Source organism: Bos javanicus, chromosome 29 (assembly GCF_032452875.1).
Source record: "Bos javanicus breed banteng chromosome 29, ARS-OSU_banteng_1.0, whole genome shotgun sequence".
Lineage (NCBI taxonomy): Eukaryota > Metazoa > Chordata > Mammalia > Artiodactyla > Bovidae > Bos > Bos javanicus.
Window position 1 is genome coordinate 1768606 of NC_083896.1, and position 1152924 is coordinate 2921529.

The following is a 1152924-nucleotide window of genomic DNA, read 5'->3' on the forward strand; positions in this document are numbered from 1 at the left end:
AGTGTGCGAGACGTGGGTTCGATCCCTGGGTTGGAAGGATCCCCTGGCGAAGGGAAGGTGTCCCCACTCCAGTATTGTGGCCTGGAGAGTTCCATGTCCTGTACAGTGCACTGGGTCGCAGAGTCGGACAGGACTGAGCGCCTCTCCCTTCCTCGCCCCCGCCCGTAAGGCCCGGGTCTCCGCTCGGTCTGAGCTGTCCCCAGTTGTCCCCGAAGCGCCTCCGTCCCGGTGCCCCGGCCTGTCCTCAGCTCGGGCTCCGGGCCCCCGGCTCCTGGCCCCAGGCGCTCGGGGGGAGCTCGGCCGGCCCACCCGCGCAGTGCGCATGCTCGGCGGCCGGGAGGCGGGAGGCGGGAGGCGGGAGGCGGGCTTGCTCCGCCGGCGCCCTCGGTCTGCAGGCGGCCACGCAGAGGCGGGAGCGCGCGCCCCGGGGCGGCGTAGTCCTGGAGACCCCCGAGCGATGGAAGCGGCGGCGCCGGCGGCGGCCGAGGCGGCTGGGCGCGAGGAGCTCGGTGGGTGCGGCGCGGGCGCGGGGGCCCGGGGCTGGCCGTCGGCCTCGGCCCGGGGGTGCGGGCGCCCTGCCGCCCCGCCCGCGGCTCGGGGTGCGCGGTGCTCGAGCAGGCGGGGTTGTCAGTGGGCTTCTTGCGGGGCGTGGGTCTGGCGTGGGTTCGAACGTGAGAGGAGCCAAGTCCCAGGACACTGGGGCGGACCGAGGCCGTGGAGGGGACCGACCTCGGGGTCCGCACCTGCGCAGGAGAGCGCGGTCAGGCGGGGAGCCAGGCCTGCAGAGGGTGTCAGAATGTGTGTGTGTGTGACAGAGTGAGTGTGTGACAGTGTGTGAGTGTGTGAAAGTGTGTGTGACAATGTGACAATGTGTGTGACAATGTGAGTGTGTGTGACAGTATGTGAGTGTGTGAGAGAGTGTGTGTGTCTGAGACTGTGTGAGAGTGTGAGTGTGACTGTGAGAGTGTGAGAGAGGGTGTGTGTGTGTGTGTGTGAGACAGTGTGTGTGACTGTGTGTGTGCGTGTGTGTGAATGTGTGACAGTGAGTGTGATAGTGTGATTGTGTGTGTGTGACAGTGTGTGTGTGTGAGTGAGAGAGAGTGAGTGTGTATTTGAGGTCGGGTGGCGTGCACTGAGTGTACGTGTCAAAGGCAAACCACAGCCTGCGCTGTGACTCGCACTGTTTTTTTCCAGCCGTGCTTTAAGGAAGTTGTCACAGTTGGGCTTTTCGGAGGAGGCACCCGGATCGGGAAAGCTGGTGAATCCTTAGCTTACTCTCCGCCCCCCGGGCGTGGCCATCGCTCTCTGATCAGACGCACACAGCTGTTGACTCCCTTGGCAAGCTTTTGTTTTCCTCCTTTCCTTTGGGGTCTTATCTTGGCGACGGGGAATACACAGCATTGTTTATGGTTTCCCGCTGTCCAAAGGAAAACAAAAGTAGAGATCGGAGTGGTAATAATATTGTTCCTCCCAGTTAAAAGCATCGTATTAGGAATATTTGTAATTCGTTGTTAAATCATTAAATGATTAAAAAAGAAGTTGAGGGAATTCCCTGGAGGTTGAGTGGTTAGGGTTCCTCCCTTCCATTGCAGAGGGCACGGGTTCCAACCCTAGGTCCGGGAGCTCAAATCCTGCTTGCGTCTTTAAGGAAATACGTTATTATAGTAACAAGGAGACGTCCTGTAATACTGTGGACTTTGCAGTTGATTTCTTTCAAGTCCCAGTAATGGTAGAAATAAACATAGCGGTATTGAATATTTGCTGTGTGCCAAGTAGCATAAGTGCTTTACCTACGTTTTGTCTCCTTTAATTCTCACAGTGATGAGTGAAGTAGGTGTAATTATTATCCCTGTTTTATAGATACAGTAATTTTAAGCTTATTAATGGTAGTACCCAGATAGGAACCCAGGTTTATCTGTTGTAAATTCGTTAATAACCCAACCCAGTGAGGATGTCGGGAAATGTGTATTCTCATGCATTACTTACTGGTAAAAGCAGGGTAATATATTTATCCTTAAAAATGCACATTTGTTTGACCCAGCATTTCTACTTCTAGAAATATTTCCCAAGGAAATAAGTCATGAAACATATCAACAGATGTTCATTACGTCATTTATAAAAGAGAAAAGCTGGTGACTATTTAAATGTTCAGTTAAAGGAAATTGTTTAGATAAATTGTGATATAGCTATATGGTCATATGCTGAATAACCATTTAAAGTTACATGGGAAGATATTTGCCAGATATATTTTTACTAACTGAAAAAATTTTCTAAATTATTTTTTTTAAGTTGTGTCTGCTCATTAATTCAACACATATTTGTTGAGCTTCTCCCATGCTTTAGGCACTTGGGATACATCTGTGAGCAACACAGATCAGATCAAGATTCTTGCTCTCATGGAACTTTAGTAAGAGGAAGCAGACAGTAAGCAGTAAGACTAGTATCAGTTAATGTATATGTGTGTGCTCAGTTGCTCAGTCGTGTCGGACTCTTGGCGACTCCATGGACTTTAGCCCACTAGGCTTCTCTGTCCATGAAATTTTCCAGGCAAGAATCCTGGAGTGGGTTGCCAATATCCAGGGGGATCTTCCCAACCTGGGTATCGAACCTGAGTCTCTTGCGACTCCAGCATTGGCAGGCAGATTCTTTACCACTGCGCCACAATGATTACATTAGGCTAAAAGGGCTATGGAGAAAAAGAACAGAGTAAGGGAAATCAGGAATGAGAGGCAGGCTCGGCAGTTTATAGTATTTTATAAAGTTGTCTAAATGGATTTTATTGAAACAGTGAGATTTGAACAAAGACTTGAAAGACGTTAGGGGATTAGTCAAGTGGATATCTGAAGACAGACTATTATAGGGAGAAAGAACAGCTGGAGTAATGACAGAAATAGCAAGAAGGGCCAGGAAGCTGAAGCAGAATGGTCAAGGTGGTGATAAAGCCAGATTATGTAGTGGTGTGGACGTCCATATAAAGCCTTTAGCTTTTACTCTGAGAGAATAGGGAGCCAACGCAAGGTTTCAGGAGGGGAGAGACATGATCTGACTTTAATTCTAAAGGATCACTCTGGCTGCTGTGTGAAGAATAGACTTAAGGGGGCAAAAGTAGAAGCAGGTTATTTCAGCAAATCAGCAAACAGATGGACTTGTCCTTCACAGCAGTGTGGTAGCAGCATGGAGGATGGAGAGAAATGCTTAGACTCTGGGTATATAAAGCAGAACCAGAATGATTTCCTGACAGGTTAGATGTGGAGTGATGGTGCAACAGAGGAGACAAGGATAACTCCAGGGACCTGCATGTCTGGAAGAATGAAACTGCCATCATCTGAGATGTTGTGGTGGTTTTATAGTATGTCTGCAAATTCTTTGATGTTTCTCTCTTCTAGAGGAGGAACTTAATTCCCTTCCCTTTGAACGTGGGCTGTATTTAGTGACTTGTTTCTAGTGAATAGATATGATGGAAATGGTGATGAAATCGTGGAAATGGTGGCAGTGACCCCAAAGCTGGGTCCTGAAAGGCACTGTGCTGTGCTCTGTCTTTTGGATCGGTTCCTTGCAGGGAAGCCAGCTGCTGTGCTGTGAGGATACCCAAGCAGCCATAAGGAAGAGCCCATGTGTCATGGAACCGAGGCCTCCTGATGCAGACAGCAAGTTCCCATGGTTAAAGCTGGGCAGAGAAGGCTTGGTGGTGAAGATCAGGAGTTTAGTTTGAGGCTTGCTAAGTTTGAGATGTCTGTTAGATTTGGAAGTGCAGATGTTGAGTAGGCAATGGGATTTATGTCTAGAGTTAGTGAGAAGCCCAGTCTGGAGATAAATATTTGGAAGTCATCAACATGTAGATAGCATTTAAAGCCGTAGGGCTGACTGAAAATAAACTGAAGTGAATTAACATGTTTGTGTATACTCTAAAATGTTGCCAGTGGTAGTTTCTAGGTAACGAGGTCATTTTAATTAAAATTGCTTATCTTTATATTTTCTAATTTTCTACAGTGACCAAATATTTGATTTAAAAAAGAATTTAAAAAATTGGCTGTCTATGTGAAAAGCACTAGTAGAGTTGTTAAGATACAGGTTTCCTTGAGCTTAAGGTCCAGACTTTATTTCAGAGCGAATAGGAACCTCTGGAAGCTTTCGTGCTGTACATGTGCTCTCTGCCTCAGAAATGGATAAAATAGTTACTGTTGCTATCTTATATATGGTAGTATATAGATTTAGGTGGCAACATTATGTTATTTTTTAGAAAGGAAGTTTTCTACTTTAGTTTATCCATTGTCAAAATATAAGTGGCTTCTTTTGCTATTATAAAAGTAAGGCAAGTTTATTACTTTCTTCTTATTTTTTACATTTTCCAGAGAAAGACAGAAAAAGGTACTCATGCTTTCGTTGTCTGTATCTATCCTTGTTAACTTATTCACATTTTGTATTATTTCCTTTTTTAAATTTTTATTTAACTTTTAAAACATCATTGCACTCATGCTGTGATTATCTAGCTTTTTCTTCCTCAAGAGTTGGTATATTATCTCTGTTTTGTTCAGACTTTGAAAGCCATAATTTAATGTCAGTGTCATAGTTTACAAAGTGGATGTACTCTAGTGAATTGATCAATTTCCTGATTGTTACACATTTAGGTTGTTCCCAAATTTTAAGCAAAAATTTTGTTTTGATTAACATCTTTGTGCAGAAATCCTTTTCTTCATATACTACATTTGCAGACGTGGGATTACTCAGTGAAAAGGAAAAATATTTTAAAGATTTCAGTTCATATTGCTGAATGAATGTGATTGTTCTTTATTCTGATGATAATTGGAAATTTCAGGTTGATTTTGGGTTAGGAAATGGAGATTGAAAAGAGCATAAAAACAAAGCTAAAGAATGTTCCAGTATCTTAAAGCATAGCTTTACTGTTAGGAAAACCTGTTGTACTGAGTTCCAGTTAGCACTAGGATAATAATGGTAGCTGCCTAAATCTTATCTCTCCACATATCCTCACCTGAAACCTGTTAATTCAACAAGATCACAAGAAAACACATTTATGAAATTATTCTTTTAGTATAGGAGACCAAGGATACCACAAACTTCAGATAATCTGTGCTGCTGCTCTTGCTGCTAAGTCACTTCAGTTGTGTCCGACTCTGTGCGACCCCAGAGACGGAAGCCCACCAGGCTCCCCGGTCCCTGGGATTCTCCAGGCAAGAACACTGGAGTGGGTTGCCATTTCCTTCTCCAGTGCATGAAAGTGAAAAGTGAAAGTGAAGTCGGTCAGTCGTGTCCAACTCCTAGCGACCCCATGGACTACAGCCTACCAGGCTCCTCTGTCCATGGGATTTTCCAGGCAAGAGTACTGGAGTAGGGTGCCATTGCCTTCTCCGAGATAATCTGTAGATAGAAAAATAAACAGAAAATTTCCAGCAGAGATCCTTTTGCTGCTGCAAACATGGAGAGTGGAGCAGTCTCTGTGGAAAAGAGGAGATGGAGCAGGAGGCTTGGAAGAAGTGCAGTGAAAATCTCCTTCAGAAAGGGAAAGTGTAAAGCATGGTATATATTTATAATGGAGTACTACTCAGCCATAAAAAAGAATGAAATCCTGCCATTTGAAACAACGTGTATGGACTTGGAGGACATTATGCTAAGTGAAATAAGTCAGACAAATACTGTATGATATCACTTATACGTGGAATCTAAAAAATATACCAAACTAGTGAATATAACAAAAAGGCTGACTCATAGAGGACAAAATAGTAGATACCAGTGGGGAAAGGGAAGCAGGGAGGGGCAATATAGGGTCAGAAGATTAAGAGGTACAAATTATTAGACATAAAAGCCACATGCAACATGGGGAATATAGCCAATATTTTATAGTAACTATAAATGGAGTATAACCTCTAGAAATTGTGAACCACTGTATGTATACCTGTAACTTACGTAATATTGTACAACAATATTAAAAAGCTTTTTAATTAAAAGATAAAAATATGATTGCCATTTATGTACTCAGTATGATTTGACGCTAACAAGAGATAAAAGTTCATTGGACTTTTATCTCCTCACTTTTCCATACCATAATTCTATCATCATTTACTATAAACCTCATGGAGACAAAGTAGAAGACGTGTTACAGTGAATACTTAGGCTTTTCACCTGCACTGCTTAGTCCAAACAAAACATCCAGCAGTTAAGTCTAGTTGTTTCTTTCTAAATATGGTAAAACTATTAATGTGCATTCTAAATATGGTAAAAGTATTAATGTGCATTAACTTAGGGTGGAAATAGTAAAGATGAGTAAAATTGCATGGGCTTCTATTAAAAACTTCATTTACACCAGTGTTAACTCAATTTTTAAAATGATGGTGAAGCACTTTTTTTTCTTTTTAAGATATGGATGTAATGAGGCCCTTAATAAACGAGCAGAATTTTGATGGGACATCGGATGAAGAACAGGAGCAGGAGCTTCTGCCTGTTCAGAAGCATCACCAGCTTGATGATCAAGAGGGTATTTCGTGAGTAATTAGGGTTTAAGTGTCTTTTTCTCTTTTGATTCACTGTATATTTTGTAATCATCTTCTACAGACCAGGCACTGGATACTGCAGAAGTCACAAAGATGAGTAAGACATAGTCCTCACCCTCAAGAGAGTCATAGTCTTTTTGGGAAAGAAGAAAAACATCTAAATTACAGAGCAGTGTATAGGAATCACTGCATGATGAAAGTGAAAGTCGCTTAGTTGTGTCTGGCTCTTCTCAACCACATGGACTATACAGTCCATGGAATTCTCCAGGCCAGAATACTGGAGTGGGTAGCCTTTCCCTTCTCCAGGGGATCTTCCCAACCCGAGAATCAAACCCAAGTCTCCCGCATTGCAGGTGGATTCTTTACCAGCCACAAGGGAAGTCTAAGAATACTGGAGTGAGTAGCCTATTTCTTCCCTGGGGGATCTTCCAGACCCAGGAATCAAACCGGGGTCTCCTGCATTGCATGCAGATTCCTTACCAGCTGAGCTACCAGGGAAGCCCCCTCACTACATGATAATACATATCAAACGCTATGAATCTTGAAAGTAGGGGGATTGGATTGAGAGGAATAGAATTTTCAGAGAAGGGGCTTCTGCAATGTTTAGGAGTTAGACTCTGGGAAGTAGGCAGTAAACAGTTCTTTATGTCGAGCGAATGGTGTGAAGCAGTCATGGTCTCAGGAAAGCAGTAAATATTTTAAAAATCTTTTTTGTTATTTTGTCATCATTAATAGATTTGAGTAAGTTATTATTCTAATGATAACTTGATAGTTAAGCAAAGTAACATTTTTATTGACCAAAGAAGAATGGTATAAACTAATAAAAATTTTAGATAAGCATTTTTTTTCAAAATTAAAAATTTGTGCCCTTCTTCCTAGTTTAATTTGTGTTTGTGGGCCAAGTCTCTTGTGGCCAAGTCTCTCTTGGCCAAGAGACTCTTCAAATGCCTCTTGGAATGCTTTCTTAGGTAAAATCCCTTGGGAGTTCATAATTGTAAAAGCTGATTAGTATTTATCTTACTTGATGATATACACAGTTTTAGAAATTGTATATTTTTTCTTTTAATTAACTTCCTCTGAGGTTGATAATCATAGATAAACTATGTTTAATGTCATGATTGCATAGTGCAGTAAATTGCTGTCTTACCAGCTTAGCTGTATATAATATTCAGCATTGTTCTGAATATCATAGCAGCAAAGAATCTTATGAGAAAATTGCCTTTCCTTTATTACTTTAATATGTACAAAAATACTTTCATTTAACTCATTTAATCTCCATAATAACCCTCTGTATTCTGCTTTTAAAGCGCAAAGGTAGGACTTGAGCCAGATATAACTTCTGGCTCCTTTAGCTTCTGGTCGCATGGAAATGTTAGTTTGATTCCTTGCCTAGATAAATTTTTAGTTCCCTTCTGATGCTAAAACCATGGTCATGTAATGTTAATAGCTTTTGTTCTAAAATGTTTAATTCTTACAACGTCTACTTTTCAGGTTTGTACAAACTCTTATTCATCTTCTTAAAGGAAACATTGGAACTGGTCTTTTAGGACTTCCACTAGCAATAAAAAATGCAGGCATAGTGGTAAGACTCATCTTTGTAATCTCTAGTTAAAATACAGTCACCAGTCTTAATTTACAGCAAAATTTAGAGCAAGTTAACATCTAGCCTAGTCAAATATAACCTGGTCAGGTGACAACTAGATAGTCATTTAGCTATTGTTGTTAAAATTATATACACTATGATAATATCTAACTAAAAATGAAAATTAATTACTCTTTTCATTTCTACCTAATTACTTGTTTACAATATTTAACAGATCCTAAATCAGTATCTGATTTTTCCAGATATAATTAGATCTTATTAGCCTTTTGGATTTGGATTTGGATTTCCAGATATAGTTAGATCTTATTAGCTTTTTGGATTTTCAGGAATTTAAGTGATACATTCATAGCAACAGATATATTTATAGAGTATTAGTATTGGTGAAATTTTATAGTTTTTTAGATTCCGAATAAAATACATAGTTTTCAGGCTTTAAGAATAATAGTTATAAAAAAAGAAGAACAATATCTTTTGAAAACAAATATTCAAAGAGTTTGTTGGAATCAATTATTGTAATTATAGAGAATCCTGATATGGGAGTATTCAGTTATGAACTAATGAAATTGTATTTAACATTTTTTAACTGATGAATTTTCTTAAGAAGAGTTTTAACTATCATTTTGGACTCTGTCCATCCTAATTTAGAGAAACTGAAAAATTTCTGATTATAAAAATAACTTTGGCAATATTTTGTCTGTCAATAATCTACGCATCACTTTAATTTTTGTAAATGAATACTTGAAATTTTTATGTACCACTTTTTCAAATAATTATTTTCTAGGCACAGTTTCTCAGGTGTGATTCTCAACAAGTGATACACAGAAGAAGTAGATTGCCTACAATCTCAGATGATACAGTGCTTTTTAGTAACTTAGATAATGTTTTATGGTTGCATATACTTTTAATGGTAGAATACCAGTTGTCACAGACTTGCCATCTGATGTTAAATATCACGCTGTATTCTATTCTATTGTGTGGCATATCTATATTCTACGTTCATGGGTTTGGATAGTCAAGTTGATAAGAGGTAATCATATGTGGTTGTCTTAAATATTACTAAATTTTTTCTGTATCAAGTCCATTAATTGCTTTTATGCAAATCATTCTTTAATCATTGTGTCTAACAAATATTTATTTGTTACTGAAAATTTGTCAGTGACAATAGTCTGTTATTTCATTGTAAGATAATTTAATTTTTATTAAACTTAAATATTTAAAACTTCTGTTTTTCCCACAGCTTGGACCAATCAGCCTTGTGTTTATAGGAATTATTTCTGTTCACTGTATGCACATTTTGGTACGTTGCAGTCACTTTCTATGTCAGAGGTAAATGTGGATTTGTTAAGTCTATTTAATTTATTTTAAAGCTATATAGTTTTTAAAGGATAAAATAGTCTTATATTTCTACTGTGCTTTGCAACTAGACATTTGTTACATAGACAATTCTAAGTGAATGATTACGGAGAAAGGTAGCATTTTATATGATTGAAATCTGGTCAGCATGAATATACTTCTTTTAAAAGTAGTGAAATCAAATTTTTTTAATATAGTGTAAATGAAAAAAATCAGGGAAGATATATGGGGAAAAAGGAGGCAGCAGGGCTACTTTTAGTTAAAAAATAATGGTCATTTTGTTACTAATTTCATTTTGAGTATAAGACCTTTTATGCTCTTTGCTGATATGTGGGTTGGTAGATAGTAAAATAATATTTGTTTTATTTTTGTATCAAAATGTTTCTATTGGATAGTGAACCAACTTTTAAACAAACATTGTCTATTCTGGCAAACTAATATTCTAACTTTAACTCACTTTTGTTGTTGCTAAATGTTCTTAAAACTTTAGGCAGGTCATTTATGATCTTTAAATAACACTGTATACTTGAAAAAATAGAAGAGAGAATGTGGCTGTTAGATGATTAAATAGGGTAATTTATGTGACAATATATTATAAAGCCCTGTATGGGTTTTAAAAAATAGTGCTGTTATAAGAATGGAATAATTTAGGCATGAACAGTGTAGTTGATGTTTTTAGATAATTGAAATATTTAAATCAGTGAAACACAAATATTGTATTATATGAATTTAACAATTATATAAACTTTAACAGTGGGTTAAAACCTAATATATTGGTTAAAAAGATATATAAAAACTTTAAATTTCATGAGGTGTCTTTAGAAATATGCAAGTCTCCAAATTTCAAAAACTCCTCTGTCAGTATATAGTCCATTTATTGATGTTCTTTTCAAGAAATGGATTTATGGAACAGTTTAAAATTTTTCTTTTTCATATGCATGTATGTCATTACATTTCAGGTTTAAAAAGTCAACATTAGGATATAGTGACACCGTGAGTTTTGCTATGGAAGTAAGTCCTTGGAGTTGTCTGCAGAAGCAAACAGCATGGGGGCGGTAAGTACTTGCTATGTTATTAATATATAGTTATCAATATAGGTATGTTAATCTGATAAAGTACATTAATAGAAGTATAATAAAATTGGGGGGAGACATAAGTTTCAGAGTTAAATGGACTTGGGTTCAAATTTCAGCTCTATAATTTTACAAATTTATGATCTGGGTTAAAGAATTTTTATTTTATTTGAGTTTTTTCACTATCAAGTGAGTTTACAATAATACTTCACAGAATTATAATGATAGTTGAAATAAAATGATATTTATAAAGCACCTAGCTAGCCTATGATGTAATCATGTTCAATAATTTTTAAGTAAAGGAAAAAAAGCAAGAAAAATGTTGCAATCTCTATTTGAAATAAAATTGTAATGTTTAGCCCATATTCATAAGACATCTGAAGTATGTATTTTAATATAATGTTATTTTTATCATTGTATACTTTAAATGTAACTTTATTGTTGGCAGACATGGCTAATCAAAATCAGGTGAACAGAAGACTGGAAAATAAGCATAGGCAGTTTACAGCATGCTAACCAAGCTACAAATAACGTGTGTGGTGGAAGTTAAAAGAAGGAAAAGGATGGTATTAGTAGAGTGGTTTATGGTTTGATTTTGAGGAAGTTAGATGTGTCTGTGAGCTGCTCAGCGTTTCCGGCCTGATACACTGTGCGGGAGAAGGAAGGAAGCCGAGCCCAATGCCCTGGGGAGTGCCTCCAGGACCCGTCTTCCTCCTCCTCCTGCCAGTCTAAAGGCAGCTTTGTCTGCTTTTCCTGTCTAAAAGAATGGCTTTCAGACAGAAGTGACTGGGATGAATGTTGGTAAAGGGTACTAAAATTAAAGGTGAGTGAAGAGATCTTAAAGAAATACTTAAATGTAATTCATCAGAGAGAAGAAATTTGGATACATTTCAAGGTACCAAGATTATTTACACATGAGATCCCTGAAGAACCATGAAGAAAGAGAGTTATGGCAAGAATGAAAATAGGCAAGGGCCCTTCCAGCGCCACATGGGAGGAGGAGGGTTTGTTGACTTTTAGACTAGACTGCTTGATAGCTTGACATTAATGGTCAAACAAGAGACTGTAATGAATTAGTAAGTGCAAGCTCGTTCCCAGAACAATAGGCGGAGGTGTAGACTGTGTACTAATAATATGTAGGCAGACTTTTAACTTGATTATAATCATACCCAAATAATGCTAATTTGGCCAGTGATTTCCCTTCCCCACTTCCATACCCGCTGTGTTATGTGGCTGGAATTGTTCCGAGTATCTGAAAAACTGTGCACAGAGCGAAGCGCCTGGAGAAGTCTCTGGTAGAATGATAAGGCCCATGCCCCCGGTCCTTTCCCATTTCATATTATTAGTGATTTGGATGGTAGCGAATATGCTCATCCTATTTGCTGGGAAATACACTAGGTTGACCTGAAAAAGATCTTGAGAAACAGGAGAGATGGGCTTAATGTAATTGATGAGATGTTTTCATGAAATCACTTTATATATAGATACCCTTATTAATCTGTTGATTTTCAGAAGTAAATAATGGGAAAATTGGGAACTTTTAAGTATTATAACATTTTTTGCTCAATAATATGTCTAGTGATATGCAGATCATAAATATGTGCTCTTTGTGGAAAATAAATATTTTAAGCAAATAGAAAAAAGTGGAAGCAGTGACAGATTTTATTTTCTTGGGCTCCAAAATCACTGCAGATGGTGACTGCAGCCATGAAATTGAAGATACTTGTTCCTTGGAAGAAAAGCTATGACAAATCTAGACAGCATATTAAAATGCAGAGATATCACTTTGCTGACAAGGTCCATGTAGTCAAAGCTATGGTTTTTCTAGTAATTGTGTCTGGATGTGAGAGTTGGATCATGAATAAGGCTGAGCACCAAAGAATTCATGCTTTCAAATTGTGGTGTTGGAGAAGAGTCTTGAGAGTCCCTTGGACTTCAGGGATATCAAACCAGTCAATCCTAAAGGAAATCAGTCCTGAATGTTCATTGGAAGGACTGATGTTGAAGCTCCAATACTTTGACCACCTGATGTGAAGAGCCAATTCTTTGGGAAAAAACCCTGATACTGGGAAAGATTGAAGGCAAAAGGAGAAGGGGGCGGCAGAGGATTAGATGGTTAGATAGCATGACTGATTCAGTGGACATGAATTTGAGCAAACTCAGGAAGATAGTGAAGGTCAGGGGAGCCTAGTGTGCTGCAGTCCATGGGGTTGCAAAGCATTGGATGTGACTTAGCGATTGAACAACAACAACATTATGAAATGTTTTAAAATAGTTAAAAGGGAAAAAATATATTGGCATTTCTTCAGCTCTTACTAATACTTATTTGTGGGTATCCCTTTTTAGGAATGTGGTTGACTTTTTTCTGGTGATAACACAGCTGGGATTCTGTAGTGTGTATATTGTCTTCTTAGCTGAAAATGTGAAACAAGTAAGTGTTTTTCTCCAGTTTTTGAAATCATTTTCTTCTGATGCCACAGTTATGGCATCATATTTAGATATGACATCAAACATAGATGGTTTGCAGTCTTGGTAGAGACTGTCAGTTTAAACAAACATGCAAAGCACTGAAATAAAAAAAGCTCTTTTAGCACAATGCCAAAGTACATTTCTTTATGTGCTTTAACTGATAGTTGGCCTGTATTATTCTTACTTTACCATCTGTTTTTATTTAGTTATTTTAGTCAATAAATTTTATTAATTATCCACATGTGCATGGTACAATTGTAGGCATTACTCAGTAATCTAGAGTACTTCTGTAGGTATTTTAATGCAAAATCATGTGAATATGTGTACTGAAGAATCTATATACCTAGTATATATTTGAGCTTCCCTCGTGGCTCAGCTGGTAAAGAATCTGTCTGCAATGCAGGAGACCCAGGTTCAATCCCTGGGTTGGGAAGATCCCCTGGAGAAGGGAAAGGCTACCCACTCCAGTATTCTGGCCTGGAATTCCATGGACTGTATAGTCCATGGGGTCGCAAAGAGTCAGACATGACTGAGCGACTTTCAAGTATATATTTGACTCACTTTTCTAAGTATAAGATAACTTCATTTTATATTTAGACCAAGATTTGGCAACCATTTTTTGTAAAGGGCTAGATAGTAAGTATTTTCAGTTTTGCAGGCTGTATGATCTCTGTCTCAACTCAGCCGTAGACAATAATACGTTATATATGGCTGTATTCCTATAAAATTTTATTTGCAAAAATAGATGGTAGGTTTTGGTCTGGGGGCCATAGTTTGATAAAGCCATCCTTTTAGATTTTTAATGGTGGAAAGGGTCACTGAGTCATTCTTTTATAAATAAGAGAGGTGATGCTTTTATCAGCATTATTCATCATTGATGATGTGCTTTTGATTTTACAAGTATTTAATTCTTCAAGTCATATAGTTTTAGGATTGCTACTGCTAAGTTGCTTCAGTCATGTCCGACTGTGCGACCCCATAGACGGCAGCCCACCAGGCTCCCCTGTCCCTGGGATTCTCCAGGCAAGAACACTGGAGTGGGTTGCCATTTCCTTCTCCAGTGCATGAAAGTGAAAAGGGAAAGTGAAGTCGCTCAGTCGCGTCCGACTCTTAGCGACCCCATGGACTGCAGCCTACCAGGCTCCTCCGTCCATAGGATTTTCCAGGCAAGAGTACTGGAGTGGGGTGCCATCACCTTCTCCGAATTTTAGGATTACTGACTCAGTTAAGAGGCTATTTAATGTCAAGATAAGATATCCCATTTTGGCAGTTATTTTATAGAATATGGTGGAAATGGTGCCTTTCTAGGATTGTGCAACATGGTAGTAGTGAATGTTTTCTATCATCCCCTAAGACAGCTACCAACAAGCTTGACTTAAAGTTATAGATAATGCTCATAACGCTTTATGATCCTATATTTATAAACTGTGATACAGTTTAATTTTTGCAAGTGCACTGTAATATAAGTATTATGCTCATTTTATGAATGAGGATACAGAGTCTCACAGAGCATGAGCAATGTGCCCCAGGTCATGTAAATTAGGCAGAAACCTAAATGCCTCATACAGCTGCCACACTACTGTTCTTCCTAGGCAGGGCATTGTCTGACTTTAGTTGTGAGTATGTGTATGACACAGACTATGTAAGTACATAAAATAAATATCTGTAAGCTCAGGATTGGTGACTTTCTTCTATGAAATGTTATCAGTTGCCTCCAAAGTTGAATGGAAGAACTTTACTCATTTGCACATATCATAAGACCAGGTAGAAAAAGTGACTCTCTGGAAGGTAAGGAGAAGCTTGCAGTTGATAGAAAGATGAAAGTTCTTTTGCAGCCCAAAGAGCAATATGGAAAAACACATTGAGGCAGATGTGAGAAAAGTTGAAAGCAATGCTAAGCACCTCACCTTAGAGAGCAGACAGATGATCACTGAAACAGCATCATCAGACATTGCCCCTCCCTGCAGAAGTGTCCTCACATTTGAGAGCAGTCTCCAATAAAGGACACACAGGTTGATTAAACCGTACTAATTGCTACTACTTTTACAGTTAAAACCTGTAAGGTTATTACCACCTTGATCTGCCTAAAACTGAAGGTTCAGTATTACATTGAACCAAAGAATTAAGAGTTTAGTTCCCGTATGGAGTTGTGCGTCTCTTGGTCTGTAGCTGCTGCATGGCTGTTCTTGGTTCCGTTAAGCCGCTGTGGACAGTTGGCGGGGTGAGGTCCTGTGGCGCTTCCAGTGAGGCTGGTCCATCGTGGTCATAGTAGCTTCTCGCTGCTCTTACGTTAAAATGCTCAAGAAAAGGTCAGATAGACAAAATAGTGTATGGGTATGAAGAACAGGGAAGGGTTATTACATTCAGAGAAAAAAAATGTGATACCAAAGACCATGGACTTCAGAGTCAAAAGATCTGAATTCAGGTGCATGCTCTCAGTTTTAACTTACACTTTGGGTAAGACCCCTTATTCCTGGTCAAGCCTCAATTTCCTTATTTGTAAAATAGGAACAATAGCAAAATCTCACATATTCCTCATAGCCTTATTGTGACGCTCAGCTGATGAAAGGTTGGTGAAAGCCTTTATACAATGCATTATGCATTGTATATGCAGTATGCAAATATAGCATATTATAGCTTTAATTCTGCATTTTAGCTTTGCTGAAGAACATCATCTGCCTTTGGAATTTTAACCATTAAATCACTGAATTGAAAAGTTAATAAATTGTAGAATTTAGTAAATTTGAGCTCTACTGGAAGCAACTGAATTTAGTAATTTTATCTTATAATATTTATTTCAGTGTTTTGCATTTTGGTAAACATGTGAGAGCGTAGGAAGTCCTATTAGATAGCCAATCTCTGTCTCTAGAGGGCACCGAAGGACTCAAATGTTTACCTGAATCTTGCTCTGGGTATGTATCGATATTTTTATTTTACTTTATTTTTCAATCTTGAGAATTTCCTATAACCGTCTTTCTGCCAAAGAATACTAAACTATTATGAGAGGTTTGTGATAGAATTGATGTGAAATTCCCAAGCACCTAACGACTCAAACAACCCTTTTTAAAATTGGTTATATGACTCCTTTTCTCTTGCCAGGAATCCTTGATAGAGCTTAACTCTATCATTACCTCATCTTGATTATGGGAGGTACTTCTTTGAATACCTGTACTTCAGAAGTATTTGGTTGTAAATAATTTGATGACAGAGAGAAAATTGAATCAACAAATAAAATATCTTCTTAAAAGCCCAGTGCTGTAAACAATCAATTTTGCTACTATTTCAAGTTATAGAAGATAAAATAGAAAGTTTTAATGGCCAATTATAAGATAAATGAGAGCCGTGCATTTCTTAAATGGTCCATGGCATAACCTGAGAGTCTGCTAGTCCAGTATGAGTTATAAGTTGCCAACATAACTTAAAACTAGTAGGTATAGTCCCTGCAATTTAAGATGATAATGTACATTTGTAGTGACACTAAACATTACTTATTGTGGGTAAGGGTAAAATTAACCTCCTGATTTATTAATCATGTCAGAATTGTGTTCTGTACTTCTGACTTGTTGCCCTCCTAGTGCCGTATTTCGGGGGGGAGGGATGTCACGGAGGGGACCGGGGGCTCCTTGGGCAGGCCCCTCATTAAGGCTTGCAGCGTTTTGATCAGGTGACCGTGTACCTGTCCACGCTAGATTCTTGGGTCTCAGACCTGGGTTTGAATCCTAGAACCACCACTTACTGGCTTGATATCATATAGAGTTTTCTTTTTTACTTTCCCTAAACCTCAGTTTCCTCAACTATAAAATGGAAATTAATATTACCACCCACCTCTAGAGAGTTGTTTTGAGGATTAAATGAGATGTTGCATATCAAGTATTTAGTTCAGTACTTGACACAGTGTATATAAATCATAATTTTCTTTATGTTTCTCCTTCATGAGTATAAGTTGGTGGAAGTTTTCCCTCCCCTCTTCCTTAGTCTCCTGGTAATCCTGTATAGGTTCATGAAGGGTTCCTGGAGAGTAAAGTTCAGTACCTGACACATAAAAAATACTCAGAAAATACTTGCTGTTACTACTGTAAGTTTTGGTTCTTAATTTATATATCCAGAGACATGATAATGTCATTGTGTTCAAAGGAGGGTACAGTGTTTGGGGCAAATAGATTTTCACTGTTATTTTTATTTTAGTATGATCTGCCTCTTCTGTGAGTTTTTAAGATTATTTGTAAAGTCCTCTATAATTTCATTTCTATTTTTGTAAGTTGGACTATTTGATTAATTGAATCAGGGACAATTTTTAATATATGGAGCCTATAAATTATGGAATCTCTTTTGGAAGCTAAATATTGGTTTATAGAAATAGCTGAATAAATTTTGAGGTAAAGTTGGTTTATCTTATAGGAGCTTTTTGCTCTGACAAAAATTTATTGTCTAGCATGCAGAAGATAACTGATTTTTAATAAATATTTATTGACAGTGATACTAATTCATCAGCAGTTGCTTTATAGAATACCTTTAAAATTGGGCTCTGATTTCTGAGTTTCATTTTGATTACTGTACATTTCTAAAAGGCACTTGGATATTGTTTTCTGCTTTGAACAAACTGTGTTAATAGACTACCCAATGGCCATTCTAGACAAGCATACTTCTACTTTTGATTATCTCAGAAGCAGACTGAGCCTTTGCAGTCATCACGAGTGTCACAGTCACAAAACTTCGAAATGCATTAGCAAGTCTGTCCTCATAAGTTTCTAGTGAACTTTGTTTTCACAGTATGATAAAGTTATTTTGCAAAGAAGACTATTCTAATTATCCTTATATATATATATATATATATATATGTATTTCTAGGTTGCTAGATTGTCTTGAAACTATGTATTTTATTTATTGCAAAGGAATTTATCATAGAGTGTATATAGATCATAGTTTTCTTTATATTTCTCCTTCATGCTTATAAGTTAATGGAAGTTTTTGTCTTCCTTCTTCCTTATTCTCCTGGTAATCCTGTATAGGTTCATGAAGGGTTCCTGGAGAGTAAAGTGTTTGTTTTGAATAGTACCAATTCATCAAGTCCATGTGAGAGAAGAAGTATTGACCTAAGGATATATATGCTTTGCTTTCTTCCATTTTTAATTCTTTTGGTCTTCATTCGTGAGCTCAAGAATCTGTTTGTGCTTTCATTCCTTGCCAACATATCCATGGCTGTCAGTCTTGTGATAATTTATCAGTACGTTGTTAGGGTAAGTATAACATGTTTTTAACTGTGTCGTATGTTTTTTAACAAGTAAACTTTTTTTTTTTTTTTTACTTTAGAGGTAAAAGTGATGATAAGTACAGATCCTACTTCCTATGTGTCACCTAGGAGGTAATCAGGTTTTCTTTTGGGGGATACTGCTTAGCTGAAGAAGTGTATGGCATAGAGGATGAAAGCATAGGCTTTGTAGTCAGATCTGGTTTTGAATCTTGGTCAGTATGCTTCTGAGCTGTATGGCATTGCCTCAGAAGGTAGTAATGCCTGCCCTACTAGAGTTGTGCGATGCAGGACCCTGCCTTAGTGCACTGCCTAACATGAAATAAAGAACTCATCAGTGTTTTGTTTATTCCTTTAAGACTTAAACCAATCCTAGGAGACGGGAGTCTAGCTGTGATGTTACGGTTTTCTTTCACGCCTGAAGCTTTACTTGCCGCCACCGCTTCAGCTCACTGCCACTACCCTGGGCTGTGACCTCTTTCTGCAGTAACCACAACTGAGTTCATCGTCAGTAGTCTAGAGATACTTAACTCAGTTTCCTTAAAATAGTCTGTTGAGGGGATCCAGGGGATCTACAGATCCCTTAAAATTATTTATAAGATTTAGTGTTTCTGTATGTATATGTGCGTTTTCCACTGGGCAGCTGTACAGCTTTCATCTCTCACTGGGGCCAGTGACTCAAAAAAGGTAGAGAATCCTTGTTTTATTCTTTTCTGATGCAATTAGACTTTTTAGACATTGCTGCTAAAGTAGTTGTCCTAAAATCTCCATTAGCAGTCCATGATGAATTCTCCTATGATGAGTCTCTGTTTCTTTTTTGCCCTGTCTGAATTCCAAAGCCTGTGGACTCGTTGTTATAGCACATGTGAGTGGAAGAGGAGAAGCAGAAGGACCTCATAAGATTTTCTAGAATTCCTGACGCCTTAGTTGGACATCTAGGAGTTAGTGGAGCAGAAATGTATGTTCCTTAGGTAGAGTTTGTGAGCCTTGAAGGACAGTTTAGTATTATCCAGCAGTCCAAACATTTTAATTTTCCATTTTGATCCTAACGTGTTTTTACTCATGTGTCACCATCATGTCACACAGTTCTGCTTGTGCTTCAGGTTTTCTCAGTTCAGTAGCTCAGTTGTGTCCGACTCTTTGCGACCCCATGGACCACAGCACGCCAGGCTTCCCTGTCCATCACCTCTTCCCGGAGCTTGCTCAAACTTATGTCCATCTAGTTGGTGATGCCATCCAACCATCTCATCCTCTGTCATCCCCTTCTCCTCCTGCCCTCAATCTTTCCCTGCTTCAGGGTCTTTTCCAGTGAGTCAGTTCTTCGCATGAGGTGGCCAAAGTATTGGAGTTTCAGCTTCAACATCAATCCTTCCAATGAATATTCAGGACTGATTTCCTTTAGGATTGACTGGTTGGATCTCCTTGCAGTCCAAGGGACTCTCAAGAGTCTTCTCTAACACCACATTGTTGGAAAAGCATCAGTTCTTCTGCGCTCAGATTTCTTTATGGTCCAACTCTCACATCTGCACATGACTACCGGAAAAACCATAGCTTTGACTAGGTGGGGGACCTTTGTCAGCAAAGTAATGTCTCTGCTTTGTAATATGCTGTCTAGGTTGGTCATAACTTTCCTTCCAAGGAGCAAGTCTTTTAATTTCATGGCTGCAGTCACCATCTGCAGTGATTTTGGAGCCCAAGAAAATAAAGGTTTTCTAGGCCTCTCTTATTTCCCCAGTTATCCCTGTGCTGTCACACTTCAGTGTCTTTGTTCATGCTTTTCATCAGCCTCGAATTCCGCTTCGTGCCTGGTAAGGCAGAGAACACAGGGTGGTGAGGAGACTTGGGGTAGCTTGGGGAAGTAGAGAACGCAGGGTGGTGAGGAGACTTGGGGTAGCTGGGGAGTAGCCACTTTGGACCCAGACATCTTGAACAAGATGTGCAGATTGTAAGTTTCCAGATAGTGAGGGTTGGAACTAGGCTGTATGAGTCAGCACCCACATCGAAGCCAGAGTCAAGGCTTCTGCACAAATAATAAGGGTGATGGCAATCGTCAGGTCAAAGAGTAAAACACTGAGACTAGAGCTCGGGAGCCACGCAGGGTTATGAGGTAGAAGGCCAGAGTTGGGCAGCCTTAGAAACCAAAAGAGCAGTGAAAGTAGAGTGGGAACGAGTTTCACTGGACACTGTCGGCAGTGGTTGATAACTGATTGTATGGCCTCAGCTCAGATGTTGAATATGCTTGCGTGTTTTCTGCTGTGGCAGGAGCCATGCCCAGTGAGAACAGCCTGGGCCTTACAGGTGGAAGCAGGTAATCAGGAGCGTTTAGCTCAACTGGAACGTGTGGGCTCGAGGGAGACAATTGCTTCTGGCAGTAAAATCCTAAACAGCTTGGCTACCTTTAACATAGGATGCTTAAACTTTTTATTGAAAGAATTATTCACATTTGTAATCCACATTTGCTAGCGTGAAGCTCATAAGTATATGATTTCACTCTTCTGCTTTAAATTGTTTCAAACAAGTAAGTAACTTATGTTATTTTTTCTTTCTTTCTCCAGAATATGCCAGATCTCCACAACCTTCCAATAGTGGCTGGTTGGAAAAAATACCCCCTCTTTTTTGGTACTGCTGTATTTGCTTTTGAAGGCATAGGAGTGGTAAGGATTTAGTCTTTATTGTTATTTTTTAAAATCTTAAGTCAACACAGAGACTTACTTACATTTAAAAATACATGGTTTTCTTTCCTGTTTCTGGGTTTTTTTGTTGTTGTTATTTCTATTTTTTTATTCCTAGAAAATGATTTGCATTTTGGTATGATAATCTTGAATTACAGTTTAGTTCCTCTACTAACCAGGAGTTCATCCATGTTTTATCTTGGATAATTTTCTTAATAAGTAAAATGAGAGCGTTAGAATAGATTATTTTTAATATTTTGTTGTGAAAATTTTCAAACCTATATAGTGTGATGAACTCCTCTGTAAGCGTCACCAAGCTTCAGAAACCATTAACTCATGGTTAATTTTATCTGATCTATATTCACTTTACTCTGTCAAGTCTGGGTTATATTTAGACAGATCCCAAACATCATATCTTATAGAGTAGATTACTAGAAATTAATTGAAATTGTTATAAAGTTTACTATTACATAAGAAGAGTCAAACATACATTCTTTTTAGATTTATGCATATCATATTTGTTTTGTGAAATGATGTTGTCATGAAGCTAATACCAAGAGATACAAACATCGTGAGGATTCTGAGATCCTAAATATTTCCATTCAAGATGCTTCCAGTTCAGGGACACCTTTGTTGCCTAGTGGTTAAGACGCTGAACTTCCAGTTCAGGGGGTGCAGATTCGGTCCCTGGTTGGGGAGATAAGATGCCAAATGCCATGCAGTGTGGCCAAAAAATTAAAAAAGATGTTTCCCACTCATTGAAAGCCTGGAACGTATAGATCTGGGCAAAATAGGATATTGCTATTTGTGTGCTCAGTCAGTCGGTCATGTCCAACTCTTTGTGACCCCATGGACTGTAAGCTGCTGGGCTCCTCTGTCCATGGAAGTTTTTGGGCAAGAATACTGGACTGGGTTGCCATTTCCTACTTAAGGCAATCTTCTCGACCCAGAGACCAAACCTGCATCTCTTGTGTTTGGCAGGCGGATTCTTTGACACTGCCACCTGGGAAGCCCCCATACTACATTTGATCTTGGTCAAAAGCCCATGTCTTTTTGTCTTTTCACACTGTTCATGGGGTTCTCAGGGCAAGGACACTGGAGTGGTTTGCCATCCCCTTCTCCCTGGGCCACTGGGTCCTTCTCCAGTGGCCCAGACCCTGATGCTGGGAAAGATTGAGGGCAGGAGGAGAGGGGAGCAACAGAGGACGAGATGGTTGGATGGCATCACTGACTCAATGGATGTGAGTTTGAGCAAACTCAGGGAGATAGTGAAGGACAGAGAAGCCTGGCATGCTACATTCCGTGGGGTCGCAGAGTCAGACACGACTTAGCAACTGAACAGTGAAAGGCTGTAGCTTATGTTTCATAGACTGATGTTTGGTGTGGGAGCAGAACCACTGATAAACATCTGTTTGTATGAACCACAGACAAAATAGAACTGAGACAATTTTATGCGATTTTAGTTGGGTTTCTGCTCTCTCTGAATTCTCTTTTATAGAATTCTTACTAATTCTTGGAAGCTCCATTTATCCGTGTTGTAGATTTTCATTTCTGCTTTAACTAGTAAGCTGTAGTTAAGCTATTGGACATTTCCAGTTAAGTGTTGTTCCTCTGACATCTCAGATTCAACAACTCTGAAGTCTGACACATACTTTTTCTTTTTAATATAAAATCAGTTTCACTTTCTCATTTCTCTATTTCTTTTAGTTTACTTTTGGTTGCTCAAACTTGAAACACTGGAGTATTTCTTTTCACTGTGTCCTTGGTTTCCCCATTCCAGCCAGTAGCTAAGACGTATTGAGTTTTCTTTTTGTATTTCCCCAAATCAGCTCCATAAATGAGGTTACGTGTGAAACAGGCGGCACTGCTTCGTGCAGGTGGAGCCTCCGTAGCGTCCGTTTCCTTCCCTTCCTGCTTTCCTGGCTGCACTGGCGCCACCCCTGACTTGAGCTTCTCCTTTCAGTCTGGGTTTCCTCTGAGCATAGGACTCGTGCACTCTTCTGTTTTCTGTTAATCACTCACAGTTTTCATATGGACTGACCTAACTCACCTGAAGAGCGGAGATAACATCAGTTATTATCTCACGAGGTTATTGTGAGGACTATATGAGATCCTACATGCAAAGCTTTTAGAAAAATACCTGGCACATTGTAAGCACTCAGTAAATACTTATTATAACTTAGTGTCTTTTACTGTGTGGTCAGATTTGTATGCCCAAAACCTCCAAAGATTTGCCTACAAATTAAACTTTTAAATTAGCCTCCTTTTTTTTAAGGTTTTCTTTTTCCCCCCATAATGTAAATATTTATTCATCTCATTGGGTCTTCCCTGGTGGCTCAGATGGTAAGGAATCCACCTGCAATGTGGGAGATCTGTGTTCGATTCCTGGGTTGGGAAGATCCCCTGGAGAAGGGAAAGGCTATCCACTCCAGTATTCTGGCGTAGAGTATTCAATGGACAGAGGAGTCCATGGGGTTGCAAAGAGTCAGACACGACTGAGTGACTTTCACACTTCACACATTCATCTCATTAAATTGACAGACGACAGATACAGTTGGATAGAGAATCAGTTGTAGATGTGTGTACTTGGGTCAGTATGTGTGCATGTACCTACTAACTCTGTCTGCTGAGAGAGCAGAAAGCAGTGGTACCCAGGAGCACTGAGCCCGCTTAGTGCCCAGATCTTGAGTTCTAAATCTGATTTTCCAGCAAAGGAAACAAAGTTCTTTGGAGAAATGGCTGCTTACAGGACGGAAGCAAGGAAATTCAAGGTGTATCTGGAGCATACTGTGGTGCCAGAGTGTGTGTGTGTGTGTGTGTGTTAGCTGCACAGTTGTGTCTGACTCTGAAACCCCATGGACTGTAGCCTGCCAGATTCCTGTCCATGGAGTTTTCCAGGCAAGAATATTGGAGTGGGTTGCCATTTCCTTCTCCAGGGGACCTTTCTGACCCAGGGATTGAACCCTCATCTCTTACATGTCCTGCATTGGCAGGCAGGTTCTTTACCCACTAGTGCCAGCTGGGAAGCCCTGCCAGAAAGTATGGAAGTGCTCACAAAACAAAAGAATAGATGCACATCAAAAGGACAAAGGACCTCACCTGATAGAAGTCATGATGAGCAAAGCTGGAATGATAGTAGTAGCAAAATGCTGCTAAGTCGCTTCAGTCGGGTCCGACTCTGTGCAACCCCATAGACGGCAGCCCACCAGGCTCCCCGTCCCTGGGATTCTCCAGGCAAGAACACTGGAGTGGGTTGCCATTTCCTTCTCCAATGCATGAAAGTGAAAAGTGAAAGTGAAGTCGCTCAGTCATGTCTGACTCTTAGCGACCCCATGGACTGTAGCCCACCAGGCTCCTCCATCCATGGGATTTTCCAGGCAAGAGTACTGGAGTGGGGTGCCATTGCCTTCAGCGGTAGTAAACTATAAAACAAATATATATGAATCCCTATGAATGCAAATATGTGATTAAATAAATAAGTACATAGGGCAGATTTCCAAGTAGCTTATGTAGATACTATGCTCAAGGAGTTGTAAGTTAATCCCCCAGTCCCTGGAGTGTGGGCTGCCTGTAGTGATTTACTTCTAATGAATAGAGTATGAGGAAGAGGAAGGAAAGAACTTTATAAGCAGAACTTTACTGGCAAACACTGCCTTAACCAGGGGATCAAAATGAACTTCACCAGCGATAAAGCATGTTGACAGCATGTGTGATAAGAAGGGCATCGCACTTCCATGGTGTACTTTTATGAAACCTATAATCCCAATCTAGCCATGAGGAAGACATCAGACAATTAATAGAGGGGCAGTGTGCCAAATACATACCATGCTCCTCAAAACTGTCAAGGTAATCAACAGTAAGGAAGGATCAACCAACTGCCCCAGACCAGAGGAGACTGAGGACACATGATGGCAGAAGGCAAGGGGCTGTCCTGGCCAGGACCCTGGAGCAGAAAAAGGACATTTATGGGAAAACTGGTGAAATCCAAATAAATTTTGGAGTTTAATTGTAATGTCCCAATATTGGTTCTTAGTTATAACACATGTACTTCAGTTGTGTAAAATGTTAATTAAAGGAGAAATTGGTCAGGAGTATAAGGGAGTCTTCTGTTTATCTCTGTATCTTTTCTGTGAATCTGAAATTATTCTGAAGTAGAAAGTTTATTTGTTAAAAAAAGCTGACAGTTTTGTGTATTAAGAGCTGATTTCAAATCTTTTTATTTTAGGAATTTAAAAAATCTGTAGTCTGAAAAAATATGTAATATTTAGAAAAATACATCAACAATTACGTGTTGTATATACTATAGAAAGATTAATTTGGGCACCTGTCAGGCAGATGCTATATTGTTTTCATTTACTTGCATTCTCTTCTTAGGTCCTTCCACTGGAAAATCAAATGAAAGAATCAAAACGCTTCCCCCAAGCATTGAATATTGGCATGGGGATTGTCACAGCGCTGTATGTATCATTAGCTACTTTAGGATATATGTGTTTCCACGATGATATCAAAGGCAGCATAACTTTAAATCTTCCCCAGGATGTGTGGTAGGTAGACAAGAGTTTGTAAACCTAATTTGTATATTTTATAAATATAATTTACTAGTGTTTTATGATAAAGGTGTATTTTTAGTTTTATGATTTAAAGATTTAAAATCCTTACTGTGGTCTCTTTATTTGTGTAATCTAAATTTTTTCATAATCTTCAGAGGAGATGATCTGATTTTACAGATTTTTGTGGCATATTTTTAAAAGATTAAAAATTACAGGTTGTTCCAAATTTGGATAACAAGCGAAACATGAACTCTTTTAATATGGACTCACTTTAATAAAAAATTTAATACTTATCCTTGCTGCCAAAAATCTAACATTCTGGGTTTCTGATAAAATCATCTAACCCGTCACTGTGGCCCTCAAGGTTTTCACGATCAGCTTTCATACCGTGTGTGCCTCAGTCCTTTCTGAGCACAGGACACGTCACACAGGTGACCCTCGAACAACAGGGGTTTGAACTGCATGGGTCCACTTATATGGATTTTTTTCAATTAACACGTTAGAAAAATTTTTGAGATTCATGACAATTTGAAAAAACTCAGAAACTACATAGCCTAGAAATATAAAAAAGGTATGTCATGAATCTATAAAATATATGTAGCTGTACCTGTAGCATACAAGATATTAGTTAATTGACTGTCAGTAAGGCTTCTAGTCAGTAGTAGGCTATTAGTAGCTAAGTTTGGGGGGAATCAGAAGTTATATGCAGGGTCAGACCCCAACCCCTGCATTGATCAAGGGTCAACTGTAAATAGTGTGGGGCATCTTAATATTCTCTTTAATATTAGAACCATATTCTGCTAAATGAAGCAATATATAGAGTCTTTATCTTCTTCCAGAGATTGATCTTTGGAGATTTAATAAAGATACTGGTGGTGATTATGATGTAGACTTGCTCCCTTATTTATGAAATGGAAAGTAACTCCTTAGTTTTGATAAATGCAAAGAATAAATATTGACCTAATATCATGCTGCTCCTTTAGCTGTTTGGATGGAAGTCTGTGAAACCTTAAATTTAAATATTTTGACTGGCTTCCTGATGAGAGTTTGATTGCTATTCAGTAGTCATTTGAATCCTGGGTCCTCATTGGAGTCCAGGATATTGTTAGAACAAGTGTTTGTAGGGAACCATTTATGATAGGGAGAAAGTACCTAGAATAGTTTCCAGGTTGCACAAGTCTCACATATGCAGTGTGTTTATCTTTGGTTTTTAAATTACAGTTCTACTTTAGCTATGATATATTTAGGAAGGCATTCCGAGATGGAACCGTCTCAGTGTTATACATTTGTTTCAAGCTGGAGACATGCCTACAAACAAGACATGTGGTTGTTTGGCATTTATTTCATTAACCTATTTTATAGTTGATAATATAAATTTTTTTCCTTCAAAAGTGCTCCTTTTTTTCTTTTTTGTAATAGTTTAGTATGGAGTATAGACAAATAGCTTAATATAAGAGGATCAAGGCTAAGAATTATGGTAGTTTAGTTTCTCTTTCAAAGATAGTACAGTGTCTAGAAAACAGAATGATACATTTCTCCACTTGAAGTAATGTTTAGACTAAATCCTAAAAGCAAATTTATAAGTAAATTTGACAAGTACTATAAGATATAGGTGGGGAAACGATCTCAGAATCCTCCCCTACCCTTATTCATGAACGTATCTAAAGAAAGCCTTAAGGGGGAAGATACAGAGGTGGGAGTGCCTGCGTGTCAGGTTGAGACGCTCCTCTCCGCAGGGAGCTAGGAACCTGGCGAAGTAGCAGTGGACACGGAGGTGGAGGGCATGCTTTTGGTTTTCACAGCTAAACCTCAAGGGGGTGGTACTGTCCCTGCAGTAGCTCTAATGAATCCTTCCCTTTTTCTGCATCCACTTCCCACCTTTGCCTTGTTCCCTAATTGCTATGGCTCCCCAGTTAGAAAGGAACTCATTATAAGCCTTCATTAAAAACAGACCATCAAATAAAACAACTCTCCACTTTCAGGTTGTGACTGTTTTTTTAGTCGACAAGATCATAGTTTCTATTCAGGAAAACCTGGTTAGACACCTGCTTTTTATTTAGAAGAGGGGAGCCTTGTATCCTTGGAAACAAAAATCTGTACAAAACAGGAAAGCAAGTCAAGGTACTCCCCTTTAGAGAACCGATGTTGAGTAACACCTTCTTGTGGAGACATGCCTTTTCTGGCTTACAGTCTATTTCCTTATGGTCTGCAATTGTTCGTGCATGCTCAGTTGCTTCAGTCATGTCTGACTCTTAGCAACCCCATGGACTGTAGCCCACCAGGCTTCTCTGTCTGTGGAAAGAATACTGGAGTGTCTTGTCATACCCTTCTCTAGGGGATCTTCCCAACCTAGTGATCAAACCCAAACCACCTGCCCCGCCCCCCCCGTCTCTTACATCTGCATTGAGAAGTGAGTTCTCTGCCACTAGGATGGTTAAAATACTAGCCATGGTTGAGGGATACTGGAGAGAAGGCGGTTGTCTTTTATAATGATAATCTTCCAAAATAATAAGTTTGGACTAGGATAATCATGGGGTTATCTCAGAGATTCCTATCTTGAATTGCTATGTATGAGTCCCTTCTTCCCTCCCCTTCCTGTGCTTCAGGCAATAGGCTGAGCAGTTTAGGGAATGTGTAATGTACTCTTTATTGGCTGGGTATTGATCTTGTAGAGGCAGCAGTGAGCAGTGATGTGAAGCGAGATCTTAGTTCCCTGCCCAGAAATTGAACCTGGGTAGGCTGGATGAAGCACCCTACTCCAGTACTCTTGCCTGGAGGATCCCATGGACGGAGGAGCCTGGTAGGCTGCAGTCCATGGGGTCGCTAAGAGTCAGACACGACTGAGTGACTTCACTTTCACTTTTCACTTTCATGCATTGGAGAAGGAAAGGGTAACCCACTCCAGTGTTCTTGCCTGGAGAATCCCAGGGACGGGGGAGCCTGGTAGGCTGCCGTCTGTGGGGTCACACAGAGTCAGACACGACTGAAGCGACTTAGCAGCAGCAGCAGCAGCCTGGATGAAACTAGCCACTAGATCAGCAAGGGTTAGAGGCTAGAAGCTCTTGCCCCCATTGAAGTGCATTTCTCATGGAGGCAAAAACTGTGAAAAGAGATACAAAGTTTATTATTAGACACATAACACAATCACAAGTGCGAGGGCCCAGTGGAGAAACTTTGTGTAGCTGAGATAGATGTGAGGCAGAGATGCACACCTGGAGGGAAGGGGTGGGGTGTCCCCCTTAGCGATAGGGAGCGCTGCCAAGAGGCAGGTAAGGCATTCATATAGGGCAGTTCTTCTGGGTCTTTGTTTACTTTGGGCCAATTATCTGGTTTCTTTTTCCACACCTGACTTACCCCAGGACCCTTCCCCATAGGCATGTGCAACACCATGGACTGTAGCCCGCCAATCCTGGGCTGGAATCCATTTTCCAGTGGATGCCAGGCAGCCTTGGCATTACATACTAAGGGGGGGTGCCCTCTCCTTTGACCCCGAGGAGCTTTTGTGTACATGTTCAGTGTCTCCCTTGCCCCAAGGATGGGAAATATATGACCTCTTGATCCTTTACGCAAACAGGGTTTAGCCCCTCTCTGCTTCTGCCATGACTGTTACCTTAAGGTGTCCACAGAAGACATAGCCTGGCTGTTTCTGTTGTTATTTCTATTTCAAAGTGCAAAGAGGAGGCTGGTTGTAAATACATAATCTGGAGTCCCCCCTATCTCCTGTCTCAGGAAATGCAAACAGGAGGCTAGCTGTAGAGTGTCCAGCCTGAAGCCCATTTTTTTTTTTTTTGGTCCCAAGAAATGTAAGCAGGAGCCCACCTAATTCCTGCCTCAGATATGAAAGCCAATGACTGTCACAGGAGCCTAGGGAACCCAGCTACCAGCCATGAGAAGCTGTAAAGGGCTTTTGATGCCACGTTGACTTAAAGTCTCAAAGTTCATGTGGGGTATTCCTACAAGAAAAGGTTGAATTAGAGAGCAGCCTCAGAATAAAGCAAGTATGGATTAGAGAGACTCCACGTTATTAATTACTTATTACCTTCAATCTTAGTGAGGCATCATCTTTTAAAACTAGTTATGAGTGATATTGTTTAATGTAGTGCATTTAGCTTTTGAAGTAAAGGGTATATTTTAAAGATTATAATAAAATAAATTGGGCTTCCCCGAGGGCTCAGGGGTTAAAGGACATCCTGCAATGCAGAAGACACAGGAGACACAGGTTCAAACCTTGGGTCGGGAAGATCCCTTGGAGAAGGAAATGGTAACAGACTCGAGTGTTCTTGGAGCCTGGCAGGCTACAGTCCATGGAGCCTCACAGAGTCAGACATGACTGAACGACTAAACAATCAAGTAAATTCACAGTTCTGAGCTAGAAATGAGCACCTTGAGGCAGAAACCCTGCATCTCTGGGTTTGTGATGCATCTCCGTAAAATAGCACATTACTCAGCACTTAAAATATTCATTAAATAGTATTCTAGGTATAAAAGCATTTCCCTTGTAACTGCTAGCCTTAATTGAATGATGTTTCGGCAGTGTTTTTCTAGGATTTCCACTTGAGTAACCCAAATAGCAGATATTCTTCTCCTAAGAGATATCAAGGGTATATTAAGTTTTCAGATAAACAGACCTTGAGAAGCAGGAAAGTGACGTCTTCCGTCTCACACATGGAATCCTTTTGAAGCACACATTGGATTGGAAAATTCAAACAGGAGAGAAGCATGTAAGAACAGGGAAGACGTGGGGTAGATATTTTAATTTATTTAGATAAGTGAACTGGGACTTCACATTCCCCACAAAACAGAAAAACATCTTAAGTCTGAGTTCCTGTTTGTAGCATACAGGAACTAGGAGGTTGAATATTCTGGGAAATATAGCTGACAAATAGTGTCAGATAATCAAGCTGTCTTAATTGATCCTACCAGGAAATCTGAGAGTTGACTTCTGAGGAATTTGTTACCTAAGATGAAAATGTTTAGGCAAGAATGGAATCACCAAGAGGCACAGTAAATAAAGATGTAGAGAAATATAAGGAAACAGGATAAAAAAGATTTGTATATTCTGAACTATTTCTTCCATTCTCGCCCTCAGAAATTCTTAATGATACTCTTCCAATATGAAAGTTGCCTATACCTAGGAATCCTGGCTGAAATGACCTCTGCCTTTCCTTTCCTCTGTCTGTCTTCTTTTTTCATCACAGTAAATAGTATTAAATTTCTGAAACTATTAGTATATATGGCCAAGATTAGTACATATGGACAATTACCACAGATACATGCTTAAAACCAAAATGAGAACAAAGGTTGATAAACATGTAGGAAAGTTGAGTATAGAAAAACAGAGTGCTTGAAATTATAGATACGAAACATAGAAATTAGGGGGTTCTTGAAACAAAAATAAAAACAGAATAGTTAATTTTAAAAGACTGTAATGCTTCTCTTTAACACTGATTTCTGTATTACTCTCTGATGGATCCTTAACAAATATACCAGCTTCTAAAAAGATACTGACCATTTTATTTCCCATTTTTACTCTGGGTAATAGCCAATGATAGTAATTACATATAATTAATATTACTGAGTGGTGTTAATAATAACCAGATTCTTAACTTATATAATTTGTTTTATACCAATAGAAAAGTTATTCTACCTATATGCTTAATGATATAGTTTTAGATATATTGTTAATTATATTTTTAAAACATGTAAGTTAAAAGATAATTAGAAAAAAGGACTGTACTAATAAACTGATAAGAATATTCAATTCTCCAAAATTATGTATCAAAGCATATGAAGCAGGAGTCTTTTGGTTATTTTGTACATTTCAATAGCTTGACCATTTATGTTTAAACTTTAAAACATCAAGGTGAGAAATATATCTTGAGGTCTTTTTAATAGTAAGTTTGTACTGTTCCTAGCCCTAAGGCCTTCCTTCTTTCCTTAATTTTGCTGTTTGTAGTGTTTTCAAATCTGTTTCCACTCAGCTTTCTTCTTCCTCATTCACTCCCAGGATGGATACATTATAGAAGGAGGCTTAATCGAATTCCTTCTTGTTTGGCAGCTGTTTAGGAAAACTGTTTGTAATCTTGACATATTCGTGATATCATGCAGTGTTTGTCTTTTTCTCCCCGGCGTGTTCACTCAGCATAGTGCCCGCTGGGTTCATGCATGTTGTCTTGTTTTTGCTCATGCACGTTGTCTTAATATGAATCTAACTTTCTTTTTATTTTGGTTATATCCATTTTATTTCTTTTATTTTTATTATGACTTAGATAAACAGAGAATGGATTGGTGTTTGCCAGGGGCTGGTAGATGGGGGAAAAGAGAAGAGTTTGGTAAAACAATACAAGCTTTTGGTTAAAAGATGAATAAGGTCTGAGTATCTAATGTATAATGTGGTGACTGTGGTTGATATTGGAGAAGGCAATGGCACCCCAGTCCAGTACTCTTACCTGGAAAATCCCATGGACGGAGGAACCTGGTAGGCTGCAGTCCATGGGATCGCTAAGAGTCGGCCCGACTGAGCGACTTCACTTTCCCTTTTCACTTTCATGCATTGGAGAAGGAAATGGCAACCCACTCCAGTGTTCTTGCCTGGAGAATCCCAGGGACAGGAAAGCCTGGTGGGCTGCCGTCTATGGGGTCGCACAGAGTCAGACACGACTGAAGCGACTTAGCAGTGAACCACTGAAGCAGCAGTGGTTGATATTACTGTATTGTATGATTGAAATGTGCTGAGAGTAGAATCGGTGTTCCCACCAAAACATAAAAAAATAGGCAAATATATGAGGTGATGGATGTGTTTGTTAATTAATTCTGTTTGTGGGAACTCTTTCACAATGTGTATCAAATCATCATGTTGTAGATTTTAAATGTCTTATAATTTCATTGGTTAGTTAAATGTCAGTAAAGCTGGAAATGAAAGAATGACTAAATTTTGAAAATTTTTTAACAGGTTATATCAATCAGTGAAAATTCTGTATTCCTTCGGCATCTTTGTGACATATTCAATTCAGTTCTATGTTCCAGCAGAGATAATTATCCCTGTGATCACATCCAGATTTCATGCTAAATGGAAGCAAATCTATGAATTTGCAATAAGGTCCTTCTTGGTTACTATTACTTGTAAGTATCACTGCATACTTATATCATAATGATTTTTATTGTTGAATTTCTTCTAATGAAGCTACTTAAAGTATATTTTTTATATTTTTGAAATAATTTTGTTCACCTAACTAGATACATTTTGGTTTAAAATTCTGTTATTCTACTGATATAGAAGAAAATCATAAATCAGATCCTATCACATGTAAAACAAGTAACCTAATTATTATTTTCAAAATAATATCACTCATGATTGAAATATATATTTAAATCAGATGCATAAGCGACTCTTTATATGGTTGATAACATTTTGCTTTGGCTTTCTAGTTTTCCTGAGGTTTTTTATATCTGCTAACTTTTGTGTATTTAACAGTTCAGCTCTCCATGACTCCCTATACAAATGGGTTTTGTTCTGTTTTGGTCTTTAACAGTTTTAGTGGCTTATTTTACTTACTATTGGAAGGAGTGTGTATAATCTCTTATTATAGTTGCATATTATAAAATGCCCCACAAGGTAGAATTAATCATGCAGACTCGTGGAGAGGGGCCTTTCGTTTGGTGTAGCACTCTCAGTGACGTGACGGTTCAAAACTCAGGCCTCCCACTTCCTTGCTGGGTCTTAAGTTACAAACCATCTTTGAGACATTTAAAAATATGAACAAAGTGGTTAGAAGTTGCTGTTAATACTATCATTATTATCACCACTTTTATTATAATTGCAAAGAGAAAGATGATTGCCCCACTGACCTATCTGATGGGATTGCCTAGGATGATACCAAGGACGAGATGACTGGTGACTGGGGGTAAGCAGCTTTGGAAATTCTCGAGAAGATTTGAGTAACTATCTTGGCCCATTCGAGGTTAGAGAATGGTAGAACTAGAAATTCTGGGTAACTCTGTAAATTGCATTGAGCACCTTGGGGTGCAGCTTATGCCTAGATTTAAAGAATTGGGTGTATTATATTTTGTTCAGGGAAACAGCAAAGCTGGGCAAAGTAGATAAAGAAGATAAGACATACTTTTCGAAGCAATTATTTAAATGAAATATGTCAACTAATAAGGGAACTCACATTGAGGAATGAAGTCAGTAAACCCATACTCCATTGTCTAATGAAACACCCAGGTGGAAAAATTATTTTAAAATGTTTTAGAATATTCTTTACACATTACTTTTATTGACATTTTGACAGCTGTACTAAATAAAAAGACATATTTCAGGCAAAGTCCTTCTATCAGGAGATGTAAGGCAGTTCTATTCTGAATGCATGTCTCCTTTTAAGGTTAGCTACTGAATTTTAATAACTTCACCCACTTCTGCACATTGGCTGCTGTTATGTTGAGCTCCCTGTCTGCTGCAGTCCAGACCAGACTGCACCTCTACCTCCAGGAGTTTATTCCCACAAGCCAGGGCTTTTTCTCAAGGGCTGAGTACATAGCACCAAGAGTTGCAGCCTGTTCTTTGTTGCTGCTTTCTTTTAGTTAAAAATAGAGAAGCCTGTTTAACCATATGTGAGGGCTATATTTACAGCATGCTTTGGACACAGAGAACACAGACCATGTCATATGCCCTTCTACTTCATTGAGACACATGGTTGGACACTGACCTGCATTTAAATCTTTGGCAGGTCCTTCAAGTTAAAGTCAACCGATGTTCATGACAGACCTGTTTTGTATCCGTTATCCAAAGCACCTGAAAATGTCCTGGGCAGGACTCTTTACTGACGGGTGTGTCGAGAGCTGGCGGGACCTTGTCCTGTCTGAGGAGCGGGCTGTGCAGCGCCAGCAGGGGGAGTGGAGGTCCCGCTGGGTGTGCGCCTTTCAGGCCCCACAGTCCTTTCCAGGTGCTCGGCCACGTCTGCAGGGCAGACCTGCAGACTGTGGGGCTCATCAGCTTGGGAGGGCAGATCTGCAGACTGTGGGGCTCATCAGCTTGGGTTGTGTGTTATGTCTCGGTCTCCATTTAGTATGGAATCGCCCTTTCACAGCATCTTCTTCATGGAATCAAAAGCTTGAAAGGATGGGTCAGGCTCTTCCTGCGTGTTCCCTGTAGACCCTTACCTGCTAGGTAGGCGTTACACAGGTAAGAGAGAAGAGTGACCAGCAACTGGCCAGAGGCCACCATGGACTGCAGTAAATGCCTTTTATTTTAAAGGCAAACCTGTAGAAAAAGCTGCTAAATTTTGGTTTCAAACCAGTATTTTGATCCCCTGTTTGAATTGAACCTACAGAATATGTTAAATACCCTTGGATTTGAGAGTATGCTTTCTTCTTTTAGTAAACTGTGACTACATAAAGCATAAATCTTTGGTAGTTTGTAGAATACTAAGAAGAAGTACCAGAACCATTTAAGTTCCTTGTCACAATAGCTGAAAATAAGTACCACGCTGTGCCCTAGTATTCTATCTTAGAGTCAGTAGGTATATGGAGAGGATCATTCACTGTTTGTGCAATTTAAATTTGTGTGCTGCAACTAGAGAAAGCCTGCGTGCAGCACTGAAGACCCAGTGCAACCAAAACTAAAAATAAATAAGTTCTAAAACAGATTTATGAGCTAGAGTGTTGTTGATGCTATAGTAGCAAGCATTTTACTTTTTTCTCTGATATATCTGCTTTTACCATTAAGATGCAAGAAAATGGACCTTTTTTGCCATTGCTTTTTTTTCCACGTCAGAGACAACTTTGTACCTTAAGGATACATTCTTTTCCTCTATAATATAGTTTTTGGAAATGCTGAATAAGATTAATTAGTACTTACTAGATGTCTTCATAATAACTGTCTGTAAATGACAAAGGGTAGCATATTTATAGTAATCCTGTAGTGAATATTTGTAATGAATAAATTATCCTTATCCAAGTTATCCTTTGACTTACTATTTTTGTGATTTTTGAGTTCTTCTATGTCAGATTTGCCTAAAATATATATATTTCACTTTCTTCTCTACTAACATTATCAAATAACATTTTAAGCCATTTTCATTAGCAAATATATATTGGTTATATAACATTTAAAGAATGACTTTATCTAATTGATAAATTTCATGATTTAAAAGCATTTGGTAAATGAAATTTTAGTCTGAATAAATAAATTCTAAAATACTATAGTGTTTCTCCAGATGCTTTTCCAAAATACTTTTACTCATAACAACTTGGCCTATTGGAAAACATTAGTAACAAAAAATAGACTCCAAAATGAAAGGCTCTTTAGATGACAAGGTGGTAGTTGTGTTGGTCTGGTTGTCCTTTTAAATACTGCCATCTACTATAAGTATTTTTTCACAAAATGGATAAAAGCCAATGGGTTCTGAAATGTTCTGTTGTGATTGAGAGTCATGCTTTATACTTCCTTTGAGAGAAATGTTAAATGGTATAGCACACATCCATTAAACAAGGATTCACTTTATAAAGTATTTCTAGTTTAGAGTTCCAACTTCACATTATTTACCTTAGGAAGATTTATTGTCCTTCAGTCTTGTAGAAGTGCAGCTATGTTTATGATTTCAAAATAACTTTTTTAGGATTTTAGCTTTCATAATAATGTAAATAAAAAGTGTGTGGTTCTAAGAAATGTGGTAGTTCCAAATTAATGCCACATCCTCCTGGAAAAATATCGAGAGCCACAAAGAGAATATGGGGAGCGAGAAACCATAAACTAACAGTTAAGAAGTAAAGAAACCAGTAGACCAGAATCCCGAAACTTAATTACAAAGAGCATGAGTTAAATTACACACACACACACACACCCCCACAGAAAGTTCAGTAAGAGACAAACATGCAGGAAAAAGAAAAGCAAAGGAAAGTAACCTTGGAAATAGAAGGATGACAAAGAATAGTGAGAAAACTGATAGCTTTTGAAGACAAGGAAAGAAACACCGACACATACATAATTAGAGTCCTCGCAGCTGAACTGTGCTTACATAGCCATCTTTGGTGGCGGCGGTGATAGAGTTGTCACAGCTTGCATGCCAGCAAACTTAGCTACTATTTCTGGTGGCAGCTCCAACCCTTCACAAATCATTCAATGATTTAAGGACAATTCAGAGAAAGAATATGTCTCGATTTTTGCAAACCTTCTGTTGATACCTTTTGGTAAGATAAGATAAAAAAAGTGCTGGATCAAAACTTGCAGAAAACTTGTCAATAGCTTGGCATAAAATCCTGCTGACAATAATGGTGCATAATTTTTTTTATCTTTTCATTTTTAAATAGCTTAGAAAAGCTGTACAAGACAGTAGAATTACCATAAACCCTTTACTCTGTTTCCTCTAATGTTAGTAGCTTACATACCACAACTGTTAAAGCCAGGAAATTAACATCGATAAAATGCTGCTGACTCATCTGCAGACGTCATTTTGCTTTCACTGGTTTTCCCTTTTTCTGATCCAGGAGCCAATTCAAGGTCCCGCTTGAATTTAGTTGTCAAGTCTGCTAGACTCCGCCAGTCTTGACAGTTATCTTTTTTGGTCTTCATTTAACCTTGACATCTTTGAAGTGTCAGTAATGCTGTAGAATTTCCTTCAGTGTAGACTTGTGTGATGCTTTCTTCTGATTAGGTTGAAGTTAAGCATCTTTAACAAGAATCCACAGGTGATGCTTTGCACTTCTCAGTACATCATATCATGGCTTATGACTGCTGATGTTAACTTTGATCACTTGGTTAAGGTGGTGTCTGTCAGGTGTCTTCACAGTAAAGGTGCTCTTTTTTTCCCTTTATAATTAATGAGTTTTTAATAGGGGTATTTCCTGTTGTTATACAGTTGGTGTTTAAAAAAAAAAAGTGTAAAGTGTTAGTCGCTCAGTTGTGTCCAACTCTTTGCAACTCCATGGACTGTAGCCTGCCAGGCTCCTCCATCCATTGGATATTCCAGGCAAGAATACTGGAGTGAGTTGCCATTTCCTTCTCCAGGGGATTTTCTGACCCAGGGATCCAACCCAGGTCTCCTGCATTGCAGGAAAATTCTTTGTTGTCTGAGCCTTTTGCCCATTAATTTTAGGATCCTTCATTGACTTTTCCTGCAACAGTTATTACTGTAGTGTTTACTTAATAATGATTTTCTGTTTCCATGGTTTCTTCTATTTTGGTTAATTGGAATTCTAATGTAAGAAATAGTTATCTCTTCTCTTTGATTTAACCATTTGTTTATACCATACCAGCCCAGATTTTGTGTTTTATAGAATGAGCTTAATGGCAGAATATGCATTCTTTACCCAAAACCTCATAGCAAAAATTAAAAGTTGTTTATGTAAGAAGCCCTATTGATAAGTCAAACTCTGAGAAACATCACTCAGTGTTTTGGTTTCTTTCTTTATTTTCATTTTTAGCTCAGAACAAAACATGACAGATGCTTCCGCAAGCAATAGTCTCATAGTGCCTACTTGCATCAGTTAATTTTAATGTGTTGAAAGTATCTGCAGTTAGTGTTTACGTAGGTATTACATATTTACATAAGGAAAATTTGTATTTTCAATTTTCTAGGTGCCGGCGCAATCCTCATTCCTCGTTTAGACATTGTGATCGCGTTCGTCGGAGCTGTGAGCAGCAGCACGCTGGCCCTGATCCTGCCGCCCCTGGTTGAAATTCTCACGTTCTCTAAGGAGCACTACAGTATATGGATGGTCCTGAAGAACGTTTCCATCGTGTTCACTGGGGTTGTTGGTTTCTTATTAGGGACATATGTAACTGTTGAAGAAATTATTTATCCTACTCCCAGAGCTATCACTAGCACTCCACACGGCCCCTCTTTAAATTTGAATTCCACATGCTTTACATCGGGTTTGAAATAGTAGGAGCAGAGAGATGAGTCTCCGGTTTCAAAATGATTTAAGAACCACTAGGACACGTTGGCGGTACTGATAAGCTACAACATATTTCTTGGTTTTAAGTATTAGCAGCAATTTCAAAAATTTTAGTTTTGAAAATTGAAAAGATTAAAATGTTAAATAATTAAAGAAATACTCTATTACTTGTCTTTCAGTCAGAGATGATTCAACCGAGATTCTGTCTTTTACCTCCATGCTGTTCTTTTGTCACCTGGTTGAGGAGAGAACAGGGTTTCAGCATTAAAAGAATTAAAGAAGAAGGTATAGGTAGCTGAAATCTGACCACCCTAATGAATTTCAAAGTATCCTTCATGTTAGTATAGAAATATCTCAGTTGTGTTTTTATTAGAGAGCCAGATACTTACATTTACCCTTTGGAAGTTTAGAAAAACCTTCATTAGCCATGATGTAAGCATCAGAAAATCCCCCAATCAAGAGGACCTGTGCAAGAGTCTGATTTACTGTTTCAACCAGATTTGAAAGAGACTTTAAAAGTTGTGGAATACAAATTCCCTTGTTTTTTTTTTTTTTTTTACATGTGGAAATAGATACCCAGGATGGTTAAAGTTAACTTGATTGAGACCACTCAGCTTGAGATCAAGAGAACATGATCTTTGGATTCCTGGTCCAGGATTTTTTATCTTTCATGTCACATCCTAGAAAAAGAATAAATTATGTTCAGTTCAACTTTAGTGTTAAGTCGGTTTAATATGATGTTTGCCAAGTGCATGTGACCTGAGAAGACAGTCAGGGAGCTCTGAAAAGCCTGCAGCACAGCCGTGGGGCAGAAGCAGCGCTTTAATGAACCAGTAGAAGCACCTTGCTGGTTCAGCTTCTGGCAGGTGGACAGTGCCCAGCTGTCCTGTGTGTGGCTTTAGCTGTCCTTACTGTTTCTTCCTTTCTAGGTTTGTAGGTGGAGAAGGCAATGGCAGCCCACTCCAGTACTCTTGCCTGGAGAATCCCAGGGACGGGGGAGCCTGGTGGGCTGCCATCTATGGGGTCGCACAGAGTCAGGCACGACTGAAGTGACTTAGCAGCAGCAGCAGGTTTGTAGGTGCCATCTTTCCTAATGACAAAAAAGGAGGCACCTGGCATGATACAGGACCTGTGCCCTCTTTCTGGCCTTATGGCCTTCCTCATCAGAGCCTTCTATTGCTCCGCATGGGCAAATAAGAGAAAGATTCAAGCCAAGGGAAAATTGAGATAATAATAAACTGTTAAATACTGAGAGCTCCAGGCTTCTTCCAGAGAAATGCATTCTATTCTATTCCTCCATATTTTTCAAGTCCAGTTATTAACCAAAACAAAGAATCTCAGTAGGCATGAAAGATGAAAATGGTTAAATTTAAAATTGAGAATCTTAATTTTTTTTTAAATCATAATTTAAAACTCATTGAATTTTTTAGTCAGGTTGGTGAAAGATATCACCAAGATCACTGCAGTGTATATAGTCTCTATTTTTGTATGTAAATGTCCGTTCAAGTATTTTTTGCTTACATCATAGACTTGAGCATAATCCTAAAGGTATATCAGAAGCTTTGTTTTGGTACAAATTCATCAGCATTAAACTTAAAACATTTGCGTCAAGAATCACCAATAATTATTTATGACACTTTTATGTCAAATCTGTTGTGTTGAACCTTTAGTCATGTTGGGAAAATGTGGAAGAAATTTTAGGAAAAGTAATTGCCATTGAAGCTAATGTTATATAACCTTGAATATAAGAGTAAATTAGGTATTTTTTTTAAGATATGTAGTTTGGTATAAAGTGACTTGAAAACTATTATTTGATACAAAGCACTATTAGAGTTTTTGTCAGCTGTCTCAGATAATATTTCTAGTCTGTGTGAAATTTTATTTTTGTAGTTTTGCCTTTGTTTATTTTCTTTATGAAATGTATCAACTTTAGTGAAATATCAAATGGTTAATCATAGCAATATATAAATTTTAATTTATTGTGAACAAATGTTGAGTATATTTTCAGAGTCAGGTTGAAATGCAGAAAGGAAGAGGTGGAGAACAGTTCTAGTTCTTAACAAGAAACACTATGTAGATGCAAATGCACTCTATAAGGATTTTGATGATTTATTTTATTTGCAAAAAAATCAAGCAGTATTTTTCCTTTGAAAATTATTTTTAATGAGTCATAACATTTTCTGAATGTTATTAGAGAAGATACTTTGATCAAACCAGCTATTGCTTTTATTTGGGGACCTGAAAAAACGAGAGTGATCGCACCTGTCCAGTTTTTATCCAGTATCTTTGGCCCATTGCATTCTGGCTAAAATGACGTCAGCGTTTCATCTGCCACCACAGTAAAACACCTTGGAAAGCCAGCCAGGTGTCCTATGAACTTTACTACTGGAAGGGGGAAGGTAAAGGAAAACATTATTCACCCCTGAAAACCTCAGAGATAAGCCAGTCACCTCTGTTCCTTTCCAGCCAAAAGGGTTTCTCCAGTTTCAGAGTCCGCTTATCAAAACACTGACTCTCAGACCTTTCTATTTTATCAAAGGATCTGCTTTTCCCTGAATGGTATGGTTTCTCCACAAGTGAAGAAATAAGACCTAGTTTTTCTTAAAGACCAGTTTGTATAGTCTTACCAAATGAAAAACATACTATGTTAGCAAATGCCACATTATGTTTTAATCCTGCCCTCTGGATTCTCCTCTATTGAAATGATTTCTGCCTCTTGTCTGTATGATGCACTTAACATTTTTGTAAGTGTTTTATGCAATATGCATAAAATGATGCATGTTGTAAATGTCCTGACGTGGCCTAATTTCATTCAGTATTTTTGTAGTAGTTGTAGAAAAGCTAACTGTAAAGTGCTATACAGATATTAATTGGGATATTAATTGAAATTCTATATCAGTGACATGTCCAGCTGTGGGCATGCTTTATTTACTCTAGCTTACCTGTGACATCTCCTCTGGGGCTGACATGCCAGAGAGGTCAGAACAGCAGCTGAGAAGTGCATTTGTTTACTGATAATATGTATCCCCTCATTTCTTCATGTGCAAGGGAGAAGATACATAACAGAGCTAATAGAAGTAATAAATAAAATTATTTAACTGATACCAGTGGCTCAGTGAATATTTTCTGTTGAGAAAATAACTTGGTAGAAACAAAGGCAATGCTATAAAATGAGTTTTTTTTTAATGAGTATTTTTATCTTTTTGCCTCAGTTAGCTCCCCTTCATAAAACAATTTGAGAGACTTTGATCTAAAAGGTATAACAACATACTTCTAACATTAAACGGCTGACTGAAATAACTAACAATTTGGCAGTATGGTTACCCATAATCTTATTCATGCCACTGGTGCTCACTAGGCTAAACTCCATTCTCAAAGTTGTTGGTTCTGACCTAGGAGATAAGAAAACATGCTTTAGAAATGTTATTTATTGCCCTATGATAAAATGAAATGACAAATCACTCTCATTCTTAAAATTATATGTCAAGGTTACCTAGCCCTGATGTATCCACATATATACATTCCAGTACTCTGTGTTATATACTAATATAATTTCCCATTTAAATTGGATCCAGACAGATGTGTGTTGAAAGACCACCCTGAAAATGATTCCTTTAGAGTTTTCTTGATAACAAATAGGAAAACACACGCTTGTACCATGAATAAATTAAGCTGTGGAGTTTTGTTTCTCGAAATGATGTTGTTTGTTTGAGTGAAAACTACGTATCAGTGCACTTGAGTCAATTATATTTCTTTTAACTTATTTTTCTTTATAATATGAAAAAAAGTCTTTAAAAGTACTGTAACTTCTGAATTTTCAATAAAATATTATTTTGCTTGCAAATGCCTTTTTAAAATAAATTTGTCTTTTAGAAGGTTAAATGATGCAAATGTCATGAACTGCAAAGGGCACTGGTATATTCTACTGTAACATTTTAATCAGTCTTTGAGGTTAGTTCCTTGTCACGTGACCTTCTACATTGGAAGCTGCTGTTATGCACCACCGAGATACAAGAACCGAAGCTGACTGAGAATGGAAGGTCACGCTCAAAACAGTGACCTGAACTTCCTGCAGAGTAACTGCTGGGAGGGCAGTCTGCCAGTGCCACAGCCGTGCCATCATTCACCGTTCTCATAGGGTCAAGACTGTACCAGTCACACTAATACGTTTTGCTTGCAGTATGCCAACCCCGAATCAAAGACCATAAAGGTATTTATACCTTGACAGCAATAGTTCTGCTCTTGTGAACTTAAGAAAAGGGCATTCCATAGTTCATCAGAAGAGAAAGATTCTATACCTAAAGGTGCATTGGCAGCCTCGTGTAATAGTGAACAGCTGAAAACAACCTAAATATTCAACACTAAAGAAATCATAAATTGTGATATTTTAGCCTATGTACAATTTTAGCCTCCAGAGCCTACAGTACAATAGTAATATTTTAGCCTAGAGATTACATTATTCTACTAACGTTCTACTGAAGATTAGTAATTTGGTAAAGAATAAATACAAAGAGTTAATTTTTTAACTGCAGCTCTATAAAAATACGCTTTTGGACCAAGACAGGAAGATAATCAGGATATAAACCATGGTGCTAAGAGAAAGAGATGGGTTTTACGTTTTACTGCTTAGTTAAAAGAAGGCAGTGAGATAAATAGGGTTTTGAGAGAGGAACAGGGAGTTTATAAAGGCTTAGTAGTAGTACATGCTTTTGTTAAAAAAAAAAAAAAAAGATGGAATATAAAGACCAAAAAAAAAAAAATTACAGGGTGTGGATAGGAGTGGGTACATAAGAGAGATGTAAATTCAATGAAAAGCCCTATGGAATACTTGTTGGATGAAAAAAAAATGACCATTTTGTAAAATTAACTTTGGGTTTTTTTGTTAAATATAGAAAGTTTAGTGTTTGTTCTTAACAGATAAGCACATTCTCTTTGTAAAATTTTGAATTTTACAAACAGATTGATGGAGCTCCCATTTCAAGGGGTCCACGGACCCAAGGGGAAAAAATTCTTGGAAGAGGTACATCTGTTTCTGAAGAATGGGTTTGGTTCAAAGTTTCCCCATGGAGGTGGACTTGTTTGCAATGGTATGGAGGTCTTTGGTCGTCACCGTTTCCTGAAGCTGTGAAGTACAGGATGACACGGTAGGAGACAATACAATGCTTCTCAAATGAGACCTAACGTATTAATCTTGCCAAGGAATTTGGGAGTAACTTCCCCATCCTCCGTCCTGGATCTAGATCTGCCCTACAGGACGAGGACTGGACGCTGACCCTCCAACCAGCACTGTGTGGAGAGGAAAGCTGTGCTGGGTGTGGGTCAAGGCTGAGCAGGTCTTGAGTAGAACAAGAAAGTGCTGGAAAAAATGGGTAGTGCAGAAGCAAGCAGCTTCAGATCACAGGCCTACGGGGCCTTACATACTTTTGTAGCTTCAGCAGCTCATCACACTATTAGGGCACAGAGTAGGTGCTCAAAACACTGAGCTTGTGACTCCCCTGCCGTAAATCTTTTCTCCTTCCCCAACCTCAGCTGTGTGAAGACCGAGGCCTCCCTCCCTATCTGAGCCTCCAGGTTCCAGCAGCACCAGCTGCACCAGCAGCACACCACACACCAGCTGGTTTTCATCGGCATGACCGTCACGTTTTCATGCTGAAATACTTTCTACTTTCTCCTCCACTGTTTTCTGGCCAAGCCCTGCTTATTCTTAAGATTCAACTTAGGCGTGTCTTCTATCAGGAAGCTTTCCCGTTTACCCTCTCCTCCACCCAGAACTGTGCACTCTTTGCTTCATACTAGAAAATGATCTTAGGTTTACTATCCCACTTTGCTCACTAGGGTAATTCAGTTTCTGGGTCTGTCTTTCCGTTAAATTGGGAGTTCTATAAGCATACCATATATGTGTGTGTGTGTGTCTGTGTGTGTGTGTGTGTATGTAGGCAATTTTGTCAACTGTGTTCAATACTAGAAGCCTATCAATCAGGCACTTTGGAGATGTAAAAAATATTTGTTGAATAAATGGTAAGGAAAATCATTCAGTTAAAGGAATAAAAAGGAAAACCCCGTATTAGAGTTCTGGTATTTAATAAAATCTTTGCGTGCAGGGGCCAAGTCATATTTTTGTACTGACTCTTCCAGCCTTGTGTGTATTTATTGAACAACTGTGGCCAACTCTTTTTCACTTTATATGTGAGCTCAGCAGTTGTCTTAGAGAACATCCTCTGAATGAATCAAGCCTTAAACACATATTCAGGAACTTCTGGTAATGGGTGTAAGGTCCTTAAGGAAAAGACTGAAAACCCTCCTTCGCAAACCTTTATGTCTTCATGCTTTATATAAGCAGATTGTTTTGTAGAAAAAAAATCAGAGGTTATACTTTCTATTTATCATATAAAAATATATATATGACCTAGAATGCAAATGTCCATTTCTGCCTAAAAAGAAGTATGTGTCTAAAGTATAATATCTAGTCCTGATATCTGAGGGTATTTTCCTGAACTTTTGATGCTCAAGGGATCCCTGCTGGTAAGAGTCACACATTTAGATGTTTGGAATCGTCTCGCAAAGGTGAATACTCTCTGGCTGTTCTGAGAAGCTCTGTCTGTGCTCTGTGCTCAGTCGCACCTGACTCTTTGCGATCCCATGAATTGCAGCCTGCTGGGCTCCTCTGTTCATAGAATTTTTCAGGCAAGAATACTGGAGAGGATTGCCACTTCCTACTCTAGAGGAACTTCCCAACCCAGGGATCGAACCTGCATGTCTTCCATCTCCTGCATTGGCAGGTGGATTCTTTACCACTAGCGCCCCCTGGGAAGTCCTTTCTGAGAAGCTACCTCTTGTCAAAGTGCGTCGCTCTATACGACAGAGATGAACCTCAGTGCAGGGCAAGAGCGAGAACCTTTCCGTGTGGGAAAAGTGACTGCCAAGATGATTATTGTGTAAGAATAGCTAGAGGTGAAAATGAAGTTAAGAAGAATAGAAATGATGGCTGGAAATTGGATTTAGTTTAACTGAAAATTCATTTGCTCCAGTACATTGTGTTTAACGAGGCTTTGCCCAAGTGTATTATTAGCGCATAAAGCAGAGTGCTCTGTGGCGATGAGTGACCATAGTCATACCTTTCAGTATAAAACATATGAATTTTGCCACTGGAAAAATACAAGAGACATCAAATTATACTCCTCTTGGAAAAAAAGGGATCTGGGTTATTTTTTCCTATATGCCGGTAACTCTGGCCACCCAATGTTAATAACCAGTCAAAATCTATATCAAAAAACACTGCCAGAAAACAGTATGGAGGTTTCTCCACAAAAACTAAAAACTGAACTACCATTATGACCCAGAAATTTCACTCCTGGATCTATATCTGAAAAAAAATGAAAACACTAATTCAGAAAGACACATGTACCACGTTGTTCATAGCATCATTATTTACACTGCTGCTATGAACCTAAGTGTCCGTCAACGGATGAATGGAAAAAGACGTGGTGTGTATATATACAATGGAATATTGTTCAGCTTTAAAAAAGAAGGAAATCCTGCCACTTGCAGCAACTGGAGACCAAACTAGTGGTTCCCAGTGGGGACAGGGGAAGGGTCAGGGGCAATATAGGGACAGAGGAGTAAGAGGCACAAACCATTAGGTATAAAATACACCACAAGGATATAGTGTACAACATGGGGAAATGTAGCTAATATTTTGTAATCAACTGTAGATGGAGTATTAGCTCTAAAAATTGTGAATCGTTATATTGTATATCTTTAACATATACAATATTGTTCATCAACTATGCTTCAATAAAAATTACAAATTTAAAAATTTACAAAAAGACCACTGCTGGAAATGGCATAGTATCAGTGGTGGAAGATGCTCATCAAACGGTGTGCCTCAGCGTTTCTCTTTTCAGCCACTGCAGGGGAGGATGCACATGGAGGAAGTGCTTGATGACTCAGTGATACTGTAACAGAAAATCCAAACCACAGGAGAAGGGATGTTCTGATGTAAAGTTTCTTTTGGAGCCATCATGCAGACTGGCGATGTGCTGTGCTCAGTTCTACCAAGGGCCCAGATTCTCATGAGAACAGAACACCGTTCCTGAATGCAAACCCACGCACTGCTTGGTTTTCAGGGGTTAATTAACAATCTGTGGTGACAGAGCCTCCTGATCGCAATTTTGTGTTTAAGGAAATAGTGAAAATTATAACTACCATCAGATTGCACCTATTGAATATCCACCTTTCGAGCACATTCTGCCAAGAAATGGGGGGTGAATGTGCAACACTGCTTTTCATCACTGAGGAATGCTGGCTGGCAGAGAAGAATGTGCTCCTCGGAGCTGTAAAATCAGGGATGGGACACTTCTTCATGGCGTTAATAATCTCAATAAACGCCATTTCTATCATTTCAAATGCACAGTGCATCTCAGCAATATCTTCATTTCTCTTAACAAGCCTGAACTCACCACAGGAGAAATAAACTTTTGCCAGTCTTCCATGGTGAGGATAAGGTGGCAGAATTAAGACAAGACAAGACAAGCTAGTAAAAATGCTCCAGTTACCAGGAAATTGATTCATTCCAATATTTGATGATTTTATTTCTCATTAGAGAAAACAAGACAGTGAAATCTTGGGTATCCTTAAAAGCCACATCAAGATGCAGCAATAAAATGGAAACAATTGCTTGACAGAATGAAATGTGACCAGGGTAGACTGAGAATTCGTTTGTCACTATCCTCAAGTAAACTCAAACTGCCACATTTCGATATAATTGTGGACTTAGAGTTTTCAAGGTACTACTTATTAAATCTCTCCTTTAATTTCAGGTCCATGTTTGACTTGAATGGGCTTCCCCAGCAGCTCAGCAGTTAAGAATCTGCCTGCCAATTCAGGAGACACAGGTTCTATCCCTGGGTAGGGAAGATCCCCTAGAGAAGTGGCAATCCACTCCAGTATTCTTGCCTGGGAAATCCCATAGAGAGAGGAGCCTGGTGGTCTTTAGTCCATGGGGTCGCAAAAGAGTCAGACACAGCTGAGCGCCTAAACAACAAACAATATTTGACTTGAGTATCCAGATTAATCAGATGGAGCCATCAAGCACTCACATCCCAATCATCGATAACTGTCATTTTAGCCTCTAATTTAGTAGCAGTAAGAGACAGGAAAGAAGCATAATGCTTGTAGAACCTAATGCTTGAATTATTGAGACAAAAGTGAAAAAGGTTAGCAATGAGATCATGTCTCTTCCACAGACATGAAACAATTATTTTCGCCATTAATATTATGTTCCATTTTTATAACTTAAGTACTTATTGTGTCTCTTTCTATTCACTTAAAATTAATGCTCCGTGAGAACAATGAGCAAACCATAGGGTGGTTTGGGAATAACAAACATCTGAGAACTGCTGGTGAGAGCTGATGGAAGGAATGGCTGAGGGAATTCTGTAGGCTACTCAAAAGCTGACGGTAACGAAAGTGCGCCCCCAAGTGACTTATCCTGGTTGTGACAACGGAAAATTGGGGATAAGTGCTGAAAACTGGTGGAGGAGGAAATGGCAACCCACTCCGGTATTCTTGTCTGGAAAATCCCATGGATGGAGGAGCCTGGCAGGCTGTGGTCCATGGGGTCACAAAGAGTCAGACACAACTGAAGCAACTTAGTACGGTATAGCACAGCTGAAACTGGTGCAAATCCTGAGATTTGCATTTGATGAAAACAGTTAATATGGGAATAATGGAATCTTTTGAAATTCTTAAAATACAAGTGATGGAAATGATCACATTAGTGTAACTGATTGCATCATTAGTCACCATTTTTCAATAAAAATTGATATATACTGGTAGAATGACAGTAGATCAGAAACCCTTTAAATCTGCCAAGTGATGCAAACAATTTTTCCTCCTGTCAAGAAGATTCATTTACCAAAATTTCAACCCAACTAGCCCCTTGTACAGTATTCTGTGCGGTATAGAATAGGCCCTTGCATCTTGTGTGGTATTCTGGACATCTTCTCTCAGTGATTACCACAGTAAAGCTCGCTGAGCTTTGGGAACAAAGAAAAGTAAAAGAACAAATATTTCTGGTATCTTAAGTCTAGAAACATTGTCACAGCAAGAAGAAAGAGGAGAGAAATTGCCTAGATCCTAAATCTCATTATCATCCTTCAATTTAGCCCCATTTTCAAATTTTATGAACTCAATGAAATCGCATCATACTAGGTGTAGCTGCTAGGAAAAAATTGCTCTAAAGATGTCAGGACAAGTAATATAGCTGCTGTAACAAATCACCCCTATAGTCTTAGCGATCTTGTAGAGACTGTGTGGATCACAATAAACTGTGGAAAATTCTGAAAGAGATGGGAATACCCGACCACCTAACTTGCCTCTTGAGAAAACTGTATGCAGGTCAGGAAGCAACAGTTAGAACTGGACATGGAACAACAGACTGGTTCCAAATAGGAAAAGGAGTACGTCAAGGCTGTATATTTTCACCCTGCTTATTTAACTCCTATGCAGAGTACATCATGAGAAACGCTGGACTGGAAGAAACACAAACTGGAATCAAGATTGCCCGGAGAAATATCAATAACCTCAGATATGCAGATGACACCACCCTTATGGCAGAAAGTGAAGAGGAACTCAAAAGCCTCTTGATGAAAGTGAAAGTGGAGAGTGAAAAAGTTGGCTTAAAGCTCAACATTCAGAAAATGAAGATCATGGCATTTAGTCCCACCACTTCATGGGAAATAGATGGGGAAACAGTGGAAACAATGTCAGACTTTATTTTTCTGGGCTCCAAAATCACTACAGATGGTGATTGCAGCCATGAAATTAAAAGACACTTACTCCTTGGAAGGAAAGTTATGACCAATCTAGATAGCATATTCAAAAGCAGAGACATTACTTTGCCTACAAAGGTTCATCTAGTCAAGGCTATGTTTTTTCCAGTGGTCATGTATGGATGTGAGAGTTGGACTGTGAAGAAGGCTGAGCGCCGAAGAATTGATGCTTTTGAACTGTGGTGTTGGAGAAGACTCTTGAGAGTCCCTTGGACTGCAAGGAGATCCAATCGGTCCATTCTAAAGGAGATTAGACTTGGGATTTCTTTGGAAGGAATGATGGTAAAGCTGAAACTCCAGTACTTTGGCCACCTCATGTGAAGAGTTGACTCATTGGAAAAGATTCTGATGCTGGGAGGGATTGGGGGCAGGAGGAGAAGGGGACAACAGAGGATGAGATGGCTGGATGGCATCACTGACTCGATGGCCGTGAGTCTCAGTGAACTCCGGGAGTTGGTGATGGACAGGGAGGCCTGGTGTGCTGCGATTCATGGGGTTGCAAAGAGTCGGACACGACTGAGCGACTGGTCTGATCTGATGTGATCTGAAAGAGAGATTTTAGTTCTCTACACAGGAATTGAATGTGGATAACGTGTTCTTGCCTGGATCTCAGGAACGGGGGAGCCTGGTGGGCTGCCGTCTGTGGGGTCGCACAGAGTCGGACACGACTGAAGCGACTTAGCAGCAGCAGCAGCAACCTGGATGGAAACCAAGAATCCTAGCCACTAAACCGCCAAGGGCTAGAGGCTAGAAGCAAAGTGGCCCTGAACATTCATGAAAGAATGTTTCAAGGAGGCAAAGTCTGTGAAAACAACTACAAAGTTTAGAGACTTGAGAGACACACAGCATAACATGTGGGCGAGTACACAGAGAAACAGTTTGTTTATTTAAAATCGAAACGAGGCAGAAATACACACCCATGAGGAGTGCAGGCATCCTGAGGTGACTTAAGTCACTCACATAGGACAGTTCTTTGACGTCTGTGTTTATTTTTGGCCTTGCTTCTTTCCTCCCACCTGACTGGTCCTAGGACTCTCCCCAAGATGTGCTCACCACTTTTTGCTAAGACAGCTTCCAGCCCTGAGGGCTGTGGGGGTATGTCCACGTGTGTTATGGGCTGGCACCCCCTCTCTTTTGACCCACAAGGAAACTTCCGGCACACGTGCAGATTGGGAAGTTTTCCTTGACCTCTGGAGTGGGCAGGTTATCGCTTCACCTCAGCCGAGCTCAGCTTTCGCCACGAGCTTTGTCCTAAGAGTGTCTGGATGAGAACAAATTTCAGTTTTACTCAACTTGACAAACACCAGCTGTCCCGCCCAGGGGCCCATCCGTCTCCTACCGCATTAGTCATGTGTCACAGCAGAATTCTCCTTCTTGACCAGGTCACAGTACGCTATACGTTGAGGCTGCCTCTTCCCTGCAGGGAGGGATTCAGTGATAGCCAACCGTCTGCGCCTTGTGTCACCGCTACATTCACCTCCAAGGTTGCCGTGGGACAGAAAGAGCCGGCATGGGACACCTTTTGTGGAGTTCTGTGTCCAGACCTGGAAGAGCGTGATGGAACTTCTGCCCGCCTCCCGCCTGGACCCTCACCCCACAGCCTGGGTTACCAGTTCCAGGAGGGGCTGGGAAGGAGTCGTCCTGTGCGCCTAGGAAGAGGGAATGGGATTGGCAATCACGCAGCAAGTCTCAGGTGGAGATGTTAATAAAAAATACTACATAATTAGGCTATTAAGATCCAAAAAGCATATACATTTTAAACATAAAGCACAATACTTCAAAGAAAGTTTGAGCTGAAGGGTTTTGATGGAATTAAACTATGGACCCCTGAGAAAACACATTCACACACTGATATCTCACACACACAAGAGCTATCTCAGTAAAGATGTTTGAGAAGCTGGTAGCAATGTGCTCAGACTGAGCTAACCACACTTCCTCATCTTCATCTTGGTGATCAGCATCAGAGAGCTGATCTCTGCACACAAGTACACAATCTGCACACTTAGCACCAAGCTCCCTCTCACATCTTCCCTCCAGTTCAGTTCAGTTCAGTCACTCAGTTGTGTCTGACTCTTTGCAACCCCATGAACCACAGCATGCCAGGCCTCCCTGTCCATCACCAACTCCCGGAGTCCACCCAAATTCATGTCCATTGAGTCGGTGATGCCATCCAACCATCTCATCCTCTGTCATCCCCTTCTCCTCCTGCCCTCCATCTTTCCCAGCATCAGGGTCTGTTCCAATGAGTCAGTTCTTCGAATCAGGTGGCCAAAGTATTGGAGTATTCCCTCCAGCCACTCTATCAATGGAGATAACCATTAAGGGATGGGTGATCTTATTACCACTGTGATCTGAACAAAGAGACCTCAGCATTGGAATCTGAAAGAAGATGATTGAGGATTAATTGCTGCTGTAAAAATGGTGGAAGGAATCTAGTTTGTTCAGATTTTAAGATTAAATAAAAAAGGAGAAACTTCACAGTGGAGAGGGATATGGGATGGCATTTCATATGTGTCCACTTCAGAAATCTGCATGTGATTTTCTCTTCAAAATAATTGCTCTCTCTCTCAAAGTTGCTCAGTTGTGTCCAACTCTTTGTGACCCCATGGACTATAGCCGTCCTAGCTCCTCTGTCCATGGGGTTCTCCTGGCAAGAATACTGGAGTGGGTAGCCATTCCCTTCTCCAGGAGATCTTCTCAACCCAAGGACTGAACCCAAGTCTCTCACATTGCAGGCAGAGTCTTTACTGTCTGAACCATTAGGAAATCCCCAAATAATGGTAGAACTAAACATGTGTTGTACAAGGAATGAATGAAATTTAAAAGTCCCTTCTGCAGATGAACCTGTTTGAAGGACAGGAAGAGAGACACAGACGCAGAGACCAGCAAGTGGGCACAGGGAGAAGGGGAGGCGGGATGGACCGGGAGAGCAGCCCTGTCATCTGTACACGCCGTGTGTGACACGGACGGCTAGTGGGGAGCTGATACACAGCACAGGGAGCTCAGCTCGGTGCTCGGTGATGACCTAGGGGGTGGGGTGGGGGTTCAAGGGGGAGGGGATATATGTATACATACAGCCAATTCACTTTGTTGTATGGCACAAACTAACACAGCATTGTAAAGCAATTATATGGCAATAAAAATGATATTCACAAAGCTATTAGCAGTATATCTAGAAAAAATAAACAAAAAACCAAGTTATTCAAAAGAAATCCATGTTCCCTTTCTCCTGAACTTATATGCATATTGGCAGAGCATCTGAGCAGCCATGATAAAAATTGCATTTGCCAGCAAAAAGCAAAGCAAAACAGTCCCTCTGAACACAGCAAAGTGTCAATAAACATTTGATGAATTGAGAAACAGGTAAAAAATGGTATTGAAGTACTGACAGCTCCTAAATATAGCACCCTGTCATTTTTTCATTAAAAAGATAAAGTCAGTAATTAGACTTACTGTTTTGAGAATTAATTTTCCAGAATTTCAATAATATTAAACATGTAATCATTACATGACTCTAAGTAAATAGTTATAAGTTTCATGTTGTTAAGTAAAAAGCGTGATTTGATGTAGTTGGAATGCATACATCTGGAGATAACAGTTAGCAATGAAATGAATCAAACTTCTACAGTAGAGTGCAAAATCCACCCGAACACAGATTAACTCTGTGTGATTTGCAAATATTTTCTTCCAGAGTGTAACTTGTCTTTTTATCCTTTTCACAGGGCATTTTGCAAAACAAAGATTTTAATTTTGATAAAGACCCATTGATATACTTTTGATTTTATAGATCAAGTCTAAGGACTCTTTGCCTTGATCCAGATCCTAAGGATTTTCTTTTTTGTTTAAAACAAATTTTACATTTTTACCTTTTACATTTAAGTTCATGATCCACTTTGAGATAATTTTTAAGGTATGACACTTAGGTCACGATTCATTTTCCTCTGTAGATGTCCAATTGCTCCTCAGAGATCAATGCGAAGAAATAGAGGAAAACAACAGAATGGGAAAGACTAGAGATCTCTTCAAGAAAATTAGAGATACCAAGGGAACATTTCATGCCAAGATGGGCTCAATAAAGGACAGAAATGGTATGGACCTAACAGAAGCAGAAGAGATTAAGAAGAAGTGGCAAGAATACACAGAAGAACTGTACAAAGAAGATCTTCATGACCAAGATAATCACAATGGTGTGATCACTCACCTAAAGCCAGACATCCTGGAATATGAAGTCAAGTGGGCCTTAGAAAGCATCACTATGAACAAAGCTAGTGGAGGTGATTGAATTCCAGTGGAGCTATTCCAAATCCTGAAAGATGATGCTGTGAAAGTGCTGCACTCAATATGCCTGCAAATTTGGAAAACTCAGCAGTGGCCACAGGACTGGAAAAGGTCAGTTTTCACTCCAATCCCAAAGAAAGGCAATGCCAAAGAATGCTCAAACTACTGCACAATTGCACTCATCTCACACGCTAGTAAAATAATGCTCAAAATTCTCCAAGCCAGGCTTCAGCAATACGTGAACCATGAACTTCCAGACGTTCAAGCTGGTTTTAGAAAAGGCAGAAGAAGCAAAGATCAAATTGCCAACGTGTGCTGGATCATGGAAAAACCAAGAAACTTCCAGAAAAACATCTATTTCTGCTTTATTGACTATGCCAAAGCCTTTGACTGTGTGGATCACAATAAACTGTGGAAAATTCTAAAAGAGATGGGAATGCCAGACCACCTGACCTGCCTCTTGAGAAACCTGTATGCAGTCAGGAAGCAACAGTTTGAACTGAACATGGAACAACAGACTGGTTCCAAATAGGAAAAGGAGTACGTCAAGGCTGTATATTGTCACCCTGCTTATTTAACTTATATGCAGAGTACATCATGAGAAACGCTGAACTGGAAGAAGCACAAGCTGGAATCAAGATTGCCGGGAGAAATATCAATAACCTCAGATATGCAGATGACATCACCCTTATGGCAGAAAGTGAAGAGGAACTCAAAAGTCTCTTGATGAAAGTGAAAGAGGAGAGTGAAAAAGTTGGCTTAAATCTCAACATTTAGAAAACTAAGACTATGGCATCTGGTCCCATCACTTCATGGGAAATAGATGGGGAAACAGTGTCAGACTTTATTTTTTGGGGCTCCAAAATCACTGCAGATGGTGATTGCAGCCATGAAATTAAAAGACACTTACTCCTTGGAAGGAAAGTTATGACCAACCTAGATAGCATATTCAAAAGCAGAGGCATTACTTTGCCAACAAAGGTCCATCTGGTCAAGGCTATGTTTTTTCCAGTGGTCATGTATGGATGTGAAAGTTGGACTGTGAAGAAAGCTGAGTGCTGAAGAATTGATGCTTTTGAAAAAACTGTGGTGTTGGAGAAGACTCTTGAGAGTCCCTTGGACTGCAAGGAGATCCAACCAGTCCATCCTAAAGGAGATCAGTCCTGGGTGTTCATTGGAAGGACAGATGCTGAAGCTGAAACTCCAGTACTTTGGCCACCTCATGTGAAGAGTTGACTCATTGGAAAAGACCCTGATGCTGGGAGGGATTGGGGGCAGGAGGAGAAGGGGACGACAGAGGATGAGATGGCTGGATGGCATCAGCAACTTGATGGACATGAGTTTGGGTGAACCTGGGAGTTGGTGAAGGACAGGGAGGCCTGGTGTGCTGAGATTCATGGGGTCGCAAAGAGTTGGACACAACTGAGCGACTGAACTGAACTGAACTGAAAGATTTTTCACCATAGGGCTCAGCAAGACTTTGGGGCATGTGACTTCATAAATGGCACTTAGACCAGTTTTGTAAGGGCTTTGAGGATATCCAAATTTAGATATTGGATTTGGGCAAGACCTGGAACCAATCCCTCATGGATAAGAAGGGACAACTGGATATATTATACTTTATCACTTCTTTGTGGAGGGCAATGACACTGAACAGTTAAGGATCAAATTAATTATCATCCTATGACATTATTCAGCTTTAATGGGAATAGCTCTTGGCATTTCTCAAAAGTCAGACAATGAAGCAGTAACTTCTTTAGGTGATTATGTGAATGCTTCCAGGTTGTTCCACTCTTCTTAAAAATGTCAAGAGACACAAGAAAGGATACAAGCCAAAATTGGATCAGGTCAGATATAAAGAAGATGTTCCCAAGAGTGTAATAAGCATGGAAATGTTTTACTGAAAGATGGAGTGCATTATCTTGAGACATCTGTACAAAGGTTTAGATTTCAGCCTGTAGCAAGAGAAATTGATTAAATTACTCTGGAAGTCTTCAAGAGTTTTCATTATTAGGAAATTCTGAATCAAAAATCAGATCCCTGAAAACATGTCTAAAATATCTTTGGTTTTAATAAAGCAAGACCAAACAATTCCAAATCTGAATTTGAGGGTTACTTAGAAAATTAAGATTTTGGTATAAATTTAGTAAATTAATTTAGATTAATATTGACAATGGAAATTATATTGCTGATTAAGACCTCCAAAGAATAGTTGGCTTTGCAATAATAATTGCAATGTTAATTCAATATAGCTGAAGTATGTTGCAGATGACACCACCCTTATGGCAGAAAGTGAAGAGGAACTAAAAAGACTCTTGATGAAAGTGAAAGAGGAGAGTGAAAAAGTTGGCTCAACATTCAGAAAATGAAGATCATGGCGTCTGGTTCCATCACTTCATGGGAAATAGATGGGGAAACAGTGGAAACAGTGTCAGACTTTATTTTTCTGGGCTCCAAAATCACTGCAGATGGTGACTGCAGCCATGAAATTAAAAGACGCTTACTCCTTGGAAGGAAAGTTATGACCAACCTAGATAGCATATTCAAAAGCAGAGGCATTACTTTGCCAACAAAGGTCCGTCTGGTCAAGGCTATGGTTTTTCCAGTGGTCATGTATGGATGTGAGAGTTGGACTGTGAAGAAAGCTGAGTGCTGAAGAATCAATGCTTTTGAACTGTGGTGTTGGAGAAGACTCTTGAGAGTGCCTTGGACTGCAAGGAAATCCAACCAGTCCATTCTGAAGGAGATCAGTCCTGGGTGTTCATTAGAAGGACTGATGCTGAAGCTGAAACTCCAATACTTTGGCTACCTCATGGGAAGAATTGACTCATTGGAAAAGACCCTGATGCTGGGAGGGATTGGGGGCAGGAGAAGAAAGGGACAACAGAGGATGAGATGGCTGGATGGCATCAGCAACTTGATGGACATGAGTTTGGGTGAACCTGGGAGTTGGTGATGGACAGGGAGGCCTGGTGTGCTGCGATTCATGGGGTTGCAAAGAGTCAGACACAACTGAGAGACTGAACTGAACTCAACTGAAATATGTTGGACACACACATACACACACCATACATACATATATTGCAGATGAATGTGTATTACTCATATGTCATAAAATTATTCTGAAAAATTTATTTAAATAAATTTCATTTTAAAAATTAAATGAAAACTTCTAAAGAATAAATTTATTTTTTAAGTTACATGTTTAAAGATATAAAAGCAAACCATCTGACATCCAAATGTAAACACAAAGAAACTTCAGAAGTTGTACGATAAACAACACGTTATAATTGCCAAAATCCCAACACTATGGATTTAACTGAATTCAATTTCACAGACATTGAGGGAGCATCTCCCTAGTGTTGATCTTATGTTAAGCACAAGAACTTCATTTCATGATGGTGGACCAAGCATACACTGGGCTGCCCTCTGCCATTAGACCCCTCTGAAATGACAGTCAAGAGATACAAAGGGAATAAAGGAATTGTAAAGAGAATTGCAGAAGAGTCATCAACAAATGAAAGATTCTTGAGCTCCCAGACCTTGCTTCAGATGTGTAAAGTCCCCCATCCATTAACCCACTGATGTCTCTGTTGCTGACTCTGGGTTCTTTTCTTTGATCGTGAAGCTGAGCAAGTCCCACAAGGATCGCTTGTGGAATCCAGCCCAATACGCTCTCATGTTCAGGGGAAGCTGAACAAGGCAGGTGATGTGGTGCTAGTTGGCACTCTTTGTTAAAATACTTTATTTTATTGAAATATAATTGATTAGCAATGTTGTGTTAGTTTCAGGTATACAGCAAAGTGATTCAGTTATACATGTACATATATTCATTCTATTTTAGATTTTTTTCTCATATAGGTTATCGTAGAATATTGAATGGATTTCCCTGTGCTATTCAGTAAGCGCTTTCTGAGAATTTATATTATATATACAAATGTACAAGTGTTTATCCCAAGCTCCTGTTTTATCCCTCCCTCCATATTTTCCCTTTAGTAAGCATAAGCTTGTTTTTGATATTTGTAAGCCTGCTTCTGCTTTGTAAGTCCATTTGTATATTTTTAATATTAGATTCCACATATGGGTGATATTATGATATTTGTCTTTCTCTGTGTGACTTCATTTAGTAGGATAATCTCTAGGTCCATCTACGTCCCTGCTAATGGCGTTATTTTATTATTTATACGGGCTAATATTCCACTATTTATATATACATATATATATATATTGGAGAAGGCAATGGCACCCCACTCCAGTACTCTTACCTGGAAAATCCCATGGACGGAGAAGCCTGGTAGGCTGCAGTCCATGGGGTCGCTAAGAGTCGGACACGACTGAGTGACTTCACTTTCACTTTTCTCTTTTCATGCACTGGAGAAGGAAATGGCAACCCACTCCAGTATTCTTGCCTGGAGAATCCCAGGGACGAGGGAGCCTGGTGGGCTGCCGTCTATAGGGTCGCACAGAGTTGGACACAACTGAAGTGACTTAACATAGCATAGCATATATATATATATGTATGTATATATATATATAACATCTTCTTTATCTTTTCCTCTGTCAATGGACATTTAGGTTTCTTCCATGTCTTGGCTATTGTAAATACTGCTACAATGAACACTGAGGTGCATATATCCTTTTGGATGATTGTATTCTCCAGATATATGCCCAAGAGTGGGACTGCTGGATCATATGGTAGTTCTTAGTTTTTTAAGGAACCTCCCTACTGCCCATACATTCCCACCAACAGTGTAACAGGGTTCCCATTTCTCCACACCCTCTCTAGCATTTATCTTTCATAGATTTTTTGACACTGACCATTAACTGAAATCAGATTGATTATATTCTTTGCAGCCAAAGATGGAGAAGCTCTATATAGTCAGCAAGAACAAGACCGGGAGCTGACTGTGGCTCAGATCATGAACTCCTTATTGCCAAATTCAGACTTAAATTGAAGAAAGTAGGGAAAACCATTAGACCATACAGGTATGACCTAAATCAAATCTCTTTTGATTATACACATTAAGTGACATATAGATTCAAGAGATTAGATCTGATAGAGTGCCTGAAGAACTAAAGACACATGTCCCTGACATTGTACAGGAGGCAGTGATCAAGCCCATTCCCAAGAAAAAAATGCGAAAAGGCAAAATGGTTGTATGAGGAGGCCTTATAAATAGCTGTGAAAAGAAGAGAAGCAAAAGGCAAAGGAGAAAAGGAAAGATATGCCAATTTGAATGCAGAGTTCCAAAGAATAGCAAGGAGAGATAAGAAAGCCTTCCTCAGTGATCAATGCAAAGAAATAGAGGATAACAATAGAATGAGAAAGAAAATTAGAGATACCAAGGGAACTTTTCATGAAAATATGGACACAATAAAGACAGAAGTGGTATGGACCTAACAGAAGCAGAAGATATTAAGAAGAGGTGGCAAGAATGCACAGAAGAACTATACAATACAGATCTTCAAGACCCAGATAATCATGATGGTGTGATCACTCACCTAGAGCCAGATATCCTGGAATGTGAAGTCAAGTGGGCCTTAGGAAGCATCATGAACAAAGCTAGGGCAGGTGATAGAATTCCAGTTGAGCTATTTCAAATCCTAAAAGATGATGCTGTGAAAATGTTGCACTCAACGTGCCAGCAAATTTGGAAAACTCAGCAGTGGCCACAGGACTGGAAAAGGTCAGTTTTCCAAACCCAAAGAAAGGCAATGCCAAACAATGCTCAGAATACCTCACAATTGCACTCATTTCATTTGAAATAGCAAAGTAATGCCCCAAATTCTCCAAGCCAGGGTCCAACACTGAACCCTGAATTTCCAGATGTGTAAGCTGGATTTAGAAAAGGCAGAGGAACCAGAGATCAAAGTGCCAACATCCATTGGACCATCAAAAAAGCAAGAGAGTTTCCGAAAAACATCTATATCTGCTTTATTGACTATGCCAAAGCCTTTGACTGTGTGGATCACAACAAACTGGAAAATTCTTCAAGATATGGGAATACCAGACCACCTGACATGCCTCCTGAGAAATCTGTACGCAGGTCAAGAAGCAACAGTTAGAACTGGATATGGAACAACAGATATTCCAAATCCGGAAAGGAGTACATCAAGTTTGTATATTGTCACCCTGCTTATTTAACTTATATGCAGAGTACATCATGAGAATCGCTGGGCTGGATGAAGCATAAGCTAGAATCAAGATTGCCGGGAGAAATATCAATAACCTCAGATATGCAGATGACATCACCCTTATGGCAGAAAGTGAAGAAGAACTAAAGAGCCTCTTGATGAAAGTGAAAGAGGAGAGTGAAAAAATTGACTTAAAACTCAACATTCAGAAAACTAAGATCATGGCATCTGGTTCCATCATTTCATGGCAAATAGATGGGGAAACAGTGGAAACAGTAACAAACTTTTTTGGGGAGGACTCCAAAATTACTGCAGATGGTGACTGCAGCCATGAAATTAAAAGACGCTTGCTCCTTGGAAGAAAAGCTATGACCAACCTAGACAGCATATTCAGAAGCAGAGACATTACTTTGCCAACAAAGGTCATGTAATCAAAGCTATGATTTTTCCATTAGTCATGTATGGATGTGAGAGTTGGACTATAAAGAAAGCTGATCACCAAAGAACTGATGCTTTTGAACTGTAGTGTTGGAGAAGAGTCTCGAGAATCCCTTGGACAGTAAGGAGATCAATCCAGTCCATCCTAAAGGAGATCAGTCCTGAACGTTCATTGGAAGGACTGGTCCTGAAGCTGAAACTCCATACTTTGGCCACCTGGTGCAAAGAACTGACTCCTTGGAAAAGACCCTGATGCTGGGAAAGATTGAAGGTGGGAGGAGAAGGGGATGACAGAGGATAAGATGGTTTGATGGCATCACCGACTCAATGGACATCAGTTTGAGTAAACTCCAGGAGTTGGTGATGGACAGGGAGGCCTGGTGTGCTGCGGTCCATGGGGTCGCGGAGAGTTGGACACGACTGAGTAACTGAACTGAACTGATACTGACCAGTGTGTGGTGATACATCGTTGCAGTTTTGATTTGTGTTTCTCTAATAATTACAGATGTTGAGCATCTTTTCATGTGTCCTTGGCCATTTCTATTTCTTCCTTGGAAAGCTAGTTAGATCTTCTGCATATTTTTTGATTTTTTTTTTTAGGTTTATTGGCATAGATCTGCATGAGCTGTTTGTATATTTTGGAGATTAATTCCTGTCAGCTGTGCCATTTGCAAGTATTTTCTCCCATTCTGTGGGTTGTTTGTTTGTTTTGTTGATGGTTTCCTTTGCTGTGCAGAAACTCTTAAGTTTAATTAGGTCCTGTTAGCTTCTTTTTCTCTGTGTTACTCTAGGAGCTGGATCGAAAAAGCTCTTGCTGCGGTTTATGTAGTTGGCGCTCTTGGTCTGTTGTGCCTTGCCGCACATCATGGAAGCCCAGAGGCGAACAGAACTTATACCCTCACTAAACAGCAATGAGGCCGTGTTCGTAAATGCTCCAGCTTTACCAGGAGGCATCAGTGTGGGCAAAAGGCAGCTGAACTTCCACTTACACATCAATCTGTACACTATACCGTCACTGAGTGAGTGCCTGCAGAAGAGAGAGATAGGATCCAGGATCTCACAACAATACAATACAAACAGAATACAACCAAAAAATCACTTATAACAAGGGTCATCTCAACATGAACAAGAAAACACAATCCATGGATGCTGTGATGACACAGATGCTGGCATTAACTGACAAGGATTTTAAAGCAGCCACCATAAAATGGGCAACTAACACCGTTCTTGAAACAAAAGATAAAATAGAAAGTCTAAACAAATAAATGAAATATATGAGGAGATAAATGGAATAAATAAATGGAATAAATAAATGGAATAAATAAAATGGAAGTCTCAGAATGGAAAAAATGTATAATAACGGACATTTTAAAAAGTCCTCCATAAATAAACATGAGTCCTCACTGGACAGACTCAATAACAAAATGAATATGACAGAGGAAAGAGTCAGTGAACATGAAAACAGGACATAAAAATGGCTCAGTCTGAAAAACAGAGAGAAAATGGGCAGAAAATAAATGAACAGAATCCCAAGGACCTATGAATCTGTAGCAATAGATCTAACATTTGTATAATCAGAGACCCAGAAAGAAAGGAGGAAGTGTGGGACTTGGAATATTTGAAGGAGGTAATAATAATTCAGACTTTTTTTTAGCAAGACATTCCTCTTTTATACCTTATTTTTAAATTTCATTTTATATTGGGGTATATTTGATTTATAATATTGTGTTAGTTTCAGGTGTACAGCAAAGTAATTCAGTTATATACATACATATATCTATTCTTTTTCAGATTCTTTTCCTATATGTTACTAAAGTTTCTTGAGTAGAGTTAAAGCAGTAAAAATTTTTAGAGACCCCCCCTTATCAGAGTTGTTGTTGAGCCACTAAGTAATGTCTGACTATTTGAGACCCCATGGACTGCAGCACACCAGACTTTCCTGTCCTTCACCATCTCCAAGTGTTCTCAAATTCATGTCCAAAGTTGGTGATATCATCTAACCATATAATTTTATGTCACCCTCTTCTCCTCCTGCCCTCAATGTTTCCCAGCATCAGGGTCTTTTCCAATGAGTCGGCTCTTTGCATCAGGTGGCCAAAGTATTGGAGCTTCAGCTTCAGCATCAGTCCTTCCAATGAACATTCAGAGTTTATTTCCTTTAGGATGTACTGGTTGGATCTCCTCGCAGTCCAAGAAACTCCCAAGAGTCTTCTCCAATACAATTCGAAAGCATCAGTTCTTTGGTCCTCAGCCTTCTTTATAGAAGGCTTTATGGAAGGCTCAACTCTCCCATTCATATATGACTACCAGAAAAATCATAGCTTTGACTATACAGCAAAAATCATAGCTTTGACTATACATCAAAACTATACAGCAACACTTTGTCAGCAAAACGATGTCTATGCTTTTTAATTCACTGTCTAGAATTGTCATTGTTTTTCTTCCAAGGAGCAAACGTCTTTTAATTTTGTGGCTTCAGTTACCATCTGTAGTGATTTTGGAGCCCAGGAAAATAAAATGTTACTGTTTTTGCTTTTTCCCCTTTTATTTGCATGGAGTGATAGGACTGGATGCCATGATTTTAGTTTTCTGAATGCTGAGTTCTAAGCCAGTTTCCTTACTCTCCTCTTTCATCCTCATCAGGTTCCTTAGTTTCTCTTCACTTTCTGCCATCAGAGTGGTATCATCTGCATATCTGAGATTATTGATATTTCTTCCAGTAATCTTGATTTCTTTGGGATTGGAATGAAAACTGACCTTTTCCAGTCCTGTGGCCACTGCTGAGTTTTCCAAATTTGCTGGCATATTGAGTGCAGCACTTTCACAGCATCATCTTTCAGAATTTGAAATAGCTCCACTGGAATTCCATCACCTCCACTAGCTTTGTTCGTAGTGATGCTTTCTAAGGCCCACTTGACTTCACATTCCAGGATATCTGGCTCTAGGTGAGTGATCACACCATAATGATTATCTGGGTCATGAAGATCTTTTTTGTACAGTTCTGTGTATTCCTGCCACCTCTTCTTAATATCTTCTGCTTCTGTTAGGTCCATACCATTTCTGTCCTTTATCGAGCCCATCTTTGCATGAAATGTTCCCTTGGTATCTCTTATTTTCTTGAAGAGTTCTCTAGTCTTTCCCATTCTAATGTTTTCTTCTATTTCTTTGCATTGATCACTGAGGAAGGCTTTCTTATCTCTTCTTGCTATTCTTTGGAATTCTGCATTCAGATGTTTATATCTTTCCTTTTCTCCTTTGCTTTTCACTTCTCTTCTTTTCACAGCTATTTGTAAGGCCTCCCCAGACAGCCATTTTGCTTTTTTGCATTTCTTTTCCATGCGGATGGTCTTGATCCCTGTCTCCTGTATAATGCCATGAACCTCAGTCCATAGTTCATCAGGCACTCTATCTATCAGATCTAGGCCCTTAAATCCATTTCTCACTTCCACTGTATAATCATAAGGGATTTGATTTAGGTCATACCTGAATGGTTTAGTGGTTTTCCCTACTTTCTTCAATTTAAGTTTGAATTTGGTGATAAGGAGTTCATGATCTGAGCCACAGTCAGCTCCTAGTCTTGTTTTTGTTGACTGTATAGAGCTTCTCCATCTTTGGCTGCAAAGAATATAATCAATCTGATTTCGGTGTTGACCATCTGGTGATGTCCATGTGTAGAGTCTTCTCCTGTGTTGTTGAAAGAGGGTGTTTGCTATGACCAGTGCATTTTCTTGGCAAAACTCTATTAGTCTTTGCCCTGCTTCATTCCATATTCCAAGGCCAAATTTGCCTGTTACTCCAGGTGTTTCTTGACTTCCTACTTTTGCATTCCAGTCCCCTATAATGAAAAGGACATCTTTTTTGGGTGTTAGTTCTAAAAGGTCTTGTAGGTCTTCATAGAACTGTTCAACTTCAGCTTCTTCAGCGTTACTGGTTGGGGCATAGACTTGGATTACGGTGATATTGAATGGTTTGCCTTGGAAACGAACAGAGATCATTCTGTTGTTTTTGAGATTGCATCCAAGTACTGCATTTTGAACTCTTTTGTTGACCATGATGGCCACTCCATTTCTTCTGAGGGATTCCTGCCCGCAAAATTTCACATTTCTATTCTACAACTTACTAACAATTCAATACAATTGCTAATTAACTAAAATTTTGTGAAAATTAAATGTGATGTTAAAGGATAATTTTCAAAAACTGATGAGAGATATAAAATGAACAAAGATTTTTATTACATCTATTGTACACCATGAATTACAATGCAGGAAAGAAGTGTTGAAAGAAATTTGTAAAAACTATTCTATGTGTTAGGTAGTTAGAATAGGAAAAAGGAGTCCAGAATGGCGGTGGACAAAGACAAAGAACGAAAAAGCCCACGAAAATAGAAGAAAAGAAGCTCCAAGGACTGGAGTGAGAACCTCAGGTAAAACAAACAGCCCTCCTGGCTAGACCAATTTACCTAGGGTAGGCTCAGGGGGAGGAGAAAAAACGTATAAAATGAGGAGCCAAAATTGGGCTGGGGCTTCTCTTCTCTTAGTGTCTTTTGGGTTGGCCCACCCTCTTGCCTTGAGGATGTATTTTCCTTTGCTTTCTAAATGAAACTGAACTGTAACACGGAGCTGTAACACTGGTCCATCTGTCCATCCCTTCAAATTTTTGTCGTGATGAGACAGAACCAAGGAAATTACAAACTCCTCCGACATATGCATAGAGCAATAGTTGATTTTATTTCAACAGTGCACATCTAATTTACATTCCCATAGATAAGAATTGTTTTCATTGCTGTCAGTTTGTGACAAATTAACTTCTATCTCCACAGAGTTATAAAGTAGCCTAGTTAAAGTCCTTCATGATGGAATTACTCATGATGGAATTAAACAATTCCTGGGCCTTCAACCTTTTATTGCAAGAATATCCAGTTACCTCTTGCCTATTTCAAAGTCTTAAATTTTTCTCTATAATGATAAAATCTATAGTTTAACCTTAGCACAGTTAAGGAAGGCAGAATAAAGAACATATTTGCTGATGTTACAGAGGAAGAAATTACATCTCTTTTATGTCTTGTGCTTAATGTTTTTAACAAATAAAAAATAATAAAGCAAACAAAAATATCAATAACTGTGAGGAAGACATTTTAAATATTAATACTAGTTTCACTTTAGTTATTCAAAATACAAATTCAAAAAATGCAATAACTAGTAACTAAATGCAAAATAGAAACTTGTGTGCTTTGCTTATGCACAAAGGGCATAAGCTCCATCAAATGAAAATAGAGATTTATTTTTAAAGATTTGAAATTATTCCAATCAATTTGTTTTCTCTTGAATGAAAGAACATGTATTCCCATGTTAGTAAGTCAAGCCACAGAAGTCCAGGAAGATCAAGTGGAAACATGGGTTGTTCTTCTTTAATGTAAACAGCCTAAAAGTAACATCCAAAGGACTCTGAAAGCAATTTCCTTGCACTGTTGACATTTGGTTGACTTATTTGATTTAAGATTAATTTATTCTTCTGTCTACAGGTTTGATGCATTTTAATTTTCAAACAATAGTTTGTTTAGCAAGCTTTAATTATATATCCTTAAAAAAAAATTGTTGTTCAGTCATGTCCAACTCTTTGAAACTCCATGAACTAAGCCAGCCAAGTTTGTCTGTCCACAGAATTCTCCAAGCAAGAATACTGGAGTGGGTAGCCATTCCCTTCTCCAGGGGATCTTCTCAACTCTGGGATAGAACCTGTGTCTCTTGTGTCTCCTGAAAGGCAGGCAGATTCTTTACTGTCTGAGCCACCAGGGCAGTCCCTTACTAAGTGCCTAAAACCACACTAAGTAGTTTTATCTTCTACCATTCAACACTATGAAAAATGCTACAATTAAATCAAATTGTAATCAGACCTTCCTTAGACTTCAACCATAAGTGAAAAGATCAAAGCAAAACTGCTGAAGTAAACTGATAGGAAAGCTAAGTGGATAAGACAGCACTGGAAAATGGTCACTTCTTGGACTTGGATTTCCAAAGGCATCAAGAGCTAAACAGTATACTCTCCTGTGGCACATTTACGCCCCAATACAGATTCACAAGCCTCATAGAAGTCTCTGTAGAGTTCACACAAATATGATGCTCATTCACTTTTCTATAACTGTGCCAAAACAGAATTCCAAACCTTGTCACATTAATTTCCACTACCTGAATCTCACCGCTAGCCCCTCCTTCCCGACTAGACTGAGTCCTTTTGAGGGCAAAATATGTGTCTTGTACTTATGTAGGCACCATGTACATGTTCTTAGCACCTAGAGTGGCTAGCATAGAGTAGGCACATGAAAGGTTTGTTGACAGGTTAAACGAATGAAGAAATAATAAGTTAAAAATAAAAAAGAAACAATTAGAGATTTTTCTGAGTTATCAAAAAACCTGTGGGATCTGATGCCATCTCTTGACAGTGTCAGACCTGGATTGAATTATGGGACACCTGTTGGCATCTAGGAATTGTTGAGTGTGTGGGAACCCACCCCCAAACACACATATGTTTTGGAGCTGGGTACTAGAATTATATTAGCAGGGCTTCCCAGGTGGCTCAGTGGTAAAAAATTTGCCTGTCAATGCAGGAGACATGGGTTTGATCTTTGGGTTGGGAAGATCCCCTGGAGAAGGAAATGGCAACCCACTCCAGTATTCTTGCGTGGGAAATCCCATGGACAGAGGAGCCTGGTGGGTCACAGTCCATGGCGTCACAAGAGTCAGACACAGCTTAGCAACCACACAGCAGCAGGAGCCTCAGACAGTCTGACCACAGGGAGATAAAACCTAATTAGGCTGACAAAAAACCCATCTTCCTAGATGATCTTCTTTGCCATAAATTGATATACTATGCCCTGCATTTACATACCCGTCTTTATAATACAGCTTTGTTAGTGTAATGGAGCAAAACTTGTCATCCAAAAATATCTCTTTGGCATGTGGATTATTTCCTGTTAAAAACAATCAAGGCCCAAAAGACTCAAGATGAAACTTTATCCTTCTCCCTAAATGTCTAAAAGAATTTAGAGAGAGGGCATGTTTCAGCACCTGAAAAGAATATGGGCCAGTTGTGGTGGGGGAAACTTTGCCTCTCCCCCTTTTTTAAATCAGTCATTGAAGGTTCTCATTTTCCCTGTAACAGCAAGAGGTTTTTGCAAGTCTTTTAGCCACCAGTTAAATGATCAGGTGAAAAACTTTAGATAGGAGTCTGTCATCAAAAGTAAATTCAGTTGGAACTTCCCTAGTCATCCAGTGGTTAAGATCCCACACCTCTGTGCAAGGGACACAGTTTGGCTCCCTGGTCTAGGAAGATTCCATATGCTGTGAGGCAACTAAGCCCATGCATCAAAACTACTGAGCCTGTGCTCCAGAGCTGTGCTCCCCAGCAAGAGAAGCCACCAAACAAGAAGCCGTACTCGACCATAACGAAGAGGAGCCCCTCCTCACTGCAACTAGAGAAAGCCCACATGCAGCAATGAAGACCCAGCGTGGCCAGAAATAAAATAAATTTTTAAAAATAAAAATTGAAAAAAATATACAGTTCTATGAAGTGGCTCAAAATCTGAATCAAACTGAAAACAGGAAGGCAAGGGATTGAAATATTATTTTATGAGCCTCTCTCACCCCTAAATGTGAGTCACTCCATGGGCTGAGGGAAAGGAGGGCAGGAGGCCAAGCTACCATTTGAGTGAAGCCACGGCTGGATTGGATCAGATATGGTTCTGACAGTGCCCCACTGTCTCTGTCCGGCCCAGCAAACATTTATCTGCCAAACATTTACTTTTCCACCTCCATGTTAACTGCCTTCCTCCTCTTTGAGGTCCCAAACCACAATCCCCACTATTCTCTTTGGCCTTTAGCTGAAGATGGTATTTAAGGTGAGAGCTTTAGCGATTTTGTTAAGTTACTCATATTAAGGTGAGAGCTTCAGCGATTTTGCTGTTTTCCTGGGTCTTTTCCAGGCATACATGTTATTAAACTTTTGGGCGATTTTCTCCTGTTAACCTGTCTCATGTAAACTTAATTCTTAGGCCAGTCAGAACTTAGAAGGGCAGAGGTTAATGTCTTCTTCCCTGATACTAGCACGTATCAGCATCTCAAGTTTAATCAGCTCTCGGGCCCCATCCACAGTGAGCCTCTGAATGCCAGACCCTCGTGAAGGTGGGTGCCCCTGGAGACACCTGGCAGGCCTGGCACTTGGGGCCTCTCCTGGAAGCAGTCTGAATTCCTTATGCTTCTCCTTTATAGTCTTTGACTAGGAGGAAATGGCCATCATGAAAGCACAAGAGAGTATTCACGGAGTGGTAGATGTAACGGGAGCCAGGGACAGGTTTTTGGGCACATCACAGGGGCAATCCAAAAAACAAAAAGGAGCTCAAACAGACAGAGCTGAAAGCTCCATTTGGACAGTGGAGAATTTCTAGAAGAAAGTGGCCAACAGTCTAACATTATAGGAGGTCAAGTGTGACGAAGGTTGAGCAGAGGCTACTGGCTTTAGCACCTGCTTGTTGCTCATTAGGAAGCACAGTGCTTGGAGCATGGGGAGGATGAAAGTGAGGGGAGAGTAAAGCAGTGTCACTTCATCTAGGCCATCCTTCACTGAAGCTGGCTGGGAAGGGAAATAAGATAGATGAGGTGCAAACTAGAGGAGGGTGGAGAAGTTTCCCTGGACTTTGAGGTTCTCCCCTAATTGCTGCAAGAAGGAAGAGCTTGTCTGGACTACAGCTCCCATGAGCCTCCAAGTCTTCTTCTCCCTGGGGCTGGGGTGGGAACTGTCTCTTCACCACTCTTGCAGCACTGGGAGGGCATGCACAGCTGCAGGGTGGGTCTTAGATGAGCTCTTCTTTTTTCTCTGTTTGCTCACTTATGAATATAGTTGCCCCCCCCCACCTTTTTTTTTTTGGTTGCCTGTGCCAGTCTTCATTGTGGCATGTAGGCTCTTAGTTGTGGCATGTGGGATCTAGTTCTCTGACCAGGGATCATACCCAGGCCCCCTGCCTTGGGAGCTCAGAGTCTTAGCCACTGCACCACCAGGGAAATCCCCCAATATAGTTGCCTTCTGAACCAACTGAAACCATTTATTGCTTAAGGAAACAAGTCTCCTGACAGTAGTTTCTTGTATCAGAGAGAGACCTGTGACTACTTCTGGGTGCCTGGGTCACAAAGGCTGGGGTTCTGCAGCCCCACCTTCACTTGGCTCCTCTGTGTCAATCCTGGTCTCCCTGTGCTTATGGCCAGTAGACATCTTCTCTCTTGATTAGGGACAGTGTCAACCAGGAGCTGACTTTGGGCCAGGTGGCCGTGGGTTCAGATTCCTCCCTTGGATGGGCGACAGGGCAGCACCCTGGTGCATGATGTAATGAGCATTAGTGGCAAAGAGAGCTGTAAGCATGGCAACTCTCTCTTTTTTTCTGCTGCTGCTGCTAAGTCGCTTCAGTCATGTCTGACTCTGTGCAACCCCATAGACGGCAGCCCACCAGGCTCCCCCGTCCCTGGGATTCTCCAGGCAAGAACACTGGAGTGGGTTGCCACTTCCTTCTCCAATGCATGAAAGTGAAAGTGAAGTTGCCCAGTTGTGTCCAACTCTTAGCGACCCCATGGACTGCCGCCCACCAGGCTCCTCCATCCATGGGATCTTCCAGGCAAGAGTACTGGAGTGGGGTGCCATTGCCTTCTCCGTGATCTTTTTTTTTTTTTCTTTTTTCCTGGACACCATTAAAGTTTATATTCAAATGTCTGTCTTTAAATATGATCCATGGGGTTGCTAAGAGTCAGACACGACTGAGCAACTTCACTTTCACTTTTCACTTTCATGCATTGGAGAAGGAAATGGCAACCTACTCCAGTGTTCTTGCCTGGAGAATCCCAGGGACGGGGGAGCCTGGTGGGCTGCCGTCTATGGGGTCGCACAGAGTCGGACGTGATTGAAGCGACTTAGCAGCAGCAGCAGCAGCAAGGGCCTGTGAAGAGTACAAGGAGAAATTAAAACTTATACCCGCACAAAATCTTTTACATGGGTGTTCATAGCAGCATTATTCATAAGAGACCCAAGATGGAAACAATCCATACGTCTATCAATGATGAATGGATAAATAAAATGTGATACAACTGGGTCTCTGTATTCTTGGATGTGATTCCTTAGGGGACTGGCTGTATTCATTGTACTACACCAGTTTTATAAGGGAGTTGAACATTCATGGATTTTTGTGGGGGCTCCTGGAGCCAATCCCCTGCAGATACCAAGGGACAACTGTATAACCCTATGATGTAGAATATTACTTGGAAATAAAAAAGAATGAATTACCAATACTTAGAAGGATGAACCTTGAAAATAAGTGTGCTAAGTAAAAGAAGTCATTCACCAAAAGTCACATATTCTATGATTTCATTTATATGCAATGTACAAAAAATGCAAATTCACAGAAAAAGGAAGTTGATTAACTGTTGCCTACACCTGTGGAGACTGAAGGGTTGGGGAGTGGATAATGATGGAAGTTTAGGGTTTTCTTTTTGGGGTAATGCATTTTTTTTCCCAAATGTTCTAAAGTTGACTGTAGTAATGGTTGCACAACTCTGTGAATCTACTGATAGCCTTTGAATCCTACACTTTAGATGGGTGAATTGGAGGGTATGTGAATTATATCTCAATAAAGCTGTTGGTAAAAATGCCAGTGGAGAGGCCTCCCAGGTACCTTAATTTTGGCCTGCAGTAGCTGAGGAGTCCCAGGATGTGAGCCTTTCTGGGGAACCCTATCCATGATGGCAGGCAACTCTGCTGGTTGTAAAACCTCAGATGAGTTACTTCACTTCTCTGAGTGTGTTTTTTCCTTTGTGATCTGGGGATGAGAATAATACTGTCCCCATGATAACACAATATATGTTATTTACAGTGCCTGGAAGGTGGAAAGATTTGGGTAAATGTTGGCTAGCACTATTATCAGTGAAATGAAGATAATAATACAGATCTCACAAGGTTGCTCTGATCCCAAAATGAGTTAATGTGATGAATTACTTAACACTGTACCTGGGACATCAACAATGATCAATAAATGGTAGATAGGGAGGGGAAATTATCCTTGGGATTGTTGCTGTTATGATTTTAGTGTGATTCAGGACTAGGAAGGGGTAAGGATGGGGAAAGAATTTGAAAATCTCAGTCCTCATATGCACACACGATTTTTAAAATTAACAAAGAACCTAGGTTGTCTTTGGTTTTAAATTATGGCTCCAGCATCACCCAGCCCTCAGGGTCATGGTTTATGGTTCTTCCTGGCTGCCTCAGGCAAGGCGAAGGAACTTCAGTGCTGAAGGTGCTTCCTGTCTTAAGAGGTGCTGGACAGGAGCAGGGAGATGGAGGCTGACAGGGACCCTCCCTGACCTTGTCTGGCTCCCTCTGCACCAGACAGACCCATAGGTCTGCTCTGCAGACTACGGGGAAGTTGGGGTGCCCTTGGGAAGACTTGCTCAGAGTGGCTTTGAACTTGACTGAGTAATTTTCCAAGGTGAGGAGGACTCTCTCCTGTTGTTGCCTCCCTGCTCTTCCCAATATGGTTTAGTTGTGCTGGTTTGGAGGGATTTGCTTTGGTTTTTACCTCTTCCTTCATTTTCTCTGCTTTTATTGCCTGCTTTTACTGCCTGAAAGCCCAGTTCCGTCGTGAATTACTTGTTAGAGAAATAGCAAGAGGTTATTTTTTGACCTCTGGCTCCCAAATCTTCATTTGTCTCCTCTGTTTTCACTCTAATGCCTCTGGAAGGAGCCATCAGAGCCAAACTCTTCTTCCAGAGGGAGCAGAGTCACACTGTTGCTAAGGATCCTGGAGGGCAATGTCCTGAGATGCTCCTGTAGATATGGGGCTTAGACAGTCTAACCTTTTCTAGCTCCTGTTGTGCATTAACAAGGTTTTCCTTGAAGAAAGAACAGGTACTTCAGGGCCAGAAGGGTCTGGAGAGATCAGCTTTCCTGCCTTCCCATCTGTCCTGCCTCCATCTGTTCTTAGGTAAGTCTTGCCCCATTTCCCCCTATTTTTGTGGGGGTTCACACCATATATCCAATGCATATGCAATTCCTATTAGTTTCAACTCTCAAAATCTGCTCAGCTCACATCTGCTCCCTTTTCACCAACTGCAATCACACTAGTCCATACCACTGTCAACTTAAAAAGTAGTCAAAACCTAGATGTTGAGAGTTATGTTTTATTTGGTGGAAATTTTTAGGATTCAAGCCTGGGAGACAGCTTCTCAAGAGACCCTGAGAAAACCGCTCCAAGGAGGCGGAGAGGGGAGAGCATGTCTGCAGCAAAGGGCAAGTAGTTTGAGCATCAAAAGATTATTGTTAATTAAGTAAAACCAGATATCTCAAGTGAAGGAATTTAGGGAAGATGCAAGAGTCTGGGCTTACTGAAATCATTCCTTTCACAAGCATCTCAGCTACCTGGGGCCAGCCTCTTGAGATTTGATTTTTCACATCCTTAGTTCCTTGCTCACTGTAGGGAGTGGCGGCAGCTTGTGGTGGCAGCTTGAGGGCTGCTGGATAGCAGGCATTGTTCTTCCTGGGCTCAGAAATTCACATTTGGAGTGCTGGAATCACAGATGGCTGTGATTCCTTGTTTATTGATATGGCAGGAACTGCTCTATTTCACACCACCAATTCTCATTTGGATTTTTAAAATAGTCTTATCATGAATCTTTCTGTGTAAAAAATTTGTAAGCTGAAACCTCAATAAATAAATAGAGCTAGGAGACTAGAAGGGGGAGCTGTCTCCCCCTGTGACCATCTCAGAGCCCTGCAGGAAGAAGAAAGACTCTTTTCTGGCAATGACTCCGCCAGTGAAAAGCCATGGACTAAACCAAGGTTTACTAGAGCCCTTCCAACTTCTTTTTTTCCTCTCTCTAAAAGACTTCTCCTTCCCTGGCTGTAGGTTTGCACATGGCCCTCCATGGTTGCAGACCCTGAACTGAAATTGCCTCCTGAGTCTGAATAAACCCATCTCTGCTGGAGAAATATCCAGCAGTCTGTTTGTGTGAGGTCAACACTTGCATCAAGCTTGCTTTCCTGGAGTCAATCACCCTCAGAAGCTGTAAGCAGCTCTTTGCAGGAAACCACACTCAGCAGGAAGCCCGTTTTCTTGTCACTTGAGCATGAAGCTACATTGGAACTAACTTGTAATCCACGCTCTACTCTTCTCTGGCCCAAGCACAGCTTTCAGAACTTTCTTTTTTTTTTTTTTAATTTTATTTTATTTTTAAACTTTACATAATTGTATTAGTTTTGCCAAATATCAAAATGAATCCGCCACAGGCATACATGTGTTCCCCATCCTGAACCCTCCTCCCTCCTCCCTCCCCACACCATCCCTCTGGGTCGTCCCAGTGCACCAGCCCCAAGCATCCAGTATCGCGCGTCGAACCTGGACTGGCAACTCGTTTCTTACATGATATTCTACATATTTCAATGTCACTCTCCCAAATCTTCCCACCCTCTCCCTCTCCCACAGAGTCCATAAGACTGTTCTATACATCAGTGTCTCTTTTGCTGTCTCGTACACCAGGTTATTGTTACCATCTTTCTAAATTCCATATATATGCGTTAGTATACTGTATTTCTGTTTTTCCTTCTGGCTTACTTCACTCTGTATAATAGGCTCCAGTTTCATCCACCTCATTAGAACTGATTCAAATGTATTCTTTTTAATGGCTGAGTAATACTCCATTGTGTATATGTACCACAGCTTTCTTATCCATTCATCTGCTGATGGACATCTAGGTTGCTTCCATGTCCTGGCTATTATAAACAGTGCTGCGATGAACATTGGGGTACACGTGTCTCTTTCCTTCTGGTTTCCTCAGTGTGTATGCCCAGCAGTGGGATTGCTGGATCATAAGGCAGTTCTATTTCCAGTTTTTTAAGGAATCTCCACACTGTTCTCCATAGTGGCTGTACTAGTTTGCATTCCCACCAACAGTGTAAGAGGGTTCCCTTTTCTCCACACCCTCTCCAGCACTTATTATTTGTAGACTTTTGGATCACGGCCATTCTGACTGGTGTGAAATGGTATCTCATAGTGGTTTTGATTTGCATTTCTCTGATAATGAGTGATGTTGAGCATCTTTTCATGTGTTTGTTAGCCATCTGTATGTCTTCTTTGGAGAAATGTCTATTTAGTTCTTTGGCCCATTTTTTGATTGGGTCATTTATTTTTCTGGAGTTAAGCTGTAGGAGTTGCTTGTATATTTTTGAGATTAGTTGTTTGTCAGTTGCTTCATTTGCTATTATTTTCTCCCATTCTGAAGGCTGTCTTTTCACCTTGCTAATAGTTTCCTTTGATGTGCAGAAGCTTTTAAGGTTAATTAGGTCCCATTTGTTTATTTTTGCTTTTATTTCCAATATTCTGGGAGGTGGGTCATAGAGGATCCTGCTGTGATGTATGTCAGAGAGTGTTTTGCCTATGTTCTCCTCTAGGAGTTTTATAGTTTCTGGTCTTACGTTTAGATCTTTAATCCATTTTGAGTTTATTTTTGTGTATGGTGTTAGAAAGTGGTCTAGTTTCATTCTTTTACACGTGGTTGACCAGATTTCCCAGCACCACTTGTTAAAGAGATTGTCTTTAATCCATTGTATATTCTTGCCTCCTTTGTCAAAGATAAGGTGTCCATATGTGCGTGGATTTATCTCTGGGCTTTCTATTTTATTCCATTGATCTATATATCTGTCTTTGTGCCAGTACCATACTGTCTTGATAACTGTGGCTTTGTAGTAGAGCCTGAAGTCAGGTAGGTTGATTCCTCCAGTTCCATTCTTCTTTCTCAAGATCGCTTTGGCTATTCGAGGTTTTTTGTTTTTCCATACAAATTGTGAAATTATTTGTTCCAGCTCTGTGAAGAATACTGTTGGTAGCTTGATAGGGATTGCGTTGAATCTATAAATTGCTTTGGGTAGTATACTCATTTTCACTATATTGATTCTTCCAATCCATGAACATGGTATATTTCTCCATCTATTAGTGTCCTCTTTGATTTCTTTCACCAGTGTTTTATAGTTTTTTATATATAGGTCTTTAGTTTCTTTAGGTAGATATATTCCTAAGTATTTTATTCTTTCCGTTGCAATGGTGAATGGAATTGTTTCCTTAATTTCTCTTTCTGTTTTCTCATTATTAGTGTATAGGAATGCAAGGGATTTCTGTGTGTTGATTTTATATCCTGCAACTTTACTATAGTCATTGATTAGTTCTAGTAATTTTCTGGTGGAGTCTTTAGGGTTTTCTATGTAGAGGATCATGTCATCTGCAAATAGTGAGAGTTTTACTTCTTCTTTTCCAATTTGGATTCCTTTTATTTCTTTTTCTGCTCTGATTGCTGTGGCCAAGACTTCCAAAACTATGTTGAATAGTAATGGTGAAAGTGGGTACCCTTGTCTTGTTCCTGACTTTAGAGGAAATGCTTTCAATTTTTCACCATTGAGGATAATGTTTGCTGTGGGTTTGTCATATATAGCTTTTATTATGTTGAGGTATGTTCCTTCTATTCCTGCTTTCTGGAGAGTTTTTATCATAAATGGATATTGAATTTTGTCAAAGGCTTTCTCTGCGTCTATTGAGATAATCATATGGTTTTTATTTTTCAATTTGTTAATGTGGTGTATTACATTGATTGATTTGCGGATATTGAAGAATCCTTGCATCCCTGGGATAAAGCCCACTTGATCATGGTGTATGATCTTTTTAATGTGTTGTTGGATTCTGATTGCTAGAATTTTGTTAAGGATTTTTGCATCTATGTTCATCAGTGATATTGGCCTGTAGTTTTCTTTTTTTGTGGCATCTTTGTCAGGTTTTGGTATTAGGGTGATGGTGGCCTCATAGAATGAGTTTGGAAGTTTACCTTCCTCTGCAATTTTTTGGAAGAGTTTGAGCAGGATAGGTGTCAGCTCTTCTCTAAATTTTTGGTAGAATTCAGCTGTGAAGCCATCTGGACCGGGGCTTTTGTTTGCTGGAAGATTTTTGATTACAGTTTCAATTTCCATGCTTGTGATGGGTCTGTTAAGATTTTCTATTTCTTCCTGGTCGAGTTTTGGAAAGTTGTATTTTTCTAAGAATTTGTCCATTTCTTCCACGTTGTCCATTTTATTGGCATATAATTGTTGATAGTAGTCTCTTATGATCCTTTGTATTTCTGTGTTGTCTGTTGTGATCTCTCCATTTTCGTTTCTAATTTTGTTGATTTGATTTTTCTCCCTTTGTTTCTTGATGAGTCTGGCTAATGGTTTGTCAATTTTATTTATCCTTTCAAAGAACCAGCTTTTGGTTTTGTTGATTTTTGCTATGGTCTCTTTTGTTTCTTTTGCATTTATTTCTGCTCTAATTTTTAAGATTTCTTTCCTTCTACTAACCCTGGGGTTCTTCATTTCTTCCTTTTCTAGTTGCTTGAGGTGTAGAGTTTAGGTTATTTATTTGACTTTTTTCTTGTTTCTTGAGGTGTGCCTGTATTGCTATGAACTTCCCCCTTAGGACTGCTTTTACCGTGTCCCACAGGTTTTGGGTTGTTGTGTTTTCATTTTCATTCGTTTCTATGCAAATTTTGATTTCTTTTTTGATTTCTTCTGTGATTTGTTGGTTATTCAGCAGCGTGTTGTTCAGCCTCCATATGTTGGAATTTTTAATAGTTTTTCTCCTGTAATTGAGATCTAATCTTACTGCATTGTGGTCAGAAAAAATGCTTGATATGATTTCTATTTTTTTGAATTTACCAAGGCTAGCTTTATGGCCCAGGATGTGATCTATCCTGGAGAAGGTTCCATGTGCGCTTGAGAAAAAGGTGAAATTCATTGTTTTGGGATGAAATGTCCTATAGATATCAATTAGGTCTAACTGGTCTATTGTATCGTTTAAAGTTTGTGTTTCCTTGTTAATTTTCTGTTTAGTTGATCTATCCATAGGTGTGAGTGGGGTATTAAAGTCTCCCACTATTATTGTGTTATTGTTAATTTCTCCTTTCATACTTGTTAGCATTTGTCTTACGTACTGTGGTGCTCCCGTGTTGGGTGCATATATATTTATAATTGTTATATCTTCTTCTTGGATTGATCCTTTGATCATTATGTAGTGACCTTCTTTGTCTCTTTTCACAGCCTTTGTTTTAAAGTCTATTTTATCTGATATGAGTATTGCTACTCCTGCTTTCTTTTGGTCCCTATTTGCATGGAAAATCTTTTTCCAGCCCTTCACTTTCAGTCTGTATGTGTCCCCTGTTTTGAGGTGGGTCTCCTGTAGACAACATATGTAGGGGTCTTGTTTTTGTATCCATTCAGCCAGTCTTTGTCTTTTGGTTGGGGCATTCAACCCATTTACGTTTAAGGTAATTACTGATAAGTATGATCCTGTTGCCATTTACTTTATTGTTTTGGGTTCGAGTTTATACACCGTTTTTGTGTTTCTTGTCTAGAGAATATCCTTTAGTATTTGTTGGAGAGCTGGTTTGGTGGTGCAGAATTCTCTCAGCTTTTGCTTGTCTGAAAAGCTTTTGATTTCTCCTTCATACTTGAATGAGATCCTTGCTGGGTACAATAATCTGGGCTGTAGGTTATTTTCTTTCATCATTTTAAGTATGTCTTGCCATTCCCTCCTGGCTTGAAGAGTTTCTATTGAAAGATCAGCTGTTATCCTTATGGGAATCCCCTTGTGTGTTATTTGTTGTTTTTCCCTTGCTGCTTTTAATATTTGTTCTTTGTGTTTGATCTTTGTTAATTTGATTAATATGTGTCTTGGGGTGTTTCTCCTTGGGTTTATCCTGTTTGGGACTCTCTGGGATTCTTGGACTTGGGTGATTATTTCCTTCCCCATTTTAGGGAAGTTTTCAACTATTATCTCCTCAAGTATTTTCTCATGGTCTTTCTTTTTGTCTTCTTCTTCTGGAACCCCTATTATTCGAATGTTGTAGCGTTTAATATTGTCCTGGAGGTCTCTGAGATTGTCCTCATTTCTTTTAATTTGTTTTTCTTTTATCCTCTCTGATTCATTTATTTCTACCATTCTATCTTCTAATTCACTAATCCTATCTTCTGCCTCTGTTATTCTACTATTTGTTGCCTCCAGAGTGTTTTTAATTTCATTTACTGCATTATTCATTATATATTGACTCTTTTTTATTTCTTCTAGGTCCTTGTTAAACCTTTCTAGCATCTTCTCAATCCTTGTCTCCAGGCTATTTATCTGTGATTCCATTTTAGTTTCAAGATTTTGGATCAATTTCACTATCATTATTCGGAATTCTTCATCAGGTAGATTCCCTATCTCTTCCTCTTTTGTTTGGTTTGGTGGGCATTTATCCTGTTCCTTTATCTGCTGAATATTCCTCTGTCTCTTCATCTTGTTTAAATTGCTGAGTTTGGGGTGTCCTTTATGTATTCTGGCAGTTTGTGGAGTTCTCTTTATTGTGGCGTATCCTCACTGTGTGTGGGTTTGTACAGGTGGCTTGTCAAGGTTTCCTGGTTAGGGAAGCTTGTGTCGGTGTTCTGGTGGATGGAGCTGTATTTCTTCTCTCTGGAGTGCAATGAAATGTCCAGTAGTGAGTTATGAGATGTCTATAGTTTTGGGGTGACTTTGGGCAGCCTGTATCTTGAAGCTCAGGGCTGTGTTCCTTTGTTGCTGGAGAATTTGCTTGGTATGTCTTGCCCTGGGACTTATTGGCCCTTGTGTGGTGCTTGGTTTCAGTGTTGGTATGGAGGCATTTGATGAGCTCCTGTCAATTAATGTTCCTTGGAGTCAGGAGTTCCCTGGAGTCAGGGTTTGGACTTAAGTCTCCTGCTTCCGGTTATCGGTCTTATTTTTACAGTAGTTTCAAAACTTCTCCTTCTATACAGCACCATTGATAAAACGTCTACATTAAAGATGAAAAGTTTCTATACGATGAGGGTCACTCAGAGAGGTTCACAGGGTTACATGGAGAAGAGAAGAGGGAGGAGGGAGTTAGAGGTGACCCAAATGAGATGAGGTGAATCAATAATGGAGAGAGTAGGGTAGCCAGTAGTCACTTCCTTATGTGCACTCCACAACTAGACCACTCAGAGATGTTCACGGAGTCATACAGAGAAGAGAAGAAGGAGGAAGGTGACAGAGGTGGCCAGAAGGATAAAAGGGGGAATGAAAAGGAGGGAGACAGATCCAGCCAGTAATCAGTTCCCTAAGTGTTCTCCACCGTCTGGAACACACAGAAATTCATAGAGTTGGGTAGAGTAGAGGGGTTAGGGAGGAGACACAGGTGACCTGGTGGAGAAAAAGGAGAGTCTAAAGGGAGAGAGAGCAGTCAAGCCAGTATTCTTGCTCCCTAGTGAAAAATGGGTCCTGAAGATTGGGTTCTTAAAGGTACAAAATTGGTAACAAATACATAAAAGCAAGAATTAAAAATCTAGAGTAGAGTTTGGAATTTCAAAAATACGATGTTAAAGAAAAGAAGAAGGAAAAGAAAGAGAGAAAAAACGAACAAACAAAAACAAACAAGGTCGCGAAAATTGTAAAGAAAGTACAGGTACAAAGTTGATAACTAATACCAAAAAGCAAAAATTAAAAATCTAGAGTAGAGTTTGGAATTTCAAAAATACAATTTTAAAAAAAAAAAAAAAAAAAGAAGAAGAAGAAAAATAAAGAGAGAAAACAGACAAATGTAAACAAACAATGTCACAAAAATTATAAAGAAAATACAGGTACAAAATTGATATTATTCAGATATACAATGTTATATAGAAGAAGAAGAGAAAGAAACAAAGAAGAAGAAAAAAAGAAGTCACAGAAATTATATAAAAATAAACTATAGGTACAAAATTGATAACAAATACCAAAAAGCAAAAATTAAAAATCTAGAGTAGAGTTTAGAATTTCAAAAATACAATGTTAAAGAAAAGAAAAAAAAAAAAAACAAGGTCAAAAAATTATAAAATATATATATATGAAGTTTGCCGAAGAAGAAAAAAATAGGGTCTTTTTTTTTTTTTGCAAAGTAATAGGTTATAAAAGTGAAAATTAAAGGAACAATAGAGGACTTAAAAAAATTTCTTTTTAATTAAAAAAAAAGAATGATCGTAAAAATAATAAAAATATATCTAGGACTTTCTTGGTGGTGTTGTGTGTTCAGTTCATTTTTGGCTAGTTCCTTGGTCAGACTTATATTTCTCAAGATCTATAGGCCCCTTCCTATGTAGTCCGTAGTAACCACAGGGTTTTGGTCTATTGCCTGTAGCTTCCAAGGCGTTTCCCTCTGTTATATCTTCTTCTGTTTGCTAGTCTCTTCAGTATCTGGTTTCCGCCCTGACACAAAGGGGACGGTGGAGGACACTTTTTTTTTTTTTTTTTAGGCTTACTTGTTCAGTCGCGCTGTGGGGAGGGAGGGAGGAATGCTGCAAACAAATAACACTGGCGTGGGCTCGCAGTGCCTCAGCCACCCTGGGTCTGCCCCCGCTCACGGCGCGTGTAGCCTCCCTGTCCACACTGCTCGGGCTCTAGGTTGTTCCGCCGGGAACAATCCGAGGCTGGCCCTGGGCTGCATGCACCTCCCAGGTCCAAGCCGCTCAGGTTCAGGCACTCGGGTAGTCCTCAGAGGCGCAGACTCAGTTGGGCCTGCGTTTTGTGCTCTTCCCAGGTCTGAGCGCCAATTTGCTCTTCCCAGGCGAGCGCCAATGCTGCGACTTATCGCCTCCCCGCCACTCGGTTATCTGGGTGTAAAACCGGCGCACCTTCTCAGGCAGATGTTGACCGTCCAGACCCCCAAGAAGTTTTAGTTAGCAAAGAAGCCCGCTTACAGTTTTATAGATAATGTCTCTCTGGGGCTGCGATTGCCCCCTTCCGGCTCTGGCTGCCTGTCACCGGAGGGGGAAGGTCTGCAGCCGGCTATCTCTGTTCAGTCCTTTGTTCCGTGCGCGGGCCTGGCGGTCTTAGGTTAGGACTGTCTTTTCGCGTGGTAGATATCCCACAGTCTGGTTTGCTAACCCAAATTATTTCGCTCAGATAGCGCTCAGGGTATTCAGGTCAGATTCTTACTCTCAGCGATGCAGCCCGCGCCGCGCCTCCCTGCCCAGCCCCCGCTTGCTAATGGCATGTGCAGGCGTCTGCGCTGCTTCTCCGCTGGGGGAGTTACCTTAGGGCTCGAAATCTGCGAGTTTTAATTGTTTATTTATTTTTTCTCCCTGTTATGTTGCCCTCTGTGCTTCCAAAGCTCGGCACAGATTCGGCAGTGAGAAGGTTTCCTGGTGTTTGGAAACTTCTCTCTTTTTAAGATTCCCTTCCTGGGACGGAGCTCCGTCCCTCCCTCTTTTGTCTCTTTTTTTTGTCTTTAATATTTTTTCCTACCTCTTTTTGAAGAGTTGGGTTGCTTTTCTGGGTGCCTGATGTCCTCTGCCGGCATTCAGAAGTTGTTTTGTGGAATTTACTCGACGTTTAAATGCTCTTTTGATGAATTTGTGGGGGAGAAAGTGTTCTCCCCGTCCTACTCCTCCGCCATCTTGGCTCCTCCCCCCAGCTTTCAGAACTTTCAATCACACAATACCTTGTCTAACTTGCTGGTTCTTTCTGTAAGATCAACGGAGTAGAAATGAAGAATTAGTAATTAACGGATGACCAGATCTTTTCTCTGGCTTCCCCTCCAATAAACTGGGTGAACAAGATAACATCTAAAGGATGACCACGAGGAGTGGACAGTCCTGCACACAGTGGATGGTGACAACTCTGACCCCCTCCAATCTCAATGACTACCTGAGGCGACTTCCCTTTTCCCCTTAAAAACTTTCATGGCCAAACAGAGCCTTCACAGGTGGTTTTCAGGAAGTAGTGAGTCTGCTCCACCATCTCTCCAGGTGCCAACATTCTGATTAAAGTCATTTTCCCTTCTGCCATTTGTGAGTATGTAATTGATTTTGTAGAAAGTGAGCAATGGGACCTGATTCATTTGGTAACATAGCCAAAACATTAAAAACATTTATTATTATGAAACCTATCATATAGGTTTTTATCATATGAAAGACAGCATATATGATTTAAAGAATAGTCATAAAATGAACACCCCTAGTCACCCCCCAGCTTAAGAAATAGAATTTACCAGCATTCTAGACATTCCCAAATTGCATTTCCCTGTCTCCCCTCAGAGGTAACCTGCATCCTGAATTTTGTGCTAATCATCTTTGCTTTTTATTTTGTTTTAAAAAGTATCCCTAAATAATAGATCAATTAGTATTGTTTGTTTTGGACTTAATCATTCTTCTATGAATTACTTCATTTTTCAACCTTATGTTTTTGCGATTCAGCCATGGTGATTCATCTGAAAGCTTAAGTGAGGTCATGTCCTTTTCCTGTTCAAACACTCTCAGTGGCTGCCCACGACAGTCAGGAACTAAATGTAGCCCCCTTTCTTTCCTCAGAAGATCCTGCAAGACTGGCTCTTGCTTGTTCCCCTGCCGCATCTCTTACACTCCCCTCCTTGTTTGCTCTGCTCCAGCTGCACTGATTTCTTGGCTCTCAGGTATGCCGCCATGGTTCTGTTCTGGGAAGCGGGATCCCTTCCGGGGCCCCCGAGTGGGCTCCTGTCTAACACTCGGTAATGAATTGTCTGAGGAGACACACCCACTGACAAAGAAAGAGATTTTACTGGGGAGGGCGCCAGTAGGGTAAGGGAACCCAGGAGGAGTGCTCTGCCCCATGACTCGCAGTCTCGGGTTTGTGGTGATGGGATTAGTTTCCATCTCTGGCCAGTCGTTCTGACTCAGAGTCCTTTCTGGTGGTGCACGCATTCCAGTGAGGAGGATTCTGGGAGGTTGGTAAGACACGTGGTGTCTCCTTTTGACTTTCCTGAATTCTCCCCTTGTTTTGGCTTGTTATTTCTGTGTTCCTCACCAGGACCTCCTGTCATAAAACAGCTAATGCAAATGGTCATGATGGTGCCTGGTGGTTTCAGTCAGTGCTTCCCCAACAGTTCCTACCTCAGAGTCTCCGCATGGGTGGTGGTTCCCTCTGCCTGGAATTCCCTTCCCTCTCTTCATGTCATTTGTTTCCTTACTTCCTTCTGATTTCAAATGTCACATCACAGAGGATCCCTTCTTAATTTATTCTATCTTAATGTTTCCTGAAATTCTCCCTTACTAGCTGTCTCCTTACCTTGGTTTATTTTTGCTTATAATACATTACCATTTGTCCTTACATTATGTGTTAATTTATGATCAACTTCCAGGCAATCACTTGTCTTGTTCACTTATCTATCAGAGTCTGGCACATATTAAACACTCAATAATATTTTTGTATTAATAAATAACTGAATGAATGGATAAGTGAGGGGATGGGAAGATGCATAATCTCCATTAGTTCACCCTTTCAAATCACCCAAATATACAAACAATCTAAATGTAAACATTGTGCTTGCTTTGAAAATGCAATTTTAAGATACATCCTACTCCTAGCCCAAGGGCCACCCAGTATAGCTGTGGAGGTTTCCATAGTGTAAGCCCTGGCACTTGGCTTTTCCTTTTGTAAAGCAATTTTCTGGTTTAGGCTTTAATCGTGGTGGTACCCACTTCAAAGAGGCATTGCTTCCAGAAGGCTATCACCAATAAGCACTGTTAGGGCTCACGAGGGGCTCGTAGCATATGGTTAAGATGTGGCCCACTGTGGTGACCTGACCAACAAGGGATGAAGTCTCAGTGGCCACATTGCCCTGTGGGCATCCTGCTTTTTCCTTAAGGCGATACCCTGTTTTTCCCTTCTGGTGCCTGGTTTCTCAAGACTACGTGACCACCTGACTGTGAGACCCTTTCCACTACGTGACCACAAGACCCCAGCTGCGAGCTAAAGATAAACTGAGGCCCCCGCCCTCCGGGGCACTGTTTCCCATGGATAGGGTATAAGAAGGGTTGGCTGTATAGAGATGACTGGTTTCTCTCTAAAGCCAGTCTCTTTCTTTCTTTTTGTAATAAACCTTTCTCTGCCTGACTGCCCAGCTTGCTCTCTTTTTCTCCACACACGCCTTGCAAGCACATTGACTGCCACGGGGCTGGACAGAGCCAAGACCCAAGCCCCTTGCTGCCTCCCTGAGGCTCCTTTGTTTTAGGGATCCTGGTTGATTTAGATAGCTGGTTATTTGAACTATTTTTCTTTTTTTTTTGCTTACTTTTTCTCTCTTATCTCTCTACAAATTCCCTCTCTTCTGTTTTAAATTTGCCAATAAAGACTGAGTCCATGAAACCCTAGATCCCTGACCCTTATCTTAATAAAAGTAGAACCCCAGTTTGAATTGCATTTTCTATATGTGCAACTAATTGGAAAAAGACAAGTAAATGTTCTAGCAACTATTCTAGTGAGTGATGAGCAGTGGCTATCCCAACGCTGCTCGCATGTGTGTGGTGGCCCCTGACACTGTGCAGCGTGTATTTGTTTTGTGCCAGCTTTAGCCGATTGATAATAATACAGGAAATGTGGGCTAGAAATGCCTGGAAGCACCCACCTGGGCCCCAGTGAGCTCTTTTCCTACCTGCCCACCCGCTCGACCCCCACCCCTGCAATTGCTCCTCCCCCCAGCCCTGCCCCACACTCCATCAGTTGCCTGCCTTGTATACGCCGAGACTTGTAAGTAATGCATTCTTCCTTTTTATCAGAAGTTTGCCAAAACTTATTGCTGAAGGGTGTCTTGCAATCATAATAAGAATCACAAGGGTTGGTCCAGTAGTAACACTGAAGTGGAATGGGGACAAGTCTGTGGGGAGTTCACTGGGGCCCAGGTGGGTGCTTCTAGGCATTTCTAGCCCACATTTCCTGTATTATTATCAATACGCTAAAGCTGGCACAAAGCAAATACAGGCTGCACGATGTCAGGGGCCACCACACACACACACAAGCAGCGTTGGGATAGCCACTGCTCATCACTCACTAGAATATTTGCTAGGACATTTGCTTGTCTTTTCCCAGTCAGTTGCACGTAATAGAAAATGCAGTCCAAACTGACATAAAGAAGGAAAAGGATTTGTTGGTCTGTGTGCCCGGAAAGTCTAGCAGAAGAGGGGCCATCAGCCTGCCTGCTTCAGCAGCTCAACAATTGTATGGTCAGGGGTGCACTTTTCTCTTAGTCTTTTCTGCTCTGCCACCCAGAGTATTCGTTTCCTTCTCTAGTGCATCCCAGTAAGTTGGAAGCTGCCTGACTTCTAACTGAAGACTTGCGGGAGGAAAGGCACAGCTTCTGTCTCAGCATTCCAGCTGGAATCCGGATTAGACTAGCTTAGATCACATGTGGAAACTGACCAAGGTGAAGACAGTCTCATGGTCACAGGCACTGCTCAGCACTCAGTGTCGAGGCTCGCTGCAGGCTGGAGGGGAGTTTAGTCTCCCCAACTAAAGGATCTGCAAGGGGTGGGGCTGGACACCTGAGTACTGTGAGCAAGAAGGGAGGGGTGACTACTGCTGGATAGACCCTCCAAAAATGTCCACTGAATCGCCCATGGACACTGTATGAGGACTGTGAGGTTAAGAGCGATCGATCAAGACTGACAAAATGAAACCAGGAGTAGAAGTAGAACAATGCTGGCTCTACATGTTGTGAACATTTCTTTTCCTAAAAAAACTTTTTATTGAAGTATAATTGATATACAATGTTGTGTTAGTTTCAAGTTTTCAGCAAAGTGATTCAGGTGTATTAATATATATATATACACACACACACATATATATATATATACTTTTTCTGTACATTCTCTTCCATTACAGGTTATTATAAGATACTGAGTATAGTTTCCTGTGCTATACAGTAGGTACTTGTTGATTATTTCACATACATAATAGTGTGCATTTGTTAATCCCAAAGTCCTAGTTTATTGCTCCCCCATCCTTTCCCTTTGCTGCTGCTGCTGCTGCTAAGTCACTTCAGTCGTGTCCGACTCTGTGCAACCCCATAGACGGCAGCCCACCAGGCTCCCCTGTCTCTGGGATTCTCCAGGCAAGAACACTGGAGCAGGTCGCCATTTCCTTCTCCAATGCATGAAAGTGAAAAGTGAAAGTGAAGTCGCTCAGTCATGTCCCACTCTTAGTGACCCCATGGACTGCAGCCTACCAGGCTCCTCCGTCCATGGGATTTTCTAGGCAAGAGTACTGGAGTGGGGTGCCATTGCTTTCTCCGAAGAAGACCTCAGAAGTCAGCAAAGTGCGTAAGCCAAATGTCTGGCAATATCCTGACCTGGGAAAGGAAGCCTGGACCTTGAGGGAAAGAGTGCCTTACAGAGACTTGGCCTCATTGCCTGGCACCCACCTTTGCTTTGAGCCACTTTGTGTCCTGAGAAGGATTTGACAAGTCATGACTCCTGGGTTTCATCATTACCCTTCATCAATATTTAAGGAGCTGGAGAGTAGGAGAAAGCAATGGCAACCCACTGCAGTACTCTTGCTTGGAAAAATCCCATGGACCGAGGGGCCTGGTGGGCTGCAGTCCATGGGATCGCGAAGAGTCGGACACGACTGAGTGACTTCACTTTCACTTCTCACTTCTATGCATTAGAGAAGGAAATGGTGACCCACTCCAATGTTCTTGCCTGGAGAATCCCAGGGACGGGGGAGCCTGGTGGGCTGCCGTCTCTGGGGTCGCACAGAGTCGGACACGATTGAAGCGACTTAGCAGCAGCAGCAGCAGAGTAGGGGTGATAATGAATGGGATGCAAAGGATAGGGAAGCATGGCTGGATTGTGTGTGTGTGTGGGGGGGAATGTGCACATGTGTGTATGAGACGTGATTGGACCAGTAGATGTGGATTAATCAACGACTTACTGGGGACTACCTCTAGGCATATCCCAGAGAGTTTCCTGACTCTGTGTGTCCTTTCTTCCATTGGTCTGTCTGAAGAGTCTGGTCTGCAGGTCTGAGTCCCCTAGACATTAAGTTGCTAAAAGGGCGAGCAGGAAGGAAATAGATGGAGCAGACCACACAGTGCCCACATGGCACCCACAAGGACACACTGCCACTGCACACCATCATGAAGCCAGGTGCAGGGGTGCCTTTCAGACCCAGCCAGAGATATGAATTATGCTGCTCCCAATCATGAATTCCCACACTGCAGAAAGGCGGTTTAGTCAGGACTCAGGTGACAGGAACAGGAACTCTCTCAAGTTAGTACAGATAAAGGAGAATCTTCTGGACCCTAGTGTAGCATGTGCAACTGTGCCTCATGGAGTCTGGGAGGTTGCTGGGCAGCTGCCCTCTCTACTTCATTCTCCCTGACCACATAGCCTCTTATCTGGGATTCTCTCTGCCCTTCTGTTCTGGTCTCCTCTCTGCACACAGCTTTCTTTACTGTCCTGTAAACTCAGCCTTAATGTGGCTTGGTGCACCATGGTGCTGACTGATCCCAGCTTGACAAGACAGTACGGTTCCAGTACAGCTCCAATACTTCAGACCACCCTTCCTGTGCTCCTTAGTTAGTTAACTAGTTAGTCAGAGCAAGCAGCTGTGTGATCAGGGTGGAGTCCCTTGGCATAAAGGGCCAGTCCTATCGCCACTTTGGCTCATTCCTTCAGTATGGTCTGTGGGGATGAGGTGGTCATACATATTGGGGACACATTTACATTAAAAACTAATTTCTTATTTCCCTGAAATTCAAATTTAACTGGTTGACCTATATTTTCATTTTCTAAGTCTGGCAACCCTTTAGGGGGCACTCTGAGGGAGTCTACCATAGGAACTAAGGAAACAATACTTTTTCAAGAGCACTTTTTGTCTTTCGGTCAAGGACAAATGTCAGCTTTGCTATATGCAAAAAGTTTGAATCCTACAATCTTCTGAATGCAAGTTTCAAAATGGGCATAATTATTTTATTAAAGAAAAATCATTAGGTAAGATAATTACTTACAATTGTTCCAAAATAAAATGTGAAATAGAGTGAAAAATAAAGCTAATATAGTGGGTGGCAGATTTAACCCTATGCATTCTAAGGGCCAGATTGAAGAACTCCCAGGTAAAGTAAGTTAGGCTCCTGACAAATGGTGGAGACTCAATCATTTTTGGTTCTTTTGCAGGTTTCACCTTTCTCCTGCTTTAACCTACCCTTTTATAGTGAACAATTCTCATGACTGTGCCATGAACACTCAGCATTTTTTTCTGGGAGTTGCTAATCATTAATTTGAGGAATACCAATTAGTTGTAAAGTTCATTTGATAATGGGTATACAGACTAATGGCAATCATTTTGTTTTTTTTAATATGGATAATAATTACAAAGAAAATGTAAGAACTGTTAAGGTAAAGGGATGGTGAGGGGTTTCTTTTCTTACAATTTCATTTACAGTTATTATAATGTTTTAGGTGCAGCAAATTTGAATTACAAAATACATTTCTGGGGGCATTGTATAAAAGCATACTGTGTAAGTATTCAAATAAAAAAAATCTCCATTTGCCCTGGTTGTTTAGTGACCTACTTGGGGAAAGGCTTGCAGTAGTTTCTGCCAGTCATTGGCAATTAGTTTGATGGATACAAATGAAGAAATTGGTAAGCAATGCCATTATTTATCAAGAAAAAAAATAAAAAAATATCTGGCAGCCCTAAGACCTGGAACTGAAACAAGGGACATGAAGAGATGATTCCTGAGGCAGTTTATAAAAATCTGAGAAAGCCCAAAGCTCAAGGTGAGGAACCTTACCTTTCCATCTCTGGGATTGTTACGAGAAGGTCAGGGGTTTGGCCAAATATTAGGAGGCTCTGGAGCCAGGGACTCGAACAACCATAGAACTTGCTCTGTCTTCAGGTTGTGACAAGAATAAATGAGCTGATATAGGTAATGCAAGCATGTGGTAAGCCCCGCATAAGCATCAGCTATTATTATCATACCTCTGTTTCTCATGGCTCACGTCAACCTCATTTTCTGGTGACAATTTTTTTTTTCCCCTACATGACAGGAAACATAGGTACTCGTTAGCTTTTAGCTTTTATGGTATTATTTTCTTCACTGGAATGGGTTTATCTCAATTTTCTAATTCCAGTTAAAACTTTCACAGCTGTGAGAACTTCCCTGGGGTTCCAGTGGTTAAGAATCCACCGTGCAATGAGGGGGCATTGATTTGACCACTGTGAAGATCCCACATGCAGCGGAGCAGCTAAGCACAGGCGCTGCAACTGCTGAAGTCTGTGGGCCACAACTAGAGAGTTCATGTGCTGCAAGGAAAGAGCCTGCACAATGCAGTGAAGAGCCAGTATGACACAGTGAAGTTACCGCATGCAGGAAGACCTGAGGCAGGCTCCCACGAAGAAGACGCCACGGATGTAAGGATGAATGAGAAGCAATCCAACCCTGCAGGGTTGAACACCAGGTCCAAATCAACTGGATGAGAAAGATACCTTAATCTATGGAGCTACATTAAGATGAGGAGCCCTTACAAATAGCTGAGAAAAGAAGAGAAGCATAAGGCAAAGGAGAAAAGGAAAGACACATTCATCTGAATGCAGAGTTCCAAAGAATAGCAAGAAGAGATAAAGCCTTCCTCAGTGATCAATGCAAAGAAATAGAGGAAAACAACAGAATGGGAATGACTAGAGATCTCTTCAAGAAAATTAGAGATACCAAGGGAATATTTCATGCAAAGATGGGCACAATAAAGGACAGAAATGGTATGGACCTAACAGAAGCAGAAGATATTAAGAAGAGGTGGTAAGAATATACAGAAAACTGTATCAAAAAGTCCTAATGACCCAGATAACCATGATGGTGTATTCACTCACCTAGAGCCAGTTATCTTGGAGTATGGAGTCAAGTGGGCCTTAGGAAGCATCACTACAAACAAAACTAGTGGAGGTGATGGAATTTCAGTTAAGCTATTTCAAAGCCTAAAAGATGATGCTGTGATGCTGCACTCAATATGCCAGCAAATTTGGAAAACTCAGCAGTGGCCTCAGGACTAGGATTTTCATTCTAATCTCAAAGAAGGGCAATGCCAAAGAATGTTCAAACTACCACATAATTGTGCTCATTTCACATGGTAGCAAGGTAATGCTCAAAATCCTTCAAGTTAGGTTTCAACAGTACATGAACCGAGAGCTTCCAGATGTACAAGCTCTATTTAGAAAAGGCAGAGGAACCAGAGATCAAATGGCCAACATCCAATGAACCATAGAAAAAGCAAGGGTGTTCCAGTAAAACATCCACTTCTGTTTCACTGACTACACTAAAGCCTTTGACTGTATGGATCACAACAAACTGCAAAATCTTAGAGGTGGGAATACCAGACCACCTCACATGTCTCCTGAAAAACCTTTATGCAGATCAAGAAGCAACAGTTAGAACAGGCATGGAACAACAGACTGGTTCCAAATTGGGAAATGAGTATGTCAAGGCTGTATATTGTCACCCTGCTTATTTAACTTATATGCAGAGTACATCATGAGAAATGCCAGGCTGGATGAAGCACAAGCTTGAATTAAGATTGCAGAGAGAAATATCAATAACCTCAGATGTGCAGATGACACCACCCTTATGGCAGAAAGTGAAGAAGAACTAAAGAACCTCTTGATGAAAGTGAAAGAGAAGAGTGAAAAAGCTGCCTTAAAACTCAACATTCAGAAAGCCAAGATAATGGCATCTGGTCCCACCATTCCTGGAAAATGGATGGGAAACAATGGAAACAGTGAAAGATTTATTTTCTTGGGTTCCAAAATCACTGCAGATGGTGACTGCAGCTGTGAAATTAAAAGACACTGGCTCCTTGGAAGAAAAGCTATGACAAACCTAGACAGTATATTAAAAAGCAGAGACATCACTTTGCCAACAAAGTCAATGCTGTGGTTTTCTTGGTAGTCATATAAAGATGTGACAGTTGTACCATAAAGTAGGTTGAGTGCCAAAGAATTGATGCTTTTGAACTGTGGTGTTGGAGAAGACTTTTGAGAGCCCCTTGGACACCAAGGAGATCAAACCAGACAATCCTAAAGGGAATCAACCCTGAATATTCACTGGAATAACTGATGCTGAAGCTCCAATACTTTGGCCACCTGATGCAAAGAACTGACTGATTGGAAAAGACCCTGATGCTGGGAAAAATTGAAGGTGAGAAGAGAAGGGGATGACAGAGGATGAGATGGTTGGATGGCATCACCTACTCAATGGACATGAATTTGAGCAAAGTCCTAGAGATAGTGAAGGACAGGGAAGCCTGGGTGCTGTAGTCCATGGAGTCACGAAGAGTCGGACACGACTGAGTGACCGAACAACAACAACATTAAGATGATCCTGATTATTAGCAAAAGCAAACAAAAGTTCTCTCTGGAGGAAGAAAAAATAATCATTGACTTCTAAATATTACTCTGAGTAATTCTTTCATATACTATGTCTGGCATATAATCAATGATAAACAAGTATTTGAGGACATGAAACAATCAGAACAAACATCAGCATAAATAACAGAAAACAGAGACAGATAGGTGAAAGACAGGGAAGCCTGGCCTGCAGCAGTCCATGGGGTTTAAAAGAGTTGGACACAACTGAGTGACTGAACAACAAGGCATAACTCCAGACACTTGAATTATTTGATACGGACTTTAAAACAAATGCTTATCATGTTTATAAAGATAAAGGACAAGTTTGGAAATTTCAGCCAACTGTTGGAAGCTATTAAAAAAGTGACACGTACATTTTCAAAGGATTTCTGCATCGAGGGAGGGTGAAATAACTAGCAGCAGACCAGCATCCCACTTAGGACAAAGAGAAAATTTGGATAGAAGTCAAAAGTCTTTTCTTAAATGCAGTGGAACACAGCCGAAGCAACGGCCATTAGTGGGCCTAAGACTTGAAGAGGGAAGGATCTTGGAGAGGTGAGTTGACTGCTGCAGCCACATTTTCCTAAAGGCATGTGTCAATTCTGAGTGTTGTTAGGAGGCTGAGAGTCCGGTGAAAAGCCTGATGCAAAGCTTGGGAAAGATGTTTCAGGAGAACAAGGAAATCAGCAAAACTTTTGGCAGAGATTTTGGGGGCAGGGGTTCAAGCACACAGCTGGTTTATTCCTCTGGACATTTCCTGAATACTAGGGTAGAATGTTAAAAATTTTAGTGAGAAAACTTTGAAAAGGGCAGTGGAGTTGCCTCAACAATCTTTTGAGTCAAGGTTAGAGGTTGGGGACCACTGGGGAGACAGATCCTGTAACTACATGAGGTTCTTAGTTAAAAACCCAGGAGAGCCAAAGGCAGATATTCCTAATTGGATTAAAGTGATAAACAATGACTCCATTTATCAAGTTGTTGAGTTGCTAAGTCGTGTACAACTCTTTTTGAGACCCCATGGACTGTAGCCCACCAGGCCCCTCTGTCCATGAGATTTCCCAGGCAGGAATACTGGAGTGGGTTGCCATGCCCTCCTCCAGGGGATCTTCCCAACCCAGGAATTGGCAGGCAACTTCCTTACCACTAGTGCTACCTGTGAAGCCTGAAGTTTACATTGTTGTTTGCTGTTCAGTCGCCGAGTCCGACTCTTTGCAACCCCATGAACTGTGGCACACTATGCTTTCCTGTCATTCACTATCTCCTGGAGTTTGCTTAAACTCACGTCCATTGAGTCGGTGATGCCATCCAACCATCTCATCCTCTGTAGTCCCCTTCTCCTCCTGCCTTCAATCTTTTCAGCATCAGGGTCTTTTCCAATGATTCAGCTCTTCACATCAGGTGGCCAAAGTATTGGAGCTTCAACTTCAGCATCAGCCCTTCCAATGAATAGTCAGGGATTTTTATTTCCTTTAGGATTGACTGCTTAAACACAGTTTTGTACATAATGCCTGGCAATAAATAAAAGTTATTAGGCATGCCAAAGACAGGACCCTTTGACTAAAATCAAGAGAAAATAGTTATAGAAGACCCACAGGTGATCCAAATAAAAGGTCTAGCTGACAAGGATTTAACAAGAAACATGATTAATATATTTTTTAAGTAGAGGGGGAAATAAATGAAATAGGTGAAAAGGTATAAACTTTCATTAGAGGTTTGGAATATAAAATAATTAAATTAAAATTCTAGAACTGAAAAAATATAAACAAACTAAATAAAAATTTGAATGCTAACATACAATAGCAAAAGTCAAAAATTTAGAGGTTGTGTTTAACAAAAGATTAGATACAGCTGAATAGAAAACTAAAGAACTGGAAGATAGGCTAAAAGAAATTATACAGAATGGAACATGGGGAAAGAAAAGGATGAAAAATACAAAAAAGAGTAAGAGAGGAGGTAGTCAGAAGGTGTATTGTGTGCTTAAATGGATTTCCAGAAGGAAAGGAGAGAAAGAACAGGGCAGATGCCATGTGAGAAGTGATAGTGGCTGAGAATTACTCAATTCATCAAACAGATTAATGGTTTTTCAATTCAGAGATAATGAAAATGTTCTGCAAACTGAAGTACGATAAATAAAAATAAATCCACACTTAGATACCTCAAAATAAAGCCACTTAAAATCAAAGATAAAAATAAACATTTAAAAGTAGGTAGAAAAGATTACCTTCAGTTGAGTTCAGTCACTTAGTCGTGTCCGACTCTTTGTGACCCCATGGACTGCAGCACACCAGGCCCCCCTGTCCATCACCAACTCCCAGAGTTTACTCAAACTCATGTCCATTAAGTCTGTGATGCCATCCAACTATCTCATCCCCTTCTCCTCCCACCTTCAATCTTTCTGAGCATCAGGGTCTTTTCAAATGAGTCAGTTCTTCACATCAAGTGCCCAAAGTATTGGAGTTTCAGCTTCAGTCCTTCCAATGAGTATTCAGGACGGATTTCCTTTAGGATGGACTGGTTGGATCTACTTGCAGTCGAAGGGACTCTCAAGAGTCTTCTGCAACACCACAGTTCAAATCCATCAATTCTTCGGTGCTCAGCTTTCTTTTTTTTTTTTTTTTTTGGAAGTCAAAAATGTAGATTTATTTAATTACACATTTTAAATGTTACCTTGAAACAACAAAAATAAATAAGCTTGCCCAGAGGCACGCACTTAAGAGACAAAAAGAAGGGGCTGCATTGAAGGAGTAGGTAACAATTTCATAAACGAAAGGTGAATATGAGATCTGAACAACACAATTATCTTTCTAGCCAGTCTTTTTATCTTAACTCTCCTTGAAAATTCTGGCTAGGAAAATGTGACAAAAGTATAACCTGTGTCTGTATGGCTTAAAACAAAACATTCTTGAAAAATGGAATGGGTTTCCTATTTTTTAAAAACAGAACCGTTTCTTTGTTCATATGCAGGCACTTCAAAAGACCTTTCTTTATAGTCCAACTTTCTCAGCCATTCATGACTACTGAAAAAACCATAGCCTTGACTAGATGGACCTTTGTTGGCAAAGTAATGTCTCTGCTTTTTAATATGCTGTCTAGTGAACTATTATACTGACAGTTGACTTCTCAACCAATATTGAATGTCAAACTATAGAATTTTGCAAAAAGAGAAGAGCTATCATCTAGAATCCTATAGCTAACAAAAAGTTCCTTCAATAGCAGAACTGACAGTGCAATTAAGGCATTTCAGATATGCAATATTGAAAGAATTAATCACAAGCAAGCTCTGAAAGCAAAAAGAATATTATCCCTGGAGGAAGATTACAAATATTGGAATAAATAATGAACAATGGAAGAAGGCAAATATATCAGTAAAATGAAATAAATATTTCTTCTACAAGCTAATAATGATAATATATTGTGACATGTATCCTTGTGTTAGAAAGTAGAGAGGAACACAGAAAGGGACAGAAGGAAAAAGAATGAATGAATGTTTATACATAAACAAATATATAAAAATTGGGAGAGGATAAAGAAAGTTAAATTATTTGAAGCTCCTTACTTTATTGCAGAAGCAGGTAAAAAAGTTAAAATTTGTTTTCGACAATTCTAGAATTACTGTTAATAATATAGTTCCAAAGAGGCTAGGAAAGAATATATTACTTCTACATGGGAGTACGAAAACAAAAGAAAAGAAATGATTATCAAAAAGAATCCCAAAAAAGGCAAAAAAAAAGAACAGAAAGGAAATACAGAATAGGCAGCATAAATAGAAAGTACATAAAATGCACATATTTGCAAATATATAGCAGATAGGTATAAATTCAAATATATCAAATATTTAATGTAAACATCTTTATTTCATAAACAGGCAAAATAATTCAGAAGTTAAAACCAAACAAAATCCAAACACAGGCTGCTTATAAGTGACATACCTTAAGTAAATAGGTATCAGATCAGATCAGTCGCTCAGTCGTGTCTGACTCCTTGCGACCCCATGAATTGCAGCACGCCAGGCCTCCCTGTCCATCACCAACTCCTGGAGTTCACTCAGACTCACGTCCATCGAGTCAGTGATGCCATCCAGCCATCTCATCCTCTGTCATCCCCTTCTCCTTCTGCCCCCAATCCCTCCCAGCATCAGAGTCTTTTCCAATGAGTCAACTCTTCACATGAGGTGGCCAAAGTACTGGACTTTCAGCTTTAGCATCATTCCTTCCAAAGAAATCCCAGGGCTGATCTCCTTCAGAATGGACTGGTTGGATCTCCTTGCAGTCCAAGGGACTCTCAAGAGTCTTCTCCAACAACACAGTTCAAAAGCATCAATTCTTCGGTGCTCAGCCTTCTTCACAGTCCAACTCTCACATCCATACATGACCACAGGAAAAACCATAGCCTGGACTAGACAGGCCTTTGTTGGCAAAGTAATGTCTTTGCTTTTGAATATGCTATCTAGGTTGGTCATAACTTTCTTTCCAAGGAGTAAGCATCTTTTAATTTCATGGCTGCAGTCACCATCTGTAGTGATTTCGGAGCCCAGAAAAATAAAGTCTGACACTGTTTCCACTGTTACCCCATCTATTTCCCATGAAGTGGTGGGACCGGATGCCATGATCTTCGTTTTCTGAATGTTGAGCTTTAAGCCAACTTTTTCACTCTCCACTTTCACTTTCATCAAGAGGCTTTTGAGTTCCTCTTCACTTTCTGCCATAAGGGTGGTGTCATCTGCATATCTGAGGTTATTGATATTTCTCCCGGCAATCTTGATTCTAGCTTGTGTTTCTCCCAGTCCAGCGTTTCTCATGATGTACTCTGCATATAAGTTAAATAAACAGGGTGACAATATACAGCCTTGATGAACTCCTTTTCCTATTTGGAACCAGTCTGTTGTTCCATGTCCAGTTCTAACTGTTGCTTCCTGACCTGCATACAAATTTCTCAAGAGGCAGATCAGGTGGTCTGGTATTCCCATCTCTTTCAGAATTTTCCACAGTTTATTGTGATCCACACAGTCAAAGGCTTTGGCATAGTCAATAAAGCAGAAATAGATGTTTTTCTGGACCTCTCTTGCTTTTTCCATGATCCAGTGGATGTTGGCAATTTGATCTTTGGTTCCTCTGCCTTTTCTAAAACCAGCTTGAACATCAGGAAGTTCACAGTTCACATATTGCTGAAGCCTGGCTTGGAGAATTTTGAGCATTACTTTACTAACATGTGAGATGACTGCAATTGTGTGGTAGTTTGAGCATTCTTTGGCATTGCCTTTCTTTGGGATTGGAATGAAAACTGCCCTTTTCCAGTCCTGTGGCCACTGCTGAGTTTTCCAAATTTGCTGGCATATTGAGTGCAGCACTTTCACAGCATCATCTTTCAGGATTTGGAATAGCTCAACTGGAATCCCATCACTTCCACTAGCTTTGTTCGTAGTGATGCTTTCTAAGGCCCACTTGACTTCACATTCCAGGATGCCTGGCTCTAGGTCAGTGATCACACCATCGTGATTATCTGGGTCGTGAAGATCTTTTTTGTACAGTTCTTCTGTGTATTCTTGCCATCTCTTCTTAATCTCTTCTGCTTCTGTTAGGTCCATACCATTTCTGTCCTTTATCGAGCCCATCTTTGCATGAAATGTTCCTTTGGTATCTCTGATTTTCTTGAAGAGATCCCTAGTCTTTCCCATTCTGTTGTTTTCCTCTATTTCTTTGCATTGATTGCTGAAGAAGGCTTTCTTATCTCTTCTTGCTATTCTTTGGAACTCTGCATTAAAATGTTTATATCTTTGGGTCATAAATCAAGATGCAAAACAAACTTCAAAAAGTGGAAATCATATGTTGTATTTTCTTATCCCAATGCAATTAAGCTAGGAATCAATAATAAAATATAAACAGAAAAACTTCTTATATCCTGAAGTGAGTAAATATACTTCTAAAATTTTAAGAAAATGTCAAGGGGTAAATTAGAAATGTAGGGCCTTGGATTTAGCTTAAAGCAATGCTTAAAGAGAAATATTTGTTCTTAAATGCCTGTATTGCAAAAGAAGTAAAACTGAAGATTAATGAGCTCAGGATTCATCTAAAAAACATTGGGAAAAAACTTCAAATCAAATCTAAAGAAAGCAGAAAAAAATAATAACAAGAACAGAAGTTAATGAAACAGAACAAAAGTAGATTAGATTAACAAAGCCAACAAGGATTACAACAGCCCTGCTGCTACTGCTGCTAAGTCACTTCAGTCGTGTCCGACTCTGTGTGACCCCATAGACGGCCTCCCACCAGGCTCCTCTGTCCCTGGGATTCTCCAGGCAAGAGCACTGGAGTGGGTTGCCATTTCCTTCTCCAATGCATGAAAGCAAAAAGTGAAAGTCAAGTCGCTCAGTAGTGTCTGACTCCTAGCGACCTCATGGGACTGCAGCCTTCCAGGCTCCTCCGTCCATGGGATTTTCCAGGCAAGTGTACTGGAGTGGGGTGCCATTGCCTTCTCCGTACAACAGCCCAGGGGAAAGGAATTAAAATTTACCACATGCCTGCTATGTAATTTACAGTATGCTAGGGTCCTAAAAAATGTCATTTAATTCTTCTTAATAGCTTTATTGAGATATAATTTGCATACTATAAAGTTTATCTGTTTAAAGCCTACAGTTCAGAGGGTTTAGTATACTCAAAGGACATGCAACCATAATTACTTAGAACATTTTGGTTCCCACATAAATAAACTCCACACTCCTAGGCAGTCACTTCCCATTTCTTTTCACTCTTCCCTCCCCAACCAGGCCCTTGGCAACCACCATTCTACTTTCTCTCTGTAAGTTTGCTTCTTTCTGACATTTTGTACAAATGGAATCTTACACTATGCTGTTTTTCATGACTGACTCTTTCATGTAGCATAATGTTTTCATGATTCATTCATGTTGCAATGTGGATTAGTACTTCATTCTTTTTAAGAGGTGAATAATATTCCCTTAAATGAATTACCACCTTTTGTTTGTTCATTCATCAGTTGAATGGTACTTGGTTTGTTTTTGCTTTGGGGTTATTACAATGGTGCTGTGAATATTTATGTGTAAGTTTTCTGTGGATGCATGTTTGATTTCTTGGGTTGTAAGAGTTCTTTATGTATACTGGATACAAGTTCCTTATGACATACATGGTTTACGAGATTTTTTTATTCTGTGGGTTGTCTTCTCAATTTCTTGACAGTATTATTTTCAAAACAGAAGTTTCAAATTTTGATAGAGTCTTAACAGTTTTGTAGTTTTAGCAGCTACATTTAGATTTATGACCCATTTTTTAGTTTATTTTTGTGTATAATTTAATGTTTACAACAGCTCTGTAAGATGAGTACTGTTCTATTCATTTTATATGAAAAATACCTGTGACTCACAGTCTAAATTAGTTCCCAAAGATGAAACAAACATGCATGGAAACTGGGACTCAAACTCAAATTTCAAATTAAACCCAGATACAAAGTTGACAATACCACAAAACCTGACTGGCACTTCTCGAATATGAAACCTCAATTATTTTTAAAGTTGGCATTTTATTCAAAGGTATACTTATCTCATGAAATGCTGTTTCATTAGGTGTTTAAATTGGAAACAAAATAAAACAATTTGGTAAACATCTTCCAAGGCTGAAGTTCATTAAAAGGACATGTACTATAAGTTAAAAACACATATAAGAAGACCAACTAGACTCTCCAGAGCATGGTTAATGAGTCTCATAAGTCACATCCCATTACATTCTATTTCTTAATTAAATGCTACATAAACTATTAAAATGCAGCATTTCTTCTGTATAGGTAGCAATAGCACTGATATCAAAGGACAGTACAAAGGTGTCTCAAGCCAGCTGCCTTGTAGCATCAAAGAGCTGATGTTTCCTTTAGGTGATGAAAACTCAAAAGGGTACAGAAATAAAAAATAATTACCAAGAGAAAGAAGAAAACTAAGCCAGAGAGGAGGGAGCCATCATTACTTTTGAAGGCAAATGATCTAAAAAATGTTTGTTTATGAAACTGTCTGAAATGAGTATAATAAGCTGCCTACTTAAGAGTACTTTTTGCTGGAAAGTTTCAAAGCCCCATACAAAATAGAGAGAAAGAGAAGAGAAACAGAGAGAGACAGAAAGAGAGAGACACGCACAAGTGATGAAAGTTTTCTTCTACATAGAAAATCTGACGACTAAACAACTTGCTCCCTGATTTGGAGGTGGCCTAGAACTCAACGCTCCTGTGGATCTCCCAAGAGATAAATTAAAGTACCTGAAACTGCTTCACTGGGAGAAGAAATTGACCAGCATTGGAAGAAGTGGGCCAACCAAGATGTACTGACATTACAAGTGTATTAGCAAGAACTTTAAGGAGAATTTTCATTTTGGCTTATTGTCTTAGTCCTCTAGCAATATACCATGGACTAGGTGGCTTAAACAACAAATATTTATTTCTCACAGTTCTGAAGGCTGTGAAGTCCAAGATAAGGCCCTGGCGGCACTGGTTCCTGGTGGGAGCTCCTTCCTGGTGTGCACATTGGGTGTCTTCTTGCTGTGTCGTTTCATGCCCAGGAGAGAAATCATCTCCCTGCAGTCTCTTCTTCAAAGGGCACTAATCTCATTCACAAGGGCTCCTCCTTCTTGACCTATCCCTCCCCAGAACCCCACCTCTAAATAGGATCACATTGCAAATTAGGGCTTCAACATATGAATTTGGGGGAGAAACAAACATTGTCTATAGCACTCACTAATACATAAACTACATAATATCAGTTCAGTTCAGTCACTCAGTCACGTCTGACTCTTTGCGACCCCATGAATCACAGCACACCAGGCCTCCCTGTCCATCAACAACTCCCAGAGTTCACTCAGACTCACGTCCATCGAGTCAGTGGTGCCATCCAGCCATCTCATCCTCTGTCATCCCCTTCTCCTCTTGCCCCCAATCCCTCCCAGCATCAGAGTTTTTTCCAATGAGTCAACTCTTCGAATGAGGTGGCCAAAGTACTGGAGTCTCAGCTTTAGCATCATTCCTTCCAAAGAAATCCCAGGGCTGATCTCCTTCAGAATGGACTGGTTGGATCTCCTTGCAGTCCAAGGGACTCTCAAGAGTCTTCTCCAACACCACAGTTCAAAAGCATCAATTCTATAAGTAGGACAAATTACCAAGAAGAATTTAATGAGCTTCATACAAGTTCCCTATAGCATTGACAGTCAGGAAGGGTTTTGTTGTTGCTGTTTGGTAATAAGCACCTCTATCTTCAAATAAAATCTTCTAATCATTTTCAGAACTCCCAGCATGTGAAGTAAATAAATACATATCAAGTCTTATCTTAGTGGAGAAAATAGCCCCAAACTTCAAATGGTTCTGTCTCCTACACTCCCATCTAAGATCTCTTTTGTAAAACATTGTGAAAGCTATGGCATCTCCAGCAAAATAAACTCTCCTTATTTTTTTTTACAGTATTCAAAATATTTGAAATGGTGGAATTAATAGATGGCAGGCATTTTGCTTTTAAGACTTTAAGGCCTGGCTTTACAAAAACAAAGCAAAGAACTAGCAATTGTACATCAGCTACTCAAATTTTTAAAAAGTAATTAAACTATTATGTGTTGAGTTGTGTCCAACAAAAATATGTTGAAGTCCTAACCTTCGGTACCTTAGAATGTGACTTTGTTGGGAAGCAGGGCTTTTATTAGGTTGTTGTTCAGTCGCTAAGTCATGTTTGACTCTTTGCGACCCCATGGACAGCAGCATGCCAGGCTTCCCTGTTCTCTACTATCTCGCAGAGTTTGCTCAAACTCATGTCCATTGAGTCAGTGATGTCATCCAACTATCTCATCCTCTGTCAGCCCCTTATCCTCCTGCCTTCAATAATTCACAGCATCAGGGTATTTTCCAATGAGTCGGCTCTTTGCATCAGGTGGCCAAAGTATTAGAATTTCAGCTTCAGGATCAGTCCTTTCAATAAATATTCAGGGTTGATTTCCTTCAGACTTGTTTGATCTTATTGCAGTCCAAGGGACTCTCAAGAGTCCTCCAACACCACAATTCAAAAGCATCAATTATTCAGTGCTCAGACTTCTTTATGGGCCAGCTCTCATCTGTGCATGACTACTGGAAAAACCATAGCTTTGACTATACAGATCTTTGTTGGCAATCAAACTAAAATGAAATTTTTAGGGTCAGCACTAATTCAATAAGACTGGGTCCTTATAAAAAAGAAAAGGAAATTGGTCACAGAGACATATATGTGTAGAAGGAAGACAATGTGAAGACACAGGAAGAGCACCATCTATGAGGCAGGGAATGCTGAGGCTACCAGGAGAGGGGAGAAGCGCACAGGGCAGACCCTGCCCTCAGAGCCCTCTGGAGGAACCAACAAGCTGAAATCTTGATTTCAAACTTCTTACCCCCAGATCTGTGAGGAATAAATGTCTGTTAGTTAAGCCACCTAGTGTCTGGCACTTTGCTATGGCACTCTAGGAGACTAATGCACAAACAAAGCTTGAAATCTCAGAGTCTGGGGAACACTGGCTAAGCAGACTCAAAAGAAAAATAAGATACTCCTTTTCCCAGAGAAGGAAGGCAATCCACATCAGTGAAGTCCCTCCCATGTACCCGGAACTGGAAAGGGTATGGCTTTAACTCATCTTCACATCTAAATTCTCATAGCAGCACTAAGACATTGCTTATAGGAAACATATGAAGTACACTGTGACATGTCTTAGTGATATTTTTCTGCATCTATTTCCTAAGGCAAGGGAAACAAAAGCAAAAACAAACAAGTGGAACTTAAAAGCTTTTGCACAGAGAAGGAAACTATGAACAAAGTGAAAAAAACCCTATTGAATGGGAGAAAATATTTGCAAATGACATATTTGTTATTGGGTTAAAGTCCAAAATACATAAACAGCTCATACAACTCAATATAAAAAAAAGTCCAATAAAAAATAAGTCGAGGAACTTGAATAGACATTTTTCCAAAGAAGGCAAACAGATGGAAAATAGGCACATGAAAAGATGCTCAGCATCACGAATCATCAGGGAAGTGAAAATTCAAACCATGATGAGATATCACCCAACACTTGTCAGAATGGCTAGACAACAAATAAGAAATGTTGGTAAGGATATGGAGAAAAGTAAATCCTTGTCACTGTTAGTAGGAATGTAAATTGGTACAGCTGCTATGGAAAACAGTGTGGAGGTTCCTCAAAAAACTAAAAATAGGACTAACATATTATCCAACAATTCCACTCCTGGGTATATATCCAAAAATAAATAAATAAATAAAACAACCAAAAACACTAATTCAAAAAGAATATGCATGCAAGTGTTCACAGAAGCATAATTTACAATAGCCAAGATATGAGAGCAATCCAAGTTCCCATCGACATGGATAGATAAAGATGTGGGATATATATATATATATATATATATATATATATATATATATATATGAATAACAGTTTGCTATTTACAACAGCATGAATGAAGCTGGAGGATATTATGTTTAGTGAAATAAGTCAGACAGAAAGACAAATACTGTATGTTTTTCACTCATATATGCAGTCTAAAATATAAAACAAATGAATGAATATAACAGAATATATATATATATATATATATATATATATATATATATATATATATATAATATATAACAGAATATAATGAATAAAACAGAAACAGATCCACAGATGCAGAGAAACAGTAGTTACCAGTGGGAGAGGGCAGGGGGCTGGGGCAAGATGGGGGAAGGGGATTAAATTAAGAAGATACAAGGATATATTATACAGCACAAGTGAAGAGTTGACTCATTGGAAAAGACCCTGATGCTGGGAGGGATTGGGGGCAGGAGGAGAAGGGGACAACAGAGGATGAGATGGCTGGATGGCATCACTGACTTGATGCACATGAGTTTGAGTGAACTCCGGGAGTTGGTGATGGACAGGGAGGCCTGGTGTACTGCGATTCATGAGGTCGCAAAGAGTCGGACACAACTGAGCAACTGAACTGAACTGATACAGCACAAGGAGTATAGTTAATGTCATAGTAAAGTTATAGTAACTTTAAATGGAGTATAATCTATAAAAATATTAAATCATACCACCTTACCTGTCTCCTGAGAAACCTGTATGCAGGTCAAGGAGCAACAGTTAGAACCAGACATGAAATAACGGACTGGTTCAAAATTGGGAAAGGAGTACGTCAAGGCTGTATATTGCCATCCTGCTTATTTAACTTATATGTAGAGTACATCATGTGAAATGCTGGGATGGATGAAGCACAAGCTGGAATCAAGATTGCTGGTAGAAATATCAACAACCTCAGATATGCAGATGATACCACTCTAATGGCAGAAAGCAATGAGGAACTAAAGAGCTTCTTGACGAGGGTAAAAGAGGAGAGTGAAAAAGCTGGCTTAAAACTCAACATTCACTATTCACTATTCAACATAGTTTTGGAAGTTCTGGCCACAGCAATCAGAGAAGAAAAAGAAAGAAAAGGAACCCAGATTGGAAAAGAAGAAGTAAAACTCTCACTATTTACAGATTACATGATCCTCTACATAGAAAACCCTAAAGACTCCACCAGAAAATTACTAGAGCTCATCAATGAATATAGTAAAGTTGCAGGATATAAAATTAACACTCAAAAATCCCTTGCATTCCTATACACTAACAATGAGAAAACAGAGAAATTATAGAAACAATTCCAGTCACCAATTCAATGAAAAGAATAAAATACTTAGGAATATATCTACCTAAAGAAACAAAAGACCTATATATAGAAAACTATAAAACACTGGTGAAAGAAATCAAAGAGGACACAAATAGATGGAGAAATATACTGTGTTCATGGATCAGTAGAATCAATATAGAGAAAATGAGTATACTACCCAAAGAAATCTATAGATTCAATGCAACTCCTATCAAGCTACCAACGGTATTTTTCAGAGAACTAGAACAAATAATTTCACCATTTGTATGGAAATACAAAAACCTTGAATAGCCAAAGCAATCTTGAGAAAGAAGAATGGAAGTGGAGGAATCAACCTGCCTGACTTCAGGCTCTACTACAAAGCCACAGTCATCAGACAGTATGGTACTGGCACAAAGACAGAAATATAGATCAATGGAACAAAATAGAAAGCCCAGAGATAAATCCATACACCTATGGACACCTTATCTTTGACAAAGGAGGCAAGACTATACAATGGAGAAAAGACAATCTCTTTAACAAGTGGTTCTGGGAAAACTGATCAATCACTTGTAAAAGAATGAAACTAGAACACTTTCTAACATCATACACAAAAATAAACTCAAAATGGATTAAAGATCTAAACGTAAGACCAGAAACTATTAAACTCCTAAAGGAAAACATAGGCAAAACACTCTCTGACATAAACCACAGCAGGATCCTCTTTGACCCACCTCCCAGAATATTGGAAATAAAAGCAAAAATAAACAAACGGGACCTAATTAAATTAAAAGCTTCTGCATAACAAAGGAAACTATAAGCAAGGTGAAAAGACAGCCTTCAGAATGGGAGAAAATAATAGCAAACGAAGCAATGGACAAAGAATTAATCTCAAAAATATACAAGCAACTCCTGCAGCTCAATTCCATAAAAATAAAAGACCCAATCAAAAAATGGCCCAAAGAACTAATCAGATGTTTCTCCAAAGAAGACATACAGATGGCTAACAAACACATGAAAAGATGCTCAACATCACTCATTATCAGAGAAATGCAAATCAAAACCACAATGAGGTACCATTTCATGCCAGTCAGAATGGCTGCTATCCAAAAGTCTACAAGCAATAAATGCTGGAGAGGGTGTGGAGAAAAGGGAAACCTCTTACGCTTTTGGTGGGAATGCAAACTAGTACAACCACTATGGAGAACAGTGTGGAGACTCCTTAAAAAACTGGAAATAGAACTGCCATACGACCCAGCAATCCCACTGCTGGTCACACACACTGATGAAACCAGAATCGAAAGAGACACGTGTACCCCAGTGTTCATTATAGCACTGTTTATAATAGCCAGGACATGGAAGCAACCTAGATGTCCACCAGCAGACGAATGCATAAGAAATCGGTGGTACATATACACAATGGAATATTACTCAGCCATTAAAAAATTTTTTTGAATCAGTTCTAATGAGGTGGATGAAACTGGAGCCTATTATACAGAGTGAAGTAAGCCAGAAAGAAAAACACCAATACAGTATACTAACACATATATATGGAATTTAGAAAGAAGGTAACGATAGCCCTATATGCGAGACAGCAAAAGACACAGATGTATTGAACAGACTTTTGGACTCTGTGGGAGAGGATGAGGGTGGGAGGATTTTAGAGAATGGCATTGAAACATGTATATTATCATATGTGAAATGAATTGCCAGACCAGGTTCGATGCATGATACAGGATGCTTGGGGATGGTGGACTGAGATGACCCAGAGGGATGGGATGGGGAGGGAGGTGGGAGTGGGGTTCAGGATGGGGAACACATGTACACTCATGGCGGATTCAAGTCAATGTATGGCAGAACCAATACAATATTGTAAAGTAATTAGCCTCTAATTAAAATAAATAAATTTAAGTTAAAAAAATAAATAAAGCTTAAGGCAGTCATGAGGAGGACCAGGCCTCCACTGTGTCCCGGGGACAGTGGGCTGCAGTCTCCATAGTCTCCTTTCCTTTTCAGTACTCCCTTGAGGGGGCAATTATATCCCAATTTTAAATTTGAAAAAAGGCCAGGGAAATCTCAGAGAGTTCAAAGAATCTGCCCAAGACTATGAAGCTAGTCACTGGGCACAGCTATGGATTCTCAGCGCAGGGCTGAAGAGAGCCCGTCAGCCTCTTGAGGGAAAAGAAAGCGGTTTTGATTTTCATGTCACCCTCTTTGTTACCGTGTCCTGCTGTTTAACAAAGCTGCTCTGGGGCTCTCCAGATTCACAGATCACTGCAATTCACTGGTTAGTTCTATTTAAAGTCCCTGTTTCAGAAATCCTTTGAATTACAGCCCTAATATTTACTGGAAGCTTAATGACATGCTAGGCACTGTTTCAGGCAATTAAAAAATATTAATGAATTAAAAAAATATTGTAAAGTAAAATAATTAATTAAAAAAAGTTCAACATTCAAAAAACTAAGATCATGGCATCCAGCCCCATCACTTCATGGCAAATAGATGGGGAAACAGTGCAAACAGTGACAGACTTTATTTTCTTGGGCTCCAAAATCACTGTGGACGCTGACTGCAGCCATGAAATTAAAATTCACTTGCGCCTTGGAAAAAAAGCTATGATTAACCTAGACAGCATATTGAAAAGCAGAGATATTACTTTGCCAGCAAAGACCCATCTAGTAGGAGCTATGGTTTTTCCAGTAGTCATGTAAGGATGTGAGAGTTGGATCATAAGGAAGGCTGAGTGCTGAAGAATTGATGCTTTTCAATTATGGTGCTGGAAAAAACTCTGGAGAGTCCCGTGGACAGCAAGGAGATCAAACCAGTCAATCCTAAAAGAAATCAACCCTGAATTTTTATTGGAAGGATTGATGACTCATTCAGCATGGCTGAAGCTCCAATATTTGGCTGCTTGATGTTAAGAGCCAATTCATTGGAAAAGACTGTGATGCTGGGAAGGATTGTGGGCAGAAGGAGAAGAGGGTGATAGAGGATGAGACTGTTGGATGGCATCACCAACTCAATGGACATGAGTTTGAGCAAACTCCAGGAGATAGTGGAGGACAGGGAAGCCTGGTGTGCTGCAGTCCATGGGGTCACAAAGAGTTGGACACAACTGAACAACTGCACAACAAAAAACAAATATATTCAATTAAAAGCAAAAATGAGTAGTGCTGTTTTGGATTATTCAGTGATTGCCAGAGGTATCTTAATATCTATTTCGAACCAGTGCAGGCAGAAGATGACAAAATGACTGTTATCTAAAATATCAGAACTACTTTGATTTTCATATGGTGTTAAATAATGTTGAATTTAGTTTTAGACAGGAGATGAAAGGGAGAGAGAAAAGAAAGTCAAATTCATTTCAGGTTCAGTTATATGTAAAATGACTCATGATATATTCAACTTATATTAATGACTTTCTACAATTATTAAAACATGCTTTTTAAATCTTGACATCTAGACACACATTGGTAAAAGCAGATTTTCTTAATAAAATTTTTTAACACCATGAGTTTTTCTGGACCAGGAAGAAAGCATCACAGGGAAGTGTCACTTTGATAGAGGAGGTGATATAATCAATTTTTTCCTACTCAGGATCAACACAGAGAAGGCAATGGCACCTCACTCCAGTACTCTTGCCTGGAAAATCCCATGGACGGAGGATCCTGGTGGGCTGCAGTTCATGGGGTCGCTAAAAGTCGGACACGACTGAACAACTTCTCTTTCACTTTTTACTTTCATGCATTGGAGAAGGAAATGGAAACCCACTCCAGTGTTCTTGCTTGGAGAATCCCAGGGACGGTGGAGCCTGGTGGGCTGCTGTCTGTGGGGTTGCACAGAGTCAGACACAACTGAAGCAACTTAGCAGCAGCAGCAGGATCAAGAAGGGGATTGTGGATCTCCGGCTTTGACTCAGTTACTTTGCCAGCACTGAATAAGACCTTTAGAACATAACATCTATACAAACTAAGTTCTTTCAGGAGTATTTTTCTTTTATTTTTCTTTCTTAAAGTTGATGCCCCTCTTAAAGGGACATTCCTTTAGATTACGTATTTTCCTTCCTTGAAGAGAGGACTTACTTTACTGTGTTTTTTACTTTACGGACTTCTTATAGAAATAGGGAGAGAAATAGTGTTTGCAAATTTCTTAGCATAATGGCTGGCAATGAGAAAACAACAAATCTTACTATAATTCCTTGGAAACCAGAATGTTAACTTTCTATGAGAAGGAACATAAAGGTCATTCCACATTAGCAGCCTGTACCTTTTAGTTTCTTGGAGAAATGTCTCCTTCTACTTCTCCACCTTTCTGACTATGAGCTTTAAAACTTCTTTTGTTTCTTTAAGTCAGCTATGTCAAAGCCCTTAGATATTTTCAAACTTAAATTTTCATAGTCTTATTTTCAAAAAGCAAACAGTGAATTAGAAAGCCCAGAAGAGGATCAAAAGATATTTGAAACAGTTTGTGACAGTTTGGTCATCAAAAACAGCAATGTTTTTGATTCATTCCTGAGTTGAGAAAATAAGTACTATTTATTGACATCGGTGCCATTTGTTCCCTAGGAAAAAAACACATAAAAACCTTGAAAATCAGCTCTGTCGGGAGCAATCCAACCATCTAATTTCATCATTTCTGGAGAAGTTTGCAGTGATGTTTCCTGGATGAAAAACATGAAAGAACCGATGGCATAAAAGAGAAGTTCCACAGAATAATAAGGGGAATTTCTATTATTTTAAATCAGTCCTTCAAAAAAGACTGCAGTCACCTTGAATTATTGTATAATCTTAACCAAATTATGTGTGTATGAAAATCTGTATTTATACTGCACCTATTTCTACTCCCAATTTTAAAGTATCTTAAAGAACTTTCAAAAGAATGACACAATTAGAATAGAAAAAAAGATAATGATGGAGGAAAAAGATTATTACTAATGATCAGGAAATAATATGGTTAATGTAATTAGCAATGTTTTGTTCTAAACTGTGAAAAAGGGGATGTCTCCTTATCAGAAAAAAAAGACATATGGCAAGACTTAAAATTGTGCTTTCTACAGCATCTTCTCATCCTGTGGAAGGTCACATAAAGCCTCCTGGTACTGGCTCCCAAGCAACCCTGTTCAGCATGGCCAACGATTGAAATCAAAATATGTTTGTAGCTGCTCAATGCAATTGCTCACACAACAAATTTATTTTGTTCCCAGCTGGCAATAGTGGTAAAGAATCTGCCCGCCAATGCAGGAGATGTGATCCCTGGGTCTGGAAGATCCTCTGGAGGAGGAAATGGCAACCCACTTCAGTATGCTTGCATGGAAAATACCATGGACAGAGGAGCCTGGTACGCTAGAGTCCATAGGGTCACAAAGAGTCACACACAACTGAAGTACTTAAAATGTACAAACGCATTTAGTTGACAGGTGTTTTTGTTTCTTTGGTTAAAGTGAATTGACTGACCAATTTGATACAATCAAAACCAGCTGGCATCATTTTGGCTGAAACATCTGGTTGCAAGTAACAGGAACACAAGCAAACAAAGATTTTTTTCTCCACATGAAAAGGAATCTGGACCTGGGCAGTGGATGGGTTTGGTATCTCCCTGGAGAATTCCATGGATAGAGGAGCCTGGAGGGCTGCAAAGAGTTGAGTCCGACTGAGCGATTAACACATACACAAGGGAAAATAAGAAATGTTATGGGAGTAATGACAAGACTTGTGGGGAAACCTTGGTTAATCCACCAAGAAGTCCTCATTCTTCAGAGCAGCAAGGTCTCTGTGGGGCGGTCTGAGCAGCTGTTGGAGCAGTAAGGGGCCCCTGACGGGCCTGCAATCACTGTGGGGCTGCCAGGATCCTGTGACTCAAGTTGAAGAACTGGGGTCACCCCTCAGGAAGGTGCTGTCTATGTAAATCTCGGGTTCTCCTGCATTTGATTCCTACTCCTCTAGGGAGCTTACAGAAACCCTTGGGAACAGGTAACATGGAAATGGCTCGACATAATTTAGGATGTTTTAGGTATCAGGTTAGCCTTTTGAATCAAGTTGAGGATTATTACAGAAACTGTGTGATTGAAGACCTCAGAGAGTCTGGAGGCATAGCACAGTACCTGGAAAAGTTATTAAAACTGCAATGTTGGGGATATAAGCATGAAGTGTGCTTTCTCCATGATTAAAACTCATTAATGTTCACATCCCATCACTTGAGGGAAAAAGCATTTGTTAATCAAAACGGACCAGTGGGATTTATCATCCTAGCCTTGGTTCCCCATCAATTTCTTTTCTTGAAGAAATCCCTTAGTGTGCTGATCCAAAATTACCCCAAGGAAATCCCATTCTCCTGTTTCACTTTAATTTCCTACCAATGGTTTATTGCTGTATTAAGTGTACCTTTTTTAAAAAGTTCATTTCATACAGATTCTGTTGTCTCTCCAGTGGTTTTGCCTATTACTGCAGGTTCAGAGGCCCCGCAAGAAACAGAATAACATCAGATGGTAAATCTTCATTGTTGCTTGTACCAGAGTCTCTATTTTATTTCTCTTCATAAAATCAAAAATAAGATTAAATATGTTAACATTCTTAATAAATATCACAATTCCCAGGAGCCACCTTCAAAACTCTGAGTATACATGGCTAATCACCTGAGTTACATAAAATAAATATATTCAGCTGTGCCCTTGGTCTCTGGGGGTATTTAGCAATGAATCTTGGTAAGTACTGGGGAGAATCTGTCTTGCTTAGGGTCCAGTCAAGACACAGAAGCCACACCAGTTATTTCACAATTTTGTTGTTGGTTGTTGCTTTAGTTGCTCAATCGTGTCCAACTGTTTTGCGACCCCATGGACTGTAGCCCATCAGGCTCCTCCATCCATAGGATTCTCCAGGCAAGAATACTGGAGTGAGTTGCCATTTCCTTCTCCAGGGGATTTCCCCAGCTTAGGGATCAAACCCTGTCGTCTGCATTAGCAGGCAGATTCTTTGCTGTTGAGCCACTAGGGAAGCCCTATTTCACAATACAGACAGTTTAACATAAGGATTGCTAGTTGGGCACGAACAACTGTTAACTAGGTAACTAAAAAGCCAGAAGGAAAATAAGAAAGTAGCACAGAGGCAACAAATGCAGGAAGCAGCTACTCTCCTGGGCTGGGGGACAAAGGGAAGAGGCTGAGATTATTAAAATGTAGACGCCTGAAGAGAGCCCCTGCTGAGGAGGAACTTAGATCTCTGAGGAGGGGCTACCGCACAGCTGGTTCTGGATTTCTGGACTTAGCAGAGGGGCCCCAAGGACCTGAGACCCATATGTCTGAGGAGGGGGTGCCAGCTGACTGGTATTAGAGGCTTTGAGGTGTTAAAAAAGTCTGGCTCACTGAGTGCTGGAAAAACTGTTGCTTTTTTACCAGTGCCCAGGGGAAAAAAACCAACACGTGGCTGTGGGGCGGCTGGCAGGAACAGAAACCAAGCAGGGCAGAATGCTGGTTTTAAGGACCTGCTCTGATTGGCTACGTGCGTGCGCGCCAAGTTGCTTCAGTCGTGTCCGACTCTGTGGGACCCTACGGACCACAGACCACCCGGCTCCTCTGTCCATGGGATTCTCCAGGCAACAATACTGGAGTGGGTTGCCGTGCCCTCCTCCAGGGAGTCTTCCCAATCAAGGGATTGAACCTGTGTCTCTTACCTCTCCTGTATTGGCAGGCAGGTTTTACCACTAAGTGCCACCTGGGAAGCCCCTGATTGGCTCTGGTGGTGGTGGTGGTGGTTTAGTCACTAAGTTGTGTCCAACTCTTGCGACCCCGTGGACTGTAGCCTGACAGGTTCCTCTGTCCATGGGATTCTCCAGGCAAGAATATTGGAGTGGGTTGCCATTCCCTTCTCCTGACTGGCTATAACACAATACAAAATTTTAAAGTTTTTTTTTTTTTTTTTTAATAAGTATGTGCTCTGGGTCTGTAGGACTGTTTTTGCATCTCAGCCCCCATCACTTTCCAGCTCTGTGACCTTGGGCAAGTTAGACTCAGTTTTCCCATGCATACAGTGGGGCTGGGATACTTTATCAGAGAAGGCAATGGCACCCCACTCCAGTACTCTTGCCTGGAAAGTCCCATGGATGGAGGAGCCTGGAAGGCTGCAGTCCATGGGGTCGCTAAGAGTCGGACAGGACTGAGTGACTTCACTTTCACTTTTCACTTTCATGCATTGGAGAAGGAAATGGCAACCCACTCCAGTGTTCTTGCCTGGAGAATCCCAGGGACAGGGGAGCCTAGTGGGCTGCCATCTATGGGGTCGCACGGAGTCGGACATGACTGAAGCAAATTAGCAGCAGGATACTTCACGCGATATTCCTTACCTAAGGCTCAAGAGTGAGAGACTGTGGAAAGCCCTTGGCAAAGTGTCCAGTACAGAAACGCCTAGTGCACCCCTGCTGCTATTGCTGCTAGTACACGCATGAGAGTTTAAATCAATGCTTCTCAGTCCCTGGTGGCTTTGTTCCCCAAAAGACATCCAGCTGTGCCTGGAACTATTTTTTACTTAACTGGCCAATTATCCCTGGCTACACTGGTCTCTAACTGCATGCTGGCGTTCTGCAGCTGCAGCGAGTGGTGGCTGCTCTCTAGTCGCAGTGCTGTAGTGAGGGCTGCTCCTGTGGATCATGGGCTCTAGGGTGTGTGGCTTCAGTCGTGGCAACACACAGGCTCAGCGGTTGCAGCACACAAGGCTCAGTAGTTGTCACACACGGTCTTAGTTACCCCACAGCATGTGGGGTCCTAGCTCCCTGACCAGGGATTGAACCCATGTCCCCTGCATTGGCAGGCAGATTCTTAACCACTGGAACACTGGGGACATCCTGGCAATATTTTTGATCATCATGACTTGGATGCAGTGCTCTGGCATGTAGTGAACAAAGGCTAAAGAGGCTGGTAATCATAGGACAACAAAGGATCGTCTAGCCTCAGATGTCAACGATGCTGAGGTTAAGAAACCTTGGTTTAAACTAAAAAAAAAAGAGTATTTTAAGAACCTTGAAAGAACAGTACTTCAGAGGGAAGGGAGCTCAGCCAAGGCTAGAGTAGTCTGGCCACATTGAGAAGGAGGACTCAGAAGAAAAGTGGATTTGGTGATGAGCAGAGGAAGGAGGGCACCTCAGATGGGCAATGACACAAGTGAGGGCTTGAGGGGCACCTTGTCTTCTTCTCTGCCTTTAGCACCAGTTTGCACATCCAGACCCTCACAAAGGTGCTAGAAATCACAGACTTAGAGGTGATGTGCCAAAGGTAAGTCTCCATTCAGATTGTTTTTCTAACAGAAATCTCACACGACCACTTGTAATCATTATGGCGAAGGTGTCCATCAGAACGCGTCCCTGGTTTAGCTCTCCTGCCAATCAGCATTTCACATAACCAGAGCAGCAGTCAGAAATATGTCAGATGAGAAGAGATGAGAAGGAGGCCTAGTAAATGCAGCTACCTTTTAGAGTCCTGCCTTCTAAAATCATTTCTCCTATAGCAGTTCAGGGACCCTCCTGAGCAATGGCCTTTACAGGAAGCTGACCACTCTGGCTAAACCACAGTTTGGCAAATCAGCTGGGCTTTGGACCACACACTCAACCTCATGCAAATAACCTTACACGATTACTACAAAAAAGACACTGATTCAGTCTCACTTATTAATTTTTGCTTTTGTTGACTTTGCTTTTGGTGTCAAATCCAAAAACCATCACCAAGATCTATCCTCATGGGTTTACCCCCTATATTTTCTTCTAGGAGTTTTACTGTTTCAGGTCTTACATTCAAGCCTTTAATTCATTCTGAGTTGATTTTATCTGTATCCCATGTTCATTGCAGCATAATTCATGGTAATCAAGATATGGAGACAATCTAAGTGTCCATCAGTGAATGAATGGATAAAGATGTGAGAGGCACAGAGTCTCTTAGAGGCACAGAGTCTAGAATGGTGGTTTCCATAGGTTGGCGGTTGGGTGTAAGGGAGACAGTGGTCAAAGAAAACAAATTTTCAGCTATAAGATGAATAAGTTCTGGAGCTCTAATGTACAGTATGATTATTATAGCTTACAGTCCTTCTTATATACTTGAAAGTTCCTAAGAGAGTAGATCTTAGATGTTCTCACTACAAAATATAAACAGTAATAATCTGATGGGTTGGAGGTGTTAGCTAATCATTTTGCATATGTGCTGTGTGCTGTGCTTAGTTGCTTGGTCATGTCTGACTCTTTACGACCCCAGGGACTGTAGCCCGCCAGGCTCGTCTGTCCATGGGGATTCTCCAGGCAAGAACACTGGAGTGGGTAGCCTTTCCCTCCTCCAGGGGATCTTCCTAACCCAGGAATTGAACCAGGGTCTCCTGCATTGCAGGCAGATTTTTTACCAGCTGAGCTATTAGGGAAGCCCTTTACATATGTAAGTAATATATAATCATTTTGCTGTGTATAAGTCCTGTGCTGTGCTTAGTTGCTTGGTCATGTCCAACTCTTTGTGACCCCATGGACTGTAGCCCATCAGGTTCTTCTGTCCATGGAATTCTCCAGGCAAGAACACTGGAGTGGGTAGCCTTTCCCTCCTCCAGGGGATCTTCCCACCCCAGAGATCAAACCCAGGTCTCCTGCATTGCAGGTGGATTCTTTACCATCTGAACTGCCAGGGAAGCCTGCAGTATATAAGAACACAATGTGATATTTCAGTCATATAAAGCTGGAAGAAGGAAAGACCCCGATCACAGTCAAGGCTGTGCCATAAATGAGTTGCCTGAGAGTTGTCAGGTTTTAGAAGAATGAAGACAACATTCAAGGAAGAAACGGGGTTGAGGATGTGTCTCTGCTGCTGATGAACCATGTGACCTTCCTTGACTAAGTCCATGCACATCTCTGTGCCTTAGGTTTCCTTACGCTGAGAATAAAATCACTGGGAAAAGGCTTGCTTAGGCTAATTCAGGGTGTGCATTTTTAAGGCTTTATCTTGCTTTTTTCCCCAGAATCTAAAATTCCCAGGTCTTCTTTACTAAAGTTAGGAGACACAACATAATGGTTGGTTGGTTGGTTTGAACCTGCCTTTCCTGCTAGGGTGGAGATTCCAAGGGGACATGAGTTTGTGGCTTCATCCTCAGCAGGCAGAGTGGTTCCTGACTCCTAGTTGGCACTCGCTGAATATTTGCTGAATGTTTAAAGATCTCAGGTCTGCCATGGGTTAGGGATAGAGCTAGAAAAACATAGGGAGAAGAAGAGACAGAACAACAGGTGATTTCCTAGAGAGAAGAGAGAAGAGAGTCTTATTGGACTAGAGCTGAGTCTTGTAGAATGGGAAGGAGTTTGCATGGGAAGAAGTGAGGGAGAGGATTTTGTATATAGAGGGGAAGCATGCTAAGTCCTTTCCATCATGTCTGACTCTGTGCGACCCTATTTGTGGGCTGTAGCCTGCAGGCTCCTCTGTCCATGGGATTCTCCAGGCAAGAATACTGGAGTGGGTTGCCATGACATCCTCCGGGGATCTTCCTGACCCAGGGACTGAACCTGTGTCTTTATGTCTCCTGCAGTGGCAGGTGGGCTCTTTACCACTAGTGCCATCTGGAAAGCCCTGTATACAGAGTATTCGATATGCAAAGGCCTGGGGAGCATAAAAGATCAAAGGTCTTTTCAAAAACTGCAAGTTTGCCATAGCTTAGATCTGGGCATAAGATACAGAGGAGCAAACCTCAGAAGACAACCTGAGAGCAGGGCAAATAAGAGAGAGGCGTGTGTGCCTGCTGGCTCCTCCTCAAGGAACGGGCAGCAGCAGAAGAGTCTAAGGTGACAGCCGGGGATGTGACAGTGCTTTCACTGACAGCAAGAGGGCTAGACGACAGGCGGGGAGTGTGGGCGGGCATTGTGCCTGTCTGCGGCTGTGTGGGGGATGGTAGAGAGCAGGGTACATCTCTTCACCTCATCCAATCTTCTGAATCAGGCTGGGTGGGTTCAACTAACCATTCACCAGAGGTTTCTCTGCTTTTCAAAACAGTATATAAAGTTCTCATAACCTTCAAGACTCGAAACACCTTGTAGATTATTTGGAACATTCAGCTGAACTCAAGTGAGAGATTGGTTGGTATCTCCATTACTTAGAGTTTCCTTTTGTAACGTGTTGACTGGTTTTGAATGAGTCTTCGTAACAGGTGGGTTTCTGTATTTAGGTTATATTATATAAATTTCCATAAGACAGCCTCTTTATCATCATCACCAAATTGTCTGACAAGCTGTATATAAGTGTTATATGTGTATAATTGTTTCGAACATCAAACTGACAGTGAAAATTTCCCTAGTAGGCTCATTTCTGGAAAAACAATATTTCCAATATAATCATTTCTTATCAGCATTTACCATATTACCAAAGGGACTCAAGTGAAAACAATGAATACATTTTCCTGTTTCATTGTTTTGAGATGGGCCATGCCCTTCCAGACAAAGGGACACATGTTGTTTATTCAATCTCTATGTTTTAGTTGTCCTTTTGTAAACCCCCTCTTGTCATTTTTAAGTTCTCCTTGCCCTCCCTTTACCACTTAAGTTGTTTTTCTCTTTCCTTATAGACCTGTATTCACATCAAGAGGGGAGGATTGGTCATTGGAGTCCAGACATCCCTCACGTTGTTGGGTTTATCTTGTGCTTTATGTCTAGGGAGAGGTGCACGCTGATCTTCTTCTTCCAGGGCTTTCTTTCTGTCTTATTGTAGTGTTTTTTATAATAAAGATGGAAAGACCCTTTGTGTTTAGAACTCATGCTCTTCCCCGAATCACAAGATCACAGGAAAGACACAAAGAGCACCACTGAGTGGACAATGGTGCTTATTATATCCTTAGTACTTAGCTACCTCCTTACTCTCTTTTACAGAGACCTGTAATTACTTTCAGCTGCTACTAATGAGCTTCTACCCTGGGGAAAAATCAGCTCCCTAAGTAAACATAGTGAAAACTACATTTGCTCACCTTTTCAGTGGAGACAGTATATCGGCAGGCTCATTGGCAGCAGATAACCATGTTGAACTTCCATCAGACTGATCATGGCCACTCTACATTTTGGCTCTTGTTTTTCCATGAGTTTTCTCTTTTTCAGGGCTCAAAGCACAGCCTAAATGTAATCTCATTTAATTTCATTGAGTTCACTAAAATCTGGAGAAGTTTTAGCTGAAAGAATAATTTTTCCCCCTGGTGTGCATCTCCAGCTCACATGTTCAGAATGATTAGTGCAAACTCCTAACAACTTTGGTAAAGCATATAAAGAGTTATAAAAATAGCATTTGCTCTCCCCAAAATACCCTCCTTCACTTCATTCCTTAAGAATTCACTGAGCATTTACTAAATGTGTTACTACATTTACTATATGTGTTACTGTTATTGCTGAAAAATTTTCACCGATGCTCCATTGTTTACAGAATAAAATCCAAAATTCTTAGTCTAGTGTTGTAGATGCATCTATGATGATTCCACTCATCTTCCCCCAGTTCCTACCAACACACACACACACACACACACGGACATATGTGAGCCTCCAAACATGAATACTATGCCTTCTTTTAGACCTTTGCTTATTCTCTGACTACTGCCTAGAAGCCTCCTCTCAACCCTATAGCATGAATCCTTACCACCCTTCAGGGACATCTATTATAAGGAAGCTATACTATGCTCGTAAATATTTCACAATCAACACTCCAGAAAACAAAATAAACAAAAAAACCCCACCGAACCTAACAAACAAACAAACAAAATACATATGCTGATTTCCATTGAGTAAATATTTCTATTCTGGCTAATTTCAATGTGATGTCACTATATGCAGAGCTAGGAAGAGATGAGCAGTAGCACATCATTGTATCACCAGATACAATAAAATTGAATAACGTCAAGCGTATAGATAATGGTAAAAGTGAAGTAATTAAAGAGTTGTGTATTTACCACTTTTGTTTTCAATATATTTAATTGTAACTTTAACTTAATTTTTAATAATGACTGTATTTAACAACTGAAAACTTGCCACTTGTCTCTTGCGAGCTGGGTATAGCCAGGTCCAGCACACTTCTGCAAGGACCCTACCATACTTCTTAGCCCACAGATATCTCGCTCCGTATGCATATACCTTCTATATGACTATTCTGATAATTTATTCAAGCAACCATTTATCGAGTGCCTACTATGCACCAGAGAGATGCTGGGAAAGATTGAAGGCAGGAGAAAGGGACAACAGAGGATGGCTTCACCAACTCAATGAACATGAGTTTGAGCAAACTCCGGGAGATAGTGAAGGACAGGGAGGCCTGGTGTGCTGCAGTCCATGGGGTTGCAAAGAGTTGGACACGACTGAGCGACTGAACAACAACAGTAAACTAATATACCAGGCAAAGATATTACCTATATTCTGTGTTCCATCAACTTTTCACATAGGTATTTCTTCTTCCCTCAGCTAAACTAAGAGCTCCTTGAAGACTAGAACCATGTATTCCCAAAGTATCTATCACATGGTGGGGCTTTTACCAGGATCATCCTCGTGGGGGTTTAATTGGGCTCGATGGCAGCAGGAGAGTGGCTGGAGGCCTTTATAGAAAACAGAGAAGGAGCTGAGAACATCAGTGTCTTTGTTGCATGCAGAGCAGCTCCCAGGCATTGAGATCACCCTGGCAGTGTGCTTGTGCTGTAGGAATACTGGACCGTCTTAAACGTGCATTGAAGTTGATACGTCCCCTTTCCCCCCGATCAACTGCCTGCCAGGCAGGCAGATTGAGTATTATCAATGCCGTTCTTCAGCAGAGAAAGCAGGCCCAGCAAGGGAGCAGAGACCAGTTTAAGGCAAGTCTGGAGCAAAGTTAGAGACTGAACTCAGATTTTCCTTCTTCCTGCCTGTTCAGGATTCTGAAGTAAAAACTTTCTAAAACAACCATCCTCAACACATTTTATTTTCTACCTGACAACAACACCCCAGCTGGGAAACTAATGCTTCATGCTTATGGCAAAGATGATGAACATAACCACCAAAAAACATTGTGGAAATAGCTTTATTTTTATTTGTTTATTTGTCGTTTGTGTTTTTTGCTTATTTTTTAAACTGGTCTTCAATGTTTTTTTATTTTATTATTATTTTTAAAAGATTTATTTATTTCTTGGTGCAAAGGCAGATTCCTCAAGGGAACTCCAGGATCCAAAAAAAAAGAAAGTATCTTCAAGAGTGGAGGGCCAAGATTTCCCCAGAGAACAAATAGTACATAAACCTAGGAAGAAAAAAAGCAATCGTGGTACCAAAGTCAGAAGTAAACAAATTTGTGTTATGTATTATTCAGAAAAGACATTCCCTCTCATGACCTGGAGTGTCATTTCACTTTACTAGGCTGGGGATTGATCATTTTAATAATGGACTCATGGTTCCCAGAGGCAGGAACACTTACTGCATTTGTAAATAAAACCAGACTTCCTTTCCTTTAGAAATGACTGAAATGCAGGCTTTGAGTTTCAACGAGGCAGTTAGTATAATTTGCTCATAGTATGTTTCTCCAAGGATAAACCTAGAATACATATTCTGAACTTTCTTCTAGCTCATAGTTTCTCCAGACTCTTCAAAGACTAGAGGCAATTATCTAGCATAAGTTGCTTTTTCATCTTTGTTTCTTCATATAGGATGCAATCCCCAAACACCTGAAGAGCTTACAAGTGCCTCTTTGCCCTTCCAATCGAGTCTTCCAAGTGTCAGTGGTCCATTTCACAGGAAAGGGTTCCAAGCTACCTGCAAGCCACAATTGGAAATTTTCTGCACACAAGACTGGTTGGAGCAGACTTCCTTCGTGGTCCAGGCATTAAAAATCTGCCCACCAATTCAGGGGACACAGGATTCCGGATCTGGGAAGATTCTACATGTCCCAGGGTAGCTAAGCCTGTGTGCTACAACTACTGAGCCCCCACACCTAGAGCCCGTGCTCTGCAATAAGAGAATCTACCAAAATGAGAAGCCCATGAATTGCAAATTGAGAGTAGCCTCCTGCTCACTGCAACTAGAGAAAGCCCACAAGCAGCGACAAAGACCCAATGCAGCCAAAAATAAATAAACAAAATAAATTTTAAAAAAGGACTTTAAAAATAAGTAAAACGAACAAACAAAAATTTTTTTTAACCCTATAAAAGAACACTCGTTAGACAATTTTACAAAAGAACTGATTGGTGCATTTGCTTTTTTTTTTTTTTTTTTACTTAGTGTTGTTTTAATCTTTTATTTATTTTTTAAAAGCCATGTTAAATTTAGTTTTATTGACTTACAGCCAGATGCACCCTAAGAGCAAACATAATTTGTAAATTTCTTCTCTCTTCCAGTCTATTATTTATATCTTTAACATGCTATTTCTCTTTTTTTTTTTTCCTTTTTTCCCCATTTTTATTATGGTAAATACTCACAGGGCTTCCCTGGTGGCTCAGATGGTAAAGAATCTGCCTCCATACCAGAGAACCAGGTTTCATCCCTGGGTTGGAAAGGTCCCCTGCAGAAGGGTGACTACCCACTTTAGTATTCTTCCCTGGAGAATTCCATGGACAGAGGAGCCTGCGGGGCTACAGCCCATGGGGTCTCGAAGAGTCAGACATGACTAACACAAAATACACATAACATAAAATTTATCACGTTGATCATTTTTTAAGTGTACAGTTCAGTGGTATTACGTACATTGATATTGTACAACCACCTCCATCCATTTATCTAAATATGTGTATTTTTATATTTTAAAAACATATTTATATGTTTTCATATTTTTAAAAATAATCTCTTAATCAACAAGTCACAACTGCGATCCATATAACAATTCACATGCTTCACAGAAGCAGAAGCTCTGCTGTCAGAGGGGAGCTGTCAGACGGGGAGGAAGTGGACTGCCGAAGCAACTGGTGTTCCCTTGGAGCTTGAGAAGTGTTTAAGGAGGGGATAATAAGAGAATGAGAAGGTCATAAATTGTTTTCAGTTAGGGAGAGAATGCAGTTTCAGACAACACAGAGGGAAAATTACTGGACAAAGTGGAAGTGAGCCTAAGAGGAAGTAGAAATAGAACAGAGGCAAAAAGTCACAGAATTGAGGAAGTCAGGCAGCAAGTTGAAGAGATAAAAAATGCTGTCCTGTCTGCTTCTGGCGAATCATAGAGGTGCCTGCTTGTGCAAAGAAGCCCTTCCAAGGGTCCAGACTCAAGGCTCCATCAAAGGGCATGTGCACCCACTGGTGTGTGGGATGAAGGAGCCAGTCGCATCTGAAACTTGGGGCCTTAAATCAGCAAACAATACTCAGATTGCTGGTCCTACCAAAGGATACCTCAGCTGTCCTTGGTGGCTGAGGTCTGCTGTGAGTCTCCAGGAAGATGCAAGGTCTGATGGAATCTTGATAAAAATGGCTCAGAGCTATAAAGAATTCATGGTCATGGACGACAGAGGACGAGATGGTTGGATGGCATCACTGACTCAATGGATATGGGTTTGGGTGGACTCCGGAGTTGGTGATGGACAGGGAGGCCTGGTGTGCTGTGGTTCCTGGGGTCACAAAGAGTTGGACATGACTGAGCGACTGAACTGAACTGATGCAATCAAAGCACAGGCTCCGTTATACAGTGATTCCTGTAACCGTAGCAAGTGCACCTAGTCTGAGAGTCGGGGATCTTCCCAAGAATAAATGACACGTGGGCTGATATCTGACGGAAGAGTGGACGCTGAGCACACCTGATGGTGAACACTCGTACTGTTTCTGGACTGGGGAAAAATGAGAGTTCCAGTTGCTTTATATTCTCACCAAACTTGGAATTCTCAGGCTTTTAAAAAAGGGTTAGTTAATACGGTCAGTGTGTTGTCATATCTCACCACATTTAATTTGCATTTCTCAGAAAAGTCATGAGGCTGAGTCCCTTCATGATTATCAGTCATTTGGATATCCTCTTCTTAGAAGAGCCAGATCTTTGTCCTTTTTTAAAAATATTGAGTTCTTTGTCTTTTCCTTATTGACTTATGGGAGTTCTTTCTTTATTCTGAATGAGGCTTTTGTTGGATATAATTATTGCAAATATCTTTTCCCAATAAATGGATTGCCTTTTCATTTTAATGGTATTTATTTTTTAAGGAATAGAATTTCTTAATTTTAAAAAATTATGTTAATAGATCTTTTCTTTTATGCTTAGCACTCTAATGTAGTATTTAAGAAAAATTTTCTACTCCAAGGTCATGAAGATATTCACTTCCAAAATTTTCATTGTATTTAGGACTATGATTCATATGGAATTAATTTTGTGTATAGTGTGAAGAATGGATCGACTTTCTTTAAAAAAAAAAAAAGAATATGTAATTTCTCCAAAAACATCTATTTAAAAGACCATTCATTCTCTCTAAATTGCAGTAATGCCTTTATTATAAAGTGACTATATAAGTATAGATTTGTTTCTGAAGTCTCTGTTCCATTTCATTGGTCTGTTTGTCTACCTTTACAATTGTTTTGATTTTTTGTAATTTTAAAATAAGCTTTGAAACTGATAGTTAAGTCCTTTATCTTTGTTTTTCTTTAAAGAATTCTTGGCAATTCTAGATCCTTGCATTCCCATAAATATTTAAAAGTCAACATTTAAATTTCCAGTGAAAATCCTGCTGGGATTTTGACTGAGACTGTTGAATCAGTCAAAATGTTAAGATAATTAACATTTTAAAAATATCAGACTGTCCAATTCCTCAATACAGTTCATGTCTCCACTAATTTAGAAATGAAGATTCTCTCAGTATTTTTAATACTTTACTGTATAGTGCTGGTGCGTATCTTTTGTTAGATTTATGTAATCATCTGGTGGTGTTTGATGCTATTGTAAAAGATATTTTCATTTTCCAATTGCTCATTGCTAGCACATAGAAAAACATTTTGCAGCTGTTCATTGCTAGTACACAGTTGATTGCTAGTTCATTGCCAGCACATGCTAAAAAAAACATTTTAGCATGTTTGATGATTATGCTAAAATCAGTATCTAATTTTAATCATTCAACTAATTAGTTGCTTATTTTGGATATTTTAATAAACAATCACTGCATTTGTGAGTATGAAACTTTTACTTCTTGCTTTCCGATATTTACCTGTCGCGTTTATTTCCCTTGCCTCATCCCACTGGTTAGGACCCCAGGTCGATACTGAACAGACAAGCTTATCTTTTCCTCACTGTCATCGTGCGGATGTTACTGCGCCTCCTGAGACAGGCGTTTTCAGGGGAAACAAACCATCTTTGTAAAAAGAAGACTAGAACTGGAAGATTGAGCAATGTTCAAGAGGACTGTTATTGGCTTGGGATTAATATGATTTCATGAAACTTCAGTGCTGATTGGCACAAGGATGGGGAAGAAGCGTCCCAGGTGTATTTTGAAAGGCTGTATCTGTTTTGAAAGAAGGTTGATGTTTCTAGGCCTCACATAAGGACAGTTATGAAGTATGACTGTGAGTGTATTGAGGAATGTTAAAAGACTGTGTTCAGAGAGAAATTTGCCCAAAAGTGCATGAGACTTCTACAGAGTTTAAGATGAAACTTAGAAGAGAACTTTTTAAGAAGTGAAAAACTCAGATAAACAATGCTTACTATCACCTTTTCAAGCTTTACAGAATTCTTACAGAAACCATACCATCTCTCAATAGATTTTTCTCGGGATGTTTTACATGTACATACTCAAATAGTGACAGACTTTCAAATACCTGTTAAACACAGTAGATGCATAACTCAATGAATGAACCAAGTTACAGGCACCTTTTTGAGACAGTGTACTCATATATGTACTTTGAGAAAAGCATCTGTGATAAGGTACAACCTCCAGGAATATCTGATCCCCCTGCTTGAAATATAAATGCATATATGTTATATATATACATATAAAATGTATATATATTTCAAGCAGTATATATGTCTGTGTGTGTATACATATATAGTAATGATAAAGGTTTATCTGCATTGAATATCCATTTTTCCTGTCTTATATAATTAGAACAGAGGAACTTCTGTGGCCTAGACAATAACTCCATCTCTTATTTAAATGTGGGTCTGGCTGATCAGCCAAAGCAATTTGCCATCCTTAAGGGAACTTTATTGAGTTTTCACTTAATAATAATGGCCATATATGACCAAGTAAGCCTGTTGAGCAACAGTTAGAGCTGGACATGGAACAACAGACTGGTTCCAAATAGGAAAAGGAGTACATCAAGGCTGTATATTGTCACCCTGTTTATTTAACTTATATGCAGAGTACATCATGAGAAACGCTGGACTGGAAGAAACACAAGCTGGAATCAAGATTGCTGGGAGAAATATCAATAACCTCAGATATGCAGATGACACCACCCTTATGGCTGAAAGTGAAGAGGAACTCAAAAGCCTCTTTTTAGAAAGTGAGAGAGGAGAGTGAAAAAGTTGGCTTAAAGCTCAACATTCAGAAAATGAAGATCATGGCATCTGGTCCCATCACTTCATGGGAAATAGATGGGGAAACAGTGGAAACAGTGTCAGACTTTATTTTGGGGGCTCCAAAATCACTGCAGATGGTGACTGCAGCCATGAAATTAAAAGACGCTTACTCCTTGGAAGGAAAGTTATGACCAATCTAGATAGCATATTGAAAAGCAGAGACATTACTTTGCCAACAAAGGTCTGTCTAGTCAAGGCTATGGTTTTTCCAGTGGTCATGTATAGATGTGAGAGTTGGACTGTGAAGAAGGCTGAGCACCAAAGAATTGATGCTTTTGAACTGTGGTGTTGGAGAAGACTCTTGAGAGTCCCTTGGACTGCAAGGAGATCCAACCACCATTCTGAAGGAGATCAGCCCTGGGATTTCTTTGGAAGGAATGATGCTAAAGCTGAAACTCCAGTACTTTGGCCACCTCATGCGAAGAGTTGACTCATTGGAAAAGACTCTGGTGCTAGAAGGGATTGGGGGCAGGAGGAGAAGGGGACGACAGAGGATGAGATGGCTGGATGGCATCACTGACTCGATGGATGTGAGTCTGAGTGAACTCCGGGAGTTGGTGATGGACAGGGAGGCCTGGCGTGCTGTGATTCATGGGATCGCAAAGAGTCTTACACAACTGAGCGACTGAACTGAACTGAAGCCTGTTGAAGCACTGCTGGAGAGCGTGACACAAATATCAATTTCTTCCATTTTTAATTTGTTAAGAATCTTGTATTGAGATTTGATACAGCTATTAAAGACTTGAAGGTTGCACCTTTTTAAAAGAGTGAAATTTTAAGTAAACTAAAAGGTAAAATGAAACAAGTGAAATTAATTTTAATAATTTGTTTCATTTAACCCAATGCATCCGAAATATTATCAGATCAGATCAGATCAGATCAGTTGCTCAGGCGTGTCCGACTCTTTGTGACCCCATGAATCACAGCACGCCAGGCCTCCCTGTCCATCACCAACTCCCGGAGTTCACTCAGACTCACGTCCATCGAGTCAGTGATGCCATCCAGCCATCTCATCCTCTGTCGTCCACTTCTCCTCTTGCCCCCAATCCCTCCCAGCATCAGAGTCTTTTCCAATGAGTCAACTCTTCTCATGAGGTGGCCAAAGTACTGGAGTTTCAGCTTTAGCATCATTCCTTCCAAAGAAATCCCAGGGCTGATCTCCTTCAGAATGGTGGTTGGATCTCCTTGCAGTCCAAGGGACCCTCAAGAGTCTTCTCCAGCACCACAGTTCAAAAGCATCAATTCTTCGGCGCTCAGCCTTCTTCACAGTCCAACTCTCACATCCATACATGACCACAGGAAAAACCATAGCCTTGACTAGACAGACCTTTGTTGGCAAAGTAATGTCTCTGCTTTTCAATATGCTATCTAGGTTGGTCATAACTTTCCTTCCAAGGAGTAAGCGTCTTTTAATTTCATGGCTGCAGTCACCATCTGCAGTGACTTTGGAGCCCCCCAAAATAAAGTCTGACACTGTTTCCACTGTTTCCCCATCTATTTCCCATGAAGTGATGGGACCAGATGCCATGATCTTCGTTTTCTGAATGTTGAGCTTTAAGCCAACTTTTTCACTCTCCTCTCTCACTTTCTAAAAAGAGGCTTTTGAGTTCCTCTTCACTTTCAGCCATAAGGGTGGTGTCATCTGCATATCTGAGGTTATTGATATTTCTCCCGGCAATCTTGATTCCAGCTTATGTTTCTTCCAGTCCAGCATTTCTCATGATGTACTCCGCATATAAGTTAAATAAACAGGGTGACAATATAAAGCCTTGACAAACTCTTTTTCCTATTTGGAACCAGTCTGTTGTTCCATGTCTAGTTCTAACTGTTGCTTCCTGACCTGCATACAAATTTCTCAAGAGGCAGATCAGGTGGTCTGGTATTCCCATCTCTTGAAGAATTTTCCACAGTTTATTGTGATCCACACAGTCAAAGGCTTTGGCATAGTCAATAAAGCAGAAATAGATGTTTTTCTGGAACTCTCTTGCTTTTTCCATGATCCAGCAGATGTTGGCAATTTGATCTCTGGTTCCTCTGCCTTTTCTAAAACCAGCTTGAACATCAGGAGGTTCACGGTTCACATATTGCTGAAGCCTGGCTTGGAGAATTTTGAGCATTACTTTACTAGTGTGTGAGATGAGTGCAATTGTGCAGTAGTTTGAGCGTTCTCTGGCATTGTGCTTCTTTGGGATTGGAATGAAAACTGACCTTTTTCCAGTGCTGTGGCCACTGCTGAGTTTTCCAAATTTGCTGGCATATTGAGTGCAGCACTTTCACAGCATCATCTTTCAGGATTTGAAAGAGCTTCACTGGAATTCCATCACCTCCACTAGCTTTGTTCATAGTGATGCTTTCTAAGGCTCACTTGACTTCACATTCCAGGACGTCTGGCTCTAGGTCAGTGATCACACCATCCTGATTATCTGGGTTGTGAAGATCTTTTTGTACAGTTCTGTGTATTCTTGCTATCTCTTCTTAATATCTTATGCTTCTGTTAGGTCCATACCATTTCTGTCCTTTATCGGGCCCATCCTTGCATGAAATGTTCCTTTGGTATCTCTGATTTTCTTGAAGAGATCTCTAGTCTTTCCCATTCTGTTGTTTTCCTCTATTTCTTTGCATTGATCGCTGAAGAAGGCTTTCTTATCTCTTCTTGCTATTCTTTGGAACTCTGCATTCAGATGTTTATATCTTTCCTTTTCTCCTTTGCTTTTCGCTTCTCTTCTTTTCACAGCTATTTGTAAGGCCTCCCCAGACAGCCATTTTACTTTTTTGCATTTCTTTTCCATGGGGATGGTCTTTGAGTAATCAATATGAGATATTTTACACTCTTTTATCTTGTATGAAGTCTTCAAAATTCAGTATTTTACATTAAAGCACATCTCAAGTTAGACTAGCCTCATTTCAGTTGCTCAATAGCCACTTGTGGCTAATATTGGTGTGTAGTTCTAGTGTAGTTTATATCCACTGGATATAAACATGTTGGAAAGAATACTTCATAGACAATGTTGTATACTTTCACGTCAAGAGGCCCAGGATGACACATGATTAGCGACATAAATTTTATCATTTGATTAAGGGGGTGATGGATGACACATGATTAGCAACATAAATTTTATTATTTGATTAAGGGGGTGATCATCAGATGTGTTCATTACAAAGGTGTACTTTCATTTGTATATTAGTGAGAAAAATGTAGGCTGATACTTTCAGTTCAGTTCAGTCGCTCAGTCGTGTCCGACTCTTTGCGACCCCATGAATCGCAGCACACCAGGCCTCCCTGTCCATCACAAACTCCTGGAGTTCACTCAGACTCACGTCCATCGAGTCAGTGATGCCATCCAGCCATCTCATCCTCTGTCGTCCCCTTCTCCTCCTGCCCCCAATCCCTCCCAGCATCAGAATCTTTTCCAATGAGTCAACTCTTCACATGAGGTGGCCAAAGTACTGGAGTTTCAGCTTCAGCATCATTCCCTCATACTTTGGTGCCATGCAAATACCCTGTCCCTAATCAAATTTCACCTACAGATTTTAGCCACCAGGGCTAATGTTTGCTGGAATGAATTTCCATAATAGAGGCTGTAAACTGCTGACTCTATGTCCGTTATTCTTTTATATTCATTTACTTTACATTTGTAAAGAAGAGCTTTTTCTCAACCTTTCTCCCTCTTTTGAGAATCACTATGGCTTGTGGGTTTTTATTTGGTATGCCACGATTAAATTAGTTTTTTAAATATTCAAATAATTGTAAATTTTGGCCTCTTAAAACTTGTTTCTGTAAAGCAACTGGTAAGTTTGTCTTTACTTAGTTACTTGCCTAAATAATATATATTTTTTAAAATTTCATAATCTAAGGGAAAATACTGATAACATTTTAGAATGGGAATGCTCCAAGGTCTGTAACATATGGCTATATCACAGCTGTTTTTAAGGATCATTTCTTATACTAACATGGCAGGGATTATCTGTTAGCCAGAGTGTAAAATAGATTCCATCCCACTCTGTCTAAATAACAGGGCTATTTATGTCATAAATAAAACACTGGTGTTGGGGCAATAATAGACTGCTACTGCCAATCTCCCACTCTCTATAGACATATATCTCCCGACAGGAGTTCCATCAAATGTGCTGATAAAGAAGATTGTGATCTGTCAATCATAAACTGATTCATGGTGTTATGTTTATTTCATGTTAACTTATGAGTGATTTTTCACTCTTTTTCCAAACTCATACCTTTCTTCATGCTAATATACTAAGAAATATATTTCATGTCATTTTAAAGGAAGAAAAGCAGGAATCATAAAAATGCTCTTTCCTTTTATAAAGTAAGCCAGACTTTCCCCATAAAAATCCTCTTTCTTTTTATAAAGTAAGCCAGACTTTCCCCATAAAAATGCTCTTCCCTTTTATAAAGTAAGCCAGACTTTTCCCATGTGAGCAGCTGTCTTCATTTGATATCAGGATCGCCTATACTTCTCCAGATTCACCAGACGAGCATATTTGGGAAGCTGCTCATCCTTCCATGCCTCCATGTTTCTTCACCATAAACAGTGGGCTGTGTTGTACACTTAAGCAGTGATGGAGACACCATTTTCTTGGGCTGGTGCTTATCTGTGCCAAGTTACATGGCAAAGTGGTCTGGCTGAGTAATAACAGCCAAGATGCTGTATGTGTACTCCTGTGTCCCTCCCTCCTCTGACCTCAGGGCCGCTTGCTGTTGCGTCATTTTATTTAGCAGAAGTGCTGGATCTTCTCTGCATCAGTTCACATTGTCCAAGGTTTCTGCACATGTATACAACTTTGGTACAAGGATCAATGCTACCTAGCCTTCAGGCACTGACCCTCGGGAAGGACATATATAAACACCCCCTCTTTTTGACCACACTCTTACCCCAGAGCCGGCATAGAGCACAGCTACAGATTTTGTATGTAATCTGAGTCTGTGTAATCAGAGCAGGATGAAATTTCATCATCAGTGCTGTCCAGTAAAAATATTATGTTAGCTATAAATGCAAGCAGCCTATGTAATTTATAATTTGCTGAGAACCATATATTAAAAATAAAAATGAACAGGTGAAAGTAAGTGCCAAGATACAGTTTAGTTAATAAATATACCAAAAAGTCATTTGAGGATATAATAAATATAAAAAATCATTAATGGGATATTTTATGTTTTGCAGAAACGATATTTTTGAAATCTGGTGTGTATTTTACACTTACATCACATCTTGCTTTGGACCAGTCACATTTCAAGTGCTTGGTGACCCTGTGTGGCTAATGACTGCATTGAACAGCACATGTCTGACCATATTTTCCCCTGAGAAGGAAAATAGAAGCATATTATTCATATGCTCCATCTGATGAGAGTTCAGCAGATACAATTTCTTGTTATATTCCACTGAATATAACTGGTGTGAAGTCTCAGAACCAGACAGAAAATAGAACCAGCTAACATTTAAGGAATTTGTCTCCCTACAGTCTTGAGTTCAGATCTGGTTGGGGTGGGTAGAGAGATTTTACCCTTAAGTGTATCAAAGATGATTTCCATGATGACAGGAAGTACAGTGTAGCTTTGCTGTGTTTGGAGAATTGTTCACGTAAGTCATTCCAGCAGGCTCTGATTCCTTAGTCTGCCATCAGACACGGCCTAGTCTGCATGGTGCAGAAGTGTGGGCCAGTTTTCAGGAGGATTACCCTCCTTTCAGCCTCCCAGAATAAGAATCCCTTGAGACACTCAGAAGCAGCTGATTGGGTGCAAAGACACCTACTTTAAATCTACCCAGAGGTCTCTACAGGGACAGTTGGGTGGCACCAAGGAAGGCTTCCAGAAGGAAGAACACATGGATGGAGTGTATCCATCTGGCCTATGTAGTCATCTGCAACTTGCCTTAAGCTAGTAGCATAAAGACCTATGTATTCTGTGATTATATTGACAGCATTGCTTCCCTGGTCCAGGTCAGGTTGTATTTAGAGTAAGGTTAAGGACCGTGACGGTAGCATGACACGCTTGGTCAAGCGTTTATTGATCTTCCCTATTGTCCCTCCCGACCAGCTCACAGAACCACCACCCCGCACCACTCAGTACTGCAGGGGCTCTCCATCCATCAGTCGTGTGGCAAACAGTGCTACTCCCCGCTGTGTAAAGGCTGCCAGCATCAGACCGTTTCCTAACAAACTCCTGATGACATCTTATCTCCATTCCCCACTAGTTTTGCATCCGTCCAAACACACACAAACTCACATGAAAACACAAGTTATTTTCAGAATTAAAGGCACTGGCTGGTGTACCGCTTATGGCAAAGGATTCAACAGCCATTAAACCATGCTTTAGTCATTAATAATCACACATATGGCCACCTTGAAAAGTTTCTTTTTCATATTTTCTTTATCCTTCAAAGTCTTCCTCACAAATGATGGCCTACTGCTGCTAGACACCCCTTGAGGGTTCATTTTCCCTTTTTTGTAATAATCAAGCCGGGAGTCTTTTAACCTGTCAAAATTAACTTTTGCTGCTCTACCCAGCGTTCAGGGTGGTATCATTATTTTGAGCATTGGGGTTTGCAGAAAGAAATCCTTAATGTGATACCCAAGTGGTAACCAGGTGGCTCAGTGGTAAACAATCGACTTGCCAATGCAAGAGACTCAGGTTCGATTCATGAGTTGGGAAGATCTTCTGGAGAAGGAAATGGCAACCCACTCAGGATTCTTGCCTGGAAAATCCCATGGACAGAAGACCCTAGTGGGCTGCAGTCCACGGAGTTGCAAAGAATCAGACATGACTGAAAATGAGGCACACGCCAACACATGTGCCACCCAATAATATTAGCGAATATCTAGATAATTCCCTAGAATGCTTACCAGAGTAATTACCTAGAGATGGGTCCCAATCCTCCTCTGTGATGCTCAGGGCCACACGTGCCAAAGACACCTGCCCTGTGACGCATACTGCAGTAAAGCAGCCTCTGATGATGTCTGCTTTAGTCCATGTGGGGCCTTCAGCATCCTTCCAATAAAACAAAGCCACATCAGATCAGATCAGATCAGTTGCTCAGTCGTGTCTGACTCTTTGCGACCCCATGAATCACAGCACGCCAGGCCTCTCTGTCCATCAGCAACTCCTGGAGTTCATTCAGACTCCCACCCATCGAGTCAGTGATGCCATCCAGCCATCTCATCCTCTGTCATCCCCTTCTCCTCCTGCCCCCAATCCCTCCCAGCATCAGAGTCTTTTCCAATGAGTCAACTCTTCACATGAGGTGGCCAAAGTACTGGAGTTTCAGCTTTAGCATCATTCCTTGCAGGGGTCCAGCCCCGGCTGATCCAGGGTATTCAAAGCGGGGACGGCGTCAGCGAGGATCAGGATACAATAGCTTCAATTAGGTATTAATTAGAGATGTAAAGAGTAATAGAATGAAGATAGCTCAGTAGGAAAATTCAGTGGAGAAAAGAGGCTGAGTAGCTTGGTTTATGTGGGAGACCAATAAAACTTCAAGACAAGAAGTTTGCACCACTTATGTAGGCCGCAGGCGTCCTTCCGTTCTCCCGAAGGAGAGGAGACACTGAGGCCTCCCCGGTCGGATCTTAGAAGCCCAGGCAAAATTAGTAAGCATGGTGGGTTCCGTGCTCCAGATGGAGACTCAGCCAGAGTGAGAGAGAGCGCGACATGGGGAGACCAGTATTTCGAGAAACTGATCCCAATTCTTTATTTTCCATGGTCTACTTTTATACACTGAGATGTTATGCAAAAGTCACGCGGGGTCAGCAGTCCTGACTTTTATCAAAGTCAGGTGCTTCATACAAATGTTACATCATCTTCTGGCCAGGGGGCCTGCTGACAATTTATGACCTTCTCCTTGTGACAGCGGTCAGTCAACCAGGACACTTATTTCTCCAGGGGTGATTATTCTTAAAACAGACGCCACCCAAATAAAGTTACATTCCTATAGGGTGAGGGTGTAGTGGGTTTTAGTTAAGGAAAGAATTTACTTAGCCTAAGGTCTAACGTGATTAATATCAAAGGTTAATACTTATTTCTTCTATATATTCATTAATGTGTGTAAGGGCAGGGGATGTGGAGTCTTAGCAACAAACATTGGCTCAACAAATGAAAAACCCTTCACCAATACAATTTCTAATCAGCCCACTATACTTATACTAATGGTTTTCTAACTTTTCTAAGGAACCTGTTTTTAGAAGGTTTAAAGCATCTCGTGCCTCTCATGGTTGGGAGGCTGTGAGCAGTCACATGTGGCTGGACAAGCCTGTCAGGCAGGCTAGAGAACCTTCAGAGGAGTTTGTAGGTTAAAACACTCTTGTCACGCCCGGAGTTTTTATTAACTGGAGCTCTAGGTTAACTCCTTCTCCAAAAGAGGTGGTGGGGGACAGCCCCCCGTAAAGTCAGAAGTGTAGGTGGGAGCACAAAGTAGTAAAGCATGCAGGCTCTGGTTATGGGGGTAGATGCTCGAGGATTTCCAGGGGGACTCCTGAGGCTCTATCCCGCCTTTGCATATGTCGAGCCTCCTTCCTCATGACCTTTGCCACGGGCGGAGTGCCTCAGTCTGGCCCCCAACAATTACTTCCAAAGAAATCCCAGGGCTGATCTCCTTCAGAATGGACTGGTTGGATCTCCTTGCAGTCCAAGGGACTCTCAAGAGTCTTCTCCAACAACACAGTTCAAAAGCATCAATTCTTCAGCACTCAGCCTTCTTCACAGTCTAACTCACATCCATACATGACCACAGGAAAAACCATAGCCCTGACTAGACGGACCTTTGTTGGCAAAGTAATGTCTTTGCTTTTGAATATGCTATCTAGGTTTGTCATAACTTTCCTTCCAAAGAGTAAGAATCTTTAATTTCATGGCTGCAATCACCATCTGCAGTGATTTTGGAGCCCAGAAAAATAAAGTCTGACACTATTTCCACTGTTTCCCCATCTATTTCCCATGAAGTGATGGGACCAGATGCCATGATCTTCGTTTTCTGAATGTTGAGCTTTAAGCCAACTTTTTCACTCTGCACTTTCACTGTCATCAAGAGGCTTTTTAGTTCCTCTTCACTTTCTGCCATAAGGGTGGTGTCATCTGCGTATCTGAGGTTATTGATATTTCTCCTGGCAATCTTGATTCCAGCTTGTGTTTCTTTCAGTCCAGAGCTTCTCATGATGTACTCTGCATATAAGTTAAATAAACAGGGTGACAATATACAGCCTTGACAAACTCCTTTTCCTATTTGGAACCAGTCTGTTGTTCCATGTCCAGTTCTAACTGTTGCTTCCTGACCTGCATACAAATTTCTCAAGAGGCAGATCAGGTGGTCTGGTATTCCCATATCAGCACCTCTGAATTTTCAAGAGGACATATCCTAAGGAGGTGAGAACTGGTGCTTGCAAGCTCCCAGCCTTCTCACTAAAGTAGTATTGGAAAGATTGGACTGTACTTCAAATGCATTTGTCCAGCAACAATCTCATTAATGTGCTGAGGGTTGAGGAAACACTCTCTGAAGCAACCATCCTCAATACATTTTATTTTCTCTCTGATAACCACACCCCAGCTGGGAAGTTAATAATTTTTATGGCAAAGGTGATGAACCATAATTACCAAGAAGCTTTGTGGGAATGCTTGTATTTATTGTTCATGTTGTTGCCTATCTTTCTAACTGGTTTTCAATGTCTTCTTTTTTTATTATTATTATTTTTAAGATTTATTTGTTTTTGACCGCACTGGCTCTTCATTGCTGCGTGTGCGCTTTCTCTGGTTGTGCTGAGCAGTGGCTGCCCTTCCTCGCAGGGCACGGCTTCTCTTGTTGCAGAGCACAGGCTCTAGTAGTCGCGGCCTGAGGGCTCTAGAGCACAGCTCAACAGTTTTGGTGCTCGGGCTTAGTTGCTCCGCGGCATGTGGGATCGTCCCGGACCAGGGATCAAACCCCTGTCACCCGCACTGGCAGGTGGCTTCTCAACCACTAGACCACCGGGAAAGCCTGGGAATGCCTTTAAAGGCCAGATTTCACAGATCTCAGGAGTATTATCTGTCACTTCCAGCTCTGCATGTACTCCTACAGCACCCTGTGGGGCACCAAGTCACTGCTGTGGCTTTCTATGCCCAGAAGGGTGGGTTGGCTGATCTTAGCCTGGCTACAATAGAGCACCAACAGTAGCTTTCCACCTGTCCTAAGAGCAGGCAGAAAAACATGCCCATTAGAGTGAAAACAGTTTGGCCCTTTTCCAGATCAAAATGATGGGTTTTAGTATCTCAAAATGATCATGATTAATCTGTGGGTGTATTTCATCTTATCCTGGGGGTAATATAAACTTAGGCTATCAGAACGTCACAATGGGGCACCATCTCCCTGTCTTTGAAATGCAGTGTGAGCAGATAGCATTCATTCAAACCCTTCTCCCCTAAAGGAAACCTTGGGTTTAAGAGGCAGGAGCCCACTGTGCAGCCTTAGAAACCCCATCCTGAAGGGAGACTCTGATAAAGAACGTAACTGACATCCTACGTGACATCACCTCACAGTTTGCTCCAACCACAGCTCTGGGCTCACTCCCCTGAAGCTGGTGAGGCAGCCCTGGAAGAAAATAAGCCTGAAATTTATAGGGCACTCTGACTCCAGTGGTCGCGGAACCATGGCAGCAGGCAGGGCACGTGGAGAGCTCCTGCAGTGCACTGGAAACCCCAGCGCTTGACAGCAAACCAGCATGGATCCCATGCAACAATGCTTCCCTGCAGAGGTGGCCATCTAGGAGTCACCAAGACAGCACGCGTATATTGACAGTTAACTAAGCCACGCACACAGAGTAGAGAGGGCGACAACTCTATTGTGTTGTGCGCCTCCTAAGCGCATCACACTCACCACATACATATTTGAAAAGATATTTGAAAAGTCTCCTAAGTAATGTCTTTACAGGTTCTGAAGCTGTACATTCTTCTTCCAGCTATGCCATTGCTGTCTCTACAGATCAAACAATTTATTCTCTTCATTCCACCATAAAAGCGCTTCTCTGTAGGTTGGCATCATTTGGCCAAGCTCTAATACTTCAGAACTCTCAAGGATCTGCATGTTTTTGATTCTGAAACATTTTCTTAAAGTGGGGGCATTGTCCCACATTCCCCGAAGCCTAAGGCTCAGAGTGGCCTCCCCAAGTGATTGCTGTAGTGCACTCACCCTAAGATGTGAATTGTGAGTGATAAGCAATATCAAAAATCAGCACTGATAAGTTTATTTAAATAGAATTGATCCTCAAGGTCTGCTCTCCACCTTACCTTGAACATGTGTGCCTGTATAATCTAACGTGTGGCATGCTGCCTTGGTGCTTATGTACATACTAGGTGTTTTTCAGATGACACCACCCTTATGGCAGAAAGCGAAGAACTAAAGAGCCTCTTGATGAAAATGAAAGAGGAGAGTGAAAAAATTGACTTAAAACTCAACATTCAGAAAACAAATATCATGGCATCCAGTCCCATCACTTCATGGCAAATAGATGGGGAAACAATGGAAACAGGGACAGACTTTATTTGGGGGGTGCTCCAAAATCACTGCAGATGGTGACTGCAGCCATGAAATTAAAAGACTCCTCCTCCTTGGAAGAAAAGTTATGACCAACCTAGACAGCATATTCAAAAGCAGAGATCTTACTTTGCCAACAAAGGTCCATCTAGTCAAAGCTATGGTTTTTCCAGTAGTCATGTATGGATTGTGAGAGTTGGACTATAAAGAAAGCTGAGGGCCAAAGAATTGATGCTTTTGAACTGTGGTGTTGAAGGAGACTCTTGAGAGTCCCTTGGACTGCAAGGAGATCAAACCAGTTCATCCTAAAGGAAATAAGTCCTGAATATTCATTGGAAAGACTGATGCTGAAGCTGAAACTCCAATACTTTGGCCACCTAAGGCGAAGAGCTGACTAATTTGAAAAGACCCTGATGCTGGGAAAGATTGAAGGCAGGAGGAGAAGGGGATGACAGAGGACGAGATGGTTGGATGGTGTCACACGCTGAATGGACACGAGTTTGAGTGAACTCCCAGAGTTGGTGATGGACAGGGAGGCCTGGCAGGCTGCAGTCCATAGGTCACAAAGAGTTGGACACAGCTGACCAACTGAACTGAACTGAGGTTATTTTGGGAGTCTAAAAACAGATACTTTCCTCTCATAAAAAGTTCTCCATAGCAAAGCCTCACATTCATATTTCTTTGAGGAAACACATCAAAAGCTCTGACCACTCATGTGTTTTCTTAAAAATTAGTCTGTTGGTATTGCCTTTCCATTGTGCTGTTCTGAAAGAGCTGAGCCATGATGATGAACAGCTGTGAGAAAAATATGTTTGCCTTTGGGTTAGTGTTTATTACTTAAAAAAAAAAAAAAAAAAAAAAACAAGCTGAGTAGCAAGTAGCTTCTTAATTCCCCCAACCAAGGGTCAAACCCACACTCCCCACCCTACAGCAGAAGTACAGAGTCTTAACCACTGGACCCCAGTGAAGCCCAAGGGTCAGTGTTTATTTTTACAAGTTACATGGCATTGGCCACAGATGTTGGTCAACCCATAAACATCCTCAGATTGTTCATTTTATTGTAACAATCAGAGTACAAAAGTATAAAACTAACTGGGGGCGTTGCTGATCACCCCACCCCCACCCCCAGACACAAGGAGTTCCCATCCACCATGCTCACCTAAGAGCCACATCTGTATATTCCTCAAACAATTCCCCACTTCTCTGTTGCATCATTTTCTGAGAGGAAGATTCCCCAGGCCGTGTGAAGCACCCCTACCTGGGGCACCAGCAGCATCTCACTTTTCTCTGGGAATTGCATAAATTCAGCAGCAAAAATAAGTGTGAGCCGCCAAGGGGTTAAAACTCACAAGGTACTGAACATCATAGTGAATCATCTGAGTACAAAGAACAGAATTTAAATTTCTAAGTGCTCATCTCTCTGATTCTTTACCCCCTGTCAGGTTAACCTCATTAACCTATCACCAATAAGCTCGTGTTACTCTGCAACAAGGAAGCCCACAGCCTGCTGGACTTGCATGAGGCCTGGGGCTGTCCACACTTCTCTTGATGACTGGAGGTTATTATTATTAACCTTTATGCCCAGCTCTGCCAACGAGAGAATCTCTGCAAACTCCTGATGGTGAGATAAAAGATAAGGTCTGGTTTCAATTCCCAAAATGGATTTTCGGTCATAGTCAACTCTATGAAAATTTCACATAGAAATTCTGTTTCTTTAAAAAAAATCTTTTCAGCTTCCCCATCATTTCTCTTGGCTACTTTGTACTCTCTACTATAGTTCCTGCATGTTCTTAGATGCCAGTGTTTAAGATGATTTGTTTGAGGGGTATGGTGTAGAGCATGTCCCCACTGTGTCTCAGGAAGGCTGGCCTTTGGGACTTTGGTGCCACAACAGGCTGTATGACAGCCTGAGTAATGATCTGTTGGTTCAGAGCTACTCTCTCTACTGTAGGACTCAGAACTGTATGGTAGCAAGAAATAAAATAAAATAAAATTGCAGCAGGATTTTAAGGTCCACCTTAAAAATCAGGCCCTTGGGGATGTTGGACACATACTCCTTAAATATTGTTCCTTTAACGTCATCTGCCCTATTCTTAATCATCTGTGTTGCTAACTTCAATTTTGTTATTGTAAGCACTTAAGCATTTCCATCAAGATGATGAGAGCTTTGCTATTTTAACCCCAAAGTGGCTTATTATTATTATTTTCTTTCACCCATACCACCTAATATTAAAATCTATATACAGACAATATTTATGTATATACTATATATACATATTTGTAATATTAAAAATTTCTATACCACACGCCTGTTCCACAATTTCCAGCTCTTAGCAGTCTTATCATTTGCACATTTTTGTGCATCCAGGGAAGAGTTAGGAAACATTTGAAACTGTTTCCTCATTTTTATTGCAGCTTCTTTCACATTCATATAACAATAACCATCACCAATATACAGAAGTCAGGAATATGTCCGAAAAAACCATACATTTTCTTAAAAAGTGTATACAGAACCAATTTTAAACATATTTTCCTACTGTCCACTTAAAACATAGTCACAACCTAAAAATTGAGAGTTATGTTTTATTCAGAGGGAATTTTGAGGACTTCAAGCCCAGGAGACAGCATCTCAAGTAACCCTGAAAGAAGTGCTCCAGGGAGGTGCGGGAGGAGCCAGGTTATACCAAAGTGTGTCAAAGAGCAGGCGGTCTGAACAACAAGAGATTATTGTTCATTAAGGAAAACCAGATATCTCAAGTTAAGGAATTTAGTGACTGTCTATGTATGAGAAGAGGCAAGAGTCTGGACTCACTGAAATCATTCTTCATATGCGTCTCAGCTGTCTGGGGCCAGTCTCCTGTGTTTCACCATAGGGAGGGGCTGCAGCCTGATCCCAGAATTGTTTTCCTTCCTGGATGTCCTAGAGAACTGGAGTCACTGATAACTGTGACATCTTTGTTTATTGACATGGCTAGAAATACTCCATTTCTCACTCCTGATCCTCAAAAAGAAACGTTTTCACTTACCTTGTACGGTAGATATAATTGAGCACAGAGGGGGTGAAGAGGCACAACAAACCAGCCTCCCACCATTTCCTGCCGTATATTATTCAACTGGGTAAGAACTGTCCTGTGCCTGCAAGCATGCATGCTAAGTCACTTCAGTCCTGCCCGACTCTGTGACCCCATGGACTGTAGCCCACTGCGCCTCTGTCCATGGACTTCTCCAGGCAAGAATACTGGAGTGGGTTGCTATGCCCTCCCCCATGGGATCGTCCCAAGAACTGCCCTATATTCACTCCCAAAATGTTTGCTTCAGATTGCTGGCCAGTGAGATTCAGGGATCAATCAAGGTGATCTGATGATGTTCAGATTAAGCTTATATTATTCAGAAAACTGTTCAGCTGACAGAGTCACTCCCTGCCCACTTTCCGTGGAGAACGTTTTCAGACGGTGGCTGGTGGGGGAGGCTGGTTTCCTCCTGGCCGTGCAGCACTGCTGGTTGCTGGTTTACACATTGTCTGGTGGTCGAGGGCAGCTGTTCTCATTAGTCCTTGCTGCTGTGAATGGGAGTAGAGGCCCCTGTTTCACGTGTTTGCTCACTCCTGGGGAACAGGAGAGGACTCACTTCGTATTTCCAAAGGAGAGAGGGGCCTTCCAGCAGGGTTAATAGAGCAACAAAAAGCATTTTCAGAATAGATTACCCTTCACCACTAAAGAAGCCTGAAACACCAGAATCGGGCCGTGTGCATGGGCTCTGTGCCCAGGGAGAAGAAAAATGTTCAGTTGCTTTGGAAGCCTTCCCATTCACAAGGGCTTTCATTACCTTTAGAATAACAGCAACTCCAGGTCTATTCTCTCCAGCCAGGAACTCTCACCTGAGCTCCAGACAGACAGATCTATCCAGCTGTCTACTGGCTCCAGTGTCCCACACATGATCATTATGCTCCCCCCAAATCCTGTTCCTTGCTGCTGTTCCCCCTTCTCTGCAACTATGCTGCCCAGGTGTCTTCTCATCACCCATCATCCAGGGGACCGTGTGTGCTCCCTACTACTGAAAGGTTAACCATTTAATTCAATAGAATTTTGCTTTCCATTCAGGGTGGAGGAGTCTGGTTCCTTTCTGGCAGGGGGAAAGATGCCATGTTCATGTGTAGCTCCCAAGGTTACTCTGGGCAAGGACACCCAGGCAGATGACAAGGGCAGAGAGAGTAGTCGTGGCCTGCAGGCTGTAGTTTGCTGACCCTTGCTTGAGAATGTCAGCTGCATAAGATCAGAGCCTTGCCTGTCTCATTTATATTTCCTGTGTGCTCAGACACACTTGACCTTCCTGGGGAAGAAAGAATCTTCATACCGTGTTTGAACTGAAATATGCTAGGAGTGTTCTTTATTTCAAGCAGGAATCAGAGAGAAAAATCTTCATTGGACTCTGATATTTTCTTACTAATGAAAGAAAGACCTCAGCATTTATAAAATAATAGGCTAATTAATAGCAGACTTGGTGTGTTCATTTAAGGTTTGTGAGCAAAATCGGTTTTCTCTAACAAATACATTTTACAATCTAAATGAACAAATACAATTTCCTAAAATAAGGGTTAAACAAGTTTTGTGGTTCTAACAAATGTATGGCTAAAGTTTACAGTCCTGTGAAAGGAAAGGAAATGGTTGTAGTTAGATAACTGAATACCTCAGAGAACCATCAACTTTCTTTCCAACCCTGGAACTAGCAGTGGGAGAGATTATAATCAAGAGAGAGATGTGTAAGCAAGCACATTGGATATCAGTAGGCACTTAAAAAGTGAACATAATACAGGCAAGGGATTACTTGGGTAACTTTCCTCCTAAAAACAACCGCAAATACTATATTTTAAAAAATATCTCCTCTGTCCGACTCACTTCACTTAGTATGATCATCTCTAGGTCCCTTCATGTTGCTGCCAATAGCATTATCTCATTCTTTTTTATGACTAATATTCCCTTGTATATATGTATACCCTGTCTTCTTTATCATTTCAAATACAACATATCACTTATACATGGAATCCAAAAAATAAACTTATTTACAAAACAGAAAACAGACACACTGACATAGAATACAGACTTATGATTACCAGAAGGGAAAGAGGGAAGAGGGATAAATTATGAGTTTGATATTAACTGATGGCATCACCGACTCCGATGAGTTTGAGTAAGTTCTGGGAGTTGGTGATGGACAGGGAGGCCTGGCATGCTGCAGTCCATGGGGTCACAAAGAGTCGGACATGACTGAGTGACTGAACTGAACTGAACTGATACACGCTACTGCATATATAACCGAGAAGGCAATGGCACCCCACTCCAATACTCTTGCCTGGAAAATCCCAGGGACGGGGGAGCCTGGTGGGCTGCCATCTATGGAGTCGCACAGAGTCAGACACGACTGAAGCAACTTAGCAGCAGCAGCAGCAACTGCATATAAAATAGACAACCAACAAGGACCTACTGTACAGCACAGGGAATTTTATTCAGTATCTTATAATACCTAAAATGGAAAAGAATCTGAAAAAGTCGAATCAGTCTACTGACACTTGACATTGACACATTATAAATCAACTATACTTCAATTAAAAAACCCTCCTTAAAAGCGCTGAAGACCTGATAAGTATGCTAGTCATCAGGGAGGTTTCTCATCCTTCTGAGCACGTGGAAGCTTCGCACTTCCCTGTCCTCTTGAACTTGACGCACTCATGTGACTTGTTTTGGACAACAAAATATGAGAAAACTGATTTGTCTGACTTCTCGGCAGACATTTAAGATCAGTGGGTGATTCACCACGACCCCTTCTTCCCCACATGACAACCAGCAACATTACAGATGATCATGCCTCTGTCACGCACGGTCCATAAGTGAGGAAAGGGCGGGACACACCATCACAAATGACAGAGATGCGTGTTATCAAAAATACATGTGTTGTGCTAAGTCACTGATACTAGGGGGCTCTATACTGTGGCATGCATTAGTTTATTCTGACTTACATATTAAGACTGTAAGACATTACCAGACTTAAATTGTGAGGGAGAATGTGTACTCAGAGGCTGTGAGCAGGAATCGAGCACATAAAAGCTCTTACCCTGGAGACACTTGCTGATCGGGAAGATCTGAACTTGGTTTTAAGGATCATGTGGAGTTAGAGGTCAACATCCAGTGACTGTTGAAGCAGACCCTGGGCATGTTATCCTGGTATTCTAAAGGAGCAACACATTAGGGTAAGGTTGAATACTTGCTGTGCAAGAGACTTCAGAGAAACTTGCCTTAGGATGGAGTACAGCCAGGAAGGAATTAAAAACAAAAACTAAAACTCAGCTTTGTGGGAATTCTCTGGTGCTCCAGTTGTCAAGACTCCAGACAACCAACGCAGGGGACATGGGTTCAATCCCTGGTTAGGGAACTAAGACCCCACAAGCCGAATGTCACAGCAAAAAACAAACAACAACAAGACCACAAAACCAACCAAACAAACAAATAAAACCTCATCCTTATGAAACTGAAACCCAAATCTAGCCCTCTAATGGATCTTTAGTCCAAATTCACATCACAACACCTGTTGGCACTAGCCTGGAAATGCCTTCTTAGATGCTTTGACGCTTTACAAAAGAAAACACAATTTGTTCCTAGAGGAAGGATCTTTTATCCTAGATGTAAAACAGCACCACAGGTAGTATTTCCAGGACAGTGATCAGTATACAATAAGATCAACTTTACTAAGCAGACAGTGGAACAAAGTGCTGTAAGTGAGAGCCAGCAAAAACAAGAGTAAGCAGGTAGACTCCTGAGGACATCAGATATTAGAATCATCAGGGGTGTTTTTGGGTTTAAAGTGGCTTACTTTGTTTAAATAAGTAAAGGCAAACTTGTTAGAAAATAACTGCAGGGAGGAACAAAGTTATAAAGAGTAATGCAGAAGATTACAAAAAGAATCAAATAGAGCTTATAAATGTGAAAAATGCAGTTCCCTATTGCAACATATTAATGACCTATCAGACAGGTTTAAGAGGCAATTAGACAATAGATAAAAAGAGACATCCGAAAGATAGGCCGGAAAAAAGACATATGTACCACAGAGAGAAAAAATAATAGAAAACATGGAAATGAAGTTAAGATGTTTGAGGGACAGAGGGAGATGTTCTAAAGAAAAGTGAAAGTGTTAGTCACTCAGTTGTGTCCAACTCCTTGTGACCCCATGGACTGCAGCCCACCAGGCTTCCCTGTACTTGGGATTCTCCAGGCAAGAATATTAGAGTGGGTTGCCATACCCTTCTCCAGGGGATCTTCCTGACCCAGGGATTGAACCTGGGTCTCCTGCATTGCAGGCAGATTCTTTACCATCTGAGCCACCAGAGATGTTCTAACATATGTTTGAGTGCTACAGGGAAGAAAGAATGGATGGGGCAGAGGCAATATTTGGTTAGATAATGGTTGAGAATCTTCCAGAAAAACATCAGTTCACAGATTTGAAGTTGTGATTCCCAAGTCAGATAAGCACAAAGAAATCACATCAAATATAGCATAGTGAAAGTACAGCTTCAAATACAAAGAATCAATGTTAAAAGGAGCAAGAGGGAAAAAAAAGATAGTTTGCTTTCCAAGGATCAATTTAGTCAGGTTGACAGATGAGTGCTAAAGAACTTCTGTGGGAGTCAGGAGACAGGACAACAGTATCTTCAATGTGCTGAGAAAAAGTAAATGGCAACTTCTATTCTCAGATCTATAAAAATAAGGTGTTTAAATGAAAGTAGAATAGACATTTTTTTTCCAGACAAACCAACACTGAGAGAGTTCATCAAATAAGTTTTGTTTAGAATTAAATTCTTGAGGATGTACTTTAAGTGCAGAGAAAATGGCAACAGATGGAAGTTCCAGCACCAGATGGAAGGACGCGCCAAGAGACTGTGCAGCGCACACTTGCCAGCTAAGGCATTCCAGTCCTCTCCGACTCTTTGTGACCCTATGGACTGTAGCCCGCTGGGTTCCTCTGTCCATGGGATTCCCCAGGCAAGAAGTGGGTTGCCATGCCCTTCTCTGGGGATCTCCTGGACCCAGGGATTAAGCCCATCTCTTACATCTCCTGCATTGGCAGGTGGGTGCTTTACCACTACTGCCACCTGGGAAGCCTGAGAGATGGCACATATATGGATAATTCAAAATGGCTGTGGACTGAATAACACAATAGTAATGGTTTATAGGATTTTAAAAATAGAATGAAAAAACCAATAATATGGGAATTCTTAGAAATGTAAATTAAGTAAATGCTCCAATGTCCCTGTATTATCCAGAAGGAGAGTTTAAGATGTGATTAACTCTAGAGGTCTGATAAGGAGAAGGCAATGGCACCCCACTCCAGTACTCTTGCCTGGAAAATCCCATGGACGGAGGAGCCTGGTAGGCTGCAGTCCATGGGGTCTCTGAGGGTCGGACACGACTGAGCAACTTCACTTTCACTTTTCACTTTCATGCACTGGAGAAGGAAATGGCAACCCAGTCCAGTATTCTTGCCTGGAGAATCCCAGGGACGGGGAAGCCTGGTGGGCTGCCGCCTATGGGGTCACACAGAGTCGGACACGACTGAAGCGATGCAGCAGCAGCAGCAGCAGCAGCAGCAGCAGCAGGGGTCTATTAAAGGGCTTCCTTAGTGGCTCAGAGCTATAGGATCCACCTGCAATGTAGGAAACACAGGTTTGATCCCTGGGTTGGGAAGATCCCCTGGAGGAGGGCATGGCAACACACTCTAGTATTCTTTCCTGGAGAATCCCATGGACAGAAGAGCCTGACATTCTACAGTCCATAGGGTTGCAAAGAGCAGGACAAGATTGAAGTGACTTAGAACACTTGCACAGAGGTCTGTTAAATATGCATATTTAATTTCTAGGGTAATCATGAAAAAGAAAATAAGAAACTTCTAAACTAATGGAACTAAAATGAAACTACCGAAAACAGTAAAAAAAAAAAAAGGCACAAAAAAGAAGATAAAGAATATGGACTAAGTAGACAAATAGAAAGTACAGACTATATACTGGTAGACTTAAATCCAAGTAAGTCAGTAATCATATTAAACAGAAATGTATTACATGTCTCAGCTAAAAAAATCAAGCTGAGAAATCAGCTTAGAAATCAAGAAACCATGGGATTAATCTAGTCTAAATGAGAATAGAAGAAGAATGAAATTAAAAAGATACAAAGAGGACTTTCCTGGTGGTACCATGGATAACCATCTGCCCCCTTTGCAGGGGACACTGGTTCTATCCTTGGTCCAGGAGACGCCACTGCCACAGAGCAATGAAACCCGGGCACCAGAATCATCAAGCCTGCGCTCTGGAGCCTGGGAGCCACAGCTACCAAAGCCTGCGTGTTCTAGGGCCCGAGAGCCTGTGCCGCAGCCACTGAGGTCCAGGTACTGCAGTGAGAAGCCTGTGGACCGCAACTGGGGAGTAGTTCCCGCTCTCCTCAACTGGAGGAAGCCTGCGTGCAGCAACTAAGGCCCAGGGCAGTGAAAAATAATTAAATATTTTTAATTTTTTTAAAAATTAAAGAAAAATTTAAAAATACGCATAAAAAAGAGCTCACTGTATTTAAAAAGATAGAAAGATACACAATGCAAATATTAACCACAAGAAATCTAATATAGCTATGTTAATAACAGGCAAAATAGCTTTAGTGATAGAAAGATCATTTTGGGGAAATTCCTGGGTGGCCCAGTGGTCAGGATTTGGCACTCTCACTGCTGGGACCAGGTTCAGTCCCTGGCCAGGGAGATAAGACCCCACAGGCTTCATGGTGTGGCAAAAAAAAAAAAAAAAAAAATCATTTTTTAATGATAAAGCATTAATTTACCAGTTAACATAACAATTTTAAAGTCTTATTCACCAATAACATCACCTCAAAATGTATAAATCAAAAATTTATAATACAAAGATAAATAAATCCAAATATGGCAATGGATTTAAAATAATTCTTTGAATAATTTGTAAAAGAAACAGAAAAATAATTTCTAACTGTATACAAAATATGAGCAAGCTAACAATCCTGATTTAATGGATGTATACACCTTCTATCTGACAAATGCAGAATACATACTAAACATACCATTTCCAAGCCTACATAGAATGCTTTTTATAAATTGACCAAAATAGGGTAACAATGAATGACCAATATACTTCGAAGGCTTGTACTCATTCAGGGCATATTCCCTGATCATAATTCAATAAAGCTAAATATATAACTAGAATATTCTTATATTTTGGAAATCAAAAGCACCTTATATAACTCCTGAGTCAAAGAAGAAATTAGAACTTAGAAAATATTTTACACTAAAATGAACAAACAATGACATATCAAACTATGACATACAGCTAAAGAAAGATTCAAAGGAAAATTTATCCTTTCAATGTGCATTTTAGGAAAAAAAATGGAAGTTTAGAAATTAAAGAGCTAAGCACTCAAACAGCAGAATAAACCCAAAGAAATTTTTTAGAGTGATAATTAAATTTTTAATAGAAATCAAACCTACAACAGGAAAGTTCTTTGTAAAACTAAGAAAGTTGATAGATTCCTAGCAAGATTCATGAAGTAAAACCTCAGCCATTTGAGGCAGTGGGAAATTACCCTGGGGCACTAGGCTAAATGAAGTAACTACAAATGGCACGTGCCATCGAGCTCTCCAGGAATTAAATCACGGCCACTGCAGCTGCGGATTTTCAACACCAACACCCCCTGACAGCAGTTGGAGAAGGCAATGGCACCCCACTCCAGTACTCTTGCCTGGAAAATCCCATGGACGGAGGAGCCTGGTGGGCTGCAGTCCATGGGTCGATAAGAGTCGGACACGACTGAGCAACTTCACTTTCACTTTTCACTTTTCACTTTCATGCACTGGAGAAGGAAATGGCAACCCAGTCCAGTATTCTTGCCTGGAGAATCCCAGGGACGGGGGAGCCTGGTGGGCTGCCGTCTATGGGGTCACACAGAGTCGGACACGACTGAAGTGACTTAGCATAGCATAGCAGAGCATGACAGGAGTTAAGGGTGGAGAGCAGAAAACAGGCACTCTGAGCTCTGGGAGAAACTGGCAGGACAGGTCCTCAGGTAGGTATCTTCAGGAGTCGATTTCATGATCCCAATTCTTATATTTCCCTACCTCTGCGGATACTGCTGCTGCTAAGTCACTTCAGTCGTGTCTGACTTCTCAAAGCTGTCTGAATGGACGTTTCAGAGAGCCCACTTCTCACAGTTTCTCAATGCTGTCTCCTGGGTTATAGTCCTCATTTTCCCCAAAATAAGACTTGCAACTGTCACACTTTGCTTTTTTTTTTTTTGACTGTGTTGCACGGCACATGGGATCTCAGTTCTCCCACCAGGGACTGATCCTGTGGCCCCTGCACTGGATGCACAGAATCTGAACCACTGGACCAGCCGGAAGTCCCATCACATTGTGCTTTTTTTAAAAAGGCAGCAGTTAGGCAGAGAAAGAAAAGGCCATGCAATTTCATTTATATGTGTAATCTAAAAAAAGCCAAAACCAAACACTTAGATTCAGAGAACAGATTGATGATTTGGTGATTTCAGGGGCGGCATGGGGTAAATGTGTAAAGGAGGTCATAAGGTACAAACTTCCAATTATAAAATAAATATGTCATAGAGACGTAATGTATAGCATGGTGACTATGGTTAATAATACTGTATTGCATATTTGAAAGTTGTTAAGAGAGTGGATCTTAAAAGTTCTCATCACAAGGAAAAAAAATTTAACTGGGTGGTAATGGATGTTAAGTAGACTTATTGTGATGATTACTTCACAATATATGTAAATATTGAATTACTATGTAATGGAAATTAATATATATCATATGTCAATTATGTCTCAAAAAAAGAGACAAGGTACAAATAATAGAAACATACAGAGATATTGTTACAGATGTACATATTAAAATATAGTAAGATGATATTATAAACAATTTTATTACAATAACTTGGAAAATTTTATATGAAATAGATAAATTTATAGATAAATACAATTTATCAAAACAGACAAGGAGAAATAAAAATTTTGAGTCAAGTGGAAATCATTGAATAAATTGAATCCAGTAGCAAAGAATACACAGAATACAGGTAGCAACCAACAGTATACATTAGCAACCCACACAGAATACAGGCCCTGCAGCTGCTGCTAAGTCGCTTCAGTCGTGTCCGACTCTGTGCGACCCCATAGATGGCAGCCCAGCAGGCTCCCACGTCCCTGGGATTCTCCAGGCAAGAACACTGGAGTGGGTTGCCGTTTCCTTCTCCAGTGCATGAAAGTGAAAGTGAAGTTGCTCAGCTGTGTCCAACTGTTAGCAACCCCATGGACTGCAGCGTACCAGGCTCCTCCATCCATGGGATTTTCCAGGCAAGAGTACTGGGGTGGGGTGCCATCGCCTTCTCCAGAATACAAGCCCAGCTTACTCCAAAAGCAAATCCTATGTAATATTTAAAGAAGAACATGAAAGGCGAGGAAAGGAAGAGAAAAGACAAAGAGGGAAGAAAGGACAGTGTAAATATTGGAAAGGAAGAAATAAAATTGTCATTGTATGAAGGTAATATGGATATTTATTCACTATCTAAATGAAATCTCCTGAAACTGATAAAAGAAGAATTTAGAAGGGTTACCTATTTAAAAAGTCAATATATAGTAAGCATTAGTTGCTCAGTTGTGTCCAACTCTTTGCAACACCATGGACTGTGGCCCTCCAGTCTCCTCCATCCATGGAATTCTCCAGGCAAGAATACTGGAGTGGGTTGCCATTCCCTTCTCCAGGGGATCTCCCTGACCCAGGGATCAAATCTGGGTCTCCTCCATTGCAGGTGGATTCTTTACAGTTTGAGCTACCAGGGAAGCTGCATAATACAAAAAATTATATCCCAAAGGTCAAGCAGCACAGAATTTAATAAATATTTAGACGAATCCAACAGTTAATAATAGAAAACTCTAGCAAGAATCTACTTTTGTGTAAGTATAAGATTATCATACAGAAAACTTGTTCTATTAAAAGTATCTTCTAGAAAGAGAAAAAACTATAAGGAAACAGACTATGTTAGAGATTTGGTTAAGTGCACTCCTTTTACAAATTAGAGACTGAGACTCAATGTTAATAAGTAACATGTCCAAAACATCTCAATGGTGGAACCAGGACTGATTCCTGAACCTGACTTCTATTCTGGGCTCTGGTTTACCATATCTGTGTTCTCTCATTTTATGACCTAATCATATTATTCATTCACAACATTTTTACTTTTAAATTTGGAAAATTAACAAGTAAGGAAATGTCATCTATCCAACAACTTTCTAATTTTTCTAAAAAAATGAGCTTAACAAGAACAGAATGCAGTTCATAACATTAGAGCACTTGCTTAGTTTCATTAAGGTCAGAACTTTACACAGGAAAGTCCACTTCACACAGAATTAACTTTGGCCAACACAAACCTTATATAAAACTCACAGATTTTAAGACCTCTTTAATCTATATCATAGTGACTTCATATGTTGTGAAAGGGTTTTCTATAATCTTGACACTTTCTTTCAGACTGCCAGGTTTCCTGTTTTAGTTGCCTAATAAGAGCTTCCAAAGACTTCAATCTCCCTAGAGATATATAAGAATGAGTTATATTTTTACATATTAACAAGAAAATTCTAGAAATGACATTTTAAAAAATATTTCATTCACAATAGGATCAGGCTATTAGTTGCAAATAAGAAAACTGACTTCAGAGATTGGGTCGCTCTTGTTGATGGCAAGTTTCTAGGAATAAGGATTTAAAATCACGTAGCATCTTCTTATTTTATACTGATTGATGAATGGATAAAGAAGATGTGGTACAGAGAGAACAAGATCGTGGAGGAGTAGGTGACGTGGAGTACATCTCTCTCCATGGATACATCAGGAACACACCTTTAGACACAGAAGTGCGTGCAGAACACCAGCTGAGAGCAGACATGAGGACCTGACCAGCAGAAAGGAACATATAGACCCACGCAAAACTCAGTAGGACAAAGGAACTAGGGGGAAACAGGAGTGTTAGTAGGACTGGACCTGCCCTCGGCGGCTAGGGGAACTGAAGCAGGTGTCTGATCCCCACATCGGGACAATTGTCTGAGTCAGAGGAGAAACATTAAAGGCTGAGAGTGAAATAGCTGAGCTGTGGCAGCCTAAGTGGAATGAGAATCAGACAGTCCTTGCCACAGGCAAGCACACCCTGGACAGGGATGCAGGTCGTCTGGAAGGCGCAGCGGCTGGGAGCTGGAGTTTAGGGATTGTGAAGCAATCCCAGGGCGAGGGCTGCTGTTGACTGTGGAGAGAAGGATCCAGGGGATGTGAGGGAGGAGATTGTGGTGGGAAATGCCTGTGCAGGAAAGCCTGGCACCATGGAAGCAAGGCGATACTGCTGAGTCGCGTATAGGACGTGGAGCCATCACCGTGGCCTCTCTCCCCTCACACGCCAGCATCCGCAGCTGAACAATAAACGGGCTGGCCCATCAAGTGCCTGACGCACTGATCTACAGAGTAGGACCCCACCCAGGGAGGCACCTCTGTGTGTCTGACCCACCGAACAACAGAGAAGGGCCCCAGGCAAGAGAGCCCTCTCAGTGCCTGAATGAGTGAAGCTATAGAGAAAGACTGGCCAAAGAGGCCTTCTGATTGCCAGATACAAGAGGCTGGAAAAAAGACTCTGATAGGGCTATAACTCCTTCAGTGGAGGCAGTCCGTGTCCCTGCACACGTGGTGCCGCCAGCGTCCCCGCAAGCCAAACAGCTGCACCACCTTCACGCTCAACCCTCACTGAGGCAGAGCTGCCACGGGTAAAAAGAAACTTGCGTCTATGCACACAGATTCGCCTCCATTGTGTCCAACTCTTTGTGACCCTGTAGACTGTGGCCTTCGAGGCTTCTCTGTCAGTGGGGCTCTCCAGGCATGAATGCAGGAGTGTATTGGCCAATACTTGTTGCCATACCCTTCTAGACCAAAGGAGCTGCACCACCTCCACACCTGGCCCTCACTGGGGCAGACCCAAGTCCTCCAGGGCAGCCTCAGGAGCAAACCCCAGTGGACGACCCACATGCAGAGGTGGAATATATGAACGGACATTGAGAGCTCCCACAAAAGAAAACGCACTAGCTCTGATAGCTGTGGACATTGGGGACAAAAACACACAGGAGTAGGACCAGATTAGAATCTGAGCTGCCCCCACAGCAGGTCCAGAGATCAGCAGTGTTAGAGGGCATCCCAGGGAGGTGAGGTGAACTGTGACTCCCAGCGTGGGAAAGGCCTCTGACAGCAGTGACTCAAGAAAAACATTTATTATTCTCGTGTTTTGACATGTTCTGTAGATTCTTCTGGATTTTTTTTTGAATTTTCCTTTTTTTTTTTTTTTACTGATTCTCTTTCTGCGCCCCACCCCCCTCCCCCCACCACCCCATTGTAGTTGTCAATTTCATTGGCACTATGAAATCTAATTAAGCTTTTGAGCTTTTTTTTTCTCAGTCATATTTTTTATTGTTGTTATAAACCTCTGCCTTTACGTTGGCCTTTTGCATTTCTGTGGAGTTTTCCTTTTATTTTTTTCTTCTTCCTTTTTCTCCCTTTTCTCTTTTTTCATTTTAATTTTTTAAATCTGTTACTAGTTTTTCCTACTGTCCTTTCCCCCTTGCAGTTAATCTTTAATGTATATAAATCTTCTTTATCTACCTCTATTTAACTTTGCATATATATTTTTTCTTTCCTTTCATCTCAATATATTGGTTAGTTTTGTTTTCATTGCTGTATTTCCTACTTGGCACCTTGCTCTAGTTTTGTTTTCCAGTTTGTGCTTTGGTTATTTTTGCTCTTAACTGGTAGATACTATTTTTGGTTTCCTTTGTTTGCTGGGTCAATCTATTGTACTTTATTTTGTTGGACTGTTTTGATTTTGCTTATGGGTGTGTATGTATCTGTGTATATTCAGTCACACTTTTTATTGTTGTTATAAACCTCTGCCTCTACATTGGGCTTTTGCAGTTCTGTGGAGTTTTCCTTTTTTTTCCCCCTCTTCTTTTAATTTTAATTTTTTTAAACCTATTACTAGTTTTTCTACATTTATTCCTTTGCTTGCTTTTCCTATTGTTCTTTTCCCCTTGCAGTTAATCTTTAATGTATCTAAATCTTCTTTATCTACCTCTATTTAGCATTGCCTATCTATTCGTTCTTTCTTTCCTTTCCTCTCAACGTATTTGCTAGTTTAGTTTTTATTGCTTTATTCTCCACATGGCACCTTGCTTCAGTTTTGTTTTCCAGTTTGTGCTTTAGTTAGTTTCGTTCTTAACTGGTACATATAATTTTTTATTTCCTTTTTTTGCCAGGTCAATCTACTGTACTTTATGTTTGTTGGACTGTTTTGATTTTGCTTATGGGTGTATATATATATGTGTATATTCCATTATTTTAATTATTATTTGCCTGATTTTGCAACTGCCATTCGTTTGAGGTTCATCTTTGGTTTCTCATTCTTGGGTATTAGTTTTAATCTCACTTAATGCCATAACAAACCACCAATGGAATCTTCATTCCTGACCAGAGATCAAGCCCTCATCTCCCTGATCTCTTGGAGCACTGACTCCAAGACCCTATACTACCAGAGAAGTAACCCTAAGGTGTATCAAATAGTGAGAACTCACACAAAGGAAACCACTTGAATTCAAGACCTGGCATCACACCCAGCCACCAGGAGCACCCTGTGCAGGATGCCTCACCTAAACAACAAACAAAAGAAGAACACAAACCCATCATCAGCAGACAGGATTATCACCTCACTCAGCTCTGCCCATCAGAGGAAAAACTAAACTAAACTAAAAAAAAACTCAGCACAAATCTCACCCTGTTTTGAAGCTTACACAAACCCTTTTGTGAAGCTTGCACAAACCACTGGACCAACCTTAGGAGGGCAGACACCGAAAGGAAAAAAGAACTCAACCTTGAAGTCTGGGAAAAGAAGACCTCAAATACAGTAAGGTAAAAAAAAAAAATAATAATGAAAAGGCAGAGAAATACTACACAAATGAAGGAACAAACTAGCAACACAGAAGTCTAAATAAATGAAGGAGAAATAGGCAAACTTTTTTGAAAAAGAATTCAGAATAATGATAGTAAAGATGATTTAAAAAAAGAACCCTTGAAAACAGAATGGAGAAAATGCAAGAATCAATTAACAAAGACCTAGAAGAATTAAAAAATAAACATACAGAGGCAAACAACACAATTACTGAAATTAAAAATACTCTAGAAGGAATCACTAGCAGACTATCTGAAACAGAAGAACGAATCAGTGAGCTGGAAGATAAAATGGTGGAAACAATTTCTGAAGAGCAGAATAAAGTAAAAAGAATGAAAAGAACTGAGGATAGTCTGAGACCTCTGGGACAATACCAAATGTACTAACAGTCCAATTATAGGGGTCCCAGAAGAAGAAGAAAAAAAGAAAGGGTATGAGAAAACATTTTGAAGAGTTTATATTTGAAAATTTCCCCAACATGGAAAAGGAAATAGTCAATTGAGTCCAAGAGGCACAGAGTCCCATACAGGATAAACCCAAGGAGAAACATGCCAAGACACACACTAATCAAACTAACAAAGACTACACACAAAAAATATTAAAAGCAGCAAGGGAAAAGCAACAAGGAACATACAAGGGAAACCCCATACACTTAACAGGTGATCTTTCAGCAGAAACTCTGCTGAACTCTGCAGGCCAGAAGGGAATGGCAGGATATATTTAAAGTATTGAAAGGGAAAAATCTACAACCAAGATTACTGTACCCAGCAAGAATCTCATTCAAAATTGATGGAAAAATAAAAAGCTTTTCAGACAAGCAAAAAAAGTTAAGAGAATTCATTACCACCAAACCAGCTTTACAACAGATATTAAAGGGACTTTATATATTCAATAAATACAAGAGAAGAAAAAGGTCTACAAAATCAACCCCAAACAATTATCAAAATGGCAATAGGAACATAAATATCAATAATTACTTTAAATGTAAATGGATTAAATGCTCCAACCAAAAGACACAGACTGGCTGAATGGATACAAAAACAAGACCTATATATATGCTGTCTACAAGAAACCCACTTCAGACCTCAAGACACATGTAGACTGAAAGTGAGAGGATGGAAAAATATATTCTATGCAAATGGGAAGCAAAAGAAAGCTGGAGTAGCAATCCTCATATCAGACAAAATAGACCTCAAAATAAAGAAGATTACAAGAGATAAGGAAGGACACTACATAATCATCAAGGGGTCAGTCCTAGAGGAAGACATAACAATTGTAAATATCTATGCACCCAACATAGGAGCACCTCAATACGTAAGACAAACACAAATAGACATAAAAGGAGAAATTTACAGTAACACAATAATAGTAGGAGACTTTAACACCCCACTCACACCAATGGACAGATCATCAAAACAGAAAATTAACAAGGAAACACAAGTCTGATATGATACATTACATGACATGGATCTCATTGATATCTTCAGGACATTCCATCCAAATGCAGAAGAATATACCTTTGTCTCAAGTGTGCCTGGAACATTCTCCAGGATAGACCATGTCTTCGGTCACAAATCAAACCTCAGTAAATTTAGGAAAATTGAAATTGTATCATGCATCTTCTCTGACCACAATGCTGTGAGACTAGATATCAATTACAAGAAAAAAAAATGTAGAAAAGACAAACACATGGAGATTAAACAGCATGCTTCTAAATAACCAACATGTTACTGAAGAAATCAAAAGGGAAATCAAAAAATTTCTAGAAACAAATGACAATGTTAATATGACAACTCAAAACCTATGGGATGCAGCAAAAGCAGTTCTAAGAGGGAAGTTTATAGCAATACAATCCTACCTCAATAAACAAGAAAAACATCAAGTAGACAACCTAACTTTACACCTAAAACAACTGGAAAAAGAAGAACAAAAAACCCACAAAATTAGTAGAAGGAAAGAAATCATAAAGATCTGAGCAGAAATAAATGAAAAAGAAATGAAAGAAACAGTAGTAAAGATTAATAAAACGAAAGCTGGTTCTTTGAGAAGGTAAACAAAATTGAGAAACCTTTAGCCAGACTCATCAAGAACAAAAGAGAGAAGAATCAAATCAACAAAATTAGAAATTAAAAAGGAGAGTTTACACGAGACAATGCAGAAATGCAAAGGATTATAAGAGACTGTTATGACCAATTATATGGCAATAAAATGGATAACCTGGAAGAAATGGGAAGATTCTTAGAAAAGTTCAATCTTCCAAGACTGAACCATGAAGAAATAGAAATTATGAACAACCCAATTACAAGCACTGAAATTGAAGCTGTGATCAAAAATCTCCCAAAAAACAAAAGCCCAGGACCAGATGGCTTCACAGGACAATTCTATCAAACATTTAGAGAAGAGCTAATGCCTGTCCTTCTAAAATGCTTTCAAAAAATTGCAGAGGAAAGAACACTTCCAAACTCATCCTACGAGGTCCCCATCACCCTGATACCAAAGCCAGACAAGACAACACAAAAAAGAAAACTACAGGCCAGTATCAAATACACTGACAAACATAGATGCAAAAATCCTCAACAAAATGTCAGCAAACAGAATTCAGCAACACATCAAAAGACTCATATACCATGATCAAGTTGGGTTTATTCCAGGGATGCAAGGATTCTTTAATATATGCAAAGCAATCAGTGTGATACACTATATTAACAAGTCGAAAGATAAAAACCATATGATCATCTCAATAGATACAGAAAAAGCCTTTGACAAAATTCAGCACCCATACCTCAACATAGTAAAGGCCATATATGATAAGCCTACAGCAAACATTATTCTCAACGGTGAAAAACTGAAAGCATTTCCCCTAAGATCAGGAATAAGACAAGGGTGTCCACTTTCACCACTGTTATTCGACATAGTTCTGGAAGTCCTAGCTACAGCAGTCAGAGAAGAAAAAGAAATAAAAGGAATCCAGATAGGAAAAGAAGAAGTAAAGCTCTCACTGTTTGCAGATGACATAATACTGTACATAGAAAACCCTAAAGATAATATCAGAAAATTAATTACTAGAGCTAATCAGTGAATTTAGCAAAGTTGCAGGATACAAAATCAATACATAGAAATCACTTGCATTTCTATATACTAACAATGAAAAATCAGAAACAGAAATTAAGGAATCAATCCCATTTATTCACCATTGCAACAACAAAAAAATAAAATATCTAGGAATAAACTTACCTAAGGAGACAAAAGAACTGTACACAGAAAATTATAAGACATTGATGAAAGAAATCAAAGACGACATAAACAAATGGAGAGGTATTCCATGCTCCTGGGTAGGAAGAATCAATTTTGTGAAAATGACTATACTGCAAAAGCAATCTACAGATTCAATGCACTCCCTATCAAATTAACAATGGCATTTTTCACAGAACTGAACAAAAAACTTCACAATTCATATGGAAACACAAAAGACTCCGAGTAGCCAAAGCAGTCTTGAGAAAGAAGAATGGAGCTGGAGGAATCAACCTTCCTGACTTCAGATTGTACTACAAAGCTACAGTCATCAAAACAGTATGGTTGTGGCATAAAAACAGAAATATAGATAAATGGAACAAGATAGAAAGCCCAGAAATAAGCCCATGTACCTGTGGGTACCTTATTTTTGACAAAGGAGGCAAGAATAAGCAGTGGGGCAAAGACAGCCTCTTCAATAAATGGTGTTGGGAAAACTGGACAGCTACATGTAAAAGAATGAAATTAGAACACTTCCTAACACCATACACAAAGATAAACTCACAATGGATTAAAGACCTAAATGTAAGACCAGAAACTATTAAACTCTTAGAGGAAAACATAGGCAGAACACTTGATGACATAAATCAAAGCAAGATGCTCTATGACCCACCTCCTAGAGTAATGGAAATAAAAACAAAAGTAAACAAATGGGACCTGATTAAACTTAAAATCTTTTGTACAGCAAAGGAAATTAAAAGCAAGGTGAAAAGACAATCCTCAGGATGGGAGAAAATAATTGCAAATGAAATAACTGACAAAGGATTAATTTCCAAAACATACAAGTAGCTCATACAATTCCATACCAGAAAAACAGACAACCCAATCAAAAAGTGGGGAAAAGATCTAAACAAACAATTTTCCAAAGAAGACATACAGATGGCTAACAAACACATGAAAGGATGCTCAATATCACTCATTATTAGAGAAATGCAAATCAAAACTACAATGAGACATCACCTCACACCAGTCAGAATGGCCCTCGTCGAAAAGTCTATGCTGGAGAGGGTGTGGAGAAAAAGGGAGTGCTCTTGCACTGTTGGTGGGAATATAAATTGATTCAGCTGCTATGGGAGACAGTATGGAGATTCCGTAAAAAACTTCCGAATAAAACCACCATGTGACCCAACATTCCCACTCCTTGGCATATACCCTGAGGAAAGCAAAACTGAAAAAGTCACATGTATCCCGTTGTTCACTGAGCACTATTTACAATAGCTAGAATATGGAAGCGACATAGATGTCCATCGCATTTATGGCACAAATGTGCCACAGAATGAGGGCATTTGAGTTCTAATGAGGTGGATGAGCCTAGAGCCTATTATACAGAGTGAAATAAGTCAGAAAGAGAAAGATAAATATCATATTCTAACACATATATACAGAATCTAGAAAAATGGTACTGAAGAATTATGTATAGGGCGGCAGTGGAGAAACAGACATAAATAGATTTACGGACACGGGGAGAAGGGAGGAGAGGGTGAGATGGATGGAAAGAGTAACATGCAAACTTACATTACCATATGTAAAATACACAGCCAGTGGGAATTTGCTGTATGGCTCAGGAAATTCAAACAGGGTCTTTGTTTCTATCTAGAGGGGTGGGATGGGGAGGGAGATGGGAGAGAGGTTCAAAAGGGAGGGGACATATATATATATATATATATACATATACTATATACCTATGGCTGATTCATGTTGTGGTTTGACAGAAAAGAACAAAAGTCTGTAAAGCAATTATCCTTGAATTTAAAAATAAATAAAATTTTTAAAAAGGAAAAAAAAGATGTGGGATATATATATAATGGAGTATTAGTCAGCCATAAAAAGAATGAAGTTGGGTCATTTGTAGTGATGTGGATGGACTTAGAGTCTGTCGCACAGAGTGAAGTAAGTTAGAAGGAGAAAAATAAACGTATATCAACACATGCATATGGAATCTAGAAAAATGGTACAGATGAACCTATGTGTAGGGCAGGAATAAAGAGACATAGTGAATGGACACAGGGGGAAGGGGAGGGTGGGATGAACTGGGAGAGCAGCACTGGCACATATACACCTGCTGCTGTTCAGTCACTATGTCACGGCCAACTCTTTGAGACCCTGTGGACTGCAGCACGCCAGGCCTCCCTGTCCCTCATCATCTCCCAGAGTCCACCCAAGCTCATGTCCATTGAGTCGGTGATGCCATCCAACTGTCTCATCCTCTGTCGCCCCCTTCTCCTCCTGCCCCAAATCTTTCCCAGCATCAAGGTCTTTTTAAATGAGTCAGCTCTTTGCATCAGGTGGCCAAAGTATTGGAGTTTCAGCTTCAGCATCAGTCCTTCCGATGAATATTCAGGGTTGATTTCCTTTAGGATTGACCAGGTTGATCTCCTTGCAGTCCAAGGGGACTCTCAAGAGTCTTCTCCAGCACCACAATTCAAATGCATCAATTTCAGCCTTCTTTATGGTCCAACTCTCACATCTGTACATGACTACAGGAAAAAGCATAGCTTTGACTAGAGGGACCTTTGTCAGCAAAGTGATGTCTTTGCTCTTTAATACACCATCTACATGTGTAAAATAGTTAGCTAGGGGAAAGCTGCTGCATAGCATAGGGAGCTCAGCCCTGTGCTCTGTGACAACCTAGAGGGGTAGGATGGAAGGTGGGAGGGAAGCTCAAGAAGGAGGAATGTGTGTGCACATATAGCTGATTCACTTTGTTATGCAGCAGAAACTAACACAAAGATTTAAGGAAAGAATGCTCCGAATAAAATCTCTCAGTTCAGTTCAGTTCAGTCAGTCATGTTGACTCTTTGCAACCCCATAGACTGCAGCACGCCAGGCTTCCCTGTCTATCACCAACTTCTGGAGTTTACTCAAACTCCTGTCCATTGAGTTGGTGATGCCATCCAACCTTCTCATTCTCTGTCGTCCCCTTCTTCTCCTGCCTTCAATCTTTCCCAGCATCAGGGTCTTTTCAAATGAGTCACTTCTTCGCATCAGGTCGCTACACTGAAAATAAAATCATGCAGCAGAACTGACCTGAAAAGGAGAGGAATTCAACTGCTCCTTCCTCCACTGATGCCAGTTCTGCTCTGGAACTCAGCTGTGTGGCTGCCCTTCAAAGCTGAATGATTCTGCCAGAGTCCTCACCAGTGGGGCCTCCCGCATGAGGCCACCTTCCTCAGGCTGCTCACTTCTCAACTGAAATCTCACGTGGGTCAATCTGGTGAGTGGAGCCTACATCAGGTAAATCTGTCCCATGTGCAAAGGACGCTGTGGAACAGAGTTTCCTGGGTCCTCTTACTTGAAAAATAGGAAGTATCTTGAAAAAAATCTAATAAAATGTATTCAAGAACTTATAGAGAAATTAATAAATGCTACTAAAATAAATTAAAACAGATCTAAATAAATTGAGTAGTACACCATGATCATAGATTCAAAGATTCAGTATTGCTAAATGTAAATTTTACCCCAAATTTATGTAGAGATTTTTGTAATTCCAATCAAAATTCTAACATTTTTGAGTATTCAGCAAGATGATTCTAAGATTTTTATAAAAATTGCGAGAATGAGATAGAGAATTTGTTCTACCAGAAATTGTCTCATTTTAAAACTACAGTAATTAAAAAAATGTAGTGTAGTTCAGGGAATAAATAATCAATGAAACAAAGTGGAGAGCCCTGGAATCAATTTATAAATATAAAGGGCCTATTAATATAATATAGGCAGAGAAACCTGGCAGAAGAGGCAGTGCAGATTAAGGGAGCAAGGTCAGTCTTTACACAGTGGGGAAGAACCAATCTGACTTCACACTGGATCTGTGTCTTGTGCTTTAATCTTTGTATTTTACTGCTTTTGCTACACGTTAATCACTAAGAGCATGCCGTCTATGGTTTAAAGTATACATAGCAGCCTGTCTCCTGGACCTTGCCTCCAGTGCAGGCAAGTTGGAGCTAAGATACCTTTGTTTAGCCCACAAGAAACATTCTGACCAGGTTTGCCTTTAAATGGCTGCAGGAGAGAAGAGACACACTCCCTTCAGTTTGGTTGGAACCAGGAAATATTTGCAACAACTTACTGACTTTTAAACTTTACTCCTTAACCCCTTCTTTCTTTGTTCTATATAAAAAAAAAAAAAACCAAAAACAACCATCAGCCAAACCTGAGCAAGGTGGTTCTTTCAGGCATCAGTTTACCATCTTCTTGGTTTGCTGGATTTCTGAAAAAGTCACCATTGCTTGTCCCAATAACGTGTTCGTTGGTTGATTAGCCAGTCGTGGAGTGGGCAGTATGAACTTGGACTCAGTAAATAAAAATGGAATTGTATTCCTCCCTTGTACCATACACAAAGTCAATTCCATGTGGAAGGTGAGGTTATAAACAATAGAGAATGATTTTTTCAAAAGGTAAAAGGTTAAAAAAGAAAAAAAGTAGTAACAGGAAAAGTTTGATACATTGGATCATATTAAATTAAGAATTTCTGTACCTCAAAAAAGTCATAAAGAGGATAAAAAGGCAAGTCAAAGAATAAAAAGGCATTTATGTCACATAAAATCAACAAAATACTAGAATCTGGAATATATGGCAAACTCCTAAAATCAGTAAGTAAAGAAAGAGAATAACCCCATAGAAAAATAGACAAAATTTTTGAACAGGTACTTTTGGAAAGAAGAGACCTGAATGCACAGTAAGCATATGAAATACTGTTATATCTGTCATCAGGAAATACAAATTAGGAGCAAAACACGGCATATCCTCTCCACTGGCAAAATGTAAAATATCATGCACTACCTAACGGTGGCCAGGAGAGGGAGCATAATGGGTACCACCACTCTGAAAAACAATGGAGTGTTGGTGAATTTGAAGATGCCCCACTCCAGGTAATATTCTCTTGCAAAACGTGTGTACATGTACACCAGGATACACGGTTGTTCGTGACATAAAAAAAAATACATGTATGATTCCTTTACATCAAATTCAAAGATAGGCAAAACTGTTATTTAGGTTATATACATTGGTCATAAAATGATAAAAGAAAAGCATGAAAATGATTATGACCCAATTTGGAGTAGTGATTCATTTGTTGGGTGGAGAGGTTTGTGATGAAGTACAAGGGGCTTCTGGAATAAACACCGGCAGTATTATCTTTCTTAACTAGAGTGATATGTACATGAGTTTTTACTTTATAATTGGGGCTTTCCTGATGGCTCAATGGGTGAAGAATTCGGCTGCAATGCAGGAGACACGGGTTCAGTCCCTGGGTTGAAAAGGTTCCGTGGAGGAGGAAATGGCAACCCACTCCAGTAGGCTTGCCTGTAAAATTCCATGGACAGAGGGCTACAGTCCAAACGGTCACAAAGAGTCAGACACAACTGAGTGACTGAGCATATACAGAGCCTCCCGTGACTACAGTGGCAGATACATGAGTTTTTGCTTTATAATTACCACTAAATCATCCTTACATCCTCTAGTTTATGCACTGTTTCCATATGTTACATTTCACAATTAGAAAAGCAGTTCGGTTTGGTTCAGTCGCTCAGTTGTGTCCGACTCTTTGTGACCCCATGAACTGCAGCACACCAGGCCTCCCTGTCCATCACCAACTCAGTAGGCATGGTAAAGTTTCACGTGTGCAATGCTATATCTCAGTTTCTGTATGTCCTATAGCATGTTCGCCACCAGCAGTTCAATTTCCGTCCGTCACCATTCGGCTGATCCCCTTTACTATTTCTTTATCCCTCCACTCCCTTCCCCTCTGGTTACCTCTGCTCTGTTCTCTGTATCTGTGTATCTGTTTTTGTTCAGTTGGTTTGTTCATGTATTTTTTTGTTTACATTTTGGTTTTGTTTATATTTCATGTATGAGTGAAATTATATAGCATTGGTTTCTTAAGTAAAACCTTTATTGCCTAATCCCAGATGGTGCTACTTTATCATTGTACTCCTGTGATCACAAAAAGGCAAATATTCCCTGACTTTCTCATTTGCTGAGAAGCTAACAGTTGGATTCGCCAAATACTTACTTCAACAAAATTATTTTCCCTATGAAATATCATAGTAACATAGTTTCTTTTAATATTTTCAAAGTCTGGTTTAAGTTTGAACTTATCCTTGAATTCAACAGACTCAAATTCAAATTTATCAAATGAATGCATATCTCATGCATGCAATTCTTTTCAGTATGACGAGTTTATCCCTTTTTATCTCCTAGGAAGTATCTCCCTTGATTTTAAGCTTTGTTGGAAGCCCCAGTAGTCACTTATAAATGTTGTTGAAAGTACTAGAAACCAGAGTTCAATTAATTCCATTTTTTATAAAGAGGAAGAAAGTGGATTTTGCAAGCCTCTGTCTGACAGGTCAATTTGAAGCAAGATTCTGGGAGGGGTTGACTGCGAGCTATATAGATTTGCTTTGGGCACTCTTAATAAAAGAGGATATGAATTTTTTTTAGAACTCAATTTTTTTAGAACTCAAAGCTTTTTTTCCTTTTGAGTAACTAGCATGAACTTTTTTTTCATTTTTGATGAGAATTATACAGTGTACTGATGAGAATTATTCAGTGGTAAAGAACCCATCTGTCAATGTAAGAACCACAGGAGATTCAAGTTGGACCCCTGGGTCTGGAAGATCCCCTGGAGAAGGAAATGGCAACCTGCTCCACAGTATTCTTTCCAGAATAATCCCATGGACAGAGGAGCCTGGCTACAGTCCACAGGGTCGCAAAGAGTTGGACACGACTGAGCGACTACTTATGCATGCGCACATGTAGTGTACTGTCTCAAATTTTGCTGCCATCTCCTAGGAGCCAGTTTTCAGTTCAGTTCAGTTCAGTCGCTCAGTCGTGTCTGACTCTTTGCGACCCCATGGACTGCAGCACGCCAGGCTTCCCTGTCCATCACCAACTCTGGAGCTTATGCAAACTCACGTCCACTGAGTTGGTGATACCATCCAATCATCTCATCCTCTGTCGTCCCCTTCTCCTCCCACCTTCAATCTTTCCCAGCATCAGGGTCTTTTTAAATGAGTCAATTCTTTGCATCAGGTGGCCAAAGTATTGGAGTTTCAGCTTCAGCATTAGTCCTTCCAATGAATATTTAGGCCTCACTAAACAGTCCATGGAATTCTCTAGGCCAAAATACTGGAGTGGGTGGCCTTTCCTTCTCCAGGGGATCTTCCCAACCCAGGGATTGAACCCAGGTCTCCCACATTGCAGGCAGATCCTTTACCAGATGAGCCACAAGGGAAACCCAGGAGCCAGTTTTAGGCTTTATATCAACTATGAAAACATTTACAGTCTGCACAACTGGATTCTATTTTCTGTCTTTGGTCAGCCTTTCTATTCTGATTTAAAACTCCTTGGTCCTATTTTATCATGCTTATTTGTGCTCTGTCATTATACTGTATATTTTTTGTGTAAGGCACTTCTAAATCCTTAGTAAAACAAGATAAAGGCAGCAGGAAGAGAAGAGAATGAGAAAGGAGACCAGGGAAAATGAATCTGGTAGAGAAAACCATGACCATATGTTCCAGCATGGCTTCTCTGAGCATCAAATCTTGGTGGGCAAATCAAATTTCCTTTCTTAATAATAAAGATTTAGATTGAACAAATAGATAAGGAAGGTATCATGGAAGTCCGAACAAGAGTTGGAAAAGAAATTCCAGACATAGAGCATTTCAGAAGGGAGAGAGTTTATTAAGAACAAAGAGCAGAGACAATAAGGGCGCCTCCTCCTGGCAGGCCAGTGAGAGTCCACTATTAGAACAGCAGGTGGCTCAAAGGACACCTGATCATTTGGTGGTTAGTAGCCAATTTTCACTGGAGAAGGAAATGGCAACCCACTCCAGTGTTCTTGCCTGGAGAATCCTAGGGACGGGGGAGCCTGGTGGGCTGTCGTCTCTGGGGTCGCACAGAGTCGGACATGACTGAAGCGACTTAGCAGCAGCAGCAGCCAATTTTTATAGCCTCAAGACAAAATTCTTGCTGGAAGGATGGCATTAGGTGATTGGTTAGGGTGCCACTGGGTGAGCAAAACTGGGCAATTTTGCATAATTTGGGGTCAGGAAGCTGGCTGGTAGGGACCAGGGGGATTTGGGCAGCAGTTACAATGGGGCTCAGTCAGTTCCAGAGGTGACCTTGGTTCTGGGCTCTGCCTTCTGGCCTTGGTGCAAAGACTTGCACCTGTGAGCCTGGGAAAGGACCCCACAGAAGGTAGGGAGCACAGGCCTTACCTGAGGTGTCATGAGACCCTTCTGGTCGGCATGGAGAATTCTAATAAGAGCAAAGCTCCAGGGAAACTTAGAATGTTTGCCTGTAAGTCAAGAAGGTGACCCAGAGGGGATTTGAGAGTGGCAGGGCTTATGCATGGACCCAGGCCATGGCCACAGGCTCAGTATCTTCACCAGTGACTTGCATAAAGACCTAAATAGCATCCTCATCAAAGTTGCTAATACAGTAGATTATAATCAGACAAGGCCTGGAACACAGTACATCAAAACTGAACAAGGCACAGACTGGGATGAAAAAACACTGGCTTCAAATTCTCCTCTGCCCACATTTTAGAGTGTCATCACGGGCAAGTCACTGATGAGCCTTCATTTCACAACCTTTAAGTTAATAATACTTACCCTTAGGTTTGTTATAAACATTAAAGGCAATATATGCAGCACCTGGCATAGAGTAGCTACTCAATAAATATCGAATATATTTGATTGCATAATTAAGATCAGAAAACACTAGACAGGCTGGAGAGATGAATCATATCTAATAAAATAAGATGGCTTTATTTTACAGTTCAGATTTGGTTAAAAAGAATAAATAAGTAAATACACCAAAACAACTTGCCAAATTTCAGGGAGAGAAAGCCATGTGCATAGCTCTCTCTACAAATCTCTCTGCAGTGGGTTCTAACCAGTCCACTTTGTGCAAACCTTTTAGCCAAAGCAGATCTTGTAAAGAAACTGGTAGTTTTCAGTCAAAGAGCAAATATCTCATATGCCCGTTCTGTCTGGGAGAACGGCACTGCCCAGCAGTCTGGCACTGCCCCAGCAACACAAGCTGGTGGCCATTCTCCCCTAGGAATCTCTGCCTGGCAGCCTCCCAGCTGTGGACCCCATGGATCCCACCACCATCGTTTACAGCCCCCGGGGCAGCACCTGGAAAGGACTCGCTTAACTGCCTCTCCCTCATTCTCGTTTTCCTCAGTTCTCATCACTGCTTTGAGCACATCCCAGGAAAGCTCTGGTTCTCCTTAGAATTCAGAGGTAGAACTTATTCTTGGTGAGGGCCACAGAGATACTGGGTTAATATTTTATCTGGAAAGTTTTATGATGGTTCCCAATCCATAGAAAGTGAAAAGAGTCTTTTGAACTCCTATGCCTAAAGAGGCAGGAGAGTGAAGTATTTCCCACAAACCCCCTTCCCTGGCTCTGAGGAGAAACGAAAATTTGGCCTCTATTTTTTGGCCCCATTTGTTCAGCAGAATTTGGCGAGTAGCTACCATGTGTCAGGCACCGCAGTAGCCACATAAAAGTTGTTGATGGAAATAATGAACAGTCTGTAATAAGAATTGAAAATGGTTTTATTTGAGCCCAACTGAAGATTGTGGCCTTGGAGACACAGATTCAAGAAGCAATTGAATTGTGTTCCACCAGACTAAAAAATAGGGGAGGCTTATAGACGCAGAACCCACAAAATGACACAAGTTGTCAGGAATTAGGGCTGAGGCTGGTGAGAAGTAAGGGAGCCTGTCAAACAAGGATTGATCGGGGTCCAAAATGGCTGCACAGTTCCGAGCAGAGGCCTTGAAACCATAAGGCTGCCACTGGCGTTTGCTAACAGATACCGCTTTGAGAATGGCTGGCCGGTGGCATTCTTGAGCCCAACATAGTTCAAAAAATTCATGTTCTCAATGATGCAGGAATGTGTCTGAAACTATGGCCACCTAGCTCCATTTTAAATGCCTGAACCACAGTTACTCCATTCTTATTTTGCAAATGCATTCCACTCTTTAATGGGTAAAGCAGATGTACAGTATATATTTAATGGGCCACAAACAGACTGTTCTGGTTGGCCTAGAGTTCGAGTTAAATCATGTATAAGCCAGAACGACTTCCCCATAATTCAATATGTGAATGCTTTTTCCATCAAAATGAATAACGCTGCCTCCCATTGGTCCCGTACCTGGCCATGCCGGATCATGCCAGTGGTTACAGACACCCCATCGAAAAGCAGTAAGCCCGTCCTGCAATCCTGGCTCAACTCCTCCAAGCTCACTGAGCCTCGACCCCCTGTGACAGTCAGTTCTCTGAAATCCCCAACCTGCTTGCTTGTTTGACTCCTTCTATTCTCATCTGATTCATATACTAGTCCTAGTCTCTGACTGTCGTCTTGACTCTGACCCAGGAGCCCACCCAAGGCTGCATTTAGTGACTGCCTCTGTGCCCCACACCCTGTCCCACAGGCAAGTGGAGCCCAGGGCTGGGCCGCTGCAGGCTAGCCAACAGCCTGCCCATGTCATCTCCACCTAGGAAGGGGGAAAGCGCAAACCTCAGTGGGTCTATCAATCTGCACACCCCTGCTGACCACCTGCCCATCCCACAGCCAGCACAGCTTGAAGACACTCACAGACCCTCCAGAGCCCCATGTGCAGAGCAGGGGGGCTCTCTGAATTCTCCTTGGGAAATAATCTATGCAAATGCACAGATATTTAATACTGCTGTTCATGATGTTCCCAGAACCTGGAAGGGATGGCAAACCCATTGGATCCCTGCTTGCCTTTAGCTATTGCCTGATAGATGACAAGCCAGCACCTGCTTCAAAGGCAGCCTGGCCTCGACTCTTGACATCCCACAGCTGGGCTGTGCAGCTAAGTAATGGTCCACGCAGCTAGGCTCCCAGCTTCCAGGTGGCTTCCACCTCGAGCAAGTCTCTGCAGCATATGCTCATGCTAGAATCAAGGAGCCTTTCATAGGAACTCAAACTGTGACTGCATTTTACAGCCAGGAACTTTGCTTTTCTGCCATTAATCTATATCATCAAAAATAAGAGTACTGGGAAGTCCCTAGCAATCTAATGTTAAGACTCTGCACTTCCATTGCAGGGGGTGCTGGTTTGATCCCTGGTAAGCTGTGTGGTGCAGCCAAAAAAGAAAATTAAATAAAACTACACCTTTATAAAAAATAGGAGTGCTATTCTCCAGACTTAGAGGAGCTGGAATATTTCTACTAAGGGAAATTGCACAGTGTGGCCAGAAGAACTCTGGGCTAAGCGGAGAAAATTAAAGTTTATTGAGTACCTACTATTTTCCAGTACTCTAATCACCACAATTCAATTGGCTAAATACTTTTTATTTCCATTCTACTGATAAGGAAACTTCAAGACTCAGAAAACAAGACTTTGGAGAACTTGCCTGTACCACGTGGTTGATAAGTGGCAAGATCAAGATTTGCGCCCAGGTCTATCTGAAAAGCTCAGCCACTTTCTCCCCACCAGCCTCCTTCAAGCAGGATCACTGGGGGCCCATCTTGGATGGTGGCTATCGCACAGGACATGGAAGCCCCCTTCACTCCCTTGCTGAGCTCAGTGTCTCCTCTCTCAAAGCAGAATAGGTGACCTCACAGTACTTGTGATAATCAAACATGAAGGCATCTTAACAACTCAAGCCCTCAGGCCTGGACTCCACCCACGAGGCCGGAGCCATTGTCGCCTGAGAATCTGCAGGTGTCCTCAGTGGCTGGGACCTCAGGCCACAATTTAGATCAGAAAGGCGAGTTCCCCGTGGGGTAGGCAGTGAAGGGCACTGTCAGAAGCTGCAGGTGCCCAGGCCACCTGCCCCTGGACCTGTCTCTACCTGGGGACTGGAAGGCTGTGACTCAGAGACCCTTTCATCTCAGCTCCTGGGCTAAAAAGCTGGGTGAAATCTAGTGGGATCCAGGTATGAGTATGAGCCTTAAGGACAAAAGGTTGTTTTTTTTTTGTTTGTTTTGTTTTTTCTCTCTCTTTTTCTGAGTAAGAAGGAAAGAGGGTCCTGTAGTCTTTGGAAGAGCATGGTAGCAGCAGTGAAGGTCAGAAGTGCTGACAAGGGCAGGAGCAAGAGCAGGAGGAGCCTCCTGCTTCATGAACAGGGATCACAGTCATACCAAGAGAGGGCACACCAGGAAGAGGGCCTTCCAGGAGCAGCTACAGAGACTGTGAGAGGAGGGGAGCCCGAGGAACGCCGATAGGGACTCTCAGAAGATGAGCCTTGAGACAGCAGCACGTGGGGCAAGGGCCCAGGAGAGACTATAGGTCACCTTTGCATTGGACTGTCCAGATTAAAGACAGAAACGAAATTTACCTCGTGATGGTTGGTTAGGATACAGCTGTATATTAAGGTTTTGGGGAAAGAGTGGCTCTTTCTGACCTCTCCAAGATTCACATCATCTGTACAATTCATGCTCTCTACATGAGAGGGGTTAATCTGACTTTTCTTGTAAGGGTACCAGCAAATTTACATAGAAGTATATGACTCCACTTTCACTTTTCACTTTCATGCATTGGAGAAGGAAATGGCAGCCCACTCCAGTGTTCTTGCCTGGAGAATCCCAGGGACGGGGGAGCCTGGTGGGCTGCCGTCTGTGGGGTCGCACAGAGTCGGACACAACTAAAGTGACTTAGCATTAGCCGCAGTATATAACACCCAAATAAAACAGCACCTCCATCATTTTGAATCAAAGATAATTCCCTCCTTGTAACTATGTCAGTGCATATTCATGGAAGAAAATTAAAATATGCAGACTGTGAAAAGAAGGAAAAAAATACCCGTTCTCCTATGACCCAGAGTTGACCCTTGGGGGAATCTCTTGAGGAATTACCCTTCCACATGTATTTCTATACATATATTCTCTAGAAATAAGGCCGTGCTATCTCTGCTGATTTGTTATCTGACTTTCATTCACTCAACTATAGGTTTTTAAAATAACTATTCATCTTCAACATTATTTTTGATGGTGGCATAGTATTCCATAGTATTGTATCCGATTGTAACTTGATAATTCTTCTACTGGTTGAATGCTTAGATAGTTGACGATTGAATTTTTATTTTTTAAATTTTTTTAATTTAATTTTATTTTTAAACTTTACATAATTGTATTAGTTTTGCCAAATATCAAAATGAATCCACCACAGGTATACATGGGTTACCCATCCTGAACCCTCCTCCCTCCTCCCTCCCCATACCATCCCTCTGGGTCGTCCCAGTGCACTAGCCCCAAGCATCCAGTATCGTGCATTGAACCTGGACTGGCATCTCGTTTCATACATGATATTTTACATGTTTCAATGTCATTCTCCCAAATCTTCCCACCCTCTCCCTCTCCCACAGAGTCCCTAAGACTGTTCTATACATCAGTGTCTCTTTTGCTGTCTCGTACACTGGGTTATTGTTACCATCTTTCTACATTCCATATATATGCGTTAGTATACTGTATTTATGTTTTTCCTTCTGGCTTACTTCACTCTGTATAATAGGCTCCAGTTTCATCCACCTCATTAGAACTGATTCAAATGTATTCTTTTTAATGGCTGAGTAATACTCCATTGTGTATATGTACCACAGCTTTCTTATCCATTCATCTGCTGATGGACATCTAGGTTGCTTCCATGTCCTGGCTATTATAAACAGTGCTGCGATGAACATTGGGGTACACGTGTCTCTTTCCCTTCTGGTTTCCTCAGTGTGTATGCCCAGCAGTGGGATTGCTGGATCATAAGGCAGTTCTATTTCCAGTTTTTTAAGGAATCTCCACACTGTTCTCCATAGTGGCTGTCCTAGTTTGCATTCCCACCAACAGTGTAAGAGGGTTCCCTTTTCTCCACACCCTCTCCAGCATTTATTGCTTGTAGACTTTTGGATCGCAGCCATTCTGACTGGTGTGAAATGGTACCTCATAGTGGTTTTGATTTGCATTTCTCTGATAATGAGTGATGTTGAGCATCTTTTCATGTGTTTGTTAGCCATCTGTATGTCTTCTTTGGAGAAATGTCTATTTAGTTCTTTGGCCCATTTTTTGATTGGGTCGTTTATTTTTCTGGAGTTGAGCTGTAGGAGTTGCTTGTATATTTTTGAGATTAGTTGTTTGTCAGTTGCTTCATTTGCTATTATTTTCTCCCATTCTGAAGGCTGTCTTTTCACTTTGCTAATAGTTTCCTTTGATGTGCAGAAGCTTTTAAGGTTAACGATTGAATTTTTAAATTCTGGGAGGTCACATGTTTTAAAAAGATGTAAAATATATAAAATAGCACAAAAATATCTGTGTGAAACTTGCATTTTGACTACTACAAAACAGATAATGATAAAAATTCCTGTAGTTAAATCTCTGTGCTTATATTTAATTTCATCAGTAGGATAAATTCTTGGAAGTTAACTCAAGCTGTATGCACATTTCCTCCCAATTTTTTACTTTTAAAATATTCAAATGTAGAGAAAAAGCAGAACAGTACAATAAACATAAATGGTAGTCTTCTGTCAGGCTCCTCTGTCCATGGGATTTTCCAGGCAAGAATAATGGAGTGGTTTGCCATTTCCTACTCCAGGGGATCTTCCCAAACCAGAGATAGAACCCCAGTCTCTTATATCTTCTGCGTGGACAGGAAGGTTCTTTACCACTAGCGCCACCTGGTATTAAATACATGACATTTCACCCTATCTACTCCAGTTAGTATCTCCTAAGTACACTAGTCATTAACCCATTTAACCACAACACCATGATCACACCCCAAAGTTTTGACATTGATTCAGAAATGTTTTGGGGCTTCCCTGGTAGCTCAGATGGTAAAGAATCTGCCTCCAGTGCAGGAGACCCGAGTTCAATCCCTGAGTTGGGAAGATCCCCTGGAGAACAGAATGGCAACCCACTCCAGTATTCTTGCCTGGGAAATCCCATGGACAGAGGAGCCTGGCAGGCTAAGGTCCATGGGGTTCCAAAGAATCAGACATGATGGAGCAACTAACACTTTCACTTTTTCACAGAAATGTTACCCAAGTTTCCCCAATTATCCTTCAAATATCTTTTAGCTGTCACCCGCCACCCCCACAGGCAGGATTCAATGAAAACTTATGCGTTACTTTTGGGTGTCATGTTCTTTTCATCTCCTTTAATTCGGGATCATTCTTTTGCCTTTTATTTTCTTTCACGATGTATTAGTTATCTACTGAAGTAGAGCAGCTATCTACCTCTCCAAACTTAGTGGCTTAACTCTAAACAGATGTTAACTCACATTTTTCTGTGGGTTAGGAATTGGAGAATGGTTTAGCTGTGCAGTTCCAGCTTGGGGTGGGTCATAAGGTTGCAGTCACAGGTCACCTAAGGAAGCAGCCAATTGAAGATTTGCTTGAGGCTGGGGGGTCCCTTCCAAGGTGGCTTACTCATATGGTGGACAAGATAGATGTTGGCTGTTGGTAAGAGGTCTCAGTTCCTCACCACGGGGACTACTCCATAGGACTACTTATGTGTCCTTCTCATGACTTGGTGATTAGCTTCCTCAGAGCAACTGAGCCAAGAAGATACAAAGCAGAAGTCAATGTCTTTGAAGACCTAGCTCTGGGAGCCATACACAATAAATTCTGCAATACCTTATTATTTACACAAGTCAGCTCTTGCCAATGTGGGAGGGGACTACCCAAAGGCATGAATACCTAATAGCTAGGATTATTAGAGGGACATCTTGGATGGTGGCTATCACAGATGACACTGTCATTTTGAAAAGTCCAGGCCAGCTGTCTTGTAGAATATTACACATTTTGGATTTATCTGATTTTCTCCTAACTAAATAATGTATATGTCTTATTATATCACACCAGGAGGTACATAGTGCAGTGTGTTCTCTTACTGATCATGCCAAGTTTAGCTACGTAGTTAAGGTAGTGTGTGTGACATGCACTCTACGTTTTTGATTCACTAGTAGCTTCTTGACAGAGCATCTTCTCTTGCTGCTGCTAAGTCGCTTCAGTCGTGTCCAACTCTGTGCGACCCCATAGACGGCCTCCTATCAGGCTCCTCTGTCCCTGGGATTCTCCAGGCAAGAACACTGGAGTGGGCTGCCATTTCCTTCTCCAGTGCATGAAAGTGAAAAGTGAAAGTGAAGTCGCTCAGTCATGTCCAACTCTTAGCAACCTCATGGACTGCAGCCTACCAGGCTCCTCCGTCCATGGGATTTTTCCAGGCAAGAGTACTGGAGTGGGGTGCCATTGCCTTCTCCTATCTTCTCTTGGTAAAGCATCAAAATCACACATGCCAATGTCTGGGGTGATTTTTCTGCCAAAAAATTGGAAAGTTCCCTTTTGCTTTGGTTACCAAACCAAACTTGGGTCTGCCTACCCAAGCAGCACAGCAAAGCCAATCTACTGACATCAGATTGTGGTGAAGGGAAGCACAACATTAATACAAGACACCAACAAAAGTAGGGGCAGCAAATGCTCAAAAGACCTGAACTCCCAAATGGTCTCTTCGAAAGAGTTTTTAAAGGTAAGGTGAGGGAGAGGGTCACAAGTTGCCTGATCAACTCATGGACAATGTTCTTCTAATTGGTTGGTGATAAGATGAACACGTGGTGTTTGGGGACTCTCAATCATCAACCTTCTGGTTTCAGCTGGTCTGGGATCTATGTGCTGGTGAGCAGCAATTCACTTCTTCCACCTGATGGAAGTTTTCAGTATATGCTTAGGATATTATCTATAGTCCATGAGGAGGAACTAAAGGTTCTTGACTTTGTTAGCTAAACAATTATCATTTTGTCTTGCTTGATGATTTTCCTTCGTTTCTGCATTTTCTCACTTCTCTGATTCAATTTGCTCTTTGGAACTTTGCAACTTGGGGAAGGCCTAGCAGGCTAAAGTTTTTCTACAAATAAGAGGCAGGGTTCAGAGGTGGGGGAGGGAATGTCTATCCCCAGGAAGGCCCTACAGAGTACCTCTCTGTTTCATTTTTATACTACCAATCTTTCAGCAGCAAACAGCTGTGTGTGTGTGTGTTTTGGTGGGGGTGGAGTGTTTGATATTGATACTGATGAACATTCTGAAGAATGCCATTTTGATAGGGAAGAGGTGAAGGCATACACCTTACCTCACACTTCACACAGAGAGTGAGGTCTGTCTTATTTTTCTTTGTCTTCTGTTTGCCTTACACAGTGTTAGACAAATATAGTATCAGGCATTTAATAAACGTGCTGAATAAATACAAAAACAAATAAAAATGGAAAGAAAGTAAGAGAAGCAGAGACAGAAACATGTTCAACCAAAATATTACTTTTCACCAAAATAAATGACTAAGTCTCTGGGATTCTCAGCCCCTCCATTCCTGTCTTAGGGTGGTTTAGGGCTTCTGTCCCCACTGTCCTCAGGCCCTGCCACCACGAGGGGTCTGGCTTCTCTGACGTCTCCATGCTTCCTTAGAAAGCACACTACATTCTAATCCCACTTATCCTTTTCTTTACCATGATGATGAAATGCTTGCCTGGCGTCTTCTGTCTTACTAGATCTCTTAGTCACTCCAGGAAGGAAGTAAAGTACCAAGTAATGATGTTTTCCTAATGGTGAGAGCTGTGGTAAATGGAATTGCCTGAGCTAATCTAAATGCACTTCTGTATTCAGAATTACCCTTTCACATTCAATTCCATTTTCAATTCATTTTCTCTGTGCCATGTTGATCTATGAGACCTCCCCCTGAGCTGCATAAAATTGTAGTAAGGTGTCCCACAGTGAAGAAAATAATTAAAACAATAGGTTTCAGTTTGTAACTACCTTTTTTCTATTATAGAAAAAGAATGTGGAAAAGCACCAGGTACCATGGAGTTAAATGCCCCCTCTTCAAGCCTACCTCAGTTGAATCAGTGGAAAATGACCTTCTCAAACATGTTCTTCCTCCAACCCATTCATATAAACGCAAGAACTGAGAACCCAGAACACAGCAGAAAGAAGAAAGGAAACAGGGATGGAGGAGGGAGGGAGAGGGGCTGATTTTGCCTACCAGGGCCAGGCACTGTCACTCACACTGCCTCACATGAGAGATGTGGGCTAAAGGGCATTCATGAATTGCTCGAGGTCACAGGTAGGCAGGAAGTGTCAGGTGGAAGTCCAAAGGTAAGGTCTCTCTGCTGCCAAGGCCAGTGCCCTGAACATCACACCACCACACTGTTATGCCTTTTTTCATAAATTAGGATAAAAAGACCTTCACCTCCAACATTTTTTGGCTTATCTTCCATACCTCCACCTACCCAACAGTCATACACACTCTAAATTCGAATCTCATTAGATGATCCTTAAACACATCATGTACTTTAAAGTTATCAAAGGGTGAACATATCCAAAGGAAATGAAATCTGGCTTGCAAAGAGATATCTGGATTCCCATGTTCATTACAACATTATTCACAATAGCCAAGATATTCAAACAAGCTAAATGTCTGTTGACAGATGAATGGATAAAGAAAATGTGATATATATGCACAATGGAATATTATCTAGCATTTAAAAGAAGGAAGTCCTGCCATCTGCAACAGCAGGAATGAATCCGGAAGGCATTATCTTAAGTGAAATAAGCCAGACATGGGAAGGAAATATTTCATGATTTCACTCACATGTGATTAACTTAAATGTCAGATTCATAGACCCAGAGAGCAGAATGGTGGTTACCAGAGACTGCAGGGAAGAAGGAATGGAGAGATGTTGGTCTAAGGGTGCAAAATTTCAGTTATGCAAGATGACTAAGTTCTGGAGATTTAAGGTGCAGCACGGGACAATAGTTAACAGTACTGTATTATATACTTGAGATTTGCTAGGAGAGTACATCTTAAGTGTTCTCACTGCAAGAATAAAAATAGTAACTATGTGAGATAACAGGTATGTTATCTAGGATTTTGTGTGACTATTTATTATATTATACTTTATCTATGTCAAAACGTCAAGTTGTACACCTTAAATATATACAATGTTATCTGCCAATTATACTTCATTAAAACTAGGGAAATTTTATCTTATAATATTTGACAGCTAGTATGGTTACATTCAAAAAGTATATGGACTATGTAGGAGAAGGCGAGGGTGGGATGATATGAAAGAATAGCACTGAAACATGTATCATGTAAAATAGACGACCAGGGCAAGTTCCATGCATGAAGCAGGGCACTCAAAGCCAGTGCTCTGGGACAACCCGGAGGGCTGGGGTGGGGAGGGAGGTGGGAAGGAGGTTCAGGTTGGGGGGACACACGTGCACCTGTGGCTGATTCATGCCGATGTATGGCAAAACCCATACAATATTGTAAAATAAGTATCCTCCAATTAAAATAAATAAATTTTTAAAAATTTATATGGACATCCCTGGTGGTCCAGTGGTTAAGAATCTGCCTGCCAATGCAGGGGACATGGGTTCGATACCTGGTGGGGAAGATCCCACATGCCACAGAGCAATTAAGCCCACGCAGCTCAAGTACTGAGCCTGTGCACCCTAGAGCCTGCGCTCTGCCACAAGAGAAGCCACCACAGTGAGAAGCCTGCACACCACAGCTAGGGAGTAGCCCCACTCGCCATAACTAGAGAAAGCCCTCCATGGCAGCGAAGACCCAGTGCAGCCAAGACAAACAGTCAAACAACTTATTTTTTCAAAGTATGCGATGAACATCCTCCTATCCACTTCTGTAGCATGCCTCCCAGTTTCCCTCCTCTCATTCAGTACATTTATGTGTCTAGTTCATTTTCAGAGATATCTTATGCATGACTGACTAAGAAAGGTTGTTGCTGAGCCATGAAAGATGCTGGGATTCTTGGCCTCTGAAGGAGAGGAATTCAATCCTGAACCAGTGACAAGGCTTGATTGCTGAGATTTTGTGTAATAAAGTTTTATTAAAGTATAAAAGAGATAAAGACAGCTTCTATAAGACGTCAGAAGGTGGCAGAAACAGTGCCCCCCTGCTAGTCTTCAGCAGTATGTTATATTCCTATCAGCAGGCTGTTAATTAGGGAAAGGAAATGTCTTAAAATTCAGAGTGGCACCCGGCCCCTCACCCACAACATGCACTTTGAGATAACATCGCACCAGGTGAGTCATCCCGCGCTGTAAAATAATGGACATGGATCTTGAAGAAAGGCAAGTTTCCAAGCAAATACATAGTCTCATTAACATAGCTTAAGAAAACTTTTGCATGAGTAAAACATACTGGTTTGTCAAGTCAGTTCTAAGGCTTAGGCATAACACTTGAAGAAAGAGTCTAGGGCAGTTCACTAACCTAGCTTAAGAAAAACTATACAAAAGAACTATACAAAAAAGAGCTTCTTGACCCAGATAACCCGATAACCATGATGGTGTGATCACTCACCTAGAGCCAGACATCCTGGAATGTGAAGTCAAGTGTGCCTTAGGAAGCATCACTACAAACAAAGCTGGTGGAGGTGATGAAATGCCAGTTGAACTATTTCAAATCTTAAAAGATGATGCTGGGAAAGTGCTACACTCAATATGCCAGCAAATCTGGAAAACTCAGCAGTGGCCACAGTACTGGAAAAGGTCAGTTTTCAATCCAATCCCAAAGAAAAGCAATGCCAAAGAATGCTCAAACTACTGCACAATTGCACTGATCTCACATGCTAGCAAAATAATGCTCAAAATTCTCCAAGTCAGGCTTCAGTATGAACTGTTGAACTTCCAGCTTTTCAAGCTGGATTTAGAAAAGGCAGAGGAATAAGACATTAAATTGCCAACATCCATTGGATCATTGAAAAAGCAAGGGAGTTCCAGAAAAACATCTACTTCTGCTTTATTGACTACGCCAAAGCCTTTGACTGCATGGATCACAACAAACTGTGGAAAATTCATCAAGAGATGGGAATACCAGACCACTGACCTGTCTCTTGAGAAACCTGTATGCAGGTCAAGAAGCAACAGTTAAGACTGGACATGGAACAACAGAGTGGTCCAAATCAGAAAAGGAGTACGTCAAAGCTGTGTATTGTCAGAGAGCTTAAGAAAAACTATACAAAAGAACTGTACAAAAAAGATCTTCTTGACCCAGATAACCATGATGGTGTTATCTCTCACCTAGAGCCAGACATCCTGGAATGTGAAGCTTATTTAACTTCTATGCAGAGTACATCATCCAAAATGCCGGGCTGGATGAAGCGCTGTTGTAGCCATGCACTCTGGGAAACAAACTCCCTCAGAAGGACAATGCAGATAGTGGAGGTCAGTTTATTACACGGGCGGGCCCAAGGCAGAGTCTCCTCTTAGCCGAGGACCCTGATGAGTTTTTGTGAAAACCTTATATATTCTAAGTATATGTGCCACCTCCCCAAATTCCCTGAAACTAGTCTGAACAAAGGAAAAGAAAGATACAATCAAAGTTAACCGTGATTCATATGCCTTAAGCCTAGGTAGTTAACAGTGGACAATTATCAATAGGCCTGTGGTCATACCCCAGTAAGCATAATAGAATTTATGATTCTATTCACTTACACAGATAATTAGGGTATTCTCTTAGGTGATGGAGAGTCTAAGTGAGAGCCCTGGGGCTCTTCCATCAGAGGGGTCTGGTTTTCCATTTGGTATGTTGTTTCCATAGATACTGGGCACATAGCTCAAAGTCCTCAGTCCGGCCCAAGACGGAGTCCAGTTTTCAAGATGGAGCCTGTTCTGTCTGTTTCCTCCTCAGCACAAGCTGGAATCAAGATTGCCAGGAGAAATATCAATAACCTCAGATATGCAGATGACACCACCCTTATGGCAGAAAGCAAAGAAGAACTAAAGAGCCTCTTGATGAAAGTGAAAGAGAAGAGTGAAAAAGTTGGTTTAAAACTCAATATTCAGAAAACTAAGATCATGGAATCTGGTCCCATCATTTCATGGCAAATAGATGGGGAAACAATGGAAACAGTGACAGACTTTATTTTTCTGGGCTCCAAAATCACTGCAGATGGTGACTGCAGTCATGAAATTAAAAGACACTTGCTTATTGGAAGAAAAGTTATGACCAACCTAGACAGCATACTAAAAAGCAGAGACATTACTTTGCCAAGAAAGGTCCATTTAGTCAAAGCTATGGTTTTTCCAGTAGTCATGTATGGATATGAGAGTTGGACTATAAAGAAAGCTGAGTGCCAAAGAATTTCTCCTTTGAACTGTAGTCTTGAAGAAGACTCTTGAGAGTCCTTTGGACTGCAAGGAGATCCAACCAGTCCATCCTAAAGGAAATCAGTCCTGAAACTCCAACACTTTGGCCACTTGATGCAAAGAGCTGACTCATTTGAAAAGACCCTGATGTTGGGAAAAATTGAAGGCAGGACGAAAAGGGGATAACAGAGGATGAGATGACTGGATAACATCACTGACTCGATGGACATTTAAGTAAGCTCTGGGAGTTGGTGATGGACAAGGAAGCCTGGTGTGCTGCAGTCCATGGAGTTGCAAAGAGTCGGACAAGACTGAACGACTGAACTGAACTGAACTGAAGAAAAATGCGTTGGTTAGCTCAAGGTTCGAGAAAAGTTGAGTTTAGGTGGAACCAGGTGTCGTCATGGCAACACAGAATTGTAAAAGAAACCTCCTTTTAAATTTGTATAGAGAAGCGAAAAAAATCTGACACCTGCAGTTTGTTTCTTCCTGTTGCTTAACAGAGAGGTAAAAAGTGTCTGACACTTGTAGCTGTTTCCTCAGTTTGGAGACCCCTAGCCTTCCTGCCTGTTACCCTCTCAATTATTTCTATTTATTCTTTATTTTATTCTGTCCACTTTATTCACACAAATAGTCATCTTCCTTACCTGCTATCCTGTACCTTGTACCTTTCCTTTGTAAAATGTCTTGGAGATCGTTCCGTGTCAAATTACAAGGAGGCTTGTCATTTCTTATGGCACCATACGATTGCACTGATGTTTCTTCTCCCAGTGCCCTGTGACATACATTTAAGGTGTTTCCAATCTTTGACTACCCCAAGGTATGTTGCAACAATTAACCTAGTGTTGTACACAAGGATGAATGTATTTCTAGCACAACTTCCTAAAAGAGGAATTGCTAGATTACATGGAGCTGCATTTGCAATCACGAGCGATCTGCCAGGTTGTCCTCAGTAGGGCTCAGGCCAGTTTACACTCCAACAGCACATGACAGGGCTTGTTTCCTGCTCACACGGGATCACATACATTTTCAGCCTTTGACCACCTGATAAGTAAAAAAATCAGACTATACATTTCAGGCATCAATGCCTTTGCCTTTACTTTTGAACCTTCCTCTGCCTCTCACCCAGATCCCTCTGACCTGTGACCTATCTACTCTGAGCACTGCCAGTCTCTATAGTTCCCACAAGCATGTAACTCCTATGGCTGGTTGTCCTTTCTGTTATTGAACCTCCCATGTTACTTGGTTAGATGTCTATCTCCCTGACTATTGATTTCTCCAAGGCAGGAACTTTGACTTAATCACCTTGATGTCCTCAGCACCCGACACCAGGCCTAGAAGATATATACTTATTTAATGAATATTAAAAATACTTCAATTGCATATGAGTTGGTGACACCATTATTAACAGCACACTAGGTTTTTGTAGTTTGAGGTAACTTCTCCTCTCTCATACACGTGATACTCTGTCCCTGGAGCCACTCTGCATCAGGAGCCTCCCCTGCTTTGCCCCTGAGTACTCATTCTGTATAGGCTTCCCTGGTAGCTCGACTGGTTAAGAATCTGCCTGCAATGCAGGAGACCCTGGTTCGATTCTTGGGTTGGGAAGAGCCCCTGGAGGATGGATAGGCTACCCACTCTGTTATTCTTGGGCTTCCCTGGTGGCTCAGATGGTAAAGAATCTGCCCGCAATGTGGGAATTCTGGGTTGGGAAGATTCCCTGGAGAAGGGCATGGCAACCCACTCCAGTATTCCTACCTGGAGAATCCCCAAGGACAGAGAGAAGCCTGGCGGGCTACAGTCCACGGGACACCACTGAGTGACTAAGCACACACAACACGTTCTGTGCAGAGGTCAAGGAGATAGTGACTGGGAAGGAATTGTAGATTCCATCGTCAGATCTGACGCCATCCTTCCAGGAAAAGGTCTGGGTTTGACTTCTGAAAGCAAAGTTGGAAAAACGCCAAATGTTTTCTGCTGCCATGTGTGCCACACTTAAAGGGAATACATCTGATCCAAGGGGGCTTCCCAGGTGGCAACAGTGGTAAAGAACCCACCTGCCAATGCAGGAGACATAAGAACTGCAGGTTCAATCCCTAGGGCAGGAAGATCCCCTGGAGAAGGGCACGGCAACCCACTCCAGTATTCTTGCCTGGAGAATCCCATGGACAGAGGAGCCTGGCAGGCTACAGTCCAAGGGGTCGCGCAGATTCAGACTCGACTGATGTGACTTAGCATGCATGCACACATCCTATCCACGACTTAACTAGAAAGGGGTTAGCTTTACTATTTAAGCCATGGAAACTTTCTCCCAACTTTCCTTGCAAATAGTCATTGCTTAAATAAAAGGTTATATTGCTACCGCTGCTGCTGCTAAGTTGCTTTAGTCGTGTCCGACTCTGTGTGACCCCATAGACGGCAGCCCACCAGGCTCACCCGTCCCTGGGATTCTCCAGGCAAGAACACTGGAGTGGGTTGCCATTTCCTTCTCCAAAAGGTTATATTATTGACAAGTAAAACAAGCCAGATTTCCTTGAAATGAAAGCATGGAGCTAGTTTGTACATTAAATATGTATTTAAGCTTCATGAGAACCACTCCTGACTACTTTGAAAAGGAAATGAATGTGACTTTATCATCAGCTCTGCCCATTTTTCTCATGTATGCAATGTGTCATCCTCCTAGTCTACCTCCATGCTGGTTAAATGAAGAGAAATGATGATGTATCTCATCTACTTACGTTAATTTCATTGTTTCTCATCATGAGCAATTTATATGAGAACTGACATTAATTAATTCCACCTTCATCTGTCATTTAGTTCAACATTTAATCTAGTCCCATGCATCAGACAAAAATGTAGTGCTCTAAATGCTGAAGTTTTTACCTTGGGTGAAAAAGGAGGTCATAAATCTAAAACAGCACTGGCGTCTCATCCTTTTGCCTGCCACTCCATCAACCGTAAGTAGATACTGGCTTCAGGAAAGTTCAGGAAACAGAGCTGTCAAGATGGATGGACTTAATGTGGAAGTGTGTGTTACCGTGACCAGACTCTCAATTCTTAATGATCCTCACAATAAGAAGTCTATTCTGAGGAATGCTATCAGAAATTGTAGCAGCCTTCACATTGAGTCAATACTGTTTCTGGCATTTCACCATTATTGTGGGTTCCTTTTTAGAGCCACAGCAAAGATCAAACACATTCTGATATGCCTCTTTGAAGAGCCAACCGTGAGGCTAAGGCCCTCAGTGCTTTCCCGTTGCCCATGATCTGTCTCCCCAGTCTTCCTATCCAGAGCTCAACACACTCGGCCCCCCCACCGTGTGTGGGCTTGCTTCTCCCCCATCCCCACCACTGCTCAGTGGCCATGCTGTAAGTGAGCAGATCACTCATCTCTGTTCTGAAGCTGGGTCTGTCTCTTCCTTCATAGGTCCATGGCTGTGGCCCTGTCATTCCCCCTGACTCAAGTCTGTGTCCTCCAAAGGTTCTCATTTTCTATTGTTATCTCGCTTCGCTCCACCCTAAGGGCTGAGGCCCATCCCTCGCCCCTGAGGCTTGCAGTTAAGCCTCTGATCCTGCTGCCAAGCACATTCCGGTCCACACTCCTAACCAGCCACCTGGGGGTGAGGATACCCTGTACCTCTCTGCGGACCATGGACAGTGGTTGCTCGCCTCAAATCATCACCATTCACCGTTCTCCCTGAATACCTGACTCTAGGTGTTGGATGTATTAATGCTTCTTCCCACTCCTGTCAGTGCAACAACACCCACCTCAGCCCAGCCCTTCCTTAGCAAAGGTAGGCCTAGAGAGCGCATCCAGACCCTGCTCTCCATCCTCTTTTGCTGTGGCTAAGCCATCCTCGCCCACTGAGCTCATGACGGATGGCAAGAGTCCTAGTGATGTACTACACTTAAAAACATGTTTTAATCTTTAACTGTCACTAAATAAGACATCTTCCTGTGAACAAAAAGAATATAAGAGGGCTTCCCTGGTGGCCCAGTGGCTGGGACTCTGTGCCCCCAGTGCAGTGGGCCCTGCTGGACCCCTGGTCAGGAAACCAGATCCCACATGCTGCCATTAAGAGTCCGCAGGCTGCAACTAGAGATCCCACAGGCCACAGCTAAGATGTGGTGCAGCCAATAAAGAAGAAACAATAAAGAAATAAAGCGAAAAATGAGAGACTCTCTCCTTCAACCACAGTCCATCCCTTTTTCCAACGGGAAAATTTGGAAAATTCACTTCCAGACTTCTACTGTGTATATACATCTTACTGAAACGGAGAAGCTCCACACGGTCTTTGCTCCCCACCATGTCCTCCACATGCCTTTTGCCTGGGGAAAACTTTAGTCAAAGAATAAACTTGATCAGAGAAGTGAGAAATGTGGACACAGAGGAAAACAGCCAAGGAGACTAAATAATAATAACGCAGTCATCAAGCACAGTCAAGGACTTTAGTTCTTTCTCAAGGGTTATAGATAATATTCTGAGCCATGTCCTGTGAGTGGTCTTATAGAAACCAAAATACCAGGTGAAACGTTAACTACCTGATGATCAGACTGTACCCAGGACTTGAGCTGCCACAATTCTGAGAATGGACCCCAAAGAACTGGGAACAAGTGCGCCCTGGAACTGAAGATGAACTCTACCTAAATTAGTGAGATGATGCTGGTCAGACCACCGACGCCAGCTGAAGATGACTGTTAGGGATGGAGGTGCTGTTTCTGCATGTAACCTCCCCCCCCAACTCTGTCTGCAAAACCTCTCACCCCTGCTTGTCAGGGTCGGGGGGTCAGCCTTGGGACAGATGTCTGCCACCCGCCCCCCAGCTGCAAGCATCTGAAATAAAGCAAACATTCTTTTCTACCAACCTGGCCTGCTTGTGGGCTTTTGAGCGGCGAGCATCCAGAGCCCCCACAGGTGACTTTCTGTAACATTATAAGGAGATGAACACACACAAAGAAGATTTAATTTAAGGAGAAATGACACCCTACTATATACTATTATCTTCAACTTGGTGTTTTTTTTCATTAAGCTTGATACTGGTATAACAGATACAATTCCCTGTGGATATACACACCTACCTTTGCACAGCAGCACAGTATTCCATAGTTTATATGAACTGTTGTCTATTTAGCCATAATTCTGTTGATACATACTTAAACTGAAGACAGTTTTTCAGTACTACAAATAACGAGGTGAGCTACATTCTCATACAAAATATTATAAACAGTTCCACAAGTTAAACAGCTAGGTGTGTACATTTAAGCGAGAAAGAGTCGATGGAGCAGCTGGTGAGGCAGTTGGAGAGAAGGGCGAGGGAAAGAATCATGTAGAGCTTGTGACCTTCATAACCGTGGAGAGGCCAAGAGTGATTTCCATAGAAGAATCAAACAACCGTTGTACATTTCGGAAAATCACTCTGGTTGGATTATGGAAGAGAGATGAGAAGAGAGCAAGATTAGAGCCACAGCAGTATTTAGAAGGTTGTTAACATCCAGGCTATTGTGGTAAGTGTATACACGGGGGAGGGGTTGTTCATACCACGTGATAGGTTACATAGCTCTTCAAGCTACATTAATATAAAAGATTCATCATTTTAAAACACAGACTAGGGCTTTCCTAGTGGCTCAGTGGTAAAGAATCTGCCTGCCAATGCAGGAGACACAGGTTCCATCCCAGATTCAGGAAGATCCCACAAGCTGTGTACTACTGAACCCCGGCACCACAAGTGTTGCGCCTGTGCTCTGGAGCCCGGGAGCCACAGATACTGAGCCCTCCTGTTGCAACTACTGAAGCTCGACTTCCCCACAGCCCCTGTTCTGCAACAAAAGGGGCCACCACATACCCACATACCCACATACCCCAACTGGAGAATGGACCCCACTCCCCAAAACCAGAGAAAAGTCCTTGCAACAACGAAGACCCAGCACAGCCAAAAATAAACTTTAAAAAAAGGCAGAATTACTCACATAGACACTGCTAGCGTATTGATTTTTGTTGGTAATGAAATAAAGCAGTCAACAGAGTATGCACATAAAAAGGAAACTGGGCAATAAAAGTTGCCTACAAATAAATTGTAAAGATTTTTCTGAGTCACCCAAATAAAGGAGATTTAATCCTAGGCTACATTTTAAATTCCAATAACCTAATCTGGGAGACCTGGCTGAAATTCTGAGAGGAGACGTCACCTTTTTGAGGTGTAAAATACAACTTTAGGCCCAGCCAGTTCTAAACAGTTACCTTGGCTATGGTACAGGAATAATTAGTGGGGTAGGCAGTACCCATCAAGGGCTCTTGAAAAGGACTCCAATCAGACGGGCATAGGAGGTGGTCCCCACTTAAGTAACAAGGATCTGGAAGCAAATATGCTTAGAAAATTGTTCGTTTCCACTTGGCCTCCAGGGTACAACCCACTGTCTGTCTGCATTTTCTTACGGACTGAGAAAGAACAAACCATTTCCTTTTGTCTTAGGAATGTTCACCTTTGTCTTTACCCAAATTTGTATTTCATATTCATTTAATATCAATTCATCAGTTAATATTTGGAGAGAATGAAATAAACACCCCTGAACTGGTCCTTATCTCTAGCTGGAGAGTTGGGTAACTCACAAGTAGATATCATCTCAAGAGACTGAAAGCTGACAGGAAGAGAATTAGCCTGGGAATCTGAGGCTAAGCCAGATGGGAGTCACTGGGACGGTTTGCTTCTTCCCTCTCTCCCATGCCAGCGCTGCCCCTTGTCATAGGATGTGGTTGTTATGGTGACAGTGTAGAGAGGAGGAGAAGGAGTAGAGGGCACCCTCAGACTTCTACGCCTCTAACCTGGCTCAAGTCCTGAGATGCCCACAGCCTGCTGAGGACACGACGAGGCCAAGAAGGCCCGGCAGTGGCTTCTTTGTGTCCCCGTCCCAGCATGCGGGCCCCAGGTGTTGGACTCCTCCCACGCACTTCTGGTGATTTTCTCTCAGGGTTTAGACACCCTCCTATGCTATCTTGTTTCCATCACGACTGTGTCAGCTCCATCCATCCTCGTCTGTTTAGCCCAATCTTTCCTTGGATACAAGGGAGCTACGCACAGCAAGGACCGTGTCCAGAGGCCGGGGTCCAGTTCCTGCTGTGCCGTTTTCCTCCAGCAGCTCATCCCAGCCTGAGTTCTGCTCAGGTAGGATCCCCGCCCCATCCATAGGCACCCAAGTGCCGGGCCACATTTCTAGGTGATTTATAATAGGGGGAGTGAAAAGTGAAAGTGAAACCGTTAGTCCCTGAGTCACGTCCGACTCTTGGTGACCCCATGGACTGTAGCCCGCCAGGCTCCTCTGTCCATGGGGATTCTCCAGGCAAGAATACTGGAGTGGGTTGCCATGCCCTTCTCCAGCGGACCTTCCTGACCCAGGGACTGAAACTAGGTCCCCCACATTGCAGGCAGATTCTTGACCATCTCAGCCATAATAAGGGGAAGAGATAGATGAATATCTCAACACACCAAACAAAGGGTACTAAAGACAGAGATAAGAAGGACCGCTTAACAACAGGAAAGAACAACCCCAGAACACCTAAGCTGATATGTTTTGATGTGTGGACCTTGAGTGTGTATTTGTGTGTAAAGATTACAAAAGAGACTACAAAAGAATCAATGACTTTGAAAAGAACCAGAAAAAGTCGATTTTGTAAAGCCAAATGCAATTCGGAACTTTGACAGAGATCTGACGTTTAGACTTTTGCCTAAAGTGGGAAAAAAAAAAAGGATTTTATATTCCCTTTGACTTGTTCTCCTTAAAACTTTTGGACATCTTTAAAAGCACTTTTAGAATGAGGTTGTTTTGCCCTGGTCCCGGGCAGGGCCCAGTGCTGACGTCTTCAACTGAAATATAAATGGCACCGAAAACAGCACTAAATCAAATTCTGATGCTTTACTTATACATAAATGATTCAGTATAAATTATTTTATTTCCTTTGTGATTTTTCTTTGACCCATGGATTTTAAGACATATGTAGCTAATTCGCCATTAAGGAATGTGTAAAAAAAAGGTTAATAAACTGGGGTCTGAGATTGCCATCCTTTGAAAGGTCTGTGAGGTTGGTCCTTGGCTCTCATCTGGACACTTGGATTTTTCTCACCACTTGATAACAGAAAGGGGGACTCATTGTACTGAAATTATTTATACAAATAGTGTTTCTCGTGATGAACACCAGCTTCCCTTTGGGGAATCCAGAGTTTTGACCCATGCCAAGCACAGGGTACCCATATGCCTGAGCTCCTGTAAAAACCCCGAACACCTAGGTTCAGGCAAAGTTCCCTGGGAGACAGCGTTTCACGAGTCTCATAATCATTTGCTGCTGGAGCGATTGCTTCCTGTGTGGCTCCACTAGAAGAGGACCCTTTGAAGATGGGAATTGTCTTTCTCCAGATTTCCTCCACACTCCCCTTTCCTGTGACAATTTTGTTCTGGTTCCTTTACTCCACTCTGTCCAGGTACCTGTTAAGCCTTTCAAATAAACTTTTCATCTCTGTTATCACATTTTTATTTCAACATTCCCATTTTTAAACACAATTTTATGTGCTAAAATTCCCTTTTCACATGCATTGTCCACCTTTTCTATCACATCCTGATCCATGTTTTTCAGTTATTTTATTTTTTATTGGGATATAGTTGCTTTACAATGTCATGTTAATTTCTGCTGTACAACAAAGTGAATCAGCCACACATATACATAAATCTCCTCTTCCTTGGATTTCCTTCCCATTTAGGTCACCACAGAGCATTAAGTAGAGTTCCCCGTCCTATACAGTCAGTGCTCTTTAGCCTTCTATTTTTACATAGTATGTATAGTTTCTATTTTATACATAACCTATAGTGTATATAGGCTTCCCAGGTAGCGCTAGTGGTAAAGAACCTGCCTGCCAGTTCAGGAGACATAAGAGACACAGGTTCGATCCCTGGGTCAGGAAGATTCCCTGGAGGAGGACATGGCAACCCACTCCAGCATTCTCGCCTAGAGAATCCCCATGGACAGAGGAGCCTGGAGGGCTACAGTTCATAGGATCACAAAGAGTCAGACACCACTGAAGCGACTTAGCACACACGTGCGCACACGGTGTATATATGCCGATCCCAATCTCCCAATTCATCGCACCTCACTTCCCCACATGGTATCCATACATTTGTCTGTGTCTCTATTCTTGCTCTGCAAATAAATTCATCTTTACTACTTTCTAGATTCCACATCTCTGCATTAATATATATATATATATATATATATATATATATATATATATATATTTGTTTTTCTCTTTCTGACTTACTTAACTCTACATAACACCTGTATTTTTTCAGCTATTTTAAAGTCCTTACTTTCTAGTTCCAACATTTGCACTATCTCTAGTTCTCCTTCTGTGATGACTCTGTTTTTGTCCAGGGGTTGAAACTCCTTTCCTTTTTGAGTGTCTCATATGTTTTTATTTTTTGGCATGCTAGAGATAAAAACCATTGATGCTCAGAAAAGGGCCCACCTGCTCTGTCAGGCTTCTAGCACACATGCGCATGTGTGGGGGTGGTGGGCGTGGGAGTGGTCCTGCTTCAGTCGAACTTCTAGGTACCCAAGTCTAGTCTTGCATCTTTCTTTAGATTCTGTTCAACACTAGCCTCAAACATTTTGAAGGTAGGTCCAGGGTTTTCTTGGTATTAAGACACCTGCTCCGCGGTACCTTCTCATGCCAGCCCCAGCAAACTAACACAGATAGGAATGAAGGTATCAAAGTGGTATCTTTGACCAGGTTGTCCAGCATCAAAAAGGCAGAGAGTGAACAAAGTTCCCACACTATTGCAGCAAAATCATAATGATCTTTATTTAAAATCAGAGTCCACAGCGAGAAGCCATCCCACATGAGTATGTACATGCCTGATGCCCTGGGTTTCCCCATATCCCTCCATTCTTTCAGCTTCTGGACCATCACCAAAACCTGTGGGGAAAAAAAAGGTCCCAGTTAGTGGACTGTTAGCACTGAACCCTGGCAAGCCAGGCCACATCTGTGGGCCCAGCGAACTGAAGCGAGCTTTTATTCCTTCAACCGTATTTACTGAGCCAGAGCTGTGTCACACACTCAACCCAGAGCAAAAAGATACAGGATAAGAGGAGAAGGTGGGGAACACTCCATTGTCTTCACTTCAGGAGTGGCTAGCCAACCCCTGTAGTTGGTGCCTGGGGGCAGGAGGCAAGGGGAGTAGAAGGCAAGCACAGGCCAGGCCTGGTCAGCACAGGCTCTGCCCAGAGCTGGGAAAAGCGGCTGCAGCCCCGGGAGAGGCCTTAGAATTCCTGTGTGTCTCTGTCTGAGGTCTGGACTGGGAGGCCTCCCTGGGCGGGACTTTCCACACTGGGCAGTTGAATCCCAACCTTTCAGTCACTAAACCTGGAACATCTACTTTCTGAGCAGTCTGGTTAAAGACCACCAGGGTCAGAATCAGATTCCCAGAACCCTTCCCAATATCTGCACAGTCAAAATCTCCTGTTTGACAACCTCCCAGGTCACACACATACATACACACACACACACACACACAAACAGGAGCCCCAGGCTCCACACCTTCTTTAAGTTTCTTCGTACAAGCATGGGTAATACCTTTTCAAGGAGTTTTAACAATTAAACAAGATAACACATACCCAGCACTTGGAGCCCCCAAGCTTCCAGGTGACCCAGTGACTGGGCAGTGTGTCGGTTGCGCAGTCGTGTCCGACTCTTTGTGACCCCATGGACTGTAGCCAGGCTCCTCTGTCCATGGGATTCTCCAGACAAGAATCCTGGAGTGGGTTGCCATGCCCTCCTCCAACGGATCTTTCCGACCCAGGGATCAAACCCACATCTCCTGTGTCTCCTGCGTTGGCAGCCGGTTCTTTACCACCAGCACCACCTGAGAAGCCCTCTAGCAGTGACAGTGACGACTAAAGGTCCCTAAACATTAGAAATGTCTGATGTTTAAATATGATTAGCAAATGTTCAGTAATAAAATTCCAATGCAACTAAGTTTCGGGGGAAAAACCCTGAGAATACACAGGCTGAGGAAGGCCCTGGGGCAGAGGTGGCCCCACTGCCACACACACCTTCCCGAGGTGGCCCCACTGCCACACACACCTTCCCGTCCCCTTCCGTCCACTCCAGTCTTCTCGGGTCCCTGCTTCTCTCCTTCCGGGTCACCCTTCATGCTCTGTAGGTAGAATAATGACGAGGGAATGATGACGAGTGCCAGCCATGCCCTCACTCTCAGGCCGTGTCATCGCAGCAACTCCTCACACAGCCCTGAGGGGGCAGGCGGTGGCACGGTCTCTGTTTAAAGGGGAGCAACTGAGGAAGACAGAGGGTAGGGGTCTGCCAAGCACACAAGCAAGTCACACAGCTTGAACAGGGTGGGACCAGGAAAGGAAGCTGGGTAGGCTCTAGTCCAGACGCCTGAGGGGTGTGTGTGTGTGTGTGTGTGTGTGTGTGCGCAGTATGCCTGTAGTGTGGTGTGAGTGGTGTATACTGTGTATATAGGGGTGTGTGTGCGTGTGCGTGTGCAATATGTCTGTAGTGTGATGTGAGTGGTGTGCACAGCATATACAAGGGTGTGTGTGTATCTGATGTGGTGTGTGTGTGGTATGCCTGTAGTGTGGTGTGAGTGGTGTGCACAGCATATACAAGGGTGTGTGTGTATCTGATGTGGTGTGTGTGTAGTATGTCTGTAGTGTGGTGTGAGTGGTGTGTACAGTGTATATAGGATGTGTATGTGTGGTATGTCTGTAGTGTGGTGTGAGTGGGGTGTACAGTGTATATAGGGGTGTCTTTGTGATGTGGTGTGTAGTGTGTCTATAGTGTGGTATGAGTGGTGTATACAGTTTATATAGGGCTGTGCGTGTGGTATATCTGTTGTTTGAAGTGAGTGGTATATACAGTGTATATAGGGCTCTGCGTGTCTGTAGTATGTGTGTGGTGTGAGTGGTGTGCACAGTGTATATAGGGTGTGTGTGTGTGTGTATGTCTTTAGTGTGCTGTGAGTGGTGTATACAGTGTATATAGGGCTGTGTGTGTGTGTGTAGTATGTCTGTAGTGTGGTGAGTGGGGTGTACAGTGTATATGGGGGGGTGTGTGTGATGGGGTGTGTGTGTAATGTGTCTGTAGTGTGATGTGAGTGGTGGGCACAGTGTATACAAGGATGTGTGTGTGTGATATGGTGTGTGTGGGTTTGCACACGTGTGCACACATATGTGTAGGGAAGATCCTGGCAGGGTTAGGGTGCAGGACGCTGTCCTCGGAGCGGCACCTGCAGAGCACCCCTCGTCCTGCCCTGCAGAGCTTCTCCTTCCAGCCTCGCTCACAGAGGAGCCCTGGCCTCCTGCAGCCCCTCAGGGGAAGGGGTGAAAGCAGCAGGAAGCCCAACCAGGAGGGCAGCAGTGGGCAGGAGGCTGCCTCTTGCACCCCAGGCCCCTGTGCCTTCTGCTCCTTCCTCGCCCGTGCGGGACCGGGCCCCAGTGCACCCGGACTGTGGGCGGGCTGGGCCGGATGTGCTCACTGGATCGCGGCCTCCAGGACCTGCAGGGGTCCCTGACTGCCTGACCCCAGCGTGCTGAGGGGCTTCTCGTCCACAGGGTGAAGGGCCCCCAGCTGCGCACTGTCCTCTGACCGGCTGGCACAGCCCGGGCGGCTGACCTCCCCCGAGGAGTGGATTCTCTCCCATCATTTCCTGAGTGCGTTGCCCGGCTGGGCATCAGGTGGGAGATTATCTGCCTGCACAGGGGCCCGGGCACTATCAGCGGGGGTAGGCTGGCTGCCCGGGCCCTCAGCCTGGCTGCCCTTGGAAGAGTTCTGCAGGCAGCGCCGTGGGTTCCAGAGGGCAGAGATGATCCTCTTGTATTCCCTGCGGAAGTTCTGGTTCAGGAGCCCATAGACGATGGCGTTCAGGCAGCTGTTGAAATAGGCCAGGAAGTAGCTAGAGACGAACAGCCCCTCTGGCACCCGGGGAGCCACTTCTTCGGGGTCAATGGCCACGGCGAGGCCGATGCAGTTCAGCGGCGCCCAGCAGATGGCGAAGATCACAAAGACCACAAACATGCTCAGAAAGCTCCGCACGCGACCAGACCATGGGCGTGGCTTGCTCTCCGCCTTGACCTTCCTGCGGGCACGCAGCACCAGCACCCAGATGTGCAGGTAGCAGAAACACACAACAGCCACGGGCAGCAGGAAGTGCACGAGCACCACGGCCGCCGTGTATCCGGCGCTGGCCGTCTGCGCGAAGGTGCACGAGTAGACGCGCGGGTCGTACTCCAGGGACCCCACGAAGAAGTTGGGCAGAAGGACCAGCAGGGTGAGCAGCCAGACGAGGCCAACATAGACGGCGGCGTGCCGGCGGCGGCAGAGGCGGTGGTAGGTCACGCTGCGGCAGACGTAGCAGTAGCGGTCGACGGCGATGGCGGTGATGTTGAAGACGGAGCCGACCACGCTCAGACCCATCACGAAGGCGCTGGCCTTGCAGTGCACCTCCCCCAGGGCCCAGCCGTCGTGGAAGATGGCCACGAGGCTCAGCGGGTAGGGGTACAAGGCTACGGCCAGGTCAGCGAACGCCAGACTCACCAAGAACAGGTTACCTGGAGCAAGAAACGGGCAGAGAGAGTCAGGCTGAGACCGTGTGATCTTCATCCTCTAGAATATGCTAGAATATTCTAGCCTCTGTCCCTCCCAGGAGGGACTCTCCCAGGACACCGATGTGCCACTGTCACCGTGCATCTGGGGGGCCCCTGCAGAGGCTGCAGTGACCACCTCAGGGGTCCAAAGCACCTGGCTGATGGAAAGGACCCAAAAGGCACAGCAATCAGAAAAGCCAGGTCTGATCCCAAGGGGGTTTGGGAAAAGGGGGCTCAGAGCCACTCAGTTGGGAGTGCCCTCAAGTCAGACCCTCAGGTAAAGCAGATTCTACACCTGTAGCTACAAACAGACCTACAAGGTAGAGAAAGTCCTCCGTGTCCAGACACACATTGTCACCCCACCTCAGAGAAGACTCCTGGGGAAGCTGTAAGACCCACAAGCAGGCTTCTTAAAATGCCTGTTTTAGCCTCAGATGCTTGAGGTCACCTCACTCAGAAACGACTGAAAAGACATTTGTTAGTTCCCTGGGAGTTCCCAGGACCCAACTGTTCCTGAGTCAAGAGCTAAGTTAGGATCTGAGGGAAAAGTGTTAGTCACTCGGTTGTGTCCGACTCTCTGCGACCCCACGGACTAGTAGCCTTCCAGGCTCCTCCGTCCATGGAATTCTCCAGGCAAGGATACTGGAGTGGGTTGCCAAGCCTGGCTCCAGGGGATTTTCCTGACCCAGGAATCACACCCAGGTCTCCTGCATTACAGGCAGACTCTTTACCATCTGAGCCACCAGAGAAGGGTCTGAAGGAAACAGGGTGTAACTGAATAGAAAGGAGCTCATTTGGACATTTTGGAAGTGCTTTCCAAGCAGTGAGCTTCCCTGTCTCTTGCGACTTTCAAATACAGGTTGGATGGTGGAGGAGAACCCTGTCTTAGGGTAAACTGTGAGATTCCTTCCTATTCTACTGTCTCAGGAATCTGTTTAGTTAGTGGGAGAAAATCCCCCTCAAATTATTTCATGCTGGTACTACAGGCAAGAAATGCACATCTCAGGACCTGCCTGGGATGTGGGGGAATCTCCTGCTTTTTCATTTCTCAGTCTTGTTCTCTATCTCCACTGGTAGATTTCAGCTTCTGATTCCACTGTGCATATATGCATGCTAAGTCGCCCCAGTCGTGTCTGACTCTGTGTGACCCCATGGACTGTATCCCACCAGGCTCCTTTGTCCATGGGATTCTCCAGGCAAGAATTCTGGAATGGGTTGCATGCCCTCCCCAGGGGATCTTCCTGACTCGGGGATTGAACCAGTGTCTCATGTCTGCTGCACTGGCAGGCAGGTTCTTTACATCTAGCAGTGCTTGAGAAGCCCTTCTGACTCTACTACTTAGACCTTACTTGGTCTCAGAGAGTGAGGGGTTACCTCTTTCAAATTTGCTGTCAGATGACTCAGGAATCATTATAGTTGATTTATAATATTGTATTAGTTTCAGGCGTACAACATAGTGATTCAGGATTTTTATAGATTATACTCCATTTAAGGCTATTATACAGTATTGTCTGTATTCCCTGTGCAATTCTTACAGTTTATTTTGCACCTAGTATTTTTCTCTCTGAATCCCTTATTGCTATGCTGCCCTTCCCCCATACCCTCACCCCACGGATAACCACGAGTTTGTCTCTGTGTGACCCTGCTTCTTTTTTGTTATAGTCACGATTTGTTCTATTTTTAGATTCCACATAGAAATGGAAACACGCAGTGCTCATTCTCTGTCTGACTTATTCTACCAAGTAGAATGGCATCCAGTTCCATCCAAGTGGTTGCACGTGGCAAAATTTCACTCATTGTTATGGCTGAGTAATATTCCATCATGTATGTGTATACACCACATCTTCTTTATCCAGTCATCTGTTGATTGCCTCCATACCTTGATAATTGTAAATAATGCTGCTATGAACACTGGGGTGCATATGTATTTTTTTGAATTAGTATTTTCTTTTTCTTTCAGACATATAACCAGCAGTGGAATTGATGGATCATATGGACAGTCTATTGAATGTGAGAAAATATTTGCAAATGGTATGTCCGATAAGGGGTTAATATCCAAAATGCAAATAGCTCATAAACTCAATATCAAAAAAACCAAATAACCTGATCAAAAAATGAGCAGAAGACCTATATAGATGTTTTTTCAAGGAAGACACACAGATGGCCAACAGGCTTATGAAAAGATGCTCAGCATCACTAATAATCAGAGAAATGCAGATCAAAACCACAGGAAGATAGCACCTGACACTGATCAGAATGGCTATGACCAAAAAGAACACAAATAACAAATGTTGGTGAGGATGTAGCGAAAAGGGAACAGAACCTTAAAACACTGTAGGTGGGAATGTAAACTGACGCCGCCACTGTGGAACACAGTATAGAGACTCCTCAAAAAAAAAAAAAAAGAAATTAACTGTTTTGACATTTTGACATTTGGAAGTAGGTGCTGGAAGTTGAGGTGACCTGGGGTAATCTCAGTGCTGTCACTTTTTAACTTGACCAAGTCCCTGAACTTCTTTTCTCTGTGATGATTGCTTTGTCGGTTCTGTTCTTTATTTTTGGAGCCTTCTTTCCCCCTCCTCAGACACACGTGGCATGGCTATTTCTGTGACAAAAATCCCTTCTTTCCACCGTGGGGATGCTGGCCTCCGCAGGGCCCACAGCCTCCTGGCGGGGTGGCAAAGGAGCTTCCTGCCCTTGCAAGCACGGGCAGACAAAGGCAGGAGCGGCTGGGAGCAGGTGCGGCTCAGCCCGCTGTTTCTCAGGAAGCAAGTCAAGCTCTGCGGTGTTAACGTGGCCCAGCCTGGAATAACGCCCCAGAGGCGGCAAACAGCTTGTAAGCAGTAGGTAGAACACATTCGGCTCCACGTGGAAAGTGATTCAATTACTCTTCCCCATTACTCTGGCCGTTCCTAAAAGGCTGAAATCAACCAGTTCCTGCTGCAGATCCATCTGCCCAGACGTCCTATCGTCTCCAGACTATTCCAAATTAGAGGAATAAAATTCTTGCCGTGTTTCCCATCTCTAAGAAGCCAGGCCCTGTCTAGATGAGAGTCAAGGGGAGGCTGAGTTCTCCAGTCCCATTTTCTACAGACAGGTGAGAAATTGAGCAGGACACGCAGTGCTGGCCATCACCCGGGCACAGGCCTCTAACGAGCATTTATCTCACAAGCCTTGGCGTTACTTATTTCCATCGGCCTCCATCAGACAGGGCATGTTAGTGGAGACAGACCTTCACAACAGGGTTTTGTATTAATATGGGTGGAAATCCTGCCATTATTCATACACAAAGCACATCCCTCCACATACACAGCCACCACGGTCCCCTCCCTCTTGGCCTACTTTCCCTTTTTCAGGAAATCTAGTCCTCAGTGGGGATGTGTTAATCTGGAAGAGAGCCAGCAGATGTTGAGCTATCTGGTCTTCATCAGAATTCTGCATCCCTCTTTCCTGTGCCCACTCTATTTTCTAAGAAGAATGTGTTGGTTTTAAATTGTATCTGCTCTTTGAGCTAAAAGTAGCAATGCAGAAATAGATAGTCATGGACTCATTTGCTCAACAAATACTGCTGAGTATTTACTGGGTACCGGCTCTGACTGTGGGCTTCCCTGGTGGCTCAGCCAGATGCTCTGACTATGCTGGGGCTGAGGGTAGTGTGGTAAGCAAGAACGATGCATCTTCTCTTACAGACCTCAGGGTCTCATACAGGGGACAATGAAATGAAAGTGAGATGTGAAGGTGATCTAGTGGTTACCATGCAGAGCGGCCAGGTTTGATCCTAGTCAGGGAACTAGATCTTGCATATTGTAAATGTAAAAAATCCTGCATGCAGCAACTAATGAACCCACATGCCTCAACGAAGACAAGGAGATCAGGCATGCTGCAACTAAGACCCAGTGGAGCCACGTATAGTAATGAAATAGTTTTTAGTGAGATGCTGTGCGTGTTATGATGGGGAAGTTAACACTATCCTCTCTGTAATCCTTTCCAACAAGGTTAAACTTCCCATGCCTTGAGGTCTTCCTCCATCTTCCACTTACTCAAAAACGTGTGCTCTGTCCACTGAGCACCTATCATGCTTGGGTAGGGCACAGTGATGGCTGAAAGACATGCCCCTGCCACTGAGATGCCCACAGTGCTGTTGGGGAAAGAGACACAGAAACTGTGTTTTCGTGTAGGGAGAGCTAGGTGGGAGACCAGCATGAGGGGGTGAGAACACTGGGCAAGAGTCGAGTTATCCTGGGGCTGAGGGCAGTGGGCGGTGGGGTGGGGATGAGGCTGATCAAGCATGACCAGCCAAGGGATCAGCCACAAATCACAAAGGCCCTTCTTCTGGGCCTGCCTCCATCCCAGGATGGCTATTTACCTCAAATGGGATCTTGCATGGGAAAGGATTTAAGAAATAATAATAATCTTCAAACAAATGTGAGGTATTCTTTTTTTTTTTTAATTTTTAATTTAATAATTTTAAAACATGTGTTCCCCATCCTGAACCCTCCTCCCTCCTCCCTCCCCATACCATCCCTCTGGGTCGTCCCAGTGCACCAGCCCCAAGCATCCAGCATCGTGCATTGAACCTGGACTGGCATCTCGTTTCATACATGACATTTCACATGTTTCAATGCCATTCTCCCAAATCTTCCCACCCTCTCCCTCTCCCACAGAGTCCATAAGCCTGTTCTATACATCAGTGTCTCTTTGCTGTCTCGTATACAGGGTTATCGTTACCATCTTTCTAAATTCCATATATGCGTTAGTATACTGTATTGGTGTTTTTCCTTCTGGCTTACTTCACTCTGTATAATAGGCTCCAGTTTCATCCACCTCATTAGAACTGATTCAAATGTATTCTTTTTAATGGCTGAGTAGAGGTATTCTTATTAGTTATATTCAGGGATAGGCATTTGAAACAACTGAACAGGTAATTTATTAAAAATGTGACTACTTCAAAAATACTAAAACAATGTCCTTTCATATTAACATAAGCTCCTAATTAGGCTTCCCTGGTGGCTCAGTGTTGCAGAATCTGCCTAGCAGTGCAGGCCTCCCAGGTTCGATCCCTGGGCTGGGAAGATTCCCTCAAAGAGGGCATGGCAACCCACTCTAGTATTCTTGCCTGGGAAAACCCCATGGACAGAGGAGCCTGGCAGGCTACAGTCCATGGGGTCGAAAAAAGTCAGACACAACTTAGAGACTGAACAACAAAGAGATTTCCTAATTAATCCCCAGATTCTTTGAGGGTGGATATTGTTTTCTTCCCAAATCACAATATTTATGAAAACCCTGGATCGTGTGGGTAAATCATACAAGGGCTCAGTTGAAATCTAACATAATTTTAACTTACACTTAGCAAGCAAATAGCGTATGCAAAAATAAGATGGAGATATTTTAACCACTTAAAAGAATATATTTAAGAGCACAAGCATCAACTTAAATAAGTAACTAAAATGCTTATTGCTTTGCTGTGCTCAGTGGCACAGTCGTGTCTGACTCTTTGTGACCCCATGGACTGTAGCCCATCAGCCTCCTCTGTCCATGGAATTCTCCAGGCAAGAATACTGGAGTGGGTTGCCATTTCCTTCTTCAGGGGATCTTCCTAACCCAGGGATCAGGATCAAACCTGCGTCTCCTGCTTGGCAGGTGGATTCTTTACCCCTCGGCCAGCCGGGAAGCTCTATAAGATGCTTACCACAAAATCTTATACCATAACCATCAAAGCATTGCTTGGAAACTCTTATGGAAGCATTTTATTACTTTAATTACACTTAGTTATAACAAAAAGGCTTCCCTGGTGGCTCGGATGGTAAAGAATCTGCCTACAATGTAGGAGACCTGGGTTCAACCACTGAGTCAGGAAGATCCCCTGGAGAAGGGAATGGCAACCCACTTCAGTATTCTTGCCTGGAGAATCCCATGGACAGAGGAGTCTGGTGGGCTACAGTCCATGGGGTCACAAAGAGTCGGATGTGACTGAGCCACTAACACACATAACAACAAGAAAACAATTGATATAGCACCTTAATGTTTATAATATGCATTCACACTAACTGACTCAATTGTTTTTCACAGGAATCCTTTAAGGCTGATTTTATGATGGATCAGCTGATTCCATTTTACAGATCAAGACATTAGCACCCAGAATATGTGAACAGAGAAAGAGGGGAGGAAAAAAAAAAACAAGAAGAGAAACAAGAGGAAATCAGGAAAAAGAAATGTCAAAGGGATTGAGGGTGTAGAGTTTTTGGTCATCACAAGAGTGAGAAAGTGCCCTCTAGGCTGCCAGCTAGGAGACCAGCAGGGATGTGAGCAAGGGCGAGCCCGGTGAGCGCTGGAGGACACACTTCTGCACTGGAGGCCACCCTCCTAATCTGCTTTGCCTTCAAGAGAAGGAGGGAAATGAACTGGTGCTTGGAAAGGGCTATCTGATAGAGAGACTGTGGAAGATTTTTTTCTTCTTCTCTTTTAAATGAGAGAGGCTTCTACCTGACACATAATAAGCACATAGCAGTCTTTTTTTTTTAATTTACAATGATGTGCTCATTTGCAACGTTGTGTTGACTTCTGCTGTACAGCAAAGTGATTCAGTTATACATGTATACACTACTTTTCTTATACTCCTTTTCATTATGGTTTAATCGTACGACATTGAACATAGTTCTCTGTGTTACACAGGAAGGCCTTGTTGTTTATCCATTCTATATATAATAGTTTGCATCTGCTAAGCCTACATATAACAATCTTAGCTATTACCTATTATTGGGATTTTTATATTATTATCACCTGCATTATATCAGTCTTATTATAATTACATAAAATTATGACAGCCTGATATTATTATTACAAAGAACAAGAAAGAGGCTCATAATGTTGGACTAGGCTCCCTGGGAGATAAGATGTAAGAATTCCTATAGGATGAGAAAGGTGAAGTTAGGACACTGCTCCTGAAGTGTAAACTCCCTCAGATTCGGGACTTAACACTCTTAAGTTTTCCTCTTTCAGCCTTCAGTATCTTAAACTGTAAGACCTAATGGGTCATCAGTTTTCTGAGTTTTGCAGCATATCATGCTAAATACAGACTCTGAACCTTGTGGGGAGGAAAAAAAGGCAGTCAAACATGAAAATGTTCACACTCAGGGATACTGAGGACTCCAAGAGGGCAATTAACAAGGATTATGAGCTTTCTGGCTATTTGGCTAAAAGACATAATTAAGAGATTTAAAATGCTTCTATTTTTGCTCAGTAAAGAGAAAATACTTAGAGCTAAAATGTGAAGTTGGAAGGCTCAGGCAACATCAGAGAAGGAGTCTAAAGCAGCGCAGTTTAGTTTCAGCTGATGAAAAGCCCTCCAAAGCCTGAAGGCTCAGCAGCTCAGAAGATGCTTGCCACCAAGGGATGTCTCCAGGAGTGCTTGATGGTGGATAAAGCCTGGCTGAGGCGGGGCCACTTACCTGGTAATGCCTGGAGGGCGGGGGCTGTGGGCCCAGTAACATTTCCTCCAGGCCCTTCAGAAGCTTTAGCTCAGGATCAGCCTGTGACATGTAAATAAATCACCATTTACCTCCTCGATTCAGGATCTGCTCTAAGCTAACTGGGGATGCCAACAGGGCCAGGCTGAAATCCCCCCCAGGAAGTCCGCAGCACAGCCAGTGGTTCTGGGTGAGAGATGATGCAGACTCTGTGCACTGCTGGGCGTCCAAGCGACAGAGTGGGTTCCAGACAAGGACCTGGGTGTTCAGCAAGCGCTCCGTGTCTTTCTGGGTAATCCCAACGTCAGATATTCCACGTCCTTCTTCCTTAGAAATCACAGGAATGCCCTAGATATGGCCATACCTCCACTCACTAACAACACCTCCCCGACAGCCTCTTAATCCATTACAAGAATTAATCCATTAATCCATTAATCCATTAATCCAGAACAAGAATCCATTGTCAGGCAGTGGCTCCTGATCATCACCTGGGAAACCAGGGTCCCTGTGCCGGTGGGCCAGGAACTATGGGTGCCGTGGTGCCTTCTGCTAGCTGATGGAGACTATCTCTGCATTACAGTAAGGACACGTTTCTCTCAGCTCTTTTCTGTGTGTGGCTGACAGTCTGGATGGTGCAGGGTAACAACAGGAGGCTCCATTTTATAGGTGGTTTACAGTGAGTAGCCTCAAGCCAGAATGGGCAAGAGGCACATACACATTACTATATATAAAACAGATAACTGGTAAGAACCTGCTGTAGAGCACAGGGGACTCTTCTCTGTACTCTGTAATGGCGTAGATGGGAAAGAATCTCAAAAAGAGTGAATGCATGTATATGTATGTATAACTGACTCACTTTGCTCTATCCCTGAAACTAACACAATGTTGTAAATTAACTACACTCAAATAGTTGGAGAAGACTCTTGAGAGTCCCTTGACTGCAAGGAGATCAAACCAGTCCATTCCAAAAGAAATCAGTCCTGAATATTCATTGGAAGGACTGATGGTGAAGCTGAAACTCCAATACTTCGGCCACCTGATGTGAAGAGCTAACTTTGGGGAAGATCCAACTTTCGAGAAGACCCTGATGCTGGGAAAGATTGAAGGCGGGAGGAGAAGGGGATGACAGAGGATGAGATGGTTGGAAGGCATCACCAACACAATGGACATGGGTTTGAGCGCACTGTGGGAGATAGGGAAGGACAGAGAAGCCTGGAGCGTTGCAGTCCATGGGGTCACAAAGAGCCGGACATACCTTAGTGACTGAACAACAACATACACCAATAAAAATTTAAAAAACAAACTCCCTAAGGAGTCACTGGGGTGCAATTTTAGGGAGCCTGCTGGCCACACAGGAACAACAGGGGTCAGTACACTCTAGAGAAGGTGCCAGTCAGCTTTTGAGGACAAGAATGAGATATACTTTGGGCTTTTAGTGCTCATGGCAGTTCAGTTCCCTGAGATTCGTACTGATGGCGTGAGTGGTGCTGAGTATACCTCACCTCACGACACAAAATTAATACCTTCTATCTCACTGCTTTCTTGATATTTTGTCCATTTCAATTTGTTCCAGCAGACCTAGATTAAGTTTCAGAAATGGAATAAAAGTCTCTGCTCTCAATGATTTCACAGTCCCGTGGGGAGAGAAAAAACTCAGAGCGATACTGCAAGGGAAGTGCTGTGTGGACTGGGCGGGGTCGTGGGGGGAGACAGTAACCACACCTTTTATGATATTAACTATAAAGCCAACAACCAGCAGGAGGGCTGAGGAAGGGGGTTGAGCTAGTGTCTTGGGAGAAGACAGTCTACCTCTATGTTGGCTACTTCTTTTCCTAGTTGAATTTGATTTCGAGGTCTGCAAAAAGAAAGTGAAAGTGGCTCAGTTGTGTCTGACTCTTTTCGACCCCAGGGACTATACAGTCCATGGGATTCTCCAGGCCAGAATCCTGGAGTGGGTAGCCTTTCCCTTCTCCAGGGCATCTTCCCAACCGAGGGATCGAACCCAGGTCTCCCGCATTGCAGGTAGATTCTTTACCAGCTGAGCCACCAGGGAAGCTCAAGAATACTGGAATGGGTAGCCTCTCCCTTCTCCAGTGAGCTTCCCGACCCAGGAATTGAACCTGGGTCTCCTGCATTACAGGCGGATTCTTTACCAACTGAGCGACCAGGGAAGCCCTTGAGGTCTGCAGCTGGTGTGCAATTCTTAGAGCCTAAAGGAGCCTCCATTTTTTGCCTGAGCCTTACAGCATATGGGATCTTCCCTGAACAGGCATCAAACCCGAGCTCAGGGTTTTAACCACTTACCACCAGGGTAGTAAGGGATTTGAGGGAGATATTCTCTAGCCAAAAAGAGGCAGAGGAGCTTCCGGAGATGAAGAGAGAGCATCAGAGAACACAGGCCGGGAGCGGGTGGCAGCAGCTCCTATCTCCATAAGCGGGAGCAGAGAGCTGGGGCTGTGACCCTGGGGAGTCCCGCCAGCCCCACAGGCTTGTGCCAGGGGCGCTGGGGCTGGGCCCCATTCTGTAGATGCAGGAAGTGGTCCCTGGACGCAGGGGTGCGTCTGGCCATGGTGACAGGGAGGGCGGAGGGGCGGGGAAAGCTGTCTGGGGACCAGGAACATGGCTTGTTTAGGGGAGGATAAGAGTGTGAATTGGGGCATGTAGAGATACTCTGAGACCAAAATCAGGAGGACCTGGGGAACAAAGGGACCAGTGATGACTCTCAGGGATCGGGTGTCTCAAAGATGAAGAGAGGAAGGAGGTTCAAGAGCTAGCATCCGGTGAGCCGAGGGAATGGAAGGTCCCGGGAGGGAGCGGCCCCCAGTGGCACAAAGCACAGGGCACCTCCCAGGAGGGCAGACCTAGGGGGCTCAGGGGAAATGGGGAGCAGTGAGTGATTAATGGATATAAACCGTTAGTCAGATGTCTGCTGAAAAGGAGAAAGGAGTCACGAAGTTAGAAGGACACATAAGACCAAGGAAAGATTACTTTTTCTTTTAATCAAAGGATCCCCAGTGTGTGGGGGTGGGGAGAGGGGCTAAAGGGAAAGAGAAATTGAAAATACAGTGAGAGAGAAGGAACATGATGGAGGAAGGTTCTGTAAAAGCAGGAGAGGAAAAGACAAAATACAGGGGTGGATGTTGGCGCGGCCTGGACAGGGGACAGAGAGCAGGGGCGGGCACAGGGAGAAGTCCTCAGACGCTCCAGGAGAGTCTGGGGTGTGGAGGGTCCCCAGGGAGCAGGCACGGGGAGGCGAAGACGCCGCCCACGCCACTCAAGGAGTAAGGCTCGGGAAACGTGGCAGGGGGCGAAACACACTCCTGGCCTTACCGTCTAAGTGGCGCAGTGCTCTGCATCTGTCTCCCACCCTCCCTCCCTTCCTGTCTGCCTTGCTCTAGGGCCATCTCTGAGAAAGTTAGCCCAAGGCGTGAGCACAGAAGTTGCAGACAGGGGAGTCCCCCGTGCCCACAAAAGGACAGTCAATCTAACCATCTACACTGCTATGGAACATCCCTGTTATTAACAATAAGAATCTGCCAAACAGAGAAACTGAGTTTATAATAGTCAAGTAGCAACTTCACTTTCACTTTTCACTTTCATGCATTGGAGAAGGAAATGGCAACCCACTCCAGTGTTCTTGCCCGGAGCATCCCAGGGACAGGGGACCCTAGTGGGCTGCTATCTATGGGGTCGCACAGAGTCGGACACGACTGAAGTGACTTAGCAGTAGTAGAGGATAATGACACCTGCTAAGTATGTGCCTGTGACTTTAATGTGCGCTGTGTGCCTGAGTTATTGTAAATATACATGTTTTCATTATGACAGCCCTATTTTCTTAAGACGGATGAATTAAAGAACTAGACTCAATTACAGAAAGGTCCAAGATGTTTCTTAAAGTAACTCCAAACTCTTCAGTAAGAGGAAAAACTGACAAATAGTAGTGAAAGTTGCTCAGTTGTGTCGACTCTTTTAAATTGTATATATAAATTATATATATGTGTGTGTGCATGACGTCTGACTCTCTGTGATCCCATGGACTCTAACCTGCCAGGCTCCTCTGTCTATGGAATTCTGCAGGCAAGAATACTGGCATGGGTGGCCATTCCCTTCTCCAGGGGATGTTCCCAAGCCAGGGATCAAACCCAGGTCTCCCACATTGTAGGTGAATTCTTTACCAGCTGAGTTACCAGGGAAGCCGATGAATAGTAGAAGGGGTGCTAACTATTCAAAGTGCTGTAGGTGTTCGGGCATCTTGTGAAATCTCAGTCTGTCAAATGATTTTTCATGACCATCATCAATAAAGCCAAGGGTCAAATAAAAACTGGTTAAGTTGCGTGACTGGGGCAGGAAAATGTCAGAAATAGGAAGATCCCCTGAAGGGAACGGCTACCCACTCCAGTATTCTGGCCTGGAGAATTCCATGGACTTCGTAGTCTGTGGGGTCGCAAAGAGTCGGACACGACTGAGCTACTGTCACTTTGATGCACAGATATGGTATTAAATTCTTTTTTTCTGGTGCTGGGCTGTAGCAGGCTCGCCAAGACACGGGAAGGATGAACACAGCGAGTACCAGCGTTTTAACATGCTCATTACCCACCCCAGCCATACTCTCAAATCAATAAGGTCTCTGTGAACTTCGCTAGGAGAGGGGAAGAGGCCAGCCCGCCTGTGGATGGAGGAGGGCAAAGGAAACAGCACCCTGCCCCAGCCACCCCACCCAAGGGAGGAAGCCCACAAAGGCTCCTCTAAACACCTGATAATCTGGGAGAGAAGCCCTGCTTCCCCGGGCAGGAAATGAATCCTTGTGGCTGCTACAAAAGACAATATGATCAAAATGATTTTAACCTGCTCTTTCCTAATAGATAAGCCTCTAGTCCAAGAACACAACACTATCTTGAAAAAGTTATTGCAGATAATACAAGTCACCACTACTGAAATGACTGAGTTAGAAAGTTTAACTTTTCCTTTCCTTCCAGTTTAACTGAGATGTAATTGAGACCCAGCACTGTATATTTAAGGAGCAAAGCAAGATGATTTGATTTACATACACCATGAAAAGATTACCACAATAGGTTTAGTGAATATCCATCATCTCAAATAGATGCAAAAAGAAACAGAAAAAAAAATTTCCTTGTGATGAGAACTCTTAGGATTTACTCTCAACAATTTTCATATGACATACAGCAGTGTTATATTTACCATGCTGTACACTGCATCCTGAGTACTTACTTATCTTAGAAGTGGTCGTCTGTGCCTTTAGATTGCCTTAATTCAGTTTCCTCTGCCCTCAACTCTTGCCTCTGGCTCTACAAATCTAATTTCTTTTTCTGAGTTTGTTTTTGCAGTATAACTAACCTATAACAATATGTTAGTTCCTAGTGCACAGCACAGGGATTCAATACTTCTATACATTTCAAAATGATCCCTATAAATCTAGTTACCATCTGTCACCATACAATTACTTCAAATGTGGTTTCCAATATTACACATAGAAGCTCGCATTTTTGTTTGTTCTTTAGATAAAAAATCTTGGGAGTCACTGGGTCACATAAAGTGTTTATAACAATGTACTAGAAATAGCCTTTCTGAATGGTCTGCCTCCTTAGAAAAGCATGATTAAGTTATCTGATTGGTTTTCTGCTATCTTTTCATTTTAATTCACTCTAACATTTGAGTTGCCCCTAAGGCCCAAACAGGGAAACGACAAATGGACGAACGGGTCACTGAGCTTCTCCGAAAGCTAGAATGGTCAGCATGCTCTGATGACCTCGGGGTCAGAGTTCAGACTCCCTCCCTCTGGTTTTGTTCCCTAGCACACCTACATATGAGAAAGTTGAAATGAGTGTATCGAAAGGGAGAAATAGTCAGGATTGCAACACTATTTTGCCAAATTATTATTTTAATCTTCGTTTAGTCCTACGAATTCCCTGTCTTCATTAAAGACGGGGGTTATTTGAAAACAATGCAATTCTGACCAAGTAGATGCTGTCGACTGTCTTTGCACTCTTGTTTGGAACCAAGATGAGGAGCTAAATATCGGACCAAAACCCTCTAAAGCGTTTCCACTAATTTACTCATTGTCTCAGTAAATAATTTCTAAGCACGTGCTGCGTGAACCACAGTGCTTGGCAGGGGAGGGAGGTGTTGAAGATGAGATTCCTGTGGCCACGGAGGGGCACCATCCAAATCCGCAAAAATTGGAGCGCCTTGGAGAGCTTTGACTTTCAGACGCTCCTATTTTCACAGCTCCCTGCTCTGCCAAGAAGTGCTCGAGAAAAACTTTACCCGATTCACGCCGGCACTGATGCGCCAAGTGCTTCCCGGTGCGTTTGCAAGAGCCACACGTCGGGGAAAGGCAGCAAACTCAACCTAATTTTGAGTTCAAGACCAAACCTGGGGACTTGTTGAGAGGAGGGAAGGCGGCGCGGGGAGCGGAGGACAGACCAGGCGGCCAACTGCGCGGTCAGGGTCAGACCAGGGACCCGGCCCCCGGGAGCGGCCGACGCGGCGGCGGGCTCGGCGCTCACCTGCGTTCCGGAGCTTGCGGTTGCCGAGCACCGAGAGGATGACCAGGAGGTTGCCCACGATGTCCACGGCGGTGGTGACGACGAGCACCGCGGACAGCGCGGGCGCCACCCAGGGAGGCCGGGGCGCCCCGGAGGGCCGCGCGCCGCCCGCGCCAGTCCAGCGGGGGCTCTCGGCCCGGCCGCCCGCCTCGCAGCAGTTGGCGAAGGAGCCGTTCTCCGGCATCCCGGACGCTCCGGCCCCGCGCCAGCCACGGCGCACCCCGTCTCTCCGCAGGCAGGGCGCTCCTTTCCCTGCCCAGCCCCGCGCACCAGCGAGGAGGCCAGTGCGGAGGCACCTGGACGAGATGATTAATTAAGCGTGGGCAGGGGGCGGAGAAAAACGTAGGACTGACAGGAGCATTTGGGGTGCAGGCGCTGCTGAAAGAAGCGCGTCTCTGCTTGGCTCGCTCAGGAGCAGGTGCGACGGCGCGCCGCCCGGAGCCCAGCACGTGCCTGGCCCGGTTCCGGCCTCAGCGCCTGAGCGCACCGCCCAAGAAGCTGGGTGTCCAGAAACACCCAGATTTTCAGACTGGAAAAGGTGCTGCTCGTCAGGACCTGCTGATTGGCTGTCAGAAGGACACTGCCCCTCTAAAGCGAATACATAACTCCAGGCGCTGAGGAGAGATCAGGCAGGCAGCTGCAGGAGAAAGAAGACCCTGTGCTGTTTATTTGCTGTTTACCTGAGAAGTATTGGCGATGCCTCAGCCCTGTCCTCTTTATAAAACCGCGACAATACTTATGAACATGTTTTTAAACATAATAATACTTAAAGAGATGTATGGTCAATAGTGGGGGTTATTATAAGGTGTTTTTTGAAGGGATTAGAACAAAAAGAGGAGTGCAGTATGGTTATAGGAAAGAAGAAACGCAGATGCCCTTTATTTAAAGTGTTTGAGCACTTAATCTTATAATAACAATTGCTCATCCCTCTCCAGGGTAATTTTATGCCAAGTACTGTCTTACCCACTTTTTGCATCACTAGAATCAAAATGACTGATGATCTATTTGGCAAAGAAGTAAAATACCTGCTTTGATGAGAATGAAAAATGGTACAGTCACTGCTGTTTGGTAGTTTCTTGTACAATTAAACATATTCCATTTTTTGACCAGCAATGAAATGAAGATGAAACGTATGTCCACAAAAAGATTTGTGCAAGAATTGTCCAGAGCAGGGTTCGTTATAGTAGCCCAGACAGCCCAAAGGTCCCTCAAGAGAGGAATGGATAAAACGATTGTTAATTGTCAATATGACTTGTCAGTAAAAGTTACTGATACACAACAACATGGGTTAATCTCAACAGTATTATGTCGAGCAAAAGAAGCAAGATATAAAAGCATACATTCTTTGTGATTCCAATTGTATGATGTCCAAAAACAGGGAAATTCATCTATGGTGAGAGTTATCAGAACAATGGTTGCCCAATGCGAGGTGAAGATTGACTGGAACAGATCATGGAATAAATTTCTGGGATATTATTGGTATATGTGTAATTAATGTACATTTTACTCTCCCACTCTGCACACACACACACAAAACAGAAACAAAAGAATGGAGAGAGGGACTCTAACGGTGTGATGTTGCAGGAGAAGATGATAGTTAAAGCAATAAATGCCTTGAGAGGTGAGCACATCTGAGCCCAAGGAAGGCAGATTATTGTTAGGAGAGAGAGGCTTTCCCCCCTACAGGGGAAATGAAGCATAAGCCAGTGCAAATTTGGATGTGTTTCTAAATCAGCATGAGATGGGGAAGTTCCCCTCTGGCTGCCGTCTTCTCAGGGAGCTCCGGGCTACCTCATTAGCTGGGATTCAGGGGGAAAGAGTGTGGGAGACGAAGACAGGAGGCCTGAAATGTCATTGCAGAAAACAGGAACTTTAAGAAAACGCAGCAGGTGTGTCAGGAGACGGAAACGTCCCGGTGCAGCTTAAGATGACGGCTCAAAATGAAGCTCGTCAGCCTTGTTGGCGGCTCTGTAGCAGCAACTGGGAGCTGCTTGGGGTTGATGAAGAGAAGGCAGAGTGAAGCTCACCCAGAATGTTGATTTGCCAGTGAGGAGCAGCTCACAGAAGGAAGTTGGGGGGCATGGTGGGAAGATGGACCCCAGGAAGACTTTAAATGGGAGAGGCTGAAAAAAGAAAGGGGGCTGGTAGTCATCGGAAAGAGGTGGGAGTCAGGGATGGGAGGGTTTGGATTTAACGAGTTGCAGTGGTGAATTTGAAAAAAAATAGTTTGTGATATTGGGAAAGTGACTTCCTTGACACTGAGGTTTCTGAGAATTGTGGATTCTATCGATGTGAGGGCTCTGAGAGTGATGATGGGGGTGGGTCACTGGAGGAAGCTTGTTGAAACTGAGAAGGTCAAGGACTTGAGAAGTTACAGGCTGAGTATTATGGCGATGAGAGAAAAGGAAACCCAAGATTTTGGTGTGAATCCCCAGTAAATGAGGAGTAGTGAGTGACAGGGATGAGGGGAAGACACAGCGGATGGCAAAAGTGTCCAGGGGCATGAAATAAACTAAGTTCTCTCTCTTTTTTTAATTGCTTATTTGGGTGTTCCAGGTCTTAGTTTCAACACACGGGATCTTTGATCTTCGTGGCAGTATGCAAACTCTTTAAGTTGCAGCATGCAGGATCTGTTTCCTGACCAAGGGAACTCCCTGCATTGGGAGTTGCAGTCTTTGCCACTGGGCCGCCAGGAAGTCCCCAAAGGCATTTTCATAGAAGGGACAGCCATGCTTTCCCTGTTCTTGCAAGTGCACATGTAACAAACCAAAAGTGACATTTCTCTGACTGTCAGTGGCCCCCAGAGCAATTAGTCAGTTCAGTGTAACATAGGTTGCTCCAGCTCAGAAACACTAACACACGATTGGTTGACTGTGTATGAAACACACGGTATTTGCCCAGGGCTGCCCTGGACTGGGATCATGCACATATCCACAACAGATATCTCAAGACCTTTGGACATTAAGAATTGGGGTGCATGCATGCATGCAAAATTGCTTCAGTCATGTCCTACTCTTTGCAATCCTCTGGACTGTAGCCCACCAGGCTCCTCTGTCCATGGGATTCTCCAGGCGAGAATACTAGAGTGGGTTGCCATGCCCTCCTCTAGGGATCTTCCCAATGGGGGAGCTTGCAGCCTAAGATGGTCATGCTGTCTCCTGGCAAAACTGCCCAGACCATGCCTTAAAAGGTCAGAAAAATGTTATAGCCACTTGGAAAGACAGTTTGGCTATTTCTTACAAAACTAAACACATTCTTACCACATGATCCATCAATTGCACTCCTTAGTATTTCTCCAAAGTTGAAAACTTATCTCCACACAAAAATTTGAACATGGATGTTTATAGAAACTTTACTCATAATTTTCAGAAGTTGGAAACTACCAAGATGTCCTTCAATAGGTAAATGGGTAAAGGGTGGTACATTCACACAATGAAACACTGTTTAGCACTAAAGAGAACTGAGGCATTAAGTCATGAAAAGACATGGAAGAAACTTAAATGCATGTTGCTAGATGAAAGAAGCCAATCTGATAAGGCTATACATGATTCCAAGTATATTATATTCTAGAAAAGGTAAAACTATGGAGACAGTAAAAAGAGCAGTGGTTGCCAGGGGTTAGGGGAGAAAGAGATGACTAGGCAGAGTACAGAGGACTTTTAGGGCAGCGAGTCTGCTCTGTGTGGGATAATGGTGGGTACATGTCATTACATTTGTTCAAACCCGTGGAACGTATAATACCGAGAGCAAGCTCTAATGTAAACGATGGACTTTGGGTGATTCATACATCTTCAAGCGAAACAGAATCCACCCTACTATCAACAAGGCAAACTAAAGCAAACCTAGGGGGAAAGTTATGATGATGGGGAGACTGGAGTTATGACATCTAAGGTGATGGGGATTTCAGAGAGTATCACATTCAAAGAATGGAGAAGACATTCTAGAAGAAGTAAGCTCAAGCTGAGATACTGGGCAAGAGAAGTGTCAGGAACTGGGCTTTAGAGTCATCTCGACTGTGGACTTGATGCCATGCATTGTGGACTCTGCTGAGGGGTGTGCAGACATCTGCATCCCGCCTCGCTTTTGCAGACTTCCCTTCCCTTGCAGAAAGGATGCCTGCCTGGAGAGCAGTCCCCGCGTTGACGACCAAGTGAGGAACCGCGGGGACTGCTGCCCCAGGCCAAGGGCTTTTAACAGAAGAGTTTCTTCCCCAAGAGGTGAGACTGATAGTGGCTGCCCACGGTGAGGGAAACTCAAACCTTGGCAACGGGAAGGGACACAGAGGAGAGAGTCCAATGTTCTTGGCTGATTTCTTTAAAAGGTAAATCGACATTTTGAATACCTGTGGAGGATCCTAGGGTTCCAAAAGCGAGTGGAACTGGCATTCTTTACACCAGCCCCCAAGTCCAAATGCAGATAGAAGTGTGCTCACAGAAGGTCATCTTCCCACACCCCAACAATAATACCTTACACTCTGGATAATACTTGAAGCCTTTCCAAATCGCTTTTACCCAGGCCATCTCATATTTCCTTTCATCAGCTCTGTGAGGCCTGGGAGGCAGGTGTGACTGGTCCAGCTGGAAAAGAAAGGAACAGACTCTCAGAGACAAATAATACATCAAGGTTTGTGGCTGATTAATGGCCAAGATGAGTCTGTAACCAGCTATCTGACAAAATTCAATTCTTTTTTATTTTATTTTTTAACTTTACATAATTGTATTGGTTTTGCCATATATCAAAATGAATCTGCCACAGGTATACATGTGGTCCCCATCCTGAACCCTCCTCCCTCCTCCCTCCCCATACCATCCCTCTGGGTCCTCCCAGTGCACCAGCCCCAAGCATCCAGTATCATGCATCGAACCTGGACTGGCGACTCATTTCATATATGATATTATACATGTTTCAATGCCATTCTCCCAAATCATCCCACCCTCTCCCTCTCCCATAGAGTCTTCCCTAGTATGAAATATGTAAAGCATATAATCAAAATTTCTTCAGGTAAACAGTTTGCAACATGGTTGAAAGAGCCACTTGCCCATTTACTGATAGTGCAAGAAATAATTGTAGCAGCCACAACTAATAGTGAGTGCTTTTTTATGTGCTAGGAGACATTTCATTTAATCCTCACATCTCTATGAGATGGATACGGTTACTGCGTACTTTGAAGAAACTGAGATTTGTCTAGTGGATCTCGGAGCTAGGATGATTCCAAACTCTGACAGTTTGGCTCTTGCGTCAGGGAATGTTAAAAGCTCTGGTTCTTCTCTGGTGGTCCAGTGGTAAAGAGTTCGCCTGCCAATGCAGGGGACACAGGTTCGATCCCTGGTCCAGGAAGATTCTATACGCCTAGAAGCAAGTAAACCCATGCGCCACAACTACTACAGAGCCAGCACTGTAGACCCTGCGTGCCCTAGAGCCTTGCTCTGCAGCAAGAGAACCCACTGCAATGAGAAACCCACGCACTGCGTCTAGAGAGTAGCCCCTGCTCACTGCAACTGGAGAAAGCTGCATGCAGCAAGGAAGACCCAGTAGAGTGTAAGTAAATAAATGCTTGTTGTTGTTTCGTTGCTAAGTTGTGTCCAACTCTTTTGGGACCCCATGGACTGTAGCCTGCCAGGATCCTCTGTCCAAGGGATTTCCCAGGCAAGAATACTGGAGTGGGTTGCTGTTTCCTTCTTCAGAGGATCTTCCTGACCCAGGGCTTGAACTTGAGTCTCTTGCACTGGCAGCCCGGTTCTTTACCACTGAGCCACCTGCTGCTAAGTCGCTTCAGTCGTGTCCAACTCTGTGCGACCCCATAGACGGCAGCCCACCAGGCTCCCCCGTCCCTGGGATTTTTGAGGCAAGAGTACTGGAGTGGGTTGCCATTGCCTTCTCTGAGCCACCAGGAAAGCCCAACAAATAAATTTTTGAATCTTTAAAAATAAAATAAAATAAAGCCTCTGGACACTTACCACCTCAAGAAAACGCGAGATTGACAATGTTGGGCATGCTGAACCCTGGAAGAAGAAGATTGTGTGGGTTTTGAAAAAGATGGTTTTTATGAAGATGCTTAGAGGGTATACCACACCTTAGCATTGTGAAGCTGCCCTAATCTTTTCCTGAAGTGAAGAATAGTCAGAAAAGAGGAATGTTTTACAACAGAAGAGCGAAAACAAGACAAAAACAACAACGACAACAGAAAACTCACATCTAGATAGTCTTCCTCCTGTTACCCAGCACTGGCCAGGGGCACTGAGACCAGCACAGTGACCCGGGGACCCAGCTGGGCCAGGGCCGCCAGAAGGTGAATCCTCTCCACTGCTGGTTGCGTGATCTTTACCTTCTCTGACTTTTTCTTTCCCTCAGGGGAAACATCCGCATGAGACTTATTGTCCTGGTTATTTCAGATTTGAATCAAATTAACAGCTCAGTGTTCAAGCAGAAGGGGCTCACCCTTGCCTCGGAGTCCAGTGAACTCCAGGTCAGTGTTTCTCTATGATTCTACCCTATCTGGAATGCGTTATTTAGTTCGGGGAATGAGTTATTTAGTGGGTTATTTGGGCTTCCCTGGTGGCTCAGATGGTAAAGAATTTGCCTGCAATATGGGAGACCTGAGTTCAATCCCTGGGTTGGAAGATCCCCTGGAGGAGGGAAAGGCAAAGGCTACCCATTCCATTATTCTTATCTGGGAAATCCCACGGACAGAGGAGCCTGGTAGGTTATAGTCCATGAGATCACAAAGAATCAGACATGACTGAGCAACTAACATGCACACGCACACACACACACACACACACACACAATTTATATATACAATTTAAATTGTTTAATTTTTTATTTATTGGAAAAAAATTTTTATAGTTTACAATTTACCAGAACAGTATATTTTCCTAGTAAAAACAAATTGAAGCAGAAAATCATAAGCAGAAAGATTCAAGTGAAAGTGTTACACTATGGTTGGAATGATTTTTATTTCTATGGAAGGAAATTTATTTTGAAATCTTAATGCTTTTGTTTAAAACCTGGTGAAGGACTTCCCTGGTGATCCAGTGGTGAAGACATCAAGCTTTCAGTGCAAGGGGCACAGGTTCAATCCCCGGTTGGGGAAGTTCCTCATGCCATGGGATGCAGTCAAAAAAATTCCCAAAGGTTGTGAAACCTGGGGACAAGGGGACTCATTCACAGGGAAATCAGTTAAGGGACAAGCTATTAGGGAATTGAGGTCCCCAAGCTGTGAGGGAAGTATGGTCCAGGAGCCAATGTGGATTCCTTCTCTGGGGACAGAGGGCTGGAGCCTCAGCTTGGGGGGTATGTGACCAGCGTCCTGTCTCTCAGGGGCATGGCTATTTTAGGAGAACGCCCAGTGTCTCTGCAGAGGTGCTGTCGGCAGACCAGGCATCTTCCCCAGAGGCTGGCTGTTGTCGGCCCCCAAGGGCCTCAGTGCAGGCCCTTTGGCTCCAAGGCCAGTGAGTGGGACACTCAGCCTGGGGCAGAATTTTATTGTTATTACTCTTTAAATTACATAAATTTTTATTCAAATATATTCTTCTAGGTACATAGACGGAGAAGGCAATGGCACCCCACTCCAGTACTCTTGCCTGGAAAATCCCATGGATGGAGGAGCCTGGTGGGGGGCTACAGTCCATGGGGTCGCTAAGAGTCCGACAGGACTGAGCAACTTCACTTTCACTTTCCACTTTCATTCATTGGAGAAGGAAATGGCAACCCACTCCAGTGTTCTTGCCTGGAGAATCCCAGGGCCAGGGGAGCCTGGCGGGCTGCTGTTTATGGGGTGGCACAGAGTCAGACACGACTGAAGCGACTTAGCAGCAGCAGTAGCAGCAGGTACGTAGAAGTACAAGTCTCAGAAAAAAGTTTTCATCCCCTCCCAGTCCCTTTAAACATATTCAGAATACACATGCCAACTGTCTCATGAATGCCTCCCCCAAACTTTCTCAGGTATCTATATGCTACTTTGGAAATTTCTACCTCTTACTGTCTCTCCATTAACACTCATCAATCAATTTTGTTGGTTCCATTGGGACAGAATTTTAAACACCAGTGACTCATTCTAGGTTCTCTCTGTGACTGCTTAATGACAGCTATTTTTTGTCCAACCAAGTTAACTAGCCAAGGCCTGGCCTGTCCCCAAACTAATATCCACAGCCAGCTGAAGCCTTCTTGAATTTATAGAGATTTGAGTCTGCTCTTGTGCTTGCAGGAACAGGTCATAATGCATGGTAGCGACTGTATCTTTGGCCCAAAAGTCACCTATACCAGACAAGCCTGGTGGGTCATTAAAGAAGACATGGATGACACGTGGAAAATTGGTTTGTTTGGAAGGGCCTGTCATCACCTGCACTATTAGTCAGAGGGCAGAGAACTGCCGGCTACCACTTGCTTACTTGACTCCCTGTGATCTGTTGTTGAGGGCAGGGATGGTTTGATCTGGAAAGTGGCCTGTTGTAAGAGGAGATTGGATTCCTGAGCCAGTGCCCAGGAGCATTGTGGGAACAAATGGGCACTTGATTGAAGTTCCTAAGAATCCACTGTCCACTCTTCACCCAGCACATGCCTAGGCTGGTCCCCACTTCCGCTCTTATACACAGAATCCTCTGGCGTGCAGGATGTACTTTCATCACTGTGGTTGTGTCTGACTCTTTTAATCCATGGACTTCAGCATACCAGGCTTCCCTGTCCTTCACTATCTCCCACAGTTTGCTCGATTCATGTCCATTGAGGGGTGATGCCATGCAACCATCTCATCCTCTTTTGTCCCCTTCTCCTCCCGCCTTCAATCTTTTCTAGCATGAGGATCTTTTCCAATGAGTTGGCTCTTTGCATGAGGTGGCCAAAGTATTGGAGCTTCAGCCTCAGCATCAGTCCTTCCAATGAATATTCAGGACTGATTTCCTTTAGCATGGACTGGTTGGATCTCCTTGCTGTCCAAGGGACTCTCAAGAGTCTTCTCCAGCACTGCACATTTGAAAGCACCAGTTCTTCAGTGCTTAGCAAAATAAGGTTGGTCCTCTTTTGGGGTCTGTATCTACAGACTTCTCATTGTCATCATTCATTCTTATACCTCTTCTTTTTCTTCTGAACCCGCATCCCCTGGCCAGGGCTGTATCTAATGTTAACAGTCATTTACAGTAGCTGACTTTATTTTTCTGGACTCCAAAATCACTGCAGAGGGTGATTGCAGCCAAGAAATTAAAAGACACTTACTCCTTGGAAGGGAAGTTATGACCAACCTAGACAGCATATTAAAAAGCAGAGACATTACTTTGCCAACAAAGGTCGTTAGTCAAGGCTATGGTTTTTCCAGTGGTCATGTATGGATGTAGGAGTTGGACTATAAAGAAAGCTGAGCACTGAAGAATTGATGATTTTGAACTGTGGTGTTGGAGAAGACTCTTGAGAGTCCCTTGGACTGCAAGGAGATCCAACCAGTCCATTCTGAAGGAGATCAGCCCTGGGATTTCTTTGGAGGGACTGATGTTGAAGCTGAAACTCCAGTACTTTGGCCACCTGATGTGAAGAGCTGACTCATTGGGAAGACCCTGATGCTGGGAAAGACTGAGGGCAGGAGGAGGAGGGATGACAGAGGATGAGATGGTTGGATGGCATCACTGATTCAATGGACATGAGTTTGGGTGGACTCTGGGAGTTGGGGATGGACAGGGAGGCCTGGCATGCTGTGGTTCATGGGGTTGCAAAGAGTTGGACAGGACTGAGCGACTGAACTGAACTGAACTGAGCATATTTACCACTTCCTAGGCATTGAAAGGGAGAAGGCAATGGCACCCCACTCCAGTACTGTTGCCTGGAAAATCCCATGGATGGAGGAGCCTGGTAGGCTGCAGTCCATGGGGTCGCTAAGAGTCGGACACGACTGAGCAACTTCACTTTCACTTTCCACTTTCATGCATTGGAGAAGGAAATGGCAACCCACTCCAGTGTTCTTGCCTGGAGAATCCCATGGACGGAGAAGCCTGGTAGGCTGCAGTCCATGGGGTCACACAGAGTCGGACATGACTGAAGCGACTTAGCAGCAGCAGCAGCAGCAGCAGGCATTGAAAGTGAAAGTGTTAGTTGCTTGGTTGTGTCTGACTCTTGGCAACCCCATTCCTAGGCATTGCCAAACAATAACTCTCTGAAGTAGGTAAGTTTGTTGTTCATATTTTACAGATGAGGAAACTGAAGCACAGACATTAACTCATTTTTTCCCAGGCCTTAGAGCTAAGAACTGACAGGTCCAGGTGTATCTAATTCCAAAGCCTCTTGACCATGACTGTCTTCCTGGTCAGGTAATACCTCTGAGATGTATGATGGGAAAGCTAACCCTTGAGCCAGACCACTAGCTGTGTGACCCTGGATAAGCTGTTTAATCTCTGTGCCTCAGTTTCCTTGAGTATAAAATATAAAAATGTAAAGTATATAGAATGTAAAGTCTTAACACGCAGACCCAGAAATGAAGTCAGTTGTCTGCCCAGGGCTTAGTGGCCAGGGGGGAAGCCAGGCCAGCAGCAACTTCCAGACCTCTCCCCTCTCACTCTGTACATGCGCTGAAGCAGGTGGTCCACTCTGGATATGAAAATGTCTTTGGGAGTCCCAGGAGGCTCAGTTGGTAAAGAATCTGACTGTAATGTAGGACACTGCCTGCAGGAGACCTGGGTTCAGTTTCTGGGTCAGGAAGAACCCCTCTGGAGAAGGAAATGGCAACCCACTCCAGTATTCTTTCCTGGAGAATCCCATGGACAGAAGAGCCTAGTGGGCTACAGTCCATGGGGCCGTAGAAAGTCGGGCACGACTGAGGACCCACACCCACATCCTCAGGATCCAACCTGCTGAGTGTCCTGAGTGCCAGGCACACACAGATAACTGACTTAGTGGAACTGGCTGACTCTGGCTCTGAATGTCCAGACCCGGATTCTACAGGCAGGAATGAGCAGAACCAGTGAAGTTACAAATGCCCACTGCACACATGTAAATGTTTCTAAACTCCAAACCCTAGAGTGATTATATCTGACCGTCTGGTCTCTAAGGAGGTGATAGTGAGCATCTTACCTACAGTTCTTTGACACCGGGAGGGTGAGGGGGCAAGCTTGGAGACTTGACTGAAATAAAACTAACCCACTGTTTTTGATGACTCAGTCGCTCAGTTGCGTCCAACTCTTTGTAACCCCATGAACCGCAGCACACCAGGCCTCCCTGTCCATCACCAACTCCTGGAGTTTACCCAAAGCCATGTCCATTGAGTTGGTGATGCCATCCAACCATCTCATCCTCTGTTGTCCCCTTCTCTTCCTGCCTTCAGTCTTTCCCTGCATCAGGGTCTTTTCCAATGAGTCAACTCTTCGCTTGAGGTGGCCAAAGTATTGGAGTTTCAGCTTCATCAGTCCTTCCGATGAACACCCAGGACTGATCTCCTTTAGGATGGACTGGTTAGATCTCCTTGCAGGCCCATTGCAAACATAAAATGGACACATAACCTCTGCATGAAGCCTCTGCTCATCCCTTCCATCCTCATGAGGCACCAGACATCCTTTACCTCCTTTGCTCTCTGCCCTCACATCTGCTCTTTTCAATGGGCCTTCTTATTTGCTCACTAGCCAGTCCTAGAACCTAGACTCTTCTTGACATTTCTCCATGGTCAGATATTTCTTTCTGTTTTCAGACCTTGGGTTCTTCCCGTTCTTGGTTGAAAATGCAGACAGCAGGCCTCCGTCCCCTTTAGACATTACTAATTGTGGCACAGTCTGAGGTCACCCGGACTGGCTGTCTCTTCATCTCAAAGAAAACACAAGTAGAGCTATGAACACAGTGAAAAGCACCATAGACTCTTTAAATCTTTTTTTAAGTGATTAATGCTTTAATTTCTGTCTGCACTGGGTCTTTGCCACTGCATGCAGGCTCTCTCTTGTTGAGGTGAGCGGGGGCTGCTCTCCAGGTGGGCTGCATGGCTTTTCGCCGCGGTGGCTTCTCTGTCGTGGAGCACGGGCTCGAGATGTGGACTCAGGAGTCATGGCGCATCAGCTCAGTTGCCCCTTGGGACGTGGAATCTTCCCAGAGCAGGGATCAAACTCATGTCCCCCTGCCATTGGCAAGCAGATTCTTAACCACTGGCCTGCCAGGGAAGTCCTGTGGATTACTGTTTAATTGTCTCGGTTATGCAGGGGATTATATCTATACCATGTGGCAAAATACGTTAAGGCCACTTTAAACTGTGCTCTCTCTTTTGTTGAAGTTGTTTTCCTTCACTGACTGACTCTCTGCGGCTGCTTCCCTACTTGGCCCAGCCTCTCTTCTCCTCTCCAGATCCTCTGGCCATGAGTTCATTTTAAAGCAGAGAAATGAAACCCTCTACTAACCTTACCTGTCACCCTCATTAACAAAACAGCCTCTCAGTGTTTGTCTTCCTGCCCACTTTGATTCTCTAACTGGAGGAAGGGAATTCATCCTTCTTCGGAAGGAGTAGGAAAGACATGGAAAAACACCATCATAATGAGAAAGAGAGGAAAAAGCTGAACATACACCTCATAGCCGTTATATGCCAGAGAGACTGTCATTTCTTCAGGGAGTGAAACCAGTTTGGCTTAGCCACAGAATTATGGCTCTGAAGGTACTTTGTAAATATTTTAATTAGATGTCAACGGTTGGAAATAATAAGATCTCACACAAAAATACTGACATCTGGTTTCTCTTGACTGAAGACTTGTACTGCCTGGCCTGACTGTAGGCAGAACTTAATTGGGGCTGGCACTCTCACCTGCCCTAAATGGGTCCTGCTTTCTACCATGTCCCCTTTGTGGATCACAGCCTCATTGTGGCAAAGAGGCTTTTGTAACTCAATGAAGCTATGAGCTGTGCTGTGCAGGGCCACCCAGGACAGATGGGTCAGAGTGAAGAGTTCGACTAAACGTCGTCCACTGGAGGAGATGGCCCCCCATCCCAGTATTCTTGCTGCAAGAACCCCATGAACAGTATGAAAAGGCAAAAAGATAGGACACCTGATGATGAGCCCTCCAGGTCAGAAAGTGTCCAATACGCTGCTGGGAAGAGCAGAGGGTATGACTAATAGCTCCAGAAATACATAAATTTGGGCAAACTCTGGGAGATAGCAGATGACAGGGGAGAGTTGGGTGCTGCAGTCCATGGGGTTGCAAAGAGTCAGACACGACTTAGTGAGTAACAGCAACAACTTCTGTAGCGTGCCACATCCCCACCACTCCCTGTATATTCTTCACAGCAAAGTCGAATCAGCTACCATCCTTCATCATGCTTGCACTACTTCCTTATGGTCAGAGAATTAAACTCAAACGTAGGTAAGTAGAAGACCTTATGTGCTGCATGCTCCTGCTCTTACACACTAGTTCACTAATCTCACCTGCCTAATTCACATAAGCACTGAAGTTTGCTGTGGTTTAGTTGCTAAATGTCATCCAACTCTTTTGCAACCCCATGGACCATAGCCCACCAAGCTCCTCTGTTTATGGGATTCTCCAGGCAAGAATACTGGAGTGGGTAGCCATTTCCTTCTCTGGGGAATCTTCCTGACCCAGGGTTTGAACCAAGGTCTCTTGCATTGCAGGCAGATTCTCTACTGTCTGAGCCACCAGGGAAGTCCATGTGTGGCAGGCATTCCACAATTCCCAATGAACTGAATGACAAGATTAAATCTGGCAAGAAGCCTTGCCTAATGTCTGCTATCCTGCATTCTCCCTCCTTTACTGCTGCTGCTCAGGACAGGTAGGCCCTTTTCAGCCCTTCAACAAAATGTCAAGTGCCCTTTTGAGCCAGTTAGACCAAAATCTTCTGAAACACTCATGACTATGCAAGCACGAGAATATCTCAAAAATATCTTAGCAGCACTATATCAGTAGACCATGATAGAGAGTTTCTGGTTGCTAAGTTGTTATAAGCCAAGTCTAAGTTAGTTAACTATAGCTAGCTTACAGTTTTGTGGGCCAGCCAGTTTAGTCCAGAAGCCATTTAATAATCTTTTAAACCACTCAGCTAAAAGCCCCCTTTCTCAAGGAGAATTGGCTGGCAGGGTGAGGGCAGGGAGGAGCAAAGAAGACACTGAAAAAAACGACAAATAATTTTATAGGATATTTGCCCTAGATTTTTCAGTACACCTAACTGTACACTTTCAATAATGATAATTTATTAATTAAATGAGATGGTTGGATAGCATCCCTGACTCAATGGACATGAGTTTGGGCAAACTCCAAGAGGTAGTAAAGGACAGAGAAGCCTGGTTTACTGCAGTCCATGGGGTCACAGAGTCAGACACGACTTGGCGACTAAACCACAGCAACATTAATTGAATAGTCAAATGTGATCTAATACTTATGCCTTTATAAATTTTCATTGAAATAATTTTAAGCATTAGGGAGAAAATTCATTGTCACACCATCAGTCCAAATTCCCTATGATAGTTAAAAATATATAATTTCTTTCCCAATAAAATTGGTACTTCTTGGGAAAAGCCAAAGAATCCTGAGGCTAAGGTGATAGGGTGATGTTAGGACTGGGGAAATAAGGTTTGTCTTCCTCAAGTATCCTCGGGAAAATGTTGGTTTTATTTCTTACTTGTGCTACCTCTCTCTAGTCAACTTCACCTTTATTTTATACCCCATTTGGCTCTCTACTGGTTTCTAATAAATGTACACCCTCTCCCTCATTAGATCAGAACAGTTTGAGGAGGGAGTGTACCTTCTTTTTCCTTTTTTAGCTTTATTAGTTCCTCACATGGTACCCAACATGCAATAAGCTGAAAATTGCTTCTTGAATGAATGAAAATAACTTTTTTGTTGTTCTTCAGTTATGTAATCATGTCCAACTCTTTTCAACCCCATCGACTGCAGCACTCCAGGCTTCCCTGTCCTTCCCCATCTACCGGAGCTTGCTCAAATTCATATGCATTGAGTCAGTGATGCCATCCAATCATCTCATCCTCTGTCGTCCCCTTCTCCTCCTGCCTTCAGTCTTTCTCAGCATTAGGGTCTTTCCCAGTGGATTGGTTCTTCGTATCAGGTAGCCAAAGTGTTGGATCTTCAACTTCCACATCAGTCCTTCCAATGAATATTCAGGACTGATCTCCTTTAGGATGGACTGGTTGGATCTCCTTGTAGTCCAAGGGACTCTCAAGAGTCTTCTCCAACACCACAGTTCAAAAGCATCAATTCTTTGGTGCTCAACTTTCTTTATACTCCAGCTCTCACATCCCTACATGACTACTGGAAAAACCATAGCTTTGACTAGATGGACCTTTGTTGGCAAAGTGATGTCTCTGCTTTTTAATACATTGTCTAGGTTTGTCATAACTTTTCTTCCAAAGAACAAGCATCTTAATTTCATGGCTACAGTTACCATCTGCAGTGATTTTTGGAGCCCAAGAAAATAAAGTCTCTCACTGTTTCCATTGTTTCCCCATCTATTTGCCATGAAGTAATGGGACCAGATGCCATAATCTTAGTTTTTTGAATGTTGACCTTTAAGCCAGTTTTTCCACTCTCTTCTTTCACTTTCAGAATACTTAGCATAAAAACTGAGAAACTCTCCTACTTTCCATCACTGTCCCCTCTCATGGCTGTGTTTCACTGCTCCCTCCTCAACATGGAGAGAGACTCTGAGTAGGCCATGGACATTGGGAGTAAGAAGCCAGAACCAAACCCACCTCCAGTTTTTCCCACTTTTGAAGAAAGTGAGACGTGGATGAGCATGATTCCACCATGATTGTGATGCTGGTGTGAACTGGGAGTGTGGGCTCCCAGGAAGGGGTGGCCAGCTGGACACCAGGGCCCTCACTGCTGTGTGTCCACTGTTTAGGAGCAACCCAGCTGTTTTAATGTATACACACACACATGCTCAGTCACTCAGTCCTGTCTGACTCTTTGAAACCTCATGGACTGTAACCCGCCAAGCTCTTCTGTTCATGGGATTTTCCTGGCAAGAATACTAGTGTGGATTGCCATTTTGTCTTCCAGGGGATCTCCCCAACCCAGGGATTGAACCCACGTCTCCTTCATCTGCACTGCAGGCAAATTCTTTACTTCTGAGTCACCTGGAAAGACTAGCTATTTTAATGGATGCCATCAAATATCCCCATACCTTCCTCACACCAGTCCACTGGCACCTTGTCCTTAATAATTTAAAATGAGGTTACCACAGCCATCCCCAAACCTGCTGGTTCTCTTTCATCTCCGTGTAAAAAGACGTCCCATATTTATCCAATTATTTACATTCACTGCCACCATCCTATAAGGTATTACTGAACTGAGAGATAGTGTTGGGTAAAAGGAAAGATAGCTTTATTGAGGAAGCTGGCAATCTTGGGCTTCTCTTGTGGCTCAGCTGGTAAAGAATCCGCCTGCAATGTGGGAGACCTGGGTTCGATCCCTGGGTTGGGCAGATCCTCTGGAGAAGGGAAATGCTACCCACTCCAGTATTCTGGCCTAGAAAATTCCATGGACTGTATAGTCCATGGGGTCGCAAAGACTCAGACATGACTGAGCGACTCTTGGGGGAAAGGTAGACTCATGTCCTGAAGAACCAAGTCCTCACTTCCAGGTTTTGCTCACAGATAATGTAGGGAAAAGGGAAAAGGACCACTTACTGAGGAGAGGGTTGAGGGGTATGTGATTGGGTCATGGACTTTCTCCTGATTGGTTGGTGGTGATGTAACTGGGAGTCAACATCATCAGCTCTCTGGTTCTAACTGGTCTGGGATCTGCTGGCTTGTGGTCAGCATACAGTAAACTTTTCCCACTTGGTGAGAGTTTCAGTATCTGCAAAACAGCTCAAAGGATATGACTCTGAATATTATCTTGAATAACCAGAGGTCCTTGACTTTACTGAATGGTTAAACTATTATTATTTTGTCTTGCTTGACTATTTTCCTTTATTTTTGCATTTTCTCCCTTCTCTGACTAAATTTATTCTTTGGCACTTGGGAAAGGCCTAGGAGGCTAAAGTCTTTCTGCAAGCAAGAGGGAGATAGAGGACATGGAGGCAGTCTGTGCAGGGGAAGCCCTGGTGGGTCCTGCTTGGTGACACAAGGGTAGGATGACAACTGCAAGAGCCCCGATGAGTCAGCCTGTCTGCTCCTACCTTGCCTGCCTCTGACACTTTTCCCATACAGCAGACAAGACTAGTTTTTTAAATGTAAATCAATTAATTTCCCAGCTCAGAACCCTCCAATGATTTCCTTTAACACTTGGAATAAACACTCCAGGCTCCTTCCTACGGTTGCAAGATTGGATCTCATTTGCTACCAGTGTCCCCTTCTCCTCCTTTATCCCAGCCTCCTGGCCTCCTGGCCTCTGCTCTGTCTGCAGCCTCTCTCTGTGAAACAATCCACTTTCACTCTGCCTTTGGTGGTTCCTTCCTGAGAAAGGAAGCCCCCCCCCCCCCCCCCCAAGCCCCACCACCATACCACCCTGCTTCATTTTCCTCCTGGCACTTAGGATTAACTGCAGTGATCTACTTCACTTATTTCTCTACTTGTTTATTATCTGCTTCCTCCATGTGGCAAGATATAAACAGCATGTGTGTGTGCTTAGTCGCTCAGTTATATCCAACTCTTTGTGACCCCATGGACTATATTCCCGCCCAACTCCTCTGCCCATGGGGATTCTCCAGGCAGGAATACTACCCTCCTCCACGGGATCTTCCCAACCCAGCGACTAAACCCAGGTTTACTGCTTTGAGCCTCCAGTATACAGATTTCCAAATACATTGTTTGGGTCTTTCCTTTGGTGAGAAGATCCCTAAAACTGTGGTCACATCCATAAGCTCTTTAATGATGAAATCAGCAACCTCAGAATAGTTCATTTTAGTAAGCAAAAAGATTAAAGAATTATTGCTCACTTTTTAAATGAATCACAATGGTATTGTTGTTATATATCTAAAAGGTCTTGATCTTTTAGAGATACATAAGAGATGCAGGTTTGATCCCTGTGTTGGGCAGATCCCTTGGAGAAGGGAATGGCACATCACTCCAGTATTCTTACCTGGAAAATGCCATGGACATAGGAGCCTGGTGGGCTACAGTCCAGGGTGCCTCAAAGACTCAGACACAGCTCAGCACACAAGTGATGAATTTGGCATAAGTTGATAATTATGAATAATGCATGCATGGGTATTCATTATACTAGTCTTTCTATTCTTCTGTATGTTTAGAATTTTTCATAATAAAAGGTAGCAAAAGAAAAAAATTCTTACAACATTTTCAGAGACCTGTTTTAGACATGAAATCTCTTTTATTAAGACAGAGGCACACTGTCTGCCTTTCAGGTCATGCCAACTCAAGCTCGCCCTTGGATTGGGCTATGCCTATCTCATTTTAGCAGCTGACAGAGATCCACAGTGCCTTTCCAGGATGAAAGCCATGAGCACAGAGAACTTATGTGGTGCTCCTGAAAGTACTCCAAGCCTCCAGACCCATTCCCGGGGAAAAACATGTACTCACTAAACATTATTAAACATATAAAGTACCTATTTCAGATCATGTCATCCTTATCTTCCCAGTCACTCAGACTGCAACTTCAAGGTCACCAGTGCCCTCCTTTTCTACACCCCATCTCTCACAGGGGGACTTTTACTCCATTCCCAGTGTCAGTGTCCTTTATTACTGCTCATGTCCACCGTTGGAACAACACAAACTGGTTTCTTTATTCTAGCCCTTCTCTTCCCTGGAGCATACTTTATTTATTCTTTTAAAATTAATTTATTTACTTTAATTGGAAGCTAATTACTTTACAATATTGTAGTGGTTTTTGCCATACATTGACATGAATCAGCCATGGGTGTACATGTGCCCCTCATCCTGAAACCCCCTCCCACCTCCCTCCCCATCACATCCCTCAGGGTCATCCCAGTGCACCAGCCCTGAGCACCCTGTCTCATGCATCGAGCCTGGACTGGTGATCTGTTTCACATATGATAATATACATGCTTCAATGCTATTCTCTCAAATCATCCCACCCTTGCCTTCTCCCACAGAGTCCAAAAGACTGTTCTTTACATCTGTGTCTCTGTTTCTGTCTCACATATAGGGTCATCGTTACCATCTTTCTAAATTCCATATATATGCATTAATATACTGCATTGGTAGTTTTCTTTCTGACTTACTTCACTCTGTATAATAGGCTCCAGTTTCATCCACCTCATTAGAACTGATTCAAATGCATTCTTTTTAATAGCTGAGTAATATTCCATTGTGTATATATACCACAGCTTTCTTATCTATTCATCTGCCAATGGACATCTAGGTTGCGTCCATGTCCCGGCTATTGTAAACAGTGCTGCAATGAACATTGGGGTCCATGTGTCTCTTTCAATTCTGGATGCTTTGGTGTGTATGCCAGCAGTGGGATTACTGGGCCGTATGGCAGTTTTATTTCCAGTTTTTTAAGGAATCTCCACACTGTTCTCCATAGTGGTTGTGCTAGTTTGCATTCCCACCAACAGTGTAAGAGGGTTCCCTTTTCTCCACACTTTCTCCAGCATTTATTGCTTGTAGACTTTTTCATTCTGACCAGCATGAGATGGTACCTCATTGTGGTTTTAATTTGCATTTCTCTGATAATGAGTGATGTTGAGCATCTTTTAATGTGTTGTTAGCCATCTCTATGTCTTCGTTGGAGAAATGTCTGTTTAGTTCTTTGGCCCATTTTTTGATTGGGTCATTTATTTTTCTGGAATTGAGCTGCCTGAGCTGCTTATATATTTTTGAGATTAATTCTTTGCCAGTTGCTTCATTTGCTATTATTTTCTCCCATTCTGAAGGCTGTCTTTTCATCTTGCTTATAGTTTCTTTCATTGTGAAAAAGCTTTTACGTTTAATTAGGTCCCATTTGTTTATTTTTGTTTAATTTCAATTAGTCTGGGAGGTGGGTCATAGAGGATCCTGCTGTGATTTATGTCAGAGAGTGTTTTATCTATGTTTTCCTCTAGGAGTTTTATAGTTTCTGGTCTTACGTTTAGATCTTTAATCCATTTTGAGTTAATTTTTGTGTATGGTGTTAGAAAGTGTTCTAGTTTCATTATTTACAAGTGGTTGACCAGTTTTCCCAGAACCACTTGCTAAAGAGATTGTCTCTTCTCCATTATATATTCTTGTTTCTTTTGTCAAAATAAGGTGTCCATAGGTGTGTGGATTTATCTCTGGGCTTTCTGTTTTATTCCATTGATCTATATTTCTGTCTTTGTGCCAATACCATACTGTCTTGATGACTGTAGCTTTGTAGTATAGTCTTAAGCCAGGCAGGTTGATTCCTCCAGTTCCATTCTTCTTTCTTAAGATTGCTTTGGCTATTCCAGGTTTTTTGTATTTCCATACAAAGTGTGAAATTATTTGTTCTAGTTCTCTGAAAAATACCATTGGTAGCTTGATAGGGATTGCATTGAATCTATAATTGCTTTGGGTAGTATAATGATTTTCACTATATTCTTCCATGGATTCTTCCATGGATTCTTCCAATCCATGAACATGGTATATTTCTCCATCTATTTGTGCCATCTTTCATTTTTTTCATCAGTGTTTTATAGTTTTCTATATATAGGTCTTTTGTTTCTTTAGGTAGATTTACTCCTAAGTATTTTATTCTTTTTGTTGCAATAGTGAATGAAATTGTTTCCTTAATTTCTCTTTCTGTTTTCTCATTGCTAGTGTATAGGAATGCAAGGGATTTCTGTGTGTTAATTTTATATCCTGAAACTTTACTGTATTCATTGATTAGCTCTAGTAATTTTCTGGTGGTGTCTTTAGGGTTTTCTATGTAGAGGATCATGTCATCTGCAAACAGTGAGAATTTTACTTCTTCTTTTCCAATCTGGATTCCTTTTATTTCTTTTTCTTCTCTGATTGCTATGGCTAAAACTTCCAAAACTATGTTGAATAGTAGTGGTGAGGGTGGGCACCCTTGTCATGTTCCTGACTTTAGGGGAAATGGTTTCAATTTTTCACCATTGAGGATAATGTTTGCTGTGGGTTTATCATATATGGCTTTTATTATGTTGAGGTATGTTCCTTCTATTCCTGCTTTCTGGAGAGTTTTTATCATAAATGGATGTTGAATTTTGTCAAAGGCTTTCTCTGCATCTACTGAGATAATCATATGGTTTTTATCTTTCAATTTGTTAATGTGGTGTATCACATTGATTGATTTGTGAATATTGAAGAATCCTTGCATCCCTGGGATAAAGCCCACTTGGTCATGATGTATGATCTTTTAAATATGTTGCTGGATTCTGTTTGCTGGAATTTTGTTAAGGATTTTTGCATCTATGTTCAGCAGTGATATTGGTCTATAGTTTTCTTTTTTTGTGGCATCTTTGTCTGGCTTTGCTTTAGGGTGATGGTGGCCTCATAGAATGAGTTTGGAAGTTTACCTTCCTCTGAAATTTTCTGGAAGAGTTTGAGTAAGATAGGTGTTAGCTCTTCTCTAAATTTTTGGTAGAATTCAGCTGTGAAGCCGTCTGGTCCTGAGATTTTGTTTGCTGGAAGATTTCTGATTACAGTTTCGATTTCCATGCTTGTGATGGGTCTGTAAAGATTTTCTATTTCTTCCTGGTTCAGTTTTGGAAAGTTATACTTTTCTAAGAATTTGTCCATTTCTTCCAAGTTGTCCATTTTATTGGCATATAGTTGCTGGTAGTAGTCTCTTATGATCCTTTGTATTTCTGTTATCTGTTGTGATTTCTCCATTTTCATTTCTAATTTTGTTGATTTAGTTCTTCTCCTTTTTTTTCTTGATGAGTCTGGCTAATGGTTTGTCTATTTTATTTATCTTCTCAAAGAATCAGCTTTTAGTTTTGTTGATTTTTGCTGTTGTCTCCTTTGTTTCTTTTGCATTTGTTTCTGCCCTAATTTTTATGATTTCTTTCCTTCTACTAACCCTGGGGTTTTTCATTTCTTCATTTTCTAGTTGCTTTAGGTGTAGAGTTAGGTTATTTATTTGATTTTTCTCTTGTTTCTTGAGGTAAGCTTGTATTATTATGAACCTTCCCCTTAACACTGCTTTTACTGAGTCCTGTAAGTTTTAGGTTGTTCTGTTTTCATGTTCATTCATTCCTATGCCTATTTTGATTTCTTCTGTGATTTGTTGGTTATTCAGAAGTGTGTTGTTTATCCTCCATATGCTTGTATTCTTAATAATTTTTTTTTCCCTTTAGTTGACATCTAATCTTACCGCATTGTGATCAGAAAAGATGCTTGGAACGATTTCAATTTTTTTTAAATTTACCAAGGCTATATTTATGGCCCAGAATGTGATCCATCCTGAAGAAGTTTCTGTGTGTGCTTGAGAAAAAGGTGAAATTCACTGTTTTGGGGTGAAATGTCCTATAGATATCAATTAGGTCTAACTGGTCCATTGTATCATTTAAAGTTTGTGTTTCCTTGCTAACTTTCTGTTTAGTTGATCTATCCATAGATGTGAATGGGGTATTAAAGTCTCCGACTATTATTGTGTTACTGTTAATTTCCCCTTTCACACTTGTTAGAATTTGCCTTAAATATTGTGGTGGAACACACTTTTTAAATGTTATCAGAGAGTTCTTTCAGAAGCAAGTTGAAAAATCTACTTGGAAAGAGTCAATGGTTCCCCAATCTGGCCCCTTATTAGTAAAGGCATATCTATATTTTCCAGAGAAGGCAATGGCAACCCACTCCAGTACTCTTGCCTGGAAAATCCCATGGATGAAGGAGCCCTGTAGGCTGTGAAGGACCATGGGGTTTCGAAGAGTTGGACACGACTGAGCGAATTCACTTTCAGGCATTGGAGAAAGAAATGGCAACCCACTCCAGTGTTCTTGCCTGGAGAATCCCAGGAATGGGGAGCCTGGTGGGCTGCTGTCTATGAGGGTTGCACAGAATTGGACATAACTGAAGTGACTTCAGTTCAGTCAGTTCAGTCACTCAGTTGTGTCCGACTCTTTGCGACCCCATGAATCGCAGCACGCCAGGCCTCCCTGTCCATCACCAACTCCTGGAGTTCACTGAGACTCACATCCATCGAGTCAGTGATGCCATCCAGCCATCTCATCCTCTGTCGTCCCCTTCTCCTCCTGCCCCCAATCCCTCCCAGCATCAGGGTCTTTTCCAATGAGTCAACTCTTCACATGAGGTGGCCAAAGTACTGGAGTTTCAGCTTTAGCATCATTCCTTCCAAAGAAATCCCAGGGCTGATCTCCTTCACAATGGACTGGTTGGATCTCCTTGCAGTCCAAGGGACTCTCAAGAGTCTTCTCCGGCACCACAGTTCAAAAGCATCAATTCTTCGGTGCTCAGCCTTCTTCATAGTCCACCTCTCACATCCATACATGACCACAGGAAAAACCATAGCCTTGACTAGACAGACCTTTGTTGGCAAAGTAATGTCTCTGCTTTTCAATATGCTATTTAGGTTGGTCATAACTTTCCTTCCAAGGAGTAAGCGTCTTTTAATTTCATGGCTGCAGTCACCATCTGCAGTGATTTTGGAGCCCCCCAAAATTAAGTCTGACACTGTTTCCACTGTTTCCCCATCTATTTCCCATGAAGTGATGGGACCGGATGCCATGATCTTCGTTTTCTGAATGTTGAGTTTTAAGCCAACTTTTTCACTCTCCACTTTCACTTTCATCAAGAGGCTTTTGAGTTCCTCTTCACTTTCTGCCATAGGGTGGTGTCATCTGCATATCTGAGGTTATTGATATTTCTCCCAGCAATCTTGATTCCAGCTTGTGCTTCTTCCAGCCCAGCGTTTCTCATGATGTACTCTGCATAGAAGTTAAATAAGCAGGGTGACAATATACAGCCTTGAAGTACACCTTTTCCTATTTGGAACCAGTCTGTTGTTCAATGTCCAGTTCTAACTGTTGCTTCCTGACCTGCATACAGATTTCTCAAGAGGCAGGTCAGGTGGTCTGGTATTCCCATCTCTTTCAGAATTGTCCACAGTTTATTGTGATCCACACAGTCAAAGGCTTTGGCATAGTCAATAAAGCAGAAATAGATGTTTTTCTGGAATTCTCTTGCTTTTTCCATGATCCAGCAGATGTTGGCCATTTGATTTCTGGTTCCTCTGCCTTTTCTAAAACCATCTTGAACATCAGGAAGTTCATGGTTCACGTATTGCATCTTAGCAGCATCTATATTTTCATAATGTCAAACAAGCATCAACAGAAGAATGTTGGATCCCACCAAAAAAAGATACCCCACATCCAAGGGCAAAGAAGAAGCCCCAGCAAGACAGCAGGAGGGGTAAAATTGCATTTAGAATCAAACCCCATACACACTAGAGGCTCTCAGAGAGCTCAAAAAAAACCTTGTGTGCACCAGGACCCAGAAACCCCACAGAGACTGAGCCAGAACCGTGTTTGAGTGTCTCCCGTGGAGGTACGGGTCAGCAGTAGACTTCTGCAGGGGCAGGGGCTCTGGGTGCAGTAGATCTGGGTATGGCATAAGCCCTCTTGGAGGAGGTCACCATTAACCTCACCATGCTGCTGCTGCTGCTGCTAAGTCGCTTTAGTCATGTCCGACTCTGTGCGACCCCATAGACGGCAGCCCACCAGGCTTCCCCGTCCCTGGGATTCTCCAGGCAAGAACACTGGAGTGGGTTGCCATTTCCTTCTCCAATACAGGAAAGTGAAAAGTGAAAGTGAAGTCACTCAGTCGTTCCTGACTCTTAGTGACCCCATGGACTGTAGCCTACCAGGCTCCTCTGTCCATGGATTTTCCAGGCAAGAGTACTGGAGTGGGGTGCCATTGCCTTCTCCGAACCTCACCATAGAGCTGCCAAAACTTACACAGGATTGGGGAAACAGACTCTTGGAGGGCACAAAGAATACCTTGTGTGCATGAGGATCCGGGAGCCAGGGGCAGTGATCCTGCAAGAGACTGACCCAGACTTGCCCGTGAGTGTCCAGGAGTCTCTGGTGGAGGCGTGGGTCATCAGTGGCCTGCTGCAGGGTTGGTGGCACTGTGTGTAGCAGTGGCTGCTGGGGACCTTTTGAAGGAAGTCACCATTTTCTTCATCACCTCCACCATAGTTTGGTCTCAGTCAAACAATAAAGAGGGAACATAGCCCCACGCATCAACAGAAAATTGAGTTAAAGATTTACTGAGCATGGCCCTGCCTATCAGAACAAGACCCAGTTTCCCCTTCAGTCAGTCTCTCCCATCAGAAGCTTCCATAAGCTGCTTATCCTTCTCCATCAGAGAGGTAAGACACTGAAAACCACAATCACATAAAACTAACCAATCTGATCACATGGACCACAGGCCTTGTCTAACTCAGTGAAACTATGACCCATGCCGTGTAGAGCCACTCAAGACGGGCGGGTCATGGTGGAGAGTTCTGACAAAATGTGATCCACCATAGAAGGGAATGGCAAACCACTTCAGTATTTTTGTCTTGAAAACCCCATGAACAGCATGAAAAGGCAAAAAGATACGACACCAAAAGATGAACTCCCCAGGTCAGTAGGTGTCCAACATGTTACTGAAGAAGAGTGGAGAAATAACTCCAGGAAGAATGAAGAGATGGAGCCAAAGCAAAAACAACACCCACTTGTGGATGTGATGGGTGATGGAAGTAAAGTCCGATGCTGTAAAGAGCAATATTGCATAGGAACCTGGAATGTTAGGTCCATGAATCAAGGAAAATTGAAAGTGGTCAAACAGGAAATGGTAAAAGTAAACAATGACATTTTAGGAATCAGTGAACTGAAATGGACTGGAATGGGTGAATTGAACTCAGATGACCATTAGATCTACTACTGTGGGCAAGAATCCCTTAGAAGAAATGGAGTAGCCATCATAGTTAACAAAAGAGTCTGAAATGCAGTACTTAGATGCAACCTCGAAAACAACAGAATGATCTCTGTTCGTTTCCAAGGCAAACCATTCAATATCACAGTAATCCAAGCCTATGCCCTGACCAGTAATGCTGAAGAAGCTGAAGTTGAATGGTTCTATGAAGACCTACAAGATGTTATAGAACTAATAGCCAAAAAAGATGTCCTTTTCATTATAGGGGACTGGAATAGAAAAGTAGGAAGCCAAGAGATACCTGGAGTAACAGGCAAACTCAGCCTTGGAGTACAAAATGAAGCAGGTCAAAGGCTAACAGAATTTTGCCAAGAGAATGCACTGGTCATACTTAAACACCCTCTTCCAACAACATAAGAGAAGTCTCTACACATGGACATCACCAGATGGTCAATATCTAAATCAAATTGATTATATTCATTGCAGCCAAAGGTGTAGAAGCTCTATACAATCAACAAAAACAAGACCGGGAGCTGACTGTGGCTCAGATCATGAACTCCTTATTGCCAAATTCAGACTTAAATTGAAGAGTCGGACACGACTGAAGAGACTTAGCAGCAGCAGCAGCAGCAGCAGAGAAAACCACTAGATCATTCACGTATGACCTAAATCAAATCACTTATGATTATACAGTGGAAGTGACAAATAGATTCAAGGGATTAGATCTGATAGACAGAGTTCTAGAAGAACTATGGATGTAGGTTCATGACATTGAATAGGAGGCAGTGACCAAGACCATCCCCAAGAAAAAGAAATGCAAAAAGGCAAAATGGTTGTCTGAGGACACCTTATAAATAGTTGAGAAGAGAAGTGAAAGACAAGGGAGAAAAGAAAATATATATCCATTTTAATGCAGAGTTCCAAAGAATAGCAGGGAGAGATAAGAAAGACTACCTCAATGATCAATGTAAAAAATAGAGGAAACAATAGAATGGGAAAAGATCTCTTAGAGATCTCTTCAAGAAAATCAGAAATACGGAGGGAACATTTCATGCAAAGATGGACACAATAAAGGACAGAAATGGTATGGACCTAACAGAAGCAGAAGATGGGTGTTAAGAAGAGGTGGCAAGAATACACAGAAGAACTATACAAAAAAGATCTTCATGACCCACATAATCATCATGGTGTGATCTCTCATCTAGGGCCAGACATCCTGGAATGCAAAGTCAAGTGGGCCTTAGGAGGCATCACAACGAACAAAGCTAGTGGAGGTAATGGAATTCCAGTTGAGCTATTTCAAATCCTAAAAGATGATGCTGTGAAAGTGCTGCACTCAATATCCCAGCACATTTGGAAAACTCAATAGAGGCCACAGGACTGGAAAAGATCCATTTTTATTCCAATCCCAAAGAAAGGCAATGACAAAGAATGCTTAAACTATCGCACAATTGCACTCATCTCACACGCTAGCAAAGTAATGCTCAAAATTCTCCAAGCCAGGCTTCAACAGTACATGAACTGTGAACTTCCAGATGTTCAAGCTGGATTTAGAAGAGGCAGAGGAACCAGGGATTAAATTGCCAACATCTGTTGGATCATCAAAAAAGCAAGAGTTCCAGAAAAAATATCTACTTATGCTTTATTGACTATGGTAAAACCTTTGACTATGTAGATCACATCAAACTGTGGAAAATTCTGAAAGAGATGGGAATACCAGACCACCTGACCCACCTTCTGAGAAACCTGTATGCAGATTAAGAAGCAGCAGTTAGAACTGGACGTGGAACAATAGACTGGCTCCAAATGGGGAAAGGGGTACTTCAAGGCTGTATATTGTCACCCTGCTTATTTAACTTATATGCAGAGTACATCATGTGAAATGCCAGGCTGAATGAAGCACAAGCTGGAATCAAGATTGCTGGGAGAAATATCAATAACCTCAGATATGCAGATGACACCACCCTTATGGCAGAAAGTGAAGAACTAAAGAACCTCTTGATGAAAGTGAAAGAGAAGAGTGAAAAAGTTGACTTAAAGCTCAACATTCAGAAAACTAAGATCATGGCATCTGGTCCCATCACTTCATGGCAAATAGATGGGGAAACAATGGAAACAGTGAGAGACTTTATTTTGGGGGGCTCCAAAATGGTGGCTGCAGCCATGAAATTAAAAGACTCTTGCTCCTTGGAAGAAAGGCTATGACCAACATAGATAGCATATTAAAAATCAGAGACATGACTTTGCCAACAAAGGTCTGTCTAGTCAAAGCTATGGTTTTTCCCGTAGTCATGTGTGGATGTGAGAGTTGGTCTATAAAGAGAAAGCTGAGCTCTAAAGAATTAATGCTTTTGAACTGTGGTGTTGGAGAGACTTTTGAGAGTCCTTTGGACCGCAAGGAGATCCAACCAGTCCATCCTAAAGGAAATAAGTCCTGAATATTCATTGGAAACATGATGCTGCAGCTGAAACTCCAATACTTTGGCCACCTGGTGTGAAGAACAGTCATTGGGAAACAGCCTAATGCCGGGAAAGATTGAAAGCGGGAGAAGAAAGAGAGGGCAGAGGATGAGATGGTTGGATGGCATCACCGACGCGCTGGACATGAGTTTGAGTAAATTCCAGAGTTGGTGATGGACAAGGAAGCCTGGTGTGCTGCAATCCATGGGGTAGCAGAGAGTCGGACATCAGTGAACAACTGAACTGAACTGAACTTGCCTTCTTAGAAAGAGATGGAGCATTATTGTGGGCTCTTGTGCCCCCTGGTGGTAGAGGAGGAAAAATACAAGCAGTAGCGTCTAGGAGATTGGAACGTATACCTGTCACTATGTCCTGGAGCCTACACCTACCCTGTGAGAAATGGTGTCCACAAAGGACGAGAGCAACACACACACAGTGATGAAACACCCTGCCTGTCGCAAGAGACGCGAGAGACTCAGGCTCGATCCCTGGGTGGGGGAGATCCCCTAGAGAAGGAAATAGCCCCCAGCTCCAGTGTCCTTGCCTGGAACGTTTCCTGGACAGACGAGCCTGGCCGGAATGGTCCAGGGGTGCAAAGAGTCGGACACAACTGAGCGACTGAGTACACACTCACTCATGTGAAACAGCTTTGTTCACTTCTAAGCGGCCAGCACTTCGGTTAGTGCAAGAATAGCCAGAAGATAAAAAATACTCCTATTGTATCTGCATCTTTGTCACCAGTAGTTTGTAATAAAATGCTGGAGGATCGTCTCAAACTTCCTAGTTACCCTACTGGCCAGGAGGACTAATCTATAACTCTGGGGCGTCTTGCCGGGGTGGCCGGGGGAGAGTGGTCCTAAGCTGCAGTAGCAAAAAGAAAATTTTTTGAAGTTTCATAATCTATTATAAAAACACATGTGACTGCTACATTCTAATGCACTAATATATCACTATGTTTAATACAAAAATGATATTTACCTCAAATCTCTGAATAAAATGAACTCTGTAGAAGGATTCACCATCTTTATGCAAAGCATCTTATCCCCCATGACCTTTGGGCCCAAGGGTCCCCAGTCTCAAGGGCAAAGAGGTCATGGTGACCTCATGGGGCCAGACTCTTCTGGTTCCAACCCCAACCCTCCTGTTTTCCATCCATCTCACACTGGCAGATTAACTCACAGCTCTGAAACCCAGTTTTCTTATCTGTAAAAGCAACATGAAGCTCTGAGCTCTGGAGAGAGAGCCAGACCTGTCGAGAATGGTGAAAGCATTGTCTACACTGTATTTTACAAGTTGCCAAACATTCCCGTGAGTTACTTTATGTGGGAACTTGGACCACTGGATGTGGAAGAGAGCTAGAAACCTCAGTTTGTGCCTGGAGGGGCTCTGTGCTTATAGGCAAGCGACTTAAGCCCTGAGAGCATCCAAGAGCTCCCAAGGGGTAAGTAATGAGTGAAAGGCCCGGGATAATGACATTGCAGGTGATTGGGATAACTAAGCGCAACTTACCCTCTCCCCTTCATGAGGGATTCCCAGGTGGTGCGAGTGGTAAAGAACCCGCCTGCCAATGCAGGAGACAGAAGAGACTCGGGTTCCATCCTTGGGTTGGGAAGATCCCCTGGAGGAGGGCACGGCAACCCACTCCAGCATTCTCGCCTGGAGAATCCCATTGACAGAGCAGCCTGGCTACAGTCCCTGGGGTCGTAAAGAGCCGGACACGACCTAGAGACTAAACGAGGACAATGGCACACACAGCAGTGGCTGATTCATGGGACAGGAAGGCTTCCTGCAGGCATTTGTGGTTGGCGGCCCACAGGGAAACAGGCTCAGAGAGGGTCCCCTGCCTTCCTTTCCCCAAGTGGGATATCCAGGATTTAAATATGGATTATGATTCCAGATCCAGCTGTATTTTCACTGTTCTCCAATAAGGTCTCCTGGGATTGGGGCTGTGCATTTTATATTAATTCCTCAAGTCCCTGGGGTGGGCCCACAGGGATCAGGGCTCACACAGTATTCCCAAATATAATCAGCAAAGCTTCTCAGGCTAATTACTTCTGGTTCAAGAAATAATGCTTCCTAGAGAGGTTGGCGGAAAGACAGAAGCCCCCGTCCAGTGGAACTTCTCCCTGGGACTAGGCAGTTCTCTCAGTTGTCTTAAGCTATGATAGGGAGCCAGCATCACTGTTCTGACACCTAATACCTGCCCAGGCTCCACAGAGTTACAAAAAGTAAAAGCAAAAAAAGATGGTAGATCGTTTTCTCCTAATATAAAAGAAAACTGAGGCCCGCGGAATTTGGAGCCCTGACTCACACCCCTATGACCATTGTGATCTATCTACGTCATAACCGGAGCCGTCCTCATCAGGGCTCCACCAAGCACATGCCCGGCCCTCCGTTACTGCTGTCAGCAGCCGCTCAGCCATTATATGTCCACATGTTAGGTGTGTGCCCCAACCCCATCTAGTCCCTAAGCTGAGGCAAAGAGAAGTTTCAAAAATGCAGATCTCATCAGATCATACCCTTGCTTAGAATCCTTAATGACTTCCCATGACTCCTAGATAAATCCTTAGGAAACAAAATCTTCACAAAGCAAAATTCCAGTCATACCCTGAAGTATCTCACCCTTTTCTGCATCTCCAGTCTTTCCCCACACCCTCTCCGTCTTTCTCTGCACTCCAGACATGTTAACCTTCTTCTATTCTTCCCACCTCAGGGCCTTTCCATGTGATGTGTCTTTTGCCTGGAAGATTCTCTGTCGCCCTCCACTTCCTATATATCGTCTAGGTCTCAGCTTGTGTGGCTTTCCCAGGAAAACCTCCCACAACCTATAGACCCTAGGTGATGGCAGACCTCTCTCTCCACCTCCTCACAATGTCTTGGATTTTTCATTGGAGGGAATCATTAAGTAGCTGTTTAATGTTTGCTGACCTGCTGTGAGTGTGGATGATGCCGCCAAAGTGAGCACCCCTAGGCCTGGGCTGGGTGACACTGCTCAACGCAGTTGGGACAGGCAAGCTAGCGCTTCTGCGCAGGGTGCAGAAGTGATCCGGGGAGGGGAGAGAAGGGGTCAGATCACGGGGGCAGGGTCAAGCTCAGCAGTCACCGCGTATTTGGGCACAGAACTCTGAGAATTCCAAGAATTCTAAATTCAAACCAGGATTTCTAGGTTAACTTGAAAGCAAATAAACCATTTTATGTAATGATTTGTTACTTGATTCATAATCGTTAAATAGACACAGGCCATTAGAAAAGACCCTGATGCTGGGAAAGGTTGAAGGTAAAAGGAGAAGAGGGCGGCAGAGGATGAGATGGTTAGACAGCATCACTGACTCAATGAACATGGATTTGAGCACACTCTGGGGGATAGCGTAGGACAGGGAGGACTGGCACGCTGCAGCCCCTGGGGTCCCAAGGCATTGGACTGAGCACTGAGCAACAACAATGTGGATCTCAATTTGTACTCTAGCCCAGAGGCTGATGACAGGATTTGTTAAATGAATAGATTTTATCCCTGGATCTCAGCATTTACCACATGGAGTGATTGGATGAAAAAAATATATGTCTGGTTCATGCAAATCAATTCCCTTAATAGCAAATGCATTTTATTTATTTATTTAATATTTAAATAAAAGGAAGATCCAGCTGCTAAATGTAATCTGCCTACAGAGGGTGAGCTATTTTTCTCAGGGCAGCTCTGACTTGAATGTGTCCTTTCCATGATTCAATAAGAGGTACAATTAATCACAAGAGCTAATATGTATTGGGCCCTTATGTTCAAGCACTGTTTTAATCCCTTTACACAGATTGATTCATTTAATAGTCTCAATCCTATGAAACAGGTATTGTTATAGTCCTCACTTCAAAGATGAAAAAAAATGAGATTCAGGGAAGTTAAGTGACTTGCCTAAGGTCACACAGCTAGAAAACAGCAAAGCTAGAATTAAGTTCCCAGCATTCTGGGTTATATATTTTGTAATGTGGTTTGTGCAGAATTCCAAGTCCTCCTGTGCTCCCCCCACCACCCCCCGCAATAGCCATCTCTGGGAGCTCTTGGAGTCTTAAGTCTGAATGCCACACTCCCTAATGCTGAGTTGCCTTGGCAATGGGTGAGAAATAATAGGGGATTAAGTTTGGAGTTTAGTTAGCCAGATGACTAATACCACTAATACCCCCATCCCTGGGAAGTAGTCCATCTAATTTTTACATTCAGTCTCTTCCTGCAGCCTTATGGGAAGGCAGAGATAAGATAAAGAACATCTCATTTATTTTCAACAATGAAGGTTATTGGATTCTCACTTAATAATAAATGACATCGGTCTTTTGGACTCTGTTCCGGGGTGGTGGCAGGGGAGATGATTTGGGAGAATGGCATTAAAACATGTATAATATCATATAAGAAATGAATCTCCAGTCCAGGTTCGATGTAGGATACAGGAAGCTTGGGGCTGGTGCACTGGGATGACCCAGGGGGATGGTATGGGGAGGAAAGTGGGAGGGGGGTTCAGGATGGGGAACATGTGTACACCTGTGGTGGATGCATGTTGATGTATGGAAAAACCAATACAGTATTGTAAAGTAAAAAATAATAATAAAAAAATTAAAATAATAATAATAATTTAAAAAGAAATAATAAATGACATCAAGGGACCCAGACTGGCCGGGGGGGGGGTGGGGGGGGCGGGGATCAAAGTTCCCTAAAGGTGAATTTTTTACATGCTGTAAACTTTAATTAGCAAATATATTGACTGCCTGAAAATGCTCTAGTCCGCCTGAGTAGAGCTTTATTGTTAGAATGGAAAAACCCAAGTCCCAAAGTGAAAGCAGAGAAGTCCTTTCCTGTTCTCAGGCAGTAGGCTCACTGGTCGTAGCTCCAGGGACCTCCAGGGGGCAGTCTAACCGTCAGGGATGGAGTGGGAGAAATAGGATGGGGGACAGAAGGGAGGAAAGCCTGGAGGTGGATGCGGAGTGTGGTATTAACTCCCCAGCTACGTATTTTCAAAAGATGCTCATGGTCTCTGTTGTGTGTGGGCGGGGTGAAAGGGATACCATTACTAAGGTCATGCTCAGTATCAAATTGCTATATGCCCTATCTCAGGAGACATTCAGAAACCTCTGCTGTAGGAAGGGTTCAGGTAGTGTCAATATTAATCAACAATTAAAAAATATTTCTGCATGACAAAAATATTTTTATTTTAGTATTATTCTCTGCAGCATTATTCATAACAGCAAAAAATGAAAACACCTTTCGAACTCTGTAACTGGTGCTCAATGAATATCAATTCTCTTTTCCTCCTCCATTCTCATCCTGATCTTCCTTTCCAAACTTACAAACCTGTATTTCACAGGGTCCTTATTAGAATAAAATGAAACAAACACTTCTCTGCTCAACCCAACTGCCATTCACTAGTAACCACGATTTATTGAAATGAAGTAATGTAATAGTTGCCAACATACGGTATAAGTTTAACACATTTGCTAAGCAAAACAAAAATGGTTGGAACATGGCTAAATGAAAGGACAATGCTCCCCCTTCCCAGGCTTCTATGGATGTGTCCCAAATCAGTGATGGAGATAAACCAGACTGCAAACTTGGGATAGTCCCAGTGATTTCAAAGCAGGTAACAAAACCCAGGCTTTGGCATCAGTATTCCTGAAATAAAGCCCACCCAGTTCTCAGAGGAGAGTTACTTCTGGACCAGAAATTGGCTGCCTTCTCAAATGGTCATTCAGAAGGCACCTTGTTCTGCACCACAAGCCCTGGTTGTCCTGTGACTGAATCTCACCTGCTCCTTGAGACAGTCACCTCGTGTTTCCCCTCTGCTTGCCCTCCCACCCTACCACACAGATGTCTTTTCCTTTGATCTCACATAGCCTTCTTTGGTAGGTAGGTCACACGGGCCTGGACTTGGGAAGCCTGAAAGTAGATTCTGGCCTTGTCCTGACCCAGCTTATGCAACTGACCCTCAGCAAGCCATTGGCCTCTCTGTGCTCTCTCTATCTGCAAAACAGTAAGGATCTGGGGTTTCCCTGGCCGTCCAGTGGTTAAGACTCCATTCTTCCACTGCAATGGGGCATGGGTTCGATCCCTGGTCAGAGCAGTAAGATCCTGCATGCCGCATGCCTTGCACAGTGCTGCCAAAAAAACAAACCAGTAATAGTCTGGTCATTGTGTGGTTGTTATGTTTGAGAATCTCTTTCCTGAAATGTTCACTGAACCCTCCTATTTCCTCACCTCCAGTTAGAATTACCCGAGTTGTGTGTTATCTCTCTGTTAAAGCACTATGGATGTCTTGGTTTCATCTTTTCTTCCCGCATCCCTGGATCTCAGTTCTTATTACCAGTGATGCTCAAGAATATCTGATGAATGAATGAATGAATGGGAAAACAGTAAAAAGTGCGATGCTCGAAAGCAGTCAAACTTATTTATAAAAGTCCAGATAGTTAATAGTTCAAGATCTGTGGGCGTGTTGCAAGCACAAGAACTAAAAATCCTCCTGATGAAAGTGAAGAGGAGAGTGAAAAAGTTGGCTTTAAACTCAACATTCAGAAAACTAAGATCATGGCATCTGGTCCCATTAGTTCATGGCAAATAGAAGGGGAAACAGTGGAAACAGAAGAAGTGAAGTCGCTCAGTCGTGTCTCACTCTTTGCGATCCCATGGACTGTAGTCTACCAGGCTTCTCTGTCCATGGGATTTTCCAGGCAAGAGTACTGCAGTGGGTTGCCATTTCCTTCTCCAGGGGATCTTCCTGACCCAGGGATCGAACCCAGGTCTCCTGCATTGCAGGCAGATGCTTTACCCTCTGAGACCTCAGGGAAGCCCAATGGAAACAGTGAGAGACTTTATTTGGGGGGGCTCCAAAATCACTGCAGATGGTGACTGGAGCCATGAAATTAAAAGATGCTTGCTCCTTGGAAGAAAGACAGCATGTTAAAAAGCAGAGACATTACTTTGCCAACAAAGGTCCATCTAGTCAAAGCTTTGGTTTTTCCAGTGGTCATGTATGGATGTGAGAGTTGGACTATAAAGAAAGCTGAGGGCCAAAGAATTGATGCTTTTGAACTGTGGTGTTGGAGAAGACTCTTGAGAGTCCCTTGGACAGTAAGGAGATCAAACCAGTCCATCCTAAAGGGAATCAGTCCTGAATATTCGTTGGAAGGACCGATGCTGAAGCTGAAACTCCAATACTTTGGCTACCTGATGCAAAGAACTGACTCAATGGAAAAGACCCTGATGCTGGGCAAGATTGAAGGCAGGAGGAGAAGGGGATGACAGAGGATGAGATGGTTGGATGGCATCACCGACTCAATGGACGTGAGTTTGAGTAAACTCCAGGGGTTGGTAATGAACAGGGAAGCCTGGCGTGCTGCAGTCCATGGGGTCGCAGAGTCAGACACAACTGGGCGACTGAACTGAACTGACTGAACTGCAACCACTCACTCAGCTGGTGTTTCTCAAAGCAGCCATTGACACAGGTAAATGAATGGATGTGGCTGTGTTCCAATTAAATTTTAATTATGGACACTGAAGTTGAATGTCATCTGATTTTCACATACCATGAATTATCATTTTTTATTAATCATTTTAAAACATAAAAGTCATTTTTTGCACACGGGCACACAGAAAGTTGATGCAGGCCAGATTTGGCTCACAGGCCCTAGTTTGCCAGACTCTGCTCTAAAGCTATAGTGGGTGTGTGCTCAGTTGCTAAGTCATTTCCCACTCTTTGTGACCCCATGAACTGCAGCCTGCCAAGCTCCTCTGTCCAAGGGATTTCCCAGGCAAAAATACTAGAGTGGGTTGCCATTCCTTCTCCAGGGGATCTTCCTGACCCAGAGATTGAACCTGTGCATCCTGCATTGCAGGCAGCTGTAACCCTGGGCCACCAGGAAGCCCAAAGCAATAGCAGATATGATTTTTTTACAGGTGATGCTGGGACTGCCCACGGGTGCCTCTCCTTTCACGTGAATAGATACTGAGATGCACCAAGTATGTGACACTAGGCTGTGTCTCCCCACCATCAGCAGGGAGGCTCCTCCTTTCACCTGCTGCCCTGTCAACCTGAAGGTCTCAACAGCTGCCTTCCCTTCACTCTGTCCCCTCAAATGATCTATGACTCTCCTACTCCTGGGGTGCCTGGACTGGTTTTCAGTACACAGGTCATCTTCCCAGCAGTGGGTCACATGAGAGTTCTGCCCACATCTGCAGATCAAGGGTTATTCTTTGGACATGCAATTTGGTTAAGAATTGGGGTGAATTTGCCTCTATCCTTTCTTGTTCATTGTGCAGTTACACTGATTTATGTTATAACACCTTTTGTTCATTGAACACCTTGTTGTTGTTGAGTCACTAAGTCGTGTGGGACCCCATGGCATGAAACATGTTACTATGTCCTCAGTCAGCACTGCGCTGTGGGACTTTTCAAGTCTACCTCATTTATAAAATGATCTGAAAGTAGCATTGATGTCTCCATCCCCAACATGGGCTTCTTTCTCTTTCAAGACCTGTTTAACCGAGGGAGGTTGGTAGCAACCAGCTTTGGAAGCATAAAAGATTTGTTGAGAAAGGAGGTATAATAAAACCATCAGTGATTGAGAGTTTAACACACACCAGGTACCATTCTACAAATTCTCCCATGAAAGGATCAAAGCAAATGTGAGAGGGCAGATAATATCGTTATTTCAATTTTATGTAGCAAACCGAGGCTTAAGAAAGTTTAACTGGTTGAAAGTCATTTATCTAGGAAGTAGGAGAGTGAGGTTTTGCCCAAGTGATCTGACTCCAGAGCCTCTTCCTTTTAACAATTTTGTCCCAGAATTGTTAAAGTCATAAGTGTATTTCATCATTTTCCACCATCGGTATAAAGTTTTGGCTAAGTCTCCTCTTCTTCCTTTAGGGTATTTTTATATTGTTACGTCACTCCATATTCTTTTATGCATTCCTTTTTCTTCCATCATCACCATCATTTCCCTCTCTCTCTCTCTCTTTTTTTATTTTTTTTTTTTATATTTTTTTGGCCAGAATGAACGTGGGATCTTAGGCTTCCCAGGTGGCTCAGAGACTCAGGAGATGCAAGTTTGATGCCTCGGTCAGAAAGATCCCTTGGAGTGGGAAATAGTAACCCACTCCAATATTCTTGCCTGGGAAATTCTGTGGACAGAGGAGTCTGGTGAGTTACAGTCCACAGAACCACTTTGAAGGGGTCATTTCAACGTCCCAGTTATAGTCATACTATATTATATCCCATATGTACATAGTTTGATAATAAGCATATGTTCTATATGTACATATGTTATATGGAGTATTCAGAAGTCTGAGTATTTAAGGTTTGGGGTCATCTCTTGTGATTGTTAAGGGCCAAAGATAAACAAGAATGTGATTTGTTTCTTTATAAGTAATATGACCTCCATGGGAACTGCTCTTTTGCCCTATTTTTCTAGGCTCTAAACCATTATTTTCCAAACTATATTCCTCAGTACATTAGTTCCATGAGTGGTTAATAGTGTACCTCTTAAAAAGGGTTCCCCAATCAAATACCTGCAGTGAACTCTGCCTCGAGTTTTTGCCCTCATAGGAAACAGGGTTCCCATAGAATCTGAGGCATGGACTGCTCTGTTCTCACCTTTAATGAGGCTGCTGCCTCATCCTATGCTAATGAGGACACCATTCTCCCTAGATTACAATGTTATCGGCTTCTCAGGTACTTAAAATGTACAGATTATTGTTCAGCTGGGGCTACTTCTCCAGGACATTAACTTCACCATTTATGAATGCATTTTCTCATTGTTTCTTCTTTCTCAGTTTCATTTTCTGAGGGTTAGGAAAATAGCTTTCCTCCACATTCAGACAATAGCCTCCACTCACCTGCCTAAACCTTACCTTCCTTCCTTCAGTTTTCATTCCTTCTGTTCTTGCCAAGTCTCTTGACTACTTCAGTGCTTCACCAGAGGTGGTAACCTTGACCTTTTAATGACCATCCCCCTCCACACTCTCATTCTCTGCGTGAAGGCTACAGATGCTTATGGCCTTGTGAAAATAGTTCCTCATTCATTCATTCAGTTGTTAAAAATTAAGGACCTACTATGGGCTGGGCGTTGTTGTAGGATCCGGTTGAAAAGATCAGTAAATGAATGGATTTCCTCTGGGATTTGGGAAGCTCTGTTAAGTAATGCATGGCTAGGTAGGTATATTTATCTTTTAGGAAGAAAAGTGCTCTATAAATCAGGGAACTATTATAATATTTACATATTGGTCCCATGAAAAATGATTTAAGCAGTTTTCACTGTATTAAGACTCCTGATAATTTGCATTTATATAAGCACATTATTGGCACAAATTTGTCCCTCTGAGTAGCTCCACTTAAAGTGGTTTTGCTTTAATTATCTCTCACAGAGCAACTATAAAATGATTGTAAAACAATTTGCAAGTATGTGTGTTATCCATAAATGCTAAATAACAGTTAAATTATAAACACTATGCAGTGGAATCTGACATTTCTCAGGATAATATTTCAGTTGCTCACCTAATGTACTGTCAACTCTGGAGCATTAACTTCTGGATTAGGCTAGATGTGTATCTGGAGAGGTAAGAAAGAGTGTGCACTTGCCTTAGGAGCATCCCAAAGGAAGGAGAACCTTCTTTTACCCTCTAATTTTTTTTTTTCTGTATCTTACTAACCCTCAGTGGACCACATGAAATGATTTCCAAAGCAAACCAAGGTAGTCATAAAACATGTATATATTCAAGGGCTAACACCATGAGTTCAGATATATAAAGTGTTTTAAATAATAACTGATGAATGGATACAATAGACATCTGAACACTTCCTTGGATCCTTCATTAATGGACTCAATGCACGTCACTGTGAATGACATCTTGGAGACAGCAATGAATAAGTTCGTCAAGATCCCTGAGCACCCATCCAAAAAAAAAAAACAAACAAACCAGAAGCTCCTGATGATATTTACATAGTCACTTTTTTCCTCCACTGCTTTGAAGGTAACATTTATTTTTGCCAGCTGTGCAGAAGTAAGTTTGAAGTTCTCAGTCTCTACTCACTCTGAGCATAGTTACTCTGTGGGTCCTTTCTGAAGCTTACAGTTTCATTTCCAACCCATTATCTGATTCTCCTAAGGACCAGTGGAGGGAAAGGACAGAATGGTCATCAGTCCTATTCCACACGTGAAGAAACTGTGATTCAGTGTGTCAGTGGTTTATGCAAATCACACAGGGATAAACGAGAGACAGACCTGAACTTAGATTCTAAAATCAAGGGAGGGAGGGTGCTACAGATACAGGACAGCCACAGAACAGCGTCCCCTGTAGCACATGCTTCACGGGCTTCACTGGTGGTTCAGCGTAAGGAACCTGCCTGCAACTCCACAGATGCGGTTTGATCTCTGGGTTGTGAAGATCCCCTGGAGAAGGAAATGGCAACCCACTCCAGTATTCTTGCTTGGGAAATCCCATGGACAGAGGAACCTGGTGGGCTGAAGGTCCATGAAGCTGCAAAAGAGTCAGACATGATTTAGGGACTAAATAACAACAACACACACTTCACAGTGAAAAAAGTGACCATTGAAAATACGTACTTTCGCATTGCTACGTGAATGCATGAGTGAATCAGCAGTTCTATGCTGGATTCCTGCGCTGACATCTCAGACTTGCTGTCTTCAAAAAGAAACCCTTTGGGACATTTAACTTTGTGCCCTTTGTATCCTTCTTCCAACCACCACACCAGCACCACCTATTTCACATCAGCCTATTTCCTTCTCTCTCCCTGATGAACCACAGATGAAAAATCCCCTCCTGTGCCCCAGTTATTCCTCTGGGACACTTCTCTGAGCCGGATGTGGGCCTGGAGAAGGAGCACCCTTGACAATTTCAGTCTCCATCCTGTGCTCTTTATTTTATTTTTAAAAGGTTTTATTTTTATTTATTTATTTTTAATTTTAATTGGAGGCTAATTACTTTACAATATTGTAATGGTTTTGCCATACTTGACATGAATTAGCCATGGATGTACATGTGTTCCCCATCCTGACCCTCCCTCCCACCTCCCTCCCCATCCCATCCCTCAGGGTCATCCCAGTGCACTGGCCCTGAGTACCCTGTCTCATGCATTGAGCCTGGACTGGCGATCTCTTATACATATGATAATACACATGTTTTAATGCTATTCTCTCAGATCATCCCACCCTTGCCTTCTCCCACAGAGTCCAAAAGACTGTTCTTTACATCTGTGTCTCTTTTGCTGTCTCACATATAGGGTCGTCGTTACCATCTTTCTAAATTCCATATAGTATAGTTAGTATAGTGTTAGTATACTGTATTGGTGTTTTTCTTTCTGGCTTACTTCGCTCTGTATAATAGACTCCAGTTTTATCCACCTCATTAGAACTTATTCAAATGTATTCTTATTAATGGCTGAGTAATACTCCATTGTGTATATGTACCACAGCTTTCTTATCCATTCGTCTGCTGATGGACATCTAGGTTGCTTCCATATCCTAGCTATTGTAAACAGTGCTGCGATGAACATTGGGGTCCACGTGTCTCTTTCAATTCTGGTTTCCTTGGTGTGTATGCTCAGCAGTGGGATTGCTGGGTCGTATGGCAGTTCCACTTCCAGATTTTTAAGGAATCTCCACACTGTTCTCCATCCTGTGCTCTTTAAGTTCTTACAGAGATGGGGATACCAGACCACCTGACCTGCCTCCTGATAAACCTGCATGCAGGTCAAGAGCAACAGTTAGAACCAAACATGGTGCAACAGACTGGTTCAAAATTGGGAAAGGAGTACGTCAAGGCCGTATATTGTCACCCTGCTTATTTAACTTCTATGCAGAGTACATCATGAGAAACGCTGGGATGGAGGAAGCACAAGCTGGAGTCAAGATTGCCAGGAGAAACATCAATAACCTCAGATATGCAGATGACACCACCCTTATGGCAGAAAGTGAGGAAGAACTAAAGACCCTCTTGATGAAAGTGAAAGAGGAGAGTGAAAAAGTTGGCTTAAAACTCAACATTCAGAAAACTAAGATCAAGGAATCCAGTCCCATGACTTCATGGCAAATAGATGGGGAAACAGTGGGAACAGTGAGAGACTTTATTTTCTTGGGCTCCAAAATCACTGCAGACAGTGACTGCAGCCATGAAGTTAAAAGATGCTTGCTACTTGGAAGAAAAGTTATGATAAACCTAGACAACATATTAAAAAGCAGAGATGTTACTTCATTGATAAAGGTCTGTCTAGTCAAAGCTATGGTTTTTCCAGTAGTCATGTATGGATGTAAGAGTTGGAGTATAAAGAAAGCTGAGCACTGAAGAATTGATGCTTTTGAACTGTGGTGTTCAAAAGAGAAGACCCTTGAGAGTCCCTTGGACTGCAAAGAGATCAAACCAGTCCATCCTAAAAGAAATCAATCCTGAATATTCATTGGAAGGGCTGATGCTGAAGCTGAAGCTCCAATACTTTGGCCACCTGTTGTGAAGAGCTGACTCATTTGAAAAGACCCTGATGCTGGGCAAGATTGAAGACAGGAGGAGAAGGGGGCACCAGAGGATGAGATGGTTGGATGGCATCACCAACTCAATGTACAAGAGTTTGAGCAAGCTCTGAGCATTGGTGGTGGACAGGGAAGCGTGGTGTGCTGCAGTCCATGGGGTCACAAAGAGTTGGACACGACTGAGTGTCTGAACAACAGCAACAGTCCTGTGCCCTGTCCTGCCTCGAAGTTTAGAGTTCACATGTGTTTGGATTTATACTGCTATCTGGCTTATGATCCAAAGTGAGGAGAGATTGGGAGCCTTCAAATTAACTCCAGTCTTGGCAGAGAGATGTCACCCCTAGAGCACTGGGAAAGAAAAGCAATTACATAAATAAATATTACTGGGGTCTTCCTTTGTTGGGCAAATGTTCAGTAGAGGCACCTGTGATCAAGTTAATCAGCAAGGTGTACTGAAGGCTTGTGCTTCCACTGCTTGTGCACAGATCTCTGTATTGTGAGAGCCTAACTGTGTGTGGGTGAGTGTGTCATTCTTGCTACCTGAGACTGGGAATGTGTCAAATCAGTTGGCCTGGGAATTCCTAGATGTGCAGGTCCTTCTTGAACCATGTCTGACATGTAAATGTTTATGGACTCAAATCAGACAGAAAAGGACTTGCCTGAGTCTCAGTTTCCACATGTAAGACGAGGAACAGCACCAGAATGAAGCCAGGGGACTTCCAGGAGGTAACATTTCCTGGCTATCCTAAGTATGTTGTTTTTAGAAAGGAACTCATTTTGGGGGCTTCCTTGGTGCTCCAGTACGTCTGCCAACGTAGAGGACACAAGTTTGATCCCTGGTTTGGAAAGATCCCACATGCCACAGGGCAACCAGTCCCACGTGACACAACTTCTGAGCCTGTGTGCTGCAATTACTGAAGCCCGTGCAGCTGGAAGGTGTGCTCTGAACGAGGGGAGCCGCCACGAGGAGAAGCCCGCTTACTGCAACTGGAGAAGGTCCGCGGCGGCGAAGACCCAGTGCGGTGAAAACTGAATGAATAAAAAGAAATAAGCCCTATAAAAAGAGAAAGGAACATGTCTGGATTAAAATTCCACCCCTGCTCCTGCCTACACGTTGGTTGTGTGGTTTGGACAATTCATTTTACCTCTCTCAGCCATCTGTGAAATGGGAGTTAGGCAAAAGCAGCTTTGAGGTGGAGATGCAGTAACACAACGTGCTCCAGAAATATTTGTTGAATGAATGATGCTCAGAGTTGAGGGAAGGCTTTCCATGTTAATAAGACATGACCAGAGCTTCCTCCACTGTCCATTTCCCCTTAAGTTATCAAGCTCTGGAAGATAAAAGGACCTTCTCCCCTTGTCTCCATTCCCCATTTAAGCAAGAATTATTTGAGTGGAAAATCACTAACTTAGAGTCTCTCCAACATTCGGTGCTTTGTCTCCTCCAGGCCAGGACTCCAGCTCCTGGGGTGTGGGGTGGGTGAGTCTGGTGTTGCCTCCCCGTTGTGCTGTTGAGGCGGGGACAGCAGACACCCCAGTCTGCCACATGCTTCAAGACCACTGCAGGAAAGGTGCTCTGTAAGCATCTGCACAAGAAATAACTCCATCCTACTTAGGATTTGACTTCCTATGTTTGCAGGTCTGCAAACCAGGTATCTCCTTATTCAGGTGATCAGACGCTGGGAAACTCAGCTTTCCCTGCTTCTCATGTACACACGTGAAATGGGACTAAACTAAGTCAAAACAATTCTTTTTTCAATTTTTAAAATTTTTAATCAAAGTATAGTTTGACTTTCAATGTTGTGTGAATTTCTGCTGTATGGCAGAGTGATTCAGTTATACACATGTGTACATTCTCTTTTATCTTCCTTTTCACTGTGGTTTATCACAGGCTATTGTATATAGCTCCTTGTGCTATAGAGAAGGACCATGTAGCTTATCCATTCTATATATGCTAGTCTGCATCTGCTAACCCCAAACTCCCCCTTCATCCCCGTCCCACTTCTCCTCCAGCTCGGCAACCTCAAGTGTGTTCTCTCCATCTGTGTGTCTGCTTTTGTTTTGTAGATAAGTGCATCTGTGTCATATCTCAGACTCCACATTTAAGTGATGTCATACACGTCTTTCTCTGTGTGACTAAATTTAAGGTGTTGAAACTTTACCTTCAAAGTTCCCCATCACTTGCTCCAGTTCGTTTCATTTTGTGGCTTTCTTCTAAAGTATACTGATAATAACAGAGAACAGATAAACAAAAGTTCCTACTGTATAGCACAGGGGATTATATTCAATATCCTGTGATAAACTATAATGGAAAAGAGCATGAAAAAAATGTTTTTACAGGCGTTTCTGAATCACTTTGCTGTACAGTAGAAATTAACACAACATTGTAAATAAACTTTGCTGTTGTTCAGTCACTAAGTCCTGTCTGACTCTTTGTAATCCCATGGACTGTAACATGCCAGGCTCCTCTGTTCTCCACTATTTCCCAGAATTTGCTCAAATTCATGTCCATTGAGTTGGTGATGCTATCTAAACATCTCATCCTCGGCCAACTCCTTCTCCTTTTGCCTTCAATCTTTCCCAGAATCAGGATCTTTCCATTGAGTTGGCTCTTTGCATCAGGTGTCCAAAGTACTAAATTTCACTAAAACAAATGAAAAAAAATATATATATATATATACTGATACTGTTGTGCAGACTCAGTGTATGTTTGAGATGGAGTCTGTCTCTAGAAACTTGAATAAAATGGGGTGATCTCATAACTACACCTCTGCTCACTAACTATAAAGACCAAGGGGTTTTGGTTAATAGGTAAATTAATTAATAGACATATTTAGTTCATATGCCAACACTGGCCACATAGTCTAGCCTTTTTTAGGAATCAACCCTCCCTGGAGTAACTTTTCACTACAAAGTCACCCCTTCTTGTATTTATGCAGTTGCCCAACAAGCACATCTTGACCATATAACTTCATTTGTCTCGTTGCATTGAGCTTGTCGTTCTAAATGATTTTATTTCATCCTAACTCATCTGAAGCCTGCATTACAGTCACTATAGATTCATTCTAATTCTTAACCACCTCATTCCATAAACCCTGATGACTTTATGTTTATACATTGTAAATACTATTTCTAATAAAATGATAATGAATGGCCAGGGCCCTTCAAATTTGTAAATAATGGGAATATTTTTCTAGCAACCGCCAATTACACTGGCTGGGAAAGTCAGTCTATCAGGAGCACTTACCCTTCAGCTGATTTCAATGTCAGAAAACCTCTTCATTCTGATTATTCCTTCAGTTCGGAGTCAGCCAAGACTACAGAGATACTATGTAAAGGGCTTAAATGGAAGAAGTATAACAATAATAATTCTTAATGAGGAGACAGTCTGGCTCAGCAGAAGCCTGGAAACCTGGAGATGGAGGAGTATCCTCCTATTTCTTCACTAATGTGTTCTGTGACCTTGGGCAAATTGTTGGGTCTGTGCAGCACTTGGCTCTCAGCGAGTGGAGTCTGGCAATGCAAGGCAGGGAGAGGAAGACAGGACCAGAGGAGACACTGGTTATGGATCACTTGCCACATGCCAGGCACTGCGCAGGACGACTGAGTTCACTGCTCGAGAAAGCGGGAGGTAAGAATTACCCCCATATTACAGATGAGGAGACAGAGGCTCAGAGACAGTCAATTCCCACAGCTAGGAAGTAGAGGAGGCAGAATGTAGACTCAGGTCTACCTGATTCTGAGGTGAAATTCCGTTACACGCCTGATTTGCCTTTGTGCTATTTCAAAGAGGCTCAAACAAGACAGATTATCTCATCATAACTAGTAAGGCTCATAGCAAGACTGATAGTAAGACGGGAATTTCAGATCCAGATCAGGGAGTGAGCTCAATTGCTCTGGATGGAAGGGCTGGAGACTCAGGAAGGGGTCTAGACTCTGACCCTTGCAGTGGTCCCCAACCTTTCTGGCACCAGGGACTGGCCTGGTGGAAGGCAGTTTTTCTACGGATGGAACTGGGGGTGTCGTGGGGGATGGTTCGGGCGGCATTGCGAGGGGCAGGGAGCGACAGGCCCTGAGGAGCTTGACTTTGGGATGAGAGAGAAGATGCTGACAAAGGCATGTGTTCCCCATCTGGGTGGCAAGTGCTTCTGTTGGCACTTCTGGTCCCCTCCGCCCACTTCTGAATCCCCTTGTATTTATGTGGAACACGCGTCAGCTGCACCCCCTGGCTGAGACGTATCCCCTTCTTCCGGGACTCCTGCAGTGGCCTCCTAAGGGGTTTTCTGACTCCAGCCTCAGCCTCTTGGAGCCTCTCCTCACTGAAGGAACAGTAATTTTCCCCCTGAGGACAATAAAGAGTAATCAAGAGATTCAAGCCAGGGGATTACATAATTAGACTTACAGTTTAGGAAAATTAAACTCTGAGCAATTAATGCATGATGATCTTCCCCTTTTATCTCTTTAGCCATTGTTTCCTTCCACTCATTCCCTCCAGGCAAACTGAGTCCAGAACTGTCCTTAACGGATTATTCTGCCTGACAAGCCCCTCTGCCTGATGCCCACGCCTGTGATCTTGCTGAAACGTTTCTATGAAGCAGTCCTCCTCTCCCCACATACTTGGGAAGCCCCCCAAAGACCTTCACTCACAGCCCTCACAACTCACTTGTTACTTTGAAATGGCTTCTTTGTCTCCCTTCCAGAGTCTCCTGGTCTCCCTCAGAGACCAGGGCTGCACCACTCCCACAACAGTCACAGCTCCCAGGGCTCCACTAGATGTTAGCGGAATAAGTGGCTCTACCTCTTCTCTTCTGAAAGGTGACCAGATGAGGGAAATACACTAACTGTGGGGACCAGGACAGCACAGAACCTTGGGACAATCCTTTGACCATCTTGGGCTTCCCTCGTGGCTCAGATGGTAAAGAATCTGCCTGCAATGCAGGAGACATGGGTTTAATCCATGGGTCAGGAAGATCTCCTGGAGGAGGGAATGGCCACCACTCCAGTATTCTTGCCCAGAGAATTCTATGGACAGAGGATCCTGGTGGGTTGCAGTTCATGGAGTCACAGAGTTGGACATGACTGAGTGACTAACCCTTTCAGTTTCACTTTAACCATCTTAGACCTTGATTATTCTATAAAATCAGGAGAGAAAAGAGACAGATGTTTTCTGAGGATCCATCTTCTCTGACATTCCAGCTTTTTGATTCCTTAGGCACAAAGGTGAAAATGGTGATTTAAGAACAAGAAGTGGGGAATTGTCCTGGTGGCCCAGTGGCTAAGACTCCACACTCCCAATGCAAGTTCTGGGTTCGATCCCTGGTAGGGGGACTAGATCCCACATGACACACCTAAAGATCCTGCATGCCACAGCTAAGACCTGGCACAGCCAAATAAATAAAGAGAATAAATATTAAAAAAAAAAAACAAAAACAAGAAGAAACAAGCAATGGTCAAGGAGGTGGGCCTCAATGGGATGGGGAAACTCAAAGTCTAGAGTATTGGCCTCCTGGGCCCAGGCTAGGGCTGTGGAGAGCAACTGGAGGCCATGAGCCTTGGCTGAATGACTGAGCGCTGCCAAGAGCCTTCCTGGGGAGGAAGGAGGACATATTCAGCCTCAGGGAAAACCCCAAGTAGCCACAGTCCAGCCTCGAAGCAAGTGCCTCCCCCACCCCCCAGCAGTGCTGGACTGCTGACTGGAAGGAGCCCCAGAACGACCACTGACTCTCAGGGAGCCTGAGAGCTCTTCCCAACAAAGTCTCGTCATGACTGCTTCCTGATTCCGAGTCCTCAGCCCCTGGCGGTATCGAGCACTATACTTCCCAGTGCATTGCACGAATGAATGAAAGGTCACAGCTATTAAAGCACCTTAGTCTTGGGAAGTCACATGCAAAGTCTGATGCCATGCAGAATTCATTCTTATCTTCTTATTTTTTTCTTATTTCCCAAATCTTCCCTTCCCCGACTCCACCCACACACTCACTTATCCAGGCTTTCTTCATCTGAATATCGAATCAGTCAGAGAAAAAGTCTGCAAAATTGGGTTTGGGGGTAGGGAGTGGCATTCCCTACCCAGCTCTGGTGTCAGATTTGGGTGGAACCAGAGGCAGGCCCAGGGCTGGGCTTATAAAAGCAGCAGGTAAGACAGCCATTCGCTACTGTCACAGCTGCTGCAGCTCCTGCTGGATCGTCTTTGGTCCCTCTTCTCTGAAGGTAGGCGCTGGCAAGGGGCAGAGGACCACCTTCAGGCTATGGGATGGCAGGGTTTCTTGTATATGGAGTGGGCTGGGGGGGTGTTGGGTGGGAATTGGAAGGATGGGAGATATGTGGGGGAATGGCTGAGTCCCCACATGTTCTGGGGAAGGAGGGAGGGGCCAGGACCGCTTGGAAATCCCAGCTATAGCCCTGGGATGGTGACCCTTGCCAGGGTGCAAGCCTGGCAAGTCCTTTACTTTTCAGTTGGTGCCACCATGTCCCAGGCTCTGAGCTAGGCCACGATGTGGGGAGGGGGTGCTGGGGCAGAGCAGGAGGAGAGGAGGAGTAGCAAGAGGCAGCCTGCCTGCCGGGATGTCTGGGCCTCACTCTCTCCCCACCCTCCCCTCCCGTGTTCCAGTGAAACAGTGACTGAAGGAAGCAACCACCACAATGGGCAAAGAGAAGACACACATCAATATCGTGGTCGTCGGCCACGTGGACTCTGGCAAGTCTACCACCACCGGGCACCTCATCGACAAGTGTTGGGGGGATTGACAAGAGGACCATTGAGAAGTTTGAGAAGGAGGCAGCTGAGGTGAGGCACCCACCTGCGGGGTTGGCTCTAGGAGTGGCGGGGGCTGGGGATGGCAGTCCGCTCTAGCAGGATCTGGTGGCACAGTGTGGAAGCAGGGCACACTGTGAGGTCTTGGAGTGGCAGCTGAATCCCCCGGGAGAGATCTGGCTGCTCGCCATCAACGTGCTCCTCACTCCTCACCCCTCCCCAGATGGGTAAGGGCTCCTTCAAGTACGGCTGGGTGCTGGACAAACTGAAGGCAGAGAGAGAGCGTGGCATCACCATCGACATCTCCTTGTGGAAGTTTGAGACCAGCAAGTACTACGTCACCATCATCGATGCCCCGGGCCACAGGGACTTCATCAAGAACGTGATCACTGGCACCAGGTAAAGCAGCCCTTGTTCCCAGGTCCCTCCCTTTCGAACCAAGGCAGACTGTAGGGGAGGTGGCTGGCAGAGGGAGGGGAGGAAACTCAGGCTTTGTTTCCTGGGGACGAAGTGCATCATAAGCCTTAGAAGGTTTTCTTTATCCACTCTGACCTTCAGTTCTGACCAATCAGAAGATAGACTCTAATGCGATCCAGACACCATCCTCCTTTCAGGCTGGGGCAGGGACTAGGTTTTCTGACACCCAGACAAATAAATCACCTTGTGGGGCTCCTGACAAAGGAACCGAAAGCTCATGCATGGGACTGAGTAACAGTTTAAGTGGGAGGCAGGACCTCTGCGCACAGCAGCATCCGGGGGATGAAGGCATTTGTCAGTTTCTGGGGAGTGTCCAGCTTGCAAGGGGCCAGGCATTGCCCGCCCGAAGCTCTAGCCAGCCTCCCAGCACATCCGGCGCCCCCTCCCCTAACCAATCTCTTGCCCCCACAATGTCTGCCTCCCGCAGGCTGACTACACTGTGCTCATTGTGGCTGGCGGTGTGGGCGAGTTCGAGGCAGGCATCTCTAAGAACGGGCAGACTTGCGAGCACGCGCTGCTCGCCTACACCTTGGGTGTGAAGCAGCTGATCGTGGCGGTCAACAAAATGGACTCGCCCGAGCCTGCCTACAGCGCTGCGCGCTTCCAGGAGATCACCAAGGAAGTGAGCGCCTACATCAGGCAGATCGGCTACAACCTGGCGACCATGGCCTTTGTGCCCATCTCGGGCTGGCACGGGGACAACATGCTGGAGCCCAGCACCAACGTGAGTGCAGGCGGGGTCCATGGGCGGCAGGGTCGGGGGGCAGACGGGTCTTGGTTCTGGGGTGGGCATGCTGGGAGCCACGCCCCTGCCTCATCTCCCCCTTCACTGCATTCCTGTCCCTGCAGATGCCCTGGTTCAAGGGCTGGAAGGTTGAGCGGAAGGAGGGAAACGCCACCGGGGTGACCCTGCTGGAAGCTCTGGATTCCATCCTCCCCCCAACTCGCCCAGTCAACAAGCCCCTGAGGCTGCCGCTACAAGACGTGTACAAGATAGGAGGTGAGGAGCCAGGGCTGGGCGGGCTGAGGGGAGATGCCATTGGAGGACGAGGTCCACTGTCTGACTTGCTGGGCTTCAGATCCTGACTTGTGAGCAGTGCCAAAGCCCCAGAGTTTCCAGTTTATCTGATATGCAGAGGAAACAGCCAGTCGTTGAGTTTGGCACTTCCTCCAGCTCTGTAGGTGACCTTAGCCCTTGATCCCCAGGAAGCCAGCTCTTACCGGGTGGGGCTGGAGTGGTTCTAACCGCCTGCCCTTCTCTTACGCAGGCATCGGCACAGTGCCTGTGGGCCGAGTGGAGACCGGCTTCCTGAAGGCCGGCATGGTGGTCACCTTTGCCCCCAGTGGCCTCACCACTGAGGTCAAGTCTGTGGAGATGCACCACGAGGCCCTGTCGGAGGCCCTGCCCGGGGACAACATGGGCTTCCACGTGAAGAATGTGTCTGTGAAGGACCTCTGTCGTGGCAACGTGGCTGGAGACAGCAAGAACGACCCCCTGATGGAGACCGGCAGCTTTGTGGCCCAGATGAGCCGCCCAGGAGGCCACAGCCCTTGGTGCGTGGTGGTGGTGGAGACTGCCTCTGAGAAATCAGCCCCGGTTTTGGTGGAGGCCCCAGTCGTCTCAAGCCTTGGCCCTGGCTCACAGGTCCCTGCAGTGATCCTCCTCCTCTCCCTTTCTAGGTGATCGTCCTGAATCATCCAGGACAGATCCAAGCTGGCTATTCTCCGGTGCTGGACTGTCACACAGCCCACATCTCCTGCAGGTTTGCTGAAGTGAGGGAAAAGATCGACCGCCAGGCAAGAAGCTGGAAGACAACCCCAAGGCCCTGAAGTCGGGCGACGCGGCCATTGTGCAGATGGCCCCCAGCAAGGCCATGTGTGTGGAGACCTTCTCTGAGTACTCGCCTCTAGGTGAGCCGGGGCGGATGGCTGCTGAGTCCTGGGAGGAAAACCACTTCTGACTGAGGCCATGGAGCCGTGGCTTCCATGTCTCTTTTCAGAAATCTCACTCTTTTCCTTCCTTCTGTCCCCCAGGCCGTTTTGCTGTGCGGGACATGAGGCAAACTGTGGCTGTTGGCATCATCAAGGCTGTGGAGAAGAAGACAGCGGCTGCGGCCAAGGTCACCAAGTCAGCGGTGAAGGCCAGCAAGAAATGCAGCACGTCCTTCTCCCGCACCATTTTCTCAGCAGCCTCCACTGTATGAGACACTTCTATAACTGAATAAAGTTAGTGGTAAAACTTCTAGCCATTTTGGTTTCCTTCAAGAAGGAAAGCATGAGGTCAGTGAAGAGATTCTGGGTAAAGAACCCATTTAAGGACCATAGGCTTGAAACTGTTTGATGCCCTGGGTGGTGAACACACCATTCAGGTCTTAACAGCCTTCTTCTGTTTCCCACAAGGAAGAATTGTTTGGGGATGTGATGAAGTAGAGTCATAATGGCATAGGGTGAGATCCCAGGGCGATACGTGAGTCCAACACCACCATGTCCAAAGGCTTAGTTTTGCCAAGAGAATGCGCTGGTCATAGCAATCACTGTCTTCCAACAATACAAGACTCTACACACGGGCATCACCAGATGGTCAAGGCTGAAATCAGATTGATTATATTCTTTGCAGTCAAAGATGGAGAAGCTCTATACAGTCAGTAAAAACAAGACCAGGAGCTGACTGTGGCTCAGATCATGAACTCCTTACTACCAAATTCAGATTTAATTTAAAAAAGTAGGGAAAACTACTAGACCATTCAGATATGACCTAAATCAAATCACTTGCGGTTACAGTGGAAATGAGAAATAGATTCAAGGGATTAGATTTGATAGACAGACTATGGATGGAGTTGTGTGACATTGTACAAGAGGCAGTGATCAAGACCATCCCCAAGAAAAAGAAATGCAAAAAGGCAAAATGGTTGTCTGAGGAGGCCTTACAAATAGCTGAGAAAAGAGAAGCTAAAGGCTAAACAGAAACGGAAAGATATACCCATTTGAATGGAGAGTTCCGAAGAATAGAAAGGGGAGATAAGAAAACCTACCTCAGTGATCAATGCAAAGAAATAGAGGAAAACAATAGAATGGGAAAGACTAGAAATTTCTTCAAGAAAATTAGAGATACTAAGGGAATATTTCATGCAAAGATGGGCACAATAAAGGACAGAAATGGTATGGACCTAACAGAAGCAGAAGACATTAAGAAGAGGAGGCAAGAATACAGAGTTCAGTTCAGTTGCTCAGTTGTGTCTGACTCTTTGCGACCCCATGATTCGCAGCATGCCAGGCCTCCCTGTCCATCACCATCTCCCAGAGTTCACTCAAACTCATGTCCATCGAGTCAGTGATGCCATCAAGCCATCTCATCCTCTGTCGTCCCCTTCTCCTCCTGCCCCCAATCCCTCCCAGCATCAGAGTCTTTTCCAATGAGTCAACTCTTCGCATGAGGTGGCCAAAGTACTGAAGTTTCAGCTTTAGCATCATTCCTTCCAAAGAACACCCAGGCTGATCTCCTTTAGAATGGACTGGTTGGATCTCCTTGCAGTCCAAGGGACTCTCAAGAGTCTTCTCCAACACCACAGTTCAAAAGCATCAATTCTTCGGCGCTCAGCTTTCTTCACAGTCAAACTCTCACATCCATACATGACCACTGGGAAAACCATAGCCTTAACTAAATGGACCTTTGTTGGCAAAGTAATGTCTCTGCTTTTCAATATGCTATCTAGGTTGGTCATAACTTTTCTTCCAAGAGCAAGGGTCTTTTAATTTCATGGCTACAGTCACCATCTGAAGTGATTTTGGATCCCAAAAAGATAAAGTCTGACACTGTTTCCACTGTTTCCCCATCTATTTCCCATGAAGTGATGGGACCTGATGCCATGATCTTCGTTTTCTGAATGTTGAGCTTTAAGCCAACTTTTTCACTCTCCTCTTTCACTTTCATCAAGAAGCTTTTTAGTTCCTCTTCACTTTCTGCTGTAAGGGTGGTGTCATCTGCATATCTGAGGTTATTGATATTTCTCCCAGCAATCTTGATTCCAGCTTGTGCTTCTTCCAGCCCAGCGTTTCTCATGATGTACTCTGCATATAAGTTAAATAAGCAGGCTGACAATATACAGCCTTGACGTACTCCTTTTCCTATTTGGAACCAGTCTGTTGTTCCATGTCCAGTTCTAACTGTTGCTTCCTGACCTGCATACAGAATTCTCAAGAGGCAGGTCAGGTGGTCTGGTATTCCCATTTCTTTCAGAATTTTCCACAGTTTATTGTGATCCACACAGTCAAAGGCTTTGGCATAGTCAATAAAGCAGAAATAGGTGTTTTTCTGGAACTCTCTTGCTTTTTCCATGATCCAGAGGATGTTGGCAATTTGATCTCTGGTTCCTCTGCCTTTTCTAAAACCAGCTTGAACATCAGGAAGTTCACGGTTCATGTACTGCTGAAACCTGGCTTGGAGAATTTTGAGCATTACTTTCCTAGCATGTGAGATGAGTGCAATTGTGCGGTAGTTTGAGCATTCTTTGGCATTACCTTTCTTTGGGATTGGAATGAAAACTGACCTTTTCCAGTCCTGTGGCCACTGCTGAGTTTTCCAAATTTGCTGGCATATTGAGTGCAGCACTTTCACAGCATCATCTTTCAGGATTTGAAATAGCTCAACTGGAATTCCATCACCTCCACTAGCTTTGTTCATAGTGATGCTTTTTAAGGCCCACTTGACTTCACATTCCAGGATGTCTGGCTCTAGGTGAGTGATCACACCATAGTGATTATCTGGGTCATGAAGATCTTTTTTGTACAGTTCTTCTGTGTATTCTTGCCACCTCTTCTCAATCTCTTCTACTTCTGTTAGGTCCATACCATTTCTGTCCTTTATCGAGCCCATCTTTGCATGAAATGTTCCCTTGGTATCTCTAATTTTCTGGAAGAGATCTCTAGTCTTTCCCATTCTGTTGTTTTCCTCTATTTCTTTGCATTGATCACTGAGGAAGGCTTTCTTATCTCTTCTTGCTAGTCTTTGGAACTCTGCATTCAGATGCTTGTATCTTTCCTTTTCTCTTTTGCTTTTCACTTCTCTTCTTTTCACAGCTATTTGTAAGGCCTCCCCAGACAGCCATTTTGCTTTTTTGCATTTCTTTTCCATGGGGATGGTCTTGATCCCTGTCTCCTGTACAATGTTATGAAACTCATTCCATAGTTCATCAGGCACTCTGTCTATCAGATCTAGTCCCTTAAATCTATTTCTCACTTCCACTGTATAATCACAGAAGAACTATACAAAAAAGATCTTCATGACCCAGATAACCAAGATGGTGTGATCATTCACCTAGAGCCAGACATCCTGGAATGTGAAGTCAAGTGGGTCTTAGGAAGCATCACTACAAAAAAAACCTGTGGAGGTGATGGAATTCTAGTTGAGCTATTTCAAATCCTGAAAGATGATGCTGTGAAAGTGCTGCACTCAATATGTCAGCAAATTTGGGAAACTCGGCAATGGCCCCAGGACTGAAAAAGGTCAGTTTTCATTTCAATACCAAAGAAAGGCAATGCCAAAGAATGTTCAAACTACTGCACAATTGCACTCATCTCACACGCTGGCAAAGTAATGCTCAAAATTCTCCAAGCCAAGCTCAACAGTTTGTGAACTGTGAGCTTCCAGCTATTCAAGCTGGATTTAGAAAAGGCAGAGGAACCAGAGATCAAATTGCCAACATCCATTGGATCATCAAAAAAGCAAGACAGTTCCAGAAAAATATCTACTTCTGCTTTATTGACTATGCCAAAGCCTTTGACTGTGTGGATCACATCAAACTGTGGAAAATTCTGAAAGAGATGGGAATACCAGATCACCTGATCTGCCTCCTGAGAAATCTGTATCCAGATCAAGAAGCAACAGTTAGAACTGGACATGGAACAACAGACTGGTTCCAAATAGGAAAAGGAGTACGTCAAGACTGTAAATTGTCAGCCTGCTTATTTAACTTATATGAAGAGTACATCGTGTGAAATGCCAAGCTGGATGAAGGTTGGATGAAGCACAAGCTGGAATCAAGATTGCTGGGAGGAATATCAATAACCTCAGATATGCAGATGACACCATCCTTATGGCAGAAAGTGAAAAAAAAACCTAAAACTCTTGATGAAAGTGAAAGAGGAGAGTGAAAAAATTGGCTTAAAACTCAACATTCAGAAAACTAAGATTATGACATCGGTTCTCATCACTTCATGGCATATAAATGGGGAAACAATGGAAACAGTGACAGACTCTATTTTCTTGGGCTCCAAAATCCCTGCAGATGGTGACTGCAGCCATGAAATTAAAAGATGCTTGCTCCTTGGGAAAAAAGCTAGGACCAACCTAGACAGCATATTAAAAAGCAGAGACATTACTTTGCCAACAAAGGTCCATCTAGTCAAGGCTATTGTTTTTCCAGTAGTCATGTATGGATGTGAGAGTTGGACTATAAAGAAAGCTGAGCACTGAAGAATTGATGCTTTTGATCTGTGATGTTGGAAAAGACTCTTGAGAGTTTCTTGGACTATAAGGAGATCCAACCAGTCCATCTTAAAGGAGATCAGTCCTGGGTGTTCATTGGAAGGACTGATGTTGAAGCTGAAACTCCAATAGTTTGGTCACCTGATGTGAAGAGCTGACTCATCTGAAAAGACCCTGATGCTGAGAAAGGTTGAAGGCAGGAGGAGAAGGGGATGACAGAGGATGAGATGGTTGGATGGCATCACCGACTCGATGCACATGAGTTTAAGTAGGCTCCGAGAGTTGGTGATGGACAGGGAGGCCTGGCGTGCTGCAGTCCATGGGTCTCAAAGAGTCGGACACGACTGAGGGACTGAACGGAACTGAACTGAACCATGTCCTCGGAATACTGGTGCTAGGTGCTTTAGCATTCAGAGCCCTGAAACAGGAAATGCCAAATTCTCTTAGGCAGAAGGGGTACTATAAATGGAGGTTTGAGCTCGATCTGTTCAATTAAGTTAGGTTACTATGTCTAGACAGTGAGGAATGAACGGAGCTTTGTAGCCTTTTTTCCCTAAGTTTTGTTTTCCATTTTTTGGACGCAGCAGTATATCTCATGGAATTTTATAAGCTATATCACATATATCATGTACTGGGAGTCAAGTCTTCCAGTTCTGCCTGTGGCATATTCATTTATCCATCAATTTGGCAGATAATTTGTGCCAGATGGTGGTCTGATCCCTCAGACTTTACCTAAAGTGTAGAGACATGTAACTATCAGGTGATAAGTGCATGAAAGTGAGTGAGCAGTAAGAGGGTAGAGGTGGAAAGTAGACCATGAAAATTAATAAGCAGTAAAAATTTCCAGTCATCCCAGCACGATGGCAACTTGGACCAGGTGGATAGTCATGATGGAGATAAGTGGTGAGAAATTCTGAATATATTTAGAAACTGATAAATATTTAAAAATTGCATGTGAGATATGAAAGGGAGTTGAAGGTGACATCTAGTTTTTTGACCTGTGTAGTTAGAAAGATTGGATTTCTATCATGAGAGGTGGGAGTGGATTGTTAACTAAAAGAGATGCTAGTCTGGAGCGGAGAGAGGTCCAGGCTGAGATAATCAGGGAAGTAATTAAAACATGGAAAGTGGATCCCTTGCCCAGAAGCATTTGCTTGGAGCTGCTAAGACATGTACATACACCTTCCCTTCCTGGAAGTAAATTAATCAGTTGCATAACCATTGCAATCAATTCTCTACTGGAAAAGTCATTACTCTTCAAACACTGAGAGTACCATTAAAATGAATCAAAGCCTAACAGGACTGTGGGAGCTCTTTCAGAAGTCAGGTTGGGAATCAGCAGGAAGTGATATTCCTAATCACTATGGAAATTTGATGTTCAAGATTTAGACCAGGTTGGCAGAGACCCTTTTTTTTCCCCCCACTGATCAATAACATTACCTGTTCCTGCCTGTCAAGTTGGCTTTCTTTCATGTACAAATCCCCAGGGAAACCCCATACCTAGCACAGACCTAGAAATAACAGGATGACACGTCAGAGCTGTCACCGTGCCAGGTATCAAGAAGCTCACCTGTCTCCAGTGCTGGGAAGCTTGTCAAATTTCAGCTGGTGTCAGCATGAAGCGGCCTAAAGGAACCTGGACCAACCTTGGAGCATCTCAAGACTGTAAATGTCAAAGGCTACCCAAACTGAGACCCGTGCAGGGCCTGTGGTTGCTATGGAATGCAAATTGCTCACCTGTTGGATTCCTCATGCCTCCTGGGGCCTGTGCAGAACGGCTAGTCCTTTTTGCCCTCAGAACACTTTATTTAAAATTCTCTAAATCGTAACCACAGCTTTGCTTAGAATGATTGGGGAATTAAACTTCCACCTAAGTGCATCCTTAATATGTACTTAATAAACATTTGTTGACTTGTGAATGAATGTCAACCTGCTTTTATTGAGAAAAGTGAATGTTTGAATGCTAATTTATTGCTCTTAAAAGTTTTTTTGGTATTGCTGCTGCTGCTAAGTTGCTTCAGTCATGTCCAACTCTGTGCGACCCCATAGACGGCAGCCCACTAGGCTGCCCCGTCCCTGGGATTCTCCAGGCAAGAACATTGGAGTGGGTTGCCATTTCCTTCTCCAATGCATGAAAGTGAAAAGTGAAAGTGAAGTTGCTCAGTAATGTCTGACTCTTCACGGTCCCATGGACTGCAGCCTACCAGGCTCCTCCATCCATGGGATTTTCCAGGCAAGAGTACTGGAGTGGGGTGCCATCGCCTTCTCCGTTTTTTGGTGTAGACTAGTTTTAAAGTCTTTATTGGATTTGTTATGACATTGTTTCTGTTTTATGTGTTTGGTTTTTTGGCAGCAAGATACATGGGATCATAGTTCCCCGACCAGGAATAAAACTCAGACTCCCTGCACTGGAAGGCAAATTGTTCATCACTGGACCATCAGGGAAGTCCTGCTAATTTATTCTTAATTTTTAAGAACAATCATGGTTTTGATTCATGTTTTGTAAAGATGCCTTTTTAATTTGCAAAAAAAGAAAAAATATCATGGTTAATGCTCTAAGTACCATATTCTCTACTCAGAAATTCCACAGTGGGTGGGAGCAAACATTGCTTGTAAGCAACAGAACCTCATCTCATTAGAAACTCCAAGAGTCTTTCTATATAGCATTGCAAAGAGCAACCAGAATTGGCCAAAGTTTGGCACCAAACTATGCCTATAGCATAGTAGTAGACTAGTAGTAGTACTACTACTACTAGTAGTAGACTAGTAGTAGTACTACTACTACTAGTAGTAGACTAGTAGTGAGAGCTCTGACATTTAACCCAAGAAGTAGTTTCTGCTGGCACAGTCCCCCTCCTTTAGCCCTTAGCATAATGTTGTAAGTGGACCTAAGGCACCTTGGAGTAGAGTATGTGAGTTGCTCAGTCACGTCCAACTCTTTGCAACTGCATGGACTATAGCCTGCCAAGCTCCTCTGTCCATGAAATTCTCCAGGTAAGAATATTGGATCAGGTAGCCATTCCCTTCTCAAGGGGATCTTCCAGACCCAGGGATTGAGCACAGGTCTCCTGCCTTGTAGGTGAATTTTTTACCATCTGAGCCACCAGGGAAGCCCAAGGCACCTTGGTTGGTCACAGTGATTAGGTTCTTGACTGGAAGGTATTAGAGGCCTCCACTTGTTACATATCACCACCAGTTGATATAACGAACCATTCTCAGACAGTTCCTTCACATGTACCTCTATTAGCAGGCATAAAATGATCACATGTCTGTTGCAGAGTTTGATGAAGTCTCTGAGCTTCTATAGCCCTTTCAGTCTCTGCTGCATGTAAGTGACAGCATTCTGGCAGTAGATTTCAGCTGGCCTTTTCGTGGGGGACAGAACCCCCCAAAATGACTCAAGATAAGATGGAGTCCTCAGGCGCTGACTGCCACCTCGGAGGCTGCTGGGTTCCACTGTTCATCCAGGGAGATGACTATGCGATAGTTTCAGTCAAGCCGTGCGTCATCTCTGCTCGCTTCACCTGTGAAGCACACTTCCTCTCGTGCTGACTGGAGGTCAATATGGTTGAGACTCATAACGCTGTGCTCTCCACTCCCCCCTCCCCCACTCCCGCCGAATCCATCAGAAGGGCTTCTGATTACTCTTTCCAATGCTATCTTAACCAAAAGCTCTATGTTAACTAAGAAGAAACTGCTTCTTAGTTTCTGCTGGTTAAAATACTTCTCAACTATCTCTAGAGTGTGTTGTCTCGAGGTACTTCAACTGACCCTACAGACTGCATCTCACATTAGAGCACTCCCCCTGGAGCCCACTCTTCCCTGAGAGATCATGTTGCCCCATCCCAGCCTCCTCGCCCACTTCTCAGGAAACCTGACTTGCTTTCCTGGCAGCTGCTTTCCTTCCGGAAGTGGCACTAGTAGTAAAGAATCCACCTGTCAGTGCTGGAGACACACATCCGGGTTCGATTCCTGAGTCAGGAAGATCCCTCGGAGAAGGAAAGGGCAACTCACTCAAGTGTTCTTGCCTGGGAAATTCCACGGACAGAGGAGCCTGGCGGGGTCCAGTCCGCGGGTCACAATGAGTTAGACAGGACGGAGTGCGCGCGTGTGTGCGCGCACACACAGAAACAGACACAGACACAGACACAGACACACACACACGTACACACACACACACATCAATGATGGAATCATCCAACAGCCTCAAACCCCAAAGGAAGCACCCTGGCTTCAAGATATCAGTCTGCCCTCTGTCAGCATCCAGGGCTCTAACACACTTCCTGCCGAGGCACCTGTGAGCCCATCTTCCCAGGCAAACAAGGAGGCTCTGCCACTTCACACGCCCTCCTTGGGGTGGTCTGTGCTTTTGTGAAAGGAGCTTATTCTGGGCTGACACGCAGCTCTCACTGAGTCCCAGCCACTCCACGCTCCAGGCTGTGGCTGGTAACACCTGATTGTGAAGACTCTCTGTGGACATCTGGCCTCCTTCATGGAGTGAGGCCAGGAGGACATGAGGTCACTTATTGCTTCATTCATCCGTCCCCTCTTTCACCAGATGTTCGCTGATGCCACATGGGATGGGACTGGAGTAACGATTTCATCATGCTCACCTCAATCTCACCCGTCTGGCAAGGGAGACAAACAAGTGACTAGAAAATTCTAATAGGTGTAAGAAAGGATGTGACAAGGCTCACCTCAGGAGGTTGTGGAGAACACAGGAGGGCCAACAACAGAGCTTGAGGAATCAGAGAAAACTTATTGGAAATATTGACCTCTTAAAAAAACATGTGTGTAACACAAGGGACTTCCTTGCTGACCAGGGGACTTTGCCTTTCCATGTAGGGGGTGTGGGTTTGATCCCTGGGCAGGTGCTTAAGGTCCCCCATGCCTCCTGGCCAAAAACCCAAAACATGAAAAGCAGAGGCAATACTGTAACAAATTCAACAAAGACTTTAGAAATGGTCCACGTCAAAAAAAAAAAAAAAAAGGCACAAAAGCCCAGAGGGGAGTGGAAGCCAGGAGGGCAGGATGGTGGGTCTGTGGACTGGGAATGCCAAGAATGGGCAGGCCTTTGAAGAGCCTTGATGTCAAGCTGGGGTGTCTGGACTGGGTGGTGAGCAGCCCAGCTCAGGGGCATAGTTGCTCTCTGAATGAGAGGTGCAGGCTTCGGGCTGCCTCGGAAACTTATCTTGAGCCCTAGTGCAAAGAGAACACGGGGAGCTGATGTGACCTGACACTCCCCTCTACTGCTGGGCGGTCAGGGTACCCCTACCCACTTCCATCAAGCCTGAGCGGCCCTAGTAGTGAGCGCAACCAGCTCGTTGGCATGGAAATAAAGAAATACGACTCTACCAGACTGAGACAGCCACTTGTCAGGGTGGAAACGAAATTGGAATTCTGAACAGACTCTCTAGTCATTTGTCTCAATACAACGGATTTCTTCTTGTTATATTAAACCAAGGCCCAGACTCCAGAAGCAGAAACCCAAGCTGCCATTGCCCGTTCACATGCACAACTGGTATTTTGGCCTCGTCGGAAGGCACACCAGCTCCTGTTTACATAGCTGCTTGCATTTAATGACGACAACATAACACAACTGAGAAAAGTCACCCTATGGAAAAATCTGTTTTCCTTCTGTTCTGAAAAGAAAAATCCCACCACATCGGAGAGAACAGACATGTCCGGCATTCACAGATAGATGAAGACCCTCAAAGAGAAATCTACCCCCTCCTGTTCACCTATAGGCCAACTGGGCATTGGGAGTATTTCCAGAGAAAAACTTCATACCTTACTCACTCACAGCCCCACGTCCCATAATTAGCTGAGTTCTAATTATTCCCGGTATTGTCTCTGGCGCATTCCTTTTGTGAGACAATGGTGGGTAAGACAATGGTGCATAATTCAAACACAGGGCCAATCTGAATGAGAAACTGGCAGAGGGCTCATGGGACGATTGCATTATTCATGAAAAGACATCAGAACAATTGGAGGATAACATTAGATTTTAAATCACAGCGGCAATTACAAGACAATTATCCCAAATGGTGTAATTGCCACAGCTACAGGGTGAGTGGCAGAACCTACACAGCGTTCATGCCACTTTCTTTTAATACCATGATGAAGACTGGTTTGTTTATTGTAAGAGGAAATTCTCCGGAAGGAAACATTTGTATTCCCTCCTTTTGTGCCCCTGTAGAGCTGGCAACCAGAGCCTGGGTGAGAAAAGGAACCAGAGGCCACCCTGGAGTCTTTCAGGTGCCCCGCCTTGCCTACTCCAAGACGTGCAGCGCCCAACTCCTCTACCTCGTCCTTGAACTTCAACCCAAGTACAGAACCTGGGTTCTGCTCCTTCTAGATGACGTTTCGCAGCCAAGGACTCCTCATGTGCGGCAGTGGGGAGTCACTTGCTTTTCAGGCAGCAAACTGGGGTTTACTCCCTGTCCTAATTCTTATTGACAGCACAGTTTAGTTGGCTCAGACGGTTAAGAATTTGGCTGCAATGCAGGAGACCCAGGTTCAGTCCCTGGGACTAGAAGTCTCACTCCAGTATTCTTGCCAAAAAATTCCACGGACAGGGGAGCCTGGTGGGCTACACTCCATGGTTGGCCAAAGTCAGACATGACTGAGTGATTAACACGTTGCCTTTCATTATAAAGGCAGTTATCATGTACTGAGTACACACAATGAGTAACATGCTTCTCACATCTTTTATTTATTTATACTGATGCAAAGCTGATTTATAATATGTGCAGTTCAGTTACGCAACAAAGTGATTCACTTATATATGTATATAAATACATACACACACACATACAAATATGTTCTTTTTCATATTCTTTTTCATTATAGGTTACTATAAGATACAGAATATAGTTTTCTGTGTTACGGAGTAGGTCATTACTGTTTATCTGTAGCAAATAGCCAAGATATGAAAGCTATCTAGGTGCCCATCGATGGATGAATGGAATGTTATTCAGCCATATAAAAGGATTAAATAAAGCCATTTGCAGCAACATGGATTAGCATACTAAATGAAGTAAAACAGAGAAAGACAAATATGGTATGACATGGCTTATATGTAGAATATAAAAAAATTACAAATGAACTTATTTATAAAACAGACAGACCCACAGACATAGAAAACAAATTTATGGTTACCAAAGGGAAAAGAAGGGGTAAATTAGGAGTTTGGGATTAACAGATATACACTGCCACGTATCTTTTCTTATGTAACTTAACCTCAGAGGTTCTTGGTTTTCTTTGCATTATTTACTCAACAAGCATGTCTTTATCTAGTCTCTCCTTTTTAACTGAGATCTATTTCAAGAGCCTGGGTTGCACCAATGACAGAACAGAGCCCTGCCTTCTTGGAGCTTACCTCATGGGAGGTGTTTTGCACAGCCTTGGGGACACAATGTACTGTCTGAAGCACTGCTACAGCTGCTAAGTCACTTCAGTCGTGTCCAACTCTGTGCGACCCCATAGACAGCAGCCCACCAGGCACCACCATCCCTGGGATTCTCCAGGCAAGAACACTGGAGTGGGTTGCCATTTCCTTCTCCAGTGCATGAAAGTGAAAAGTGAAAGTGAAGTTGCTCCATTGTGTCCGACTCTTAGTGACCCCATGGACTGCAGCCTACCAGGCTCCTCCGTCCATGGGATTTTCCAGGCAAGAGTACTGGAGTGGAGTGCCATTGCCTTCTCAGGCAGAACCAAATGTAGGTTGGTTGTCAAACACTCTCCACCTCTTTCCTGACCTCCTTTCTTTGCATTCCCTTCATTTTCTCTGTCCTTTCCTTCTAGGCTGAATTTGCTGCAGAACTCTGAGTCTATTCAAACCAATTCAACAAACACTCCTTAAGCATCTGTTAATTTGATAAGATCTAGCAATGTTTAAAATGAATTTATCTTTTGATCTCATAATTTCACTATTAGATCTTTATCATATAATATTCTTACATAAGAGTGCTAAAATATATTCAATGATACACATTGCCGTGTTGTTTGTGACAGTTCCAAACTGGAAACAATGAAAACTATCCATCAATAAGGGAACTGTTAAATAAATTATGGTGCATCCATGTAGCAGGATATTATGCAGCTGCTAAAAGAATGTACTGATTATAGGAAGATGTCCAGGGACTCCCTTGAAGTGAAAAGGGCATGTTTCAGAACAGTGTGTACAGTTGGGTCCCGAATTTGTAAAACAAATTTCACACATTTACATTTCATTATTTAAAAAGACCAGAAGGATATGAATCAAATTATTACACGGAGGTGCCTCTAGGGAGTAAGTTGAAAGTAGGAAAGATTTTACCTTTCTTCTTCATGTGTTTTCTGATTTAAAATCTGTGTAGATTACTTTTTAGTTAAAATAAAAGCACATGAAGAATGTGGATTATCTTCCCAGCTCTGAGCACTGGATAATCAGAGATGACTAAGAGAGCATGGATTTCTGCCCTGGAGGAGGTTAACCTATGTGTCAACTTGGCTGGGCTATGGTGCCCAAATATTTGGTCAAATATTTTGGTCAAAGGGTATTCTCTGAAGCTGTTCTTTTTTTTTTTTTTTTTAATGAGATTACCATTTAAATCAGTGGACTTTGAGTTAAGGGATTCCCTGGTGGCTCAGACGGTAAAGTGTCTGCCTGCAATGCGGGAGACCCGGGTTAGATCCCCGGGTTGGGAAGATTCCCCTGGAGATGGAAATGGCAACCCACTCCAGTACTCTTGCCTAGAAAATCCCATGGATGGAAAGAGCCTGGTGGGCTACAGTCCATGGGGTCGTAAAGAGTCGGACATGACTGAGCAACTTCACTTCACTTGAGTTAAGCAGATTATCCTCCGTAATATGTGTGGGTCGAATCAGTTGAAGACATTAAGAGACAAAGACTGATCTTCCCAGGTGGCCTAGTGATAAAGAACCCACCCAGCAACACAGGAGATGTAAGATATGTGGGTTTGATCCCTGAGTTAGGAAGATTCCCTGGAGGAGGAAGTGGTGACCCATTCCAGTATTCTTCCCTGGAGAAACCCATGGACAGAAGAACCTGTCAGGCTACTCCATCCATCGATTCTCAAAAGAGTCAGACACAACTGAAGGGACTTAGCACACCTAACCAGGTGAAGATGTTAACAGAACAAAGACTGACCCTCCCAGAGCAAGAAGGAATTCTGCCAGCAGACTGCCTCTGGACTTGAACTTTAACCCTTGAGTCTCCAGACTGCTTGTCTACCCCATCACATTTTGGACCCACTAAATCACCATAATCACATGAGTCAGTTCCTTAAAATAAATATCTCTATACCTCCTGTGTTGTTTTCTGGATAACCCTAATACAAGGAGAATAGGGTTTAGTGAATTAATGACTCTCCCAGGGGAGGGTTGGTTCCTCCAGGCAGTCGTTGAGGCTAAACGTGTAGTCAGCCTGAATACCAAGGGATAACTTGGGTCGGGGGTTGCTGCTGCTGCTGCTGCTGCTACGTCGCTTCAATCGTGTCCTACTCTGTAAAACCCCATAGACAGCAGCCCACCAGGCTCCCCGTCCCTGGGATTCTCCAGGCAAGAACACTGGAATGGGTTGCCATTTCCTTCTCCAATGCATGAAAGTGAAAAGTGAAAGTGAAGTCGCTCAGTGGTGTCCGACTCCTGGCGACCCCACCAGGCCCCTCCGTGTATGGGATTTTCCAGGCAAGAGTGCTAGAGTGGGGTGCCAAGAGCTCCCTAATTGTCAGTCACCCCAAATAAATGTGACATCTGTAAGTGTGTTTGGCCTACAAAAGGAGCTTTCAGAATTGTAGTGATTTGCTCTGGAAAACAAGGCATGGAGCTTCAGAAAGCACCTACACCCATCCCTCATGCCCATAAGGGCCCCGGGCTTTGGTCTCAAGGTCTCCCATGGCCTCATGGAAGCATCCATGTCACCAAGGGGGCTCATTCTCAAGCACAAGGCTCTCTCACCCTAGCGGACAATCCCCATGTCCAGAGGGAAGAGGGCTTCCTTCTTTCTGACACCAGTCTCAGAAGATTTGAGACACTTCTCATTGCCCTCTCTCCTCAGCTTTCCCAGCTTGGAAGCTCCATCTTCTATGAATTCATCCATGACCCTCAAATACAAAGAAGGGAAATTATTAACACTTAATTACGATTAAGTAGAAGCAAGAAAAATGCTTAAATATACAGAGTGAAAATATAGAATCTGAAATGATGTCTATACTGTGATTACAATTATGAGACATTTATGCAAATGAATGGAAGACTGTAACGTAATCATAGCAAATACAAACAGAAATTGTTAAGGAAGTGGAAGTGTGGTGAGTCCTCCTCTCCTATAATAAAGCTTGTTACATATTGCTATTGTTGCTTGTCAGTCAAAATGAAATAAGTGCTGTTTTGCCTGAGGAGGACAGGGTTGGTTATCTCTACTGGGCTTGTTTCTTACCTCCAGATCTCCTGGAACCAGAAACTAGAATCTTAGCATGTGCCAAACATCTGTCACATTTGTACCTATAAGCAGCATCTCATTTAGCCACCGCCCTAATTCTGTGTGGAGAAAGAAACGGCAGCCCACTCCAGTATTCTTGCTTGGAAAATCCCATGGACAGAGGGGTTCGGCAGGCTGCAGTGCCCGGGGTCATAAAGCGTCAGACATGACGATCGACTGAGCACGCATACTAATTCTGTAAGGTAGATATCATTTTGTAACACCAGATTTCAAAATCCATGTGTCAGCTGGGTTGGTTCCTTCTGGAGTTTCCGAGGGCAAATCTGCTCTGAGTGTCTCTCCTGGTTTCTAGTGGTTGACAACATTCCTTGGTGTCCGCTGGCTTGTAGTCAGGCCACCTCAGTCACTATCCTTGTATTTTTGTGGCTTCTCCGTGTGTGTGTGTCTTCATGTATCTCATCTTCTTACAAGGAAGATAGCCACACTGGCTTAGAGGCCACGCTAATCGATTCAGTGTGACCTCATTTTAACTTGCTTACATCGACAATGGCCCTATTTCCAAATAAGCTTACGTTCACGGGCACCAAGGGCTAGGACTTCAGCATCTTTCCAGGAGACAAAATTCAACCGACAACCACGGATGTCAAAGCCAGGTCTCTGTGCAACCAAAACTACGTTCTGGGGTGGGACATCAGAAATCTTGATGGTACAATTAGAGATTTTTGTTGGTACAAAATGAGGCAACAATAACAGAATATCATTATAATCGTTTTGAAAACACATGCTGGATAAATGGTATATTAATAAAAAGCATCACAGATACCCCAGGAAATATTTAAATAGGCAATACCAAAGTAATGTAAAAAATGGACAATTTAAACACAGTAGGTTGTAGCACATCTTCTGCGAATGCTAGGTTCATAAAAAGTGAATTTTTAAAAAACTGAATTTAATTTTTAACTGGTACTAAACTGATGACTAAAAGCTGTTGACAACCTCTTCCTGTTAAGGAAAGCAAGTTTAATTTGGTGGTAAGTAAACATAACCACCATTATATATAAGAATAATTTATTCATCCCTTTTGTCCCAGGGCAAATCATGAAATAGATTTACACACACACAGTAATTACAAAGAAAGCAACATGGGCAACTTAATGTTAGAGAAGATGAGAGTCAATTGTAATTTGTACATTTTTCTCTCAAGCATTTTTCAGCTCTGATAAGCATTTCCATGATTTAGATTGAATCACTCGATCCTAATTTTTGCTGCAAAAATCAAAATCAAAATCAAAAGAAATAATTTAATTTACTGGCTGTACTGTATGAACATTGCTCTTTACATTATCTAAATTCAAAATCTCTGCCACAAGACAAGAAAATTAAATTTTCTCATTGTTAAAAATGATCAGAATAATTCAGCAGAATGCCTCCAGGATATGGTTTCTCTAATTACCTTGTATCCTGAATTCTTAATTAATTATATTCTGAGACAAGAAAAAGTCCCATTGTGCTCAGAGCCCATCCTGAGCCTTTTCCCAAGCTAGGTGAATTATTTACACAGTAAATCTTATCACTGCATTTCAGTTTTGTGCCTGAAGTTGCTGCCCTTTTGGTCATTTTAATATCATTCCTCTCAGAGTCAATTTCCTACCATTTAGAACAAGCATCCAGACCTTTAGCCCCTCCTACACACCAAGACCTCGTCGCCTGTCACTGAATCCCTTTGTGACCTAGTTAAATGACATTTTTTTTCTGGGTCACAGGAATGATACAGCTTTAAAATCTCTGCCTGGAGAAGGAGCTCCTGAAATTGGCCAGGGATTCAGCTTCATCAGAAAGTGACTGGCCAAGATAGAGGACGAGCCTCCACACAGATGGGCAACCACATCAAAGCCCTGTACCTCCTATCTGTGCAAAACACATTTATTTAAATAAGATGATGGATAACACTCCGAAGAGTTTTCCCACAAAGCTAGACTCCAGAGAACACCTGCGCTTTAAACTCAAAAGGATTTTTCTTTTGTTATTAATAGCTTTAATCATTATGAACTAAACTGTTCCTCCAGCTGCCACTAGTTGGAGCTCTTGGAAATGAAGAAAGCTGCTTCTACACAAAAGGACCTGGATGAAAATTAGGAAAAATCATCTGTGGCTACGATTTGAGTACTTCATATTTGTCACTCTTTGTATGCATTACATCATTGTCTTCCTGTAACCTGCCTGTCTTACAGATGAAGCAACTGAAGCGCAGAGTGACTAAGTAACTCACCCAAGTTCTCACAGCTGGTACGTATCAGAGTCTGAATCAAAAGTCCAGCCAAGCTTCACAGACATTCGTGTACAGATGTACGTATCACCTGGTGAACTTAACAAGCAGATTCTGATTCAGTCGGGCTGGGATTCTGTGTTTCTAGCAGGCTCCCTGGTGAGGTCAATCCTGCTGGTCCCTGGACCACCGTCTGAGGAGCAGGATGCATGCGTGCTAAGTCGTATCAGTTGTGACCAACTCTGTGCGACCCCATGGGCTGTAGCCCACCAGGCTCCTCTGTCCATAGGATTCTCCAGGCAGGACTACTGGAATGAGTTGCCATGCCCTCCTTCAGGGGATCTTCCAGCCCCAAGGATCGAACCTCCATCTTCTGTATTGCCAGCAGATTCTTTACTGCTGAGCCACTGGGGAAGTCCAAGGAGTAGGGTAGTAGAGCCTAACTTCACAGCCTCTAAGGCAATTATCATAGTTTCTGTCAATCTTTTTTGTTTCCAACTGATGAAAGCCCATATGAAAAATCCACATTTTAAGACTTCTTTTGAGCTTTTCTACATTGCAGATATAAACAATCTCAAAGTTAAAGTTTATGGAATCACAATGGCTCAGATGTGGCCTGATGTTATGAGAACCTCAGCATTCAAACTCTGTAGAACCTGCTTACATTTTTCTTGCTAACATCTGTCTTGCCTGGACCTTCCTGTTGGAACAGGCACAACAGGCCCCTGTTCTCCCTGAACAGGCCGAGACGAGCGGCACGCGAGGCAGCGTTTACAGATGATATCGAGACTCGATGGGTCGGTGCTCATGCAGGCAGCAAGTTTACTCAGTTGCCAAGTCGTGTCTGACTGACTCTTCGCAACCCCATGGACTGCACGCCAGACTTCCCTGTCCCTCATCATCTCCCAGAGTTTGTCCAAGTTGATGTCCGTTGCATCAGTGATGCTGTCCACCCATCTCATCCTCTGTCATCCCCTTCTCCTTCTGCCTTCAGTCTTTCCCAGCATCAGGGTCTTTTCCAATGAGTTGGCTGTTTGCATCAGGTGGCCAAAGTATTAGAGCTTCAGCTTCAGCATCAGCAGTTGCCATAGCAGTGCCTAACCTGGATCTCCTGAGAATCTGGAGCAGCAGTATGGCTTCCAGAACAGAGGCCAGCTTTATGCACTTGGTGGAGAGAGTAAGTTTTAAGTTGCTGCATGTTGGGTGTTACTGTTGGTGGAATGGGGCTTCCCAGGTGGTGCTAGTGGTAAAGAACCCACCTGCCAATCCAGGAGACATAAGAGACATAAGTTTAGTCCCTAGGTTGGGAAGATCCCATGGCAACCCACTCCAGTATTCTTGCCTGGAGAATGCCATGGACAGAGGAGTCTGGGAGGCTACAGTCCATAGGGTCTCAAAGAGTCAGACATGACTGAAGCGACTTAGCATGCATGCATTGGTGGGATTATTATTTGATGAAACCATTTTGAAAGCAATTAAAATGGAAGAAAGGTTCAGACTCAGAAGTGGAGGTCTTCTTTGACTTAAAAATTCTGCTTGCAGAAATCCATCCTTCAGGAATCCTAACGTGTGTACATTTATACAAGAATATTCATGGGAGTCTTGTCTGTAATATCCAAACATTAAAACAGTCAGTCTAGAAGGGCATGATTGATTTATATGTGGAATCTAAAAAACACAAAGAATGAATGAATATAACAAAATAGAAACACATTCACAGATATAGAGAACAAACTAGGAGGGAGAGGGAGGGAGAAAGGGGCAAGGTAGGGGTGTGGAATTAAGAGATAAAAACTACTATGTTTAAAATAGGTGAGCAACAAGGATATATTGTAGAGCACAGGGAAATAGAGCCATTATTTTGTAAGTAACTTTAAATGGAGTATAATCCTTAAAAGTACTGAGTCACTATGTTGCACACCTGAAACTACTATAATTTTATAAATAAATCATATTTCAATTTAAAAAGAAGGGCATGATTCCATAAAATTATGGAATAATCATGACATGGAAAACAATGTCATCAAGCAGAATACAGCATGGACCTGTAAAGATGTCTAAGACAGAGGGTTAAGAGAACACAGTAAGTTTCAGAGCAATTTTTTAGAATCCCATTATGTGACTCTTATCTATATATGTGTATTTGTGCTGTGTGTGCTAAGTCACTTCAGTTGTATCTGACTCTTTTCAATGCTATGGCTGTAGCCCGCCAGAGTGCTCTGTCCGTGGGATTCTCCAGGCAAGAGTACTGGAGTGGGCTGCCATGCCCTCCTCCAGGGGGTCTTCCCCACCCATGGATCAGACTTGTGTCTCTTATGTCTCCTGCATTGGCAGGCAGGTTCTTTCCCACTAGCGCCACCTATACAAAAAGTTGCCATTATCTGAACCTCTCACTGTTAGGAGGTTGAATGCGGAAGCATAAGTATTCACACTAAACAAATATTCACCAATGAACTGAAAATTTGTAAAAATAGTGTCTGCTCCAACATCTCTTTCTGCTTTCTCCTGGAGTCAAGGTCTGTGCTGGTTTGGCTCTAGCTGATCAAGGGCTCTGCATACTAAGTTCCAGTTCAATGCAACTTGCTACCAAATGAAAAGGCACATCTGGAAAAATGGGTGGAAGGAAGGATTTCGGAAAGCCTGGGAAAGTGACATGGAAGGAGAGATATTTGACTCTTGTGGAACCTGGTTGACCAACGAGGGACTTGTAGATCAGAAAACATCTAAAAAGGAAATCATTACAAAAGGTCACCAAGAAAGCACTTAATAGAGAATAATTTGAACATAAAAAGTTTTAAAAATTTCCCCTACATTTTTAAAGAAACGATCTTGTTTGTTTTGGAGGGAACATCAGTTGAAAAGTGCAGGGGAGAGAGCGGTCCCAGAGCAAGGGGACACGTGTGTATCTACAGCTGATTCATGCTGATGCATGGCAGAGACCAACACAATATTGTAAAGCAACTATCCTTCAATTAAAAATACATAAATTCACAAAAAGAAAAATGTTCTGGGGACCATTCATGCTTTGTTTTGGATGTCTTTATATTATGTCTGTCTTTGTGTGGAAAGCACTTATCTACTACTTGGGGCAATATTTCTTATAATTCCAAAAAGTATATTCATAAAGGTTCTCATTTAAAAATATTAATCTATGTAGACAATGTCCTAAAATCATATACTCTGAAAAACAAATGACCATTTTTAGAGACATATGCAAGTGTTCTACAAGCCCTTCTTTTGCCTGGCTTCCTTTATCTCATTTTTGTGATGAACCTGCACTGGTTTGGAAGTAAGAAAAAGGAAAAGATAAAGAGAAGAATAAAGGAAGCAAGAAAGGAAGAAGAAAAGGCAGTACAAATATTAAAGGGACATGAAAAAATGTTTTAGATAGAGTTTTCTATTTTTAATCCCCTTATTCTTGCTTGATCTGTTAGGCTGCTTTAATTTTGAGGCCAATTAGTTCCAAATTATCATTATTGTTAATTATTTAGGTTGTTCCAAATCTTTATTAAGAACAGTACAGAACAAGCATAAGTGGCTGAAAAGTAATTGGAAAGTAAAAGAATAGAGAGAAAAAAGGAAGAATTTTGAGAAACGAGCCAAAGTGCTTCAAGATGTATATCTAGGTTGGGAAACTGCCCTGCTGTGCACTAGAAGAGAACTAGTGACCGAAGATGAGAATTTTTACAGAAATCACAATTGAATAGTATCACATCTGTTGACCAGCTTGATTTCAGCTGTTTTGGCAGAAGTGTTTTGTTTGGATCTTCTGTCCACACAGAGAAGGGCAGGTCAAGGTGTGAAGAGCTGCAGGCAACACGGAGGGGCCAGCGGAAACTGGAAGCTGCTAACTGGTAGGAACTTGGACAAACAGGAGAGTGTCAGTCTGATAGAAACTTCAGAGGGTCTGTGCAGAGACTCGAAGCCCTGACGCTGTCCTCTGAAAGCCCTGCTCACGGCAGCGTTTGACCTGTGTCTGGAAAAGTGAATTTAAGGGGGAGTTCCCACCATTTTAGCGTCATTTATGCTGAACACTTACATTTCTTCTGGGAGTCTGGAATTTTGGTACATCCCAGGCAGAGGTGCTGACAAGACCAGCCTTCAGTGAAACCCTGGATGGTGAATGTCTATTGAGCTCCCCTGTGCTGAATCTCCAGTTATCTTAGGGAATCACTGAACTCAGGTGTGCCTTGGAGACCCCGACCCAGACAGATAAAGTGGCCTTTCCACAGAAATCTGTTTCCAAGCTAAGAACCAGTCCATTATTTCAAAGAAACAGCAGAGAATGGAGACTGACATAAAAAAATCTCTTTCCTCTTTCCCTAGCCAGACCAACGTTATTTCTTAATTGACATCTCTGGGTGTCCCTACCATTTTGGAGGTAAGGATGGAGATTTAAACACATTCTCTTTCTGCTAAGGGTGGCCACAGGAGAGTCTTGAACACGAATATTTTCTTGCTCAATTCATGAGCACATCCCTGTGTTGTTGGATTGAAAGGCAGGAGACTTTGAGCGTTCTCAGTGCTTCCCTCTCTTGACATCTTTCTTATTGCAGTTACTAGATTCACCAAAATGAGGAAGGATTTATAAGATCAAGGGAATTTAGTTGGAGATGTCACTGATTAATTTTTCAATCAAGAATGTCTAGTGAGGGTCAGTACTGCACTGTGCGTGCGTGCTAAGTTGCTTCAGTCGTGTCTGACTCTTCACGATCTCATTACTCTTGTGTCCACGGGATTCTCCAGGCAAGAATACTGCAGTGGGTCCCCACTTCCTCCTCCAGGGATCGAACCCTCATCTATTATGTCTTCTGCATCGGCAGGCAGCTGCTTTACCACTAGCACCATCTGGGAAGCCTGGTATTGTCCTGGAAACCCAGGAAATAAAGACAGAAAAGACTGAACTCTGCCCTCAGGTGGCTTCTGATCCAGTGGGGGAGCCAGGGCCCCACTGACATTGGCTCAGACTGGGTTTCCAGAGCCCAGCAGTTTGTGAGCTGGTTCACATTATCCTGGTGGTCTGAAGCCAGCCATGACACAAGAGTTCATACTGAAACCGAGCAGCACCCTGCGGGGCTCCTGGGCACGGAAGCCTCTCTGTGTCCCCTGTTCCTAGTTTGTAGGGAATGGATTTTAGCCCCACGGCCTTCCCTGAGTTCCAAAGGGCAGGTTCAGTTATTAGTTATTATCAGGCAAGGGAAGGGATGCAGAGACAGAGGAGTAGCAGTCAAGAAATAATAGTGTAGCCTTGGGGCAGGATCCTGGTTCTGCCTGAAGGGAAGAACACACTGTTTCCGAGCTCTCCTGTAGAACTAAAACCCCCAAGGAATGGAAGATGCTAACTACTTGATGAAGCATTCTTCATTCCAGAGAGAAGGTCACAGATCGATAACTTGGGAATCACAGAAGCTCATCAACAGACCACCTGAGACCAGATTAAAGGAGGGCAGGCCCCGAACATACTCTGATCCTTATCAGCAACCCTATCCTTGAACCACTGCTGTAAAACTCCTCACCAAATCCCAGACATACAGTTTGGAGGGCATAAGCCCATGTGACCTCCTTTGCCTGGCAAAGCAATAAAGCTGTTGTTTTCTACTTCACCCAGAACTGTGTCTCTGATTCAGCACCAGTGCCTAGAGGCTAAGTTTTTGGCATCAATACCATGGAAGTGGGCAAAGCTAGCAAATTGGTGCGCCCCCTCTTTTATCTGATTGTTTATCTGCCTACAAATGCATGGATGCTTTAGAGGAAGCACACTGACTGAAACCTCCCACCCTGCCCAGCACCATAGTAACTATTTGCAGGAGTCCTTTTACGACAGGAGGTTCTGGTAAGGAACACGGAACTAATAAGTCGCCACCAAACAGAAGAGTTCAGGAAAGGTCAGAAGGAGACACCATGTGTCCAACCGCCTCCCAGAATCCTCGCTGGCATCCACCTTGGCTGAGTGATGCCTGCGCCACCAGAAAGGACTCTGAGTCAGAAAGATTGGCTAAATACAACCCAGAAACTAATAACAATACCCTAGACTGCAAGCCACAGGGCAGAGCAGTCCTCCCGGGTTCCCTCAACACTCCTGCTCTCGCCCGGGTGCCCTTTCCCAGTAAAAGTCTTGCTTTGTCAGCACATGTGTCTCCTCGGACAACTCGTTTCCTAGTGTTAGACAAGACCCACTTTCGGGCCCTGGAAGGGGTCCCCCTTCCTGCAACAGATGGACAGGCAACCGGAGGATCGCAGCCCACTTGGTCAGGAGAGACTGAAAGCCCAGCCAGGGGAGCACGGAAGTGAGAATCCAGCATCCCGGGGAGGGAGCGGCCTGTGGAGCTGGGCTGCTGGAGTGGGCAGGGCCAGCCCCGGGCCGCTCAGTGCCCAAGAAGGCGCCTTCGTGCCGCTGCTGCTCAGACAAGGATGCTCTCACAGCAGGCCTGGCCCTCCCGCGCCCAGGCGGGGTGGGGACTGTGCCTCTCCTTTTGTAGTCAGTCCCTTGTGGTCTCAAGTTAACTTCCTGTAATGTCACTTCTTCAGAAGATCAATTTGGCACTCCTCAACTTCTCTTGTATATATTTTGACTTTAAGTCTGTATACAAAATTGTCTACAGCTCTGCTTTTTGGAGGAAACTTCGGTGCTAATTGTGTCCCCAATTTTGGGGTTTATTTATTTATTTAGGATGGAGAAGGCAATGGCACCCCACTCCAGTACTCTTGCCTGGAAAATCCCATGGACGGAGGAGCCTGGTAGGCTGTAGTCCATGAGGACATGACTGAGTGACTTCACTTTCACTTTTTACTTTCATGCATTGGAGAAGGAAATGGCAACCCACTCCAGTGTTCTTGCCTGAAGAATCCCAGGGACGGCGGAGCCTTGTGGGCTGCCGTCTATGGGGTGGCGCAGAGTCGGACACGACTGAAGTGACTTAGCAGCAGCAGCATTTATTTAGGAAGAGGCTTGCTGGTAAAGCTGCCTAGAATGCATGGGGATGCATTTACAAAAGATTTCTGCAGTGATGAGGCTCAATGATCCAGCACTGTTTTCATCCCCATCAGGAAAAAAACCCTATAGGCGATGGCACCCAGTAAGAAGCTACATCAAATTTCAATGTAGGCGTGCACCAGAGCACGTGGAAGTCTCTGTGGCAGAAAGAAGTTTCTGAGGAAACTACTATCCCTACAAATATAATTGCCATGTGAGCAATTAACGGAAGACAAATGAAAGGCAACCCTTAAAAAAGTCAACACGACTGATAGTTTCAATTTTTTCTTTTTACTTGAAAATTTGTTTAACCATCAAATTTTGGCAGTTACAAACCTGTACACTGTTTGTTTTTTTTGTGGGTTTTTTTTTGTTGTTATCTTTTTTGTTTTTCTTTCATTTTTTTAGAAAAAGAACACAAGACTGAATACTGCCAACAGCATTATATGCAGAAACAATTCATTTCCATAAGGGACAGGATCCACTTTAAGTGTTAGCTTTCCCTTTGCATAAGGTTTGGTGTGTGATGTGTGTGCAAGTTGAGGTGAGTGTATGTGAGTGTGAAGAAATGATGTACTTCATTCTGAATCTGAAATGGCATACAAATCAGGTACTTAGTAACTGGGCAAAACACACTCGATTTTTAAAATGTCAATAAAAACATTTTCTTGGAAACAGAGAAAGTTAAATGAAAACAGTGGAACCAAAGAAAGGCTATAGAACATTTGGAAATGACTCAAAAACACCATTTTCAAATCTAAAATGCTTTATGTGTGTGTGTGTGTAGTTACCTCAATAGTTTGCAGACCAACAGCGTGGGTGACTTAACATTATATTCAACCCCCCAAATTAAAGTATCCTGATAGGCATCAAATACAGTATATCTACAAAAGCCTGGAAAATTGAAACCATTATATACAATTTTATAAACATTTTAACACCGAAACATACATCTTTTACAAACCAGCCTGTTTGTAACAGGTAAATTTACATGACAATCTCTCTGATACAGTGCTTAAAAAGAACTGCTTCCATTTCTGAACACATCTGAACACATTTGTCATTTCCCAAAATGCAGTAGTATGGGCTCATAAAATTGTTCAATAGTAGCAATTCAGGTATTTGTTTGCCAGAAGGGTACTACAGTACATACTGATGGGTCCAAACACACTCCAAACGACTCTACGATTCTCGAGTGCATTCTAAACACTGGAAGAGACTAATTATGGCCTTTGTGTAATATTACATACTTGTAATTATTGCTTTTCATTATTACATAAGGAAAGAAAATCTTATTCTTTTCCTATCTCTTAGCCAGCTGGCTAAATATTAACTGATGCCAAATCCACATATGGCAACTTTAAACCCTAGAATTATACAACCAGAAGCTTAAAGACATTGTGGATTTCCACCAGACTAATGTGCAGTTGAATGCTGCAGGACAAACCCCAGCAAAAACACAGAACCCGCCTTGTTACAGACCACACAAAATGATAACGCTAAAGAAATGCCTCTTCACATCTCCATTTCTCATGATTGGAAGCTAAAAACAAAAAACATAAAACCTAACCACTTTAGCAATATCCGTGCACTGGGAGGGCAGCAGAGAGGAGAGACCAGACGATTATCTGGACAGTGCATGCCAAAGGAACAGCAGAGCTCCCAAAATTCTCCCATGGAGGTGTCCCTGGGTCCTAAATGATCTAGTTGGCTTACCTCTTGTCTCCCTGATGCTGATCATGTAGACTCAGGCATCGGCGGGGCAGCGGGTGGGTGGGGGTGGGAAGTAAACAGGAATTGGCCAACAATGTTTCCCTTGCTTCCTTTCCCCAGGCTCTGCTAATGATTCCCAAGAGTGGTTCCAGGTAAGTTCCAGGAACGCATCAATCCCCTCTCTAGGTTTTCACCCCAATTGTCTGATAGGATAAATCTTAAATGCATGGACGTGACTTGTTCATATCACCAAGTCTTCTACAATGGCATTTCATGAACTGGCAGGATAGGAGTACATGGAAAGTTGGCATGGAATGAAACTCAGTAACAAAATCCTCATAGAAGAAAGCAAATAAATTAAACACCTACCTTCTTTATCTTTTACAGCCCAGAGCTTCTGCTGACTGTATGACAAGCACCACTAGTCCAGCTACTCTCAACCTAATCAGAATGTGTGCAATACAAGTAAAGTGCCTACAATGGGCTATGGAAAATGGCTTCCAGAGGTAGCACATACAGGTGAGGAAAACATGTATGGGAAAGACACTAATTGGCTTAAATCTTTCCCATGTGGTTCATCAGGGTGAATGGGGTAGGCATAAATACCAGGGCTGGGAGGAAAGAAAAAAGAAAAACAAATGGACCCGGTAGGTAATATAATCAGAGCTTTACTGTACTTACTGATCAGTTTGAGTTCCATTTTATAACTATCATTCCATCCTCATTTTAGAAAACATTCATTTGGTGAAAGCAGTTTTGATAGATGTCCAAAGAAATGTATGAATTTTGTCAATACACCTTTCCTATGGGGGCTGCAAAAAAACCCTAAGATCATGAGGCTTCCAGAGAAATACTCTCCCATGAGTTCTATCTTCTAGTATATCCCAAAGCAGGAATGGGGTGAAATCAAAGCTCCAGCAGAAGCAGGCAGATACCATGCCCCATGCAGATTAGTGGTGAATAATAGTAATAGAAAGAATACTGGTCAAATGGATGAGTTCTAGTTCTTGTTCAGCTACTTAACTTTCTGTATGAGCTTGGGTGAGTCCCTTCCCCTCTCTGGGTATGCTTCCTCTTTGATAAAATAAGGGGATTGGATAAGCAGATCTTAAGGACCCTTCCAGCTCTTGAATCATTGGTCACCCCACCTAGTTCCATCTTGGCCTGGCTGCAAACCATTTCAGAATCTACAGGAAAAGCTAATTATCCAGAAAGTGAAAAGATACCATGTGTTGAAAGGTAATTGATCAAAACATAACACACTTGTCTGGGATACATTTAGCTGCAGAGCTACTCTGCAGAAAACCAGGGGAAGATATCCTGAAGAAAGAGGTATTTTATACAGTTCAGAGCCAAGAGTGGGCACAATTTTCTTGGGTGACTTCACAACAGCATTAGGATCTATTTATTACTTCATTACTGGGTTCCGAGGGCACTCTGCCTGGAGGGTATGCTGTGCAAGCAGGAGTGACTCATCGGCATTAATCTCCTTCTAATATTTCCTGGGGCAAGAAATGAATTGTTGGTTTTACTTTGATTGTTTTTTATGCCACTGCATCATAGAAAGTGTAGCAGCGATTCTATTCTAGACCATTAGTCTGTCATTTTCTCTGTGATTCTTGCAAATGGGTTTCTTACATAAGGAACATACCAAAGATTTCATTCTCCCAAGCAGCCTTAGTGAAATTCATTTATTTCAAGACCACAGTGCAGATAATGTTTCCATGAGTAGGTCTGACTAAGAGATAGGAAGAGGAGAAAAGCTGAAAAATCTGTGAAGTGTATGAGTGTACAGTTTACTCAGGAAGCTTGAGAATGAATAGGAATTTTTGTTTGTTTGTTTTAACCACAAACTTGTGGAAACACTGACTCCTATAAAGAAGTGGACTGAACATGAGTGAAACAACTGAAAAATACGTCTGAGTGGATGAGACACACCAACGCCGTATGTCACCAGAAACTGTGGACACAGAGATTCGCTCATATGCAGAGAGTGCAAATACGCATTTATTTAACCGTGGCCTCTGTGCACGTGCCCATGAGCCGACTGATGCAAAAGAGAAAAGTTCCTCAGCTCATCACCTTTAAGCTTCGAGTTACTGTATTCCCAGTCAGACGATTCTCCTGGCAATTTTGGAAACTCAAGGTCAAAGCCCGCATGTCGGAAGAGAGGAGAACCAAAGGGCAGGGGGTAATGAAACTTTATACTTTTTTCAAATAAGAGTTTAGTTCTGAAAAATTATAACAAAATACTGTTTTGTCTTCTTCCTTAAAAAAGCTCAGTTTTGCTTCAAGTTAATACAAACGGCAATACCAAAATAAAGTTAACTGAATCGGAAAAAAATATGGCATTTGGTGTTTCTCTAATATCATCAAGATCAGAGAAATCGGAAGGTTGGCCTTGCTGGCAGGATTTTTAACACAGGTTGTATCCTAAAACCTTCCTGTCACTTTTCCTCAAGAGCAGCCTTACTGAGTGCAAGCACATATCTGTACATAGGCCCAGACACACACACTATTATAATTTATACACAGTAACTAATCTTTCTTCTCCTTTTTTTAAAAAACAAAATTGCATCTATAGTGATGATGCTATCAATTTAAAACACACACCTTTTATCTGCATTATCAAGAACTGTGATTATCTAGCTGAAAACTTTGGAAGTATTAAATTTTCTTTTTTTCCTTGAATTTGTGAATTCTGCTTAAATCTCTCAATATCTCTCATTCTAGGGAACAATGTACTAAAATATTCCTTTTTTTTGTCTCTTTATTTCCTGATTCTCAGAACAAAGGCCAATTTCTGCCTCAATGTTAAAACTGTAGTTACAGTCAAGAATATTTACTGGAAAACACAAAGACTGATAATCACATTCTTTCCAATGTTTGCACAATATTAACTTTCCCCTCAACTTACAAAATGGGACCCAGATATCTCAAGTATTCCTCTTCATTGATATCTTTCTCAATGATCATAAAATATAACTATATTATTTTGGATGCTTAACACAAACAAACAAACAAAAATAACTGAGCATACTAAACATGTTACCCAAACCTAACTTTATAGCTGAAAATTGGGTAGCTTATTTAAAAAAAATAAAAAGTTGATTTGAAAGGCTTCAGCCCATTTTCTTATTTAATAATGGTCGTTCCTCTTTTCTTTTGCCTAAGAGACTAACTTTCCCAACAGTCATAACTACTATTTTCACTTTCCCCCATTGGCTCAAAATTACATGCAACAAAGCCTCTTGGCTTGCTGCCAGTTATTAATACTGCAAGGACCAGACCGACGCTGTAACACTTCCCAGGGCACAAGACTGCACAAAGCAGACAGACGGGCCGTCTAACGTCACGGCTGAGCTTGATTCCCCCTTGAAAACCTCGGTGCACCTCTGGGTCATGTAGGCAGGCACGTGCTGCCCGGACGATGGTTCACCTCTCAGAAACAATTTCTGAGCCTTTCCTTTTCACCCAAGCGGAGTCGAGCTTGCTCGTGACAGTACGGGGAAGGAGTTTCCAGCTGAAAATACCACGTTGTTTGCTGTGCGGAGCTGCGAGCCGAGCCGGTCTCTGCGCGTTGTGCCAGCCCGCGGGCTCGATGCCGCCTCTACACCTGGGTCTGCTGCTGGGTCTCCAGAAAGGGAATGTGGAGGCTGGCGAGGCTGAGTTCCCCGACGCTCTCATAGTCACTCACGGCCACTTCGGAGTCGTCGAAGCCGCAGCTGGCCGACACGTCGGAGGACGAGGGGCCCCGGGAGTTGTGCAAGGAGAGGGCCACGCCGTCTGCGGGGCCCGCCGCGGCCTCCGCGCCCGGGTTCACGCTCACAGCAAAAGTACTGAACTCGCCGGCGGCGGGCGGGCCCCCCACGTCCGTCTCGTGGGGGAAGGGGTGGGGAGGGAGGTACTGGCTGGGGTGGAACTGCGGCCGCCTCCGGCAGCCCGGGCTCAGCGTGCCGGCCAGCGAGCCGGGCCGCGCGGGCGGCAGCCCGTCGTACTGGTCCGCGAAGTCCTCGGGCAGTGGCGGCGGCAGCGGGTCCTGCCCCAGGAAGTCATCGTCGTGCGGCGGCGGGTACTCGCTGTCCACGTCGTATCCCCCCAGGTAGTAGTCGCTCTCCAGCCCCCGTGCACTGCCCGGTGGTGCCGCGCCCTCCTGGCTCTCATAGGTGGGCACCTCTTCTATGTCGGACAGGCGGGCCCCAGGCATCCAGTCGGACGTGTCCCAGTGGTAGGCTGTGAGAGGGAAGCCAGGGCAGTTAGTTTCCTCCAGGGCGGCGCTGGGCACAGGGCGCAGAAAGCCGTGGGCAGGGGACCTGGCATGCAACTTTCAATGCCCAGGAGACAGCTAAGAAGCCAGGCACAGCCCCATGCTTTTTATAGGGCCCTTCTCAGGCCCAGCCGTGCTCTTGCCCTGGGGGTACAGGCAGCGGCAGCTCTGAGGACACCTGATTGTTGCCGCGTCTCCCTCTCAGCCTTGGTGAGCAAGGGCACGCTGTGGAAACACAGTTCTAGAAGGCTCTCCCCTCCACGCCCTCTTTCTAGCTGTAGGCTAAGTGCAGAGCCAGGCTGGCAACATGCTCTAAGAGGCAAGATGCACCAGCCTTCCTGTGGACAGCAGGAGGGCGGGAGATACCCGTGCAAATGAATGAATGACTGGGGAAGGGAGAGGCTTGGGGAGGGAGATGTGAGCAGGGCTTTCACCCCTAGTGCTGAGCACACAAGACACCTGGAACATGCAAAAGTCAGGGCACACGAGACACCTGGAACATGCAAAAATCAGGTCAAAGACACTCAGAAACGATGGAGGGAGACGGACAGGTTAAGAGCAAACTCAGAAATTTCTAATGCATAAGGAACATCTGGTGCTGGGGGCGTGGCAGTGTCACCTCGGTTGAAGTTCTGTCCTTGATCCATGACAGACACTGTTTAAATACAAAGGGAGAAGTGAAACTGACAGTCCAAGGCATGTGAAGAGGGTATAACAGGACATTTTAAATGACTTTTAACAATGCTCCTATTCCTCCCTGTTGTTATTTACAAAACAAACAAACAAAAAAACCCATCTATAGCAGGCCCTAGTAGTTTTAAATCACTAATGAAAGTTACTTGATTGAAATCAATCCCCATAATATTGTAGCTTTGAATGATTTCTTAAATATCCCTAGCTCATGGTAGGTGCTCAATCATGTTGAACGTAAGAATGAACTTAGTATTAATCTGGACTTCAACTAAGTGGATATTCTTCTCTGGGAAGAGATTTTGTAAAAAGAGTATCTCACATATTGAAAAAATTATGAACTGGATTTTTTTTCAAAACTGTAAAATTCACTCTAATTCAGAGAGAGACATTCAGTGTCTCATTTGAAACCACCTTTTTACTGTTGCCAGCTGATTAAAATCACCCTTAGTTCATAAAATAAAGAAGCTACAAGGATGTATTATACAGCCCAGGGAATATAGCCAATATTTTATAATAACTATAAATGGAGTATAACTTTCAAAAAGTATTAATCACTATGTTGTACATCTGAAACATATATAATACTGTACAATTATACTTGAAAAAAATAAAATAAAATCATCCCTTTTTTGAAGTAACAAGGAAGCAGTATTTCCTAAAAAGGTAGTTGCCCAAAGAAATGCTACGGAAGAAAACAGTAAATACCTTCATTCTCTATAGTGTCAACTACATTGTTGACAAGCTGAATGACAGTCACTATGGATGCTTGTGGCCAGGAAAGACGACAGGAGGGAGGAGAAGGACAGTCTCAGGTTAGTTACGTCTTCTGAATATACACTCTTAACAACAGCACAACAACAACAAAGGAACTGCCCGCAAATGCCCAGAGCTTCCCACAGTCCACCGACTGGACTACAGCGGACACTCTTATCCCCTGGGGTTCTCGGAGGAAGGGAAACAGCAGCAAATCTAAAGGCATGGTCGGCAGGAATTGCCACGCCATAAATTCACACCTCGTGGCCCAGGGAAATCAATCTAGGAAGGCAGAGGCTCATAAGCTCGTGCTAATTTCTCATTAGTAACTCCCAAAGGCTCCGAGGAAGATTGCACTATTCCCAGGGATAATTACTTGCTGGTCAGCCGCACTACTCCGAGCCAAATGCCAGTCATGGACGATGACCTTTGCAGGACTGATGGTTTCACCCTCAGATGGCACCAACGGCAACCTGGGACGACCCGAGGCCCGGCTCCCACCCGCCAAGTGTAGATGGGAGCTTGGCCTCTGAAATAGTCAGAAAATGGGGAGGAGATTTCTGTGCCCACCTGGGTCGCCTTAGCATCTGATACCAGAACTTTTTGGCGAGGTGATCAGGCTTAAACCAATGGGTAGAAGGCTAAGTCAAAGATCTCTTTTCGTAAACATCATATTACTCTTGAAAACATATGGCTTATGTTTTCAATCAATATCTTTTGATATTGATTTCTAACATAATTCCACAGTGATTAAGAGAACAGACTCTGTATGATTTCAATACCTTTAGACCATCAAATTTTTGTACCTTGTTTTATGTCCCTGGATATATTCCAGTGTCTCCTAGTTTATAGTCCATGGGAACTTGAATAGAATTTGTATCCTACTATTATGCAGGTCAGGAAGCAACAGTTAGAACTGGACATGGAACAACAGACTGGTTCCAAATAGGAAAAGGAGCACATCAAGGCTGTATATTGTCAGCCTGCTTATTTAACTTATATGCAGAGTACATCATGAGAAACGCTGGGCTGGAAGAAGCACAAGCTGGAATCAAGATTGCTGGGAGAAATATCAATAACCTCAGATATCCACAAGACACCACCCTTATGGCAGAAAGTGAAGAGGAACTAAAAAGCCTCTTGATGAAAGTGAAAGTGGAGAGTGAAAAGTTGGCTTAAAGCTCAACATTCAGAAAACGAAGATCATGGCATCTGGTCCCATCACTTCATGGAAAATAGATGGGGAAACAGTGGAAACAGTGTCAGACTTTATCTTTTTGGGGGCTCCAAAATCATTGCAGATGGTGACTGCAGCCATGAAATTAAAAGACGCTTACTGCTTGGAAGAAAAATTATGACCAACCTAGATAGCATGTTGAAAAGCAGAGACATTACTTTGCCAACAAAGGTCCGTCTAGTCAAGGCTATGGTTTTTCCAGTGGTCATGTATGGATGTGAGAGTTGGACTGTGAAGAAAGCTGAGCACCGAAGAATTGATGCTTTTGAACTGTGGTTTTGGAGAAGACTCTTGAGAGTCCCTTGGACTGCAAGGAGATCCAACCAGTCCATTCTGAAGGAGATCAGCCCTGGGATTTCTTTGGAAGGAATGATGCTAAAGCTGACCCTCCAGTACTTTGGCCACCTCATGTGAAGAGTTGACTCATTGGAAAAGACTCTGATGTTGGGAGGGATTGGGGGCAGGAGGAGAAGGGGATGACAGAGGATGAGATGGCTGGATGGCATCACTGACTCAATGGACGTGAGTCTGAATGAACTCTGGGAGTTGGTGATGGATAGGGAGGCCTGGTGTGCTGCGATTCATGGGATCGCAAAGAGTCGGACATGACTGAGTGACTGAACTGAACTGAATTGTGTGAAAATTGTATAAATCTTAATTGTATTGAATTTGTTCATGTGCTTTTCAGGTCTACTTTGTATGTGTGTGTTAGTCGCTCAGTTATGTCTGACTCTTTGAGACCCTGTGGACTGTAGCCCGCCAGGCTCCTCTGTTCATGGAATGCTCCAGGCAAGAATACTGGAGTGGGTTGCCATCACCTACTCCAGGGGGTCTTCCCAACCCAGGGATCCAACCCAGGTCTCCTTCACTGCAGGCAGATTCTTTACCATCCAAGCTACCAAGGTCCACTGTATCCTTCTACTTTTCAGTATATTCATTCTATTAACTTTTGAGAGTTTGATATTGAAACTCCAACTAAAAATCTTAATTTACTTAAAAAAATTGTAATATATAGTGAAATTATCGGCAATTTTGTTCTGTCTTTTCTAAGTCTCCTATAAATGTGTTATCATACTTTCATAATTTAAAAAACAAGAATGAGGAAAAAAACAACACTAATTGGAAGAAGATTCCTAACACTTTAGGAAGCCTGCTGGAATGGACCAGCCTAGAATGCTAAGCATGAAAGCCCAAGTATGTCATGGAGCAGAGACTGTGAAAGTAGTCAACCGGACATCGTCACTGGAATTGCTGTCCGGAGATGGAAACACTATGTTCTTGGGTGCCTCTAGATGAAACAAACAAGAGACAGCTCTTCTTCTGGTAGGGCTGAAGAAGGGGGTAAACACCAAAGCAACCAGATCTGGAGACCTGCCTCTGACCTTCTGATATAGGCTGGAGGAAGTCTGCTGTCAGCGTGGCTTGTTGCCCAATGGTTTCTACACCTCTCAGGAGGGCCAGGGATTTGGGAGGGAAGTGGGAGGGATTGAGGGTAGTGATGGGGAAAGCAGACTATTTTACTTCCGTGATTGATGTTATAGTCTTGGGGCTCCCCTGTTTCTATCTTTACCTGTGGGATGGGAGTCGGGGGACAGCAAAGACTGTGTTGTTTTCATTTTGTACTTCATGGTACAGAATGCCCAGTGTTGGAGGCAGCGCTCAAGAGAGACTCTGCAAGGGTTTAGGGTTGAATGATGCCATACATTAATACATATTCCATTTTTACCAGTTGTTGACAAATGGGAAAACGGCATAAGGTATAGACTAGGATAAGGTTGCCTGTCTATTGATGACTACTGGAAATTATTCTTGGTTCATCACCATGTGGTAAATTCTCACTGTTTCATGACCATTTCTGCTCCCCTCCCCTTCCTGGGGGGATCAACCCAGTCTCCAAGCCTGGTTCCTCAGGTCAGAAGACCGAGTCCAGAATTAACACCCTCTCCGTAAGCAGGGGCTCGTAGGCAGTGGAGGCGGTGGCTGTGGAGTCAGTGGGGCTCATGAGCCACATGGGACGGGATGCACCATTTTGGGTGCATGTTAATGTTTCAAAGGAGCGGATGTATCATGTCTACTAGAGTCTCCAAAAGCTCACGACCCCACACGATCATAAGGGGTTCTCAGCTGAATGAAGGCACTGCCTCTCTGGGAAGCAGGTTCTACTGGAAGGAGGTCTTGCCTCTGAACGAATTTCTAATGATGCGGAGGTTGGATGTAGAGTGAAGAGTGAAGACATCATCACGAGTTAAAAAAGGAAGTAAATCACAGTTTGCTAGAGAGTATTCTTTGGGAGAAGGTGGTTCCATCATGACCCAAATCAAAGAGGACACATTGCTGGAGGTCTGGGGGAGCCTCCTCTCCTTCTGCGCCTGCTCACAGCTGGGGCAGCTCCATGAGAGCTTTGCTTTTTCTGTGAAAACACCCAACAGTGGTGTTTTCCAAAAACACCAAAGTTCACCAAAAAGCTGTGAGCATGGGCAGAAGTCCAAGATCAGGTCAGGAAACGAAACAGGTCCCATCACCCTCCCCTCAGCCAGCGGCTGCCAGCACAGGAAACACCATCCTCCAGGGGAAACAAATCCCGGGACTTCTTACCATTGTCGTCGCCCGAATCCGACTGGAAGGAACTCAGGGACTGAACTTCCGAGTTGCTGCCTTTATTACTGCCTGCAAAGCAGGTCACTTCTCCCGGGTCATCAACCCCTTTGTCTTCGCGGACAGCCAGAGAGAAAGCAGAAATGACACTGGTTACCTTGTGCATTTTTCCAGCCCCGTCCCTTGCCAGAGTTCACTCCTTGGGGCGCTTTCATCTGCTTACAGAAAAGAATTTAGCCACACAGTAGAAAATTGATTGTGCCATCGGGGGCAAAGGTCTGTCAATCAAGAGATTTACATTATGGATTCGAAACCCTTAACCCGTGGCAAATGAGCTTCCAAATAGCTGACAGCCAAAAGTCACTGCTCTGTCTTCAAAGGGGAGAGACTGAGTGAGGAGTGAAGGGACGATGGAGTGGGCTGGGTTTTGCCCTTCAGAGTTAATTTAAATCATTTGCATGGACCGACGTGGTGTCAACACCAGGTTAAGTGAGATTATTTTTAAAATAGGGGTATAAATATTTTATAGGCAAGAATATCATTACAGGTCTCCAAACTTCATCTCTGGGGAGTGAGTGAAGTTTTCCATGTCACCTTCTAGAGGGCAGCATCACACCACTTTTTGGGAATGGCAGCACGCGGCACTCTGGCAGGAGGGCAGTCGGGGGTGTGGACGTGCTGTTAGCCACACACTTACCCTTTCTTTGCCGCACAAAGACAGCCTGCACACACACACACCAACAGACACCCACACAGCCACACACGCACACTACAGGGCTACTGTCTTATTTGATGGACTAAGGAAGCAATGGAAAACAACCCGTATCTCCAAGTTGTTAAGAGAAAAATGAATTAGTCACCCAGAGACTGTCTGGCCAGCTAGCGCTGCCTTGCTTAACAAAGGAGGAAATGTATTCCATAGAAACTCAACAATACTTTAGGGGGCCGCTTGAGTTTTGGCCTGAGGTGGAGTCTGGAAATAAAGCTGTCACGTTCCGAAGTAGGGGGAGGGAACTGATCAGCAGGAAAACTTCCAATCGTTACAGAGTGTGACGGCACCAAGAGAGGGGCCTCGTGCTTCAGGAATGGTTGTTCTTCTCTATGACTAGAGGGATCGCCGTTTCTTCCATGCGGGGTGGTGGTGGGCGCGGGCACTGCAGCGTGGCCTCTGCCACCGGATGCTGGAGCCACAGCAAAACAATCAGTTGATAAACAGCTGATCTAAGTGGAGAGAGACACCAGGGAGAAATTCACCTGTCAGCAGCCACACCACAGAAAACAAGACGTGCCTTGGAAAAGCATAAAGTGGGCACCGGGCTCAGCCGTGAGCACAGCTGATGGGAGGGAGGAGATGCCAGGTGCCCCATGCTGGTGAACACAGTGCTGGGCAGAGACTCCTCTCTGCACTCCTCCACTTATTTAAGCCCCCACTTTTCATTGCTAAGTAAAAGGAGGCTTTCCATTAACCAGAGGATTTAGCAAGGCTGCAGTGAAGTCTAACTCTACAGATAATTTGAGAGGGAATATATTTATGGGTAAAATCCAAGGGCGGCTGCTGCTGCTGCTGCTAAGTCGCGTCAGTCGTGTCCGACTCTGTGAGGCCCCATAGATGGCAGCCCACCAAGTTCCCCTGTCCCTGGGATTCTCCAGGCAAGAACACTGGAGTGGGTTGCCATTTAAAGTGAAGTTGCATGTGCAAATCACTATATCAGCTACAATAAAAGAACACAAAGATGGATTAATTTCTAACTATCAGGAAACTTTCAGTCTAGTAAGTTACGTTCAACATGCATATGAGTAAATATATTGTTAAATGAAAAAAATAAAAAATAAAATGAAGTTGCTCAGTCATGTCCAACTCTTAGCGACCCCATGGACTGCAGCCTACCAGACTCCTCCATCCATGGGATTCTCCAGGCAAGAGTACTGGAGTGGGGTGCCATTGCCTTCTTCCAAGGGCAGCTACTTGAAGTATAAGTGTGTCTCCTTAACGGTGGACTCAGCAGTGGGGGTGCACTAGATTGGCATGTGTAGAGGTTCTCTGCCATCATCAGCAGACCCTCCCTCTCCTGTGCCTCTTCCTCCTCCCTGTAAAAGTTCCAGGAGTAGTCTTGGTAAAAGAACCTGATGCACCAGGTTCAAATCCTATCCCTCCCTTTCCTAGTTATTGCTCATGAAGTGAAGTGAAAGTCGCTCAGTTGTGTCTGACTCTTTGCGACCCCATGGACTATACAGTCCATGGAATTCCCCAGGCCAGAATACTGCAGTGGGTAGCCTTTCCCTTTTCCAGGGGATCTTCCTGACCCAGGAATCGAACCCAGGTCTCCCACATTGCAGGTGGATTCTTTACCAGCTGAGCCACCAGGGAAGCCCAAGAATACTGGAGTGGGTACCTATCCCTTCTCTAGAGGGTCTTTTCAACCCAGGAATCAAACGCAGGCAAGTTATTTCACTCATCCCTCCTCCAGCTGGCACCCACGTGGGGCAGTGTGGGATTTAAGGAAACGATTCAGCACACAGCAGTGGTGGCTTCGCTGCCTCTGTTTTCTCATTAAATCTCTTCATCCTTAACCCTTGCACACTGGACTCTGTCTTGAAGACTCACTGAAACATTCTTGAGATCACTAAGAAACATCCAGGTGGTAAGCATAGTACATCTATTTTTTTTCTGTGTAAGACTGTGTCCTCCTGGATGGTTTAATGGGACTGAACCCTGCTGACCTTATGGATACCCTTAACTTCTGCTCGCCGCCCTTTCTGCTTTTCCGGCTGTCTCTTTGTGGCCGGTGTGTGTTTCCCTTCCTGGCCCTAGCCCCTGCCTACCTAGCACATTCAGGCATTTGCAAGTGGCCCAGATTGAGCATACTCTTTGCTCCTGCTCCCTTGGTGAACTCACACTCTCAGAGATTCAATTATCTTGAGTGTAGTTGGCATCCAAACTTCTAGCCTTGCCTTCCTCCTAAACAACAGAGCCAGACACCCCTCAGGAGACCCCTTCTGTGTCCCCTGCACTAACTGAGCTGCTTCCTGTTTCTAGAAGGCCCTCTCAGACAGTTTCCTCTCAAATCTTCAGTTGAGTTCAGTCGCTCAGTCGTGTCTGACTCTTTGCGATCCCATGGACTGCAGCACGCCAGGCTTTTTTGTCCATCACCAACTCCCGGAGCTTACTCAAACTTATGTCCATCGAGTTGGTGATGCCACCCAAGCATCTCATCCTCTGTCATCCCCTTCTCCTCCTGCCTTCAGTCTTTCCTACCATCCTGTAATAGGTTATTCAGTTGAGTTCAGTTGCTCAGTCATGTCCAACTCTTTGAGACCCCATGAATCATAGCACGCCAGGCCTCCCTGTCTATCACCAACTCCCAGAGTTCACTCAAACTCATGTCCATCGAGTCGGTGATGCCATCCAGCCATCTCATCCTCTGTCGTCCCCTTCTCCTCCTGCCCCCAATCCCTCCCAGCATCAGAGTCTTTTCCAATGAGTCAACTCTTGGCATGAGGTGGCCAAAGCTTAAAGACACCAGGAGGCATGCCCCCTTCCTCCATGGAGGAACCCTTTATCTCCTTGACTACAGGTGCTTTCTACCTTCATTTAAAACCAGCCTACCCCCGCTTCTGCTCCAACATATATCAGAGTACTGTATCCCCAGCCTTTGGAAAGTCCAGCCACCCAGGGTGTTATTGCTGCTTGAATATAAAGCCACTAGGCCTGAGGAAAAGTCATAGGATACAACAGAGCTTGCCTGAATGATACTAGAGCGGGGAAAACAATCACCACTTCTCGCCTAGATGTTCGTAGAGGCCAACTAACTGCTTCGTTCTCGCTTACTTTCTGCTTAGTCTCTTTTCCACAGATTGGTCTGAATCATCGTTTAAAAATGGAAATTATATTGCGCTACTTTCCTGCTTAAAATTCTGCATTAGTGTTGCTCACCAAGCTCCAACTACATTGACCTTGTTTATGTTCTTCAATAAACTAAAGTCTTTCCCACCCCAGGGCCTTTGCACTTGTGGGTCTTCCTTTTGCCTATAATTCTGCTCCAGGAGGCCAATAGGAGAGGGAAACACTAGCATCTGGCCTGGACCACATTTCCTGCTTGTCTCCTGGACCCTGAGTTCCAGCCAAACAGAAGGACCTGCTCTTCTTCTGAATTTGTGGGTGCTTCTATGTGGGACACTTTTCTTTTACTAGACTTTTAATCCACCATGGTCCAGCTCCAGTGTCCCTCTGCTCCTCTCAAATCTTCTCCCTAAGACTGGAAATACTCCCCCTGACCTTCCAGAGCACACTTCCTGTATATTGCATATGTGGCTACCCTGCTTGGTTTACTGCCAAGAGTATGTTGTTATGAGAAGAGCATGGGTTTTAGAGGCTGGCAGCCCTGGGTTGGAATACCAACAGCCTCTTATGAACTCCGTGATGGTGGGCACCTTATGTATGTTCTCTAAGCTTCATTTTCCCCATCTGTAAATGGGGATAGGAACCAGAGCAATATTTCAGAGCTGGTGTGAACCTTCAGTGTCAGGGCCTGTCCTAAGGAGAGCTCTGTGCCTCTGGGGTCGCTCTCCCTTCCCAAAGTTCCACTAAACACTGGTGGAAGCAATGCTGCCGAATTCCTCCTGCGGACTCACTCTCAGTGCCCGCGTCCCAGCCGTTCTTGCGGATGGAGTCGCAGTCGGAGCGGCAGGGGGACACGGCGGGCAGGTTGGGGGCCACGCTGCACACCACCACGCCCCGCCGAGCAGTCAGGATGCGCGGGGACTCGGGGTGGAAGGTGGTCATCTCCTGGGGCTCGCCGCCCAGCCCATCTCCGATCTTGTCCAGGTTGCTCCTGGAGTCGCCCTGGAAGCACGGGGTGTAGGCCATGGGGCGCACGGGCACCTGCGGGGGCCCGGCCTCCTGGTACGCGTGGCGGCCGTCCCCGGCGCGCAGGCTCCGGAAGGGCACGCCGTTGCTCTTGCGAAGCAGGGCAGCCGTGGCGGGGTCCTGCACCAGCGTGATGTTGTTGCGGGAGTAGCTCTTGCGGAAGACCTTCTTGCGGAAGACGACGAAGAGGACGATGAGGGCAACGATGACCAGGAGCACTGCGGCGATGCCGATCAGCTCCTCCCTGCCCACGTAGGCGTGCCCGGCCTGGATGTTGGGCACCACCACCGGCCGCAGCCCGCAGTACTGGCCCACGTAGCCCGGCGTGCAGTTGCACACGAAGGAGCCGAACACATTGACGCAGGCGCCGCCGTTCTCACACTCCTCCCGCTCGCACTCGTTGACGTCCTCCTCACACCTTTGCAACAGAACACAAAAGCCCCCTCTTAAACAGCAGGGCTGGCGTGCGTCTGCTCTTACACGGACATCTTTCAGAACAGTAAAAAGCCCCTGTAGGGGCCCCTGAAGCAACACAGAAATGACGTGATGCAGGGTACACGGGAGATGCGTGGGCCCTAGGATATCCTCATCACGTGAAGGGCTTCTTACCAACCAGCCAATGCCATCTCTCCCGTACTCTGAACCTGCCCGGCTGGGTGGGGAGGAAAGGGCTGTCCTGGGAGAGAAGAGACGGCATGGAAAAAGAAACCAGAAATGCTGTTGAAGACATACTGGTCTTCAAATGCTCAGGGCCAGATGGATCTCAGAATGCAAAATTTTGCAATTTTAGAAATGACATACACTACGTGTCTTTCATATTATGTAAAATACCCACCCCATCCCACAAACTGGCATAGGACCTATCACCAAATATACCAGTGTTTCTACAGTGAAGCATATGGATAGTCACACTAAATGAGGGAAATAAAGACTAGAATAGCCTCGGAATGGTTTGCTTGGTTTTGCCAGCAAATGTTTGCCACAATTATATTCTCAATCTTTTTACTTCTTAGAGCTTTGGGGATTGTAGAATTGCAGATAAAGAGCTGTGAGCCTAGACACCCCATACAGAGTTTCCCAGGAGGAGAAAGTTTTTGATTCTGACATTTCCCTCTAATGAACACAGTAATTTTTGGTCTCTTTGGGAAGCTAGAGTAATGGGGCATATGTAGGCGCTGGGTGGAGGGATACTAGCAATGTTTATCTTCCAGATTCTATGCTTAGGTTTTTAAATTTTATTTTTATTTATTTAATGTGGGATCTAGTTAACTCACCAGAGATGGAACCTTGGGCCCCTATTGGGGAGCGTGGTCTCTCAGTCACTGGACTACCAGGGAAATCCCTGTGTTTCTGTTAAAGGCTAATGCTAACTCAGATTACCAGGGGGAAAATGATTAAAGCATTCTAATGAAAAATAAATCAACTTTATTCTCTTTAAAGCAATCCATGACTTGTTTTGAGTATAGTTAAAATAGGCAAACATGTAAGTCTTCCTCTGAGTTTAACGTTATTTAAGAATATAGTCTTTCCTCTTCCTTGTCCTCTACTTCTGCAGTTGTTCCGACATGTTCATTTTAAAAGGTCCGATCACGTATATCTTTGGTAATCCACCTTTTAAAATGTAGTCAAATGTCCCTAATGTGAACAGATTGAGGCCAGGTCAGCTGGAAATTAGTCAGAATCATGGAGTAGTTAAAAATAAATGCAGCTTTATTACTTTAAATTACATCCAACGATTCAAAGTCAGCTAAGTATTTCCTGGTAAAGTCCTCAGGAGATTTGCTTTAATGAATACATAAGACTGATCTGTAATTAGAATATCACTTTGCTTGAGATTTTATATATATATATATATATATTTCTAAAACCATCAAGGATGGTTAAAATGGTGTTTTACTCAGAACTGAAAACATTCCCTTTCCATTTGGCTAACACTTTAATTTCCCTCATTCTTGGGGGAATAAAAGATTTTCAAAGTAAAGGTAAGTCTTTAGTTTCTCAGGATGATCATAAAACCCTAGGCAGTAGAGTCCAGTTGATGAGTTCTGGGGAAATGCATAGCATATCTATCTCAGAATTATCCTGGAAACATTAGGTCATAGATGACTTTCTTTAAAAGACTTTTTTCCAGATTATATAACACATAGTACTTATATAACTTTTTGAAAATATAGAGAAGAATAAAGTAAAAATGTAATTTACCCATAATCCCGCTCCTCAGAGATAATCCCTGATAACATTCTAGTCATTGGTAAGCACTCTTCATGTACAGGCATTAACCATTTGCCCATCCTATCAGTAGTAGATATTTTGCCCCAGTTAATTTTGTTTTCTTACCAAGAAGAGGCAGTGTAGAAAAAGACTAACTGCACAGTCGCACTTACGTGACTCCAGTGAGCCCAGCTTTGCAACTGCAGATGAAAGTGTTTCCTATGGGGTCGCAGGAGCCTCCGTTCCGGCAGGGGTTTGGGAAGCAGGCTGTGATCTCAGATTCACAGTTTCTCCCAGTGAATTGGGAGAGACAAGTACACTGATAACCTGGAGAAACAGAGGAGCTCGTGAGCCACGGATGCTGCTGCTGATGCTCAGCGTGCACAGACTCTTCAGTAATGTGGCCTCCTAATTCCTCTGAAGAGGGTCCAAATTCCAAAGATGATTAGCAAATTGGTTATTTTGAACTTGGAACACATCTTGCCACAAAAATGCCACGTAATGGTTTGTAGCTCGTGCTAGTCCACAAAAATTCATCTAATTAACCACATACATGAATGATAGTAAGAAGGGTGAAAAGACACCCAGGGAACAGATCCCAAGAACAGAGATCAGGATGCGAAGGAAGATGCTTTCCCCACCACACTGCTACTGTAAAGACAGGATGTCTCTACTTAGGACTTCATCTAGGTACTGTGCTCATGGCATTACATCTCTTCCACAGCAGCTTCCTGAGAAGGGTGTGCATGAGGTCAAGTGAGACCTCACACAGCTGAACGTATTTTTACTCCATCATTACACTTTTTTTTTTTTTTTGATAATTAAGTTATGTATGGAATTCTAAGCAATTCCTTCTGTGTTACTTTTGAGAAATCCAAAGTCATTTTGGTTCCTGTGTGTGACCTGGTTTCTTTTCCTCTCTTAACAGTTTGGAAGGCCTTCTCTTGCTCCCAGTTTTCTGAGCTTTCACAATGATGTACACTTTCATGTGGGTTTACTTCAACCAGTCCTGGGCTCAGTGGGATCTCTCACAAGCTGTAAATCGTAAGAACTTTGGGAAATTTTCTTTATTTCATTGATGATTTCCTTTCCTTTATTTTCTCTGTTCTATCTTTATGGAAGTTTTATGGTTTGGATGTCAGATCTTTTGGATTTTCTTTAATTTTATTTTTCTCTCTTAAATTACACCTATGTGGGGTTTTGTCTTACTTTCTGAGTTTATCATCTTTTGAAACTTTTATTGACATTTTCATATATGCTGAGTTTTTCCAAAGGCTCTTACTTTGTTCACTGAGCTTTTATTTTCTTAAAACACATAACATCCGGCTCCTGTTTTGAGGTTATACTATCTTCTCTTATTTCTCTAAAGATATTAATAATATGTTAATGAAGCACTCTCCCTGTATAGTATCTTCCAAGTCGCTTTTATCTGTTTCTGAGGTTTGGTCTCTGTGAAGGCAGACTTCCTATGTCCAGTTGACTAAGCTCTAGTGCCCAGTTACTGGTCAAACACTAGTCTAGATGTTGCTTTGAAGGTATCTGTGGATGTGATTAATATTTACAATGAGTTGGCTTTAAGTAGAACAGATTGGGCTTCCCACATGGCACTAGTGGTAAAGAACCACCTGCCAATGCAGGAAACATAATGAGACGTGGGTTCAATCCCTGGGTCGGGAAGATCCCCTGGAGGAGGGCATAGCAGCCCACTCCAGTACTCTTGCCTGGACAATCCCATGGACAGAGGAGCCTGGCGGGCTGCAGTCTATAGGGTCGCAAAGAGTCAGACATGACCAAAGCAACTTAGCATGCATGCACAAAGCAGATTATCTTACATAATGTGGCTTCAGTTCAGTTCCATTCAGGTGCTCAGTCATGACTCTTTGTGACCCCATGGACTGCAGCACACCAGGCCTCCCTGTCCATCACCAATTCCCAGAGTTTACTCAAACTCATATCCATTGAGTCAGTGATGCCATCCAGCCATCTCATCCTCTGTTGTCTGCTTCTCCTGCCTTCAATCTTTCCCAGCATCAGGGTCTTTTCAAATGAGTCAGCTCTTCACATCAGGTGGCCAAAGTATTGGAGTTTCAGCTTTAACATCAGTCTTTCCAATGAATATTCAGGACTGATTTCCTTTAGGATGGACTGGTTGGATCTCCTTGCAGTCCAAGGGACTCTCAAGAGTCTTCTCCAACACCACAGTTCAAAAGCATCCATTCTTCAGTGCTCAGCTTTGTTTATAGTCCAACTTTCACATCCATACGTGACTATTGGAAAAATAATGTGGGTGGATCTTACCTATTCAAAAGAAAGCCTTAAGAAGAAGGAATTCTACCTCAAGACTGCAGCACAGAAATCTTGGCTGAATTTCCAGTTTTGAGGATTTCAAATCAAAGACTGAAAAATGAACTCTTCATGAATTTCTAGCCTGCTGTCCTGCCCTATAAATTTCAGACTTGCCAGTCCCACAATCCTATGAGCAAATTTCTTAAAAATCAATCAGTCTCTCTCTTTCTCTGTTTGTTTCTCTCCCTCCAAACCTATCTATAATCTATATATCTATCCATCAGTCATCTATCTATCCATTCATCTATCCTATAGTTTCTGTTTCTCTGGGGAACCTTAAGACAGTCCCTATCTTCCAAATGAGAGGATTTCATTCCTTGTCTGATAATCCTGGCTTATCAGTTCATACTGAAGAATGGGGTGGAATAAAAGTAGAAATCTGATAGGAAGCTCTGAGAACATCAGTGGGGCTTGTCAACTATGATACGGTGTCAGTATCCTTGGGTGGGTCAATTTCCACAGTAATGACCCTTATCCCCTGTTCAGAGGGAGGGTGAATACCTGGTTTCTAACACATGGGGGATTGGGCAGTAGTAGAAGAAGTGTGTGGGTCTCAGCATGCAATGAGCACGTCATATTTACTGTAGTCCACAAATAACCATCTTTACTGTTATTAGAAGCGCTCTTGGGTTAATCTCTGCTTCCCCCAGTGGTCAGTGATTGATATTGGAATATTGTAGATTGATCTCTGCAGGTGTAAGATATTAATAATCTGTAGATTGAAATAGTGTATGCTCTCTGTAATGACTCCACACTCCAGAGAACTCTCACGTACAGGAGGACATCATGACTGTATGTGGGTGCTCATAGATTTGGAGAAAGACATCTTCAGGAGGCAAGTGGAAGAGGCAAGAAAGACATCTTCACATTCACAGAAGAAGGAATCTGTGTAGCCCCAGCCTCCCTGACACTAAGAATCACAGAGAACCAGAGATTGAAGCTCAGAGAGAGACACAGGACTCTTGAATGCAACACCAGTGAAACATCAGAGAATTAATTTATAAAGAAAGATCACTGTTGATGCAAGCTGTGTCCAGAGACAGCCGGCCTGAAGTCTGTGGGCAGGATGCTTGCTTCAAATTATGCTGCTGACTTGGGGCACTTTTTTCTCCAGTTTGGGAAATTGTTCACCTAAAGGGAAGTGGGGATTGCTGAAAGCAGTTGTAACTGGGAAAAAATGCTTCTTTATGTCACCTGGCTAGTCTTTGGTGAGGGTGGCATGCCATTTAGAGACAGAGTGACTTGTGAGAAGGAACTCAGTTCCTTTTTAGACTAAAGGGAGCCGCGGGAGAACCAGGAATCTGCAAAGCACAGCGATGGTGAGGATGGGGAGGGTGGTCAGCCCAGGTAGGATTCCTCCTCTCCAGCTCCTATTTGACAAGCTTCTGGCTGTTTCTCAAACTATAGCAGAAGCGGGGACCAGGGAGGGGCAAGGAAGGACTGTCTGAAAATAAGGGGCATTTGACTATCATGGAAACTGGCTGCTATGGAGGCTCACGGGTTTGATTTCTTTGATTTGGCGTCTCTGACCTTGGGAAATCAGAATTTAAAGTGAGGCCCCGCCCTCCAGGGTACTGTTGTACTCCCACACATTTCCTCCTGCTTTTCGTCACTTAGCGCTACTCGCTACTTGACGTGGCTGCCAGCCTGACTGTTTAACCTCCTCACTGCCACCGCGTGTCTAAGCCATCAGCAGTGGCGCGCTGGAGCTGGCTCATCTAAGGTTGAGGGTACTGACTTTAAGTGTTCAGGAAGTTGGCAGACAGCTATTAAATCACTGGTAGCCTGATGCCAGCCAGGCTGGGAAGAGTTACACCACAGAAATCAGCAAACACTCACATCACGAGTTTTATTTTTAGAGAACTGGTTTACCAGCACAACTGGGGATAGGGATACAAGGACAGAAAAACACCACCTACGAGCACAGAGATCACTACAAATCCTGCACAAGGAGAAGCCCTGTTCTGCACCTGAGAAAATTAGATGTCTATTTTGAAGGTGATGACGATGATGGTAGCTAACACTTAGTTACATTTATTATGGACCAAGGACAGTTGCTTTTGAACTGTGGTGCTGGAGAAGACTCTTGAGACTCCTTGGACAGTAAGGAGATCAAACCAGTTAATCCTAAAGGAAATCAAGCCTGAATGTCCACTGGAAGGACTGGTGCTGAAGTTGAAGCTCCGATACTTTGGCCACCTGATGTGAAGAGCCAACTCATTGGGAAAGATCCTGATGCTGGGAAAGATTGAAGGCAGGAGGAGAAGAGGGGGGCAGAGGATGAGATGGCTGGATGGCATCAGAAGCTCAATGGACATGAGTTTAAGCAAACCCTGGGAGACAGTGAAGGACAGGGAAGCCTGGTGTGCTGCAGTCCATGGGGTTGCAAAGAGTCAGACATGACTGAGCGACTGAACAGCAACAAAGGACAGTTCTAAGCACTTTACTTGTATTAACTCATTTAGGTCTCAAAACAAGCCTACAATAAAGGGACTATTATTATTATTCCAATTTTATAGATGGGGTACAGAGAAATAGATTATGTAGTCATGAAACTAGAGTGGACTTGAACCCCAGCAGTCTGGCTCCACAGTCCTGAGTTGTTCAGTTTTCTCCTGAATTGCATGTTTAACAGTCACACTTCATTGCACTCTCTATCTGAATTTCTCTGTTTATTAAAGGCAGAAGCAAACTCTCCAGGATCTGCTCTCTTAATCTCAAATCCATGGGACAAGAGAAGCAGAGCCCTTTGCAAGACATCTTGCTTTTGTGAGTGTTAGTCACTCAGTCATGCCAGACTCTTTGCGACCCTGTGGACTGTAGCCCACCAGGCTCCAGCAAGAATACTGGAGTGGGTAGTCAGTCCCTTCCTTCTCCAGGGGATCTGATTGACCCAGGGATGGAACCTGGGTCTCCTGCCTTGCAGGCAGATTCTTTACCATCTGAGCCACCAGGGAAGATTTCAGAACTTTAAATTTAGAGAGATTTTTACATTAACATGCTGAAAGGGAAAAGCAATTGGATTTTAAAAAGTAGTCAGGTTTTTTTTTTTTTTTATGAAAGAAAAGTTATATTTGCTATTAAGCCTTTGCGAAAGTGGCTTGTTAATAAAATTAACTCATTCTAACAAAGTATTATTTATGATCTCATTATCATGGCCTGAGCCCTATTATTATTAATAATACTTTTTATAATATCAGCAAGTTTGCCATAATGATATTAAGTGATGTAATGTTTTAGTGGCTTAAAATCACTTTGTCATTCTATGAAGGTTCACAATAATTCCATGAAAGAAAATAAGAGGCTCCATTAACACCCTAACTCCCTGGGAGTGTTGGAGAGATGAGTGGCTTGTTCAAGTATGTACAGCTAGTAAGTGATGAATTTGAACTTGAATCCAGACTTTCAGATTCTCAAATATTTCTGAAAGACTGTATTGGCATTGGAACTTGTCACTAAGCTAGAACTTGCCACTTACTAGGCTCCCCACAACTCCCCAGGGAGCCAACGAGATGCAGGGAGATGGACAGCATCAGGCACCCTTCAGGGAGCCAAATAATCATAATAAAGATAACAACATATTAAAGCTTCTGCTTTTCCAAAGCATTACCATATATAAAATACAAATAGAGGGAAAGAATTCAAAAGATGGCCAGGCATTATTTGATCACAAATAATATTTTAACACTTTTGTGTACATGAAAGAAAAAATTCAGAGGATAATCTCAAAGTTTTATTCAAAAGAGTGGATTCTTTTTTCTTGGGTTGGAAAATATCAAATAGGGAAACTATTAGCAAGAACATCAGCTTCTTACATGCTAGGAAAAATGCTAGGAGCTTTCCATGCATTATCTCACTTAATAATTGATAAGAACCCTATGCTGAAAGTACCATTATTTTAAAAAATGGGAACTGAATCTTACATAGGATTATTTGCCCAAAGTTACATAGTCAACAAGTGGGAGATGCCACTTTATACCACTTTACAGATTTAAAAAAGATAATTGAGTCTGTTGCTGTTTTGTAAGTAAACTCATTGTATCATTTCTTTTTTAGATTCCACATATAAAAGAATGAGCTTCTGGTTGTAAGGGGGAGGGATGGGAGGAAGGGATGGGTAGGGAGTTTAGGAGGGGCATGTACTCTGCTGTATTTAAAATAGATAAACAACAAGGGGCTCCCCAGGTGGTGCTAGTGGTACAGAACCCACCTCCCAATGCAGGAGACTTAAGAAATGTGGGTCCGATCCCTGGATCAGGAGGAACCCCTGGAGAAGGAAACAGCAACCCACTCCAGTATTCTTGCCTGGGAAATCCCATGGACAGAGGAGCCTCCCAGGTGATGGTCCATGGGGTTGCAAAGAGTTGAACACGACTGAGCAACTAAATAACAAGAACCAACAAAGACCTACTGCTGTATAGCACATGGAACTCTGCTCAATATTATGTGGCAGCCTGAATGGTAGGGGAGGTTGGGGGAGAATGGATACATGTATATGTATGGCTGAGTCCCTCTGCTGTTCACCTGAAGCTATCGCATTGTTTGTTAATTGGCTACACCTGAGTACAAAATAAAAAGTTAAAAAAAATAAGATAATTGTTCTGTTAGCACTGAGACACACATGTGAAAAACACACACACACACACACACACACACACACACAATTTTCACCTTGCAAATCCTTATGAAACAAGAAGTGTATTTTAAAGCCTTGCCTCAAAGCTATGCTCTTGCTTGCGATACTAGTTACAGCTGATGCAGATGATTTTGAAATCTGCACCCAGAAGAACTTAAAATGCCCTCTCCTTTCCTTGCTCAAAGAAGAACATGGCAAAACCTATTACATGCAATAAATGGAAATGGTTTCAGCAATTATAGGGTGAATTTGGATGGTGTAGGCAAATTATCAAGATCATTTCTATCTTACTCCTTTGACTTAGTAGTTGTTTTCTGATCTGATTCATCCAAGTGATGACTTCCACCTTCTGCCCCACTCGCTTGGTGGAGGTGAACATTATCCTGATTCGGTTTTGGCTCCTTGATAAGGAAACATCTGCCTTTTGCACAAAGAGGGAAATAATGGCAAATGTGCAACTAGCACTTGGGATCTGAAGTCAGCATCAACCACTATGCTTGCTCAGTTATGGACTGCATTTAGACACTCCAGGAACTTTATGATTTGGGGAGAGGGCGGTGATGTGGTGGGTACACATCTAAGTTCTGGCTGTTTCCCATCAGCTGAGCTGCCTGACCTCTAGGAACCTCCGTTTTTATCTGATAATTAAGCATCACTCATACCCACTCAGAGGATAATGAGGTTTCTGGATTCATCAACCACAATGAAGCCCACAAACATTAGGTGCTTTATTGTTGTAATTACTGTAATTAGAGTGGATTCAGAAATCAGCTTCGTTTCTCTTGCTCATAATCAAACAATGGAAAGCCATGAGTTTTTTTTTTTTAACTCTGACTTGTAGGCAGTATCTAGAGAAGGGAATGGCTACCCACTCCAGTATTCTTGCCTGGAGAATCCTGTGGACACAGGAGCCTGGCGGGCTACAGTCCATGGGGTTACAAAGAGTCAGAAATGACTGAAGTGACTTAACATGCATGTGGGCTATTTATGGGGAACTATTGAAACTTATGTCCATGTGAGTCTCAGTGAGCTTGAGAAAACTGCTGACCAAATTATTATGTGGGGTGCCACCCAAAAGTGGAGTGAGCTTAGCTGTGGCTTACAGCCTCTGTCACTACTTCACCCCCTCAACCTGAAGTCACTCAGACTTTCCTCTTTCCCCAAGCAGGGCCCATGCAATACCTTCAGACCTCATGAGATGAAAACTTTTGAAAGGGAGCTCTCTAACTTTCCCAAGGAAAGCTGGGTCACAATTCCCACACTATACATTGGGCTGAGCCTCTAATATTTTCCTTGAGGATCCAGAAACACTTACTGTGTTAACAACATTAAACACACTGTAACATTTCACTTTCTAGCATGTTCTTTTGTGTGTGCACAAAATTTGAGTGCTTTAGGGTTTTGAGTTTTTCTATTAGGATCAATAAAATATTATTAATGCTATTACTATGAGGTTTTTCTAAAGTAATCCCCAGAAAGTTAATTCAGTATTTAGAAGAAAGACCCAGGGGAAAAAAAAAAAAAAAAAACTTTTCCCCCTCATAAGCTTCAAATCTTAGTCAAATTTGTCCACAGTATATTACCTTGGAGCCTGGCTTTTTTGTCCCCCAGTGCTAAGTGGGCCAGTGGACGGAGCACACCCAGGAAACCTGTCCAATTCTTTTAAGCCCGCCATGAAGGGAGGGAGGCCGCATAAGTGGATCCGTTGGTCACAGAGACATCAACAGGATCCTAGAACTTAACACAGGGCTTTGCACAAGTCAGGCAATTGATTAGAGCTTGATAGACTGAATTAATCTAGACATTTACAAGTTAGGGGCTCAAAACATCACCCAAAGTAGCACAGGTCACCCTGTAACTGAAGATGCTTCTGTGCCCAGCTATTTACAACATCTGGGAACTTGCTGCCTTGTGCACGTTGCTTAGAGGGGGAAGGTACACACTATTACTTTTACCTTTGAAAGGGAGCTCAGGGTGACCCCAAACTTCTGAGGAACAAAGTTCAATCTTTACAGTAAAGCAGTTATTACAAAATGCAGGCTATGCACCTGACATTCAATTTCTGAATGTCCTATGTCTCCTGGAATTCACTGATTCACATTCTGGCAAATAAGGAATTTATTGGGATTCTCAAATGTCAGTGGTTCTCAAGTTCAGAACTGCATAGACTTTGGAGGCTTGTTATAAACAGAGATGCCTGAATTCTACTCTTGCAGATTCTGAGATTCTGATTTGTAGGTTTGGATCTTTTTCTTTCTCCAAACTTTTCACTGATAATTTTTTTTTTTTTTTTTTTGGTGGTAAGTTCAGGAATTTGCAAAATACAACTCAGTGACCTAGCAGAAAGTTCCTCTGACGTAGAAAAAGAATGACTGGGGCAAGTCAACAGATTTTCCTTTCTCCTTAACAAGCAAGAGAGTCTTCTAGAACAAGATCTCATTTTAATCAAGTTCTCAGGTGGTGCAGAGGCACTGTGGAGTTTGAGAAATACTATATTCAACACGCAAAAGCAGAATAGAACTTGTTTCTTTTTTGGGGGGGCGGTTCAGGGCAGTTCGGAGACAGAGAGATAAAGCAGCATGTCACTGAGGGATCTTGTTAAAAACACAGATTCTGATTTATTCTCAGATGCTGCATTTTTAACATTTCCAGTGATGCTGCTGCTACTGTTGCTTGGAACACATTTTGAGTAACAAAGGTTAAGAGTGTAGGCTGGGGGCAGGGGGCAGGAGTTCCACAAACAGGCATCAAGTCCTGGCTTCCCGACCTTACTAGCGGTGTGCCAGTGGGCTGGTTACTTTTTCATCAGAAAAATGGGAGTTGAGGGGAGCAAAGAATACCACTGATCCAGGTACAGGTGTGAGAGCTGGACCATAAAGAAGGCTGAGCACAGAAGAATTGAAGCTTTCAAGCTGTGGTGCTGGAGAAGACTTTTGAGTGTCCCCTGGACAGCAAGGAGATCAAATCAGCCCATCCTAAAGGAAATCAACCCTGGATATTCATTGGAAGGACTGATGTTGAAGCTGAAGCTCCAATACTTTGGCCACCTGATGCAAAGAGCTGACTCATTGGGAAAGACCCTGATGCTGGGAAAGATTGAAGGCGGGAGGAGAAGGGGACAACAGAGGATGAGATGGTTGGATGGCATCACCTACTTAATGGGCATGAGTTTGAGCAAACTCTGGGAGACAGTGAAGGACAGGGAAGCCTGGCGTGCTGCAGTCTATGGCGTCACAAAGAGTCAGACACACTTAGCGACTGAACAACAACAAGGGTATTTGGGTGAGAACTGTATCTCAGTGCAGAAGCACTTACAAGTGCTTACCACAGTGTCAAGGACATAGTAACAAACAGACATGTTAACAAATAGGACTCTATCACTGAAAGTTATAAACTTCTCATTTTAAGATTGAGCTGTAATAACCTAGAGGGGTGGGAAAAGGTAGAAGCTGGGAGAGAGATTCAAAAATGAGGGGACATATGTACACCTATGGTTAATTCATGTTGATGTATGACAGAAATCAAACCAATATTGTAAAGCAATCATCAATCAATTAAAAAGATAAATATTAAAAAAAAAAAAGAGTTAAGTTTTCAGTCTTATGAAAGCAGCCTCAATGAGTGTTTCTGCCTGGCAGTCTCAGTTGCCACACTGCTTTGCCAAATTATAGTTTATCTGCACTGTGTTTTCTGGTCACGGGCTTTAGCTGAGCAGGACGAGACTCTGAGGACTGAGACCCGCATATTCAGACCATGGGTGCTCCCTGGGCTGCTGCCGACCCACTGGGTCTGGAAGCACAGGGGTCACAGTGGGACTAGGCTAGTTCTTTTCCACGGTGGTTGCTATTTCCAGCTCATGTTTATGAAATACATATAATTTTAAGGCTTTGCCAAGAGAGAGCCTTCCCTCTGTGGTTGATTTTCAGAGTCATAATTACCCTCTTATTACAAGTCAGTGTTCTGGGCCCTGACTCCCCTGGGTTCTTGTGGCCGGCTCGTGGGACAGACAGAGGTATAACACTGGTCAAATCTGCTGACCATGCTGTTCCGAGCTAGCAGACTCGGCAGCCTTGTCAAGGGTTTGAGTGGGCTTGGAAGTGGTTCGAGCAGAATCCTGCTTCTCTGACAGAAATATGCTTCATGCTCTGGGTTGCCCACTTTTAAAACTCTGAATGATCTGAACAAGAGTCTGGTGCTAAGATCGTCATGATTTGAGAGCAGAGGTTTATCAGGACAGCCAATGACCAATATCCTCCAGCATCCTCTAAGGCCCAAGAGAATGATTGTAGAAACATATGTGTCATGGAAGTTTAGAGTGACACATAACTCAGGGCTGCAACAACAGCAAGATGCTCAGATAGCTGTGTTATCAACATTCTCATGTGCAAGGAGTCATTTAAGCACCTTGCTCTACTTTCTCCAGCTCAAATCTCCTCTTTGACTGCTCCTTGCATTCTAGCCTTTGATCTGGGGAAGTAAGACTCTTTCCCTGTGATTAGATACCCTGGTAGCCAGAGGGAATTCTTCCAGGCATGAATATTCTTTCATTAATGACAGTCTCTTTGTTCTTTTTATTTTTTCTCTTTTTCTTTCTTGTTCTTTTTAAATCATCACTCACAACTGAGATGATTTCTCCCTTACTTTAAATAACCTTATAATTAGCTAAACAGTTCACAGATATGAGTTAAAGGCCAAACTGTTGCTTCTGCCTTTTCTTGCTCCCCCTACACCTCCCTACTATTTAGCACCAATTTAGGAGGGATTGGGGGCAGGAGGAGAAGGGGACGACAGAGGATGAGATGGCTGGATCATCCATGATGGCATGATGGCATCACTGACTCGATGGAAGTGAGTCTGAGTGAACTCCGGGAGTTGGTGATGGACAGGGAGGCCTGGTGTGCTGTGATTCATGGGGTCGCAAAGAGTCGGACATGACTGAGCGACTGAACTGAACTGAACTGAGGGCATGCATGCATGCTAAGTCGCTTCAGTCATGTCCGACTCTGTGCAACCCTATGGACAGCAACCCACCAGGCTCCTCTATCCACGGGATTCTCTAGGCAAGAATACTGGAGTGGGTTGCCATCTACTTCTCAATTTAGGGCAGCAGTCCTCAAACCTTTTGGCACTCAGGGACAGGTTTGGTGGAAGACAAGTTTTACATGGACCAGGGGTGGTTTGTAGATGATTCAGGCACATTACATTAATTGTGCCCTTTATTTCTATTACTATTACATCGGCTCCAGCTCAGATCATCAGGCATTAGATCTTGGAGGTTGGGTGCCCCTCATTAAGGGAATTTGCAGATGGGATATGGGGACCCAGCAAAAAACCCTCTCATGTGAACAGAGAGTGGGGCAAGAAAATGGATTCTCTCTCCTCTTTTCTAGAAGCTAAGACCCCAATCCTGATAGCTAGGCAGCAAATAGGTACCTCCTCAGAAGAGGGCTCTGCAGTCCCCATGGAAGCAAGTCCTCTTGGATTTCTTGGTGAGTTGCCAGGAGTGTGCTGGCCCGGGCTCAGCACTGCTGTGCACAGTACTGCCCTTTCTGGATCATGCCCGGTGGGGCGGGTCCTGAGATAAGGACCAGGGGGTTCTCTCAACTAACTCTCTCATACGAGGTAGTAGGTTTGGGAGAAGGGAGATGGAGATGAGGAAAGATACTTTGTTTTAGGAAAATATGAGCTCCCAGGAGAAAGCAAAGATTTGAGCTGATAAAAGAAAGACTTTATTCCCTTGGAAGAAAGAATACCTGCCACAGAATCCCAATCCCAAGTCCAAATATAGGGGGAAGCTGGGGAGCAAGGGACAATGAGGTGTTTGACAGCGGATGCAACCTATGGGCAAAGCTGGGTCTCTGGGGAAGGGAAAGCATGGCACGTTCTTTAGACCATGTGAAAAAGTATCAATATATGGCAGGTGGGTCCTCAGTCCTAAACTTTGGTTACGCCAAATGAGCTTTAAAAAACAAAGGACAACTGCTATTTCTGATGGGGGGTCATAGATATTTAATGAACATACCTGCACTGAAGACTTAGTTCAGGGATTTTTATGGTAATTAGAGAAGGATGAGCCCTGAAGAATTGATGCTTTTGAATTGTGGTGCTGGAGAAGAGTCTTGAAAGTCTCTTGGACTGCAAGGAGATCCAAGCAGTCAATTCTAAAGGAAATCAGTCCTGAATATTCATTGGAAGGACTGATGCTGAAGCTGAAGCTCCAATACTTTGGGCACCTGATGTGAAAAACTGACTCATTTGAAAAGACCCTGATGCTGGGAAAGATTGAAGGTGGGAGGACAAGGGGGTGACAGAGGATGAGATGGTTGGATGGCATCACCAACTCAATGGACGTGAGTTTGAGCAAACTCTGGGAGATAGTGAAGGACAGGGAAGCCTGGTATGCTGCAGTCCATGGACTGGCAAAGAGTCAGACATGACTTAGCAACTGAACAACAACAAAATTAAAATATACACTGAAGAAAAAAACAAGCTCCCTTAGTCTTTTTCCTTAACACAGTGATTATTATTATTTTCATGCTAACCCATTGTGGAAACCCATAGCTTTGCCAGCAAAACAACATCCTGCCACTGTTAAAAGTATGTTACAATTTGTGGCTGTGGACCCAGTATTTGACATGGAGTGGTGTTCTATTTCAACCCAATTTAATTATATGCTCCCTTTATATATCGTGGATAGCTCACACTAGCAGAATTGTTTTGGCTGGTGAAAAACTGGCCATGACTTGTCATAATAGGCTGCTTTATAGAACCACTGAAGTATAGTTACTGCCCATCATTTGAGAATTATGGCACCATAACAACCCTTTATTTACATATACTGCTGAGACAGTAAAAAAAGCAAATAGATTTCTTAAATCGAGACAGCAGAAATCTCCCCCCAGGGCAAGTGGCCCTCGTTGCGGCAGTAACATATGCAAGCCTAAATAACTTCGGTGTCCATGTTTCAGTAGCGCATCATTTCACGGGCACTTCGCAACATTCTAATAATAAAATGGAGTCTAAATTTGGAGTTGGGCTTCACCAACAGTAGATGGTAATGTACACAGCGAAATCTCTATGTGATTTGTGAGGAAGGTTTAAATTTGCTAATCACACTCCCACTGAGAGATTGCACAGAGGGCCTCAAGTGGAATCAGATGGCAAAGCCTTCGGCCAGGAGAGCCTGACCTAGTTTATGTTAACTCAGATCCTGCATCTGAGTAAAGTCAGGGATTCTTCCATCTTCAGACTCCTTGACTGAAAGAGTCTTAGCTTTCCCCTCATACAACAGAAACCCTCTATAAATCCACACCATCCCTGCCTCTCCCCCTCTTTTTTTGCCTACTCCATTCTGTCCTCTTCATGATCTCTGGGGAAAATTGTACTGCGGTAAAGCATCATTGCTCTCATCGACTGTCTTGATGGTTCATGTAAATTGCCTTCTCCTTGTTCTTTTGGAGTTGCACTAAGCTTATTTGTAATACACACATTTTAAAAGCTTCCTCCAAAACATCTCCTCTACACTTCTGTTTCTAGGGTGGCGTATTCACCCTCAGGTGCTCATTAGCTTCTAGTAAAGTCCCATGTCTGCCTGTGAAAGGGTAGTGCATGGTCATTACAACTCAGATTGTTACCAGTCTTTCTGCAGTTACATGCAAGTGGTCCAAAGCGGGCAGATACTTCAAAGGGCATCCTGTTCCTCTGGGCGGCTGAGACCTGGGAAGGTGTGGAGAGGGTGGGGAGAGGACACCAGACAGCACCTTGAAGGCCCCTGCAGCTGGCCTTCTGGGCCCTTGGGATTCTGCAAAGCGACTGGCTCCTGTAATTGCCAGCTTTCATCAGGGGGTTAAGAGGCTGAGCCAGCACGGAATCCACCTCTCTGGGAGAGCACTCGGGTTGGTGATGCTTGAGAGAGCAGTCCGGCAGGTCTGCCTCCCCCTACCATCCCACCCCCTATTCCTCCCATCCCCCTTCCCCCCATTGGCGGGAGCCCAGGGCGCTCACCTCCGGAGGCCAGGCCTGCGCAGCTGCCTCCGTGCTGGCAGGGCCCGCGCTCGCAGGCGTCGGGGTAGAGCACGCAGCCCAGCTTCAGCTCGGTCAGGCCCACCACCTCGGCGAAGCTGCTGCGCTTGTTCTGCAGCGGCAGCTCGTTGTTATTCAGCACCACGGAATCCAGGCAGCCCTGGAAGCCGCTCAGCACCTGCGTGACCCGCGCGTCGGTCAGGCTGCGGATGCTGTCCGCCTGCACCAGGGCCCCGAAGTAGATGGCGCTGTCGGTGCCCAACGTCTGGAAGTAGAGGGGCGCCCGGCGGCGCTCCACGTAGCTGTCGTCCAGGGCCAGGCTGGTGAAGTTGCGGTTGAGCTCCAGGAAGACCGAGTGCCAGCTCCCGTCGTTGACTGCACGGCCCGAGATGCCCAGGATGCCGGGGCCGCTGCCGCAGTCCAGCTGAAACCACAGCCGGCCATCCACGATCTGTGCGGAACCAACACCGGGGCGCTTTTCAACGTGCATATGGCCATGCACTCCTGGGCACCCTGTTCCCAACCCCCATTCCCAACTGGGCTTTTGATCCACTCACAAATCTGCTATGGTTTGGTTTTTGATAATCACGCTTTCTCCTCATTATATGCCATGCAGATGCATACCTGAGATTTCACAAATTGTCTTGTAATTAGCAATAGGAGTGCAGGCTCAGAAATCCACACTAATATTTCAGAATATTCCTATTGTGTCCATTTCATCCTTTAAAAATTCACCGCAGTTTTCTCTTTAGGGGGTTCGTTTATTCTGTGTGCCCTTCCAAACTATGACCAGCACAGAGTGAGTTTCTGTGAACTCATTAATATTCATTTACAAATATTTATTGAACATCTACTGTGTGTCAAGCAGAGTGGCAGTGCCTGTGAGGACCACTGAGCAGAGTTGTCACCTCTGTCCTCCCGGGGCTTCTGTTTGAGTGGGGACACGGCCATGAGTCAAATAAGCCCAGAAACACATGTATACGCCCCAAGAAAGTCTGTGTGACTGTGCTGTAGGGGGTGAAGGAGGCCACGTAGATGTCTTACTTTCCAGCTTCATGCATGTGTAAGGTTTAAAAACTCTCTTATTAAATGCTAGCCATCTCCTTACAACAGTTCTTCAGGGTTGCTATTCATCATTTAGGTTACGATTATCTTATAAAGTCCTCAGGGCTTGGCCAGTTGCTAGGAACATATGTATATTCACTGCTACATTAAAAAGGGATAACCAACAAGGACCTACTATACAGCACAGGGAACTCTGCTCAATGTTTTGTGGCAGCCTGGATGGGAAGGGGGTTTGGGGGAGACTGTATGGCTGAGTCTCTTCGCTGTTCACCTGAAACTATAACAACACTGTTAATCAGCTGTGTCTCAATACAAAATAAAAAATTTAAGAAGAAAAGAATGGATGTGTATTTCATGACCTCAGGAGCTCCAGAAGGATCTGGCTCACTGTGCACACCTTGCAGATACTCCCAGCCCCTGGTCTGGGGTCAGCTACAGAGAACCGCCTGCTGTTTCTGTTGCCCTGGTGAGGGAAGGCACCCAGGGCTCCCCCGCCCCAAGCAGGCTAACTCCAAAAGGATAGCAAACTCAGGGACACGTGCTACCGGAGGATGCCAGCGGGCTGAATGCTGCTGGGCCGGTCCTGGTCCTCCAGGGAGAGCCAGGATCAGCTGCTGCGGAGGAGACAGGCTGGCCTTTCCTCTGTCGCCCACCCTCATGTGCATTTCTCAGAGATGCGAGATGGTGTGAGGATCCAGGGAATGAAGGCCAGAGCACTGTCTTGTCAACAAGTCAGTGTTGGGCCAAGAAGGGATTCACGGCCAGAAAGCATGAAACAGAAGCTACGGTTCTGTCCTTTGTGAACCAGCAGAAGAAGCCTGTGGAGGCCAGCCTCTGAGTCATGCCAGGGCAGCCAGCCTTCCCCTAGGATCTGCCGACATGCGCAGTCTTGTGCCAGGACTTGGGGAGAGAGCAGGAGCTTATAGAGAGATAAAGGGAAATGGACAGAGGGGAAGGCACAGGGGTGCTCAGGGCACTGGTGCCAGGGAGGTAACAGTGTCACAGAAATAACCTGAATCCATCTTTCCAAGATGCATTTGGCTCCTGACAGACCTGTTAGGGATGGGTACAACAGCACTCACCCTCACAAATGGGATAGTTTTCTATGTCTCAGCATTTTTTGCAGACAACTAATTCCTAGGGACTCTCACTTCTGCCACTGAGACTCTATGAACTCATTGGCATCCTTTCTTCCTACATATAAAGTTTATGCCACGTAATATGTGTATATGAAAGGCAGGAGGCTCTGTGAAGCAGGCAGAGCCTTGGGAATTTAGGAATGAGAAATCAAATTCCAGCTTTGTCATGTATCACACAGGTTCCCTAGGGGGTTTGAAAAGTGAAAGTGTTAGTTTTTCAGTCGTGTCTGACTCTTTGCAACTCCATGCACTGTAGCCCGCCAGGCTCCTCTGTCCATGGGATTCTCCAGGCCAGAATACTGGAGTGGGTTGCCATTCCCCTTACCAGGGATCTTCCCAACCCAGGGATTAAACCCAGGTCTCCCATATTGTAGGCATATTCTTTACTGTCTGAACTACCAGGGAAGCTCTGGGTTTAAGACCCCTTATAGCAATGGCACCCCACTCCAGTACTCTCGCTTGGAGAATCCCATGGATGGAGGAGCCTGGTGGGCTGCAGTCCATGGGGTTGCGAAGAGTCGGACACGACTGAGCGACTTCACTTTCACTTTTCACTTTCTTGCATTGGAGAAGGAAATGGCAACCCACTCCAGTGTTCTTGCCTGGAGAATCCCAGGGACAGGGGAGCCTGGTGGGCTGCTGTCTATGGGGTCGCACAGAGTCGGACACGACTGAAGTGACTTAGCAGCATAGAGAAAGCAGAGAGAACTGCTGTGGCTTATTTTACAAGGAGAATGAGTCCATTACAGAATTGTCAGCCACCTTGTACAAGGTACATACATCCTGTGCTCAGTAATACAAATGTATGCAGGCAGAAAGACTGGAGACAAATTTTTATTTTCAGAGATCATTCATGTGTAATCTATGCTGTTGTTTTTGTCATTTTTTTGGTCGTTGTTCAACAAAATGTACTGAATGAATATTGTAAATCATGCCAGAATACTTGCTCAGTGACAACTCCTGGATAATATCCATATTTTTATTTCAATGTCAGTAATAGAACGATCAAATGTGACTTTGGGGACTACCTGCCTCTGGCACAGTCCATCTGTTGTAGTGTTCAGTGGCTGTAGAGTCTATAGGGGTCCCCAGTCTATCAAGGAAAATCTTGGGGTGAGGGTGCAATTCATCTAAGGCTTTGTAAAAGGGTGTATTTAATTAATATATTACTTGGTACATTCCCCTCCCTAACCCTAACCCCCATCTCTTGGGATAATAAGTTATAAATTCATCCAGGAGAACTTATGTGGCTCTGATGTAGTCACATACATAGATGTTCTATCACTAAGGAAGACAAAATTATCCCTTGGTAATACAGTGTATGGTTAAGCTTACTGTTTTCTTTTTCCTATTGAAAAAAAATAACAGCAACAACATAGCTGAGTGAATACAAAGCCGGACACCTACATGACCCCCAGCTTTTGGAAACAAAAGTGACTTATACCTTCTAAATTCTAGGAGTTTGGAATTTTAAGCCTTGTCTAGATATTCTTGCCTGGAGAATCCCAGGGATGGGGGAGCCTGGTGGGCTGCCATCTATGGGGTCGCACAGAGTTGGACACGACTGAAGCGACTTAGCAGCAGCAGCAGCAGCAGATGACAAAGTAGAATACTGATACCAAAAGCTACCTTGTAAAAAGTCAATATCTGGCTATTTTACAAGTATATTATGCCAAGAGGAGGAGAGAATGCTTTCATAGCTGAGTCCTCTCACCTTGGAAAATTACACTCTGATCAAATTTAGTTTTTCTGTCTTCAGAATGGGGTCTATCCAGTTTTAAAGAATCTCTCTTTTAAGAGGACAAAGCTTCTTCAAAACAGAGGGCAAGTTAGTTTAACAGAAACTGAAGTGTATGAGAAACTGTAAGAAGAGTCTACAGCAAGGATCTGAAATGGTGTGTGTTTGTCGGGGTGGAGAAGTGGAGACAGGCAGGCAATGCGTTCAATTAAAGCATAATGTCACAAAAGGTGCAGGTATTCAGGGTTGTCTGAAGTCAACAATGTGGTTTAACCTGGATCTTCAGTGGCTTGGGGTTAGGGAGACAAATTATCAGAGCTATAAGTCACCTTGTAAGAAAGCAGGATTTTGAGTAAGAAAGTATGAATTACAGTGCAAAGTCTGACTGCTGTCTGAAGCAGTCAGTGTGCGGCTCTGGAAGTGCACATCATCATGAACTTGTAAGAAGGTTACAGATACTCTTTGAAAGGGAATGTTTCGAAACCTATTTTTAAGACGGCCATTAGTAGCTATCTGGCATACAGTAGGATGGACACAATAAAGGTAAGGTCCTAGTAGAGGCAGAAGAAGAAGGAGGCATGGAGAAGGCCATGGCAACCCACTCCAGTGTTCTTGCCTGGAGAATCTCAGGGACAGGGGAGCCTGGTGGGCTGCTGTCTATGGGGTTGCACAGAGTCAGACACGACTGAAGCGACTTAGCAGTAGCAGAGGCAGATGGGATTAAGAAGAGGTGGCAAGAATACACAGAACTGCACAAAAAGGTCTTAATGACATGGATAACCACGATGCTGTGATCACTCACCTAGAGCCAGACATCTTGGATGCGAAGTCAAGTGGGCCTTAGGAAGCATCACTATGAACAAAGCCAGTGGAGCTGATGGAATTCCAGCTAAGCTATTTCCAATCCTAAAAGATGATGCTGTTAAGTGCTGTACTCAATATGCCAGCAAATTTGGGAAACTCAGCAGTGCCCAGAGGACTGGAAAATGTCAGTTTTCATTCCAATCCCAAAGAAGGGCAGTTCCAAAGAATGTTCAAAGTACTGAACAACTGCATTCATTTCACATGTTAGTTGGTTATGCTCAAGCTACGTGAACTTAGAATTTCCAGATGTACAAGCTGGGTTTAGAAAAGGGAGAGGAACCAAAGATCAAACTGTCAACATTTGTTGGATCACAAAGAAAGCAAGGGAATTCCAGAAGAACATCTGCTTCATTGACTATGCAAAAGCCTTTGACTATGTGGATCACAACAAACTGTGGGAAATTCTTAAAGAGAAGGAAATATCAGACCAACTTACTTGTCTCCTGAGAAGCTTGTATACAGGTCAAGAAGCAACTGATAGAACCTTATGTGGAATAACAGACTGGTTCAAAATTGTCACCCTGTTATACGCAGAGTACATTATGCGAAATGCCAGGTTGGGTGAAGCACCAGCTGGAATCAAGGTTGCTGGGAGAAATATCAACAACCTCAGATATGCAGATGATACTAATTTAGTGGCAGAAAGTGAAGAGGAACTAAAGAGCCTCTTGATGAGGGTGAAAGAGGAGAGTGAAAAAGTTGGTTTAAAACTCAACATTCAAAAAACTAAGATCATGGCACCTGGGCCCATCACTTCATGGCAAATAGAAGTGGAAAATGTGGAAACAGTGACAGATTTTATTTTCTTGGGCTCCAAGTCTCCAAAATCACTGTGAACAGTGACTGCAGCCATGAGCTTAGAAGACGCTTGCTCCCTGGAAGAAAAGCTATAAAAACCTAGACAGAGTATTATAAAGCAGAGACATCACTTTGCTGACAAACATCCGTATAGTCAAAGCTATCGTTTTTCCAGTAGTCATGTATGGATGTGAGAGTTGGACCATAAAGAAGGTTGAGTGCTGAAGAATCGATGCTTTCAAATTGTTTTGCCTGAGAAGATTCTTGAAAGTCCCTTGGACTGCAAGGAGATTACACCAGTCAACCCCAAAGGATATCAACCCTGAATATTCATTGGAAGGACTGATGCTGAAGCTGAAGCTCTAATCTTTGGCCACTTGATGCAAATAGCCGACTCACTGGGAAAGACCTTGGTGCTGGAAAAGACTGAAGACAAAAGAAGAGGGTGACAGAGGATGGGATGGTTTGATGGCATCACTGACTCAATGGACATGAACTTGAGCAAACACCAGGAGATAGTGAAGGACAGAGAAGCCTGGTGTGCTGCAGTCCATGGAGTTGCAAAAAATTGGACATCCCTTAGTGACTGAAAAACAACAACATACAGTGATGCTCAAAAAATATAGTTTTAATGAATACACAATGAATAAATCTCAGTCCTCTGAATCTCTTCTTTTGATAAACAGTGTAGTACCCCTGATCTGCTGCCACTGCCAGAGGCCAGGTCCACTATTGATTAGTTAAGGCAAGTCACTGAAGCTCTCTGAACCTCAGTTTTCTTAGAGGTGAAAAAGTAGGCACTTACACGTGTGCATAAGAGAGTGAGAATAAAAATACATGGAAGCTGCTGTAAAGCACAGGGAGCTTAGTCTGGTGCTCTGTAATGACCTAGAGGGATGGCGGGATAGGGGGGAGGTTCAAGAGTGAGGATACAGGTATACACACACTATTCACGTTGTACAGCAGAACACACACAACATTGTAAAGCAGTTATCTGGGCTTCCCTGGTGGCTCAGATGGTAAAGAACCTTCCCACAGTGCAGGGGATTCAGGTTTGATCCCTGGGTAGGGAAGATCCCCTGGAGAAGGAAATGGGAACCCACTCCAGTATTCTTGCCTGGAGAATTCCATGGACAGGGGAGCCTGGTGGGCTACAGTCCACAGGGCCACAGAGTTGGACACCATGGAAGAGACTTAGCACATACACTAATGAGCAAGTACCTTCTTGTACTTTTGCTATAATATTGGACCTGAAAGACTAACATAGGGAAAAATATTACTTGTGTCTTGGGAATCTCTCCTAGTGATCCAACATGTTTCTTTTATAGGTTTGAGGAGAGCCACGGAACCTATCCCACCATTTTCATCATGACTTTAGCTGCCAGGAAATTCAGAGCTATGGTCTGTGTTCAATCAATCCCTGGTCTAGATTTTTCAATGGTCTGTTCATCCCTATTTTACTAGTTGAGTGTTAGCCTTTTGTTTTTTATCTTTTTAAAAGTTCAAGTATAATTAACTTATTATATTAGTTTCAGGTGTGCCACATGGTGAATCAATATTCTTATACATTACAAAATGATCATCAGTGTTGAGTCTGGCTACTATCTGTCACCGTACAAAGTTATTACAGTATTATTGACCACATTCCCTATGCCATATATTACATCCTCATGGCTTATTTATAACCAGAAATCTGTTCCTCCTGATCCCCTTCCCCTAATTCACCTATTCCTGTTTTCATCTTAATGGTGCTTTGATTTTATCCCTTCTGAGTTTTTACAGTGAGCCTGGAATCTCTTTTGGAAGTGACAAAGTATTAATCGTAAACAGAAGGATGAGCACCTCCTTGTCCATGAGCACGTTCATTTCCTGAGGTCTCCATGCAATTCTTCAACTGTCTTCGAGGGGTACCCTCTACCTTGCAGGTCATCTTAAGTACTTTTTAGAGAACGTGCTTTGGCTGGGAAAATATAAACAACCAAGAGGTGCAATTTAAACAAAGCACTGCAGTGTAGTCATTGCACCAAAGTACAAGGCACACTGAACCCAGAGCCAATGAAATTAAATCTTGCATGAGGCTGAAAATGTTAAGCAAACAGATTCAAATCCCCTCAGTGGATATTCCTGGCGACTGCAGGGGAGTATCCGCAGTAGTTTAGTACAGCTGTGTCCTGCTTTGGGCAAAGCCAACATATGAAAAGCAAACTTACCCAACAGACAGATTGGGGCAGGGGTGACTATTCACATCACAAAGGGATTAATGGAAGGGTTCCTTCAAATAGCAAGCATCCCTGGTTTATTAGACTTCCATTTATAGAGATTCAATTTACACAACTCTCAGAAACACACTTGTTTCATGAAATACAATATACCTTAGGAGCTAGAGCCGTGTAAAAGGTTGAATTATTCTTCTTTCCCATCCCTAGGGTTCTGCACATTTTAGACGTTTGCCAGTGAAGTGTCAAATGACACGTTCCGTTTTAGGATCAAGCCATGCATATCCCATATTTTTGTTCTCTCTCAAATTTAACGCTATTTAAAAGAATTGCTAATAGAAAGTATTTGCTTCCTAAGGGTGTTCAGCAGCTGACAGTCCTGTTAAAGATGGAAGGAGAGAGGGGAAGGTCAGTGACACCTGGGCAGGACCCCTGGAGCTGTGACCTCTACGTGAGCCTTCCCAGTAATCATACAACCCTGCTTCTCAGGGACGTTTAGGATGGAGCGGACACGTGTATACCTACAGCCGACTCATATCGATGTATGGTGGAAACCATCGCAATATTGTAAAGTAACTATCCTCCCCTTAAAATGAATAAATAAATTTAAAAAATAAAATTAAAAAAAAAGTGAGCTAAGGATGCTAGGAAATTTGCTTCAGTAGCCAGGAGTTTAAAAAGACAGCACTTAGGTTTTTGAACTTATCATCTTCCATCATGAAGATCTAATCTGAATTCACTGTTTTCTAAAACTGTGCATCCTGAGTGTTTCTCTCTTTTTTTAAAAAAAAAAATCTGTCCAAAACTTTTCTAAGTGGTATACTTTCTTATTTTTTATTTTTATTTTTTGGCCCTGTGGCATGCAGGATCTTCATTGCCAACCAAGGACTGAACCCTAACACTACACGGTAAGTGTGGGAGCCTGACCAATGGGCCACCAGGGAAGTCCCTTGTTTTCTTTTGAAAACACTGTTTTCCTAACAGGACTGAACTTATTCTCTGATTTGAGTGAGTCAGGGTAATGGGAGATTCCTCACGAAAGTGGCCAACTTTAAACTCCAGCTCACGGCTCACTCCCTCTGCACAGAGCCTGGAGTTCCAGAAGCAGGTGTATGAAGTCTATGTGGCGGGAGGGGCCGTCGCATCTCCTCCTGTTCTACATGCTTTCCTCCCTCCAGGATTAAAGCCTGAGTCATCTAATCAACGTGGGTGGGACCTAACAAACAGCCAAAGCACAAGAGCTAACACGGCGCACCACCATCCCCGTTAAGCCGAGTGACAGAGCAGCAGGAAGGAGAAAACCACCCGCCATTTCCCCGTGGATGAGAGGGTCCTCTTGGACAGACGCCACCCACCTCTGAGTGCATGTCCAAAGGAAAACAGTGTTCCATTAAACATGGCTCCTTCCTAGGCCCCCTTCCTCTCCCATCCGGAAGGCTTAGTCTTGTCTATAGAAGCCCATGTGGTTTTGGATGGAATGAGTTGTAGTAACAACACTGAAAGCTGGGGGACAGCGTGGGGATGGAAAGCGTAATGTGAGCGAGACTGGAGGCGGGGCCAGGCTTGGCACGCTGTAGACGTACAACCTTGTAAGTAATCTAACCTCTCTGATCCTCTCATGTCTGACTCTTTGCAACCCCATGGACTGTAGCCCACCAAGCTCCTCTGTCCAGGGATTTCCCAGGCAAGAATACTGGAGTGGGTTGCCAGGCCCTCCTCCAGGGGATCTTCCCAACCCAAAGACTGAACTTGGGTCTCTTGTGTCTGCATATGGGATCCCAGATGGCACTAGTAGGCTGCCTGCCAATGTAGGAGACACAAGAGACTTGGGTTCAATCCCTGGGTCAGGACGATCCCCTGTAAGTGGCAACCCACTCCAGTGTTCTTGCCTGGAGACTCCCATGGACAGAGGAGCCTGGTGGGCTATACAGTCTATGGGGTTGCAAAGAATTGTACATGACTGAGTATATATATGTAAATAAATCACATTTATTATATTAACTTCATAACACAAACCAAATGAGGCATGTAAAGCTGTTAGTATTATTGCTGCTGTTGTTTTTATGAAGGCATCAGAGGTTCTGATGTGAATACAAATGCCAGACTTGCTCTAAAGGAAATCTAGTGCCTTTGGAGAGTTTCTGAGGCTGGGAATGATTTAAAAATTAGGTTACTTGGGCCAGAAGAGGGCATATGGAATCTTCTATACCCCAGATCTCCCGTATCCTTCCAGGGCAAGAATAGAAGTGACCTTGAGGGGTCACTGGGGATAGACCCATGTGATATAAGAGGATACAGTCAGCCTTTTGAAAAGACCACCCCTGCCGTGGAATTGATTAGGAAACACTCTAATGAACTGTTGAGTGATTACAGCTCAAAGGAGGCCGGCCCTTGAACCCACTCTAGAGAGAGGTACCCCAGTCTCCAAAGAGGCAATTCTGAAGCTGAATGTACAAAAGGAAATGGGGTATTGGCACACTTCCCAGTTTTGCTGCTGCTCCCCTGGCCCTAAACTCAGCTTCTGGTTTCTGAACTTAAAAGACAAAACGATTTCAGACTCCAAACCAAGAGGCAAAATACTAACATGAGAACTGACTGCGGGAAAAGATAACCCATTTTAATTACCTTCAGTATGATGCAGGGGTTTGCTCTGGTGTACATTATAATCCCATTGCTTTGCAGGGTCCGCAGACGCAGGGCCAGTTTAAAGTCTTCTTCTTTGCTGTTTTCAGAAAGCCGGTATTTGATGTAACTGTTTCCGGCAAAGCTGAGAGAAGTGTGTCCTGAAAAGACCATGATGAGGAGACATAGATACTTTGAACATCCAGACACCAGAAGGGACCCATGGAATCACAGAACAACTACCAATCAAGTTGATTAAAGACTGTGGGAAGTTGGCAAAAGCATAGAGGACAAACGATTTTGGATTAAAAATTGGTTCTCCATTTTGGGTCACATTCCAATTTCACTTTTATTTATTTATTTATTTATTTTACTTACTTAAATCTTTCACAACTAGAATACACACAAACTTTTACTTTGAGTTGCTAGCTGATGCTTCTGTGTAAAATGAGTCTCCTTTCTGGAGTTCACCCTTTGTTTATTTTTTTTTTTAATTTTTTAATTTATTTTATTTTTTATTTATTTATTTTTTTTAATAGAAAATTATTTAATTAGTATACATGTGTTAAAGTAAAAACAAAATATATTTAACTAGTCAGATGCCCCAAATCTGAGTTCTCTCATGTCAAGGGCGACTTGGTATGTTCTCTAACCTGAATTTTCCTAGAGTCACTAAACTCCCAATTCCTGCTTTCTAAAATTAGCATTTAAAAAAAATATTCCTTCATGCCCACCCACACCACTTAGACACTTGAAAACTTTCATTTCCATGAAACAAGGGAAAGATAAACCATTTTCAAAGAATATCTACATTCCCCAAGTATCCTGATGCTGAACAGCGAACTTAGGTCATTTGCACAAATGTTGAAAAAGGCAATGATACAAAGGAAGTTCAAGTTTTGTGCAGTCACAGCTCTACCTTTGACCATGAATTTCAGGCTCTCCTGTCTAGAATGTTTAGTAGCTACCCATATCGCCCAATTCTGAGTTCGTTCTCTCTCTTTTTTTTTTTTCTTTACTGCCTTCCACTTTATGTAATAAGAAGCAAAGTAATGGCTGAAAAGCTGTCTAACTGGGGTGAAAGTGTGGAAATACACCAAAATGGATGATAATTGTGGACAATGAAGAATTTTCCATATAGAAAGGAGAAGGGAGATAGGCAAAAAGGGGTATGTGAAGTTAGGAAAAGTACCCTACTGTCACCCTGCAGACCCACCTGTGGTGCATACAGCAGGCGTGTTGCGGGTGGGGCAGCATAAGTGTCTTAGAGCCTTAGAAGACTTCAAAAGCAAGTATGTGGACTCAGGGACAGCTCTGTTCTTGAAGTCAACTCTGAAAGAGCTTTGGCTTCCATTTTTAAGAATAGTGCTTGTCTTTGCAAAGCCTGAGTTTTTAGAACCCAGTGCTTCGCAAGTGCCTTGCACACACTAGATATAATAATTTTTTATTCCCACTGTAATTGCTATTATGATCATCACTCAATAAATATTTATTGGATTCTAAAACTGGTATCAGCGTGCTTATATCTGCAATACATCCTCTACTAAAAAGGGTTCTATTGGTAACAAAAGTGAACATTACTCTCTTTAGAGGAAAGAGGTGGTAGAACATATATGAATCAAGAGAAGTATTGAAATTGAGTGATGATCAGAAATGGAGGATCATCTGGATTGGAATAACACAAATACTGATTTTTTTTTTTTCTTTAAGACACAGAGGTGATCACCTCGCCTTTCAGGAACATGCAGTTAGTTGTACATTTGCAGTGGGGAGTCTTACCTGATCTAGGCTGGGCTTACCCTACCAAGGTCAACTGAACTGGCTCAGCTTCACTTTCTGTTGAGAGGTATAGGCTCAGAACATGAAATGCCATGCAACAGATACTCCAACTCCTCTGCCTAACCAACAGCCTTTTATTTATTTTCTAGAATTTCACAGTCGTAGCACCCACATGACACAAGTGAAACGCAGGCTATGGTCTCCCATTACATAAGGAACCCACAGGCATTGCATGTTTCCTGAGCACAGGCTGCAGCTGCAACAAATTCCAAGTATTTGAGGGGGATGCTAGCTGGGGTTCACTCTGAAGGAAAATGTTACATGCAGACAGAATGTCTTCTGGAAGGGCTAGGGAAGCATAATTTACTCAAGGGCAAGGGCTTGCAGAATATGAATTTAGATCCTCATCATCCCACCACACTGCACCTGAGCACTCTCCGAGCTTTCCTGGTGGACACTGGCAGAGGAACGGTCTCCTGCTGGCTTCGTAACCAACACACTGCATGTCCCCCGGACACGGCTTCTCCACGCAAGGATCGTTGGCCCCTGGACACAGTCCTCCTGTGACAGAGGGGAACACACATGATCAGTAAAAGGCAATCACTCTACACTCTGTAAAGTCCAGGAAGCACAGGATGGTTTGAGAGCTGGGCTCGACAGGCTCTGAGCTGAGAGACAAAGTGCTGCCCAGAAGCAGGAAGGCCTGAGTGGGCTTCACCTGGTGTGGGTGCCCATCGGGGGTCTCTGCATCTCCCAAAGCTCACTGCCAGACTGAGGTAGGATGAGGGCAAAGAGTCAGTGGAGCTCCTCTTTTTAGGCTAAATCAAATATCAGATATACTAAGGTTGTGAAGTTACTGCTTGTAACTTCAGCTGAAGAAAGATCACATGACATAGGCTGTGATAGTCTTTATTGGCTGGGACTCCTGCACGTTCTTGTTGTTTAGTTGCTAAGTTGGGTCTGATGCTTTTGCCACCCCATGGACTGTAGCCCACCAGGCTCCTCTGTCCGTGGGATTTTTCAGGCAAAGATACTGGAGTGGGTTGCCATTTCCCACTCCAGGGGACCTTCCAGACCCTTGGATTGAACCCACACCTCTTGTGTTGGCAGATGAATTCTCTACCACTGAGCCACTAGGGAAGTCCTGGGGCTTGTGCATATTGGGGGCCACTTGAATGCATCACTTGTGTTTAGATTTCTTCTACAACTCCAGGAGATGTTAGCTGTTGCTCTCAGAGGGAGGAAAAAATGACTTTTATTAAGAAAAGTGACTCATTCTAAATCGTGCAAGCACAACTCCCATTGTTTCCGAATCCCTTCTGCTCCCTGCTATTGTATTGATTGGTTGTACATGTGCCCCATTGGCTATCAAACATGGTAGAATTATCTTTGGCAAAGGAAGGCTTCCTTTTCACCTGTTCGATGTTCATAGCACAGTGAGATGAAAGGTTAATTCTTCAGAAAGGAAATTCTGGAAAGCAGATTAGCTGATTAAAGTAGAATTCAGGACCCAAAGGAGATTTTCAGAACTGTGTGGATGGCAACCACGGGGTCCCTGAAGGAAATGCACTTCCCAAAGGTCTTGGGTATTTCAAATGTAATTAGGTGAGAGTTTAAATGGTAAAATACTGTAGAAAAGAAGACACAAATTGAAAGCCACCTACAGCTGAGTTAGGCAGTGGCCTAAAGAAGCCCCTCTTCTCTGTGGACCAAGAACACACTGGACCTTAGCAGCATCTTTCCTCAGCAAGATCTGGTCCATTATCATCTTCCTTTCTAGCCCAACTCTTTCTTCCTCATTAAACATACTGTTCCATTGTACAGTCATTTCTTTGTCCAGGAGAAAGTGGACACTTAATGTCAATAACGGATAAACATTTTAGGAACTTTAATCCTGGAGGGGAGTGATGTAAGAAGAGCACCAGCAGACTCAGAATTCATAAATCCTGTTTTCCACCAGTTGAGAGCTCAGCCATAAAAGATACTCCTGGCAAGGATCCAGCTTACAAAGTCTTAGAAGATGAAGGGATTTTTAACTGAAAATTTGAAGTGATCTTCACAAATGGTTCTGAAAGACCTAAGTGCCCTGAAATATATCTTTCTCTGTTCGTTCCAGAAAAATCTTTATTCCTGCTGTGTTTTTATCAATATTTATGGAATTTAAGACAGGTGTTCAACCACCTTATGATCTGTTTCAAGGCGCTTTTGATAAGCAGTTTTGGAATTTTTGATGCATTCATCCAACAAGAAAAAAGTTTTCAAGCCACTGAGGTGATAGGCCTGGGCATATAAAGATGAAAACAAAAATTATCCCATCTCTTCCTCCCCCTAGGAAACAATGCACAAACACATGATTAGAATACACTAAGGTAACTGATTTGCTAGGGATTTGTGAGTACAAGGGAAGCCCTAGAGAAGGAACAACTGTGCTTCCTGGGAGACTGTCATAAGTCTTTGCAAAGGAAGAAAGCATTTTAAACTCAGGTTTGAAGGATAAGATCTTTTGAGTAGTAAGGGCCTGTGCTTTTTGGGAATGAATCAACCATGCGTGCATGTGTGCTAACTCGCTTTAGATGTGTCCAACTTTCTGTGACCCTACGGACTATAACGCACCAGGCTCCTCTCTCCATGGAGTTCTCCAGGGAAGAATACTGGAGTGGGCTGCCATGCCCTCCTCCAGCGGATCTTCCCCACCCAGGGATTGAACCCACGTCTCTTATGTCTCCTGCATCGGCAAGCGGGATTTTTACTACTAGTGCCACCCGGGAAGCCCTTAATCAACCGTAGTTAGTGGTTTAACTGCAAGCATGTTTACTCATGGTACGTTCACAACTCTCGCTGCCCACTCTGTGCTGTCTCCCTGAATGGCTTCACTTCCATTTCTGAGGCCTGCACACCTCTAGGTAGCTCCCCTTGTTGGCTAGTTAGCATTCACTCAAAAGTGCCAACTGAGCCCAGGGCCGATGTCAGCAACGTGGAGGTGGTAATGAGCATCACTGAATCACAGAGTGCATTCCACCAAATAGACCTAACTCTGAAGTCATTGGACAGTAACTTCCAATTAGACATAGAAACGATAATTTATGTATTTAAGAAATCTATTCCTCTCTGTTCCATGGATGTGTCTTTTTCTACGTCCTATTTTAGCCAGCCAAAAGATGTCCTTTCTATAGAAGTCTGTGTTTGAGACATAGCGACATATACTACATTCATAGTCTTTTCTACACTAATGCAATAGCTTCACTGCTTAGAAAACTTGCATTATCAAAAATGCAGTTTAAAAACCTCTGTTTCAAAGGGGGAAAAGAGGACTAGATAATTTCCAGACCCATGATAGCAAAGCTATTTTCTTCTTCCAGGAGTTATGGTAACATTAAAAAAAAAAAAAAAAAAAAAAGCTGTAAGGGCTTATAATAAAGGCTGCTGCTGCTAAGTCACTTCAGTCGTATCCGACTCTGTGCGACCCCATGGACTGCAGCCTACCAGGCTCCTCCGTCCCTGGGATTCTCCAGGCAAGAACACTGGAGTGGGTTGCCATTTCCTTCTCCAGTGCATGAGAGTGAAAAGTGAAAGTGAAGTCGCTCAGTCATGTCCAACTCTTAGCAACCCCATGGACTGCAGCCTACCAGGCTCCTCCATCCATGGGAGTTCCCAGGCAAGAGTACTGGAGTGGGGTGCCATTGCCTTCTCCAATATTAAAGGCTAGACACTATATTTCAGAATAAACACAGTATTTGAATACTTCTACCTTTTATTCACATATTTTGACCTTTCCTTTTGTCACAAGTCCTGCCCTGCTAATTAGCATTGGGCTTCTCACTTTATCAACCATATCACTTATATTGGGTTACAGCAGAGTCACTTAGACCAGCAACTGGAGTTCAAATTCACAGTTCTTTTCTTCTTCTTTCCTTATATTATAACCATGTGTGTGCTCAGTTGCTCAGTAGGATTGGACTCTTTGTGACTTTATGGACTATAATAGCCCACCAGTCTCCTCTGTGCATGGGATTTCCCAGGCAAGAATACTGGAATGGGTAGCCATTTCCTTCTCCAGGGGATCTTCCCAATCCAGGGATCAAACCCGTGTCTCCTGCTTCTTCTGCACTGGTAGGCAGATTCTTTACCACTGCATCACCTGGGAAGCCCATGTCATAACAATAGAACCTAGATAATTAAATTCATCAAACTAATGAATTATGTTAGATCCAGTCCCCCTTATAAATACTCCAGCTGGCGGACAGATAGAAGCTATATCAATACATTATAATAAGTGCATTCTAAGATTAATATAAATGTAAATATTAGACATATAATGATACATATTTCTATTCATTCCAGCAGCCATTGACTTTGATAGGTTAGTGTTCCTTCTTTTTCTTTTTAATACGTTTCTTAAGGCAGAAGGGACAGTTCTGGCAAGGGGTCAGTTTCTTGATGCTTTAAAAATCCCAGGGGGCCTCCTCCCTGCCTCCCAGCCCGGGACAGAAAGAGCCATAAACCTTTGCTCCCCAGCTGCTGCTGTCAGTTCGCTCTGCTCGCATCTGCTCTCTTGCGGCTCAAGGAGGTACAAAGGCAGATTAGAGCCTGGAGGTTAGTGTGAATGTAACGTCCTTCTTAGCTGGGGACAGATAATGAGCAAGTGTATAAAACGTAGTCTCTTTCAAGCAGAGAAAGAGTTCTGATTACTGAGAAACAGCTTTCCCGAAACCAATTACTCCCCATATACAACACTGTATTTCTTTCCTCTCTATCCGCTATGATAAGAAGTTAGATCCTTTCTGAAATATTTATGAGAGGGACTTGACCTTTGTACACCAACCCTGAACAATGCCACATGTCCTTTGACCTCAGATGGATGTCAGATCTTCCCAACCCAGGGATTGAACCTGTGTCTCTAGGTCTGGGTCCTGGGGACACCAACCTTCTTCCCAGCCAAAGCCCTAAAATCTCTAGCAACATAAAATGCAGCATGATTTCAATGGATGAGGAGGGGTTACCTTGTTTTGCAAAGCTTATGGTTGCTCGGTTCAGTTCAGTCGCTCAGTTGTGTCCGACTCTTTGTGACCCCATGGACTGCAGCAGGCCAGGCCTCCCTGTCCATTACCAACTCCCAGAGTTCACCCAGACCCATGTCCATCGAGTCAGTGATGCCATCCCGCCATCTCATCCTCTGCTGTCCTCTTCTCCTCTCTGAACAGAGGCCCACCGGGGGTGCAGGCTCTAGCTTTACCTGCTCTGTATCTTCAGGCATCCATCAGTTTGGGGCCAGGGTGAGCATGAAGGGAGAAGCATCCCCTTGACCAAAGCACGTGATGCCCACTTGTGGTGAGTCAGGGCAGGACAGAAGGATCAGGTGCTTTTAGCAACTGTCAGAGCAGGAAGGAGGCAGAGAAGTCTCTGTCCCCCATTCCTAGGTCCCCTCTGGAAGGCAGAGCAGTGGAATAGGGGACGGTGTGGTGCTGACAAGCGGCGGCCCTGAATGTTGTTCCTGACTAGTTATTCAAAGCATTTCCTGTGTGGGACCTATCAACGTTAATGGCTGCTGGAAGGACTAGAAGTAGACATTATTATATGTCTAATATTTACATTTATATTAATTTTAATATTATTAAAATATATTATGCATTAATATATTTTCTATATGCCCTTCAGTTAGAGTTTTTAAGGGGTCACTTCACTTCTCTGGGTCTTGCTTCCCCTTCATGAAAAATGAGGATAATTACTCTTCGAAACTTGTGAGCATTAGATGGTTTAATGTATGTGAAAGCAAATTGTACAGAAAAAAAAAATTGAGGGTAAAAACAAATTACTACAGGGTCCCCAAACTGGACACACTCGCCTGACTGGGAAACATGGCAGAGATCTGAGCTCCAGTATAATCCCTTCTTTACTGTCCTTTTTGGGTCAGATTCACGATTTGTAAACTGACAGATGGTATGCAATACCGTGTGCTTGGGAGAACTTTGTGTTAATCAGTGTCACAGGCAATGTGCAGCGGGGTCAGCCCCTTCATAACTGTCCTGGGCAGAGGGATTCTTTTCACAAAGACTCTCCGCCAGGAGGGGTGTGCACACGATGTGGCTACTTGTCACAAGGCTCCCCACCTCCCGAAGCTTTGCTCGGGTGGACATTTTGGTCACCCTTCACAGAGCTGAAAACGTAATTCACTCGAGCAGAAGCTCAGGGCTTTGGAACCTGCAGAGAGGAGAAAGGCAATCCTCTCGTGGCTTTAGAAGGGTCTCACTGCCTCATGTATGTCTCTCCTCACCTTAGTGAAAGTTGCTCAGTCGTGTCCGACTCTTTGCAACCCCATGGACTGTCCATGGAATTCTCCAAGCTAGAATACTGGAGTGGGTAGCCTTTCCCTTCTCCAGGGGATCTTCCCGACCCAGGAATTGAACTGGGGTCTCCTGCATTGCAGGTGGATTCTTTACCAACTGAGCTATGTGCCTTATCTCCCCAGAATTCCCTCGGCTCCCTGGGTTAAATCTGTACCTTTGGCTAATACATCAGTATCCAGCTATGACTATTACTGCTGCCACTTTGAGCTTATTCAACCTCTTGATTTATATCTCTGCCTTATTATACTGAGAATCTAATAACTAATGGTAAACATCCTACACCCTGAATTCACATGCTTTGCCAAGGTGCCATGTCTCAGCCAATGCCACATACGTCAGTAAGCTCCCTTCAGAATTTCTGGCCTGCATGAAATTTTAAAACATATTTTCCTAAGGTCCCTTGGCTTTGAAATGGTTTCCTGTGGTTCTCCCCAAAGCTCAGAATCATCTTGATTGGTATTTGCTTTGTTCAGCCCTGTTTTCTGGGATGATCTAGCTAAAGGCCATTTCATTCAGGACATCCTTGCTGGGGCCGCTGTGTGTGGACGGAGAACATAAGGGATTATCCACATGGTAAGAGGTTGGTATCTCCTCCGCAGTGGACACATCCAGACCTCTCCACGCCCTTCAGGACTCTATGCATGCTAAAGATAAGGGATCTGCACACAGACATCTAACATGAATGAGAAATAGAAACTGCCCAGTTTGTAGGGAAATCCGGTTAAGGTTCAGAGACACTGAATTATTCAGGGGTGGGACTATGGGCTCTGTCCTCAGAGAATTGGAATAAACAGTCCTGGCCTAAGTGTAAATCCGATCTCAGATTTCCCCATGCTTTTTAAATACTCGTTAAGGCTGAGTTTCACGTATCATTCTGCCTCGTGGAAGCCTTCATCGTTTGACTTTACTGTGCGTGTGAGAAGTGCGTCACTGTGGCTGCGTCACCATGGCTGCCTATCGCAGGCCCGTTGACCTGTCCCAGCACATTCCTTTTGGGACTGTCTCTCCACCAGCCAGTCCAGCTGAGCTCCCTGTCATTTGCTCAGTGCACGATGCTGCTTCATGGGCCATGAGGATGGGACCATGTCAGCCTCACTCACCACTCTAACTTCAGCAGCCCATCCAGGGCTTGGAAAAGTATTTGCTTCACTGATGAGTGAATGAGAAAATAAAAGTAGTAAAGAAACGTTCCTGTACTACTTTCTCTGCTCAGAAATGCCTTCCCAGGACAATTCACTGCTTCCAGTGCCTTTCACGTACTCCTCCAAGTAAGACAGAGAACTCCTTCCTTTATGCTTGCTCTCTATTCCAACTACACCACCTACAACTCTTTCTAGCTCCTATTCTTGATGGCCAAGGAACAGAGGACCTTCTGCTGTTTGTCTCAAAAAAGAGGATTCAAGGGGTCCTAGTAACTATCCTTAGCTGTCTGGAAGGCGGTTTGTATGGGAGGGTCAGACAGGTCAGGCTCCGTGTGGCTTAAAGAGTGCAGTGGGTGACCTCACAGGAGGGAGACTCGGTGCCCACGAAGCCAGCTGTCTCAGGTCCATCTTGAGAGGTAGCAAGTGCTAGGACTGGGCTCAAACCTCGGCTGCATTACTGCGGCAGGAGGATAGTAAATAGGATGGCCGAGGTGCGTGGGAAGCTGGAGTCAGTTAATTTCAAGTTTTCTCAAACCTGTGCAGAGGTAGGAGAGTACAGGGGTTGGGACGGCCAGGTGTGAATCCTGGCTTGACCTGCACTAGTTCTGTGGGATCCCGAGCAAGTCAACGGCCCATTCTGAGTTGTAGCTTCCTTAACTTCTGAGGAAAGTTAATGATCCCTATCCTTTAGGGTGACTGTGAGGGTTAACTACAATTACACATGTGTGAAAGACAAAGCAGCAGCAGGTACAGTAATAGTAACAGCCCAGCTCAGTAAGTGTGAGCTGCTCCGCTGGTCCCTGCCTCCACCTGTGCACTGGTTGCGCAGGGCTTCTCACTTCCATCGCTCAGCTCTACAGCTCCCCAGCCTGGACTGACTCCTCCCCATGTCCTGTCTGATTCTAGGCATCCTTTCAGACCGAGGGCAGCGGCCTCAGCCTCAGGCCTTCTCCTACCACCCTGCACAGCCTTCCGACAGTGGGCTGCCCCTGGCTGAGGGCCCGGCACTGACACCTCACCCCACAGCACTGAGCTCACCCGTGACAGACGCTCCATGCATTTGAATGGAGCTTCAGTTTCAAGTTGGGGTTCCATGTTTGAACCAAGACTGGACAAATCAGGCACCCACTTCCACCAACACTCATAAACACACCAATCTTAAATGCTAATGGTCTCGGGGCAAGTCCATTCTCTTGGACAAGTGTCTCTCCTTTTTGATATGTATCTAGATCAGATTTTTAAAAAATCAATGAAAATCTTCTCAAATGGACCATCACCACTGCCCCAATACTCTGTCCTCGGATTTCCTCATCGGAGCTCAAGGGCGTTTATCATTCCCCAGGTTTTCTTACCCAAGTGCCAACATCCCCTGAACACCCAAGGTGTACCGGAGCCATCTCAGGACAGCAGAACCCTTAAACTTCTGCTCAGACATGATGCTCCATGGGGGCTGGAATGTAATAAACCTCTTCGGCACTAAATTTCAAGCCTGCTTTCATTGTGTCAAAGCAAACCAGCATTTTAGTTCAAGATGCTTAATGATGTTAATTCAACCCAAAAAAAGTCTCCATGAGAGAAAGATGATACGGAAGTTGGGAGGAGGGTAGACTACTGACGCCAAGTTTGTATGAATATTTCTACACAGCCCAGAAAGGATCGCTACCTCTGTTTATCTCCTAATTATTCCACCAAGTGGTTGGAAAGTCCATTTACTGTATCTGCCAACCTTCCAGGCTAAACAGCAGCCAACACTACGGTGTGTGTGTGGGGGAGTGGGCTAGGAGCATTTACTGACTTCAATTATCTCTCCTTTCCAATATATGAGAAAATGCCTAAAATGCTTAATGCTTTCCTTAACAGTTTTTCACTGTATTTTCATTTGATACGGTACTTTTGGAAAAGTGAGAGAACTATTAGTATTATAATGAGGAGCTCACCCCCTGAACCCACAGAAAACTTCTTCTATTTTATCTTGCTGTGAGATTTATTAGAGTTTGTTTTCCTAACCACCAGAATTAGGGTCACCAGGCTACATGCATATTGACTCAGGGCTCCACTCAAAGCCTCCTGTTATATTTGAGTGCAGGGCTCAGTAGTGGGCTTTTCTAGTAAGTCACAGGCCTACTGGAGTCCAAGTCCCTCTGCCATCCTGCCATGGGTCTGTGAGACTGGTGATCAGTCTGTCAGGAACAATGGGGTTATCTGAATATTCTTATAGTGTACATAGCATCGGGGTTATAAGTCGTATACAAAATGGAAGAGCTCTTGTTCTTAGGATGCAATAAAACAAGGACCCAAGAATAAAATATGGAAGAGCTCTTATTCTTAAGATGCAAGGAATAAAACAAGGACCCAACATAAAACTACATTGAATCAGTATGCCATTCTCACCAGCTATATGCCCTGGGCAAGGCAGGGAGCTATTGCATTTATAAAATGGAAATAATCATATAAAGCTGCTGAACATGGGGACTGGACCAGGTGGTGTTTTGAGGTCCTTTTACCACTAAAATTCAGTATTTTATTTTACAGCTTAGTTACACAAGTGACTTAAAGGTGGCAAGAGGCTGAGAGGTGGGCCTGAGTCTGCAGAGTTACCGCTCAGGAAATGCTCCCTTCTAGACTGAGAAAGCCTCTTCCTGGGATGTCTGGGACTGAATCACAAAAACTTCCAGAATTCTGGGTCTCCTGAGAGTAGAAGGGTTTATGGGGACTCGAGAACAAGAGTCCTGGGCAAGGCTACCACCTTGAAACTCACTGCATTTAAAACATCAGTGTCTCTTTAAGGAGCGCCTTAAGGCTGAGAGTGGTGGTGGTTTAGTAACTCAGTCATGTCTGACCCTTTGCGATCCCATGGACCATAGCCCACTAGGCTCCTCTGTCCATGGGTCTCAGGCAAGAATGCTGGAGGGGGTTGCCATTTCTTTCTCCAGGGGATCTTCCCGAGCCACGGATCAAACCTGAATCTCCTGCATTACAGGCGGATTCTTTTACTGCTGAGCCACCAGGGAGAGGTCCCCACTAATAGCAGACTAACAGTATCCTTAACCCTACAACCAGAAGGAACTGAATTCCGCCAACTCTGAAGTGCGCTTGGAAAAAGATTCTTCCCCTGAGCCTCTGGCTGGAGAGCCCCGGATGTCTGACAGCTTGACTTCATCTTTGTGAACGCTTGAGCAGAGGAACCAGATGACAAGCTGTATCCACCTGCACTTCTGACCTACAGAACTGTGAGATAATAAGATCTTGTTGCTTTAAATCAAAAAATAAAGTAAAATAAACCATTGGTGTCTCTGGGGACTTCCCTGGCGGTTCAGTGGTTAAGACTGTGTTTCAACTGCAGGGCTCACTGGTTTGATCCCTGGTTGGGGAACTAAGATCCCACATACCATGCATGGTGTGGCCAAAATAAAAAAATAAAATATAACATCAGTGTCTCATGAAAGATGCAGAGGAAGACCCCTCTCTCCAACAAAATCACCCCTCTAAATCCCTGCTGTAAAGAAAATCTGCCAAGCCTGCCCTCTGCCTGTCTCTGCTTGATGAACTCATACTCATCCTTCAAAACCCAGAACACAAGTGGTCTCTGGTCTCATCTAAATGTCACCGAAAGCTTTCCTCTGGCTGTGACAGGGACTCTGTGCCTTTTTCCTCCCCAGCATTTCTTATAATACTATTAAGGCAAATGGGGACTTGCAAAGCTGAGCTCGCAGCCACCAGCTCCGGAGAGAAGGGACTGTGTCTTTTATTCACTTTGAATTTGCAGCACCTAAGACATTGCTGATGGGCTTCCCTGGTGGCTCAGATGATAAACAAACTGCCTGCAATGCGGGAGACCTGGGTTTGATCCCTGGGTTGGGAAGATCCTCAGGAGGAGGGCATGGCTACCCAGTGTAATGCTCTTGCCTGGAGAATTCCATGGACAGACGAGCCTGGCGAGCTACAGTCCAGGGGGTCACAAAGAGTCGGACAAGACTGAGTGACTAACACAAAACATTGCTGCCACCGCAGATTTTTACTGAATGAAACAAGCTTTCAGAGAGCAAGGATTAATTAGCTGGTTTAGCTTCTCCTGCAGGGTCTGCCCTGTCCTGTCTTGAACCTCTTTTGAACTGTGCTGTGAATCCCTGCAGGAAGGCTCTAGCAGACCTTTGGTGCATAAATCAATTGGCCTACAAAGGGAACCTAGGTGAGGTCTGGACAGCTGGCATTCATAAATTCTGCATGTTGGTGGCATCTGCCAGAAACACATTTCCCCTAGCATGCATGCATGCTTGGAATTACTTTGGAGCTAACTTACATACTCAACAGTTTGGACATCACTGCATCTCCACCTGATGGAAACACAAACAGAACTCACTGGGGACCACAGAGGGAGTAGCTTGCATGCTTCTAGGCTGCGTGGGGGTCATAGAAAGGTCTCCCGGAGGGAGCTGTGATTTCCGGGGCTTTTTTCTGATGAACTCATTCTCCAAAGGGCAACTCGAAACTCTCTGCAAAGGGAGAGGGTGAGGGCCATGTCTGTCCTCAATGATCTAAAGGGGTGTTTTATGAATGGCTTCTCTTCCGGCCACAGTCCATTTGGGTCAAGTTCATACTGGCTAGGAAAACGCTGGGTGTGATTTTCTTTGACGAGGGCAGTGAATTTATAGCACCACGTGTCAGAGAAAAAAAGAGGGAGCGAGCAATGCTTCTTGCTGACCACCATGGTTGACTCTGTGCAGCTATGGCCTCTGAGCAGGGAAGGTCAAAGTTCAGTGACTCTAGTTACATCGACAAACAGGAACCATTCCATCTCCGCCACTCTGCGGGCCGAACCCACCCCCAATTGTGCTCCCGAACATCTGGCCCTCAGGTTTCACTCAAGCAAACCCAGCTGCCCTTACGCACCCTGGTAGCTTCTGAATTTGTTTCCCTGCCTCCGGCCCGGCCCATCTAACCCATCCCCTTAGCAGTCAGCAAGCTCTCCGTGAAATACAGACTGATTCTGTGACTTCTCCACCTCAAACCAGCCGATGGCTCCCACTGCTTTGGGATGATTTCTAGGACTTCATCCTAATGGCTCTTGTGTGATCACTGCTCATAAGTCTCCTGTGTCATCACCAGAAAGCTCTTTCAACCCCCTTGGTGTAGGCTACTATCTTGCCCTTAAGCCTCATACAAACACATTCTCCACTGGAATGCTGTCCCTCTACTACTTTTTTCACACATCTAATTACTACTTTTCCTTTTTTGAAAAAATGGAAATATACTTGATTTACAGTGATGTGTTAGCTTCAGGTATACAGCAAAGTGATTCAGTTTTATATACATAATATATATTCTTTTCCAGGTTCCTTTCCATCATAGGCTATTATAAGATATTGAATACAGTTCCCTGTGCTACACAGTAGATCTTTTGTTGTTTATGTGTTTTATATGCAGCAGTGTGTATCTGTTAATCCCAAACTCCTGATTTATCTCCCCTGCCTTTCCCCTTTTGTAACCATAAGTTTGTTTTCTATGTCTGTGAGTCTATTTCTGTTTTGTAAGTTCACTTCTATCATTTTTTTATATTCCACATATAAGTGATATCACATGACATATGATACAGCCACAGTGGAGAACAGTATGGAGATTCTGCAGAGAATCTAAAAACAGAATCTGAAGAATCTAAAAATCTAAAACTAAAAACAGCCACCATATGATCCAGTAATTCCACTTCTGAGCATGCATCTGGAAAAGGTGAAAACTCTAATTTGAAAAAAGTACATATACAATGTTCACAGCAGCACTATTTACAGTAGCTAAGACACAGAAGCAATCTATGATCAACAGATGAATGGACAAAGAAGATGTGGGGTGTGTGTGTGTGTGTAATGGAACATTACTCAGGCATAAAAAATGAAATAATGCCATCTGCAGATAACAGATAGACCTAGAAACTATCATACTAAGTGAAGTAAGTCAGACAGACAAAGACTAATTCCTGCTTATCTTTCATCTCAACCTAGAGAATAGTCCCTTCAGGAAAACTTCCCCCTTGATTGGGTCCCCTAAGGATGCTCATTGCAGGGACAATGCCCGCCCACTTGTATGTCTGGCTGCCCATATGCTCCACGCTCCACCAAAGGGGGGCTGAGCCTGTCTTGATCACCCCGCAGCCCCGGCATCTCTCACGGTGAGAATGCACATGGTGGGTGGTCCAGTGAGTGAATGAACTAAGACGTGCATGCGGGGACGGTAACCCAAGCCGCCTCACACAGCCCAGGCAGCGGAGGGGACGCTCCAAACCGCACTCACCATCGCAGGTGCAGCGCACGTTCCGGTAGAAACGTGGGCACACGAAGCTGATGCGGGCCGTGCTGTACGTCATGAGCGCGTGCGAGTCCAGTGACAAGCCCTGCTCGCAATGCTGCTCCTGACAGTCCAGCCCAGAGCAGTTCTTCTCCAGGATGGCCGAGATGCGCATGGCGTTCTCCAGGTGTCTCCTCGCGTTGGACAGCTTCTGGATGAGGTAGGCCGGCTTGTAGAACTCGCTGCTGTGCGTCTCCACCGCGAACAGCATGTCCAGCTCGCTGGTGCCTGCCACGGGCTGGATGCTAATGATGTGCAGGCTGTCCTGCTTCTGGGTCAGGACCGCGTTGCGCAGGGTGCGCCGGAACCCATGCATGTGGAGACCGACAAAGTCCTCGGGGGACACGTTCTCGAAGCGAATGGTGACGGTGTTCTGCAGCATCTCCTGCACCAGCTGCTCCACGTGCACGACCACGTCAATGGGCACCTGGAAGCGGCCGTCGCTCACGGACACGTTCAGGACGTACTTGCCGCTGTCCAAGCCCCCCAGGGCGATGATCTTCCCATCGTGACTGTTCACCTTGAACAAGCTCTTCTGCTCCGATTTCAGTGCAAATGTGAGGACGTCATACATATCCTGATCTGTGGCGTGGATCTTCCCAATGACCCCACCAGGAAAGTCATCCTCCATGGTGACGATGAAAATCTCCAGGGGGATGGCTGTGGGCTTATGGATACTCTCCTCAATGACCCGCACTCGGACGTAGGAGTGAGACACTTGCTGAGGTTTGCCAGAATCTTTCGCCTAAAATCACCCAGCAGGGAGGGAAGATGAGGAAGTAAGGCAAAAGCCCATGATAACTTTTAAAAAAGCAACATAACCCAGATAGAAAGTGTCTGCTCCTTTAACCACATTGCTGCTCCCTCCATCCCTTGTCATTATTCTACAAAATCTGAGCATGTACATATAAGTAAGAGGAGTGATTTATCACTTTTGGTGCCCATAAGTGCACTCTGCTATGAGAATAAAATGTGTCAACATAATAAAGCCAGTGGGGGTGAACTGGAACGGAGGGATGCAGGGTGCTGTGAGATCCACAGTGCCCCAAAGAGGCTGGCTGTGTTTTAATTTAGGACAGAAGCCACAGCGGAGCCTCAAAAAGTGACATTCCCACTTAGAAGAGAAATCTTGGTTGTCTTTGGCTTCTTTGCTTTGCATGGGACCAGACAGCACTTTTCTGTACATTTAAGAAACAACGTTATTTCAAGTGAGAAGGACACAAATGGAGGCTTAGAATAAAGGGTGGTACCATGAGAAAAGCCTGAAAAAAGCCATTTTGTCTTCCTTCTTTCTGTAAGGACTGACAGAACCAACACCCTGACAGATCGTAACTGAGGACCTGCTGCATACAACGTGAAGGTGGTCAATGCCGGAGGACTTCTGCAAAGGGCAGATTCGCAGCAGCTGGGGCCCCAGGGTGGGTATCTCAGGATGGGGGCGGCCAGGAGATACCTCAGGAGATATGTCCTTGTATGTGGAAGGCAGTGTGAAAGCAGGAGCTTGGTCATCTCATGGACCCGAGTTCAAATCTTTGCTCTTCCTCTAACTATGTGTCTGGCCTGGAATAAGTCACTTAACTTCTTCAAGCTTCAATTTTTGTATCTTATTTGAGTGAAATAGTCCTATCTACTTCACAGGATTCTTGTACTGTGGGGATTAAGACTCACGTGATTGCAACATACTTGGCACAGACCTGACCCACAGAAGTACCTGATGCATGAGAGTTAATGTGATTGTTGTTATCTTTATTATTTCCATAACCACATGCTTTTTAAAATGGACTATCCAACCAGTCCATTCTGAAGGAGATCAGCCCTGGGATTTCTTTGGAGGGAATGATGCTAAAGCTGAAACTCCAATACTTTGGCCACCTCATGCGAAGAGTTGACTCATTGGGAAAGACTCTGATGCTGGGAGGGATTGGGGGCAGGAGGAGAAGGGACGACAGAGGATGAGATGGCTGGATGGCATCACTGACTCACTCGATGGACGTGAGTCTGGGTGAACTCTGGGAGTTGGTGATGGACAGGGAGGCCTGGCATGCTGCGATTCATGGGGTCGCAAAGAGTTGGACATGACTGAGCGACTGAACTGAACTGAACTGATATGAACCAGAGATGCTAGAATGGAAAATTCACTTACAGGGAGACTGATTTAGCAAATAGGACTGAACTTGAAGTCAAACCGTGTAGAGCCTTGAAGGACAATGATGAGTTAAGACCCCATAGGTCAGAGGTTGCCCACTCAAAGATCAGAGGCCAGAAAGGCAAGAAGCCACTGGGTGTAAGGTAACAGACCCATGGTCCTGTGGGCTAAGAAGAACTGGACAGTCATGTCTGCCTAAAAACCCTAAAATTCAATGTCTGAACAAGCCAGAATTCACAAGGTTTCTGGCAATAGGGAGCTCAGATGTTTTTAGTTTAGGGGTTAGCACCCATTTTCTGTAAAGGGCGAGACAAGAAATACTTTAAGTTTTGGGGTTATATGATCTGTATCAACTACTCAACTTCCAGCAAGAAGGCAGCTCAGAGCATATGTAAATGAACTGGAGAGGCTGAGTTCCCGTAAAACTTTATTTATAAAAACAGGTTGAAGACAGGATGTGGTTCAGGGGTTATAGTCTGTTGACCTCTGGTTTAGTGGAATGAGATAATCAAAGTGGAATGATTAGCCTGGAAAGGGTACAGACATAGATCAGAAAGAATAAAGCTGAAGCCAGAGGAACATCCAGGAGGTTTTGCAATAGTCTCAGTATGGGACAATTTAGAATAAAGGGGGGAGATTGCAAAGGGTATATACCTGATGCACGCCGAGACATTCTGGAAACAGAATGTGGGCCTCGGTGGTAAATTTAATTTAAGGGACAAGTAGCAGAAAGCTCTCCATGGTGTTTACAAAGTCTGAGATGTGAAATATGCTAACAGCCAGAGAAGGTAGGCAAAGAACTGTACTGGCTTCTGTGTGTACTCAAATCAGTCAGTCGTGTTTAACTCTGCGACCCCATGGACTATAGCTCTCTAGGCTCCTCTGTCCATGGGATTTTCCAGGCAAGAATATTGGAGTGGATTGTCATTTCCTCCTCCAGGGGATCTTCCCTATGCAGGGATCGAACACAAGTCTCTTGCATCTCCTGCATTGGCAGGCAGGTTCTTTACCACTAGTGCCAGCTGGGAAGCCCCAGTAGCTTCTGTGAGAAGGTACTAAAACTCTCTCCTTGACCTTGAGGACCTCTAACTGTGATATAAAGTCATTTACATAATATTGTTGAAGGAGTGGGTGACAATTGAAGAGTTTATCAATGTGCTTCAAGCCAAAAGTCATTAATTTGAAAGGTTTCGTGGGGTAGGGTAAGCCATAACTTATCCAAAGAGATAAGGTACACAAAAGACTATTCTCATCATTGCCACTATTAATAATAGGTTGCTGTCTGTGCCAACTGTGCTTAAAAAACAGTCACTCAGTCTCACTGATGGGACCCACGTCTTGGGACTGGCAAAATTTGCAACCAGGGGTTTTTTTAGCACTCTCTCGTTTCCTGCTTCTGTTCATGCCCTTCCTGTAACTGCCACTTCCGCCTCTTGGTCTCCCTTCATTCGACATCACGACCTTGAGGAAGCTGAAATGTTGGGAGGCCACTGCCACCCGAGTCCCTGTTCCTGTTTCCCCTCTCTGGGGAAACTTACCAAGAAGTGTGGTGTGCTAAGTCTCTTTAGTCATGTCCAACTTTGTTATCCTATGGACTATAGCCCTCCAGGCTCCTCTGTCCATGGGATTCTCCAGGCAAGAACATTGGAGTGAGTTGCCATGCCTTCCTCCAGGGGATCTTCCCAACCCAGGGATCAACTTGTGTCTCTTATGTCTCCTGCATTGGCAGGCGGGTTCTTTACCACTAGTGCCATCTGGGAAGCTCAAGCAGAGGTCTCTTAAAAAGCAGAGGTCATGAAATATTAATATGAAAATATCAATATTAATATGAAAAATTAATAGCTTCATTACACCAGGACAAGGATTGGTCGTTTCCCAAGTGGGGTGATCCGGGAAATACTTCTCAGTACCAAGAAGTAATGGAGAAGGAAATGGCAACCCACTCCTGTATGCTTGCCTGGAAAATCCCATGGATAGAGGAGCCTGGCAGGCTATACAGTCCATAGGGTTGCAATGAGTGGGACATGACTTAGCAACTAAATGACAACCACCCCCAAGCAGTAAACCTTGACCAGTGAGTTGTCCTTGGGCTTCATATGGAGCCTGAGAAGTGTTCAGAATACAGATTTAAGCTAGAGACCGTCGGCCCAGCACACCCTGTAGGAAAGTCCCTTTTCAACAATGATGCTTCCTTTCCTTCCTGTTCAATTTCACACACAGAGGCCTCTTTTACTGGTGTGAAATTGAATTTGAGATTAAAAGGGGAACACTCCTACACGGTAATGAATTATGTTGACTTGCTCAACAGAAAAAAAAAAAAAAAACAACCAAGGGGCAGAGCCCGTAGTAGAGGAGAAAGCTGGCCTGCAACAGGTAGAGGGTGAGGCCATACCTGGACACACAGCACGTACTCTGGAGACTCCGTGTGCTGGAAGACCACGGCTGACCTCAGGATCCCGTCCGAGTCCAACACGAACGCCTCCTCTTCATTTCCCGACAAAATAGAGAAGGAGAAGGGAGGCCCATTGTGAAAGGAGTCTTTGTCTGTCACCATGAGCTGCAGAACGCTGGTGCCTACTGGCTTATTTTCCTGCATAAGAGAGTATATTAAAAGGGAAGATAAAATTACACCTCTTCGCACATTTAAAAAAAAACCCATCATTACCGGCTGAGAGTGCTGGGCTAGAAAGCAGAGCTTTTAATGGAAGGGATTCCCTGTGATATTATCTCGTCTTCTGAAAAATGCTGGTGTCTGTAAGCATCATCCCATCATTGGCTGCCTCCCCAGACTGCCCCGTGAGACAATGAGCTGCAGGTGAGAACACAAGGACTTGGCCTTGAACTGCTTTGCAGGTTCCAAGGACGCTGCCTGGCTCCATCTGTCCTTGAAAGGCCGGAATTGCCCTGAGTTCACCCAGATGGCTCTGGAAATCCACGGTACTCATCAGCCTTCATGATGGCATCAGAAATCCACTAGAGGCAAGAAAACATCAACCTTTTGGGATGGAAAATCTTTCCTCACACTTGTCACAACACGATTACGCCGAGGTCCAACACAGTGACACGGTGTCACCATACTGGACTTTTACGGAGACATACTGGCAACTTCCTGGTAGAAATACAAAGGCATGTATTGGGTGGAAAATAGGGCTTTAAATCCCACCCATCAGAACACAGTTCCTCTGTTTCTTGAGGGAAGAAAAAGGGGATGGGATATTCCTCAATCAGAGAATGAAGAGAAAAGACATCTACAACTTCATCAGAAGTTTAGGAAGCCCAGATGTCCTTATGCCAATGTTATATTGCTGAAACTTTGCCTTATATCTCAGATGGAAACACAGAGACTCTTAGTCACTCCTTCTCGGGTCCAAGGTTGTCCTCTGAAAACACGAAATTAAATTCCTCAGTGGCTTGGGCGCCAGTTTCCTTGCTCTGCCCTGTCTGGACTTCAGCATTACCAGAGTGCAGGCCTGGAATCAGCTTCATTAGTTCAGGCCTTCTGATGAGATTGACTTTGGATTAACCAAGTCTGGGTCACAGAGATGGAGACAGTGACACCCTGCATGATAGGAGTCATGCACAGGGAGGGTGCATTCACGTTTTAGGTGCCGAATTTGTCTTATAAGAACCATGTGTTGGAAAAAGAAAATTATTTTTGGGTGAACAATGGGAGGAGCATTATTTTTTTTGCAAGAGATTGAGGTGAGGAAAACCTCAGAGACCTCTCATTTGCTTCTCCTCTCAAGTGGCCTTTGGGTCACTGGGAACCAGACACCGGCTCTCTCTGGGATCAGTCATGGAAACGCCCAGCCATGCAAAGATTTACCGGTGCACACTGACAGCAGCCTCAGCACCACACCAAATAGATTTATGGATTTGTTTGCTCTCTCTCTAAAAGCCATTTCCTCTGCAGAAGAGAGAGGGATAGAGGATGTGTGCCCGAGGGGTCGCACGTGAGGAAGGAGGGTGAAATACAGTGCAGACGGCCACGTTGCGGACAGGAGCCATGGTCACCGCTCAAGGGCTGAGTCTCTGTTCCTCCCTGGCTGACTTCCTGGAGCATGGGTGAGGACAGGCCATCAGGCTGATGGATTGTGTCATAAAAGCACAGGTTGCTGTGGCAGAGCCCGTTTTCCATGGGGCTAGTGTGGAGTGGGGGAGGGGGAGACAGTGGCCCCGAGGGGACAGGGGTCGGGGGGGAGCCAAACCATAGAGGGGATAGGGCGCCGGGGTGAGGGGAGGGCATCAGAGCCTGAGCAAGCTCTGTAGAGTCGCAGAGGGGCAGGCACACACAGCTGCTGGAAAAGGCATCAGAGAGGAGAGGGAAAACAAACACCCCCAGAGAAGGAATCTGGTTCCCCTGAGGAAGCGCTGACAAGGGAGCAGAGATGCTCAGCCTGATCCTGGGGGGCCCAGTGGGGCAGGGCTGGGGGTGCAGAGGGGTGGCTATGGATGGCCAGACTCAAAGTCTTGAATGTTGCTCCAAAGGGGGTCTCTCGAGACCTGGCTCACTCTCATCTCCCCTTCTACCCACAAAGCCCTGGGAACCCGTAGGGGTGATTCTGAGGCTGATTTCCTAGAATATCTGTAGCCATCCCAGTACACATCTGTCCATCCCTGTCTCCTATAAATCCTCCACGCTGACAGTATTCCTGGATTGGGTTTCCTGATCCTCCTGAAGTCGGGCTTCCAGCTTCTAGAAATGCTAGGAAATGGAAGTAGCTCAGTGCTTAGGACTTGTGTTCATGAGATATCTTTTGAATAAAAATAAAAAAGGTAGGATGAAAAGTTGTTCTCTCTGAGAGCAGAATACCAGCAGGAAGTCACTGTCTCCTGCAGTCTAATTTTAGAGAGCAGGTGGGCTTAAAGTGCTAAACAAACTGCTTATGGAAGACTGATTTTAATGAGGAGCAGTTCTAGCCTGATGGCCAATCCCTCTTTAACAAACGAGATGGTTCCTATCAATAGCCCCTGCTAGAACAGCACAAAGTGCTTAAAGGCAGCCTGTCATTGTGGCAGAGAATACTCTCTTCTGAAGACAGACCTGAATTCAAATGCTGACTCCAGCACTTTACAGCTGCCTGACCTTGGGTGAGCTACTGAACCTCCCAGATCCTAACCTCCTTCACTCTAAACCAGGGGCTGGGCCACAATGGGGACAGATGTACAGAAAGCACTTGACACTTGAGAGAACCCCACTGGTGAATTTTTTCTTATCAATGTTTATTAATCAGTTGCAGTGAAAGAATCAGGCTCTTTTCATATCAGCTGGGAGAAATACCAACAACCTCAGATATGCACATGACACCACCCTAATGGCAGAAATTGAAGAGGAACTAAAGAGCCTTTTGATGAAGCTGAAAGAGGACAGTGAAAAAGCTGGCTTAAAACTCAACATTCCAGCCATAGAAGGAACATACCTCAACATAATAAAAGCCATATATGATAAACCCACAGCAAACATTATCCTCAATGGGGAAAAATTGAAAGCATTTCCCCTAAAGTCAGGAACAAGACAAGGGTGCCCACTCTTACCACTACTATTCAACATAGTTTTAGAAGTTTTAGCCACAGCAATCAGAGAAAAAAAAGAAATAAAAGGAATCCAGATTGGAAAAGATGAAATAAAACTCTCACTGTTTGCAGATGACATGATCCTCTACACAGAAAACCCTAAAGACACCATCAGAAAATTACTAGAGTTAATCAATGAATATAGTAAAGTTTCAGGATATAAAATTAACACACAGAAATCCATTACATTCCTATACACTAGCAATGAGAAAACAGAAAGAGAAATTAAGGAAACAATTTCATTCACCATTGCAACAAAAAGAATAAAATACTTAGGAATAAATCTACCTAAAGAAACAAAAGACCTATATATAGAAAACTATAAAACACTGATGAAAGAAATGAAAGATGACACAAATAGATGGAGAAATATACCATGTTCATGGATTGGAAGAATCAATATAGTGAAAATGAGTATACTACCCAAAGCAATCTAGAGATTCAATGCAATCCCTATCAAGCTACCAATGGTGTTTTTCACAGAACTAGAACAAATAATTTCACAATTTGTATGGAAATACAAAAAAACTTTGAATAGCCAAAGCAATCTTGAGAAAGAAGAATGGAACTGGAGGAATCAACCTACCTGACTTCAGACTATACTACAGAGCTATAGTCATTAAGACAGTATGGTACTGGCATGAAGACAGAAACACAGACCAATGGAACAAAATAGAAAGCCCAGAAATAAACCCATGCACCTACAGGCACCTTATTTTTGATAAAGGAGGCAAGAATATACAATGGGGCACAGACAGCCTATTCAATACATGGTGCTGGGAAAACTGGACAGCCGCATGTAAAAGAATGAAACTAGAATACTTTCTAACACCATACACAAAGATAAACTCAAAATGGTTTAAAGACCTAAATGTAAGTCCAGAAACTATAAAACTCCTAGAGGAAAACATAGGCAAAACACTCTCTGACATAAATCACAGCAGGATTCTCTATGCCCCACCTCCCAGAGTAATGGAAATAAAAGCAAAAATAAACAAATGGGACCTAATTAAACTGAAAAGCTTTTGCACAATGAAGGAAACTATAAGCAAGGTGAAAAGACAGCTTTCAGAATGGGAGAAAATAATAGCAGCTTATGCAGCTCAATTCCAGAAAAATAAACAACCCAATCAAAAAATGGGCCAAAGAACTAAACAGACATTTCTCCAAAGCAGACATACAGATGGCTAACAAACACATTAAAAGATGCTCAACATCATTCATTATCAGAAAAAATGCAAGTCAAAACCACAATGAGGTACCATCTTACGCTGGTCAGAATGGCTGCTATCAAAAAGTCTACAAACAATAAATGCTGGAGAGGGTGTGGAGAAAAGGGAACCCACTTCACTGTTGGTGGGAATGCAAACTAGTACAGCCACTATGGAGAACAGTGTAGAGATGCCATAAAAAACTGGAAACAGACCTCCCATACAACCCAGCAATCCCACTGCTGGGCATACACACTGAAGAAATCAGAATCGAAAGAGACACGTGGACCCCAGTGTTCATCACAGCACTGTTTGCAATAGCCAGGACATGGAAGCAACCTAGAAGTCCATTGGCAGGCAAATGGATAAGAAAGCTGTGGTACATGTACACAATGGAATATTACTCAGCTATTAAAAAGAATGCATTTGAATCAGTTCTAATGAGGTGGATGAAACTGGAGCCTATTATACAAAGCGAAGTAAGTCAGAAAGAAAACTACCAAAACAGTATATTAACGCATATATATGGAATTTAGAAAGATGGTAACGATGACCCTGTATGCAAGACAGCAAAAGAGACACAGATGTAAAGGACAGACTTTTGGACTCTGTGGGAGAAGGCAAGGGTGGGATGCTTTGAGAGAGTAGCATTGAAACATGTATATTATCAAATGTGAAACAGATCACCAGTCCAGGTTCTATGCATGAGACAGGGGGCTCAGGGCTGGTGCTCTGGGATGACCTTGAGGGATGGGATGGGGAGGAAGGTGGGAGGAGGGGTTCAGGATGGGGACGCATGTACACCCATGGCTGATTCATGTCAATGTGTGGCAAAAACCACAGCAATATTGTAAAGTAATTAGCCTCCAATTAAAATAAATAAATAAATTAAAAAAAAAAAAACCTCAACATTAAGAAACCTAAGATCATGGCATCTGGTCCCATCACTTCATGGCAAATAGATGGGGAAATAATGGAAACAGTGAGAGACTTGATTTTCTTGGGTTCTAAAATCACTCTGCTGATAAAGGTTTGCATAAAGCTATGGTTTTTCCAGTAGTCATGTGTGGATCTGAGAGTTGGACTATAAAGAAGGTTGAGTGCTGGAGAACTGATGCTTTCAAATTATGGCTCTGAAGGAAACTCTTGAGAGTTCCTTGGACAGAAAGGAGATCAAACCAGTCAATACTAAAGGATATCAACCCTGCATATTCCTTGGAAGGACTGATGCTGAAGCTGAAACTCCAATAATTTAGCCATCAGGTGTGAAGAGCCGACTCTCTGGGAAAGACTCTGATGCTGGGAAAGATTGAAGGCAGGAGGAGAAGGGGACGACAGAGGATGAGATGGGGCGTCATCGACTCAACGGATATGAGTTTGAGAATCTCTGGGAGATGGTGAAGGACAGGAAAGCCTGGCATACTGCCCTCCATGGGGTCGCAAAGAGTCAGACACGACTTAGGGACCAAACAAGAACAACAAATGATGTGATGAGTTGATATTAGGCAGAAACAAGAGTAAGCCATGACAAGGAAACCACAGCAGAGGATGGAGGCTGAGTGAATCAGCACAGGTGCCTGGCAGGCCAGATTTGCTTACCTGAATCACAGCGGTAGCGTTAGCAGGTGTAAAGACTGGGCTGTTGTCATTCACATCAGAAATATCGATGTTGACAGTGGCAGTTGAGGACATTGCAGGCATGCCGCTGTCTACTGCCTGGACAAGCAGGGAGTATCCAGACACCTACCAAAGCACAAAGGGCCCACAGTAAAGATCATGGTGTCTGCTTCCTTCCGGGCCCACACAGAGGTGCTTTGGGCTTGCTATGCTCTGCTAAAGATGAGCTGTGTTTGCTTTAAGTCTTTGGACCAGGTTTCTCAACCTGGGCACGAGCTGGCATTTGGAGCCAGATCATTCTTTGTTGCCAGGGGATGATCTGTGCATTGTAGGATGTTTAGCAGCACCCCTAGTCTCTACCCACTAGAAGTCAATATTGCCTCTGACCATTTGTCAGAAACAAAAATATCTCCCAAATATTGCCAGATGTCCCCTGGAGGTACATCGCTCCTGTTTAGAAGCACGGCCCTTGGCCTTTGTTTAAATCACAACAGTTGTCACCACTGATCTGTCTCATGTATCAGTTTTGATACTTCGGGAGTACCTTATGGGGCTCTATCACACAGTGAGATCTTTCTAAGCATCACGTCTATGGCATCTTTTTCCGTATTTTAACTTCACTTTGAAGACACATTTTTGGTCAAAAAAGACAATGTTTAGAAACTTGGTTTCACCTTGACAGAGGAATCTTCTGAATCATTCTTTCTAACCTAGATACCTTCAGGTAGTCCTTTTGTGTCTGCTCACTTAGGGCCAATGCTGCTCATGAAATCAGGACCACAGAATCCCAATGCTGAATGTACTTTTCTGCCTTCTTGCTTTGGAAGGACAGAAATTCAAACCATTCAGAAATATACACTTTCGCTTTTTCTTTAAAACTTCCCTAAATAAGAAACCATCAGTATCTATTGGCAGCAAGTTCTTTCAAAGGTTTTAATGCAAATATTCCCTGCTGCATTTCAGCCCATTTCTATTTACTCCCATTATTTAGACTGGAGAGTGCTCGCACGCTCAGTTGCTCAGCTCTGTTTAACTTTTTGCCACCCCATGGACTGTAGCAGTCCTGTGTCCTGTGTAGCCCGCCAGGCTCCTCTGTCCATGGGATTTCCCAGGCAAGAATACTGGAGTGGGCTGCCGTTTCCTTCTCCAGGGGATCGTCCCAATCCAGGTATCAAAATCGTGTCTCTGCAGCTCCTGCATTGACAGGTAGATTCTTTACCACTGAGCCACCTGGGAAGCCCATTTAGAATGGAGAACCTCCCTACTTATACTCACAGAATCCATGCCTGATTTCAGTGAAGGGGGTGGGGATCGTGGATGGGAAGGGAGCAGGCCTGAACTAGCTTACCCGTTCCCGGTCCAATTTCTTCTTAACTTTCACAAGTCCCAAGACAGGATCCACAGCAAATTCATTATCCCGGTCTCCATTCACAATGGAAAAACGAATCTGTCCATTGGGCTGGCTGTCTGCATCTTCTGCTATTAGCTTCACAGGACACAAACAAAACAAAGATATGACAGGGGAGACCCAGAAAAGGTTTATTCTTAGGGTCCAGGTCTTTACAAATGGGCACTGCTCTGACCGGTTTCTTGGGTGCATTGCTCACCAGTGCCAGCAATCAGGCCCCAGGGGGAGAGATTTTGGGTTAGCCTAAGAAGGAAAGCACCATTACTGGAACTGTTATTTTATTTCTCTTCATTTTCATCTGAATGCAGCCTGATGCTTGTTAGGCCTGATTTTCCTCAGGCCTTGAGCCAGTTAAGACAGACCCCAAACTAACTGATAGGGATACTTCAGTAATTCTTTCCCAATTCTGCAAAACAATGATCTCTGCCACAGAGTTGGATGTTTTGTAAACCTAGGCACTTCCATGTTAAGGAAGTCCAAGAGAACTTCTTTTTCCACACGGCTAACGTGCAGACCCACTGTCTCCTGCTCTGAGTTGCTGATTTGGCATTTGTATGTACAGAAATAGTCTCATATAGTTCCAGGTCCCAGGAGAGAGGGCCTGCAGGGTCTACCAGGGAGGTGTAAAGGAACATCTCCAACTTGGTGCTGCAGGAGTCAGGAAGGCACCCCTGCAGCTTAGGGGTGGTGAGGGTCCTGAGGACGGGGCTCCCTGTTTCCCGATGTAACTTTTATATCTAAGAGAACCTGTGTTCTCCTAACACATGCTCTTACTGCTATTAGAAAAAAGTTCCTTCCAGAAAGAGCTCCTCTAAGAGTGGCCAATCGATCTTAAGCTTGATCCTATTTGTAGCTGCCTTACCGTGTGTGTGTATGTGTGTGTGCGTGCGTGTTTGGTGTGGGGGAGGTGGAAATAATTTTTTTCTGTCCTCAGACTTGTCATCTAAGTTACAAACTTATAGCAGCTATTAGGAATTAATTCCACAGTCTGTTTTGTTTCCTTGAAAAACGTCCACTCCTGGGAGGAAAGTGGTTAAAGATCGCCTACCCCTTGCTGTAAATGAACTTATCAGACCCTCTCTAACAGGCAGAATGGGGGAGGAGCAGCTGAAAGACTGGTGTCTGAGTAGAGTTCTTGGGGACCAAAGGGAGCCTGAAAGGAGAAAGTGTGAAGATAATCCAAGATGGACTTTGCTCACTTTTTCACTCTCTTGAAGATCATTCATCCGAAATACCTAGACCTCCTTCTGGCACCTACCAAAATGACTGAGTCCCCGACCAAGGCGTCTTCACTTATGACAGCACTGTACACATCCTGGCTGAACTCGGGAGGGTTGTCATTCACATCCGTGAGGTTGATGCCGACAGTGGTCACAGCGCTGAGGGCAGGTGTCCCGCCATCTTTCGCTTCCACCACGAGGTAAAACTTTCTGCATAATTCATAGTCCAGGGCCTCAGATACAGAAATACCCCCTTTGAAGAAAAATGGGGAGTTTTAGATTTAATCAGGAAAAAAAGAAACACTCTGGTCAGCAGCTCCACAATCATGGTAATATCTGTGACATCGTCTCCAGCCAAGACTGAGATATTCAGGAATTTGTTTATTTAATGCCTGCTGAAAGCATCCCAAAGTCTGATTAACGCTGTCATTTAAAACACAGCTACCCATCAGACACAACACTGAAGAAATCGAGTCTTTGTTTATTTCTGCAACAGTGTCAGAACCCCTCAAGCAGCTGGAAATCTCTGGCATTATTCACCCTTATGGGAAGAGGGGCAGGAGCAAGCGGCCCCCAGAAATGTCTCCCCAGGATTCCTCCAGAAGACCAGGCAGACTGAGACTGAGCCAAGATGCATCAATGTGATTCTATGACCTCAACCCTCATCAGTTAGTGTATGTGTGTGTGTGCTAAGTCACTTCTGTCGTGTCCGATTCTGTACGACACTATGGACTGTAACCCACCAGGCTCCTCTGTCCATGGGATTTTCCAGGAAAGAATACTGGAGTGGGTTGCCATTTCCTCCTCCAGGGGAATCTTCCCCACCCAGGGATTGAACCCCCGTCTCTATATCTCCTGCATTCACAGACAGGTTCTTTACCAGTAGCACCACCTGGGAAGGACCAGTTAGTATATACTTGTGAACTTCACCTAAGTCTTAAATTGAATTACCCACTAAGGTGCCTTATCTACTCACAATGTGCTTATCTAAAACTTTTAGGTCACAAAGAGGACAAAGAAAGTTAAGGATACTGTAACATGCTGGAGAAGGAAACACTTGGGAATCTGTAACCAAAAGAAGTGTGAGTTTAGTGTCCACAACTACAGAGGAGAGCTAACACTCATGAAAGTGAAAGTGAAAGTCGCTTAGTCTTGTCAGACTCTTTGCGACCCCATGGTCCATACAGTCCATGGAATTCTCCAGGCCAGAATACTGGAGTAGGTAGCCTTTCCCTTCTCCAGGGGATCATCCCAACCCAGGTCTCCTGCATTGCAGGCAGATTCTTTACCAGCAGAGCCACAGGGGAAGCCCAAGAATACTGGAGTGGGTAGCCTATCCCTTCTCCAGTTGATCTTCCCTACCCAGTAATTGAACTGGGGTTTCCTGCACTGCAGGCGGATTCTTTACCAACTGAGTTATCAGGGAAGCCCAACACTCATGGTACAGTTATTTAAGCAGATAAAAAAGGTGAAAGCAGCTAGCTGGGTGGCACCCTCACAATGGGCTCCCTGAGTTCTCTTTCCCATCCATCCTAGTCCTTTCTGGTGGGCAACCTAGTCCTGAGCTCCGCAGTTGGTAGTTGATCACTGTGCCGTTTGCAGGGAAGTTCTCAAGGGCATTTCCCTGGTGACTCAGATGGTAAAGAACCCGCCTGCAGTGCGGGAGACCCGGGTTCAACCCCTGGGTAGGGAAGATCCCCTGGAGAAGGGAACGGCTACCCTCTCCGGTATTCTCGCCTGGAGAATCCCATGGACAGAGGAGCTTGGGGGGCTACAGTCCATGGGGTCGCAGTTGGACACGGCTGAACAACTAACACTTTCACCTGGAAAAGAGTCACTGACATCAAGGTGAGTACATTTCGTTCGTTCTCTTTCCAGACAGGCAGCGTCTCTAGCGGCTAAGGCTGCCTCTACCTAAGGTGAGAAGCAGAAGTCATACTGATAACAAGGGCCTCTTTCTTGCCATAATTAAGTTTTCTTAGCAATTACCACTTCTAGCGCTTTATTTTACATCCCAGTCTCGTAATCCAGAGTCATATTTAAACAGTACTTAACCACTTCCTCATGGTATTCATATACAATGGTCATAACTAGACAAGCTAAGGCTAACACATATTTAAATGAGGAAAACTCCCACACATTTTAATTTGAAGTAATGACCTTAATAAGCAGGGTTACTGCTGGGAGAAGCAGCTACTGCAATCCTTTCATTAGTTTTCACCCTCCCATTCTAAGGGTGGGGACTATATCTTCTCCAATTTTTTCACCCTCACGGCATAGCTGTGTTACGTAGAGGTTAGAGAATGTATCCCAGAGTCAGGAAGATCTGAATTCAAATTCTGGATTCCCCACTCCCATCCCCACTTACTCTCACTGGAGGAATTATTTAACCTCCCTGAAGCTGATTTTCTCATATGGAAAAAGAGGGAGATAACTAGCAGGAATCGGTAAACAACAGGAGTCTGGCATATTTGCCATATTAGATGACAGTGCTAATTATGATAGTTTCTTGTTCATAGTTACTGGATTATCCAACAGAAAATGGATCTTCTTTACCCTCTGGCTCAAGAAGCACATATTCCTTGAGTTACAAGGGGATTATGTCCAATGGCCAGAAGGTGTCAGAGACTCATTTTTCTTATCTGTGAATAAGGGACTGCCTTGCTCATTCATGGGGGGGAGGTAAACAAATGAAAATGGCCAGAAAGAGTGAAGGGGATGGAGCCAAAGCAAAAAGAATACCCAGCTGTGGATGTGACTGGGGATAGGAGCAAGGTCCGATGCTGTAAAGAGCAATATTGCATAGGAACCTGGAATGTCAGGTCCATGAATCAAGGCAAACTGGAAGTGGTCAAACAAGACATGTTAAGAGTGAAAGTTGACATTCTAGAAATCAGCAAACTAAAATGGACTGGAATGGGTGAATTTAACTCAGATGACCATTATCTCTACTACTGTGGGCAGGAATCCCTCAGAAGAAATGGAGTAGCCATCATGGTCAACAAAAGAGTCTGAAATGCAGTACTTGGATGCAATCTCAAAAACGACAGAATGATCTCTGTTCGTTTCCAAGGCAAACCATTCAATAGCACAGTAATCCAAGACTATGCCCCAACCAGTAACGCTGAAGAAGCTGAAGTTGAACGGTTTTATGAAGACCTACAAGACCTTTGAGAACTAACACCCAAAAAAGATGTCCTTTTCATTATAGGGGACTTGAATGCAAAAGTAGGAAGTCAAGAAACACCTGGAGTAACAGGCAAATTTGGCCTTGGAATACGGAATGAAGCAGGGCAAAAACTAATAGAGTTTTGTCAAGAAAATGCACTGGTCATAACAAACACCCTCTTCCAACAACACAAGAGAAGACTCTATACATGGACATCACCAGATGGTCAACACTGAAATCAGACTGATTATATTCTTTGCAGCCAAAAATGGAGAAGCTCTATACAGTCAGCAGAAACAAGACCAGGAGCTGACTGTGGCTCAGACCATGAACTCCTTATTGCCAAATTCAGACTTAAAATGAAGAAAGTAGGGAAAATCACTAGATCATTCAGGTATGACCTAAATCAAATCCCTTATGATTATACAGTGGAAGTGAGAAATAGATTTAAGGGCCTAGATCTGATAGATAGAGTGCCTGATGAACTATGGAATGAGGTTTGTGACATTGTACAGGAGACAGGGATCAAGACCATGCCCATGGAAAAGAAATGCAAAAAAGCAAAATGGCTGTCTGGGGAGGCCTTACAAATAGCTGTGAAAAGAAGAGAAGCGAAAAGCAAAGGAGAAAAGGAAAGATATAAACATCTGAATGCAGAGTTCCAAAGAATAGCAAGAAGAGATAAGAAAGCCTTCCTCAGTGATCAATGCAAAGAAATAGAGGAAAACAACAGAATGGGAAATACTAGAGATCTCTTCAAGAAATTAGAGATACCAAGGGAACATTTCATGCAAAGATGGGCTCGATAAAGGACAGAAATGGTATGGACCTAACAGAAGCAGAAGATATTAAGAAGAGGTGGCAAGAATACACAGAAAAACTGTACAAAAAAGATCTTCACAACCCAGATAATCACAATGGTGTGATCACTGACCTAGAGCCAGACATCCTGGAACGTGATGTCAAGTGGGCCTTAGAAAGCATCACTATGAACAAAGCTAGTGGAGGTGATGGAATTCCAGTTGAGCTCTTTCAAATCGTGAAAGATGATGCTGTGAAAGTGCTGCACTCAATATGCCAGCAAATTTGGAAAACTCAGCAGTGGCCACAGGACTGGAAAAGGGCAGTTTTCATTCCAATCCCAAAGAAAGGCAATGCCAAAGAATGTACAAACTACCACACAATTGCATTCATCTCACACGCTAGGAAAGTAATGCTCAAAATTCTCCAAGCCAGGCTTCAGCAATATGTGAACCGTGAACTTCCTGATGTTCAAGCTGGTTTTAGAAAAGGCAGAGGAACCAGAGATCAAATTGCCAACATCTGCTGGATCATGGAAAAAGCAAGAGAGTTCCAGAAAAACATCTATTTCTGCTTTATTGACTATGCCAAAGCCTTTGTGTGGATCACAATAAACTGTGGAAAATTCTGAAAGAGATGAGAATACCAGACCACCTGACCTGCCTCTTGAGAAATCTGTATACAGGTCAGAAAGCAACAGTTAGAACTGGACATGGAACAACAGATTGGTTCCAAATAGGAAAAGGAGTACGTCAGGGCTGTATATTGTCACCCTGCTTATTTAACTTCTATTCAGAGTACATCATGAGAAATGCCGGGCTGGAAGAAGCACAAGCTGGAATCAAGATTGCTGGGAGAAATATCAATAACCTCAGATATGCAGATGACACCACCCTTATGGCAGAAAGTGAAGAGGAACTCAAAAGCCTCTTGATGAAAGTGAAAGAGGAGAATGAAAAAGTTGGCTTAAAGATCAACATTCAGAAAATGAAGATCATGGCATCCGGTCCCATCACTTTATGGGAAATAGATGGGGAAACAGTGGAAACAGTGTCAGACTTTATTTTTCTGGGCTCCAAAATCACTGCAGATGGTGACTGCAGCCATGAAATTAAAAGACGCTTACTCCTTGGAAGGAAAGTTATGACCAACCTGGATAGCATATTGAAAAGCAGAGACATTACTTTGCCAACAAAGGTTCATCTAGTCAAGGCTATGGTTTTTCCTGTGATCATGTATGGATGTGAGAGTTGGACTGTGAAGAAAGCTGAGTGCCAAAGAATTGATGCTTTTGAACTGTGGTGCTGGAGAAGACTCTTGAGAGTCTCTTGGACTGCAAGGAGATCCAACAAGTCCATTCTGAAGGAGATCAGCCCTGGGATTTCTTTGGAAGGAATGATGCTAAAGTTGAAACTCCAGTACTTTGGCCACCTCATGCAAAGAGTTAACTCATTGGAAAAGACTCTAATGCTGTGAGGGATTGGGGGCAGGAGGAGAAGGGGACGACAGAGGATGAGATGGCTGGATGGCATCACTGACTCGATGGATGTGAGTCTGGGTGAACTCCAGGAGTTGGTGATGGACAGGGAGGCCTGGTGTGCTGCGATTCATGGGGTCACAAAGAGTCGGACACGACTGAGCGACTGAACTGAACTGAACTGAACTGATGAAAGAGCTTGGAGAACATTGATATAAACACTATGAAAATAAAAGGATGAGCATGTTTACTTTTCAAAGATCAGGCAAATTTTTTTCTGAATTACCATCTTCATTTACTCAAAGTAGCCTTAATGCATATTAACTCCATCAGGAAAAGAAAGCCCTGGGGTTCTATTTTTGTTCTCTTGGTTTCTCTCTAGACATCTTTTCCCCAGGGGATGCTGCATCATACCCCAAGTTTGCAAAGGGTATGGTGAGAAATGGAAGTGCTCTGGCCAGGAGGAGTGAAAGTGAACATGTTAGTGGCTCAGTCATGTTCAGCTCTTTGCGACCCCATGGACCAGCTGCCTCCATTCGTGGGATGTTCCAGGCAAGAATACTGGAGTGGGGTGTACTCAGGGATCAAACCCGGGTCTCCTGCATTGCAGGCAGACTCCTGATTGGCTGAGCCATGAGGGAATTTCTAAGGATGCCCCCTGCCAAATTTCAGCTCCATGCTGTGGGCTCACGGGGCAAATCCTTGGCCTGTAGGTTTGCCTTAGGATTTTTCAGGTAGGAAAGCTCAGGAGGAGTAGTGTGGTTCAAGATGGGGAGATAGTATTTGCAGACGGAGCCTAAGAGTTTGATTGGGTATCTCTCTTTTCTGTTGGCTTGTTGTGTTAACTTGGGCTGTATGTCTTTCTGTGTGAAGTGCTCCTGGAGATTCGCCTCCACTTGGCCTGTCCGCACTCAGGCTGTGGGTCTCTGGTCACCTCCCAAGGCAGACATTAAAGAGTGATCAGCATGGTCACCTTGAGACCTTCTCAACTCAGCACCCAGCCAGCTGGAATGGCCACTGTGTTTGATTCTAGCCCTTGGAGAGGGAAATGGCAACCCACTCCAGTATTCTTGCCTGGAGAATCCCATGGACAGAGGAGCCTGACAGGTTCATGGGGTTGCAAAGAGTTGGATGTGACTGAGCAGCTTCACTTCATCCTTAGAACAGAGCATCACAGGGCACTCTGGAGTCTGGGTGTGGGTCCTGCCAGGAGATCTGTTGGTCCACTCAGAAGGGTGATTGATTAGAAAGGGCCAGGAGGAGAAGCAGGCTATGGCAAAGCCTTGCATGCTAAGTAGGTTGCTGTTTACCCACCTGTCTTTGGATTGATCCTAAATTTCCCCTGCTCATTTCCAGACCGGATGAGATAGGTAATCTCAGCATTTGTGCCTATATCTTTGCTGGTGGCAAAAACAGCAAGGACTTGGGTACCAGGGGAGGTGTCCTCAGGCACCGACACCAGGTAGTCCCTCCTCTCGAACACAGGGGGGTTGTCGTTGACGTCCAGGACGGTGATGCTGATGGTGGCCAGAGAGGACAGCGCCCGGCCTGGGCTTTGGTCGGTGGCCTGCACGCGAAGGGTGTAGGAGGACTGCTGCTCTCGGTCCAGTGGGCGCTCCAGGACGACGATGCCGGACGAGCTGTCCACGGAGAAGAACCCATTGGCCGAGTCGGCCAGGGAGTACACGACCTTCCTGTTGACGCCTGTGGGAGACAGAGGGTGGGCGTGAACAGGGGCGTGGCCGGACGCCCTCTGCAGAGGAGGACGGCTCTGCCAACTGTCTAAGGGGCACGCAAAGGAACACGGGAGCTGTAGCATGGTTCCTACAGCTTCGGTCCCACAGCAAGTTCAGCTTGTAAAATATATACACCCAGACCAAACGGTAAAGAAATGGAAAACACTGGCCTCGAAAATCAGAAAGAGCTGGATCTAAAGCAGAATGCCTTGCAGGCGTCACGCTGCTATAAGTCTTTAACTAATGTTTTCAAATAACTGACTAGCTGTCTTGATCATGTTAGAGACACTGACTTCAATTCTTTTGGCTATTGTGGTTTCCAGAAGTCACATTCTTTCTTACCTGCCTATGTCAAATAAGATGAAAATGATTTGGAAAGAGGAAAGAATATATAGGCTATAATTATTCAAACCCTCGACCAATTTCTTTATATATTTATAATCCCCATCTGAAACTATTCTACTGAGGATTACCACATATCTTCTGATAAACAAGCCAGGATCCTTAAAAAAAAAAAAAAGAAATGGTTGAATCTTCTTAATATATTAAAGAATCCCATGAATTTAAACTCTAAGATACCAATAAGTATAAGGGTCAAGATGTGCCACAGAAAGAGAAGTATAAATTAATGAATTAATTACTTTGACACATTTTTATCTAGAATCTATCAGACATTATTCTAGGGGCTAGAGAGTCCCATAATGGTAAGGGTCTGACATTTCATGAAGGAAAATATTACATTCTAGTGAGTGTAAATAAGACACGAACAAGAACAATGAATGTAAAATATATGGGATGTGAGGGAGGAAAAGGGAGAAAAATGAAGCCGTGAGTCGGGGGATCATGAGTGCTGGGGGAGAGGGAGCTTGGGAGCTGGAGGGAAGGGGGTGGTTATTTCAATACAGCGGTGGGAAGTTTGTACTTGAGTGAAGATGCAAAGGAGGGAAGGAGGGGGCAGCACAGACATCTGGGGAAGAGATGGCAGGTGGGGACCCCTGGGAGCAGGGGCGTTCGTGAGTCAGGCTGGTGTGACTGAGGAGATGCGGGAGTGCATTGGCGTAACCAGAGCTGAGGAGAGACACTTGGAGGTAGAGAGACACGGGAGGAGGGAGAGGTAGGAGGAGGGAGACGTGGGAGGAGGGGGATGAGGGAGGAGGGGGACGCGGGAGGAGGGAGACGTGGGAGGAGGGAGACACAGGAGGAGGAGGAGGAGGATGTGGGAGGAGGGAGATGTGGGAGGAGAGAGAGGCAGGAGAAGGGAGACGCGGGAGGAGGGAGATGTGGGAGGAGGAAGGGGACGCAGGGGGAGGGAGACGCGGGAGGAGGAGGAGAGATGCAGGGGGAGGAGGGAGACTGGGTGAGGAGGGAGACATGGGGGGAGGAGGAAGACGTGGAGGCGTAGGGAGACGTGGGAGGAGGAGGAGAGACGTGGGCGGAGGAAGGAGATGCGGGAGGAGGGAGACATGGGAGGAGGAAGGGGATGCGGCGGTAAGGAGATGCGGGAGGAAGAGAGACGTGGGAGGAGGAAGGGGACACAGGAGGAAGGAGATGCGGGGGGAGGGAGACGTGGGAGGAGGAGGGGGACGCGGGGGTAAGGAGATGCAGGAGGAGGAGGAGAGACGTGGGGGGAGGAGGGGGACGCGGGAGGAGGGAGACGTGGGAGGAGGAAGGGGACGTGGAGGGAGGGAGAAGTGGGAGGAGGAGGTGAGACGCGAGAGGAGGAGGGGAAGGCAGAGGGAGGAGGGGGAGGCGGTGGGAGGAGGGAGAGTGGGGAGGCGAGAGCAGGGCGCTGACTGCATGGGGCAGATTTCACGGGCGGTGGTCCCGGTGGTGAGGTGGGAGGCCTGGTGCCTCTGAGGAGGAGGCACGTGATGTGACTCAGCTATTCACAGGCGCTCAGGCGGCTGGTGCTAAACAGAACAGCAAGACAGGAGGCAGAAGAGACACAGGCCTCCCAGTGTCCAGAGCAGTGCTATATACAACAGTCAAGACACACAGGCAACGGAAGTCGGCATCAAGAGAGGAATGGATAAAACAGATACAGCACATATATACAATGGAATATTACTCAGCCATAAAAGGAATGAAATTGGGCCATTTGTAGGGGTGTGGATGGACCTAGAGTGAAGTGAGTCAGAAAGAGAAAAACAAATATTGGATATTAATGCATATACGTGGAATCTAGAAATATGGTACAGATGATCTCATCTGCAATAGAGAAACAGAGCTGCAAACATAGAAAACAAATGTATGGATGCTAAGGGGACAAATGGGGAGTTGGGGTGGGATAAATTGGGACTAGGATGGACATATACATGCTGTTGATGCTATGTACAAAATAGATAACTAACGGGAACCTACTGGATAGCTTGGGGAGCCCTACTTGGTGCTCTGTGGTAACCTGAATGGGAAGGAAATTCAAAAAAGAGGGGATATATGTTTATATATAGCTGATTCACTTTGCTGAAGAGTAGAAGCTATTAATATTAATTATTAAATAGGCAACATAGTGAAGCAACTATGCCCCAATAAAATGTAGAAACAAGCAAAAAGACAGGAAGTGGAGACCTGCTGGCAGTCCCTGCAGGAAGACGGGCAGTGATAAGGGCAGCTGGGACAGACGGTGGAGCTGGGGGTGCGAGGCAGTCAGGATCCAGGTGTACTCTGAACAGGCAGGAGTGAGAAGTGAGGGGCCCGAATGAATTCAGAATTCAGAGATGAGGAAAACAGACGGAGCTGGCAGGGCATGGATGTAAATGTCAGAGAAGATCCCAGAATGACTCTTGGGTTTTCGTCTGAGCCACTGAAAAGATGATGTTTTCATCAGCTACCATGAAGGGCTTCCCAGGTGGCACCAGTGATAAAGAATGCGCTTGCCAATGCAGGAGACGTGAGAGACTTGGGTTTGATCTCTGGGTTGGAAAGATTCCCCTGGAGGAGGAAATGGTAACCCACTCCAGTGTTCTTGCCTGGAGAATCCTATGGACAGAGGAGCCTGGTGGACTACAGTCTATAGGATTGCAGAGTTGGACACAACTGAAGTGACTTAGCACACACACATGCCATGAAGAGGGCTGAAGGAGGACTAAAATCTGATCAAAAGATCATGGGCCCCATTGGGATAGACTGAGTGCGAGATGGGCATTTTATATTAAAGTGGAGATTCAAGTAGAAAGTTTGTACAGGAGGCTGGAGATCAGAGGAGAGGTCCAAACTGGAGTTATATTTTGAAAGGTCATCAGCATTCAGAGAGCCAGCAGAGCCATAAATGGATGTGATCATAAGGGAATAAAAAAAAAAAAAAAAAGAAATCCAATGGCCAGCAAATCTAGAGCATCCCAACAAAGAAAGGAGAGATTTCGTCAGAGCGTGGTTTCTAGTTCTATGACTCAAAGAAATGCCCTTCGTTATCAAAATGTCATTTTACCTTAATATATACTAAAGCTAAAACATACAAACCAGGAAATATCCATTAACAACCAACAAATCAGTGAATGATGATTGGATCAACTTTTGGTTCTGAAGATTGATTATACTATTTTTATCCTAGGATTTCAGCACTTCAAAATGGTTTATTATAAGCCTCCAAGTCTCTAGGAGTTATAGTTTATAAGCAAAATAGAACAAATTCATGGGTGGAAAAGCATCATGTTGTCCTAAATGCTCTTAATGAAGACAGTATGACAGCTACCTGAAAATGTCTTTTGTGAATCACAGATCCTTAGAATATAAGCTCTTAGAGGGAGGACCTACATATGTGCTGTTTTCTCTTATAGCATCTCACCATGGGGACAAGCCTTTGGCATTAATAAGAGGTAAACATTTTATTCCCTCAGTGTACAATTTCCCTTAAGCCAAAATTCCCAGCAAACCAATAAAATCATGTATCTGGAGGGAATGACATAAACTGCATTATGTGGCTTTAACCAAAAGGTCAACATTGAGAGTCTGCTCTTGGTTCCATTCCAGAGAGCCCATTTTTCCCAAAGTTTCATCATTTACTTTTATTTCTCTTTCAAAACCATCACCCTGTGATATATAAACACCAACCTCTGATTTTATTGGTGCTGGGATTAAAAACAAGAAGTCATTCCTATTTCCTTGCTGCCCCTTGAAATAAGGCCCCAAAGCAAAGCTTTAGGGATGCTTTCTGGCTATTTTTAGAAGTGGCTGCAAGACTAAATTATCCATCATACACTCCTGGGGTGAATACATGGAGGACTGCAGAGGTGATCAAGCTTGTACCTGAAAAAGAATAACCCTGCCTGGGTGTCTGAGTGATTGTATGTCCTAGAAGCTGCCCTGACCGATCTGATGGCCTTGGGACAACTCTCAAAGGGCACAAAGATGCATTCATGGAAACACACCGGCGATTGACATAAATATACCACTTCCTTCCTTGTTAGTTGCTTAGTTGTGTCCGACTTTGTGCAAACCCGTGGACTGTAGCCTGCCACGCTCCACTGTCCAGGGGATTTTCCAGGGAAGAATACTGGAATGGGGTGTCATTCTCTTCTCCAGGGGATCTTTCTGACCCAGGGATAGAACCCAAGTCTACTGAATTGCAGGTAGATTCTTGACTGTCTGAGCCACCAGGGAAGACCAAGAATACTGGAGGGGGTTGCCATTTCTTTCTCCAGGGTATCTTCCCCTAGGAATCAAACCTGGGTTTCCTGCATTATAGGTAGATTCTTTACCAACTGAGCCACAAGGGAAGCCCAAATATACCACATGGGTTTTCAAATCACATATTCCCTGGGAATTTGACTCCCCGCCAGCATATGGAACACCACTATCCCCAACAATAAGGCGTGGCAGGATATTCACGCAGGACCTTTCGTCTGAACACTGGCCGACAAGATCACCCCCTTCAGAGACGCACAAGCTGAGGGCTGGGCGTTCCGCCTGCTGCCGCAAGCGTTTTTAGGTAAACATGAGGGACAAAGTCCTCTTTCCAGGAGATCTGCTTCTGAATAAGCTTCCTCTTCAGGCTTGAAGACCACGCAGGAAGAAAGCAATTTCTGACTGTTCTGAAAGCCAGCCTGCTCTGACCGGCTGAGCTGGGAGAGGCAGGGGCTGGGTTGGTGCCCTGGCGCTCTCTGTGGCAGCAAGACCCGAAGGCAAGGTGCTTCTCATGGCTGCCTGTGTGTCCTTCACTGGGACCGAGAGCTGAAATCTAAAAATATTCCTGTGTTCCCAGCCTGCAGATTTCTCGCCCAGCCTTCGGCTCTGCAAAGACACCCATGCAGGACAGCCGTGTTCTCTGAGCATCCAGCCCTGTGGTGGAAGCCCTGCGTTTACAAGGCTGACATCAATCAGCGACGCAAAGACCACGGCTCCCCTTTGGGCAGGTTCTGTTAATTTAAAACTTGGTGACAGGGTTTTTCTGCTTTAGCACAGCAGAAAACCATCCCCTGTCCCACACGTTGCTGACCCCAAGTCCCCGCCCCCCATACACTGTTTCTGACGGTATCCTGGGCATGCACACCTGGAGGAGCAGGGAGAGTCATGGTTGACCTCACCTTTCTGTACCAGTCAGTCTGACATGAAAGCCGCACTAGAAAAGGTGGGGGTAGGGCACCCAAGCCACACACCTGCTCAGAGGTGTCACTTATGATCTGGTAGCTGAAGAAAAGAGCAGGATATATTTTTGGAATGTATTAAAACTCCAATTTGGACACAATTGAAACATTTCATTAGTTTCTAGCAATGAAGTCAGATGCATAAATACCACCGTGCAGGCAATAATTTTGGTGGAGCCCTTGGGTCTCTGCTGTATTACTATGCGATAGGGGTGGTCTTTGTTAAATGAACGCATGTCCTGTCCCTAAAATGGAAACTTTCTATCCAAGGGTGTTTGATAAATGCCATCCTTCAAATCTCGATCCTTCCCTACGTACCTGGCAGAAAATCTGAACCCGAGCAGAAGACTCGCTTGCTAATTGGCCTCATGCTCTCACTGAATGTCATGACATGTTATATTAAGGTAAAACATTAACCCATCGTTTTGCCTCTATGTTTTTCAGTATGTAATTCTCTTCTCCAATTTGCACCTAATTTAATGAGGATGGAGCTATTTAGCTTCTCAAGATGCTGAAATGCCAGACTACCAAGTATGATTTTCATTGCATGTGAAGTGTCTGCACGTTAACTGTAGCAAATGGAGCAGGCAGGCCTTCAGAGGATTAAAATCAAGTAAAAAGAGAATGACTAAAATCCCAATCTGTTCGAGGAAGCAATAGGTAGTGGCATTTTGTGGAGTGGGCTGGGAGGAAAGAAATAGCACATACAAGTTCCCAGGAGGGAAGGCTGTGAAATCCTGGGGTCGGGGGCAGTTTCCAAGGGCTTCTATATTCACTTCTTTTAAAGGTTTCTAAGTGGAAGTTAGGTTCCTCTCATTTGGGCCAAATGGAAATAGATTATTTGGATGGGGGGCATGGATTGTATGGAGAAGGAAATGGCAACCCACTCCAGTATTCTTGCCTGGAAAATTCCATGGACACAGGAACCTGGCAGGCTGCATGCAGTCCATGGGGTCACAAAAGAGTTGTATATGACTTAGTGACTAAACGGTAAACAAACGGACTGCATATAAACGTCAAAGTTTAAAATGAGAGCAATGTGGTCCAGTGCTGAAAGACAGAAGACCTTGCTTGTAACCCAAGTAGACTTGTGTAGCTTAACCTTGTTGGGTCTCAGGTGTCTTCATTTTTAAAATGATAGAACCTAGGTCCACTGAGATCTAAAATGATCTTCCAGCACTATTTTTTATTTGCAAATTAAATTAATTGGTGTTGGTTTCATTTCTGTTTTCAAAGGGCTCATCCTCTCCTCCAACTGGCCATTAAATCGCTGGACCGCGGCATCCCTGGGCAGAGTTAGCAAAGGAAAAGTCCACATTAAACCTGATGATGACGAGCTACTGGAATCTTCTGGATGGGATGAAAACTAAACACAGCAGATTCATGCCATTTAGTTACGTGTTGAGAGTTCACACGTATACTTTACAGCAAGGCTTTTACATCTCAGCAAGAAATAACGTTCACTGCCAGGATCATCTGCAAGGATCTCACCTAGTGTCAGAATAACTCGGCTTGATAGTTGAGATTGTTAAAGGTGTTAGAGTCAGCACCAAAACCAAATGGCCAGAGCAGTCAACACAGCAAGATTGCTGAGATTTTTTTAATCTGGTCTTTAAAAGAACATTGTCTCCTCTCCTTGAGAGAGCAAGCTCCCTGAGCTTCACAAACCTACATGAGCGCTGCTCTCACTTTGGGGTCTCACGTGGCAGGGCGCTGACCCTATCAGGGCAGGGCCTTCTCTGTGACATTCACCTTCCACCCTCAGCAGCTGCACAGGATCTGGTCTGTCCGCGGCACACAGAAAATGTGGACTGTACTAAATTGCTATAAACTGGCTTTTATAAACAGACATGAATTTATACAGAATAGATATCTGGGGGAAGATAATTTGAAATAATCTCAGCAATCAGACTCTAGTAACATTTTGCATTTTGGTTCTAATCACTTATTTTTATATCAGCTTGATATATAGACATGTCATAATTTATATACAATAATAGGAATGCATTTGTCTGACCAACATACACCTTCATGGAACCAGCGTCCTCAGAGCATTTCAATTGCCCCCTAATGTTCCTTCATGTCCCGTGGCTGTCTGCCCCCAAATTCCATGACCTAGGCAAGCTAATAACTTGTTTTTGAACCAACACTTTCTCCTGCCTGCATGACTGCCTATTCATCAGTGCTTGAAATCCCACAAGTACATTTAGATTTCAGTCTTTATGACCCAGGCTTGGTGATTAAGGCACATTCTTATTTAAGCTATAAGGATTATCTTTCGAAGAAAAATGCTAAACAAAGCTTTGGTTCTTGAATATGTCATTACATTCCTTTGCGACAGCCTTATCCTTAAAATATAGCACTTTTGAGAGGCACAAGAGTTCTGTCTGTCTCACTGGAGACCCTGGTTATGACCCTCCCATTTAATAAGGATTTGTCAAGAGCCACTTGTTTGACTATCACGGGCACCTTGTTGAGAGAAGTAGAGCCCAGAAGACACCTCCTTAACTCTAGGAGCTTAGCAACTTGACAAGGAATTACTCATACTATTAACTATGTATTTAAGTAATACCTAAACTATTTGCTTAGGGTTAGAATGCCGAGTTCTTTTGATTCTACCTCTGAGAGCTGTCCTGTTTGTGGCCGGGGCTTAGAGTCAGATAAGGCTCCACCCTCTCTCACCTACCTGGCTGCAAGAGACTTCTAATTGCAAACTCAGACTCCATCCTCTCCTGACTAAACCTAACCAGAGTTAAGCTCCTAAAACTCTGGGTCCAGTCCTGCCCCAGCTGCTCAAGGTTGTCACTGCCTTATCACTTCTTTCAGCAAGAAGTAAAAATGGGGCACTTCCCTAGTGGTCCAGTGGTTAAGATTCCACGCTCCCAGTGCAGGGGTCCTAGGCTCCACCCTTGGTCAGGGAACGAGGTTCCACAAGCCATGCCACAACTAAGAGTTTGTGTGCCTCAGCTGATTTCGCATGCTGCAACTAAAATCCAGAGTGCCACAAAGGAAGACGGAAGGCCCTGCGTGCTGCAACCTGAGACCCGGGACAGCCGAGTAAATACAAACGGATCATTAAAAAAATGAATAAATAAAAGATCGAGAATGGCTTTCCAGTCCTTTGCAGTCTGGTCGCAACTCACACTCTCCATGTCATTCCCAGCTCCAGTGCCACAGGGGACGGTCTGTTCGAGTCTCTCCTGAGGACACACGCGCACTCACTACTGCAGTTTTCTGCTCACGCTCTCACTTCTACTCAGATCACCGTCTTCCCCTCCTTGTCAAAATCCTGCATGTTCTTTGCAGGTTCTGGGACAGCCTCCTTAATTTCCCTTCTTTCTGCTTCCTTAACATCATTTTCACATTCTCAGTAGCTATATTTATGTCCTCTCTCCCACTAGATTAACATATCATTGAGGCAGAGGGACTGGGTCTTTTTCTTCCTTTACATTTTATTTTTTCCCCAGTTTTATTGAGATATAATTGACATACAGCCTGTATAAGTTTAAGGTATAAAACATAATGATTTGACTTAACATAAATCATGAAATAATTACCACAGTAGGTTTAGTGAACATCCATCATCTCATATAGATGTAAAATTTTTTAAAAAGAAAAAAAATATTTTCTTTGTGATGAGAACTCACATAAGATTTACTTTTAACAGATTTTATATAAGACGTGGCATTGCATGCCTGCTCAGTTGTGCCCAACTCTTTGCAACACTTTGGACTATGGCCCGCTACACTCCTCTGTCCATGGGACTCTTCAGGCAAGAATATTGGAGTGGGTAGTCATTCCCAACTCCAGATTTTCCGACCCAGAGATTGAACCCATGTCTCCTGCATTGCAGATGGATTCTTTACCTGCTAAGCCATCAGGGAAGCCCATATATTACATGCAGTGATGTTAATTATATATGTCATGTACGTTATATCCTTAGTACTTAATCTTCTTATAACTGGGAGCTTCTATCTTTCCACTGCCTTCATCAATGTTTCGCACGTCCACCCACGACCAAAGGACTGTATCTTATCTTTGTACCCTGGTATTGAACCCAGGGCCTGGGACATAATAGGAGAGAATGAATGCTGAACTGCAGAGGCAGCAGCCAAGGGACCACAGCAATGCATGATGAGCCTGCTAACATGACAAAGGCAGGGGTGGTGGCATACTGCTCTTGCACGTCCACCACAAACGCACGTGCCAAAGAACTGAAGGCCTCACAGAAGCGCCACGTGGAGAAGTCAGGGATGGTTAATACTAAAAACGAACATAAAATACTCATAGATATATACAAGGTTGCTGCTAAATGGATATCTGCATTTGTGAAAACTAAACAAAACTGGTAACTACTCAATTTTCCAAGAATAAAAACTGGTTGAGTAAATTATATACATTCAGCTACTGAAAAAAGTGAGTTAGAAAACAGTACTGAGTTTAGGAGCACGTGTGTAAAGGAAAGGGCAAAAGAGACTTTTATCAAAGTGGCAATAGTGATTAGAATTCACTTATTTTTTCTTTCTGCCTATCCTTCCAGACTTTACACAGTGGTCACAGACCATGCTTGCAATAAGTAAAAGAACTACTATAAAACTCATGTACATAGAAAACAGTTCTTAATATCAGTCTTAGAGAGTAGCCACATTTTCACATTATTTTCAAACCTGTTTAATCCTCAACATACACATTATGTGAAATAATTGTAGAAAAAGATGCCCATCTGTTCTATAAGATTCTTTTCCTGATGTTTCCATTCCTCACTTTAGCTTTTATAGAAAAAAAGATTTTTTGGTCAAGGTTCTCATTATAAAGTTATTTCAAGGGATACATTTTTAAAACCATTTTTTACGCTTAATTAAGCAGTTGAATAAAATTGCTTGCCTAAAATTCTTCTCTCATTTGTGGGAGGCAAATAAAATTCCATCACAGTGAAGGAACTCAAGCTGACCATTCTTTTCTGTCTTTAAAATATGCCTTCAGATGATAGGAAATAAAACAGAAAGTTGCCATGAGGAGGTCCATGGAATTGCAATTACTTCTGAAGTCAGAAATGACTTTTAAATAGACTCTCTAATTAGGTCTGTTTTAAGTGCCTTTTAGAAGTTTTTCATTGGGTGATAACTAATCCTGGCACATTCCCACAGGCAAAATACCAACTCTGGGGGTCAGTAGTCCCTTTTTACTGTCGTTTTGAATAATCAAAAAAAAAAAAAAAAAAAAGACAGAAGGCAGCACCAGATGCAGAATCAGGGAAATCCTGACTGTACCATAAACCTCTTGGGAACTTGTCACTTGGGCTGGCACTGGCTTTGCTGGGCAAGACTGGCACACCATTTGAGGTCTTGGAACATAAAAATGCGGGCACCCTTGTTTAACAAATGCTAACAAACAAGCTTATTTATGAAACAGAAACAGGCTCACAGACATTGAAAACAAACATGGTTATCAAAGGGAGAATGAGGGGGAAGGATGAACAGGGAGTTTGGGATTAACAGATGTACACACTATATGAATAGAGAAGCAACAAGGGCCTACTGTTCTTACAGCACAGGAAACTGTATTCAATATCTCCTAATAACCAATAATGGAAAAGAATCTGAAAAAGAATATATATATACACATACATATGTATATCTATCTATCTGTCTCTCTCTATATATATGCATGTGTGCTCAGCCGTGTCCAACTCTTTCAGACCATATGAACTGTAGCCCGCCAGGCTCCTCTGTCCATGGGATTTCCCAGGCAAGAATACTGGAGTGGGTTGCCCTTTCCTACTCCAGGAGATCTACCTGACCCAGGGACTGAAACCACATCACCTGCATTAGGAGGTGGATTCTTTACTACTGAGCCACCTGGGAAGCCCATACACACTCACACACACACACACACACACACACACACACACACACGGCAATATCTTTGTATATATCTCTGAGTCACTTTTTTGTACACACCTGAAACTAACGTGATATTGTAAATCAACTATACTTCAATTGCAAATAATCTCAAGGCATCAAGGCAGCCAGAGCAGAGCATTAAACCAACATGGGGCCTTTCTAAGCAGGAGGCCCTGCACAGTTGCAAAAGTTGCACACTGATAAAGCTGGCCTCATTCTGAGACTGCTTTCCATGGTCTCTCAAAAACTGCAGCTCATTAGGCTAAACTCAAGCATCTATGCATCTATGGTTTTGTAGTTTGCTAACTGGGATAGCCAATAAATAAATAAAATTAACTCATCAACCAAGTACTCAAAAGTCCATCCTTGCTGGGGCACAGAACTTCTAAACTGAACTATTAAAACTGTTTCCTGAGTGAGTCACTGACTATGACCATTTATCCGTTCAATAAATATTCACAGGACTTTCCTGTAAGGTAGGCAATGGGGATATGAAGCAGACTGGATCACAGCATCTCAACCCTCAAACATCTCCTATTTCTAAAGAAACAAACATGCATATACTCAAACATCTCCTATTTCTAAAGAAACAAACATGCATATAGTAGATTGTTGGAGAGGGGTGGCCAAGGAAAGTTTCCCAGAGAAGGAAACAATTGAATTGATCCATGAAGGAAATTCAGGTGTTGAAAGGAGTACCAAAGTGGGAAATTGCCAAGAACAAAGGGCATTTTGGGTGTGTGAACATACGTGAAGTTAAGAAAGATGTAATAGCAAGCAGGGCACTCAGAGAAGGGTTAGGGATCAGTATTTCAAAATTCTAACTTTAGAATGGCAGGTTTTGAAGCTTTTTGTTTTTGGAGCCACTAGGAAATTACCAGGGCTGCTATTAATAATTATAGCTAGAGTAAATAAAAATCTGGGCACAAGTTAATGGATATATCAGCAAAAAGAGAAGAAGGAAGATTGGAAGGAGTGAACTGGAGTGAGTGTGCAGGCGGGAAGCACTATGTAATATAGGGGAAGTTATTTCAAAAGCTCCTCACAGACGATGGACAACATAATTGCACCTGTCTAGGAGGCTTCACAAGGTGAAATGATACCACATATCCTGAGGCAAAGCTGATAAGCACACCCCACTGAGCTTCAGTATATCCTGCAGAGGCACCAAGCCAAAGCTGGGGTCCTCAGATTCTGCATAAATTACTCAGAGGCAGATAAAAATTCCCCCTGACACTATAGTACTCCCTTGGTCCTGTCTTGTGTGCTGCTGCGTGTTGGAGCACGGCTGACCCAGACAGCTCAGAAGCCAGTCCCCGGCGTGTGGTGTCTATGGATGAGGCAGTGTGTGGACGGGGGAGCTCGCAGGAATGAATCACTGAGATCAGTTCTTAGAAGTCAGAATTCCCTGCCTGTGCCTGCTGCTGGAACACTTCACTAAGATCTTCTGTCTGAAAGGAATGTGGTGTTTCATTTGATAAGGACTGTTTTGACTCCCTGCTTGGGAGATGTTAAAGAGTAATAATAACAGCTTGTATGTGTCCAGTGCAAAGACTCCTAAACCAGGGAAGACATCCCAGTCAACTCCAGAAAAAAATGCACGCCTAGCCCCATCCCAGACTTTCCCGAACAGACTCTGGAGATGCAGCCCTGCCTGTTTGTTTATTTTTAAAGGCTCACACGGGGATTCTGATACGGATCCAGAGCTGACAGCCAGTTTGTCTTGCTTTTATGCATTATTTTATCTCTGCTGCTGGATCCTGGATTTGGGACGGGGTGGTCCCTAAGGCCCTCATCAACTGAAAGCATCCTATTTTCTTGGGCACATCACACTGTTCTCCTGTGTGACTGGCCAAAATGTTTGTTGGGGTTTTTCTATAACATCTTATGGAAAAGCCTGAATGGGCTTTTTGACCAACCCAATATTGTCTCCGATGGAACTGGAGAGGGGAATTTCCAGCCTCTGAGATTCAAGGCAGCCCAGGCCGTATGTATGAGAAGCCCTGAGGAAGGAATCCACCTATGTTCTAGACATGACATTAGGGAATTTAGCTAGAAAGTCATAGTTCTCTCACTGGGAAAGGAAATGGCAGCCCACTCCAGTAGTCTTGCCTGGAAAATCCCATGACAGAGGTGCCTGGCGGGCTATAGTCCATGGGGTCACAGAACAGTCGGGCAGCACGGAAGCGCCTGAGCACGTCTTATTTCTTCCCACCCGGGCAGCTCAGTAGACCTGCACTAAGCGCATCCTGGGCAGCGGGGGCCTGGCCCCTGCTGGGCCACAGAGGTGGAGAGGCTGGCACATCAGCCCCCTTGGAGCTCGCGGTCTGGAGAGAACACAAGGAGCTCATAGCTCGTTTTTCCAGGGAGGAAGAGGAATTCAGAGAGGCGGGGAGACTTGTTTAAGGCTAGAGAGTTAGCAAGGATTGGAACTGGGATATTTAATCTGGTCTCATCCCAAAGCTACTGTGTGATGTCAGTTTTCAACGTGCTGGGACACGTGACCCAGAGACGATGGGGCGTCACAGCCTGAGATGTTGACAGATGTCCTGCAGAAGATGTGCTGATGCTGCTGGTGGGTAGAGAGGTCAGGGAGCGATTTACGGGCTGGGAGTCATTTACTCAGGACTACTACTCATCTCACAGATGCTTGAGAGGGGCCACCATGCCTCTTTGAAGCGCACTTTCTCCATCTGCTGGCAGGAAGGTCAAGGTCTGTTAGAGCTGTAGCAAGACATCAGGTGTGAGGGTTTGGGGCTCTGCAGACCAAGGCTAAGATTATCTGTTTTGATATCTGTATGACAGACTAAGGCTTTTGCCCACAAAGTGCTCCCGAGAATGGCTCATGTCTCTGTCTTTAGGGGCAATTATTTAGCTTTTACAAACATTTTAATAGTCTCTCAGCTGCCTTCAAAGATTTAAGACTTCAGAAAATAACAGAGCTTTGGGGAAGGAAAAAAACATATTACATCATTTGACTTGTATAGCTTAGAGGTAATAATTTCTAAGGTGTTAAGGAAAGACATAGAATATACAATACTTAAGAGCAGGCAGGTTGACATCAGACTTGAATCCTTCTCATAACATCTTTAGGAACATGTATATTTATATGGATATATGTATAACTGAGAAGCTTCCCAGATGGCTCAGGGATAAAGAATCCACCTGCCAGCAAGGAGACATGGGTTTGATCCCTGGGTCGGGAAGATCCTCTGGAGAAGGAAATGGCAACCCACTCCAGTATTCTTGCCTGGAGAATCCCATGGACAGAGGAGCCTGGTGGGCTACAGTCCATGGGGTCACAAAGAGTCGGACACAATTGAATGACTGAATACACATGTATAACTAAACCACTTTGCTGCACACCTGAAATTAACACAACATTGTAAATCAACTATATTTCAATAAAAAATTTTTAAATAAAAATACAATTCTCACTTCTGTCAGAAAAACTGATGATTGTATTAAAAGCTATTAAAATAGAAAACAAAACAACTCCAGTATTTTCTGGTAGAAATTACAAGAGAATAGAAAAGCACTTTGTACTGAGGTGTCAGGGGACCCTTCTTTTAGATCCAGCTTTGCCACTAAAGAAGTCATCTTGGGTAAGTCTCTTTATCTTTGAGCCCCAGCTTCCTTCTCAGAGAAAAAAGGGTTTGACTGGATCTAGCCTTCCACGCATAGCACCCCAAGATTTGCAGGGGCTGTGACTCACAAGGGGACTGGGCCAGGTGCCCCACGGGGGAGGCGTGGATCCCTGAGAACAGCCGCAAAGAGCAGCCAGCAGCTGTTACGCCATCTCTCCCGCAGTCTGTGTCACTGCGGCTGCGCGCAGTCTGGCTGAGCCGCTCCGTCTGGAGGGAAGGCCCTGTGCGGACTCACCAATCCGCGTGCAGGGGCCCGTTTTCCTTCAGCATAAAGCCCTTGGAAGAGAATGGCCATGGGAGAATCCTTAGGGGTATGTGGGTAGAATTCAGAAGGCCCGTGAACTTGCACTAGTCTGTTAGCTCTGTATTGCTCCATGCCAAACAAGCCCAGAACTTACCAGCTTAAGCAATAAATATCTAGTATCCTATGGTTTCCATGGGGCAGGAATAGCTTAGCTGGCTGGCTGTGGCTCAAGGCTTCTCACGAGGCATCAGTCAAGCTGCTGGGCTGGGCTGTGGTTTCATGCGAAGGCCCCAGAGGAGGCTGCGTTCTCTCGAGTTCACTCGTGCAGTTGTCGGCAGGCCTCAGGCCCTTGAGCTGTAGGCCGCTCACAGACCTGCCTTCCCATGTCCTAGCCCTCTCCCCAGGGGAGTGATCCAAGCCAGAGTTAGAGGGCCTGCTCTGCCCTGAACTGGGTCCCTCTCAGATAGACCCAGGACCTGGGGCTCCTGGCTGCAGTGCCGCAAAGCTTGTACCTGGACACACCTCTGTTTGAGTTAATAATACAAAGAAACTATATGCAACTAAAAATAACTGTGTGCGTGTGTAATTGGGGCAAATTCTGGACCAAAAAGATTCAAAAAGACAAAAAACAAACCAAACAAACAAGAACAACCCAATTGCCATTTCTGAGAAGCTGGGAGCAGGCGTGTAAGAGGGTGCTGTGCCTGCTCCCTGGACTCAGCACCACAAAGGGGTGGGCAAGCTACGCAAGCCACCCATCTGGCCCAACCCCTGGACACACCCCTTCCCTCACTCCATGTAATGCACCAGTCCCCAACCGTTTTGGCCCCAGGGACGGGTTTCGTGGAAGCCAATTTTCCATGGATGGGGTGGGGGATGGTTCAAATGGGGTCATGTTAGCAATGAGAGTGATGGGGAGCAACAGATGAAGCTTCAGCCAGCTCACCCGCTGCTCACCTTCTGCTGTGACCCCGTTCCTAACAGGCCACAGACTGGTACCCATCCTCAGTCTGGGGGTTGAGGACCCCAATATAAGGAGAAGTGATGCTCACCCCTCCTCGGGAAGCAAGCAAGGGAGGATATTGGATATTGCTTGTTTTTGTTCCCTCTTGCAGTCGGCACAGGAGCCCTAGTAAAATTTTGCCTGAATTTCTTGTTTGGCTTCTAGTCAACTTCCTCCAGGGAGAGCCAAGAATCCTAGTTGGTATCACCCCCACCCGTAAATCCATATGTTGAAGAGTCAACCCCCTATGTGACTGCATTTAGAGCTAGGGCTCTTGAGGCATTACGGTTAAAGAAGTCATAGGGTAGGGTCCTAACCCAAGAAGACTGGTGGTCCAGAAGAAGAGGGGGCAAAGGGTGCTCTTTTCCTTCCTGCACACACCAAGGAAAGGTCACGGGAGCGCCCGGTGAGAAGGCGGCCGCCTGCAGGCCGGGAACCGACTGTGCTGGCACCCTGAGCTGACATCCAGCCTCCAGAACCGAGAAAGTGAATTTCTGCTGGGTAAGCCACTCAGTCTGTGGTATTTTGTTATGGCAGCCCAAGCAGACTAAAACAGAGAGCATGACCAAGAGGGAAGGAACAGTCTTTCTGTAACCTGATCTCAGGAGGGATACCAGCCATCGCTTCTACCATATGCTATTCATCAGAAGTGAGCCAGGAGACCTTCCTGGTGGTCCAGTGGTTAAGACTCTGTGCTTCCAATGCAGGGGGTGTGGGCTCAATATCTAGCTGGGGAACTAAGAAACCAAATGTCGAATGGCTTGGCTAAAAGAAAAAAAAATTATTTAAAAAGATTTTAAAAATATTTAAAAAAGGTGAGTCTGGAGTCAGTTTAAGTCCATTCAACTTTCTTTTTTTAATATAAATTTATTTTATTTATTTTTAATTTAAATTTATTTATTTAATTGGAGGCTAATTACTTTACAATATTGTTTTGGTTTTGCCATACATCAACAAGAATCCACCACGGGTGTACACGTGTTCCCCATCGTGAACCCCCCTCCCACCTCCCTCCCCATACCATCCCTCTGGGTCATCTCAGTGCACCAGCCCCAAGCATCCTGTATCCTGCATCAAACCTGGATTGGCGATTTGTTTCTTATATGATATTATACATGTTTCAATGCCATTCTCCCAATCATCCCTCTCCCTCTCCCACAGAGTCCAAAAGAATGTTCTATACATCTGTGTCTCTTTTGCTGTCTCACATACAGGGTTATCATTACTATCTTTCTAAATTCTATATGTGTTAGTATACTGTATTGGTGTTTTTCTTTCTGGCTTACTTCACTCTGTATAATAGGCTCCAGTTTCATCCACCTCATTAGAACTGATTCAAATGTATTATTTAACCTAGATGTCCATCATCAGCAGATGAATGGATAAGAAAGCTGTGGTACATATACACAATGGAGTATTACTCATCCATTCAACTTTCAAGGAGAGACATGGGACTACCAAGAGGTGGGGGGTCATAGAGGGTCATCCTTAGAAGCTGCCTACAACACTGGGAATAATTTACATCTTTACTTTGATTAACCTCTAACTGGACTTAGCATCACATTCAATTGTAAATGCAGACAACCAATCATGGCACCCCACTCCAGTACTCTTGCCTGGCAAATCCCATGGACGGAGGAGCCTGGTAGGCTGCAGTCCATGGGGTTGCTAAGAGTCGGACACGACAGAGCGACTTCCCTTTCACTTTTCACTTTCATGCATTGGAGAAGGAAATGGCAGCCCACTCCAGTGTTCTTGCCTGGAGAATCCCAGGGACGGGGGGGCCTGGTGGGCTGCCGTCTATGGGGTCGCACAGAGTCGGATATGACTGAAGTGACTTAGCAGCAGTAGCAGCAGTCACTACAGGATGAGAAGCACCTGCGATCTGGTAACCAATCACTGCTATTTTCATGCTGTTTTACAGTTGTGGCACATATCCCTGTTTACCACCACTCCAAAATATCAAAATTATGAGATCTACCGTGTTAGATCGTATTTAATCTACTAAAGCAGACATTCATTTTACTACACACTAAGACCAAAAAATACCTGGACGCACCATTTTCATTTCTGACCTTTTGCATTTTACTTTATGAAGTGTAAAACATTATTCTGAGAAACAATCTGTAGGTGTCACCAAACTGTCAAAGTATTGGTGGCATAAAATGTTTAGGAATCCTTAAGCAAGTGGCTCTGCAAGTATGGTCCTGGGAACAGCAGCATTAACTTGCCCTGGGAATTACTCTGACACACAGATGATCAAACCTCCTCCCAGATCCAATAAGAAATGCTGGGGGTGGGGCTAGTAATCCCCAGGTTAACAGGCCCTCTAGATGACTGGTGCGCTCTGCAGGCTGAGACCCACTGGTCTAGAGTCTTTCATTCAGAGTTTGCATTTCCAATAAGCTCCCTGATGAAATTAGTCTGGGGACCACTTTTTGAGAGCAGTGCTCTTGACTAAAACATAAACCATCTTGACTATTAGCTGGATATCTGTTAACCAAGTCTCCTTTGGTGCCACTAACTAGTCTATTGTTCATGACAAGTTAACCCTTCAGAGTTTATTCATATGTTAACTAGAACAATAACAAAAAATATCTGCCAACTTTCAGAAGTTGCTGTGAGAACTGGAAATAATCTATCTGCAGTACTTGGCACGGTGCCTGGAATGTAATGGAAGCTCAAAAAAGCAAATGTCATTAGTCACATTATGTTTATTACCATTTAAAATTCTTACCAAACCCCAGCTTTGCCTAGCAGGGTTTAACAGTAGGAGAGAAGAGGTATGCGAGCAGTTCCACAAAAGGAAAATCTCGAGATGCTGCTGGAGACCCAGCTGCAAAGAGGGCTGGGTTGGCAAAGCAAGCATTCCTCCTGTGTTCCTAACACTACAGAAGAGTGAACAGTCTGAGGGAGAGCAGTGACTGGCCCAAGGTCACACAGCCTGCATAGTGCAGGGCACGAATCACCCAAGGCTTCCCCCCGCCCACACGGCCTCTTGACCTCTGGTCATGAGATGTGCCCCTTCAGGACACTGGGGGGATATGCAGGGTCCAGAGGAGTCAAGGGTTGCTGGCTTGGCTGGGGTATGATGTCACCAAGAAGCTTCCCAAGCTTCTCCTTGGGAAGTCCTAAAACAGAAAAATGACCATCCACCTGCACACCTCCATTGGGGGGTTCATGGGCACACCTAACCTCCTTCACAGACTCCACACCCTGGCCCTTCTCTCCCACACAGCCAGGTGAAAAAGAGGTGCTTCAGAGTTTACCTGTTTGGTCAGGTGTAACATTTTTCTTTTGCTTTTGGGGTGGGCCCGGTGCAAAGGTAAGCTAAGCCCTTCCAAGAGTACATGCTGAGTGAATACTTGTTTTCCTCCATGAGACTAAAAGGTGGTGATGAAAGACTTCAAATCAAACCCCATTACGGGGACTTCCATGAGACCAGAATGGCGATGAGGGAATACTGAAGATCTAACTTCATCTCAGGGACTGAAACTTTAGCCACCACACTGATGGTAAGGGAGAGCTCCAAATGGAGACAAATGTTTCTGACTCTGACAGACAGGGTGGCATGCACGACCCTCCCTCAGACTTCGTGACAGCATAGGAGACAGCCAGCCTGGAGCGCTGGGCTGACGTGCATCTCCGCCAGCCTCCCAGCGCTTCGCGGTGCACTTCACTCGTCTCTTAGCTGTTCCTCCTGAGTCTTCTCATGGTTCTAACGAGTGAGGGACACACGGTGAGGACATGTCAGAAGAGGCGAGAGACGGCGGGAGAGATTTAAAGCGGCCTGGGGAGGAAGACCTCCCTTTAATAGCTCTCAGCAGTTACTTTTGTGAACATTCCTCTCGGGTAAACAAGTTCCTGCTCCTTCATGGAGCACAACATACTCAGATCTGATGATGCTCTCAGACACTGGGCCAGCCTTTTTGTCTGACAAGATCTGTGCTCTGGAAAACCAAGTTCATTCCAGCTTTTGTCCCATGAGAGCCCATGTTGGGTCAGGATGCCATCTGTCTCCCTCATGAAATATGCAGAAAATGAATCCCCAACAAGAACTGCAAGCTTCCATCACTACAGTGAATGGCAGTGCAAAATTAAGGACGTTGAGGGCTGCTGGAAAACAAACTCTTGGGTAAAAATGGAAAAGTTCTGTCAAGAGATACGTTTTCTCTGTTTCTTTCCTATTCTCTACTAATAAGAGGATCTATTGATGTTAGAGGGAAAGGCATCATTGTGGAAAGCTCTGAGAGAAAACTTCTATCTTTTCTATTCATGAAATTCACTCTATTGGTTGGGTCTGTTCACTTCTGTAACCCCGTACCTACAGAGCCCTCAGTGGGGGAAGAACTTTTCTTCCCCATTTTTCAGTGACTCCAAACTAACTCCCTGTGCTTGCCTCAGAGTGCCCAGCCTGGCTGCCGCCATGTTAGTCTCTTTAGTTGACAGACTCTCTTATCACATGGAGATGTCTGAAGGCAGATGTGTGCCTCCCAACTGAGTTTTCCTCAGCCTCTCCCTCTTAGTTTCTTTTTCTTCCTTTGAAAGTCAGTCTTTTTTCTTTCTGCTTCTCCCCTTCCTTTCACGTCGAGGATTAAGTGGTTGTGGGCTCTCCTTGTTGCTGAGGCTCACCCTCCCTAACCACAAGATGAACGCCATCTTTTCCCACTCCTTTGAAATGTGATGGGGCAGTTTCTCTTTCCTGCTTTCATTACAGTAGCAGAGACATGAGTGCTCACCAAATACCTGTGGCCTCTCCTATACCTCCCAGCATCATCTGACTAGTTCTAGTCAATGGATAGTGACAAAGTGACGCGAGTCTCTCCTAGGCTGAGGCAGCAAAGAGCTGACATGCCTTCTTCATCCCTCTCTTCTTTTGCTGCAGTGACCTTGTGAAGCAAAGGTCACAAAGGTGGTACTGACCCAATGGAGGGACCAGATTTCCACATCGCTGAACGGACTTGCACTGACCTGCTCCCCACAGGAGCAAGAATTAAACTTTTGCTGCACTAAGCCACTGAGATTTTTGAAAAGTTACCTCAGTCTAGTCAAGGCTATCTTAGCTAATACAATCCTCCTCTTTTGCTACCAGATCTTTCCCCTCTTCTTGCCCCAACATCAAGCCCCAACCCTTAATACCTGACTTGAATGCAAATACCATTTTGTGAATATTTTCTGAGTTGTCCCACTTGAAAATTCATTGCTCATGTTTTCATGTCTCCACAGAGACCTGAGCTAGCATTTCACATGTGTCTGACCAATCCTTTAAAAATCCCTACTTTTACAGATGAAGTGACTCTGTTATAACATTGATCTCATTGTCTTTGATTGTTCATTTGTGCTTGTTTCTCTGAATGTTCATTTCTGTTTTTCTGTTTCCCATAATGGAAGCCCCTTGACAGCAAAGCCTTCCTACTCTGTCATGATTAGCAAACTTATCTTCACTCCTGAAGGACTGTAATTTAATTCCCGATGTGTCTCCAATTTTTTATCTTTTTTACACGAGGTCCTGCTTCAGGCCACCTAGGCTATCTCTGTCCACCTTGTACCTGAATTTGAGTTCTTGCCTGGCCTGTCCCTTGTGCCTTCAGTCCAGTCAGTTGCCAAAACTGGCAGATTTCACATATAAAATCTCTCTCTCATCTGCTTCTTCCTTTTAAATCCCAACCTACCACTTGAATTTTGGTCTTTGTGGTCTTTCTCAATGATCTCCTAGAAGCTTTCTTCACATCCACGTTAGGGGCTTCCATCAGATCAGCAGTTCCCAAACCCAGAACTGATGACTTTCTTTTGTCTATGTATGCAGTGGTTCTCTTCCATCTTTTGGTTTAAGCACAATTCCTGGCCTTTGTGAACCCCCACAATGGGGCCCAGATCTCACTGTCTCATCACACCGTCCAGCTTTCTGTCCTGGACCATGTGATGCTCTTCCAACTATTTAGTTGGGTCTAAAGAGATGGGAATACCAGACCACCTTACCTGCCCCCTGAGAAGCCTGTAGGCAGGACAAGAAGCAACAGTTAGAACCAGACATGGAACAATGGACTGGTTCAAAATTGGGAAAGGAATACGTCAAAGCTGTATATTATCACCCTGCTTATTTAAGTTATATGCAGAATACATAATGTGAAATGTCAGGCTGGATGAAGCTCAAGCTAGAATCAAGATTGCCGGGAGAAATATCAATAACCTCAGATATATAGAAGAAACCACCCTAATGACAGAAAGCAAAGAGGAACTAAAGAGTTTATTGATGAAGGTGAAAGAGGAGAATGTAAAAGCTTCCTTAGAACTCAACATTCAAAAAACTAAGATCATGGCATCCAGTCTCATCACTTCTTGGCAAATAGAAGGGGAAACAATGGAAACAGTGACAGACTTTATTTTCTTGGGCTCCAGAATCATTGTGAACGGTGACTGCAGCCATGAAAGAGGTTTGCTCCTTGGAAGAAAAGTTATGACAAACCTAGACATTTTCAATACTAAAAAGCAGAGACATCACTTTGTAGACAAAGGCCCATATAGTCAAACAAAGGTTTTTTCAGTAGTCATGTATGGCTATGAGAGCTGGACATAAAGAAGGTTGAGCACTGAAGAATTGATGGTTTTGAATTGGGGTGCTGTAGAAAATTCTTAAGGGCCCTGTGGACAGCAAGGAGATCAAACTAGTCAATTCGAAAGGAAATCATCCCTGAATACTCATTGGAAGAACAGATGCTAAAGCTGAAACTCCAATACTTTGGTCACTTGATGTAAAGAGTCAACTCATTGGAAAAGATCCTGATGCTGGGAAAGACTGAGGGCAGGAGGAGAAGGGGCAACAGAGGATGAGATGGTTTGTTGGCATTACAGACTCAATGGACATGAGTTTAAGCAAACTCAGGGAGACTGAAGACAGGGGAGCCTGGAATGTTACAGTCCATGGAGTCACAACTAAGCGACTCAACAAAAACAGCACGTTCCCGACTTTGCAAATTTATCCTCCTGGTTCCTGTCTTCCTGAAGGCCTTCCTCTCTCTGCCTATTGAATCTCATTCATTCTGGATTCTGGAAGTTCTTCCTTTTATGCCAGGTTTGTGTGTTCCAGATTTATGCCCTTCACTACTGCATAGACCCTGGGCCTGTCACTGCATATTCCTCGTATAGTTCCTTCTATAATAGCTGCTATGTACCTACTCATTAAATATCAGCTATATTGAATGGAAAATAATTTTAATGTGTGTTACAAGCTTCCAAGTTTCTCCAAAATCCATGACAACAGGTCTAAACTGTATAGGAAATATTTTACAGGAAAGGAGTGAACATGTTCATTAGAACATTTTGTTGCTTTATGTCCCTGATGCATAAGAGGAAAAATATGTCCTCTTGAATCTCAAACATCTGGACATTGGCCTCTCAATAAATCATGGGGTCTGACACATTTTCCAGTGCAAGTTTACATTTGATTTTCATGTCACTTTGCCTAAAATGGTCACAGATTTTAGCTCTGATTTTTATCACTGCATATTTCCTTTGTTAGTTTAAAAAACCCTCAATACTGAGAACCTGGACACCTAACCTTGCCTTAAGAGGTAGAGTAAATAGCAAAATGTGAACCCCAAAGAGGTGGTGCAACAAAAAGTCTCCTAATGTTTACTGAAAGGATTAAATTTTTATAAATATTAGGTCATAAAGTCACTTCATTAGTTCCTGGGGTGGAGGATGTTTCCATTTTATAGGAAAATGAAGAATTTAATGCTAAAATCTAGATAGTTGCCATGCTATTGCTTAGAACTCATAAAATGGGTGCTAAAGTAGTCTTGTCTTCCTGTTTTTATTTTTTTTTTTTCCTGATCTAGGCAGAAAAAGTTGGCTTAAAGCTCAACATTCAGAAAACGAAGATCATGGCATCCGGTCCCATCACTTCATGGGCAATAGATGGGGAAACAGTGGAAACAGTGTCAGACTTTATTTTTCTGGGCTCCAAAATCACTGCAGATGGTGACTGCAGCCATGAAATTAAAAGACGCTTACTCCTTGGAAGGAAAGTTATGACCGACCTAGATAGCATATTCAAAAGCAGAGACATTACTTTGCCAACAAAGGTTCATCTAGTCAAGGCTATGGTTTTTCCTGTGGTCATATATGGATGTGAGAGTTGGACTGTGAAGAAAGCTGAGCACCGAAGAATTGATGCTTTTGAACTGTGGTGTTGGAGAAGACTCTTGAGAGTCCCTTGCACTGCAAGGAGATCCAACCAGTCCATTCTGAAGGAGATCAGCCCTGGGATTTCTTTGGAAGGAATGATGCTAAAGCTGAAACTCCAGTACTTTGGCCACCTCGTGTGAAGAGTTGACTCATTGGAAAAGACTCTGATGCTGGGAGGGATTGGGGGCAAGAGGAGAAGGGGATGACAGAGGATGAGACGGCTGGATGGGATCACTGACTCGATGGACATGTATCTCAGTGAACTCCAGGAGTTGGTGATGGACAGGGAGGCCTGGCATGCTGCGATTCATGGGGTCGCAAAGAGTCGGACATGACTGAGTGACTGATCTCATCTGATCTGATCTGAGGCAGTTACTCTAACATTAGCATTGGTTCATTATGAATAATGAATTTGGCATAGCAAAGAGTTGTTTGGCTAAAAATAATGATATAGATACACATATATATTATATATATATATATGCTAATTAGAAAACCAGGATACAAAAGGTTAGCAAGAGATTGTAAGAATTTTGAATTTATGAAGTAATGGAATCGGACTTCAGGTTAATATATCTTTGTCTTTTTTTCTGCAATTTATTGTGGTTTAGTATATGCTGTAGCCAAATACTGATGAAATCGTTTGTAACTTTAGGCAAAGGAATATGCTTGACAAAAGAAGTTTCATGAACCAAATAGCCCTGTCATTTATACAAATGGAGACAATGTTCTTCACTAGGATCAAAAACCAATTAGACAGCTTGGATGGATCTCAAGGGAATGATGCTGAGTGAAAAAGGACATTTGGAAAAGGTTACAAGCTGCACCATTCCATTTAAATAACATTTTTGAAATAACTAAATTATAGATATGGAGATTAGTGGTTGCCAGGGATTAGAGACTGGGAAGGAAGTGTGGGGAGAAGGTGGGTGTTGTTATGAAGGGGCAGCGAGTAGATGAATGGGGTGGTGGTTACATGAAGCTACACAGGTGATAAAACTGCACAGAACTACATACACACACACACACGCACACACACACACACACACGCCTGTGCCAAAATCTAAGTGTACTATAGTTACACAAGATGGTATCACTGGGAGAAAAGATTGTGTGAAAGGTACATGCCACCTCCTGTACATTTTTTTGGCAAATTCCTGTGAACTTATGATTATTTCAAAGTTAAAAGTTCTTAAACATCAGAATTTCCTTGTCACTTTAGAGAAGGGGCCTATGCAGGTCAGGCGGAAACCTAAGTGAGATGGCTGGGAAGGTGAGAACTGGCTGATGGCAGCTTCCAGCCATGGTGTGACTATGTGCCTGGAATTGCTGAGTCTTCTGAGTGCTGTTTTTAGAAAATGCCAGAAATTGAAAATTCAAATAAATATCTCTTGACTTTTATTGACAATTAATACAAACTGTTTGGAACACTCTATATAAAGTCAGACTAAAGACACTGGATGGCTGGATTCAGTAGGGTTGGATTCAGTCTTAATGACAGGAGCAAACTCAGCTTTAGGCCAGAGGTTAGGTTTGGCCTCCAGATGATTCACCCAGCCCTGCCCACCCCAAACTGCTCATCTCAATGTGTGGCTCAGGCTCCTCTGTGCTGACTTACAGCAGACTGAGAAGTGGGGATCAGGCCACTGATAAAAATGGTATGAGCACCCCCCAGTCACTGATACTTGGATTCTGGAGAATATGGATTTGACTATGGTTCTCCCTGCAGGCTCTGAGCAAGACCTCCACCCCCACCTCCTGAGCATGGTGCCTAGAAACAGCAGGTGCTCAGTTTGCCTTTTTAGAGGAGCTCATTTGTTCCCCCCCAAGCTGTCTTAGTTTTTATTTTTAAAGCTAAATGAGATCTAAAAAAACTGAGAATATGACCTAGAATCTGGTATCCTATGCTAGAGTTTTCTGGAAGTGGATACAACGGCCTGATGAACACACAATTCGAATAGCACTCATAACCTCCATGTTGGTCTGAAGCCATGAATGTAAGCCTTCTGCTAATTGGTGCAAAGAGCAGAGAGAGGTGCTGATAGGTTATTCTGGATGTAGTGTTTGAAAGGCTTCATCATCTCTGCCCTTGCAAGAGTCCAGTCAACCCTTCTTCCCCACTGCCAACCGGGACAGCTGACTCGGCAGAATTGAGCAGCACAAAGCTAGCTGCCTGCCCTCTACCGCAATCACATCTGTCGTTGGATAACCTCCCACCTCCTGTCTGAAGCATAACGTACTGATCAGACTCTCTCCGTGTTAATTCTCTAGCAGACAGAGCACACCCAATTCCTTTAGGAAGGAGGTAAATAGAAAAACTCCAATTTTTAAAATTGAAATTCTAATTTAAAAAATTTTCAATCTTAAAATTTCATCTCTGGCCCAATTATACATTCTCAAAATTAAATTATGAATGATTCATCTGTACAATTTCTGTCCTCTTTTCTTCAAAAGCTTGCTGTCAAGAGTCCAGGGAATGTTTTCTAATCCTCCTTTAAAAAGCAGTATTTGCAAATAATTCATGATTATAGGTCAATAAAAGAGTCTTTTCCAGAATTCCCTGGTGGTCCAGGGTTTTGGACTCTGTGCTTTCACTGCTAAGGGCCTGGGTTCAATCCCTGTCAGAGAACTAAGATTCCATAAGCTGCATAGTGCAGCTGAAAAAAAAATCTTTTCCTATTTATTATGTTTTTTACCAAGCTTTACAATATGCAGATTTTTAAAGGGTTGGTTCTCAGCCTCAAAAATTATGCTAATAAGGTAAGAACAATAATTCATAGTATAGTCACTAATTTCTCTAAGGGGAAATATGCAGAGACCCTGGGCTCTATGTTTGTTTTCAACTAATTATCATGTATTTACTTTTCCATTAGTCCAATAATTTTTCTTTCAATTCAGAATTAAGCAATAAGACACTGAATTATATAAAGGCCTGTTTATCATAACAGACACACCCCGTCATTCCCCAGTCCTCTGATTTACAGCTCTTAAAATGCACAGCCAAGGGGCTGTCTGTATGCCCTTTTGTATTTAGACTCCATCATGCAGTCACCTCAATAACTTATGCATTCTCAGAAAGGCTACCTAGCAATTAACTCCAGTCTTTTCTAACTCACCATCTCATTATGTAAAGTGGATCTGAAGACAAACTTTATTAGCAACTTTCAATTCTAATTCCTTATTTCCCCCTGCCACTCCCACCCCTCCGAGTAATGTCAGTTTATGTGACCAAAATACTCTGGAAAATGGCAGTTAGAAAAAATCCACATTGGGCTGGCAGCACACTTAGTAATTGGTCTTTGCACTATGGGGCACCACCATAAATTGAGACTGTCATATTTCAGCTAAAGCGTGGGTTGCAATTCTTTATAGAAATAGAAACGAATTCTCCCCACCACACAACAGTTAACTATGTTTAAGAGGAATGAGTAAGTAGGAAAGCTATTGTTTTTCATTCTAAAGGTTAAAAAAAAAACCCCCACAAACTCAAAACCCTTTGTTAAAAGTTAAAGGAATTTACAGTATCGCTTCTCTAAACCCTACAAAAAGGTAGGAAGATTTCTTGCAGATTTCTTTCACGTGTGTGAAGTACATCAGCCAAAGAGCCGAAATGTGGTTTACTGTACTTGTCCTGACGGGAAAGAGAAACCCAGGTTGGCTGATGGAGCTAGAGGACAGGCAGCACCTGAATGTGTGAAACGCACAGACAGGGAGGCCCCCCATTGGGGCGGCTGACTTACCAACATCCGGATCCACCGCTTGAACTCTGGTCAACAGAGCCTTGGTGGCCGTGTTCTCATAGACACAGGCATTATAGTGGTCAGAGGAAAACACCGGGGGGTTATCGTTCACGTCCTCCAGGGTCAGACGGAGGTCGGATTGGCAGAATCGGCCGCCCCCGTCGGTGGCCCTGGCAACGAGGCTGTACGCAGGGACCCTCTCCCGGTCCAATGGAGCCAAAGTTTTTAACTCACCTGTGAAAATAAATGGCCTGGCTTTTCAAAACTGTCTTTCTTCAAAGAGCAGAGAATCAATTACATACAGAACCCGAGTGTAGGAAGGACTGCTGATATTTGGCTCAAGAGCTTCATACTTTGAAAAATAGAGCAAGTTCAAATTTTTTAAGCATCAGGGAAAAATTTATGGGATTCTGGATGCAACAAGAAACCAACAGCATGACTTTCAAAGGAATTAATTCCACCGTGAAGTCTCTTGTGTCAGGGATTCCTTCTTTTGGCAGGATGGAGAAGCTCCACACCTCTTTAAACCTCGCAAGAACTGCTCAGTTCTCTGATGGTCAATCAGGTCAATGGTCTTTATACCCAGAAGGGTTAGTCTCTCTGCTTCCAGACACTTAATCTTTTTTTAACCCCGTCTTCTAGAGGAAAACAAACAGTCCAAACAGGCTGGCTCCAGCAGAAAGAGGTTACAAAGGAGTCCTATCGTGCCCGGCAAATCCCACTTGCTGGGAGAGTGGAGGGCCAGCAGTTGTTGGGGGGAAGTCCCAGTGGGGGATAACTGAGGAGCCCAGAGCAGACATGCAGGAAGGGCATTTCATAACCATGGAGGGATTATTACTTTAATCACTGGAATAGCTACACTGGTCCTGGGTGTCAGTCCCTGTGGGGATTTCATTGCTACTTAAATTTCAATGGATAATGGCAATGAGCACAATGACAGACCTGAATAAATGCCGTTTGGTGAAAAGTCAGACTCATGAAATATTATTATGTACTCTTAGTAAAATTAGCAGATATCACTGGGAGCACGTCATCAGTACTTACAAAGCTGTTCTTCCTACAGCTTCCTGAAGGCAAGCAGTTCTCAACTACAGGCTGGATCATTTCCCCCTCCTCAAAAACATCCAGGGAGTTTTCAGTTGGGCATTCAGGACCCTCCAAGATCTGACCTAAAGTTATCTTTCCCACTACTTTTCTGGCGAGTCATCCTGTGGCTCCTCTGACCACTGACAGGGCTGTACACGGCATTTCCTGGAGGTGCTGTGCTCTCTGCCCACGCCGCGCCCGGGGGCGGCAGTGACCTGCTTGAGCCCCTAGAATCCTGGCTCAGTTCAAACGCCGGTTCTTCTTTACAAGCTTCCTCTTCCCTCTCATCAGAACATTAGCTGCTTTTTCCTCTGTGCTCAGACATAACTCTCTTGATATCTCTCTCAGGCACTCATGTCATTCTGTCTTTCATAACTATTATTATTTCTGTTATTATTATTACTGACTCACTGCTCTGTCTTCTCCACTGGGTTACAGTATTGCTCAGAGATGCTTTGAGGGCTTCATGTCAGAGTCTATCGCAAATATTCCATAAAGTGTTTTTAGATCCAGTAGTTAATAAATGCTAGCTATTCAATAAAAAAGTGCCAGGCCTCTATATCCAAGTAGTATATTGTTATGCAACTAAGCCCTTCGCAGTAAGATATAGCTGACATGGGAGTAGGTTATTGAGAAACCAATACCTTCTGGAAACTCAGTAGTTAGTGATTATTCACTGCAACCAATACAATGCTGGAAATATGCAAACTTTTTAATCATTACACTTCAATTCAAAATTGTCACTGGATGGGCCAAACAGCACTGTAATAATTTACCTCCATAGAAAATGTCTTTTCCTTAAGCTTTGGCCCTCAATGCGAGCATCTGCCTTCAGTGTACATAACCTTTCACCTTATAAACTTTACCTTAACATGGAAGCAAATCTGAGGTCTCACAACTAAGCAGAAATGATGAATAAAAGCCAGACAAGTGTGTTAATAAGCATAGGAACCCAAAAAGGGTTTCAACAAGGTGAAACTGTCCTTGCTGTGCACTGCTGGCTGGTTTGCATGGAAACCTGCATTTATGATATAATTCTATATATACACTTAACAGGGCAGCTGCTTTAACTCATGGATATGAGAAAGAGGAGAAGCAAACAGACACATCTGATTCCCTGGTGCTACTACACGTAGGTAAAGTCAGGGCAAGTTTACAAGTCAAATGAGGTTTGTGTCTTGCAGACACAATGTGCCGCTAGCATTTCTTAAGAGTCCAAGATAACAGAGTGTCACATTAAGGCTCTTAGATACCAACTACCCCCTAGTGATAAGACCAAGTGAAAACTTAACTTCTCTTGTGGATTAACAATGTAATTTCAGAGAATAAATTTTGTCTTACCACTTTCTGGATCTAGAAAAAATTCATTGTTTCCAGGTCCATAGAGTGAGTATCGTATATCTCCATTGGGTCCAATGTCAGCATCCTTGGCACTGACCTTCAGGATGATTTTGTTTGATGGAATGTCTTCGGGAAGTAATGCTGTGTATGCAACCTGGGCAAAGGCAAAATCATTAGTATGTGTGGGGCGATTGCCATATTAGCCTTATAAATGATTTCTTTAAAAAGGCACTCGCATAATTTATCTTCAGTTACGTTTTTCCTTTACTGCAGAATCATCTTACACCATCCGATGAAACATAAAATATCTCTTGCCCTGCCTCTTGCATGCTCATTCATTCAACAAATGCTAATTGAGCTGCTACTATGGGGGAGGGGTACAATGTATTGAGATGCTAGGGGTACAATGCAGAAGAAAACAGACAAAAATCCCTGCCCCTGAGGAACTGTGATATGCATCAGATAATGATCGTATCAGATAGTGATCAAGCACCAGGAAGTCCTTGGGACCCTTCAACTTTAAAGAGCCACTACTAACATCAGGCATTAGTAAGATTTGCAAAAATTTTCTAAGCTAAAGAACACCAATATTGTCTCGCAGTCCACATGTAAGGGAAAGGTAAATGAAGGGTCATTTAATTTGGTAAGAAAGAATAGAAAGTCAATAATTGACACCTTGCATTGGCTCTCATGCTCTGAACTATGGGGGAAATGACACTTTATGAGAAGCCTGGAGACCCAGCTTCATTACCAACATTGCTGCCAGCCAGCTGTATAAACTTAACACAACAAAAGTAATTCATACTTTTGAGCGGCCCATTTTTCTTTTATGAAATCAGTAGTTTAGATATGAAAAAAATCACAATATTCTTTATGATTCCTTAAAAAGCTTTTTATTTTAAGAGTCCTGATTTTATTTTTTGTTTGTATTTTTTAATGGGCAGAATTAGGTACTAATTGTGCTACCTATACTCTTTCCATGTTTATAGTATTTCATCCTCTTACATGCTTATATAAAATTGGACCGCACTAATTAAGGAGAAAGGAACAGAATGTAGCCAGGTTTTAAGGAGAAAAATGAAATGGGTTTTGACTTAATTTTAGAGAAGCAGAGTGAAAAGCAGCAATCCGACATGGCCACAGATCTCACCTGATCACACACAGGGCTATTGTCATTCACATCACTGACAGTCACTTCCACCATGGCCTGCGTGACAAAGAGCCCATCGGTGGCAGTAATATTGAGGAAGTAAATGTCTTGTTCTTCTCTATCCAGATGTCTCTTCACATAGACCTTCCATTCGCTCTGCACCAGGCCCAGGGCAAACCTTCCTCGGGGGTTCCCTCCTGAAGTGAAAAGAGAGTTTCTGAAGATGAGCAATGAAAAGCTTTGATCTCCACCTACAGTGAGAGGCCTGTGCAAGGTCAACCAGGTGCCTCTCAAACTGCATCATTTACGAGACTGGAAAAAAACTGACACTTCCTTTTGATTCTCCTGCAACAAAGCATGATATTTATATGCTTGGCTTGTGTGGAAAGTAAAACAGTAACTTTCCAAGGGAAGAAAACGCACTTGGAGAAGCCGGAGATGATCTCTTGTTTAGCTCCCCTTAAGGACAATCAAATTCAAACTGTGAACAATCAATCTTCTTCTCAGATGATACAATTGTCTTTCCATTCCGTCTCAAGAGAGGATGTAATACACTATAGCTCTTGTTACCCAGACAATTTCATTAGCCGTTGATTATGCAATCAAGGAAAGGCAGTCAGCTCTATTAAGGGATGTGTTAATGAAGGCGTTATCATACCGCGGCTCTTCTTTTAAGGACTAAAATCTGGGGGAGAAAAGTTTGTGTGACAGAGAAAGACCCATTTGGAGTAAAGAGCCCCAATGAGGGGTTATTGAAGGAGGCGCTCAAAGATAAGCACTGCAATTAGACCAAATTTATCAGAGGGAAGCTGGTGAAAATGGAAGAAAAGGAGAAGAGTTGGAGCGGAACCACTTTTGATGCAGCTGAAACAATGAAAGTGGTCCCAGCAATATTCCTTTCCCACATCGCTGAACTACATGGAGACAAAAGCAGCTTGGAAGAAGGAAGAAGAAAACCAGCTTGACCTTCCAAACGTGAAGAAGGAGATGACGTCACTTCAAGCATGGAGGAAGACTGGATGAGACGACTGGCCTGAAGCCCAGACTCCAGTTAGAGCCTCACGGTTTCTTTGGTTTGGGGGCATTCAACACGTATTTGTCACCTGCTCTGGATCATGTGCTGTGCCACGCAGTGGGGCTACAGCAGTGAACAAAAGTGACAAAAATCCCTGCTTTTGTGCTGGAGTTCACTTTCTGGTGGGAAAGATTGACAATAAACAAATAAATAAGGAAAGCCTACTGCCTGTTGGCTGCTGCTGCACTGAAAAAGTGGAGCCATCTCACCTTCTTACAATGAATCTTTAAAAGAGTGCGAGCTAAGAGTTAGTTGTGCCCGCCTCTTTGTGACCCCATGGACTATAGCCCACCAGGCTCCTCTGTTCATGGGATTCCCCAGGCAAGAATACTGGAGTGGGTTGCCATGTCCTCCTCCAGGGGATCTTCCTGACCCAAGAATCGAACCCTCGCCTCTTTGCATCTTCTGTGCTGGCAGGCGGGTTCTTCATCACTAGCACCACCTGGGAAGCCCCAGCCTGGACACAGCTGTAACCAAGCAGGGTCCCACGAGGCCTTTCCAGAATAGACCCCACCCATGTCCTGTCCTCTGCCTGCTTTTGTTAAATTTGTTTTTTTATTGAAGGATAATTTGCTTTACAAAATTTTGTTGTTTTCTGTCAATCTCAACATGAATCAGCCATAGGTATACATATATCCCCTCCCTTTGGAACCTCCCTCCCATCTCCCGCCCCACTCCACCTCTCTAGTTTGATACAGAGCCTCTCTTTGAGCTTCCTGAGCCATATAGCGAATTCCCATTAGCTATCTATTTTACATATGGTAATGTAAGTTTCCATGTTACTCTTTCCATACATCTCACCCTCTCCTCCGGAGAAGGCAATGGCACCCCCCTCCAGTACTCTTGCCTGGAAAATCCCATGGACGGAGGAGCCTGGAAGGCTGCAGTCCATGGGATCGCTGAGGGTCGGACACAACTGAGAGACTTCACTTTCACTTTTCACTTTCCTGCATTGGAGAAGGAAATGGCCACCACTCCAGTGTTCTTGCCTGGAGAATCCCAGGGACGGGGGAGCCTGGTAGGCTGCCCTCTATGGGGTTGCACAGAGTTGGACATGACTGAAGCGACTTAGCAGCAGCAGCAGCACCCTCTCCTCATGTCCACAAGTCTATTCTCTACGTCTGTTTCTCCATTTCTCTCCTTTAAATCTGCCTGCCTTTTCTCTGTGGCAGTACTTTAGTCCAAGAATAAATTTAATCTGAGAAGTGAGAAAATGCAGAAAGGAAAACAAGCAAGAAAAAATGATAATGCATTAGCCATTAAACAAAGTAAAGGACCTTTAGTTCCTCCTCGGAGACTATAGATAACATTCTGAGCCATGTCCTTTGAGTTGTTTTGCAGATACTGCACCTCCCAGGTCAAAGAAGTTAACTATGCTACCCACAAGCACATAGACCCCAAACCAGTTGGAACCAGAAGGTTGATGATGCTGACTCGTCATCACCATCTCAACCAACTGGAAGAATGTCCACAAGCTGATCATACCCTGTGCCTTAAACACTATAAGGCTCCTCACTGCCCACTCCCCAGGATGGAACACACAGTCTTGGGGGCATTAGCCCACTGTGGCCCCCTTTGCCTGGCAAAGCAATAAAGCTATTTCTTTCCACGTTACCCCAAACTGTTTTTGAGATTTAATATGGCACTGGTGCACAGTTCAGTTCAGTCCAGTCGCTCAGTCATATCCGACTCTTTGCGACCCCATGAACCGCAGCACGCCAGGCCTCTCTGTCCATCACCAACTCCCGGAGTCCACCCAAACCCATGGCCATTGAGTTGGTGATGGCAACCAACCATCTCATCCTCTGTCGTCCCCTTCTCCTCCTGCCCTCAATCCTTCCCAGCATCAGGATCTTTTCAAATGAGTCAGCTCTCTGCATCAGGTGGCCAAAGTATTGGAGTTTCAGCTTCAGCATAAGTCCTTCCAATGAATATTCAGGACTGATTTCCTTTAGGATGGACTGGTTTGATCTCCTTGAAGTCCAAGGGACTCTCAAGAGTCTTCTCCAACACCACAGTTCAAAAGCATCAATTCTTCAGCGCTCAGCTTTATTTATAGTCCAACTCTCACATCCATACATGACCACTGGAAAAACCATAGCCTTGACTGGATGGACCTTTGTTGACAAAGTAATGTCTCTGCTTTTCAATATGCTGTCTAGGTTGGTCATAACTTTCCTTCCAAGGAGTAAATGTCTTAATTTCATGGCTGCAATCACCATCTGCAGTGATTTTGGAGCCCAGAAAAATAAAGTCAGCCACTGTTTCCACTGTTTCCCCATCTATTTGCCATCAAGTGATGAGACCGGATGCCATGATCTTAGTTTTCTGAATGTTGAGCTTTAAGCCAACTTTTTTACCTCCCCTGTAACACTGGTGCACAGAGGCTGGATTTTGGCAATTTAACCATGGGCTAAATGAACCATAGTGGACAGACAATGCAGAGAAGCTGAGAGCTGCACATTTCTCCAGGGCAGTGATTCTCAACTGAGAGTGGCTAGTCCCATATCCCTGGGACATTTGTCAATGCCAAGAGACATTTCTGAATGTCCCATTAAGGGTGATGCCAGTGGCCGGGCTACTGGAATCTACTGGGTAGGAGCCATTGGTGCTGGTAACCATCCCACACTGCCACCTGCAGCAAGGAACGGCTGCCCACAGTACAGACTTATCCGACCCTCAAGGCCAATCTGCTGAGGTTGAGAAAAATGCTCTGGTGAGGCACGGGTTCTCCCTGGGATATCACTTTCCTCCACCACTGACTAGGATTCAATTAGGCTTCAGTGGAATATGATTTCAGCATGCACAAATGTAACCTCTCTATTAAACGCTTTCAGTGTAGGCCCACACTGCTCTTTTGTAAAATGAAATGATTAATGGTCCTTTGTTCATCTGTGGCAGCACAGCCAAGTTGTGTTACATCAAGAGCAAAAGTTAAATCTAATTAAAATCAGTTGGTGGTTGGCACGGCTAATGGTAACAGTAGCTTGAAGCTATTCTGTTCTCATTACTTTGGTAAAGTCGATGGGATGGTCCCTTAAACCATCCACTGAGAATTCAGAGACAACGTGTAAATAATTAAAGCTGAGTATTTAACTTTTCTTCCAAATAGAAAAGTATCCCTCCAAATGCCTACAAAGCTTTTTGTCTGAAACTGAATGCAAATAAATCCAAGTGATCCTGTACTCACCTTTCTTTCCTCACCACAATCGCTCATGTCTTTATTGCAGAAATATACATTTTAATGAAAACGCACACAGACACACACACAATGGAAGGTATCAGAAAAAGCATAAATGCATTAAGACTTTTAAACAGAAAACAGCCTCAAGAAAGCAGTTGCATAAAGAAGAGGAGTGTGCAGGGAGATGTGAGGGTCCTGAGCACAGGCACAGATGCTCTCCTGTGGGTCTTATTCTGCAGTGATTAATTAACTTTCTCACTAAAGTACTTAAGAAGATTTTGCGTCCTAAGGGCATTCTAATTAATTCATTTTTCACTTTGAATAATGTTGTTTTTCTAAAGGGAAGCCACCTGACTACAAGTATGGATGGATTCTTTGAAATTTTTTGGCACTCTGCTTATGTTCTGCCTTTGAATGGCACAACATCAAGATATTAGCTTTAGAACCCCCAAACAGGAAGACTGCTCCCACAACATCAACCTCTCCTCTTAGAAGTTGAAGGCCATCACCCCTGGAAAGCGAGCCCTGATCGGTGATACCCCATTTTCACTCTGACACAAGATGCTCAGAGCAATGGTGACATGTGTGTGTGTGCGTTCTGTGTGACCTCACTTGTCTATCTTGGCTTTCCTATTGAACTGCTATTTACTATTTGGAAAGACAGAAAAGGGACCGAAAAGATTTGCCATGTCAGGACACATACCCTTTGACTTGGAGTTATAATTTAAGATTTTTCAGCCAAAAAAACCCCCCAAAAAACGCCCTCTGATTTATATGCGTGCATGCGTATATGTGTGTGTGCATGCATCTGAGTTTTTATTATCAGGAAAAAACTTGTAAATAAAGCTATTTATTTTCTTACCATTACAAAAAGTAGGAAAAAGGAATATACTTAAAAATAAAGTCCTCTATCAAAGCACAAATGCATTAAGACCGTTAAACAGAAAACAACATTAAGAAAACAGCTCCATAAAGAAAAAGAAGAGTAGTGTGGAAGGGAAGTGTTGTGTTTTTTTCCATTAAAATGTATATTTCTGCAGTAAAGACATGAGTGATAATGGTAAGGAAAGAAAGGTGAGTAAAGCATCACTTTGATTTATTTATATTCATTTCAGACAAAAAGCTTCTTAGGCATTCTGTTATTTTTATTTCTTCAACTGGGATATTTGGCTGGACTCTTTTTAAATTTTATTTCTTTATTTTGGCTACTCTGTGTGGCATGTGGGATCTTAGTTCCCTGACTGGGGACCGAACTTGTGTCCCTTAAACTGGAAGCAAGGAGTCTTAGCCACTGGACTGCCAGCAAAGTTGGACTTTTTTTCAAATGATAAAAATTGACTATCAAACTGGGTCATCTGTCACAAGCAAACTTCTGCTGCTACTGCTGCTAAGTCGCTTCAGTAGTGTCTGACTCTGTGCAACCCCATAGACGGCAGCCCACCAGGCTCCACTGCCCCTGGGATTCTCCAGGCAAGAACACTGGAGTGGGTTGCCATTTCCTTCTCCAGTGCATAAGAGTGAAAAGTGAAACTGAAGTCGCTCAGTCGTGTCAGACTCTTCGTGACCCCATGGACTGCAGCCTTCCAGGCTCCTCCGTCCATGGGATTTTCCAGGCAAGAGTACTGGAGTGGGTTGCCATTGCCTTCTCTGGTCACAAGCAAACTAATGAACTGCAAAATCTGGCTGAGTTAGTAACAACTAAAGAACTGAGTTGTCTCAGCCCCAGAGAGGTAAGATAACTCCTCAAACCCTCATCTCACGTCTTTCTCCCCTAATCTTACCCCTCTGCTGTGCATGTGTGTGTGCTGTCGCTTCAGTCATGTCTGACTCTGTGGGACCCCATGGACTGTAGTCCGCCAGACTCTGTCGTAGGATTCTCCAGGCAAGAACACTGGAGTGGATTGCCACACCCTCCTCCAGTGGATCTTCCTGACCCTGGGGTCGAATCTGTGTCTTCTGTGGCTCCTGCACTGCAGGTGGATTCTCTACCACTGAGCCACTGGGGAAGCCCGCCCCCTGTCACCTTCCATCTTTCTTTAGGAAGCAAAGCATAGAGTGAACATCGAGGGTGGCAGCCTTACCTGTAATATGGTAGCTCACTTGGCGATTGATGTCAGACGTGTCTCTGTCCCACGTGCTGAGGACGGCTACCACCTCGCCTGGAGGGTCACTCTCCTTCACATTCCCTCGGTACACCTCGTGGGCAAAGACTGGAGTGTTGTCATTTATATCTGTCACCCTGACAGACACCAGTGCCGTGGAAGAAAGAGAGAAGGCTTCCCCGAGGTCGGAGGCCACCACGGAGAAGGTGAACATGGGGTCTGTCTCATGATCCAGGTCCTTCAGGGTACTGATCCAGCCTGTGTTGCTGTCGATGCTGAACGCTTCCATCACCTTCTCGGGCTGGGAATCCGAGTGGAGGGAGTAGGTGACCTGCCCGTTGGCTCCCCAGTCCACATCCATGGCTCTCACCTGTGTTAGTTTGGTGCCCACGGGCATCCCTTCCATGATGATTGTCTCATAGTTTGAAGTTTCAAAGACCGGCTTGTTGTCATTCAGATCCAGTACCTTGACGTCTACATCCACCGTGAACACAGCGTCTACTTTGTCCAGGGGCATAGTGGCTGCCACTTTGAAGTGGAAAGCGGGGCTGACCTCGTGGTCAAGACGCTTGTCCAGCTTGATCGTGCCTGTTTCCTGTTCTATGATGAAGACATTGCCTTTGTTATTTTCCAGCCGCTCCCCATTAACTGTGCTGAATGTGACCTTCTGAGTGGGCAAAATCCTCAGGGTATCCACCGTGCTCCCAATGGCTGTATCTTCTGACACGGTGAAGGAATACTGAGACTGGGTAAAGGAGGGCACGGATGTTTCAGGGGGTAAGACGTGGATATAGACAGGAATGAGGGAGTGCTTCACTGGGATGCCCCCGTCCACTGCTTTGACAAAGAAGGACAGCACTGTGTTCTTCAGCTGGTTAAAATGGCCCTTGGTGACCATCCAGCCATTGTCAGGGTCAATTTCCAGGAGGTCAGCCACTGAGACCGAGGCCTCACTATAGAGGGAGTAAGTAATCCTTGCATTTGCGCCATCATCTGGGTCCATGGCTTGGACCTGTGTGACCAGGTGGCCCCGCCCAACATCTGCCCTGACGCTGGCTCTGTATTCCACTGTCAAGAACTGGGGGGCATTGTCATTTTCATCCACTACAATCACCCGCACCGTACAGAAAGTTGTTCTTCCCCCGCCATCGAGGGCCCTCAAAAAAATACTGATGTCTCCTTCCAGAGGGTTTTCCCTATCGAGTCTTTCTGTTGTGGTGACCTGTCCATTGCCATCTATGAGGAATCTATCCTTTGCAAAGTCATTGATGATGGCATAGCTGATCTGCCCATACATCCCCGGATCCCCATCTGTGGCTCGAACGTGGATTACCTTTGTCCCAGCGGCTGCGTTCTCTCTCACCTCAGCTACATAGGTGCTCTGTGAAAAGGCAGGGCTGTACAGGTTGGCTCCAAGGACCCTGATATGCACTTGGGCGGTGCTCGTGAACAACCCATCAGAGACCGACACGTTGAGACTGTACAGAGGCTCCATCCGCTGCTTGCGGTGGTTGGACAGTGTAATGATGCCACTCTTGCTGTCCATCAGAAAGCTCGTCCGGTCATTCCCAGATAAAATGCTGTATTCCAACCGGTCAAAGTCAGAGCTGTCTGCATCAGAGGCTTGCACACAGGTTACAAAATGGCCCCGGGGGGCTAATTCACTCACATATGACTCATAAATGAGCTGATTAAAGACTGGAGGGTTGTCATTTACGTCTGAGATATAGATATGAACCAGGACCTCGCTGCTCAGTGATGGGAAGCCATTATCTGTGGCTCTGACTTTCAAAGTGCAGTGTTGCACTGACTCGTGGTCCAGCATCCGCGCCGTCAGGATCAAGCCACTTGCGCTGTCTATGTGAAAATAATCCGTACTGTTGTAAGTATCCTGGACAATCTGATAATGGACCATTTTATTGTTTCCTGAGTCTGCATCAGTAGACACAACTTGTAAAACAGGTGTCCCGATGAGGGACGCTTCTGATAATGTTGTATTGTATGTGGGTTGACCGAAAATAGGGGGGTTGTCATTCACATCGTTAACAAGCAGGTCAATGGTAACTTCAGCCCTGGCCCCAGTAAGCGCATCACTGGCTCTTACTGTCAACTTGTAAACTGATGTCATTTCATAATCCAAAGGGCTAATGACTTTCAGGACCCCAGTGTCAAAGTCAATGTTAAATTGTTTATACAGATCCCCATCAATAATGATATATATGATGCCTTGCCCTTCTGGACTGGTGGCGTTGATGCTTAGAATGGGGGTATCCATGGCAATATCTTCATTGACAGATGCTGTATAAAAGGGCTTATCAAACACAGGCATTGCTTTGTTGACAATAGTGATGGGAAGTTCCACGGATGTGGACAAAGAGGGTTTTCCACCATCTCTGGCTAGGATGGTGACTCCATACTCAATGTTGGACAAGTCTGAGTTGAATGCTTCTTTTAAAATAACATTGCCTGAATTAGGGTTAATTTCGAAGTGGCCATAGTCATCCTGTAGGACGTAGGTCACTTCTCCATTTGCACCTTTGTCTTTGTCAATGGCCGTCACTCGGTAAATCAGAGTGCCAGGCTCAGCATCCACCTGTACGGCAGCGTAGTAAGGGAGACCCACAAAGACTGGAGAGTTGTCGTTTATGTCTTCAATGCTAACCCTGACCACCACCCTCGCCACCCGTAGATGGTCAAGCTCTCGGCTGGCTTCCACCACCAGCTCATATAACTCCTGCTCCTCACGGTCAAAGGGGACTCCGGTGGTCTGAATGACCCCTGAGGTAGATTTTATCTTGAACTTGTTTCCTGGGTTTAAGATGCTATATTTTAAGGGCTCATTAAGGCGATTTCCAACTGCATTGACAATAGCAACTTTGGTTATGTTAGTGTTGTTCTCTGAGATGGAGGTGGAGTAAAAGTTTTGAGTAAAGTGGAGGCCACTGTCCATGGCTTCTTTAACCAAGATGGTAACCATCGATGTACTGTAGAACTTTCCATCAGACACCTTCACTATCAGCATGTAGTGATCTTTGGAGAGGTTGTTGTTTTTCACGGTGAGCACTCCACTATTTGAGTCAATTAAGAAATGATCCAAGCTGCCTTCCATTAGGCTGTACGTCAGTTCAGGGGGTACCTCGGAGTCAGGATCCACGGCACTAACTTTCAGAACCTCCACTCCGACATAGGTCGGTAGAAGTAAGATAGTCTCGAACACAGCCTGAGTGAACACAGGTGGGTTGTCATTCACGTCCGTGACCTCTATGGTGACTTCAACGGGACTCTCCGCGGTCAGCTGAGGGCTACCACTGTCTCTCACATGCACGTGAAAATGGAAATGGGCGATGGCCTCGTGGTCCAGGCTGGCGATTGTTCTGATCGCCCCTGTGCTGGAGTCCACTGTGAAGAACTTCTTGGCTGTGGACTCCACAATCTGATACACAAGCAGAGCATTCCGGTTGCTGTCGGCATCAGTGGCTCGAATCACCAGGGGGCTGTTATCCAAGCTCCTGACAATGCTATTGATGGGGGCTGCCTCGCTGAGGCTGCCCGAATACTGAGAAAAGAGAAAAACTGGCGCATTGTCGTTTTCATCAACAATCTGAATGTTGACTGTGACATTGGAAGCCATTCCTGCCATGTTGGTGGCCTGGACAATGAGCTGATAAGAGGAAGTCCGCTCGTAATCCAGCGCCTTCCGAGTGGTGATGACTCCAGAATAGGGGTTTATGGTGAAGATCCCATCAACATTTCCATCTTTCACTTCATAAATGAGAGTGGATTGACTGATGGCAGAGATTAGAATGACAGATGTTCCAACATCAACATTTTCATTCACTTCTGCTTGGTAGTCTTTGTGAGTGAACCTGGGGTTAGAATTATCAGACATGGTGACAGAAATGCGCACGATGGCGGTGGCAGACATCGGTGGGGAACCCTGGTCCGTGACTTTGACTGACAGGACAAACTGACCCATTGTCGTCATGTCTGGCTCTTTGGAAACTGTGATGATACCCAGGACTGGTTCAATCTTAAATGTGTTCCCAGTATTCCCTGCAATAGAGAAATCAACAAGAAAATGAGTTCAAGTGGGTCATTTTCTGAAGAGTAACTCTTCATCTTGAGGCTACTTTACATAGCATGGCAAATAGAAGCAATTATTTGTTTTCACTCCACCTTATCCTGAAATAAAGAGAGACTTCCCTAAAAGGATATTCAAAAGACTTTGAAATGAATTTTCCAGTACATTGTGAATTTCAGATTAGTATCTTCAAAAACAGCCCAGCACTTATGTAGTTTCAAATTGGGAAATAAGAGTTTGTAGGAAAGACTTTTCTAGTAAGAATGCTTAGGACTTTCTTATTCCCAGATTGGGCTGGCACATGCCAGTCACACTGGTAAAAAGGCATTTATCCCGAAATCAGTGCCACAATTCCATGCTCTATGCTGTAAGAAAGAAGGTCGTAGGAATCGTGTCAGAACAGTATCACATAATCATTTGGTTTAAGATTATTCCAAAGGTAAGTTTTGCTGCATGGAATTGGTATTGTTTCATATCCTCAGGATCAACTTCATTCCCAACAGTACTTAGGGGAGCGGGAGGGGGTTTGCTGCTCAGGCATGGAGAATTCTTCTCAAGTCATCATTTGCTTTGTAAGCTGTGAGAATTTTTTTCCGAATCCCTTACACGCCAACACACACACACACACATGCACACATGGATGTAACAGTGGACATAAAAAATGACAAGGCACTTGTTTCAATTGGTAGCCATTCTATTTGCTAAACTTTTGAGAGGTTTCTGGTGAAGTACAGAAGGGTTCATAAGAAGTGGCACTGAAACCAAGAACTTGAGGCATAAACCTCAGGAGACTGAGAGGCTGTAGCCCGCTGTGCACTCTGACCCCTGACACTGTGGAAGCTGAGAGGCCTGCCTCTGAGACAGGCAGGGGTGACATCCGGGACTGTGGAGGGTGAGGAAAGGGGAGGAGAGAGTGCGGAACACAAAACGCAAAGAGCACCAAGAACGCGGCTCACAGGTCATGAACAGTGGGGAGTAGCATCCTTCACCAAATGGCTTTTTGCCTCTCTTGGGGCTTTCCCCTACTTCTCAAACAACACACATACTTCTGGGTCCCCAACTCTTTTACATCACAAGTTAAAAATCTAGGTTATTCAAATATATCTGAGTTTTTCTTACTTTTTGAAGTTCTATAGCATGGCAACATACAGAGAGTTTAAATGTCATTATCATGACAATAGGCTCCAGGATTGAGAAGGCAGGTAAGTACAGTGCTTATTGAAATATGGAGCTTCCCTGGTGGCTCAGTGGTAAAGAATCTGCCAGCCAATATAGGAGACATGGGTTCGATCCCTGACTCAGGAAGATCCCCTGGAGTAGGAAATGGCAACCCACTCCAGTGTTCCTGCCTGGGAAATCCCATGGACAGAGGAACCTGGTGAGCTACAATCTATGGGGTCACAAGAGTCAAAATATACAATAAATACAGCTATTTACACACTCCTTACTACGTACTTGTTAATTAAACTTTTCCAAGTCTGAAAACAAAAATGTCATGTTCCTGTGAAGTCTATTTGTATGTTTGTTTATTTCTCGACAGGGAGCAAATCTAACAGAGGTAAAGAATTTGATTCTGACCCCAAATGTGGACATGCCACCTGAACATGACCATTTCAGGATGACAACAAGAAGGCCAATGAGCTCAGGAACAAGCTTGCAAATTTTCAATGAATGGTACTGTGGAATTGAGTGTGCTCCAATATTTGATTCACAGACCCTCACAAGAAGGCAGGAATCATTTTACTTCAGCATCTCAGGGGAGGCAAACAGAGAGATACATGACATGTAGGCCTGAATGCTACATCCTCATTACGGGGCCCCATGTGGAGTTTTCATGTGAGACTTTTCTTCCTTTATGTGAGACCTTTCTTCTTCCAGGCTCAGGACATAACAGCAAGATACACATGGCAGGGATGAAAGAGGCCCAGCCTTTGACCCTGAGTAGCTCTGTTCCCCTCTGCGGTCCTGTGGCTATTGATCTCCTTGGTACCCCGCCCCAGGATGCTGTCCAGTGGCTGCTTTGTCTCTCTCTCTCTTCAGCGCACTGTCCTGCTTACTTGGAATCCACTTCCTGCTTACTCTCTTCTGCTCTACTTCAACCTTTGGAAGCTAATCTCTGCTTGTTTTCTTGGAATCTATGCCAATGCAGGAGATGTGGGTTCTATCCCTGGATCGGGGAGATTCCCTAGACAAGGAAATGGTAACCCACACCATTATTCCTCCTAAGAAAGCCCAGGGCCAGAGGAACCTGGTGGGTGACATCATGGGGTTTCAAAGAGTCAGACACGATTTAGTGACTCAGCAGTAACAACGGCATGGCTTCTTATAGACTTTCGGCAACTGGGCAAAACCTGTGCTGACATTACCTACCATTATGAATCTGGTATATAGCACAGTGCCTGGCACAAAAAAGGAGCTCAATAAATATTTGTTGAATGACCGAGAGAGGTAGACTCAAAAAAGATTAACTTTCCATCTGTATCCATCTTGGGGTCTAATACGCTCCCTCCCATCGTAATTTAGCTCTTTCCTAGTCCTGGTCTCTCCTGTACTGCCCTCTTTCCAAGCCACTCATAAACCACTGCTGGCACCAAACGTCAACCCTGAACTAAATATAAGACCTGAAGTTCTGCCCTTGATTCTACCTCAGTCCTTTGGGTAAAAACAAAAAGCTTCAGGGACTTCCTTGGAGATCCTGTAGCTGGGATTCTGAGCTCCCAAGGCAGGGGCCCAGGTTTGATCCCTGGCTGGGGAACTAGATCCCACATGCCACAATGAAAGATCCCTCAGGATACAACTGAGACTTGGTGCAGCCAAATTAATAATAAAAAAAAAAAAAGCTTCAGTAGTTACTTCAGGCCAGTCGGGGGACAGGAAATGCATTGCTGATGTTTACTCACTGAGTCATGTCCGACTCTCTGTGACCCCACGGACTGCAGCCCACCAGGCTCCTCTGTCCATGGCATCTTCCAGGCAAGAATCCTGAGTGGGCTGCCACTTCCTTCTCCAGGGGATCTTCCTGACCCAGGCATGGAACCCAAGTCTGTGTGTCTCATGCATTGGTAGGCAGATTCTTTATCATTGAGCCACCAGGGAAGCCTTAAATACGAACCACCAATAAAGAGAGTGAAATCTTCCTTATTGAGCTTTGTGAGAGTACTTAAATGAGTTGAGTTGGGCATGACTTAGTGAATAACAACAATACTTTACACCAAACTCTTGTTATTTGCTTCAAACTCCTGAACTAGCTGGGATCTGCCTGTCTTTTACCATGATCTGCAAAGAAACTTGGCTTAACCAGAACCAATCCAGGTCAAGCATAGGTCGGTCTGTCCTGTAATTCTCATTAGCTTTTTATACATCTAATCAAAGTTTATTCTTTGAGATACATAGCATGCCTTGGGTTTTCTGGAAATTCAAGTTTTCTGTAGAAAAGAAATTTTAATGGAAAAAAAAATTTTTCTGCCTAGCTTTAATTGAAGAAATGACTGAATTATTTCTCTATGATTAGCACTCGGCTACAGTCTTTGGAAGCTGAAAGATAAACAACACAGAACTTTCAGCTGGATGGTAAATTACCCTTAAATTACTCTTTGAGAACCCCCAAATTGGTTTTGAAATTGTCTGGTTATCTGAGAGGAGAAGTAGTATCCCTAATGACAAATATAAAAAACAAGTAGACACACGGACAAATGCTTAGAAGATGTTAAGCAAAGTAGAACTAAAACCATATACCTAAATGATTACAATGACATAAAAGAAGGTATATGCATAAATGAATGAGGAGAAAAGAAAAAAACACATATGATTAGGGGAGAACTGCAGAATGAATATAGAGAGTTACTGAATTGCCACATTTCCTGTGGCAGTATTTAAATATTTATTTTTTTAAGTTTCCCTATATTATTTGTGAAACTAAAGGAACAAGGAATGAATAACAAAATAATTAAAATGGCCTGTGATAAACAAGAAATGCAAAATAGCGTTTAAAAAAAAGTACTGTCAGGCCTGGCCTTCCCAGGTGGCACTAGTGGTAAGGAAGCCGCCTGCCAACGCAGGAGACATGGGAGACGTGGGCTTGATCCCTGGGTCAGGAAGATCCCCTGGAGGAGGACACAGCTCCCCACTCCAGCGTTCTTGCTGGAGAGTCCCATGGACAGAGGAGACTGGCGGGCTACAGTCCACAGGGGCACATAGTTGCACACGACTGAAGTGATTTAGCACACATCTACGCACACACGCACTGTCAAGCTTTAGGGTGAAAGGAAACTCTATGGAAAATTGGAAAAGAAATGGACAAATTCTCTTGGGGCACCTGGCTATTATGAACCCATGTCCTTTTTTTTTGGTATAGAGTTTACACAGTCTCATGTAAAATGTCAGTGTCTAATACAGGAAATAGTTTTATATTGTCATTCAATAGAGGGGCTATTTTTAAAGAAGATTGTTAGCTTTTTTCCTAAAACTTTTTAGTCCAAAGTTGTCATTGTAGCATTCATATTTTAATTCAACCACTCTCAAAAATGTTCCTTATATAAATCAAGAGAAAGAAGTGTTTCCAGTGCTAGCATGAAAGGAGACAGCATTTGGCATTATGCACGGCAGACATAATGTTGCAGAACACTTTGGAAATATGTGGCCTGAATGTTCAAAAAAGACAAAACAGGGAAAGAGAAAATTGAGCAGAAAAAGGATCTGTGTAATTTTTAGGCTTACGGTCCTCTCCTTGCTTGGACATTCATCTCTTCTATCATAAGTGTTTTCTAAGTGTCCATCTTCAGACCATCAGTAAACCACGGTCTTGCCTTCTAGATATTAAAATTGACTTTTTAAAATACTCTTAAGTTTTAACAACACAAGAGCCTGTATTTATTTCTCTGTCAGGTTGAGCAGGCTGTTGGGTCCTTACCCACTACCATGCTACTCATACCACCTCCAATGAAGGGAGTCTGTACTAACTGGGGTGTGCGGAGTGTGGGCATTTTTGAAGTCCACAGCCCACAGCCCACCTGCTGACAAGAAAACAATGATCTTTAAGCTTCAATTCACAGAACTGTCTGGCAGCCCTCCTATGATGGGAGGCTTTGGTTATTTCAGTCTGAGGCCATGGGCTTGTTGACCCATCAGAAAAAGCCACAGAGTTTATTATGCAGTCTCCTCTCTTCTCCATTCCAGAAAAATCTGAGATTGAACACAATAAAAGGAAACTCTTTCTTTGCTGTCAATGATGGAAAACATATTACTGAAATGCCAAGAACTTAATACACCATCACTGAGCAAATAGGGCAGTTGCTTGGCCAAAAAATCCATTTGGAGACATGCCAGTGGTAACTATGAGAATTTTACACGGTGATAAATACTCCTGAGGGTCCAGTGCCATGCATGATGCTGCTGTCTGCAACAGCTCTCACCTGCTTCTATGGTATACATGAGTTCTGCATTTTCCCCTTTGTCTTTGTCCAGAGCCGTCACCTGCAGTACAGCTGATCCCAGAGCAGCCGATTCAAACACGGACGCTTCATAGAGTGGGTTGGTAAAATAAGGGCTGTGATCGTTAGCATCTTCCACATTCACAATGACTCGGGCCAAGTTTCTTCGATAAGGAAACTCCTGATCTCTGACCTTGAGGCAAAATACAAGAAGCAATAGGACTAAAATCTTTAAGTTGCAAAGAATTCACATGGCTGTGCCTACAGTGAAATCAAAATGAAATCATGCACGGAAAGTGCTTGACCCGTTCCCAGGCCGAGTAGGTTCTCAGTAACTAACCGTGCTTCCAGCAAGTGGGGACATCGACTATGAACACGGTGAGAGCTGAGGCCACGCTGTATTGCTCAGCATTATGCCTGGCCTCTGGCCTGTGTCCGGTTCAGGCCGGAACTGAAGCCTGAATATCTCAAACACAGCGCTTTCCTCTGGTCTCCCTCACCCAGCCCTCTGTAATTTGCCTCAACAGTTGCTAATGGAACGGTGGATGGCGGCTCTTCTAAAGGGGAAACTGACATGTGGAAGTAATGAATGCAATGTAGGCACTGTCATTCATTCATTCATTCAACAAACATTTATTATCATCTATTATCTCTTAAGCCCCAAGATGGCCCCAGGTGTTTCAACAGTTCCCACCCTCAGTAGTTGACTAGGGAATGCAAACAAGTAAGTAGTCAGATAAAAGGCAAAAAGATAAATGCCAAAATATGAGTAAGCAGTAAGAAGAATGTAGCCTAGCTTATAAAACCAAGTAGAAGTGGAAAAATGCTGGGGGAGGTGGTGTGTGGCATATATTTCAGGCAAGAGGAACCAACGTAAATAAAGGTCCAGAGCTAAGAGAGAACCCTAACCACTGGGAAGATGAACCAATCTTAATTTCTAAAATGTGACACCCCCACACTGTGAAATACCAAAGAACCTTGCCTGACTGCTTTACAGTTCTCCCTGGTTTGCATATGGCAGGAGCTTAGTTCAGTTCAGTTGCTCAGTCATGCTCGACTCTTTGCAATCCCATGGACTGCAGGAGACCAGGCTTCCCTGTCCCTCACCAACTCCCAGAGCTTAGTAAAACTCATGTCCGTCGAGTCAGTAATGCCATCCAACCATCTCATCCTCTGTCATCCCCTTCTCCTCCCGACTTCAATCTTCCCCAGCATCAGGGTCTTTTCCAGCAAGTCAGTTCTTCACATCAGGTGGCCAAAGTATTGGAGTTTCAGCTTCAGCATCAGTCCTTCCAATGAATATTCAGGATTGATTTCCTTTAGGATGGACTGGTTGGATCTCCTTGCAGTCCAACAGACTCTCAAGTCTTCTCCAATACCACAGTTCAAAAGCATCAATTCTTCGGTGTTCAGCTTTCTTTATAGTCCAACTCTCACATCCATACATGACTATTGGAAAAAATATAGCTTTGACTAGATGGACCTTTATTGGAAAAGTAATGTCTCTGCTTTTTAATATGCTGTCTAGGTTGGTCATAGCTTTTCCTCCAAGGAGCAAATGTCTTAATTTCATGGCTGCAATCACCATCTGCAGTGATTTTGGAGCCCAAGAAAATAAAGTCTGTCATTGTTTCCATTGTTTCCCCATCTATTTGCCATGAAATGATGGGACCAGATGCCATGATCTTACTTTTCTTAATGTTGAGTTTTAAGGCAGCCTTTTCACTCTCCTCTTTCACTTTCATCAAGAGGCTCTTTAGTTCTTCTTCACTTTCTGCCATAAGGGTGGTGTCATCTGCATATCTGAGGTTATTGATATTTTTCCCAGCAATCTTGATTCCAGCTTATGCTTCATCCAGGCCAGCTTTTCGCATGATGTACTCTGCATATAAGTTCAATCAGCAGAGTGACAATATACAGCCTTGATGTACTCCTTTCCCAATTTTGAACCAGTCCTTTTTTCCATGTCCAGTTCTAACTGTTGGTTCCTGAGCTGCAGACAGATTTCTCAGGAGGCAGGTCAGGTGGTCTGGTATTCCCATCTCTTTCCGAATTTTCCACAGTTTGCTGTGATCCACATAGTCAAACCAGTCTACTTTGGTGTAGTCAATAAAGCAGAAGTAGAAGTTTTTCTGGAACTCGCTTGCTTTTTTGATGGTCCAGCAGGTGTTGAGCGTGTGAGAGGAGGGCACTTGTGCGGTAGTTTCAACATTCTTTGGCATTGCCTTTCTTTGGGATTGGAATGAAAACTGACCTTTTCCAGTCCTGTGGCAGAAGCTTGCAACTAATCAATTCTATAACACATGATTTTGCTATAATTGTATGCAGCATTAATCCAATGTGTGCTTTTTTTTTTGCGTTCAGGTATAGATCCCCTAACTTCAGAGAGATTTGAAGAAATTAGAAAATCTACCAAGAAAGGCCCTATCCCTTACCCTACCTTTACATATAAGGGGAAGGGGTTTTCAAAAATAGTACCTGAAGGGAGTTGAGCAAAATGACTAAAAGGGCTTAGCTTGGAGAAAGGCAGTATAAAGGAGTTGTTTGCTCTAAACACTCAGTTACATAAATGATAAATGATACAGGGTGAGCACACTGAACTCTGAGTTATTTAAGGAAAGAATGAACAGACATGGCTTGGAGAATGGTGTTAGTCGCTGGGAGGGGATTTCTGTTCCTGAAGAGATACATGTAAACGCTAGCCAGTTAGCATGCTAAGTTCCCTGTCTATCGACCAGCCTGCCCCACTAAGGACCACGCTGGACTCTGTACTTTGGGATTATTGAAATCTAGGTCTTTTCCAATCGAATGTCCAAGGGTGCAAGGACTTTGTCTCTTTTATATCCTCAGTGTCTAGAACGGAATGTAATACACAGTGGGTGCTGGAGAAATATCTGTTCAATGAACGCATGAATGAGCAGCCAGAGGAATGCATCTGATGAACCCGAGTCCCTCCTCCGTTCCCCGCACTCTCAGCTGGCAACCACAGCCAGCACCACGGCACTCAGCTTTCCTCTTGCTCAGAGAGGTTTCCAGACTTGGAAAGAAAGAGCAGCACTTACTGGAACATTACTTCAGCTGCTTGGGAATTGACAGCATCTTAGTGCATCTTGGAGTCAATCAGTACAGAAATTTAGTCTCTGCCCTCCTACCCAGTCTTAAGGAACTCAGGGGCCTCTGATAGGGAGTAGCTGTGAAATTTCCCAGGGGGCTCTTGGATAGTTAAAGGGACAGGTTTTAGGTCATAAACAAGGGTGTTTTCTTACTAATCTTTACTTCTCATTTATGCAAACTCGTCGAACTTTGCTTTATAATGAAAGCGACTCTTCTCATTTATGCAAACTCGTCGAACTTTGCTTTATAATGAAAGCGACTTCTACACAATTTGGAGACCCTATGAACCCAAATTTAGACTTATTTCTCCAGGCTTCTCAGGTGAGTTCTGAGATCTCTTTTGTGAGCCAGTATTTATCGCTAGGTCCAATGCCAGTGCAATAAGTAATAAATCAGTCCTCTAAATGCTTCTAAGGACTAAGGACTGTACAGGTCAAATAAAGGATTACCCTGTGATTATCTTCTCAGGGAACTTCTTTTAAAATTTCCACCAAATCTTCTGGACACGAACCAGTACCACAGCCTCGGAGATTTATGGAAACACGGTCTGTTACTTCCCTTTCGAGTCAGGCTGTCATGAGCCTTTACTGTACAATTTGTCTAAATTTCAGTTTGGCAAAAATAGGGAGTCAGTATCTAACAACAGTGATTCCCGTCTGAAGTAAAAAGGCAAGAATGAAGGCAACCCTGCTGTGAAAAGATCAAATTTACTACTACTTACAAAATTCAAGGGCCCTGCCCGCCTGGAGGCTAAGGCGTGCGCCTTAAGAAGGTGCTTCTGCTAGGAGAGCATTAAGCAGGCTGGTCCTACCATTATGTGCAGGATGTGCTTGTCTTGTGCCTCGTGGTCCAGCCTCTCGGCCGTGTAGAGGACGCCGGTGCTGGGGTCTATGCGGAACTTCCTCATGCTGATGGAGTCGATGCTGCTGTGGACAGTGTAGCTCAGCTTGTGCTTCTCATCTCTGTCTGTGGCTTCAATCTGCAGGATTTCTGTATCTGGAAGCACATCCTCAGAAATGGTCACGTCGTAATTTGGCTGAGAGAATTCTGGGCCGTTATCATTATTATCCAGCACTTTGATAAATACCTATAGTTAAAAGAAGACAAGAGTGATGACCAATGCCAATTTACTCACTGATAATAAAAGAGGCCCCTCCCTCTCTCTTCCCTCTGTGTCCTTGGATCCTAGCTTCAAACAGCTGTTTTAAATAGGTAGGGAGATTCTTACGAAAGCGCATTGTAATTAGAGATAGACAATAAACCAGCAGTTCACAATAACAGGAGTATAAACTGTGAGCATCAATATTCTCACTATTAATTGAACAGATGAGACAACCCCAGGAGGATGATAATTCCGGAAGATTATCTGAGGTGCAATGTAGGACATCCCAAGGTGACCTCAGTTTGTTAAGCTCCCATTATCTTACATTCTGGTTATGTGCTCTGACTGCTCTATAGTGGACTCAACGTGGAGGCAATGACAAGATAAGCAACAAGAAAGAGGCAAAGGAAAAAGAGGAGAGAGCAGAGGCGCTTCTCCTTAGGAAAGAGGTCTACCGAAGAGCATGGTGCTAATGCTAATGGTAGCTAGAGCACGGTCCCAAGTTGTTTCTTTTTAGAAAGTATTTTGTTCCCAAACTTTTCAGGAGAATTTTATAAAAGTCATAGCTTGATGAACCCTTGAGTATTCATCACTCAGCTTTGGCAATGATCAGTTCATGACTAATCTTGCTTTATCTTTATGCCCATTCATTCCCATCTGCTCCCTTGTATTATCTTGAAGCACATCCTAGCCATCATGTAATTTCAGTGTACACCTCTAAAAGACAGGGAGTCAAAGTAAACACACACTGACACACTCACAATACCACTACTGCATCTAAACAGAGAAAACAACAATTCCTTAATGTCTTTAAATATTCAGTTGGTGTTCATCCTTCTGTAATTGTTTAATGGCAACCCACTCCAGTGCTCTTGCCTGGAAAATTCCATGGACAGAGGAGCCTGGTAGGCTACAGTCCATAGGGTTGCAAAGAGTTGGACATGACTGAGCAGTTTCACTTTCACTGATATGCTTGTGTACTTGTGAATATATATTTTCATAGTTTCTTTTAACCAAGATGTGCAAATAAGGCACACGCACTGCACCTGATTGATGTCTCCTGCAGTCATCTCTTAATCTGTAGCTTCTCCCCACACTTGTCCCTTGCAGTTTTCATGTTGCTGTTGTTGTTAATCAAAAAGCCGAGCCACTTCTTCTTTTGTTCCCACAGTCTGAATTTTTGCTTATTGTATCCCTATAGTTTTGTTTTACATGTTCCTCTGTCCCCTGTATTTCTTATCTTGGCAGATTTATGTAGAAGACTTAATAAAATTCCCATTCAATTTCCTTCTTCCTTTCCTTTTTTTTTTTTTTTGACAAAAGCCCCTCATGGGTGAAACTGTATTTCCACCTAGAGATACATAATACCTGGTTCTCTATCTTATTCTGTGTTATTGGCCACTGATGATCATGCTGCTAAGTCATTTCAGTCGTGTCTGACTCTGTGCAACCCCACAGATGGCAGCCCACCAGGCTACCCAGTCCCTGGGATTCTCCAGGCAAGAACACTGGAATGGGTTGCCATTTCCTTCTCCAATGCATGAAAGTGAAAAGTGAAAGTGGAGTCACTCAGTCGTGTCCAACCCTTAGCATGGACTGCAGCCGACCAGGCTCCTCCGTCCATGGGATTTTCCAGGCAAGAGTACTGGAGTAGGGTGCCATTGCCTTCTCTGACTGATGATCATGATGCAATGCTAATTCATTAAAGTGCAAAACAGCACCATTTTAATTCTATGATTTCTTCCTCAATTATTAGCTAGAATAGTTCTAAAAATAAACTTCTCTTTAATTGTTTGGTTACTTTGAAGTACACTTCATGTAAGGGCTTTCTCAGTGGCTCAGCAGTAAGGAATCTGCCTGCAATGCAGGAGATGCAGGTTTTATCTCTGGGTCGGGAAGATCCCCTGGATGGCACAGCAACCCACTCCAGCATTCTTGCTTAGAGAATACCATGGACAGAGGAGCCTGGTGGGCTACAGTCCGTGGGACTGCACAGAGTTAGGACATGACAGAAGTGACTTAGCATGCACACATGTATACACACTTCATGTAGAAAAGGACTATATTTATTGATGTACACACGGTCCTTCCTTGGCCTTTTCAAGTTGGCTCTTGCGATGTTCTGACACAACCCAAGCAGTCTTTGATAGTTTTCTTGCTTTCCAGTAACTGCTACTGGTAATTTTTTCAGTCATCTTATACATATCCCTGCTCCATTCTTGATTTATCTATAACTTCAAGAAGTGTTAGTTTCTTTTTAGTTAGAAGTGGCATTTAGAAACCATGATCTGGTGTTAGGAATGCTTATTGCTGTCATTTTGGTATTTTTTAGCAGAGTCAGCAAAGCATTTTTAATAATCATATCATGAGTTCATATTGATACTTCCAATTCAAAACTAAGCTGTTAACAACTCTGTCCATCAGTGGACTGGCACAGCCTGGGCCCATTCCCCAACCCCCGCCCTGAGCCACGTGGCCAACTCCACTGGGATCCGACCTTGTCCACAGTGGGCCATCGGCCACTGCGTGTGGCAGGGCCTGGCTGCTAACAGGGATGACAGCCAGCCTGCCTGCCAGCACATCCACAGTAGTTGACTGTCACAACAAAAGAGCCCATGCAACCCACATAGGAGGCATCACTAGAACATACAGACCTTGTAACAAGAGGCTAGTATGCTGCTGGGCTGCAAAGGCAACTTTGCACAATGTGACTTTTCCAAGATTGAGAAACATAACTGAACTACCTAATACATAAAACAAATATAGAAAATGAGGAGATGTAGAATATGCCCTAAATGAAAAAACAAGACCAAACCCCAGAAGAACTAAGCAAAGTGGAAAAGAGCAATCTCCCACCATCAAGTTTAAGATGATGATCATAAAGACGTTTAATGAGCTTGGGAAAATAAAATGGACGAGCCTAGTGAGAAGTTTAACAAAGATTTAGAAAATATAAAGAAGAACCAAACAGCTGAGGAATACAATAACTGAATAAAAAAATACTCCAGAAGGAATCAACAGTAGATTAGGTGATGTGGAGGAAAGGATCAGGGAACTGGAAGATAGAGCAGTGGAAATTCCAAGCTGAACAGAAAAAACAAACCAAAAAAAAGAATTTAAAAAAAATAAGGATAATTTAACAGACCCCTGGGGCAACATAAAACACACTAATAAACACACTAAAGGTCCCAGAAAGAGAACAGAGAGAAAAAGGGGGAAGATGGTATATTTGAAGATATACTAGCTGAAAAATTTCCTAACCTTGGAAGGGAAACAGACATCCATGTACAGGAAGGACAGAGGGTACACAGCAAGACATATTATAATTAAAATACCAAAATTAAATATAAAGAGGGAATCTTAAAAGCAGCAAGAGAAAAGCAACTAGTTATAAACAAGAAGACTCTAATAACACTCTCAGCTGACTTTTTAGCAGAAAATTTACAGGGCAGAAGTAAATGACATGATATATTCAAGTGTTGAAATGGAGGAAAAAAATCTGTCACCCAAAATAATCTATCTGGTAAGGTATCATTCAGAATTGAAGGAAAGTTTTAAAAGACAATCATAAGCTAAAGGAGTTCATCACCACTAAGACAACTTTACAAGAAATGTTGAAAGGATTTCTCTAAGTGGAAAAGAAAAGGCCACAAATAGAAACTTAAAAAAAGGCTATGACTGGAAAAACCTCACTGGAAAAGGCAAAATATAGGAAAGGTAGTGGATCAAAACACTTACAAAGCTCAGTAGGAAGGCAAAAAGACAAAAGTAATAAATCGTCTTTCTCTGTAATAAGGAGATAAGTAATACCTGAAATAAAATGATGTACAATGTGTTGTCAAAAATGTGGGAGCAAAGGAGTAAAAAATGTAAGTCTGTTAAAATGCATTCAAGCTTAAGAAATAATGAACTTAAAATCAATACCCATACATAAAGATGTTATATATAAATTTCATGGTAACCACAAATCAAAAGCCTAAAATAAACACACACACACAATAATAAAGAGAAAAGAATCCAAATAAACACTAAAGACAGTCATCAAATCACAAGGGAAGATTGCAAGGGAAGAAAAGGAATAAAGGAGAACTACAAAAACAATCAGAAAACCATTAACAAAATGGCAGTAAGGACATGTCTATCAATAATTAAATGAAAATAGACTAAACACTCCTACAAAAGACAAAGAGTGACTGAATGGATAAAATAAGACAAGACCTACATCCCTGCTGCCTACAAGAGATTCATTTCATATCTAGAAATACATACACACTGAAAGTGACACAAGGGAAAAAGGTACACCATGCAAATGGAAATCAAAAGAAAGCTGGAGTAGCAGTACTTAGACAAAATAAACTTTAAAACAAAGACTGCAACAAGATACAAAGAAAGACATTACATAGTGTTAAGGGAATCAACCCAACAAAAAGATAATAAATGCAAATAGGTATTTATCCAACATGATGTTGCTATCATTTAGTTGCTAAATTGTGACCGACTCTTTTGTAACCCCATGGACTATAGTCCCTCTGTCCATGGGATTTCCCAGCAAGAATATTGGAGTGGGTTGCCATTTCCTTCTCCAGGGAATCTTCTCAATCCAAGGATTGAATCCACATCTCCTAAATTTTCAGGTAGATTCTTCACCAATGATTCACCAGGGAAGCCAATTAAGCACATAAATACATATAGCAAATAAATATTAACAAACATTAAGGGAGAGAATAGAAGGAGACTTTAACATTTCACTTAAGTCAACGGATAGATCATCCAGACAGAAAACTACCAGTAAGGAAACATTGACCTTAAATGACACATTGACCAGATGAACTTAATTGATATATATAATATTATCTCTCTCTCTCTCTCTCCCTCTCTCTCTCTCTATTACTACTACTAAGTCACTTCAGTCGTGTCTGACTCTGTGCGACCCCAGAGACGGCAGCCCACCAGGCTCCCCTGTCCCTGGGATTCTCCAGGCAAGAACACTGGAGTGGGTTGCCATTTCCTTCTCCAATGCATGAAAGTAAAAAGTGAAAGTGAAGTCGCTCAGTCGTGTCCGACCCTCAGCAACCCCATGGACTGCAGCCTTCCAGGCTCCTCCATCCATGGGATTTTCCAGGCAAGAGTACTGGAGTGGGGTGCCATTGCCTTCTCCTCTCTCTATCTATATATGTATATATATAGAGAACATTCCACTCAAAAGCAGCAGAATACACATTCTTTTCACATGCACATGCACATGGAATATTCTCCAGATCAGATCACATGCTAGGCTAGAAAATAAGTCTCAGCAAGTTTAAAAACACTGAAACCATATCAAGCACCCTTTATAACCACTACAGTATGATACTAGATATCAACCACAAGGAAAAAAAAACAACTGCAAAAAAACACAAATATGTGGAGTTGAAACAGTATGCTAAAGAAATCAAAGAAGAAATTAAAAAATGCCTGGAGACAAATGAAAATGGAAATACAATGATCTAGCATCTATGGGACACAGCCAAAGCAATTCTAAGAGGGAAGTATATAATGATATACATCTACCTCAAGAAACAAGAAAAACCTTTGGCCAGACTCATCAAGAAAATAAGGGAGAGGGCCCAAATAAATAAAATTAAAAATGAAAGGGATGTTACAACTCATGCACAGAAATACAAAGGATCATTCATAAGAGATTACTATGACAAATTTTGTGTCAGTAAAATGGACAACCTAGAGGAAATACATAAATTCCTAGAAACTTATAATCTTCTAAGACTGTATCAGGAAGATAGAAAATATGAACAGATCAATTATCAGCACTGAAACTGAGTCAGTATTAAAAAAAAACTGCCAACAAACGAAAGTGTAGGACCAGATGGCATCACAGAACTCTACAATACATTTTAAGAGTCAGCATCTATGCTTTTCAAAATATTCCAAAAAACTGAATTCATTCTATGAGGCTGGCAGAACACTGGTACCAAAACCAGACAAAGACACCCCTCAAAAAGAAAATTACAGGCCAATATCACTGGTGAACAAGGATGGAAAAATCTTCAATAAAATACGAGCAAAACGAATTCAACAATAAATTAAAAAGATCATACACCATGATCAAGTTAGATTTATCCCAGGAATGGAAGGATGGGTAGTTCAATAACCATAAATCAGTGTGATCTACCGCATAACAAATTGAAGAATAAAAATCATACGATCATCTCAGTAGATGCAGAAAAGGCTTCTGACAAATTAAACATAAATTTATTATAAAAAAGGTCAACAAAGTGGGTATAGAGGGAACACACCTCAACAAAATAAAGACTACGTTGGACAAACCTACAGACCATATCATTAATAAATGGTGAAAACGTGAAAGCATTTCCTCTAAGATGAGAAGCAAGACAAGGATGCTCACTCTTGACACTTTCAAATTTGGAAATCCTTTTACACCTTAGAAATCCTAGCCACAGAAATCAGACAAGAAAGTAAATACTTCAAATGGAAAAGAAATATGTGTCACTGTTTACACGTGATATGATACTAAATTCAGTAAAGTTTCAGGATACGAAATTAATGTAAATAAACCTGCATTTCTATAAACAATGAACCATCAGAAAAAGAATGTAAGAAAACAATCCAATTTACAATTGTATCAAAAGAATAAAATGCTTAGGAATAAATCTAACTAATGAGGTAAAAGGCCTGTACTCAGAAAATTACAAGACACTGACAAAGGAAGTTGAAGATGACACAAAAAGATGGAAAAACAAATCATCTTCTTGGATTGAAAGAATTAATATTGCCAAAATGACCATATTACCCAAGGCAATCTACAAATTCAAATGCAATCCCTCCCTATATAAATGGCATTTTTCATAGAACTAAAATAAATACTTCTAAAATTTGTACAGATAGCCAAGACAATCTTGAGAAGAAAGAACAAAGTTGCAGGCATCATATTCTCTGACTTCAAACTATTCTACAAAGCTACACTAATCAGTGAGGTATGGCACCTCAGCAAAACAGAGACAGAGAGATCAATGAAATAAAATAGAGAATCCAGAAATAAACCTCTGCTTATATGATCCATTAATCTATGACAAAGGAGGCAAGACTATACAATTGGGAAAGGTCAGCCTCTTCAATAAATGGTGTTTGCACAACTGGACAGCTATATGTAAAACAATTAAACTGAATTATAGATACTTTCTTATATAAAAAATAAACTCAGAAGGATTAAAGACTTAAATGTAAGACCTGAAACCATAAAACTCTTAGTAGAAAACATAGGGAAAATACCCTTTGACACTGGGCTTAGCAATGTATGATTTGTATACATCTCCTTAGACTACGGGAATGAAAGCCCCCCCCCCCCCAAAAAAAAAATGCTAAACAAAAAGAAATTGGACTGCACCAAACTGAAAAACATTTGTGTGGTGATGGAAACTATCAACAAAACAAAAAGACAACCTACAGAATGGGAGAAGATATTTGCAAATGATATATTTGATAAGGAGTTAATATACAAAATATACAAAGAACTCATACAATTCAACATCAAAAACCCATCTGATTAAAAACTAAGCAGAGGACCTGAATAGAAACACTCCAAAGAAGACATACAGACATATGTCAGTTGGCCAACAGACACCTGAAAGGAATGTCAGATTCCTTTGTCACCTGTCAGAATGACATTGGTGAGGAGGCTGAGAAAATGACACCCTCATGCACTATTAGTAGGAATGTAAATTGGTGCAGCTGCTATGGAAAACAGTATGCAGGTTCCTAAAAAAATTAAAAATAGAACTGCTATATGATCCAACAATTCCACTTCTGGGTATTTTTCTGAAGAAAACAAGAACACTAATTTAAAAAGACATATGTTCTCTTATGCTCATTGCAGCATTATTTACTATAGCCAAGATATGGAAGCAACCATATATATATATATACACACAGATACATGTATATATATATGTGTGTATATATATATATATAGATAGATAGATAGATACAGATTGTTTTAATGGAATACTACTCAGCTATAAAAAATAATGAAATCTTGCCCTTTGTGATAATATGGATAGCCATAAAGACTATTATGCTAAATGAAATAACTCAGAGAAAGACAAATATCATAACTTCATTTATATGTGAAATCTGAAAAACAAACATAACAAAACAGAAAAAAACAAACAGAAGAAATATAAACACACAGAAAACAAACCTAACAAAAACAACCATAACAAAACAGAAACAGACTCATAGAAACAGAGAATAAATTGGTGGTTGCCAGAGAGGAGAGAAGTGAGGATTTAAGGGAAATAAGTTACAGGGATTAAGAGGTATAAACTTCCAGTAACAAAATAAGTCACAAGGGTGTAATGTGATGTAATGCAAAAAGAATAGAGTTAACAATATTATAGCAACTTTTCATGGTGACAAGTTGAAGGCAGACTTACTGTGGTGATCATTTTGTAATGTAGAAAAATACTGAGATACTATGTTGTACACCTGAAGTTAATATAATATTGTAAGTCAATTATACTACAGTAAAAAACAAAACAAAAACAATATTAAGGTGCCTGTCAAGGTTTTTACGTAATCTTGTTCTTTTCACATGTGTATCTTCTTTCTCCCATGATGACATTTCTCATGCTCAATGACATCATCATACGTATTCACCTGTCTGAATATTCACTTATCTGAAATACGTGCCACAGAGTGTCTGAATAACAGCAATATTGTTATTATAATTACAATTATGGTCATTCAAATTGATCTAATATTCTTTTGCAGTTCTTTTTGTCCTTTAGATTTATTCCACTAAGGCAATGGCACCCCACTCCAGTACTCTTGCCTGGAAAATCCCATGGACGGAGGAGCCTGGTGGGCTGCAGTCCATGGGGTCGAGAAGAGTCGGACACGACTGAACGACTTCACTTTGACTTTTCACTTTCATGCATTGGAGAAGGAAATGGCAACCCACTCCAGTGCTCTTGCCTGGAGAATCCCAGGGACGGGGGAGCCTGGTGGCCCGCCATCTGTGGGGTCACACAGGGTTGGACATGACTGAAGCGACTCAGCAGCAGCAGCAGCAGCAGGGATATATAGTCAAATTAGTGCATGTAAAGTCATGTGGAATAGTCTACCTTGTGCATACATGCTTCCAACTAGATACACATATGAATTTGTTTGCTTCCATTTACTTTCAAATTTTTGACTTGCCTTTTTAACATTTAATTTCATTTTCTATTACATGTAAAATTACCAGTGTTAAATTTACAGAAAAGTTATAGTCAAGCTTAGCTTCATTATTTTTCCTTTTCTTGTATTCTCTTCTCCTACAAGCAACCTTTTTTTCCAGTAATGTTATATTTCATCCATTTACTTTATCAGTATAACCATATTGTATACACTTGCCCTCAACAAGCTATTTCACCTAACGTTTTATCAGTAGTTCTCAACCAAGGAGGACCTTGTTTTCCAGGGTCATTTCACAGTGTCTGGAGATGGTTTTGGTTGTCACAACCTGGGGGCGGAGTTTTCCTAGAACCTGGCGGGTAGAGGGCAGGGAAGCTGCTCAACCTTCTGGAACGCACAGGCTAGCCCTGCGGCAGGAGGCAGATGGGCCCCTCCCACCAGTGTGAAGGGAGTAGAGGTTGGTTCCCTGTGGACTGAAACCCCGAAACAGCAATAGCAGGACGGAGAGAGGAGGCTGCCCAGACAGAATGTAATGGCCCACATACTTCTCATTCTCACAGTCAGGAAACCTCCCCAGCTACACAAGCACCGAAGGGCTCCTCGGAGGTCCGAGGGGAGTGATGCTCACGGATGCCAAGCTAGGCCTCTTTGGTGGAACCTACCTTGGCTAAGAGTCGTGTGTGCACATGTGGGAGGACCGTGAGACATACCAGATACGTACTCTGAACCAGGCTAGTCAGAATGACCGGCCAGGGGAAACCTGGAGGAAACGCCCCATTACGTCACTTAAACTGTCACGAGGGCGTGACTCTCTGAGTCCGCCCGCGTGCCTGTCCACATGTACTGTACACATTTTCCTCCGAATAAATACTTGCTCACCACTTTCTTTGTGGGAATTTTCTTCTGCAAAGCCAAAGGGTGAGGGCCTTTCACTGACACTTGGTCTAGCGGCTACAGTGCAGCGCTCTGATTGCTGCAGCCCGACCTCATCTCTGGCCGGGGACTGAAGCCCTGCCTCAAGCTGCTGCAGGCTGAGGCCAGCTGAGGTCAGCCACTCACGACGAAGAGCCATCTGACTCAAAAGGTCAATAACGTTGCTGCTTTATATAACGAAGACCATGCCACAACAGTGTAGAAATAATCTTCCAAGGGTACATGTATTATAATTAATCCAACCAGTCCTCTACTGACGTTCATTTAAGATGTTTCCTATTTTTGCTCTTACAATGAGCATGCAATAAAGAGCCTTGTGCCTGTATGTTTTCATAGTTTTGCTAACATATATTTGTGTTCCTAAAATTGGGATTGCTAGCTCAAAGGAGACGTACTTATGATTTTCTGAAACACTTCCTATATCTCCATGCCCATAAGTTTGATCACTTGGCATTTCTATGGTTATATACAAGAATGACTACCCTCTCACAGCCTTACCAACAGAGCATGCAGTAAAATTTTTGGCCAGTCTAATAGATGAGAAATGGCAGCTCAATGTTATTTAGAATTTTCCTTTCTCTTATTACGAGTGAGGTTGAGCATCTTTTCAAACGTTTAAGAACCATTGACTCCACCACCTCCGAGAATGGCCGGAGCCACAGCAGCACTTTCCCGCCTCAGTTCTCCCATCCCGAGCTGAGGGGACATGCCTGATGGTGCCCTGGGGGAGGCGTGTTCCTGGCTTGCAGGACCCTACGTCCAGCCGGATGCCCCCGCCCCGCCACTGTTCTAGTGCCCTGTCCACAAGACCCCCACCTCCCCTCAGCAGCACACACGCACCTCCTTTCCTGTGAAAACTATCAGCTCATTCTCCTGTGGGTTAGACAGTCCTTTTTTCTGTTTATTTTGGAAGCATGATATAAATTTCCAATGTTGTCAACTTTGTCATTTATTTTTACTTTGTTCATGGAAACCTTATTTTTTTTGTCATGCAAAAGTTTTTTATTTTCATGTAGTTGAACACGTCAATCTTTTCCCTGATTGCTTCTGGATGTTAAATCATAGTTTTACATTTCCAGGTTTTGGTGATTACACATTTTTCAAAAATAGAATTTAAATGCTTCTTTTTCTTACATTTTTATCTCTAATCCATTTGGAATTTCTCCTAGTATATTATGTGAGGAATGAGTCCAGTTTTATTTTTTTTCCACATGGCTCTCCATTTATTTCAATGATAATTTTTAGAAAACTACCACTTTCCCACGGATTTGAGTAGCCTCTTTTACTCTATACTAAATTTACATATGCAAGTAGTATATTTCTGGCTTTTCTATTTTGTTCCATTGGTTTATCTGTCTTCTTGCATCAACATCAAAATGTTTTAATTATAGAGCCTTCGTAGTATTTTTTTTCCTTCCAGTTTCTGGAGACATAACTGACATAAAGCACCATGTAAGTTTAAGATGTACAGTGTAATGATTCCACTTCATGTAAGTCTTGCAGTGATTATCAGAAAGAGTTTAGTGAACGTCTATCATCTCATATAGATACAAAGCTAAAGAAATAGGAAATACATTCTTCTCCGTGATAAGAACTCTTAGGATTTACTCTCAACAAATTTCATGTATAACATATAGACATATTAATTATATCTGTTGTGTTGAACATTACCTCCCTAGGACTTATTTCTCTTATAATTGGAAGTTTGTACCTTTTGCTTAGGCTTCCCAGGTGGCTCAGTGGCAAAGAATCTGCCTGCCAATGCAGGAGGCGCAGGAGACGTGGGTTTGATCCCTGGGTTGGGAAGATCCCCTGGAGAAGGAAATGGCAACCCACTCCAGTATTCTTGCCTGGAGAATCCCACGGATGGAGGAACCTGGTGGGCTACAGGCCATGGGGTTGCAAAGAGTTGGACACGACTAAGCGACTGAGCACGCACACAGGAAAAGACAAGACCATTTTTTGTACCTTCATCCAGTTCCCCCTCTTCCTACCACCTGCCTCCGGTAACCACAAGTATGACCTATTTTTCTGTGAATTCGTTTGTTTGTTTCTGAAGTATAATTGACCTATGGGGCTTCCCCAGTGGCTCAGTGGTAAAGAATCCTCCTGCAATGCAGGAGCCACAGGAGACCTGGGTTCGATCCCTGGGTAGAGAAGATCCCCTGGAGGAGGGCATGGCAACCCACTCCAGTGTTCTTGCCTGAAGAATCCCATGGACAGAGGAGACTGGTGGGCTACAGTCCATAGGGTCACAAAGAGTTGGACACGACTGAAATGACTTAGTGTGAATAATTGACCTACAGCACTATGTTACTTCCTGGTGTGTAAATAGTGATTCAATATTTTCTTTATATACATTTTAATTATTTGGAAAAGCTAAGTCCTCTTTAAGGTGTTTTTTTTTTTTTTCAGGATTTTCCGGGCTATTCTTGCTTGCTGCTCTTCTAAACTAATTTATAATCAACTTATTGCATCTGACAAAATGATAACATTTTAAATTTAGATATTAAAAGTACAGCATAATTAAGGGAGAACTAATTTCTTGATGATAGAGTCTTTCTATCCAATAATATAGTTTGTCTTTTTCCCTTTGTTCAAATCTACTATTTTTTCAGTAGTGTTTTAGTTTTCCACAAATAGCACATACATATATATGTGCTAACCTAAATGGATTCTTTTTCATTACACATTTTCACTGTTTTTTTATTTTTGGTTGGGGGGAGGTGAGCTATACATGTAGGCTATTAATGTTTGTTAAATTTATAACTTGTTACTTTACTGATTTTCCTATCTTTTGAAGTAGCTCCATTCACTCCTTAGAACTTTTCAGATATATAATTACACTATATACAAATAGAGATCAGTTTACCTTTTTCTTTACAATTCTTATAATACAAATTGCTTTATCTTAGCTAATTGCATTGGTGGATACTTACAGCATACTGTTAAATAGTAGTGAAAACAGTGATATTCTTATCTTATCCCTAATAAGAAAGCCTTTAGTTGGTTCTCCATTAAGTAATAGGCAGGCTTTTGGCTGTAGTCTAAACAATTACTTACTTTTAGAACTAAATTTAGTTGGACCATGGTTGTTCGTATAAATACCTGTACTATACACCACTTTGGTGGAGATCGTTTTTGAGTGAGAGGAAAAGGGTGGTACCATGACTTATGTGCCAGGATGACTTGCCATGGGGGTGAGCTTGACATGCAGACAATCTTTGCTTCTAGTTTATGGTAGAAAAATTTCAGAGAAGTGTGATGGAGGAATCTGCGGCATTGTTTTATCTCCACTGTATTTGGAAAGCCATTCTAGATTCTTTGAATGCCATTTATTTCCTTTAAAAAGTTCCAGTTAACTTAGCCAAGATGCTAAAATATTTGTGTTCACAGAAGCTGTTATATTAATGGGATAAAAGAGCCTTTCCGGCCAGCAAGCCTGCCCTGACCTTCCTGAAGTTTCAAAGTTAATGTGCTCTTGAAAAGCTTGCCTCTTTCTGCTTGCTTTGTCCTGAGCCTAATCTACAGTCAGAACAAGTGTTTCTCTGTAAAAGACTTCCTTTTCCTCATTTGCTTTTTATTTCCCACAGTTGGGGCCATTTGTGAGCTCCTGAACAACCAAACAAAGCAAAGTAACTTTCAAAGATGTTGTGTTCAAAATGGTAATTGAAAGGCCTAGAGAAGCACAATGGACTCCGAGCAGGAGGGACCCTGAGTGTGGGAAGTCTCTTCTGGTTTCAGTGCTGCCCACCACAAACACTCCGGGTTTTGCAGGCTTGTCTGAGCCAAGTCTGGGTAGATGCCGAGCCTCGCTTTACAAAGACTCATGGCATGAAGTGTCCATGGGGTGAGCTGAAGGGTAAGGCCTCTGTCTTTTATTAGAACAAATTAAATCCTGAATTACTGAAAATTCTGCCTCTGTTTGCATTCAGAACAATATTTAAAACACTCCACAGTTGTAGTTTCAAGGATGATGCCTCTGGTATCCCCTCCAAGCTTGCAAGACCTGTTTTTGAATGCATTAAGAAGAAAAATCACATCAGCACGTGCTTGTTTTCCAGTTTATCAACTTACATCATATTCATTTCTTCAACTTTACTATCTTTAGCTTATCAACGTGACAAATGAGAATCAGAGATGTTAAGCAATTTTCCCAAGTCATAACGGCAAGGCCACACTCATACCTAGGTCTCAGGGAGCCAAATTCTGTAGCATCCCATTATATCATGTCCATGTGCGCTTAAATTCTTGTTTAGTTGCTTAGTCATGTCTGACTCTTTTACGACCCCATGGACTGTAGCCCGCCAGGCTTCTCTCTCCATGGGATTTTGCAGGCAAGGATACTGGAATGGGTTGCCATTCCACCCACCAGGGGATCTTCCTGACCCAGGGATCAAACGCGTTTCCTGCATTAACAGGCGGATTCTACCGCTGAGCCACCAGGGAAGCCCACACTTAAATTATATATGCATTAATTATAAATGTGCAAACATGCTGTTCCGTTATACAAACATCCTAATTTACAAAACAGCTAACTGATATGACCATTCTCATTTAAGGAACATTAATCTTGAGATTATTCTGAACAGAAAGTGTCCTGTTGCCTTTAAAGTTGGAATCCATTTTCAAGAATTGATTTGCTCATAAGTTGTCAGGCATGGATCTATTACATACAGTGAGATTTTTATAATTATTTTTTTAACATAGAGTCTCATGGTAGAGTTGGCTTGCTGCCTTATTTCATCTCTTTAATTGCACTTGTTCCAGCATTGTCCTAACCTAAATGTACAAAGAAGCTTTGGGCCCCTGCCCTTTTCATCTGCTAAGAAGGAGATGATGTTAAAGGAAACAAAAGATTTACCCAAAAGAGAGCATCCCTCGGTCCAGGGGACCATGGCGCAGCATTAGTTGCTGTCATTTCTGTTGTGTAGTTGCTCAGTTGTCTAGGACTCTTTTGTAACCCTATGGACTGTAGCCCACCAGGTTCCTCTGTCCATGGCATTTCCCAGGCAAGAATACTGGAGCAGGTTGCCATTTCTTTTCGGGGATCTTCCCAACCCAGGGATAGAACCGGAGACCCCAGCATTGGTAGGCAGATTCTTTACAACTGAGCTACCAGGGAAGCCCGGAAGCAGCATTAACAAAAGTGATCTGTTTCTACCCTCCACCCCCTTTTAAGCAGGTGCAAGTTGGAGGAAAAGGCTAAGACAAAGTTCGAATCTTTAAGATGAAAAGTGAGAGTGTTAACCGTTCAGTCACATCTGACTCTGCAACCCCATGGACTGTAGCCCGTCAGGCTCCTCTGTCCATAGGATTTCCCAGGCAAGAATACTGGAGTGGGTAGCCATTCTCTTGGCCAGGGGATCTTCCCAACCCAGGGATGGAACCCCGATCTCCTGCATTGCAGGCAGATTCTTTACCTTCTGAGCCATTCTTTACAACGAAGGAGGCCAATCAGGAACTCCCAACATCACCTAGAGATAAAAGAGGAATGGAATCCCTGTGGTTGTCATGGGCAAGGCTAACCTACGAATGCACATCATGGACCTCCCAGCCCCAGAGAGCACAGACCTGCTAGCAGGAAGACTTAGTGGTCAATCTCAATTAACTACTTTGTGGGGCTTAAGAAATGTGGGGATGATCTGAAAGAGACTTTTAATCTCAGGTTTGGCTGTGGAGCAAACAAACACAAGCTGATTTTCATATCTTTATAAATCAAAGCAGGACTCAAATAAGGGAAGTATATTAAAACCACAAAAGCACATATCATGAGTCCCTGAATCAAATCAGTGTAATTTTGAGATTATTATTTGGGCATGCATATCCCTGCTGCCTTTCATAAATAACAATAAAAAGCCCCCACACATAGGATTTTATAGCTAGTAGGTATATTATTCAATTTTAAGTTGAGAAAAAATGATAATAATAAAACCTACAAGTGTCTGGCAGGTCACAGATCTCAAGATACCTCATAGTATCTTATTTTATTCTTAACAATAACCCATGAAGTATGTAAGATCTTATTCCGATTATGCTGGAGAAACCGTCTCACATGGACGAGGCTCCCTTCTGTGGTAAGAAACTGGTTTAGGGTTGACTTTAAACAAGGGTCACCTGATTTAGGGTCAATGCTTCCACTAGACAAAATTCTTCCCCTAATGAATTACCCAGTATAGTTTGCATATATAGATATATAGGGCAAAGTTCCTGAGATGGTACCTGATTTTGACTTGTACGATATCTCTTTACCTGTGTCCATCTAGGGCAGCCGCCTAACCTGTCTGTGCCTGAGTTTCTCACTGGAAAAATCAATGTCATGATAAAACTTGATTTAACTACTCCCAGGATGTCAGGCAAATGAAACTTAGAATGATACTAATTAATTATGCAAATAACAAATGTTATATATTACTATAAATTTTTGTCCATCGGTCTTTTAGGAGAGGCAGGCTCTCAGTTCAGTTCAGTTCAGTCCCTCAGTCGTGTCTGACTCTTTGCGACCCTATGGACTGTAGCATGGCTGGCTTCTCTGTCCATCACCAACACAGTGGTTATAAGATCACAAGCTGCAGCAGGAGAGGGCAGGAAGAACCGAGAGAGAAGCATTGAAATATATGGATCACCACATGTAAAATGGATGGCTAATGGGAAGTCGCTGTATAACATAGAGAGCTCAACCTGGTGGTCTGCAACGACCTAGAGGGGCAGGATAGGGTGGGAGGTAGGAGGGAGGCTCAAGAGGGAGGGAGCATATGTGTACCTGTGGCTGATTCATGTTAATGTATGGTGGAAACCAAACAACATTGTAAAGTAAATTTTGTTGTTTGTTGCTGTTCAGTCACTCAATCATGACCAAGTCTTTGTGACTCCATGTACTGCAGCATGTCAGGCTTCCCTGTTCTTCACTATCTCCCGGAGTTTACTCAAACTCATGTCCATTGAGTTGGTGATGCCATCCAAGCATCTCATCCTCTGTCGTTCCCTTCTTCTGCCATCAATCTTTCCCAGCATCAGAGTCTTTTCCAGTGAGTCAGCTCTTCGCATCAGGTGGCCAAAGTATTGGAGTTTCAGCTTCAGCATTAGTTCTTCCAATGACTATTCAGGACTGATTTCCTTTAGGATTGACTGGTTGGATCTCCTTGCAGTCCAAGGGACTCTCAAGAGTCTTCTCCAACACCACAGTTCAAAAGCATCATTTCTTTGCTGCTGAGCCTCCTTTATGGTCCAACTCTCACATCCATATATAACTACTGGAAAAAACATAGTTTTGACTAGACAGACCTTTGTCGGCAAAGTAATGTCTGTTTCTTAATATTCTGTCTAGGTTGGTTATAGCTTTTCTTCAAGGAACAAATATTTTTTAATCTCATGACTGCAGTCACCATCTGCAGTGATTCTAGAGCCCAAGAAAATAAAGTCTCTCACTGTTTCCACTGTTTCCCCATCTATTTGCCATAAAGTGATGGGACTGGATGCCATGATTTTAGTTTTCTGAATGTTGAGTTTTAAGGCAGTTTTTTCAGTTTCCTCTTTCACTTTAGTCAAGAGGCTCTTTAGTTCATCTTTGCTTTCTGCTATGAGGGTGGTGTCATCTGCATATCTGAGGTTATTGGTATTTCTCCTGGCAATCTTGATTCTAGCTTGTGCTTCATCCAGTTCAGCATATCTCATGATGTACTCTGGATATAAGTTAAATAAGCAGGGTGACAGTATTCAGCCTTGATGTACTCCTTTCCTGATTTGGAACCAGTCTTTTTTCCATGTCCAGTTCTAACTGTTGCTTCTTGACCTGCATACAGACTTCTCAGGAGGCAGGTCAGGCAGTCTGGTATTCCCATCTCTTTTCCAGTTTGTTGTAATCCACAGAATTTTCCAGTTTGTTATGATCCACACAAAGGCTTTAGCATAGTCAATGAAGCAGAAATAGATGTTCTTCTGCATTTCTCTTGCTTTTTCTATGATCCAACAGATGTTGGCAATTTGATCTCTGGTTCCTCTGCGTTTTTAAATCCAGCTTGAACATCTGGGAGTTCTTGGTTTATGTAGTGTTGAAGCCTGGCTTGGAGAATTTTGAGCATTACTTTGCTAGTGTGTGAGATGAGTGCAGTTGTGTGGTAGTTTGAGCATTCTTTGGCATTGCTTTTCTTTGAAACTGGAATGAAAACTGACCTTTTCCAGTCCTGTGGTCACTGCTGAGGTTTCCAAATTTGCTGGCATAGTGAGTGCAACATTTTAAGAACATCATCTTTTAGGATTTGACATAGTTCAGCTGGAATTTTGGAGAAGGCAATGGCAACCCACTCCAGTACTCTTGCCTGGAGAATCCCATGAATGGAGGAGCCTGGTGGGCTACAGTCCATGGGGTCGTGAAGAGTCGGACACGACTGAGCAACTTCACTTTGACTTTTCACTTTCATGCACTGGAGAAGGAAATGGCAACCTACTCCAGTATTCTTGCCTGGAGAATCCCAGGGACGGAGGAGCCTGGTGGGCTGCTGTCTATCAGGTAGCATAGAGTTGGACATGACTGATGCTAGTTAGCAGCAGCAGCAGGAGCTGCAATTTCATCACCTCCACTAGCTTTGTTTGTAATGATGCTACCTAAGGTCCCCTTGTGGAGAAGGCAATGGCACCCTACTCCAGTACTCTTGCCTGGAAAATCCCATGGACGGAAGAGCCTGGTGGGCTACAGTCCATGGGGTCACTAAGAGTCGGACACAACTGAGTGACTTTACTTTGACTTTTCACTTTCATGCATTGGAGAAGGAAATGGCAACCCCCTCCAGTGTTCTTGCCTGGAGAATCCCAGGGATGGGGGAGCCTGGTGGGCTGCAGTCTATGGAGTTGCACAGAGTTGGACACAATGGAAGCGACTTGGCAGCAGCAGCAGCAGCAGCAAGGCCCCCTTGACTTCACATTCCAGGATGTTTGGCTCTAGGTGAGTGATCACACTATCATGGTTATCTGGGTCATTAAGATCTTTTTTGTGTATTGTTGATCTTCTGTGTATTGTTGCCACCTCTTCTTAATATCTTCTGCTTCTGTTAGGTCCATATCATTTCTGTCCTTTATTGTGCCCCACAAGAGACTAAGCCAGACTTGCCTGTGAGTGTCCAGGAATCTCTAGTAAAGGCGTGGGTTGACAGTGGCCTGGGGTGGGGTCAGGGGCACTGAATACAACAGTCCTGGTGTAAGTCCTTTTGAAGGAGGTCACTATTCCTGCCATTACCCCTCAGGCCAAACTACAGGTAGGGAACATAGCCCCACCTATTAACAGAAAATTGGATTAAAAATTTACTGAGCATGGCCCTGCCCATCAGAGCAAGACTCAGATTCCCCTACAGCCAGTCCCTCACATCAGAAAGCTTTCACAAGCCTCTTATCCTTGTCTACCAGAGGGCAGAGAGAATGAAAACCACAGTTACAGAAAACTAACCAAACAATACTTGGATCACAGCCTTTTCTAACTCAATGAAACTACGAGCCATGCCGTGTAGGGCCACCGAAGATGCATGGGCGTGGTAGAGAGTTCTGACAAAATGTGGTTCACTGGAGAAGGCAATGGCAAACCACTTCAGTATTCTTGCTTTGAGAACGCCAAGAACAGTATGAAAAGGCAAAAAGATGACACTGAAAGATGAGCTCCCCAGGTCAGTAGGTGCCCAATATATTGGAGAGGAGTGGAGAAACAGCTCCAGAAAGAATAAAAAGGCTGAGCCAAAGAGAAAACAATGCCCAGTTGTGGAAGTGACTTGTGATGGAAGTAAAGTCTGATGCTGTAAAGAACAATATTGCATAGGAACCTGGAATGTTAGGTCCATGAATGAAGATAAATTGAAAGTGGTCAAACAGGAGATGACAAGTGAACATCGACATTTTAGGAATCAGTGAACTAAAATGGACTGGAATGGGTGAATTTAATTCAGATGACCATTATATCTACTACTGTGGGCAAGAATCCCTTAGAAGAAATGGAGTAGCTCTCAGAGTCAACAAGAGTTCAAAATGCAGTACTTGGGTGCACTCTCAAAAACAACAGAATGATCTCTGTTCATTTCCAAGGCAAACCATTCAATATCACAGTAACCCAAGTCTGTGCTCCAACCAGTAATGCCAAAGAAAGAAAGTGAAAGTGAAGTCACTCAGTTGTGTCCGACTCTTTGCTACCCCATGGACTGAAGCCCACCAGGCTCCTCCATCCATGGAATTTTCTAGGCAAGGATACTGGAGTAGGTTGCTATTTCCTTCTCCAGGGGATCTTCCCAACCCAGGGATTAAACCCAGATCTCCTGCATTACAGGCAGACACTTTACCATCTGAGCCACCAGGGAATGCTGAAGAAGGTGAAGTTAAATGGTTCTATGAAGACCTACGAGACCTTCTAGAACTAATACCAAATAGAGATGTCTGTTTCATAATAGGGGACTGGAATGCAAAAATAGGAAGTCAAGAGATACCCACAGTAACAGGCAAGTTTGGCCTTGGAGTACAGAATAAAGCAGGGCAAAGGCTAACAGACTTGACAAGAGAATGCACTGTCATAGTGAACACACTCTTTCAACAACACAAGAGAAGACTCTACACATAGTCATCACCAGATCGTTAATACTGAAATTAGATCGATTATATTCTTTGCAGCCGAGATGGAGAAGCTCTATACAGCCAGAAAAAACAAGACCAGGAGTTGCCTGTGGCTCAGATCATGAGCTCCTTATTGCAAAATTCAGACTTAAATTGAAGAAAGTAGGGAAAACCACTAGACCATTAAGGTATGACCTAAATCAATCCCTTACGACTGTACAGTGGAAGTAACAAATAGACTCAAGGGATGAGATCCCGTGCCTGAAGAACCATGGACGGAGGTTTGTAACATCATACAGGAGGTAGTGATCAAAACCATCCCCAAGAAAAAGAAATCCAAAAAGGCAAAACGGTTGTCTGAGGAGATCTTAAAAATAGCTGAGAAAAGAAGAGAAGCAAAAGGCAAAGGAGAAAAGGAAAGATATATCCATTTGAATGTAGAGTTCCAAAGAATAGCAAGGAGAGATAAGAAAGCCTTCCTCAGTGATCAGTGCAAAGAAATAGAGGAAAAAAATGGAATGGGAAAGACTAGAGATCTCTTCAAGAAAATTGAAGATACAAAGGCAGGCTCTAGATTTGTTTAAACCTACTATGAAGATAATGGCAACCCACTCCAGTGTTCTTGCCTGGAGAATCCTATGGACAGAGGAGTCTGGTGGGCTACAGTCCATGGGATTGCAGAGAGTTGGACACCACTGTGTGACTACCACTTCACTTCCCTATGAAGATACAGCAGTTCATACGTGTTTGGTAGATGCATGGAAAAAACTGTTAAGAACTGCTCCTTTCTCTTCCTTGCTAATGTGTGTCTCTGTGGCCCGTAAGCTCAGTGGGTGGAAAGCAGGGCTATGAGGTGGTTGACGTATTTTGCCGTCTTCCTAGCATATACGACTGGCTATGAGACAGTCTAATGGCCAAAGGTAGCGCCATGTTTACCAGGCAGTCATCTTTAAAAGTGTCCCCCCTAATAACAGCAGAGCCAATTGAGTGTCTCTTCCTGCCTTGGAATAATTAGCAAAGACATCATCTTCCTTTTGAGAGGCATCACAGTATAGTGGTTGAGAACACAGAAGAGGTTCTGGAATCCAACTACCTATATCTGAACCCTCATATACTGAAGTTACTTAAAGCTGTTTTGCTTCAGTTTCCTTATCTGTAAAATGGGGATGATAATAGGGGGTTATTTTCCTATTTCCAACATAAATCATCACAGTTTTGTCAGTTTAAAACAATACTCATGTATTATTCCTAGTTCTGCAGGTCAGATGTTGAGGTATGGTATGGCTTTGAGTCTCACAAGCCCCAAATCAAGGGGTCCTCAGAGCTGTATCCCCTTCTGGAAGGTCTGAGGATGAACAAGTTCGAAAGTTCACTTGGGTTGTTGGCTGCGCTCAATTTCTTGAGGTTCAAGGCCTGCGGTCCCTGCGTCCCTGCTGGCTTTCAGCAGGATCCAAAAGGCTGCCTCCCTTCCTGGCCTGCTGCATCTTCCATATTCAGACAGGGGCTTCCCTGGTGGCTCAGAGGTTAAAGCGTCTGCCTACAATGCGGGAGACCTGGGTTCGATCCCTGGGTTGGGAAGATCCCCTGGAGAAGGAAATGGCAACCCACCCCAGTCCTCTTGCCTGGAAAATTCCATGGATGGAGGAGCCTGGTAGGCTACAGTCCATGGGATCACAAAGAGCTGGACATGAATGAGTGACTAGTTATTCAGACTAGTGATGATATTTCAAATCCTGTCCCATTCGGACATCTCTGGTTTCTCATTTAGCTGTATTGCTTCCAGCTTCAGCTGGACAGGATCGTCTGCCTAAGGGCTCATGTGATTAGACTGAATCCATCGGAGTCATCTAGGTGAGTCTCACAAGCTAAGATCTGTAACCTTAATCACATCTGCAGGGCCGCCTTTGCCATGGAATGACATATTTGCAAATTCTAAAGGCTGGGAGGGCACAGGCACCTTGGGTGTGGGATGGCGGTACATTCTGTTCACGGCAAATAGTACCTGCCTTATGGAGGCACTGTGAGAGTTAAATGAGTTTGTTTGTTTTTGATTATAGTATAAACACAGGTTTTATCTATTTCGTTTGTTTCTGTCCATTGTAGTCATAATTCTTTTTGATGCTCAAACATTTCCATCTTTAGTAGAATGCAGTTTGAATTGTCTCTTGTTACTGTCAAACAATATTCCACTAGCCTTTTCTGGCAGGATAAGATGCCGAGGCTTCTGTCCCAGACCTGGAATCAGCTAGTTCTACAAGGAATCCTGGTTTCCTTCCCATGGAAAATGGTGTGTAGAGACCACAGTCTGGGTGCTAAGAATAGAATGTCTCTTCACATGGATCTGTAGTGCTCACGTATGCATGGACAACCTCATCCTTCTCAGCAGCTCATTATTTCTGCTCTTTATAAGCCTTCCGTTCCACCTGATGTTCCTCCTTCCCCTCTTACAACAGCCAGTGTTCCTGTGATGCCTCATGTTCCCACCAGCCAGAAGGCCCCCCTTCTCCTAATACTTTCATCATTCTCTGCCGGGCCAGATACGTCTGCTCACCTCTGGCCTGGCATGGCATCAAAGTGGGGAACACTTCCATAACACTGAAGAATACTGCACCCGCCGCCCGCCCCACCCCTGCCTTTTTTTTTTTACAGAATGTTTCTATTTTTAAAAAAATTCTTCAGGGAAGCTAAATTCCTATTTGCTACTGAGAAAGTCAATTCCTAGGCAGGTTGATAAGAAGTCTGGGGTCCCTGAGGAGGCGAGAGGGGTCTGGGGCTCTCCAGGAGGAGACAGGGATCTGGAATTCTCAAGGAGGAGGAAAGGACGAACGTCTTTTTTTTCCTCTACGTTCCTTAGTCTTAGTCACATAAAATGTTCATAATTCTTTTTCTTTAAGCCCAGAACTGATGATTACACAACAAATAACTCAGTTTAAACTCTGTACTAAGGATTATATAAAAACAATGTATCCTGCTCAAGGACAGTTTCTCTTTCCTTAAAACCTTCTGGCTAATCCTCTTATCTTAAAATGTAAATTATAAGAGCGGATCTAGTACGATATTTACAACCTTGAGACACTCTTTTGATTTACTGTAATAACTAATTAAAAAGTATATAACTCCCTAGCGTAGACTAGCGATGGGGCACTCTCCATCCCCCTTCTGGTGTCTATGTTAGAAGCTTTCTCTGTGCCATTTTATACTTTAATAAAACTCTACTACACAAAAGCTCTTGAGTGATCAAGCCTGACCCTTGGTCCCAAAGGTGCGTCTTCTTCGAAGATCATGAATCCGACACTGTTCACCATAGGCTGTCACTATTTGGGGCTTTGGTAAGCAAACTCATTCTCTTTCTTAACTCAGAATGACAGTGCTTTGAAATAGTATGGCAAGAGCCAGCCCCATCACCGGAGCAGGAAGGCATTATGAAGATATTACAAAGCCAATAACTCCCTCAGGTATGTGTGCTTCACTGGTGGCTCAGTGGTGAAGAGTCTGCCTGTCAATGCAGGAGACACAGGAGATGCAGTTTTGATTCCTGGGTCAGGAGGATCCCCTGGAGGAGGAAATGGCAAACCACTCCAGTATTTCTTGCCTAAAAAATCCATGAACAGAGGAGCCCAGAGTGCTATAGTCCATGGGGTTGCACACACGATGTGACGTTTCCTAGGAAGTCTGGGTGGTTGCATATTGAAAATTTTAACTGGAGTTTCCCAGTAATGAAAGTGTTGAAGAGTTAATTTACCTTAACCATTTTTAGGGCAACTACCCATTTTAAAACCTGATTAATACTGAGGAGCTACTCTCTGAAAATATGTACAAGCATACCAAAATTTATCAACACTTTCATGAGTTTCAGGACCTGTTGGATAGTTTCCAACAAGCTGTCTTGGAGAGTTTAGTTTGTTTGCACTAGATTCTTTTGTAATGTAGACCATTTTAAAAATCTTTATTGAACTTGTTATTATATTGATTCCTTTTTGTTTCTCTTTTGTTTTTTGGCTGCAAGGCATGTAGGAGCTTAGCCCCTGACTGGAGATATAACCTGCACCCGTTGCATTGGAAGGCAAAGTCTTAACCACTGGACCCCCAGGGACATCCTGACAACTAGGTTCTGGTTTGCATGGACTTGCTGGAGGCAGCTGGATGTGGAAGCTGGGAGCAGGTGGGGACAGATGGGAACACAGCTGGAACTAGGGTGGAGGTTTTAAATTTCTCCATTCATCATTATTCATGCTCTGGTCTATAGCAATGAAGGTTATTTCTGGTGCCAGTCATGAATTATTTGCTACCATTCCACGATATTTTATGTGTAGAAATTGGAAGTCAGCTCTTAAAACTTGGGACAATTTTGGAATACAGACAGCACTAAAAAATGGTAGCTGGTTATAGGCAAAGAGAAGACTGTTAAAGAGCCATCAAAGGTAGCCATCCCACAAGGGAAGGGAATGGCACCCCACCCTAGTATTCTTGCCTGGAGAATCCCGTGGACAGAGGAGCCTGGCGAGCTACAGTCCATGGAGTCACGAAGAGTTGGACATGACTGAGCTTCTGAGCACACAAGCTATATTATATACAGCACAATAATATCAGCACTTCTTAACACATAAAATCAACACCTCTTTTATACAGAGGCCCTTGTCCATCCTGGCAGGAGGTTTTTGTAAAGAGGATGCTTTGTTCTTTTGTTTAGTACATCTGAGTCTTTATAACTTGAAGTCCACAGCACCTTTTTACATTCTGTACTTGTGCTGGAGAATCTCAGAGAGAAAAACATGTTTATTCGTCACCAGATATTGTAGCTCTGAGGCACAAGAATCCTGGGAGAACAGGACAAAACCGCAGATGAAGGGAGGGCTTTCATGTAGAAACAGAGGTCCCTGAGGCTCTGATTTATTTGACATTTGTGAAGTGAAACTCAACAGGTTGTTTATGGCTGATTTGAAGCCCTTGTCATACCATGTTTTATGGTTCCAAAGGAACAAAGTCGAGAAAAGTTCCCTAAAGAAAACTGAACAGGTGTTTTCGGACTACAGGACATTTTAGTTAAGGGGTGAAGAATCTCCGTTTGATGGTAAGTCATTAAGTTGCCTTGGGTCATGGGTTGGAGTGTGCATTAGCGGTTGCTAAAAGAAATCTAGAGCGCTTTTCTTTTCCCCGGATATCCTTCTTGTAAAAACGTCCTTGATATCGAGGGCTGTGACTAAGCCAGAAATTGCCCCTGTAGGCACCACCAGGAGCCATGGCTCAGGTGGGCAGAGGCCTGAACGGCAGAGGCTGGAGAGGTCTTCATCCCAAATACAGACGGAGAGACAAAGGACTGGTTTTCTGATGGTAAGAATGATGGCACGCAAATCTGTACCTGGAACACTGTTCTCACTTCTTAAGAAGCCCACGGCTTCCCTGGAGGGCCAGTGGTTAAGACTCTAAGCTCCCAATGCAGGGGCCCCAGGTTCAATCCCCAGTTGGGGAACAAGATCTCACATGCCACAGGTAAGAGTTCGTATGCCTCAAAAAAAAAAAAAACTAAAGAACAAGAGTTTGTATGCCACGACTAAGACCTGGTGAGGCCAAATAAATAAATAATTTTTTTTTTTTTTTTTAAAAGAAGAAGCTCACGGCCCTGGAGACACAGAGTAACTTGGAAACTTTTGATAAGAAAAATCTCTTGATACTCTTTAGTAACCTACTGAGCTTGGCCTTGCCAAGGGGAACCACTAAGTTTGCCCTAATGCTCTAATTTCTGAACTGCCCTAGTGAAAATTGAAAGTACAAGTCACTCAGTCATGTCCAACTCTTTGCAACCCCATGGACTGTAGCCCGCCAGGCTCCTCTGTCCATGGAATTCTCCAGACCAGGATACTCGAGTGGGTTGCCATTCCCTTCTCCAGGAGATTTTCCTGACTCAGGGATCAAACCCGGGTCTCCCGCATTGCAGGCAGATCCTTTACCATCTGAACCACCAGGGAACTGCCCTAGAGACAAGTCAACTGTATACTGGTCTGAAGTAAGATCAACGAAAGCAGGTTGTGAACAATGTGCCCATTCAAAGGCTTGTAACACATTCTCTCAATTAATTTTTTAAAAAATAGGTGCACATCAGTGGTCTCGATTTAAAACTCTGAAGCACTCTGACTTCAGGCATGTAGTAAGCTCCCTACACATGGCATGAACTCAAGAAATATTCATGGAGTAGATGCTACTGAATGATTTACCATTTGGTCCTACTGAAATTCTGAAATAAAAGTTTCTAGCTAACTTTTTTAGGTTAACATGAATCAGTTGTGTTCTCTGGATATCCAGCATACCTGCCACTCAGACCCTATTGAAAATGTAACATCTACTATTCATTAATTCGTTGTGAAATATTTAACATGTATCTATAACATTCTGGGCACAATGAGTCACCGTTTAATTCAACCGTTACAAAACTCTAAAGACAAGTATGTAATGAATAGGGTTCCACGCTTTATTTGTATTTTATTCAAAGACATCTTATGTTTTTAAGTGGTGCTAAGGAGTTGAAGTTGGATATGCTAAGACATGGTTAGCCATGTCTAATTTAAAAATTCTAAATTCTCATTTAAAGTGAATTAGCACTAAAGACTTAGCAATACTACACGTGGGTTGTTAATTAGTCCTTAGAGTGTGTGATTCCTGCAGGATCTCAATCCTGGGCCCCTTTCGGTTCTCACTATCTTTTGAAGATCCTCTGAAGCAGTCTGGGTTTAGGTAGGCTGACTGCATAGTTTATTATTCCAACTGGGACCACTTTGAGTGTGAACTGGGTGCTGTTGACGATTGCATTAGTGCAATAGGTATAAAGGGGATTCTCTTGGACAAACAGGGTCTTGGGTTTACCTTAGGAAAGAGCACTGGTGGAAGGATCTGGAGTTGATATGCACTGGCTGCCTTATCAGTGCCTGTCACGTCCCCCTTTTGGGTTTCAGTTTATTGGAATGAAGAAAAGGAAAAGCGTTGTACTAGAACCGACCGGCAGAAGATGAGATGGTTAGACAGCGTCACTGAATCATTAGATGTGAATTTGAGCAAACTCGGGAAGAGAGTGAAGGACAGGGGAGTGCTAACTGGAGTGCTGTGGTCCATGGGATTGCAAAGAGTTGGACACAACTGAGCGACTGAACAACAACAAAACCCACCCTACTGCTTCATTCAAACTTCACCACTTGACAATTACAAATAGACCCAAAGGAAAGAATCTCATCATGTTTTTGAAACAGCTTCAAATTCAGAGATAGTTGGCTAGACAAGCACATGAAACACTTTTTAAAAACTCGCCCCTTTTAAAAACCACGTTGTTACCAAAGCTTACATCATATTTTAAATCAGCTTAAGAAACCAATAAGCCGACTTCAGGGTTGGCAAACATTTCATCTGCACCACCTGAAGCATCGTGTTGAGGCTGCACCTGGGCTCACGAGGGAAAAACAAAAAACAAACCTCAATCAGTTAGTGATTGTTTCTGGGGTCATGGGGACACGAGAGAGATGCAAAGAGGACAGGAGGGGTTACGGGCTACGTGTGTGCGCCCATTCTCTGCCAGGGCCGGCCGAGGGTCTCTGGTACTAAAATATAAAACACAAGAAAAACCAAACCCAGCTTTAGGGTAAATCTGCTTCATACTGGTATCTAACACAGTGTGAGTCTCACCCAGGGATTCTTGTCCTTTTCCCTGCTCTCAGTGGCCTTCCATAAGCACTCAGGTGGCAGAGTGTAAGTGACAGTCAGCAACCCTGGCGCATGTCAGGATCACACAGGACTGCTGGGAACGGGCCAGGCTTCGCTGGGTTTAACAGCCCTGCCTCCCCAGCCAGAGCTTCCACCAGGCAGGGAGGACAAAGACCCGCTGGCAGAGGGGCTGGAACAGGGAGCGAGGTCAGGGCTGTGTGACCTTGGACATATTACTTTTCTTAGTTTGTAAAATGAATTTGGATTCAGGGATTTTCCAACTTTAACCTTCTGTGACTAAAACATGAAGAGGTGAAGAATATCACGGTGTGTTAACTCCATGCTAGATGTCCTTTTCTTTGCAAATTCAAGGAAAGCTCCTTTTGTGGTCAAACCGATAAATCTTGCAGTAAATGATCAGGAAACAAACACACATAACTCTTTCATGCACCTGTGCGTCACTTGCTCAGTCATGTCCAACTCTGTGCAGACCCACTGACTAGCCTGCCAGGCTCCTCTGTCCATGGGATTCTTCAGGCAGGAATACTGGAGTGGGTTGCCATTCCTTTCTCCAGGGGATCTTTCCGACTCAGGGATCAAACCTGGGTAAGCAGGCAGATTCTTTACAGACAGAGCCGCCAGGGAAGCCCATTTATGTATGCTATGCTATGCTAAGTCACTTCAGTTGTTTCCAACTCTGTGGGACCCCATAGATGGCAGCCCACCAGGCTCCATCGTCCCTGGGATTCTCCAGGCAAGAACACTGGAGTGGGCTGCCATTTCCTTCTCCAATGCATGAAAGTGAAAAGTGAAAAGTGAAAGTGAAGTTGCTCAGTCATGTCCGACTCTTATCGACCCCGTGGATTGCAGCCTAGCAGGCTCCTCCATCCATGGGATTTTCCAAGCAAGAGTACTGGAGTGGGGTGCCATTGCCTTCTCCGCCATTTATGTGTAAATAGTCATAATTTTTTGAAAGAGGCAGCTCAGTTATATAACACAGTAAGCCCCCTACATATGAATTTTCAAGTTGCAAACTTTTGAAGATGCAAATGCCCCCTGTATGCCAACTGTTGTATTGTACTACTGTGCCTTTCAAGGTATTGTACTGTAAGGTCAAAAATATCTTATTTTTTATGTTTGTTTTTTACATATTACTTGTGTGAAAAGTATTACAAACAGCATAGTACTATATAGGGATTTCTTGATGGCTCAGGTGGTAAAGATTCTGCCTGCAATGAGAGAGATCCAGGTTCAATTCCTGGGTCAGGAAGTTCCCCTGGAGAAGGAATTGGCAACCAACTCCAGTCTTTTTGCCTGGAGAATTCCACAGACAGAGGAGCCTGGTGCGCTACAGTTCATGGGGTTGCCAAGAGTTAGGCACGACTGAGTGACTAACACACACCATAGCCGATCGTGTTAGTTGGGTACCTAGGTTAGCTTTGTTGAACTTACAAACAAATTGGACTTGTGAATATGCTCTCGGAATGGAACTCATTTGTATGTAGGAGGATTTAACTGTACTGTTGATAGAATCCTTTGTCTAGGTTGTTCTTGCAAATTGTTTCTTTTTTTTTAGACACTAAAAATCCATGGACATAATTTACTACTTCAACATATATTTTAGTTGCTTGCATCTCTAACTTTAGCAGATTTCTCAGCATTTTCACTGTTTAATAAGTTGACGTCTTACCTGAGTGACAGCAACATTTGTCCCGTCGGTGACCTCCACACTCATGTTATAGATGGACCTCTGCTCTGCATCCAAAGGTTTTGCAATGACAATGGTCCCAACACCCTTCTCTGCATCAAAAGAGCTGTCAAAGTTGCCCCCTGACGAGTTCACAGAAACAACATGAAATTAGCATATCTGAGAAGTTATTACACGTACTGCAGCCCACAGTATTAAAGGGAGCGCATAAACAGAAACGCTTTTTCTGGACAGGCACCCCTGTGGCTCAATTTGTACTTCTTAAATGAATCCTTTATCTTCTAACTTAACTCATATTTCAAAACACAGCCTCTACAGTGCATAACAAATGCCACAAAAAAAAATGTATTGCCAAAAATCCCCTCAGCACATAAATTGACCCCATAAAATATTTAGAAAGGTAAAGTCCCATTCAACCCCTTGTGGCTTATGAGCTAGGAATTTGTAGACCTTTTACTTTTCCAAAGTAGATTACATTCTAAGTACACAAACAGTCCAATCATTATTAACAAAAATGAGTAGGCACTTTGAAATCTGTACCAGGATTGATGGTAAACATGTGGTTTTTAGAGTTCAGATTCCCTCAATTTGATGTCAGAAATGAAGTTATAAATACTAGAAAATAAGGAAAAGCAACAAAATTGGATTTCATATTAAAAATTCTCTATCTGTAAGTTGGGGTATTTATAGAAAAAAAAATTTTTTTTTTTTTTGCCATCTTGACAGTGTGAATTATCTTTCTCTGCCCAAAGTAGAAAGTTTGCAGGAGATTTACAAAATGAAATCTGGAAAGAATGAGAGGGAAACATCACCTATGGAACAACTGATAAAACATTTCATATGAAAGTTTAGGAAAATTTACTTTCTACCACTGGACCAGGTATAATCCATAATCTATGACTAATGTGCTTAAGACAATATAGACTTTGTTGAAATTACTGTAGATGTTTTCATCTCTGAGAATCAAAGTGTGGTTTATGATCTTTTTCGAAATGAAAGATCTTTTTTAAGGGGGAGAGAAGATACTGCTAGAAATGCTGGAACAATTTTAAGTAAGTATCAGTCTACATTCACAAGCTCTATTTACTCTAGCTTGAAATTTCACTATGTCAATTAATTTTGTTCCTGGGCAGTAATTTTATTTAACTATAGCACATAGGGCAATGTGTTTACTGAATTTCATATTTTAGAAAGGTAATCTTGGCTTCTGTTTTCTGCATTTCATTTTGCTGATCAATGAACAATGTTATATACAATTTCTATGATATTACAATTAGAAATGGGCAGATGAGTTAAGGGGAAGAAGAATTTTATGTGAATTACTAGAATTTAATGTATAATGACATGAAATAAATAATGTGGTGTACTTACAAAAAAAACTGGTCATATATATTTCAAATACTTATTGCTTGCAGCTGCCATATACACTTAAGATTATTTAATTGCTAGAGAGAACATAATTGCCCTTGACATTTAATTAAAGCTATGAAGATATGGGGTACCAGAGAATTGCTTGGAGATGATATATTTTTCAAAAATTTCATTTAAAAAGAGACTCATCTTCCAATTAATATATTTAATTGATTTACTGAGAAATACTAAATGTTAACTCCAGAAAAAAAAAAAAATGTCTTTTGAAGAACGGGATAAAGAGAAAGGGGAGGAGATCTAGGCTGAAAGAGAAGCAAGCCTTAGGTCACCATGCCTTTTTCAAAGGGAATGTTTCATGTTGATAACCACATGAAATGAAATGTATGGCTGATTCAAGTGTCTTGAATAACCATCCTAATGAGCAAAGAAAAGTCATTTGCTATCAAGTGGTACATTCTGAAAAAAAACTTTGCCATGGAAACTTTCAAAGGAAAGATGAAAAATCACCTCAGACTGCATAGAAGGAAAGATGAGAAAGCAACTTCTCAAGCTATTTCTGGTGGGTATTAAGTCATATTTTAAATCACATTAAAAAATCATCTTTAGAATGCCTCCTTACCAAGATTTTTACTTTTTTAAACCTGAGGACCTTGGTTTTGGGGGGTGGGGGTTAAGAGTGGGCCAGTTATTTTAGAAGGTGAAAATTTGTAGGTCAACGTAAAATGGAAGCTCTGCAAATGATAAAACTTTGGTTTGCTCCAAAGACAAATAAAAATGAAATTTAGAGGATACGCAAGCAATGATTCCCAGTTTCAGTGGGACGATTATATACTCTTTCCCTCACTGCCTAAGGTCCACATTTTCCTCGGGATCCTCCCTATGCAGAAATACATCATCATTATGCTTAGTGGCATAAAAGTTATTACATATTTTACATATGGCATATAGATTGTGTGCATTATTCTTTTTTTTGGTATCAAAAAACATTTTTGATTACTTTTATGGTAGTTTAAAAAACTTCATTTTGTATTGGAGTGTAATTGATTAACAATGCTATGTTAGTTTCAGGTGTGCAGCAAAGTGATTCAGTTATACACACACATGTGTCTATTCTTTCTCAAATTTTTTTCCCATTTTGGTTATTATCAAATACTAAGCAGCGCACAGGGAGTGCTGCTCAATGTGGGGGTGACTTTTTACAGTTCTCTCTCCTTCTGCGTGTGCGTGCATGTGTGTGTTGTATCTCCCCCATTCACCTTTGTTGTTTCAAATACTCTAGACCAGAAACCTTGAAAGGAGCAGGGGAGATGGGCAAGGAGAAAGCAGATCACGGTGAGCTGGAGAAACCCTGTGAGTATCTCTCCATCCATCGATAAGGCTAGCAGCTTCTGACGCTCACTTCTAGGGCTTTTGCTCCTAGTGAAACCAAGATTTCATGTAAAACCAGGTTTCTCAAATCGTCCCTGAGTTTTACAATGAATTTCTGACAAGGGACACAGAATCTAGACCAGCAGTTCACCATCAACCCTCCCGCAATTTCATAACCTACCACTTAAGCCTCCCATTTCATGAACGACTCTGTCTCTCTCCCCCAGGCCTCATTTCTCAGGCTCCCTTCTAGCCTGAAAGGTGATTGCATTTCATTGGATCCCAAGTCCAATTCATCTGGCATGAGCCTATTAGACGGAATGAGTCTGCTTTCACTAGCAGTGCCCATTTAAAGAAGACGTGCTTCCTCAGAGCCAGTAAGAACATGCAAAGCCAGAGTGTGCTGGGGTGGCAGCGCTGGGCTCAGCACAGGGTGGGGAGGGGGAGACACCGCCAGCTGGGCTGATCAACAACGTGGGGGTTAAGAGAAGTCACAGCCTGAGCGTTGCTGCAGGGGCGTGCGGCAGAGATGGTCGTAAGCGAGGTTGTGAACAGCCCACGTAACAGAATTCATGTCGGGATGTTTCTCTTTGACCATTTTCGGTCAAGACAGGTGCAAAGGAGTAAACAGAGAGCCACGAGGGGTGTGTTGCATCTCTACTGGATTCTAAAGTTAACATCAAAAGTCGGAGGGTCCCGAAAAAGCTTCAAAAAATGGGATGGGAATGAAAATACTTGGAGCCAGCAGCTACTGCTGGAATGTGTGGGCAGCAGGGTGTTGGGCCATAAACCAGTTAAGTTTTCCTTTAAAGAATCACCCATCTCTCTGGGTTACGAGACCCAGGGGTGACTATCTCACAGCTTTCCCTTTAGAAAAGCTTCCAGACCCCTCCCCTAGCTCTGATTCCAATCCACCCTACTCGCAATGGTAAAACTACCAATCAAAATTTCAAAATCAATCAAGAGGGAGGAGCTATGGGAGAAGCTTCCCAAACACTGAGCCGCAGAATCTCAGTGAACTCCCATAGGAGTTGTTTGCAAGCTGTTCATTCAAGTTCAGCGTGCACACCAAACTTGAGGGAAAATACTACACACTATTTCTGCGATTTGATCATGAATAACTGTCTGCCTTGGAAGGAAGAAAGCACAGTACAGGGCTAAAACGGATATTTACATGCGAGGCAGGAGAAGCAGGCTGGAGGTTAGAAACAGTGGTAGGAAGGAAAATCCCTTCTAGAATCTGGTTTAAAATTCATTTTCTTACAATAATATCTGAAGCAGTTTTAAGATTTTTATTATTTTCCTAAAGTTTCTTCAGGTGTTTTCCTATGGCCCACATGGCTGCTATGGAGAAAAGAGAGGCTTGTTGGGGATCCAGTGAGAAGAAATGATGTTGTTGATGACTCTGACCAAGTGTCGCCCTGATGGAGGGAGAGCTGTATTAGAAATGGGACAGCCCTCTTGGGAGGGGTAGGGGAGAGTTCAGTGATTAAGAAATGTGGCCATTGAGTTAGAGAAGACCCAGAGAGGTTAATGCTAGTCAGGGTGCCATCAAAGAGTTTAACTTGCCTACTTGATGGAACCCTGGGGCTTCCCTGGTGGCTCAGTAGTAAAGGATCCACCTGCCAATGCAGGAGACACAGGATCAATCCCTGGGTCGGGAAGATTCCCTGGAGGAGGAAATGGCAACCCACTCCAGTATTTTTGCCTGAGAAATCCCATGGGCAGAGGAGCCTGGCGGGCTACAGTCCATGGGGTTGCGAAGAGCCGGGACATGACTGAGCACACACACACTTGATGGAACCGTAATAGGGGATGGCCCCATCAGGGGTTACAGGTCTAAGCTTGCAAGACAGAAGCAGTCAAGAAGCCAGATTCCCCAGGAAGCAATGACAGACTAAGGGCCCAGGCTGTCTTCATGCTCCTGCAACACAGAAATGTGTTTCAGCTGAGCTGGACCCACATGCCACCTTATGCCATCAGGGGATTATTTTCAAAGAACAACTTTTCTCTTCTCTACGCATTAGGTGAGGCAAATAAACAGAGATAGGTTAAGTGCTTACTGCCTACCAGAAAAACAGTTTTCCTAGTCTAAGTCAGGGGAAAAGCTAGAAAAGTGGGTGGTAGTATCTCCCATCAGACTGGAAGTAAAGAGGAATCGTTTGGAGTATGTAGTAACGGTGGTCTTTACATTACAAATATTTGTCAGCGGGATAGAGACAGGGACTGTGAACCAGATTGCGTGCACATCAGAGAGTATGTAAATCAAGATGGGCCGGGTTGAAATCCTAGTCTCCTGAGAAGTGTGAAGATACACGACAAAGCCACAAAGGATTGTGGGTTAGCTTTGTTCCTTTCGTCTTCTCTCCCTTTTAGCGCAGGAAAGGAACATGCTGTGCAATGGGCTGTTTAAACACAGAACAGCTGAACTCTATAACGTTTCCTTTTAATTACAGCTTTCTTAACTTGGTGACAAGTGGGCTTCTGTTTCTGGAAGCTGAAGACAGTCTAGCTCTGTGACACAGTAAGCCTTTGGAGGCACAAGAAAATATCTGGCAGGTCCTTGATGCGGGGGAGGGGGTGGTTCCGGCTTGGGAACCAAATCTTGCTCTCTACATGGCTTTTGTGAATTCATATGATAGTAGGAGGAAAAGAAATGCAGTTAAACAAGAATCAGGGAGATTGGGAATATAGAAATAAGGAGACACTACTCTCAGGGGAAAAGGCACGCCGGAACACTATTTCTGCTTATTTAATGTGAATTCATTAGAGCATCTGTAAGTTGTGTTAGGCTGGCAGGAGGTATGGCCTGTAACCGTGAGTGTGTGTATAGGTGTCTATCCAGGTGTAGCACACTGCTAAGATTTTTAGGCATTGAGAAGCCCTTTCCCTTATCTCCCCTTGATGTTAGCTTAGCCAAGAAAGATATTTGGGTAAGGAAGAAGGAAAGAGACAGAGGAGAGTGTTGGGGGCCAATGACAAATAAACAAGAAATCTTGAAAGAGTGAAACATCTGAATATGATAAAGGAAACAATAGGTTTTTAGAGAAGAGGAAAAGATGTTGTCAGCAGGTTGGAAAAATATGGCTCTCTGAGATCAGAAAAAATTTTCAAAGGGGGGATTTGGTGGAAGGGGGACCATATCTATTCTAAATGCAGCCAGCACCTGGGGAAAAGTTTGTACTTTCTCCATGACTTAAAGAGTTGACATTTCAAGAGTCTGGCTGGATGCAGGGATGGAAATAAAATCAAGTTCTGTTTGGGCATCTGGCCCAGTAAATTTAATTTGCAGGAGAAGCTTGACTGGATGTTACCAGATACACAGTGAAATCTGTGATAGAAGCATCTAGACTAGAGGGACAACCTGGTAGGTCTATATTAAGAGAAGTGCACGCATGCATGCTCAGTCATGTCTGACTCTTTGCGACCCCATGGACTGTAGCCTGCCAGGCTCCTCTGTCTACGGAATTCTTCAGACAACAAAACTGGAGTGGGTTGCCATTTCCTACTCCAGGGATTTTCCTGACCCAGGGATCAAACCTGTGTCTCCCAAGTCTCCTGCATTGGCAACCAGATTCTTAACCACCGAGCTACCTGGGAGGCCCATTAAGAGAAGCATCTGAGCACTAAAACTGGGAAGATTCTATAAAAGGAGCACAGATTTAGGAATAAAGATGGAGAAACATGAAAATGGATGCCATGTTTCTGATCATGATTCCTAGGTATGATTTGGAGCAGCCTAAAGGGACTCCTCCCTGGGAGGACTCTGGTCTGTCAACTGCTTGTCTCTTCTTGGACCAGTTCTCATTTAGCCAAAGGTGCTGTGGTGGCTGAGGCTCAGAACACAGTGGAAAGTCACAGTGACTCTGGACGGGTCTCAGGAGGGATCAGTGGGCTTAACGCATGGGCTGCCCGGGGCATCTCCATCGGCTGGCTTCATTACCCCACTCACCCTGGGTGGAGATCAACCAAAGCAATGGCAGGAGGAAGGGGGAGGACACAAAGACCTTGACCTTCAGGGTTAAGATTGAAGCCAGGATAGACACCATGAACACATACGCCAGCACTAATACTGCTGAATGGAGTGCATGCAAGTCAGGTCACACGCAGCATCATTAGGCATGCTTTCCTATACACAGTCATACACACATGCAGGCATGCTAAGGATTTGCACAAACGACTTGGATAACTGGGGTCAGGTGGCCGGTCAGACGGAGCATCAGAGGAAGGTGTGCTTGTAAGATTACTGAAGGCATCCTGGGGTGGGTGGGATGTGCCGCATGTCAAGAGGTTGTATGAATGCATCATGCAAGGGAGAGAAACAGTGCTTTCAGGCCATAGAGGCGCTTGCAAACTGGAGTGTCGGAGAAGGAAGGAGATGAAGTGATCATTGATGGCAGAGGGCGAGTCCTCCCACGGCTCAGGGCAGCGCAGCAGGAGCCTCGGCCTTTGGCTTTCCACTGCACTCTCCCTCGGATTACCGAAAAGAAGTCATGATTGCACGGGAGACACGCGGAAACTGAGATGCATCTTCTGTGACCCTGATGGGGCGGTGGTGAAGGAATTACCAAAGGTGATGCAGCACCGACAGCCAGGCGATGCCTGTGGTGTGAGAACACGACTGAGAAGATGGAGGAGCAGAGAGATCTTTCATGGATCAGAAGAGGTGCCATTTCAAAGGCGTTAAGTGGAAATGAAGATGGAGTGGAAAGCTGGGAATGATGATGGTCATGCACAGGGATGGTGTGATAGATGCCCATTAAGTGAAAGATAGCCATTCTACCAGCATTCTAGAAAATGAAATAGGTAGAAAACAAGCCTTTTCTTTGGGGGAAGTTCAGGGGACACTCTACTGATGTTCCATTTGGGGGCCATGGGGCATTCATTCTTTTCTATGCTTCATTAAAACAGATGTGGAACATTCTAAATGCTTTCCCCAGACCCAGTCATTCCTGGGAAGAGAGGCAGGTTCCTGCCCATCCTAGGCACTGACACGTGAAGGAAATGATTCCCCCAGAGCAGCTCTCCGGAGTCACCGCCTCCCACGGACGACCGTGGGAAGTCAGCTTCAGCTGAACCCAGCGTCAGACCCAGGGCTGGCGTGCACTCTTCCCTTCGCTTGGATTCCTGGTCCTTAGCACTTATTTCCTCTCCGCCGCCTCTCCCTGCCGGGTGGTGAAGGGGCAGTTTTGCCCTCTCTTTTTGCAGCCTGGTGTGCTTTCTTGCTTTCTTTCAAGGAATTTAAAGGTTGGCTTTTAAGGTCTGTCCTGCCTGCGTCCATCTGCTTTTTGTATTTGGCTCTCACAGGAAGCTCTCGCTGGCTATATATCCGGGCTCTGTTTCCTGTCCTTCCTATTCTGGACCACAGCCCAGCCTCTCCTGGGGGCGGGGGTTTGGGTCTATGTATGACACTCCTACAAAACTGAGGGGCTGGTATCTATTTGAATTTACTTTCCAATTGGAAACGGCCCAGGTAAACTAACCTATGGAAAGATCAAAACAACAAAAAGCCCACATACCTCAAAAGCAGAGAAAAAAGTTTCTCTAAAGAAATCAGAACAACCCCCCTCCACCCCAAATCCAAACCCCATCGAACCTCAAACAAAGGAGTCACTGGATATGAGTAATGCAATCGCTGTTAGAGGCATGTACGAAATCTGTGGGCTGCATTTCAGCCTGTCACAGGCAGTTATGAAAGATGTAATTTAATTTGCTTAAAAAGAAAAAAAAAAACCCGTAAAAGGCAGATTGGATAGCTGTATTTTAGCAAATGTGTTTGCACTAAGGGTACCTTCTGTTGAACAGTTCTGCCCACAAGCTGTCTGTAGAATATAGAACATCTCTCGAGCATGCTTGCCACCTTGAAGCAGGGCAGTCGGGAGCAGAAAAAAAAAAAAAAAGGAACAGAATGCAGAAAAAAGGTGAAGAAAAAGAGAGAAATGAAGGACAGCAAGTCTAGTACCATCAATACATTTAGAAATGAGATTAGCCAAGTGTGACAATAGAATTTAAATGACACACAGAAAGACATTAAGATTGCAGTAAATAACATACTATGGAAACTCCAGCCAGAGAGCACTTTCGGTTCAGCTTAGCTACAGAACTCAGAACGAAAGCACAGGTCGACTATTCATTTTACTGGCTCTTTTGCATTCCAGCACTATACATCTTTTAATCTTAGCATAGTCTTTAAGCGTTTTTGTTGCTGCTGTTGTTGTTATTGTCTTTTCTTTTTTGCTAGTTGCTCTGAACAGTCAGTGATTACGCTGCCCAATACTGCCCTGGGGGACTCAGACTTACCGACGATGTCAAACCACAGAAGGGTGTTAGCTGGCTGCACAGACACCACCCCGACAATCTCGGTGACTCTGTCATTCTCCATGACTGTGAAGTTGTAAAATGGCTCATCGAAGGTCAGCGGCACAGGGGAAGGAGGTGGCTTCTTAATCCATTCGATGTGGAGGCGGGCCGTGGAGGACTTCTGAGGACGCCCGTTGTCCACGGCCTTGATCTACTCACACGCGGAGAGGACAGAGAGCTGTTTCAGAGCCTGGGTCCTGGTGGAAGCCTGCATCTATCACTCGTATATTGTGGGGCTCAGAGTCCATCCTCACGACGGGGTTGGCAAGGGGAAGACGCGGGGAGCGATCTGAGGACAACAGGCTCAGGGGCTGCGGGAAGCAACTCGGGCACATGGGGCCCCAAGCACATTTGCCAGAAGCTGTTTTGAATCACTGCCAACCTTGCAGATGTGGGAAACTTGAAAAGCAAATGGTGCACTTGCAAATTTTAGTGTTGTATGGACACGAATGACAGCTACAAAAGTAAGAAGAGCTAATTTGATTTCTTATAGCTGTGGTGGTAGTGTTGAAAAGGGAACAAATGCATTGTCATTGTCACGTAGAATTGTCACATGGGATTCCAAGAGGGAGATGGGAGGAGGCAGGGGAAAGGCATCAACCTTGCAAAACTCATCTCAGAGGCCTCTGGTTAAGCCAACCCTGAAGAAGTGAAGGAGATCTCTCTCGGTGGAAGCGTGGGTTCCTCGAGGCAGTGGAGTAAGGAAGGGGGTGTTAATGGCTCTTCTCTATGGTCTGATATAAGGGCTGAGAAAAGCATGTTTCCTTGCCCAGATATGTAGGGTTAACTGCTATGCTGTCCTGGATGTAAATGTGTGTGTGTGTGTGTGTGTGTGTGTGTGTTGGAGCGGTGGGGGTAGTTGCAGTTAAGTCTAACAAGCAAACCATCAGTGACAGAAAATACAAAAACCAAAATAAAAAAGTTTTGTAAACTATTACATTAACAATACCATTTCCAGATGCATTGCTAATAGTTGTAGCCTTTAAAAACAGTGACAACTCATAGCTCCCTAGTGCTGTGTTCATGCGTGATCACTTTGCCCCAGTTTCTGTGAGAGGAAGGGCCCTTGAAGATAGTTGTCTTAGGTCGGGCTTCCCAGAAGCAGAGTCTGAGACAGGGATGTGAGTACAAATGATTTCAAGAGGAAGTGTTCCCATGAGAAAGGGAGTGAAGAAAACAAGATAGACAGAGGAGGATGCGAAGCAAGGATGTGGTCTCAGTTGAAGTCTAACCTCAGCCTGATCCCAAAGGGAGCTCTGAATCATTCACTGTACTACTGAGTTGGATCCACCTGGAGGCAAGGAGGTTGGGCTTTTATATCTGGTGTCTGTTAGGAATTGGCTGTGGGCTGTTGGGCTAGTGTAGGCGTATAGATCATCTTGGCTGAGAAGTGTAGCCAAGGATGACTCTCTGAAGAAGGAATCAGCTTTGAGCCCTTAGCAGTCAACACTCACAGCAGTTGGGGGATGGCTGGACCAGCCTGATAAAGGGGATCTGGGCAGGGTACCAACAGTATCCACTGCGATCCACCTGGTCCTCAAAGATTTCCACTGGCAAGTCGCAGACAACTGCAGCAGCACCTGTTACATCAGAGCTGCTGATGGTAGAAACAGAACTGGTTTTTAAGTTCTTTTCTTTTCTTTATTCACTCTTCTAAATACACTACTGAGCAGGGAATGGAGCCCGAGTCCAGACCATAGGCATAAAAAATAAAGGGACTCACACCATCCTTTAAAATAACAAAGGACTGACCATACACAATGGAGAAGACTGAAGACTGAGAAAAAGATGGCAGATGGGTGATAACTCTTGACAGTTGTTGGGACCCTGGAAAGTGCCCATCACCAGTGAGGCTGACCAGTCTCCTTTTAGGCATAGCTGCTGCATGTCTAAAGTGCTTGGGGTTAGGGGAGCAGGATGGTGCCTTAGGCATGGTATTAATAGTTTAAGTCTTTATTTGAGATGGTGCTCATACTTGTTTTTATTTTTTATTTTCTAACAATGAAAAATGTTATGTTTTACTTAAGATTTTTTTCTTTTTGCAGAATAAGCCTAGCTATGATTTGTGTCCCTCAATTTATACAGTTAAATTCATGTTCTATCACATTGTCAACAATGACAAGAGTTGTTTTCATTAGGATGTCTTCAAGACATGTTGAGTGGCGGGCAGGTTATGTTATTCTGCTGCTCCCCTCGCCTCAGTTTACATCTATGCTCAGTACCTCGAAACCATCTGGGGCTACAGGAAGTGTGAGTGAGTAAATGGAGCAGGCTGTGTACTGGAAATGGGGAGGTTAGGTGTTAGGACACAACCAAAGAAAATGGCCTCGTTATTTAGGAATGTCACTGCAACAGAAAGTAGCCTTCCATTGTTATCTGGCTGCACTTTTTAGTCCAGAGATTTTTTTTGGTTTTGCTTGAAACGTATATATGAATAAGAAAATAACTTCCTCCCCCTCATTAATGTTACTGAGGTTCAGGAAAATCTTACCGTGAGAATGTCGTAACTCCCTGCTGTAAACTGCTTTCTGGAAGAGACCATGCCGGTCTTAGGGTCGATGAAGAACCTCCCGTCATCATTCCCATCCACGATACTGTAGGAGATCTCAGCGTTGGGGCCCTCGTCTCTGTCGAATGCAAATGCCCTGTAGATGGGCTCTCCCCGCTTCTTCCGGTCACGCTCGGGCAGCTTGATCTGGTAGACCTTCTCTGGGAACTGGGGCTTGTTGTCATTTTCATCCAGAACCTGAACCACCACCCAGATGGTTGACTGTTTCGGGGAGAAGCCACCATCTGTCACGGTCACCTGAGTTTCGAAAGAGAAAGTGTTTTACAATCAGAAAAGAGAAACACTTTTCTCGCCCCTCCTCCCCTTGCCACCCCATGAAAGGTCTGTTCTGTGCAGGAGGGCAGCTCAGCTTCTCTTTTTCTTGTAGTTCATGTCAAATGCATAACTCTTCATTGTCCATGCAGAAGAGCAGGGAAGACCCTCAGTCTGGTAATGGAAATCACTGATAAAAACGTAGGAAGGAAGGAGGCTCTTGTCGTAGTGTGAAGAGGAGAGGCAGAAGAAATATGGTTGACTTTACAAAATGCACCAGGTTACAGAGACGCAGCAGACCTAAAATGTGCCCCTCTCTGCTGAAATTCGCTCAGTGGCATCCGACTTTTTGTGACCCCGTGGACTGTAGCTCTTCGGACTCCCCTGTCCGTGGAACTTTCCAGGCCAGAATATTGGAGTGGTTTGCCATTTCCTACTCTAATGCCCTTCTCAACAGACACCAAAAACACAACAACCATTATTATGTGTTACGCCATGGGTGTTTCGTCTAATCCTTGGGCAATGCCATCACCATCCAAATTCTTTCAGTACTCATGCTCTTTTCTTTCTTTTCCATCTTCATGGAAAATTTGTGATTTTTTTTACATTGTCACTGAACAAAAGGAAAACTCTGATTATAACTTACAATTTTGATGGCTGCTTGTAAGTACATTTGACAGTTACAGTATGTTTTTAACAGTCATAAAATATTTTTTCTTCCTCTTTGGGAAGTGGAAGAGAATGGCCACCCTTTCCCATAACTCTGAGATGCTATTCCTATGCATGTCTGTGGAAATGGAGAGCAGAGAGAGAAGAGGAACTTGTAGATAAAGAATTTGCATGGCAGATGTAAACTGTCTTTGAGTCTTAGGATGAATAATCTTCTTGGTCACAGTGATGGTAATTATTATCTTATTAATACTTAACATGTGGATGGTGACATATAAAGCACTCTATCTTTCCTCAGTAAGTGGAGCAGGTTAATTTATTCCCATTTTACAGATGAGAAAACAGAGGTCCCATCATTACTAGGTCTAAAGTCAGGTACTGAACTTTTGGCAATACTTCAGTTCATTACTAGGTCTAAAATCAGGTACTGAACTTTTGGCAATACTTCAGTTCAGTTCAGTTCAGTCACTCAGTTGTGTCTGACTCTTTGCAACCCTGTGAACTGCAGCACGCCAGGCCTCCCTGTCCATCACCAACTCCCGGAGTTCACTCAGACTCACGTCCATCGAGTCAGTGATGCCATCCAGCCATCTCATCCTCTGTTGTCCCCTTCTCCTCCTGCCCCCAATCCTTTGGCCACCTCATGAGAAGAGTTGACTCATTGGAAAAGACTCTGATGCTGGCAATACTTGGTATTGTGTTTAATCACAAAACCTGGAGGAACCTCTATTCAATCTTTCAATTATTCTCTTGGTTGAACTAACATTAAGACTAACTGTAAGATAGTTGAGGCCAGAAGGGACATAAAGATGTACTTGGCATCAACAGGAGAAAAACCACAGTGAGTCACAGCCCCTCATCATCCAGTTTTCCACCTAATGAAGCAACCTGACAAGAAAAATGAAAAGAGGCTCAAAGTGTGAGAAAACAAATTAATGGCTTTTTGCAAAATGGGACCCCAATCTAGTCTAGTTTCTCTTACAAGGGGTTTTAGAGGATGGCTTTAATAGACTTCAGGTAAATTTTCATAGGAGTTCTTGTTTTCTTTGAAAAATCAATCAAGTTTCCTTCCAAGGTTATTTCCCAATTGGCTTGTTACGTTTCACAAAAGAAACACTGTTGGGGCCACTATGTGCCAAGGCTGGATTTTGACTCTTGAGTTAATTCCTGGACATGACGAGTTCTGAAGAGGCACGTTCTGCTGCTGCTGCTGAACTAAACTGTTACACTCCCAGGTGAGCTGTGTTGACCAAAACACATTGATTTCTTGGCGCTCAACTCCTCCGCTTCTCTTTTCTGCTTGAATGGCCCCTTTCCAAATCCAGATAACTCCCACTGTCTTCCCTGTGCCCAGAACCACCTCATTGCTTGTCAACGTGTGCCCTGCAAAGGGGTCCAAGTGGAGCTCTGCAGCTACTTCAGGGCCGGGAGGCTGCCAAGGGACGGACAGGTCCTCCTGGGGCCATTCACCTGAGGATCCTGCCGCTATGAAGTTACCTCCTTCTAGAGTTCTCCCGGGTGTACAAACCCAAGTCCTTGAGGTGTCTGCTTACAGGTGGGAAGGGCGGCAGCTGCACAGGCTCATGAACAGCCTCCAGGCTCACCTGCATCGCCATCTCTCCCTGGGTACCCCCATGCTCCCCCAGGCACACGGGCATCCTTTGGGTCTTCCAGCATACTTGCTTCCATCTCAGGGCTTTGGCCTATGCCATCCTCTGCCCCTCCCTTCACTGACCTTGCCTACTCAGCCTTTGGATCTAGCTGAAATGCTGTCTCTTCAAGGATGCTCCCTGACTACATGGACCAAGTACCAGCTGCCCCTCAACCCCTCCCCCGGCTACTCTATCTCCCTTCTGAATTATACACTCTTGAAATACCTTATACTCTTCCTTTTGCAGCACTTACTGTCATGGGAATTAATTAAGCACATGATTCTCCACCAAGCTGATAAGTTGGTTAAGGGCAAAAACTGATCTTGCCTGCTGTGTTCACTACTCTTGTGCATGTCAAGTCACACAGGTGTGACTTGGGTATTTACTTAATACATTAGACTCTAACTCAGGTCCTATTTGGACAATCTCTTTAGCCGAAGCAGTCTCACCTCATAAGACCTTTGTGGATCATTCAAGGAGTAACCCTAAGCAGCCTCTCTGCCCATAACGCCTCCATTTCTTCATCCCTCGCTTTAACCACCACTCTATGCTGATCATTCATGCTCAAGCCTCGTCTCCTGTCTCCAAACCAACACGTTCAACTGTTTACTAGAAATCTACTCTTTGGACCTCACACATGCACCCCAACATCCCCAGAGCCCCATCCTGAAAAAAATCATTATCCTCAGATGTTCTCCTTCTCCCTTTTACATTGTCTCAATGAATGACAGCCCCCACCCCTCACTCACTCACACAGTGGTCTGCACCAGGACCCTGGGCATCCACGCAGTGTCCCTGCTCTATCTAACTATTCATGTGCAAGCAGACGTGGAGGCCAGGAGGCGTTTCTCATGTGCACCATTCACACCTGTCTCTTCTGGAACAGGCCTCATCTGCATCTGCTTGGAGACCCTCAGTGGCCTTCTGGTCTCCCCGTCTTCAGCCTTCACCTTTGTTGTAAAGCATTATTTCTTCCTCAAAATAAATAACTTCTTCCTTCCATCTGATCACATCACTAGCCTGCCTAGCATTTTTCAAGGGCTCTTGAGGCTGAGGGTCTGGCCTCCCGTGATTATCACCGTGCTCTGCCTGCTCGTCTCCACTCTCCACGCTCAGCTACACAGCGAGCCTGGGGCGGCGCTGAGTACGCCGTGCTCTTACACCTCCATTCCTTTGCATATCTGCTGGCTTCCACGGAAGCCTTTCTCTTGAGAATACACTTGACTCATTCTAGAAGCTTCAATTCAAGCACTATTTTTTCTGCAAAGCCGTTCCTGCCCCCTGCAGACAGCTGTACATGCCCTCACCATGTTCCCACTCCACTGGGTGTACCGTCCCAGGACATTAATTATCATCATGCAGTTTTTATCATCTGTTGTCTTGTTGGTCTGTGCTCAATCCTTCCAGATTGTGAGCAAGTGGAGGTCAGGGACCGTCTCATTCATTGTTCTGTTCTGACACCCTGTACAGCTCTAAGTGCCAAATAAATGTTGTTAAATGAAACTAAGAAGTGATCCACTCCCAACTCTGCCCTATGATAACGAATGGAGGAAACATTCAGACAGTGAAGGGGTCTGCTTATTTATCTGTAGGAAATGAAGAGACTGGTAACATAAGATCTCCTAAGTGCTCTATGATTCTCTGAATGGGGTCAGGTAGAGGAAGACAGAATTTGTTGTTGTTGTTGTTCTGTTTTGGCTGGCACAATATGGCTTGTGGGATCTAAGTTCCCTGACTGGGGAGCAAACCCCGGTCCCCTGCATTGGAAGTGTGGAGTCAACCACTGCACCACCAGGGAAGTTGCAGGTAGACACAGTTTTAACCATACTGCTGCTGCTGCTAAGTCACTTCAGTCGTGTCCGACTCTGTGCGACCCCATAGATGGCAGCCCACCAGGCTTCCCCGTCCCTGGGATTCTCCAGGCAAGAACACAGGAGTGGGTTGCCATTGCCTTCTCCATTTAACATACACCGGGGTTCATTATATTGCTTACACTGCTGCTAAGCCCAAGATTACTTGTAACAATTTCTAGCTACTTCCAAAACTGTGCTGATCAGTGTGGACACTTGTCTACAATTTACTCCAAAGATCTTTTTGTGTGTTGGCTCCCTCAGGACAGTGTGAGCTACTTCAAGGCAAGAACTTTGTCTTCTTCATCTCTTTCCTGGGACCTAGCATACTCCTAATAAATGTTTGCTGACCCGAACTACATTCCCTATAACCTCAAAGTCTTAATGTCTGTTATCATTTCTCTAGACCCACTCATGTCTCCAGCCACGTTGGTATCTAAAATATTGAAAGTGAAAGTGAAGTCGGTCAGTCGTATCCCACTCTTTGCGATCCCAAGGACTGTAGCCTATAAGACTCCTCCATCCATGGAATTTTCCAGGCAAGAATACTGGAGTGCTCTTTCCTTCTCCAGGGGATCTTCCCAACCCAGGGATCGAATCCGGGTCTCTCGCACTGTAAGCAGACACTTTTACCATCTGAGCCACCAGAGAAGCAATCACCGACAATTCCATCAGATCCTCAAACTTCACACTTCACGCCACCCTAGACCTCAGTCCATCACGTGGAATTAGCCTACATGGAAGGAGCAACCCTGGAGACTGAGCCCAACTGAGATAAATCCTCATCACCTCCTCTGCATCGTTTTTCATAAATGACGTGTAAGGAATTAGCCGTTGTTTAGAAACTATCCATGTGTCCCCTCTCTCTGCCACCCTAACCCAGATTTTCTACTCTCACAATCGATCAGTAATCAGTGGTTCGGCAATCAATCACAATCCTGAAAGTTTAATTTCTTTCATTATTTACAGCTAACAAGGAACCACAAATAATGTAGTGGCACTGAAGGACAGCAAAGCTCATTTCAAATTTCTACGCTCCCCTTGTGATCTGTGAAGACCCAGCAGAGCCAGAAGGCATGCAGCATGGCCCGGTGCATGATGACGGCACAGGGCATAGAGGAGTCTGGGTTATGTCTCTCCTCGGAAGAGGCAAGAGCTTCATAGGGTCAAAAGTGGGCGAACACCGCTGAGGGAAGGCCATACTTCTCTTACTCTCCTTCTAAAGAATATTTCATTTATTTATTTGGCCACACTGGGCCTTAGTCATGGCACGTGGATCTGGGTCGCTGTGGCATGTGAACTCTTAGTTACGGCACGTGGGGTCCCGTTCCCTCACCAGGGGTCAAACCCAGGCCCCTGCCCTGGGAGCACAGAATCTTAGCCACGGGACCACAGGAAAATCCCAGAAGGCCATGCTTCTCAATCATTTAAATTGCATGATGTATTTACTTTTCTCTCTCCACATGGCAGAAAATAAGTTAAGTACATAAATTTCCTGAGAGCTGAGATGCAGTGTCTTGTCTGCAGTATTGTCCCAGGGATTATAAGAGTGTCTGAGACTATATTCAACATTTCTAAGATGAAGAGTTTAATTCTGTCATTCTCTTCAACCCTCGATTTATCAAAAATGACTACTTCCAGGTCACTAACCACTGAACTGCCAGGGAATTCCCCTATATTTAAAATTGTAAACCTTTCTTCAGAGACTACATATCTCTCCTGCTCCACTTCACATTTGTCTTGGAAGCTTTATTTTCATCTGATATATTATATACACTTCACATGTAAGCTTGTTTATTGCAGGTCGGCTTCTTTAAGAATATAAGCTCCAGGAACCTCCCTGGTGGTCTAGTGGCTAACTGTGCTCCCAATGAAAGGGGCCTGGGTTCCATCCCCGGTCAGGACACTAGGTCCCACATTCTGTAATTAAGACCTGGTGCAGCCAAATCAATAATAAATGAATATTTTTTTAAAATAATATGAACTCTACAATACATGCATTTTCATCTTTTTTGTTCATAGATATATCCTGAGCACCTACAATGGTGGATGTAATAGGCATTAATAAATACTTATTAAATTAATTAACAAAATACTCATCCAGTGCCTTCTAGGTACAAAACTCTTTTTTTTTTTAGGCAAATTGGGAAATCAACCAACCAACAAGCATGGATTCCTATCAAATTCACCCCTTCCCGATGCCCCAAATCCTTCTTGCTGTTCCTGACCTCTGGTCATCTGGCCTTATTCAGATATTTTCAGTAAGAACTAGTGCCTTATGAAGCAGTCCACGTGCTGTTTGATAGGTTCAGTCTTCCCAAAGTTCTTCTTCTTATTGAACCTGGATCTATCCATCTATTCTTAGCCTAGAGAGATGGTAGCTTCCTAAAGACTGCCTTTGTTTCGCTCTTTGAAACTATACAGAAAGACTCAAGTTCCTCCTCCACACTGTGCCAGTTATCTACTGCTGAGTAACCCCAAACTAGGTGTCTTAAGATAACCAGAATTCTTTTATTAACTCGCCTCCTGCTAGGGCTTGAACGGAGCCCTTCTTCCTTGGAGTCTCTCATGCAGCTGAAGTCATCAGTCACTCAGCTTGTGGGCACTGGTGACGTCTTTCGGTTGATGGCAGTCACTGGCTGGGACCTCAGCTGGGGCTGAGGTCAACAGGCCCAGGATCTACCAGTGGCCGCTTCGTGTGACCTGCGCTTCCTCACAGCATGGTGGCTGGGTTCTATGAGCAAGAGGCCTGGAGGACAGTAAGTGGCAGTTTCTTCAGGCCTGAACCCAAAGCCTGGCATAGCTCACTTGATCCATGTTCTGTTGGGCAGCAGTCCCAGAGTCCAGATTCAAGCAGAGGGGTCATAAATCCCACCTCTAAATAAGGGAGGGTTAAGTAACGTGTGGAGGGGCATTTTTAAAAAATATTCATTTAGTTGACTGCATCAGGTCTTACATGGGATATTCACTTTAGGACAGAGGCGCCAGAGAGAGGTGGGGGGTGCCCACAGCATGCGGGGTCTCAATTCCCTGTGCTCAGTCCCTCAGTCCTGTCTGACTCTTGTGACCCCATGGACTGTAGCCTACCAGGCTCCTCTGTCCATGGGATTATTGTGGAAAGAATACTGGAGGAGGTTGCCACTTCTCCCTTCAGGGGATCTTCCCAACCCAGGGACTGAACCCACATCTCCTGTGGTTCCTGCATTGGCAGGGAGATTATCACTGAGCCACCTGGCAAGCCCAAGGATCAAATTCACGTCCCCTGCATTGCAAGGCAGGTTCTTAACCACTGCACCACCAGGGAAGGTCCCGTGGTGGAGGAGGGGAGGGGGCATTTTTAAAACTACCATACTCTCATTATCAGAGGAATACAAAGCAAAACCACAATGAGGTACCATCACATGCCGGTCAGAATGGCTGCTATCAAAAAGCCTACAAACAATAAATTCTGGAGAGGGTGTGGATAAAGAGAACCCTCTTACACTGTTGGTGGGAATGCAAACTAATACAGCCACTATGGAGAACAGTGCGGAGATTCCTTAAAAAACTGGAAATAGAACTGCCATACGACCCAGCAATCCCACTGCTGGGCATACACACTGAGGAAACCAGAATTGAAAGTGACACATGTACCCCAATGTTCATCACAGTACTGTTTATAATAGCCAGGACATGGAAGCAACCTGGATGTCCATCAGCAGATGAATGGATAAGAAAGCTGTGGTACATATACACAATGGAATATTACTCAGCTGTTTAAAAGAATGCATTTGAATCAGTTCTAATGAGGTGGATGAAACTGGAGGCTATTATACAGAGTGAAGTAAGTCAGAAAGAAAAACACTAATACAGTATTAACACAAATATATGGAATTTAGAAAGATGGTAACAATGATCCTGTATGTGAGACAGCAAAAGAAACACAGATGTAAAGAATAGACTTATAGACTCTGTGGGAGAAGGGAAGGGTGGGATGATTTGAGAGAATAGCACTGAAACATGTATATTATCATATGTGAAACAGATCGCCAGTCCAGGTCCAACGCATGAGACGGTGCTCAGGGCTGGTGCACTGGGATGACCCAGAGGGATGGGATAGGGAGGGAGGGGGGAGGGGGGTTCAGGATGGGGACACATGTACACCCGTGGTTGGTTCATGTCAATGTATGGCAAAAACCACTACAATGTTGTAATTAGCCTCCAATTAAAATAAATAAATTAATTTAAAAAACTACCATACTGATAAAATTCTTAGGGATATTTGAGAATCCTCACCCCAGACTGAAAAAATTCAAATTCATATAATCATCTCTCAGGTCATTCATTATGTGTAATGAGTTTCTATTAATTATAGTGCTTGCCTTTGTCAGGATATTTTCTTATATATCAGCTTCATCCTTATAACATGATAGCCAAGACAAAACAGGACAAAAAAGCACATCAAACTTACTCAGATCTGCACAAATTGCTGTAGTCTTAGAGACGATCGCAAGTCTGTTTATTCAGCTCGTCATTCTACTCACGCTAAATAGCAGTCCTGTCACACAGCTGACACATGATTCAATTAAACCATTTAGGTCTTTTTCTTCAGAGAAGCAATAAGTGTGTGGTTTCCTTATGAAGGCCAAAGTGATGGATTTTACAGTGCTTCCTATTCAACTTCATCTTACTGAAAGTTTTAGCTCCATCTTCTAGGCTGCTGGGAGAGTCAAAATGATGACAAAGAGCAGGTATCAAAAGGTTACTGTGCTTGGAGGGCTCACTCTGAGAGGCGTAGTCCATGCTCCTTTAATTGTTCCTTTTGCTGTTATAACCTCATGGGGACTTTCCTAGTGGTCCAGTGGATGAGAATCGGTGTGCAGATATGGGACATATGGGTTTGATCCCTGGTCCTAGAAGACTCCACATGCCATGGAGCGAGCCTGCTGCAGGTACTGAAGCCTGGGTGCCTAGAGCCCGTGCCTCACAATAAGAAAAGCCACCACAATGAGAAGCCCATGAGTGCAATGGAGAGTAGCCCCCTCTCACCATACCTAGAAGAAGCCCTGTAGCAACGAAGACCTAGCACAAGAAAAATAAATAAATAAGTCAGTTAGTCAGTGAAGTCACTCAGTTGTGTCTGACACTTTGCGACCCCATGGACTGCAGCATGCCAGGCTTCCCTGTCCATCACCAACTCCTAGAGTTTACTCAAACTCATGTCCATCAAGTCGGTGATGCCATCCAACCATCTCATCCTCTTGATGTCGCCCCTTCTCCTCCTGCCTTCAGTCTTTCCTAGCATCACAGTCTTTTCCAACAAGTCAGTTCTTTGCATCAGGTAGCCAAAGTATTCAAGTTTCAGCCTCAGCATCAAGTCTTCCAAGAATATTCAGGACTGATTTCTTCTAGGATGGACTGGTGGATCTCCTTGCTATCCAAGGGACTCTCAAGAGTCTTCTCCAACACCACAGTTCAAGAGCATCAATTCTTTAGTGCTCAGCTTTCTTTATATTCCAACTCTCACATCCATACATGACTACTGGAAAACCACAGCTTTGACTAGATGGACCTTTGTTGGAAAAGTACTGTCTCTGTTTTTTAATATGCTGTCTAGTTTGGTCATAGCTTTTCTTCCAAGAAGCAATCATCTTTTATTTCATGGTTGCAGTCACCATCTGCAGTGATTTTGCAGCCCCAAAAATAAAGTCTCTTGCTGTTTCCATTGTTTCCCCATCCATAAGCCATAAAGTGATGGGACTGGATGCCGTGATCTTAGTTTTCTGAATGTTGAGTTTTAAGCCAACTTTTTCACTCTCCTCTTTCACTTTAATCAAGAGACTCTTTAGTTCTTCTTTACTTTCTGCCATAAGGGTGCCATAAGGGTGGTATCATCTGCGTATCTGAGGTTATTGATATTTCTCCTGGCAATCTTGATTCCAGCTTGTGCTTCATCCAGACCAGCATTTCTCATGATGTACTCTGCATATAAGTTAAATAAGCAGGGTGACAATATACAGCCTTGATGTATTTCTTTCCCAATTTGAAACCAGTCTGTTTTTCCATGTCCAGTTCTAATTTTTGCTTCTTGACCTGCATGCAGATTTCTCAGGAGGCAGGTCAGGTGGTCTGGTATTCCCATCTCTTGAAGAATTGTCCACAGTTTGTTGTGATCCACACAGTCAAAGGCTTTGGCGTAGTCAATAAAGCTGAAGTAGATGCTTTTCTGGAACTCTCTTGCCTTTTTGATGATCCAATGGATGTTGGCAGCTTAATCTCTGATTCCTCTGCCTTTTCTAAATCCAGCTTGAACATCTGGAATTTCATGGCTTGTGTACTGTTGAAGCCTGGCTTGGAGAATTTTGAGCATTACTTTGCTAGCGTGTGAGATGAGTACAATTGTGTGGCAGTTTGAGCATTCTTTGGCATTGCCTTTCTTTGGGACTGGAATGAAAACTAACCTTTTCCAGTCCTGTGGCTACTGCTGAGTTTTCCGAATTTGTTGGCATATTGAGTGCAGCACTTTCAAAGCATCATCTTTTAGGATTTGAAATAGCTCAATTGGAATTGCATCACCTCCACTAGCTTTATTCGTAGTGATGCTTCCTAAGGCCCACTTGACTTCACATTCCAGGATGTCTGGCTCTAGGTCAGTGATCACACCATCTTGGTTATCTGGGTCATGAAGATTTTTTTGTGTAGTTCTTCTGTGTATTCTTGCCACTTCTTCTTAATCTCTTCTGCTTCTGTTAGGTCCATACCATTTTTGTCCTTTATTGTGCCCATCTTTGCATGAAATGTTCCCTTGGTATTTCTAATTTTTTTGAAGAGATGTCTAGTCTTTCCCATTCTGCTGTTTTCCTCTATTTCTTTGCATTGATCACTGAGGTAGGCTTTCTTATGTCTCTTTGCCATCCTTTGGAACTCTGCATTTAAATGGGTATATCTTTCCATTTCTGCTTTGCCTTTAGCTTCTCTTTTCTCAGTTATTTGTAAGGCCTCCTTGGACAACCATTTTGCCTTTTTGCATTTCTTTTTCTTAGGGATAGTCTTGATCACTGCCTCTTGTACAATGTCATGAACTTTGGTCCATAGTTCTTCAGGCACTCTGTCTATCAGATCTAATTCTTTGAATCTATTTGCCACTTCCACTGGAGAAGGGAATGGCAAACTACTTCAGTATTCTTGCCTTGAGAACCCCATGAATAGCATGAGAAGGCAAATAAAGGAATGAATAAATTATTTTTAAAAGCCAGGATCTATCCACTATTAAAAAAAAAGAAACAAAATCTCAGGACACACACACTATTATCATACCCATTTGATAGATAAAGGAGCTCAATTTATGACCTTGTCCAAGGTCACACTGCTCATAGTGGAAAGGTTTTTATTTTAATCCTGGCTGTTTGGTTTTTACACACTGGATTAGCACACAATGGCCAAATCTGGCCACTTGTTTTTGTAAATAAAGTTTTATTGGAATGCAGCCATGTCCATCCACATCATCTAAGAACATATTATCTACAACTGTTTTCCTGCTTTAAAGGTACAGTTGAATACTTGAAGCAGAGAGTATATAGGCCACAGAGCCTAAAGTATTTATTATTTTGTCCTTTACAGAAAAATTTTGCCCATCTCTGTTCTCAGCCTTATGTTCTGCTGCCACTTCGGTTCATGGAAATCGCTGACTGCGTGTTTGTTTTGCTCAGTCCTTGGCGTGGGCATTTACACTGTCACTGTCTTTCACAGGAGCCCTGGAGACGCTGCCATTTCTACAGCTGGAGACAGTAAGACTCAGAAGTGATGTACGTTTTGCAGGGCCACTCAGCCAGGAAGTGTCGGGACTTGGGTTTGCACCCAAGTCAGCTTGGCTTCCCAGCTCCTGCTCTTTTGCTACCCTGCACAGCCTGTGTAGAAGCATCTGTTAACCATCTGTTTAAAAATCTCTCCTCAAGCGTGGCTTTGGATCAGCATCAAGCTCGTGGCTGTGCTTCTAGAATCACACTTTTCCCTTCTTTAATAATTGGGCACATCCCCATCTCCAGCCTTGTGGCACCCTTCCTGTCGTCCTCAATTGCTAAAAGACCGCCACCAGACCATGGCCCATGGCTGGAGCTTGTTTCAACTCTCTAAGCCTTATTTAGTGGAGATCCAGCTTCTCCTCCTATTTCGCTATGTGTCTATACCTCTGGCTCCCCTCTCACAGAATTCGCCAGGCCCTTCTCCCTGGTAAAGGCGATGGGAGGAAGGAGGGTGAAGCTGAGTGGTCCCCAGTTTCTGTTCTCTCCTACTCATCAGGCACTTAGTGCTTATTCTGCGCACATACTCTTCTAAATCTTTAGTAAATATTAACTCATTTATCCTTACATCTGGCTTCCCAGGTGGCTCATGTGGTAAAGAATATGCCTGCCAATGAAAGAGATGCAGGTTCAATCAATCCCTGAGTCAGGAAGATCCCCTGGAGGAGGAAATGGCAATCCTCCAGTATTCTTGCCTGGAGAATTCCATGGACAGAGGAGCCTGATGGGCTATGGTTCATGCTTGCATGCCCAATCGCTTCAGTCGTGTCTGACTCTTTGCTCCCCTATGGACTGTAACCCTTCAGGCTCCTCTGTCCATTGGATTCTCCAGGCAAGAGTACAGGAGTGGGCTGCCATTTCTTCCTCTAGGTGATCTTCCTGACCCAGGGATCAAACCTATGTCTCCTGCATTGAAGGCAGATTCTTTATCCACTGAGCTACCTGTGGGAAACTTGGGCTACATCCATGGGGTCACAAAGAGTCAGACACGATTGAGCGTGCATGGGCACGCACACACACACACACACACACACACACACCCTTAAATAAGCCCCGGGTGCAGGCGGGATAGTCATCCCCACACTGCAGATTAGGAAAAGGCTTAGTGTGGTAAAGTAGAGTGGACTCAGCTTGCGCCAGGGTCTGTGCTCCTCACCTCTCTACCCTATGCTGCATCTCACCTAAATGCTTGCTCCAACTCCTTCCTGCGAACGTGGTTGGCACATGCTCTCTCACAGCCCCTGGCACCATAGTTCAGCCTCGAGCAAAGCTGGCAAGCCTATGGCATGAGGGCTCTGCTTCTCCACCCTGACAGCCACAGCCTGAGGCCACCGTGGGCGTCAGCAGGTCACTCTTCATGCCGCCTGTGGGGCCTCGCATAGCCAGGGTACAGCTATCCGGAGCACCGTCCCATCAACCCAGCTGTCTCCATCCCGCTGAACACACCCCAGTCCCCACATCTCGGCATCCTGCCTTGGCTGCCGCACACCTCCTGCCCGTCTGGTAATACCTTTTCTTCTTCCCAAGTACTCCGTGCCCTTTTTCTGAGTCTCCTGATTGCTCTGAGCTGTTTCAGCACCTGATACTCTTCTAAAGTGGAAGACAAAGCTTAAAATAAATTTATTTTTCCCTCCCCTTATTTCATCATCTAAAGTCTCAAGGCCTGGCTAATAGATTCTATGCAAGGAAGAAATCTAAAGACAAAGCTATTTAAACTAAGGCAGTTTCCAACCACATGTGGCAAGTCAGTGTCAGATGTACTGCAATATGGATCCTCCTAACTTTTTGATAGATGCGTGTCACCTCCTCTAGCTGAATCTAAGGGCTGGTCACCTTGAACCTTGGGTTAGCCTTGCCCTTTACCCAAAGGTATCGTACACATGTTATCATCTTCTTTGTGCACTATAAAGGGAAAAAGGTTAGAAAGCCTTGTAGTAAATTACAAATACTAATAATGTCACCCTTCTTTGGATTTGATTATATTCCAACACAATGTGTCTAGAGGTCCCTGGATTCAAAAGACAAGTGCTTCATGGGTAAGATATTAGATGCTGTTGACAATAAATTCTAGTGAGGACGCCTATCTGTTTTCACTGTTTCACTCCAGGGCCCATTGTGGATGGCACAGTTTTCACCACTTACGTGTGCTGGGTATCTGTATTTATGGTCACCACACAGGTAGACCAATGGATGAAGGGATCCATTGCAGAGTATTTTCTTACCCCTGCCATGTTGCTTTACAGACTGCAGAACCTCAGGCTAAGGAGAGACTGGCTTTCCTCACTTCTGTTATATTCAGGAAGGCATAGTCACTAGACATTAAGAGCTCGAGTCCTCGGAGTTTAGGCACCATTCTGGTTCCATCTGCTCACTTTACAGATGAGGAAACAGATGTAGACTGATGTGTTTCTTAACCCAACATCATATTACTGGCAATAACCTCAATGTTTCCAAGAGATTAGTTCCATGACTCCAAGCTGCCCTTTGAGCTTCAAATGAAGCATGCACTCACAAATTCTCAGATACAGATACTGGCATGATTTCAGTATGGCAGAGGCTTTAATTTAGGTATTTTTCAAAATGCTAGACTCTTAAAAAAATAGAAGTGTGTGTAGAGTAGATGTCATGTTTATTTTTCATGTTTACTTATTATCTTCAAAATGTTCCACAACCATTAAATCCTTAATCCTTCCAAAACAGCAGAGAGGTTGAAAACCAATTTCTCTTTTCCTCACAAGGGGAGCAACCTTCTCAAGAATACTCAGGGGCTGATATGAAGGCAAGGGCTGGAATTTAGACCTGTCTGCCTATGTGTTCAGTCTACTGCATTGCTGGGAAGACAAGGGCTTCCCACCATTTCTAGAAAGGAAACTACTAGCCAATAGTTAATTAAAGGGTACGTCTCAGAGGAGGAGCAACCTGAAGATAAACTTTCTGGAACCTCCACAGTCACTCATACTTTCCATGGAAGAAAAGAAATAATAATAATAAAAAAATGCCCTAAACCATCTGCCTTTGGATTTACTATATGCAGTTTCTCTTATCTGACCTTTAACTTGGCATTAGGGCATTAATAACCCAAGCGGGGATGGGAAAGTGTCCTAGTCCCTTCCCACCCTGTCTTCCCCATCCCATGTTGCAGGACTTATTCTCGGGCATTTCAGGAGAAGTATACTCAGTAGTTTGCATACATTTACAGAGTGGTTTATTTTATATGGAAAAGTCTCTATCTGAAATTTTTAAAAAGGAAGGAATGGGGAATGAAAGGAAAGAAAGGAAGGAAGAGAGGAAGAGATGAAATGGAGGAGAAAAAGAGGAGGAAGAAAACATTAAAGTATGGTGTGAGGGAGGGAAGGAAAGAGGGGCAGGAAGGACATAACAAGGTCGAGTAGGTAGGGAACCTTTCAGAAGAGGTGAATCTGGAAGGAATAAACAGGATTCTTTTCTGAAGAGAATGGGGGTGTATTACCTTCCATGGGCTTCCCTGATAGCTCAGTTGGTAAAGAATTTACCTGAAACGCAGGAGACCCCAGTTCAATTCCTGGGTCAGGAAGATTTGCTGGAGAAGGGATAGGCTACCCTGCCTAGTATTCTTGGGCTTCCCTTGTGGCTCAGCTGGTAAAGAATCCGCCTGCAATGGAGGAGACCTGGGTTCGATCCCTGCATTGGGAAGATCCCATGGAGAAAGGAAAGGCTACCCACTGCAGTAGTCTGGCCTGGAGAATCCCATGGACAGTGTAGTCCATGGGGTTGCAAAGAGTCAGACACCACTGAGCGACTTTCACTTACACTTTACCTTCCTTCCAGAGAAAGCCATTGAGAAAGTTATGGAAACAATAAAGTCCGATCACTTGGATACAGAAGATGTGCTACACATACACAATGGAATATTACTTAGTCATAAAAAAATTAAATGTTGCCATTTGCAACATGAACCTAGGGGTTATCATACTAAGTGAAGTAACTCAGAGAACGACAAATACCACATGACATCAATTATATGTGGGATTTTTTAAAAAAGGATACAAATTAATTTATTTACAAAACAAACTTACAGACACAGAAAGCAAATTTATGGTTACCACAGAGGAAAAGGAGGAGCAGAAGGGATAAATTATGAGTGTGATGTAAACAGATACAGGCTACTGTATATACAGTACATAAGCAACAAGGATTTACTGTATAGTGTGGGAATCTATCTAATATTTTGTGACAACCTAAAGTGGAAAAGAATCTGAAAATATATATGTGTGTATATATATATATATACAGCTTTATATATATATATATAGTATATATATATATATATATATATAATACACAGTATTGTAAATCAACTATACCTCAATTAAAAAAAAAATCCATTCTCTAAACGCTGAGACTGCCAACCTTTGGGGAAAATCTGATGAGTTTGCTCTGAACTTTCTTTCAGAAAGTTTCTTTTTTCTAAAAAGTTGTTTTTCAAATGGCACAAACCAAAGGGGCTCCATGACCCACAGAACCATGGAACACAGGCTTTCAGGTCACTGAATCACACTCTTTATTTTTGCGCTATTTCTCTCTGCGCAAAGATGCCCATTATCAGGGAGCCCCAGGACAGTCTGCTCACAGTCCACCCAGAGAGTACAGCGTGATGATTCCCATGAGTCTGTGAGCCGCTTTGGGGCTGGTGCAATGCCACCACACAGGTGGTGCTCAGGAAACGTTTGTTGGCTGAATGCACCTTCGAAGCTTGTATCTCAGGACAAGGAGGCACTTTTTCCTCACCATGCTGAGACCCAGCAAAAGCTAAATGGCAGCTTTTTTTAGAAAGATCCTTGACCGATTCACTTTGGCAGTGGCTGCTAATATTACACTTTGTCCAAATCTCTTCTTCGCACTTCAGGAAGTAAAGTATTTCTCAGCCTGACATCCCTTAGAGCTTTTTTTTTTCCCTTTTCCCTGCAGAGAGGTGTACATCAGCTACTAATCTCATCACATTTCCATTTCCTGCCAGGCTCATCTGCTCATCATTTTCTATTCATAAAACTTGCTTGATTCTAATCTTCCCTATCAGCAGGAACTAAACACCTCCTCAAAGTTTCTTTAGAGCGATGGTGATTACCACACATGTGCTAACTCCCCCTTTCAAACAGATGGGTCCAATCTGTGTGCTCATATGCGGGCCATTAAGAAAGTTCTGCCAGGAACCAAGAGGTGACATCATATTAGCCCCAGGACTAAATCCCCCTGCACCACTTCACAATGTCCCTGACATGGAGGCCTTAGTCAGTCAATTCATGATTCCACACTCCCCATTCTGTGAAACGGAATCCACGAGGTATGAATTACAATGGGAAGTGTGTATTAGCCCCCCTCTCTTTCACAGCACCGGACATCACACTCTATATTACTTTTATCCTGGCAGACTCTCATGCCTTAGCACCACTGGTGATGTGATTTGAATGAAAGCTCTCTAACACTCTCCAGGCACCAGATTTTGGGACTTTCTTTCTATGGTAAAGACTTATTGCAAAAGCAAGGACCTTGTTCTAATTATCAGCGCAGGAAATTTGGCTTTTCTCCTCCCAGCAATTCAACCTAGGTTTGTAGGGCAACTTAGCAGGTCATCTAACACCTTGTCTACCTAAAAGTAGATCCTATTGACTACAGCCTACCAGGCTCCTCCGTCCATGGCATTTTCCAGGCAAAAGCAATGGAGTGGGTTGCCATTTCCTTTTCCAGGGGATCTTCCCGACCTGGGGATCGAATTCAAGTGTCCTGCATTGCAGGCACACGCTTCACCCTCTGAGCCACCAGGGAAGCCCACCTAAAAGTATATGAATTTTAAATTTATTAACTTAAAAAAAAAGGGGGGGGGGCGCCCATGTATATGTGTACAAAGCACATACGGGCTAAGAGAGGAATCATGGACTGGTATGCTTTTATTTGGCCCATACAGACTATTGAAAGTTTTCTGTCTACATTAAAAACTAGAGAGATATCACACAAAAAGTCAAATACCCAGTTTCTCCTGAAAAATCACAATAACTGGCCCACCCTTCTCTATATTTCTTAACTGCCACCATGTCAGGTGTCATTCATCATCAGTACTGTGCAGACACTTTTCTTGGAGTAGAGAAACATTTCTCACTATCTACATTCCTGTCAAAAATGGTTATAAAATATAGATGGTGGAAACTGCATATTCAAAAGCAAAAGCGAAAGACAGCTTGTCTTTTGGTAAGTGAAGGACATTTCTGTAAGTTTAACATGCAAACACTCCGCTTGCTCTGTACTTCACTCACTGAACATGCCCGAGTAGACTCTGGAGACATTTGGGTTGGCAATCCTTGGTTTAAGGTGTTGGTAAAATCTCTCCGTAATGATAGGATATTTAATTTCATGTGTGGTGGAGAGGAAAATGTAACTCCTGGGAGAGGCTGTTCAGGGCAAATAGAAACGCATCTTCATCACCATTCCTTCTCCAGGTACTGTGATTGCAGATATTATAGTTTTAGAAGTATTAGAAGTTTACAGAAGACATCTTTGGCCATGCTATCACTTAAACAAGAAAGATGAATCATCATGAATGCTCTTCTTGCTTTCCCCCCACATCTCATCAGTCATTAACTAGGGACCCCACAGCTGTGACACACCCTGTCCTTCATCTAGACGGGCACAGCCCTGCTCCTGGAGGCTCAGCTCGGTAACAGAGTACAGACCAGATTCAGTGCCCAGGGACCTTGGCCAGGAAGCCCTGGGCAGTGTATAACATGTCTGACTCCAGTGACAGCTCTGATAAGTTCTACCTCTGATATGTCCTTGGTGGCTCTTGGTTCTTTCTCCTTGCTTCTTGGGGTTCAGCTGTCATTATCTCCTGCTGAAACTATCACGCCTATCATCAAACTGCCTCCTCTCAGTCCATTCTTTAGAAAACCAGTGCATGCTAAGTTGCTTCAGTTGTGTCTGACTCTGCGATCTCATGGACTGCAGCCACCAGGCTCCTCTGTCCAAGGGATTCTCCAGGCAAGAACACTGGAATGGATTGCCATTTTCTTCTCCAGGGGATCTTCCTGACCCAAGGATCGAACCCACAGCTCTTAGTGTCTCCTGCATTGGCAGGCACAGTCTTCACCACTAGGGCTACCTGGAAAGCCTTCAGTTTTTAGAAGACCAGAAAATCTTCTAAAATGAAGTTCAGATCAGTCCATTGCTGAAAGGTCTTTAAGTCCCTCTGTTAGGACAGATTTCCATAAAATGTGCCATGGAGAACCCCAGTCCTGCAGGGTGGAGAGGGTCTAGGATCCTAGAAGTTTGAATTCTATAGAATTTTCTTGGAGCTTCATAAAGCACATGAGTAGAGACATGGCTCAGAAGAAATCTAAGCAAAGAAGCTACTATTTAAACCAGTATTTCCCAAGCTTATTTGACAACAGAATGCTTTTGTTGAGAGATGCTTATTACTGTCCTTCAGAGTTGACTTTTTAAGGGACATACTTTGATAAGTACTGAATTACAGGATAAAATCCATACTCTTTAGTATTAAATTATAAGATTCTTTAGTACTGATACAGCCTATCTACTGGGCTCTTCTCAGCTTCTGGTTTCCACCCACTCTTTACCTAAAGTTTTAATCACACAATCAGATCACATATTCAACAAATATATACAGTACTTACAGCGTGCAGGGTTTTAGACATGGGGTAAACAGTGATGAGCAAGATGAACTCCCTTCCCTGCAGGGGCTCCCTATCAACCTGTTCTTCTAATGTGGACTGTGTACTTCAACTTGCTCACAGCTTTACTGGGATTCCCTCAGTATAGAATCCCCTTAACTTCCCTGTTCTTGCAGCTCTTACAAAATCCTCCGAGGCCTCATGCAAATGTCTGTTCTTTTACGATTTCTTCTCAAGAGGTCATGTTCAGGTAGGATTACTTCCTTCCATGATTCACTTGACTTGATTTCATATACTAATACATTACTGATCACATATCTGATGATTATGTGTCTGTCCTTTTTTATACCCTTGCCTTAAACTAGCTTTGCAAGTTCCCTGTAGATAAAGGCAATCAATCACTATATGGGTAGCATCCTGCATGACGTCTGGTACATAATAAAGGTTAAACTAACATCAATTTCTTTTGGTTTTCATAAGAGACACAGGAAAAAGCCCCTGCATTGGGGAAGAAATTATCCTGCTTTTTTTCTGCTTCTAATGGATGTTATTTTTATTTTGAATTATAACAGATATCTTAGGTTGCTAATAAATTAGGTAGATATCCTGTGGGTTAGAAACAAACATTATTCATTATCCCATTAATACAGCTATTAAGAACCCTGTGTTCTCTTGAATTCATCACAGAACAGGTACTGTTTGTTCTTTATATGTGATAAAATAAAAATCCCTGGGGAAACATGTCTTAGGATATAGCTACTAAAAGAGAAAGATGGTTCATCTTAGATACTTAAAGCATCTTAATTACTTTCATAAGACAAAAGGGAGTATATGCAAGTTTTAAATAAAGATCAATTCAGTAGACTAAAATAGATTAACAAAGTTAAATTCAAGGGTGAATATAACAATCAATATGCAATATTTAGGGCTTCCCAGGCGGCACTAGTAGGAAAGAATTCACTTGCCAACGCAGGAGACGGACTTGGGTTCGATCCCTGGCTTGGGAAGATCCCCTGGAGTAGGCTCCAGGCAACCTGCTCCAGTATTCTTGCCCAGAAAATTCCATGGACAGAGGAGACTGATGGACTATAGTCCATGGGGCTGTGAAGAGTCATATAGGACTGAGTGCATGAGCACATGATGTAATATTTAGGAAGTATTTATCTTGTATCAGTGTTTAGCAAATTTATTAGATATATATTTGCATTCACCCAGCTTTAGCCTCCTGGGAGAATGTAAGATATATGTACTCAGACCTAGGTTTAAACTATGTCCTATCTTCTGGGAGCCTTCAGAGTTTATGCTCATTTTTATCAAGCCACCTAAAAGGCTGCATTAAAACTGTGAGTTCCTTGAGGGCAGGAAATGTGTCTTTCATTTTTCCATTTTCAGAGCAGAATGAAAGCAATGTACAGAAAAGTAAACTGCCAAAGTTATGAAGCACAAGCTGAAATCAAGACTGCTGGGAGAAATATCAATAACCTCAGATATGCAGATGACACCACCCTTCTGGCAGAAAGCAAAGAAGAACTAAAGAGCCTCTTGATGCAAGTGAAAGAAGGGAGTGGAAAAGCTGGCTTAAAACTCAACATTCAGAAAACTAAGATCATGGCATCCAGTCCCATCACTTCATGACAAATAGATGGGGAAACAATGGAAACAGTGAGAGACTTTAGTTTTTTGGGCTCCAAAATCACTGCAAATGGTGACTGCAGCCATGAAATTAAAAGACTCTTGCTCCTTGGAAGAAACGCTATGACCAACCAGGACAGCATATTAAAAAGCAGAGACATTACTTGGCCAACAAAGGTCTGTCTAGTTAAAGCTATGGTTTTTCCAGTAGTCATGTATGGATGTGAGAGTTGGACTATAAAGAAAGCTGAGTGCCAAAGAATTGATGCTTTTGAACTGTGGTGTTCAAGAAGACTCTTGAAAGTCCCTTGGACTGCAAGGATATCCAACCAGTCAATTCTAAAGGAAATCAGTCCAGAATATTCGTTAGAAGGACTGATGTTGAAGCTGAAACTCCAGTACTTTGGCCACCTGATTCAAAGAATTGACTTGCTGGAAAAGACCCTGATGCTGGGAAAGACTGAAGTCAGGAGGAGAAGGGGATGACAGAGGATGAGATGGTTGGATGGCATCACTGACTTGATGGACATGAGTTTAAGCAAGCTCTGGGAGTTGGTGATGGACAGGGAAGCCTGGTGTGCTGCAGTCCATGGGGTTGCAAAGAGTCGAACACAACTGAGTAGGTGAACTAAACTGACTGAAAGTTATGAAAATTCAGCCATGAAAAATATTAGCAAAAAGTAATTCCACACTGTATCAAGAAAATGAAGCCAATCACAAATAAAAAAATATAAAATCTATCCACATAGTCAAAGCTATGTTTTGTTTTGTTTTGTTTTTTTCAGTAGTCATGTATGGATGTGAGAATTGGACCATAAAGAAGGCTGAGAAATCCAATAATTTAAGAAAGTGAATTTTTAAAAATAAATTTAAAAAAAAAGTCTAAAACTTCCACATTGTTCCTCGTCAACACTACCTATTGAAATTCCATTTAAAGATTAATTCTTTACTTTTCACATTTTCCAACAGTGGAGGCCAAGGGCTAAGTAGAAACCATCATTAGTGCCCCAGGCAGCCCTTACCACTAGGCCTAAGCAATGAAGAACAGTGGCTGGTGAACTTTCTGTCCATGTCAAAAGCAAAATAGATTAAATGTGTTAAATCATTGAAGATAAATAAGTCACACTGCCCCAGGAGGCAATTAAAAATGTATAACTCAGTTCTGCATCTGTAAACTTTAGAAATTGCCTTTTTGTCTAGCCAAAACTATTGCAAAGGCATTTGAAACAAAAGACTTCCAAGATGTACTCGGTTTCTCTAATATGGTAGTTTTCACAGATGATACTTTATAATCTTGAATTTTATTCTCAGAGTGAGCTTATGATGATCAGATATAACTCCCTACAGTGTGTCATATTCACATAGGCCACCGTCTGCTTTTAGCAGCTACACCCTTCCCACTTTATTTTGTGAACCAAGGCATGGCATTGCCAGGGAAGTTGTCCTTTCTCGATTTCTATCCCAAACTTTCTTCTTAGAAGATCATGACCACAAACACCTACATGTGAAAACTTTTGAGATCCCTGGTGGGCAGCACTGGAGAAAAGTGAGTAATGAATAATGAATGCCTCTTTGCAAGAACTCTACTTAGCGGGAAGCTGAAACTATTTTTACTTTATGGCAAAAGCACTCAAGAGAAATATTCCCAAACCACGTTCCAAAATGTGTGAGAGGCAGCAGAGATTGCCAAGCACTGGGTGAGATTTAACACCACAGTGCACACTCAGGAAAGATTCAATTGTTTTGCTCCAATTGTCCTGAAAAATCTTATTCTGGACATAAATATGGAACTTTGTGAACGAGTATCTATCTTTTCCTTCTGGCTTTGTTGCTTTGTTAAAGAAGTGTTTCAGGAATCCCAATACTTGCCCAAGGTAGGAAGAAAGAATTCAGTAAAACGTATGGAGAATGTTCTAGAAAGTCTTATAGCTTGACAGTGAGAAGAACTAGCTTACGAAGCTCCCAAATGGATTAGACTTTTACTAGAATAAAAAACTAAGCAGAAACAGACACAAAGCCATAGATGTGTGGTTGCCAAGGGGCAGGAAGATGGACTGGGAGTTTAGGGTTGATAAATGCAAACTATTACATTTAGAATGAATAAACAACAAGGCCTTACTGTATAGCATAGGGAACTATATTCAGTATCCTTGGAAAAATCAAAATGAAAAAGAATATAAAGAATGTATATAACTTTGCTGTACAGCAGAAATTAACACAACTCTGTAAACAACTACCCTTTAATTTAAAGAAAAAGCTCAGCAGAGAGCTTATGATAAAACTGACTCTTGAATAGACTTAAACACAGTGGGAATATCTATTGATCATTAAATATCATCAGTTGCTGGGACTTCCCTTGTGGTCCGTGGCTAAGCTCCACACTCCCAATGCATGTGTCCCAGGCTCCTCTAGTGGGATCCCACATGCCCAACTAAGAGTTCCCACGCCACAACTAAAGATCCTGTGTTACCACTAAGGCCTGGCACAGCCAAAGAAGATAAACAGATGAGTAAATAAATAAAGTAAATAAATAGAATATATACATATATTTTAAGTTATCGGTTTCCATGCTTTAATGAATAGGCCCACTGTGTGCTCAGTCATATCCGACTCTTCGCGACTTCATGGACTGTAGCCCGCCAGGCTCCTCTGTCCATTGCCATAATATATAGGCTCACAGCCCTTCCTGAAAACCTCCAGAAATCATTCAAAGAGAAAGACCACACAAGGCATCAGGACACTGTGTCGGCAGCAGCTGAAGGCCACCTGAAGCCAAAGAATCAGAAAGGCAATGAATGATGTATGGCTGTTTGCCTGGCTCTAGGCCTTTTGGTTTTCAAATCTGACAGTTAGGGCCCACGACACACCACTGCAGCCCAGGGCAGGCTGAGCGGGAGATGACCTGTGCACTCACAAAGATGCTCCCGTCACACGTTTTGGATCTCTGAGTCAGATCAGGTCTAAGGGCTCCTTGGTGCCGTTGAGTTTGGTGGGTCTGTCGTCAGGGTGATTTATTATTGAAAACCACAGGGTGACAGGGACCCCTCATATTCTAGGTCCCAAAACCACTATAATAACAACACTGAGGCCACCTCATTCATGCCACCCCTTTGGAGCACTTTCACATCTGTGACCTCATTTGTTTTCCCAATGAAATGACCAGGGAAGTGGGTCAAGCCATTTGACAGCAGATAGAAGACCCAGCCCACATGGTGTGAAATCCAGGCTGATGCTACAACACCCTCACAGACTCACAGGATATCAGTTCAAGTTCACATACATTCCTAGGGAAAATCAGCTAAAAGTTGGGAAGTATCGTGTCTTTTGGCTTCCCAGGTGGCTCAGTGGTAAACGATGTGCCCACTGATGCAGAAGATGCAAGAGGTGTCAGTGCAATCCCTGGGTCAGGAAACTCCCTTGGAGAAGGAAATGGCAACCCACTCCAGTATTCTTTCTTGGGAAATTCCATGAACAGAGGAGCCTGGTGGGCTACAGTCCATGGGGTCACAAAGACTTGGACACGACGGAGCACACACACATCCATCTATCCATCCGTCCGTCCATCCATCATTTCTTTATATACGAAAGTGTACCATGTATATAAGAATATTTTGTATTCACTATTATCAATCTGAAATATGTATCGTGTGTTCTATGATTACTTCTTGGGGACCTGCAATGAGAAAGCACTGTTTGGGAGACAGACCATGAAGACGAATAAGAACACACTCTCTGCCCTACATGAACTTACCATCTGGAAGAGACAACAGGTATGTTTACAGATAAAGAAGGGATGACAGAAGAGAGAAAAGCTCTGTATGTAGGCTGCGCTTGGAATAGTCCATCTGAAACCTCCGAGCGGCATCATCAATGCAATGGCGCCTGGGGTATTCCTAGGGAACCCAGTGTTTCAAAGGAACGCCCTTTACTTCTGGAAAATCAGATTCCCAGAAAAGAAATCTATATTATTGATGTCTTTTTTCCGAAGGCTACTATGGAATTCTTCCTCATAAAGACAGATGTTTTTAAGTATATCTGGAGTGATACAGTTGTGTTGTTTTGGAGAGCTGCCCAGAAGCTTCCTCACGGTCCTGCTTGTCCTTAAGAGTTGTACTTCTCATGAAATGCTACAGAAGAAAAGATCATAGCCTGACGTATCCCTTTGGAATGGGTTTGTAGGATTTCACGATCATTTACCACTGATTCTCAGCTCCTGTGCAAGAAAATAAGCAGTCCGCCTGTTTCATAGCCTTCTCGGAACCGAGATGGCCAAGAGCACTGCCAACTTCTGGACGACCCGACACACAGGCAGCAGGGCCAGGGAACGAGGTTTCTCTGCATCTTTACACAGCTGAGCAAATCCGCGCAGTGCGTGGCTTCTGGACTCCTGGGAGTTATGTGAGCAATACAGTTTTTAACTTGAAGCAGTTTATTCTTCCCAAATTTCAGTAACTAATTCCACTGAGTTAAACAAAAAGTTAAAATAGCAAATATCTGAATTTTTATGTTTATATTTCATTTGAAATATACTGAGAATTCTGACTGCTCATGTTTAGTAACTATTGGAAAATTAAACTAACCAAGTAAATTCTTATCTCATGGCTGGGTCATCAATTTCAGTTATTCACATGACTTTATCATGCGTTCCTTTATGAATAAACAACTTTCATACACACACACACGCTTGCCCACACATATGCAGTGATGCAGACGCACACATTCTTTAACTGTGGTTTAGGAAGATGCTCTGGGTGAGGTCCTTAACCTGCCTTTGGATGCTGCAGGCAGGGATTAGGATCAAATTACTTGCATCTGACATCACCACATCATAATAGAACAAAATGCTCTTTGCTATTTTAGATTATAAGTACTGTGGCTACCCAGAGAGAAACCCTGTTCATAATGAAAGGACCCCAGATGAATGGAAATCAGAGACTGAAATCAAGGGCTGATATATCCTCTTTGTTACAAAGTGTAATCAGGAGACCAGGCAGATTACTTGAAATTCCAATTTCTTCCCCCTCTGCTGACAGTACACTTCATCTTGTGCTTTTCCAAACATTTTGAATGGTGACTGAGAATTCTGTGAGGTATTACTGCTTCAGTCTTCCGAAAGTTGCAATTAAATATGCTCTACGTAGATGTCACCTTGCCACCTTTTTGGAAAGGTATAAGAGAAAAAAATTAGCCATCAGAGGAAACGAATTCATAGTTAAGGCTCTTTCTTCTCCCTTAACCACATTCTGTTGTATCTTTATGGCAACAAAGGTCTGTAATCAGTCTGGTTCCAGCTTTCTAAAGGCATCAGTGAGATGAGCAGGGGGTGGAGTGGGAGGATCATATTGCCTTCTACACGTATGAAAGGAGAAAAAAAAAAAGACCACCTTGCAAGTGAGTGAAATTGCATCTGAGTAACAGATTTCTTAAATAAATGGATCAGATTCTGACTGAATAGCTCAAACACCAGGAATCACTCCTTTTCAACAGGGTATAAGTGTTGCTCTATGTATGACTTTCTTCCCAAAGACAAACTTTTTAAAATCTCTGTAGCTAAATGAGGCCTGGGGACTTTCTGGAAATTTTGGTTGGACAATGCTAATGGCCTCTGGCAGCAGGGATTCAGAGAAGGTATAGGTATAGTCTCAAAATGAATTTGTTTTTAGCAATCTCACGTGGGTCTGCCCAAACACCTAAAGGGTAATTGGCATGATTTATTTCCTATCACTTAACAATTCTGCCTCCACATGCCGTTCTTCTTCTCCATTTCACTCTCTTGCAGTGTAATCAGGTTCTACTGACTCAACGGGAATTGTTTTCATGGTTATCTGAACACAGTCTGGTGGCCTGTGGGTGAGGAATTACAGCTGCACGTCTGGGCCTGGGGAGCATCCTGCAAGGTTAGGGTCGTAAAAGTTATCACTGTGTTCATTTCACAGAGCTGGGGGGCTGGGGGCACCACAGCTCAGGGGCTCTGCTGGGGCTTCCCAAACAGCAGTTCCAGATGGAGATGCAAAATGTCCGAGTCGGCACAAACCAGCCGGCTGCCAATTGTGAGACTTCTCCACGACCTGGAAGAATCACTCAGTTCCCAAGTAGGGCACTGTGCAGAAACTTGAGGAGGGTCACAAGGTGCCTTCAAAGAGCTGCCTCGATGACAGTGGAGAGCAGGAGAAAAACCTTGTTTCTGGATCACAGAGGTTTGCGCTTGATTCCAGCATTTTCACTGCTTCTGAGCTTAACAACATTTGGGAAATTATTTAAAACTTTCTATTTTTTTAGATTATTTTTGTTTATTTATTTTTGGCTACTCTGGATCTTCCTTGCTGCGTGCGGGCTTTCTCTAGTTGTGGCAAGTGGAGGCTCCTCTTAGTGCGAGGCACCGGCTTCTCACTGTCAAAGCTTCTCTTACTGCAGAGCACAGGCTCTAGATTGCATCAGTTCAGTAGTGTGGCGCACTGGCTTAGTTTTGCTCCACGACATATGGAATCTTCTCAGACTAGGTATGGAACCCATGTCTCCTGCGCTGGCAGGAGACACTGGACCACCAGGGAAGTCAGAAACTTATTTAAATTGTGCCTCAAAGCCCACGTCTGCTATGTGGGGACAATGATATTTACCTTATAGAGATTTTACTGGAATTAAATGAAATGTTATGTTAATTATTCCACAAAAATTTTCACAACACCAGCTTCCTGCTCTAGGAATACCAATATTAAAGATCCTCTACTTCTGTCTCCCAAGAGCTTTCTCCCCACACTGCAACATGATTACTGCTGTAGCTAACCACTCCTATTGCATCACGTAATTACCACTTCTTTTTTGTGGTGAGAACATTGACGATTTGCTCTCTCAACAACTTTCAAGTATATAATACAGTATTTCCCAAGAAGACATACAAAAGTCCAAATAGGTACATGAAAAGGTACCCACACCCATCATTAGAATCAAAGCCACAATGAGCTATCAGTTTACACTGGTTAGAATGGCTGCCATCAAAAACACAAGAGATAAGAAGTGTTGGTGAGGATGTGGAGAAAAGAGAATCTTTGTGCACCCTTATTGGGAATGTAAACTTACAACAAACAGCTTTGAGTCTAGTAGTGTATGTAAGTATCCAAAATAGTGTCGTGCACGGAGCTGATGGTTAATAAATTTAAGTTTGCCTTTTATGAAATAATTTTCTTTTAAATTTTTTAAAAGTTATTTAAATTTTTAAAAAATTTTTATTATTTTTATAATTTTCTTTTAAAATAGCATGCTCATGTAAACAAGGCAGTAACTGCCATCATTCATGTCTATTTGTCTATGTGTCTATTAATATTTATCTCTATCTACATCTGTCTATTCGGAGAAGGCAATGGCACCCCACTCCAGTACTCTTGCCTGGAAAATCCCATGGACGGAGGAGCCTGGTAGGCTGCAATCCATGAGGTCACTAAGAGTCGGACACGACTGAGCGACTTCACTTTCACTTTTCACTTTTATGCACTGGAGACGGCAATGGCAACCCACTCCAGCATTCTTGCCTAGAGAATCCCATGGACAGAGGAGCCTGGTAAGCTGCTGCCTATGGGGTCGCACAGAGTCGGACACGACTGAAGCAACTTAGCAGCAGCAGCAGCACATCTGTCTATTAGTCCTCCCAATCACCTTCATATACTGCCTGTGTGCATCAGTTTAACACACACACACACATATGCAATGAGCAGAGGATTCAGTGGACTCCTGGTAAGGTGCCTGAAAATTTGAGAGCAAAAGCTGTATAAATAATGACTTTCATGACACTAGCCTCATGGAATGGTCTTAATGCAAATGACTTTGTCCTAAGATACTGAAATCTTCTAGGAAAGACCCCTGTGTGAACTGCTATGATTATTCTTTCTGAACGGCAATTCAGTTCTACAATCACGAAAATGGCTATGATTAGCCCCCTAGTGACCTGAAAGTGTTAATGCTACTTCCCAAAGTGCCAACCAAACAATCAGGGAGAAAAGCCTTGGTGCTGCAAAAATCAGGCCCATCATTCAACACAAGGTGGGGTCAGATATGCAAGTTCCAAGTCCAACATGATGCCCTCAGGCTCGACTGGGAGTCTCGTATGGTGGCTTTGAGAACCCTGGCCTGTTCCATCAGCCACCAAGTTCCTTTCATTCTAGCAGCCAAATCTATTTATAATCCATCTCCTCTTCTCCATCTCTACTTTAGTTCAGATCTTATCCATTCTCCTCTCGACCAGGGCAATAATCTCCTGACTTGTCTCTTTTTTTCCAGTCTTGCTCTGACTGTAGCCATGCTCCCTGTTGCAGGCTCAGCGATCATTTTGTACAGCACATCTGATCATTTGCTTGACAATATTTTCAGCATGACACACCTGTACACCTTGCCCACTCTTTCTTTTTCTATATTTTTGTACCGCATGCCTTAATCTTTCTTTCTGGGATAAACACACTTTATTCCTTTATCTCTTTGCCTATCTGACAAACATTTCTTTTATTATTTTTGAGCACTTATAATGTTGCAAGGAAACAAGTGCATTGCTTTTTTTTTTTAATTAGGTCTGCAAAAAAGTGCCTCCTTTTCCAATTCTCCTATTATATGCAGTGCCTCTGTTATAACTGGTGAACCAATACTGATATGTTACTATTAATGAATGTACCTGGTTTACATCAGAGTTCATTCTTTGTGTTGTATATTCTGTGGGTTGACAAATGAATAATGACCTGTGTCCTCCAGTGTTACAGTATCATATAGGTTAGTTTTATGGCCCCCAAAATCCCCTGTGCTCTACCTATTCATCTTTCTCTTACTCCATGAAACATTCTGGCAAACACTGAACTTTTCTGGGAAGGTGGGGATATGAAAGGTTTTTATTTTCCTTTGCTTGTAGGCGATCTACTTTTTGAGTTTGTATTTACTGTATTTTTAAAAACGTTTAATTTTATATTGAAGTACAGGCATGGCACAGTGCTAAATAATCTGCCTGCCAATGCAAAATATGCAAGAGATGAGGGTTCGATCCCTGGGTCGAAAGATCCCCTGGAGGAGGAAATAGCAACCCACTCCAGTATTGTTGCCTGGAAAATCCCATGGACAGAGAAGCCTGGTGGGCTATAGTCCATAGGGTTCCAAAGAATTGAACATGACTGAGCACACACGAACGAGCACAGCCAATTAGCAGTGCTGTGACAGTTTTAGGTGGACAGCAAAGGGACTCAGCTGTACATATATGTGTATCCAATCTCTCACATACTCCCCTCCCATCCAGGCTGCCACTTAACATCGAATAGAGTTCCCTGCGCTACACAGTAGGACCTTGCTGATTATCTATTTTAAATATAGCAGAAGCACTGAACGTCTTACTGCTTCCAAAGTATGCCTTTTTCTAGAATGTAATACAGTTGGAATCATTCATAGGCTTTTTAAACTGGCTTCTTTCACTTAGCAATGTACATTCAAGGTTCCTCCATTTTTGTTTTTTTAAAAAAAAAACAAAAACAAACAAATGGAACCTAATTACACTTAAAAGCTTTTACACAATAAAGGAAACTATAAGCAAGGTGAAAAGACAGCCTTCACAATGGGAGAAAATAATAGCAAATGAAGCAACTGACAAAGAATTCATCTCAAAAATATACAAGCAGCTCATGCAACTCAATACTGGAAAAACGAACAGCCCAATCAAAAAGTGGGCAAAGGACCTAAACAGACATTTTTCAAAAGAATACATCTAATAAACGTCTAGTAAACACATGAAAAGATGCTCAACATCACTCATTATTAGAGAAATGCAAATCAAAACCACAATGAGGTATCATCTCGCACTGATCAGAATGGCCATCATCAAAAAGTTTACAAAAAAATTAATGCTAAAGACGGTGTGGAGAAAAGGGAACACTCTTACACTGTTGGTAGGAATGCAAACTGGTACAGTCACTACAGAGAACAGTGTGGATATTCCTTAAAAACCTGGGAATAGAACTGCCATATGACCCAGTAATCCCACTGCTGGGCATACACAACGAGGAAACCAGAACTGAAAGAGACATATGTACCCCAGTGTTCACCGCAGCACTGTTTACAGTAGCCAGGACATGGAAGCAACCTAGATGCCCATCGGCAGATGAATGGACAACAAAGCTGTGGTACACATACACAATGGAGTATTACTCAGCTATAAACAGGAACACATCCAAGTCAGTTCTAATGAGGTGGATGAACCTGGAGCCTATTATACTGAATGAAGTAAGTCAGAAAGATAAAGACAAATAACTTAATGCACACATATGGAATTTAGAAAGACAGTACCAATGATCCTACATGCAGGTCAACAAAGGAGACAGATGTAAAGAACAGACTTTGGGGTTCAGCAGGAGAGGCAAGGGTGGGATGATTTGAGAGAATAGCACTGAAAGATATACAGTACCATATGTAAAATAGATGACCAGTGCAAGTTTGATGCATGAAGGAGGGCACCCAAAGCAGGTGCGCTGGGACAACCCAGAGGGGTGGGGTGGGGAAGGAGCTGGGAGAAGGGGTTCAGGATGAGGGGGACACATGAATACTTGTGGCCTATTCATGCTGATGTATGGCAAAACCATCAAAATATTGCAAAGTAATTATTCTCTAACTAAAATTAATTAATTGAAAAAAGATTCCTCCATATCTTTTTGTGTTGATAGTTCATTTCCTTTTTTCATTATTGAGTAATATTCCATTGTATGAATACACTATAACTTGTTTATCCTTAAGGATATAACTATATATCCTTGTTTATCCATTCACCTACTGAAGGACATAATAATTTCTTTAAAGTTTTGGCAATTATGAATAAAACTGTTATGAACATCTGTGTGTGTAGGTTTTTTTGTAAACACAAATTTTCAACTCATTTGGGGGAGCACTAAGTTGCATGATTGCTAGATACTATGTTTAGTTTTGTAAAAAACATCCAAACTACTTCTAAAGTGGTTGTACCATTTCACATTCCCAGCAGTAAATTAGACTTCCTTTGTCTCCAGCTTCCCTGGGAGCTCAGAGGTTAAAGCATCTGCCTGGCATGTGGGAGACCCGGGTTTAATCCCTGGGTCGGGAAGATCCCCTGGAGAAGGCAATGGCAACCCACTCCAGTACTCTTGCTTGGAGAATCCCATGGAGGGAGGAGCCTGGTAGGCTACAGTCCATGGGGTCGCAAAGAGTCGGACATGACTGAGCGACTTCACTTTCACTTTCTCTCTCCACATCCTTATCAGCAAATAATTCTGTGTTTGAATTTTATCCATTCTGACAGGTGTGTAGCATGTATCTCATTGCTGATTACCTCCTCTTTTTTTCTGAAAGTCAGGTCAAATTGTTCTACCTTCGTAATGGACTCGATGCCTATAAGAGCTCTCATCTCAGGTGTTGATGTTCTTGAACTAGAACCTTTATGACGAGTGTGATTTTCAGAAATCTGCATGCACAGAGCTACCATTTATGTGCTTTATGAATATTCTGTTAGCTATAACACTGTCAACTAAGTCAGATAAACAAGCATAAGCTTAGCTAGGCTGTGTTCTGTGCTTAGTCACTCAGTCCTGTCTGACTCTTTGTGACCCCATAGACTGTAGCCTGTCAGGCTCCTCTGTTCATGGAGCTTTCCAGGCAAGAAGACTATAGCAGGTTGCCACGTCCTCCTCCAGGGAATCCTCCAGACCCAGGGATTGTACCTGTGTCTCCTGCATTGGCAGGCAGATTCTTTACCACTGAACCACCTGGGAAGCCTGAAACTTAATTATAGCTAGATATTATTTATAATGAATATACCCAAGATTTGATAATAGCCTTGAATCTCTCAATTCAAACATAATCCTCTGTGATGTCATTTCCTACTCTTCCAGCTTGCCTCTTCCGGTTATTCTTGTTGTTTAGTCACTAAGTCCTATCTGGCTCTTTCACAAAAGCATGGACTATAGCTCACCAGGCTCCTCTGTCCATGGGATTTCCTAGACATGAATACTGGAGTGGGTTGCCGTTTCCTTCTCCAGGGGATCTTCTGAATCAGGGATCGAACCCATGTCTCCTGCTTTGTCAGGAGGATTCTTTATCAGCACCTTCTCCAGTACTCCTGCTCAAACAGCATTATTACTTGTGAGACCCCGGATTCACTGACCTCATAGGTTCACTAACCACCATGTCCTTCATTCATCCCTTTCTTACCCAGCTTGGATTCTACTCTAGCCTACTCAAGGGCTTTCCTCTTGTAATTTTCACTGCTTTTCCCTGCACCACCATTTAATTTCTTTTATCAAAATATAGTTGATTTACAATGTTGTATTAATTTCTGCTTATAACAAAGTGACTCAGTTATACATATATATGAAATTGTTCATACTTTTCCATTATGGTTTATCATATCATATTGAAAATGGTTCCCTGCACTATAAATAGGACCTGGGTTTTTATTTATTCTATGCATAACAGTTTGTATCTGCTAATCTCAAGCTCCCAATCCTTCCCTCCCCACTCCACTTTCCCTTTGATAACCATACATTTGCCTTCTGTGTCTAATGGATTTGTTTCTGTTTTGTAAATAAGTTCATTGTGTCACATTAAGATTCCGTGTAAGTGATATCATATGATATTTGTTTTTCTCTTTCTGACTTACTTAATTTAGTACAATAATCTCTACTTCCATTCATGTTGCTGCAAAAAGCATTTCTTTTCATTCTCTTATATGGTTGAGTAGTATTCCATTGGTTATCACATCTTTTTTTTATCCATTTACCTATAAATTGACATTTAGGTTGCCTCCATGTTTTGGCTATTGTAAATAGTGCTGCTATGAATGCAGGGGTGTATGTATGTTTTTGAATTATAGTCTTGTCAGGATATATGCCCAAGAGTGGGATTTCTGGGTCATACAGTAATTTTCTTTTTAGTTCTTTGAGGAACTGCTTTCCATACTGTCTGTACTGGTTTATATTCCCACTAACAGCTGTGCCACCATTTTTGATTCCCTCAGTACTGGATCATATACTTAGGAATAAGTAATAGCAATAATCATCTTCAAACAAAACAAAACCTTCCTTAACTCAAAGCTTTGTTATTATTGTTATTATTTTATTCTTCACTCTCACTCATAGCAAAACCCCCAGAAGAATTGGGTCTACTCCCTCTCTCCACTTTCTGACCCCCCTCTCCCAGTCAACTGGGCTTGTGCCTCCACAGATCTATCAGTGTCGCCAACACCCTACCCCAGCCACAGCCGATGGTGTGCTCCGTCTTCATCTAACGCAACTCCTCACTATTTCTGAACCCTCCAATTATAGCCATTTTGAAACCCTATCTTTTCTGAGCTCCCAAGCCACCCCCGCCTGCCGGCTTCCCTTCTGCCTGCACCGCCTCCCCCTTTGCAGTCTCAGTAAGATGTTGGGCTGCCCAAAGCTTTTAGCACATGCCTCTAGTCTATCTGCTTTCTCTGTCTTATGGCTTCAAAACCTATCCATATGCTGATGACCCCCAGGTGTGGATCTCCAGACTTGGATCTTTGCCTAGAGCTCTAGTTTCCAGTATAAAATACTTTAGAGGCTTCCCATAACATTTGGAGTAACATACGCTGTGTGTGTGTGTGTGTGTGTGTGTGTGTGTGTGAGAGAGAGAGAGAAAATGTCACTCAGTTTTGTCCAACTCTATGATCCCATGGACTGCAGCCCATCAGGCTTCCCTGCACTTCACCATCTCCTGCAGTTTGCTCAAATTCATGTTCATTGAGTCGGTGATGTCATCCAACCATCTCATCCTCTGTTGCCCCCTCTCCTCCATCCCTCAATCTGTCGCAGCATCAGTGTCTTTTCCAATGAGTTGGCATCAGGTGGGCAAAGTACTGGAGCTTCAGCTTCAGCATCAGTCCTTCCAATGAATACTCAGGACTGACTTCCTTTAGGATTGACTGGTTGGATCTCCTTGCAGTCCAAGGGACTCTCAAGAGTCTTCTCCAACACCACAGTTCAAAAGCATCGATTCTTCGGCACTCAGCCTTCTCTATGGTCCAGATGTCACATCCATACATAACTACTGGAGAAACCATAGCTTTGACTAGATGGACCTTTGTTGGCAAAGTGGTGTCTGCTTTTTAATGATGTCTAGGTTTATCATAGCTTTTCTTCCAAGGAGCAAGCATCTTTTAATTTCATGGCTGCAGTCACCATCTGCAGTGATTTTGGAGCCCAAGAAAATAAAGTCTGTCACTATTTCCATTTTTTCCCCATCTATCTGCCATGAAGGGATAGAACAAGATGCTTTGATCTTAGTTTTTCGAAGGTTGAGTTTTAAGCCATCAGGAAACTTGCACAAGCCTCTTATCTTCATCCATCAGAGGGCAGACAAAACGAAAACCACAAGCACAGAAAACTAACCAAAATGATCACATGGATCACAGTCATGTATAAGTTAATGAAACCATGAGCCATGCCATGCAGGGCCACTCAAGATGGACGGGTCATGGTAGAGAGTTCTGACAAAATGTGGTCCGCTGGAGAAGGGAATGGTAACCACTTCAGTATTCTTGCCTTGAGAACCCCATGAACAGTATGAAAAGAGGCTCTCCACTTGCTGCTGTTTCAGCTTATAAATCTTTTCCTGTTCCCACCTTCTTCTTTTCATTTAGGTCTTAACTCAAATAGATATCCTGAGAGACATCATTTGCTGACTATATATTTGCTAAAGCAACTCCCCTACTCACTCAACTATATTACTTTGCTGATTAACATATTTCTTGTCCGTCGCATCCAACTTTAGCACCAGCTAAATGAGGACAGGCACTGAGATGGTCTCACTGCTTTATCCTCAGTGCCTAAACAGTGCCTGGAGCAGACTAGATGCTCAGTCTATTCATTTGGTGGCAGCTGACATTGTCTCATTTAACTGCAAATATTACTTAGCCTTTTGAGTTCAATTCAAATGACCGATTTTTCTACCCAACTTCCCTCGGCAAGGAGACCTCTGCCTTTGGTACAGACCTCTGGTTGAGCCCTTCCGCGTGTTCACTCTGACAATTTGCTTGACTTGCCCCCAAAAGAATTTGCTGTGTCCCCAGTATTTGACCTAGTGTCCAATACGTAGTAGGCACTCAAATATGTGCGGGTCTTACTGACCTCTCTATCACTAAACTGAATTTCAACTTGCTTCTCTCTCTCTACCAGAGATTTTTTTTTTTTTTTTTTAGAAAAAGTAGGTACACTGGGTCTGGTTATTAAAGAGCTCTCACCACAATTAAACTAGTGATGTTCCCCTATGTATTAAAACATTAGATACTCAGAGAGTGCTTCGGAGGCTGGAAAACCATACAGCTTCCAAAAGTGCCAGTTTATCACAAGGGAGTTACTGAGGACCCAGAACGTGCTGGCTTATTAAGTAGAAGCACTTATTAAACAGATGCTTTCCAGCAAAGAAAAGTTTACTTTTAAGTACCTCTCTGGTAATCAAACGTCAGACCAAAGCAACTAATTATCACTAGAGAACCTCTTTTAAAATACTGACATAAAGCACATGAAAGTTAAAGTGAAGTCATTCAGGCATGTCCAACTGTTTGTGACCCCATGGACTGTAGCCCTCCAGGCCCTCCATCCATGGGATTCTCCAGGCAATAATGCTGGAGTGGGTTGCCATTTCCTTCTCCAGGGGATCTTCCTGAACCAGGGGTCGAACCCGAGTCTCCCGCTTTCTAGGAAGACACTTTACCATGTGAGCTACCAGGGAAGTCCAAAGCACGTGAAGAAGCACCAACTTACTCTTGAACAAGCATCTGTGTTTTGATGTTTCCCAAATCTGCTCCTCCAGCTTCAATTTCTTGTTTTCCTCACAGATATCTGAGGTCCAAGCAGGAAGTTTCACTTTTTTGACTCTCTTGTGTCTAAAACACAATGAGTCAAACTCAACTTACTATTTTCTCTCTCAAACCACATCTGCCTACTTCATCCTGGAACCACCACGCCCTCATTTTCCTCAGCTAGAGGAAATAGCAGGCTGTCCCCTTCCCCTGTCATCCTACTGGTTTCTCCTTCCAGAAGACTTCTATCCATCTCATTTCTGTTTCTGTTGCTCTCCCATACACCTGGTCTAGAGTCTGATAACTGAATAACAGTTACACATCTGGCATCAAGCCTCAAGTCTCTTTCTCATCTAGGACACTGGATACATGGTGCTAAATCGTCATGTTGGGTGTATCACTTGGTAGGTAAGAGACCACCGAGATGACCAAATTCCATCATAGTCCTGCCTTACCCTACTTATTCAAATTGGTTCCCTGAACTTTCAAATATGAGCTCTGGGTGAGTAACCCCAAAATGTGCCACGTTTCCTTGAGTCTGCACCCTGACCCTTCCAGAACATAAGACTATTTTATTCATCTATTACATGCTTACCAAGTACTCTGTTTTTCCCAATGGCTGGCTCCCAGTTGTACCCAAACTCTCTAATAAGTCCCACTGACTTTCAGCTTTGCTTCTCAACCTTTGCTCCTCAATCCACGTCCCTTTCCTCTCTCTCTCTTCTTTTTAGAAAGCACTCATTTACACTTATTTGGCTGGGCCAGGCCTTAGTTGCAGCATGTGGGGTCTCTGGGGCATGCAGAACCTTTGGGCTGTGGCGTGTGGGGTCTAGTGCGTTGGTTGGGGACTGAGCTGGGCCCCCTCCACTGCAAGTGCAAAGTCTCGGCCACTGGGCCATTGGGGAAGCCCTGTGTGTGTTTTGTTTTTGCTTCCCCGCTCCCTTTCCTCTCTCTGTCTCCCATCTCTTCTATATTTCAGTCAGCTACCTACCTCTAACAAACCTGCTGTCTTTATGTCTGAAACACCCTGTTCAGTTTCTTCCAGGAACTTCTATTGTTTTTTTTTTTTTTTTTTTTTTAAATATAAATTTACTTATTTTAATTGGAGGTGAATTACTTTACAATATTGTATTGGTTTTGCCATACATTGACTTGAATCTGCCACGGGTGTACATGTGTCCCCATCCTGAACCACCCCCCCCACCTCCCTCCCCATCCCATCCCTCTGGGTCATCACAGTGCACCAGCCCTGAGCACCCTGTATCATGCATTGAACTTGGTCTGGCGATTCATTTCACATATGATAATTTACATGTTTCAATGCCATTCTCCCAAATCATCCCACCCTCGCCCTCTCCCACAGAGTCCAAAAGACTGTTCTATACATCTGTGTATCATTTGCTGTCTCACATATAGGGTTATCATTATCATCTTTCTAAATTCCATATATATGCATTAGTATACTGTATTGGTGTTTTTCTTTCTGGCTTACTTCACTCTGTATAATTGGCTCCAGTTTCATCCCTCATTAGAACTGATTCAAATGGATTCTTTTTAATGGCTGAGTAATACTCCATTGTGTATATGTACCACAGTTTCCTTTCCATTCATCTGCTGATGGACATCTAGGTTGCTTCCATGTCCTGGCTATTATAAACAGTGCTGCGATGAACATTGGGGTACACGTGTCTCTTTCAATTCTGGTTTCCTCTGTGTGTATGCCCAGCAGTGGGATTGCTGGGTCATATGGTAGTTCTATTTCCAATTTTTTAAGGAATCTCCACACTGTTCTCCATAGTGGCTGTACTAGTTTGCATTCCCACCAATAGTGTAAGAGGGTTCTCTTTTCTCCACACCCTCTCCAGCGTTTATTGTTTGTAGACTTTCGGATCGCAGCCATTCTGACTGGTGTGAAATGGTACCTCATTGTTGTTTTGACTTGCATTTCTCTGATAATGAGTGATGTTGAGCATCTTTTCATGTGTTTGTTAGCCATCTGTATGTCTTCTTTGGAGAAATGTCTGTTTAGTCCTTTGGCCCACTTTTTGATTGGGTCTTTTACTTTTCTGGAATTGAGCTGCAGGAGTTGCTTGTATATTTTTGAGATTAATTCTTTGTCAGTTGCTTCATTTGCTATTATTTTCTCCCATTCTGAAGGCTGTCTTTTCACCATGCTTACAGTTTCCTTTGTTGTCCAAAAGCTGTTGATTTTAATTAGGTCCCATTTGTTTATTTTTGCGTTTATTTTTGCTTTTATTTCCAATATTCTGGGAGGTGGGTCATAGAGGATCCTGCTGTGATTTATGTTGGAGAGTGTTTTGCCTATGTTCTCCTCTAGGAGTTTTATGGTTTCTGGTCTTACATTTAGATCTTTAATCCATTTTGAGTTTATTTTTGTGTATGGTGTTAGAAAGTATTCTAGTTTCATTCTTTTACAAGTGGTTGACCAGTTTTCCCACCACCACTTGTTAAAGAGATTGTCTTTTCTCCATTGTATATTCTTGCTTCCTTTGTCAAAGATAAGGTGTCCATAGGTGCATGGATTTATCTCTGGGCTTTCTGTTTTGTTCCATTGATCTATATTCCTGTCTTTGTGCCAGTACCATACTGTCTTGATGACTGTGGCTTTGTAGTAGAGCCTGAAGTCAGGCAGGTTGATTCCTCCAGTTCCATTCTTCTTTCTCAAGGTTGCTTTGGCTATTCAAGGTTTTTTGTATTTCCATAAAAATTGTGAAATTATTTGTTCTAGTTCTGTGAAAAATACCATTGGTAGCCTGATAGGGATTGCATTGAATCTATAGATTGCATCAAATTCGTGGTTTTCTCCTCAGGAAGCTGTCCTTTGTCATCTTTCCAGCAAAGCTGCTCAGTGTCTGCTTGTATGGCATTTATCAAATTATCCTGGAAGGTTTGCCTACTGTCTATTTTTTCTCACCAAATCATGACCTCTTTGAGGAAGGAAACAATATCTTACTTATCTTTATAATCTCTAGACATAGAGCAGACACTCAAAATTATGCTTATTTAGTACATGACCGATAGACAAAAAGAATACCTGTCTGAATCTCTTCCTATTTTCAGGAAAAAGGTTGGACCAATTCACTTCCACAAGTTCCTCTACAGTTCAATTGTATTTCATTATTGCTATGAATAGATTTCTATAGCACTCAGTCATTCTGTGTGTTATAATTGAATTATATAATGCCATATTGTCTTTACTCGTCTTTATTCCTCATTACTGAAAGGCGGGCTTCTTACACCGTTATGGCCATGTTATAAGCACTTAGCATAAAACATAATTAGTAAATTGATGAATGAATTAACTGGATGAAAAACAGATCACCACCTGGCAAAAATAAAACCAATGGAAAAAAAAAAAAACTGAAGTTGGAAGGTAGAGTCATTCTGAGGAAGTCGATGGGAAACTACAGGCAACTGAAATTTATGACCTATAACTTGAATTCAAAAGTCTGAACAATACAATGAAAGTCATGCATTCAGTAAATATTTATTACCCAGTTTTTATGTGTTAATACCATTACCCTAGGTATTGGCATTATACTGTAATTTAATTTACTGAGCTGACGAAAACAAAACATCACCTTTAAATTACAACCAAAAACCTATTCTATTAGAGCTTTAAAGAGAGGATATAGACAAAGGAGCAACCATCTGGACTTGAGGGTCTTCGTACCGACCTAAATGCTTCCCCCCACCAAAAGAAATTAATCTGAGGTCTCAGTTCAGTTCAGTCACTCAGTCGTGTCTGACTCTTTGCAACCCCATGAATCACAGCATGCCAGGCCTCCCTGTCCATCACCAACTCCCAGAGTTCACTCAGACTCACGTCCATCGAGTCAGTGATGCCATCCAGCCATCTCATCCTCTGTCATCGCCTTCTCCTCCTGCCCCCAATCCCTCCCAGCATCAGAGTCTTTTCCAATGAGTCAACTCTTCACATGAGGTGGCCGAAGTACTGGAGTTTCAGCTTTAGCATCATTCCTTCCAAAGAAATCCCAGGGCTGATCTCCTTCAGAATGGACTGGTTGGATCTCCTAGGAATCCTCAAATCACCAGAGAGCAAGCCGCTTTCATTCCATAGGTTTGAGCTGTGAGAGCCTTTTGCTATGCAAAGGTTATGGAGAAGTAAGGGTGAATCTTGGTATCCTGAGTGTTGCTGGGCCTCGGTTTAATGCATGTTTTGTAAAGCCTGCATCTCCGTGCCTTTCAGTGGGAAAAGAGCTGGGACCAACTATGAGATGAGCTGAAAGATGGGCGCTGTTAATCTATGCCAGGGTTTGTGAACATGGGTAGTATTAAGTTCTGTGTTGTGGGGGGCTCCTCTGCACATTTGGGGATATTTAGCAGCATTCCTGGACTCAACCTACTAGATGCCAGTCCCCTCCATTATGACAACCAAAAAAAAAAAATGTTCCCAGACATTACTCAATGTCCCCCAGGTGCAAAATTGTCCCCAGTTGAGAACATGTGATGTATGCTGTGCTTTGGAAGTATCTCTAGGTTTCAGAACCAAAAAGGAAACCATCAATTAGCTTCCTCATATGCATTTCTATATTCAATAAAACACTTATCCTTACTTAATGATTTTCATCCTGAGATTTTTTGACAGTTATTTCTATATTATATATAGATAGGTACGTCTTAGTTACACTACACGTACAGTTTCATCTATGGTCATTCGTTTACCTTTGCTATGAAATTCTAAATATTTAAGATCTCTCTTAATACTATGGATAACTTGGGACTTCCCTGGTGGTGCAGTGGTTAAGACTGCATTTCCATTGCAGGGGACCCAGGTTCTATCTGTGGTTGGGGAACTAAGATCATGCATGCCAAATGGCATGGCCAAAATTTTTTTTTTACATATGAATAAACTGTCTTCTAGAATTGTTACACACCCTTAGTGTTCTCCGATCTAGACTCTGCCCATCATTAGAGTTCTTAAAAAAAAAGTCTTTCCAAGAATAAAAAGTTCTACAATACTGCAACAGTATAAAAATACATCCTTTAGAAAGTGTCAGAGACCCAAAGGCCACTTTTGATGAATTTTAACTGTTCAATTCTCTTGTGTAGAGGTCCGGGAATGCTGTGACCAGCCAGGATGTTCTCTCAAAGACTAAGAACTCTGCGGAGAGCAGAAGGCGGCAGAACCGCAAGCATAAAAATGAAGAAAAGAAAAGGGGACTAGGGAGACTGGCCTCGGTGAGGGCAATTGGGAGCAGTTACAGAACAGCAAGCAGTAGGCAGAGAGAATCTAGGAGCCCTCCGGCGAGTGAGACAAAAGACAGAAACACGTGGGGAGTTCAGGATATCACGGCGATTACCTACAAGGCATGTGAGGAAACAAGAAGGGCCCGCACACAAGTGAACGCGAGAGCCTGGAAAGCCGGCAGCCCCGCTCCACCGGCGCCCGCGGGCCGGCAGCTGCGCCAGCACAGCGCGGAGGTGACGATGGTCGCTCAACTCCCTGGGTTGTTTCGACAAGCAGACTGCATTTTCCATTTCTGTTTCTGTTTTGGTCGTGCCATGCGGCACGAGCGCCTGTAGTTCCTCGACCCCGGATCCAACCCACGCTCCCTGAACTGGGAGCACGGGTGTCTTAACCACTGAAAGATCACAGAGTCCTGCATTTTCTATTTCTGGTCAATTAAAAATAAAAACTTCCGATACCAGGTCTTCCTCTCAAACTCTCTCATTTCATACCATGCTTTTTTTTTGAAATCACTCATTAAAACTCAAGCTTAACAATTATTTGAGTACCTTTCGTTTAGTGTTTGTCTTGCCTATTACAGACTGTAGCTCCCAAGAGGCGCAGTATCTGTGTCAGCCACCTCTATACCCTACTTTCCCGGCCAGTGATTTGTGGCACTCCGTATTTATTTTACAAAATGAGTCTTTGATGACCTAGTTTGTTCTCCGAGGGCACGACATATCAGAAGAAAGCCAAATTGCTAAAAATCAATACACTGAAATAAACAATACACAGAATGACCAGTTTGCCAAAGCAAATTTGCCAAAAATCAATGTGCTAAATTTACCAAAACATCTTATTTCTTGTAACTGTTTACAAAGTTAATGGAATTCTATTACATTGGGTGGTTTTACTAGCTTTTGACAGCCTTAAGGAAGTATTACACGCCTGTTTTTCCATTTTAAGAGCTGCATTTTAGTGAATGTTCATTTTATTGAGAGTTAAGAATCAGAGTGATTTAGATTTCCACTGAATAGATTTAATGGTAAGATAAATTTGATAGTTCCCCAATCTTTTGAGTTGTCCCATCCCATTTCCTTTCTACTGCTTTGGATAGTTCTCACTTTTCACATTGAATCTGTCTGCCCACTGCTACCCTGGTGACATAGCCCGTTTATCTTATAGCTTAGCTGCTAGATAATAACAAAAGAGCTTATCATTGGAGACGGAATGGCTTTAGACATTCTAGATTTCATTAGTTGTTTTTCCTACTTTCTACCAGAATGAATAATCAGCCTTCATTTGGTGCTTTTCACAATTCGTTGAATTTTACTGTATCATATGTGTGAAAGGGTTGTTTTGGGCATATGAAGATCCTCTACCCTTTGCCATTAAAAATACTTCAGATTTCATCATTTAATCATTCTTTGACCAATGACACAAAGGGTGTTTCAGCTTAAGATTTGTATTCTAACAACGAGTAACCAAACTCATCATATCCTATTGACCTGGTCACTCTGGATATTTCCTCAGCAAATTCATATTTATGATGAATATACAGGAAACGAGTGCTATCCTGAAATTACAGTTGTTGGCAATAAAATATATTTTTTCTAAAAATTAACCATATTGACTACCTGTGACCCTTAGTTTTAGAGAAATTAAGTATTTTTAAAGAGCTGGATATAGAACAGAAAAGCTTGGACTTTGTAGAAACTGTCAAAGCTGTTAAAGTAATTCTATTCAGTGTGAAGTTCTGTAACCCTTACTGCTGGTATTTTAATAAATTTGATGAAGTGGCTTAAAGCTTTAGATAGCATAAGTTTTTTGTAATTGATTAATGAAGTGGGTAGCATTCTCTTCTCCAGGGGATCTTCCCGACCCAGGGATTGAACCCAGGTATCCTGCATTGCAGGCAGATTCTTTACCATTTGAGCCATCAGGGAAGCCCTAAATTTCAAAATATTCTTAAAATTAAAAAAATAAACTGTCTATTTGAGAGAGATAATGGAGAGAGAGAGTCTCTCTCCAGTGTGGCAGCCTGGTATAGTTTCGCCACTATTTCACTCTTGAATCAATAGATATAAATGTTGAATCAAATCAGATCAGTCGCTCAGTACTGTCCGACTCTTTGCAACCCCATGAATCGCAGCACGCCAGGCCTCCCTGTCCATCACCAACTCCCGGGATTCACCCAGACTCACGTCCATCGAGTCAGTGATGCCATCCAGCCATCTCAACCAGGAGTCTCTATATAAAACCTCAGAATTAAAGCAAAAAAAAAAAAAGGGGGTCATGTTTTGAAGAAAAAAATAAGAGCTTTTTATAATCCTAAACTAACATGCTATTAAGAAATTTGCCTAGTAATTTTATTAGGAAAGTCTCAAGCATATCTGAGGCAACAGATTATAGAAAGAAAATGGCCATTTAAGATGCCATTTAAGACACTAGTCTTCTATATCTACAGAATCAGCTATTAAGAAGTCTAAAGTAAGAAGGCCCCTTTTTTTTCCTTCCTCTTTTATCAGGTATTTTGGAAGCAGGCATTTAATTTGATGCCATCACATGGAGGGCTGTGTTTATAGAGAATGAAGGCCTAGGGATAGGAAATCAAACTGAACACTCCCCCAGGTAGCTGGGGGATGGATTTTTCTACTTGAGACACAAGCTTGAACTTGAAGAGGAAATTCAAAGTTGGACTGTAAAACTTCTAATGACTGTGGACAAAGGTTTCTGGTTCTTTTAGGTAAGGTCGCATCTGTGGAGTTAAGTGGTTTTCCTGGCTAGACCCCGCAGGCTGCTCTCCACCTATTAAGGGGGCCCTCTCTTAGGGACAGTTGACAGTGAGATGATGATGGGACTGTTTTAACAAGGTTGTGACATCTTCGGCAATTTTAGACTACCTGCTGCTGATTTTCCTTTTGACAAGTAGCTTAAAAATGGTGGATTTCATCAATTTCTTTTCTTATATCAGTCAGTAGGATCAGTTCAGTCTGTTCACTCACTCACTCGTGCCCAGCTTTTTACAACCTACAATGGACTGCAGCACGCCAGGCTTCCCTGTCCTTCACCACCTCCCTGAGCTTAGTCAAACTCATGTCCATTGAGTCTGTGATGCCATCCAACCATCTCATCCTCATCTCATCCTTTTCCTCCTGCTTCAATCTTTCCTGGCATCAGGGTCTTTTCCAATGAGTTGGCATCAGGTGGCCAAAGTATTGGAGCTTCATCTTCAGCATCAGTCATTCCACTGAATATTCAGGACTGATCTCCTTTAGGATGGATTGGTTGGATCTCCTTGCAGTCCAAGGGACTCTCAAGAGTCTTCTCCAACACCACAATTCAAAAGCATTAATTCTTTCATGCTCAGCTTTCTTTATGGTCCAACTCTCACATCCATACATGACTACTAGAAAAACCATGGCTTTGACCACTCTTGTCTTGATGTGTTTCTTGTTGCATTCTTGTGAATGCTTTGGTCTACTCTTGAGACCTGTTGCTGTGAGAGAAGTTCTAACTGGTAAATAACCAGAATCAGAACATAAAGTAAAATGAAGTTGATTTTCAATTAGCCAACGTGTACTAATTATAGCATAATTTTAATCCCATCCTGGGTTCTTTGAATCCCATTCTGCGGCATTTTTTTTTAATAGCAACTCAAACTGACTGAGATATTTGGTGACTTACTTTGACCAGTAAAACACAGTGAGAGTAACACTGTGCAAGCTCCAATCCAAAGTCTGAAGCTAAAGGATGAGAGACCACATGGAGGAGAAGAGAGATCCCTGGATGCTAAGCCTGCCAACTGCTACACGAGTGAGTGAATCTGTCCCAGATCAACCAGCCTTCTCATCCGCTGAACGCAATCTCTTGAAAAAGTCCAACTCTGGATCAACCACACCAGCCAAGATAAGAATCACCTAGCAACCCACAAAAAATGTGAGCTAAACGAAATGACGGTTGTTTTAAGCCACTAAGTAACACGGCAATAGGTAACTGATGCAAACGTGCTTTATATTTTACACCTTTGAGTCTCTGTAAGCAGCCCCATCACAGTGGGACTTAATAAATACCTGCTGGTTGGCAGGAGCATCAGGGATGCAGCATCTGTATCTCAGGAGATGCAGCCATGCTGCTGCTGCTGCTGCTGCTAAGTCCCTTCAGTCGTGTCTGACCCTGTGCGACCCCAGAGACGGCAGCCCACCAGGCTCCCCCGTCCCTGGGATTCTCCAGGCAAGAACACTGGAGTGGGTTGCCATTTCCTTCTCCAATGCATGAAAGTGAAAGGTGAAAGTGAAGTTGCTCTGTCATGTCCGACTCTTAGCGACCCCATGGACTGCAGCCTACCAGGCTCCTCCATCCAGGGGATTCTCCCGGCAAGAGTACTGGAGTGGGGCGGATTGCCTTCTCCGGATGCAGCCATAGCCACAGACAAGATACAACTTTCAGGAAATTCCTTAGGCAGTTGACGTTTTCACCTTTCATGTTGCAGTTGCTAACTTGTTTCAGCTCAAGGTTTGTTAGGATCACGGATGCCTTTATAAGTATATGTAAATGAAACCATCATTTCATTCCTACACTAGGATACAGCTTTAAAATAACCAGTTTTATTGAGATTGTTAATACTTCACATATCATAAAGCTCCCCTGTTTAAAGTATGCAATTAAATGGGTTTTAGTATATATTTAGAGGAGAAGGCAATGGCAACCCACTCCAGTACTCTTGCCTGGGAAATCCCATGGATGGAGGAGCCTGGTAGGCTACAGTCCATGGGGTTGCGAAGAGTCGGACTCGACTGAGTGACTTCACTTTCACTTTTCACTTTCATGCATTGGAGAAGAGAATGGCAACCCACTCCAGTATTGTTGCCTGGAGAATCCCAGGGACAGGAGCCTGGTGAGCTGCCATCTATGGGGTTGCACAGAGTTGGACACGACTGATGTGACTTAGCAGTAGCAGTATATTTAGAGAGTTGTGCAATCATTACCAAAATCTAATTTTTAGGACATTTACATCACCCCAAAAGGCACACAGTTTCTTGCTTCATATTTTTCTACTACTGATAGCTAAAAAGGACCTTTAGCATTCTAGTTAATTCATGATAACATGTTTCCTGCATCAGCCAATTAACCCATATTGCAACACACCCAGTGTGCCTTGTTACTAAAAACCAAAATTTAGAATCCTGGACCGTCACACAGAATCTGAAGGGCATAACAACTGCTGAGTTCAAGCACTATTTGCATTAAAAGGGCTTATTCAGCAGATTTTGAATTTGAAGCCGTTGTGTAGCTTAGTAAGCTTTTGTTTGTTTCTTTAAAATTTACTTATTTATTTTAACTGGAGGATAATTACAACATTGTGATGGTTTTTGCCACACTGCAACATAAATCAGCCAGAGGTAGACACGTGTGCACTCCATCCTCAACGCCCCCAACCCCCACCTCCCTCCCACCCTGTCCTTCCTGGTTGGCACAGGACACTCTGGGTGCCCTGCTTCATACATCAAGCCTGTACCGGTAATCTATTTTATATACTGTAATGTGTATGTTTCAATCCTATAGTAAATTATTTTTAGTGCAGAAAAATTAAACACATTTAGATCGCACTTCAAATTGCTATTAACAAGGCAAAGAAGAGTTAAGTTCCAGAAGCTGGAGTGTGGAATCTAGAAATATGGGTGCAGAATAGAGTTGAGATATGTCGCACACTCCTAAAAGTGTTAGAAAATGTCAGCCACTCCCTTACCCAGTGTGCAATACTGCCTAATTAACGGTCTTCCTTCACCAAATATTTCACAGTTCAGTATTTCAAGACAGTTTTAATGAAAACATATCTCCATATGCATGGTAAAAAAATGGCAGGAAAATAGATTCAGTTTATAGAGTCAACTCCATAGTTCACCTTAGATGTACCTATCTATTTCCTAAAGAAAAGTTAACAAGATTACATTTTTAAAGCATTTTAAATTATAGGTTAAAACAGTTATCTTATCAGTGACTTCTTGATTCATTTGCAGTATATCAAGCTCTGGGTAAAAGAAGATAATCAATCCTAGAGTTTCAAAGATATTAAAGTGCTCCTGAAGATCAATTAGTAATTATTCACAACAGGTTTTAGGGTCTAAGAATTAGATGCTATGAGATGCAGTGGGAGGATACAGACGACAATCAACTTCTGAGTCTACTTAAGAGCTGTCGCCTGGGATCTCTCTGTAAGGTGCATGGATTTCAAATTCTAGATCCCCGTACTCTATAGGTTTTGGTTATAATTAAGAACATTAACTAAGCCCAGTGGCACAGAAGAAACCTCAAGAGAGACTCACGCAACAACACTTATCAACCATTCAAATGTGCTATGGCAAACACCGGGTGAAGAATAATCTGCCTCCCACGAATAACCTGAAGGCATGACTCAGCTTCCCCCAAGGGCCAGGTTTCTCTCAAACAGAGGAGGGACAAGGGAAAGTCAAGTTCTCCTCAGACTGTTCTGTGTGTCTTGGGAGTAAGCATCCACTTACTAATTACCAATATTATACCTACTTCCAAAGAAGGTTTGAGAAGACTTAACAGGAAAAGCATGTGTATAGGTGTAATTGTTAAAATTATGTATATATGTAACATATGAGCCAGTAATCCCACTCCTGGGCATATATCCAAAAAAAGATGAAAGCTCTAATTCCAGAAGATACGTGCACTCCAGTGTTCATAGTAGCACATTTACAATAGCAAAGATGTGGAAGTAACCGAAGCGTCCACTGACAGATGAGCGGATAAAGATGTGGTGTGTATATACAATGAAACAATGCCATTTGCAGCAACATGGATGAGCCTAGAGATCATGATACCAAGTGAAGTAAGTCATAGGGAGAAAGGCAAATATATGATATTATTTATATGCAGAATCCAAAAAAAACGATACAAGTGAACTCATTTACAAAACAGAAACAGATTCAGGAACACAGAAAACAAACTTCTAGTCACCAAAAGGAGAAGGAGGAGAGGGAGTAATTAGGAGTTAGGGGTTAACAGATACACACTAACGTATATAAAACAGATAAACAACAAAGACGTACTGTACAGCACAGGGAGCTCTATTCAACATTTTGTAATACCCTAGGTGTGTGGGCTCAGTCACTTTAGTCGTGTCTGACTCTTTGTGACCCTATGGACTGTAGCCTACCAGGGTCCTCTGTCCATGACGTTCTCCAGGGAAGCCCTATAATGGAAAAGCATCTGAAAAAGAGGTGGTGCTAGTGGTGAGGAACTTGCCTGCCAAAACAGGGGACATAAGAGATGCAGTCCCTGGGTCAGGAAGATCCCCTGGAGGAGGGCATGGCAACCCACTCCAGTGTTCTTGCCTGAGAATGACTAAAGCAACTGAGCACGCACATGCATATATATACACACATATATGTATATATTTAAAATCACTAACACAATATTGTAAATCAACTATAATAAAAATTTAAAAGTGAAAAACAAAAGAATGAATTGTATATACGTATTTATAAAAAAGGTAAAAAGCAAAGGGCTGGGGGATAATAACATGAGAAAATCTAGAATAAGGGGAGCTACTACTCTTCAGCACAACAGTTCCTTCTGTAACAAAGAGCTAAACTTGTCATCTCAGAGAGAAGAAACTGTCCCTTAGCCCCCGATATAAACTCTGAGATCCTCCTGTGTGGATCCTTCCTAGGAAATAATGAAAAACACAGAACAGCATTCTGAGCAGCACTTTAAAAAAATATTCAGAGATGCTGGATATGGCTGTGTAGCATAGGAACATAAGAAGGAAATCAAGAACACAGTGTTGTAAAAATATCTCCATGAGAAGCCAGAATAACCCAATCCAGGTAGATGGTGTCCTGATGATCTGACTTGCTACAGGGTAAAGCTCAAAGCTTAGAGAACAACCAGAGGCTAACATTTCTTAGTCATCCCTTTGGGAGTATCAGTTTACAAGAGATGCAGAGCAGGTCACTCAAACTTCAGATCATTAGAATTACCTGCAGTGCGACTGCTCTATGATGGGGCACCAAGTATCACAACTAAATACAGAGAAGCTAATGTTCAGTAGTAGAAGTTCATCTGCGTATTAACTGAGCACCTAGTATGTATTAAACACTAATCTAAAGGCTGAGATTCAGGGGAGAACAACACAGACTTGGTCTCAGTCATTCCTGAGTTTATGATCTGCAGAGGGCAGAGAAGGTAGAGAAATAAAACAATAAGTAAATGTTTTAAAAAGATAATTTCAAATGCTCAGCGCTTTGAAGATACTTGCAACAAAGAGTAACAGAGAGTCTGACTCCATGTTTCAGTTTGCTGATGGCTCTCAGGCTCTACCATATCATCTTGCTCTTACATTCTACATCTGGGTAAGCTGGTGAGAAAGCTCAAGTGTGCCTTTGCTTTTATTTATTTATTTTTTTAATTTGGAATCACTTTTTATTCTTTTTTGTTTTTTTTTTTTAAAATTTTATTTTATTTTTAAACTTTACATAATTGTATTAGTTTTGCCAAATATCAAAATGAATCCACCACAGCCTTTGCTTTTAGAAAAAAGTTCAAGCCATGGCAACCCTTCCTCAAGGGCAGGAACCCTCACCTTTTATGCAACCCCAAGCTCATCTCCTTTCCCTCCTTTCTCAAGCCATTTTTGGAACAGCTTAGGCATTTACCCTTCTCACCCCAGAAAGCACTTTATTCTAACAATGAACTTTTCATCCCCTCCTGGCCAATGTGTGACATCATGAGTCTTGACATTTGAACCGAAGTTTGGATGGAGGGGCCGTCTTCCTCTGAGAAGTGATCATATCAGAAAACAGGCAAAGCCCTAGGATTACAAGCACAGTAAGAAAAGCAACCAGGTCTCTCAAAGGCAGGCTGGGAAACTGCACAGTGTCACTTCAGCTAGATGGTTATTGGTCAGAGCAAGTCCCCAAGCCAGGTCTTCACTCTTGCTAGGAGGAGCTGTGAAAATTTGTCTCCACCTTTGCAATCCATCATGACCATCCAGCTGAAAGCACTTTGGCCACACCCAGTTCATCCATTTTGTTACACTGTGAGTAAAAATCTTTTGACCAATATCATTCCTGATAATTGTGCCTCCTGATGGTTCAGCATGGCTTCTCCATGCTGCAAGAGGTGGGGCTGGGGTCCCAGTGGGCCAAGTCTTACCTCCTTATTTCCCTAGGACACTGAGCACAGAACTTGCATATCCTAGGCACTACTGTTATTTTATGTGTTGCAAGTATTCACATGTATGTGTGTATACAGAATTATTATAGAAATGAACTAAAGTCAATCTTAAGCTAAGAACTCTGTAATAGCTAAAGCATAGGAGTAAAAGGGGGGAAAAGCCTGACATAAAACATTTGGAAAATCTTCCATATATGTTCATACATTATCGCATACATCATTCACATTTTTCAGTCATTTTGAAACCAGCAGTGTCAAACTGAGGCCTCTTGTCAGGTGGGTGGCAAAGGCATTGGAGATATTCTGACATTCTAATAGCTTAATGAGGCACCAGATCTGTAGGAGGGTGAGTCATCGTGAACCTCCTGACAGACCTGTGAGATGACGAGAATGGCTCACCATGGGGAGGGCAATGCGCACACCCACAGTTCTATGGGTGCATGCTAGCCGAAGGGCTGCGTAAGCTTCCGCCACTGGAAGGCAGGCATGTGTATTTGACTATGCATGCTGCTGCCTTCCCTGGTCCTCACAAAGCCCTTTGACTTTGGTATCCACTGGGCAAAATACTGACTGACTTTGCTAGGACTGTGCTAAGCCTTAAGCACAATGACGCCTACAGGGGTTCCTGCCTTAAAGAAGAAGGAAACTAACAGTGTTCTATGCTAGCCTCTCTTTATATCCTTCCTACACAGCACTTAGAACAATCCAGTGAGGTTTTAATATAGATTATAAATTTGTTCTAAGTCATTCATCAAGTATATGGCAGACTCTTGATTCAAATCCTGGTCGGTTTCAGCCTATACACCCAGGCTCTTTCCAGCCTATAACAACATGTTTCTTCCAGCTATGCAAACACGGTTATTAAAGGAACACCTCCCTTCCTTCCCCCAGTGAATCTCTCTTTAGATTCCATCTGCACACAATTGTGACTCCACTGGGATGGTGGGTTCACCTGACAAAGTAACCATGGCCAGTGGAGCGCCCACGCCTCAAGGACACACACAGTAAAGAAGGAAATTAAAATATGTGGACCCCCAAGTCAAATTCACCTCTGCTAGAAACAGTGCAGTTTCCAGAGTGGTTGCAACATGCAGAATCAAGAATTCTATGAAAAGAAATAAAACTAGAATGCACATATCTTTACAATAAAAAGAAGGAAAATCATCTTTCATTTTCTTTCAGAAAATGCTCATGAAAGCCTTCTTTTTCTGCACAAGATAAGATTACACAAATCTTGAAATCATAGTCTGATGGTGATGCATACATTCTCAGTTGTTCAGTCATGTCCAACTCTTCTTGACCCTATGGGTTGCAGCCCACCAGACTCCTCTATCCATGGCATTTTCCAAGCAAGAAATACTGGAGTGGTTGCCACTTCCTCCTCCAGGGAATCTTCCAGAGATTCAGGGATTGAACTCAAGTCTGTCACATTCCCTGTTGCCAGGAAGCCCTGATGGTCATGTGTGCATACATGCTAAGTCACTTCAGTCGTGTCCAACTCTGCGACCCTATGGACTGTAGCCTGCCAGACTCCTCCATCTATGGGATTCTCCAGGCAAGAATACTGGAGTGGGTTGCCAGGCCCTCCTCCAGGGGATCTTCCCAACCCAGGGATTGAACCCACATCTCTTATGTCTCTCCCATTGAAAGCAGGTTCTTTACCACTAGTGCCAGCTGGAAAGACCCTGAAGGGGCTAATGAAGCAGGTAGCAGCCATCATGATGACCACGTCACTTCAGCTAAAGGGAAGAAACACAAATGAAGCCAACGCAAATGATGTCTACCCAGGTCTGCTACTGATACCAGCTTCTGAGAGCTGTGGGAAATAACTACCCAAGTCCTCCCTTAAGTCTCCCAGTTAATCCCCAAGTAATTCGCCCATATGCCCATGTGTCTTTAGCCCCATAGCATTCCCAGGTGAGTGATGGCCCCACGTGGGATTAGGTAGCAGTCCCCCTACATCTGGACCTACCTTCTCTGAACTGGCCAGCATGCCCTCAGTCTCTTTCTCACTCCAAAGTCCCCCTTTACCAGATAAATTCTTTGTGTACAACTTCCATCACGGCAGTCTTCTGCTCAAAAACCTTTTCATTGCTGGGCTTCCCTGGTGGCTCAGTGGTTAAGAATCTGCCTGGCAATAAAGAGGACACAGGTTCAACCCCTGGTCTGGGAAGATCCCACCTGCTGCAGAGCAATTAAGCCCAAGCATCACAGCTGTTGAGTCTGCCAGTCACAACCACTTAAGCCTGCTTACTCCAGAGTCCACGTGCTGCAAAAAGAGACGCCACTGCAATGAGAAACCCGCACACCGCAACTGGAGAGGAAGCCCTGCTCAGCACAGCTAGAGACGAGCCCCTGCTCACCACAGCCAGAGAGGAGCCCCCGCTCACCACAGCCAGAGAGGAGCCCCCGCTCATCACAGCCAGAGAGGAGCCCCCGCTCATCACAGCCAGAGAGGAGCCCCCGCTCATCACAAATAGAGAGGAGCCCTGCTCATCACAGCCAGAGAGGAGCCCCCGCTCACCACAGCCAGAGAGGAGCCCCTGCTCACCACAGCTAGAGAGGGGCCCTGCTCATCACAGCCTGAGAGGAGCCCCCGCTCATCACAAATAGAGAGGAGCCCTCACTCACCACAGCTAGAGAGGAGCCCCCACTCATCACAAATAAAGAGGAGCCCCTGCTCACCACAGCCAGAGAGGAGCCCCCACTCACCACAGCTAGAGAAAAGCTGTGCGGCAACAGAGACCCAGCACAGCCAAAAATAAATGAAAACAAATGAACAAAAATCTTTCAAGGCTTTGTATTTCCTCATGTTTCTAGCCAAACTAGTCTTTAATTTTTCCACTCCATTGCTCTCCAAATCCTATTGCCCTTGGCAGACTCTTGGTTCAGAAGTCTAAGGGTGCCATCCCCATCTCTCTCTCTATCTGTACTTAGAGTATGCACATCCTCTTCTCTCACACTCCACTTCTCAGCCAGAGCTCAGTTTAAGTCTCTTGTCTTCCACCAAGCTTTCTGTGATAAGCCCAGCCCTTAACTCTTACAGGACATGCAAATTTGTTCTCACAACTGGGTGCATAATTGTATTACATACTGTCCTACAGTTAATCATTGCTTCACTTGCGTTATTCTGGTGTCCCTAATTGTTCTAGGGTAAACTAATATGTAATTACATTTTATGTGGTGGAAATACTCACATTTATGTATATATGTGTGTGTTTACAAATATGTTAGTCTATTGTTATTTCTTTACTGTATTAACCACTTATTGTTAACCTAATTTCACACCAAATATTTGCATATTCTCATGAATGATAATTTACATAGATTCAATGTCAATTTAAATATTTCCAGAGTAATTTTATCACACTTCTTGATAAAATAGATTTTTAAGTTGGCTAGTTGCCCTGCTGCTGCTGCTGCTGCTAAGTCGATTCAGTCGTGTCCGACTCTGTGAGACCCCATAGACGGCAGCCCATGAGGCTCCCGTCCCTGGGATTCTCCAGGCAAGAACACTGGAGTGGGTTGCCATTTCCTTTTCCAATGCATGAACGTGAAAAGTGAAAGTGAAGTCGCTCAGTCATGTCTGACTCTTAGCGACTCCATGGACTGCAGCCCACCAGGCTCCTCTGCCCATGGGATTTTCTAGGCAAGAATACTGGAGTGGGGTGCCATTGCCTTCTCCGCTAGTTGCCCTAGAAGTCTCAAATGAGATATGAAAACAGTTAAGGACTTTTTTTTAAGGTAATCGCAACAGTTTTCTCCTTTTAAATGGGGTTTTAGAACAGTTGTGAATTTCCCTTCATAGATGATTCATTCATTCATTCACACAACTAAATAGTTTCAGAATGCTCACTGGATGCCAGGTACTGTGTCAAGTATCAAGGACACTATTCATATCAGAACTATCTGAAGGTAGTTTCTATTAAGCCAAAAGGAAAATGCAATTTCATAGGAAAAATATGTAGACACTGTCAAGATATCCCAAAGTTTCAGTTCAGTTCAGTCACTCAGTCGTGTCCGACTCTTTGCAATCCCATGAATAGCAGCACGCCAGGCCTCCCTGTCCATCACCAACTCCCAGAGTTCACCCAAACACATGTGCATCGAGTTGGTGATACCATCCAGCCATCTCATCCTCTGTTGTCCCCTTCTCCTCCTGTCCCTAATCCCTCCCAGCATCAGGGCCTTTTCCAATGCGTCAGCTCTTCGCATGAGGTGGCCAAAGTACTGGAGTTTCAGCCTCAACATCAGTCCTTCCAATGAACACCCAGGACTGCTCTCCTTTAGGATGGACTGGTTGGATCTCCTTGCAGTCCAAGGGACTCGAAAGAGTCTAATGATAGTTAAATTAGGCCAGTGGAAAAACTTGGTAGTCCTGATTAAAAGAAAACAAAAACATATTCCAGCTCCATTTGATTTCTACTTTATCCTCTTCCATTGACACAGATTGAGGCTGGTCAGAGCTATTTAACTGTCACAGATCTATTAGAATTTTCTGTTTCTCCCCTTTTGTGTGTGTGTTAGGGGTTTATGATGTAGATGGCTTGGAAGATACAGATTGGAAAAGCCAGAATATTGAGCCTCCAAATTTTATTGTGGGAAGTAAAGTTCTCCTGTGTTTAAATGAATTCTTGGACAACCCAATGGCTTTGTTCCAAAAATGTCCAGCTGCAGTGGAGGATTATCTCACATGGGTCATTACACTTCTAAGCTTTAAGCCTCAAAATGAGCATTAAATTAAAATTCCCTAGTAGGCAGAACATTGTGACACTCAAAAGATGTGGAAGTGCTAACTGAATTCTGGGCAATAATATTATTACCACTGCATATTTATTGAGTTCAACAGGGTGCTAAGTACTGTACAGACAGATAATACAAGCAACCTATACAGAAAAAAGCAACAGAAATAGTCTTATAACCGTCTCCCATTCATCTGCTTGAGGAACAGACAGTATAACTAGACTTTTTAGAAACAGTCTCCTCTTTTCAAAAGTGTCCTCAAGGTTTTCCATTCTTTTGTTTGATTGGAAAGTGGCCGATTTTCTACAGTTACCATGTATGAATGTAGCCAAGTCTCCCAACTTCAAAATTACCATAAGAATGCTGCAGGCATTTAACTGAAGAACTTCATTCCGTTGCAACTGGTAATTATGAGTGAAGTTTTCTGGGAAATCTTAAATAAATCAATTGTAAAATATGATATACATACCATTGTGTTTTTCATTCAACAGGGGAAATAGTTTTCAAAATTAACAATATTGCTCTTTCTAACTAGCCTTCAATTTTCTGAAAAGATGCATGCATTTGAATGTCAAAAGAATTTAAAAATTAATGAGTGAAAATACTCACAGTTGAAGCATGAAGCAAATATCCTATTTTTTTAAAACAAATCTAGACACAAAGTTCAAGTACAGTATACTCAATATGTATGTGCACGAAGCAATATGCATGTGGATGAGCTACAAGAATAACTTTGCATACACAGAAACTAATTGAATTTCAGAAACCTAACTTTCTTTATTTAAATGCCAGTCCATCAGGGTTAGAAGAAAAAAAATTAAGCACTTTAGAGAAAATGGGTTATAAACTGTCATTGTTGAGTTTAATGTTCTGACAACTTTGAAAGTAACTATAATGTAATTTCTCAAGTTGGTAGCTAAAATAATGGAACATTTGGATGCCATTGAAATCTATGACAGTCAAGGAGAGAACAGAAAAGCAGCAGGAACAATGCTTTTCTTTGCTTTTGATTCTTTTCGGTTTTGAACTCTTGCTCCAAACCTTGGCAGTCAGGGGCAGCTCTCTGCTCAGTGGTTCTCCATCATTCCTGCTCATAGGAGCCACATCTTGGCCTGCTTACCACTTTCAGCAGCTGTCCTTTCCACTAGCTTGTCTCCTTCATCTGCCATCAGGCCTACACCTGAACCCCTATGCTAAGAAGTGAGTAATATCTCATGTAAATGGGTCAGTGTTAGTTTCAACCTTGTAGGCTAGGTCTGGCCTTTGGAATTAGTATCTCCAGTTATTAACAAACACAGAGTCCTGTCCATCTTGTCCTGGGGATTGTTGTTGTTCAGTCATTAAGTCATGTCCAACTCTTTGAGATCCCATGAACTGCAGCACGCCAGGCTTCCCTGTCCTTCACCATCTCCCAGAATTTGCTCAAACTCATGTCCACTGAGTCCCTGATGTGATCCAACCATCTCATCCTCTGTTGTCCCCTTCTCCTGCCTTCAATCTTTTCCAGCATCAGGGCCTCGTCCAATGAGTTGGCTCTTCACATCAGGTGGCCAAAGTACTGGAGATTCAGCTTCAGCCGTTCCAATAAATATTCAGGGTTGATTTCCTTCAGGATTGACTGGTTTGATATCCTTGCTGTCCAAGGGACTCTCAGGAATTATTCTTCATCACCACAATTCAAAAGCATTAATTCTTCCGCAGTTAGCCTTTTTTATGGTTCAACTCTCACATTAGTACACGACTACTGGAAAAACCGTAACTTTGACTATTCCAACTTTTGTTGGCAAAGTGATGTCTCTGCTTTTTAATATGCTGTCTAGGTTTGCCATAGCTTTTCTTCCAAGGAGCAAGTGTCTTTTAATTTCATGGCTGCAGTCACTGTCTGCAGTCATTTTGGAGCCCAAAATCTAAGTAACCCTAATGTGGACAACATAAAGTTGAACTATAGGGAAACAAGATTCAGATACATTTGTCTTACCAACAGGTAACCTCAGAGGTGGCGCTTCCTTCTATGGTTTCTGGACTGGCCTTGTCATTTGTAAAATGAGTAGAGTCACATATTTATGTCATTGGAAATATCTGGCACTGGCCTATGCAACTCAAGTTCCTTCTGGTTAAGAACTGACTGAGTTGGGATTCCTCCCTTCCTCTGTCTAACCATAATAAAGAGGAGGGGGAAAACATTTTTTTTTTTTTAAATCCAATTCAGCCCATACTTACTTGGAGTCTAATAAGTATAACCTTAGTGCCAAGAGGAAAATAGAAATTGTCATTAAAGACTTTGTAATATACGGTCTCATGCTGCTGCTGCTGCTAAGTCGCTTCAGTCGTATTCGACTGTGTGCGACCCCATAGATGGCAGCCCACCAGGCTCCCCCATCCCTGGGATTCTCCAGGCAAGACCACTGGAGTGGGTTGCTATTTCCTTGTCCAATGCGTGAAAGTGAAAAGTGAAAGTGAAGTCCCTCGGTTGTGTCCGACTCCTAGTGACCCCATGGACTGCAGCCTACCAGGCTCCTCCATCCATGGGATTTGCCAGGCAAGAGTACTAGAGTGGGTGGCCATTGCTTTCTCCAAACTATGGTCTCATAATAGACACATATTCATGAATGATATATTCCTTTCCGTTTTTACCTAAAGAAGGGATATTTCATAGAAGCATATTATTTTTCCTGCCCTCCCTCACTGAAAACCACACTTCAAGGTTGTCTGAAAGTGGAGTCTCTCTGGGTACAAAGATGACTTATTCTTGGCATGCACACCAGCCTTTCCACAGTCCCTTTTACTTCCCAGTGCCAAGTTGGAGCTGCTATGACCTGTGTAAGGGAGTCAGGGCTGCCCTTGTTCCTACTAGTTCTCCTTGTGTCCTGCGATGGGATTTTGTTTTGAAGCACAGGAAGGCATATGCCCCCTCTAAATGACATGTCAGACACGGTTTGGTTTGGATCCTTTCCCCCTTCTGACACCACAATTTGTCACCAGTAGAGAATGCAGATAGCCATGCCAAATGTGAATGTCTCCTGCATGCGCACATTTGGCAAATGTTTACCCAGATCTTTACTTTGAGAGTTAAACAACTAATCATCTAGTTGTTTAGTTGTTAAGTCATGTCCAACTCTATTGCGACCCCATGGACTGTAGCCCACCTGTCCTCCGTCAGTGGGATTTCCCAGGAAAGATTTGGGTTGTCATTTCCTTCTCCAGGGGATCCTCCCCACTCAGTGACTGAACCTGCATCTCTTGCATTGGCAGGAAGGTTCGTTACCACTGAGCCAGCTAGGAAGCCCTCATCATCTAACAGACGATATCTAAGGTACTACTTAGCATTGAAATTTTGTAATTCTGTGGGATTTATTGGCACTTTTGTGAAAAGCTGCCGATGATATGCCATTTTGCTTTCATGGAGAAAATGTTACAAAGGAGAACATTAATCTATAGTGGAAGAGATGAGGACAGTTCATATTTGTGGGTAAAATATTCAGAAGTCTAATGTTACCTACTTAGGTTACATGTTCAAGTTTCTGATATAATTTTTCAAATTACATGAATAAATATCGAGTATTCTTTCTTTTTCAAGTGTTTTAGAGATACTGAGGTAAAAATGTTCTTACATTTTATACTTCTTCCTTCAAAAAGTGAATGCTATAAGGTAGGGTTTCATAACTCCATCCAAGGGAATTCGTTTTGCTTGTATTTGCATGCAGTCTGGTCAAGTGCCTGAAACAATCTGTTAAGTGATATTTGATCATGTCCAGGGTCTTGTTTTCAGTCGATCTACAGGAAGGAGGTTAAGAAAGAGACTGCTTTCAAGCAGGCACCAAACCAACACTACAGAAGTGTGAATAGGAGAGCTGGGAGTCTAGGCTGTACCCATTACAGTCTTCCAGAATAAGTGATGGATGGTCCACTTCTTAAGATCATTAAAAACCCTAACACAGATCGTCATGTATGCAACCCCCAGAAAAGGGCCATATTGAATCTGAATGTTTTAATGTAAAAAATTTCCCACAGTAAACTGATAAATGCAAAAAGGAGGTTATAAAACTATACCTATAGTATGATTTCAATCTCTTTGATAAACTGGATTATAAGTCATTTATGAGCTTATACACATAAATGCAAAATAAAACTTCATACAGTTTATATTCCAAAATGTAAAAAGTAATCATCATTTCATTGGGAAATTATGAATATTACATTTTTCTTCTTTTTTTTGCTTTATCTCTTTTTTAAAACAACAAATACATATTATATAATATTATGTTTCTGGTGCATCATAGTTACATGTTTTTACCTATTCTGTAATTAGAAATAAATGTATTTTTTTAAAAAAAAAAAAAGCTTACCATAGGCACTAAGTAATTTCTAAAAGAAGAGTTTTGAAAATGAACTCGAATTTTCTCCCTTTCATTGAAGTATACAGTTAACACACTTTAGATCATAAGAAATTGATTTCACTCTTTCCTACATATGGATGTCCTTGTGATATGACAGGAACTTTTAAATGAGTTGCTCCTGGAAGCATCATTTCTGAAGACAGGTAAATGGTTTTATGCATGTATCAAAGCACATATCATGGGTCTGTCATAGCCTTGCACAGAGAGATTTGTAATTCTTCATCTCGAAGTGGAGTAAGCATGTTCAGCTCCCACTGACAGAGAGAACAAGGTCTCCTGTTGTCAAAATGCTAAATAAAACCCCCCTTGTGTTCTTTAGCTGAAAGCACATCTCTAATTCCTAGACACCACAAGTCTGTCTGCCATCGCCCTGTCTCCCTGCTGGCAATGTTATAATGTGCTTTAAATTTAACTGCAGCCTTTTTGACTTCCTCATCTAATGAGAAGGGGTCCAAGGCCTTTGGATGGTAACGATGGAGCGTGTAAAGGTGCGTATGCGCTTGCTAAGTCGCGTCAGTTGTGTCTGACTCTGTGACTACATGGACTGTAGCCCGCCAGGCTCTTCTGTCCATGGGACTCTCTAGGCAAGAATACTGGAGTGGGTTGCCATGCCCCTCTCCAGGGGAAGATCCCGACCCAGGGATTGAACCTGTGTCTCTTTTGTCTCCTGCATTGGCAAGTGGGTTCTTTACATTAGTGCCACCTGGGAAGCCCCATGTAAAGGTGAGACTTGGCCAAATTTATTAACAATGGCAAAGAGGATGCCCCCACAATGTAAAGAGAAAAAATTTAGTCATTTGGTATCTTTGTGATACCCAAAGTTGCTTATAAAATACTCCATTTAAGAACAGCACATGAGAAAATCAAGTCCCCTCTAAATGGAAAAAGTTGGAAGACATTCTGCTTTTTTAGAACATGGAGTTTGATTGGTCAGAGGCTCCTGACCCATGGGCATTTATTTTGTAGTTTAAAAATGTCTTTGTGAAGCTTCTTAAGAGGGCTATTAATGAGTACTTATACATTTTTTTAAAAAAATGAGCTTTTCCTATTTTATTTGAAATAGTATCCCAAGTTATCTCAACTACATATTAGCAAAGTATACCTTAGCATGGAACTGAGCCCCATGTCCAATTTGAAGATTTATCAGCATCTTTAAAAATGTATAGTGGCGTGCCAAGAGTTATAACAGGGTACCTCATGAAAAATATACAATCTTCCTTCTGAATTATGTATTTATGACCTCCTGAGGATGATAGATTTCAGGGAGAGAAACGTGATTTAGGAACTGCTTTTAAGCTCCAAACATATACTGGGGTTTACAAGAGGCCTCTGTACTGACTGGGGTGCAGTGGGGTGAAGCCTTTCCCTTTTCTGAAGGTCAGCCAGCATCACAGGGGTAATGCCCTCCTTTTGCTTAGGCCCTTACTTTTTCTGGATTTCTGGCAGTACAGATCACAGCAGCCTGGGAAATACAGATTATCTGCTTTGTGGATTACCTGGAGCTCTAAGCCTAAAGTTTAACCAGCATTCAGTGTGTGCCCATGATGTCCCAGGTATCGTCCCAAGTGCTGGGAGTATAAAGAGGAACACTCCTCAGTTCTGGCCCCCATCCCACCACTGGCCTTCACTAAAGAGAGGGCCGGGAAGTGGGCATTGTTTAATCTCTGGGGGAAGCCCATCCTGCAGCTTGCTAACAGATCTGAGACTGCCTGAGGACAGGCAGAGCTTGAAACCACCGAGCGTAAGGAGCTGTGAGTTAAGGTATCTGTCGCTGAGTATTAGCTATGCTGTGGATGACCTCCATCCACTGAGAATCTTTTGATTATTCACAGTCAGTTTATTATTTCCACACAACTGAGGTGCTGACATCTGAATGAAACAGAAAAAAAAAATCCCATTATGTGTTTAAGTCTTAAATACTCTGCATTAACAACCATACATAATTTAAGGCCTTAAAGTAGTTATAATTCTGGAGAAAACTTGGGAGTTAGTGATGAGACTGGATAGGCCTAGAGATGGTTAACCTGGAGAAATTAGCCATCTGTCCCAGGCTAGTCTCAAGAATAATTATTGAGTCCCTAGATTGTTGGGAAAGGTATAGCTCCACCATTTGAGCCAGGATCCCTCTGTCTCCAGCTCAGATTCTGACTTAGAAAGTCAGGGGGACCACAGATCCTCCATCAGAGCCCCGGAACCTTCTTCATAACCAGGCCAGATCCATGGTTGACTCATTATTCTGCCTATCTTGGGAGAATGGGCTGCTGCAACCTAGATGGTCATAGTCCACTTAGTGGATGTTGGCAAAAGGAAGATGATAAATCTCTGAAACTTTGGGCTCATCTTGAGAAAAGGAAGGAAGAAATTAGTGCCCTTTTGAGTGCATACCATATGCCAGGATCCAGGTACACTTACAGATGCTGTCTTGTTAAAGTACTGCAAATACATCCAACAACCATGGGCCAAACTATAAATACAGTGCATAATATAATGCTCTCAGTGTTCTGAATTCTGCCACAAAAAGACAGCTTCAGGAGTCAAAAGAGAAAAATTTTAAGCTTCTAATCATATGGCGAACACTTTATATGCACCATGCACACGCACCAGGCCAATCCTCACAAAATCCTATGAAAAAGAGAATATAATTATTTTATCCCAATTTTACAGGAAACTCAGACTAGGTAGACTAAGAAAGGTTATTCAGCTAGTGCATGCCTAAGCTTGTCTGCTTCCAAATGCTATGCTTTAACTACCTCTGTCTAAATTTGTTTCACATGATTCCAGTTCCAGTTCAGTTGCTCAGTCGTGTCCGACTATTTGCGACCCTGTGGACTGCAGCACGCCAGGCCTCCCTGTCCATCACCAACTCCCAGAGTCCACCCAAACCCATGTCCATTGAGTCGGTGATGCCATCCAGCCATCTCATCCTCTGTTGTCCCCTTCTCCCCCAACCTTCAATCTTTCCCATCATCAGGGTCTTTTCAAATGAGTCAGTTCTTTGCAACAGGTGGCCAAAGTACTGGAGTTTCAGCTTTAACATCAGTCCTTCTAATGAATATTCAGGACTGATCTCCTTCAGAATGGACTGACTGGATCTCCTTGCAGTCCAAGGGACTCTCAAGAGTCTTCTCCAACACCACAGTTCAAAAGCATCAATACTTTGGCGCTCAGCTTTCTTTATAGTCCAACTCTCACATCCATACATGTGGATGTGTTTATTTCTCAGTAAATAAGATTAAATAATTGTCTAAAATACATTTCCAAAATGTGAAACAACCAAAGTTATTACAGGTTTTCTCAATTTTAAAGGCACTGTATTTGCCCGGACATACAGACCTATTTTCCTTGGCTCTGAAACCTGAGACTCTCCTGACTTCTCTTCCTTACAGTCATCTGTGTCCTGCTGACAACCCTCTCAGCATCTTACTAAGCCAGTCCTGCTGCAAAATAGATGAGGCTGGTAGCCCCTGATTTGCCATAAAAGTGAGTCACTTGAAAGGTCCTGAAACAATAGCTCATTTGAATAAAGCTCTCTGCAGCATGCAGAAGGCAAGCCTAATTTTCCTTTTTATTCATAGAGGTACTTGAGTTAAAATCTCAAGTTCTGAACCTGTTGCCATTTTATTTTTTATTTTCTCACAGACAGACTTACAGTGCTCAACTGGGTCATACATGGTGTTAGGTACAAGTGTGGATGGTTTCTGAAGGGCCCGATGAAATCAGACTGCATGGATCATTCTGTAGCTCACCGAGTGTGTTGCACAAATAAATTAGAAAAGCAACACGGTGGGAGAAGAGGAAAAATTAACTGGGAAAGCCAAGGGCAGAGGGTCAATTTACCATTTCTGCACTCTGGAGAAGCCAGTCTGGGCTGCCAGGCCGTACAGTTGGGAGCTCTCATGATTGTTCAGAGCCGTGCAGGGAGATCTGAACCTCTTCTCTGAAAAGGGAGAAGCCACTTGTGTGATGCCAGCCTTGTGGGGTGAGAGCTGGCACCCGCCGACAGGACCCCAAGCACAGGCTTGCCCCGGAGGCTTGAAGGAAGCAGCAGCACATCACTCCACGGAGAAACAAAAGCAGATTCTCAGCTCCCTGAAACCCGAGTGCTGGCTCAACAAGCTGTAACCCGTCTGGAGCCATCAGCTGCCTGCAGAGCACAGAGCGGAGCGCAGAAGCCCCCTCATCTCCAGAGCCACTGGCCGGAAGGGCTCCCCAGGTACGAGGGGACAGGTCTCATTCACTGTGGCTCTACTGATCAGTGTTCAGATTTAAGAGGAAATAAATACAGCATTTAGCAAACAGGTAAATTAGAGGTTGTTATTTATGGAATCGAGGCTTCCCTTGTGGCTTAGCAGTAAAGAATCTGCCTGCCAACGCAAGAGACTCAAGTTCGATCCCTGGGTCAGGAAGATCCTCTAGGGTAGGAAATGGCCGCCTGCTCCAGTATTCTTGCCGGGAAATCCCAGGGGCAGAAGAGCCTGGTGGGCTACAGTCTAGCGGGTCACAGAGAGTCAGACATGACTTAGTGATGAAACAATAAGAACAATTTATGGAATCAAAGAGTGCTTTCAGACAACTCTCCAAGCATATGTACACGTTTGTCTTCCGATCATGAAGTTGGAGGCTGACCAGGGGCTCAGAGGAGCAAGGCTGAGAGACAGATAGCTGACGAGGGACACAGCAGACGTGACGCCCAAGCAACTCTATGTCATTCAAGGACCCACAGCAGCCCTCCCGCCCTTAGTTCAGATGGAGGCCAAGTGAGAAGAACACTCTCAGCCAAGATCCCAACCAGCTCCGCACATGTGTGTGTGTGTGCTAGGTCACTTCAGTCGTGTCCGACTCTTTGTAACCCTGTGAACTGTGGTGCGCCAGGCTCCCCTGTCCAGGGGACACTCCAGGCAAGGATACTGGAGTGGGCTGCCAACCCAACTCCTTACATGCTATCCTTTTCAACCTCAACAGGCTCTCTTAAAACTCAGCCCTGAGCTCTTTTCTTTTTTTTTTTTTTTTTTTATGGGTCCGAAGGGGCACATTGTGAAAAAATGTGAGGTGAAGAGATGACAAGAGATTAATTGCAGTCTACAATCCATGTGAATTACTTCCTTTGTGAGAGGATTACATATTATGAGGCAAGTAAGGAAAGAAATCTTTTTTATATCAAATGTTGCCAAACAGGGGCTCATTGGCTTACAGAGTATTAAAAAATGGAGGTGTCAAATTTAATATGGGGAGATTTGGCCTGTAAATTTGATTTTGTTAAAAATAAGACTTTCTGATGAAATGGCCTGCTCCCACAGCTGCCACTGACTGAGCGTCAGGGGCACGTAAGACCCACGGTAGTCCCCTTTCCATCCCCACCAGCTCACAATACCACTCCTCTGAATTACCTTCCCAGCCCTGTGAACATCTTGGAAACTCTGTTTTGAACAAACTATCTTAGAATTAATATTTGCTTTGAAAAATATGCTTGTGTGTCTGATTCAATATTTACTCTTTGGTCAATTAGGAAAATACAGCAATCCATCAGCAATTCACATTGCTGGGGGCAGTTGCATAAAAGATGGTTCTCAAGGAGCCACAGGAAGCTGGACTTCTCTGCAGGAACCGGAACATCAGTCTTGCTCTTACCTCATACACATGTGTGTGCATACACAGACACATACACCACCACCACTAACACTCCTTTTTAACTGTACTGGAGTGCCCAAGGCCATCCCTGCCTGGCATGCTGGGGCACTGCTTAAGGCATAGGAATGACAGCAATTTAGGAAAATCTACTGATGCGCAATGGGCTTCTCAGGTGGCTCAGTGGTAAACAATCCATCTGGAATGCAGGAGACTTGGGTTCAGTCCCTGGGTTGGAAAGATTCTCTGGAGAAGGAAATGGCCACCCACTCCAGTATTCTTGCCTGGGAAATCCCATGGACAGAGGAGCCTGGTGGGCTACAATCCATGGGGTTGCAAAAGAGTCAGACACGACTTGGGAACTAAACTGCAACACAGCTGATAAGGAAGGGTTTGTTTCTGAATGAGAATAATTCCTGTGGGTAAAGGGATAAGATTTCTGGGAAAGATGGACTGGAAATCCTTCCTGAGGAGAGTGGAAGAAGCAGGCGGTCAGAAAGGCATGTGCTTCAGCCTAGGGAAGCAGGAAGAGCCTTCAGTGAAGAACTGTAACTCGGGAGTATCCCTCCCTTGTACTATGGAGCAAGGAGTATGGAGATACTCATATTTAGACGGAAGCTTTAGCCTTCTAGGCTGTAAGCGTAGTTGCCCTGGTCCCTTGGTATCTGATGCGTGTACACAGCCTTGTGAGGTGGTGGTATGAGAAGAGAAGGGGGTCGGGGAGAAACGCGACGTGAGTGAAGGCTGGCTGCTGTATTAGTTACAAGGGCTGCCAGTACAAAGGACTACAGGCTGGGTGTCTTAAACAACAGAAATTTATTTTCTCACAGTTTCGGAGGCTAGGAGTGTTACCAAACCAGCCTTGGGTCTGCTCATCCTTGCACAGTAAAGCCAATCTCCTGACACCCTGGGTGGCGTTGAAGGAAAGTACAGCCTTTACTGCAGGGCACCCAGCAAGGAGAACAGGCAGCTCACGCTCAGAAGACATGGAAATCTTTGATGGATTTCAGGGAAGAGACTTTAAAGGCAGCTGGTGCACAGTCCTCGGATTGGCTGGCATCAAGGTGAAGTTTCGAGCATCATCAACCATCTCTGTTTCTATTGTGCATCTTCACATTTCCTAATCATTGACTATTGAACCAGTCTTTGGAGACCCGAGGGAGGCCTAGGAGACTAAGGCAAAAGCCTTTTCCTTCAAAAGAATACAGTGGGGCTTCCCTGATAGTCCAGCGGTTAAGAATCCACCTGCCAGCAAGGGAACATGGGTTGATCCCTGGTCCGGGAAGATCCCACATGCTGTGGGGCAACTAAGCCCCTGTACCCACAGGTACTGAGCCCGTGTGCCCACAGATCCTGAGCCCGTGCCTTAGAGCCTGCTCACCCTTAAAGGCCTCACACCCTGCAGCCTGTGCTCTGCACCAGGAGCAGCCGCCGCGGTGAGACACCCACTTGCTGCAACTAGAGAAAGTCCACGTCCAGCAATGAAAACCCAGCCCAGACAAAATCAAACTGATGATAAATAAATAAAAATGACTTTTGGAAAAGCGCACAGGGGCTTGTATATAGTTTCAATGCCGTCTTTTCTTTGATACTCCTCAGTGTCGTGGGGAACAGGTTCAGGAAAAGAGAGGAGATGAAGATTTGGATAGAGAGGTTGATTGTAACCTCAGCAGAGGAGCTCAGTTCTAGGGGCACTCGGTTTCTGGAGTATACAGGGAAGGAGTCAGCAGATTGTCTCCTCCTGAGGCCTCTCTCCTTGGCTTGCAGCTGGTCATTTTCTGTCTTCCCATGGTCTTCCCTGTGGGTGTGTTTGTGTCCAAATGTCCTCTCTTGTAAAGACATCTGTCACACTGGATTAGGGCTTACCCTAAAGGCCTCACTTCAATATAATTACTTCTTTAAAGACTCCAAATAGTCTTGTTCTGAGGTAGTGGGGATTCAAGCCTCAACATACGAATTTTTTTTTTTTTTTATTAAGCTCTTCTTTTGGCTCTCGCCTTCACACCTTCTTAACATTTATTTATTCATTTTTATCCTTTGGCCACATTTTGTGGCAAGTGGGATCTTAGTTACCTGACCAGGGATCGAACTGGAGTCCCCTGCTTTGGAAGCATGGAGTCTCAACCACTGGACCACCAGGGAATCCCCCAACATAAGAATTGTAAGGGGTTACGATTTGGTCCGAAACAGTTGGCGTACAGTCACCCTTCAGCTAGAGTCCAGGCAGCACTCGCCACAGGGGCACAGCATCCTCTCAGATGGACTCTGTCCTGGAGCTGGGGGCAGGGTCAGTGACACAGTGAGCCCTGCCCAACGCGGGGCCTGCCACTCTGAGGAGCAAACAGCAGAGGGGCTGGTGAAAAGATGACCAAAGAATAGAACAGAAAGCCTCCTCTTCCCCTGCATCTGTACCCTGATCCTTGAGGGGGGCACTGAGCTGACTGTTGGGTAAATCTGTTATAAAATGAGAGTAAGGGAAAGATGATTTGATTTGCCACACTTTAACACACTGACGGATGTGCAGGGCTGTATATGTCCTGTAGAGTGCGGAAGACCTATGCGGGACATCACTACGAAGTGATTGTGTGACCTTGGATCTCTCTCCTCTTTTCCAGGTCTCAGTTTCTGCATCTCAGTTTCTAAACAGGAGAGAAGCAGTTGGGATGACATGAATGAAACACAGCCCCTCGACTCCAAGACAGAAGCTAATTGTAGTAGTTCATGAACGATTGTCAGTGTAATCTCTAACAGAGATCAGCGTGAAAGGCAAAGAAACAAACATCCAGTGGGAAAAACAGGCTAACTCCAGTAACAGGACCTTGGTGCTAGCCCAATACCAGGCTCAGGGTAAGCATTTAAGAAAGGAGAGAACACGGAATTGAGTTTCCATTAACTTCACGGAAGTTGATACACACAAAGAACAAGTAAGACTGGTGAAGGCACAGTTCTAGAAGTAAAGAACAGGAAGAGAGGGTTCTGGGGCTGTTTTGGGAGTTCTGGAAAACAAAAGTCACAACCAACTCTCCTTTAGAGGCCCATGCGTGCTGCAGGCGCTGTCTGTGTGCACAGACACACAGCTTTTCTGATGGCCTACAGGTACTTCCTGCAAAGTTTTTTGAGGGTGGCAAAGAGCCTAATGAGACAAACGGCCATTTCACTAGGAGTTAAGTTATCAAAATATGGACGGCTTAATGGGTTGAAATAGACCTGCAACTCTTCACCACCAGAAATTACCGTCATCTCAAAAGCAGCTGCTTACCAAAGTAAGAAACCACTAAGGATGTACACTCACTAAAGAAATCAATTTGCATCCCAAGGCAAGAGGAAATATTATAAAAACTTACGGAAGAGCAATATTTTTTTTTCCCCTCAGAAAATACAACTATAAAAAAGGATGAGAATTTCAGACAGGAAGAAAAAATAGTCGCAGGAGATTCAGCGTACCAAGGACGATGGATGAGTATGCTAAAGAGACAGATACTAAATAATTTACATTCCTATAGATCTAGCATATTCCTCCATAATGTGTTCTGTTATTTATACTGTCTGCACTATAAAATCTCACCACCTTCTCTGAGCTTCTTCCAGATATACCCACACAGACAATGCAATTTCTCACTCTCTGTCTTTATACTGGTTACTGGGCCTTGTCATCTTTTTCATTTGCAAATAAAATACTCTCTCTGTGCTCTTCCAGAGACTTTTATCAGAGCCATCCACCCCTGAACAGAGGAGCATTTAAAGATCAAAAGAGAGGCAAAGTCACACTCTTTAAGCAATTGAGATAAAGATTCACACATAATTAGGCCGGGACAATAGGATTCTTTAAATAGATATATCTTTTAAGAATAATCAACTGCTATAAGCTATTCAAATACTGCAACCAGTACTAAAAAGAAGACAGGGAACTGACAAAGCCTTTTCTGAGGACAAGGAGAGCAGGCAAGGGAAGAGGGAGGGGCGAACAGTGGTCTAAAGTGTCTGTGCACCGGCTTCCCTGGTGGTCCAGTGGTTCAGAATCTGCCTACCCACGCACGGGACACTGGTCTGATCCCTGGTCTGGGAAGATTCCACACGCTATGGAGCAACTGAACCTGTTCACCACGACTACTGAAGCCCATGCTCTCTAGAGACTGTGCTCCGCAACAAGAGAAGTCACCGCGATGAGTAGCCCATCCTCCACAACTAGAAATTAGCCTCCACTCGCCGTATCTAGATAAAGCCTGCACACAGCACCAAAGCTCCAAAGCAGCCAGAAGTTATTTTTTAAATTGTGTCCCCATTTTATGGGCTTTCCTGGAGGCTCAAATGGTAAACAATATGCCTGCAATTCAGGAAACCCAGCTTAGATCCCTAGGTTGGGAAGATCCCCTGGAGGAGGGCATGGCAACCCACTCCAGTATTCTTGTCTGGAGAATCCCATGGACAGAGGAGCCTGGTGGGCTACAGTCCATATGGTTGCAGAGAGTCAGACACGACTGAAGCAACTCGGTATACACATTTTACAGATGACAAAATGGAGGATCAGAGTTAATTTAATTTAGCAAAGCAGATGGAGAGAGGCAGAACACTCTGTCCCTTCTGTCTGCAAGCCTACGCACTCTGCCCGGTGCTGATACCCCCTCTGCGGTCTCATGGAGAGGGAAAATAATGGTGTCTTAGAGTAATCACTCATTCACACACCCTTTATTGGGAGTCCCATGGTTCTCAGGTACTGAACTAGATGCTCTGAACAGAAAGACAAATAAGACAGTCGATGGGCACCGACAACACCGACCCCCACATTCCACTTTCCTGGAATACACTATCTGACAGACATCATCTTCGGTACCTTTCATTTGTTATTCTGTAATCTGGAAGAACAAATCTGACTCCATATGAGATCTGTTTCTTTTACTTTAACCTTTGTATTCCATTGCTCTTGCTATAAGTTTAGAATGTTGCCTACAGTTTGAAATAGATAGGACAGCCCATTCCAAAGCCTCTGACCTTTAAGAGTATAACACTTTCCCATTCACATAGAGATAAATTTTCAGAACAGAGAATAACATTTGTCCTGTTGGAAGATTACAGGAACTTGTGACCTGACCTATGTGGACAGCTACAATAACTAAGGATTCTGAAACCAGGTTTGCAGCAACCAGCAACCAACCATACCCCCACCCCTTACAGTACAAAAGAAACCCGAATTCTAACTGGGGTAAAATGTATCTTTGGGATACTAGTCTACCATCCTCTTATCTCTGCTGGCTTTCCAAATAAAGTCACTATTCCTTGCCCCAACCACATGTTATCCCTTGATTCTTTGCCCTATCATGGAAGGAGCAGGATGAACTTGGCTGTTTAGTCATTCAGTCATGTCTGACTCTTTGCGACCTGATGGACTGCAGTATGCTAGGCTTCCCAGTCCATCACCTACTCCTGGAGTTTGCTCAAACTCATGTCCATCGAGTCAGTGATGCAACTTCATATGCTCTTTACACCAACCCTATGTTAGAAACCGAGAACTTACAGATGTTCAGGCTGGTTTTAGAAAAGGCAGATGAGCCAGAGATCAAATTGCCAACATCCGCTGGATCATTGAAAAAGCAAGAGAATTGCAGAATAACATCTACTTCTGCTTTATTGACTATGCTAAAGCCTTTGACTGTGTGGGTCATGACAAACTGGAAAATTCTTCAGGAGATGGGAATACCAGACCACCTGACCTGGCTCCTGAGAAATCTGTATGCAGGTCAAGAAGGAACAGTTAGAACCGGACATGGAACAATGGAGTGGTTCCAAATTGGAAGAGTATATCAAGGCTGTATATTGTCATCCTGCTTGTTTAACTTATATGCAGAGTACATCATGCGAAATGCCAGAGTGGATGAAGCACAAGCTGGAATCAAGATTGCCGGGAGAAATATCAATAATCTCAGATATGCAGATGACACCACCTTAGTGGTAGAAAGCGAAGAGGAACTAAAGAGTCTCTTGATGAAGGTGAAAGAGGAGAGTGAAAAAGCTGCCTTAGAACTCAATATTCAAAAAACGAAGATCATGGCATCTGGTCTCCCATCATTTCATAGCAAATAGATGGGGAAACAATGGAAACAGTGACAGACTTTATTTTTGGGGGCTCTAAAATCACTGTGGATGATGACTGCAGTCATGAAATCAAAAAATGCTTGCTTTTTTAATAGGAAGAAAAGCTATGACAAACCTAGACAGCATATTAAAAAGCAGACATCACTTTGCTGACAAAGGTCCGTCTTGTCAAAGCTCTGGTTTTTCCAGTAGTCGTGTATGGATGTGAGAGTTGGACCATAAAGAAGGCTGAGCACCAAAGAATTGGTGCCTTCATATTGTGATGTTGAAGACTCTTGACAGTCCCTTGGACTGCAAGGAGATCCAACCAGTCCATCCTAAAGGGATTCAGTCTTGAATAGTCATTACAAGGACTGATGACTAAGTGGAAGCTCCAATACTTTGGCCACCTGATGCAAAGAGCTGACTCATCAGAAAAGGCCTGACGCTGGGAAAGATTGAAGGCGGGAGGAGAAGGGGACGACAGAGGATGAGGTGGTTGGATGGCATCACCAACTCAATGGACATGAGTTTCAGTAAGCTCTGGGAGTTGGTGATGGACAGGGAGGCATGGCATGCTGCAGTCCTTGGGGTCACAAAGAGTCGGAAACGACTGAGTGGCTGAACTGAACTGAACTGATGGTAAAAACCATCATTCCCACTTAACAGATGAAGGAAAGGGGATTCAGAGAGTGTGATAGCCTGTCTAGACTCTGTGAGCAGTCTCCACAATAATCTCAGGACTGACTGAATGGATCACCCACGCTTTTCCACACCACTTCCATTCTCTATCTTGATAAATCAAGTTTCATGCTATAAAGAGATTAAATATGGTAGGTGAAGAAAAAAATCTATACAAGTAATTATAAGAAAGAATTAATGTGTTTCTTTATTTCACAGCTGCCTTTTTGATAACGAGGTAATCAAGGCTAAAGTCATAGCCATTAAGGTAAAACGTTAATTCACAGTTTAGTTTATGCATCATTGTCAACTTTGTGCATCTATTTGCTGGAATTAGCCTTCTACCTCCACTGCAGTCATAACTGGCTATCAAGGGATGTATATGACTTTGAATAAATGAGCTGAAAATTCCAGATTTTTGCATTTCATAGTAGGGAGAAAATATCATGCCAATATTTTCACATATTTCTTGATTAGGCAAGAGGTAAAACTTAGAGCTCACTAGAGTAGTTTAAGCTGTACTTGTGAATTTTTCTATAGTCCTTTGCTGCTCTTGTTTCTTTAGCAAGTCCCTTTGATTAGGATAATGACAATTCCTTCTTATAGTCTCAGATTTAAGGCAAATGTTCTATAAACTCCAAAACCCTGACAGTGTGTGTGCATGCACGTTAAGTTGCTTCAGTCATGTCCAGCTCTTTGTGGACAACTGTAGCCTGCCAGGTTCCTCTGTCCATGGGATTCTCCAGGCAAGAATACTGTGGGTTGCCATTTCCTTCTCCAGGGGATCTTTCAGACCCTGGGATTGAACCTGAGTCTCTTGCATTGACAGGCAGGTTCTTTATCACTAGCGCCACCTGGGAAGCCCTGCAGTGTATACACAGTCAAGGTAAATATCCGAAATTAAAGTACAGGCGTAGTACCAGCAGTATGCAATTAAAGCCTTCCGTAACAGGGCCAGCACACTATAAACAAATCATTAATGCCCTCCTGGTTACCTATTCAGAAGTGTATCTCCCAAGTCAGCTTCTAAACAGAGCCTTTCAAGAAGAGTCCAATTTACTTGATTGGAGAGGAAAAAGATGAAATAGAGCCACAGGTTACTATGAGTTTAAAGAGGAGCATAGGGTTATCTTGGCGATTAAAGGCCTTCTAGGAGGTTAATTACTCACAGGCCAGACTTAAAACTCACACAATGTATTGGCAGTTACAAAAATTTGTGTACAGCAGAGAACTCTCTTCTGCACTCTGAATGATATTATTTTATTCATTCTTCTTGCAGGGCTGAGTTAAAGCAATATTCTTTCCATGATCCAATCAGAACAAGGGAAGAAATGACATTCAAATGGTCGCAGAAATATTATACAGAAATGTGAGTAAGAATTTTATAATTTAGGAAGTGAAAGGAAGAGTGTTATATGCGAAAGAGAGAGAGAGAAAAAAGGAGAGAGAGAGACAGAAAGAGGGAGACAGGTACTCAAGCGGTTTTTGAAAACCTCTGGAAGAGCGTTTACTGAAGAGCACCTCTGATGGGGAATACTGGTAAGTGGGCAGAGCTGGAGGGCAAATTAGCATAAGCCTGATGACCTGCAGGTATTCAAATTCTACCCCGGGAACTTCAGAAAAGCATTATGATCTTAGTTGGCTAGAACCATGACGGGATTTGTATGAGACCTTCATCCAAGTCCCCATCATCTCTCACCTGGGTCCTTCTGAGAGAACCCCCTTCCCCAGTCTGCCAGCTACGAAGGCCCTGGCCCAGCCCCTGTCTGACCCGCAGTCTCTCCCTCTGCCAACCCTATCACGCCCCACCCCCTCTCCCTGCTTCATGGCTTGCCACCGAACTTGGGAGGAAGTTCAGAATCCTTACCGAAGCCCTATTTGTGTTTTCCAGCTTGCTTTCCTACCACCTCTACAGCCTTCTAACTTTACACCCTCAGTCACACTGGCTTGGTTCGGTGTCTCCAACAGAAGCTTGGCTTCCTGTCACCAAACGTCACCTCCTCAAAGAGGCCCTCCCAATCGCTCCGCTGCATGTTGCCTACCTGCTCCTCTTTTACAGGCACTGCTATGGAGCCTTCTTTGAGCGGCCCAGAGAGCTTGTGTCTGCAGTGACAGCATTCACTCATCGGCTGCCTGCTTGCCCATCCTCACCGCACATTCTGTACCCCTGGTACGCAGCTCAGCCCTGGAGAAACGGCTAAGCACACTGCTGCTGCCTCTGGCTCCTTCTGCCCTGGAGCTCTGTCTGTCCTGGAGTGTGCAGATGAAGCTGAGTCTTTAGGAAAGGTCAGGCATTGTGACACCGTATGATAATAATGAAAACCACAACAATTTTAACCTGTTAGTCCAAAGGCCCAAAGTGTTGGGTTGGTATTCATGTAAGTCTGTAAAGGATGGGGAACTGTTAAGGATTCCTTTGGGAGTGAATTCGAATGCCTGGAAAACACTTTTGCCTCTTCTCCCTAGAGTCACACTCTGCACCACCCCACATACCCCCAGGACACCGCCTTTCCGGGGACAAGGCAGTAAGTGATCTCAGCAGATTTCCCAGCTAATGAGACACCGTCCCTCTTCCCTGCTGGGAAGTAATAGGTTCAACTATCTGAGAACCCAGCCCCTCCAGGAGGCCTGGCCTCTGCTGCAGAGGAAAGAGGGCCATGAATATAATATAAAGGCTATTATTCTGGCAAACCTATTCTATTTTTGGACCAGGTACATACTGGAGCCCATTAGGATGATTTTGAAAAAAGAATTACAATAATTATTTTTTGGCAGCCTGGAGTCTTTTATCTTTATGTGATGATAGCAATGTTTTAAAAGGGTTATCATAGCGCTGCATAATAATAATAATCTTTTATTAGGTGTAATGCTGTAAGAGTTTTAAAAATACTTTGATATAAAAGGTCAGGTTTGATCCTAATAATGATCCTTTGAGGTATATGGAGTAGCAGTTACTTGCCATATTTCACAGTAGGGGAAACTGAGGTCCAGGGCAGCTGAATGGCTTCTAAGGCTCCAAGCTAATCATGGCAGGGAAGTCCTAGGACCCAAGGCACTGATTCCTAGTCCAGTGTTCTTTAAATAAATCATTACTGGAGAACTGACTTAAAGGAGACTATCAGAAGAGATGTGAGGTGTGTGTGTGTGTGTATGTGCGTATACAGGATGGTGGATTCCAGTGAGTGGTTCCTGGGACTGACAGATCATTTTAGCAGCAAAGACACAATATAACAGAACTCTACCTTCTAAGCATCGTCATCCGCTCAGTATCGAGACTGTCACACTTAAATCACAGCATCATACATAGTACCCAGGCTTCAAGCTTCCCAATAAAGAAACTTGATATGTATGGAAAGAATGTTCCAAAAGACTCTTTCATATCTATTTTCTCATCCCTTGCCTTATGTTTTTGTGTTTTTTTCCTCCAGAAATAATGCTCTTACAGTTTATATTGCTGCTTCTGTCTTAATGAATTATAGGAGCACAATTTATGGTTTCAGAAAGAGTCCTCTCTGGCTGTGAATCAGCCAGCTTTCCCTTCCTTGGTCTCTCCCAAGAAAAGAAATGAGAAGCCTGGCAGTGCCCTTCTTCACAAAGGGCGTGCTTCAGGCTAATTGCTGCACTTTGTCGTGCTCTCTCTCTCTTTTCACATCTGAGGCCACGATGGCTTACAAGTCTCTGCTCCTGAACTTTCTTTTCTGATTATTGACAAAGAGCCCAAAGTCAAGGCAGAGATGTCAATACATCTGCTTGCTTTTCAGGAAGGGCAAAGGTCCCACCATCCACTCTTGGCACACCAGAGTGCATTCACAGGAAGACACCAGAAATCTCCATCTTCAGAACCAATCAGCCCAAGAGAAATAGCTTCACTTTGCAACCCACTGTTCACACACGTTCAAGCTCCAGTTCACGTGGAAGGTTAAAGTAGTTGAGGGAAAGTCAGTTTTAATGAATATCAGCTCCCTCTATGCGCTTACCTCCAGAAAATGTTCTGCCTGCTGTTCTCGATCCAATTTCCTTGAAGTTGTTGTAATCAGACCTGTGTAGAAATGAGAATATTTGACTTGTAAATATCTGGGGCAAGCAGCTTACTGAGTGTGGGAAGCAAGTCCAGTTAAAGGAAAAGCAAAAGCCATGGGGAACAGTATAACTCACCAGTCCTCAGCGACAGTCAGATGGTTTCAGAATTACTCTGAACAAAATAAAACTGACAAAGAAAACCCAAAAAATTTGTTTCTGGGTTCTGCTTTCCACTGTTGAGGTATTTTAATCACTTTGGGGATGTGGAACCTCACTAAAGAACAATTGTTTTTCTGGTAATGAGGAATTTCAATAATTTATTTGCATATATAACTGAAATTCTGCCATAGAAACCTCATTGAAGATTTTAGAGTTCTTGAACAATTAATAGATTGCTGATTAGATTCAGGCTATGAAACAGAACTTTCTTATTTAACTTTTTTACGCTTATATAATATTTTGGTTATACTGACAAAGAATGTTATTTTTGCAATGACTACTTGTACACATAATTATTTCAAATTTACTCATATATGAAAGATCTCATGGTGTAGCTTTATCACGTTGCTTTATTTGTTTAAATCTTTACCCAAAACAAGTTCTTTTTTCTTTAATACCTAATATATGAAATATCTCATGCTGTAGCTTTATCTCTTCATTTGTTTAAATCTTTACACAAAATAAGTTCTGCATTGGAAATAACATTCTTTCCTATGAATGGCATTTCTCATAAATGAATCATCCCTTTGAGCAGAGAGACAAAGAAAAGGGAAGGAGAAGACAAAACTTTCAAGGCCATTCAATTTGTCTTTTGCAGATTTTATCATGATTATTCTTAAATGGCAATTAGGAGGTCAAATTTACATTCCATTTCTTGATTCCACACTGTCCCTGAAAATAAGACCCTCTGATTGGGCTGTTGACCTATGCTGATCAATGAGAGAAGAGAAAAGCTCACTCTCAGTGCTGGTGAAGTGCATGAAATATGGAAAAGGTATGTCATCAAAATCCGCTGAGGCATTCATGTGTTTATTTTCCAGTAGTGGATAGAGTACATGATTTTGCTCCTGCTGCTGCTGCTAAGTTGCTTCAGTCGTGTCCGACTCTGTGTGACCCCATAGATGGCAGCCCACCAGGCTCCCCTGTCCCTGGGATTCTCCAGGCAAGAGCACTGGAGTGGGTTGCCATTTCCTTTTCCAATGCATGAAAGTGAAAATTGAAAGTGAAGTCGTTCAGTCTTGTACGACTCTTAGTGACCCCATGGACTGCAGCCCACCAGGCTCCTCTGCCCGTGGGATTTTCAGTTCAGTTCAGTTCAGTTCAGTCACTCAGTCGTGTCCGACTCTTTGTGACCCCATGAATCGCAGCACGCCAGGCCTCCCTGTCCGTCACCAACTCCCGGAGTTCACCCAGACTCACGTCCATCGAGTCAGTGATGCCATCCAGACATCTCATCCTCTGTCGTCCCCTTCTCCTCCTGCCCCCAATCCCTCCCAGCATCAGAGTCTTTTCCAATGAGTCAACTCTTCGCATGAGGTGGCCAAAGTACTGGAGTTTCAGCTTCAGCATCATTCCCTCCAAAGAAGTCCCAGGGCTGATCTCTTTCAGAATGGACTGGTTGGATCTCCTTGCAGTCCAAGGGACTCTCAAGAGTCTTCTCCAACACCACAGTTCAAAAGCATCAATTCTTCGGTGCTCAGCCTTCTTTACAGTCCAACTTTCACATCCATACATGACCACTGGAAAAACCATAGCCTTGACTAGATGGACCTTTGTTGGCAAAGAGAAAGCCAAAAAAAACAAACAAAAAAAGACTACAGTGGGGTTAAATGGCTCCCCATGGCCTTGAAAATAAAATCCTACTAAAAGTAACATGGCTGTTAGGGTTAGGAAGATCTGAGTTCCAGTAGAACTTGAGCCTCATTATAGGCTCATTGTAAGGCATTAGCATGCTGAATGACACACTCACAGCCTCACTGATCATAAAAGGCCAAAGAGTGGGTGTGACCCAGTTGTGGAAATCCCCGCCAGGTAGTCGGAATAATCTTCCTACTTGTTAGCCCATGAAATTACTTGGCCTGTAAAAACTAACCACTGGAAGTCTCTCGAACTAATTTCGAGGTCTCTGCTGCCTTCTGAGATGGACTGCCTTCTCTCTGTGGAATGTGTCTCTCTCTACATAAATCTGCTTTCCCACTTAGCTCTTGAGGCAGAGTCCCCTTGCCTGCCTGCTTGTATCCTTCACAAACATCCTGCATTAATAATTAAATCTACTTCTTACTTGTCACTTTGTCTCTTGCTGAATTCCTTCTACACTGAGACATAAAGAACCAGAACTTTAGTTAAGTCCAGATACCACGTGAGTGATTTTTATAAAGACAGAGGGTTCAATTTCCAATCTGAGGTTTGACAGGGTCCAGGTTTCATGAGGTGTGCCTAGGTTTGAGCTCCAAACAGAGGGACGTGGTTTGAACCCCACTCACTCCACTCTCATCCGTCCTCACTCCCATGGGAGGGAAACGCACACTCCCCTTGCACCAATGATCTGCCTTTCCATGAAAGTTTCCTGGAATGTGCCCCCACCTTTCTGCTTCATCCACAGATTTTCCAAACTGAGCTCAGGTGTTAGAGAGGTGACCCTCTCTCCCAGGGTTAGGGGGCTGATAAATACTACCAGCACAAGTATACTCCACCACCCTATCATTCTAGGCCCTACACTTCTTTGCTCACAGGTCTGTATTTTCCCACTAGACAGAGTGACTTCATGGGAAAGACCTGCCTTCTGCTTCAGAAGCCCTGCTGTCCACCTAAGCACCTGGCCTAAAACAAAAACTAAAACTGGAGGCTCATTAGCAGTCAGTGGACAAAAGCTGCTGGGGAAAGGGAGATCACTCATATTCTGATCCTCAGTTTTGCTACAGGCTTAGACGTGGCTGTTTCGGAGGTACTGTTCTGTGTGTGGGGAGAGTATCTGCGGGTGGGGAGGAGGCGTGTGTCTTTAGTGCTCAGTTAAAGCCATTTTCTGAGTTCCTCCATGTGAATGGTGCAGTGCTAGGCACTTCTGCATATAAAAATGAGTTACTGTCAGAGATGATGGGGAAAGGCTGCCGTCAAGAGTTTCAAGGTAGGGGGCTTCCTTGGTGGTCCAGTGGCTAAAACTCTGTGCTCCAAACGCAGGGGGCCTGGGGTTCAATCCCTGATCACAGAACTAGATCCCATATGCTGCAACTGAGGGTTCTGCATGCCGCAGCTCACAGATCCTGCATGCTGCAGCAGAGACCGAAGACCCCACATGCTATAAAGACCTGGCACAGCCAACTAGGCAGAGAGGTAGATAGATTTAAAAAAAAGAAGCTTCCAGGGAGAGAATCAGTAACTTCCCTTCCTTAGCTGCCCATCAGAACCTCCCGGGAAACTCAGAACACGTGGTTCTGTGCCCCATTCCATCCCTCATTTCCTGTCTCTGAATCTCTTGGGACGATGCCTTGAGATGGTGCTCTGATTCTACGAGAAGGCTCTCTGCAATGCCAGTATTCTGTGTTGAATTTCAGCATGACCTTTTACTGACATGAGTTTTTCTGCCCATCCAAGAATGAAATACACTGAGCAGCTTTAGCATCTGGGTCAGGCCTTGGGCTCACTGTGTGTGTGTGTGTGTGTGTGTGTGTGTGTGTGAGAGAGAGAGAGAGAGAGAGACGTGTGAGCAAAGGGGACATGGAGATGTGTGAATGCACTGGTGGGTGAGGTGATCGGGGGGAACAGAGAGGAGCCTGCTCTGAGTCCTACTGACTCAGGGTCAGCCTGTCACACCAGCGAGTGCCTAACACACAAATCTGATGCCTTCACTTTCAGGTCAGGCTGTTCCACAGGCTCATTTGTCACGGAAGCTCTTTCTAAGTGAGAAGTAACTGTGTTCTTGAAAGGGGTCGGGAGGCTTTCGCAGCCCTCACCCCCTCTTCAGGGAGCCTCTTCTGTGAGAGGCGCCAGTGGGAATGAGAAATGCTTGTTATATGGAGGCTATAAAGGGGTGAGCGGCTGACCGCCTCTGCTCCTGTTGGCCTGCTGCCCTTCCCCTCTGCCCTCCGTGGGCTCCTGAGTCAGTCCAGGTCCTCCTCGGGCACGTCGGGCAGTCGGCCCACTGCGGTGACGGCGCTCTGGAAGGAGGTCAGCTTCCCCTCCCCACTATCCCGAGGGTAATTCTTGAGGAAAGCCACTTGTCACAGAGCTCGTGTGCAAGTGGGGGGCAGGTGGCTCCCTTCCACCTGCCTACCTTCCCCAGGGTGTGCTTTTCACTTGCTTACAGCCCACAGAGAGGAAGGCGGGCTTCCTGAAGAGTCTGACCAAAACACACATGGCAGTGACCCCAGAGCTATGAGAAAGACAAAGAGTCTCCGTCCCTGAAGGAAAAGGCAAGGAAACCTCCGCCGGGCTCAGTTCTCTGGGTTTCTTTCACCTTTATTTTCACAGATTGTGAAGAAAGCTGAGCACCGAAGAACTGATGCTTTTGAACTGTGGTGTTGGAGAAGACTCTTGAGAGTCCCTTGGACTGCAAGGAGATCCAACCACCATTCTGAAGGAGATCAGCCCTGGGATTTCTTTGGAAGGAACGATGCTAAAGCTGAAACTCCAGTACTTTGGCCACCTCATGCGAAGAGTTGACTCATTGGAAAAGACTCTGATGCCGGGAGGGATTGGGGGCAAGAGGAGAAGGGGATGACAGAGGATGAGATGGCTGGATGGCATCACTGACTCGATGGACGTGAGTCTGAGTAAACTCCAGGAGTTGGTGATGGACAGAGAAGCCTGGCGTGCTGCAATTCATGGGGTCGCAAGAGTCGGACACGACTGAGTGACTGAACTGAACTGAACTGAAAGTAAAACATAGGAGAAAACTCTAAGTCAAAGTGAAATTCCGGAGTTCCCTGGTGGCCCAGTAGTAAAGAATCCACCTGCCAATGCAGAGGCCACATGTTTGACCCCTAGTCTGGGAAGATTCCACAGGGCCACTGAGCCCCTGTGCCACAAGTACTGAAGCCCGCGCGCCCAGAGTCCCTGCTCTGCAGCAAGAGACACCAAGCGGTAAGCAGCTCGCCCCCGCGACAAAGAGCAGCCCTGCCGGCACCAGGGAAGGCCCAAGGGCAGCAAAAGGTCGGGCGGAGCCGAAAATGAATTATTCAATTAAAAAAGTGAAAATTAGTAGGAAATGGGACGAAGTAGGGCAAGGGACACAGAGTGACTTCTAATGGGTGCAAAGTTTCTTTTGGGGCTGATGAAAATGCTCTAAAATTACAGATTACTGTTATGGCTGCACGGTTCCCTAAGTATTCTGAAAGCCAGTGAATTGTATCTTTTAAATAGGTGATTGTTATTCTATATAAATTATGTATCAGGAAAGCTGTTTAAAAATCAGCAGGAGATCATAAACTCTGCCTTTTAGATTTTAACAAGTCTTTCAGTTTTGGAGGAGACAGATCTTTAAAAATACTTAAATGATTAAACGAATATATCTCACCCATATTTTTCACTGTATTTCACTATATTTTTTAAGACTGAATGAATGAATGAGTCAGTTAGTCTACAAATCTGGTAGGAAGAAGGACTGGAATGAATAGATCCATCAGGTTTGTCCATGGGGAATCTGGAATATAAATATAATGAAAAGAACATTTTGGGTTAAAGTCACAATTGGTGGTTATTTGCACTGAAAATAAACCTTGTTGTCAAGACAGGGTCAACTAAACCAAGGAGGGGAAAAATCTTTCTCCCCTCTAGAGGCACACACTGAGGATGAGCTCTGGGGCTTCAGCAGCACAGTGCACTTTGCAGTCACACGGGAATGAGGTGGACCGTCTCCCACAGACCAGAGTCATTAGACAAAGCTGCCAAAGCTGCGTCTTCCCTTCTAACAGCTTTGTTGTAGCTGAATGCAGTTGGGCCTTAGAACAGGGCAGAGCCTGAAACAGAGCAATTCCCTCTTCAACTGCTCCGATTCATCACTGTGGAAGGCATCCTCCTTGTGCAATCTCTGCAAGAGAGAGGCATGCACATCACACATGTAACTGTAGACCCATTGGGCGCAGTAAATTGGGGACTGACATGAGGAAATTGAATTTCAAAGATAAATCATAGGCAAGCTTTTGAAAGTGGTTTGGAGATATAAACAAACACATCATTTGATATAATTACATATGCAAACCTCCAATTTAGGAGGGGATTACGCCAGTCCTAAGTGAATGATACTCAGTAAAGAGAAGGGGAGAGCATATGGTTGGAACCATGCAATTACTTTAAAAAGAACTGCTTTTGATTTTTTTTTGTTGTTGTTGTGGAAATGGGGGAATCTAAAAACCTTTCTGAGAAATAGGCTGAGCATGAAAATGGGGCTGCCTGCTCAGAAAAGAACTCAAAATGTTCTAAGTAGTTATGGTCAGAGAAGTGATACTCAAAAGGATGACATCTTTTTCCTGCTTTTCCGCCCTGTGGGTGTCCTGGGTCGCAGCTGTGTAATCTAGTGCCATGACATTGACATTTTCTTTAAGTGCTACTTGAAGCTGTGTAGGTCTTTGCTCAGCATAATTTTCCAGAACTGTTGGAAGCTGAGATTGGTATTACAAATACAACTGGAATAACAGCCCTGTGAGCTACAATTAGTGTTTACTCTCTTTTTCCATATTCCATTTACTCTTCTTACCATGTTGCCATGCCTACCCCGACTATCTGGTAAACCCTCTCATCATGCTTCCAGAAAGTTCAAATGTCACCTTCTCTGCAAATCATTTTCTGACCTTCCCTCCTCCAGCATGCTGCATGTAACTCATCTATTGTCTGGACCTCTCTCTGGACCCCAGTGGTAGGAAGGCTTTGTTTGGGTGGGTCACCAGCTGAGCTCAGGAACCTAGATTAGTGCCATTATGTTCGTTGAATATAAAGATACTACTAGTATACCACCATATGACCCAGCAATCCCACTCCTAGGCACATACCCTGAGGAAACAAAAACTGAAAAAGACACATGTGTCCCACTGTTCACTGCAGCACTATTTATAGTAGCTCGAACATGGAAGCAACCTAGATGTCCGTTGACAGATGAATGGGTAAAGAAGGTTTGGTACATATACACAATGGAATATTACTCAGCCATAAAAAGGAACACATTTGAGTCAGTTCTAATGAGGTGGATGAACCTAGAGCCTATTATAAAGACTGAAGTAAGTCAGAAAGAGAAAGATAAATGTTGTACACTAATGCATATATACAGAATCTAGAAAAATGGTCCTGAAGAATTTACTTATAGGGTACCAATGGAGAAACAGACATTGGGAATAGAATTATGGACATGGGGAGAGGGGAGGAGAGGGTGAGATGTATGGTAAGAGTAACATGGAAACTTACATTACCATATGTAAAATAGATAGCCAATGGGAATTTGCTGTATGGCTCAGGAAACTCAAACAGGGGCTCTGTATCAACCTAAAGGGGTGAGGTGGGGAGGGAGATGGGAGGGAGTTTCAAAAGGGAGGGGATATATGTATATCTACGGCTGACTCATGTTGAGGTTTGACAGAAAACAACAAAATTTTGTAAAGCAATTATCCTTCAATTGAAAAATAAATTAATTAAAAGAAATACTACTAGTATAGAAGGTCTTCCCAGGTGGCTGAGATGGTGAATCCGCCTGCAATGCAGGAGACCCAGGTTCAATCTGTGGGTCAGAAAGAACCCCTGGAGAAGGGAATGGCAACCCACTCCAGTATTCTTGCCTGCAGAATTCCATGGACAGAGGAGCCTGGTGAGCTTCAGTCCATGGAGTTGCAAAGAGTTGGACATGACTGAGTGACTAACGCATGCACACGCACACACACACACACACACATACAGTATAGATATGGCTCTAGTTTTTTGTTAAGCAATCAATCTTCCCAAACAGGATATAAGCAAAAGGTAGTTAATAGATCTTATTTATCCTGTGTCTCTGATATTTAATATAGAACCTGGTACATTGAAGGTATCAAGCAAAACTTGTTTGAATGAGGGTAACATCGATAGAGTCCCCCAGGACTGTCAGTATTGCCTTATACGGAGTGGTCAGTCCCCCAGGACTCTCAGTATTGCCTTATATGGAGTGGTCAGTCCCCCAGGACTCTCAGTATTGTCTTATACGGAGTGGTCAGTCCCCCAGGACTGTCAGTATTGTCTTATACGGAGTGGTCAGTCCCCCAGGACTGTCAGTATTGCCTTATACGGAGTGGTCAGTCCCCCAGGACTGTCAGTATTGCCTTATATGGAGTGGTCAGTCCCCCAGGACTGTCAGTATTGCCTTATATGGAGTGGTCAGTCCCCCAGGACTCTCAGTATTGCCTTATACGGAGTGGTCAGTCCCGCAGGACTCTCAGTATTGCCTTATACAGAGTGGTCACATAGCTCCTAAGCATAGAAGTAAGGTTATCTGAATGCTTTCTTCCATTCTTTGAATAATTTTAATGTTTTCCCAATTTTTGGACACTCTTCCATGCTGATAGTTGGAGGTCATTAAAACCATTCCTGATAGACTTTATTTATTTTCAGAAGTTGGTTAAAGATTTTTAATGTTAGACACAGTAACTCTGTGCTCATTCCATAGTCCTCCCATGTCCTGGTTTCTAATGAATTCATGGAGAAAGGTAGGTAAATAATAATGCAGTAGTATCCAACATTTATTGAGTACTATGTGCCAAACACTAGCACCAAACAGCTTGCATACACGATCTCATTTAAATGAACAAGAGTTCGGAGAAATAGGAGCTATTTTGACTCTGGAAACTGAGGAAGAAATGAGAAATAACTTGCCCAAGGTCAGCCAAGACCTGCACCCAGGGACTCTGACTCTGAAGCTTTTCGACTGTCTTCTTAGCAGATAAGAACGCAGAGCTGTGGCAAAGCCACCCAGCCAGGAACCAGAAGACCTGCAACCCAGTTTCAGCTCTGCCAGTGACCGGTTATGAGATTAGAGAGGTCACATCTTTTATTTTTTCTTCTCTAGAACTGTTTCCTCATCTAGCCATGTCCTAAAGTCTCTTTTCAATGTGAAGAATCTACAGTAATACAGAAACATTAAAAGCAATCATTCTTCCTTTCCGGCTCCCTCACTGGACCCCACTTTCTCCTTGATGAAACTGAGTCCAGCTGTGTAGGACACGGGAAGGTCACCCAGGTAAAGCAAGAGGGGTTGTGTTCTGGTTTTTATTTATTCATGAAATTAACACTTAATACCCATATGTATATTTCTCAAAAGGAGCAAAGTAAAACATCAGTTATCTATGAATGCATGTTTTTAAGTAGGGGAAAAAAGCTAGTTATTTTCATGTTTGCTGTCTCTTCTACAAAATTCTAACTTCTAGAAACAGAGAACAAACCTGACTCCATATTGGATCTATGCCTTTGGCTCCAGGGCTCTGCACCTTTGTAAAAGAATGTTGCCTACAACCTGAAATAAACCTGATAGTCCATTCTCAAGGCTTTGACCCTTAAAGATATAACACTTTTACATTCATCTAGAGATTAATACACTATATAAAAGAAAGTAACAATTGTCTTGTTGGAGCTTTATAAGAACATTGTGACTAGACTTCTGTGGACAGGTACAAGAACAAAGAATTCCAGCACCAAGCAGTTCACAGCAACCAGCCACAACCCTTCCTCTTTTAAAATAAACACAATTTCTAACTCAGGTAAAACAGTACTTAGGAGGACATTAGTCCACCATCTTCTGAGTCTGCTGGCTATCCAAATAAAGTCACCATTCCTTGTTGCAACAACTCATCTTTTGATTTATTGGTCTAACCTGTATCGAGCAGTAAGAACTTGGACTCTGTAACAGAAACTATTTCTACATCTCATTTCAGCCCATTAGAAAGCCTTATTCCCTGTAGTATTTACATGCAGACATAAGACTATTCACTGAATTTGGAGAGAATGAAAGGGACTCAGTAAATGCAAATTTCAGTATTGTAGAAAAAAAATTAAAGCTTAAGTGAAGACATGCATTAGGTTTGCTTAAAAAAAGACTAAATAATGTGTGTTTGGACTATATGATGTTTCTTTGAAAAGAAAAGAATAACCAGAAAGACAGAAGCATATACAACACCAGTTATGAGGGAGGTTAACAAAAGGATTCTGGGAACTGGCCCCATCAGGGTATTTTCTTAAGTAGGAGCTGTTTTATCTGATATAAGATTTGGAGTTACTCAATTAGGTGCACAGTGCTGCTATTAAATTTCCTTCAGAAAATCTGATAGGGAAAATCACTGGTGGAGCTTTAACATCCTGCAACTTGGATGTTTCTTTATAAATAGTGATTTCCAAAATGCTAATACAAGTTTTAAGCTGCATATGTGAGAGTGCATCTTAAACATAAGTATGAAGACGCTGTGTGTCCAATATGGTTCACAGCTGTTGGTTTTCCATCACAGGTAAGTTTCACTTGTATTTCTTTGCAAGCCAATGGATAGCATTTCCCAATTCTGCCTTGAAAAGTTAAAATTAAAGTGAAAATCACTCAGCTGTGTCCAACTCTTTGTGAGCCCATGGACTATACAGTCCATGGAATTCTCCAGGGCAGAATACTGGAGTGGGTAGCCTTTCGCATCTCCAGGGGATCTTCCCAACCCAGGGATCGAACCCAGGTCTCCCACAGTGCAGGTGGCTTCTTTACCAGCTGAGCCATAAGGGAAGCCCAAGAACACTGGAGTGGGTAGCAGGGAAGTCGCGGGCAGTGCTCTTCTGCCAGAAACACTTCCCTCTTTGGATTCCATAGCTGCCACAGGTAGAAAAGGGGGAAAGCCAGCTTACGAAGGTAAGTGCTGATGCTGGTACATACGTTGCACCTCCATCAGCCTTAGAGAACAGATGGACCTGTCTGCAGCCTGGAGGGAGAGTTCTGAGATTCAAGCAAACCCTGTTCCCTCTCTGTACCGCTCATTACAGACAAAATCGATTAAGGGATTTGGGTCAAGACAAATGGCAACCCACTCCAGTGTTCTTGCCTGGAGAATTCCAGGGACGGTGGAGCCTGGTGGGCTGCCGTCTATGGGGTTGCAAGTCGGACACGACTGAAGCGACTTAGCAGTAGCACCAGCAGCAACTTGTCATCAGGGTGAAAGATAAGATAGTAGCTAACAAGGGAGGAGTACAGTTGAGGCTGTATGGTTAAGAATATTTCCAAAGGCTGCCTCCTCTGAGTAATTCTTATACCAGGTGGTCCTGCCACATATACCCACATATGCACACATACATACACGTGTACACACACATATACTTAGGACTCAATGGACACGAGTTTGGGTGAACTCCGGGAGTTGGTGATGGACAGGGAAGCCTGGAGTGCTGTGGTTCATGGGGTCGCAAAGAGTCAGACACGACTGAATGACTAAACTGAACTGAGAGATGCTGTGTATGAGCCCCGTTTTGTCAGAATACCTGGATACTTACCAGGCCCATCTGTCCTTCCCTCAGTTCCTCGCCTCATTCCCAATCCTCATGGCTCCTTCCCTCCCGGGCTCACACAGCCCTTCGGCTCAGCCTCATGATTCAGCCTAGATGAAGAAGTATTTATACACCTGAGGAAGTCTCTAGGTGATTTAGCTAAACCTTGAATGCCATATTGGATTTCTTCAGAGAAATTAAGCTGCAGATGGTGAACCAACATTAGGGATGTCGCATGCAATGATGCCATTTTAGGTGCCATTAACACGCCACTGATGTGTGTGCTCAGATGTGCAATATGGCGCCCGCCACCCCTTTCTCTTTCTGCCAAGATATTTTTTTTTTTGCAGAATTCTGAATATTGGATGATCAAAATAAGGAAGTGGCTGGCAATTTAAATTACATTATATGGATGGGTTGTAAAGATTATCTAGCCTGAGGCGCATCATGTACCATCAAGTAACCAGTCCTAAATTCTGGCATCAGACTGCCTTGCTTCACAACTCAATACCAGCCCAAGGCAGCTTTCTGTTTTTAACAAATTATTTAGCTTCTTTAAGTAAAATGAGGCTTATTAAATTAAATGCTGGGCTGTGCTTAGTCTCTCAGTCGTGTCTGACTCTTTGTGACCCCATGGACTGTAGCCCACCAGGCTCCTCTATCCATGGAATTCTCCAGGCAACAATACTAGAGTGGGTTGCCATGCCCTAATAGTTAATTTAAAATGCTTCACTCAGTTCCTAGCACATCTGTTGTTATTCAGTCGCTCAGTCGTGTCTGACTCTTTGTGAACCCATGGACTGCAGCATTCCAGGCCTCCCTGTCCTTCACCATCTCCTGGAGTTCGCTCAAACTCATGTCCACTGAGTCAGTTATGCCATCCAACCATCTCACCCTCTGTCCTCTTCTCCTCCCGCCTTCAATCTTTCCCAGCATCACGGTCTTTTCCAATAAGTCAGTTCTTCACATCAGGTAGGCAAAGTATTGGAGCTTCAGTTTCAGCATCAGTCCTTCCAATGAATATTTAGGGTTGATTTATTTTAGGATTGACTGCTTTGATCTCGCTGCTGTCCAGGGGACTCTCAAGAGTCTTCTCCAGCACCACAGTTCGAAAGCATCAAGTCTTTGCCGCTCAGCCTTCTTTATGGCCCAGCTCTCACCTCTGTACATGACTACTGGAAAAATCCTTGCTTTGACTAGATGGACCTTTGTTGGCAAAGTGATGTCTCTGTTTTTAAATATGCTATCTAGGTTTGTCATAGCTTTTTTTCCAAGGAGCATGCGTCTTTGAATTTTAAGACTTCAGTCACCATCCTCAGTGACTTTGGAGCTCAAAAAATAAAGTCTGTCACTGTTTTCATTTTTTCCCTGTCTGTTTGCCAAGAAGTGATGGGACTGGATGCCATGATCTTAGATTTTTGAATGTTGAGTTTTAAGTTAATCCTGACACATTAAAAGCTCAAAAATGCGAGACAGCAAAAGAGACACTGATGTATAGAACAGTCTTGTGGACTCTGTGGGAGAGGGAGAGGGTGGGATGATTTGGGAGAATGGCATTGAAACTTGTATAATATCATATATGAAATGAGTCGCCAGTCCAGGTTCGATGCACAATACTGGATGTTTGGGGCTGGTGCACTGGGATGACTCAGAAGGACGGTATGGGGAGGGAGGAGGGAGGAGGGTTCAGGATGGGGAACACGTGTATATCTGTGGCAGATTCATGTTGATATATGGCAAAACCAATACAATTGTAAAGTTAAAAAATAAAATAAAATAATGGAAAAAAAAAGAAAAAAAAAGCTCAAAAATGTTACTCTTATTATTAGCTCCAAGAATCATCCCTGGGGTATCATATGTGTCCAGTGGTCTAATCTTGCTTCCTGGCCATCTCGAAATTTCCAACACTAGAGTCTAAATATTGGGGCAACAAAAATTGTAAAATTTCTATTTCTTACCCTTTTATCTGACAGAGAAACTGATGCTTGCACTTTCAATATTAACAACTTGTTCAAAGATTTATTTGTGAGAAATCCTTCATCCAAGCATTGCTAAATTTTATTGAGAGGAGAGTGAGTAGCAAAGTGTGGCATGGCAGAGCAGCATCAACACCAGCTGGGAGCTCGGTCAGAAACGCAGAGACGCAGGCCCTCCCAGACCCTGAGGATATGCGCCTCACGCTGACTTCTGAGGAGCTTGACTGATGCCAGGGTCCCATGCCCACACATTCTGAATTATGTAATATGGGTAGAGGCCTAGGGATTTTTCAGATGCTCCAGATGATTGCAATAGTCAGCCAGAGGTGAGAATCACTGTATATAAAGATATTATCAAGGGGTATTGCGAAAGTGGAAGTGTCAGTCGCTCAGTCATGTCCGACTCTTTGAGGCCCCACGGACTGTAGCCCACCAGGCCCCCCCATCCATGGGATTCTCCAGGCAAGAGTACTGGAGTGGGCTGCCATTTCCTTCTCCAGGGAACCTTCCCAACCAAGGAATCCAACCCCCGTCTCCATATTGCAGACTCTTTACCATCTGAGCCACCAAGAAAGCCCCAGTGGGTATTGGGGTTGTGGTAGTCAGGTTTTCTGGCTTATCTAAATCGTTTCATTTCCCCAGAATAAACAACACTTGACTTTATAATACAAAACAATGAAAGGTCAGAAAAGTGAGGCACCTGGCCCATGGCCTCCGGCATGTCTTCCTCTGAACTCTGCAAGGTTCTGTCGTGAACTCTCTGGGAAAACGACTGAGCTCTGGCTGCTGGGCTTCTTCTGACTTCAGCTCTGCTGCAGGCCTGGCGTGTCCCCCTAACTCTGGATCATCCCAGTCACAATCTGGCGTCCTGGCCCTGGCACACTCTCTCACACTGCTGCTACTCGCCTAGCATCTCCTGGCCCTCACGATCCTCGCTGCGGTTTAGTCCCTAAGTCATGTCCGACTCTCTCTGATCCCATGGACTGTAGCCTGCCAGGCTCCTCTGTCCACGGGATTTCTCAGGCAAGATTACTGGAGTGGGTTACCACGCCCTCCTCCAGGGGATCTTCCTGACTCAGGGATCAAACCCTCACCTCCTGCATTGGCAGGCGGATTCTTTAGTGTTGAGCCACCAGGGAAGCCCCGGGATCCTTATAGCAGAGTGTTAAACCCCACGATGTGACCTCTTTCCCAAAAAAAGCATATTTTTCTAGGAGATACAGTGGCAAGAGCCACGAGGATACAACAGCATCTTACAACAGTAAGCTCCCATATTTGCCCTCAAGGAACTAACAATTTAAGTGAAGTCGCTCAGTCGTATCCGACTCTTTGCGACCCCATGGACTGTAGCCTACCAGGCTCCTCTATCCATGGAATTTTCTAGGCAAGAATACTGGAGTGGGTTTCTTTTTCCTTCTCCAAAGCAAGACAGACAGGCGTGCAAATAACTGTGACATTAGGTGTGAGCTAATACATGCCTTGCACGACTGTGGGTAGCCTGAAGAAAGAGAGATTGCTGAATTGTACAATTAGAAAAGATGAGGGAATAAGTTGAATTTGTCCTGGGCCCTTAATGGTGAATCAGATTCTAACAGAGACGTTGGAGGAAGTTAAAATGTCACACCTGTAGCTAAGAATCATGAGACAGAAGGTTAATGCAAAAGGGAAATCTAGGTTTAAAACTTGGCTCTGCTATTTCTTAGCTGTGTGACCAAGGACAGATGACGGAACTTCTCTGATCTCAGTCTCATCAGGTCTGACGTGGGGATGTAATAACTCCCTAATAGGCTTTTGGTTAGAAGTGATCCAGATGAACTGTTTGGCACAGTGCCTTGCACGTAGCAAATGCTGTTCTTAAAAATAGGAACAGCATCTATAAAAGCAGTGCATTATTTTTTACTTTTATTAAAAACCCAAAGAGCAATGGGATGCTATTTCTGATTACACTGTAAAGGAAAACCTTATTGTTTCTAGTTTGGTCACCTCTGACAATGTTTGAAAATGTAATAGTTGCTTTTAGCCAAGAAACTAAAAGCTGCAGTTTCCTTCTGCTTATTCAAATGAACACCACAAAGTTGTTTCGTTTCTGCCATACTCCAGAGGTGTGAAAAACAACCACTGCACTCCCCGTAGAAATGATTTCACTGCAAATAATTTTCTCTACATCTGGTTTCACATGACAGATAAATCAGGAGGATGGGTAAAGTGCAAATTACTCAGAGGATGTGCAAAGTCTTGAAAACACACAGGTCCTCTGCAGGCATGCAGTCCTTTAAGATCATCTTTGCTCTACGAGGTCTTAGGTTGGAGCCATGTTTTGAAACCCAATTAAAAAAATCTGGGAAAAACATCACTTGTTATGGAGAGCTTTCAAAGTTATCAGAAGACTGACAACACTTTTTAAAAAATATCACACATTTTCCAGTTAATTTTCACATAATTCAATCGTTTCCTTTTGTCCTACATTTTTATACACTATAAAACCTCATTATTTTTCATTCTCGCAATCTGAGAATCTGTAATAGTTCTGTGGCTGGTTGAAGTTTACCTTTGTACTACCCAGGTAAATTAATAGGGTGGAAAGGTCCCAGGAGAATATTTAATGTACTCCAGACAAATCATTTGCAAAGCACTTTAATTTTAACAACTCCCATTTTGATCTTCTAATTGCAAATGGCCTAAGTTAACTATTCATTAGAGTCTGTCCAAGCAGGTCTTTTGTTTGGCAACATTTTGTTAATAGTAGCATTAACCTGAAGTGTGTATTTGAAAGCAGGAAACCCGCATTTCCTGAAATATTCTAGAATATGCATTTTCGACCTCTGTAAAATCTTCCTCAAAATCAGTCTGAATTAATGGAAGTTTATGGTGCTCCTCTTTTCTGGGGAGCCGTACCATCTCTTGCAAGGGTAATGAAATTTGTAGTTAATCATTTATCAATAAATGCAGCAACTTTGTGCGAGCCTTTAAAAATGTTATGTGCCTCAGTTTCTTCCTCTGTAACATAGTAGCGATTTAATGAGGAAGCAATTAACTTTTTCCATGTTACAGGTAATATATGCTATTTTTTTCCTTTAAAAATATAAGTGGAAATAAACGATGAATTAGAATCCTTTCTAACTCCTTGAGGAAAAAAAAATGCCTTATCAATTCAGGGAGGAGTTGAATATTCCCTCTGTTCTTTTGTAGAGAAATTTATGAACGATTCCATTATAGCTTCATCACTTTGTATTTTATTTGCATGCTTGTTTTCTTCACAGAGTTTGGCTTCTCCAGGGCCACTATATTTTCATTCATTTAATGTTCATTAAAGGAATAGCTTTTAAGAGCCTATGCTAAGCTTTATAGCTTTCAAAGGACTATGGATGGTGATCAATATATATTAGTCTATTGGATGAATGAACTATCCGACAGAAAGTGTGCATGGAAGTGTGTGTGAACACATATGTGTAGTACCACCCAAAGCAGGGAACGGTCCACACACTTGAGAGGAGCATTCAGCATTTATACTAGGACTTACAAAAGCTTCCATGCCTTTGGGGAAAAGCTTCCAAATAAATTTAAAATGAAATTATGTGCTGTGATAATTAGTATTTTGGGTTTTCAACATACAATATTACAAGTTCACAAAGCCACATTTTTTGGTATTATATGTCAGAGTCTGCAGTCTGCGTGGTTAATTGAGGTTAATGGGGGGAGATGGCAGATTGCCAATGCTAATGAGTTTTTCTTGACTCTTTCCAACGTGTATTTTATTTCTTTTTTGCTTTACTTTTTGTTTAACTAAGTTATGTTATTTATCCAAGAATCTGTCACATAGAAGCAGAAACTGCCAACCTGCCAGAGTGGGTTCAGCCCATGTTTCACTTTCCAAAGAACAATAAAAGAGTGGTGGGGGGCTGCGACAAACAGAGAGGGGCCTGGACAAAGCAGCCAAGCCCTGTTTCCTCGGGACCCACCAGGCGCGCCGAAGTGAAGAGCGAAATGGGAGAGGAGTCACAGGCCCTTGTAGGATTGCACTCTCGGGTGGACGCTAACCTGTTGATCCTTCCAAAATGCAACCGATAATCTAGTAACAGGAGTGTACTAGTGGGGTAGCTCAGCCACGTCTTAGTGACAGAGTGACTTGGGTGCCATTTGAGTTTCTTGTTCAGAAAATGAAAAACAAGTCAAAACACAACAAACCTGATAGACTTGGCAAGTAAGTGAATCACTGAAACGATAAAAGCTGGGGAAAAATCAGAGAGCAGTAAATACTGGTTCTACAGGGGGGCGCTGGTGTGGGGAGTTGTGGGGAGGTGGGCAGCCTTGAAGACCACCGTAGCATCTGTCTCTAGATCTTGATTATTCCATGTTTATTAAAAACATCAACATAAAGGTAAAGGCATGTCATTTATTAAGAGTTACATTGCCACTAGCTAGCTCTGTATGACTTTCAAATGTGTGCCCTTAAGCTGGTATACGGTAGTCATTTGCTAGGCTTTCCTCTTACAGGTTCCCTTGGAGAGGTGGTGGAAGCGTGCCTAGGCTTTCCTCCTGTTTCAGGTGTGGGAACAGTGAGGGCCGACCTGAAGTGGAGTAACCTGGAAACTCAGGGCTGCCTCTGGCACTGGGTCAGCTGCCCGGCCATGTTCAGCTTTCTGTCTTACTCCTTCTCTTGTCATCCCAAGGTTGACTTTCCCTCCCATGCCACCTGGCAAAGAGGCCAGAAGCAGAATCATTAAGGTGTTTCTTCTACATTTTCAGCAATTCAGCATTCCCTCTTTGGGGCTACCAGTTTGTAGTGGATGAGTAAGATGAGACACTGATTTAAAAACCAGCAAGCCAAGTAAACATGCCACCCATGTTAAAAGAAAATGTCATTGTCTTGGCTGACACTGAGAAATTCAGTATCTTCTGAACAAATGGCTGTGCATACAGACTCTGACAGTGGATTTTTAAACCATTCACAACACTGTGTCATTCCTTCTTTCTCAGTGAAAATGAGCTCAATTCTGCTGTGGTTGTAATTAGTGGATAATTAGTACTTGTACATGTCAATGCTATGCGTCATGGAACTGGCGCCTGGCTTAGTATCCATTCAACAGGATTATTTAATTTTGCTGCAATTTTCATTCTTGTGAGTCACATTGGTACCCTGGCCCTAGAAAACCTGGAACTCATGCTAGATAGACTAAGGTTTGAAATTAGAGTAATGAGTTTCATTTTTCCCATGGAAAGAAAATCACTAAAAGGTTCTACATTTAAAAACCAGAGCAGCAGACAGGACAGAGGGAAGGATACATTCCACTGTCTCATCAGCCATTCTGGGCTCTGATTTTTTAATATTATGTGAACTACTATTCCTGTCCCAGGGCTGCTTGCAACTAGGGTACTTGCCTTCTGAGAATGCTGACGGTACTGGCAGTGGATAAATAATTATAACTAAACTGTTGGAGGAGAAGGCAATGGCACCCCACTTCAGTACTTTTGCCTGGAAAATCCCATGGATGGAGGAGCCTGGTAGGCTGCAGTCCATGGGGTCGCGAAGAGTCGGACACGACTCAGCAACTTCATTTTCAATTTTCACTTTCATGCGTTGGAGAAGGAAATGGCAACCCACTCCAGTGTTCTTGTCTGGAGAATCCCAGGGATGGGGAAGCCTGCTGGGCTGCCGTCTATGGGGTTGCACAGAGTCGGACACGACTGAAGTGACTTAGCAAAATGTTGGAGAAGCAGGTAGAATTATGAAGAAAGGCAACATGGGGGCACAGAGGAGTCCGCCTTGAACGCTACCTGGGAAAGCAAGGGAAGCCGTCTCAGCATGGAGTTTCTTGGTTGAAACAAGCAGTTTGTCAGCTAGACAAGGAAGAGAGGACCTTTCATGGTATTAAGATGAGACAGGGAAGGTGTAATAGTGAAGAACAAATCTGACTCCATATCACATCTGTTGCTTTTACTTAACATTGTATTCTGTTGCTTTTGCTACATGTTAAGAATGTTGCCTATAGCCTGAAATATACAGGATAGTCCATTCTAAAGGCTCTGACCTTTAAAGGTATAACACTTTTCCTTTCATATAGAGATAAAAAGCTATTGAACAGAGAGTAACATTTGTCTTGCTGAATAATTGTAAGAACACATGACCCGACCTACATGGACAGCTGCAAGAACAAAGGATTCCTATACCAAGAAGTTTGCAACAACCAGCCACACCCCTTCTCCTATTAGTTCAAGGGATGCTTGAATTCCGGCTGGGGTAAGAGGCTTCTTTTGCACACAAGTTCACAATCTTCTCAATCTGCTGCTTTCCACATAAAGCACCAACATCTCACCTCTTGATTTATTGTCCTGTCATGCAGAGATCAGTGCAAGTTTGGACTTGGTAACAAAATCACACAGGAAAGAAGGACCCCAGTCCTATTCCAAAGTTATTTCAGAACATCTTCTGGGAAACCTTGAAATTCTGTATTATTTATTGTTGGAAATGGAAAGAAAATAATACCTTTCTGCTTACAAGCACTCAATCAGTCAGCTCTGCAAGGCACTCTCTTAACTTTTAACATGGAAGCATTTTCACATGTCATGAAACAGCATGGTGGGTGGCGATGGGAAAAGTCCTCTCTCCACTCCTGTCAGGCTCAGAAAAAGGGACCGGGCCCACGGTGCAAGCAAGTACTTGAACCTAATAAAGTGACCGATAGGTAATGCTAAGAGAGAGAGTGAGAGTGAAGTCACTCAGTTGTGTCTGACTCTTTGCGACCCCATGAACTGTAGCCTACCAGGCTCCTCCCATGGGATTCTCCAGGCAAGAGTACTAGAGTGGGGTGACATTGCCTTCTCCATGGTATCTTCCCAACCCAGGGATCGAACCCAGGTCTCCTGAATTCCAGGCAGACGCTTTAACCTCTGAGCCACCAGGGAAGCCCCTAATGCTAGGAGAATGCCAGTCAAATATCATTTAACCAGAGCTTCCTCTCCACTGCCTTTGCCTCCTCTTGGAAGCAACACTTTTGGAGAGTGAGCAACCGTTTCCCAAGAATATCCTGGTTTTTAGCACTGAAAATCCTAGTTCTATATCCCAAGAAACCCCTCAGTCTTAGGCAAGTCAGGATCAATGGTCACATAGTTTTAGATCACAACTGAACACCAGGTTTCTGTGATGAACTTATTCAAACAGTAGATGTTCAAGGCCAGATGCATCTGAGGGCCTTTACTACCTGGCCTGACATCCCTCGGGTTTGCAGATGAGGAAACTAAAGCCCAGGAAGAAGCAGCATCTTGTCAGATACCACAGTGCTTAGCCACGATTAGGCAACGGCCGTGTTCAGAGCCACTTTCTTTTTTTTTTTTTTCTGTCTTCCTCACACAGTCACACATTTTTCTAAAATAGCTAACAACTGATGCCATTTCCTGAGTTATTCTCCATGTGGTTGGTAATATGCTGAGCACTTTACCTGCAACATCTCATTGAATCCTGGCAGTTCTAAAATATTGCTCCTAAATTATAAATACTATTATCATCCCCATTTGGCAGATGAAGAAGAGATGGAGTCTCAGAAAGACCAAGTGACTTATGGGAGGCGGGGGTGGAAGGAGGGGATATATGTACTCATTATACATATAGCTGATTTACCTTTTGTATATAAAAAACTAACACAACACAGTAAAGCAATTTTACTGCAACAACAACAACAAAAAAGACCAAGCAACTTGCAGAGGTTACAGTTAGTGAGAGCTCTGAATCTCGAGCAAGTTTTCCGACTCAGGAATCCTCATTCTTAACCACAAAGACACAGTGCTTCTTTTCTTATTCAATTTTACTTTGCACTACTTCAAGTAAAATGACTCCGGCACTTAACCAAAATACTTGAACAAGCTTAAGAATGATTTTATTCTTTTAATTGTCTCCTGTTCTATTCCATTCACTGGAAAAGCATCTGTAAGGGTTTATACTTGCTTTTCAGCTCCCAGTGGGTTCAGGGCCACATTAAATCTCATTGCAAAACTGCTTCAGAAAAGTGCAAATCTGGTATGTAGGTAGCGTTTTTGTCTTAAGCCATTGAGCCGCTGTATGATCAATTAAATTGTCATTGGGACCCCCCATTACCTGAAGGAGACCTCCAGGGATCCATGCGTCTCTTAAGAATTCTGCCAAGACCAGACCACTAGCATTTAGATTCTGCTGGATCCTATCAGAGGGTTTCTCTTCTGAGGCTCTGTCCTCTTTTGTATCCCCTTGCCAATCTTCTGAAAGCAAAATCTTAACAAGTTCAAATAGTTAACAAATTCAACTCTATTTTCCAAAACACTGATTACTTGTCACCAGATTCCAGCTACTCAGTCAGCAATTCTTTGTTTTCTTTGAACACGTAAAGCTTGTTTCTGCTTTAAGCCTTTGTCCTCCCCCTTGCCTTGGCCAGGATCCATCTCCCTATCTGCCTCCACTCCCCCCAGACCTGCAAGGCTGATTCCTGCTTCATCACACAGACCTCAGTTCAAACACCATCTCTCAAGAGAACACGCACGTCCGTTCTCGGACCACCACCCCTAAAGTCTCCTCCTCCTTGTTTTATTTTCTTCTGCTCTTATTGTCTTAACTTATTCATTTGCATACTTGTTTACCTGTCTATTGCCTGTCGTCTTCTCTAGAATGTAAGCCTCGCAAAGGCAGGAGCTTTGACGCCACCTGATGAACTGCCACCCTTGCAGCACCTAGAAGAGTGCCTGGCACAGAGTAGCCCCCCCACTAAGTGACTGTTGAAGGAAAGAAGGGTTGCAGGAAGGAGAGTGGGGCCCTAGAGATGGTCAGTCCCGGGTTCCAGGCGAGTCCCTGAGACAGCCATCAAGTGTGGGTTCCCAGCTTCCCTCAAGAGCGAGCCACAGTGAAGTGAAAGAAGGTTTATTCGGGGAGGAAACACACTGCACAGACAGTGTGGGCCATCTTGGAAGGCAAGAGAGGCATAAGGACGTGGGGTTGTCTGCTTTTATAGGGGTGAGCAATCTCATAAGCTAATGAGTAGGACTGGTATCCCAGTTGTTAACAGCAGTGTGACAGCGGATATTTGGCTCATGGGAAGAGACAAGCCGCATGCACTCGGAGGATCGGAAAAGACTTTATTTCAAACTGGTGCTGGCCCAGTAGAGTCACCTCCAAAGGCTGAGCACCCGACTCAGGTTTTGCTGCTCTTATATACACACAAGCTATTGGGCAGGGCATAACTTTCATGCAAACAACGTGTTTCTTAAGGGGAGCCAATCAGGGATGAGAACACGCATTGTGCCTTCTGTTCTCAATCAGGTCTGCAATTTAAACTCCCTTCTTTGGGCGCGATCTCTGGGGGTTGGCTGATGCAATAAGCAAGCTGAGTTATAGGAGCAAAAATGCCAAACTGAGCATTATTTGGAGGATTTGTTGAATTTTCCTTGTCACAGCTATTTTTGGGAAGGAGTGAGAATTGCTAGGAATTGGGCCACTGTCCACTTTTTTGACCTTTATAGCTGGCCTTGGGACTATCATGATGCCTGTGGGGTGCCACTTAGCATACTAATGTGCATACACTGAGGCTCAAGGTCTAGTGGAGGTCAGCTCACCCGCCATCTTGGACCTGGTTGGTTCAGATCGGTTTATCCTCAAATTGTGTCATTCTTTTAAAGGCCGTGCCCTGCCCCTTCTTGTCTCAGAAGGAATGCCTCTATGCAAAATACTTATATACATTGCCAAAGCCCTCTTGCCCTTACATTTAAATATTCTGCAAGCTTTTTGTTCTACTTTTATTTTCACAGTGAGTGTTTTCAGTATGGGTCTTGACTCTATGAGTAAGTTTCTGGATGTTCTCCATCCAAGAACCAGCCTGAAGGACAGTGGACAGCAGTCAAGAAAGATCTAGGTTTGGTTCTAAGCTCCCCCACTTCCCAGCTAAATGATCTTGAGCAAGTGACTCAAACTTGCTTTATTCAGCTTCGGTTTCCTTCCTGACTCGTAAAATGGGAATGTTCATCTCTACTTCATGGGACCACTGTGACTATAAAATGAGATGCGGTTTATAAATTACCTGAACTGCTAACAAGGAAGGACTTGATATGTCCCTGACATAGTTAATATCTGAGTTTTATAAGGCAAAAAGACATGACACTGAAAGATGGGCTCCTATGTTGGTAGGTGTCCAATATACTACTGGAGAATAGTGGAGGAACAGCTCCAGAAGGAATGAAGAGGCTGAGCCAAAGTGGAAACAGTGCCCTGTTGTGGATGTGTCTGGTGGTGAAAGTAAAGTCCGATGCTGTAAAGAACAATATTGCATAGGAACCTGGAATGTTAGGTCCATGAATCAAGGCAAATTGGAAGTGGTCAAACGGGAGATGGCAAGAGTGAACATCGACATTTTAGAAATCAGTGAGCTAAAATGGGCCGGAATGGGTAAATTTAACTCAGATGACCATTATATCTACTACTGTGGGCAAGAATTCCTTAGATGGAGTAACTCTCATAGTCAAGAAAAGACTCTGAAATGCAGTACTTGGATGCAATCTCAAAAACAACAGAATGATCTCTGTTCCTTTCCAAGATAAACCATTCAATATCATGGTAATCCAAGTCTATGCCCTGATCAGTAACACTGAAGAAGCTGAAGATGAACAGTTCTATGAAGACCTACAAGACCTTCTAGAACTAATGCCCAAAAAAGATGTCCTTTTCATTGTAAGGGACTGAAATGCAAAAGTAGGAAGTCAAAAGATACCTGGAGTAACAGGAAAGTTTGGCATTGGAGTACAAAGTGAAGCAGGGCAAAGGCTAAAAGAGTTTTGCCAAGAGAACGCACTGGTCATAGCAAACACACTTTTCCAACAACACAAGAGATGACTCTAAACCTGGACATCACCAGAAGGTCAATACTGAAATCAGGCTGATTATATTCTTTGCAGCCAAAGATGGAGAAGCTCTACACAGTCAGCAAAAACAAGACCAGGAGATGACTGTGGTTCAGATAATGAACTCTTTCTTACAAAATCCAGACTTATATTGAAGAAAGTAGGGAAAACCACTAGGCCATTCAGGAATGACCTAAATCAAACTTCTTAAGATTACACAGTGGAAGTGAGAAATAGATTCAAGGGATTTGATCTGATAGAGTGCCTGAAGAACTATGGATGTAGGTTCATGACACTGTACAGGAGGCAGTGATCAAGACCATCCCCAAGAAAAGGAAATGCAATAAGGCAAAATGGTTGTCTGAGGAGACCTTACAGACAGCTGAGAAAAGACGAGAAGCAAAAGGAAAAGAAGAAAAGGAAAAATACACCTATTTGAATGCAGAGTTCCAAAGAATAGCAAGGAGAGATAAGAAAGCCTTCTTCAGTGATGAATGAAAAAGAAATAGAGGAAAACAATAGCGTGGGAAATACTAGAGGTCTCTTCAAGAAAATTAGAGATACCAAGGGAACATTTCATGCAAAGATGGGCTCAATAAAGGACAGAAATGGCATGGACCTAACAGAAGCAGAAGATATTAAGAAGAGGTGACAAGAATATACAGAAGGTCTATACAAGAAAAGATCTTCATGACCCTGATAACCATGATGCTGTGATCACTCATTTAGAGCCAGACATCCTAGAGTGCAAAGTCAAGTGAGCCTTAGAAGCATCACTACGAACAAAGCTAGTGGAGGTGATGGAATTCCAGTTGAGCTATTTCAAATCCTAAAAGATGATGCTGTGAAAGTAAGGCAGCAAATCTGAAGAACTCAGCAGTGGGCACAGGACTGGAAAAAGTCAGTTTTCATTCCAATCTCAAAGGAGGGCAATGCCAAAGAATGTTCAAACTACTGCACAATTGTACTCATTTGACATGCTAGCAAAGTAATGCTCAAAATTTCTGCTTCATTAACTTTGCTAAAACTTTTGACTGTGTGGATCACAACAAATTGTGGAAAATTCTTAAAAAGATGGGAATACCAGACCACCTTACCTACCTCCTGAGAAACCTGTATGCAGGATAAGAAGTAACAGTTAGAACTGGACATTGAACAATGGACTGGTTCCAAGTTGGGAAAGGAGTACATCAAGGCTGTATATTGTCACCCTGCTTATTTAACTTATATGCAGAATACATCATGCAAAATGCTGGCCTGGATGTAGCACAAGCTGGAATCAAGACTGCCAGGAGAAATGTCAATAACCTCAGATATGCAGATGACACCACCCTAATGGCAGAAAGTGAAAAGGAACTAAAGAGCCTCTTGATGAAGGTGAAAGAGGAGAGTGAAAAAGCTGGCTTAAAACTCAGTCTTCACAAAACCAAAATCATGGCATCCGGTCCCATCACTTCATGGCAAACAGATGGAGAAACAATGGAAACAGTGACAGACCTTATTTTCTTGGGCTCCAAAATCATTGCAGATGGAAACTGTAGCCATGAAATTAAAAGACCCATGCTACTTGGAAGAAAAGCTATGACCAACCTAGACAGCATATTAAAAAGCAGAGATATTACTTTGCCGACAAAGGTCCGTCTAGTCAAAGCTATGGTTTTTCCAGTAGTCATGTATAGATGTGAGAGTTGGACTATAAAGAAAGCTGAGTGCCGAAAAATTGATGCTTTTGAACTGTGGTGTTGGAGGAGACTCTTGAGAGTCCCTTGGACTGCAAAGAGATCCAACCAGTCAATCTTAAGGGAAATCAACCCTGAATAATTGTTGGAAGGACTAATGCTGAAGCTGAAACTCCAGTATTTTGACTATCTGATTCGAACAGTTGACTCATTGGAAAAGTCCCTGATGTTGGGAAAGACTGAGGGCAGAAGAAGAAGAGGGTGTCAGAGAATGAGACGGCTGAATGGCCTCACTGATGCAATGGACATGAACTTGGGCAAACTTTGGGAGATGGTGCGGGTACAGAGAGGCCTGGTGTGCTGCAGCCCATGGGGTCACAAACAGTCAGACACCACTGAGTGACTGAACTACAAACTTTTACCTGACTGTCTACATGGAACAAGTCAATGATGAATTTGGAAACAGAGTTTGGAATATACGGAAGTTCAGGAAAGCCTTAGAATTTTTTTCAAAAACCCTGGAACATTGAGTAACAATTGTCAAGAAAGGTCTGTTAGAAGTTTGGTTCCATAGCAATGTCTGGAGGTCAGCACTCTGCTGGCAGAAAATTCCAGGGAGGATGTAACTTCTACCAGGAGACCAAAGTTAGTGTGAAGGTTAAGCGACCTAATCTCATATTGGAGTCAATATACAGATATTAATCTCTAGCAAATGAGATCATCAAAACAGTTCTCTGGTCCTCTGGGCAAGCATTTCTTATTTTTATATCCCTTTTGCTCAGTTGTAATCTCTTTGTTGGGGGTGGTAGGTGGGTTGCAGGGGGCTGTGCCATGTGACTTGCAGGATGTTGGTTCCCCGACCAGGAACTGAACCTGAGCCCTGGGAGTGAAAGTGCCAAGTAGTCACCAGTGGATCACCAGGAAGTCTTTCAGCTGTAATCTTCTACCTGAGTAAACGGTACCTACCTGAGACCTGACAATAGGCCGAAGTTTTCAGTTCTCTTTTTTTTGACCCTGCCCCTGTTGTTTGCTAAGTGGCCTTTAGTAAGAGAGACTGCAGTGGAGGATAGTGGAGAAAACTCCAGAGCCCAGAGAACAAGGCTAAACCTCAGTTTCTCCCCTTAGATGTTCTTTGATCTTATGTAAGTCACATAGCCACTCTGACTCAGTGTCTGCATTCTCACAGGAATAATAACAACTTCCAGCCACATAGCTCATCCATTTGTCATCCTCGCAGCCTATTAAGAACAAAGTCTCAACCTCACTTGATGTCCAGCGCCTTTGGTGATCCGCTCCCAGCCTTTCTTTCCAGCCCTAAGTCTCCTCTGTAGTGTCTAGACATAGGCTTTAATAAATACCAGTTGAGAGAATGAATGAAAATGAGAGGCTTCGAGTAAGACAAACTTACAAGAGTTATTTCAAATAAAAAGTACTACTTTAACAAAATTAGGACAGTGATTAAAGTCTCTTGTTTTTCAGACTTCAATATAGAGATGTGACTAAAAAAGATATATAATCATAGACTCTCTAGCCATTCTGTAATTAAACAGTCATGCTTTGACCAAGATTCACTTCTGCTTAAACTTACCTATTTCAAAACCCAGTTTGACTTTCATCTCATTTATTGAGTCAACAAGAATGTACTGAGTGCTTTCAAGGATCTTCAACTCCTTCGGGAAGTTTCCAGGTAGGACCATCTGGGTCCAATGTCTGCCACTCCTTGTGCCTGAGTGGGTGGGAAGGGGCTTTGTGGCAATGATGCCAACTACAGCCAAATCTCGGTTAAGATGACCAGCATCAAACAGAGTGGATGCCAGTCCAAGCCCCACTGTTTACTTCCCATGTGCCACTGGACAGCCTCTCTTTCCTCACCTGTTAGGTAAGGAACAATACCAACATTGTATGTCTTACTGGAAATATAAATTATGATCATACATATAAAATCATGAAGGATGAGGGTTGGAGCACAGTAGGGAATGAGTCCATGTGAATACCTCACCCTTGGTTGCATCAAAATTAAACCGCTCCCATTTGTAGTGGAGGCTTTATCTTGGTGAAATGCATCATATTGCAGCAAAGGTAACAACCATTATCACAGGCCAGGACAGACAGCTGTGGCTCAGCGCTTTGCAGGCACTCCCTGTTTCTTTTCTCTGGCCTTTGTAACCCCTACCTATATGCTCATCGCTCCCTCTCCTGTTATTATATCCTAGAAGGGATGTCACAAAAGGCTGCTCCTTTAAAGACCTGTTAAACGGTCTCAGGATGAAAACGGAAAAGGCCTGGCCATCCAGGCAGCAGCATCCTCTTTATAGCATTCCCACCTGTGAAAGTCACAGGCTGGAGGTATCACCCCAAATCAACCCATCGACCTAAAAGGGGAGACCATTTGTTTTTCTCCTGTGAAAACTTTTAACAAGGAATAATATGAGCAAAATCAATCTTGGGTTTAACTCCTCTAGGAATGATTCTTAGCAGAGAATACAATCAAATGAAATTTAAGTTCAATTTGACCCAAGGTCTCATAAGATAAACACACCCCAAATGGAGGGTGATGGGAACCTCATTACTTAGAATTGGACAAATAACCTAAGGCAGTATGATTATAACCTGGCAGCAATAATGGTTTGCTCAGCAAACTGCCTGAACCTCTACTGGGAACATTTAACACCACTTGTATTTTGAAATCACAGGCTACATCTACAGGCAATAAAGACTGTTATCTCTCCGATTCATTGCAGTTGCACAAACACCCAGTTAATTCAGCTATAACACATCTGCCCAGAGAAATGTTTACTTTTGGAGCCTCCAGGGTGTGCTTTAAATTTTTCCTAATTGCTATCCATTGAGTTCTAAGTTTAAATGCTGTTGTGATGGACTTAGGTCCTATTTCCATCCTGAGAAGTTCACAGCTATCAAAGGTAAAGTGCAGATTCTCAAATGACCTTAGCTGTGCTCTTAGGAACTGTTTTCTTCCTGCAGTGGAGGGAGTGAGATTCTTGAATCTAAAAAGATGAGTTTTTCTTGCTGCTCATTTGGCCTCTCAGTAGAGCAACTGGATGATAAATGTTTCTCAAGGATCACAAAGAGAGTAACACTCATGTTTTCGGCTAGAGAATTAGATTTCTCAACCACTCAAGCCGTAGGAAGTGAATTCTCAGGACACCTCTTCAAACTGTGAGGGCAGCAAGCATTAAAATTAAAGCATTAAAATGATAAGGAAATTGAGTCAGGAAGATCAGTTATAGAGGAGGAACAAGGAATAAAATCTAGCAGATCTCATTCTCTGAGAGGGTACTAATTATGAAAATATCTTAATGAACATAACTTATTTATCCCGCTCCTTCCAACCCCCTAATTATATATTTTTTCCTGGATCATTTTTGCCTTTTAGAAGCATGACAAAAGAACACAATTCAGAATAAGAGGCAGGTTGGGGAGGAACATACTGACACCAGGTTCCCAGTGCTTCTGCACTCAGGTCCACACCTCTCTGCGTGCCAGGGCACACGCCCAGAAACCCCTTCCTTTCTCTCCTTGCCCTGGACCTCAGGAGCTCTCAGTCCTTGGAAGTGCCAACATCACAGTACTTCGCCCTCTACATCTCCAATTCCTCATCGCCTCCCACATCACATCCAGCACCTTCTCCAGATCACAGTAAGTGTCCCTCTTGGTAAACGAGGAAGAGGCCAGGAAAAGTCAAGAAGGGCTCCTCCCTTACCTGAGTTTACACCAGTCTTCAGATGTGGGACCATTTCCATTCTATACTCCAAAGACTTTTTTTTTTCAGTTGCAGGACTAGAGTCTAGACTAGTCCAGTTGAAAAGTAATACCTAATGATCACACTCGAGCAAAGACAATAAGATAACGAAATAAGATAACAGACCAATACATAAAGAAGTCACATAGCACCGAAGGCAATGGCACCCCTCTCCAGTACTCTCGCCTGGAAAATCCCATGGACAGAGGAGCCTGGTAGGCTGCAGTCCCTGGGGTCGCTAAGAGTCAGATATGACTGAGCGACTTCACGTTCACTTTTCACTTTCATGCATTGGAGAAGGAAATGGCAACACACTCCAGTGTTCTTCCTGGAGAATCCCAGGGATGGCGGGGCCTGGTGGGCTGCCGTCTATGGGGTCACACAGAGTCGGACAGGACTGAAGCGACTTAGCAGCAGCAGCAGCAGCAGCAGGCACCAAAATACCAACCGAAATGCAAACTCTTGGAGAAGAGAAATTATATCTCATCCTTTTTTTTTTTTTTTTTTTTTGCATCTGGGTACCTACCAGTTAGGCCTTTCCAGATGGCTCAGTACCCATGCAGGAGACTAGGGTTTGATCCCTGGATCAGGGAGATCTCCTGGAGGGGGAAATGGCAATCCACTCCAGTATTCTTACCTGGAAAATCCTATGAATAAAGGAGCCTGGCGGACTAGAGTGCATGGGGTTGCAAAGAGTCAGCCACAACTAAGAGACTTAGCATGACCTACCAGTTAACCTCAGCTGGAAGTCTCCCTAATCACTGCTTCTCTCCCAGAATGTCTTATACAGTCTTCTTTGCACTCACATAGTACCCTATGTGAATGTCTACCATGGCACTTACCACCACACAATAGGTATTCATTACTGTTTGTTGAATTGAACATAATTGGATATTTAACAATAAAAATTAAAATTAAACTGACACTTGGAAAAAGCTTGAGAGTTGATGACTTCTTTGCCAAGTATTGGTATGAGCTATTCATGTGAAATGGAGGAAATAATGTAATTTCAATTTAATTCCCCTTTTAAATCACTTTAGAATAGTAGCCTGACCTTCTGATCTCAAGGCCTGAAGTAAAGTAGCCTAAAACCAAAGCAAATCAAACTAATGAACAGTTTTTAATAATAACCCCAAGCACAATAAGAATTACTAACTCCCTGAGTTGGAAAAGCTTTAGAGTTTATTTCAGAATCAGTACATGAACATGTTTTGCAATATTCCTATCGGATGGTCAACCAACCTCCACCTGGATTCTCCTCACAGCTTCACGTCAGTCCTCCTCACAGGTCACCCTCCACTTCTGAATCCAAAAAGGGGTCACAGGCTCCTACTTGTAGTGATAAAAATGAATCCCTATAATGCTCATGTCAGCCCTCCGGCGAAACACAGGCAAATCTTCTCCTGTTCTGTATGCATTCTCATTTGCTCAGTCATGCCCAACTATTTTGTGACCCCATGGACTACAGTCCGCCAGGCTCCTCTGCCCATGAGATTCTCCAGGCAAGAGTACTAGAGTAGATTGCTATTTCCTCCTTCAGAGGATCTTCCCAACCCAGAGACAGAACCCACATCTCCTGAGTCTCCTGCATTGGCAAATGGGTTCTTTACCACTGAGCCGCCTGGGAAGTCCTCTCCTATTCTGCATGGTACTTATTTGAATACTTCATGATAAACATTGTATTTCTCCTTTTTTTTTTTTTAAAGCATAATCATTATGTCCCAGTTCCTCCCTCTGATTCAAGAATTTCAGATCGTGTTCCATCATGGTTACCCTCCTCAAAACAAGCTACCCAATCTGTACCTCTGGTTTGACCTCAAAGACGCCATGGCTGCCAGAGACGTTCCACCATAAATCAGGACCATTTGAAACAGAGGGCACAGTCTTCAGCAGTAGGTACTTGAAGGTTTCCAGTGTTTGGAAACATTGCAAAACCCATTTCTGCTCGAAAGATGCTTCTGTTAGATTTTCCTGCCCATCCAGCAATGGGCAGACTGCAGACCACATGGATGGACAGCCTGACTCTGAAAGGGTGTTTCACAGTGGGATACTGCTGCCAGGGAGCCAAGTCACGTGAGCATGACTAGATGGGTGGAGAGTCCAAGGAGGAGAGGGTGCTTGCTGCATATTTTGTTCTTCTTGCTTAGCATGTAGCCCTGCCAAAGGCCTCATTCATTAATTCATTTATTCCAGAAATTATCTAATATTTAGATATTAACTAAATATTTAAAATTATAATAAAGCCTCTATTATTCCCTAAGAAGTTTTTATGAAAAAGTTAAAGTGTTAGCTGCTCAGCCATGTCCAACTCTTTGCCACCCCATGGACTGTAGACCACCAGGCTCCTCTGTCCATGGAATTCACCAGACCAGAAACCTGTAGTAAGTTGCCATTTTCTGCTCCAGGGGATCTTCCTGACCCAGGGATCAAACCCAGGTCTCCTGCATTGCAGACAGATTCTTTTACCATCTGAGCCACCAGGGAAGCCAAGCGTTTTTTATAAATTTATTTATTCATTTATTTAATGGCAGTGCTGGATCTTCATCGCTGCATGGAGTTTACTCTAGTTGCAGTGAGCAGCCTTCTCACTGCAGTGGCTTCTCTTGTTGCACAGCATGGGCTCTAGAGCGTGCGGGCTCAGCAGCTGCAGCTCCCAAGCTCCAGAGGGCAGGCCCTGTTAGTTATGCATGAGCTTAGTTGCCCCGCGGCAGATGGGGTCTTCCCAGATGAGGGATGGAGCCCAGGTCTCCTGCCCTGGCAGGCGGATTCTTTACCATGGTGCCACCAGGGAAGCCCTGCTGCCTGGACATTTTACTCAGATATAAAAAGAATAGAACAAAGAGTGAAACACATACAATCCCTGCCCTCACAGTCCAGTAGGAAAGATGCCCATTAGACAAAAAACCCACAGATACAGGGCGGGATGCTGTAGTAAGTCCTTTGAAGGAAAATCAATGGGTGCAATGAAATGGACAAAAAAGGGACCAAATTTAGACTGGAGGGCACAGCAAAGGCCTGTTTGAACAGGGGACCTCAAAGGCGAGTCCTGGAGAATGGACACAATTTAATCAGCCTGAGAAGGGGAGAAACATTCTGGGCAGTAACCGGCATATAGTACCAACCTGAGATGGGACAAGAACTTGATGAATGAGTGAGAACGGAGAGGAGGCCAGTGCAGCTGCAGAAACTTGAGCCAAGGAGTAACAGGGCGGGCTGGGGCTGGAGGAGCAGGCAGGGGCGACGTATGCTGTATTTAGGCTCTTTTCAAATTCATTTTCACAGCGATGGAAAGCTACTTACGGGCTCTGATGGAGGGGGTGACATGATTGATTACCAGCTCGGGAACCAGAGGCTTCCGGAGCCTTCCTCGTGTCCGATGAGTAAGCTCTGGCTAGACACAGAGTGGTTTTGTGTCCAGACAATTTGTCTACCCTAACCTGTCTCGCTTCCCCGCCACAGGTGTGACCCATTTATAAAATGCTTTTTTCTCTTTTGAAATTCAAGCCATCTCTTCTGCAGATGTGATCACAGTGTAAATAATCTAGCACCCACTCTGCTACAATGGAATTCAGGAAACCGTGTCATGAAACACGGGTTGGTCCCAATTCCCAGGCACTTGGGGCAGGCTGCCTCAAAAAGACACCTGATATGCCAACACAGCTCATCCCCAAACGACGCAGCTCAGACCATTAACAAAGCGCTTCCTCTCGGAGGGAACTCGAGTATCCTCTGAAAGCATGCGATCTGCTGTGTTTCGTTAATAAAGGAACATGTGATGCGGTTGCAGATCTGTATCTAGAAAAGGCTGCGCTGCGGTTTTGTCGAGTTGGTCAAGGAGCAGCACTGGTTTTAGTGCCGATCAGGATCAGCTCAGGTGAAATTTGTGAAACAGGAAGTCTGCTTTTAAGGAACACTGCAGAATGGAAAGCAGTTATTTCAACCCAAAGGAATGAGACACTCCTATCACAAACATGTTCACTGAAGATAAACGAGAGGTTGCCCATGATTTAAAAGCATGTCTAGAAAGCAGATGCTAAGTCATCAAGAAAGAAAGCCATCTCGGGGGGCAGAACCAAGAAGGAGAGTTAGAATATTAATAAAAATAAGGACACAACTTCTATTTTCTCCTTTTAGTCAGAGAGCACCACTGTGGAATCTATAAGAGAAGAAATATTATGCCTTTTGACAACAGAGAAAATATACACAGAGCAGCTAAAAGACTTCTCTGGAGTCACATGGGCTTCCCAGATGGTGCTAGTGGTAAAGAACCCGCCTGCAGCACAGGAGACATACGAGACATAGGTTCCATCCCTGGGTCAGGAAGATCCCCTGGAGGAGGAAATGCCAACGCACTCCAGCATTCTTGCCTGGAGAATCCCATGGATAGAGGAGCCTGGCGGGCTACAGTCCAAGGGCTGCAGAGAGTCAGAGCAACTTGGCACACTGTAGCCACGTGGCCTGTTGTTGAGGATACCAGGTTTTGGCTTCTGGTTCCTTTCCTGCCTACAGCCCATGCTGCCTGTTTGGAGACACAGTCGTACTAGCTAGCTGCTTTGGGATTCACCTACCTGTTGTCATGTAACCTCCACCATCATACTGCAAAGTTGGCATGATTGTTCCCACTTGATAGATCAGGAACAGCGTAAAATGCTTTGCCTAGGGCCTGTAGCCAGTGAGTGCTGGGGCTGGTACTGGAAGCCAGGGTTGCCTGTCCGCAAAGCGTATGCTCTTAAGCTGTCCTATCGCCACACAGCTTCCAGATAAAAAGGCTAGCCAATTTTTGCTAACCCAGATAGGAAGACTGAGCCATTTACTCACATGGGCCGTAACAGAGACAGACCAAGGATTAAGGAACTGGTAATTGACATGTCCAAAGTGGGGATTCTGTGTAGGAAAGACCAGGTCTGTAGGACAGACAAGAGAAGGGATATGATAAAAATCTGTATACTGACAAAGCCAAGGACATAAGGAACACAGGCTTGCCCATGAAATTCAGAAGGAGATTGTTGGCAGGGCGTGAATTGTTTCATTTAATTAGCACAATTGTTCAGCTTAGATTTTGTGATCACTACTTTTGAGGCTCAGGAGCACTGACTGACTATGTAATATCACAAAGCTAGAAACCTTTGGAGCTAAGATCTGTTGTTCTGAAACCAAACTCAAGCTCTAAAGGGCAAAGAAATTAGTTTATAGAAAGCGAGAGAAAGGATTACTTGAGATGGCAAGAGTCAACTTCAATCCTTTATCTTAGGCCATAGAATAGTGTGAAACCATCAAAAAACCGAAAAAAGATCCAGCTGAATCACTGTTGAAGGCACTATAAAATGTGTCTCAGAAAGTCAGGGATGTTCTACAGGACCCCCTGCACTCCTGTGAATTAAAACCACTGAAGACAGCCATGTCCTCACTAGGCAGCCCTTGGCACTGTCCTAGTACCCTGCTTGCCTTCTGAGCTCTGTACTTTAGCCCAGTCAAGGGACTCCTTCCCCAGCGGGGGACCTTTTAATTCAGCTTGGACCCAACCCACTCCTAGAGCAGACCCAATGCCAGAGTAGCAATGTGGACTATTAGAAGATGCTTACGTCATCTAGTCCAACTCTCACGCTTTGCGGATAAGAGATTGAAGAAACTCAGATCTGTTTACTAAGCAACTTACTTGATGTCAGGCACATACTAGGAGCTTGACACACATTTATTCTAAACCCCACAATGATCTGAGAAGAAGGTATTGCTTCCTTCATTTTACAGATCACTGGAGAGATACGGGAACTTGAGATAACTTGATCAAGGCCATGCAGCTTACAGGCAGTAGAGTTCAGATTCCAACTTACATTGTGAGAACCCGAAGACCATGTTATCTCTCCCTGTCTCCTGCAATCACTTTTTCTGCCCTGGAGGCCCTGACAAGTGCATGAGGCCAGAGTATTTCAGAACCACTTGGATCACCACAGATTCCCAGGGTTGCTCCGATAGACAGAATTAACTTCTTGTAGGCAAGGATCTTCCTGGCTCTTCCCTGTTGGCTCAGATGGTAAAGAATCTGCCTGCAATGCAGGAGACCCGGGTTCAATCCTTGGGTCGGGAAGATCCCCTGGAGGAGGGCATGGCAACCCACTCCAATATTCTAGCCTGGAGAATCCCATGGACAGAGGAGCCTGGCGGGCTACAGTCCATGGAGTTGCAGAGAGTCAGACACAGTTGAGCAACTAACACTTTTTTCAGGCAAGGATCACACCTTCCTCTTTGAGCTTTCCACTTTCTGCACTACTCAGGATGTGCATTTGTAAAAGGCGCCCTTCCTGGTTGGCAGGATGGAGATCCATCAGCACAGGTCACATGGAGCCAACCTCAATCCTGGGACAGGTGACTAAGGAAAGATTTACTGAGCAACTTTCTGTAAGAATCCTAGTGAGTTCTGACAACTCTGTTGTCCCACCACCCAGTCCTGAAGACACGCTGTGCTCCCCAAATGGAGGAGACAAAAAGCAAACCAGCCAACCGGCAGGCAGCGTGGGCCTCCTGCTTCTCCGATGGTCTGTTCAGCAGGGAGCCTGAGGCGGCCTCCCCGCCCTCCGCCCGTCCCCGAGCCAGGTTACATTTGCGCAAGGAAAGCACACACATCACGAGCTGCTCTGGAAAGGGCCTTGGAGGCGAAAGTCGCTCGTGATCCACTTTATATGAGAGTCTGACATTTGGGCAGCAAACAGACATCAGTTTGAGCCGATGATATTTCTATGCGAAAGGCGCCCGCTCCACACAGGCGTGAGTGAGAGTGGCAGTTAACCCTGTGGGGGCCTTCGTGCTCCTCTTTCATGATGGGGAACACTGGGACCCCCGAGAGGAGGGCTGGGGGAAAGCGGGCTGCCCCCCGTCGCCAGGAGTGACATCACCAGCGCGGCAGGCGCCAGCACTCTTTGGGCAGCTTGAGTGAGCGTCGTCAGCCAGCACGGGCTCCTCCGCAGCCCCGTTCACCAAGGGCTCAGCCGTCAGCGCTCGGCTTCAGGATTCCAAGGGATCTGCCAAACACCCAGCCTGCATCCTGAGGGGCCTTGGCCAGCATTCAAAGTTACCTCAGAGGGGAGGGATGAGCGTGGTGTCGGATGATCTCTAAGTTTTGTGGGTTTTTTTTTTTTTTTTGTCTCTGTTCTGTTTGTTTACAAGCCTGTAGGGGTTAAGGAGGCAAGGGGAAAGGGTATAAGTGGCTGAAAAGAAGGAGAAAAACTTACCTCATCCTATGTAATGGGAACAGGAAAAAGTGTAATAGTAAAGAACAAATCTGACTCCATATTAGATTTATTTCTTTTCCTTTAACCATTGTGCTTTGTTGCCTGTGCTTAGTCATGTTGACCCTGCACTTCTTGTAAAAGAATGTTGCCTATAGACTACATAGGATAGCCTGTTCCCAAGGTTCTTGATGAAAGTGAAAGTGGAGAGTAAAAAAGTTGGCTTAAAGCTCAACATTCAGAAAACGAAGATCATGGCATCCGGTCCCATCACTTCATGGGAAATAGATGGGGAAACAGTGGAAACAGTGTCAGACTTTATTTTGGGGGGCTCCAAAATCACTGCAGATGGTGACTGCAGCCATGAAATTAAAAGACACTTACTCTTTGGAAGGGAAGTTATGACCAACCTAGATAGCATATTTAAAAGCAGAGGTGTTACTTTGCCAACAAAGGTTCGTCTAGTCAAGGCTATGGTTTTTCCTGTGGTCATGTATGGATGTGAGAGTTGGACTGTGAAGAAGGCTGAGCACCGAAGAATTGATGCTTTTGAACTGTGGTGTTGGAGAAGACTCTTGAGAGTCCCTTAGACTCTTAGAACCCTTAGAACCCTTAGAACCAGTCCATTCTGAAGGAGATCAGCCCTGGGATTTCTTTGGAGGGAATGATGCTGAAGCTGAAACTCCAGTACTTTGGCCACCTCATGCGAAGAGTTGACTCATTGGAAAAGACTCTGCTGCTGGGAGGGATTGGGGGCAAGAGGAGAAGGGGACGACAGAGGATGAGATGTCTGGATGGCATCACTGACTCGATGGACATGAGTGTCAGTGAACTCCGGGAGTTTGTGATGGACAGGGAGGCCTGGCGTGCTGCGATTCATGGGGTCGCAGAGTCGGACAAGACTAAGCAACTGAACTGAACTGAAGGCTCTGACCTTTAAGAATATAACACTTTTCCACTGGAGCGGGGGTGGGCATGAGCCACCCGTTTCTTTGCAGGACCATGCAACAAACTATTCTCTGCCTCAAACATTCACATTTTGGTTTGCTTGGCTTCACTGTGCATCAGGCACACAAACTTGGATTCAGTCACTCAGTAAAAAGAGGTCCCATGAAATACTTCTTTTTAACATAACTGCTGAAGTCCACTTCACAGTTGTATTTTATTTTTTAAATTTTAATTGCTGGAAAATTCCTTTAGGAATTAACTGTCAATGGATGAAGATTAACGTATATAAAATAGACAGCAAGGTCCTACTGTATAGCACAGGGAACTATATTCAGTATCTTGTAATGACCTATAATGGGAAAAATCTGAAAAATAATGTGTGTGTGTGTGTATACTTGTATAATTGAATTTGCTATACACCAGAAACTAACACAGCACTGTAAATAAACTGTACTTCCCTGCTGGCTCAGACAGTAAAGAATCTGCCTGCAATGCAGGAGACCTGGGGTTGATCCCTAGGCTGGGAAGATCCCCTGGAGAAGGGAATGGCAACTCACTCCAGTATTCTTGCCTGGAGAATTCCATGGACAGAGGAGCCTTGCGGGCTACTGTCCATGGGGTCGCAAAGAGTCAGACACGACTGAGCAAGTAACACACATGTTCCAATTAAAACAGTAACAGAAAAAGAATCAACTGCCAATGGTGCAGCAGGCAGATGAGAGACCCCCCGTCCATTTGGAATTGCAGGTGTGAGTGTTCCCAGGGGAGTCTCAGGCACCACCCTCCTGCTTCCGGGTGAGTAGCACACTCAGGCAGGGGAGTCTCAGGCGTCACCGTCCTCCTTCCGGGTGAGTAGCACACTCAGGCAGGCGAGTCTCAGGCGCCACCCTCCTGCTTCCGGGTGAGCAGCACACTCAGGCAGGGGAGTCTCAGGCGCCACCCTCCTGCTTCCGGGTGAGCAGCACACTCAGGTGCAGAGAGGGTTGGCTGAGTCCTCACCCACTGCCGCCGCTACTTAGTGCTCCCCAGAGCTGGCTCCTCTTCCTTCTGGGCACAGCTGGACTGCTCCCCTGGCAGCTGGGCATGGCTAGTCAGCAGAGTGTGAGGAGATGCGCTGTAAGTCCCTTTGAGACTGGCCCGAGAATAACTTTCTGTGCCCTGGCGTCACGCTTTTCCCCCTCTGCTGGCTCACTGCACTCAACATTAAGGCTGGACAGTAAGTTCCTACCTTCCCCCTCCTCCTTTCAGAACAAGTTACACAAGCAACCTGTCCCTGAAGGATATATTTTCAATACCCCTCAAATTCCTCCTTAACTACAGATGAAAGATAAAATCTGGCTAGGCAAACTATTATATATAGGATGGATAACCAAACAGGTCCCAGAGTATATAGCACAGAGAATGATATTCAACGTGTGCGAAGTCACTTCAGTCGTGCCTGACTCTTTGTGACCCTAGGGACTGGAGCCCGCCAGGCTCCTCTGCCCATGGGATTCTCCAGGCAGGAACACTGGAGTGGGTTGCCATGCCCTCCTCCGTGGGACCTTCCTGACATAGGGACTGAACTGACGTTTCTTATGTCTCCTGCATTGGTAGGTGCATTTTTTACCGCTAGGATGGATAACCAACAAGGCCCTGCTGTATAGCATAGGGAACTATATTTTATATCCTGTGATAAATCACAATGGAAAAGAATATGAAAAAGGATATATACATGTATAACTGAATCACTCTGCTGTACAGTGGCAATTAAGACGACACTGTATATCAACTATACTTCAATAAAATTTAAAAAGAAAAATAAAATCTGGATAAATTAATCCATCAAATATTATCTGTTTCCCTGCCAAATTAACATCTTGATCAGTTAAATCATCAAACACAAATGTTTTACCCAGACTCCTCTCAAGCTTGAGGTTCTTAGTTCACTGCTTTTACTACATTCATAACTCAATCCCTTTCTCAGCCTCTTTTTAGCAGGATGTTGCCAACAGGCAATGTCATAAAATTTGCATCAAATGAGGCAGAGAAGGTGTTTCAGAACAGAGTGCTAAAAAGGAAAAGATAAGCTTAGAGCGCAAGCAATTTTTGAGGTGAAACAAAGAGAAGACGCACTTTGAGAAATCTGCTTCTCTCACCCAGAGAAAATGTCAGTATCCTCAGAAGAGCTTGGCTCTTCAGGCAGAAGTGGAGTGGTTCTCAAGGTGGCCAGTGGAGAAGAAAGAGAAGGCAAGGACCACAGTGGGTCAGCGAGGAGACCACGTGCGCATGGCTCATTTCCCTGCCAGAGTTTGAAGCTGCGATCAGGAAATGAGAACAGGAAGTTCCCGCTTGATTGATCTCTAGTTATTCCCTTAATTTTTAGGGGTTCAGTGACCAGGAACTGAGGTGACACCATTTCCTTCACAGTTAAGTGGAGGAAGGTCATAGAAACCCTAGAAGAACTCTCCTGGGGCTTCTTTGAGAACTATGTCCATTGCTATCACTAATGTTCCCTAGCTTGAGTATTTGTCTTCTCTTTCTTTTTATTAATTAGAAAGAGAAACCTTACTGTCAGTAGAACCAGATAAACATAATTACAGCTGGTACTAGTTACATTTAAAAAAATCTGTTATTTTTACTGGAGTTTCTCTTCCGTACTTGACAACATCACACTGTGAGATGCATCTGGACAAGCATTCGTCTCTGGCTCAGCAGAGATGGCGTGAGGTCAGAAGGCTGGGGCTGTGGCTTTCAGACCAAACACCAGCATGCATCTGTGGGAGGTTCTCAAGGAAACAATTTATTTTTGAGGCAAACAGAGACTCTTCTAACCTCTCCTGTCTCACAGTATTAAAACAATTTTGATCGTAGAACATAATTGGATAAAAATGTCCCAACAAACTCTTGGGAAGTCTGAGCAGAAATCAGCAAGCAACTGTCTTGGATGACAAATGGGACAGATACGACTCCTTGCTGAGGGTTTTCAGGACACAGATTTCAGACCAAACATATGACCAAATTATAAAACTGTTCCTTCTTCATCCAGTCTAACACTGCAAACACAATCCCAAACAAATAACCAATTCACTCTGGTTGGGAATGAAGATGGATGCAGACGAGGATGAAAGACTAACAGAAGAAGAGGAATTTATAAAAGCACTCAGATGGCAAACAGATAAATAATCTAATATTTGCATATTTTATGTAAGGAAGATGTTTTCCTGAAGGATCGGAAGTTAAGTCAATGATCAAAATTCTGGGAGAAAAGTATATATCAAATGCATTATATATTTCATGTTCTCATCGATAAGCTAGAATGGTAATTTTTATTCTTTAAAGAAATATAAAATTTCTCTCAAAAAGTTTATGTGCGTGTGTTGTGTGTGTGCAGTGTGGGGTAGGAAAGACACATTTGCCAAGTGCAGATAATGTGTTTTATCTCTGCTACATCAGTTCACAGAAGAATAAAAAGTAAATTTAAAGAAGATTTGAGAGTTGGGTTAAGAAATGGCACATCAGTAATCCATCACACATTCATTTCACAGACATTGATTAGAGTCTCCTGCATATTAGGCAGCAGAAGGAGAACCAATGCTAAACAGACTATGTCACAGATTAAAAGTGCTAAACTACTCACTCTACACACTAACACTACAGAAGCACTGAGGAGTGAGTGGGTTGATCATTGTGAAGAGGAAACAAAGAGAAGAATCCAGTGGGGCTTTGCAGGATGAGTAGGAGTTTGCCACACAGGGACAGGACACGCCACGCTGAACGCACACTTAGTGCAGATGCATGGACACGAGAACCAGCATGTACACCAGAAAACACAAGCCCAGACATGGTGCGAGGTGTGTTAGGGGTTGGGAACTGGGCAGAGGTGCAGGATTAACAGGAGAGAGGCAGAGAAGGCCAAATTGTAATAGTTCCGAGGACAGTTTTTGATATTGTGAGAAGCAGGGCTTTGGGCTTTGGTAACAGAGAGCCAACGGTGAGTTTAGAATCTCCAAGTCATATGAGCTTATCTGTTTTTGAACCACAACCAGAAGGCTGGACTGGGGAGGGGGAAAAAAAAAGACTCAGCTGACATTGGATGACAATGAGTAAAAGGAACGGATTCACGCAGCAGGAGTGAGAGTCTATCAGGGCGATGAGTGGTGGTGTGTGGGAAGGGAGAGATGGAGCACTTAGGATGGTCAGATGCCTGTTTTTAAAGTTTGACCTAATGAGTTGATGAATGTGCTGTTTCTCAAAAAAAGTAATGAGTTTTGATTGGTCGAACTTCTGGACACACTGGATACTGACTGTACGTGAGAAATCCTGATAGAGCAGTGAGTACTTAGGTCCCCAGCTCAGGAGACAGGGCAGGGCAGTATCTCTGGGAGCCGGTCAGCATCCACCCTCCTCCTGAACTGTAGGCCTGCCACTCTATGCAGTGACTTCCTTCAGCTCCCCACTGCCACAGAATCAGGTACAGACTCCTTACTCCAGCTTTCAGAGACCTCTGTCTCAGCCTCCCTTTCCAGCCTTCTCTCTCTCAACCTAGGTGCTCAAGCCAAGAAAACCACCCCTCCGTTTCCTGAACACACCCTCAGGTGTTTGCGTTTCCCCAGCATCGGGCTCCCCTCCTGCCCATATTCACTGCATTGGTTGAAATCGGACCCATTTCAGGTTTCAACCCAAACCCTATTTTGGTACTCCTCCATGATAAACAGTCTCCTCTTCCTTGGGGCTCCTGGAACCCGCAGTTCACACCTCCGATGCGTGTCTTGCCTCCTCTAGCCTGACCCGTCACTGTCTCCCTAAGGCACTCCCCCACACTGGACTGGAGTTTATCCGAGCAGGGTCAGCCCCACAGGATGTGCTACATCAAGGCGTGCAGGCTCCTTGGGCTTCGAGCACAGACGTCCTTTGCTCTGCTCCTGGGAACGCAGTCTTGCTATCACATCGGAAGCTAAAAGCTTCAGGGCTGATCGCTCGGGCCCCAGCGGGGAATAGAGAATTCAGGATGATGTGATGAAACATGACAAATGACTTAGTGGACTGACAAAATTGCAAAGATTAGACCTTCCTTCTTTCCTGGTGTTCATCTGACTTCTCTACTTGTCATGACCCTTTCCTGCCATGCCTGAGCATGAAGACTTCTGTGTGCGGACCCCAAAAAGAGGGAAAATGTGTTTTCTGTGAAAATTTAAGTGTGAGGTTTTCACGTTTATGTACCCGTTAGATATTTTGAAAAGAAAAAAAAAAGATTATTGGCACTTGTGTGAAAACAGAAGCATGTGTGACCCGATGGTGGCTAAATTCAGGCTGTGACCTCAGCTGTCAACAGTTCAAAGTCCTTCCAGGAAAACACATAACTTGACCTCTAATTATCAAGGAACTATTCTAGAAAGGAATCAGGTTAATGAGGGGTGGATCTCACAGTAGAGACAGGTTCTTCTTCTTTGTAAATTCTCTCATCACCCAAGAGTTAGAGGTGCAGAAGCAAGCAAAAGATGCTTCCCGCTCCCCAAAAGCTGCTTCTCATTTCTGCTGTTTGCAAGGCTGCTCCTGATAATGGCTCCCTGGCATAAGGTACCCTGTTCTCACTTCATATTAGCTGACAAGATACTAGCAAAGGAGATTCTCGGTGCCAAGAGGAAAGATTATGTCCTTAGATCCTGCTCATAAAATATAGCTCCTTCTATGTGTAGACCAGCCAATGTTAGTTGATATTAATAGTATCCCAATAATTATAGTAACAGTAATAATAATATTGATGTAGAGGTAGAAGAAACACAGATCATCTGCTTGGCTACCGAGGAAGCCACTTTTTTTGGTATAATAACCACCCACATTCACAGATATGTAAGGCATGCGTCTTACATCTGCCCGAAGAGCTTCTGTCTGTCAAACAAAATACAAAGATTCTTTGTGTTTCTCTATCTTATAATTCCTTCCTCACAATCTCTGCCTGGACTCTATAAATAGCCGGTGCTTATTTTAGTAAAAAATTAGATGCAGATTTATCGATGATTTCCAAAACGCCTCTATTCCCTCCCCAGTTCTTTCTGAAGCACTCGCTTTTTCAATTTCTAAAGACAAATGAGTTGTCCCCCCAACATGAATTTCTTGCCTCTTCCAAACAGATCAGTGGAGATGGGAACATTTATTGATGAGAGTGGACATGTGTCAACATGCTGTAAAAGTAGAGAGAAGAAAAGACACCCTTGCTTCTGAGAAGCACTGCCAACCACACTCTAATGCCCATCCATTATGCCTCAGAACCACATATGAAACTGTCTGCATGACTCTAGGGGGTCCTTGGAGGCAGGATGTGGACCTTGCAATTGAATTCACTTTAAGACTTTGCCCAATGGTAACAGCATCTCCCATTCAGAGCTGCAGGGCAGTTTCAGATACATCATGGACCACAGCCAGGGTTCAAAAGACCACACACTTTTCTGTCCCCTCAATGTGACCACATATCAAGTTTATCTTATGGATATTTTTTGCGTACCCTTGACTCAGATGTCAAGAAGGACTGATAATGAAGCTGAATTGCAAAGAGATCAAACCAGTCAATCCGAAAGGAAATCAATCCTGAATACTCATTGGAAGGACTGATGCTGAAGCTGAAGCTCCAATACTTTGGCCACCTGATGTGAGCTAACTCATTAGAGAAGACCCTGATGCTGGAAAAGATGAAGGCAGGAAGAGAAGGGGACAACAGAGGATGAGATGGTTGGATGGCATCACCAGACTCAATGGACATGAGTTTGAGTAAGCTCGAGAAGTCGGTGATGGACAGGGAGGCCTGGCGTGCTGCAGTCCATGGGATTGAAAAGAGTCGAACACGACTGAGCCACTGAACTGAAGTGATCAAATATTTAAAAAAATGAAGTGCCTAGACTAGTGTGTGTGTGTGTGTGTGTGTGTAGGTAGCAAAACAGAGTAATGTAATATTTTTTTAAAGATTTACTTTTACTAGGTCTGTTGATTCTACTCTCTTTGCCATGGGACCTAAATATTGAAGAAGACCCACTGTGAAGACAGCTGTTGCTGTTTAACACATAATCTAGAACAAGATATATTTTATGTGCTTATGATTTTGGAGAAAAATTTAGGTGAAAGCTACATGATGAAAACCTTTAAGCCCATGAAGTCGGTGGCAGGCTGAAGCTGTTGTTTACCTTTGTCCCAAAGCCCTGAAAGCCAGAGCAAGGAAACGAGAGCTCCAGGTTAAAAGCACAGTTCAAAACACTGCACGAGACCCAGGCTGCTCATCCCCTGCTTTCCTCTTAGCATAACGCTCATTCTCACGATAATTACCATCGCACTCACAGAGGAGCCGCTGTGAACAGACAGCTCTTGACCACGCTGGAAACAAGATTTCATTGGCCGGCAGCAGGCCGTGTGGGGCGCGCAGGATCACTCTCTGCTGCGGGGCTGAGCATCACTTTGGGTCTTAGTGGACAGGCCTCTGCTCGGAAACTCCGAATGACAAGGCTGTCACATCATCCAGGCCCTGCTGGCGTCTGCCACCCCTCCCCACCACCACCACTTGAGAAGATGTCAAAGAAAATGAAATGCTCTTGAGATCTTTATTCAGTCCGGACTCTAACGTTAATGAGGAAATCATCTCTTTCATGAGTTTAAAGAAACCGTTATAAACCCTGCTTCCCTGATTCCCAGCTGCTGCTGCTGCTGCTAAGTCGCTTCAGTCGTGTCCAACTCTGTGCGACCCCATGAACTGCAGCCTACCAGGCTTCTCTGTCCATGGGATTCTCCAGGCAAGAACACTGGAGTGGGTTGCCATTTCCTTCTCCAGATTCCCAGCACAAATGTTCATATATTTCAAATCGATTTATTCTTAGGTTAGATGCTAAAGTACTGTGTGTTACCATGTAAGTGTGGAGTTTAAAATATAAAACACAAGAGTGACTATAACAAAATAAAAACAAACTCCCAGGCACAGAGAACAAATTAGTGGTTTACCAGAGGGGAGAGGGAAGGGGGAGGGAGAAAACAGGAGCAGGGAGTAAGAAGTACAAACTAGTCTGTATGAAATGAATCAATCACGAAGATACACAGTACAGGGAACATCAGCAATAATTTATAATAACTTTAAATGGAGTACAATCTATAAAAATTTTGAATTAGTTTGTTGTACACCTGAAAATAATACTGTAAACCAACTGTACCTCAATAAAAAAGATATACTGTTTTTATGTTAAAAAATAATACAATACAATAAAATACGTAAGCTACAGTGATACATTGTACAGCACAGGGAATACTGCCAATAGTTTATAATAACTTTAAATGGAGTATAATCTATACAAATTTTTTTTAAATCACTCTGTTATACACCTGAAACTAACATAATACTGTAAATCAAATATATTTCAATTTTTTAAAACCACTTTGAAATACATAAATAAATAACAAGAAATCCAGTGAGTCATGTGGGGTCTTTATTATAGTTTACTCATATGTATGTGGAGCACACTACAGTTTATTAGACAGTGGGAAAAAATCCTAAGTGGTACGCATACCGTCCGAACCACCAGGGAAGCCCCCACTGCTGCACTGAACCTTCCTTGATTCTCTTTTCATGTTTTCCACATGCCACCTGGGAAATACAACCATATTCTCAACAGGTGGCTCTGAGAGGCTCAGGAAAGAGCTCTAACCTCGGCTGCTGCTCTTTTTATTTATTTATTTTTGTTTCCCAAGCACCTTCGCAACACTCCTCCAGGAGTCACTGTGTAATAGCAGCATCTGTATATATAAGGTCCGTGCCCACACGAACCGGGCCCCAGTCCGAGTGCCCTGAGACGCCCCCGGCAGGCGCTCCACGCCCCACTCAGCTGCCCCTGCAGGCATCCTCCTCTCTGCCAGTCATCAGCCATCACTCATGTTTTGGGAACAAGGCCATCTACTACCATCAGCTTCACACCTTTTTTATTTTCCTTTTAGGCTCCAGGCTTTACAATAGGGAGCCCAGCTGATGTAGCAGCCCTCCTAAGATATTATTTCTCTAGGATGGTTCTACACTTGACTATCTTTCCTCTCAGAACTTCTCATTGGCAAAATCAGGGTGATGATGAGGAAACTGAGGGCAACTGTAAGAGAGTATCTGTGAGCATTCTTAGAGAAAGTGACAGGAGAACGCTTCACTGATGTGGGCACGACTTTATAACGGATGGGAGTGCATCTGGTTCTTAGTGGCTCAGTCGCGTCCAGCTCTTTGTGACCCCATGGACTGCAGCCCTCCAGCATTCTCTGTCCATGGGATTCTCCAGGCAAGAATACTGGAGCGGGTTGCCATTCCTTCTCCAGGGGATCTTCCTGACCCAGGGATTGAACCTGCATCTTCTGTGTCTCCTGTACTGCAGGCAGATTCTTTACCCACTGAGCCATCAGGGAAGCCCATAACAGATGGGTTGGAAGACAGTTTTCCTTTCTGCACTAACAATGTCACTCTCATTTGGGAGTAGAAACTTCAATGTTTAACACAATTGTGTTACACTGAGAACTTGTGTTATTACATTCCCTAGGCTCTGTCCTCCAATAAGGATGAACAGCAGAAATAGCATGGAGTTGGGAGACAGGCTATCTTGGATTTACATCTGAGCTCTGCTGGGTGATCTTGGGCAAGCAAATTCACCTCTGTGAATTTTAGTATTCCCAACTGTAAAACAGGGCAGGGAGAGCTAGCCAGACTTCCCTCAGTGAGTATTATATAAGCATGCTTAGGTATTTTAGGTTCTTTTCTCTTCCATAAACTCTTTAGTTTGATACATAGCATGACAATGCTGCTGCTGCTGCTGCTGCTAAGTCGCTTCAGTCGTGTCCGACTCTTTGCGACTCCATGTACTGCAGCCCACCAGGCTCCTCCGTCCATGGGATTTTCCCGACAAGAGTACTGGAGTGGTGGCCAGTGCCTTCTCCATAGCATGAGAATACAGGTTCTCCATCTTCAAACAGGAGCTTCAGTTGGATTGTGAGGGTCTGATGGACTGCAAAGGGGAAAGGAGTGATGGCCACACTGATGATGATGACAGTGAAGACAGTGGCCAAGATCATGAGGATAGGAACTACTTTTTAGACACTTTAACCATAAAGTGCTAGATGCTCAGTCATGTCTAACTCTTGGTGACCCTATGGGTTGTAGTCCCCCAGGATCCTCTGTCCACGTCATTCTCCAGGCAAGAGTACTGGAGTGGGTAGACATTCCCTACTCCAGAGGATCTTCCTGACCCAGGGACTGAATCTGAGTCTCCTGCATTCCTGGCAGATTCCTTAGCATCTGAGCCACCGAGGAAGCCCCCTTAACCAGAAGGCACTTACAATTCATTCAACAAGCTGTAGGCTAAGCTGATGGAGCAGGCTGAGCCAGCTGTCTCTGCAAAAGGGCATTTATCTATTCAGAAAATCCAATGGGTTCTTGAAGAGCTGTAAACATATCGACTTGTAGAGAAGAACTTGACAAAACAGGTGGCATGATAACTTTACACGGACTAACAGTGCTCAGGTTTGTGTCTCAAGTAATCACTGAGTCAACAGCCTCTGGGAAGGTGGCAAGGCAGAGTGGCAAGATCAGTGGACCAGAGCTTTACAAAACTGGATGAGCTCAGAGCAAGCCAGAGCTTCTTCAGTCCAGCTTCTTCTGCCATGCTGCCAATGGATGCCAAGCAAGTCCTTCTGCTCTGCCCCCTATTTCTGATTAAGACCCTGCTTCTTCCCAATGCCCACATGGGGAATGATTGTGAATCTAGCCCCATGCCGCCCAACGCACTAGCAAGCATCCTCATGTGACTACTGACCACATGAAACGTGGCCAGTGCAACTGAGGGTCTAACTTTAAAATTTCATTTAATTTTAAATAAATCAAATTAAAATTGAGAAACTGATGGTATTGTTGGAAAACTTTTAAATAGGTTTAGAACCACCTGGATATATGAATCTATCTTTTCAACTGTAAATTTTACTGTAAATCTAAATACAGATGAATTTCTGATGCAAACAGCATTCAAACTGAGATGTGCCATTAGTATACAATGCACATTGGATTCTGAAGATTTGGTGTGAACAATAATATAATATCTTTTTAGTATTTTTACATTCATTACATATCAAAATTATGTTTTGTACACAGCAAGTTAAATATACTATTAACCTTAGTTTTCTCTGTTTATTTTTATCTTTTTAATGTGGCTAGTAGAAAAATTTAAATTGTATGCATATATTATATTATATTTTTATTTAACAGCACTGACCTACAGAAGTGGACATAAAATTTCCGATATTACTGACTGCTAAAAATGCTCTGAAAATATTATATCCTTTGAAATGGATTTGTTGGGTCTAACAGGGCATGGGCTTTGGAGCCTAGAGCTGAATTTTCGGGGGAGAAAATCTGCTAAAATGAGCAGCAGAGGAGGGGGCAGAGAAACAAACAGGAAAAGACAGAGCTCCAAGGGGCACAGCTGAGCTGATGTGTTTCAGTTCCTCCATTTATAAAATGGGATCCAGGCCGATAAAGTCTTCCACCCAGGGATGCTATATTAATTGGCTAATTAATGACTATAACTCACCCTTAAAAATTCCAAGAAAGCCATTAATGCTAAGTATTTGCTAGGTTTTTTTTTTTTGTTTGTTTTTACACAGAAACCTTTTAAAGTAATTAGCAAAACTAACACTGTGAATTAGAAAGTAAATTTAAACTTGGGAATCTATTACTGGGATGGCCAAAAAAAAAAAAAAGCTGAAGTAATGGTGGTCTAAGCCACCATAGTGGGAATTTTATGTCGATGTGTGGTGGTTTTGTTGTGTCATTACATCAAGAAAATGGGCTATCTGTGAAGAGGAGGTAGCTTGGGTTATAAAAATAAATATGCAGCAAAAATGCATGCATGCAGGTGCGAAGAATAAAGTAGAAAATAAGGCATCTATATATTGGACACAGATGCACCTAGCCCAAGGCAACTAATCACTTTAGAGCCCCCAGGTCACTAGACCAGAGCTATAGGGTGGATTTTAAGGGAACAAAGCAAATTCATCACAGCTGGCTATCTATATTTTACAGTGGAAATGAACGGAACTTTAAAACCCAAATCCCATCTTCACATCACTGAACATTATATAATTTTGCTTCTATACCCAAGATGACCAAACACTCATAGTTTCCCAGAAGGAACATTTGTCAAAGGAGCAGAGGCAATGGTTTGAATCAAATATGAGGTAAAGGAACCCAATCCCAGGGACTCATAAACCCCAAATCCAGAGGTCCGTGAGTCTTGGCCAGTGTTCAGAAGAGATTTCAAGCATTTCACAGGCTGGGCACAGCCTGGAGTCTGGGTTAGCCAAGTTCTGGGCGAGCGCTATGAAATCGACATGCAGAGCACAGAGAGCCTCTTCCACGGGACTGCAGGAGGAGCTGTCTTTACTGTTATAATGCTGGGACTTCACTGCCACCGCTAAGTGCAGTGATGGACGGGGTGGGATGCATTCAGTGCATCTAGAAGCTTAGATTAGGTTAGAGTGACTCACCCATTTATTCTTTCATTCACTCATTCAATATATATGCTGCTGCTAAGTCACTTCAGTCGTGTCCGACTCTGTGTCACCCCATAGACAGCAGCCCACCAGGCTCCCCCATCCCTGGGATTCTCCAGGCAAGAACACTGGAGTGGGTTGCCATTTCCTTCTCCAGTGCATGAAAGTGAAAAGTGAAAGTGAAGTCGCTCAATATATATGCAATGAGGACTAAATGCAAGGTATACTGCTGGACAATGTGGGGTTACAAAGCTGAACCTGACACAAAACTACTCTCAAGGAGCTTACTGTCAAACTTCACAAATTAACTAAAGCCAGCATGCATGCTAAGTCTCTTCAGTCATGGAGTCTCTTCACTCTTTGCAACCCCATGGACTGTAGCCCACCAGGCCCCTCTGTCCATGGGATTCTCCAGGCAAGAATACTGGAGTGGGTTGCCCTGCCCTCCTCCAGGGGATCTTCCCAACCCAGGGAATGAACCCTCATCTCTTATGCCTCTTTCATTAGCAGGTGGGTTCTTTACCATTAGCGCCATCTGGGAAGCCCATAGCAATCTACAGAAATAAATATGTTTGCATTCAGCATAAAGCTTGGTACCTGTGGGTAGTTAAAGGAAGCTGAATAGCTGCGCACAAGACAGAGAGGGGTGAACACCAGGTTCAAAGCACACACTCTGGCAGGTCTGAGTAAGGGGAGAGACTCCCCCCGAGGAACGCTGGTGGAGGGCTGTAGTGAGAGCTGAGCCTGAGTGGTCTGAAGCAGACTGATGGCATGAGACACGCGTGTACAGAGAAGAAACAACAGCGATAACAGACATTCAAGATTGCTTATTTTGCAAAGAGGCTTATATAACTGTTTCATTTTGTCCTGAGAACAAACCTGTGTGCAGAGAAAGGAAGAAATACAAAAGAATGAAGCAGTATATCCATAGACACGAAGTGACAGAGCCAGTACCCTTCATTCACCTACTACTCATTCAGTGGCTACAAAGCGCCAGAAGGTGTTCTAGGTGCTGGGCATATAGAGCTTTACAAAACGGATACTGTTGTTGCCCTCCCAGTGGGCTGGAATTCTGAAGGAAATGTATAAAGCATTCCCCTCATTAATTTATCTCCTGAATGTCCAGAGGGGAAGATAGAGAGAATGATATGTAAAGTCCCTTAAGTAAGCAGATCTCTGCCAGCATTGACTGAGATAGAGAGCCAAACCAATTTGCAAACACGACACAAGAAAATAAGGGAACAATAGTTTAAAAATGGAGTCATTTAGTAATTTATAAGCACATTTAGGAGAAGGCAATGGCACCCCACTCCAGTACTCCTGCCTGGAAAATCCCATGGACGGAGGAGCCTGGTAGGCTGCAGTCCATGGGGTTGCTATGAGTCGGACACGACTGAGCGACTTCATTTTCACTTTTCACTTTCATGCATTGGAGAAGGAAATGGCACCCCACTCCAATGTTCTTGCCTGGAGAATCCCAGGGATGGGGGAGCCTGGTGGGCTGCCGTCTATGGGGTCACACAGAGTCGGACGCAACTGAAGTGACTTAGCAGCAGCAGCAGCAGCAAGCACATTTTAAGACTAAATATCAAAAGGCTTAGAAATACTGCAACATGCCCATGAGGCTTCCAGAGAGCTTTGAAAAGTGGTGGGCAATGTGTGGAGGAGTCCTTTTTTCTAGAACCACGAGATGCCTTGTAGAGGCAGCATAAATAATCTAATCTATTGAAAATTTTTTAAAAAAGGAAAGTGAATGTATTTAAAATTCACTGAGGAATTAATGCTAATTAGAGCCATACTTTGGCAGCCAAGAATAGAAGATGTAATTTGTTAGGTTCACAGTAGGAAGGTATAACAGGGAACTGGACTTTCCAAGTACAATTTATGGAACAGTGAGCAATGCAATGACTTAAGACTGACTGTGAACCAGACTCCATTGCTTCTGAATACTGCTCAAGCAACCAACTGTGTTAATTAAGAGAGTTCTGGATGCTCCCCAACACACTTATATTGAATACATTTTTGGGAAGCAGAGATTGGGTTTTGATAGTGTTTATTGGGTACTAATACACACAAAGCATCTTATTGGTCGGAAGGTGGGCTGCAGAGAAGATTCAGGTCTCCCATTTCCAAGGAGCTTATCTATCAGCTTAGAGTGGGGTTCAGGAAGTCTGATATACCCAATTTGTAACACCACAGGAGATGAGGGACGCTGGGATGGTAGAAAGCGCCACTGGGACACAGAAGTGGTTTCAGTAAATTCTGGCTTAGGGGTTAAAATAGGATTCATAGAGGAGGAACATTTTAGTTGGTTATTGAAAGATGCAAACACACACACATACTTTATGACAAGTAGAGAAGGGGATTTTAAGCAGACTGTGAGCCCAAATGCAAAGGAAATGAGGCAGAAGCCAGAGTCAGAGATGTAATACTTCAGGGAGCATCTCCCCAACTTCCATATTTAAATGGAAGATGCAAAATCATTACAGTAATATACACATATACAAAAGGATGACTATCATTGCCCAGCAGAGTGCCTCCAGACTCTTTTGTCCCTCTGTTTCTGAGGAGCAATTAAAACAAAGGGAAACATTCAAGCGATGAAGGCAGCCTTCTGGGTAACTGGGAGAGACAGGAGAAGCATGGCATTCACGGCTCTTTATCCTGGGTAAGCTAGTGGTATTCTGATTTTAATCAAAGCTTCATTTGTAGCTCTGAGGAACACAGGGCCTGTTTTATTAGAAAATGTGGGCCAGAGTTTTACATAAGTTTATCTCTTCAAACTTAGTAAATTCTTAAAAGCAAAATCAGTTTGATGGCCTTAAAAACAGTATTGGAATTAAATATTTTAGAATTATGTTAATTTCAATATATGACCTCCTTAACTCGACATGCACACATCTGGATAGGGCTTACAGCTTTCATGAGAACCAAGCCCCTTTCGGGCTGGATCGGAGGGCCTTGCTGGCAGTGGCAGTGAGAAGTGGTCACTGGAGCACCAGTCTTAGGAGCAGAGCTTTGGGGTCAGGCTGTCCAGGTTTCACCAAGGATGAACTGTGGCATGTTGATAGGGTTAGTTCAGTCCAGTTCAGTTGCTCAACTGTGTCCAACTCTTTGTGACCCCATGGACTGCAGCACGCCAGGCTTCCCTGTCTTTCATCGTCTCCTGGAGCTTGCTCAAACTCATGTCCATCAATTGGTGATGCCATCCAACCATCTCATCCTCTGTTGCCCCTTCTCCTCTCGCCTTCAATCTTTCCCAGCAGCAGGGTTTTTTCTAATGAGTTGGCTCTTTTCATCAGGTAGCCAGAGTTTCAGCATCAGTGCTTCCAATAAGTATTCAGGACTGATTTCCTTTAGGATTGACTGGTTTGATGTCCTTGAAGTCCAAGTGACTCTCAGGAGTCTTCTCCAATACTATAGTTCAAAAGCATCAATTCTTCGGCCTTCAGCTTTCTTTATAGTCCAACTCTCACATACATACATGATTACTGGAAAAAACATAGCTTTGACTAGATGGATCTTTGTTGGCAAAGTAATGTCTCTGCTTTTTAATATGCTGTCTAGGTTGGTCATGACTTTTCTTCCAGGGAGCAAGTGTCTTTTAATTTCATGGCTGCAATCACCATCTGCAGTGATTTTGGAGCCCAAGAAAATAAAGTCTGTCACTGTTTCCAGAGGGTTAGAAACACTGCATTTTAATGTGTATGTAAAAGGAATCATAACAGCATCTCCCTCCTAAGATTGCTGGTGTGACTACAGTGAGGCTATGTGTTAGACAATATCAGGGCATGCGTAAGTAAGTCCCTTACATTCAAAGTGCTTATAGTCCAGACAGGAAGACAGAGAATTAAAATGAATATACTATGTAAATTATCAAGTCCATTTCCATTTCTTTAAGCCAAAGCATCACTTAGATGTTAACATTCAAAATCTTAGAAATTTTGGAGTTGGCTAAGACTTGACAAGCACAGCTTTGACGTTGCCTAAGGGAGACAAAGGCTGACCTGTTACACGCTCATTCCCCCACACAATCCAGAGGAGGTGAGAAGACTGGGAGGAAAAACTGGGAAACCTGGATGCGCAGTGGAGCAGCCACTCTCCTGGCGGGGGCCTCTGCTCTCATCGCTGGCTCTGTTTCCAGAAACTGAGTGTGCACCTCCTGACTCTGATTAACCAAGGTAGAACTCTATGGAAAAGGGCCACACCACTGTATTCTGAGAATTAAAAAGTAGATCTTAATTCATAGTAAAAGACTTTACTGTGACTCTATTGTTATCATTGTTGAGTTGCTAAGTTCAGTCTGACTCTTTTGCAACCTCATGGACTATAGCCCATCAGGCTCCTCTTCCATGGGATTTCCCTGGGAAGAATACTGGAGTGAGTTGCCATTTCCTTCTCCAGGGGAACCTCCGGCCCAGGGATCGAACCTGTGTCTCTTACACTGTCAGGCAGGTTCTTTGCCACTGAGCCATGAGGGACACCCAACTAAGACTATCAGTTCAGTTCAGTTCAGTCGCTCAGTCGTGTCCAACTCTTTGTGACCAGCCCCGTGAATTGCAGCATGCCAGGCCTCCCTGTCCATCACCAACTCCCAGAGTTTACTCAAACTCATGTCCATCGAGTTGGTGATGCCATCCAGCCATCCCATCCTCTGTTGTCCCCTTCTCCTCCTGCCCCCAATCCCTCCCAGCATCAGGGTCTTTTCCAATGAGTCAACTCTTCGCATCAGGTGGCCAAAGTATTAGAGTTTCAGCTTTAGCATCGGTCCTTCCAATGAACACCCAGGACTGATCTCCTTTAGAATGGACTGGTTAGATCTCCTTGCAGTCCAAGGGACTGTCAAGAGTCTTCTCCAACACCACAGTTGAAAAGCATAAGAACTGAGACTATAGCCTAAAGCAATGCACAGTCTTAGATCGGATTAGAAGTTCTTCTTTACTCCATACTGGCTTATACAGCAGGAAGGCCTGTTTCACGTTTTACCTGTCTCTGAAGCTGGGTGTGTCAACCGAGCCCAGGAGTCCTCTTGGGAGGACTCATCCTGCAGCATCAAGACTGCTGCCCTGACGTTCCTTAGCCCAGCTGGCTTCACAGTTCTGTGTTCCGTGCACACGTCTGTCTCCCTCCACTGAACAGTAAGCTGGTTGAGTGAGGTCTGCAACTGCTCAGGTATTCTCCCTACAGTGTGTGTCTCTTTTGAGAACAGCAGTCATCTAATAGGGTTTCCCAGATGGCACTAGAGGTAAAGAACTTTCCTGCCAACGCAGGAGACATGAGACGTAGGTTGATCCCTGAGTTGGGAAGATCCCCTGGAGGAGGGCGTGGCAACCCACTTCAGTATTCTTGCCTGGAGAATCTCATGGACAGAGGAGCCTGGCAGAATACAGTCCATGGGGTCAAACAGGATGATGGAACTACAGGAGATGGTCAGGGTTGCCAGCCCTACTTTGCTTCTCAAGTGAGGCCCCTAAGCCAAAGGAGGCCAGTCTCTTTCCATAACCAAAACCAACATTATGAGTTGGGTTGTTTATCATAAAGTTCACCAGTGTGCATGTGTGCATGCTAAGTTGCTTCAGTTGTATCCAACTATTTGCAACCTCATGGACTGTAGCCCCCCAGGTTCCTCTGTCCGTGGGATTCTCCAGGCAAGAGTACTGGAGTTAGGTTGCCATGCCCTCCTCCAGAGGATCTTCCTAACCCTGGGATCAAACCTGAGGCTCCTGTGGCTCCTACATTGCAGGTGTATTCTTTTACCACTGAGCTACCTGGAAGCCCAAAGTTCAACAGAAATAACGCCTATTGCAGAGACAGAGAGAGAGAGAGAGAGAGAGAGAGAGTTGGATTACTGATGAGACAAAGGTGCCTAGCACTCCTAGCTGGGAGAGGGAAATGGCAACCCATTCCAATATTCTTGCCTGGAGAGTCCTGTGGACAGAGGAGCCTGGTGGGCTGCTGTCCATGGGGTCGCACAGGGTTGGACACGACTGAAGAGACTTACCAAGGATACATGCATTGGAGAAGGAAATGGCAACCCCTCCAGTGTTCTTGCCTGGAGAATCCCAGGGACGGGGAGCCTGGTGGGCTGCTATCTATGGGGTCGCACAGAGTCAGACACGACTGAGCGACTTAGCAGCAGGAGCAGCACTCCTAGCTAACTAGGTATCCCTCAGTGAAAGGTTATGATGTTCATCCTGCTTACCTAAATTCTGTATGTGAAATATCACTGAATTCTCACAATAGCCCTTTGAAGCAATTATTTTCATATTAACCTCATTTCACATGTGAGGGACATGGGGTGTGGAGAGGGTAAGTAATGTCCTCCAGGGCTGAAAAGAGCTCAATCCTAGGACTGATGGTGTCTGGTACCAGTGAGTGAGACTCAACTGTGATCTCATCTTTTGCTAACTGCACTGAGTGATTTCACCTGGGTACCTTAAACTTGGCCGTGGTGGGAGTATTCAGTTCAGTTCAGTTGTTCAGTCATGTCCCACTCTTTGTGACCCCATGGACTGCAGCATGCGAGGGCTCCCTGTCCTTCACTAACTCCCGGAGCTTTCTCAAACTCATGTCCATTGAGTCAGTGATGCCATCCAACCATCTAATCCTCTGTAGTCCCCTTCTCCTCCTGCCTTTGGTGGGAGTATTAACACCATGGAAATCAGCAAGCACTATAAATCAGGTCTTTAGGTATGTGTGTGTTTGAGTGTGTGACAGCTAATTCTTACCAGCAGCACATCCGCCATCTAGGGCTGTCTGATTTCAAAGTTTCTGTGCTAATGAACCACTACCCCTATGTAATGAACAATCAATAGTACATGGACCTGACCATGACTGCATGTTGGCATGACAAGGGCTGGGGGCAATGCTGAGTGCAAACAGAAGGATGGAAGTATGGGGGGAGACTGGAAAAGGAACACAGAGTATTAAAATCTTCCAGGAAGTTCCCCCACATGGTAGATGAACACTGTAGCTGGAAGACCCAAGCCACTAGAAAGCTATGTTCTTGTAAAGCAGGAGCAGTTCATAAGTTTCTGCCACAGGCTGGAACAAATCTCTCTCAAGACCATATAGTGCTTCTTGTCTGATTCCTAGCTGGCTTCTGACACCTGGAGAGCAGAGCTAACACTAGCACTCCGGTTGCTGAAGGTTATACGCTCAGTGGTGATGACAGAAGATGACTCTCTGGGCTCTCGATGGGCCTGCTCACTCCTTCTCTCATGCTTGACCCTCCTAGGAGGTCTGATGAAAGTGCTCATCTCCACACAAAGGTAAGCACTCAGCAGTCTCCTCAAAAGGACCTGACTTCCTCTTTGCTTATCTGCTCTAGAAACAAAGTGACAAGGGAGAAAGCAAAAGGCAAGAAAGGAAAAGGTCATATACACTTCGGTGCAAAGTGGGTGTTCAATCGGTACTTGATGAACAAAGTAGAAAAGGTAACAGGAAAAGAAACTTTTATTTTAATTTGATCTGTAACTATCTCATATCTAGATGTCTGATATGAAAACTTATCTAAGACAGACTGACCTGGCTTCATGGGGATACAAGGTCCATTTTCCTTCATCTGGTATCATTTGCACCACATGGCAAATCTGTGAAGCCCTCTGAGATCAGAGTCTGAACAACAAGGCACTCAGCCAAGATGCTGATGCCTGCTCTGTAGCTTTGGGGGGGATCTTTCCAAAATATGTGGGATGGATGTCCAGACATGATACTTGTTGGCAACATGACAAGGAGATAGGCCCTCAACAACAGGTACAGGAAAAGGGCAGCGGAGAAAGCAAACAGCTAATTCCAGAAGAGTTCTTGAGCTCTGCATGCAACTCAGGTGTAGCTTCTGGCTCCGTCACGTCAGTCTTCCCAAGGATGGCTGGGAGGCATTTGCAGATAAAGCACAAGCAATTTCTTTAAATCATAAACCCTCAGACAAGCATCAGAGGCTGATTTTATGGTACTCTCTAGAGTCTTGCTTGCTATAAAACACCATCCTAAGGTATCAGTAGCTGTGGACTTCCATTTTGAGGTTCATAACTCTCTACAAGTTAATGGAAATCAATAGACCCAGTGATCCTATATTCTTCATAATTAGTGAGAAATGCCGGTCTTCATCACAATCCAGGGTGAGATCTGTTTCATCACGTGCCCAGACACTGTTCCACACACTAGTTATGAAAGACAAATATCACCTTTTATGCCTTGCTGGGCAGGTACACGAAGCTGAATTAGAAAGATGAATAGATGGAAAGGGACTCAGAACGGGACTAAAGAGAGCAAGGATGGGAGACAGAAGGAAAGGGGTCACCCAGGGGTATTTGCAGCAATCCTGGGTGACCTCTGTGGTCTTGTGAAGTCTTTCAACTGTGGAGTCGTCACAGGCCACACTTAAATGTGCATCTTCATGCCTACTATTGATCCCTGGTCAAAAGTATGTCTCCAACAGATTGTAGGATCCTCGTTCTGAAAACAATTTTGAAGACAGCCTGTGTTTTGGGGTAGGTCCCCCAGGAAGCTAATCGAATAATGAATACTCACTGGAAGGACTGATGCTGAAACTCCAGTACTTTGGTCACCTGATGTGAAGAGTCGACTCATTGGAAAAAACCTTGATGATGGGAAAGACTGAAGGCAAAAGGAGAAGAGGACAGCAGAGATGAAATGGTTGGATGACATCACTGATTTAATGGACTCTGAACTTGGGCAAACTCCGGGAGATGGTGAGGGACAGGGAGGCCTGGTGTGCTGCCGTCCATGGGGTTGCAGAGTCGGACTCGACTGAGCAACTGAACAACAATTCCCAGGAAACAGACTGAGATGAAGCTCTGTGTGTGGACAGTTTACTGGGGGGCCTCTTGGGATCAACAGTCACAGGGCTGTAACAGGAGTAGATCAGGCACACAGGAACAGACGTGCAGCAAAAGCCTCAGTGGATCCAGAGACCGCTCTGGAGGCAGGATGACCCTGCAGAGCTGTTTGACCTTGAGGGAAGTGGGTCTTGGCATATCCCTGGAGGCAAACTGGGAGAGCCAGGTGGCTCTCTTCAGCTAAGACCATTCCCAGAGATGGAATCAGCTGAGGGCCATCAGCCACCAGCACTCCCAGAAGCAGAAGGGCTGGGGTCCTGGCCCTGAGGGGCCTGCAGAGCAACCACAACATCCACTAGAGTGAAGGGCAATCAAGGAGGCCAAGCACGCACGACACCGTCAAAGTGTCCAGTATGGTTTCCAGTGGTGTCAATGACTGTAGTCACCCTTCAAGTCCTGTCTTCATGTCCCTTCTTTGCAGAAAGTCTCATTTCTCCCAACAAAAATAGGGCAATGTGATTCATCTGCTATCTTCTCTATAAGCCAGAAAGAATGTTACTATTTTCCTACCCCACTCACCCCTTCACTCATCAGAACAGACATGGCAGACCAAGCCATCAGAATGAAGACAAACATATCTTCTCACCCTCCAGTATCCCTGGCGTCTTGACCACTTTCCTCTTCCTGGGACATTACCAGGTGAATTTTTACTGAAATCTCCATTCAGGCTATTCTAACCATAGGAGAAGGGGATTTTTTAATATCCAGGTGTACCAGTGAAATGGGTCTAATTAGACTTTTTATGAAGGGCTTCCCTGGTGACTCAGGTGGTAAAGAATCTGCCTGCAATGCAGGAGACTGGATTCAATCCCTGGATTGGGACGAGCCCCTGGAGAAGAGAATGACTACCTACTCTAGTCTTCTTGCCTGGAGAATTCCACAGACAGGGCGACTGTACAGCTTGGGAAATAAGCACATTATCAACTCATTTAGTGATTTCCTGCTCTGTACATTTGACATTTATTAAAAAACCCTGCTCATGCTGGAGCAGTCTATTTGCTCCATCAAACATGAGACAGATGTCTACAATTTCCTGTGTTCCTTGTTTAGAAAGCCAGAAAAATTAAGATCCAGAGATATGATAAAGGTAATACAACTTATTTGATAGGCTGCTGGTTGGTGATAAACCAAACTGCTGTCTCTCCAACTCTACTCCGCACTTGGCTGAAACTACAAAATGTTATCTTATTGGTCCTGATACCTCCCAGACCTCCCAGCAGAGGCTGCTGCTCAGCTCAGGGGAATGAAAAATGTTATAAGAATTCTGAGTTACTCTCTGAATGAGGAAATAATTTAGAAGAAAAACTCCATGTGAAAATTCAACTCCTTGATAAATGTACACACTGTATCAGTTTGAAATGCTTTGTCATGTTGATGTCAGACTTTTCCAATTTTCCAGCTGAGACTGGCCTCTTTACTCTAGCATCCAAGGACTCAATCGGGTGATCACAACTCACCTTGTTCATCTTATTTCTAGCAATTATCTCATCTGAAGCCCATTCTTCAAGTTTATTGTTTTTCTTAACATCTTCCTGTACCTGGCTCCTAAACTAAATGATGTATTCTCTTTAAATAAGGATCTATGTTATTTATTATGATTTCTATAACTTTTTCTAACTCTAACAATTTACATTGTTAAGCTCTTTCTTGCTTAATTTATTTTGTGGACACAGAGGTAGATTAAAGCAAGATGTCATACAATGAACAGAAAGATAATTAGAACACGAGGACCAAAGAAAAGGAGACAGTGCAAAAACACCAGTGGACGGCTGAACACAACTGCCAGAGGTTCACTTTCAGGTCAGAGCCTCCTGAAGCCAGTAAAACAAAGAGAACAGGAATCGTCCTAGTTCTCGTCAGAAAGAAGAAAGCCTCTTTTTAGCACAATTCTGAGAGATAGTTCTCAGCAAGGGATTCTGTAAGGAGAGGTAGCAGTCAGTATTTCACAGAAAATGACTCAAAATATATATACATTGCTTCCAATGGTGTCTTTCCAAAAATGGTGTTGGTTATGTCCTGTTATCTCTAATTCACTGTAAATGGAAAGGGAAGGTGAAGTCACTCAGTCGTGTCCAATTCTTTTCGACCCCGTGGACTGTAGCCCACCAGGCTCCTCCATCCATGGAATTCTCCCGGCAAGAATACTGGAGTGGGTTGCCATTTCCTTCTCCAGGGGATCTTCCCGACCCAGGGATCGAACCCAGGTCTCCCACATTGCAGGCAGACGCTTTAACCTCTGAGCCACCAGGGAAGCCCACAATTCACTGTAAACAGCTTCTAAATGAAGAAATGCTATTACTGTTGATGATCCTGGTTCTACACCCATGTTTTAGCAAAAGTTCTTTCTTTGAGAATACCTTCCTTCACCATTTTCAGCTTTTGAAACCTTCTCCTTTAGTTCAGGCTCAGGTTAAAACTCACTCGTGTGCTATGCACCTGTGGTCAGTCCAAAGGAGGCAAGACTACACAACGTTGGAAAGAGTCTCTTCAACAGACGGTGCCGGGAAAATTGGACAGCTACATGTGAAACAATGAAATCAGATCATTCTCAACACTACACACAAAACTGAACTCAAAATGGATTAAGGGCCTAAATGTGAGACTGGACACTACAAAACTCCTAGAGGAAAACATAGGCAGAACACTCTGAACACTCAGAACACTCTACCAGATTCAGATTTCTGGTAATAGTCTGTCCTGCCACCAGCCCTCATGAAAAGAAGACAGATCAGATCAGATCAGATCAGTTGCTCAGTCGTGTCTGACTCTTTGTGACCCCATGAATCGCAGCACGCCAGGCCTCCCTGTCCATCACAAACTCCCGGAGTTCACTCAGACTCACGTCCATCGAGTCAGTGATGCCATCCAGCCATCTCATCCTCTGTCTTCCCCTTCTCCTCTTGCCCCCAATCCCTCCCAGCATCAGAGTCTTTTCCAATGAGTCAACTCTTCACATGAGGTGGCCAAAGTACTGGAGTTTCAGCTTTAGCATCATTCCTTCCAAAGAAATCCCAGGGCTGATCTCCTTCAGAATGGACTGGTTGGATCTCCTTGCAGTCCAAGGGACTCTCAAGAGTCTTCTCCAACACCACAGTTCAAAAGCATTAATTCTTCGGCACTCAGCCTTCTTCACAGTCCAACTCTAACGTCCATAAATGTGAGACTGGACACTACAAAACTCCTAGAGGAAAACATAGGCAGAACACTCTCTGATATAAACCGCAGCAATATCTTCTTTGATTTGTCTCCCAGAATAATGGAAATAAAAACAAAAATAAACCAATGGGACCTACTTAAACTCAAAAGCTTTTGCACAGCAAAGAAAATAATAAACAAAATGAAATGACAACCCACAATTTGGGAGAAAATATTTGCAAATGATGTGACAGACAAGGGATTAGTCTCCAAAGTTTACAAACAGCTCATGATGCTTTACAATGTCAAAATAAACAATTCAATCAAGAAATGGAGAAGACCTAAACAGACATTTCCCAAAGAAGATATACAGATGGCCACGAAGCACATGAAAAGATGTTCAACATTGCTAATTATTCAGTTCAGTTCAGTTGCTCAGTCATGTCTGACTCTTTGCAACCCCATGAACTGCAGCATGCCAGGCCTCCCTGTCCATTACCAACTCCCGGAGTCTACCTGAACTCATCTCCTTTGAGTCAGTGGTGCCATCCAACCATCTCATCCTCTGTTGTCCCCTTCTCCTTCTGTCCTCAATCTTTCCCAGCACCAGGGTCTTTTCAAATGAGTCAGCTCTTCTCATCAGGTGGCCAAAGTACTGGAGTTTCAGCTTCAACATCAGTCCTTCCAATGAATACCCAGGACTGATATCCTTTAGGATGGGCTGGTTGGATCTCCTTTCAGTCCAAGGGACTTCAAGAGTCTTTTCCAACACCACAGTTCAAAAGCATCAATTCTTTGGCATTCAGCTTTCTTTATAATCCAAGTTTCACATCCATACATGACTACTGGAAAAACCATATCCTTGACTAGACGGATGGACCTTTGTTGACAGAGTAATGTCTCTGCTAATTATTAGAGAAATGCAAACCAAAACTACAGTGAGATTCACCTCACACCAGCTAGAAGGGCTATCATCGAAAAATCCACAAACAGTAAATGCTGGAGAGAGTGTGGAGAGAAGGAAACCCTCCTACGCTGTTGGTAGGTATGTAAATTGGTTCAGCCACTATGGAGAACAGAGGAGGTTCCTTAAAAACTCAAAACAGAGCTACTACATGACACTGCAATCCCACTCCTGGACATGTATCCGGAGAAATGCACGATCTGAAAGGATGCATGCACCCCAGTGTTCACTGCAGCACTGTTTGCAGCCAAGACACGGAAGCACCCTAAATGCCATGGATAAAGGAATGGGTAAAGAAGATGTAGCACATACATACAATGGAATAGTACTCAGCCACTAAAAAGAAGGAAATAAGGCCATTTGCGGCAACATGGATGGATGTAGAGAGCGTCCTACTGAGTGAAGTAAGTCAGAGAGAGAAGGAGAATATCACACGGCATTCCTGATATGTGGGATCTAAAAAGAAATGACACAAATAAACTTCCTTACAAACAGAAAGAGACTCACAGACTTAGACAATGAATTTACGGTCCAGGTTGGGGTAAGGGATACTTAGGGAGTTTAGGATGCTATATTTAAAATGGCTAACCCACAAGAGTCTTACTCTGTAGTACATTAAACTCTGCTCAATGCCATGTGGCAGTCTGGATGGGAGGGGAATTCGGGGGAGAATGGATGCGTGTATATGCACGGCTGAGTCCCTTCCCTGTTTACCTGAAACTACCACAACACTGTCAACTGGCTCTACCCAAATACAAAATAAAAAGTTAAAAAAAACAACTCACCCATGGGCTCCATGAAGTCTAACCTCAAACTGCGGATTTCCTACTCCATATGCATGTGATATTCACATATATAGCACATACCACTGTCACCTAAATATGTCTTTTAGGTTGTTCAGTAACTATGCTTTCAAATCGGATGGTGTGATAGATTCAAGACAGCTACTGAAAGGGGAATCAGCTATTCTTGCACTGAATCTGGGCTGACTTCAGGGACTCGCTTAAATACTTACATATGGTGAACGGGCTGTTATGGCCATTCCACGCCTATCCTCTCAGACAATCGGCACCTTTTGTTTAGTCCTCTTAAAACCTAGTGTCACAACCCTGTGGGAAGCCCAAACCACATGGAGAGTCATGTAGGTGCTAGGATCAATAGCCTCAGTTGGATCAAGCCTTCTGTCCATCCTGGAGAAGGAAATGGCAACCTGCTTCAGTATTCTTGCCTGGAGAATCTCATGGACAGAGGAGCCTGGAGGGCTACTGTCCATGGGGTCACAAAGAATCGGACACAACTGAGCAACTAACACTTTCACTTCACACTTTTCCATCCGTCCCCTCAAGGACTAGATATGATAAGGCTCTCTTGGACCTTCTAGACCAGTTCATCTGCCAGCTAAGTACCACCAACTGACCTCCATCAACACCATGCAGAAAAAAGAACTCCCAGTGCAGTCGTGCACAAATCCTAAGCTAACCGAATCTTAAGATCTAATGAAATGTTAGTTGTTTGAAGCCATTTAACTTTGTGTGTTTGTTAATGACTGTTGTGGGTAGCTATTCCCTTCTCCAGGGGATCTTCCTGACCCAGGGATCAAACCTATATCTCCTGAGTCTCCTATGTTGCAGGCAGATTCTTTATCATCTGAGCCACCAGGAAACTTAGGGGGTGGTTTATTATGTAACATCTGATAGCAAAACATAAACATCCTGAAGCTGAAATCATGCATTCTACTTCATTTCTTAATTCACTGCAACAAATAGCTATGGAATATCAACCATGTACCAGGTACTGTTATAGAAGGTAAGAGATACAACAAATTAAATAGGACACAATCTCTGCCCTTTTTAAGCTGACATAGCAGTAAGGGAGACAGTCAATGAACATGAAAACAGATCACGTTAATTTGTAATCTCCAAATTGCCAGGTATAGAGCTAACTATAGAAAGTGACAAAGAGACACTGTTCATCTGTGCCCTACAACACAGCTCAACCCGTCACTCTCATTGTACCCAAAAACAAAACCCCCAAACCTAACTGAATCCAAGTATTTGGCCGATGAAGTTATTAACAAGACAAGTCAGCTAAACCAGAGAAGTTTATAAACAACACGTTTCTGGAACAATAGGTATAATGAATGGATGTTTACCTATTTCTCAAAAGCAGTGTCTCTTTTGCCTGTGGCATCCTAAAACTTTTATTAGGAGCATGGGGGCAAACCCCCAGGTCTTCAGAAATGTAGGTTTCCCTAACCGGGATAGAATGTATCGCTCCGTGAAATGTCAACATCAAAACAATATAAAAAAAATAATTACAGACAGCATTAGTGTTGTAAGCTGATAAGGACCAGATGGTCTTTTGTATTTATGGTTCTCCTTGTGCATACAAATGCTTTGGGGATCTAATTAGCCTTCTACAAAACTCAAACTGGGTAATTACTATCATTATCCCCTTTTCAAATAAATCTGAAGTCTAAACTGCAATTACGTTTTTTATCTTACATTTGGTATTCACATATTTTAAGAATTGTTCTTTGCCATCTACTCAGTTCATCTTAACATGAACTGAAGTATATAAAGTGCAGGAGGATGATTTAAAAAAAAAAGAAAACATTTAAAAAAATTGCATCACTCTATTAGAGGAAAGTGCTGACAACCACTGAAGCACTTTCTCAACCAGAGTCCTGTTTCTGTCACATTTTCATTCCAATCAAGAATAAAGCCCCTGTTCTCCGCAACTTTATATTTCCACTTACGCTTTGCACAGCAGAAGAGAATTTCTACATGGAGACATAACCAGTCACGCGTGTTAGAGAAAAGATTCTCTGTGAGATGCAATGTGGCAGCATTCAATTAACTTGTGACTCTGCCCCCAAAGGGTGATACCTGGGCTGGCAACGAGCTATGGAAAAGGAACAGCACACATAACAAGGCTGGCAAGTCATCTTTATCGGATTTTTGGCCTCGGGACAGTGAAGTCGCATGGTAACAACATCTCTAGACTGCAAGTCGAGGGAGACGCGATCATGTGCACCAGTGAACTCATAACAGAGAATGCACCTAAATCTATTTCCAGTGAGAAGTACATGGCGGGGCGGGGGGGAGGTGGGGGGGCGGGGGGGGCGCATTGTCGACAAGCAACCACTTCATTTCAGCCACAAGGCCAACGATTAGAGGTGATCGGGGGCATGTGTGTCTTCCTTGACAGGGCAAAGCATGGGCAGTGACAAGTGATGAGGAACACCGCCTCTCCCTCCACAGCTCCCTGGGAAAAGGGTCAAGAATACTCAGAATGTCTGGCTGACATCTCAAAATTCAGCATCGTGATGACTGGTCTGGAGGGCAACATCCAAAAATAGCTGACAGAGGGAAAAAGCCAGATGATAAGCAGAGCTGAGGAGGATGCCTGGCCCTGGGGAGGCACTTCCACTACAGGGGGATGCTGAATGTCATGCAGGTTTCAGAGGTGCCCCTGGCCTGCCCGACAGAGGAGGGCTGCAGGCCTGTCACCCGGGTCCTGCCCCCTGAGCCTGCTCTGGGCTGCCCTGGCAGGCAGCAGCACAGTCTTTGACAAGGATGCCTGCAAGTTCAGACTTTATAGTCCCTGATAGGGTGGCAGTAACCCCCCCGTTGCTGCTGCTAAGTCAGTTCAGTCGTGTCCAGTTCTTAGTGACCCCACGGACTGTAACCAGCCAGCTTCCTCTGTCCATGGGATTCTCCAGGCAAGAACACTGGAGTGGGTTGCCATGCCCTTCCCAGGAGATTTTCCCAACCCTGGCATCAAACCTTTGTCTCTTATATCCCTTGCATAGGCAGGCCAGTTCTTTACCACTAGCACCACCTGGGGAGCCTAATCTCACAGCTCACTGAAAACAATCTCGAAGGCCTGTGTCCACTCTTCCATTGAAGCAACAAATATTTACCAGGCTTCTCCCTAGGGCTATGCACAGTGTGAGACGATTTATGTGAGTTCAAGTGTCAGTGAAGACCCTGGCCTTGCAAATCCTGTCATCAGTGTCCCATCATAAAAGGAGTTAGAGCCGCAGCCCAGCACCATGGCAGAGTCGAAGTGCGTGGAGCAGAGCTCATGGCCTGGTGGGCGGGTGGACAAGCAGTGCTGAGGTCTTTGGGTTGCGGAACTTGTCGTGCAAGGAGCTGCCTGTCTGTCACTGAGTTCATACACCTCCTCGTGATCACATCTTAACATCGGTACAGCTATTTTTACAGTGTCTCTTGACTATCCTCATCCTTTTCAGAAGCAAGACAGGTGCTAAGGTTCTAATTTTACAGACACACAGATGGATCAGAGGCATGAAAGGACTTGCCAAGAACTGGACAAGTCCAGCAAGTAAGAAGTCTAAGCAGGACTCACACTCAGATCTTCTCAAGATAAACAGATTTCTAGATACTTCTCTGTCTAAAAGGGCTTTTTCTGAAGCCTCTGAACAAAAATCTTGGTGTCAAGGCTGCTCAGCATCTCAAGTGTTCCTCTTGCTTCTGAGGTCCATATCCAGAAGCCCAGGGAGCTTGAATCGGGGCAGGACCAGGCACCTGCCTTAATTAGCTTGTAATGTGATATGGCAGAACAAGCAAAGGCTTCCTGTGAGCAGGCGTAAGTTCAAATCTCATCCTGGCCTGGATGAGCTTCATGAAGTAACTTCACCTCTTTGGGAGTCTGGTCCTCACATGTAATCATACCTGTTGCAATTAATAGTAAATCAAAAGCATCCTGGGGCTGACATCACATATAAGACTTCATTTAACACCAACACATATATATGGAATTTAGAAAGACAGTAACAATAACCCTGTATGCGAGACAGCAAAAGAGACACAGATGTATAGAACAGTCTTTTGGACTCTGTGGGAGAGGGAGAGGGTGGGATGATTTGGGAGAATGGCATTGAAACATGTATAATATCATATATGAAACGAATCACCAGTCCAAGTTCGATGCATGATACTGGATGCTTGGGGCTGGTGCACTGGGACGACCCAGAGGGATGGTACGGGGAGGGAGGTCGGAGGGGGGTTTGGGATGGGGAACACGTGTATACCTGTGGTGGATTCATGTTAACATATGGCAAAACCAATACAATATTGTAAAGTAATTAACCTCCAATTAAAATAAATTTATATTAAAAAAATTAAAAAAAAGACTTCATTTACTCATTCATATCATTTTAAGTTCACAGTGAGCAGGTGATAAGACACTTGGGATGATGCACAGAGGAAGGACTAGCTGGGTTCTTCTTTCTATCATCCCCTGTGGATTTTGTCTACTCTGTAAAAAGAGTTGTTATTTACCACTAAGTTGTGTCTGACTCTTTGAAACCCCATGGACTCTAACCCACCAGATTCCTCTGTCCATGGGATTTCTCAAGCAAGAATACTGGAGTGGGTTGCCATTTCATTCTCCAGGGGATCTTCCCCGCCCAGGGATTGAACCCATGTCTCTTGCATTGACAAGCAGGTTCTTTACCATCTGTGCCACAAGCGAAGCCCTATCTGGGTGTACCCTAAATCTAATGAAAGAGTTCTTAAAAGAAAAAAAGCAGAGAGAGATTTGAAACACAGAGAAGAAGTCCCTGTGAAGATAGAGGCAGAAATGGTTATGTAGCCTCACGCCAAGGGATTCCTGGAGCCACAGAAGCTAAAGGAAGTAAGAAGAAATTGTTTCCTAGAGTCTTCAGTGAGAGCCTTTGTCTCTGACATCTTAATTTTGGATTTCTTGTCTCTAGGATGGTAAGCAAATAGATTTTTTGATATTTTAAATCATCAAGTTTGTGATAATTTGTTACAGCAAGTCTAGGAAACTAAAACAATATGTTTATAATGTGTATATAAATGATCTATATATCTACACACCTATCTCTACATATATCTCCAGTGTGTGTGTGTGTGTATTATACAATGGATATGTTGATGACACATTCAAATCACATAGGATCTAAATTCCTTCATCATCACAGGTTGAATGATGGAACAAAAAGCAAGAGAGGTTGTCAGCCCTTGAGCAATTGCATTCAACAACTGTGGCTTAGGTGGAGGACATAAATGACGACACTGGGACTCTTAAAATGGGAATTGAATAGAAAGAAAACCATACAGGGTTATCTCTTACTCAGAAAGAATCATTAAATACTAAACAAGCTTAGGGTACCTGAAAGAATTCAAGATAAATGCATTAATAATATATATGCAAATGCAAAGGTTGAGTATGCTCAACATTCAAAGAATTATACAGCATGAAACTTAGAGTAACAGTTCACATAAAGTATTTTGTCCTTATTTTATGTGTATGCATTTAGAGTAAAACATCCTGGTATGTTTATAACCTGTTCTATAAATGATAAGGGCTTTTCTGGTGGCTCAGTTGGTAAAGAATCTGCCTGCAATTCAGGAGAAAGAAAGTGAAAGAGAAGTTGCTCAGTCACGTCTGACTCTTTGCAACCCCGTGTACTTTAGCTTACCAGGCTCCACCGTCCATGGAATTTTCCAGACAAGAGTACTGGCGTGGGTTGCCATTTACTTCTCCAGGGGTCTTCCTGACCCAGGGATCAAACCCGGATCTCCCACATTGCAGGCAGATGCTTTACCATCTGAGCCACCAGGGAAATACTCCTGAAATTCAGGAGACCCAGGTTCAATTCCTGGGTGAGGAAGATCCCCAAAGAAGGAAGTAGCTTCAGTATTCTTGTTTGGGAAATCTCATGGACAGAGGAGGCTAGTGGGCTACAGTCCATGGGGTCTCAAAGAGTTGGACACAACTTACAGTCTAAAGCAGCACCATAAATAATAAAACAGTAGTTAACGATGGTTCTAATTAATGATTACAGACCATTTACTTTGATTCAGGCACCAGGCCAAACTATTTACGTGCATTATCTAGTTTAATGAATCTATATCAAAGTCCAGTGAGGAATGCATCATTACATGTGTTTTTCAGGTAAAGAAGCAAATGTCATGTTCATTGAGAGAAGTAACTCATCCAAGCTGGTGGTCACCATAATGAACAGGACTAAGTTGACTCATTGGAAAAGACTCTGATGCTGGGAGGGATTGGGGGCAGGAGGAGAAAAGGACGACAGAGGATGAGATGGCTGGATGGCATCACTGACTCGATGGATGTGAGTCTGAGTGAACTCCAGGAGTTGGTGATAGACAGGGAGGCCTGGCGTGCTGTGATTCATGGGGTCGCACAGAGTTGGACACTACTGAGCGACTGAACTGAACTGAGCTGAACAGGCCTTTGGCCTTCTGTTGCTGGGCTCCAGAGCCCCCGACCCTAACAAGCACATGGTAGACCTGGGGCACGTGGAACCTAAAGCCTGTTGAAAGATCCTCTCATGTGCTTTTAATTGGTGACCAGACCCTGACAGAGCCTCTACACTCCCGGCCCCAACTCAGTTCAAGACAGAGAAAAGTAAACAAACCAACCCCACGAGACTGAGATGAAGACTTCCGGGCCCCGGGGGGTGTTGCAAAGATGAGGAGGGTTTGGGAGAGTGGAGGAGAACGCGCTCTGAGGAGGGCCCGGCAGGAGGAGCCTGCAGGCTCACGGGGCACTGTCCCACCGGCCTCGGGCACCTAAGCCGCCAGCGCATCACCTGAGGTCAGCCCGAGCTTCTTCCCTTCAGGCGATTACGTGAACTTCCAATCCAGAAAACGTACTTGTAAAGAGGTTGAGAGTGAGTAAAATCCATGCAGTTCACAAGATAAAGCGGTTATTCTCAATGGCAACAGGAACTACCTGCAAATAAGCCCCCCAGCTGGTGGGTAAGGGCTGAAAAGCACAGTGCATTCAGAAGCCGAGGCCCCGGAGGCCTCAAACTCCCGCTCCGCACGGGCTGAGCAGGTTCACACTCGCTGGCTGCTTCTGTTGTAGGGGCGTGTCACTGTGCAGGTATATTGTTGAGTGCAATGATCAGACAATAAGGGGTTCCCAGCAGATTAGGCAGGTTAGCGGGGCTAGGGACATGAGAGAGAGAGAGAGGGAGGGAGGGAGGTGGGGGAGGGAGAGGGACATCAGGGAGTGATGCTGAATTTTTCACAACCACATCTCAGTGCTATTTGCTAAGAACCACAGGACACTGTAATACTCCCTAAATTGCAGGAACAGGTACCCAGCTCTCTGCGTATTCACAGTCCTTAGAGTATAATTGATTAGACTAGTGGAATCAGTTTTTGTTTACTCTCCAAGGTGAGGAGAATGTGGAGAAACATTGACGACAGTGCCAGGGAATCTTGCCATCGAGGGGCAGACGCTAAATCTGAAGCCCCAGGACTCTAGGATGGCATTGTCACGATTATTTCTCCCCTCACGAGCAGGTGCTGGCTCACATACTAGGGAAGGGCTGCAGGGTTGATTCGGAGAAGGCAATGGCAGCCCACTTCAGTACTCTTGCCTGGAAAATCCCATGGACAGAGGAGCCTGGTGGGCTGCAGTCCATGGGGTCCCTGGGAGTCGGACACAACTGAGCGACTTCACTTTCACTTTTCACTTTCATGCATTGGAGAAGGAAATGGCAACCCACTCCAGTGTTCTTGCTTGGAGAATCCCAGGGTTGCGAGAGCCTGGTGGGCTGCCATCTATGGGGTTGCACAGAGTCGGACACGACTGAAATGACTTAGCAGCAGCAGCAGGGTTGATTCCAGGACAGGAGGGCTTCAGTCTGGAAGGCAGCCTAAGTTAACTCATCTGTGTCTGTGCCTCAGGCTATTAGCATCAGTACACTCACCATACTATAAAAACTAATTAACGCATTAATCTGGAGAAACATGGGTTCCTAGAGATACTCTGTGCATGGGAATATGGGATCTGGACATTCTCGGTTAGACAGGGCTAAAGTCAGCCTAGCAAGGGCTCTAAGAGGCAAACGGCAAATCAGTGAACAAGTACCCCTTCGCTCTGAAACATGACTAAACGCACTACCAGACCGATCACCATCGAGGTCCTCTACTGTATCAGGTTGAACTTTTGAAAGAAGGGAGTAATGAATCTTGGAAACCAGGTCTAGATCCTATAATGAGTCTAGTCTCACTTCTTTGTGTATGTATACAATCCAGAAAAGCAAAAATCACATCAGAATGTCTTCATGACTTATGAAAACTATTACCGATGCTGACATTTGCTGTGATGCATGCCAATACGTTTTCAGCTCAACTGCAAAATCCAGTGAGTCCAAATGTGTTCAAAAACCACATTTTTGAACTCCTATTCATTTAGACATATCCCACGGTGTCAAACATGGCTTTCCCCATAAAGTGCAAATTTATGATGCAAAGGAGCTTACTCAGTTCACTTAGAGGTAAAGCTCAAGAATCCAAGAGTTGCTATCAAGATGGACAGTCATGACGGGATACACTTGAGACCTCAGCTAAGGCCAACAGATATGGAAATAGGAGTCAAGAACACTCAGAAAAAGTCCTAAACTAGGAATCTGATGACTTTATTGCACTTGGGTCAATAGGTCAATATCATGGTCAACAGATTATGAAAACACATAGGAGTTCAAGGTTATTTTTATATCATACTTGCATACACATGCCTATCTGTTTTCCACATTATTCAAAAGTAGCTTAAATTTAATAATGCAAATAGTCATCACCCACTCCAATGAGTACTTCAAAATTTTTTTTTGGCCATGCCACACAGCATGCAGGATTTTAGATCCCCTACTAGGGATTGAACCCATGTCCTCTGCATCCCTGCATTGGAAGTGTGGTCTTAATCACTGGACAACCAGGGAAGATCCTTTTCAAACTTTTAAAAAGGCATTTTAGTAAGCTCTGGCTATTGTAAATCAAACTAAATCCATGTAAAGAGATTCATGTTTTCCCATGACCCAGGCCCGCAGATGCACCACACATAACAGGGAGCACATGGGCTCCTTGAGCATCAGTGTGCCCGTTCCCTGCAGGAGAGGTACGCACTGTGTGAGGGTAAGAAGGTGATGTTCACACAACATGCAGGTTCCTGAGGCAGTTTTATTTCCAGTTGCCTCCTATGCCTGATATACTAGCTTATTTATCTTAAAAACAAAAGCCCCATGTAGAATGTAGAAGGAAGAAGCATCATTATCCAGAGACATGACAGAGTCAGAATTATTTCCACACTACAGAGAATATTCTCAAGCCCAGCAATGTAAGACAACCCTTCTTCACAGTTACCTTGCTCTTGTTTACTTGGGAGATTTTCATAAACCACACGGAAGTGAATGCAAAGGACCTACGGCTCTTTCAGCTCTTAACAATGTATGTTGATGCCTGATCATAAGTTACTTGGCTACGTGGTGAAGATGAACATTGTGTGGCTATTTATCAAGCCTTGCTGTGGAGAATGATGGAGATACCATATAGTGTTTCTTAGTCTTTGCAATGATGCATTGCAAAAGTGAGAGAAAGTATTAATAACAGATAACCTACTACTTATTTTCAGCAGATACGTAGCATGTTATACTCTCTTAATTTTGTTATCAAGTGACCATCCTGTTGGCCATTCTCTCTTCCAAGATAACATGAGGCGTTCTGAGGAGAAGGGATATGCAAGAAGTTTGGTACATTTCCTTAAACCAGTATTTGATGGAACATTGCTTTTCCAGTCATTCATTCTATGCCTTACACCACCCTCCTTAGCAGACTGTCAGCCTCTCCAAGACAGAGTCTAGCTTTTCCTTGTCATAAGCCTTCGGAGCATGCCCCCTTTCTCACTTTGGCCCTGACTTTCCCGGCAGAGCACCGGCTCTGAACTGCGAATGCGAGCACTGCATCTTCACCCAGTAAGGGTCTGCTGTAGTTGCCTGAGGGACCCTTCGAACACGGACAGAGATAGAGGCAAGTGGGAGGGTGGAGCCCCCATCCTGAGAAGAGAAGGTGAATGGCAGAAATAAGAAATGCTGAGTCTATAGTGCCAGCCAGATGCCCTGCTAAAAAGGATGGACAGGGTTAGCACTGAAGTCCTGGGAGATCCTGGTATTTGGAGCCAAGAAGACTTAATTTTACTTAGGATTGGTCATTAGCCATTTGAAGAATGAACTAGCTGAGGCTGACAACGACAAGGACATAGCTGGGTTGTCACCACAGTTCTTTTTGATGGAGAGGGCTTACTGAGCAATCTGCTCTGCACCTTCGCCTGAACAAAAGTGAAGATGTCTGAAGCCTGGAGTCCAGTTCGAGCAAATTCTTTAGTGACTTCCAAATGGCACTGTCAATAGGAAGCCCAGGAGCCGTTATGAACCTTGCTGACTATATTATTTTTTTAATAGCACATTGATCTCTCCTTTATTGTTGGATCTTTGTTTTTCAGAAACTAGAGGATACCAGGGATGCTTTAGAGAGTTGCTTAAACTCACTGCCCAATAGTTCGAAAGCTCTAATTTGTCTAAATTCTACCTAAAGCTCTCAAGCTATACTCATCTCTCCTGCCATAAGTCCTTTAACAAGCTGCAGTGACTGAAATGGATTATAATTCACAAAGAACTCCAACCGAGCAGACGTAGAGAATGGACCTGTGCATACAGCAGGGGAATGAGGAGGAGGGACAAACAGAGAGTAGCACTGACATACATATGCTACCGCACATAAAATAGATGGCTGGCGGGAGCTGCCATCAGCTTCCCAGGCAGCGCCAGTGGTAATGAACCCGCCTGCCAATGCAGGAGGCGCAAGAGACGGGGGTTCAGTCCCCGGGTCAGGAAGATTCCCGGGAGGAGGGCGCGGCAACCCACTCCAGTGTTCTTGCCTGGACAATTCCATGGGCAGAGGAGCCTGGCGGGCTACAGTCCATAGGGTCGTAAACAGTTGCACACAACTGAAGCAACTTTGCCAACAAAGGTTCGTCCAGTCAAGGCTATGGTTTTTCCTGTGGCCATGTATGGATGTGAGAGTTGGACTGTGAAGATGGCTGAGCACTGAAGAATTGATGCGTTTGAACTGTGGTGTTGGAGAAGACTCTTGAGAGTCCCTTGGACTGCAAGGAGATCCAACCAGTCCATTCTGAAGGAGATCAGCCCTGGGATTTCTTTGGAAGGAATGATGCTAAAGCTGAAATTCGAGTACTTTGGCCACCTCATGCAAAGAGTTGACTCATTGGAAAAGACTCTGATGCTGGGAGGGATTGGGGGCAGGAGGAGAAGGGGAAGACAGAGGATGAGATGGCTGGATGGCATCACTGACTCGATGGACGTGAGTCTGAGTGAATTCCGGGAGTTGGTGACGGACAGGGAGGCCTGGCGTGCTGTGATTCATGGGGTCGCAAAGAGTCAGACATGACTGAGCGACTGAACTGAACTGAACTGAACTGAAGCAACTTAGTACCAGAAGCTGCTGTACAGCACAGGGAGCCCAGCTAGGTGCTCTGCGATGACCTAGAGAGGTGGGATGGGGCTGGGTTGGGGGGATGCTCTAGAGGGAGGTGATACGAAAATTGCTGTAGCAGAAACAAACACATCATTGTAAAGCAATTATTCTCTAATTTGAAAAGATGCTTAAAAAAAACATAAAATATAAAAAGGAGAAAATGTGAAAAAACTAAAAAAGGGAGAATATGTAAAAAAACAAAAAAAAACAAAAAAGGAACTCTAACAGGAATATGGATTATGGATAAGATAATGACAAGTCTCTGATTTACAGAAAGAAGAGTCTAGGGTATAACTTAGCTTCACCTTCTCCGGCTCAGTCATGTATCATGACCAGAGTCAAAGGATGCCTTTGCATCATTTAAGAATAAAGAACGCTGTAGGCACTGCTTACATCTCTCTCTCAGGCTGTGCTACTGAACACACAATGACCCATCCTTTACGTATGTTTTCCTAAAGAAATTACACCCACTTCATATTGAAATATTTACTTTGAGCTGTAAGACAGAACACTTCTCTCCTCTGCTTTAATCTTACCTTAACACAAAAGACTGTAAGTATTTAAGTCACTCCAGTTACATCAAAAGAGAATAATCAGTTTCTGTTCAGTGCTAGCTGAGTTAAATAGCAGCTCTGTTTCCAGAAAGATAATAATGTCAAAAAATTAGCGAGAAAACAGCAGGCATTCTGGGGAATTTAACCACTGAACAAATGACTGGAAGGTGCTTCAAAGTCAATTTAAATAATTTTTAAAAAATTATACCCTGACTTGAAGCCTAAGAATTCTTTTTCTCTATGTATAATTAAAACATAATGCTGAAGACCTCATCAGACAATGATTCCTGATATTTTAATAATAATGTAGAATGTCCTCATGGTATAGCTTATTATTAAATAGATTTGAATATACTACAGACTAAATCAATTCCAGTGGGGAAAAAACTAGCTACAGCATCAAGTAAAAGCCTGGTTCAACCAACTCATCTGCATAATGGATTCCTCAATATCAGTAACAGGAAAATGCCCTGTTGAAAATGCAGTCTTAAATATTCTCCTGGAGAAGTAGGTCAGAAACACAGGGGAGGCAGGGAACCCAGCATGCTGGCAGGCTTGTGCAGGAACAGGCCTTGGGAGGATCCAGATGCAGAGAGCAGCAGTTAAGGACTGCCCAGGAACAGCTTGCATTTATGTGCTCAGGCTGCCCCAAGAAAAGACCAGACTGGGTGGCTTAACAACAGAGTTTCATTTTCTCACAGCTCGAGAAGCTGGAAGTCCGCGGTCGAGGTGCTGGCGCGGTCAGTTTCCAGCGAGGGCCCTCTCCCTGGCTCGCAGACGGCTGTCTTCCCAGGCGGTCCTTGCACACCCTTCTCTCGGTGCACGTGTGTGCAGGAGATGGCAAGTTTCATCTCATAGAGTCATTAAGTCTATCAGATCAGTCCCCGGCCTACGACCTCCTTTACCATTAGTTACTTCCTTGGAGGGTCCTTCTCCAAACATAATCACGCTGGAGATGAGGGCTTCAACACAGGGGTTTGGGGCTGGGGGACACAAACACACAGGCTGTACTGCTGTTCATCTCATTCCTCTGCTGCATTTCCATCCTGAGTGGAGGGCCGGGCCCCCGCGTGCAGGACTATCCACCGGCTCAGGGCAGCCCGGGCTGTCTCATCACCTCTGCCTGCTGAGTCCACAAGTGGGCCCACAGGCCGCTCCCCGGAGAATGTGAGCGGTGCATGGTTCAAGGATTAGAAAAGGAAATTCATGAGGAGACGTCAGAGGAACGCGAGTTGTATATCTGAGAGAAGAGAAGCTGCAGGTGACGTAACAACGTCTCACACAGATGGAGAGGACGCACAGCCTTCTGACCAGCTGTTCTCTTCTGATGCTGGGGACTGGTCAGGAGGAAGAGGACTCAGCTGAAGCACTGGGAGAAATATGTATGAGAGAACGGACAGACTCTTGGATGGCACCAATCTGCCACCTGACCGTGAGGACTGAGAGATGGGGGGAAATAGGTGACGAAGGGGATCTTGGGCTCCAAGGAGCTGTAAGAAATAGGGCTCTAATTTCTCCAAAGAAGACATACAGGTGGCCAACAGAAGACACATGCAAATATGCTCAACAGTGCTAGTCATCACAGAAATACAAATCAGAACCACAATGAAGCACCTCCTAGCCCCAGTCAAAACGTCCACCGCCAAAAAAAAATCTATAAATAATAAAGTCTGCAGAGAGTGTGGAGAAAAGGAAACCCTCCTACACTGTTGGTAGGAATGGAAATTAGTGTAGTCACCATGGAAAACAGCATGGAGGGTCCCTAAAACATTTAAAAGCAGAACTACCGTATGATCCAACAATCCCACTCCTGGGCATATATCCAGAGAGGAATCTAATTTGAAAGGATACATGCACCCCAGTGTTCACTGCAGCACTATTTACAACAGCCAGGGCATGCAAACAACCTAGATGTCCACTGAAAGAGGGATGGATGAAGAGGCGACACACACACAGTGAGGCGTCAGCCATGAAAAAGAACAAGGCGATGATATACAAGACCCTGAAAAGGAACATACATGTATGAACACACACACATATGTATATATTTTGCTCTTCAGATTCTTACATATATATGTATACTGCTGAAGCTGCTAAGTCGCTTCAGTTGTGTCCGACTGTGCGACCCCATGGGTGGCCCACCAGGCTCCCCAGTCCCTGGGGTTCTCCAGGCAAGAACACTACAGTGGGTTGCCATTTCCTTCTTCAATATATGCATATGTATATATTTAAAACTGAGTCAGTTTGCTGAACACCAGAAACTAAGACAACATTGTGAGTTAACTGTACTTCAATTAAAAAAAAAAAAAAAACAGGAAAGAAATGGAGGAAGAAGATGCTCAACAGTGCTAGTCATCACAGAAATACAAATCAGAACCACAACGAAGCACCTCCTAACCCCAGTCAAAACGTCCACCACCAAAAAAAAATCTATAATAAAGTCTGCAGAGCGTGTGGAGAAAAGGACACCACACCTGCAGAGGGCGTCCAAATTGGTAGGAAGAAGTAGCAGCAGATCAGAAGCAAAGCACTAGGACTCAGACCACCCTTGTCCAGAGTTCTGTTGTGTCTGAAACGCTATCCATTTAAGACTTCACTGTTGGAAGCTCTGCTTTTCCAAATCTATCCTGGCTTGGGCGGGGCTGCTACATTCAAGAAGAAGGCTGTTTATGACACAAAATTCTATCAAGCAGAGGACGGAGGGCCTCAATTCTTTGGCATAAGGAATGAAAAGTTATGTTATACCAGGATCTTTATATGCTCCTGAACCCAACTCTGCTTTAGTCCAAGCCCCCAGAGAGAAGCATTTCACTGAATGCCAACATTCACAGCACTTAGCCCAGCACCCAGTACACACAGGCAGGGACAAGTAATTTTTTTCATTAAAAATAATAATAATAATAAATAAAATAAAAATAGCGACACCTACAGGCAGATGAGGAACCCAGCTGAACTCTGGCAGGCTCCATGTTTCCTTTTTCTTTAACCTCACCTATTGAAGCTCTCTGGAGGACCATCATTGGAATGAGGTCAGAAGTGATCAGACTCAGGTTCATAAAGTGGCCCATTGCCTCCTATCCTTCACCTCCAAGACCAATAAGTAGCAAGATGAACAAGGGCCCAACAGAACTCGCTTTGCTGCTCAATGTATTGTTTAAAAGGGAGAGCTCATTGCCTTTTACTCTTTTGTTCAGAACTTTCTGTTCTCCTTTGTGAAACCAAGTCAGTCTCCTGAATTGGAGGACAGAGGATGCATAACACACTACGGAATTACTCAGAAGCCTACTGGACTGTGCTGAGTGGACGCAACTGCGGACATTTGTAGAGTTCACAGGGCCAACAATGCTCTCAAAGTTATACTCTGACAACTTCTTTGGCTTATTTTGGCTTAGAAAATATAACCACAGAATTCACTGTCCTCCAAGAACACCTATCAGACAAGAAATGGCTCTCTCAGCCCACTCAGAGCAGAGCCAGCACTCGCTTACCTCAAACTTGGGAGAACACTCGTTTTATATTAGAAACTGTCAACCCACAAGGGATTAAAATCTCCTCAACTGGAAAAAAACAAACCTCAGCTGTAGTCCTCTTGTGAGTGAAAAGCTGCTTATGCTTGTGAACCTTCTTATGCACAGAATTGGTGATATTTAGTCAAACCCCACCCCCCACCCCCAACCCCGCCACCCACAGAGAAGGCGATGGCACTCCACTCCAGTACTCTTGCCTGGAAAATCCCACGGACAGAGAAACCTGGTAGGCTGCAGTCCATGGGGTCACTAAGAGTTGGATACAACTGAGTGACTTCACTTTCACTTTTCACTTTCATGCATTGGAGAAGGAAATGGCAACCCACTCCAGTGTTCTTGCCTAGAGAATCCCAGGGATGGGGGAGCCTGGTGGGCTTCCATCGATGGGGTCACACAGAGTCGGACATGACTGAAGTGACTTAGTGAGTGAGTGACTCAACCCCCAAATGTGTCACAAAGTATCAGAGAATGAAGGAAAGTAACCAGGAATGGACAACTAATTTCTCAAATCAGATCAGATCAGATCAGTCACTCAGCCGTGTCTGACTCTTTGCGACCCCATGAATCGCAGCACGCCAGGCCTCCCTGTCCATCACCAACTCCTGGAGTTCACTCAGACTCACGTCCATCGAGTCAGTGATGCCATCCAGCCATCTCATCCTCTGGCGTCCCCTTCTCCTCCTGCCCCCAATCCCTCCCAGCATCAGAGTCTTTTCCAATGAGTCAACTCTTCGCATGAGGTGGCCAAAGTACTGGAGTTTCAGCTTTAGCATCATTCCTTCCAAAGAAATCCCAGGGTTGATCTCCTTCAGAATGGACTGATTGGATCTCCTTGCAGTCCAAGAGACTCTCAAGTGTCTTCTCCAACACCACAGTTCAAAAGCATCAGTTCTTTGGCGCTCAGCCTTAATAAATGCAGTCAATTATACTACCAAGATTCCAGTTAACTACCATCAGTCAAGGCAGCAGGTTCCAAATAAGGCGGAGAGTGTAGGCAGCGAGCTTAGGTGGCATGTCCCCTCAAACATGAGACGCTGTTGCAGAGGCCATGAGGACAGCTGCATATACTTCCCAGCCCACGGCGTCCATGAGCTCTAACACCCGTGTTTCTTCAAAGACAGAAGAATGACCTCAGGCCCAGAATAGAAATTAACCTCTGATCACACGAAACCTAGAAGAAGACGTTTACAGGCCAGAAGGTGAAGCCTGCCACGGCTGCTCTACCTCCCGTCTCTGACTACGCAGCACGTGCAGTTTCCCCGGTGACCCTGATGGGGCTGTGGTTCTATTACAGGCATTTGTGTTCAATGACTTGTTTACCTTCTTGACTTTTCTGGAGCCCCACGAGCAGAAGCTGGCCCGAAGGAGGCCTCAGTTAACATCTGCAAAATAGAAGTGACTGCCTCGCCTTCGGGAGCAGGCCAGACGAACTGAAGGATGCTTTTGGAAACCGCCTTCAGGAGCTGATCATCCAGCTGGTGCCTCCGCTCAACCTCCAGCTCCAGTTCCCTCCCCTGAACCCGCCTGCCTCTGGGCCATTCTGCCTCTCATTAGCACTTTTCACAGAAGTGACCTGGGAAGGGAGAGGTTGTAGAATTCAGATGACTGCCAGTCTGATAGTAAGAAAGGATAGATAATTCCGAGTGATTCAAGATTCTCTTATGATCTGTAGATTAAAATTGCCCACACCATGCCTCGTGCTCATTAGCATGGGTAGTCGAAATCTTGCTAGAATGGCTATGTTTACTACATGGCAGGTTAAGCAGCAAACGGGCCTACAGGTCTTCACAGATATTCTGTGTGGATGATTTTCTGTAAAGAGTGCCTGAAGCCAAGAAAAATACTGCAGATGTAATCCTAAACACAGTAGCTGAAACATGGGCTCTCAAATTTCACCTATCACCCATGGCTACACTGATAATCACTTATTTAAGTTGACATATTTTCTCCAAGAAACTCCAAAGGCAGTTATCCAGCAAAGGGCCAGAAAACCAGCAGGTTTTATAGAGGGAGGGGTAGGGGCAGAGGGAAGCTTCCATAATGTCAAAGGAAAAGATGGAAACTTTCAATTCTCCTGAGTCATCACCTGATTCAACAAGGGCTTGCTGCCCTGAGCTATGCTTTCTGCCTGTGCCTGGGGGGTGAGGGGGATGACAGGCTTTAATTTTTCCATGATATTTTATTGCAGCAAGTATTCCTACTCTGTGACAGGTCCAACCCAGAAATCAAAGACTCAGCGAGGAGGCTGCATAGTGATTCTTTGGACATAGAAGCCTTAAGTCCCACTGACCATGCCTGTAATTCACTGCTAATCAGAATAGGTCTGGAGAGAAAACACAAGTCTGAGTAACTCATTGTGTCAAGTTGCAATCTGTGGCAATGAAACCAGAGAAAGGTCATTTTTAAACAAAATAGCTGGCTCTTGCAGTGTGAGGGAAAGCGTCCAGCTGACCTAGTTTGGTGTTGGGGACATGAAGAGGAGCGGAAATTCTCAACTTAATACCAATACCAATGTGATGGCTGGCGATTCAGGCTTAACACTAGCCCCAAAGCTCATCATTTCAAGCATTTGATCTGTAAGTAAGAAATTTGCAAAGAAGCTCTGGGCTGAATGGTTCACGCTTTCATTTACCTAACCCTATCGATCACCTGCCAGGCATTCAGCTAGATGCTGAGGATACAGCATGAGGCAGCTATATTTTCTAAGTTCACAGTTCTAACCATCCAACAGGGGTGGCGAGAGCATGAATTACAGCTAGGTACCTGGCAGAACTGTCCAAAGTCTTTCACAAAGGGTAATAACAAAGGGCTGAAGCTGGGAGAGAAGAAAATATGATCAAATAATCAGGAGGAAAATTGGGAGGATTTGGCAATGTTTAGTGTTTGGGGTAAAAAACAAAAATTAGATGAGAACGGCTTCAAGTTTCGGCTTGCTTGACAGTGGGATCTCTCCTGGGATAAGACGTGCTGTAGATGATTTAGGGAGGAGAAAATCTATGGACAGACTGAGGCTAGGGCTGAGCATGTGTCTACACACAGAAATTTCAACGAGACTCTGGAGCTTAGGTAAGAGATGGTCAGGGCTGTAGGAACATGCGGAGAAGGCAATGGCACCCCACTCCAGTACTCTTGCCTGGAAAATCCCATGGATAGAGGAGCCTGGTAGGCTGCAGTCCATGGGGTTGCGAAGAGTCGGACATGACTGAGCTACTTCACTTTCACTTTTCACTTTCACGCATTGGAGAAAGAAATGGCAACCCACCCCAGTGTTCTTGCCTGGAGAATCCCAGGGATGGGGGAGCCTCGTAGACCACCGCCTACGGGGTCACACAGAGTCAGACACGACTGAAGTGACTTAGCATAGCATAGCATAGCATTGTAGGAACATGTGGGTATCGTCAACATATCTGTGGTCATTATACCAAAAGAATGGGTGAAATTAAATTGCTCAGTGTCTGTTGTTGTTCAGTTGCAGACTGAGGCTTTCAGGATTTTGTTGAACTCGCCTGATCGTAAGCCCGTAGTCACAGAACCAGGGTGCCAACACAAAGTGTTCTCATAGTCGGTTGTCGCTGAGTCACTAATGACTCTGTGACCCTATGCACTGCAGTCTGCCAGGCTCCTCTGTCCATGGGATCCAGGCAAGAATACCGCAGTGGGTTGCCTTTTCCTTCTCCAGGGGATCTTCCTGACCCAGGGTTTGAACCTCAGTCTCCTGCTTGGTAAGCAGATTCTTTACCACTGAGCCACCTGGGAAGCCCACCCAGTGTCTGTAGGGAAATATGACTAGAAGGTTGAGCATTGTATCCTGGGGAGAAGCAACATTTAAGGATAAGGATGAGAAATTAGAATCCACAAAGGATTCAAGAAGGAACCATCAAAGAGGCACAGCAGAGTGTCACGTGTGCCAAGTGGGGAGAGAGGTCCAAAGTGGGGTGGCCACCGTGGGCCCGCTCAGCAGCAGGCCCACATGCCCCTGCGCCCAGAAGTTAGGGAGGACGGCAGTGGCCCTGGCAGACACTTCACTGGCGTGAGAGACGAAAGCCAGGTGGAGGAGGGCTGGTGGGCGGACAGGAAGAGAGGGCGTAAGAAGCGGTGAGCACGGAGCAGTGCTCCCATGCTTGACAGCACACCAGAATCACCCAGAAAGCATGCTAAAAAGTCAGTTGCTGAGCCACATTCTGAATCTTTGGAATCAAAATCTCTGAAGGGGAACCAAGGAATCTGTATTTTATCAGGCTCCCCTCGTGATTCTGATACATAGGTTGGTTGGGACAAGGAGACTACTCTTTTAAGATACGAGGCACAAGATGGGATGAGAGAGATGGGCAGGAGTCTGACCGAGATGGGAGAGGGAAGCAGGGGTCAAGACAGGGGAGACCGGAGCATCCTCATCCGTTGGTGTTGGGGGAGACCAGAGGTCAAGGTGAGGGAAAGAAGAGGCAGGAATAAGATCCTGGTGATGTGGACGGCTCATCACAGGAAGAATTAAACAAAATGCCACTCCTCCTTTCATTTTCCCTTGTTTTTTTTTTTTTTTTAATTTTATTTTATTTTTAAACTTTACAATATTGTATTAATTTTGCCCAACATCGAAATGAATCCGCCACAGGTATACCCATGCTCCCCATCCTGAACCCTCCTCCCTCCTCCCTCCCTATACCCTCCCTCTGTCGGCTATTCGTGTCCAACTCTTTGTGATCCCATGGACTGCAGCATGCCAGGCTTCCCTGTCCTTCACTCTCCTTTAGAGCTTGCTCAAACTCACGTCCACTGAGTCTGTGATGCCATCCAACCATCTCGAACATAATTTAGCAGAACAAAATTTCTAGCATAGTTACGAGTAACTGAATTCTCTCTGCTACTGTATCTTGATTCATTTCCAGTTACACTAATAAAGAATGACCAGCTTGTAGGAAAAGGTCTGGCTGTATTCTCCATATGCATTAATTGGCTCTGCTAGGGAGTGCTACAGTTCTAGGTAGTATCTTATGTAAGAAAAGTTGTACATCCTTTTTCTTGTCACTATTTAAATCCTGGATGTTTGAGAAGCCAAGCTATTTGAGAGAAGAAGTATGTTTGACTAAATTATGAAAAGAAAATCTGATGCACGTTTTCCCTCAAAAATCTGTAACGGGATTCTTTCAAGAAGAATTCCAGCAATGCAGTATGTGTGTGTGTGTGTGTGTGTGTGCGCGCATGCCTATGGGCTCTTCTTGTTTCAGGAGATCCGGCTGCTAAGTCACCACTTTAAATAAGAGCTCCACACACATGACGTCATAATAGTCTCCACGGCAACTGTGAATGATATTACAAACCTGTCTGGGACTAAATGGGAAAGATAAGCAAGAAGACAGGAGTGGGCAATCTCCTAAGCAACAAATGCGCTTTTTCCATGGAAACACCACCTCGTGGAAGAGAAAAGGAAACAGATAATAGACATAGGTACACAATAGTTCTTAAATATAGCATTTCACTAAGCACTCTGTCAATTGCAATTTAAAGACCATTCACCCTATGAGAATAATCATTGGAAGAAAAGCTTCCCCTAGTTTAATGCTTCCAGAGAAAGAGGGCAGAGGCCTTTTTCTTGAAGTTGGTCACCATGTATCATCACTGCTTCTCACAAAAGAGGGCAAATGGGAATGAAGAAAGACAACAGCTAAGAGTTCAGGTTTGCTCCTGTTTTAAGATAACACCAAAGAACAGAAGCCAAACTTAAGCAGCCAGATATATTCTGAGTAGATAATAAGCATTAGAAAAAATCTCCTTATGAAGAGAATCACAGTAGTTTTCTTTGAAATAGCAAGATCCCTCATGAATGGATGATAAAATGCATAATCTGAGAATTATTTAAACCATTTTAGGGAATAATTTGCTCAACTGCCAATGACATTGTGGCAAACACGTTATTGTTTAGTCACCAAGTCATGCCCGACTCTTTTGCAACCCCATGGACTGTAGCCCTCCAGGCTCTATGTGGGATTTTCCAGGGAAGAATACTGAAGTGGGATACCATTTCCTTCTCTAGGGGATCTTCTCAACCTAGGGACTGAACCGATATCTCTTGCATCTCTTGCTTTGGCAGGCAGACTCTTTATCACTAAGCCACCTGGGAAGCCCTGCTGACATGCATTATGCAGAAGTAAACACCAACTTGCTGGTGGCCCACTATGCACACTCACTTGCTACGCCCTGGGCACCAGTACCTGAGTTATCCCGTTCAAGGACCAGAAGGAGGAGACTGTATCATCCTGTGTGTCACGTGAGAGATGATAGCTGTAGGAGCAAACATTCCCAGGACACGGTAGGTGTCAGGCTGTGGTTCAGACCCACCTCCTGACTCCAAAGCCCCCGGCTCTGTTCTCGAGGTTCTGTGGCTCACTTACAAAGCTGCTCACACCTGCCTTTTCCTATGGTCCCGTCATGATTAATGTCAACTCATGTTTGTAATGCCGTCACCATGTTTATCAACGGCGTGTACATTTTGCTCTCTACATTACAATCACCGACTATTAGAGGAAAGGGAAACTTCAAGAGACCCTGTCCAAGGATCTCTTTTCACTGCTCAGGAAACCAAAGTCCGAAGAGTCAGTTCCTTCCACAGAACTGAGACTCGAGTCACAGTCTTCTCTGGTTCTCAAACCCCAGCTTCTCCCCACTACACCCCCATGACCTAACCTTTGTTATTGTTGATAAATTATTTTCCTAAATGGGCTTCTTTATCCCCTCTTCCTTTCTCTTGCTTTGCCTCTATCAACTATAAATTTCTGGAGATTTAGGAGACATTTTATACTATAAAAGCTTAAATCTCAGGGACTTGTTTCACAAAGGGCTCCCTTTCTCTCTGTTAACTGCTATAAAGGAGACTTTCAGAAGAGCCAGCTGCCTTTTTTCCATTCCTCCCCAGCCCATCATAAAGTCGTACATCTTTAGGTTGTATTTATCATCTCTGATGTAATAGAACCTTCACCTATGAATCAAGCCATCGACCTTATTTGCTCATACAGGGCCACTGAAATCATTGCTTGCCTTCCTTACTAACCTTTATATAAAGAGGTCTCTTTCATTAATCTGCAGGAACAATGATTAATGTTGACATGAGTTACATGCATATCAAAGAAGACCCCAATGCCTTGACAACATTCAATTTCCTCTGAAGACCTTTAAAAAGTGAGATGGCTGTAGATTACCCGTCGCTAATAAATGGGGATTTGCAGGCTGATTAAAATTCACAGGGAGAGGCAGTCTATGTCTATTTCAACAAAGTTGCAGCTTCATTAGTAAAATTCACTCATTTTTTTCTTAACTGTATGTCACTGGGTGGCTTAAAAGTGTAGCTGTATGAGATGGCTCTTACTGGGATGAAGAGCCTTAGTGACTGGGCTCCCCCTGTACCAGAACGAGAACCATGCATAGTTTATGAGAAGTAAAGTAAGCAACCGTAATAGCCTGGAGGCCCAATGGAGCAAAGCATATCTGCTCCGACAGCCTGGGGGCAGCCACCCCATTTACTCCACACCCTCCTTGACTCCTTATTGGACTGAGGAGAAAACCCAAACCTCTTCACAATCACCCTAGTTCCTCGTCACTTCTCTGTCAAGACAAAGTTCTAGAACTACTTGTCATTCATTCTGGAGATGACATCTATGAGAAACTTTAGAGTCCTCTGGGATATAATCCTTGGCTCCAAAAGGACCCAAGTGAGTATCAGAAGCAGAAGCCACAGAGTCATTTGACAAATGAACTCATTAAGGAAAGCATCAGGTTCATTTTTGGAAGAATCCCCAAATTGGGATATGTCATGGCAATGTCAAACTCTCTTTTCCTTGGTCTAAAATATCTTTCTGCTTAGCCAAAAAAAACGATGCACAAAAATTCTTTTCCTTGTAACTCTCTAATCTAAAAGGGCCCAGCATATTATTTCTCTAAATTCCCTGATGAAATCAGGGGAATTATATCAGGTTACCAAAAGAAATCTTAACTTTCGAAACTATTACCTCAATCTTTTTTCTTTGAACTTTCAGTAACAATAATGTAGGCAAGTACAATACTAGTGTCTTTCTTCAGTTGGGAAGAAAAACAACCTTGGATAAATCCCAAGTTAGACGCTGGGGCTACTCCAGGGGCGACAATAAAAGGAGCTTTCCAGAGTAACACTTGGTCGTTTTCCAAACCTCAGGCATCCTCCAGCTAACCCTCCATTAGGATGTCATTTGTTTGGTTCACTTCAAAGAGCTGGCTACTTTCTTGCATTTTTCTGAAAACAAGGAGTTGTCTGTGGAAATGATTTTGTCAGGCGATTTGGCAAGTCACTTACAATACTCATCAATTTCAGTACTTTAATTAAACCCAGGAAGTCCGTGTGCCGAACGTGAGCCTCCTCTCTGGGTTGCAGTTTATCTCTGCCTTCAGCAGGACCCAGTGCTTTAAAGGGAGTGGAATCTCAGGCCTGGGGTGAGCTAAGTATGTCTCAGGATTTGGGCACAACTGACTAATCTGTTTAAAAAAAAAAAAAGTGAAGGACAGATCCTGGGTTTACTGACTTCAGGGCCGACAATCTACCCACCCTGCCTCACTCCCAGGGAGCATCAGATGACCATAGCCAATGAGACTCTAAAGAGTCAGCATGGTGTCTGAGCATACTCAGCTGCTGAGCTTGACGTCTTTGCTCTCTGGGCTATCCGTCTGAGTTTGTGGGGGCTCCAGCTGACACTGTGATTGTAGAGAGTGTCGAGAGGCTGGTTTTGCTGGCCTTAGGTGTCATTCCTGGTAATGACAGCTACTGTCTTGAGAAGGGGGAGTTGAAACACGGATTAATGTCATCCGAAAAGAATGCCTTCAAGGCCATAGCATCTGACAGCCCCTGAATAAGCTGGGCAGCCCATGGTTTCCCCACAGGACCACTCCTCTAGGCACTGTCAGAGACTAAACCAATAAAGGAAGATAAACGCAGAAACAAAGGTGCTGTAGAGGCATAAAGGAAAAGTCACCAGAGCAAGCAGCTTATGTGATCATAATACTATATTTAAGCAAACATGGCATGGGCAGCCGCATAGCATGAAACCAATCTCATTCTCTCACCCCTGCACCTACCAAATCTCCTTCTCAGCTAATGGCCCCATATCCACCCTTATAGGCTGAGTTGTGTTTCCCCAAAAAGTATACCTTGGGTTTCCACCCCCTCCCCCAGTGCCTCAGAATGTGATCTGATTGGAAGAGAGAGGTTTTCAGAGGTTTTCAAGATAAAACAAGGTCATTAGGATGAGTCCTAACCAAATAAGGGGTCTTCCCTGGTGGCTCAGTGGTAAAGAATCCACCTGCCAATGCAGGAGATGTGGGTTTGATCCCTCAGTTGGGAAGGAAATGATCCCCTGGAGAAGGAAATGGCAACCCACTCCAGTATTCTTGCCTGGAAAATCCCATGGACAGAGGAGCCTGGTGGGCTGCAGTCCATAGGGTCGCAAAAGAGTTGGATACGACTTAGCAACTAAATAACAATAACCCCAGTAAGACCGGTATCCTTAGAAAATGGGAGTGAACCAATTTCATCTAATAATTCAAATCCCACATCTGTGGAATCTTCGGAACTTTGTGTACATAATCATATCGTCTGAATAGGAGGGGTTGTATTTCTTCCTTTCCCATTCATTTTGCCTTTTGTTCCCTTGATTTATTTCCCTGGCTGGGGCTTTCAGTACAATGCTTTCTTTTCAGTAGGAGGGACTTGGTGTTGGGGGTATCATTGTCTCTTTCCCAGTCTTTCAGGAAAACTTTCAAAATTTCACCATTAATTGTGCTCTCTGTAGATTTTTATTATTTTTGGCAAATTGTTATCTTAATAAGGAAGTTTCCTTTTACAACTAGTTAACTAAGTGATTTGAGGATTTTTTTTCCCCCCTCATTTGGTCATGAATGGCTACTGAAATTTGCCAAATGTTGTACTTCACCTACTGAACTTATGACTTTTCTCCATTACTGTGTTGATTTAGTAAACTGCATTGACTAATTTTCTACTGTTAAACCAACATTGATTCCCTATGTGAGGCCAGTTGGATCGTGATGTATTATCTTTTCTTTATATTGCTGGGCCAGTTTGCTAATACTTTGTTGGAATCATTGTACTATTATCCTAGAGTGATTCACCTATAATTTTCTTTTCTTGCAATGGACCTCAATAGGTTCATAAAATGGAGACATTTACCACAATGTATAATGTTGTTCTTAGGATTAAATGTGAAAATATATGTGACAGAAAGGGGGGCAGTGAAAGTTGGACACAGGCAGAGACATGCATGTTGTTGTTCAGTCACTCAGCAGCGTCTGACACTTTGCAGCCCCATGGACTGCAGCACGCCAGGCTTTCCTGTCCTTCACCAAATCCCGACGTTTGCTCAAACTTATGTCCAGTACTTTGGCCACCTCATGCGAAGAGTTGACTCATTGGAAAAGACTCTGATGCTGGGAGGGATTGGGGGCAGGAGGAGAAGGACACGACAGAGGATGAGATGGCTGGATGGCATCACTGACTCGATGGACATGAGTCTGAGTGAACTCCGGGAGTTGGTGATGGACAGGGAGGCCTGGCGTGCTGCGATTCATGGGGTCTCCAAGAGTCAGACACGACTGAGCGACTGAACTGAACTGAACTGATGTCCACTGAGACACGCACAGAGGAACGAAGATGTGGAGAGACGAGAGAGACAACAGCCATCCGCAAACCAAGGGGAAATGCTCTGAATGGATTCTGTCCTAACAGCTTGGCTGACTCCTTGATTTCAGACTTTCAGCCTCTGGAACTCCTGGACAATACATGTCTGTTTAAGGCATCCAGTTGGTTGTACTTTTAACAGCACCCCTAGCAAAGGAAAACTCCCACCAAGCCAGACACTGACATTTCCTCTCTTTCTCTTGACCTATAGCCCAATAGTGCTTGGTCCACTAATTCTTAATATTTTCAGAATCTGTTCATTTTTCTCCACCCTGTTGTTCGACCTTAGTTTGGACCACCATGATCCTTCATGTGGGTCCCCACTAGAGGCTTCCAGATGGTTTGTAGGCCTCCAACCTCAGCATCCTCCATTTCTCTTTGTTGCCAAGGTGGTCTCAATGCAAACGGTTTCTAAACCTTCACCACACACCTCATGGCATCAGGGTAGAGAAAGTATGCTTAGCCTATACAGGCAAGACCCTTCGGGATTGCACCCAGTAAGCTTCTCCAAGATTTTTATCTTGTTAATTTCCTGTCCCTTAAAGTCATGGGTCACCTGATTTCCTAGAACTGCCAGGCTCCCCTTCTCTACACATTTGTTGCTGTTCTCTCTGCAGGGAACATCCCTCTTCTGGCTCTTTACCTGGCAAAATACTGCCCAACCACAGCTGGCTGTTATCACTTCCGGGGGCTTCTCTGGGAAGCCTTCTTTCATCTCAGAAGGGCTTTGCTCTGTTCCTAAACTTCTTTCATAGTTGCATGGCTCCATCAAAAGACTTGCTATGTTGCTCATTAATCATGTCTGACCTCTGAGCAACTTGGGAGCAGAGGCCACGTCTTATTTGCTCTCCTACCCTTGTTTACTGAGTGTTTAGCCTAGTGGGCACCTACTTAGAACTTCATATGTATCTGTTGCATGGGGTAAAAGTTTTACCATTTAAAAGCAGATGATACCAATTCTATAACACTGTAAATGCTACAATTTAAAAAACCATCACGGTAGCCACCTCCACCCCAGTTTAGCATCCTTTATACAGCAGTGACGGAGAAGGCAATGGCACCCCACTCCAGTACTCTTGCCTGGAAAATCCCATGGATGTAGGAGCCTGGTAGGCTGTAGTCCATGCGGTCGCTAGGAGTCAGACACAACTGAGCGACTTCACTTTCCCTTTTCCCTTTCATGCATTGGAGAAGGAAATGGCAACCCACTCCAGTGTTCTTGCCTAGAGAATCCCAGGGATGGGGGAGCCTGGTGGGCTGCCGTCTCTGGGGTCGCACAGAGTTGGACACGACTGAAGTGACTTAGCATAGCATAGCATAGCATACAGCAGTGAATAAGCAAGAGATCTTCTTGTCTTCCTACAATACTGGTACAGTAATGTCTCAGTTGTTTCTGGAAACATGAGTTCACATATCCTCTGCTAACGCATCTGATTTAAGACTAACAAGACCAATCTGATTTAAGTCAATTCGAAGCGATTCTCTGAGTACACATGTGCTGTGAGCACTGCTGATATGTTGCACATCAAGTAAGGGACTGAAGCAGGTGGGAGTGAGGAAGGCAGGTGGGATGGGGAAGACTAGAAATACCAAAGTGGGCCACAAGGGCCCTGTTTTCTGTGTGAGATCACACAGCATCGTAAGTTCACGGATCACTGGGGCAGGCACGTGTCCTTCTCTGCAGTAAGCTGTTACATCGAACGAGGTAAGGCAGACGTAACAGAAATATTCTATGTTCGTGTTCTTTGCTAAGTTTTTAAGATGAAGTCAGGGCTGAACTCTAAGCCTTTTAAGAGTAAAGAGTCAAAGGCACTCAGCACTCAAAGACATCCCTGGGGTCAGCCTTGTAATGGGAGGTGGTGTCCTGAATCCAAACTTGCTGGGAGGCCACCCTGGGGTGGCGGGGCGGGCGGGGAGGGGGGTGCTCTTGGTCAGTGACTGATCACGGAACCATAGGGAACACAGCCAGAATCCTTTAAGCAGAAGCTTGTTCACACGGAAGAGGAGGACATGAGGTTGCTTCTGCAGCCAAGTTTCTTACAGAGAGTCTCAGGGAAGAAGCACATCATTTCAGGCAGAAGATTTAAACTCCCTTTTATTAACCTCTGTGGCTTCACTGTGAAACTAGTAGGGCTCAGAGGAGAACCCTGCATGGCCCTGCACTCGAGATGCCTCTTTTCTCTACTTTCAGTTGATTTTTCACTACTTCTTCCTAAAACATCATGAAAACAGGTCAGGCGTGACTTCTGATCTGTGATGCTTCCGCTCAAAGGTTGATACAGAAATACACACAGCATGTCTGTTTCTTATCACAAGGGAAAGCCTCGCATGCTCCCCAGAAGTCAAGGCTGAGGAGGCAGCAATGATGGATTCACAATCAGAATCTCTCAGCAATGGTATCACCCTCTGTCTTTCTATCTGCCTGTGTAAACATTTGCTGCTGTACATACTCTACTGCCCCCAAAGAACTGCTCAGCAAGAGATTATTGGGAATATTGTCTAGGATCAATAACCAACATAGAGTATGAAAACAATGGCACTGATAAGAGAGACCAAACTCAGGACAAAGATCCAACAAAGGTCCATCTGGTCAAAGCTACGGTTTTTGCAGTAGTCATGAATTGATGTGAGAGTTGGACCATGAAGAAGGCTGAGCACCAAAGAATTGATGCTTTTGAACCGTGGTTTTGGAGAAGACTCTTAAGAGTCCCTTGGACTGCAAGAGGATCCAACCAGTCAAGCCTAAATGAAATCAGTCCCAAATATTCATTGGAAAGACTGATGCTGAAGTTGAAGCTCCAGTAGTTTGGCCAAATGATGCAAAGAGCCAATTCATTAGAAAAGACCCTGATGCTGGGAAAGACTGGGGGCAGAAGGAGAAGGGAGCGACAGAGGATGAGATGGTTGGATGGCATCACTGACTCAGTTGGACATGAATTTGAGCAAATTCAGGGAGACAGTGAAGGACAGGGAAGCCTGGCGTGCTGCAGTCCATGGGGTCACAAAGAGTCAGACACAACTTAGAGCCTGAACAACAACATTCTCAGGAATTCTTCCATAATTATATTCCACAAAAAGTTTAAGGTGCTGGATGCTAACGGTGAGGGCAGAATTCTTACCTACGATGGGGTACGTACATGATGAGCCATGAAGTGTAGGTCTAAAACTTGAATATATTAGAATTCTGTGGGTTGCTAAAATGCAGACTCCTGAGTCTCTGCTCAGAGTCACTGTGCCTAAATCTGATTTTTAAACAGAAAGCCCAGGGGTTTCTGATAGAGGGGTTCTGCTGATCCAGTCATAAGAAACAACTCTGAATATTTATACAGCATGGGTTTGGCTATAGGCTCGTATAACATTCATGTCCTTCTTATATGAATACAAGCAATTCAAAGGACAGACTTTAGAAACCATGAACATTCAGAGAACAGCACAGAAATACAAAGATAAGCCTTAAAGGTAAAAGGATAAGTAGAAGAACCATCCTGATCATTGATGGTAAAGGAAACAAGATGGTCATGAGCTATTTTTGCTGTGGAAATTAATGATGTTGCAACAGCATTTGGAGGACAGAGCCAGATCACACAGTGATGCTTTTGCCAAATGTCTTGTGGGTGATTCTCTCCATCCTCCCCAAAGAACTGATCTGGTTAGAGAAGGTTCAACATTTCAAGGAGGAACGTGAGGGAATAAAATTAAATATAAACCTCAATCATAAGCAAGAAGCTTTGGTGATTTAATCTATTTAATCTAATTTAATCTATTTGTGTTCATCTTAAAAGTTTTTATTTTTCCCCGACTTCTTACACAAGATAAAATTTCTTCTGCTACCTCCATTTCTGTTTGGATACTCTTGATTCCCTGATGAACCCAGAGCATATGTAAATCTATTCCCTGGTTGACTGGGAAGAGATTTTCAGGGATGAGGCAGAGCTAAATTTTGTAGAGAAGTTAGGAAGCAGTTTCCAAGGTCAAGCCTTGCTTTAGGATGGTACTTGTTGTGACTATGTTTGTGTTCCTTCCAAATTCATAGGTTGAAACCCCAGTGCCCAACGTGCTTTCTGGAGATGAGGCCTTTAGGAGGCAATTAGGTCACGAGGGTGGAGTCTGCATGACAGGATTATGTACTTATGAAAAAAAGCCTCTTGGGACTTCCCTGGCAGCCCAGTGGTTAAGACTCTGCATTTCCAATGTAGGGGAAACAGGTTTGATCCTTGGTCAGAGAAGTAAGATCCCACATGCCACATGGTATGGCCAAAAAAAAAAAAAGCCTCTTTCTGCTCTTCATCCTGTGAGGACATAATGAGAGGCTGGCTGTCTGCAAACTAAGAGGAGAGCTCTCACTGGACGCTGGATCAGTTAGCACCTTCATCTTGGTCTTCCAGCCTCCAGAACTTGGACTTCCAGAATAAGTGTCTGTTGTTTCAGCCATCAAGTTTACAGTATTTTGTTACAGCAGCCTAAAAAGACTAAGGCAGTGACAGAGGAAACAAAAAAGTGGCACAAAAATTTTAAAAAATAGTCTTAAGGAAATAAGCATACTGATTTAAAACTTCAATTAAAAATGTGAACTGCAAGAAGAATTTTAAAAGATAATGGTATGTTGAGAGTGTACTAAATAAAATAAATCAACCAAAATTTCCCCTCATTAGCTGAGGAGGTAATATGATTGAAATTTGGTTAAAAAATGTAAAGCTAAGCTAATTTTGCTACAGGAAGCTACTGAAGAGAAAGGTGAAAAAAAATGAGGCTTAAGTCAATATAAAATTTATACTACTGAGATTCCTGTGTCAAAGTACACACTCCATAGAACTTGGGAAAATATCAACAGGGAGACAGAGGACTTGAACAGCACTATAAACTAACTAACCAGACCAAAGAGACGTCTACACATCACTCAGCAACAAATTACGTACTCTCAAGAACAAATGGAACAGGATAGGATATAAGCCAAGACCCAATACATTTAAAAAGATTAGAATCACGCAAAATGTATTCTCTGATCACAATGAAATGAAGCTAGAACCCAACAATAAAAAGACATTATGGAATTCCTAATGTGTGTGGAAATTAAATACAGTCCTAAATGACCCATAAGTCAATGGAGAAGTCACAAGGGAAATTAGAAACACTCTGAGATAAATGAAAGCAAAAGCACAACATTCCAAAACTTATGAAGGTGAAAGTGTTAGTTGCTCAGTCGTGTCCGGCTCTTTGCAACCCATGGACTGCAGCACACCAGGCTCCTCTGTCTGTGGGATTCTCCAGGCTAGAATACTGGAGTGGGCTGCCATTCCCTTCTCCAGGGGATCTTCCCCACCCAGGAATCAAACTTGGGTCTCCCACATTACAGGTGGATTCTTTACTGTCTGAGCCATAGGGAAGCCTAAAGGTGACCTTACCCCAAGTGGGACTTATGAGCTGCAGCTAAATTAGTGCCTAAAGGGAAATTTATAGTTGTGCATGACCACGGTTAAAATGAATAAAAATTTCAAATCAATAACCTAAACTTCTACTATAAGGAGTTGGAAAAAGAAGATAAATCTAAGCTGAAAGCAAGTAGAAAGAAGGAAATAATAAAGAAGATAGTAGGACATAAAAATAAATCTATAATAAATAGAGAGGTTGAATTAATAACAATTAATTTTTAAAAATCTTCCACAAAATAAAAGACCAAGTACAGATGGCTTCATTGGTGAATTCTACCAAATATTTAAACATGAATTAATTTCAAATCTTCACAAACTCTTCCAAAAAATATGGGAAGAGGGAACACTTCCCAACTCATTATAGAGTATTATCTTGATGCCAAAACTCTAATAAGAACAGAACAGACTCATATCTCTTATAAATATATATGCAAAACTTCTCAACAAAACACTAGCAAACTGAATCAAGCAGTGTCTAAAGGGGATTATCATGTTGAGCTGGGATCTATTCCAGGAATAGAAGGTTGGTTTGATCTGATAATCGATTAATATAATATGCTATTTCAATAGATTAAAGAACAAAAACCACATGACTATACTAACAGATTCAGAAAAGTGTTTGACATATTCCATACCCCTTTCATCAGTAGAACAATAAACACATTAGGAATATTAGGGCCCTTCTTAAATTGATAAAAGGCACCCAAACAATCCCCAGGGCTAACATAATACATAAAGATTGGATGCTTTCTAAGCTCAGGAACAAGACAAGGATGTATGCCCTTTAATTCAACATTGTACTGAAGCTTCTAGCCAGGGCAATTAGCCAAGAAAAAGAAACAACTGACATCAAGTTTGGAAAAGAAGAATTAAAACTACGCCTATTTGTGGATGACACAATCTTGTATATAGAAAGCTCTAAGGAATACACAAAGAAACATTAGAGCTAATGAGTTCAGCAAGGCTACAGGATCCAAGACGAAACACAAAAATATCAATTGAATTTATATGCACTAGCAATGAACAATCCAAAATTAAGAAAGTAATTATATATGCAATAGCATCAAAAAGAATGAAATCCTTGGAAATCAACAAATGTGTAACTTAACTTCTATTCTGAAAACTAAAAAATGTTATTAAAGGAAACTAAAGAAAACAAATAAATGGAAAGATACCCTTAATACATAGATCACAAGACTAAATGCTATTAAGATGGCTGCTGCTGCTGCTGCTAAGTCGCTTCAGTTGTGTCCGACTCTGTGCGACCCCAGAGACGGCAGCCCACCAGGCTCCCCCGTCCCTGGGATTCTCCAGGCAAGAACACTGGAGTGGGTTGCCATTTCCTTCTCCAATGCATGAAAGTATAAAGTGGATGGCAATACTCCCCAAACTGACCTAAGGATTCATACAATATCCATCAAAATCCCAGTTATTATTGTTGTTGGTTTTTTTTTTTTTTTAAGACATTAACAAACTGATATTAGAAATTCACATGGAAGTGCAAGGGACAAAATAGCCGAAACTACCCAGAAAGGAAGAAAAATCTCGGATGAGTCACTCTTGCTGATTTCAAAGCTTCCTGTAGAGCTACAATAATCAAAACAGTGAGGTACCAGCCTTAAGATAGGCATAGAATTCTGTGGACTAGCATTGAGAGTACAGAACTAAGCCCTTCCATTCGTGACCAACTGATCTTCAGTAAAGAAGCCAAGACAACTCAAAGGAACAGTGTATACAACAAATGCTTCTGGGACAACTGAATGTGTTGTTGTTGCTGAGTTGTTATGTTCAACCCTCTGAGATCCCATGGACTGTAGCGCTCCAGACTCCTCTGTCCACCATCTCCCAGAGCCTGCTCAAACTCACATCCATTGAGTTGGTGATGCTATTTCCAGTATTCTTGCGTGGAGAACCCCAGGGATAGTATGAAAAGGAACAACTGAGAATCTACATGAAAATGATGAAAATTGAATCTCTATTCTCATTATAACCAAAAAAAAAAAAAAAGACTCAAAATAAATCATAGACCTAAATGCAGGAGCTAAAACTATGTAACTCCTGGAAGAAAATATAGGGTTACATCTTCATGACCTTGGATTAGGTAAAGTCTTCCTAGATACAACATCAAAACATGTGACAAAAGAAAAAAGATAAATTTAAGTTCATAAAAATTTTAAACTTTTGCTGTTCAAAGACTGTCATCAAGGAGGTGAAAAGATAATCCATTGATTAGGAGAAAACATTTGCAAATCATCTACCTGATAAAGAACTTGCATCCAGAATATCTAAAGAACTCTTACAATTCAACAGTAAAACAACAAACAAGCCAATTAAAAATGGCAAAGAATCTAAAGGACATTCCTCTAAGAAGGAAATGTATATCCTCAATGAGCACACGGAAAGACAGCTAACATCATTAGCCACAGGGAAATGTAAGTAAGAGCCACAGTGAGGCGCTGCTTCCAACTCAGCAGGATGGCTAAAATCACAATAACAGACAAAGACAAGCCAGGGTGAGGAGGTAAGGAGACTGCTCACACTGTGCTTGCGGGGAGGTCAGAGGGCAGAGCGCCTTTAGAAAACAATCTAGCGGTTACTCAAAATGATGAACGAAAATTAAGCATATGACCACATCCACTCCTAGGTATATTCCTAAAAGAAGTGGCAATGTATATTCACATAAAAACTTGTACATGGATTATTCCTAATAACCAGAAAGTAGTAAAGTCCAAATGTCTGTCAACTGATGAAAGGACATACAAAACATTCCACATGATGCAATATTATCCTGCAATAAAAAAATGAAAAGCTGTTACAAAGTGCAACACAGATGATCCTTGAAAACATTATACTAAGTGAAGAAAGCTAGTCATAAAAACCACACATTATATGGTATGACTATTTATTGATACATGAAATGTCTGGAGTAGGGAAATGTATAAAGACAGAAAGTTGGTCTGTGGTTGCCGAAGTGTGGGAGGCTGTGACGGTGGTGGGCATAGACTGGTAATGGGTGCAGGGTTTGTTTATGGGCTGATGAAAATGGTTTAAAATTGGTTGTGCTGATGGGTGTACAACTGTCAATACACTGAAAATGACAGAATTGTGCAACTTAAAAATAAGCAAACAAGTATTTTGTTACTCATTGATTGCTATGTGCTTCTCAGTAAAGCTGATACTTTGATGAGGGAACTTCTTAGGGATAAGGTGCCTCATTCTCCTTTGCCAGTTCCCAAATAGATGCTGAAAGATGTTTGGAGAGTAACCCTAGAGGAGTAATGAGAGAAGAGTTCATTGATCCTTAAATATGAATGTATGCGTGTGTGCATGTGTGTGATGTGCTCATTCGATTTTTAAAAATGAATACTGAAAGATAATGATTTAAAAAGGAGTTAGAAGCATTTTTTCCCCTTCCCATTGCTTTTTAAATCAATCTAAAGTTAGCTTAGAAGTTAATTGCATTATTTTAGAACAGTTCATTTCTTTACACTTAATTGCTTTTGAACTCAATATTTTCACCCTCAATAAAGGTGTTTTAAATGAACTCTCTGGTTTTCTTAAGTCCTAAATAGAAAACCTAGAAAACTCCACAAATGAGGAAAAAGGAAGAGGTTAAAAACTAACAATTGTCAGTGACCTAGTCCAGTGACTTCAAAAGTCTTCCTAACCAAAGAAGTCAGAGAAGGCAATGGCACCCCACTCCAGTACTCTTGCCTGGAGAATCCCAGGGATGGGGCATCCTTGTGGGCTGCCGTCTATGGGGTCGCACAGAGTTGGACACGACTGAAGTGACTCAGCAGCAACCAAAGAAGTACAAGAGACATCATTCCACAAATATATATATTAAGACCAACAACATAGAAATGATGCACATATAGATCTATTAAACTCCAACATGAGCTGCAGGAAGCTCTTGCCTTAGAACCCAAGAAGGTGATCCTTAAGTTTGATAAGAGCTATAGATTTTCATCTTAAGAACTTTAGAGACTCCAAATACAGAAGCTGTTCTCAGCAGAGTAAGCACAGTTTACTCCATGACCCCATGCTACTTTTTAAGCTTTGTTAGTCTCCCCCACAGAAGAACTACACAAAAAAGATCTTCACGCCCCAGATAACACGACGGTGTGATCACTCACCTAGAGCCAGACATCCTGGAACGTGAAGTCAAGTGGGCCGTAGGAAGCATCACTACAAACAAAGCTAGTGGAACTGATGGAATTCCAGTTGAGCTATTTTAAATCCTAAAAGATGATGCTGTGAAAGTGCTGTACTCAATATGCCAGCAAATTTGGAAAATGCAACAGTGACCACAGAACTGAAAAAGGTCAGTTTTCATTCCAATCCCAAAGAAAGGCAATGCTAAAGAATGCTCAAATTACTGCATGATTACACTTATCTCACATGCTAGTACAGAAATGCTCAAAATTCTCCAAGCCAGGCTTTAGCAATACATGAAACGTGAACTTCCAGATGTTCAAGCTGGTTTTAGAAAAGGTGGAGGAACCAGAGATCAAATTGCCAACATCCGCTGAATCATGGAAAAAGCAAGAGAGTTCCAGAAAAACATCTACTTCTGTTTTATTGACTATGCCAAAGCCTTTGACTGTGTGGCTCACATCAAACTCTGTAAAATTCTGAAAGAGATGGGAATACCAGACCACCTGACTTGCCTCTTCAGAAATCTGTATGCAGGTCAAGAAGCAACAGTTAGAACTGGATATGGAACAACAGACTGGTTCCAAACAGGAAAAGGAGTAGGTCAAGGCTGTATATTGTCACCCTGCTTATTTAACTTCTATGCAGAGTACATCATGAGAAACGCTGGGCTGGAAGAAGCACAAGCTGGAATCAAGATTGCGGGGAGAAATATCAATAACCTCAGATATGCAGATGACACCACCCTTATGGCAGAAAGCAAAGAAGAACTAAAGAGTGAAAGAGAGTGAAAAAGCTGGCTTAAAGCTCAACATTCAGAAAACTAAGATCATGGCATCCAGTCCCATCACTTCATGGCAAATAGATGGGGAAACGGTAGAAACAGTGACAGACTTTACTTTTGGGGGCTCCAAAATCACTGCAGATGGTGACTGCAGCCATGAAATTAAAAGACACTTGCTCCTTGGAAGAAAAGTTATGGCCAACCTAGAGAGCCTATTAAAAAGCAGAGACATTACTTTGCCAACAAAGGTCCATCTAGTCAAAGCTACGGTTTTTCCAGTGGTCATGTATGGATGTGAGAGCTGGACTATAAAGAAAGCTGAGCACCAAAGAATTGATGCTTTTGAACTGTGGTGTTGGAGAAGACTCTCGAGAGTCCCTTGGTCTGCAAGGAGATCCAGCTAGTCCATCCTAAAGGAGATCAGTCCTGGGTGTTCATTGGAAGGGCTGAAACTGAAACTCCAATACTTTGTCCACTTGATGCGAAGAGCTGACTCATTTGAAAAGACCCTGGTGCTGGGAAAGACTGAAGGCAGGAGGAGAAGGGGATGACAGAGGATGAGATGGCTGGATGGCATCACTGACTCAATGGACATGAGTCTGAGTAAACTCCGGGCGTTGGTAATGGACAGGGAGGCCTGGCGTGCTGCAGTCCATGGGATCGCCAAGAGTCGGACAGAACGGAGTGACTGAACTGAACTGAGCTGAGCGCCTCCCTCCCGGTACCTGCGTGATACACATTCACATCTAACGGAAGCGCCACTGTGTCTCCCTTACTGCCTACCTTTGTGCCTTTGCTCATGCGCTGCCTTCTGCCTAGAGTGCCCTCTCAGCGTTTTCTCCTCACCTATCAAAACCACAGACATCACAAATGAATCTATCCACAAAACAGAGACAGACTCACAGACACAGAGGACAGACTTGTGCTTACCAAGGAGGTTACCACGGGAGGGAGAGGGATGAATTGGGCGTTTGGGTTTAGTAATGCAAGCTATTGCATATCAAAGGGATCAACATCGCGGCCCTACTCTATAGCATAGGAAACCATAGTCAATTTCCTGAGATAAATCTAATGGAACAGAATATAAAGAAAACGTGTATATGTGTAAAACTGAATCACCTTGCTCTACAACAGAAATTAACACATCACTGTAAATCAGCCACATACTTCAATCAGAAGTAAAAAAACAACAACAAAAACCATTCCAGGTCCATCTGCGATGCGACTGTCTTTAAGGTGGTGTCTCCTGATTTCTCCAATCGTGGCCACCTTTTCCAACCTGTGAACTGCACGTCGCACTTTCTTAGAACATCTCCAATTTAATTTCATGCCACAAAAAGTATGCACTTAAGTTGTCCCTTCACTAGAATTTAACTTAGCCAGGGGTTTGCTTCCGAACAGGCGCTCAGACATTCATGCAATGAGAAAGGATGCCATCGTTTCTCTCTGACTCCATCGAGGTCCCTTCTCTTCAGCCAGCTTTTATCAATTCAGTTCCCCACGTCAAGACAAGCCTTCTGACAGAACTGGGTCTAAATCCTGGCTTAATTCCGATAAAAGAAGTCCCTGCTCTCATTTCTTTCTGTTTTTCTTCTGTGTCTTTTTTCCCCTGCTGTGTCTATGTTCCCTAATTAACCAGCTCTCAAAACCCTGCTATTTTAGTATGCAGCTTTCTCACGTTCCTCTAACTGAGGAAAACAACAACAACAACAGGAAAAAACCCCATTCGTAAAAGTGATAAAATGGATTCTTATCACTCTCATTATCAGGTACAGAGTCAGAGTCAGTTTGCAAAACGGGGGCTTTTGTAGGGGTGGGATAGAGAGATAAGTAACCAGTTGTCATTTTTATAGTTATTCTGGGACAAAGAGAAAAAAATGGTTTAGTGTAAAATCAAAATTTTTTTGTATGGAATACTTCAACAAGTAAAGCAAGGGAAGAAAAATGTGGAGATGGTCTTATTTTTGGTTAACTCTAAATATAGGAGAACAATAAAGTAGCTAATACTGAGTGTCCCCAATGTGCCTGCATGCGTGTGCACACCAGGTTGCTTCAGTCGTGTCCGACTCTTCGTAACCTTATGGACGGTCACCCACCAGGCTCCTTTGTCCGTGGGATTCTCCAGGTGAGACTACTGGAAGGGTTGCCATGCCCTTCTGCAGGGGATCGTCCCGACCAAGGGACTGGACTCAGGTCTCCTGCTTGGCAGGCGGCTTCTTCACCGCTGAGCCACCTGGGAGGCCCCAGCGTGTCTAGTACGGTGTCAAATAGCCAACTTTCAGGTATATCTCTTCTGGCCTTCAAACCACCCTGTGAAGTAAGTCCTATTCCCCCCATTTTGAAGATGAGGAAACTGAGACACTACGAGGTAAGATACCGTGTTAGAGGCCTCACAGTGAGGGCAGATGTGCAAGCTTCCTGACGCAGTCTCAGCTCTCTAGTCTTTCTTCTGAGGTAAGGGGCTGTTTGGCCCTTGGGGCCTCCTCCTGAATGATCTCTGTTGATATCACTGCAATTGGATCTCTTCCCTCCTCCACTTATTCCTACACCACCTTGTGGCTCAGCTGGTAAAGAATCTGCCAGAGACCTAGGTTCAATGCAAGAGACCTAGGTTCAATCGCTGAGATAAGAAGATCCCCTGGAGAAAAGAACGGCTACCCACTACAGTGTTCTGGCCTGGAGAATTCCATGGACTGTATAGTCCATGGGGTCGCAAAGAGTCGGACACGACTGTGCAACTTTAGGGGCTTCCCTCATAGCTCAGTTGGTAAAGAATCTGCCTGCAATGCAGGAGACTCTGGTTTGATTCCTGACTCAGGAAGATCCACTGGAGAAGGGATAGGCTACCCACTGCAGTTCTTGGGCTTCCCTTGTGGCTCAGCTGGTAAAGAATCTGCCTGCAATTCAGGAGACCTGGATTCAATCCCTGGGTTGGGAAGATCCCCTGGAGAAGGGAAAGGCTACCCACTCCCGTATTCTGGCCTGGAGAATTCAATGGACTGTATAGTCCATGGGGCCGCAAAGAGTTGGACGCGAATGAGTGACTTTCACTTTCAGCAATGTGTATCAAGAAACTTCAGAAAGAAGATAATTTTATGTGGCCATTTGCTAATTCTTCATTAAGAAAAAAAAAAAAAAAACTTTTGAAGATCAAAAGCAAAATAGGACATGTTAGAGATTCAAAGTCAAAGAAAGAAACCAACCTTGGTTTAATCACTCTTTAATCCTGAATTTTGAAATATTCTCCAATTAAATTGGATCGGCCAGGAAGGAAGGCAAGGGAGAGACCAGCAGAAAGCCAAGGACTGGGACCAGCAACAGTTTTTGCACATTCACTCTCTTCCTCTGGGAGTATCTATTAAGTGCCTACTGGGTGCCAGGCATTCTCTTGGTGTCAGACAGATATAGTCTTTATCTAGTGAGGTTTTTAGGCTGGGGAGAGGGAAGCACAGAAAATATATATTTAATGGTGTGATTTCAATTATGGTAAGTGCTTTGAAACCACTGTAGGGTGGTTTGAGATCTTGAAGAGGGGAACCTCACTTGCTCTGAAATGCTAAACACAGTTTCCCTGAGGACAAGACACTTAAATCAAGATTTTATAGTTAAAGAGAGTGAGATCTGAAGCTTGTAACTTAAAAGATAAAATGTTTTAAAGACACTAAAAAGTCTAAAAAAGAGAAGTTGAGCCTAAATACTGGCCTGAAGTATGTGAATTATTGAAATTTAGAATATCTTTAAAGGCACGATATATAATAATTTGATATTATATATCAAATATATAATACAGCAAAAAATCAGTGCTATCAGGATGTTTCAGAGCTAACACAAACTTGTTTTAAGGACCAAGGTAGAACTCATTAGAATTACTCTGCAGAGTCCCACCAGTATCTAAAAAAATAAAAATAAAAAAGACAGTGTCTTTAAGAATAATCTGAAAAAACCTGTGTATAGACTAGATGCTCAGTAAATGTCTACTCTAAGGATGACTAAAAAATTCCTTCTAGTACAGATTTTACTCCTAATTTACTGTACTATTTTAGTTTAGTTACCAATTCTTTATACCAATGCAATAGTAAATGAGAGCTCAATCAAAATTAAATTAGCTCAATTTCACATAATATTGACTTAATAAAGTTTATATTAAGTAAAGAAAAATTTCAAAAGGAATCTGCATAAAGATGCATTATTAATATAGAAAAAGGTAAAGGCTGAATGGAAAATCATTTCTAGAATTATCGACATTTCAAACTTAATAAAAATTTCTTCGTTTCAGTTACTAGCAAACAAAGACAACTTTAGCCTGCCAATTGTAAGTAGTTCAATGTCAATTATTCAATGTCTGAACCCAGAGATTGAGAAATGATACATCTTCCTGGCCCATTTATACAGTGGAACTGAAATAGTGTCACTAGGAAAAGATGTGTTTAAATTGTAGATATGCACACACACACACACACACACACACACACACCCCATTCATCCAGTCTGCTCTTTTAGCCACAAGATGATTGAAAAGTTTTAAAAAAAGTTATTGAAGTATAGTTGATTTACAATGTTGTGTTAGTTTCAGGCATATAGCAAAGAGATTCAGTTACATATACGTTATATATTCTTTTTCATGTTCATTTCCATGGTTTATTACAAGGTACTGAATCTAGTTCCCTGTACAGTAGGACTTGTTTATTTATTATATATATAGTAGTTTGCATCTGCTAATCCCAAACTCCAAATTTATCCCCTTTTCCCCTTTGGTAACCATAAGTTTATTTAAGACAAACTGACTTTTATTTACAACTGTCATAATCACTGGTTTTCACTTTTGTATCTGATCTCTAGCTTTGGTTTTTAATCCCCAAACAATCTTTGATACCCAAATACATTGTTTCAGCCACCAGGTCACTCAGACAGTATAGTATCTGAGCTAGATTGAGTTTTTGGTGCACTTGTTTTCATGAACACACAAAGCAAATCCACATTCAGGTTCTATCAGGGATCGTGTGCTTCACCTCAAATATACACATACCCCCAGATACACACAAAGCAGATACATGGAGCAACCTGCAAATTCCAAACAGGTTTTCACCTATGTTTACACTAAATATGAACCAGAAACTCTCAGACCCCCCACTTGATGCTTCTGTAAATGCTTTGCTATTATTACCAAAGTGTTGGCCTGTCAGTCTTGTCTCTTTGTGACCCTCACAGACTGTAGGCTGCCAAACTCCTCTGTTTATGGAATTTTCCAGACAGAATAATGCAGTGGGTTGCCATTTCCTTTTCCAGAGGATATTCCCTACCGAGCCATCGAACCTAGGTCTCCCGCATTGCAGGCAGATTCTTTACCATCTGAACCACCAGGGAAGCCCAAGGAGTTACTTAAAAGTTCATTTCTGCTATGGAAGTGGCAGAGACACGCCGTGGAACAAGCGCTGTACACAGTGCATTCCAGTTCTGAGAACCCAAGGACCCACAGTTAATTATTCAGCAATCATGAATAAATAAGGACCAGTGGGAAAGCAAAGGCCTTTTGCTCAGTAAGTGCGCAAGGATACATCTGCTCAAAATGTAGGCAAAGTGAAACAGCTATGTTATAAACAGTGGCATTTCTAAACCTCAGACACAAAAATAAAAAACAGGAGACACCTCTGGCAGAGGATTCCATGTAATACTTTCCCTTCCTTGCTCTGTGCCACAAAGTTGTAGCCTCCGGAAGCCTGGGCCATGCAACCGTTTACTTCCAGACTTCTGCAAAGGGGAGGTTCCCAGTGTTCTCTGGCTGGCTGGCTCTCTGTGGTTACTTCTGCCTTCCCTGGCTAAGATGCTGTTCCCTAGGCAGCGAGCACACTGCCCAGTTAGATACAAGTTGTTTTTAATTGATGGACTTGGGACTGTATTTTCATAAAGATCATTATCCTGCTATCAGGTTGTGTTTTTTTTTTTTTTTTTTAATTCCCTCATTCTTACAGGCATAATTACCCAGGAATGCACCTATGCAATCAGCTAGCCCGATCGAAAAGCTATATCCTGTTTCAGGATGCTGTCAGGAGAGAGAGGTAGACTGGAGAAGTTTTGAGGTAGGATGCAAAAAGACGACACAGGCGGAAAATATGTAACCTGCAAATTCACATATTTCACACCCAAGCAGGATTTTTCCATTTCGTTTTCTATTAAAAGCTGAGTAATTGCAATATGAAAGCGTGAACACAGATTGAAAAGTAACAACTAACAGCATATCATTCTGTAAGGAGCTGAAAATGAAAAGTAAATTAACTGAGTGTTGGCAAGTATCAATATCCCGGTAATATAAAACCCATCAGAAGTCATGTGTGTAATACTGCCTCAAACAACTCACTGGAAATGGAAATAAAATGCATTAACTTAACGTTTGAAGATTTTTAAGGTCAGGGAATTGGTATTTGTTCACAGCAAAAAGGCAGTGATGACTCAGCTCCTTCAGATATATGTGAAATTTGTTACACTTATCATCCATGTATCATTATCTTATGGCTCCTGCAGGCATCCCAGCTTTTAATTTCCTGAACACACTTAAAACCTCAACCACAAAGTTAGATGTCATGGTATTTCATTTTAAGGTGAAAAAGATAAATGTTCCGAAGTGAAAGGTACTCTTTGTTTACTGGACTACAGATCTAAGGAAATTTAGGTAGATATGAGAGATGCTGGTTCAGAGTCTTATCGGGGTAAAGGAAATTGGACAGGGCTATGGAGACTGGAAATCAGTAAGATTAAGGGTGACCAAACACATACTTGTATTTACTCACAGGTATATATAGAACTTGACTCACAAATCAATCAGCAAGAAAAGTAAATTATCTTTAAAATGGAAAATTGAGAAGTGAGAAAATGTAAACGAGAAATCAGTAATCATTTTTTACTAATGTGACTTACATGCCAAGAAAAGTTTATGATAATATATGAAATATGGGGGTGATTTTAATCCCATGGTATTCAAGAGGATGATCAACACTGAATTGTTAAATTGTAATTAACAACATTGTAATTGTTAAATACATGTTTAAAATATAGTCCTGCCTGGTTAATTTGTTTAGAGACTGAACAGCAAAACAATAATTATCCCTTCATATATGCAAGAAATTCCTAAACATTTGCTTCTAAGCTGGTTTGAAAACAGTGGGAAAAACAGATAAAATTCCCCAAGGAGACACGGTACCCTGTTACTAACCAACTATTGTATGAAAATGTCTCTAGAAGTTAATTTTAAAAATCCATGTAATTGCTACCATGTTTCTTTGATCAAATGGATGACAGCTAGCTGCTGGAGCTGGTCATTTTCCCTCTCTCTTAGTCTCATCTGTCAGCATCCACCATACTCTGCTTCCAAGGCGGTACAGAAAGAGGTGAGAGATTCTATGAGAAATGATGGGTCTCCATGGGGAAAATTTTCATCGAGTATATCCCAGCCAGTACTTACACTGATCACCAAGAAAATTTTCTAAGCATCACAGAAAATTCACATCTACCAAAAACACCAAGTGGGCTCCCAATCAAGAAATACAGACGCTAAAATAGACTACTCAAGTGAAAACTAAGGTCACAAGTGGGATGGTGTGGTTGGACGACAAGTCTTATTTGCAGACGGTGGGTGGCTTAGAACAGAGGATGAAGATGTAGAAAGCTGCCCAGCTGCTCTGTAATCCAACAATGCGTTAGGGTTCCTGCGACAGCCCCCATTTCCCCACGTCCCTGTCTTTGTTGGGAAGGGGGACCTACAGTGAACCAAATGATAAGAAAGTGGAGGGGGGATGGGTACTTCCCACCCACATCTGCTCCAAAGTCCACAGAAACTCATTAAGGACCAGGCAGGGAGAAGAGAGAGCCAGGTTTGGGTCTGGCTTCCAAGGCAGCACTAGTGGAAAGCATCTGCCTGTCAACGCAGGAGCCGTTGAGATGTATATGTGATCCTCGGGTCTGGAAGAGGAAATGGAGGCCCTCTCCAGTGTTCCTGCCTGGAGCATCCCATGGCAGAAGAGCCTGGCGGGCTACGGTCCACGAGGTGGCAAAGAGTCTGACACAACTGAGTGACTGAGCAGCAAGAGCAGCAGGTTTGAGTCATGAGCAAATCAGTTGACCATCCTGAGTCTCAGTTTCCTCAACTTGCAAATGTGACTGAATAATGGAGACCTCAGAAAACTGGTGACGATTAAATGAAACCATGCACATGAAGCCGTTAGAGTGACGGGCACAGAGTGCTTTACTCAGCAAATGAAAAGTGCTTTCATTGTTGCTGTTATCATCTTCAGCGCATGGACATGCGTGGCCCCTGGTGAGCTGGCAAGAGGAGGCAGGGGACAGAAGCAGCCCACCCCTCCTGGAGGCTGGCGGGCCAGGCGGTACCCAGGGTCTCGGGCGTGCTGGGCCCCTCACCTAGAGGAGCGGCCGTTCTCGGGAGGACATGCAGACCGCCCACTTGTCCTGCGAGGAGGAGGGATGATGCAGGCTGGGTGAGCTTGGAAGGGAGGATGTGGCTTCATCCCGAATGGGAACAGAATCCTCTGCTTAGTAATTAAAAAAAAAAAAAAAAAAAACCTCATTAAGAAACTCTTGGGACAAAATTATGAGCTTAAACACTGCAGTCACAGAAACCTCATAACTTGCTGGAATAAGAAAACACTGAGGCTTTCTTGACTTTAAAGACCTAAGTAGAAAACTGGAGGGGGCTGAGGCCCGGGACTCAGTCACCAGTTGCTGACGGCCTAATGAGGGAAAAAGCAGACACTTCACCACACAACCAGCTCATTCAGCTTGTAAAAGAGGAGAGAACATGAGCTTTCGGTGAAAAGATGACATTCTGTGTGCACTGAATTTACTGTCTGCCTCACTCTAGCATGCTGGCTGGTCACCCGTTCTGAAAGCTGACGCTTTTCGGCAATGGGGGCAAACGGACCCAGGCAAGAAGCACTGCAGAGATCACCAGACTATCGGCCAGGACTGTGGACTGTCTTGGTGGCAGTCCCGGTCTGGGCTTCATTTGAGTTGACGTAAGAATGACCCTTCCCGAGTTTCAGTTTTCTCATTTGTAAAAACAGGATAATAGTAGCTATTTCAGTGCATTACTGTGAAGTTTAATTTTTTGCAAAGTATAATTTTTGTGATTTGTATAAAGTACATGAAGTAGTGACCTGTGAGTCGTTTTAACTATTATTATGCCATTTGTACATTCAGAGGGGATTTCTCTGAATTTCCAGGGAGCAATTTCCAGAGAAAGCGCTTTCCCTTTACTTTTTCTCACAGCACCCTCTTCTTTCCCAGTATGTACTAACCGCGTTTATTGAAGCATCTTGCCCACAGTTGATACCTGTCTAGGGCTGGAGATCAGGCTTGCTCAATCCATCACTGCTGTGCAGGCTGTGCCCATGGCTGGGTAAGAGTAAGCGCTTGGCAAATACCGTAAGATGAGGGCCCGTCGAGCCCAGTCACTGCCCAGCCCACCCTGGGCGTCAGAGAAGCACGGCCCCCAGGTGTGCCGGGACACCCATCCTTGACACACACGCTGCTGATGGTTAAACCCTTGGTGGGAGAAAGCTGGCCTGCTTCTGTCACCTAGACAAGAGCTGATTTCTTTGTCGAGCCCCTCTTGTCTGTCAGCCTAGGTGGGTGTGAGACTTCAGAAGAAGGCATGATGTAGGCCTCTGTCTCTCAGGAATTCTGCAGAAGGCAGTTGGAAGGGGACTTATTCACGATCCTGGAGGCACTAGGGTAATGCATTTCACAGGACACGCCTGGTCCTGTTAGAGCTCCAGGCCCCCAGACTGCGGGCCAGGCACCCTGTCTGAGGCTGTGCACACTGATCTCATTGCCTTCTTTATGAACAGCTTGCAGGAGGCCTTATATTTACAGATGAGGAATTACAAGCTCAAAATGTGTAAACGCTTTGCTCGTGGACTCTCAGCTGGTGCATATCTGAGCCCACATTTGAGCTCAGGTTTGGCTGACCTGGAACCCTCTGCCCCAAGCATTGCTGCCTGTCCCCACTCCCTGCTTTTTCTGAGGACTGGGGGTGCCATCCAGGGAAGGAGGCAGGGGCCAGAGACCCGCCCCCGGAGTCCAGCCCTGATGCTGGAAACAGAGTAAGATGATGCAGGATGAGCTGCTGCTGCTAAGCCACTTCAGTCGTGTCCAACTCTGTGCGACCCCCGAGACGGCAGCCCACCAGGCTCCCCTGTCCCTGGGATTCTCCAGGCAAGAACACTGGAGTGGGTTGCCATATCCTTCTCCAATGCATGACAGTGAAAAGTGAAAGTGATGTCACTCAGTCCTGTCTGACTCTCAGCAACCCCATGGACTGCAGCCTACCAGCCTTCTCCGTCCATGGGATATTCCAGGCCAGAGTACTGGAGTGGGTTGCCATTGCCTTTTAGGATGAGCAAATATTACTAAAGAGCAGCAGATGCCAAAATTTAAACACTGGAAGGAAATCCTCCTGGAGCAGTGATTGGTCATGAGGTACAGCAGTTTGGTTTGGGGGTAAGACTGGGATTGGAGGACACCTAGGGAGGGTTACAAACTAAACACCTCTGAAAGAGGTCAATTCTTGTGTCATTTATTTCTTTGTGAGTCTCAGCTGGTGCTGAGATGTAGAAGATATTAAAGTGTAATTGAATATAATTAAGTTTACAAGGTTATTCTGCACTCCTCAAGCACAAATTCATAATAAAAAGGAAGAAAATAATCCTTACCAGCAAACTGGTCTATATTAACATTTGCTTTTATATAATCTATTTTTAAAAATATTTTTCTATCTGTTCAGCAATGTTAACCTGGGAGATACACTCTCAGGGATCTCCCCCTCTGGGTGGGAATACTGAAAACTCAGCACAGTGGATAGACACATTCACAGAACAAAACACATATAAATCCTGAGGTGGACCCTCAAGGAAATACATATATGACATCCATTTCACTGTAAATGGAAACTCCTCTCCTCTACATAGGTAAATTAGCATTTTATATATAAGTAGCTGGGAAGGTACTTTATTTTTTAAGATTTTTTTTGGTGTGTGCCATTTCTAAAGCCTTTATTGAATCTGTTACAATATGACTTCTGTTGTTCATATTTGATGTTCTGGCCTCGAGTCATGGGGGATCTTAGCTTCCTGACCGGCACTCTCCCTCATACCCCTGCACTGGGAGGTAAAGTCTTAACCTCCGGACCACCAGCACAGTCCCAGGGAGGGTATTTCAGACTGAGCATTGAGGGCAAGATTAAATAGGTATCTTTTGTTTGTTCTCAGGATGCAGAATATAAGAGTCTAGTACATGTGAAAATAGATATCTTGTAATGGGTCAAAGTCAGGAAGAAAAATATATCATAAAAGCATACATTATGCTTCTTTTTGGTAGGAGATGTTAGTTATTTAAGTGCAAGCTGGTGAACTGTTCAATTTCACAAACATATCATAGACACCTATTAACCTACAAAACTTGGTGTTTGGTGCTGTGAAAATCCAAAGATAAGGCGAGATCTTGAGGGTACAGAAATTATTGGGACAGAATCAGACTCTTTGAGTGGAAAAAAAATTTTTAATGCAATCTAAATATCTAAAGATTTAAATGGAATTTATCCGTTTATGAGCAATGTAAAACTTCTGAAATTCCAATTTTTTGTTGAAACTGAGGCACAGGTTGATTTCATGGGGCTCTGATAGAAAGCAAAAATTTTTAACTGAAATGGCCAAGCGATTAACCTTGAGAATTTAGGTGAACAAACATTATTCTCCTATTGTGGAGACTTTGATGATTTGCAAACTTGGCCAAATTCATTCATATACATTATAGTCCTTTGGAAGGAAAGCAAAAAATCACTCTGGAACTGCGTGATCCTGGAAATGCTTTTCCTAAGATGGCATGTGACCAGCAGAGGTGCCACGGGGGTGGATCGGGCAACGCCAGAGAGTTGGAGAGAGCCTGCAATTCTCACTGATGACCTGGAAGCTTACCAAAGTGGAGTTTACCAAAGTTCAAGAACTACTGAGAAAACGTAAGCCATAACACAAGACTTCTGTACATTAATTCTGATTAGTAAGGTCTGAGGTAAATGATTTATCGCCTTGTCTCACAGTATTCGCACTGAAAGTAATGAAGTCTTTGCAATATGAACCTTCCTTACAGCAACGGCTAGTAAATCTTTGTTGAAAAGCATGTCAAAGCTGCCAGGATGATTATTTTTATTTTTTGGCTGACACCTGGCAGAGCCAACAATTAAATGAAATGAAAATTTCCACCAACCCTGGATCTACTGAATCTTTTGTTCAAGAGCTCACAAACCTTGTACTCTGTTCTTCTTTTTAATAAGTCAAGTACTAGAAATCTACTATCCTTCTATCAAGGAAGAAGCTGCTTTGGGGTTGGAGGGGATTCCAGAAGCTGTTTAATAAAGAAGGAAACAAGCAGATGAGGGTCGGGCTGCACAGCGAGCCAGGAGTACCAAGTGGCAATTGGCCTGGGCCTCTTAGAAGCACCACTTGTTTCATCTGCACTCAAGTCCCTGAGCGTCTGTGCCGGAACATAAAGCCTGGGGGAGGCAGCCTGGGGGGAGGCAGGGACTCAGAAGGCAAGCGGCGGGAGTTCAAGTCCTGACTCGTCTCTCACTATCTGCCACCTTGAACAATCGAACTGCCCCAGTGTGCTGTGCAAAAGTGAGACAGAAAGGTATGGGAATCTCACACAAGGGAACACACATCAGCGAGGAGGCCTGGGCCTTGCACGTGGTGTACACTCAGGGAATGTCAGCTCTGCTTATTCTTCCAGGGAGAGAAGCAGAACCAAGTGTGCTGTAAATACCTGGCTGGAACCAGCTCAGGTTCGTCTTCCAAAGCCCCAGATTCACAGAGCGCACGAGCCAGCAGAGTTTCAGGATGAGTTATTTTGGACTAGTGCAGTTTCTTCTATGTGAACTCTCAGAGGCAATCAAGCCTTGGCACTAATGGTGTGAATCTCAACTCTAAGCTGTTTTGCAGAAGGATAAACACAGAAGTGTAGCCTTCTCAGCTACAGAAGTTTATACCATATGTAATAGATACCATTCGAAGATTCCACACACTAGTGTCCCTCCCTCCAGCCTTACATCCTTCACCAGCACTCTGCCCAGACCATCTCCCTGCACCGCTCCCTCTCTCTCTCCTCCCCTTCTCTCTCCTCCCCCTCTCTCTCCGTCTCTGTCTCTCCCCTTCTCTCTCTCTCCCTCCATCTCTCTCTCTCTCACATACACACACAGACCCCTGGCACTCTATGACCCTTCCTTCGAATACGCTGCCTAGAATGCTTTGCCTGTGTTACATCCATCTCCCCACCTGTCCCCACTCCCACCTCACAGCCCCCTTCCGCCCTGAGTGTTCCCCTGCCCCCACCTCACAGCCCCCCTCCGCCCTGGGTGTCCCCCCGCCCCCACCTCACAGCCCCCCTCTGCCCTGGGTGTCCCCCGCCCCCACCTCACAGCCCCCCTCCGCCCTGGGTGTCCCCCGCCCCCACCTCACAGCCCCCCTCTGCCCTGGGTGTCCCCCTGCCCTCACCTCACAGTCCCTCTCTGGCCCGTGGTGTTGCTGAGTGGACCCCACGCTCAGGGCTCCTGCTCCCTGGCCCCCTACTGGAGTGCTGCTCCTCCGCTGTGCCACTGGGCAGACCCTCCACCGTCCAAGCTCCTCCTGGGGCCTTTCCCAGTCACCTTCTCAGATGCAGCCCCTGAGACCCTCCCCTCTATGTGTATCAGAAGGTTCCTTTTCTCCATGTATGTGTCTCCAGCAGTTTCTACCCTCTGATGTGCTCTTGTTTCATTTCCTTTTATCGTCTTCACTCTCACAGACATGACCATGAGAACAGAAACCTTGTATGGCATATATACTGTGTCCTCTGCTCCTGCAACACAACCTTGCATATAGTCTCACTCCATGAATACTTACTGAACACATACATGAAGGAGTGGATGCATGACGGGGGGGATATGCCAACTCTCACAGTTCTCTGAGGTCTAGCTAAAGCTTCTCCTATTCTATGAAATCTTCCCTAAGGTTTCTTATCTAATCTGAATTCCCAGTGCACCTACTATCATGACTAGGCGTCTTCTTGTGAACAAACGTGTTCTATTTCATCTGTAAAAATGTGCATTTTCTCTTCCCACTGGCTTCTAACTACCTTGACAGCAGCAACCTTGACTGTCTCAAATGCAGCTGTAGGTCAGGAGTTATCAGAAGTTCAGGCACACATATTGGAGGAGAAGATGCTTGGGCCACACTAAGGGTCTGTAAAAGTGAAAGTGTTAGTCACTCAGTCATGTCCAACTCTTTGCAACCCCATGGACTCCCACCATGGGATTGTAGCTCGCCAGGCTCCTCTGTCTACGGAATTCCCCAGGCAAGAATACTGGAGTGGGTAGCCATTCCTGTCTCCAGGGCATCTTCCCAACCCAGGGATCAAACATAGGTCTCCTGAATTGCAGGCAGGTTCTTTATCTTCTGAGCCACCAAGCCCCTAAGACAAGGATCTATCCACACGCTCCTATTTTAGGCACAATTTCAGCATCCCAACAGATTCTGACAACAAGAAATAACAGTAAGCAATAAGAGGTAAAGACGACAGCTATGGGCAAAGAAAGGTGTAAGAGGTCAAAGGCACATGTGTCGGGGGTTGGCATTACATGGTAAGAGTCAGCACTCGACCACAAAGACATCATGGAAGCTGCTTCATGATAGCCCATGCGATCATGGGTGGGCTGTGGATCAGGGTCAACTGTAAAAGGCACAGGAAAGTGTTGTGTTTTATAGAAAAGCTTACAATCAAAAGAAGTGTTTTGGTAAATCCTGGAGAAGGTGTTGAGAAAAGGGAACCTCCTTATACTGTTAGTAGGAATGCAAATTGGTGAAGACATTAAGGAGAACAGACATTAAGGAGATTTCCTGAAAAACTGAAAACAAAGCTTCCACATGATCTAGCCATCCCACTCCTGGGCGTATATCCGGAGAAAAGTCTAATTCGAAAGGATACATGCACCCCAATGTTAGCAGTGCTATTTACAATAGTCAAGACACGGAAGCAACCTAAGTGTCCACTGACAAACAATACATTAATAATGAGGACAAATCAGTAGTACATATATACAATGGAAAACCACTCGGCCATAAGGAAAAATGAAATAATGCCACTCAAAGCAATGGATGGTTTAAGTGGATGGTTCTAGAAATTATTATACTAAGTGAAGTAATTCAGACAGAGAAAAGCAAATATCATACGCTATAACTTAGGTGTAGAATCTAAGAAAAATGAAACAAAGAAACTTATTTACAAGTCAGAAATGAACTCACAGGCATAGAAAACCAACTTATGGTTACCAAAGGGGAAAGCAGTGGGAGAGAAAACTTAGAAATTCGGAATTAATAGATATACACTACTAGATATAAAACAGATAAACAGCTAAGACTTACCATATAGCCCAGGGAACCATATTTAATATGCTGTAATAACCTATATTGGCAAAAATCTGAAAAATTATATATACATATATATATATAATTATGAAGCCAGCACAACACTGTAAATCAGTTGTACTTCAGTAAAAAAGATATTATTGGGATAAATAAAAAAGAAGTCCTTTGAGGTATAGATTCCAGTTGTCAAGACTTCTCCGCTTTGGGTGGAACACTGTTTTCCCATGAGGTCAAATAAATAAGGCCCTCTTGCTCTAAGCTTAGCACAGCGTTGGGCACATCACATAATTTTTACTGACGGAACCATTTCCTTGGGGAAGCAGCCTAGAATGTGAAATGTAATCTCTGTAATCACTAATTCTCTTTGCTAAGGGACAATTATTTGATCTGGTATTTGCTGGGAAAGCGTGGAGCTTGTTGACTGGCACTTCTGAACTTTCTACTAACGTGTCTTTCTGGCATGTTGAGACCATGTCCTTGGGCAAGCAATGAACTCCCTGGGCAATTTACAGCAAACAGAGAGGCGAGGAGATGCAGAGGGCTGTCCTCCTCTCCAGACGGGAGGCGCTCTGGAGGGTGTCCTCTTCTAGGGAGCTTCCTCTGTAGCCGGTAGGGGCAGGATGGCGTGGAGGAAAGAGCAGAGGGCTGGGAAGCAAAACCATTTCAAGAGGAACTGACACCTGTTGTTTCCCTTGTGCTGGGAAACTGTGCGTTTAGCTCACTTCATATGGGGGCTTCCCTCATAGCTCAGCTGGTAAAGAATCTGCCTGCAATGCAGGAGGCCTGGGTTCATCCCTGGGTTGGGAAGATCCCCTGGAGAAGGGAAAGGCTACCCACTCCAGTATTCTGGCCTGGAGAATTCCACGGACTATACAGTCCATGGGGTCGCGACGAGTCGGACACGACTGAGGGACTTTCACTTTCACTTCATGTTAAGAACAATTCTAGCAGGTCTTTTCTGTCACTACCACACCACTGCCACCACGACCAACACAACAATCATTACCATCAGGTCACCATCATCACCACACAGAAGAATAAACTGAGCAACAGAGAGCTTAGGCCTGGCTAAGATTAGTAGGCAGAAGGAGCCAGGTCTCAAACTGACTTGGTCCCACCACTTTCTAGTTGGATGTCTTACACATCACATAAACTTTCTGGGCTTCAGTCTTCTCATCTATAAAATGGAATAATCCACAGTCTCTCCCTCACAGATCTTTGTGAACTTCAAATGATGCCTGCAAACCCCTGTGGAAACTTTTACATGACATACAAAAGCACTATATATCTGATTACACAGATGATTTCTATGTAAACACCTATGCAACAAAACCATGTTTTCCCCAAGCCTGAGAAGCCCATTTAAAAAAGGAAAGTGTACCTCAACTTTACACAAGTTGACGTGATTTTTCCCCCTCATCAGTCTTCAACATGGATTTCAAAATTGTTTTCCAACTATGACCTTCTAAGAAAGCTATTCTGTGGAGACTATTCTCTTAGGAAACTCCAAATAAAATACAAATCTTTCAAATAAATGAGGCCATTTGCATTCCCATGGGTTACTTATGCATTTTTATTTCCATATTTCAAGCATTTTCCCTATGGCTTTTCTCCCTTTGATCCATATCCGTCTGACATGTTGAACTTAGTTATAAAGTTGTGACTAGCCTGGGATGCCTGGGTCATTTAGATTTGTATCCTGTTATCAATATTATATAACGAGACCTACTTCAGAATAAAAGCCTACATTTCTTAGAATTACTCCTGTTCTCCAGGCAGATATGCAGCTAAGGAAGAATTGCTTGAGAAATGATCAGAGGGGCTTCCCTATCCAAGGACTTTCCATCCGTGAAGGAGTCTCCATAACGCAAATAGTATGGCTTGGCTAAAATCATAGAGACCAGAGTTTAAATCATGGCTCTATCCTTTTCATCAGCAACATGAATGTAACTCACTTAAACTCTGAGTCTCAATTCCTTTAACTATAAAATGAGAATAATGATATCCTGTAAATTATCTGTCACTTGTGGGTGCTCAATAAAATGTTAGCCAGAAAAGAGGATGCATTCATTTACACTGAAAAGATTTGATGGATCACAATCTAAGGCTATCAGTTAAGCTATAGCTTAAAGAGATGGGAATACCAGACCACCTGACCTGCCCCCCTGAGAAGCCTGTATGCAGGTCAAGAAGCAACAGTTGGAACTGGATATGGAAAAACAGACTGGTTCCAAATCAGGAAAGGAGTACATCAAGGCTGTATATTGTCACCCTGCTTATTTAACTTATATGCAGAGTACATCATGAGAAATGCTGGACTGGATGAAGCACAAGCTGGAATCAAGATTGCTGGGAGAAATATCAATAACCTCAGATATTAACTAAAGAGTCTCTTGATGAAAGTGAAAGAGGAGAGTGAAAAAGTTAGCTTAAAACTCAACATTCAGAAAACTAAGATCATGGCATCCAGTCCCATCACTTCATGGCAAATAGATGGGGAAACAATGGAAACAGTGACACACTTTATTTTCTTGGGCTCCAAAATCACTGCATTAGGTGACTGCAGCCATGAAATTAAAAGATACTTGCTCCTTGGAAGAAAAGTTATGACCAACCTTGACTGCATATTAAAAAGTACAGACATTACTTTGCCAACAAAGGTCCATCTAGTCAAGGCTATGGTTTTTCCAGGGGTCATGTATGGATGTGAGAGTTGGACTATAAAGAAAGCTGAGGGCTGAAGAATTGATGCTTTTAAACTGTGGTGTTGGAGAAGACTCTTGAGAGTTCCTTGGACTGCAAGGAGATCCAACCAGTCCATTCTAAAGGAGATCAGCCCTGGGTGTTCATTGGAAGGACTGATGTTGAAGCTGAAACTCCAATACTTTGGCCACCTGATGTGAAGAGCTGACTCATTTGAAAAGACCCTGATGCTGGGAAAGATTGAGGGCAGGAGGAGAAGGGGATGACACAGGATGAGATGGTTGGATGGCATCACCAACTTGAAGGACATGAATTTGAGTAACCCCTACGAGTTGGTGATAGATAGGGAGGCCTGATGTGCTGCAGTCCATGGGATCACAAAAAGTCAGACATGACTGAGTGAATGAGCCAAACTGAACTGAAAGGAAGACCTCTGTAGAATCATTTCTAATCAGACCATCTGTCCATAAATGACACAGTTAAATGTGACATCAGACAAGTTCTTAGCAATCCAGCTAATTTATGAAAACACTCTGTAAAGCATTAGCACATCCAAGAGGCTGCAATGAGATAGGTTTAATGAGAAAGAGTATTGAGGGAGAGATGTTGGAGGTGATAAAAGGGACAGAGTGAAGTAAAGGCACAGAGAAGAAAAGAGTTAAACTAAAAAGTGAAGGACAGAAAATCCACACATATGTCAAGGTTGGTCTTCAAGGGATAAAAGGGAGGAAGGTGGGAAAGAAAACCACAAACTCTTAGCACTACAGGGTGGGCACAGTGCGAGAGAACTACCCAGTTGAGTGCAGGCAAGCTCATGAGAACTCCTGAGGCCTTACTGGGCAGACGGGGCCCCAGCAACCGATAGTACTAAGCCAGGAGGGATGTCTGACAGCAGTAAAGCCCAGTGTAGGTTGTTTGGTCAAAACAGTTTGATAATCAGGGTCAATAGGAAGTTGGGAGGAAAGCAAGTTTGTTGTTCTGGTAACTGGAGATGAAGGAGCAAGTATCTGACTCAAGAGAATAGAGAAGGAAGCCCAGTCTCATTGTACCCATGGCTCACTCCCCTGCGTGGTGCCTGCGAGGGCCAACAGCAAGATGGTTATATCTCTCATCAGATACCATCATACACTGGAACATGGGATCCGCGGGCCACTCAGTCCAGAAGAGCATGTCCCCGAAGCACGGTGTCTGACACCACCATCCATCTCAGGGATAGACTGGAATACACATGCAATCCGAACAAGATTGTGCTGATTCTGCAAATGTGGTCCAAGGCAAGTTCTTGAAGTCCCCATCAATCTGACTGACCCCCACCCTGTCCCACCCAGAAGTTCTAGCGCTGCTGCTCGCGTGTCTTTTGGAGGGTGCAAGGGGTGGGTGGGTAGGGGGAGAAGGTGGTGGAGCTGGATTCCACAGTGGGGAGGCCTCACAAGCCGTGTACTGGCCTGACAAGGTTAGGCTCTCCCCAGAATTTTATTTTTTTCGGAATATATGTTAAAATGTGGCTTCCAAGGTGGTTCAGGGTAAAGAATCCATCTGTAATGCAGGAATTGTGGGTTCGATTCCTTGGTGGGGAAGACCCCCTGGAGAAGGGCATGGCACCCCACTCCAGTATTCTTGCCTGGGAAAGCCCATGGACAGAGGAGTTTGGTGGGCTACAGTCCATGAGGTTGCAAAGAGTCAGACGTGACTTCAGCAACTAAATGACAGCAAATGTTAAAATGTGGTATATTTCTTACCAAAAGAATAGCTACCCTGTGGGGCTTGTGTATTGATAAGGGTGACCTCAGAAACATCACTCTCACAGGGCTCCGCACACCGCTGAGCTCTCGCTCCACCACCCAGTGTCCCCCCACCTCCAGTCTTTCCTGGACCACACACACAAACATTACCCAGTGCTCTCTCTTGTTTTAGGGTGATCAATAAAAAGCGGGTGTCAGTTACCCCTGCAGACCCCAGAAACCTGGATGCCAAGCATGAAAACCTGCTAGTTGGGGGTGGGGACCTGGTCTCGGAGTCTCCCAACATCGTTACTGTACCACACTCACAGCGTTCAAGAAGGGCCTGTAAGCACACGAAGTATCAGTCTCAGGGGTGAAGCTCCACATGAATGAGGTCATATTTATTTATGCCATCTAACGCCTGTACACGACCACTGAGTACTTACAATGCCTCCTAATGAGAAAGTATGTCTTGTACCTTGGAATAAGATGTGGGAATAAGCTTGCCTTTATAAAGGACTTAATTATTACTTCGTTATTAGGGTTACAAAGCTCTTGTTCTTTTCTTTCTTAGCTCACAAACCAACAAAAGAGAGAGCAAATTCAAGAACCATGGAAATCCTGCGCCAGGAAGTACCACCATAATGTTCGTGAAGAAAAGCAATTTGTGTTGTGGACAGAATGCATTTCTCTCCCATTATAACCACAGCCTGTTAAAAGCCTGTCAGGAAATAAATAAAACACTTTTTGTTCTGCTGCCCACATCCTTGTACTCAATTCAGCAGATTCAAGCTTCTCAGAAATGCAATCGAAGGTGAAGCCAAAGAGGACACGCAGGCTGGGGAAGGAAAGTGTCCAGAGGAGCCTGTGGGGACGTGGGCCCCTCCAGACTTGCTTCCCCAGTCCCTCTGCCCCCACGACCCTCACCTGAACTCACACACTGTTACAACAGATTCAGCCACGAGGTTCCATCCCTGACAAGTCCCATCCTTCCTGCCAAAAAGCAGCATTCGTCTTACCAAGGAAAAGAGGAGGGGTGAAATTAAAGAGCTTACACGGTTTATGTAGAGTACATGTGGGCATCAAAAAGATTCTTACTCCTAGCTCCAAAAACATACTATGTATCTGAATGAGTGCTTTAAGATGTATGATTTTTCTAACAGTATATCTTAAGTGATGCTTACTATATATAATATATTTTTCCCCTGCAAGCAATCCACCTCACACGTTTTCAGAAGCACTACCAAAATAGAAAGCATTCTGAAGCATGCTGTGGATTCTGGCAGCAAACATTAAGGGTGGGGAAAGGGGGCTGGGTTTTACGGTAAAGCAATCTGGGGTATCACTGGAAAATGTATAGGCAATCTTTCAACTAAGAACGCCTGCCTTATGAATAATCCATAAATAACAACTGACCCTAAGTATCCACCATAAGCTCAGCTACCTTTTTTCCCACACCGCATTCCTGTGCCCAGCAGAGGGCCTGACCCATGAGGCACTAAAAGGATGAATTCCATACACGTGTGGCCACGGACTAAGTGAAGGCCGATGAAGGTTCGAGGGCAACTGGTACATAGAAGTGACAAACGGTTTTGTTTTCATGCTTCTAAACACCAAGGGACTAAGGAAGATTATTCAGTCATTCTCATATTCACTTACACAGATGTGCAAGTTAAATAACTGGGATCCAAAGTCCTTGCAGTGCCCACCACCCCCAGCTCCCTGAATCCTGCCTCTTGTTCCTTCTGCTTCTAGTGCTGAGCCCTCACTGTGACACACACCACTGCTTATCAGTGGGTGAAACAGACATTGGGGCGAAGGGGTCCCTGTTCCTCCTAGTTTGTTCAGGGTGTGTCTCTGAAGCCACAACCTGGAAGTGGGCACATACGTAATTGAGATAAAGCTTTGTAATAAATATCATCATACCAAGTTACTACTTTTTGCACATAGGCTTTCCTGATCTAACTTGGGAATCAAATACTATATTATAATGGTATGTGTTCCAGTAAGACATTAGTAAACACATGCAATATACAATTTGCTCATAATCATAAGATTCCTTTCATATGAGGTCATGAGACAAAGTGCTGCATCATGCAACAGGGTCAGGATTACATACAGACCGTTAACCTGCTGCAGTCGCCCTTCTAGAATGTTCAAGGAACAGAATGCACCTGATTGTAAGCTGAGGTCACCAGGCAACTTTGGATCAGTCAACTAACTACAAGAGTAATACTCTTAGAGCTCAGTACAACCCAGCCCAGGGTCCTTAGCTAGCAAGTGCTACATAAACATTTGATAAATGGCAAAGTAAAACCAAATTAGGCCACTTCACACCCATGAAGATGGCTAGTAGGAGAAAAAAAATAGAAAAATTACAACTATTGGTGCGGATGTGGAGAAACTGAAACTCGTATATACTGTAGTTGTTGTTCAGTTGCTCAGTTGTGTCCGACTCTTTGCGACCCCATGGACCGCAGCACGCCTGGTTTCCTTGTCTTTCACCATCTCCCAGAGCTTGCTCAAACTCATGTCCATTGAGTTGGTGATCCCATCCAACCATCTTGTCCTCTGTCTTCCCCTTCTCCTCCTGCCCTCAATCTTTTCCAGCATCAGGGTCTCTTCTAATGAGTCAGCTCTTCGCATCAGGTGGCCAAAGTATTGAAGCTTCAGCATCAGCATCAGTCCTTCCAATGAATATTCAGGACTGATTTCCTTTGGGATAGACTAGTTTGATCTCCTAACAGTACTGTTAGTGGGAATGTAAATGGTGAAACTCATATAAAAACAGGAAGGTGGTCCTCAAAAAATTGAAAATACAATTACCACCTGATCCAGAAATCCCACTTCTGGATATATACCTAAAATAATTGAAAATGGGCCTTAAAGAGCTATTTGCACACCTGTATTCATAGCAGTATTATTCACAACATCCAAAAGATGAAAGCAGCCCAGGCATCCATCCACAGACGAATGGATAAACAAGATGTGATGTATGCATTTTCCTGTGTAGCCCAGCCAGGGACGCCTCTCACCCTTGGACTTCCCTGGTGGCTCAGATGGTGAAGAATCTGCCTGTGACTCAGGAGACCCAGGTTCAATCCCAGGGTTGGGAAGATCCCCTGGAGAAGGGAACGGCTACCCACTCCAGTATTCTTGCCTGCAGAATGCCACGGACAGAGGTTACAGTACATGGGGTCGCAAAGACCTGAACAGGACTGCACACCTACAAAGGGATATTATTCAGCCTCAAAAAGGAAGGAAATTCTGACACATGTTACAACACAGACGGATCCTGAGGACATTATGCAGTGCAAAATAAGCCAGTCACAGAGATAAACAGTGCAGTGATTTCACTTCTACGAGGCACCTAGAGTAGTCAGATTCATGAAGACAGAAAGGAGAACAGTGGCTGCCAAGAGCCACTGGAAAGAGGAATGGAGAGTTGCTTAACGTGTGCTGTGTTTCAGTTTTTCAAGATGAAAAGAGTTCTGGATATTGATTGACAAACAATGGGAATGTACTTAAGGCTGCTGAAATGTACACTAAAAAATATGAGGATGGTAACATTTATGTTTTGTGTTTTGCCACAGTTAAAAAATATGTCCACAAAAACAAAAAAGATATCCACAATAACTAAAGAGAGATAATGCTCTAATATCATCAAATACCCATCAGCAGCCCAATTGTTCCATAAATGTAATAAATTTGCTTTAATCAGTACCAAAATATGGTTCATACTATTTTTAAAAAATAATTAGAAGATTTAGAAGATTCCTGATCTATTGTTGGGCAATATTGTGGTCTGTAAAAGAAGTAGTGTCTAGATAAGTTTTAAAATGACACATATTCCTTGATTACAAGACTAAGAAGGATTTGAAGGCAGGAGCTGTGGTCTTATTTATTCTGCGTCCCCAAAGCCTTAGAAGAAATACTGAATAAATGACCAAATAGCGCATTCTTTCAGTTTAACTACTGCGGAAACAAGATATAGGTGCAAAGAAACTGACAGAAAAGGCTCCTTTTCCTTTGTAAAAATCCATCTGTCAGAAGCTGGATGCTTACTACTCTGCCTGCAGCTAAACTGATAAAATTCTCTGCCTTTTTAGAAGCAAAAATATTTTAAGTTCCTGTCATGAGCTTTGTAAAACAACTGATACGCTTATAGTTTAGCAAAAATTGACTTGGTATGCCTAGCAGTCTCTGCATTAGAGATACTGTGTTAGACATTAAAAAAAACAAAACAAAACTCTTTAGGAGACGATAATGTTCTACATGGAATAAGATAATTAAGAGGGGTGCAATTTTTCATATTAACCATTTTTAACAAGTCTTTATTGAATTTACTACAATATTCCTTCTTTTTTTTTTAACGTTTTGGATTTTGGCTGCGAGGCATGTGGGATCTTGTCTCCCTGAGCAGGAATCAAACTAACAGCTTACCTGTTAAGGCCAAGTCTTAACAACCGGACTGCCAGGGAAGTCCAAGGGTAATATAATTAACACAGTAAAGTCCTAGCTCTTATGCTTCTGTTGTTGTGATGTGGTTGTTTGCATTGAGTGAGTGAATTCTTGGAAGTGACAGAAATAGATGAATACATTCCACAGTATTCCAGAATCCTTCCAAAATCCTCTCCCAGAATGTGGCTCTCTTATAGGGCTCCTTACATATGAGACCTGCACTGTGGCTACAGCCAGTGCAGAAACCAGCTGTGGGAGGCACAGGGGTCCATTAAGAACCATAGCTATTCTGGCAGTTACTGCAGAGATGAGGGATATTAAAATATTAAACTTCAGCCTTAGAGGATATGAGGTCACCAAAGCCATATTTCAAAGCCAGAAGGCCATCCTTAGTACTTTAAGTGGGTTTTATTGTTTTTTTCCTAGGGCAGGTAAATTTACATTTGGCTTGGTAATAGAATTCTTTCAAAGGGGCCTGAATTTGAAAACATACAGGCCCTTAGCTTTCCTTCTTTTGTATTTGATTTAAAGGCACACAGAGGTCAGTCTCCTTGGGTTTATGGTTGAAAGATAATTCCAGCAGTAGAAATGGGTTGTGCTGGACTGAGTAAGGGATAGAAATTGGGAAGGAGCCAGTCTTGTAACCAAGACTGCTTACAAGTCAAGACTGGTTACCAGTCTTGTAAACAGACTGCTTTAGGCACAGTTTAGCCTCTGTGTCAAAATCCTAGCTCCTCTGACCATACTAAATTATAGAGGGATTGTTAGTGATGAAAGAAAAGAAGGGATATAAGATAAAGGCAACAAACATCTCCTTTGTTTTTCACCTGTACATCAGCATGCTAGCGGAGAAGGAAATGGCAACCCACTCCAGTGTTCTTGCCTGGAGAATCCCAGGGACAGAGGAGCCTGGTGGGCTGCCATCTATGGGGTCACACAGAGTCGGAATCGACTGAAGCAACTTAGCAGCAGCAGCAGCTAGACCAGCACATACAGTGAATGCTGATAATCTATTACAGTGGTTGCTTGATAAGCAAGTGCTTCTGAAGCTTTTGTGCCCAATCAAATGAGACAACTACTGTAAAACAGAGTGTTCTTACGAATGAATAAATGTTAGTTTTCGAGCACTCTTTTTTCAACCTTTTTATATAAAGTCGGCTATTTTTAGAGGATAACAGAAGTAGTGATAACTAGTTAAAATCTGAGTTTGGTTTTATGATAAGAAATTGCATCCTGTGAGCCTGGCCACCTTTTGTCACACAGCTTGTCAGCTGCTTATCCATCTACAATTTGATTTCTCTACTCTGCTTATCCATCTACAATTTGATTTCTCTAAGAAGGTTTTTCTTCCTTACCACTCCACCTTCCTTCTGAATACTCTAGTGCCCTCTGTGACTGAACTTTTCCATGTCCTAGCTCAGCTCCTACTCCTGCCGGAAAAGCCTTCCTACCATACGCCCCTATCTAAGGCTTAAAGGCCAAGTTTAAGTGTCCCTTCTCCAAAGAAGCCTCTGCCGCACTTTTTCATTTTGTATTAATCTGTCACTCCCCAACCTCCTACAGTATATTGTTGAAACTTTGATTATGTCACTCATGAGTAAGTTCCCTGGACTAAAAAAATCTCTGTGTCAGCATCCGTGTTCGAAGCAGTTGAATCATATACTTGAATATGAGTATCTTGAATCCGAAGCACTTGAATCTGAGCATCTGCTTAAGAATATTTACTGAGATCATACCAAAAAAAAAAAAAAACAATGAAGGAAAAGATGAGTTTCTAAAGGGAGAGAAATTTGTTCCAATTTAGAATTCCAGTGAAATTTAACTGGGGACAAACATGAAGATTAGGCACCTATTTGTATTGGTCTGAAGTAGCAGGCTGGTACTCCACGGGCTTACTGACGGTACAAGATTGATTTCCTGTATTTAAGCATACTTTTATGACAAACGGGGCTTGATATGGAAGGAGACAGCAGCTTCACAATATGAATAGCCTCAATTAGGGCTCAGTTAGATGTGTCACATCTTTGTTACTGAGATCAGAGGGGAAGAAATGTCGTCTACGTGGCCAGAGAGAGAGAACATCAGAAGTCATGCTAAAAGATACGCTCACTCAAATAAAGCAAGCATGATATATCCACTTGGCTGAACACATGAGCAAGTTTAAGCTTAAGTAAGAAACACAACTTAATAAAGAGGAGAAAATTGTGCCGAGATGGTGCGAGGAGAGAGAGAATTGGGATCTGTTGATTAGAACCTACTATAGTTCATACCTGAATTCATAACTGAATCAACTCATTCAATGAAAATATACTGAGTACCTGTAAGTGTAAGTATCCACCTGCAATGCAGGAGACCTCAATTGGGAAGATTCCCCAGAGAAGGGAAAGGCTACCCACTCCAATATTCTGGCCTGGAGAATTTCATGGACTCTATAGTCCATGGGGCCACAAAGAATCAGACACGACTTTCACCCGTAAGTGCTAGTTACATGCTGTTTGACAAAACTTTTACTAGTAAAAGGGGGAGTGCTACAGCAAATAAATCCGAGGTGGAAACTGCCTCTCGCCCACCACTGTCTGTTCTCTCCTTTTGCAGTAACAGAAAAGCCTGTCCACTCAGCTAGAAACCACATACATTCCTCGTCCTCCTTCACGGCTGGGTATGGAGAGTTCTGGCCAATGGAATGTAACTCCTAGGTCATTTCCAACTAAGAGGTCAAGCCGTTCGCCCTTCCTTCCTTTCCTTTCCCTATGAGCTGCAAAATGGAAGTGCCTAGGACTCAGCTTCAACCACAGACAGAAAGATAAAACCCAAGGAGATAGTGGGGTCGTATGATGGACAACTCCTAGTCCTTGACTGGTCACATGAAACAGAACCACCGCACCTGCCTCAACTGTCACCTCAGTGCTGTTACATTAAAGGCAAGCAAACTGTCTTCATTATTCTACTGCACTTTAGAAGCTTCTTCTTTATGACAGCTTAATTCTTATCCTACCTAGCCGAAGGCAATGGCAACCCACTCCAGTACTCTTGCCTGGAAAACCCCATGGGCGGAGGAGCCTGGTGGGCTGCAGTCCATGGGGTCACTGAGGGTTGGACACGACTGAGCGACTTCACTTTCACTTTTCACTTTCATGCATTGGAGAAGGAAATGGCAACCCACTCCAGTGTTCTTGCCTGGAGAATCCCAGGGACTGGGGAGCCCGATGGGTTGCCATCTATGGGGTCACACAGAGTCGGACATGACTGAAGCGACTTGGCAGCAGCAGCAGCAGCAGAGTCAAAATGGGGCTTCCCAAGTGGTGCTAGTGGTAAAGAACCCGCCCGCCAATGCAGGAGACAAAACAGACTCGGGTTCGATCCTTGGGTCAGGAAGATCCCCTGAGAAGGACATGGCAACCCACTCCAGTATTCTTGCCTGGAGAGTCCCCATGGACGGAGGAGCCTGCTGGGTTTCAGTCCATGGGATCTCAAAGAGACGTGACTGAAGAGACTAGTATGCACAGAGTCAGAATGGGGGCCAGGCCGTTGTGGTCTTATTTTGTGGGAAATGTGTCAAATACTATTTGTTTTCTGTGGGTCCTTGTCTACTTTTGCTCCAAACTCATCTGGCTGATATCTAAAAAAAAAAAAAAATGGTTGACTTCTTTCTCACCTCATCTATGAATACCAGTGACTTGCTGAATGGTCCAGAACAAGCCTCTTAACTCTTTTCATCTGTGACAGCAAAAATACCCATTTTCCTCTGTGGAGTATTTTGTTAATTAATGTCAGTAGAGTAGAGAATGTTCCAAAGCAGGACTATTACTGTAAGCCTCCTTTACTCCAACTGTATAAGCAACATTAGAACTAATCACTCAGGAAGTAAAATCAGTAGGAAGTCGTCAAGAGGGTCAGCCTGTAATTAGTCAATGAGGTCACTGCCAATAAGAATAGTATATTCTGTTACATGTGTAACTGGATTTAATGGATGTACCACACTGGCAAGTTACTGGAAGAAGAAAACATTTCATCTTTGCCCTGGAACAGCATCTTATTGCAAAACACAAATGAACTATCTGTGGATCATGCCAAACAACACCAAAAAGGAAGTTGAACAGAGGCCATTGCTAGAAACGCCATTGCTGTACCAGAGAATTCAAAGAGAGCCACAGCAAAGGGACACCGCTGTTGAAACCATGTATGCTCTGTAAGCCCTGAGCACAAATCCATTGGAAAAGATCCTTCACCTTATATGGTCATCCTCTTGATGGTAAAACAAAGCAGGAGACTGACTGCTTCAAGTTCTAGAAGTTTCTAAGTGACTCAGATGCGGTGAGGACTCGACAACAGACTTTAAATACCTGGAGAGTTGTTTGTGTTGCTGACCAACCTTGCTCCAAATCCACCGATTAGAAAAAATGAACAAATGTGTTCCTTGGTGAGATTTGGCATTTGGCAGAGCTTGCAATCGCACCTTCTCCAAGATCCCTAGGCATCAGAAGTTCTATGTTCTAATAGCATGATGTGGTCTGAGTCAGTAGACATACTATTATGATGCCACATTCAAGATCAAGGTTTCATTTTGCTAAGTTAAATATGCTATACTTTAGCATTTTTAATTATTAAAAAAAGCTTAAGCAGTTAAAGTCATGAGGGGCATTTTAGTTCATGTGCCTACAAGTATTTTGGCAACACTTCAAAAATCTCTTTGACTTCCAAGTCTGCCTCTAGGAATTTTTTTTCTAAAGGGAAAATAGAAACAGATTTACAAAGATAATAACCAAACCACCTTTTTAATAAGAGTAAAAAATTAAAACCAGTCCCATCCTGGATATTGGAGACAAACGAAAAGGCAGTACATGGGACCTGCTGAAATGAAATTACACTAATAACCAAGTTAGTATAATTAAACACTCCATTTTCTACAGATATAGGTCCCTGTCTTGAGGATCCTGAATATAATGTACTGAATTCTTTTGAGTTTAAGAAGATTATAAAAGTAGGCCCACTTTAACATCAAGTAAAAAATCCTTAGAAAATGTCACATTGACATTCTCTCATGTCTAGAAGAAAATTAAGTAAAAGGAAGAACACATCATCTGTAAACATTCTCATCCTTATTGTTGTTCAATTGCTAAGTTGTGCCAACTCTTTTGCTAACTCATGGACCTCGGCATGCTGGCTCCACTGTCCATGGGATTGCTAGGCGAGAATCCTGGAGTAGGTTGTCCTTCCTTCTCCATGGGATCTTTCTGACCCAGAGATTGCAGGTAAACTTATACTAACAGGAAATTAGTTGTACAGCTTTGCACATTTCATTTTTGCCATTTGCCATCTCTCATATTTGAAATTATTCCAAGATAAGGAAAACATCTTTCTCTTAATTACCTGGAACCAATGTTCTAAAAAACTCTCCAGTTAGTATCATTCAGAAACATGATTTTTACAAAAGCAATTTAGGAAAAGAGGTTGCTGAAATGCAGCCCATTTCTTAAAAGCATGGTATTTCAGTGAATCAGAGTACATTCTGAAAACCATATAAATATATTACCATTATGCAGACTTACTATTTGCCATTAAAAGAAACTCTTATTTAATCCACAATTAGTGGAGTTTAATAATCCTTGATTCTGGGGATTTGATTAAATTCCAAACTTTAAATTTACTGACAAAAAGAACCAGAAAGTAACAAGACAACTGTGATCCTGGCCAATACTATTACTTCTTTCTTTTAATTTTTATTTCAAAATAATTTCAAATTTACAGAAAAGCTACAAGTAGAGCATAATGAACCTTCACACATCCCTCACTCAGAGACACTACTCAGATTTGACTAGTGGTCCTGATAATTCCCTTTACAGAGAAGGATCCAATTTAGGACCAGACATGGCGCTTAATGGTCACAGCTCTTTATTCTTCTTCAGTCAGAAAGATACTCTTCAGTCCCTGCTCACCTTCATGACCTTATCATTTCTGATGATGCAGGCTGGGCTCAGGTGTGCTTATTGATACTGAGGTGTCCCTCCTGAACAGAGCTAAGAAATATCTGTATATAAATACACACACGTGCCCTTGCATCTGTATTTATTTCTACGGCTACCTATATATCTTGAATATAGCAATACCTCTAATTCCAATCCAACATCACAGAGTCACTCTAGCCTTCTTCTTCTACTGTTTGTAACATCCTTCTCCTCTGACAGTAAGAAAACTGGCTCATTATCCACTTCTTTGCTCACTAGCCGATATGTCACCGGTCTCATCTACCGACCCGACCAGCCATTGATCTCAGCACTTTCCTCTCTCTGTGTCTGACCTCAGTGGGGCCAACTCTTACCAGCCACCCTCTTCACTTGGCCTTTTCTCCCCTCTTTGTTCTGAAACAGAAAGGAGGCGAAAGAAGAAGGAAAAAAGGAAGAAGGGAAAGGAAAGGAAAAGAGAAAGAAAGGAAAGAAGAAAAAAGTTTTTGATGGTAGTAGGTATGGTGCATTTCAGGGACAAAAAAAATAAGGAAAATTTTTAAAAAGGAGGAAGAGACAAGAGGTGGCAGAGAATACTCAGTAAGATCCTGGGCTCTAGAAGCAAACTCGGGTTGAAATCTTGAATCTGCTTAGTAGTTGCAAAAATTCGGGTAATTTGCTTTACCAATTTGTGCCTTGTTTCCCCAAGGTTAGGACAAAAATCATGTACCTATCATATAGGACTAATATGTTCACATATTTAAAGCATATAGAAAAGCATTTGGAATGTTGTAAGAATAACTGAATGCTAACTATTACTTATCTACAGAAGTGAAAAATTTCTCTCCTGAACATGAGGCAATTCTTTTAATGCATTCAGCCAAGTTTTCTACCTCAAGATGTCCTGGCAAGTATGCTGATTGTGGAAACTGCAGAAAAACAATGCAAAATAAAATTTACAGTCACCAGAATTTGAAACAATGAAAACAAAACTCATTATCATATCCAGTCCTAACTCCTTCATATTTCCCCAATCCCTCATTTCTACAGAATAGCCACATCCTAAGAACAGAGACTGGGTTATCTTGATTGTTGAAGATGTGCAAATATTAATTATGGTCCCAATAACTTCATTGTCAATGACTGCTATTATCATTTTCATCATTTTTCTTCCCACAGGATGATAGTTAAGGTATTTTTTCAGCAGTGAAAATTTCTAAAACGAAGGCCTCTACGTGAATACAAAGCGGTATCATTTTAAATTCTAAATCTGTAGCTCAGATCATCAAAGTACATTCCACAGGCTATTCAAAACGCAGCTCAAGGTAAAATACTGCCCTCCAGCTGAGATAATGACTAATTTTCCAATCAGGTTTTTTTTTTTTTTTTTTGGCCATTTTTCAATCCACTGAAAATGTTCCTCTGCATGTTTAGAAAATGAAGTGAAATATTCTAATTTACAAATAATTACCACACACATCTCTGTAGGGCTAACAAACTACCAAAAAATTAAAATTTATGCATTGCCACTCTTTTGTAATACTTGCCTTTCCACTATCGTCCTCACCATGTCAGTAGCCTGTCTAAGATCCATTTCCACCTCTATTCCATATTCCTGGACATGACTATTTCACCAGTTAATGGCACTAACATGGCCACAAACTGAAACACTCACTCAGCCTGTGCTCTAACCCTTGGCTCTATAAATGGGTTCATAAACTGCTCTTTACTGAATGTTTGTGTCCACACAAATCCATATGTTGAAACCTAACCCTCAGTCTGATGGTGTTCATAGATGGGTCCTTGGGTCGGTGATTAGGTCATGATGGCATGAACGGGAACCTAACAAGCAGGGCCAGGAGCGGGTCCGTGCCCTTTCCACCCTGCATGCTGACAGTGGGAAGCCAGTCACCTATGACGAAGCAGGCCCTCACCAGACACTGCAACTGTAGGCACCATGGTCTGGGACTTTGCACGTGTATGTTCTCCAATCTTTGAGGAATAAATAGCTGTTGCTGTAAGTCACCCAGTCTGTGAGATTTTGTTACAGCAGCCAGAACAGACTAAGATGCACATATAAGCAACAAGGCAGAAAAGTTCCTCCAAATGTATTGTATAGCCTTCAGGATTAGGCTTAGCTAAATGTCAAGTGGCAAAAAAAGGGCTTTCTGTACCATAAAAATCACTTCAATGAACTCCACAAATCACAGTTAAATCATTTTTTTTATGACTGAAAAGACAAAGATTAGGTCTTTGCAGAATTCAGGGCCCACCACTATGATCCCTAATGCCGAGTCTTTTTGAAAAATGAAGTCTCTGTGCCCTGGGAGGAAGCTGAGGAAGCAATGGGCAAGTGGCTGCCGGGAAGATGGCGCACCTGATCCCCACCACCATGCACAACAAGCAAGACAGTAAGAGCCATTGTCTACAGAGATTATTCAAAACTAGCCAAGGCACACAGTGTCCCTTAATCTCAGAAATCCAGAGGGGCAGCTATATTTTATCACAGTTTTTTAGACAAGGAAAAGGAGAATCAGAGAGTTTCTGAACTTGTCTGAGGTCATCACCAAGAGAGCAACAGGCAGAGCTGGAATTCAAACCCTTTTCCATCTAAGGGTGATCCTTGCCTTGCCACAAGAATTTGCATTTTGCAATATCCATAAGAATTCTCTCTAACCTTGATGACTCAATTAAAATACTTCATCTACTGTCTACTGGTTTTCAATATGCTGCTTGAAATAATTTTCTGTAGGTACAGAGCATCAGGTAACACCAATTCTAAAATTCCTTCCAGTTAAAAATGAAAGAGGGAAGGAAGAATGGAAGGGAGGGTGGGAAGGAGGAAGACTAACCAGTTCTTGAGCTGCCTGGGAGCTGCCTAAAATCAAAATTTTAGACAAAATTAAGCGGAACATCAACTTCAGAGAGAGCTGATAACAATGACAGTGGGGGTGTGGCCTGAGGTCAAAGAGCACAGAAGGTCTTTTTGGAGCTTTAGAGAAAGGACTGGGTAAGTCAGATAACTTTCCAGACCAGAGATCATCAAAAGATAAACTGTTGGCAAAAAGAGGGGCAGAGTCTAGCTCCAACCACATCTCCACAAATGACCAAATTTCATTCCTTTCCATGGCTGAGTAATATTCCATTGTATATATGTATCTCATTTCTTTATCCATTCATCTGTCAGTAGACATGTAGGTTGCTTCCATGTCCTAGCTATTATATGCACATCAGAAGCTAACATACCATTATAAAGCAGCTACACACCAATTGCACTCATCTCACACACTAGCAAAGTAGTGCTCAAAGTTCTCCAAGCCAGGCTTCAACAGTATGTGAACCATGAACTTCCAGATGTTCAAGATGGATTTAGAAAAGGCAGATGAACCAGACATCAAATTGCCAACGTCTGTTGGATCATCAAAAAAGCAAGGGAATACCAGAAAAACATCGACTTCTGCTTTATTGATTACGCCAAAGCCTTTGTGCAGATCACAACAAACTGTGGAAAATTCAAGAGATGGGAATACCAGACCACCTTACCTGCCTCCTGAGAAATCTGTGTGCAGGTCAAGAAGCAACAGTTAAGAAGCGGACATGGGGAAACAGTCTGGTTCCAAATCAGGAAAGGAGTACGTCAAGGCTATATATTGTCACCCTGCTTATTTAACTTATATGCAGAGCACATCATGAGAAATGCTGGGCTGGATGAAGCACAAGCTGAAATCAAGATTGCTGGGAGAAATATCAATAACCTCAGATATGCAGATGACACCACCTTTATGGCAGAAAGTGAAGAGGAACTTAAAAGCCTCTTGATGAAAGTGAAACAGGAGAGTGAAAAAGTTGGCTTAAAACGCAACATTTAGAAAACTAAGATCATGACATCCAGTCCCATCACTTCATGGCAAATAGATGGGGAAACAATGGAAACAGTGACAGACTTTATTTTCTTGAGCTCCAAAACCACTGCAGATGGTGACTGCAGCCATGAAATTAAAAGACACTAGCTCCTTGGAAGGAAAGCTATGGCTAACCTAAACAGCATATTAAAAAGCAAAGACATTACTTTGCCAACAAAGGTCTGTCTAGTCAAAGCTATGGTTTTTCCAGTAGTCATATATGGATATGAGAGTTGGACTATAAAGAAAGCTGAGTGCCAAAGAATTGATGCCTTTGAACTGTGGTCTTGGAGAAGACTCTTAAGAGTCCCTTGGACTGCAAGTGGATTCAACCAGTCAATCCTAAAGCAAATCAGTCCTGAATATTCATTTTCAGGACTGATGTTGAAGCTGAAACTCCAATACTTGGGCCACCTGATATGAAGAACTGACTGCTTGGAAAAGACCCTGATGCTGGGAAAGATTGAAGGTGGGAGAAGGGGACAACAGAGGATGAGATGGTTGGATGGAATCACCAGGTTGATGGACATGAATTTGAGTAAGTCCCGGGGGTTGGTGATGGACAGGGAGGCCTGGCGTGCTGCAGTCCAGGGGGTCGCAAAGAGTTGAACATGACTAAGCAACTGAACTGAACTGAACTGAGCTGAATAGTCCAATTAAAAAAAAGAGAGGCAGAGAAAGGAGAATGACTCAGAATGTGAAACAAGAAGACCAAAAAGACATATTAGTTACACTCTTTAGTTTTGCTGAGGATGCTAAAGGCAGACTACATGTCAGATGAACTTTATCCTAGGTTGGTCATGTCTGAGTTAATGTATTAGTATATTAATTGGAGAGGTTATCAATTTCCATTTCCCTCTAAGTGTGATTTCCATAGACCAACTCAGAGCAAAGCTTTCTATCAAACCCCTGACTTCACTCAACAGAAAGGAGGAAAATACAAAAGAAGCGGAAGGCTATCTGGTGAAGCTTCCTAAACTTTTCCCATGTTTTTCTTCATTAATAGAGAAAAGAGTGTCTCTATTCAAGGGGAATATTCCAAGACGCTTCCCTTAATGGGAAAGGTCTGTGTAACACTAATTAGATTTGCTAAATGCAAAGATTTTCTTTTAGACAAGAGAGCCTGAATTAAATTTAATTTAACATAATTGTAGGAGATGGGTGGTTTAAAAAAATATTTTGCAAAGTGCTAATGTGATTCACCGTAATCACAGCCTAATAAAGGAAACCAATATTTACAGGGAAGTATATGAAGTGAAGCACAAAAATTGTTAAGGAGTATTTAACAGGTGCTTTATCATGCATGATATATTTCACTTCCACTGCTTTCTGTGGCACCTACTGTGGCTAAGTTTTACGCCTAGGTGTTTGCTTCCATGCTCGAAGAGGTCCAATTCCATGTTAAGATAATATTTAGAGAAATGCATTTTCCAACTAGTGAACAGGACTTTACCTTCACAATAGAAGATCTGAAGATGAGCTGAAGTTCATATGATTTACTCCTTTAAGACAAAGTGGATTGAGGTAATCTTGAAGGGCGTCACGGCATTCTGTGCGCCATCACAGTATTTCACACTTACTAAACTTAGAGAACCTTTCCAGACCAAAGATTTCATCTGATATCTAGCTCTGAGCAAGTGACTGAATGTCATGGACCCTTAGTTTCCTCATTCCAAAATAATAAATGTAATGAATGCTTTGTGTAAAAGGTTGGTACATATAGCAAATTAAAATATGAGCTGTTCAGTTAAATTTGAACATCAGATAAACAACAAATAAAGTTTAAGATAACTCTTTAGCATATTACACGACTCAGTATTTTCATCCTATATTTTATCTGGCAACCCTACTTGTATAGATTAAGTTAAATAAATCATGGACAGCCTGGCACATACTAATATGTGTGTGTGTGCATACCCACATGCATATGTAAACCCAAGTGCAATTATATTTTCTGAGGGAGGTATAGTGGGCGAAAGAGAAGACTATGGCATCTCCTCCCTGCCCTAACCCGCAGGAGACTTTATCAGCTAGATGGTAGGATGAGATACCCGTTCCTGGAACAACTGTAAGATAACAATTCAGTCAAGGCCAAAATCATGAATGCACTATGTGGATGAGGATGGGGAAAAATCAGATGGCCTGAATTGTGGGACAATAAAATCATTGAGAGAATATATCTTGAATTGGGTTCTAAATGGAGTGCGATGGAAAAATGAGAGTAAAAAGGACACTGTTTTAGATAACGGGCCATCCCAGCACAAGCAAATTCCCCAAGGGGGACAGGAGCCCGTGGTCCTCAAAAGTCACCAAAAAGAGCCACCCAACAGGGGGATACTTGGTGGGAGAGGGCAAAGAAGCTTGCCTAGAGAGGGTGACGGCAGATTATACAGGGTTTTGGGTGCTGATATAAGACTCTGACTTGTTAATTTCATAGGGGCCATAATTCCCTTTCCTACAAGGAGAACAGCAGACCTCTGTGTCCCTACTAGGATATGTGATATGTTGGGTGGTGACGTGCATTTGGGCTGAAAAACAGACAGGGAAAGTAGAGCCAAGAGTCAGTTCCTTGGAAGAATGAGAACAGAAAACAAAGCAAAGAGCTGCCCAGTGAGGGCCATGACATGATGGAATGATCCAGAGGCCAAACTCAAGCACGTGGAAACACGTTAGAAACTAGGAACCCCAAAGCAAACACGGGAAGATGGAATGCAATGAAAAAGGCAAAGGCTGAAAAACTTCCCTGAGCTCTAAATTGCACCTGTGGGATTTGATGGCTTCCCAAAGCTTAGAAGGAGAGGGCAAGACTGCCAAGAAATCTGAACAGGCTCAGATGAGGTAGCTGGGGCAGAATTCAGCTATAAATCGTCAAGAGAAGCCCAGAGCAAGAGGACAAAAGTGAGAGTGGGCAAAAGACATTCGATTCAAAGGCATAAAGACAAGACCACTGATGGTGGGTAAAGAGGCGTCAAGAGGGGAAACAGATTCAACAAATATTTAGTTAATATCCAATATATACATGATGGGGTTCTAGACTTTGCAAAGAAGACAAGCATAAACAAGACATCAAAGCCTTCAAAATGCTTCTGATTAAGGAAGGAAAGATTAAGATTAGGATAGAGAGATACAAACAGCCTGATTCTGATAAGGCAAGCAGAAGGCATGAACTAGGCACCATGTGGGTGTTGTGCTGTGCTTCGCTGCTTAGTCATGACAGACTCTTTGTGACCCCAAGCCTGCCAGCCTCCTCTGTCCATGGGGATTCTCCAGGCAAGACTACTGGAGTGGATTGCCATCCCCTTTTCCAGGGGATCTTCCCAACCCAGGGATAGAACCCAGGTCTCCCGCACTGCAGGCGGGTTCTTTACCAGCTGAGACCCCAGGGAAGGCCGGGTACCATGGATGTGCCCCTGATAGGAAACTGTCCTTCCAAATTGGGAACGAGGAGGGAACTGGATAAAGAATCTTTGAGTTGAATCTTAAAGAGTGTGAAGGGTTTTAACAGGTGCCGCTAGTGTTGGGGGAAGAGTATCTCTAACAAAGGTGATATCAAACAGTCATGGTAGCACTGCTGGATGAAATGGAACAGTGGGCCCAGGGCCCAATGAGCCATCTAAATAAGGCTGCTCTGGAATTCGCTGGAGAAACAGAGCTTGAGTTAAAAGTGAAAATGAGAACATCAGTAAGAGATATGAGTCATTATTCTTCCCGACCTAACCTTCTACTTAACACAAAAAGCTTAATTTAAATTTTTTTCCATGCCAACTTAACAAAAAATAACAAAAGCAAGATACACTGGAGGCTGCTTTACACGCCTTAAGCAATTCAAGCAACTATCAGGCATTTAACGTACCCGGGATAACTAGCCTTGTGTAATGTTCTAGTCTATGCCAAACTGTTTGTTTACCCCCACTACTGGCAATTTAAAAGCATATTAATTGTATAGAAATATTCCGAGATTACATAATTACTGCTTTTTATAAACATTTAATAATTTTCAAAGGAGGCATCCCACACTCTTTGCCATTTGGGGTACCAAAGTGTGTGCATGCTCAGTTGCTCAGTCATGTCCGACTCTGCGACCCCATGAACTGCACCCCACCAGGCTCTCCTATCCATGGAATTTTCCAGGCATGAATACTGGAGTGGGTTGCTATTTCCTACTCTTGGGGAGTCTCCTGCATTGGCAGGCGGATTCTTTACCACTGCGCCATGGAGGAAGCCCTCATAAGGTGATAGAATGTGGCAACTCCTTTGAATTCCAAAATCTGTCCATAACAGGTACTGGCAACGGGGCAGCTTTTCTGATGCTACTGCTAAAGTAGTCAGAATTCTGTAGCTATGAGAAAAAGAAACAGTCTTATGTTTTCTCATAAGGTCTTTACTTAATATGCCAAGTAGCATTTCATGGGGTCCTGCACGGCTGCCGCTCTTCGAGTGAAAGACTCTACATACTGAAGTACCCTGTCCCCAAATTTAATTATCTCAGGGCATGACCACGCACTATGATAGAATGTGCCCTTTTATCTACTGCCTCTAGCAATCTGCTGAGATGGAAAGGTGGCCTATTATTAAATATATCTCCAGAAAAAAGAGAGATTCTATAAATTCAATCAATACTGCATTCCAGTAGCTTACAACTCTCAGATGCATCAGGGTCTCCCTAGAGCACTGCTTATAATCCTCTGGTCATAATTTAAAGCAATTTCTTTTCATTCTGGCCTCCAGTCACCATCCACCTCTCATATATCTCTCAGCCTATAGCTTGTCTTCTATTTTATTCTCTCTCTCCAACCTTTCCCTAACAAGTTCTGCTTCCTAATTCGGAGTCATTTTCACTGATCCATTCCTGACCTTTTCCAAATATTTCATTTATCGTAGGGTCCTGACATAGCAATTTAATAAGAACAGACCACTGATCTTTATGTTACAAATTTTACTCCCAGAGGAGTCTGGATTTTAGCTTACAACACAATTAATGGGGCTATAGATACTCATCTGGTTTTTAATAAAGATCTGTCTTAGAACCATGGGCTCAGAAATGCCCTTATAAGGCAATACCATCCAGTCACCAAGATAACAGACTATTTTTATTTTCACCAGTTTTTCATTCCTTTCAACTCCTCTGTCAAAGCCACATACTTAATTATCTTTCCAGCACTGGTTTTTTATGACATATTAGACAATTACAGTGAAAAATGTTACTTTGTCATGTACTTTTCTTCTAAAGAACACAAAGCTTCTCTCATAAGTGATCTAATGTTCCTTAAAGCTCTCATCTCTGAGAGGTGGAAGTTTTTATTACTCCTTATTTTATAAACAGGCAAAGTTAGGCCTCAGAGGAGGACATGATTAGGGTTTGACAGACGGTTAGAACAGAGGTAAGAACTGGGTTGTGTATTCCTGGTTCTTTGCTGCCTAATGCAATCGGAAGATTGCCTTGGTAATAACTCTCTCAAATTTGCAGTCCATTATCAAAAGAGTAAATATCTCCAACCCCGTGTAACTGTGCTGCAGGAAACAACACGGCCTGGTGGAAAGCCCATGAGGTCTGCAGTTGGAAAGCTTCTTAGAGGTGTGACTTCCAGTTGATCACTCAAACTCTGGGTTTTGTTTTGTAAAGTGGTCTTGTGGCGGCTCGGCAGTAGAAAAACCACCTGCCAATGCAGGAGACGTGGGTTCGATCCCTGGGTCGGGAAGATCCCCTGGAGAAGGCAACGGCTACCCACTCCAATATTCTTGCCTGGGAAATCCCATGGACTGAAGATCCTGGTGGGCTACAGTCCATGGGGTTGCGCAAGAGTCAGACATGCTTCAGTGACTAACAGCACAACAACTTGATAACAAAAGTGACCATAGGGTAAATGAGAGGGTACACAGCAGCACTTCCAAGCTAGGTATATGCCTTATCACTGCAATGAGCAAACCACCTTCAAACCTTTGACTCTGCAAGGCGCTGTATAATTATTTTAAATGACTTGGCACATGTACAATCTGTCAATAAAGAGAATCAAGTAACCATGTGAACACTACTAGTCAGTGTTGGTCAAATTAGTTTTTCTTTTTTCTTATCCTTACTATTTAGTACTCGGATAGTTCTTTTCTGGTAACACTTCAGTATCTCTTTGAGTCCATAACTGATTAGCCTGCATATAATTTTTCAATGTGAAGCTTAGAATTTACATAATAGCTATGTGTCCCATTACACCGTGTATACTTTCGGTATGTCACAAGAATCTGCTGGACCATTCCTAGTAGAAGGATTACTTGTAAATGATTTACTTCTCAGTGTGTTTATTCTCTAGTTCACTGTTCTCTCCTTTTCTCTCTCTTCTCTCTTTCTCTAAAACTCAATTTCTTTATCTCCCAGGTTTCCCACAAGACACAATCGAAGGAAATAAAACAATAAAAAATTATATCACAAAAAGCTTATATCACAAACAGATCTGCATTTTTCTTTGGAAATGGATGCTATCTCCCAGCATCTGGATGCCCTGTGAACCCTGTGAGGTTCTTTGTTGAGCTCCAGGTAATCTGAATGCAGGAATTTCAGTGCCACGGTATTAATTTTCTTTTTTTTTTTAATTTATTTAGTTTCAGTTCAGTTCAGTCGCTCAGCCATGTCCAACTCTTTGCGACCCCATGAATCACAGCACGCCAGGCCTCCCTGTCCATCACCAACTCCCAGAGTTCACTCAGACTCACGTCCATCGAGTCAGTGATGCCATCCAGCCATCTCATCCTCTGTCATCCCCTTCTCCTCCTGCCCCCAATCCCTCCAGCATCAGAGTCTTTTCCAGTGAGTCAACTCTTTGCATGAGGTGGCCAAAGTACTGGAGTAGGCTAATTACTTTACAGTACTGTGATGGTTTTTGCCATCCACTGACATCAATCAGCCCCGGGTGTACGTGTGGCCCCCACCCTGAACACCCTCCCCTCCCCCTCCCCCCATCCCATCCCTCTGGGTTGTCCCAGCATGCCAGCTTTGAGTGCCCTGCTTCATGCAGCGAGCTGGGACCAGCCATCTATTTCACATAAAGCCACTTTCCTCTCTTGAGGACCATAAAACTTTCAGTGCGATGAGCATACTGCTTCTGTCTCTTCCTGGTGGTTATCAAAAGCAAAACCTAAGTTAGAGACAAAAGGGGTATTTTTTGGTTATTGTTTTTGGTATTTAAGCTGCTCCTTTATCACTCACAGGAAAGGTATAATTCTTACTATGTTTCTTCCTCCATCATGTGACAAACATTCAACTGATTGGAACTTTGGCCTCGAAGTTAATGCCAATTTTCAGAGGAGTATTCCTCACAGGATGCCAACTTGGTATGTTTTGCCCACATCTGCCACTTTTAGCATTTGAGAACAGAGGCTAGAATTTGAGTGGATGTCCCAATAGCACAAAAGCGCTTCTCGAACTGTACTTACTGAAATAAGAACAGCTTACACGTCATGCTTGGGAATGAACACACGATAAAAACAGAAATATGAACTTTCAGGCTATAAATTTATAAATTTACTTGTGATACAATCCATCTGTTTGTCAAAATGTCCCAAAGACCTCGCCACCAGATGCTATTTAATGACACAGGCAAGGTTGTGTTGAGGTTGAGACCAACAAGTAGCTGAAACCAAACCAAGAATATTTAGTATTCTCTAGGAATCAGCTCTGGGAAGCCCCGCCTCCAGAGAAATGGACGCAGCTCCGTGAGAGGCAAAGCGGGCAACTGTGGAGGCTGTACTGCTTCTTCAGTTTCACCCCGTAAGGACACGACACTGTTAGTCACTCAGTCGTGTCCGACTGTTTGTGACCCATGGACTGCAGCCCGCCAGGCTCCTCTGTCCATGGGATTCTCAGGGCAAGAATACTGGAGCAGGTTGTCATTCCCTTCTCCAAGCGACATTCCTAACCCAGGGATCAAGCCTGGATCTCCTGGGTTGTCATTCCCTTCTCCAAGCGAAGTTCCTGACCCAGGGATTGAACCCGGATCTCCTGGGTTGTCATTCCCTTCTCCAAGTGATGTTCCTAACCCAGGGATTAAACCTGGATCTCCTCCACTGCAGGCGGGTTCTCTACTGCTGAGCCACCAGGCCTCTTCCTTTAAAAACTACTCTGATCATTTGTGTATACCACAGAGTCCTGTCCTGGGTCAGAGCAACCACTTACGCTGGCAAAGATGATACTAGGAATCAGCACACATTTTTAAGCTCTCAAGTTATAATTCACTTTATGACAGCTCAGTATTGCTGTTACCGTTGTTCAGTTGCTCAGTTGGGTCTGACTCTTTGCGACCCCATGGACTGCAGCACACCAGGCCTCCCTGCCCTCACCATCTCCTGGAGTTTGCCCAAGTTCATGTCCATTGCATGGGTGATGCCCTCCAGCCATCTCATCCTCTAATGCCCTCTTAATTCGCATGTGAACCTGAAATTAGTTGTGGTAAATTTGAGCACAACCTAGAAGTCTGGATCTCTGATACTTTTAAGTATCTCTGCTTTATCGCAAACGCTGACTTTCCATTTCTAGTCTCAAGAAACTGAAAATGGTCCTGAAGAAAAGTCTTCTTCCTTCTGCCTACTAACACATATGGATTTTTTATTTATTTAAAAAAAATTTTTTTTGTTTTTAAACTATTGGTTTTGCCAAATATCGAAATGAATCCACCACAGGTATACATGTGTTCCCCATCCTGAACCCTCCTCCCTCCTCCCTCCCCATACCATCCCTCTGGGTCGTCCCAGTGCACCAGCCCCAAGCATCCAGTATCCTGCATCGAACCTGGACTGGCAACTCATTTCATATATGATATTATACATGTTTCAACGCCATTCTCCCAAATCATCCCACCCTCTCCCTCTCCCACAGAGTCCAAAAGACTGTTCTATACATCAGTGTCTCTTTTGCTGTCTCGTATACAGGGTTATTGTTACCATCTTTCTAAGTTCCATATATATGCGTTAGTATACTGTATTGGTGTTTTTCTTTATTTTTAAATTTATTCACGTTATTGCTGAGACTGCACCTTTTAGAAGTGCCAAGCATGGAGTCAGCACATGCTCTTAGCACTGAATCATACAATGACAACTTGGTGAAGCAACCAGTATCAGCCCCACTTTACGGTTAAAGAAACTGAGACTTAGAGAAGTGTTAATATTATTAAAAAGAGATCCTCCCCCTCTGCCTACCCTATAAAACAAACCAACAAAAAATCTAAACCAATTCTCTTACAAGATCTTTAGAAGGGTCTTATGTATTACATACTTGGATAATTAAGTTGAAAGTATGAGAGACAAAATATATAGTTTAATTCCAAATTTGATTCATTTCAGGAAATCTCATTACAGATTCATATGTAGTATATTATTATTATATTTCTTCAGCATCGTTTACAATCAATTTACAGTGTTGCCTGGGAAGTCGAAAGAGGCAGCAGAAGCAACCAGACTGAGGGTGGTTCTGGTATTGGGCACTGAAAAAGAGGCCAGAGGGATGGTGTTTACTATGTTCCTTTAATGCGTCAAATGGGAAAGAATCTGCCTGCACTGCAGGAGACCCGGGTTCAATTTCTGGGTCAGGAAGATTCCCTGGAGAAGGGGATGGCAACCCACTCCAGTATTCCATGGACAGAGGAGCCTGGCAGGCTACAGTCTATGGGCTTCTCAATCGGACACAACTGAGCGACTAATCGGAGAAGGCAATGGCACCCCACTCCAGTACTCTTGCCTGGAAAAATCCCATGGATGGAGGAGCCTGATGGGCTGCAGTCCAGGAGGTCGCTAAGAGTCAGACACGACTGAGAGACTTCACTTTCACTTTTCACTTTCATGCATTGGAGAAGGAAATGGCGACCCACTCCAGTGTTCTTGCCTGGAGAATCCCAGGGACGGGGGAGCCTGGTGGGCTGCCGTCTATGGGGTCCCACAGAGTCGGACACGACTGAAGCGACTTAGCAGCAGCAGCAGCAGCATATTCTCTCAGATAATATTTACATCACCTGTATTAGCTTTATATATTGTCCCTCAAAATTCCTGAAGTAGCTAAATGATATCCATGCCCGACAACAGTATAAATAATAAATGAGAAAATCAGGGTAAACAGAGAACAATGAGAGGGCAGTTTTTAAAAAGCAAGTCACAGGCATTATAATAATCATATATTTTGTGTGGGCGGGAGCCTGGGCTCCAAAGCCACCAAGTCTGCATCCGAGGGCAGGCCAGCTGGCAACCCCACTCCGTAATGGGGTGGAATCTTGAGTCAGTGACCGTGGTACACTCAAAGCCTCAGTCCCCTTCTCGGCAAAGTGGAGATGATGATGGGAGCATCACTATCCCCACCCAGAGCTGGGATAAGACAAACAGTCAGAATATATACTAAATGCTTCGCACAGTGACTACAATGAAGCAAGGCTCCACACACATTAGCCATCGATAGAAAAACAATACACGATACATAGGGCTCAACGAGGTTGCCAAAGACACAGTATATTTACTAGAAGCTCACCAGCATGAGGCTCAATCTCAAACACACTGAAATAAAGAACAGAAATCTGCTTCAAGACCTACAGGTTGTATTAGCAGAAAACAAATCAACCACTGAAGAGATACACAGCTGCTTTCCCTTTCTGTTAAAGAGGCTGATGACAATGCTTCCTGTGATGGCATTATTATCCGCATCTTATTGACAAAGAAACAAAACCCTTCAAAGTCAAACTCCAGGCTCAGTAGCACAATGAGAGACTGAGCAGGACACAGGGCTCCTGCTACGTGAGTCTGCTGCCGGGTAAAGGCATTTGGACTCCATTGAGAGATTTGCTCAGACAGTAAAGAATCCGGCTAGAATGCAGGAGATGCGGGTTCAATCCCTGGGTCAGGAAGTTCCCCTGGAGAACGAAATGGTAACCCACTGCAGAATACTGCCTAAAAAATTCCAAGGACAGAGGAGCCTGTCGGACTACAGTTCATGGTCTTGCAAAGCGTTGGACATGACTGAAGTGACCGAGCATGCATGTAGGCACAAGAGATTTGGGGCACACCGTCAAGGGAGCGGACGCTTCTATTATCTCTGGCATGTGCCATGAACACATTTCAAATTCTAAGTCTGATGTGGGAAGGGGGAGTTTGGGGAGGGATTTTTATTTCCTGCTGTTCTGCAGCTACACTGTCATCTCAAACTTAGAGATGGGAAAAGCAGACCACCTGACCTGCCTCTTGAGAAACCTATATGCAGGTCAGGAAGCAACAGTTAGAACTGGACATGGAACAACAGACTGGTTCCAAATAGGAAAAGGAGTACGTCGAGGCTGTATATTGTCACCCTGCTTATTTAACTTAGATGCAGAGTACATCATGAGAAATGCTGGACTGGAAGAAACACAAGCTGGAATCAAGATTGCCGGGAGAAATATCAATAACCTCAGATGTGCAGATGACACCACCCTTATGGCAGAAAGTGAAGAGGAACTCAAAAGCCTCTTGATGAAAGTGGAAGTGGACAGTGAAAAAGTTGGCTTAAAGCTCAACATTCAGAAAACGAAGATCATGGCATCCGGTCCCATCACTTCATGGGAAATAGATGGGGAAACAGGGGAAACAGTGTCAGACTTTATTTTTCTGGGCTCCAAAATCACTGCAGATGGTGATTGCAGCCATGAAATTAAAAGACGCTTACTCCTTGGAAGGAAAGTTATGACCAACCTAGATAGCATATTCAAAAGCAGAGACATTACTTTGCCAACAAAGGTCTGTCTAGTCAAGGCTATGGTTTTTCCTGTGGTCATGTATGGATGTGAGAGTTGGACTGTGAAGAAGGCTGAGCGCCTAAGAATTGATGCTTTTGAGCTGTGATGTTGGAGAAGACTCTTGAGAGTCCCTTGGACTGCAAGGAGATCCAACCAGTCCATTCTAAAGGAGATCAGCCCTGGGATTTCTTTGGGAGGAATGATGCTGAAGCTGAAACTCCAGTACTTTGGCCACCTCATGTGAAGAGTTGACTCATTGGAAAAGACTCTGATGCTGGGAGGGATTGGGGGCAGGAGGAGAAGGGGACAACAGAGGATGAGATGGCTGGATGGCATCACTGACTCGATGGACATGAGTCTGAGTGAACTCCGGGAGTTGGTGATGGACAGGGAGGCCTGGCGTGCTGCGATTCATGGGGTCACGAAAAGTTGGACACGACTGAGCGACTGATCTGATCTTGGCCACCAGAGACCGCAACACATAAAACAGGTGTGTTACACGGCTCTGTGGCAACCAGCCTCATCCACTGCTACACTATTTTCAACCAGCAGGGAGAAATAAACCAAATTTCTCTTTCCCCTAAAGGCCCTTGGAATGTTTGGAGGCACGTCAGCTTTGTGAAAACCAGCATTTGCTCCTTTATGAAACCTGCCTTGAGTGGAATGTGTCGGTTACATGTGGCTGGATGGAGACCCTTCGTTGTAGGTGATTTCAATTTTCCTTTTTAGTTGTTTTAATCGGTCAGTATCTTAGTTTCCTAGAACTGCCAGAACAAAGTACCACAAGCTGAGTGGCTTAAGGTAACAGAAATATATTCTCCTATAGTTCTGGAGGCGAAGATGTCAAAATCAAGGTGTCAGCAGAGTTGGTTTCCTTTGGAGGGTCTGAAATTGGGAGCTTCTCCAGCTTCTGGTGGCTGCTGGCACCCTGAGTGTCCTTGGCTGGGGCAGCATTGCTCCTTCACTCTGACCTCTGCCTGTGTCTTCACATGGCCTTCTTCTCCCTGGGTTACTCTGTGTCTTCTTTCCTGTCCCCTTTTATAAGAAGATTTACTATGGGACTTAAAGCCCACTGTATTTATTTATTTTCAAACTATTCCAATGAGAAGCTTATTTTATTTGTTGTGTTAGTTTCAAGTGTACAGCCAAGTAATTCAGCAAATGGATTTCCCTAGTGACTCTGGGGTAAAGAATCTGTCTGCAATGCAGGAGATGCAGGTTTAACCCCTGGGTCAGGAAGATCCCTGGAGAAGGAAATGGAAACCCACTCCAGTATTCTTGTCTAGGGAATTCCCTGGACAGAGGAGCCTGGTGGGCTACAGTCCATGCGGTCACAAGAGTTGGAGATGACTCAGTGACTAAACCACTACCACCACTAAACCACTACCACTTACTCAGATTCTTTTCCATTACAAGTTATTCTGAATATTGAGTGTAATTCTTGTGCTATACAGCAGGTTCTTGTTGTTTACCTATTTTATATATAGGAGTATGTATATCTCGGAGAAGGCAATGGCAACCCACTCCAGTACGCTTGCCTGGCTAATCCCATGGACAGAAGGGCCTGGTGGGCTGCAGTTCATGGGGTCGCTGGGAGTCAGACACGACTGAGTGACTTCACTTTCCCTTTTCCCTTTCATGCATTGGAGAAGGAAATGGCAACCACTCCAGCGTTCTTGCCTGGAGAATCCCAGGGATGGGGGAGCCTGGTGGGCTGCCGTCTCTGGGGTCGCACAGAGTCAGACACGACTGAAGCGACTTAGCAGCAGCAGCAGTATGTATATCTACTATATATTTAATTTGAGATAAACCCAAATATCTAATTGGAGAGCCCACTTTAAATCCAGGATGATCTCATCTCAAAATCCTTAACTTAATTACGTCTGTTCCCAAAAAGGCTCATGCTCACAGGTGCTGGGATTAGGACATGGACACACATTTTAGGGGTCTTACATGAGCTATTCTTACCACTACAACCAGTGGTTGTCTGTGTTCAGGCTTCCCAGCTGGGTCAGTGGTAAAGAATCCTCATGCAGTGCAGGAGCCACAGGAGACCCAGCTTCCATCCCTGAGTCGGGAAGATCCCCTGGAGGAGGGCAGGGCAACCCACTCCAGTATTCTTCCCTGGAGAATCCCTAAAGCTGAGCATGCATGCAATCTGTGTTCACTCCCAGCAATTCCAACAAAATGGAAAGTAGAGGGGCGTTTCTAGGACTCATGGAGAGACTTCCCGTTGGGGTAAGGTTTGATATTTTGAGGAAATTACTCCTATCCCTACCAGCATAGTCACCCCAGGGGCTCAGGGAGCAGAGGCTGAAGTGGCTACCTCTTCAGGATCCTCCGACAGCACATTTAAGCATTTATGACCCAAGACTAGTCTGTTGGCTCATGAAAAACAAGAACATCCCTCTTCATCTCTGTGCCTTAGCACCTGCACAGGTCCCGGGACACAATAATTAAGACAGTTAAGCTCCAGGGAAGGTGGGGAAATTAAGAAACTGGAATAGTAGACAGAAGACAAAATAGCACCGGTTTTGCACAACTCAGCAGTGTTGCCTAAACCAAGCTATGGCATTTCTCAATTTTGATAAGACTCAATCTCCCTTCTCTCTTTTCACTGGCATGCTGGGTACCGTCTTCTCACAGCGTCAGCTTCTTAATTAGGTTAGCAAGACACCAAATGCTTATCAGTTCACCCATGAGGAAGTCAAATGCTTGAGTTGTAAGTAGTGGAAATTCAATGTATATTACAGAAGATGAAGGGTTCTGTTGTCATGGTAACTGAACAGACTGAACAACTCCCCCATTCAGCAATTAGTTACTTCAGTGACTGGTTAACTAGTTAAAAACACCTCAATGTACACAGTCATTTTCATTCTTTCACTCCTGGGAGAGATTTCAGTTTTATACCTCTCCTGACATGCAAGAGGTCCTACGGATGCATCACCACACGCTGCCTTTCATTTAACTATCTTCTTAAGGTTGCAATATTGACAGATTTTTTAAAAACCATGGTCAGTTGTTGATACTCTTGCTCGAATAGCACAGAGAGCAAGTGGCATTTTAAAAAATGTCCCCCGACATTTAGTGCATGGATGAGAAAATGGTGAACTGTCTACAGTACTTATTTCATGTTATTTTTGTCATCAGATGCTCAGGGTTACCATTTCATCCTGGCTGGCTTCAGGCTAAATTGCATTTGAGAATCTATCAGCTTTTGAGTATAAAAATTACCCATAAAACTTGTTGGTAGAATAACATATAAACTTAGTTAAATATTATTGGGTTGGCCAAAAACTTCACCTGGTTTTTCCTACTATCTTCTGGAAAAACGCAAACAAAATTTTTGGCTAACTCAGTATCATTAAAAATATAGATCTCTAATGTTGTTTAGTCACTAAGTTGTGTCTGACTCTTTGGGACCGTGTGGACTGTAGCCCACCAGGCTCCTCTGTCCACAGAATTTCCCAAGCAAGAATACTGGAGGGGGTTGCCATTTCCTTCTCTAGGGGATCTTTCCAACCCAGGGATCAAACCCATGTCTCCTGCATTGTGGGCAGTTTCTTTACAGCTAAGACACAAGGGAAGCCCAGACCTCTAAGATCTTTCCATTTAAACTGTACAATGAATGACGTCTTTTAGAGACACGATGTGTTACCATAAATCACAATGGGATGGGTGCTGAGCCCCATGAAAGCAGAGGCTGTGTCTCCTTAATGCCACATGAACTTCTATGCCTACACATAAGTGACACTCAGCCAATACTGTCTGAATGAACAAGGGATTTATGGCCAGGTACCTATGAGGGCTATAAAAGCCAAGTGTCAGTATGAGGGCGAGACTCCGAGCCTTCCTTCCATCCCCAAATATGTGACAGGCAATGCTGAAGTTCAAATGTTTTCCGACATACAAAAATGCTACCTCCGTGAAAACTCCCACATGGCTACCCAAGAGCAAAGTCAGGAGAAAATGGGAAGAAGGATGGTGAGAGAAAAAGAAGAAATCACATGTGGAAGTAACTCAAAATGAGCAACAAAAGAGAGGTGAGAATTAGACCAAGGAAGAGAACCCAGGTCCCAAAAGAGAAGCTAACTCCTAGGGGAGAAAGGGACAGGAAAAAATAGAGCAAAAGCAAACAGGACCGCAGCTGTCCTGGTCTCACCAGCCCTCAGTATCACACGTTCAAATTTCAGGCCAGAAGTAATACTGACAAACTTGTCTCAAGTCAGGGCAAAGCTGCAGAGAGAAGTGAGGTGGCGCTGCACGGCGAGGATGGTGGTGACAGTCACTCTGGAAGAGCAGCCTTCAGTGCGGGGTGACATGGCTTCACTGAGCTCATCACAGTAGGAAGCAGACTGCTGACGGTGTGGTTTGGGCTGCAGATCCCGAGAGCAGTGATGCCCCTTGTCGCTGACTTTCAGAGCCCAGGACGGCCCCTGGCCCTCAGGAGCGGGGAAGCCTCCGGGAGCCCTCCTCCCCCTGCACTGAGCCCGCTCCTCCATCCCTGGGTCATGCCTCGGTCTTCCCCTCCTCCCTCTTTTATTCTTCACTTCCAGGCCCCCTTGATGGAATCTATTCCAGCTAGAGAGTTCTAGAAAGAGCTAAGAAGACTTTTGCTATTTATTTTTAATCCAAGCACCCAGTACAGTCCCTGGCAAAGAACAGATATAAAATGGTAGTCAGTGACCTTCACTGAACACTCGATAGAGGACAGGAACTTCATTCTCGGAGGATAAATGAACCAACAAATTAACAAGCTCCTGACATGGAAATTACACCTTGCTGGTTGTCACTTCCACTAGCTTTTAAACGAGGATCTTGAGAAACTCTGGAAAAGACTGGCTCTATGTGATCAAAACAGGGTCCATACAGACAGGGACTATGTCACTTTGAATCAATGGCATTAAAATTACAAGCAGAGCTTGCTCTTAGAAAATATTCTTTGAAGGCAGACAATGCAATGTAAGTTATATATTTATTTAATTTACTGCATGATCTGCATATATGTGTCACAATCTTTCCTATATGTTTTCTTCAAATTAGTCTGATGAGTGAAAGGCATGCTAGGGGTATAGATGAAACAAGATTAGCCAAGGGTTAGTAGCTTCCCTGGTGGCTCAGACAGTAAAGAACCAACCTGCAATGCAAGAGTCCTAGGTTCAATCCCTCAGTCAGGAAGATCCCTTGGAGAAGGGAATGGCAACCCACTCCAGGATTCTCGCCTGGAGAATCCCATGGACAGAGGAGCCTGGTAGGCTACAGTCCAGGGGGTTGCAAAGAGTCAGACATGACTGATGGACTACCACTTCATTTCATTTCAGTAGTGGTTGAAGCTGGATGCTGGGTGCATAGGAGTTTGTTACATTATTCTCTTTTGCGTGGTGTTTGTTTACCAATTTCCATAATCAAAACATTTTGAAAATTCCCCAACATTAATTCCCCATCATTAATGATTATCCAACACCACGCTCAGATTCTCACTCACACAGTCCTTGACCAGCCGTGTTCTGAGGGGTAATATATGCTGAAGGTGCTTATATGCAAGCACTTGGTGACCAAGGCTGTCTTAGGGAGCTGGAGAAAAGACACAACATGTGCATCTATTATTATTATTATCCATGGCAGGAGCTGAAAACTGTTGCCAAGTGCATATGCAGTGAAAGAGTGAATTCAGCTTAAGTCAATTACAATTTTTTATTCTCATCAACTACTGCAGACTCATTGTATCCTTTGCTCACCAGCCCAAATCCAGTTTTACTACATGGTCCCAACACAACTATTAAGGATGCACTGATCTCAGTTCTTCTCATCACCAACTGAAATTGTGGATTTCAGACACCTTGCTGGCAGAGACATTAAAGGAGCATACGTAGTCAGACAAAAGCGAGCAATAACACCTCACAGGCTGACAAGGAGGCCTGTGGTGAGATGCAGCGCTCAGTTCTAGCTGCAGATAGCGTGAGCTGCTGGAAATCACTTTTCCCACCAATTATTGCAATGAGGCACTGAGGTGGTAAAGGCTTGAAATTCCCACAGCAGACACCAGTCTCCTAACGAGGCAGCGAGCATGCTAGCTTTATTAAATATGCAAAATGATCAAATTAAAGGGGGGGTACTTTAATTGAGCGGGGATGTGTCCACTAGACTTCTAAGGAATACAACAGGATATGTAGGGCAGTTAGCCATTTCTCTTGGGGAAAACAACAGTAAGAGGCACGACAACAAAAATTACATGAGCAACTGTGTTTCTGCTCAATTTCCCACCAGTACAGCTGGAAATCTACCAAACCTACCAATTTCTCTTGGGAAAACAGGGGTAATACTGTTTTTAGCATCCCAGTCTCGTCTCATCTTTCTCTCCCCTTCTTCCTGTGGTTGGCATCGCCTCCATGCATTAGTCACATCAAATATTCAAAACAAGCAAGAACTCGATGCCATAAATGACAGCGTCATTCAGATTTTAACGGAAGGCTACATACACTTATGTGGACTTGCACAGACTTGGCATTTTGACCATGGTGGCTAAAGTGATTCTAAGAGGTGTGTCGATTCCCATATTCCTGCTACCTCCTAACAATGTTTGTTACCTTCATTTTACAGGAAAGGAAACTGAGGCACGTAGAGGTTAAGTAACAGCAGGTCACAGAGTTAGTATGTGGGAGAGCAATGGCTGCTCCCATGTGACAGCCACCAGGCGGAGCCCCCAGAAGCAGGTGGAGGGCCAGTGGAAGCTTCTAGTTTATGTGCAAACAGAGGGCATGGTTACCTGCTCAATGTAGGTGTCCTGTGACACCTAATGGTGTAGACACAACGGGGGAGAGACCTTTTAACTCCAGAACATCAAGCTATATCCACAAAGTCCTCCAAAGCAAAACCACTGGTTTTCTTTCTTTTTGTTAAAATTCGAGTACAGTTGATTTAAATATGGTGTTAAGTTTCAGGTGTATAGAAAAGTGATTTGGTTATATATATATATGTGTGTGTGTGTGTATATACATATATATTTTTTATTCTGTTTTTTCATTATAGTTTATTACAAGATATTGGATATAGTTCCCCATGGTATATTGTAAATTCTTATTGTTTATTTTATATATGGTATGTGCATCTGTTAACCCCATTTCCCAATTTATATATCCCTTTTAGTAACCACAAGTTTGATTTCTTCATCTGTGAGCCTGTTTCTCTTTGTAAATAAGTTTATTTTTATGATTTTTCTAGGTTCCGTATATAAGTGATACCATGTATTTGTCTTTCTCAGTTTGACACGTCACATAGTATGACAACCTCGAGGTCCAGCCATGTCACCGCAAATGGCATGATTTCACTCTTTTGGCTGAGAAACATTCCATGACCTATCACATCTTCTTTACACATGTATATACCAATGGACATTTAGGTTGCTTTCATGACTTGGCTATTTTAAATAGTGCTGCAGTGAACACTGGTGTGCATGTATCTTTTCGAAGTAGGGTCTTTGTCTTTTTCGAACTCATGCCCAGGAGTGGGATCGCTGACTCATATGGTGGATAAAGAAGGCTGAGCACCGAAGTACTGAGGTTTTCCAACTGTGGTGTTGGAAAAGACTCTTGAGAGACCCTTGGACTGCAAGGAGATCAAATCATTCAATCCTAAAGGAAATCAACCCTGAATATTCATTGGAAGGACTGATGTTGAAGCTGAAACTCCAATACTTTGGCCACCTGATGCGAAGAGCTGATGACTCACTGGAAAAGACCTTGATTCTGGGAAAGCTAGAAGGAAGGAGGAGAAGGGGATGACAGAGGATGAGACGGTTGGATGGCATCACTGGCTCAATGGACAGGAGTTTGAGCAAGCTCTGGGAGATGGTGAAGGAGAGGAAAGTCTGGCGTGTTGCAGTCCATGGGGTTGCAGACTCAGACACGACTGAGCAGCTAAATGACAACAACATGGCAGATCCAGTTTTAGGTTTTAAGGAGCCTCCACACTGTTCTTCATAGTGGCTGTATCAGTTAACATTCCCACCAACACTGCAGAGGTGTCCATTCTCTCTCTGGAATTTATCCTTTGTAGATTTCTTTGATGATGGCCGGGCTGACTGGTGTGAGGGGACATCTCCTTGTAGTTTTGATCTGCATTTCTCTAATAGTGATGCTGAGAATCTTTTCGTGTGCATGTTGGCCAAAACCACCAGTTTTCATGAGGACCAGGTGGTGCCACTAGTCACAGTTTGGTCATGGAAAAGACAAGTAAAGATAATTAAAATTCAGTGAGCTGAGGGCTGACAGGCACCCAGGTAGAAAAGCCACTGGAGGTCAGAGTGCAGGGTGAGTAACAGTCTGAAAACATCTGGGATGACTTCATAAAGGGGATGGATGATCTTTCAGCAGTTTTGAAGGACAAGCTGGAAACCACTGGGTAAATAGGGTGAGGATAATATTCAAGGCATGCATAAATGCAAAAAAAAAAAATATTGTTAACAAGACTAAAAGGCAGGTAGGAACCAGAGAGTGAAGGCGCATGAATGCCAGGCCAAGGAGTACGGATTTTATTCCATCAGCAATGGGGAAATATTCAAGGACTAAAGAGTTCTATGATAACCAGTCTAGTCACAGTGAGCTAATGGTTGCCTGAGGATCTGTTACACTTTTGTGTATCTCGGCCTAATAGCAACACATTTTCTCTTCTTTGCATTGCTGGCATTAGTCACAACAAAGCCTCATCACCTGCAATTTTTGGTTCACGCTAAAGCAAATGCACAATATAAAAAGGGCTTAATTGTGTGCTTCCCCAGTACCTGCTGATGCCCTCAGGATACTGTGAATATTACAAGTTGCGGGTCACCACCTCCCCTGGAGAAGTGGAGAAGGGGCAGTGATACTGTTTATCTGCACATTAAATATCAGTAAAATTCTAATTCTTCTGATCTTGGGGGCGAAGGTAAGTCTATTTAGAAATTACAGACTGTGCTGCTGTGCCCACGCTGCTGCTCCATGAACAGCAGGTGGGCTTGCCTGAAGGACACAGGCTGGAGGCATTTGCTCCTCACTACGCTCTCAGTGCCTGCAGTAGTGTCGCGAGGCCAAGCAGGTTTTCAGTAGTTTGCTGTACGGACTGAAGGGAGTGAATGTTTCCATTTCTAATAAAAAAAAAATTATAAATTTTTATTGGCTATTTTCCACTTACATTATTGTAAAATATTGGCCATATTCCCCATGTTGTATAAACACATCCTTGAGCTTATCACGTACCCACCTCTCTCTCCCCCAGTTCTATAATTCTGTTCTTACCCCCTCCCCACTGGTGAAAAGGATGAACTTTAAACTGGATTTAAAGCAGGTTAGGTGGAGGGATAGTAAGTCTCAAGAATTTGTAGAGGGAACTTACTGTGGTCCAGTGGTTGAGAATCTGCCTTACAATGCAGGGGACATGGATTCAGTCCCTGGTTGGGGAACTAAGCTCCCACAGGCCACGGGTAACAAGCCTGTGCTCTGCAACTAGAGAAAGTCTGTGTGCTGCAACTAGAGAGAGCCTGTGTTCTGCAACAAGGAGCCCTTGCGGCACAATGGCAAAATTAGAAAAAAGAATTCATCAAATTTCTCAGTTAAAAATGAGTCACCTGTCATAAAACCAATCCTGGGTTCATACCTCTTGGCTGAAAGTTAAAGAGTGCTAAGACACAAGACTGATCTCCTTTAGGATGGACTGGTTGGATCTCCTTGCAGTCCAAGGGACTCTCAAGGGTCTTCTCCAACACCACAGTTTTGAAAAGCATCAATTCTTCAGCGCTCAGCTTTCTTTATAGTCCAACTCTCACATCCATACATGACTACTGGAAAAAGCATAGCTTTGACTAGATGGACCTTTGTTGGCAAAGTAATGTCTCTACTTTTTAATAAGCCGTCTAGGTGGCAACCCGCTCCAGTATTCTTGCCTGGAGAATCCCAGGGACAGAGGAGCCTAGTGGGCTACCGTCTAGGGGGTCGCACAGAGTCCGGCACGACTGAAGTGACTTAGCAGCAGCAGCAGCAGGTTTGTCATAGCTTTTCCTCCAAGGAGCAAGTGTCTTTACATTCCAGGGCTGCAGTCACCATCTACAATGATTTTGGAACCCAAGAAAATAAAGTCTGTCACTATTTCCACTGTTTCTGCATCTTTGCCATGAAGTGATGGGACCAGATGCTATGATCTTAGTTTTCTGAAAGTTCAGTATTAAGCCAACTTTTTCACTCTCCTCTTTCACTTTCATCAAGAGGCTCTTTAGTTCTTCTTCACTTTCTGCCATAAGGGTGCTGTCATCTGCGTATCTAAGGTTATTGATATTTCTCCCAGAAATTTTGATTCCAGCTTGTGCTTCATCCAGCCTGGCATTTCACTTGATGTACTTTGTATACAAGTTAAATAAGCAGGGTGACAATATTCAGCCTTGACATACTCCTTTTCCTGATTTGGAACCAGTCTGTTGTTCCATGTCCAGTTCTAACTGTTGCTTCTTGACCTGTATACAGATTTCTCAGGAGGCAGGTCAGGTGGTCTGGTATTCCCATCTCTTGAAGAATTGTCCATAGTTTATTGTGATCTACACAGACAGGATGGTTTCCATAAAGGAATCCCTGCTTTGTACAGTTTATGTGGTGGCTCCCTATAGGAGGCAACCACATGTACACATCACATGTAAACATAAATATCCAAGTGCATGCATGTGTACTTTGTTGCTCAGTCATGTCCAACTGACTCTTTGCAACCCCATGGACTCCAGCCAGGCTCCTCTGTCTTTGGGGATTCTCCAGGCAAGAATACTGGTATAGGTTGCCATTTCCTTCTCCAGGGGATCTTCCCAACCCAGGGATCAAACCCACGTGTCTTGTGTCTCTGCATTGGCAGGCGGGTTCTTCAACACTAGAGCTACCTGCTGCTGCTGCTGCTAAGTCGCTTCAGTCGTGTCTGACTCTGTGCAACCCCATAGATGGCAGCCCACCAGGCTCCCCCGTCCCTGGGATTCTCCAGGCAAGAACACTGGAGTGGGTTGCCATTTCCTTCTCCAATGCATGAAAGTGAAAAAATAAAGTGAAGTCACTCAGTCATGTCCGATTCCTAGTGACACCATGGACTGTAGCCCACCAGGCCCCTCCATTCATGGGATTTTCCAGGCAAGAGTACTGGAGTGGGGTGCCATCGCCTTCTCCTGGGAAGCCCAAATATCCGAGTAGTGACTAATGTATGAAAAAAACTTCATGTTAAATGGTGAAAGGCTGGAAAGCAATCATCAGAGTTAAACAGAGCCAGGTGAGAGGTCAGTTAACATGGCTGCTGGGAGGGGAGAGCACCCAGATAATAGGGCAAAAGGAAAGGTTACCTTGGGTAGAGATTTTAATCACTCAACTTAATGAAGGAATGTGTGGTCAGTTGCTCAGTCATGGCTGACTCTGTGCGACCCCATGGACTGTAGCCCGCCAGGCTCCTCTGTCCATGGGATTCTTCAGGCAAGAATACTGGGGTGAGTTGCCATTTCCTTCTCTAAGTGAATGAATATAGATGCTATTAAGATCAAATTCCTAAATATCCCTTCTTCATGGGCAAGACGCCTGCAATGCAGGAGACCTGGGTTCAATCCCTGGGCTGGGAAGATCCCCTGGAGAAGGGAAAGGCTACCCACTCCAGTATTCTTGCCTGGAGAATGCCATGGACTGCACAGTCCATGGGGTCTCAAAGAGTCGGACACGACTGAGCGACTTTCACTCACTTTCACATGGGCAAGAGGCACTTAACGTTATCAAATGGTTGATGGCAAATTTACTATTTCCTCTGAGAAAACAAAAGAAGAAAGACATGGGAACTATAGAGACAAGATATTTATGGAGTTGGATAAATTCCCACATGTAGAAAAAAATAGCTTAACTCTTTAAAGTACGTTTAACTGCATGGATTTTGGTGAAAATTTTACGAAAAATAAGGTAATAAAGTAGCTGAATTTTCTCCATGTAAATGCTGTATTTTCACCTTCAAAGAGCTCTCAGAACATTATTAAAGTTAAAGCAGATAACATTAATACATGAGGCAGATAAAAGTGTCACAATGGAACCATTTTGGGTAAACAAACACACACACACAGAAGAAGAATCTGAAAGGCTGTCAGCACTGAAGGAGAAGAACTACAGAAGTGTCATCCATGCTGTACACACTAGCGTGCTGTAGTGACAAAAACACCTATGAAATTTGGAGAACTTTCCTTGCAAGCGCCTCAGATAGGCTATTAAGTAACTGAAGAGAAATTTTCTTTCCTACTGATAAGTTCTGCCTACCCAGTCTTAAGCCACCTTTTAAACATTCTGTCAAAAAAGCTGATAACATAAAGAGGGCAGTGCATTGACAGGCATTCTTCCTTTTCTAAAAGGGTCTCTTAGAATTTCTAAAGCATGAAAAGTTTCTGCAGTGAATATTCTCGTATTTCTGCAGAAATGTTTAGAAGGCCAATTGGTGAGAACAGTAGCATAATAACAACAACAACAAAATAAGGAACATATAAACCACAGGAGCTGAAATATATAACTCAGTTATAAAGAGACCAATAAACACCATCAAAACTCCAACCAGACTTAGTGCAGCACCTACAATGAACACAAGTGATGCTCAATTGGGGGGAATTATATCTTTAGAAAACTCAAGAATAAAATTGGATGATAGTAGTTTCTATGATCACACACAGTAGAAACAGGATTTTTCAACAAATTCCAGTATTCTTGAACCAAGGAATATACTTATAAAAAGGAAACTATGTCTTAGAACAATAAAAATAAGAAGCAAAGCATGGGATTAAATTTTGTGACTTTGGATTTGGCAATGTGTTTCTGACATGTGATAATCAAAGCACAAGAAACAAAGAAATGAGCAGATCAACTGGACGTTATCAAAATCAAAACATTTCCATTCTTCAAAGGACACTATCAAAAAAGCGAAAGACAATCAGAATAAGGAGAAAATATATACACATCATACATATCCGATAAGATATCTGTACCTAGAATATATGAAGAACTCTTACAAATCCATGATAAAAAGAAAACACAATTAATAATTGGCCAAAGGACTTGATTAGATGCTTTCAGAAAGAAATGACATATCTATGAAGATGATACAAGAATAGGCAAGAAATACATGAGAAGATACTCCACATTATTAGTCATTGCTGCTGCTGCTAAGTCGCTTCAGTCGTGTCCAACTCTGTGCGACCCCGTCGACGGCAGCCCACCAGGCTCCCCCGTCCCTGGGATTCTCCAGGCAAGAACACTGGAGTGGGTTGCCATTTCCTTCTCCAATGCATGAAAGTGAAAGGTGAAAGTGAAGTCGCTCAGTCATGTCCGACTCTTAGCGACCCCATGGACTATAGCCTACCAGGCTCCTCCGTCCATGGGATTCTCCAGGCAAGAGTGCTGGAGTGGGGTGCCATAGGCAAATGTAAATGAAAATCACCATGTGATGAGGAAGCAACCTAAATATCCATCAACAGATGAATAGACAAAGAAGATGTGGTACATGCACATAATAGAATACTACTCAGTCATAAAAAGAATGAAATAATGCCATCTGCGGCAATGCGGATGGACATAGAGATACGAAGTGAAAAGTGAAAAGGCTAGTCACTCAGTCGTATCTGACTCTTTGTGACTCCATGGACTATAGCCCACCAGGCCCCTCTGTCCATGGAATTCTCTAGGCAAGAACACTGGAGTAGGTGGCCATCCTCTTCTCCAGGGGATCTTCCCGACCCAGGGATCAAACCCAGGTCTTCCTCATTACAGGCAAATTCTTTGCCATCTGAGACACCAGGGAAGCCCATACTAAGTGAAGTCAGAAAAAGAAAGGCAAATCGCATATGATATAACTTATATGTGGGATCTAAAGTGTGACCCAGATGACTTATTTATGAAACAGAAACAGGCTCACAAACATGGAAAGATTTGTGGTTGCCACGGTAGAGAGGGGTGGCGGAGGGAAGGAGTGAAATTTGAGGGTTAGCAGATGTAGACTATTGTATATGAGATGGATAAACAATGAAGTCCAACTGCATACAACAGGCAACACTCAACACCCTTTCATAAACCACAACATAAAGAATATGAATTATATATACATATATATATATATCTGAATCACATTGCTCTATACCAGAAACTAACATAACCCTGTAAATCAACTATACTTCAGTAAAAAATAAATAAAAATCAATCAAACAAACAAACACCCACTATGTAATACCACTGAACACCCTGTTAGATGACTGAACACAAAAAGTCAGATGATAACAATTGTTGGAGAGGATATGGAGCAACCAGAACCTTCACACTGCTGCTAGAAATGTGAAATGAAGCACTCACTTTGGAAAATTGTAGGGAATTCCTAAAAACTTTAAACATATAACCTAGCAATAACCATATGACTTAGGAATTACACTCCCATGTATATTCCTAGGAGAGTGAAAGTATATATCCACAAAAAACAGTGTACATGGATATTTATAGTAGCATTGTTCATAACAGCCCAAACAACCCAAATGTCCATCTGCTGATGAATGGATAAAGGAAATGTGGTATATGCAGATAATATCCAGCCATAAAAAGAAATTAAGTACTGATGTGTATGACAATATTAATAACCTTGAACACAAAAGGCTACACGTTATATGATTCAACTTGTAGAAATGTCTAGACTAAGCAAAGATACAGAGACAGAAAAGAAGTTAGCTGTTACTTAGGGCCGAGGCACAAGGGAAGGGGAGTGACTGCCATAAGGTACAAGTCTGTAGAAGTTCTAAAGCTGACCATGGTCGGAGCTGCACAAATCTGTAAATATATCAAAAAACGGTACATAAATACGTGAATGTGTACATAAATAGGAACATAAATTGCGTGATATATGAATTATATCTCAATAAAGTTCTTATTAAAAAAATTATTGGAGCTTCCCAGGGGCTGAGACTGAAGGTGGAAATAAACAAGGAATCACAGAAATGGACGGAATACAGTACAAAATGGGACTTTTGAGGTCGACGAGCATAGGTTTGAATTCCAATTAAAATACTTATTGTCTGAATGAATTTGAAAAAGTCACTTATTCTCCCTAAACCTCAGTTTTCGATTTGAAAAGAAAGTAACAATTATGCCAAATGTACAGAAGTATAATGATGAGCACCGTATTTCCAGTTCACACTGAAAACAGAATTATCTGGTGTCAGTGTCCCACATTATTCTCTGACAACCACCAGCAAGTGTAAAATACAAACAGCTTCCTTAAGAGGAACAAGCGCTTGCCAATGAGTTATGACTGCAACCTACAGAAATAAAATGCACGATAAATGCAGTGTGTTTGAATCATCCTAAAAGCATCCCCTCACCTCATCTGTGCAAAAACTGTTTACAGCGAAACTGGTTCCTGGTGCCAAAAAGGTTGGAGACTACTGCTCTAGATCAACAAATGTGCCACTCTCGGAACAGTCATTATGATCTTAGGATTGGGAAGAATTACTCTTAACATGAAAAATCAGGTTTTAAATACTATGTTACTAAGTCTCAAGGTCCTCAGCTCTGGAGTGGAGACTAACAGTAATGGCTTGACTGGTTGTTATGAAGATGAATTAAGACACATGGAAACAACGGAACACAGACAACGCCCAGTGTGTTAGAGCATTCTGAGTGATTTTTTAAAAGCATTGGCAAAAGCCAGAAAATTGTGCTACACAATAAAGGCTCTGGCTCAGTGTTACTATTCACTGATCAGTTTTAATACCAACTGAAGTTCTCCTTGACCCACAGTAATGGGGCTTGGGGAGCATGGGGGTGAAGGAACAGACCCTCAAAGGTCTCCCCAAAGTCAGCTCTTCGCCATCGAGGAAAGCAATTCCCCAGCCAGGTGCAGAGTAGCTATTTGGAAAGGCTCCTAAAAAATTCTTCTCTGGGTAATCAAAAATATTAAAAAAAAAAAAAAGCTCACACAAACAATTTTGTCCCTGTATTATTAATTACCTTTCAGGACAGAAATAAAACAAAACAAATTACCCCTGCTGAGTAGTGTGATAACCAGAGACGGTACCAGACGAGCTAAGCCTGTTTCATGCCAGAGACAAATAGGGCTTGCTCAGTGCCAGAGATAAATTGGACAGACTCATCTCCTAGAAATAACCCTCAAATACAAAAGCAGGTTTAGCACTCAGCAGCTTAAACACACACACACACACACGCACCAGTAGCACACGCAAATACATCACACTCTGCACTCACGCTTTGACTTCTGAGAGACCATTCGAAATGTAATTTAATGCTGGTTAGGCAAGAGCTTATCTTTAGGAAAAGAAAATTCCCTCTTTCCTAAACAAACATTTTCTAGAGTTATTCAAATAAATTCCTATCAGCGGTTAGTAATTATGTCCGTGGAATGAGCCCCTGACAACCCGCGCCTCTGAGAGGACAGAGAACTTCACCATCTAGCCCAGCGAGCCAAGTCTTCTGCATGCCCAGACCCGTCCTGGAGAATGATGGCCCGGGATGGGATGCTTCGTATCTCAAAGCATTTCTCACAAGCCAGAGGCTGGCAGAGAATACCTGCTATGATAGCATGAAACATCTACCTTGGCCAAATAAAAAAAGCCATTCCAAAATAAGGCCCATAAAACATGTGGCAAGAGCCTTCAGGCCTATGAAATTTTCACATTTTGTCAAAGGCAATCCTGGCGAATCTTTACCCCCAAATAAGTCACCCCTCAGGAATAGAGAATGAACTTTTTATTTCCCTTATTAAATTCAGAACATTTCTTGGTTCCTAGCACATCAGAGGCCAAGATTTCAAGACATTTTAAGGCATCCTATGATTCTATTTTCCTCCCTTCCAAACCAAGACAGCCTTACTAAAGTATAAGTTTTATCACTCCCTCTACTGCTCATGAATTTACAAAGGCTCCCTGCAGGCTGAACTGGGCAAAGAGCTGCAAGCTGTCACCAGACCATGGCTGAGTTCAAGGCAGGTCCTGCATCAACACAGAATTTATCAAGAATGAAGCAACCCTACCTTGGAAAGGTCAGGGCTACAGAGATAGGGTGCTAAATTGCTTCAATCATGTCCGACTCTTTGCGCCCCCATGGACCATAGCAGGCCAGGCTTCTCTGTCCTTGGGATTCTCCAGGTAAGGATACTGGAATGGGTGCCATGCCCTCCTCCAGGGGATCTTCCCCACCCAGGGATGGAACCTGTATCTGTTAAGTCTCCTGCACTGGCAGGCCAGTTCTTCACCATGAGCACCACCTAGGAAGCCCCATAGAGATAAGCTGGGTGGGGTTAAATAGGAGAGAAGTCAGAGTTGACTCCTGGCTTGAGGTTTGGTCACAGACGAAATGGCCCAAAGCAGGCAGTTAGGCAGAGAGACACTAAATATGGACCGCAGTGCCAAGAAGAATTTTAATTGGTTTAAGGTCAGTACTCTGAACAGCTTTGGGGGAAGGAACTTAATAGTTAAAATTAAACTTCCTTAGAGCCTGCACTATTTTGTAAGTCATCAAGCTAACAACAGTAGAAAACATAGGTGGAGGAGCATCCTGGGAGGAAGAGAGAACCCAGGATCCATCCCACTGCCTCCCAATATGTGTGGTAATGGGGTACAGTGAAGGTATACCCCTTAATGGGAAGGCAAGGGAACTCACACAGGTCAGTATCAACACCCTTAACAAAATATGAGCCAAATTCTTCTGTAGAAAGTGAAGATGGAAGAGGGGAAGACTCAGTGGAAATGTTTGAAAGAGAAATGGGGAGGACTGAGATGGAGAATAAAGATTTAAAAACTATGAAAAGTGGGTTTGCCAACCAACAGTTAGGTACTACCTACAAAGTTGAAAGTGAAAATGCGTTAATTGACATGAATTCAAATTTTAATTGAATTCCTACTATAAGCTAAGTTTGAATAGGGGCACAGAGACATACAAAGCAATGTAGAGAGCTCAGTGTTCAGTTGGGACAGATATGTAAACAGGAAGTTACAATTCAGTGTGTGGTCAGTGATTATGCCAAACACAGGGCATTTGTGAATAACAATCTGTATTGGAGCTGTGATTTTTTTTTTTTTCCTTCCTCTAGTGGGGCTTGGCAATCTAAAACTATCAGGACTGAGGATTTCAGTGACCCAGAGGTTTGGATTGATAAACTGGGTGTGGAAACAGTGTGGTCTTTATTGTTTCAGCACCTTGGAGAGTACCAGGCTCAGAGAAGAGCTTTGACTTTTCCCCCTCTTTGGTGCAGGAATTAGAAGACAATTTCGTGAATTAAGTAATAAATCACCATGGCTCTTCACTGAGCAGGAGGCATGTGAACAGAGAAAGAAGACAAAGGATTGTGAGAATTCAATTTCAGGGGTAGGACTCAATGCAAACATTCCTGCTTTGCACGTGTAAATGACCTAGAGAACAGAGAAGTTGATTTTGTTTGAAATGATGAACTTTTGATAATCACATGAAGTCATTGTAGTCTCTGAGGATAATGATGAAGGCAAAGATAGAGAAGATGATGGTATGGTAAAACACATAGTTTATGGGAAAACGTGTGGGAGGCTGGTAGATAACAGCTAAAAGCATGGATAGAATTTAGGGCAAGAGACTGAACATGTTCTTCAATCCTCCTCCTCCATGTTATGCCGAATAAGAGAGAAGCCTCTACTTGAGTTGGTTTCCAGAAAAGCAAATTCCTCTACAGTGAGTTGGCCATGGGCACACTCATAAAAACAATGAGAGTCATAGCCAACATTTGTTTAACACTTATTTATTCACTGTGTGTGCATTACCGCACGTTTTCCTCCTGTCCCTAAGAATGGACAGCACCATCATTTGCCTCATTTAAAAACGAGCACACTGAGGCTTTCAGGATTTCTCCTGAACTTACGCGATCGTAAGCCCATAGCAGCAGAACCAGGATGCCAACACAGAGTGCTCTCTCTTAACCAATTGTTGCTATTAAGTCGCTCAGTCGTGCCTGACTCTTTGTGACCCCATGGGCTGTCGCCCGCCAGACTCCTCTGGCCATGGGATTGCCCAGGCAAGACTACTGGAGTGAGTCCCCATTTCCTTCTCTACTCTTAACCAACAGGTTACAGAGAAGGAGGATAAAATGCAAGATTTGGGGTGAATGGGATAATTCATGTGTGTTCATATATTTCTGATTAAAAATATAAAACGGCACCAACTTTCCAAACTGACTGTGCATTCTGCCAACCCTGCAAGGCCTGCGCCGAGTCCCCCGTGGACCAGCCATGAGGGTGGGTAGCTGCAGGATCAGTTAGCCCAGGCCGCTGCCCCGCCTGTCTGCTCAGAGCGCAAAGCGCCACGGGGCAGTGACAGAAGCAACTTCCCTGCCTGGCCGGGCTGTGGGCATCAGCTCAGAACACACTGACCAGAAGGTGGCCTAGACACGCCTGAGTGAACAAAGCAATACAAGCCTCAAAGAAAGAGCAAATCCGTCCCGGGAGGCGAGAGCATGCAAACCTTTATCCCGGAAGGCACCTGGCTTCACGACAAAGGAAAACAGCTTCAAGCAACCACAACTTCCCATTCTCATTTAAAACTAATTTTATGGCCCGCAGTTCAAGTTATTTCCAACATGAAGTTATATAAGAATATTATTCCTAACCATAACCGAGGGAAACCTTTCTCCTTTCTGCACTTACCTCCTTCACACTGCAGTAAATACCTACTACCCCATGGCAGTGACAATCACAGAAACTCCGAATCATTTCACATCATGTTTTCCAGGATGAGAAGTGCATCTGGGCTTATGGTATCTCAGCAAATTTCCAAGGTAAATCACCAACTAGCTTCAGATAACACAGAGGAAACTTGGAATGAGATTTTAAAAAACTTTTTGGTCTCAAAGCTTCTGTGATGACCAAAGGATTGAAAAATTTGCCTCTGTAATAAAAGGTATTCTCTGCTAACATACTAGTGAATGAGCATAGTCAGACAAATGAATAAAAAGTGCTAAGGGACTGCGCAGTAGCAGTAGCAGCAACAGTGCTCTGATCCCCAGTGGAATCTTCCCCCTAAATCACGAGCTTATGGGCAGCCAGCATATGAGGATCAGAGCGTGAAGAGACGATGCTTCATGCTTTCCCCAGTGCCAGCCCCAGAAGTGCTCGCAGCCAACTCAGGGACTGGCAGCAACACTCGACACACGCGGCACGTGGCTCCTCTTAAGGAGACGGAGCTTGTCTGCCTTGTAACCAGCACCCATCGGTCACAGGAAATATAAAGTCTGGCACAAAAGCTGGGCCTAGGAGGACACACCTCTTTACATTCAGAAGATGTGAGATCAAAGATTGGGGTTAGAATTAGGCTGTAGATGTTATAGTCATTCATATCATCCACTAAGCCATTTACTTCGGCTAAATATTGTATAGTTATGGGTTTGACATACACAACCACTGTTGCCAAGACCTCCATTTTCTTTCCCGAACTGAATCCTATCCCACCTTGCCTCTCAGATGATAAAGAAATCATGAATTCTAGAACGTATGACTCGGTTTTCCCATCAGTTCCTCTCTAAGACTTAGATCTGTCCCTACTGTGGCAGAAAGCTCAGCTTCATTCTCTACTTTGCATATAAACTTCTGATTTTCATGGGAAATATCAGTCTTCCCACACAGTAAAGCCGAAAAGTGCCTGGTAACTTCAGGCACAGAGAATCCCCACTGTGAATTCCGTCTTTCTGGAAGGAGACAACCTCTCCAAACTCTAAGCTCTTTCAAGCCAGTACTAGCGTCTTGTTATCCTAGATCCATGTAGAAACTCCCCAAATATTATTATTATATTACTTCAAAAAGAAAAGATGGAAAGTATTTGATATTTGGACAAAATTTAGCCTTTCAACTAAGTGTAAAGAGGTGATGCTTAAAGTTGCAAAAGTACAACTGGAATGTTAATTTTTAGCCACTATATTATCAAATACCATAAAGGAGTAATACTATTCCTTATAAGCTAGAGATTTCTTTCTTTCTTTTTCTGTTTCTATTCTCTTTTATTCTCCCTCCCACTTCTAATTTCTTCTTTCTTTTCTTTCATTAGTAAATTTCTTAGTAATACTTTATCAAGGGTGTTAGAGATCATGTTAAAAGAAAAGCATAGCCTCTACAAGCAGGTGGCTCAGTGGTGGGACCCACCTGCAGTGCAGGAGATGGAGGTTTGCTCCCTGGTCAGAAAGGTCCCTAAGAAGGAAACGGCTACCCACTCTGGTGTTCTTGCCTGACACAATCCTGCGGACAGAGGAGCCTGGCGGGCTACAGTCCACGGGGTCACAGAGAATTGGACACCGCTTAGCGACTAAACGACAACTGCAAGCAGAAATACCAACAAATCCTGAGACTTTGAGAAACTTCCTTCAACTTATTTCTTACAAATAGCACACAGAGGACTTGAATCCAGAACTCATTAATCTAAAGCTAGAATTCACTTCCCCGTAAGAGTCTGCCTCTCTCGCTCTCTCAACGGCCAATGAAGCACATTCCTTATATTTACTGACAATAGTAAACACAAGTGCTATCCTTCATTTTAAAAGCAGAAAATAGAATATTTTGTTTTCCTCTCTGTAAGAATCTTAAAGTGAGTTGGTATTTATTAATCTGATTCTTAAATATGACTTTTCGTATTCAAGTCTGTGACTTGTTATAAAGAGAGACACTCAAATATTTCACATTTAATTACTCATGTTATAATTAGTTACAAACACATTTTATTTTTATGTTAAAGAAAGAGACAGTGTCCCTTTAAGTGATTTTGTCATGATTTTCTACTGCAATTCAATAACTGCTTGGTGCTGAGAAGGCTGAAATTTTCATTTGAATTCTTCTATTTAAATTTTTACATCACTGGCTGTAACCCCAGGGTATGGGCAATTTGTAATGTTAGCAATTCTTTAGATGCTGAATATTAAAATCTACTTTTGTATTTCAAGGGTTATTTCTAATTACATGCACAATTGCTAATCCATCTGCCTACTACATAGATGTCTGTGGTTATATATGCTTGAATACTTACTGAAAATTAAATAACATCATAAACAGTCAAATTAATTTCCTTGAGCATACCAAAGGCAAGAAGTCTGTGCTAAGACAAAATATGATTTGCCCTGAGAAACATAAAGAAGGCTTATCTTATACCTCCCTGAATTTGTCACATTATATCATTGGATAGTCTTTTAAGAAAAATCCTAAAATTTGAAATAAGTGATACCTGAGAAATATTACCTTATATGTACGTATATATAATGGATGAATGATTATCTGAATAATCTGGATGAATAATTTAAAATTTTAGTCTAAAGATGTTTCACTGTCAAACCAACAATCCATAATGTGTTTCCTGCAATAACACGACCAAATGTAGCAGTTTCAGTAAGAAGTTGTTTCCCTGCATGTTCTAACATAATAGAAAATTGTAAAAGACAAAAAATTCCTGGGCTGTCTTTTGTTTCTTCCATCACTGTTACTGTTTTAAAGTAGGGGGGAAAATGTGAAAGGCTGGACTTCAGAGTCCATGAAAATGATATTTATCCAAATTTTATAGAGATGTTGAGGAAAACTTAATTGCTGTGAAAACACACACACACATCAGAAGAAAAAGGCAAAGGTTGTCTGAGCAAGTTGCAATAGTGGAACAGTTCAGGAGGGAGGAAGCCTAAGGAATACGTCTCCCTGTTTTAGAGAGAAAATAAGATCCCATGTTTTAAAGTTGGCTGAGAGGGTTGGTATTGACAGAATAGTTTTCATAGAGATTTAGAAAGTCCCAAGGAAGGCAGGAGAAGGCAATGGCACCCCACTCCAATACTCTTGCCTGGAGAATCCCATGGACGGAGGAGCCTGGTAGGCTGCAGTCCATGGGGTCGCCAAGAGTCGGACACGACTGAGTGACTTCACTTTCACTTTTCACTTTCATGCATTGGAGGAGGAAACGACAACCCACTCCAGTGTTCTTGCCTGGAGAATCCCAGGGATGGAGGAGCCTGGTGGGCTGCCGTCTATGGGGTCGCACAGAGTCGGACACGACTGAAGCGACTTAGCAGCAGCAGCAAGGAAGGCAAAGTTGACCCTGATGTTTCCGCTTCAGGGCCTTTCAGAGAATGAGCCCCAGGTTGCACCTAGACATCTGCTGAAGGTGAGGACACTTGCTGGCCTCCAGCTGGTCTACAGAAACCACTGGGGCTTAGCCCTGCCCCAGAGGGATCAGAACCAAGACACAGAGGATGATGGGTGCAAAGGTAAATGAACTTTTGTTTGAGGTTCAGCCTCATGTGAGCCACAGCATTTGGGAATCTGGAAGCTGGGCCATACTCTAACAGTGACGCTGGTGCAGTTTCCAAGGCAGGGGCGGTGCTGAGGTCAGACCCAAGTGGTAACTCAGGTACCGGGAGAAGGGTGGAAACACGTGCTGGCTCATGGAGCGGGTTACAAGCAGCAACCAGGGTGGGAGAGACAGAGCCAAAGAGGCAACTGACGGAACGCTGCTGAGGAAGGTCAGAGGCACAAGCGAGCGCCCTGCTGGATAGAAAAGAAGTCTATTAATGAGCGTCCAGAAGACCAAGGACAAGCTCCAGGTGGGCCCAAAGACAAGTATCTTCTGGATCATTCAGGAGCCCGGATAACCTGAGGATCCATGTATGCACACACATCCACACGTCATCATATCAAGCCATGTTTAAAACCAGGCTTTTAATTTTAACTGTTTCAAATGTTAAAATCTTTTTCCATAAGTGGTTTCTTAAGAGTACCGTTCTCCCTGATACAGACCTAGGTAGGAATCCTGCTTCGCTAATCTGCTGGCTATGTGACCTTGGGCAGGTCCAGCTGACCTCAGTTAACAGATACATACCACTTAACACTGTTGTGAGACTCAGAACAGACACCACATGGAAAGTATTTAGTCCAGTACCCAGCATAGGGCTCCTCCCCGGACATCCCAAGTTCTCATTCTGTTTATGCTGGCTCCCTCCCAGAAGGCCCTCTATCACACCCCCATCTACAGGTTTATACACACCCCACCCCCAGACTCCTGGAGTTTGGGTTCGGTGTGTCCCCCAACACTGAACTTCCACAGAATCTGGTCTCATCAGGACCCATCACCCTGTGCTGCCCTCCCCATCTATCTCTGAGCCCCACTGAACCTTGAGCTCCGCAACAGCAGTAACCATGTGCACCGTATTTGCTGGGCTAACTCCAGCCTCAAAGAAGTGCCTGGCACATAGAAAGTGAAGCATTAACTGCCAAGTTCATAAATGAATAAATGAGAGAGTTAGTTTTTGGACACTAGTCTACCTTCTTCCTGGGCTTCGTAGATGGCACTAGTGGTAAAGAATCCACCTGCCATCACAGGAGCTGCCAGAGATGTGGGTTCAATTCCTGGGTTGGGAAGAGCTCCTGGAAGGGGAAATGGTAACCCACTCCAGTATTCTTGCCGAGATAATCGCATAGACAGAGGAGCCTGGCGGGCTATAGTCCATGGGGTCCGAAGAGTCAGACATGACTGAAGTGACTGAGCAGCACACACTAGCTTCTCCCCAGGTTGCCGACCTCCTGAGTAAAGCAACTTTTCCTTTCCAACCAAAAGGAAAAAATAAACCAGTGAATGATTTAAGGGTCTAGATCCTCTGTGATATCTCAGACAATACTGAGCTGTCCTTTCCTCAACTAAAGTAGCTATTACCCATGATAATATTGCATTTCTTAATTATACCCAGATTTATGATGTGGTTTATACCTGCACATATGCAGGTATATCCCAAATGAAAAATTTAAAAATTTTATTATCTTGATGCCACCCATTTCTACATATAGCAGGGGGTCAACAAGCATCCAGTGAATTAAAATTAGGTTCATCAGTTCAGTTCAGTTGCTCAGTCGTGTCCGACTCTTTGCAACCCCATGAATCGCAGCACGCCAGGCCTCCCTGTCCATCACCAACTCCCGGAGTTCACTCAGACTCACGTCCATTGAGTCAGTGATGCCATCCAGCCATCTCATCCTCTGTCGTCCCCTTCTCCTCCTGCCCCCAATCCCTCCCAGCATCAGAGTCTTTTCCAATGAGTCAACTCTTCGCATGAGGTAGCCAAAGTACTGGAGTTTCAGCTTTAGTGTCATTCCCTCCAAAGAACACCCAGGGCTGATCTCCTTTATGATGGACTGGTTGGATCTCCTTGCAGTCCAAGGGAGTCTCAAGAGTCTTCTCCAACACCACAGTTCAAAAGCATCGATTCTTTGTCACTCAGCTTTCTTCACAGTCCAACTCTCACATCCATACATGACCACTGGGAAAACCATAGCCTTGACTAGACAGACCTTTGTTGGCAAAGTAATGTCTCTGCTGTTCAATATGCTATATAGGTTGGTCATAGCTTTTCTTCCAAGGAGCAAGTGTCTTTAAATTTCATGGCTGCAGTCAACAACTGCAGTGATTTGGAGCCCAAAGAAAGTAAAGTCTCTCATTGTCTCCATTGTTTCCCCCTCTATTTGCCATGAAGTGATGGGACCCGATGCCATGATCTTCATTTTATGAATGTTGAGCTTTAAGCCAACTTTTTCACTCTTCTCTTTCACTTTCATCAAGAGGCTTTTTAGTTCCTCTTCACTTTATGCCATAAGGGTGGTGTCATCGGCATATCTGAGGTTATTGATATTTCTCCTGGCAAATCAATTAAATTTTGTGCATCTCAGTTTCCTTCTCTGTAAAATGTCTACATAAGCTCTGAACACCTTTGATTCTGTGAGTGTACTGAAAGGAAAATTCGAGCACAGACCCACATATACAGTCTGTCCTCTTATAATTTTTAATTAAGGTATCATAGGATATAAAGAAGCAAAGGACTCCCAAATCAAGTCCTGTATCAAGGAAAGAACTGCATTCCACATGGAAAGGCACTCATTTCATTAGGCACCCACAAAGACCTAAAGACGTTCATGCCAAGGACTGTTTTAGCATGAAGGCTATCAAGAAACATACTTGCACATACAAAACCTATTTTTTTTTTAAAGATGGAAATATGGCAACCAGGTGGAAGGAACAAGGTAATTTCCAAAGTCCTAGCTTTTTCTTGGCAGGGGATTTGGGTAATAGCCTGCCAATTGCTGGTTACTGCTGCCAAGGACCAAGACTGCTGTGTTCAAATTGCTGGCAATGGCCACCTATTGTTTGTGAATTTCTGTCTTAGCAGGAACTCAGCAGAGAGGCTACTCAAGACAGCAGGGAAGTGGGTCTGGCCAATGCTTGCAAGGGTCATCACTGCCTTGTAGAAAAGTCACAGGAGAGCAACAGGAGAAAGCGTACACCTATGAAAATCTCCCTGAAAGATTTCCTGAATCTTTGGCCAAACGTAAATATATATGTACATATGCATATGCGTAGGTATATGTATATCCATCTGTATACACATATATGTAGGTGGATGATGCCCTTTGCAAAATAAACCATAAAATAATATTAAAAATTGCCCACTCTAATCACTGAACAGTTACAGAACCACAGCTTGTAGCCCGCTGGCTCTTCTCGCTTGGCTGGTGGTCTCTTCATTTAAGCTGTGCAGTGATACACCATACAACCGGATGAAAGAATCCATTTGGAAATTTTTGTCTGGTGAACGTAAATATAGACACTGTGGCATCTCTCTTATGGCTTAATTACCTAGTGTTACCTGCTAAATACTACAGAAAATGATTTAAAACAAAAATTGGCTTTAAATTCTTGAAGATTTCTCCCCTTTCTGGTCAAAAGGCCCAGCACTCTAGAGGCTCTGGAGTAAGCCCCAACTCTTGTGTTTACAAGCTGTGTGATTTGGGCACATTTATAAAAGCTCTCCAAGCTTCAGTGTCCTCATCTATAAAATGCAGCTAATCACAATACCCTCCTCTGGCTTGCTGGAATGAAATGGAATCAGAGTATATATGTAAGGCCATTCCTATTACTAAAAAATGCTGGCTATCATGTGTGTCTTATGTCTGTCTCACGGAGCATTAGACAAAAGCACTTGCTCTCAAGTCCGTGGATCTGTTCTTGAGTTCTGACCCTGCTACTTACTAGTCGAGTGACCCTGCCAAGTTAGATTCCTGAATTTCATTTTTTAAATGATAAACTAGGAACAATCACATTGATCATTAAACATGCTTGGCATATACACCAAGATATAAGTCATCATCATCATCCACCTATACCTTCACTAAATGCCCCAAATCACAGCATTCTCATCTATCTTCTTCTACTATTATTTGGGATCCACTACTTAATCCAGCTCAATTGGTCATGGAACCAATGATGAGAGGAAGAAATTCCACTGATAGACTGACAGCAGGCGAAAAATAACAACCTTAATCTACAACATAATACAAGCTGCGTTATGACTGAAAGAGCAGAAAGATTTTGAATGAGCTTCTTAATTTGAAATATTCATATATATATATATATATATATATACACACACACACACACACACCAAGATCTGCTTGTACTAAAATATGGCTTATTACTTGTCCTAAATGAAAATGTCCTAATAGCGGAGACAATGCCTAAGATAGGAAAAATGTGAATGAGTCTGTGAGGAAGTGGGTATCCAATAATATCTATTGTCTTTCTAATATGAAGAGGCAATTATGACATTTTCAGGCATTAGAAACCATTCTGCACATAAAAGAAGTATTCCATAATGGGGTTTTCAGGCTTATATAGCCTTAGAACCAGACAGTATTATGATCTTGGCAGCCCAATTAGCCAGACTTTCTTTTTTAAAACAGTTGATTTAATACACTAAATAGAAGAGCATATAAGTCTGATGCCAATACTCAATGGTCACTGAAGCCTGAAAACGCCAATTTAACTGACTTCAGTATTAAATTCTACATCCCACACCAAATAACCAGTCTTATAATTACAAAATGCTTTAGTTTAAACTGTGTTTAAAATATCTTCCTCTTAGTAAGGAAACTCTCTTTCCCTCTTCTCACTTGCCTTCCTAAACAAAAACATCAACAGTAATCTGTTTTTGAAAAGACCCTTTACTGTTACATAAAAGCTACATGGGTGTATGCTTCCAGGGAAACTTAGGCAAGAATATAAGCAGCAAGTCCTTTGCACAAATTAATTTTAGAAATCATACATAGCTTTGAAAATGGTCACAAGGGCCCTAAAAATCAAAAAGTTATCAGAGTCAGAGGAAAGACATGGACGTTTTCATATTTAAACACCATCATGCTGATTTTGTCCGCTGCTCCATTCTCAAGCCAAAGTGAAAGATTTCAAGGACTAGAAAGGTAGCCTCAGATGGTCTTTGCATTTAACCGTAAGAGCCTAAAGCAAACAACTGCGGCTAAGAGAGTTCCATGGAACAGACATTCCCTGGAAAGGAGGTTCTGCTCGGAGGAACCAAAGGTCTCATCTGGTTAGAAAAGACCTTAATAAGCCAGAATAAACTTTATTTCATCTCCATCTTCCTGAGGGGAAAACCAAGGCTTCAGGAAGCTAAGTAAACTGTCACTGATCTGGCAAGTGACTGGACTTTCAGATACGTCAGATTCAGTTGAATAAAAAGCCTTTGACTCTACATGAATGGAGGCTGTCTCTCATTAGCCAGGATACTGCTTTGTAAATGGGCTTCCATGGTGGCTCAGCTGGTAAAGAATCCTCCTGCAGCGTGGGAGACCGGGATTTGATCCCTGGGTTGGGAAGATCCCCTGGAGAAGGGAAAGGCTACCCACTCCAGTATTCTGGCCTAGAGAACTCCATGGACGGTCCATGGGGTCACAAAGAGTTGGACGCGACTGAGTGCCTTTCACTTTCACTTTCCTTTGTAAACTAAGGCCTTGAGACTAATAAGATGACCTCTAAGATCTCACTGGGAACAAATAATATTCTATGGATGGAGGGCTTAAACACCCCCTGAGATTGCAGCCACCGAGGCCGCTGTCCCTACAGGGCAGGAGGGGAGCCTCCGGCCCTCATTCAGCCTTGCCACCTCCCTCCCCTCGCTGCCACCCAACAAGACCAAGAGCCTGAGGGGCCATGGAGCTGGGCCCACTTGGTGTCGGTGTGTAACCTTGCACTCTTGGAATGAAGTCTAGATTCTAGACCAGTCTCTGCCTTTGGGGATCCTGGGATTCCTTGTCTCAGTCACCACCTGTAGCCTGTTTCCAGGCCGGGGTGGGTCTCCTCAGTAGATCCGTTCTCCCTGGGTAGGCCATGCCCCTCCAGTGCCCAGGACAGAGGGCTGTTTAAGTGGCAGCTGCTTCTGGGGGCAAGTGTTGGCGTGTGAGGGAGCAGAGCGTCGCACCGGGCCAGGGGTGAGAGGGGAGCTGGGGAGGGGTTGGCAGGGCTGGCTGCCCCCACATTGGTCTGACACTCATAGGATGCGGAGACCTCCCGCTTCAAACATGGCCTTTCCAATTTGAATATCTGTCAGAGGAGGAGGACGGAACATATTTTATTAACAGCTGTGCTAGCTTGATTTATTAGTTTTAAATATTTACACTTGTGGTATGTGGGCCTCTATCTGTTCTCTCTTTGACTTCAGACCTGCCAGAGTTAAGGCCGTAGGCACGTTTTTCTTAGGCTGGCGCCTACAACTGCTTCTTTTAGGTTTGAACTAACATTGCATAAAACTCGAGGGATTTCGCATGGAAACAGTGATTTATCGCATCCCTTGAAGAAAGAGCTAGCCGCTCCAATGCAACATTCTGGATTCAGTCATCTTTAGGGATGAAAAGAGGCAGCCCCCTGTTAGATGTGGGCAGGGCAGGACGGGCTGTTCGCCACCTTCAGTGATAAGTGAAAGTGTGAGTCATTCAGTGTGTCTGACTCTCTGTAACCCCATGGACAGCAGCCTGCCAGGCTCCTCTGTTTATGGAATTCTCCAGGCAAAAATACTGGAGAGGGTAGCCATTCTCTTCTCCAGGGGATCTTCCTGACTTCGGTATTGAACCCAGGTCTCCCGCTCTGCAGGCAGATTCTTTACCGTCTGAGCCACCAGGGTTCCAGGTAAATGGTCCAGCTGGACCTGTGCAGCCAGCGTCCTGCTTTCTGAGCAGCTACCTGACCAGGCCCACGTCACTGCCTTGTGTTCCCTCTCTGCCCTGGCAGGTATCTGAGCAGGCATCCCTGATCTGAAGAAATCTTAAGGCATTAGCTGAATCACCTCACCTAATAGGATCATCTGGGGAAATTAATCTAATCGAGCTTGTTTTGTGAACAAATAAGTGTCATTTGATGTGATTGAAGATATAACCCCTGGCCTCACAACTCTCTCACTTAAGACAAGAACACAGGGTAATCACTTGAATTGAGAGAGAAGTCTCTTTAACTATCCATCTTTCTCTGGTTCAGGGCACACCAGATGAACAGTTAGTTAAAGAGTTCTTTCCTGATCGTGCTCACAGAAAGAAAATAACCCTCTTAAAAAGCCTTATTGAAAAATAATGAATCCAAACAATGAGATTGTCATTTGCATCCTCACGGTGGAATCTCAGTCTTTAGAAGAAGGGCAATGATGCTTGCGCTTCATTGTAACAATAATATTTTTTTCTGGATGTTGAAAGCTCTAGGGTGACTCTAATTTCACTTCAGATCAGAAAGAACCAAGATATGATGTATGAAAGCAAAATTAATGATGGCCTCAACATCCCTTCTTAATTTTTTTCTCCTCATCATGTATTAATCTTCTGGGGGTTATTCTACATGTTAAAATACGGTGTATGAATTGCTGTTAATATGCTGTTGCCAGGTTAAAGTGCTAGAGAATGCGAGGATGCCAGAAAACAGATCCCAGAGAGAAATGAAACAGTGCTTCCCTTAGTTTATGATTACCATGCAAATAGACTCCTTCTGAATTTAAATTACAATGACAAAAAAAAAAAAAATCCTGTACAGGCGCTTAAGCACACCAACAAGGATGAAGGGCAGGGGAGCCGCACACGGCAGCTCCGGGGCTATTATCACCACTTCTATAGTCTCACATGCAAAAACACAATCAGACAACACACTCTCACTTTGAAACTTGGAAAGTATCGTGTTGCAAAACATTACGGCAGACGACATTTCTTGAATTAAAAGCAAAAATCTGTTATCTTCAACCGCAGGGAAAAGTTATTATAAACAACGTATGGAAAATCTAACAAGCACACGGAGAGAGAAGCAGGGGAAAAAATGACAATTTCTCTAAGTACAGTTGTGAACGTTTCCAGGATCAAAAGCTTAATTTTAGAAATGCTCACATTCTACTATCAGTTATCATCTCAGGATGGGAAGGCTATTTGCTAAGCCACAACATGTCCAGAAGTGGTTCTGAAATGGCTTTGGTATAAAGCATGAAACATCCATGACTGCACAGGGGAAAATGTCTTTAAATAGAAGCCTGGCAAAGCAAATTCCCATACAAACCCAGGACAGAGGGAAAGAATGTACCTGGCCACCTCTGCTTCCACACCTTCATGTACACCTTGGCTTTTCTCTCTTTGACCCACTTGCCAACATCTGCACATTTTAAATGAGGAAGTTCATATCATGCCTACTCCCTAGGCTTTTGGTTTGGAAAATTAGTGCATGGCCTCTCAACAGAGAGGGTACAAATTTGGACTTCAGTATTTGTGATTCCTCCAAGTAAGGATTCTAGCAAATTTATCCTTTCATTAAATGATCTGATTACTCACTTAGTCATTCAACAAATATTTACTAGGGAATTCCCTGGAGATCCAGTGGTTAGGACTCCACGCTTCCACTGTAGGGGACACAGGTTCCATACCCGGTCTGGGAAGAAAGATCCTGCATGCTGCACATCAAAGCCAAAAAAATAAAAGTGACTGGAGAATAAAAAAATTATTTACTAAACATCTACTTACTTGCCAGTCACTATTTAAGACAGAACATACAGGGGTGTCTTCCTGGACCGTCTATCCTAGTGGGTAAATAAAGAAGAAGCCAAATAAGCAGGTTACAGATACGCTCTCTGTTAGACAGCAGGAAATGTGCACCAGAGAAATGGAGCGGGGAAGGGCTCAGAAAGAACAGGACCGGCAGGGTTAGAGCAGGGGGTCAAGGAAGGCCGCCTCTAGGGCTGACACCGGGGCAGGACCCTAGAAAGAGCGACTGGTGCCCGGCAGGCTGAGAGGACGTGCGCCCCTGGCCCCAGAGCAGGAGCGCCAAGTGTCCGAGGGCAGAGGAGGACATGGGAAGCAGGCATGGAGACCAGGGGGTCCGGCACACCTGTCCTTCGAGGCCAAAAGAACTTGTGCTGTGACCTAGTAAAACCGAACTTTTTGAGCATCTGTGGAGCAGTGAACATTAATTACAGAAGGTGCCTCAGACAGTTCCACAAGTCATGGGCACAGTGTCTGGCTCACCTCACCTCCAAACCGGTCTGAAGAGTTAGCCACTGCACTGCCTCAGGGTGCAACCACAAGAGTGACAGCTGTTACTCAACCAGGAGCTCCCCGAGGGCCCAGGCAGCTGGCCACTCCTTTCTGGCCACTGCTTTCTGCCCTTGGAGGGGGGCTGCCCTCTGAGAGCACCAGGGGTCTGTGTTGATCCTAAGAGCATCCTCAGTGGCACTAGTGGTAAAGAATCCGCCTGCCAATGCAAAAGACATAAGGGATGTGGGTTTGATCCCTGGGTTGGGAAGATCCCCTGGAGGAGGGCATGGCAACCTGCTCCAGTATTCTTGCCTGGAGAATCCCATGGACAGAGGAGCCTGAAGGGCTACAGTACATAGGGTTGCAAAGAGTGAGACATGACTGAAGAGACTTAGCATGCACACAAGAGCATTCCTAGTTGGGGACAGGACTCTGAGAACCTCAACTAAGGGTGACTCTGCTAAAAGTCCAGCTGTCACAGTGTAATTTATGTCCTGGGCTGGAGGAGACAGGGCAGGTGATGAGAGTTGGTTTATACCAGGGAGTGCTTCATTTCTGGTTAAAACACATTCAGTTCAGTTCAGTCACTCAGTTGTGTCCAACTCTTTGCGACCCCACAAACCACAGCATGCCAGGCTTCTCTGTCCATCACCAACTCCCAGAGTTTACTCAAACACATGTCCATTGAGTTGGTGATGCCATCCAACCCTCTCATTCTCTGTCATCCCCTTCTCCTTCTGCCTTTAGTCTTTCCCAGCATCAGGGTCTTTTCCAATGAGTCAGTTTTTCGCATCAGGTGGCCAAAGTATTAGAGTTTCTGCTTCAGCATCAGTCCTTCTAATGAATATTTAGGACTGATTTCCTTTAGGATTGCCTGGTTTGATCTTTCAGTCCAAGGGACTCTCAAGTGTCCTCTCCAACACCACAGTTCAAAATCATCAGTTCTTTGCCGCTCAGCTTTCTTTATGGTCCAACTCTCACATCCACACATGACTACTGGAAAAACCATAGCTTTGACTAGATGGACCTTTTTGGCAAAGTAATGTCTCTGCTTTTTAATATGCTAACTGGTTGGTCATAGCTTTTCTTCCAAGGAGCAAGTGTCTTTAAATTTCATGGCTGCAGTCAACAACTGCAGTGATTTGGAGCCCAAAGAAAATAAAGTCTCTCATTGTTTCCCCCTCTATTTGCCATGAAGTGATGGGACCAGATGCCATGATCTTAGTTTTTGAATGTTAAGCTTTAAGCCAACATTTGCATGCTCCTCTTTCACTTTCATCAAGAGGTTCTTTAGTTCTTCTTCACTTTCTGCCATAAGGGTGGTGTCATCTGCATATCTAAGGTTATTGATATTTCTCCCGGCAATCTTGATTCCAGCTTGTGTTTCATCCAGCCCAGCCCGGCATTTCACATGATGTACTCTGCATATAAGTTAAATAAGCAGGGTGACAATATACAGCCTTGTCATACTCCTTTCCCAATTTGGAACCAGATTTAAAATTAAAAATTTAAAACAGATTGTTGGTTCTCTATTTACTTGCTGTTGTTGTTTTCAATTTTACTGAAGTATACTTGAATTACGATGTAGTGTTAAATTCAGGTGTACAGCAAAGGGATTCAGTTATATACTGCTGCTAAGTCACTTCAGTCGTTTCCGACTCTGTGCGACCCCATAGATGGCAGCCCACCAGGCTCCTCTGTCCCTGGGATTCTCCAGGCAAGAACACTGGAGTGGGTTGCCATTTCCTTCTCCAATGCATGAAAGTGAAAAGTGAAAGTGAAGTCTCTCAGTCGTGTCCGACTCTTAGCGACCCCATGGACTGGAGCCCACCAGGCTCCTCCATCCATGGGATTTTCCAGGCAAGAGTACTGGAGTGGCTTACCATTGCCTTCTCCATATATATATATATATATACATATATATATATATATGTATATATATATATATATTCTTATCCATCATGGTTTATCGTAGGATATTGAATAAAGTTCCCTGTACCACACAGTAGGATGTTGTTGCTTGTCCATCATATATACAATACTTTGCACTGTATGAATCCCAAACTCTCAATCCTCTCCTCAAACCTCCTCCACTCTTTCCAAACCCTTGATAACCACAAGTTACGTATCTTGAGTCTGTTCTGTTCTCCACATCTTGAGTCTGTTTCTATTTTGGCTCTGCATTTACTTCTGGAAAGAAACCAGTTTCTCTTCACAAACATCCTTTTGGAAATGTGTTCTTTAATGTGTAACTGAGGACTGTATGCTCCAAACAACTATTTGAGAGTCTTCTTTACCAAGAGGGCTGACAGCAGGGTTCACACATGCTCCTCCAGTGCAAGGAAGTATTGGTTTACAATCATTCTTGTCTTGACAAAGAATCCAGGATGCAGAGGAAATTAAATCTATTTATAGGTAAGGGACCATTTGTTCAGTAGGGATCAATACAAATGACATGAAGTACTGCAGAAATTGTAGCAGGAGTCTGAAGATCCTGCCTACCTTAAGGAGTGACATGTTCTTGCTTTTGTACTTTTGGAACGCCTGACATACAGCAGATTTTCCTTATGTGTTTGCTGAATTAATTAACCCAGAATTATTACATGGGGGTTTCGTTGGTGGCTCACTGGTAAAAAAAAAAAAAAAAAAAAAAAAACCCCGTTTGCCAATGTAGGAGACATGGGTTTGATCCCTGGTCCAGGAAGATCCCCTGGAGAAGGAAATGGCAACCCACTCTAGTATTCTTGCCTGGGAAATCCCATGGACAGAGAAGCCTGGTGGGCTACAGTGAATGGGGTCACAAGGAGTTGGACACAGCTTAGCATCTAAGCCACCACCAACATCAACAAGTATTACATGAGTCAAGACGAAACAATATCAACTCATGGGAGGCTAGAGAATACTGAATTTATTTACGATGTTTATGATAAAGACCAAATCCATAGATATACAACACACTGCTCCCAATAACTTGTTTCTAATGAGTTTATAGACAACTGGCCTTACTTTTACCCCAACCCTTTCTTTATTTTAACTCTCAATACAATGGTTGGCCTTCCTCAAAAACAAAGGATCTAAGTAGGATTGGTTAGTAACTGAGATATGTCCACTGTTTTTGATTCTGAGGTATACAATTCTAAATCTAGAGAACTTTTCTGTAGGTTACCTAGGTGGACTTTTATCTTGTGAAACAGGTTATTCTAAGCCTATCATAGATAAAATGTGTGAGAGTTTTAAATCTGTGAAGCATCATATAAATTATAACTATGATCATAATTATTACTATGACATCTATTAGCAAAGACCAACTCCCATTTTCCTCCTGTTTATGCAAGTAAAAGGTATATCCCAAATAATTACCTGCTGTCCCCCTCCACATGTCAAATCACACTAAAATCCACCATAATAGGACAGCATCATAGAGGTAGGTCACTGTGACACTGTTTTAACCATGCCCACACCAGTTAATGTTAAGACCTGGCACAAAATTGAAGCTGCAATTTCCAAAGCACTTTGATAACCTAGAATAAACCGGTTGTAAAAAAGACTAACTTGCTTAGTTTTCCTTTATGAACACATGAAATTTTCAGGACTTTGCACATTTTGATGACTTGAAGGCTATGTCAACATAAAATTTCTTTCAATTTCTCCAAGGCAAGTGAATCCAGAGATGACATTTTGAAAATAGTTCAAATGTCAAATGGAAGTTTAAACAAAAGCAATTAGTCAGGAGAATTTCAACCATGGTTGGATTTCAGAAACGTTTAAGTGCTTTTTGTTACAAAAGGAGTTCAGAAATCCCTATGCAATATTAACAAATGACACATATTATGCAAAGCATGTACGTCTTTTCCTTCTTTCCACATTTCCTTAGAGTTCTGCTGTGTGTAAAGCACTGTTCTCCGAATGGAAAACAACTCCCCATTGCCCACTGTACCCTGGTGCCTACTGCAGTGCCTGGCACATAGTAAGTGCTCAATAAATAACACAGAATGGTGAATAAATGAACAAGTAAACATGATGAGGGACTTCCCTGATGGTCCGGTGGCTAGGAATCCGCCAGCCAACGCAGGGGACACGGGGTCGATCTCTCATCCGAGAAGACACCCCATGCCGGGGAGCAACTAAGCTCATTGGCTACAACTACTGCGGCTGAACGCTAGAGCTGTGAGTCACAACTGCTGAGCCCACGGGCTGCACCTACTGAAGCCCAGGTGCCCGGAGCCTGTGCTCTGCAACGAGAGAAGCCACGGCAACGGGAAGCCAGCGCGTGCAACCGGAGTGCAGCCTCCACTCACCGCAACCAGCAACAGACGGCGGCAGCAAAGACCCAGAGTAGCCAAGCATGAATCAATCCATTAATTAAATTAAAAAATAATGATGAACAAGAAACATCCCTTTCCACTCTGAAGACTTTTCTTTTCTTATAATACAAATGTCAGCACATTTCTTCTACGATGAACCTAAGACATAACAGAATATTTACGTGGTTTTGCTTGCTTTTGCCAGACAGAGCTTGGATGCTGGAAAGCAGAAAACTACTCCAGAAGAAAACTAGAAATCACTGCAAAGATGAGCTAGTAGAAATCCAAGTAGACTGAAAAATGAAGTTGCATGGTTGTAGGGAAAACCTAGCAATTATGACCTGTGTCAAAAAAAAAAAAAAAAGAAAGAAAGAAAGAAAATCATGCAGAATGCTGTGATATACAAATGTACTTATAATTTTAAAAAAATATATAACATGGTTTCCTTTAGGATAAGAGGGCACCAAGCAAGAACAATGCTTTGAAGGTACATGGACAATTTGAAAGGATAGAAATGACTGGAATCTAAAGTGCTTTCACTTTAAAAAGCTAAAGTGTTTTAAAGTATCTAAAATCTTTAAATCTGAAGTGTTTTAAGTCGACAGGGAAAACGCCATAGCTCATCAGATTTATCTGACAAAAGTTTCATGAAAGAAACCTCACTTATGTTCTTTCTGTCTATGATTAATTTTGAAAATTAAGTGGGCTTTGAAAAGAGCTTGCTGCCAACGATTTCCCTTTAATAGAAATGGACCAGGATTGCACAGTCTTACCTGGTGTTTATACAGAAGCAGCCTCTTCACCACAGCAGTCAGTCCAAGGGAAGAGCAAAAATGGCCTGTGATCACTAACACCGACACCACGAAGCCTGTTTACTGCACTGCACACTGTCACTCCAGGGAAGGAGGCTTCAAGGTCACCCTTCAAAGCCTGGTGATTCGCAACCTACTTATTATTCGAATCCCTCATTGATATGATGTCTCAGCAGATGAGAAGCAGCAAATTAGAAGACAGAGCCCTGGGAGAGAAAGGCATGCTGATAACAGAAGCCCGTGCTGGCGAGCTGAGCTCAGATACGGGCATGTGCGTGCTAAGTCACTTCAGTCGTGTGTGACTGTCATCCTGTGGACCATAGCCCGCCAGGCTCCTCTGTCCATGGGAGTCTCCAGGCAAGAGCACTGGAGTGGGTTGCCATGCCCTCCTCCAGGGGATCTTCCTGACTCAGGGATGGAACCGGCATCTCTTAAGTCTCTGGCACTGGTACGTGCGTTCCTTATCACTAGCACCACCTGGGAAGCCCACATGAGGAGGCGCAAACAGTAGTCATTTGATGGCCCTAGATGACCATCAGACGTCCCAAGGGAAACCCTGTGTCCACAATGGACTATGTAATTTTCAGAGCCCAGTGTAAAATGAAGGCACCAAGCCTCTTCAAAAATTATTAAGAATTTTCAGATAGTACCAGCAGAGCATTAAACCACACTTGTGATCTTTCTGAACATAAGCCCCAGGTGGGACCATGACACCAGAGCTGCTGGTATCATCGTGTTCAATTTAAGTATACTATGCTTGCAAGTTCAAAGAATAAATTTAACACACTTTGGCAAGTGGACCCGAAAGCCAGAGATGTTTTTTTAAAGTTTTTTTTTTTTCTTTTTTTTAACTGAAGTATAGTTAATTTACAATATTGTGTTAGTTTCAGCTATATAGCAAAGTGATTCAAATTCTTTTCCATTAGAGGTTACTTTACTATAAGATACTGAGTATAGTTCTCTGTGCTATATAGTACATCCTTGTTATTTACCTATTTTATACATAGTAGAGTGTGTATATGTTCATTTCAAATTCCTAATTTATCTCCACCGTCCTCCCACCCACCTATCCCTTTGGGTAACCATATGTTTGCTTTCTATGTCTGTGAGTCTACTTCTGTTTTGCAGATATGTTAAAGGGTTAAAATTCAGTTATACGGAAAACCACTTCTGTGTAATTTCACTGTCCTGGAAGTTACTGGATATGACTAAACTTCCAACACACAGCTTCAGTAACAAGCTCAGGATTCAACCCCAAACATACGCCTTCCTTTTGTTAAAAGTGGTTTTCAATATTGTAAAAACACACAGTTCACTCTCTTAGGGCTGAGAAGTTTCCTATTTCTTTGTGTTCCTCTCACACCTATGTACAGAGTCCCCAGACCACAAAGCCTTATTAAATCAGACAGGAATGAAAACACAAAATAACTTAAGCCATTTACTAATTATGATAACCCAGCAAAGCACTGATAGTGATTAACTGAAACCATCTCTGATATTTCTAAACATATGCACATAAATATAAATCCACCAAGTGTATTTGATTAACTGTAAAAGTTAGACTTTGGGAATGGACTGTCAAAGCCCACTTTACACTAAAAGCCATTTCATTGGGCACTAAAAACACTTAAATACAAAATGAGAGAAATATGTCTAAATCTAGTTTCATAATAAACCATTTTAATAAATAACCCCATTTCCCGTGCATGAACATCATTTCTTCAGAGAAAAGCATTGCTCACTGTGACAGAAAACAATTTAACTAACTAAAAAATGAACAATTTAGTATGTACATAGCCAAGATGAAGTATGTCTTTATAAAATAGGAAATTTTATAGAGAAATTAACTAAAGTGGTAGGAGGTAAAATTGGATTTGTCTTCCTTAACTGAAGTATCTGTAATGGCAACATATTTAAAAATGGTTCATTGGCAAAAGCTCAGCATTTTCTTGTAATATTCTGTTTCTAATGTGATGTATTTATTTTACATTTCCTCACTCATGTTCTCAGATGTTTTCCTTCCGAAAATAACCTATAAATATTGTAACCATCTATTATTGCCGGAAAAAAAAAGTCCCATAAAAGCCTTTAATATTATTTACTTAATCTCTTCATTTTCAAGCTATGTGACAGCAGCAGTGAGTGACAGTCGATGGTGAAATACTTCTGCACTGTGAGATCCTAAAGAAGAGCATGCTTGTTTTATCATCCTTGGACACTGGTATACAGCAAACAGTCATAAAAAATGAAACATTTAGTATATATCTAGTTCCCTCAAGGCTTCTATTTACACTGATTCTTGTCAGTTTTCAAGAAAGGATTCTTTATAAGCATATCCTGATGAAAGGCAAAATGTTGAATGCATTTAATAATGGCTGCATGCATGCATGCTCAGTCACTCAGTCGTGTCTTACTCTTTGTGACCCAATGGACTGTAGCCCACCAGTCCTTCTCTGTCCATGAGATTTTCCAGGCAAGAATACTGGAGTAGGTTGCCATTTTCCTCCTCCAGGGGATCTTCCTGACCCAGGGATCGAATCCACATCTCCAGCATCTCCTGCATTTGCAGGTGGGACTCTTTACCAGTAGCACCACCTGGGAAGTCCCTTAATAATGACTGTGGCAGTTCATACTATATTTCTTGAGCATTTTATTTGTAAGAGGCTAAGCTAAGGCTTTATAAAGTACATAAATCTGTTAAATCTTAGCACCAATTCAGTATCTCCATTTTCCTGATGAACAACCTGGTCATAAGAAGTTAAGAAACTTGTCTATTGCCATAAGTTTAGCATGTGACAAGACGGGCTGCCAATCCAGGAAGAATCCTTGCTTCTCACGGGTGTATTTGGCGAATTTCACAGGGTGAAACTATGAGAAAACAGGTGGTTATCATGCACATCTTGTTCCAAACATTAAGGATTAACAGGGTTGTCTAAAACAGGATAATGTGCTTTTAACCAAATTGTTGGCAAATTTTCCTACAGATAAAATTCAAGCCAGCTAATATCCCTCTGAGAACTATTAATGAAGAGAGACAGGGTTTAATTCAAGCACATGCTGGAGACCACAAATATTTTAGGTCATGACTCACAGAATTCCACAAATAAAAGATGCAAAGTGGTGGTCGACATTCAAGCTAATGCAGATGAACAATCCTAGCAATAATGTGACTTAAAAAGACAAATGCCTTTCACTGGTTTCTCCCCAGATTACCAAATCTAAAGGCTTCTTCTAGTCTTTAACCTGTGTGCACTGTTGACATTGGAGAATGTTTCTTCTGTCCTGAGCCTCCTCCTGACCTGGTTTCCACAGCAATAGTCTGTTATGGTCCTTTCATTTACAAAAGAGACACTCCAAACTCTGATGGAAAAAATATGTATTATTACTGTAGGGTCCCTTAGAGAATCTAAGGGCAAAGAGTACAGCTGCGTGTCACTAACCTCTGGACCAACCAGTGGAAAGCCTTCAGGATCAAGCCTATCAGAGCCTGTCTGTCTGTCCCTCAGCTGCCTCATGCTCACAGCCTCTCTCTCAGTCCATTGGGATAGCTCTAACAAAATATCATCAGCTTGGTGTTTCATAAACAACAGAGATTTATTTCTCACAATCTGGATGCTGGAAGTCCAAGATCCAGATGCAGCAGACTCAGTATCTGGTGAAGTCACACTTCCTGGTTGGCAGACTGTGTCTTCTGGATGCATCCTCATTTTGCAGAAGGGGAGAGGGATCTTCCTGAGATTCCTCTTGTAAGGGCACAAATCCTCTTCATAAGGGCCCCACCATCATGAAAGAATCATTTCCCAAAGGCCCCACCTTCAAATACTACCACATCAGGGATTAAGTTTCAATATATGCATTCTAGGGGGACACAAACATTCACCCACAGTTGTCAGGTTTAAAACTCCTCAGTTCCACCGCACCCAGAGATTACCTGTGAATCCCAATAATAAATTCAGGAAGACAGAATCTTGGTCCCAGGGTCAAGGAGGGAAGGACTGGTGGTCAGTTCTCAGAGAAAAGGGATGATGTTCTGGGCTAGGCATATACCTCCAAAGCCATTAACAAGGAATCTTCTCTGTGGGGCTTCCCAGGTGACTCAGTGGTAAAGACACCACCTGCCAATGCAGGAGATTTGGGTTTGATCCCTGCGTCGGGAAAATCCCCTGGAGGAGGAAATGGCAACCCACTTCAGTACTCTTGCCTGGAACATCCATGGACCAAGGAGCCTGGTGGGTTACAAAGTGGGATTTGCAACCCCAAGTCCCTGGGGCTGCAAAACAGTCGGACAAGACTAAGCGATTGAGCACGCATGCACATATCTTCTCTGTGAGATTTCAGGTCTGATGCTACTTTGCACCACATCACAAAGATGGTTTTCAATGCTCACATTCACCAAGTTCTGGTTAGCTGTATTTCTATGCTTTGTCTCCTGTCAGTCCCCTTCTTTCCCTCCCTTCAATATCACTGTGTTTTAGAAACTCAAAGACTAATCATACAATGTGGAAGTCAAATTAGCTAAAATAAACTCCATGCATGTGAAGACAACATCATTCTACATTTACTGAGAATTTACTATGTGCTAAATTCTTACTAAAGTACTCTACATATATTAACTCATCTATTCTTGGTGGCAAGCTAATTCATTATTTAATGTACATACTCTCATTTTTGCAGTAAAGTAAACTGCAGCTCAGCGAGGTTAAGTAATGTGCCCAGCCTCACACAGCTGAGAAAGTGGTAGAGCTAGGATTCAAATGCACACATATCTGATTCCAATGCCCAGGCTCTTGGACATTATTCTACCTGGCTTCTCCCCTCCCATGATTAGAAGTCTGATCATGAGAATAAATGGCAAAGAGCTAAACAGACACTGGTCCTTGTGCTATTAAGTCATGAAACTGCCATCAATAATTCACCACAGGTTGGTTTTGTCATTTTATTGTCAGATTTTCATATGCTTTCCTAGAATAATCTACCTCAATGTGAATAAAATTTATGAATTTTTAAAACATTTGAACGTTTTTATAACAATGTCGAGAAGCTAGGAACAAAGTCATTTAAAAATGACAGGAAATGCCAAGACCAGAATGTAAAGTGGCAGCAATAGTAAACCTGGACTTTGGGTTCTCAAGGTCAGTGGTGAAACTATACCTCATCCTGTAGCTACTTTTCAGGTAGAAATTTCCAGCTCTTGGAAAGGCAAGTGCAGAGAATTTACTTTAAAGGACTCAAAAGTGATCAAATAAATGAGACTCTGATGAGATTCTCATTTATGAAGCACACCAGTGATGCTCAATAGTAACTTCCACATGGCCTGCTGCTGCTGCTGCTAAGTCGCTTCAGTCGTGTCCGACTCTGTGTGACCCCATAGATGGCAGCCCACCAGGCTTCCCTGTCCCTGGGATTCTCCAGGCAAGAACACTGGAGTGGGTTGCCATTTCCTTCTCCAATGCATGACAGTGAAAAGTGAAAGTGAAGTCGCTCAGTCGTGTCCGACTCTAGCGACCCCATGGACTGCAGCCTACCAGGCTCCTCCGTCCATGGGATTTTCTAGGCAAAAGTACTGGACAACTTAAGGCCACACAAATCTCTCATCAAATCCCTTATACCTGTTAGAACTCCCCGAAATCATTAAACTTAACCAAATCACAAGTACTGCACAACAAACAACAAAAATGAGAGATCTAAGTAAAGCCTGGATGGACGATCTTGAAACCTGCTAAATCCTTAGGTTCCACATATAAGCAATATCACAGGATACCTGTCTTCCTCTGTCCGGCATGCTTCCCTTTCTGTGATAATCTCTAGGTCCATCCATGTATGGTTTATATGTAGAATCAAAATCAAAATGCAAATGAGTTTACATGCAAAATAGAAATAGACACACGGACATAGAAAACAAACTATGGTTACCAGACAGGAAAGCAGGGGGAAAGGGACAGATTAGGAGTTTGCCATTAACACATACACACTAACATACATAAAATAGATAAACAACAAGGACCTACTGTATAGCACAGGGAACTATACTCAGAACTTTTTAATAACTGATAAGGGGAAAGAATCTCAAATCTATATCTGTGTGTGTGTGTCTGTTTTACAGGTGGCGCTAGTGATAAAAGAACCCACCTGCCAATGTAGGCAGACAGAAGAGATGAGGGTTCGATCTCCGTGTCAGAAAGAACTCCTGGAGGAGGGCACAGCAACCTACTCCAGTATTCTTGCCTGGAGAATCCCATGGACAGAGGAGACTGGTGAGCTACAATCCACAGAGCCACACAGAGTCGGACACAACTGAAGGGACTTAGCTTAAACATATATTTACACACACACATATATAACTGAGTTACATTGCTATATACCTGAAAGTAACCCAAAGTTGTAAGTCAACTATACTTCAACAGGAAAAAAAAAAAAAAAAACTGAACAAAGGCTGAAAAAAAATCCCTGCTAACTTGTTAACATTTGGTGTAATAAGAAAAGCATAGTATCAGGAGTCCTTGGTTATGCCAGCTACCTCCTCCCCTTAGGAGAACTCAGCCTTCCCATCTGTGCCCTTCGACGGTAGCCTGTGGAGTCTCTGCGGGCTGCCATAACCAAGAACTGCAAACTGGCTGCTGAGCACAACAGACATGTATTATCACACTGAAGGTCTCAGGGTAAAAGCCGGGGTGTCAGCAGAGTCACCTTCCTCTGAAAGCTCTAGGGGAGGATCGGCCCTGCTTTTTCCGCCTTGCAGAGGGTGCTGAGGACCCCTGGCCCTCCGTGGCTTGTGGGAGCATGTCTTCAACCTCTGCCTCCACCTCCAGCCCCACGGCCGTCTTTTCTCTGAGTCAGGCCCCTCTTCTAATAAGGACAGGAGTCACTGAATTAGGTCCACCCTTATGCAATTAGGGGGCTACCCAGGTGGCGGTGTGCGTGTGTGTGTGTGTGTGTGTCGCTGAGTTGTGTCCAACTCTTTGCGACCCCATGGACTGTAGCCAGCAGGCTCCTCTGCCCTTGGGATTCTTCTGGCAAGAATACTGGACTGGGTTGCCATTTCCTTCTCCAGGGGATCTTCCCGACCCAGGGATCGAACCCAGATCTCCTGCATTGCAGGCAGCTGCGTTACCATCTGAGCCACCTGGGAAGTGCAAGTGGTGTCAGTGGTAAAGAGTCTGCCCGCTGGGGCAGTAGACGCAACAGATGCAGGTCCGATCCCTGGGTCAGGAAGATCCTTTGGAGAAGGAAATGGCAACCCAGTCCAGTACTCTTGCCTGGGAAATCCCGTGAACAGAGTCGTCTGGTGGGCTACAGTCCATGGAACCACAAAGTCAGACGTAACTGAGCAACTGAGCACACACACACACACACTCATGGATCTCATTTTAACTAGATTACATCTACAAGGGCTTATTTCCAAATAAGGTCACATTCATGCGTAGAAGGGGATTAAGACGTCACGATGTCTTTTGGGGGACACAATTCAACCCATAAATGCATACAAAATAAAGTGTGTGTACACTCATCTGAAAAAATTTACTGAGCACGAGTCCTCAGATCCTTGATGCATTCCCGGAGCTGCTCACATTTTCACATTCTGTGGCATTTGTCCATAGCACTGGGGACCATTAATCAGAGCAACCCTAGCTCTGCACGATCAGTTGGGTGACCTTGGGCAGGTCACCAAGGTACCCATAGGCCCATTTCCTTCCCAGGACTGTGTGTGTGTGTGCTCAGTCGTGTCTGACTCTGCAACCCCATGGACTGTAGCCTGCCAAGCTCCTCTTTCCGTGGGATTTCCCAGGCAAGAATATTGGAGTGGGTTGCCCTTTCCTCCTCCAGGGGGTCTTCCTGACCCAGGGATGGAATCCAAGGCTCCTGTGGCTCCTGCATTGCAGGCAGATTCTTTTACAGCAGAGCCCCCAAGGAAGCCCTCTGAGGACCGTGATGAGAGGTGAACTAGCTAATCTGTGAAAACCCAGGCACAGCTGGGGCACAGAGCAGATCCGCTTTTGGCTTCCTTGGTTAAGGTTCCCCTTCTTGCTGTCACCCCCTGGAGGAAGGAAGCGCACGCCGGGGAATATGCAAGAGTCTCCCTTTAACAATGTCTGGAAAGAATGAAGAGAAGCGGGCAGTGATTTCAATTAAAATTCACTGTTTCTCTCAGAACAGAAGAAAGTAATAAACCAATGCAGTAAATTACTGATGTGGAGTTAATGCCCAGATAAAAGATATAAAAGGGAAATTTACGACTTTAATCAACCTTTTTTCATTTTTATATATATGTATATATAAAACTCCATCATCTGCTTTATTTACGTGACTGTGTCCCCCTCCCAAATAATTGTCAGTAATTTCCAGCAACAGCTATGCCAGCAGCTGAGCCCCAGGAGCAGGATGGGCATCTTCTGGGTATCTGGACCTGCCCCTCCCCCATCCCTCCTCTGGAGGCTGGAGGACGAGAGAGGCCGAGCAGCAGCACAGGCATTGCTGCTCAGTCACTCAGTCATGTCCGAGTCTTTGTGACCCCGTGGACTTCAGCACGCCAGGCTTCCCTGTCCTTCACCATCTCCTGGAGCTTGCTCAAATGCATGTCCGTTGAGTCGGTGATGCCATCCATCTGTCGTCCCCTTCTCCTCCTGCCTTCAATCTTTCCTACCATCAAGGTCTTCTTTAATGAGTCAGCCCTTCGCATCACGTGGCCAAAGTCAAAATTGGAGCTTCAGCTTCAGCATCAGTCCTCCCAGTGAATATTCAGGACTGATTTCCTTTAGGATGGACTGGTTGGATCTCCTTGCAGTCCAAGGGACTCTCAAGAGTCTTCTCCAACACCACAGTTTAAAAGCATCAATTCTTCTGCACTCAGCTTTCTTTATAGTCCAACTTTCATATCCATACATGATGACTAGAAAAAGCATAGCCTTGACTGCTGCTGCTGCTAAGTCGCTTCAGTTGTGTCCGACTCTGTGCAACCCACAGACGGCAGCCCATCAGGCTCCCCTGTCCCTGGGATTCAGATGGACCTTTTCCAGCAAAGTAATGAATTTGCTTTTAAAGATGCTGTCTAGGTTTGTCATAGCTTTTCTCTATGCAACAGCACAGAGACATGAGTGATACCACAGCATTGCTGAATAAGCAGTAGGCAGAACAAGCAGCATCCAACCCAGGTGGTGCTAGCGGTAAGGAACCTGCCTACCAACGCAGGAGAGAAAAGAGAACAGGGTTCGGTCCTTGGATTGGGATGATCCTCTGGAGGAGGACATGGCAACCTACTCCAGGATTCTTGCCTGGAGAATCCCATGGTCACAGGATACAGTCCATTGTGTCTCAAAGAGTTGGACTCCACTGAAGGGACTTAGCATGCACGCACCCCTCAGGGAGGGGCCTCTGAGCCACCTGCATGCCCAGGGTCTGTTCCCAGACAGCCATCTCTTCCCTCCAGCTTGTGCTTGCTCAGGCTTCTGTCCGTTTTGCCCAAGATCCCCTGGAATTGGTTTCATAGAACTCAGCACCTGAAAATCCTTTTCCCAAGTAACAGTCTTATTAACTCAAAGAACCGAATCTGTTTCTCATGAATGCTGTTGCCTAACTAGCAGCCTCATCCGTAAAAACTTGACTTACTTTTGGTGGTCAAAGTTTTCCTTCCTAATACTTACAGAGACACCAATTCTCACCTAGCCGAGTCTTTTCATCCTATGGTGTATCCGAGGAGGATGATCTCAGACACTGGTTCTGAGTCCCCACAGATCTAGCAGTTCTCTGGGGCTTATAAATGAACACTGCGTAGTTAGGAGAGCCCTAATCTAGATATAGGACTGCAGAATCTCTGGCTGAGGGCCAACGGATTTGGGTTCTTCTTTTTCACCCACTTTTATTCCAGGGAAGAAACAATCCACACACTTATCCGTTAGAAAGCTGACATTAAGCAGAAACGGGATATGGAGCTGCTTAAATATTTCAAGGGAATAAACCCTGGGACCCTCAAAATAATCTCTTGATGCTGTTTCCTGAAGAATGCTGCACAAAACTGACTTTGATGAGGATTTTGTCACCAGCCAAATCCTTTCCAAATACTGAGAGTTAAGAAAACGATAGTTTCATCCACTTTCATTCTGCTAGAAGTTATTGTTTTGTTCTTTTTTTGCCAATAAATTTGATTTCAAATACTCATAAAATCTTTAAAACACAAGGAACCTGGAGTCAGAGGAAAATTAGGGGTACCTTTGGATTTCCTCCTTTTTCATTTTATTTCACTTGATTATTATTAATATATATGCAACTGTATCTATATATTGATATATGCACACATGCACTTTTTGAAAATGTTAACAACACCGTCACACTTCCCTAATAAGTCACTCATCTGGCACAGGGTTTTTTTGTTAAGGGCATATGAAACAGAGTCTCAGAAAATATGCCACGTGAGTTCAATGGTTTTCAATGAGTTCCAAATATTCCAATGAGTTTTACCCCAGGGGATGTTTGACAATGTCCGGAGGTATTTTGGCTGTCACAGCTCCTGGAAGCGGTGCTAGTGGCATTTTGGAGAGGCCAGAAATGTCACTAAACATCTTATAATGCATAGCACAGCCCCCCACAACAAAGACTTACCCAGTCCCCAACGTCAAAGGGATTGAAGCTGAGTAACCCTGAAATCCGTACTTAAATTCACAGCCATTCTAACAATCAGGCCACAGGAAGGCGCAGCCAGAGTCCACACTAGGTGAAAACACCCCCCTTGTGATGTACCCGCCCCCCCTCAGCAAGCCCTCTGCACCCTCAGAACCGCCCCGAACCCCTAGTCCACACTTGTGAGTCGATCTCATGGGGAAACGCAGTCTCCCCAGAGACACGACGACAGTGCAGAAAAGTTCCCTTTGTCCTTGTTCCTGTGAAGCACATTCACAGGGATGCAAAGGTCACCGCTGAATTTAAATAACCTCCTGTGATAAATCTGCATGAGGCCGATTTGTTCTACTGGACTTGTTGGATTAAATGAACACAATTTAATGTTCTATAGGACAAGGCCTCCTTTCATGGCTGAAGGAAGGGGCGAGGGTGATTTACAGTTTCATACATACTCATTCGCTGCATTATCTGCTTTGTGCCCGGACTTATGAATATCAACTCATCACCCAGCGGTCATTTCTCCCCATTCAGGAGAATTTAGCTTTTCACTAGGAAGGCATAAGGAACAAGAGACTGTAATAAGAGATTTCTGCAATGTTCACTCAAAAAAAAAGCATCAATATTTGTCCCCTTGTTCCTCAATGTGTGTGTGTGTGTGTGTGTGTGTTAATCTCTGATGTTATAAAGCAAGGTCCTCTTCTGTTTTCCAGGAAAAAGTATTTTCCTAAGCAGATTATCACTGAAGAGAGCTGGGCATCAACAGAAGACTTAGCTTACCTAAGATGTTAGATTATTTTTTGAGCACCCCTGTCTTCTGAGTCATCATTCTTTTTATGATGATAAACTAATTCCGAAGGTTTGTCTATTCATTAAAGTAGTTCTGAATTCCATTTAGCAATGGTTTCTGCTTAATTCTATATATTTGGAAATAATAAAAGGGTATCCAAACATTGATATAGCCCAGATTTTTATTAACCAGTCTTAGGAATCACAATGTTTTAGCTCATGGACCATTAAAGAGACAGGATTTTCATTTTTCCCTACTTCATCAGAGTATCTGACAGCTATGAGAGTTGATTGTAGGGGCAGGTACAGAGAGCACTCTGCATTCATGGTCAAGTCTCAGAATCCCAGCTCTGGAAGGCAAGAATGTATGGATAAAGGATAAAGTTGGCTGCCCTGTCTCAGGTACATCCCTCAGCACTGTGTTACCTCCCTCCTTTGTTTTTCTTTGGATACTAAAGTCCTGAAGCTTGGGAACCAAGCTTTCAGGGGAGCAATGTCAGCATCACATAGGACTTTCTTAGAAATGCAAATTATTGAGTTCCTCCCTAGGAATCTGTAGTCTAACAAGCCTACCAAGCAATTATCATCATGCTGAAGTATGGTCTAGAGTTTCCTCTCTCAGTTACCCCTCTGGATAACATGTTCCAGGTTTGTCTTAAACCATATACCAAAAGGCACACTGATGCTTTTTATTTATGTATGTATTTTGGCCACGCTGCAGAGCACATGGGATCTTAGTTACCCAACCAGGGATCGAACTTCTGTCCCCTGCAGTGGAAGCAGGAAGCGTAGTGTCTTAACAAATGAGCCACAGGAAAGTCCCAAGCTGATTAGAGTTAGTTCAGAAACTAATGACATCCAATGTTTTAATAATGTATCCCTCCCATTTGTATAGGGAGACTGTCTAAGCCCAAGGGAATCAATAGGTAAGGTTAGGCTTTGATATATTCCTACAGCAGACATGCTTTTGAAGAGAATCTTCCTCTCAACTCCCCTAAGAAGAGATGGCAGTGAGTCATCCTCCACATCAGGGGTCTTTGGTCAGGTCAACGCCACGACGCTCACACAAAGTGAAAGAAAGCTGAGCCTCCACCTCCTCTCAAAGGTAGCTGGAGACGCCATTGGCCAGAACATGGGCCAAAGGGAGATATCACAACCGCAGGAAGGAGTTTAGAAAGTCTATGCCGTGGATAGTCAACCGTCAAAAGGTCTGGATTAAGTAAGGCTCACTTCCAGAGATGCAGGGTTTCAACACAGCATAAGCTAACCCTGGTTGGATGTTTGACAGAGGCAAAGCAAAGAATAAAGGGGTCTCTCTTAGTCATGATTTTTCCTCTCTAAAAAATTATTTTACTAGGCCTCTCAGAAGGTAGACATAAAACCCAAGGTTGTAATAAATCTAAATATTATCAAACAAAAATAAAAGAGATGTGCATAGTTGCTACTCAAATATCTTCCAACATTCCAGACATTTATAAGTCTTTTAAAATTCCTTCTTTAATGATATAAAGCCTCTCCAACTAGCTCAAGTAGCAACGGATGGGCTTTCAAGGTCAGCTTAACGTGTCCACAGTCCCTGAGTAATTTTCTCACTTCTCTCTTTGCAGACTGATCCATTCCTCAGGCCTCCCACTTCCGGGGTCTTCAAGTCCTCACACCATCCTCTCCCACTCCAGCTGGCATTGAACTCTGCCCCACCCTGACGTATCACTTTCTTCACAACTTATATTCCACAGAGTTTGGCCATTTATTATTTTTTTTAATAATCTGTCTTACACTCTTGCTAAAATGCATTGTATGCATGATGGGCCTATTTTTCCCAAGAGAATAAATTCCCTAAATGCAGTAATGTCTTATACTTCTGTTCTATCATCCATTCCACCAATGCCTGAGGTCTAGAATAGCAGAGGCACACACAGCCCACTTAACACTTTATAAAACCCAATGGAAGGTTCCAGCGCTACACACTGACTAGGAAGGGAAGCCACTGCAGCAACATGGATGAACCCAGAGCTTATCACACTAAGTGAAGTAAATCAGACAGAGAACACCATATCACATCGTATCATATCACTTACAGGGGGAATCCAAAAAAGGGATATAAATGAGTTTATTTACAAAACGGAAACAGACTCACAGACACAGAAACCAAAATGATGGTTAACAAAGTGGAAAAGGGAGGGAAAATTAGGAGTTTGGGATGAACAGATACATGTTACTATATACAAAATAGATAAACAAAAAGGACCTACTGTACAGCACAGAGAACCATATTCAATGAGCCACCAGGGAAGCCCATCAATATCTTATAATAACTTACCATGGAAAAGAATCAGAAAAAGAATATATATGTGTGTGTGTGTGTGTGTGTGTGTGTGTGTGTTTGTGTATCAACCAGTCCATTCTGAAGGAGATCAGCCCTGGGATTTCTTTGGAAGGAATGATGCTAAAGCTGAAACTCCAGTACTTTGGCCACCTCATGTGAAGAGTTGACTCACTGGAAAAGACTCTGATGCTGGGAGGGATTGGGGGCAGGAGGAGAAGGGGACGACAGAGGATGAGATGGCTAGATGGCATCACTGACTCGACGGACGTGAGTCTCAGTGAACTCCGGGAGTTGGTGATGGACAGGGAGGCCTGGCGTGCTGCGATTCATGGGGTCGCAAAGAGTCGGACACGACTGAGTGACTGATCTGATCTGATATATAGGGGACTTCCCTGGTGGCTCAGACAGTTAAGCATCTATCTACAATGTGGGAAACCCGGGTTTGATCCCTGAGTCGGGAAGATCCCCTGAAGAAGGAAATGGCAACCCACTCCAGTACTATTGCCTGGAAAATCCCATGGACAGAGGAACCTGGTAGGCTACAGTCCATGGGGTAGCAAAGAGTCGAACACGACTAAGTGACTTCATTCACTTTCACTTTCACATGTATATGTGTGTGTGTGTGTGTGTGTGTGTGTGTGTACATATCTAGGGAGCAGTATGCTTGCAACTTACACAAACAACTCTAATGGGGAATACAGGATGACTAACAAGATTACGCTGCAAAAGTGCTGCACTCAATATGCCAGCAAATTTGGAAAACTCAGCAGTGGCCACAGGACTGGAAAAGGTCAGTTTTCATTCCAATCCCAAAGAAAGGCAAGGCTAAAGAATGCTCAAACTATCACACAATTGCACTCATCTCACATGCTAGGAAAGTAATGCTCAAAATTCTCCAAGCCAGGCTTCAGCAATATGTGAACCGTGAACTTCCTGATGGTCAAGCTTGTTTTAGAAAAGGCAGAGGAACCAGAGATCAAATTGCCAACATCTGCTGGATCATGGAAAAAGCAAAAGAGTTCCAGAAAAACATCTATTTCTGCATTATTGACTATGCCAAAGCCTTTGACTGTGTGGATCACAATAAACTGTGGAAAATTCTGACAGAGATGGGCATACCAGACCACCTGATCCGCCTCTTGAGAAACCTGTATACAGGTCTAGAAGCAACAGTTAGAACTGGACATGGAACAACAGACTGGTTCCAAATAGGAAAAGGAGTATGTCAAGGCTATATATTGTCACCCTGCTTATTTAACTTTTATGCAGAGTATATCATGAGAAATGTTGGGCTGGAGGAACCACAAGCTGGAATCAAGATTGCTGGGAGAAATATCAATAACCTCAAATATCCAGATGACACCACCCTTATGGCAGAAAGCGAAGAAGAACTAAAAAGCCTCTTGATGAAAGTGAAAGTAGAGAGTGAAAAAGTTGGCTTAAAGCTCAACATTCAGAAAACGAAGATCATGGCATCTGGTCCCATCACTTCATGGCAGATAGATGGGGAAACAGTGGAAACAGTGGCTGACTTTATTTTTCTGGGCTCCAAAATAACTGCAGATGGTGATTGCAGCCATGAAATTAAAAGACGCTTACTCCTTGGAAGGAAAGTTATGACCAACCTAGATAGCATATTAAAAAGCAGAGACATTACTTTGCCAACAAAGGTCCGCCTAGTCAAGGCTATGGTTTTTCCAGTGGTCATGTATGGATGTGAGAGTTGGACTATAAAGAAAGCTGAGCACAGAAGAATTGATGCTTTTGAACTGTGGTGTTGGATAAGACTCTTGAGAGTCCCTTGGACTGCAAAGAGATCCAACCAGTCCATCCTAAAGGAGATCAGTCATGGGTGTTCATTGGAAGGACTGATGTTGAGGCTGAAACTCCAATACTTTGGCCACCTCATGCGAAAAGCTGACTCATTGGAAAAGACCCTGATGCTGGGAAAGATTGAGGGCAGGAGGAGAAGGGGACAACAGAGGATGAGATGTTTGGATGGCATCATCAACTCAGTGGACATGGGTTTGGGTGGACTCCGAGAGTTGGTGATGGACAGGGAGGCCTGGCGTGCTGCGGTTCATGGGGTCACATAGAGTCGGACACAACTGAGAGACTGAACTGAATAATAATAACAACATTTATTGAGTGCTCTACTAAATGCTAGCATGCTGGCACTGTGCTAAATGGTTTCCATACTGTAGACAAGACTACAGTAAACACTCTGAAATCCTAGAGGAACTTCCCACACCTGTTCCCAGAATCAGCCTGGACGACCACTCAGTGGCCAGCTTGGATTTCACTACAAATGCTGGAAGAAAGCATTCGAGTTCCTGCTCACCCAGAGAGACAGGTGAACACCAGCCTGCTGGGTGTCTCCAGCTTAGAACACGTGAGCAGGGCTCCGGTTACTGACAAGCCAAGGCAGGGCCCTGCCTAGAAGCTGCGTTTGATTGAAATCAACTGCTCAGCCTGGAATCAATCAAGGTTTCTCTGTACAAGCCAGAAAGGACCTAGGAGCATTACAGCTTTTGTTTTCCTTCTTAAGCCACAGGAATTATTGGAGAAAGTCCACAGACTACTGACTTTAAGTGATTTTAGGTCTGGTAGAAAAAACAAAACAAAACAAAACAGTTCTTTAGGTAGAGAACAGAGTGTTCATCAGAGAAATCTCTGTCTCTCTCTCCCTTCTCAAGTTCAGGACATCTGTTATCTGCTGCAAGCTGTGGACCCTAAGCATTGACATTATTTGAGTTTGCATTAATCATTTTAATCCTTATTTATTATGGAGCACATTGCCAAAGCAAAACGAAACTCTCTAAATTTCAGCTCTACCACAGAGGAATGAAAGGTCAGTTTACCCAGGTCCACATCTAGTTGAAAAAAATCTAAAGCATAAATCTTACCTAAATATACCAGTTAGGTACATCTCCCCTGCATTCCTGAAAAATGTTATATTAGTGTAACCATTGCAGACAAAGGGCTTTAGAGAAATAAGAGGTATGCCCAAAATTAAAGCGTCTCATTGGAGGGTTTGTTGAATTGGAGGGAAATTTCTCCATGGACAGGATTATTAGAGCAAGAGTTACACCAGGCTTATGGTTCCATGCACCCCAACAGAAATAGGAACAGCCATAATATGATTCTTTTGGAGATTTGTATTTCACCAATGGCCTTCAAACACATCATGACATTGAAACTTCATGAGCAATTCGTATGAAGAAAGCAAGGCATTTTCCTTCTCTAGGTAAGAACTTGAAGCCCTAGGAGATTAAATGATGTGCCTGTAATCAGTTACAGCAGTCAGATGGGGTACCAACTTTCTTTGCACAGTTTCAATGTGCCAGCCACTGTGGTGACCACTTCACATGAGAGCCTCTCTATCCCTTGCAACAATCCTTTCTCACTAAACAATGAAGTTCAGAGAGGTTCGATAACTTGCCCAAGCTCATAAAACACAGAGAGTCTGATTTAGTCTATGTTTTTCTTTGCAGTTTATGGTGCTTCCCAGTTAGATGTACAGAGCAAGGTTTTGAAAACCAGGACTTCTAACCCCAAATGTTACCTCCTCCATGAAGTATGCCCTGACCACCACTCTCACCTGCCCCATATTGAGTGAAACTCTTCCACCATAATCAGTTATTGCACTCTCTCACTCTACTTTCACTCTATCATAAATGTTTGTCATTTTACTAATTTCATGTACCTTTGGGTCCCTGATAAGCGTGGGCCATCTCTTGAGTTTATAACTCTATAAAGTAGATCTTGTTTGTAAACCAGAAGGCACAGTACACGCTTGGTGAATGACTAAATGGAGAAACAAAATCCAATGTTTTTTTATCATGTGTCTGAGAATTACAAAGTGTGCCATGCATTCCTTTTAGACTATTAGAAAAGTTGGTCTAAATTGTCATTCTTGGAACAAATCCTTTTTAAAAATCTACAACAAGGACAGGGAAATTATAACTATGATGAGGTTCCTATCATGTAATGCAGTCCAAATTTTGATAATACAGGACTTTCTGAAAATTTATGCATAAACTTTTCAAAGCTGTATAAAAGACATCTTTAGTTACAGGAGTCTACATGCTCTCTGCAACTAATGTTCATTCTATGGTCTTCACCTCCAACCCAAATTCTTCCTGTGACATGTATTCTTTCCTTAATTTCAGCCATGAGTGCGGGAAGAGACCAGTTGACATTGGCCTTGTGCAGTGTCTTTTGCAAAAGAGGGCACTGGGCTTGCCCTTACTGACTCAAATGCCAATGGAATCAAGAGAGAAGACTCAGAATCTAGCTGGGGTGTTTCAGATTCCACCGGGGAGTGAAATGTGAAGATGGCCATGTCCTCAACTTCTTTTCTGTGACTTTTTTTGTCTTTGTCCTTTCTTCTTGTTAATTTGCTGGAGTATCTGAATTCATTTCTCTTTCACCATACTGCAGAGTCCTTGGCTACAGTGAGAGGTGAATCAGGAGGGCAGGCATCCTCACTTGCGTGGGTTTAAGGCGGTGCTGAAGGGATGGGCGTGGCTCCAGCTCTCTGGGCCCTTCCTCAGGTTCAGGGAGGCCTCGATCAGACACTGGTGGCTGATGACTACTCTGTCTTCTAAGGAAATGAGGGTCGGATCCGGATTCAAAGCTATTCAAATGCTGAACTCTGCTTAACAAAATGACTAACCTACTCATATTATAGTTAGGAAAAAAATCAATAGTTAAAAAAAAAATCCTTGGCATTCTCTTTACATTATGCTAATGGGAATCTGGCAGTTATAAAATGCTTGGGGTCAGCGGTATGTTTCTACTCGAACAAATACAGGCAGGAAAAACAACTATCAACTTCATCAGGACTTTGTCAAGAAAGCAGAACACATCCCCACCAACATACTTCCATCACCCAGCCTAACTTTGACCAACATCAACTTGCCCAGTGGGAAACAGCAACAATATCTTTATATTCTTCTAAATTTCAATTAATTAAAACTGCATCCATCTCAGCTCTCACTGAGTATTTCACCCTCTTGTACATATCAAGAAGAGGCAAATCACAAGAAAGCAACGAACTTCTGAGATTTCCTCTGCAAAGCATTTTTTTCCAGTGCTATATACTTGCTTCTTGCTTCAGAATACACTCAACCAACTCCACACCTGCCCTTTCTGATCCTTAGCCAACAAGTATAGTTTTCTGCAATCTCTAGAAACTTTTAAGCAAAAACCCAGAAAATTAAAAATGTGTGTTTTATGTAAAGATTTAGACACTGGAAGCTCTTCTAAACATAACACTTCATTGATGGGTAATACAGAAATCACAACAATCTGGGCCTTAAAGTTAAGGCTTTAAGGAGATTATTTATAATGAGCTGGATTAAGGCCAAGTGAGGGAGGCAGTCTCGAAGGAGAGGCATCACAAAGCCAGATAGCGAGAGAACTCAGCATAGCCTAGGCTATGTTCTCCTAAGAAAGCGAGAGCAAGCAGCCAGCTCTCTGAATGGTCTAGGAGCCATTTTTTATAATTATGACTAAAGCAAACCTAAGGCTTTCTGAGAAAGCCTCTTAATTTCTGTTAGATCACTTCACTTCCATTCAGCTGAGGTTAAAACATACCGAAACAGACTGGAAGAACATTCACCTTTTCAGAAACTGTTCCCAGAAAGAAGGATGCTCTTCTCCACACAATGAAATAAATAAAAAGGCACAGCAAATACCAGAGTTGTGAATTTAAAAGGTGGACTAACAACTGAAAAAAAAGTCATACAAGCATCCCCTTACCTGTTTTGACGTTGATGGCAAAAAAGTTCTGAGGATTCCCGCTTGTAATCCTGTAGGTCAGTTTTTCACTGGAACTAGAGTCAGGGTCCTCAGCCTGGATCTGAATGACCGATACATCCTTTGGAGAGTTTTCCATGACAACAGGATAATAAATAGGTTCCGAGGTCAGCGGGGCGTTGTCATTCACGTCTTCAATTTCAATGTAGACCTCAATAGTGGAATAGAGTGGAACAACACCCCTATCTGTGGCGTACACGGTCAGCCAGTACGACCCCGTTGTCTCTCGATCAAGAATGTCTGCTGTAGAGATGACTCCTACGAGAGAGTAGGGAAAGAGTGACTGAGAGAGCAAACCGGGAAGAGACTAAGCCAATCATCTCCAATAGAGAAGGGCTGTGCTAAGTAATAATGGCAAATGAAAAAAACAAAAATACAAAATCAAGATGTTTCTCTTTACATCAGAACATTATTTTCCGCAAAACTATACTAACTAGTTCATCTACCATTTGAGACGTATAATCACATTCACAAATACTTTATTTGAATTTCCAGCGTGGACAAAACACATACACACACACGAGACAGCTGGGAGCAATGGGAAGAGAGTGAGCAGAGGTCAAAACACTTCCCATGATGCCTGGGAAATCAGTGCACAATCACAGCAATATTCCCATTTACCCTGAGGTTGCATTGATTTCTTATGCAACCAAAAGCTTTCCCAGGACACAATATTTTATCTGTTCATTCACAAAAGTGAAAAAGACCTTTCAAGTGTTCTTTAGCCTATTGGGATGGAAACTGCTTTGCATGCAAAAATATAAGCCTCCTTGATGCAATTCCCCTACAAATCAAATGTCACAGTTATTCCAAAGGAATCAGAGAAGACACCGTAATCCATACAAACATACTTTCTGCATGAGCTCTAGGTCCCTCAAGAACTCTACAGAGGGCCCTAAATAAACTCTGAGCCACTTTGAGGGATATTCGTGGACAAGCATTTTTAATTAGGAGCAGAAAAATGCCCAGCCTGCTCCTTCCCACCTTTCTCATTTCAGGGTTGAAACAAGCGCCAAACAGGAAATCAAACATGTGCCAGAAAAGTCAAAGGAAAACACAGTGTTCTTGAATATCATTACAGCCCTCACCCAAAGCACCAAAGCTGCAGAAACTTACTGCAAGAACTCTTAAGTACTTACCACTGTGATGGGAAAACTCTGGGGCTCAGCTTATAAAAGCTCTAAAAGTAATTAGGATACTCATGAAAAGCATGGAATTCCTGTAAACTGTTACACTGTAAAAAACATCCATGGACGGGGTGAAGAAGCGGTTCTCCTGTTCTGGCCTGAATCTTCTATCCTTGGTTCTCCTGTTAGAGTTTTGACCATATTAGGCACATAATATGGCCTACAGATTTTGACTAAGCAAACTGCCAAGTGGAGGGAGGAGAGCATCTGTCCAGAAACAGGCCAGAATAGAGTTGCCTAAAATTCAAAACAGCTAAGTGATTCAAAGGGAGATTGTACAACAGATGTTGAAGTTTTAGGTCTAAAGTTATCCACCAAAGAACCCTGCAAACTTTCTAATTCTCTCATAGAGGGCTACTACTGCTAAGTCACTTCAGTCGTGTCTGACTCTGTGCGATCCCATAGACGGCAGCCCACCAGGCTCCCCAGTCCCTGGGATTCTCCAGGCAAGAACACTGGAATGGGTTGCCATTTCCTTCTCCAACGCATGAAAGTTAAAAATGAAAGTGAAGTTACTCAGTCGTGTCCGACTCCTAGCAACCCCATGGACTGTGGCCCACCAGGCTCCTCCATCCATGGGATTTTCCAGGTAAGAGTGCTGGAGTGGGGTGCCACTGCCTTCTCCATAAATGAGGGCATTAAGTCTCAAATGTGAGTATGTAACGTGTTCCAGGTTGCATGGCTAATTGGAGAACCCAGGTCTGCCTGCCTTGAATGTTCCGCTTCGAAATCCAGACTCCATTACTTGCCACCTCTTTGACCTTGTACAATGTGTTTAAACCCAGCAAGCCTAGTTTTATCACCCCTATCTCAGTGCCATGATGATCATGTAATTAAATGCATGTTGAGTGTTTGGCACAAAGTTTGCAACATATTATAGTGTTAATAGATACTGAGTATATGTTAAACCAAGATGAATCAAAATAAGTACCCCAAAGCCTTGCAAATAGTAGCCACACCCCAAAGTAAGGGTGAGGAGAGAAGGTGAGAAGTTTGGGATGGAAAGTCTTATTAAATATTATTTTCTTCTCCAGTCATGTGGCATATTATTGCTTGGTCTTTGTGACTGCCCATGATACCTTTTCATGAAAATACCTGGCTGGTTTGGGGAACAGCAAAGTTAGTCCATTAAAAAGAAAATTTAACAAGGAACAAAATCAAAGAAGGTAGGTCAGCTTTGTCTGTACCTTGCCTGATCACCCACCATGCATGCACTCACATGCACAGACAGCAAGCATCTGCACACACACACACACACACAGATTTATAGTCACAGAATTGTTCTGTGGTCCCTGGAAATCACTTAAATCTCTTTTCTTGCACCTGTCAAACTGGGAGATGGTGTATTACTGGCTTTGGACATTTAGGTGATTTTGAAAAATCCTTGGATGAGAGGCACCCACTAATGTAAATTAAAATATATGGGTGAATTTTTACTCTATTTTTTAATGAAACATCAGACATGTCCTCTAGAAGTTAGAATTCTCTCTCATTAATATGAAATATGTTTATGGCTATTTACTCATTAAGTTGAAGTGCAAATGAGTATCTTGGAACACAGAGTTCAGGCATCATTCCTGATCCAAAAATCTGAGGACAAAAAGAAAAGAATGACTGGGAAATGTGTTGACAATTATTTTAAGATTCATCCAAGGCTCCATATTAACCATATTAAGCAACTAATGCCCAGCGATAGCATTTCCTCACTTTCTTCAGTGTTTCACAGCTAATTATGATCCACATGGTCACAATTAAAAAATGAGCTTTTCTATCAAGCAAAAACTCGCTTCTGAGGTTTCCAAAGACTACCAAAATCATATAAGCCCATTGCTTTTTTTAATTACTACCATGCATTCCTTTTTACTTTTTCAATTGAGGTATAATTGGCATACAATAACTATACACATTCAAAGAAAACAATTTGTAAGTTTTGATACCCTTGAACCATCACCACCATCAAGACAACAAATACAATCATTATTTCCAAAAGTATTCTTCATCCCATTTTTTTAATTTAAATAGTATTTAATAATAAGCAAAATCAGACAACATTTTGGTGATTACATAATTATAAGGAATCCTTCTTGTGTTTTTTAATCTAATTAAAATGCTCTCAGATTTTGCCTACCCCTCCTCCCCATGTAACAGATTAGCATCTGGTCCCATCAACTCATGGAAACAGAGGGGAGAATGTGGAAGTAGTAACAGATTTTATTTTCTTGGGCTCCAAAATCACTATGGACAGTGACTGCAGCCATGAATTTCCTCCTTGAGAGAAAAGCTAGGACGAACCTAGACAGCATATTACAAAGCAGAGACATCACTTTATTTATGACGGTCCATATAGTCAAGGCTATGGTTTTTCCAGTAGTCATGTATGGATGTGAGAGTTGGACTATAAAGAGAGCTGAGCATGGAAGAATTGATGCTTTTGAACTGTGGTGTTGGAGAAGACTCTTGAGAGTCCCTTGGACTGCAAGGAGATTCAATCAGTCCATCCTAAAGGAAATCAGTCCTGAATATTCATTGGAAGAACTGATGCTGAAGCTGAAGTTCCAATACTTTGGCCACCTGATGCAAAGAGCCGACTTATTGGAAAAGACCCTGATGCTGGGAAAGATTGAGGGCAGAAGGAGAAGGGGATGACAGAGAATAAGATGGTTGGATGGCATCACCAACTCAATGGACATGAGTCTGAGCAAACTCCAGGAGATAGTGAAGGATAGGGGAGCCTGGCGTGCTGCAGTCCATGAGGTTGCAAAGAGTTGGACACGACTGAGTGACTGAACAACAATTAAAACAAAAATAAACCGTCTACAGTGAGCTTCTAAAAGCAAGTTTCTGGGGATGCTGCTCAGTAGAAAGGACTCAGGTAGAATATCCCAAAAGCAGATACATCCTTCTCCTCACGTTTCACCTATCACAGAAATACACAACATAGACCCTACTGAGGTACCCAGCTTTATGTTGATATTTATTAAGATGCCCATTAAAAAGTTCTTTAGAAATACAGTTGGGATTTTTTATACTCTTTGAGATATGCTTAGGTTTATAAAAAATTTTTCCATCTATTTCTTCTTACTGTATAATAAAGGCAGACTGGAATTATTTAGGTAACAATATTTAATAGTATAAGCAGGTACATAAACTGTATTTATTTATTGATTAGAACTGTGCACAGTTTGAAATGGAATAAGTTGATCCCAGCATGAAGCACATGCCAGCTATAGTTGTTTTATTTTTGACAAATTATTAAAAAAAAAAACAACTATATATACCTTGTTCTTATTGACTAAGCTCTGAATATTGGAAATGAGAGGAAAAATTCATGGAGCTGTTCAAAGCAGATGACTATCACAGGCTGGGTTACTCAACTCATCATTTTCCAGCCGTATCTCCATATGGAGCAACCAAGATGTCAAATGATATCTTGCCCCAGAAAAATGACACCCAAACATCCGCAACTACTCTAATAAAAAAACTGTCAACAAATGGTTTAGGGAATGCTTTGGTGGCCATGTGCCTACATAACATGATGAAAACCCCTCTTCCAGGAAAAGTATTATAGATTTTGAGGCAGTTAAAAAAAAGACACACACACACAAACCTTTAAAAACACCCTGGCAGTATATTCTTTGTAAATACTTCTAATAGAGGTTTACCTGTTTCCTTGTGCATATATATATCTTTAATTCTTATTCCCAGTTAGTCAAAATATTAACTCCCAATGCTCAGTGCACTTACATTTTATAAAACTTCTTATTCTGAAATAATTATAAACTATAGGAAGGTACAAAGAAATGAACTAGAGTTCCTGGGCAACCTTCACCCACCTTCCCCCAGTGTTAACATTAACTGTATTTTTAAATTACTTATTTCTTCAAGAATCAAACACTTACTACTTTTATATGTGAGAGAACATGGAATTCTTTCATGGGCTTCATAATCCCTTTTAGCCAACCCTTGCTTGACTTTATTTAAGAGGATCACACAGATAACTATTTTTCTTTCTTTTCCTATTCATTCCTAGACTTGTATAAAGCTCTTATGGCCTTAGGAAGGATCACTGTTCTGAGCCGCGTGTGGTGATAATTAGGGCAAGAACAGGGATTTTATCCTCATAGCTCAACCCAGGTCACTCCATTCACACCCATGGTCATCCCTATAACCTTTACCACTCTGAAACAGACTAAAATCAACCGCAATCAGCTAAAATGGGAGGAGCCAAGAGGCACAAAGCAATTGTGGGAGGACAGAATCTTAAAACACCTATTCAAAATGCTTCAGATACATTTTAGTATATACATACTACACACACATATACTTTCATACGCTTTATATGTCACATATTTGACACATAATATATTTAAACATACGCTTTAAAGCACTTTTAAAAGTGAAAATTTTAAGCGAATCACCCAGCTAATTGAGTGGCAGAGTCGGGTCTGGAATCTGGAGCTGTGAACTGGAGCACACTCTCTTTTCATTACTGGAGCTGCCTGCTGATCTACCCGCATGTGCCCATTATCATGAAAAAGAAGGCAATCCCGTGCCCCAGCATCCCTCACAGTGGGTTGGTATCAGCTCTTTGGTAGCAGGAAATTCAATAGTTTCCTTGCTTCCCTCTATTTAAGTTGTTTTAATATATTATTCTGAATCCATTTTTATATCTCCTCAGAAGATCCTCAGTTGCTGGAATGGTTGGAGACCAGGAGAACTGGAAGACAACTTCTTCCTTAAATACCCCATCACCCCTCTGCTTTTGTACAAAGGCATCTGCACTCCCTGCTCCTTCAGTCCCTGCCTCCAGGAACCAAACCATCTTCTCTGTTCCTTAAGGAAGTTTCAGATTCAGAGAACACCCTCCCCCAGCCAGCCAGGGTCTGGGGCGTCCCCCTCTGCTTTTACTTTGTCCCTTTACCAATCCACTGCGACCTCCCTATGAATACAGAGCATTCTGTCTTGTTTTTCTCTATTCTAGGATGGTGGCTAGAAATTTGGAACACTGTAAATGTTTGATAAATAAATGAAGGATAACATCACAACATTTGGTAAATGCAAGCAAGTTGGGATGTCTGGCTCTTTACAGACAAGCACTCTGAGGAATAGCTTCATTTGAAAAAAAAACAAAACTGAGTCATCTCGCCATCCTGTGATCACTAGGCAAAGTAAAATGGGATAGACTGAGCCTGTCATCTGTTTTAGATTTCTCTAGTGTACATGCAGAGTTACCTAGCTCTGAAAGTCAACTCTCCATCTGTGAACTATCCTGTCTGATAAAACAGTTTTCTTTTTTTAAAAAAAAATTATTTATTTTAATTGGAGGATAGGTACTTTACAATATTATGATGGCTTTTGCCATACATCAACACGAATCAGCCACAGGTATACACATGTCCCCCCATCCTGAATTCCCCTCCCACCCCACCCCTTCAGGTGTCACAGAGCGCCAGTTCTTGGTGCCCTGAGGATAAGACGGTTTTCTTAAAAAACATGTGCAGTTTTGAGTCGTCCCTTTACTACCAAGAATGTGGATGGTGCCACGGTATTGTCTTCAAGGCTTGAAGCCAAGATGCAGCTTCATGAAGACATCAGTTGATTTTATCATTCACTTACACACTGCACTGTACACAGATTCGCACCACAGACAGCCGGAATTAAAGCCCCGGGCCCCAGATAGAGAGCCCGCAAGGCTCACTCTCTCACTGGCCGCTCCTCCGCTGATTCTCATCCACCCGACACTTTTGTTCTACTCTGTTCCCTCCTCTTCATACCAACTCCTGTTGAGATATCTTTCATCTTTGCAGAAGAAGAAAAAGCCACAGCACAGTTGCAGGAAACAATTATGTCCTGAAATGCAAGCCACCTTCATTGCCTGTTATTTCACAAGGCTCAAGGCTGGAGAGCAGCACATGAAATTAAGGCAAAAGACTGCAGGCTGATTTCAAGCTTTTGTTTGGAGTTAATGAAAATGGACAGCTCTCCTCGTCTGTTTGGGACCCACGAATTTTAAAACTGAGCTGCCTGCTCAAAAGCCTCCCAGGATGTTCTATGAACTCAGTACTAACATACGCTTGGTATTTTTTTTTCAAAGACAAACTTTTCAGGACCAGTTTTGAATGGACTGAAAATGTATACCTGTTCTCTCTCTACAGTAAATCTGGTCTGTGTAGCTAGCACCAGATGCCAACAGCCTGAAAACAGGAAGTGGACAGAGGACCAATCTGTAGCCACACATCCAGCTCTCATTGTTTTTTCTTTTCTTTTCTGTATCACAGATTGTTCCCAGCCTCAGATCCTTTCTGTGGTCCGTGCTAATTTGCATACCACCCCTAAGCACAATGACTGGATTCACACAGTCAAGTAGAAAGGAAGGTTGAAATTTAAACCAGGAGAAAATGATTTCAGGAAACATATGAAATAAAGTCAAGAGTTAGTTTTGTTAAGTGTCTAAATGCATAGAGGTTATTTCACAAAGAGCAGTAATTCGCTGGAATCTTTCGAAGAAATGAGCACACACCTCAGCACAAACCGTTTTGGTTATATACACAGAAATACTTTCTGGTAGCAATGGAGAGGAACAAAGAAACGGGTTTATGGGGAAAGCTGGAGTTCCTATCTATTCCTGTGCTTCAGTGACAGGAGACGGAGCAACAGAGAGGGAGAAACAGGGAGAAAGAAAGAAAAGGAAGGGGCGGGGGGAGGGAAGAAGGAAGGAAGGAAAGAAGAAAGAAAAAGAGAAAAAGAAGGAAGAAAAAGAAAGAGGCAATCTTTCGCCTGGCAGAAACTTTTAGAGCATTCAAATTGGTTACTAGGTAATCTTTGTGTTAAAAATAAAAAGACTTCATTGTAGAAGAAAATATGCAAAATAAATACATTTTTTAAACACCCATTATTTCATGACCCAAAGATAATAACTGTTAATGTCCTTGATGTATTGCCTTTGCTCTAGATTATTTTCTCCCCAAAGCAGAATATTTCTCAGGAATTGTGGATCCTCACTTACTCATCTACTGAACAGCTTTCCATACCAATACCTGTAGTTCTATACATTTAGCTTTTAATGGTTGTGTGGTAATGCCCACTTGCCCACTAGCCAACTAACAAAAAATATAAGCTCCCTCCGTGCAAGAGTTTTCTCTGTTGCATCACTGTTGTCTACCCTAGAGAAATGGCTAGTACACACTACATGCTCATTAAATACCTGTTGAAATACTCACACAATGTTTATCGTTTATTTAATGAAGCCTCTTTGCTAAGTCATTTATTAGGTCATATTTTATTTTTTGCTATTGTTAATATAACTCATACTTAGATGAATAACCTTGCATCTACGTCTTTTTTCACTTATTTCTTAGAATAAATTTCTAGAGAGAGAAATAATGAGTCAAAGGGTCTTATATTTTTAAATGCATTTGAGTCAACTGTCTTCTAAAAAGTCTACACTACTTATAATGTTACCAGCATTTTCTGACCACATTTTTTACTAAATCTTCAAAAAATCTGTATAATTGTTAATGGGAAAAAAAATCTGCAATTTACTTTCTATAGAGCTAACAGCTGACCTTATAAAACCCTTTAAATCATTCCTCACTGTATTTTAACCATTCGACTCAATAACCAAATGCCATGTTTTTGTGGTGAGACAAAACACTGTTGACAGCAAGATGGTGCTAAACATTTTATTGTAAAGAAAGACTTTATATGAGGCACACCTTAAATGAAATTAACATCTGTCCACAAAGACAAATTCTTCAGCTTTAAAAAATGCTGTAGTATTTTTAAATGAAATGTCAGAGCATAACCTTTAGCTCTTCAAGAAAGAACACTAGATATCAGTCATACTTTAATCCAATATTTAGGATTATCTACTACCAACTTAACTTAGCACGAAGGACAAAGGGACCTGGGTTCTCTGAGCAGACTAACTCTATAAGAGTCTTCATTTGGACTGGGATTTTTTTTTTTTCCTTCCCAGGTTCATTGTGATACAATTGACATACATCCCAGTATACGTTTAAGGTTGTACTTTACTGTACTGTATGGCATATTTTCTTTACTCACATATACTGTGAAATGTTTTCCACAGTAAGTTTAGTTAGCATCCATGACCTCATATGGTATATACAAAAAAAAAAAAAAAATCTGGGACTGGGAATTTAAGTTTTGCTTAGAAAAGCCTTTTCACTTCCAAGAAGTTAGACTAGACTTGAAGAAAGATCTCCTGAACCAAAATGTCTGGGCTAATGCGTTAAAGTGTGTACTACAGACATAGTCACAAAAGCTCTTGTGTTTACTTGAAAGCAATGCAGGGTGGTACAAAGTTCACTCTTAAAACTGGGACTGCACCACTTGAACTTTATGGAAATTTTCACTTTTGGAAAACTTTTTCTCCAAGTTAAAGGGAACACTTCTTCCTTTTTCTTTTCTTCTATATCAGAATATGGCAACTATAAGTCACATTGTACTCACCCAGATACAAGGCTCTTATCTACCACTCCACAGGGAGCTTCCCAGGTGGCACTAGTGGTAAAGAATCCACTGGCAATGCAGGAGACACGGGTTCAATCCCTAGGTCAGGACAGAGGAGCCCGGTGGGCTACAGTCTATAGGGTTGCAGAGCTGGACATGACTAAGCACTGTCATACCATTCCATAAAGAGCAAAAGCCTTCAGAAACTTCTTAATAAAATAATGAAAGCATACAGCTCCCTTATTCTTTTTCTCAAGTGAATGCACTCTGACTTTCACAGCTGAGTGGATATTTACCAAGAAAATATTTTTACTGAAGTTGCAGAGATAACTGCGTATATGATACCCCAAAAAGCTGAAATGATTTCCTTGGCAAAAACACACTCTAGGTGATGGAAGTGAAGCATAGAGTAAACAAAGGAAGCTGGATTGGAGTCTAAGTTTAGTATTGTGGTTGCTTTTTCCCAAATGTGATTGAAAACTTATAACTACGTTTATTATGACAAGTTTATAAAAGCTTATCTAGGAGAAAAACAGCCTCCAGAACTTGTGTCTTCTTTCATCCTTTCAGGTTAAATCTCACTAGATTGCTTTTTCCTTTAACCAGTTTTGCTGAAACTACACAGACAATGCCATACTTAGGTAATTAAGTTAGGCTGATTAGGTTATAGGGACTATACAAGCACATGAATAAAATCCTTGAAACCACCTTACCTTTCTTTACAGTGGAAACAATAAACTCTTTGCTTTCCTATTTATAACCAAATAAGCACCTACAATAGCCTAGAGAAACCAGGGCCCAGAGGAGGGAAGTGTCTGGTTTCAGCTAATTGAGTTTCTTCCATTCTCATCTTCTACAGATTCCTGGGATTGTTTTCCAATTTTCATTCGCATTTCATCCCATTAAACAGTTCTAACCTCTGACACATGCACGCCACCCTGGATTCATCTTCTATTCATAACTGGGATGAAATGTGCCCACTTGCTCTGTGGACAGTACCAGAGGCACTGACAAGACAGAGATAAATACTCAGGCTGTTAGGCCAGATTTTGAGAAGAAAACAAAAGCAGACCCCTCGTCTAGCTGGAGTCCTTAACATCAGAGTGCGCAGGCACAAGGCTTGCATTTTTGATAAACATGTAGCTGTTGACTTGCAGGAAGAAGAAAAAAAGACTGCTATTAAGCCTAGTGTGTTGTTACCATGCTGATTTTATGCCTCGGTTAGGAACTCTTTTCCAAAATTTCTATATTTAAAAGTGCTTAGTGATTCCAAGCTGTGCAAATAGCAATACAGGTAAATGTTAGTTTTAGGACAAATTATTGAGGTTTGTGAACAAATTGCTATGCCGTTTTCTCAACATGAAGATGAAAAATCATGTTGAATTTTCTCCCCTTTGTAAGAACATTAATTAAGATACTGCCCATACTGTGATGCAAATAATATGCAAGGAATCAGAAACAACTATTTTAGAAACTCTAAAAATAAAGCAGTAATAACGTGACCTCTGCATTACTGTGAAAATTCAAGATAATTTGAGAATTATTTTATTATATTCTGTTAACACACTGATTAAGACATGTATGTGAATGGCTCCCAAGAACGGTTCTGAAGTTAGGTATAGACAGTGTATGTACATTACTGATAAATTTCCAGTATCCAAAGAAAGTTGAATCACTGACATTAAAATGTGTAAGACTGGTATTTGGGAGGTATCCCTCAACAAATGTGGCTCCAAGTTAAACTTAGGGTAGTTCCTTGTCAGATACTAGGAACACAGGAGGGTCAAAGAGCAGAGAGGAGGGGAGTTCAGAAAGGAGGCCTCTGGGCTGTCATGGCCTTCACTGCCCTCCCTTCCTCCTTTCACGTGTCTACACTGCATAGTCCAACAGAGCTGAAATCCCAGGTCCCTAAGGAAGGCTGCAACAGCAAAGGACAGCATGGGAACTGTGATATTAAAGAGGATGCAGGAATAAAATAAGAACAGCTAAAAAAAGAAAGAGGATGCAGGGAAAAAGAAATACCATATGGTATTACTTATATGTGGAATTTAACATGTGACACAAATACACTTATCTATGAAACACAAACTGACACAAAGACACAGAGAACAGACTTGTGATTGCCAAGAGGGAGAGTTGGCGGGGGACAGATTGGGAATTTGGGATTAGCAGATGCAAAGTATTACGTAGAGAATGGATAAACAGCAAGGTCCTAATTGGGGGATTAATATAACAAAGAATTCATGTATATGTAGAACTGAATCCCTTTTCTGTACAATAGAAACTAACACAACATTGTAAATCAACTGTCAATAAAATAAAAAATAAAAAAAAAAAAACTAAAATAGAATGCAGGAATAACCCTGGATTTTCAGGAGATCATCCTGGACTGCAGGTTGCCTACAGAATTTTTGTATTGGGGTCTATACTGGCCTGCTATTTGCTCAAAGTCTTAGACGTGCTCTGTAGTTACAAAGGCACTTGCCTTTCTGAGGAGCAGATTTCATGGCAGGTGACCTTAATTCTGGACTTAGTGCCTATCTCCGCATTAGACTATACTACCCCCCAGGGCAGAGCGGATCCTTCCTGTCTTCCTCCACACAGATCCCAGCACCTTTAGAGCCCCTGAAGCTTTGTGCACAAAATGCTTGGACATTAAATATGTGTTGAACGAGTGAATGGTGTTTCTATTTCCAATGGAGTTTTGATGGCTGCGCAGAAAGAACCCAGCCGAGAATTATTATAATTCCATTAACAGCGTCCAACATATGGCAACGTGCTAAAAAGGAAAAAAAAAAAAAAAAACAACCTAGTTAGCCCCAGGAGACTGGAAACAGGAAGAGCTGCTGAAAGAAAGTTTAATTAAGATGGCAGGAGGCCCCACTGAGAACATCTAATCTTCCCCGGTTGGCAAAGTCTTCCATAACCCACGTGAGGCTGCAGGAGGTGTAGGTGGGTGAGCCTGCCCCACTGTGGAGACAGCCAGAGAGGGCAGTGACCGCGCCGGCACAGACTGGACGTCCTGCTTCAGCTCCTTCTGAGTGCAGCCTGTGTACGACCAGGAGCTGGGACAGTTGGCGTAAACAGACATCCCAAGTCCCGCATCACCTGTAGTGTCTGCTCAGCCTCCAGCAGAAAGTCTCTAAGTTCAAGGCCAGCTGCAGAGGGCGGAGCAGCCAGAGCCATCCTCTCCTGCAGGGGGTTGAGAGCCCTGGCCCAGGGAGACCTGGTGAAGACAGGAGCGGGTGGGCCCTCCCGGGTGGGCCCTCCCACACCGGAAGTCGATCCTCTCGCACCGGAAGTCGGTCCGCAGCCGCAGCGAGAGCACCATGACCATTTCTGCCACCCCATTTCCTTCCCCTGCACCCACCCATCTGCACACTCCAGACACCTCAAAACCGCTCACATTGGCCCCTTGGCCTGGAAGAACAGCCTCCCACCTTGGAGACACAGACTCAGCGCTTCTTGCTTTGTGAAGTCAGTAACTCCCAACCCAGACTTGGCCACTTACTCTCCCACTGTATTTATGGCCGCCATTACTATGGCATTGAAGACACCATTTTGCAGTTTTCCTTGTATGTCTGACACCTCAACGAGGGTCTTAAAGGGGGCCAGTGTCTTATTCATCTTCTGCGTGCTCGGTCCCTGACACACAGAATCACTCAGCCAATGCGAACTGGATGAAAGGGAAACCCATTCCTGAGCTGCAGCCATTCGCAGAAAGGTCCTGGTGGGGAATGTGCCAACAGGTAAATCTTGTCTGGAAGATCGTAAAGTCCAGGATAAGGGGATAACTGTTCTTGTGCAAAGAGAAATTATAGCAAGGAAGGGGAGGCAAATGTGTAATATATTTATTCATAACCAGTTCAAGGAATGCTTCAAAGACATGCCGACACAGGATTTTTAAACCAGCTATAAAAATGCTTTATTTTTAGTGAGTAGAGCTGATCAGTCCTTTGCTCGGTTTCTTGCAGAGAACCAATATTAAATTCCTAAGGAACAGTTGTTCACAACCAGTTGATCTTTGGAATACCTAACTTCTGTTTTTGCTATCAAACCAAAGCCCTGAGCAGAGACCAGAAAGGTTTCAAATGCCCATTAAATAAATGGTCATATTCGCTGGGAAGCATCCAGAAGAAATGGGTGGAAAAAAAATCACTAAAATGAGTTAGACCTCCTCCCTCCATGCCCAAGTCTGAGCACTGACCTCCCAAGAAGTCTGGCTGGTTCCTGGAGTCTGGGCGGTCTCTTGGCTCTTACATTGTATTTTTCATGGCACAACTGGCTTTTGTGTATGATCGGAACCTGACAGCTATGGCTGTTCTAAAATGAAAAACTACAACTATTTAGCTTCCATTACATATAATTCACAATCTCTGATGAAAATGTTCAAGTCACTTAGGACTCTGATTTGGAACCATGTATCTGTTTTAATTCAGATGACAGCAGTAATTCATTTGGACAACATGATTCATATAATGTGCTTCTCCTTCACTGTAACCTTTGCATTATAAAATGACACTGTTTCATGAGACCACCTCGAAAGAGTAAGAGGCAAATCCTTTTACATATATGAGTCTTATTACTTATCCAATGTATAGAATTTTTTGTTCCTACAGGAAAAGAACAAGTGTGTATTATTTTTTTATTTTAATTGGTAATGATCACTGAGTTAAGATCAATTTAGTAAGTCCAATCTGTGTATTTTTTAAATGAAATATAATAGGAGGGAAAAATCAGTGTTGTGTATAATAAGGGTAAATAGTGCTTTGTAAAACTTATATGTGTGAGAATGACAGAGAGAGTACAGTGGGCTATGATACAAAATGCATTTAAATGTGCTTTTTACTGAGGGTGATGACCAAAAAAAGGCTGAAAATGGCTGATAAATTGACTGTGAATGGAAGTCTCTCAGTTGTGTCCGACTTTTTGCAACTGCATGAACTATACAGTCCATGGAATTCTCCAGGCCAGAATACTAGAGTGGGTAGCCTTTCCCTTCTCCAGGGGATCTTCCCAACCCAGGGATCAAACCCAGGTCTCCTGCATTGTAGGTGGATTCTTTACCAGTTGAGCCACCAGGGAAGCCCCATAAATTGACTGTGCTGCTGCTGCTGCTAAGTCGCTTCAATCATGTCCCAACTCTGTGCAACCCTGTAGACGGCAGCTCACCAGGCTCCCCGTCCCTGGGATTCTCCAGGCAAGAACACTGGAGTGGGTTGCCATTTCCTTCTCCAATGCATGAAAGTGAAAAGTGAAAGGGAAGTCGCTCAGTCGTGTCTGACCCTCAGCGATCCCATGGACTGCAGCCTTCCAGGCTCCTCCGTCCATGGGATTTTCCAGGCAAGAGTACTGGAGTGGGGTGCCATTACCTTCTCTGACAAATTGACTGTAAATGACTCTAATTTTGAAGTCAGGAAGCATAGTGAAAATTCAGGTAAAAAGTCTTGATTTTATCTCTGTCATTTATTAGTGATGTGCCCTTGTGCAAATAACTTCTCTGCTTGTTTCCTTACCTATAAAATAGGGATGGCACCTCATAAAGTTACTTGAGGTTTAAAGAATATAAATGTGTTTAACTCATATTATAATAATGTTAGGAAACACAGATTGTTTACTATTTAAAATGCCTAGCACAGTGCCTGGTACATAATAGAAAGTGTGAAAGTGTTAGTCACTCAGTCATGTCCTACACTTTGCAACCTGATGGACTGTAGCCTGCTACGTGCATCTGTCCATGGAATTCTCCAGGCAAGAATACTGGAGTGTGTAGCTATTCCCTTCTCCAGAGGCTCTTCATGACCCAGGGATTGAATCTGGGTCTTGTGCATTGCAGGCAGACTCTTTACGGTCTGAGCCACCAGGGTATGTAATAAGTACTCTTTAAATGCTAGTAATTATTGTTTTTATATTATATTTGTAAAGTATTACTATTGTTTTATAAGGCAATATGTATTTTATGATCATGTGTTGCCTAAAATAGCATCACCAGCTCAATGTACATGAATTTGAGTAAACTGTGGGAGATGAGAGGATAAAGGAGCCTGGCATGCAGAGGCCATGGGGTTGCAGAGTCAGGCATGACTTTGCGACTAAAGAACAACAACAAAAATTGCCTAAAATGCAAGAATCAAGTATTACATTCCAAGTTCAATGGGCATAACTAGGCAAACAAGACTGGCACTCTTGTCATTGCCATGCTTTCTGATTCAAATCTCTTGACATTCAGCTGAAAATTTAGCTAATAACTCATTATTTAACCCTGGCTAACAATAGCAAGAAACTGAGAACTGAACATTACGTTAGCATTTTATCAGCTGAAGTTAAACTCACTGGTCAGACTAAAGCAAAGAAGCAGAGTAGGTATATAAGATTAGAGTGGTGCCAGCTGCCTTTGATGGAGTGCTGACTGTACTGTAGCACTTACTCACAGGTACCATATTAAACCCATTTTAGAGATGAGAAAACAGGTTTGAAAGTTTTGCAATGATGTTTGCAAGGTCATATCATTGTAAGTGAGAGAATCATGCTTTGCTTTCATGTCTGGCGCATCTTGAGACTCTCAGCACAGGAAGAACATCACAGTCATCAAATTCACACATCCCCTGTAGCAGGTAAAGGATCACTACATTCATGAGCTCCCTCTTTCCGAGCCCTTCTGCTCCATCGATAGGCAGATGTAACTGATAGAAAGCTCCTTCTCATATCAGACCCGCATATTTGCCTGCCTACACTTTCCACCCACTGGAACACTACAGAATACATATTCAGCCTCTTCTATTTCACATAACTGAATACAATGAACGAATCTATCTCCTCTCTGTCTTCTCTTCTCTGGAGTCAACATTCCTAGTTGTCTTTGGATTTCACTCTTATAAGATGGCTTTTACCCATTCTTCACATGCTGTTCATCTACTCCCCTAGTACTCAATCTGAAAATACCCTGTGATGCACTATGCCCAATGCACGAAGCCTGCCCAGAGTACTGCAAAACTGGTTCATTTAAAACCACACTTGGGCATCACTGTACTTGGAGGCCATGTTAAGCTAAATAGAAACAAACTACGTCACAATTTCATCTCCAGGTTTTGGTCACCTAAAGAGTCAATTCAAATGAATTTCTAGGCCATGCTTCCACCCTTCATTTCTACAACCACACTTCTGAACCTCAATGAAAGTTTTATTTTCATCCCTGTAATATTTCCTTGCCTTGCTTTTGGCCCAGATTTTCAGCCTAGAGAGGTCATTTCCATTCTTAATTCTGTCTTTCATAAAATTAACTCATTCTCAGGAGTATATCACATACAAATGTAAGAAGTATGTGGTTACATTAAACTGCTATAAGTTGACGGCCGAGACGAGCAGATGGGAATGTATGTATACAACCACAAAAGCACCCATTTTTGCTCCTCTCATTAAATCTTGAGCTCACGTGCTCCTGAGCCCTGCACCCTCTCCTTTAACTACATTGTGTGGGCACAAAGGTCACCATATTCATTTTGACTGAATGATTATTAATTTGCACATGTCAAAACTCACTGCTAGAATTGATGATAAGCCAAGAGGCAGGAGAGGAAATAAAACACCACACATCTGAAGTGCGGGTTCAAAGGCAAGGACTGGCACGTGTTGTTTCCCTGAACCCAATCAGTCAGAGACGTGACAGAGAATGGAAATCCATACGAGAAAGGAATCCGGCAGAAAGACAAAGAAGAGAGAGACAGGAAGAAAACACACATATGCACGCGCCTACACATACACACACACACACACACACACACACACACACACACAACTGACTGGTGAGATTTAGTTACTAGAAGGCTTTCACACATGAATACTGCCATTTAATGGCATTAGATCCTTGACTTTGTATTACTATTAATAGACAGCCTATTAGGGCCTTGCTATTTACGGGTTTCCACAAGGCAACATGATTTCCCAGTAGTATATTACCATTAATTGGTAAAAGGTACTCTAGGAATATCAGTCTAAGACAATAGCTCAGCCACAATTAAAACACAATTGCATTTGCTGACCTAGACGGCAAAGCCAAGTGTGCCTGGGAAATTCTCTGCAATATTTTACAACCTGAACTAATTAAAGATCACATTTTCCATACAGCCAGAGAGCAAACACGAGAAATACCCCTCAGCTGAAGACTTTCTAGTTTGATGGTTACTATAATGAGTTCAGTCCCAAAGGGACAAGACAATAGAAAGCCGCTTCTGTCTGAAGGTTGTGGCGTGAAACTCAGAAATCCCTTCATTTTAGAGCAATTCTTTCTTGTGTAGTATCAACTTCATCCAAAGCCCCACAGTCCATTTCTTTTCCTACAGTGAACACAGGGAATGTAGGGGGGAAATGCATTGCATTGTAGCCTGCTAAATTTCTCAGATTTAATGTTGACAAAGATTAAGAATAGCATATCACCATTGCCAGACTGTGTGGTGGATGAGTTTCCATTATTAACTTAGGGGAGCCTTCCCTCATCTAAAACAGGCAGCAGACTAAACCTGTTTTTACTATATGATTAAAGTATCTTTACACAGGCAGCCCAAGGCACCCCGAGTTATTGCTCTGTAGCCTGGAGGTAAATTAAGGTGATCCTTTTCGTTTTCCCCATCTCTAATAGGATTGTACATTCTGCTTCTGGCAAACCGATCACACTATTACCTACTGCAGAAACCTCATTTCTGAATGCTGATGTGTGTTCTGTCACATTGGGCTTGAAAAAAAATACCTCTTACTACTTTGTTCTGATAAGGGGGAATCTTGCAAGAAGGATGCTTTCTGGGAGGGAAAGCAAAACACAAAAGAAAAATGCACATTATGCACTTAATGTGAATTACCAGATGTCATTATCTGAAAACATTTCATTTTGTTTTTCCTTCTTCAGATTCCTTTTACAGTCAGTCTAATCCAGCATTTTAGAGCATCAGTGCTATCGCAGTAGGTGCAGATTATTTTTCATCTCCAACATAAATCTGTTCTTAGAAGAAAAAAGTACCTTCTGATAATAAGGTATTTAAAATTAAATGCAATAACTTAATCTAAACCAATGCTCTATGACTCAATACAAATCTTCGAGAATTGATCCTTAAAGGAAAAAACATCAATATGTAATGTGTGTGATTAGTCTTAGCATTTTAGTGTAAATAAGCCCTGAAAGTTATAGCCAACAAGTATTTATTGAACATGTACTATGCTTCATGAATTTTGTCAATCTGTGGATACAGCATGGAATGTGAAAGCCCAAAGAGAATTAAAAGCACTTTCTATTTCACAATATTATTTAAGCTTTCTCTAACATAACATAGGCCTCAGTACAATTCCAATCTGAATTTCAAAAATTTCTACGTCAGATGCTTGACATACGTAAAGGGAATGGATGTTTTGCATTAACACTCCAAGTCTCAGATGCTGTTATAGGTTCCTTGACTTATGTGCTATCACATTTTTTGATAAAGGTCACGTTTCTGATGTGTTCCCTTCCAACATGAGTAAATAACTGCTTTCTAAGTTTTTTAAGATTTAGTATTTCACATGACGGTCATTTCCAATAAAGCAATCAAAGCTTTGCTCATGTACGAGATGACTCAAAGTGTCACAGAGAACAGCAAAGCCAAGTTCAGATGTGACTACTGGGGAGTCAGGCAGGCTCCCTCACCCTGCAAATCCCTTGCTTCCATGTAGCACTCCAAAGCCAGGAGATTCCAACTGGATTCTCAGCAAAATTAGGAATTGCTCATATCAGGTACCCTTAAAGCAGCTCTTGAATAATCAAAACCGCTGGTGTTATATCTTTGATGATTAAAGGTATACTCTGCTGAGTACTGTGTAGCAAGATTTCATTTGCTTGTCACTTAGAGTTAACATTTGGATGGTAGACGACAGTTGCACATAAAATGCGATAAATACGTGGTCCTGAGCTGCCACTCAGGAGATCATCTTAAGTGACTGGATCAGCTCATACCATACGGAGACTTGGCCAGTTCCTTACCTGCCTCCCTCCCTCACTCCCTCCCCGAGCAGAATCAGTCACTCCATCTACTAGATTTCCAAAATAAATTTTCTGTGTCATTAATAAAGCACTCAAGGCTTCCAGGTCCATGGAGTGGCAAACGCCCGGACATGACTTAGCGACTAAACAGCAGCAGCAATGAAGCACTCACGTGCTAAACAGCAATGATCCCTTTTAATGTATCTATTCAAGGCCCTAGGACATGTAGTAGTCACTTCTGTATCAAAAAGAGAATAGGTCTTCAACAAGTGTTTACTAAATGAATGACACCAAAATAGCCTTTGTAAGTATGCCTGCACTGAAGATGAGCAGTCATGCAAAGTTGCACCAAATTGCAGAACAGTAGAGAAGGGTAAATTCTGAGAAACCCTTCAGTCCACCTTGGCTTTTAAGCAAGACCTTACAAAAAGACCCAAAACTGCATTCCTTTATGCAGTATCCTTGTCAGGTTGATCGAAGGCTTCTGACCAACTTAAACTGTGTCACCTTGATAATTGCTAGATGATGTCACATCATAACATCATGTTATCTCGAAGACAGACCTGGGTCAAGGTCTGACTCTGTCCTGAACCACCTGTGTGACCTTGCACCAATGATTAAACTTCTCAAGAGCCTCGGCTTCCTCCTTTGTAAAATCAAGCTGAGAATGGCACCTACTTCACAGAAGAGTTGAGCAAGACATGTATATGGCAGAGTTGCATCGACTTTAGTTTCTATTTGTATCAAGTTTTCCATTCTAAAATGATATGTCCCCACCCAAAAGCTCTGTGCTAGGCACCTGCTGGTGGTATTTTAAAATGCCTAGATATTAACCTTGATCTGAATCCTTTGACCAAAAATAACCCTCTTGGGGCACTTCCCTGGTGGTCCAGTGGCTAAGAATCCACCTGCCAATGCAGGGGACATGGGTTTGATCCCTAGTCTGGGAAGACCCCACATGCCTTGGGGCACCAAGCCTGTGTGCCACGACTACGCAAGCTCGAGCATCTGGAGCCTGTACTCTGTAAAGAGAGAGGCTACTGCAAGGAGAAGTCCGTGCCCCGTGACAGATCAGCCCTGCTCACCCACCTGGAGAAAAGCCCAGGCAGCAACGAAGACCCAGCACTGCTCAAATGAATAAATAAAAATTTAAAAATAATCCTCCTGAGAGAGTTTCACTTAAAAAAATCTGCTCAGACCTCGATTAAGTGCCAGGCAGCAGGGAGACAGCTGTGGTCGCTTCTCTGATGGAGTAAAAAGACTAAGAGGGGATGGAAACCAAGCCCACCACGATGGAAAAGTGTGATGAAGTGTGTCACACATCACGTTCGTAAGGAATGGGAATCCCAGGGACCTAAGGAAACAGGCAGCAGAGATGCAGATTGGGCTACAAAATTCCAGAAACTGGACAAATTCAACTGAACTCCATCACCAAAGTCAGGTTCAGTCAGTTCTAATGAAGAGGACGAACCCAGACACTATTATACAGCATGAAGTGAGTCAGAAAGAGAGAAACACGTATTATATATTAATGCATATATATGGAATCTAGAAAGATGGTGCTGATGAACCTATTTGCAGGGTAACATGGAGACACAGATGTAGAGAACAGGCTTGTGGCCACAGTGGAGGTGGGAGAGGGCGCGGCAGACTGAGAGAGCAGTGTGGGAACATGACGTCACCGTGCATAAAACAGCCAGCCAGCGGGGAGCCACTGTGTGATGCAGGGGGCTCACACCTGGTGCTCTGTGACCACCTGGAGGGGTGGGGGGAGGAGGTGGGACAGAGGTGCAGGAGGGAGGGGACAGATGTACACCTGTGGCTGATTCATGCTGACCACGGTAGAAACCGACACACTATCATAAAGCAACTATCCTCCAATTAAAAATAAGTAAATTAAAAAAAAAAACCACTTTCCCCAAGTAAAGAGGCTAAACAGAGGCCGTCTTGTGGCATGTGTTTAAGTAATCCCAGGGAAGGGGTGGAGGATGCAGTGCGCATGTGTGATTCACTCGATGATTATCACCTACCACCATGAATGCTCTGCAAATATTAGCACTTCTGGCTCTGGAGTGTTGCCTTCAGCCTCTCTGGCTCTCTCCAACAGCACAGGAGGGTTTCTTCAAACCCTGCTCTCAGAAAGTAAAATTTAATGGCAACCCACTCCAGTGTTCTTGCCTGGAGAATCCCATGAATGGAGAAGCCTGGTAGGCTGCAGTCCATGAGGTTGCACAGAGTCAGACACGACTGAAGTGACTTAGCAGCAGCAGCAGCCCTCTTTTCCTAAAGCAGTTTGCAAACCTAATACCTTTGGGCTAGACGCTGAACTCTTTGCTTCCTTACACTCAACAAGGAATCGGCAAGTGTCTGCTGCATGCCCATCCCCACTCTAGAGAGAGGAGCACCTGCATGAGCAGAGCCGAGGCCCTGCACTCATGGGCACAGCCTAGGGGCCTCTGACAGGTGGCCATAGAGTATGAGAGATATGGCGGGAATTCTGTACAAGGGCACACATGGGCATGCTGAGGACTCCAACTCCAGCAGGTGTCACAGAAGTTCCCACGGAGGAAGACCGTGCGATTTGGGCTCACAGGATGAATAAGATCTCCAGGCAAGAGAGGGGTTATGGGAGTAGAGATTTTCCAAGAGGCAGCAGAAGTCTGGCGCTGGTAACAGAGGCCACCTGGGTTAGAAGTGGGGCGGGAGGGGGCAGGGGTGCGGTGGAGAAGTGGCCTGGGGTGAGCAGATGGCGGAGGTCCATGACGTTACACTCATGCAACAAATATTCACTGACCACTCTGTGCCAGACACTGGGGACAGAATCAGGAGAAAAATCTCGATTCAGCTGGAATATTTTCTAAGTAAGAGGTTACATATGCTGCAAGATCCATTGGCTTTTAATAAATATACGTTCAGTGGGTTGGGCTGGCAAAGGGATCCTAATCCAAGCCTTCACCCAATACTCTGCACAATAGATTTAATCGATCTGCAGTTCCTCCCCCCGCCCCCATTTTTCACTGAAAATTGTCAGTGCTCATCTTTTGGATGGATCCACAGCAGAGCAAATGCAGGCCTAAGGAAGATTTTACAGATTACCAAAATGAAGAGCTAAAACTTGGAAGTGTCTCTTCAACTCTGATTTAAACCAGCTGATGTAGATTCAAATAGCTAAGAGCTAATGACCAAAATTATCTCCATCCCACGTGGCTCGCACTACAAAGAACTCTATTAAACTGGCCTATCAAGGGCCTGAAAAAATAGCATACTGTGTACATAGCTTTATTACTCTCTAAAGACCCTCCTGTGGATGTTATGTCTCAGAAGTCACTGGAGTTGGTTGGACGACCTCTCCAACATGAAGCTGGGCCCCATTTACCAGCTGCAAGGAGATTATTCCCAGTGATGACTAATGAGAGTGTGTGTTAGCCATTGACTCAAACAGTAAACTCTGCTCTGAAAAGTTTTAGGTGTCTGAAGAAAAGACTTTCAAGGATGACCAGTGGTTTACTTTCTGCTTCTTTCCTGCATGTGGGCAAATTGCAAACAATGTGCTTCTAAGGTACTTGAGGAGAAACCGTGGAAAACAGTGACAGTTGATATTTATCTCCAATTGTTTTGAGTCAGATCAGCCAGTCAACATTTATTGAAGATTCCATTGTGTTCAAATTGTTGCAACTGTCCAGTGCCATCACACAGAAATAGGCATTTAGGAAAAGATACATACTGAGTCCAGACACTTGTCACTAAGTACTTATGCAATCTCCGATAACTCACCCTTGCTATAAGACTCAGCCACCTCATCTGTTCACAAAGAAGGATGTCTTTTGCCCTGCCTACCTCGCCAGGTTGCTGTGAGTAGCAAACGAGATGAGTTTACAAAAGCACTTCGGAAGGTACAATTAGCTAGACAAACACAATGATCCATCATTTAATGGAGGATGCTTTCTTATCTTCGAGGAGGTTATAGACCAGCAATGAAGAAAAAAGCAAATCAGACTGCAGTAAGTTTCTAGTAACCTGAGCACTTAAAAAAAAAATTAAAAGAAAAACAACATTAAATTTAATCTCCCAGAGTAGTTTTCAGGCTGCCCCTAAATAATGCTTAGTGGTCTCCTCTTTTGTGCTTATTATTTATGTCTTAGTATTATTAATGTGTTAGGATTATTTGGCCCTCTGGCCCATTCCTGGGTAAATTTGGGAACCTGAAATATACAGTGTTTCATTAAGGTAGAAATTATAATTTCCACAGGTTTTGTTAAAGTTCCCATAGTAGAAGTCTATATGCCAGACCTGCATCAACTTTAGTTTTTATTTGTATGAAATTTTCCATGCTAAAATGATATGTCCTCAACCCAAAGTTCTGCACTAGGCGCCTGCTGGTGGCATTTAAATTGCACAGATATTAACTTTGATTTACATGCACAGATATTAACCCAGGACAGCTTCACATAAGTGTATTCTGACAACACCTGAGGTAACATAAGGGACGGTAGGAAGGGGGTCTTGTAGTAGGACTGCCTGACTTTAAATCTCAATTACTTATTACGGAAAATATTGGGCAAATCACCCACATTCTGTAATCCCCAGTTTCCTCGTCTGCGAAACACGTATGACCATAGATCCTCTTATTTTACAGGATTGCTGGGGCAAAAAAATCAAACAAGAAAATGCACAGACAGTGTCCACCACAGTGCCTGGCACAATAATGTTTATTAATGATCATGATGATGGCAACCAGAGGGCAGACGCAGTAAACTCAGACCATGCAGTAGACACACGCAAGGGACACCCTAAAGTCACTCACACATCGGGGATGTTAACCATAAAAACACTTTTCACTAAGTGCCAACTATGGGTCAAATGCATTATCTCTAAGTAGGTGATACTAACCACAGTTTTAGCAAAAATGCAAGTCACCATCAGAGAACTTACACAATTTGCATGAGATTGTAAAGTTACTAATTGACAGAATGAAGACTTCCACGCAGGTCTGGAGGCTCCTGCGGATTCCAGGAGGCCATTCTCCCAGTCCACTGCTGACTCTAGCTAAGTTTCTGAAACTCCTGGACTTCATATACGCTCAGTTCCCAGCGCACCAAGAAAATGAAGTTTGAAGGATCTACATATAGTTCCATTCCTGCCATTATCCTTCAGCATGTCTGTAAACACTTTTTACTTCCTTCTCTGTCTTCTTTTTTATATGCATTGAGGTACAACTACTCCATGTTTACATCATAGCAGGCCTGTGAATTCAATGATGATTCCTTTTTCATAGCCTCTTGGCCCTGTGAACTCAAAGTCTTCCTGGGGACACACAGGAAACTAACAAGCATGGTAAGTAGCATAATAAATATGATCACATATGCCATGTGATTACATGAGGGAGGAAAATTCTCCCTCTCGGTTGAGCCTTAGAAAAGATAGCCGTGCCTGTCCTCGAGGGTGGAAGTGCAATTCAACCAGAGTGGAAGGAGCATTAGCATATTCAAGAACACCAAGCAGAGGAAGGTGTCTGAGGAAGTAACAGAAGATTGGGGTGAAGCTTACTTAAGATACCTGATCTCCACGTGGAGCTCAGTTTGGACCAGGGGAGCTCGAAGAGTTTGAGAGGGGAGACCACACACCATCAGTGAAGTGCCAGAGGAAGGCCAGGAGTCAAATGACTGCAGCTCTGGGTGTAAGTAGGAAAATGTTGTCCACCTCCTGGGCGGTCTAGTTCAAGGAGACCCCCAGAGGTCACAGAAGAAATGACTTAGCCAGAGAAGAAATTCTGGAGTTCAAACTAGGACTGGAAGGGGGTGCAACCAGGAGATTGATGCAGACAGGGATGAGCCTCCATCCAAGGTCAAAACCATCCATAAGAAATATCTAGAGATGTCTAGAGATCAAAGCAGAAAAATTTCACCTTGGAGAATGACAAGTCTTCTGAAATTCACTGAATTTTGAGGGAGAGAAGAATCTCTGTATCTTTTGCAAAAGTTAAAGAAAACAAGGCCAAACAAAACAAAATCTCTGTAATTCCCCTTATTTTCACCCCTGACTTTTATTTAACCTCATTTGTTTTTGCCAGCAGTAAAACCCAGAGAACATCTTGACGATGACTGCCTCAGGGAGAAGGGAACCAGCATTTGTTCAGTATCTACTGTGTGCCAAGAATGTTAAATGTTTTATTTCATTTAGTTCTTGCAAATCACCCAGTGGTGCTTGGAGAACTTAAATGACTTACCCAAGGTCACAAAGCTCTGACTTACCGCTGCTTCTGCAGAGCTGGTACCAGATTGGGATGGCAGGACACATAGTAGCAATTGTTGTGGTAGGTTGGCAAGGGAAGCTCTCAGTGTGAGTTCCAAAGAACAGGAAGTCATCTTATCAACCCTACTTTTCTCCAAAGCACCAATCAAAATGTTCTGCATGCCATCATCATCCCTGTCATAACAGCAGTAAAACTAAAGCTACTATCAATTAGCATAACTGCTGTTGAAAAGTAAAGTGTTAGTTGTTCAGTCATATCCGACTCTTTGCGACCCCAAGGACTGTAGCCCATCATGCTCTTCTGTCCATGGAATTCTCCAGGCAAAAATACTGGAGTGGGTAGCCATTCCCTTCTCTAGGGGATTGTCCCAACTCAGGGGTCAAACCCGGGTCTCATGCATTACAGACAGAATCTTTACCATCTGGGCCACCAGGGAAGCCCATGTTTTAGATCCTTTGGGTACTATCTCTCATCCTGAATCCAATCTTGCTCTTTAAGTATTATGAGCCCCATTTTAGAGACGTGGAAACCAAAGCTTAGAGAGGTTGAAAGCATTTGCCCGAAGACTGGGAAAGATTGAAGGCAAAAGGAGAAGGGGATAGCAGAAAATTAGATGGTTGGATGGTATCACTGACTTGATGGAGATGCATTTGAGCAAATTCTGGGAGATAGTAGACAGAGGAGTCTGGCGTGCTGCAGTCCATGGGGTTGCAATGAGTCAGACACAACTTAGAGACTGAACAAAAATAACAATTAGAAGCAGAAAGGGCTGGCAAACTGCATCAGCTGAGATCCACAGCCCTGCATCACTGCTGAAGGCACTGTGGGTGCCACTTCCACATGCTGGCGCATCAGTCTTCTCTGCAGTATAGACTACGCAGGAGACATTGTACCAGGTGCCAAAGTAGGAAAGAAGCATTTGGCTCACATGTTCAAATGTTCACCTTCATGGGGTCTAATTCCTAGAAACACTCATCAAGGGGAAACGAGACCGGGTCTGTGAAGTCCTGAGGCTGGGTTTGATTTTCCGCCTGTGTTATCACTACAGAGTACTCTCCGCATGAGCATCTTAAGAACTGTGATGATATTCACGGGCTGTCTGGCAGGAAGAAGTATTTATTCTCAGGAACAAAATGAACTTACAATCCCACCCTCAATGTGAATTACTGCTGGAGAAAAGGAACTTAACACAACACTACTTCTCTCAGAAACGCTACAGCAGTGCCAAGAGCTCAGGATTTCTTACATGTGAAGCGCGATTCCAGGCCTCTGTACTCTGCAAATGCCACATTCTTTGTCAGGGATGCCCTCCCCTTCCTCTGTCTGCCTGGCCGATTTTTTTGTTATTTTTTAAATGCCAGTTCTGATGTCACTGCCTCCAGGAAGCCTTCCCTGACTCCTCCAGCTTGAGTAAGGTTTCTCAACCTTGGCACTATTAACATTTGAGGCCTTGTCAGTCTTTATTGTGAGAAGTAGGACTGTCCTGCACATTGCAGAATGTTTGGCAGTGTCCCTGGTTGCTAACCATTTAGATGTCAGTAGTACCTGACCAGCTGCGACATAATAGATGTCTCCAGATATAGGCAAATGTTGGGCTGGGGTAAGAGCAATCACCTTCAGTTCAGAACCACTGAGCTAGAGTCATTGGGTGTTAGGTCTATACCTTGGTCATACTGGCTGAGCCCTGGATTTAAGCAAATGATTAAATCATTGAAGTCCCTTCTAGTTCCATGTTTCTATGCTAACTGAAGGTTGAGATTTAAAAAGAAGAATTTGCCAAGTGGTCCATTCTGCAAACTCAAGATCCCTGCCTGTGTTTGAGGACAAGAGAATGATGAATTCAAGCTTGGACCTCGGACCTTGTTCTAAGTTTACTTATCCTAAAAGTGGAACTAAGTTTTGCTTCCTCCTAAGGTTTTTGGGTTAAGTTAAATACTCACATAAAGCTACCTAGTAAGATCACATCTCCCTGTGCCCCAGAAGGTTAGGAATGGGTTAATGTGTGACAAAATGCTTTATAAATCGTAAGTGCTAAACACTTGTGAAGTGTTACTATCTGATTTTAAAAAATCAGCCGTGAAATTTGAGCTTCTTTTCTCAATGTAGCATTCAAACAAATTTTTAAAACTCCCTGTCCTATGAATTAGCAATAATAATGACCTCCTTTCACACACATGGTCTCTTTTGATGGTCTCTTGCTCAGGATGGCATTGTCTGCAAAGTGAGGAGATGACCTTAAAGAACTAAAGAAACACCCCATGTTCTCAGAGCCGGAAAGCAAACACTCAAATCCAATTTGTGAGAACAGACCTCTTTCCAGTGAGCACTGAAGTAATATTTTAAATACAGAACAAAGAGCCATTCAGCCCAGTCTTTCTGAAATTTGAATTACATCCCTATATGCAAAACTAGGTAGATAGTAGAGACCATTAGCACTGATTATGTCAATGGCTATCATCATTAGTTGCACATAAGCCAGCATTAAGGATTTGCATACATAAAAAAGAGCTATTTCTTTTGTCAAAAGCAATTATAATTAATTCTCAAAATATGTATATGTTCAACCTAAATCAGATGAAGGAATAAACCAAGGGGAGAGATGGGCTCCTGCCATAACTACATGTAAAAACTCTTAATTAAACCCAGACATTCCAAAGTATTTTCAGAAGAAAGGTTAATGAAATAGGGTAGGGAGGGAAAACATCTCCAGAGAAGCTTGCAGACTAGTTTTCTGGGCCAGCTCTTTTGTTGCTCTCAGGATAAGTAAAAAAAATAAAAATGTACAAAATGCATTTCTCTTTTTGGAATCAAGACTGGAACTAAGCTCTTCTCCAGCACACTGCAGAGAGAACTATGTTGTGATGTATTCTCCAGCACTCTGACCAGCCCTGGCAAAGAGGAGCTGAATTCCAGACACACAGCACTCCGTCTCATAGAGAGGCCAGTATAGTCTGGTTTAGAGCAGTAAAGTCCTATTAACCTCTGGTGGATGTTACAGCTTTGGGAATACATTAAGGAAGAAGTAAAGTATTAAGAAGCAAAGACGCTCAAGTGTTTAACCTCATACAGTCATTCAAGACTCCCTCTCCTCTCTATTCCATGGCAACAACAAATTATAGACGATGGTACAGAGTTCACTGGAACCCATGATCAAGAACAAGCCTAACAGATTCTCCATGCGATCTCAACACAACCCAGCGGGTGAAGCATGGGGCTCACAGGCCAGTGCAATGAGAGACTGAAATACAGAGGAAACCGCATTCCACCCAAGTGGAGAGAACACATGTGGACATGGGAACAGGCCCCCTGGATTGGGTCCCGGACCTGTTACTGGACCGCGTGACTGTCCACATCATGCCAGGTACTGCAGGGAGCACAGGGGCAGAAATGAAAAGGAAGAATGCTCATGTTTCCCATTCACACACAGCTTATAATCTAGAAGGGAAGACAGACATGAGCGTTAACAAATGGAAAATTTCAAGCAGTGAAGTGATCACAACAGTCACAACATGGCAAGCACCCACAGCTGCTGACTGAGAGCACACCAAGTACCATTAACTCGTCTGGTTTTCCTAACCTGATGAAGTGACCCCGTGTCACCATCCCCCTCTTTAATGAGGATGATGATGTATTCCTTATTTGAGGATGTAACCGATCCTCAGGGCTTCCCTGGTGGCTCAGCAGTAAAGAATCTGCCTGCAATGCAGGAGTTTCAGGAGACGCAGTTTCCATCTCTGGGCCAGAAAGATCCCCTGGAGGAGGGCATGGCAGCCCACTCCAGTGTCCTTGCCTGGAAAAGCCCACGGACAGAGGAGCCTGGTGGGCTACAGTCCATGGGGTTGCACAGAGTCAGACACAACTGAAGCAACTTAACACACACGCACGCACGCAACTGCTCCTCATCGCTGCAGTGTTGAAGAAATGGAGACACAGAAAGGTTAACACCTTTATTCAAGGTTCCTTCCACAGATAGTAAACAGCGAGGCTGAGATTAGAACCTGGACATGTGGATTTCAGAGCCCGTACTTTAACCTCCAGGGTGGTGTATAACAAGGACTCCTCATCCAGGCTGAGGTCAACAAAGGCTCCGCTGAGGAGGTGACCTTTGAGCTGGAAGGTGAGTATGGGTTCATCTAAAGAGAGATCAGAAATTAATCCAGGGGAAGGGGGTCGCTCTAGGCAGAGGAGGGAAAATGGGGAGGCTTAAGTGGCTGCAGCAGCAGAACATGTGAGATAAGCCAGGACCGGAACGTTTGCTGCAGTGCTCACACCTGGGCAAACGTCTCCTGGAGCAACAGAATAGGAAGGAACTATATGAGACTAAAAACAACTGGCAGTGGGGCACATCATGGACAAGATTCAAAAAGATCAAAGAGCCAACTGCCACTTCTGAGATGATGACGCAAGAGCAGGGTCCTGTGCGGGGGGATCGCGCCCAACACCAGGAAGCCACCCTCCACCCGTGCTGGGGGTCAGCCCCACCCTCACCCGGGAAGGAACCAGCTCGCCACCGCCCAGCCAGCTGACAGGGTACCTGTTACTCGTTTTCATGCCCTGTGATGCAGCACAAGTGCCAGGAAAGCGGAATCTGCATCCGCAGGCAGCGACTAGTTGCTGAAGAGCTGCTTTGTGTGTGTGTGTGCACGCGCTTAGTCGCTTGCTCATGTCCAACTCTTTGCTACGATTTGTGTTTGAAAAAATTCTCTAGATACAGTGTGTGCAGTGGAGCAGTGAGGTCCATAAGGAGTGTGGAGAGAACAAGCAGGATAAAGTGTAGTCATCTGGGGTCCAGGCCAGTGATTCCCAAAGCGTAGCCTCAGGACCATTGGCATGACTGTCCGCGGGGGCGTTTTTATAAACTGAAATTTTGAGGACCCACATCAGGCCTATTGAATAGCCTTTCTCTTCTGCAGGGGATTTTCCCGACCCAGGGATAGAACCCAGGTTCTTTACCAGCTGAGCCACAAGGAAAGCCCAAGAATATTTCAGTGGGTATCCTATCCCTTCTCCAGTGGATCTTCCCGACTCAGGAATCAAACCGGGGTCTCCTTCATGGCAGGCGGATTCTTTACCAACTGAGCTATCAGGGAAGCCATCAGAATCTTCTATAATGTACCTTAATCATGGGGGTGACACTCATTACCTTTGCCAGACGCTATTGGTAAGACACAAGTCACAGATCCCTTGCACATACCAAGGCACGAACCCCACACGGCAGAAATTGTGGGGCACCACCTCAGAGTCGTCCACCATAGACCCCATACTCTGTATTTTAAGATGTCTTCCAGATAACAATGATGCATGCTCAGAGTTAAGAAGCACTAGGAAAACCCCATGGATGGAGGAGCCTGGTGGGCTGCAGTCCATGAGGTCGCTAAGAGTCGGCCACGACTGAGCGAAGTAGCTTTGACTTTTCGCTTTCATGCATTGGAGAGGGAAATGGCAACCCACTCCAGTGTTCTTGCCTGGAGAATCCCAGGGATGGGGGAGCCTGGTTGGCTGCCGTCTCTGGGGTCGCACAGAGTCGGACACGACTGAAGCGACTTAGCAGCAGCAGCAGCAGTCCAGAGTATGGATTTTAGGGACATTTAGAAGTTTCAATCAAAAGAGCTAGGAGCTGCAGTAGCACTATAGATTATTTAGTCTAGCACTGTGATCATAAGCATGAGCTTTGGAGCCATCAAGATATAGGTTAAAGTCTTTGCCACTTCCTGAATTATGTGACCTTAGGCAAGTTACTTAACTTCAAGCAGCTTCAGCTTCTTTTTTTCTTTCTTCATTTTATATTATGGCATTCCCAAAGAATCTGCTTCTGAGAATTTAGGGCTGTGGTGAGAGAGAACTGGTCACCAGTGTAAAGTATGTCTGAATGTCTGACACAGAGACAGTCAACAAAAGCCTACTATTTAAACAGCCTACTATTTAAAATATCTGTGGGATTCACCTTCCTCTGTAAAAATGAGATTAGACCACATAATATATGTCTCCTGGTTCTAGAATTCAAGTGTTATAGATAAAAGATCTCACTTTACAGAAGGGTTTTTTTTTTTCTCTGCTTTCTATAATGGTAATAGGACCATCCAGACTATGAGTTTTTCGTCTCCTGTGTTATTGGAATGAAGCCCTACCAGCCTCCCTTTGTTTGCTAGAAAATAATTTTTGTGTAGACCTCCTGAGTGCTTTGTCTACCCTGCAGGGACCCAGTTCCTATACTTGCCTCCTTTGAAAGAGATAATCTGAAACAGATTAAAACAAGTCATAAGAACACCCTCAAGGAAGTACCTAAACAATTACTAAGTGAGAATTCCGTTCCATGGGAACTTGTGCTTCGGGCACTTATCACAAAACATTGTTAATTACAGACTTACTTTTCCATCTCCCTTACTTGACTAAAAGCTCCTTGGAAGTAGACACCACCCTGCCCTGTCCTGGAAAAGGCAGAGGAGAAGCTTCTCTTGGAAAGAGGTGATGCCTTTTCTGACTCACCCTTCTCCTCTGTGCTCTTGCATCCTCTCCGTCTTCCCCAAAGTTACACTTCCCAGTAACTGGGAAAAATTGTGCACTTAAGAGAGTGCCTGCCAGTAGGGATCAGAAGGGAGCTAGACAGTGGGGTAAGATCTTGGTAGAAGATAAAGGAAAACTCAATTTCAAACCCCGCTCTAGTTATCTGTGCCCATAAAGGTAAAGATCAGAGTTCATCTTTGTACAAAGAAAGCTATTTAGTTAGGCAAACCACCCAAATAGGCTTTTAACATTGCCAAGGTAAAACAAAGACTCAGAGGAGAGGGATGAGGATGCCTAGAGGAGATGTGAGCAAGCTTCTAGACGATACCAATCATACAGCCCTCGGTGTACAGCTCTGGGTAGTGTTCTTCAGGAAGGCAAAGAGGAAAGCCCGAAGATCTGGGATTTTTAAATTATACATGGTTATAGTATCTGGCACAAAGACAGTACTTTAAAATGCTTAAACTACAGAATGAATAAATGAAGGAAATCTAATCTTAAATTTCCCCCCTGTACTTTGTAATTTGACCTCTCTTTATTGACTACTAAAATATGAAATGGACATGGCCCCAGTAAATAGCAGACAGAAATATAAAAGCAGCACCAAAAATTGCCCATCTGAAACAAGCACTGCCATCTGCCTAGGTTGGGAAGTATAATTTAGTAAAGAAACAGGCAGAACACGTAGTTCCGAGAATGTTAATCCACAGTCAATAAAGTAACTAACCAATCCGTAGTAACAACCCCCCAAAGGACAATTCTGGAGTGTTTTATTCTGAGAGCAAATTAAAGCAAGACAAAGATGAGTCTACCAAAAACACAGCAGACTCTCCTCTATTTCTCATATGAGTCCTGAGAGGGAGTCATGGAAATTATCTATATCTTTCCGTATCTCCTACCTGCAGTGTACAGAGTCAACCCAAAATCTTTGTTCAAGTGCAGCTACACTGGATTAACTCTGAGCTCAGGGCTCTACACTATTGCTTTGATGCAGAATAGGTTCAGATTTAACTATTTACAAGCCGTATTGATCTAGGAACAGAGTCAGAGTTTTGATTAGGTTGCAATGAGCCAGTTACCCAATCAGAAGTCCTTTCATCAAATCATTAATGATTATTTTAAAACAGTAGAACTCCTAGGGTGCATAAAAGCTGGTACTTTATTCTTTGCACGTGAGAACGGATCCTCGGCTTTTCTGGTGCCTCAGTGGCTGGGAAGCATTCCCACGGGACCTGTGGTTGTGTAGCACATGTGACCTTGTGTGCTTGTGTTGGGGTCAGGGCAGGATGGGCACAAGTGTTTTCATTCATCATATATACATGACCATAGAATTAGCTTTTCAGACACTAATTTGGGGTTTGGGGCCCTTCATTTCTGTGCAATCTATTGGATTTGGTGCTCTCATTAAGATGATTAAAATAAACCAGTCTATCAATATGTGGTCCAATTATTTCAATTGTCTAAACACAGGTTTAGTCTGGTCCTTTTCTGTTGTGAGAGAAGCATGACATAAGAGATTGCTTTTCTGGACTTTTCCAGGACACCTGGGTCACTCCAAGCTCCCTTAAGTTTTCCAAAATGAAATCAGAGTGGAAAAGAGATGAACAACATATATTTCAGTCTTCAATAGATGTTTACGACAAGTGATACATCCACTAGAGTTTCCAGAGAACGTACATACGATCTACCGGTAGGATTCCAAGCAGTTAAAATGGCATATTTTCATTACATTATTGGCTTCCATGATGCCAGGGAGCTTCTCTTTAATTTGATGTATTGTTCTATTTTCACTCAATTGAAATTAAATATGACTTGTTTTTCCCTTAGAGGAACCTATCTACAGGCTTACTTCTGTATTACTTCTGTATTTTTTAACCCGTGAATCTTGTTTTCCAAAAATTGTACACTGAGTGAACGGTACACTGAGGCTGTATAAATATACACATGAACACTCCCCTCATTCAATTTCATCACACACATTTTCAGAGACACTTCTCAAAAATTACTCGTCTAATTAACTTCTTTATGAACAAATAAATTCTCTTCACCTATGGATGAGCTACAGTTACAATCTAGCATCTGGGTGTCGGATTTCAGAATCTTATTAATGGTGGTTATTAGCTGAAGATACAAAGGAGAGGTGAACATATAGAGTGAATTTACAGTTACTGTCTGAAGAGAGATGGTGAGAATCACCCAGTCCCTCTAATCTAATTTACATACAATAAACAGGGTTTTAGATTAAATGATTTTTTCCTGTAGTTCCATAATTTACGTATGATAAAACTGATGCATCGTCATTATCAACTTCAGCATTTTAAATCTTTCTTTTCCTTTCCCTGAAGAGGCCTAAGGAAAGCAATATTTCATTGTTCTAAAGTAATTTTCATCTTCTCCCTTTCCCAGGTAGATTTCATCTTGAGTGTCACACTATACCTGTATCTATCCACACAGTACAAAGAGGCACCCTTATCAACAACAGTCTTTAAGTACTGTCTTCCCAAGGTTTCTTTCTTTCTCATAATAGTCAACACTGGTGAAAATTCTAAAATGGGTACAATTTGCCCAACCTCAGAGTCTACCTTATGGTGAGGGATTGCGGGCAGGAGGAAAAGGGGACGACAGAGGATGAAATGGCTGGATGGCATCACCGACTCGATGGACGTGAGTTTGAGTGAACTCCGGAAGTTGGTGATGGACAGGGAGGCCTGGCATGCTGCGATTCATGGGTCGCAGAGTCCGACACGACTGAGCAACTGAACTGAACTGAACAGTTGTTATATAAGAAAGTAACAAAATGTGTTATAAAAGAGTAACAAAACTGGGCCACTGGACAAGGGAATGGCACACCACTTCAGTACTCTTCGCTTGAGAACCCCATGAACGGTATGAAAAGGCAAAAAGATAGGACACTGAAAGATGAACTCCCCAGGTCGGTATGTGCCCAGTATGCTACAGGAGATCAGTGGAGAAATAACTCCAGAAAGAATGAAGAGACGGAGCCAAAGCAAAATCAACGCCCAGTTGTGGATGTGACTGGTGATGGAAGTAAAACTCCAATGCTGTAAAGAGCGATATTGCATAGGAACCTGGAATGTAAGGTCTATGAATCAAGGTGAATTGGAAGGGGTCAAACAGAAGATGACAACAGTGAACATTGGCATTTTAGGAATCAGTGAACTAAGATGGACTGGATGGGTGAATTGAACTCAGATGACCATTATATTTAATACTGTGGGCAAGAATCCCTAGAAGAAATGGAGTAGCCATCACAGTCATCAAAAGAATCCAAAATGCAGTACTTGGGTGAAGTCTCAAAAATGACAGAATGATCTCTGTTTATTTCCAAGGCAAACCATTCAGTATCACAGTAATCCAAGTCTATGCCCCGACCAGTAATGCTGAAGAAGCTGAAGTTGAATGGTTCTATGAAGACCTACAAGACCTTCTAGAACTAACACCAAAAGAAGATGTCCTTTTCACTGTAGGGAACTGGAATGCAAAAGTAGGAAGCCAAGAACATCTGGATTAACGGCAAATTTGACCTTGGAGTACCGAATGAAGCAGGGCAAAGGTTAACAGCTTTCTGCCAAGAGAATTCACTGGTCATAGCAAACACCCTCTTCCAACAACACAGGTGAAGACTCTACACATGGACACTACCAGATGGTCAACACTGAAATTAGACTGATTATATTCTTTGCAGCCAAAGATGGAGAAGCTCTATACAGTCAGCAAAAACAAGACCAGGAGCTGACTGTGATTCAGATCATGAACTCCTTATTGCCAAATTCAGAATTAAATTGAAAAAAGTAGGGAAAACCACTAGACCATTCAGGTATGATCTAAATCAAACCCCTTTTGATTATAGAATGGAAGTGACAAATAGATTCAAGGGATGAGATCTGATAGAGTGCCTGAAGAACTATAGACAGAGGTTTGTGACATTGTACAGGAGGCAGTGATCAAGACCATCTCCAAGAAAAATAAATGCAAAAGGGCAAAATGGCTGTTTGAGAAGGCCTTAAAAATAGCTGAGAAAAGAAGAGAAGCAAAAGGCAAAGGAGGGAAGGAAAGATACACCCATTTGAATGCAGAGTTCCAAAGAATATCAAGGAGAGATAAGAAAGCCTTCCTTGGTGATCAATGCAAAGAATTAGAGGGAAGCAATAGAATGGGAAAGACTAGAGACTAGAGATCTAGTCTAGAGATCAAGAAAATTAGAGATACCCAGGGAACATTTCTTGCAAAAATGGGCTCAATAAAGGACAGAAATGGTAGGAACCTAACAGAAGCAGAAGATATTAAGAAGAGATGGCAAGAATACACAGAAGAACTGTACAAAAAAGATTTTCATGACCCAGATAACCACAACAGTGTGATCACTCACCTAGAGCCAGACATCCTGGAATGTGAAGTCAAGTGGACCGTAGGAAGCATCATATGAACAAAGTTAGTGGAGGTGATGGAATTCCAGTTGAGCTATTTCAAATCCTAAAAGATGACACTGTGAAAGTGCTGCACTCAATATGCCAGCAAATTTGGAAAACTCAGCAGTGGCCACAGGACTAGAAAAGGTCAGTTTTCATTCCAATTCCAAAGAAAGGCAATGCCAAAGAATGTTCAAACTACTGCACAATTGTACTCATCTCACACGCTAGCAAAGTAATGCTCAAAATCCTCCAATCTGGGCTTCAACAATACGTGAACTGTGAAATTCCAGATATTCAAGCTGGTTTTAGAAAAGGCAGAGGAACCAGAGATCAAATTGCCAACATCCACTGGATCATGGAAAAAGCAAGAGAGTTCCAGAAAAACATCTACTTCTGCTTTATTGACTATGCTAAAGCTTTTGACTGTATGGATCACAACAAACTGTGGAAAATTCTTAAAGAGATGGGAATACCAGACCACCTTACCTGTCTCCTGAGAAATCTGTATGCAGGTCAGGAAGCAACATTTATAACTGGACATGCGGTAATGAGTATGTCAAGGCTGTACATGGTCACCATGCTTATTTAACTCATTATGCAGAGTACATTATGAGAAATGCTGGGCTGGATGAACAAGCTAGAATCAAGATTTCCGGGAGAAATATCAATCATCTCAGATATGAAGATGAAACCATCCCTATGGCAGAAAGTGAACAACTAAAAGAGCCTCTTGATGAAAGTGAAAGAGGAACATTAAAGTTGGCTTAAAACTCAACAGTCAGAAAACTAAGATCATGGCATCGGATCCCATCATTTCATGGCAAATAGATGGGGAAATAATGGAAACAGTGACAGACTTTATTTTCTTGGGCTCCAGAATCACTGCAGATGGTGATTGCAGCCATGAAATTAAAAGACACTTGCTCCTTGGAAGAAAAGCTATGACCAACCTAGACAGCATATTAAAAAGCAGAGACACTACTTGGCCAACAAAGGTCCGTCTAGTCAAAGCTATGGTTTTTCCAGTAGTCATGTATGGATGTGAAAGTTGGTCTATAAATAAAGCTGAGCACCAAAGAATTGATGCTTTTGAACTGTGGTTTTGGAGCAGACTCTTGAGAGTCCCTTGGTCTGCAAGGAAATCCAACCAGTCCATCCTAAAGGAGATCAGTCCTGGGTGTTCATTGGAAGGACTGATGCTGAAGCTCGAGCTCCAATACTTTGGCCCCCCTGATGCTAAGAACTGACTCCTTGGAAAAGACCCTGATGCTGGGAAAGATTGAGGGCAGGAGGAGAAAGAGATGACAGAAGATGAGATGGTTGTATGGCATCACTGAGCCGATAGGCATGAATTTGGGTAAACTCCAGGAGTTGGTGATGGACAGGAAAGCCTGGTGTTCTGCAGTCCATGGGGTTGCAAAGAGTCAGACACGATTGAGTGACTGAACTGAACTGAAATAAAATATAAAAGAAAAACAACAGAAAATAAAACTGCTAATGTGTGGGAATATCACAGCAGAACTTGGGATGTAACAAATATTTGTTTTGATAATTTAGGTAGCATAGACAGAGGGCCAAAGTTCGGTTCTATGCCAAGAAGGCAGACCTTGAGACAGAAGGTGATCTTTTAGAAAATTTGTGCAATGGTCACATTGAGAAAGCAAAGGAATAACAGCTCCTGACCACCTATTCTATCCCATGTGCTATTCTTAGGATCATTGACACTGACATACCACCCTTATCTTAGTGTGTAACAGTAATAAAAACTACCTAAACCTCAACTGGGCAGGCTCAGTTCAGTTCAGTCACTCAGTCGTGTCCAATTCTTGGAGACCCCATGAATCGCAGCACGCCAGGCCTCTCTGACCATCACCAACTCCCGGAGTTCACTCAGACTCCTGTCCATCGAGTCAGTGATGCCATCCAGCCATCTCATCCTCTGTCATCCCCTTCTCTTCCTGCCCCCAATCCCTCCCAGCATCAGAGACTTTTCCAATGAGTCAACTCTTTGCATGAGGTGGCCAAAGTACTGGAGTTTCAGCTTTAGCATCATTCCTTCCAAAGAAATCCCAGGGCTGATCTCCTTCAGAATGGACTGGTTGGATCTCCTTGCAGTCCAAGGGACCCTCAAGAGTCTTCTCCAACAGCACAGTTCAAAAGCATCAATTTTTCGGTGCTCAGCTTTCTTTATAGTCCAACTCTCACATCCATACGTGACCACTGGAAAAACCATAGCCTTGACTAGACGGACCTTTGTTGGCAAAGTAATGTCTCTGTTTTTCAATATGCTATCTAGGTTGGTCACAACTTTTCTTCCAAGGAGTAAGCTTCTTTTAATTTCATGGCTGAAGTCACCATCTGCAGTCATTTTGGAGCCCCCAAAAATAAAGTCTGACACTGTTTCCACTGTTTCCCCATCTATTTCCCATGAAGTGATGAGACCAGATGCCATGATCTTAGTTTTCTGAATGTTGAGCTTTAAGCCAACTTTTTCACTCTCCTCTTTCACTTTCTTCAAGAGGATTTTTAGTTCCTCTTCACTTTCTGCCATAAGGGTGGTGTCATCTGCATATCTGAGGTTATTGATATTTCTCCCGGGAATCTTGATTCCAGCTTGTGCTTCTTCTAGCCCAGCATTTCTCATGATGTACTCTGCATATAAGTTAAATAAGCATTTGACAATATACAGCCTCGACGTACTCCTTTTCCTATTTGGAACCAGTCTGTTGTTCCATGTCCAGTTCTAACTGTTGCTTCCTGACCTGCATATAGGTTTCTCAAGAGGCAGGTCAGGTGGTCTGGTATTCCCATCTCTTTCAGAATTTTCCACAGTTTATTGTGATCCACACAGTCAAAGGCTTTGGCATAGTCAGTAAAGCAGAAATAGATGTTTTTCTGGAACTCTCTTGCTTTTTCAAAAACTGGACAGGCTAGTTGGGAATTATACCATGGCCATACGCAATCGCAACTTGATTTCTATAAGTAAGTGGGGAATCAATTAATAGTCTTGAAATTCAGTTTTTTTATTGTTGTTAGACATTGATAGATGAATGTAGTAAGTATTTACAGAATGGGGTTTTCCTGGCAGCTCAAACGGTAAAGAATCTGCCTGCAATGCGGGAGACCATTGTTCTGTCTTTGGGCCAGGAAGGTATCTTGGATGAGGGAATGGCTACCCACTCCAGTATTCTTGCCTGGAGAATCCCATGGACAGAGAAGCCTGGTAGGCTACAGAGCATGGGGTCCTTCTCTGTGTCAGATTCTATGCAGGAGTCTAGGTCACCCAGCCCTTTGTATTAGATGATGAGCATAGTGACGGAAAAGGCTATATTTCGCACAGGTAACCTCATTGTAACCTCTGAGGGTGTGATGTGGCTTGGCAGCGCTTGACATAGATGAGGTACTTAATACACTTGGATGGAAGAATGGAAGCAAAAAATGGTAGAGGAAGAGAGAGGTGAAGATAAAAAAGAAATGGGATATAGGATTCATACCTGCACAGTCTCACAGTCTGAGAGCTACATATATAAATATAGAACACAACTTTGCTTAAAAATAACCAAAGAAAATAAAAGACAGGGGAAAGTGTTTGATGGGTGAAGTGGAGAAAGCTTAAGGAAGAAATTGGGTTATGATACACATGCAGAAAATTTCCAGAAAAATGTACTCTTCCCACTTGGTGCCCGGAGGTCAATCAAACACTGCTATCTGTACCCCACAGTTCACGTAGCCTGTCTAAGCATCAGCACCAGCCGGTGGTTATTTTGCAATATGAGTTTTACCGAATGACACAGCAACGTCTCCCAGTTAGTTTACTTGGCTGTTCCCAATACCTGGTTGTACGTGTAATTCCAAGCACCAAAGAGCATCTATGACTCTTTATGTATTGTTCATGCAATAATTTTTCTTTCTCCCTGCCCCTCCCCAATTTATGATGACAGCTGCTCTTTGAGACTGCTTCTGAGATTGCTGGTCAACTGAAATCTGCTGGCTGACAGCAAAGGCATTATAAATCAGCAAACCTAAAGAGATTGCTCCCTCTCTTTCTCTGGGACCTAGGGAGGCTGCACTTTCTACTAGGAATGTGGTCTCAGCAATGAGGCCAATATGGAGCTGGGGAAGGGCCAGGCACAAAGGAGGAGGGACGGACAGGATGCCCAGGCCTGTCTCCAGATGTGAGGGTGAAAGCAAAGGTCTGGAAGGGTTTGTTCCAGGCTGGCAGTACAGCAAGGTGGAGAAGCAGCTCAGGCTGAGATACAAGAATGCAACTGGATGAAGCAACTCCAGTACTGTGGCAGGCCTGGCAATGGGGTCAGAGGACAGTGACGGGCTGTAGAATCAGAGCAGGGCTAAAGTCCTGAGGCTGTTTCTCGTTTGCTAAGTGGCTTCAGGGGAGTTTTTTACTGTCTTTAAAACTTAGCTATAAAATGGGGAAACATAAAGGAACCTCCCCACCACAGTTGTTCTAAGGATTAGAAGGAACGCTGCACACTGCCAGCAGAAGACCCAGTGCACAGACCGCACAGACCCAGTGCGGCAAGACCGGAAAGTTACCAACAGTGACTGCTGCTGCGATTAGACCTGTGATCCCCCTGCACAGATTTTAATTCACAGAGATGCTCTGTGGAATCTACCCACGGGAAAGTGGAAAAGACTACCCATTGTAATAATGTTGGAAACGATGAAAAATGGAAGGCGATCCAAACATTCACTAGCAGAAGCAGGGTTTGCAGTGTAGTACATCCTTACTATATTAAAACGAATGAGATCCACCTATGTAAGCTGACACGGCAGGTGCCCAAATGGATAATTCAGTAAAATAGAGAGAGAGAGAGAGACCAAGCTCAATGATACATATAGCATTGGCCCATTTCCCTAAGTTAAATTCATTTTTAAAAATCTGAAAAGTATAGGCATCAAGTTATTAGAAATGGTTATCTCTGTGGAGTGAAATTAAAGGAGACTTTAATTTTCTAAAGTATACTTTGCATATTTGTGTGTTTTAACAAAAATGTATGCATTGTGTAAACATAATTTTTTACTATTATTTTTTAAGGAGCAGGTGATGAGATGGCTGATCTTTTTCTTAATAGCCTTATTCTCAATAGTCTGCTTGCTGCCTGGTGTCCCAGTGGGCACTGAATCATGTGTCTGGTGTTTTCTACTTTCTGGTCAGCAATTTAAAGCCACTGAGGTCTGATATCTCACAAAGGAGAGAAATCAAAAGGTGCAGTAATAGCACGAGAGCTACAAGCATGAAACATTTGTATTTTAGATGGTGACTTAATTAATTTCACTAGTCAATTTTCTCCTTTAAATCCTGAGAAATGATCAGAGCCAGTTCAGTATTACTCTGTAGTCTTCCTTGCATAATACTAAAGGAGCAAATGTAAGCTCACCTTCAATTAAATAGATCCTTCAAAAAAGGAAAATAAACAGGATTCAAAAGGAAATAAACAGGATGAATGCACTAAAATTGGTAATATACTATTCCCTTGAATTTATGTTTCCTCTAACTTCATAGTTTGTGCTCTGATTGCTTTTCCCCTCTAGAGATTTAAGATTTGACTTCTGAAGCAATAATGTAAAGCTTAAAATATCACCAGGATCCCAATATATAATATAAAGAGGTAAATATTCTATACAAACATGGTTTTTCAAGCTATATATAATTTTAATATCATCATTGCCGAGAAATTTTATTAGGATGAGCAAGGGGTAGAAATGGCATGATTCCAAGTTAACTGATTGGAATGACTGAATATTTTCCTTGCAATGTATGGTCACATAAAAATGTCAAGTCAACAAATGCTTAAATGATGCAAAGATCACATTGACCATCCAAGTCTTCCTTCCTGATTACCTGTTTAGGTTCTTTTAAATGAAACCCTCCTACTCATGTTTAAAGAAGAAACTCCTAAGTTTGCAATAATATTTTCTTGCTCGTATGAATGAACAAAAGGAACTGGACAATAGTAACAGCAGCTTAGTTGCTTCCCGAAGCTCCATTCAGACAACTTTGTAAGAACTTCCTTCAACATCTCTTATGGCCTAGTCTACAAAGATCATTTCATTCCACATGACCTATGCATTTCTTTACTTGGTTATGCACCATTCAATGAAAGGATTTTATTAAAGTCACAGTCAGCAACTGGTTGACTCCTCTGGGGCTTATAACAAAGCATTTACATGCACTTACAGTCACAATAAAATGGGCACTGCTTCCATTTACATGATCCTGGAGCCTTTCTGATCTCCCAGCAAAATCCACATACATCCTGTAATGCTACAGAAAGGGGGCATATGGAGGCTTAGGTATCTTTTGCTGGTAATCTTTGAGGACACTGGAAAATCCGTTTTGCATAAACTTGCCAAGAAAGAACACAGTCAGTTGTCCCCTTGCCTTTCACCCTGTGGGTTGCATCCCAACAACACGCTCCCCAATGCAATTTTGGTATAGCGAGTCCTTTGATGCAAAGGCTTTCCTTAATTTGACAGTAAAAGCTCCAGTATTAGTTTGCTTCATCATTCAAGTATGCAGAAGCAGCCAGTTCCAAAATACGTCAACTCTGTGAACTTACTCCACTTAAAATGTGTGTTTCTGGCACTGTTTTAATGGCCGCCTATTCACCCCATTATTAAAGGAAGTGTTCCCATCCTATGGTCATGGGGATGGCGGGACACAGGACACTCAACACGGATGGATGAGATCAACTGCAATTTATTAGTCCCAACCACTCGCAGGTCAGGGGAGGGGAATGGACGTCAGGCAAGACGACACAGGGGCTGTGTGGGAACAAAGTGAACAAGGGCCTGTGGGAGGCAGGCTTTGTAACACCAAGACAACAGTGTGCACCCCGTTTCTTACCAGAGGAAGTGATTGGCCTATTTGAAAAATTGTGCAGGCTGGCAGGAATGAACTGCAACTGGACCTGGTCCCTTTGGTAAGGGGGAGTATTTGACCAGGGAATCTTATCTTCAGAAGCAGGGTGGGGAGAGGCACTTGCTGTCCAGCCATTCAAGACATTCCTGAGTAGACCAGAGGCTGTTAGCAGAACACTGAACCTTAATTTTAGGCCTTACCCTGGAGGCACATAGTAACCACTCAGTAACTACTCATAAATATTTGTTAAATGAGTGAGTGAATGAGTGTTGAAAAGTGGGACTTTGGGCAAGACATTGAACATGTTAGCTGTACTGCAGCCATTTATAAAGTCTGTAAAATGGAGACTTTTCTGTTTATCACAGGAGGTTGTCTGTGGGAATAAAATCATTAACATATGTGGACAACATCCCCAAACATTCAAAAGGCCTGAAAGATCCTCCACCGATGATCTGTCCCCTCACATCCACCTTCCTCATACTCTAGGCACACTGGGTCAGTTTCCATCGATGGCTCCATAGCCATCATGCCTCATTAGCAAGGAAGGCGAAGACATGATCTGTTACACGCTTTCAGAACACCCCAAATTTCATCTACAACTTAAGTGGAAACTGTCTGTTTCATATACGTCTCCTAAATATCTGGCAATAGTAAATGTTCAACAAAATAGTAAATTTTTCCAATAATCAAAAAAAAAAGGTGAGCACAATAAATGAATATAATGGTGTACCACTATAAAGGCATACTTAGAAGAAGTTTGACACATGATTAAAAGGGCAAGATTATTATAACTTTTGTCTCCCCCTTCAGTTGTGGGGAGCATCCCCTTACATGGCCCTCCACCCCGCCTCCCCACCCCAGTCTCACAGCTGCGGTGCTATCTGCCCTGTTGAGTAGGGAGGCCTGGTCTGGGCTCGTGGGTCAGCTCACCCAAACCTTTCTACCTTCCCTGCCCAAGAGCTGGGCTTTTGCCACAGCAACCATCAACCACCCATTGAGTAAGAGCAGAATTTTCAGCATGAATAGATGACTACATTTTTTTTTTTTAACAGTGTAAATGGAATTTGGCACAACCAGAAAAGTCTGGAAGAAACCAGTTCTCCCAAATGTCATAGGTTACAGATTACCATGAAAAATTCTTAAGTTTTTAGAGAGTTCTACACAAATTCAATAATTTTACTGGTGGAAGAAGCTGTGGACAGCATCTGACCTCATCATTTGGTTCATAAGAGGAAGAAATACGGGCCCAGAAATGACCTGCTCAAACTTACACCAGTAGACAGCAGCTAAGCTAGAGTGAAATTCAGGTCTCTAGGCTTATATACTTTTTCCTGCATTTTCCACAGTGTTCTTTCTTTTTGTGCATGCGCACGTGTGTGTGTTTGAGAGATAATATTGAAGATGGCAGGTCCCCATACTGACATACAAGAAAATAAACAGAAGCAAAGCAACATAATTCCTCCAAGCTCCACTGATGTGAGTTAAAAATATATATGCATGCTTATAAATATTTGCAGGTATTTTTGCCACCATAAGGGGTAAAACCTTTTCCTCAAGGGAGGTTCTTCGTCAGAAAGTGAATGAGTGGGAAAGATTAAAATGTACTAATTTTGATTATCAGCTAAGCACTGACATACACTGGTTGTCTGTAATTAAGCTGAATCATCTGAAATAATCTGATATTATCATGGTCAACCCGTTCATACGTTACCCACAAGTGGAACTAGAGTATTGAGTTTCTGCCCTCAAGAAGTTGCTATCTTCTTGGAAATAAAAGTAAAAGAGCTATAAAATAGAAAACTAACAACCCAGAGCAGGAGAAGGCTGGGACTACACTGTGCAGCGTTGCTATGCAGCTACCATCATGAGTTTACATTGTAATGGGGTGTAAATGCAAATCGCTTACTCTTTGAACAACTGTTTTCCACTACCCCTGTTAAATCACCATTTCCTGACTCTTAATGACAGGGTTGAGTCAATTCTAGTGATTTTATCTATTAAAAACTTCAGCCAGTCCTGTTTCCATTGCTTTCCCAGTATCATCCCAATTAATACTCCCAATATTTTTAAGAATTAGACACTATTATTGACCTTATTTTCTATTGGAAAAAGTCTGAGGTTCAGAGGAGTTGGAAGCTATCCCCATGAGGCATCTGCTGGCCAATGGAAAAGTACGAGACTTACATGCTCCCTCTACTAAGCAAGGAGTCTGAGATCTGTGGTGGAGGAGATCAAAGGAATTCACTCAATGAGCTGAAGGACAGTGATGGTAAAACTGGAAGGAACAGATACCAAGCATGACGCTGAAGGGAAACCTGCAGAATTTGACATGTGCCACAATAAGGAAGTCTAGGAAGAAATTTTTAAAGAAGAGGGAAAAATGGCTTTCAGGATGTCAAGTTGGGGTGACTTGAGAAACTGATGTAGCCTCTATAGAAACTTCAGAGTCAACCAGTTTGAGAGAGCGCTAAGGTGATGAATGTCCAGCTCATGATACTCTCTGTGACATAAATACTGAAATTAGTGTTTTCCAGGCCTAGGGAAGCATTTTATTTTGAAAATGTTTGCCTGGCCTCACATAGCCAGTGCTTAACCAATAGCTAGAGGCCTTAAATAACTTTTCTACACTGTAATTTTCCCCATAAGAACACTCCAGAGAAGTAACACACCTCGCTAGACCACCCAGTCTACCAGGCCTTCTGGTTTCTACTCCAAAAGCTGTTACCAAGGACAGCATTACTATTAATGAGCCACCTGGCTTCACAGACCCCACGCCGAGCTGCCATTTTGACAGACCTCACAAGGCATGCTCTTGTAAGTTAACCAAGGTCAAGGCTGATTATGACTTGCATACTCAGAGCTGTCTAACCGATCTCAAGTTCTCATACAGACACAGAAAATTCAGTGAACCTTGAATGGATTCAACCATATACATATCCTGGGCATCTGCTCTGGGGCCAGGCACCAGCTGTGTTAAGTGTAAGAGCTACGAAGCTGAATAACATATTTTCTGCCTTCAAGAAGCTCGTATCCAAGCCTGCGCATGGACAACAGAATAAACAAGTACACTAACACAAATGAAGTGCTAGAGGAGATGTAGATATTGTGAAAGAGTAATTGATTCCAGTGAGATAATAAATAAGGTCAGGGAAAGAACATGATGGAATATTTAAAGACACGTCTATAGGAACAAGTGCTTACAAAATGAAAGGTATATGAATTACTCAGGAAAGAGGGGAGAGACACACTAATATGGGAGATTAGGCTGCATATCTCATTTTGTACCAATTTGTTCAATTCCCTGAAGTAGGAGTTTGACGGTTTGTATTTTTAGATTGCTGCATTCACCATCTACAAAAAGTATGAGGCCACACACAAAAATACACTTCGTACCAGAAAACCCTGAACAGTGAAACCTACATTGTCATCTGCTATACAGAACAAGCAACCTCATGCTACCATAGAAATCCCCACTCTTTTCTGTGGGGAAGTATTTTAAATAAAGCTGTCAGACAGTCTCAATTAAAAACAATAAACGAAAGACCAATCATGGTCCCTCTGGATTCATTAATAAAGTTCATCAATGAACTTTCCATCAGGTATTCAGAAACAAAAATTTTAGCATATGGAGGAATTTTCAATGCAATTCAAGCACACCATTTACATTTTACATTACTATCTTTGGCTGCTGGCAGTCTGAACAGAATTAAATAACTGGTTTCACAAAGTGAGGCTTCACATGATGGTCAGAGACAGTTGAAATAAACAAGCAGAAAAGAAAGCCATAGCAAATTTACTTGATATGGCCAATATTCTACACCTTTCCGGAACAAAGTTAATTAGTTTTGAGCTCCTCTGTACCACTGTCTTCATCTCCGGTACAGAGTACTCATAACACCTGGTGTATTTTAGTAAACGTACATTGCCCGTTTCCATTCACGTTCCCCCCACAAAACGCTTTGGGTGTCCTAGTTTATAAGCTTATGGGCTAAAGCTTTGGGGCTTCATGAGAGCAGGAGTTAGCTTCTCTTTCTCAAAAAGTTCACTCATTAATTAACAGATCACCCACTCAATTTGATCAATTCAGTGCAATCAATGTATTTGACGCTACTCCAGGGCTTTCCAGATGTCACTAGTGGTAAAATACCTGCCTGCCATTGTAGGAGATGTACTAGATGTGGGTTCGATCCCTGGATGGGGAAGATCCCCTAGAGGATGGCATGACAACCCACTCCAGCAGTCTTGCCTGGAGAATCCCATGGACAGAGGAGCCTGGCAGGCTACAGTCCACGGAGTCGCAGAGTCAGACATGACTGAAGTGATGTGGCACGCGTGCCGCTACTGCTCAGTCATTCATGCTGCACTCTCCAGTCTCGATGCCACTGCGGCATTCTGCACACTCTGCGTGCTCCTGTGTATCTAGCATTCGGGGTCTGCGCTACTCTGCCGAGAAGTCCCATAAAATCCCAAATTCTCGTTCTGCCTCTGCAGTAAGAGACAGAACAAACAGTAGACTTTGATGCAATTTTATGTCCCCGATGTATTTAGATGGCTTCTACAAATGATTTCGCAATGGGTTACACAGATGAGAAAGATCCTCACTGGAGCACTGCCGTTCGATCAGCTCTGTGAGTGGACCTGAGCAGGGGGCTTCAACAGGAAGACGGTGGCAACGCAGCCAGAGCTGCAACAAAACAACAGGCTGCCCTCTCGGCACGCGTCCTGCGGCCACAGTCTTAGTGATGCGCAGATACTCTTTGCTGCCCCCTCATCCTGTCCTGAGATCCTCTCCCAGCCCCTCCGCAGACTAACCCACACTTGGGTACCCACAGTGCCTAGCTCACTGCTGGCCAGTGATGCCTCCACCAGATACATGAACCTTGAAAGGGAGGTGATCTCTCACTAGAGTTGTCTCATAAATCACTTAACCTTCCTCCTCTGCTCCACATTAACCTTTGGTCTTTAATTTCTTCCTTTTCACTTGATTTTATGACCTGCTCTCTCAATAAAGTTGTTTTATAAGGATTTGTATGAAGGTGACTCCCTAAAAACAAATTTCAACTTATACATGACTATGATGATTCTGGTCCGTAATGGTAGATTTAAACTATCACGCTCCTAACACATGCACATAAATAAGTGAATGAAAGATAATCAAGACTAATGATTTGAAATACTGTCATATATTTCTTGTTTTGCCAAAGTACTTTGCTTGTTTCTTCGCTTTGCCTTGCTTTGGTCAATGAGTAAGTGCTGAAAAAGGAACAAAGAATTTACTATTTGGTAAAGTTGAGAACTGAAAAATTGCCCTGTAGGAGAGAGAATTGTCAGGCTTGGTCTTTGTGGGGAACATGCAGGCAGCTTTTCACATGTATATGTGGATTCTTTCTGAACTGTTTCCCATCCCCCTGACCCTGGGCTCCCCACAGTGAATAACAGCTCACAGCAGCATCCCAGGGAACACCCATGGCTGTTGTTCATCAGTGACCCACAGCCAATAAACAGACAGTCCAGACAGAATAATCAGTAGAGTGCTACTGGCGCATGGAGTTCTCTGCCAGGAGAGGAGCAACATAGTTTGGGAGAGGTCACTAAAAACAGCACAAGGACTGAAAAAAAAAAAAAAAGAAAATCTTAGACTCTCCGAAGAGACAGGTGAATTAAGGAAGAGCAGAATCCCAGAACTAAAAGGGAGACACACTTTCCACACTCAAGGACCATGCCATGAAAATGGTGAGATAAAAAATAGCCTTTAAACAAGACCTACAGTGGTAAGGTCTAAAAACAGCCATCCATATCCGGGTGGGTATTGAGAAGGGAGAATTCCTGCAGATCCCTAGACATCTAAGAGAGGCGATACACCCATGAGGCCTTCCATACATGGGCCACTGAGATGACGTTACTGTTTACAGTACAGCCAGTGAGTAAGAAGAGATCCCGGGGCAGCAAAGCACGTGAGTGGGCACCTTCAGTGTCTCCCCCATTTCCTGGGTTCTTCCTGTGTCTCCAGCCTCGGAGTAACCTAACATCAGTCTTCACCTCGACATGGCCCAAATGGAAAGATACATGCTCCGCTTTCCCGCTTCACTGGGTAACTTCAGAGTTCAGCTTTGATCTCTGGTTTCTGTCTCAGGTGGCCTTCCCAAGGGCCCTGAGGTTACAGCAGTCACCATGCTCGAAGTGTCCAGAGTGCCCTCTTCTCACTGGGATGCCCGCCCGCCCTCTGAGTCCGTGTCTAAGGCCTCTTGTCCTGGCTCCATGCTGAACACCTGGAGTGCAGAGACGACATCTACCCCTTCACTCCTGGTTCCCAGGATGCAGAACACACGCTCAGTCCACGGGTTCTGACCAATTCAGGTAGAATTTGTACCCACCTCACTACTATCAAACTCTCATTGCTCTCAGAATTAGTTAGGCTACAGAGGTCATCCCAGGAGTTAGCTTATTCTTCATTTATCTTTATATTGCTGTGTGCTGGGCTCAGTCACTCAGTCATGCCCAACTCTTTGCAACCCTATGGACTGTAGCCCACCAGGCTCCTCTGTCCATGGGATTCTCCAGGCAAGAACACTGGAGTGGGTTGCCGTGCCCTCCTCCAGGGGATCTTCCCAACTCAGGGATCAAACCCATGTCTCTGGCATCTCCTGCACTGCAGGCAGGTTCTTAATCTTTATATTGGGTTAGCCAAAAACTTCGTTTGGGTTTTTCTACAAATGAAAAGATAAACCTGAAAGGACTTTTTGGCTAACCCAATATTTTATGCAAGCTCATTTTAGGGAACATATTTGTATATCTACTATATCTCCTCCTGGCAATACATTTCTGATAGAGATATGTGTTGTCAGAAGAGAAATTATGATAGCTCATTAGCTGGCTTAGGATCCCCTGTTGTACAAAATGTTATACCTGCTCTTGTGGTGGGAAATTAGAGGGGTGTGCCTCAGGGTAGGATTTATTGGGGACCACTGGGGTAGTCTAGAAGGACCTTCCATCCCAAAGGGAAAGAAGACCACTCCTTTATCTCCCGACAATTGAACATCATGACCTCCGGTCTGAGTTAACATCAGCCCGTAACACAGTACCCATGTGATGTTTGTGATTTGTGGCTCCATAAGCATGCTGGCGGTGGACATGTCTTGGTAAGAGCCTTAAGTGACAGCAGTAGATTAAAAAAAAGCCCTATGGAGACCTGAGGAAATCGCTCCTTTAACAGTCTTCTATACAAAAGGCCCAGGAAGAACCCAAATCTTTCTGGAATAGGACTATAGAAATGGCATATTTTTTTAACCTAAAAAAAAAAAAAAGTTCTAAGTTTCTAGCCAGCCCCAATCTTCACACAGCATCTTCTCTGTGAGAGGATTTGCTGACCCAAGTCCTCCTATCTCTTGTATGAGGCATAAAATACACTCTTCCTGGGACACTCGGGGTTAGGAGTTAGTATTTAACTTCAGGGCAAAACCAATCAAAGGAACTGTCTCACAAGCACTTGGAGAGGTTTACCAGGCTTTGTCCCAGGTATATGCCCTGTGCAATCTATGTCTGCCTGTACTGATGACCACAATGCGGGAATCCAAGCTGTGCTTACTAAATATGCAAGTGATGTTAAACTAAATTATTCCAATACTTGTGGCTTTTCTGGGTGGCTCAGCGGTAAAGAATCCACCTGCAATGCAGGAGACACAGATTTGATCTCTGGGTCAGGAATATCCATTGGAGAAGGAAATGGCAACCCACTCCAGTATTCTTGCCTGGAGAATCGCATGGACACAGGAGGCTGGTGGGCTACAATCCATGGGGTCACAAGAGTCAGATATGACTTAGCAACTAAACAACAGCAACAATAATATTCCAATACTATAAATGACTGGATAAAACTTCAAAATAATTGCAATCAATGGAAAAAGTTTCCTAGAGGAAAAGGATTAAATACCAGAGAGACAGAAGAAGTGAAAATGTAAGACGGTGGCTAACTAACTCAATCTCTCTCTCTCCACCCCACTTCCTGAACAGCCATCTTCACATACACACACACAGACACATGACTGAGATGATTGCTAATTCCAATTAAGTTAACAAACATTTACTGAGCACCTGCTCTATGGTAAGCACTGCACCAACTGTCTACAAACATGAAGAACACAGTCTCTGACTCTAAGAACTTATAAACCTAATTCAGGAGATGGATACACACACCAAGGGTCACAGTTGAGGACCGAAGCCTGTAGATGTGGATATTCACAGGGGCCCACGAGCATGCAGGAGAAGTGAGGATCAGGAAGACTGTCCCCAGGAATTTCCTTCTATGTTAAATCTTAAAGGATAGCAGATAAAGAGTAAAAAAAGTGTCAAACATGCAGAATGAACAATCTGGAAGTCACTGGTGAATGGAAGAGTGAGCAGCTTCTAAGAAGCATGATCCAGCCTACAGAGTGACAGCTGAGTAAGAGGGTGGCAGGCAGTCTGGAAGCCGTGACAGTTGCATTGCGTTTCCACTGAAGAGTGGATTCAGACTCTGAAAAGGTGTTAGTAGTTCCATTTTTATGCAGAAAATTCAGTTGCCAGGAAGGCTCACAGCACTGTATGTTGTAAAACATGTGTTGACTTGCATTATTAGCTTAGCTGGAAACAATCTGGATGTCTAACCAAGGGCCAGGTAATTTTTTTGCAGATAAAAATTTGTTCCATTGCTTTCCAAAATACCTTTGACTCTTGTCAGAGTTCTCAATCACTTATTGGTTATCACAAGACAGACTAGAGAGTGTGGGTTCAAACCTTCATGATTGGTATAAATAATATTTTAAATTAAGCTATAGAGATCAGATTCCCAAACTGCCAACAGAAATGAAGCTGTTATCAGTATTGGAAAATATAGGGGGAATGGATAACCACCATTCTAATGGTGAACATAAAAATTGTTCATTTATACTTCAGAACACTAAAAAGTATAGTGGAATAATATATACACTATATATTGCTTATTTAGCTTAAGAGCTAAAACTCTACAGATATAATTAAAATCACACTCCATTTGCCTCCATACATCACTGCTTTTATATCTCATTTTCATGCATGCTTTTTAATATATTTACTCCATGTGACTATCTCCAAAAATAATATAAATTGATGCTCTGTTTGTTTTAAATATTATTTAAATGATATATGTAATATGCCAAAAGCTGGCTCTCTTAAATCCTCTTTTTTCTATCAACAGTATGTTTTTTGAGATTTATTTGTGCTGATAAATATAGTTTTGCTTTATTCATTTCACATCTATATGGTATTCTACTGTATAAGTACATTGTACTATGTTGATCCATTCTTCCAGAAATGGACTTTTTAGATGTTCCCACTTTCTTGCAACCAGAAGCAACACTATAATTAACTTTTGTGCACTTTTAGGAGAGTTTTCTCCAATAATGATAAGCGTCAGTGCATTTTCAATTCTTCTTTACTAAAGATATTGTTGAATTGTTGTCCAAAGTTGCTGAAACAATTTACACCCTCCCCAGCAGTGCACAAGTGTCTTCTTACTTCACAGCCTCAATATCGCTTGGTTAGAGCCAAATTTAATTTTTGCCAAGCTGATAGGTGTGAAATGGTTCTTGCAATTTTAATTTGTTTTCCTGATTACCAGGGATGGTAAGTATCTTTTCATGTTCACTGACCATTGGCTTATTCTTCTGTAAGATGCTGGAGCAAGACATTTGACATTTTTTCCATTGGACTATGATTCTGTAGTTTCTTTTTACATGTTGGTATTAAGAGTCAGATTGTAAGATTGTAAGATTTCATTCAAAAATCTTACAGAAAATAAATTATTATTATGCATTATATATATTATAATAATATATATTATTATGTATAATTATTAATAAGACCTTTAAAGGTCTTAAACATGCTCATATCTTTTAACCCAATGATTACAATTAATTACTTAAAAGTAAAGAAGTAATAAAAGCATATTTAAAGATTTAGCCTTTAAAGATGCTCACCAAAACACTGTAATAACAAAACTTACATGCAATATATTTAAGTAATAGCCATAAAATATACAAATCTCCCCTAACAAAAAAAGGAATTGGCATATCCATAAAACAGGTTACCATCCAAACATTAAAACTGACATTTTTAGAAGAATATTTAAAGTGTAGAAGAATGTTAAAATATAATGGGAGAAGCAGGTGGCAAAAATTCTCAAGTAAAAATATGCGATCAGTGCACTGTCTTCTTTTTTCCAAAATTTCTATAAAGGATATAGTAATCAAATAGTTTCTTAAAGTTATGGATATAAATATAACAGACAGATGCTTTCAAAATTGAATGATCAGGAGAAAAATTAATCAGAGACAATTTTGAAAAGCACCAGATTGCAAAGAGCATTGGAAACTACAAATAAGACCAGTGTGTACATGTATGCAAGACTTCTGTTCCTAAGGCCAGATATTTCAGCCAAACGCATTGCAACTGATCACCCTTGGATTACTGCTGTCTCACCTAATGGAAAATAATAACCCGAGAAGTTCTGTGGGATCCATGTACAGAGGGCTGAGTGTTTCCCAAAAGATTTACAATCTAAGTAAGACAGATGAGACAATTAAGACAAACAGACAAAGGATGAAAAAGGCAATTTGTACCCCAGTCATGAAGTGGGCATATGGTTTCTAGGTCTATGCTTACATTTGAGGACAGTTTAAGGAGAGCCAAGCCAGATTTAAGTAGAAAATACAGCTAGAACTGGGTTTTGAGGGTTATAAGAGGTACACTTCATGCAGCTGATGCTAGAAGTCAATAACACAGGATGAAAAGGCTGACTGTAAAACACCTTGACCGGAAATCAGATGGTGTGAACCACCGACGTGACTGTCTTTAGTTTATGAAACATTAGCTTATAATTAACTGGATTTTGAACGCATCAAAGTCAAATGTGGAAAGGAAGAGAGAGAACATCCTTCAGCGTTAGATTCAAATCGGCCTTGGGCATGTTTCTCAACCTCTTTAGACTCAATTTACTCATCACAAGAAAAGGGGTAACAACACAGTATTAGCCATTCATGGCTATTGGACCTTTAGAAATAATGAGAATAAGTATCCTAGGCAGCATGTTGGAGGCACTCAAAAAGGGGAATATATGAATCCCAGGAATATAGTGGTTTCTTCTGTAAACGGAATTGGAACATCACCGGATAATACATCCTGGATATTTAACTGCCACACTATGTGAACTAAGGGCTTTCCTGGTGGCTCAGAGGGTAAAGAATTTCCCTGCAATGCAGGAGACCTGGGTTTGATTCCAGGGTCAGGAAGATCCCCTGGAGGAGGGCATGGCAACCCACTGCAGTATTCTTGCCTGGAGAATCCCCATGGACAGAGGAGCCTGGTGGGCCACAGTCCATGGGGTCACCAAGAGTCAGACATGACCGAGCAACTAAGCACAGCACAGCACAGCATGTAAACTAAACACAACTCTAAAAGCTTACTACCAACACCGTTTGGCTTCAAGCTTTACTTTTTCTATTTATAGTATATTTATTTTTCATCTTAAATGATCACAAGGTAGGACAATTTAAGATACTTTATAAAAAGGAGTCACCCACGGTCATAGGCAAATCCTAGCTCCCCTGGTTTCTTGTTCATGTAAAATATACAATTAATATTTTAATCCAGCTCCTAAAATAGTATCCAACCATTTCTCCTTTGTTTTGCCAAGAAGAGACAGATGGTGAATCAGCTTATAAATCAGCCCCCAAAATTCTTGAAGGCAAATAAGTGCTTTATAAATCAAGGTTTTAAAAAGGTCTCGTTTTTATAACAGTTATTACTTTGAAGCAATCTTTCCCTAATTATCTTCATAAACATTAAACAGGGCTAATTTATGAGTTCCTGAACAATTTGGGGGTTTTGAATGAAACAATCAAGATCCCACATGCCGGCCTTTTCTCTTTTAATCATCACTAACATATACAATGACCTTGATCAGCCTTATGGTTCGTTAAGCTATGGCCCTAATAGACAGTGAAACCATGCTGAGAAATTATTATTCAGCATTAAAAGTCAACACATTTGAAGATGACTTTGGGATGATGAGACACCTTGGTAGCTTGGGTACGGCCTCACATCCAAGAAAAAGAAATGACCAGGAAAGAAACATGATGTATAAAGATTGACACAGGCCTCTAAATCTAACCCACTCTCACCACGTGCTCTTTGCCTCTGTTGATCTTATCTCCATCTCTCAAAGGGAAAAGTGGGGGGATTTTGCTGTGCCTCTCTTCTGAACATATTGAGAGCTGGTACCTTATAGACGCTATAAGACATAGTGTATAGGACAGGAAAACTTTCTCAGGCTTCTGTGATCTTTGTAAAGCATCAGGACTTTCCTGGTGATCCAGTGGCCAAGACTCGGAGCTCCCGAGGCAGGCGTCTGGGTCAGGGAACGCACTCCCACGTGCTGCAGCGGAGGACCCCAAGTGCCACCGCTAAGACCCAGTGCTGCCAAATGAACACACCCTGTCAAAGTCTATAAAGCACCAAGGCAGGCCAGCCGTATTTTAATCTGGTGCATTTTATTGTGAAAAATATGTACTTCTTTCTAATTCAAGAAGAGAAAGTCAAATTTCCATAACAAGGCACGTGGCATGGAGAGTGCTCTATATAGAAGTTACAGAGTTACCCCTCTGTTAGTGCAGGGCTACAATCTCTGATTTATCCACAATTCTAAAATCCCAAAATGTTCAAAAACTCTTTTAAACTGCAAAATGTTAGCGAACCAGAAATCATTTCATGATTAAATACAACCTGGCCCAATGTGAGGCTATTAGAGTCAGCCCACCAATGTCATTCTCTGTATTTTTTTGCCACGGAAATATTCAAGTATTTGATTACAAGCTACTACCCTGCATTCAGCTGAAGACATTATGTAAACATTACAGTAAATGTTCCCTCTTGTTGCCTTTCAAAAATGATGGGAAATTCTGAATTCTGAAACACACCTGGCTGGCCCCATGGCTTTGGATACAGGATAATGGACCTGTGTTACCAGTTGTATTTTTCTTTCTTCTGATAGGGAAGAAGGAAGTTAATGCTGCAGCCCTAGGGTTGGAGAAACAGTGAAACCTCAGCAAATGTTCAAAAATAGTGATGCACTCGCCTCCACGTTAGAGGGCACATGGTCAGGTCACCCTCAACCACATTCATCATCAAGTCTGAAGTTCATCCGGGGCACAGGATGCAGGCACAGCCTGGAAGAACTGACAGTGGGCAACAGGGCAACGAAAGGACCAAACCTGTGACTGCCAAGCCCTGGACACATGCAGACGTGGTTAATCAAATTATACAGAGGCCGGGGTAAGGGCACCAAGGACTGGTGTGCAAAGTCATCGTGGGCTGGCTTCTTTACACAGAAGAGAAATGGAAGCTGAGATCATGACTCTTCTCATTAACCCCAGGAAGGGAAGGATTAATAGAAAAAGCAAGACAATAACCACAGAGTCCCCAAGGTGTGTGCGAGTCTCTATGTGTTCATTCACAGAAGAGAAGAGGAGAGGCATGATACATGTCAAAAGACATTATGAAACGAGTCACAGATGTGGTGACACGCCCATGCCGAGTGGACGGCGTGATGGAGACAAGGTGAGGAATGCTGAATACATGGGAGATAGATTTGAATCATGTTTTCAGAACCTAGAGATAAAATCTAATGACTCAACATCCAGGAATGATTTCTCTCTTATTTATATATAAGCTTACTTCATTTTATTGCATGTTTTACTAATTGATGTTTTCTGGCAACCCTGCTTTGTCAGATGGTGTATTTGAGAAATAAAGGATTTTTAAATGTATTTTTATTTGTTTATTTGACTGTGCAAGGTCTTAGCTGTGGCACACAGGATCTTCCATCTTTAGCTGCACCATGCAAACTCTTAGTTGTGGCACGTGGGGTCTAGTTCCCTGACCAGGGGTTGAACCCAGGCCCCCTGCCTTGGGAGCATTGAGTCTTAGCCACTGCATGGCCAGGGAATTCCCAGAAATAAAGTATGGTTTAACTGAGATACGTATCTTGTTTCTTAGACATAATGTTATTGCACACTCGATAGACTATGCACGTGTGTGCTCGGTTGCTCAGTCGTGTCCGACTCTTTGCGACCCTATGCACTGAAGCCCTCTGGTCTCCTCTGGATTCTCTAGACATGAATACTGGAGTGCCATGCCCTCCTCCAGGGAATCTTCCCGACCCAGGAATTGAACCCATGTCTCCTGCATTGCAGGTAGGTCCTTTACCCACACTAAAGTCACCTGCGAAGCCCTGAACAGACTATAGCATATGTAAGTTTCATATGCACTGGGACATCAAAAAAACCGTGAGTCCCTTTACTGCAGCATTTGTTTCATTGCAGTGGTCTGAACCTGCAGCGCCTCTGAGGTATGCCTGGAGACCCCTCGATGTTAGGTTTCTGGTTGCTCCTTGTTCATTTTGTGTGCCCACTCCCTGGTCTAACTGTACAATTGATAACAGTAATCACCCTGTATGTCTACTTGCATAATACTCTGTAATTTAGTAAATACTTCCAAAAAATGATTTTTTGAGACAATGATATGCCAAGCACAAGTATTATTACCCTTAAAAATGAAACCAAAGTTCAGACAGTCAGAGTTCAAATCACAGTTATCACTCCTATCTCAGATAAATGAATTAAGCTATTAAAGCCTTGGTTTCCTCATCTGGAAGATGAGAACAATAATACTTCTTGTACAGAACAGTTAGCAGATTTCAGTGAGGTGATATACATGAAAGTGATTTTCAACATTCACTAACACTAAAGCCGTATGACTGCTGCCTGTATCTGTGGCAACTACACGTGTGACTTTCTTCGTGTTTTACTCTAAGGAATCATCCCCAGTCCTTCTTCTTTTCTTTGCCAAGCCACAATTTAGTTTTGAAGACAGAGCCTTAAAACAAAGCCAAAATCAGTACTAGGAAGACTCAATTCAATTTTCACTTTAAAAATAATTCTGATAATTACACTGGCTTAATATGAACTTTCTGGCATAAAGCAAACCATAGTCTAGCAAGACAACATTTAAAATGCAATTCAATTAGCTTGCAATTAGTAGTTTTCACACGTACAGGAAAAAGTAAATTGATTTAGCACCTTTCTCCTGTCCAGAGTAATACTGAAGATTTTTTTCCCCTGCTGTTATTGTACTCTGGTTGCAAATATTAGGTACCCTAACTGCATATCACATAAATCAAATAAATGCTTCCTCCTCCCACCCCTCCCCCCATAATCATGTCTGCAGCTGCTCCAGCGTGTTTTTCAATGGCCATCCACTGGAACTCATTAAGAAAGCATTATGTACAGTAAATTAAAATGCAGGGTCTATGATCTGCAGACAAAAAGATGACAAAGCTTATCAAATGTGTGCTTTGGCCTTCTCATTAGCTCTCAGGGTTTAAATGGCATTCTCTTCTCAAACAGGTCCGAGTGCATTTCTATTTCTTATGAGGAGAGTGAAGTCAGGCAAGCTTTATGTGCTACAGATATTTCAACATTCCTAAGAAATAACTTTAAACAGAAATTGGAGCCTGAGATTAAGGCTTGGAATAGTCTGAGAAATATTTAGAAGTACTTATTTGCTTATTCAGGGCTTCACTGAATGGCTCTGTGGTAAAGAATATGCCTGCAACACAGGAGCCACAGGAAATGCAGTTTCAATCCCTGGGCCAGGAAGACCCCCTGGAGGAGGGCATGGCAACCCACTCCAGTGTTCTTGCCTGGAGATTCCCATGGACAGAGCAGCCTGGTGGGCTACAGTCCATGAGTTTGCAAAAGAGTCAGACACGACTTAGTGACTGAACAACATATAAACTTGCATGCATTTGTTAGGCACCTTTTAAGTGCTGGCACAAATGTTTGCTCTTCTGTGAAGCTTCCCCAAATACCTATGAAAAATACAGCTCTCACACTGCAGAGCTTCAGAAGCACATCACATCACCCTATGTCCTCGCCCCCACCCAGCCCCCCTGGCGGGGGTCTCACCATAGCCCAGGGGACTTGTGGGTCTGGGCACTCAGCACAGTTCTCAGCAGACACCAGCGTGTGCTTGTGAAAGGGAAAAATAAAGGGCATCCTGCTAAGTCACTTCAGTCGTGTCCGACTCTGTGCGACCCCATAGACGGCAGACCACCAGGCTCTGCCATCCCTGGGATTCTCCAGGCAAGAACACTGGAGTGGGTTGCCGTTTCCTTCTCCAGTGCATGAAAGTGAAAAGTGAAAGTGAAGTCGCTCAGTCGTGTCTGACTGTTTGCAACCCCATGGACTGCAGGCTACCAGGCTCCCCTGTCCATGGGATTTTCCAGGCAAGAGTCCTGGAGTGGGTTGCCATTGCCTTCTCCGTATAAAGGGTATAAAAGATGCCAAATGGACAACAGATTTGGTTGCAGGGAAATTGTATTTCTTTCTGAGACAAAACAGAGCATAAGGTGTTAGAAGTTTTGCTGGCCAGGGAATAAAACAAGCAATCTTTTAACCTAATATATCTTATTGGAATTTCAATTTCTAAAACAATTCTCCCCACTTCAGCTTTATTGAGGTACAACTGGAATATGATAAATGTAGATTTAAGGTATACAACCTGATGATTTGACATATTTATATTTTGAAATAATTACCACAATAGAGTTAGTTAAGAAATCCATCACCTCACATGGTTCTGTTTTTTGTGCTTGTATGTACGTGTGATTGGTTCACCAACTGGTGAACTGACTGGTTCAGGATTGAGAAAGAAGTACGACAGGGCTGTCTGCTGTCACCCTGTTTGTTTAACCTGTATGCTGAGCACATCATGAGAAATGCCGGGCTGCATGAGTTACAACCTGGAATCAAGACAGTCGGGAGAGACATCAACAACCTCAGAAACACAGATATCATCATTCTAATGGCAGAAAGTGAAGAGGAACTAAAGAGCCTCTTATGAGGGTGAAGGGGAAGAGTGAAAGAGCTGGCTTAAGACTAAATATTAAAAAAAACTAAGATCATGGCATCTGGCCCCATTACTTCATGGCAAATAGAAGGGGAAAAGGTATAAGTAGTGACAGATTTCCTCTAATTGGGCTCCAAAATTACTGTGGATGGTGACTGCAGCCATGAAATCAAAAGACAACTGCTTCTTGGCAGGAAAATTAGGACAAACCTAGACAGTGTGTTGAAAAGCAGAGACATGACTCTGCTGACAAAGTATAGTCAAGTATAGTATGAAGTATATAGAGTGTATATATATATATATATATATATATATATATATATATAAAGTTATATAAAGTATCGTCAGGTCAAAGTATAGTCAAGGCTATGGTCTTCCCAGTAGTTATGTATGTTTGTGAGAGCTGAACTATAAAGAAGGCAGAATGCCAAAGAATTGATGCCTTTGAACTGTGGTGTTAGCAAAGACCTGAGAGTCCCTTGGACAGCAAGGAGATCAATCCATTCAATCTTATGGGAAATCAACTCTGAATACTCATTGGAATGACTGATGTTAAAGCTGAAACTCCAGTACTTTGGCTTATGTAGACAGCTGATTTGCTGAAAAAGTCCCTAACGCCAGGAAAAATTGAGGGCAGGAGAAGACAACACTAGAGGATGAGAAGGCTGGATGGCATCACTGATGAAATGAATATGAACTTCAGCAAAATTTGGTAAATGGTGAGGGACAGGGAGGCCTGGCAGACTGGGCGACGGAACAACAACATGTATGTGTGTACTGCTGCTGCTGCTAAGTCACTTCAGTTGTGTCCGACTCTGTGCGATCCCATAGATGGCAGCCCACCAGGCTCTCCCATCCCTGGGATTCTCCAGGCAAGAACACTGGAGTGGGTTGCCATTTCCTTCTCCAATGCAGGAAAGTGAAAAGTGAAAGTGAAGTTGCTCAGTCGTGTCCGACTCTTAGTGAGTGACCCTATGAACTACAGCCTACCAGGCTCCTCTGTCCCTGGGATTTTCCAGTCAAGAGTACTGGAATGGGGTGCCATTGCCTTACACACACACACACACACACACAAAAAAAAACTTTGAGAAAGCTAGCTTAAAACTTAACATTTAAAAAACTTAGATCATGGCATCCAGTCCCATCACTTCATGGCAAATAGAAAGGGAAACAATAGAAACAGTGACAGACTTTATTTTGGGGATCTCCAAAATCACTGTAGATGATGACTGCAGCCATGAAATTAAAAGATGCTTACTCTTTGGAAGAAAAGCTATGACACACCTACATGGTACATTAAAAAGCACAGACATTACTTTGCCGACAAAGGTCCATCTAGTCAAAGCTATGGTTTTCCTGGTAGTCATGTATGGATGTGAAAGTTGGACCCTAAAGAAGGCTGAGCACCATGGAACTGATGCTTTTATACTGTGATGTTGGAGAAGACTCTCCAACTGTCCCTTGGACTGCAAGGAGGTCCAAACAGTCAATCCTAAAGGAAATCAACCCTGAATATCCAATGGAAGGACTAATGCTGAAGCTGAAACTCCAAAACTTTGGCCAATTGATGCAAAGAGCTGAGTCATTAGAAAAGACCCTGATACTGGGAAAGACTGAAGGCAGGAGGAGAAGGGGATGACAGAGAATGAAATGGTTAGATGGCCTCACTGACTCAATGGACATGAATTTGTGCAAGCTCTGCAACATGGTGAAGGACAGGGAAGCCTGGCATACTGCAGTCCGTGGGGTCGCAGAGTCTTTCACAACTGAGTGATCACTGAACAATGATGATGCATGTGTATGCGTAGTTAGAGCTTTTAAGATTATCTTAGTGATTTTCAAGTACACCTCACAGTATTGTTAACTATAATCAGGATGGTGACCCCTCTTACCCTAGCCCAACGCTTGCCTGTATCTGGAGACATATATTATTGTTGGGGCCTGCCATGTGCTTACTGTTGTTGCTGTTCGGTCGCTCAGTCGTATCCGACTCTTTGCAACCTCAGGAAATACAGCACACAAGGCTTCCCCATCCTTCACTATTTCCCAGAGTTTACTCAAACTCATGTCCATTGAGTCAGTCATGCCATCCCTCTGGTCCTCTGTCATTTCCTTCTCCTCCTACCTTCAGTCTTTCCCAGCATCAGGGTCTTCTATGTTTTCTTTGCCCATCATTCTTTGCCTGTTGCTGACAGACACTTAAGTTGTTTCTACATCTTGGCTATAAAACACAATTCTTAATGAAAAGCATTCACAAAGAAGAGTTAGTCATTGCAGCATCACGATGTTCAAACTTGAAAGCTAACTAATAATTTAGATTTGGAACTCTCCAGCATGAACAAAGGAATCATTCTGGGTAAAACAGGCACAAAGCATCCTAGATTTTCTCTGAGAATAAAAAGGGAGGAGGCTGCACTTCTCAGAACTTCTTGACATGGTCCTCCACTCTCCCTTGGGTTCTCTCTTCCCCTTGCTGTTTGTTTATCTGCTTTGCCTTCCTCTGCCATTTCTAAACATAGAAGGATGATGAATCTGCCTTAATATCCCAGATAAAATCTTAAAGCTAAGGTGAGCAGGCATTTGCTTTATAAGCAAAGGGAAAGAGAATGAAAAAGAAAATGTATACAATGTAAAAATACTCATGGAATTGGGAGTATAGGATTCTTGTCCTAAGGCTCTCAGTGGATACAGCTAAGAGTTTTCCTAAGTCCCAAACCTTTTTTGGACAGACTGATACCTCAGTCCCAAAGGGAGTATATCAAGTGGCTTCTTGGTTTTATTCTCAGCCAGGTTAATCTCTGGCTACCAGCATGTATTCCTGAGCACTAAAGATTAGTTATGTCAAAATGCTTAATGAGCTCCAAGTAGATACAAGAAATACCAGTGAACAATTAAGTCACATTCCTGGTCCTTGTGGAGTTTCTAGACTAGGCACATGAAAAAGTACCTACCACATTCTTATGAGGAACAGGGGACGACAGAGAATGAGACAGTCGGATGGCATCACCAACTCAATGGACATGAGTTTGAGCAAACTCCTGGAGACAGTGCAGGACAGGGAAGCCCGGCGTGCTGCAGTCCACAGGGTGGCAAGAGTTGGACACGACTTGGTGACTGAACAACAAGGCTGTGACGAGTGCCATGACGGGCGCTGTGGGCGCACCAAGAGGAGGGCGCCTGTGCCTCAGAGGAGGCGACCTTATACCGCAGTGCTCCCTTACCTCGACTTCCAACCTGAACCTTCAAAGGCCTCGCTCCTCTGGTCTGTGCCTCAGACTCCAGGCCCCTCTCTGAAAAGACCACCTTCTGTTTCCCCTTAAAGCTAGCTCTTCACCCACCAGCGCCCCTGCTTGGGGTCCCCTCCCCACTCGGTCATCCCCTCCTCAGGCCCCCTTGCCCCACATGGCTGCTCCCAACTCTGCTCCAAAGGACAGTCTGCATCCTCACAACCCCCGTTCTTTTTCACATCACAATGCATGTTTTTTTTTTTTTTTTTTAAAAAAACAGTGCTTTGCATTCTGTAAAAACAAATTATTAATGTGTTTACTCTAATTTTTATAAATGGGTTTACTCTAATTTTTATAAATGTGTTTACTCTGACTTTATAAATGTGTTTACTCTGATTTTGTCTATCATTACTTCCAGACCATTAACTCTATGGACGTGAGGACTACACTCCAATTCCGTTACTATCTCACAACCAGGCCCACTGGAGAGGGAGAAAACAGTGGTAGGCGGGCCAGCACCAGGGAGGCTCCTACGTCTGCTCTCTTGTCTTCTAGGAAGATGCAAAGGAGCCTCCGAGGGGCCAGGATTAGGGTGAGACCAGCAAGGGACCTGTCCCAGTTATGAAACTTAAGTGGGTGCCCAAAAAGCCACCATAGTCTAGACAGACACTGCCCTAAGGCAGCATTTTTAATGATAAAGTATCAAAATTTGAAATAAAGACAAGATCGGTATTACTGATCGCTCCTTCAACAACAGGCTGCAGTATGGTGAGGCATGGCATAGCTCTTGAAACATTTTTCTGGTCCTTACAGCTCAGGACAAAAAGAACCTGCTATTTGGTTTCTGGGTGACTTCACAATGTATCTGCAGGGCAGTGGTGATGGCTTCTCAGGAGGGGCATTCCCTCCGTTATTCACAGAGAAACATGAAGTTTCCCATAATGTAACCATGGGTGTGTGTGTGCTAAGGTGCTTCAGCTGTGTCTGGCTCTTGCAATCCCATGGACTGTAGCCCACCAGGCTCCTCTGTCCATGGAATTCCCCAGGCAAGAATACTGGAGTGGGCTGCCATGCCCTCCTGTAGGTGATCTGCCCCACTCAGGGATGGAACCCAAGTCTCTTGTGTCTCCTGTGCTGGCAAGCGAGTTCTTCACCACTAGCATCACCCAGGAAGCCCTATGTACCTATAACACAATGCTTTACCTTTACAACATCCATAGCACGTATCTAATGAGGGGAAATACTGGGTGCACGCGTCCTGTGTGTGAATGAGCGTGTTTCTGCAGGTGTAAAGGTCCCTGCCTCGCAGTGTGATTCTACATTTCATCTATTTGTCTCACTAGCAGTGGTTCTTTGGATTGGTAGCAAGCACGCTCTGTATCATGGGACCTTAAATACAGACAGATGTACTTTCTAATACTGTTTTCAGACAGTTGTCAATTTCACATGCATGCGCTCTTGCCTGCTAAAAGATCACTGTTAAAAAAGTGAGATCCAAACCCACAAACACTCCCAGTAAGGCCGCAGCACTCCCAACCCATCCATTTGTGTGATTCTGACAGCTGCGTAATTAGTCCAGCCCTGCCGCCTGCCTGTGGGTCGGAGTCGGACCCGTGCTGAACACGACAGTGAACAGACCGGTGCTGTGATTCAGCAGAGACCTGATTTCCCAAGTGTCACCTCCCTTTGAAACACATCACTCATTCACTAGAAAATAAGAGCACAGCAACAAGTGCCGGGGAACAAACACGAGCTTAATTATCTGTTCTCCCTTTAATGTGTGGATTCAGTATTTACGCTTCCATTTCTCAAACCTCTGAAAGAGATTCAAAATCCATTTCCCAGGACTCACTTTATAGAGCACTGCTAAAATTCAGCTGTGCCCAAGAATCCAAGACAGGCATCACTGGAGGCAAAACGAGGACAGAGAACAGCTGCTTTTCAAAGTTGGCTGATAAGTAGGTCTCTGGCAGCAATAAACCCTGGGCTAAAGACAAAACAAAGCAAAACATATTTTTTCTTTGTCTTGCACTACCGTAGCTCTTCTTGTTTAGTATCATAATTTGAAGGAGCTCCAGGCTTGCAGACCAGGCATGCAAAGTTCAAGATCAACCAGCATTTGAAGCAACTGCAGAAACACATCCCTGCACCAGCCAGCTTCCTGTTCCTGATCCTCTGGACCGCCTTGGAAACGTGGGTTTGATGTTTCACCAGAGAAATGCATGGTGACATCACACCAGTGTTGGCTGTTCCCCAAGTTGAGCAAGTGAGGCACTCGCTCTCCCCTCAAATGAGCAGGAAGGCAATGAGACCCCATCTGCTAGAATTTGAAAAGGTTTGACCAGAATGATCCGTGTAGTACTTTTGGTTCATTCCATCATCAAATACTTCCAAGCCCGTCCTCTATTCCAGGAGCAGACAGGGAAGTTAGAGAGCATTTCCAAGAACAGGAGGAGCTTATTCAACGGAAGCTGACAATAGCACAGAAGATGGCCACGCATGGTGTTCTGCGGCGGACTCTGAAGACGACTCAGGCTCAGAGGCGCACTGTGGTTTCTCCAGGCTGCAGAGCCGGCCAGGGGAGGGAGTCAGACCCCCAAAGCCCCCTGCACGTTTCCTGATTCAACGCTCCTCACCTCCTCAGCACTATGGGAGAAGCTGTCAGGACCAACTGACCCCATGGGCGACGGGGTGCTCGGAACCCTCCACGTGCATAAAGCAGGTTCTGAAGCCGCAGGCTCTGCCGGCGGAGCACGCACCCTGCGGCGCAATCACGCGCCAGCGCCACCCCATTCAGGCATCCGTCCTCGCCTGGCTGCGCTCTAACAGGTCCGTGCCCTGCTCCCGGACAGATGGAGCCATGCCCCAGCACACTCCTGCACAGAGGGTCACAGGACTGAAACAGAGGACAGTCTGCACGTCAAGGTTGTCACCAATGTCATCTTAATATGGGGATCTGTAACCAACTGTCTCAACACTTTATGATAAATAGTTGCAAATGCTGCTTCAATTCAAATGTAGCGAGCAGTCATCAAGGGCCTGCGCTTGGCCCCCAGAAGTCAGGCGCAATGCTGGTTGATGAATTTTGCTGAATGAAAGCCATGGGCTAAAGGCTGATGGAATCGCAGTGCAAGGACTCCTGTGTCCTCCTTGAGCCGGGCTCAGCTGTCCGACAGCCTGCTCAGAGCCCAGGCCGTGCAAAGCGATGCTGCCGCTTGTCAGTTCCCCCGGCAGGGCATCACACCGTATAAAAGCCCAACAGGTAAGACACCTCTGGGAAGCCAATGAAAACGATCTTCCAAAGGACAGTCATAATGGCCCGCACCACTTAGGGTGAGGGACACAGACGAAAAGTCTCTCTGCTGTGGCTGGGAAGGGCAGTCAGAAAAAAGGGGGTGCAGAGGCAGTACTGAATTTCTCAATTTTCATGGCAAAATACAGAAAACAAGTTCGACCTCACACATATGATCTTTCTTCCCTACTGAGAAAGTGGTGTAAAAAAATATACATTACTGATTCTGGAAACTAAAAAATATATATATTCCTTAAGAAGAAATCAGACAAATGAACTTATTTACAAATCAGAAACAGACTCACAGACTTAGTTGCTGAGGAGAAGGAATAGTTAGGGAGTCTGGGATGGGCAGACTGCTAATATTTAAAATGGATAACCAACAAGGACCTACTGGAACTTGCACATGGAACTCTGCTCAGTGTTATATGGCAGCCTGGATGAGAGGTGAGTTTGGGGGAGAAAGGATACATGTCTACATATTGCTGAGTCCCCTTGAGGTGCACCTGAAATTATCACAACCTTGTTACTCAACTGTTTGTTGCTGTTTAATCGCTAAGTCATGTCTGACTCTTTTGCAGCCCCATGGACTGTAGTCTCCCAGGCTCCTCTGTCCATGGGATTTTCCATGGGATTTACCAGGCATCGAACCCATGTGTCCTGCATTGGCAGGTGGATTCTTTAAGGAAGCCCATTAATTGGCTATACTACAATCCAGAATAAAAAGTTTAAAAAAATTTTTTAAATAAAGAAAATGATTCCACAGAAAAGGCAACTATAGAAACCTACATAGTCAGGGACAAAGTGTACAAGTAAATGTCAGAACCTGGAAAGAGCAAGGGAAATGCTGCTTCCAAATATAGATTAATGGGCATTGTGGCATTTATTATTTATCAGTTAAGCCCTGTATGGTTCTACCCACTGCTTCAAATCCCTACGGCAAAAATACAATGAAATTCCATTAGTTAAAACAGAACAACCGAGCTGGAATAGCACAGTCTCATTATAACACTGTTTACCATGGGAGAAAAAGATTGGAAACCACCTAACAAGAGGCAGTGTTTGGGGGAAAACTGGGGATTTCCTTCTGGTCATAAGTAAGAGGCTTTGAAGGAGGAGGTGATGCTTTTTCTCTTACCTGTCTCTGTGAGAGGTAGGTACACTGCTGGCTTAATTCTGACCCAATGCTCTAATACGATGTTTCAGTTTGTTCATTATAATGTTGTTTAATCACTAAGTCATGCCCGACTCTAAGTCACGTGACCTGATGGACTGTAGTCTGCCCTCTGTCCATGGGACTTTTCAGGCAAGAATACTGGAGTGGGTTGCCATTTCCTGCTCCAGGGGATCTTCCCGCCCCAGGGATCAAACCTGTGTCTCCTGCATTGGCAGGCAGGTTCTTTACCACTGAGCCACCTGGGAAGCCCTATTTTAATGTATAATTATATTAAGTAGAGTGCTATTCTGGGAGGTCAGACTAATTTGGATGGCATCTCTTTAAAAATATATTTTAAAAATTGTATCTGGCTGCACTGGGTCTTGGCTGCAGCAGCACATGTCAGCTCTCAGCTGACCAGTCAGGATCTGGTTCCCTGACCAGTGACCGAATCTGGGCCTCCTGCATTGGGAGTGAAGAGTCTTAACCACTGGACCCCCAGGGAAGCCCTCTAAACAAGGTCCTTTTGATGATTTTTTTTTTAAGGCAAGGACATTGATATCCATCTATCAGCCATTCTCTTCCACTTCTCTGGGCAAGCAAGTTGGGCAGGCTCCTCACTGCAAAGGAACTCACATATAGCTACCAGAAGCTTTGAGGAGTGGTTACAACCACACACCTGCATGGCTAGCTTCTCAAAGCTCACAGGTCGAAGTCATACCAGGCCATCCATGTGGTATTCCCATATAAAACACTTTCATATTTCCTCTTGGCCTATTTGTATTTATATATCATATTTATCACCTACAGTGTCTACTTCAAGGATGTTTCCTGGATGCCCCCACTCACACAGCTTTTGGACCTTCTCTGACAGCTTGGGGCACAGGGTCACAGCCTCAAAGAGACAAGGGTTCCAGCAATGGGCAACACAGAGAAAGTCTGTGCTGCTAACAGAAGTTCTTTCTAGTCCTTATCTGCAGGATCTCCGGTTTGGCTTGCCTTGCCTGTTGTCTGTATCATATCCTTTACGCCATCTGCCCTCACTCTTAGATTTGCTTCCTGGAAGAGCCTTGCTCTTCTTCCTCCTCTGTCCAGGAAGTGGTGACAGTTCCACCTTGGCCCTCACCTCCTAGCTGCAGATCGTGACCATCCTCAGCGCTTTACACGGAGACCAACACTGGAAAGAGCTGCATGCTCTTTAGGCATAAGATAGTTTCATCATAGTGCTATTTGCCAAGGCACACGCACAGAAAAAGCACCAAATGCTCAGTGGTGGGTGTTGACTGAATGCATTACAGTGCATCCATACAGCAGAATAGTATGTAGTCATTAAGAAAGTATGAAGTCATTTGTTATTGAGAAACATTTATTAACAGATAAAAATTTACCCACAAATGATAAAAATAGGTTGTAAACAAGATGCATGGTATAATTCCATTTTTAGAAAATTCATATATGCACACAGCAAGACAAAGATATGAAGAGCTCTACATCAAAGTATTGAGTGAGTGAGTGAGTGAAGTTGCTCAGTCGTGTCCAACTCTTTGCAACCCCGTGGACTGTAGCCTATCAGGCTCCTCTGTCTGTGGGGTTCTCCAGGCAAGAATACTGGAGTGGGTTGCCATTTCCTTCTCCAGGGGATCTTCCCAACCCAGGGATCAAACCCAGATCTCCCGCATTGCAGGCAGACACTTTACCATCTGAGCCACCAGGGAAGCCCTACCACATTTATCTCTGAGTAGTGTGATCATGGATTTCAATGTTCCCCATCACTTTTTTCACTTTGCTTATTATTTTTATAATTTGTTTACTATCTGCAAATCAATTTCAAGATCCCAAACTAAGGAATGGAGCCAGAGTTTAGATCCTAGCTCCGTTTAGGTCATCTCACTCAAGAATTCATATTTTGTACCACCAGTCAGTTAACAGAACTTGTGCTGAATAGTAGCCCCAGTGAAAAACACCACACTCACAAAATGAAATTCTTTCCACCCAAACTCACGCCATATTCCCAAGCTGGCAGAAGCAAACTGTCAATGTTTTCCTCGATTTGATTTCCCAGATCACTGCCTACAGGAAGCCATGCTTCAGTCTGGAAAACATCAGCCCATGAATTAACAACATAATTACCACATGATATCAGCTGACACTGCACAGTAGTGAACAGGTGTCCTGGTAGAGTAAGATTAATGAAGTGACTGCAGCAGGAGCTTGTCAGAGCCACAATTTCTGGTAACAGAGAGAGCCATCATGTTGAAATTGCAGGGTCTGGATAAACTGAAAGTAGACTCAGAGAATTATCTTGACTCTCCCAGCCTAAGTTCAAACTATTCCCTGATTTTTAGAAAAGAAATGTTATAACCATCACATTTACAGAAAGGAAGAAAGTATTTTAACACCTCAGTGACAAAGATATTCAGAGATGTTCCTTGAAGCACATTCTCTTGCAGTAGTTGGTCTACAGCCATCCTACCATGACTACCCAAACTCAGCTTCCATTCAGATCCTGGAAGGTTGTGAATTCTTCAATGAAGAGCACACAGGGATCCCATGTTCTGTAACAGCATGGGTTCCAGCATTGAACACAACTCACAATGGTGGAAGATCAGTCAAAATTTCCTAACCTGACTAAGCCTTAGTTTTCTTATCTATACGATGAGGCAATTAATAGAATTGTAACAATTAAAAGAGATACTGAATATTAATAGGGCTTGGCCCATGAAAAACAAAGAAAGGTTGTCTATGACTATTATCAGCTATTTTCCATAAATACCTGTACACATACCTGCTTAAATTATACTGCATTTGAAATTTTTCTAGCCCGCAAAGACCAGAACAATGTTCCAGCAAAATACCTTTCTTTAAAATCACACATCCAACTGTCAGGCTTCCAGCACACTCAAGGGCCTACCCTAAGTAAAATTAAATGTTATGCTGACAAGGTTAAACGAGGTTTATGGATATCTTCCTGCTGATTTTCATTAACTCATGAAGATTTACCCAATCGTGCTCCCTCTCCATTGGGAAAACTTGATACTGGAGCTGAATGCAGCTGAAACAATCAAAGAAACAGAAAATGTGTGCCTACAGGTCTCTTATCAACTGATCTGCATTCCAGATGAGTTGACGGGAGTCAAGGAGAACTGGTCACACAGAACTCCTGGAAACAAGCTCAGGGAAGGCTTTCCCGCTAAGGCCATCCTGGGAAGGACCTGCACCATCCAGAATAGTGGCCACTGGCCACATGCGGCTACTGAGTTGTTGATATGGAGCCGTCTGAACTGCAGAATGTTTAAGTGCAAAATACGTGCTGGATGTTGAAGACTGAGTAGGAAAAAATGGTAAAATGTAAAGTATCTTTAAGAAGATATTTTAATATAACTTTTATTTTTTAATATTAATATACCTAGTAGGTTAATAAGTGAAGTGAAAGTGTTAGTCATTCAGTCATCTCTGACTCTTTGTGACCCCATGGACTGTAGTCCACCAGGCTCCTCTGTTCATGGAATTCTCCAGACAAGAATGCTGGAGTGGGTTGCCATTTCCTATTCCAAGGGGTCTTCCCAACCCAGAGGTCGAACCCAGGTCTCCTGAGTTGCAGGCAGATTCTTTGCTGTCTGAGTCACCAAGGAAGCTCAGTAGGTTAGTAGAATCTATTACTAAAATTATTTTCACCTGAGGTTTTTTTTTTTTTTTTTTGCCCATTTAACTAGAAAACTAAAAATCACATAGTGTGGTTGTCTATCTGTTGGATCTATTGTCTATCTATTGGGTAGTGCTGATTCAGACCATGAGGTTCACAAGTCATACATGGTGTACACATTTTGTTTCCCTTAAATGGGTGATCGTTTATCAGACAGTTAATATGTGTTACAGTGAAACAAAATTGGGATAGGCAATAAAATAATACCTTGGACAAGAGTCCCCGTCAATAAACGTTAGCTCTTTATGTATAATTCTTATGTTGAATAAGCAAAAGTGAGTTGAATAAATTAAAAAGTAAAAGTGTAAGCTGAAATAAGAAAAAGTTCTTTGGCCCAAGATTTCTCTGAGCCACTGCTCTACTTTATATGAAATTTCAAACTCAAAAAAGATATGTGGCTAGTGTTTTTCAGACTCATTTGATCACATCATTTGTATCCTTTCTTTCTTTTTGAGTGCCTTAAGGGACTTTTTTTTTTTTTTTTAATATTTTGGGACTCTAGTCTTTATTTGGACTGCAAAGAGACAAAAATGATGAATCTTCCACTTAGAACCAGAGAACCTGAAATTTGATTAGCACAATTAAATAATCCAAAGAAAGTGGAAATGACATTTTGCCAGGCCTAACATACACAGTACACTGTGGTACATAATAAATAATCAATTTATAGCATTTGTTTTTATTAGTGAACAGGATGAAAAGCAGCATTTGAGCAATAATTTGTCTTACTCTGACTGATTCACTGAGTCCAGGCTCTAAGGATATCTTTTGATTAATTTCTTAAACATTCACATCTTCTCAAAGCTGATTTCATTCTGGGTGAGAAGACAGCTAATGAGCAGTAATGTGAGTAGTAGTTGGTAGAGATCAACAATAAAACAAGGACATCAATTTAGGGTTACCACAGTGGATGTTTATAGGGAAGTTATCATCTGCCCTCTTGTTAGTTATTTCCATCAAAGAACTAGTATGTGCTTGTCTGCTTTAGCATTAACTGAATCACAGTGTACAGGTCATTACAGCACCACCCCTGTGGGTACTTGTTCCCATCACAGCACTACAGCAACCTTTACATGCTTTTTAGAAAATCTCTTCTCTGCTGTAATCTTTTTTTTAAAATATCTAAACAGTAGTGCTTTATTGGTAAAAGGTTAGTTTCAATGGACACAAAATTGCTGTGTAAAATAAGTTTTCAAAATACATTTTTATAGGTAAAGTTTTATCTCTTAGTAAAAGAGCGATTATCTATTAGCAAAGGTATTTAGATTGGGGCAGCAAAACAAAAGGGGGTTTGAAAGCGTAGGTCCACCCACGCCCATGCATCCATCAGGTGGCACCTGGCACTAAGTAGACTATATCGGGCTTACTACCTCTACCGCTTTCGAGTACTGCCACCCCGCCCCCTTTTTAAATGACAGCTTTTACTAGCATAGTTGATAAATGCCAAAATAACCCAAATAACTGGTCCTGCAGGGAGGTACCCTAAAGTCATGGAACACTTGGTTAAACCTGTACACTGCACCTAAAGCTATGGCTCTGACCGCTCGCAATCAGGCAGCAGTACAAGGGCGGTCAGGAGAACACCAGACGGCCTTCTGCAGCACACCTGGCCGGCTGTCACCATCTCCCTCCCTGCCTGGGTGGCCTCAGCCCTGGAGCTCAGCGCTTCTCCACGTCAGCCCCCGGGCTCTAGTGGGATGAGAACGCTGAGCCAGCACCCACCCACTCCAGTCTCCTTCCATGTGTCACTTCTGGGGACTGATCAACCGCAGGGCAAGGAAACCAGCCAGCACAGTGACAGCCGTCAGCCAGCCCACGGAGCAAGTCTGAAAGAGCCTTCACTCTCAAGCCACCTATGGATAAGTCTGTGTAACATGTAAGGAAGGAAACCATGGTGGCTAAAAATGGATGGGACAGGCCACACACTGCTGTCTGCCTGAAAACCATTCAGGACGGGATCAGTCCAAGTGAAGCCAAACCAGGAGTTAAAAAAATGACCTCAGAATTCAAAGACTTTTTAAAAAACTCACCCCAACAGCCTGTTTGTGAAAAAGCTATTTAAGTATAAACATGTATCTAATTAGACTTCTTTTCATTTGGTAAACAGATAATGTGCAGATGAATTAAGAGTATGGAGTTATAGCAGCAAAATTGGTTTTACATGCTGTGCTCAGACAAAAGCAAGGCAGGGAAGCAGGTGCCAGGGCTTGGTGAGAAATGGCCTCATACCCAGGCAGCTTGTCCTTCTGTGTTCATGTCTCTACTGCTCAGGAACATTCTCAAAAATCTGAATGTTCTGGAAGTAAATCATGATTAGTCGGTTAGGCCAGTCAAACCAAATTCACCTACTAACTATATGTGCTGACTGGTCCCTGGGAACCAATGCCAGTGTTAGTGGTTACTTCAAGTGGAAGAAGAAGGAAGATGGACAGTTCACTTCACAAAATATCAAGTATAACATCACAATGTAATGTAAATGTTAAGGTACTTCATACAAAATAACACATCAAAAGTTAAAAAAAAAATAAATACATTCTCAGGCACAGGCACTATGAAATGTGGACAGGCACCCCTCCAACAGTCTTGCAAATATGCAGCTGTGTTACTCATGGGAATATTTATCTTGCAAAGTGTTTCCTCACACGTGCTGCCCGTGGATCTTGCCATCACTGTCGCTGCCCTGCAGCTACAGCTGCCCCTTCATCGAGGTGATCATCTCTTGCATGTGGTGGAACTCAGCTTCCTTTTCCAGAAAAATCTGGTCTTTATTCATGTCCTCATTTTCCACCTTTCTGCCACCTCTCTTGAGCCTCTCTGATCAGAAGTTCTCATAGTGAAGGTCCTGGGTCACCTCTTGGAGATCCTGCACGTGAGTGATGAGCGTCGTCCTCAGCTTCAGAAAGTCCTTGTGCTCCAGGTTCTCCACCTCCAGGATGCCCCAAGGGTAGAGGCGGCCTCTGACCTTCTTGCCTTGGGCTTCAATCAGCTGATTGGATCCAACCACAGAGAAAGGGATGCTGCTCTTGAGAAGTCTAGTCTGCTCTTTGAAATCTTCATCTTCACCAGACTCTGCATCAGGTAAGTGATAGATTCTGATGTCATGTTTCTCGATTTCATCCAGAATCCTTTTCTTCAGGTGCTCCTGCTCCTTCAGTGTGCGCATGTAGCCTTTCTCAACGACAGGCACAGTGTTCACCTTGCTGTGTATTGCCTTCACAAACGCAACATCCAACGGCTGAAGTCTGTGTCTGAAAGGGGAAATGAGGTAAAAGCAGCAGTGCACCCTGTTACTGATGATGCGCCTCTGCTCAGACCACTCTCATCCTGCAGGCACTGTTCAAACTGCCATCGATGTAGGAGATGACTGTTTTAAAGCAGTCCCTGCAGTTGATGGTGTTCCCGAAGCCCGGTGCGTCCAGCATGGTCAGACGCAGCTTGATCCTTGCTCTTCAGTTTCAACAGTTGAAGCCTCAATTTGAAGAGTTCTTGCAATTTTCTTTGCAGCTCCAGGTAAGACTCTTTCTGGGTAGAGGTCAGTCAGCAAGATGAGGTTTATGAGCATCGATTTTATGAGACCCAATTCACCGACCACCACTAGTGTGAATTCAAAACCTTTTTTCACTGATTTTCGATGAACTTGATTTGGGAAGGTTTGCAAATCCAACATATCCAGGAGTTTCTGGATTTATAAATGGAGTTGGTTGTTCCTTAGACATTTTTAGCAAAGTTTCGTCAATCGCGGACTCACCAGAGAACTAAGACCGACTGACCATGTGCAGTGCACCCGCCCAGCGCCCACCCTTGGCTGTAACCTTTACCAACCACCACTTGGTAAAGTTACTTGGTTGAGTTACTGATCAACCCATCCTCAGTGGCAAAGATGTCTATGATGCTCTTCACAAAGACTAAGGACTTTCATTGATCTTTCTCTGCCTCTTGGCAGAGATTCCCAGGGAGCTTCCCAGGCGGCGCCAGTGGGAAAGAACCCACCTGCCAATGCAGGAGACATGAGACGAGGGTCATCCCTGGGCTGGGAGATCCCCCAGAGACAGAAATGGCAACCCACTCCACTGTTTTTGCTGGAAAATACCATGGACAGAAGAACCTGGTAAGCTACAGTGCATGGGGCAGCATTGAGTCAGACAGGCTGAGTGACTAAGCAGTAGGAGCACAGACTACTAGACGCCTTGATCATTTCCTTGAAGGTGTGTATATCACTGTAAAATCTGTGTTCTTACAGCTAGAAGGATATCCTACCGACAGATACTATCACTTGCATTCTTTTTGACAGCAGTTCCAACACTGTGAAATAAAGATCAGAATGAGTCTAGAGGAAGCACACGCCCTTTACAAGAGCTCAGCCACAGAGAGTATGTACAGATAGAACCCTAATACGCATCAGCTGAGACCACACCTACAGTCTGCCTAGACAGACAGAAAGTGAAAGTGAAGTGGGTCAGTCGTGTCCGACTCTTTGCAACCCCATGGACTGTAGCCCACCAGGCTCCTCTGTCCATGGGATTCTCCAGGCAAGAATACTGGAGTGGGTTGCCATTTCCTTCTCCAGGGGATCTTTCTGACCCAGGGTTAAACCCGGTCTCCTGCATTGCAAGCAGACGCTTTAACCTCTGAGCCACTAGGGAAGACCCAGACAGACAGAACCGCATCCTAATGGACTGTTCTCCTTCCCCCTCTCTCATTTGTCCGTCAGCCTAACTATCTATATACATTTAAAGACAATTGCTGAGAAAACAGTGCTATAAAGAGTCAGAATTGTTTGGAGAAATGTTTAAAAAGACATATGTTCAAAATATTCCTTGCCCATTTTTCAGGCAGGAACTTGTGACCAATTCATACTAGGCACTTTCACAGCTTAGGAAAAGAAAATACACATCAACAATTACTGGGGTCTCAAAGTTTTTGTTGCAAAATTTAATGTAGCCTCCAACTAATTTTTTTTCTCCCCTATAAAGAAGTTTTTTTTTTTTTAAGTTCTCACCCCTGTTCATTAATTTGGTTGCCAATCATTCACATCCCTCTACTTCACATGATGGATACTACCAAGAAAAATAAAAGGAAAATGCATTATTAAATTTCAGAGAAGTAGCGATATGCGTGTGATAAGAACATCCAAATACCACCAGGCTCACATAACTAATGCTCACTTCCCCTCATTCAAAAAGGGCTGCTTCTTGCCTCCTTTAATGTCTTTCATAAATTTGTTCTCCAGGGACTGCTGGCTGCTGTTAATTACACATATCAACTCCCGCTATGCCAGAGGAAACTTAATTATTCTAATTTTCAAGGTCATAGAAATATCCAAAGGTGCCAGTTTGACAGTCCAAAGAATATCCGAGCTCAAGGGAATCAGAAGCAGAACTTGCCGTGGAAGGCTGCTTACACGCTTATCCACAGAGCAGTGCAGGGTTGCTAGCTTCCCAACCGGAATTAAATTGTTCAGGACAAGCTACCCTCGAGTGACCGGCCAATGACCCTGGCCATAAATAGGAAACATTTCTTTGCAACATGTGGGAGGGCAGTTTTCTTTCTAGGGTCCTTCAAAGCTGCAACTTCTTTCCTATAGGCAAGAGTTTACCTTTGCAAAACCACTTAAACCTTCTTGCTTAACCACTGAGGTTTCGGCCATGAAGACAGAAAAGAGAGAAAGAAAGGAAATGCTCTGCAGAATTTCAAATAAAAGTTGTTCTACAGTTTCTCGGAAAAAGTAACTCCAGAGTAGATTTCCAGAAACTGACCAGCAAGAATCAGAATCCTGTTTTAAATCGTCCTGATTTCTTGAGGAATCCTTAACTGGAAGCCCAAGATTACTGGATTTTCATTATTGTAATTAAAAGATGAGTTTCTAACAATGCACATCTATCTGGATAATAATATGTCAAGGGAACATAACATAAAAAGTGAACACACTTTCAGTTTAGCAAAAGATATTTTAAGCTCCAGAGTAATTTTAAGTGGTAAATTTTAAGTGGTATCTAAGTGGTAAAGAACCTGCCTGCCAATGCAAGAGACAGAAGAGACTTGGGGTAAATTTCTGGGTCAGGTGATCCCCTGGAGGAGGACATGGCAACCCGCTCCAGTGTTCTTGCCTGGAGAATCCCATGGACAGTGGAGCCTGGTGGGCTGCAGTCCTTGGGGTTGCAAAGAGTTGGACACGTCTGAAGCAACTTAGCTCACATGCATGTAAGTACAATTCTGGGATTTCATGGCTTCTGGAATATAACTTCTTATTCACTGGAAGTAGATTCTAAATTCCCATGTCGAGTTCTGCTTATAAGATTTACCTTTTTCCTCCTATTTTCCAAGTCTTGCTGCTGCTAATTGCTTCCAGCCCTGTGTGGTTCATAAAGCCTTTCAGTACCCAGAGGCTGTGACACTATGTTTCCTCTAGGGCCTTTATATAGCTCATTCATAAAGATCTTCCAGGAAGCCTCCTAGTGGAAATTGCACCCATAAATCCCTCCACCATCACCCACCCCTCCCCACAAAGCCCCAAGGAAGCCGAGGTCTGAACATGAACACAATTTGAGAGCAAGTTCTCACCCCTGCAGGATATTGTGTAAGCTGTCCTTAAAGAAGATGCCATTCAGCTATCTAATGCCAAAAGTTTAAAAAATGCAATTCAAAATGTAAATAGTAAGCACCATGATAATCACACGGGGAAGAAGGGAATTTAAAACAATAAAACGTTTCAAAACATTTACTGGGTCCTCAGCTGGCCTGTCAAAGCTGAGAACATCAGGTCAGGCAGGAGGTATATAGATGGTTGTCACAGTCCGTTGGTGCTAGGGCAGCATTCCTCTCTGGCTAAGGAGCTGGCATTGCTGGGCAAGAGATGGCATGGGGAAGGAAAAAAAAGTGAAAGTGTTAGTTGCTCAGTTGTGTCCGACTCTTTCAGACCCAACAGACTGTAACCCACCAGGCTCCTCTGTCTGTGGAATTTACCGGGCAAGAGTACTGGAGTGGGTAGCCATTCTCTTCTCCAGGGCATCTTCCCAACCCAGGGATCGAACCTGGGTCTCCTGAATTGCAGACAGATTCTTTACTGTCTGGCCACTAGTGAAGATGATGGGGAAGAAAGCTGATAATCTGTGGTCTAAAAGCAAATTTCTCAGACGTGGGCTTTGGTGTACCAGATCAGTCAGTTTGGAGGGAAAGAGGTCTAGTGGCCAGGAGAATTTCATGAGAAGAAAGTGACCCATATTATGGAAGATAAGCCCACTAGAATTTTCAACAGAGAGTTAACAACAAAAGCAGAGGCAGCAAAATTAAAGGAGAAAAGACCGACCTATTCTTCTTGGACAGTTTATGTAAAATTATGCTTTGGATTCTAAAGGATGAATGACCTTTTACAGCTCTTTCCTATGTCAAGATTCCAATTTTTCCATGTGGAGAAAATCTCTGACTCAGCCTAAGGTAGGAGAGTGAAAGGATTGTATTGAAATTTCAGCTCCACTGCTAAGGAGCGGTTGAAGCCTTTTGCAAGTTACCGAGTTTCTCTGTGCCTTGGTTTTGTCATCTGAACTTTACCCTACACTGTTTTCACGGGGACATATTTTCCCAAAACACGCTCCTATGGCCTCTCTCTAACACTTGACTCATTTCATTCATCTCCAGTTGGAGTGACACGTGGTTAAAGCACACTGGGAAGAAAACTGGACACACTCCATTCAGCTCCACACCCTTCCTCCTGAAACTGAGCGGTCCACAGAGAGGGCCTTGGACACTGCTGGGGTCAGGGGACCAGGTAAAGAAGCTTCCACTGCGTTTGGGACCGGCGTGTTCAAGTCCTGAATCTGGGGTTCATTCTTTGGAAGCTCGTTTGGCTCTGATAGTAACCTACATCAGTCACCTTAGCATCTCTACAATGAAGATGATATCCTGGCCTCCATCTTTGCTCTTTTATTTCCCAAACTGTTCAGAATTCAGGCTGAGAGGGGCAATGCTCTTTCGTGGTCTCTCTCAGGTATCCCCACCAATCTGCAGCCTAGAGATCAGGTTGGTGTGGAGAGTGAATGAGGCAGCATCTGAAACCACCTATCACAAAGTCCCATTCAGAGTCAGATTTCACAAAAAGTTGGCTGGATCAGAATCTTGCATCCTCTTACTGAACTGTTCACCTCCACACCAACAGGCCAGCCAGCCACAAGGATCTCCAGACTCAACACTAGCCTGGCACCTGCCTAGCCACATGCTGCCCTTGGGAACTATCCAGGCAGCAAAATCTGATCTTTGTAATATATCTTAGAGCAAGAGCACAAAAAACTTAACAACAGAATTCAGAGATCAGTGGCTCTAAATTGAGTTTGAAAGTGAAAGTGTTAGTCACTCAGTCATGTCTAACTCTTTGTGACCCCATTGACTGTATCCTGCCAGTCTCCAGATCCATGGAATTCTCCAGGTAAGAATACTGGAGTGGGTAGCCATTCTCTTCTCCAGAGGATCTTCCAATCCAGGGATCAAACCCAGGTCTCCCACACTGCAGGCAGATTCTTTACCATCTAAGCCACCAGGGAAGCCCACAAAGTGGGCTTAGTGACAAGTCAAATCCCAGAGACTGAATGAAAAGAGCTGGGGAGGAGGAAGTGTGAAAGCACAGCCCTGTTTCCACAGCCCGCTCTCAGCAGGCAACATGGACAATAAATTAAGGGCGGGGAGGGAGTCCAGCCCCACCAAATACTCCAGCTGTGGTTGAAGGAATCTATCATGGAGAATGAGAAAAGAAATTGGAATCCTGAGCAAACACATCTGCTAAAAACTAATTCATGTTCTAATCTCAGAAATGTGTGGAAGCGTAATTCCTGTTCTGCCTGCAATTATGTTCTGTACTGCCCAGGTCTATCGGAGTGCAGATTTTACATCTTAATGATTAGTTAGAAAGATGAACCATTCTTAATATAAAAAGTAACTGCCTCCATGACTTTAATTTAATAACAGAACAGGCTGAGGACTTATCATTCATAATGCTATACATTTTCCTGCCCCTAGAAAACAAGAAACCATCAAGAGTCACCTCTTAAGTGGAAAGGCACATAAATTCAGGTGCAATCATGGAAAAAAAGAGGGGAAGGAAAACTTGGCAAGAGCAAAACTAACCATTCAGCTCTCTACAGGTAGGTAGATTACAAAAGCTAACATTTACTGAATGCTTGTTTTTTGCCATATATTTTCCAAGCACTTTCATAAATTAATTTCCTTAATTTTCACAACAAACTTTGAAGGTAGGTGCTATTTTTACCCCCACTTCACAATTAAGAGAATCGGCCACAGTAAAGCAAAAAATCTTGCTCAAGGTCATATAACTAGTATGAGGCTGAGACAAGCAGCCAAACCCAGGCTATCTGGCCCCAGAATAAGTTTGTTCAGCCACCCACAAGCCCTCCCTCTGGCTCTAGAATGAGCCTTTAAAACTGCAAGCAGATGTGAACCTCATTCTGAATCCTGCCTACCTGTCAGTGTGTTTGCAAGATTACAGTCAGCCTCCACCCTCTATAAAGGTACCAGTGCTCTAGGCAGGCCTATCTTCCCCTCCTACTGCTCAAGAGATTAGCCTTGGATGAAAGGAGCCATTCTGGTTCTTTTCTTTCCACTCCTCCTTCCAGAAATGTTTCCACATCCCTGACTATAGGTCCTGGCTCATAGTGGATGGACATGCTTATATGAAGACACTTGCTCTGGCAACGCACACAGGGAAACCTTGCCCAGATTCAGCAAAAGAAGTGTGTTGTCTATTTCCAAATAAGACCAGGAAAACCTCACTCTGTGCTTTGTCCTCCTAGGACTATATAAAACTGTTACCTTGCTCTGTACAACTACTGTATGTCAGACTGGCCTCAAAGGAATTTTTGTTATAATACTGTTTAGCTGTTACCAGGCATTTAGTGGGCCAAGCTGAGACATCTGGAAGAACTCCACCTTAATTTTGTTATTTAATTGCCACCTGCAAGTAAATATTGTCCTCACTTTACAGAAAAGAAAACCAATTTGGGGGAGTTCAACGGTTTCCCCAAAGTGACTCAGGGAGCGAATAACAGAAAAAGAGTATTAGTCCAAGTCAGCCTGACTCTGAAATATGTGCTCTAAACTAACAATATAAATATATACATATATTACATTATATATATATGTATGTATATATATGAGTTCCCTGGTGGCTCAGATGGTAAAGCATCTGTCTGCAATGCGGGAGACCCGGGTTCAATCCCTGGGTCAGAAAGATACCCTGGAGAAGAAAATGGCAACCCACTCCAGTACTATTGCCTGGAAAATCCCATGGGTGGAAGAGCCTTGTAGGCTACCGTCCATGGGGTTGCAAAGAGTCGGACACGATTGAGCGACTTCACTTCTATATATAAATATATATTTTGTGTGTGTATGGAATTTCTAGCTAGAGAATATGTGAATAACAATTATTAGGCTACATGCAATAAACATTTATTTGCTACAAATTTCTTCTGCAGTATGTCAACCTGTGTAAATTTAGAGATGGGTTTTAGAGAGGATTCAGTTCAGTTCAGTTCAGTCGCTCAGTCGTGTCTGACTTTGCGACCCCATGAATCACAGCACGCCAGGTCTCCCTGTCCATCACCAACTCCCGGAGTTCACTCAGACTCACATCCATCGAGTCAGTGATGCCATCCAGACATCTCATCCTCTGTCGTCCCCTTCTCCTCCTGCCCCCAATCCCTCCCAGCATCAGAGTCTTTTCCAATGAGTCAACTCTTCACATGAGGTGGCCAAAGTACTGGAGTTTCAGCTTTAGCATCATTCCTTCCAGAGAAATCCCAGGGCTGATCTCCTTCAGAATGGACTGGTTGGATCTCCTTACAGTCCAAGGGACTCTCAAGAGTCTTCTCCAACACCACAGTTCAAAAGCATCAATTCTTCGGTGCTCAGCCTTCTTTACAGTCCAACTCTCACATCCATACATGACCACAGGAAAAACCATAGCCTTGACTAGACGGACCTTTGTTGGCAAAGTAATGTCTCTGCTTTAGTCAACCTCAAAAAGTTTACAGTCTCAATGATTTTAAAAGATAGGAGGTGCTGAACATGTGAAGACACAAGATTGCACATCCAAATGCATCACTCCAAGGACTATTTTCTGATATTTACTTTGATGACTACCTGGAACTATTCAAAACTACACAAAATATCTTTACATAAGTGAAAAACTGAATATAAAAAAATATGCTCCATTTGCAATGATTAAAAAAAACATCAGCAGGTTGAAGACTAAAAGATAGTAGGAAAACAAAAATAGTTTTCATATTAGGATGGGATTATGAATATAGCTTATGGACATATGGATATCCTTACAATTTAATACATAGGAAGAATTATTATAAAAACACATTATATTCAAGAAAATCATGGTGTATTAGTTTTTCGTAAGTGAAAATAAGAGAACTGTGCAGAGGCACCCCTTACTCTAAAAATATTTCTTGTGTAATTTCTGGTCTTTGATTAGGAAGCATGTTTGAAATATGATACTGGTTAGGAAACGTACACTCCAAAATCAGCTCAAAATTAAATATGCTGCTGCTGCTGCTAAGTCGCTTCAGTCATGTCCGACTCTGTGCGACCCCACAGACGGCAGCCCACCAGGCTCCCCCATCCCTGGTATTCTCCAGGCAAGAACACCGGAGTGGGTTGCCATTTCCTTCTCCAAAACTAAATATAAAAGAGAGTAAAAGAGACTGAAAAGGGGCTCACGGAGGAGTTGATGGGTAAGCTTAGGGGCAGTAGAGGGTATAAGTGTTAAGAGTGTACATAGGCTCTGGAGCTAAATTGCCTCTGCCACTTCCCAGCTGCAGGACTTAAGGTGACTGAGCTAACGTCTCTCTCCTAGCCTCGATGACCTCACCTGTAAAATGGGTACAGCAGCACATCACACAGGTTGTTTTGAGATGATGAACATAAGCATTTTTCATTCAAGACCCATGTCAGTTATTATTTTGACATTGACTTTCACTTGCCATAGACTTTTTCTTTTTTTCTTCCAACCTGATCTTGTTTGGCTGGGGAGCAATAGCTTTGTGTCAATGAAATGTTGCATGCATACATGACTATACATAACAGGTAAATTTCCCGAAGAGGTTGATTAGTGTATTCATAAGGAGGGATGATTAGCAAACAAATGGATTAGAAGTTCAATTTACACTTCAATTGTGAAACACATAATTTGTTAGCATCAGACCTTTTGCTCTAACTGCAGGTTTGAGAAAGAGAAAGTACTGATTAACCTCAGGTCATTACCACAAAACACCAAACTGCAAAATTCCACTCAGTTATGACCTAAATCAAATCCCTTAAGATTATACAGTGGAAGTGACAAATAGATTCAACAGATTAGATCTGATAGAGAGCCTGATGAACTATGGACAAAGGTTTGTGACATTGTACAAGAGGCAGTGATCAAGACCATCTATAAAGAAAAAGAAATGCAAAAAGGCAAAATGGTTGTCTGAGGAGGCCTTACAAATAGCAGAGAAAAGAAGAGTAGTAAAAGGCAAAGGAGAAAAGGAAAGATATACCCATTTGAACTTCCCTGGTGGCTCCGACGGTAAAGCATCTGCCTACAATGCGGGAGACCCGGGTTTGATCCCTGGGTCAGGAAGATCCTCTGGAGAAGGAAATGGCAACCCACTCCAGTACTCTTACCTGGAAAATCCCATGGATGGAGGAGCCTGGTAGGCTATAATCCATGGGATCGCAAAGAGTCGGACACGACTGAGCAACTTCACTTCACTTCACTTCACTTACCCATTTGAATGCAGAGTTCCAAAGAATAGCAAGGAGAGATAAGAAAGGCTTCCTCAGTGATCAGTGCAAAGAAATAGAGGAAAACAATAGAATGGGAAAGACTAGAGATCTCTTCAAGAAAATTAGAAATACCAAGGGAACATTTAATGCAAAGATGGGCACAATAAAGGACAGAAATAGTATGGACCTAACAGAAGCAGAAGATATTAAGAAGAGGTGGCAAGAATACACAGTAGAACTATACAAAAAAGATCTTCATGACCCAGATAACCACAGTGGTGTGATCAGTCACCTAGAGCCAGACATCCTGGATTGTGAAGTCAAGTGGGCCTTAGGAAGCATCACTCCCAGTGTCCTTAACACTTTCATCTTTGAACTATCTAATGATGGAAAAGGACACGGGGAAACAATCACAGATCAGAAACCTGAACAGGTTCCTTTGGTGGTGGAATTACGGTACCTTTTCCTTGCTGAAGACAATACATACATAATACATATATACATACACACATGTGCTGTGCTGTGCTGAGTCGCTCAGTTGTGTCCAACCCTTTGTGACCCCATGGATGGTAGCCTGCCAAGTTCCTCTGTTGATGGGGATTCTCCAGGCTAGAATACTGGAGTGGGTTGCCATTCCCTCCTCCAGGGGATCTTCCCAACCCAGGAATCAAACCTGGGTCTCCTGCATTGAAGGCAGATTCTTTACCAGCTGAGCTACCAGGGAAGCCCATACATACACACATACCTAGGAATAAATATTCAGCCATTCTTAATCTAAAATATCACCAGAATCACTCAGAGACAGTCTTAAACACAAACTCCTGCCCCCTGTCCTAGAACTCCCAGATTCATAAATCAAAATTTCTGTGAATCTCTATTTTTAAACAGATATTCAAATGACTGGAAAGATCAGTCATACTGGACTATTACTGGATCCTGTGGGATGACTTCCTTTACTCTGAGTAACAAGCTCCATAACCCAGACCCTGGATGTAGGATTTGTTATCCCTCCTGAAAGGAATCAGTTGGGGACACATCTGGGGGCAGACAGTGTAAATGGTGATTCTCGACCTAAACTGTATCAGAATCTTTGGGGAAGTCTTTGCAAAACACAGCCACTCACGTCCTCTCCCCTGCAATTCTGATTCTATTGTTCTGGGATGGTACCCTGAGTATCAATTAAGAAAAAAAATTCTAATGTGATTCTAAACACAGCCAGTTTTGACAGCTACTGATTTGAAACAGTACACTGGTTACTAGGGCTGCTATAACCAAGTACCATAGGCTGGGTGGCTGAAACAACACATCTTATTTTCTCACAACAGATTTTATTTCCAGAGGCAAAGAATTCTAAGATTAAGGTGTCAGCACTGCTGGTTTCGTTAGAAGCCCCTCTCCTTGGCTTGTAGATGACATTCTCCTCGTGTCTTCACATTGTCTTCCTGAAGTATTTGTCTATGTACAAATTTCTCGTTTTTTATAAAGTCACCAGTCAGATTGTATTAGGGGCCATCCTAACGGTCTTGTTTAAATTTAATTAGCCCATTAAAGACTCAATCTCCAAATATAGTCACATTCTGAAATACGAGAAGTTAGGACTTCAGTATATAAATATAAGTCAGCTACTAACAGTTTGTGACTTTTGAATTTTGTTGTGTATTATCAAAGTGACAGAACCTTTTCCTTGAAAGATAGAAGCCACTGAGCTACCTGGGAAGGGCTTCAGTTCTTCAGTGACCACTGATTTCCCCACAAAGCATCTTTGAGAAAGGAAAGGGGGTGTGGATTGACTCCTGCCATAATCAGGGGTCCTGAGCATTCTTATCTGATGTCTGTGAAACCGACTCATCCATTCTTAAAGAGCACTGTGCTTCTGTGAAAGTAATGTAAGCCATATTCTGCATTATTTTCCCCAAGAATAGTCCTTTAACATCATTAAAATATTTTTCTTCTTCAGAACCTAGCGGATATTTTCTGCTTTGACTGACCTGAACTCTAACAGTTAACTATGTTTCATTCATTCTTTGAATGGCACAATTTTTATTATATTTCTTTATCATATATTTCAATATAGCACTCACTCTGTGCAGAACCCTAGTTCAAGTCTTTTTACAAACAGATTAGCTCACATTGTAAACATCACACAGTACCTATAAAGCTAGGAATGTTGGATAGAAAAAACATCAGCCTTTGAATCAGAAGTTTAAGCTCTAGCTCTGTTACTTAAGCTCTGCTGCTAAGTCACTTCAGTGGTGTCCGACTCTGTGCAACACCATAGACGGCAGCCCACCAAGCTCCCCTGTCCCTGGGATTCTCCAGGCAAGAACACTGGAGTGGGTTGCCATTTCCTTCTCCAATGCATGAAAGTGAAAAGTGAAAGTGAAGTCGCTCAGTCATGTCCGACCCTCAGCGACCCCATGGACTGCAGCCTTCCAGGCTCCTCCATCCATGGGATTTTCCAGGCAAGAGTACTGGAGTGGGGTGCCATTGCCTTCTCCGACTTAATCTCTAGCTCTGTTATTTAAGCTCTAGCTCTATTACTTAAGAAAACAATGTCACACCAAAGAGTCAGTTTCCTCACTTGTGACATCAACTATCTCACTAACTCACTTTGTAAATTATAAAAGAATAAACTACTTGAGGGCTTCCCCGGTGGCTTAGACTGTAAAGAACCTACCTGCAATGCAGGAGACCTGGGTTTGATCCCTAGGTCAGGAAGATCCCCTGGAGGAGGGCATGACAACCTGCTCCAGTACTCTTGCCTGAAGAATTCTGTGGACAGAGGGGCCTGGCGGGCTACAGTCCATGGGGTCGCAGAGAGTCAGACACGACTGAATGACTAACACACTTTCAAATTACTGGAAGGACATCATTATGATCTTTTTCTCTTCTTCCTCATCCTTCCCTTCTTCCTAATTTCTTATTCACCTTCTCATTATCCCTTTTTCTTATTAATATTATTATAAGCCTATCACCAATAGCAGTCTGGAACAAGGACCTGAAAGAGAACTCACTGAGAAACAGTCATCTTCCCACACAGAATGAATTGGTTTCTTGCAAAAGCCCTTCAGGAAATAGCTCAGAACATAATGTTTTAGAACGAAAATAAAATACATGCTTTCTGCGAGGCTGGCCTTGGCGACTTGAAATATTAACTGGACAGTCCTCAAGTGTAAGAGACTGCGTGGCTATTCATCTCTGGTTTTCAACTTCTCTTCGCAGGGCCAAGTCAAGGATCCAAATCACATGCTGGCAACAATTCAAAAGAATCCAGGAGAATCAGAACGTTTCTATAAAAGCAATTTTTTTTTAAAAAAGCGTGCTGTGTTAAGTTCTTAGAACAAAACACATATGTCAGGAATTTTCTCAGTAGCTCCGTAAGCATCTGACAATACCGTGTGTGCCGTACACTTGGAGGACTTTCAGCTGCTGACATCACATCCCTGCTCCCCAGCAGCAGTGCCAAATTTGGAAAGCTTATTTTTAGAAACAATAAACTAGGAAGAACCTCTCTACTCTCAAAAGACGGATCAGCTGAATTGATTTTTCTCTCCCTGATTTAGATTTCAGAATTATATTTCCAGCTTTGAAAATACAAACAAGACATGAAACTATTCCTTGACAAAACTTTTAATATAGTTATGTTTACAAGTACAATAGAATCAAGACAGACACGAGAAGGATCAACTTTTGGCCAGTCCATCAAGAGACAACTATTGATTTGTGTTTGCCTATCACTGTAGACTTTTCAAAGGGCTTACATGTATCACACACTGTTACATTTGTGATCAGTAGCATTTCTTGGAAATACAAGGGAAGGCTTACCTTTGTTTCAGAGAATTCTAAAGATCATACATACACATCAGCCCAAAATCTCAGCTAATAGGTAGTATGGAAAAAAACTACACTATATAGTGTCCACAGATGTAGTTTGGGATTCATGATTACCTGCCAAGCTTCATCAGAGAAGGAGGACACATCAGCTTTTTGATTCAGTAGCATAAAAATATGGCCTCTCTGGGTACCAGAGCAGCAGGCGGATACAAACACATTAAAACACATTAAATGCAGGCAGTGGCACACGGTGAAAAGGAGCTTGACTGGGGTCCTATCTTGATTCCCTTTGCCATCAGCTTTGCAGAAAATGTCAGGGGTCTCTGCACCTGACTGCTGCTTTGTAAAGTGAGCTGCGTCTACACTTTCCAAGTAATTTTTGCTTCTTCAATGCAGAGAAAGTATGGACACAGCTATATTATATGTGCATGCATGCATGCATGCATGTGATTTCCCAGGCGATGCTGTGGTGAGGAATCCACCCACAAATGCAGGAGACGCAGGAGACATGGATTTGATCCCTGGGTCAGAAAGCACTCCTGGAGTAGAAAATGGCAACCCACTTCAGTATTCTTGCATGGGAAATTCCATGAACAGAGGAACCTGGTGGGCTACGGTCCATGGGGTCACAAAGAGTTGGACAGGACTGAGCATGCACCCCCACACACGTATGTATGCATGGATGGAGACATTGCACATAGCAGTCTGAATGCCACATGTGCCCACATAAACTTCTGAAGTGTTACACCTCAAAAGAAGGCCATTCACTTATTTCAGGGCTTCATTACCTCACAGAATCTCTCATGGAAGAGATGCACTGTTTTTTCCAAAACATATTACATCTAAAGTAAGCCCTGGTTCATGAATGTGCCTATAGAAGATGGTAAGTAAAAGAAGCTGAAAGTAAAAATAAGTCTCCGAGGGTTCCTTCTTGAATTTGCTCAAGTGGCTTCACATCCGAAACTGATGACGTTCTGGATAAAACACATCCCTCCAGGGTTCCCCATCTGCAGGGACTGGATCTAGAATTATTCAGTTGTTACTATTTATATTTAAAACCCTAACACAGCTCCACTTGTGTCTGTACATTAGTTAAGGAACAAAAAGAAGACAACCACTCTATAGTGGTTTAAACACAGATTCCCCTAAGAGGCACAAGATGCCATTTCGAGATTTAAATCAGCAGGACAGACAGCCAGTCCTCCAGGTTCTGATAGGGAACGATGAAATCAATCAAGCAGCTAAAGACCATTATTAAAGCTCGGCGGCACCCACTGTGGAATTTCCACTGGTCATATTCATCCTTCCCCATCTGGGGGTCAGCTGCAATTCACAGTCAGTGTTAAAATGCTTGAAGAAGTATTTATCATCTTCCAGGCACAATTTATTGCTTTTGATTATTCATTTTTCATTACTATGGGAAAACAAGATTAATTGTTTCAGAAGCAATTGCTTATATTAATCTTTCAAACACATGCTCCACGTAAAGCTCTGTCAGGGAAACATGTATAATTCCTGCTGCCAAAATGGCCATAGATAAAAGTAAAACAGCATGTAACAATAAGATTCTAGAGTCCATCTGGAGACAGAGGAACAGGCGCAGAGAAGATACAGGGTGTGGGCTTTCGAGAATGGGCGGGGTTTGGGGAACGCTGGAGAGTGCATTTATTAAAGCCAGCAGATGAATTCCATGAACATTTTAATTTCAATAGTCATTTAAATTAGCTCTTTATTTAACTGTGAAATTAGATTACTTCTCTGACTAACGTGCAGTACACTTATGAACTTAATAGACGACAAGGAGTGAGGCGGGAGCTACCATATCTTTGCATCCAAATAAATTGCCTCTTGGCACTGGGAGAGACTGGAAACAACCACCTCACTTTATCCAACAGGAACCTGAGATCCAGAAAAGTTGAGAGATGTTCCTGAGGTCACAGAGCTAGCGAACAGCAAAGCCAGAATTAGAAGCAACTTTCAGAGCAAGCCTATTCCATCAGACTGTTCAATTAATGCATATTTGGATAATTTGGGGTTATCCAATCATGAAAGCACAATCATGACTATGTTTTTGGTAAAATACTACTTTCCTTTCGACTGTCCCTCCTTACTGAAATTTTCCTTCACATTGACTGATTTCTAAGACACTGCATGGCAATCTACTCTGTGTGTGTGTGTGCGTGTGTGTGTGTGTTAGTTGGTCAGTTATATCTGACTCTTTGTGACCCCATGGACTGTAACCCATCAAGCTCCTCTGTCCAAGGAATTCTCCAGACAAGAATACTGGAGTGGGTTGTAATTCCCTTCTCCAGGGGATTTCCTCAACCCAGGGTTCGAACCTGATTCTCCACCATTGCAGGCAGATTCTTTATTGTCTGAGCCACCATGGAAGCCCGTTCTGATCCATTCTATTCTCAGTTTCTTCCACTGACACCTCTCCACCGTGACCATTCATGTTATGGATATAACTTGACGTTTTATCTCTTTCTTTGTTACGTGCTAAAGGTTCTAAGTACAAACACCTCTGAGCATCACTGTCCAAGAGCATTTTTTTTTCCAGCACCACCAACTTATTATACTAGATTCCATCCATTTACTGTCTCAAGAGTCCAAGTGGACTTGCTGTGCCTAGGGTCTCACAAGGCCAAAATCAAGTTACCAGCTGGACTGGACTCTCCTCTATAGGCTCTGAGAAAGAATCGCTTTTGTAGTCCAAAGGATTGTTGGCAAGATCCTTTCCCTATGGTTGCAGGACTGAGATCCCTGGTGTGCTACCAGCTGCCCAGCTTGGGTTGCTCTCAGCAGGCAGAGACTACCCTCAGACTCTTTCCACATAGTCCTTTCCACAGTCAAAGACACCAATGGCATAGCGAGTCCTTCCTGTGCTTTGAATCTGGTTTCTTTCTGCTGATAGCTAGAGAAAACACCCTCATTTTCAAGAGCTCACAGAATTACATTAGGCCCAAATATAGTTTAGTTTATTAACTAAAAAACAATTATATTGTTTGATGAATGTCATTATATCTGCAAAACCTCTTTTGCCATTGTCTTAGTCAGTGCAAACTGCTATAAGAGATATCATAGATTAGATTAAACAATTTATTTCTCACAATTTGGAAGGCTGGGAGGACTAAGATCAAGGTACCTGCAACACTGGTGTCTGACAAGATCCCCTGTCCTAGGTGGCAGACATACCCCTTCTTGCTGTACACGGCAGAGTGAAACTACAAGAGCTTGTTAACAAAGCAGGGCAAAGACTAATAGCGCTCTGCCAAGAGAGTGCACTGGGCATAGCATACACCCTCTACCAGCAACACAATAGAACACTCTACACATGGACATTACCAGATGGTCGACACCGAAATCAGATTGATTACATTCTTTGCAGCCAAAGATGGAGAAGCTCTATACAGTCAACAAAAACAAGACCAGGAGCTGACTGCAGCTTAGACCACGAACTCCTTATTGCCAAAAGTGGAGAAAACCACTAGACCATTCAGGTATGACCTAAATCAAATCCCTTATGATTATACAGTGGAAGGGCGAAATAGATTTAAGGGACTAGATCTGACAGACACAGTGCCTGATGAACTATGCACGTAGGTTCCTGACATTGTATAGGAGACAGGAAACAAGACCATCCCCAAGAAAAAGAAATGCAAAAAAGCAAAATGGCTGTCTGGGGAGGCCTTACAAATAGCTGTGAAAATAAAGGAAATGAAAAGGAACAGAAAAAAGGAAAGATATACCCATTTGAATGCAGAGTTCCAAACAATAGCAAGGAGAGATAAGAAAGCCTTCCTCAGTGATCAATGCAAAGAAATAGAGGAAAACAGTAGAGTGGGAAAGACTAGAGATCTCTTCAAGATAATTAGAGATACCAAGGGAACATCTCATGCAAAGATGGGCTCAATAAAGGACAGAAATGGTAGGGACCTAACAGAAGCAGAAGATATTAAGAAGAGATGGCAAGAATACACAGAAAAACTATAAAATAAAGATCTTCATGACCCAGATATCACGAAGGTGTGATCACTCACCTAGAGCCAGACATCCTGGAATGTGAAGTCAAGTGGGCCTTAGAAAGCATCATTACAAACAAAGCTAGTGAAGGTGATGGAATTCCAGTTGAGCTATTTCAAATCCTGAAAGATGATGCTGTGAAAGTGCTACACTCAATATGCCAGCAAATTTGGAAAACTCAGCAGTGGCCACAGGACTGGAAAAGGTCAGTTTTCATTCCAATCCCAAAGAAAGGCAATGCCAAAGAATGCTCAAACTACTGCACAGTTGCACTCATCTCACACGCTAGTAAAGTAATGCTCAAAATTCTCCAAGCCAGGCTTCATCAATACGTGAACCATGAATTACCAGATGTTCAAGCTGGTTTTAGAAAAGGCACTGGAACAAGAGATCAAATTGCCAACATCTGCTGGATCATCGAAAAAGCAAGAAAGTTCCAGAAAAACATCTATTTCTGCTTTATTGACTATGCCAAAGCCTTTGACTGTGTGGATCACAATAAATTGTGGAAAATTCTGAAAGAGATGGGAATACCAGACCACCTGACCTGCATCTTAAGAAACCTGTATGCAGGTCTGGAAGCAACAGTTAGAACTTGATATGGAACAAGAGACTGGTTTCAAATAGGAAAAGGAGTATGCCAAGGCTGTATATGGTCACCCTGCTTATTTAACTTATATGCAGAGTACATCATGAGAAATACTGGGCTGGAAGAAGCACAAGCTGGAATCCGGGAGAAATACCAATAACTTCAGATATGCAGATGACACCATCCTTATGGCAGAAAGTGAAGAACTAAGGAGCTTCTTGATGAAAGTGAAAGAGGAGAGTGAAAAAGTTGGCTTAAAGCTCAATGGCATCCAGTCCCATCACTTCATGTCAAATAGATGGGGAAACAGAGGAAGCAGTGGCTGACTTTATTTTTCTGGGCTCCAAAATCACTGCAGATGGTGACTGCAGCCATGAAATTAAAAGATGCTTACTCCTTGGAAGGAAAGTTATGACCAACCTAGACTGCTAAAGCAGAGACATTAGTTTGCCAACAAAGGTCCGTCTAGTCAAGGTTATGATTTTTCCAGTGGTCATGCATGGATGTGAGAGTTGGACTATAAAGAAAGCTGAGCACAGAAGAATTGATGCTTTTGAACTGTGGTGTTAGAGAAGACTCTTGAGAGTTCTTTGGACTGCAAGAAGATCCAACCAGTCCATCCTGAAGGAGATCAGCCCTGGGTATTCATTGGTAGCACTGATTTTGAAGGTGAAACTCCAATACTTTGGCCACCTGATGCGAAGAGCTGACTCATTTGAAAAGATCCTGATGCTGGGAAAGATTGAGGGCAGGAGGAGAAGGGGACAACAGAGGATGAAATGGTTGGATGGCATCACCGACTCAGTGCACATGGGTTAGGTTGGACTCTGGGAGTTGGTGATGGACACGGAGGCCTGGTGTGCTGAGGTTCATGGGGTCGCAAAGAGTCAGACACAACTGAGTGACTGAAGTTAACTTAACTAATCTCTTCTTACAAGTGCACTAAATCAATCCTGAGGACCTCACCCTCATGACTTCATCTAAATCTAATCATTTCCCAAAGGTCTCACCTCTAATCCAATGGCAGAAAGTGAAGAGGAACTAAAAAGCCTCTTGATGAAGGTGAAAGTGGAGAGTGAAAAAGTTGGCTTAAAGCTCAACATTCAAAAAACGAAGATCATGGCATCTGGTCCCATCACTTCATGGGAAATAGATGGGGAAACAGTAGAAACAGTGTCAGACTTTATTTTTATGGGCTCCAAAATCACTGCAGATGGTGACTGCAGCCATGAAATTAAAAGACGCTTACTCCTTGGAAGGAAAGTTATGACCAACCTAGACAGCATATTGAAAAGCAGAGACATTACTTTGCCAACAAAGGTCCGTCTAGTCAAGGCTATGGTTTTCCTGTGGTCATGTATGGATGTGAGAGTTGGACTGTGAAGAAGGCTGAGTGCCGAAGAATTGATGCTTTTGAACTGTGGTGTTGGAGAAGACTCTTGAGAGTCCCTTGGACTGCAGGGAGATCCAACCAGTCCATTTTGAAGGAGATCAGCCCTGGGATTTCTTTGGAAGGAACGATGCTACAGCTGAAACTCCAGTACTTTGGCTACCTCATGCGGAGAGTTGACTCATTGGAAAAGACTTTGATGTTGGGAGGGATTGGGGGCAAGAGGAGAAGGGGATGACAGAGAATGAGATGGCTGGATGGCATCACTGACTCGATGGATCTGAGTCTGAGTGAACTCCGGGAGTTGGTGATGGACAGGGAGACCTGGCGTGCTGTGATTCATGGGGTCGCAAAAAGTCAGACACGACTGAGCGACCTATCTGATCTGATCTGATCACCTTTAAATATCATCATATTGGGTGTTAGGTTTCAACATATGAATTTGGAAAGACAGAAACTTTCAGTTCATAGCAGCCAAATAATTTAACATTACCATTTATGTGATATTTTGTTTCTAGTCCCAGGAGTCTGGTTGGAGAAACTAAGATTTCTGCCTAACAGCTGAGATATTTTTATTCCCACCACAGACGTGCGTTCCAGCTGTGCACGGCACTCTGGAAGGGCCAGCATCCATGCCCCTGGGAGCGTGCTCAAGCAGCAGGGATCCGAGTGCTGTCAACAGGGGCTGCCTGGGCCTCGGCTGGGCTAAGTCTGGGGTATGTCACACACATCTCCCAGAGCTCCCCGGCAGGGCTGAGCTCCTCTGGGTGTACGAGCTCAGCGTCTTCATGACCCGCCCTTCACTGGCTTCTCTCCCCGCTTGTCCCCATTTCCTAACCCCCTGCTACTGTTTCCTGGGATCACCCACAAATATAAGGCTTGCATTCCAATCCTTGCCTCTAATTCTACTTCCGGGGAAACCCACTATCCAAACATTACAATGTATGTCCCCGATTCTGCACTTCTACTGGGCTCTTCCTTCCATCCAGAAGACACCTTCTGATGTATCACCTCCCTGTCTGTCACCCATCGTTCAAGGCTCTGGGCCAGGCTCCACCCTCCCAGTCCTCGTCAGCCCTTCACCCAGGGACACTGCCACCATCCTAAGAACTGTGTGCCTCGCGGAAGCACAGGTCTCCCATGAAGATGTTTACATGTGTACTGACTTCAGCTGCCATCCACAGAGGAAATCATGAAGCCCTGGGGTCAGACACCCCGTCATGTTCCTTCTCACCTCCACCAGAGCCACTGCGCTTCTGTGCAGTAGCTTTGCTCCATGTCTGCGGAGACGAAGTGAACTTCTGAGAAATGTCCCTAAATGAAACCATGTGTTTTTCCTTGAAGGACGATTCCTTATGGAGTTATTTTTCTATCTTATGGGGAAATCTGGCTTTTACACTGTATAATAAACATACCTAGTAAGACAGAGCATACAAGAGAAAAGTGCTAAAATATTCTCAGTTCTGCTTTAGAACAGAGCACTGGAGCCCATGTGTTGCAGAAAATAAATTTAAATAGCTTGGTGTTTTGCTACTTTGAGACCTTTTATTAATACTAATGCAACAAAGGTCCCTGTAAGTGAAGGAATCTGGGCATCAGAGAATTCAGTTATATGCAGCATGAAACTGATATGGAGATCCCTGATGCTCTCACAGAGGCACAAGCAGCGATGTGCCAAAGCGAGGACTGGGGCCTCTGTGGACATTTCCTTAGATATGCGACCTTGGCCAGCCCTGGGTCCCGGGGTTTCCTGAAGCTGGTGTGACAGCTTGATCATGGATCTGGTGGCTTGCTTGCCATACAGTCTACGGTGCATACCAAATGCCTTCAGGTCCCCAGCAGCTCCTAAGTCCAGTTCCCATAAATATGGTGTCCCAAATGTATCTCAGAGAAAAGCACATCTGATCCAGGGGGATCAGACGCTGTAATAAAATCATGAGGACAGCCTGGCCCGCTCTCAGTCCCCGTGCTTCCTCTCCACTCTGCCAGTCGTGAACCGAGTCAGGGCGTGATTTCCCTCATCCCAGCAATAGTATCCCTGTGAACACTGGAACCTTACTGTGTATTTTTTAACTCAAATTTTGTTTCAGTTATAAAATTAAAAAATTCAAACACTAGATAAAAGCATGAAGAATAAAGAAAAATCACGTATATTCTAGAGATGGAAATGGCTGCAGAAGACAGTAAATGTATTAATATCACAGAGCTGTTTTCTTAAGGATGGTTAAATAGGAAATGATATGTTATATATATTTTTAATTCAATTAAAAAGTCACCCAAATGTAACCATTATTGATATTTCGGTTTAAATCCCTGCCAGACTTTTATGAATTAAGGCTTGGGCCATCATACATGCACATATATTTTTATGAGATCACATAAACATAGTATTTTACACCTTCTGAGTCATTTTAGCATTATCTCAGTGATCTATGTCAGTTAAAAAGAAATATCATTTTATCACTAGATAATATTGAATTATATAAACTTGCCATCTTTTAACCATGCCCCCGTTATTAGAAACTTAAGGTGTTAGTTTTAACCTATTATTTCTGCATACTTTTCTAAAATCAAGAATCGCCAGGCAAGAATGAGACATATTTGTAAGTTTTTAACATACACTGTCAGACTACAAGCTGTAACTCCACTTTATCAAAAGAAAACTTCCCTTCCTGTACAACTTTGTCAATTACTCTCCTTTAGTCCAGGTATAATAATATCTTTGTCTGTCTGTCCCTCTTTCTCTCTCTCTCTCACACTCATTCACACACACACACACACACACACGACTGAACTCTAAATTCCATGTCCTGGTATCCAAGACCAGCCATGATTAGGTTTCAACTACTTTTTTCGGATCTGAATCTCCCTTCTTGAATTCATGCATTACACAGCAGAGTCAAGCTGGATTACTCCTAATGTTCCCATTAAGACTCTCAAGTCCTGTCTCTGTGTCCTTCCTTCCTGGAATATCCTCCTCACCCACCATGAACACCTGTTGAAAATGTAATTTTGCAGATCAGCTCAGAGAGGATTTGTTTCATGATTCTCCACACTCCATCATAATAATAGCTAAAGTTTACTGAAATGAACTGACCTGATGGCTTATTTCATTTAACTGAAAACAGCCCTATGAGCTACACTGAAACTATTTCCCCCTTGCATGCAGATGAGGACACTGAGGTTAAATAACTTGCTCAAGGTCAAAAAGCTAATAAGAGGGAGAGCTGGCTCCAAACCCAGTGTCTCTACCTCCAATTAATCACTATCTAATTAACACAGGGAAATAGTTTAAGTTGGCTTTAAGTTTTCTCATTGTTAAAATGCATAAAGGTAAATTAGATAACCACAAAAGTATTTTCAACTCTGATATGCTATGAGATTTTAAGAGTTTCTTAAATATTTCACATCTCAGTTTGCAAGCCTTTGCATTCTTCAAAATGAGGATGAGTGTTTATTTACTGCCTACTCAGACATTCTAAGATTCCATCCACTAAGTTTCCCAGGAGACTAGAATGAGAAGTCCAACCCTAAATCAATGTCATAGCTATTATTACACTTCCCAGTGATCGACTCATTGACTAACCCAAAATCCAAAGACAGGAATCAAGACAGCACTGAGGAAATAGTGTCATAAAACTACTTTCCATCCAAGACTGAAATTTCTGGAAGCTTCCATGACAAATGCAAAAATATGCTTTCTCTTAATTTTTCATTTGAGGACTGCTGTGCAACACTCCACAGTCTCCAGGCTTTGTACTCAGGAGGCAAAACAACACAGAACAGGCACCAGAGTAGCAGAGTGGGCCCATCAGAAATCAGAAGTCAGAGGCCAGAATGTAACAGAGGGACCTCTGTCCCTCCCAGACTTATTCCCGGATCTGAGAGGCGGACTTTCATCTCCATCTCTAAGAAGAGTGGCGGCTGACAGAACCAGGAACCACGCCAGGAAAAGCCAGGTCCTTGAAGCTTTGCTCAGCTGACAGACAGTGTCTAAACTCTGAAGGGTGGAAACCCATTCCTTCCAGAAAAGATTCCTGTCAAAGCAGAGATAACTCTCGGTATCAAACTAAAGGGAGTGTAAAGAGCTTTTCACACCAGAGAACTCCCAGGGTGTCTCATAAGTGAACGAGAGCATCCTCAGAATACTTTAATTTATGCATCTACATGCTAGAAATCTGGGAAGTACTAGGCCACAAAGACTTTGTGAGGTCATAAATGGCATTTTATTCAAGTTAAAATCCCCAGCACATACAAAGTCAGTAATGAAAATATGAAGAAAACAGGAAGGGAGAGAGAATCCCAAAGACTGAAGTCCTTAGGAGCTGTGTTGCCAGTTTTGGCTTTCTTGTGACTCTCATGTCAGTTAGCATCAGTCTCAGTATAGATACCTGGGAAGAGCTACCTACCAGGGCACTGAAATTTCATGCATAAGGACAAAAATCTAGAGAGAATTAGGGACAGCCGTTAATAAATATAAAAATGGCTTTGTGTAGCAAACACCGGCATGTATTGAGTATTGCATGCACTGCTCTCTTTACCCAATCCCCAACACGACTCTCGGAAGTAGATGTGACACTTGATGCTGCAGAGGAGCAGACACACAGGAGGGCAGACAGTCTGTGTCACACAGCCAATCAGCAGTGGAGACTGCCTTTTAGGTCAAGATTTACCTGGCTTGAGAATTAAGCCAGGTAAATGCTCTGAAGCAACATCAAAGACTCTAGAAGGAAGCAAAGCTTTGACAACAGCTGCACGAGACGACGATGCAGATACAACATCCAGCAGATGATACAGGAGCAATTCCGGGTCCCTAAAATGTGACTTGAGTTCTCTCCACATTGCATCATGATCAGGGGCTTCTAGAGTGGTGACCTCAAACTTGCCTGGCCACATGCTCCGAGAAATAAGGCAGTATGAGAGTTCTTTAGACTAACTGCTGATGAAGATCCTACTTACAACAGATTTATTTTCAAGAGTCAAGAGAAGCACTTGGGCATGAGCTCATACTGTGCTTTTGCTGTCAGTGGAAATGATGCACATAAACACGACCATGAGCGTGACAGTCTCCTTTCATCCTCTTTCCCAAACATCACATTTGTGATGCAGTGCCAGGGAGCAATCCCAGCAAGAATTTCCGTCGCAGACCCACCTTGCTCTCCTGGCCTATGAGTTCAAGTCCTCAACTCACAAGGCTCCCTTAATCCCTTGTGAAGTGAAACATTCCAAGACCCATAGGGCCTCTCACCTGATCAGTATCCACTGAATCTCATCCTTCTCAACCCAAGTTAATGGCTCCCCTGAAAAAAGTAGCTTTCTGTTGCCACTTAGCAAGCAGCTCAGCCCTCCATAAAGGTCTCCAAGGGTGCTGAGGGCTGGGTCACTCCCGGCCAACCTCAGGACCCAGAACAGGCAGGGCTCAGTAGGAAGCTCACGATGGTAATTTTCCTAAGCAACCAGAAAGTTCTTTTAAAGAAATCCAAACAAGAGAAAAGCTTCATTCACAAAGCAGTTCACTGCAGCATTATTTACAATAACAAAAGAGAACAGGTGAATATATTAAATGTCCGGCAGGGAAGAACTCTGAATGACTTAAATGTGACATTCTCACATGATGAAGACTACATCTCACATGATGAAGACGACAGACAAGACTTACGGGAGGTACTTATTGTCGCTGGAAAACGTTCCCTTATAAAGTCACTTGACAAAAGCACAAGCACAGACGTATGTAAGCCATGCAATTTTCACGTGTTAAAAGCTCACAGAAAATGAGGTGGAAAGGAAACGCTCAAATGTTAATGATCCTACTGTACTCTGATCACTCTGATCAGAGTTACTATTTTTCATTTCTGTTCCTTTTTCAGGCTTCTTCAACAGCTTCCAAATGATCTATAGTTGGCAAACAATCCTTCTAAAAGTAGGGGAAATGCAACACTTAAGGAATTAAGCACTAGGTTGACTATTGGGTCAGCAAAGATGAAGGATGAGCGATTCATTTGTATATTTTTCAATATAGAACTTTGCAGAATTCTCTTTCCTTCTCCAAAGATCCTAACAAGGCCAGGTTTCTGCTAAGGGTTTACTGGTTACTCTGTTGCAGTTTACTGCAGGGCAAAGCTGCCTAGTGGTGAGTTCCTGCCATTTGGTGAAAATTAATGCTTTTGTGGATTTTCTGGGCACTTGAGACACCTCATACTTTCTCTTGCAGCAAGAGACATGGAAAATAATACTTTTACAGCAGTTTCTATAGTTTAAACAATGTGTCCCAAACAGCAAAGTTATTTAGGAACATTCTTCTCTAAATATTTCATGAAATATTTCATTATAAACATTTTATAAAATGTTAAAACAGCTTCAAATACAAAGTTACATATAACTCATGCTTAGTAAAAAAGTGATCTAAACCACCAAAGTGAAAAAATATTTTTCTTCTCTAAAAAATTATTTTAAGAAGCCACAAGGTCAAATTGGCAATACTCAATAAATCCATTGCCAATAACTACAAATAAAATTAAATAGCACGACAAAACTCCTAAAAAATTGTCCGGCCTCAGCACAGGCTTAGGGCATTAAGGAAAGCTTTGAGCTATGTTCATCCACCACCTCTCCTCCCTAAGTGGTGTGCTGGGTAATTTCCTATGACAGCTCCGCTGGGCTATGACGCCCAGCTGTGTGGTCAAGTACCAGTCTAGATGTTGCTGTGAAGGTGTATTTTCATTCTGAATTTTTCCTTTCTGTCGGCCATGCTGGGCCTCCGTTGCTACGCACTGGCTTTCCCTAGCTGTGGGGAACCAAGGCTGCTCTCTAGTTGTGGTACGTGGGTTTCTCACTGCCGTGGTTTCTCTTGTTGGGGAGCCTGGGATCCAGGGCAGGCAGGCTTTGTTGCCCCAAGGTATGTGGAGTCTTCCTGGACCAGGGATCGAACCTGTGTCCCAGCACCTGCAAGCAGATTCTTAACCACTGGACCATCACAGAAGTCCCAGGGTATTACTTCATGTGATAAATAATTAAATCAATAGACTTCAAGTAAAGTAGATTACCCTCCAGAACGTGTGTGGGCCTCATTCAATCAGCTTCAAGATCTTCAAAGGTTTCCCAAGGAAGAAGGAATTCCCCCAGGCCTGAACTATGGAAACCCTGCCTACTGCCTGTAGCAGAATTTGGACTTAGATGGAGGCATCAACTTTTAGCTGCGTATCCAGCCTACTGCTGGTCTGTAGTATGCATTTCCAACTTGCCAGCCCCCATAAGAATGTACGTCAATGCCTTAAAATAAATCTCAGTATCCCCTCACCCCCTTTCCCCCCGTCTCTTCTGCTCCATACAGAGATAGATGGATCTAGATGTATATAGATCTATATATCCCATTGGTTCTGTTTCTCTGGAGAACTCTGGCTAATACAGGCAGAGTGGCCATAATTCTTAATTAGCTTGAGGCAGGCCCAGTTTACACCTGTTGTGGTCTAATTAAGAGCTACCCTTTTCCCTCTGAAATGTGTCCCGGCTGGTGTAATAAATCACATGATCTCTTTACACACAGAGCTAAAGATAGATTTATGATATTCCTAAGTAATGAGCTCTTTCACTTAAAATGTTGTGTTTCAAACTTCCTGGTGACCTGCAATAAGAAATGTATTTTCTGTCACAAAACATAACTGACGCTCATGATGTGCAATGCAATGATCTCTATTATATTTTATAATGTGTCATTTCAAATGCTCTCTGCAACCCACTGACTTCACAGCATGATCCATGGATGGGATCGTAACTCAGTTTGAAAAGCACTGACTTAGACTAATGCAGGGCTGGCTGGCAGGCAGTGTTCGTATCTGCCCCAGGGACACATGGTGACAGAGAAGAGGCAAGAGCAAGGCCCATGTATCAGAGATTCTACTTGGTCTAAGCTCCCTACAGTCTTCAATATCACTTCTCCTAGGTATAAATAAGCGAAAGTGAATGTCACTCCACTGTGTCCCTCTCTTTGCAACCTCATGGACTATACAGTCCATGGAATTCTCCAGGCCAGAATACTGGAGTGGGTAGCCATTCCCTTCTCCAGGGGATCTCCACAGCCAAGGGATGGAACCCAGATCTCCTGCATTGCAAGCGAATTCTTTACCAGCTAAGCCACCAGGGAAGTCCCCATACATATTAAAGTATACATAAACACACTTTAATGGCATCATCTTTTAGGATTTTAAATAGCTCAGTTAGAATCCCATCCCCTCCACTAGCCTTGTTGGTAGTAATGTTTCCTAAGGCCCACTTGACTTCACACTCCAGAACTGATGCTCTCGAACTGTTGGACAAGACTCTTGAGAGTCTCTTGGACTGCAAGGCGATCAATCCAGTCCATCCTAAAGGAAATCAACCCTTAATATTCACTGGAAGGACTGATGCTGAAGCTCCAATACTTTGGTCACTTAATGCAAAGAGCCAACTCATCGGAGAAGACCCTGATGCTGGGAAAGATTGAAGGCAAATGCAGAAGGGGCAGCAGAGGATGAGGTGGTTGGATGGCATCACCGACTCAATGGACAAAGGTTTGAGCAAACTTGAGAAATGGTGAAGGACAGGGAAGCCTGGCATGCTGCAGTTCGTGGGGTCGCAAAGTGAGACACGACTTAACGGAACAGTGAACGAAATAAAACACATCAATTAAGAATATGATTCTGAAGTGTTTTCCTTTAGTGAATCTCCAGTTCCTTGTGAATCTTACACACAGAGAAGAGGCAAAATGAATAATACTGGAATCCTACTGGGTTATGCCGTCTCTAGCTTCTCCTTTCTCCAACTCAGTTAATTTCCCTTACAGGAAGACCTATAAAGTCCAGATGCCATCTGCAGCCATTCAATAAATATCCATGGACTGCCTGTCAGACACAGGGCAAGGCAGGATTTCCCTGTTGCAGAAACCAGTACTCGAGAAACCAAGCACCACACTTGCAGAGTTAGAGAACTCAGGTTTCTTATGCCGTCAGGCCCAGAGGAGTTAACACTCCAAGCTCTGAGCTCTGAACAAAGGGGTTACAGAGTTTTTATAGACAGACTCTAGTGGGCAACACTAGCTGCTAATAGGCTGGTTTAAACTAAGCAGTTTCACATGTATGGGAACAGCAGTCAAGACAGGGAGGGGGATGCCTGACCTTTACACGGACAGGCATGATTAAGCAGGTTGGCAGGGGCTGGGTGACTGCAACGAGCAGGACAAGGGCGAGAGAGATAAGCTCCAGCTCCTAGTATTGTGAGTCCCCACTTTCTGAGACCACGTGAGCAAGCCCAGTTACAGAGGCAGAAAGAGCAGACGGTGATGTAAAACTTGAACTTTTCCTGTTCATCCCTAGCCACCAAGTCCCAGCAGCTCTCAGCAGCTATAACTGCCTGTCTGTATGCCAAGCTCCTTGGCCCATCTTCAGAGTCCTTTCGGCCTTTTGTCTCCTTCGCTGCACACCTTTCCACGGCCACTGTTAACACACTCGTCCACACGTGCACCCTGGTCCCAGCATCTCGCTGCAGCCTCGGGTCATGTATTCTTCTCCCCAAGCCCAGGCGCCCTGCCAAGTTTCTCCTTATCAAAGACTGCATCCCTTCTTCTTAAAACTGCCACTGTTTGTAGATGACATGAAAACCCTAAAACTGGGACCAGAAAACCACTAGAGCTCATTGATGAATTCGGTAAAGTTGCTGGATACAAAATTAATATATGGAAATCTGTTGCATTTCTATACATTGACAACAAAATACCAGAATGAGAAATTAGGGAAACAATCCCATTTGCCGTCTTGTCAAAAAGAATAAAATGCCTAGGAATAAATCCACCTCAGGAGGCAAATAACCTATATTCCCAAAACTATAAGACACTGATGAAAGAAGCTGAAGACCACACAAATGGAAAGATGTATTGTGTTCTTGGATTGCAAGAATGAGCATTGTCATAGTCACTATGCTTCCCAAGGCAGTCTACAGACTCAGTGCAATCCCTATCATATTACCAGCTGCACTGGTCACAGAATTAGAACCGAAAATTAAGGCTGCCCTGGGGAGCTGAAACAGTGAGGGGGGTCAGGGAAGCACAAGGCAGAGACGGGCGGGAATGGGCCGGAAGTGTCAGGTGAAGGGGGCAGGGCATGAGCGGTTCCGGAAAGAGTGGGTGGAGACAGAGGGGGACACGCCGCTGGGACGCAGCCAGGGCAGAGGTGCTCTTGATGAAGAGTCAGTCACACATGATAAGAAAGGCCAAGGCCAAGGGGACAGAAAGGTGTACCACAGAGTGATCAAGTCACAGGCACAGCTCAAAGCTCCGTTCTGCTGCCCTGGCTGGGGGCCCGACAAAGGCCACCTCCCTATCTCAAGTTCAGGACCTGCAGCTGTCAGACAGGAAGGAAAACCAGCACTTGGTGGGCAGCAGAGGCAACAGGCCGCAGGAGAAGGTCTAGTGGGCTGACTGCAGGCTCCCCGGGGCCTGGTCCGCAGCCGTCGCCTCTCCCAGGCCGTCGTGCATCCCCGCGAGCCTGGAGAGCTGCCCGTCTCCAGTCTCTGTGATTACAAAGGCACAAGGTGTGGCTGAGAGGAAAGGGACACTCAGCTTCAGTGTTTTGAGAGTGACTGTCACTCAATTAAATGCAAATACATTTTTAACCAAATGACAGTGTTTCAGAAAGCTTCCTCTTCAAGTCTGTTTGGAGACCAAAACTTAAGATCTCCAAAACTTGCTGATGTAAATTCCATAAACCCAAGTAAGCAGACAATTGCTCAATTACCATACACATGGTCACTTGCCAATAAAACAGGAGGAAGCTAAAAAAAAAAATAATGCAAATGCCTTATGCAGGCCTAGATGGCTTCAGCAACAGACTGAGAGGGACTCAACAGAGAATAAAACACCAAACTGAAACTTATTAATACAAAACCAGGCATCTTTTCTAATTAATTTTGCAGATAAGAGCTGAATAAATTAAAACTGAATATCTTCTTATCTAAAAAGTAGAAAATGATTTTGTTTAAATATCTAGGCTCTCAGCAATAAGAAAGTACTAAATAGCGAGCCACAAAATTAATGTAATTAAATTCAAAGTGATATTCAGATTACAACATTAAATGTGAAATTTGACTAAAACAACAACCAAAGCATTATTCTTCATGATATATTCAGATAAAATCATCTTATCTAAGCCTCAAAGAATGATCTGTTCATTCTTTTGAAAGACATATTTCTATTGAGTTATGCAATATCAATGGGCAGGCAAATTATCTGAGACAGAAAAACATCAGTTAATGGAAAAATGAGAAAGTTAATAAACGAAGTCAAACTGGGTATTTTATGAGCGCTGCTGAAAATACAATTCATAGAAGTAAAATACCACCGTTATGACTGAGCATAATAAACCGATTACTTGTCTTAAAGGCTATGTGTGATAGAAATCATTTAAATCAATTGAGTTACTGTTTCTTAGCAATTTGATAAAAAGGGAAAACAGTGTAACAGGGAGTCAAGTGCTCCTTTGGGAGGTGAAAAACAAGCCAGCTGGGTTTCTAAGTGTACCTTAATCTGTTTGTGTATTTTCCCCTTGTTTAAAAAAAAAAAAAGACAGGAAAGATTTCCTAAATCAAGCTGCTAGAGTCCTGGAATTTGTAGAATTTAAATTATTATTACAGATTTGGTTACGATGGGTATTCTCTCTGTCCTCCAAGCCCCTTCGGAATTGAGAGGCTGATCACCACTCACTCTAACCTTGACTTCTGGAACTGTTGAATCCTTTGGGACCAGAACTCGGATGTGAAATCCCACTCACTGTGAAACTGGATGGAAAATGAGAACGGAGGCTCCAGAATATCTCCATGAACTAAGGCTGAGTGAAGCCATCCACGGGCAGTCTTGGTTCGGCTTTTCCCCACTGCATCCTTTATGAGCATCAAGCAGTGTTCACTTTGGGGAAGGCAGAAATCGTAACGCGCGGACTTACTGACAAGACCACTTCCTTTTCTTAATTGAAATGCAGTTGATTTGGGGGAATTCTCTGGTGTTCCAGTGGCTAAGTCTCTGTGCTCCAATGCAGGGGGCCTGGGATCGATCTCTGGTCAGCGAACTAGACCCCCGATGCTGCAACTGAGGGTTTACATGCCCTAACTAGAGGTTCCACATGCTGCAACCTGAAGACCCCTCACACCACAGCTAAACACTGAAGATCTCACGTGCTACAGCCAAGACTCAGCACAGCCAAACAAATAAGCATTTTTTAAAAAAGAAAGAAAAGAAACATAGGGGATTTACAATGTGGTGTTCATTCCAGACACACAGCAAAGCAACTGAGTTATGCATGCATGCGGTGCTGCTGGTTCTGGAGGTCTGTTCGCTCAGTCGCGTCTGACTCTGCTAACGCCATGGACGCAGCCTGCCAGGCTCCTCTGTGCGTGGGATTCTCCAGGCAAGAATACTGGAGACTGGAGTGGGTGGCCATTTCCTTCTCCAATACACACAAATACATCTATTCTTTTTCAGATTCTTTTCCCTTACAGGTTCTTGTAAGATACTAAGTATAGTTCACTGTGTTAGATGGTAGGTTCTTGTTGGCTATCTATTTTATATGTAGTAGTGTGTGTATGTTAATCTAAGACTCTTCCTTTTACAATCTATAATTATTAATTAAATTATCCTCATAAATATTAAGCATCAATGATATCCTCAGGCAGGGTTCTGCAAACTTAAGAGTCAGAGAGTACATATTTTAAGCTTTGTGATTCAGAAGGTTTCTGTGGCAGCTATTCAACTGTGCCTTGTGTGGTAAAAGCTGTGTCCCATTAAAACTGAACAAAATCAGAACCTCCCTCCCTCCTCCCTTCCCAGCCCTCCCTCTCAAGGGGGAACAGACATATGTTTACCTGTGGCTGATTCATGTTGATGTACGGCAGAAATCAACACAATATTGTAAAGCAATTATCCTCCAAATAAATATAAATGAATAAATTTTTTAAAACCAACAAAATCAGGCAGCCAGCCTACAGGTTGGGCTTTGCTGACCACTGCTCTGACAATCAAATAAAGAAATAAAAATGAGCTTAAAATCTAAGTGAGCTTTCCATGTTTTTCTGCCTTGGACATCCTCAAGGAAACAATCTTTTTTATTATACAAGTTCCCCAAATTCTTTAAAGACTCTATGAGGTTACCCTTGAAAGATGGCAAGTTATCCCTTGAGTCAACTGTGATTCTGTCCTTTAGCTTGAGGGATGGCATAAAGTCTTCAAACAAATTAAAAAGAGTATACCTGAAATTGAATTGCTGGCTCCAAACTTGTACTTATCTCATTTAAGACTAGTCAGGGGCCTTGGCTTTTGTGACGGGTACACAGTTGAGATGAACAAATATACACCAGTAATAGCAGTCATAAAAATAAAGCATTAGAGAGGCAGAGAGTGAAATTCACCTTGGAAATCCATTCATGAAGATAAGCACTAACCCAACACACCTCGGGATTAAAGAAATCCAAGGTCTAAAAGAAATGTCATACAATCTTCCTATCTCTGCTTTATATCTTACTGTTAATCTTCATGGGGATCTTCAGCTTTTTTAAGCCCCAAACTCTCTGCTTCAAGCACACTTTATAGTGGGATTAACACAAACTAGGGCCCCATGAACTTCCTGGATCTTTGTAGGTCAATATAAATATCCATCACCTGCAAGCTATACAAGGTTTTCCTAGAAGTCAGGTTGACTTAGCAATGTGCAAGCCCCTTCAACCAGAGGTCCCAACTTCTGGGGTCTAATCTGAAGTGGAGCTGATATAATAATAATAGAAATAAAGCACACAATAAACATAATGCACTTCAGTCATCCCGAAACCATCCCACCCCTGGTCGCTGGAAAAACTATCTTCCACAAAGCTAATCCCTTCCACAAAGCTAATTCCACAAAGCCGAAACGGTTGGGGACTGCTCGCTACCTTAAGCCACTTTTAAGCATGCTACATGGAAATGAACATAGCATTCTACTATGAAATTTAAGAACATTTAACAGGAACTGAAATGTTAAGTGTTCATGAAAGCTGTTTTATCATTAAATGCTTATGTAAGGAAAATGAAATCCAGAAGTCATAATAAGGGTTCTGGTTTCCCAAGGAGTTTATATAGAGAATGCTAATAATTTAATATAGAATATGGAATGGGGAGGGGAGCAGGAAGCTTGCACTAAAGGGCTTTCAGATTTGGTGAATGTAAGTCAGAAGTCTCAAGTGGAGGGGGCCAGGGAGAGGCCAGAGCCTTCTCTGAACACTCCTTTGCTTTGCTGATAATTTCTGAAAACTAGAATGATGTTTGGCCAGGAGGTCCAAATATTAACAAATGTTTTCTTCCCCAAGCCGAGTGATTTCCTAAAAGCTGTAACGGGCACACCTATGTTTTGCAAAGACTGAAAGCACTCTAGTGTGGTGGTTCCAGCTCTGTTAGTAACACATACCGCAAAGGCAATTCCCAGCAAAGTTATATCAATAAAAACAAACAAACAAATGGAATTTTGATTCAGAAAAGAACCTGAACACGTTCCCTAAGCAGACTACATTATGCATCTGTTACTGCAGGCGGGGATGAGCCCTCTTGGCTGGAGTGGTCCCCGGGGCAGCAGGGTCAGTAAGCCAATCAGATGCTTCCTGGGGACCTATAGGCACAAAGAGGCAGATGCTGCTCAAAGCTGCATCTTTGCCATGGCGTACGGTGCCTTCTGATGACGTGACGCACCCCATCACACACGGAGGGCGACTGAATTACAACAAGACACCAAGTCGAGGAGATGCTTGGTGGTGTTATAATGGACAAGTTTGTGTTCTCTGCCAGGGAGAGAGGAAGCTTGTTTAACTCTTTCACTGAAGCTGGCTATTGTTATAGTTTTTCCTAAATATATTTTTAAGATAATTTATTTGTGGCTGTGCTGGGTCTCTGATGCTGCCTGGGCTTCTCTCGAGTCACAGCGTGGGCTTCACAGGGCAGTGGCTTCTCTTGTGGAGTGCGGGCTCTGGGGATTGGGGTCTTCAGCAGTTGCAGCGCCCGGGCTCCAGCACATAGGTTTAATTGTGGTGTGCAGGCTTAGCTGCTCCGAGGCACGTGGGATCTTCCTGGATCAGGGACCGAACCCAAGTCTCCTGCATTGGCAGGCAGAGTCTTTATCACTGAACCACCAGGGAAGCCCCTAAATATTATTTTTTAAAGTAATTGCTTCTCCAGCCTAGTAAATGGCTTCTGCAGGGTATGAGGTTATCACTACATAAAATACATTTTACTAAGTAATCTAAAAGATATGGAATTGTATTATGGAATACAGTTATCCAGTATGAGGCAACTGTTGAGACACGTGAATTATTGTCCTTCATGTGTCAAACTATATTACAAGGTGTTTTGATAGGTAATGAGATCAGAGTTGGAAGGAGAATTTAGATAGACACACAAACAGCTAATTTTGATCAAGATGAAAGAGACTCTGCTAAGTGACATGCCCGAGGTGACACCCCCCATCGGTGACTGTAGAAAGGAGGCTAGAATTCTCACCTCGGAACCCCCCTGCGCACCCACTCAACAGGTACACACGAGGCATCTGCTGGTCTAAGGGGAAAGCAGCTTCTAAACCTACTACTACGATTCCCTCTCCTAAATTTAAGGAAGACGGTTCTCACCTACATTTAAGAACAGCTATTGCTTAAGTATCCACAGGGAGCGCCAGTGATACTCTATGCCATTGTTAATAGAGCCAGAATCTAGTGCTTCAGTTGGCTCTTTTTGTTTTCAATTTTATTTTTTTTAGATTCTGTAAGTCAATTCTTTCCCATCCAGAGTGGTTTAAAACTGTGTTTGCTTTGGCAGCACATACACTAACAAACTGGAATGATACAGAGAAGATTAGCATGGCCCCTGAACAAGGATGACATGCAAATTCATGAAGCATTATATATTCTTCTAGTGATTGCCAAGAGGGAGGCAGTGGTAGACAGTAAGAGTGGGAGTGTGGGGTTAGCAGATGCAAACTCTTACATATAGAGTGGATAAACAAGGTCCCACAGCATAACGCAGGAGGACTAGTCAATATTCTGTGATGAACCATAATGGAAAAGAATACATACATACATGCATATACATACTACATGTATGTAACATATAATACATATATATGTAAGCACACATATATATATACATACATATATATATATATATATATATATAAAACTGAGTCAATTTGCTTAAAGTGGCAGTTCAACACAACACTATAATCCAACTACAATTCAATAGAGATAAATTTAAAAGAAAAAAGACTAACTTATATAAGAATTCCCATCTATGCAACTCCACTCATGCTGTGTGGCTCTGTCCAGTATGTTCTCCATCATGTCTTTTCCTTTTCTGGTAAATTTCTCTCCTTCTGGTAACATGATTCAGGTATTATTTCCTTTCTGAACTCTTCTTTGAGTCACACATTCCTCCTGCAAAGTTGGTAATGACCTCTTTCATGCTCAGCTTTTACCTTAGCATTTCTGTGGCTACATTCACCCATCACACCCTTTGGTAGTTACTGGTTTACACATATGCCTTCCATATGATATCTTACAGAAGATCACAGTCCATTCTTTTCATTTTGCTAGTTCCAGAATCCAGCAAAGTATCTAAGCGATATCCAATATGTGTATTTTAATGCTGAAGAGTCGGACACAACTGAGCAACTGAACTGAACTGAATGCTGAATTTGAGAGTGGACAATTCAAAATCAAGTCCATGGAATGGGTTTAATTATCTAATGAGAAACACAAGCCAGCTGACAGCAAACTGTTCCCCATAGCTATGAGTTAGAAACGACCTTCATAATAAGTTAACAGTCTTAAAGTAGGAACTAAACTCAACTCAACAACAAAATCACCACCGTTTTGTAAGAACTATCAAAAGAGCAGGTTGTACGAAAGCAATGATGACTAGGAATTCATTTCTAAACTTGAAAAGGGAAACTAATCAAACGATTGTCTCAATAGCCTTTTTATCCTCTACTCCCTTGCTCCATCTCCAGGATCATTCTGCATGGCTGGTATTATCTAAGGCACACATCCAAGCTGCCTTGGCCAAATTTCCCTGGCCGCTGCCTAACCTCCAGCATCTGTCCTGGTACCGACCCTCTGCTCCCACCAAAGGTCAGACACGTCCATCTTTCTCAGCAGGATGTGGACAGATCTGCACCTGTGAAGGATGTGGAGGAGCCCTGAGGAAGCATCTCTCCAGTTTCTGTGTGCTGGCCTCTGAACCGGGACCCGCTCAACAACAGTGCCTCGCAGGTGATCTCGCGCCTCACGGAAACCTCTTCTATCAGGTAGCATCTGGGGTGGGTTGCTAAAATGCTAATTGCTTTCAAGGGACTGGTGGCAACCATGTGAGCTGTTTATGTCACGAGCCAACTCAGTGTCCTGTACTGGATAAAACACTGATGAAGCTTAGCAATACCTGATCCAGGTGGCTCTGCCAGTGGTTTCTTACACACACTTAACAAAACAGCATGTTCATTTTCCCAAAGAAAGAAAAATGTAAAAGAAACTAATTCAAGGGTCATAGAAATTAATTATCATTAATGTTAACATGAAAAGTTAAACGGGTTTTAAGGAGTTCTGTCTGTGGGACGGTGGTTTGTTTAAAACACAACAAAGAAAAAAAAATCTTATACTGGAAGACAAATACATTGACCCACGTGGTTGTTTACACTGTTTCTCACCTTTCAAGTGGTAGAGGCGCAGACCTCCCCCGTGATCCAGCAGTTAAGAATCTGCCTGCCAAGGCAGGGGACACAGGTTCGATCCCCGGCCCGGGGAAGATTCCACATGCCTTGGGGCAATTAAGCTTGTGTGCTCTTTGAGTCTGTGCTCCAGAGCCCGGGAAACAAAACGACTGAACCCACGCCCTGCAAATACTGAAGCCCGTGTGCCCAAGAGTCCATGCTTCGCAACAAGAGAAGTCGCTGCGGTGAGCAGCCTGAGCACCGCAACCAGAGAAAGCCCACGTGCCGCAGAGAGGACCCAGTGCAGCCAAACACAAATAACACTTTTTAAAATTAAAAGCAAAGTGGTGGAGGTTATAACAAAGTATATTTCAGGGGATCACTTGGACCTTGCAAAGCCAATCAGTGGTACCAGGGAAACCCCCAGAGTCAGTCCTAGACTTCAGATGCTTTGAACCACCTGCCTTGTGCCTAGTGGCATTTTTGTTCCTTTCTGACACTAGGTGTTCTTTCGTTCAACCATTACAAGGCAGCATCTTCCTAAACCACAGTCATGGATGTATGAAGTGTGGAGCAAGATGCTCCAGTGAGACTCCACTCTTCGGAAACTGTGGCCAGCACAAGGGGAATAAAATATACTTCTGCTATTCCAGTGATGCAGGACAGATTAGCTAAGGGCCTGGGGCATCCGTTCCTACACCAGGGCTTCTGATTCTATGCCCATCCTGATTCAGACACGCCAAGAACACAGACACCCAGGAATGCAGGACCCAAGGCAAGCACAAAACTGAGAGGCTGGTCAATCTGTGGAGCGCGGTCAGCACTCACCGCTGAATAAATTAGATCAGACGAAAACATGTTTCAGAGCTGGGAAATGACAGGGTTATTCTAGGCTTATAATTTTACAAAGAGCACAAGTTAAACAGGCACCACGGTTCTTCATGCTGAAAGTGGCCAGAGGATCCATTTTCCCCTCACACATCAGGAAAAGCAAGTTTCGTATTTTTTTTTCAACTGGGAATGTTCAGAATCAAAGATGTCACTGCAAAAATATTAAAACACAAGCCACATTTATCCAAGTAAGCGTATTCTTTAGATTTTTTTAAAGCCCAGTTGCAAGAGGGTAGTATGTGGTGCTCTCCTGCTGAGAAAATTATGCCGTTGCTATATGCAGCTTTGCCAAATATGTTTCCAAGAAAGAGCATCATCTAAGCCCGTGTGTTGTATTTCTTGTAGGCGAAGAGATAGTGAAGAAATACAAAACTGATGCAATGCTTTAAAAAGGCAAAATAAGAAAAAACAGGCTAAAATTAAAATTTGATGAATGCAACTACATTTTATTTTGCAATGGAAAACTGCATATGCCAGAGAAATCACCCAGGGGGTCTAACTTTCTAATCAACATCAAGTATTTTGTATTGGCCAGAACACCAACCCAGGACGCATTTTTCTGCTTTGCTCAAAAAACAGCAGACTCTCACTTGTTCACTAGATCTGGGGGAGGTCTTGATTTCATTGTAGCTCCTAGTGCCCTGCGTAAGACTTAGGGGCCTGGGGGTGATGATCTCTGCCATCTTGTTTTTAGATGTGCATGCTAAGTCACTTCAGTCGTGTCCAACTCTTTGCGACCTCATGGACTGCAGCCCATCAGGCCGCTCTGTCCACGAGATTCTCCAGGCAAGAATACTGGAGTGAGTTGCCGTGCCCTCCTCCAAGGGATCTTCCCCACCCAAGGATCGAACCTGCATCTCTTATGTCTCCTATATTGGCAGGCAGATTCTGTACCATCAGCACCACCTGGGAAGCTGTGTTTCTAGATAAGTGATTTTCATATAAGCAAAATAATTCAAGACAAAGGCTAAGTATAGAAGACGAATAGAAAGGAGAAAGATAGGAGATGATATCCCAGCGTGAAGCACAAGAATAAATTATGAGAACTGAGCATTACTCACTGAGTAGTGACGTCTCAAAGAAGCACGTGTCCAAGAGCCCTCTCAGACCTCCTTGCATAACACGCAAAGCAGACAGAGACGGCAGGTATGGCGTCCCCTGTTCCTACAGCAAAAAATGAAAGGATACCCTATGCCAGCATCACCAAGATAATACACATAGGTCTCAGAGTTCCAGTGAGCCTGGGCTGTGAAAACGCCCTCTCCTCCGTGAAAGGCTCCATTGAGACTGGCCACACCTTCATCTCAGCTCTGCTAAGAACATTTATTTAGTCTTCAACGCTTTACAGACTCATGGGTCAGAAATTTTCCTCTCCTGCCTGTCAACATATATGGAAATAATGTTCTTGGTGAAAACTCAAATGACCATACAGAAAAGTGTCTTAAATTTTCAACTTGGTGCTATTCAGCAAACCCACCCACACTATTTCCTCTTTTCTTGCTTTTAGTTCAAGCAGGAAATGCTGAAATTCTAGACCTCCAGTCGCGTGTGAAGGGGCCTCTTACGGCAAGATACAGCACAGGGAAGCCCAACTCCGACTGAGGAGCTCTCCATAATGGATGTTTCCTCATCCCCTACCCACAGAAACTTAAACAGGAGAGAGAGATAAGAACAGAGGTGCAGATGGACAAACATGTGGCACCACTGACCGACACCATCTCAGGATTCTAGGACTAGAAGAACAAATGATCGTGGTGGCTTAAAGGCACATATGAGATACAAGAGACAGTCCACAGAAGTAATAACTATCATCTGTTAATCACCGCCTGTGTTCTTTTATGCACACTAACCACTTGATCGCCACATAGCTTATGCTGATATCATGCAAGATGGATCCTATTGTTCCCATTGTACCTATGAAGACAGGCCACTGGGCTGACTGTCTGGACTTTTGCCCCAATAAATGTGTTTTCAAACCCAGAGGGCTCCTTTGCTGACTTTAAAAACTGCATAGGTTCATACTGTGGGAGTTCAACTTTTACTTTGTTAAGATAACATAAGAAGTTAAAAAAGTTTTTTTTTTTTGACCTTTGCTAATCACATGAGTTTTGAGTAAGCTCTGGGAGTTAGTGATGGGCAGGGAAGCCTGGTGTGCTGCAGTCCATGAGGTCGCAAAGAATCGGACACAACTGAGTCCCTAAACAAACTGAATTATACTTAAATAAGTTAGGAAAAAAAGAAATGCATTTTCATTTATATGTAGAAATCACGATCACTATTGAGTCTGCAGACAAAGGCCAGGACATACATGGAGCTAAGATTCCACGTAATCAATCCCAAGTTCCCCATGAATCCAAGGACAGTGTGTTAAAAACACTGCCCCATACTCTCTTATTTCTGTAGGTAAATTCTCACAAAGAAAAAATAATATGTGGGACTCAAGATATTCATCCACTTTGCTCACTGAGCCAGAGACCTCAACCAGCACCAGGTATAATTTGGGTCTTTGTAACTTTGGAGAAATATGGAAAATTTGAGGAAAGCCCAGACAAGAGCAATGAAAATGATAAAAGGGCTAGAAGGTAGGAGAAAAGGCTGACGAACAAGGATTAATTAGCCTGGTGAAGAAAAGGCAGTGGGGAACTTAATATTCTCCTTGAAATATAGCAAAGGCTGCTATACAAAATATGATCACCATGATTCACAATTCCACTGAGAATGAAGACAGAGGAAACAGCCTTATGGAAAAGCACGACGAATATAGATTAAGTATAAAATAAATCTTTCATTCTAAGAGTTGGAGGCACTAAAATAGACGATGTCTTGAGGACTTTGCAAATTTTGCCTTCCTGCAATGCCTACTCATGTTCTGTCTTCTCCTCTTGCTCAATTTAAATACCACCTCCCCCACGAAACCCCAAGTCTCTCTTTATACACAGAATATTTCTCAAATTATAGCGAGCACCAGTAACACCTGGAGGGATTATTAAAATACTGATTCCTGGGCCCCATCCCCAGAATAGGTTTGGAGGGGGCCAATGAAACTGCCCGTCTAACAAGCTGCAGATCAGAAGACACACTTCCAGAAGTGATGACCTAGATGCAGCCTCTCCCTACTTCAGGTCTCATAAAAACACATCTACTTCTCTGGGCAACTGTCACTGTTCTCATACAAGGCGGCGCTAGTGGTGAAGAATCTGCCTACTGATGCAGGAGACATAAGAGGCGCAGGTTCAATACCTGGGTTGATCCCTGGGTCAGGAAGGAGGAGGAGGGCACGGCAACCCACTCCAGCGTTCTTGCCTGGAGAATCCCATGGACAGAAGAGCCTGGCAGGCTAAAGTTGTAGGGTCACAAAGAGTCGGATACAACTTAGCACACGCACACATGGCAGCTAATGTACTTTTCTATTAAACTTTGGTCTGATTCAACTTTGAACTTTCTACAGTACCTAGCACACTGTGAACAGCATGCACGCCCTAATACCACCCTTCACTGTTCCCTTAAAAGTGGGTCATTCTATGAAATAATGGCATTGGCAGGAACATGGATGGACCTAGAAATGATCATATAAGTGAACTAAGTCCGGCAGAGAAAGCCAAATATTATATGGTATCACTTACACGTGGAACCTAAAAACATAATACAAACCAGCTTGTGAAACAGAGACAAACTCACAGACACAGAAAAAGTTATGGCTACACAAGGAGAAGGGGGAGGAGGAAGGATAAATTAGGAGATGGAGTTAACATATACACACTACTATATATAAGATAGATAAGCAACATGGATTTATTGTATAGCACATGGAACTATATTCAATATCCAGCAATAACCTATAATGGAAAAAAATCTGAAGCTATAAACCTGAAGCTAAAACAATATTGTAAACCCACTATAGTTAAACAAATGTGTTGAAAAAGTGTATCATTCTGACTTTGTAACTTACCTAGAGGTTTTCCTAGCTTCATTTCTCGTGTATTATTTTTTCCTGTTTCTTTGCCTAAGTGACTCCACAGCGTTAACAGCTTCCAATCTATGCACATGAAATTCTCACATATACCAACTGTATCTAACATTCAATATCAAGAAAAAAATCTAGTGTGATATATGAAAATTTCCTTCTGATAAGGTTAATTTTTTCTCTGAGTTTTGGCTTATGTCCTCAAGACTATATTCCAAGAAAACAGCAGGAAAGGAGACATGTTTTTAATTTATTATTTATTTTGCCTGGTTCTGGCAGGAAAGGCAGGGAGGCCAATGAGCAAATGAGGACCTAGCATGTCTGAAATCATGCTGGTTGCAGCTGAAGTACAGGTCAGAAATTGATCTGGAAAGTTACTCAATAAACTCCCCTTCCTGTGCATCAGCTAAGAATTAAATGCAAAACAAATGACACAAGAATTTACACAGCAGCAAAAATATGGACCCCCCCTGCCCTAATGGAAAAAGTGGGGACATGCCTCTTAGGCTTCAGGTTAACTCAAGTTGATTCAACAAATCTCAGATTATATGCCCAGCAACTGGGTCATCATACCATAATCTCTCAGATGTCTCAACAGCATGGTTGAAGCTCCACTCTTCCCTTAAACCAGTTCCAGTGATTATTCACACACACACACACACACACACACACACACACACTACAAAGAGTTCTACTACAGTAAAGTTTTAAATGGCCACAAAAAGCAATTAGCATGTAGGTGAATAAGCCAGGACAGAACACAGTAAAAAGGTTTTCTGGATTTGTGGAATCTCTAAGCTGCAGTACATCTGATGACAACAAACAAAAATTCACAGAGCACCTTACACAGAGCAGATAATCCTAAAAAGGATCCTCAGGTAAAAACAATCTAAAAATTGGACTTGCTTTTATTCCCTATATCTTGACCCTTGCTTCTTCCATGCATTTTTTCTTTTCCTAGAATGCATGCTCTTCGTTACTTCTTACCAGTGAGTAGATAAACCAATGCAACAGCACAATTTAGCAGTCAAAAACTGATGTCCATTCCACTCGACTTCATTTAGGGAAATTCAAGGTCTATTATCCCAACTGCCAGCACAGAACACTGTCTGAGACAGGCAAAACATGAAAGAAAATTAAAAATCCGAGTCCACTCCAATGAAGAACCATAGCAAGAAGTGACTCTGAGCTGCATGTGGTGGTCTGCAGGCACACCAGCTCGTAACCGTGAAATATGGTCATTATCTCATGGAACTGATCTAATTTTGTACTCAATGCCCTAATATAATGGGTTTCTTTTGAATATCAAACACCAGGACTGGGACCAAAAATTGATAATAATTTGACAGCACTTTCAAGCACAGCTTATTTTCCTTCCACTTGTCACAGTAAGTAGCACCAACTGACAACTACTCCATAGGCTGGATGAATGAAAGAAGACGCATTTGTTGAGCTGAGGAAATGCCAGTGATAAACTACAGCAGAGGACTGATAATAGCTCATTAGAGGGCTTAATACGCAGGCACAAACAGCACGTTTAACGAAAATCTACAAAGGTACTGGAATGCAGCTGGCATAACACTAGATGAATTTTTTTTCTTTAGTACAAAGAAAGGAAGGGGAAAATATGCTTATCTCTTTAAGAATATCAAGGTTCAGGCTGTAAGATTTGTGTTTATAAATGTGTGTATGTGTGTGTGTGTGTGTGTGTGTGTGAATGCCTGCAGACGTGCTAAGCTGCTTCAGTCATGTTGACTTGTGTGACCTATGGACTGAGGCCTGCCAGGCTTCTCTGTCATGGGATTTTCCAGGCAAGAATAATACTGGAGTGGGTTGCCAGGCCCTCCTCCAGGGGATCTTCCTAACCTAGGGATCGAACCTGCATCTCATGTCTCCTGCATTGGCAGGCAGTTTTTTTTAACCACTAGTGCCAACTGGGAAGTCCATATATATATCAGATCAGATCAGATCAGATCAATCGCTCAGTCGTGTCCGACTCTTTGCGACCCCATGAATCGCAGCACACCAGGCCTCCCTGTCCATCACCAACTCCCGGAATTCACTCAGACTCATGTCCATCGAGTCAGTGATGTCATCCAGCCATCTCATCCTCTGTCGTCCCCTTCTCCTCTTGCCCCCAATCCCTCCCAGCATCAGAATCTTTTCCAATGAGTCAACTCTTCACATGAGGTGGCCAAAGGACTGGAGTTTCAGCTTTAGCATCATTCCTTCCAAAGAAATCCCAGGGCTGATCTCCTTCAGAATGGACTGATTGGATCTCCTTGCAGTCCAAGGGACTCTCAAGAGTCTTCTCCAACACCACAGTTCAAAAGCGTCAATTCTTCGGCGCTCAGCCTTCTTCACAGTCCAACTCTCACATCCATACGTGACCACAGGAAAAACCATAGCCGTGACTAGACGAACCTTTGTTGGCAAAGTGATGTCTCTGCTTTTGAATATGCTATCTAGGTTGGTCATAACTTTCCTTCCAAGGAGTAAGCGTCTTTTAATTACATGGCTGCAGTCACCATCTGCAGTGACTCACTGCTCTGGGCTCAACTGTGTGTCCCCATATATATATGAAAATTTCATTAAATCAGGTTAACAAAGAAAGTGAATATACTGGGGTGACATTTATTAACATTGGTGCTAAAATCAGGAATAACAATTGTATGTAACACTTGGCGGCTGCTCCTGCTACTAAGTCACTTCAGTCGTGTCCGACCCTGTTTGACCCCATAGACGGCAGCCACCAGGCTCCCCTGTCCCCGGGATTCTCCAGGCAAGAACACTGGAGTGGGTTGCCATTTCCCTCTCCAATGCATGAAAGTGAAAAGTGAAAGTGAACTCACTCAGTCGTGTCTGACTCCTAGTGACCCCATGGACTGCAGCCCACCAGGCTCCTCCATCCATGGGATTTTCCAGGCAAGAACACTTGCCTAGAGAAATTTAATTTCAAATACAACAAGAAGAAAGCCCAGAAAAAACAGGGACTCTTTTCTCAGGAGACTTATTTGCAGAGCAGGAAATAAAAACAACACTTTTATACATAATGTTTAATTCATTAACAGTTGACAGGATTATTAAAGAAAAATATTTAAAGATGGGCATACTTTTAAGATGGAGTCCTGCTGAAAATGATTCCATTTTATTTTCTCATCAAAGAAAGGCCTTAGCCTAATCCCATAATTTGAAAGAATAGAATTAAAGTCACTCTCTCATTTACTCAAGTCATTAAAAATGCCTTCCTGAGCCTCATGATTCCACAATTTCCATTGGTGTTAATGTATTTGCTAATCCTCTCATTTTCTCAACATCACCACTTATTCCAGTTGTCACACGTTCTGCATTGAATCCCTGCTTCTGAAGATTTTTCTGCTCCCCTAGAATATGATGCCCTGATTACCCAAAGGGGCATCCACACCAAAAGTTTGCCTATAACCCTGGAGCCCAGCCTGATGAGGGAGAGAAGCACGCAGTCCCAGTGGACACAGTGGTAAGGGCAGGGGAGGGCTGGCTTCTGGCGAGTGCTCCCTACACACCCTGCCCCGGACAACATCTCTCAGCTACTGATAGATCCAACTCAATCTCTCGACTCAGGCTGTGGTTCTTGCTCCCCTAGCACATGGAGTTAGGAGAATTGGACTCAGAGAACCTAAGCAGCCAGCCAGGGTGGATACAGCTAAGCAGAGAAAGCACTGCAAGCTGTCCCACTGGCCTGGGCTCAACTGTGTCCCCCAAAGTCATAGGTTGAAGCCCCAACCCACCAAAGCGTGTGTACTGGAGACAGGGCCTTGCAGGAGGTAATCAGGATGCAATGAGGTTATGAGCACCGCACCCGGATCCAACAGGGCTGGTGTCCTTATAAGGTGAGACGTGAGCGAGCCACCTCTCCTCCCCCGTGGCCCCTGCCACTTCATCCTCTCTCCATCTCTCTCGGTGAACACTCATAGGGAAAATGCACATGAGGACAGGGCCATCGAACAAGCCAGGAAAAGAGCTCTCAGCAGAGACTGAAGCCTGCCTGAACCTTGATCTTGGACTTTCCAGCCTCCAGGGTTCTGAGATAATAAATTTCTGTTCTTTAAGGCCTCCAGTCTGTGGAATATTGTTACAGCAGCTCCAGCTGGCTAAGACACTTGGTTTAAAGCTCTCCCTTGCCACGTTGCCTCACGGGATACAAAGGTTCATTCCCCCTCAATTTCTACAGCAGAAGCCTCCTTCTGATCCCCTTGGACTTTCATTGTCTCCTTATTAGCTACATCCATATGAATGAAATAGATGATTCTGTAGGAGGCTCATCATAATTTAACAGGAATTAATGCCCTCTTATTATAAAAGACCCAACAAGCCGTTGCTTCACAATCAGCCACAACTGGAATTAATTCGTGTCAGATGAACATCAAGAAAAATCCATTTATGACCCTGAAGTCATGAAATTTAGCATAATTACACATGCTCTTGTTTGGGTAATTTTTTCTCTCCTCATTAAATTAAGGGTCTACATTCGATTTCAATCTGATCAGTCCTGACTAGTTGTATGTCTGTAATCAAGGGCATTTCCTCTCAAATCAACCCAGGGTTTTGCAGGCAAACTGAACTACAAGCATGAACAGAAGCCAAGGTACTGACTATTGAAAACTCAGAAGGTAACACTTTACCGACAGCAGAGAATCTCACTCTTACTATTTATTCATGCTTTCCCTCAACAACTATTTATCGAGCACCTATTATGCACGAGGCAGTGTTCTGGGTATTTGGGAGACATATGAAGTAATAGTGGAGGAGGAAATGGCAACACCCTCCAGTATTCTTGCCTAGAAAATCCCATGGAAGGAGGAATCTGGCGGGCTACAGTCCACGGGGTCACAGAGAGTCAGACACGACTGAGCACGATGAAGTAATAGCCCGTGAGCATCGTTCTGAGAAGCTCTAAAGCACGTGCCTGCCTTTCTTTTCACCTCTGTATCCTCGACTCTTCAACAGCACCCAACACTTGGTATTTGTTCCATCATCCAATGAATAAACACGTTTTTTCAAAAAGAATCCTTTTAGTGTTACCAGTCAATCTCCATCTCCCTATCTTTCTCTCTTAAACCTACTCTGCCCCTTTTACTCTCTTGCAATATCGCCTAACTAATTTTTCTAGCAAATAAAATCATCTGGTTTAAGCCTGAACAGAGAGACTTCCCTTGAGGCAGGTCTCTGGCAGGTAGAATAATTGTCATCTTCAGAAAAGTTCAGTCTTCCAGGGTCTCTTTCTCTAATTATCTCCAGAGGTCAAGCCTTCTAAGATAGTAGGGGAAAATTTCTTCAGTCATTAACTTGACAATGTCATGAAAAAACAGAGGCCTCTCCTGGGTCTGTAGGGTAGATTCGTCGGTTGTCTGGGAAAAGGGCACAGATCTGGAGAATCTGTTGCTGCCTAGAAGGATGTGTCTGTCTAATCCACGTTGGCAATTTCGGGTGCCAGGGACCCAGAGGCACCTGGAATTCACCCACTGGGAGCTACTAGGATGTGCTGTTCCTGGTTCCCAGAAAGGGACTGAAATTAGTGCCCCTCCAGGCCAGGCTCATGGAGCCCATGACTGTAAAGACTCCACGTAAGTTATCTTTCCCTTTGGAAAAAATTCTAGAAGTCCGTGCAGTCTGCACAGCTTTCTGGCCAGCAAATTAATCATGTGCATAAAGCAAAGAAATCAGATTATGTTTGGGGAAATCAGATGCTGTTCCCTTGGTTACTCTAATTTAGGAAGCACTAAGGTATTTATTTAAGAAAGGGAACAATTAGCTACAAAATAATTTTTAAGGATCCCTTATGTGCTAAATATACAGTTAGAAAGGAAGTGTTTAAACTGTTACTAAAATATGGTTTTATCAGGGACTGGGGTAACACAAGGAATAAGAAATAAAATAGCTCTTTTTCTCTAGATTACTAACTCCTGAAACAATTTCTCAAAGAACAAGACAATCTCCATAGAAACATTAAGACGGAGTCATAGAATGTATGGCTCAAATGGTAAAAGAGAGGCCTTTTAAAAATTCTGCTGTTGCCACACTAAAAGGAAGAAATTGAGCTCTCAGTGGTGCCTGGGTAGGATATATAAGAAGCCATATATAAATCAAGCAGCATGTATGCATGAACCAAAGCATGAACCAAAGCATGAAGCTTTTTTTTAACTGCTTTTACAATAACAAGTCATATTTAAAGTGTCAAGATTACATCCTAAAAGAGTCAAAGTTTTCATGACTTTAACTAAGTCATGAAATAGGAAAAGCTCAAACTGATTTTGCAAAAAGCAAAATGTTACTGGTCGTAGAAAATTTTAAATATTTGCAAACTGCCTACGAATAGAAAATTTGTGGCCACTCCCATTTCCTACTTTCTCTACCCAACTAAATGCATACTTTTTTGAAAAGTTCTCCAATTAGTTCAAAGATGTCAATGTATAAATAAATGGGAGCCTCATTCTCATGCCATCCCTTGCGTGCGTGTGTCTGTGGGTTTGGTTGTGCTGTCCAACTCTTTGCAACCCTGTGGACTGCAGCCAGCCAGGATCCTCAGTCCATGGGAATTCTCCAGGCAAGAATACTGGAGTGGGTTGCCATGCCCTCCTCCAGGGGATCTTCCCAACCCAGGGATGGAACTTGAGTCTCTTATGTCTCCTGCATGGCAGCTCGGTTCTTTACCACTAGCGCCACCTGGGAAGCCCATCCTTTGATACCACTCAAAAGAAGACTGGATGAGAGCATGATATTGAGAAAGTTCGTCCCAAATAATACGACCTCTTTTAACAGGGTTTGAGAGGCTCTGCTGCCGTGAATGTCACATACCGCCCCTGGATGTACCTCAAGATCGTTTTGCTTCTCTGAAGCACCACAGGAAGGCATTAGGAAGGAATCCTGCACGATCAGAATGATATATGTAAACTTGGGGAAAACAGAAGCAACCTCTACACTTGGAAGTGAAGGATCTGTCAAACAGGAGAGTTCTGCTTGGGAAGAAATGGCCATGAGAACACAGGAAGCAGCAGTAAATAAGAGATGTATTAGGACAAGTGCCAGTAAGGCAGCCTCACCTACTGGCCATGCTGGGCTCAGAGGCCACGACCCACACACAGAAGGATCAAGCTGGGACCAAATGCAGAGGGAAGACCTCCAAATCCACCAGAGCTCACTGAGGAACGGGGCTGAGGACCTGACAGAGATAGATTGTCTATTCTAGCCATCCAGGATAGTTTACCTGGGATGAGATTCTTCCCATTCTTTGCTATTCTTTCTCCTGCCTGACAAAATTAATCACTCCCCGCTCGGTGCCTCCCTTCCCCAGTCATACCGTCCACCAGGACAGCACCTGTTGCAGAGCATTTCAGTTACAGACACATCTGTCTTTTCAGTTGCAAAGCTCCTTGAAAGCATGAGTTGCATCCTTTTAACCCTTGTACTCTGGAATAATGGCAGAGAGATTAATACAGAATCAATGCTTGATGAGATGGTTAGATAACATCACGACTCAATGGACATGAATCTGAGCAAACCCTGGGGAGCACTGAAGGACAGAGAAGCCTGTCATGCTACAGTCCATGGCGTTGCGAAGATTAGGACAACACTTAGCAACTGGACAACAACAATTTGCTACATGGAAAAACAAATGAATAAATTCATAGATAAAAGCTCCAAAACCTTTAGCTGTTTTTCTTTATGGGATAAAATTCATTACCAATATTTCCCATACTTATCTTCCACCACTTCTTAATGCAAACTCTTTCTTCTCACTGCAGCAGACTGACCTACATGGACCCACACCTTCCCATCTCTAAACCTTTAATAACAGACTAGAATATTCTTACAGATCTGCTCTACCTCTGAAAATGGCAACTCCAAATTTGAAGGTCTAGTTCAAATCTAACTCTTTTATTTTGCCATCTTAGATGTTATCCCCAGCTTTCATCTCTAAACATCTACTGTTCTCCTGGTCTGTAATGTCCACAATCACATGTTGCAATGAATCGTATTTAGTGTGCTTCTTCTGGGAGCCTATGTTCCAAAAGGCAACCCTCCTTTTTATGGAATAAGCAGGAGTGGGAGTGGCTAAAGGAAACACAGATAGTCAGTGAGAAACCTAGAAGCAGAACAATTTAAGACGACGGTGAGGGTGGGGGACTTAGAAGACTGGGTAAAGCAGAGAAGATGCAAGACCTCGAATAGGGGACCGCTGTAATGTGACATCGTGCTCAGCTACCACAGTCTGTTTCTACTTCTTGCCATTAAGGTGTTCTTTTCCCCTCTATCCTCATCAACTCTTTTTGTCTTTGCTCAGAAACAGAAGAGTGGATGGGGAGCTTAGGCTCTGAATTATGCATCTTACTCACCCATTAATAGCTATGTGAGTGAAGTCGCTCAGTCGTGTCCAACTCTTTGCCACCCCATGAACTGTAGACTACCAAGTTCTTCCATCCATGGGATTTTCCAAGCAAGAATACTGGAGTGGGCTGCCATTTCCTTCTCCAGGAGATCTTCCTGACCCAGGGATTGAACCCAGGTCTCCTGCATTGTAGGCAGATGCTTTACTGTCTGAGCTACCAGGGAAGTCCAGTAATAGCTATATGACTGAGAAAATTACTTAACTAACCCCTTTAATCTGTTAACCAGTTTTTTTAGTTGATAGATATCTTAGTGTTGCACTATCTCCTAGGAGAAATACTTCTTAGACATAATATATTTTTGTAGATTATACTGCTGGGTTCAGTTGCTAATAATTTATTTGGGATTTTCACATTTATATTTGCAAGTGAGAGTTACCCACACTTTTATTTCTTAGGTTTATCCAGTTTTGGTAAAAACGTTAGCCTTATAAAACAAAGTGTGCCATCTGCTTCACTCCCCACCCCCACTTTTTAAAAGTTCCTAGAAGACTTTGAATAGAATAGAGATTATATACTACTTGAAAGTTAGGTAAGCTTGATGTAAGACTATGGGTCAGTATCTTGGTGGTGCAGGGAAGGTTGGGTGGAAGTGGGAAGAGAGGGAAAGAGTTCTGATTTCTGATTCTACTGTTTTATGCTCACCCCACTCTTCCCAACTTCCTTTAAGATCTTCTCTTTGTTGCGGTTTCCTGCAGTTTGAATATGACATGTATAAGTTCAGTTCAGTTCAGTCGCTAAGTCGTGTCCAACTCTTTGCGACCCCATGAATCGCAGCACATTGAGGCCTCCCTGTCCATCACCAACTCCTGGAGTTCACAGACTCACGTCCATCAAGTCAGTGATGCCATCCAGCCATCTCATCCTCTGTCGTCCCCTTCTCCTCCTGCCCCCAATCCCTCCCAGCATCAGAGTCTTTTCCAATGAGTCACCTCTTCGTATCAGGTGGCCAAAGTCCTGGAGTTTCAGCTTTAGCATCATTCCTTCCAAAGAAATCCCAGGGCTGATCTCCTTCAGAATGGACTGGTTGGATCTCCCTGCAGTCCAAGGGACTCTCAAGAGTCTTCTCCAACACCACAGTTTAAAAGCATCAATTCTTCAGTGCTCAGCCTTCTTCACAGTCCAACTCTCACATCCATACATGACCACAGGAAAAACCATAGCCTTGACTAGACGGACCTTGGTTGGCAAAGTAATGTCTCTGCTTTTGAATATGCTATCTAGGTTGGTCATAACTTTCCTTCCAAGGAGTAAGTGTCTTTTAATTTCATGGCTGCAGTCACCATCTGTAGTGATTTTGGAGCCCAGAAAAATAAAGTCTAACACTGTTTCCACTGTTTCCCCATCTATTTCCCATGAAGTGATGGGACCGGATGCCATGATCTTCATTTTCTGAATGTTGAGCTTTTAAGCCAACTTTTTCACTCTCCACTTTCACTTTCATCAAGAGGCTTTTTAGTTCCTCTTCACTTTCTGCCATAAGGGTGGTGTCATCTGCATACCTGAGGTTATTGATATTTCTCCCAGCAATCTTGATTCCAGCTTGTGTTTCTTCCAGTCCAGCGTTACTTATGATGTACACTGCATATAAGTTAAATAAGCAGGGGGACAATATACAGCCTTGATGTACTCCTTTTCTTATTTGGAACCAGTCTATTGTTCCATGTATAGGTGTGGGCTTTTGGTATTTGTCTGGTTGATTGGTTAGTTGATTACCTGGTATTTGTCCTGCTTGATATTCTCTGAGCTACCTGGATCTCTTGGTTTGTGTCTGTCATTAATTTTGGAACATTCTTAACCATCATTACTTCAAATATTTCTTCTGCCCTATTGTTTGTCTCTTCTGCTGCTCATAAAAGAAACATTGTATCTTTTATACTATCCTACCCTTCTTGGAGGTTGTGTTTGTCTTTTTCCCCCACTCTTTTTCCTCTTTACATTTCAGTTTTGGAAGTTTTATTGACTTACTTTAAAATTCACCTATTCTTTTTGTTTAGTGATGTTAAACCTACCTATGAATCTATCAAAGCCATTTTTCGTTTGTTATCATTTTTTTGTATCATTCCATCATAGCTCAGTTGGTAAAGAATCTGCCTGCAATGCAGGAGACCCTTGTTCAATTCCTGGGTCAGGAAGTTGCCCTGGAGAAGGGATAGGCTACCCACTCCAGTAATCTTCGGCTTCCCTGGTGGCTCAGTTGGTAAAGAATCTGCCTGCAATGTGGGAGATCTGGGTTTGATCCTTGGGTTGGGGAGATTCCCTGGAGAAGGGAAAACTACCCATTCCAGTATTCTTGCCTGTAGAATTTCATGGACTATACAGTCCAGGGGGTCACAAAGAATCAGACACGACTGAGCAACTTTCACTTCTCTGCTGACATTAACCGCATGGGTTTGTATTTTGTCTGTTTTTTTCACTAGAGCCTTTAACATATTAACCATAATTATTTTAAATTTTTTGATCATTGCAAAATCCATGTCATATCTGGGCCTTGTTCTGATGAATGTTTGTCTCATCAGAATGTACGCGTGTATGCACACACACGTGTGCATGTGTGTGAGTATGAGAGAAAATTTTTTCTTGCCTTTCGGAATGATAATTTCTTACTGAAAGCAAGACGTGGAACATAGAATGATAGTTATTGAAAGAAATGGGACTTTAGTGTGAGAATCTGTATTAATCTGGCGAGGAGAGAAGCTGTGTTTCATGTTTGGTGTAGCTGCTGGGTACCCGAGGCTTCAGATCCCTGCGCTGGGTGTCCCCGTCCCTCCTCTCTGGGCGTGTGGACTTCCCTGTTTACTGTTTCTCAGAGAGAGCCCGTGTTTCGTGTTCTCTTCAGCGTTACTCCACTAGTATTCCTACTGGAGGCTGGCTAGTGCAGGGGCAGGGTGTGGGGGAAAGGAGTGTCCTCAGACGCGCTCCTGTGTCTCAGGCTGGTGAGCCTGTCTCAGGGCTGTGCCTTCTGTCCCCCTCCAGGAGCAGAGGCCTATTTCTCGCCTCTCTCCTCCTGATCGTCTTCCTGGCTGTAACATTTCCAGTCTCTTTCCTCAAACTCCCTCCCCTGTTGACTACGGCTTATATCAGGCTGTTGGAACATTCTGGCCAGCCCACTATTCCTCTTCCCTGAGGTGAGGGGAGAGGCCTGGGGCAGCTGGAGCGGGGCCAGTTCTCCTTGCTCATCTGGGATAAGGTGTCAGAACTGCCCTCTGGAAAAGCCCTCACCACTGAAGAGCAGACCTGTGTCAAGGAGAAGGGCCTGGGCAGAGCCCCTTTATTGCACCCGTTCCCTTCCCAAGGCCATGAGGGGCACTTTCCAGTGTCCTCTTCCTAAGCACTAGGTAGGTTCCAGAGGTGTGGGTGTGTGTGCTCAGTCACTTCAGTTTTGTCTTAACTCTTTGGGCCCCATGGGCTGTAGCCTGCCAGGCTCCTCTGTCTATGGGATTCTCCAAGGAAGAATATTAGAGTGGGTTGCTAAGCCCTCCTCCAGGGGAGCTTGCTGGCCTAGCGATCGAACTCAGGTCTCCTGCATTGTAGGAAGATTCTTTATCCACTGAGCCACCTGAGAAACCCAGGTTCCAGAGGTAAAGGTTGTGAACAGCGGTGACCCACTTAGACCTCAGCTCCCAGGAGCTTTTCAGTCTTCCACTTGTCTGTTCTCAGCCATCGGGAATTCATCGAAATCACTATTAAAATATCCTACTAGTTTATGGCACCTGCTGCTTTCCGTTCCAGGTAACCAAATTCCAAGAAAAGTCAATGTCCAGTTGGATCCGGTGTTGCTGTGGACTAAGGATGCTGCCTGCCAGGTCAGTAAACAAAGGATACTGCAGCCGTTAGCCCAGAAGGTAAGACCTGAGGGAACTCAGGATGGAAAGAGAATGTCCTCCATCAAGCCATCAGACACAGCAGCCACCCCTGGCCATGGCGTACCCTGAGGACCCTCAGGAGCAGAAGGCACAGGATACTGGGTCCATATCAAAGGAAGTGATACAAGACTCCTGCATCTTCCCACACAAAGAAAAGTGCTAAATTCCTTAACTTGAGGTATCTGCTTTTCTTTAATTAACACTAATCTGTCCATGTTCCAACAACCTGATCTTTATTCCAAAAACTCCTACATATCCTGAGTCCCTCCCTTACTTCTTCAGAGCAGTCTCTTAAAGTTATCTGATGGGCTATGTCCCAGGGTTAAGTCCCCAGTTCTGTCTGCCAAGTAAAAAGCATAACTCTCAACTCGTAGGTCGTGTATATTTTTTAGTCAACACTGTAATGTTGAGAGTGAAAATATCCTAACTCTCTACATCTCAGAGATGGAGTTAGAAGTCTCCTTTTCATGGTTTTAATCTTTTGGGGTTTTCTATTTCTTATAGGGTCAATTTAACTAATCTATTCAAATTAGAGTCTGTTTGATCAAAGACCCAACCATTTTCTATACCCAGAACAGGAAGTGGTTCTGCTGCTCTCAGGAGCTTAGTCACAGACAGCATGAAGGGTGTGGAAGCCAGTTGGGAGACCTGGCTTCTAGTTCACTGCCTGTGGGCTTTGGACCTGTGGACCCCAGGTCAAACAACACGGAGGGAACACAGCACCACCCATCAACAGAAAATTGGATAAAAGATTTACTGAGCAGGGCCCTGCCCATCAGAACAAGACCCAGTTTCCCCCCTCAGTCAGTCTCCCATCAGGAAGCTTCCATAAGCCTCTTATCATTATCCATCAGAGGGCAGACAGAATGAAAATCATAGTCACAGAAAACTAGTCAAACTGATCACATGGACCACAGCCTTGTCTAACTCAATGAAACTATGAGCCATTCCCTGTAGGGCCACCCAAGACAGACGGGTCATGGTGGAGAGTTCTGACAAAACGTGGTCCACTGTAGAAGGGAATGGCACACCACTTCAGTATTCTTGCCTTGAGAACCTCATGAACAGTGTAAAAAGGCAAAAAGATAGGACACTCAAAGATGAACTCCCCAGGTTGGTAGGTGCCCAATATGCTACTAGAGATCAGTGGAGAAATAACTCCAGAAAGAATGAAGAGACAGAGCCAAAGCAAAAACATACAGTTGTGGATGTGACTGGTGATGGAAGTAAAGTCTGATGTTGTAAAGAGCAATATCGCATAGGAACCTGGAATGTTAGGTCCATGAATCAAGGTAAATTGGAAGGGGTCAAACAGGAGATGGGAAAAGTGAACATGAACATTTTAGGAGTCAGTGAACCAAAATGGATTGGAATGGGTGAATTTAACTCAGATGACCATTATATCCACTACTGTGGGCAAGATTCCCTTAGAAGAAATGCAGTAGCCATCACAGAAAACAAGAGTCCAAAATGCAGTATTTGGGTGCAATTTCAAAAATGACAGAATGATCTCTATTCGTTTCCAAGGCAAACCATTCAATATCATGGTAGTCCAAGTCTATGCCCTGACCAGTAATGCTGAAGAGGCTGAAGTTGAATGGTTCTATGAAGACCTACAAGACTTTCTAGAAATAACACCCCAAAAAGATGTCCTTTTCATTATAGGGGACTGGAATGCAAAAGTAGATAGTCAGGAAACACCTGGAGTAACAGGCAAATTTGGCCTTGGAGTACAAAATGAAGCTGGGCAAAGGCTAACAGAGTTTTGCCTAGAGAACGCACTGGCCATAGCAAACACACTCTTCCAACAACACAAGAGAAGACTCTACCCATGGACATCACCAGATGGTCAACACCGAAATCAGATTGACTATATTCTTTACAGCCAAAGATGGAGAAGCTCTATACAGTCAGCAAAAACAAGACCAGGAGCTGACTGTGCCTCAGATCATGAACTCTGTATTGCCAAATTCAGACTTATATTGAAGAAAGTAGGGAAAACCACTAGACCATTGAGGTATAATCTAAATCAAATCCATTACGATTATATAGTAGAAGTGAGAAATAGATTCAAGAGATTAGATCTGATAGAGCACCTGAAGAACTATTAACAGAGGTTCGTGACATTGTACAGGAGGCAGAGATCAAGACCATCCGCAAGAAAAAGAAATGCAAAAGGGCAAAATGGCTGAGGAGGCCTTACAAAGAGCTGAGAAAGGAAGAGATGTGAAAAGCAAAGGAAAAAGGAAAAATATACCCATTTGAATGAAGAGTTCCAAAGAATAGCAAGGAGAGATAAGAAAGCCTTCCTCAGTGATCAATACAAAGAAATAGAGGAAAACAACAGAATTGGAAAGACTAGAGACTAGAGATCTCTTTAAGAAAATTAGAGACACCAAGGGAATTTTTCATGCAAAGATGACCACAATAAAGGACAGAAATGGTATGGACCTAACAGAAACAGAATATATTAAGAAGAGGTGGCAAGCATACACAGAAGAACTATACAAAAAGATCTTCATGACCCAGATAATCATGATGGTGTGATCACTCACCTAAAGCCAGACATCCTGGAATGTGAAGTCAAGTAGGCCTTAGGAAGAATCACTATAAACAAAGCTAGTGGAGGGGATGGAATTCCAACTGAGCTATTTCAAATCCTCAAACATAGTGCTGTGAAAGTGCTGCACTAATATGCCAGCAAATTTGGAAAACTCAGCAGTGCCCACAGGACTGAAAAAGGCCAGTTTTCATTCCAATCCCAAAGAAAGGCAATGTCAAAGAATGTTCAAACTACGACACAATTGCACTCGTCTCACATGCTAGCCAAATAATGCTGAAAATCCTCCAAGCTAGGCTTCAACAGTACGTGAACCATGAACTTCCAGGTGTTCAAGCTGGATTTAGAAAAGGCAGAAGAACCAGAGATCAAGTTGCCAATATCCATTGGGTCAAGAAAGCAAGAGAGTTCAAAAAACATGTATTTCTGCTTTAATGACCATGCCAAAGCCTTTGACTGTGTGGATCACAATAAGCTGTGGAATATTCTGAAAGAGATGGGAATACCAGACCACCTGACCTGCCTCCTGATAAATCTGTATGCAGGTCAAGAAGCAACAGTTGGAACTGGACATGGAACAACTGACTGTTTCCAAACCGGGAAAGAAGTACATCGAGGCTGTATATTGTCACCCTGCTTATTTAACTTATATACAGAGTACCTCATGAGAAATGCTGGGCTGGATGAAGCACAAGCTGGAATCAAGATTTCCAGGAGAAATACCAATAACCTCAGATACTCAGATAACACCACCCTCATGGCAGAAGGTGAAGAAGTAAAGAGCCTCTTGATGAAAAATGAAAGAGGAGAGTGAAAATGTAAGCTTAAAACTCAACATTCAGAAAACGAAGATCATGGCATCCAGTCGCATCACTTCATGGCAAGTAGATGGGGATATGAGACATTACTTTGCCAACAGACATCCGTCTAGTCAAAGCTATGGTTTTGGGATGTGAGATGGATGTGAGAGCTGGACTATAAAAAAAGCTGAGCACAGAAGAATTGATGCTTTTGAATTGTGGTGTTGGAGAAGACTCTTGGGAGTCCCTTGGACTACAAGGAGATCCAACCAGTCCATCCTAAAGGAAATCAGTCCTAAATATTCATTGGAAGGACTGATGCTGAAACTCTAATGCTTTGGCCACCTCATGAGAAGAGCTGACTCATTGGAAGAGACCCTGTTGCTAGGAAAGATTGAAGATAGGAGTAAAAGGGGAGGACAGAGGATGAGATCATTGGATGGTATCACCAACTCGACTGACATGAGTTTGAGTAAGCTCTGGGAGTTGGTGATAGACATGGAGGCCTGGCATGGTGTAGTCAATGGGGTCATGAAGAGCTGAACACGACTGAGTGACTGAACTGAACTGAACTAAGTAATCTATATATTTTCTAGAATCTTGTGCATTTCATTTAGGTTTTTTAAAATATTGGCACATAGTTGTTCACGTCATTCTCTTTGTGACTCTATGAATATACACAAATTTTTAAATTTCTACTAATCCTCTAAATGGGGCTTCCCAGGTGGCGCCAGTGGTAAAGACCTGCCTGCCAGTGCAGGAGACAAAAGAGACCTGGGTTGATCCGTATGTCAGAAAGATGCCTTGAAGAAGGGCATGGCAACCCTCTCCAGTATTCTTGCCTGGAAAATCCCATGGACAGAGGAGCTTGGTGGGCTTCAGTCCCTAGGATCACAAAGGTCAGACGCACCTGAAGCAGCTTAGCACTCATGCACGTGACCCTGTAAATAGGCATTTTTGAATATTACTGATTTGTGGTTCCTCTCATTTGTTGATCATGTCAATTTTCATTGTTTTGTCATATATTTTACTTAATTTGTACTTTTATCTTCCCTCTTTTGAGTGCTTCATCTTATTGTTATTTATCTAGCATTTAAATTTCCAAGTTTCAGTGTCTTTGGGAATAAAACTACAGAGAGCACTTTTCTCATAAAGATGTTGGTAGGAAAATGCACATTTGACAAAGAATAAGTAATGCAAAAGTGGAAGATGATACAACCACTGACCGCCCAGCCACCATAACACTTTTACTTTCAGATATGTTTATTTTAAATTCCTCCATAATCTGGCTCTTGTACAGTGCTAACCATTTCTGACCAACTTTATCTTCTGAGCATTAGGCCTGTTTGTTGAGCACTATGATCTGCAGAGAAAACACTTAAAAGAGCACAATCAGAGTCAAAGCATATTCCTTGTGCCGATAAGCGATCAAGGCTATGACAGTTACAAAGAAAACGGCTCTCAGTTGTTTCAAGCCAGGCTGCCGACCTCCCGCGTATTTCTCTGGCTTTATCTCACCAAGTTAATAAAACACCACTTGACATTTCCTAGTAAATACCTAGTGGAGATACATATCTGCCTTTTTTAAAGTTCAGCTTAAACCCATTCTGCTCGACAAAAGTACTGACACAGGCAAAAGTCACCTATATCAGTAGAGAAAGCTCTTTCATGGTGAGGCATGCATTCTCTTCCTAACAATCTGGGAGATGCTGAGAACAGCCGGGATGAGCCAATATGCCCTGCTCCAAGATAAGAGCAGACACCCCAAGTCCACACCAAGAGCATCCTTGAAGCAGAGCAGGCACAAAGAAGCACGTCTAGCAAGCTCCTTATATTTCTCCATGCTGTCTCACTTTTAATGCACCTCCGGTCATCTGGTTTATGGTCAGGCCACTCATGGTGGCTGTTCTCCTGCTTAACCAGGGCCTGGTTCACCTACACCCTACTCACCTGCCTACGTACTCACCCCACCCCAGCTAGAGACTGTTCTTATCAAAAGGATGGTGGGGGGGGGCATGTCCCTCTGCCAGTTTCCCTGGTAACTGATGAGCCAACCTGAGGCTAATTTCTGCTCTAACTGGCCATCTCCCCGTAACCCCAGGAGCAAAAGCTGCACCCATGTCCCACCACCATCCACAGTAGATGGTGGAGTGTTGCTCTGGGACCTTGCTTCAAGCCTGTGAGCTCCTCCTCTCCACTGATGGCTCTGCTGCTGCCTCTAGGCTCTTTATTCAGTCTTAAAACTGGGCAAGTGCCGGCCATACAGGCTTGAAGAGTGTACCCTAGCAGCTGGGTTTTGCTTTCCCAGCCATGCATTCTGTACCTGTGGTAGATATACAGATGGGGAGGGCTGCAGAAGGTTTAGACAAGAGGCCCTAAATGGAGAACTGATTCAGGTAAGCACTCCTCAAAATGTGAGAGCTCCTTAACCCACCAGCACTTACCCAGCTCAGCAAATCAACCACTGCTCTGGGTTTCTTCATAAAATAGGAACCCACACACATGGCTAGACTGAAGGGCCTTAGCCAGGAGACAGTTCTCCACGATACCTCCTCTTTTGAACCCACCAGCTGAGCTGTTAAGCTCAATGAGAAACAGCTGGGTTTGTGCCCTAAACAATGTATGCCAGTTTTACTTGTTAACAAAAATGTGCAATTTAATTAAATACTGCAAAAGCTAATAGAATATGAGTGTTAATAAAAAGAAAATTAAGTTGAATGAGAGTCGATTTTTGTTAAATTAGCCATCAAATCAGACATGAGCAAGACTATTCTGGGGGCTTCCCTGGTGGCTCAGATGGTAAAGAATCTGCTTGCAAAGCAGAAGACCCAGATTCGATCCCTGGGTCAGGAAGATTCCCTGGAGAAAGCAACGAACTCCAAACTCTTGCCTGGAGAATTCCATGGACAGAGGAGCCTCGCAGGCTATAGTCCATGGGGTTGCAAAGAGTTGGGCATGACTGAGCAATTAACACACACACACACACACACACACATACATACACACACAAGACCATTGTGAAACTTCCAGGAAAATACTTAACTATTTTCTACATCAGTAGAGAAAGCTCTGCTCAGAATTCTACACTCAAATTGCCTTGTATTTTTAATTCTCACTCTATTACTTAATCCATTATTTTAAAAAAATCTCCAAAAGGAAACTGTGGCTTTATGCAGAAAAAATGTGGCTTTATGCAGAAAATTTATGCAGAAAAATTCTGCATATGGGCTTTATGCAGAAAAGTGATGTAAAATGTCAACCATTAAAATAACAGTAACAGCAACAAACACAATTCTTGGTCCAACATTAAAAGGCTGGAGAATAAATGAATAATTTCTATCTTGTATGATATGCATATATAATTGATTAACAACTACAGATCCAGATTACATCAGATATAATGGATTCTGTGTAGTTTCACTCCTAATGTCCTACTCATTTTCACTTATCTTTATTATATTTAACTTGTTACTTGGTCACTAAGTGCATCCATCTCTTTGCAGCCCCATGGACTGTAGCCCGCCAGACTCCTCCGTTCATGGGATTTTTCAGGCAAGAAGACTGGAGTGGATTATCATTTCCTTCTCCAGGAGATCTTTCCCACCAGGGGATCCTGCACTGGCAGGCAAATTCTTTACCACTCAGCCACCAGGGAAGCCAAATAATTAACTTACCAAGTATCTTATCATAGTTTCTTCTTAATTTTCACTACAATTTCCTGTAAATTATGGATTAAAATCCCCATTTTTTTAATAGAAAGAAACGAAGATCAGACAAGCCAGGTTTAAACTCAGAAACCACTGTCCTCAATGGTATTTCAAACTTACATGAAGCTAATTTCACAAGAAATAAGCAACATTTTTCATGAAAGAAGAAAATAGACATTAAGATATTACTTAAGGATTGGTGATCATGATGGATTGAATCATGTCTGCCCCAAAAAAAGATACAGTCACATCCTAACTGGGGGTACCCCTCACTCCAGTCCCTCAGAATGTGACCTTATTTGGATAGAAGGTCTTTACAGAGGTGATCAGGTTAAAATGAAACTGTTAGGGCGAGTCTTAGTCCAATACGACTGGTGCCCTAATGAAAAAGGGACATCTGACCAGGGACCGACACATCCAGAAGGAAGACCATGCAAAGACACACGGGAGAACCCAGGACACCAAAGATCGCCACGCACCCCCGAAGCTAAGGCAAGGGACGTTCTCCCCTGGAGTCATCAGCGAGAACACGCCTAGGCCAGCCTTGACCTCTGGCCTCCAGAGCTAAGACAATACATTTCTGTTATCTTAAGCTACCCTGTTTGGGGTCCACACTTAGAGCACCTAGGAAACTCACCCGGCACTGTTTTCCAAAAGCCTCTGCAGAGTCCCTCTGGAGCCTGTGCTTGTGTGGCTGACAAGGGATATTCTGGTTCACAGGTAAAATTTAATTCCTACGGTAGACTGTGACCCAAAGCAGTTTGTGAAATACTGTTCCATAACACAGGCAAATAAAAACCTATCGGGCAATCTCCTAAAGACAGAGATTAAAAAAAAAAAAAAATCTGGGGTGAAAAAGAAGAGAGATGGAGCATTTGCAGGGTGGTGAATGGAGGGTGGTGCCAGTACAGAAGGAGCTTTGCTGGGAAGACGGGCAGGGAGAGCAGTACGGTTAAACAGACTAGCTGGTGATCAGGCCAATATGCTGCACGAAACTGGCTGTGTGTCGTGTGCAAGAGAAGACCAAAATAGCTGTTTTTGCGGGTATCTGGGGAAAAGGTTTTCGCTAATCCACTATGCATAAGTGAAAACGATTTAACTGAGCCCCAGCTTCAAAAAAAAAAAAACAAAAAAAACCCATGTGAGGCGTGTTAATGATGTTGGGAACTCCATCCAGACAGGGAGAAGATGGGAGTAATGGAAAAGCAGACTTTCAGGGACCCATGTGCCGTTGACAGCAGACGGCAGATTGCTTAATATTCTTACACAATTAAACTAATTCCCTTTAAGCTGCATTCACATACCATAAACAAGATCTTCCGATCCCTTAAAATTAACTTTTCACATCTGGGCAAATGTATTGCTTAATGCCCAAATCCCCCAAATTCTAGTCCTTTTGTTAATAAAAAAAAAAAAAACAAAAAAAAAACAGAAGCCAGGCATTTGACAGTTACCCTGCTTTTGTTGCTCTTCCGAAATTTGGCAGTTGACATTTTGGTCACTTTGTATCTTGCTGTCCATAATTTGCACCTGCACTCAGCTATTTTTAATCCCTCATAGTTTCTGGAGGAGATATTTGTCTAAGTATAAGCTCTGCAGCAAAGGCCCCAGGTCCCAGGTCCCAGGTCCCAGCCTATCTGAATCGGACCTGGCAGTGGGAGACCTGGTTTGTACACAACGGTAGATTCATAGGGTGGTTTGTGGCCAGCATTACGGTAACGGGACTGAGGTGTGCGTGAATCAGTCACTTGGCCCAGCCCAGGACTCTGGGCAAGGACAGCGATCAGACGACCAGGCGCAGCCCGGGACGACAGCATGCCAGGCTGGCTCATCACACGACCTGTTCTGCTTACTGAGTAAGTCACTGGGTTTCTTTAGTTGTCCCTTTGACACCCTTACTGGCTACATACGTTTGTGCGTGACTGAGATTTGGTAATAATGCAGCTTTTCCTCTATGAATGATAATACGGTGCTAATTATAGGCACTTAAATTGTGTCACAATGTGCATTACAACCACAAGCCTAAAACTGCTGACAAAAAGTCAACTGCTGAATTTCTGAAAAGCTAGGAGCAAAAGCAGGGTACTGTTGCATGCCCCGTGCACTCAACACCACCAAAGGGGTGGGCAAAACACCTCAGCCGCCCCCCTGGCCAAGTCCCTGGACTCAGCACCACCCTCACCCACAGAAGGGGCAGTTCAGTTTCCCTCGGCGAGTGAGCTAACAAGGTAACCTGTTACTTGTTCTAGCTCCGTGCTCCCGCAGCAGCGCCCCAGTAAAACCTCGCCTGAATTTATCTGCCCTCTGATCAATTTCTATTGCTTAAGGAAAGCCAAGAACCATGACTGGTATGAGAGCAAGCAGATGGCCATTAAATTCTGTGGCTCTGGCTCCTATAAAATACCCGCATGTGAGACAGTGGGGCAGCGGAGCGAGTAAGACAAAGGTTTAGACAAGAAAACAAATCATTCACTGCAACACTCTACTCAGCACCTGCACATCTCTGGTTCTGTGGGAAAGAGGGTGGATTTGTGATCATGCTCTTTGCACAAAGTTTCTGAGAATTAAATGAGACAGTAACTATAAAATGCCTGGCTCAGGGATGAGCTCAGATTTATTACATGCAATTTTGAGATCCCTTACCCATCTATATAAGGGAAGCTCTCACCCAGTCATGCTGTAAACATTTCAGTGTCCTGACTGGGCTGGAGACTGAGTAGGCTTCAGGATGGGGTAGCTGTCAGCAAAGGAGAGGGAAAAGGAGACGAGAGTGAAAAAGCGAGTTTCCCTGAGCTCTACAGGCTCAGCACCTCCTGAGAGACACTCCTAGACCACTGTAGACCACAGCGCTGCTGGTTAAATATTACCAGAAGTCAGAGATGTCCAAGACAAGAGCAGGTGACACTGAACCCAGGTTACGACAATGCAGAGTAAGGAGCAGAAAGAAAGCATGAAAAAATGAGTGTGCACGCTCAGTCACTCAGCCATGTCTGACTCTTTGTGACCTCACAGACTGTAACCCACCAGGCTCCTCTATCCATGGGATTTCCAAAGAAAGAATACTGGAGTGGGTTGCCATTTCCTCCTCCAGGAGATCTTCCTGACACAGGGGTCAAACTCATGTCTCTTGTATTTCCTGCATTGCCAGGTGGATTCTTTACCACTAAGCCAGCTGGGAAGCCCAAAGGGAGCTAAAAGGAGGCATGAAAAATTAGTCTACCTGTAAAGAATGGAAAGAAATACGGTTAAATGTGGTGAAGCTGAATATAGGACTCTTAGACAACACTAAGAGATAAAACAGGAAGACCTAGACATGCTGTATCATTTTGTAAAATATGAATGAGTAAAAAGCTATCCATATACAGAAGGGGACTGAGAGTCAATCAGATGGGCTATAGTATTTCAACAAATATTTATTAAGCACCCAGTAAATGCTAAATGATGTCAATACTGTCAAACTATTCAAGTATATATTTCAACCATAAGTCTTTTTGTTTTATAGAAAGACAAAAGAAATTGATAAAGATCAAAAGGGGATATATCTAGGGAAACTGTAGAGAAAAAAGTATTTAGTACTACTGAAAATAGATGGGGAAACAATGGAAACAGTGAGAGATTTTATTTTTGGGGGCTCCAAAATCACTGCGGACAGTGACTGCAGCCATGAAATTAAAAGACACTTGTTCCTTGGAAGAAAAACTATGACCAACCTAGACAGCATATTAAAAAGCAGAGACATTACTTTGCCAACAAAGGTCCGTCTAGTCAAAGCTATGGTTTTTCCAGTAGTCATATATGGATGTGAGAGTTGGAGTATAAAGAAAGCTGAGTGCTGAAGAATTGATGCTTTTGAACTGTGGCGTTGGAGAAGACTCTTGAGAGTCCCTTGGACTGAAAGGAGATCAAACCAATCAATCCTGAAGGAACTCAGTCCTGAATATTCATTGGAAGGACCGATGCTGAAGCTGAAGGTCCAATGCTTTGGCCACCTGATGCAAAGAACTGATTCACTGGAAAAGTCTCTGATGCTGGGAAAGATTGAAGGCAGCAGGAGAAGGGAATGGCAGAGGATGAGATGGTTGGATGGCATCACCGACTCAGTGGACATTAGTTTGAGCAAGTTTTGGGAGATGGTGAAGGACAGGGAGATCTGGCATGCTGAAGTCCATGGGGTCATGAAGAGTCAGACATGACTGAGCAACTGGAAAACTACTGACATTTAATTAATAGTATCTTAAAGTGAAAAAAAGGTTATTTATAGCACTAGGTTAGAAAATATTTGGGGTTCAAGTATTTACTTAGCAAATATTCAATATCTAGTCTGTGCCAGGCACTCTTGCAGCTAATGGGCGAGGCAGAAAAACAAAACAGACACACATCCCTGCCCTAATGGGAGCTGAATTCTATGGATATAGTTAACATGTTCTCATTTAAAAAGTTAGAGAGAGGTAAGGAAATACTAAAAACTTTTAACCCCTTTTAAAGATTCTAGAAGTCTTCATCTGTGTGTAGATAGATACAAATGCTTTATGACATCAGTTCAATTCAGTCGTTCAGTCATGTCTGACTCTTTGCGACTCCACGGACTGCAGCAGGCCAGGCCTCCCTGTCCATCACCAACACCCGGAGTTCACTCAGATTCACATCCATTGAGTCAGTGAAGCCATCCAGATATCTCATCCTCTGTCACCCCCTTCTCCTCCTGCCCCCAATCCCTCCCAGCATCAGAGTCTTTCCCAATGAGTCAACTCTTCGCATGAGGTGGCCAAAGTACCGGAGTTTCAGCTTTAGCTTCATTCCTTCCAAAGAAAACCCAGGGCTGATCTCCTTCAGAATGGACTGGTTGGATCTCCTTGCAGTCCAAGGGACTCTCAAGAGTCTTCTCCAACACCACAGTTCAAAAGCATCAATTCTTCAGTGCTCAGCCTTCTTCAAAGTCCAATTCTCACATCCATACATGACCACAGGAAAAACCATAGCCTTGACTAGATGGACCTTTGTTGGCAAAGTAATGTCTCTGCTTTCGAATATGCTATCTAGGTTGGTCATAACTTTCCTTCCAAGGAGTAAGCGTCTTTTAATTTCATGGCTGCAGTCACCATCTGCAGTGATTTTGGAGCCCAGAAAAATAAAGTCTGACACTGTTTCCACTGTTTCCCCATCTATTTCCCATGAAGTGGTGGTACTGGATGCCATGATCTTCGTTTTCTGAATGTTGAGCTTTAAGCCAACTTTTTCACTCTCCACTTTCACTTTCATCAAGAGGCTTTTGAGTTCCTCTTCACTTTCTGCCATAAGGGTGGTGTCATCTGCATATCTGAGGTTATTGATATTTCTCCCAGCAATCTTGATTCCAGCTTGTGTTTCTTCCAGTCCAGCGTTTCTCATGATGTACTCTGCATATAAGTTAAATAAACAGGGTGACAATATACAGCCCTGTTGTTCCATGTCCAGTTCTAACTGTTGCTTCCTGACCTGCATACAAATTTCTCAAGAGGCAGATCACGTGGTCTGGTATTCCCATCTCTTTCAGAATTTTCCACAGTTTATTGTGATCCACACAGTCAAAGGCTTTGGCACAGTCAATAAAGCAGAAATAGACGTTTTTCTGGAACTCTCTTGCTTTTTCTATGATCCAGCAGATATTGGCAATTTGATCTCTGGTTCCTCTGCCTTTTCTAAAGCCAGCTTGAACATCAGGAAGTTCATGGTTCACATATTGCTGAAGCCTGGCTTGGAGAATTTTGAGCATTACTTTACTACCATGTGAGATGAGTGCAATTGTGTGGTAGTTTGAACATTCTTTGGCATTGCCTTTCTTTGGGACTGGAATGAAAACTAACATTTTCCAGTCCTGTGGCCACTGCTGAGTTTTCCAAATTTGCTGGCATATTGAGTGCAGCACTTGCACAGCATCATCTTTCAGGATTTGGAATAGCTCAACTGGAATTCCATCACCTCCACTAGCTTTGTTCGTAGTGATGCTTTCTAAGGCCCACTTGACTTCACATTCCAGGATGTCTGGCTCTAGGTCAGTGATCACACCATCATGATTATCTGGGTCATGAAGATCTTTTTTGTACAGTTCTTCTGTGTATTCTTGCCATCTCTTCTTAATATCTTCTGCTTCTGTTAGGTCCATACCATTTCTGTCCTTTATTGAGCTCATCTTTGCATGAAATGTTCCTTTGGTATCTCTGATTTTCTTGAAGAGATCCCTAGTCTTTCCCATTCTGTTGTTTTCCTCTATTTCTTTGCATTGATCGCTGAAGAAGGCTTTCTTATCTCTTCTTGCTATTCTTTGGAACTCTGCATTCAGATGCTTATATCTTTCCTTTTCTCCTTTGCTTTTCGCTTCTCTTCTTTTCACAGCTATTTGTAAGGCCTCCCCAGACAGCCATTTTGCTTTTTTGCATTTCTTTTCTATGGGAATGGTCTTGATCCCTGTCTCCTGTACAGTGTCATGAACCTCATTCTATAGTTCATCAGGCACTCTATCTATCAGATCTAGGCCCTTAAATCTATTTCTCACTTCCACTGTATAATCATAAGGGATTTGATTTAGGTCATACCTGAATGGTCTAGTGGTTTTCCCTACTTTCTTCATTTTAAGTCTGAATTTGGCAATAAGGAGTTCACAGTCTGAGCCACAGTCAGCTCCTGGTCTTGTTTTTGCTGACTGTATAGAGCTTCTCCATCTTTGGCTGCAAAGAATATAATCAATCTGATTTTGGTGTTGACCATCTGGTGATGTCCATGTATAGAGTCTTCTCTTGTGTCGTTGGAAGAGGGTGTTTGTTATGACCAGTGCATTTTCTTGACAAAACTCTATTAGTCTTTGCCCTGCTTCATTGCGTATTCCAAGGCCAAATTTGCCTGTTACTCCAGGTGTTTCTTGACTTCCTACTTTTGCATTCCAGTCCCCTATAATGAAAAGGACATCTTTTTGGGGCGTTAGTTCTAAAAGGTCTTGTAGGTCTTCATAGAACCGTTCAACTTCAGTTTCTTCAGCGTTACTGGTCGGGGCATAGACTTGGATTACTGTGATATTGAATGGTTTGCCTTTGAAACGAACAGACATCATTCTGTTGTTTTTGAGATTGCATCCAAGTACTGCATTTTGGACTCTTTTGTTGACCATGATGGCCACTCCATTTCTTCTGAGGGATTCCTGCCCGCAGTAGTAGATATAATGGTCATCTGAGTTAAATTCACCCATTCCAGTCCATTTCAGTTCGCTGATTCCTAGAATGTCGACATTCACTCTTGCCATCTCTTGTTTGACGACTTCCAATTTGCCTTGATTCATGGACCTGACATTCCAGGTTCCTATGCAATATTGCTCTTTACAGCATTGGACCTTGCTTCTATCACCAGTCACATCCACAGCTGGGTATTGTTTTTGCTTTGGCTCCATCCCTTCATTCTTTCTGGAGTTATTTCTCCACTGATCTCCAGTAGCATATTGGGCACCTACTGACCTGGGGAGTTTCTCTTTCAGTATCCTATCATTTTGCCTTTTCATACTGTTCATGGGGTTCTCAAGGCAAGAATACTGAAGTGGTTTTCCATTCCCTTCTCCAGCGGACCACATTCTGTCAGACCTCTCCACCATGACCCGCCCGTCTTGGGTTGTCCCACAGGCATGGCTTAGTTTCATTGAGTTAGACAAGGCTGTGGTCCTAGTGTGATTAGATTGACTAGTTTTCTGTGAGTATGGTTTCCGTGTGTTTGCCCTCTGATGTCCCTCTTGCAACACCTACCGTCTTACTTGGGTTTCTCTTACCTTGGGCGTGGGGTATCTCTTCACGGCTGCTCCAGCAAAGCACAGCCATTGCTCCTTAGCTTGGATGAGGGGTATCTCCTCACTGCCACCCTTCCTGACCTTCAATGTGGGATAGCTCCTCTAGGCCCTCCTGTGCCCACGCAGCCACAGCTCCTTGGCCGTGGGGTTGGTCCTCCCGACCACCGCCCCTGGCCTCGGTCATGCGGTTGCTCTTCCCCACCGCCGCCCTTGGCCTCGGGCTTAGGGGCGTGGGGTAGCTCCTCCCGGCTGCCGCCCCTGACCTCTGATGCAGGGTAACTCCTCTCGTCGCCCCCCTGGCCTATGAAACTATGACTTTCCTATCAATTGTGGACTGTCCAAGAAACTCGGGAAAGACTGTGAATCTAATTTGGGATAAAAGTTTTCTGCTTTAAGTCTTGTGTATAATTCATTTGCTGAAAACTCAACTTTTTTTTTTTCTTTTCTTTTTTTTTAAATTTTATTTTATTTTTAAACTTTACAATATTGTATTAGTTTTGCCAAATATCGAAATGAATCCGCCACAGGTATACCCGCGTTCCCCATCCTGAACCCTCCACCCTCCTCCCTCCCCTCCCCTCTTAACATACTGTAATGCCTCCTAAATAAATCTTATCTGCCAATGTTATTATTTTACTGAGTGATTTTTTGGGTACCTCCTCAGGGCCCAATGCTGTAGTGCATTCCTAGGAGTAGAAAAGAAAAACATAAGTAGCCCCTATTTTTAACAGACTCATTACTTCTCTCGGAGGAAGAAGGGGCAGAAAATATACATCTGAAACAACTAGAAAGCTATCAATCAAGAGCAATTTATAGCATATAAAATTCATGTGCTAGTGCACATAGAAAGTAGAACCTTGCTCAACCAGAAGTTTAGACACTCTTTTCTGCCACTTAGGAAAACAACTGCTTCATGCTATTCTGTTTAATGATGCTTCTCACGAACAACAAGCCAGTAGATTAGGCCTTGGAAAAATATTGCAGCTCTTTGTAATTAGTTAATCCATTCATTACAGTGTCAATTACTATCTGGATCAGAAGTAAATTCAACACTATTTTAGTACCTATTGTTTCTGAAATCAAAAATGCAGAGCACCCCACTCCATTCCCTCCGTTCTGAGAGCCAAGCACAGGCTGTGCTCATCCCGGCTGAGATGCCGGTCATTGATTCATGATGCCTCACCCCTAAAAGACCTGGGGTGTGGGTGTTACTGCTGATGAGAGCATATGGTCCGGTGGTTTGGCAGGCAAAGTCCTGGCAGAAGAGTCTCAAGTGTCAGCAGATGCTGTCAGAGCGCAGACATGCAAACGGCGGTGTGCCTGCTGCTGCTGCTGTGACGCACGTGTTTCCCTGCGATGACAGCCATGCCTTCCTCGAGAGGCTGGGGGCAAAACAGACACCCTTCCCAGTCCCCAAGACAGACACACAGAGAACAGACACACACGAACCACAGGCACACACGTGCACACACAATCAGGTGAGGTCAGCCTTCTGTAGGTCCCTGTCATCTGCCTATGAGTGGAAAGTCCCCTGGAAAGGGAATGGCACATGGAGAACTATTTCGTTTTTTGTTGCCTCAGATGGTAAAGAATCTGCCCGCAATGCAGGAAACCTGAGTTCAATCCCTGGGTCAGGAAGATCCCCTGGAGAAGGGAATGGCTACCCACTCCAGTACTCTCACCTGGAGAATCTCATGGATGGAGGAGTGTGGTGGGCTACAATCCACGGGGTCACAAAGAGTCGGACACGACTGAGCGCCTAACACTTTCCCTTTTGCTTTCCATAACACTGACATACAGGTCCCACTCAGAAACAAGCAGTCACCCCGAGACTCTTCTGCCAGGACTTTGCCTGCCAAACCACCGGACCATATGCTCTCATCAGCAGTAACACCCACACCCCAGGTCTTTTAGGGGTGAGGCATCGTGAATCAATGACCGGCATCTCAGCTGGGGTGAGCACAGCCTGTGCTTGGCTCTCAGAACGGAGGGAATGGAGTGGGGTGCTCTGCATTTTTGATTTCAGAAACAATAGGTACTAAAATAGTGTTGAATTTACTTCTGATCCAGACAGTAACTGACAGTGTAATGACCGAGCTGTGGCAGTCTAGCCCTAGACTCGACCTGGAAACCCAGTTCCAAACAAGACAGACGCTGCGGTCCCTGACTCAAGTAGAGGAGACAGCCAGGTCCGCTGACCCACACCGGGCAGCGTGCATCCTGCCACACTAAGGCATTGGGGGTACAGAGACACAGCAGGGCGGGCAGAGCCCTGAGTCCCAGAGAGAAACCACGGCAGCCGGGTGGCTGGGGGGAAGCCCGGCCGAGGCAGAGGGAACAGCCCCGGAGCCAGGCAGAAATTTGTCCTGGAGCGTCCGATGTTCCCAGCATTCCCTCTTCATCTACTATATGGAAGAATGTGAGGAAAGAACCTGGGACTGAGGAATGGATAGCCATCACTGTCGTGATTACGGTTATATCAATGCTAACAATAACCGCAACAATGGCAGATGCTCAGAGGTAAGAAAACAAACGGGACATCCTGGGAAATTACCATGCTTCAGTTGGGATGGAATATGATGTATATTTGTGTACATGTGTGTGAGAGACAAAGAGAAGACGTGAGGAGGGAGAAGCAGAAGAGAGATGCGGTTGATAATCTGAAGGTAGGTGTCTGGGTTATTCCAACTTGAGCCTGATGCTGAACTGCTGAATGCCAATGGAATGGACGCGACCGAGCATTCCGGACAACCAGCACCACTCCACGGGACAGCGGAGCAACTTCTAGGTTCTGTGGACGCCTCACCTCTGAAGAGAGCACCAGGACGCTTGTCCTGTCTATCTCAAAGAATTGTTGATGTTAACAAATCCCATCCCTCACTCTGAGGTGCCAGGAAAAACTCCAGAAAGGACAGGTAGAAGTAAGTGCCTGCAAAGAGGTCAACTGTCAGGCCCATGGAGATAAATCTCCAAGTTGGAGGGAGTGACTGACCTAAAAGCACGAAACCGCGGAGCTGTCCGTTTTGAATGTCAAACTTCTGCACGGTCCGCATTTGTCATTAACTGGATGAAAAGTAGACCAATTAATGAGCTGACAGAACGCAGATCTAAACTCTGCATAAATAAGAAGAGCTCAGAGTAAAAGCTTACACACTGCCCTCCCCTGGCACAGGAACTAAGTCACTCTGAAGAACAAGAAGAAAAACATTACACATTTTTACAAAGCACAGACGCAGGAGCTAAGATGTCAAGATAAAGAACCACTCGTCTACAGCCTTGGGACCAAAACTAACAGGTGACTGACAGTGATTTAACTCCTCGGTCAAAACACAGATTAAGAGCATGAGGAGCCAACTTGGGGATGACTAGGCTAGGAAACCTTTGGGGGGACAGGGGTGGTACATTCATCTGCAAGTTTGCAAAGGTATCCCCTTTGGAGGGAGCCTGGAGTCTGACTGCTCTAGAGCCAAGCATGACCAAGGATGCTAGTCCCGACTTGCACTCATAGGCTGAGGTTCACAGCTGGGTAGAGTTGGAAGAACATGAGATTCTGTCTCAGGCAGACAAATCCAGGGCTCAAATCTGCGGAGTTCTAGCTCTTCCCAGTTGTGTAACCTCAGGTCAGTTACTCAGCCTCTCTGGAGCTGTTTTTGAATATTAAGTGAGTCATTCTTAAATGTGTGCAAAATGCTTAGTAGAGGATTTCATTGTAAAGATCACAAACAAAAGATACCTTCAATGACTCCTCAGTGCCTGCAGGCTGAAGTCGAAACTCTATTCTCACATTCAAGGTCCCCCATGGCAGATGCTAGCCCCAAACTGTAACTTCAGGATTTAAGTATTTTCACAACACGAATCATGCTTTTCCATAGCCATGCACTCTGCTCACCCTCCTCGAAAGCTTGTCTTATCCCCTCACTTCCGAGGTCCTCCTCATCCTCAAGATCCAGCTTTGGTTCCAGCTGCCCCTGGAAGCTATCGCAGAGGAGCTTCACTTCTCCTTTGGAAATATAGTCAGTCCCACCCAGGTAAGATCTAGGTCTCCTTTGCAAGGCTTTGACTATCCTGGGCCCTGAAGAGAGGCATTCCCACGGACTGGATGGCCCACATGAAGGCTCAGCAGAATGTCAGGGTGTGGGGGAACATGGGTTCTACTGGATGGTACACAGGCAGCATGCAGGTAGCCACTGAGGAGGTCCTGAGGAGCAGCGCAGAGTAACCACCGTGGCTCCCGGAGGTGACACGTGTGCCCCTGGGAAAGGGGAAGGCCAGCAGACGTGGCCCTGGCTGGCCCTGGCACTCTCTCCAGACTTGGCGGCTTTGCTTACCTTCCTAGGGGATGGCCCAGGTCTGGCTCCATCACTGCAGAACCCAGACCCCTTCTCCCTGCTCAGGTCCTAACTAACTCTCCTCCTCTACCTACCTGAAGATCTTCAGCTACGCTGGCAAGGATCAGGTGGGGAGAGGGAAGCTTATAAATCTTCCTCTAGTCTCTTTCCAATCCATTACTATGGCATAAACCCTATGACCAGCTTTTTCAGAGACCTTTATTTTTTATTCTCAGGAGGCTTTTCTTCTCTCAACAAAACTTAGCTCTCAGGATCAAAACCTGTGCTTTTAAAACTGTTATTTTTGATGTGGCTTTCAAAAACCTATTTTGGAAGTTAAAAAATAGCTCTTTCCCCCATTTTTCTCTGCTTTCTTTGCTTTTCTATGGACATGCCTCCTGCTTACTCTGCTCCCTGTCTAGAATGCCCTAATTCTCCACAAGGCAGTGAAAACTACCAGCTGATGAGAGTGATCAAAAAGTGAGGCAGTGAGGAAAAGCACAATCCAGTTTAATATGTCAGGGTGTTACACTGCTGTAATTACAGTGTTTAAGAGAATAGCACTGGAAACAAACAGACGTGGCATTTACTCTGACACTTACTAATATGTGATCATTAACTTCTCTGTCTGATTTCATCCTCAGTAAAAGGGGAAAGTAATCGTACCCATTTCGAACTGCTACTATGAAGATTATTATAAGGCATCTCACCAGGACAAGCACGTCCATACCACTGAGTAAATGAGAGCTTTTATTATGCACCATGCATTTGACAACCCACCTTGAAAGTGAAAGTGTCAATCACTACATCATGTCCAGCTCTCTGTGATCCCATGGGCTTAGCATGCCAGACTCCTCTGTTCATAGAATTCTCCAGGCAAGAATACTGGAGTAGGTAGCCATTGCCTTCTCCAGAGGATCTTCTGAACCCAGGGATCAAACTTAGGTCTCCTGCACTGCAGGCAGATTCTTTCCCTTTTACCTTAAGGTACATCTAACATTATTAGTTTTTATTATTTAAATCTGTTTTTGTTTCACTTTCCTTGAACATAACCTTTCTCTCCCCAGACTAGATTTAAGTTTGTCCACTATTTTTCCATCTGTAAAACAAAAATAAGAATAACTTGCCTTCTGAAGTTATAAGCACTAACAGAAGTGTATTTAGTCCAATGCCAGGAAAGACCAACAGAACAATCGATAGGCATGGGAGACACTGTCAGGGCCTCCATGATATCCTAATAACTTTGCCATTTCTGATCATGCTACCATCATAATCTTGGCCTTCTAGTTTCTAGAACTGTCAAAGAATGAATTTCTGTTTAATCCATTTACTTTACTGCATTTCATTTAAGCAACTGGAACTGTTTAAAATACCTTAACAATAGTTTTCAATGCTCTGAATTTTACTTTTCTTATCTATAAAAATGGGGCTAACAATAACATCTGTGCCACAGTGCTATTCTGAGAATAAAGTGAGAAACTCTGTATGTTACTGTGGCATTTGCTGGGCACAGCAGGGAATAGAAAAGTTGAATAGACAGAGGTCTTACCCGGAAGAGGCTCTAGAATAGTGCAGAAGACAAGACTCAGACCTGAAAAACTGCAATACAAAGAGGCACAGATGAAATGTAAAGAAAAGTCCAATTCAGGAAAAAGGATATGACCTTCAACAAGTCTGCCATGTCGTTTAAACAAGGTAAGCAAGCCTGCAGGCTGCCCAGAGAGACTCCTCTCTGCAGAATTCCTGGTAGGAAGGAGAGGGTGGGACTGATGGAGAGCATCGCGGAAACATACACAGCAACACAGGCAAAAGAGCCAGCCAGTGGGAAGCTGCCGTATGCCCCGGGGGACGCAGACCAGGGCTCAGTGACAACCTGGGGGGGCCTCAAGAGGGAGGGGACACGCGTGTGACCCACGCTGACGCGTGGCAGAAACCAACACAAGAGGTAATTACCCTTCAGTTAGAAGTGAGCAAATTCAGAATAAAAAACGCCTTAGCACTTGCTAGGCAGTTCTGCTCTGAAGCCCCAAGCTGCTTTGGATATACTTCTGTTACAGTACTCTACTCACTGCTTTGCTCGTATTTGTTTGGAAACCCGTCTTCCCCAAGAAGCTTATACATGCAGCCCCTTCATCACCCCAGCAGGAAACTCACTAGACTATCTGATACACAACAGTAAGCTGCAAATAAACACAACTGAAACATGAACATTCTCTATCCTGCCTCTATATACATAACATACAAAACATGAGGAAGTAAAATTATAGTCACAGCTTCATTTTTCTGAATAATTCTTTGCTTTTCTGACTGAAGTATAGTTGATTTACAACGTTATGTTAATTTCAGGTGTGCAGCAAAGAGATGCAGGCACGCATATCTTTTTTTTTTTTCACATCCTTCTTTATCAGTTATTACAAGATATTCAATATAGTTCCCTGTGCTATACAGTAGGTCCTTGTTGGTAATCTACTCGATAAACAGCAGTGTGTTTATGTGAATTTCAAACTCCTAATTTTTCTTCCCCACCACATGTCTTCCAGGAAGTCTCTTGGCCTGAGGTACTGAGCTGCTGCTGCTGCTAAGTCGCATCAGTCGTGTCCAACTCTGTGCAACCCCACAGACGGCAGCCCACCAGGCTCTGCCATCCCTGGGATTCTCCAGGCAGGAACACTGGAGTGGGTTGCCATTTCCTTCTTCAATGCATGAAAGTGAAAAGTGAAAGTGAAGTCACTTAGTCCTGTGTGACTCTTAGCGACCCCATGGACTGCAGTCCACCAGGCTCCTGCATCCATGGGATTTTCCAGGCAAGAGTACTGGAGTGGGTTGCCATTGCCTTCTCCAAGGCACTGAGCATCATAAGGCAGATGGGCAAGTATTACTTTCCACCCCATCGGGGATGGTCAGAAGATAAGGCAGCATCTTCTAAGGCTTCCCTGGTGGCTCAGCTGGTAAAGAATCTGCCTGCAATGCGGGAGACCTGGATTTGATCTGTGGGTTGGGAAGATCCCCTGGAGAAGGGAACAGCTACCCACTGCAGTATTCTTGCTTGGAGAATTCCACGGACAGAGCAGGCTGGCGGGCTACAGTCCATGGCGTCTCAAAGAGTTGTACAAGACTGAGCAATTTTCGCTGTCACTTCTTCTCTTGAGGAACATGCTAAAATGACCTGACCCACTGTTGACAGGGGAAGGGCAGCACAGGGCCAGACTCAGCCATGATGTGAGGGCATACTTCCCGCTAGGAACTGGTATTTCCTTCACTTAAAAAAAAAAAAACGCATAAATAACGATACGTCCACAAAACCATGTTGAAATCACAAAACTTCTGTTACTTTATCAGTTTGCAGCAAAAGCATCAGAAACTAGCAGTGCCAGTTTCCATCTCCCTGCTTCTAAGTGCTGCCTCCAATAGCCTAGCAAAAGCCCCCAATGGAAACGAGTTGTTCAGATTAATTCCCTTCACCAGAAAACATCCTTGTGGTGTATTTAAAACAAGCAGAGCACACCACGGTTCTCTAAGACAGAACTTGATGTACGCCAGTCACTTCCGAAATTGCTTAATAAGGAAAAGCCAGGTGACGTATATTGATCCAGGATGATCGCCTGCGTGAAGAAATCCACGCTTTAGAGCCTGCGTGGTGCCACTCCTATTGGAAGCCCCATCTGATGCGTCAACGTCCGAGCCCGTGTGCTCAGTTGTCTGACTTTGTGATCCCATGGATGGTAGCCCACCAGGCTCCTCTGTCCATGGGATTTTCCCAGCAAGAATACTGGAGTGTGGTGCCATGTCCTTCTCTAGGGCATCTTCCTGACCCAGGGACTGAACCCACGCCTCTGCATCTCCTGCACTGGCAGCAGTCTCTTTACCATTGAGCCGCCTGGGAAGCCACCTCTGATGTGTCAGAGGTTCATAAAACCCACCAGTGTGTTTGGCATCTTTCCACCTGAACAGTGACTGTTCTCCTACATACTTAATCTAGATAAATGGTCTCACCAGCCCACGCACATCACAAGCCAGAAGCCTGAGGACCGTCACTAATTCTGTCATTAGTCGCTCCCCACACAGGCGTCCATGGGTTGCCAGATTCTGTGACTTCTCCTTCCTTAACATCCTGTGAATCAGTTGCTTCCCTTCATCCCTGCTGCCCTACCCTTACTCCAGCCACTTAATTCTGGATTTTCCACAACTAGTCTTTCTGGTGCCAAATCATCCTGACCGCAAAGACACATGGCTCTTGACGAGCTTTCCAAACTGCTGTCCTGGCCAACTCACTCTCTACTTAAAAACCATCAGATGACAACCAGCCCTATTCGGCATACAGCCCCATACCCTTCATCCCCCTAGACCTCTACCCATGCTGAACTGAGGATGACTGTTCACCTTCTCAGCTGTCTTCCTTTTCACAATCTTTGCAATTGCTACTCTTGTGACTTTAGGTTGCAATGAGCCCCACCCACCATTTGAAACTAATACCTAGCCTTTTACTGGGATGTAGTTCCCACTGGACCTCCTTGGGGGAAGGATGTTCTGATAACTTCTCTCTCCAACACACATAAGCGTATACACAAACACACAGGCCCTGGGCACTGCTGACTTTCAGCATGCATCGCAGTACACTGTAATTCCCCTCTGAGTCACTAGTTTCCTTAACTGTGTCCCCTGCAAATGTCTTTGCAGCTCCAGAATCTGACATGGCTCCTGCCACTTGGTAAGAACTCGGGAAATGCTTATTTAAAAATAATTTAAAAGATGAATGCCATGGAGCCTTATCATATTTCTTACTCTGTGATGGAATGATCTGGGCCTAACAATCAGGCTATAATGGGAGCAGTTTAATCAGATGAACACACCAAAAAAAAGAAAAACTGCCAAATAAAACAGCTCTTGGGGAGCCCTCCCCTCAAATGGGTACCAAGTATATCACAACTTACTTATTCAACATACGTATTATTTCACAAATCTTATCTTCTTCTCGCTCGAGTTTAAATGACCCAACGCAGTGATAGCCCGCCAGGCTCCTCTGTCCATGGGATTCTCCAGAGAAGAATCCTGGGGTGTCCTCCTTCAGGGGAGCCTCCTGATGCAGGGATCGAACCTGCATCTCTTACATCTCCTGCATTAGCAGAGGGCTTCTTCACCAGTAGCGCCACCTGGGAAGCCCAGGGACCAGACACACAACTTCATATCCAATGGGAAGCACTCCACCTATGTATTCGTTCAGTGTCTTTTCCCACAAACATGTACTGAATGTTTACTATGTTGAGGTCTTTTAAGGGGATCAAGGCATTTTCTTGAAGTAGGTATTCTTATTGTATCAAAGAAGAAACTGAGTTATAGAGAGATCAGATCAGATCAGATCAGATCAGTCGATCAGTCGTGTCCGACTCTTTGCAACCCCATGAATCGCAGCACGCCAGGCCTCCCTGTCCATCACCAACTCCTGGAGTTCACTCAGACTCATGTCCATTGAGTCAGTGATGCCATCCAGACATCTCATCCACTGTCATCCCCTTCTCCTCCTGCCCCCAATCCCTCTTAGCATCAGAGTCTTTTCCAATGAGTCAACTCTTCACATGAGGTGGCCAAAGTACTGGAGTTTCAGCTTTAGCATCATTCCTTCCAAAGAAATCCCAGGGCTGATCTCCTTCAGAATGGACTGGCTGGATCTCCTTGCAGTCCAAGGGACTCTCAAGAGTCTTCTCCAACACCACAGTTCAAAAGCATCAATTCTTTGGTGCTCAGCCTTCTTCACAGTCCAACTCTCACATCCATACATGACCACAGGAAAAACCATAGCCTTGACTAGACGAACCTTTGTTGGCAAAGTAATGTCTCTGCTTTTGAATATGCTTTCTAGGTTGGTCATAACTTTTCTTCCAAGGAGTAAGCGTCTTTTAATTTCATGGCTGCAGTCACCATCTGTAGTGATTTTGGAGCCCAGAAAAATAAAGTCTGACACTGTTTCCACTGTTTCCCCATCTATTTCCCATGAAGTGATGGGACCGGATGCCATGATCTTCATTTTCTGAATGTTGAGCTTTAAGCCAACTTTTTCACTCTCCACTTTCACTTTCATCAAGAGGCTTTTGAGTTCCTCTTCACTTTCTGCCATAAGGATGGTGTCATCTGCATATCTAAGGTTATTGATATTTCTCCCGGCAATCTTGATTCCAGCTTGTGTTTCTTCCAGTCCAGCGTTTCTCATGATGTACTCTGTATATAAGTTAAATAAACTAAGTTAAATAAATATACAGCCTTGACGAACTCCTTTTCCTATTTGGAATCAGTCTGTTGTTCCATGTCCAGTTCTAACTGTTGCTTCCTGACCTGCATACAAATTTCTCAAAAAGCAGATCAGGTGGTCTGGTATGCCCATCTCTTTCATAATTTTCCACAGTTTATTGTGATCCACACAGTCAAAGGCTTTGGCATAGTCAATAAAGCAGAAATAGATGTTTTTCTGGAACTCTCTTGCTTTTTCTATGATCCAGCGGATGTTGGCAATTTGATCTCTGGTTCCTCTGCCTTTTCTAAAACCAGCTTGAATATCAGGAAGTTCACGGTTCACACATTGCTGAAGCCTGGCTTGGAGAATTTTGAACATTACTTTACTAGCATGTGAGATGAGATAATTGCCCCAAATCCCACAGCTGAGAAATGGTAGAGCTTCTGTTTCAATGCAGGTATCGGCTTCCAAGGGCTTCCCTGGTAACTCAGCTGGTAAAGAATCTGCCTGCAATTCAGGAGACCCTGGTTCAATTCCTGAGTCGGGAAGATCCCCTGGAGAAGGAATAGGCTACCCAATTCAGTATTCATGGGCTTCCCTGGTGGCTCAGACAGTAAAGAATCCGCCTGCAATGTGGGAGACCTGGGTTTGATCTCTGTGTTGGGAAGATCCCCTGGAGTAGGAGACAGCAACCCACTCCAGAATTCTTGCATGGGAAATCCCATGGACAGAGAAGCCTGGTGGGCTACAGTCCATGGGGTCGCAGAGAGTGGAACAGGACTGAGCAACTTAGCACAGCACAGCACAGCTGGTTCCAGAGCTCATTTATTTATTTATTTATTTTTTTGTAATCCACTAAACAAAACCACATCTTGCTCATGGCTTCAGAAGAATAAGAAGTTATTTTCTCTCACTTTTTAATTTCTGCCTCCCCCCTTTTATTGCTTTCTTTGTGTGTTTTCTACTTTTTCTACATTGAGCCCTGTCATTTTGAGCATAATTTATAACAGGAAAAAAAAATGATTTGGCTGACCACATAGTGAAAACAGTTGCTGCTACATTATAAAGAAAATATGCAGAGAGATCATAAAATGCTAATTTGATGAGCTGTCTAAAATCAGCATGAGTCCATTTCCAGACTCTCCACCGATGGACACTCAGGGCCACCAGCCTGCATCTTGTGCTGCCTGCTATCCCAACTGGAGCCACAGCCAAGAAAGATGCTACCTAATTTCACTGCTTAAAAAAAGATCCCTTCGTGAATTCAGAGAGAGAGGTGATCGAGGGGAAAAAAAACCCAGGAAGACCTGGAAGTTGGTGCTGTTTTCTTTGGAGGAAACTACAGCATGATTTCCAAGTGAAAACAGTCCAGTTCAAGCTCTGTGGTCAGCACACGGAATAGGCACTCCGGGTGCCCATGCTGTGCTGTGCAGATCCTCTCTCTGCTCTGTCTTCTGGGTGTCTGCAGAAATCTGGGTCACTCAATCACATGGGTGACCCACATTTACAGAAACCCAGCCTTCCCATCCTATTAGAAAAACAGCAGCTCTGTGGAAGCAAGATTTATGAATAACTAAATTTACAGATAAGCCCATTTTAATTAGCTCGAGAAGACAAACTCCACTCCTTTTTTCAGACAAAGCCAATACTGATTTTTCTACATCAGCACATCTGCAAACAGCTCCCCTGATTAGTCTACTTTAAATTCCTTTTGAGTATCATTAATTTGCTTCCCCCACTTTTTAGAATCTGTGCATCAGGAGGGCAGTGCTTTTGAGCCATCAGTTTGAGAGGGATGATGGCACTGCATGATCCCCAGACACCTGGTACTCTGGCTTCTGCATGCACCTAAATTCAGTTCACTTCAGATTTTCACAATGAATCACCATATCAGGGGCTGGGGATGGGGAGGGGGGCTCTAGGGGAGGGATTAGCTTAAGTGAGTTGTGAGTCAAAGTTCTTTTCTATGGTTTCATGGTCAGAATTCTGGGACACACATATCCCTACTATTCTCTTTCCCTTTTCTAGGAATAAACCCTCGGAGAAATACAGTTTTGTTATTCAAATGCACTACAGGAATTTCCCTTTTTCTTTGGGAAGCCATCCTTTCCCTGTTTCCTCCCAGATACACCAGACAGAGAAAGGGTGAAGGCTATTTAGCAGGGGGCATGCAGATGGGAGGAAAGTGAGGGGTGACCAGTGTGAAACCCTCAGAGATTTTTACAAGGAAATGCCATCTCTGCACGCTGCCCAAAAATCGCTGTTATAAGACAGCGCCTCCTCCCCCCGCTTCCAATCACACAGAAAGGGAAGCTGCTATTAATGAGTTATCACACTTGTGTCTGCACATGTTCCTGTGGGGAGGCAAAACCTCCTGTAAAACACATGTAAATTTCTTTGTTAGGCTCCAGCGACTCCTGGGAAGTATACCTTACAATCTGTGCATTCCAGAGGAAATTTGTTGGTTCAAATTTATATGTTTGGATCAGCAGGCAAAGAGATAACATGCCAAGTTAATCTCATTTTTCTTTTCCTTTAAAAAAATTTTATTTGCCCATCCCTTTTCTTCTTTCCTCTCAAAAAATGTGTTTGCTGAACTGTGGATCAGGGAAATTCTGTAGATCTAGCATAGCTGGATGTCAGCAAGGCATCTGACAAAATCTCTCATGAGATCCCAGAGGATGTGACAGGGAAAATGTGGGCTGAAGGACAAGCCAGGGAAAGAGTATAAAAGTGTCTCAATTTCAGTATACGGAAGGCAGTGCCAATGTAGAATAAGAGTCTCCAGGGCTTTGTCTCTGGACTCTGAATCCAGACTACTTGCCTTTGTCAACATTTTTCTAATGACTGGAATTAGGTCCTGAACATCTCACCAAATTTTCTCATGACTCAACATCAGGAGGAACAGCAAATGTCCTGAATAATAAAGCAAGGCCCCCAGTGGCTTCAATAGGCTAGGACGGCGGTCCTCCAAGTGTGTTCTGCACATCACTTATCTCAGAATCATCTGATTTAGAATGAATTATCCACTTTTAAATGCGGCTGTTTGGTTCTCTCTACACCTGCTATCTTGCGGCAGACACTCTTTAAGAAACGCGTGCATGCCAATATTTGTTGCAGCATTATTTGCAATGGACAAGATATGTAAGCAACCTAAGTGTCCATCAACAGATGAATGGACAAAGAAGACATGGTACATATATACAGTGGAATATTACTTAGACATAAAAAAAATGGGATAATGCCATTTGCAGCAACATAGACGGACTTGGATGGCATTATGCTAAGTGAAATAAGCCACACGGAGAAAGACAAATGCTGCATGATATCACAGAAGTGTGGAATCTAAAAAGTAAATGAGCTAGTGAATAAAACCAAAAAGAAGCAAGACTCACGGATACAGAGAACAAACAAGTGGTTACCAGCAGGGAGAGGGATGAGAGGGCAATGTAAGGGTTCTACTCCCAGATCTCTTTTATTTTTTGCTGCACTAGGGCTTCATTCGGAGAAGGCAATGGCAACCCACTCCAGTACTCTTGCCTGGAAAATCCCAGGGACGGGGGAGCCTGGTGGGCTGCCATCTATGGAGTCGCACAGAGTCAGACACGACTGAAGGGACTTAGCAGCAGCAGCAGCAGCACTAGCAGCAGCAGGGCTTCGTTGCAGCCCTGGGGCTTTTCCCTAGCTGCACCACCCGTGGGGTTCTCCTTGCAGTGTTGGCCTTCTCCTGTCATGGAGCATGAGCGCCAGAGCCCGTGGGCTCAGCAGGAGCTTCTCTAGTTGCAATGAGCTGGCATAGTTGCCCCAGGGCGGGTGGGATCCCAGTTCCCTAAGCAGGGGTCAAACCCGTGTCCCCCATATTGGAAGGCGGATTCTTCACCACTGGACCACCAGGGAAGTCCCAAGGTAGAGGACTTTTTAAAAAGGCTTATTGTGGATTTATATAAAATAATGTGTGTGAAACTTGGAAAATTGTAAAGCACTGTGGAATTGTAAAATGTTGTCATTCAATTAAAAATAAATTAAAAAAACAACACAAACCTGAAGAACAGAGTCACCTGAAATAGTACGTCTTGATCTATGATTTGGTGTGTCCATGAACATCCTTTCTGATACACACTTGAAAAAGGCCAGTAGACTATGGCAATCTCAAGATGAGCAAAACTTGAAGGAGGTAAAACCCTCCAAGGTGTTTGTTTGTTCTTGTGTTTAATTCAGGGAAGACCAAGGCGTATCTCAAAATGGATTTAAGTTGGGGCTGACAGGCATCTAGGCGGTGGCAGAAAGATTAACGCCAAAGGACACTCTCGAAGAATCAGAGAATGTTCCTGTTTAACCTTCAGGGGACCCTCTTGTGAGGCAGAACATCATAACAATCTCCCCTCAGTATTTGAACGGTTTTATTCCAGGTGCCTTCCTGGGAGAAGCCACCCCAGCAGGTAACTCCATTAGCTTTGTCACTTTAATAACAACCAGATTCACCAAATGAAAACTAAAGGAAATATTGAAATAGGATAATGTAAATACTGCTTATTCTGGAAAATGACACTCCAGTTGACCACCCCACCATTTTGGTCTCTGTGAATCTTGTATTTTAAATACCAACTCTGAAATCCACTTCCAAGGGTCAGTGTGAGACTCATGCAACTTTCAAACTTGAGAAAATTAAAAATACATGTGAAAACGTGTTTTTTTTAATTATTAAATACTGGAAGTCAATATTAAAATCTAGAATCAAAGGAAAATTCAGCGTCTGCCCCCTTAACAGGAGGTGTTTTCATGAAGTCTTCTGTCTTCTAACATAATATGCAATTAATCTGAGCCAAAGCATTCAATTTTCTCCTGGATCTTTTGGCATTTTATAAGATCAGGTCCTCTGAAAGTAACTAATACTGCAATAAAGAACCAACAAAAACTCATGAAACAAAAATCCTGCTGCAAGCACACAAACTCCCCTCCAATGTTTGAGAAAAAGGCAGCATCTCAAGTATCTTTCATTCTCTTTCTTAGGCCTGGCATGCTTATTTTCCCATAACGAATACTTAGTTTTCAAAAATATTTCCCTTTAAGAAAAAAAAAAACAGAATGGGATACTTAAAATGGGCAATTAATCCATACACTTTCATACTGTTACTAGGATTCATCAAAATATACAATTTTAAAATGAAAAAAAAAACAACCAGTTCATCAACTCATTATCTTTCAGCTATCTGGCTATCTGCTCGAACAAAATGTATAGGTTTATTCCTTCAAAGTCAGATCAAACGTGCTTCAGAAATATAACATCTTTCTTTTATCACTAAAGGGAAGATAAAGCAAGATGTGGTTTTATCCTTGAAACTCACCTCCTGGATTTATGGTAACATACATCCCAGTCCCTAAGATTCCACCTTCTTTTAACCGTGGGGTCCCTGAATCACATGGCTACACTCTGTGCTTAGGAACACTAGAAACGGAAGACAGAAGACAGACTGGCGGTCTGCAGGCGAAGGCGAGAGGGTACTGAGAGTCACCGCTCAGTGGGCACCCGGTTTGGAACTAGAGAGAGGTCTTGGCTGTACCGCAGTGTGAATGCCACAGGATTCAACACTTCAAAATGGTACATTTCATGTTATGCGAGTTTCGCCTCGGTACAACAAAAGCCAAAATCAAAACCAGGAAGATGCCCGTGTTTCCCTAAGGACGTCATCCCTCGAACAGCTCATCAACAGGAAGAGGTCAACTGGGGTAGGGAGCGTGGAGCAGAGTCTATTTTCTGGCACCCACACATGGAGATGTGACGCCCCTCCAACCCTCACCTCTCTCAACCAGTGAACGAATTCTAGCTGCTAAATCAAAGACTGGTGTGTTACCAAGACGTTCTCTCGCAAAAGGGAGCTGCCTTAAAGAGAACGGGATCTGGGTTTTGCCTCAGCTCTGTGAAAGTGTTAGTCACTCATTCGTGTCCAACTCTTTGCAACCCCATGGACTATATTCCACCAGGCTCCTCTGTCCATGGGCTTCTCCAGGCAAGAATATTGGAGTAGGTTTCCATTCCCTTCTCCAGGGGATCTTCTCAACCCAGGGACTGAACCCAGGTCTCCTGCATTGCAGGCAGACTCTTTACAGTCTGAGCCACCAGGGCAGCCCTATGAAGACAGATACATTATACTGACTATCCTTAACCCTGAAGGGTGCGTAATTATGCCTGTGGCTGTCAAGGTCACACGGGCGCCACCTCACATGGGGAGGCACACTCAACATGGTTTCTTTCAGGGTGCTCAGAAAAGAAGAAAAGAAACAGCTGTATAATCACAGGAGACAGATCAGGCAGACAGCCGAGTCAGCCTGGAAAAGGGAGCACTGAATGAGAGCCACAGAACACTGAAGGCCACAGAGCAAGTGTGATGCCCACACCCCAGGTACAGACTGTGCACTCCAGCTATTAGCAAGAGGCACAGTAAGTGTCAAAGGTCACCAAGGTCAAATGGGAATTGTGAGGATAAGAGATGCCACTCCTTGTAACAGACATACTCACATTTGTTTTCAACCCAAATCTTTCCTGCATATCATTCCTATTATAAAATTTAACCCCAATTATCTCAAGAACAGATCCTTACCTGTTCTGTTTTGTTCCTGGCTCTCCCTTGAACACACACACACATACACACACACACACACACAGGAATCTGTTTACATGATGGCATTCCATCCCGACAACCTCATCAAACAATGGTGCTATCCCTCATGGTTGCTTCCTCCGAATGTTCTTCCAATGATGACCTAAACAGCCCCCTCAACCTGACCTCACCCCACAGCCCCATCCTGGGACATCCATCTTTCAGAATCTGCTCTGATTCCTTGTCAAGCTTCTTCCTTCCTCAAACAGAAAGAACTTCAGCCCACATTCTTTTGCTCCAAAGACCCTATTCTAGTCATGTTGGCAATTCTAAAACAGTGACAAAGTTCAAACCCAAATGCACAATTTTGCTTTTTTTTTTTTTTGATACTTAGGTTGTTTTTGATGACATCAGTGAAGACTCTCACCCTGAGTATAAACAGATGAAGAAGCCAAAGCTAAGGGCTGACCTGCAAACCTCTCTCTCATTTGTCCATAAGAGTCTCTTGGCTAACAGAACATGAACCGCCCTAGCCGAGTATCAGGCTTCTTTCTCATCTCTCACTCAACAAAGTCATTTTGGTGGGGGCCAGGCCTTGGTCTGGGTTAGCACCAGTGAGAACTGCCTGGCCTGTACAGAAGAGATGACTCCCCATCTGTAAGGACCATTTTCTTGGCTGCATTAGACAGTGTAACTCATCAAAAGTAGTATACACTACCTGTCAGAAAAACAGGAGTCATGGCTTGGTAAATATAGAAATGTTTGATAACTGAATGCTCTTGTGTTTCAAATATATGAATGTTTGAGCCTTTGGGGGCAGGTACAACTGAGCACCATTAATTTCCATTACATTCCTTTTGGAATGAGAGAGGCTAAAGATTATATATATATATAAGGAATAGGTATATATATATATTATATATAATATATATATATATAAGGAATCTTGACCATGGGTGGTATATAAAATAACTCATTTACTATATACACAAAATCAGTTGTGTAACAAGCTTAAAACCATGCTATTCTAAGAAGAAAAGTAGATTATTTCCTGCTGAAGAAGAAAGTGGAATTAAGGAGAAGACAGAATTGTTAAAGAGGTCAGAGAAGTTTTGCCAACACAAAGCGTGTGGGTGGCAGGATGGTCAGCGGGTGACAGAAGCCTAACTTTGAAAAGCAGTGAAGTACGTTTGCAAAGAAACAGCAGAAGAAGGCAACCCACATAAAGCAGAAGCTGAGGATGAAGATTTTTTTTAAAAATTGCCCAAAAGAGAGTGGTGAAACTGGAGGCCCTTGGCACAGTAGAAACAGTATGGAATACCTTAGATAACAACCTCTACCTGAAATGATCCCAAAGTGTTAGCCAGGGTTTGAGGCAGCGCCTGATGAAAGAGACAGGGACGTGCAGGGCTTGGTGAGCTGAGGTTGCCAATAATAAGTTGATAGGGCCTTACTGAAAAAACAGAGTGGAGAAAAGAAAGCTAAAGGAATTATGTGGATGACAAAGTCCTTCAGATAACACAGTCAGCCAAAGAAATGGCCAAGAGGACATTAAACAAGAGAAGCAGCCAGGTGACGAGAAAGCACTGGGAATCAGAGAGGACGCTTACACAGAAGCGGCGGCAGGAGCTTCCCTGCTGGCCAGGTGGTGAAGACTCTGGCTGCCAATGCAGGGGGTTTGGGGTCAACCTCTGTTCGGGGAATTAAGATCTCACATGCCTTCTGATGTGCCCAAAATATTTTCAAAGAGTGATGGGCAGCTCTGTGGACGTTTTTTTTTGTTTTTTTTTTTTTTGGTCTTTTGGCTCTGTTTGCGTAGGGATAAAGAACATTTAAATACAAGCTAAAAAACCCTACTGGGGTCAATGGGACAATGAAAAGTTATTACAAAGTAAAATTACTTTTAAATATAACCTATTTTTATTTTTGTCTCTACCTTCAATAACCAGGAGAAAATAAGCCATGGATCTCCAGCACTGGCAAAGAAGCTCTTCAGGAGAGTATTGGGTCTCAATTTTCTTTATCTTCATACTGGTTACTCAAATCTTTGAACCACAGTAGAACAAGAAAGCTCCTGGGTCAAATCCCCACCTGCTCAGAGGTGAAGCTGATTACCAGAAAACATGTCTCCTTCACCTCATCCAACCTTTGCAAAGGAATGAGGCAGAAATGCAGAGCTGCGGCTGCAGGTACACAGCCAGCCCTTTCCTTTTCCTTTTCTTCCAAAAATCCCCACTCAACCTCTGACTGGGTGAGCACAGGACACAACTGTGCTTAAGAAATCAATCTTTGGAAATCCTTTGTGGCGTATATACCTACACCTAGATCTGGTGTCTGGAGAAGACAATGGCACCCCACTCCAGTACTCTTGTTTGGAGAATCCCATGGATGCAGGTGACTGGTGGGCTGCAGTCCATGGGGTCACGAAGAGTCGGACATGACTGAGCGACTTCCCTTTCACTTTTCACTTGCATGCATTGGAGAAGGAAATGGCAACCCACTCCAGTGATCTTGCCTGGAGAATCCCAGGGACAGAGGAGCCTGGTGGGCTTCCGTCTATGGGGTAACACAGAGTCGGACACGACTGAAGCGACTTAGCAGCAGCAGCAGCAGCAGCAGACTTAGCATCTGTTGGTAGACACTTGCGTTGCTTCCATGTCTTGACTGTTGTAAATAGCCCTGTTTATGAACATTGTGGTGTGTGTATCTTTTCAATCAGAGTCTTCTCCAGACATACGCCCAGGAGTAGGCTTGCTGGATTAGGAGTACGGGATTAACAGATACAAACTATTATATACAAGATAGATAAACAACAAGGATTTACTATATAACACAGGAAACTACATTCAGTATCTTATAATATTCTATAATGGGAAATCTGAAATATATACATACATATAACTGAGTCATTTTACTGTATACCTGAAACTAATACAATGTTGTAAATCAACTACATTTCAATATTTTTTTAAAAAAAGGGAAAAAAAGAAAAATAAATCCTGCAAAGGAGCTTACAATTAAGCAGAAAGAGTAAGACAGATAGACAGCTGATACTGAACTGAGATGAGGGATATAGTTCAAGCTGGGCCTATACACCCAAATCTTGCACATGCCTGGCTAATCCAACAAAATCACAGAGCTAGCTGGAAACAGTCAGTTCAGTATCTTGGTATTATAAGTATAAAAACGTTTTGAAAAAGTTTTGTCATCTGCCCTCTGGGCGGCTGAACAGAATGTTGATACATACAGTTTTTATTTCCTAGGTAAATTTGGAGCACAGTTGGATTTTTAAAATTTATTCCTATATAAACTATTAAGTTTAACCAGCAGTAATAACTCCTATTGCTGTCTGAGTGTTCCTGGAAGAAAAATATAATTAAATGTTGAAACTGGATTGTTCAAACTGATAGTCTTAAAAATTACATATTCATAAACACAAGAAGGGAGAAGGCACTGGCGACCCACTCCAGTACTCTTGCCTGGAAAATCCCATGGGCGGAGGAGCCTGGTAGGCTGCAGTCCATGGGGTCGCTAAGAGTCGGACACGACTGAGCGACTTCACTTTCACTTTTCACTTTCCTGCATTGGAGAAAGAAATGGCACCCCACTCCAGTGTTCTTGCCTGGAGAATCCCAGGGATGGTGGAGCCTGGTGGGCTGCCGTCTATGGGGTCGCACAGATTCGGACAGGACTGAAGCAACTTAGCAGCAGCAGTAGCAAACACAAAAAGGCAACATGTTGGAAAGATGAAGTATTTGGGCAAATCACCAAACCATCTTGTGCTTCATTTGTAAAATGGAGAGAGGGTCCTAACACACAGGATACTGCAACAATAAATGAGCTGCCACATGCAGCAACACCTTTAAAAGCCTTTATCATTACAGTGTTACATGTTCTCATTCAACTTGCAATATTCAACCACAGATGGTGGTCAGAAACATGTTTTTCTATGCATGAACTCTTCTTGGGTTTTATTCATTTCTTTTTATCCATATGTTTACAGAATACACAGGTTTGAAAATTTGTACTTCAATATTCTTAAGCTTTTAAAGCTGCTTGCAATTGAAAGTCATATTTTTAATGTCTGCTGAAGGGAATTTACACTGTATTTATGGCCTGGACATAATCATTACCTTCCAATAAAAATGACTCATTAAATAAAAAGCAATTTTCAACCATGAGCTTCTAGGATACATTTGCTTACTAAAGGAAATCCAGTAACTTCCTGCTCAGTATTTTCTGCATTTCTTACTACAGTTATTTGGGGTTCATATGTCTATTCAAGATCTAACAAATCTGAGGGACTCACAGACCCTGAAAGACAGAAAACAATAACAAGAAACACACAAGCAAAGAAAACCACACTCGTTATCGGAAGTGAGAAATGCTAGGATCCATTTGAGAGGGACAGAGAACTTCTGATCTTCATTCAGCTTCTGGTTAGAAGCTGAAACACAGCAGCACTGCTCTTTCCAACATCTTCATTAAGAATCCCACAGGCCAACTAGGAAAGCCTCCCTGCGAGCAGAGAAACCTTCCTGAGAGTGACAGGGCATCTACTCATAAACCCGGGTACCAAGCTCCTCATGTCAACTGAGCGTCCGAGGTCCCCAGGACACTTCAGTGTTTGTCCCAGAGCCAATCCCACCTGCACGCTCCCCACCCCTGGGCTTTCCCACTGCAGCCCTGGTGGCCCGAGACCAGCACTGGCAACCAGACAAAACGACGATTTAAATTTACCAAAGGGCTGGAAATTCGACCTCACAGCTGGAGAAACTGCATTGAGTCTGATCAGAACAAAGAAAGCAGAAACCTCTCCCTTTCACCAACCCACACTAGCGGCCTGGGCAGCCAGTTTCAGCAGAGAATTTTCAGCGGCCCAGTGTTCTCCCAGGGAAGCCAGAGGAACAGGGCTGGGCATCAGTGAGTTTACCAGGCACTGCCAGAAGCCACAGGGGGATGTGTTGTGTTCGTGGTTTTCATAGCTCCCTAATATTTTAGAACGACAATGCTACTGTTTCTCATTTTAATGTGTAGTGTTCTAATGTTGGACTTATTTATCTTACCCCAAACAGCATAGTAATTGCAGAGTAGAAAACCACTTTGGGAAAAGGAGTGTTTGCATATGCTAATGATTTCAAGAGTTCTGTGACTAAAAACTGAGCATGTGTGATTTAAAAAGAAAAGTGTGTCCTGCCCTTTGCTTCAAATGGTAGGTGTGATGTTTTTAGGTCAGTAAACAACAGAATGTAAAATAAGTTGCAAAATATCATAAAGCATGGTCAGCCAGAATCCTCATAAGTATAAAGTGCACAGTCAAATCTGGTGTCAGCCATTCTAGTAAAAGATCATGTCTGTTTATGGCCAAGTCGGTAATTCCACATCTCGGTAGTAAATAGGTTAACAATGACAACCCAAGACTTAACAGCATCTTCTGAATCAGGGAGACAGATCTCAGCAAAACAGTGGCACATGATTGCAAGTCCTGGATTCTAGGCTCAGTTGTACCACTGACCATTTTGGGATGGTGGAAAAGTCACTTTATCTCAATAAGTCTCATTGTCCTCAAATTTCAAAGCAGGGCACTGGGCTAAATATGCTCCAACGAATCATCAAAGAGTATTTAAATATCCAGTTCAATTATAACTTTGGCCAAAAAAGGGATATTAAATTACTCAAATTCTTTGAAAATTAGTAATTTAGGTACAGGGTATATACATGTTTCTTTTATAAAACAGGACAGCACATTTCCTCTTTTCCCACAAGCATGCCTTATCCTCCCAACTAGAATAGAAATTCTCCAAGCAAGGCACCACGCACCTCACCCAGCAGCTAAGACATCACACCTGATTCAGCACCTGCTCAGTTCGACGGTTTGAAAGACAATGAGTCAGTAAGTGCTTAGTTGTTCAGTCATGTCTGACTCATTGTGGCCCCATGGACTGTAGCCTCCTGGGTTCCTCTGCCCATGGAATTTTCCAGGCAAGAATACTAGAGTGGATTCTCCTCCAGGGGATCTTCCTGACCCAGGGATTGAACCCAGGTCTCTTGCATTGCAGGCAGATTCTTTCCTGATTGTGCCACTGGGAAAGCCCCTTAAAGACAACACATTTGATAGAAATCAAAGTAGAGCTGCTGTAAAACAGTATGCAGAAAAATAGACTCTAGAAGGAGGATGGGAAATAATTATATCATTACCAAGGGAAATAGATTTTCCTCTTAAGATGTGGGCATGTTGGAGTTAAAAAAATTTTTTAAGATGGATCAGACTTCCTTGGCTCAGACTGGTAAAAAATCCGCCTGCCAATGCAGTAAACCTGGGTTCAGTCTCGGTCGGGAAGATGCCATGGAGAAGGAAATGGCAATCCACTCCAGTATTCTTGGCTGGAAAATACCATGGACAAAGGAGCCTGGTGGACTACAGTCCATGGGGTTGCAAAGAGTCAAACAGGACTGAGCAATTAACACATACACATTGATATCAAGACTTTTGATTCATTGTAAAATACTTTAAAACTTCTGGGTTGAACAAATCTGCATTTACAATTGTGTCTTTTAAATTATACTCCTCCTACAGTTCCTAGTGGTTTTGTTAATCACGAAGAGCAGTTATCAGAGTTGGCTATGACCATCAGCCAAGTTTGTGCCCTTTCTTGCTTTCCTGCAAGCTGAAGTAAAAAGCTTCCACATCTAAAACCCCTTTATGACTCAATCCAGAGGCTGTCTTAGTGAGGCCTTCTCTAAAACCCTCTGCCACCTACACACATTCTTTCTTCTTTCCTTGAGGATTATTTTAGGTGCTTAGCACTTAACCCGTCTAACACATTGCATGTTATACTTATCTTGATTATTATCCATTTCTCCATAAGAATGTTACAAGGATAAGGATTTTTGTCCACTTGACTCACTGGTCTAACTTGGTGCCTAAAACAAAGCTCAGCACATAGTAGGTGCTCAATATATACAAATATATAATGGCATACCTTATCTGATACTATCAAATATATAACATATTATACCTTTATAACATATGATACTATATGATGTATATTATGTGTTATATAGTTTGTTTTGGGGGGCTTTCCTGGTGGCTCAGTGGTAAAGAATCTGCCTGCAATGAAGTAGACGCAGGAGATATGGGTTCGATGCCTGGGTTGGGAATATCCCCTGGAGGAGGGCATGGCAACCCACTCCAGTATTCTTGCCTGGAGAATCCAATGGACAGAGGAGCCTGGCGGGCTACAGTCTGTGGGGTCACAAAGAGTCAGACACGACTGAAACAAATGAGCACAGCATACTGTAAATATATTTAATATGTACTATATTTTTCTTATATGATCATTATATTAAGTATTACATGTATAATATGCAGCACATATTATAATGGGTTGCTGAATATTGCAGATATTCCCTTTAAGCTCCTAGCAACAAAAGCACACGAAAAAAGGGGTGCACAGGGCGAGAGTGGCAGTGGGGGAGGCATTTTTCCAAGAGGCCCCAACATGGGGGCTCCAAGAGCAGCAAGTAGTCAGGACAAGAACAAGGACTGTGAGTGAGATGATCCTTGGCTCTGCTACTTGTAGCTTTTTGAAATTAAGCAAGTTATCCAACCTCTCTAAACCTCAGTTCCCACACCTGTAAATCTAGGGTCATGAGACCCTGCCCATAAGTTTAATGTGAGGACTGCATGGGTTCCAGTATGTGCCACACCCTGCAGAGGATCTAACAGACAAAACAGTGCTAGATGGTGGCGGTGGTCCCAACGAGGAGGACAACGGAGATGACTACATCGTGCCAAGGAATGATACGGGGATGTAGGTGAAGGAGACACGCTTTCACAGCATCCTCAGACCTTGGTCTCTCTTCTACCTCCCCTGCATTTCTAGCCCCCAGACTCATGCACACAAAGACAGTTGATAAAACAGCACTCAGGTTTCAAGAAAGAAGAGGTGTTGCAAAGAGGTTTGGCCCACATCGATCAAAGATATGGAGCGCTGGCAGTTCTTCCAGGGCCGTTCTTCGCACCCAGGGATCAGAGAAACAGGAACCATGACACCCTCACAAAACAGAGCCAGTGGGGAAAGTGCCATTTTGGGTAATGTTGTTTTCCAAGTAGCTAAGCATCTAAGTAGGCATCACAATAGTATGGGTTGTGTTTCTTTCTGCTTAGACTTTGTTTGACCAAAGATCTTTCCCAAATACACTGAAATTCTCTGCCCAGCCTCTGTGTACGGCCAAGATCCACTAAGCTCAGCCCGGTCCACTACCCACCCCCACAGAGTTGAGGAGCTGATGCCCCAGGTGGCAGATCTGATCAATAGAAGGTCAAAGAGGGAAAGAATCAAAAGAAAACCTGCTTGTCCAGGCTGACTGGCCCACGACGCAGAGGTTCCATGTGACCTCCCTAGAGACAAGCAGGGTGACTGAGAAACAGGCTGGCACTTTTTGTAAAGCTGTGACCAATTTAATTACATACTCATTTATATCTGGTCTCCCTTTCTGCAGGTCTTGACTTCCTTTTTGCCCTCATACGTGTTCCCCTGGGACTGCACCCTTAATAAACATTAACATGTGCTGTAAATTTTGCCTTGGGCTGTTTCCTGAGGAATCTGGGCCTCTACAATGATTGGGACTCTTAATTATAATGACCAGCTCTTATACTGGCTTCTAATGAAGTGATGGGCTCCCTTTGGGTCAGCCCTCAAGGAGACACTTAGCTGTTTATCCAGCAAATGTCTGAAGTGTAGGGAAGTGATTAAGAGCTCAGATTGGGGCTGGCCTGCCTCATTCAAATCCCAGCTTTATCACAAGCTGGGAAACCTGGACAAGTAACTGAAAACCAAGCTTTTGTTTCTTCATCCTTAGATGTGGGTAAGCAAGTAACGACCTCATGGAATCCTTGTGAAAAGTAAATGATTTAATGCTTTTTAATGCCTGACGCACAATTAACCCTCAATGGGGCTTAGCCACTGAGTTCTCTCACTGTCTGATTAACAGGGTTAGTCCTCATTGTTGCTACTATGCCACCATACAGCAATCCTCTACACTGTACAATCTCTAAGATACCATAGGATCATATCTATTGAATCTAGATAAATGGTGCTGATGACCCCATCTGAAGGGCAGGAATAGAGGTGCAGATATGGAGAACAGACTTGTGGACAAATCGGGGGGAAGGAGAGGGACAAACTGAGAGGGGAGCACTGACATATATATATATACACACTACCATATGTAAGTAAGAAAGCTAGTGGGAGGCCGCTGTAAACACAGGGAGCTCATCTTGGTGCTCTGGGAGGTCACAGAGGGGTGGGACAGGAAGGTGGAGGGAGATCCAAGAGGGAGGGGATATACAGATACACATGGCTGATCCAGTGTTCATGTATGGAAGGGAGAGCTGGACCATAAAGGAGGCTGAACACTGAGGAATTGATGCTTTTGAACTGTGATGCTGGAGAAAACTCTTGAGAGTCCCTTGGACTGCAAGGAGATCCAACCAGTCCATCCTAAAGGAAATCAGTCCTGAATATTCATTGGAAGGACTGATGCTGAAGCTGAAACTCCACTACTTTGGCCACCTGATGTGAAGACATGACTCATTTGAAAAGACCCTGATGCTGGGAAAGATTGAGGGCAGGAGGAGAAGGGGATGACAGAGGATGAGATGGTTGGGTGCCACCACCCACTCAACGGACATGAGTTTGAGCAAGCTCCAGGAGTTCGTGACGGACAGGGAGGCCTGGCGTGCTGTAGTTCATGGGGTCATAAAGAGTTGGATACAACTGAGTGACTGAATAATGGCTGATTCACAACGTTGTACAGCAGAAACCAATACAACATTGTAAAGTACTTACATTCCAATAAAAAAAGAGAAGTCTAGCTTACTAGAATTGTGTGCAAAGTAAAAGTAAGTAAGATCCAGGAAAAAATGCAAGAGTTAACATATATCGGAACAAATTATTTTTAAAGTTTTGTAAAAGGCTCCCCACAGCAATTTTTCTTTACACTCTGCTTCTTGATCATATTCTACCAAATTATCAAGCTCCAAATTAGCTAACTGTACATTTTTGAGTCTTGTGGTGTGACTGTACAATAAGAGTTCTGACTTAGCATTAACACCATTGAGTGCCTACCTTGTCTTAGCTGTGAAACACAGGAGTTTAGTGACTATAAATGAAAGTGTGGCTCATTCTGATTATTTGCCTTCTTGAATAAAACTACCAGCCAGACAGATGGACAAAGGCTGCACTTTTAGCAATTAGAACAATGTTTTAGGAAACTGTTATCCAAAACTAATCACCATGTTGTCAATGCAAGGCTTATTCAGTTTAATGATGCGGCAAAAATTTCTTTAGCAGTATCCTCAAGGTGTGAGAAAGAAATACAGAACTCTACCCAGGTCTGGGGAGAGAAACTGATATGCATGAGAGCAGAGGATGAATATACACAAAAGAAGGCCTTAACCTTGCTTTCCATCACCACAGTCTCACTCAAGATCTCAGAGTCTCATGCTGGCTCATGTATGACATGATATTCCAAGTATAGAATTCTCTATCAAAGCTGATCTCGTCAATGTTTATTTTTAATAATAAGACTTTATCAAAGTGCAGTCAAGGAAATCAGAAACATCCTACCAATGCCAGCAGCCCATGGGGATGGAAATGACCAATTGTGAGATGGGCTGCTGACATGTACAATATAATAGTATTATATTAGATTATCAAAAAACATTGTAATAATAATCTGGAGGCCTTCCCTGGAGGTCCAGGGGCTAAACTCCATGACCCCAATGCAGGGGATCCGGGTTCAATCCTTGGTCAAGGAACTAGACCCTACATGCTACCGCTAAGAGTTTGCATGCTGCAAGTAAGACCTGGGGCAACCTAAATAAATGATTTATCTGTATATAGTATGAAGTGTTCGCCGCTCAGTCCTGTCTGACTCTTTGCAACCCCATGGACTGTAGCCCGCCAGGCTCCTCTGTCCACGGGATTTCCCATGCAAGAATACTGGAGTGAGTAGCCATTCCTTTCCCCACGGGATCTTGCTGAGCCAGGGATCGAACCTGGGTCTCCCGCATTGCAGGCAGATACATTAGTGTGTGAGCCACCAGGGAAGATCATATATGTGTGTGTGTGTGTGTGTGTATATATATATATATATATATATATATATATATATATATATAGTAGAAATTATGGTTAAGTGAAACCCCTAATGATTTAGAGAAACCTCAAAGTCATGCTTTTAGAATAAGATGAGTTGAAGAAAAAGAACTCTGTGACAATCATTAGGACAGCTCTCAAAGGCCATTTTTCTTGACTTCCAGATCCTGGTATATTCTTCCTGCTGCTGCTAAGTCGTTTCAGTCGTGTCTGACTCTGTGCGACCCCATAGACGGCAGCCCACCAGGCTCCCCCGTCCCTGGGATTCTCCAGGCAAGAATACTGGAGTGGGTTGCCATTTCCTTCTCCAATGCGTAAAAGAGAAAAGTGAAAGTGAAGTCGCTCAGTCGTGTCCAACTCTTAGTGATCCCATGGACTGCAGCCTACCAGGCTCCTCCATCCATGGATTTTCCAGGCAAGAGTAGTGGAGTGGGGTGCCATTGCTTTCTCCGATATTCTTCCTAGTAAATTCCCAAATAGGAGTTAAAAAAAAAGTTGGGCCCAAGGAATAATGCAATTCCCTGAGCAGCCAACCACTCAGAAAAGGCAGAGCGCTCAAGACCATCTTTCTTGAACTCTCAGACTTATTCTTCGAATGTTGCTTTGGCTGCACAACTTCAGTGCACCTCCTTTAGATACTTGGAGATATCAGGGAACCTGGATCCACTCACGTGCAACCTTGATCTTATGTCCTTTGCAATGTTATATTTGTTGGTTCAGTAACACACCAGAGAGACAAAAACCTTAAACCTGGTCGAGGTGTCAGCAAACTACAAAGCAACACTAGACTTTGTAGCCTGGCCCAGCTCCAGTGACCCTCCAGTTCTTCCCACCAATGACCTTAAAAATGTCAGAAAAAATGTTCATTTACCAGTACTCATCACAAATGTACATTTAATATGAAGCCATCAAAGCTTCCAAGCCCCAGGAAGGACCCAAGTAATGGTTCACAAGATTACACATTTGGCTTTAGTGGTAAAGAATCCGCCTACCAATGCAGGAGACATAAGAGATTCGGGTTGGATCCCTGAGTGGGGAAGTTCCCCTGAAGTAGGAAATGGCAACCCACTCCAGTATTCTTGTTGGGAAATTGCATGGACAGAGGAGCCTGGTGGGATATAGTCCAAGGGGTCTCAAAGAGTTGGAAACGACTGAAGCAACTTTGCATACATGCAGGCACACTAGGGATCTAAGCGAGAATGAGTTGAAGATATATTAGGCTTACATTTAACAGCTCACCATCAATGCCACGTACAGACAAATTGTTACCAGCTGCCCAGGGTAGGAACGGCTTACCAAAACCCTTCTCCTACCCATTGCACTGAAACACCCAGCACATGGACATGACGGGACAGAGCTTGCATCACCACACGACCATAACCTGGGGTGGCCGGTATTAGAATTACGGCCACTGGGGAGGAGAAACTAGGGACCAGGTGTACAGAGCCAGGAGTTAGCCTGTGGAAAATTCCCCAATCATCAGGCATGCAAGCTTGTAACTGGAAGATTTGGTTCTGAAAGTTTTCTCCTGAAAAGAAGCAAACAAATTTTAAGTGCACCATAAGTTATTTCTTTTCGTTGACTAGATTCTCAGAAATGGAAATTACTAGAATATTTTTGTTTGTTTACAGAGCACAGACCTATAGCAGTCAGTTATTATTAACAGCAAGTATGAGAAATAAACTTGACAGAGATTTTTTGCAACTTTGACAGCAAGCTAAAACTACAAAACACATATAGCACTATCATAACAAGCTCTGTCTTTAGAAAAACATTTCTAAACTCCAAATTAAAAAAAATTTGAATAAACCACACTGGGGGAAAAATAATCTTTCAGAACTTTTTATAGAAACAGTTATGAGATTATTATCTTATAAGAGCAATCAAAGAAAAAATGCAACCAAAAAGTATACAGGAAAAAATGTATTAGAAATGTGTGGTAGACACTTTATAAAATACAAACAAAATATTATATAATATAATTATAAATCACATTTATATTTAAAGTAAACATAAAAATATAAACAAAATATATTTTTTCTGAGATTTGTGATACACGTGTTTGTTGACTTTCAAACTCATGAATTACTGTTATTTCTTTCCTCATTCTAAGCAAATATAAAAACTTTGTAGTCATACTGTTTATACATTTTTCTCAAAGAAGCCACCCAAATTGTATGAGTTTCAAGCCTCATAAAACCTGATCCATTTCTGGGGTTACGCATTCCTTGACAATTAAGCCTTGCTGATATATCATCATCAACTGACTTTAATGCTCTGGTTATCTCTCAGACTGTCCTGTCTCCAATTAGAATTTGTAAAAACCATCGCATAATGCCAAAGGGTGATGCCGAGGCCACAGTGAACAGGATAAATGGCCAGCACACGGCTCTCACTTATGTTACGTCACCTGTGTATCCCACAGTAGCAATTACGTGCTTCTCTGTCTCTACTACTCATCCTTGACTTAAACATCTATGCATCTTCTTCAGCCCCAAAGCCTGCAGGGAACCTGTTACTATATAAATGTGGCAGAAGGGAAGGAAGAGGAGGGAAATGAAGAAAAAAGGGAGCAGAGAAGCAGCGGGAGTGAAGAGGTAGACTTTTAAGGAAGAAAGTGTAGAAAAAGATTGAAAATGATTTAAGCTCTGTTTCATATATCATGCAGCTAAATCACAAAGCCTTTATGTTTTTACCATAACATCCGTGTGTGTGTGTGTGTGTGTGTGGGTGCTGACCTGTATGCACCACAAATTTTTATCTTAATTCCTTCAATTTTTATTGAAACTTATTCAAACTTTTAGACTCAAAATATTTCTTATTCAGTATATTATTTTACTTGGCATTATTCTCACCAGCATACTGCTTTTTAAAAGCAACTCGAATGTTACCTATATTATGCAAATGAAAATCGGTGAATTTAATCACGCAGAGTTGTCCTAGAGGAGCCACTAAATCATCAAACGTCCAATGGAAAAATTTTGAGAGTCCTAGTATATTCAATAATTCACGTATCAGTGCCCAGAATTTAATATAAATTGAATTGAATCCTACACACAACTCTTCGTAGATTCTGTCGATAAAACAAGCTTTCATAAAAACTGGCAAGCTAAAACTACAGACTGCAGCCCATTTTCATTTTCATTTTCTTTTCAATGAAACACTGTGAATATAGAGGCATCACATAAATATTTATCAAACTCTATAATTCTTCCAAATGTAATGATAAATGAAAGTATCCTTCAATGTGCATATAAGACACCTGCAAAAAAAAATTTTTTAGAAGACTGAAATGAGATACAAGCTACCCAAAGTTACAAACAATAAATTTATCCCAATACCTCTTCCAGAGAGCCAGTGATACATGAAGCAATCACATGATCGCTTTTGTAACTTCTGCTTACTTGGCCTCTGAAATTTCATGCTTTGCTAATTGAAGAAGTAAATATCATTCAGTATCACCTAACACTGGGGAAATCATGATGCTGCTGACAGGAAGGGCCAGGTAAACCATGGGAAACCTCTATTATAAAAACATAAAAGGAAGATGGGCTCAGAGAAAAGACCACACAAGCTTCCAGATTGTTGGCTTGCCCCCCAGTGTGGATTTCCTCTTTATGCTGGTCATTATATTTATCATTTACTAGTTACATGGGGACAATGGCAGCACAGAGTTGATACACAAGGCAGAAATAATTACAGATTTGAACCAAGGGTCCTCTATTAAAGCCCGAATTGCCTTCAGCCCACTGCTAAGAAAAGGTCAAGAAGAAGGCACCTGCTGAAAAGAGCAATAAAAGCATGTTGTTCATTATCTTCCAGAAGCTTCCAATCCTCTCTCCTGCCTGATTTACATGACAACTACTACATTCATCTGAATGTTGTGGAGTGTTCAGAGCTCCTCCGGGAACATTGTATTTCTCTCAGATAATTATGATCAAAAAGTCTAGAGCTAAGGGTAAAACTCCAGAGCCAACAAAAGTTTCTGCTATCACTTGACCCTAACTTCATTCCTCTCCTTAACTTGCTCTGGTCCCAGGGGCAAATTTTAAGCCAAATTCAACAAATCTCTTTTGACCTAGATGGTTAGGGGATACAAATATCACCTGGAAAAAGAGAATGAGGATGGGGAACACCATTTAGTCTGGTATTATCGTGAACTACACCAAAGTTGCCGAGTAATATCTGTCTTACTCCTCAAATTGTCAAAAAAAAGTTGAAAGGGCAAGTTTTTGGAAAAGAAGCTTCAACGGTTAGCAGCCGTCTATAAGACAAAATATGATTTCCAATGCCTCTGAGTATCAGAAAAGGGAAGCTTATATTTTGTGACATTATGCAAGAAACATGATCATATGGAAATTACCCAGCTCTTTCAATATCTGACTTCTGCAATGATAAAAGGCTCCTCAAATTTCTAACAATACAAATGTTTCTCTTCCTGGTTTTGATTTACCCACTCTTGACACTTGATTAGAGTCTGCAGATAAAGAGTATTAGACTCAGCACTGGCAGCTAGCAAACAGTTCTTCGTTTAACTAAATAAATAAATGCTACATAGTTGCATATCTTTGTTCTTTCCCTGGGCACCAGTTGAAATGAATTCTTCTCCCTATAAAAGATCAAGTATAGCATCTCAACACTGGAGAGCTGGAAAGATCCTGATCGCACTGGAGAAGGCCCAGTCTGACACCTGTGGCCTTCTGTGTCACCACAAACTGACCCAGTGCCTTCCGCAAAGGTAGTGCCCACACAACAGCAGATTGTGAAGACAGCAGTGACAGCTGTCATATGCTATGTCAGGCTGTGTTATTATTCGGTAATTATTCATTCCTCTTCCTCCCTTTCTCTGTGAGAGAAGTAGTCCTCTCTGCCCCACATCGATATTCAACTCGATCCCAAGATGGTCTTTGGTCAATGGAATGCAGACCAGTCTTGAATTAAGACTTCAAGAGGCACTGCAAGCTTCTGTCAGCCTCTGGCACTCCTGACCTGACTTTGAGAACGCTACAGCCCAGACAGTGAGTACTCCCTTCAGCCTGGGTCCTGGAGTAGGAAAAACATGTGGAACAGATCATAACTCACACTACAGCCTGCAACAACCTCAACTATTTTGCCAGACCCAAGAGCAAGAGAAGGAAATGGCAACCCACCCCAGTGGTCTTGCCTGGAGAATCCCAGGGATGGGGGAGCCTGATGGGCTGCCGTCTATGGGGTCACACAGAGTCGGACATGACTGAAGTGACTTAGCAGCAAGAACAAGAAAAAAAAAAAATCTGCTTCTATAAGCCACTGAAATTTTTGATTGTTTGTTACACAGCAATAACACAGAAAACCCTGACTGATACATACACTTAGCAAGGTTACAGTGGCAGACTGGAGCAGAAAAGAGGGGACTAACATGAGATTTGGAGTCCACTTCACTAGACTGTTAAATCCAGCTCAGACAGCTCCCAAATGCTTGACCCTGGTTAGGCAAATCTCACTGAACCCCACCTTGCTGGATTAATGTGACAATTGGGAAGTACCTACAAAGCACTCAGCACAGTGCCTAGCACACAACAGGTACTTGATAAATGGATCAATAATATAATTAGTAATAATGAATGGTAAAATATCTTCCAAAGTATCCATGATTAATGTTCTGAACTAGAAACTATTTGGATTAAATATTTCTTTAATACCAGCTAAATAAAACAGTGAAGTCATTGCAGCTTACAAAAGAATCTAACAGAAAATTACAGTTTAAAATGTACAATGTACTCTATCTAAAACTTCTGAGTAGCCAAGAATATGAATTTTTATTGTGTCAAAGAATAAGAATGTGTTATTTGTGAAGAAAAAAAAATGATTAAATTGCAGGTTCCATCTTCCAGACTGGTCACTGGTCATTTAAACTGTGATTGAATCCACTATAGTTGAAGGCCGCTCAGCTAATCCATTACGGTGAATGTTATTAAACATTTATAAGTGCCTGTACCTGGTAAAAAACTCAAAGGTATGGTTTCGTTCACTGAGTTCCAAAATAGGAAAGAACATAACACTACTAAAGTATAAGTGATGGTCGCTCAGTCGTGTCCAACTCTTTGCAACCCCATGGACTGTAGCCCACCAGACTCCTCTGTCCATGGAATTCTTCAGGCAAGATACTGGAGTGGGATGCCGTTCTCTCTCCAGGGGATCTTCCCAACCCAGGGACTGAACCCAGGTCTCCTGCATTGTAGGCAAAGTCTTTATAATTTGAGTCACCAGGGAAGCCCCTAAAACTACTAAGTGGATTAACTAATCCCAGCATAAGCTGATTCACAAAACAGGAGCACTGCAGTTACTAAAGCATGTAAATAGATTTTTGATTCATCAAGAAAGCATTCAGAAAACTATTACTACTAATGAGTAATATATTGGGGTTGGAAAGCTTACTTAAAAAAGAAATTCATCCAAAATATGAGTTCAATTCCCTGTCTTTCCAAAGAATAAGGAAAAGGAATTTATAGGAAAGATAGAATCTGTAAACATACTCTAAAGAGCCCAGGTAAATTTAGGGTAGTGTTTCTGAACCACATACAGAAGAACAGCTTGAAGAGCTCACATGAAGATTCTTAGGCTCCCATCCCAGAGCAACGGAATCAGAATCCTTGGGAATCAGGCCTGGGGACCTGCATTGTGAACAAACTTTCCAGCTGATTCATGTGCATGCATAAGTTTGAGACCCATGAATCAATGCAAGCCATGACACAAGCTTTGGCAGGAGTCTTCAAGGTTCTTGAAAGACAAAATTCCAAAGAAGTTTAAGCTGTTTTATGCCTGGGGGTCAAATGAAGAGCAGAGTCCAGACTTCAGAACCAGTAACAGTTGTAGGGCTAAATAGCCATTCATTCATTCTGCCAGTGGCTCAAGCCATGATTTTTAGCGCTTGCAGGCAGAGCTGATGGATTATTCAATAGGAGCATAAGCCAAACAGTACAAAGGGATGGCTTCTCTTGTTGTTCGTACATTTGCCAAACTTCTCCCCAACCTTAGCAAGCCCTGGCACAAGTCAAGGCAATCATTCCTCATCAGCTTCTTAGGCTGGGATGTTAAAATCTACAAGAAGTGAGACGGAAGAAAGATGGCTAAGAATATTACCATATAGGAATTCTAGTCTTCATTAAAACATTTCAACATTAAGTCCAAGCCTCTTTCCTGATAACCAGAGAAAAACATAGTTTTAATTCCTTAAACAGGGAAACCATATGAAATATAAAGGAGAAAAATAAATAGTCACTATAGTTTTAAAACTGAGTAATTTTCTAGAAGTTAAATCAGAAACATGGGTATTGAATGCAAAGAACAGAGTACTGAGTTAAGACTGAGAGGAAATGGTTCTAGATATATCCTCAAACAGGTAGGTGACTTTACATAATGCACTCAGCTACTCTTCACCCCAGAGGAGTTAATGTCCTAAGAAAAGAGATTAAGTCACAAAGCAATGTCAAAATGAAAGTGACATTATTATCACTTATGGCAAAATTTATTTTATGCAATCCAGAATATAAGAGAACAAATGCAAAACAGTGAGCTGACTTTTCAACAGAGGCAAAAGACACCAAACTCCTGAAGTCAAAAACACTAACTGAAAAAGGTACATGCACCCCAATGCTCACAGCAGCACTGTTTACAACAGCCAAAGCAGGGAGGCCACCTGAACGCCCGCAGACAGATGAGCAGGTAAGGAGGAGGGATGAGTGGATAAAGAAAGGTGAGTGGAGTGTTAGTCATGCAAAGCATGAAATGATGCCGTCTGCAGCCACATGGATGGACCTAGAGATTATCATACTAAGTGAACGAACAAAGACAAATGTCATATGATATCACTTATACGTGGAATCTAAACAAGTAATACAGATCAACACATTTATAAAACAGAACGAGACATAGAAAATAAATTTATGGTTACCACAGGGGAAGGTGCGTAGAGGATAAATTGGGAGTTTAGGATTAACAGATGTGCACTACTCTACATATGCTGTGCTGTGCTTACTCACTCGGCTGCATCTGAGTCTTCGCAAGCCCATAGACTGTATGCAAAACAGATAAAGAAGGACCCACTGTATACACAGGGAACTATACTTGATATCTTGTAATAACCTATCATGGAAAAGAATGTAAATAGGAATATATATGTATATACATATATATCAGAGAAGGCAATGGCACCCCACTCCAGTACTCTTGCCTGGAAAATCCCATGGACGGAGGAGCCTGGTAGGTTGCAGTCCATGGGGTCGCTAAGAGTCGGAAACGACTGAGCGACTTCACTTTTACTTTTCACTTTCATGCATGGGAGAAAGAAATGGCAACCCACTCCAGTGTTCTTGCCTGGAGAATCCCAGGGATGGGGGAGCCTGGTGGGCTGCCGTCTATGGGGTCACACAGAGTCAGACACGACTGAAGCAACTTAGCAGCAACAGCAGCAGCATACATATATATAATTGCAAATCAACTATACTTCAATTAAAATAATTTACATAAAGAATTATAAAACCAGCTATAGCATCAAATAACTATACACACATTTTATGCAGTAATACCCAAGATGAAAACAGAATAGTACAAACTTGGAAAATCTCGGCCACTCTCACCAAACTGCTCCTGCTCTTGCCTGCATCAAGCTACACCAAGGTGAAACTTCCTAACAAAACAACCCACTGTGGCTTGATGTAGCCATCTAGGCTGCAGCGGTTACTGGTTCAGCCTGACACCTTACTGTTGACCTACCTACCTATATCCACCTGAGTCCCAAGGTAAGCTTCTCACACTGGAGAAGCACACAAACAATGGGACTGGAAGGACAAAGGACGGTGAGTAATGGCTGGTGCCAGCCATCTCTGAGCTCAGGACTCTAAGGATTTTGACACACATTTCACACTTTATTCTTACAGATTTTAGATCAACTCCAAATTCAAGTGTGTCTAGAAACAAGCAAGGAAGCCCATGCTTGTCCTTAGACTGGAGATTGCAGTGTATTTCACAGTTACTCAGAGCTAAACTTGAAACTAGGCTCCAAGTTATGTATCCTCTCTGAATATTGGTTCATGAATTGAGTATTAAGATTAATGGGACTATTGGAAGAATTAAATGAGACTTGACTGTAAAACCCTTCATACAGTATGTTGCCCATTGCAAGTACTCAATGAAGCCATTACTGTTAATAGTAAACTAGCAGCAGCGAAGATCGCTGCTTTTCCTTTCTCATTTTGTATTTCAAAGGTAAAAATACATTCTAACTGAATGACAAGTTACATATAAAAGATAGAGTATATGATTAAATCAGAACCCAGTTTTCCTGACATTTACCTTTCCTTCTTTGGGGCTATGGATCACTTTTACGGTTTGCACTGGCCACAATCAGAAACCACACATTAAAAATTTCCAATTTAAAGTTTAAATCCGTGATGGTACAGAAAGTTTTGCTACTTCTATCCAATATTGAGACAGCTTCTCAAGCCCTTTTTCTGGTATAACTACTGTAAACTAGGATTCTTAGGACAACCCCTACCCTCTACCTGTTCTCATGATCGTCTCAGCGTCAACACCGTCTTCCTTACTGGGAACAAAACACCCTGTGAGTGTTGTAGAAAATACTGTACTGGATCCAAATGTGTCCCCGCAAATGAAAAGCGCCAACAGGGCCATTCACACGGGAATAGAGAAGACGCAGCCCCTGTCTTGAGATGTCTACAACCTAGAGAAGACTAGAAAAAGATATGCATGTGCTGCAACTGAGGCCCAGCGCACCCATGTAAATGCATAAAAATAAATACTAAGAAAAGAAAAAGTTACTCTGCTGATCAAGGCATGCGCACGCGCACACACACGGCCAAGCACCTGTATGTTTAAAGGCAAATAATGACAATAAGAATAGAAATAAAATACATATCTGTAGCTATGATGATGTGTAAATCAACAGGTAGGGGACAAGAAAACTATCAGGACAATTTTGTCCCACATATTAAAATGTTTCTATAAAATGTAAGTTCTTACAGGTAAAATCTTGAAACCATTTTTTTTAAATAAATAAAATCCACAGCATGCCTCCTCTAGTCTATCATGAAAGTATTTGTAGAAGGATGCCTCCATGTATCAATGGGGCCAATACAGTGCAAACGCCTGTCAGTCAAGGGCCAGAAGTGCCTATGAGACACGAGAGACCAAGCAACTAACGCCAGATCGCTTCAGCAGAACCTGTCTGTAGAGGGAAACAAGAGCCACTTGAAAACTCATTTCACACTACTAATGTAAAACAAACGCAAATGTAATTTACTTTATCAGGACCCTTAATTTAGTGAAGGTCATGAATACACCCAGCAGAGGTGAGGATTACCTACACTTATCAAAAGATAACTTGGTGACAGCGTAGCTGAATAGGAAAGAAACCAGGGACTCCCACTGAAAACCATCAGCTCTCATGTATAAAGAGGTCTTCTTACAAGTCGGTGAATTCTAAGGAAAAGATTTGACTTGGTCACCTCTGCACCAATGCAACCTCATTTGTCATTCCGCTTGAGTTCAAGAATAGCCCTTCACTTTCCCAGTGTTGACAACTGAAGAGACATGAAACAACACTTCTGGCACAAAACATGAAACTTACCACTCTCGTCATCAATATTGAACCTTCCAAGACCACTGCCATCCCTGATGGAGTACTGGATCTCCCCATCCCTCCCCGAGTCCTCATCGTGGGCAGTCACCTGCAGCACGCTGGTTCCAATCCGTGAGTTTTCTTTTACAGAGCCAACAACAGCAAAGTCCGGGAAATAGGGAGTATGGAGGTTTTCATTGACATCCACCACTTCCACCTCCACAAAGGACACAGATGACAGAGAGACAGGCCGCCCTTTGTCCTTGGCCCGAACTGTGAGGTTATAGAACTGCTGCTTTTCATAGTCAAGCTCCCTGCTCAGGCGGATGGCGCCACTTGCTTTATCTATTTCAAATCTCCCGTTGTAATCATTGACCAAGGAATAGCGCACTTGACCCCCCAGTCCCAGATCTGGGTCATGGGTCTCCAGCCAAGCAATGACGGTGCCAACGGGGAGGTCTTCAAGGACCTTCACACTGTAGCTACTGGGAATGAAAGCTGGGGAGCAGTCATTGACATCATCCAAGAAAACCTTCAGGGTGACAACGGAAAAGAGCTGCTGGCCACTTTCTGCCTTGTCTCTGGCTTCTATTTTTAAAGAATAGTTCGCTTTGGATTCCCGGTCCAACTGGTCTGCTATATACACGATTCCAGTGGAGCTATTGATGGCAAACTGCTGCGTATCTGTCAAGACTGAGTAAGTCACTTCACCATTAGAACCCAAATCTTTGTCTCTGGCTTCCACTTGAATAATCTCAGTGCCAATACTTGAACTCTCAAGAATGTTAACTGAATAACTGTCTTGAAGAAAAATCGGGCTATTGTCATTGGCATCCTCCACATTGATGGTAAGCAACCTCCATGAGGACTTTTGTGGATTCCCTAAATCATAGATGGTGATGTTAAGGAGATAGAGGTCTCTGTGTTCTCGATCCATGGGCATAAGGACTTGAAGTTGCCCGGTCTCCATATCGATATTAAAACAGCTATCCATATTCCCATCAGATATTGTAAATAGCACCTTCCCATTGAAGCCAGAGTCGGCATCATAGGCTTTAATCTTCAGGATATTAGCACCAACTGGCAGATTCTCCTTCACAGCCACATCAGAAGGAAATGACTTGTCAAAATGTGGTCCCTGCCGGTTAACTGAATAAAAGTCAAGAAATCCATCTTCTAGATTCAGTTTCCCATTTGCTTTGGCCTTAATGAGGAGCTTCTCTGCCAGCTTTTGAGCCACGCGAGTTTCTCGGCAACTGAAGCTCTTTGAAGACACCTTCCCATGTAAGACTGAAATGTTAACAGACATGGGGTCTGCAAGATTCTCTCCATCAGTGGCTGTAATCCTGAGGGCAAAATTTCCATTTTTAATGCCAGAATTCATCAGTGACTTTTTAAGCTGCAAAACACCAGAGTCTGGGTTTAAATAAAAGAAACCAAGTTCGTTTCCAGAGATGATTTTGTACTTTACAAGCTCCAGCTCGTCAATATCAATCGCTGAGACAGCCGTGATATGACCCCCAACTGGAAAGTCATAGGAGATCACTCCCTGGCAAGCCACTTTTTCAAAGAGGGGGCTGTTGTCGTTGACGTTTCCGACTCGAATAGTCACGTTGACCTCGCTCTCGTGGCGGTATGGCGAGCCCCAGTCAGAGGCTCTGACGATGAACCGGTACGTTTCTGGAGAGGATTCAAAGTCCAGGTCTTCAGTGGTGCTGATGACGCCTGTAAACTGGTTAATGGCAAACGGCAAGACGTTCAGGCTGGCAATACTGTAGGTGATGTACCCGTTTTCTCCTTTATCCTTATCAGAAGCTGAAACTGTCAGCACGCTTGTTCCTACGGGAACACTCTCATTCACAAATGCCTCATACAGCAGCTGCTGAAATTCTGGGGTGTGGTCGTTGGCATCTTCTATGCTGATGGTGACTTGCGTTTTTAAATCTCCTTCTTTGTTTGTCACCCCCAGTCTATAAACCTCCTTCTTAATGGTGTTCAGTGGCTGTGCGGTGACAATCAGACCTGACTGGGGATTGATTTTGAAGTACTGGGCATCCTCTCCAGGGGATAATCTGTACTCCACATCTAGTGGTTCGGGACTTAATTTTACTATAGCAACCACGACACCGGGAGGGGAAAATTCACTAATGCTCACTTCGTACGCGTCTTTCTCAAATCTAATTGGGACAGTGTCTCTTTTGGGGTTGGCGATGTGGACTATCTTGACTGCTGAAAATTTCTGAGGTGACCCCTTGTCTTTGGCTTGAAGAGTGAGGTTGTAGCCATAGGGAAAGCTCTCCCAGTCAACCGGCTTCTTCTCCTTAACCCTGTACTCATTCACCCACTTTCCTTCCTTGGCCAGGAAGAATTGGTCTAAAGGGTCCCCAGCCACGATGGAAACAGACTCAATCTCTCCATTGGCCCCTTCATCGAGGTCATCGGCTGTCACCACTGCATATACAGGCTCTGTGTCCAATGAGAAAGGAACGTGAGCGACCACGTGGAGAGCGGGGGCGTGCTCGTTTACCCGTTCAACGTGAACATAAAGCTTGGCAGTGCTGCTCACTCCATTATTCCCATACAGCTTCATCCCCCGGTCCACGGCTAAGATCTCCAGGTCGTATCTGCTCTTTTCATCATAATTTAATCGTCCGCTTAAGGAGATGACCCCGCTCGTGGGGTGGACTGAAAACAGCTCAACTTTGTTCTTGAAGTAGTAATAGAATTCGCCGTTGGAGCCAATGTCTGCATCTGTTGCCGTCACCTGGGCGACACTAGTCCTTAGGGCTGTGTTTTCTGCGATTGTAACTGAGTAGGTTGTGGGTGAAAATAAGGGTCTCAGGTCATTCATATCTAAAACCTGTATGCTCACTTTGGTCCATGCTTCCAAATCCTCGCCTCGGACAGAGCCTTTGACTATCAATAAATAATTGTCCTGAATTTCCCTGTTCAATATGGCGGAATTGCCACCTTTAGTTCTTATTCTGAGAAAACAGAAATCTGCAATGATGACTTCCTCAGCTTTGAAAAAGCCTTCCTCGTCTCCAGACACTATTCTGTATTTGATGTCCCAGGACAGATCGATCAAGGTGATGCCCATGCGACTCTGGCTGTTGACGTAAGTCCTTGCTGCCGAGTTCTCATACACGGTAGCATTATAAATGGAATGTGTGAAGTGGAAACCCAGGGGTCCGGTCCCAGGAAGCCCCTGAGAGAGTGTAGCCAAAAGCTTGAGAAGCAGGAGAATGAGGCAAGAGGGAGGCCGTGTGCCCACACAGTATCCCATAGTTAGATCCATCACATCATACTTCCATCCTGGAGGGGAAAAACAGAGAGAGAGAAGAGATAAATTAACCTAGAGGATCATAAGAGAAGGAACAGAAGTAACTATTATGAAACAGTGTGTTTTGAAAACTTTATTATAAAATCTTTTTACTAAAACATCAATACAAGAAAAAAAAGTAGAACACTCCCCACTACTAGATGACAAGGAACTCAAAATCACTAGGATTTACACTTATCATGCCCGATTTTTTTGAGCGACACGTCTACAGTGCTGATAGGATTGACCGTCCCCTGGTGTAAGTTTTCTTGCATTCTGAAGGTCAGTTTAGAAATACATACTGCAAGGCTTAAGAAGTTCATTTACGGCTGACATAATATTAAATTCTAGGCAATTATCCTAGGGAAATAATTAGACAAGTGTACATTTACAGGACAGTTTAAAATACAAAAATTGAAAAAACATTAATTGCTTATCAATTGAGAAGCAAATGCTGTGTGGCACATTCTAGAAAACAAAAGACTCTGCAGCCATTAAAAATAATGACTGAAAGCTGTGTATTTTCAGATGCAGTAAGAATATAACACTACATGGAAAAAAGAGCATAAAACACTATATGTGATATGATTCTATTAGGACTTAATCATTTATATATAGGACTTAATCATATATATATATATACTGCATTTTTACCTTTAAAATGAATTAACTATGTTGTGAGTTTGGGGAGCATCTTGCATCTTCTAATATTTCTTAAATCAACATTGTACATCAATGGTTGTGTAATTACTTTTTATAATTAGGATCTTTAAAGAAATGTATTCGAAGTATTACCATCTTCTGTCGTGTTGAATTTTAAACTGATCAAGAGTTAGGCATAAGCCAATATGATGAAGATTAACAAAACATCACTTAACAAACCAAGCAGGGAGGACCATCCCTAAGGAGTCACCTGATCTAAGCGATATTCACGAGTGGACTGTGCCTCTCAGAACAAGAGAGGAAAGGAAGATTTTGTGCAAGGAAAATTTAAAGAATGACAAGAGATTTATCTTCTTATGAGTAATTGAAGGAATTACTTCCAATTATTTTTATCAGCTACTATTAAATTTCCACAGTCACCACAGCTCTATGACTGTGTAGAAGAAAAGATTAAAAATATTTTCCTATTTTAACTGTAAAATCTGTCAAGTGCTTTAAAAACAGAGAAGGGGAATGCTATTTAACAGGAAAGAGCTATCTATTTATACGCTTTGGCTCAGATTTTTAGAACAACCAAATGTATGAGTTCTTCTACCAAGACATACTCACCAGACCCTCACATTTCCTTTCTCTGTCTCTTGTATGGGAAACAGAATGGAAGAGAAGAGGAGAAAGGAAATGAACCCTTCTGCAGGCATTCTGTGACTTAGCTGCTTTGTTACATTTAATCCCCGCAACACCCTAAAGTACTACAGCACCCAACTACATGTTAGAAAATTGAAAGCTAGAAGGCTGTTAACCCATTTGGCTGGAACACTGGCCCATCCAGTTTCTCCCAGCAGCAGAGCAGCATCTCAAACCCTGGTCTTTCCTGCTCCAAAATCTGTGTTTTTTTCCCATCACACCATCAGTCTTCCTAAATTCTCTATCAACATAAGAAAGAAAGAAATTATTAAGGCTTCCCAGAAGCACATATTACTTTAATTCTACAGAACTAGTCAGTATTTATCACTGATGGAAAAACATAAAACTTACCCACTTTCTCTATTTGGTTACCTCCATTCTGGTTTTAAACTAGTTACAGTCACTGATTGTAAGCTGAAAAATCCCCTGGGGAAGTTTAGTATCTTCAAATATTACCAAATTTTCTGTAGCTTATAAAAATATCCATGGTTGGCAAGGCACATATTATTATAATTTTTTGTAGATAATAACATCAAACCTCACTTTCCTAATAGCAGAGTCTGAATTAGAACTCTGACTCTCTCCATACTCCACAGTGCTTTCTCATTTTTTCCCCAATTCTGCCTTCCAGGAAACTCTCATAAGTGAAATTCTGGGCCTGCATTTGCACGGTTCTACCTGAGAAGGAAATACGCCTTGCTGCTATCATCAGATGCAGCACCTAGGAGACACTGAATAGGTGAGAAAAAGAGTACAGTTTAATATAGGAATTTCATAAGCAAAATAAAGACTAAAAATAAAGCATGCTGATGTAATGACCTTTCATATAAGAAGTTAATTTCACAGGCAGTTCCTCTGGCTGTCTGTCCTTGGGAAATGCTCCATGTTCTAAGTTATGTGCAAAGAAGCAGCTTGGAGGCAGAAGTTCAAATATCCCTCCCAGGAGAGTGAACCCCAGGGGACTAGTGCAACTGGGGGTACCTATCTGTGGAGTACGCTCAGCTGAAAGAAGGGATCCTTAGGGAGTACAGATAGAAACCAGGAGAAGCTTTAATAAGAACCCACATGACTTTAGAAACTCTTTCAGTTCACCATCTGAGAATGGTGAACTTCCAAAACAGAACAGGCATTTTTACGTTCACTATGAACACAGTGGAAGGAGACCGGTGTTTATAAGAAAATAATCGAAGGCATGCAGACTCTCGTAAGGTAGAAAAGAGGTTACTCCCAGCATCTCCGGGGAAATGCAAATTCTGTTTCTGCCTCATTACCTACTCACCAGTCCTCCCTGGTGGCTCAGACAGTAAAGAATATTCCCGCAATGCAGGAGACCCAACTTCGATCCCTGGGAAGGGAAGATTCCCTGGAGACAGGAATGGCAGCCCACTCCAGTATTCTTGCCTGGACAATTCCATGGACAGGGGAGCCTGGTGGGCTACAGTCCATGGGGTCTCCAAGAGTTAGACATGACTGAGTGATTAACACTTTCATTTTTTCAAGAGTCTATGTCCAGGGCACTTCCTGTGGTTTTACCCAATACATCACCCAAGGAATCTGGACTCTTCGGTCACCAGAAAAGAAAACCACTCCAATGGTGAATTCAGTTCAACTAAAGTTTTCTTAGTCTGTCCCCACATTTCCACCCTAAGCCCAGCCTGAAGGAAAGCTGTTAGGATGTGCCAAAACTGGACACAGTCCTATTCCCAGCATCGATACCAGCATGTACCAAGAACCACGTACCACGAAGAAGGTGTACAGTACTGGTGTACTGAACACGATACTCTTTCTAAAGTTTTTACCAAATTTGTTACAATATAGCTTTCGGTTTATGTTTTGGTTTTTTGGCTGTAAGGCATATAGGATCTTAGCCCTCTAACCAGGGATCAAACCACACCTCGTGCATTGCAAGGCCAAGTCCTAACAACTGGATGGCCAGGGAAGTCCCCGCTGAACACGATATTAAGGGAGGGAAGTAAACAGAGACCCAGAGGCCTGTAGTATGCTCAGCTCCCAAATCCTCCAAATAAGCACATCTTACTTCAGGAAAGAGAATGAAGAAATTATACAAATTCAAAGGAGGCCGAAGGGCTTCCTAGGTGGCAGTAGTGGTAAAGAACCAGCCTGCCAATGCAGGGGGCACAAGAGATGCGGGTCTGATCCCTGGATCAGGAAGAACCCCGGGAGAAGGGAATGGCACCCCACTCCAGTACTCTTGCCTGGAGAACCCCATGGACAGAGGATCCTGGGGGCTACAGTCCATGGGTTGAAAAGAGTCGGACATCACTGAGGGCCTGAGCACACACAGACAAAGGAGGCTAAAAGATAATCTGTTTCACTCTCTTGAGTTTACAGGTGAGGAAACTGCTACCCAAAAATAGGATGAGATCCCCTAACATAAGGTCTCAGATCTCCCAGGTTCTAGACAATACCAAATGGAAAAGTTTGCCAACTGAATTAGTTTTCCTTTGAGTTTTATTACAATTTTCACTCTGTGGTTTATCATCATTTTGCAGTTATCTTTGTTTTCTAACATCTTATTACTCCCCCTGGAGTTACTCCCTCCTCTAAGTAGTTAACTGTTTATAAATAAACATTTAAGTGCCCTGGGGGAGAGTTACTTTTACAAACCCTTCTGGTGAATCCGTCAAAACAAAAAATGTTGTCATAATATGAAAAAACATCATTCATTTTAACTATTCAAAAATGATATTTTTGCATACTGAGTTTATTTTTTTTTAGCAAGATACACTGCCGGAATATTTTTCTTATAAAGCAGAATTAATGATCTTAAATGCAAATGAAAAGACTTTCAAACCCTACTGAAATCGAATTGTATTCTTGTGTTCTAAAATCTGTATTTAACTTCAAAACCTGGAGCAGGACTGAGTTTTCAACTTCAGTTGTTAAAACGAAAATATCTCATGAGGTTTTAGTATTTTTAGTTTTGTAAAAAAAAAAAAATATATATATATATATATATATATATATATATACAAAACCCTATATGGCACAAATTAATTCAAAAGCTTGCAGTTTTCTCCATCAATTTAGAAAATAAAGGAGTGCCAGAAGCGAGAAATTCTGTAAAATTCTGTAAAGTAAGTGTTAAAATAAGACTTGGCTTCCTTTTTTTAGTATGCAAAGATGACTGTTAAGATGTTTTCTTAAAAAAAGAAAAGAGTCCTGCTTTTCCACACTGGGGACAAGCTATTTGTGAAACCCGAGTATGAGACTGATGCTGTTTGAGAAGCTCTGCACATTGATTTATTTTACTGCTTCTGGATTATTTTAAAGAAAGCACTTAGTTCCCAACCTTGGAGCCTATTTTCTACGACTTAGTAACATAATCAATAATTTTTGATATAATCTCTGAAGAGATCATCGAGTCATCAATCTTGGAGACACTTCCTTTCCAGAGGCAGCGCAGCGTGCCTCACCGCCCGGCCCTGTCCGCTCAGATGGAGGTTCTCAGGCTGGGCTGCAGAAGGGCAGGGGGTTTCCTTTCCAGGGATGAAAAAACACCACAGACCCCAGGGCAGAGAACAGCTCCTACAAAAGCCACCTCTCTGTGAGCCTTGGCTCGGAGTAAGGCTCAGCTTGCTTGGGGAACCTGGGGAAGCTCCATTTTGCCACCATTAAACTGGGCTCCTGAAACAGCTGGGATTTCGGAACAGTAAAACAGCGCTTTAGAAAAGCATTCTATTTTTAGTTCATCTCTTCCTATCTTACAGATTTTTGAAAGGAGTTGATAAGCCAGACAGAGATGGTGCTTGGGGAATGAGCTCTGAGAGCCTGCGAGACAAAGTCAGTATCCAAAGGGCTTCCCCTTCACAGGCATACTTGACCAAGATGCCTTATGTGAGAAACGCAAAGGTAGCTCAGGTGAGGGCTGTGACTGAGTCCAGAACCTATGCAAACCCTGTGTGTACAGTGGTTCCAGAACACACGCTCTGGTGCCTGACCGCCTGGGTTTGAATCCCAGCACTGCTCTTGAGTAGCTGTGTGACCTTGGGCAGGGTATTTAACCTGTCAGTGCCTCACTGTCTTCAACTATACAATGAGAACGATAGTGCCTACTGAATTGGATTTGAGTTAATAAATATAAAGCACTTAAAACAGTCCACAGCACATGGTAAGGTACAATTGCTATCCATTAATATCATTAGCTAAGACAGTTTTTAGAGAGGACACAAATCTGTGAGTCACAAATGCAGGATGAGGGAGGAAATTTGCAACCTATGCTGACATTTTCTTTTTCAACAAGAGAATCCACATCAAAGGTAAAGGAAAGGATTTCGTTTTACTAACAGCAAAGGGCCACTTCATGAGACCCAAAGGTGGCTTTGCCACTTACTGGCTGGGTGACTTTGGGGTAACACTTAAAGCTTTTCAAATAGGGCTTATCTTTAAAATAGGGGGCTTATACCAGTTCCCACTCTTATGAAACAGGCTTACAACCGTGTTGGGCACACAGTAAATGTTCCACAAATATGAACTGGCATTACAGTAAGTCCCCTACACACAAACGAGTTCCATTCTGAAGCACCTTCATAAGTCCAATTTGTTCATTAGTCCAAGTTAGCTTAGGTACCCAAGTGACACAATCAGCTATACAGTACTGTAATAGAATAGGTTTATTAATACTTTTCACACAAATAATACGTACATAAGAAACAAACACAAAAAATAAAGACAACATATTTCATATTATAACACAGCACCTTGAAAAGTGCAGTAGTACAGCACAACAGCTGGCATACAGGGGCTGGCACACAGGTTCACATCTTTGAAAATCTGTAACTCAATGGTTTGTGTGTAGGGGACTACTGTATAATTATTAAAGTGTTCATAAGAAGGGATACAGAGCAGAACGTAACTGAAAACTGGGATAAGGATAAAGGGTCAAGAAGAAGACGATTCATGGAGTGTGTGCATGCTGAGTCACTTCAGTCGTGTCTGACTCTTTGTGACTCTATGGACTGTAGCCTACCAGGCTCCTCTGTCCATGGGATTATCAAGGTAAGAACACTGGAGTGGGTTGCCATGCCCTCCTCCAGGGGATCTTCTCAACCCAGGGACCAAACCCGTGTCTCCTTTGGCTCCTGAATTGCAGGTGGGGAGCAGTCCATCCTTAATAGGAAAGCCACTCTTCCACAGACCCAGGCCCCTGCCATGGGTGGCGGCAGAGCCAGGGAGAGGTCTCACGCATGGTGACTTGGGCTAAGGACTCTTGCCACAGTTCTGTAACTTATTTCCAACTCCTAAGCGTACACTTTCAAACTTAGGAAACCAGAGCTGCATTAGGAGCTACTTCTTAGACTTGGCATTTAAGTCCTGGGGAGTTCTAGCAGGATTTCTCCTTGCAATGATGAGACCCAGCACAGCCAGATACTGCTAAACCCTATCTTCTACAGCAGCTCATTCCAATATGGCTTAAATTACCACCCTCATGACATTACTTGATGTTCTGGGTCCCTGCTCCTGAAATCAGTTTCAGACTGTCTGTACAACACACTTGGGAATAAAGTTTTACTCTCTGGCTGATGCTAATGGCTGCCTGAAAAGTAGAAAAAAATGTTTGTTGTATAGTTTTTATTAATACAAACCGTTGTAGCTAGAGAGTCTACAGGATAATATGCTAGGTGTTTGGGTCACAAATAATCCATGTCATGCCATTACTCAGAAGATATTATGATATACTAAACCAGAGGCACATAAACCCACTGAGGACCACAAAACTGTCTCATGCAACACCCCAGGTTTAGAGTTGGGGAAACACACCAAGAAAGGTTAGGTGATTTGGACAAGGTCACACAGATTGCCAGTTTAAAGCAAAAAAGCTAAAAACCAGACCTTAGATTTCTACTGTGAATTTGTCTCATTGTTATTAATTCCTTTATAATATAGGTCTCCACTGGTTTGACTCTTCTTCCTTGATTTAGCTAAACTGTACATACTCAATGAAGCAATCCCAGAGATACCCCTCTACTCAATCCACAGTGAGCTCCACATCTAAGGTCGCAATTCTTAAACTTGAGCAAATATCTGAAACATGGCAGGACTTGCTAAAGCTCACATTGCCGGGCTCCCCTCCAGAGTTTCTGGATCGGTTGGTCTCCAGTGGGGGCTAGGAATCTCATTTCTAACAGGTTCCCAGGAGAAGGTGGTCTCGGGCAATCAGCGCTCTGAGGACCACTTCTCTAAACTCTGTCTGTATTTTATCTATATGCACCTCCCTTGATAGCACTGCCTTCCTTGTGTTAAAATTTCCTACAAGGATTTGTAAATTACATAGTGCACTGCAATCTGCCTTGTTTCTTCTTCTTAGAGTATTTAACAAATGCCTTGAAAAGGCAAAACTTCAATCAAATTGTGGAGTAACTCGTGTCTAGCCAGCGTACGCTGCAACTCCACAACATGCTCCAGGGAGGGAATGAAAATGAGCCTTAGACAAATCAGAGATTACAATCATCGAAACTAGAGACCCTGGTGAAATAGCTAGTCCACGATTTCCCAAACTGTATCCCATATCACTCTACGGACTTGTGAATATGTGTGTAACTAAAAACATTTACGGAGACACTGGTTAAACAAAGGTAAACAGATTTCTTCATTTAGAACTTTTTGGAGTCTTTAGTATGCTCCAAAATAAACTTCCCCCATCTCCCTTCCTTAGTCATCTCTAACGATTTCATCCTGCAACAATTTTTCCTGCTTTGTAATCTCCATAGGAAAGCACAATCTATATTTATCATTTCCACTATAGAAATAAAGTTCCCTGATACTCGGTCAGGAATCAGTAAACGCTTGTTGTGTGTACAGGCATATTATGTAAATTGTGATTCCAAGGAATATTATATACACAATTTCTAAAATCTTTTTGATTATGAATTTCCTCCCCATTCCTCTCCCCACACTGCCACCGGCAAGAGAAGAAGGAATATTTTGTGAATACAGTTGGGGAAACACTGATCAAGTCCAAGTTAGATATTGTGGCCTAGACAGGTCAAACAGCTGCCCGGAAGGCTTTGAAGGCGGGAGGTAATCCCAGGATTCTTGAGACTGGTTCATTATTCTTGCTACATCATAGCACAAGGTATGCATTCTCATTTCAACTAAGCAGGGATTTATCCTTGAAGAAACTGCTTCAATGCTTATCACATAAACACATCTCCATGCTTCAAATGAAGGCTGTACATTTGCTTTTCTCATTGAAAAAAGGCAAGTTAAGAATTTTCACAGTCCTCTATGTTAATCATTTCATAGTTTTTATTATCTGTATTTACTTATCCAACAGTCATAAAGCATTTTGCCAAATCAAAAATACTCTGAGATGCAAAACCTTAAAACCAAGTTCATATTTCACACCTCACTGGAAAATTCTGCTTGTCTACTTGAGCCCCAAGTCTAAGCAGGGTTTTATAAGCAAAAGAGTATTTCATCGACAAGGATAAGATATCTGTCATTCTGAACAAGGACTAAGTAAGTCCCAAACCAAAGCCTCCAGCTGGTTCTGTCAACTAGCCAAGCAGACCGTTACCCAAACTCAATCTTTTTCCTTATAATAATACTGTAAATTCTCATTTTTTTCCAGTGGTGCAAATCTTTCTATTGTCTAAAAGTGGTCTCTCAGGAGAAAAGTCAGTCAGCATGAAGCAAGTGTAATTCAAGTTGGTTCTGAGAAAAATGGAAGATTCAGCCACACAGCGGCAGTATTATGAACACCCGCCTTTATTTTCTCCCCAGGTGCTAGAAATATTTCCATACAACAGTGGTTAATGTCAAGTATCATTTCATCAGTAAATGCTTCAAATTCAGGGGTAATTCAACCAGGGGCTATCAGAAGGAAAGATTAGCATGTTGTTCAAGCCTTTTAAAAATCACTTCTCCCTCTGGAGAAAGAAATTCATCATGGAGTAAGAGGAAAAAAAAATATATATATATATATATACACAGAGAGGATGTAATTTGCTTCTACGCTTGGCTGTCTAAGAAAATGTTCCAGAAAAATGCATTATTTCAATTTTCTCTGGTGAGCTTCACTGACAGAAACCAAAGAGTAAATACATAAGTATTTGCTTACTCCCAAGATTTTTTTTTAATGAAGAAAAAAAAGCAAGGGAAAAAAGAAAAGAGAGAGAGAGAGAGACTGTCCTAGTAATAACATTTACTCTGGGATAACTGCCTAAAAGAAAAAAGAACCCAAATAATTTAGCTGAAAGAATACCTTTAAATAGTGTTCATCCCAATAGTTATGGGGCAAAATGCAGTTGAAGGGAAATGTGTTCTCTAAGGGCTTCCCTGGTGGCTCAGTGATGAAGAATCCACCTGCAGTGCAGGGGAGGCTGGTTTGAGCCCCAGCTTGGGAAGATCCCCTGGAGGAAGACATGGAAACTCACTCCAGTATTCTTGCCTGGAAAATTCCACGGACAGAGAAGCTGGATGGGCTACAGTCCGTGGGGTCACAAAGAGTCGGACATGACTGAAGAGACTTAGCACAAGATAACACAGTTTTTATGTTGCATTAGGCATTATGAAGAAATCCAGAGCCCTTTGCTGACTACCTTTTGACACAACCCATACTTACTGCAACCTCCAGGACATGGAGAAGGACAGGGAAGCCTGGCATGCTGCAGTCCATGGGGTCGCACAGAGTCAGACACGACCGAGTGACTCAACAAAAACAAATACTTACTGCTGTGTTAAGTCCTTGTGGTCTGACTACTTGTAAAAGTTAACATCCTTTCCTCCATCCCAATTGCTGTTGCCCTTGAAAAGTGATCTTTAAGGAAAAGAGTATTCTGAATAGTAAAATCAGGCATCAGGAAAAGAGAGTATGAGGAATCTCTGTCTACCTCCCTTTTCCCTCAGTGATAAGTGACGGTAATGCTAGGAAGGGCATCCTTGGGAGAGCTGAGGGGTGAGGGACCCAGAGTTCCAGGACCAAAGCATGGTGAGGAGAAGCATCAGGCTCCCCTCTTCTTGCAGCACTGAATCACCAAAGGAAGATGCAGAAAATAACATCCGAAACACTGTTGGAAGTGTTCTGGGAGAATTCAATTCAATTCCATAGTTTTCCAAAATCACACACAGGATCAGGTCTTACTCTAGACAAAGCAGGTCACAAGTTCAGAAGGCAGTTCTGGAAAGGCCTATGTGTCTGGGTAAATACTTGCCACCCCTCCGCCCTCTCCCCACCCCACCGCCCAGCTGATGTAAGGCAGAAGCCCTGAGCCCTATATATTATGCACAAAACAGCATTGCTAAATGAAGGTAGCAAGAGAACAATTCTCTACAATGGAGTGATACTATGCGTGTCTCCTCATGAAGGCTGGGGAACAGGCAGATGGGGGTGGAAGAAGAATACATGGGCAAGAAATGAAAAAAACAATATATCGGGAAATTGGTAAGACTCTTAGAAAACAGCATCTTAGGCAGCAATCTCAATAAACTCAAAAAGGAAAAGAAATGACAAAACAGGTTAATTTATGAAAGACAAACACATTATGGTGAGAGATTAAAAAAAAAAAAAAGTAAGAAAACGCAAAGCAGATGATTTGGGACTAGGCAATGAAAAAAACTGTCCAGGATTTAAAACAGCTCACATGTAGTTCAAGAAATGCCGTCTTGAAGTTTGCTGACAATCCAGAAATCTTGTCAGTCACGTCTCCTCACGTTGCCATCACTGACAACTGGGTCTCAGCAAACAAGGCACAAATGCAAATTGCGTTCCTTCAGCTCTCCCACACTCCCCTTTAAGGTTATTTATTATCAACTCACGGGTTTAGGCCAACATTGCTTGGATTAGTCCCCTGTGCTAATGAGACCAGGGTCACAAGTTCAGTCCCCACATGGGATTACCCGGAGTGTTCCTAAGAACAGGTCAACAAGGATTGCTGAGCATTGACTACTCTTCATCTTGAGATGCCCAGGGATGCAGAATCATGTGTCTGTGGGGTCCTCATGTTCACTAAAGAAAACGTGTTTCCAGAGAGAGCTGAGACATTTGTGAACATTTCTGTAGACCCAGATTGAAGGACTTGCCAAAGAACCTCTGAACACCTAGATAGTAATTTCAGCATAACCAACCTTATCCTGACATGCTGGGTGCAGGGCAGGGTGACTACCCCAAACCAGCTGTACATGAACGAGGTGTGAACACTCAAAGCCTCAGAACTGGTCTGAGGACGACTCTGGGCCTCAAACGAAGCCAAAAGGCCAAGGGCAGACCCTCCCTTTGGAGAACAGCTCCTAAGCACACAGACTGTGCCGCTCAATGGAGTCACCCTGAGAGACGCTAAACTACTGCCTCCCCATCTCTGTCAATCCTGCCGTACGTTCTAATTTTGGAAGAATGAAGACCCAGTGTGGTGGTGTGGTTAATGAAGTGGTGGGACATTCCCTCAGTGCCCCCCACCCTGTCCCCCATCTTCTGGGGACCTTGGTATCATTCTGGATCCTGAGAACCAGAAGCAGAAAAGCAGCCAAATGTAGTAAGTTCAAAAAGAAAATGAATGTTACCAGAAGGCTGTGAGTTCAAATCCAGGACTCTGGAGTTGGAAGAGATTACAGGTAACTCACAGCTGATGAGAAGGAGGATATTGCTGAGGCCATATTTCCTGGGCTTTCAGGATGATAAAGACCCGAACTGTCACTGCGCCTCACCAGTGATGCCAACATCATGCATGTCAAGTGAACCTGCCCTCACTTCCTGTCTGGACTCACCTCCAGCCACGGCGTGCCCAGCCCCCCGGCCCTCACTTCCTGTCTGGACTCACCTCCAACCACGGCATGCCCAGCACCCCCGGCCCTCACTTCCTGTCTGGACTCACCTCCAGCCACGGCATGCCCAGCCCCCTGGGCCTCACTTCCTGTCTGGACTCACCTCCAGCCAGGGCACGCCCAGCCCCCCTGGCCCTCACTTCCTGTCTGGACTCACCTCCAGCCAGGGCACGCCCAGCCCCCCTGGCCCTCACTTTCTGCCTGGACTCACCTCCAGCCAGGGCGTGCCCAGCACCCCTGGGCCTTCTCCTGCTTCTGGCGGACTGCCTCCCACCCCAGGGCTCTGCTCACGCAGCCACCCCGTGCTGAGCTCCTGTCCCCGATTCCCTGTCAGGAATCCCGGGCACATTCCTTACAGCTTCTGTCTCTCTCCAGGCACATTTGTCTGGTCCCCAAGTCTAGCTGTGGCTTCCTGTTATTGGTCTTCAGAGCACCCAGAACTTTTCCTTCCTAAAGGTTATCACTATTTTAGTTATATTTTAGTAAGACTATTCAATTAATATCTGTTCTCTTAACTGGACTATAAACTACATGAAGGAAGGGACGGTCTCTTAGGGTTATCACTGCTGTCCCACATCAAAACTGCTGCTTGGCACATAACGGGTGCCTGCTGCTGCTACTGCTGCTAAGTCGCTTCAGTCGTGTCCGACTCTGTGCGACCCCATAGACAGCAGCCCACCAGGCTCCCGTCCCTGGGACTCTCCAGGCAAGAACACTGGAGTGGGTTGCCATTTCCTTCTCCAGTGCATGAAAGTGAAAAGTGAAAGTGAAGTCGCTCAGTTGTGTCCGACTCATCTCGACCTCATGGATTGAAGCCTACCAGGCTCCTCCGTCCATGTGTGCATGCTAAGTCCCTTTAGTCGTGTCCAACTCTCTGTGACCTCATGAACTGTAGCTCACCAGGCTCCTCTGTCCATGGGATTCTCCAGGCAAGAATACTGGAGTGGGTAGCCATACCATCCTCCAGAGGATCTTCCCGACCCAGGGATCAAACCTGAATTTCTTATGTCTCCTGCACTGGCCCGCAGGTTCTTTAACACTAGTGCCACCTGGGAAGCCCCCATTGAGAGGGGTAGAATACGCGTATGAATAAAACCACTCCCGAGAAGCACGGTTCATAGCAGAGACACCGTGCCAAGCCTTCTGCTGCCCTTGAGATATGCCCAGGGTATACCCAGGGAGACCAGCTCTTAGTGTCTGGTACTAAGAATTGAGCTCTCCTCTGCTATGAGCTTCCCTGGGGCTCAGTTGGTAAAGAATCTGCCCGCATGGTGGGAGACCTGGGTTCAGTGCCTGGGTCTGGACAATTGCCTGGAAAAGGGAATGGCAACCCACTCCAGTGTTCTTGCATGGAGGATACCATGGACAGAGGAGCCTGGCGGGCTACAGTTCATGAGGTTGCAGAGAGTCAGCCATGACTGATCAACTAACACTCTCACTTTCTTTCTGTGTGGGATGGGATGACTCCTATGCCTAGAATATGAGCCCTGCTGGGTTTTCAGCTCCCCATCTATAACGAGAATGAAGAAACCTTCACCTCTCAGGGGGAGGACCATTTGACCTGATTTCTCCAGGAAGCAGTCACGTGTGGCCAGGACATCAGTCACTCTGACAGCCAGACTCCCCGCTCCAGTTTTCCACCAACCTGACTTGGATCTCACTCTTTACAGAAGCATTTATTCTGCCAACAAAATCAAGACCTTGGAAGGTTGATCCTTCCAGGTCAATGGAGGGCCACGTCTCTTGAGGTTTACATAATTTTTTTCTGCATGCCTACTAAGACCACAGACTCCCCAGTCTTTGAGCAGCTTCACTTTTCCATGGCTTTGAGGGAATCATTTTCCTCTGCAGCATGGTGTACAAGGCAGGGGTCTCAAACCCAGTCCTGGATGGAGAGACCAAGCATAACTTCCACAATTACCCCAAGCTGCAAAAGCCCAAACAGATTTTTCAACACCCCTCTATGTCAACAGCTGCTGGCAAGTCAATGGGATTGAGACACTTACAAGCCTTAAACCAACTACTCCCATTCCCTGAAGTTAAATAGAGCTTTCTGCTTGTCTACCCGTGAGTATGTGTAGTTAAAAACCAAGTATACATTTTGCCACTAATTATGTATTACAAATAAACAGTTTACACAAGCATTATGTAAACCGTCAGGGGGGAAGCCGCCATTCCGAGCAGCCATGACAGATGTTTAGGGACAGCTGCACAGAAGAGCTGACGAGAATTCAGATGAAATTTACTTTAAAGTCCCACAAGAGTGAGAGAAGGTTTGTTTAACCTTTACCAAACCATTCTACTTAAGGGGTTCAGATTTGAATTTTCCTTGAGAACAGACTTCTCTTGCGCTTAACATGCCTTTCCCACTTCCTTTTTTAACTAAAGAAAGAAGCCCCAGTGGTTTGCCCATTACAAGCAAATGTCATCCAACCATTACAAATGTAAGCCCAGAAGTTTGCTTTTCAATGGCCATGTGTTATTAGTAAATGCGAACAAACTAAACATTATTAATAAAGAATTTAGCAACAGAAAAGTCTGTATGCCAAACACTCCAAGTTCCGAGCTTCAAAAATTCACTAGGCTACACTATTATTTTCACAAATCTCTTGCCTTCCACATCAAAAAGAAAGATGCCAGCTCTCAGCCTACAGGGGAACAATACTGTCCTTTCACTACTTAAACATGTTTTTAAGAGAAAGAACAACTGATATTAATGAGCAATTACTTACATTAAATGTCCCTAACTAGAATCATAGGCATCACTACACTGTGCCTCCCATATATTCTGCAAGGTCAAATACCAGACATTAAAAACATATGTGCCGTCTTGGGAAAGACTAACAAGAGCTAACACAGGATGAGTGCCCACCACATGGCCAGTCTGGGTGCACTGTTTTGTTATCTAAGATAACTTGATAACTGATAGAGTTAGAAAGGTTAAGAAAGAAGGAACTTAAAAAAAAAAAAGGAACTTTAGAAGTAGTTTTGTTGTTTACTTGCTAAGTCCTGTGCAACTCTTTGGGACCACATGGAATATAGCCTGCCAGGCTCCTCTGTCCATGGGATTTCCCAGGCAAAAATTTTGGAGTGGGTTACCATCTTCTTTTCCAGGGAATCTTCCCGATCCAGGGATTGAACCCATGTTTCTGGCATTGGCAGGCGGGTCCTTTACCACTGAGCCACCAGAGAAGCCTAGTTTTATAGTAGGGAAGAACAAATATGGCTCTGTAGTAGATCCCCTTCTCTTTCTTTAACCTTTGTGCCCTGTCCTGCTGGCTCTGTGCCTTTTATTAAAGAATGTTGCCTGTAGCCTGAAATAGACAGGATAGCCCATTCTCAGGTCTCTGACTTTTAAAGGTATACCACTTTTCCACTTATACAGAGATAAAAAATTTCATAACAGAGAGAAGAAGATTTATCTTGGAGTTTTACAGGAACAGATCAGAACCTGATCTACCAGGACAGCTACAAGAACAAAGGATTCCAACACCTAGAGTTTTGCAACAACTAACCACACCCCTCCCTCACCTTGCCTTGACAAATGCTTTGCTAAAGGAGAGACTCAAGGTTTGGGGGGCGTGAGCCACCTGTCTCCTTGCATGACCCTGCAATAAACATTTCTCTGCTCCAAACTCTGACATTTTGGTATTGTTTGGCCTCACTGTGCATTAGGCCCTTGAACTTGTGCTCAGTAACAGTTTGATGCAGCAATCATGGCATGGAGGTTGAATGGCGATGGTAAGAATTCAGTTCTAATCACAGGGGCTTGCTGAAGGCAGGGGCAGGATGAGAACTCAAACTCTAAACCAAAAATAAACAGTTATGATTCTATTAGCTTTTAAAATAAGTTTCTAGAAGTACAGTCCAGTACAGTTGCTCAGTCACATCCAACTCTTTGTGACCCCATGACTGCACGTCCATGTACATGTCGAGGTACAAAGAGAATGCTTATTTACCACTGCTGCTGCTAAGTCACTGCAGTCGTGTCTGACTCTATGCGACCCCATGGACTGCAGCCCACCAGGCTCCTCTGTCCATGGGATTTTCCAGGCAACAGTACTAGAATGGGGTGCCATTGCCTTCTCCCTTATTTGCCACACTCTCATAGAATTGCAAATGGAAGCCATATGGCATATGACCCTGCCTCTCCCACTCTGGAGTGTATTTGGATTCTACATGTCACTAAGAAACAGTCAAGAAACATTATTTGGTAGCTGAGGTTATTTAGTCTTATAATAAAATATCTACTAGTGACTTGATTTTATTTAAAAATGGCTCCCAAAAGTCAGTTCTGTTCCAGATTATCAAAATGTTGATCTCTCCACTAAGTAAGAGTGAAGCCAATGAATAAATGACTTGTATGTCTTTGCCCTTCCACAGTTTACATACAGATTATATAGAATATATACTCATATGATTCACCACGTATCAACCTGCCTTTGAAATGTTGGACTTTATTCTGTTTGATTTTGGGGGCAATTTTGGACTGTCCTTCTTGCTCTAGCTAGTTCCTTTTCCACTGATTCAATTTTAGTTTCAGTTCCAGAATCCTTTTTTTTTTTTTTTGAACAGCATGTTCACAATCTCTGTCACATTATATCCACTTATTTCTGGACTGAGACCTCCTTAGTATCATTAGCTTACAGTTAGAAAACAATGTGAATACACTTACTGCTACTGAAGCATATATTTAAAAATGAATATGATGGTAAATATTATATGTTTTTTATAAAATTAGACTTCCTTTGTTGCATCAAATTTATACACTGATGCTTCCCTTGTGGCTCAGCTGGTAAAGAATCCACCTGCAATGCAGGAAACATGGGTTGGGAAGATCCCCTGGAGAAGGGAAAGGCCACCCACTCCAGTATTCTGGCCTGGAGAATTCCACATATTACAGTCCATTGGGTTGCAAAGAGTTGGACATGACTTTCACTTTCATACTATGCAAAGCCATTGAGATTTTCAGAAAAGCAACATATTTTGGGAAAAAGGGAGTGATTGTTGTAGATTACATAATAGCAAACAATCACTGCACTCAAACCAAGGAAGTATACAATAATTCTAATACATCATCTCTGTCTACCACCCATCCAATGGATCACAAAACTCCCCTGCCTGTCAAAAGAGCCATAATCAACCACTGAGCCCAAATAAAAAGTCAAAGGAGTGAAACCTTCCATTTCAAGTTATTTGGGAATTTACATACATTCAGTGGCTGAGTCGGGGTAAAAGACAGTTGGGAAATTTTTGCTGTTTTTAAAACAAAAACAAGTATGTAGGTTTCCCCACATAAATCAACAGGAGAAGACTCCAGCACACAAGCTGGGAGGAAATGGGCTAATAATTTACAATAAATGGGGAGTCTCTAATAAATGGGGAGTCTCACAGCGAGCCAATGACGGGGCGGCGTCTGTCTCCTGACGCACGTCCCGGTGCAGCACCATCAGGCATTTAACACGGTCGGCGCTTCTTCTTTCTAATTCACGCAGGGTTCCTCAAGATCCTGGCATACAGCGCCTTCAGGGTAAGAATTTCCACAGGTCCAATCAATGGTGGACATACAGGGCAGTCCTTCCAGCCCGACATTCCCTCACAGGAGCCTAATTTAATTGTGACCAGTTCTTATCTGAGTCAGCTCTTCACTGACAGAATAGAGCATCTCTAAACAGGTTTCACAAATGCTAGCCCAGGGCTGTCTCAAAGTCTTCCCATAATTAAGGCAGGTATCTTTTCTCCTCAAGGTGGTGTCTTCCTATTTTCCAGGGAGAGAATTATAAGCTCAATATGAATGGCACTGTCTGCATGTGAGATGTGCCCTCCTAACTCACGGAAAGGCACGCCTTTATCAACCGCACTCTGGAATCCCTCTATGCGTTCAGTCAGTTCAGTTGTGTCCGACTCCGTGCGACCCCACGGACTGTAGCCAGCCAGGCTCCTCTGTCCATGGGATTCCCTAGACAAGAACGCTGGAGCAGGTTGCCATGCCCTCCACCAGGGGATCTTCCTAACGCAAGGATAGAACCTGTGTCTCCTGTGTCTCCTGCATTGCAGGCAGATTCTTCACTTCTGAGCCAGCAGGGAAACCCGGAATCCCTCTACAGATGAGTGAAGTTTAGAAATGGAGAAAGAAGGAAAACCATCAGCTACAGATTAGCCTCTTAGGTAAGAGTGTGAAGTGAAGCCTGATAATAGTCATAAGCCATTTTGATAGGCATTTTTCAAAGTCTATCAAAGATAATGATGTTGCTCTCTGTAAGTCAGCACTCTTGTTTCATGAAGTCACTTTAAAAGAGAAGAAAGGCAAGACGGAAATATTGGAGTACAGGTCAGTTCCTTTGCTTAACAGTTCAATTTTCACCCTCAGTCCTTTACCAATTGTAATCTACTTAATGGGGAACCAAGTGAAAAGTTTTCTCCCCTTTTGATTCGGGGGTTAGGGGAGTAAAGGTGGGAATCAGGGGAGAGTTACGATTAAAGAGATGTTTTAGGAAGAGTATTAATGCCTTGAAGCTCAAATGCGTGGGTTAAAACTGGGGAGAGCCCCTAACATCTTGTCCTTTCTTCAAATACATCTCAAGGCTGCCTTAATGGAGGGAAAAAAAATACTTTTAAAGTAAAGCCTACATTTAAGAGGTAGATGAAGGGAGGATGATAATTAGAGCATGATTTAAGGTTGGAAAAAACTTTCACAGTTTCTCTTGACTTTGATGATTCAAGATGAGAATCTGGAGAATCCTGAATGTGTTCCAGGACTTGTGGCTCCCAACTCCCCACCAGATAAGGAAATTCAGAGAGAAACCACAGGTGCATAGAGAAGAGGAGGAGAGGGGCAGGACAGCCAGAGAGGCTGACTCCCCTTCCCTCTGGGTCACAGGCTGGGGGTCAGCTGCTGCTTGACTTGACTGCCTGACTCTCTTACACCACAACTTCAGTGAGTTAAGCAAGTCAGGATGAATGGAAAGCTAGCACTGCTAATATGACCTGTGCTCAGTCCCTTCAGACTCTTTGTGATCCCATGGATTGCAGCCCATCAGACTCCTCTGTCCATGGGATTTCCTAAACAAGAATACTGGAGAGGGTTGCCATTTCCTTCTCCAGGGGATCTTCCTGATCCAGAGATCAAACCCAAGTTTCCTGTGGCTCCTGCACTGTAGGTGGAATCTTTACCACTGAGCCACCAGGGAGGCCCTTTAATGAGAATGTAAAATACAGAGAAATCACCATTACAGTAAACATTTGTAACTTTACAAAGAGTGCAGGTCAAATCACGGGTGCTAATGTCCAAACACCCTACACAGAATTCCATGCTGAATGGCCTTGCATCAGTTACCTGCCCTCTTCATCCTTCCCAGCTGTTTATAATTTAAGGATCTGGCCTCCAGGGCTGCTTATTTTCATCTCAGTTTCAATCATTACACTTTAAAAATGATGCTTGAGTTTTGACATGACTTAGAAACCATTAATTATTTAAAATTCCCATTTATTTTATGATGAAATAATTTAAACCCCACTGTTATTAAGTACAGTGGTTCAGCAACTCAACTTTATTCAACCAACATTAGTGAAACACCTAGCAGAGATAAACTTCAAGGAGCTTAAAGAAAGGAAAATGCTAACTGAACATGGTAACACTCTAAAGATGTAAATGTTATCAGAATTCAAATAGGAGGCTAATTGCTTTGTAGGATGAAAAACAGAGAAACTCCATGGAGGAGGAGGTGTTTAATAATATTTTCCTGAGTGCCTACTAAATGCCAGGCATTGTTCTCCTATGCACCTTACCTGTATCATTTTATTTCATTTTCACAATAAATTCATGAGGTATCACTATCTCCATTTTATAGATGATGAAACTGAGGTTTGAAAAGTTTCAGGTCTGGGCCCATGCTCTCGTTCACCTATGATGGAACTACAATTCCATCTGGTGTGCCAGACTGCAATGTTTTCCAGGCTCTCACCCACCACAGAATTACACTCTCACATGCAGGGCTCATAAAGTGCAGAGAGAATCCTAATGATCAACTCCACGGAAGTGAAAACACACAGGTGGGACAGTGGAGACCTGGAAAGAACCAGTGTCCCAGGGCAGCTGGACTAGAGAAAGCAAGAGGCCACACTGAGGAAAGAGATGAATAAAGCTCAAGAGACTGACCTCCAAGCCGCAAGTGTCACACTGAACACCATGAACTTTAGAGGCAGTTCTGGAACCCTCTCCCTGCCTATTTTTGTTGCTCAGGGAAGAATCATGATGGAAGAGCTGCTTCAGGAAAATTATAGCTCTGTAGCTAATGTGTTAATGGTCCAGGTTCCATGCGTGAGACAAGGCGCTCAGGGCGGGTGCGCTGGGATGACCCTGAGGGATGGGATGGGGAGGGAGGTGGGAGCGGGGCTCAGGATGGGGATACATGTACACCTGTGGCTGATTCATGTCAATATATGGCAGAAACCACCACAATTTTGTAATGTAATTAGCCTCCAATTAAAATAAATTACTTAATTAAAAAAAAATGAATAATTGAATCTTTTTAAAATGCTAAAAAAAAAAAAGAAGAAGAGATAAGAGCCAAGGAAGTCTGATAAGAAACGCTAAGCTAGGAGAAGGTGATTTTAAAAAACATAATATAATAGCCCTTAGTCTAGTTAATTCATCTCAGCTTTAGTATATGCATTCTTATTTAATGTATTACTTCTCCATTTATAAAGCCCCCTAGTTACATACCTTGGGCTTCCCTGGTGGCTCAGCTTGTAAAGAACACACCTGCAATGTGGGAGACCTGGGTTCGATCCCTGGGTTGGGAAGATCCCCTGGAGAAGGGAAAGGCTACCCACTCCAGTATTCTGGCCTGCAGAATTCCATGAACAGTATAGTTCATGGGGTCACAAAGAGTCGGACACGACTGAGTGATTTTCACTTTCACTTTCAATTACATAGCAATACTACTCTACTTGACAGAGTGAAAACTGATTGAAGATTGAAGATTGACTATATACAAGAATATAGTAGAAGAATTAGAAGTCTTTTCTAAAAGCGAAGTTCCAATGCTGTTTTTCATTCACATTAGGTTTCATTGTATTATGAATTTCACAAGCTAAAGACAAGAATGCCAGTACCTCACCACTGGAATGTCTCAGTCCATGATCAGGGCAAAGAAGTGAGGATGTGTGTTATAGTCACTACAGACATCAGCTGCTCCTGAAGCTCTGTGGCAGACTTTCATAAGGAGGCGTTCTCTGCTGAAATTACAGCCTGCACCTGCCTTGGGGGGCTGTGTCCAGTGCTATTTTACTATGATCTGCATTTCATGTGCCTCTGCCACAGGCCTTTATTTGGTCAAACAAACTATAATATATGACCTGCCTGAAGAGAAAATATTTATACAGATCAGAGAAGGACTTTTGATATCGTAGAGAGGTTTCAATGGAAACCACATTTAGAAAAAAAGGGAAGAAAGAAAACATATCTTATGTACACTGCATTTCACGATCCATTCAACCATAGATAATGTTTAACTGTGCAATAGGAATGCTCAACAATGTTAAATTACTGTTGATCTATTACATCTAGAGATAGCCTGAAAACTTATCTCAAATGGCACTCCTAAGTATACATTTTACTTAACATGATAAAGGATTTTATTACAGGTTTCATTTTCTTAACATTTATTTACACAACTGTGTACAGATTCAATAAAAGAATCTGAAAAGCTGTAACTGTGGTTGTAGATGTTTTACATAGACACACACACACACACACACACACACGCATACACACTGTACTCCTGTCAGTTCCACTAACAAGAAATCCCTTCCTTTATTCCATTACCATAATTTGCAAACTAAAGTCAATGGAAACTCATTAAAATGCTTCACATTATTCAATATTTGCTATGTTTGTCAGTTATTTAAAGCTTTTCCTTCCAAAGTGCTAATGCTCCCAATAATAAAACAATTACAAATTTTGGAGACATAATAGCAACATGTAAATGTTTACTCAAATAAATAACAATTAAACAATAAAGTACTCCATTTATTTGTATCTGGGTCCTGAAGATCTTTTTTTTTTTTTTTTTGTACAGTTTCTCTGTGTATTCTTGCCATCTCTTCTTAATATCTTCTGCTTCTGTTAGGTCCTTACCATTTCTGTTCTTTATCGAGGCCGTCTTTCCATGAAACGTTCCCTTAGTATCTCTAATTTTCTTGAAGAGATCTCTAGTCTTTCCCATTCTGTTGTTTTCCTCTTTTTCTTTGCAATGATCACTGAAGAAGGCTTTTTTATCTCTCCTTGCTATTCTTTGGAACTCTGCATTCAGATGGGAATATCTTTCCTTTTCTCCTTTGCTTTTAGCTTCTCTTCTTTTCACAGCTATTTGTAAGGCCTCCTCAGACAGCCATTTTGCTTTTTTGCATTTCTTTTCCATGGGGATGGTCTTAATCCCTATCTCCTGTACAACGTCACAAACCTCCATCCATAGTTCATCAGTCACTCTTGTCTAGCAGATCTAGTCCCTTAAATCTATTTCTCACTTCCACTGTATAATCATAAGGGATTTGATTTAGGTCATACCTGAATGGTCTAGTGGTTTTCCCTCCTTTCTTCAATTTAAGTCTGAATTTGGCAATAAGGAGTTCATGATCTGAGCCACAGTCAGCTCCCAGTCTTGTTTTTGCTGACTGTATAGAGCTTCTCCATCTTTGGCTGCAAAGAGTACAATCAATCTGATTTCAGTGTTGACATGGTGATGTCCATGTAGAGTCTTCTCTCGTGTTGTTGGAAGATGGTGTTTGCTATGACCAGTGAGTTCTCTTGGCAAAACTCTCTTAGCCTTTGCCCTGCTTCATTCTTACTCCAAGGCCAAATTTGCCTGTTACTCCAAGTGTTTCCTGAATATCTACTTTTGCATTCCAGTCCCCTATAATGAAAAGGACATCTTTTTTGGGTGTTCGTTCTAATAGATCTTGTAGGTCTTCATAGACCCATTCAACTTCAGCTTCTTTAGCATTACTGGTTGGGGCATAGGCTTGGATTACTATGATATTGAAATTAAAAGATGCTTACTCATTGGAAGGAAAGTTATGACCAAACTAGATAGAATATTGAAAAGCAGAGACACTACTTTGCCAACAAAGTTCCATCTAGTAAAGGCTATGCATTTTCCAGTAGTCATATATAGATGTGAGAGTTGGACAGTGAAGAAAGCTGAGTGCCGAAGAATTGATGCTTTTGAACTGTGATGTTGGAGAAAACTCTTGAGAGTCCCTTGGACTGCAAGGAGATCCAACCAGTCCATCCTAAAGGAGTTCAGTCCTGGGTGTTAATTGGAAGGACTGATGTTGAAGCTGAAACTCCAATACTTTGGCCACCTCATGCGAAGAGTTGACTTATTGGAAAAGACCCTAATGCTGGAAAGGATTGAGGGCAGGAGGAGAAGGGGACGACAGAGGATGAGATGGCTGGATGGCATCACCGACTTGATGGACATGGGTTTGGGTAGGCTCCAGGAGTTGGTGACGGACAGGGAGGATGACATGCTGCAATTCATGGGGTCACAAAGAGTCGGACACAACTGAGTGACTGAACTGAATTATTTGTATAGTCTTATCCTTTACCCAGTGTAAGGTTCTCACGGTTTATAATAAACCCTAGCCAAGCAGTGAAGCTGAAGAAACTGGATTTGGGAAGTGAATGCAAGGGTCACTGCTTGCTTATGATCCTGGGCAAAATGTTTCAACTGTTCCACCTCTCCTATTCTACAGAGCTACTGTGAAACTATGTATTTGAAAGTAACCTGAAAAGTAACCTATGAACTGTTCCTCAATGTACTGAGGAGGAAGCCATCCACAAGAGATAGGAAATGTATTGCAAAGTTAAAATCCAGAGGGCAACAAAGCCAACATAGCTGGGGTGCATTCCCCAATAAGCAGACTCATGGTTGCTGGGGCATCGGCAATGCAGGAAGCAGAAGAGAATAGCTGCCAAGTCCATGCCAAGTCCTTCAATCATGCAGTCAAGAAATACATTATTTTAATTTCAACATTCATGGAGCCCTGTGATATTTCTCCCCAGATAGTATTTTATTTTGATTTATATATGATCTCTAGGATAATAATTCTACTTTTTCCTTCAGTTTTCTGTCCACTACCTTACAGTTGCTTTGGGGTTTGTCTGTTAGTTTTCTTCTAAGCAAAATTCTTTGCTAAGAATTTACAACCTTTGCTTTAAAATATTTAAAGTCTCAGTGAGATAATGCATGGAAAAAATGTTAAATTCAAAAGTGGTATTCAAATAAAAGTGTTAGTGATCTACCAACCTATAGGTAACTTGAGTTGGAAAACCAGTTTGTGATTTTCTGTACTAAATAAATCAATTAATATTTGATCAATTTCAAGTGTAATGATATAGAAAAAAAAAACATTTAAAGTCCAAAGTCATTTTAATGTTTGACTTTAAGACTATACCCAATTTCTAATGACTATGAAAGAAAAAAGTCACACTGTCATGTCTGACTCTTTGTGATCCCATAGCCTGCCAGAATCCTCTGTCCAAGGAATTCTCCAGGCAAGAGTACTGGAGTGGGTTGCCATTTCCTTCTCCAGGGATCTTCCCGACCCAGGGATCAAACCCTGGTCTCCTGCATTGCAGGGCAGATTCTTTACCAACTGAGCCACTAGGGAAGCCCAGTGACTATGGAAAGATACATTCAAATGAAGCTGAAGTTTATTAAGCCCAGGTAAGAACTTCCTGGGCTTACCAGGTGTCTCAATGGTAAAGAATCTGCCTCAAGCACGGGAGATGCAGGTTCAATCCCTGGACCGATCCCTGGTTTGGGAAGATCCCTGGAGAAGGAAATGGCAACCCACTCCAGTATTCTTGCCTGGAGAATCCCATGGACAGAGGGATCCTGGTGACAGTCCATGGGGTTGAAAAAGAGTCAGACATGATTAAGCAGCTAAACAGCAACAACAACTTCCTATGATATCACCAAGTGTACAAGTTTCAGTCCTCCTCTACAGCTTATGACTGCAGAAACTGTCAAGATACTGACTCACTGACAGGTAAGGCTCACAAGGGTTTTGGAGTAACAAGCTAGGAAGGGAGAGGTTTGGGGGTGTATATATATGTGTGTGCACTCATTTTGTTTGGGGGGCTTTTTTTTTTTTTTTTTGCATTTAGCACCAGCCTCCTTTTTGTAACCTGTTCAGATCTCCTTGTATGAAGCTCCCAGGCTATCACAAAAGAACTGGATGCTTGTGCAACCATTACCCTCTGTTTACTGTCTGAGACAAGAAACAAAGAAAGATAGGTGCCCAGCAACGGAAGCGCAGCAGGAAGAATCTGAGTTGGCCCCCATCTTTCAGAAGCTGCAGTTAAAACAAGTTAGCAAACAGAGGCAGTTTTCCCCCAGCAACTCCCTGAATTCTTAGGGCTCAGCTGGCTTGAGGTTTTAACTGACAAGACTGTGTTAGGTGCAAACAACTCTTAAGGATCTATGAAAGTAGAAAGCAGAAAGCCTAGTGCCTGTTCAGAAATTGCCTGCCAAGATTCATTTCCCATAGAGTTCTCCAAGGTCTAGTTTGTGGAAATGTGAGCTCTAGAGTAAATGAGAAGTCCTGGGTTTTGTGGCAGGTAAGTGAAAACACAGCCAAAGGGTGGATGAATGCCCTGGTGCCTGTCTCTGAGCAGCTCTTCCTCTCCCCCAAATGGGAGGTGGTGGGTACTTTTTGAGATTTCAGCTGGAATTCCAGCATTTTAGTTTGAGCTGGTGCAGAAGCAACACAGAAGCACGATGAGATTATAAGAATACACTGACAAGCCCTAACTCTCCACGCCACAGGTAAATTTGGAGCACATTTCAGAGATAATCTGAACCTCTTGCTCAGTGTCTTTAATGCACACAGCACTATGCTAGTTGGACACTAGGGGATTAAAAAAAAAGTAGACAATGAAATCATCACTTCAGAGAGCTTACATCACCACCCACCTTGACAGTGTGAAAAATACAATTCAAATTTCACTTTTAATGCCACAGATCTTAAAAATGTATCTATAATGCCTGGTGTTTCAGGGTACAAAGAATCAAGATACAACCTTTACTGGCCTCAGAGGAAACAATCTATATCAGAAAGAGTTCCAAAAAAGGGTTCACATTTACACCACTAGTATCACATATCTTAAAATCTCACCCTCTGCACAGAATTTTCCAAATTACTCGGGTAATTTTTATATGGACCAGTTAGCATTTTCTTCATAGCATCTCTCTGAAGCAGGCATTATTTCTCAATTTATAGGGCAGGAAGATGAGGCTCAGAGAGACTAAGTGACTTGGGAAAATTAATCAGCTCTTAAGGCCCCAAAAGGGGACGACAGAGAATGAGATGGCTGGATGGCATCACCGACTCGATGGACATGGGCTTGGGTGAACTCCGGGAGTTGGTGATGGACAGGGAGGCCTGGCGTGTTGCAATTCACGGGGTCGCAAAGGGTCAGACATGACTGAGTGACTGAACTGAACTGAACTGAAGGCCCACAAAAAGAACTAACATCCCAGGGTCTTGATTTACAGAGAACTTGGTTATTATGGACCCCCAAGCAAAATAACTTCAGCCATGCTTTTAGTTAGAGGACAAAAGTATTCATTCATGGATATATATTTTTTTCTCTTTAGTACATTTTAGCTTAAGTTATAACTGGTTTAGTGAAAATCTAATGTTGGAAGATTTATCTTGCAAAAGATTTTGAATGCCCTTTTGTGATGTGGCGAGCATCGACATGTGTCTGCTCCTTCCTGACGGAGACACGGCAAGGCTTGGTGTCTGGTTCCCTCACTGCTCTGACCTTGGGAGGACCACATCCTTCTAACCCTGAGATCCATTCCTGTTCCTTTTCATGAATTTAAGGGTGTCTTCAGGAAAAGGGGACTCAAAATAGATCAACACTTCACCAGTGATCTTCAACTGCCTTGCAGCCCACCATCTTCCTAATGTAAGATGTAGTTTCTGTTTTTCTAAGAAAGACTTGCTGAGGATAAATACCTTCTACTTACATTTCTGTCCTGACCTCATTTCTCCTAAAAGCAATCCTTTAAGCCAGTTACCTATATATATCCCTTAGTCATTCATGCACTTATATTACTTGAAGACATTTTTCATGAATTCTGCTATTTTCTCATTCCGTACTGACAATAATGCATCTGTTTGTGGGTGGGATTCTCCTCCAGAAGAAATACACTAAATTCTGCAACCCTGTGTAAATGCAGGTCTTTGCCACACTCCACTAAGTTCTGTTCTTCATCTCAAGATGCTTCCTCTAGCAAATATCTTCTTGGTCATCAAGCATGTTCTTTCACACTGTCTACTAAGAAACCAATTCAAATGACTGACTCATTATCTTTCATTAGTCACTAAACCATGGTGGACTGGTCCCAAAACACATTTTGATAGGCTTAAAGTAGGGACAGGGGATAGTTTATAGCTTTTCAGATCATGGGCTTTCCTCACAGCTCAGCTGGTGAAGAATCTGCCTGCAATGTGGGAGACCCGGGCTCAGTCCCTGGGTTAGGAAGATCCCCTGGAGAAGGGAAAGGCTACCCACTCCAGTATTCTGGCCTGGAGAATTTCATAGACTGTACAGTTCATGGGGTGACAAAGAGTTGGACATGACTGAGCGACCTTCACTTTCACTTTTCTCAGATCTTGGTGGGGAGATGGCTTCAAGAGAAACCAATACCCTTAGATGATTTGGATCACCAACCTTATGCCATACAGGCCTCCAGATCCTGGATCACTAAGAATTCATTTATTTTTGGTACAATTTTAAATTTTATTTTCTTTCCTAAATACTTGTCCATTTTTAGAACTTCAAAGTAAAATGAGAAGTCTACCTACAATCATACATGAATCAGGAATCTATACCCTAAAACAATCAAAAGCAAAAAAAAAAAAACTTTAAAAGGACTGGAAAAAAATTCAACTTTTATATTGGAGAAAAGCTGCTTAACAGTGTTGTGATGGTTTCGGATTCAGAGCAAAGCGACTCAGGCATATACACGCGTGCATTCTCCCTCAAACGCCCTCGCATCCCGGCTCCCACATAACACGGAGCAGAGTTCCATGTGCTGTAGAGTAGGTGCTTGTTGGCTACCCATTTTAAATATAGCAGTGTGTACATCAATCCCAAACTCCCTACCTGTCCCTACCCAATATCTTTCCCCATTGGTAACCACAAATTCATTCTCTTAAGTCTGTCTGTTTCTGTTTTGTAAATAAATTAGATCATTCACATCTTTCTTTTTAGATTCTGTGTATATGTGGTATAATATGACATTTCTCTTTCTCTGTCTGCATTCACTCAGCATGACAATCTCTATGTCCAACCCATGTTGCTGAAATGTCATTATTTCATTCTTTTTAATAGCTGAGTAATATTCCAGTATATATATGTACTACATTTTCTTTACCCATTCCTCTGTTGATGGACATTTAGGCTTCTGCCATGTCTTGATATTATAAACAATGCTTTAATGAACATCGGGGTGTATGTATCCTTTGGGACCATGGTTTTAGATTTTTTCAATGTTTGCAAATCAATTAGTGTGATACAGCACATCAACAAACCGAAGAATAAAAACCATATGATGCAGAAAAAGCTTCTGATAAAATTTAGAACTCATTTGAGATAAAAACTCTCCAGAAAGTGGGCATACAAGGAACATATCTCAACATAATAAAGGTCATATATGATAAATCCACAACTAACATCATACTCAATGGATGTTAGACAAGACAAAGGGTGTCTATTCATGCCATTTTTATTTAGCATAGTTATGGAACTCCTAGTTCTGGTGATCAGAGATGAAAAAAATAAACAGAATCCAAATTGCAAAAGAAGAAGTAAAATTGTCTCTATTTATGCTGATAATGTGATTCTATACATAGAAAATCCTAAGACACTACTAGAAAACTATTTAGAACTCATCAATGAATTCGCTCAAGTTGCAAGTTACAAAAAACTAATACAAATAAATCTGTTACATTTTAATACACTAACAGAAAAAGAAATTCAATAAACAATCTCATTTACCATTACATCAAAAAGAATAAAATATCTAGGAATAAACCTAAGTAGACAAAAGACCTGTACTGCAAAAAATATAAGACACTGATGAAAAAAAATCAAAGACACACAAACAGATGGAAACATATACCATGTTCCTGGATTGGTAGAAAAAAAATTATAGTATTTCCACAATCTTGTTGGGGAGAAGACACAATGCTTAGAAAGGCATAAAGAAAAAAGCTAACAGATTTGACTGCATGTAAATTAAAAACATCTGAGTAGCAGAAGATGCAATAAACAAAAGACTCATGACAGACTAATGACCAGTCCATCCTAAAGGAGATCAGTCCTGGCTGTTCACTGGGAGGACTGATGTTGAAGCTGAAACTCCAATGTTTTGGCCACCTGATGCGAAGAGCTGACTCATTTGAAAAGACCCTGATGTTAGGAAAGACTGAAGGCAGGAGAAGAAGGAGACAACAGAGGATGAGATGGTTGGATGGCATCACTGACTCAATGGACACGAGTTTGGGTAAACTCCGGGAGTTGGTGACGGACAGGGAGGCCTGGCGTGCTGCAGTCCATGGGGTCACGAAGAGTTGGACACGACTGAGTGACTGAACTGAACTGAATGACAGACCAGAGACAGCTTGGACTCAGAGGTAGGCAAATACAGTCAGTCCTCCATATCCATGAGTGCTATTCATGATTCAACCATGGATCAAAAATATTTTTTAAAAAATTGCACAAAATTCCAAAGAGCAAAACTTGAATTTGCTGCTTGCTATTTACATAGTATTCATGTTGCATTTCTAACTATTTGCATGCATTTCCAGTGTATAAGGTATTTCAGGTAATCTAGAGATTCATTTAAAGTATATAGTGGAAGGAGGGGAGTGTATGCCTAGATTATGTGCAAACAGTAAGCTATTTTATGTAAGGGTTTAAGCATCAGGGGACTTTGGTATCCAAGGAGGGGAGCTGGGGGCTAAACCAATCCCTCAGGGAGAGAGTGGGGAGAAAGGACTGCACTGATAAATCTGGAGCAAGGACACGAGCTAGCCCTTCACAGCAAAAGCCATGCAAGTAGCAAAAAACACACACACAGAAACTATGAAAAAGATGTACAGCCATCACATGGCCAAGGAAATATAAGTCAAATGAGGGCCTGTTTTTCTCTCTCAAATTGAGAAATGAGAGTCGTATCCCCCAAGGATGGTGAATATGCGGGGAATTGGGCACACTCAAACACTGCAACTGTTAATAAAAGAGTAATTTAGGATGACAGCTTTGGACGACAGTGAGCCGCCCTTTTATTAAATTAAAATTTTAATATTGCATATTCATTGACTCTGAAATTTCACTTCTTTGAATCAATCTACAGAAATACTGTCATAATACTTTTTACTAGACTGTTTTTCGTAGTGATATACCAAATAAAGACTAAATGCCCTTCCATACATAATGGTAAGTACCTCTAGTGACTCCATCCAGTAGAATGTCAGGCACTCATTAAGAAGAATCAAGTAACTCTTTTTGACTAACAGTGAAGCATTTTTTTTAAAGGAACCATGATTCATTTTTTAAAATGTATATACATACATACATTGTAAGGTATAGAAAAAGGTCCAGAAGCTTATGCAGTCAAAATTCACCCAAAAGAAGGAATCGAATGGGGTAGGAGATTTTACACTTTGCTTCATATCTTCCTTATTGTTTAACGAATGAAGAATTGTTAAAACACACTATTGGAGGAATGAAGAGCTATGATTTTTTATTTGGTGCTTTAAACGCAATCTTCTAAATGTCAAAGCAGATGGCAGCCTGTACCGTCCCGACTGACTGTCCTCCATGGGTCAGATGAAGTGCTGTCACGAGGTAGACAACTGCCCATGTCATGGTGTAAAACGTCCCAGTTTCTTTACGCCACACAATCCAAGACACGAGTGAACACACCTGTCTTCACTGAGTCCACTTTTACAAGATAAGAAAAGCTAAAAAAAAAAAAAAGCAGGTGGCGGTAGATGTTTTACAGCTGCAAAGCTGAGCCTACATACACTTGAGGTCCATCTAATTTACAAGTCATCTTCTAAAGTCCCATGTGTTATGGTGGGCCTTTGGCCGGTACTTGATTCAACAAGGAAAAACATGAGGAACAGGAAGTAGAAATTGTGAAGAGGTGGCTCCTACAGAAGCCAGAGCCCAGGATGGGAAGATTTAGGTGCAAGGTCTTGTTTTTTTTCCACTTTTTAGCTAGTTGACCTTGAGCATTACCTACTTAATCTCTCTGAGTCTTAGCTATTCAAATGAAATGAATAAAATCCAAGAGGGATGTCCCTATTTTGTTCCTTGGCCTGGTATGAGAATGACAGTAAATATGATTAATGTGAAAGCCTTTTGCAGGGAATACAGCATTATTTATCATGTTAGTCTTACCTCCACATTATTTCACCAACTAGAGATCCTTTTCAGGAGAATGCGATACTTGTAAAAAATGCAGATAGCTTGCTGAAGTTGAGCACCATGAGGCAACCTAATGTCCATCATGTCATCAAATAACATGCGACTAGCTGAGTTTGGCTTAATATTCAGAGAATGCAGAAGGTGACTGGACAAAGTCAGTGACATTGAAGTCAGTGAAGGGGAGTGACATTCTGAAGAGGGAAGGAGGCCATGTCTGGCGGGGCCAGCGGGAGGGAGGGTGCGAATCCAAAGCATGTAACGTCTAGATAGAACCGAGGAGAAACAGAAGGGGCAGAGCCCCCAAACCCAAGATGGGGGGCGGCAAGGACAAGACAGGAGCCAGAGCCACTAACACTCTGAGTTAGTCTGGAAAACTGAGAATCACAAGCTTGTTGGGCACCACCCTGTCCTCTTGTGGAAAGAGGAAAACAAAAGTAGAGACAGGGGTCCATGGAGGCTTCCATCTCTTCCTTCCCCATTTTTAATACTTGCTCAGAGCAATATTCCAAACATTCCCAGATTACCTTAAAACTGCACACTCCAAAGGGAGAGCAAGACCCTGATTTTGGAAGTTGAACAGGTCGCATACACCCACCGTTTTATTGGTATCAACTCCCTCAAGCTAAGTGACTTCTCTAAAGTCATTGCCACATGACTGCTACTGGCAAAACCGATGGCTGGCACCCAGGGCTCTCAGCTAAAGGGCTGATGCTCTCTCTGTCGCCCAGTCATGTGGGGACCTGGTGATGGCCAAACATCATTCAGGGCTACATGCCACAGAAAAGACACATTCAACCCCTGTTCTAATTAGCTTGGAAAAGCCTCTTGCTCTTCTTGACAAATGATGAAAGAAAATAGCCAGATTCCTTTTACTAGGAAAAAACAGACTAGTAAATGGTTTTTTGATGTTTAACAGGCTGCCATACACTATAAATCTTCCGTTCTGACTTTTCTGAAACACTCTGCCTCCCAAATAAGAGTCCATCAGTGTCTGAGCATTCCAGGAAACTCTCCATCGTCCTGGTTTCTTGAACACAAGGTGACCTATTTCTGTCCATTCCCCACCGCCCTCTGCTTGAACTACAAAGAAACCTGAATTCTCTGATTCGATGGTTCTGAATCCTGGCTGTGCAAGTAGAAAACTAACAATAATGAAAGAAGGAAGTCACCCATTCGGCCTAGGTGCTTTTATATAGGAAGACTTTAGAAGTAATATTTTTCTGTTCATGCAGATAAGAAAAAGAGTGACTCCATATCTTTTCAAAAACATTATGAAAAAGCTATCTAGACTGCGTAAGAAATATCTTAAAGCTCTGATTATGCTTGTTTCACTTTGAGAAAATGATAGAGGAAAGGAAAGGGAACTTCAAGTTTGCTTCTCAAACGCAATACTAGGATAAGAGACAAGAAAGCCTTCCTCAGTGATCAATGCAAAGAAATAAAGGAAAACAAAAAATGGGAAAGACTAGAGATCTCTTCCGGAGAAGGCAATGGCACCCCACTCCAGTACTTTGCCTGGAAAATCCCATGGATGCAGGAGCCTGGTGGGCTGCAGTCCATGGGGACGCTAAGAGTTGGACACGACTGAGCGACTTCACTTTCACTTTTCTCTTTCATGCATTGGAGAAGGAAATGGCAACCCACTCCAGTGTTCTTGCCTGGAGAATCCCAGGGACAGGGGAGCCTGGTGGGGTTGCACAGAGTTGAACATGACTGAAGTGACTTAGCAGAGATCTCTTCAAGAAAATTAGAGATACCAAGGGAACATTTCATGGAAGGATGGGCACAATAAAGGACAGAAATGGTAGGGACCTAACAGAAGCAGAAGATATTAAGAGGAGGTGGCAACAATACACGGAAGAACTATACAAAGAAAGATCTTCACGACCCAGATAACCATGATGGTGTGATCACTCACCTAGAGCCAGACATCCTGGAATGCAAATTCAAGTGGGCCTTAGGAAGCATCACTACAAACAAAGCTAGTGGAGGTGATGGAATTCCAGTTGAGCTATTTCAAATCCTAAAAGATGATGCTGTGCAAGTGCTGCACTCAATATGCCAGCAAATTTCGAAAACTCATCAGTGGCCACAGGACGAAAAGGTCAGTTTTCACTCCAATACCGAAGAAAGGCAATGCCAAAGGAGGTTCAAACTACCACACAATTGCACTCATCTCACATGCTAGCAAAGTAATGCTCAAAATTCTCCAAGCCAGGCTTCAGCAATACGTGAACCGTGAACTTCCAGATGTTCAAGCTGGATTTAGAAAAGGCAGAGGAACCAGAGATTAAATTGCCAACATCCATTGGATCACAGAAAAAGCAAGAGGATTCCAGGAAAAAAAAAATCTACTTTTGCTTTATTGACTATGCCAAAGCCTTTGACTGTGTGGATCACAACAAACTGTGGAAAATTCTTCAAGAGATGAGAATACCAGACCACCTTACCTGCCTCTTGAGAAATCTGTATGCAGGTCAAAAAGCAACAATTAGAACTGGACATGGAACAACAGACTGTTTCCAAATCAGGAAAGGAGTATGTCAAGGCTGTGTATTGTCACTCTGCTTATTTAACTTATATGCAGAGTACATCATGCGAAATGCCAGGCTGGATGAAGCACAAGCTGGAATTATGATTGCCGGGAGAAATACCAATAACCTCAGATATGCAGATGACACCACCCTTATGGCAGAAAGTGAAGAAGAACTAAAGAGCCTCTTGATAAAAGTGAAACAGAAGAGTGAAGAAGTTGGCTTAAAACTCAACATTCAGAAAATGAAGATCATGGCAATGGTCCATCACTTCATGGCAAATAGACAGGAAAACAGTGGAAACAGTGACAGACTTTATTTTTTAGGCTCCAAAATCACTGCAAATGGTGATAGCAGCCATGAAATTAAAAGACGCTTACTCCTTGGAAGAAAAGCTATGACCAACTTAGACAGCATATTAAAAAGCAGAGACATTGCTTTGCCAACAAAGGTCCATCTAGTCAAAGCTCTGCTTTTTCCAGTGGTCATGTATGGATGTGAGAGTTGGACTGTGAAGAAAGCTGAGTGCTGAAGAATTAATGCTTTTGAACTGTGGTGTTGGAGAAGACTCTTGAGAGTCCCTAGGACTGCAAGAAGATCCTCTGAAGGAAATGGCAACCCACTCCAGTACCCTTGCCTGGAAAATCCCATGAATAGAGGAGCCTGATATGCTACAGTCCATGGGGTTGCGAAGAGTCGGACATAACTAAGAGACTTCACTTTGCTTTCCTTTGGACTGCAAGAAGATCCAACAAGTCAATCCTAAGGGAAATCAATCCTGAATATTCCTGGAAGGACTGATGCCAAAGTTGAAACTTTAATACGTTGGCCACCTGAAGCAAAGAACTTCAGTTCAGCTCAGTTCAGTTCAATCACTCAATTGTGTCTGACTCTTTGCAACCCCATGAACTGAAGCACGCTTGTTGGGATGGCGATCCAGTCATGGTCAAAGACAGTCCCACATCACATGCATTATATTCATCATAAACTACAACCATCATGATGGATATAATCAAGAGAAGGGAAGTCATCCTCAACCAAAGCATGGAGCGTAAGGCAGGCAACTGGTTGATGCAAATGCTTCTTTCTTTTTCCATTGTACCAAATGGATAATACAGACTTTAAGCATGGTCAGTTCAACATGGAGAAGGGCTAGAGGGATTAGGATTAACTGCTTCCCCTGCATTTAATTCCTCTAGTACAGAAGGCTGTTTGTACAGAAACTAAGATGAGGGATGCAATGTTGTTGAAGTCTATTTTTTGTCTATCTAATAGTCGTCATCCTGCTGTTAGCTAACACCACATTTATTTAAAAAGCAAATATGTCCAACTCCAGGTGAGGACCACAGTTCATCTCCTTTGCAACTAGGATGTGAGTCAGGGTAGGCCAATGAAACGAGCAGAAATAGGGATGATATTAGGTGACTGGAAGCATGACCTTTCTTTCTTCTACCTGAAAAGGGATGTGATGTCTGAAATTCAGTAGCTATTTTGCAACCATGTGGAAGAAAAGAGGGAAGTCTATGAGAATCATAGAAGCATTGACCGTAATATGGCTGAGGTCCTTAACCAAAGTTAAAAACCTGTACACAAAGTCCTAAATTAGAAAGATAAACTTCTATTTGTTTAAGCTGTTATAGTTGGGATTTTATTATTAATATTTGCTGCCACAATGCATTTCTGAAGAATATAAACATTTCCTATCTTCTTACAAAATGAAACATTAGCTAAAATACTTTTATACATAACAAAGATGAAATAGATGCTAAAAACAACCAAAGTAAAAAAGAGAAGCCAAGGAAACCAAAGACGAACGGTAATCTAAAGCTTGCTGATGTGACAAGCCACCAACAAAATTCCTTGAGAGCAGATGCATTAATTCAGAAATTCTATTCCATGTTCATATCCATATCATTTATCACTTAAGCTGTCAAAGAAAAAATATTTTCAAAATATATTTATTTTATGCTAATAAAATGGACTCCAAGCAATAATTATAGTACACTTGTGTGCGTGCATGCCAAGCTGCTTCAGTTATCTCCAATTCTTTGCCACCCTGTGGACTGTAGCCCACCAGGCTCTCCTGGCCATGGGATTCTCCAGGCAAGAATACTGGAGTGGGTTGCCATGCCCTCCTGCAGGATCTTCTCGACCCAGGAATTGAACCCACAACTCCTGTGTCTCCTGTATTGGCAGATGGGTTCTGTACCACTAGCACCAACTGGGAAGCCCCACAGCACCACTTACGAAGTACTTAATATGTATGCAACACTAGTCAAGTGTTTCCAATGCAATGTCTCACTTCACCTTCAGTTGATCCTAGAGATAGGGTAAATGAGCCACATTTCACAGATGGGCATCTGGGAAAACTGAGTCTTAGAAGGTAAATTACTTGTGTTCATTCACATAACTAGTAAAAGATGCACCCTGAGTGTGCCCAGAGCTCAGAGTTCTTAGTAAGATGATGTTGCCTACTCAAGATGCGTTTGTTTTGAACTACTTTACCAATCTGGATATGGCATGGGAGCCAGACCCTAAGTTACAAAGGCTTAGGCATGCATAAAAGAAATACACACATCCCGACAAGTAAAGAAGGACCCTTAATCTATGTCACTCAAGCTACTGTGGACACACCACAATCCTGCATTCCAAAAGACCAGACACCATCTTAGCTGGATATCAAAGGAGCGCTGAGGCAAGGAGCTATCTGTCAGAATAAGGAGACACGTACTGTCAATTAAAGCACAATTAAAGACAGAAAAAGGGGAAATATACCCATTCTGTACACCAAGGGAGTCATTGATAATAGGCTCAAGTTTCTAACTTAACAGCAAACGCCAACCCGAGAGCTTCCACCTTTTCTCAGCAAAAATGTCTTTCATGCCGTTCTGGCCACAGGAACAGCATACTGTCACTGTGCTAAGGAGCCAAGAAGAAGTGTCTTTGGGTCCCACCAACTGTTTGGAGCTGTCGAGTCTGGCAGGCACATCAGAAAGGATCAAGTCAGGCTTGTCACAATTGCACCTTAATGACTTCACAAGCTGTAGGCCCCTCACCTGCTCCAAATGTCAAACAACAATCCCCAGAGAATGCGCAGATGCCAGAGCCATCTCCCCAGAGCCTTGACATAATTTACCTAACATGCCTGAAATGGGTTTTAAATGTGATCAGATTAAAGGCCCTAGTTCCTGGAAGATTTCTGCAAGAATCATCTTCAAATTCCTGGTGGCAGTCTTCAGCCAGGGCCTCCGTCTAATCTGCAGGGAGTTCTAGCTTGCAGAATGTCAGCAATAATTGGTCTTTTCTTCAGAGAATCTTTAGATCAATTTTTATCATCATGAGATGAGTTAACACCACATACTGTTATCAGTGCTTTGTTATCTTACACGCACATGGTTTCCTGGGACTCTAACACAAAACCCATATTCAACCTGAATCTTCAGCAGTTAAGGTTTTTGACAATAACTGCACAAAAATGTCCAAAGCTCTTTCGTCCACCTATGACTGCAAAGGTCCATGGTATTGAAACTAAGCAACAGTCGCTTGCATAGAAATGGTGATCTGGTTTGCAACATCTTATTAAAAGAACAGACACTCAAGTATGAGCATATGAAAAACAGCTTTCCACACAAAAGGATATTCAAAATGAAAAGAAGATTGTATTTACATTTAATCTGATTCTAATGGCTGTGACAGGAGTTACCCATTAGAGCATGTTTTCTCCACTCAAAATACAGTTGCACCCCTAACACCTTCAAGGCTGTCCACACAGGAATGCAAAGCCTGCAGTGAACTGATCCGGTTCCACCGCCCAGCTCTCTGAGATGTGCCATCAGAGCAGTTATGGGGAGAAAGGTAAACCTCTTCAGAGGGGTTTTCCCAAGTTTTCTTGTCCCTCCAAAAAATCATCTCCTTTTCAGAACCAGAATTTTTTGCTTTATATTTGTCTAATCACATCATTTTAATTAAGCCACTGTCATAATCCCCTTTAGCACAACAAATTAACAATCTAGAGTCCAGCCCTAGAAACAACCAGGATTTTTAAAAAATGAGATCCTTCACTCTCTCCTCTCTTAGAAGACATCTATTTTATGCCAAGAGTTTATCAAACCCATTTTCATTACGAAATTTCCTATCTCTGGGGATTTGGGTTTTTATAAATCAAATAAGTTTAAGCATTATTCCCTAACAGAAGGAGAGAACAGAACAGTTTACTACATATTACATTCAATCTCCTGGGAACGTCTGCTGCAAAAAAGGAAAAAAAAAAAAAACTATAAGGATAATATAAATGAAATAAACACCACTACAAAAAATTTAAATAACATGTCAATGTGGACTCAAAAAACAGGTGTGATTTTTAGTGCTATCTGAACCGCCATCACATAGGAAATATAAAATTCAAAGGAAAGTCCCAAACCAATACTTGATGATCTTTTTTTTTTTTTAATCTTTAAGCCTTTAGTATGAGAAATGCATTGACCAGCATTTTCTAATCTGCTAGTTCCATAAATATCAACATGCATTTCTTGGATAAAAGGAGTTGTGCAGTTATATAAATTGGGGCGAGGAGGGCTGCACTATGCATGACATGCCTTGGAGCCTGATGGAGCAGACGAGCTAGCCGCTTAAACTAGCTGCTTAAAGCTGGTCTCCCAAAGGTGTCTTCAATGAAAGTCCAGAATTCCCACTTCCCCAAATTTTGATTCACTGAGTCTTTGGAGCCTAGGAATTTGTGATTATGATTTCAGATTTGGGAACTACGGCTATAACGCAGGTTGCCGGTCCAGAGTGCACATCCAAACTCAGGTACTGAAGCCCCGTGCCCTAGTGCCGTGCTCTGCAACAGGAGAAGCCACAGCGATGAAAAGGCACATCCTGCAACCAGAGAAAAGCTCACGAAGCAACAAAGACCCAGCAAGCCAAAAATAAACAAACAAATTATGTTAAAAAAATTAAAGGTCACAAGAAAGCATGTGTAAGGAAACCCAGCTACCTTTCTTTAGCCCAATGTTTGCTAAACTCCTTTGACCAGGAAAACTCTGTCTTCCCCACCCCCCTCCCCCATAACTATTAATGTTTTTCCATTGAATTAAACTCAGAAAGCACTGATACTAGCAAATGCCCTGTTTTCATAATCTTCACATTTTCAGAATCTCATTATTTACATACATATATGGAATCATTAAATGACTTTCAGGAAAAGATTCCCATAATGCTTCTAAACCCAAGGTGGGATATCAAGGCTGTCACATTACCTGTCTGTAGCTCTTTGTCTGTTTCTAGAAATCCAGGCCCAAAATGGTATTTCCTCTCCCCCATGGGAAGTTATGTGAGTTGGACTTTGCAAAGTACTTTACAAAATATTTTCAAAGTAAAGGTAGATAATTTCTGTTAAAGAAAAAGCTTTCTAGCAGTGGCAGATGAGTTGGAATAACTCTTTCCCTCCAGTCACTCTGGGCCAACTTTGATCACAGGTGGGAGCTTTTGTATTAAATAAATGCAAAGAGAAGAATAAAGACTATTAGAATCAAGCCTCCCTGATGGTTCAGTGGTAAAGAATCCACCTGCCAAGCAGGAAACACAGGTTCAATCCTGGGGTTGGAAAGATCCCCCAGAGAGGGAAATAGCAACTCACTCAAGTATTCTTGCCTAGAAAATCCCACGGACAGAGGAGCCTGGCAGGCTATGGTCCCTGGGGTAGCAAAAGAGTTGGCCATGACTTAGCAGGAAACAACGACAACGCTGAGGCCACTGAGGTAACAGAACTCCCCAAGAGCAGTTGGTTAAGAGCAGTGACTGCATTTCTGACTTCGACCGGAGTATTTCCTTCCACCATGTTCCCTGCATCCTTTAATTCTAGCAGTCTGAAGACATGGAAAGCCTTCAAAAAAGTTGTGAGCAGTAAAGCAGTGTAAAGCCCCTCTAGTTACTCTCAAGTATATACTTACTAACAACCAGGGAGAAGCCACAGTCAACTGGGACAGGCTTTACCCAACCCGGCAAACAGAACGTGATATTTGGCAAACCTGTGAGCAGAGCTTGATTGATGGATTGCCCAACAAAGACTCTCCCACTTCTCTCTAAATCACAAAGAACAAGCTCTTTCCCCACCACCAGCTCCGCCTCTTCCTGCAAGTCTACCCTGGCCAGGGATAGGGGATACCAGGCCACTTTCCTTTCCCATGCTAATGCAGTTCAAACAACCAAATCCTTTGATTTCCCAGCAAAATTGCCTACCTGGGGTCACTCAGCAATAAAAAGGCATAACAAAACTGCAACTAAAAAAAATTAACCTTTATATCCTGCAAACAAAAGAATATAACTAAATCCAGAAAGAGTGCCTGTGAGTCTCCATGTCCATGTTTGGAGGGAGTGGATGGAAGCATTTTTAAAGTGCATGTTTCTGGTTTTCTCATCCTTCATTTCTCCTTCAACCCCCTGCGCCACATCCCTCTTTCTTTCCTTACTTCCTTTTCTCCTTCTTTCATCACTTCCTCCTTCCTCAGCATCAGCAGTCCTGACGTCCCACTTCCTCCTCAGCCACCTCCTTAGTGACACAGCCAATATGCTCCATGTGTCCTAGGGTTGGCAAGGTGTCTGGTTAATCCCTTCTTTGCTCAAATCAAGCCACAGGTTTCCCGTTTCCCAAGGCACCTGCCTCCAGAGTGGAGAAAGGGTAGGATGTGGGAAATCACTGCTCGAGAACCACAGTGAGGCACTACTGAACAGGGCATCAGCTCAGCACACCGCAGCATGGGCTCCCTCGGGCTTTCCTTAACCGAGACTGATGGTCAAAAAGAGAGTTGATCTAAAACCCAGTGAGTCCAAAGTGTGATCTAGTCATTTTTTTCTTCAACACACAGAGAAGGTGGGCACCATGCAATTCTAGAGGTCAGCTTAATTTTGCAGTGATGCTAGGAACAGATCAATAATTTGGTTGTGTCGTTTGCCAAGACTAACTGAAGCAGTTAAATTGTGAAGTAGTGAAGAGGTGCACACTCAGTCACTTCAGTGTGTCCAACTCTTCGTGAGCCCATGGACTGTAGCCGGTCAGGCTCCTCTGTTCATGAAGTTTTCCAGGCAAGAAGACTGGAGTGTGTTGCCATGCCCTCCTCCAGGGGATCTTCCCAACCCAGGGATCAAACCCGCACCTCTTATGTCTCCTGCATTGCGGGCAGGTTCCTAGCCACTTATGTCACCTGGGAAGCCCATGTCAAGAGATAAATGAATTCAATTTATTAAGCAATAAATTTTAAAGCATATTAAGATGCTTTAATATGGGTAATTTTGGTAATTTTAATATGGGTCATTTTAAAGCATATTAAAAGGACCATTGTAAATAGAAAAACAGACATTTACATTATTTTTATAAATCAAAGCAACTAATAAATACACATTTTTATATACTTCTTCAATGACCAACAGTTGTAGTACTGCCCACAGCAATGTTATCCTAGGTTGCAGCCTATGTCTGAGAACTGAAACCTCTCTTTTTCATCTCAAAGAAACCCTCTACACTTGTGGACCTCCAAGAGGAGGGTCTTCTTTATGCTTCTTAAGGTATCCCTTCTTCCGATCCTTCTTTATATTCCTAATTCTGCTCTGTTCCAGGCGTATCAGAGAGCTACAGACTCTACAGAGGCCTTTGGGGACCTCTCAGCCTAGCACTGTCCATTCGTTTTTACTTAGGAACACAATTCACTATAATGTATCATCACTGGAAACCCCTTAGGAAATCTTTTATTCATTTCATCCTTTTTACAGAGTACATTAAGAAAGATTTAAAATAAAGCATTTCACTTGAGATCAATATATTATTAAAGATATTATCATAAAGTTCATTTAATACAATTTTAATTACATTTGTTACGTGTGAAAACAAATTTCACATTTTCCTCCAGTTAATAAGAAGTGCTATTTCATTTACCTTGAGTGTAAGAAAAATAATCATTTGTATACAATTTAAATTTAAAGGATTACAGACATGTTAACATGCACATTGAGGCTTAACTGCACCATATTGTGTCAAAATTTTTTTAAAAATTAACTTTGTGATCTGATAGTTGAAATGTTTTCATCATATGCTTAACCCACTTTTTTGGGTAATTTTTATGAGCACACACATCTCAATAAATAACCATAGAGTGGATATAAATAATTTTTAATCTAAGTAAATGAAGAGCCATAGTGGATGGAGCAGGCACTGGGTCTTATATTTTTAGCACCTAATATGCTATATAAGCAGAGAAGGCAATGGCACCCCACTCCAGTACTCTTGCCTGGAAAATCCATGGACGGAGGAGCCTGGTAGGCTGCAGTCCATGGGGTCGCTAAGAGTCGGACATGACTGAGTGACTTCACTTTCACTTTTTACTTTCATGCATTGGAGAAGGAAATGACAACCCACTCCAGTGTTCTTGCCTGGAGAATCCCAGGGATGGCGGAGCCTGGTGGGCTGCCGTCTATGCGGTCACACAGAGTTGGACACAACTGTAGCTACTTAGCAAATGCTATATAAGAACCCCGATCAACTCAGCTTGAAGATATGCTTAGAACAATCTTAAGGTTATTAGCAGGATTATCATTTTTACGCTTCTGGTCAGCTTATTTGTATTTCAACATCATTTCCTCTCTTCAACCAGAAGTTCATGAAGGTTAAAAATTAAACTATATATGTGTATTAGTTAGCTATGGCTGTAATAATAAAATATCACAGGATGAGTGTCTTAAACCACAGAAGTTTATTTCTCACTGTTCTGGAGGCTGACAAGACCAAGATCAAAGTGAAGGCGTTTTCAATGCCGTGTGAGAACTCTTCCTAGCTTGCAGACAGCTACCATCCTCTCTCCGAGTCCTTACACGGAGAAAGCTCTGGTGTCATTTCTTGAAAGGCACCAGAACCTATGGGACTAGGGTCTCACTCTTACAACCTCATTTAACCTTTCTCACCTCTTCATACAGCCTACCTCCAGAAACGGCCACACTGGTGTTACGACTTCAACATATAAGGTGGGCACACAAATGTTCAGTCCCTAACAGGATGTTGAAGAGTAAAAGCAAGTCAGGTATATATAATGGTCAAAGCATCAGTCAAGTGAGTAAGTTCTGAGCACCATCATCTGACCGAGGATGCACATCTGCCCAGGAAACATGTGCCCAAGTGGCTGCAGCTGGAAGGGAAAGGCCTCGTTAAGGAGTCGGGGAAGATGAGCCAGCTGCCCGGGTCAGGACAGGAGCTGGCTGTGTGGTCTGACAGGCACCGCCGCTGGAAACCAGCAGAGGAACTGACAACGCACGGGCCCCACGTGTGGCTCCAAACTCTGGAGTCATCACTTTCGACTCCCTGGAGAAGTTCTGCACATTCTGCAGGACAAGATTAGTGGGCCCGGGTGGTGGTGGTGTCGTCACTAAGTCATGTCTGACTCTTGAGACTCCATGGACTGTAGCCCAAACAGGCTCCTCTGTCCATGGGGTTTCCCAGGCAAAACTACTGGAGTGGGTTGCCATTCCCTTCTCCAGAGAATCTTCCTGACCCAGGGATCGAATCCATGTCTCCTGCATTGCAGGTGGATTCTTTACCGCTGAGCCACCTGGGAAGCCCTTCAATGGGCCCTACCCATCGACTCAATCTCCAAAACTCCCACTAAGAAACTGTGAGTTAAGATGAAGGAAATAAAACTTTCCCCTTTAAACACAACATCCTCCCTTTAGTATACACGTTACTTCCTGTTTCTTCTCAAAGTCTAATCACTAAAGAAATCCAGTTTATTTTACTGGAGGTTGTTAAAGCAGATACATCAGTATGTTAGAGGAATATGCACCAACATTGGAGGAAACATTTCCCAAGGCTCTTTGGCCCAAATTTTATAAAGTAATAAATAAAATAAGTTGACTCAAATTGGATATCCAAATATACACCTTTCCTTCATTTATGGCTCATGAGACAGATTGATAAATACAGTTAGATTGCAATACATATCACATGTCCTGAGCAGTAGCTATAAAAGAAAACATCATTAAAGAGATCTCCATCTCCAAGAAAATACAGCCTATACTCCTACCAAAGAATCCCAATAAATCACCAGAGCTTAAGAAAATAATGTGTAATCATATTTTTTTCCCAATAAAACTCAGCTGGTTTCCAACTGTACAAATTCCACAATGATGGACAATCTGTTTTTGAGATTATGTTTCTTTAACCAAAGTTAAGCTTTTTTCCCAAGATAATAGGCATTTGATAGTTCCTATTACTTTAAGTGGGCAAGTTTGAGAATCCTAAGTTATTTCAGTTCCTATCTGACTTCTGAACAACAGTGGACAGTTGCCTCTAAATACACACAGAACAAGAGGCACAGCTGGTGATTTGTATTTATCAACATGTATTAACTCGCACTACAGTAATTGACCCATCAGTGCAAGTGCTACATCTTGTTTAAATAGTCTCTAACTCTCCTCAATCTTACTACTCAAATGCACTGCACTATAATTCTTAATTGGGTGAAAATGCAGCCTGCCAGAATAAAATATTCTCATTTTGGGACAAGACTACAACTCTTATTCCCAAAGTTTACAGAAATCATCAAACATGGTGATCGCATGTACCCCACAACTCTTCACTGGTAAATAAAAAGTTTTAGATGAAAAGAAACATCATGGAATCAAAGTTTTTTTTTTTTTTCTTTGAAGACACATAGCTATTCCATTAGTGGCCATAGATTGCCAAGATTATATTTCTTTCAGATATTTTTTAAAAATTAGAGAGATCTAATAGATAAGCTAAAGAAGTCAAACAAAAACTCTTCATTCCCATCTTCCCTCAAGAGTCAATTAGTTGAAGGCCTTAGAAATAGAACAATGAGTGAATTCTTTGCAGCAGCAAATTACAGAAGCCCTTACCTTTTAGTCAGAGTAAGTGACAGATAACCAGCAGAATGGACTCAGCAGGCATGCCTGCGGCACACATTTCTCAGCAGACTGTTTCTGCAGCCCCCAAAGAACTGTGCATAAAAACTCCAGCCTGCCTGCTCCATCCTTCACTGTCTGAGATACCCACTCGCTACCACGGTAACAAGAAAGGGTCGAACTAAGCAGCAATCTCAGTTTCTTAAGGACCTTTGTCCTGGAAAAAGAGAAGGGAAAAGAGCAAGGGCTGGGAAGAGGGAAAAATGGAGATGAACAGAGTAATGACTTTCATGAAGGTGAAGAGGTGTTTGCCATAAGCTAAATGCACAGCAACCAGCGTTCGAAGCTTGAATGGCTTTGCCTGGAAGTTCCTGAAAGACTCTGCCCCTTACCTCTGCCTCTTAAAGGAAGAAAAGTGTGTGTATGTGTGAGAGAGAGACTGTGTGTGTGTGTGCGCACATGTGCACACTAGCAAGTGCATGCCAGTGCTTGGATGCCTGAACAAGGAAGGGGAGATGACTGAAGGGATGCGGGGGAGAGGAGGGGGAGAGCTCGGATGTGACCCACATATGGAATGAGCCTTAGAACAATGAGAGCAGGCCAGCCAAACCAGTGCACTCTGGGGCAGCAGTTTTCAAAACAAGGCTTCACAGCTTTGCAGAAAAGGGGGGTGTGGGGAAACACAACACAAACCAGCTAATTGAAATAAGCAACTGGATACACAATGCACCGTCCCGATCACAGCAAATTGGGACAAGGCAGGCTCCTAGATTCATTTTTCTGCAGCCTGTGGCTTATTTCCCCTTCTCACTAGAAAGCTTTCAGTCCCAAGGGTTTAGAATTCCAGAGGACCCAATTAACACCACACTTGGCTAGCTCCCTGAGATGATCAATATGAAATAAGCTGCCTTTTAGCATCTCCATAAAGTAACACAGCCCGGAAACTGGGTCTGCTGCGTTTTTATTTCCTCCGTAGAGTGACAGCCAAATTGGGGGCAGTGGAGGGGGGTTCAGACGGGGAGCCACACACGTATCAGGCAGTAAAGAAAGACAGAAAGGGTGTGATGAGTTTGTTGGACATATTTAAGAACCTTAACTCTAATAGAGCTTTTCGGCCAATGAAATCATCTCTGCTGTATCCTCAGGTCTCTCAAGGCTGCAGACTGTTACACATGCAAAGTTTTCTGAACTTTGACTCACAAAGGACTGTCATGATTACTGGCTTCTTCATGGCAGAATTCCAGTGTTCTGTCAAATGATTCATTGATATACATTTTAGAGAACCTGACTTGGTTCCCTCAATACTTTTCATAGCAAGTCTTCCTTAGAAATGGTATTCTTTCGGGTTCTGACGCATTTGATTATCAAACAGCTGATTTTTTTCCAAAGCCCAAAGATAAAACATCAAAACCAAAATTGCTAAAGGCAACGCTCCTACACTGCTGGTGAAAATGTAAACTGGTGTAGCCACCATGGAGAACAGTGTGAAATTCCTTTGAAAACTAAAAATAGAGCTACCATCTGATCCAACAATCCCACTCCTGGGCATATATCTGGAGAAAACCATACTTTGAAAAGATGCAAGTACCCCAAATAGACACGTTGCAGCACTATTTGTAATAGCCAAGACATGGAGGCAACCTGCATATCCACTGACAGATGAATAAGTAAAGAAGGTGTGGTACATTTATACAGTGGAATGTTACTCAGACATAAACAGAATGAAATGCAATTTGCAGCAACATGGATGCACCTAGAGATGATCATGTTAAGTAAAGTAAGTCAGAAAGGGGAAAACAAACATCATATGATATCATTTATTTATGGAACCAAAATACAACACAAATGAACTTATTTAAAAAAAAAATAACAGTTTCACAGTCATAGAAAACAAACTGAAGGTGAGCAAAGGGAAATGGGGTTGGGGAGGGGTAAACTAGGAGTGCGAGATCAGAAGATACAAACTACTATATATAAAATAATCAACAAGGCCCTACTGTACAGAAGAGGGGACTATATTCAATATCCTGTAATAAACCATAATGGAAAATAATAGGAAAAAGAAATATATATATATAAAAAACTGACTCACTTTGCTATATATATATATACCAGAAATTAGCACAGCATTGCAAACTAACTATACTTCAATTAAAATTTGCTAGATATAAAAATAGGAACGATTGTCAATGAGGGTTCCAACCCATCAGCTCTTCACTTAGTAACATTTTACTTCTAGCACAACTAGTTTAATTTGTAATTTCAAATTCTTTCTGCTTTCTGTCCTCTGCTTACTCTGAAAACACAGATATTTAACCAACCCATGAGAGAAAGAGAGGGTATAGCAGTAAAACGTTCTCAAAATACACACACACACACACACACACACACACACACACACACACACCCCAACTGTAAAGTCCAGGAGAGAAGGCAACTTCAAAATAAATACCTGTGTCTTTTGTTACAAGTCTAATCTTCAACTGTCCGTGGTAAACTCAGGGTTAGAATACCTAGGTTTATACCCAGCTTTAAACAAAATCACTCTGATAAAACCACTAAAGATCAAATTTCCATAAGAATAAGCTCAATTTAAAATGTTCATAGAGAAGAGGTCATTAGTTCCCCTGTTACAGAAGGTCCTAAAGAGTTAAATCACAGAATATGAAAACCTGTGCTTAAAAGGTTTTTAGGCAATGACACCAGCTGAGGAGGGAAATAAAATTAGTAAGTGGCGGGAATGAGGAGCTGTCAACACCAGTCCCTAACTCAGGCTCCTTGGCTTGATCCTGTATTTCATTTAACACAGACTTCTACATGCGGATGATTGGCCTCTTCCTGTGAGGTCTGGTACTTGAAAATCTGGGCTGTGAGCGTATCTGAGAGGCATGATGAGGTGGGATGAGCTGACGGCCGGGCTGGGGGTGGGATTTACAAGTGTCAGCTGTGCCTCCAAGTCAATTCATGGCACGTTGCTTGTCAGGGTCCAAAGTGTGCTCCTCTGGGCAGTGACCTTTCGGATGCAGCAAAGCTGATCTTCCGACCAAACGTGACTGCTGACAAGGGTGCTTTTTATTTGCATTTGCTTTTATTTGATTCTAACTTTGGTAGTCGAATAGTGAACCAAACCCAGTGAAGGAAAACTTTTAAATACTTGATTCCAGCTTCCACTTGATGTTGTTTTCTTCTAGGCTGTTCTGAAATGTGAGTCAGGATATAAATGGACTGTATCATCTTGTGTGGGGCTGCCTCAGGCCAAATAATTCCCAGGAAGCAGGAATATTTCAGGTATTGTGTGGCCTGTTACACCACGTGCAGGACCCTCTTTAAGAAACAAATATAAAACTATGAATTCAAAACCATCACTCAAGAGGCAAGGGATAAAATATATACAAAATTATGGCTGATTTGAATTGTTATATGGCAGAAACCAACACAACATTGTAAAGCAATTATCCCCCAAATTAAAAAACAAAATTTAAAGATATCATGCAAAAAACATTTTTAATAAATAAAAAAAAATTAAGTCAGAGGTTTTTCGAAGAGGTCCCTGAGAGTGAAGAGTTCTAAAGCTGAAGCTTCCATGACTTCATGGTAAATATGCACTATTATCATTGGGATCTCACTTAAGAACAGCCTAAGGGTGGGAAGACCAGAGGAGGGCTGGTCCTGGGTGGGAAAACCCGGACCAGCCCTCCTCTCTTATTGGTGATGATGAGAGGAGACAGCAACCTTGAGAAGCTAAAAAATGTAGTCTGAATATTCAAGTAAAATTATAACAGCAAAGGGGCATCTGCATGTGCTTTAATTTTCTTAGAAGAGGGACTAGGTATATGCAGAGACAGGATATGATGGAATCAATGAATCCATTGGCTCAATGGAGCTTAATGTCTCCTAAAAAAAGAAAAATTTTGTTTTTTATTTAATTTCAAATTTATAAAACAGTTGAAAAACTAGCACAAAGTGTTCCCATATACCTGTCACTCGGGTTTCCTAGATCTCACATCTTATACAACCATGTAACAATTGTAGGAAATTAACACCGATGCTACACTGTTAACAAATCAACAGACTACTCAATTTTTGCCTGTCGTCAACCCTTTGCTGGTTCAGAATCCAATTCAGGAGCTGCCACTGCCTTTAGCTGTCCCGTGTCCTTACTCCTTACATCTGTGTCCTGTGTCCTTAAACCTGTGGCATTCCCTCAACAACCATCACTTAGACATTTGAAGAGTACTGGTTACTTATTTTGTAGAATGTCTGTCAATTTGAGTTTACATTGTGCCTCCTCATGACTAACTCAGGGTGTGTATTTTTGGAAAGAATACCATAGAAGTGATGCTCTCCTTTCTACTGCATCAGACCAAGCATTACATGATACTGATATGTCAGGCAAAAATAACTGATCATCTGGTTAAGGTTGTGGTTGCTAGGTTTCTCCACTGTAGAATTACTATTTTCCCTTTTTAATGTATTCGTCTCTCATAGGGAGATACTGTGGGAACATGCAAATATCCCATTTCTCATCATACATTCATGCACTACTTTTAGCCCCACTGATGATTATCTGTGACGATTATTGCTATGACATTTGCCAAAGGATGATTTTCTATTTATGTTATTCCTTCTCCATTTATGAATTAGAATTCTACAGTATGAAGGAGCTGTCCCTTCTAAAACATGGACTTTTAAAAGAAAAAACTATAAAAATGTAATTACTCCCTAAACAACCTAGTTGATTTATATTACACACACACACACACACACACACACACACACACACACACACACATAATATCACCTCTCTGGACCACCTGAATTTTGGATGATGGGAAATCTCTGAAGACTTTGCTTTCAACATTCTGTTGGCATTTCAATATTTTTCAGCAGCTCCACTGCAGAGAAGGAGAGGGTACAAGATGCAAGGAAAGGACAGAGAAATGCCAACAGTTTCCCATTAGAAACTGAGGCTTACAATGAGGGAACTTCGAAACAAATGGTCAATCTTTCCTACAAAGGTTGAGCAAGCAAACTTAGCCAATATGTCCCATTTATGTCCTTTTTCCGGTCCAGAGTTGAATTCTGAAACTCACACTGCATTTGGTTGTCATGCCTGGGTTGGCCTGATCCATTTAAAAGATTATTCCCGCCTAGCATATGTGCCCACCCTGCCGAAAAGACCCACAGAATGGCCTACGTGTGACACCTCATGCCTCCTGCCCACAGCTCCCCACCCACCACGGATCCCCACGTCTGTGCGACATCCAGGAAGTGCCTTGACCTACCTCCTGCAGCTCTATGAATGACTGGGCTTCTCTGAGTCCCAGACGAAGTCGTCCCCTTTCATTCTTCAAATAACACCCTTGCAGAACCGGACAGACCTCATCTTTCTGACCCGGGTGTGTCCTGATCAGAGACAGGAGCCAGATACTCGCCCTCTTTGCCCCTCCACGTCTACAAACAATTGAGAGACAACCACAGCGCTGATTGACCTGACTGGCTTTTAGACTGAAACTTCAGTCATGCAAACATAGAAGAAAGCTTAGCCAAGAGGAAATTCTGTGAGAGCAAGAGTAGATAGTCATGGCCAAAATTGGGGCGCCCTCTCACCCCCTGTACGCGGCTTCTCATTCTCTCTCCCAACACCTATACAGGAGACATACGGGCCCTGAGGTTTGGGCCTGTACCAAACCCCGTCAGAAAGACCGAGAAGGGGACTGAGAAGTAATTGCTTTCCAGAGAAATTACTCTGTCACTGACATGTAGACCCAAGAGGGACCCTGATTCATCAGGCAGAAAGAAAGGTGGAGGTCAGCAAAGTTAGCCAGCCCCCTCTGGAGCCCCCACGGAGACCTGCATTATGGCTCACTCCTCAAGCTGAAGGACCAGAAGACCACCTGGAGAGGATTAAGGAGGGAAAAGTCTTCTGAGGAAAAGGTGAGAGAGTACCTTGAAAACCACATCACACAGCTCCCTTACTTTTTAGGCACACACTCTACAAACCTTTAAAATCAACAGATCACCAAACAGTATGTCACCAAACCCTATGGACTCTCCATCAAAATCCCTCCAGAACCATGCGACTGCTGAAACAAGCTTCTATATGGATTATATTTAATAGGATGGAAAACCCTCTAAATTACATTTTAATGGGCTGTCAAAACTTTCTCTAGGTTTTCAACACCAGGTGCTAAATGTTCATCCAACATGAAATGATTATGTGATGAGGTGAAGCCAGTCCACCCCCTGCTACGATAGCATGGTTTCTCTGACTATTCATCTCATGAAACAAATCTTTCATAAGGGGGCAAAATTAAAGAGCTAGTTCAGCACCTAGGCTCTGTTACTGGAATTCTAAGCTAAACCATACAAATACTGTTCTTAAATCCATTTATATGGTGAGAATTCTAGACTCTATAAGAGCAAATTACAGAAGCAATGCCTACCACTTGGTTCAAATTCTTCAGGGCCTAAGGTGATGCAGAGTTAGTCCCTTTAACTATGTTAGTAAAGTATTCCAACGGCACTTTTAAGAGTTGGAAAACTAAGCACTCTCAGATGTGAACCTTTGGAAATCAGTCACAAGATACAACCATGTGGGCTGGTGCATGAGACAGATCTCTATTCAACAAATGGGGAAATAACCCCATTACCACGCAATTAAGAGAGGGAAAACGGAAGCGAAAACAACACAACAGAATTTTAAAACTATCACCAATCTTAATTTTAAAATACATTTTATCTACAAAGTAGTACATAAATTCCTTGTGAAACTGATTTTCATTTAAAGGGGAATCCATGCATTAAGCCAGGTGGTCCTAGTGGTAAAGAACCCACCTGACACAAGAGAAGTGGGTTCTCGATCCCTGAGTCGGGAAGATCTCCTGGAGAAGGGAATGGCAACCCGCCTCAGTGTTCTTGCCTAGAGAATTCCATGAACAGAGGAGCCTGGCGGGTACAGTCCATGGAGTCACAGAGTTGGACACCACTGAGCAACTAACACTTTCGCACATTAAAAATCAGCACAAACTTAAAATTATACTGGGGATCTCAGTCCTCAGTAATTGGCATGGACCAAGCATCCATGAACAAATGATACTCTGGTAGAAGCTAAAGATCTCTGATCCAAATTGCAAACATCCCAGAGAGGTCAGCACCCCTGTGACTCACAATCTATTTCTCTACAAGCATCCACTCCATTCATTAGCTGTTGCACTAAAATAGAAGATGACAAACCCTGAATCTCTGCTTATTTCCACCCGTGTTATTAAGTAAACACCATTTTTGTGAATAAAATGAAACTAAACCCACATACACAAAATGACTTCTTCCCTTTCTTCAAAATCTTATTAACTTAACACTGCCAGAAAATTAATCAACACAATTGTTAAATGATTAATAAAAATAGTGATTATACTAATACATTCTAACTTGAGACTATTTCTCATTCAGAATCAACCTATGAGTTCTGTTTGGATTTTCCTGCCAGCCTGAGAAAAAAATGTTTATAAATGGAGAGACTGTTTGTAAATGCAGTGCCTTCTGCGCTACTATAGAAGTTAGATAACAGTCCACAAAGGGGTGATTTCTACCCACTGGTATTAGCAAATTTTTCTTCTTTTCCCTAAATTAAATTCAATATACATATAAATGGCACTGAACCTGAAAGAAAAAGTAAGGAAATAAAACAACCTTTTCAATAACAACCCTTACATGAGAGAAGGTTAGATAGATAATTACAATTTACATCTACACAATGAACTGCCAGAGTTTTTCAGCTGATTAAATGGTACTGTAGTTCATTATATAGCCATGCTGCAGACAAAGGCCAATTTTTTTCCTTAGAATTTCAGTTTCTGTGACATGAAACCAGCAGGAGGTTTGAATATTATCCCATAGTATCTTTTCATTTATTTATTGTTAATTAGAGGATAATTACTATATTGTGATGGTTTCTGCCATACGCCAACATGAATCGGTCATAGGTACACATATGTCCTCTCCCTCTTGAACCTCCCTCCCAACTCTCACCCCATCCCACCGCTCTAGATTTTCACCAAGCACCAGGATTCGAGCTCCCCACGTCATACAGCACATTCCGCCTGGCTATCTGTTTTACAGACAGCAATATATATGTTCCAGTATTACTCTCTCAACTCGCCCCACTCTCTCCTTCCCCAGTTGTGTCCACAGGTCTCTTTTTTATGTCCCTGTCTCCACTGGACCGTCTTTCCAGATTCCGTATATTAATGCATCGATATTTGTTTTTCTTTTTCTGCTTTACTTCACTCTGTGTAATAGGCTCTAGGTCATCCACCTCATTCAGTTCAATTCAGTTCAGTCGCTCAGTCGTGTCCGACTCTTTGCGACCACATGAACTGCAGCACGCCAGGCCTCCCTGTCCATCACCAACTCCCAGAGTTCACTCAGACTCACGTCCATCCAGGCGATGATGCCATCCAGCCATCTCATCCCCTGCCGTCCCCTTCTCCTCCTGCCCCCAATCCCTCCCAGCATCAGAGGTTTTTCCAATGAGTCAACTCTTCGCATGAGGTGGCCAAAGTACCAGAGTTTCAACTTTAGCATCATTCCTTCCAAAGAAATCCCAGGGCTGATCTCCTTCAGAATGGACTGGTTGGATCTCCTTGCAGTCCAAGGGACTCTCAAGAATCCACCTCATTAGAACTGACTAAAATGTGTTCCTTTTTATGGTTGAGTAATATTCCATTGTGTATATGTACCACAACTTTTTTTTTAATTTTATTTTATTTTTAAACTTTACAATATTGTATTGGTTTTGCCAAATATTGAAATGAATCCACCACGGGTATACATGTGTTCCCCATCCTGAACCCTCCTCCCTCCTCGCTCCCCATACCCTCCCTCTGGGTCGTCCCAGTGCACCAGCCCCAAGCATCCAGTATCATGCATTGAACCTAGACTGGTGACTTGTTTCATACATGATAGTATACATGTTTCAGTGCCATCCTCCCAAATCATCCCACCCTCTCCCTCTCCCACAGAGTCCATAAGACTGTTCTATACATCTGTGTCTCTTTTGCTGTCTTATCTATTCATCTGTGTATGGACAGCTAGGTTGCTTCCATATTCTAGATATTGTAATTAGTGCTACAGTGAACATTGCAACTCATGTGTCTTTTTCAATTATGGTTTCCTTAGGGTATTGGCTCGTAGTGGGATAGTCGGGTCATATGGTAGTTTTATTTTTTAATATAAATTTATTTATTTTAATTGGAGGTTAATTACTTTACAATATGGCAGTTTTAAAGTAATTTCCATACTTCTCTCCATAGCTGCATCAATTTACATTCCCAGCAACAGTGCGAGAGAGTTCCCTTTTCTTTGCACTCCCTCCAGAATTTACTGTTAGTAGACTTTTTGATGATGGCCATTCTGACTGGTGTGAGGTGATACTTCATTGTAGTTTTGATTTACATTTCTCTAATAATAAGTGATGTTGAGCAGCTTTTCATGTGTTTATTAACATCTACATGTCTTCTTTGGAGAAATGTCTGTTTAGGGCTTCTGCCCACTTTTAAATTATTTTAATTATTCCTTTAATTTTTATCCCATAGTATTTTAAAGCTCATGGAAAAATATTTCCATCTTTTTTAGTCTCAACCTCTTAAGCTAATGATCATTCATGAGAAATAAGGTAATAGCACTCTCTTATGGGGAGATGGTTATATATACAGTTGATCCCTGAACAAAGATGGATTTGAATTGCATGGGTCCACTTATACATGATTTTTTAGGAAGGCCAGAGGGTCAACTGTGCATATTTGTGCATGTATGTGGGTATGTGCACACACGTGCACATCTCCATCCCTAAAGCAGAGATTACAGGAGTTAATACCCTGACATTTCATTAGGACATGTCAGTGGAATTCTAGAAGGTTCTGCAGAGTTAGGCTGTACCCTGAATTATTCAAGGCTTCTATGGACCCTTTAGAAAGAGGGATGTAGCTTAATGTAAAACACACACACACACACATACTCGACCTAATATAAGGCATACAAAGATGATCCAGTTATGACATCTGACACTTCAATCATTCTGAGTCTCACACTCCCCTGTAATAACTGCAGGAAATTACAAGCTCAGTTGGAGCAGAGGAACAATAATAACAGCTTAACTGGCTGTTCTGAGTCCCAAGGCCGAGAACAGTAGGTATAACTGTCTCCACTGGAGACAGTGATGAACTGGCCATCCAGCAAAGCTAGTTCCACACCCTTACCCCACTGCCCGCCTTCAAACTATGGAGAAGAGGGAGGTTAAGGTAAAGGTGACTGGCTGGCTCAGAACTGGGGCATTCTCTGTCTATTCTGCTTTTATCTTACTGAAAAGAGCAGATTCTGTGAGGGAGAGGGCAAGGGGTGTGCACGCAGCCACCCCCACCCAAGTCGGCGAAGCTCCGTGCATACAGGACACTCGAGTGGTTGGAACCCCAGGATTTCCTGGTCACAGGTTTATCCCCCATGGTGCTCTCTCCTTTGCCATCCTCCCCTCTTCCTTCAATTCCATGAACTTATTTTCCTTTGGAACAGTCATTAAAGAAAGAAGAAAAAAAATTACCACTGTCCCAGTAGTAAAGCATCTGCCTACAATGCAGGAGACCTGGTTTCAATCCCTGGGTGGGGATGATCCCTTGGAGAAGGAAATGACAACCCACTCCAGTACTCTTGTCTGGAAAATCCCATAGATGGAGGAGCCTGGTGGGCTACAGTCCATGGGGTTGCAAGGAGTCGGACACGACTGAGTGACTTTACTTTCACTTTCTTTTCTTATGAATGTAACTCATATATCAGGGTGGGCAGCTGACTTGATGGAGACAATTGAAAAAGACAAAAGAGATCAGACCAAACCCTGACCCTGGGAAGCCAGGCCCCAAAAGCATGTGAGTGGAGGATCCAGGACCCCATGAATGTCTGTGCAGCACCTGCTGAAGACAAGCCCTGAAAAGTCAGCAGCCTAGAGCCAAATGTGGTCAGGCATAACATGCCATCCTGCTGTGTTTATCTTCAAGGTGCCAGAAAATTCCAGCCAGCCCAGCGAAAGAAGAAAACACTGTGAAAATCTGTCGTGAGCTCACTGTTAAATAATAAAAATGTATGTTGGACCAAAAATGCAAACTAAGTAAAATGGGAACCAAATGCCCTTCATGGATTAGACAAATACATGATGAAGGCTCTTGACAGGTCAGGCACTGTTCGAGGTGAGAGTGATCCGGCAGTGAATAAGACACACCACATCCCCGCTCAGCTTCAGTTAGGAGCAACAGACATAACCAATCAAGGACAAGGACCCACTGTATAGTGCAGGGAAATCTACTCAGTAACTTATAACAAGCTGTAATGGAAAAGAGTCTGAAAATGATGGTTAGATAGCATCACGAACTCAATGGATGTGAGCGTGAGCAAACTCTGGGAGGTGGTGAAGGACAGGGAAGCCTGGTATGCTGCAGTCCATAGGGTCGCAAAGTCGGACATGACTTAGTGACTGACAACATATACATATGTGTGTGTGTGTGTGTGTACACAACCACTTTGCTACACACCTGAAGCTAACACATCAACTATTCTTCAATTTTAAAAAAGCAATTGCAAAATAATTTCACACAGTGATGCCTGCTACAAAGACAACACACCTTGACAAAGCGATAAAGAGAAACCTGGATGAAAGGAAGGGTCTGTTTTAGAGAAGAGGGCCTCTAAAAGGTCAGGAGAGGCCTCTCTGAGACCAAGTCATCAGTTCAGAGATCTGGGCCAAACACATCATGGACAGCGAGGACACGATGACAAAGGCCCACCGTCATGGCGGACCTGCATGCCTGCGAATTTTCATTAAGCTCCTATTCTTCAACAAAGTGAACTCGACAAAGCCCTTGCCTTTGAAGGCCCCATGGTGCAGTGGGGGAGACCCAGAGACACAATAAGTGTACCCCAAACTGCCACCCGAACCCCAATGGGAAAAGTCCATGAAAATTTCTAAAAAGTGACCTTTGACCATGACCTTGACTGAAGAGCTGGATTTTGCCACCAGACCTGCTAGAAACAACATTCTGGGCCCAGGAAATACGATGTGGGAAAGAACAGTGGCCTGGGAATGCATGACATGTCTATGAATGACATCTGCATCCTACAGAAATTACTCTTATGGCACAGAAGCACTTAATTGTTCTATGTCTTCCCCCGCTTGCTAGAATGCACATTCTTCAACAGCAAACGTACTCATTTTGAATTGTTATCCTCTGGCACTCTGTACTGGATGAAGAGTAAAAAGATAGGTTCACGGAAGTTTGTGAAGGTTGGAAGGTGAAGGCTGGAGACAGCTGAACTTCTTTCTGCAGGTATGGGGGCCATTAAAGGTTTTGCAATTCACAAGAAGACCCCAAGGATGACAGCCGTGAGCTTAACCTACCAGTGAACTCAGAAACCTGCCCTTATAAAGCCTATACTGGTCGTGCTGACAGAGCACTGCTGATGTTGTTTAAATGAAGATATGGCTTTTTGTGTCCTTCACTGAAGAGACGTATATTAATTACAGTGCTTTTTAAGGCATGAAACATGGTTTTAAAAGCTTGATAATCTCTTCTGCTAAAGGTTTCCTGCTGTGATTGTCAAACCTAAGTCTTCACCCCTTCCCTGGGAGCCACCCCTCTGCCATCACCTGGCTCACACCGAATCAGTCAAGCCACATGTATTTATCATCTTCCTCCTCTATGCACGGCAAGGAGCATCATGTGAGGGGGCATCCTTCACACGTCTGAACTGTAAAGTAGCCTTAATGGCCTTTGAATAGAGGAAGAAAGTTTATGGATGTTTCCTCCTACTGTACTTGATTATCAGTCCAACTCTTTCATCTCACCTTACAAATCTAGTCCAACCCAGGTAACTTGGTTGGTTCCTGGAAGAGCTCAAATGTCCACTTGGGTTTCCTGGCTTCACATCATCAAGGGGCCATGCCTTGTCCTTCTTAGGTATGTCAAAGGTTGCCTAACACAAGGGCTCAGAACTTAAAAGCTCAGTGTATTTCCTCAGATTAATTAATACACCCTATAGGAGCTTAGTCGCTCAGTCGTGTCTGACTCTTTGTGATCTCATGGACTGTAACCTCCTAGGCTCCTCTGTCCATGGGATTTCCCAGACAAGAATACTGGAGTGGGTTGCCATTCCCTTCTGCAGGGGATCTTCCCAACCCAAGGACTGAACATGTGTCTCCTGCCTTGCAGGTGGATTCTTCACTGTCTGAGTCACCAGGGAAGTCCTATGCCCCACCATTGTAACAACTCTCATGTCTGTGCCCAGCGTACCTCTTCAATCTCTATTCCCTTTTCAGATGTCAGGGCATCAGGCTCATGAAAGTCCTAAAGCCATAGAGAGCTGGCCCCCGATGGCATAACTCTGTTCACCAGCAGGAACTCCGGCATGGCAACACATGCAACATTTGGCCAACCAGAAATAACCCAAATGTGACCACATATCTTTGAGCATACAAGGCACTAAGATTAGATAAGTGACTGAAGTTCAGTACAAATGAGGCAGACATGGGTAAAGCTCAGCTGATAAAATAGATCCACTCTCCCAAGAGACCCATCCCAATCATGCAAAGGCACCAGGGAGTTCCACTGATCAGGTTCAGGTTCAAACTGGACATCCTAAATTTCCCAATCTCACTCATTCCCTGACAAGTTCAATAATCTATTGGGATGAAAATCTTTAGCTATTTAGTCTGCATGGAGTTGCCTGGCTTAGACATAAAAATTAAAAAGGAACTTAGTGATTATCTTTAATAGTACAATGGATTATCACAAGCAAAATAATGCAAGCATAGTTGTCCAGATCAAAGATGTTGAACCAAATTCAGATCCTTCAGAGAAAACGTGAAACTTCAATAAGTATGATGAATGTCCCTTCCACTTATGCTAGGGGTTTTAGTTCAAATTACTTGTTAATGATCTACTATCACCTCATTCTACAAAACACTAGTTTGGAAATTAGAAGTTAAGATGCATAGAGGAGACATCACTGTACACAGAGAAACTAGAAACCCAACGAGAGAGAGGGAAACAACTGCTCTCGAAAGGAATGGGACCCGTGGGAAAACACATCTTCAAAGTAGACTAACACATGAAGAACTTTTTCTTCCACAGTTCTGCACATTTCCATTTACTATGCACAGAATCATTTCCTTAAGCAGAATGCATTTATCTCTCCAAGACAGAAAACCGTAATTTAATTAAAGTTAAAATGAAGAACTTAAAGATTTGCTACATTATTAGTGCCCTTTGAAAGAGTTAAATGTTCCCCTGCTCAGATCTCCTCTCTTCCCGGGCTTCAAGATAAGTACTGGGAGATTTATGTGCCATGAATTTCCAATTACCCATCTCCACCAGCTGGGCTGTCAATCACCACTTGTCTCATCCTAGATGTCTTCACCACCCCCATTTCCTTGCTGTGCACACAGAAACAAGCTTATTCTTCCCAAAAGAGCTTACCACCAGTCAGGCAAATGCTGTTTTTTTTAATGTCCAGCTTTTACTGGACAGAATTTCTGACTCAAATGACTGCCATCCCAACCATTCCAACATATTCAAATAAAGCCAGAGCTGCCACAGATTGCAAACAATTTAAAATTTCAAAAGAGAATTTACATCGTGTGTCTTCCCAGTGTCCAGTGAAGCAGAATTGATGAGCTCTCAAGAGCAATCCCTCCCCCACCTTTGACATCTTGAAGCAGGTGGGAGAATTCTAAATGATTACTACACTCAGACACCAGAAGAATAAAGAAAACAGTGCGTTTGCAAATGTATGCTTACATAATAGTTGCAGATTTGGAGGAAAAACAGTGGAAGCTCTTCCTTGCTTTTGGCCACGGGTTTTTGTCTGGAGGATGGACATCCTAAGCTATTGAAAAACTCTTAAAAGGACTTTAGAAGGTCTGGACATCAGTATTGCTATTAAATAGTCTGAAAAGTAAATGATGGCTGTCATTCAGACATCAGGATTACAATGGTGAGTCTTGATAGTACAGATTAATTTCTTGTAACTGTGCCCAGAACATGTATCCATTCACTTGATGCACATTGAGTATTTACTTTGTAAAAAGGTTTAGATATTAAGAGAGATACAAAAATAGCTAATATAAGTCCCTCCCCTTAAGAAGCTTGTAGAAATCTGTACATAAATAATTTTAATAACAGAAAACTAGTCCTTAAAAAGTGACTGAAATATGAGAATTCAGAAAACGCAAGACCTTGTATCTGGCTGGAGCAGGATAAGAATTCGAGGACAGCATCATGAAGGAGAAGGACTTTACCAATGATGACTAAATCCAGCAACTACAATATTCCAGTGCTGTGGCCCATCTACTTCTGGGGCTGCTCCTCTTACTCCTTTCAGACTTTGCTTGTTTCTAGAGGACAAGGCAAAAGCAAGAAAACTAAAATTCAAGCTTGTATGCTGCTGCTTATTTGAAGCATGGATAATGTTGACATCTACAGAGGTTTTTATTACTAAAATGAAATCTAAGGATCACTTCATACTTACTGCTCTGGGTCACTGAGTGGTCTAAATAACACAGGAGACACAGTCAAATCCAGGAAAGGGGTCAGTCTGTTTTTTTAGGTTCGAAGCCTGGAGAGTGCTAAGGCATAGGATCTGCTATGATTTCAGGCAGCAGGTACAATGGAGTCACCCTTCACACCCCATCCTGGTAAATAGGGAGGTCAGCTGTGAGGGGAAAAGGCTAACCCTAGCTCAGCTCCATTTCTGGACTTCAAAACACCTGTGAGATATATCATCCATTTATTCCACTGATTGCCAAAAACCCATGAAACAGACATGTCATGGAAAGTTGGACCTGACGTGCAGTTGGCCGCTAGCAGCTGCCTGAACTTGCTTTCCACTCTCAGATCATCAGTTAGAGGGTGGTAGCCAGCCTCACTGGCTTCCCAGGTGGACCAGTGGTAAAGAATCTGCTTGCCAGTGCAGAAGACAGGGGTTCTATCCCTTGGATGGGAAGATATCCTGGAGGAGGAAAGGGCAACTCACACCTCTGAGTTTCTTATGCAAGTATTCTTTTTTTTTTTTTTTTGAAGTATAATTTCCATTTTATTGTCTTTTCAGAGAAACCAAAATTTCTTCAGTCTTTAAGGACTTGGATCCTTACATGGGCTTTGGTGGAGGACGTGGGGTAGCACCCGCAGGTCTAAATCGGGGTGGAGGTGTTCGGTCCTTACGGGCTTCCTGAGAGCGATTCCTGACTACCTTGCTGTGAATGGCACAGCTCACGCAGTAACGTAGTTTCACGTACAGCTTGGGAAGTACACAGGCATCGAAAACACTCGCGCAAGTATTCTTGCCTGGAAAATCCCATGGACAGATAAGCCTGGTGGGCTACAGTCCAGGGGGTTGCAAAGACTGAAGCAACTGAGCACGCACGCGTGCACACACCCAGCATTGCTACTGCTGGGACTGGCACTCAGAGCCCAGGATCCCTGTTTAACCCTCATATTAGACACACAACGACCCTGAAATTCAATGTCTAGTGAGCCTCTCTCTGCAGCCAATAGAATGAAGGGCTTACTCTTTCTGCACGGTCTGTTTTAACCATTAAAATCCTATGATGCTACTTGCATTTATTCTACCATTTTTCCAGAGCGGGAGCTAAGCCACGAAAACAGAAAGTAGCTGCTCCAGATCCACACTTGGTAAGTGTAAAATCCAGGATATGAATGGTAAGTGTGAAATTCAAGATGTGAATCCTGTTCTTTCCAACTTCAAAGCCTGTGACATTGATCATGTGCTCTGAGCCACAACTCTGTAATGCTTCTCAGAGACTGTGGGAATCAGAGGTGAATTTCTGAGCTTTTAACCTAGGGAAACTGTTGAGAATGCAGGTCTGAATCTGTCTGTCTTATTTCAATAAGCATAATACCCTCCAAGCCCAAGGGAGACAAACACTGTATGATATCACCTATACGTAGAATCAAAAAAATATAACAGACTAATGAATATAATGGGCTTTCCAGGTGGCCCTCGTGATATACAACTTGCCTGACAATGCAGGAGACATAAGAGATGCAGGTTCGATCCCTGGGTTGGGAAGATCCCCTGGAGAAGGAAATGGCAGCCCACTCCAGTATTCTTGCCTGGGAAATCCCATGGACAGAGGAGCCTGGTGGGCTACAGTCCATGGGGTTGCCAAAGAGTCAAACGGGACATAGTAACTAAACAGCAAAGTGAATATAACAGAAAAGAAAATAGGCTAACTGATATGGAGAAAAACTAGTGGTTACCAGCAGGGAGAGGGAAGAGTGAGGGGAAAGACAGGAATTGGGGATTATGAGGTACAAGCTACTAGCATAAAATAAGTAAGCTATAAGGATATATTTTACATCACAGGGAATATAGCCATATTTTATAATAACTATAAACAGAGCATAACCTTTAAAAATTGAGAATCATTATGTTGTACATCTGAGATTTATGTAACATTGTAAATCAACCATACCTCATTAAAAAAAAAAATGTGGGTCTAGACATGGACAAATGATTTCAACTATATTTAGACACTGTGTGTTTGGCCGTGACCATTGAGCCGGGAAGAATCCCTCAGTGACTTCCTTCATCTACTCCTCCCAGCCATTCCCTCCAATTTACCAGGAGCAGCTGCACGTGATCAGTCATCCAACCAACCAAACCCTGGTGAAAACCCGGTAAGATGGTGGCCCTCTGCCTTGCTGCACAGGGAAACCTCAGGGCTGGGTACCACCCCGGAGAGCCTGCTGGTCTGGAGCAGGACCTGGGTGTTCAAAACATCCAAGGTGATTTCACTGTGCATCTGAGAATCAGAATTACTGAATAAAAGAAAAAAGTCAAGAGTCTGAAGCCCCTTCTTCCACAGTCAGCAGAGCAGCTAGCTTTATCTCATGCTGTTGTGGAAGTACATGAATATATATATATATATACACACCCCTGGCTGATGAGGGACTACTCTCGCAAGAAGAAAGCAATTTCCTGACTGTAACCTAAAATTTAAGGAGAAGTAGAAGAAAAGCAACAAAGGGAAAATTTTTCAGAAGAGTAACATATGTTTTTAGATTAAACATAAAATAAATGATCATCAGGGGAAACTCTTTTTTTTTTTTTTTCCAACTGAGACGATGCATTTTTTGACCCTGCATCCATAATTCTGTGAAAAAATTGTATTCAGACATCACCCAGCCCGGGATGGCAAATATGCAGTTTGCACATCACTTCTTCTCTGCACACATGTGTGTGTGCATAAGTGCTAAATTGCTTCAGTCATGTCCGACTCCATCCATGGAATTTTCCAGGCAAGAATACTGAAGTGAGTTGCCATTTCCTTCTCCAGGGGATCTTCCCAACCCAGGGATCAAACCCAGGTCTCCCGCACAGCAGGCAGACGCTTTACTGTCTGAGCCACCAGAGAAGCCCCTCTTTGCGACACTGTGGACCACAGCCTGTCAGACTCCTCTGTCCGTTGGATTCTCCAGGCAAGAATGCTGGAGTGGGCTGCCATGCCCTCCTCCAGGGGATCTTCCTGACCCAGGGATCAAACAAGCCTTCTCTTTACACACAGCCCTACTGATCCAGCAGAACCTCCTGGTCAAGTCTGGACACAGCCTTCAGAAACATTTAACCTATCAATAGCTGCTCCCAGCAGACCCTATGAACCAGGCTTGTATATGAACTGCAGATGCTCCATCCTTGTACTAGTCCACACACACCTCCAGGTGAAGAATTATCTCATTCTGCCTTGTACCTACTAGTTCCACCAAGAAGCGCTTATGACAAGCTGCAAATGTTCAGTAAATGTGAGTTGAATGAGTAAATGAGGCAGCAACATGGGAAATGCATTTTATACAAAATCTTCAGCACTCTGATGTCTTTTTCTTAGCAAACTGAGATTTCAAGTTTGCTCCTGACCAGGTGATCAGAAAGACCTTGAACAAAGAAACCATGCCTATGGCCACTGAATAAAGCAAGCAAACTACACTAGGAAAGATCAATAGGGATTGACAGAGATTACGCAGCTCCACGAAATCGCCCAACGATCTCTTTAAACAGACAAGGCTTAGAAGAGGGAATAGAGAGGAGCACATGCCTGGAATTAACATCATGACAACTGCCTGACTCTAGGCTCTGCATTTTCTTTTATTTATTCATATTCCATCTTTCCACAAAAAAAATGCAGGAGAGAGAGTAAAGGATTCTCATGGCTCACCAAATCTTATTAATCCAGCAAGATGATGTTACATACAATAAAATAAGAAAGCAAAGGCAAAAATAAGTTCTGTATTTTGTGCTTGATGTAGACCGCACTACAGAGTCAACATTTAATTGCCATCTCCTCTTTTCCCTGACACCTATTGTCTCTCAAGTTGTGACTCACACGTCACTTCCCAATGGATGTCCTCTCTAACATACAGTCCTATGCAAATTTACAATTACACTATAGCATCACATGGACGGGGAGGCCTGGCGTGCTGCGATTCATGGGGTCGCAAAGAGTCGGACACGACTGAGTGACTGATCTGGTCACGTGGCAATTTCATATGGATGTGTCTCCGTCCCTTAGATCCCTTAAGCAGTACAACAGCAGTGGATACCTAATAATATTCGTTGGGTAATGTTATGGACTGAATACTGTATCCCTTCAAATTTGTATACCAAAGACCCATCCCACAGTGTGGCTATATTTGGAGATAGGGCCTCTAAAAAATGATTCAGGTTAAATGAGGTCTTAAAGATTGGGCCCCAAACTGATAAGACTCAGTGCCCTTACAGGAAGGGACACTAGAGCCCAGAGAACACTCAGTACCTGTCCCTCTCTCTCTCTCCCCCTTCCCCTCCCCTCGTGTGTGCACTCACCAAAGAACGTCACGTGAGAAAAAAGTGAGAAGGCAGGAACACGGCCTTCACTAGAAACTGAATTGGCTAAAATCTAGATCTTGGACTTCTACCCTCCAGAACTTTCAGAAAATAAATTTCTGTTGCTTAAGCCACCCCGTCTATGGTATTCTGTTACAGCAGCCTGAGATTAGACAACAAGGAATTGATGTACTTAGTGATATGATGAAAAAGACTACTCCATTTGAAATCTGGATCTTTATCCAACGAAGTTGTTGTTGTTCAGTTGCTAAGTCGTGACCGACTCTTTGTGCCTCCATGGACTGTCGCTCGCCAGGCTCCTGTGCCCATGGGGTTTTCCAGGCAAGAATACAAGAGTGCTTTGCCATTTCCTCCTCCAGGGGCTCTTCCTGACCCAGGGATCAAACCTGCATCTCCTGTAGTGGCAGGTCGATTCTTTACCACTGAGCCACCAGGGAAGTCCATCCAACTATATACTTGGAGGTAAAAGACTTTAGCCCAATATTTTGTTTCCTCATCTCCAATATGGACAAGTCTAGACCACTTTATTGACTCTTAGTGACACTACAGGAGCAGAGAACCTCTGAATCATCTTAAAGAGCTTCATGAACGCAAGGCTGTGCAGCATTGTTATTACATGCAGAGCCAGGGTCCTTTCCAGAGCACCCTGACGATCAGGCTCCAGTGGCCTGAGGCCTGGGCGGGCTCTGGAGCCTCTCCTGGAGGCCCCTCTCTACACACCACTGCTGCTAAGTCACTTCAGTCGTGTCTGACTCTGTGCAACCCCATAGACGGTAGCCCACCAGGCTCTCCCGTCCCTGGGGACATTGTTTGCTAATTGCTTAATTAAGAAAGCTGATGGCTAATATGTTAACTAAAGCGGTATGTTCTGTATATTCAAAGTGGATGAGGAAAAAACTACCTAAAGAACATCTGAGGCTCCACTTCAAAATGGTAACTGGTTATGTCAGGGTCAGGTGGTTATGGGCATGATTATAGTTTTCTTTTTTATATTCGTGGACATTCTTTAAATCTTCAACAAACAATTGAATCATTTTTGAATGAAGAGAAAGAGAAACCAACATAGGGTGCAGGCTGTTGATTCTTCTAAAGAAAAGACCCATATCCCTGTTGCAACAACCTCACACGGTCACTCCCTCCAGCTGAACAGAGAAAGGAACAGCCCTGGAGCTGGCGGAGGACCGCACGCCCCTCCAGGAACCTCCCTCTCCCTGTGGCCTTCCCTCAGCGAACCCGAGAGCACTTGCCACACTCCCAGACTCTCTTCTCCATCAGCTCAGGTCACTGAGAGCTGCTTCCCTTCCCAAATGTCCAGGATGTCCAACTCCAACCCCCTGCCCTTCCTAAAACACCCCTGCCTTCAGAAGGAAATGCCAGCTCATGCCCAAAGCACACGTGTAGCCCACTGCCAGGCACACAGAAGGTGCTCAATCAATGTGGTTTTCCCTTCTTACTGGGCCCCACACAGAAATCTCCCTTTTAGATAAAAGTGTCATTTCTGGTGCAGAGACATTTGCTATAGAGGACTTCCCTGGTGGTCCAGTGGTTAAGACTGGAAGCTTCCACTGCAGGGAGCAGGGGTTCCATCCCTTGTCTGGGAACTAAGATCCCACATGCCACTCAGCTTGCCCCCCTTCCTCCAAGAGAAAGAAATTTGCTATACACAGCACAGTCTAAAACTTTCTGTACATAGTCACAGAGCTATGCAGAAGTATAAACTGGATCTGCTTAATAAACATGGAGGCACTCCATTCTGTTGTTGAAAACTCTGCATGCTAATTTTCTGGAAGACAGAAGGCGATTGTCACACAAATTAAGTTTCCTCACAGACAAAAGCAGCTGTCTTACCTCACTTCCCATCCCCACGGTCCTGTTCAACTGCTCCAGCTTTGAAACTACTGCTGGAAGTATGTTTAAATTTGAGAGAAAATATAGTTCTGGACATCTGGATTCATTAAAAAATAACCTAGCCCCTTCTCTCCCTAAGGATAATAATGATAAACCCACCCTTAATGTAGTCACACTCTTATGCTACACCCTGAGTATATTTAAAAAAAAATATTCTGTTTATCATTAATCTAAGAATATGTTTAACCAACAGGTTGTGCCTTGATTACAGACCATCAATATCCATTAATTAATAACACTTATTTGGATTTCACATCTGTGGCTAAATTTTGCCTTGTAATAGAAAAGAGGGATTAAAAGACTAACCAAACTTTCTGATGCCAGCACACACATGCAATTTCTACATAAATCAGTATTTTTTCAGGAAATAAACTTCAAACATGAAAGCAAATCATGATACCGCTAACCATCCTTGTGTGTGTGTGTGTGTGTGTGTGTGTGTGTGTGCTCAGTCACTCAGTCATGTCTGACTTTTTGCAACTCCCCCATGGACTGTAGCCCACCAGGCTCCTCTGTCCATGGGATTCTCCAGGCAATAATACTGGAGTGGGCGGCCATTCCTTTCTCCATGGGATCTTCCCAACCCAGGAATCAAACTCGGGTCTCCTGTAGCTCCAGCTCCTGCACTGGCAGGCAGATTCTTTACCGTCCTTACTCTATATTAAATTGCAAATCTTCAGTTGTGTTCTCAATAGAGGCTAAATCCTAAAGCATCTGCCAGAAGGACAACGGAGGGACTATATCACAGGAGAGGGAGCAGAGCAAGCCAAGGGCCAGCGTGAGAAGAGAGAAGTGGGTGGGAAGAGCACACACAATAAGGAAGTGTTCAGGGAAACACTGACTAAATGGCCCACCCTGGCCAGGCACCATAGTAACCATTTGCATGAGTTATTTTAGGACAGGAGATCCTAGTGAGGAACACAGAACTAACAAGGCACCACCAACTGGAAGAATTCAAGAAAGGTCAAAAGGAGACGCTATATGTTCTACCAGCCTCCCAGAATCCTCCTGGTTGGAATCCATCTTGGCTGAGCAACCCGTGGCCACCAGGAAGGACCCTGTTAGAATGATCAGCCAGAGACAACCTGGAAACTAATCCCATCATCAAAAACTCCCAAGACTGCCAGCCACATGGCAGAGCAGTTCCATGAGGTGCCTTCACCCTGCTTCTCCACCCCCAGCTACCCCTTCCCAATGAAGTCTCTTGCTTTGTCAGCCCATGTATCTCCTGGGACAGTTCATTTCTGAGTGTTAGATAACAGCTTGGTCTTCCCTGGTAGCTCAGCTGGTAAAGAATCCACCTGCGATGCAAGAGATCCCAGTTCAATTCTTGGGTCAGGAAGATCCCCTGGAGAAGAGATAGGCTACCCACTCCAGGATTCTGGCCTAGAGAATACCATGGACTGTATAGGCCAGGGATTGCAAAGAGTCAGACACGACTGAGCGACTTTCACTTTCAGTCAATAGCTTACTTTCAGGCCCTGGAAAGGGTCCCCCTTTCAGAAGAAGTGATGCAGGATCTTTAAAATCCATCTCAGCTCTGAAATCCTCTGATTTGGGTGATCAGAGCAGATCTGGGCTTTTTCTGTGGCTCAGACTTAGGAAAGCAGAAATAATTTGGGGCCCCCAGAGCAGGACATGCATTTAGACCAAACTGCTTTGTCCAGACACAGGTAGGAGGCAGGTGCTATATCTGAGTTCAGCAAAGTCAGAGACTGAGCTTCTCTTCCCAGCTGAGCCTCTAAAGTGCTCCCTCCCCAGGCTGAAGCACAGAGCTGGGCCCCCAGGCTGAGGGTTTGGACCGGACACCAGCCCAAACCTTGAGCACGGGATCCCTACTGTTCTCAGCCTGCCTCTTTCCTCTCCCACTGGACCTGACGTCATGAATGCATCAGGCTCCCACTAGGGGCGGAAGCACCTACCTGATGAGAAAGGCAAGACCTGCCCAGTGATCCCTGAGGAGCCCATCCTTCCAGCAGAGCAGAGTGCTTAAGACATCTCCTGACTTGGCCACTTACTCACCTTTGAACGTGACAAGCTACTTATGCTTTTTACACATTAGGGTCCTTATTTGCAAAATGAAGAAAAAAAAAATGCCCTCTACCTCACTGTGCGTGTAGGTGTGTGTGAGAGATAACAAAAAGTATTTAGCAGAGTAAAGGCTCACTGTTAGTTTTTCATTTTTTTGGCTGGGATGGGTCCTCCTTGTGGTGCGCACGGGCTTTCTCTAACTGCAGCACTCAGGCTTAGTTGCTCTGTGCATGTGGGATCTTAGTTTTCCAACCAAGAATCGAACCTGCATCCCCTACACCCCTGCAATGGAAGGCAGACTCTTAACCACTGGACCACTAGGCAAGTCCCAAGTGTTAGCTATTTTTGTTATGGTTGGTCTCTTTAAAAGACAGTTAGGGGGCATCTGGCTTCTCATATATCTTTGCAAGTCCAAGCTTTTCAAGTTAATATTTATAATATCACCTCTATAACTATGTGAAAATTCCCTGGTTAGTTAGACAAGTCACATTGATGTTCCAAGGCAGCCAGTGTGCAGCTAAGAAGCCATTATATAAACTGAATGCACTCCTGCTGGTGAGCTTGGAATGTCTCTTATTAAGAATTAACATCTCCAAAAACAGAACCTTTGGGCCATGAAAAGGCAGGTTTCGCTGGAAAGCATTCATTCATTTATTTAAGGCACTGATGGCTTATTATGGATCAGGTACCATTAAGGAGTTAGTGATACAGGCCTAGACAGAAAGCAGATGATAATCTTTGCCCCAGAGGGGTTTACATTCTGGTAGAGAGAGACAAAAAAGAAATGAAGAAAATAAAAAATCTGATGATTGGAACTGTGGCAAGAAGGCAGGAGAGGCAGGCACACCACTCTGCAGGCAGGTAAGAGTCTTCACGGTGTCGCCCAAATGAAGGAGGTTCAGGGAGCCGTGCGGGTGTGAAGGGGAGAGGGTGCCAGGCTGATGACTCAGCCCAAGGGAAGGCCCTGGGATGGAGCAGGCTGCTCTGCCTGGGGGCAGGAACGACAGCACTGTGGCAGGAGTCAACGAGATAGAGAAAGGGGAAGATGAAGTCGGAGAGAAACCAGGTCCCGATCTGCAGTCTTTGCCAAGTTGACTCAGAGTCAGAGAGGAAGCCATTAGCGTTCTGAGCAGAGAAAAGAGATGATCTGACAAAGGTTTAGCATTATTACTGAGCTGAGGTGTTGAAAAGACCACAGCACAGAAGGGGAAAAGTGAAGACCAATAGTTAAGAGGTTTCTGCAACAATCCAAAAGGGAAATAATGGTGACCTGAACCAAGGTGAGAGCAATAAAATGTGGTCAGATTCTGGAGCTATTTAATTTAAAAATATATAATAAATATATTTAATATATAAATGTATAATTTACAACTTCATACTATATTTATTACAGTTATTATATATATATATATATATACACACACATAAATATATGTATATACATGCATGTCATGGAACTGGACATGAAACAACAGACTGGTTCCAAATAGGAAAAGGAGTACATCAAGGCTGTATATTGTCACCCTGCTTATTTAACTTATATGCAGAGTACATCATGAGAAATGCTGGGCTTGAGGAAGCACAAGCTGGAATCAAGATTGCCAGGAGAAATATCAATAACCTCAGATATGCAGATGACACCACCCTTATGGCAGAAAGTGAAGAGGAACTAAAGAGCCTCTTGATGAAAGTGAAAGAGGAGAGTGAAAAAGTTGGCTTAAAGCTCAACATTCAGAAAATGAAGATCATGGCATCCAGTCCCATCACTTTATGGCAAATAGATGGGGAAACAATGGCTGACTTTATTTTGGGGGGCTCCAAAATCACTACAGATGGTGATTGTAGCCATGAAATTAAAAGACGCTTACTCCTTGGAAGGAAAGTTATGACCAACCTAGGCAGCATGTTCAAAAGCAGAGACATTACTTTGCCAACAAAGGTCTAGTCTAGTCAAGGCTGTGGTTTTTCCAGTAGTCATGTATGGATGTGAGAGTTGGACCATAAAGAAAGCTGAGCACCGAAGAATTGATGCTTTTGAACTGTGGTGTTGGAGAAGACTCTTGAGAGTCCCTTGGACTGCAGGGAGATCTAACCAGTCCATCCTAAAGGAGATCAGTCCTGAGTGTTCACTGGAAGGACCGACGTCGAAGCTGAAACTCCAATACTTTGGCCACCTGATGCGAAGAACTGACTCATTTGAAAAGACCCTGATGCTGGGAAAGATTGAGGGCAAGAGGAGAAGGGGACGACAGAGGATGAGATGGTTGGATGGCATCACCGATTCAATGGACATGAGTTTGAGCAAGCTCCGGGAGTTGGTGATAGACAGGGAGGCCTGGCATGCAGCAGTCCATGGGGTCGCAAAGAGTCAGACACGACTGAGAGACTGAACTGAACTGATACATACATTTACATATATGTACTATATATGTGCATATACATATATATATGTATATATATACATAATTTATATAATTGAGACTCCAAGCTGGAAGGATGTCGGAGCTGCAATTATTGAGGAATATGGCAGAAGAAGCAGGTATGTGGGATAAAGACCTGGAGATCCATACTGGCCATGTGAAGTTTCGCATGCCTTCTGAAGATCCAACCTGTATGTTGAGTGAACCACTGAATATATATGAGTCTGGAGCATGAGGGAGTGTTAGGCCAGAGCTCTTCAGTAGGATCTATATAGATGGCATTAAAAGCCACAAGACTAGACATTACTAAGGAATGCATCTTCCTTCAGAAAAGAAGTGAACTGACCCCAGGGTATCCCGCTGTTTCGCAACAAGGGAACCTAGAAGACATCAGCAAGGGAGGCTGAGAAGGGAGGGGCTGCGTGGTGGGAGGAAAGTCAGTGTCTCTTTCCTGGAAGAATGAGTCTCAAGAGGCAAGAAATGAGGGATTGTGTCCAATATTGGTGATGGGCCAGCGAAGAGGAGGGCTGAGTGCTGACCACTGGATCTAGTGATCACGGGGCCACTGACAGGAGTATTTTCAGGGGCATGATAAGGATGAAATGGAAAGGAAGCGAGAGAAACAAGAATAAGCAACTATTGGGACTTCCCTGGCAGTCCAGTGGTTGGGAACCTGCATTTCCACTGCAGAGAACCTGGGTTTTGCGTTCAATTCCCGGTCAGGGAACTAAGATTCCACATGCCTTGCAGTATGGCCAAGATAAATCAATAAAATGAAACAATTTTTAGAATGATCCTCTGCTTAAAAAAAAAAAGAATAAGCAAATCTTTAAGGAGGTTCAGTGAAAGAGGAGCAGAAAATGGGGCAGTGTCCTGAGGAAGATGTGAAATCAAAAGAAAGGTTATTTATTTATTTTTTTAAGATGAAAGGAATTCCATCATCTAAGCATGCCTTTAGAAAGTACAGGAAAGCAGGAAAGAGACAGTGCAATAGGAATTTTCATTCAGAATCAGGCGACCCTGAACTTGGTCCCCACACCTGAGCCTGGAACTAAAACACAGGTGAGAGGCAAGGAAAACTGTCCCCACCTTGATGAGCCCTAGAGTCAGACCTGGGGGACTAACCCTTCCAACACTGGAACTTCCAAATCGCCAGCCAATGTGTGTGACTGAAATCACAGGAGAGGTCATGGAGAGAACGCCTGCTCTCGTATGGACCCCACAGGGTTATCTATGACTGTTTTTACAGCTCTGCCCCTCTTCGCCTCGAGGCCTGACCTCTTGCCCTGACTCCAGAGCCCAGGAAGCCGGGCCTGGTGCTCACAGCGGATTATCTTCAGGTTCCAGAAGTTCAAAGGAGGAGTTGTCAGTACATTCACAAGGAATGGACAGGGAGGGAATGACATGGGAAACCTTTCTTTTCCCAGATCAGGTTTAACTACCCTTCACCAAAGAGCTAACCAAGTGTGGTCCCAGCAAACCAGGAGGATTTTTTAAAAATGCAATTATCTGATTTATGAGGCTCATTCCCTAGCAACATTTTTTTAAAACTCATAACACAAAACGGAATTTTAGATGCTGTAGGTTTTGTTTTAGTTGCAGCAAGGTCCTTATCTTCCTGCAACCCCAACCTGAGGGGTGGAGGAAGGAAAGCAAGCAAGATAGGCAAACACGTGCAGATTTACAATATGGGTGAACAAACAGATGATAAGAATGAACGCAAACATGCACATTAAAACACAGAAGGCATAAATTCATTCGCTTACTGATGTACTGCCCTGTTCCAGGCAAGATCTGAAATGAGGAAATGCGTAAATAAGCCAGGCTGCAGAGCTGAAGAACAGGGCAGGCGAGAGGCAGGCTCAGGTCCTGATCAGCTCCAGGCTCTCCCCCTGTCCCTCTGAGTCATAGTCTCATGGCTAAAGCTGCAGGTAGAACCTGATGAACAGGGTCTTCTCGATCTCAATGCTTTTTTAGAATATTTGCTTATTTGACTGCAGCAGGCCTTAGTTGCAGCACGTGAGATCTAGTTCCCTGACCATGGACTGAACCCAGGCCCCAGCACTGGGAGCACAGTCTTAAGCACTGGGCCACCAGGGAAGTCCCTGCTGCTGCTGCTGCTAAGTCGCTTCAGTCGTGTCCGACTCTGTGCAACCCCACAGATGGCAGCCCACCAAGGCTCCCCCGTCCCTGGGATTCTCCAGGCAAGAACACTGGAGTGGGTTGCCATTTCCTTCTCCAATGCATGAAAGTCCCTACCTCAATGCTTTCTTGACTTCACAATTCATCTTATTTCCCAAAAAGTATTTCTCAGCCCAGGAGTGACTTCTGTTTGACAAATGCACGACTCCACACACTTAGATCAGAGACAATGCATTTGCTCTGCAACTTTCCTGCAAATGGTTTCATACTCAGGCCAATTAAACAAATGCCATAGCTTTCAGTTCCATGGCTAGTCCATCGTGTCCAGTTGACAGCAGACACATCCTGGAAAAGCTGCCCCCTGCAACACGTGGCACTCTGGAGCAGACTGGCTCCTTCCAAGCCAGCACCACAATGTTGAAGGTGGCCGCAAGGGCTCAGAGCAGTGGTCACTAAGCTCAGCGGCTTAAAAATCCAACTCCACAAAGCAACTCATGGAAAGCAAACCTGGCTTCCTCAAGAAGTATTATGGCTGTTAGTCGCAAACCAAAAGAGAAAAAATGATGGGGATCACTTCGAGGGGACCACAAGTATTTGGAAGGGTGAGGGGAGATCTTAACCACAGCAGAAAAAAATGTGAAACAGAAGATGTGGAAGAGGACTTCCCTGATGGTGTGGTGGTTAAGAATCCACCTGCCCATGCAAGGGACATGGGTTCAATCCTTGGTCCAGGAAGATTCCACATGCCACGGAGCAACTAAGCTCATGAGCCACCACTACTGAGCCCACGCTCCGGAGCCTGTGCTCTGCTGCAAGAAAAGCCCCACAGTGAGAAGCCCACACACGGCAATTGGAGCGTAGTCCCCGCCTGCCGCACCTAGAGAAAGCCTGCATGCAGCAAGGAAGGCCCCGTGCAGCCAGGAATGAATCAATAAATAAACACATAATTTTTACAAATTAGACTTGGAAGATTTAGAGTTTGCCTATTACTCTGCACAAAATTCTACTTCCTGACAGTGGCATTTCTGATTCAAAAAGCAAGATAGGAAACCCAGGTCCAAAGTAAGAGCTAAATATGGCTACAGTAGAAGATACTACACTGTACATCATCGGGCAGAAGAAGAACAGTTAGGACTCTTGGTGCTTCTGAGTAAGTTTTTCAACCACGCTGCACATTGACTACCCTGTGATACCGCCATAGCAAGTTCTCAGTCCAAACCACCTCAGGATGGAGATTTTTAAACACCACTTAAAGGATCTTCTCCCCAAAGAATCAAATTACCATGTATGAGTCTATTCCTCTATTAAAAATTAATAAATTTACTAGCTCCTAGATAGAGGCCTTCATTTGTTTTATAATGAAAGAAAAGCTTTGATCTGCAATTCTCCAAGGCTTCGATTATTGTTATTCTTCAGCACTTCTCATTAAAAATAAATACCTCCATTTTCTAAGACACACCTGCAAAGCACTTAAAACACCCATTTGAACAATAGGAAACCTATTTTCGTCTCCCTGCAGAAGAACCCAGTGTTTCAAATGCTCCTGCAATGGGAAAAGCACTTTTTGTCTGTACCCAGGCACCATTCTGGGTGGTGAAGGACCAAAATTGAAGGTTTGTGACTAATCAGTATTTACAGAGCAAGCTCAAAGGGCAACGTCTTAAGGCTGAAGATCTGAGCTGTAATCAGAATTCTTCACGTATTGTCTTTTGCTCAAGAGGAAGTAAAGAGCCAACGTGAAGTCACAGATTGATTCATTGAATACTTCAGGCTATACCCCTAACACAGCCCAAACCACCAGGAGTAGCTTTTCTTAAATACATGCCACAAGCCTTAATAGGAAAAGGCAAGTGAGCTCTTAGTATGTAACCTAAAAAAAAATGGCTGGCAACAGCTAGAGGTTTTCTCCCATGCTATCACTAAAATAAAATGCTCATAATCGGGCCCCTAAGTGTTTAATATGTGATTAAGACAAGGGAACTGTGAGGCTTTTCAAAACAAACTAGTTATCAGAGAATATTGCTGCTGCACATGCGGTCATTTAGGAACACAGCTACACCAAAAACATGTCCCAAATTTAAATAACAGGACCCATTCCACTCCAGTAACTATTTGTTGATTACATAGCGAACAAATACAGTACGTTCCCTCCCGTGAGTATAAGGGAAGGTTTCACAAAGCTATTTCCAGAATTTGGGCACCCACATCCTTCACCCACCACCAGATTATCCAGGCTTCTGCAACATGAAATTTAGAATAATCAAAAAGCCTGGACCGATGCTGTCACTGGCAGTGATTGCCTGCCTAGAAGTTGATAAAATAAGCTTGAACCCTGAATTTTTCCAATCCACCGACACCGCACACTGAATCTCTGTAATAAATCATCTACTGGAGTGACAAAGCATCACCAGCGAAGTGTATCCCCACTGCCAAAACTGGGGAGAGTTTCCCATTAGGAAGTGTCTCTGATCTAAAGCCTGGAGCCAGCAGGAAAGGGAGGGAGTCAGTCTCCGGGGAGAGGAGGGAGTCACGCTGTTGTCGAGGAGCAGCCTCTGCCAGCACTCCCATCTTGGGGAAGAGCATTCGCAGCAGTATTCAAGATGCTGCCAAGCTGTTCACCCGCTGCCTGCCATCCTGCCCACCGGGCCCGATCATCTTCTGAGGAGGGGCAGGCACGCAAATTGGGACATTCTACAAAACAAAACACAGAATCCCCTCAATATGCTGCCATTTCCACCCTCTACTGCCTCAATTCAACACACAGAGGCAAACGCATAAGTGCCTAGAGAGAATTTTTCTTCGTTTCGGCATGGAATTAAAAATACAGGAATGCCTCCCCTTAGACAAAACACTGCCATGCACAACGGAGCCAGATCGAAGACCCTTCTGCCAAGATCCTGCTTTTCTCCATGTATAAAGGAAACAGTTCCAAATTGGACTAAGAGATCACTTCATGGAAACCGAAGAGACCTAACTGCCTGCGCCCAGGTGTCACACCGATGATCAAACAGCCACTCAAGTAGATGCTTCAAGTGAGATGCAAGGAAGGGAAGACCCTCTGAACAGAACTCGGCCAGCACTTCACAAGCGCACCATCACTCCAGCCCCAGTATGCCAACTCTCTCCCATTTCTCCGCATACAGTTGCATAGTCCATTTACTCCCATTCTGGAAAGTCTGTTTGGCAAAACAATGGTAATGATAATACCACATTAACAGATAACAGCTTGTTCCCAGGAAAAAACTGGATGTGTACACCCACGTGTGTCTAACTGGAAAAACAAACAGACTGGGTAGGTTTTCCGAAGACCCAGCTGCACGTGGAGCTGTGTACATGCAACTCACAAGCAGAGCCTGCTGAGCTGTCTCCACTGCACTGGGCTCTCTCATTCCTCCCCTGGGACAAAGGGAAGACATCAGTTCCATGCTGTCTCCACTTTTCCAAACCCCCCCGTTTGCATCCCAGGGAGAGCCACTGGGCTGATGACAGCCCACCGCCCCCTGCCCTCCTCTTTCTGCTCCCCCAGTCCCCGTGGCATGAGGGCTGCAGGAACAGAATGCCTGCAGTGTCATTTTCCCAGGAGAAAACGCTACTGCCCATAAGCTAGGAGCATCCACCTCTGATGTGGATGGAAACTTCTTTTTCTGATGCCCCTGAGGTGAGCAATACTGTCTTTGGCTATATTTCAGCAACTCAATTCCACTCAGACGATATTGACAGAGGCTCCTCCTCGTGCCAGCACTGCACTCAAGCTGGGGAGACAAAGTCATCTCAGCCAGTGGTAGTCCTCTGTGCCGAAGACTGATCTGCAAGCATCCCCTGGACAATGGTATTTGAGGTGCTATGTTGGAAGCACGTGCAAAGAGCTGAGGGGCAGAGTGACCAAGTCTTCCAAGCACTCAGCCTCTGCAAAGTTCATCTAAAAAAAAAAATCCAGCGCAGGTTTGCTCAAACACAGCATGGCCCAAGGTTGACAAATGAAAATAACACGCAAGTACTCTCCGCTGGGATGGGCCCTTTCCAAGCACACTGGCTTTCTTCCCGTCCTAGTCCTATTCAGTCCTGAACTCCTTGAGGATTTGCCAGGCTCTGATCCTCATAACATGATATTCCCTTTCTCGTCCCTCACCTTTCTGTACCTTAAAACCTAAGAGATGGAGTCTTTAGAACTGGTGCAAAGGTCAGCGAGCTGCAAATTTATCAGCTATTTGTTGCCTTTTTTTGCAAAGCCCATATCAGATCCCAAGCTCCTTTTCCAACATGATTCCCGTTTTCTTACCTTGGTGAATCCCACATTGCATACAGAAGGAACCCCTCTTGCATTCACAGAGGTTTGAACGCATTTCCATTTCTGTATCTTTAACGTGCTGCATCCACTGCTGTGATGCCCTCTCTCCTTTTTCTTCACGTCCATCCTGCAAAGCCAGCTCAGATGCCACCTCCTCCACCATCTTCCCAACAGAATTGTATTTCATCCCACAGGTATGTGTTTACATATTCATCACACATTTATGAAAAACCTGTGCTGTGTTGTGCCTGGTTACTAGGGAGGTAGAGATGAATGAACAGAATCTGTGCCAAGTTCTCACAAAACTCAGAGATCTGGATATACAGAAGTGCAGTACAATAGGATACAAGATTTAATAAAGTCCCAAGAAACCTTTTGTGTTTCTTGGGACTTTATTACCATCTACCTCAATGAGTCAGCAAAGGCTTTAAAGCAGAAGTCAGCTTTAAATTACTTTGAATTTACTTTAGGGCAAGGTCAGGGTCTGGTTAGTTTCTGCAAGGTACAGTAGCCCAGTAAACAGTGAAATAAAGGAATAAATGCATGCATGAATGAATGACATAGCCAACTCATCCTGTGGCTCTCATTTTGTTCAAGGCAAAGACTTTCAGAAAGCACCAGGATTCCAGTTGCACGGAGGGCATCACTAGCTCTTCCTGAATTGAAGGTGAGACCAGAAGCTTACTCAAGTGAGTGAGGCCATCATTAACTGCAAATGTTGCAAAAGAAACTGGATTCAACTCTTTAGGGCATTCACTGAACTGATAGCTAAAAATTCTCTGAAACCCAAACTAGGAAAACCAATGAGTAGAGAATCTAAGAGGTATTACAGAGCCCATGTTCTGATAGAACCAGGCCTACCTGACTGTCACAGTAGCAAGATGATTCAGAAAGTGATCTAAGGTTTAATTCTTGAGGTGGCAGTTTGGTGTCAAAAACTCTGTCTGATGAATTTTATAATACTCCAACCTACCTGTCAAGTAAAAAAAAAAAAAAACTCCTAATGCCCCGCAACTCAGGGGCAAAGCTTGCCACAGATAAGTAAGCCTCAGATTTGGTTTTGCTTTAATGGCAATAAAATAGTTACTGGTATGATCTTTTCTGGGGAGATAACACCAAGATGAGAGAGGAAGGTTTTCCAAAGAATTGGTCTGAGCTGTAGACAGAGCACTGAACTAGGATTCGCACAGGAGTAGAATTCTGAAGGTAATGTTCCAGTACCAGCCCCGTAATTTAATTTTGACTGTGGAGAAATCATTTCAACTCTACACCCCAGTTTTCTCACCTATAAAACAAAGATAAGCATACTTACATCACAGGCTTATTTTGTAAAAGCTAAATCAGATTGGAAATTTCAGATAACAGCAAAAAGAAAAGACAGAAATGATGGTTACTGAAGTCCCAAGCAGTGCTAAAATTTCCTGCGTTCACAGCAAAGCTAATGCTCAACAAAAATTAATTCACACTTCCTAAGCAGCCTCTTTAGAGGGGGTCAAAGAGTATTACTGGGGCTTCCCAGGTGGCGCTAGTGGTAAAGAACCCGGAGACGTAAGAGACATAAGAGACACGGGTTCGATCCCTGAGTTGGGAAGATCCCCTGGAGGAGGGCATGGCAACCCACTCCAGTATTCTTGCCTGGAGAATGCCCTGGATAGAGGAGCCTGGCAGGCCACAGTCCATAGGGTCACACACAGTCGGGTACGACTGAAGTGATGAGGCACAGCACAAAGAATATTACTATTCTTTTTGCACAAATGAAACAATAGAGGAAGGATTAAGTTCTACTCATTCTATTTTCCAAACATCCCTGCACCATTTTACATTGTAAACTCTCAAGCTCCATGGACATAACACCTCCTACCACCCACACTTAGCCACTTACCCACTCACATGAGGCGGAGTCCAGTGGCCCCCCAGCGGGTCCCTCTCCTCTCGGTATCCCCCTGACTCCCGGTCTTCCTCCCCACGAACCTTTCCCCAGGCTTCACAACATGACCTTGTCATCCACAGGGAGGCTCACGGCTTTAATCAAAATTCCAAACTGCCTTCTCCGTCATCCCCTCCCACCCTCTTCTTTTAAACTAAGACAAAGGACCTCTTCGCTGTCCTCCAATTCATTTTGTCATCCACCACTTTTATTTTTCCCTCCAGCCATCTCCACCATCTACCATTTTCTATACCACTCTCCACACCTTACCCATGCTTCAAGACTCAGCTATGTTACTTCCTCCGAGAAGCCCTCATAGATACACCTAGAAGAAATCAAAGATACACCTATTCCTCAGAGTCCCCCGGACACTATATATTTATCATTGTACTTATCAAAGTCCATGTTGTATCGTGTCTATACACAGTATCTGCTATGAGACTGAGAAATAATTCTGTGGACCAGGAGTCGTGCTGTCTCATCCTTCTCTACAGTTCTTTTCACAGCACTTTACAAACGGCAAGCATTTTGTACCTTCTTGTTGAAGTGAATGGAACTGAATGTATTTATCCTTCACTGTGTTTTCCATAAATATGGACAGAATGCCTTCTATTAATACATACCAGACACAGTCATAGGCTCCGGGGAAACCGCTGTGAACAAAACTACCATTCATCTTTCCATCTACTGGAGGTTAGAGAGACATAAATAAGTAAACTATATATGTCTGCTGGTGACAATGATTATACAGAAAAATAAAATAAAAATCAGATAGGGCTTCCCTGGTTGCTCAGTGGTAAAGAACTCGCCTACCAATGCAAGAGACATAAGAGGCACAGGTTTGATCCCTGGGTCAGGAAGATCCCCTGGAGGAGGGCATCACAATCCACTCCAGTATTCTTGTCTGGAGAACCCCATGGACAGAGGAGCCTGGTGGGCTACAGTCCATAGGGTTGCAAAGAGTCAGACACCACTGAAGTGACTTAGCATGCAAGAGACACTCAAGTTCTTGGGCAAATAAAATTTTTAGTTTTAGATTGACTGGTTAGGGAAGACTCAGGTAAGAAAAATCCCTAAGGCAGAATTGGTGATACAAGGACACAATCATTTACAGAGCACCAACTATGTACAAAATTATAATTTTAAGAATTATAATTATTATAATAATGATTAAAATATAAGTACATTATAATAATGTACAAAATATAACAGGCACTCACTGCTAAGAACTGAAATCTAAACAAGACATGCTTCACACCCTTGAGGATCCTTAAAGTCTCCTCACCTTCACAGAATAAAGGGTGTAAACAAAAATAACGAATACAAGGCAAGAGACAGGCAGTCCTGATAAAGAGATTTCAAATCTCTGATAAGACCAAAGACATGAGGAAAAGCTTCAGGGAGCTGATGGCATTTGAAACAGAGCTGAAAGAAGAGGCAGTTTGTAGAGGTCAGATGGTGGGGGTGGGGACTTGAATAGTAGGACACCCTTAAGTGTGAGGACTTTGGGTTAAGTTCCAAGAAAAGCAGCCTTCCAAACCCACCGTCTTTGCTCCCAGGTCCCCATGCTCTCCAGGTCTCCTGTTATCACACAGCAGGCCAGTGAACGAGGAGGTAGCTGCCTAACTCTGGAGGAGGCGTCCTTGCTGGTTTCTGGGTTCATGACCTCTGACTGAGCACTCATCATAGGGAAGCTATGTCATTGAAGGCTCCTGTCTGCCCTGAAGAATATCACAGTCTGGGACTGGGAGAAATGAACAGATGAGTGACTAGCATCCGGTAGCACAGATGCACAACTGAAGCTGAGCACAGAGCCTGAGGAAATGTGAAAGAGAGAGAGCCCCATGGGCAGCGGAGGTCCTGGAAGGCTTCCCAGGCAGGTGGACCCTTGAGCTCATTTGCATGTGTTTAATTAGAATTGTGTTCTTGATTACAAAATACATGTACAAGTGGAAATATAAAATACAAAGTGGAAACTTGGAAAACATAATAAATTAATATAAATATTTTATATAAATTGTATTTATTACATAAATAAAATATAAAGAAAAATTAAAATCACCTATAATTCTACCACCCAAAGAGCTTCTATCACTTTTAAGATATTTCCTTCTAGTGATATTTTCCAATCTGTCTCTTCCCCTCCTCATTAAATAAAGGAACAGACACTAAAACTAATAAATGAGAATAAATATACATATGTTTGTGTGTCATACTCTTCTAATTTAATATTACAGATGTTCTCTTATGTTATCAAAAAATCTATGAAAATGCAAGTCTAATGGAAGGTAAATGCGGTATTGCATGGTGTTTATTAAATCATTTCCCAACTACTGGATATTTAAGTTGTTTCAAAGACAGTACTTTTGCTATTATAAACAGTAGCAATAAACATATTTGCACATAAATATTTGTTTCATTAATGTAAATTCTTAGAAGTGGAGTTATTAGGTCAAATACAATACTCATATTTTAACCACGCTTGAGTTTTGAAGGGGAAATACAAGTATTATGAAAAGAGAGCCACAAGTACTTGGCTCAGTCAGTAAAGAATCCACCTGCAATTCAGGAGATGAGGATTCGGTCCCTGGGTCAGGAAGATCCCCTGGAGAAGGGCATCTCAACTCACTCCGGTATTCCTGCCTGGAGAATCCCACAGACTGAGGAGCCTGGCGGCCACAGCCCATAGGGTCTCGAAGCGGCAGACAGGACTGACACGACGGGGCACGCACACAGTAGGGCACGGAAGGGCCATGTTGATACGAGGAATAGTACATGGACATGAAACAACCTGACAACTTTCAGGAGCTTCAAGTCGCAACTGGGCAAGGCCAGGTCAAAGGGGTATGTATGATGAGACAAGGGAGTAGCTGAATGGAGGAGAAGCTGAAGAGACGGCCAAGGACCAACCCATAGACACAAATTGTCTCGGGGGTTGAGGTACTAGGATTTAACTCCGTCACAGAGTTACTTACCAGAAACTCTGAGACTTAAGTTTAGTTTAAGGACGTGATGATCACTTGTATTCGTGATTTAGAGGTCATGCTTGTGGAAATGATAGATGAGGGGTACATTAAAAAGGAAAAGGCATCCTGGAGACCTACTTGAACATTCCAGGAGCAAACGAAGAATGCCCTGGAGCAAGGCAACGAAGAGGCACAAAAGGGCTACGTACAAAGCATAGTAAGCTGATAGAATCTGCAAGATGTGGAGACCGATTTCAAAGACAGAGCACTGCTAACGAGAAGACCTGTAGGTGACCTGTCCCATTTGAGAGGGAGAGGGTGGCACGGACTGATGAAGTTCTAGAAGGACCTCCAAGTCCCTCTTCCCAAATCCACTGTTCAGGTTCTCTCCAGAACCTTCCCTCTGTAGACATTTATTCAATATTCTTCCTTACTTCTGACAGATATGTGCTCACTACCTAGAGCTTGGCCTCCAAATTGACCTATACTTGCCCTGTATACAGACGGCCTCAGCAGTAGTCAGTGAAGGGAGGCTGAGCCATATGTTGGGATGGGTCACACCAAGGACGGGAGACAGGTGGTACCTGATGGGTATTTAGACAAACCTGCCTACCCTACGATCATCTTATGGATGGTATAAAAAGCTTAAAAACTCTGCCATAAAATGAACAGTAGTGTGACTATAAATGATACCACTTTTCTTTGGACCCGTCTCTGTACTGCTCAGACTAGAATTCATCCTCATGGGAGAGGCATTTCCTAATGCAGAGTTTTTGTTTCCCTTACCTCTTCTCCTGATGTTCCTGTGGTCCTTGGAATCCAGTAGTGTCCAGCACAAAGGACAGGAAGCCACCCATGATGAAAACATTAACTGGCCACACAATCAACCAACACTGTATTTATCATCCTTGAGACAGACTGTCTCTTGGGATGGGCTGGTCTCCAGAAAAATGTCCCTTACTCAATCACGGATCTTTTCTAATTGGCGCTCATGGCAAGGGGACCTAACATGAATCACTGCGTGATGCAGATTAACTTTGTACAAACAGGATTCAAACCTATAGAGCTGAATCACAACCTGTCTTTATTCATCTATTTATTTTGATATGTGCTTATGACTTCCTCATATAGGGACAGAATATATAGATATATATACACACTATAAATTTATGAAGTATATTTATGGTTGTATCTAGATGTACTTCATAAAGAATACATATGTAAAATATTTATATATAATCATTCACCCACCTCAGCTTCCAGTTTCTATTAGTATATATTCTCTAAAATTACTTCTAGATTTAATAAGTCCAAAATTTCAACCCTTAAAATTGTACACTGAAAATCCAAAGAGCCCCAGCAAATTCTAAATGTGTGGAGCATCCAAATAAATGCCTACTTACAAGGAGAAATACTATAATAAAGAACAAACAGGAAGAAATGTTTATTCCAATAGTCAAACCCTCACAAATTTCCCAAAAATTGTCTACAAGGAAGCAAACTCCAATTAAATATTCCTAATAAAGCTTCTTTTTAATCCAATAGTTGTGTCAATGGATCAAAAAAGGTGATAGGAGAGTAAAATAGGAAATCATGTCTTAAACATGTAATTTTAACATAAAATACATGGATATAAGTTCCTTTCAGTTCAGTTCAGTCCCTCAGTCGTGTCCGACTCTATGCGACTCCATGGACCACAGCACGCCAGGCCTCCCTGTCTATCACCAACTCCTGGAGTTTATCCAAACCCATGTCCATTGAGTAGGTGATGCCATCCAACCATCTCATCCTCTGTCATCCCCTTCTGCTCCCATCTTAAATCTTTCCCAGCATCAGGATCTTTTCAAATGAGTCAGGTCTGCACATCAGGTGGCCAAAGTACTGGAGTTTCAGCTTCAACATCAGTCCTTCTAATGAATATTCAGGACTGATTTCCTTTAGAACAGACTGGTTCAATCTCCCTGCAGTCCAAGGGACTCTCAAGAGTCTTCTCCAACACCACAGTTCAAAAGCATCAGTTCTTCAGTGCTAAGCTTTCTTTAGAGTCCAACTCTCACATCCATACATGACTACTGGAAAAACCATAGCCTTGACTAGATGGACCTTTGTTGGCAAAGGTTCCTCTACCCATCATTAGAGAAGACCAAGTCTTCTCTCAGCTCTGTTTTATATGAATGGCACACACAGGTTGTTGTCTATGATTTCTAGTTAGGTAGAAGCAGGAGACCTAAGTTCAATCCCCGGGTCAGGAAGATCCCCTGGAGAAGGAAATGGCAACCCACTCCAGTATTCTTTCCTGGGAAATCCCATGGACAGAGAAACCTGGCAGTTTCAACAGTCCTTGGGGTCACAAAACAGCTGGACACAACTTTGGGACTAAACACCACCACCAACAACATTCTTTAAAGTGAAGTAATAAGTTAGGGATACTTTCAAAGCAATCTTCAAGAGCTTACAATTGTTTTCCATCCTTATACAGTTACCTCACTTGCCTTGACAGAAACTTTTTGGAAACTAGCTTTCCCCCAGTATTTAATATGGAAAGAAACAACTATCTTTACACAAATGTATTTCACTAATAAGTACAACTGGTATCAGTAAGCTTGAGCACAACCAAAACTTATTACTGGAAGCACCTAATGACTGTTTTGAGCAGAAGTATGTGGGCACCTTGAAGAAGAAGCTACCAGCTGCCTGTGATCAGTGAGTCACCAGCATCAGCCAGACTGTTTTATCAGAGTGGGAAGGGAGTGTCTGTGAGCCCAGAAAGGAACTCGGAAAGTGAGTTAGTTAGGAAAGATTTTGCCAGAAACAGAAATGACTTAATAACAAATATGGTTGTCCTATGAGTCTATATCAATTAAATAATGTCACAATTATACTATATAACAAATACACCAAATTCAATGGAATACGATCAATCATAAGCATTTCATTCTCATGCCCATAGGTCCACAAGCCAGCTCCTATCTCAGCAGGTCAGCATCTCTGCTTCAAATCGCGGGCCAGCTGAGCTTGATTCCTCACTGCAGGTGGAGCTGGGTCTGCTCCGCACACATACATTCAGGCACCCAGCTACCTGCGGTGGGGTGGGGAGGGGTGGAAGTTCTTCTTATGGCAAAGCCAAAGCACAAGACACCTTTCAAACCTCTCTTCATGTCATGAGTGTTAATATTCCAGTGGCTGAAGGGAGCAAGTTACCAAGGAACAGGTAGCAGATTCTACCAACCTTGAGGACAAATCAAGTGAATGGTCAGTCCAAGATTCCAGAGTGAGAAAATATATTTCTCCCATGGGGACAGAGATGGAGTGAATATTTTCAACAATAATCTAATCTACCTCACAGGCCAAAGTAAAAGGCTTATTTGTAGTCCTGAATATGTCAAAATTCTGGTTAAAATTGATTTTTAAAGTCACTTTTAGCTCTATCATTTTATGATCTCACAATTTTGTGACTACTTAGATAAAAATGCATTGCTAGACTGATTGATAATGTTAATAGAAACAAAAAGAATTAGTGTTCTCAGCATTGTTTTTGTTAAACAGTTTGAGCTAAAGACATTTTAATTCAGATCTAGTTGTCCATGCAGATTCAAGCACAGAGATATGCAATGTAGTAGATTAAAATGTTCCATCATGACAGCCAAGCAGCCTCCTCTTCACATTCAAAACCTGATGTAGTGAGGTATCAGTTCAGCTCAGTTGCTCAGTCGTATTCGAATCTGAGACCCTATAGACTGCAGCACGCCAGGCCTCCCTGTCCATCACCAACTCCCGGAGTTTACTCAAACTCATGTCCATTGAATCAGTGATGCCATCCAACCAGCTCATCCTCTGTTGTCCCCTTCTCCTCCCACCTTCAATCTTTCCCATCATCAGGGTCTTTTCAAATGAGTCAGTTCTTCGCATCAGGTGGCCAAAGTATTGGAGTTTAAGCTTCAACATCAGTCCTTCTAATGAATATTCAGGACTGATTTCCTTTAGGATGGACTGGTTAGATCTCCCTGCAGTCCAAGGGACTCTCAAGAGTCTTCTCCAACACCACAGTTCAAAAGCATCAATTCTTCAGCACTCAGCTTTCTTTATAGTACAACTCTCATATCCATACGTGACCACTGGAAAAACCATAGTCTTGACTAGGCGGACCTTTGTTGACAAAGTAACGTATCTGCTTTTTAATATGCTGTCTAGGTTGGTCATAACTTTCCTTCCAAGGAATAAGTGTCTTGTAATTTCATGGCTGCAGTCACCATCTGCAATGATTTTGGAGCCCAGAAAAATAAAGTCTACCACTGTTTTTGTTTCCCCATCTGTTTTCCCTGAATTGATGGGACTGGATGCCATGATCTTCATTTTATGAATGTTGAGCTTTAAGCCAACTTTCTGAGATATCAGGTCCTTTCAAAAAATCTTACCCTACATGTACCACATACATATAATATTATAAATATATGATAAACTATGTATACAAATTTGACTCTAATTTTAATGGTGAAAATATTCTAAAGATGAGACATTTCATTTTATAGCTTAGGAAAGTTGCTGGAAAACTTGAATTATTGAAAATGAAAGATTGAGATTAATAAGCATAAATGTAAATAAGTCTCAAATTTGGGAATCATTATCATCAAATTGGACACTTAAAAGGTGCTCCTTATTTTTCAAAGTGCATGTGCTCCTGAAAAGTAATCATTCAATTGGTAGTTTATTTTTTAATGATGCTATATCTATTTATTTATTTATTTTATTATTTGTTGTGTATAGTGTGTGCAGTGTGTATAGAGTATAGTGAGTACAGTGTGTGTTGGTTTCTGCTGGACAGGAAAGTGAATCATTTGTACATATATCCACTCTTTTTAGACTATTTTCCCATATAAATCTTTATAGATTATTGATATACAGTAAGCTATTAGTTACCGTTTTATTCATAGCAGTGTGTATATGTCAGTAAGTTTTTTGTTCGTTTGGTTGGTTGGTTGGTCGAGCAGTGGCTTATGGTACTTTAGCTCCCCGACTAGACCAGGGATGGAAGCTGGGAGCCCTGAAGTAAGAACACTGAGTCCTAACCAAGGGACCGCCTTGGAAGTGTTCATCAGTGATAGAGACTCATGTCTGTCTACCAAGTGAGGAAGAGCAGTGATTTGGGTACATGGTGACGGTAAGAACCGAGATGGACTTTAGAAGATAGACAAGTTTTGGTAAAATTAAGATGACTTAGGAAATAGTCCAGAAAGGCTGGGGGAAGGGAGCCATAATTGATGTCTCAGAAATGAGAACAAGCTTGGTGTGTTTGCCATCAGTAGAACCAAAGACTGAAACAGGGTCTCTCAGCATTTACAGAGAAATTAGGGGGAATACAGAAGCTGAGACCAATGATGGCAGCTTGGGAAACCCAGGCACCGGAGTTTGGATTGACTATGGTGGGGAATTTAAATGCTGAAAGCAGCCGAAAGGGAGAATTCCCTCTAGCAACAGGGACAGACAACTAGGAAGAAAGGAAAAAGAGGAGTCCTGCAGAGGCTGCGTCCCTAATTCAGCATGAGAGGAGGAGAGGAGGGGCTGGCTGGTCTGCAGCGCCTCTCAGGGAGGGAGGGCAGGGTGAAGAAGGCTTCCAGTATGATGCCAGAGAAGACGGGAGAGTCAAGGCTTAGCATGCAGGGTTCGTCTTGCAGCAGAAGTCCCGGGTTATTGTTACCACTCTGATTTATACTGCATCAAACATCTGATACGCATTATTAAAATGCAGAAGTGACCATCATGTATGTGCGCAAACAGATCTTTTTATGAAAAATGTCTCCTAATGCCCATTTACAAAGTCGTCATTCTTTCATATGGATCTACGGGTTTCCAACAGCTGTGTAAAGCTCTTTATATTAACATTCATAAAAGCAAATAACACAGCAAAATAAACATAGGAAAGGCTAGACAAATGTGAGTGCCTACAGAGTCACAGGAAAGGTCAGGAATTCTGTGTTCTATTTTCCTCTGGGTTTATCAGAATGGGTAAAATGAGACTCCTAGGATGATAGCAAGGTCAAAATACTATAGTTTTGTCCCTAAGCTAATAAAGGAAGCACAGAAATACAATGAAATAACATAAGTATAAAACATTTTTAGAGATTTAAAAGTATATAAAAACCTTTGGCCAAAATATTTTCTAGAAGATAAGTCCTACACAACTTAATTATTTAAAAATGCTTTATAACTTGGCATATTGCATTCACAGAAATGAGATTTGAAAATCAACCAGAAGTAATAAAACAAATTAATGTATCTAAAGTGCTCAAAACTCTGGGACTTTAAATCAAAATTTGCAATATGTAATTGCAATTAACTGCAATATTATTTAATTTTTTAGAAAACACTCTTCTTATCAATAATTCTGAATCAAACATTAGTGACCCTTCGAGTAATCAGATTTTTTTAATTGAAGAGCAAATCAAGAAAATGTGCAGTATTACTACAAATATAGTTACAAAAAGAAGTTACTTTGTGAAATAATATAAAAATACACATAAATATTATATATACATAATATGTATATAATATTATATGTATACATACATGCTGCTAAGTCGCTTCAGTCGTGTCCAACTCTGTGTGACCCCATAGATGGCAGCCCACCAGGCTTCCCCGTCCCTGGGATTCTCCAGGCAAGAACACTGGAGTGGGTTGCCATTTCCTTCTCCAATGTGTGAAAGTGAAAAGTGAAAGTGAAGTCGCCCAGTCGTGTCCGACTTTTAGCAACCCCATGGACTGCAGCCTACCAGGCTCCTTTGTCCATGGGATTTTCCAGGCAAGAGTACTGGAGTGGGTTACCATTGCCTTCTCCCGTATACATACATATGCATGTACATGTGTATAAAAATACACATAAATATTATATATATATAATATGTATATACATATACATACGTATACATACATATACATATACATATTATATATATGTCTCAGTTGTTCAGTTGCTAAGTCATATCCGACTCTTTGCAACCTCATGGATTGCAGCACGCCAGGCTTCCCTGTCCTCACTATCTCCCAGAGCTTGTTCAAACTCATGTCCATTGAGTCAGTGATGCCCTCCAACCATTCCATCCTCTGTAGCCCTCTTCTACTGCCTTCAATCTTTCCCAGCATCAAGGTCTTTTCCAATGAGTCAGCTCTTTGAATCGGGTGGCTAAAGTATTGGAGATTCACACACAGACACACACACACACACACACACACACACACACACACACACACACTGGTCTCTGCCCCCAGTTCCTGGCACAGAGTTACTAACAAGTTTCTAATTTCCTAAGTGTTAACAGCACTAGGAGCATCATTCTGTTCTAATCTTTGGTCTTTGACTGGTTCCTGACAAAGAGCTCCTAAATCTCTTGGAATTTCCTGATCAATGGTGATGCCTTTTATTCAAATTAGGTGACTCTTGGTGAGTTCCTGTATAGCTCCTGTATAGCTTCACCAAAAAAACACTAAGGAGTGATTAGAAGCTTGAAATTATCAAAACTAAGCTATGATTAGAAGCCTGGAACTTTCCACCCCACCCTCATCCTTTGCAGACAGGAGGCTGAGTTAATGACTGAGCATGGCCACATGATGAAGCTTCCATGAAAATACCCAAAGAATGGGTTTCAAGAAGCTTCCAGACTGGAACATGTGGAGGTGCTGGGAGAGTGGTGTTCCCAGAGGGGAGATGGAAGCTGGTGTACTTCTTCCATCTTGCTGTTCATCTGTATCCTTGATTATATAATAAACTAGCAGATGTAAGTGTCCCCCTGACTTATGTGAGCTGTTCTAGCAAATTATGGAACTCTAGGAGAGGGTCATAGGAACCCAGATTTACAGCCCAGTCCATCAGAAGACAGGCTTCCCTCGTGACTAAGTAAGTAAAGAATCCGCTGCAATGCGGGAGGACCTTGGTCCGATCCCTGGGTTGGGAAGATCCCCTGGAGAAGGGAAAGGCTACCCACTCCAGTATTCTGGCCTGGGGAATTCCATAGACTATAATCCATGGGGTCATAAAGAGCCAGACACGACTGAACAACATTCACATTCACTTTCTTTCCATCAGAAGACAACCTGAGAGGAGCCATTGGTGCCCTAAGTTGTGATAGTCTTGTGAAACTGAATCCTTCCTTCAAAGAAAGTGATGCGACCTCCAGGCAGACAATGTCAGAACTGAGTTGAATTGTAGGATACACATTTGGTGTTGCAGAAATGCCTGCCGTGTGGAAAACCCACACATCCACTGTTGGACATGAAGTGTGGTAGTAATATGAGAGTAAAGGAAATAACAGGAAAGTGTTTTTTTCCAACGTGTGCCTATTTTCTAAAAAAAAGAAAGCGAAATCTCCCTTAATTAGGCTCCACCTTTCCTCTATAATCACACTCTAGATTACACATGTGAAGGAAACAGTGACAGCACAGCGCCGATGAAAACGTGAAACTTCAAGAATTTGAGTGCTCGAGGAAGATAATGGGAGCACAAACTGATTAAAGTAATAATGAGTCTTAGAAAAATTGAGACCTGATTTTTAATAAGAAAGCTGAGAAATACCATCATAATTTTCATTAAATTTTTGATAACAGCAGACATTTCATTATACGCTATAAAAACCAACGCATTGAGCTATGCACTAAACTTGAAACCTGCTGATAGCAGGCCCCTCATAAAGTCAGTTTATTATACCGGAAATGTTGTAATAAACATAATCATATTCTACAAATCAAGCAACTTTGCATACTAACTTACATCAGCAAGGAAGAATAATAACGGTTAAATCAAATGAGGGGTTCAGACCATCATTTTCTACTCCCTATAGAATAACAGGGGCCCAGAGACTCAGAGACCCTTGTTGACATGAACTTGATTTTCATAAATTTATTCTGGCTACAGAAATTTATACTTCTCCCCTAAGTTAGGCCTGTAGGACTAAATATAGTCTGTTCTTCCTCCTTCACCAATTTCTAGACCCTGTGACTTTCATTTTACACAGAGGTTCCATAACAACTTCATTTGCCAGCTTTTAAATTATTTTGATAAAGTGTATGATATTATACAGTTATTACCACTAGGACCACAGGAAACATTACCAGATCGATATCACCATCTCCCATTAAAAGGCGATTCAGTGTGTCAGTAATTTCCTTTCATTGCACTTCAAATCCTCAAAATACCCAAGATCTTTTATTATGTCGATCCCTGCAGGCTTAGAATGTTACAGAATCTGGAGAGGGTAGGGAGGACGACAAAGGCAGGGGAGGGGAGAGATGAAGGGGCTGGACTTAATAGGACTGCTACAAAGATGGTGAAGAAGTCATTTTATTTTTTCCCCAAAGCTGTAATGATTTTAAAGGCAGAAGACATAAGTTGCATATAAACAGATTCAGCATCTCAGCATCACATATAAATAAAAGACATGAGATGAATGGTAGGTGGTTTATAATTTGTGAAAACATATAACTGGTGCATCAGACTCATGATTTCCAAATACTATTTTAGGATGAGATTCAGTTTACTTAAGTAAAACAGAAGATCAATTTATAGAAAACTGTGACCTAAGTAGGAGGACAGGGTACCCATCAGTGACATTTCAGGAGAAGGGGACACTTGAAAACCTGACTTGGGAAACCACTCATACTGTTAACCTCTGCTTTCGGAAGTGTGTTTAAATTATTCAGTGCTAAGAAGCATCTTTTCCTTCATTAATGCTTGTTCAGAAAAGGAAAGCACAGTCTCAGCAGTTGAAGGTTCTCCATCATCCGGCCAAAGCAAAAGTTTCCCCGGCCCTGGCTGGTAGGGTATGCCAGCTCCACTGTGTTTCCAGATGCTCCCACTGTGGTAAGGTGAGCTAATGGAGAACACTTGGTCTCCTTTCTGTTTGCCGTCATAACTTACTGAAATAAAGCACCTACCAGTGTCGGATCTAAGAATGCAAAATGATTTCATATCAATATAAATAAGACTATCTTCTGCAAAAAAGAAGTAGACCTCAGAGTCCATGGGGTAGGCGTCTCCCAGTTTCCCTGCTCAAAAATACAATACTGCAAAGGTGTAGGGTCGGATCTCCATCAGAAGCCGGACAGCAGGCTTGCAGATTTTGAGTGTATTGGGCTCAACAGATCTTACTACTGCAACAGGTCTAGCAGGCTTCCTTGGCAATCCTTTCTTTAACGAGGCTGTCCAAGGTCATGGACAACAAGAAGGACCCCTGAGGGTTACCCTTCCCTAACACTTCAGTCATCTGGGGCACGTGTTCCCCAGCTGCCCTACCCCCACAGCACCCGAGCTCCTCACATGACCCCTCTTCCATGAAACCTTCCCTCTTCATCTCCCTACACGCATCCTTCCGCCAGCCTACATGGGCTCTCCCCCTTTTACACTCCCACCACATTTTGCTTCCTTCTTTGTTCTGGCCTAAATCACATTATGCCCTTTATGTTGATTATTTTCATATTTATTAAGAGCTCCCTGAGCACACGATCCATCTCTTTTTCATCTTCCCAACCACTGTCACCACCCATCCTCAGTAACTCACAAAATATCACACATTTATGAGCAATGCAGAGAGGAGTCTAATTGTGCCATGGCAATGCAAAGTTTATGCTGGAACAGGGAAACCTTAGCCAGCAAGCTGGCAGAGACCACTCAGCCTTACTTGCTGGATTTCTATCCTGCTTGGCCATCTGTAACCAGGTGGGACTCGAAAGGATGCAGAGAACTGTGAACAATAGTACCCCTCCTCAATTTCCCCTCTGACACCTTTCAGTGGCTTCCCTGTTCCTTCCCATCATCACCTCTACATCTGATGTGAGCAGAAATTCACAGCAACATCAATGAAAGAGCTCTCTTTGATGAATAAGCCAGGGATTTTCCCTTCTGCAACCCCAGAGCAGTGAGCTGAAGGATGATGACTCCTTCAGAGAAGGGATCTAAATTCTTACACAACTTCATAATGAAAAAGATGCAATCTCGAAGCAAGCCACTCCCAATCCAGGAGAGAAGGGAGAGAAGTCAGTATAGTCTGCTTCTAACAGTTGTAACACACAGGTTAAAAAAGGGGGCGATGGTTTTACAACGTAAAATAAATCCACTTCCAAAACGGGTATAAGAAGAAGACAAAAAAGGGGAAGCTACGTTAAAAAGATTAATAGCCTCTGGCAGGGTAATGCTTTAGATGAACGCGGCACATCTAACTTAGTCCAGCATATCAAAGGGAATTGTTACCTCTCTTTTTAATAAATAAATCAAAAGAGCTACAGAAACCAAGAGGCAAATATAGTCGAGCAGTCCTTAGTGAGCTGCTCCTATGTACCAAGCAGCAGCACTACAGACTGTACAGAGTACTGTTCTGAGTACTGAGGGAGCAGCAGTCAACCGACAGGCGCCCAAGGACCAGAGCTGCTATGGTGGCTGACAGAGCAGAATATATAAACACAGCCATTTCAGTATTAAGATGTGCTGTGAAGAAGACGAAATAGGATCATTCAAAGACAGAGGGTTGAAGAGGAATTATTTCAGCTAGGACAGTCGGGCATGTGTGCTTGGAGGGAGTGAGTCAAGATATAAGTGATAGAACGCAGAAGAGAGATGACCCGGAGGAAAAGGAAGCAGATGGTGCAGTGGAGACAAAGGTGGCGGAGCAGGACATCTATGACACAGAGAGAAGGCCACGCAGCGTGACACCCAGAGACACGTAGTGGAGGGAGGGAGGTCAGACAGAGACGGGCCAGGTCACAAGAAGCCTTCAACCTGCGGTGAGGAGTCTAAGCTTTATACCGCTATCAATGGGAAGCCACCGAGAGGCTTGAAGCAAGACAGGGATGTGCCTGATCAACCCTCTGGTTTAGTGTGGAGGAGGAATTTTAAAAGTAGGAGACTGGACGGGAGCTGCTGCAGTGGTCCAGGGATGAGATGCCCATCATCTAAACAAGGGTTGTAACAACGGAAATGGTGAGAAGTGGTGAGGTTCAGGATATACCTGGGAAGTAAAACAGGTAGGAGTTGATAATGGTATGGATGGGGGAAATGAGGTTAAGGGAGGAATTGACAGTGACTCCTAGGTTTTTACCCTGAAAAAAATGGGTGGATGATGGTGCCATACATGAAGGTTGAAAAGGCAAGGGGGTAAAATCAGCTTTCAGGATGGGGACTGGAGAACAGGAGTTCTCTTTAGCTACATATGTACACAAAGTCCTTCAGACATGCACATGAGAGTTTGGATATGTAAATTGAAATGTAATTAACCTACGGCTGCTGCTGCTAAGTCGCTTTAGTTGTGTCCAACTCTGTACGACCCCATAGACAGCAGCCCACCAGGCTCCGCCATCCCTGGGATTCTCCAGGCAAGAACACTGGAGTGGGTTGCCATTAACCTACAGATGGTATTAAAACCAGTGGACTAAACGATATCACTAGAGGTAAAGAAGGAGAATGCAGATGAAGAGAGAAGAGGGTCCAAGTTCAAGATCCAAACACTCTCAATATTTAGTGGTTGGTAGGTGGTCAGTGGGCTTTCCCGATGGCTCAGCAGGTAAAGAACCCACCTGCCAATACAGGAGGCATAAGAGACATGGGTTCCATCCCTGGGTTGGGAAGAACCCCTGGAGGAGGAAATGACAACCCACTCCAGTATTCTTGCCTGAAAAAAATCCCGTGAACAGAGGAGCCCAGTGGGCTAACGTCCAATGGGTCACGATGAGTCAGACATGACTGAGCAACTAAGCACAGCACACAGGTCAATAAAGGAGACCAAGAGCGAATGGCCAGTGAGAGGGAAGGGTAATGCTCCATACTACCAGGACAGGGTAATATCACTGAAGACCAAAAATGAAGACGTTTCAAGGCAAAGGAAGTGGTCATCTATACCAAAGCTGCTGAGAAATAAATCTCACCACCTCTGGCAGCTTAGAACCTTAAAATACATATCAACCAGATGTCATCAATCACCTGGAGAGAAGGAGCCTTAATGGAGAGGAGAGTGGCCATAGCCAAAATAGTAAGGGAACATCTTTATTCTTCAGATGGCTTCACCATCAATTATTTCTGAAGTGTCCAAACTAATAACTTAATGCACGTTACAAAATGAGTTGCAACAGACATCAAGATAATGAATTACTGGGGAGCACTAGAGGATGTCAGGTAGAACACTTCCCAAAGCCCAACTTTCCAAATTCCCAAAGCTGCCAAATGGGAAGGGGAAGTGGGTCATAGTGGGCAGACTGATGTCAAGAGAACAGCATTCTTGGTTTGATTCAGCAAATCATCTTACTTGTTTCTACAACGGTGATCGGAGAAGGCAATGGCACCCAACTCCAATACTCTTGCCTGGAAAATCCCATGGACGGAGGAGCCTGGTAGGCTGCAGTCCATGGGGTCGCTAAGAGGCGGACACGACTGAGCAACTTCACTTTCACTTTTCACTTTCATGCACTGGAGAAGGATGTGGTAACCCGCTCCAGTGTTCTTGCCTGGAGAATCCCAGGGATGGGGGAGCCTGATGGTCTGCCATCTGTGGGGTCGCACAGAGTCGGATACAACTGAAGTGACTTAGCAGCAGCAGCAGCACAACGGTGATACTCAGCATTAGGTACATATGGATAAGGAAGAAGCCAGGTAAACATTTCACTGCCTGAGAGCATTCCCTGCATATGCACACTATTGTATATTGTCCTTTCTTTTGACATCATTTCTAATGAGAAATAGTTTCCATCTTATGACTTCAAGCCATAGGCTCTTTGACAAATAAACTTCGGGCTTCCCAAGTGGCATTAGTGGTATGGAACCCACCTGCCAATGCAGGAGACGTAACAGGAGAGGGTTCGATCCCTGGGTGGGGAAGATCCCCTGGAGGAGGGCATGGCAACCCACTCCAGTGTTCTTGCCTGGAGAATCCCAAGGACAGAGGAGCCTGGTGGGCTGTGGTCCACAGGGTTGCAGAGTCAGACACAATGGAAGCTACATAGCATGCATGCACAATTAACTTAAAGATGAACTGAAGAGCAGAAAGTTCTGTTTGTTCAAATTATATGACCCGGTATGACCCAGATTTATTTTTTCATGGGATGTGGATAAAAACAGGAAAATGAAAATAAACCAATAGAACAATTTCCATTCTCATGTAAATAGCTTGTGGAAAAAACCAGTGGGAATCTCACCCAGTACACACTTGCCTACAGATCTAACATACACGCAAGTGATCTGAATTCAGGGTACTTCTGAGTGGTCGAGGGGCTAAATGGCCAGGCAAGAGTGTTTTTAGTTCATTAAGAGCACACATCTCTCAGCTCCTGCGGCCTTTCTGGAATCTGTCAACATTGTGAGTCATATCATAACTATAAGGAAATGTTTTAAACTTAACTTTTGACCTTCAGTCTAATGAATCCTCTAATTCTACCAGTTCAAACTGTTGAATAATTCAACAAACAGTGTTCTGACCCAAAGCAATTTAAGATATGGTGATATTTTTGCTCTGAGATGAAAAGGAGAAAAGAGCTGATTCTGCATTCCATTCCAGCTCATCGTGTTAAAAACACCTGAATACATCCATTTTTAAATTTCTCCTATGCCAAGGAAAAGGCTGAAGTGGAATGAAATGAAAAAAATAATGGTTTCAAACCAGAATCTCTTTACTGTAACCAAAATCTCCCTTGAAAATGTCTCTTTTCCCCTTCCTTAAAAGGAAGAAAATTGTAAGTTGGAGCACTGCTTACCAAGGGGTATATTTGTGCATGTTTTCTAAATGCCAGAAGTTTTCTGAAGCCAAGGGTAACTTATATTTTAGTCAATTCTGTATGAATGCCTGGGGAAATATGTAAAACATTAATCAGGCTAACTACAATTGCATGCTTATCGTCTGAATGGAAAAGTAATATATACAGAAGGGCAACCAGAGATTAAAATTAAGTTAGTGAAGCATCTGAAAGCTCAATTAGCTTTTATGCAAAAAAAAAAAAAAAAACAACCAAGCTTAAAAATAGGGAAGGAGAATTGTGAAATTATAGTCTTGAGGAACATTATTTTTATTTTTGAAAAAATTAAGAAAAGGAATTCTATATTAATCTTTTTTACAAATGACATATATGTTCAAATTTTTCCAAGTTAACTAATATATAATATATTGGAAAGATCATCGTTTAGGGGAATGTGATACCTGGGTCTAGTCCATTCTTCTTATCACTGACTAGCTGAATAGCCTTAACTTGGGGGTCTTCATGGAAGGAACACAGGCACTGACACCAGACAGATCTAAATTTAAAATTAAAATCTGCCTTGTGTTGTGTTTCTCTAAACAAGCTCCTTAACATCTTGGAGTATCAGTTTCCCAATATGTGAAATGAGGATAATAGGCCACACTCAAAGCTAAGATTAAAAAAGTTACTGATCCGAAATAATTAGCACAAAGCTGGTACCAGAAATTATTCTCCTTCCCTTTTCTTGTTTTAACTATTCTTTTTTAATTAATGAGGGACTTAGAGCAAATAACTCAATTTCCTTTATATTCTAAAAGCCTATGTTAGTAATGCACACTGAAGAGGAGATTCACTTTCCAATTATTTAAGGATCTCATGAAGAAGTGCTATTTCATTTAATCTGAAGAACTAGCTCCCCAAATCCTAACAAATAAGTGTTCATGTACATCATTATGCAAAGGAAGTACCCTTACACAGCCCCATAAAAAGATTTTCACAGACTCGATTACTTAAGAATTTCAGGACACGTTTATTATGTTAAAGTATGTGGTGCTAGTGGTAAAGAACCCGCCTGCCAATTCCAAGATGTAAGAGACACCAGTTCGATCCCCACGTCTGGAAGACCCCTGGAAGACAGCATGACAACCCACTCCAGTATTCCTGCCTGGAGGACATAGCCAGGTGGACTACGGCCCACAGGGTCACAAAGAGTGGGAAAGGACTGAAGCAACTCAGCACACATGCATGTTCCCTCTGTGCCTACTTTCTAGAAAGTTTTTATCATATATAGATGCTGAATTTTATCAGAAGCCTTTTCTGAATCTATTAAGATGGTCATCTATTTTCTCCCTCAATTTGTTCATGTGGAATATCACACTGATTGATTTGTGGATCCTGAATAATCTTTGCATCCCTGGGATAAATCCTAATTGATTATGGTGTATGATTCTTTTAATGTGTTGTTGGATTCAATTCCCTGGGACAACAGGGGGTGAAGGGCACCTCTGCACACTCCCAAATCCACTTATAATCAGCCCTCCATATCCCCAGTTCTGTGTTGGTGGATTCAGTGATCCATGGAGCATGTAGTATTGTAGTATTTACTACTGAAAAAAATATCCACATATAACTGGACCCTCAAGGTTCAAACTGGTATTGTTCAAGAGTCAATTGTATCCCCAAATAAATAAGGGTAACAAGTAGCTTCTGTCGAGAACTGTCAGAATTAAGCTTTGCTTTTTTACTTCCCTTTAACATAAAGCCACTTAGAGGATTAAAAAAAAAAAAATGGACAGGATGTGAGTGGTCTAATTGGTAGATGTATTTAGGGGGTTCATTTACCATCACGGGCTTCCCTGGTGGCTCAGGGGTAAAGAATCCGCCTGCAACGCAGGAGACATGGCAGGAGAAGCAGATTAGATCCCTGGGCTGGGAAGATGCCCTGGAGCAGGAAATGGCAACTCATTCCAGTACTCTTGCCTGGAAAATTCCATGGACAGAAAAGCCTGGCAGGTTACAGTCTATAGGGTCAGAAAGACTCGGACACTACTGAGCGACTGAACACACACACACACACACACACACACACACACACACATTTACCATCACATGACATCATTGCTTTTTTCCATACTTCCAAAACCCTTCAGTTGTTCCTTCCTAAAAGCAATTGCTCCCAAGTATCACTTCCGGCCCAAGGACCTTCCCCAACTCCTAAGCACTTCAGGCTGGAAGGGGACCTCTAGCTTCTGTGCTCTTCTTCCCCTAACCCCAGCAAAACACATCTATCGTATTATTTTTATACATAAGATTAACTAATCAGAATGGATTAACTAATTAGATTTCTGGTAAGAGGTTTCAGCATTCATTTAGAAATTCTTTACAAACATAAATGAATAACCTATAATGAGCAATCTCTACACTGTGTTCACCTTTGAGAAGTGGTGGTGGTGTTGTTCAGTCACTCAGTCATGTCCAGCTCTTTGCAACCCCCATGGACTGCAGCACGCCAGGCCTCCCTGTCCCTCACTATCTACCAGAGTTTAGCTAAGCTCATCTCCATTGAGTCGATGGACATGATGGTTGATGCTATCCAACCATTTCATCCTCTGCCACTTCCTCCTCCTCCCGCCTTCAGTCTTTCTCAGCATCAGGGTCTTTTCCAATGAGTCAGCTTTTCCCATCAGGTAGCCAAAGTACTAGAGCTTCAGCTTCAGCATCAGTCCTTCCAATGAATACTCAGGTTTGATTTCCTTTAAGATGGACTGGTTGAGGAGTGGAGGGACATATTAAAAAATTGTTTTCTGTCCCATTGCTTCTGTCCTGAATAACAAGTAATATGATGAACTCACAGAGGCTGAGTAGGTTTCTTTTGCAGTAAATGTTTTCAATAAATGAGGTGGTGCAAAGCATCAGCGTGGCGTGCATTTAGGGAGCTCTGGCTGGTGACAGGCAGGACACTATCAGGCGGACAGCCTTTCAATGCCTTTCCACAGCAGAGCGGAGCGGTGGCCGACTCCAAGGTTCTTCCAGAAGTTTCCTATCAGCACAGGGGAGCATGCAGACACATGCCAATGGACAATTTGCTTATGCATATTACTCTGTGGGTGACATGCTAGAATTAACTAAGAATCTTGGGGCATGAGTCACAGGGTATGAAAATCATCAGATGAAATCAGGAAAAGGCACTCAAAAAGCATACCCAAATTTTCTGATGGTGTTTCCATAACATTTTGGGCAAACAGTCACCCTACAAAAAGAAGATATACTCTCTCTGCAAAACAGAAATGCAGATGAGCTGAGTATCTGAGAACAATTCCTGCTACCCCTCAGCAGAAGGCTTTCAACCAGAGGGTAGATAAAAAGGGTTTTCAGTCACAACCCCCTAGACAGAGCAGGCTGAGGTTGTCAGAGTGGAAAGGGACATGAATTTCTCCAAGGCAAAATGCTGTACTAAATTCCCTAAAATAAAACATACCCACTAGAGTCAATAAAGGAATGAAAGCACCCTAGATTACACTTAATTTTCTAACACAGACAGTGATAAAAGCTGAAACGTACCTACCAACTGAGGCCACACAGCTCAATATGCCTCCCTAATGACATTTTATCAAGGAGGATTTGTACGTGTCAAACACGAAAATAAATAGCATTTTGGGTCTGAAGACACTCCTTTAGCTCCTGCCCATACTAAAGAGAAAATACAGTTTCAAGGATGTTTGGGCATAATTTTTCATTGTGAGGCCAGCTTCTCAAACTAGAGAATGAGATGAACAGCATGAACTGCTCAGAGAGTTATGTTGATGAATTTTGAAAAGAAATGTAGCTTATTTATTATCCCCTTTCTCTTAATGAAAAACTAGTCAGTATTTCTCTAAAAGCAGCATTTAGAACCTGAGATAAATCTCCTTCTAAGTTAAAGACTGGGAGGAAAATATTGCAAATCATGCCTTATGTTTAATAATAAAAAATAGTTATTGAAGCCATAACTTAAGTTGGGACAAATATTCAAGATAATCTCCAAAAACAGGAAGAAACGAGGGAAGGAAAGGGGAAGGGAGAAAGAAGAGGGGAAAGAATCCTGGAGTCTTCCTGCTCTGCCCCCTGAGCCATTCTCCAGGAAGTCTTTCCAGCCCCAGAGGCCTTGGGTTCCCCTTGCCCGCTCAGGGAATGCTGAGTACCATGCTGTGGTCTTCTGTCTACCCATCGGCTTACCCCTGAGACCGGGGACTTATGAAGACAGAAAGACACGTCTGCCCCAAGCACCACGCTGTCCACAGCTCCCAAAACAGTGCCTGGCGCTCAGTCCATACCGGAGGATGGAGAAAGAAGGCGAAGAAAAGAGAATGGAGGGGCTGCAGGGAGAGGGCCCGGGAAAGCATCGGGCAGCAGCGCTGTACTCCTTAACACCTCCTAAGCAGCGTATGGGTTTCCCAGGTGGCACAGTGGTCTAGCATCTTCCTGCTAATTCAGGAGACATGGGTTTGATCCCTGGGTCGGGAAGATCCCCTAGAGAAGGGAATGGCAACCCACTCCAGTATGCTTGCCTGGGAAATCCCATGGACAGAGGAATCTGGTGGGCTACGGTGCATGGGGTCACAAAGAGTTGACACGACTGAGCACACAGTCACATAAGCAACATTTATTGTTAGCCTAGCAGAGTAGAAGCCAGTGCGCGTGCTGTCTTTCATATAAACACAGGGTTTCAGCATGCAAACGGCTGAAAAATTGTTGAATCATCTACAGCTATTTGATTCTTTAGTAGTCCTCTTAATTCATACTGTGGGTCCCAAAGAACGAACCCCAGGAGAAAAAGCCCCAGGGAACCTTGGGGTAATTTCCAGATACTTGGCTTAGTAACCGTTTCGTTTCTTTCTCCTCTCTTCTTCTCTTTTCTTTCCCGAATGCCAAGAATCTCCCCTCAACACTCACACAAAATATTCACAGACTGAAGTCCTTACCACCTATAAATGGGGGTCTGGGTATCTCTGATTCTGAATCCTCTTTACCCAAGATTTAGATTTCAAATCCAAGTTGAAATAAATATGTGCTAATCTTTGAATAAGAACAGTGAGGAAAGATGTCTAATCTCTCATCATAACTGTCCTTAAGAGGAGTTGGCAGCATAGCTGAGTGACATCCAAGCTGAGTTCCAGGACCTCCACTAGGAGATGAGAGCGAAAAAGAGAAATAATCGCATTAACTCTGAAGAAATATGCCTAATGTCTTTCTCACTTCTTTGTAATATGAAGTTAGAGAAGACAAATATGAACTGTGAACTTAAGGAGTATTTCAGCTTTGTGTGTTTATACTCTAAAAAGGAGAAAATGAAAATATATCCATTGTCACAGTAACCTGGATTCACCCACAGTAAGTATATGGTATGTGACAGTGGTCATCCTGAATTACTGGTTAAGCTCCCTCTAAATGCATTGTGTGTTCTACTGGACAAGGGGAACAGATGACTTTAATGTCCTTGAACAACCCAAGATTGGTGTCTGCAACTTAACCATTTCAAAACACATTTCATTTACATTACAGATAATTAACTTCAGGCTCAGTTCTTTAGATGTGGAAATCAATGCATTAAGACCCACTATCCTGAAATAGGTATAAGAAGAAAACAAGGCTCAAAATTCAAGTCCCAAGTTGTTCCAGATTCAAATATGAAATAAATATATAATATTAGCATTAGGATAACATCCCTTGGGGGTTTCCCAGGTGCCACAGTGGTAAAGAATCTGCCTCCCAGTGCAAGAGACACGAAAGACGCAGGTTCGATTCCTGGGTCCAGAAGATCCTCTGGAGAAGGAAATGGCAACCCACTCCAGTATTTTTGCTTGGCAACTTCCATGGACAGAACAACTTGACAGGCTACAGTCCAGGAGGTCACAAAGAGTCAGCAGGACTGAGCGCGTGCGCACACACACACACAAACACACAATCTCCCTTGGTTTGTCTCGAGACAAGAAAAACATCACATTGCCCTGGTTTCTATTATGTATCACTTCCATAGTTAAATTAGCCAAGACCAACAAAATGACACCTTACAATACACAAGAAGAGGGGAAATGGTGAAATTGAAATGAGACCGTGGGCTTGGCAGTGCTTGGTCTGTAGTCCAAAGATAACTATGGCCCTGAAGTACTTAACTACCCTGCAGCCCAGTTTCTCAGTGGAAGTAATAATACCTGCCTCATAACTCTTCTCTGAGCACTGCCTCTCCAGCACAAAACCTAGAAAAACAGTGGCTGTTCAGGATATGTCAGTATTCTTTCCTCCTAAGAAATAATACCAACTGTAGTTCCTTGCTTTTGGGTGCCTTAGAAAAGTAAGTCAAATTGAAAAAGAGAGTCAGAAGACTAAAAGAAATACAAAGTAGGATATGCCAAATGCTAATTGATGATAAACTGGGGGATTATTTCATCACTTGTTCATGGGGAATCATTTAGAGTTAATATTATAACACACATCAGTTCAGTTCAGTTCAGTTCAGTCGCTCAGTTGTGTCCGACTCTTTGCGACCCCATGAACTGCAGCACACCAGGCCTCCCTGTCCATCACCAACTCCTGGAGTTTACCCAAACTCATGTCCATCGAGTCAGTGATGCCATCCAACCATCTCATCCTCCGTCGTCCCCTTTTCCTCCTGCCCTCAATCTTTCCCAGCATCAAGGTCTTTTCAAATGAGTCAGCTCTTTGCATCAGGTGGCCAAAGTATTGGAATTTCAGCTTCAACATCAGTCCTTCCAATGAACACCCAGGACTGATCACCTTTAGGATGGACTGGTTGGATCTCCTTGCAGTCCAAGGAACTCTCAAGAGTCTTCTCCAACACCACAGTTCAAAAGCATCAATTCTTTGGCACTCACCTTGCATTATAGTCCAACTCTCACATCCATTCATGACTACTGGAAAAACCATACTTGACTAGATGGACCTTTGTTGGCAAAGTAATGTCTCAGCTTTTGAATATGCTGTCTAGGTTGGTCATAACTTTCCTTCCAAGGAGCAAGCCTCTTTTAATTTCATGGCTGCAGTCACCATCTGCAGTGATTCTGGAGCCCAGAAAAATTAAGTCAGTCACTGTTTCCACTGTTTCCCCATCTATTTGCCATGAAGTGATTGGACCAGATGCCATGATCTTCATTTTCTGAATGTTGAGCTTTAAGTCAATTTTTTAATTCTCTTCTTTCACTGTCATCAAGAGGCTCTTTAGTTCCTCTTCACTTTCTGCCATAGGGTGGTGTCATCTGCATATGTGAGGTTATTGATATTTCTCCCAGCAATCTTGATTCCAGCTTGTGCTTCATCCAACCCAGCATTTCTCATGATGTACTCTGCATATAAGTTAAATAAGCAGGGTGACAATGTACAGCCTTGACATACTCCTTTTCCTATTTGGAACCAGTCTGTTGTTCCATGTCCAGTTCTAACTGTTGCTTCCTGACCTGCATATAGATTTCTCAAGAGGCAGGTCAGGTGGTCTGGTATTCCTATCTCTTTCAGAATTTTCCACAGTTTATTGTGATCCACACAGTCAAAGGCTTTGGCATAGTCAATAAAGCAGAAATAGATGTTTTTCTGGCACTCTCTTGTTTTTTCGATGATCCAGGGAATGTTGGCAATTTGATCTCTTGTTCCTCTGCCTTTTCTAAAACCAGCTTGAACATCCGGAAGTTCACAGTTCACGTATTGCTGAAGCCTCGCTTGGAGAATTTTGAGCATTACTTTACTAGCATGTGAGATGAGTGCAATTGTGTGGCAGTTTGAGCATTCTTTGGCATTGCCTTTCTTTGGGATTGGAATGAAAACTGACCTTTTCTAGTCCTGTGGCCACTGTGAGTTTTCCAAATTTGCTGACATATTGAGTGCAGCACTTTCACAGCATCATCTTTCAGGATTTGAAATAGCTCAGCTGGGATTCCATTGCCTCCACTACCTTTGTTCACACTGATGCTTCCTACAGCCCACCTGACTTCACTTCCAGGATATCCAGCACCAGGTGAGTGAAAGTGATCACACCTTCGTGATTATCTGCGTCATGAAGATATTTTTGGACAGTTCTTCTGAGAGTCCCTTGGACTGCAAGGAGATCCAAGCAGCCCATTCTGAAGGAGATCAGCCCTGGGATTTCTCTGGAAGGAATGATGCTAAAGCTGAAACTCCAGTACTTTGGCCACCTCATGCGAAGAGTTGACTCATTGGAAAAGACTTTGATGCTGGGAGGAATTGGGGGCAGGAGGAGAAGAGGACGACAGAGGATGAGATGGCTGGATGGCATCACTGACTCGATGGACGTGAGTCTGAGTAAACTCTGGGAGTTGGTGATGGACAGGGAGGCCTGGTGTGCTGCAATTCATGGGGTCGCAAAAGTCGGACACGACTGAGCGACTGATCTGATCTGATCTGTGTATTCTCGCTACCTCTTCTTAATATCTTCTGCTTCTGTTAGCCATACCATTTCTGTCCTTTATCGAGCCCATCTTTGCATGAAATGTTACCTTGGTAGCTCTAATTTTCTTGAACAGATCTCTAGTCTTTCCCATTCTATTGTTTCGTCTATTTCTTTGCATTGATAGCTGAGGAAGGCTTTCTTATCTCTCCTTGCTATTCTTTGGAACTCTGCATTCAAATGGGTATATCTCTCCTTTTCTCCTTTGCTTTTCACTTCTTTTCTTTTCACAGCTATTTGTAAGGCCTCCCCAGATAGCCATTTTGCTGTTTTGCATTTTTTTTCCATGGGGATAGTCTTGATCCCTGTCTCCTGTACAATGTCATGAACCTCCGTCCATAGTTCATCAGGCACTCTGTCTATCAGATCTAGTCCCTTAAATCTATTTCTCACTTCCACTGTATAATCATAAGGGATTTGATTTAGGTCATACCTGAATGGTCTAGTGGTTTTCCCCACTTTCTTCAATTTAAGTCTGAATTTGGCAATAAGGAGTTCATGATCTGAGCCACAGTCCACTCCCGGTCTTGTTTTTGCTGACTGTATAGAGCTTGTCCATCTTTGGCTGCAAAGGATATAATCAATCTGATTTCGGTGTTGACCATCTGGTTATCTCCATAATATGCATATATACTTATATTTAAGTGCCACACTTGTCATATCACACTTTATTATAAATGGAATTTTACCTAACAGATCCAATCTTCACATTTTATGTAGACATAAGAAAGGAAATTTGAGACAAAGGATAAACAGTGTTTTGCAAACCATTAAAATTTTCATAAAGCAGTGATATGGTTACTACTCCAACAGACTTGATGATATGAAATCTTTCTCAAGAAATCAATTTTTCTATTTACAATTGTCTAATACAACCAACCTGGACAGCATATTAAAAAGCAGAGACATTACCTTGCCAACAAAGGTCCGTCTAATCAAAGCTATGGTTTTTCCAAGAGTCATGTGTGAATGTGAGAGCTGGACTATAAAGAAAGCTGAGCACCTAAGAAATGATGCTTTTGAACTGTGGTGTTGGAGAAGACTCTTGAGAGTCCCTTGGACTGCAAGGAGATCCAACCAGTCCATCCTAAATGAGATCAGTTCTGGGTGTTCATTGGGAGGAGTGATGTTGAAGCTGAAACTCCAATACTTTGGCCACCTAATGCAAAGAGCTGACTCATTTGAAAAGACCCTAATGCTGGGAAAGATTGAAGGCAGGAGGATAAGGGGACAACAGAGGATGAGATGGCTGGATGGCATCACCAATTCAATGGACATGAGTTTGAGTAAACTCCCGGAGTTGGCGATGGACAGGGAGGCCTGGCGTGCTCCAGTCCATGGGATCACAAGGAGTCAGATACGACTGAGAGACTGAACTGAACTGAATGTACATAATGTCAACACTATACATACAGTGAACCTGTTGACTCAGAAAGTAAAGAATCTGCCTGGAATGCAGAAGATGGAGGTTTAATCACTGCGTCGAGAAGATCCCCCAGAGAAGGGAATGGCTACCCACTCCAGTATTCTTGCCTGGAGAATTCCATGGACAGTGGAGCCTGACAGGTTATAGTCCATGGGGTCGCAAAATAGTCAGACATGACTGAGCAGCTAACACTTCCATAATACATATATATGAATATGTATATATATATGTGTGTGTGTGTGTGTGTGTATGTATATGCATATATATATTTCCAGACTGTGATCTGACACAAAAACCCTGAAGAAAACTAGGTTAAAAAATTGAAAAAGAAAATGATGGACAGACCTCAATAAATGTGGAGCCCAGCAAGGGTTGGCAGGGTTACATAAAGATGCCGCCCCACACGCAAACCATTATCTCTTCAGCACTGTACTTTAAACATTGCGAACAGAGCCACCAAAAATTCCCAGGTGGGTGTGACCAGTATTCCATTTATTAGAAGAAACAACATGGGGTATAGCAACCAGCTACAAGGTGAATGGGCATTAAAAAGGAAAAGAAGGTCAAAGGTAACTCTATAGGGGCACTGCAGGCCCAAAGAGGCATGCCTGCATTTCAGAAGTGACTTTGACCAGAATGAGTCTCAAGTTCTCTGAGCTTCTACTATCCTGTTCTTTACAGGACAGAACTGACAAGCATCCTTCAGAAGCATTTATGATCATTTGCTTTGGGACCAGGTGTTACAGATTTGGAACCATGGTCACTGGCACCCTCCCTTCTTCTGGGAATGTTCCCTAACCCTGGTGTTATTTTGGTCCAATGTGGAATCTTCTAATTTCCTCAAGAAGGGTATGGAGAAACTCCCAAATAATTATCAAAGGAAAACTTGATTCAATTCTTCCATTAAATTATTTGAAATATATCATGCTCTGCCCATTTCATAACAGACTAGCAAAAGTCCCATTGGATGGGGAAACAGATTTAATTCACTGAGACAGTGAATGTGTCATTAAAAGGTCTACCAGGCCACGGATACCTTCAAAGTCTCTCCTAATAGTTCAGGGATTGGACTCTCCAAATTCTAAGCTAAGGTTTCTTCAGTTGATGGAAAGAGTTTAATATATCAAGTGACTCCTCTGAATTCAGTGAAAGTGGATATATATTTGTTCTTTCTATCCAATCCTCAAAAGAGTCACTAAAACTACTTCTGACATCTATTCACAAGAAAATATAGAAGGAAAGACAAAGAATCTTGAAATATATTAAAACTACCCACAAGCAGTTATTACCAATTGCAGGCAACTAAAAAGGGCTCCTTCTATTTTGTGATCTGTTCAAGAAAGGAATTTCCAATTAAATGCTCCTTCTCTGGACATTCTTATCATAATTCTGTCATTTCAGATTCCTCTAGTAGCAAAAGCCACGTCTAATATGGTAGCCTTTGTGCAAGTTTCTTTAAGTCACATGGAAGCAAAATAATGTTTATTTACCTTTCTAAAGACTAAAGCATTTTTTTAATGTAGAGAAAAAAGCAAATATATAATAAAGGGAAGCAATATAGGCATAAGAAAATCTGGAATTCAGGGGAAAGAGGATAATGTAATTTAATTGGAAAATTAATTAGAAGGCATTAATTTGGAGAATCCTGAATGAAAGGAATGGTTAAAATGCCTTGGCATCCAGCCAGCATGAGTAAGTCAAAGAACCACTGCTTTGGAGATTCAAAATACACTGCCCTTAACTTAGTTCTGGCATTATTCTGCTTTTAGAAAGAAATCTTTTGAGAAATGCAGTACCAATATATAAGATATGTAGACACTGAGGGGTTGGAATAATACAAAGGTTTGGAAATTACAAAACCCTAAGATTGAATGCTGTAACTGAACTGGGTTCAGCTGGTGACTGCAATTTTGCTGTTCTATTCTGAGCTGGGCTAAAATGTCCATAAGTAAGACAACAGCCAAATTAAAAAACAAAGACAGAGCAAACTAAAGCTCAGTTCTTAGAATTCCTCACCATAAAGCACAATTCTCAACCCTTGTGCATATGAGGCCCTTTTAATACTCCCCCTCCACAAACAGAAAAGGACTCAGTTTTTACTCATTAAGTCTGCGGGCGATGGAGGTCTGACACAACTGAAATAACCCGGAGGTCTGAGGCCCCAGGCTGGGGAGAGCTGTGTTGAGATATCTTTAAACTGGGTATATTCCTCCTTACCTTCCCTATTTAATGATAGGAACTCAGTAAATGGCTTTCTTGCTTGGATGAATTCCTCCTTACAGTCTAAAATTCCTCCCATGAAGAAACTGAAATAATTTTGCCTCTGAAAATACTATCTTTTCAAAAATCCCCTGAGTACAGGGATTTGGGATGATTTATGGGAGCAACACTCATCTGAAGTAGAACATTGTCACAGCATTTTTTAATATGAATAATGATATGGCTCTTTCTTTTCCAGTAACTCTGCCCTACAATAAACTAGCATCACACTACCCATGGATAATGATATAACATTTTTTCCCCAGCTATTCATATTGCTTAATATCTCCAGACAAAAAGCGAATAGGATAACCACTACTTAAGTTATTTTGCTGTCTATCTGATGTCCCATGTGTTGGCATACTCAACCTGCAATTCTCAAAATCTCAAGTCTTCTATTAAAGGACTTTGTAATGTCCACTTTAACTTATCAAAGACAGGCTGGCCAGTGCACGTCTGCCTTCAAGTACAGCCTCAGGTTGTAACTACATTGTCTCGACCTCAGGATGACAGAGGATGAGGTGATAAGTTAACATGATGCTCTATTTATTAGGGGTGCATAAAAGAGGCTTCCTGGTCTAGATTTCGTGTCTTGAATTAGTTTGTGGTCCTTTCCTGTAACATACCTGGATGGAAGCTTATTACACTGATGCATTTACCCACAGGGCTTTTAAGGCCCTAAAAGAACTGTTGAAAGCAGGAGTTTACAAAGATTTTAAAGAAACTCTCAGCAAAATTCAACTAAAGGAAATAAGTCTAGCTATTTTTATGCCATCTGTTCCAATTTCATGCCTTACCACTTTTATAACCAAATATGAAAGCTGATAAGGATTTCTGCTCTTCCTTTTCCCTATGGGGCAAAAGTTTCAGAATCCTGAATCAAGATTTTTTTTTTTTTCTTTTCTATTCTTTTCTTTATAACTCCTGGAAGACAAATAGGAATCTGAGCTCAAGCACACAAATGGAGACTCTTAAAAACACACACATACACGTACTCACACACATTCCTCTTACAAGCTGCTAAATCTGAAACATTCCTAATAGGAAACAAAAACAAGACTGACGAAGGAACATGGCTAGCGGGGAAAGAGGCCAGATCGCCAAGGGCTGCATATGCCCAAGAAACCAGGTCACACTGACAGGTTTTATAAATGGGGTGCTTAGAATTCTGCATGACAGCTGTACAAAGCTCTTCAGCCTCACTTTCCTGCCTCAAAAATAGCAGCTGCCCAGGGTGTAATAGATCCAATCCCTGGTAAGTAACACTGTCTTATCCTTGAATGACTGGAGGGCAAACCCCAGTCCCAGCTTAGAAACACTCCAACCAAGTCTTCTGTTCTCCATCCCTTACATGAAAAATACCCAGAGGAAGGAGATGAAAGCAGGTTGAAAACTTTTCCTGGAAGGTCATTTAGGTGCTCTCCAGTATTTAAGGAAGCTCAATCCATTCGTTTTCAATGACAGGTCTGTTTCCTTTCCAAATTATTTCAACTCAACAAAACTTCAAGTAGCTTAGAGCCATAAGGTTATTTACAAATTGTTAGATGTAGAAAAAGATTTCAGTTCTTCCTGAAGTGCTGTTTCGAGCACTAAATACACCCACTTATACCACCAATTCAAGGTGGTCCTCTTCTTCTTATGTCATCTACCATATACAAAGGCAAGACAAGAACTTAAAGGTAGGCTTTTTTCAGCTTGTAATACTCATTGCATGTCCATTAGTGTGGGTCTCTTTGGAAATTTCAACCCATTTCCTATTTATTACCCAATGCACAATTAGCCTTGATAATAAAGCTGGCCAATGTAGATACCACCCCAAAATATAGCCATCATAAGTGTCAAAGGCGGAAACTTCTTCTTCATTAATTAACATATCCTTCCACCATTCACTTAAATTGTATTTTTTTCGCTTTAAATGTCAAGAGCTTAAATCTTATGCAGCAGCAGAAAGTTCAGAAGATTTTCATATTCCATTTCCTGTTCCTCTCTCCTCTTAACTTTCTGAGAATTGCTGGAACCATTCCATTCTCTATTTTTTAAACAAATAACATTTGAAATAATAAGTAGTAAAAATTAAAGATGTCTTTTTGCAGATGTAGACACATGTTTCGGGGGTGGGGGCGGTGTGGAACTGCCAGCCCAAGATTACAGAGCTAAGGAAGCATCAGATCAGGTTCTGAAAGGCGGCCAGCGTGGCCGCAGCTCTTTCCAATTCAGTAGACCCATTTCCCCCTTACACACACACACATGCACGCGCACGCACACGCACACGTGTGCACACACACACACACACACACACACACTCATCTCCTTTCTCACCTAACTCTGCCACAGCCTTTCTCTCTGTCGTCTAGACTGCTCCCCACCACGCTCTAACTGTACAGAACCAGGCCCTCCACCACAGGCTCTGCGGCCGAAGCACCCTTGGGCTCGGTCCCCACCTGCATCCTACCTCCTCTGCGTCCATCCCCCTGCATCCTACCTCCTCTGCGTCCATCCCCCTGCATCCTACCTCCTCTGCGTCCATCCCCCATCGTCTGCATCCTGATTCGTCTGATTCTTTGTGTCAGTCTCTCCTGCCCTCACGTTCCTCCCACGGTGCACACCACACTGCCTCCGGGTAACTCTACAGTAATCGTGGTTCTCACAACAACGCCAAGAGGCTCACATCTTTTCAGCAAAGCTGGAGGAATCAAGTCCAAGCTCCCTCCCTGGCATTCACAACTATTCAAAATCTGGCTCCGATTTTCTCTCCCACTACCATCCTCCACACAACCAACACTTCAGTCAAAGGAAAGCGTGCACAGTGCCCGTCCAGTCACGCCTGGGCTCCCCAGTCCTGGGCCTCTGCTGCTCTACCAGCTGAACCCTCACTTCCTGGCACGGGCAAGACTGTAACTAATTCAAACCATCTCTCCTCCCAAGGCGAAGTCTCCCTCATCTGAACTTCACACCACTTGGATCCTTCAAAGTCCTTGCCATAACATACCGGCTATTTTTTAAATGTTTATTGTATTAAAATCACATATTATAAAACTTACTATTTTAAACATGTAACTGTACATTTCAGTGGCACTAAGTACATTCACTAGGTATAGGTGGCCCACTGGTAAAGAATTCACCTGCCAATGCAGGAGACGCGAGTTCGATCCCTGAGTCAGGAAGAAGGAAATGGTAACCCACTCCAGTATTCTTGCCTGGAGAACCCCATAAACAGAGGAGCCTGGTGGGCTACAGTCCATGGGATGGCAAAGAGCCAGACATAACTTAGAACACACACATACAGACTCTAAGTACACTCACGCTGTTGTGCAACTCTCACCATCATCTGCCTCCAGAATTTTTCATTTTCCTTAGCTGAAACTCTTTCCCTGCTGCTGCTGCTGCTGCTAAGTCACTTCAGTTGTGTCCGACTCTGTGCGACCCCATAGATGGCAGCCCACCAGGCTCCCCCGTCCCTGGGATTCTCCAGGCAAGAACACTGGAGTGGGTTGCCATTTCCTTCTCCAATGCAGGAAAGTGAAAAGTGAAAGTGAAGTCGCTCAGTCGTGTCCGATTCTTAGCGACCCCATGGACTGCAGCCCACCAGGCTCCCCACTCCCCTCCCGACCCTTCCACTCCCTGCCATCTACCAATGTACTTTCTGACTCTATGAATTTGACTATGCTATATATCTGGTATTTTTGGTTCTTCCGTAAATGAGTTACTTCTCCTGCTCACAAAAGCAGCAAGTCAGTGTTTGTTTCAAGTGTGGGTCCCTCGCAGCTGTAACACAACATAAGCCACACAGCAAGCACTCACACGTTGGTCTGAAGAGCATATGTGGAATCACAGAAGCCGGCTCCCTCTATTGTTGCTTACTCACTCAGTCGTGTCCAAGTCTTTGCGACTCCATGGACTGTAGCCCTCGGGGCTCCTCTGTCCAAGGAATTTCCCAGGTGAGAATGCTGGAGTGGGTTGCCATTTCCTCCTCCAGGTTATCTTCCTAACACAGGGATCGAACCCCAGTTCCCTGCACTGCAGGCAGGTGCTTTACCACTGAGCCACTAGGAAAGCCCCTATTCAGTCAATTGAATTCAGTCACTCACTCGTGTCCAACTCTTTGCAACCCCACAGGCTACAGCACACCAGGCTTCCTTGTCCATCACCAACTCCCAGAGCTTGTTCAAACTCATGTCCATCAAGTCAGTGATGCCATCCAACCATCTCATCCTCTGTCAGCCCCTTATCCTCCTGCCCTCAATCTTTCCTAGCATCAGGGTCTTTTCCAATGAGTCAGTTCTTCACATCAGATGGTCAAGGTACTAGAGCTCCAGCTTCAGCAGCAGGCCTTCCAATGAATATTCAGGACTGATTTCTTTCACGATGGACTGGTTGGATCTCCTTGCAGTCCAAGGGACTCTCAAGAGTCTTCTCCAACACCCCAGCTCAAAAGCATCAATCCTTCAGCACTCAGCTTTGTTTATGGTCCAACTCTCACATCCATACACGATTACTGGAAAAGCCATAGCTTTGACTATATGGACCTTTGTCGGTAAAGTAATGGCTCTACTTCCCTATTGGAGCATATTTATCCCCAAAGTCATGCACAGTTTTATATACATTGGTCAATAATAAAAGTTAACTCCAATACTCTGGCCACCTGATGTGAAGAACTGACTCATTTGAAAAGACCCTGATGCTGGGAAAGATTGAAGGCAGGAGGAGAAGGGGACGACAGAGGATGAGATGGTTGGATGGCATCACTGACTTGATTGACATGAGTTTGAGTAAACTCCTGGAGTTGGCAATGGACAGGGAGGCCTGGTGTGCTGTCGTGCATGGGGTCTCAAAGAGTCGGACATGGCTGAGTGACTGAACTGAACTGAACTGAGGACGGCAAGAGATACTGTGTCACCCTGGGACAATCTGAATAACAACAAAATGCGTTAAAATAGAACAGTTATTGGGATGTATCACGGTGGGGGACTGGGTTTAACATTCCTGGTTTCAGATACAATTTCCAAGCAAAATGGAAGTGGGGGGTGGAAAGTGTTCTAGGTGAAAACGGATTGCATAATGAGCCTCTTTGAGCAGGAAACCCTAGTATACAAACAGCTAAGCCACTCAACAAATATCCATATACTCCTTCCATGGAAAAACAAAATGCTCCATCATAATTAGGTTATATTGGTCATTAAAATATACTTTCAGCTGTACCCAAAGCCATCTTGAATAGTGCAGAATCTCAGCACACAGCACTGATTCAGAAGGGGGAAATGAGGCTACAGAATTTGTGAGTTTCAATCACACTTCATTTCTTTCTTCCACATGCGCCGCTCCTGGCTTGTCTCTGTCTGAGAACACACCCATTCTTCAGAGGTGAGACAGGCCAGCAGTTTACAATCCTGAAAAGAAATCGAGGTGGTTCCATTTCACGTTTCTGTTGTTGTTTTTTAAGGCAATTTTTCCTTTCCTAAAATTTTAAGAAATGGAAAATCCATTAGGTAATTATGGCCAACCCAAGAGACCAATTCAAGCTTGCTCCCTACAGTTCACCCTCCAGCAATTTTCCAGTCCACTTCCCTGGGGAAATGCTCAAGTTGTCTCCCCCACAGCTCCTTTCAAATTTAGACTGAACCTGGTACCCCTGTAAAGCTTTAAATGTAAACTTCATAATGAGACCTGAGCTGAAATTGCAAACAGCCATGAAAACCAGGACCTCTGCTCTTTGCAAGGGGGCAAAACAATCCTAGGCACAAATGGAAAAGACCACGTCAGGTTTCCGTGCATTTCTGAGTTAATCTCACCATAGCTGTTCTCCCCAGCAAGGTTCCACACGTGGAAATTTATTTTTCAGTGTTGTCATTCTCAAAATAAGTAACAACCTGAGCTAAAGTATGCAGTTTTCACTTAGATTCATTTAAGTCAATACCTGAATGGTCAAACGCAGGTTATAGACTTCTAAAACTGAAAAAAAAAAATTACTAAAGGAGAGAAGCAAGATTTGCTCATCAACCTAAGATCAGTTGCTTGTTGTTACCAAAAGCCCACATTTCCCAAGGGTGGAGAGTATGTGAAGCACTGTATCAGGGCAGACCCAGGTTCCAATGCAGACTCCACAACCGATTGACTATACAGTCTCAGACACACCAGATAATGCCCTTGGCCTCTGTTTCTCAACTATACAATGGGTATAATAACACCAACCTCAGAGAACTACGATAATCTTGACACAACACAAGTGAAATGTTAAACACAAAACATCCTGTGGCTCAGAGGAAATCCAGGGTAAATGCAAATGGTTAAAAAAAAAAAAATGCTTAAAGGACTCCATTCAGTTCCTTTCAGTTCAGTTGCTCAGTTGTGCCCGACTCTTTGCGACCCCATGAATTGCAGCACGCCAAGCTTCCCTGTCCATCACCAACTCCCAGAGTTCACTCAAACTCACATCCATTGAGTCAGTGATGCCATCCAGCCATCTCGTCCTCTGTCGTCCCCTTTTCCTCCTGACCCCAATCCCTCCCAGCATCAGTCTTTTCCAATGAGTCAACTTTTCACATGAGGTGGCCAAAGTACTGGAGTTTCAGCTTCAGCTTCATTCCTTCCAAAGAACACCCAAGGCTGATCTCCTTTAGGATGGACTGGTTGGATCTTCTTGCAGTACAAGGGACTCTCATGAGTCTTCTTCAACACCACAGTTCAAAAGCATCAATTCTTCAGTGCTCAGCTTTCTTCACAGTCCAACTCTCACATCCATACATGACCACAGGAAAAACCATAGCCTTGACTAGACGGAACTTTGTTGGCAAAGTAATGTCTCTGCTTTTCAATATGCTATCTAGGCTGGTCATAACTTTCCTTCCAAGGAGTAAACATCTTTTAATTTCATGGCTGAAGTCACCATCTGCAGTGATTTTAGAGCCCCAAAAAATAAAGTCTGACACTGTTTCCCCTGTTTCGCCATCTATTTGCCATGAAGTGATGGGACCAGATGCCATTATCTTCGTTTTCTGAATGTTGAGCTTTAAGCCAACTTTTTCACTCTCCTCTTTCACTCTCACCAAGAGGCTTTTTAGTTCCTCTTCACTTTCTGCCATAAGGGTGGTGTCATCTGCATATGTGAGGTTATTGATATTTCTCCCAGCAATCTTGATTTCAGCTTGTGCTTCTTCCAGCCCAGAGTTTCTAATGATGTACTCTGCATAGAAGTTAAATAAGCAGGGTGACAGTATACAGCCTTGACATGCTCCTTTTCTTGTTTGGAACCAGTCTGTTGTTCCATGTCCAGTTCTAACTGTTGCCTCCTGACCTGCATATAGGCTTCTCAATGACTATTAAACCCAAAAGAATCACAGTATCTTACACCTAGAAAAGGCTTGATCATAAAAAGAATGAAATATGGGACTTCCTTGGTGGCCCAGTAGCTAAGACTCCACGCTCCCAGTGCAGGGGGTCTGGGTTCAATCCCTGGTTAGGGAACTAGATCCCACAGGACACAACCACAAATTCACACGGCACAACCAAAGAGCCCATGCTTGGAGGAAGAGTGAAGGTTCCACATGCCACAACTAAGACCCTGGGAAGCCAAATAAATCATTTTTATTTAATTTTAAAAATTTAAGAAGGAAGGAATACTGGCATTTGCAGCAACATGGATAGACATAGAGATACTTAGTGAAGTCAGACAGAGAAAGACAAGTATTATGTATCACTTATATGTGGACTCTAAAAAGTAATACAGATGAATCTACATATAAAACAGAAACAGATTCACAGACAGAAAACAAACTTACAGCTACCAAAGAGGAAAGGCAGGAGAGAAGAGGTAAATTAGGTGTATGGGATTAACAGATACACATACTATATATAAAATAGATAAGCAACAAAGATTATGCAGGGAACTATTATTCTTTTACTAACACATAATGAAAAATAATCTGAAAAATACAAATATATATAATTGAGTCGCTCTGCTATACACCTGAAACACAATATTGTAAATCAAATACACTCCTGATTATTTTTTAAAAAGGAAGAAAAGGCTTGATTCACACATGCTAAATGACGCCTGGATTTTCTTTTGGCTTCGTACTTTGGTTTTCTAATTCACTATCTCCTTTTTATTTATTTGTCTCCTTGTTTGTTTATAATATTAGCAATCTTAAATTTGGAGGGCTTCTGTATCTTATGATCAACAGTGCTTTATAACCTTTACAGATGAGTCATGTACAACCTTGCTCACTTGGAAACCCCTTGATCATAAATTCCAAACATTTAAAGCATTCCTATGTCACTGAAGGAAACCATGAGTGTGTGTGAACTGAGTGTGCACTTTTCCCAGGTGGTCTCCTCTGGACGCCCTCCTCCTCCCAGAGCAACACGCCCTGCTCCACGAAGCACCTACCGCTGTGCTAACAAATGGATGCCAAACCCTTTCAAAGTGAAACTCGGCAACAATGAGACAGAATAGTCACTCAGTGTCACTCAGACAGAACAGTCACTCAGTGTCAGAACAGATACTCAGTGTCACTTAGGTTAGGGGACAAAAAGGTAACCATTAGCACACTTCAATATACAGATACGAATCATGGGTTTTTGTATACTGTACATCAGTTTTTCACAAAAGTTAAGGGTATCTGCACTCATCTCACATACTAGTAAAGTAATGCTCAAAATTCTCCAAGCCAGGCTTCAGCAATACATGAACCATGAACTTCCAGATGTTCAAGCTAGTTTTAGAAAAGGCAGAGGAACCAGAGATCAAATTGCCAACATCTGCTGGATCGTTGAAAAAGCAAGAGAGTTCCAGAAAGACATCTATTTCTGCTTTATTGACTATGCCAAAGTCTTTAACTGTGTGGATCACAATAAACTGTGGAAAATTCTGAAAGAGATGGGAATACCAGACCACCTGACCTGCCTCTTGAGAAACCTATATGCAGGTCAGGAAGCAACAGTTAGAACTGGACATGGAACAACTGACTGGTTCCAAATAGGAAAAGGAGTATGTCAAGGCTGTATATTGTCACCCTGCTTATTTAACTTATATGCTGAGTACATCATGAGAAATGCTGGGCTTGAGGAAGCACAAGCTGGAATCAAGATTGCTGGGAGAAATCTCAATAACCTCACATATGCAGATGAACCACCCTTATGAAAGTGAAGAAGAAATAAAGATCCTCTTAATGAAAGTGAAAGAGAAGAGTGAAAAAGTTGGCTTAAAGCTCAACATTCAGAAAACGAAGATCATGGCATCTGGTCCCATCACTTCATGAGAAAATAGATGGGGAAACAGTGGAAACAGTGGCTGACTTTATTTTTCTGGGCTCCAAAATCACTGCAGATGGTGATTGCAGCCATGAAATTAAAAGACGCTTACTCCTTGGAAGGAAAGTTATGACCAACCTAGACAGCGTATTAAAAAGCAGAGACATTACTTTGCTAACAAAGGTCTGTCTAGTCAAGGCTATGGTTTTTCCAGTGGTCATGTATGGATGTGAGACTTGGACTATAAAGAAAGCTGAGCGCCGAAGAATTGATGCTTTCAACTGTGGTGTTGGAAAAGACTCTTGAGAGTCCCTTGGACTGTAAGGAGACCCAGCTAGTCCATCCTAAGGGAGATCAGTCCTGAGTGTTCATTGGAAGGACTGATGTTGAAGCTGAAACTCCAATACTTTGGCCACGTGATGCGAAGAGCTGACTAATTGGAAAAGACCCTGATGCTGGGAAAGATTGAAGGCAGGAGGAGAAGGGGATGACAAAGGATGAGATGGTTGGATGGCATCACTGACTCAATGGACATGGGTTTGGGTGGACTCCGGGAGTTGGTGATGGACAGGCAGTCCTGGCATGCTGCAGTCCATGGGGTTGCAAAGAGTCAGACACTGAGTGACTGAACTGAACTGAACTGAAGGGTATTTGCATAGGAGCTCAACTTTCTAGTTTTACAATCAACCCCAAAGAGGCTTCCCTGGTGGCTCAGACAGTAAAGAAAGAAACTGCCTGCAACACAGGAGACGTGGGTTTGATCCCTGGGTCGGTCGGGAAGATCCCCTAGAGAAGGGAATGGCTACCCACTCCAGTATTCTTGTCTAGAAAATCCCATGGACAGAGGAGTCTGGCAGACAGAGGAGCCTGGGGTGGCAAACAGTTGGATATGGCCGGTCAAGTAATATGTTCACTGTTTTACTTTCACTTGAACAACAAATATGGGTTTGAACTGCATGGGCCCACTTACTTTTTTCAATAGCAAATATTACAGTACCACGTGGTCTGCAGTTGGTTGAATCCATGGATGAAAAACCTCAAATAGGGAGGAACTGCTGAAACAGAGGGATAAGTTATATCCTGATTTCCCACTGTGCCCCTGACCCCCATATTGTCCAAGGGTCAACTGTACTTGATTTTCCCTGTTGTAATGGGGTAGCTGTCACCTGCATATTAATTACTTGGGCAACGAATGCCTTCTCTGGTTTCACCCACTCCTGACGTCCCTGTCCTAGTAAAGGCCCTGTTTCTAATTAGTGCCAGTCTGAAACACACATGGCAGGGAAGCTTGTCCCTGCTTAGTCAAGAGCCCATTCATTCATCCTTACCCCAATCCTCTCGAGCACTCTCTATGTGTCAGGTCCCACTTCCTATTTATAAAACTCTACAGGATATGGGGCTATTATTCTCACCTATTTACACAGAACATTAAGACACGGTAAGGTTAAGTTAATTTCCAAAGCCCTGAAAGCTGGGGAGTGGCAGAGTCAGACTCAATCCAGAGTGCATGTGCCTATGTGTTCGGTCGTGCCCGACTCTTTGTGACCCTGTGGACTGTAGCCCGCCAGGCTCCTCTGTCCATGGGATTTCCCAGGCAAGAATACTGGAGTGGGTTGCCCTTTCCTCCTCCAGGGTGTCTTCCTGACCCAGGGATTGAACCCGCATCTCCTGTGTCTCCTGCTTTGAGCACAATGCCTATAACTACTCCGGTAGCCCGCCTCCTTTGTATCCAAAATGCCCACATCAGCTCCTTTTCCCAAATAAAAATGTAGAAATCTGATTGTTTCAGCACTCACTTGTTCATTCACTCAATATGCTCATTTGATTAAGTTTCTATTATATGGCAGGAGCCGTGCAAGATAACAAGGTTCCAATAACGAAGAAGACAAACACTGTATCTGCCCTCAAGGCAACTACTGAGAAATTGTATTCAAAACCTCTAATATTAAAATTTAACAAATAATTAAATAAAACTTAACCAAGAAAGCCCTAAAATTAAGAATTATGTAAGTAACTAATTAAATACAGTCAAAATCATTGCTACAAGCCTGGGAGGACCCTGAGAAAGGATGCATACACCCAGGATGGAGGGCACCACCCTGGTCTGGAGGGCCAGGAAACACAGATTTCTGATGCCAGGTCTAACTTCAGCCACAGCATCAACAAAAGCAAAGTAGCACTGGACTTGTCTCTGGAACACCTGGATTCCTGAATCCAGTCCAGTAGAATTGTTCAGTCATTTGTTAATTTTTAAAAATATTTGGCAAAACTAATACAATTATGTAAAGTTTAAAAATAAAATAAAATTTAAAAAAAAGAAAAGGAAAAAAATAAATAAATAAGAAAAAAAAAATAATACAGGATGGCTGTCAATAAAACTTCAAAATGCCAACCTCCCCCCCCCACCTTTCTGGTTGTCTATACATGCCTAGAGATTAGATAAGTTCCTCTAAAAGTCTGATAAAATAGTTGGTCATAAAATGCTTTCCCCAGCCCTAAAATTTCAAGTAGCTCTCTACCATCTAGCCTGGAATCCATCACTAGTTTGGACTTTATCTAAGGCTCCTCTCTAGCTAAGGATTTGGAAGTTTCAATATATAATGGCTTTAAAATATTGCAATGCCCTATTTTTCCCAAATGCTTTGTGAACAGGGTTAATATTTCTAGCCGTCAAGGTCTTAACTCTTTGAAACTTTCTTTTACACTTTGTCCTTTAAGATCCTTCTTTTGCATTAACACAGTGCTGTATCTTAGTAACAGTCTGGTGACTAAAATAAAACTGATCTCTGATTAACTCAGGATCTTGGATTCTTCTGTGGGATTTCTCAGGATGTCAACATTTCTTAAATCTTGTCTCATGACCATATTTGGGTGTGCAGAATAGGACCTTTGGCATGGGAAAGATGGTATAGTTTACTAGATGACAGTGAGCAGGCAGAGTTGCTGGATTTCCACTTGTCCTCCGCCCTCCATCTTTCAGTCAGAAGCACACATACAAGGCAGAAAGCACCAGGGGATGATGTAAGAAGCCTTAGTTCAGAGCCCTCTTCCTCTGCAGTTAGGGAATTTTGCTTTCATCTATTTCAAATCTGGAGCTTCCAAGGAGAATTTCAATGTTAAGTAAGGAGGCCACTGCTTTCAGGGGTTAGAAAACTATCAATACCTGACTGGAATTAGTTCAAGTGTCCAAACCCAAATGAATTAACTCTCAGACTGATCTAGGAATTTGCAATGTGATCTTTTCAGTCCAGAATTCAACAGTAGAAGACAGACAATCTTTCTTAAATCTCTTCGAACTTGAGATTCCATGACTCGAATCTGTTGTCAGCCCGGACCACTTACCTTGGACTTTTCTGCAGTTCAAAAAAAAAAAAAAAAAATCCCCACAAAGGCTGACTTTCTTAAAAGTTTCCTTTAAAAAAACTACTAGGAAGAAAAAATATGGCTAACTCACAGTTGCAATTTAAGGTTCTTCCCATCTGAGAACACTATTACTTCACATTAAAAGAAACTGAATTACTATTAAAAAATGGTCTCTATAAATTCCAAGTACTAAGTAATTATCCTCAACCTTTCCAGCTGGTTTCCTTTTCAAAGAGCCAATAAATATGTCCTAGGTGCCCTTAGCAAGCAAAGGCACCAGGTCCTGTCACCTGGGGGAAAAAAAATCCCAACTCAGAGTAGAAACCAAGGAAAGAAGCAGGAAAACCTAGCAAGAAGGAAGAGAAGTGAAGGGAAAGTCACCAACTCTCTGCAACCCCACAGACCATACAGCCGTGGAACTCTGAAGGCCAGAATACTGGAGTGGGGAGCCTTTCCCTGCTCCAGGGGATCTTCCCGACCCAGGGATCGAACCAGGGTCTCCTGCACTGCAGGCAGATTCTTTACCCACTGATACCAGGGAAGCAAGACTGAAGGACAATGCTTTTAACTATTAAGCTGGTATTTTAACATTATAGGTTTAAATATACCAATTGACATATCAGTTGAAGAGAGCTCTCCCCAAAAAGAGGAAGGACCAAATCTGAAATGTATCGGTGGGAAAAAGACAAATAGAAGCCATCTAGGATGCAGGGAGGCGAAGAAAAGGGGTAGCTCCTTTATGGTGTGATGGACCAATTTTCCTCCCTCTCAGTGGATGTATTACCCAGATCCACTCTGCAACATGGGACAGGGAGAGCCCTTGAGCATCATAGTGAGAACCTTGGGCACACGTGTGAAGGTCCTGCTCAGGGCCATTCGCAACTGCCCAGAGGGAATAAAAGACACACCTCCAGGTTGCTCCCTGGAGCGGGGCTGGGGGAGGTGAGGTGGGTGGAGGGGTTGGGAGTGACTGAATTTATGCAACAGGCCCAGGTGCCTGCAAAATACTGCTTGCAAAAAGGCAGCAGCAGAAGGAAAATATGCAATGATTTTAGAAAGAGCAGGAGGTACCTGGGCTTGAGTACTGATCTCAGAGTGACAGTCAAATCCCCTGGGAAGAGCAAGATGGAGTATGTGTGACTTACACAACTTACTCCACATCCAACATTTTACAGGCAGGAGTAGAGGAGGGAGGTGAAGAGAAGATGCCCTTCCTGCAAATTTGACATAGGAGTTGAGAGAAAGAGAGTTACTTATTGCTATTGGAAGATTGGGCTTTCCTGGTGGCTCAGATGGTAAAGAATCTGCCTGCCAATGCAGGAAACGTAAGAGATGGTGAGTTTGATCCCTGGGTAGGGAAGATCCCCTGGAGGAGGGCATGGCAATGCACTCCAGTATTCCTGTCTGGAGAATTCCACGGACAGAGGAGCCTGGTGGGAGCCTACAGTCCGTAGGGTCACAAAGAATTGGATACAACTGAAGCAACTTAGCACGCATTGGAAAGATTACCTGTACTTACTTGCTATTCCTTGCCAAGGAAATTGACTTGAGACAGCAGGACCCAGGAATCTCAATTGTAGAGCTCCCCTGATTCTAACTCATAGCCAAGTCTGGGAACCATGGCTTAGGAAACAGCTCTGACACTAACACGCTGTCAGAGACGGTTAGAGACCTCAGGCGATGGGGCCAAGAAACTGCGGAAGGAAAGGGAGTAACCTGAGGCTCCGACGCAGCTCTTGCAGCCCAGTAGACTGTTTGAGATGTTCAGTAACATGATTTACTTCTGTCCTTGATGTCCCCTCCAAAAAGAACCACAGCACAGGGTCCCTGAGAGACGGTCTAGAGCCCCCGGCCCGGCAGCTGTGTGCCTGTGTCCCTCAGGGCAGTGCAGCCACCGGGGCCACAGTGGACAGGGGATCCACAGGATCCCCTCCGGTCCAGCCTGTCTCTGCCCAGCCCTGACGTGGATACACAACCTAGGAGAAAGAGCTCTCAGCTCCAAAGACTGTGAAAAGCTGGTCTTTGGCAAAGTCGCTAAATGTATTTTCTGCGTTCTTTCCTCGGCACTTCCTTTCCTCAGATAAGCGGTCGCTGACACCCCAGGGCCTTCTAGAAGCACCACCTGACCGAGTGGCTTCTGATGCATTTACACATTTATGATCAACACTCAAAGCCTTGTTAATCCATCCAGTGTTAGTTGTTGAAAGAGACGAGGAAAAAATCAGGAGTTTGGGATTAACATATATACACTCCTATAGCACTTGCCTGGTAGGCCAGTGGTAAAGAATCCGCCTTGCAACGCGCGCAACTTGGGGGCCATCCCTGGTTGGGGAACTAAGATCCCACATGCTGTGGGGCCTGCACGCCACAAGTGCTGAACTGTAGCTAAATGAATACATAAATAATTTTAAAAATAAATAAAATAGATAACGAACAAGGACCTACTATATAGCACAAGGTCCTCTACTCAATATTTTGTAATAACCTATAAGGGAGAAAAAAAATCTGAAAAAGAAGACATATATATATGTGTGTGTGTATGTGTGTGTGTGTGTGTGTGTGTGTGTGTATAAACACATAGATGTCACTGAATCACTTTGCTATATACCTGAAACTAACACACCATTAAATCAACTATACTTCAATTAAAAAAAAAGAGTACTATGCAACTCCAGATAATCTAATCACATTTTAAAAAGTAACCAATGAATTACTTATATGGACCTTTCAAGTTTGTTAAAGCAAAACGGGAGAGAAGATTTTCCCAAGTAAACTAATAATACTTATCAATACATCAGTTGCATAGAGTCAGACACGACTAAAGCGACTTAGCAGCAGCAGAGTCTTTCCAAATGACAGTTAATTCAAATGGATAAAAAAAATCAAATCTAGATATTAGCTATCTTTTCCCTCAAAAAACTGTAAGTTTCATGAGGACAAGACTTTGTCTGTCTCATCCCCATGTATCCCTGGCAGCGTCAGAAAGCCTGGAACAAAGTAGGCACTCAAATTTCATGTTCATTCAATGAATTACTGAAAAGGCAACTTTTAATTATGAAATATAATTTGTGGCCTTTTCCCACAGATTCATCTCTTTTAAATTAATTTCTACTTTGATTAATAGTAAAATAAATATGAATTCCTTAAACATGTTACTGGAGACATAAGAGGTAAGAAAACCAGGGTAGACAAAATATCTGGTTGTGGAAAACCATGAAGTCATTGTACTTCAGTTACTCCATCAGTTCTTTTTCTTTGTTTTAACAACTGAATGCCTGCTTTTATGTCTAAATGCTGTTGTTGTTCAGTCACCCAGTCGTGTCCGACTCTTTGCAACCACATGGACTGCAGCATGCCAGGCCTCCCTGTCCCTCACCAACTCCCGAAGTTTGCCCAAGTTCACGTCCATTGCATCAGTGATGCCATCCAGCCATCTCATCCTCTGATGCCTCCTTAAATGTTAAAGGTTCCTAAATGTCTAAAAGTTCATTAAAAATTAAGGCAAAAGAGACACTGATGTATAGAACAGTCTTATGGACTCTATGGGAGAGGGAGAGGGTGGGAAGACTTGGGAAAATGGCATTGAATCATGTAAAATATCATGTATGAAACGAGATGCCAGTCCAGGTTCCATGCACGATACTGGATGCTTGGGGCTAGTGCACTGGGACGACCCAGAGGGATGGTATGGGGAGGGAGGAGGGAGGAGGGTTCAGGATGGGGAACACATGTATACCTGTGGCGGATTCATTTTGATATTTGGCAAAACTAATACAATTATATAAAGTTTAAAAATAAAATAAAATTAAAAAAAAATTAAGATGAATAATTGGATGAATTCAAATAGTATAACCTGATACATTCTACAGTTTTTTTTAAAACATTTATTTGGCTGCGGCACTCAAGACTCTCTAGTTGCAGTACTCAGGCATAGTCGCTTCACAGGATGTGGGATCTTAGTTTCTGGAGCAGGGATCGAACCTGCATCCCTTGCATTGCAAGGTGAATTCTTAACCACTGGGACCACCAGGTAAGTATCTATTCTACAGATTTTGAAGAAAGACTGTGATTGCAGCATACCTGGTTTCCATTACTCATCACATGTGGAACTCAGGCGCCTACCTCAGGTTCGGTTTCCTCATCTATAAAGATGAAGGACAGGATCACCAGCAGCAGCCAGAGGCGAGGACGCTTACGTGACACCACCTGGACCACCACATCCTTCAGGTAACTGTGCTGCCCTTCAGGTAACAAGGATGCTGATTTGTACTAAAGTCTTGAAACACACTCTATTTTGGTTTTTCAGATTCTGGTTTCAAGGGAATTCCTCTGGCTCTGTTTATTTACTAAAAACAATCTCAAGAAAAAGCCACGTGAACTGCAGACACTGATCCACAGTAAACGTGGCCACCATTTATCACCTCACTTCACGGATGGGCCCTTCCATAGCAACCTGGTGAGGGCTCATGTCATTTTACTAAACTAGTGCGGAAGACACACTTCTGCCTGTAAATGCTCTTTGCAAACGCTGTGAAGAAGAGACAGCCATTCCCAGAACATTTCCCATCCTCCTTCTGCCTCCCCCTCACAGAGAAAATAGAAGCCATGGCTCTGAATCACCAAAGAATACACTGGTTCCCAGCCTCTCTTCTCCAGCCTCAATTGTTTTGCTCTTTCAAATTACGGTCCCTTCAGAATAAGCCACTTCTCACATGTGAGGGCTTAGTGGTCTGGAGTGCTTCAGAAGTCAGCTCTATTAATTACAGACAACCTCAATGGCAGTTTTTGCTTTCTTTTTCCCTTTTGATGCATTAAACTGGCTGTCAGAAATTAAATTAATTCAGAAAGGAATGACTGAATATCTCCAAATTAAATCAGCTATGAAAGAATGCCTGGAATATGATTTTTTTGTTGCTAATGCTGGGCGACCAATCTACAGAGTAGACTTCCTTGTTATTTAAGAGGACAATAGATATTATTATTATACAACCTCATAGGCCTTTCCATAAAAGTTCCACATGCCTGTTTTATATTAGCATAAAAAATGCTTAGATGCCAAAAACATGAAACTATACCTTCAGTGTTAACATCCCACTTTGTATCAGTACATTTTTTAAAAAAGAGTATTTTAGGATTCATCTGCAAAATAAGAATTTTAAATAACTTTATATTATAATGAAAAACAGGTGCTAAAAAAGAAAAAAAAAATTCTTACAGAGTTTAAATATCTGTTTGTATCCAGAAATAGAAGTGAATGTTTTAGGATGAAACAGGAATTTAAAATGTTCACAGCAAAGAGAACAAGGACTGTTTTTTTCGCGAAAAGCATAGTAACAAACTTTGATTTCTAAGATTTATGAATTTGAAAAAATTTTAGGAGCAGACGAGACCACAGGTATCAAGCCTTTTATTATTCTACTGCGGGCACATGACAGACAGAGGGCACATAACCCTCCATGACAGACAAAAATCCATTTTATCCTATACCAGGATTATGGATTTGCAATCAAGTAGAAATACCTGCAGGTTTCCCTGGTGGCTCCGTGGTAAAGAATCCGCCTGCGGTGCATGAGACACAGGTTCAATCCCTGGGTTGGGAAGATGCCCTGGAGGACATCATGGCAACCCATGCCAGTATTCTTGCCAGGAAAACTCCATGGACAGAGGAACTTGGTGGGTTACAGTCCATGGGGTAGCACAGAGTCGGACTTGACTGAGCACTCTTGAGTATGTACCCAAGAATATCTGCTATTATTTGCAAGGGGGGCACTTCATGACATGATTAGTGCTGAATTCTTTTCTTGGTTGTGAAGTCTCTCCAGATCTGTCTAATCTCTCAGTGAGTGTAAACTTCCACTAAACTCGGGAGGGCTGGTTGCTACGAATCCAGGTTTTTACAAGGTGTTTCCACTGCTTTTAAATCAGTTTCATCATAATGACACTGTCTTTTGATGCTTCACTCTTGCATATGAAGCTGAAAGAGGAAAGATGAAGTTCTTTGTTACTCTGATTCAAGTATCAATCTTTTCCAGTACTCTCAGTCTGCACACACAAAAGCCAAAAAGCTTCTTAAAAGAAGGTGATTTATGAACTTGTAAAACCCAAGAAGTCAATCAATATGTAATGAAGTAAAGAGAAAGAGAAAGAAAAGCAGGCAGGTGTGACAGAACGCTCGGTCGATCGCAATCACTGACATGTCTGGATTGAAAGCATTCAGTTCTCTTACGAAGACCTCCAGTTCTGATAAACACGGATTGATGAGTGAGAAGCACATCTTGGATGACACGTGCCTCTGCGTTTTCACTTTTCCTCAAAGTCGCAGGTGGTGGCTCGGTGGTCACAGACACAGGCTGCCTTGTTCCTGTCTCCCATTCCCCATCTGAGCATCACATTCATCTCAGATACTCCCTGCAAGTTCATCTGAGGGGATAGAGTTTGTTTCCAGAATGATTGGAACTGTCAAAATGTTCCTGTATTTTGTGAGCTAAATGCAGGTACTTTAACTTATTTTCAAATCACAAGTAAGCCCTGTAACATGCCCACCACAACTTGAAATTCAGCCTGCAAGTGCTAAAGTGCTTAAACCTAGATGACTAATCAGGGAACTAATACAGGACCTAGATGGAGTGCAGAATTTGTATTTTAGAATATTCGAGTCTAGCCCCTCACTAGGTCCCAAACTAGTTTCACGATCCTGGGAAATTTATTAGCCCTCAAAATTTCAGTTGATCTGTAAAGAAAGGAGATGAAGTCAGACTCTCTCCAAAGTTTCTTCCAGTCCTAAAACGCCATAGTTCTTACATCTCTTCAGGATCGCTAATGGAACTATAGTGTTAGAACTCACTCTATCTCTTAGGAATTGCCTATCTAATACAGATTATTCAAATGCCAAACAAACTCTATACCTTATCAAAATGTGTGTCGAAATGTCATCATCATGTAGTCAGTTTGGGGATCCTATTTGTCTGTTGAATACAATCAACATCAGTTGTTTTTCTTTTCTTCCAATATCTATTATTTCCCCCGACGACAATATAAAGCTGAGATAGAGTATTGAAAGAAAACTTTAAATTTATTTTTAATGCTTTAGTTCTGAAAATACTGATGGATGTCAAGTGCAGAATAAAATTTTCTGCACAGATTTCGTCAAAGGGAAAACACTTATACATTCCAGCCAAACAGATAGGGCATTCATAACATCTGACAGCTATTCTAATAATCTTTCCCCAACATTCATTACCTTTCATATTCAAGTCTTTCCTTTGGCAATTCCAAACTGGAGGGAAAATATGCAAAGGATAATGCTATCTGTATAAGATATGAAATCTAGTGTGAGATGTGATGATTCAAATATTAAAAAATGATATACTCTACAATTCATTTTCTCTGATTTTTCAACTGATAGAGGAGACAGCATGAGATATAAATCAAGCCATTCCTGTAGGAAAAAAAAAAAACTTCAGAAACAAAGGTAAATTTAAAACACAGTCCTCTTTTCTGTAGGCGAAAAAATAATGGTTGTATAGAAAAAGAGGAGAAAAGGGAAAGGATTGGGGCCAATGGGGACAAACTTCTCTATAGAGAGAAACCATTTAATTATTTCTTTTAGGTTCCTCTTAAATTTTCATTTAAGTGTTATTTTTATTTAGTTTACTAAAGTTATCATAAATGAACTTGCAGATTTTAGTAGAAAAGGATCCAGTTCCTTTTAGAGGGTAATTTGCAACCAAAAGCTGGTAAAAAGATAAGTGAGCCCAAATATTTTACAACAGACAGGCTTCCTCAAAGAAGGCAGTCACAACACAGACTCGAAGGTATCAGTAAGTGTTCAACAATGCCCCAAAACTTAGCAACAACTTAGGGATAAAGAGTGCTCTCTCTTTCACAGAGGAACCTGGAAAGCAGCTCTCTTCTGATTTGCAAAAAATAGTGATGGAAGTTCAAGTTACCAAGAGAGAAGCACCCGAGAGGTGGGGCAGTGTTAGTCTATCATCTTTCTTCATGCTTCTGCCAGGGTGGGGATGAGGAAACAGGAAAATGTGCAGTGAGTCGCTTCAGTGGCCACAGAGAAGCCACGCCACACCCAGCAAGGGCAGAGACAGCCCAGAAGAGCAAGGGCTGCGGAGCCTCACAAAGATCAGAAGAAGGCCGTCTGCGGGCTCCCTCAGGTCCAAGAGGAGGCAGGTCCCCCCTGCTGGAGCAAGAGCTGCCTCCTCTCCCGCCAGGATCTTTTGTGACTTTAAGATCCACCTTGCTGGGACTTCTCTGGTGGTCCAGTGGTTAAACAGTGCTCCAGTCAGTGCAGGGACCCAGGTTCGATTCCTGGTCACTGAACTAAGATCCCACGTTCCTATGCCCTTCAACCACTGAGCCCACAGCCTCAGTGCAAGATCCCACATGAGGCAACTGAGACCTGGCCCAGCCAAATACTAAAATAAGTAAATGCTTAAAAAAGAAATCCACCATGCTAACCTACCCAGCATACTCACCTCAATCCCTGAAGATACACCCTTCAGCTCAGCTTCAGAGCCTGATTCCACAGCCACACCCCAAACCCTTGTCCATCCCCGAAACCACTAAGAAACCCCAGCGTCTCCAGTAACTTCCAACCCACCTCAACCCCCTCTCGTCTCCCTCCACACCTGCTCTTCTTCATCTTCACCAAGACTTCAGCCTGTGACACTCTCGGTTTCCTTTCCTTTCCACTTCCACTTCATTTTTCTTCATATTCCCATTCACAAGCATCTCCAGTTCTATCAGCTCATGCCTTTCTGACCAACATCTCTTGACAACCTGCAATTTCTGCATAACCCTCCATCTGTTACGTGTTCTGCATTTTCCAGGCAGCTAAGACTACAGGAAAGTCCCATGTATCAGAGTGACGTGTGTGTGTGTGTGTGTGTGTGTGTGTGTGTTAGTTGCTTAGTCGTGTCCGACTCTGGATGTACACAAATAAGCTTCCATCCCAGCAGAGTCTCCACACTGCATGGTAAATGTGGTACTTTCTGCCTTACTGCCTACTCCAAACCATCACAATTTCCTTCAAATCCCTGCTTCCCACAGTCTCTTCACTCTCGCGGAGCTCCCAGCCTTTCCAAGGAAACCAAGGCTGTGGGTTGGGAAGTCTCTTTCCTTCCTGGGAAAGAAGCGAGCTCACCCACTCCTGTCCTGGAGGAAGCATTTCCCTTCTCCAGTCCAGGGCAGTCTCCACGGGCTCTCTCACTGCCTTCCTACTGCTGCCTTGACAACTTTCCTCCATGAACGCTCTCTCCTCTCTTGGGTTTTCATCCACTCCCTGTTCACTCCCTCTGCACAACCCGGCGGGCACCATCTTCTGAGGACAACCTGTGTTTGCAGCCCAAGGTTGACTCTTCCATTGGCCCTTTCCTCTCTGCCCATAAACATATTTGTTTTTCTCTTATACTCAGAAAAAGCTTCTCGGACCCAATTTTTTCCTGAAGCTTTGGCCTCGATGCCCTCATGTCCTTCATGGCCAAATTTCCTAAAAGGGGACTCAGCACTTGTTGCCTCCACCTCCTGCACTTCCCCCCGCCGCCATCTGGTGCATCCCTCCCACCGTTCCATTCAGACTACTCAGCTAGCAGTGTCATTACAGCCTAACCGCCCATCCAGAGGCCTCTTCCAGCATCCATCTCCTCCCGCAGCCTCAGCTGCCCAGAGACAACAGACAAGGGTGATCAGGCGTCCATTCTTGAAAAGCTCGGCTTCCTTGGCTTTGGGACTACTCCACTTGCCTGGGTATCCTACCATGGCTCAGATCATTTGTCCTCAATCTCCTTTTCTTCCACTTGGCTTTTAAACCTGGACATCCTCAGTGCTTACCTTTCTTGCAGCCTAGAGCAGGGGCTGCAAACTGAGGCTGACCCAGGGGCCCAATCAGGCCAGCATCCAAGTCTGGTAAAGAAAGCTTGACTGAAACAGAGCCACACCCCATTCATTCACTTACACACCACCTACAGCAGCTGCAGGAGGCAGAGTCGGGGTGAGACAGTCCAGCCGACAGAGCCTAAACTCTTTACAATCGGGCCTTTACCTAAACATTTGCAGTTCCCTGTCTAAGAGTCTAGGCTGTAGCTCCTAAAGTGTGGTTCCAGATGAGGAGCACTGATGTAAACTGAAAACCTGCCAGATAAGCAGTCCTTGAACCCCACCGCAAGTTTACAAAATCATGAATTATGGAGTGGGTCACAGGAATCTATGCGTTACAAACCCTCCCAGAGATTCTGATACAAACTGCAGTTTAAGAACCTTGTGTGCACGTGCGCGAAGTCACTTCAGTCGTGTCTGACTCTTTGAGACCCCATGGACTGTAGCCCACCAGGCTCCTGTGTCCATGGGATTCTCCAGGCAAGAATACTGGCGTGGGTTGCCATGCCCTCTTTGAGGGGATCTTCCTGATCCAGGGATCAAACCCATGTCTCTTAAGCCTACTGCACTGGCAGCCAGGTTCCTTACCACTAATGCCACCCTGGGAAGCCCCTTAGGAACCTTAGGTCAACACAATGACCCTAGGCAATCTCCAGGGCTTCAAGTACCACCCCTGCATGTGCCGGCAACTCTTGAGTCAAGCTCTACTGTGCTCTAAGTTAGCACTTTGAACTAACGCCTGGATATTTACCCTTGGAGGCTCATTCAGTCATTCAACAAACCCCTTCTCAATACTCTCTATAGGATGAACTGTGCAGGAGTTGAATGGACAGATACAAATATGTTTCATGTAATATTGGGGATATACTTATGCAAAAGAATTGCTGGTTCTTCAATTCAAATTCAATGAGAGATTTGTGCTTTTATTTACTCCACCTAGCAGGAGCTATAAAGTGAACATAAAAGAGTAAATTTTTACTCGAGTAGTACAGAGTTCAATCAGGAACTCAATGATATAAACACAGTATAAAAAATACAGTTACCCTCAAATTCTCACATTTCAAAAATATTCCTCCCCTCTTCCTATGGGGGAAGAGGTTAACAGTTCCAAGGTCTTTTTGGGCTAAGCTACTTCAAAGGCCTCTTCTAAATTTTCCCCAAAAAGAGATTCCGACCCTAGAATTGAGGGAAAAATTGTAAGGCAGAGAGGAGCATTCTAATCAAGTGTGTGTATAAGAAAAGGGTTGACATATGAATCACAGTGGAAAGATAAAGGCCTTAAATTAACTCGGGTGCTCATTTCTTTAAACTCTGATCTTTATCCATTGTTATATATAATGAACAGTAACAGCACTGTTATTTACTATATGTTAAAGGCATTTTAATAAAGATTGGATCCATAGTTTAAAAAAATCATACCCAGTGAAAACTTCATGATTTGGAATTTGGATCTAAAGTTAAAGTCCTTGGCTTACGGTTCGGACCACAGACTGAAGCCTTGTGGCTCATCTGGTAGCATTTTTCCCTATTAGCAGGCCAAGGATCCAGGGAGAGCTCTTTGACGTTGGGTTTACGAACCCTGATGACAACAGTGAACGTAGAACAGTCTATCAACCAGCATCTCTGGCAAAAAGAAAGCCGATTTCTGAAACAATGGATTGGGGAGAATGCAAAATGTTTGACCTGCTAATTTTTTATTTTCTGACAGTTTTCTAAAACATAGAGCAAGGCAATTAAAACAACAACAACAAACAACAAAAACCCGGGTTTCCAGCAAAGAACATCTCTGTCTAACTCTTAACTCCGAGCGAACTCATTTTTAAAACTTTCCTCAAAAGCCCCAGAATAAAACTTATACTGTGATAATTCACCCACGCCTGAAAGCATTCCATTGAATCATCTGTGCTAATGGAAACAATGACAGCAGAAACAAATGATATTCAGACTTTATCTCATTTTAGCTTCTACATTCTCTAGCCCTGTCTCCTCTTTTCATTTTAATCAATATTGGCTGATTTCAATTCAACAGGTCCTACACTCAGCACCTGGCTGAGGCAGAAGAATGAAGGCTATGGAGAAGGGACAGCTGCCAGGCAGCAAGATGGTCTGCAGACCAACTCAGGTTATCCCCGGATTTTAAAATATGGAACACTGTTTGGTAAATCCAAATTTACAACTCATAAATGATATCTGTCTCTTGATAAAACAATAACTTGGAGGGCCTCTTTACATAAAAAGATTTCATAACAAAAACAATTAAAATTTTTTAATTTAATTTTTAAATTAAATTAAAAATTTTTTAATTTTAAAAAAATTTTTTAAAAATTAAAAAAAAAATCTCTGAAAATGACATATTCTGTTCCCTAGCTTCCCTGGTGGTTCAGACAGTAAATAATTTGCCTGCAATGCAGGAGACCTGGGTTCAATCCCTGAACCAGGAAAATCCCTTGGAGAAGAGAATGGCCACCCACTCCAGTATTTTTGCCTGGAGAATTCCACGGACAGAGGAACCTGGTAGGGGTTCCATGGGGTTGCAAAGAGTCAGACATGACTGAGCAACTAATACTTTCCATAACACACCTCCTAAATAAGATTTCCTTCTAAGAGCTCCTTGAATAAACAGCAATTGTCAGGATAGATCAGGAACATCAAGTTGAGAAACTGGACTCTTCAAGCATTAGTTATTAGATAACTGGCCACCCACAGTTTCTGTATCAGAATCTTTCAGCATTGAACAGGGAGTCCTGCCTTCAGTTCAGTTCAGTCGCTCAGTTGTGTCCGACTCTTTGAGACCCCATGAATTGCAGCACACCAGGCCTCCCTATCCATCACCAACTCCCGGAGTTTACCCAAACTCATGTCCATCGAGTCGGTGATGCCATCCAACCATCTCATCCTGTTGTCCCCTTCTCCTGCTGTCTTCAGAGGTGGTCACAAGAGACAGATGAGAAATCAACTGCCAGGGGAGGTTCAGAGAAAACACTTCTGTGTCCAAACCAGCAGAGCACAGCCACTGTAGCAAAACCATGACTTACTCCTTGATGGTTACTGGTAGGCCTTATCTCATCCCCATATCTTAGCTTTCCAGAGGCCAAGAACAGTGTTGTATTTACATCCTCAACTCTCCCAGCACCCAGTAAGATGCAGAGTGTAACAGGGTCACCATGAATGTTTAGGATCCAGTAAAGAACAGGAGAGGAGGTGGAAAAGCACAGAGAAGGGTGGTTCTAAGCTTTCACTCTAATTCTGCATTGAACCAGCCCTTGAAATACTGTTCCACTATTTTAACTACTAGTACTTCCTACTGCCCTTGATCAAAATCATGAAGGTGTAATGCCACTCTCAGCAGAATTCCAGATAACCTGTCATTATCAGACGTCTGAGCAGTCCTTCACGCCAGTAGGCAGTCAGATATGACAGTTTGAAAGGTACTGGTTTATAAAAGGCCAAAATAGCTTTTAAAAAATTATTGTAGTTGATTCAGTACCTTAATCCAAAGACATCTGTTAATCCATGAAAGGGGTCAAATCCTCATTCTGGAATCCTCATGCGAACACAGAGCTGCTCAAATCACCCCTCTCATCAGTGTCAACATTTCAATTCTTAATGTGGAGGGGAGCGAGGTGCCAAATGAATGCTCTTCTCCAGATGCCTAGGCCTTCAAACACAGAGTGTAAGGTGTGCTTTCTTTGAGTTAGCAGTTATTCTAGCCAAAATCTCAGAACTCAGTGTTTACACAGCTCAGCATCTGCCTGTGTGTAAAGAAAACCCACTATATTGAAATAACCACTGAGAGAATAATGACTTAATGAATCAGCCATTTAAAATATAGCCAGTTGCTCAAACTGCAAAAGGCTCCTTCAAAACTGGAATTATGAGACAAATTGATCATACTTTTATAATCATATTTAAAAAAACAAATCACAGTAGTGAATTAAAGACTCCCTTTAACCAAGCAAATGTAATACCAGCAATAATCTGTACTCATTAAAGTTTCTTACAGAATTAAAATCAGATTCCACTGCCTTCAGTAACAAGTGTACTTACTATTAACACATCTGCAAAATCAGATGAAATCAAGTTTGAATTGTGAACAATTAATTTTAAAGGAAGTATTATGTGAACAGTTACCGGCCCAGACACATTTTTCTACAGAGTATATGCAAGAATTTGTGACAGATGCAAGTGAATAAAACATCTACCTAAATATATAGCAGTTAGCAAAGATAAAAATACCTGAGACAGCAAAGGAAACACCACAAATGAGCTTTCCCAATACTGTCTTGGCATAAAAACAAGTGTATCTTGCGAACAGAAGTATGGGTTTCCTGAGGTACCCACAGTCTGAGAAGCAGCGTGGAGATGCAAAGAGGTCCTTAAAATGAAAACATCCAGGAAAGAAGGAGCTGTTGAACTCAGCAGCCTCGACTAGCAGGTTCAGAGTCAACAAACAGTTAAACACCTAGGCCAGTTCAGTAATGAATGCTTAGTAAGTTTGGCCAAGGAATATCAAGTAGATACCAGGGCTAGAGTGACTGCTAAAGAGATGACCTCCTTGAATCTCATTTACATAGCAATGAGATGTCACAAAGGCATTAAGTCTGCAACTGCAAGGCTGTTTCTAATCCATGCTTTATTTTGTTGTGACATTTAGCACACTGGTTTTTAAAGTAAAACAGAAATGATTCCAGCAGTGCAAGGATGGGCTGGGGGGGCAGCGAGGGAACAAGTATGGATTATAAAACAGGCTGGAAAACAGCTATGGAAAGAGCTACTGAGTCACTCTGTGAGCAAAACCAGCTGAAAAGAACAATAAAATAGTAGCTTCCAAGCATATTTCCAAAGTGAGACCAGGTAAGTTGCTGGCTTCTGTCAACCGATGTGTATTACTTGGGCCAAGAATAATGCCTGTCTGCTCACAACAGACAAAACAACAAGTCAATAAAACAAGCCAAACTCTCACCAAGCTTATCTGTTACAGCCTTAGGCTATTGCCTGTAATGATGCAAAAACCTTCAATTGCAGTTTGGGGTTTGTTTTTGTTTTGCCTTAGTTTGCTTTAAAGAATTGTGCTTGCAAGTATTATTATCATTAGCTACCACTAAGGGAGACTGAAGGGCTCTTTACCACTGAAGAATGCAACTTCTTTTAAATACATTGGATTAAATTACATATACAGTCAAAGCTGCAAAAGAACAATGGAAAAAAAAAACAGTACTGAAGTCAAGTTTTTGTGTTAAAACAGATACAAACTGAAAAGGCATGCATTAAAATAATGAATATTGAAGCTCTACCTATACTTTAAAAAAAATACTTCCAAACTTCAAATGTCACAAGTTCATTTCCCTCTTAGAGTCTTAAGCAGCAAATCTAAATCCAGTCACAGTGCAATTAAAGGAAAATAAACAAAAACATTTCCTGCGTGATGCCTTAAAGATGCAACTTACCCAGAGACAGTTGTTTCACTGCTATAATTACCAAAGAACATAAAGAGTTTTACCCGTTTCTGTCAACAACACAGGAAAAATGAGTGGAGTTTTAGCTGCCTGTTAAATTTCTGAACCACCTTTCCAAAGGCATAAGAATAACTCTTCCACTTTGTGATTTTGACAGAACCTCGAGTTATTCAACAGACCATATGAATCTACTTTGGGCAATGAAATTAATATTTCAGTAAGTCTTTGTCCATGAAACGGGAAGCCTTTTAGTAACGACCTTGGACCGGATAATAAAAAAGCGAGAAGAGCTGGGGTCCAAAGCCAGAGGGTAATTGTAATTCAGAGACTCTTTTATGCATATAAAGCCCCTAATCAAGCTAATGCAATTTTCTGCATTTTTATCTTCCATCTTTTTATTTACATTTAGCTGAGAAATCAAAATTAGAAAATAGCAGATTTCCAGCTTCTTGATGCAAACCGTCCTGGGTAAGCAACAGCCATGGACAACTGTATGACGGTCACCGGGAGTCTAATCACCCAACTCCCAGGAGTCAGATCAACTCAGATCAGCACAGAAATTCTGGTTAGTTCCAGCAAGGTTGCAACAACCCACATTTACAGGTACTGGTTAACCTTTCTGTTTCCGCTTGTGTTGCCCTATTATCCTGGAAGGGAAAACTAATTTTCAAGAAGGAACATCTCAGCTCTTCCTATGACCCTCTCAGTTCAGTTCAGTTCAGTTCAGTCACTCAGTCGTGTCTGACTCTTTGCGACCCCATGAATCGCAGCACGCCAGGCCTCCCTGTCCATCACCAACTCCCGGAGTTCACCCAGACCCAGACTCAATTTGCTTCCTCTGTCCTGAGTTGCATTCTCAAGTTTTAGAAACTCAAACCAGATTTGCATGCACCGGCAGATGTTTTCAAGGATACTGTAGCCTGGAGACATCTGGATGTTTCCACAGATCTCTGTGTGTTAGTGGTTCAGTCCTGTCCGACTCTCTGTGACCCCATGGACTGTAGCCCGTCAGGCTCCTCTGTCTGTGGGGATTCTCCAAGCAAGAATACTGGAATGGGATGCCATTCCCTTCTTCAGAGGGTCTTCTAGAGCCAGGGATCAAACCCAGGTCCCTCACATTGCAGGCAGATTCTTTACCATCTGAGTCACCAGGGAAGCCCAGGATCACTAAGGGTCACTATAAACAATGACCGAGGCCAAGGACAGGCCAGCGACTCAGAACTCCACCAAGGAAAGAAACAGCTGGTAGCCCAGTGGAGGGATAAAGAGCACAGATTACACAGTTAGATAAAGCTGAATTTGAATCCTGACCCTGACACCTGCCAAAGTGTGTCATCCTGGGCAAGTCACTTGTCAACTCTGTGCCCCAATTTCTTCATCTGTAGAGAAAATAATGATACCTGCCTCAAGGAGTTGCTGGTAGGCAAATGAGATACTATATATAAATCTCTTATCAATGTTAGCTGTTGCAAGCAAATGCAAAAACGAATGATGAATTATAAATAGTAAAGTTCTAAAAAATGCAAGTTATTATTAATATTGTCAAGAATTACTTTCTAAGAATCTTCCATGAATTCAGTGCCTGCTGACCAGTGGAACTTTAGGAGTATTCTGTTTTTCAAGGATTGTTAATCCAGATTCTCCTTTTCTCAAGTGTCTCCTATAAGTTTTATCATCCATACAGTAAAACTAGGATAAAATGCCATTTATAACTAACCAATTAATCACAGGCACAGCAATTGTTTGGAGCATCATAATTATCACTCAAATAATGCAGGGAAGTAGGGTTCTGTGCCTGCTTCTCAAACTTGGATCCACAGCAGTTACATCAGGAAGCTTAAAGCTCCTGGATAAACAAGACAAAGTCACGGGAAGTTTTAGCACCCTTCTCCTCACTAACAGCCCCAGGTCACTGCAAATACACATGCAGTCTAAGTAAAAAACCACACTTTAATGGAACAAAATTTCAAGATAGGTTCCTCAATCGCTCTTCCAACCAAACTGCCAGCTCTGATTCTCTCTTCATGGAACGCCCATAGGAGTCCCAGAGGACACAGGAGGAGCAACTTTAGGTGGGTTCATTGTAAGTAAAGACTTGGGACAGAAAAATTAAGTACTGGTACTTTAATAACCAAGTAATTAAAAATATGATTTCACATTTAACCAAACACAGTATGGAAGAGACTGTAAAATTCCCATAGTTTGTAGAAAAACACTCGGCCTTGAAAGAAATCTGCCTGGTGCTCATGGCCTATCTCTGGGCTCCACCACCAAGCTCCGACATCCTCCTCTGCTGGTAAGGGGACTCGTACAACTTCATTTGAGAACCCTGCTTATCAACTAGGGCTGTTGGTTCAAATCCTGACCCTGCCAATTAAGGTCTGTCGCCTTGGTTCAATTCCTGGTCACGTATTTGTCACCTGTGAAATGATGGTAACAACCACCTCCAAGAACATGACGGATGATGGAAGGAAAGTACACATGCAAAGAGCCCGAAATAGTAAATGCTCAATAAATCATAGCCCTTTCTTCTTTCATACCCCATTCCCCTTGCCTCCTTGTTATTCACGATCTCTGATCATAATGATCTTGGAACTCCACAATACATGATGTACAATTTCTCACAAAGATGCTACATCATGCCAGCATCCCAAACGTATACAGCAGCTACCATTCACCCATCCAGCCGGCAGGTATTTTGTGCATACATTTTGTGGCAGACATTGCATATGAATGAAAGGACTAGGAAGCAAGAAAGGATGTGTGTGTGTGCATGCCAAGTTGCTTCAGTCATATTAGACTCTGTGCGAAGCTATGGGCTGTAGCCTGCCAGGCTCCTCTGTCCATGGAATTCTCCAGGCATATAACTATTCAGGTCATCACTCCAGAGATGAAGTAGCTTCCATGATACCAAATGGCTACAAAGCCTTCTCAGTTTAAGGAAAGAGGGAAGCAATGACAAAACACGCTGAAATTCTAGGTAATTCCAGTGTGGTTAATGTTCCCATCAGTGTTCACTAGGACACTGGGATCTCAATTCAGTTCTCATCAGGGATATTAATAATAACCAAAAGCTATTAGTGAGGCCAAGAAAAAGAAAAGGCCCCAGACCCAAATAAAGAAGAAGGCTTCCCACAGCAAAGAGCCACCGAGAAGAAGCTGCTGGAACTTGGTCCCCCGTGCCTTAACTACACAGCCTGCCCATTCAGTCTCTTTCCGGGGCAGCGGGACAGTCATCCCACCATTCAGACGTGGCCCTCACAAACTGCTCCAGCCTGCCCGGAAATCTGCATGGAAGCAAAGGATCAAAATGCCTTTTCATCTAAAGAACTGTGAGTTAAACTCTCTGCCTTTTAATTACTCTCAATTACTTTCCCACTATTTATAAAGATTTTTTTTTTTTTTTGCATAACAAAATCCAACTCTAATCAATATATGCAGTATATCCCAGCTGATTAGGGTAATTCTGACTCCACCGTGATGCTGGAGCTGTGCCAGCCTTACCTAGCACACAATTAAATGTCTGCTAGTGCCTGCTGCTACCCAGCAGGTCTCGTGAGTTACCAGCGAAAAAACGGGATTCACATTTGCCTCTACCAGCCCCCAAGTGCCCTCGCTGCCTCTCATCTGCTTGTAGACACGTACGGAGTGTGCCTGCACGAATAAGGGCCTTGCACAATTCACACAGACCTAAAAGGCACAGGAGCATCAGAAAAAGATGCCCCAAGTCTGACTCATCTTCTCATTTCAGCAAATCCTTCCAGGAATAAGCTATCACTCTTTCCACCCCCTATAACAATAGTGCACTTGTAAGCACATTCTAAGTACAGAAAAGACTCAGATATCTAGACTCACCTAAATCCAATATTATGAATTATGTTCAGTGTACCTTCAAGCCAATTTTCAATAAACACAAATCACTTAATAAGAAATTAAAAGCATTACACATTTCTCATGCTCCCATGCATTCGGTGTTAATGAGATTTTGTTTGTTAAGCTCACAGAATGATGGAGTGTCTAAAAGACAGACACAGCCTTTTTTCCATTGATTCAAGATATAGTTAGTGAACATGTTTTGTAATATGACATTCCTGAGATGCACATCTGGTCACATGTTGATTTTACCGGCCAGCTCCTCAAAGAATGCTTTCTAGTGCAATGTAGTTTAAAAAAGAAAAAATACTTGGAATTTTACAAGACTTGCTTTTAATCTATTCTAACTGCCAGGTAACCTTGTGCATTCATGTATACACGCACAAGCTTTATTATGTCTTGGACACTGTAAATTCAGCCCTTAAAGTAGGATTCTCTTACCCAGGATGGTCAGAACGGGGTGAGCGATATCCTTGGGGAAGCTCTGTATCTCGGTACTCACTGGAATGGTGCATTGATTATAATTGAGTATAACAAGAGTTACAGCAAAAACGTTTACAAATAATTTCATTTTAAATATAAATGTAAAAGTCTCCAAATGTTCTTGCAATAAAAACATTCTCACATATGTAGTCTATGCTGTCTTTAGAAGACTCAGCACTAAGAAGTCTCCACCTCCCCACAAATTTGACCTTTGACTGCGTACATCAATATTCACGTGTATGTACCATTAGGCTAAGTAACTGCCTATCAGAACCTCCTGGAAAACAAAGTGATGCTCCTAAAAAGTGACAAACATTTGGATATACATGCCTTTTCAGTGTCTTTATTACACTCGCTGAGAACTTATTGGAAAGAGTCACAGATTGATAAGCCAATCAAGAACTTGGGTATACATGCCTGGAGGGTTTTTTCTTCAACTAGACAAGAAGGACCTCAAGTCTACTACAGCCTTCCCTCAGAAACCACAGGGGGTTGGCTCCAAGGCTTCCCTGAGCACCAAAATCCGTAGGTGCTCAAATGCCTTATATAATATAGCATAGTGATTGCATGTAACCTACATACCATCCTCCCAAATACTTTAAATCATCTCTACATTACTTATAATACCAGCTGCTGCTACTAAGTCACTTCAGTCGTGTCTGACTCTGTGAGACCCCATAGACGGCAGCCCACCAGGCTCCCCTGTCCCTGGGATTCTCCAGGCAAGAACACTAGAGTGGGTTGCCATTTCCTTCTCCAATGGATGAAAGTGAAAAGTGAAAGTGAAGTCACTCAGTTGTGTCCAACTCTTAGCGACCCCATGGACTGCAGCCCACCAGGCTCCTCTGTCCATGGGATTTTCCAGGCAAGGGTACTGGAGTGGGGTGCCATTGCCTTCTCTGACTTATAATACCTAATACAATGTAAAAGCTAGGTTGTGTTGTGCTAAGTATCTTCAGTCATGTCTGACTCTTTATAACCCTATGGACTGTAGCCCACCAGGCTCCTCTGTTGGTGGGATTCTCCAGGCAAGAATGCTGGAGTGGGTTGCATGCCCTCCTCCAGGGGATCTTCCCAAGTCAGGGATCGAACTTGGGTCTCTTAACTCTCCTGCATTGGCAGGTGGGTTCTTTACCACTAGCACCCACCTGGGAAGCCCCAAAAGCTATGTAAACAATTATAAATGTGATGTAGATGCAATGCATAATAAACAGTTGCCAGTGTGGCATCGGACAAGGCAATGGCACCCCACTCCAGTACTCTTGCCTGGAAAATCCCATGGACGGAGGAGCCTGGTGGGCTGTAGTCCATAGGGTCGCTAAGAGTCGGCAAGACTGAGCGACTTCACTTTCACTTTTCACTTTCATGCACTGGAGAAGGAAATGGCAACCCACTCCAGTGTTCTTGCCTGGAGAATCTCATGGACGGGGCAGCCTCATGGGCTGCCATCTATGGGGTCACACAGAGTCGGACACGACTGAAGCGACTTAGCAGTGTGGCATGGGCTTCCCAGGTGGTTCAGTGGTAAATAATCCACTTGCAATGCAGGAGCCACAGGAAACATGGGTTTGATCCCTGGGTTGGGAAGGTCCCCTGGAGAAGGGCATGGCAACCCACTCCAGTATTCTTCCCTAGAATATCCCACAGACAGTGGACCCTGGTGGGCTACAGTCCATAGGGTTGCAAAGAGTCGAACATGACTGAAGCGACTCAGCACACACGCAGTGTAGCAAATTCAAATTTTGCTTTTTGAAATCATTTGGAATTTAAAAAAAAATATTTTCTCTTCCAATTTGGATTCCTTTTATTTCTTTTTCTGCTCTGATTGCTGTGGCCAAAACTTCCAAAACTATGTTGAATAGTAATGGTGAAAGTGGGCACCCTTGTCTTGTTCCTGACTTTAGCGGAAATGCTTTCAATTTTTCACCATTGAGGATAATGTTTGCTGTGGGTTTGTCATATATAGCTTTTATTATGTTGAGGTATGTTCCTTCTGTTCCTGCTTTCTGGAGAGTTTTTATCATAAATGGATGTTGAATTTTGTCAAAGGCTTTCTCTGCATCTATTGAGATAATCATATGGTTTTTATTTTTCAATTTGTTAATGTGGTGTATTACATTGATTGATTTGCGGATATTGAAGAATCCTTGCATCCCTGGGATAAAGCCCACTTGGTCACGGTGTATGATCTTTTTAATGTGTTGTTGGATTCTGATTGCTAGAATTTTGTTAAGGATTTTTGCATCTATGTTCATCAGTGATATTGGCCTGTAGTTTTCTTTTTTTGTGGCATCTTTGTCAGGTTTTGGTATTAGGGTGATGGTGGCCTCATAGAATGAGTTTGGAAGTTTACCTTCCTCTGCAATTTTCTGGAAGAGTTTGAGCAGGATAGGTGTTAGCTCTTCTCTAAATTTTTGGTAGAATTCAGCTGTGAAGCCGTCTGGACCGGGGCTTTTGTTTGCTGGAAGATTTTTGATTACAGTTTCAATTTCCATGCTTGTGATGGGTCTGTTAAGATTTTCTATTTCTTCCTGGTCCAGTTTTGGAAAGTTGTACTTTTCTAAGAATTTGTCCATTTCTTCCACGTTGTCCATTTTATTGGCATATAATTGTTGATAGTAATGCAAACTAGTACAGCCACTATGGAGAACAGTGTGGAGATTCCTTAAAAAACTGGAAATAGAACTGCCTTATGATCCAACAACCCCACTGCTGGGCATACACACTGAGGAAACCAGAAGGGAAAGAGACACGTGTACCCCAATGTTCATCGCAGCACTGTTTATAATAGCCAAGACATGGAAGCAACCTAGATGTCCATCAGCAGATGAATGGATAAGAAAGCTGTGGTACATATACACAATGGAGTATTACTCGGCCATTAAAAAGAATACATTTGAATCAGTTCTAATGAGGTGGATGAAACTGGAGCCTATTATACAGAGTGAAGTAAGCCAGAAGGAAAAACATAAATACAGTATACTAACGCATATATATGGAATTTAGAAAGATGGTAACAATAACCCGGTGTACGAGACAGCAAAAGAGACACTGATGTATAGAACAGTCTTATGGACTCTGTGGGAGAGGGAGAGGGTGGGAAGATTTGGGAGAATGGCAATGAAACATGTAAAATATCATGTAGGAAACGAGTTGCCAGTCCAGGTTCGATGCACGATGCTGGATGCTTGGGGCTGGTGCACTGGGACGGCCCAGAGGGATGGTATGGGGAGGGAGGAGGGAGGAGGGTTCGGGATGGGGAACACATGTATACCTGTGGCGGATTCATTTTGATATTTGGCAAAACTAATACAATTATGTAAAGTTTAAAAATAAAATAAAATTAGAAAAAAAAAATATTTTCTCTCTGTGGTTGGTAGAATCCACAGATACAACACCCATGGATATGGAGGGCCGACTGTAAATCCTACAAGAATCATAAGGAAGTCTTAACACTCAGGGGATGATTTTCAAGGTTTGGTCTTAGATGTTCCACTGTGAAAGTCAATGATACATTATTCAAGCTGGAACATCAACAGATATGGTCATATAGTTTAAAATAGTAAGCACTGATAAGCTACAGCAGTGATAAGAGTGGTGGTTCAAAGATTCATGTTATGTCACTGAGCCCGTGGAATGCAGGTCTGCAGGAGACAAGAGACACCAACACAGGTAAGTTCATTGCAAGGCAGTATTAGTTGCAGTAGTTGTCATGATAGTAACGCCAACTGTAGCAGGCAACTGCGTATAGAAATATTAATAAGCAGTACAGCAGGTTAGGTTGAAACAAGACGTTCAGGATGGCACAGGGCTCTAAACAGTGGCTGCAGGAGCTGGGCAGGGACAAAGACACCAACAAGCACAGAGAACAAAAGCCAGGAGAAGGGACCGTGGCAGCTGAGGAGCCCTGAGCCAAGGGACCCTTCTCCAGATGCTCCAAAGGCTGGGGAGGGGGCTGGTCCCACTCAGCATCCTTACTGTGCTGGGATGGACGCTGCAGCCGTCAGACGCCACAGCTGCCCCCGAAGGTGAGAGCTGAGGCTGGGAAGAGGATGCCAGTCATCAAGCTGTCAGACGCTGCACCCCTCAGCCCAGCATGCATGCCCTGGGAAGACTGAGGATGAAAAGGCACAGGATACCTGCCCCAGAGAGCCAAGGTCCACATCAAAGGTGTGATTTCAGTGAGCCCAGACTCTTGCATCTTCCCACACAGAGAAAAGCTCTAAATTCCTTGAGATATCTGGTTCTGTTTTATTAATAGTCATATTTTGACATTCTGACTACTTGGGCTCTGTTACAAACACCCCTGTATATCCTGACTTCCTCCTTCACCTTTCAGAACAGTCTCTCAGAGTTACCTGAGATGCTGGATCCCAGGTTTAAGTCCTCAGTTTTGTCCACCGAATAAAACATAACTCTCAAATTTTAGGTTGTGATTTTTTTTGTTTGTTTCAGCCAATGTCACAAAGGAGCAGATATCATCAGAGGTGTAACTCTGGGTTGCACTGGCCTGGCTCTATGGCACAGAAATCCTCAAGCTTTCTAACATTTCCTCAACCTCCACGATTGACATGGATGTCCCCACCCTCTCTAAATCCTGGCGTGTCTTCCCTATTTAGCTTCCCCTGTGATGCCTCTCTTCAAAGCAGTGCAGAGGGAGAAGGTCAAACTTTCAGTTCATCACATGTTTAAAAGCAAATATATTTCCCATAGGTATATGCTCTTGCCTCTGAGAACTCTGATATACAAACATTTAAAGTTGAAACATACATAAATTAAGGAGAAACAAAATATTCTTTACTTTATAAAAGAATGTGACACAGGATCTGCTCAAATAGTGGAGAGTTTTCCCTAATTGAATGCAGTTAAAATGTGATTTGCTTTAAAAAATGGGTTTTACACTTCCACTTAAAACATATCTATTGTATAAGAGCAATCTAAGTTTATTCACTTTGATTATTATAATAACCACTGATGAGCTCTATGACAGTGGCAAATCTTATAAAATACCTGTATCTCCCTCTCTCTCTTTTGAGAGGAAGTATGATATTAATCCTATCTAGTTAACAGAAATAGAGTATAAATTGAACAGGCTGTGTGTTACCACTGAATACAACTTGGGAATGCAGTGATTAAGACAAATAATTACACATATAAAATTTGCACTTCCAAAGTAAAAGATTATCTAATTATTGGATAATTCAAGGAGATCTAGGAAATTGATTTGGCAAGGTAGTATGTTTTTGTCTTACATTTCCTAATCAATCGCCTAGATTGCATAATTTCCTCACTGTAGTCACTGTCTTCTAAATATAAATGGAAGGCATTCTGTCCCCTTGCTAATGCGGGCATTTCCAAGTAGGTGACATCACTTCATCTCAATAAAAGATGTTGGTGCCATCTTTCTGACTTGGGTAGCACATGCATTTTGCTCTTTTCTGGGCCTATCTAGAGAAATAAGAGTCAATTGAAAAAGCTAACTTTCGAAGGATCAGGCACCACATTTGTTTAATATGCTCCATGTAAAATCAGTCCAAGGTAATAAGAGCGCATCAATGCACGTTTGCCAACAATGACGTGAATCTGAAGAACTTGGCACAGGCCATCAGAAAGGCTAACAATGGAATGTGTACTTAGTTTTCCCAGACTGTGCGTGATCTGCTATGTCTACAGGAAAGATGGAATGCTAGAGTATGCTAAACTGCTCCTAGTTAGAGAACATAACCCATGAAGACAAGGAATTAAGAAATCATGTCAAACTAGCTGTTCACATTCATACCAGTACAGGAGGCAGCTAAAATCTGAACTGTAAACAGGTAGCAACAAATCCTCAAGGATCAGGTGAACTGTGTTTCGCCCTCTTCCTCACTCAGTGTCAACATTCCCAAATTATTTATTATTTGCAGTATTTTCAAGCATTTAGAATCATCAAATGCAGCTGAAAAAGAAATAGATCACACAGCAAGGATATGAAAAAAGAAAAAAAAAAAAGTCCCATTCTCCTACATGTCTGGGGAAACTCCAGCCACAATCTGGAGTAGAAAGGATTGTCCTACCAACTGACCAACCATAAAACTGAGAAGGATACAGAGAAGTGTGAATTTCACTATTAGATAAATATAATACAGAGCTGACAGTATGGGGAAGAAATTCATCTCAACAAATTCACAAATTACTTTCAAACTGCTAGAGCGCACATTCCACTGTAATAATTTCACTTTCCCATCCTTGTTTTTCAGTATGAAGCCCTGTGTGATGGACTGGTGACACTTCATAATGCTAGGAAATATCACGGGTTCAGTCCTCAGGAATATGCATCCACTGGGAGAAGCAACATCGTCTGAATCAGTTGCAAAGTTAAAAAAAAAATAATAAAGTCGAGAAGCACAAAATGGCAAATGGTCAAGTTCCAACAGCTAAAAAGATCCAAGACATTATGAGCTTTTAATGAGTGAAGCATGCCATGAGAAAGAGACCTTTTGTCAATAAATCCAAGCCTTGCTTCACTAATTGAACCATTGAATACAGTGTCTGAATATGTAGACACCAGACTTCAACATTTCTTAATTATATTCAATTCCAGGCATATCTTTCCATTTAATTGACATCCTGAAACGCCTTTACAGTCCTATCAGATAGGTACCAAGTTCTCAAGGGATATTACGACACACTTCTGACTTTTGGCTCATGTGATTGAAATGATTAGTATGAAACTTTCTTTTTTGAAATGTGGGAAAGATTCACGTTTTTCTCCCTAACTCCAGCAACGTTAAAGTCGTCTGCATTTGGCCCACTTTCCTGTGTACATTTCTTTATGGAGAGGCTCTCTACGGCCAGGCCAATCTGATGAAACTGTAGCCACATGCTCCAGCCTGGTGTGGGACCACGCCACACACATCCCACAAGGCCCTTCTCAACCAATCGTGGCGCTAACGGCCATCATTTAGCCACCACGTAGAGCAAGAGAATTTCAAGCCACAGTCTTTAAAACAGACTTCAGATGCAGCAAAATATTAATCAGACGCTCAGATTCTGGAAACATCAACAAAACGTCATTTGTAATAGATGCTCTAGGTATCAAAAAAGGCCGAGCTACCTCTTCTCCCGAGATACAGCCTCCTCCTGCTTTTGAAGAAAATGTACACACTCACTGTTTATCTGATAGAAAAAAGTGATATTTATACTGTCATTAAGCGCATTTGTCACTAGATGTAATCTGTATTATGGGGCGTGCTTTCAGATGTTTACCCGTGTTAAGTACTGTTCAACGATATTTAGTAGCACTAATAATTTTGAGTTTATTTCAAAATGTGAAATGTAATAGCTGCTCCAGTGCGCTCACTTTTTAACCTTTCTACTGTAAAGGCTATAATTTTTATCAGATTGTTGGGAATTTAATTTAGTCGAAGTCCTAAAGTTACATTTAAACTTCTAGTTAACCTTTCCTATCTGTGCATCACTCAACAGCTGGGCTTATCTCTGACATCTTGAAAAAGAAAAGAAATAAAGAGTAACTGAAACAGTATTTGCAACTGCTTTGCAAAGTAAAAATATCAGCAACTCATGCTGAACCTCCAAGGTAAAAGTTCTGGCCTTTTCACCCATCTTCTGAAAGCTAGCATTACAAGGCTTACCATTTATTTTAATTTTTTTTTTTTTTGAACATTAAAAAGCCAGCAACAGACCTGAATGCTGAATTTCTAAAGGACCGAACACCTCAATGTTCTCTATGCTAGAGGTAACTGTGAGATGACTAAGGGGCAGAGGAAAATGGAAATAAGAAGATGTCAATTACAAGATACATGGGAATTAAGTATCTTCCCCACACATGCCAGAAGCATGCATGCCTCCGACCCCCAATATTAAACAGTGCTGTGATTGTTTTTCCTTAAGTGTACACATTTTGAGCTCTAACAACTGTAAGCTTCTTGAAGGCATGATTCATTTTTTTTTTTTTGTGCAGTGTATTTCTTATACTCCTCACAAATAAAAAGAAAACTGAGCATGTATCAATGGACTGCATTTCAGTCGTTTTTCAAATTCAGACTTACATAAAGACTCCAGATATGACGAGTCCAATATAAAAACGGGAAGAATTTCTGTTCCTGAAGATGTTTCAAACTTTGCAAATATCATTTACCAGTTCCTGGACCATATCATGACTAGTAGCTGGAGACGGCATCTTGGCCAACTAGAGTCAAACTGAGGACAAAGCCACATTAGGCAACAGAAAACGTTAAACGCCAGCAAAGCAGAGAACCAAAAGAACACTGGAGGAAGAAGCCATGAACCTTCCCAGCCACCTCCTCCAGCGTGAGTCCCGCTTAACTTCAACTTTGTGCAGAGTCCCAGGGGTTACATTCACAGCAGGAGAAGGCAGACCATGTGTTTATGATTTTCATTCAAACTCCCCGGGGCCTGGGAGCTTCCTGAAAGAGTGAACTCTTAACTCCAAATAGGAGGCACAGCCTTTATAGCAGTGGTCCTCGACCTTGGCTACCAGCAAAATCCACCGGGAGGCTTTAAAAATACTGGTGCCTGGGTCCTACCCCCAGAGAGTCCGGTTTGAATGGTTTGGATGCCACTGGGTGGCCAAGGCTGAGCTCCAGGCTGAGGTCTCTGCGACACACAGCAAATTCCCACAGGCTGTCTGTTTTACTGTGGTAACACACGTTTCAACAGAGGGGTGGGATGGAGCAGGGGTGGGAGGGAGGTCCAAGAGCGAGGGGACACGTGGCTGATTCACATTGATGTATGGCAGAAACCAACACATTATAAAGCAATTATCCTCCAATTAAAAATAAAAAATAAAATACAATTAACTGTTAATTAAAAAAATGGTCGAGATGCAACTTGTGAGTCATTTGTTTTAAAAGCCCCTGGGGGATTCCAAAAGTGCAATCGAGGTCAAAGACTCTCACTTTAGGATCCCTCGGGGTAGCTTTGGGTGGTATGAGAAGTCTCCCAGTTAACTGTTGAACAGCAACAGACTGTGATAGAGGACCCAGTCAGTTTGATGCAAACAGCAAAAATGAATGATTCTTTAAAGGACCCCCTAAAGGGCAGTCCTTTTGTCCTTTATTTGCACCCATACTTTTAAAACACTATCAACAGGGAAAAAACTTTAAAAACCCCAGAATTGGTGACAGAAACACAAGGAAGCCAGTGTGTGCAGGTAGGGCTGGAAGCAGGGGCCCACGTGGGCACTGGTGTACAGGCTCCCAGACATGCTTCAAACACCTGCAGCTCTTCTCTGAAGCTGGGGGTGGGGATACCACAAAAGGATAATGGAGAAAAGGGCCTGAATAATTCAGGTGTCTTACCAAAATACTGAAAAACATTCCAACAGTCTATTTGGCCTGATCCATGAGTATGTTCTTCCCAAAAGGAGCACTGTCCTAAGGAAATCAAAGACTTGATTAATTCTGTACTGTCTTGACTACATTAGAGTTTTACTAAGAATTATTAAATTGGATTATATTCACTTTATGTGAAGAAAGCTGAGCACTGAAGAATTGATGCTTTTGAACTACGGTGTTGGAGAAGACTCGAGAGTCCCTTGGACTGCAAGGACATCCAACCAGTCCATTCTGAAGGAGATCAGTCCTGGGTGTTCTTTGGAAGGAATGATGCTAACGCTGAAACTCCAGTTCTTTGGCCACCTCATGGGAAGAGCTGACTCATTGGAAAAGACTCTGATGCTGGGAGGGATTGGGGGTAGGAGGAGAAGGGGATGACAGAGGATGAGATGGCTGGATGGCATCACCGACTGGATGGATGTGAGTTTGAGTGAACTCTGGGAGATGGTGATGGACAGGGAGGCCTGGCATGCTACGATTCATGGGGTCACAAAGAGTCGGACACGACTGAGCGACTGAACTGAACTGATTCACTTTATAGTCCTCAAATCAGTTAATCCTAAAGGAAATCAATTTTGAATATTCATTGGAAGGACTGATGCTGAAGCTGAAGCTCCAATACTTTGGCCACTTGATGCTAAGAGCTGACTCATCAGGAAAGACCCTGATGCTGGGAAAGACTGAAGGCAGAGGAGACCTTCTCCTCAACCTAGGACGAGATGGTTGGATGGCATCACCCACTCAATGGACATGAGTTTGAGCAAGTTCTGGGAGATGGTGAAGGAGAGGGAAGACTGGCATCCATGGGGTCGCAAGGAGTCAGACACTACAGAGTGACTAAACAGCAACAATACTCCTCCTAAAACTTTGCTCCAGCTCATATTAATCTCTCTTCCTCCAGGACCCTGTTCAGCGACACTATTTTGTCAAGTAATATGTCCTGGTGTTGATTTCTGGTTTGCACACAGGGGTATCTCCCATTTTCCCAACAATACAAAGAAGCAAAGGATATATTTTACTTTGACAAAGGGTATATCTGAATCCTGTGTGATGCCTTCAAAGGGACGTAGGGTCAGTAAATACTACTGAAAAGAATTCAGTGAAATAAATTCCTTAAAAAAATAAAGAATTGCAATTCTTTTTTCTATTTCCTTCACCATCACTGACTTTCCGACTAGTACTAGAAACTCCTAACCGGTTTCTCTGCATTATTTTTCTTCCCACATTTCCACAGTGAGTTCTACTCCAGAATTAATCAGAATAAAGCAGTTTTATCCTGTCTCAACCCAACCCTCCCAGTGACTCCATTTTTATATTCAGCCTGACATTCTAAGTTCTCCGTAACTTCACCTCCTACTTTCTCAACCTTAATGCATGTATGCTCAGTCCCTACATCATATCTACGATTTGTGAATCCATGGACTGCAGCCCACCAGGCTCCTCTGTCCATGGAATTTTCCAGGCAAAAATAATGGAGTGGGTTGCCATTCCCTTCTCGGAGCCAGGGGTGGGGGATCCTTCCAACACAGGGATCGAACCCACATCTCATGCATCGACAGGCAGATTCTAAGCCACCAGGGAAGGTTGTCGATGTTAGCTTCTACCCCTTTTCAACATAAATGATGTACTGTCACTAATTTCTAACACTTGAGAACTAAATGGATATGAGGAGCCTCATGTTCACTTCAGTATAGAACATGTTGAGTTTCAGAAGATGACATTGCAGTTAAGAAAGAGAGGTTCTGAAGACAGGTAGAGACATGGAGCTAGAGCTCAGAGAAAAAGTAGCACGTGAAAGAGAATAAAAATTGATCAAGTATCAAAAACGTAAAGTTTTTTTTAAAAGAGAAAAACTGAAAGAACTTTAAATTCAATGTGATTTAACAGAATAAAAATTGAGGGATAAATTTAAGACATAGAAGGGCAAGAATTAATTGAACGAATCTTCTTTATTAAATACTGGCTTCCCTGGTGGCTCCAACAGTTAAGAATCCACCTGCAATGCAGAGTTTGATTCCTGGGTTGGGAAGATCCTCTGGAGAAGAGAATGGCAACCCACTCCAGTATTCTTGCCTGGGAAATCCCATGGACAGAGGAGCCTAGAAAACTACAGTCCATGCGCAAGGAGTCAGAGAAGACTGGGTGAATTTCACTTCACTTTATTAAATAGAGGTTGTAATCCACAATCTTGGAACCTGGAAGATCAGAAAGATGAAGTACTAAAATCTGCTCACAGATCTCTTTCAGGGTCTCGTGAGGGACCTTGACTTATCTGTTCAGGCAAGGCAATATTCTTTCATAAAGCATTTTCTAAAGAAGGACAATTCACAACCCTCCCCAGATCGCCTCCAAGGCCTCCACATTCACACATATCTATCTAGCAAAGGAAGCAACACATTAGTTATATGAAAAGTGTGATCATTAAGTTTTGAAATCTGTTCTCTATTTTCCCCAACCATCATCATGGCAGGAAATCCATTCTCAAATTTTCATCCTTTCTACTTTAATACAAAAATATCTCAATCCTAGAATTGACTAATATTAAGACTAACCGGGGAGTGCCATTCCAATCCAGAACTACTAGAATGGTCATTTGTCACTGTTATGTAGCAGATAGCCTATTCTAGTAGACCAGGAACTGGCTCACAGCCACTAGACAAGTGTCAAATACATTCTCAATAAATTCAATCTGTGGCATTAAACTGAATCTTTTTGTTTTAATTTCTTTAAGGAAAGGTTAGCTTTCCTAAAGTTATTCTTGGAAAGAAATTTGGGGGAAAGGGTCAGTGTAAACAAGGGAAGAAAAAAGCTCATTAAAGAAGCAGATACTCTTCAACCGACAGAAAAAAATCACTAAGTTTGAGAAGGATGCAGAATCAAATTGAGTGAAATACAGAAAGATGTGTACCATTGGGGTCATCATAGAGGAAGTCACCCAAGCCACAATGCTTCTTCTGAGTCTATTAGGCAGTAGGGACTGTGGTCATTCTCAAAGGACGGACTATAAAAAGAGACCCAACCCTCGAAATGTAGGAGAAAGATGCTTATAAAGATACACTCAACAATTAGAGATTGAAAAAGCATTTCAGAAAATTTTATCAATAAGCAAAACAATTCACACTGGGGTTGGCTGTCTTTAATTCTTTAAGACCCTGCACATCTGGGGAAATCGGGGCTGTCTTTTCCTCAGGAAGCAGCTGAGGGGCAGACATACCCTCCACTAGGTCTGGCAGGGCTCTTTCTGTTTAATTATCATTCCTTCCTGGTGTCTGTCACAATCAGCAAAGACAAGGGTTCATCAATAGCCCTTCCCCAGCAATCAAAGGAAATCAATCCCAAATGTATGGTCCCACCTGATCCCATCAGAAGATCCCCGCTGAGTGCTCTTGCAGAAGGAAAGGGCCGAGGAGTGACCCCAATGCAAGAAACCAAACCCTTCAATGTGGCCCTTTCCCTCTGTGCTCGCAGGAAAAAGCCAACCTACAGTCAGCTGCACAGAAGGAATGCCACACTTAACTCTGCAAACAGGAAAATAAAGCCACCCTGGTCCTCCTGGCCTCCATTAAGATAGCATAACAACACAAGAGCCATGGGGAGCAGCCTCAGACCAGCTGCTAATGCCTAAGTATCTTCTCTCTGGTAACTGCCTACTGCTTTCTATTTAACGTAATTCATCAGCCAGATTAGAGTAGGTCATTCTGCAGCATATGAAGAAAGCAAGGCTGATAACATAACCTGACACATCAAAAATATTCTTCTGCGAACAGCCTGAAGAGCTGTTGTTTACAAAAAGCTGTGAGCAAGCAAAATAACCATATAGTCTGCCTACAGGTCAGTGGGCAGTCAGTCTGTTTATTGCTACTCATTTCATTTTTGAGTAGCTCAGCACAACTGTAATTGCTAGTTAACAGATAGACTGGGTCCTAACTATCAAAAAAAAAAAAAATTCTCAAAATGACTCTGCCAGGAGGCAGAATAAATAAATTTGAAAAAGGGCGGTGGTGGGGGGTGGGGAGACACCCAGCCAGTCACTGGTCAACAAACACTGGCTGTGAAAATCCCGGGACTCCAAGACAGGAAGCCAGCCTAGCAGCTGAGCGATTTCTGATCTCCGAACCAGCTGCCTTTGATGTGAAGTTCTCCGTGTGCCTCCAATATGAAGACATTATAACTGGGCAGTGCTGGGAACTTTCTCATCGCGGTTCACTGTGTTCAGAAACTGGCCCCAGCACCATTCACTGTCCGAATTCCAAAAAGGCAACAGGGATCCATGATTGAAGACCAGCATCCCCTAATTCTGAGAGGCAACTTTTCTCCTGGTAAAACGTGAAATGCCCTTCCCCCACTCCAATCCAAGAGGGAAAAAATGCACATCAAAGCGCTAAAGTTACTATGCATTTTTTTTGGCCTTTGTCTCTTGGTGCCCTGGTTTTCTTGGCTGTCCTTTATTCTCTCACTGCTCAGCTGCTCCAATTTAGGAATAAGAACTCAAAAAAAAAAAAAAAAGGAGCAGCTGGCTTGGTGCTGTTTCCAGGATTCTGCAGAATCTCAGTCTCTCCATCTCTTTCCTTCCCTCTCTTCCATCCCCTCCCTTTCTTTCCTTCTCAGATTCAAATCTCCACGTCACAAACCAGAACGCCATTCAAGCCTTCCATAAACGTTAAGAGAAGTTCCGCGCCTGCCAGGGGAAGCGAAATCCGGGCTGACTTTGATCGACACCGAGAAGGGGGTACCTCAGTCCTGCGTTCCTAGATGGCGGGTTTGCTCGGTGCACCACCTAGCCCTGCCGCCCGGATCCGGGGCAAAGTCGTCCGCAGTCTTTCAGGCCGGTTCTCAGCCTCTGCCTGTATTGTAACTCAGCCCGGGCGCAGTCAGAGAATCGAATCCCAGCAACAAAGCCGGGGGCGCAAACCCGCCGTGATGAACCGGTCGGCCTGCCCCCCAACCCCTGCCTCCTCCCTTCCCGACTTGCCTTTGAAAAGACAGGCGTTGGGGCCAGAAAAGGAATACGTCCGAGGCGAGGAGGACGGAAGCAGCGGGACACAAGTGGCCTGAGTGGTCTGGGGGTCGTGGTTTGTTTACGTGTCTCTTAAACACCCAGGACCCACGGAGGTGAGCCCGGCGAGTCGGGCGCCCCACGGGAGCCTCACCGCCCCGGGCGCTGCGCAGACCGCTCGCCCCTCGCCCACCGCCCGTCTGGCGGGCCGGGGGTGAACGAGGAGGCTCGCGCGGGTTTGTCTGACACTTGTAAATGGAAGTGGGATCCAACTTGGGAAACAAACGCGCCGGGGTCTTGGGACGGGGAGGGGCGGGAGACCGGGGAGAGGAGAAGAAAAGCCTCTTCATCCGGCGGCGTGCTCCGAGCTCCCCGCCGGCCTCCCGCCGCAGCGGCTGCAGGTTACCCGGCCCCAAGGCCGAGCCAGGACCGGCGCGCGGGGAGCGGGGCGCGGGGCCGGGGCGGGCTGGGCCGGCAGAGGGGGCGAGCCGAGGCTACCGAGCGCCCGCTCTCCAGGCCGCCGGCCCCTCTAGCTCCCGGGAGCCTCCCCGAGCCCCACGCCACGTCCCTGCAGGCTCGCCCCCTCCGTCCTCAGCCTTCCAGGGATCCCCTTCCACTGCCAGCTCTGCCCCTATTATTTCGTGGAGCTACAGCCGCAGGATGCCGCCAGCACATACACACACACCGGGGGCGGGGGGGTGGGGGGCTCCTCTCCTCTCGTTGCAAGCTACCCCGAGGCTCGCTGAGCCCGCAGCCACACTCCCGCCACCCCCGCGTCCTTGCCCCCAGCGATCCCCAGCCCACGAAAGCGGGGCTAGGAAAAGCGAACAATGAAAGTTGCTTTCCGCGAAGCCTCATCGCCGTCTCTGTTTAACTGTCTCGGAAAGCACGCGCGACGCGAGTAGGCGAGAGAGGCGTGCAGACCACAGCGAGGCTAAAAACACCCGGGCTCTGCGCCCTGCGCCGGCCTGGGAGCCCGATGCACTTTAGCTCAGCGACCCCCACTGGCGGCGCACGAGCGCGCCGGGCGAACACACTCCCGGCCACCTCCGCCGCCGCGCCCGCGCTCCGCAGACCCTCGCCGGGACCCCGCACCCACACTGGTCCCGGCGCAGGGGTCCACCCGGCACCGCCCGGGAAGGGGCCTTGAGAGTGGAGCTGGCGCACGCTTGCATTCGATCCCACTCGGCAATCCAGGGCGGACCGCAGCGCACCCGCTAGGACGCCCAAACCCGCGCGGCTTTCTTTTCAAAGACAAGCCACCTTCACGCACGCCCGCCAAAACCCGTGCTCTCCCAAGGCACTCCGTTTGCCTGTCCCCAGGAGAGCAAGGCAAGTCCCACCTCCCCGCCACTCCACAAAAAAATCTGTCGCCCCAGTCCCAGAGTCTCTGCCGCTCGGTACACCTCACCCCGCCCGTGACCCCCGCACACCAGAGTCACACGCGGAGCGGACCCGCAGAATGTCTCGTAACCCTTTCCCCTCCCTGCTCAGAGTGGAGTCTGGGCTCTGCTACAGCCGGCGCCTCGCCAGGCGACGACCCAACTTGAGCCTCGGGTCCCGAAGTGCATCCTTTGGCTTCTGAATGTCCCTACAGCGCCCCACCGGCAGCGGCCACCGAGCAGGCTCGCCGCCTGGCCCCTCCGATCCACCTGCAGCGGGCGGGCGGCCGGGAGTCGGGGGCCGGGTGCACCGTTCTGAAAGCCGCCCCCCGCCCCCTTTTCCAAATCCTGAGCCCCAAACTTGGCCAACTCTCCATGCCAACCTCCCGGCTACCGCCGCCAGACCGAGCCTCCTTCCCCTCCTCCTCGCGGCGGCAGCCAAGGCTGCTCCGAGCCGTGCCGAGGCAGGAACTTTACCAGGTGAAAAGTTTCCCCCGCGCGCCCCGCCGGCTCTCGCCTCCCCGAGACCCCCAAGCCCCCCGTTCCAATCCGGCAGCTGCAGCTGTGTGTCTGGCGGCGCCCTCCAGCCGAGGCACCCGGCAGCCAAAGCATCGCGTTCAAGATGCCCACGCACCCTTGCCTCCGCCGGCGACGCTCCGCTCCACCAGGCGCTGTCCGCGAGCTCTTCCTCGGCCGGCGCTCCGGTCCGGGCCGAGCCGGCCACCCGGCCGCGGCCGCCGCAGTGCCCGCCGCGCGCCCGCCGGGGCTGGAGCCGCTAGCAGAGGCGCTCGGGACGCCGCCGCCGCCGCGGGGGCTCCCGGGCGGAGGGGCGAAGCCGGGAGGAGGGGGCCGGGGGCGCCAGACCCCGATCCGCAGCGCAGCTCGCGGCGCAGCTGCCGGGAGGAGCGCCGGCTCCGCGTCTGCTCCGAGCCGCCGCCGCCGCCGCTAGTGCCTGCCGCCCGGCTGCTCCGCGCTCCCCATCACCGCCGACGCCGACGCGCGGCCAAGCCCCTCTCCCTCGCCGCCCCCCTCGCGCTTCTCTCCCGCTGTCTCCTCCTCCCAAACCGCCAGCGCAAAGGGCGAGGGGGGAGAAGCCGCGGCAGCCGGGATGACTCGCGGGCTCGGAGCGCCGCGGGCGGGGGGACGGGGGAGGGGGCCGGGGGCGGCGCGGCGAGCCGGAGGGTGCTCCCGGCGCCCGGCCTGGAAGCGGGACTAATTTTAGATCTTGGCTTCCCCAGCCGCTCCCTGGGGCTCCAGGACACCGCGAACGTGTTTTCCTGGCGCGGGTGGTGTTGGTGATGCTGGCTCCAGGAAGCTCACCCTCATCGCTATCTCAGCCCCGCCACAGCCCTGCGCCGAGGTCTCACACGTGCTGCTCTCACGAGACCGGGGAGGAAACTGAGGCACGTCGAGGTTTACACAGCTTATCTAAGATCCTGAGGTGACTTTGTAACTGGAAACCATCAGATGTTAAGCATTTTGATTTTATATTGCTTCCCAGACTGGGCTCCTGGTACTTGCCCACACATTTTTGGATCCTGGGGTTCCCCTGTGGAGGAAGGGTATTTTTCCGTGGCCCATCTTCTTCCCTTTCCCCAAATCGTTTTAAATCATTTCGGTCGAAATGGAGGAGAGGTACTCTCGGTGGAGTGAGGGAGTGACTTGGGGCTTGGTGATTTGCAAGGCCAATCCATCAGTCCACCTGTTCCAGTAACTTCTGCGCCCTCACCCTTCCTAGGATCCCAGCCCACGCTCTCACCCCACTGCCACGCACGCCCTGTTGCTACGGGGCCTAACTCACCCCTGTTCTGTGTATCCCGGCCTTTCTTCCCCTCAAAACTGAGCAGCCACCTGAGAACCCCCAGCCCCGGGCCCCTTTCCCACTCCCCACACGCAGCAGCGCATGTCTGTCCCTTCGGCAGGCGCACAAGCTGGCGCCTTCCCTGGGATGCTCTCTGCCAGGCAGTTTCCCCACCGACTACCGCTGGCATCATAGGGAGGTGCCCCAGGCCTGCGGATCTATTCTCCAAAAGAAATCGTTACTTTTTTAAAAACCATAAAATTCTCCTTGGGGAATGAGGTAGGGGTAGCCACTGGGGACTTTGTGCTCAGTCAAGAGAGCGAGCCCTTGGAAGAATCAGCTGAGTCTGCCTTTCTGCCCTTCCAGCTCTCGGCCTGTGACCTCTGCTTTGTCGCAGCTGCACAGTGGCCCCACCGCCCTCCGCAGGTGGAGGACTTCCCGCGAAGGCCTGCAGCAGCCTCGCCGCCTTGACTGTCCCATAAAGTACCAGCACGCTCTGGTCATCGCTTGGAGAGTTTAATGTGAATACTGAAGAACAGGGAGGGCTCTCCTTACATCAGCTAACTCTGAGGCCATCAGCATGATGTTACCTAGGGCTTCCTTGTCTCGGAAGGCTGGAAGATGGGTCTGGAGGGAGGGAAAACCACCAACGTGGCTAGGAAAACGTTCCAGTCCTCCAAAATATTATCAATTAAATAATTTAGTTCTGATTTTATGTTTATTTCACTACCTTTCTAAGGCGTTGGGAAGTTTATTACATGTGTGTGATATATATGAACATATACATATGTACATATACAAACATATATATGTGTATGTATATGTAAGGGGCTTTCCTGGTGGCTTCCCTGGTGGCTCAGATGGTAAAGAATTTGCCTGCAATGCAGAAGACCCAGGTTCCATCCCTGAGTGGGGAAGGTGCCCTGGAGAAGGAAAGAGCAACTCACTCCAGTATTCTTGCCTGGAAAATTCCATGGACAGAGGAACCTGGCAGGCTACAGTCCATGTGGTCGCAAAGAGTTGGACCCGACTTAGCAACTAAACAAGGATAACAAAGATATATATATATATATATAGTGGGTATACTTGTCCCTGGCATGACATCTTTCTTGTGACCAGCAGAGTTCAGCTAACTGCATCAGAGGTTTTAACAAATCAGTGCATTTCCCACCCAGGTACTTCTATGGAAGTGTTGAAACAAGTTGGCTCCTGAAACCAGGCACTTTGGTCAGCTAGCAGTTGTTTGGCCACTAGGATGCTCAAGGAAAGAGTGCTGGCAAGGAGACAAAGCATCTTCCACCCTCTGCCTGGGAAGACTGCCAGGTGAATATAGGTGTGGCTACTGCTACAGCTGCTACCCTTCCTGGATTTCAGCTCCTCAGAATGTTCACTTATGCCTCAGAGGCACCTTACAGATAAGTACAGAAATCTGTCTAGGTTTCAACTTCTCCTATCCCCAGGCAGTACATAGATAATAAAGTAAATAGTCTTCACTCCCTTGGAAGACATAAGCCATTACAGCAGGGGGTGAGACACTTCCTACAAGAATGATAAAATGTTTCATCTAGTGGGACACCCCTCTGGTCATTTAAGATCTGCATAACATTAAATACTCATTCTTAAAAGGCTGTTTTATTTCTTTAAAAAGTGCCTACTGTGTGATAGTACTGTAGTAGGCTCAGTGTTGATAACATAGTAAGCTTTATGACAGTGGGGAATCTGTTTATAATAATTATGTTTCTATCCCCAGTTCCCTACAACGAGGCCCAACATACTCAATGAATATTAATAAAACTCAATAAATATTCAAAGGGTAAACAGATAATGAGAGCTTGATAATCGCCTGTTAGACCAAACGAATATGAGACATAGGATATAATTGAAAAAATGTAAACCTATAAGAAAATAATGTTATGTTACTTGCTATATCACATCTCCCATTTGCCACTTCCTATCCTTTGGGCTCCACACGTGTCTTTTAGCCAAGTTCTAAACCGGCTCCAGCTAGCTTTAGTCTGACAGTGTCTGACCCTCAACCTCTCTTACATCTTTCCTCCCACCCAGAGGCTTTTTGGTTGAAGTTTTGGTGTAGACTGAAGCCCCAAAAGAAGTATGAGAACTTAAACACTTGTGATAAATCTTTGACCAATGGGAGCCCATAGATAAATGTTCCCTTTACCATCCTCCAACAAAGGATCCTGAAATGTATTCCATAGAGCTTCCCGGGTGGTCTTCCCGAAGAGGCAGTCTCCCGAAGCAGTGGCCAGCTTGATAACGCATCCTTGTACTGGCTCTCCATCCTTAGCTGGGTCCCTTCCGCTGTCCCGCACATGCTCCCTGAGGTCACACACCCCAATAAAGTACTTCAAGTCAGTCTTTGTTATCAGGCTCTTTGTTTATCATGATCCCAGAGAATCACTCACCATCAATCTTAAATATTTACATTAAGGAGCAAATGATTTTCCAAATGTGCTGTAGCGCATGCGCGCGCGCGCGCGCGCGCACACACACACACACACACACACACACACACACACACACTTACACTGGCTCCTCTTTGTGATCAATTAAATCCCACACAGACCTGTTCTTAATAACCCCATTCACTTTGTTTCTGTGCTCATAAAAACCTGCAGAGGAACTTGTCTGTCTCATTGCTAACCTTCCATAAACATTTCACAACAGTTTGCCTATTGGACTACTGAGAAACGTGATGGAATTTCTTCCCTGGAAGTATTTAATCAAAGGATAGGTGTTTATCAACTTGGGATAGGAGTGGATCTGTCCAGAAACTGTGGTACTAGGATGTTTTGGAAACAGATAAAGTCAAGTTATGCAATGGCAGGGAGTCAGTTCAGGGAGGTGTGAAATGAGCAGGCCCTGGAGGGAGGCAGAAAGACTGAGTTAGGATCCTGGCTTCCCATCTTTATCTTCTGTATTATCTTGGATAAGTTACCTAATTTCCCTAGATTTTAGTTCCTTCATATACAGCTTGGAGCAGTACAATGATAAAATTATTGTAAGAATGCTGCTGCTGCTGCTGCTAAGTCACTTCAGTCGTGTCCAACTCTGTGTGACCCCATAGACGGCAACCCACCAGGATCCTCTGTCCCTGGGATTCTCCAGACAAGAACACTGGAGTGGGTTGACATTTCCTTCTCTAATTGTAAGAATAAATAAGATAATTCATAACAGCATGTACTCAGTCTATAATAAGTACCCAAAAAATCTTAGCTATTATTGTTCTTTTAGAGACAAATCATTAGGCAACTATTTTATAGCATCTGAGCTTAAAGTCAGTGCTAGAAGCCAGAACAAAGTTCAGACTTACTATGCTAAAATTCTGTGATACTCACTTCAGACCTGGAAGGGTATCTTACTATTCGCCTTGCCAGTGAAGGCCAAAATTTTATTTAAATACAGCAAAATGATGTTCCAGATATTCAGTATCATGCAGTCCATAAACTGTGTGTGTATAAGGGGATCACTCACAGGTGGATGAGGACATCTGTGGATAGCCTTTTTTGCACCTCATTGATAAACAGACCTGCTCAGGTTTCTTTTGGTGGGGCTTGCTGTGCTGGGTCTCTGCTGCTGCACAGGCTATCCTTACCTCTGACGAGCAGGGGCCACTCTAGTTGTGGCGCATGGGCTCCTCATTGGGCTGGCTTCCCTTGTTTCAGAATGTGGGCTCTGTGGACATGTGAGCTCCAGTAGTTCCAGCTCGGGGCCCTAGAATGGAGGCTCAGTGGCTCTGGCCCTTGGGCTTACTTACTCCATGGCGTGTGAGATCTTCTCAGACCAGGGATCAAATCCATATCCCCCGAATTAGCCGGTGAATTCTCAACTACTGGACCACCATGGACAGCTCATCTTCCTTAGATTTCAAATTCAGCTTTTGCAAGATTATATATTATAATTAACAATGACATACAGTGCATGCATGAGTGCTCAGTCACTCAGTTGTGTCTGATTCTTTGTGACGCCATGGACTGTGGCCCGCCAGGCTACTCTGTCCATGGGATTTCCCAAGGAAGAGTACTGGAGTGGGTTGCCATTTCCTCCTCCATGGGATCTTCCTGACCCAGGGATGAACCTGAGTCTCCTGCGTTGGCCAGTGGATTCTTCACCACTGAGCCACCTGGGAAGTGGCCACCATATAGTGCATATATGACTAATTATAATTCAAGTATTATCATAGAAAAACGTTTCCTCATTTGACTCTGCGTATTATAAAATATCAAAGAATACAGACGAGATTTTTGGATACATGTTATGCTTTTTGAGTCACGCACATCTTTGTTTAAACTTACAGAACCTCTTTTTAAAAATACACGTACGCACACATATGCATCTTGCTTTCTGTTTCAGTAGTTTATGAGTCCCTCTAAGGTCCCTCCAAAGAACCCAGATTAAGGGAAAGGTTGTGCATGAAAAAATTATCCTGAAATTCAAGTTCTGTTTCTTCAAGATTCTAGTCACTGAGCTAGCATTGCTCCTGCAGATTTACTAGAAGTAATATGTAATATCTCAGGGTTTGGAAATGGAAACCCACACCAGTATTCTTGCCTGGAAAATTCCATGGATGGAGGAGCCTGGTAGGCTACAGTCCATGGGGTCACAAAGAGTCCTACACGACCGAGTGACTTCACTTTAGCTCCAGAGTTTGGAGGCATAAACTGTACCTGAAATGAACTTGGATTATTTCAAACTCTTAAGAACTGACTCTTAAGATACACATGTATACCCAAGGCCACGTGTGTTGGGGGACCCACTGTGCAACAAGAAGTTATCTGAATTAACTTCCACTTAGACAAAAAAGCTTATTAAAAGACAAGGAATTAAAATGTGCTAATTTGGAGTTTACAAACTCCAAATTAAAACTCAACAGTAACTAAATTACAATAATTTAACTGCAGGGTTTTTTCAGAATTTAGAAAAAGAGAGATCTTGTTACAGAAGAATATTTTATCACTGATGTTTTTCGAGTTGCATGTCTATAGTAATACTGAAGAACAGACAGGACTTCCCAGGTAGTACAGAGGTAAAGAATCCATCTGCCAACACAGGGGATGCAGGAGACTCAGGTGTGATCCCTAGGTCAGGAGGATCACCTGGAGGAGGAAATAGCAACCCACTCCAGTGTTGTTTTCTGGAAAATTCCATGGACAGAGGCACCTGGCAGGCCACAGTCCGTAGAGTTGGACACAAGTGAGCACGTATGAGGAGAGAAAGAGAAGGCTGAATTCTCTTTTCAAATTCTCTCCATACAGCTAGCACATCCATTCAATCCAACACCTGCACACGGGTCAGATCTCTCCTACTGCCCCACCTTTTGAACACAAGCCACTGATTATTCTTGCAGGGGTCCTTTTTTTGCCAGAACTATTCTAAAGCTGACTAATCCCAATCTCCCTTATGTTGGAACAACAACCAAAGAAAACTTGGGCAGTCCTAACCACTTGGCTTTCACCAAGCAAACTGTCTTATTCTCCTTATCCTTTGGAAATTTCTTTTTATACATCTGTCTTTAGCTGCAGCTATCCCCTCTTTGGCTACATGGAGACTAATAATAAATGAAATATCAGACACTAATTTTTAACACATCTGCAATTCTACATTTTTTAGACCACTCCCTCTTTCTTTTTTGTTAATTCAAAAATTTCATTTCAAAAAGTTCTACACAGTTGGCTGTCTGCTAAGTACTAAGATTTTAATGGTTAAGAAAAAATAATGCAATATCTGCCTCCTTGGATCTTTGGGCCACTGGAGAAGTCACTCTTTATTAAATGGATGATACAAAAAATGTAACAGAAAAACTGCAAATGAATACTTCAAGTTGTTTGTTTAATGATCACTGCCACTTAGAGGGAACTTTCATTTATCCTTTTTCTTTATTCATAAATTAAAGTTCAACACTAACTATGGCTAATAAGCAAACAGGATATTCAATGCTACATCTGATTTATGTTTTGAGATTGTAATACATGATAAATGTCATCAAACACTAAGATATTAGAGTTTTTTTTAATTTCAGAGGTTTCTTATTCAAAACCACTCCCTTTCAAATTATACAGTATTGGTACATATTGTCTTCCCCTGTATTTCAATAAAATACGTACTTTATATTATAAATAAAATATGCTTATGTGCACTAATCTAATCAGATGACTATTTATAATATTTTTCTGTGGGAAAAGTATTTCACATTCAAAACAACTGGTTTACAAACTTTTGCACATGGCTTGTTTATAAAAGATGTCCCATTCCCATAGTTGCTATATAACATAAAAGTGAGGTAATCATTTATTACAAGTTCCATAAAGTCTTAAAAGTTAGAAAAGTAGAGTTTTCTCTTATGTCTTTTAATTTACCTGTAAGTCATAGCGTCTTATTGCTTCGCCTCTAGTGCATCTCAGAAAAAAGCAGTCTAGGCGCAGAACAAAGAAAGACTTTTGTCTACTTGCTAAAAGGAAGAAATATACTATCTTCTACCCATTCACTGACTAATGCAAAAAGGAATGTGAAAAAGAAATCCATCTAAACTCAGGGGCCCCTGAACCAAAGAAAAGGAAAAAGCCTTTTCAAGAAGTTAGTGAACAAATTATAGCAATTGATTTTATTACCTGATCTTAATTGAATCAGCACAGTATTATTAAAAATAAATGTTGGCATATTGCCTTAAATTAAGGAACATAGACCCCCTTTTCATTTTGAATTCATGAAAAGATCTACTTACTCTTATTTTTGGAATACTTTAGCTCAACAAATTAATACCTATTTCATTTCACTGGGCCGAATGTTAGCCATGAATGTTAGCATAATTTTTCAAAAATGAACTGCATCAAACTATTTGCATAACAAAAATGTCACTGTGAACCAGCACCTTGCTGCCCCTGGTATTGTCAGAGGAAGCTGGAAGAGCATCATCTATTTTTATATCTGATAACTTTGTTCATCCCCAAATAACTACTTGTCAAATACAGTTAATTTTCAGTAAAGTGAAAAAAAAAAAAAAAATGAAAACTACTGACTCTGAGGAAGTAGCAGGTTCAAGGATTTGATCGTAGGATTAGGTTGGTTTTTTAAAATTGATTAATTAATTTACTTTTGGCGGTGCTGGGTCTTTGCTGCTGCGGGAGCGTTTCTCCAGCTGTGACGCCGGGGCCGATCTCTAGTCGGGGTGCGCAAACTTCTCACTGTGTTGGCTCCGCTTGGTGCGGAGCACGGGCCCTAGAGCACCAGGCTTCAGTAGTTGCCGCGCAGGGGCTTAGCTGCTCTGTGGCATAGGCAATCTTTCCGGACTAGGGATCGAACCTGTGTCCCCTGCATCAGCAGGCGGAATCTTATTCACTGCGACACCGGGGAAGTCCCAGCTGTTTTGTTTTTGTTTTCAAATTTCAAAATCTGCCAGTCCAAATTCACACCAGATTTGTGGTGATTAAATGTTCTTTTCCCTAGATTCTGATTCAAGGATCAATTTGAAGCAAGCCGCTTCTCTCCGTACATTTTCATTGAGTAGATTGAGTCATCGCAGCATTGAGAGCAACTCATTAACACACTGAAACCCTACTATGTGCTGAGGGGCAGATGTTGGAAGTCTTTGTGGCGTAAATGGTTCCTGATATCAGGAAGCTTACCCATGGCAACCAGCCCTTGGATTCAGTAAGGCTGATGTTTTTGGATGTCAACAGAAATGGGAATCTCTGTTTCTTAATTTCCCTGATAAAGAATCTACCTTCATTGCAGGAGATGCAGGTTCAATCCCTGGGTCAGGAAGATCCCCTGGAGAAGGGATTGTTCACCCACTACAGTAAGCCTGCCTGTGGGATTCCATGGACAGAGGAGCCTGGTGGGCTACAGTCCATGGGGTCACAAAGAGTTGGACACGACTGAGCGACTGAGACTTGAGCACATTTATTCTCAGTTCTTTGCTACCACACCAACCCGGAAGCGTTTCCTAATGAACCTCCAATCCCAGTGGAGTGTCTGTGGTCTGTGTTCCCAGCAGCAACTGGTCTTTACCTCTATGAAACCACTTCTCACTCTGCCTCATTCTCACCTTCCTCTGGTTTTGTCTCCATCTCTCCACCAGAAAGGGAGACTCTTGAGGATAAAGAGTGGTGTTTATCTCTCTGCATCACCAAGGTGGGCATCACATGGTGCGTGCTCATTGAGAATGTTTGCAAGTTGAATGAATCATCTCAGCCTTGTTTGTTCGGGTTTCCAGGATGTGGGAGAGCATGGAGTTGTCATTTTTCTGAGACAGAGGCCTAGATCAGTGTTTCTCAAAATGTGGTCCCTGGACCAGGGGCATTCACATCAATTGGTAAAAGGATGTATTAGAAATGCACATTCCCAGGCCCCATGCCAGACCTCAGCTAAGTTCAGTGGCTCAGTTGTGTCGGACTCTTTGCAACCCGTGGACTGCAGCATGCCAGGCTTTCCTGTTCATCCAGACTTCCCCGTCCTTCACCATCATGCCAGACCTAGTGAACCAGAAACTCTGGATGTGGAGCCTAGGGATCTGAGTTTTAACAAACCCTCCTGTTGTTTCACTCTTCTGATGCTTTTTAAAACTTGAGAACCACTGTTCTTCACATGCACACAGGGGTTCAGAGATCAGAATAAGCCCATGTGAAGACTGATCTTGCATCCTCAAAGATGGAAGTGCCACGCCCCTTTAACTCAACCTGGAAATCAGTGCACAGGCTGCAGTCAGTTAGTCTGACTCATTTGGCAAAGCTCCACATTATTCTCTCTGCTCCCAATGATGGGGAAGTGTTTGCAGTTGAATTGCCAGGTAATTGCTTCAGTTAACCAATTCATCTTGCTTAGGCAGGCACAGCTGGTAGAGAAACCATCTACAGTTCACAACAAACTGTGGAAAATTCTTCAAGAGATGGGAATACCGGACCACCTGACCTGCCTCCTGAGAAATCTGTATGCAGGTCAAGAAGCAACAGTTAGAACCAGATATGGAAAAACAGACTGGTTCCACATTGGGAAAGAAGTGCATCAAGGTTGTGTATCATCACCTTGCTTACTTAACTTGTATGCAGTGTACATCATGAGAAATGCTGGACTGGATGAAGCACAAGCTGGAATCAAGATTGCCGGGAGAAATATCAATAGCCTCAGATATGCAGATGATACCACCCTTATGGCAGAAAGTGAAGAAGAACTAAAGAGCCTCTTGATGAAAGTGAAAGAGGAGAGTGAAAAAGTTGGCTTAAAACTCAACATCCAGAAGACTAAGATCATGATATCCAATCCCATCATTTCATGGCAAATAGAAGGGGAAAAATGGAAACAGGGAGAGACTTCATTTTTGGGGGGCTCCAAAATCACTGCAGATGGTGACTGCAGACATGAAATAAAAGATGATTGCTCCTTGGAAGAAAAGCTATGACCAACCTAGACAGCATTTTGAAAAGCAGAGACATTACTTTGCCAACAAAGATCCGTCTAGTCAAAGCTATGGTTTTTCCAGTAGTCATGGATGTGAGGCTTGGATCATAAAGAAAGCTGAGCGCCAAAGGATTGATGCTTTTGAACTGTGGTGTTGGAGAATACTCTTGAGAGTCACTTGGACTGCAAGGAGATCCATCCAGTCCATCCTAAAGGAAATCAGTCCTGAATATTGATTGGAAGGACTGATGCTGAAGCTGAAACTCCAATAATTTGGCCACCTGATGTGAAGAGCTGACTCATTGGAAAAGACCCTGATGTTGGGAGGGATTGGGGGCAGGAGGAGAAGGGGACAACAGAGGATGAGATGGTTGGATGGCATCACCGACTCAATGGACATGAGTCTGAGTAACCTCTGGGAATTGTTGATCGACAGGGAAGCCTGGTCCATGGGGTCGCAAAGAGCTGGATATGACTGAGCACCTGAACTGAACTGAAAAGTGTTCTAGCCCGTTCTCCTCAGGTTGGAGCCAGCTGCAGAGCTTCTGGGAAAGGGATATGCACGCCCCATCTGCAGGGAGAACAGAACCTCTGTCTGCCCTTACTTGGCCCTGTTTACACGTTTCTCTCCTTTACACCCTGATTCATTTGATTTTATGCTATCAGGGTCTGGCACCTGAATGATGGAAGGAAGTGCTTTCCTGTATGGAATCATATACAATTCGGGTGCATCTCCCCCACCATTAGAATCAAAAGAGGGGAAATGGACTAGACTGGGGAAATTGCTGCTGCCTCAGCAGCTTTGATTTTCCTGTCAATGTTAAGTGCAGTTTTGCATGGATATGAACCTAAATTTGTCTCTGTACCTTATGAATGCTGTAGCCATAATAGTCACTGGATTTGTGAATTTTTGAGACGACAGTTTTGAGGCAGGTAATTACAAGTAATCCTGGTTGGTTTTAAGAAGCAGTCGGATTACTTACATGGATTAGACACCTGAAAAAAAAACAAAAACTGAAAGACTGTTTAAGGAGTTACATGGAAACTATTTTCATTTTCTTCAAGTTGTGCCTAAAATCAGTAACTTTTTTTTAGCCCTGCTGCAGGTATTACCTTCCTTGAGATATTGGAAACCTGGTGCCAATAACTTTTTATTTGCCTTTAAGACAAAATTGACTCACTTTATAGAGCTTTCTATCTTTCCAAGTTGGAAGGCTTAGGTGAAGAAATGTCTGAAGAAAATTTCATTTCTCAGGACATATTTCTAAGCTTGTTTGGGAGTGACAGTAATGGCATTACAAGGTATTGAAGCGCTGCTCCTGGAAGCAGGAGGACAGGCCGGAGTGGTGTGGAAATCAGCGGATCTGCAGAATGTCCTCCAGCTCATGAGGGCAGCACAGAGTGATTTTCACAGAAGCTGGCCCCCTCTTGCTATTGACAAACAACATTTAGAGATCACGTCAGATTTTTGCTTAGTATTTTTGAAGTGGAGACAGAGTATTGTTTTTGTTTTAACTCTAGTGGATATGCATGCTGTAGCCCACGATGGCTAGCATATCTGGAAGCGCTAGAGAATTCATGAAACACCAGCATTAATTACTGGAAGTTTGAGTGTTAATTCTGATAGAGGATTCTGATAAGGTTAAGGTTGGAGCTTCCCACGTGGCTCAGAAGTAATGAATTTGCCTACCAAGCAGGAGACACATATTCTATTCCTAGATCAAGGAAGATCCCCTGGAGAATGAAATGGCAACCCATTCCAGTATTCTTGCCCGGAAAATCCCAAAGACAAAGGAGCCTGGTGGACTCCAGTCCATAGGGTAGCAAAAGAGTCAGACATGACTTAGTGACTAAACAACAACAAGGTTAAGACTGGACTAATAAGCTCCAGAAGAACCAAGAAGGGAAAAGACTACTACTTGTATCCATTTACTAGCCATGTGTTCCCTTGTGCAAACATAAATGCATGCTATACACATCGCTGAGCTTCTGTTGTGCTTCAGAAGCAGAGAGCCCAGAGGTTAATGGGACAGAGTTCCTGCCTCAAGGAGCTTGCATCCTACTCTAACTGTATCTGCTCACCTTTTCTGTGTCCCGGAACATGTTAACAGGGATTTTAATTAAGCTTATGCTTGCTTCCTCCGCAGGGTCCTGTCCTTTTCAGAGTATCTCTAAGTCCCTAACTTGCTTACTATTTAAAAAAAAAACATTCACGGAGAAGGCAATGGCACCCCACTCCAGTACTCTTGCCTGGAAAATCCCATGGATGGAGGAGCCTGGCAGGCTGCAGTCCATGGGGTCGCTAGAGTCGGACATGACTGAGCAACTTCACTTTCACTTTTCACTTTCCTGCATTGGAGAAGGAAATGGCAACCCACTCCAGTGTTCTTGCCTGGAGAATCCCAGGGACGGGGAAGGCTGGTGGGCTGCCGTCTATGGGGTCACACAGAGTTGGACACGACTGAAGTGACTTAGCAGCAGCAGCAGCAGGAGGCTGTAGCACAGTGTTACCATCGGTGGTCTGCAGCTGAGCACAGCCCCTAGGCCCCAGGTGTGTGTCTGGAAAGCCTGGTGGGATGTCCCCGAGTGGGGACCTCGGGGCACATGGAGACGGCAGCCGCCTGAATGAGGGGAGACCGGTAGAAGGGCTTTGAAATTGATGAAGGCCCTTCAACAGCTAGATTAGGAAGGAAGGAAAGGGGGTGGAAAGATAGGTTTACCAGTTTCCCGTTCTGATAAAGCTCCTCTGAAGTGCTAACTGATATTAGGTCATCAGTGTCAATGTTAAGGTTTTTTGGTGTTTTGACCATATTACTAGCACTGGGGCAATTTATCCAGTAGCATTTTTTTTTTTTTTGGTCCAGTAGCATTTTTGTGTAGCATTGTTCCAAGTTGAATAAAGGCTGCTTATTGTAAAGGGCACCTTGACCTTGAACTTGACTACATCAAAACAAAATTTGACATCTGTCTTCAGATAGACAGTAGCTTCTCTGAACTATGATTGTTTTATTTGTGTGTGGCCAAATTAAAATCTGAAGTAAATTTTAAAAAAATAAAAAAATGAAAAAAATAAAAAAACATCCAGAGCAGCTACTAGGGTCTCAGGTGTGTGTCACTACTTCATGTGGTTTGGAAGCCCCAGGGTTGGGTCCTGCACAGTCCCCAGGGGATTATTCCCAGTAGTGATCGCCGTGAAACAGAAAGAGCTAGTGATGGGCGACTGCTCAGCGCAAACCATTGTCTTGCCCCCGAGGGGTTAGAAATAGCCCTTCAGAGAATGGACTTGGCAGCTTCTTTATTGAGGTGGCACATGTGGTTACATCCACTCTGACAGGGCACCTCCTTGGTCAGTTTCCTTAGCATTTCCCTAACAATTGACTGGGGCTTCCCAGGTGGCTCAGTGGTAAAGAACCCACTGCCAACATAGGAAAATTGGGTTTGATCCCTGTGTCAGGAAGATCCCCTGGAGAGGGAAATGGCAACCGGCTCCAGTATTCCTGCCTGGGAAATCCCATGGACCGAGGAGCCTGGCGGACTACAGTTCATAAAGTCACAAAGAGTCAAACACGACTTAGTGACTAAGCAACAACTGATTAACTTGGAAGGAAGACTAGTGTTCAGTCTGAATGATCCTTTCATCCTAAGTAGAAACAGTGGATCATTGTGGTTTTGCATTAACAAGTCTTGCTGAATAACAGTCTTTCCCAGTTCTTGCTTTTGTCGGTGCTGTTCCCTAACTTGGTCACACATCTTCGGTGGTCCTCCGTCACATTGCTGGGGAAGACACTGAGAAACTGCATCAGCAGTGACCTGGAAGCAGAGTCTGCCACTCACAAGTCCATAGCTCTTGAATGGAGCCAATTTGAAATCTTGCCCAGGATCTTTGAACTCCAGACTGGCCTCCAGGCTACCGTGAACTTGGATTTGTCTCCTTAATGGCTGTCTCCCAGCACTGACAGTCTCTGCCCTGCAACAGAGACACAGAAGCGCCCACCCAACCAAAAAGAGCAAAGAGGCAGAGAAAGAGAGGAGGGGAGGGACCTTTTACAGTCCTTTTTTGTTCTTAATCAAAACTTCAGAGCTATTTTCACTATATGCCATCTAGCTAGCTTAACCTAAAATATTTAGTTGCCTTAACCATTTAACCAATTGTTCTTAGAAGATAGAAATAGTTTTGTTTGTTGCTGGCTGTATTCCTGACTCTCAATATGCTTAGCTTCTAGTTGTAGAGATAGGTGTTAGACTCCTAACAAAGACCAACAATCACAAGGAACATTTCCTAGCTGCCTAGAGAGTAGGACACTTAATGAGAGATTTGTCCTTTCTGGGAAATGAGAAATTACCGCATGCTGAGACAGTCAGAAGCTTCATTGAAGAGGTGCAGCATGGGCAAATCCTAAAGGATGAGAGGGGATTCAAAGAGATGGGCAGGACAAATGGATCATTTCAAATGGCCTGGATGAAAGGATCAGTATGGAGGGTGGTGAGAGTACCAGGCTAGTGCTTTTCTGTGGGAGTTTTAGTGGAAAATAATAACGTGAAGTTCAGATTTTAAAGATCGTGGGAAGGTGGGCAAGGGAGTCTGAACATCATCTTAAGGCAGCTGAGAGACACTGAGGATTTTTAGTTACAGAATGACAGGAAGACGGCGTTTCAGGGCCCCAGTGGTGGTATATGTGCCCTGCTTGGAGAAGGGACGAGCCCACAGTCAGGGAAGCTGGCGGCAGTGAGGAGGGCAGCGGCCGGGAGAGGGGGCCTGGCACTCAGTGGGTCTGGGTTCAGCCTCAGCTGCTTCACGTCCTAGCTGTGCAGGCTACTTCACCCTTCTGAAACTCAGGTGTGTGTAATCACCTGTGTCCTCATCATACATTCAGTGAAAAGTCCTGAGAACCTGCTCTGCCAAGTACTTTTCTGGGCACTGGGGATATGTGGGTGTATGGGCTCAATCATGTCTGACTCGTTGCAACCCCATGGACTGTAGCCCGCCAGGCTCCTCTGTCCATGGGGTTCTCCAGGCAAGAGTACTAGAGTGGGTTGCCATTTCCCTCTCCAGGAGATCTTCCCGACCTAGGGATTGAACCCAGGTCTCCTGCGTCTCCTGCAATGGTAGGCAGATTCTTTACCACTGTGCCACCTGGGAAGCCTGGGACGCTGGGAATACAGTGGAGGGAAGATGAACAGATTCCCCTACCCTGAGCTCCAGCTTTCCACGGCTGTAGAACTGGGAGGATGATACGAGGTTATGTGGTGTCCATGGGGTACAGTAGATGCTCAGTAAGTGGTGACAAGAAACTCCCTGGTGCTTGAAGGCTGGTAATGAAGCAGGAAAACTTCACAGCGTGCTTTTCTAGAGCCATTGGTTGCCAGGGAACAAACACGTGTATACCTTTCAGGATCTGGATTCCACGGCCCTTGCTGTTTCTCAAGGAAGCCTTGATCCTTTTATTCCATCTGGGCTGGACTTCAACCACTTGAACCTCTCACCTTTGCATGGACTTATCTTGCTCGTCGCAAACCCACTGTGTGAGACCAGTGATCCAGGAAGCGTTTCCCCTCTCTGGATGCCTGGGCTGTGGAATCAGCCACAGGCCTTCCCTCAGCCCCAAGCCCAGAGCCCTTCTTTCCCTTGGACAGCCCCATCACCTCCTGCATTCCACCTGAGAATAGGATGAGAACTGGGATTATCTCCTCAACATCCCTGTGGTCAGGCCAACTCTGCTAAAGCAAGATGTATCCTTAAAGGATCTGTTCATGATGTGAGCACCTATATTTTCCCTCGCCAGCTGGTGGACCAAAAGAACAAGCTATGTTTGATATCTTTGATATCCCCCAAAGTGATGCCAAGGAAAGCACTGAAATACATTTTATTTTTATTCTGCATTTGCAGCTCTATAATTTGACTTGGAGTCGGCTGCCAGTGAGTTATTAAACAACATTTCCTCACTGTCCATTATGTGCAGAATATTGTGCTGGATGTTAGGGTTGAAAGTATGGAAAAGTCCGGATTCCTCACTGTTATACTTCAAAGGAAGTATCACTAGACTCAGAGGCAAAACAACAACAACAACAACAACAACAAGGGTTCTAGCCCTGGCTATGGCCTGGTCCTGAACAATGCATTTAAATTCACTGTGAAATCTGAACAATGTAAAAACAGTTAACATTCGTTGAATTACTATATGCTTGAAGTACTAAGTGCTTTACATATATTATCTTATCTTATTCTCACAGCAACCGGATGAAGTGCATATTATCATTATTCTTTTTTTATACATTAGAGAAGTGAGGCTTGGAACACACACCTCCCCCCTACCCCCACAACCCCACGACCACTAATGGAAAAACCAAAGTTGAAACTATGTCCCTCTAAATCCAGAGCCCTGAGGCTTAACCTTCATTCCCCAGGGTTATTATAAACATCTAGCCAGTTAATATATATAAAAGTGTACTTGGAGCTTGTAACCAGTGTAGAAAATGCTTTTTTTTTTTCAACTGTAAAAGCTTTGAAAGAAAGGGTTGTATCTGATTCCTATGTGTATTTTATCCATTCTTGGTGTGAACCAGTGGGTGGTCAAGGTGTACTGGATGGACAAAACATTTGTATATCCATGTTACCTTATTTCCAGCCCCACTGCCGTATCAAATTAATCTCCATGTCCACCGAACTGCCCCAAACGTTGCTATTTACAGAATGGAGAGTGGATGTCATTTACATACTGAAATGAAGTGTCCCTAGCTCTCAAATTCTATTTTAAATTCCTACTCAATTTTGAGGACATGCGTATCTGTAGAAGGCTAAGCTGTCAGAGTTAGGAATTTCTACCTTGTCAAACTGATAATCCACCCTACGAGACTGTCATGACTGCAGTATGAAGACAGCACAAAAATGCCAGGGGAGAACCAAGCAAGCGATGATCATTCAGGGGGAATAAATGATGAAAGGCATCCCAGCGCGGTTGTTTTTAGGAGGAATTTGAAGGAATGGCAGGAGGCTGGAATGGCAGGAACGACTGTCCGCTTGGGATATGACACACAAACCCCTCTTCCCTGGTTTTCTTAACTCATACCTCTCTTGGCCTCCTAACGTTGTTAAGACTAACTGTAAAACTGGTCGGTCTTTTAAACATTTACTGGTGTTTGATCTTGTTTTGTATTTTAAACGGTGGTGAAGTCGCCGACAGAGTAGACAAGGCGTTAGATCAGACACTGCCCCACTTCCCTGTCTTTTTCCACTCAGCACCAGCTGCTGGGACCTCATGTGGTCGCAGCTGACCACGCCTTGCCTTTGGCTGATGACCAGGGATTCACCTGGTGTCCATGTATGTGCAAACCCAAAGTGCAGGATTAATGCTCTGAGGACTGAACTGCATCCCATGGGAGATGGGTACTCGTGGATAAAGGCTCTTCCTCTGTCCTATGGATAACATTGGGATTCTTGGTGTATAGCTTGCTGAACTGTCCTGTGATGGCCAACTTGACGATGCCTCCTCATGTTGGCTCTTTTTCCTCCCCCACTCCTCTACTCCTCTTCCCCTCCCTCCCAGTAAGTTGAGAGAATATATACACTCTGTCACTGACTCTGCTTTCTGAGAGACTCAGTTTATAACAAATATCAAGAATGGGAGGTCAGTATCTTAGCCATGAATATCCTTAAAATGGGATCTTTATTTTTTTGACTGATGAATACCAAATGTGACCATGAGAGGTGTAGACGTGAAAAGGAATTCTTTAGTTTGTTGAATTAAAAGCATAAAAATCATCCCCTTCAAGAATATTTAGTGAAAATGATCTGGGTTAACACTGACAACATTAAAGGTGAGTAAAATTTTTCAATATTCACAAATCAATCATTGTGATACACCACATTAACAAATTGAAAGATAAAAACCATATGATTATCTCAATAGATCCTGAGGAAGCCTTTGACAAAATTCAACAGCCATCTATGATTAAACCCTCCAGAAAGCAGGCATAGAAGGAACATACCTCAACATAATAAAAGCCATATATGATAAACCCACAGCAAACATTATCCTCAATGGGGAAAAACTGAAAGCATTTTCCCTAAAGTCAGAAACAAGACAAGGGTGTCCACTCTCACCACTACTATTCATCATAGTTTTGGAAGTTTTAGCCACAGAAATCAGAGAAGAAAAAAAAAATAAAAGGAATCCAGATTGGAAAAGAAGAAGCAAAACTCTCACTGTTTGCAGATGACATGATCCTCTATGTGCTGCTGCTGAGTCACTTCAGTCGTGTCCAACTCTGTGCAACCCCATAGACTGCAGCCCACCAGGCTCTCCTGTCCCTGGGATTCTCCAGGCAAGAACACTGGAGTGGGTTGCCATTTCCTTCTCCAATGCAGGAAAGTGAAAAGTGAAAGTGAAGTTGCTCAGTCATGTCCGACTCTAGCGACCCCATGGACTGCAGCCTGCCAGGCTCCTCCATCCATGGGATTTTCCAGGCAAGAGTACTGGAGTGGGGTGCCATTGCCTTCTCCAATGATCCTCTATGTAGAAAACCCTAAAGACACTACCAGAAAATTACTAGAGCTAATCAATGAATCTAGTAAAGTTGCAGGATATAAAATTAACACACAGAAATCCTTTGCATTCCTACACACTAGCAATGAGAAAACAGAAAGAGAAATTAAGGAAACAATTCCATTCACCATTGCAATGAAAAGAATAAAATACTTAGGAATAAATCTACCTAAAGAAACAAAAGACCAATATATAGAAAACTATAAAGTACTGATGAAAGAAATCAAAGATGACACAAATAGATGGAGAAATATACCATGTTCATGGATCGGAAGAATCAATATGATGAAAATGAGTATACTACTCAAAGCAATCTATAGATTCAATGCAATCCCTATCAGGCTACCAACGGCAGTTTTCAGAGAACTAGAACAAATAATTTCACAATTTGTATGGAAATACAAAAAAACCTTGAATAGCCAAAGCAATCTTGAGAAAGAAGAATGGAACTGTGGACTCAACCTGCCTGACTTCAGACTATACAACACAGCTACAGTCATCAAGACAGTATGGTACTGGCACAAAGACAGAAATGTAGATCAATGGAACAAAATAGAAAGCCCAGAGATAAATCCACGCACCTATGGACACCTTATTTTTGACAAAGGAGGCAAGAATATCCAATGGAGAAAAGACAATCTCTTCAACAAGTGGTGCTGGGAAAACTGATCAACCACTTGTAAAAGAATAAAACTAGAACACTTTCTAATACCATACACAAAAATAAACTCAAAATGGTTTAAGATCTAAACATAAGACCAGAAACTATAAAACTCCTAGAGGAAAATATAGGAAAAACATTCTCTGATATAAATCACAGCAGGATCCTCTATGACCCACCTCCCAGAGTAATGGAAATAAAAGCAAAAATAAACAAATGGAACCTAATTACACTTAAAAGCTTTTTCACAGTGAAGGAAACTATAAGCAAGGTGAAAAGACAGCCTTCAGAATGAGAGAAAATAATAGCAAATGAAGCAACGGGCAAAGAATTAATCTCAAAAATATACAAGCAACTCCTGTAGCTTGATTCCAGAAAAATAAATGACCCAATCAAAAAATGGCCCAAAGAACTAAACAGACATTTCTCCAAAGAAGACATACAGATGGCTAACAAACACATGAAAAGATACTCAACATCACTCATTATCAGAGAAATGCAAATTAAAACCACAATGAAGTAGCCTCTCATGCCAGTCAGAATGGCTGCTACCAGAAAGTCTACAAACAATAAATGCTGGAGAGGGTGTGGAGAAAAGGGAAACCTCTTACACTGTTGGTGGGAATGCAAACTAGTACAGCCACTATGGATAACAGTGTGGAGATTCCTTAAAAACTGGAAATAGAACTTCCTTATAACCCAGCAATCCCACTGCTGGGCATACACACTGAGGAAGCCAGAATTGGATGAGACATGTGTACCCCAATGTTCATCATGGAACTGTTTGCAATAGCCAGGACATGGAAGCAACCTAGATGTCCATCAGCAGACAAATGGATAAGAAAGCTGTGGTACATGTACACAATGGAATATTACACAGCTATTAAAAATAATGCATTTGAATTAGTTCTAATGAGGCAGATGAAACTGGAGCCTATTATACAGAGTGAAGTAAGTCAGAAAGAAAAACACCAATAGAGTATATTAACATATGTATACGGAATTTAGAAAGATGGTAACAATGACCCTATATGCGAGATAGCAAAAGAGACACAAATATAAAGAACAGACTTTTGGACTCTGTGGGAGAAGGCAAGGGTGGGATGATTTGAGAGATAGCATTGAAACATGTATATTACCATATGTGAAACAGATCACCTGTCCAGGTCTGATGCATGAGACAGGGCTCTCAGGGCTGGTGCACTGGGATGACCCAGAGGGATGGGATGGGGAGGGAGGTGGGAGGGGGGGTTCAGGATGGGGAACAGATGTATACCCATGGCTGATTCATGTCACTGTATGGCAAAACCACTACAATATTATAAAGTAATTAGCCTCCAATTAAAATAAATTAAATAATTTAAAAAAGATGAGTAAAAAGTAAGCTATCTTTTCTATAAAATATGCATTTATGTGTATGCCACAGTAACATGAAAGAAGGATGCCAGTGCTTTACTTATGGTTATCTCTGGGTGATAGCATTAGGGCTGACGATTTATTTAGTCTTTTTATAATTTTCCCTAATGTTTATGATGTGCTCTCCTCTTATTTTTTATTTGTCTTTGGTTGCCCCACAGGACTTGTGGGATCTGTTTACTGACCAGGGCCTCCTCAGTGAAAGTGCTGAGTCCCAACCACTGGACCACCAGGGAATTCCCTTTATCTTTAAAATTAGAGCAAAAAACATCTTGTTAGTAGAAGTGAGCCTAAAGAATCCTTTATTCCTTCATTTAAGATTTTTTTCTCCATAAAAACAAATGTGTGTTTCTTCCACAGGGAGCATTCCAGAGCCTTCTTTTTTTCCAGGTCGAGAGTTGATACGGTTTATGTGATACTTCAGTTGCCGGTGGAAGTCTAGAGATGGCGTCACCCTTGGGGTGTGTGGGAGCCTCCATGGCAGGGAGGCGGACAGCACGTGTGCGGGTAGGAGGGTGATGCTAATGACAGTGATGTGGGGAAAGACACGCAGAGTGAGTGTGGACGGCATGAGGATGTGTTCAGAGCACAGGCAGATGGTCTGAGGTCTAAACTTAATTTACGTTTACACAGGACATCCTGACAGCCCCGAGGGCCACCCTCAGTTGCTGAAGATTTATGAGGAGACATAGGTACAGAGACTTTTTGGGGCCTTTAGCATCTTAATCCCTTTATATATGGGTAAAATAGGTGGCTGCCCATGGAGAGTGGGGGCTTCTCTGGGGGCTCGTGCTGAAGAATTTGCCTGCAATGCAGGAGACGCAGGTTGGATCCCTGGGTTGGGAAGATCCGCTGGAAGAGGGCATGGCAACCCACGCCAGTATTCTTGTCTGCAAAAATCCCACGGACAGAGAAGCCTGGTGGGCTACAGTCCATGGGGTCGCAAAGAGTTGGACAGGACTGAGTGACTGAGCTGGAGAAGGCAATGGCACCCCACTCCAGTACTCTTGCCTGGAAAATCCCACGGACGGAGGAGCCTGGTAGGCTGCAGTCCATGGGGTCGCTAAGAGTCGGACACGACTGAGCGACTTCACTTTCACTTTTCACTTTCATGCACTGGAGAAGGAAATGGCAGCCCACTCCAGTGTTCTTGCCTGGAGAATCCCAGGGACAGGGGAGCCTGGTGGGCTGCCAGCTATGGGGTCGCACAGAGTCGGACACGACTGAAGCGACTTAGCAGCAGCAGCAGCAGCAGCAGAGTGGCTCAGCATGCACACATGCATGTAGGGCGGTGGCGGGGTTGTGCCTAAGCCCTCAGTCCCTCACAGGTGCCAAACCCCTCCATTACTACCCCTTTGTGAGAGGCTGAGAGGTATCCACTGTCAGCTGAGACAGAGTGCCTCAGTGTAGTCCTGAGAAGACATCATATTATCTCATCATCAGTTCATGTTTTATACTGAATATCAGCTTTTTTCATCTCGGACAGCAAATTAAGAGCAGATTAAAAGGACAAAGAGTGAAAAAAGGAGGGAGTCTGACGTCACATACTCCATGTATGGGTCTCCAGCTTGTGAACTCATGCTGGTGAACTGAGGTGGAGCTGATGTAATAATAATAGAAATAAAAGGCACAATAAGTGTAATGTGCTTTAATCATCCTAAAACCATCCCCCCACCACCCCAGTCCATGGAAAAATTGTCTTCCATGAAACCAGACCCTGGTGCCATAAGAGTTGGGGACTGCTGCATAGGAGCAAGCTATTGCCTACTGTAAAGAGACCCAAGGGACTATATATTACCAAAGTAATAATTGCACATATTTCTACATCACTCTATCTATCCATCTACCAATCTATGGATCATAAATCTATCCACACATACCCTAATGCCTATTTGACTGTAAACCCCATAGGGTAGATTGCCCCCAATTCTTCACCATTTCTTTATTTGTTCCCTTTGACATGTGACTTTACAGTTGCTCCCTTGAAACTCTGAACTAGGTGACAAATCTTGTTTTGACCAAGGATGTATGAACAGATGTGGCAACCTTCCCTTATTTCACTTGCTCTCCTTCTCTTCTGCCGTTGTCAAGATAAGAGCATACAGCAACCGGCCGACGGAACCAGGATGAGAGCTGTCTGAAGCAGAGCCTGTGCAGAGAAGCACAGCCTGGATCAGCTTGCCCAGCCGAGCCACAGGTGCAAGCGTGCATGGGGGTATGCTCAGTTGTGTCCAACTCTTTACGACCCCCTGGAATGTAGCCTGCCAGGCACCTCTGTCCCTGGGATGATCAGTAATTAATGACCGTTATTTTCAGCCCCCAAGTTTGAAGTGATCAATTACACAGCAGCAGCTGGGTGATACAGTGCTCTTTTTTTTCCCCTTACATCCTAAGTCCACTGGCTCATAGCTCAAATGACACTGAGCATCATGTGGACAGGAACCACTTTTTTTCCCTCCTGCACAGTGTTTGGCACTTGTTATGTGATTGATGACTGTCTGTTGAATGAATGATTCTTTACAATAGTTCCCAACTGACCTTTTCAACCTTAACTTTATATTATAGGTTAAACTGAGTACCCCTAAATAAATGGTGAAGTAATAGCCCCTGGTACTTTAGAATGAAAACTTATTTGGATATAGGGTCTATATAGTGTAATCAAGTTAAAGTGAGATCAGAAGGGTGGACCCTAATGCCGTATCACTGATGTTATATGAAAAGGGGACATTTGGGTACAGAGGCAGACACACCAAGAGAAAAGAGATATGAAGACACTGGTAAGAAGATGGCCAGGTGACTAGACTGAAGCATCTACAAGCTAAGTGTGAGTATGTGCTCAGTCTTGTTCGACTCTTTGCGACCCCGTGGACTGTAGTCCACCAGGCTCCTCTGTCCATGGAATTCTCCAGGAAAGAATACTGGAGCAGGTTGCCATTGCCTTCTCCAGGGGACCTTCCTGACCCAGGAATCAAACCCATGTCTCTTGGATCTCCTGCATTGGCAGGCGGGTTCTTCACCAGCTGAGCCACCATACTAAGAATTGCCAGCAACCTCTAGAAACTTGGAGAATACAAAGCAGGATTCTCTCCTAGGGCTTTCAAAGGAGTGCGGCCCTGGGAACACCTTGATTTCAGATGTTTAGCCTCCAGAACTGTGAGACAATACATTTCTACTGTTTAGGACATCCAAGGTTTGATACTTTCTTAGAACAGCCACAGGAAACCCATCCATGCAGTCCTCTCTGCCCTTTTATTGAATACATGAAATTCTGGTTTTGGAATTTTACTCTTTGTCTTCCTCAGCTATTTAACTTCCTATTCAGCTTTCAAACTCAACAGAAAGCTCACCTCCACTGCGAAACCTGATCTACTGCAGGGATAATTCATTTCTCACCCTATGTCCTTTTTGTTTTTTTTCTTTTGATATGGACCATTTTTAAAGCCTTTATTGAATGTGTTAAAATATTGTTTCTCTTTTATGTTTTGGTGTTTTGGCCAGGAGACATGGAGTGTCTTAGCTCCTTGACCAGGGATTGAACCCATACCCCCTGCAGTGGAAGGTGAAATCTTATCCTCTGGACCACCAGGGAAGTCTGTCTACTATTTTTTTTTTTTTTGGCTTCATAACTGTCTTGCAATATTTGTCATACTGTAGTTCATTATCTGTGAATGAATTTTTCCCCTTGTAAGACTGTAAACGGGGCTTCCCTGTGGCTTAGTGGTAGAGAATCTGCCTGCCTATGTAGGAGACGTGGGTTTGATCCCTAGGTGGAGAAGATCCCTGGAGGAGGGCATGGCAACCCATTCAGTATTCTTGCCTGGGAAATCCCATGGAGAGAAGAACCTGATGGACTACCCAAGTCCATAGGATTGCAAAAAAAGGTGGACACAACTTAGCTACAAACCACAACCCCAAAGACTGAACTCCTGTAGAGCAGGACCTATGCATATTTATCTCTCCTTACATCTTCCAGATCTGCTATAGTTTCCAACATAAGTCCTTGTTATATACTTGCTGACTGACCACAAAGGCTTACAGAATGAGGTTTCCTTTGGGAACAAAGGCTAGGAGTGGCCACAGGACACCTACATGGTGGCCAGGGAGCCTGGTGTCCATGGGGAGAAGGCATTCCATGGGGCTGGAGGGGTGGACAGAAAGGAAGATACAGGCTGGCTACTCAAGCTTTTTCTTAAGGGAGAGTCCAACTCTCCCCACAGCAAAGTGTGAGTAAAGGGGCACTTCTGGTTCTCGTCTGTACATTTATCACCTGATTGTTGCTGATGGAAGTTTCTCACTGAAGAGAAAAAAATGAAGGGGGCTGCATGCCCCTTCTTGGAGGTCTCCTATTAGAATACACAGTCATGAAGGAATAAACAGCAAGCAGGGCCTTTGAAGTCAGGAAGACAGGGGTTGGAATTTCCTTTGTATCACTTGTCTGCTGTGTGACTTTGATCAAGTTCTTTAACCTCTCTGAGCCTCTGTTTCCTTATTTATAAAAATGGAGATGTTACTTTCTGCTTCATAAAGCCACTGTAAGGATCAAAGTATACACAGCATCTGAAAGAGATGGGAGCATAGACGGTATTCTTTAACATCAGTTTGCCTGTTTTAGGCCTAATCAATGAATAATTCAATCCGGAACAGGAATGTTGCCTCTTTGGCAACACGAACAAGCCACTAGAACGTTCTGATCTTTAGATCACATTGCTTTATCCTGTGCCTTTCACAGTAAAATATATGAAAGTGATTAGAGAACAGAAAAGAAAATGTGTGCTAACCCTACAATTCTGAATAATTTACATCAAGTTCAACCCTTGATACAGTTTTACAGATGAAAACTTACAGAAATCAAGGTTAAAATGAAAATGGACAGACTTCTAACTCAAGCAATAAAAGGGGCCTCTTTTTGTAATGATATAAGCACAGTAACCCTTGGTTAAACTTTATCAGGGTTCACAGGTTTTTCACTGCTGGATAAAAAAACCGCTGTATGGTACCTGGACTCAGGAAAGAGTATAAATAATATATTTATAAATGCCAACAATTTTGTGGTCTCATTTCATACCTGTCACCTTGCATTAGGAAATACATCTTTCTGTGGGTACTCAAACACACCAACCTTCCTTTCGTCTTTAGAAGAGTTTCCATTTCCATTATAAAAGCCTGTTCAGGGGCAAATCTTGTTCTTAAAAATTGCAGTTCATGAAACCTATTTTCAAACTGAGCAAAATTATTTCCATAGCATCTGGTTCCTTCGTGTGCTCATTTATTTTTATTTATTAGAAGAGATTTTCTGACAGTCAAATACAGACTCAGCAACAGGTTGGCAGATATGCCAGGTGCTTGAGTGTCCTTATAGCCTTGGGTCAACCTCTACTCAACAGGGTCACTCCAGAGGCACCTTCCAAACGCAGATTGCTCTCAGCCTCAAAGAAGGGGTAGAGACCAAGCTTTGCTTTATGGTGACTACAAATATATTTAAAATATATTTATCCCCGGAGGTTTAAGTTTTACTGTGTATAAAAAAGAGAATGTGAGTTTTAGTGCCTTTCCTAACCAGGATCTCCTATTAAATTCTTTAAATTACATATGAGAAAAATAAAATTAAAGAAAAGCAATGTAAATAACAGAGTTGCAGAGCATATAAAATAAACACCTCTAAATCAGAAGGGCTCATAAAAATAATATTTGAAGCTTTTGCTATTAATATTAATATAAGACAGTTAACATTATATACCTACATAGTGCTGCCCTTTTTCCTCCAGGAAGCTGAAACTGTTTCACGGATACTATTAGCCAAACGTTAACACATGCTACAGGGTGTGGAAAACACAGAACTTATTTCTCCTGATTTGTGTAGAAGGCGACCAGACCATAGAGAGGTTGACTGAGTTTCCTGATTGTTAATCCCCATATTACGAGTTTAAGATTACACTTTTTCGAATTCTTTCACAGTGCATCTCACTTTACTCTAACCCAGAAGATCTGGCTTTAGTATTCCCACACTGCCTTCTCCCAGCCAGTGGTTTCCTTTGTAAATCTGGCATTCACGCCGCCTTTCCAATTATGAAGTCACTTGATTCATCTCCCAAAATCTGTCCTCAGGCAGAAGCCAGCTCAGATTAGGAGGGTTTCGTGCAATCTCCTTCCTCCCAAGAGCTCCTAATAATCAGATATTCCTCAGGGTACTAACTCCGATGGTATAAAACTAGCTGAGAAATTCAAACATGAAAGGCAAGGTTCAGCCCCAACTACTTCAAGCCTCAAGATAGTCCTGTAAGCAGGAATGACCTTCTCCTTGAAGGGAGTCCTTCATGCCTGCACTGACTCATGGATAAGCTGTGTTCATCACTGGGAATACAGAGATAAGAGACCTTATGTTGACATAATGCTGTGAATTGTGCGTTTAAGTGCCATTCTCTCTTCCAGATAGAAAAAAAAAAAAAAAGAAACATAGAATGAGAACTTTTACAAGAGATTTTGTGTTTTAAAACAAGATGATTAGGGGCTTGCCTGGTGGTCCAGTGATTAGGCCTCTGCCTTCCAGTGCAGGGGGGTGTGGGCTCCATACCTGCATGGTTGGGGAACTAAGACCCCAAAAAACCAAAACATAAAACAGAAGCAATGTTGTAACAAACTCAATAAAGACTTTAAAAATGATCTACATGCAAAACAATAAATCTTTAAAAAATAAGACAATTATCCCCAAGGACCAGAAATGAAATGTAAGTGCAAAATCAGGAGCAAGGCTGAGAGACTGTCCTGTTGGCCTCCTGGCCGCCTGTCCACAAATAGGCAGAACCCATCAGGAGGCCAGATCATGGAGGACAACTGGACTGAAAGTGCTTCTCCAGGAGGTGGGGACCTGAGCCAGCTTCACTACTTGATAAGGGGCAGGAGAAATCCCACTGGCATCCCCCACTGGTGAAAACATGTGCAAAAGGAATTGTCAACTGCTTTCTAGACTGGAGTCCCTATATAGCTGTATAGTTATGGAAACTGAAGAACACATTATCACATTAGGAGGTCCAAGCAGTGCCAATTTGAACTGGATCTGCTGAGAAGCCAGAGAAAAATGTAAAAATCAAGATGACTTAAAATATTGATCTGTTTCTATTCTGTTAATGATGAACACTAAGTATAAATTGTGTCTGAAAATCTAACACTATGGTAGTTGGAAGCCATTGTAATCATCAAGATACTGAGAAAATTATTGAAAATGATATATTAAATTTTTTTGTATTACATGGTCAGTTCAATTGCTTAGTCATGTCTGACTCTTTGTAACTCCATAGACTGCAGCACACCAGGCCTCCTTGTCCATCACCAACTCCCGGAGCTTACTCAAACTCATGTCCATTGAGTCGGTGATGCCATCCAACCTTCTCATCCTCTGTCATCCCCTTCTCCTGCTTTCAAACTTTCCTGGCATCAGGGTCTTTTCAAATGACTCAGCACTTCACATCATGTGGCCAAAGTATTGGAGCTTCAGCTTCAGCATCAGTCCTTCCAATGAACACCCAAGACTGATTTCCTTTAGGATGGAATGTTTGGATCTCCTTGCAGTCCAAGGGACTCTCAAGAGTCTTCTCCAACACCACAGTTCAAAAGCATCAGTTCTTTGGTGTTCAGTTTTCTTTATAGTCCAACTCTCACATCCATACATGACCACTGGAAAAACCATAGCTTTGAATAGACAGACATTTGTTGGCAAGGTAATGTCTCTGCTTTTTAATCCATCATCTAGGTTGGTTATAACTTTCCTTCCAAGGAGTGAGTGTCTTTTAATTTCATGGCTGCAGTCACCATCTGCAGTGATTTCAGAGCCTCCAAAAATAAAATCTGCCACTGTTTCCCCATCTATTTGCCATGATGTGATGGGACTGAATGCCATGATCTTTGTTTTCTGAATGTTGAGTTTTAAGCCAACTTTTTCACTCTCCTCTTTCACTTTCATAAAGAGGCTCTTTAGTTCTTCTTCACTTTCTGCCATAAGGGTCGTGTCATCTGTATATCTGACTTTATTGATATTTTTCCTGGCAATCTTGATTCCAGCTTGTGCTCCATCCAGCCTGGAGTTTCTCATGATGTACTCTGCATATAAATTAAATAAGCAGGGTGACAATATACAGCCTTGACCTACTCCTTTTCCTATTGGGAACCAGTCTGTTGTTCCATATCCAGTTCTAACTGTTGCTTTCTGACCTGCAGACAGATTTCTCAGGAGGCAGGTCAGGTGGTCTGGTATTCCCATCTCTTTCAAAATTTTCCACAGTTTGTTGTGATCCAGACAGTAAAGGCTTTGCAAAGTCAATAAAGTAGAAATAATTGTCTTTCTGGAATTCTTTTGCTTTTTTGATGATCCAATGGATGTTGGCAATTTGATCTCTTGTTCCTCTGCCTTTTCTAAAACCAGCTTGAACATCTGGAATTTCACAGTTCACGTATTGCTGAAGCCTAGCTTGGAGAATTTTGAGCATTACTTTACTAGCGTGTGAGATGAGTGCAACTGTGTGGTCATTTTCACATTCTTTGGCACTGCCTTTCTTTGTGATTGGAATGCAAATTGACCTTTTCCGGTCCTGTGGGCACTGCTGAGTTTTCCAAATTTGCTGGCATATTGAGTGCAGCACTTTCACAGCATCATCTTTCAGATTTGAAATAGCTCAGCTGGAATTCCATCACCTCCATTAGCTTTGTTCGTAGTGTGTTTTCTAAGGCCCGCTCTAGGTGAGTGATCACACCATCATGATAATCTGGGTTATGAAGATCTTTTTTGTACAGTTTTTCTGTGTATTTTTGTCCCTCTTAATATCTTCTGCTTCTGTTAGGTCCATACCATTTCTGTCCTTTATTGAGCCCATCTTTGCATGAAATGTTCCCTTGGTATCTCTAATTTTCTTGATGAGATCTCTAGTCTTTCCCATTCTACTGTTTTCCTCTCTTTCTTTGCACTGATCACTGAAGAAGGCTTTCATATCTCTCCTTGCTATTCTTTGGAACTCTGCATTCAAATGGGAATATCTTTCCTTTTCTGCTTTGCTTTCTTTTTTTTTTTTAATTTTGTTTTATTTTTAAACTTTACAATATTGTATTAATTTTGCCAAATATCGAAATGAATCCACCACAGGTATACCCACAGCTATTTGTAAGGCCTCCTCAGACACCCATTTTGCGTTTTTGCATTTCTTTTTCTTGGGGATGGTCTTGATCCCTGTCTCTTGCACAATGTCACGAACTTCTGTCATCAGAAGGAGCTCATCAGACACTCCGTCTATCAGATCTAGTCCCTTAAATCTATTTCCCACTTCCACTGTATAATCGTAAGGGATCTATACTACATGTAGATTTACAACATATGCTATTTTTCAGAAAAATAGCATTGCAAGTATATTGCAAACACATATACATATATTCAACTTCTACTTCAAGTGTGGTTCACTGATAGGAGGCTGGTATCAAATAAAGGTGGAGACCATGCCATGGAGGAGATGCTTATGGTGCAAAGTGATGGGGCACTTGACACAGGTGGGTGAAGAGGCACAAGGAAGCCCATTTGAGGAGAAGTAGTGCAGCCTAGAGGGCTTCCCAGGCGGCACTGCTGCTGCTTCTGCTGCTGCTCAGTCTCTTCTGCTAAGTGCTCCTGCTAAGTCTTTTCAGTCGTGTCCGACTCTGTGCAACTCCAGAGACGGCAGCCCACCAGGCTCTCCCATCCCTGGGATTCTCCAGGCAAGAACACTGGAGTGGGTTGCCATTTCTTTCTCCAATGCCTGAAAGTGAAAAGTGAAAGTGAAGTTGCTCAGTTGTGTTCCACTCTTCACGACCCCATGGACTGCAGCCCACCAGGCTCCTCTGTCCATTGGATTTTCCAGGCAAGAGTACTGGGGTGGGGTGCCATTGCCTTCTCCGCCCACATGGCACTGGTGGTAAACAACTCGCCTACCAGTACAGAAGATGCAAGTTCGATCCCTGTGTTGGAAATGTTCCCTGGAGGAGGGCATGGCAACCCAATCCAGTATTCTTGCCTGGAGAATCCCACAGACAGAGGAGCCCAGCAAGCTATAGTTCATAGGGTCGCAAAGAGTCGGAAATGACTGAAGCAACTTAGCATGCAAGAACCCAATCCAGCCCAGAGGAAGTCCAGGGTGAGGGCTGAAGGACAGATAATTCTGAGCCAAGCACAGAGGGCGTGGAGGGCATTCCAGGCAGAAAAAGCAAAGTCAGCAAGGGCGTGGCAGACTTTAAGTGTTCTGTTGCAAGTCACACTGATGTCAAATTTTCAGTGTTTCCCTTGGGAAGGAATAAAACATACAGGCTTAACAAAGAAAAAAGAAAAAAGACACACGTAGGCTTTAGTGTCAGACAGACTGAAGTTTGAGCCCGAGCTTTGCCACTTGTTCCGTGAACTTCCATTGCTTCTCTTTGATGACCATGGATGCTTCATCTGCAAATGATAGTAATCATACCTATCTCATAGGATCACTTTGAGCATCACCAGAGATGCTGTGCTCTTACTTAACACCATGGCTGGCCTGTGTCCAATGTTGGGTGATTGCTGTAGGTGGTAGGGATTTTCTAGGAAATGTTCATGCGGGGAGGCAGCAGTGGTCCAGACCCACCAGGGGCACCCTGCAGATTGCATTGCCATTGAGGACACTATTTGCTGGCACATTCTGTCCTGAACCTCGCATGGTGTAGAAAGAAGCCTTCAGTGCTGTAAGGTAATAGATGAAAAAAATGAGGGGCACGGAAGAGACCTTTCGATGAATTGTGTTGGGATGGAATGGAGTGTTGATGGAGGTAAGAAAACACTTGGAGAAACTCTCTGGGGAAAGAGCATTTTGAACTGGGAGAAAAATGACGCTTCTCCCATCTCTTCGGAAGGAAAATCTGGCATACACCGCTGCCAGGCTCTGCACTCAGGGCTGGGACTTGTCTCTTCCAGTCGTGTGTCTTCAGCAATGCTCTGAGGCAGGCATGGAAGCACAGTTAGTGGCATCGTAGACAAAGCAACGTCTGGGAAGAATTTCTATCACCAAAAAAAGAAAGGGGAACAAAAGACGGGAGAGATAGAGCTGGTGTGTGTGTGTGTGTTTGCCTAAAGGGAAGGATGTTTTGTTCTACTCTGTTGAGGAAATCACTGGAAGAGAATTCCGTCGGTCTAGGTCAGGAAGAATTAACTCAAAAGAACGTTAGAAATCAGAATAGGAGGTAGAGTTCTCAGCTTCACAGAGGGTTGTTACTCAACTGCATCATTTCCTCGTGTTGTTGTTATTGTTTTATTCACAAGACCATCTTGACCTTTGTCTGTTTCAGCAGCTTCTAGAGGGTACAGGTTGAAAGACACAGGGAATGCCCACCAGCCTGAATTTGCCTTAAGTCCTTGTCTGCAATGTTCAGGCTCTTATCCTTGTATGTATGTCTGGTGACATGAGCTAGTAATTAGATGGAGGCATCTCTCACCTTCAGCACATTTCAGAGGAACATGTCTCTTCTAGGTAGCAATAGGGTTATATATGTCCTCTCCCCAAATCTGCCCTTTTCATAGGAACACCCATTTTTTTTCTGTTGGATCAAAGAATGTTGGTTCTAGCCACTGTACAGTTTTCACTTCCATGAAGAAGGCTTATCCACATGTGGTGTGATGGAAAGAGTTCTTTTTGTCCCTGCTCCACCAAGTACAGAGGATTTGGTTTTGGGCAAATTACCTAACTTTTCAGAGCCTTAAATTTCTCATCTACAAGTGGGAAAACAATACCCATCTAAAAGAATTGTTGCAAAGACTGAATAAAACAGTATGTTTCAAGTACCAGGCACAGTGGCTGGCATATCCGAAGAATGCAACCAATGCTAATTGCTTCATTTCAGAGGGTAAGGAATCTGCCTGCAATGCGGGTGACCCGGGTTGGATCCCTTGGTTGGTAAGATCCCCTGGAGAAGAGAATACCTACGCACTCCAGTATTCCTGCCTGGAGAATTCCATGTTCAGAGAAGTCAGGTGGACTCTACAGTCCGTGGGGTTGCAAAGAACTGGACACGACTGAGAGACTAACATTTTCACTTTTTTCACCAGGCACATTGCCTAGCATACCCAATGAATGAAACAAATGCTAATTACATCATTAAATTAGAAATTACATTTAGTTCATTTAACTTGAGTTCTCTGGAAAGGCCTTCTCCACTTGGTGAGGAAGACGGCTCCGGCCGTGATCTGTCCTCAGTGCTAGTGATCCCACAGACAAGAGGGTGGCCCATCTCTTGGTATCAACATCAATCTTCAGAGCACACTGACCAGTCCTGTTTTGCTCACATGTCTACCCTCAGACCAAGACAGTGACTAGAGTGATGAGGCACTTGGAGCAGCCTACGTCATTTGACCACTCCTGTGGTAGGCAGCGTAGACAGATAAAAAACAACTCCTTATTCAAGTGTAAACTCCCTATTCATTTACACCTGATGGGAAAGATACAGGATGGAAGCCTTGTAAGGCTAGACCCAGCTTTCAATGAGCCCTTTGACCTCCTAATCTTAAGGTTCTTCCCATTCCTTTAATTTCATCATTCAAAAGCAACTGGCCATTTGTTCTAAAAACACACCAAGTAGAAATAATATTGTGTATTTAGTATTAAGAAGAATGAATAAAATAAAATGCAATAGGGAAAAATAAATTATCTGGGATAACTGGACCATGAGATAAAAGCCTGAGAAACTATCACAGGCTATCTTTTGGGCTTTATGAACATCTAACTGCACAAAATCATAGGAGATCTGCTGCGTGGATGCATCTAGTGGGGTGAATATCTGTCTCTGATTTCTATAAGGTGGCCAGATAATCCTGGAGAAATCTGGACGAAGCAACAAGAAAGAAGTCAGACGTGTGAACGTGACTCAAGGAGATGGCAGGAAAGGCAGCAAAGAGATGCTGAAGCAGTATCTGGGGAATGGATCCCAGGTAGGAACAGAGTTGAATTCACATTTTCAAGAATCTAATAACAGCCTTAAAGATGATTTAAAAATAGCTGCATTTCTATAGCATGCATTGTATGCCTATACTGAGCACTGCATGTATCAGGTAATTCTCACAAGAGACCTCACAAGAAGTAAGGATAGGATATTGATCTCATTTTGACACCAATTAGAGGAGACAAAAACAATGAGAGGGTAAAAGGCTACTTATTAAAGGAAATAACATTTTCCCCTGACGAATTGCAACTTTCTTTTACCTATAGGAATGTCGATTTGACACTATCTTCCCCGAGCACAGCAATTATCTTTAAATATTACCATCAATTTATTTTATGTAAATTGGCATGCGAGAAGCCATGTCATTACAACAGGAGAGCTCTTCCAGGTTTAATGGGGGCAGTCTTAGGAACCTTATCATCTGGCGGCATTTTCAGAAATTTTGCTTGTTATTTTGGCCTTGTAAAAAGAACAACTGTTTATCTCTGTCCCTATAGAAGGAAAAACATTTAATTTATAAGCATACCCAAGTTAGAAATAAAGCATTTTCTATTTAATTAACAGCCTCACTAGAACGTATTTTTCACTTTTCCTAGTTAATGACAGAGATGACACTCAAGGGGATTAAAGAAGGAATGTTCAGAGACTGACCATAGCTATTTCAAAACATCAGATTTGATAAAGGATGTCAGCTGACCACCCAAGGAAGTGTAATCTATTTAAGCACTGTTTAGCTTTATCTGTAGCCTTTCTACAATGCAGAGTGAGCTTTGTTCCATCTATCACTCTTTCAAGAAACTATGATGACAAGCTACAGAATTGCTTATTTCTCACGGATACCTGGTGAGCCAGGTTGCTATTTCAGTCCTTGGAGGTGAGAAACAGAATCGGTGAGGCCAGACTATGTAACTCATGTCAGTTACAAGGTGAGAGCTGGGTGTAAAACCTGAATTTGAATATTTCTTTCTTTAAGCCAATTGCTTCTCTTCACAATCATGTATTTTTTTATGTTTTATATATTTACAAGAGAATTAAAAATATTTAATATAATGGAAAACATGACTAATAAACATATCACTTTATATTTAATGATAGTTATCACTTGCTAGTCCTTGCTTAATAAACATGCTAGTCCTTGCATGAATAAATATCTTATACATGTGTATTTGACAGTCCAGCTTTTAGGTCCTACTCTCATTTTTAATTCCCAAATACTAATAGCCAGATTAGTAATTCCTACTATATTCCAGGAATAGCAATCTGTTTTTAGGTTCTTTTTCTCCAAAGTTTCTACATATCCATATACTAATACTATGTATTAGTATTAGCCAATACTAATTCCTACTGTATCCCAGGAATAGAAGTCTGTTTTTAGGTTCTTTTTCTCCAAAGTTTCTACATATCCCAAAGAAAGCTTGCATGTGCATGCTCATTCATGTCCAACTCTGTGCAACCCTATGGACTATAGCCCGCCAGGCTCCTCTATCCATGGGATTCTACAGGCAAGAATATTGGAGTGGGTTGCCATGCCCTGCTCCAGGGGATTTTCTTGACCCAGGGATCTTATGTCTCCTGCATTGGCAGGCAGGTTCGTTACCACTATCACATCTGGGAATCCCAAAGAAGGCTTCAGTTCAGTTCAGTTCAGTCACTCAGTCGTGTCCTACTCTTTGCAACCCCATGAACCGCAGCACCCCAGGCCTCCCTGTCCATCACCAACTCCTGGAGTCCACCCAAACCCATGTCCATTGAGTCGGTGATGCCATCCAACCATCTCATCCTCTGTCGTCCCCTTCTCCTCCTGCCCTCAATCTTTATCAGCATCAGGGTCTTTTCAAATGAATCAACTCTCCACATCAGGTGGCCAAGTATTGGAGTTTCAGCTTCAACATCAGTCCTACCAATGAACACGCAGGACCAATCTCCTTTAGGATGGACTGGTTGGATCCCCTTGCAGTCCAAGGGACTCTCCAGAGTCTTCTCCAATACCACAGTTCAAAAGTGTTCCACAAATTCCATTCTGCTACAGAAATGGCCCAGACCCAGTGATGTTTTGTATCAACAACTGGGTTGCTGGAGAAAAAAAAAAATGTGTTCATACATATGTACATAAAGATAGCACTAAGTCGTGTTCGACTCTTGCGACCCCATGGACTGTAGCCCGCCAGGCTCCTCTGTCCATAGGATTCTCCAGGCAAGAATACTGGAATGGGTTGCCATTTCCTTCTCCAGGGGAACTTACCGACCCAGAAATTGAACTCAGGTCTCCCACATTGCAGGCAGATGATTTGCCGACTGAGCTATGCAGGAAGCTTGTATGTACATAAGTTTATTATTAATTTTACTGATATAAAGGATGTAACACAATTTACAATAACAATAAAATATGCAATATTTTTATAGTAAATTCCATATCACAATTGGTTCTCAAGGAATGATTTCATTGATTTTTGCAGAACTGTTGTGCCCTAGATAACATATGCTTGCAATTTACAAGTGTACTTCTAACATAAATGGTTGACATTTTGGGTTATATTAAGGAATATAGCAAAAGTGAAACAATGAAAACATAGGCTGAGCTTCAATCATTTCGTTTTTGGCAATGTTTGGAGCTATTCACAATGTAATGGCTACAGACATAACACAATTTAAAGGTTAATCTGGATTTTAAAATATTTTCTGTATCACTTTCTTCGGTCTGCAAGTCAACAAAACAATAAATCAAACCCTATTTTATAGAAGTTGCCAATTTCGTGGTGTAAATGGAACCACCATGGCTGATTTCAAGCTATTAACAAGACACCATCAAACATGAGTTGGAGAGAGCTGTGTGCAGTGTGAGTGTGTGCTAAGTCACTTCAGTCATGATCGACTCTGTGCGACCCCATGGACTGTAGCCTGCCAGGCTCCTCTGTCCATGGGATGCTCTAGGCAAGAATACTGAGTGGGTTGCCATGCCCTCCTCCAGGGGATCTTCCCCACCCAAGGACTGAACCCTGCTGTCTTCCGTCTCCTGCATTGGCAGGTGGGTTCTTCACCACTGGCACCACCTGGGAAGCATTATCTATTATACATTATTTCCACCATACAGATACTGGGAGTGTAAGTAACTTCAAGAGCACAGGTGGTAGTAAAATATAACAAAATAGGAAGTGATGAGTTTTGAGTATTTGTTAACTTTATTTATTCATTAATATCATTTTTTTTTTTTTTTTTTTTTTTTGCTGCACTGCACAACTTGCCAGATGCTAGTTCCCCGACCAGGGATTGAACCCAGTCTCTCGACAGTGAAAGTGAGGAGTACCAACCACTGGACCACCAGGGAATTTCCTAACTTTATTTTTAATAAAATTTATTTAATTGTAAGAGTATATAATGTAATTTAATTGTGTTAAATTGTAAGATTATATGACAACATTTAACTGGATAATTATATCATGAATTTTCAATAATGGCTGCTTTTAACAATGATCTCACAAGATTCCTGAGAATTTAGCAAGTGGGTTTTTGGAACCACCATGAGCTGGCTTCAGTGCATTATTCCCTAACCCATGCTTCTACACAGAGGTTAAACTCCAGCTTCTTTGAAAGACCCTCTCTTCCACAGCTACCCGATGGAGGAGAGGGGATGGGAGGCTCAGGATGTTATTAAAAAAGGAAATAAAATCTACAGAGATACATACGTCTCTACTTGCATTAACGACCAGATCATTATTACACAGAGCAGTTAACCTCCACACATCTTCCCATTTCACAGAAGGATTTTTGCTTCACTCTGTGTAACTAAAACCTCCACCAAAACATTCCTTTATGGACAAATGAATCATCTGCTCCAAAGGCAAACTTTCCTTTCACCTTAGAAGGCGGACCCTGCTTAGAACTTTTAAAATAGATCTTCCTCTCTTTACAATCAGGATTGGCTTTAAAAATATGCAAGAGAATTCTATGTTCTAATGGACTCAATTGCACTGTAAGCGTTCTGTGTACCTAAAGGTATATATATTGTAAACATTATGTTAATCACATTGTAAATGTAATATACAACTGTAATTTACATAACATTTCCTATTTTGCTTGACTTACATACATAATGTATTGTATACATTTACCTATTGGGTTTGCAATTTCCATTTCACTGGCTGTATATAATATAGAATGTTTCCTACTTATTATAGTAACTGAAGTTCATTTATTCATTTAGCAAAAAATTTATGGAGGACCTATGTGCCAGTCTTTTGATGCAGGCAAATCATGAATGAGGCATAAACGTCCCATGATCCCCCTTCCTGCAACTCACAGTCTAGTGGAGGAGAGAGACATTGTAGCAAACACACAACTACTTAGAAATTGGCCTGAAAGCTGAGTGGAAAGTTCAGCACATGTTCGGAAGGAATAGCAGAGACAAGACCATGTAGGGTTGCAGACCATTTTAAGAAGATTAAATTTTATTTATTCTGAGTATTATGGGAAGTCTTTGAAGGTTTTTTTTTTTTTTTAATACTCAATGTTTTGATTTATTTCCTTCTAGTCTTTTTTTGTTGAATATTGTTTCACATAGTTAAGAGTAAACCGTATGTCTAACTTGCATTATACATATGGATGTAAATGTTCACAAGTGTTCTTTCATAACATTAAAAAGCCTTTATAAAAACATGTTTTAATAGTGCATATTCCTCTTCTTCATCTTCATTTTTCCCCTTCTGTTTGAAGCATTTTAGTAGAGATTAGATGGAATGCAGTTTACATCTTGAAAGCTCTCTGTGGCTGTCCTTTGGAGAATGGGAGAGGAGCAAGAACGTAAGTGAAGGGATCACTCTGGAGGCTGGGGAGAGCTGTGGTCTGGGGCAAGGCTGGAAGGAGGCGGAGTTAACTGACGTGTCCTCTGGGGTTAGCACTGACGGGATGTGGAAGCGATGTGATAGAGGGGTTCGAGGAGCTATGTGGAAGGAGCCGTTCAGAATTCAGAGAAAGCGGGGTAGGATCACACTTCAGGGGCTGCGATCATTGGCAGTGGAGGGTCAAGGACTCACGGTGTTTGTTTTTAATTTAAGCATATTTGCTACTTCAAATTTTGGCAAGATGAGGTTAATCTCTCTACCTGTTTTCTTTTCTGATGACTAACATATAAAGTAAACTTAGAGTCTCAGAGAGCAAATTAAAGGATACATCTTAAAGGCAATAAGATATACAAGAAGCAAAAGAGCCTAGAAAACTACTAGAGAGAAGAAAGAAGAAAAAAGTTTGAAAGTTTCTGTCAAATCACAAAGAATCATCAGAAATATACTGTGTTATGAAATTCTGTAAGAACCAGCTTGTTATTGGCATACAGTGATTGGCAGCTTATAAGTTTCTTGCATGTAATTTTTCCTACTTAATAAAGTTGGCTTTTGCTTAAACCGTAAAAGAGTTACATAGTGTCATAAAAAGGGAAAAACTCCTTAAAAGTGATTTAGCTTATATTGAAGTTATATCTAAGATGATCTGAGTTATAAGAACTTTGAATAAATTGCAAGGATACTTTCAGTTTCTTTTCTAAAAATAAAAGCCCTTCTACAGAGTAATACCACAAATATGAATAGACTAGATTTGGAGAAGGCAACGGCACCCACTCCAGTACTCATGCCTGGAAAATCCCATGGATGGAGGAGCCTGGTGGGCTGCAGTCCATGGGGTTGCTGAGGGTCAGAGACGTCTGCGTGACTTCACTTTCACTTTTCCCTTTCATGCATTGGAGAAGGAAGTGGCAACCCACTCCAGTGTTCTTGCCTGGAGAATCCAAGAGACGGGGGAGCCTGGTGGGCTGCCGTCTATAGGGTCACACAGAGTCAGACACGACTGAAGTGACTTAGCAGCAGCAGCAGCAGATTTGGTTACTCTGTGGTTACTGGTACTTCTAAGCTGATCTGTCTGCTCTGGGCTCTAGAACATTGGTTGTGATTGCTATTTGGGTCCCACAGATTCAAAGTCTTCCCTCAAACAATATCTTAAAATGTTTTTTTATGGGGGACTTCAGGAAGACATCCAATATATAAAAATAAATATACAAGTGTTCAGGAAAATACACATAATATCATAGAGCTATGTTCCTGGAGGAGTTGCTTGGCTTGTCTCAGACTGGGTTTCCTTATATGAATTGTATGGACAGTAATACGTAATTCATAAGGTTACTTGAGGATCAAAGGAGATCTTGTTTATAAAGTGTTTCTCACTGTACTTGGTAAAGAGTAAACCCTTAATAACTAGTAACTATTATTATTTTATTCACTGAGGTCTGTGTTGTCATTCTTTTATCTCAAATTTTTCTCAATAAGGACTTGTTAAAACCCTTGTTTTCTAAGCATTACTAGAGTTTGATCTTTTTGTCACTTTATTCCGTAATGTCTGCTTATCTTGTGTTGGAATTTTCTTCTGCACACATTGCTGCAAGGCTGTCACTTACTGAGTCACTACCATGCGTTAGAGGATGTTTCAAATGGACCATTCCTGCCTCAGTTTGAGCCGGGGCCCCAGATCAGTAGGTGTGAGTGTTACAGAGTCCAAGCCCAGACTGTCTGTCAGATGACAGTCCAACAAATTGAGAGATGAGCTGTTGGAGCATGAAATAGCAGCTTTATTTGGGAAGTCAGCAGACCAAGAAAATGATGGAGTAGGGTCCCAAAGAACAAATCTCCTTGAATTAGAATTTAGGCATCTTTTACTAAAAGAAGATAGGATATGATTGGTTGTTTCAAACTTCTTGGTGTCAGAATCCTCTGTTCTTGCATCTGTTCATCAGGGTCAGGTCACAGTGTTCAGGTTCCTGTAAACCTCCAATGAGACAAATGTTATTCTCTGTTCTGCAATTTTTTATCTCTGTATGAATGGGATAAGTGCTATACCTTTAATGGTCAGAGCCTTCAGAATGGGCTATCCTGTATATTTCAGGATATAGGCAACATTCTCACCTTTAGCAAAAGCAATCGACTATAGAGGTTAAATTAAAGGAAACATATCCAATATGGACTCAGGCTTGTTCTTCCCTATTATACAAATGCTCTTCTATAATAGAGTGAGGTACCAAGCTATCTAGGCAAGGTTTACTAAAAAGGTTTTGAAGTCCAGTTTTGTAGTCCTTGAATAAACACCTGCTTTTGAGGGTGAAAAGTAGAGAAAGTGTGTGGAAAAGCTGTCAGAGTTCTGAGGCATTTTCTCTCATATCTCATTTTGTTGTCTAAACATCTCTTGGTGTGAAAAAAAAATGAAGATTTTAACAGAAGTAACCGTAAAGGATTCTACCCATTAATATCATCATGTTACCTCCAATTGTAATGCAGAATCCCAGAAAATTCTTTTAACAAATTCGTCAGCTCGGTGCTGTGTGATGATGTAGCGGGTGGGACAGGGCAATGGGAGGGGACTTCCAGAGGGAGGGGACACACACTTAGAGTTTATATATGTATCTGCTTCACACTGTTGTACAGCAGAAACTAACAGCATTGTAAAGCAAATACCCCAATTAAAAGGTAAATGAAAAGCAAGAAATTCAAGGGTTATGGTACTGTTATGCTTTCTCTGCTCAGTTCAGTTCAGTTCAGTCGCTCAGTCGTGTCCAACTCTCTGTGATCCCATGAATCACAGCACACCAGGCCTCCCTGTCCATCACCAACTCATGGAGTCTACTCAAACTCACGTCCATCGAGTCAGTGATGCCATCCAGCCATCTCATCCTCTGTCGTCCCCTTCTCATCCTGCCCCCAGTCCCTCCACGCATCACTGTCTTCCAGTGAGTCAACTCTTCACATGAGGTGGCCAAAGTATTGGAGTTTCAGCTTCAGCATCAGTCCTTCCAATGAACACCCAGGACTGATCTCCTTTAGTTGCATCTTCTTGCTGTCCAAGGGACTCTCAAGAGTCTTCTCCAACACCACAGTTCAAAAGCGTCAATTCTTCAGTGTTCAGCTTTCTTCACAGTCCAACTCTCACATCCATACATGACCACAGGAAAAACCATAGCCTTGACTAGACGGACCTTTGTTGACAAAGTAATATCTCTGCTTTTCAATATACTATCTAGGTTGGTCATAACTTTCCTTCCAAGGAGTAAGCAAGCATCTTTTAACTTCATGGCTACAATCACCATCTGCAGTGATTTTGGAGCCCCCAAAAATAAAGTCTGACACTGTTTCCACTGTTTCCCCATCTATTTCCCATGAAGTGATGGGACCAGATGCCATAATCTTCGTTTTCTGAATGTTGAGCTTTAAGCCGACTTTTTCTCTCTCCTCTTTCACTTTCATCAAGAGGCTTTTTAGTTCCTCTTCACTTCCTGCCATAAGGGTGGTGGCATCTGCATATCTGCTTAGTCGTGTCCATCTCTTTTGAGACCCCATGGACTGTAGCCTGGGCTCCTCTGTGGTTAGAATTTTCCAGGCTAGAGTGCTGGAGTAGGTTGCCATTTCCTATCTAAATTCAATGATTTGTTGGTGATTGCTATTTAACTCTTCTTTATTAAAGAGCTAAATGTTTTTATGTTTTTTACATTTTAAGTCAAAATAGAATATACATTCATTCCTCATCCTAATTCAGAAATGTAACAAACCCCTCAGGGTTCTTTTCTATGTCAAGGTGGATATCAAAGCATAACTGCAGCCACAGTTAAAGAAATGCAAAGGCTACGGAAAGCCTTTCTCATCTAAGTTCTCATGATTTAAACATTGTATAGCAACCAACACTTAAGGTGAACATTTTTTATACTTAATTTAGAACTCATTTTCTTAACACCATTCATGTTCAGGCCGCTGTGCCAGGTACTGTAAGGGACAAAAAGTAAATAATCTGTGGATTCTCTGACCTCAAGAAGTTTATGATTTGGTGAAGATAACAAAAAGTGAAGTGCTACAGAAGAAGAAAGTTGAGTTCAGAAAGTAAGGGGGGAAATGAGGAGAGGAGGAAGTTGTAAAGAAACAATAGAAGTAAACTTAGAGCCGAGTCAGGGCAAGACTTTTGATTGAAAGCCCATCAGTACAGAGGAAGGAAAAAGAAAAGCACCATAATGATGTGCTAACTACCTGTTCGTCTCTCTATATTCACTCTCCACTATTCACCACTTTCTAACATGATGGATAACACCATCTGGTCCCCAGCCCTCGGCTCGTGGGTGGGTTTGGCCAGTGGGAGTCCTAGTGAGAGATGGAGAGGGGAAGAAGGTAAGCTTGGGGTGTTTATCTGCGGCTGCCTCTGTGTGGAGTCTCTTCAGGCTGATTCTGTCCCTCGACCAGCCTGCCGTCAGGATGCTTTTCTGGGACTCCCTGGCTTTCCTGTCCTTCCTTGTCCCATTGAGCTCAGGAGCGGTAGCAGCTCTGTAATGATCCTAAGTCACAGCAGCATCCTCTGTGACTCTCCCGCATCTCCCTTATCCAATACTGTCATAAATATTCTCCAGGCTGTGTGCATTCTTGCCAAGCTGCTTCAGTCCTGTCCGACTCTGTGCAATCACATGGACCGCAGCCTGCCAGGCTCCTCTGTCCATGGGATTCTCCAGGCAACAATCCTGGAGTGGATTGCATGCTCTCCTCCAGGGGATCTTCCTGACCCATAGTCTCTTATGTCTCCTGCACTGGCAGGCGGGTTCTTTACCACTAGCACTGCCTGGGAAGCCCCATCCTCCAGACTACTCCTCCTCAATACTTCTTTATTAACTTGAGTGGGCCGTTGCTGGAGGAGGTCATTGAGAAGGCATGGCTGCAAAGTCACCGGAGACCTGGGCCCAGGCAACCTAAGGCTCTTTACCCTTCCCGGTCCTTGGAATGTATGTTTCCCACCCCCCATCCACATCTCTGGACTCATTTCAAGACAAGGCACAGACTTGAGGGAGCAACATGTTGTTGAGACAGTCTATGTGACTGAACCAGGGTAAGGACACTAAATAAACGTGTAAGACTCCAGTGGGTGGGAGGGGAAGTCTACGCATCTTTTGGCCGCCCAGGATGAGCCTTGTATGTGAGTTCCCTTGCTTATTAAACCTACCACCTACCAGTCTGGAGCGGTGAGCCTCTTTCTTTGGTCTCTTCTTTGTACAGGAGAACTCCTCAGGTTACACACAACGGTCATCTGTTCTTATGAGAATCCTGACTGATAAGCTTAGGTCAATCGTCATGAAATTTCAAAATATCAAGGAAACAGAGAAGGACTTGAAAGCTTCAGAAAGGAAAAAACCTATGGTAGGTATCTACAAAAGAATGAGAGACAAATTAGCCAAAATTCTCAACAACACTGGCTGAGAGATGACAGCAGAAAGATGCCTTAAATATTATTCTGAGGGAAAACTATTTTAAATCTGGAATTCCGTTCCCAGCCAAGCTATTTTGAGGGCAAAATAAAAACATTTCATATACTCATACATGTGATCAGTTTTTCCTATCACATCTCCATGCACCCTTTGCAGAGAGTGAGACTCTAGGGAAACTTAGGTGAAAACCAAGAAAGAAGATAAAGAATTCAAAATATTGTGGGACTAAACCAGGGTATGATTAAAACTTACCCTGTAATGATAATTTGTGCAGAGGTCTAAAAAGAAAAGTTGTAAATGGCAAAGATAGAAGTTTCCATGAAGAAAGTCCTCATGAAAAAAATGTAGTGGATTATAAGCAGCAGAGGGAATAATCAAGGAACTGAAAATTGGCAATATTAGTGAAACTATGAACTATTTTGTCAAGAAGAAAAATGACAGGCAATTAGAAACTTATGGGAAAATTAAATAGAGAGTTGTGTTGAAAGTCATGGTCCGAACGTGAAGGAAATAAAAGGTATTAGATGAATTAAAAACATATGGGGTAAACATGAGTGCATCAACTTGATCTGGATAGTGGAAGCATTCTCCTCAGAAGGGAGGTGAGGTGGAATCAAAGGTTCAGTTCAGTTCAGTTTAGTCGCTCAGTCGTGTCCGACTCTTTGCAACCCCATGAATCACAGCACACCAGGCCTCCCTGTCCATCACCAACTCCCGGAGTTCACTCAGACTCATGTCCATCGAGTCAGTGATGCCATCCAGCCATCTTATCTTCTGCCGTCCCCTTCTCCTCCTGCCCCCAATCCCTCCCAGCATCAGAGTCTTTTCCAATGAGTCAACTCTTCCCATGAGGTGGCCAAAGTACTGGAGTTTCAGCTTTAGCATCATTCCTTCCAAAGAAATCCCAGGGCTGATCTCCTTCAGAATGGACTGGTTGGATCTCCTTGCAGTCCAAGGGACTCTCAAGAGTCTTCTCCAACACCACAGTTCAAAAGCATCAATTCTTCAGCACTCAGCTTTCTTCACAGTCCAACTCTCACATCCATACATGACCACAGGAAAAACCATAGCCTTGACTAGACGGACCTTTGTTGGCAAAGTAATGTCTCTGCTTTTGAACATGCTATCTAGGTTGGTCATACCTTTCCTTCCAAGGAGTAAGCGTCTTTTAATTTCATGGCTGCAGTCACCATCTGCAGTGATTTTGGAGCCCCCAAAAATAAAGTCTGACACTGTTTCCACTGTTTCCCCATCTATTTCCCATGAAGTGATGGGACCGGATGCCATGATCTTCGTTTTCTGAATGTTGAGCTTTAAGCCAACTTTTTCACTCTCCACTTTCACTTTCATCAAGAGGGTTTTTAGTTCCTCTTCACTTTCTGCCATAAGGGTGGTGTCATCTGCATATCTGAGGTTATTGAGATTTCTCCTGGCAATCTTGATTTCAGCTTGTGTTTCTTCCAGTCCAGCATTTCTCATGATGTACTCTGCATATAAGTTAAATAAGCAGGGTGACAATATACAGCCTGACGTACTCCTTTTCCTATTTGGAACCAGTCATTGTTCCATGTCCAGTTCTAACTGTTGCTTCCTGACCTGCATACAGATTTCTCAAGAGGCAAGTAGGGTGGTCTGGTATTCCCATCTCTTTCAGAATTTTCCACAGTTTATTGTGATCCACACAGTCAAAGGCTTTGGCATAGTCAATAAAGCAGAAATAGATGCTTTTCTGGAACTCTCTTGCTTTTTCCATGATCCAGCAGAATCAAAGGTAGGAACATTAATATTTGTAAAAATGTATTTATTTTTAGCTAAAGAATAAATGCTTTACGATCTTGGTTTCATTTCCACCATGTATGGATAGGAATCAGCCGTAGGTGTACGTGTGCCTTCCCTCTTGAACCTCCCTGCGACTTCCCCCACCTCCCACTCTTTCCCACCCATTTGGGCTGGTTCAGAGTCCCAGTCTGAATCCCCGAGGCACGCAGCAGGTCTCCATGGGCTCTGGGGCCCTGAAGAGGAGTCCCGGCGCTCTCTCCACTCACCTTCCCCGCCCCCTCCCCACCGTGTCCGTAAGTCTGTCCTCTACCTCTGCGTCTCCGTCTGCAAAGAGGGTCATCAGTACCATTGCTCTAGATTCCACGTACAGGGGTTAATGCATATTTGTTTTTCTCTTTCTGACTTACTTCACTCTGTATAATAGGCTCTAGGTTCATCCACCTCATTAGAACTGACTCCGATCCCAGGAACACATTATTTTCACTGCACATAACGGAGAGTCAAGGTGTACTTCCCAAAGTTGATGAAAAAAGATTAGCAAAAATAAAAAAACTGGGATAGAGTAAGAATATGGAAAACAAGGTAAGTAAGTTGAAATTTATTCTCTCATGGCAGGAACTAACATACAATATTCTAAGCTTATAACTCAAAAAATATGATAGCTAATATCTAGAAGTACTAGTATACAAGTCCTGAAAAATGGTTACCTTTAGGCATTGGGAAAATCCCATGGATGGAGGAGCGTGGTAGGCTGCAGTCCATGGGGTCGATAAGAGTCCGACACGACTGAGCGACTTCACTTTCACTTTTCGCTTTCATGCATTGGAGAAGGAAGTGGCAACCCACTCCAGTGTTCTTGCCTGGAGAATCCCAGGGACGGGGGAGCCTGGTGGGCTGCCGTTCGTGGTGTCTCCCAGAGTCGGATACGACTGAAGCGAGTTAGCAGCAGCAGCAGCAGCAGGCGTTGGCAAGGTTTGGGGGGTTGCCTAGTAAGATAAGGAGGATCAAATACTGTCGCTTTTCATGAGGACTCATTTTGTATGATTTTAAAATCATCATTATATGTTTATATTATTTGATTTAGTTGTCTTGACACAAAATAAAATAAAACCGTTTGAAAGGTACGCACAAAGAAATACAATGAGACATGTTATGAAGTGAGAGACAAACAGTAAAATATGCTTGAGGAATCAAGCGGGGAGCCATCATCAGGACTAAGAGAATTCGAGAAACTTTCAGGAAGTAAGGAGTTTTAAACCAAGGTAATTTCTTTCTTTTAAGAAGAAAAATTTAGGATCAAGCCATTTTAGGGGGGTGTGTGTACCCACAGCGAGATGTGTATGTAACAATTACACTAACAAAAACCGTTGCCTTGAGAACGAAATAAACAATGTGTTGTCCTTTGGTCAGAGACAGCTGTAAAAATCAAATGCAGTTAAACTGTAGTGAAATAATTAAAAATGACCATTTTTGTACCTCTAACACCTAGCAAGTTGAGTGACACAGTGGCTGCTTGGTAAGTACAGGTGAGGCAATTATTAATAAATGAGTGAATGAATCACTTGTGATTAAGGAATTACTTTAGGAAAGTGTGCAAACGTACAGCAACAAAGTCACGGCTTGATATATGTGCTGTGCTCAGTTGCTCAGTCGTGTCTGACTCTTAGCGACCCTGTGGACTGTGGCCCTCCAGACTCCGCTGTCCATGGAATTTTCCAGGCAAGAATACTGGAGTGGGTTGCCATTTCCTTCTCCAGGCTTGATATATAAAATACATCAACATACCATATGACAAATGGGCTCATAGAGTGGAAAAAGCCCCACCCACTGAATGCCAAAGCTATAGGACACGGCCATTATCAGCTTCGTGTTCTATAAATCACGGAGTGCACATAAGGCTCAGTAAAAACAGAGGTATGTGATGAATGACTTGTCTCTGCCCTTTGTACTCACATCATTTCAGATACTAATTGGAAAGAGGTTTAAGGTAAGGTAATAAGCAACCATGCTGAGGAAGTCCAGATTTAGTATCCAGGATACAGAAACAAAACAAGAACAGAACTGAATTCTAAGCAGAGGCAGTCAATTAGAATTTGGCTGTCTTCTCATGATCATGACTACCTGAGAGTTTCCTGGACATAATTAAGTAAAATAAGTCAGGATGCTCTCTGCATTTCTACTTTCTCAACTATACGTTTTGCATTTCGGAGGAAAGAACACTTCATTTGATAACTTTAACCAGGTCTTTCTCAGGCTGGAAACACATGTACCTGTTTACTAGCATATTTCCAGGCTATACAGTTCTTGGCCCAGAGCAGGTGATTGATCAATAGCGTTTTAGGAAGAGAAGACAAATGCTGAAATTCTGACTTATTAATTCACTTCAGAATTGATCTCACTGTTCTCTGAGCCCCTTCAATGATGGTGAATTCACACTGGCTGAAGAAAGGAGATCCTATTTGTAGATGGTGATACATGAGTCATTACCCTTCCTATGTTGTGGGCCCAGATCCAAATTACTGCCCCAGATGACCTCTGCAGTAGAAAACAAGGCACTGCTCCCTGCCTTAAAAACAAATAAAAACGGCTTGTTTACTTATCTGCATATTTGCTTTTACTTTGGGCTGTATTGGCTTCTGACTGCTGTGCGTGGGGAGCGGGGGCTGCTCTCTGAGCATGGCGTGCCGGCCCCTCACTGTGGCGCTTTCTCTTGGCGCAGCGCTTGGGTTCCAGGGCACTCGGGCTCAGTGGCTGTGGTGCCTGGTTTAGGTGCCTCGTGGTGTTGTGGGATCTTCCCGTACCAGGGATCGAACCCATGTCCTCTGCACTGGCAGGTGGATTCTTAACCACTGGAGCACCAGGGAAGTCTCCCCTGCCTTTTTTTGAATTCTGTGTGTCTATTAAGAGTGTACTGACTTTTGGTCCTTCATGCCAAGGAGTTTATTCATACTGAATTCATAATTATTTCTCATTCTTCTACATGTATGCAATAATATCTTTCTCATTTTGTATTTATGAATTTTGTAAATGAAGTAAAATAGTCCATGGTTACCCATGTTATATTTTTGAAGGGAAATATTTTTCATTTAAAAAATTTCAGTGTATTTTGCATATAGTAAAATTTACTGCCTTCACTGTACAATTCTTTGAGTTTTGACAAATTTATACAGCCATGCAGCCACTACTACCATCATCAAGATAAAGAATTTTATTGCTCCAAAATTTTTCCCAGTACAGTTTTGTAGCCAACCATTCTCCCATTCTCACGTCTGCAATCACCGATCTATTTTCAGTTCCTACAATTTTGCCTTTGCAAGAATGTCTTTTCAGTGAAATCATATAGTATGTATGCTTTTGACTATAGCTTTTTTCACACAGTAGAATTCATTTAACATTAAATAATATTGTTGTGTGCATGATGTGTGTTTGTTTCTTTTTTGCTGTTGAGTAGTATTGCATTTGGAGAAGGCAATGGCACTCCCACTCCAGTACTCTTGCCTGGAAAATCCCATGAACGGAGGAGCCGGGTAGGCTGCAGTCCAGGGGGTCACTAGGAGTCAGACACAACTGAGCGACTTCACTTTCACTTTTCACTTTCATGCATTGGAGAAGGAAATGGCAACCCACTCCCAGTGTTCTGGTCTGGAGAACCCCAGGGACGGGGGAGCCTGGTGGGCTGCCGTCTCTGGAGTCGCACAGAGTCGGACGCGACTGAAGCGACTTAGCAGCAGCAGCAGCAGCAGCATTCCATTGGCACCCCACCCCAGTACTCTTGCCTGGAAAATCCCATGGATGGAGGAGCCTGGTAGGCTGCAGTCCATGGGGTTGCTGAGAGTCAGACACTACTGAGCCACTTCACTTTCACTGTCATGCATTGGAGAAGGAAATGGCAACCCAATCCAGCGTTCTTGCCTGGAGAATCCCAGGGACGGGGGAGCCTGGTGGGCTGCCGTCTCTGGGGTTGCACAGAGTCGGACACGATGGAAGCGACTAAGCAGCAGTATTCCATTTTACAGATATACTGGGAGTTTATGTATTCCTCAGCTGAGAGACACTTGAGCTATTTCTAGATTTTGGCAATTTACAGATAAAGTTGTTCTAAACATCTGTGCATATCTTTTTGTTAAAACATAAGTTTTTACTTACTTGGGTTAATATTTGGTAGTGGAATTTCTAAGTTGCATTGTAAGTCTATGTTTAACTTTGTAAGGAACTGTCAAAATGTTTCCCAAACATGAAGTACCATTTTGCATTCCTCTGAGAAATGTTTGAGAGTACCACTTACTCTGCATCTTCATCAGTACCTGATGTCAGATATTTTTAAAAAATTAGATTTGATTCTAATCAGATCAGATTAGATCAGTCGCTCAGTCGTGTCAGACTCTTTTCGACCCCATGAATCGCAGCACGCCAGGCCTCCCTGTCCATTACCAACTCCCAGAGTTCACTCAGACTCACGTCCATCGAGTCAGTGATGCCATCCAGCCATCTCATCCTCTGTCGTCCCCTTCTCCTCTCGCCCCTAATCCCTCCCAGCATCAGAGTCTTTTCCAGTGAGTCAAGTCTTCCCATGAGGTGGCCAAAGTACTGGAGTTTCAGATTTAGCATCATTCCCTCCAAAGAAATCCCAGGGCTGATCTCCTTCAGAATGGACTGGTTGGATCTCCTTGCAGTCCAAGGGACTCTCAAGAGTCTTCTCCAACACCACAGTTCAGAAGCATCAATTCTTCAGCGTTCAGCCTTCTTGACAGTCCAACTCTCACATCCATACATGACCACAGGAAAAACCATAGCCTTGACTAGACGGACCTTTGTTGGCAAAGTAATGTCTCTGCTTTTGAACATGCTATCTAGGTTGGTCATAACTTTCCTTCCAAGGAGCAAGTGTCTTTTAATTTCATGGCTGCAATCAACATCTGCAATGATTTTGGAGCCCCCCAAAATAAAGTCTGACACTGTTTCCACTGTTTCCCCATCTATTTCCCATGAAGTGGTGGGACCGGATGCCATGATCTTCATTTTCTGAATGTTGAGCTTTAAGCCAACCTTTTCACTCTCCACTTTCACTTTCATCAAGAGGCTTTTGAGTTCCTCTTCACTTTCTGCCATAAGGGTGGTGTCATCTGCATATCTGAGGTTATTGATATTTCTCCCGGCAATCTTGATTCCAGCTTGTGCTTCCTCTGGTCCAGCTTTTCTCCTGAGGTACTCTGCATATAAGTTAAATAAGCAGGGTGACAATATACAGCCTTGACATACTCCTTTTCCTATTTGGAACCAGTCTGTTGTTCCATGTAATAGGTATATATTAATGGTTGTATTTTACTGTGGTCTTAATCTTCACTTCTCTAGTGACTATTGATGTTGAGCATCTTTTTATGTACTTAGTTGCCATACTTGTATCTTCTTATATGAAGTGTCTACTCAGATATCTCCCTATTTTAAATTGGCTATTTTTGAATGTTGAGAGTTCTATTTATAAGCTGGATACAAACTCTTTATTAGAAATATGATTTACAAATATTTTCTCCCTCTCTAAGGCTTCTCATTTTGATATTGGCTTCCAAAGAGTAAATGTTCTTAATTTTGATGAAGTCCAATTTATTGAGTATTTTCTTTATGGATTGTGCTTTAGTGTTGTATCTAAGAAATCATTGTTTAGCTCAACAAAACAGCATTTTTTTTACATTTTTTTTTCCTATTTGATTGCCTTTTATTATAATTCTTTTTAAAAAATATGTATTTATTTTTAATTGATTGATGATAAGTTTACAACATTGGTTTGATTTCTGTCATACATTTTCTTTTAGAAGTTTTATAGCTTTAGGTTTTACATTTAGGTCTATTATCTACTTTGAGATAATTTTTGTATAGTGAGAGGTATGGATTGAGGTTCATTTAAAAAAAACAAAACGGAATTCCCCACTGTTACCTAATTGTCCCGGGACCATTTGTTGAACTTATTTTCCTTTCTCTATTGAATTGCCTTTGCACCTTCGTAAAAAATTAAGTGATACTACGTGTGCACCTGTTTCTGGAGTCTTTATTTTGTTCCACTTATTTCTATGTATTTCTTCTCACCAACATCAGATTGTCTTGACTTCTGTAGTTTTATAGTAAGCTTGGAAATCAGGTAATGTGAAACTTCCAACTTCCGAAAACTTTTGGATTATTCTAATTCCTTTGCCTGTATATATAAATTTTAGAATGTTTATTTTTTAAAAATAATCCTCTTGGAATTTTGATTAGGACTCCATTAACTTTGTAGACCAATTTGTAGACCAATTTGGAGAGAACTGACATAACAACTTTGAATCTTTCTATCCCTGAAATAGTATATCATTGCATTTATTTAGATCCTCTTGGTTTCATTCATTAATATTTTATAGTTTTTAACATACATTTAACATACATATAGCTTTTAACATAATTACTTGGTGATATTTTTTACAAATATTTTGTTTCTGGTACTACTGAAAATGGTGCTTCAAAAAATTTAAACTTCTCATTATTTACTTCTAGTATATAGAAGTACCATTAAATTTTTATATTGATATTATATTCTTCAAGTATGATACTCACTAATTAGTTTTAACAGGTTTTTAAAAGGCCTTTGAGTTTTCTATAACATCTCTATACAGTTATGCCATTTGCAAATAGAGACAGTTTTATGTCTTTCTTTCCCATCTTTATGCCTTTTACTCTTCCTTGCATCTGTTTTATCTATATCTGTATATCCGTATCCATATCCACGTGCTGTGCTGTACTTAGTTGCTCAGTCGTGTCTGACTCTTTGCGTCCCCACGAACGGTAGCCCACCAGGCTCCTCTGTCCATGGGGATTCTGTAGGCAAGAATACTGGAGTGGGTTGCCATGCCCTCCTCCAGGGGATCTTCCCAACCCAGGGACTGGACTTAGGTTTCCTGCATTGCAGGTGGATTCCTTACTGACCTAGCCACCTGGGAAGCCCAAGAATACAGGGTGGGTAACATATCCTTTCTCCAGGGGATCTTTCTGACCCAGGAATTGAACCACGGTCTCTTGAATTGCAGATGCTTGACCAGCTGAGCTCCCAGGGAAGCCCATCCATACCAATATCTATATCTGTTTATATATTTAGCCCATTGTTCTGACCTGTTAAGTGGGCTTCCCAGGTGGCTCAGTGGTAAAGAACCTGTCTGCCAATGCAGGCAATACAGAAGACACAGTTTTGATACTTGGATCAGGAAGATCCCCCAGAGAAGGGAATGGCTATCCACTCCAGTATTTTTCCTGGAGAATCCCATGAACTGAAGATTCTGGTGGGCTTCAGTCCATGGGATCGAAAAGAGTCCAACATGACTGAGCATGCATGCACTAGCCTGCTAAGAATCTTGGAATCATGAAACTGGCACCTAATTTTTTTACTGTTGACCAGAAAGTTCACCAGTTCCCACTGTAGTTTTTAAAGTACCAAACTAGGTAATTTTTGTAGACAAAATAGATTTGCTTTTTATTAGGAGACACTTAAAGTATCTATGTTGTTGCTGTTTGGTCTCTAAGTCGTGTCTGACTCTTTGTGACCCCATAGACTGTAGCCCACCAGTCTCCACTGTCCTTGGGATTTCCCGGGCAAGGATACTGGAGTGGGTTGCCATTTCCTTCTCCAGGGGATCTTCCTGACCCAGGGATCGAAAATTTGTCTTCTGCATTGCAAGTGGATTCTTGGCCACTGAGCCACAGGGAAGCCCTAAAGCCTCTATGTGTGTGTCAGTCACTCAATCGTGTCCGATTCTGTGACCCCGTGGACTGTAGCCCGCCAGGCTCCTCAGTTCATGGAATTCTCCAGGCAAGAATACTGGAGTGGATTGCTGTTCCCTTCTCCAGAAAGCATCTATAGCTACGGGGAAACAGTACAACGAACAGGTCACTGCAATCAGAAAGCATCAAAAGTTACCAACACGTGGCCAGTCTTGCTTCTTCTTTGTGTGCTTACCGTTGGGTAATTTTAAACAGCATAGTGTGTTCAGATAGAGATACTATAGTGAACACCTCCACTATGCTATAAGCTATCCAAAGTAAGGAATGCTGTCTTACTTACAATTTTATATCCACTATAGAGCTCAACACCTTGCACATGGAGTATATGTTCAAGATATTATTGTTGAACTAAATTTTTGTGGAATCTCTCACTTCAGTATAGTTCTAAATGCCCTTTCTTCCTTTGTTTTCTGAAAATCCATCTAGTTTACTTTGAGGTCCTTTCCTATATTTAGTTGCTTATATAATCGTTTTGAAAATATTTTATTTAAAACTCATGACAAAACATATGTAATGCATATGTATCAAAGCATAGTAATGCCATGTACACTCAACACCCAACTCAGGAACCAGGATTTCACAAGATTACTGGGGGTTCTGTACTCCTTATCTCCTTCTAGAAGGAATCTCTATAGTGAATTTTATCATTCATATTTTTAATAGCTATATACATAAGTAGACTCTGTATCTTTGTCATCCATGATGTTGTTAGGTATTTTTAGAAGGATCTTTAAGAAACACACTGTTTAGTTTTGCTCATTTTTATTAGTTTAATTGCTTTATAATGCTGTATTAGTTTCTGCTATATAATTTTGCTCATTTTTGAAGCTTGTAAAAATGGTATCATATAGTTAAGAGTCTGCAAATGATTTTTAAAATAATGCCATTCAGACAATTTCATTTAATATAATTATTGGTATCATTTGCCTTAAGTGTACCATAATTGCTTTCTGTTTGTCTGATCTGTTATTTGTTTCTTTTTTGGCTTTTGTTGACTTCTATTGGATTAATAGAATATTTTTGAGATTCTCTTTCACTTCCATTTGTTTCTTCTAATTAAATTTCCTTTATAATATTTGGTGATAGCTCTAAGGTTTAAGGGAGAAGGCAATGGCACCCCACTCCAGTACTCTTGCCTGGAAAATCCCATGGACAGAGGGGCCTGGTGCGCTGCAGTCCATGGGGTCGCTAGGAGTTGGACACGACTGAGTGACTTCACTTTCACTTTTCACTTTCATGCATTGGAGAAGGAAATGGCAACCCACTCCAGTGTTCTTGCCTGGGGAATCCCAGGGACAGGGGAGCCGGGTGGGCTGCCGTCTCTGGGGTTGCACAGAGTCGGACACGACTGACTCGACTTAGCAGCAGAAGCAGCAGCTAAGGTTTAAAATATGTGTTTTAACTTAGTATAGTCTATCTTCACATTTATTATATCACTTCATACAGATTATGTGAGCCTTGCAACAGGATTCTTCCCTTTCTTCCCTCCCATCCTTTGTACTATTGTCATATGTTTTACTTCTCATATATTATAAAGTTTGTAATACAGTGTTACTACCAACACTTTGGCCACCTCATGGGAAGAGTTGACTCATTGGAAAAGACCCTGATGCTGGGAGGGATTGGGGGCAGGAGGAGAAGGGGCCGACAGAGGATGAGATGGCTGGATGGCATCACCGACTCAATGGACGTGAGTTTGGGTAAACTCTGGGAGTTGGTGATGGGCAGGGAGGCCTGGTGTGCTGCAGTTCATGGGATTGCAAAGAGTCGGACATGACTGAGCGACTGAACTGAACTGAACTTATGCTTTAGACAACATATTTCTCTTAAAATTATTAAAAATAAGAAAAAATTTCTCTACCCGTTCCACTTTTCCTTTTGGTATCTGAAGGTTTGTTTCCTGTGTCTCTCAGTCCCTGTCTGTTTTGGAAATAAGTTCACCTCTGCCTTTTTTGTCTTAGAGTCCACATATAAGTGGTATCATATGAGATTTCTTAATGACATCATATGATATGTCCTTCTCTGTCTGGCTTGCTTAGAATCATAATCATTAGGCCCATCTATGTTGATACAAATGGAATTGTTTCAATCTTTTTTAATGGTTGAATAATACTTCATTATGTAAATATATAGCGCATATACAGTTCAGTTCAGTTCAGTTCAGTCGCTCAGTCGTGTCCGACTCTTTGCGACCCCATGAATCGAAGCACGCCAGGCCTCTCTGTCCATCACCAACTCCTGGAGTTCACTCAGACTCACGTCCATGGAGTCGGTGATGCCATCCAGCCATCTCATCCTCTGTCGTCCCCTTCTCCTCCTGTCCCCAATCCCTCCCAGCATCAGAGTCTTTTCCAATGAGTCAACTCTTCGCATGAGGTGGCCAAAGTACTGGAGTTTCAGCTTTAGCATTATTCCCTCCAAAGAACACCCAGGGCTGATCTCCTTCAGAATGGATGGTTGAATCTCCTTGCAGTCCAAGGGACTCTCAAGAGTCTTCTCCAACACTACAGGTCAAAAGCATCAATTCTTCGGCGCTTAACTTTCTTCACAGTCTGTGTATAATTAGATAGCTGTGCTGTACATCTGAAACTTACATGATATTGTAAATCATCTATACATCAATACAAATTTTTAAGATAAAATAAATGAAATAACTATGAAAAAATGAGATTAAACAATCATCTCAGTTTTAGTCAGTGCCCTTGTGCCTGGGCCTTGGGGATAGGGCACGCTTGGTGTTTCCATCAGTCCCACCTGTGGCAACAGAGCTCTGCCTTGGATCTGCGGCAGGCATCTAGAAGAATTCCTGCCCCCGCCTAGGGTATCAGCCTTCTGCTCTGCGTTGGTGCAAAGCACAGACACAGAGATTTTCCATTGTTCCTACCCTTCCCTAAGAAGCTTTCTGGTGGCAGGAAGGGGAGTGTCATACTCTGCCTCAAGAGGCTGATGGCTTTTGCTGCCATCTCTTCTCCAGTGACCCTGGACACCAGATGATTTTCTGTTCTTCCCAAAGCGGCTTTTGTTTTTGATGAGAGATGGATTTACCCCTGAATCAAGCAGAAGCTGCTCTCCATCCATGTACACCCCTGAAGGGAGATCTCTCTGGTCTCCTGTCCCGCCCCTAATCTTTCTTGAGGGCGTCACTGGCACCATGGAGAAGAGCTGGTGTGTGAGTGAGAACTACCCTGGATCTGGGGCTCCTAGTTATTCTAAACTTATATCCTAGGCCACATTTGGACTTTAGGAATTTGTTAAAATTTTAGCTGATGCCTTACCCTCTGCTGGAGTGATCTCCTATATTTCTTGATCTCTGCAAAGGTGAAATAATTTCCATGTCTTGTCTTTCTTTAAAGAGACTTGTCTGGTTTTGAAATTCAGTTCTTATGGCTGCCTTGTGACCTCAGCTCCCTGATGGGTTCAAGATAAGTTATAATTTTACATATTATCTTTTTTTGGTTGTTATTAGGATGGGAGAAACATTCTCTTGCAACTTTCTATAGCTTATGCAGAAATGGGGTTTATAAAGCTTATTTTCTTCACTCAGTAGCAAAGTTTTAAGATTTATGTTAATGCATGTAGCTGCAGTTCATTTATTTCTCCTGATGTATAATATTCTACTATGTATATATATTACAGATTACTATGGATATATATATTACAAATTCTCCTGTAAATAGGCATTTGAATTGTTTCCAGTAATTTAGTTTTATAAACAACATTGCTTTGAACACTCTTAGTCATGTCTGTTGGTTTACCTTTGCAAGTTTCTCTAGCCTGTATAAGGGGTGCTATGCTATGCTATGCTAAGTCACTTCAGTCGTGTCCGACTCTGTGCGACCCCATAGACAGCAGCCCACCAGGCTCCCCCGTCTCTGGGATTCTCCAGGCAAGAACACTGGAGTGGGCTGCCATTTCCTTCTCCGATGCATAAAAGTGAGAAGTGAAAGTGAAGTCACTCAGGCGTGTTCGACTCTTAGCGACCCCATGGATTGCAGCCTACCAGGCTCCTCCGTCCATGGGACTCTCCAGGCAAGAGTACTAGAGTAGGGTGCTACTGGATTGTAAATTATGCATGCATGGAAGTTATTTGTTCATGTATGCATGTATGTAAGCTATTTGTTCAACCTTACAAAACAATGCTTTTTAAAAATTTACCCCCCACACCTTCTGAACAATAAAGCAAACCTGCGTGCATCACTGACACGTATCCTTTTCTCTTTTTGTCATCACCTATGTCTTCCCTTCCTTTCCTTACCATCTCTTGGATTTCTAATTCCTTCTGTTTTTCTATTTGGTTCATGCAGCCTAGGATTCAGCTCTTATTTCATCTTAATGCTATTTTACTTTTTTATTTGCCTGCATCAAGTCTTAGTTGCGGCATGCAGGGTCTGTCATTGCAGCGCATGAATTATTTAGACGTGGTGCACAGGCTCAGTAGCTGCAGTGCATGGGCTTAGCTGCTCTGTGGCATATGCACACACACACACACACGTGTGGGAGCTTAGTTCCCTGCTGCTTCTACTGCTAAGTCGAGTCAGTCGTGTCTGACTCTGTGGGACCCCATAGACGGTAGCCCACCAGGCTCCCCCGTCCCTGGGATTCTCCAGGCAAGAACACTGAAGTGGGTTGCCATTTCCTTCTCCAATGCATGAAAGTGAAAAGTGAAAGTAAAGTCGCTCAGTTGTGTCCGACTCTTAGCGACCCCATGGACTGCAGCCAACCAGGCTCCTCCGTCCATGGGATTTTCCAGGCAAGAGTACTGGAGTGGGGTGCCATTGCCTTCTCCCTTAGTTCCTTGACTAGGGGTCAAACCATGTCCCCTGCATTGCAGGGCAGATTCTTAACCACTGGACCACCAGGAAGCCCCCATATTAATGCTATTACTTCACGTCTTGATTTTTATCTCTTAGTTTTTTTAAACATATTTTTGCTTGTATTTGCTAACATTTGCTTGAATCTGCTAACATTGAAATAGCTAATATGTGTTGAGCTATAGATTGTAATAGCCCTCATTTTACTCAGCCCCTGATCCCCATCCCCAGCTCTCGGTAGCGGAGCCAGCATCCCGACCTAGTATTTACCCTTTGGCCTCCTGTGTGTGTGTTGGTGGGGAGGGCATGTGTGTGTGCATGTGCACGCGTGTGTATTCTTATCCAAACACATGAAGTTGAAATAACTCTACCAATTACTGTCCTTTAGGTAGACTTAATTTTGTTCTGGAAACTGGTTTAAGTAATTAACTATTCACAACTCCCAACTGCATTTCTCTTCTTAGTCTTCAAGGATATTAAGAAAGATAAAATTGAGGTTTAGACAGTTTAGGACTTGGTGATTTTTTTTTTTGTCCCCCTTCACACTGTAGGTGACTCAGAGAACTTGCTTCATAAAACACAAATTAAGATTTTTTCACGGAATTCACAGATTCACAGTGAACTTGGAGAACTCCTCCTAGCTGTGAGAAACCATGTGATCTTGGAGGTCCTGGCACCACCCCCAGGCCAGGTCCACACCTGATGACTGACCGACGACTGGCTGATACAGGGCACAGACGGCCGAACTTCTTGCCTCTGGAGCAGGGAGAAGGCAGCAACTCTGTGATGTGATTCATACTCTAGAGAAGGAGTCAGCAAACCATGGCCCCTTGGCCGAATCTGATTGCTTTTGTAAACAAAGTTCTATTGGAACAAAGCAAGGCTCCTTTATTTTATTGCCTACAGTTACTAACGTGCTACAAAGGTGGAGCTGAGAAGCTTCGAGATGATGAAATCTGCTGACTCTTGTTCTAGAGCTTTATTCCCAATCGCAGACCCCCACCAGACACCCACACTCTCGCTTGGCTCCCTCCTCTACTGTCCTGCTTCCTCTCCGCCCTCACAGGTTGCACCCAAATCTCGTCGTCAGGCTCTGCTTCCTGACAAGGGAGACTAACACATGTACTCATACGCTTCTTCATTTTCCTGCTATTTTCTTTGTGTCTCCATTGGCTCTAAGGGGAGTGTCCCAGACCCACGTGCTGACATTGCTCAGCAATCAGCTCCCTCCCAATTGGTTTTTTGAATCAGTGATGCTCTTCTCAGAAAGGGAAAGTGCTCATCATTTCTGCAAACTTAACTTTTCTTTCTACAGCTTCTCTGATAGAGTGACACTCATTGCCCAGAATGATCTTTGTTACCCTAGTTTCAAGAATCACAGATTATTATTATTTCATTTGCATTTATAATATTTTTCAGATCACCGGGAGCCTCCATGGCATTTATCATCATATGATGCATGCTATAGCCCATGTCCAAAGACCTCTGGGAATATAAATTTCTCACCCCAACTGCCAGTAATGATTAAGTTGTTGTTGTTTAGTCGCTAAGTCGTGTGCAACTCTTGCGACCCCGTGGACTATAGCCTGCCAGGCTCCTCTGTCCATGTGATTTCCCAGTCAAGAATCCTGGAGTGGGTTGCCATTTCCTTCTCCAGGGCATCTTCCTGACCCAGGGATTGAACCCATGTCTCTGGAATTGGCAGGCAGATTCTTTACCACTGAGCCACCAGGGAAGCCCAATGATAAAGTATGGGCAAGAATTAGGTAAGGATATTGTTGCAATTCATTATATTAAAAATAAGAAGGAGAAAATATTTTGTCTACCATTTGTCGAGCATCACACAGAAAGAATGAAGTTTTGTTTAAGTAGCACTCAGTCCTGCCGCCTCCCTCCTGAGTTGCCTGCCTTCATGCTAATGAAACAGCACTGAAATCTTCCCATGATGGGGATGTCTTCCTTGCGTGATTACTTGCAGTTGATGCTTAGAAAGATATTCATGGTTTCTAATGCAGTATGCTTAAATTTTTCTTCTTACTGAGAAAATAAAGGAAGAAGTAGGGCTAACACAGAAAATGAAAAATATAATTACCATCAAGAGTTGAAACAAAGTCATTTTCTGAAAGGATAAAGAGGGGAATGAGGAGAAAGAGAGAAACTTATTAATGAAGTAGGATCAGGTGTGCTGAGGTTGCATTTTAATATTGGCTGAGGATCTGAGCTGGGATGAGCGAGGCAGGGACTGTTCATGTATGTGTGCAGAGACAGTGGATCATTTCAGAAAGGCTAAGGCTGCTTCTCAGGACACAGGGGAGGTGCAGAGTCTCTTTTCTGAAATGCGTGTTTTCAGGTCAGTGGCCCACTGGAGGATTTTCAAATGGGTGGTTTCATTCAGCTTGCAGGAAAGTGCTGTATGTATGGCATAAGAATAATCTCTTTACCAGAACAGGAATTTTATGAGCAGAAAGTTAATTTAGAATGTCATTTGTTGATGAACTTCAGCAAAATATTTTATATCTAAGGGACATTTACCAAAGCCCTTTTCAGTTTTCCAGTTGATTAAAAATCATTGCTGAGTGCTAATAGGTGAATAGAGGGGGACTCAAGATTCAGAATTAGATACTCACATACAGCCATTCAATTTTAAGATAGTAATTCAAACCTTCCAATGACCAATATGATGGTGTAGCATACAATAATACGCTTCACATTTGTACATTACTCTAGAATTCTTTCAATGTACTTCCGTGTTTTTAATTTTATTTTACCCTCACAGTAGTATTGCAAAGGGGAATAGGTATTTAATTCATTAATGAACTTAATAATCAAGCTCAAAATAAGCTTGTTATAAAAATTAACATATATGTATTCTATATAATTAATGCTGTTAAACAGATACATAGTTGAGTCACAAATATGAGCATGTACTTTGGACAAAATTAGAAAAAATATCTGGGCTCAAGCACTGATCCTGACTCTTACTGGTTTGGTAACATTGAGGATGCTGTTGGACACACCTGAACCTCATTTTAAAATGAGGAATTTAAAATGAATACGGTCTTAATGAATACCACCTAAGGCTGTGAATGCGAACTACCTGACCCAAAGTTCAGTTCAGTTCAGTTCAGTTCAGTCGCTCAGTCTTGTCCGACTCTTTGCAACCCCATGAATTGCAGCATGTCAGGCCTCCCTGTCCATCACCAACTCCCAGAGTTCACTCAGACTCATGTCTATTGAGTCAGTGATGCCATCCAGCCATCTCATCCTCTGTCATCCCCTTCTCCTCCTGCCCCCAAGCCCTCCCAGCATCAGAGTCTTTCCAACGAATCAACTCTTCGAATGAGGTGGCCAAAGTACTGGAGTTTCAGCTTTAGCATCATTCCTTCCAAAGAAATCCCAGGGCTGATCTCCTTCAGAATGGACTGGTTGGATCTCCTTGCAGTCCAAGGGACTCTCAAGAGACTTCTCCAACACCACAGTTCAAAAGCATCAATTCGTCCTAATGTTTAGCAAATTTTAGCAAATTTGAGTGACTTTTCTACTTACTTTCAGCTATATGCCTCCCAAATTTAAAAAAGATAAAAGACAGCTTCCAAGATAAACCTTGTGTAAAATGGGTATGACTGAAACAGAAGAAACACTATCTAAAAAAGAGCCACCACCAAATAGATAGTGCCATGAACTGAAGATGAGTTAATTCCTGAGGTATGTATGGATTTAGCTCTGAGTTTCCTGATATCTGAAAGGAAGCTCATTAGTTACCTAATGTTCTCTCCAGACAAAAGAAAGCACACATTTACTGCAAGAAATAAAGCTTGGAATTATGTTAAATGAAGTACATTTCCATGGGCCTTTTGAAAATTGATGTTTGCAAGTGTAGTGGACATTGCTTGGCTCCAGCTTTGAAAATTCAACAGAAATACAGATGAGACAACTTTCCTATCGACCCTCTGCAACAGCTCAGGCAAAACCTTCCATCGTCAATCAGTGAAGGCATTTCTATGGAGAACTGAGATGATTTGGTCCAAGTACGTGACTTCTTGATGATCTAACTTAAAAAGCAGCAAGATTTAGAGAGTCTAGAAGAAAGGGTACTTAGCATGTCCATTACACTTTCTCTTTCAAATATCAGATGCCTTAAGTCAGCCCTTGGCAGGTGTTGTGTGTAGACGCTCAGTTGTGTCCAACTCTGTATGACCCCATGGACTGTAGCCCACCAGGCTCCTCTGTCCATGGGATTCTCCAAGCAAGAACACTGGAGTGGGTTGCCCTTTCCTCCTCCAGGGGATCTTCCCAATCCAGGGATCGAACCCGCATCTCTTGCATCTCCTGCTTTGGCTGGTGGATTCTTTACAACGGCATTACCTGGGCCGCCCTGGGCAGGTACTGGCTCACAGACAAACCCTGACTGAACAACTGCCTGTGACACAGCTGTTCCACACTACTGGCTTGTGTGCTTTAGACACCAGACATGAGGGAGGCAGCATTCTCGTTATGTCATGAATGTTAAGAGCTTTACTTACATTTTGGCCAAGTTGGAGGACCAACCCATTTCAGTAGCTGCTTGGAAAGTGGGTGGATTTATAGGTAAGGTTACTCTTTCCCTTACAAGAAAGCACTGACTTTTCCCTGTGGGCTTGCATTCCTCAAGTTCTGTGACCTACAGTGCAGGAAAGACAAGTATCATCTTCATACGCCAGCAGCATAGGTGTTACTAGAATTTTCCTTCTCCGATTCCCTGGACCAGAGGGGTTTACAGTAGTAGACACTGGGTAAAGCTGTGGAAACAACCCAATTACGAAGACTTCAGTTTATTGCTCTGCCATTCCTTCTGGTTTAATCCATTTCAGATCAAATTCTCAAGAATTCTGTTTCATGTCCTAAAATTCTGCTTGCTTGGGATGTGTGTTTCCACGGATGATATTTTTCATACTTGGCTGGTTACCCTGGTGTCAGTATATGTTTTCAAGGACTTTGGTCCAGTCATGTAGGGAGGACCCAATTCAGTTCAGTTGCTCAGTCATGTCCTACTCTTTTCGAGCCCATGAACTGCAGCACGCCAGGCCTCCCTGTCCATCACCAATTCCCGGAGTTTACTCAAACTCATGTCCCTTGAATCGGTGATGCCATCCAACCATCTCATCTTCTGTTGTCCCCTTCTCCTCCTGCCCTCAATCTTTCCCAGCATCAGGGTCTTTTCCAAGGAGTCAGTTCTTAGCATCAGGTGGCCAAAGTATTGGAGTTTGAGCTTCAACATCAGTCCTTACAATGAATATTCAGGACTAATTTCCTTTAGAATTGACTGGTTGGATCTCCTTGTAATCCAAGGGATTCTCAAGAGTCTTCTCCAACACCACAGTTCAAAAGCATCAAATTCTTTGGCATTCAGCTTTCTTTACAGTCCAACTCTCACATCCATACATGACTACTGAAAAAAACCATAGTTTTGACTAGACAGACCTTTGTTGGTAAAGTAATGTCTCTGCTTTTTAATATGCTGTCTAGGTTGGTCATAGCTTTTCTCCCAAGGAGCAAGCGTCTTTTTATTTCATGGCTGCAGTCACCATCTGCAGTGATTTTGGAGCCCAAGAAATAAAGTCTGTCACTGTTTTCACTGTTTCCCTGTCTATTTGCCATGGAGTGATGGGACCGGATGCCATGATCTTAGTTATTTGAATGTTGAATTTTAAGCCAACATTTTCACTCTCCTCTTTCATTTTCATCAAGAGGCTTTTTAAGTTCTTCTTCACTTTCTGTCATAAGGGTGGTGTTATCTGCATATCTGAGGTTATTGATATTTCTCCCGACAATCTTGATTCCAGCTTGTGCTTAATCCAGCCAGGCATTTCACATGACATATTCTGCATATAAGTTGAATAAGCAGGGTGACAACATACAGCCTTGACATACTCCTTTCCCAATGCGGAACCAGTCTGTTGTTCCATGTCTGGTTCTAACTGTTGCTTCCTGACCTGCATACAGATTTCGAAGGAGGCAGGTAAGGTAGTCTAGTATTCCCATCTCTTGAAGAACTTTCTAGAGTTTGTTGTGATCCACATAGTCAAAGCCTTTGGCTTAATCAATAAAGCAGAAGTAGATGTTTTCCTGAAATTCTCTTGTTTTTTTCTATGATCCAATGGATGTTGGCAATTTGATCCTTGGTTCCTCTGCCTTTTCTAAATGCAGTTTGAACACCTAGAATTTCATAGTTCACGTACTGCTGAAGCCTGACTTGGAGAATTTTGAGCATCAGTTTGCTAGCATGTGAGATGAGTTCAATTGTGTGGTAGTTCGATCATTCTTTGGCATTGCCCTTCTTTGTGATTGAATGAAAACTGACCTTTCCAGTCCTGTGGGTGCTACTGAGTTTTCCAAATTTGCTGGCATATTGAGTGCAGCACTTTAACAGCAATATTACCTTTTAGGATTTGAAATAGCACAACTGGAATTCCATCACCTCTACTAGCTTTGTTCATAGTGATGCTTCCCAAGGCCCACTTGACTTCATACTGCAGGATGTCTGGCTCCAGGTGAGTGATCACACATTCCTGGTTATCTGGGTCATGGAGTCCTTTTCTGTATAATTCTTCTGTGTATTCTTGCCATCTCTTCTTAATATCTTCTGCTTCTGTTAGGTCCCTACAATTTCTGTCCTTTTTTGAGCCCATCTTTGCATGAAATGTTCCCTTGGTACCTCTAATTTTCTTGACGAGATCTCTAGTCTTTCCCATCCTATTGTTTTTCTCTATTTCTTTGCATTGGTCACTGAGGAAGTTTTTCTTATCTCTCCTTGTTATTCTTTGGAACTCTGCTTTCAATGGGTATATTTTTGACTGTGGCTCAGATCATGAACTCCTTATTGCCAAATTCAGACTTAAATTGAAGAAAATAGGAAAAAACACTAGGCCATTCAGGTATGACCTAAATCAAATCACTTATGATTATACAGTGAAAGTGACAAATAGATTCAAGGGATTAGATCTGATATACTGAGTGACTGAAGAACTATGGATGGAGGTTCATGACATTTTATAGGAGGCAGTGATCAAGACCATCCCCAGTGAAAAGAAATGCAAAAAGGCCAAATGGTTGTCTGAGGAGGCCTTACAAATAGCTGTGAAAGAAAAGTGAAAGGCAAAGGAGAAAAGGAAAGATACATTCATTTGAATGCAGAGTTCCAAAGAATAGCAAGGAGAGATAGGAAAGCCTTCTTCAGTGATCAGTGTAAAGAAATTGAAGAAAACAATAGAATGAGACCCAACTGAAAAAAAAAAAAAAAAAACTATTTCTGTTGCTTTTATAAATGTGTGTGTGTGTGTGTGTGTGTATGCAAGCTCTAGTGTGCCCAACCCTTTGTGACCCCATGGACTATATAGCCTGTCAGGCTCCTCTGTGCATGGGATTTTCCAAGCAAGAGTACTGGAGTGGGTTGCCATGCCCTCCTCCAGGGGATCTTCCTGACCCAGTGATCCAACCCACGTCTCCAGTGTCTCCTGCATTGCAGGCAGATTCTTTATCACTGAGTCATCGGGGACGCCCACTCCTATAAATATTGCCAAGTATTTTTATGATTTCTCTTTCAAGAGATGGTAATTCCAAGATTTGCAGGACAGGACGTGCTTTGGAAGTTTAAAGGCAGCCACTTCATGCACACGTATGACACAAGTGGAATTATGTCAGTGCAGGTGGCATTTGTCTGAAAGAATAAACTGATGTTTGTACAATATCTGCTCACTTATTTGTAAGGTTCTTTACCTGATGGTGTTGCAACTTCCATATGCTAATACTGACATGCAATGCAAAGTGGGATTATGGCAATAATACATGAGCTTAATTTTCTATCCAGTGTTGCACCTGGATTCCTAGTTAATGAAGTATTTCTTTATTGTTATCTGTCTTTTGTAAGAGAAAATTTCCCAGGCATGCAAAATATATTCTCCTGAGTCTCATCACAGAATTAAAATTTAGCAGTTATTGCCTCCATCTTTATGGTTTTTTATTGCAAACATGAAAGTCCACGTTCTGAAATGTTCAAAGTGAAATATGGAGCTATTAATAGTTCTTACTCCAATACCATCCCTTGAAATTTTTTGATTAATATTTTGTCTCAGTTTAAGGATTTATCACAAAAAGAATATGTTCATAAATATTTTCACTCAATAGATTACATAAAATATCATAAAATATTTTGTGCTTGGAACAATGATAGCTGGTTAGTGAAGTATTTTTATAGGTGAGTGTTTGATTTTTAAGCTCTGATTAAAAACCAATATATCAAATAAAAATAATGTGAAAACCCTCCAATAGTAAAACATGAAGAATCTCCATTCCAACAACTCTCCATTCCAGAACCAATCAGCAAAGTCATTGAGAAGGAATTTTATTCTTCCTTTTTGCAGGCTCACTCCATCAGGCACAAGTAGATGGAGTTTTCGAGGGCTGAAATAAAAACTTCTGCCTTAGAAATTTAGAGAACAGTTTTCTGGTCTTTGAGAAGAATGTCTTCACTAATAAGCTTGTGCAGATGAATCATCTGCATATTTTTATCTACTCTGTAAACGTTTCAACTGGGACGGGCATTCACTTAGCAAGATTGAGCACAGTGAGTTAATGACATATAGCCCTGCTCTGAGCCTTTGCAAAACATCTCCATTTATCTCAGGATAGGATCAGCAGGACCCCTACAGCACAAAAAGAAAACACAGAGGTGTGTGATTAAGGTCTGAGTTAATCAGGGACAAGTGCAAGCTAAGGTCTCTAAATCCTTTTGTAATTCGTTTTCGATTGAGTGTGGAGACTGAGAAGTTTTCCAGGATCCCTTAGGCCTGGGTTAACTGCATCTCCTAGTTTCCATGGTATCCTGTGCACAGAGAACACTCTATAGTCACTGCAGGTTACTTGAATTTCCAAACTGTAAGCCCTTTGAAGGTAAGAATTTTGTCTTATTAATGATTGTCTCCCCATCTCTTAACACATTTCTTGACCCATAGTGGTATCTCCATAAGTATTTACCAAGAAAATAAATATATAAACACACAAATAAATGTTTACTAAAATTTACAACCTCATCAATAGCTTCCAAGCTCTAGCTTCAGGGTTTTGTAAACTGTTAACAGGTTTACGTGTTAAGCATGGTCACTAAACATGCTTAAGAAGGCTAGCTTGCTGTCTTCTGAGACACGTCTCAGTTGTCATGACTTTGAGGATTCTCAGAGAGGGGGGGCTATTGTTCTGAGCTATGTACTGAGTTGACACCCTTCTAAACAGACACATGTAAGAATTTAAGAGGGTGCCTCTCATTTGTATCATGTAGAACTCTGTCTCAAGAGCTGCATATCCTCTTAACAGGCAATGCTATTAAGGAAGGGCCAGAACCTGGCTTATTTTGCTTTGAGGTTGGAGACAGAAAGAACCTGCTGATCACTGCCTGGACGCTGGGGGGCATCCCCTGTATGGGGCAAAAGGCAGAACACGGCCTCTGAGTGGCAGCGGTGCTGCTGCTGTGGGAGATGGGCGGGCCCCTCGCACTTCACCTGCCTGTCCTTTGGACCTCCACTCAAAAAGTAAGTTTTCAGTAAGAGTTAACACTATTTCCTGTAACTGAATTATAATTGCCTGGTTACTTGTCTTATTTCTTCACGAATTGACAAACCCCTTGAACCATGATTTTATCCTGCTCATTGTTGTGATTTAGCTCCTCATGCATTGATGTAATACAAGAAGTAATGTAAAGTGATTATTTCTGCTCAGCGTGGGAGATTTCTCAGGTAATATTAAACTTGGAAGTTATATCAGGAAGATGATGAAGCCAAGAACATGTCCTTATCCTTCTGTAACTAAGCAGAAACAAAAAATTATAGCAGGCAGTGTCACCAGAAATATCAGCAACCTCAGATATGCAGATGACACCACCCTTATGGCAGAAAATGAAGAGGAACTAAGGAGCCTCTTGATGAACGTGAAAGAGAAGAGTGAAAAAGTTGGCTTACAGCTCAACATTCAGTAAACTAAGATCACGGCATCCGGTCCCATCACTTCATGGGAAATAGATGGGGAAACAGTGGAAACAGTGGCTGACTTTATTTTCTGGGGCTCCCAAATCACTGCAGATGGTGATTGCAGCCATGAAATTAAAAGATGCTTATTCCTTGGAAGGAAAGTTATGACCAACCTAGATTAAAAAGCAGAGATGTTACTTTGTCAACCAACGTCCGTCTAGTCAAGGCTATGGTTTTTCCAGTGGTCATGTATGGATGTGAGAGTTGGACTATAAAGAGGGCTGAGTGCCAAAGAATTGATGCTTCTGAACTGTGGTTTTGGAGAAGACTCTTGAGAGTCCCTTGGACTGCAGGAGATCCAATCAGTCCATCCTAAAGGAGATCAGTCCTGGGTGTTCATTGGAAGGACTGATGTTGAAGCTGAAACTCCAATACTTTGGCCACCTGATTCGGACAGCTGACTCATTTGAAAAGACCCTGATGCTGGAAAGATTGAGGGCAGGAGGAGCAGGGGACGACAGAGGATGAGATGGTTGGATGGCATCACCAACTCAGTGGACACGGGTTTGGGAAAACTCTGGGAGTTGGTGATGGACAGGGAGGCCTGGCGTGCTGTAGTTCATGGGGTCACAAAGATACGGACACGACTGAGTGACTGAACTGAATTGAGGTGTCACCAGGTATGTGCTGGAGAGCTTGCCCCCAGGTTCTTGCACTGCACAGACATATCCAATTAAGTACAACCATATACAATTAAGTACAACCATACTTCCCAGTGGCTCAGTGGTAAAGAATCTGCCTGCAATGCAGGAAACCCAGGTTCCATCCCTGAGTTGGAAAACTCCCCTAGAGAAGGAAATGGCCGCCCACTCCAGTATTCTTGCCAGGAAAATCCCATGGACAGAGGAGTCTGGCAGGCTACAGTCCATGGGGTCACAAGAGTTGGGCATGACTTAGTGGCTAAACCACCACCACCACTATACTGAGAGCTACAGAAATAGAAATAGAGACTCTCCTGACATTGTTAATTTCTGGAATTAGTTTCAAAAACCATAAAGAAAGGGGAAAGGTTTCCTTATGGGAATTGGTAAAATCAGTGAACGGTGCAAAAAAGAATGAAGCAAGATCAGGTCAGAGAACTTTAGTTCACAAACTCCTTCTTGGAGTTCACAAATTCCCTTCTCAAGAGAAGTTAAAGTGAAGAATAATGTCTTCATTCGTTCATTCAACAACTATTTTCCAGGCAATGTGTTAGGTTCGGGGGATATAAAAAGAGTAATTAAGGCTTCATGGAGTGCATTGTCTAGAAAGGAACAGACAAAACTAAAACAAAATCAGAGAGTAAGTAGTAAAGCAAGGCTAATAAGACTTTTTTACTTTAAGCATAAAATAGTACATAGAAGGGAAACACTGCATCTTGAAAGATCAGAGAGCAGAAAATGTGACGTCCAATGTTTTGGAAAGTAAGGATCAAGACATGGAGTTATTGGAGATGAGATTGAAGGGCAAGCAGAGTCACTTCTTTGTTACCGTGATAGGATCTTGTACCTACAGTGTAAGTCATAGAGAATTGAAGGGTGTTAAACCACAGAAACATATCTGGATGTTTTAAACCACGAAAATAGATCCGGATGTTAGAGCAGTGACTCCTCATGACAATGTAAATCATGCGGAGTCATTGAAGGGTTTTAAACCATAGAAACATATTTGGATGTTACATAAGCATATTTGGGGGTGGTGACTGTTTGGACGATGGACACCAGAGAAAAAATAGTGAAGATAAGGAGATGTGCAAGTGGTCCTGAGAGAAGGGATGAGGGTGTAGGCCTGGGAAGTGGTTGTAGGAATGGAACGCAAGGGCATCTTCTGGGAGACACTGCAGACGTCCAGCTGGAAGTATTTAATAACTCACTGTAATGTGGGGATGAGAGGAAAGTAGAGGTATGGATGCCTGCTGCTGGTTCCGAGGGTAGATGTTGACATGAACGGGGAGCGACAGGAGGAGGACAGAGAAGAGGGTGAGTGTAGTTTGTGGCTGTTGAACAGAGAAGTCTGAAGTTCCTGCTGAATATATGGGAGTAATATTAACAGATGAGGAAGAAAACATATATATTTATATATGCCCATCAGTATACAGTTTGAAATCACCAGAAGAACAACCTTGTACATTGTTTTATATTGTACATATTAAATACTTGTATATTATAGTATATAATTTGCTATATTTATGTCAGAAGTAATATTTATATATTCACATATAATATTGTCAGTACTAAATGAATATATTATAATACAATATGGATTTGTGGATTATATATATTTGTATATTGTATGTCTGTGTGTAGTCCTCACTCAGTCATGTCTGATTCTTTGTGACCCCATGGACTGCAGCCCACCAGGCTCCTTTGTCCAGGCAAGAATACTCCAGTGGGTTGCCATTCCCTTCTCCAGGGGATCCTCCCAAACCAGGGATGGAACTCAGGTCTCCTGCATTGCAGGCAGATTTTTGACCATCTGAGCCACCAGAGAAACTCATGTTTGTATGTTAAACGCATATATATATATATATATATATATATGTTTAATATTTATATTTTTGTATTTACACTTAAGCTACTTTTCTGATGGGGCATATTTTAGAAGGAAATTACTCTATATTCCCCCCAAACAGGGATGCAATGTGGTCCTTGGCCCTATGCTTCACTTCTAATACTCCTTCAGCCAAGAGTGAATGGTTGGGCTTAGTGACTTCGGGCCCAGTGGTTGTTAACCCTTCCTCTAGTTCACAGACCCTCCTCACATTTTAGGAACAAGGGGTTGTCTGTAAAATTCCAGGTCTCCCATCCTTTTATTTTCTAACAAAGAAATGTGTTCTGTTTGAAAAGTGTAACCATTCCAGAGTAATCAAATGAATCCTCTTTTAACTTACTAGACTGCTCTGTATGAAAAGACTCCAAAAAAAGAATCAATAATCTTAACAGGCATTTTAGCTCTATAACATAAACAGGATTTAACATCCACACAATGCTATTTTCACACTATTAACTAAGAAGTATGCAAATCAACACCGGTCTAGTCTGTGCTGACATTTCATTAACACTTCATTAAGAAGAGTCGGGGCTCTTGGTACTTGAAGTTGTGCCAGAGATGGGATATTTCTTTTCCTTGAAAACCACATATTTTTGCCCAAAGCTCCAGAGCTTCTTGGAATATCTGTTAATATTTATATATATTTCAGCTGTTATTAAAAAAAAAAAAAACACCCCAATGGCTTCACCTAACATCCTATATCTCA

The 1152924-nt window shown here is 42.9% G+C and overlaps 3 protein-coding genes, 1 long non-coding RNA gene, 1 other non-coding gene and 2 pseudogenes across 8 annotated transcripts; 4 read left to right on the forward strand and 3 right to left on the reverse strand.

Annotated features, from left to right (window-relative positions):
- Nucleotides 1-361: 361 nt before the first annotated feature.
- Nucleotides 362-39967, forward strand: SLC36A4 (solute carrier family 36 member 4). Of its 2 annotated transcripts, XM_061405989.1 has the most exons (11): nt 362-509; nt 6374-6497; nt 7998-8088; nt 9347-9435; nt 10422-10517; nt 12882-12966; nt 18014-18241; nt 20808-20906; nt 25299-25468; nt 32427-32596; nt 38049-39967. In XM_061405989.1, exons 1-11 carry the CDS (start codon nt 458-460, stop codon nt 38354-38356), a joined length of 1512 nt encoding a protein of 503 aa, XP_061261973.1. In that variant the 5' UTR covers nt 362-457; the 3' UTR covers nt 38357-39967. The 2 variants fall into 2 exon arrangements, with proteins under 2 accessions (XP_061261973.1, XP_061261974.1); XM_061405990.1 differs by lacking the exons at nt 362-509; nt 6374-6497 and having other exon boundaries at nt 8074-8088; nt 9347-9406.
- Nucleotides 39968-190924: 150957 nt separating this feature from the next.
- MTNR1B (melatonin receptor 1B) lies at nt 190925-206326 on the reverse strand. Its single transcript, XM_061405991.1, has 2 exons — nt 206104-206326; nt 190925-192074 (listed from the first exon to the last, which is right to left on the reverse strand). The coding sequence occupies exons 1-2, from the start codon at nt 206324-206326 to the stop codon at nt 191167-191169; spliced, it is 1131 nt and encodes a 376-aa protein (XP_061261975.1). The 3' UTR covers nt 190925-191166.
- Nucleotides 206327-254503: 48177 nt separating this feature from the next.
- Nucleotides 254504-257296, forward strand: LOC133240905 (elongation factor 1-alpha, oocyte form-like; annotated as a pseudogene).
- Nucleotides 257297-281534: 24238 nt separating this feature from the next.
- FAT3 (FAT atypical cadherin 3) lies at nt 281535-923191 on the reverse strand. 3 transcript variants are annotated; one of them, XM_061405993.1, is made up of 27 exons: nt 919268-923191; nt 735807-736121; nt 531950-532011; nt 454668-454982; nt 452117-452327; nt 443060-443199; nt 412684-412959; nt 408741-408951; nt 399228-403301; nt 392888-393084; nt 391738-391891; nt 389311-389544; nt 360583-360972; nt 353860-354074; nt 352542-352679; nt 351176-351319; nt 345184-345381; nt 340592-341390; nt 327250-327384; nt 325048-325205; nt 314585-315053; nt 299772-299925; nt 297153-297805; nt 292521-292634; nt 288641-288700; nt 287862-287897; nt 281535-287208 (listed from the first exon to the last, which is right to left on the reverse strand). In XM_061405993.1, exons 1-27 carry the CDS (start codon nt 922554-922556, stop codon nt 286586-286588), a joined length of 13764 nt encoding a protein of 4587 aa, XP_061261977.1. In that variant the 5' UTR covers nt 922557-923191; the 3' UTR covers nt 281535-286585. The 3 variants fall into 3 exon arrangements, with proteins under 3 accessions (XP_061261977.1, XP_061261978.1, XP_061261979.1); XM_061405994.1 differs by lacking the exons at nt 287862-287897; nt 288641-288700; XM_061405995.1 differs by lacking the exons at nt 281535-287208; nt 287862-287897; nt 288641-288700; ... (16 more) ...; nt 408741-408951; nt 412684-412959 and adding an exon at nt 424076-427108.
- On the forward strand, nt 617147-653564 carry LOC133241003 (uncharacterized). The gene is made up of 3 exons (XR_009734475.1): nt 617147-617265; nt 617909-618127; nt 653359-653564. It is a non-coding gene; the product is annotated as an uncharacterized LOC133241003 (long non-coding RNA).
- On the reverse strand, nt 810368-811764 carry LOC133241754 (septin-2-like; annotated as a pseudogene).
- On the forward strand, nt 846407-846515 carry LOC133241884 (U6 spliceosomal RNA). Its single transcript, XR_009734695.1, has one exon. It is a non-coding gene; the product is annotated as a U6 spliceosomal RNA (small nuclear RNA).
- Nucleotides 923192-1152924: the final 229733 nt, after the last annotated feature.

What these genes read in the sequence shown, in the direction of transcription:
- SLC36A4 (XM_061405989.1), top strand. Translation starts at nt 458, where the DNA reads ATGGAAGCGGCGGCGCCGGCGGCGGCCGAGGCGGCTGGGCGCGAGGAG. An exon ending in AGTCACTTTCTATGTCAGAG is followed by an intron (nt 9,436 to 10,421) that starts GTAAATGTGGAT and finishes ATTACATTTCAG; the next exon opens with GTTTAAAAAGTCAACATTAG. An exon ending in AAGCAAACAGCATGGGGGCG is followed by an intron (nt 10,518 to 12,881) that starts GTAAGTACTTGC and finishes ATCCCTTTTTAG; the next exon opens with GAATGTGGTTGACTTTTTTC.
- FAT3 (XM_061405993.1), bottom strand. Translation starts at nt 922,556, where the DNA reads ATGGATCTAACTATGGGATACTGTGTGGGCACACGGCCTCCCTCTTGC. An exon ending in ACGCTACCGCTGTGATTCAG is followed by an intron (nt 345,382 to 351,175) that starts GTAAGCAAATCT and finishes TCTCTTATGCAG; the next exon opens with GAAAATAAGCCAGTAGGCAC. An exon ending in GGATTCGGGCGACGACAATG is followed by an intron (nt 288,701 to 292,520) that starts GTAAGAAGTCCC and finishes CCTGGCCACAAG; the next exon opens with CATCCATAGTGACTGTCATT.
- MTNR1B (XM_061405991.1), bottom strand. Translation starts at nt 206,326, where the DNA reads ATGCCGGAGAACGGCTCCTTCGCCAACTGCTGCGAGGCGGGCGGCCGG. An exon ending in CCGCAAGCTCCGGAACGCAG is followed by an intron (nt 192,075 to 206,103) that starts GTGAGCGCCGAG and finishes TTCTTGCTCCAG; the next exon opens with GTAACCTGTTCTTGGTGAGT.